At 41.2% G+C, this 937,065-nt stretch overlaps 5 protein-coding genes and 5 long non-coding RNA genes across 14 annotated transcripts; 7 read left to right on the top strand and 3 right to left on the bottom strand.

The window, feature by feature from the left end:
• Nucleotides 1–92,353: 92,353 nt before the first annotated feature.
• Nucleotides 92,354–95,972, bottom strand: LOC106019220 (uncharacterized). 2 transcript variants are annotated; one of them, XR_001193874.5, is made up of 4 exons: nt 95,861–95,972; nt 95,112–95,202; nt 93,987–94,055; nt 92,354–93,656 (listed from the first exon to the last, which is right to left on the bottom strand). It is a non-coding gene; the product is annotated as an uncharacterized lncRNA (long non-coding RNA). The 2 variants fall into 2 exon arrangements; XR_002405210.4 differs by having other exon boundaries at nt 93,992–94,055.
• A 33,276-nt stretch (nt 95,973–129,248) lies between these two features.
• Nucleotides 129,249–677,930, top strand: DPP6 (dipeptidyl peptidase like 6). 4 transcript variants are annotated; one of them, XM_027450427.3, is made up of 26 exons: nt 129,249–129,474; nt 507,413–507,527; nt 515,698–515,796; nt 539,003–539,097; nt 542,142–542,216; nt 561,519–561,571; nt 576,168–576,249; nt 593,495–593,615; nt 623,699–623,853; nt 624,643–624,740; nt 629,557–629,680; nt 630,601–630,639; nt 636,286–636,393; nt 636,938–637,029; nt 638,630–638,677; nt 640,576–640,694; nt 660,787–660,834; nt 665,365–665,463; nt 667,845–667,914; nt 669,927–670,121; nt 670,800–670,854; nt 671,616–671,721; nt 672,207–672,265; nt 673,824–673,896; nt 673,996–674,069; nt 675,714–677,930. In XM_027450427.3, exons 1-26 carry the CDS (start codon nt 129,415–129,417, stop codon nt 675,858–675,860), a joined length of 2,409 nt encoding a protein of 802 aa, XP_027306228.1. In that variant the 5' UTR covers nt 129,249–129,414; the 3' UTR covers nt 675,861–677,930. The 4 variants fall into 4 exon arrangements, with proteins under 4 accessions (XP_027306228.1, XP_021132336.1, XP_021132335.1 ...); XM_021276661.4 differs by lacking the exon at nt 129,249–129,474 and adding an exon at nt 186,141–186,431; XM_021276660.4 differs by lacking the exon at nt 129,249–129,474 and adding an exon at nt 268,034–268,654.
• Nucleotides 393,778–401,448, top strand: LOC106019111 (uncharacterized). Its single transcript, XR_001193680.5, has 3 exons — nt 393,778–393,952; nt 398,905–399,008; nt 399,121–401,448. It is a non-coding gene; the product is annotated as an uncharacterized lncRNA (long non-coding RNA).
• Nucleotides 516,164–519,632, bottom strand: LOC110353881 (uncharacterized). Its single transcript, XR_002405049.3, has 3 exons — nt 518,975–519,632; nt 518,159–518,270; nt 516,164–516,710 (listed from the first exon to the last, which is right to left on the bottom strand). It is a non-coding gene; the product is annotated as an uncharacterized lncRNA (long non-coding RNA).
• On the top strand, nt 520,917–521,794 carry LOC110353880 (uncharacterized). Its single transcript, XR_002405048.4, has 2 exons — nt 520,917–521,185; nt 521,611–521,794. It is a non-coding gene; the product is annotated as an uncharacterized lncRNA (long non-coding RNA).
• Nucleotides 677,931–703,445: 25,515 nt separating the features above from the next.
• On the top strand, nt 703,446–704,142 carry LOC140001638 (uncharacterized). Its single transcript, XR_011807114.1, has 3 exons — nt 703,446–703,567; nt 703,677–703,753; nt 704,008–704,142. It is a non-coding gene; the product is annotated as an uncharacterized lncRNA (long non-coding RNA).
• A 2,809-nt stretch (nt 704,143–706,951) lies between these two features.
• Nucleotides 706,952–740,309, bottom strand: PAXIP1 (PAX interacting protein 1). Its single transcript, XM_072033841.1, has 21 exons — nt 740,091–740,309; nt 736,595–736,729; nt 734,687–734,730; nt 730,033–730,096; nt 728,928–729,041; nt 725,499–726,143; nt 721,412–722,135; nt 720,475–720,569; nt 719,423–719,518; nt 718,940–719,077; nt 717,415–717,536; nt 716,682–716,866; nt 716,470–716,513; nt 714,574–714,641; nt 714,099–714,201; nt 711,500–711,668; nt 709,714–709,814; nt 708,368–708,502; nt 708,209–708,284; nt 707,604–707,663; nt 706,952–707,183 (listed from the first exon to the last, which is right to left on the bottom strand). Exons 1-21 carry the CDS (start codon nt 740,175–740,177, stop codon nt 707,167–707,169), a joined length of 3,222 nt encoding a protein of 1,073 aa, XP_071889942.1. The 5' UTR covers nt 740,178–740,309; the 3' UTR covers nt 706,952–707,166.
• Nucleotides 740,310–761,427: 21,118 nt separating this feature from the next.
• On the top strand, nt 761,428–763,675 carry HTR5A (5-hydroxytryptamine receptor 5A). Its single transcript, XM_005026025.6, has 2 exons — nt 761,428–762,310; nt 763,202–763,675. Exons 1-2 carry the CDS (start codon nt 761,567–761,569, stop codon nt 763,532–763,534), a joined length of 1,077 nt encoding a protein of 358 aa, XP_005026082.2. The 5' UTR covers nt 761,428–761,566; the 3' UTR covers nt 763,535–763,675.
• A 112,314-nt stretch (nt 763,676–875,989) lies between these two features.
• Nucleotides 875,990–884,444, top strand: INSIG1 (insulin induced gene 1). Its single transcript, XM_005026017.6, has 6 exons — nt 875,990–876,149; nt 876,888–877,256; nt 879,015–879,139; nt 879,666–879,832; nt 880,295–880,394; nt 882,182–884,444. Exons 2-6 carry the CDS (start codon nt 876,905–876,907, stop codon nt 882,209–882,211), a joined length of 774 nt encoding a protein of 257 aa, XP_005026074.1. The 5' UTR covers nt 875,990–876,149; nt 876,888–876,904; the 3' UTR covers nt 882,212–884,444.
• Nucleotides 884,445–928,825: 44,381 nt separating this feature from the next.
• EN2 (engrailed homeobox 2) lies at nt 928,826–933,744 on the top strand. The gene is made up of 2 exons (XM_027450430.3): nt 928,826–929,824; nt 931,433–933,744. The coding sequence occupies exons 1-2, from the start codon at nt 929,272–929,274 to the stop codon at nt 931,747–931,749; spliced, it is 870 nt and encodes a 289-aa protein (XP_027306231.2). The 5' UTR covers nt 928,826–929,271; the 3' UTR covers nt 931,750–933,744.
• Nucleotides 933,745–937,065: the final 3,321 nt, after the last annotated feature.

Raw genomic sequence — 937,065 nt, 5'->3', positions numbered from 1 at the left:
TGGCAGTTCTTAAAGGAGAGGCCAATGCCAGAGGGACTGCCTTTATTGCTACTGATTGTATTGTTATGCCTGGTTCCCAATGGGAACACACGATTTTTCATCAAGCTGGGGGCAGTGTTTCGTGGGTGGGTGATGATCAAGTATCTGTACAGGTGCACATCCATCCAGTCATCTGGGCAGCCAAAGAGCTTGGGTTCAATCCATTTCTGTAACTGTAGAACCGTCTCAGGATAGTAGGAAAACTTAACTTTAGTAGAGTTTTTCCAAATACAGGCTCAAATTGACCACCTGGGAGCCAGCATGGAAGATATGAGCTTACAGGAGAGTGCCTGTGGAGTGCCTGCCCCAAGTCATCCTAGTGTATTAAGAATCATTAAAAACAGTGGGCAGAAACACGTTACTGTTGGAAACTGAGCTCCCCAGACACATTCTGCCTGCAATAAGTTGCCTCTGAGGTGCATTAGCAGCCAAAACCTGACTTATCTCTTGAAGCAGGCAGAGTAGCCTTCAAATGGTAAAGAATACATATTACTGTCAGTGATGGCACAGACAGGACTCATTGTCCCAGCCACAACCAAGTTTGAACTGCGTTCAGGGAACTCTGCAGTGCTTGAGCCAAAGAGGCAGGCTTGGGGCAAGCAGCTCTGCTGGAGTCATGTCCATACACAGGTCGTGTCGTGTTTGCAAGTTTTTTTTTTTTTTTTTTTTTTTTTTTTAAACTGGAAGCTGGTTTACAGTTTTTAGAAAGTGGGGTAACTGTCAAACTTCAGATTCTTTCCACTTCTCTCAAAATCATCTTTCTAAAATTCTGCACCCATCTACTGTGCCAAAAATATTCTTTAATATTCCTTTTCAAGTCAGCAAAATCTCCTTCTATTTCCATATTTCACTTCTGTGTTATTTTTGTCTACTCTGTTTTGCACTTCTAGAGTGAGGTAGGGCCTTTTTTTTTGTTCTCTTTGAAAGCTGCAAATGATCCTGTGCCAGTCCTACTTTGTGCTGGCTTCAAGGAGAAGGCTCCTTCAAATTCCCTGAGGAAAGGGGTGTAGAAGGGAGGAGGGCTGGTAAAAAAGCATGTAAAGGAAGATGGTCCACACTTAGCTCCATTTCTGAATCGTTAGAGTCATAGAAACACTGAATCCTTTAGATTGGAAAAGACCTTTAAGATCACCAAGTCCAACCAGCCACCTAATTACCAACACATGTCCCAAAGCACCACGTCCACACATCTCTTAAACACTTTGAGGGATGGTGACTCCATAACCTCCCTAGGCAACCCGTTCCAGTACACAACCACACATTCTCTGAATAAATTCTTCCTGATAACCAGTCTAGACCTCCCCTTGTGCAACTTGAGGTTATTATATGTGAATACATATTTTCTCGTTTGAAGCATTTATTGGTGTCAATGGCAGGGCTTGGAGGGTAAGAGCTTGCACACTGCAGGTTTGATTTTTCAAATCAGATGTAACTTTTGTCTCTGTAAGTCATCAGATATCATACTCTAATGGACGTTGTTTCCTTGCACCAGAGAAAAATAAAATCTTGGTTTCTTTCCCCTGTCCTGGTGGGCCAGTCCATGTTTCAGAATATGAAGAATCATACAGTGTAAGTGACTGGGCTATTTTTACTGTACTTTTTGCTGTTATATATACAACTTCTCTGGCAAAATCCACATTTACTAGCAACTGTTTTGTGTGTGTGTGTGTTTTTTTTTTTTTTCCTCTCTCTCTCTTGAGCCATCAGACCTGGTGGCCTGGCTCAGTTCTTGATTTCTGGGTAAAACTTGGGGGTAAGGTCCCTCAGCTCCATATTCTTGTTATATATCCCCTTTGCTGTCTGAGACCTGCACTTAAACTAGTCCAGAGCAAACTTGTAGGAGGAACATTTACTACTTGCTAGAATACGTATTTCTCATCCATTGTCATCAAAGGTATGTTTCCTTAATCTTAAATTACAGCCATTTTTCTGCACACCTGGAAGAGAAGGTTAATATTGAAAATAAACTAACTGGAGTGCCTGAGGGCAACCTCTCTAGTAGCAATTACCTTCCCTGTGAGGTAATCCTTCTGTTCAGTTTTTAAAGGTTAGTTTACAGTGCCAGGGTCTTTTGAGGTTTTCACTCAGGATTATGAGTTTTTAGGTTTGCACTGTAGTTGGGATCTCTTTATGTAATGTTTTTTCATTTTTTTTTATTTTTTTTTCCCATGATCAGTGAGTGTTTTAAAATTGCTACCGAAACAATCACTCAAAGGACACCAACAGAAGTGGAACATCAGATTTCCCCTGATCTGTTACAGATATTGTGAAGCATTTCTATGGACAGGACTTCTGGGTTCTGATCTTGAGAACAATGGCTTATTTCTGTAGCTAGCAATGTAAAATTAATCTGAACAAAACTCCCCAGTTCAAGAAACTCAAAGTAAGATATCTTCTCATTTATTTGACATGTTTTAGGGAAGAGTTTCTCATTCTTTCCTGACCACAGCCTGTTGGCAGCTCTCATAGTGTCTCACAGACCTGATCACATCTCCCCCACTCATGCTCTCAGTGAAAGGCTTGCAGACACAGAATAGATGTGCCAGCCAGGTGTGCCTAAGGCTTCTGGAGTCCCACAAACCACAAGGGCGGAACTTCTGGAACTGAACTGCATGGGCACATGCCAAACAAACTGAATATAAACAAATTCTGTATTGGTCCTCAAGAATTTGCAACCTGAAACACTGATACCTCATTCCAGGGACATTTTCAAAGCTGGAAGAGTGATTACACTGCCATTTTTTTTTGTCTCAAATTACAGTATGTCAAACTGTGAGACAGAATATAGTACAGAGGAAACACTGGCCAGCAGTGACCCATGTTGGAACTGGACACATTGCAGTGCAGCACTGCAAGAAGATGCCAGCTGAGGTCTGTCAGCCATACAGCTGTTCAGGCTATGGTCCAGTCAGCCCACTCTTCCTCTCCACAGGATGTAGTAATACAGATGTTAATACAACTACTTAGTTACTGAAGCAAGCTTTTTATAGTTCTGGCTATGAAAGTAGGATTTTACGTATTATTTTTTTTCCATCATTCTGTGTTGAAGATTCCTCAGTTCACTTAGTGTACTAAGATCTCTGCACTTGGCTTCAGCCTGGGACATGACTCTACTCTTTTTCATATGTTCCATTCTCCTGATTGCCTAGTTTTTACCAACCATCCTAAATCTTCCTCCTTACTACAACAAGAAACACAATACTCATTTCATGTTTTGTCCAGGGCTTTAGTCCCTTCACAATCCATACTGGCCCTGTCTTGTTTCTTCTTTTTCCCTTTAATATCAACACCTTTCACTAGCTCTTATTTATTTGTTTTGACAGAATTAAATCAGTTTAAACCTTGGAATTTCTCATCCTGCTGATAGCATTACCAGATTGAATCTTTTTTAATGTTTCTGTCAGGATGGTCCAATTCTCCTTTCTTGTTCAGGTTGGATTATAAGTCATTTGCTAAAGGCAAATAAACAAGAACTTTTTACTTGTAAACAAAACTTAAAAGCTGTAATAGAACAGAGAACATCACAGTGCCCTTCTGACAAAGGATGAACCATCACTTTCTTGTTCATTGATCTCATTTATTTTCTATAGCAAGAAGGCTGCAGCTCCCAGCAGACCTCTGGAGCACACCATGGAAACATGACTCTTTTTGACACATGCATTTAATTTAACATCCCTCACAAGGGGCTGCATCTTCATTGTCCCATTACCCTGTCTCCTATCTTATGTGTCAGCTCCACTGGTGTGGTGGTTTTATCCAGCTGGGCAGCTGAACTCCACCACAACCATCCTCTTATTTGGTAGAAAGGGGAGAAAATGTGATGAGAAATGTGGTCAGTCCCTGAGGCTTTGTCCCCGCTGCTTCCTCATGGCCCCTCTCTGCCCCTGCTCCACGTAGGGTCCCTCCCATGGATGCTGTCTTTCCTGAACTGAGCCTGTGGGGGCTGCCCACAGGCAGCAGCTCTTCAACAACTGCTCCCACATGACTCCATCCCATGGGGTCCATCCCCCAGGAGCAAACTGCTCCAGCACAGGTCCCCCACAGGCAGCAGCTCCCCCCAGACCCCTGCTCCTGTCCACGGGCTGCAGCTCTGGCCTGGGGCCTGCTCCTGCAGGGGCTCTCCATGGGCTGTAGCCTCCTCCAGGCCACATCCACCTGCTCCACCAGGGGCTCCTCCACGGGCTGCAGCGTGGAGATCTGCTCCATGTGGGACCCATGGGCTGCAGGGGGACAGCCTGCTCCACCAGGGACCTCTCCACAGACTGCAGAGGAACTTGTGCTGTATGCCTGGAGTACCTCCTGACAAACTCACCTTGGGGGCTGCAGGGCTGGCGAACTCACATTTCTCACTCCTCAGTCTCCAGCTGCTGTTATGCAGTAGGTTTCTCCCCCTTTCTTAAATCTAATCTAATCTCACAGAGGTGCAAACGACTTCTCTTACTGGCTCAGCTCTGGCCAGTGACAGGTCCCTTTGGAATGGGTTGAAATTGCCTCTGATGCAGGACAGCTGCTGGGCTCTGCATACTGCGACCACTCCTGCAGCCCCACACTACCAAAACCTTGCCATGTAAACCCAGTACACCTGGGCAGGTGAGACCCATACATTTGGTGCATGACCAGCACTCAGCCCTGGAGAAGCATACCTCACCATAGGGCTATTAGGTGTCACCTTGTCCGCTGAGAAAAGATGGCAGTGTTTAATCATCATCACCACAATTTCATGAGCGTTAAAACCATCCAAACTGTTTTCATGTAAGTCTAACTAACAGGTTTTGTTTGTGAATAATGAAAAGCAGGATGAAATTAAATACCTCTAAAATATGTTGTCAGTTCTCTCCCCATGTTCCAACTCTGCTTTGCACTGACAGAAAAATAAGATGCATATGAAAATAAAATCACCAATGAATAACTCATCTATTCAGGAGAGCATGCAAAGTCAGGAAGATTGTCTTTCCCATTTATGAGTTTAAAGCATGAATAATTTAACAACATACTGGCACACTAAATGTTTATTTGTGGTACTGTTCTAAGCAGAAAAGATTAAAAAAGGTACAGAAAAAAAATACTTTAACCATAAAGATAAAAATAGGAGATTTACAAACAATCTTAAATGATTTAGGAACAGAATTTATGCTTCTAAATCACTGCATTTCTGCTGGAAATGTCCTCCAGCATCCTATGTGGTTCCTAGAGACTTACATTGGTTTGTCTTGATGTGTCTTATATTCTGCCACTTTTTGAACACAGTTTGTGCTAATATTCTGGAAGTAGCACTTGAAAAACACACAGTGGATACATGGGTTTTAATTCTAAATACATTTTATCCAATGAAAAATTAAATTCCACATCCTTGACTAGTTTTTTTTTTTTTTTTTTTTTCTTTTGTGATTGGACTAATATTCTGAGCCCTTGCTTTTTTTCATTCAAATCAAATCATGATCAGCTGTCCCTGAAATCAGCCGCTAGAGGAAAGATGGGGGCAGAAAAACAAAGATACCAGACACAATTTGCTGTAAATAAGGAGGAAGGAATACACCAATGTGTTTGCCACCACGTGGTTTCCAAATATGAAAAGCAAACAACATTCAACATGCACAGGCAACTCAGGATCTGCATTTTCTCTCCCTGTTCTCAGATGTCACCATCTGAGGTGATACTCAAGCTCCTAAATTTCTGAGTTGCTCTTCTGTATCAGTTTACAAGCAGTGTATGGGGGGACAGGACAGACTGGATGACATGTTTGGAGACAGCCCCATGTGTAAGTTCTTGTTTTTATAGTTAATGCACCATGATTTTAAGACAGAGCTGAGTGTGTGCAATTTTAGTTAGAGACAAGCAGTATAGGTAAAACTGTAAGGAGAGACCATATTTTAAATACAGAAGCACAAGATGCCAAAGCTATGAGTGAGCATTCAAATATTTGCTTTCTGAGTCATATTAGAAGTATTTTTTCAAAAAGCTTTCTCCATATTCTTAATTTCTGCAATCCCCTCCCTCTTTTTTTTTTTTTTTTTTTTTTTTTTTAATAGGCTGAGCATATTGTTTCTCTCTGTGAAGTGGTAAGATGAACATCACACTTTCAGGCTGGTAAATGAGCTGCTTGCATCCTGCAACACTGTGCCTAATGTTATGCTAAACCAGTTTCTGCCAAACCTCCCACACAGGAAAAAGTACTTTGTGGGCCTTGCAGGCTGCTATTAGAGAGGATGGGAAACACAGGCTCTAAACACAATGTTAGCTTCCAGAAGAGGAGCAAAATGTTTGAAGTGTCAATGAGATGAAAGAAGAGTCCTATTTAATACTTAGGGTGTGCATATAGAAATTGTTGGATGGGATTATGTGTTGGTATTATGGCAGATGGTTGAAGTCAGACTAGATGACAATGGTCCTTTATGGCCATACAAGCTATAAATGGCATGAAACTGTATATATGTATTCATGTTACACCCACAAAATCTATTTGAAACAATCACTAGGATTATGTGATTAGGCATACACCAGCTGAGGAAGGCCAAAATTAAGGGATGACTGCTAATTTAAGAACAGCCACTATCCTTGTCTTTTACTTTCACAATTAATTATGCACATTGCTATGTGATGTGAGGATCCAGGAGGAAAAAGAGTTATTTGTGACCTCTCCTAGGTAGCTGGTGACAAACTAGAGTGAGCAGACCTGTGGCATCAGCCCCTGGAAGCAACTGCCTTGGGTTTTGGGAAACCTTGAGCTTAGAGTCCTTGGGTTTGGGACCTCTAGGAAAAGGGACTTGGCTGCATCAGGGAAGGGTTGTTCTTAGGCTTTCCTATTGAGTGAGTGCTCCAGCTGGCAAGACGCCGAGCTTCACACCAGGAGACAAGCTTATAGTGACATTCAGACCTGCAAATCCCCACTCTATTATTGGAGTAGACCTCAAACCTCAGGTACCAACTGGAAAACAGAAGCAACAACATTTATCAGCCACAAAGGAGAGCTATAAGGATAAAGAAGTCTATTATGGACATACAGCAAGGTGCTCAGATAGCAACAGTTAAATAAATAGAAAACATCTCATACAGGCCTGTCATCTCCTCCATTGATCATCTCCAGAGTGGAGGCTGGTAATTATAGCCCTGTACATTAAATTCAATCATGAGTTTGTCAAACAAAGCATAAGTTAATTAATTTTTACTTGTTCTCTGTAAGATTTGTACTCAGCTCATTTGTGTTAAAAGGACAATGCCTTAAACCACTGCCTTTAGTGTTTTCCAGCCTCACTGTCTTGGTTTAGGTACAACTCAGATCACATCACCCTAAAGCTTGTACTAGCCAAATGTGTAAAAGCTGATCTGTTTCTTCATATGTTGTCCTGTGGTGGGTGACTGCTTGTCTGAAATTAGAATCACGGCCTTTGTTTACTATTCTGAGTATAAAACTTTCCTGCTTGAATTCCCTTTTCATCCTTGATGTGATTTCAGGCTCTTTAATTATTTGACACAATGAATATTTTCTTCTTCACTTCACAACTCTGTCTGTTTTAATTTTTTCTCCTCTTCTAAAAAAAAATAATAAAAATTCATTTTTTGTTTTGCCATTCAGAATAAGCAATCTTCTGGAAGCTTGAGAGTGTCCATCTCTCATCTTTCATCTGTAGGTGAAAACCTGCAGCTGCCATGAACTCATCGGTAGCATGTAGTAATGCCAGCAGTGTTCACACTGAGAGATTTCCACCCTCTCTCTGAATCCTCCTTGCTTCTTGCACAACCATCACTGCAGTTTGATGAACTAATGGCAGTTTCCTTGGCATATCACTGTTTAGATGGGTGTTGTTTTAGTATTTTCTTGGCAAAGGATACATGTCAGGTACATGTGGTACATGTCAGGGTGGGAAAGTGGCCATGGTCCTGTTGTGTACGTTTACAAACACCAGTGCCTTGGACAGCCAGGCTTGAGTTAGTTTCCGAAAAAAGAGTAGAATTCAGGGTGACAAATACCAGCAGGGGAAGGAGCATTGTCCACTTCCATCACAAACACCATGCTGGGCTCTGAGTTTTGACCTTTCTCTTTCCCCTTCCCCTTGTCATGGCAACAAGAGTCTGTACCAAGCCTGGCACATCTGTGTCAGTGAGGTAGCAAATCCATCCCTGGAATGCTGTTCCCCTGCTGTCTGCTCAACCCAACACCACCTTAAGCCCTATAGCTATTGCTGTCCCCATGCCCAGTCCTAAGCTGCCGGTGGTTTTACTTACCTATGTTTTCCAATCGCCAGGCCCAATATGACAGCTCAGAACTGGCTTTTTTGAGTGAAGGTCTTCAGGACAGCTCATTATCAGCCTAAAAATATTGGTTTCTGTTGGGTGTTACCTGTCTGTTGGAGGTTTCCTTATCCTTTCACATCTCTTAGTGCTGCCTACTTTGAATATTTTTCTCTAACACTTTCTATATCCTGGTACCTGAGCTGGTGTGATTTGCACTAATCCTAGAAGGACTTTGTACTGTCAAAATCTGGATTTAGCTCTAGAATCCATACTTGGAAAAAAAGAAAAAGGCTTCTGAAAAGTGGAATACTTATTACCCAAGCATACATCTAGAAGTAAGGCTTTTTCATTTTAGAAAGACTTACCTTGCTTTATTTTGGGTGTAATGATCTTTGTTAAGAGCAGCATCTCCTTTGTATGAAGACTGACTGAAACCTACAGTAAATGAATGTATGCAGCACTGAATGAATGTTCAATCCAGAAAATTCAAGAGTGAACCTAAATAACAAGAAATCAGCTCCTAAGCTAAACTTTGGAAATATTTAGAGAAAAACATAGAGTTATGCCTATGTAGGTTCAAACTGATTTTTGGACTTAGTTTACACTGTCAAAATTTGTCAAAAACAGGGAGAGAACTTTTTTTCATTGAAGGAAGAGAAATGGTTAAAATGCAGCTTTTTATGGCATTCTAGGGATAAAAGATAAGGTTAATGTTCCCGACTTGTTAGTGAAAGATGAACCAATGACAAAAATGTAAGAGAGACCCAGAGACCACAAGTGCCTTTCATCAAATACTGCCCAATCAATACAATGCTGAACAAAATCTAGACTGCTGGGGTAAAAATAACACAGTCAAGATCACTTTGGAAATTAGACTGAAAATAAAGGGTAGGTTTCCTTCTTTTTCTTTATTTGTTTAATTGTAGTCTGGTTTGTTTAGCTGGGGTTTTCTGTGGAAGGTGCATTTTCAAAAAAAAAAAAAAAAGTTTTTATAGGAACAAGAGAGGGAAGAAGGGTAAATAATTTTCATCACAGCTGCTTATTTCTTTGATGAAGCAGCTTCCAGCCCTGCAGCCCTCCCCAGCTTACCTGCAGCAGAGCCTTGCTCAAGGCAATAGGATCATGCTTTTGAGAGGAGCTGGAGGCATGAGCTCTCTGGATGCAATATCTATTTGTTTTTTTTGAAAGCTCTAACTTTTTGGCAGTGTTCAAAGCTAAAAGATACCCAACAGTTTAGTTGTCTGCTAAAACAGTTACTAGGGAAGTTGGTGGGAGTGAGGAGGTGGATGAAAGTTGGCTCAGTACTCTCTTTGCCATGAGCATGGGGTTATCTCCTTCTGGATTAGCTTATCTGAAGGATTTAGAGAAACAAAAGAGCACTGGCTCTGTCATGTCAGTCTCTTTCCAACCAACCCACATTCAGTTGTGCCCCAAGCCTATGTTGGAATGGAGATGGCTTGGCAGTTGCTGTTGATGAAAATGGTTTCAGACAAATTTCTATGAAAAGAATAACAGAGAGCTCTCTAATCAGGGAGGGCCTGGTTGGCAGAAAAGATGCTAACCAGCTATTTTAAAATAAGTTAGAAAGAAAGCATAGTAGACAAAACATATGCAGTAACTTAATAGCAAAAAGCTGACAAATAATATGGAAAGAGGGAAGCTGCTGTGAGCATGCATACAAAACAAATGTTCTGCTGAAGTGAGGTTCCTGCCTCTCTGTGGGAATTCAGAGGAAAAAAAAAAAGAGTTTCTGTCTCTGATGCTACTATGAAAAGTAGTTTTTTTTGCAGTACAGTACAATAAACTAATTAAAAAATGATCTGTCTCATGGTGAGTTTGGAGAAAAAAGAACTATCTCATCTGTTTTTGAGTACCAGAAGTGATACTTCTCCATGATTTTACAATATGAATTCTCCCATTAGAAGATTTGATGCTGAAGTAGAAAAGTAATGACCTTAGTGGGATAACCAACAATATTTTATGTCAAAGAAGATTTTACAGAAATTTGAACTTTAGTGTGCTGTTGCTGTAGGTATCTGTGTCAAACAACCAGATTTGTATTTTAAGTGTAACTTTGTTATTTCAGCATAATTATATTGCTTCCCTACTAGTGACTAGCCTGAAAGCATTTTTAAATTAAAGTTTGCTTACTTTGCTTTAAAAATGTGGAAAATTTGAAGTTTTTATACCTCATATGTATGAACTTCAGTGCTTGATACACATTTATAGGAAACAGGATGTTCAGGTAAGAAGGAATTATAAAATTATATGTTCTACTGTAGCACTGTGTTCAGCCCAGGTGAAACAGCATTTTGGAGAATTTATTAAAGTTATGCCCATGTTGAATTCAGACTATATTGCCAGTCTACTTGGCTAAATCTGAAGTGGACTGCTTAAACCTTCCAGTATACATAAATTCTTTAGGGAATTAGGTAGTTCTAGACATAATCTGCCAGAAAACACACACACTACTTCAATCTTTTAGCTACCAAAATATCTTCTATCTGGTAAAGACTGTATTTTTTTGATTTCTCTTAGACTAAATCACTGATATGATCGTGATATTTAAAATTGGTCTTCAAAATTCTTTTAAATGTGTTCTTATGCATTTCTTACCACTGCCAAGTTATTTATCAGAGTCTCTTACTGCACCACTACTCATACATAATTGTGCACTAAAATTGGATATATCAGCTAAATCTGATTCTCTTTCACTCCTGTAGATATAGAGATAGGTACAAGGCATTAGCATACCTTAAGGAGTGCAAAATTTGATACTTTATATGTGACTCACTAGCTTTCTGTGGGTAAACACTAAAGAAAGTTAGCTCTTCTCCAAGAGATTAATCTCCTTCCTACCCACATCCACTAATTGATTTTTCTCTGTAAATTGTTGCAGTTCTGGAAATAGTTTTACTATCTACTGAGGTTTCTGATTCACTGCTTTATCTGAAGTGGCACTTTCTATTTCAAGGTATTCTCTGATTCAAGCACTTCTGCAGGTGTTGTATGAAAAAGGTTATCATGATCATCATTGCCTGCATGGGAGTCACAATGCTAAGAAGATGCCATACAGATTGGATTTGTGCTGTTGCTCTCATCACCTGGATCATGTTCAAACACTTTGAGTTGACAAATGGCTCAGAAGTTCAGAACATCAGAACAGGAGTGTTGGAAACAGATACCTATCTCTCTGCTCTAATGAGCTCCTTGGTTCTCTTTGATTATTTCCTCAGAAATAGCACAACTAAATGCTTCTTGCAGCAAAACTCTTCCTTCTCTGGTGATAAATTAGAATAGAATGGTTGTGACTTGATTATGAAATGCAACGTTACTGAGGAGACGAAAGAAGAGGTGAATCATTATTAGGAATGGCGTTAGGGTGGTGATAAGGTTTCTCAACAGTAGTGATGTTAAAGGGAGTGTGCAAATTATATGCTGCAGTTTTAGTATAACTGCAGAGTGAAAGGAAGACATATGACTTACAATTTACTGCAAGGAAATTGAGTGGTTAGGTCTGTCCTAAACTCCCTGGAGGAATCACTGAAAGAAGTCATTTGATTTCTCAAAGTCATAGCATCATAGTGTTGGAAAGGCCCTCAGAAGGTCAGCCAGTACATCTGCCTCTGAAGGCAGGACCAACTTTATCTGAGTTATTCTTGTCAAAGCTGTTCTGGAAGATGTCCACTGCTAACGATTCATATGCTCCCTAGATAGCCCATGCTCATGCACCCTGACCTAATCGTAAAATGCCTAGAAAGCTTTTTTCCTGGTTTACAATCTGTTGGGTATTAGTAAAATATTTTGAGCTTGGTTTTTAAAAGTCACTTTGTGGACTCAGTGAGAAGACAGCTTGTTTAGGACCACCAGGCAGATACTTAATTCCTGTTGTAATACATTGCTGCAGAAGGTCTACTGGTTTAGTTCACAAGGTTTAGCAGATGTACCCATGGCAAACAATTATGGTAGAGTCCAACATTTGCATCTTGCATCTTACTGTAGCACATATTGAACTGCAGTTTTGGAGCTCATTAACAACATCTACCCATTAGTTCTAATAAAAAGACCTGAGATATGGATTTTATTATTTTTTTTTACTACTTTATATTTTATTTTTCCCTGAGAAAGACAAAGCTGGAGGATCTGTCCTTGCTTTTATAATCCAGCAGATAGGGAATTGAATGTGGGTTTTCTTGTGCCATTGTCAGACTCCTAGGACCTGTCACCCTGCTTCTTAAATAGTCACAGTCAATAATTTTGAGGGTGACTCTGGAAATTGAGTTGTCTCAACAAGAAGGAAGTTTATTTAAAACTTTTCCTGTGTATCTCCATGAAATTAAAGTTGATTCAGACTCAAGTTCTTGTTTTTATTATGTGAACACATAATAAAATTTATTATGCTGAAGCACTGCAACATTTCAGAAATTTTTCAACATTTTGTTATTTCTGCAGAAAAAAAAAAAAAGTGTTGAATTCAATAGATGCAGAAAACTCAGGAATAGTTCCAGACATCTCAAAACAACATTCCCAGAATACAAAGGAGTCAGAAAATTATTACCTTTGGGCTTCGGGTTTGTGAAGATATAGGGTAAAACAGCTTGTCTGCTTCAGAAAACAGGGAAGGCAGAAGAAGGGATAAACATAAGGCTTTTTTTTTTTCATTTTCCTTTTTTTTTTTTTTTTTTTTTTTTTTTTGCGATGGAGTACTGCTTTAGTTGTTTTCTTTTAAATATCATATTAGCAATATCTAAAAGGAATAGACATCTGTCTTGATGTCCATTTGCTATGATCCAGGACAGACCCATCAAAGGTTAAATCCCAGGATTTTATAAGAATTTTAATTTATTTTTTTTTACTATTTCTAACCACATTCTTCCTAAGCATGAAGAACTTAGCAGTTGTGGACAATGGTTCTCCATGATCCAAAACAAAGCACATCTCCACACCCTTTAGCCTGGTTTCCATGTACTTATCTTAAAAAACTGGAACCAACTGAAATGGACTCCAGAATTGCAGTTTGTGTTATTTTTATATCAGGAAGTGGTGCTGGAGCCCAAGATAAAAAGCTAACATTAGAACACTGGTGTTGCTGCTGCTGGGGCTTTCTTCTCTTCTTTCCACCCCAATCCTCTTTTTGTACACTCTTGAGAATTTGCATCCTATTTCTGCTATTCCACTGTCTTCACATAGTTACCCATGCAAACCACATGGTTACTCATGCAAACCACATGGTTACTCATGCAAACCGCAGTCTTTCTTTCTTGCTATCACAACTGTCTTTAAAGTGGGCAACTATCCTTCATGGGATGGTTATGAAGATGAAGAAATATGCCCTGGTAGGTGAAACATTTAGTGGGGAGATCTGGTGTCATTTATGAATATGTTTGGTGTTCATGGAACAGTCCTACCAACTCTCTATGCCTCAGTTTCCCCAAGAGTAAGCAGAGATAATAATGCTTACCTTTCTTTTCTCAAATATTTTTTTTTTGTCTGATGATGATGATGTATGTATCAGGTAATAGTTGTTTTTATAAGTGTTAACACTAAAGATTATATATTGCATATGTATCTTAGGGAACAGGGAGATAAATCCCCTCAAAAAACAAAACCCTGTCTGGAAGAACTGGATTGTTTTCAACTGGAGGATGAGCAACTGTTTGAAACCAGTGCTTGTATGCTTGTGGATGGAGGCACGTGTCAGGTGCTGTCCTCCAGACAGTTGACTTCTGCCTGATGTCTACAGCTGTGACAGAATTCCTCTTTCAAGTGGCCACTGAGCACTACCAGGATATATCAGAAGTGTATTGAGACAGTTCATCCTGGAAAATGTGATTTCACAGTTAGTAGAACATTAGACATGGTGATAAAAAGGCTTAATGTGTGTTGTTTGTTTTTCTGGCAACAGTGATTTTTTTATTGAATGTTTGAAGCCAAGCAAAATGAAGTCTCTACAAGATTTCCTGAGTGACTCTGTTTTGATTTTTCATCTGGAAGAGTATTATTTCCTCAGACATTACAAAAAAATACCCACAAAAATTTTTTGTATGTTCTTGACAATAATATGCACAATCCCTGTGCACTTTGGCCTTGGACTTTGCCTGAAATACACATCACAGGAAGACAGCTTCTTCAGACAGAAAGGGCAGCTTTGGTGTTGACATCTAAAACTATCAAATAAGGAAAGTATTTTAATAGCTAGGTTATGATAACCTGAGTCTGCACTGCCTTCTGCCCCAGCTGCCTGCCATGCCCCAGTAGCAGTGCTTCCAGCATGGCAGGTATAGCCAGAGGAGCTCAATCCAGCGTGATGCTGATGCAGCCAAATAAATAATGAGGCTTCATCCAGAGCAACTCCTTGCAAATGCACAGCTCTGGGCAGGGAGAGGGATGAGACCAGCACTTTTGACAGCAATATCAAATTATGTAACCACATTTTCAAGTTTGTAGGCTATTAAGCCAAGACTGCTGAAACCCAGGGCATTAATGTGCTGATGGTGATTTACCTTAATCCAGAGGCTGTGAGCTGTAGTGCAGGGGTAGCTACATACCTACTTTAGATACGGCAGTGAGGAGGGAGGCAGAGAGCCTAAACTTCAGCTACCCCTAAGCTGACTGTGAAATTTAGTTTACAGCCTTGATTTAATTATGTTATGGCAAGGAGGTTCAAAGTGATGCATGACATTTTACCTCCTAGCTCTTAGCAGTAAAGGCAACAGGTTGGGATGCAGGATGGTTGCAGGATGGTGTTAGTATGTGTGTCCTATGCTTAAAATGAAACATTTTGCCCACCTGGCATGTCAGTTATCTTCTAAGATACTTCATATGTTTTCCAGTGTCTTGTTTTTTTAACAAAACTAAGAAGAGTTTTATGCATTGAAGCTGCCCATCACTACTGTATCTGTGTGGTGGCAGGACTGGGGTGGCAGAAGTGACTGTAGGTAGAAGGGACTGCCAGGACATGTATGCCAGCTCCTGTTTTAATGTGTAACATATAGGATCAAATCAGTCAGCTCAAATGGATTTGACCAAAATAACAAGTGAAGAATGAGCCGACCAGAGAAGTAGAAAGGGGACTGATAACCTGTTTTCTTTGAAAACATCCCTGCTCTTACTGAGTTTGAGCATTCTTCATGCAACTCCAAGAACACTTCCAAAAGTGAGGAGAGAGCAAACATCTTCAAACCCACAGGGAACCAGAGATGTTGAGAAGAAAACCACTTGATCAAGGACATCAAAGAGAGAAGGTGGGTCTCTGGGAATAGGAACAGATGAGTAAACCCAATCCATCATCATGAGTGGAAATGCCTCTTGGAAATGCCCTTGCCTGAAAGCAAACTGAAGTCTCACCTGTCCAGCAAACTTCAGGAATCTCCTGTGTTTCAGGAAATAACACAAGCCCCTGAAGTGGCAAAGGATCACTTGTAATGACCTTCTATGAGATAGGACTCAATTTAGGGATCTAATCTGTGTATGACCCCACTCTCATCAGTTATTAGATGCTGGGTGCTACTGGAAATCTGAGCTGTTTCACAGAGGATTGCTGAGCTGGACAGGGGGCAGGACAGGTACAAACATACCCTTGGCTTTTTGAAAGGGAACTTGGAGATCCACTGATAAGAGATTGAGATCTGACTATGCAAATTGTCATGGGGCAGGCAGAAAAAAGAGGGGATTCCTTTAAATCCAGATAAGTGAATCAGCTGTTTATCAGCTGTTGTTTCAACATGGCTGACACAGGTGACAATTACACAGAGCTTGGGGAAGTGTCAAAGCATGGTCCATAGGGGCATACAAAATTTATGTGGATATAGTTGTACATTGTATAACAAAGAACTGTGGTTGCTTTCAGCTCTGTTCTTGATTGGTGACTAAATAAAAGAGAAAATTTCATCTGGTTTGTATGCCCTAAAAGAGATGCTCTGTAATATATATATCTTTTTCTGTCCCTATGCTTGTTTTGGGTAGGAACAGGTTTGTCAATCAATCAAGACAAGAGTTCATATGTACAATACAGTCATTTCCAATTCCTGTGATGGAAAAAAAAATCAATATTTGTAGTCAATGAAAACAGGACTTTATCCAGAACAGTAACAATCTCGAGTTGAATGTTGGGATATACTTTCACATATAATGGTGGCATGAGATAGTAACCCCCTCCCTGTCTAGCTTATTAGTTAGGTCTGTAGCTGAGCATCCATGTGACCCCCAAAACATTTCATTACCTCCCTGTAACTCTTTCTCCCTTTTTTTTTTTTTTTTTCATTTTTTTTTCTCCAGCATGTGGTCAGGTTGCAAGACGAGGGTGCTAAATAAACTTTATTCTTCCTGCAGCACAAAATACCTCTTATCCTATTTGGGGATCTCAGAACAACCGTATCATGAGCATCTTGATCAAATATATCAGTTACCATGAATGAGTCCAAACTCTTTTCAGCTAGCTTTGCTAGTGCTTTTGCCTATCACTTGAGGACAAAGAGAACTTCTGCAGTGTAGGAGTTGTGGGGCAGTTGGGATCTTTCATCTTTCATATTTTCTATATTTTTGAGATTTTTTTCCTTCACTTGCTCCTGTGCACTGCCTTCAGATGCAATAAAGCACATTTCATCAATGTTTCTAGTGGGATTCAACACATTTCAGTACTCCAGATTCTCCTTTATAATTCTGCTTTTGTTGTCATATTGTTTATCAACCATTCCTGCCACAGAGGCTCACAACGTGAGTTCATGTTGATCATCGCTTTTTAACATGAGTCTCTGCTCTATACAAGCAGTTCCAGCCGGCTTAAAGCAGAGACTCTGGAAGACCCCAAAGCCAAACATAGTTTTCAATAGACATGACAAAATGTGGGTGATTTTATTAATTAACCACTTGTTCCTTATCAGCTTCAGACGACGTGCCAGAGTATACTTTGTCAGTCCATTTATCATTCTAATTACTGCATAGTCTTTATTCCCCCACAGTTCCTTTGTAGAAGATATCTTTCTCTGGCATCTCACTCTTTAAACCTAAACAAGTGAATTTTAGAGTTGCATGAGAAATGCTTTAGCAATATGTATATATAAATGATCAAAATTTTGTTCAAGGAGACAAATCTTAAAATAAATAAAGGAAGCAAAGACTCCAGGTGGGGCCTCACAATGACAGAGCAGAGGGGGACAATCACCTCCGTCCACCTTCTGGCCATTCCTCTGTTGATGCAGCCCAGGATGTGGTTGGACTTCTGGACTGCAAGCACACTCTGCTGGTTCATGTTGAGCTTTTTGTCCACCAGAACCCCCAAGTTCCTCTCTGCAGGACTGTTCTCAATGAGTTCTTCTCCCGGTCTGTACTCATGTCTGGAATTGCCCTGATCCAGGTGCAGCACATCACACGTGGACTTGTTGAACCTCATTCAGTTCACATGGGCCCACTTCAGCCTGTCCGGGTCCCTTTGGATGGCATCTCTTACTTCTGGTGTATTGACTGCACCACTCAGCCTGGTGTCATTGCAAACTTTCTGAGGGAGCACTTGTTCCTAATGTCTATGTCATTGATAAATGTCAGTGTGCTCCAACTGGATATAAGCCTTGTTGGGCAGTCAGGATACAAACTCAAGCACTATCCAAATAAAAGTATTGGTTATAAACCAAATAGACAATACATCTCCAAGAGATGGAAAAGAAACACTCATTAAGTGTTGATAGAAAGGTTGGCAGATTGTTTAGAAATGTGTGTTAAGGGCACAGTATCTGCTCTGCTCATATAGGCATCACATTAATTAGCAAAATCTTTAAATGAGGTTAAGGACTTAGAGCATGAATTCTTGCCCTGAAGATCTCAGGGGAAATACCTATCTTCCCTCTTTCTTTTTCTCTCCATCTTTATAGCTCTATCAAAAGGAAAATGCAAGGCAGATGTGCTCAAGTGCGATGAGACAAATAGGTGTCAGAGTGCTTCCCTATAGAGATATGAATTCAAAGTATAGAAGGGGTCGAGATGCTCTGACTTACACTAAGCCTCCAAACACTCAAAAGCATTTCCTGAGCTGCTTGCTGCAGGTGCCTTCTGAAAATATGGCCCCATTTACAATTGCTGGGCACCAAGATCTTTGAACAGTAAGTTCAGTGGAAATTAAGACAAAACATGCCAGAATTTGGTGCTAAAAAGGAGACGATGCCAAACAGAATCTTTTCTGATGCCAGCTGCTGCCTACTTTGCTCCTTTTAGGAGCTATCACCTGCTTTAATATTCTCAGTGATTAATGTAGGCCATCCCCAATCCTCAGGCAAAAGTTGTTACTACTTGATTAATATTAAATACTTTTGGCTTTTTAACATAATAATTTTGTTTTTGCCTAATTATGATCTTTAAAGGATTATATATAGTTTTTTCCTCTCCGTTTGGCAGCCCTAAGTACTCAGTAGTTATTGATCAGACCTTCAACATGAATCCTAATGGAACCACGAGAGCATGTGATATATCTCTGATCAGTCTCTGCATTGCTAATGAATGTACTTCAAAAGAATAAGATTTGTTTCAGCTTTGTGCAGTTCATACAGAGGCTTTGAAAATACACGAAATAAAAGTCCTCGTGCTTTTTTTTTGACATTATCAGAGATAAGTTTTATCAGAACCTGGGGTACTAGCCTATTTTTTTTTTTTCTTGGAAGCTGCCAGTATAAACTCATAACTCTCTTCTGAATCGGCACAGCACATTTATCGTGCTCTGCAGCAAGAAGAGATCAACAAGAGATAATGGACCATGATACCACCACAGCTCTGGGAAATGGGGCAATGGAAACAACAGCAAATGATGATTGAAATGCCAGTGTTAAAGCTCAGCCCTGGAACAGTTTGTTTGCTTTGTCTATTCAGTTTCCTCCTCTGAAAAATAAAGCACTGTCTACTTCAGACAATTCTCATCAAGCTTAGGGAAGCAACACAATTTTTCTGATTCTGGACGGAATGGCAGGATTGGAAATGGTGGGCTGATGTCTCTTAATAAAAAAGGAAAGAGGAAAAGGGGAGCTTAGTCTTTCTAAGTCCCTGAAGGATGATTGCTGGAGTAGTAGATGCTCAAAGAGAGCCTATACTTACATTAAGCATTAGACTGTGATGAAACCAAGCGCAACCAATGTGCAAGCTGAGCACGGGAGACATAAGAATCAAAGCTTGCCTGTAGGTGGCTGGCAGAAAACTGCTGGGGACCAACACATCTGACAACTAAACCACGTTCCTTGTTCCCAAAATCTGGATATTGACATTTGGCAAACATTTCTGACAAAGAGGGCTGAGTTATGTCTTCTAGTGTGGTGGTGATTGGTAGTTCTCTTGAGGTTTTACATGATCTCAGGAATCTTGCTAAGAGCATGCATTGTCCACACACTTTTTCTTCAGCCATAAATGGCTCAAGTCTTTGTATTTCACACTACTACGTCTTTAGGGTGCTATGAGGTCAAAAAAATCCTCAATGATTGGTCTTTGGACACTATGGTAATGAAGCCATATTATTTGCCAGTAAAAGTGTCAGTAATTGACTGGTGTGATCCAGCATGAAGTGGAAGATAGCTTATTTTTAGGAAAGATGTTTTTATCCATTTTATCAGTATTTTACACTTGCTCTCAGAACTTTGAAATTCTAACAAGGACCATTTTAGAAATTAAAAATGTATGGCATGAGGCTATTTGATTTTACCATTAAGGCTCTCCACTGCTGTATTCCTGAGTCATCAAGGGAGGAGGAGGGGGGGGTATCCTGCAAATTAGCAGCTAGCTGTGCATTACACAGCTGCACAGAAGGACCTTGAGTGCATTTTACTCAGGGAAAAATGGTAGTGGTGGCTGGCAAGATCTACCTTTTATAACAGAAATGGTAAAAAGCCAGTCAGTTTGCAATAAAAAGAAATACAAACCTCTGGACATGACACATCAAAACATTTAGACTATTTTGATACTGAATCCCAGTCACTCAGAGAGCCCAATGAATGCACCTCACAACATGCATGCTATTTGCTTTATGTGTTTACCCCTTCTTTTGGAAGGCTATTGCTCTTTGCTCTTCTGGTCCACATAATTTTGCCCGTGTCTAGATATTATACAACCTCTAATTCCCTGTGCAGATGGCTTTTCTGTGATTCCTGCATTGTGCAAGAAGAATAGAATTGGAAAAGTCAAGGGCTAGGTTAATTGTACTGCTGCTGTTTTGCAGGTGTGCTCAGCACTTCCTTTAAATTCCTGTTGGCTAAAGGGTTCAAAGGCATGTGGCTGAAAACGGGCTGCTACCTCTTTATTTAAACACTTGCATGTTAATGGCCTGACCTGTGAGAAGCAATGGACACCCACATCCTCCTCTGAACACATTTGGGGCATTATCATAAAATGACTTGAATATTAATGCCCCATCTTCCAGTTGGTTAACCCCGAGGGTTTTGCTAATATTAAAGGACTGAGCCCTGTGACTTTTCTGTTGGGTAAATATATTTATCATAGGTGAGCTGCAACATGGGGCAAGAGGAGGTCAGAACAAAATTCATGCCTTGAATCACTAACAGAACAGGAAAGAAAACTTCTGTAACCATTACAATCAGTCTAGTTTCTTGCTATAAGTCTCCCTGTGGTAAGGTCTGCTTGATTATGGCTTATTGGTGTTCCTTATTGCCATTGTTTTACTCTCTTTAATTCTGCAAAAGCTATCACGTTCAATCTTTGTCTGGCTGTCTAAAGGAGTGGTCAGAGGATACTGGTGTAAAGTGGAGTAAAAGACCTTCATTCATCTGCAGGTGGAAGGTGTGACTCTGAATCCATGTCCAGCCTGATGGAAATGAACCAGCCTCTCTTAGGTCTTTGTAAATATTCCTCAGACTTCACTTAAAAAAACAAGCTTTGGCAAGTACTTTGAACTGGGTTGGAAAAAACTTTTATGGTCACAAGTTCCAACCGTGAAATGGACCTACCAAGTCCCATCACTAACCCATGCCCCACTGAAGTATTAACACTGCATTCTGGTATCAGGGACATCCCCAGATTGGTATCTGAGGGTTTGACTGAAATACACAAAATGGTTGACTATTTCCAAGAATAACTGGGTGAAAGAAGATGATGTGCCATCTTGGAGACATATAGTAGTAGACTAGAAAAATGTCTCTTCTGTAGACTTCAATAGGAAGATTCTGATATCTAGAGGAGAAAAAAATGTCAGGTTTTAAGAACTGACTTACATTAATGCTTAAATGAGTGGCATGGTTTGGAATGAGACAGTAATTTTCTTTGTAGAGGCTCACAATGGTTTTTTTTTGTTTGTTTGTTTTTTTTTTTTTTTTTTTTTTTTTTCATGAAAATAGAGATTATAACAGACTGATTTATTAGTTGTTGCAGAACAGTGCTCACACAGAGCCAAGGACTTTCCAGCTCCTCATGCTGCCCTGCCAGTGAGGAGGCTGGGGGTACATCAGGAGCTGGGAGGGGACACAGCGAAGACAGCTGGCCCTGACTGACCAAAAGGATGTCCCATACTATGCAGCATCATGCTCAGCAATAACAGCTGGGGTGAAGAAGAAGGAAGGGGGGTAATGTTTGGAGTGATGGTGTTTGTGCTCCTAAGAAACCATTACAGGTGATGAGCCCTGCTTTCCTGGAAGTGGCAGAACGCCTGCCTGCTGATGGGAAGTAGTGAATTAATTTCTTGTTTTGCTTTGCTTGTGCATGTGGATTTTGCTTTATTTAGTCCTTATCTCAACACATGAGTTCTCACACTTTTACCTTTCTGATTCTCTCCTCCATCCCACCTAGGGAGAATGAGCAAGTGGCTGGGAGGTGCTCAGCTGCCTGCTGGGGCTGAACCACAGCAGTGAGGGTAATAGCTAACTGTAGTATGACATGAAGACCTTCTCTTCCTCCCAATTCAGTGTGGCATGTGATGATTCATTCAAATCTCCTTAAAAGCTCACAACGGTTTTAAGTTGATCTGATGGTCACGATGCCCATGATCTGGTGCCCATTTGTGCAGCGTCCCCTTGGGCTGGCTTCACACCATGTTAATCTCTTCTCATATTTGAATTCAACTTCAACTCAAACACGTTTGAAACAGCTTCAGCACACATTCTGTCTACTGCACCAAGAAGCAGAAGCTGTATTTGCTGTGAAACTTGTGATACAGTTCTTCTTTGTCCACACATGAAACACTAAATCACTGGAAGGCAGCAGGAATGGTTGTACTGTGGCTGTAAATTTGTTAGTGCTGCTGTGATGAGCAAGTCATACTTAGTTAAGCAAACTGTTTGTTTTCACTCTTCCTGAGCAAGAGGCCAAGAGAAGTTCACTGTAATTAACAGTTAGGAGATACATGGGATGGAAAAGCATGAGGCAGTGTTTATTTAAAGAGCTATAAAACTGGTAAAAAAATAATTTTCCTACCAGAGGGGGAGCTATTAGAATCAGCTTTCATTAGGAATGGTTCTGTAATAAAGAGTTGTAAGTTCATAAAAGAGTGTAAAGCCATCTGAATAAACACCAGGAGGAGATCTCAGCAGCCCAGGAGCCACAAGGGAATGGAACACCAGGTAATACTCATAGGTCTTTCACTTCAGGCTCATGTGCATGTAGAAAGCTGCATTATGTTAAATGCCCAGTGAATTGTGAACTTCAGTGGCTGGAATGGAAATTTAGGAGTCCTGGTGGGGAGCTATCCCTCCTGCAGCATCCATGTGAGAAATGCTGGAGGGTCTTTATAGTGTGTGTAATATTGCTCGGCACACTGCTGTGCACCAATTCCTTCTGGCTGCAGCTGTAAAGTGGTGATAATATTAATAGCCACAGTGCCATGGCTGATAATCATCCTTAGCTTGGGTTTCCCAGGATGCATGACTTTTCATACTGGTAGTTTGAGCACCTCAATAGTCTGTTCCTTCCCCTCACAGAGGATGGGAGAGGAATAAGTAGGGTCAAAGCCACAAAATTCAGAGTAGCTGGGTTGGGCCAAAATTTCATCCAAAATGACCCGGGAAACATGCAGATCCTCAGGGCATGTGAGCTCAGCTGAGGGTGTTCCATGTACCTTCCTCCTGGGCCTGTTGAGAAGGGCAGCAAACATGCTGGCGAGGATAGCACAGGACACTGACCCCAAAACTATTCAAGTGGTGTGATAACAGCAGTAGCACAGCTGTGCTTGGCTACTTTGGGGGCCTGTGTTTATATTTTAATTCAGAGCCAAAGCTAATGTTTGAACAAAGGATTTTGCTTTTTGTTTTTTGGAAGGATGCTTTAAAACCTCTCATGTTCTTGAGAAATGTTCTCTCAAAATGCAGATGTCTACTGGTCAGCACAGGTATATTTTTTTTTTTGGGGGGGTGAGGGGATTTCGTTGATATTTAATTTCCGATAAGTCTCATTTTTAATTTGCTTCTCTTCCCTTCTATATTACCAATCATTTCCTAAGGTATCATTCCTACTCTAAGTGACCGGAAATTAAAATAAAATAAAATAAAATAAAATAAAAATAAAATAAAATAAAAACTCCACTGAAATTACAGGTGGAGGAAATATATTTGAAAATAACAAAGGTTGAAAAATGGCCTGGCAAAATTTAATGTGGACACTAACTTTTATTCATAAATCAAATGGCTTTCTTACTTAAGGAACTTGTCCTGTCTTCACCCCTTTGCAAGCACTCGCCACACCTTTGGGTGCTGTAAAAATAATAAATAATAATAACTATCATAATCAGATGTTGCCAAAGGTAGTAAATATAAGTGTTACTTAAAAAGAAGTCTAAAAATTATAGGTGTTGGTTCATTATCAAAGAACATTTTCTACTTCACACCATTGTATGAGCTTTTGGATTCACGAGGAGAGTACAGAACTGAAAATAAAATCCATTCTCTAAAAGCTTAGATTTCACACACAGTGCTTTATCTTTATTGCTTAGTGGGATAAATTTCTAGCTAAAATTTACACAGCATTTTATAAACCTAATAAGATATTTTCTATGCTCCAGCGTTCCCCAGTCTTAGAAAAAAAAAGTCGATTCATATAGTTAAGGGAATATAGGAACCTTGCCACCTGCCAATGGACCTGAAATCCATCTTCTCTACTATCCTGGCTCTGACACCGACCCATAGGAAGTGCTTCAAAGGGAGACCAGAGAGCTTGGCAGCAAGGAGATACAGGCTAATTTGTTTCCCCATACTGACCTCTAATTAAAGGAGATTGGCTTAAATCCTGATGGGTGAGGTTTTGAAATCCTCCAAACCCCTTAAGCACAAAGCCCTCTATGGGTGAAGGAGGGAGATGGAGAGGAACAAAATGAAGTTATGAAGCTCACAGGAGTCCTGTGTAGGGGAATAGAGGGGAATGACTCCAAGACCCTCCATGTAGCGAAGCTGCTGGGGATGCAGATGGTGTGCAGACTTCAAGACTTTCCTCTGACTTCATGTGGACACTGGAAAACATAAATTAATTGGTTCAGGTGACATTAGGGGACTTTTGTAGACCTATTACCCCAAATCAGACCTTTTAGGACCCGTGTTGGGACCTGTCCTCCTAACAGGAGGACAATCATTTCTAAGCAGACATCAAATCTAATCAGTCATTATTCAATTTATTATTAATAATGGAAGCATTAATATCTCACTGTTTGTGCTCAGCTGGCTCTACTGATCAGGTTTTGGACCACTGTCTAATAATTTCAAAAGGATTTTGGATCCACATATTTCCAGAAAACTGAAATGGCAAATAAGTCACTGTTTCAAAAACCTCGAGATAAATCCAGACATTTCTTGAACCTTTCATTTGAAGAAATTAACATGATGAATTAATTAGGAGGGAGTGAATTTATGTACAAAGTGTTTGAAGTCATTCTCTGAGACTGTTTGAAGGATATTTCATATATTCTTTGCTTTCCTCTCCCTCTTTTTTAGTAACTCAGCAACCTCCAGACCTGAGGATACTGGACATAGCAGTATGGACAGATTGCACAGCTGCTGCTTGGAACTGTTCATTTTCACTCCTATCCTTGGAAAACAGAAATTTACTAAACCCTGTTCAGTGTGAATTAAGCTCATGATCACCCCTTTTCCAGGAGGACACGACTACAAGGTGAGGTGACAGGTCTGGCTACTCACTAACATCTCACCCCCCCTCAGTGACTGTTCTCACAGTACAGTAAATGTTGGGTAATTTCGAGTACTTTCTGCTCTGTCAGTGAGTTAGTCCTCAGACATGAGCACAGTGCAGACAGGTAGATGGAGAGAAACACCATGTGTGGGTATAACCAGTGTGCAGTGCTGCTAGGCTTGGCGTTAGCCTGGGTGTAGGAGGGAAACAAGACATAGGGTGACTTTTTTGAGCATTATAATTCTTATGGGAATGAAACTACAGTCTCCACGGTAAGCAATTAGTCAAGAAAGTGCAAGGGCAATGTTAACAGGCTGAAATAAGTCCATTGGAAAGGCCCTAAGGTGGTCAGGGCCTAAAGTGTGATGGCTAAGCTTCTACAAGGCCAAGCACAAGAGCAAGGACTTAGAGAGCTGTAGACTCTCCACCAATCGAGACATTCAAAACCTGCCTAGACAAGACCATAAGCAACCCTGTATAAGTTTGAAGCAGGCTCCCTTTGTGCAGGGGTTGTACCAGATGAAATCTGTAGAGATCCCTTCCATATCTGAACTTTTCCATGGACCTCTCATCTAGATCCCAACAACCAAATTAAGGACACCTTGGCTTACAAACTGCCGAGAGAAAAAAGGGTCAAAGGGGATTTGGATCTATACAGTGCAATCTAACCCACCTGAATCTTTCTGAGGTGCAAATTCCTCATAATTCCAAGAGATGGAGATTGCCACAGTGAGTAGTTGCCAGAAAAAAATAATAAAAAAATGTATCCCTTAGCTCATAAATCTCAGAGCAGTAACTTAGGAAGAAGGTAAGGCATATACCCAGTTGGAACTTTGGATAAGTGCTCAGCCCAGTTGGAACTTTGTTTGGATAAGTGCTCAGCACTTGGTTCTGCTCTCAGAAGCACACCAGCGTGAGTTTTAGTTAGGGAATGAGATTATCAAAATGCTTAGAATTATGTAGTTCACCAGATCAGAAAAATAATGCTCAGCATTAGCCAAAATTGAGCCACTGCATAAGCTTACCTTTGTGGCAGGGATTTCTTAAGCTTAAAAATAAGGTCTCTCAGAAACGTATAGACATATATATATACACACATATATACATTACATTACATATATTATGTTGCAGAAGTGCGTTGTGAGGGATAAGAGTGCCTTAATTTATTATTATTATTATTATTATTATTATTATTATTATTATTATTATTATTATTATTATTATTATTTTGCTTCGTATCTTGGCAAGGAGAAAGAGTTTGACTTTGAAAATAACATTTGAAAGTCCCTACATCAAATTTACCTCCCTTTGAGATGCTGCATGAATGGCTGTCAGGTGGAGGCGCAACAGATTTGATTCAAGTGTGTAAGAGGAAAAGTAAAGTGAACTTTTTTTTTTTTTTTGAGATAAAATATGTTTACCTCTATTTGTTTCTTCTGCTAGATTTTATCATGAGCAGTGATGAAAAGAGAAAAAGGTTTCCTTAGCTGGGTTCACATTTTCATTTGCATTTGCAAGAGTAGAGGAACAAAGGGCAGAAATGTTTTAAAGCAGAACTATGTAGATCAGGGAATTTCCATACTGAGGGAAATGTCAATGTCTTAACATTTGCTTGCTCTTCAGAATGAAACAAGCTTATTTTTGAAAATCACAGAAGTTCTGCAGAAAACTGATTTTAAAATTCTGGAAAGGAGTTTATTTCACAGTTTCTATGAAAATAAAGAAGCTGTTTAGAAGTACCAGTATTGCAAAATATTGATTCACAGGGAAGTACTTCATTCTGAAAGTTTCCATCAGAAAATATAAATTATTCTTTTATTCCCTAGGAAGAACTCTCCTGCTTCAATTGATTCCTTTGCCAGCCTCCCCTTTCCCCCTTTTCCTCACGGTGTCATTGAGGAAATTAAGTTAATTGATAATTAGTGGCCAGCTACACTTATTACAGATCACACACAGTAAATCACTGTGAAAAAAACAATGTGCAGAGGTATTGGGGGACACTACTTCTTCTGGCCTCCCTCCAGCCACCATTTCTATGTTTCATGGATGATGGACATTTTAAACTTGAGCTTCTATTCACCTGTTATTTTGTTGCTGCTGAGCCAGCAGGAGTCTTGCAATGGATGTAAACTCCTCGTCCTAGGAGAAAAATTACCTATGAATACTTCTTTTTACAAACATGTTGAATTTTCAGGTCAGTGTGGAGATTGTTCTTCACTAACTGGTAGCTGTCAGCAGCATGTTCAGATTGGTAATTAAGGCAGATTTACGGAATGAATTGCAATGGGGGAAGGTTAAGATGTATCTGTCTTTTAACCTGTTTTTAACTGCAGCTCTCAGTTTGGCTACATCACTGCTAATCAGGCACTTTCCTGAACCAGAAGTTTCTTATTACATATATATAAAAGGACACTCTTTTTAAGAAGTGAGAAATACCATCTCTGTTCCATCCACTACATTCTTTCCAGAATACTACTGAGTGATCTTACAGACAAGAAATAGCTCCTATGGCAGTGCTTATAGACAGAGTAACTGATATTTATGCAGTTCTCAGAATAACATGCAGTTACTCCTCTTTAGCATAAAGAGCTCTATATTAGCCATTATAATGCACACTGAACTCATGTTTTCTCTAGGAATCATAAATATTGTGGAACAATTGAATCACTATTGCAGTGGCTGTAGCACTGGTGATGACTCCAGTGCTGTTTTCTCTCAAGTCCTATTTCCTTTGAAGTTTTGTCACTGTTTTTTTCAATAGCAAGATCAGATACTTCTTCTGCATAAGTGTTGCTGCTCAGGACAATGCTGTGCAAGACCTGTTTCCTTATTCAGGACTTTCTGTTGACCTATGTAATCCATTTGTATCTATTATAGTGCTGGATATCTATAGCTCTGTCACTAAAACTGAGAGTTTTGTGATTTATTTTTTTCCATTTCGAGAGTGTGACATTTGTTTTGCTCTTTTAAAATCCTGAAATGGTTAGGGATATTGGAGCTGGTAATATGTATGCAGTTAAAAATATTTTATGTTTCATATCTTTTATTCTCACAATATACTATCATGACTTCCCAAGAAAATCCCCAAGTATCTTGATGGCAGTTAATGAAACATATATCACTTATCTATCATTAGATCTGTCTTAATAGAATAAAAATTAGAAGTTTGATTCTCTTTATAAACTTTTCTCCTAGTCACAGGGAACAATTTTGCACTCCCTCCAAGTTAACAGTGTTGCTCTGCTGTTTTGCAGTTTCATTGGCTTATGACAAGAGTTGCATTAGCATATTAACATTTCCTTCTTCTAATTTTCCTTGCTCAGAAAATAGTTCTCCTTTGGATACCTGAGATTGTTATTGTTATTATTGTTATTGATGTTATTATTTACATTGTTTTCCCGAGGCGGAAAAATCATGCAAGTGTGTGTGTGTAATAATTTCTGAACCATTGTCCAGTTTTAGTCAAATTAGTGAGAGGTGACAAAGTAGAAAGAATAGAGAAGTTAGAAAAGATTTCGTGAAAATTGGAAACCAAGATGCCATCCTTAGTTGTTCCATCTGAGTTAAAGTGCACAGTCTGAAATTTCATGGTATCAGTTATCAGAAAGCCCAAACTGAAGACGTGCAGGAAAGGGAGGAGACAGAAGAGCTCTTTTGAATAATCCAGTCACAGGCAAATCAGGGTGAGGGCTTATACTTTATTTAAGAGCCAGCCAGGCATACACACGGCAAGATGGGAAATGAGACTCCAGTGCTCCCAGAACTGCATTATTGCAGTTAATGTGCCCATAGAGCAGGACCTCTTCTTGCTTGTCCCTGTTCAATCACATGCCCTGATGAGGAGAGTTCATAGTACAAATAGATAGATACAGGAGTTAAAGTTACAGGTGGTGGTAGGAACAAAGAGACAAAATGTGACATTCGTGGAAATAAGTCTAGAAACTTATATTCTCCAACTTTTGATGTTGTATTTTTAAAAAGGAATTTTGGTATCTCACTCCACTGATTTAATGACGGAATGCCATTTTCTTTATTCCATCTCCTGTGGTCAGTACAGCACCACATGCCCCCCTCAGTTACATTCAGCTAATGGTAAGGTTATTGTCTGATATGCTGAGAATATTTTGTCTCTCACATTTCAAGCATCCACAACTGCAGAGATAAAGAACAAAATGTCTTCAGATCCTCATTTATCATTTCTGCTCTCGTAGGATCTGTCATTGTGAAATTAATTTTCAAATTGAAGTAAGGGAGAAATCCCTTTTAATTGCTAAAATTTTCTAATTTTTTTTCTCTTATTAGTTGCAGTTAGATACATGAATTACTTCACTGTCTATAGTTCATCAAATATCTCCATAAAGTGTCTTTGTAAAGCAATTTAATTTTTAGTAATACTTTCCCCTTTCAGGGATAATGTGATGACAACATAAGAGGAAGTTGCCAAAAATGCTTTCTGGGGGGTTAATAAATCGATGTAGTAAACATCAGTTCAAGTAATATTGAAGGCAAAAGGCAAAGTGGAAATTTGCCATAAGTAGGTATGTTCTTATTTGCATGGATATTTTGTTGGTATCATATTTCACTGCCAGCGTGTTATAATCTAAATCCTTTCAAGGCAATGAAAAAAAAAACAGTCACACTCATTGCTTCCAAATAATTTGTAGATTATGTGTTCCATTTTGCCATTTTCTTAGAAAATCAATTCCATATCTCTTGATTTTAACTTTGGTGAACACTTTTTTTTTTTTTTTTTGGTCTGGAAAAGTCCTGGTATGCCAGGTTATTTTATCACTGACTAGGATCAGCAGCATCTGCCAGAAATGCACTGTCTTTCAAACCCCTAAACTTTATATATATAAGAACCCACCTAACATGTATTTCTTCATCTTTGAAGGGAAAGATATTATGGAAAAAAAATATGGTAACTGGTTTGTAATATTATGGTTAAAAAAAGGAATTCACCTTCTTGGAGTAATTTTTATTTTCTTTTTTATTTTTTAAGTAGGAAGAAAAAAATTTTCCTGGATTAGCATATAATGACTCATACCAGTTCCTATACTAATAATATGCAGGAAGTTACACTACTAGCATTCGACATATTTTGGTCATCCAGAGAACCAGGTCACAGATGAGTTGGCTGGGATACTCTTGCATAAGCCTTTATAAATATGCGAAGCCAACTGTTTTTAGCTTCAACAAGGTATTTAAATAGCTTTTAAGGGCCTTAAGGCAAATGGAGAAGCAAAAGAACAATTTCAGAAACACTGGCAAGCTCTCTAAGTCTTGGGCAGGCTTCAAAACTGTACACAACATAGAAATAAACTGGTTGAACTTAGTTTAAGGAGGTGTTGCTCCTGCACCTTCACACTGAAAACCCATGCTATCCAAATCCCTCCTGCAAAAGTACAGCTTCTGCTAGGTTTTCTAGCTGGAGAAGGAGTCTTTTTTTGTTGTTGTTGTTTTGTTTTGTTTTGGTATAACCAGGTAAACTCTGATGCCAGCTTTCTTTTTAATTAAGTATTCTGTCTTTACAAAGCAGGGAGTCAGGTCCACACATCAGACTAAATATCCCCCCAAATAGGTAGCAACCAGCGATGCTTTGCTCCCATCATTCTTTGAGGTATGGCCAGAACTCAATATGGATAACTATGAAACTCCAGCCACAACAGGAACAACATTTTCTTTACGTATTTAATGTAGAAAGACTGAAGCATGTATGCAGTGTTAGACATAGCTGCAACTGGCCATGTTGTTCAAAACTGCAAAGCTACAGCAGGAGTAGGAAAGAGCTGTAGGAGCAATCTATAAACAATCTATAAAAAGTTAGGCAGTCATATTTTGGAAAAAATGAGCAGTTGTTCAGAAAGGAATATGATGCTTATATGGAGTAAAAACAAACAAACAAATAAATAAATAAATAAATAAAATTACTTTACTGTATGTGCCCAGGTCCTGGCCTCAGGACTACCAAAGGAAACGTTTTGGAAATTCAACACCAAAGTGGTCATTTTAGAATGTTCTTTTTAAAGCCACATTTAACAATTATCTCTTGTTTTTCTTCATGTGTATTAGCTAATTGCTTTTCAAATCAAAATGAATAGAAGTAGATCTCCTCAGGGACTCTGGGAGTATGCTGGGAACATGTTGTGTTACATCTGCTCATTTCACTTTGAATTGCATCAGATTTTGTTGTCTAACAGACTGTTAATGGGTGCTGTCACATGTAGTTTGACACGTTCATATGTCTACATTATCAGCTTGCAGTCTTGATCTTGCCCCCACTGGAGCCATGAGAAGAGGTTCAGTCCTTTATAGGACTGACATGTAGATATGCCTTTGCATTTTGGGAGAGCTTTCTGAGGTTGCACTATTGCATAACTGCCATTGGACAAGATCACTTTGCACATGGAAGGTGCACATGGACTCCTATCTTACATTTAAAAAGTGAATGAACTACTTTAAGGAGCTAAAAACTATCACTGGATCAATCCAGTCCAAAGAACATCAGCCTGCCCATAGAGATCTTCAGGGAGAGATATTCAGCTTCAGCAGAGAGATGTTCATTCACCCTGAGAGCCCTGCTAGAATTTTACCAAGCATTAAACTTACATCTGTTAGTTACACAGTGAACCAAATTCTTGCCTTCAGCAACATTAATTCCAGGAGTTAATCTGTGGAGTTGCTGTGAACTACGGCTAATGGAAATGAGAAGCAAATCTGATATAGAATCTCATGTGAAAACTGGCAGTATAGATTATTTGAGACATTATTTCAGAAATATTTCATAGTCGATACTAAGACTTCAAAGCTCAAAGTCATCTCAAATCTCTTGGCATGGGTATATGACATTTATTAATAGCAGTGCTGAAGGACCAGCTTCCAGTTGATGTCATCAGACAAATTACTTCTCCATTACCTATTGATTACAGTTCTGCCTGGCAAAGAAAATGTGCTTACTTTTCATACCAACAAGAAACAGAAAGATGTAATAGCTGACCACTTTAGGTAATTATGCAGTTCTTGAAATGCTTCATCTATAGCCAGATTGAAACTGCAGCTTTACCAGTATCCAGTAATCTGTCTTCTCATCAGGAGTCCCAGAGAACATATTTCTCGTGTTCCTCACATTTCCATGGATCTTTTCCATTAGATACAAGGTTCAATTCATACTTCTAGCCTAATTTCACGCAGCTGGGGAACTGTTAATCAAAGGGTGACTTTATTATATCTGATCAACAGGGTAAGAGAGAATCATTAGTGGGGCTTATGAAAAAGTTTAGATCCATCAGGTTTACACAAAAGCCACACATTTATTTAAAAGAAAATGCTTGCAAGAATATGTCAGTTTTCACAAAATATGTCAGGGAAAAATCAAAGTGATTGTTTGTTCTGATAAAAAATACCATATATCTCTATCCTATGAAATAAGCCTGGTTTTGTTGCTCCTACTTGGAGATGGTGTGGAGGTGACTGTTTAGACCTAATTACATCTGGGGTATAATAGACACAACGTTGAGACAGGAGAGCTAAAGGACAGCCCTTGAGCTAGGAATGTGATGTGCAGGTCTTCAAGGTGAATCCCAGTGAAGAAAGGATGGAGGCAGAATGACTGTTCTAGATGGGTGATGAAAGAAACATTGTTAATTTACAGGCATCATCAAAAAGGCCATTTGTCTTGTCCAGAGTCTTGTGAATCACTGCTAAGGATGCAGAGCAGCTGAGATTCAATTCAGACTTTCTGATCACTCTGCAAAGCCCAAGGGGGTGGAACTGGGAGGGACAGTGGCACTAGGGTGGGCAGAAAAAAATAAAATTTGTAGGAAGAATGTGGACAGCCAACCTCTTGGTGCCAGTCTTCAGCTGTGGCCTGGGAAATGACTATATTTTACTGTTTCCAAGTGTCTCTCTCAGAGGAAGAACATGAAGAGGTATTTCTGCGGGAGCTAGAGAGCAGCTATACAAGAATACACAGAAACTACTGCCTATCTCAGCAGTGTTGTGGACACCCATGGGTGTGCTCTGAAAGTCTGCACAAGGCTGTTAAGACCTCTAAGATTTACATGAAAACAACTTTGAAGAACTCTGCCCTGATTTACATCTTTTACAACTCCAAACCTTCAGCCAGCTTCCACAGGGAATAAATCAGAACAGGATTTGTCTCACTGATTATTTAATTACTCTGGGGTTGTTGAGCAGCTCTCTAGATTGGCACAGAGTGGCTAGGGGACTTCAGAAGACATTTTGACTTCTTGCAGAGCATGAAGAAAAAGTAATATATATATATATTTAATCCACTCTCAAGGGAAAAGTGCTGACCCACTGAAAAAATGGTCAGTGAGCTGGATTTTATCAGTTAAAAAAAAAAACACTCAGAAGTCAAACAAACAAATTAAAAAAATCACACACACAAAAGAAACTTAGATAAAAAGCAGCAATTCAGATCCATTGTTAACATTCGTTTCACAGAAGAAAAAAAAAAGCAAAAAAAAAGCTCAGTATCTCTAGTTTTCCTGCAACATTCCCCTTTCTCAGGCAATAGTGAATCCACTGTCAACTCTTGCTTTCCTGCTTCCCAAACCAGAGAGAGGAAACACCCCACCTCAATGAAGTGAGCATCTCAGTTATTTCCTAGTCTCTGTTTTGAAAGCATCAGGTGCTTTCTCCACATCATGTAGTTGTATGAACACCATGATTATTTGTTAATGTTATGAATAGAATCACCTGTAAAAAAGATGAATGAACTCCAAATAGGAGGCAAAATTGAGGAGCTAAAATTTATTATATACCAACATCAGCTCTCTGAACATGAGCATCAGGTGAATGGGCAATTGCAGAGCTACAGCAGGTGGGTGTTTGACAGGGTGATGCTTTTATTTTTGTGAGTAGGATTGGGCTCTTCTTGCTTGATTGCCTCCATCCATTTTTACCAGGGTGACATTTTTCTCAGTGAGGCTGAAGTTCTGGACCTTTCCCATATGCACAGTGAGCTCTTTTGCAGTTAGGCATGTTGCTGTAGCGAGGTGGGGGTTGGCCTGTTCTCCCACGTGCCTGGTGACAGGACGAGGGGGAATGGGCTAAAGTTGCGCCAGGGGAGTTTTAGGTTAGATGTTAGGAAGAACTTCTTTACTGAAAGGGTTGTGAGGCACTGGAACAGGCTGCCCAGGGAGGTGGTGGAGTCACCATCCCTGGAAGTCTTCAAAAGACGTTTAGATGTAGAGCTTAGGGATATGGTTTAGTGGGGACTGTTCGTGTTAGGTTAGAGGTTGGACTTGATGATCTTGAGGTCTCTTCCAACCTAGAAATTCTGTGATTCTGTGATTCTGTGATTTATCAGTAATAAGTAATAATATGTATGTTTATCTATGTTCACAGTCAAGAGTTACCCACACCTCCAAGTGGTGAGTGAGCCAGAACTCAGGGTCCAGAAGATAAATAAATGAAGAGACGGGAGCTTTTTATTACTTTTGCAATATCTGTAAGTGCTCTTGGTAAGTGACTACAGTTTTAACAGAGGAAAGTTAAGCAGCCTTAAAAGAGAGTACAGTTTTGTGTTCACTGAAGTAGAAAGGATAACTTTTCTGGCATGATGGAGGTTTCTGAATGATATTACAAGCCCCGTGAACAAGTGGAGTTTTAAGATTACAGTTTCAGAACTGAAACCTATTGAGGGATACATCAGGGACATGAGGCAGAAACGTAAGCCATGGGTAGGTCTGTTATCAAGGATAAGGCATGTATGGCATGTAAACAATATCCAAAACATGTGAACAAATCTTTTGAAAGGAATTTTTGCAGCAAAATTTAGCAGGGGTGGAGATTTGTTAGTGTTTCCAAAGAAGTTCCCTCCATGAAAAATTGATAGCATGCTAAACTAAGTGAATGAGGCATTCACCTGTATTTCATGTAGCCACCACCATTCCCCAGTCTCCTGGCATGGGCTTGCAAGCAGAAAGAGGAAACTAAAGCTGATGAAAGTTTTGACACCATCTGCAGCAGAACCAGGATTTTGGTCTCCAGTTTCACAGTTACTGCACTTAGGAATAAGAGGCTGAGTTCAAGCACTACCTACCTGCTTGCCTAGGTAGGGGAGCTATGTAAGACTTTGGCATGAGGCGTTTGGAAGAGGCTTGTAGTGTGGCTGTGCATGTTATAGAAAATTGCAACTGGCATATGAACCTTAAGGGTGAGACTTCGTTTAATGTAACCATGATACATCACAGAGAGTTCCTTCTGCATTTAATGGATAGAGAAAGATGCCTCCAAAGGATAATGGTGCAAAACTGCTGGTGAATAGGAAGAAGTCTTCTCTGTTCATTTTTACAGATGGATCTGCTGCATTTTGACTGCCTTCATCTTTATTGTTCAGAGCCCAAAGCAGAAATAATGTAGCACTTTTCAACTGACTGATAAGCAGACAAAGCATGTCTGCTAGTCCATGTCCCTCCTGTGATGCTGGCTTCATCAGTGTGATGATATCCACAGACTGATGATTCCCAATTTTCACTGAACCTCTGGGTAGGATAAATAGGACAGGCATTTGTGTTCTTGTTTAACAGCACTTTCTGCAGATTGCCTCCTTAGATTAACATCTCACCTTTGTTCAGCTGTCAAAAATAATTCATGTAATGGTGCAAAACGTATTTGAGGCAAATAATAGCACAATAATGAATATAAACCTTGTAGCATTGCATTGCAGGTGAAGCAAAAGGGGAAGGAGATGGAAGAATTAATAACTGAAACTACTGGATACTGATTCTTTTTTAAAGATAAACATGGAGTGATAAATAGTCTAAAAAGCAAACATCTGTGCAGCCTGAAACAAGGTGTAGACAAGCAGAACACAACCTCCCCCTAAAAGCAGTAGAAAAATAATTAGAGAACATCTGCCAAGGGAAACTAAGTCATTTTTAAAGACTGCCAACAAATAATACATAATGGATTGGATTACATGCTTTGGTCTTTGTATACCCCAAGCTTTTAGTGGTGTCAGGAAGAACTAGCAGAGTCATTGGGGTAAAGTGAAGCCCTGAATAGGAATCCAACACAAATTCTACATTGTTTACATCCTTCCCTGCCATGCATAGGATTATAGGATTTTATACCGTTGCTCATCACCTGAAAGCAGAGCTCAGCAGGGCTGATTTACATAATGTTACATTTAAGCTTATTTATCTGGAACAGCATTGCAATTTTGCTTGAATCTTTTCTTTTCCTCCTTTCCCTTTCCCTTTCTCTTTCCTTTTCCTTTTTCCTTTCCATCTTCTTTGTCTTTTTCTTTGTTTTGCCCTTTTTGTCTTATCTCTCTTCTCTTTTTCATCATACTGTTGGATGAAATATATTAGTATTGAGTTTGCAAGAGAGAAAAACTGAAGATTCATAAAACTTCGTGAAAGAGAATTTTACCAGCCAAAGACCTGATTTAAGCACATTTACACAAGTCCTTAATTCCTTCACTATCTAAAGCATCACTCAAGTATGTGCTTAATGCAAAGTATGTTCTTTCAGCCCATTGACAACAAGGTCTAGTAAAAGTATTTGACTAGACATTTTTTCCTAGTTGTATGAAAGCATATTTTATTGTACAAGTTTCCTGTTTCTTAAAATAATAGGCCCAACTGTGGTGGTTTTACCATGCTAGGCAGCTAAACACCAGAACCACTCTCTCACTCCCTCTCCTTAGATGAGGAGGGGAAGAGGTAAAGTAAAGAACAACTCACAGGTTGAGATAAGGATAATTTAAATAAAGGGAAAGAATAATAATAATTATTAAGGAAAGATTATTATTAACCAAACAGTTTAACTAAAGGGGAAAAAAAAAAAGGAAAGGGGAAGAGGAAGAGGGAGGGGGAAAGGGAAAAGAAAAACCAAACCAAACCAAAACAAAACAAATAAAGGGTATGTGGAAGTGCAGAGGAAAGAAATTACTCTCTACTTCCCACAAATGAGTGATGCTTGACCATGTCCTTATAGCAGGGCCTCAATGCACATAGCCGGTGTTCAGGAGGAGGACCGACGTTTTCACAATGAGAGCCCACCCCTCCCCTCTTCCTGTTTCCACCTTTTATTGCTGAGTGTGACATTATATGGTATGGAATATCCCTTTGGTTGGTTTAGGTCAGCTGCCCCGGTGATGTTTCTTTTCTCACTTTTTTGCCCACCCCCTAGGAGGGTTAGAGAGAGTCCTGATGCTGTGCCAGTGCTGCTCAGGAGCAGACACAACACTGGTGTGATACCACTGCTGTTCTAGCTACAAGTGCAGAGCACAGCATTGTATGGGTTGCTGCAGGGAAAGTGTAACATTCCAGCCAGACCCAGTACACCAACAAAAAGGAAAGTAGCTTAGACCATACTACATTGCTCTCTTGGTGACTAGGACAAGCAGGTGTCATCAGGCTTTTTAAAATCAATGACACTTTTTTTTTTTTTTAAATGGTAATCATACCCTTCTTGAAAGGAGATTATCCATTTTGTTTTCAGAGGAATTTTTAATCATTAATTTTTTAGAGAAATAGAGGTAGTTTTTATCCAAGACCACTAGTAGAAAGCAAACCAAAAATCTAAGTGATTTGCTCTCCACACACATTATGTTTAAGCTATGCCCCTTGCTTTGGGGCATTATCTAGTCATCTCAGGGGACAGAAAATATTTATTTTCCCCATTTTTAAGCTATAGTTTTGCTTCTGGGAAGGAACCACAATGAAGAATGGTTATGGTTACAAATATATGATAGGGAGGATGTGCTGGTGCTCCTAATAGTATTAGTTGTTACACCTAAGATTATAGCGTTTTGCCTGTTTTGAGGTTCCAAAATGATTTTTCTCCTCAGTTTATTTTCAGGAAAAGGAAATTGATGTCCTCTGTAGAGTGGGTTGCAGTTGTCCTAGGGTACCTGGGAGTAATTTAGCAAATCTTCTGCTAGAGAAGTCCAAAGCAGGGAGTGAGCAGCCATAGTCTCCATCTTTCTAATGTGGCACGTGTGGATTTTAGTTCCCCTGTCTGTTTTTGGTCAGCATAGCTTCTTGGAGAAGAAGGTCCGTGGGGTGAAGACATCTCTGAGCCAGCTAAGGGTCAAAGAGTGTCATTTAGAGAATGTGGGAAAGGATGGTTTGGGGTTTGATGTCTTTTGTCTTGTCTTTTGCCAAATTTGACCTGATTTCAGATTTGACTGTCAACAATGTATCATCAGCTAGAAAGTATTTCAGACATTACTGTCTGTTTTGTGATCATGTGTACAGCAGCTTTCCTAGACAGGCCCAATTATACATTACCCTCAGGAAGTCCCTTCCATCGGGAAACCTTCACCTACTTTTCAAAAATTAGAAATATTGTTCCTTTCAGACAAATGAGGAGTGACAGCACATTGGCTAGCAGTGACCAGGTGCCACTGGGTGTTAATAGAAAAATTAATAGTGAAAACCTGACTAATCAAGTTCTATGATACATACTTGGCTGATCTTTGGGTCATGGTTATCTTTGTTTTTCAGGTCCCCAAGTGTGCTGCTGCTATGCTGTGTTACAGAAAAGATAAAGCTCTACAATGGGAGTGTGTGAGATAACATGAAATAAGTGCAAAGCCCTACTAGGGAAACTAAAGAGGACCATATCTATCATCTGATGGGATTATAAGGGTGGGGAAGCTTGAAAGATTTAGCTCCTTTTGTACAACACAAATCCATTCACCACCTCCTCACATACAGAGCTGTTCAGAAGCAAGAAGCTTTGGCTCTTTTTAGATGGAGGAGAAATAATTTTCTGCTAAGCTGTGCTTTTCTTATTTATAAAAATTATGTATGTTTTGTCTATGTCTAAGAAAGATGCAGACTGGATATTAAAAAGCTTTTTTTTTTTTTTTTTTCATGCTGATATTGAATGGGGTTTGCAAAGCACCTTGACGACTAATTTTCTTTCATTTCAATGAGTGCCAGGTGATTTAGAAAATGCTGATAAGTACCTCTTACCTCTCTATAAATATCTTAAAATATCTGACCTGCATGACCTATATAAAAGCAGACAGCACAGTTACAATTTGGATGCTTTGTGGATGGTAAATGATCCAGGCTGATTGTCTGGCTTCTCTCCACACTGGAATTTCTCCTTCGATGGTCACCCCAGAAAGGACAGAACTTTCTGAGGTCAACCAAAGTTATGTGCATGAGTAAGGGAGTGGAACTGCTCAAATGGAGGGGTTGGCCTTGTCTGACAGCTAGAAAGATCCTCCTGACATTGTAGGAGTAAATCTGGGAAATGTTTCCACAGGGGATGGATGTTGACATCATCTCAGTCACTTCAACCAGGACTGGAAATAATCAGGGCCAAATTGAACTTCTCTGGGAGATAAAACACTGAGGGAATAACAGCCTTCCCCAGTCTGCTTTCTTCTTGCCTCAGACACATCTTGAATATTCAGTCAATATATTTATTTACACAATATATGGATTTGCAAATGTTATTGAAGGGTTTCTGATATACCATTTGAAGAAGTTCTGATGCTGTAGAGGCTCTTGCCATGTTGTCATGTGCTTCTGTGGAAAGATTTAGTATTACTAATTCTTCCATGTCACATTCAGTTCTACCTTTTGAGTTTCTTAAAAAAACAAAAAGTGTTGGACTTGGACTCTTGGGAGTTGGGGAAGTAGGAAACTCAGATTAAAAACTCTTCCTTGAGTTCTTTAACCCTGGAGATTTTTTTACTTTGTTTGGGAACAGGAATAGGAAATATTCTTTGCTCTATCACAAGACAGGAAATGTCCTGTGGAGGACTGAGAAGAAAGATGCATTTAGAAAACATTTTCAACAAGCACGCATCACTGGAAAGATGTCTGTTTTCATTTCCATCTCTTTCTTTTTTGAAAAAAAATCTCTCCAATACTCTTTCTTCATTTCTCTTTTTAAGAATCTATGGCACTTAGCAACAAGTGCCAAGTCCTGTGTCAGGAAACTGGTGCCAGGAGCTATTAACATTTATGTGTCCTTGAATGTGGCAAGGAGTGTTTCCTTGATTTATTTATTTATTTGTTTGTTTTAATTTTTATGATCTGGCTTATAAAACTGGTGAAAGCAGACTGTAAGAGAGTGAATACTTCACTTTCTTTTAAATTCTTTCCACCTACTGTTGTCAGAAGCGATAATGTAGCCTAACTAAATGTCATAGTACAAAAGTAGAGGTATTTTGTTCTAAGATCCTTTTATTCTTCTCCACTGCTAGCTCATGAGTTGGTGTTGATGGTTGTGGCTTTCAACTTGACTTTTCACAAATCCTCTTTACTTGTGGTTTATACTTTTCAAAGATGGCAAATACATTTTCTTTTTTTTTTTTTTTCTGAATGTACTCCAAACACTGTACACCATTATAAGGTTGTCCTATAACTCTTGTTGCTTTGAAAACCAAAATGAAAAGCAAAAAACCAACAAACCAAATGAACAATCCTCCTCCCCCTCCCCCAAATCACTTTTTCAAACTCCTGGCAAATCTTTCATGTCCTAACTTTCTGCCCATGGGCATTCTGGTCATTGAAGTAAAAGATATGGGTATTAATTGTGGTTTGTACAGCATCACTGTGGGAACAGTGAAGAAAAATACGTTTGCTAGACTATTAGGATGCCTAGTGGAAAAGTGCACTTTAGATATGGCTCAGGATGTGAAGTCCTGTAAACTGGTTGCTCATCTGTGGAAAAGAGACTACCATGAGATCTCTGGGTGGAGCACAGGTCACTATTGGTCTGACCTAAGTTAGAGTTGAGGACTGCCTCTTCTCTGAACTGGCTCAAAGCTTCCCAGCTAAGACAAATGCTATCTGGCAGCAAGACCTGGATGTGGGAGGAAAGATGAGACAGCAAAACACTCACATGTGGGGAATATAAAGCCAGAGGCAGGCAGGCCAAGACCCAATGATTTCTTCCAGTTTCGCTGAAGCTGTGGTTGGCAGTGGACACTGATGGTGCTGTTAATTGGAGAAATTATCTCCCAATGAGCTCTACTCCCAATGAGCACCTACTAGAGTAAACACTGGAGATTTTGTAGCCAAGGATCTCAGAGTCTTATCCACACAGTTAAGTAAGAATGTAAGGGTACATGCTCTGGCCCAGAAGTCAGATAGTGTGGTACTGCTTGTGTCCATAGAGCTTTCTCCCTTAAAAAGAATGGCTTCCCCAATGCTGCATTTTGGGACCAGCCACTGACCTACATGATCCTCCAGGAGACTAGCTTCTTACTGTCTTGTGGAAGCAGGCTGGGAGAGGTCACAAGCCAAAACTTCTAGGAGTCTACCAGTAGCGGCAAGCATGGGCTTGTGCCCAGGCTGTGCTTGCTTTTATAGTCCTGGGGCCTCTGATCCTGTAGACTTATGGACAGATGACATATAAAAAAAGGCAGAGTTATTTTACAATGTCAATTTGTCCATTGGTAATGAATACCAGTCAGTAAACTTATTTTCCCTTTGAGCTCACTATGCAACCTTGCAAAGTGTAGAATTTCATAGGCCCAAAGGGCAGTTACAAATGCCAGAAGAAGAAAATCTTGCTTTTCTTCACCCAGAGGAAAACCATCTCTTTGGTGTGTGCAGTCTCAGATTAGTTTGCAATTTCTTGTGGTGGAGTTCTCAGTGCAGTAGTGCTTTTATTTTAGTACTGTAATAGAACATCTGACAATAATCTCTTATGTAATTATCAGTGCTCTGTTTCTATCAGAAAATCCTGATATACCTGACTTCAGAAGATAAAGCTTTTTGCAAGATAGAGGAGGACAGTTACATACTGTCAGTAAATACTGCATCTAATATCACATCTATTTTTACTGAAGTCAAAATCATTATTTTAATGCATTATTAGTTGGTGTTTTTCACCTAAATGTCACACATTAAAACATATCATTTAGCACCCAGGTGTTGTCAAAGTAAAGATATGAGGTAGCACAACATCGTCTGCAAAAATAACTTATAACAGGAGCATTGGCCATGAGGATTTCAGTTATATTCTATCTATAAAGGAAGACAGTGAATATGATATCTGGGAATAACCATGTGGTTGAGTAAGGAAGTCAGTGTATGGAGCAAGGGACTGTCTAACTGAATCAGTGATAAATGTGGATGGCAAAGGTATAATGTGATTTTTGAGTTGGCTTGGGCAAACAAAATGTCAGGCTGCCATTGAAACAGGCAGTCTCTGCTCATCTCTGCTGCCCTCCTCATCTTCAAAGTTCTTCTCCTTCCCTTTGTGGTTCATGTACTTCTACTGGGTGACTGAAATGTTCAGCCAGATCAGTGAAGATGTTTCTTGATACTTAGTTTGACATTCCTGTTTCAGAAGAAATTGGGTATTTCTCAGCTTCCAGCTACAGATAGGTGCATTCATGTCCTCACTCAGGACTGTGGAAAGATGGAAGTATTCATTGAATTTTTCTGCCTCCTCCTGATTTCCATGGGAAAGGAACCTTGGTTCTTATACAGATGGGTATAGAGTAAACTGGTACATCTTTATTTGGACATAATGGCTACAGAATCCTGGGGTGGTCAAAGTCTTTGCTCCTCAGGTAGATACACAACGAAGAAATGCACAGCTTGTATAATCACAGAATCACACAGAATCACAGAATTTCTAGGTTGGAAGAGACCTCAAGATCATCGAGTCCAACCTCTGACCTAACACTAACAGTCCTCCACTAAACCATATCCCTAAGCTCTACATGTAAATGTCTTTTAAAGACCTCCAGGGATGGTGACTCCACCACTTCCCTGGACAGCCCATTCCAATGACTCACAACCCTTTCAGTAAAGAAGTTCTTCCTAACATCCAACCTAAAACTCTCCTGGTACAACTTTAGCCCATTCCCCCTCATCCTGTCACCAGGCACGTGGGAGAACAGGCCAACCTCCACCTCACTACAGCCTACTTTAAGGTACCTGTAGAGAGCAATAAGGTCGCCCCTGAGCCTCCTCTTCTCCAGGCTGAACAAGCCCAGCTCCCTCAGTCGCTCCTCGTAGGACTTGTTCTCCAGACCCCTCACCGGCTTCGTCGCCCTTCTCTGCACTCGCTCAAGCACCTCGACGTCCTTCTTGTAGTGAGGGGCCCAAAATGGAACACAGTACTTGAGTAGTCTCAGTCACGGGGTCTTGACATGCTTTCAGCATTTATCACTAAAATATATCACCTTTACATGTTACTTCCATGAAAGTCAGGGATGTTAAGGGCTCAGTTCATGTGGAGTATTTTAATTATCCGTTTTAGGATGAAATAAATGATGTCCTGAACTGTACTGATCACAGTGGCTAGATTTCCATGGACAGTGGCTAGATTTCCACAGACCATTACAGGAGACCAAGGTCAACCAGCTTCACTACAGTCCCACTCCCTTGTCCCAATGGGACAGCACAGCTGAAACATTGCTTTTGACATGACGGGCATCTAACATGTTATTGGCCCTAATATACTTCAATTAGAGGTACACTTCAAGACTGAAACTGTTTACAGATTCCAGCAAGCTCTCTCTGAACTGGGCAGGGTTATTGACCGTGATGGCTTCTACACCAGTAAGACAGCCAGCCTGGCCTGAGATCAAACTAGCCAAAGGAATATCACTGTCAATAAGTTATGGTTTCCAAAAGCCAATGTCTTTTAACTATTCTACCACAAGAGTGCTACTGGGACGTGTTTTCTATTATCTAATTTGGTAAAGCCAATCCTTATTTAACATTATTTCCAAGTTTAATATAGTTTGTCTTTTGTTAGGTCACAGCACCCACAAATCAATATGTATTGAGTTAGCCAACCGCAAGGAGATAGTTAATTCTCATCCACCATGCTTTGAGCACTACTTTCATCGACTAGAGAAGGCAGAACTGGCTTTTTACACTGAAAAGCAAGGGGGAAAAACCACTAATGACAATGTGAAGAAGTGACCCCAAGTTATTTAAGTTAGAATTATCACTAAAATAAACCATCAGTTCTTCCATTGTGACTTTTTCAAAGTCATTCACAGGCTTTGAAACTTCTAGCTGCACTGTATAGTTATACGCTATATGGCCAATTTCAAACACATTAAAGGCAAGAATGATACAATCTGAGTTACACTAATGTATTTTCTGTTATATAAATTACATGTTTTTGCATTTCTGTGAGAAGTTTCTGTATAAAGCAGCCAATTTTGGTGCCACAGGTAAAAAAAAAAAAAAATTACTGCAGTGTGTTTGGCTACTAGAAAATACAATAAGAAGACTGTCTACACAGCTTATTGTTATGCACAGACTTTACTAGCTGGTAACAAATGGTTATCATATCTTTAACAATGTGGAAGTTTTTAGATCTATGAAGTATCAGCAGTCATTGTCATTTATTTTTTTTGAATAACTCCAAGCACCCCAAACAGCATTTTCCTTGAAATGCTGGAGTATAGCTGATCACACATTGCTTTTCTTTTCCTCTAATTAAAAACAAATATGTAAATGGGCTTATGATTAATGGGAAAACCTGAAAATGTCATTATTCACAACTTAAAACTCATAAGTAATAATCCTAATACATTTGACTTCAAATGATCAAAAAATATGTGGATAAATACGTAAACAAGCAAACAAACAAAAAAGAAACCTGAGACTGGTGATGATGAATGTTTGGCCTAGAAAAGGAATTTATGGTTCACTCAGAGCATGTGGGAACTTAATGTTCTCTGTCCTACAAAGGCAGGATCCCAAACCCAAGTAATGATTGTGGAGTGTTACTGATACACAGAGATAATATAATTTTTCTAAGTGCAGTGTTCAGAGTCTCAGCATTGTTTGATAACACTGAACAGAAGATAATTCCTGAAGCAGATTTCAGTCTCTGGGGGATTAAATGGCCGGTTGCCCAAAGCTCTATCAAATTATTATTTTAAGGATACCTACTAGGTAATGAGAGACCAGAAAGAAGTCACACCCAGCCTTGGTGCAACATCCTGCAACACCACAAGGAAAGAGGTGCCAAGGTGTGACTTGTGTGGCACTGGTGGCACCCAAACCATGTCATGGCTATACCTGACGTGGCACAAATCCAGGAGCTTCATTTCCCATGTGTGAAACTAATTGGCTTCTGCAACAGCCACTGAGGCTTCTGACAAAAAAAGCTTGTGGACTTTTGTTTATGCAAATGTGGGAGTGCAGCCATTTTAAATCTCCTTTCCTTCATCAGTCCTTTATAATCTTTTCTATCCAAATTTTCCATAATCAATTTTGCTTTAAGCTACATTTATGGAACAATTTTAGTTAAAGGAGTTCTGCTATTTCTGACAACAGAGGTGAGCAATTTTCCAGCTTCTCTTGAGACATCTCAGTATTTTTAAGTGTTTGGGTTTGAGATCTGAGTATTTTAGTGCATTTTTGTATGGTGGTGTACATCCATGCAAAGGCCACGTGTGATGAACATTACAGGTTGCTTCTTGCAGTTGCTGCTTCTCTGAGTTTTGGAAGCATGTAGGATTTTTGTTTGTTTGTTTCTTTTTCTTCTTTTTCTTCTTTTTTTTTTTTTTTTTTTTTTTTTTTTTTTTGTCTATCGAATTTTAATTTATGAACACAAAAATAGCGAGAAGCAGGGCTTTTTTTTTTTTTTTTTTTCTATCTGCAAGATGAACTAGCATTGAGTCCAGATGGCACTGTTGAGGATTTACTTTTAGTTACTTTTGTGAAGTAATCCAAATGTGTATGAAGACCTGTACTAACCTTACTGTTCATTCATATTCCAGACCATGCAAACTTTCTATAATTGTAGAAGAGATTTTTGCAAGATGAAGTCTCTCAGTTCCTTTTAGTGCTGTCAAAGCTGATCCAAAATCTTTCTTCCTTCTCTTGGATCTGACACCTCACTTAATAACAAGGAGGTTTTTTTTGTTGTTATGTTCATTTCATTTAATTATAAGTACTGGTAAAATAAAATTTACAGCAAACTTAAAGGTTTAATGTTTTGTGCATGTACTATTTCCTGAATGTATTAGCACCTTTCCCCAAAATTTCATACAATTTTGTGATTAAATCCCCAGAGTTTAAGGGCGAGGTTAGAGAAGACCTGTCTTACACATATCCCACTTGAAGGATGGTCTCTTAAATGCACATGTCTCTGGTTTTGGTTCCAGACAAGGATGTGAACATTGGTTAAAAGTGATGACACTTGCAGTGTCCTTTAACATTCTGCTTCTTCAAAATTTGGACACAAATGAAACCTCTGCTCTCATTGCCCTCTTTTATTTTACACTGTTCTCTTCAGTGTCACATGTGTACACTTCCAGGGACACTTAAAAAGGGAGGGTTCATTCATTGTCCTGGTTCATAAAGACCAGCTGATGTGGAAGAAAAATTAACATTAAAGAATTTTCCTGGAGATTTTCCAGGGAAAGCCTCAAGACTGAGCAAATGAGAAAGGCAATATCCATCAGTTACACCTGACTGTTCAGAGAATTAAGCTTGTAATGGGAATGATAACAAATGCATTTTCTGTCAGTGGGAGGTTTCCTGGCAAAGCTAAAGCCAGGAGACGAACATCAGGCTGTACTGAAATTGCCTAGTTTAGTGGTGTTACAATCCATACCTGCTGCAGCTTATTTGAGCTGTCATTCACGTTTCCTCGCTGGTGCTGGCAGTGTTGTTACGTATTCTCCTCCTACAAAAACTAGCTAGAGATACAGCCAGGAGCCAGGACAATGTTCAGCAAGCCTGTCCAGCAGTCCTGGTTATGCCACCAATCAGCTGAATAATGCAATGAAGGCATTCTGCCCTGTGGTTCCCACCTGGCTCTTGTCCCACTTAGAGACAGTCTTGGCCATGCCAGGGAGACAGGGGTGAAGCTGTGTTGTGCAAGGGACTATAAAAAGGGGTAGAAAAGTAGATTTGTACCTGAAGAGCATACAATGGTTGCAACTTCTAGTGTTGCTGTAATACAGTTTAATCACAAAAATATTTTATTATAGCTAAATATTCATGGTTACTGTCTGTAGATTGATAAATAATCACAGCCGAAGCCACACAGCAGACTTTTGCTCCTACGTCCTCTGACTGGACAGGTTCTGCTGGATTTTGGAGGATGCTGACCAGTGACAAGAGGGATGTTGGGACAGGTTCATCCTGGCGCCTGAGGTAACCAGCAGCTCCGATGAAGTCCCGAGACCATGATGTTAGGGACGGGAGGGGATGTCAAGAGAAGGTGGGTTAGCTAATCTGGCCTTTAGTAAAAGATCTGACCACATTACTACTTCTATAGCCTAAACAAACCCCTAGATGGATTAAATCATAAACAAGAGCAGCAGAGATGGAAATTTTTCCATTTGGTTGATACTTCCAACAAGTCTCTGCAATACTGTTTATATCTTTTCTCTCTCAGCTATGTGGGTCACAAACAGACTTACCTGCTCCTAAAAAGTCATCTCATGCTTTTATCTGCCATCAGGACCAGACACACTGCTGCAGATCCACCTTACCCTGGCTCATGACTGTTAATTCTTCCAACACACAAAATGTGCCAGCAACTGCGTTTTCCTACCAAAATGCATTATTATTACAGGCATAAAAGAAGTAGAGGATAGGTTGCATAAGCTGCACATGGACGAAAAGAAACAGGTCATATCTCATTTGCCAGCCTCAGCAATTGTACAGGTTCCCCTAAGGGCAGCTTTCCCAAGACTGCCTCCTCTTTGCAGGGTTGGTCCTGTAGCATCCTGCATCTGCTACCTGCTGTGCACAACTTCCCTGGCTGCACCTGCCTGCAAAACAGTTTGCACACAGCCCCTGTCTGCTGCTCACTGTCCAAATTCTGCTCCTATAGCATCATGGTCATCATAAGAAGAGTGCTCAAAGCTGTCAGCAGCAGACAGTGAATTTATCCACCTGTACCATGGCAGCCATGACTGCTCTCTGCTCAGCCCCTCCTTGGCAATAGCAGCCAAGATCTGGTCACTTGTTTTACTCCCAGTGGGAATATTGTATTCTTTTTCTAAACATCTACTAGAGGAGAAAAGAGCATGGCACCTACACACGTCAGGAGGAGGACACCAGAAAAGGGTTGGCATGAGTTTTTCCAATGGGTTTGCAAGATTACAGTGAGAACGAAGACTACCAGGAATGCTCGTAATATTGGCTATTAAATTATTAAACCACTGTTCTCCACTGTTTAAAATACTTCAAAGTGTTTGGAGCAGAGAGATGCTTAATTTGTAGTTTAGCTAGGACAAAAAATAGGCTATGATTTGTTTAGAGATATTGCAATTTCTTCCATGTATTCCTCCATGCAAACACCCAGAATTTATTTACCATAGAACACCAACACTGGCCAGCTGGTGTCTGTGATGGGAATGGGGCACTTCACTTCCTGGCTCTTAGGTCCTTTTGCAGAAGCTGATTCCTGTCCTCAGCCTGGTTCCCTCCAAGCAAGGGAGAACATTGACTAAAATGCACCTTGTCCAATGTGCATTGGTCTCCAGCTGGTCTAGACCAGGACCTAGAAGACATGGAATTATTCCCAGAAAAGAGAAGGAAGGGCATTGCAGCCTTTCAAAGGTCATTCATGCCTCCAGGGTTAATCCAAGAGCCTGAGAATTTCTTCTGTCATGTCACTAGCATCCAGCCAGTCATATTACACTTGAGGTCCTTTGCTAAACAGGGAGAAAGAGTTAAGAGAAAAATGAGTAATCAGCACATCTCATCCCTCAGTGCATTAGTTCAGCTGTTCTTGCCCTTGGCACATCAGCTGTATGTCCTCCTGCCTGCTGGAGGGCAGAGCTGCAAGACACCCTCACCTTGCATGATCTGCTAGATCCTGCAGCTGAGCTCTTCATCGATAGTAACTACTAGTAGCTAGCACCTACCCAGAAACACAGATTTGGCTGCAATGTGCAAAATGAGAGAACAATAGCCTTGGGTGATCCCTTCTGTGCCTGACTATCTCAGCAGCAGTTTGGGTTTAAGAATAACTTCAGCAGAAGTTCCATGCTTTGGAAGCTGTCCTCCTTGGTCTCATTTTTTTTAATCTGGCCATCTTTAGAGCACAGCCTGTCCATGATCTCCAGAGCTGTTCAGAACCATTTCTGTGGATATCAAACTTTCCTTTTTCACTTCTTCATTTCAGTTTATACACAGGAAGTAAGCATACCTTAATCCTCAGGATATTTTTTTTTTTTGAAAATTAAAAACAAACAAACAAGCAAACAAAAATATTGTGTTTATTTTGAGAAAAGAAAGAAAAAGGCACATGTTCTTAAACAGAGCCAAGGTGGATGTTTAAAATATTGATATGGATACAGAAGGTCTGTTGACAGAATGATAGCTTGGCTTTGTGTGTATTTGTCATTCCCTTTGTTCTCCAACGAGACAAGCCTGGTTATTTATGCTGGGGGCAAATTCTATTGTACAGGGTAACAAAGCTAAGAATTAATTATTAACTCATTGGACAGGTAAGGAACATGCAGTAGCTCTCTTTGGCTGGAGACTGCTGCCTTCAGTTCAGCTTGGGATGCAGGGATGGCACACTGCTGGAGGTGGGACAAAAGAGCCGCCTTCTGAGCACTGCTGTGCTCAGCCACCTGGGGTGGATTTAATCTCACATGCCTTTAGAAATCTAAAGTATCACCCTGGGCTTCCTTTAAATCAGCAGGAGAAATGGGCACCTACAAGCAAGTGCACTTCTGAAGCAATATTATAGATGCCTGATTTTGAAGGAGGTAACCCTCTCCCCAGACACTGCTGCCTGGATCTCCATTGATTCCAAAATATGTCTTGGGGCACTGGAGTAGCTCCAGATACTTAAGTGCAGATATCTACTTTTAGCCAGCTGAGTGCATCTTTGGTGGATGGAAGGATTATTTTTTTTTTCTATTTACCAGAAGTTCTTTTAGCTGTAAATTTATATATTCCAGTTTTTTATTTATTTATTTATTTATTTTTTGTTATCTACAACCATTCCCTGGAGGTGAGGAAGTATGTGTAGCAAATTTAATTCTTCTTGAAAAGTGAGCTTGTTTTTCTTATTTACTTTTCTTTGATTCCATAGACACAGTCTTCTGACTTGCCAAGGCCCATGGATGACCAGGTATAAGCCACTGGGTTTTAGAAGTGTACTGTAGGTGAAGCTATGAAAATAACCTTGGTGACAATGTTAGTGGTTTGTACTTTTTGAACCAGTGAGATACCCCCAGAAAAGGTTAACAAATTAAGGGATGGAAAAGTAAGAAACAAATTTTTGCTCTCCTTACGTGTACAGAAGTGGGGAAAAATGGTTTCCTGACAGTACTCCTGGTAGGTTTAATCAAAGCAATTGCTGCTGACCTAATTCTCCTCTCTAGTAAACCAGGTTCTGACCTTTACAACAGTAGAGTTAAGGCAGCCTGAATATGTAATACTTTTCTCCATCACTGAGATGAGAGTCCCTGGCATCCCAGGGGTCTCAGTCCACATGAATAATTTTGCTTCCCTTAGATCCAGCTTGACTCTATGTGTGGGAACTATTTAATCTCCAAGTCCAGCCTCTAATGGAGAAGAAGAGACTTCACAGATGCTTTCATGAGCCTTTTCCTTATGCATTATACCTATAGCCTAACAAAAGGCTCTCTTGATTGAAAAGTATGCAGTTTTTCTGGGAAACTGAAATCCCTACATTGCAAGCTGGAGATAAGAAATAATTGTGCATCTGTATTGTATAGAGACAGAAGCATTCTGCTGTTGCAGTATTAAAATAATGACTGGCATAAAGAAAAGATTTTGAAAAATCAAGCAGGGTGAGCAAGACTGCATGCGAGTGAGTGCACATGTTGCATAAAAGGCTGAGTGAGGATTAATATTATATTAGTTATTCAACAACACTGAATCACTGCAGTTTTCATTTAATGTTTCTCCAAATGACTATAACCTTAAAAGTCAAATACATGACAGATGCACTTAATCACCTCAATGTAAGAAAAATAATGTTCATGCCTGTTAAATAGAAGAAATGAAACATGACTAAGCTGGTGTTTGTTACAGTGCCTAGTTTCTGACTTTTCTGAGCTGTTTGATGATAAGGCGAGTCTGTAAGGAGTAAGGTAGTTGCTAATGCCTTTTCATCTTCAGAGCAATGGCACTCATTGTCAAAGCAAGGGTTTCAGTACAATTCTCCATGCTGGCCGTGGGGTTGGGCCAAGTCCACACCAGAATGTAAAGCCTTAGAGCACCAGGATGTCCTCGCCACTGTTGTCATTGGGATTGGGGGAACCATCTGCTGCAGACTAAGGTCCTGTGTAAGGTGACATAGAAATGAATAACTCTGGGAGGCTCAAACTAAACACTAACTAATTAATTAATTAATTAATTGTTATGAAATGTTGCACCTTGTTCTTCAGATCCATGGGTCAGCATTCAGCTTACACCAGTAAACACAACATGTAGTTTTTGTGAGCAAGCATAGCTGGGTGTCTTACACAGCAAACATTAAAAGCAGGGGGAAATGCTTAATGACATAACGTGTTCATTTTTATCTGTTGAAAATCATTTTAATTTTTCAAAGAAAACTTGACATTAATGGTAAATTCAACTCTAGGCTGAAAAAAAAAATACCTTTCCAACGCCCTTGGCTACTCCATCAGAATGCAAGACTTCTGATTGGAGTACTTTTTTTTTTATATAGTGCTTCTTTCTTCTTCTCCTTCTTCGTTTTTACCCAAATTTTTATTCATTACAAAGTCAAAAACTGTTGAGCTGAAAAATTATCACGTTTAAATTTCTTTTATGTTAAACGTTTCAGTGAAGCAGCAAAGTGCTTTTTGTATTTCTCCATTGCCTAAGGCATTTCTTAAAGCCTTTTCTCATGAGCTACTTTTACCCAAATGCCTGAGAAAAGGAAAAAAAAAATATTCTGAATGAATTGATTTATGAACATAGCAATTGGTTTTTAGCACACCTTTCATTTTTTGTCTTTCTATCCTGGATGAAAGATACTTAGTCTACGAATATTATTGGCTCTAAAACCCTTCTCTCATATTTCTCATATAGTCACAGATATTAGAGAGAAAGAAGACTTATTGGGCCATTTAATTCATCTCCTTACTGCTACAGGACTGATATCTAGAATATTTACAGTACTTTGTTCTGTCCAACTCTAAATATTTTGGTAGATTGTGACTTTGAAAAAGCCTAGAAAGCAATTACAGTGTCTCATCAGTCCCAGTTCCAGCAAGACCAGTCAAGATAGCCCACTTGGACTAGTGTGGTCACAGCACAAATGTTTTTTTTGTGTACAGGAGCCAGTGATATGATTGCCACAGCTTGTGGCTGCTTCCCCAGCCCATCCATTTCTGCATTGCTCAGGCTGGGGCAGCTTTTTCTGTAAGCCTACAGCAGTCCTCATCCTGGTACCCTTGCACTCCTTCATCTCTTACTGCTTGAGGGTTGGGGACAGGAGGGAGTGTTGCAAAGCTTTCATGACTTAATCATTAAGGATGCTCTGCATACAAGCTTACTCCAAAAACAGTGCTTATGACTTTCAGAGAGACCTCTCTGGGTGTTTTTTTTTTTTTTTTTTTTTTTTTTTTTTTCATATATGTAGATACTGTGATTTTTGTTTCTGTAGACAGCACCTTTAAATCTCATGGAGTAGAGCGCAGCAGTAATTGGATTTTAGCAGACAGAACACCGAGTACTTTCTGTATACCAGGGACTTTGCCTCAGTTTCTCGCTTTTTCTCAGAATGTTAAACTGCTGTCTTCTGGCTGTGTCCTAAATGTAATTGGATATTGATATCCTCCTTCCCTTGATCTGTTCTTTGGGGGAAGAAAATATTTGAGTTGAAGCACATAATGTTATATCTGAGTGCCTTTGACATATTTTAATACATTTATTTTTTAATCAGAAATTACTAAAACATCCTGCAAGAGCCAGGTAAGGAATTTGGATTTGGTCCTGACAAAGTGTTTTATTTCTGAACAGAATACATTGTACAGCTTTACCAGCACAAATGTTATCTAAGGTCAGTATCTTTGCTGATCACACAGATTATAAAAAGTGAAGGTTGAGAAGAATGGATTCAGGCAAAAATTAAAAGATTATTATTTAGACTCTTACTTCTATTAGTCTTGTGAAACAAAAAGAAACTAAAAATTGCTCAAATAGAGTTTTGGGTCCCAAAAACTCTTGCTGGAAAACTAAAGCTTGGAATTTAAATAATTCCAGTGTATTATTATAGATTCGTGAGGACTCATTCTTTCAGTCTGGGTTTTCACCTGTAGCAATCTGTCTGATATCATCGTCATCAGGAGAGTTTTTTAATGCAAATGAGACGAGAATCCAGCTTTCGGTGTTAGAAGACTTGGTATTAAAGTAAGCTGGCTAAATTGTGTCCTCTGTCTAAATGCAGAATCCTGCCAAACAGCAAAGGGACATAGATAAGAATGAGGGAGCAACTGATGCACCTTCCTGTCTATTCTTCATTAGTGCATCACTGAACCCTGACACAAACGTTTCTCCATGGCTGTGTAGCAACACAGCTTTACAATTTTTATTAAGGCCAGTTAACGGGTCTTCACTACCCTTGCTGCTCACTGTTTTGAAATATTGGGGCTCTATCCACATCACTTAATTTTTGGCCTAGGAGACAGTTGCTGACTGGCAGAGCCCAGCACTAGCTGTGTCAAAGCATGGGGTGGCTGACTGAGTTTCTGCCAAATGTTATTAAGGGAACAGTTGCCAGTAAATGCTAGTAAAGATATGGCTTGCTCTACTTTTAAAGAACAGCCTGCAAAGTGCAACACCCACTCATCCTACTCCCGCAAGTCATGTGTGCTGAAAGATAAGCAAATCTATATGAATAATTTCATTGAAATCTACATTCCTGTCTGTATTAATGTTTGCACTGCTGTACCACTTGGAAGCTGCAGTCATAGATACATACCATCAATATTCTAGGTACAATGGCAGGAAAACAAAATTTGGAGTGTTGCCATCATGTTTTTTGTTTGTTTGTTTGTTTGTTTGTTTTGTTTTGTTTTGTTTTGTTGTGTTTTGTTTTGTTTTGTTTTTCAGGGTCTCGTTCGCCCTGTTCACCCTTAAGTCAGGTAACCTTAGCACTTTCCTAAGCAATTACTGTTTTCTCTTGGGCTGGTAGCCTTGGCTGTAATCCACTTTGACTGTTCTGGATATTATATTAAAATATTACTGAAAGCAGTGTAGAGACTGAGCATCCTTGGTACTGTCCTAAAAATAGTGTAATCATTGGCTAACCAATGCAAATAATTGGCTAAGTAAGGGTGGAGCAAGAAGTCACCAAGTAGAACATCAAAGGTAAATTACACAATAAATAAGATTAATAAGAAGAATGAATGGAATAACAACTGAGCAGCATAAAGCTAGGAGGCTCTCCTGTTAAAAAGGGATGTGCAATACAGGCTGGTCTAGGAATCTTCATTACTCCCTACAAAACAGCAAAGAAGTGGAGGAAGGGGGAAATATTGGAAAAGAAGAGCTTCCAATCCTGCTGGAGGGACAGGCTGAAATTCTGCCTCCCTTGTGCAGCTGCTCTTCACTAGAGCACAGGACTCCATAACCAAGTCTGTAATTCAGCCTTCTCGACTCGATTCTGAGCAGGGCACTGACCATATCTGGGTAACTGCAGATTATTTGCAGATATTCCTTTGCTTCCAGTTTAAGGTCTCTCACAGAAACAACGATAAAAATGCTTAGATTGTTACTTCAGAAACACTCGAAAATCATTGGTCTGCTTTCCACAATGATCCCTTGAAGCATGATATTGTCATTGTTCATGGGGAGGCACAATGAAAGCCAACAGTAAGCACTGAGACATGCATCTGTAGTGGTGAAATTCTGAATGGGGATATGGAACACAAGTAGGAAAAAGAGATGGAAAACTGCTTTCTGCAGCTCTTTGTTGCTGTTATGAATAGCACCACAATCTCTCTTAATGAAGCAGATGTTCAGATAAACAGATTTCAGGCTACAAACACTAAAATATAGAAACTTCCCCAGGGCTTGAGTTCCAGTTCTGTTCTTTTTATTAAACAGTTGCCATGCTCTGTTTGCTACACTGTAAGCAAAAGGCACCTATTGGATGGAGAATATTTTAGAAATAGTGTTATTACAGTTTCATAGGCACATTGTGCTGTAGTTTCCTTCATCATCTTGGATGTAAAATTTGTCTTTCATGTTTGTGATCCCAAATGCTATTTCTCCTTTCTTTCTCATGTGGGACACCATGGCTCTAATGCACTGCTATTGTGAAATTGGGAAATCAGTTTGTGTAAAACAGATGAGTTTTCATTTAATGTTTTTTAAGTCAAATAATGTGTCAGTGCTTGCTAACTGGGACTGTGTCAAATAATTTCCAAAGCCTCACGAGAAAATTGTTATATCCAAAATAAATTGCATCCACATTTGGTAACACTAATATATTTACTTTGGGGACTGGTGCTTGTTTTTGGATATACAGAGGTCAAAATTACAAGGTGAGAGTGAGAAGGAGACCTTTTGGAGGAAAGTTCTGGTTTGTACTTGGAGAAACCTGGATCAGCTGTGAGGTCTCACCGATTCTGAAGCAGAACACAAGAGATGGCTTTGGAGGATACCTCAAAGGACACAGCAGCTGCTGAGGAAGCTTGGTGAACATTGGTTTGGGACATAGACCACTGTGTCAAATGCAACATCTGCACAGGGAACATCTGCTCTAGGTTTGTTTCCAGCCTTGGACATGAAGTCCAAGCAGCCACCTGAGGAGTGTCCATCAGGGGACATCAGCCACAGGTATAGACAAAGTAAAAAATCAACCCTGTGTATATCTCTTAGAAATACACACTTATTCTTAAGCTGCTATTGTCAATTTTGAAGTGGCCTGCCTGGCTTGTTCACAAGCAGGAAATTGGCATCTAGAAGTGTAAATTTGGCTAATGAGGAAAGGCGCACAAATCTGCAGAAACAGAAGCTGGCTCCATACAATCTGGAGGCAAAGCAAAAAACATCATGTGCACTGAGGTATAAAATGAATAAAAAAAGAAAAAAAAAAAAAGAAAAATTGGACCATAAAGGGCAGCAGCAGTGACTGCAATATAGCTTGTGTGCTTCTGGCCTCCCACAGCCCATGTTAGGCAGCACAGCTGCTGTACATGTTGTTCTTCTCATGGTTTTGTCTGGGGAGTGGAGTATTTGCCTTGCGATGTGGAAGAGCTGTGTGGTGTAGTGGCCAAGACAACGTGTCAGGACCTGCACAACTTCTGTCTTCATCCAGCACACGGCTAGATGGCACATCTCACTGCAACAGTGATTAGAAAGACACAGTTCCCTACCATCCCCCCAGCTTGACTCAAATTAAAAAGTAATAAGGTCTTGAGTTACAAGACACCTGCAGTGAAACCTCTGTAGAGGCAGCTGGAAACAGAATAAGTCTTCTCCAATATCAAGGGGTAAGAGTTTGCCTTTAAGCTTCAGAATGCAGCAGCATTTGTGCAGGCTGTGTGAATATAAATGTGCATACCCCACAGTCCACACCTGAGCATGATTTTCTGTTTTCATGCTGTGAGTTCTGATCAAATCAGGTGTGGGAATGGCTCTATCCCACAACTATCCTACAGGACCTGCAGGGTAAAGTGAATGTTATATAAAGATCAGTTTAGCATTCTACAAGAGAAAAAGGATCCTGAATGTACAGGGTGGTATAGATGGTAGAAGTCATCTGAATTATGCAACATTTTATAGAGTTAGTGTTAGTTTTTCATGCTTGCTAGTACATATGGATGTTTGGTGTTCTTGTGAAGACAGACTGGATGCTGAGGCTGGGTATGTACACATTTCTTTCCTCAGGAGCAAGGATGTTTTCTGGAGTCCACAAATGCAGGGAAGAGGGAATTTCTGGCCTGGAATCATAGAACCATTGACAACTTGACAATCCCAAGTTGGCAGGCACCCACAAGGATCATCAAGTCCAACTCCAACTTCTGGCTCCACACAGAACCACCCAAAAATCAGACACTGTGTCTGAGAATGCTGTCCAAATGTTTCTCGCCATTTCTACTACAGCTCCTGTAGTTTCAGGCCTTTTCATTTAAAAATCACAGACTTCTCTTGGGCTATGGGAATATTTCTCAGGGAGATGGCTTTCCTATGTGAGTCTGTGTCGGTCTGCAGTTCCATGTCTCCCTTGTTTATTATATTAGTAATTGACTTGAGATGACTCCAGAAAAAGAAGGGTACATGAGTAAAAATGACTTTATAAGAACGAAGTATGATCACAAGGGAATTGAAATGACTTTCCCCTTACAGACTTCTCAGGAAGATCTGCTTCTGTATCTATAGGACACTTTGTTATCCGTGGAAAGAAAAAGGTATGTTAAGAGTGGAGGTCATCTGACCTATTATAGATGTCTATTTTAGAACAATGGTTTTCCCCCACCTCTGTCTCCATTGACTAGATGTCCACTGAATTTAACAGAAGCCTACAGTAACCTCAGCTCAGTAACCTCAGCCTCAGCTACAGATGTCTCCATTTAGTCAGCTAAATCCACAGGCTGATACAGAGAATCTGGGTCAGAGATGTCAAGTGCAAAACTAATAAAGAAATGAACAGACACATTCATCAAACTCTTCTATAGGACAAAACGGCAGCGTGCTAGCAGCAATACACAGCTATTTCTTCCCTTTCATTAAAATGTGCTTAACTTGGATTGCAATTCACTTAAAGGCCTTCCTTCACATTTTGCCTCTTCCCTTAGAATTAGCCTCTGAACTCATAGCATTTTCTCTGAGCACCATGACCTCCACTAAGAGTACATTATTATTATTTATTTATTTATTTTTAAACCAGGATTGCTCTTGTGTAAACAAAGCTGCATATTAAGCAAAATGTGTTCAAAACACTAAATCAGCTTCTATTTGGAGGGGGTGAGGTGCATGCGTTTGGGATGTTTAAATGATGTTTCAAACCTAATTAAACAAATCCAAGGGACTCTGAGTTTTCCCACTGGAATATGCCCTGTGCTTGTTGCACAGAGGCTAATGGACTTTTGGTCTCCCAGTCACCTCTGTGTCCCTCAGTAGGTGTGAGGCTCTGTGGAACAAGCCACCTGCACAGAAGAATTAAATGTACTTGCTGCTGACAGCAGTCTCCTAACAGTGTGCCCAAAGCAGAGGACACAGACTGCTTTCTCTTCTTTGGCTAGGTACTAGGTGCCAAGCACTGTCTGGATGTCTAAGGGCAGTGATTTATCTGCATGCCTCATTGCACCTGTGGGGTGATGGAAAGAAGTAGTGAATGTGGCACTCTGGCATGAACAGCAGACTACTGCATTTCTGTAAGAGAAGACTTTGCCTGGCAGTGCAAGTTAAGACCTTTTCAGTCATTTATGATAAGCACAAGAGCCAGAAACATGAAGAAAGCTGTCAGGAAAATTTCTTAACACCCTGGAACTCAATGATAAGACAATGGCCTGTAATTTCAGGCTCTCAGAGCTCTCCCAGCCCTGGCACAATATGAAATGACTTCTGTTCTTTATTTCTGTCAAAGTGCTACAATCTCCTGAAGCCAGGAACAGCTCGAGAGGCCAGATGAATCATGCCAGTGGCAGGGCCAATTGACTGCAGTCTGGAACTAGGTCTGCAAGGGGTGGAGTATCCTCCCCCAGTCCTGTTCACCTCATGGACTGGTGCCACTCCTCAGAGACATGCTCCATGCTTTCTGGGGGACAGCATCAGAGAGGCAAACTGTCTGTAACAGGAGATTTTGTAATTCTATTCACTGCTTGGTCTGGTCTTGGTCTCTGAATTTTAGGTGATGGGAGTCTGGTGTGCCAGGCTGATTGCAGTAGAAATAGCTTCAGAAGATCCTTGGTTTCAGTGAATGTATTTCTGAATGTATTGCCTCTGTTATTGGTTCCATGTGAGACCTCACCATGCTAGTTTTTATATAACCAGCAATCCCTATAAACGTAGAGTTTTAACATGTGTCCTCCCTTGTTTTTTTTTTTCGTGCCAAAAAGCTTTTCTGGCTATCACTGCCAACTGCAAGTTGAGTCTGTCCATGCCTCTTACCAGCAGTTTTGTGTAGATGCCATAGATAGTCATACTATGGTATTGTTTGAGTGTGGTGTGGGTGGGGACATTTGGGGACATACAAAAGTGTGGCGCTTTGTACATCACTGACAAGATGTATTTGGTAAGATGACATCTGAATGTTAAGATTTACTGCTCTGTAGGAAGCAAAAGCCTTGTTGTGAGTTACATCAGGTGCTAGCCCAGTAGTAGCTCCATTCAGGATGCAAGAAGTGCTCTTTACTTGAAATATATATACTTAAATCTTTGGAATTGAGTTAGAAAAGATTAAACTGCAAAATACATCAAAGATATCCTTCTTGGCTACTTCCTCATCTCACCTCTCTCCCTCCAGGTTACCTAATTAGTCTCTTCCTAAAAGGGCTGGATTTGCTTCCGTGTTTCTTCCATGTTGCCCAAAGGAGTGTTAAGTCAGTACAAGTGTTAAGATCTTCTTCCACTGCCCTGTACATTGCCTTCATCTCCTTTAGCCCCAGATATAGAAATTTGCCACCTTGTTTATGATGTTGCCACCCTGTTTCACACTGCAAGATTTTGAGAGTACAGCCCAGCATTTTGTTTACCTTCCTTCCCCATCCTTGTGAAGACCCCTTAATGTTTCTGTTGTAAACTATATTTCTGGTCGCAGGTCATTTAGCTTCTTGCCTGCACACTCGATATAATCTTCTGAAGATGTTTTGCGAAGATCTTAATCCTTAGGTTATGAAAAATTTGAAATGCACTACATTTTCCCTGGCTTCACACCAGTTTCGCTTTGTAGATATTGACTGAATATTATGCTCAAATAACAAAATCGGTACGGGGTCCTTCATTTCAGTAGCAATCCCTAACCCTTTGAAACCATAGGCTGTATGGGATCTCTGCTCATCAGAGTGTCAGTCTGTGTAAGAAAATGATAAACAAATAGCTTAGCCAATATCCCAGTGGTTGTGCCAAATATGGACCCAACTAATGTGGTGTCCAGACCACAGCTAGATCAGTTGGATCACACTTTTTTCTTCAGTGGCACTTCCAAGTATCTCATTTCTGACTGAGCTGTGAATTTATCAAAATATTGCCTCTCCTGCTGATCATCTTACATTTGGTTCCTTCTGCTGGGCCATAAATCATAAAGTTGCCCTCTTTGTTTATACTGTGCATAGCACAGATGGAGCCATGACCCAAGGCTGAGGTCATCTAGCCTCCTGTAATGCCAGTATAATAATAACAAGCTTAAAAGAAATCCGTGCCTTCCTAGAGGTGCAGGGAAGGACATCTGCTGTAAGCAATTCTTTTGTACAAGCTGCAAAGAAATACTGTGAAAGCTGTGCTTGTGATTTGTCACTGATTTCTGTGCAGTCGTTACCCTTTCTCTCACCCAAATATTTTCATCTTCAATTGTTCCTATATTGTTAATCTCTTTATTGTTGTCGTTGTTTTTGTGGATACAATTTCTCCTCATAAGTGACTTTATATTGTTACAAGCATTGTTTCATCACCACATTGTGTTGTACAGCTGCTATTTTTTCCTAGAACTGCATTTGTATCTGTAATTTCCTGCTTAGTACTTAGTACAAAACCCTGTTGTCCTTGCCTGTAATTTTTGCTTTTTCTCCTTCTCAGTCCTGCTTTGCTCATCTGTCATTCAGCTTCTATAGCCATGTTTCCCATAGTATCCTTTTCCTTCTTTGTAATTTGTATCTCTTGCAATATTCAGTGTGTTCCCATTTCAAAGTAAAGTTGCAGCAGTTTTATTCAGATTCTTTATTTTCTTACACATCCTTCTATTCCAGATTCAGCTATCCTTTCTTTTCCCTAGCATTTCAACTATCATAATACCACAGTTTCTTTCTGCTTTATTGTAATGCATTCTTTCCTGTGGTTTAATTTTATTTTCTGCTTGTACCTTTTGAAGCTTTGGAGTGTTTCTCTACTTTCAAGTTTTTGTTCTCTTTCCAGTACCATTTCCTTGATTTACTTATATTTTTTTCACCCCCTAAAGCAATTTCTGTACTTCTCTGTAATGCTATTACAACTCGGGGCTTTTACAACTGGGCAGGTGCCAGGTGACTGCTGGTGGCTGTGCTCAGAGCAGTTAATCCAGTGCTCAGGAGCTGCTCCGAGCCCATGTCTGTTAGTGGACAAAATGCCCCCACTGCTGGCAGTGGGATGGGGCTCACGGCACCCACCTGGATGCTTCAGAGCAGCTGCTACTGAGACCTGGGGGCTACGAGGCTACAAGAGGGAGACCTCAGGTATAGAAGGTCTGCAGGCAAGCAGCATGAGAGCTGAGCTCTCACTGGAGGCAGCTGGTGAAGCTGCAGAGGTTTGCACAGGGAAGGACCTAGAGGGGATTGCAAGTTGATGCTCTCCCTGCAGGTGCTGCACCCAATGGAGGGCAGGAGACAAAAACCTGTGCTACTCCCTCCCTCCCAGGCACATCTCCCCCATTTCCCAAATACACTACATTGCCCTCTTTTTTCCCCACAGAAACCTGACTGCTCCCTGCCTCTCACCTTCCCTCTTATTCACCCCCACCGGCATGGTTTTCCCCCTTTCTTTCTCTGCCTCCCTCCACACACGTCTCTCACAGAGCTACTTCGTGTCTGCCTAAGCACCCTGAATAGTGGGATCTAAATAATTATTTTGCTGTCAAATGTTCCATTTTCTTTTCCTTCCCTGGTCTATAATTCTTCTGTGAATGGTGACTGCATAGTTAATCGCAATTCATTACACGGCTGTCAAAAACCAAGCCCTCGCTCCTCTTGATATATTTAATCAGTGTCCTTGGCTTGTGCGCAGTAATGTGTAGTGGGCTTTAGATTAAACTGTTATTGTTTTTTAACAGCTTATACATCTTCAAATGGAGTCATTGCAGGACCTTGGGGGAGCTGGTTGGAAAGACAGGGATAGAGTGAGCAGCAGGAGAAAAAAAAAGCTCCTGAGCATGATTGGAGAAGATGTGGTACAAACAGAGGCTGAACGAGGACTGGTGGGAAGATGCCACCACCTGCGAGCTGTCTTGTAGCCAGACTGCCTTGTGTAGCCAGGCAGGACTTGGGGACCTCAGCCCAGGCTGCAGCCAAAGCAGACGGCACCTATAGAGTGTGAGAAGGGTTCTCCAGTGAAATGTTGTACAAATATCTCTGAAGCTTGATGGGCCAAGAGAGTAAGTGAGACAAGGCTTGTGCAGAGAGGTAAAATCATTTTCTGCGTTGGTTGTTAGCATTGGCTGAAGCAGGGGGGGGTTTAGGTAAATAAGCCTTTCTTCCAGCCAAAAATAAATGCACTCATCCTCAAAGCTGAATTAAGCTGAGGGTACTGTTTAAATCACCTCACTGCTACCATCCCTGCCATGAGGGACATGCACCAATATCACACCCTTGGTGACAGTGCAGCCTGTCCTGTGTGCCTACAGCCCGCAATGAGGACCTGTCAGCATGAGGTCAGGCTTCAGGTCAGCCCAAATGTATTGCTGAGTTCATCTTTTTTGTAGTCACTGCCAACACAATGTCTCCAGACTGCCTGAACATCTATAGGCACTGAAGTGGCTCCATACTGCAACTTCACTGTTCAACACTTAAGAAGTTTAAACAACCTTAGTTTGAAGCCAAGTTTAGTCAGCATTTTACCTGGGAATCACAGATGGCATCTTCATTGTCTGAACTGAAAACTTGGATTCACTCTCTGGTTTCTAAGGCACATTCAGTACACTCCAGTCCTCCGCCAAACTATCTCCTGAACACTCCTCTAACAGTACCAAAATCCAGCAAACTATGTCAGCATAAATATGGTAACCAAAACCCCATGCTATATAACAATGTGCAAGTCAGCATAAACACCTACATAAACCCAGAAGTCATTTAAAATGTATCAAAACAGCTATAACAGGCTGCCAGGCTTTCAACACCACCATGTCCTGTTGTAATGAGAACCTCAACAATCTAAAGAAGCTGCTGGCCCAGCAAAGACATTCAACGAAGACAGTAAAATATGATGAAACTTTGAATTTTTCTCAGAAACTTGCTTCACAAAGCATCATCTGCACCCTAGATCACCAAACGCATTAACAGTAGTACCGAATAACCTGCACCAAGTGGAAACATGTTGTGTATGAATAACAGGTATGAAAATTGTGAATATATTCCCACTTTTAGAAGTATCCCCCTATGACAGCATTTTAAAATCCGTGAATCCTACATCTGCTCCTCCCAGAATGTAATACACTTCACCCACTTCACAATGTCCTCAGAGAAATTTTACGGATAAAACTAAACAGCCATGAATCAGAAAGAACTTGAACAGACAAAGAAAAAAAGACAAAACCACCCAAGTATTAGAAGAATTGTTATTATTATTATTATTATTTTTACAATATAGTCACTCCATTTCTACTCTCTCAGTCTTGATCCTCAAGAGAAAGCTACAAAACACTTTCCAAAGGTGACAATCAAAAGACATTACTCATGATAAGAAAAAAAATCACAGCATCAACAGAGACAAACATTTATGGCATGTTATAATTCTCCCCTTTCATCACCACATGACAACTCACTTCTCGGATAAACCAGCAGTGCTCCATGAACTATAAATTCTCTCTCTGTTCTGTAGCTCTGTCTCTCTCCTTCCAGTAGAAGATATTGCCATGTCACCTTTCACTTTGTAATATCCTTTCTTCTGTCTCAAAGTTACCAAATGTTATTTTTTTTTTCTAAGTGATTAAGAGAGTCTAAAGTCATACCTTGCCCCTCAGCTCATATTCACCTTTGAAGTTTGGTGCACCTATTTCTGACCCAGTAAGGAGCTTTTGAGCCTAAAATGTCTGTTGCAAAGTAAATCAGTTGCTGTAACAAAAGATGCTACCTTCTCCCCACAAACTTTGCCTAGCTTCATGAATAACTTAGATTTGTGTTGAAAAAAATTCATCCCAAATATATCTTTTTGTAAAAATGTTATTCACATTTGGTTTTCAGAACCCCACTTTTATTTATTTATTTGTTTGTTTGTTTATTTATTTATTTATTTTATCTCTCTAATCTGGGAGTGATCTCTAGTGGGGTAATATTGTCTACTTTATTAGGAATTATATGAATTGGATTACTTTATTTTTGAAAAGTGTGTGCAGATGTGTGTGAATAAATCACCTCAGATTGGCCTGGGTGGTTTGTAATACCAAATTAATGCTTCGTGGCTGTTCCTTTCATAATACACATATAACTGACTCAACATTTACATGTGAAATATCAGTTTTTTAAAGCAGCCTGTCTGTGTTAAGCTATAAGATATGTGTTTGTGACTCTGACTCCTGACAAGATCCCCTAGGTGCTACAACGAAGGAAGGTATTATGAAGCAGGGCCTAATCGTGCCATTCATGTGGTGTCTTGAACTTAAATCAGTGTGGCACCAGATATGCTACTTGGCATGGGGATTGCAAGCAGGGCTGAGCAAAAGACCCTTCTGAAGCACAAGTACATGAATCAGAGCAGTGCTGAGCTCCTCATAGCAGCTGATCATAGATGGAAAGCCCCCAGGTGAATTGTGCAGTCTGATACCTGATGGTGAACAGCAGCTTTGAAACTGGGAAGGTTTTGCCCTTTCTCCCACAGAGCCCGGTGCGTGATGTGAGTGCAGGAACATGCCTGCTGCTGCTCAGGGGGTGAAATTGGTTTGATAGCAAAGCAGGCAACAGGCATGAACACTTGAATTCAGGACCCTCATTTATGCTGCTACTGAATTTTAAGACTGCTAAAGTGACTTCTCCTGAATTACTGCTATCATTCCACAAGGATTGTATTTTATCTTCTTTTCAAAAAAGACTTGTTTTCTTTCAGTCAGTAAAAGCTCATCAGACTATAAATCACTTCTGTACTCCTTGTGTCATTAATAACAGCATATTATCTCCTAATCTCTGTGTATGAACATGCAGTAGGGAGGCTCTCAGGGACTGAAATTCCAGGGAAATATTTTCCCAGGTGAACTGCAGCAGTTGGGATGGTGGCTTTTACTGTAACATTTAGCATATATGACGTTTCAGCTCAGGATAATACATACTCAGACCTCTCCCTGGGTTACGTGCAAGCTGCTTGCACTACAGACCTGACTAATAACACATTCACTCCTGCTTGCCTCAATCCGACACGGATTTTGTATGTGTGACATTGTTGCGGAGTCAAAGTCACCTGCATGCTCTCAAATTGCAGAAAAGGCCTGGAGGAAAGTAAGTGTTCAAGAATTGATGCTGTTTTAACTTCAGTAAATTTCTAATGTCATTTTAGCTTGTTATAGTACCAATAAATGAAAAATCCTGAAAACCTTAAATGTGTCTTTGCCAGTTGTTTATGCTAAGGACTTGTGGCTATATGAGATACAAAGGGGATGCTCCTGGAGATCATTTATTTATAAAAATATATCAGCTGCAGTAGCTCTGACAAGACAAGTGCCTGTTTCCACCTGGGTGGAGGCAATCAGGTGCACAAAACCCACTGGTTAAGGAGTGCTGGGGTGGGCAGTGGTGCTGTGGAAAAGGATCTGGAAATGGGAGCAGGCCCCACAGCAAATGCATCAATAGGGTCATGGAAATAGGCATCATGCTGGGATGTCTAAAAATGGTGCCGTGGGTAATCTTCCATGATTATACCATGATATATTACACTATGATATAATGCAGAAAAAGTACAGCATCAGCTACAGCACTGTATTCAGTCCAGGGCACTCAAACATTAAAGTGGACTAGAAGTTTGGAGGAGTTAACTGGAGTTTTTTGGTCAGAGAGGCAGTAACAGCCTTCAAAGATGCAACAACTTATTATGAGCAGCAAGGTGATAAACTGGTCACCTTGTTCCTTGTGAGTGGGAAAGAAAAAAGGAGCATTAGGCTGCAGCATGGGAAATTTGTTAGGAAAAAAAATGTAAGGTCACTTAAAAGCACTAGGAAGGCGTAGCATCTCCACCTTGCAGGCTGTTGTGAAGAAGTCACGCAGGCACCTTTTGGCAATGGTATGTTGATGATTCCAAGCAGAGCTGACCTCTGAAGGTTTCATCTTCCGTAAGTGGGAGGACCGTGGGTTTTGTATTGCCCATAAATAATTTAGGAAGCTTGCAGCTGCTGCCTGTAGGCTTCCAAAAACAGCGATGCTCAGAAGTCCTTGGCAGCATTTTTCTGTCTTTCTCAGTGGCACTCAAAGGTGTATATGGAGGGAATTTTTTTTCTGTCTGATCATCAGATTCCTCTGCTCACTTATCCTTGGTGAACACTACATGTTCAGTGGTTAACAGAAAGACAATGGGTACATTCTGAGAAGTTAGGCCATCTATTTTGCCTCAAATATTGTCTTGTCAAACTGAGTTTTTCTTCAAACTTATGAAGAAGCATCCAGAAATAATTAAAAACAACAACAACAAAAAAGGAAAAAAAAAAAAACAGAACCAACCAACCAACCAAAAATCTCTGAAACAGTCACAGCTCATTTATTGCCTTGACAGTTTTTCAAAGAAGCATTTATTTTACCATGCTCATACTGACTTTTCCACTTTCACTTTCTTTCTTTCTTTCTTTCTTTCTTTCTTTCTTTCTTTCTTTCTTTCTTTCTTTCTTTCTTTCTTTCTTTCTTTCTTTCTTTCTTTCTTTCTTTCTTTCTTTCTTTCTTTCTTTCTTTCTTTCTTTCTTTCTTTCTTTCTTTCTTTCTTTCTTTCTTTCTTTCTTTCTTTCTTTCTTTCTTTCTTTCTTTCTTTCTTTCTTTCTTTCTTTCTTTCTTTCTTTCTTTCTTTCTTTCTTTCTTTCTTTCTTTCTTTCTTTCTTTCTTTCTTTCTTTCTTTCTTTCTTTTCTTTCTTTCTTTCTTTCTTTCTTTCTTTCTTTCTTTCTTTCTTTCTTTCTCTCTCTCTTTCTCTTTCTCTCTTTCTCTTTCTCTCTTTCTCTCTTTCTCTTTCTTTCTCTCTTTCTCTTTCTTTCTCTCTTTCTTTCTCTCTTTCTCTTTCTCTCTTTCTTGTTCTTTCTTTTTTTTTTCTTTTTTTTTTTTTTTTTCTTTCGAGAACAAAAATAGGTGTATCAAATCATTTTTCCTAGTGATACATAACATTTTTTTGAAGCTGACTGGACACAAAGTAGTCAAATACTTACACCTACTGTTTTCTTTGGCTTCTTTAGAGGGCATATGGGGAAATAAAAATCCCATTCAAAGACTTGTCTGTAATTTCAAGTTTACGATTATCTTACAAAGATCTTATTGATTTCCCAATTCAGAAAGTAACTATTACAGCAGAATACCCAGGCCAGGTCCTCACTCCAACAACCTGATGACTGAATCACTCTTTTCTTATGAAGAACCAACAGGATTTAATTTTGATTAGAGAAATAATACTCTGTTTTACTGACAGTTCTAGCAGCCTTGTAATATGTTAATCCACCTTTAACAACCTTGGTGGTCTTCAGACTTGACCGTACTTAGTTGGGGAGCAGGTGGAGCAATGACACAGGGCAAGAAATGCAATGGTTTACTCTCCAGCTGTGGGCTATGAAAAAAGCTCCTAGAAAATACCTCTAACAAAATTTACAGCTGGAGACAGCAGTGCTACCTGAAGAGCAGGCTGTCCTTGTAAAATTATAAACACTTTTCTTAGCCCAGTATGTGCAGCATTTGCAAGCTCATTGAGCAGTTGTTAAATAATGTATTCAGTATCTAATTATTCTCTGAAATGGGAACAGTCAACAGGTTGTCCAGCTCTGCTTTGGTTATGAGCATTGATATTTGCTTAGCAGGTAAACCAGCTGGATGCTTCATTTTGCTTGTTTTGTTTGCAATGAGCATGAACCTGGAAGATCTTACGATCCTTCTGCAAACTGTCAGCTTCTCCGCATCCCAACTAGTTTCTGGAGAGAGCAGAGAGGACTGAGCACCTTACAAGGCCAGATCTGCACGAGTAGAATACTTTAGCATGAAAAATGTAGTTGCAGTCAGCAAAATATTTCCCTCTAGGTTTAGCAAATGTAACAGGAAAGCAAAGGAAGTTAATGTTTGCCAGAAGGGAAATGAGTAAGCTCCCCAGTATGGTTCTCAACCGAGCAATCAATCTTGAATATGGAGCCCAGCATGCCCAGAGGCAAACACCCTACTCCTTCCCCCCAGCAGGAATTTATTAGCTTGAGACACTTTCCACAGCTTTCTCTCTGTACTCTGTTTTCATAGTATAGAAGTGCTCCTTGGGGGACAGACACTCTGAAAGTATTATTCAAGTAATTGTTGTGTTGCTCTTTGAGAAAAAAAAAAAAATGTGAGCAGCCACACACATTCCCTTCTTTGACCAGGATGGCTGATGCACCAGAGCATGTATTTTCAATTACAGAGAGATGTGGCAGTTGAGATACTTTTGGTGGGGCTGTCAGCCACAGCCCTGAGGCTGGTTTCCCCTGCAGGACTTTATCCTGGGGCATTGCTGAATGCAGTGGGGGGCTTTCCACCTACAGCCATGATGAGTTTTAAGCAGCACTGCTGGCTGAGTGCAGATATTGAGACTAATTCTCCCTTGTTCCTATTCAGAACCATCTGAGAAAATATCTTATGGCCATTCAGAAAATATCTTAATCTTCCTGGACAGCATGGCAGAGATAGCAATGGTATTTAACTGTAATCATTACTTTGTTTAGGAACTGTTGCAGTGGTGATCAAGGGAACTGACAGTCTCTGTCTCTGATGTGCTTGCAGTCATCTCGGTGAATCCCTTGAGCTGGCATCTGCCTTGGGATCATCTTGCTCGTCTTGGGGTATCTGCAGGGTAAAAGTTACCATCTGAGCCAGTCATGCTTACTGGCAATGGATAGGCACAGTCAGGTTGTCACTCACTAAATCTGTTAGACCTCTCTTCTAGATAATTCTCCCTTTAAAATTCACACTTGTTTCACCAGTGACTATAATGCATATCACTGCCTCTACTCCTGCTTCAGACATCTGCATTTGGTCAGAGCCAACCCCTTCTCTGGACTTCTGCTACATGTGAAATGTCTCTGGTGCAAAGTCTGAGAATGTAAGGAACCGTATTCTGTACCAAGACCAACAGGTTTGAGACAAACCTATTCTGAAGGTTCAGTGATTAATATGCTGCTGCCATCAACTTGTATTTAATAATTAACGTGCTGTTGGTGTCAACTTGTTTTTAGCTTCTTTTCTGAAGAGGGATTCCCAAGGCAGTAATAAACTGACCAGGGGTCAGGTCAGAGGCATCATCAACCTTTGTTTGCCAGTGCCACTACTAAATCTTAAACACCCATTACAAAGAGACCATGGCATTGTTTCAAACAGTCACTACCTAGTTTGAATAATGCTGTTATTTTTAAACCTCTGTTAGTAATGAATGCTCTCAGTCTGAGAAATCTTTATTTTGTGGACTTGGTTAAAGATTTTGAAGAACATTTTTCAGAAGGGGATTGCTTTGATGATACACTTTAACCGTAATAATTGAACAATCCCTATCTGAAAGCTGTGTTGTTGAGATATCATTTTACTTCTGGTGGAAGCTTGGAAATGATGATGGTTTGTCTATAAGATTCATGAGCAGAGGAGACAAATTAAAAAACAGGGTCTAGATGAATAATTATTTTGCACGCTTACCAGATGAAATTGATTATCAGACAGTCCTCATCAATTCATTTTCCCTGCATCTGCTTTTTTTACAAGAATGAATATATTTCACTCTATTAAAATTTCATGATCTAAGGGAGCTTTTAACACTATTAACCAATAATGCCAATAAACTTTTAGAGCAAAGAGTTGAGCCTCATAGAGATGTGCAAAATCTTCACATGTGGAATGAAGTAAAGAAGGTAGAAAAAAGAGAGGAAAGAGGAAGAACTAAATGAAAAGAAAGAAAGATTTAATAAGTGGTAACTTATCTTTTGTCTCTTCATCCTTGTGTTACTTCCTGATTAGAGTTTTCCTATTATATTTCTATCTGAAATTGTCTCCTTGTTCTGTAAAGCATAGTGAACACATCAGGTGAAGAAAAATAGTCTATCACAATGGTTTTTGAGACTGGTTTTGCAAAATTCATGACATCTACTCAACACTGTTACCAAACATCCATGCTTTGAAATTTGTAAGCTCAGGCCAATACAAGAACATGTTTATGTTGAGGGCCTTTGCAGTTACCTGATGCAGGACATGCATGACTTGGGATATTCAGTGTGAGAATCCTGAATTCTGCCTTTGATAGGGATACTGTGATTTGTCCTGTCTGGAGTAGTAACATGGCTTCATGAACCTTCAGAATTGATATAAACTTTTACTTTCTTCCTGGCACTTCTTGCTATCTTGTCAGCTGTGAAAAAGGCCCATAGAGTCTCTGCATGGACTACCTGCCTTTGTAATTGCCAGCATACCAGAAACAGACACAAATGTGGCCCTGGGAACATCTTTTGCTCCTGTTTAGAAGCTCCCAGGGGTGTGAGAGAATTTTCTGTGTAATTATTTAATGGTTGTGGTTGTTTTACAGTGTAACTGAATGTTGAGCATCCAGCATTTCTGCTTTGATTTTATTCTTATTTTTTTAATATTTATTATTATTTTTAGAGGGTATGTTTTAGTTCAAATGTGTTACTGCCCAGCATGGAAATGGACAGTTAGGGAGCTGGCAGAGTTTGGAATTTGGCAGGGTATGTTTCCATGATGTACCTGACTACCTGTAACTACCGTGTGTCTGCTTCTGCAGGAGTTGCTGTGTTAATTTGGGACTGAGCATTCATAGGGGATGAAAGACCTGAAACTTGGATTTACCCAACCTAGCCTTAGTATCTACTCAGAAGACTCAAGTAGGCTAGAGAAAGCCTATTACCTAGTCATTAGAAAGAGATAGCACTGCCAAGCAGTGGCTTGGATTATAGTTGGATTATTTTGGCTTGTCTGCTAGAGAGAAGGCCTGGGAATACACATTTGGGTGAGAGCTATGGAATTCAGTTCATCCTGCAGTAATATCTGAGGTGCAGTGGGGAATCAAGGCTGTACCTGTGTGCAAACCATGCACTTAATGTCCCTGGCTGCACAGATGAAGATGACTCAATGGCCAAAGTTCAAGTAATAGACCAGCTTGAGATGAGGGGTCTGACTGAACTCCTTGCCACCACATTTCATACAATGCATTTCACTACTCAGTGTAGGAGCTCACCAGCTGGCAATTTTGGACTGTCCCAAAGACTTCCCCAGGCAGTTCCTGCTGTGTCTAGAGCAATTTTTGTGTTTCAGAACAATTTATACATTTTGACATGTTGATTAATACCCTGGGTGGAGAATCTGGACTCCCCGAGACAGTTCCCTCTGCAAGATTGATCAAATTGTACATAGATAAGATATGCATAAATGTACAATAGAAACATCTCTTGTAGATGCAGAAAGAGTTGCAGAGGACAGGCTTTTGTTCTTCTGTACTGTTGTACATTTCTACTAAGACAAGAGAAGTTTGTCTGTAGTTTAAGAACACCAATATGTACATGTATGTATTGTTCACTTGCTGTTGTGTTCATGTAGGACCAGGAACCACCTGAGTATAAGAACTGTTCATTGGGGGTTCTCACATGATCCAGATAGAGATGTTCTTGCAAGGGTGTTTGTAACTCAGACTCCTGTCACCATCCAGGCAGTGACCAGTCACTGTTCAAAAGATTTAATTCACCATATGAGAGTCACCTTTGGCAAAAATTCCAATAAATTATTTTTTATCAAACACTATGTGTTGATTGAGTTTCTGTGCAACATGTAGCTGCTTAAAGGTGAGATTCGTGCCTATCTGAACCCATAAAATCAATTTCTGCTATAGCAAATTGTCTAATCAAGGAGCGAGATATGTCATACAGTGTTTAAGAAAATTTGTCATGAGTCTGCAAATGGCTCTTTGCTATTGCACATTCTCCTCTATCAGCTCAGAGTTCTGTTTATAATATTGTGTCCTCCTCCAGAAAATAATTTCTGCATCAATCTCAAAAATAGGAAAGTTTTCTTAATCAGCTGCATGCCAGTTGGGAAAGAGGGAATAGCAGCAAGGACAAAAGTGATGTCCTTGAATCCTTCTTACAAATAATTTAGATTCAATCTGTTTACAGAGGTTAGATACCAGTATGTAATTCAAATCCCATTGGACTGTAACATCAAGGGTGAAGTGGTATTTAGATAGATCATGCAAACACAAATCTTCATTTTCTTAATGAAGTTAACTAACACATTTCACCTTACAGTGCAGAGTAAGCTGTTTCTAAAAAAAACAGCAAAGAAACATAAAGCAAATTCTGAGTTTCTTGATTAGTCTTACAAGCAGCATTGTTGTTTGCATGGTTACAAAGTTATTAATAGGTCAAGACACATCTGTATTTCCAGGCTAAAACCACAACATTAAAATAAAAGGAAATATTTCCACCATGCATTATGAAGGAAAGAAGGACAATCAAAAACTCAATTTAAGTGCTTCAGTTCATTGTGATATTGGCTCACTGTCCTGAGTACTGTGGAATTAATATAACAGAATTTGGACGCATAATATATAGACTTCTGCTTAGGAGTTTGTAATCTCCTTGAGCTTCCTGTGTTATCATTGGAAACTCAGCTAGAGAATTTTCATGGACTTTGAGATGCAGTTGATCTCAAAGTTGACTTTAAAATGTTTGTTCCTCTCTGTGAACAGAAGAAGAAACCTTGGTAGGTTCATTAATTTGTAGATTGCAAAGGTGCAATGTTAGCTTAGCTAAGCCTACACTACTTTCTATAGCAGAGAATCCACAGAAGCACTTGAACATTTTAGCTGAATATAAGAGTATATAACTGGATGCTTTTATTGTTCTGAAGAGAGAAGACACACCACAAGTCCATGAAACCTCCAAAGAAACCCCTGGGAATGAAATCAGGAACAAGTTCTTGTCTCAGACACATCTTATAAAAAGTTGGTCTTGCTTCACAGAGTAGGACTATGGGGATGGGAACTGTCATGCTCATTTTCAGAATGCTAGAAACAGCAAAACTGTAGAAATCGTAGGAGAAAATTGAAAGGCACTGAATCTATGCTCCTTACAACCAGTGTATCAAAACTTCCCTGTCTCTGCACAAGCACTGCTGCTGCCAAGAGAAGGATATTTTGCACTAAACTCAAAATCTCAACTTGCTGCAGCAGCTAGACTCACTTAAAAACTGATGGCTCAGCCAATGACCACTCTGCTGATTTGCTGAAGAGATTATTTCTGCCAAAATGTAGAAAGAAAACGAAGATCTGGGCTTTTTCATCACTGCTAATACAAAAGTGAAAGTGATGAGACAAACTGTGTGTACAGAAAATTGAACCTCTGGGACAAAACAAGCTAGTTAGCTAAAAGGGGAGCCAAGCAACCAGGAGACAGTGACACTGAAAATATAAAACATCCCCATCTTTGGCTACCAGGTTCTTAATAACTTCTGCTTTTGCTTCAACGTTTTGCTCACCACCTAATGGCTCTATATTTCCTTGCCCTGGAAAAAAGGTTCTCACTTCATTTCTGCTTATCAGTTTTGAATTACATCTTTCTCAGAGATATTCCACATTGGCATGTGCTGTCTGTTGAACACAGAAGCATAGAATCATTTAGGTTGGAGAAGACTTCTAAGATCATCTAGTCCAACCTTTAACCTAGTACTGATGTCCACCACTAAACCATTCTAATAAGTTCTAAATCTGCATGTTTCTTGAAGACCTCCAGGGATGGTGACTCAACCACTTCCCTGGGCAGCCTGTTCCAATGTCACACAACTCTTTCACTAAAGAAATTTCTCCTAATATCCAACCTACATACACCTACATACAACCTACATACATGCCCTATCCCCCTGCCCCCCAGCACAACTTGAGGCCATTTCCCTTCATCTTATCACTTGGGTGCCAAAATTTTCAGGTAACTAATAAAGAAATTTACAAATGACAACAGCTTCTTCTTCCAGGAGTTTTCCCAGTACTCAGCACAAGGTGTTTTGGTCCACGACAGAGCTCCTAGGCTTTTCTGCATACAGTTCATGTCTGTTCTCACTGCCAGCTTAAATCATTATAGGATCTTGACTGTAACAGAGCAGTGACTTACAAATATTGATGGCTTACATTAAAAATGTAGAAACAAACTATTATTGAAAAGGAAAGCCATCTTAATCACAAGAACAGTGTACATTTAGACTTGTTGGTACATTTGCCCTTCCTCCTTGAAGACTACCTTTAGAAAGAGGAAGGAGAGCCCTTAAAGCTTCTTTTCATAAAGTGTGTCTTAACACTGACAGGTATGGTATGAGATGCGAGAAACTCTTCCAAAGCAGCAGTCTGTCATCATGACTTCTAAGAAATCCTGTATTACACAATGTGCACATATGCAATTATGGATAAAAACCTTCCAGAATAACTACATGTTGGCCAAACCTCATCTTCTGAGCATTCTGCTAGACTGCCACAAGATTCCATTTCTAAAAAAAACAAATATTCACAAGTAGTTTGAAGACGGGTTGCTGCTGGGTGCTTAAAATCTCCTAGCTTTGCTATAATTATTTTTAATTATAGAGCTTGTCATGGTGAAGTGTTTATGCGATTCCCAGCTTTTGTTGACTGTCAAAGGGAAGTGGAGAGCTTACTCCCTTCATACTATTGGAAAAAAAACTAGCACTGTATAAACCTGTTGAGTGGAAATGAGAAATTTAAAATGTGTTTTGCTAGGGCTTTGGTGACAGCTGTCTTCTCCCCTTTCATCGCCATGCTAACAGGTGATAGATGAACAAGAAAGGCAACTATCTCCCTTCTTGCCTTTGTCTCCCTTCAAAAGGAGACAAAAATGAATCACTTCAGAATAAACATAATTCCTCACCCATGAAGGGCAATTAAACTTATTTTACTAGTGAAAAGGGGAGCTTAATAAAGTTATGAGTGTTTTAAAACTCGTAAAAGAAATTTTTACATTCCCCCTTCACGGATGAGCTCACACAAGTCACAAGCTTGTGAGCACATTATCAGCTGCATTCAGAGAATAGCAGGCTGTTAAAAGTACTTTGTCAACTCTCTCTGTTTCCAACCTTTTTCCCGTTAATTCAAGAATCCTTTTTTTTTTTTTTTTTTTTTTCTTTTTCCCCCATCCAAGGGATTCAAGCCCAATAACAAATATGATCAAAACAAGACAAGTAATATATTCAGATGTTCATCTCTTTTTATGCCATGTCAGTAAGTCATCAGCCAAAGAAGTGGTAGATTTTCTTTCTTTCTTTCTTTCTTTCTTACTTTTTTGTTGTTGTTGTTGTTTCCTCTGTTTCCTCCAAAATAGCTGTTCAAAACTAAACAGGTTAAAATATGTGACTTAGGCCCCAAACACATGACCAGAGAACCAAAGCTCAAAGCAGTGTGATGGAGCAAATCCTGAAAGGCAGCAGTAATGTGCAAGTAAATAGGTTAAAGATAGGCATTTGAAAGCCTAAGAGGTTTAACTCTGGTTCATCCATGAACAGAATTGGCTCTCTCTGAGCAGATGCATATTGCTTTGGATGTTTGCATCGTGTCTGCTGTTTTCTGCATTATTTGGTCTTTTCTTCCCCAAGTCTGGATAATATGGCTTGCCGCAAGCTGACTTATTTTAGTGGTTCTGGCCTCAAATTGATTTGTATTTGCAGACAGAAATTGTCTTTCTTTTTAGTACTTATACAATCATACATACAACAAGGGAGTGGAGTGAGAAGGGAAGAGAGGTCTTGATCTGTTTCTGGTTTCCAGGAGCTCACGTACAATAGAAAACAACTTAATTTGTGACCTGCTGCACTGAAGATTCCTGTATATGCCAGTGCTACAGGAATTGAATGCAATTCCTGTGATAAAAGTTACTGAGAATTGTATACCAAAAATAAAATAAAATAAAATAAAATAAAATAAAATAAAATAAAATAAACTTGTCTTTTGAGAACATTTTGTATCTAGCAACATAGTATAAATATTGGGCTGAAATGCAGTGTTTTGGTCACACCTCCCATTTCTGGGGTGAGCCTCACAGAAGGTAACATCTAAGATAAAATTTCAGACACCTAAAACAAGTGCACAACAAAGATGCACCCCAAGTGTGGCATTTCCAGAGGGATCAGTATAAAAACAGTTGAAAAAGATTGCTAAAAAGCTGGGTGTCACTGATTTCACTCAAACCCTCCATAAGTGTGGTTGCCTCTTAACAGTGATCTGTTCTGTGCCTCTTGTTTTTTTTTTTTTTTTTTTTTTTTTTTTTTTTTTTTTTTTTTACCAAGAGGTAGCTCAGCACAACCATGCTGCTCTTTCTGCTCTTTTCTTTACCCCCCCTCCTCAAAAGAACAGGGACAGAAATTATGTTAAAAAAGAGCTCATTGGTTAAGGACATGAAGATCATTCACCTGTCAAGGGCACGCTCAGCTCAGGAATAGGTTTCATTGCCCTTTTTTCCTTCCCATGGGAAATAGACTCCTGGCCTCTGGAAGTGGGGACACCTAGGTGAGATAAGATGTCACCTGTGGGTGGCTCATGATACAGGCCCTTCAATGGGCCTGAACGTGGAATGAGCACTAGAGAAGCAATTCTGGTGTGACCAACTCAAAGTACAGTCAAGGAAGGGAAGTCAAGTGACATGATACTGTGGGCCCCCAGAACAAAACACCCATAATCTACATTTTGAAGCAAGCAGAAAAGAGCTGTGGGAAAGTTCTAAACATGAACTATTTTGTCCAAAGCTAAAGAAAAGTGCTAATTAGTATTACAGTGTCAGTAAAGCTTGCCAATGAAGCAATCATCTTTTTTTCTTTCTTTTCTGCATCCTGTATTTGCTACCCTTGCTTTTGAGAGCCTGTTGCTCTTTGTGTGGTACCTGAAGCATCCTGCACAGCTTTCAGATGCCTTAATTGTGAGGCTGGTGAAAAAAATCAGACAGTGTCAGACAAGAGCAGCAAAAAATATTTTCCAGTGGTTGTCACAGAGAGCAGGGAGAACAAGAAACACAAGGAAAGCTGCAGATAGACATACCTTGATGATTCATTTCTGATTCTGTTGATGCCTGAAAATTGACAGGACTCCCCTCTCAAGAGTAAGCAGGGGAAAAGGAGACAGAGATAAAATCAGGTGGAGAAAGCTCACTTGTTATTCATTGCAATAATTTTCATCTCATAGCATTAAGCTTTTGTATCTGTTCTTCCAGTGACAATTGATGAAGATGTAAGAGCATGGAAACCTAAGCTTTATCATCCCATATCTTCCTAATAATACTCAGGCAAAAGAGCAACGTCCTTTATCAGGCAGAATGACAATGTATAAAGCTGGGATAAGCAATTTCCTAGGACACCACTGTGGTGGTTTTACTCTGCTGGGCAGCTGAACTCCACTATAACCATTTTCTCATTCCCCCTCCTCGAAGGGAAAGAGGGGGAAAATACGATGAAAAAGAGCTCAGAGTTTGAGATAAGGACAGGGAAATCACTCACCAATTATTGTCATGGGCAAAACAGACCCAGCATAGAGAGATTAATCTAATTTACTACCCATTACTAAGAAGCTAGATTGGTAAGAAACTAAAAACAAACATCTTCCCCTCATCTACCCTCTTCCACCTCCTCCCATTAAGAGGCTCAGGGGAATGGGTAATGGGGGCTGTGGTCAGTCCCTGAGGCTTCGTCCGCGTCACTCCTTCACAGTCCCTCTCTGCCCCTGCTCCACGTGGGGTCCCTCCCATGGATGCCATCCTTCCTGAACTGAGCCCACGGGGGCTGCCCACAGGCAGCAGGTCTTCAAGCGCTGCTCCCACACCACTCTGTACCACGGGGTCCATCCCCCAGGAGCAAACTGCTCCAGCATGGGTCCCCCATGGGTGGCAGTTCCCCCCAGACCCTCTGCTCCTGTGTGCTCTTAGCTTTACTGCAACAATATAATTACATCTATGCCTACCAACACCAACATCTTCTGCAACTTCTAGTAACATCCACAGGCCAAAGTAGAATCACGTCTCAATATTCAACCCTTGACATGGTCATTGCAGAGTGATGGATCAGCATCACTTACAGCATAGAAGTCAGAAAGGTTACAATAACACCAACTGTATGTTAGCACAATAGCTTCTGAAAATAATACACATTTTTCCCACTTACAATGGTGATACATTTAATAAATGTCCCCTTCAGACACAAATTCAATAAGCCTTTGGTATTCTGTGTGGGGCCCAAATATAATATCGTTATGTGATACACACCATTTTACTGCTTTCTAATATAACAACTCTCCAGTGTGAAATATGGTTTATGATCAGCATAAAATACCGATCACTTTAGTACAGTAGTAAATCAAAATTTATTTTGTACCTGGGCTGCCATGAGGGTATGATTAACTTTTATAAAATGGGCAGGATTTTGGGAGCCATTTGATTGGTCAATATTAGCTCTAAACCACAGGTATAAATCTTTATGACTAAACAGGTCGAAATTCATTAGCCCTGTGCCCCTCCCTCCTATCACGTTGCTGTAAAATGGTAAAAAAAGAGTTCCAGTGGAAAAAAAAAATAATCCTTGTATTCATTCCTTATTTCAGCCCAGAGAATACAAATATACTGCAGGATTTGGGTTTGCACTTGCTGAATGATGATCACTGAAGGTCTGACAGCCATGGGCTGGCTGTGTTTGCAAGGTTGCACAGCATGGAGGATTTCACAGGAGCCAGCATCCTGCAAAAGGTGCTCACCCTTCTCAGCCAAGGCCCGAAGCAATCAGTGCTCCTTTTCCACATCCCAGGCCAAGCCTGAGAAACGAAGCCACCTGGTGCTGCTTGGAGAGCCAAGATGAGGAAGAAAACTTGGCACAGACTGACCAGAAGTCTCCAATGTTATTGAGTCGCAGTCATTGCTTCCTCTATATCTTGGGGCAATCCTCTGGCCACATGATCAGCTCCATCTCCTCTCAAAATCAAAGGCACCTAATTTTGTGCATTTTTTCATTTTGGTATTTTGTCCTTGCTTCCCAGTGCACGAATGTCCATGGGAGATGGGGGATTCCTCCAAGCCCACGCAGCAGGTGAGTCTGTAGAGTTCATGTGCAGGCCATGATGGAGACAGTTGTTTTTCTTTTTTAAATTCTACATGAAGAAACAAGATGGCAAATGGTTTGGCACCTTGTGTTTCTAACCAGATTTTTTCAACCTTTACCCTCCTTCAGTGTTAACCAAGGGTCCTGTATTTTCACCTCCTGTAGGCCCCTAGTTAGGTGGGGTTTTTGTGTGAAACCCATGAAATGCCATACTGCCATGGTGTTGACACTTCCATGGTTTTAACCCCACTGATGACCTGCTTTGCAGCCAACAAACTGTCCATCAACTATCTAACCAGCAAAGGGACATTGGCTGGAACGGCAACCATGGGCCACGGGAACATGTTCCCAAGGGACTAACACCTCAATACCCCTATAGATTTCACCTTCAACTGTTGGTGACAAGGATACATGGAGAAGCTGTGTCACAGCAGGAGTCTGGCCAGGACCTTTGTATCTCCTCTGTGCCACCTCTTTGGCAATAAAGCTGTAATAATTGTCTCCAGACAGTTAATGATGTGTTCATGTACCAGAGTTTCTAACACCATATAAATGATTCGTAACATCCCTTTAAACATCTTCCTTCATCCATATTAGATTGCTGTTCCCATGAGATCTATAAATGGATATTATTCATCAGAGAACAATGTTATTGAAGAAATCAAAACAGAATCTATTGCTTTATGCTTGGGAATTAGGTGGCTTTATTATGGAAACTCAGGGTATAACTAATGTAGAGTTAGGATTAGGATAATAATAAATCACCTATTGGATGGGAAATAGCTTTCTTTGCTCAAACGAAGCCTAAGGAAATTTCCCCAGTCTGAACACCAAATTTAGTAGAAAGTTCAGTTAAAACTAGAAGGAGTATGCATGCAAAACTTGTTAAGCAAAGAGGACTCATTTCTCATCTGAGTGGCCAGAGATTAATCCTGTGAAGGAAATATCCTCTGCAACAGATTTTAGCATCTTTCTGACCCAGTGGCCAAAAAGCACAGCCGAGCATGTGAAATCTTGCTCATCGCTTCCCAAACACTCACTGTTTATTGTTTAAATAAGAAATGAGTCATCAGCAATTTTAACTAGAGGCATTGCTGGCTTCATTGAGCAGATTTTTTTGACTTCAGAGAACACATCCCTGCCTCAAACCATTCCTTTAGAGGGAGGATTCACTGCTTTTTGTCTGGAGCAGTGTCAAGCATGGCACAGCACTGATGCATCTGGGGTTCTTCAGAGTGATTTGCTCCTGTTTGATTTGATTTCTTTTAAAGGAAAACAAACAGACTAATAGCTATGCTGAAATAGAAGATGCTTCCCTTATGGACTACTATTTCTGGAACTGGAGAGCCTCTTCTTTCTGAGCAGCATGGGATGGGATATGTTTAGATTCTCAGGTAGAAAGAGAAGCCCCTCTTAGATGTGGCTCATACAATTATACACTTCTCCGTTAACATGGAGTTTAGGCTGGGCAGACCTTTAAATGTTCTTGTTTGACTTGTGCCCTCCACATCCAGGGTTGATTCACGATCTTTAGTGCCTTTGCATGGCCATCTGGTCACCTGGCCGTCTGCCTGGGGACAGCCTGCTCCTACCCTTGCCCTTGGACATATGGCTGTAGCGATGAGCGAAGGGGAGTCTCCACCACAGGACGAGAGATAGCGAGGGCATGGAACTGGGAAATTCAGCGGAATTCTCCTCTGTGCTCCCCTCTGCTCTCAGTCTCTGCTCTGGCAAGGAAGGGGGAAAGACCAGGATGAAAAAATACGGAGAGTGAGCCTGGCATATGCAAGGTCCCTGATTGCTCACACTGATCCCATGGGACTCATAGACAGGCAGAGGGGATCCAAGGCAGGTGACACCCTTTGAGCAGTTTACCCTGAGGTCCCCTGATGGTCTGCAGAGCAATTTGAGTTATCAGCCGCCTAACTTCAGACTGTCTCCTGCTGAACACACCCAGCTCTATGGAGAGCTGGGGAGAGCTGATTCCCATCAGACATCCTGCCTGCAGACATCTACCCGTGGGCAGGTAAAGACCTCATTTCCCACTGGCTTCACCCAGTAACAGTTCCCTGTGGGAGCACAGCCCCAGGACACCCACCTTGTAAAGCTGGATTTGCATTTTGCACAGATGGGTGGGTGTCATTTTAAGGTCTGGGTATGAGAGCATCAATACCATGAGTGCAGTTCTCAAGGGTGCAGCCCACAGAAAGCTGATATTCCCCCCTCCTTTTAACAGAAATTGCTAAAAAGCATTCCCCTAGGAGTTTCATTTGTGTACAGTCTGGCAGAAAGCAGCAGGTCTAAAATATACCTGGACAGAGATAATGAGCTCCAGACTTTCATGCTCAGGAATGATTAGAGCAATAGAGTTGTTTGAAGGGAGGAGATATCTCCAGGGGCTAGCAGGCAGCAGGTCCAAACCCACAGGGAATTAAGTCAGTACTTATTACAGAAGATAGTTGATTTGCCATGATTTGTCACATATGTATAATTCAAAAATTAGTGTGCAGGTCTGTTCCTTCAACAGTGTATTCTAACGGTTTTTGGAAGGATTTATTTACAAAGGCAATATCTTGCAATATTTTGTCCATTTCAATCTCACTTTTTTATTACAGGCAACAGAAGCTGGAAAAATACAAAAGAATTGCTTCCTTTTACTATACTCATAAACTGCCCTTGATTAGACAGTGAAGTACTATTTTACAGAAAAGTGAAATTAAATTCTTGCTTCGTGTTTCACCACAGTTTTGGAAGATTTTTACACCAAAACCACTCTTTACAGCTGCAAAGTTGGAAAAAAAAATCTCAAAATGAAGTGCCAGCAGAGGAGATTTAGGATTAAATTAATAGATTAAAAAGACATAAATTGCTAGAGCTAGATGATACTAATCCAAGTGCTCAAATAGTACTCAAATATGAAATTGAGGAATATTAAGAATTGGTTAACTGAGCCTTCCTATCTAAGAAAGGCAGGACAATGAATACAATTTCAATGGCAAACATGACATTTAAAAATGTTTTAGGCATAGTGTAAGGATCCTGAGATTAGTGATCTTCTCTTTTGCATCAGACAAAATGTATAAGCTCTAATAAAGAAAAGGATTATAAAGCAATGATATGAAAAAATGATATATTGTGAAAAATTAATGGGATATTTGTCAAAATGAAATTACATCTTACATATCACTTTTAGGATTATTTGCAATGAGCCCATGAGCATGAAGATAAGTAAGGTTTTGTTGGTGCAGAGGACCTGGAGTTTCAAAAACCTTAAATGTCTCACCAAAGACTTGTAAGGACGCTAAGTTCTTATAGGTTAAGAAGGAAAGTCCTACTTCAGGTTAATTACTGAAAGCAATTAAACTAGCAATTGCTTAATTAATTAAGCAGTTAGGTAGAAATAAACAGTTTGTTTTTACACTGAAGAGTAAGAAGATGTGGGGTTCTACATTAAGGATCTCCATTAAGTTCTGTGCTGTGTGTGCTTTCACAAAAGATGGTGGAAAAAGGGAATATACTTAACCAAATCTACACCTGACTGATGAGCTGTGAAAGAGTCTTGTGATATTCAGAAACTTGGAGATAAAAAGGCATGCATCATTCATTCTGGACCCCTTGTTGAGGTCTCACCAGCAGATATATTACATGGGTGTGGCCTATCTGTTCTATCATCTGCACACAGGATGCCTGATGGTATCTTTAATGGTGTGCTACATGATGTGTGGATGCTTTCTGAAGCCATACAAGATATTTCATTGGAAAATTCCATCCTTCAACACAAGACCTCTGGCCAGTGCACGATGTGCTTGTGGTTTTCTTACATGCTCAGAGCCAGACTAGTGACAGAGACAGCAGACACACCTGGAAAACATCAGGCTGTGGAGGGAGGTGCCCACACACCCCAAAGCAGCCATAGAATCGTGGGCTTTGTGCACAAGCAGAAACCCAGTACAGATGTTATGAACAACATTTAAAGGCAATTTGCTGAACTTTAGGCAATTTGCTGAACTAAAGGCAATTTGCTGAACATCTTGCAATGCTCACTTAACTCTACATATAAAAGCAAACTGATAAACAGGCAGGCAACACATCACTATTTAAATAAGTCAAACTGGAAAGAAATGTTGAAGCAATGTCACTGTGGCAAAAGTAAAGTCCAATAAAAAAAAGATATGAGTGATGCGAATGTATAGGAAAGAGTATTTATGAATGTCGATACTGTAAATACCTTTTAAATCTATCCCTGTTCTTGAAAAAACTGAGAGCTTTCCTTTCTGTGGCTCACTGTCCTGGTGTTGCACATAAATCCTCCCAGGCAAAAAAAAAAAAAAAAAAAAAAAAAAAAAAAGCTGATTTTTTTTTTTTTTTTTTTTTTTTTTACCTTTGCTCCTAAACAAAAGTGTCTCCCCATGGTCAATCTGTGAGCAGTCAGTGTTCAAATTATGAGCTGAAAATTGCATCACTGAAGAGCACACACCACATAAAGCCCAAACAGAAGAACTTTCATCTCAAAAGAAGAGAGGGGAGGGAGGAGACATCTTCTGTATACTCCTTCACCACCCCATGTCCATTCAATTTTCCCTCAGTGCTGAACCAGTCTCTTTTTCTAATATTTCCTGTATTTCCTTTATGTAGGTTGAATCAGGCCCATCCAGTATTTACGGCAGCCCTTATTTCATATTGATTACTTTTAGCTCTTAGTATTCAGCAGCAGCAGAATTCTCTATTGAAGTTCAATGTGAAATCTAACTAGAACAGCACTCTTGTGATAATTATTTTATGAATTAATTACAGGTAAGTGGCTGTGCATAAGGGCAATTGTAATTATCTGTATCATACAGTGAACTCCTGCAAATTGTCATGCACTTGGGCCTATATACTCTTCCCCTGCCTCTTGAAAACCAGCCTATTGAAGCTGACAGAACTGCTTGCACCAGAATTTGGCTCACAGTGTTGACTGAATGCAATCCTTCTGTTCGGGGCTTTTTTTTTTTTTCCAAAAGGATCCTGTTAGTGGCTTTTTCCTCTCTTCCATATTGTTATTCAGTTGCTATGTGAAACAAGTTTCAAGGTCAGGCAATAACTCTGTTAACCTTCCTGATAACACCCCTTCTTTGGGCAAAAAATCAAAGTGAATCAGGAATGAGTATGGAAGCATCTTCTAATAATGCCTGCTTGTCTTGGGGATCTGGTTGAGCCCTGCTTAGTTATGTGATATCCCATCTCTGCTGCTTCACTCCTACTTTTGATTTTTTTCTAAAGAGAGTATTAAGCCTGAAGCCAAACAATCATGAAATAGTACAGACAATAAATTCAAGGCTTATGCACATCTCCCCTCACACATGCTGAATTGCAGCTTCATGTCTGAGAAACCCTTACAGTCTGTAGTGGCCAGGAGCAGCTGACCGGGATGTCACTGGCGCATCCTGATGGGGAAAGTTTATTTCTCCATATCTCCATAGCACCAGTGCCAGAACCTGACCAGGGTACCCCCACAGGAGCTCCTCCAGTGAGGGCTGAGCTGGGGGTACCTGCTCTACCTGTGGCCTCACACTAAAACTGGAAATTTTTTGTAACTATTTCTCATTGTCACAAGTGCTCCCCACATGCCTTGTCCTTCTTTAGCCAGTGTTCTTCTGAGTGGGTCTGTAGACACACAAAGGTGTTTGGGCACCTAATTCCAGTGTGGAATGGAGAGATTTAGGCACCACTGTAGATCTGAGTTAAAGGAAATACATCTAAGCTAGTTCAGTGTACTCTGGGACAGAAACTGCAAAGGCTGGCCAGGGTTTAATGAAGCTTTTGTAGGTATTCAGAAACTATAAATATCTGGCACAAATAGCATGGAATGTGTGTAGGGGTACATCAAAATTTCTGCTGATCAGGTAGGCACATCCAGAACACTTAGGAGATGGGAAAAATCATATCTCAGTCCTGATTTGAGGGCTTAAGGGTCCCTTTGCTCCCCCCGTCTCCCATGCGGATGTCTGCACACATTCTGTGTAGCTCCCTAAGATGAGCTCCAAAAGGAAAACCAGTGTTTGAAATCAGAGAAGATGATTTGTGTGGGAAGAAGAAAAGATCAAAGACTAATTAACCTAGATCTTAGGAAATGAACCACAGATCAAGCAAGAAAGCAATGAGGAAAATGAGAGAAAGATTTCTCAGGCTGCAGAATTTGGATCTGGAGAGTTGAAGTACTCTGCAAGTCTGCAGTGAGACCAAGGGGCTCCATGGCCATGCAGTAACAAAGCTGAGAGAGGATAGAAGTAGAAACACTTTTCTCCAAAACTGTTTACAAAACACTCAAGGAATGCTAGAGAAATGTATAACCTGTGCTGTATGTAGAAGGAAATGTATCATTTTTTGCAAATGTCAAAATCAATATTATAAAGAATAGGAGTCATTTCCCCAAAATGTAGTCTTTGAGAACATTTTCATTAGAGTGATAGAAGGCACTGAATATTAATTGCTCTTCAACATTTATTCAAGAAGCTTTGAGAATTTAAACCACTGGTGGAAGTTAGGAGAACTGCAGCTTCTAAACAACTCCAAAAATCAGTCATTTAATATTTTCCTCTTTGGGTTGTTGTAAGGCATTTTGATTTTCTGACCATCCACAAGGTGGAAGCTAGTGGCCTTCTCTTTACAGAGGACAGCCTGCTTGTTGGACTATCACTCGGCCCTGAGCAGTGCTAAATAAGAAAACCTAGATGAGTAAAATGTGTGGGATAGGGTTAAAACAGAGCAAAGGGCAAAACCTGCCCCTTAAGAAACCTATCTAAAAATCCCATTAATGTGCAAGGGGGCAGAACATCATGTCTGCTTTGGAGAGGATGACTTTAATTATATAATATGGTCCTCAGCAAAGATATAAATTCTCACAGTGTCTTCTGCCCTTACTGTAGACTCAGAAGAGCTACTGAGCCCAGAAAGGAGGCAGTTCTGTCCTCACACTCCACACTGCTCTGATGAATGCTGGTCTCCTGAAGATGTTGAGATGGAAGCTGAGGGCCTTGTCACTTTCTAGTGCTATCAGAAAATCTTGCAACTGTCAGGGAATAAACTGTAGCTGCACTCACTCTTCTATGTTTCTTTCTTGTGGCTGCCCATGACATCATTTTTTCTACCATCCAAAATAAGTGGCAGGACATAGCCTCCAGAAATATATTTCAGGCTGCGTGCATGATAAATCACCTTTCACTGCAAAAGGTGAAGAACTGACAGCCCTGTGTCTATGCTTCTTAGCCATGTCCTTTAGAAAGAAAATTGCCTCCATCTGTTTTGAAATGTTTGTTTAAGTTCTGGAAATAAGAAAGATCTATTTACATGGAAGTATTTTTTTTTTTTCTTTTTCCCTGGAGGTATCCATAATCTTGTCTTCTACAGTGGTTGAAGCAAAGTTCAAGAGATGTGTGGCCAGAGACAGGTTTATGATTATTTCCTTAGAATTGTCTATTTATTTATGAGCTAGGTTAGCCTGGCTTAAGTAATGTATTCAGCAGTCTCAGTTCTTTTGTCAGGAATATAAAATACCTTGAGTGTTTGAGAAGTTGATTTTTATTAATTCTCAGCCCTTTCAAAATTCAGTTTTACTGCTGTCCTTTCAAGTGTTCCTGTCTAAGACCAAGTGCTGACTACAGCAGCTCATCTTGGGAAGTTACTGAAACCTCTGAAAGAGAATAGTCAGGCTGGGAGACAGTCAGGCTGGGAGAAAGCACAGCTCACAGCCAGGCTGGCTCATCTGCTTAGATGTAGGCAAAGAGACACCTGTGTCTTCCAACTTCTTGGGTTTCTGTGGCTCCCATATCTCATTTTAGATCCTGTTTTTCTTCAGGGCACAAATGTGGGCTTCTGCTTGGTGGTCTGATATGACCTATGGGAAGACAACTAGCCATTTATGTCTATAAAGTAGTGTAAAACTGAATTCTGCAATATGAGCTAGGGGATCAAGAGACGCAGAATAAGTCTCCAACATGAGATTTTACTTTGCCCTTTCAAGATTTTACACCCTCTGGTTAAGTAAAATATTTTATACTCTAAATATTTTAGACTTTAAAATATTTTAGACACCAGGCTTTCTTTACAGAGTTGTAAACTAATGTTTTTCCAAGTTGCCAGTTCCCCTTCTGTTATTTCACCTTTCCCTCCACACAGGTGAGCCCTGGGGGCTGAAGAATCAATTCTCATCTTCAAAGATGTTAAAGCAGCTAATAAGATTGATAGGGTTACCTTCATCTCCAGATAAAGCTGGCCAGCTTTTACTTGCTGCTCTGTATATCAAAAATTTCTACCCCTCCTTTAGAAAAAGAAAAATAAAGGCTAATATTCATTCTTGATTGATATCTGATAAACATTTGAAGGCACAAAGTACAGTGAGATATAACTGGTGATGGAACAAAATTTTTCTTTTTTGTTTTTAGATGTTTTATGAAAAGGACATCACAAGCTGTAACTGTTTAGGGATTTAAAGTTCCTACATGTGTCTCAGTTACAGTAAGTGTTTATAGCAATGTGAAATCCCTGTTGTCAATCTGCATCTTCGAACGTGACTGATTTTGTAGTCTCTGTTGAGAACTGCTAATGAAAGTTTTGTTTAGCATGAACTCTTCTCTATCTTTTAAAAGCCTGAAAAGAATCTCCTCCCCTACACAGAAAAAAATAACCCAAAATACAGCCTCGTACAGATCAGTCTACCCAACGCAATGGAGTAACAGCATGGTCCATGGTCCTGGGCAGTTGGACTGACAAAGGAGAACAGTGGTACTTCACTGTTCCCAGTGCAGACTGGCACTGAAAGAAGACAGGACACGTAGCTAGCCAGAAGATTTCACACCTTTTTCTTGGCGTAAATTCTGATGAAGGTCTGATTCCCTTTCTCATCCATGGTGGTCAAGTTTTTCTGCACGCCTTGTATCACTAATGCACTATGTTTGTCTCCCTCCCTGTCCTGGTTTCAGCTTGAACAGAATTTTCTTCCTAGTAGCTGGTGGAATGCTGTATTTTGGCTTAGGATGAAAAGAGTGCTGATAACACCCCGATGTTTTAATTGTTGCAGAGCAGTGCTTATACCAAGCCAAGGACATCTCAGCCTTTTGCTCTGTCCTGCCAACGGGCAGGCTGGGGGTGCAGGAAGAGCTGGGAGGGGACAGACCCAGGACAGGTGACCCAAACTAGCCAAAGGGGTATTCCATACCATCTGACGTCATGCTAAACAATATATAGGGGTGGCTAGCCGGGGGAGGGGGCCGGACTGCTCGGGGTTAGGCTGGACATCAGTCAGCGGGTGGTGAGCAATTGCATTGTGCATCACTTGTTTGTACATATTATTATTATTATTATTATTATTATTATTATTATTATTATTATTATTATTATTAATTTTCCTGTCTTATTAAACTGTCTTTATCTCAACTCACAGGCTTCACTTTCCATTTCTCTCCCCTGTCCCAGAGAGGGAGGGGGAGGATGAGCGAATGGCTGCGTGGTGTTTAGCTGCCGGCCGGGTTAAACCAAGACACTCCCCTTCTCTCCGGCTTGGTCACAGTCTTAGTCTCCTTTCCTTGGCTCCTCTTCTACTTCCTAGCGCTAATCTCTTTGTCCAGACACTGTTTCTATCTTAATCTCTGCCTAATTTATAGGCAGAGATCTACATATCTCAAGATCTCAGAAGTGTCTACTGATCTGGTAAAAAGGGTAACATCCAAAAACTTCAGCCTGAATGATAATCTATGATTTGCACAATTATTTTAGGCATAAAGGTAACTCTTCTGTCATATTTTCAAATGGTGGAAGTGGTACTAAATCTGCTAAGAAATGTTTCAAGGGTTGCATGGCATGAGTAATGGAGCATATTTTTCTCTGTCCTCTCCTCAAAACAGTTGTGGTTCCTCCAGTGAGAGTTTCTGGTTAAGTTCAGCCTGTGGTAGATATACGATGATGAGTTTTATTTGTATAACTGATGTTTGGCAAAGTTATAAGCAACTCAAAGCAGGTTGTTAGATGAGAACCTTAGTAATCATGCCCCACTGCCACGTGCATGCAGTTTTGTGCCCTTGTGCATGTGTGGGTCTGTGCATCAGGCAAGAAACATAAAAGAGGTTGTTTTCCACCAAGTAAGTAGTTGTAATACTTTGGCAGAGCCCTCAAATCAAAAGGTCATGGAAAAGTCAAAGCACACAAAATCCACCTTGCTCCACAGGTCTCAAAGTCAACTGAATAAGAATTGCTTCAAGGATTAGGATTAATTCAGGACAGAACTGTGCTCCTGTCTTGGTATATACATAGCCCTCACTGATAGGATTCAGGAAAGAGAGAATGAAAAACAGTGGAAAGAAAGTCTCATCTTGAAAATGTTTGTGCAGAAAAGCAGTTCCAGTGAGCAACCATGCTAATAAAAAAAAAGAGAAGGCAATTTCAGCTATTGCCAGGACTTTCATGCTCTGCTTAGGCTGCACCTTTGATCCTGTATGAAATCCCCAAAGCTTCATGCCACCTGACAACGATGTCCCATCTCCTGTGAACTGGTTTAAAGGACGAATCTGTTTCTAAAGGACAGAAAATGCATGATACAGGCTCTACTTAGGAAAACCCATGTGATTTCATAAAAACAGGGTTATGCTTCACTGGCTTGTTAGAACATGTTGAGTTTTACTGTCAGTGTAAAGGCTTCCATAATGAAACAGCACTACACTGGATAGGATATTCATAAAGCTTTTAAGCCAATTCCTTGGTTTCCAATTAAAATAACATCTAAAAGGCAGAGTTATAGAGCCATGAGATATTAGTGCAGTGCTTAAAATTAGGCTAATTCTAGAAACCAACTCTTAAAAAAAAATAAAAAAAAATTAATGACCATGAGAGACTCTGCAGAAGCCAGCTGTGGGACGTGAGCTTTGTTATTGTTTATATTAACGAGTATAATGACACTGAAATCAAGGTTTTCTGGTTTGTAAATTACGCTAAATACCAACAAATGATATGGGCTTTGAAATTGGACTCTGAAGCAATATCAAATAGTGAATGTGATTAAATATAGATAAACAGAGAACAATCAGTCATGGAACTAGAAACCAAAAAAGCAATTGCAAAAAATGGAAATCTGCTGCTATAAACTGACAAGAAAAGAAATTTGTCAAAGAAAGAGAAAATGTATCAGAAGATGTCCTGAGTTCAGGCAGCAGTTTCAATAATGAATGCAAACAGGACATTGTCTGCAGTGCTGGGGAATATAATCATCTGAAAATCAAAGGGAGAGGTAGAGCAGTGTTTCTGTACAACGTATTAGTTAAAGACCTTCTATAGTAATTGTCATTATGCTTTTGAAAAAAAAACCACACACACAAAAAAAATTAATTTCTCTTAATGGGACAAAATAGAGATGAAGTCTAATATTATGCATTTCAAAGATTTGAATGATAGAGAAATTGTATAAAAGAGACTCATTGTTTGGTGAAGAAGGCTATACATGTAAACATTCTTACAATGAACCATCAACATTGCTCCTGAGGAAAAAGTACACATAGGTAGGAATAACAGAAAAGAAATATATTCCCCCCTGGTAATTCTTACCCAAATGCCCTGGTGCCTTCTCCTCTCCCTACAAGGTGAGGACAGCACTGTTAAGAGGGGTAAATGGCAATGAAATATGAAGAAGGCATGTGCTGGGAAGAGTACTTCACATGAGGTGTCTTTGGTGCAGTAATGGACATTCAGGAGATGTCCTGAAGAACCAACAGCTATTGTTACACACCATTTATGAAGAGATGTGTTCTACTCTTTAGAGCTTTCAATGCAGATGAGCAAAAGCAACCAGGGACAGCAAGACATTTGCAGTGCAGTGACTTAGATGGGGAGTGGAACCACAGTTTTGTAGTGTTAGAAGTACAACACTATTTCTGAGGTGTAGAACATATGTATAGCGAAGATTAATTCTGTTCATAGCTTTCCCATGGGCTTTTTCGGCAGCTGCAGTTCTCCTCATTTCTGACCCTCAATTTCCAGATCTGCTGTGTGCCCCTTTCCTTTATTGCTGCTGCAGTAGACCTAAGCTCTCTAACACATTTAATACATTTATCCTGTACAGCACAAGCTGTTCAGCATGAATGTATTGCTCTTTGCTCATCCCTCTTGTGTTCCCATGGCACTACTGTTGACAGGTTTTGAACACATCACAGATAGAGAGGAGGAGAAGAAGAAATGAATCAAGCTAAAATCACAGGCAATGAAATTTCTTTCTTCTGAAACCTCTTTTTGCTTTATGTTTCATCAGAAAGTTCATTTATTACCCTGTTTTTAAGTGAGTTGCCTATTCTACCTTCAGGATCCTAATTGCTTTTCAGATTGTGTATATCATTAATACGCTATATCTTCATTTTCTAGCCTAGGTAGTAATCAAGCGCTCAGTCATTGTTATACTCACCATTCTGCCAACATTTATTAAAATGAGGCAATTAACTATTGTCTTAAATGGAGTTTAGAGGTAAGGCTCATTAGTTTTAGACTCATTACAATTAAGTGGGATGATAAATGTAAAATTATTTCACTGCAGCTTTGTACAGAAAACTTGTTTGATTATGTACTGTCAGTGTTCACTTTGTGTTGCGATTTTGCAGTTCTTCTGGGCCCATTTTATGAAAATCCAAGCCATTACACAGGCACTGTTATAAATGGTAAATTGCATTCCATTCACAGTCCCTGTGTTTGACATTGGAGTTATCCTGCCTCTCATCTTCTGTAAGGCAAAGCTGCCCCATGAGAACTAGATCTGCTGTCTTCTGAAAGTAGTTACACCGTTCAGTCCTAGGGGCTGTTTTATTCTTAATCTTGGTCCCTTGGCATTTGATTTTCTCTCTAAATACTTATGAATAAAGTATTTCTAAAAGATCCATGCAATAGCATGAAGAGGTTATTATTCCTCCATTGCCTCTGTAAGTGTCTCCATGTTACTGTAAATGGTGCTGTACGTGCTGTAAGTTAGCTGGTTGTGATGTACAAAGTCCTATTATGAGGTCCACAAAATCTTCAAGGTACAGCCCTCAAAGCGCATTGAGAGAAATTGTTCAGCATGAGCACTCAGGAACACTCTCAGGGCAGAAAGCACCACCCTTCTAGCCAAGACCTCCAAATTTGACCATCTAACCTTAAGATCTATCACACAGAGTGACCTGGTTTCAGAGGTTGATCCCCCCTACTCTGCTCAGCTCCCCTACATGGAGCTTTCAACTTAAGTCCTTTTCTAATTAGGGTCTTTGAACAGAAAAAGGTCATCAGGATCTAAATATACCCAGCCAGGCTTGCAGGTGCTGTCATTGGTCTCCTCAGAGGGAAACCTCTGATGTGTGGGGCATACCACGCCACCACTCAAACCTGAGGACAATACACTTGCTTCACTTTTTGAAAGTTTAAACATCCTTTAACTTCCAGGCTGGTATTTAACCAAGTTGCCCAGTTTGGCTTGTTCATTGTCTAGAGACACAAGAGTGAGGAATATTATTAATATCTAAAATAAGAGAGACTGAGGGAAAAAGTAAATAATAATCTTGGTCACTAAATGATCCCTTAGGGCATAACTATGCAGTACAACTTTTCTGTGCCTTTGAACTAGCAGCTGAACAGGGCACTGTGAAAATATTTCCAGAGGTGGGGTATGTGTTCTCAGAGATGGGGTATTCTTATCTAGAGACCCAAACATACTCTCCCTTGTAGGACATATTTCAGCTTTCATATCACTGGAGATGTAAATTGCATCGACACTTTGTTTATACTCATTTTAGAAAATTAAGGAAATCCATCAAAGTAAGGAGTAACCTAGATCTGCCCAGCTCCACACCTCAGTAGCTTCCTCACGCATTTCCACAATGAGATAAAAGGGACAGAGCTGGCTAATGGCTCTTTGAAACCTGCCAGGCTTTCCTCTCGGTTTGTGACAGCTTTGAGAATCCCTGGGCTGGCTGCAAAAATGCTGCTGCTGTAGTCCTTGCTCCAAGCTGTTCTTGTCTTTGAAACCAGACCGCTAAAGTCGGGGGGAATCTGGCCTCTATCTGCAGGGAGGTCATGATCAAATGCCTAAGAAAATTGCGCTGAGTCACAAATGGTCTTGCTCATCAGAGAAATACCACTGGCAGATAAAGAGGACTCTGTTCAGTCACAAATGCGTCAGTGAATCCCCAAGTACAGGGGAGCTGTGTCAGGTCCGCAGCATATGCCAGGGTTGGACATATTTGCACTGGGGTGTCACATTAGTCATGTCATCTCCTTGAGAAAAAAAAAAAAGAAAAAAAAAAGTAAGCTTGAAGAATTCAGTCTCTTTTTGGAGTCTCTTCTAGAAGCTCACTAACATAGATGTGCAAAAGACCTGTTTTTTCACTTCATTAGCCAAAAAGAAAAATGGGACAGGGAGCAGTGGGAAAGAGGAAAGGATTTCTCTCAGTTGAAAGCCAAAGCCTTTGCGAACAGGAAACTAAGAAATAATTCATGTCACATTGAATAAAACCTTGTACTTGATCCAAAACAAAATGCTTATATGAGGAGTCTCTTTTATGTTTGAAAGTTTAATAAAAGCAGTCAAACTAAATTAAATCAAACCTGACTTTGAGTGAAGGCCTCTTCTTTTAAAAAATGTCAGAGCAACAGGTGACAAGGCAAGCAAGAAACCTGCGAAGTGCAAACAGAATGATAGAATAATTTAGCCTGGAAGGGACCTCTGGATCTGCTTGCTAAAGGCAGTGTTCAGCTGAGTTTGAGCATCTTCTGGTTTGTAGATTTCACATTCCCTCTTGGAAACTTTTAAACAAGATGGCCATGGAGCACCACTAGATAGGCTTCTGCAGGAGGGGAAATCATCAATGCAGAGTCATGGCACCTCAGCTATCTGCTACTCCTCAGAAGCAAGGCAGCAGTCACTCTGCCCAGCATCCACACAACTTATTGTCATCTGAACGTTAGATGAGGGATATAAACAGCTTTTTTTTTTTTTTTTGCTTTTTTTTTTCTTTTTAAATTCATTTTTATTATTGTTATTGTTGTTATTGTTGTTGTTGTTATTATTATACAGAGACTCTGAGATCAGGTTTCTAACCCAGAAAACAATCACACTGAGTTAGTGACTAAGGTTGACCCTGAAGTGTGCACAAATCACATCACTCTAACGCCTGGGCATCATAGTGGTGTTAGCTCAGCCTTTCTCTTAACAGGCTGTGGGGAAAGATGTGTTACTGTCTTCTTTCCATGGGATGGGGAATAACGCATGGAGAGACTGTGGCTTGAATCTTCAAGGGCACCTAGTATGCGTGGATGCCATGGAAGAGAAGCAGTGTCTAATTCCTTTTAAAAAATGACTCCCTATGAAATTTGTTCAATGCTTTCCAACCAGGCTGCGGTAGAGCAAAAACTGAACCTTTTCTCCATGGCCTTAGTACCTTGAGTGCTGGAGCAGGCTCTCATTAATGGTGGCTGTTCTCAACAAATGAGTTTTTTTGTGAAATGTTGCCTATAGAAACCTGCAGAAGGATTCGTGATTCTTACATTTGATCTGCAGATAGAGCTTTAAAAATGTCAAATGTGGCCCCAGGTGAGGCCAAAAATGCTGGTTTGGAGCTGGCTAGCAACACACTTGAGAATCAAGTATTTTGGCATGATATGAAACTTATATTATCACTCTGGTTTGTAAAAAAATAAATAAATAATTCCTTAAGAATCCATCATCCTTACCAGTTTGCAGTGACAACTTTCTTTATGCGCATAGAAGAATCTTTCCCATAACCTCAGACACTTCACTTTGATCGGTTCCTTGGCTTTTAAACTGTAATGTGTAATATAACATACAATTTAAAATAACAAAATGAAAACAAGTAATTTCTGATTAATCAAAATGACTTGATCTTTTTCAGAAAAAAAAATAAATAAATCAGTTCAGACTAGTACATTATTTCAAGCTATTCTGTGTTAAAGGGAGAATAAACCAAACCAAACAACAAAACAAAACAAGCAAACAAACCAGTAAGCTTGTGTTTTCAACATGGTACCAGATTAAATTTCATATCTGACAATACTTCTTGGGTCAGAAATTTTGTTTTTCAGCTTGTTCTCATTACGGATTTCCTGGGAGAGCTCAAGAGGTAACAAAACATAATACAGAGAGGCTACAGAAAGCCTAAAACCCTGTAACAAATATTTTAGGGAATGTACTTTGTGCTTTCAATTGTGCAGTATTGCGTCCATGTAACCAAGAGGAGAATTTGTGCCTTTCTGAGAAACTTGCACAGAATCAGGCACTGCCATTTTTCTGCATCAAATCCTCAGGAGCCAGTATATTCAGTATATAATTATATTACTTTCAGCAAATAAATAAGATCAACACTGAATTATTGGTTTCAACAGTAAAATTCCAGGCAGCAAGCCTCATTACACTTGTTTGGGAAGGGAATTTAAATGAACGAAATTCAAAGCGTCTGACTTACAGTGTCACACTGCAAACGGCCTATCACTCCTGTAAATCACTCTCAACTGCCTCAACCAGCAGTTTACCAGAGAGTTTCTGCTCACAATACACTACCTCTAATTTAAGAAAACCTGCTAGCAGCAAGGGTAGGAAGCCCAGGTGCCTTTACTTACACATCCTGTGTTTGCCCAGAGAAGAAGGGGAGTGGATGGACTGATTTGTCAGATTAGATGTGACCCCACTTCCTATCTCGCTCAGAACAGAGTGTCTGTGATTAGTAGCTATCTGTGAAATCTTCAAAGTGAATTGAGACTTAGTGGTCTCATCTGACTCCCTAATGGTATGTAATCCCTGCGCATAGGGGTTGAGATGAGTTGATGTGACGTAATTTGTAATTAGGCTGCTTGAAAAGCTGAGAGCTGTCAGCTAGCTGGGTAAATCCTGCTTTCTCCAGGGAGTGTATTTTACAGTGTAAGATAAAAAAAGCAGCAAAGCAACCACACAGCTTTCAACAAAGCTGAGAAACACCACTCACACTGTTCATAGCCCCTCACTTTTCTCTCTCCTTGCCTCCTGCAAATAGCCTCTTCTTTCCTGGGATGTTCCCTATTCTTGGTAATGTGGCTTACTTCCAGAAACTGGGGTTGCTTCCTGTATCACTGATGTGAATATCCTAGTTGTGGCTCTAAAGAAAAGGAAAGTAAATACTACATTCATTCAGATCCTCACTTCATGCCTATTTAGATCACCGCTGACTTCAGTAACCCTGAAATAATTCTATTTCTGTTTGTAGGAGATTTAATGGCCGGTTGTCACTCTATTTTAAACATCAATATCACATTGTGTTTCTCTAAATGGATGATCCAGGTGTTTTCTCAGGATTAATAAGGCCTATTTCTTGTCCTTCTCTTATTTCCTGTTCTAATTCAGAAGGAGCTGGTTCCTATGGCATCTGACTTAAATCCTTGTTAGAGTACAGGGGACTGTGTGAGGGACCCTGGGGATCTCAGCATTTCTCTGCAAGGGACTGCTTCATATTGAAAGTTCATTTTATGTCACTCCACTGCATTTTCATTGTTCATCCTCCAATCCAAGATTATCTTTGCCCATCTGTCATTTATCCTACCAGTTACATGACCTGTGAATCACCCAGCTTTTCTCTTAAAATCTCTCTCTCTCTCTCTTTTTTTTTTTTTTCTATGTTCATTCATTACTGGAAGTTTGTTTGTCAAAAAAGAATTACCAGCATATAGTTTAACCTGAAATAGCAGCAAGCTCCACAATGTGCAGCAGAACTATTTGTGCATGCATCTGTAGCTATGTGTGCTACTGCAGCCTCAGCCCCTGCCCTGAATATGTGATTCCCCCATATAACACAAGGGCAGCAGAAGTCTGGAGAAGCACATGTGTACATGCTGCAGCCCTCGAGGAAGTCCAGATGGCCATAATGTCAGATTTTGCATTTGTGATGCTTCTTGAACAAATGCAGGCCTGGTAGTATACACTAAAAAATTGATATTGGAATTTGTCAGTTTTTTTTTTTCTCCACTCGCTGATGCAGTTTGCACTCACACTCCCCTAATATTGCCCTTGCAAAAGTGCTCTTTGGCAACTGGTTTACGTAGGAAGTAGGTCTGTCATCATTCCTAACTTGCTGGTCTTCTGCCTTTCTGGATCACAGAAGGGTTTTGCTTATGCTCCTTCTTGCTAAGCCATGCAGTAGCCATATGTGGGTCTTAGCACAAAGAGGCAACCTTTGACTGAAAGAAAATCCGTGTCCCCAGAAGAGCTGTGGTCCAACCAAAGCTATTGCACCTGAAACAAATTAATACAAAGCTATCTGATGGACTTATGCTATACAGAGATCTAATAAGATGTTCACGTAGAGTCCCTTTTGGCTTTAAAGCCATCCTTCCTGTCTTTTTTCTTAGTGAGTAATTACTCAAGAGGGAGACTGAAAATGTGATATTGCTGCTACTTATATGCACTTTGCATTATATGGCATCTTTAAAGCTTCATTTGGGGCCGTGTCCCATTATGCTGGGAGCCATAAAGGCAGAGGGGAAGTCACTGTTGACCTCAGGGAAATCAGCATTTAATTTAATAGCATAAAACAGGTGGCTGTGAAACTTGGAGGTTGGCAAGGCCTGGGAGTGTGGACAAATGGAGGGAAAAGGCTAATGGGAGCAGTTCAGACAGTTGGAGAATATATGGCAAGTTAAACTGACATTTTCCATTCTAACTCCTCTCCACTGCAATTCTGTGTTTAGGCTGCTGTAAAAGCAGAATAAGTCCCAGCTGTTTTGTCTCAGTTCCCACGTACAATGTCATAATTTTTTACTAGATTTTAAATGTTTTAAATTCTTTGTCCTTGCAAAATTGTTGCTGTTACCTGGTGCTATAACCACCCTGCTGCTGGTAAAAGAACAGTGTCTTAATGTTTGCAGATGGCTGCTGTAACCAGAACTTGGAGCAGTCTCCTACACCCAAACAGCATAGCACACTCTCCTGTACCTCTCTCTTGCTTCCCCTTTTTAGTACATGTACAAGCTTTTGCTACCTCAATGACGACTAAATGGTAGCCCAGGGGAAAACACAGAGGTGCTGGACAACAGCTGCATCCTTCAGCATTGAAGGATTGGTGGATAGGGGTAGAAAAGCTAGAAAATAGTGTTAGGCAATATTATTTATGTTCCAGGTGGGCTCTAACCACTGAGCTCAAGGGCACATCTTTCTCTCTTGCACATGATACTGAGCTTCTTCTATGGTCAGGAAGGAAGCAGGGGGCAAGACAAGCTACTGGCTTCAGACTCCAGGCTTAGTTCCCTCCATGTCTCTAGTCTTTGCAAAATCTGTGGATTTTCATGGGAATTGCATTAGATTAGATTGAATGCCAAACATCTGTTCTCATCTCCCTGCTTATGGAGGTGCTGGAGAAGTTAAAAGAACATTTCTCCCCCACTTCTGTTAGTTATCTACAATTGAAAATACCATCCTAAATGGCTAAAAACAGGTACGATTTTAATGGGCCACCCATAGAAAAGAAAGTGCCACTGACCCTGCCTGGTACATGGTACAAAAAGAACAAAGACACTTTCCTGTTGTCAGAAATCTCAGTTTACCAGTGACAGGAAGAAAGGAGCCATGACTTCAGCCTCATAGCTGCAGGACGATCTAGAGCAGGCAACTGTCCTCGCGCTACCTAAATCCTCAGAGATCTGAATCCAAATGCTGTCTGTTGCTCATGGAAAGGAAAGGGAGCTCCCACATCCCCTTCCCTTGGTATTGCTTGTGTCTGTGCAGAGGGATGGGTTCTAGCAGCCGTGTGTTAAGACATGTCTGTGTGGAAGAAAAATGTCTTTTCCACAATACCAAACTAAGGCAACATTTTTTTTTTTTTTGAAGTAGAATTTACAAGCCGTTACCCATCACATCCAGAGTATTACTGGAGCTGTCAAGAGAAAGGAATCAGTGTAGAAACATCATTCCACTGAGAAATGTAAAATGGCAACAAGTTGGTCCCTCTACAGTATGTCCAATGCTTAATATAAAATGATGTACAACTAACCTGCAATGAGTTCTGTGCATGAACTCTCTTCTGGGATGCTTGTTTGTGATATCCTTTTTTGTTCAGAAAAATAGCTCCTTTTTAAAACATTCTTCTTTTTTTTTCCTTCATTTTTTTTTAATTTTTTTTTTTTCCAGCACAAACTAATGAAAAAGCTGAGTGATTCAGCTGCTAATGTGATCATAGGAGGGACATGTTTCATCATTTATGATTCTATGGTGATTATAACTCCCTCTCAGTTACTTTCCATGCCACACACTCTGCATTACTAACAAGTGGCTTCAGGCACATTCCTTCTGTGTAGGACAAAGTGCTGGCTCGGTGACCAAGTCTTTTCCTTGCTCATCTGCAATCTGTACTCATTGCTTAGTGCCCTTCTCTCTTCCATTTGCTTCCTTCCAAAACTTAATTTTACATTCCAACTTCAATTAACCTCTACTGATGCATTGTTTCTCCTGGCAAGGGCTCAAGGACCTTGGAGGAATCTCCTGCAAACATCTTCCCCATGCTCTTTCAGGTCTGATTTCAGCTCCTGGATTGAATCTCACACTGGCAAATAGTGGCAAAGTGGCTAAGAACTCCAACCTCCTCCGTCTTTTCCTCTTCTTTTTTTTCCTCATCTTTTTCCCATCCACTCTCCCTTGTTTTTTTCATAGCTTCCTTTTCAGACATGGTCCCATGGTCCTCTCCTTCAGTATTCAAATACTTCTGAGGAAAACAAAACAAAACAAAACAAAACAAAACAACAACAACAAAACGTGTCTGTACAACTCCACTAAAAACATTTGATTTTTTCTCAGCAAATTGTACAAGCCGTTACCCATCACACCCAGCACATTGTTGGGGCTGTACTCACCTGCTTCCCTAATAAACTTCCCACCTCCTTGGTTTCCTTCTCCTTTCAACTCTCTAAAAATGCTGATGACAACAATGAATTCAAGTTTATATTATGCCAGCCATTTTTTTCTGGCTTACTCATCACCCAGTTTTATGGACGATCTGAGTACTCTGACAACTCTTTTTTACTGGCTGTTTAGATCTTTGTTCCCTCCCTGTCCTCCTTGACACTTAGGCTGCTTTTGATATTGTTTCTGTCTTTTTCAACACTTTGTGGCTTGTGGTGTCCTACAGCAACAATTCTTCTAAGAGTTCTTTTCTTCCTGATTTTTTTTTTCTCTTCCACTTTTTTGTTGTTGTTGTTGTTTGTTTGTTTTTTTCTGGTCACTTCTGTAAGTGATGTCAACTCCTTTTCTCCCTTCGTGGTCCTGGTAATCACTCATGTGTTTTGCCCTGCAATCATCTTTCTCTGCCACCTCTCCTTCTTGTGTCTAAGCATCCAGATGCCTAATGGTCACCTCGATTCTCCATACAGACAAACCAAACAGGATGGTGGCTGAGGGAGCACTTTCCAGGAGAGTTTTGGTGTTGAACAGGTTTCTGCACATTTGACACTTCTGTGCAAATTCAGATGAGGTAGTTGTAGATAAATACTGCACAAAAGGCATATTATGGGTGACCCAAGCAGTTGTAAAAGTTAGGTCATAAGCAAGCATATCTTCACAGTATAACAGTAGTTTTACAACAGGAATTTTCCAGGGCCTGCTAGATATTATGTCCTATTAAGATGATCTGTTGCAACCACTGTTCCTTCCCTAGGATGCAATAAAGAGCCATTCCTTATATATTATTTACACTTTGCTCTGGACTAGGTAAATATATATGGTAATGCTGAGTGGGTCATTTTACACCTCGCTGTGCTCTCTCTATTTTATTTGCTGTGTTAATACACTTGTTTGCAGTGGTCATTTCATCAGAGTATCCTTCAGAGTAGCAAGTACCATTTCTCAGGTTATGGTGCATACATTTTCTGAGGGATATGGAGAAAATTGAAATAGAAGAGATTATTTTTTAAACCCCAAGATGTTTGTCACTCAGACTGTAAATCAACTGTGCATTACACAGCTACATTACTGCTTTTTAAAGTGTTTGTATTTGAAAACCAACTATGGAGGAAGCTGCAAATTCTCTCTGGACTTCATGCCATTAGACTACTTTAATCACGCAACAACTTCATGCTCGTATTGAATAGAAAGGGCCTGATTTTCATTTTTGTTAATGGCAGTTTCTACCGAGAGCAGAGGTGCATTACCAGGAACAGCTCTCACCTCTTAAGGCTGACAGGGCTCATACTTGGTGCCACCAAGCTGCCAAGGTTTCAAGTAGCTGAAGATGAAGAGATGGCTCCTGTGACAGGACACCATCAAGCAATGACAGACCAGATAGATACCAAGCCACCGCAGTGTTGCAGTTGGAAGGGGTGGCTGGGACCTCCTGGGAGCACAACCCTTTGGAGGGGTTCAGGATCCCTATGGATAGGAGCAGACTGTGGTGACAGCATCACTGAGTGAACATCACAGGGCTTGGTGAGTATGATAGGCTGTGGAGTGGTTTCTCCAACAGGAGGAGGTGTCACAGGGCTGAGCCTCTGCTCTGGTTTTGCTGAGGTGTGCAAGCTGTCTTTTCTATAGAGCTTTCTTGGAAAAAAACTGTTTCTCTGAGCTACACTATATCTGTAAAACCTTCCTTCTTTTCCAGTGGTGTGAAGAACAAGTTGTCCCTCATACTAGATCTTTTTGCCTCTCCAAGATATAGAGAAAAAAAATACTATTTGTCATTCTTGAGCACACTCACACAAGTAGGTAGAAGAGTGTGAGCAATGCGAGTGTCCTGCTGTGCTCTTGCAGCCTCCCACCATGCTTAGGACTGGGGTGGCACTTTTCTGTGCAACAGCACTTTGCAGGGTTTTTCCCCCTGAACTTGTGTGAATGTTTCTTTAAGCGTATGAAAACAATTAGCATTTACAAATCCATCTGTCAAAACTCCCACAGCTTAAAAATTTATTGGGCGAAAAGAACTCACTCTGTTGAATGTTTGTTTGGTTGTTTTTTAAATTTGCCACATTACAACCTCTTATGATGACCTCTAATTCCTGTATTTTGTGTGCCATGTGCAATTATCACCTTGTCAACTCCATTGTGATGTTAACATCTTGTACCTCTGCTTAGTGGTTCTACTCAGACTAGTCACTTCTTGTATGGAAATTATTTCACACCTCTACTTACCCTTGTGAGTTCCTCTGAGCATTCTCCAATTGTCTATACCCTTTTGGAGAAGAGCCATTAAAATCACAAGCATTACTTCAGATTCGGGATCGTTTAATGGATATAAGTAATGGCATAATGATGTTTTCTATTCTTATAGTGTTATGAAAGAAACTAGTAACTAACTAACAGGTTATGCATATGGTTTAGTAGAAGGTCTGTCAACTAAAATGAAAGATCTCTGAGACAAATTGTTCAGCTGTCAACTGATATTGTTGAGAGGTTCACTCTTCTGCCATTTCAATGTATAATCAAGTCTCTGCAGAAGTAAGTAAGAAATATCAACCTGTGATCTCAAAACAGTCACCTGTTCTCTGGACCATTCAGTAACTTTGCAATGCAAAATCCATGTTAGAAATGAAAAGCTTGTATAGCTCGACACTGCTGAACCACAAAATTATTGACTGTCCCAAAATAGTTATGCCCTGCTAAGATAAGACAGTTAAGTGCTTCACCACAAGTAAATTATCATCTAGAAAGTATAACCTTTGCTTAGTAAATCTCCAGAAGAAGTGGAATCTCTGTAGATAACAGCTCAGATAAACTAATGAATGACAGTCAGGAAAACTTTACTGTATAATCTTGTTGTACATACATGGGCTGCTTAGCAGGTGTTATGGAATGAACTCTTATTATCTAGTAGAGTCTTTAAAATAAGGCTACATCTAAAGGTCTCCACTGGTGCAGGGCCACACTGAGCTCAGGACTTTGAATATAAAACCTGTGTAATAACGGAGCACCGGGAATTAGTAAGTATTATAAAATCAGTTATTCAGTTACTTATCTTAAGCCTTCTTTGAAGTGAGAAGGATTTTTAATGCAGTGATGCCTTGAGTTTAAATTCACTCATTTCAGGGCTTACTACTCACTTCTAAGAGTTTCTATAGACTATTGGATCAGGTAGTTTTATTTCTTACTTATCAAAGACAAAAGGCTTTCATTGAGCTGTTCACATGGAGTCCACACAGGGAGTCTAAATGCTGGATAAGCTTTAAGCATCTGTGCAGGGTGCCTCTCCTCCAGTGCTGATGGTGAATGTCTTCTGTGTAAGAGAGTTGTAGGCCGTAAACTTGCAGCATCGAGTTTCAGTCTCTTCCTTTTAATCTTAATTCACCAACAATCTTTCTTTTGTGATGATGACAATTTTGTGACTATACTTTGAATTTCCAGAAAACTAGGATTGAAGACAATTAGTTTAATTTCTTTCCAGTAGCAAGAATGACTTAATTCATCTACACTGCAAAAGGATGAGCCGTATTGATTCATGAGCTACCATAGCATCCGTGTACAGAGTGCAGACACCTATGTGCTTGCTGAATTGCAGAGGACTGAGATGGTCCCAGTCTAAGTGGAGAAGAAGGAGCTTCATCTTCAACTGAAGGAAAGGAAGGGAGGAAGGGAGGAAGGAAGGAAAATAGAGAGAGAGAGAGAGAGAGAAAGAAAGAGAGAAAGAGAGAAAGAAAAAGAAAGAAAGAAAGAAAAAGAAAGAAAGAAAGAAAGAAAGAAAGAAAGAAAGAAAGAAAGAAAGAAAGAAAGAAAGAAAGAAAGAAAGAAAGAAAGAAAGAAAGAAAGAAAGAAAGAAAGAAAGAAAGAAAAAGAATTTGAAAACAGCAATATTTCATATTAGTGTGGTGATATAACTGCTGGGGGAAAAAAAAATCCCAAAAGAAATTATAGACAGCTTTCTGGAACAAACATTTTAGTCAACACAAATTTCTGGGCTAAACAAGAGTATGTGTAAACTGAAATGATGAGGGACACCACAGAGGTCAAAACAAGGGATCTAATGATCCATTCAGTGTTTAAAGTTTTCTGAGTTCATGAAGCTGATCTTGTACCTGGCTTCATTAGGGCTGTAGGGATGCATGGGTTACCCCAGCTGTGTGACCAGGCCTTATTATTTATTCACAATTAGAGAGATTGTCATTGTCACGTCATATGATGCTCTGTAGCCTATTGCATTTTTAGGAAACAGGGCATTACCAATATGTTCTCAGTGGAGTTGCATTTGACCAGGTAGGGACACCACCATAAAAATGGAGTTCAGTTTAAGCTTCCTCAAATCTCAGAAGAAAAAGGTATCGATGAAGAATTTCATTTCCAGTTTGAACTGAGATTGAGTCCACTTCTGATATGATTTCTTTCTTTTCCTAAAGAACATAACATCCTCTAACATTGAGGCCATACTCTGCATTGAGTCAGTGATACCATTAATGCAACTTTACCAGGACTTTGTCTTCACTTCATCTATACTTACTTTAACAAGATGCAATAAGATGCACCTTGGTGTTGCAGGATTTTACTATCTAACCCTTTGAATATTGTCCATTCCTCATGTCCTGATTTTCTGAAAGAAAAAAGTGTATCTCCTGGGAATCATACAACTTCAGAGACAGTAATGAGCACCATTGACATTTATTTGCATTTTTAGTCCTACTAGAAAATCAAAGCAGGATTTTTGTGAGCAGTTCTCAGATCTTTTAATGTGTTTATTAAGAAAAATATTGTCTTGCTCTTTTCCTCTGGGTTGTTAGAGAAAAAAAATAATCTGCTACTGAGGGAGAAACATGGCCCTAACTCAACACTAGCTAAACAACTGCTTATGGTGCACTCTCTGAACAATTATGTATGTTCTTAAATGTGTAGTTGAATCAGGACTTTTCTCAGTCCCAAGATAGATTATTGTGGTCAGCCTTTTCTTCTCAAGCACCACCAGAGTCTGAAACAAGAGGATGTTTAGGCTTATTTTTACCCCCTCCCTCCTTTTGAAATAATTAACCAAGGCTCCTAAGTACATTTATTTATTTATTTATTTATTTTATTTATTTTTTTTTTCTCTCTAAAACTGGTGGAAATACCTTACTCCTCTTGACATGGGCAACAAAAGGCTATAAATCTCTGGAGCCTGCCCCACACCACTGTCTTCAAGCTCCTTTGTAGCATCACCGCTTGTTTTCCAGCACTGGAAAAAGGAGGTATGAATCATACTGGGGTCAGCTTCCTGAGCACCAGCAAGACCACACATCTGTGGAGATCAGCAAATTCATACAGGGCCACTGGACCCCAAGGGAAGGTGGAAAGAGCTGGTGCTCTTCCTAGAACTCTCTTTGCCAAGATGCAGTGCAAAGTGCCTACATGCAAAGATGATTGTATTGGGTTTATGTAGCAAGTATGTAGCAAGGTATTGGTAGCAGGGGGGCTGCACGGGTGGACTCTGTGAGAAGAGCCCAGCAGCTGCCCCATGTCAGATCAGAGCCAGCTCCAGTTGGCTCCAAAAGGACACGCCACTGACCAGACCCGATAGCAATAAGCAATGTTGTTTGTGTCTCTGTGAGAGCAGATTTAAGAAAAGGAAGAAAAAAACTGCTGCGTAACAGCAGCTGGGTGAGAGGATTGAGAAGCAGCCCTGCAGCCCCCAAGGTGATTGCAGCAGGAGGGCAGGAGGTGCTCCAGGAAGGCAGCAGCAGTTCCCCTGTGGCCTGTGGAGAGGCCCCTGGTGGAGCAGGCTGTCCCCCTGCAGCCCATGGGTCCCACATGGAGCAGATCTCCACGCTGCAGCCCGTGGAGGAGCCCCTGGTAGAGCACGTGGACGTGTCCTGGAGGAGGCTGCAGCCCATGGAGAACCCCCGCAGGAGCAGGCCCTGGGCCGGAGCTGCAGCCCGTGGAGAGGAGCCCACGCAGGAGCAGGGGTCTGGGGGGAGCTGCTGCCCGTGGAGGACCTGTGATGGAGCAGTTTGCTCCTGGGGGATGGACCCCATGGGATGGAGCCATGTGGGAGCAGTTCAGACCCGCAGGCTCAGTTTGGGAAAGACAGCATCCTGTGGGAGGGACCCCGCGTGGAGCAGGGGCAGAGAGGGACTGTGAAGGAGTGGCGGGGATGAAGTGTCAGGGACTGACCACAGCCCCCAGTCCCCAAAGGAGGTCAATGAGGGTGGATGGAGGGAAGGTGTTTTTAGTTTCTTACTGCTCTAGCTTGTTAGGTAAAAAATAGATTAATCTCCCTATGCTGGCTCTGTTTTGCCCATGACAATACTTGGTGAGTGATTTCCCTGTCCTTATCTCAACCTCTGAGCCCTTTTTCATCGTATTTTCCTCCTCTTTCCCTTCGAGGAGGGGGAATGAGAAAATGGTTATAGTGGAGTTCAGCTGCCCAGCAGAGTAAAACCACCACAGAGGTGTCCTAGGAAATTGCTTATCCCAGCTTTATACATTGTCATTCTGCCTGATAAAGGACATTGCTCTTTTGCCTGAGTATTATTAGGAAGATATGGGATGATAAAGCTTAGGTTTCCATGCTCTTACATCTTCTTCAATTGTCACTAGAAGAACAGATACAAAAGCTTAATGCTAGGAGATGAAAATTATTGCAATGAATAGCAAGTGAGCTTTCTCCACCTGATTTTATCTCTGTCTCCTTTTCCCCTGCTTACTCTTGAGAGGGGAGTCCTGTCAATTTTCAGGCATCAACAGAATCAGAAATGAATCATCAAGGTATGTCTATCTGCAGCTTTCCTTGTGTTTCTTGTTCTCCCTGCTCTCTGTGACAACCACTGGAAAATATTTCGTGCTGCTCATCTGACACTGTCTGATTTTTTTCACCAGCCTCACAATTAAGGCATCTGAAAGCTGTGCAGGATGCTTCAGGTACCACACAAAGAGCAACGGGCTCTCAAAAGCAAGGGTAGCAAATACAGGATGCAGAAAAGAAAGAAAAAAAAGATGATTGCTTCATTGGCAAGCTTTACTGACACTGTAATACTAATTAGCACTTTTCTTTAGCTTTGGACAAAATAGTTCATGTTTAGAACTTTCCCACAGCTCTTTTCTGCCTGCTTCAAAATGCAGATTATGGGTGTTTTGTTCTGGGGGCCTGCAGTGTCATGTCACTTGACTTCCCTTCCTTGACTGTACTTTGAGTTGGTCACACCAGAATTGCTTCTCTAGTGCTCATTCCACGTTCAGGCCCATTGAAGGGCCTGTATCATGAGCCACCCACAGGTGACATCTTATCTCACCTAGGTGTCCCTACTTCCAGAGGCCAGGAGTCTATTTCCCATGGGAAGGAAAAAAAGGCAATGAAACCTATTCCTTTTCCCCTTCCAGCATCATCAAGGAGGAGACGGGATGGTCTCCTTTCTCCTTTCCATCATCACACCCCCATGAAGAATACTTTATCTGCTCTGGGAAGTGCTGCTTTCTGCCCTGGCACAGCACCCAATGGCAGGCCAGGCAGTGGTGATACCCAGTTAGACAGCATCTGTGTCTCTGCAGGAAGGAAGCAGCACACAAATTCCCCTGCCAGCTGCTACAGGGGTGAGCAAGGAGTGTTGTGCCCCATCTGCACCTTGGTCTGGATTTATCATATCTAATTTGGGCATTCAGAGGTGCTGGGAGACCAACCATTTCTGCAGTCAGTGCAGGAATCGTTAGATCTTACTGCTCTACTAACCATAGCAGGATCATTGGCTTATTAGTTTTACAGCTTAGGGTACTTCAGGTAAGTGCCTATAATTTGGGGAGAGGGAAAAAAGAGGACTCTGGACTTCATTCCTGAAGAGGAGGATATATATTTATTTTTTTTTAAGTAAAGTAGGCTATATAACTTTAAGGTTATATATCCCATAAGTGAGGGAAATTGCCAAAGAAATACTCCTTTAACTTCTCTAACCTGTATATGATAAGGGGAGTAAGGTGTGAATACAGACCATACTCCAGGTAAAAGTATAAAGTAAATCAATTTTTTCTAAGTAAGAAGGTCTGAGAGTGGATACGTACTGAAGAAGCTTGGTTAATATTGCTGCTGTAACATGTAGGAGTGGATGGGTCGTAAATCAACTTCATTGGAGCTGTAGGAAAACTGCCTGGAAAAACAGATTCTAATGCAGCTTCATGATGGCAAAATTGCATGAGAAACCTCAAGCAGCTCAGCTGTAACTTCATAAGAAAATTAGATGTCTCTTTTCCCTAGACCTTGCTTGTTCTCCAAAACAAAATTCACTCTACTTAAATTATTTCCTTCAACATATCTTCCATGCATAAAGTGGATACATCAGTTTTGACATGGACTGAACAAGGCCATTTTACTTCAGTGCTGCTGGTGTGTGGTTAAAGATCTGTTACTGAAGATATTATTAATTGAAAATTAATTAGTACATTGTACTTTCAGTGACCTCTACTCTGTGGTGTACCCCACTGTACTTAGAAAAATGCAGTAAGTAAAAAGAACATTGCAATTTTATTTTTAGAGACTTTTAAATGAACTCATTTTCCTAATCGTCTTAATTTAGAAGGTGAAGAGAATACAATGGGTGGTATACTTATTGGAAAAAAACAAATTCCTAATCCTTTTTCTGATACATACAGTATACTCTAGTAATACCTCTTGCATGAATTGTTGAGTGTGTGGTTGAAGAAGAATCTACATATTACTTAGCCCATGCTTATCATTAACAGTGGAGTTTTTTGTGGTTATAACTGTTACTTCTCATTAACTTCTGTGTGACTACAGCACTGTAGTCACCTCTCCATCATCTGGGGTCTTGGTAAGTTGGAATACTCTGAATAACAGCAAAACCCTGGTAGCACTAATGTACTGGAATGGATGGAGTAACAGTAAAAACATTCAGCCTTATGAGTTTTGCTCCGTGCTAACCCCAGGCCAAAGCAGGCTGCTGTGGATTCAGTGGGATGTCATTGCACTGCACTCTTCAGTGTTCTGTGCTTCTGGAGGACTACAAAGTGCAAATGTATGGCAATAATTCAAATCTGGCCTCATAACTGAGCTAACAAAGCAGAACCTGTTTGGGTTCAGAAGGACTTTTCTGATCCAAACGCAACAGTGTGGGACCCAGGCTCACTGCTGTAAAGATGCTCAGGTTATGCTGGTACCAAGGGGTTCATGAGTACTTTCCCCGTCTCTGTCCCACATCCTGACTGAATGCTGGGGCACCACCTGGCACAAAACATCCTTCTCTCCTTCCTTGTTCCCCATGATCTTAGGAATCAGTGCACTCAGGCCAATGTCCAGATGACAGTCTGGTTATCCTGAGACATGTCTTCATCTCAGTGCCCTGTAGTTACTTTGAAGGTAATTCTGGCAGAGGATCTGTTATCTTGGTTGCAACTCCTAGCAGGAGTTAGGAATGTGCTTTTTTGTCTTGCTCCATCAAGGCTGGAGCTAATGAGCCCAGCATAATCTAAGCTGATTGAACATGGAACCACCACAGGGTGGGGGTTCAGACCTTGGTCTAAGAGATACACTAGGGAGGTACCTGTGGCAGTCTAGATAGAGCCACTTTTATTCCCACTTTTATTTATTTATTATTTTATTTTATTTTTACTTCAAGTTGGCACAGCCCAAAATTGAGCGGACTTACCTCTGGCTCTAGAAATAATACGGCCATATCTCTACGTGTTTCCTCAAACATCGCAGTCAGAGGTGAGACAGTTCTGAAGCTCTGGCATGGATAACCTACAGCCCAGGTAATGAAAGTCAACCACACTCAGTACCCAGAGTGCATTAGCTTAGTCATGCATTTTTCAGAAGGAAGGGAATTCAATTAAGTGTTGGCATTGCAGACTTCAGTATTTAAAAACTCCCTAGTTTTAGAAGAGCTTTGATGTCAGCTAAGTAGCTAACCAAACGATATCCTTTGGGAGAGCAGATGATGTAGTTAAAAGAACGAAGACATCATGTGAAACCCAGAGCAATAATCTTTGTGTTAGTAACACAGATATTTAACAGGTACAGCTTTTCATCTCTCCACCTGCACAACTCCCCCTGATGTCACCGAGAGGATGTTTGTGCAAGGGTGGTGGGATCATACCTGCAGTGATCTGAGAATCAGTAGATGGGAGTTGATGGCTTTTTTGAAGGGAAGAGGGTAATGCACAAGTCACCAGCTGTAATTTAAAATGTTCAGCCTTACAGAATACCAGGAGAAAGAAAAAAAAAAAAAAGTCTTTTCATTAGAAAATGGTTAGTCAAAACCAGCTCCCCAGTCTAGGAATGTTGACTCTTAAAGAGAAGGGGTAAATTATATTCCTTTGTTTGTAAAAGACAATACCCTAATGGCCAAAGCTCCTTTGCAGACAGGGCAGAAATCAAGGGAGAAAAGTAAAGTGACTGAAAGAGGAATAAGGGTCAGCAATGTCCCAGGTTTTGAGCTAATCTGAGGTTTCTGTGTTGAATTTTTCAATGTAAGACCTCATCTTTTATTCCAACTCTGAACAAAACCTTCAAAACCTCTTTTTGTGTGTGTACATTGTTTTGTTTTTCCGGCCAGGCCAGGCTGTCAGTTCCTTTGAGGAGCGGAAAGAGGGAACCCACACAGCATATGGTAATACTTGGCTGCATTGCTGTTCCCAGAGAAAGCTGTTTGGCTCTCCTGAAATACAGACAGCCAAAGCATGTAAGGAAAAGTACTGCGGGTTAGCACTCATACGCTGTGTTATCTCAGACACAACAGTGTTGTTTTTTTTGTTGTTGTTTTTTCCCTCTGAATACAGCATAAATAGGACAAGTAACTTATACTATGTATAAGTTATATAGTAAATAGTTAGTATTTTGGAGTAAATCACTGAAATTACTCAATCCAGTAACCTACCAGATTCGGTTTATACCAGTACACTGAAATTAAAGTCTAACTATGGCCTCTCAGGGTTCACAGAAATTGATAAATAGTCCACATAATTGGTGTCAGCAATGGACCTCTGATTTTCCACTCTAGTTTGTCATTAGCTGGCTCCTTGGCTTTACTCTGGGCCTCCTTAACTGTCACTCTCTGACACAAAATTTAGCACAATTCTAGCAGCGTGCTCTTCAGGGACAGTGCCTTAGAGGCTGCATGGGCAAGGCTGTTTGCTCTCTTCTCCATAAAACATTTTCCAGTAATCCCAGAGCCAGGTCCTACACAGTGTGGATGTGGTCAGTCTTCTCCAGGAGAAGCGAGACTCCAGGAGGGTGCACATAGTCCAGTCTGCGCCATGTGGACTAGGGTATAGGGCTTGGTGACTGACCTGTCTTTATTATATGTTCTAAATAACACATTTATAGTACATAAGGTAGTTCACAGCCTCGGGGTGCATGCTAAACCTGCATCATAGCCCTCAGTCTGAGTCCTACTCTGGTTACTGTTCATGAACCACCTTGAGTAGTGGCTCACCTAGCCTTTAAAGCCTATTGCCTCCTTAGGATCATTGTAAGGAGAAGAGATATTACATCAGATTTATCTGTAGTGTAAATGTACTTGAACAGGCTTGCTTCAGGCAATCTCTTTCAGATATGCACCTTTAAAAGTTGGGCTGAACTGTGTTGGTTACAAATGTTCCCTGTCAAGCATATTTACCGGCAGCACTTGTTCCCAGCTTTGCTGCTGGTCAAATGTCTGTTGAAACATCAAGAAAACAAGGGCTCTGGAATTTTAATTCAAATAGTGGTATGTCACTGACAATTATCAGAAGCCTTCCTATTGTATAACCTCCCTAGGTTATCAAAACCCTTGGGAGTAAATACTTTAGTGAAAGACAGCAAAAGCTGTCTGAAAGACTTTCCCCCCCTTCCCCTTTTCTTCATCATGACTAGCCTGGTGACCACCGACTCTCTGATTTCAGTGTGCAAGTTGTTAACCTAGCAATTAATTGAAGAGCTTGGATCAGGGCAGGGACTTTGCCTAACAGCATGGATAAAGTACTTGTGGCTTCTGCTAATCATTTAAGTGGATTTGCTATGTGCCTGGTTTTCTCAGTTCTCAGGCAACCTGAACTGCAAGTGCAGCTTTAGATAAGTTGAAGGGAAATACATGCTTTTAAAGATGAATCATCCAATATATTTTGAGTGTCTTTTCTGCAATGAGATGATCATGTCATAGAGTCCATTGAATAATAGATGAGATCTGCATTGACTAGAAAGGGAGCCCTTAGTGTAACTCAGAGGTACTCCACTGTAACTCCACTCCACTGTAGCTACCTACTGCTAGGCAGATGAATCCCATACTAAATGCCTGTCTAGCAAATTCAGCCAGTTTGAACCCCAGGTTTTTTAACTCAAGGCACACGTGAAAGGTGAATGTACATGAAACTGACAATTTAGGATCCCTCTCTTTACATGTCTATAATATCACTGTCTATAGAAGGATGGCTATTTCATTTCACTGTGGTGTACCTGCTGTGCAGATCTTATTTGGGGGATAAAAGCAGCTGGGTATCCCAGCAATGTAAATCAGTTTAATCACTCTACTTATCTGGGTGTATGGTGTGGCTGCAACAATGAAATCAGCTGACTTTCTTCAGCTGTTGGCTGCTCTGGACCAGTGGAGAGATTTCTATCCTTTAGAAAGGGCTCTACAACTACTGAATGTCTGAAGTAATTCAGGGACCTGTCACAGGCTTTCCCTGTGACAGCAGTGAGTGAAGTTTCACCACAGAGGGAAAGGAAGAGAACCTACTTTGCTCTTTTAGTATGGATGTAATCAGCATCATTACCCAAGGGAATTGAGCTGTAAATCTAATGTCAACTTCAAGGTTAGTATCATCCCAAGCACGTCCCAGGAAGGTCTGGGTTCACTGCAGTGAAGTGCTTTGACTTACTGCTGTTATGGTACTCTTGATTATGTAGCCCTGTGACTACATGAGCTGTTACCTTGGAGGCCATTTCCTACCTGCGTCCCTTGTGAAGATGATTTTGAGGGCTAGGACACTGGGAATTGAAAATCCACAAAAAGTAAGAGGAACAGTTCAAGTGTGGTGTTTGGGGCTGAAGTGTTCAACTGCAATGTTCCCTACCCATCACAATCCCAAATCCAAAGAAGAGGGTGGGTTTTGTGAATCAGCAGTTTCAGGATGAATTTCAGTCCCAAACCCTTCTTCCTTTGCAATACCAACTTCCATCCTCCTGCACACTGTGCTGAGGGCCTTTCTGCATAGACAAGGGGTCTTTCTTTCACACATGTCCATGATGAGATTTAACCAGTAACATCCAGAGCTGTGACCAATGCCAGAGTAATCTGAGCCATGGAATTCCTTCATTCCATCTCCTTTGCTCTGCCAACTCTTCTGGGGAATGACCTTCTCCTTTTAGAGCTCCTTAATTTTTTCTGGGGAGTCTGAGATCACAGAAATGCCTTTCTCTTTTTTTCATGTCTGTCTGTGAATGCGTCTCTGTCTTTCCATCCACCTGTTCTTTTCTCTTCCTACAGTTCTTCAGGGAAAGTTGTTGTCCCAACTTAGCTACCCCAGCCTGTCCAAACCACCACAGAAAAGCAAGCTGCTCCAGAAGAACCTCATGATTACTGAAATAATGCAAACTCACATTGGCAGACTATGGGTTTTGCCTGTAGCTCAAAATAAAGACAAAGCAATTACAGACACTTAAAGGTACTGGATTAAAATTCTATATGGCCTCACACTTGCTCACAGCTCCACTCAGCATTATAGCCATCCTGAGTTATGTCATCACAATGCCACTTAATCCTATGGGGTACCATCTTTTATATTTTAGGAAGTCTTCAGCAATCCAGCAATCATCCTTTGTCCATTTCCCTTCTCTACACTCTCTTCTGTGTCCCAGCATGGTAGGCTGTTGACAGATATCTGAAGCTGAGCCCTCTTTGGGCCGTGTTTAGGATGGACTCTCACTTGGCTCCAGAAAAGGACCTGGCTGTTGTTCTTATACACAAAACCTTTAAGCACAACCTTAATGATAGGAGACAGAAAGGGATGTAAACACTTGTTAAACCCAAGTGTGTCCCACTGTTCCTTGCTATATGATGAGTTGCCATGAATTGTATTGGAAGAGTGGCTCTGAAAGAAGCCAGAGTTTCAGAACACAGTGTTTCGAATCACAGATCAAAATAGAGGAGTGAAAAAAATAATTAAAGTAAAACAAATAATGCTGTAAAGTAGCAGACTTCCATGAAGGAAAAAAGAGTAATTTTTTTTTTTATTCCTTAAAACTCTGGAGTCTGTTACATCCTTAAGAATGCAAGCACATTTATTCTGATACCACATCTCCATCCCAAACTGACAAAAAGGCTCCAAACATTCTTGCCCCTTTCTGTCACCTTCAACATCCATGTTCCCTTCTCTTCCCCCCCCCCCATCTGATTAACTTGAAAGTGAATACTCATGCCTAAACACCTGTGATTGAATCTTCTGTCCTAATTTGAATGAATCAGTTCATTATTTTATGAACTCCCTTTAAATCTGAATACTCACTAATGTTGCATGATCATTACAAAATCCCCCAGCGGAATTTGACTGCACTTTCCAAATTCTCAGAACAAATTGGCCATCAATTCCTTCTAATATGACTGCAATGGTAGCAATGACACCAGGAAGATCATTCCAATAGGACAAATTTTCCTCTTGTTTTATCCCCCTGAAAACCCCCAGGCAAATTTTCAGTCAAAATACTTTAAAGCAACATCCGAGTAACAAAAGTTTTCAGTTTTGCAGAGCTCAGTAAGACCTTGCAGGATCAAATTTCTCTAACTGAAGCCTGGCCCTAATGCATATTTATGAACACGGAGGCTCACTATGCAGCCAAATCCTGTAAACTATTATTTGTATATGATAAGATTTACACATGAAAGGGCAATTGTTGTTCTTGTAAATAAATAGCTTGTAAAAGGCATTTGCAATTATGCAGGCCTCTTTTCAGGACTGCTGGCTTTTGCTACCAAATTTGGGTGAGAAATAGACTTCAGCAAGGTTTTTTTATAACTCTTTTTATTATAACTGCATGACTTCTTCCACTGTATTCAGCTGAGACACTAACTGTGCACCTCAAGATCTTGGAATATTAGTTCTGCTCTCTTTAAAGAAGGCTTAAAGTTCCTTCAGTTAGGCTGTAAAATGGATAGTCTGCTATGTAAGGAAAGCTAATAAACCTAGATTTTTTAATTTTTTTTATTTATTTTTTTAATTTTCTATTTATTTATTTATTTATTTATTTATTTTAGGAAGCCAGATAATAGCTTTTCCCTAGATTGCTTCTTGCCATAATGAATTTGTTTGGTGGCATCTCATCACAGACTGATGAGGTGCAGTGCCTCTTTGCAAATGGATAACAAAGCACTGCAAAGAAGCCTTGCCGTTGTTTAATTATGAATAAAATATATTAGATGCTAACTCATAATGTGCAGAGCAGGAACAAGATTTGCAGTGTAACATTTCCTGCTTTCCCTGTTGTTACTTTTAGCATATCAACTAATAACCTGTAACATATAATTATAATCCTTGTATATAATGGACATGAATACCACTTAAACCAAGAAGAGCTGCACTGTGAAAGAAAGAAGACAACAAAGTGGTGATACTAACTTTCATGACAAAGTATAGTTATAGAAGTCATCATGCACATATGTTTGTGTGAGTCCTAAGGAAGGATTAAGATCATATATTACTGGAGTCAGCTCTGTGTCAGGTTCTGTGTGTTTGAACTAATTATTGATGATATAGTGCCAAACAAATATGGCTCTGTGTTGATGGATACGTCAAAATCACTGTCTTAGGACAATGTCTATTAACTCCTACATTGATTCCTTTTGATGGAATAAATGGTCTAGTGGTGGAGAGAGCAGACCCAGGCCAATTTCTTGTTTTACCAAGAATGTCTTGAGAAGTAGGAGCAGCCTTTTATCCTCCTTGGCCTACTAGGCCCATGAAGGGTTTGAATATTTGACTCTTGGACTTCTAATGGGACATCAACTTGTCGTCCCATGCAATGCCTGGAGAAAAGGAATGTCTCAAAAGGATTTTCACAACCAGACTAGGAAAGTGTATGTACTGTCAGAGGAGATGCAGCAGACAGATGTGTTTCTTAAATCCTGCTCTCTCCACAGTTCAAGCACTTAATGCATCACCTTCTTCTATTTGGGATTGAGTTCTGAGCTCTATTCTTTCCTTGAGAAACACAGCAGAGATCAATACTGTTTTATGAAGGATATACTGCTGTAGCGGCAAAGCTTATGTATCACACGTACTCTGTGTCGGATCATTCAGTAGCCACAAGGCACCAGCATCACCTTTGAGCATATTAAAAACTTTATTACCCACCAAGCAAGCAAGCTAATGGCCTCTTCTTCTGCAAGCAAGTGCCTAAACCAACAGGCTCAAAAAGGCCATGATCTTTGTCTGGAGGATCTTTATTCAAAATGCAATAGAGAAGCTGCAACAAGAGCAAATGAGAATGACTTCCTTGCTATCCAGGCCTTGCTGCTGCCCCTCAGAAAACCTGTGCACAGCCCAGGTTGACCTCTAGCATTGGGATAGGGGATGTGCCCATAATCATCTGTGGTGAAATAGAGCCAAACTCAGGTCCACCAGGTCCTGGTGGGGTGCTTTAAGAAGCTGGTTATTTCTGAAACATGGAAACCACACTCCCAACTCAAGCTGATGTTGAAGGAACCAGCTTCTGATGCATGTTTTTTTTGCAAGACAGCCTCAGCAAGATGCCCATCAGCCCAGAGGGTGAGGTGGATGGACAAAAAAAACTTTTTCCATATTCCCCAGGCAGTTCTCTTGATTTCCCACAGAGAACTTGAGGTACCTTGGGATTTTTAACATTCAGAGATAGCCTGCCTTTCACTAACTCCAGAGTTGGGTGAGAGGACAACAGTGAGCGTTGCAGCTTTCTTTGGATCAAGTCCTCAGTGTCTCCATTACCCCTCTCTCACAGGGGAAAATAGCATATTTGAGGGTAAATACACTGACAATTGCAAGGAGAGAGGTTAGGTGCAGTGGTGATTGAAGTGTTCTCTTAGCTGGGCAGAATCAGATGTCAGGCAAATCTATCTGCCAGAGAAAATCAATCCACAGGTAAAACCAGATCAAAACCATGAGGAAAACAGAATTAGAGGGGAGAAAATTCTAGTCTGCCACTTCCCAGACCTTATAAAAAACAAGTCAATTCAACACTCCACTAAAGCCTTCTTATCAATCAGACTGCAAAAAAAAAAAAAAAAAAAAAAAAAAAAAAAGTGTAAAGCCAGTGTTTTTATACATACTGCAATTGTACCTACTTCTTTTTAAGAAAAGGGTGCTAATCCAGCAAGAAAAATCTGTTGAATTTCAATCTACACCTGACACAAATATAAGAAGTGACTGAAGCCTCTCTTCATTCTTTTTATTTTTCTATTCATAGACCCTTTAAAATCCTGATTTCTGACTACATGATTTGACCCCCAAGTCAGATTGCTGTGTAAGTTTAACCTTCTTTTTCTGTACCCTAATAAACATTTACATTATGAACGTCTTCCTGTTCAGTTGCCACCTTTTGCCTCATTCAGTTTACTGTGTTCACAGAAATGCCAGACATTGCACTTGATCACCTACTGAAACTCACTATAAATCTGTATCATTGTTCATCAGGAATTAACATCTTGAGAATAAATGAGATAGTTACCAACAGACACATGGCTGATCCTTCAACTCAGTTGTATATATTTATAAATGTCCATACAGTGCACGTCTCTGCTTTTACATATGCATTAGTCTGTTCCTCCCTAAAACCTTTTCAAGGGACTGGACATTTTAAACCCAATTGGATGGAGAGTTAAGAGTCTCAGAGTTATTACAAGATTCCTGAAAATAGCATAGGAGAGGAGGGATTGAGACCTCAGTAATTCCTCACTGAAAAAAGGGCTGCAGTATGAAGCCAGCCCCTGCTGGAGAACCTAAATGGAGGACAGCTGTTACAAACATCCCAGCTGGAACAAATGTTTCAGCTGAGCCTTGTCCTATTTTGAAGACCAGAAAGCTCCATTCTTAAGAACCTAGTCTTTGTTTCTTTTATGTTTGTGAGGCTCTCTCTTGTGATTTCCTTCATGCTTGTCCTTCACTAATTCCCACAATTTTTTATTTTTTTTATGTTGACTCTGCTGCCTGCTGTGTGAGGAAATATGAAGATCTTTAATTAGACTGGAAGATGTGTATTGTTTTCTTCAAGGACAAAAAAATCAGCTGTGGGGAGAAAAATGAATGTAGGGGGGTGGGAGAAGGAATCTGGAGAAAGGCTCATGTGGTAGCTTTTGTCTGGTGGGGTTCAGTTTTTTTTTTTTACTTTTTTTTTTTTTTTTTTTTTTCCCTTTAGCAGATTTGTTTTCTTTGTGGTGACTTTTGTGGATGATTTCTAGAATGCAGTTTAAGATCTCTGTTTTTAAGAACTTGGTGTGGCCTACAGCGGTTGCATTACTGCTTATAACATTAAAGAAATGTATGTGCTGAGTCATTTTTGGTAGTCTTTGACCCTAAAACTTAGATTGTTTGTGCATACGACCTATATTTTTAAGATCTTAACTGCATTGTATACAGCATATGTAGAAATTCTGATCTCTTTTTTATTTTACCATTCTATAGACTTATTCTTGAGATGGCCTTACCAGAAACTTTTCCTGAATAGGATGTAAGGCTATGTAAGGCTGGCTATGGTGACTTTAAAACAATAAATTGAATCTTGTTCTACAATTACATGTAAGTGTGCACTTGCAATGATCGCTAATGCTGGGTGTTGTTTCTGCCTAACTTTTAATGAGGAAAATGAGTTTTATATTTGTAACAACTTTCTTAATAACATACCTCCCAATCAGTCCTGCACTGATTAATTTTAAATGTAACATGTCAGCAAGTGCACCCCAGTGGCTTAATTTATTTGTCAAATTAAGGATATGTGTGCGTTGCTATAGAACCACCAATGTGGAGGGCTTGACTCTAATGCTGCAGTCAATTGTTTTTATTTTTTCATTTTGAATAATTCATCAATAAAAGGATCAACTTAATTTCCCCCATTCCCTTCCCAGAAGACTGTAATTAACAAAGACCACATTCCTTATGAGGTTTTACAACTTTAAGTACACAAACTACACTTAGTTTTTGGTTTAAAAGACTAGACAACATCCCCTTAATATTAATTAGAATTAGGTGTTGTCTGTATTGCAAGCTTTTTCATCTTATTGTGATGAATTCGAGTTCCTATAATGTGTTAGAGTACAAATTATTCCTCATTGATCTCTTACATGGAAGTAAGGTGGGGAGAGCCTAGAGTCTATGGTTCAAAGTAGCTGGCTGTTAAGTATTGATCTGTTTAAGTTAACAAGAGCATTCTTGTCAAGTTATCCCTGTGTTCCTATATGTTTTGCTCTTTTATATAAAAGTCCATATAAAAGAACTTTTGTTGTTGTTGTTTTCTGTAGACATTTTGATAAAGACATCAGAAAGCACCCAGGAAAGGGAAAAAAATAAATTAGAAAAGCTGCTAACACTTGCACAGCAACACGATTAATTCTTCTGGTAACTGATTTAGCAATGTTTGCTTCATTTGCTGCTCTTGATGCAGGGAAAATCTGTTGTTTCAAAGGTTTTCTCTCACTGCTTGTGAACTCACCTGAATGTATGTGCTGTGGGCTACATCGCTTGTCTGCTCAGACAACTAAAAGTTGTTCCCACACAGCAATACTACAGATAACAACTATACCTACAGAGATAACATAGCCTGCTTTAAAAACACACAAACAATCCACAACGCACAAAGCCACTAAACAAGACCTACAATAGACTTGAAGGCTGAAATGTCCTGTTAAATAGGGTACGTTGTAGGTTGTGTTTTTGTTTTTTGCCTTGTAAGGGTACTTTTAGGTATAACTGATTTTATTGATGTCTGACAGCCTTAGGCAGCAGGTTATATAGAAACTACTAACCCTGAGATGGTACTGGGGTTCCTGAAAGTGTTACCTCATGGTATTGGCAGTTATCATAGAATCATTAAAGTTGGAAAATACCTTCAAGATCATCTGGTCCAACCATTACCCTACCACCAATGTCACCCACTAAACCATGTCCCTAAGCACCGGGTCCAGCCTTTCCTTAAACACCCACAGGGATGGTGATGCCACCACCTCCCTAGGCAACCTGTTCCAATTGACCTGAAGCAGAAATAATCCGAGGACTGATTGCAGCCTTGTTTATTTATTTATTTATTTATAGTTTGGAAGGCCATAGGCTTGACACAACTAACACACCTGTCCCTGACACTGGTTGGGTTAGATGTTCCATGGTGGGAAACACTAGGGTGATTGCAGCTGAAGAACAGAGAGAGGCAGGGACCCAGGTGCAGACCCAATCAGGTTAATTGGAGGGATGGGAGCTGAGGACGAGATGACAGAATATGCTTACGGCTCCATTTTAAACATCAGACCATGACATATGAGGAAGAGTAGTGATAGGTCAAGGAGTAATGGCTTTAAACTAAAAGAAGGTAGATTTACATTAGATATAAGGAAGAAATTTTGCACTATGAGGTGGTGTGGCACTGGCACAGGTATCTCAGAGGAGCTGTAGATACCTCATACCTGGAAATGTTCAAAGCCAGGTTAGACAGGGCTTTGGGCAACCTGGGCTGGTGGGAGGTGTCTATGCTCATGGCAGGGGTTTGATGATCTTTGAGGTCACTCCCAACCCAAACCATTCTGTGACTAATACATGGCTAAAGCCAGGCTTCAGTAAGAACATACAAACCCTAAGATACATAGATTGTTACGTTCAGTGGATGAACAGCTAAATCTTGCCACCATAAGCTGTGTTTGAACTCTTCTGAGATCATCCCTGAAACTCCAGAGCTCCAGAAAGTCTTATAAGTATTGAACTACATAGCACAAAAAGATTGTAACTAGAGAAACTGAGTTCATCTTTGGGTACATTTCAGGGTCTGTCTTAAAGCTCAGATTTGGCACTGCAATATAGAGCATAAGCTGCATCCCAATCGGTGTTAGAGTATCCTCAAATCCATTTTCTTGTGCAGCACAGCCATCCAACACAGGAGGTAAGCAAAACTTTCCCCCAGATGTGTATTCAAGGCCAAATCCTGCCCTCTAGTGCACTGTTGCTGAAGGGGGAAGTAAGACCTGACTAAGGTTTGACCTCTGTACAAAATTAATACACCTCATTTACTCCTGATTTTTCTGTCCATTAGGCTGCAGCAGTCATCACTATTTTTCAGCAGATGGACTTGTTTTGCAAAGTAGAACATTGTTCATTGGTGTTAGCAAGGCCTTTAGTGTTTCAGTAATGGTTGCCAATGTGTATGTTGTGTCTGAGTTCTTCCTGTTGTTTTGTTTGCATTGTTTTGTTTTGTTTTTCTTTTTCAAGTGCCAGTGGTAAGCAATAACTTTTACTGCTATTTTATTGATGATGTGCATGGGGACTTCAACAACATCTCGTGTAATAGTAAGGTAAATTTGCAAGCCAATGAAATTTATACTGAAAGTGCAAGGTAAAATGCTTAAGAAATGATAGATGGAAGAGAGAGTGGATTCCCAGGCAATCATTGCAAACGTTATGTGGTAGTTTGATAATTTCAGTTCCATGTTGTTTCAGGGGGCTCCTACAGTATTCTCTAGAAATATGTTTTTAGGCTCTTTGTCTTTAGAGCTTATAGAAGCCACAGTGGGGGTAGGACCTTAACCTAAGGCTCTATCACAAGGCTCAGGCCACTGAGTTGGGTTATCTCACAGTATTGAAATGAGGCACAATGGATATTCTACTCTGGCTTACCTCACATTACTCACAGCTGTATCAAACTGACCTGGTAAATCCTTCATCACTATGGCTAATGTGAGATTTACCAGGTTATTTGTGTTTCTGTGCACCTGAGTATGGTTTTCAAATACCAGAATTTAAAATACTTGAACTTCTAATTGTTTCCCTCCCCTGCCTTCCTGTAAAATTGCGAGCTTTTAACAGCATGCCTTGGAAGACAATGAGGTGTTCCCAGCCAGATTTTACACAGAGTTAAAGAAGGGGTTCTGCCACTGACTAGCAAATGCACAAATGTTCATGTGGCAATTTTACAGCAAATTGTATGAGTTTTGAGTTGAATCATTTTGAATCATTTAATTTTTGAGCTTCCTCTTCTAAGTCAAGTTAAGGAGGATAAGGGGAAGGGCAAGTCCTTTCTCACCAGAAGGGTCTGCCCAGGTGGAGGTATGCTGTCTGCAGGGGGCTGTCGTATAGGCCTCCACAAACTAGAGGTACATGCTGTAAGCTGGTAGGTCTTATCTTCCTCATCATCAACCTTGATTTCCACCGCAGGTTGCCCAAATAAACAGTTAAAACGCAATGAATTCAGAAGCAGCTATTCTACAGGAGCCTAATGCAACTTGTCTTAAAAGCACCTGATTTTAGGGAGTGGAAGCTTGTGGCTAGCACTTTGTGAAAATGAGGAAGGTAACTGAAGCATTCAAAATAACTCATCTGTTTTCAAGAATCGTGGCTTAAAACATCTTTTTTTTTGGCTATTCTTTTTCCATTTAAGTAAATGCTTTACTTGCCCTGGGGATACTGTGTGTTGCATATCCTTCATGCTAAAAAGTAGTTCACACAGAACAAAAATGAAAACTAAGGCTGCTTTGGAATTTTCCATCAAAACTGACCCGTGATAAATACTGTGTTTTCAACTCAATAAGGGCAAAATGGATTTTCTCCCACTCCAGACCACTTTTATTGGGGGGTGAGCAAGACTTATTTTTTTTTTTTTTTTCTGGAAAGTCTTAATGTTCTTACTTGAAAAGACTGTTAAGTCTTAAAATAAAATAAAATAAAAATCTGGTTTTGTGGATACAAGGGATACAAGTCCCTTTATCCTCTGATGTTCAGGATTCATGGACTGCAGACCTTGGTCTGGGTCGACTGCTTCATTTCCAAAAGATGACTGATAAACATCACAAGAGATGAAATGAAACTGAGAAGTCCAGCAAAATGGGTTTGAATTACTTCCCCTGTGAAAATCTGAAGAAATCTTTCCAACTGCTTTTCCACTTATTATGACATATTTTGAATTGATGAAGATATTTCCCTGAAAACCTAGATTATTTTTTTCTTCCCCAATTTTTTTTTAATGATGAAAAAATTCATTTGACTTGCTCTAATGGAAAAATTTCTCCAGAGAATTTTAAAATAGAGCTTTTATTTTATTTTATTTTATTTTATTTTATTTTATTTTATTTTATTTTATTTTATTTTATTTTATTTTATTTTATTTTTATGGATTTTGTACATATTAGCTGTCAAAACTGACCTGAAGTTTCAAAATATCTGACTGGTGATTGGTGAAGGGTCAGCAAGGCTCTTTGAACTTGTCACCCAATTTATGCATGGCCAAATGTTGCACCATCTTGTGGACAGCAAGATTATGACATCGTAGAATTCTCTTTCATCCATTTGTAGAAAGTGGTACCAGAGCTTTAGTTAGATACAGACACTCATTTTCAATGCACATATAGTACTCTTTTATCTGTTTCAAAGAGCTTGTTTCTTTTGCAAAGGTGAAATTTGAATGAAATTTTCTCATTGATTTATTAAATTAAAAGGCCTCATGTAGCCTTAATCTAGCCTCAAGAACACTTCATGGCAGGTTTCACTGGATGATTTTTTTATGTTTATAATTTGTATAAATTATGCAATATTTTTGTAACATCCTATATCATGATATGATTTAATATCTCATATATATTCTTGAGTCTGAAAGTAATGTGGAGAGATGTCTTTGAAAGACCATTAAGTATAAATAAATTAGAGTGAGAGCTAGAGTGGTACTGATGAATAACATTCCTCAATAAGGAGACCTAGTAGACTAAATTAGATGAGTAAATTATTACTTAATAATGCCATGCTTAAAACATTCCTAACAGTTAGGGCATTCACCTGGGAGTGTTAACTTATCTGGCCAAAGCACTGCTTACCCAGCAGCTATGTAATATAAAATACAGTGCAGTTCCAGAAACAGGCACAAATGAAGAAATACCAAGAAAACGCCCCTAACGGCACTCTGTAGATGAGGGTCACCTTGGGCATGTGCTCTTTAGCCTTATGAAACCTGATTTCTTTGCTGGACAAGTTCATTGGTTTCAAGGAATGTGGGCTGGGTGCTGCAGATGGGGCTTTCTGGGTGTCCCTGGTGCCCACTGAATTTAGGAGCCTGTTGGAGGTACAGAACACCAAAGTGAGACTGGCTGTTTTCTAACTTATTTTGGTTCCACTGAGGTCTTTTATCAAATCTAGTGTGCTGCCCTTCCTCCAAAGTCTTAGAGCCCTGGTACAGCCCAGAACGTAGATGCCATGCAAGTGCTCAAGCATTTGAGCTCCTTCTTCCTCCTGAATTACTACAGCAGGCTGAGATAAGTGGGCAGGGAAAGGTGGGGTGATATTTGGGCAAGCTGAGGGGTCCAGCATCTGTGTTATTAATTGCTGCTAGCTTTTTAAGCTTCCCTTTTCCTGCTTGTCTTGGGTGAACAACAAGCAAAAGAAGAGATGGAAAATGTAGCTGAGGAGACAGGACAGGATTGGTGACCACATGAGCTGTTTTCAGAATGCTAGGAGAACGACACCAAAAACTTGTGTCTCTCACGCTTCTGAGGTTCTCACTGGGTTGACCTTTTTCAGAAACAGATTTACAACCTGTCGTCACTGCAGTCTGCAAGGGACTGCAGAGACACTGTGAGCTAACTCTAAATGCTCTCGTGTAAGCACTGAAATCTGAGCTTTGAGCGGGAAGATTTTCAGACCAAGCTGGGCTCTGAGCTGGCAGCACTGGCTTGATGTTTTACCCTAAGTTAGAGTCAGCATGGATAAGTCCTGGTAATCTGTTGAATCTCTGCTCATGCTCAAGCTTTTGGGGAACTTTGGACACCTCTTTCCCTGCCTGTTCATAAAGCCTGGAAGTCCACATAGATAGCTCTGTTCGGGGAAGATTTGAAGTTAATTTTTCCAATCACTACACTAGTTTTGATTAACCCCCATTTCTGGTAGTGTTAAGAAGTGAGTTTGGAGAGCAGCTGTATGCAGTTTCACTGCAGAGCCACTGAATGCAGTGTGGACAGAACAGGTCCAAGTGCTGCTCTCCAGCATTTTGCTTAGTCCATGTCAGTGGTCCCAGCAATGCAACTGCAGCAGGAGACGCTCAGCCTCATCCACATGCAGAATTTTTCTGTAGGGTGGTACAGAAGGTACCCTGTATGTACTGATGTTTTTTTTTGTTTTTTTTTTTTTTTTACCTGTGTTGCCTTAACAGAGACTAAAGGATATTGTGAGCCTCCCTGTGTTGCTGTCATGAGAACTGTAATGATCAAACCAAAGTCTGCATTAACTGTGTCCACTTCAGTGGATTCAAAAAGCTCAGTCAGGCTTCTGGCTATGACTAAATCATCTAATTATAGCCTTCCCGTGCTGTGCTTTTTGCATTCGTTCCTGATCCATCATTGCATTGATTTTTAGAATTGTGTTCTTTAGCACTCTGTGGTCTCAGTTTTCACATCCTCCTTGTCTCCTCTACTCTCAACTTCTCTGTACTTGCTGCATGTTGACTTCTTATCTTTCTAAGCATTTTCCTTAAACCATGGTTTTAATCACGTTTCTCTGCCTAGGTGACTCTTCACCGTTTCTGCAAAGCTTTGACTTTTGTGCAAATTCATATTAGACTCTCTGTAGCTCTGCTTTTTGACCTGTACAAAATGGATGTTCCCTCCTGGTTACATCACAAGTGACGTCAAAAATTGCAGAGTGGTAAAATATTGAGTTTTAGACTACCTTGGGCAGCTTTCTACTGTAAATGTCAAAAAAGGAAAATGAAAGTGTTATGTCTTTGCCATATTATTGCAAAAACTTGGAAGCCCATGGAGTTCATAGAGCAGTGATACTATGCCCTATTCAGCTCAAATTTAGATCAAAACAGGCTCCCAGAAATAACTTATAAACATGGGGGCATATTTCATCTAATTCTGAGCTGGAACTTGAAACTAGTTGAATTTAATGGTTTGCAGTCCTGCTGTTTAATATTGAGCTTTGTGATACTGAATGTTTCTCTAAAAGCCTCAAATTGTAGAGACAGAATAAATATGGAAATCTCTTATTTTTATTTTGTTTTAGTTTTACAGAGTTTTTCTGTGAAGTATAAATTTGAAGAACTCATAAAAAACACTCAACGCATTATTAAAATTCTATGATATAGTTTTAGCTTTTTTTTTTTTTTTTAAATCTTATGTCATGATTGTGTGAATTTTCCTGTATCTGTTTTGTGTAGCTGTAGCTCAGCTCCAAAGACAGATTAGCTGTCTTGCTAAATGTTCCCAGAAAGTATGACTGAGATTCCTTCTTAATACCCTTCTCAGCTGAGCTTATGTATAATCCTTTTCAAAGTGTAAAATGCCGAGGGATGTTTATATGCTGTAGCTTATATGACAGTATATTGTTGTTCCTTCACACTTCACTGAACTGTCTTCGAATACTAATCTATAAATCACTTACAATTCTCATATGCACTTTAAAACTTTGTGCAGCTCGTGGCATTGTATGTTCTTTTCTAGATATATAAGACACTTTAGTGTAAAAAACAACAGACTAATGATTTCACATTTGTTTTTCTGCGGTACTTAGGGGCCTTTGCTGAAACAAGGGACAAATTATGCTGGACCCTGTAGGACTGCATGGGTATGTCCTGCTTTAAGGGAGCTGTAAGTGGGTGGGCAGAGGTGGGATCTTCCCATCTCATTCATGGCAGAACACTTTTCTTTTTTTTTTAAAAATAAAAATAAAAATATTATTTTATTCTATTTTTGTTTTTATTTTTCCCCTGAGATCATATAGGCTTGGGCAGAGTTTGCAATTGAATCGATATCTCCTGAATTTCAAAGGCTGCACTTCCACTATTCATTAGTCTTTTTTTTTTTTTTTTCAAGGGTTAATAAATATCAACAAGCTAACTCATATTTCTGAAAGCAAGTGCCTTCTCCCCACTAACCTAATTAGAAGCTATTCTTTCCCATGTAGAAATGAGGTTCAATGCTGTAAGGTTTTTCTCAATTTCAGGGGAGAATGGGGATTCCTGCAAGTGGGGCTCTGGGTAAGAATTAAGTGAAGAAAGGAGAAGAAGTAGGAGACTCCCTGGCTCTTCCTTGCCAGGGCAGAAGAAAAACTTTGCCCTGTGGTGAAAATAGGATCCCTGACTGCTCTAGTGGGCTGGCTGTGGATGGAAGAGGAAGGGGTAGTGGAGTGGTGTGTCTCCTATACTGCTTTGCTTCAGGACAAATCTGTGCTGAACAAGCATGGGGTGACACCCACATGATCAGTCCGTGTGATGCAAAGGGTTTATTGTTTAAGGAAGAGAATACATAGGAAGGAACTTTTTTTTTTTTTTTTTTTTTTTTTTTTTTTTTTTTTTTTTTTTTTTTTCCCCTGAAGAACTTGGCTTGAGAGGCAGAATAGGAGAACAGATTTTTTTTCCCCTGTTCTCTGTAGTGGTCAGAAGGGTTTTCCATGCATCTCCTTGGGCAGTTTTGCTTGCCTAGGTCTTCCTATGAAAACTGTTCAGCCTGAATTATTTGCAGTTGTATGAACATGGACATCTGTGTGCTCAGCACAACAAACTCCCGTGAGACTATAATGCCACCAGGGCATATCAAACATGCAACTGTCTGCTACAGAGGGAAGTCTGACATCTGACAACACGCTAAGGCTTTGGGACCTCTCTCCTACATCAGAGCTTAAAGGCTTATGGCTGTAATTAAATTTACCTTTTAACTACAATTCTGCTATTGGCTTCCATAACAGTCTCTCTAAGCCTGTTCTAGCCATGCAGCTAGAAGATTTAGCCAGTTAAGCATGTGATGAGATGTGTACTGTTCAAAACTGGCGGAGCTGGGATTCTCCAAAGCAGTGTTGGCTCTGGTGCTTGGTGAGCAACCCGGGCACTTCTGCTTTCCATAAAGCATCATGGCCCACGCTTGCTTCCCTGAAGAAAGAAGTAACACCCAGGAAGGATTTTATTTATTTAAAGGTTTTTAACTATGAAATGGAAATGCACCAAAAATGCCTTCATTAATCTGATTGGATAGCTGAACCCCCAGGAAAACAAAACAATTTCATAAGATGAAGCATGCATGCTTTTAGCCTTGGTTGAGCAGATCTTACTCAGAGGTAGGGCTTTTGTTTGTTTATTTATTTAATGTTCTTTTCCTTATTTTGCAAACTAGATTTTACAAGTTTTTGTTGCGAGAACAGAAGGGGCAGCATCTGGCTTCATGGGCTGAACTGGAGGGATGGAACAGGGCTAGCAGAATGTGTCTGGATCATGACTTGTGATGTAGATTATTTACTTTATTTTTACTGTTTTTATTTTATTTACTTTTTTTTTTTTTTTTTTTTTTTTAAAACCTAAACACCATATTTTTATCAGCAAAGCAGAGTTGGCTGTACAGTCCCCACTTCCCCTGAACTCCAGCACCTTTGGAAGAAGAATTCTACCAAAAGCAAACAAATAAAGTAAGATGTAAATTTCATAGCTTATTAGAAAGTAAACATCTCTCCATCAAAACACAACCCACCTTTTCTTCCACTGCAAACAGCTGGCTTAACCCCCCCTGAGCACCGAAAGGGGGAAGGATAAATAAATAAATAATCTTGAAGCTTAGTGGAAGCCTTGAGGTTTTTAACGCGATTTCTCAGTGTCCGTGCTGGGGTAGGGGGGAAGATCGGGATAAACCCGGAGCAGGGGAGCTGTGCGGGGCGAGGGGCGCGGAGCTGAGCGTTCCCCCCCCACACGCCGCGGCGGCCCCGGAGTGCTGGGGGCGGGCAGAGCCGCGCTCGCCTCGCCTCTGCTTTTGGAGGGCGGGGGAAAGAAGCGGCCGGGTGGGGAAGTGGGGGGGTTGTTTTGGGTTTGGGTTTGGAGCTGGGAAGCCGGGAAGCCAGCTCGCCAAGCCCTGCGGCCGGGGGCGAAGTCCCGGTGCGGGGGCAGCCCGCCCTGTCCATCCTCCCGGCGGGGCGCAGAGCCCCCCCAGCCCAACTTTCCCGGCCGGCCCCAGCATGAACCAGACGGCCGGGGTGACCAACAACGTTCGCTGCTCCGGCGGCAAAGGGCCCAAGGTAAGACCTATAAACTGCCCTGTTCCTCCTCGGCTGTTCCCGGGCAGCAGCCCCGACCCTAAACCTGTGGCTTTGGAGCAGCTCTCCCCGCCCCGGGGCAGCATCCCTCCGGTCCTGCACTTCGCCAACTTGAGCATCCACCCTTCTCTGGCTACCCCCAGCTCTGGGCTCACGGCCGGGTTCACGCCCTTTAGGCTGCGGCTCCGGGAGGTGCCGAAGAGGGGTTGTAGGGAGCGAGGATGCTGCGGCCTCGTAGCATCAGTGCTGGACCGGTCCCGGCTGGCGCTCCTGCTTCTAAGGGGTTAAAATGATGTGAAAGTAAAGATTAGCGCCGGTGTGCTGTGTGCGGTCAGGTGCGTCTGCTGCTTTGCTTCTTGCCACGGTGTGTTTGCATAGCCAGCATCTGGAGAAAAAAAAATAATAGCTGGGATAAAACACCTGATTGTGTGCTCTGCTGAATCCAACAGAAATGGAATGGGGTTCTTGCACCTGATTCTGATCAAATTTGCACTAGCCTTTTCTGGTATTAATGAGCATGGCCCTTGCATTTGTCTTTACAACACTGGTACGCTGTAATGTTAAACGAGAGTTGGGTAAATTAATGTGCCTCTTGTAAGCAATTCTGTTGATGCTTCTACAACTCTTCAAAGTGTATTTCAATGTTTGTATTTCTATCGGGAGAAAGGGGGGAGTGGAGGGGAGGAGGGAAGGGGTTTTTGCTTGATTTTTCTCCCCAAAGATTTCAAATGTCTTTGTAAGGCTAGCATTTTGTAGAGAGACATGTTTCCGTGTTAGTTAATGGGGTGCACCATAAAGAAATGCAAAATTTATGTTTCACCAGAAATGGTGCTGTTAGCTTCTTTTTTATTTCTTATTTTACCTCTTAATACTGGCTTTGCGTTCCGTCTTCTAGACTTGACGTGGTGGTGCTGTTTAAAATGCTGGTTCTGCTGCTCACCTGGTTGGCAACGTCCCGTTTAATCAGTACAGTCCTGCTTGTGAGAGTTTGCCAACTCTTAGGCACACTGATGTACCCTGTACCTCTCCTGAAAAATGAATTCTGTTAGTCCTTTTTTTCTCATATGATGTTTTAAGGAATAAACCCACTTGTCCTGCATCTATGTGAGTATTAAAAGACGCTACATGATGAAGGCTGTGGAAGTACACAAACAGATTAGATGAGTCTGCTGAAGTTATTTACTTAGCTCCATGACTAATCATATATTTGAAGTGAAACCCATTCATAAGCAATTTGCATAATTCAAGGGCCTTAAACTGAAGGTCCTCCATGGATCTTGCCTGTAATTTCAAAGTCGGGCCTCCTTTCTTTGGACTTTCTGGTTTTCTGTGAGTTTTGGGTTTAGCAGGTAAGGTTATTGCATGTCAGTAATAATTTATTTTATCAAGCTGCTTTAGTGCAGAAGGAAGAGACGAGCCTCAAATGTGTATGTTCTTAGCACATGGTAACTGATACCTTTGTATTTGTCTTGAAGGCAACCTCATCTTATTTTCAGACATTGTAATAAATGGATATTTTTTTTTCCATTGGAAATAAATATATATTTTTTTCAAATCAGAAGATTGACATGATTGATGGTTTCAAGTTTTTAATTAAAACACAGTGAGCTCCATGGATGACTGATTTATTTGCAAGAAAACCTTGCAGAGCTCAGAAATGTGAGCATATAAAATAGAACCAAAAAATAACCATCTGAAAAATGTCTGTGGTGGACTAGACAAGAGGCAAAATAACTAAGTGTTTTGTGACACTGACTTCTGAAGCATGGAAATGCTTGTGAGATGTTTAATGTCTGTTTTTTTTTTTTTTTTTTTTTTTTTTTTTTCTGGGGAAAAAAAATAAGACAAAAAAAAAAAAAAGCAAACCAAACTTCTCTGGCTTACCCATCTCCTAACTTTTGAACTCACTGGCTAACTTTAATCAAAATAGACAGAACTATGGAAGTGTTGCAAACATCAACTTTCTACAAGTGGCATGGAAATCAATTGCTTCATAGAGAAGAATAACTAACCTGAACAAGGGAAGAAATAGGGAGAAATCATCCCTTATCTCCACTTGCCCTGTCTCATCAACCCAGTCAGCATGTGGATATAAGTACAACACGGGCTGTCCACAGACCATCCCAGGCTGCGTAGAGGTTGGGACAGAATGGGGGAAAGGAAGAAGTGTTGAATAAACTCCCAAAAGAACTGGATGGTTTTGTTAGGAAAGCAGCAGCAATGTGTGAGAGCTGGGGTATTTGCAAGAGAGGATGGGTTGTGCAAATAGTGTGGGGTGGAAATCCATTGCAAATCAAGCACTATTATTTTCACAGCTCATGAAATAAATTGTTCTTTTTCCTTCCCCCAAAATATGTTAGCACATTGTGTCATCTTAAGAGCTGCAATTGCCAAGTCACTGGGGCAAGGTCACTCTTCTTCCTGTCTTCACTTGATTTTTCCTCTTGCTAGACAATAAGCACTCAGGCTCCAACTTTCCTCTGAAAGATTTACAGCTATGCACAGTTGTGATGAGCAGTGGAGACAACGTTTTAGTGAGGGATACTCACTTAAGTGACTGCCTTGGTTGTAATTTCAAAGTGTAGTAATGCTTGCCCACTAAAACATGTAAGGTTTACAGACATTTCCATGTAACACCTTTTACCTGTTTTAACCAAGATCTATCTCTAAGACACGAATGGTTTCTACTGAATGGCTGCAATTTGTTTGTTAGAGAGAACTATTTTTGAGAAATTGTTGGTGTACATATGGTTTTTAATGCTCTTTTTTTTTTTTTTTTCTTTTTTTTTTTTTTCCTGCCTATGACTAATCCCATTGCCTTTCTTAAGAGAATTTGTGGGAGGAAGGAGAGTGGATTCACCCCAACACTGCAATGAAAATCTTCATTGTAGGAACATTTCTGACATGTTTGGGTGCTTGGGGTAGTGAGCCCTAAACTGCTGAGAGTCTGCACAAAACCAGCCAGCCCTCTTGTGTGGGCTGAGAGCAGGCTTCAGCTCAAAGGAAGTGAGCATTTTTGAAGAGATGGTTCAATTATTCAGATACTGGCATAAGAATTTGGGGGTCAGTTCCCAGCTGTCTCATTTTGACAGATTTCTTGAATGAATTAACGAGGGCTAGCTCCATATGGGGACTCAGACACTTCAGCACTGCACATTGCAGCTCCTGGCTCTTGGTTTCTGTTAGCAGTCCAGAGCCCTGTGCCAACCAACACAAGGCACTGAAGTTGTCTTAAATCTTGCTTCTTTTCTGAAATTATTACCAAAGTAGATGTTGTGAGAAGTCATTATTTGATATTGACACTCCCAATTTCATCCATCTCAAGGGAGGAAAGTCTACAGAAAAACATTGGGAGTCATTTCTTTCTTTGGAAACTGTTCTGGTTGGGGTCTTCTATCTGTGTACAGAGAGCAAGGAGGTATTGCAGTGAGCAGGATTTGTGGATCTGGTGTACTTTTAAGCACTGATGGGGATTCAGAGTCTGACCAGCTCCTGTACTCCAGGGAGTTACTGTAGCTAAAGGAGGACAGGCTGCTGCACAGCAGGAGCACTCCTGTATTCCCCTCTTGGAGAAGGGCCAGCGCCTGTTCTTCGGAGTGGGGAAGGAGATGGAAAGCCTCAATGTCTCCAGGGGAGAGAGGGATGCACTTTCTCTTTACTTTGTGTGAAAATACATTTAGCCAAACCGTTGGCTCATACACACATCTGGAGGGTATGGTTTGAATCCCACAGTTTTGTACAGCAGCCTCATGTGAAGATTACTGCATAATGGTTGGCACAACACTCCTGCTGATTCAGTCTCTTCTGATTTCTCTCTGGCCATCTCTTTGAATGAATATATCTGTGGTAGCTCTTTAGTGTGGAGCTCAGTCTTAGACACAGTCAATGTGCATCTTTTGGGTAAGGTTTCCTACCTCTGAGACATGATGTCCCATCAGATATTGGTACAGCTCTGTTGGTGTACACCAGTACACAATGTATGACCCCAGTAGCACATCAGTGATGAGATCCCAAATAGCCTGCATTTGTTATGACGGTAATGCTTTTATTTTGATACCTAAATTGCAATGTTTTGTTAGACATTTAAATCTATTTGTGGATCTAGGCTTTAACCTCTTCTTCATTCAGATCGCAATGAGTGGGTTGGAGGTGAGTGTTTTTTTCTCATAACAGGAGTGATAGGAATCACTCAAGCTCTATGGCAAAAAGAAACAACACTGGGATAAAATTGAGTAAATGGTGTATGTTCCCATCGTGGTTTTCCTACGTGTGGCTTACAGGACACATTTTAGGCTACAGGAGATACTGAGCAACCACCCTTCCTCTCTTGGCTTTATGTATGTCTGCATATTAAGAAAAGCTCATTGAATCAAACTCTTGAGGTTGGGACATCTGCCTGAATAACTGTAACTTGATTTTTAATCAGCACTAATGAATGCCTGAGGATATCAGCAAATCATTTGGACAGTCTTCTTCTTCTTCTTTTTTTTTTTTTTTCTTCTCATTTTAAAGAAGAGACAATTGTACTAATTATCAATATCAGTATGCAAGAAAGTGGGTATGAAAACAACTCAGTGGAGTAATTTAAAGTCTTTGTAAAAGTAAAGTACACTGAATTATGATGAACTGGAGATAGAGTTTTGATTGTACCTTTGGTTTCACTGCCATTATTTTGAAAATCACAAAATTAACCTATAAGAGAAATAATTTGTAGTTTTGGGGTGTCCATACAGAACAGAGTATTTGCAAGGAGTTCAAGGGGTTGATCTAAATGGGCAGTGCAGTGCTCATGCATCTGTGGTCAACAGCTCAATAATGACCTTTAAACGGGATATGAAAGATTTTTTTTGTTTGTTTGTTAATGTTGCTTTATTCTTTAAACTGTCCTATAATAAAAGATTGTTTCATCTTTACTGGGTGAATCTAATTCTCTTCTCTTCTACATGAACTATTACCCCATGTGAATTTCACTGTTTTCAGTTGAATTACTACTTATTTATGTTGGTTTAATTGCAGACAGATTCAATACCTCTAAATTTATGAAAGCAATAGAGCTGCAGCATTTCTAGCACTCCTGGATGCAGAAAATGAAGATAAAGAAGCTATAGTAGTTCCTGTGTATTATTGCTAAAGTGGAAACAAGTTCAATTTTACTTGCACATTGCATTTTACTGTGTAGGGGAAGATGCCATGTATGGGCACAACTAAGGAGTATATTTATGAGTTGTCCATTTTTAATACCCTATTGGGAACGGAAGGTTGAATTCTGCACCCTATAAGTATTAAAGTAGGACCTGCTGTGGCTGCTAGGGTTTTAAAGCACGATCAGTTAGCCATCTTCAAAATCCACCCCTGCTCGATGGGCAGACCCTTAAGAAATCACACTTCCATCTCAAGACATCAAGCTTTCAGAATAGTCTAATATAGCACTGCATGAGAGCCCCTGCCACGTTTGAGGCCCAGCCCTGCTGGATGCTGTAACTCCTTATAGACAGAAATGGCTTTGCCTCAGAGAGTTTACACTTGAAGTTGACAATAGGGGCAAAAATCTGGGATAATAGGAGAATTGCCTTGTTTATACAGACAGTGAAGTAAGGCGCTGAATGTAAACTACCAAACATAACAAACCTAATAATTTACTAAATACTTAATACTTAACTGAATTTCTCTATCATAGACAAAGAAGGCAAAACTAGCTATTGTCCATTTAAGATCCAGTTGGCACATATGCTCTCAACATCCCACCAACATATCCCTCTCTAAAAAACGTATTATCTCTTGCCCAGTATAAGTGTCAGCAGGAGAAAGTTGGGGTCAATGAAAAGGAAAAAATTTATTGACTTGGGAAACCTATACACTTCCTCTGTCCTTTAGGAAGCCAGGATTTAGTCTGGCTACTCATGGAGAAACATTTATTTTGTACACGGGGTGGAATTGTGTAGTGTTGATTTAACTCTTTCCCCTATATCAGTTTTTACAGATCCTCTATCTACTCTATCCTTTGTGGGGGATTGTTCACAAATCAGCAGAGGAAGGCAAAACCTGCCAAAACTGGGAAAGATGAACTGTAAATCAAGAAAAAATGCTAGGGAACTTCAGGGGAAGTGTTTGAAACTGTTTTTGTCACATTCTCACTCTTTCTTGTAAACTGTAAGTTCTCAGTTGGCAGTATCTGGTGGAAGCGCTGAATTAGTGAGAGATGTTTTGCTTCTGTTGATGTAAATGAAAAGACTTAAGAAATTTCTAAAACCTTAAGCAACCCAGCCTTGAGAATTTTAGGAGTATTGATTGTGTATTATCTCAGACAGTGAAATCTGATTTCTCTGTGGTTCTCCTTGTATACCTGATGGCTTTTGCCAGTTAATTCCAGGCATATTCCCTTGAGTGCTTCCTTGCACCCGTCCTAGTGCCAGCTGTTCTGTAAGGTTTCCAGCAACTGAAAATTTTGCAAGGAGCGTGATGGTTCAACACTAGAAATTTTGGTGGAAGATGCAAAGATACCCTTTGAAGTATGGGAAGACAAAGGGAGATGGCCAGGCTGACTTTATAAATGCCCAATGGATCATGAACCTCTTGGTAGGGGTCATGCTTTCCCCAGATGAAGAGAATCTAATTGCGAAGTGCAACCTGGGGAGCAGCTCCTGCAGTGCTTGTTGATCCCACTCGTTTGTGACATACCACATGTATTCTGGGCGATGGGGAGTAAAAGGAGTGGGGTTGGTTGTATGGTTGTGCAGGTATGCACCTGCAAGGGTGTATTTTGCCTAGAGCAGATGTTATTTCAAGGTTTTTGAGGGAACATAAGAAAGAGGTTGGAGAAGGACTATTCTTTCACCAGTAAATGCTTGCCAGGAGCATTATGGTAGGGCTGTGAGGAGTTTCCAGCTATGTGGGTGATTTTGTTCTCCATATCTCTGCAGTGACCTCAGGTGAGGGCAGCCCCAAGCCCTGAATCTAAATGAGCTCTGGGGATCTGCAACATCAGAGCCATCCTGCTCTGGGTTTATTTGTGGGTGCTGCTCTCTGCTGCTGTTTTTCATCTTTAATGAGAGCTGAACACACCATAAAATTTTATTGAGTGTTTATGCTAACAAAATTAACTAACAGTTGGTGCTTTAAAAACGCAGCCGGAGCTGTGAGTGTTATAACTGGAATCTGCAATGGCTTTTTAACTGGTGTAGGACAGGGCAAATGTGTGAGCATCAATGTCATCTAACTGCAAACCTCTTTATATTAACTTGTTATTGACCAGAGCAATTTAATAGAAATTTCAAGAAAATCTTAATGTGATATGTGCTGATATGTGCTCAACCCTGCCCCTGCTGCCCCCCCCCCCCCCCAGCCAAAAAAAAAATAATCCCCCCTCCAAAAATCAAAAAAAGGCAGTCATAGCTGGAAGCTACATCAAAAATGTGGGGCTAATTTATAATACCAAGACCAGTGGGCTGATAATCAAAATAAATTAGCTTAGCAATTTCAGTACTTAAGTGCTTAAGTCAAATAATAGGAAGAAGATTTATTTTAGCATTTTGACTATTGTGTTTCCCAATAAAACAGATATAATATCATGCTGTGAACGCGGTATGGATCACTTGAGGCCATTGACTTCAGCAAGAGTACAAAGAACCTCTAGGCTATAGAAAAATAAGAAAAGGGATTAACTTCAGATGCAATTTCTTGTTCACTGGAACTCATCTGGGTTATTTCTATATTGGTGCTGTTAAGTAAACAGGAGAGACATTTGCCTTATTTATTTATTTTTCTCATTTGTTTATTTTTGTGCATCTTACCTACACCTATTCTGGACAGAATTCAATATTTATGATTTTTATATTATGCTGGGGATTTTTATGCCCATTTTAAACAAAAATAGCTAGATTGACATGCTGGGACATTTCTTTTGTAGATGAAATGGTTTGGTTATCAGTCAGAATTGAGAAAAATGACCTAGGTATTGGTAGGGCTAATTTGCATTTCATGGTGTTTCCAGAAATAAAGTTTGGTGTATAGACTTGCATAATGCTAAAGGGGAAGATCTTGATTCACTTATTAAGTCCCATGTTGCACTGGGATGTTGGCCAAGTGATTCGGGCTTTATGTTTTTGCATTGTCACTTAAAAATCAGCTGGGATCTAAGATAAAGGCCAGACACTGCTGCCAGCAAGAAAAAAATGCCCTAACCTGCTTTTAGTCTCTCAGTATGGTCTTGGGGGTCTACTGTGAAATCACAGCAGTCTAGTAATTGTTCCATACTGGGGCAAATATTCTGTCCATGCTTTAGTTTTTTTCTGTTGCTAAGAATATGTATGAGCACTTCCTTTGCATGGTCTGCCAGCTCTTTCATGAAGGATAACAACTTTGTAACCCACTAAGTGGGGTTTCCCTTCTTATCGTTCGCCTTATATTACTGTGTTTAAAATCAGAGATTTTAGGAAATGTTAACATTGTTATGAACATATTCTCCTTTGAGTTCAGGCATAGGACGGACAGCAACACAGAAGGATGCTTGGTCCTTATACTGTGAAATGCAAACCTTGCTCTGGAAAATGTCCCCAGGGGAACCTTATGCAAAGGAGCAAGTTGAGCTTGGAATCAAAATGCATGTGGCGAGAGCAGGAGCATGTCAAATTTTCAGCTTGTTTGAAGGGGAGATTCTTAATATTAGGAAATGGTGGGGTAGCAAGAAAGAGAGCATGTAGACTAATTTCTAGGTGTTGTGCCTTAGAGTAGGAAAAATGAAAGATGCTGTGGCAAACCAAAGGCTTTTCCACATTGAGAGTCCCAGGGAGAGTGTTGGGAGGTGACAGAGGTGGCTGGTGCTGGGCCCCTGCCAGCTAGGCCTGCAAACTGAAAAGGGGCAGAACAGCAATGTTTCGAGGTGAGCTAACTTGCTTATTTGCAGATGGCATCTCAAATTGGAATGCTAGGAAGAGGTTTAAATTATGGCAGACAGATGTGTGCTGCTGCTAATTTACTCAGGGCAGTAGATACACCATATGCTTTTTTTTTTTTTTTTAATGTTTCTTTATGCATTAGTTTATGCTTCTAGGCTTTTGACTCTTGGACTTCCTCTTAGCATCCCAACACCATTGTGTTTGCAGCTCTTCAGTGCAGTATTTCTTTATGCAACTAAGATTTTGCAGGATAATGACCTCACACAGAGTCTTTGCTGCTGCTTTAACTGTTCTCCAGAGTGGAGGATCAGATAGTTTTTCAAAAGAAACAAGTCCAGGAAAGGTGCAGCAGCAGGGACTCGCGTCAATGTTATTTCTATTGCAGCACTCCCTAGGAACACTGGTTGCATATTGGGATCCAATTGTACAAGAGGCTGTGCAGCCAGAGAGCACAATACTACTTCTTATCAAAGCACAATACTGTTCCATCAAAGAGCTTACATTTTAAATTTGTTCACTGGGTTAGGGATATCCCTCAAACTAAGGACTTTATTCTTCACATTTTATTCTTGTTTTTCAGCACTGATTTCAGTGTGCGATCTCATTGATTGTCATGGGGCTTCTCTTAGGTTGCTTAACGTGAACCAGGTTTATATCTGGGGCCCAATGAAAGCACACAGTGTAATGCATTTTTCTCGACATGACGTGTTGCCGCACTGCCAGTCCTCTTCTGACCACCTGTGGCACAGTTAATCTGCCATCAGAGAGGCTGCCAATGCCTTTCAGTCATTTACGGGTAGTGTAGTCACTTGTTATTGTTAAGGATCTCTTTTCCACCAGGTCAGGACTAATCTTGGATTTCCCAGGTTAGCTTCTGTGTGTTCTCTATCTCCATATTTTCTGATTTGTTCCCACCTCAGTCATTTGAATTATACTGACATTCCTAAACTCCCTAAGGCTGCAGATATATTACAGAGCATATCTGCATCTGTCCTGTGTCTTTCACTCCTTTATTCTGGGTTCATTCTTGCTTCCTTCCTCTACCTAATATGCTCCTGCTGGTTTTCATGGCAGGGAGGACACTGAATATTCCACTTTACAAATAAGTTAATTTAGTTCTTGTCAATAAAACCAGATGGTTTTCCTTTAAGTAGTAAGGAAAACTCAAGACCATTTGTTAACCATTTGTGTGAAACGTTGCCCATGAAGGATGTCTAAAGTGTTAATAGACCCAAATACACTGCCATTGTGATTTAACCAGCTCATGGACTGACTCAGGTTGAAACACAGATATGAAAACATGAGCTACTGAAAAGTTAATGATGTTTTTTGATTGCTACAACACAGGCTTTTAAGAAGGTTTTTAAAGCTGATGCTCAGAATCTGCACCTAAAATTTGGAGCCACATGTGGTCATTATAGAACTGATGAGATATATAGCCAAAGATTGAAGAGAGGAAAGAGACTGTTTTTGGACCCTCAAACTCTGTATGCATAGCAATATTTCAAGTATTTTTTTTTCCTTGCCTTTTTCCTTTCCCTCAAAAAAACAGTAGAAAATTTCAGTTTTTATTACTTTAATGGAAAGTAATCAATGTTCTGCACATCATAATATTATGTTAAAAATACTCAGTTACAGTATTTTGCTGTCAAAGATAGATTTAAGTGACTCCAATGGTTAGCCTTCCTCAGATACTTTCCTTTGCTAGCTTCATTGCATTTTACAGCTTATCTTTTGCATCAGAAAAAAAAAAAAAAGATTTCTATTTGATGTGGACTAACTTAAAGAGCTGAAGATTATTCCGTTTGTTGTTGTTTTTGTTTATTTATTTTTGTAATAAGAAGAAGGAGATACATGTCTAAATTTCAGTGTTGCCAGCAGAGGCAATATATCTAAATTTCTTGTGTACTAGTGGAAGAGTTCCTACTAAAGCTTTTTCAGAGTGTAAAGCATGAAGTTTATTGAAGAACATAGTAATGAAAAACTGTGGCTCCTGGTGCTTAAAAATTTAGTGGTTGTACAAAATGAAGCTTTTGGCACTTCAAATTATAGTTTGTAGAGACATTAGTACAAATGACTTATTCTTTCTGAAAAAGCTCCCCTCTTCTAACTTCCTTGTAAGCATTTATTAGATTTGGGTTTTAATATGGAGATCATCCAGAAGATAAAAATATCAATATTTTAGCTAGAAGCTGTCACTTATATATACTCTTCTACTATAGAAACAGAAATTGAGGAGTTAGGGGAAAGCTAGCAAAGTAAAAAGTGGTCCTACCACCTTTGCCCTCATCTTAACAAGTTAACCAAGACTGTAACCCTCTTTTGTGTAAGCAATGACTGTGTCCAGCTGAGAAATTTGCAGAGGCTGAAGCAGTCAGATGCACCCAAATACTAAAATAAGATGACAAAATGTAAATGTTGTCAAAACAAAGGCAATACAATATCCATTGTTTTGTACAAAAGGTACTTACTGTCCCATGAGGTGCTTGGAAGCCAGTTCGAATGTGCTTGTCAGTGGTTCCACTGAGTTCAAGTCACAGTGCTTGCCCAAAAAAGGTTTATTTGGTGACACGGAAGGTTATATTGGTGCATCACTGAAAAGACTGCTTCTTTCTGATGTGAAGGAATTTTCACATTTTGGCTACATGCTTAGCTATGCTGTAACAGCTCTCCTAAGCATCACTATAATAGCATTGCCAAGCATGAAATTTCACTTATTTTCCAAGGTTTCCAATTTCTTTTAATAAAAAAGAAAATCAAATAATGTTCAAGCTTATAGCCAGTATTGCTGCAGAGATGTTCCATTAAAAGGTGAAAAAATACCATCAAGATGATGCAAGGATGTTTACTTGAGTCCTCAGGAACTTTCACTCTAACTGGGTAATCAAGGTAAAGTGGTCCTTGAAGGATAGGACTCAATTTAAGGATTACAACACCAATGTTTAGGTGTGTGACTTCATCTGACATGTAATTTAGGGGTAGAGTTTCTCTCCATTATCACTATGTGAGATGCGCCAGGTATCCTTCCAGCTGCTGTACCATGGGAATACAAATTTCCTACAGCTCTTGTGTTGTGTTTACCATCATCAACAATACATCTTGGAGGTCCTGGGACATCTCAAATGATCCCGGCCACTTTCACTTAGGTAGCTGTATTGGATTGGCCATACCTAAAATCCAGTTATAGTCACTGGGATACATTCAGTGCAATTAAGCTAACTGTAAGGTCCCCGTGGGCCTGCTGATCCCTAACTTTGACTTTTTTTGACTAGATTCTTGTTGATTGTAACAGGAGTTTAGACACATGGTATTTTATAAGCACCTAAATTTAGGAATCCTAAATTTAGGATTAAATTCCTAAATTCCTAAATTTAGGAATCCTAATCTCAAATTGCAACCCGCTTGCAGTTGCAGCCTTGTACACTGTGTTACTTGCTGTCTGTATGGATGAGAAAAGATGGGAAGAATTTTGGTTTTAAATTCTTGCCTGCCGTTTCCCAAGGGCCAGGACATTTGCTGTGGGTCAGGCTGGAGGGCTGAGTACTACAGTGTGATTAGCATACCTCTGATCAGTTTATCCATAATAAGATCTTGGGGAAAAATGACTGTTTTTATTTTCCTAGAATTTGTGGCTTGGAAAAGAATGGGTTATTCTGATCAGAGTAATTGTGATCAGAGTAATTGTGGCAGGAAACTTAGATTGATGTTTGCACTTCAATCCTGATAAATCTTTGGAGAGAGAACCTCTTGTCTGGAGCAGGAGAGAAACGATTCTTATGTGAATTGTGAAGTAGTGTTTTTTGTTGTTGTTACTGTTTACTTTTTTTTTTTTTTTTGAAAGGTTAGACCAGACAAGCCAATCCTTTTTAAACAGGGAAATAAGGGTTGCAAAAATGCTGATATCAGTGAACAAGAGATTTATGAATCTCTATGTGGAGATGAAGACAGATAAAAGAGGCAAGATTAAATCATGCTTTGCCTGTAATTGTGAATGTGATATCAACATTTGCAAGGTCTTTTGGGAGCCCTGCAGGGCACGTTGAAACATTAGCTGGTCAACTACTAGCCAGGCCATGGTTTCTTTGGCACAGCTGCTCCCTCCTCAATTGCTCTAAGAACCAAAGATGGGGTAATTACTGGGTGTTCATAATTAGGGCTAAGTCTCATTCTCCACTACATTAACATGGTTTTAATGCCAGCATGGTGACATTTTCTTTAGTCCTATTGCCTATTGCCATGACCTCACTTTTTTTTAGGGAAATATAGCTGCCTTTATTCTCATTTTCTGTTTGGTAGCTTTGGATTGTTACAATGGAGTTTTCTTCTTCAGTTGTACTTTTAAAAGATATGCTTTCCCATTAAAAATAACTCTACAGCTAAGTGACAATATAATATGTAAAAATCAGTAGGAAAACATCATTTCCTATGGAAATGAGGAAGCTCATTGGAAAGTTACTTTCAAAACTCTCCCAGAATTTAGAGACATTATCCTTAGAAGGGAGGGGATTAGGAGTGAAGGAAGAGGAAGTTATCTGCTAGGATATTTCTGTGGACTCCATTGGTGTAGTGTTTCAGCTTCTCAAAATCTCTAATGAGATTTTCTTCAGATCACTACTGATTACTGTTAAATTGGATTGGATTACATTAGATTAACGTTACTCCAGTTTTACAGACAGTGGAACTGAGAAATGATGACAATGGATTTTTGAAGATAGTTTTATATTATATATAAAGATGACATTTTGTGATCTTTGCACAAGCATCTACCATTACATGGGAGATGGGAACTATTTGCGGGATTTCTCTCTTTTGCTTTTGAGAATCTCATGGGTGCTTTCCTGAAACTTGGGCCACATAACTCTGAAGCCCTTCTGGGATGCCCTCTGCTGCAATCTGTGGAAGAGCAAAAGAAATGAGTCCAGACTTCAGCATTGTATAATAATAAACCAACCGCTCATTTATTTGCCCTCTGGCTGGCAGAAGGAAGGTATTTGCACTCAAGTGGTTTAGTGACATCACTGGAGACTACCAGCCTTTGCTGCTTTTATCCAATGCCCAGACATCTCTGGAAATATAAGTATTCAATTTCCCTGATTTCATTAGGGTTAGGTGTCTAGATACTTAAAGAACAGTCACCCTATAAAACTGCTCCTGAGTAGTTTTGACTTGGGAGTATTCACTGACATCAGAAATAACAGATGGTTTCAGATACTTGCTATTGTCCTGATAGTTCTGGCCCTTTAATTATTTTCAAATAAATTCATATAAATGAGTGGCACTTGTAAATATTATTTTTATGCACTGAGTAATATGCTGAAGTGAAATTTTACATGCCAAGTCCACAAGTGCTATCAGCTTCACTGCCTCTGGAAATAATCAAGGTTTGCCATGAATGAGCTGGATGATATCAATAGTCCTCAGATACTTACAGGCACTAGGTCTGACAGGACTGAGTTACTCAGGGGCCTCTATATGTCCAAGGACAATGGGGATCTGAGAAAAAAAAATATTTCCAAGTGTCCACCTAAATCACTGAGGGATTGAACTGGAGAAGAGGTTAAGATGCCTACAACACAGATGAGATTCAGTTTCTCCTGTTGCAGTCTTTGCAGACATACATTAAAAGAAAGGCGTCTTATAGGGAAGCAGCGAGGCCTGTCTTTAGTGAAGTTCTGAGATCTCTGTGTTCAAGGCCAGACTTTTTTTTTACTTGGACTCGTACAAGCTGCACTAATCACCATAATACTCTACTACTCCTTAAGAAATTTGAGAATGAGATTTTGGCACTTTTTCCTCCTTGTAACATCCCTTTTTAAAAATTTCCTTCATTATTTAAAGGAGAAAGGGAAGTACAAGTTTTCAGGTGCATGCTTAATATTTTGTAAGTTGAATTGTATTCTCCTTCCTTCTTGTGGCTTGAAATGAATTTTAGATTTTTAGAACAGTGATGTAAGCCATTAAAGTCTTTCTGTTTAAACAGCCACAGTGCTTCCTTCAGACAAAGATCAGAAAGATAGCATACTGAGAAATCCTCAGTGGTTTGGAATAAATAGCGTGTTTTATTGAACAACCAGAACAAGAGGGTTACAGTGGTATATTGGCGTGCATCATCTTATGCATTGGCTATACTCATGAGTTAATAGCCAGCAAGAGTTTACTGCTATTTATCTGCCTATCCAAACTCAACTCTGGCATGTCATTCCCAGCACAAAGCCATCACTTCTCCTACCCTCTGGGGTGACCTTTGTGTGGGAAGCCAAAGAGAAGTTGCTGTATTTTTGCAGCCAACATGGCTCTTCTCAGCAGGGCCCTACTTATTCACTGGGTGGCTTCCAAACTCTGCAGCCCCTTGCCAAAGCAGCTTATCAAGCAATGCATGCTCATGTTTCCACCTCAGTGAGCTCTCTATGTTCATCACTCTTCATAGAGCACCAGAGATGGAGATCCTGATCTCCAAGGGATCAAGTCAAGAAGTTCTCAGTGCCAATGACAAGTAGAGGCTGATGCCTGAAGTGCAATATCAAGAACTCCACCTACCACTTTTCTTCCTATACTACTTTTAAGGCTCTTTCTCTCCACCTGCAGTGGGCCAAAGGTCTCAAGCCTGGCTGAAAATCAGGACTGTTCTGTCAAATTTTGGTTTTATCTTTTTTGGCATCAGCAAATGGGGTATTTTCTAACAAGACCCAGATGTAATCATAAGCTGCATGCTGAACTCTGTGCCTTTCTTTTCTTCAACCAAGTTTCAGATTTTGCTTTTTCTTCTAAGGAAAATGAACACTGTTGGTTCCAGCTATCAGAGATCTATTTTTTTTTTCCTGCTCTGCGGCTTCAGTTCAGTTTGTGCTAGTACACTTAACATTTTTTGTGGGAGGTTTGTTTATTTTTGAGATGAGAACCTATGTCAAGCTATCCTTGTATTTATCCTGTTTAGCTTTTCAACTCAGATACTTGAGGTCACTCATTGGTAGTTTTAATAGTCAATATTTGCATTCATTAACTTCTGTCTTGGCATCAGAGGGGTTTGCATTCCCAACCTGAGATGCTCCCTGTGAGGGACCTGTTTCCAGAAAAGCTGTAGGAGAAGAATTAGGTCATTTATTTAGCAAAGTTAGGTAGTTGCATATCACTTTTCAAAAATCCTAACTATCTATACATATATTTAATTGTGGAATTAATTTATTTAGATATTAAAGTCTTTGAAATCTCTCTTTCATAAGAGGAAAGCATTACCATGACATCCATTTCATGCTGCCCCTTTGCATCTGAAAAGGCTCAAGTTGTAACCCGCTTGGCCACAAACTATCAATTACTTCTGTAATTCTCATTCAAAGTTCCTCTCACAGTGCACTGCAGGGAAAAAAAAAAAAAAAAAGAGGGAAAAAAAGAAGAAAAAGAAAAGACAGATTTTATATGCTAAGGAGACTACTTCAAACAGAAGCAATTAACTGGCGTTGTACAGCTTGTACAAGAAAATCGGGAGATGTGAAGTGAGGATTGGTCTTTGAAAATGTAGGTAACAGGAAGGGCTTGAAAGACTCCTGTTGTAGCAGAGTGGGTGGAGGGCATAGCATAGTGATTTAATTCTAGGTCCTGAGCAGCTTCCTTACTGCAAACTGAGATGAAGACCTTGTTTCTCCCTGTCATCACATTCACAGGGATGGGGCAGTTTTGCTCTATGCTGGAGGCAGCCCAGAAGTCTCTAACATAAAGGTAGTGCCCATCTGTATCATCTCTGTTTGTCCAAGAATTATATGTGACCAAATTCTTTGCTGGAATCAGTGCTGCTGGGGTGAGTGGAAATGTGCCTGCTCACACTAGCAGAAATTTTGCACAGCTCCATCATAAGCAGACAGACACCCCCAAACAAGGCTTATGTATGTGCTAAGAGCTGAAACTGATTGACACCAAGAGGGAGCATGTCTGGGGGGTGAAAAGGCTGCTTGGATCTGCCCCAAAGTACAGTCATTCAACACATGAAATGATACAATGGAGAAAAGCATCTAATGCCTCTGAAGATTAAATTAGTGGAAAGAATCCTACTCAAGGAGTAGCAGGGTATATAGATTGACCTCACTGGGACTCAGGGGCTCAAATTATCTTTGAGCATCTGGGCATCAGTCCAGTAAAAGCCAGATTTGTGTCCTATACAACAGATTTTCCCTGGTTCTTCCTGAAATAATGCATTTCTGGGGCACATTTTGTTCATATGAAATGTTGCTAGGAAAGCCAAGATGGAAAATTCATAGATATCTTTTCAGACTGAAGCAGCTGGGAGATCTCTGTTTACATGTGACTTTGCTAGCACTTTTTTTTTTTTTTTTTTTCAGATTCAGAAACCATGTAAACAGAAAAGCTCAGGAATGTCATGTAAATTAGTGACACTACCTTACAGAATAGCCAGACCATAAAGCAATAGGTGATTTACTTTTTTTTTTTTTTTTACTTCAGCTCAGTTTTTCACCGTGAAAGGAATTATGTATGTCCTTTGTTTAATACATAAAGTAATTCAGCATGCTACTGTATACTAGAAATCAGGGATTAGTTCAGGCTGTAAAATTAATTTTTGCATTCCTGTTTTTTCCTGATTTTTTATTTTTTATTTTTTCCCCTGTGTGGCTAGTGGCTAGTGATACCCGTGGAGTGGGCAGGGTTCAAGCACTGTCTGGCTCAAAATCTGATGGGCAATTGGAGGACTTCCTTGCCCCAGAGAAGTTTTGGGCTTCTCTGTCATTTGTCCTGTTTTATATCCTCTCTTGAAAATAAATCACTAGTGTTCAAAATACTCTCTTCTTTTCATTTGGTTGAGTTAGTCTATTTTAGTTAGTATATTTTTGCAAGTTATTCACAGAGATTTGTGCTGGTTAATTGTGCACGTTACTTGCTAAGGAGTGGCTGACCTGGAGACATTACTTTATCTGCGGAGTATGGACTCGTTTTGTTGTTGTTGTTTTAATTGTTCCCTCTTAACATTTAATCTATTCTATTTTAAGTGTGGATTGCTGACAGGTTCAGGTCAGGAGATCTCAAGGTCTATTTGTATTAACCAAACCTGTGCTCTTTTTTATTAGAGATGGAGCTTTGCATTTTGGGAGGTAAAGTCAGCAGGTTCAGTGCCACTCTTGTAGGAATTTCTTTAGCTTCTGACACCTATTTTATTTGGGGACTTAGGTTTTAGGTAGATGTCATTTAGCAGTTGCCACTCATATGGGAAAATTTCAGCACCTGTTTGAAAAATGCTAAATAAAATCAGGTATCATAGCATTTGAACCGTAATACAGGCTTTCCATGCATTAATACAGCTAATGGAAGAGCAGACTTTTCAACTCTCACTAATAATGCTATGCATTAACCAGTGGTTCAGTGCTGAATAAAATGGCACAGCTTTAGCTAAAATATGTGAAGGCAGTGCTCTGCTGACCAGTCTTGAAGTTTTTCTCCAGCACTGCTCTTGCTCTAAGCATGCAGATGTGAATAGAAGCGACCCATGCCCCTGCCACACGGATAAATCTAATGCAGTAGTAACAGAGATTTTTCTGCCCTCATAATATGGAGAGAGACCCACTTCAAATCTCACAGAAGTAGAGTGCAGGAGTGATGAAAGATGTTGAATCTGGCCCTTTTTTCACAATTTTTACACAAGGAGCCAGAATATGTAAAAAAAATAAAATAAAAAAATCTGTAAAGGATGAAGATTCAATTCTGCATTTTGTGTGTGTGTGTGTAAGTCAGTTGCTGGAGCTGATTAAAACTCAGAATTTATCTTTCCTCCAAAAATTTTGTCAAAATCGATATCATTTTGTAAACAGAGCCGGTTTTCTCAATCTGGCTTTTCCTGACGGAAATCTGTTCCAGTGGAAATCTTCTGCCAGACCTTGTTGAAGAACATATGGATCCTAAAACTGCTGTGACTGAGGAATGAGGCAGTTGTCTGCTTGTGAATTTAAAAAATAAAGATAATAACAATGAAAAAAAAAAAAAACAACACAACAAGAGGAGCTGCTGATTTGGGACTTATTTCCCTATCCATCTCCAGTTTTGTTTCTTGGTCTGAGCAGAATTCCTGAGCACTGATCTTCATTTCTGCGAAAACAGTTTCGGCATGTATATGGCCACATACAAAAAAGGATCACACAAAAACAGGTTCAAAAAACATTAAAATAATAATAATAATAATTAAAAAAAATAATTTACTGCTTTTGGTGGAAAGCTGTAAGCTTGTAATGAGGGTATATTTGAACTGAAGATGAAAAGCCTACTACTATCAGGGAGCTGAGTGTACTGTCAGATAAACAAAAGCAAACAAATAAAAAAAAAGAAACAACCAACCAAACAAAACAAAAAAAAACCCAACCAAAAACCAAAACAAAACAAACAAAAAAACCACACAACTATATGAGGCAGCATATTTGTAGCAATGTTCAGAGGATATATTCTAGGTAAAAGATAGTCATCCTAATACATATGCCTCCAGTGCATGTGCTGAATTAAATAATGGAAGTATACTTTCTTACAGTAAATATATGTATCATCAACAGCAATGCTGAATTTGGCTCGCTGGCTCTATTCTGTTCTCTTAATTGTTCACATGAACAGTAGCTCTAATACAGTTAATAAAGCAGGTTACAGTTCCTGGGGTTTTGCCAACTTCTCTAGTGTATCTCTCAGCAAAAGCGGTCAGCAAAAAATCCTCTGGGGAAGGTAGAGTGTTGGCAGCAAGAAGTAGCAGTTCCCCAGGGGTCTTGGCAGGGGTCTTGAGTTAATATAGAAATGTCACTGCTGCAGTAATAAAGCAAAGATGCTTCTTTCCCAGTACTGGCATCCCAGATGTGGTTCCTACATTATCTAAAATTCATGGAAATTAGATATTTTTAGCACTGTGCTCATTAATTCAAACAGAAATGGAGTCCCAAATAGTAAGCAAATATTTTTCAGCTTTCATGGGCTCAGTTGCATCAGTCTATTCTTAGCTTATTCATTCCTGGTTGTGATCAAACTGGATTAAGATGTGCATTCATACGTGGTGACAAGTTTGACTCAGTGCCTTGAAAGGTAGGAGGATAGTTAACTGATTTCTATAGCTATCAAAGTATTTGATTGTGATTAGCAATCAGAAGCATGAAAGGAATTTGCTGCAGCAGGGCTGAATCTTTAAATATCGCCAGTACATTTCCCAAAGCTCACCAAACTGGCCTCTGTGGTTAAGGCAAACGCAGAGTTAGAGATGAACCAAAGGGGAAGGTGGTATTGGAGACAAAAGGGCAAATATATTTTGAATTCTATCAGAGAATTGCTTTTCATCACAGTGAGTTTTTCATTAGAGGTGTGTGTTAGAGGACTTTTAAACTGTTCTGAGAGAACATTCCTGCTGTTTATCATCCCCCAAAATAAACAACAAATAATGTCCAAAACATGGAATCAGAGAGGCACAGTGTTTTGCTCACTATCCCATTGCAGGTCAGGGGCAGAAGGGTGAGAAAGGCTTGTAAATCCCAAATTCTCTTTGCATAGACACTGCAGGCTCTTCTTAGCTGCTGTCTGGCAGAGAGCAGTAGGAGCCCCACCTGGCTTTCTTAGGATATTTTCGATCCTGAGAGCTGTTCCTGGTGGGTGGCAGGGATGACCTGGGTGCATCTGGCTGCTGCTGCTGAGCTCAGAAATAGCCTGAAGATGTAGCTTGGAGCAATTAAGCTGTCTGTTTTGCAGGTGTGCACGTTTGTACCTTGAGCAAAAGCTAGAAATAGGTTGTTAGGGGAGGTCTTGTACAGCTGACTGCTAATTGTGGTAAGAGATTTTTATATGCCTAGTGGGGACTTTCTCCAGTGCAGAACAGATTTCAGCTCAGCTCTGGGGAAACGTGAATGCTGGTCTTATCCTTCGTACAGCTGATGGCTCTACGTAAAATCTCTAGGTAAGAAAGCGGCCATCACCTTAAATGTTCTCTGATCTCTTCTGGACCATGTCCGTTAGTTTTCTGTTAACAGAACTAGGGACTGAGTCATCTGGCATGGCCTGAAACCTGGACACCAGGCAGCTGGCTAGAAGTCCTGTGCCAATGCAGTACGACTTGTTTCTTTCTCTAGTGCACTCTTCTTGTCAGAGCACTTCTTATATTAGTGCCCTGTAATCTGCCAGCAAACGCATTTGGATCAAGTGTTAGTGGGGTTGAATTAATTGTCCCTGCTATTCCCAAGTGAGGAAGTACAAGCAATGCTGTGTTTGTGGAAGCACAGCATGCCCTTCTCTATCACTACATCCCTATGTATTCTCTTCTGGTCCTTCTGGAGAGGCAGCAGAATTAGGGTACATGATGTCCCTATGCATAACAGCCTGCAAACTTCTGTTTCTGTATGCTGCTGGACTGCCTTGACTCCAGTAGATTGAATATGTCTGGGACAGTTCTCAGATGGTAAGGCCATCTGGCATAAATTGCTGTCCTCTATATCCTAACCTCTTGGAGCCTCCCCAAAAGGGTGCAAATTGCTTTTTGTAAAGGGACAGCACCTGTGTTAATTCCCAACCTGCACCAAGGAGTTGCTTGGGAGACTGCTAGCATGCAAAGGCCAAAAATCTGCCTGTAACTTTGTTAACAGTTTAATGTCATAAAGCTCTCAGGGCTTGTGTCCATGAATGGTCTTTGAGACCAGTCATTTGTTAGCACAGGGACACAAGCCCCACAGTCCTGGGTGCACAAGGATCAGGAAGGCACCAATATCTGTGAGGCCTTAGTGAAGAGAACTGTTTTCTTAAAAGCATGCATAGATTTCTCATTTCTCCACATGGCTTTAGGATAGGACTGAAATCCAGAGGTAAAAACTCTCCTGAGGTGTTTCACTTGCTCTCACAAGTCACTATGTAGTTTGTTAGCATCTTTAGAGAATGGCAGAATGAAAAGATTGAAAAGGAACACAGGCATCCCAAAGGCACCTTGGCTGGTGTTCTAGGTTGCCATTCTCTTACTTAGATATGGGAGACATGGGCAGAGCTTCTTCCTTAAAGACCCATAGATGGATAGTCTATGTGTCAAGATGCAATTTAAGAATAAAAAAAGCCCATAGTAAAAACATTTCATTCCATAGCTCTTAGTGCCATTAAACCAGTCAGCACAGGATGTAGAAGTAACCCAGGAAAGAAAAAGCATGATAATTTTTAAAAGAACATAGGCTGCTAAATTAGTTTGCAGCTTCCAACCATCTGGGGAGAAAAACAAAGTATGCTCTTCCCTGCTTGAACTGATGAATTAAAAGTGAAGAAGCAACTGGGTTTTGTATTGATGGTCTGCATGTTAATTCAGAGCCCGGAGCTGGTGGATTCTGCATTGACTGAGCAGAGTTAGCAGAGCATATATGTTGAGAACTTGCCTCTCTGATACCATTTGAATTATTTCATCCTGATAGAAATGGTTGCCCAATGGCATGCACAAATGGCAACATCTCTTGTCTGGTTTCCCTGGGGAAAGGGGGCATTATGTGATCACAGTGTGTGTGAGTGTGCACTCTGCTTCCCAGTAGTTTTTGAATTCAGTGGGCCAACATCAACCAACTCTGATGAATAGCCCAAAAAGCTTCATGAAAATCAGTGGCTTCATAGAGGAGAGAAACTCATTTTGTGCCTCCACCATATAAAAGGCTGCAGTACGTGTTTGTTCACTATTCACGGGACACTGGAAGCACTGTATGAAGGAGGATTAATAGGAATAATCAAGGGGTAAGTGTCATCTGGAGATGACACCTGGTTAGATGGCAGAGAACCTAACTGTGAGTCACGGAGCTATGGAAAACCAAGCTTTAGTACCTCTGTTGTACAGGGAAAGCCATGTTGTTTTAAGGGCTCTGGATCACTGAGAAATAAATAAGACACAGCATCCTGTTTAAGACTTCCAGAACGTAGCCCATCAAAGAAATAACTAGCAAAGAAACTGCCTTCTAGATTGTGCTGCCTTTCTGAGGCAACAATACGATGGTTAAAGTACCAGCTCTTTATATCTTCCTTTGAATTTGTGGACATTCCTCTTGTAAGGAATGGTTGTGTCCTTTCTGGATAAAGAACAGCTATTTATGTGAGGATTGTCTGTGCCATGATGAGATTATGGACCTTTTGTAACACAGACTAGGTTCCTTTATCTTTTTGCACACATGGGAAGATAAGAGCTGTGTCCTGGCATCTTTGCATGAAGCTGTGTTTTTTTTCTTTGCAACATCCTTTGCATATTTTGCATCCCATATTCCTGAAACTCATCAGAGTACGTCTGGGTGCAAGGGAGGTAGAATCTGCCAATTAGTCAAATGTCAAACAGAAGTAATGTTTCATTTAAGTTAGTCTGTTCTTTAATGCATTCATCTTCACATTACTCCTGAAAGGTAGAGAAGTCCTCATAGCCCTCTTCTGCAGTTGGAAACAGTGACACAAAGTTCTTTTTTCAAAGTATTTCAAGAGGTCTCTGCAGGAAGGCAGATTAGACTGAGGCTTCTAGGCTTATTTCCAAATCTGTGTAAGATCAGCTTTCACTTGAGGTCTTTACTGATGGGCTGTGACTACCTCCAGAGATGGGTTAATTTGGCCAGGGCAGATGTGGGATTTTGAAACAGCTTCTACCGTAACCTTGGAGAGATGATGGATAAAACACAGAGATGGTTAGGAGCTGTTCATGTAGTCCATTGATATTTGAGAAGAGGCACTACTTTAATAAATAACCAAACTTTTGGGCTGACAAACCTCAATAGATTTTTTTTGATGAATAATACCCAACTTTCAGACTTAGGTCTGTCAGCTGTTGTCTTTTGCTGTTTGTGGATTTCTCCTCCAAAACCTTTTTGTAGTTAATAATTCAAATTTTGCAGGCTTTATATTCACTTTGTTTTCATCTTCACCGCATTCTTTGAAAAAGCATGGGAGCTTTCCTCGATATGATAACCGTGGCTAGGTATAATATACCCGGAGAGGTCTTATCAGTTCCTTCCAGTGTATAGCAATTATAGTAGTGCTTTTGATTTATGTTATATTCTCCTAGCAACCACGCATTCTGTTTGCCACCTTCATTTCAGCTGCATATTGGACTAACAGCTTTAGGGATTTTTTTTTTTATTATTTATTTTTTCTCACAGTAAAAAATCCTTAATCTCTCAAACAGCTCCAAATCACTTTCCTGGTCAATGTGCTAAAGCTTCTCATTTTTTATCACAGTTTTTCTTTTCTTAGTATTATTACCATTTTATTTTTTTTCAAGATCTTTTACTTTCTTCATTTTTGCATAAGCTTTAAGCTTAACCACTTCATTTGTTTAATACCTGGCTGTATCTTTTTTTAGATTTGAGAGGCCGATAAAGACATACCAGGTTTACTCCCTATTGGTATTGCAGTCTTACTGACCCTATCCAAGTCCTTCATTCAGAGTGAATGGTGACACTCAGAAGTTGCCAAGGAAGCCTTTACTCCATCCACAATACTTCCACTGTTTGTGTTGCTGTTGAATTTCTGCTGTGAATGCCTCAAAAGGAAAATAGCATTTCCCCCCTCTTGCTTTCCAATGGGAGAAAAAGAACCACTCAGAAGAGTGCATTTCTCTTGGGAGGGTGTTAATTTATTATGGTGTTCTAAATTTATGTATAAACAAATGCTAATTTGAGAGCAGGCAGCTTTTATAGTGACAGAGCCATCTGTAGGGGACCGATTCTAATTTAATTTTATTATTTCTCTTTCTATTTCTAGAACACAACTATCACTCACATCTCCAGACCTCTGTGTCATTAAAGAAAAACAAAACAAATCAAAACAATAAGAAACAGCAGACACCAGGCTCCTGAGTAAATCACTGGGGCAGGTCAGGGCTTGTATAGCTAAGCATCCCTCATATGGCATACTGGGCAAATGGGGCCTTTAGTGACACAGTCTGAGCCTGGTTTGGGCTTTGACTGGTTTGACTCAAAGGAAAGCTGGATCTGTTTCTGCATCTCTGTTGTCTGTCTCCATCTCTTCAGCATCATATAGCCTTAGGGCCAGATCCTGCACATATACTTGTGATTGCTTTGGGTACACATTCACTCCATAGTCAGCATGAAGGCAGGTGGGGCAGGACCGAGCAGGCACCAGGACATACACTGGTGCTAACATGGGAGCATTTTTCTCATGTGAATGGCTCCAAAGACATTTCTTCCTGTCCTGACCTCTCCATGCCATTGCTCACATCCATAGGCACAAACTCTAAGGTTCCATCCTGACAAACATTATCATGGAAGGCACTAGCATTAGGAGAGAAATGTGAGCAAGTTCTAGAGAGTGAGTTAAACCTGAGCTTTGTCCTCTTGTTGCCTTTAATAACCTGACTACATGTTGTGGACAGGCTGGCCCAGGAGCCTCTTGTGAGCTCCTGCTGATCATGAACTGAGGGCTCCTCACTCCCATTTAATTCACTGGGAGACAAACTCTTTGAACTTTTTTGAACATTGAAGCAGGTGGCAGCCTTGTTTCAGGTGCAGATCTGAGCATCAGTGGTGCTGAACTCAGATGTGTGTGTATGTGTTTTTGTTTGTTTGTTTTGTTTTTGTTTTTTGAAAAGTGGAGACAAGAAAACAAGATTTTCTTTCATGATCTATCCAAAACAATTATGATGGCTGGTAACCTTCCAGAGATTATATAAATATAATATCAGCTCCTCTAGAAAATGCATATTAAACATGAAAAGCTACAGAGTGTGTAACAAATGGGAGGAACTGGGTATTTTAACATAGTTCCCAGTTCAGAAACCTACATCAGTCAAGTTAAAGGCTTTGAAAACTTGTCTTACTTCTGGGAAGCTTTCAAGTAATGGGATTTATCAGTTCAAAATCCCGTTTGTAGGACCTAGCATACACACACACACACACGTGCACGTGCACACACCCACCGTTTTTTTCAAGAATAGTAAAACACATGTAGCATTAGCACAAGATTTTGGAGTGTGTTGTCTTAACACAGCATATTTCAGTCAGTGGCAATCTTACTTTTCACAAATTCTTTGGGTGGTTATGAATACATGATGTAAGAAAGTACAAGGAAATCTTCAGGTAAATTGTAATTTTAAGGCTATATTAGGAAAGTGCTGAGATATGTTTATGCAATTTAAGAAAACCAATAGTTTCTAAACTGTACCACTACATGAGTATGTGGCATGACGGCTATATATGAGCTAGGCAGGCTGTTCCCCTTTTCTCCTCTTCGAATGTCTCTGGAAAAAAATATTTTTCTTTTCATACTGCTCATCTGTGTGTATAATTGGTGGCAGCTATGCTATCAGGAACAAGAGCAGTTTAGCAATAATTCTGCTGAATTTCAATTAAAATTGAATCTACATTACCCTAAATTCCAAAGATCGACTCTTAGCTTTATTGTTCATGGGGAACACATTTCTTCATTTGACCTATGAACTGCTTGTTTCAAGCAAGATGATTGCTGGTGGGGAATTTTCATTTTCCTTTATTGTTGTATAAATCAGAAACCTCTATAAAAACTTCGTGCATTCTCTGGTTTAATCCTAAATTACTACATGATATCAAATGTATTAGCAGAGAATGTATTTGTGAAAGATGTGCATATGAGATGTTTCACCACAGCTGGAGATGGAACTATGAAGCCCAGCTCAACAATGTATAGAAGAAATCTCAGATGCCTTTGAAATGTATTTGGAAATGTTTCCCATGCTTTTGCCCAGAATAAGCTTTGAAGCCTTTATATAAAAAAATTTGGATCAGGTGCTACAAATTTGAAGTAATCAGCAGTACCAGGGTCTTTAAGAGACATTGCAACAACTGACCAGAGTGAATGGTCTTGAAAATCTCACAGCTGTAATTTGTATATTATTTCTTTGGACAAATACCCTTTCCAGTGGGTGTTCCTGTGTGTTACAGTATACTTATGATTGACTTATTCATGTTAGCTGATGACAGACTTCTTTCAGGCTACACCATTTCAGCATTGGTTAGGAGCAAGTCCTAACACTGCTTTAATATCAGTGGACTTCTAAGTGAACATCTATCCTACAATTGTGGTCATTTCCAATTAACTACTGATCTGGAAATTTCCAGCTCAAATGAGAGAGATTAAAAATCAGGATGAAGAGGAACAAGGGGTATGTGCAAAGGTGTTTTTTGATGTTTTGCCTCATTCTGTCCTACTTGGCCATTTCTCTTGCCCTTTTCTTCACTAAGCAGGAAAAAGGAAAAAAAAAAAAAAAAAAAAAACATTTGTAAAACTTTTTGTATTCATCTCCAGGGTAATTGTATCTTTCAATGCCCAGAAGTCCTTAGGGCTTTGTAACTCATGCTGTGTCCTGATACAGTGGAAGGATGATAACTCAAGGTGACATATTTGAGAGGCGGTGACCGTTAGTTCACTGAAATGAGTTTGCCTTTGGCGAGAACTAGGTCAAGTCAACGTACTTACGAAAATCCCACCCTCCCTCTGTACCAGACATAGCCTTCAGGTGTAGCTGTCGTAGGCAGATAACAAAATCCTAAGTATTATAGAACACTGATAATTTATAGTAGCACATACTTTTCATTTCCATCTTTATAATCCTTGGAGAAAATCTGGATTTGTCCACATTGACTTTATAAGTTCCCTGAATTCAAGCCAGGAGGCAGACTGGAAGGAGCAGTGATGAATGCACCCTCATACTTCTCTGGAAAGAAGCAGGCTCTTATTCCCAGTTCTGGACCTTCTGCTACACTCGGCATAGCTGGTTATGCTGTTTTGCCATCCTACCGAAGGATGGTGGCAGCACTCCAGAAAACTATTTTCTAATGATTGACACTTTTCTTTGAGGACTTCACTAGGAGAGGGCATAGACCCTCCCTGAGTCCTCCCTGGATTTCTACAGTGCTGCAGCCTGTGCTCTAGTGACAGTTTAGACGTCCCCTCTGACCTCTGTCCCCTCAGTCTGAGAGCTGGCTGAACCCAAGTACCAGCTCTATACGTAAGTTGTATCTGTGGGAAGCTTCTTGTTTTTCTTGGGAACTCTTCCATGTTGTACTGATGATAAATTACCTGCCTTCCTCTCCATTTCCCATAGGAAAAAACACCTTATCACCCCAACCTCTGCAAAAACTTCCCCTTCTGCTGCACAGACGCAAGCTGCTTTTTCTCTCAGGTGCTCTAACTGATTAAGATACTTTCTTTAATTCTGAACAGCTGTTCTTAGCTTGCATGTATTTCTGAAGAGTCATGTTTCTGTATCAGGCCTGGAGGAGGTCATTGTGTGTCCAAAAACTTGTCAGTTTTTCCAACTTTATGAGCTGGTCTACTAAAAAATGTTTTCTCTCTTCACAGAGAGAGGTATAAAGGAAAAAAAATCATGGGTTGCGTGGTATGTGTGTTTGTGCTTGTCAGCAAAGTGTAGTCTGTTGGCAGTTTGCTATGGACAGAAGAGTGCAGTTTTGAGTTTTCCATCCTAAATATTACTTTAACTCTGAGTGGTGCATAGCAATCTCTGAGACACATTAAAGAAAGAAAAAAGAAAAAAAAGATGACAGTCCTATCTCTGGGGTGCTGTGTGCCATCTTTACCGGAAATAATGCAGGCTTGGTGGCCTGATAGTACATTAAATGCCTTTATTGTTTCTCACCTTTAGTATTGAAGCATTATTTCATCTGACCTTGAAAAGAATTATGTTTTTATGTCCAGAAAAAGAAACAAACCCCCCACAAAACAAATCTAGCTGAGAATGTAACTCTAAGCCTCCTCAGCAACATGGATTACTAAAATCACATCACCTCTGTGCTGTGCTCACTCCACTGACTGCCTATGTAGAGCAGCAAAAGGATTATGCAACCATCTAAGAGATTGGCTGTCATAACAAGATCCAAAATCAGGTGAGTCTGATCTAAATTTGGGTTGTTGTGAATGCTTTTCAGATAGCTCTCTGTACACAACTCCAGGTGTCTCAGTCTGAGAAAAGGGTAGATTCATTAAAACTCAGAGTCAAGCTCTCTCAACTTTTTTTTTTTTTTTTAATTTTTAAGTTATAGTACACATAATTACATTTAGGCTTTAAATCCCTAGCAATGTCTCTTTGATAGTTAGTCTTAATTAGCATTGGTCTGTATATGCTGAGCAAAAGCTAAAATTTTAGCTTTGCCTTGTTCCACTCTTCCTTTTACTGGAGTAGTTTAAAGGATCAACTTGTCAGGAAGAATAAAAGACTCTCTCGTGTTGAGAGTTCTCATAAAAGGCCCTAAGAGCTTCGATAGAGCCATTACTGTCTATTGTGCACAGCCAGTCTGTAACATACAGACATAAGCCTATATTTAATGCACTGAACTCTGTTAACGTGATTGGGAATCAGCATGTTTTCCTGCTGAATTGGGCACCTTTAGCCTCTGTCTCCAAGAAAGCCCTGCTATTGTGTGCTTTCCATCACTAACTTTATTGCTTTGAAATGGTTTGTATCGTGGAGGAAGAAAAAAATGAAAAAATATGGAGGAAGAGAGGAGATGTTGACGTTAAAAGTGTGAGCATGCTTTGAGCTGTTACAGTCTATGTATTAAAAAGACAGCTTAAGGAAAATTCATTTCTATTAGGAGTGGGAGAATTGAATGTGTAGAGACCTGAATGAGATGCATAAAATTAGAAGAGATGGAAAAAATACCGAGTGTCAAAAAAAAATGAATCAGGCTGCAAAACAATGCACTGTAAAGGGTACTAAAACTTTGAAGAAAGATTGATGTAACAACAGCTGCAGTTAAATATTGAAAGAAAAAAAATTCTTTCTATACAGTACCACAACTCTTGACTTTAAATCAGTTTTAAATGGGATGAATACATCAAAATGTGTAGGAGAAAAAAAAAAAAGACATTGTATTTGTGTAAGGATAATTAAGAGATTTTTTTTTTTTTTTTTTTTTTTTTTTTTGGCAGCTTTGATCACTGAAAACTTTGTTATGGGAGAAAATTTGGAATTATTTTTGCAATTTTGTGCTTACAGTCTGTGGGACCCAGAATTCCTCATGGAAGATATAACAAAGCAGTCTCATACACTGATATATTGGCAGTTGCGTCGAACAGCTCCCTCAGCATCCCACCTCCATAGCTACCAAAAGGAAAAGAATATTAATGCTATCAGAAAGAAAAAAGAAAATTTCTGCATCAAAAAGACATTTTGTCAGCAAAGATAGAAATGGATAAAAGGCTTCAGAGTCCATTTAGAATTTAGCTATCAGTGACGTTTTTTTTTTTTTTAAATTGATGGTCCAGTGCTGTCCAATACTGTGTGGAACTAAGGAATGCTAAAATAGTGAAGTAGACCTAGTCAGGCTTTAAAGAAAAGTTAGGTTTTTTATGAGATTAACAGAAATATCCATTGTTAATATACTACAGATACCTTTTTTTTTTTTTTTTCCTCCTGATTCCTTTGCTTGTTGGGGGCCCAATTCATTTTTCCTAACTGAGAAATTCAGAAAATCTTCCATTAGAGTTAATTTCTGTTGGTGAACAAGTCACTGAAGGGACTATATTCTGGATGAGAGAGACATCTCTCCAGGGCTGCATCTCATCACCAGCAGAGACAAAAACTGCTGAAAATGCCTGTTTCTCTCAATTGAGAATACCTGACGCTGATGCCGGGGTAAGGGTGTTGGAGGAAATGAGATAAATACCAACATCAGCCTTCATAATTAATGTTAGCCATCACAGTACAGATTTCAGGCTATAGTTTATGGACTTCATGCAAGCGAGGTTCATTTTTTACAAGGGCACTGGCTAGGTTTGAGTAACTTAGTGAACCTTGCCATTCATCCCTACAGCTTTTCTAATACCTTTCTGTTTCCTTTTTATGTGCTTGGATGCTACAGTACTGCTGTGCTGGTGGTGGGGAACCTCCTTCCAAAGATGCACTTCATTTATGGGAGGGATATGCCTTGCAGGCAAAGGATATGCTAGCCACCCTGCAGCCAACCTAGCCAAAGAGGAATCCTGGTTTAGAAAAGGTTGAAAAGGTGGAAGTACCAGGCAAATAGACTAAATGCAGGAATCTAGGCACACGCTGACAAACGTGTCTCCAGTGTCCAGAAGCAAGCATAGAAAAGAACGAGACATTACAGCATGATCCTAATGAGAAAAAAAAAAAAAAAAAAAAAAAAGCCTGATTCTTTCACAAAGGTTTTTTTTTTTTTTTTTTTTGCAAAAAAAAAGAAGGTTCAGTATTGTCAGCAGGAAAATCCACTTTTGGATTGTATTCCAGGTTATAAGCTTCCAATAATGTTTCAGGAGGAAAAAAAGGAAAAGGAAAAAAAAAATGAATAAGCAGATTTACATCAGGGAAATATCTGACTGTCATCCAACAAAACTTCAAAGATTGTCTAAGCAGTTGGATCAAAAAGAAGTTTTAATTTGTTTGGTTTTGACTTCAACATTTCCATGCTTGCTTTTTGATGTTTTTGCTAGTTCTTTTCTAAATTTCAATCTTCAATATTACTGTCTTTTGTTTCTTGGTGTTGTTGAACTTGTAAATCAGGTGATAACTCCTAGTGTAACAACTCTACTTCATTTATTTTGTGCACCAATCACTGTGTTAGTTCAAAAACAGTTTATGCTTTTTGCATTATCTAAATGAAGCTGTTTCAAGGTGCATTCACCTACAGCATCAAGAATTTATTCCTTACACCTCTTTTGCTAATTAATCTGTGCATATTTGAAATAGTTGCTGCTCCATTCAGGAAAATTTGTCTCTAGTAATTTTGTGCATCTCAAAATTGTGTCCTCAGTATAACCTGTCTATCTTACAGTGATGGAGTGGAGCCATATCAGAATTTTTATATTTTATAGCATTTGGTCAGAATCCATGCAGATTAAGGAGCTTTACCTATTTGCAGAACCATAACATACGGTGTTACCTTGTTAATTCATTTTTCAGGCAGTGGGATATACAAATATCATATGATTTTTCATAGATTATTGATTATTCTTCTCTCTGTGGAGTGGTGATAGGACAAGAGGTTTTAAACTGAAAGAGGGCAGGTTTAGCATAGAAATTAGAAAGAAATTCTTCACTCAGAGGGCGATGAGGCCCTGGCCCAGGCTGCCCAGAGGAGCTGTGGCTGCCCCATCCCTGGCAGTGCCCAAGACCAGGCTGGATGGGGCTGGGGGCAGCCTGGGCTGCTGGGAGTGGTTGCTGCCCATGGCAGGGGAGGTAGAACTAGGTCCTTAAGATCCCTTCCAACTCAAACAATTCTTTGATTCTATGTTTTGTCAGAGTATTTTTGTAGTACCAGAAATTGAATTCCTCCATGATTGCTTTTGGATTTTTTTTTTTGGCATCGCTAGTGTCCCAACACTGTAGCCAAACTAATCTAAATTAATTTAGGTGTACTGATTTTATGGGCAACTTGTGGTGATTTATGGGCAATTAACTGGTGATCTGTCCTTTATGGTTAATGTTTTTTACATGAGCTTATTTTTACCTGCTGCATTAGCCTGGCATCCAAATTGAAATTTGTCAAACTTTGCCTCATATACACTGGGCATTTGACAAAATAATAGATTTCAACTCATCATCTTCTCATTTGCCTTGTTAATGCATAAATACAGTCTATTTTAGTATTTTCTAGACCGACTACACCTAAATAATTTTCTCTCCTTTTCAAGTGTTGTCACTTCTAAGAAAGTGGTGTTATCCCCAAGATCTACAGAGAACTTAACGAAGCCCTCTGCTCATCCTCACCATGTTGAAACCTGCCATGTATTCTTAGTGTTTTATTTTTAACCAGCTTCTAACCCATGACATTTCATTCTCAACCTATGAGCCTGGAGATCCTAACACAAATTCACTGAAGCTGGTGTGAATCTCTTTCGATTGTCTTCAAAGGGCTTTGGATTAAAACCGTTTCCCCCATAGTGTCTTCGGAGGGATTCTTCAATAAAATAAGATTGCTGTAATATCATTGTCAATCTTACCCATTCTGTTACCAGAGCACTGTATGACTACAGAGGTCTCACTTTATCCCTCATAAAAGTCTAACAAATTGAGGGTATCTGTGCTAGGGATCTGAACAGGGGCAGGCCAGAGACTGATAACTGCATGTGGTTGTCTGTGCTGTTAGGTTGTTAACACCGTTGTTGGCACAATTTTCGTCTGTCACTGTCCTCAGAAGTGTTCAGGCACAGCTCCAGCTGTAGCAGAGGCTAAAGACCTTCCCAGTGGGCTGTCAGCATATGCTCCCTGTTTCAGAGAAGTGAGGGACTTCAGCTGGATGGATGCAACCATGTTGCTTGGCCTCAGGAGGGGAGATCATCCAGTGGGTTATTTTGTGTGCTTACATAGATATAACCATTCAAATTGGTAATAAATAAAATTTTCCTAAGCTGCATATTTTGCATAGCTTTGTGCACCACTGTGTTTTGATGCAGAAGACAAGGTTGCACTTGATGTGTGAACTGGAAGCCAGGGCATTGAGTGCCCAAGGAGACATTGACAGGATTGGGACTGGCCTCTAAGAGGCACAGAAGGGGATGGGAATGAGTTTTGATGTCCTGTCCTTCAGTCTTTTCTTCCAGACCACCTTCCTACTTACAGTTTGGCAGGTGCAGAATGTCCTGGTCTGAGATTGTGATGTGGTTGTCCTCCAAATGATCCCTGCAGGATGTTCAATGGTGCTTTTAAAACTGATTTTTTTTGTTGTTGTTGTTGTTAGTTGGATATTTTGTGTAGGCAGTTTGATGAGAGAAAGATGATATCCTTCACATTCATACTTTAAGGTAAAAACCTGCAATTTTGCACTTTAACTGGAAACAATGAAGTTCACTGTCAAGTGATCTACATCCTAAATAATCTGTGTAAAAAACATTAGAGAACACAATGTTGCAGGGATTTTTCAATTACTTGATTTCATCTTTCAAAGACAAAATGACATACTACAGTGACTCTTGGACAAAAGACCATCCTTGCCCCAGATTAACCTTGTGTTTATTGAGTGCAATTGTCTTCTGCTCTTAAATGCCATGATGCCATGTCTGTTGAAATAATTTTTTTTGTATTCCCTTGGAACACACGAGGTGTTTTTTCAAGTCCCTCTGAAAGGGACTTGACTTAAAAAACAAAACAAAACAAAAGACAATACCAACACAATCTGAAACAAGAGACAGGCTGTGCCCTTAGGGAAGGACTGTGCTGGGCATTTTTGAGCATGTGAAAGAACAGAGTTTTTCTCTCCAGCATGTGTCAGCAGACCTGCATGACATTTAAAATGCTTTGGGTTGGAAAGCAGACTAGGAAAAGAGACATTTCAGTTCATCAGTCTTATATTTTTTAAAGTAGTATTTCAATTGCCCAAAGTATGCTTCTGTTCCTTAAAATAGAAAATGTATAAGAAAATCTGTTAACAGGTGGGATAAGAAGTTCATGGAATAGATGTAATACTTTTCTACATGCCTCTCTACAAAGCATCAATGCTCATCAAGGCAGTGCAGACAGTGGTATGACTGGGCACCAACGGAAGATCCTACCAAAATGAGAAACAGGAGGAGATCTGTCTCCTCAGCTAGCTGTAAGTGATGACCAGCCAGAAATGAGTAATCAAGAACATCTCTTGTCCTCCAAATTGCCACTTATCTCCATCTTCTTCACTAAGAAACTTATGAACCACCTTCCTTCATAAGTTTCCATAAATCTCATCCACTCATATCAGTGTGTAAAAAATATGAAATAAGAAGGAAATGTAGAGATTAAGAGTGGAAAATGTCATGGTTTTCTTCCCTCAATCAAGGCCGTGTGCTTTCACAGGGATGGTGCTCTTGTCTATGCTTATCTTTGTCTTTCCCCTCCATTTCATTTACTCTGAGCATCTGAGCACCACACCACTGTCTGCCAATGAGCTTTGTTGTATGTGTCTTAAAAAGTAATTTCTCCATACAAAGACTTTTTCCTGGTGTTTGGAAAGTAACATGCATTTCAGTGTCAATGTTTAATGGAATTACTCAGAAGAAAAATTATTCTGGGTTTAAAAATCATCATGATAAACCATTCAATAAGACATCAAATCAACACTTTAAATTACCTAGAAACATGAATCTGTACAGGACATTTGGGTTTGAGGCCATCCCTCTGCCATGGCCAGTCTCTGTCAGATAAATCCTTTCATAAACTAATTAACTGATCCTTCTTAGAATAAATTAGGTTATTTGCTACCATTACTCCCACTGGAAAATTGTTTAAGAGCCTTACTTCTCTATTGCTTTGAAACGTTCTTCTAATTTTCAGCCTCAATTTATTCATGACCAGTTTATCTCCATTTGTTCTTGTGCCAGTGTTGTCCTTTAGTGCTTAAATAGCTCTCCTTCCTCTCTTGTTTGATTCCTTGATGTATTTATAGACAACAGTCATATTCCCTCAGAGCTTTTCTTTTACTAGGCTTAAAAAGCCAAGCTTGTCTCTTCCCATAACACTGGCATCATGTTAGTGTGATTTTCTTCATCCTTCTACTGAGCACCTAGTCTTGTCTGAATTTGTTTCACCTATACTTGCATGGTAACCTACAAATACCTGAAAATAATAGCAGCCAGCTCTATTCAAGGTTCAATAAAGGAGAAATAATGGGAAATGATACTTGAAGTAGATGAGGTGGAAATTTTTCATATGTTTGGTAGCATTTATAAAAAGCTGAGCTTATTTCAAACACAAAAGCAAACCCACTTAATGCTGTAAAATGTTTACACTTTGCTTTCCCCCACTGCATCTAGCAGCATGTTAGTTTTGCTGTTTGAAGCTGGTGTTTTGTTCTCCCAGGATCTTTTTCAGGCCACTGTTTTCATTTTAGTGTGTCTGGGATAGATGCAAAAGGGAGAGTGGGGGAGGCTGTGCATTTGTGAGGTCACACATCTCTTTGGCAGGTTATTTCCCTTTTTTTTACCCCATCTTCATGTGCAATTGTGCCCTGCAGGAGCTGCTGTGTAGGTTTGCAGCACACTGTCTCATTATTACTAACACCACAAGTTTCCTCTAGCTCTAGTTCACACATGGTGGCCTGAGCACTGCCCTTTGCTTGGCAGGGTTGAGAAGCTGGGACATGTGATGTGCCAGCAATGGGTCAAGCAGCTCATTGGGGTCACTTTCATACCTTGAGCAAATCCAAGACTGGAAACTGGTCTAGTTTTCTTTCATGCTTTCCCAGGCTCCCCGAAACATGTTGTGAAAGCTTCATTATTTATTGTTGTAGTCATCACATTGTGTTTGTTTTTGGGCAAGAACCAAAGATGTTGGCAGCAGCTTTTGAGTAGTATATGAAAACAGATTCAATGAGTTTGTATTCTGATGCTTCAGTACTGCATAGATTTAGGCATCTATTTAACTTTTAAACAAAAATATCTTTTAAAAATACATGTAACTTTTAGAAATGTATGTTCATCTGCTTCAGGTTAAGCAACTGTGAAAGCCTTTGAAGAGTTGGAGCCTATAAAGATGCACTCAGCTAAGACAAGATGCTTTGGGAAATGCAGAAGAGGTGTTAACACACTTATTAATTCAGTTTCTCTCTTGTATACACAAACTCTCATGTGCTCTTCTCTTTAGAATAAGAAATGTGACATTTATGGGCCTCAGTGGTAGAGTAAGTCTGTAGAAGAGACTTAAACCCTGGTGTTCAGGTGTGTGCTTCGTTTTATGTGTCAAAGTCAGTTTAGAAGACACATACAACTTTTTTTTTCCCCACAAAAAATCCTGAAATCATCTGTTATTCCTTTCTCTCTTCATATTCCTGACACATGCTATCATCAAATGGCCACTTCACATACTTAGCTTCTATTCGCATCTCTGTTTCTCATCTAAAATACTTCCCTTTGGTTTCAACCAATTTCTAGGCTTTAAGAGGGTTCTTAATTAGAGATGATCAAAAACATTTTAAATTTAACAACTATCAGGAAATGCAGCTTAATCAAAGTAGACACATTTTGAAGGGACAAATTGGTTTCAGTTTTGATACAGTTTTAAATAGAGAATAAATGTAAATGAATGATGTCAGCTGTTTCATTTCAAAGTATGAAATATTTCATTTTTACTTTCCTGGTTTGATTAGTTTTGTTTTACCTGTCATAGTATCAGTCAAAACATTATTCACATTGCCATTTATTGTGTATATTTTTTGTATTTAATATTTAATTAAAATGCATTGGCATTATTGGAACTTTTCTGTATTGTGATGAGATTATTATTTTCCTCCAGAGTTTTGTGTTAGTGAGAAATTTGGATTGTTAATTTTGCTTTCTGATTCAGGATTTCCTAATTCCAACAATAAACTTGTGGTGAGCCTCTCCTCTGTATTTTTTTTTTTTTATGCTGCATGGGGAGTAATGCTTCCCCAGACTTTCATTTTGTTACAAAATGATCCAGATCAGTCCCATTAAAACAACCTTTGGCACCAGAGGGTTCACCCAGATGTCTCTGAGTACTGAAGCTGGCTTGGCAGATAGAGCTCTAAATTTCTCCAGAAGATGCAGAGAATGGCAGAGGTTTCAGGACAGGTGGTTTGAAGTCTGTCTCTAAGAGGCACACTGGGGGAATGTGTGTTGAAGGAGTTTTCATGAATCACAGGCTCACAGTGCCTTTAATGAACAAACAAATAAATAAGTTATTGTGACACACAAGTTTTGTAGCTGAGACCACAGCATGGAAGGCTGGGAAGGCACTACCCAGGTCTGGGTATTTATAATGTTGATTTAGCTTTCTTTGCCATTCAGTGCCCCGTAAGCAGTTTATTTTCTGGAAAGTTTGAGAGCCCTGTATTTCATTGATGGTTATGCATCAAGTGTTTCCTTGGTTCCCAGGCTGTGCTCAGGCATCTTTCCAAATTATGGTAAATATTGATTTAGTGCCCTGCTTAAACATGCATCTCTGGCGCAAACTCTTCAGTGAGTGTGACTGAGTCAAGCAAGAATTAAATTCACAGCCAGAGTTCACTATAATAGCTGTCTTATTCTTGCCTTCTTGCAAAGCATCATGCTGTCATGTGTGGCTCTGAGGTACATAAATGAAATAAATGTATTAAAATGCTAAGATCCTTGACAGTGAAATATCCCCAGACCCTTAATTCTGCAAAAGTCACCTCTGAAGAGTGACTGTAAAAATGGCGTGTTAAGGCTGTGCCCTAGGCTCCTAAGAGAGGCTCCCATCAACCCTTCCTCCATCCTGAAGCTGAACCTTCCAAGCACTTTGAGCTTGAGCAGTTGGTGTTGTTCTACACAACATCAGAAGTAAAAAAAAGCATCCCTAAGAAAAAAATTTATTCTTGGGTTTGTGAGTGAAACTATAGCATCTAGAGGGGATATGGTGGAACATTTGGATATTCTTTGGTGCATGGTGCATGATGTGGAGTCCTCTTCCCCATTGATGGGCCAATTTAACATCTGTTGGTAGGTAAGCTTTTCTGACAAGATTTATATGATTGATGATCTTCACAGAGAGCTTTCACATGATCCCCTGAGGCATTCTCTGATATTACTAAATTGGGGTCTTTGCTACCTGAGGCTAATATTAAAAGAGTTCCTAACTCCTCAGGATTAGCTCCTTTGACCAGAGTTTTTACAAGAACACCGACTACGTATGTATTTAAAATAATGCAGCAAAATAGAAAATGGTTGAAATGGTTGTCTTGAATGGTTTGAGGGATGGGGAGGGTTAAGCAAGCTCAACTGAAAGGAAAAAAAAAAAAAAACAAAAAAGCTAACTTCTGCCTGCTCCATAAGAAACTATTTTAAACTGTGCAAGTTCCAAGATTTTTTTTTTTTTTTAAGCGCTTATATGAAACCAAAAATATATTCTCTTTGATGTTGTATAAAGCCTAGCCACTAGCACTATTTAATAGCTTGTGTCTCTAAGAATCCACATTTCTAGCAGAATCTAGTTTTCTTCATGAGAAACGTACTGTTGGCTGTACTGGATAAGACTGTATTGGATAAGAGGACTTTTACTTCTTACCAGTGTTGCCTCTACTCTTAACTGAAAAGTTTCAGCCCCATCCTGCAGGAATGACACAGCCCTCGGCAGACCTGGGAGGATGTTTGCTTAACAGTGTCCACTGCTTGCACAAGACCTTTTCCTGGTCCTTTCCTTTTCAGATGCCACCTGGGACCTGCATGCACCAGTGGCTTAGTACCTAATGCTGCATTTCTCCTACAGCCACATATTTTGCAATCTGCCTACAAGCAGTGAAACACGAGTGAAGCATTATTTCTTTTTATTTTTACATCTAAAACCTGTAACCTGAAACACAAGTTTTTGAGAGCTCTCTTACACAGAAAACTTACCCAAGGTAAAGGGAGGCACTTGGAAAAGGGAGGCAAGGCATTAGAGGTCATGACTGAGCTTTATTATTATTACTACTACTATTATTATTATTAAATATGTTTTATTATTATCTTTTATTATTATTGAGGAAAAGCAGATTTCAGCCTTAACTTGTATATCAACAGAGGCTTCAACAAGTGGTAAAAAAGGGAAAAATAGACCCAGGTTACCACTATATGTGTGACACATTTCTTTGTGTCTTTTATTCCCTTGTGGCCTCTTTTCTTTCTTTCATGCCCATACCAGCCATTGTCAGAAGGGAGTGTGTGTTTTGTGGTAGGTATGAGGAAGGGCACTGTGTGCAGGCAGCTGATAATGACTCTGAGAAAGGAAGAGAACATAACTCTTGGTGGTGTCAGTTTAAGGTGCTGATGGATTGAATGGCAGATTCAGAGAGACAGGTTGGTGTCCCTGACAAGATCAATGATGTGAGAGGTTAATTAATGGCGCATGGCTCATTTAGTGTTAGGAGGGGCACCAGCTGGACAGACCATGAGATAGATTTGTTGAAAGAGCATTACAGCTGCAACTAAATGTGTTGGATTTTTTCTCACAGAAATGGGCTCTTCATGTGTACTTTCCTACACCAGCTTGGTTAAAGGTGCCCTAGGGAAATTTGCCCAAATATAAACAGTGTGTTTGCACGTGTTTGTATATATGGTACACGTATGTGTGTGCATCCCATCTTTGGCTCCCTAAAGGTCTTAAAGAAGCTAAGGGTCTTCTGAGAGAGGAAAGCTTTGATGGTTCTCAAAGAGTCATCATAAAGTTGGGTTCTACTGAGCAAACTGACTCCAGCCCAGGCATTTATTTAATAATGTGCTGAACTTCTAGCATGGGAATAGTCCTAGTAGGTCAAAGCATGCACATTAACGCTTTGCTGGGCTGAGTCATGTTGCTCAGCTTTTTGCAAGGTGGAGGCTGTAATAAGCAAGGCTGTTCAGTGTAATTGTGATATTTCACAGTATTCAGACACAATGGTGCTCTTCATTTAAGCACTTTAAAAAGGCTATGGTTTTGCCTCATTTTAGCAATGGAAAAGGACTTTTGCTCAGGCCAGTGGCAGATTTGTAAGCAAAATTCAAATCTCTTGAGACATGGCCCTACTTCTGGAGTAAATTCAGCTGAGTCTCCCTGAGGATCCACTGTCACACAGGTACAGAGCTGCTGCAGTGCAGCTCTGGTTCTTTTGGCTCTACCATCATAGGAAGTCACTGTGTAAGGACTAGTTGTCACTTGGCTTCCATATCTAGGTCTATGGGGTGATGAGCAGAGTGAGCAGGACCCCTTCTTCCTCCAGTCACTGGGAACGACAGTTAGTTCCTGTGAGCATAAGCTTATGTGGTGGGGAAGAGGTGTTGCTCAGCAGTCTCCTTCAGGTTTCCCATAGGAACAAGCACCACTCAGAGCTAATTTTACTAATCATGTGGAAAGAACTGTTTGATCTGGATCCACACGTCTTACACCTCTACCAGCAGGGCTCCACAGAGCCCTCAGTTCTGTGAGAGGAGCAGAACACATAAGTGAAACATTATTTTAAAAGCAAAAAATTGGCCTATTCAATTCATCTGTCCAGGACCTTGTAAGTAATTGCTGGAAAAGTTGTGCCTGCTGTGCATGGCCATTAACAGCAATATGATTTTGTAGAAGCTTTTTTATGCTAGATAAAAACATTTTTATACTATTTTATACTAGATTTTATACTAGGATTTTATACTAGAGGCAAGAGGGTGTTTCAGAAAACATTCTCAAAAAAACCTTTGCATTACTTAATACATCCCAGAACCCAATGTTTCAAGCAGATGCTTCATTTCTAGACAGCAGCTGAAAAAACACTCCTTGAAGCAGGTGTACTGATGTGTATTTAGTAAGAGTAGGGAGGCATGTTTTTCATTTCTTTGTTATAAAAGCAGCTGATCTCCAGAAAATAGGTGGGTAATTGCTGATTAATCAAGTATTGGAACTAATGGTATAAAACAGTACAGTAATGGAAAATATTCAAAAATGTATATTGTTCTTCACTGGTTTGTTGATTTTGTAATAAATACTGATTCAGCTGAAGACCCACTGAATGATAGGTACAATTGATGCTATTTCATCTTATAAGTTCTGGTGCTGTTGGTTGCTACGGGTTTTTATAGATTATCAAAAGAAAGATAAACATGTCTGAGCACCTGCCGTTGACTGTCTTAGGAGCATTTTGAGAAAATACAGACTAAGTTTGCCCTCTACTGGATTGCAAAATTACATCACTGACTTTATGACCAGCTAGAGATATTATGTGCTTGTTATTCCCATGGAAGTTTTCCATTATGTGATATAACACATACACATTTTTACCTCAAGAGTGTATAATTTTCTACGTCATCTTTCCAGGCAGTCACCTTTGTGTAAATAGTTCCCTGAATTATTTTATTAATAGTAGTTTCTCTTCAAAATGACTGCATACAGTGTAACCTTTGAATACTGTTTCTTTTTCTGCAGTGGGAATAATTCTGAACATCAGGAATAAACTAACAACTGATTGACAGAAGCCATCTGCTTGAACAGGATCTTCCTTTTTCCCTCTGACATCTTGTTTTCAGCTACGGCTGGGGTCTCCAGCAAGCTGTACTTGCAGCCAGGGAATGGGACCAGAGGGGCTTCAGCTCCTGCTCTTTCTCTGCCAGTCCGGCTGCCTGCCATGTATTTACCGCATGCTTTTAGTGTGGATGGAGCCACTTTGCAGTCAAGGCATGAAACTACGCTGCATCCTATTTCTAATTGCGTAGTGGGACTTTGGGTCCCATTTGGCTTTTAGCTTTTAAAAATAGTGGCACACATATATCTGTGATGCACTGTATTTTGACATCAGCTCCAGAAGGATGACCCCAGAGTTATGAGGTCATACCCATGAAAGCTGATTCTGCCTATAATGAATCACAAGGTATATGAGGCCAGATGCTCATCTAATGTAAATCAGCAAAAGTTCTCTGACCTGAATGTAGTTGTGCTGGCTAAGGATTTTTCTTATTTTTAATATCATTTCTCATTTTTTGTTTTCTTATTTTGGATGAGCTTGTAATGAATGTTTTTGGCCTCGTCACACCACTTCAAATTTCTGTCCTTGTTTGCCATTTTTTGGTCTGCTGGGTTCTGTTTTACTACCAAAAATGCTATGTCACACATATATTAGTACCAAAAAGAAAATCAATAACTGACTGGACAGTGCTCAGTAGATCTTTGTTCTGACCTTTTGTCCAGATTTGTTCTAAACTGCTGGTAATGTGTTACAAGCAGTTCGTGACAATTTGTAGGGCTCCTTTCAGCCCTCCTGTGGTCTGTGGAGCACCCAGCAGGAGTGTGAATCAGAAAGCCATACTGAGAACTGTTGTCCTGGCAAAGCTCTAGTATTTTGGTATAAATTGTGTTTCCACACCCTGGTGAAAGGTTATGGTGAAATATCCTGAAACCAAGACCAAGCCAGAGAGCCCAGTGGTTCCCTTGATTTCCCCACAGCTCCCAGAAAGTCAGAAATTGTCTTCTCTGTGAGGTCGGAAGACCACAACCTGAAAAGGTGATGAGGCACAGAGTTTGCTCTTCTGAGAGCTCTCTTCTATCCTTATTGATGAACAACAGACTCCAGGGCTCCTGAGTGCAGCTGTGCAAAGCTCAGGGGAATCACACAAATCCATGGCAAAAAACCGCAAAGCAACCGTGTTTCCCCTTCACCACTATACCACACTCAAAGTAGAGCATCTCAGGCTCCCCACACGTAGGGAAATTTACCTTTTCCAGGCACATAAAGTTCTTTCCAGTAACATGATGGTTTTCCAGAGCCAACAGGTTGTGCCTTTTTTTTTTCTTTCTTTTTTTTTTTTCTCCATTGTAGTGTTATATATGACTAACCTGAAAGAGGCATGGAGATTGAATATTATCTATGCTGCCCACCAGTCAAGACTAAATTTGGAGGGCAGGAGGAAACCAAGATATCTTACAGCATCAGGTAATAGAAGAGGAGATATTTCTGGCTGGCTGATTTATTTGTCTATTTATTTCACCATCAATTTTGGAGCTAAAGTCCCTAGGAAAATGGAGTAAGCAACAAATGATCAGTGGAGAAAGGTGCATGATAAATTAACATGCCCATGGCTTTACAGTTTGTCTCAGAGGCAAGCACCTCTGCGGCAGGCAGAAGAGAGTGCAGCTGCTTATGCTTGGGAAGAAATCTTTTACTATTTGAATGCTGGATAGGTGGAAAAGGAGGTCCACTGCAGAAGTGGAAATCCCACTGATTGCTCTGACCAGGGAAGCTTCTCTCAAAGTATGTAGGTGGGCAACTTCATCAGCCTTTGGTTTCTGAATTACTTTAGATGTCAAAGCTTGGTATTTGTCCCAGAGGTTCATGTCTCACAGGTTCGGTTCCAGACACTCTCAGTCCCTGTGGGAACAACTACGTGCTGTGGTTTCTCATGCTGGACAAAGTTTGTTTGCACTGGGGAATGCGATGGCAGAAACCAGCCCAAAAATCTCAAATCAGGAGGTGTAACTTGGCAGAGAATAGCTCTGCTGAGTAAGGAGTTTCTGTGGTTGTGCTTTTTGTTTCATTTTGTCTTGTTTTGTTTTGTTTTTAACAGTTCCCAACTAGCCCTTCTGTGCTAAAGTAGCACTGCAAGGAACACATGCTAAATGTCCTGAATCCCACATTTTCTGAAATGTGACATTCTTTGGGATCTCTGAGATTTGGGGACTGCCTGGGCCTTTGTTATAATGTCCCTTTGTTATAACATTTACTTGGTAGATAAATACATGTAGGTCTTTATTGTTAGCTCTGGCCTGACAGCTGCCTACTAAACACATTTTTGATAGAGAAAACAGAGAAAAGTGATGGAAAAGAATTTTGAAAAATTAAAGAAAATCTAAAGGGTAGCTTGATAATTTTCATTTCTCAAAAGCCATTTTAAACATCTTGGGAGTAGATGAGCAGAGAGAAGAGAAAGGGACCTGGATTGTGAAGACATTACATGGAAATGGTCAGGGGGTTGTGTAGAGCAACTCATTTAGGATATAGAAAGACTCCTTTTTCTGTAATGCACATGAAAGGAGAAGAAACACCTGTGTCCATTTTCCTTGCATTGGAGCCTGGCTCTGAATTCAGTTCTCTAGGTATTACAGAGCTAGTGTGTTACCTCATTTGGTAGTCTTCCATTTTTATTTTCACAAACAATAGCCATGGCATTAGAATGCAGCTGTGGGATTTATAAAGGAAAGGAAATAATTTTTCTTGCGTTCCATCATATCAGCTCACATCTAATTTATTCACTTCATAGATGCATAAATCCACACAGAAGTCAGATTCAGCTGAAAACAGAGTAGATGGAGTATTTATTGTATAGGCAAGAGCAGCCCAGGGGATGCCAGAAAAAGAAAAAAGAACACCAAAGTACATATTCTGATCCCAAACTTAAAAGAACCTCCATCTCATAAACAACTCCGATTTCACATTCTTTACAGAAAGGAAAATAGTATCAGAGCAACTGCTTAAACAAGCTTGATATTACAGCTGACTGGAGAGTAGTTTCATCTCCTGTACCAAAAAGTGCTTATTTTTTATTTAATTAAAGAAAATTGCAATGATTTTAATAGGTAGTATAATATGGCATAACAGCTGTAATTGCCAATCTCATCCAGCATTGGAATTACATGAAATCATTCTCCTCTGACTTTGGACCAGATTGGTAAGACCTGTTTTTATTTCAGAACTTGTTTTCTCTGCATTTTGTAAAAACAGTGAACACTTGAATTTCAAAGAAGTAGCAAGCATTTGTGTGGAAGTGAATGGGAGACAGAAGAGAGAGTGGCTGCCTAAGGTTAGGATTTCAAACCACTTCTAACTGCAGCAACAGATGTAGGAGGATGTATTTTGTGCCTTAGTAAAGTGATGAGAAAATAAGGTAATTTTCTTCCTATAAACTGTTTGCAAGCTCTTCTTCTCCTTGTCTTTTCAGGATATCTGCATGTATCTGGTAGCTCTTAGCCACAGAAGACTTTGGGGCCCTGATTTTCTGGGTTGGAAAGGCTAAGGAGAGGACACCTTGCTACAAAGCTGTAGGGTGGTTGCTGGATGGTGGTTTGTAGGGAACCCAAGCACACAGGCAAGCTTTGGAGTACCGAAGCTATGCATGTATGAGAATGAGCATGTATGAATACTCATGTGTGTGTATGAGCCCAGGACAACCTTGCATGTCACAAAACCCAGTGCTGATGGAGATGAAGATACCACAGCAAGGTGAGGGCTGAGCACTAATTTTCATGGTTTTGGCTTTAGATTCAAACATGAAGAGAACCATGAACATACTGGAAAGAGTTCAATGTGAGTCCACAAAAAGAGGACTGGAGCCACCTCTTCTATGAGGTGAGGCTCAGAGAGCTGACACTGTTCGGCCTGGAGAAGAGGAGGCTCAAGGGTGACCTTATCAATATCTATGAATACCTGAATGGGGGATGTAATGTGGACAGAGCCAGGCTCTTTTGATGGTGCTCAGTGCCAGGACTGTGAGCACAGGCAGTGAGCACAGCCTGGAGCCCAGGAGATTCCCCTGACCCCCGGGCAGGTGGTAGAGCCCTGGCCCAGGCTGCCCAGAGGCTGTGGGGTCTCCTCCTTGGAGAGCTCCAAAAGCCACGTGGCCATGGGCCTGGGCACCCTGCTCGGGGTGGCCCTTGCTGGGGAAGGAGCTGTGCCCACAGGACCCTGAGGTGCTGCCAACCCAACCCAGTCTGTGATTCTGTGATTCTGTGATTCTGTCTATTCCACTCATGTCCTGCTTTAGGCTTCTAAATCTTCCTCTGGCCTTAATTCCTTTTGCCCTTTGTGTTTCCATTGAAGAATTACTGTGGTAATGCTTCCTCTGTCCATTCTGCCATGTATTTGATCTTTGTGTCCTTTCACAGCATGGATTTATTAAAATGTGCTGTTTACATTTTTAATTTGCTGTTAATTCATCCTTGGAACAAGCAATTGCGCTTCTATAAGACATTTTGTTTGACTTTGTAAAAGATAATTGAGATAGGTTCACTTTGCATAACATCTTGCAGATAGCTATCATAGGAGTCAGAAGCTTTTATTACATAAAATATTTCAAAACCAGAGTTTCTGCTTACAGAAAATTTTAGCATAAAATATATTATTGTCTCTAGGAGAAGGTATTAATCAGCTCTACTTCAAAATGTTTTCCATAGCAAAACTTCATAGTGTCACTTATACTGTGTGCTGATATTTAATAAATTGCTTTTGTTTTTCAGCCATGACAAGGCAAGATGAATTTTGTAGAAAAGGACTGTCTAATGGAGATGTGCTGTATAATTTGGATGATGAATTACTGGAAAACCAGAGTAGTCTGTGTTGTGGTCTTTTTATTGTTCAGTGCACTAATGGAGTTAAGTTATATTTACATTTTCTAATTATATTGTGTTACGCAAAAAAAATATACGTAAATATCCTCTTGCCAAACCAACCACTGAGCTCCATTCCTCTCTTAGAGAGAGAGAAAAAAAAATAGAGAGAGAGGAAAAAAAAAAAAAAACACAAACAACTAAGCCTGAAATAGAAAACAAAATAGATAATGAAAGCCCACTGCAATCACAAAGAGTCTCCACATGGTATGCCAGGCAGGCCTCCTGCTTTTCATCACAGCCATGCCATGGTGTTTGCATGTCCATCGAGCACACAGTTTGAAGTCTTCTCCTGCCAATAGCCTTGGCCAAGATCCCTTGCTCAACGATGCTTTGGGAAACTGTCTTTACAGCCCTCTCGATTTTAGATTCAGCCAGGGAATGTGCTTGCTAGGGGTTGTAGTGTTCAAAAGGCTGTTTGAAATCATGCTCTCCTGTGCCAGATGCAAAAGAACTATAAGGGCAAGGGTAAGTGATCAGATCCCAGCATTTGCCACTTTTTCCCACCAGAGCCCAGGCACAAAATCTTTTACTCTGAAGGGATGGTTCAAACTTTGGTGCTCCTCTGTGTGGTGTGTTCTGGAAAGCAGGTGAGCTGCATGAGTCATTAGTCCTCTGGGGTAATTACAGAAAGGGAGGGACAAACCATTCAATGAGGCACATTTTTTTCTTATATCTTTGTCTAGAATGCCAAAGCAAGTTACAGAGTGCATCACTGTAGTACAGAAAAACGTTATCATTTTAAAGCTGGTTATTTCTTTAAACATGCTCTATGTGCCTCAGTCAACTGAGAGTCCCTACAAAACTCCCACTCACCAAAACTTTACCCACTTAAATGAGTTGCTAATAACTGAATTTCCTGAGACTTGTTAGAGTCAGTGGATTTGGTTTATTGCTTCATATCTATGTATCTTTGTAAGAGAAGAATGGTATAATACTTATTCTTTTTGATGAGACTTCCAGGGCTTGTTCTTTGCTGCTTTCCAGGCATTAATTTCAATTATCTCTGTTTTCTTACTTAGCTGTTTCCCCATGTTTAAATGACTGTGTCTAGATTATACACTACAGGATACATTAGAACGCAAATTGAGAAAATGTATTCATTTATGATGCCCAATAAAATAGAGCTTTGAACCATATCTTTTAATGAAAAAGATGTCCAAGGCAGGTTTAAACTTTGGTGCTACTTCCCCAAAGCTAGCAACCTAATCTGATGTCTAGGGAAAAAAAAAAAAAAAAAAAAAAAAAAGCAATCAGATCCTTTACTGTCTTTCTAAACAGTTTGGGTATTCAGAGACAAACTGACATTGTTCTAATGTCATGTTTTATGTTATTGTAAAGAAGCCGGTGTCCTGTTTGCTCCAGCATTTTAGAAACATGATAAAAAGTAGGCCCTACCCTAAACAGTTCACACCTTTATAAACCCAAATAATACAAGTTAAGTGATTGGCCCAACCGATTAAGTAAATCCTTGACTTTGACGTCCTCAATAACACCAGCCTGGCAACTGGTGCACACCAATACACAATACAGATTACCTGTAGACATGATATCCACTGTTCAAAAGGATTTACATGCCTTATCTCAAAGAAATGAGAATTTGAGCCTTGCTCACCACTTACACCTAGGAAGAATAAATAGTATGTTACAATGCCTATGTTGCAAGATTTGGTCATCCACTGTACTGAAAATTCATTGAAAGTCCATTGAAAAGTGAAGCAAAAATTATCTGCGGGTGTTGTAGGAACATCATCTGACAGTAAGAAGCATTAACATCGCCTTCAAAGTGAGAACTCAAAGTGAATTGACAGGCTTATATCAACCTCTCATCATATAAAAGGAGTAATGCAATTAAATGTAGTCTTATTTTGTTGAAATATTTTTGTCAGGCACAGGGTGTTCTGAGGTGATACAGATAATTAGCAAAGAAATTTAATCATCCGTATCACAATGAAAGAAAAAAAATTGGCTCCTTAATCAAAACATAGACCCACATGATCTGAAATTAGAATGTTTCAGTATGTCTTCCAGGCTAGAAAGTCTAGCTCAAAATTAATGGGAGTTGGCAAGCATTAAATTATCTACCTAAAAGAACCCATACAGTTTCATGAAAGAAACAGAACTATACTGATACTCACAAAATAAAAGTTATCTGCAGGACTACAATACTGAAATAGTGTCTTTCCTAACATATAGCAGAGACAGAATGCTTTCTGAGCAATATACTGTCACTAGGGCATTTATTAAAAAGAATGTTCATTCTTGGGTAGAGTGGGAACTGTACTATTTTTACCAATAGTGACCTTGACTTACAGTGTTGCACACTGAAGGAAACTTTATGGCTAGACCCTAGCCATAGCTGTGGGATTCAACAGCTGGGCTTTTGTTTCTTTCAATGGGATGAGCTTGCTTGGGTCCTAAAGCTTGGCATTTTCCTGGCAATATATGTGAGATTCTACTTGTGGTTTTGATATCTTTCCCATTTGGCTGGAATCACTGTCAGGAGTGAACACTTGAGTGAAGGGGACTTTGATGCTTTTTGCCTTTTCAAAGTACCTGTCATTAAAAAAAAAAAAAGTAACTGTCAGAATGGCATTGACTTAAAAATATTTTAGAGAGTGAAATCCAGTGCATAACAAAATTTCAATGTTTAACACAAGTCTGCCAATATTTTCAATTCGGTGTTAATGAAAAAACTTAACACATATGTTGCTTTTAGCATACCATGTTTTAGTTATTCTTTTATGAATTTAGTATGTGTTTGTTTTTTAAAACTCTGAAGCACCCACTTCAGCTGGAAGAACCAAATAGCACAAGACACTCTTAATTTAGGAAAGCCACTGTGATCTGTTGTTTATGCACTAGATTTGGTGAAGTCCATATGGAAATCCAAAACACGTTCAATAGTGAGAATACTTGCTTAAAGATGTGTGTATGTCGTTTCTACTACAGAACATGTAGTTTTTAAAGTTTTAGAAATTTTAGCTGTGTTTAACCGGAAGTGGTACCTACCTGAAAATCCAGGTCTCAGAATGCTTCATATGCTTCATATTAGTGTTTTCCTGTTGTCACTAGTGCATCTAATGATTTTGACCAGATTTTCCTACCGTTCCCATATATTTAAATTTTATAGGCCATTCCATTTTGCAGAAAATATATTCTGAATGCATTTCCTCCAACTCTGAATCCCTTGGCAACTTCAACAATCAATTTCATTCATGAAAAAGTAATTATTTGAATTCTGAATATTTTTAGCATTTATTCATGGGGTTTAGAAGCTGGAATTGTGAAGAAACAGAAGATTCAAAGGGGAATCAGTAGGTTTTTGAGCAGTCCTCTGGATCCTACTGTCCCAGCCTGCAGCTGTCTATGTTGCCTCACACTCAGGCTGTGTAATGGAGTGTATACACTGCCTGTCTTAGCAAGTAAACTCACACACTCTATATGGGCACGTACATCCATATGGACTCACCTAAGCCTATCTTCCTATATGCTGTATGAGTGCTGTAAGTGTACTTCAAGTGTCTGAGGCATTTAGAGGTTAGACAACACCAGAGCATAGCTCTTGGTTCAAAATTTGAAAAAAAGCCACAAGTGCTTCTATCTAATAAAGTAGAAATGCAGGACATGTGGGCTGGGAGCTCTATACACCCATTAGTGCTACAGATCTCAATATGAGATCTCTCATCAGATATGCTTTTATGAAGCATACTGAGTGTCTAAGCTAGTTGAGGTGGCGGCATAACATGAAGGCAGTGCCCTGTGTGAGCCTGTAAGCTCTGTGGTTTGTCATGGACTACATGAAAACATGCTGTACCAGTGTTATGGTCTATTTGCAGCTGAATAATTTACTTGCAGATAATGGGGAGTTGACTGCATTCCAGGTAGCTGTCTAGAGGTGATGTGTCTCAAGACAAGTCCCTGGTGAATCTAATAAATTACCATGTTTTCTAAGAGCTAGATGTCAAAGCACATACATGTACATGGTCATTTAGTGTCTGAATAGCGTCAGAAGGAATCAGCTGTATTGAGCCCCCCACAGTTTTGCCCAGCATGGAGTAGATACATGACAAATAAACTGTCCAGTTGCACCTTAGGGAACACACGTTCCTATTACTGCAACAGAAACATGCTGGTAAGTCTTTTCTCAAAAGGAACAGTTTTCAGCTATGTGGTTTTGAATTCCCTGGGCACGTAACGTTGCTTAGTCCAGTGTCTCACAGAGTGAGGTTGTGCCTATGCAGGAGGATGAGAAATAAATGGCCAGGCTAGCAGAGAAATAAGGTCAAGAATATGAAGTGGGGGGGAATGTCCTTACATGGTGACAATGTTGGCAGTACCCCCACAAAAATGTAGGTGTGGGTTTTAAAAATAAATAAATAAACAAATTATTAATGGCCCAAAGACAAATCATTCTGAAATTCATATCATACTCCTTATCCTCAGCATATCTGAGATAACATTATTTCCCTCCTTTCAGCCCCTTCTCTCCTATTTGGGTTAACAAAGACGTCTTAAGTACCCTCATGCAGTAAGAGCTAGCAAATGTTAACTTTTTAGCAGCAGCTGCACTGTCAGTACTCTAATTTCTTGAAGAATTAGGGATTCTCAGAAGTCAATTTTTAATTTATTTAACAGTTCATTTACTTTATCTGTCCCTACAACGTCTTCTCTTTACTAGAATGAATTATCACTACAGTTGTCTCCATGTTTTTGTTTAAATACATAGGCAAGGTTCCAGCATAGTTTGAGTAAGAGTTTTTCAGAATAGAGATGTAGCATGGCTTGACTAACAAAATTCTCAAAATTGGTCCACTTAGGAAGAAAAAAATTGCTTGTTTGTAACTCTCTCTCTTTTTCTCTCTCTTTTTTTTTTTTTTTTTTTTTTTTTCTGTGTTGTACTACTAAATATCATTATGGAATTTATTTACTACTACAAAAGTTCTTTTCTTGTCTTCCATTAGGTTTGCACAATGTAACACTCAACCATTCTATTTGGGATATCACCAATCCCATCTCTCTTGCATGCTATAACTTAATAGCAAAGCAAGTACTACAGGTGATCTTTCCCTTGGTAATTATCTACTTTACTTGGCACTTATTAGACCACATATTAGAACAGATTGCACAGTGAGGCTGTAGAGTCACCATGCCTGGAGGATTTCAAGACGTGACTTGATAAAGCCCCAAGAAACCTGGGCTAATGTCAGAGATGACGCTACTTGGGAAGGAGATTAGTGTAGGGATCTCATGAACTCCTTCCAGCCTGAATGATACTCTGATCCTGAGTTTTTAAGTTGGGTTCCTCCTCAGGGTTTCTACAACAAAACACTATCACACAGGTAGTAAGTCTCAATAGGAGAGGAAATTTTGTATTATTATTATTATTTTTTTTTTTTTGAGACTCCTGATTTATTTTAGATTTAAGGCTGAGTATTTAGTTCTGCAAGTTATGTTCCCTTGGCAAACTGATGTGTGATAGAAAATGCAAATCAAACCCACCCCAGTGCTCAGTTCAACCCACTGGCCTCATAAAAGGAAGATGTGGGTCTCACCACAACACACTGTGCTGTGGACCTGGGTCTGCCAGGAAGTAAGAGTGTGAGGTGTAGTATGACTTGGTTTTAGAGAGCACAGTCTTGAAATTAGGGTGGAGAGAAGCCTGAGCACAGGCTTGTGGGTTGAGGCTGGCAGGAGATTGGATTCTCACAGAAGTGTTTGACTTGGAAAAAAAAGTTGTTTAATATATTTTGAAATTACACAAATTATTTTACAGGGGAGAATAAAAAGTGACCTTAAATTAAGGAGAGGAAGTAAATTACTGATACTCTCAGAAGTGACTTTTTTTTTAGTTCAACAGCTGTTGTATTTGTCTGTGGTCTTACATACCTAAAACATTTTTCTTTAAAAATACTGAATAAATGAAAGTCAGTGCTCTGCAGCCAGCTAATACTGCGTGAGATTAATTCTTCCCTTCTATTCAGAAGGACTGTTCCCAGGCTTGTTTTGGCTAGTGAGAAGGAGAGCCAGCATCAAATGCAGTGAATGGGTTTTATTTGATAAAATAAATTCTCCCACTCTCTTATCATCATAGCTTTAAATAAAGTATTGTGAATAGGATGTAAGCATTGTAGCCTGTGTTCCCTTTCAGATAAAGAAAGTCTGCATCAGAGTACTGAATCCCACAAAGAATAAAATTTCTATAAGGCAGTTTTTTCTTTTTCTTTTTTTTTTTCCCCATATATCGCATACTGTGATAGAAGTGAGAAAAACACATTTCTTCAAAATAGCCTATAAAAATATTGGCAGATAAAGATGCCATATTGTTTTTGTCATAATACCTGAGATATAGAGAAAATATCTGGATCAAGTTTAAAAAGCCCAAGTTCCCAGGGTTTTTCTTCAGGTATGTACCTTAGATACAAATGGATGGATATTTATGTATAACTATATTATGCATATATGTGTATATAGTTATAAAGAGGTTTCACTTAAAATCATGCTGTTGAGAGTCAACTGAGTCTAGGCTGAACTTTCCCATGTTTAAACAGTCAGAGACTCTGCTGACAAAGGAGGTACACTGGGACTAAAATGACCAATGCAAGAAGTCACGAATTCTAACAATTTTTCTCTAATAAAATGCCTGACTTCATTAACAAACATTTTTATTTTTGAATTGAAGTTTTCTGAACTAGATCTTTAAATTCAGAATAGCCACAAGCAAGCTTTTTAACAGCTTAAATCTTGTTACTGTCTTTGGTCGTAGGGTGATTGGTTATCTTTCCACATCATTCAAAGTCAAAAATGTTCCCTACAGAAATGTGGAATTTCAAGTCATTTCTACATTCACCATTTCACTTCCTAGGCATGGAAATTTGATCCTTGTTCAGTGAGAATAAGTATTGTTGCAGCTTTAGTGAATTTCCACTAAAATTACCTGGGGAAAATCCATGAAGAAGAAAAGCTCAGTAGTGAATGCCAGATGAAAAGAAGTCCAATGGGGTTAACATACTTGAGACATTCATGTGGTAATATCATTTGTAGCTGCCTAAAACTTACCAAACTGCTTCACTGACCATTTTTAGTGTAATCCCCTGGCCACAGCTCAAGGTACAAGTCTGGAGTATGACTTAGTCTCACACTTCAACATCCCAGTGCAAGTCCTAGCTGTTTCATCAGCCAAACAGAAGTGATTCAGATAGGGAAAAGAACAGCCAAAGTCGTGATAGGCAGAAGCCATAGTCCTTGTGACCATGAGGGTTGCAGTTTTGGAATCATCTTAGAAAGTGACGCAAGTCCTTTCCTTAAGAGACATTCTGTTTTCTTATATAGATCAAGTATCCTGCTGTCTGGATGGCAACTGAGTACAGCCAGTAACAAAAAATGTCATTCAGTTTGGAGTTTTCTGATCTTATGGGTCACAGAATAATTTAGGCCTGTCTCTAGCCCAACCTCCAGCTCAGAGCCAGGTTGCTCAGTAGGATCTTGGAAACCTCCAAGGGTGGACACTGGCCATAAAGCTTTCAGAGATAAAGTGATTACTGCCTCTTTTCTCAAAGTGTTAAATGGTTCAAAAACCTGAGAACTAAAAGTGGTAAATCAAGAATTTGTCACATAATAGATTTTGGTTTTTCTCCAACATCAGCAGTGTTATCATCTTGCACTGTGTTACAGACACTGACTGTTGGTTCCTATTTCTTTTGAAATCTCTGGATTATGAAAATGTGAGCATAATTTGTGGTAGGTGTAGAAGCACACTAATGCACATATGCTGGCCAAATGAACCCTGGTTGGTTTCAAAAAATAATTTTTAAAAAACTCAAGAACTGGATAACGTCAAAGGTGAAACTAAGCATTTTCCCCTTAGTTCAACTTCAAACAAAGCTGTTTTAATCAAGGCAATTGCTATGGTTATTCCAACTGCATGTAAATTAAAAATTAAATGAAAATAGGCAAGCAAACCCAGTAGCTGCATTATGCCGAAGCTGAGGGAAATATATCCAAAAAACACTATTTCCAGAGTGCAATATACGGTAAGTAATTCTATTGGTATATAAAGTAAAGCAAGAGGCAAATGGGACTACTAACTGTGAAGTAGATAACAAATATTCTGCATTCATACATAATTAAAACACCTGAGGGTAAAATACTGAGATGTAACAGGAACTGTTTGATAAAATATAAAAATTGAAGTAAAGAAAACAAGAGACAAAAATTCGAGAAATGTTATGAAGAACTTCCTGCTCAAGAGGCACCATGTATTAGGTGTATGCGGTTCCCAAACAAAGACAAGGGAGAAGATAACCAAGACCTGTAAGCTAAGTTTCAAGTGCAATTGAGTGGCATTTTTGCTGTATGTCAGTTCACACAGGCAGACCTCACGTACACCAGCATCGTGTACAATGCCATCGGCATTTCCCATAAGTGGTTTTGGGTCTCAGCCTGGACAGAGGTTAGGCAAGAATTAACCATAGCTAAAGCACTTTACAGGTGTTCACTTCCTCATTACTATTGCTTTCTAGACATGTTTAACATCGTAGGTGAGAGATTTTATATTTGAGTATCTTTCAAGAGTTGTATCATGGCTGAAAGAAACATAGTGTGAGCACCACTGTGGGATTGCACACTTTGTCTCCTGTTTCTAATGAATGGCCATTGCCTATGAGATGAAGATGCTACAAGCTGTGAAGGACTGGAGTTTGAGGTGCTACAGATCAGCACAGCAAAAGGACTTGTGGAAGGGTCTGCAACTCCCCCAGTGGAAAAACAGGGAGCTTCTACTCTAGCCATTGCTTTGGTTAAACCTTGGGTGGCAAGAAGAGAGTTTCTGCCTACGCCTTTTTCTTCTTGGTTTTCCTTCTCAGCTATTAAGCAAATCACTTCCTTTCTTCTCAGAGTTTCTTCTTTGGAGTGGGCAAGACCATCCCAAATGAAATCGATGGGCATCTAATCCTGGAGATGGCTGTGATTACTCCTGGTGCATCACTGGACAAGTGACACACATACAACCCAGGAAGAGAGAAAAAGACGCAGCTCTTCTGGAAAGAGTTTTTCACGTGGGCAGGCTGAGGTGTAAGCCTTTGGGATGCATGGCAGGGCTGTTTCTGGAAATCCACCTACCTGCAAGGGCAGCTGGAGAGGAGCATCTTCCAACGGCCGCTGGAGGAGCGGCTTGGCTGGGGGTAGAGAGGTTCCCCCGGGCTCACAACGGTGAAAAAAACCAAAACAAAACAAAACAAAAAAAAACACAGGAGAAGTGGGGATGCTGCTGGAAGGGCGCAAAGGGATGCCCGGGGGCTGGCTGTAGGCACAGGCGTTCATTTCCCCACGGTGGGGCCGAGCTCCAGCTGCATGGAGGGAGGCACCCTGCACCCCGTACCCCACACTGGGGGCGCCCCCCAGGACTAAGCTGGGCATTTCCCGGGGGCTCCTGGCGGGCAGGGGGCGGCAGGGATGGGGGACTGCCATGGAAACGGCGGCGCGCATCCCCTGCTGACCCCCGCCGGTGGGATTCCTCATCCCCACCCTCCCTGCAGCAGCCGTGGCCTGTCAGGGGCCGCGCAGGCTCTAGGCGGTGAACAGTTAACGCCGGGAGAGGCGGCTCCTCTCCCCCCCTCCCTTTCCTCTGATTCTGTTTGAAGAAAAAAAAAGAAAAAAAGAAAAAAAAAAAAAAGAAAAGAAAAACGTGTACATCTCCCCCCCCCCGGGGAGAGCAACGAGTCGGGCACGGCCAAGGCAAGGGACCATCACCCCACCGCCCTTCTCCATCTCTCTCTTTTATTTACTAGCCAGCCCCCCAATTTGCAAACGGTCTCCTGGGGTGGCCTCGGCTCGCCGGGACCTCCCGGGCCCGGGGCGGTGGCCGAGGATGGCCGGGGCGGGGGCGGGCGGGCGGCTCCCTCCCGCTCCCCCCGGCGGCTCCCCAGGGCAAAAGCTGCAGCTGGGAGGGGACTGAGCCCGGCTGCACCCCTCTTCTGCAAGCTCCTACCTCCCCTCCGGCAGGGCTTGCTTTATTTTGCTTGCTTTATTATTATTATTATTTTTTTTTTTGGCAAAAGGGAAAATATATCTCGGAAGGGTGGGGAAGGAAAAAAAAAAAAAAAGAAAAGCAAGCAGGCAGCCTCCTCCTCCGCTGCTCGTAGTCCCCTCCACTCCACACCAAAAAGCCATCGCAAGTGCATGCCAGTTCTTCACTAAAGTGCTCCAGCCGCTGGATTAAGTAACTCCGGGAGAGCAGCACACGCACGCACAGAGCAAAAACCATGAAGGAAAAGGCGATGTTTCAAACCGCTAAAATGCAAGGAAACATGATGGTAAGTGGCTGCGGCTGGCGCCACCAGTGCTTGTAAGTAAGTGTCAGGGCTCCCTGCTCGGGTTCGGCGCTGCCCGGAGCCCTGACACCCCCCTCCACGGGCTCCCCTTGGGTGCTGGGGCACCCAGGGAGGATGCTCCTGGTCCCCTCCCGAAGGATGCTTCTGGAGGTGCGGAGGCTGCGGCGCTGCCCCCCACTAGGAGGGGGCCGGGGGCGCAGCGAGGGGTGGGGGCGCCCGGCTGGGGGGTCGGCAGAACCGGGCTCTCTCCGGGCATCGCTCTCTGGTACGGGCAACTTCGTCAAGTTGATGTTGGGGTGCTGGTGGGGGGGATACCTGGCGTGCCGTTGAGTATTACTAGTGCAAGCATTTGCCTCGATGCCTTTAAAAAAAAAAAAATCCTACTCGGGTACTCGGGATGCCTTTCTAATCAGCTCCCCCTCCATTAAGGAAAGAGGAAAAAAAAAATAAAGAAAAAGCCAGCTGCTCTCCCGGAAGAAGTGCTGGTTGCCATCTTGTGCTGATGGAAATATATTGGTGTGTTTTGCCCGCTGGTTTGACCCGCTGGGGATGCATGGTGCCCCGGGGGTTGCTGATGGGATGGAGGGGTGGTGATGGAGCAACGGGATGTCTGTAGGGCACTTCGCTGGGAGAATAACTTCCTGTGCCTGACCTGGAGCTCGCGAAGGGTACCTGTTGGTCTCCTGTCCCCTCCCTGCTCCCCAGCAAAGCGCTCATAGCTGGCTTTTGGCCACCCCTGGGGGGGGGGGTGATGTTGGGGTGTGATACAAATAGTACCATGAGTCTCTTTTGTGCCTTATGTCAGCGTGTTCAAGAGGCAGCCAAAGTGTTCTCCATCCTTTAATTAAGTTCTGTAGTAAAAGGCTTTGCTGGCTTTTTAAGGCAATGCCTCCTTCTCCAAGTCCGGTAATGTTGCTTTTTTTTCCAGCAGTAGTTTTTAAGAGGAAGGTGCAATGCTATGTGACCTGTGAATTCAACTAAGGGAACTGAACAGGAACTTCTGCAAACAATTCCCCAGCAGAATTGCACAGCCAGTGTGACTGCATCGTACTCCTTTCATTGTGCCTTTTAAATGCCTGGGAAATATCTGGTGCTGGAACTTTTTTAACATGGGGAAATGTAGATTATTATTTGCTCAAACTACTGATCCTAGATGTCGTTATAGTCTGTGATGAGGATGTGCTCTACCACTAAGAAAAAATAATTAACCACCTGAGATGACATTGTTCGATTAAAGTGCAGGATTAACCTAATTTACATAGGCAATGTCACAGAACTAATAAAAGCCTCACACACATTTTCCTTGCTGGTGTGCGAAGTCAGGAACTGAGGAGCGGGCAGGGATTCCCCCAGTGCCGCTTTGCTGAGGGCTGGGGCTTCTGCTGGGATTTTTGGCTGGTACTTCTGAGTGTGGCAAAATGGATCCGCATCTGCACACCTCTGCGAGATGAGCAAAGGCTGGAGTGATCGATCTACACAGAGAGCTTTGTAGCCAGGGCTGTCCACAATTCAAACCCTGCCAGAGACAACAGCGCTTGCCTTTGATTCAAACGGGAGGGGAGCAGGATCCAGCCCCCAGTCACAGTTACTGCTTTCTTACTTTCACTCAGGGGGGTCCCCCCTGAATTGATGCCAGGTTTCCCTTTGACAGCATCTCAGGAAAGAGTTCTTCAATGAAATTCAGAGACAAGGAAACTGTTCCACTGACACAGCTGATTTCTTTAATTAATGCTTGTGTTTTTATGGGCCACCTAAAACACACAGCTGGTTTCTGTGCTAAGCTGGTCTGTGGTTGCAACTGAATCTGCAGCTCATTTAAACAAGAATTAAATTTAGGTGAATATTTGAGCTTTAAAATCTTTGGAGGGATTTCCCATTTCTTCAAGTTAATAGCTAGAGGACCTAATCCTGAAATCTCAGCTACACTTTCAGTAGAAGCTCTAGCAAGTTAAGACTAGTAGTTTTGTTACCCCTTTTTCTTACTTTTTTTTTTTTTTAAATGTATTTTTCTTTTTATCTATTTACCACTTATGTTACAACTAGTATCAGAGTCCTGAACTAATCATGTCAAACCCTCCTGCTCTGAGTATCTTCTCACACACCTGGCAGTCACTGAGATGAGGAGAGGGCTGTGTGTGGAGTTGCAGGGGATTGCATTAAACCTTGCACTACTTTATTTGCCTTAAAGAATTTGAAGTCATTGAAAATTCAAAGTCTGCAGTGTTTTCTTGTTTGTTTGTTTTCTAGCACTTTTGCTGTTGCTTAGAATCTGGACAAGCTTCTAAGTATATATTGATTATTTTTTTTTTCTTAAAAAATTCTTTCCTAAACTGAGCTATTTCATTCTTAAATGATGTGGCAGCAAGTGATAATACTAGCATGATGGCCATGCAGTGGGCCTTTTTTAAGTATGGTGATAGCTCACAGAGTTACTACACCTGTGATTTCTTTATTACCTAATTAGACCAGCAAAAACAAAGCCATTCTTGTGACACCAAGATAAATGTTTTTATCCTTGTGATTGTATTTCATCAGGGCTTTCTTTTGGCTTTTTTAAAGAACAACATTTACCTGGAAAGGTGCCTATTTTTTATTTTACTGCAGTATTTCCCATTCATCATTTGAGCCAGGGGAATGTAACTTTGAGAAATAGTTCATGCTCTTATAATGGGATTTCTCTTAATTCTACATAAATACTATAGGGAGTGATTAACACACAATGGTTTCCTCTAGTAACAACTGACATATCCCACGAGGTTTTCACAGTCTCTTTCAAGTTAATATGCAATGATAAGGTTTGGAGATAAATGTGCATCACTTCTGGAGATTAATTTAATGCACCTACATTTGATCCTAACTGTAGGTGCAGCTCTATGGTTTATTTCATTGAAGTATTTATTTATTTTTGTATTCCCCTACACATTCAGTTGTCAGGTCAAGGACGATAATACCAACTTCAATTGCAGTTGTTTTATTCTGCCCATGCCTTCATTTCCCCCAGGACTGATCTATCAAGCACACATAGGCTTGCTTTTTTCATCTTCCTTTTTTTTTTTTTTTTTTTTTTTTGATTTGCTTGCAACCACATAGGGAAAAAAAAAAAGTTGTTTTAAAGAGGACCTCTAGTGCAGTGCCAGGTTCTCATTTTATGTACACCCGTGTATATTTTGAGAACCAAAATGGGTAGGGGTGCAACTGAAATGAAAATAAAGAGGAGCTGCTACCTTTGGAAGTAGACACTTAGGCAAGTGGAGAAAATGGGCTTAGTGAAAGCACATAGGGGTCTGTGAGGCAAAATTCAATCTTCTGTACAAGAGCATGCTTTATTAGGTGTGTTCAGTTGTCAGTGACAGCAGTGAGCTCCCTGCTGTAGCCAGCTCTCCCTGTTAGAAGGATATGTTCTGAGTTAGAGCTCTTGTTCTGAGTTCCAGCCTAGCCAGAATCTGCCCTAATGTTTGGAAACTACCAAGAGAAACTCTAATGAATGTGCTGATTTTCTGCTTTATTCTCTTGAAAAAGAATTATGACTGGGGCAGAAGAGGCTGTCCTGGTTCACTGGGAGGACTTATAGAAGAGTCTGGAGATTTAGATGTTTTCTTTGACAGTTTGAATCCTTACTCTGGTAGCTGCAGTTTGGATGCATATATAAGAACAAAAAAAATAAGCCCAGTGGCAAGTGTTATCCTCAGAAACTCTGCTGGCATCTCTGAGGCCTTGTAGGCCTCAAGGGTACAAGCGGCATTAGGATGAAGCTACCTTGTCAGTCTTGGTGAGCGCTTTCTGTGTCTTCCTAGAGACACAGTGGTGCAGCCAAACAGAAAATCTGGCTTTGCTCCTGACCGTTTTGTTTTTCTAGTGCCTCTCAGGAGCAGTAAATTCATATTAAAACCCATAAATAACAGGCATTGAAGTTCCGTTGTAATTTCCCTTATTTGCTGTATTTTATCTACAGGTTTATTGCTTGCAGTGATCAATTACATTACACTGAACGTGGGGTAATGTTCCTCAGCCAAGAATACAGCTGGCCTACCATGGGGTAAAGAAGCTGCATAGAGATTAATCTTTTCTTGAAACTTCCACACTGGAGTAGGTGGTTGTGTTTCTGTTCCAGCTCAGTCTCCCTGCTACTTTTTCCTTCCCTCTGCCTCAACTCTCACTTAATTTAGAAGCCTAACCCAGTCCATAGTTTGTGTACTACCCATCAGCTGACCACTACCTCAGCTGAAACACAGGGGCTCCAGAGCTACAAGCAGTTCCCAGGTGAGCTATCATGGCTCCAACTGAAGTTTAAGTCAGGCAGAAATCAAATTGCCAACCAGCAAGAATTGCAGCAGAAGATCTTTGGCTCTACTGCTGCTTATTGAGAGGTGGGTTGTATTTGGAGGACTGTAGCAGTCCAGTATCCTTTCTGGGTCAAGCGTAATGGAGAACAAGTTTTTCCTTTTGTCAGGATAACACATGCAGCAGAGGGTGCAATCCACAGGAGGTACTGGAATTCCTGCATTTTGCCCACTGGAAGAGCTGTGAGATGTGCTGGGCCTGTTCTGATGTTGTGTCAGTAGTTGATGGGAAATTAAGGGTGTTTGCACGTTTAAGGTGGGATGATTGAGAGCTCCACGAGGAAATACCCAGTAGGATCATGGTGTTGCCTACTTTGTCTAAAGGGACACCTTTATTCTGATGGTGTAGAGGGGCTGAGTCTACCCACGGCATGTTGGGAAGTGGTAAGGGATCTGCTGGAGCTGCATATCCCATGGGAAATATATGGGGCCAGGCTGTGTCTCAGAACGGCTTTGGGACTCATGTAGTAGTCTGTGCTGCTGGTCAGTATTTAGCAATGGGAAAGAAAAATTGGGAACTTGTGGTGAAACTAATTTTCATAATTGGGAAGGTTCAACATCTTGAATTTTGATGCAGGAATCACTCCTGCATCACTCTGTCTTGGACATTAACCAGCAGCTCCTCTTCTTCCTGCTGCTAGCAAGGAGAAAGGAACACTTTAATGTTCTTTTTTCTGTCCCTCCTTTGGGTCTTGACTGTTCACAAAATAGTCTAACCCCTCTCTTTCTGAACCTTTTCTCTGCTTTCCTGAATGGTAGGTGCCCTAACTGAGGCACCTGTTGTGATTTTACTGCTACCCACTCAGATGTCATTCACTAGCACCCTGAACAGTAACTGAGACTGCAGAGCTGGCTGTGCAGTCAGGACAGCAGCACTGTAGTCATCCATATCTGAGGGGTTACTTTTGTTTGGTAATCAAGTGTGGAAGTGCAACTTCTTTCACCACCTAAGATCACAACCTAAAGTGAAAGTTTTGGAGAGGTTGATGGCCTGAGATGATGAGGAAAGTTCCCCTCTACATTGTGCAGTGTGTCTTTCAACTACTAGAAGATAATTCATAGTATGCTCCTTCGCACCAAGTGTCACTCCTGTGCATCCCACTGGTTGAATTTCTTGGCAGAACCTTGAGCTCACTTAGTATTCATCTAACTGTCTATATAAAGAGGAAGGCAGTAACAAGTCATGCACAAGTATACCTCTGGTTGGTACAGAACTTCTAATAGGAACAGGATCTTTAATGTAACTGACAAAGGCAGAGCAAGATTCAAAAGCTAGAAGTTGAAGTTGGAACATTTTGGACTAGAAAAATAAGATGCACAGTTTTTACAGAGAAAGTATTTATCTACTGGAATAGTCTCTGAGGGAAGCGTTATAGTTTCTCTGGCTCTTATAGTTCTTCATTAGAACAAGGTAGGAATAGGATTCCTCTGACTAAACATTGGCTTCTTCAATGGAGACATCTGTATCTAATACCATCAGCCTTGGCTCTCTTTACAATCATTTTAGTTGATGGAGTCTGGGGCATGATTCATCCCAACTTCATGTAGGTGTACAAAATGGACCAGAGGAACTGCACTCTTAAGTGCCGATTTCCTTTCATTGACTTAAAGAAATAGGGAGTACTGGCTGAGCCATAAACATCTACACTGCAGATATCTATGGCTTGAGTCCATTGCTTAAACATAGCCATAGATATTCCAGAGTATCTCAGATGACACTAAACACCTCACCAGGTCTTTGCCATTATCAGGACAAGTACTGCTCTGCAGGGCATCTTCAGTGGGATTGGGGATACACGAGCTGCATGGTTAGAATTTTACTCTGGCCAGGTCCCAGCACACACGTGCAGAAGCAGGTTGGGTTTTCCACTGCTGCAGTCTACCTGTAGCAAGGGAGGAGCTGCATCTCAGTTAGATGCCATCTTGCTGAAGAAATTGCTTGGTCCATGGTTTGCGCGTATACAGAGCTGCCCTAGTTCATTATAATGCACCTCTAGCTTTAAAAGGACTCAATCTAAGTGGTTTTATGTCATCACAAACTCAGTGCATGCATTTATCTTCTAGGTCTGTGTGTTTGCACGTGTGTTGTCTGTGCATTGTTGTACTAAACAGTGACTCACGTGAGGTTAACAAGCAAAACCTATTTATTAGATTGTTTTATGTCCCGTAAATCCTGTGTAATCCACTAATGCATAATGCTGTCACTTAGGAAGCCAGGCATTCCTTCCCAATGGAGCATTGCATTTAGCAGATTCCCATGGTTCATTTTAGAAAGGTTTCAGATGGGAATATTTTTTTAAAAATAAAACTAATCTACAGAATAAATACATGTATAAACCATTAGGGCCCAAGTGCTGACAATACATCAGTAATTGGGTCCCAGATGTAGCATGCATATACACATAGATGTAGATTTGCTACCGTCTTAAGGAAATATTATTATTGTAGAAAGGAAAGCTTGCATTTGCCATGTCCTCATTGCCCTTGAAGTGGATTATCAAGGTTATGTTAAAACTCTGCTTTTGCAGTGGCTGTCTTTGTGGTGGTATCAATAAAATCCTGGGATTTTGTGGAGCACCTGCGTTGTAATGCTTATTCTGTGCATTGGGAAGAAAAGCGTGTCTTGCAGGTAGTTTCCAAGCACAAAACTTTTGCTGTGAGATTGGTATGTCCAATGATATCTTCTCCATCACTATCAAATTAAAGGCTGGGAACAGCAACAATGGAATCACCAGTGGTATTTTGGCCAGAGGAGAGAAATACTGTTTGTGCAGCTGAGTCTGAGTTCAATCCTGAATCATACAAAGAAAGCTATGTACAGTCTGTACATACCAATCTGAACAATTACAAAGCACAAAGTAGGAGAATTTTAAACTTAGTGAATGGCCAGCAACCAGGCCAGGATTTTGTTTGTAATAAGAGCCTTTCTGATGGTGTGTCTTGATATTTATTGTCTTTATTAAAAAATATGAAGTATTTCCACCATCTCATCCCAAATCTCTCTAGAGATTACCCTGAGATGCACCCAAAAGCCCAGCCAAAGCCCACGTGAGACAACTGACCACTCAAGACAGTGGGATTAGCTGCACTGCTGGCTGTTGCGTGCCCAAGTGAAGCACTGGACATTAAGCAGGCTGCTGAACCCTGTGAAAAATCACACTCAAGTTACTGAGAACACTGGCCAGAAGATTTCATCAACTCAGGTGTGTGTGGAGATGGTTAGACTTGGCAGGAATTCCAGTCACACATTAGATGGCCTCATTCTGTAGTCATTATTCAGCACTTACTCAAGCAAAACTTTCGCTGAACTTAATGGGTTTACTACCTCTGCTGAGCTGAATAAGGAATTTGTCTGAGCCTCAGGTGTCTTCAGACCTGAATCTCAACACAAAACCCCACCACGTGATGTGTCACAAAGGATTTTCAATTATTATCTTTTTAAGATTGCAAACAGAAATATGCTGGAGATAAACAAAAGAAAAACAACAAAGGTAAGGGACATGATAAAGAAGTAAAGCAGAAAGGGAGAGTAAGGTGGTTATCTGAGAAGATGCAGCAGGTTGAGGGAAGCTCTATAAAGTTTTTACTTTATCCCATTTTGTGCATTGTCCCCCCATAAAGAACCTCAAACGCTCCATCAGATACTTCATAGAGCATGCTGTGTGCCTGCACTATTGTTAGGATTTTTTCTGATAATGATGAACTGGGAAACATGCTGGAAATGAAACATTTTTATTTGTTTACAATTTGGGACTGATATTAAAACCATGGAGAAAAATTGGAATGATAGTTTGGCATGTTTTCTGTAAATACTGAGTATTTCTTCTGTAGTATACGATATAACCAAAACAACCTAGAAATAAGCTTGTATTGCTCTTTTCTTGCGTCTAATTATGAGGATGTGAAAAATATGTTCATATGAATGCCTTCTCATGCTGTTGTGAGGGGGCTGAAAGTACCTTTTATGAACATCTCGTTTGTAAAGCAAATGATTTTAATGCAGGAATATTATTATTCATGAGCTCTGAGTTTATCGACTCCATTAAAAAACAGATCTATGGTCCACATGAAGGATATGTGAATTGCTGTGGGAAGAGCAGAAATTAATTGTACTTCGTATCAGTATGACAGTACCTTTGCTGGTCTTGCTATTTGAGAGTTTGTTGTTATTGTCTTTATTTTTCAGGAAAGGAAAGCTTATGCTATGGTCCCTGATGTTTTCATGTTATTCTCCATGCATTTTATTTTATTAGCATTAATCATGAACATTTTGATTTGTAATTTGTCAAAAACTTTGTTAAGAAAGGTACTGTTAGTTTGGATTTGCACATTCCTGAAGGAATCAAAATCTATTAAAGACTACAGCAAATTTAAAAATAAAAGTTAGTTACTTCTTCTTTTGGTTCCTTGGCTTTTATGAATAGGCTTCCATAATACAAAGAGAGCATCCCCACAACTTACTTATTCATTTTCTAACGGAACTGGGGTCCTACTGGATAAAGGAGGCTGCTGGGCAACCAAATAAATTAAAAGAGCATGTATGCAATAGAAATTAATGCAAAACTCACATTCTCCAGAGGCATGCTCCTTGTTATGTTCCCTGTTCAGCAGTGTGCTTAAGCACCTGTTTAACATTAATGGTAAACATGCATATGCTTAAATGTTTCTGCTGACTGGGGAGTTATGAGAAGTCTGCCTTGCACACACATAGTTAAACAGCCCATTTTCCATCTGTGTGCAAGACTAGAGCATGGTGCTAGCTGAGCATTTTCCAGGTTAATTAGATTGGCATAACAAGATCCCCAGTGGACTCTGTGCAGTCATCAGCTCTTCTGCACTCTCCAGTTATCAGGAGGTCTGCTGGAAGTAGCGTATCTTTTGCTAGTAACTGAAACAGAATATTGCACTGTATTTCACCAGCGTGTTCAAATGGAAACAGAATTGAATGGATTGTGAGTACACCATAAATATCAATTTGGCTCCATATTGCTAGCGTGAATATGGTGCATCCTTCAAATGCACAGTGTCTACCAAGGACTATTTATTCTATGGAGCTACCAGTAATGGCTGTGCTTTCATGAATTATGCATGTATTTGTCCCTAAACTTCACCTAACCATGATTTGGAGTGTTTAAATTTGATGCTGGCTGTAAGTACAAATTGCAGACATTTTTCATAAAATGTAATGTCTTTTCAGATTTCTCTGCAGTACTACTAAGAGTCTGTCATGCCTGCATCAGCAACAAAAGAAAAAAAAAAAAAAGGAATCAAAACTTTTCTAATTCAGTATAGGGGGATAAAAAGTATCTTGATGCTACAAAGCCTTGCAAGGCAAGGCAAAATTATGTGAAGTCAAGGGTACTCTGTTCATCTTTTCACTAAAGCTAGTGAAACAGGATGTAATCCCATTGTAGATATAAGGCAGTTATTATTTATCAAATGAAGAAAAGAAAATGATCCCACTATATGCCTAGAAGCAGCTTGCCACAGTGTAACGTTGTAGCAGCGAGAATCATATTAGCCCTTGAGGCCTCTTGATGGGTTAAAATGAGGGAGAAAAAGCACATGCTTTTAGGGAGAGATTAAATACATGAGAAGGAATGCGACTATTTTAGCTGAATTCAGTGGCACAAAATTTGGCTTTCCAGTATTTTCATGGAGTGAGTGCTTTGGTTTCCTCTGAAGAGTCCCCGTTTTCTGTGTTTATACAGTTCTATCTGTACATTTGAATATCTGCTTTCTGGAGATTTCTCTAGAATGGGCTTGTTGCTGTTTCTTAACCTATCCTCTTATGTTTTTAAAGAGTTATATCCTCGTGAAGCATTGCATATTAACAGTGACATGATGGAAAACATTCAGACAAAGCAGGCTAATCCACAGAATGGTGACAAATGGCTGTAGCGCTGTCCTGAGCTCTGTTTCCTGCTATGTTGAAGAAGACACATCATGAATAGATGCAACTAAAGAAAGGCAGAACAATGAAAAGACCGGAAGGCTTTGGGCAATTTGCATTTGGGTATGGTGAAGCTTTCAATCTTCAGTCACAGTTTGAATCTATCCTAAATTGATAGTTATTGATGCTTGCTAACGTCCATTGCCTGCTTGCTAATCTTGGTGTGCTGTAAGAGGAAGAGAGCCCAAGCTGAATGAGGAATTGCTGTGAACCAGCTCATGACCACACCACTTGGGTGCTCTCTGACGTGGCTGATGGAGCCCACATTGCACATCATGTAACAGGAACCCCGCTTGTGCCCAAGTGGCCTCGGTAATCTTGTCACAGGAATTAAAATAATTTGTGTGGGACGTTTTTTTTATTTTATTTTTTTCAGCTCAGAAATACCAGAGGGTAGAATTCACTCCTTCTGAATGATGTTTTTGTTGTTTAACATAGACGTATGTGTGTTGCATGTAGGAGTTGAAAGTACAAGACCAGCTGATATAGGACTGGGGGATGAGATGGGTCCTAAGAGCTCTTCATCTCTGTGGGGCAGGCTCTGGAGTGGACTCTTTGTGCACTGTGCCTTTTGCAGGGAGCTAGCAGCATTGCTTGGAAAGCAGCTTGAAGGTAAATTGCCATGTATGAGACGCAGACGCTCAAGTTGCTGTTCCTGGAGTGAAATAAAGAGCGAGCTAAATTTGTAGTCAGGACACACGCAGTCTCCACTTATGGGCAGAGTCCATATGTCAAAGAATACTGCAGTTGGTGAATTCATGCACGGGCACATCAAGAACTTGCAACACATAGGAAATATAGGAATGGAGGATACTGAGCTTACTTCCCAGCTATCTGAAGCAATCACAGTGTAGCAGTTTTGTCATCGGTGTATGCAGGAGAATTTTTTGCTTGAGGCTAGTAGAGTCCATCAGATCACAGAAGCTGAGCCCAATAAACGCTTTTATTGTCTGAAAAGTGAATGCAATTATTTCTCTTGTGCCTTGTAAATGTGTCAGACTGGTACATCTACTGTGCTAGTTTCTATCTTGTGCTTTCTCCTTTGGAGATTCTCATAGGAAGACACTTTTCATCTCATGTAACTAAACATACAGAAATTCATAACAGAAATATTAAGATTGGTATTAATGAAATACAAATAATTTTGGCCAGGCTACTTCAACACACAGCTCTTGGTGCACAGGGCAGTGTGATGAATGAGCTCTATGAGAGAATGAGAGTAGAAAGGTGTTTATTAACAAAATCTGAGCATGCTGGCTTTATGATTTTCTTCCATAAGGTCTTGCCCTGGAGTTTGTGACACTAATTTCCCACATATTTAGGAGTTCATAGAACAGTAGAATGGCTTGGGTTGGAAGGGACCTTAAAGACCATCTAGTTCCAACCACCTGCCATGGGATGGGGTGGCAGGGATGCCACCCCCTAGGTCAGGTTGCTCAGGACTTCATCCAACCTGGTCTTGAACACTTCTGGGCTGGGGCATCCACACCTTCTCTGGGCACCCTGTGCCAGTACTGCTCTCTGCTCTCTGAGTGAAAAACGTCCTCCTAACATTTCGTCTAAACCTCCCCTCTTTTTAGTTTAAAACCATTTTCTCTTGTCCTGTCATTGTCTATCCAAGCAAAAAATTGCTCTCAATCTTTTTTTGTAAGCCCCCTTTAAGTACTGAAAGGCTGCAATGAGGTTTCCCTAGAGCCTTCTCTTCTTCAGACTGAACATCCCCAGCTCTCTCAGCCTTTCTTCATAGGAAAATGTCTTCATAGGATTTGATGTCTTTCATTCTCTGCATGTTACCAGCAAGGCTGCACTTGCTTTGAGGATGGGGGAAAGTCAAATGACCTGACCTCCCCAGCTATGTGATGGCAACGAAGCCTGGAAAAGATGGTAGAAGGGGGGCTGGAGACTGTCAGATTCCAGTCATGGGGTGTCTTAAAATATCAAAGCTTCATACATTTGTGGATGTCTAAGTCTATTACACCCACAGCATTACCTTTATCAATCAAATCTAATCTCATCAAGAAATGAAATCAGGTTTATTTGACAAGACCTATTTTCCAGAAACCCATATAGGCTAACCTTAATTATACTCCTGTCCTTTAGTTCTTAATTAATTGACTCCCATGTCATTTTTACTACTTTTCCATTCTTAGAAAGAGTCCCTCTGAAGGGAGACACCAGCAAACTACTGCTTCCATGGGTAAATAGGGCATTAGTTTTGAAGAGTCTGGTTGTAAATTCTGTAAGTCATGAGAGTAAAGTCAGCAAGGGTGAGGGGGAAATGCAGGGAGCTGCTTTGTGATATGAGGTAAGACAAAGAGCTGTGAGCAAGAACGTCCATTCAGGATCCTATGGCGTCAGTGAAATGATGGAGTGTGTGTGTCCATGAGAGGACAGGAGAGTGTGAGGCAGAGCAAATTGATGTTAGTGAAAGTCCTAAGGTGATGGTATTGTTTGTTATAAATTTTGTTTGCAAGCTGAAGGAGTGTATGCTGAAGGTGTGAGGAGAGGCAAAAATGATATTGATGATTCAGTAGAGAAACAACTTTATGATGAGAAGAAAGTCACTAACAATTCTCAGCTATAACGAGGACAGACTGGAGTGAGAAGCAAAAGAATACTGATGCAGGTCTGTGTATGCTGTGCTGGAGTGGAAGGATGTGTTGCACAATCTAACTGAAAAGCCTACACCACATTGCTATGATGTGGAGCAACTTAAGAAGTTGTTAATGCAAATGTGTCCTGCCATGGGGAGAAAAGCAAGTCTAGAGATTTGACTATAAACGAGAGGAAGGACTAACCTATGGTAATGAAATGCAAAGTGTCTGATCAAAATTCAGCATGTTAATCTGAATAGTAAATCTTTTATATGAATGTGTCACTTGAGCCCCATAGTCTACAAGGTTTTCTTCTTTCAGTATATGTTGCCCTTGATGTCCATTTTGATTGCAGAATGTGGTAACGTTTCACTGTTGCCACTTCGTTTGCCTGCCAGGGCTGCTTGAAATCAAACAGCTTTAAAGATTTCCAGCTACTGGAGGCTATAGTGTGTGTAAGGCAACTGTGATGTGTTGAAATGGAAAGCATAGGGCCTTTGCCTGTGATCGAGGGAGTGTGATATTTAACCAAAGGGCACCTCATCTGATCTAGTCATATACAAATGAAAATTAAAAGAAAAACTGTATTTAAGTACCAATGAGGGTAATGTGCCCAGGAAACCATGCTGAGCAGTGGCTGTTGTGTCCTCAGCTTCACGGAGGCTTTGACGTGTCATGCTTTCTGAGAAGAAACACTGTCCAGCAGTGAAGACACCTGCCTTGGCATGCAGCAAATTTGAATTTGTGGGAAATACAACCCTGATATCTTGTGTGACCTTGGGTAAATCTCTCAGTGTGGCTTTGTCATCGGGGGGCAGCTGTATCACCTCCTATTGAGGTTGCTGCAGCCTACGTGGAGCTTCCCACTGGTCTTTTCCTCTGTTCCCCAGGTGTGAAATAGAGAAAATAATTTCTTCCTTTGCCTTTGTATGTTTTCACTAGTATTTTAAGTTCCTATAATATTCATGTGTATTGTTACAGTACATAAACTGTCTCACTCTTCTAAGTTGGAATATTGTCTATACTTAAGATTATATTAAATGTCATGGATCTACTGAAGGTAAGTTATGCAGTAGAAGGTAATAGGGACATGTAAATCTCTACAGGTGAGCTGCACTTGTAGAGCAGGTTTATTCTAAATTACAAAGAAAACAAGATAGTTTCTTCCATTCTTGTCTGTGTTTTTGTCCGAATCAAGGTTTTATTATGAATCTAAGCAGTATTTGTTACTATAGGTGCTCTGTAATTATTTTTTTTTTTCCAGTGGTATTCGATGTATTACTAAATAAATGATATTTCAATTGATGAGAAAATTCTGACTGACAGTGGAATCTAGTAAAAGAATTGAGATCAAATATTTCTTTATTTTTAAGCTTCTGGATTTGTGTCATTAATCTTATACAAGAATTGCATGATTTTGATAATACTTTGTTTAGAAAAAGAGGAATTAAACCACTCTGCCAAAGTCAGATGTATGGAGGGAAAAAAAAACAAAAACAAACAAACAAAAACTTTAGCATATAATCTTTGATTGCTGTTTTTATGTAATATAAATATGTAGAAAATTAATTTCAGTTTTAATAAGATGAGGCAATCTGATTGATGGGAACTGAAATTTTGTTTACCGGGAAGTTCCAACGGTCCTTGTTTTCATCCTGCTTAGGAAGAAAAACAAATATTGAATTATTTTTTTTTATTATTTTTTTTATGCTAAATTGAGATTTAATTTTCTTTCCTCATCTTAGTTTTACTTTTTAACACATAACTTTTCCAACAGTCTAAAACCTACCAATACCATCAGAAGTATGCTGTAAATTGGGGTGACTGAAGAAAGCATACTCAGACACTAGCTATTAGTGCTTAATTCATCCTTTGCTGTTGTAGCTATCATGTTATGCAAAACCACACTCCTCATACACAACTCCTTTAATATCCAGCATGGTATTTCAAGCATGAATTGACTTATGTTTGCATAAATAAAGGGTGGTACTGGATATGGAACTGTCTACAGGATAGAAACATTTTATATTGAGGAGTATTTTGTTTCTGTGTCTTCAGAAAGAAAGACATCTGCTGTCTGAGTATGCAATGGGTATGTGTAGCTTGCTTTGTCTTGATGCCCTGTTGGATATGAGATAATTCCAGAGGAGTATTTACAGCTTTCCCAGGAATGAAGCAATAGTTCCTTTGCAGCTGTGTACATGTAAAAATGTACTTTCAAAGTCATTCATTATTTAGAGTGCAGTAACAAGTACTGAGGGCTTCCTTAAAGTCCTTGGCATACACTATGGGATGGTTTCAAGCTGATTGTTGTAGAACTTACATATGGACAAAATTTTAAAACATACCTAGCTGAATGTGGCATCCAAATCCCACACTGGAAATTGAAATTCACTCCAGTTTTGGTGCCACCTGTTTAGATCTTGATTCTCCATGCATCTCATGCGGTTGTGTTGTTCAAGAGGAGTAAAGAGATGAAAATGATGCCCAGGGAGAAACTGCAGCACATATAGACAATATTCATCCTATTTTCCTGTAGTCAGCCACTGACAGTGAATCTGGGTCAGGCAGCTGCTCTGAGTGCCACATTCTCATGACTAGACTAATATCATCCCAAACCTGCTTGTGTGAAAATATCAGAGCTGCTGTCACACTCGACTGAATTTAAACTTGCCCTTGATCGCAGTCCCACCTCTGTTCCTTTGTTCTAAGTACAGGGTATTCTGCTCTTGTTAGCTTTGCCAAATTTGCTGAGATTTGTGTGTTGACTTTAGACAAACAGCTCCCAAGGAAATGTTATCACTTAAGGTAATCCTTATTACATAGCAGGTTTACATGGCAAGTGGAGCGTGGGGTGTGTTCTCAGGAGGGTGACTTTGTGGTACGAGGTCCCAGAGTAGCTGGTAGCTATCTACAAGAATGGTCCCAACTGACTCAGAAAAGAGCTGTGCTCAGAAGCTGGCCCAGAGGTTTGCTGTTTTTATTTCCCAAAATAGAGACCTCAAAGTTTACACTGTATGTCATCGGAGCTTTTTTAGAAGGTAACAAAAGAAAAAAACAAGCTGAAGAATAGAGTTCAATGAGCTCTTTGGAGCTAATTTGCAAAGGACTATTCATTTAAATAGTTGCTCAGTGTTGTTACTCCTTGTATGGACTGCATGCTTTTGTACTGTCTAAAATAACTGTGTGAAAACATCAATAACAAAGTTAGCTGTGGTCCTAACCTGGTTGATTTTCCTCCTGCAAGGAAGATGTAGCTTTCACCTTCTCCTTCCTTCAGGCCTTTCCTAAGATTGCAAGTGCACTATGGGATAAAAATCATCCGCTCCTCTTGGTTTGACTCCCTCTACCTTTGCAGTGTTGTGGCATATATCTAGGTCATAATGTTACTCTGCTGTGATGAACAGGAGAGGCAGACAGTCTTTTTGCGTTCCCAGTAGAGAACTCAGATGTTACACTGAGGCATTCCTACTTCTTACTGTTCTTTTTTTTTTTTTTTTTTTTCAGTCTGCAGTGTTGCAAGGAGTGTTTCATTATATATTGTTGTAAAACATAATTGATAAATATTGAATCCAAGGCACTGAATTTAGCAGTTAGTGAGATAGTTGCATATTTATGTAGACAAAAGCTATCATGGAGTTTGGGTGCCAAGTTCTATTCCAAATGATGTGCTAAGGCTTTTTTTAAAACAAAAGCAATATTTCATCTCAAAGCTGCAGTGCATAAGGACCATGTCATGCTAGCTGTGCTAACTGCAGTCTTTTCTGTTGTAATGGCAAAAATTCAGGGCTATTAGCAAACTGATCCAGACAGAGAGGGATGTTTTTGATGCAAAGGAACTGTTTCCTTTCCACCTCGGCTGCTCCAGCGCTGCACAGCAGAGACTTGTGGAGCTGCAAGTAGGATGGAGTGATCCTATAAATGACCCTGATTATCACTCTCATAAATGACTTTGCGTTTTCTAACCAAATGACCAATGAAGCAAGAGACATTGAACAAGATTTTTAATTATAACAAATGGAATCTGTGCTCTCTAATCAGATTGCTGTATAGGTGGCTATTATTTATTGCTAAAAGTTAAAGCAATTAAGCTTCAAGCAGTCATTGAGCTTATACCAAAGAATTACTTCATTTGAGTTTTTTTTTTGTTTGTTTGTTTCTTTGGTACTAATACTGCTGCCAAAATAACAGCTGCAGGTGTTACTGTTACATACTTGCAAATGTGAACAAACTTAATATTTGGATTACATAGAATATAACGTGGAGTTTTTCTGTTTCTTTTCTTCTTCTTAGCATGTCTTTCTTTATCTGCATTTTCTATCTATCTCTGAGAAGATTCAACAATGTTCTTTCTCCTTTATTTTTCACCTGCATCACAGCTGTCTGCTTGCCTGTCAGCCAAGCATGGTGGGGTATCTGTTTCAGCTGTTTTAGGGCAACACCAAGAGTAGACATGATGTCTTAGTTCAGAACACAATTAGTTGCTGATGCAGCATGATGACGTTTTGAAGAATAAGGCTCACTCCTCCTTTGTAATATATTTGTACCAGGGATTTGCACTGATAAAACTACTCTGGTGAAAAAAAAAAAAATCTGTTTCAGAAAACTCTAATTCACCTCGTATCTGTGTTCACCTGTTTGTTAAGTGGGCAACTTAACATCTGTCTATCATGTTGGGGTGCTGTAAGGCTTGCTCAAGAGCTGCTTTTAAAGCATTTGGAGATGCTTAGATGATAGACACTATAGAAAACCACTGATTCGGTGCTCTACTTTATTTCTCCATTTTACCATATTAAGTCCAGCTCAGCAGTTACACAAAAATATCAGCACAGTGCTGTTACACAAAAACACATTTGTTCATTGTTTTTATTGAGAAGTGATGTTTGTATTCCCCATGCATGCACACATAATACCTTTAGAAATTAGAGAAAGCCACCTAAGTCAAAGTAGATTTAGCTCACAGCAGGTCACACTGAGAAGGTCCAGGACAAACGTTGCCAGAACTCCTCAGACAGCATAAATAGCAGAAACAAGAAATCAAATGAAGTCTGTAGTTGGATTGCTCTTCTCTTACGGCATAGTCATCTGGAAGCAGAGGCAACTGGTTACTTAAGGGAGCTCTGAGCAAGGATCTGAGCATTCCTCTAAGAGGATAAAAGTTGCTGCTTATTCAGATGTTTTCCAAAGCTTTCATGGGATTCGAATGCCTGGTTCTTTAGAAATAGAATAATCCTCTGAGTGGCCTGGAGGAGCCTAGCCTGAATGTTACGCTATCAGAAAGGCATGTGTGTTGGTACGCTGCTGTTTGGATGTCAATGTGAAGGCATCTTTTTTGACCTCTTCATGCCACTCAGCACAAAGGGATTCATTTGGAACTATGTAGTGATTGTAACAGAAACCCGTGTGCAAAGTACTGTACGGAGGCCTGCTCCAGAGGTACCAGGAGAATGGTGTCTTCTTAAAATGTGGCCAGGATTAGCCATTCAGGAGACAGACTGAAAACACATTATTAATACTTGCTGCCTTCCCCCATACTGGTGTGTTACAGAGCAGACCAGCATTTATACCCACAGCCCCCCATTTATTTCTGTTCGGACAATGTCAGAGCTCATCTGTCTGGGGGTGCTCATCAAGGTCTATCTGAATTAATTAAATAGTTGTCAGTTGGCTATTTACACCACACTGAACTCTCATTCAGAATTAAAGTATCCTTCATTTCCTTTTATTTATTTTACTTGTGAAGTGGATTAAGCTAAATTAAATTAGAGCTATTTTAATTCCATGTGGGACTATCCTCCCAGGAATTTAATGTGGCATAACTCATCCATTTGCAAAGTAAATTTATATATGTCTTCACTGAGAATCTCAATATAAATAGATCCTTAGGCCATATCAAGAAAACTGTTTGCTGTTAGGCAATGCACTTGGGAAGTGTGTAAAGTTATACTGCAAAGTTATACTGCACCAAGTGTACACCTGGGCAATTGTTGTGGAACAGTAATGGAGTATATATTAACATCCTGGATTAATTTGTAGTATTCTATCCCCTTTATAGACAAAACAGGTTCTGTTGAGGTCTCTAAGAATTTTCCTGGGAACTTATGACCCTAGATTCTGTTTAGAAACATGATAATCACAGATTCATAAAGCGAAGCTGGGATCTGAGACCTGATTCAGGAGGGAACACCATGAAAATGCTTAGCTTTAAATACAGAAATAGTTTGATTGACTGGTTAAGAATTGTTCTGAATCAGAGCCAAAGTGCTGTGGCTTTTTGTGACATTTATATGGCCTCAGGATATGGATGTTCAGAGAAAACTTCAATGACAGTCTTCCTTAATAATTCAGAAGTCCCGATTTTTCTTCAGAATTAATATCAGTCACGATGATACAATCATTCTGTTCACTTGAGGCCAGACTATATGAGGACCTGTTTGCAGAAAGTAGCTTACTGATTACAGCTTTCTAACAGGCAGCGGGAGCACTGGGCTGTAACCCCTTCTTTTAATTAAAGTTGTTTGTCACTTATTAAGGCTATTTTTAAACTTTTTTTTTTTTTTTTTTTTCTTCTTAGTTTCCTGGGGAAAACAGTGTCATGCTTTTCATCAACTTTAATTTTTGTTTAAATTTTGTTTAAATTTTAATTAATTAATGCTAGATTTCTATATGTGCAGCTCTTGCTACAGGAGGTCTCTCTTCATCATTAGGAGGTGAAAAACATTGATAGCAACACTATTGTGAAGTAACACAGAGCTGTTGATGTACTTTACTGCAGGTAAAGATTAATATTTCCTGAGGAATTAATGATAGAAAAGGGATCAGTAGGGAAACCTATGGGAAATCATGCAGCACCTTACAATTGCTATGAAATTTACACATTTCTACCATTGTAAGTAAACTCTCTGCCACATATGATGAATGGAATTGGAGATGGGCCACAAAAGCTTTTTTAAAAATTAAATTAAACAAAACATTTAAAAAGGAACATTTAAATTAAAAAAGATCATATGTAAAGATGAAAAATCAACAACTGTGAGAATTTACCTAGGGACTTGAAAATTTCTAATCTGAATCTGAATTTTTTTTTTTTTCTCCTACAGTCATCTTCAGTATCATTGGAATAGTACAGAAAACACCTGCTTTGTACCACTATCTTTCTTGCAAAATACTGCAAAGCTGAATGAGCAATATTTTTGTAAAGTTTGGTTACCTGAGATATGAATGATCTGTCAGTGGTGCTTTAGGAAACATGAAGAATATTTCAAGAAGGAACAGTTTTGTTTATTGCAAATCTATTATTCACAGCTGAGTATATGCATTCTTTTTTTTTTTTTTCCCAAGTGTGTAGACTGATATTACAGATACATTTGAATATGCTGTGAAATCTTAAAAACCTTAAAGTTAATAACCTAAAATAAACTTATTTTAGTATCTCAGTAAGCAAGGGGAAGAAAATTCACAAAATCAAATGTATTCTCCCAAGAGCTTCAAAGGAATAAAATCCCTTTCATTTAAAAAGTCATCTTGTAATTGCAAACTTGCAATGGATTTCTTCACAAATGTATAAAGAACATTTTAGAAAGGAGTAATGCATTGAAAAAAAAATCTATTCCGTAAGAAACACTTAAATATGAAATTCAGTTGGGCCCTGCCCAGACAATTTTCCTCATCTGAGGCCTAGGCCAAAGCCAAGGCTTTGGATCTGTAAGTGCTCAATTCCCTGGGCAACCTGATTCTGGAACCCATGGGAAGATCTAGCATGCATGGGTGAGCATCTGCAGAGCACCAGAGTGGGTCTTACCCAACCCTGATGCAGTTCATGTGGGGAGCTACACTGGCCTGCCCTCCCCTTTCAGGGGGGTTGTGGCTCTGCCAAAACTGCTTGTTGATAATTCTTGTTGATAAGAGTTGATAAGTCTTATCCCAAAGCTTGTATTGAATAATTTCCAATTGCTTGCAGTCTGGTGAAATAGGAGCTAATGTGAAACTGGGGCACAGGCAAATTTGGGAATCACGTACATCTGTGCCTCTAAATCTCATTCAAGACCCTGTATTGTGTAAGGTCAACCCTACCCTACAAATTGGTCCCATATTTCATTGCTAAGCAAATTGATGTCACAGTCATGTCCTTCCTATGAAGAAAATTATATCGCGGGAACTATTAAAGCTTTCCCTTTAAACTACTTTATTTTGTGTTTTAGTACAGGACCATTTTAAATTAATTATCCTCTAATTTGTAGTTGAGGCACTCAGTGGCTGTAAGTGATAACATCTCCACAGTGCAGTTAATGTTATGCTTCTTTGTGTGTATAAATACTTCACAAAAGCATTTTTCTCTGATGTAAATTGAATTCTAATACGTTAGACAGGATCATTTCTGTATAGTGCTTAGCAATGCATTCCAGGTGCTTGAAAGCAGTTTTAGAGAGGGTGAAAAATTCTCTACAAATTGTTCAGATCTTAGAATTTCTGTCTGTATTCTACTAGAATAGAGTAGACCTAGTATTCAGTTAATAAAAAACATTTTTTCTGTATGAATTTAGCTACTTGACTGCAAAGAGAGTGAAGTGATTTGGATTTTCAGGATTTTTGAGTTTTTAATGCAGGTTCAGTTGTGAATTTCTGATGAAAAATATATTAAAAGTTAAAAAAAAAAAAAAAAAAAAGAGAGAATTCCTTTTATGTTCTGATATACTTCTATACTTTTTTTTTTTTTTTTTTTTTTTTAATAGTGAGGTTGAGAGCAGGAATTCCAGCAGTGATTTTTGTAGGAGGCTTTGTTTTTTCCAGTGTTCAAGGTGACATTTTAAAGACTCTTAGCAAAGGATCTTGCTGCTTTTGGGAAATAAGGCCCAGTTAGGGATGAGTTGAAGTGAAGGGGAGAAAAAAAAACAAAAACAACTGTCTTCAAAGTCTTGGTCTATGGATTTAAAATCTTTGATTAAAAAAAAAAAGAAAAAAAAATAGCAAAAGATCTAGCATTCAATTGCGTTTCAAAAAGCTGAGTGATAAATGAATACTAAAGAGTAAAGTTTTTATTTGTGCTGTTAATATATTGTTGATCTTATTAACCCATCCACAGGGGAGGGGAAATAGACATGGTTACTAGATGGATTTTTGCTCTTTTAGATAAAGCCCTAAACTTTGAAAGCACTCTCTGAGACATTTTTATGCATGTCTTGATTGTTATCCCTCCGTCATTTATGCTGTAATGCATTACTGGAAGATCTTGAGTAAATTTAATTTCCTTACCAGCTGCAGCCTTTTCCTTTTGGCAAAGAGTGATTATGTTTGGCTGTGTTTAGAATGAGAATAGAAAAAGCTTTTCACAGGGTTTCTCAGATCTGTGGTGCTGTGTGAAGTACTAAAGTAGGAACTGGTAATGGCAGAGACCCTGTGAGATGGGAGATGAGACATTCTGCTACAGCAGCAGAGTCCCTGCTCTCCAGTGGCATTTCAGGAGCTCTGAAGGAAATAACTGCTTTCTGCCAATACTTAGAACACAAAGCATACTAGTACCGCAGACATCATCACAGACTCTCTTAACAGTGAGAACAATCTGGGATACTTTTTTTTTTTCCTTTTTATTAAGTCTCCATCCAGTGTGATGTAGTTAAAAGACACCAAAGAGCTTAATCAGCAGCTCAGCATTACAGAGGTGATTTCCAAAGTGCCAGGCTTAGCAGAGTTCTCATTGAAGTCAGTGGGCATTTTCTCAATGACATTATGGCTATGGGGAGCTTATATGTTTTAAAAAACAGTTTGTAAATTCATGTCTCATGGGTGCATTTCAAACAGTCTCAATACAAGAGCTTCATCATTTTGCCCTGATCACAAATTCATTTGATTGTACCACATTAACACTGGCTGTTCAGATATGTGGGGTAGATACAATCTAATGTTACTACTAAATCTGTTTTGTTATTAGTAAGTTTTTCTATGAACCCAATAAGACTGCATTTTCAGGTGTGGCTTTGCACCAGAATGTTTGTTTCCCTGACCTTTATGTACTGTAAAAGAGCAAACAAACAAAAACCTTGGAAGACAGAGGAAAACAGAAGCACAGCATGATAACAGCAACAACTCAGCAAGCTTCAGTCTTACCTAAATGCAAATCAGCACAAACTTAGACTAATTAAGTTCTGCAGTTAATGACAGACTATACAAGCCTGATTTAGCAGATCCTCTAATGAGACCCTTGGGACTCGGAAAGCAGAAGCACAGTGCCCTCTGAGGTTATTAAGGCATTGCATCCTCACTAAAGATTACAGAGCTGCTACTGTGAATGGGAGGCCAGGGCACTCAAGATAGTCAATCCAGGTTTCCTAGAGCAAATAAGAGTCAACGAAAGAGCAGGAAGGAAACATATCACCCTGACATTGCTCTCCTAGTTATTGTTTGTGTACTCAGTATGAGAGAAAGAAGATTCTCCAGGGAACAAAAAGAAGGGGGTTTGGGCCTCTTCCAATATGTTATGCAGCAAAAGATCTGTTTATTTAATTATTTGTTTATTTATCGTTTTGTTTGTAATCAGAGGATTAATAACAAGTATAATTTCATTTGTGTTTTCAAGCTTGCTTTGGATGTTACTTGTGTGCTGCAGAGAGATAGATGCTTTTCATTTGCTTTATTTCACCATCACGGTATTTGCTGCAAATTACCAGAGATCTGCAACTAGTGCCATTTGTTGGCACTGTACTTCAAAGTTTGTCACCAAAGAATGCCAAGGAAGTTAAATGTGGGAAAATAACTTTTTTTAAAATTATTATTTATTTTGTTTATTTATTTATTTTTGGTGTGTGTGTGTTTGTGTTAGAAATGATTCAACACACATGAGCAAAGGCCTTGAATGTTCACTCTGAAATCAGAGTTCTGACGCTAAATATCTCTGGGCTGTGAAATAGATATGGAAAAAAAAAAAAAAGCATTCTAAGGATTAACATGCAAATAAGGGCACAAGTCTGGTGGTTTGTTTTCAGATTCCCACATTAGGTACTGCTCCAATAGCCTTTTCAAAGTGGAGCAGTTTGCCCACAGGATAGGTTTATAGGATCACAGTGGAGCCTGTTCACTCTGGTAGGTCTCACCACTCTGATGCACTGATTTGACTTCCATGCTAGGATCCAAATTCTTGTTCAGCACAACTCCAGTTTAACTGCAAAGATATGTCAGAGGTCTGTGGAGTGAGGTGCAAAGTCTGGGCAAAATAAATTTCTGTTTTTCTCAAGGCAACCTGTGTGCACGTAGAAAAACAGCAACAACAACAACAAAATCCTCAAACTTAACAATTGGCTGATTTACTTCTCAGAGAAAAAAAAAAAAAAGCTTTTCTGAACACATGGGTACACCTTATGGTAGACTACCACATCATATGATCCCTTCATGAATCTACACTGGTAGCCTAAAATAGGCATTTGCTGTGACATTCCATTGCTTGATTTGTGCTAAGTGGCCCTGAAGGCTCAAAGGGAGTACTTGCTCCTATAGACAGTTGTTTGTAGAGCATCTAGCACAGTAGGGCCCAGACCTAAGTAGGGCCCTTGTCTCAGCCCAGCTGTAGCTGCCATTACCTTCTTCCTGCTGCCACATCTTCTGAGAGATACCTGGAAATACACATTCACAGTGGTTCAAAAATACACTTCATTTTCAAAGATAGTTGCAAGCAAAGGAAGAAAACATTGAGGGTGGAAGACAAAGCAGATATTTCAGGGTTGCTCAACATCATACATTTTCACAGAACTATTTAAGTTGAAAACCAGCTTTGCAGGAAAGGAAATTAAATTGGTGTAAATTTATATAGTGGCAGCTTCTCTTCAGTTGCAGATTTTACCAGAAGAAAGGAGTAGAAATAAGGAGAGGCACTCAAAGATGTTTAAGGATAAATATCGGGAAAGAGCTCCTTGTTGATAAAGAATTAACTTGTCTTTGTCTGACTTTTCCCAAGAACTGAATACTATTTCTGTTAAAACAGCAGGAAACATGTCTCTGGTTATTGTCTGGGAAAAGGCATGGGACTGGATGGTACAAATGCATTTTTCCTCGTTCTCAAGCCCCCTTCCATGTAAATCTTAATTCACTTGATGGCTGCCCACTGGAATTCCTTGGGCTGTTTCCTCATCTCTCTCCTCTTTCCCCAGTGCTATGGATAAAGTTCTTGAGTCCAGCTACTTTCCCCAGTTTTCTCTGGTGTGTTTTCTTTGTGGGATTTGGTCTTCAACCACAAGTCCTTACTCATATTCCCTGCTTGTTCTTGAGGGACTGGCTGCTCTGTTCTCCAGCGTGGTGGTGAAAATGTGCACCACAACACAGCACAAGATGCCAGAGGCTACAGAGTCCTGGGGAGATACCATGCTCTTGTTTTGAACCCGGTAAAGTTCTCTTAGCTGGTGAGCCTGGCTGAACAGCTAAAGCAAGGATGCTTTAATTCCAAATGACTGTGTATGACTTCAGTGCCTGGGAAGTCTAGGTTACAGACCAGGACTCCCTGTGGCTCTTAGAGCAGAAGAAAACCATGGTAACTGCCCCAAAGAACTCATAACTTAAGATTTACAATCCAACTGGTAGCAAAAATAAGTCTCCAAAATGACTGTGGTGTCAGAAAAAAAGATTCACACAGAAATAGGAAATCATCACTCTAAAGGCAGACGAGAGCTGAACAAAATCAAGTCTAACAGGAAATCTACCAGTTTCAAAGTAGTCACCTTGAGATATATTGTTTTTAAAAGTGTATTTCATTAATGCAGAGGTTGATTAACTATTTCCTGTGTCTGGTCCTAATTTGTTAAAAGTACTTTAAAGTACTTTTTTTTTTTTTTTTTCTTTAAAGAAGTTCTTTTCCAAAGTTAAAATTTATCAAAATTTGTGTAAGTTTAAAAAAAAAAATGTCAGTGTGACCATTATTAAAATTAGTAAGATTAATTACTTATATTCAGCATGTTAGTATCTAGATCTGCTTTCATAAATGGAAAATATCGAGAACGGCTTTCTCACATATCGATTGCTAAGTGTGAGTATACATATATATATAAAAATGTGTGAGCATATATACACATATTTTGAGTCCATTGCAAACGTCTCAAAATGAAGCCATTTCAGTATTTCGAAAACATCTTTTCATTTTTCATCCAACTGACTGATAATAACATCTGATGTACATACAATGCTAAAGAAATACATCATTTCTCTAACACAGCATCAATGTCTAATTTTCTGCATTTTCAAGTGACAGTTGAACATTTTTCAGCATAATCTGTTTTACAAGGTTGGACCTCCTGCTGGGGAGTAAAGTGCTGTATCAGTGAAGGTAGATGTCAAAGCAAAGTGCTTTTTTTTTTTGCTTTTTTTTCTCCCCACTTCCTTCCTGATAAGGTATAAAGCAGCCTTAAGGGCCTAGCTTCCACTGAAAAATCTAAAAGTGTACCACTTGTTCATCTACAGATGATGAGCTATCAGCTGGCAATAGTGTTTTAATCCACAATCTTGAGTAACCCTGCTGAGAGCAGGTCTAATCGGCACAGCAGTGATGGCCCAGAGGTGATGGAATTTCCCAGGTGTAGTCAAAACTAAAGGTTAAGTGCTGTTCTCTCATTGTTTTTTATTTATTTATATATATATTTTAGGACTATCAGAGCTTTATCTTTTCTTTCTTTGGGCTCAAGGGCTTTGTTTATAGCTTCAGCATTAGCTTTATTCAATGCTGCAATCTTGGTCTTCTAAAAACGCTCACAGCCTTATGTTGTAAAAAGAGGTGGGGGAATGAGGATTGGATTGCTCCAGCTGAATATGTTCAGCAAACCAGCACTGGCTTTGAAGATGCCTCTGCTAACTGGGAAATGTCAGTTGTACTGTTTCCTGGCTTACTGAAATTATAAATTGATGTGGAGTAATTTGCCAAACAGTTTGATGGAAAAGAGACACCTGGAACAAAATAAACAATTCTAAAGCGCTGTATGACAAATTTCTCAGGCCCAGTCCTAGCACACAATAACTGCTTAGGCAACATTGAGAACTGGTAATGAAGGAGAAAACATGATTCTTATTTATAAACAGAAGTTACTACAGAGTTGCTACAGGATAAATATAAAGCTTACTTGCTGTTCTGCAGTAATGTTGTATGGAGAAAATTCTATTACGTAATCAAAATGCCATTGTGTGGCTTTTAGAAATTATTGCTATGGTCCTCTCGAATGAGGAAGAAAGGGTGTTTCAGTGTAGTAATAGAGAGGCTGGGACAGATTTGTGTGAACAAATTCATAAGAATGATGTTCAGAGGGCATGTTGGAAGCAGGACAGTCTGCTTCATGCTGCAATTAGTCAAACAAAGAGGAACATTAAAAAAAACAACAACAACGCACTAAACAAAGAGAATAAAGGTGAGTAAGGCTCGGGAATTTTTTACTACTTCCCTCGTTTGCTCTATGCACTTTGTTTCTTTCAGAGGTCTGATTAAAGAATGCTTTGTGCTGACGATGCTGTCTTAGAGTCATTTTAATCAGGTCGCTGTTCAAATATCCCTTGAGTGAAAGAGCTTAGAGATGTCAAATGCACTTCCTCTTGTTGCATTAAGAGTGCTGGAAGATGGAGGAGCAGAGAGAGCTGCGGTATGATCCAAACGTGCTTGAAGCAGGTGGTGCTGCTCAGTGTGGTGTAGAAATCCCAGCCTGTCATCTCAAATATGAATTAGAGAAGTATTCCTGGGGTTCTTTGGCACATGTCTCCTGGGGGCATGACATTGTCTTTGTCTAATAAAAGCCTGGCCTCAGCAGGGTGAGTGACAACTTATTTCCATATTTTTATTGAACTAGACTCCTCAAACCTTGTACCAATGTTCATTAAAAGCTGCACAGTTTAGGGAAGAAACATAAATCCGGACTTCCATTTTACATCAGAAGCGACTAAAAGGTCATCAGACTTCCCTTTGTGACTTCAGCAATGTAGATTTCTCTTTGAACTTTGTTCCTTTTTAATATGAGTTACTCAGGTCTTACAGTATGCTGATTACATGTTGGAAACAACTTTGAAATGTGCTGTTGGCAAAAGGTCACCAGACTAACAATTTATCAAAATCTTTTAAATCATTTCTGTGAGGAATTCAGTTTAGATTTTAAGAAATGAATTTCTTTTAACTGATTATAATTAATTTTAGCCCATTTAGTAAAACAGAAAGGACCATTTTTTTAAAGGCATTTAACTTCAGTGATATTTCTTGTCCATGGAGATAAAACTGCTTTTAAAATTAGAATAAATAACTTCATCCTGATTATTCTAAAGTCACCAAACAAAGAGGTGACCTGACCATGATATAAATCAAGTATCTGACAAAACCAGTCCCTTAATCCAGGGCCTTAAATCCAGGATATGCTCTTCTGGATTTAATGTTACAAACCATGATATATGTTCAGTTTGAAGTCTGTGGATGATCTGAAATGAGTTCACTGGGATTATGAGGCTTGAAGCAAAGTTTATGGGCAAATCTTTTAGCCTATGCAAAGTCAACACAGTCAGTCTCCAGTTAGGAGCAATTTGCTCGAATGGTGATCTGCCAACTAAGGTAGTGTAGAGGGGCTGTAGAGGGTACAAAACAGGCTGTTGGCTGTCAAGGGAGCTGAGGATGGCCAACTTGGAAGTTTACAGTATCTACATTTGATCAGACAAATCCTATCCTTAATAAGTATTTCATTCTCTAGAGTTGTTTGTTGCATTGTCTTAGTTTTCATTTATGGATAGTGAGCGTGTAGCCAAAGACCATTCAAATCTTGTGAGGAGGAAGGCTAGAAATAAAATGAGGTAAACAGATACCTACCAAGTTTCTCTTAAGTATCTATTAAGTATATATCTATTAAGTATCTCTAGGTATCTACTGGGGAATGGCTCTCTTGTCTTTCTTTGCAACCCTCCAATTTTCAATGCCCAGAGGAGAAAGTGTGATTTATTACAAGTTATATGCAGAACTGATCACTGTGTGAACCTCAGGGTGCCTCTTCACCAGGAGGTCTGTACTGAGAATGTTAAACAGTAGCTGGTTTATTGATTATCTTTCTTATATGTCATCACCATTTTTGATACTCTTTTAAAAGGTTCCCACTCCCTGCAGAAGAACCTGACAGCTTTTGTTTCAGACTGCTGCCTGAAGTTTTGATTCAGCGTTTTCCATGACACAGAGAATGGGGACAGGAATGGGGAGGGTGGAAGTGACTCCCCATCACTTGACTCAAGTGATCAGCTGCATTCTTCATTAGTGGCCTGTCTAAGTGTTTTCCCGTCCTTGTTGCATCTTCCATCCTCCATCCCACATGTGGAGTTTCCTACCCACAAGGAGCAGTTTGAATGGCTGCACTCTCTGTGGAGTTTTGCAGTCCAGGTGAGCGTAAAACTATCTCCCATGCTTGCCCTCTCTGCTTCCACAGCTGCATGTTGTTTTCCCTTCCTTTGCACAACAGTAGCATTCATGCCCTGTGTGATCTGCTCACTGATGAGCAGAAACCGAATCTTACTTTATTTTGATGGGTTTGGCTGGCTGAATGCGCTGAAGTGATTCACCAAGAGCACGACATCTAAGTCAACAAGGAGCACATGGTAAAGAGGCTGAGAAAGAACCTCTCCATTCAGTGTTGGCATGGCGTTAGATGAGCTTAATCACAGCTTTGGGGGAGGAGAACCTTCTGGGTTAAAAGATAATCAGATTTGGTTTTAACTGGGTATATTTAACAGACTACTTATTTTGCTTGCAAAGCAAATTTAACAGTGGTGATATAAACAGGCCGAACTGGCTCAATTCATGCTGTATATATGGTGAAAAGTGAGTGTGGCAACAGCCTGAAGAGTTGTGTGTGCTACCTGTGCATACATCGTAATTTCCTGAGCATATCACAGCTAAAGGGGGATCAGAAGAAGAAGGGAAAAAGCAGGAGTTGCATGATTTGTGAGCAGTAGGGGTACCTTGTAACCAGCCAGGGTGAATGCTGAGATGCATCAGTCATTAATTGGTCACTGTAGCAATACTGTAATAGAGCTACAAGAACTTTGATTTTCTGCAAATGAACAGTGATATAAATATAAAAGATTAATTATACTTCTGTTGCTATGTGGGTCTCCATTTCAGAATATTTTTTTTTTTTTTTTTTTTTTTTCTGGAATAAAAATTATTTTATTCCAGATTAGAGTGTATGCACTGGGAGGGTATTAACTTATCTATAGCCATATATTTTTTCTGTTTTGTAGCCACACCATCTAATTTCCCCATGTAGCTGAATACAGAACTGGGTGGGTTTTGAAGCCCAAATGCAGTAATAAGTGAGATGTGATACAGTGAGAAAATTGATCTGAATGTCACAGCTTGTAATGTAGAGGACACAGGTACCTGTTAGTACCTGTAATGCCATACTCCTCAGCCTCAGGCATGATGGAGTAATCACTTTGAAAATTATCCAGAGTGGAGGGCCATCTCAAACAATTTGCTGAAAATCAGTTTCTGCGTAGGTGTTCTTGCTAAGCGAGTACCTCATTTAAGCTTCATGCTGATTAAGAAGGTCTTTCTATACACAGGGAGATATTAAAAAGAGGTTGCTCAATTTTTTCCTAGTAGATTTAGCAGATATTTTTTCTCTGGGGAAGAACACAATTATTATCAGTTTCATTTGTTAGCAAGTAATAATGTTGCATTTATTACTGAGTAACCAAGGAGAGAGCCTTGGTTTCTTAGATGCTATAGACAGAGAGAACAAACAGCTCTTACCCCAAAACCACGTGGTCTGTGTGAGATAGATTTGTAGGGAATAGGTCAGGAGTCTACAGTTTATACTTAAGGCAGTCTTAATGTTTGTATTATGTGCACAGAGCAGGGCAGTGCACTTTCATAATAGCTTCTGGGACATTTTACAGTGGTTCTGCTTGTTCAGCTGGGAATTAGCTAAAAGGAAAGCAGTGGAGCAGGTGTGAAGTGAAACCTAGGGCAGAAGATGCGAGAGACAGAGTTGGAGAGAGCTGAAGTACAGAGAATATCAGCACTCAATGGAGGATGTCTGGGCAGCACTGCGAATGTTCCTGTGAACAAAGCTTCCTGATGTATTTGCTTCCACAATTGTTTCTGTTTTCTGGGATATCTGGAAGACTGTCTTTTCCTGGTGCCATTTACTGTGGAAGAGACACTGTGAGGACTGTACAGTGGATAAGCCATCTTCTGATCAATTTTTGGATCAGAGGAAAGAGAAGTTATTCTTAATGAAGGTCACGTTACTGACCCCCTTTTTCTCTGATCCAGATCCTCATTTGATTATAAGAAAACCTCGACTAGGATTGCTACTGGTTTACTTGTAAAACAGTGGTTTGCTTCTTTTTCCCTACAACTTGTATTTCTAACATTTCAGCTTTCATCAGTTCTTGCAGGGATTTTGTGGGAGCTGAAGATGTTGGTAATGTTGACAGTGTTAGTTTTGTGTAGTATAAGAGGTAGCATTCTCTTTTTAAGGACAGAAGACAAAAGAAGGACCTGGGAAAATAAACCTGTAGGTGTTAAGTTAATCAAGGCAATCACTGCGGTGTCCCAATCAAAAATGACAGCATTCTTCTTTTTTAATTCAGACCAACACATGACACCTTCTGCAGTCCTGCTGACAACACATGTGCCACAGCACGTACAGCAAGATCAGATCTGATGCTAGACTGACTGAAAAGCAAGAAACTTAGAGCCTGAATCCCAGTTCTGACAGCTACTCCCAGTGACCCGTAGGATAATGTCTGGCCTGCCACATTTGCCTCATTCTAGGGCAGTGAGTGAATACCAGCAGCCAAACACTTACATAGCACTTACTGCTGTGAGCTCTAAATAATAAACTCTTGTACTGTAAGGGAGGGGTCATAAACTTGACATTTGGTCATCAGCTCTGGAAAGGTTGGTCCACCCCAATTTAAATTATCCCTTCGGGGGAAGGAAAAAAAAAAAAAAAGACAACAAGACAACCAGACAACCATTAACCTCTATATCTCTGTTCCCACACAGTGGCAGAGGAATAAAAATGGAGTTTATTACATAAGTCTGTAGCAATAGTATTTATTGCCTCAGGACTTCACATCAATGCAGATAATAAAATGCATATCGATATTGGCCCACATATAGCTGTGCATGAGAAAACTCTAGTCTGGAAGAAAGCGCAGTTTTTCATTCTTTTCTATAAAATGTCAATGAGATCATCAGCTTGGTGAGACCTCATAGGCATAGCAGTGGTAAAAATTATAAATGCTAACAATTATGGCTGTGTTTAATTGGGCATGGATTCTCTTACAGCTTAAACACAAAGTTTTTTCATGCCAATGACTGTCAGCACAAAGGATTAATCTCATTTGGGGATATGGTTTTGAAATGATGGTCCCTTATCAAGAAGAAAAACTACAAGGATCACTTTAAATCTCTGTAACACTGAGGCAAACCTTAGCTGATGCAAGCTTTCATTCCTCCCCATATTGCAATCCAATCAGCAACCTGATAATAGTGCTACTTATGTGTCACCTTATTGTTTAAAGCAGCTTCCGATAGGTATGAAGCAGAAGCCCTTTTTATTCTCTAGAGTAAATGATATAGAAGAGATGTTCAGTGCTAATCTGTACAGATGATTTTCTGAAATATATTGGTCTGGGGTTGGATTTCAGCATCTCTATGTGAGAATGAATATCTGAAAAAAGCAGTGGTCATACATGTATGTTTAGTCTTTTAATGGAATGGATCTCTCAGTGTTAAACCTCATTGCTATTATGAAGGATATCTTCTAGAAGAGTATATTAAGAAAGAAGCAAACATTTGATTTGCACAATCTTACACCAGCAACTTAAAATCTCTTCTTAAACTATATCATTTCTCTATTCAAATTCAGGGACACTATACATGTAAATGCATTGTTAATTATGAAAGTTTGGGCTTTGGATAAACATTAGGATGTAGTCACAAGGGATTGTAACTGAATATGAAAATTATTTTTACAGCTATATTTTACTCCAAGAACATGCTTAAGCAAGGCCTATCCTGAGGAGGCTGCACAAAGAGCAATTTTTCAGTTTTATTGGTGATCTATTATAGTGCAGATTGGCCAAATTATGATTGTCTTGGTTTTACCCCTACAACTATAAAATAATTGTGCCAATAAAAAAGAAGTTGTGACTATTGACTCCATGACTTTTTAGGTAAGCTGAGAAAAGAGGCTATCCAAATTCCCCCAAATTAGCACTATTATAAAGATCTATTAATTCATCTGCTTCACTCATTAATCAGCTATAGCTAATAGGGTAAAACTGAGCAAAGGTTTCTGTAACAGAGTGCAGAGCTTATTAGCACACAGATACCCTGGTCCAGCATGCCTGGGGTGTTATAACAAAAATAGTCTGAATTTGGTTTACTGAATAGTTGTATGAGATTAGCCTATCCTTTGCATTACATGTGCTGAATGGAATAATGAGGTCAGTAATCAAGAGCTAAAACTTTGCTGATGGATAATAATCCACTTTCTGGTAATGGTTGACCCCTGTGAACAGTCAGCATGAGTTGCATTGATTAACAAGATGAGAGACTGCAGCTTGATAGGAACAACCCACTTATTAGTGTAAAACAATAGACTTATTGTAAATTGCACAGACCAACAAATGAGCAGGAATAAATTGATGCTTGGGCATTTTGGGATCTCTTGGTGGAAAATTCCTCTATAGCATGAACATTAAGCTATGCTCCTGCACTTTAAACTGCCCTTAAGAGAAAGTAATACAGATCAGTATGGCAGAGCAAAGGCAATGGATGTTCACAAAGTGGATGTTCATGGTACATGTTGATACCTAATTTATCAATGTACGCAAATGATCTATGGTAAAGATCAGGACCGTGACACCATATATAAATAATGTGCTTGGTAAGCAGTTGACCTGACCTCCTAGAAGTAGAACATCAACAAACTGTACCCAATAAAATCACTTATATGCTTAGCTTATGAAAATTACATCCAAGACCTCCTTTGAGTAAGGTCTGAGAAGCTCCATGATAGGCTTTATGCTCCCACTGTTCTCAGGAGTATGTAATGCATGTGTTACTGTGTAATGTAACTACTAGCAAAAAGCATCCAAAAAGTTTGAGAGGGACTCAGCTTTTCCTAGGTAAGAGTGGGATGACATCTTTGTGTAGGTTAAATGCTGGAGGAGACACAGCACCTTCATAATCTGTTGCAGAGAGTTCTTTGGTGCGACATGTTGGGTAGGAACCTCATGTTTGTAATTATTTTTTGAAAGAAAAAAAAAAAGAAAAAGATTTGGTGAAGTTTTTTTTCAGGCTCCATTTCTCGACTATCATCATCTAAGGTAAAAAATAAGTAAATATTGATTATAGGGGGGGAAAAAAAATACATTACCCCATTACCCAAACATGTTCTGTTGTAATTGGGACAAACTGATTCCAGAAAGGAAAACTGCATTATAAAAGTAAAACAACAGCAGCAATTATAAGTGAAGGCAAATAGGAATTAAAAATTATAGCAGAAAAATCCCTAGCAAAGCAAAATATTTCTAGTTGTGATATTAATTTCCTTCTGACTTCAGGGAAAGAGGGCTAGCAACAAAGGTGCAAAGTTAGACAAATATGTTACTTAATCTGTCAAGACAATTCCAAGGAATCTGTTGGCATTGTGCAGATACCTAATCTCACAGGTGATGCCATAAAGTTGAACTAATTTATTCGTGAAGAGTTAATCTTCCAGTGACAAATCTTTAACCTGAAAGCTTCTTTACTGATATATGGCCTTAGTGCAAAACACAGAAATTTACTCAGTGAAAATATTCTTAACACAATTTGGCAGGAAATGTCTTCATTCAATCATATCCCTAAAAATATCCTTTTGGTGCTGTTGTGAATGCTTACTATTTAACAGCAATGCTTCTTCAAAGATATGAAATTCAGGTTCACTGGAGGTGAGCGTTCTTGTTGCTTAACACGTCCTGTGTAAAGTCTGTTACTGAAAAGTTCTTGTTACTCTGTGATCCTGTGCACAGTAAGCTGCTGCTGGCACTTAGGTCAACATGAAGGTTGAAGGACTTCTACTCTACATACCGTGCTATTATATGTTGTGTTTTAGACAAGATGAAGGCACTCAAGTGGTAAACTTTTGCAACTGTGTATTTTTAGGTCAGCAAAAAGTTGTTCATAAATTTGGTCTGAATTTGTTGAATCAGATTGAACACCAAAAGGAAAAAGGAAGATTTGTAAGTAAAAATTCTCTGCTTTAGAATTTTTCACTTGAGATATTTTGTCTTTTTCTCTTATAGCAGTGCGTTTCTTTATTATTAGACCACACGTACTTTCTCCAAAGGACAAAGATGATGCAAGTTTAGTGAAAACAAAATGAATGTTTTGTTTGTTGTTAAATTATTGTTTAATTGGAAGTTACCATATCCAACTTTTCACCTAAAACTTTACCCATATTCCCTTTACTTTTCTAATCAGTCACTAACAAAAAATTAGTCATTCAGGTTTTATTTCTCATGACCCCTTCTATTCTCACTGAAGTCAATGGATAACATTTCAGGACAAGAGTAAACCATAGTATGATACTGGTTCTGCCTGCCTTCATTTTGTCTGAGCTTCTGGTTCCTTTCAAAACTGACTGGCCTAACCTCAATTTTAAATTAAAATTTACCTTCATAGTAGATGAGGAAAATATAATAGCAACAAACTATTGCTTTTAATAGGTTTATGAGTTTATGTTAGTGGTTCCTGAAACTTGAAAGACTCATGGATCTCAGTGGGTAGGTTCAAGAGATGAGTTTCATTCAGAACAGAATGCTGAAAACTTCTATCCATTAAAAGACTTTTAGAGATGTAAGTAAGAAGAATTTAAGATGGTGAAGTGGCTAAATGCATTTTCTGAACACTCAGAACATGATTCTTCTTGTCATTAATGATGTTGCTCACATTGTTTAAACAAAACATCATGGTCCACTTCAAATATTGAGTACAGAACTGAATCTAAACAAAACAAAGCAAAATTGTTTCTGCTTTTAAGAAGGTGAAGAAAAAAAGCAAAAAAAATTAGTATCGGGTCTTTCATTTCTCTGACTTTGGGTGTACTTTTCTTTGTCCACATTCATTTTGTATGTTCTTACCTAATCTATAATGATTTGAAATCTAGTATCACTCCCTCTTTGACGAGTCTGCAGAGAGTATGTGTATTTTTTTAATGCACATTTTTTTTATGTTTTGGGAGATGCATATTTTTATGCTTTTTTGGTTTTTTTTGCTTGTTTTGGCCTTTAATTTGGATATCACTTTCACCAGCAGTCTATCATTAAAAATACCAGAGTAATATTTCTTTAATCAGAAAATGGGCAGTGTGTTCAGATGACTTTTTTTTTTTTTTTTTCACTTCATGAGCATCTTTTTCTCCTGTTTCTCCAAATTTCTATTTTGGGAGAAAAGCTAAAGACTTTTTCAATTCTCCCTCCCTCCCTATCCTCTGTATAGCATTGATTTGTTGTCTCATTTAAATACAGAGCTCAATATTGAGGTGTATATGAGTGACATAAATAAAACAGCACACTCTGCTGAGCCAAAGGGGCTATTTTGCTTGGAACTGGGATAATTTATGGTAGGCTTGGCACCAGCACAAATATATAGTTGGTTTGTTATCACAACGACTTTGGATTTGTGGGAAACAGGTGGTCTTGGACAACGGAGTGGAGAATAGGAAAGCTGAGGGCTGCTGCTACACTTGTTAGGATAATGCTTTGAGGCAGCTGTGCCTTGGCATGACTGTGGCTGGACCAGCCCTGACTACTGCAACATGCAGCTGCAGGAGGAAGGATAGTTGCCCTAAATGGGGGAAATGGTGATTTTTATTTAGGTGATTTATTAAACCATGATGAGTGCAATGAGAAGATCCAGGGTGTGGAGGCAAGATTGTTTGGAAACTTGATCTGGGGAAGGGGCCTGGAGCCTTGACCTGACTGGGAAGGGGGATTTTCCTTCCCTCTGTCACTATTATTTACCATGATGTTGGTGATGATTTTGGCTCAGCAGAATGAGACCACCTCCTCCCCCCTCTCCTCAGCCTCCACACCTCTCAGCCAGCTGGTGGTCATCCTACCCTTGCGTACTCCCACCCAGCCATGAGCCTCCTTGGCTGTGCATCCCCCCACTTTGCAGCCCTCCCAGGACAAGAGACTGCTGAGGTTCCCTCCAGTTTGCCCACCAAGGAGAAAAACCTCACTGTGCTTTTCCTATGGAGAAGCTTTCCCCCCTGTTCCACTGCCCGGGGCAGCCGGGACTGCTGTGCTGTGTGAGTCGACACCTCAGGCGAGGTGTGGGGACCGGGTGAATGCTGCCAGGTGGTGTCAATTTAAATAAAGCTGCCAAGAGAGTGCATCATAAAAAGGAGGGATAAATGAATCTCCAGGATGCAGCTTCACCATTTCAGCGACCCACAAATTACTATGGAAATTGCACTGCTCATCACCCCCCCCTCTGCTTCTCGTCAGGCAGGAAAGCAGAGTCAGCGGAAAGCATCGTCGTCCAGAGCACAGCCCCAGTGCCCATTAAAAGCAGCCTGAGGAGGGACAGGGAGAGTGCAAACAGGGAGGAAAATGCCTGTTGAGCAGGGCTTGGCCTAGGGGAGCTGCCGTGTGTTCACATGTGCTGAGGGAGAGGGGCTTAGGCGGACCTTGTCTTGGCCACAGTGTGGCAGGAAGCAGGCTGTGGGCTGAGGTGTACTGGGGGCCCTCACCTCAATTGTCTGGCAGAGTGTGGGGCTGTGCCTATCTCTGAGGAGAAAAAGGCTTAAATCACTTAGAGCATGCTGCTCTAAGCCTCTAGCAGGAGGGATAAGGTGGGTTTATTCCCAGACCATGATTTGGAGCTATGCATGGTGCTGAACAGGGTGATGTGAAGTCAGTAGGTCATTTATTTGCTTGATGGATCCTCTGCTTGGATCTTCCTCCCCTTCACCCTTCAGATACTCTCACCAGATACTGGCTTAATGCATTGCAATTAGTGTATGTGCACAGTTTTTTAGTATTAACGGAAGGAATGCTGTGCAGCATTCCTCATATTTCTTGCTGATGCTTTTCTGTGCAAGATCTGAAGACCACTGAACCAGAAGTCATAAGATTTAATCTATCACCTGCATATCTATAAGATCGATCACCTGAATACCCTTAGGAGAAAGGCAAATCCTTCTCTAGGATTAAGCTGAAAGTAGGGGGAAGCCATTCCCCAGGATAATGTCTCAATAATGCTTCACTTCAGTTAAAATGCTGGTGTTTTTCATCCCTTTAAGCACTTGGCTAATAGAAGGTAATAATTGGGTTGATTATAATGTTTAGTTTTTGTTGTTGGTTTATGCTATTTCCTACTGTGAGGAATATATGTAAGATGGCTTTAAACTGTTTCATTTTGTGGCTTGAAATCAAAATTAATCATAAGGCTCTCTTTTCTTTTTAATATAATCAAGTGTTTCAAGTTGTAAGATTCAGCTTGCGCTGTACACCACCTCATACAAACTGCATGCTTCACGGAGTTAAATAACAGAGTCAGGGCTTTTAATCATAAGTAATGGCAAAGGCAGAAACAAATTAAGAGCTGCAGGCAAGAGAAGAATAATATGTCCTGGTGAGCTTTGAGAACTGATGGTTTATGTGATTATTCATACTCCAGGAGCACTGGTGGGCTTTGTCCTGGGAAGAAGGGCTCGGTGCAGTACACACGAATTGCACAGGAGATTCCTGACTGACAGTGAAAGGCAAAAGGTGAATGAAATACACAGATGGAGCAGAGGATGATGGAACGGGAATGTGTCCATTTAGGTTTTCAATAAAGTAGCTGCTGGCACAATAAAGTCCCATGGATGTTATAGACATTTGGCAGCAGTGGGGAAGGGGGAGAGGAAGGGGCCCAGCCATGGCTCTTTGGGGGAATTTGGTTAGTGTGTATAAACACAAAGAGGCAGTGACGCTCAAAAAAATGGTTCCTGGGCACAAGAACTGCAGAAAAGGCATTTTAACTTGCAACTTCCAGTTGATATGAAGACATGGCAAATAATTTCCAGGGAAGAAAAACTCAGGGTGAATGTGATGTCATACTTGCAGTTGTATATTTTTTAAAGTAACTTTTAATAATATTGCAGAAAATGCCAGTTCTTGGCTGGAAACCGAGTATACAGTTCTGAAGCCCAGAGAAGAAAGTGTTGCCAACTGAACCTTGCTGATATTTTCAGATTTCTGGAAAATTCAATGCATGCAACCAGACTGATAGAACTTAAAGTATTAAGAGCTTATGTTAATATTCAATAATGTACATGTCTATCAAAATATGTTCTTTCATTGCAACTGCAGTATGTTAGTATTTAATATGTTTAGCTGATCTCTTAACTCGATATAGTTTCCAGCCTGCCTCTCCAATGCCTTGTGCTTGAGGCAGTCATTCACACCCTGGGCAAGGAGGAGTAACCCTCTGCCACAACAGAATGGTTGTGATTTAGTCTCACTTTGCATGAGTGAAAATCATTTTACATGCTGGGAAATAATATGAGAGGACTTGGGAGTCCTGCAAGCAGCCATAGGTTAAGGGAGTTTTTGTTTATTTTTTTACTCTAATGGAACAATTTCAACTGATACTCAGTCCATGGACAAACAGACAAAATTTGTGCTGCCCCTCAAGCTTTTCCTACTGCTGCCTGTGCACCACCCTGCAATCCCATGCAGTGACCTGTGCAATTCTTGTGGCTCCCATGGCACCATTTGCTGACTAACTGGGGCTGGTGGTTACCAGTTTGTAGCATAGTTTTCAGACGTGGCAGTTAGAAACAAACCATCTGGATGTTCTGTGCCTTGTGCTGTAGTAAATGATGAATAGTAATTTCCTGTTATTATTGGTGTTGTAGAGAACTTTTTGCTGTTGTTGTCTGACACTGAAGTGATCCTTAAGCTTGAGTTCTGCCCCTTCAACATGTAATCAGCAGAAAACTCTCTTCTCCTGTCCTGATCACTCTTGGTCCAATTCCCTGGATTTACTCTACAATTACCTTCCCAACCACGTTTCCTGTCTGCCTTCACCCCACACCCTGAATGCAACTGTCTAGTTTGGTGCGTTTTCTACTGCAGCTTAGTTCGTTTCCTCTGTGTGTCTGTTTCAGAGCTGAAAGCAGTCCAAGTCATCTGTTTGCAACGGCTCTTAGGTTCTTGGCTTCTTTGCTTCAATAGGAGGCCACCCTGGTTTGGACTTTTTATCTGTGTGTTTTTGTGGTGTTTTTTGCTTGTTTGTTATTTGCCTGTTTGGAGTTTTTTGTTTGTTTTTCTTAGTGATCACTTCTCTGTTAGGCTGCAGTTTTGTATTCTAAAGAAAGCAGAGAGAGTCCTGACTTTCTGTCAGTGGAAGGGATGATTGTTTCTGCCGTCCTCCATAGGTAAACAGGGAAAAACTGGCATCACAACACTTCTGTGTTTCACCACAGTTTGGATGGTATCTTCTTTAGTCCCCTACCTGAACCCAGCACAACAGATGTGCCACCTATGGCAAAATTTCTTTTAGTTTCAACAGTCCATGGTTGAACATCTTCAGATCTCCCACATTAGAGAAACTGCATCAGGAACCTCTGAGTGGATAGTTCCCCACCCAGTGCTGTAGAAAGGGGATTCAAGTCAAAGAATCAGTGCTCATAATATTTATTTATTTATAACTGTTGCTCATCAGCTCTCTGCTCATTTCAGTGGATGCAGAAAGAAAAGCTCTTAATTTCCGTGATCTTTTTCAATGACTCTCATGAATGCTGTGTTTCACTGGCCTCCTGGGTTGCATGGGATGGTCTGTTTCTAGCTCTAGTTTGCCAGTTTTTAGTCACTTACCTTGAAATGTGTTGTTTGATTGTGATACAATGCTGTATAAAGCCTCTGGTGACCTTCTCCCTCCTCTGTCACCTTGGGATTTCCTGGTGTCGTACTGTGATTAATCCATTGCTCATGTTTCCCTGCAGTGGCTGATCCTCTCACATTCCAGCTACTGTGAGCTTTATGTGGTACTTGCTCTTGTTTTTGTGGTCCTCTTATCGACATTCTGCATTTGCCCGCTGGCCTTAAAATGGCTTTGTCTTTCATCAGCTCTTGCTCACAAGTATTATGGTCTGCTGTTACTGCCTCGTCAGTGTTGTAGGGATAGCATTGCAGCTGGCTACTCAGTCCTGCTGGAACAGAATTGGTCATTGACCTAATGGTGTACCTGCCAACATGGTGATTGAATTCTTGGCAGTTTTTTCCTATAGTGTGTACACATTGATAGCCCTTGGATTTGCTGAAGTCATGTTGTGGAGCTCTGTTTAATTGGAAATCACTGCATCTTCAATCACTGCATGCATCACTTTCTTTCTTCTGAGAATGGTTGTGGCTTTTAAAATTAAAAGAATGGTGATTTCCAACATGTTACATGCCAAAGACTGCTTGTCTTTTTTTCTTTCTCCTTTTTTTTTTTTTTTTTTTCCCTACCATATATATTCCAGACTCGAATGTCTATGTATGTGTTCTGCTTTATGTTTTCTTTTTACCTTGGCTTTCAGTACTTGTTCTCTTTTAACCTTTTCCCTGTCAGATCACTTGGCTTTGCTGTTTGCAACCATTTCTCTAAGATCAGCTGCAATTCAAACATTTCTCCAGTATGACAGAATCAAACATCCCAAACAGTTATTTTCTGATTGGGCATCTCTAATGACTACAGTGTTACATGCTGATTGCAGTAAGGTCCTACCTACTGCGAGACACCGACCTCTCAGCACTGTGTTGTTCAGCAGTGGCTGTTCAGCAGCAGCCAACAATTTTGCTCCATTTCTCAGTTCTTGCTACATGAAGAAAGGTATTTCTCTACAGGCTGTTTCTTTTCCTTGAATGCCAATACTTACCAGAAAGTCTTATTAGATGTTATGGGGTTTGAAGCAGTATTATTCCTGACAAGTCTCTCCCAGGAGGATTTCATTTTTTCTACAGTGAGATAGCAGAAGTTCTCATTTTTGTTCCTTGTAGGTGGCTGTTAATACTGATTGCTCTTTCTTTTACTCTTTCCATATTTTCACAAAGGTTTTGTGTAGAAAACTTCTTTCCTCCAGCTGCCAATCAGAAATCTGAATCCCCATCTGTATGCCTTAGTTTCTAGTAAATTGTCTTCTGTTCTGTTTCTCCCTTTAGTATATTACTGTATTTTTGTATCAATTGTAAGGGCATAAAAATCCCCATTTTAAAAACCAAACTCACCTTTTATTAAGAGAATTATGAAAATGCTGTATGTAATATGGAAGTACAAACATGATGATTGCCTTGTATCTTCAAAAAACTTTTTTCAAGATATGATTTGTTCCCTCCAAGTTTCGTGGTGTTTGCCCAACATTGTGTACAAATGTTTCATCAATATGTGAGGCAATGGAAAACTTTATTTAATTTCTAGAGTGAAAGCAAATTCATTAAGATTGTTATGCACTATTACACAACTGTGTTTTCTGGGTGTTCATCTTTCTCATCTTCTGTGATAGGCCATTTCACAAGTTTTTACTATGTCTGCATGTTTTCCTTTTCACACATGGCTCTTGGCTAATAATTGTGTTATACCTGCATCTCTGGTTCTCCTCAGTCCACATCAGTCCTGCTTTTTGGACAGATTATGGGATAAAGTGTGATACTGACATGTATATTCTGGATAGCGAGAGCTGAATCCAGAACCAGGATTCAGCTGATTAAAGCTGAAACTTTCAAGAGTTTAGGCATGTAAGTCTAGAATTACAGTCCTGACAACCTTGGCTCAGCTACAGACTAAAATTCTGGATGCCTACATGTAATATCTTGCTTTTTAATCTTACTCTGCCATATGCCTTGGACAGCCTCTCTTTGCATTCTGAGGTTTGTGTCTGTTTTTTCAAGGTGTCACAGTCTCCTGCCTGTGCCTTGTCAGGAGGAAGAGTGTTCAGCTCTCAGCAAGGTTGTTCTAGTAGGTGCTGCCATTGTGTGCTAACCAGGCATCCATCAAGTTTACTGAAAAAATACGTCTGCTGCTTCAGATAAATGGTAGAGGAGTATACAAGAGGGATGCTCAATCTTTTTCTTTTTCCCCATAGGACATTTTGGGGGTTGAGTTTTCACCTACATAAAGCATTAGACTCTTCCTATGCCTGAAAAGGATTCACACCCATGTGTCCTTTCCCAGATGTAGCAAAACATTTTCCCTTTATCCTTTAAAATGTTAGCGTGCAAGCAATTTGGGATTCATGGGCCAAGGGACACCACATGACCAACTCACCAGCTTATTAAAGTACTTATCTTTGAATGAGAAGTCTTGGGTTCACATTCTTGCTTCTAGGCCTTTTTATGTATTTTGAATTAAATAGTTATTGGTTATAGCTCTGAGTCCTTCAAACTGACATTGGATGGCTTGTTTCATTATATAGAGCCAGGTGATAAACTGTGTCTGTCAGATCAAAAACTAAATAAATATAAATATCCCTTAGGCCAGGGAAATTCTCAGTTTACCTTGCAATTTTTTGTGGTAATGAAAACGCTTGGAAAAATCAGCACCTCAACTTCAAGAGGAGTTTTATACAGGAGAAAAATGAACACAGGAGAAAAGTGCGCAAAAGCAATTTACTCCTTTCAGCAGCTCTCTAAAATCCATCGTCTTTCAGTCCTTATCCACAACATATATTTAAAAAACATTCTCTTCACACCTGATCTCACTAAGAATCCTTAATCAGATCTTTGTCATTTTAACCTGTTGCAAGTAGAAATTGAAGAGAAATCACAAATTCAGCATTTTTTAAACACAGTAAATAACCTCGGGTGAGGAGTCTTGCTTTGTCTGTGCTGCCACTGGTCTCTGGGACCTTGGACAAAAACTGGAAGCTTTGTTTGTCTCTCCCTACTAGTAAAGTAAAAGGAACCTCCTTCCTAAAGGAGGGTAAAGGGTGTTGGGAGGTATGGAGTAACATAATCAAATACTTCACTTTTCTTCAAGTTATTATTATTATTATGTAGTCCCATATATTTCTGAAAGGCTATCCAGTACCAAACCTAAGCTAGAAACAGGTGATACATCTGAGAAGCAGCAGATCTGGTCCCTCATGTGTTTTAGGAGCCCCAGGAAGTTCTCATATAGCTGCACCAAACAGCTGACATCCCCTATGCATAGTCATTGTTAACTCTTTTCTATTAGGAATCCTCTGTTTTTACAGTAAAAATCCAATGAATACCTTTTGTAGTCCTTAGGATATGTGTTGGTGATTAGTGGGAATTCCTCCAGGAGTATATATTGGGACTGGTCTGTAATCAGACCTAGGAAGGACATTCACAAGAGCAACTGAATTAAGTCTGGACTTCACCTCAGTTTAGCATCAGTGTGGACATGCTTTCTCCCCTGTGCTTGGATAGCAATCCCCTATCCTTATAAATAAAGGAGAAACATCCATTGTTACCAAACACTTAAAAAAAAAAACAACAACTCCAGAGTGCTGCTTGTTTGTCTGTTATCTGTACAGATGCAGGTACAAGTAGTATCAGTGAGAAGAAATGGAATAGGGGGGTCAGAGTCTAACTGCTGAAATGGATGCTCCGTCATTGTATGCTTACTGCCCCAGTCAGTTTGGACAGAGAGACTTCAACTGCCTTCCAGCAGACTTCTGATTTAATTAAATTTATTGGGATGTGAGAAGAGTTCTATGCTCTTAGTGATATTTTATATTAATATCTTGCAAAAACACTGGACTAAGCTACTTTTGTGGTTTATGCATAGCTGTCTGGACTGAACTAATATTCACTTAAACACAGATGTATTTTTTAGTTTACACTATGTCTGTTTTGTAATTGCATTATGTTCCTCTCCTGTCTTTGCTGTATTTGGCTACAGTACTCAGATCTTAAGGCAGCAATTTCCTTTGTATTTTACATGCTGGGGAGCCTGTCTGTGCTGCTTAACATTTTGTGGTGAACTTTCTCCCATTTTACAGTCACAATCTTGGATTCATGTTTATCAGAAAATCTTATATTCAGTAACGGTATTCTTAAAGGCAATTTTTGACCATGGTGCTTATGAAGGAACTTGCAAACAGAAAGTGAAGAGAAAATAAAAGCAGTATAAGTAAATTATTTTAAACCTCATGATTTTTAGGCTAGTGGCAGTATTTGGAGAAGTATAGCACTGGACTTATTCATACCTTTTCAAAACTTGCATTGCTGACTTTTTGGTATATTTTTTATTACATGTTCAGTGATGCTACTGTGTATTACTTGGAAATAAAATGAATAATAATAACTTAGTAAATTGGACAGAGTAAAGTATAAAGAAAATATAAGCATGCATATATAGAAAGAATAAAACCTTTTATTTTATAAGATTTTCAAAGTTCTTCTCCAGTATGAAAATCCCCATATGAAAACTGTATAGAAACATAATAAATCTTCAGTAGAGTTCTAAAATATAATTTCTGTAGATGCTACCAAAAAGATAATAGATCCTTGAATATCTCCTCATGAACTCCAGGTTATTATATACCTTACTAGACATAAGGCACAGCATTAGCAGAATTTTAAAAAGTACAGTTAGGAAGAAAGTGATATTTTGTCTACCTTTTCCTTTATTTGCAAGGAAATGTTCACTCAGATTAAATAGATATTAATTCAGGTTGAGTAATACTTAACAGGTCCATTCACAAACCAAAAATGTGACTGTGTCTGGTGCTATATAAACGCTGAAAAAAATCCTAATGCAGGCACTTAGAAGTATGCATATCAATTTTCTTCTCTGCTAAGATAACCACCTGTAGAGGAGATTCTGTACAATGATTTTATTTATTAATTTATTTATTTTTATCTGGAAACAAGCCTTGGTGGAGATACTGAAAATATTTAACAATATACTTGTATGTCCCATTTTTATCCCCTCCTTTTTTTTTCCTCCCATGTCTCCCTGGTAGTCAAGTGCCAATGGATGTTTGACTTTGACCTCTTAAAACCAGTTTTCAACTGCTGTCCATTTAAAAAAACTAACAGTGTGGTAATGAATAGTATTTCAAAAGTATTTCTCAAGTATTTTGTAACGGATGGAGTACTTGGCCCTCTGATCATGTTAGTGAGATGTAGTGTTTGTTCCAATACTCTGCTCGATGTAGGATGGAGGATCAATTTTGGTTTTAGCTAATTGCCAAGGCCCAAATAGTGCACAAATTGCATTTTATGTCAATTCAGACTTCGCAAACCCTTAACAGAGAGTAAAGAGCTACAAACACTCCTCTGTTTCCTGCTTGTGAAAGTAATATTGGAAAAATGCAATCCTAACAAGTCATGTCAGGTTAAGGACACTTCTATTTCAACACATCGGTCTAAAGTGACTAGTGCATTGCATGTTTTCTGACGATGATCAAGTTATTAAATAGTTTATTATTTGGTATGTTTTTTTCAATATTTCCTCTCTCAATAAATAAACTAATTAATTAATAAAGAGTGCAGCCACACAACATTTAGTGCTGTGCATCTTTGACTAAGTAAAAATTTTCCAACTGTTACTGGTAACATTCTGATCTGCATCAGGCTATGGAGAACTTGGTTCAAGTCTTTATTTAACATCAATGAATTTAAAAACAAAAAACTAAAAACAAACAAACAAACAAAACCTCTCTCTGTCACATGAACTTTCAAAATATCTTGCAGGAGCGAACAAAAGTGTCCCAAGCCAGTTTCACAGGCATCTTGGTAATGGAGAAGTTCTGTTCCTTCCAGAAGAGGTCTGATATTAGACTGCATGTAGCAATATGTGTCTTGCACCAGAATTTAATGTATGCACCACCAAGAAACAATGTGATTTTTCAATTGAAAAACTCATTATTCTTGTGAAGTTTGCATGTGGAAAGAAAGAAAGAACGTTTGTTGTTGTTGTTGTTGTTTGTTTGTTTGTTTTTGTTTTTCTTTATTAGGAAATCAGACTGCAAGACTTTTTACAGATAGAACCCTTGCCAGAAACAGTGGTTTCCTGTTTGTGCTCTTTTACATTTTGTAGACCCTCAGCACTTACTGAACGACATAAGAACTCAGCCATTTGAGAGATGAAATAGCAGGTTGATAATTTCTTCTTTTTCTCTTTTGATTTTTTTTTGAGTTTCGGTTAGAATTGGTGAATTGCCCAGAATTGCAGAAACACTGTAAACAAATCTATTTTTGCTATTTTGTGCTCTGCTGTGGTCCAGTCTTCCTCATGTCTTCCTCTCTTTTCTGTCCAAGCTTTTCAAACTGTATTAAAGCTTGAGGGTGACACAGCTCTGTGGGAACAGACAGGCCTATCTGTGTTCCCTGGAGAATAAAGAAGCTATCGCTCCAAAATAATTTGTGCTCATCTATGGACAACCAGATCACCCAGCAAGACAAATTGGATCTAATTTGGGTTTTGGCACATGCCCACATTTCTGTCAGCTTCCCTTGCACATATGCAGGCTTTCAGGGCTGCTGTGGAAGACCAACAGGACCTGATCTCACCAACGAAATTGTCCGTACTGAAGTCAGACCAGCTGAATGAGTTGCCATTGGGCCACATTTTGTGTCATTTAGCTAGGAGGTTTTTGTTCTGGTTTTGTAAGCTTTCGAGCCAGATTTATTGTATTACTGAGCAATGGTCTGAGCAAGAAAATGTGAGGTTCTTACCTGTGCTTGTTAACAATTAGAAGGCAAAAACATATTTGTGCAGTGGATTTTAATAAAACAAGGTTTGTTTAAAAATTTTTGTGAAAATGGATTTGCATTAAAATATATCTAGTTTATACTCCTTGTAAAATAAGTTACATATAACACAGTTACAGCTTGCTACAGAGGCCAATGGCAAAAAGCTCCCCGGAAACAGTCTGCTGCCTAATCCCACTGCTGAGGCTGTCAGCATTGTCTTCATACATGGAAGACAGTAAGACTTTAACATGTTTTAATTATTTTTTTTTCCTAGATATTGACTACAAAGACTATTTGCAGAAGTTAAGCAGTTACTTTCTTAAGGCTTTGACATCTGTCGACTTTGTTAAACTTCCACAAAACATTTTATTTGATTGTAATAATTCAAGTCAAGCTTCTTACTAAACTTTCTAAGTGTGTATATATATATGTATACATATATATATATATATATATATATGGTTTTTTGGATGACAACTATGGATGATGGTTTGACACTGCTTGTCAGAGTAGCTGAGACTAATATATGCTAAAGACAATGCCCCTCTTCAACTTGACTACTTAACTAGACTTTTGAAGCTGAGTGGTTGAATGAGTAGTAAATGTTTTAATTCTTCTGGTCTACGTTTGAGTAATGGATTCATGTAGTAGATGTCAGATTGCTGAGGATCTGCTTTGTCATTAGACAAGATTTAATAATAACAAAACCAAAGAACTAGTGTGTAGTAAAGAAATAAAGAAGCAAGAGATACAATGTCAAAACACATCCCCAGTATTATGCTTAACTATAGGGATTTTCCTTATCTGTTCCAAGTAAGTCAGCTACTTAACTTCTAAAACCCTTCACAATTGTTGTGTCCTGGAGACTTCTTAAAGTTGCATCATATGCTTTCCTTTTTTTTTTTTTTTTTAAAGCAACTTGTTTCTACTTATTTATTTATTTATTTATCAATGTAAGATAGAATGATCTAGCTTTTATCAGTCGCTCCTTTCCAAGACCTCATTTTGTTACTTGTGATCTACCACTGGAACATCACAGGTATTATGACTGTATTAAATATGTGTTTTTCCCCTGTCCTTCCCAAGGTTTATTAATTAACAGTCCCATAACACATAGTGATGGATTATGCACCTGACTTTAGGCTTTAAGTTGCCTTCCTGTTTGTAAATTAAGTGATTTTAAAAGATGATGATATAGGTGCTAATATATTAAGAGAAATATTATCAGCATACAGTCATTTTGAAATTTGTGTTATATTGCTCACCACATGATTTTCTCAAGAATATGTGAATATATGTATATATGAAGATAAAAATCAGTCTTTTAGTGAATGTGTAAGGATGGAAAATTAAAACTGCTTAGCTCTTCACTTCCTTTCACTAATGCTGTTACGTTTGAAGGGATTTGGCCAACTTTACATTGCAGGAGTCTAGTTTTACACTGTGGGCTCTGAAAAGTGTTTTAGGAAGCACCGAGACTATTTTCTTACACAATACCCAACTTGAAATGCAATAGCTGTGCATCTGTTGCCTTCTGTTAGCTGTATCCATCATCCAATACCACTTGCTATTGCCCAGAAGAGATACAATTTTTATGAGATACTCCTGGTTTGCCTCCCAGGATGCCTTAGAACTGACATCTCTGTCAGATTGGGTCAAAAAAAAAAAAAAAAAGTGTTCTATAGTCCATCAGTGAAAAAAGAAAACATAAATATACACATCTTAAAAGAACTCTATAAATTTTGGAAGCTGTGCTTGTGGGCTAAAAGAAGACTCCTCATGTTCTCTCTCTCATTTGTTTTCTAGACACCAAAACAACTAATCATACCTTTCCAGGACATTGATTTATCTTATGTGTACATATTTCCAGCAGCTGGGATGGACTTCCAAAGTATAAAAGAAAATACTTAGAAGTACTGATGTGGTGCAGAAAGAAACTGGGGATCTTTGATGTGGCTGTTTCTCATTGTTATTCTTTTCCCTGGAAAGTCCCCCCCAAAAAACAAACAAACAAACACCTCAAGTTTTGGTTTGTACTGTTTTAAAAGTGATCTGACTATGAGTTTTTTTCTACTCTGGTGCTGAGTAGCTGAGGAGCTACAGATGCCACTTCAGAATTTTGACCTGATTCTGCAATAATCTCACATGTTTTGGTTAAATAGTTTCAGGCAAGATGCTCAGGAGAATGTGTGGAAATTACTTTTTTTTCCCCAAAATTATCAAAAGGGATCCAGAACAACATGTGCTATTTTGTAAACTGAGGTTGGTTTTACTGTCTCCATGACATGGACTCCACTCTCTGAGTGAAGAATTTCATCCTAATCTCTAATCTAAATCTCCCATCTTTTGGTTTTAACCATCCCTTCTTGTTCTGTCATTATCTGACTGAGCCAAAAGTTGCTCTCCATCCTTTTTATAATCCCCCTTTAAGTACTGAAAAGTTGCAGTAAGGTCACCCCCGAGTCTTCTCTTTCTCAGACTGAACAGCCCCAGCTCTCTCAGGCTGTCTTCATAGAAAAGGTGTTCCAGCCCTCTGACTGGCTTTGTGGCTTTCTTCTGGACCATCTCTAACAGCTCCACATCCTTCTTGTGCTGGGGAACACAGACCTGGACACAGGACTCCAAGTGGGGCCTCACAAGGGCAGAGCAGAGGGGGACAATCATCTCCTTCTGGCCAACCCTCTGTTGATGAAGCCCAGGATGCAGTTGGCCTTCTGGGCTGCAAGTGCACACTACTGGCTTGTGTCAAGCTTTTGATTCACCAGAACCCCCAAATCCTTTTCTGCACAGCTGCTCTAAATGAGTTCTTCTCCCAGTCTGGATTCCTGTCTGAAATTTCCCTGACCCAGGTGCAGCACCTTGCACTTGGACTTGTTAAACCTCATTAGGTTCACATGAGCCCACTTGTCAAGCTCATCCAGGTAAACTCTTCCATTTTTCTCTTGTGTATATTAGCTCTGCACTCAGCAGCTTGTCTCTCCTAACTTTCCTTGCTTTCACTAGAAACAACACTATGCAGTGCCTCACCTATGTTTCACTTTCAAGCCCGGTGTGATGTGGTGAGTCAGATGAGATTATCTGAGCTGTTTGTCCATAGTAAGAATCCTCATATATGAATGTCTACAGTTAGGATCTTCAAATTGAGAATAGAGTTGAATGTTAAAATATACTATTAAATTAACTCATTGTGAGTGGAATTAGGAATGTGTCAAGAAAACTGGTGTCTTGCCAACTGCAATTTCTACTTTACATATCATAATGCCAGTCATTTCCAAACAACTTTCTAGTTCTTTGAAAAGTTATTGAAAAATCTACTCCTACACAGGAAGAGGTTAAGGAAGGTTGGTCCTGAGGTTTTTCTTTGGATTCATTTATGAAAGCAGTAACACTTTTAAATGCAACTGTTAGCTAACTTCAATTAGGCCAGAGAAACTCATCAGGAATTCAGAGGAGTCTTGTTGTTTGGTGAAGCAAATAGACTTGATACTTTCTCTCAGTTTTGCAAATACTACAGTCTGTTACTGATGCAGTAGATACACACATGGACTCTTAGGAATTTGTTTTAATACTGAGAGTATTGATCGGACAGTAATCTGAGTTTCTGAAATGTCAACATTAGTTTACAAAATTATCTCTGATAATGTGCTGGCTCAGATTATGGAAAGAATTGTAGATTTTGTAGCCTGAAATGGGTAATTTTGATAACCTAATCAGAGCTTTTGTGTAACACAGCTCTTTAGGGGACCAGGTAGAGCTTCTGTGCTAGTTTGGCTGGCGGGCTTTACCTGCAGAGTATATTGTCTCTTACCTTACATAAAACTGGGACACTTTCTGGGAAGAGATCAGTTTTCTGCTATCTGTCCCCATTATCTGACAGATTTTTGGTCCCTACTAATGACTCAAAGAATCTACTGAGGAAGAAGAAATCTGGAAGGAGTCTTTCTATTTATTTATTTATTTGTTTTTGTGTGAGCTTGTTCCTGTTTGTTGGTTATACTGGAAAGTTCTTTTGACCACCTAGAGAAACCAAGTCAATAACCCTTGAGAACCCTGAGATAAGCAATACAAGCAAGACCTTAAAGTTTTGTTCTGGTACTGATTAGACACAACTTCAACCAAAGTCTTGGAGTCAGGACTGAGGTTTCTTAGTCAGGAAACTTTGAACAGGTAATTTGGAAAAGATAGAAAGAACAGTCTTGATGAGGAGGAAAGAGGAAGAAACTTCAGAAAAACAAGTAGAAACTTTGGCTCTTGTAATTGGGGCACATAGAAGAAAACATTAGGTTCATTTAAAACCTCTTGCTAAGAGAGAGTGCATGTAATCCTTCTTGTGTGATAAATCTATAGCTCCCTTAGGTAAGTGCTTTGTTTCAGAGAAACTGCCTGGAGTCACCATGTCTTTCTGTGGATGGGTCTCAAACCTGTCCAGCCCTGAATGAAGTATGGCCTGATGAGGAAGCACAGTTGCTCTCAGAGTAACTCTCACAGTTAGGATTATGTGAGAGCAATACCCTGTTAAAAAGCTGCACAGACTGTAATATCTTGCCTTAAAATGCTAACACACTCTGGGTCTGCTGGTTGGAAAGGTTTGTGCATATCCTGAACCCTGTATTGAGGACACAATTTTAGTAATGCTAGTAATTGGTGAACTACATAAAGCAAAGGGTGCAGTGATATTAAGGGGAAGTCTAGTTCCCACACCTAGCCAATGGGAAATTTTAATTAATCAGTTGATTTGTCCATGGTTTTGCTCTCCTAATTTTAGTTCTGTACATATATATATATTTTTTTCCCCAGTTTTTCATGCACTGGAAGGCATATGAACTTCTGATCGATGCCACTAAACCTGATTTTTTATTTTTTTTACTTTCTTTTATGAATAGCTTCTCGCACCTCTGACTTTGAAAGAGTTTCAAAGATGTAGTTTTACTGTACACACAGATCCAGTTATGCTGCTTAAGGCTACATACTGTTCTTGCATACCAAACAGCTTTACCTGATGACCAAGTGTCAACAGCATTCTCTTGCTTCAGGCTACTTTGTGTAGGATCCGTCATTCAAAACCACGTCATTCTAGCTATGTGATCATTTGAATATCTTTAGTCATGCTTGCAGAACACCTCCCCATTAATTAGGTACTTGTTCCTCCAAGGTGATTAACAAACTCATTTATTCTGCTAATTGCCAGAGGATTTGACACCTAACCTCAAGAATTACTGTGGATTTGAGACAGGATAATGCTCAAGATTTCTTCTTTGACTAGCTGATTCAATGTCCTCTCAGTTGTTGACAGCCTGCACAATCAGCAGAACAGTTCTCTTGAAATGGCTTCCCATCAGTGGTGCACTAGGTGAGGAACAGCAGGAACTCTTTTATAGGGAAGAGAGGCAAAGCATTTCCTTTAGAGTGCTTATCTTGATTGATGATCCCCAGAAGTGTCCATGGCATCCTCAGTTAACCTCAGCTCTGGAGCTGAGATTGGTTTCCAATCACTAGGTTTTATAGGTTTACCTTTGTTTTAGGCACTTCCTTTTTACCTCTTATCTAGGAGTCTAGAGCCTTTTGCTTGTATCTTGGACAGAAATTACAAATTATTTTTTCAAAATTTTTTTTGGTTTAATTTTATTTTTTTATGGAGAGTCAAAATAATGACTTCTCTTATGAATAAGGCATTAGAGTTGTAGTTAAGCAGGGAGAGTAGCTAAGCAGGGAGAGTTCCCTTGCAGTGATTGGAATGAAACTTCTTTTCAACAGAAAAGCATTTCTGCCATATCTATTTGTGCATGCAAGGGAGGACGATGTTAGTGACAATCTGCACCATGGATTTTATCAGTTTCAACCTTCATGAAAAAATTTAGCAATCAAAAAGAAAAAAAAAAAAGACAAGACATAACATGATGTTTCACTGCTCCCTAAAAGCATAAAATTTGCCAGTGTCAGTCAGTTATTTTCTGTGGCAAAGCAATACTTTTGTAGGGAACCTAAACTAGCTTTTACTTGATTGAGAATTAGACAGTTTACCCTTTCTGAGTTCATTCTTTAAAAGACAAATAGGGGAAATAACTTACAAATGCATTTGGAGGAAAACAGTGAAACAAAAATTATCTGCTATGAATTTTCTTGAGCCTTTTGAGGTGAAGTATCCTTTTTGATAAAGGACTATTTCGCTCTTGGAGGAGTTCCAGGAAAAATATTCTCAGCAATGCTGTCTCTGGCAGTACAATATTCTTGGTATTGAATAGATATGTCCTTGTTTTGGGTGTAGGCTTCTTCAGGGAGTTGTCTGAAATATAGAGAGGCCAGTTCTCATTCTTGAATTTTCTGTTCAAATCTTACAAGTCCTGGTTTAACATCTGGAAGGTGGAGAAGTTTTATGTCTGTAAAAAACGAATCCTGGCCACTGGAGATGCCACTTGAGTGATGATGTGACAGTGCTGGAGATCTCTCGTATTTTAATACTAAAAATAATTTTAATAGAATGCAGTTTGGGGGCATTTTCAGTTTAGTTTAATTCGTAGGTTGATTGATGGGGTAATAGTCCTGTGGATATTTCCTGAGATCCAGCCCATCTGTAGAGTACTGAAAGTCATTAAAGCTTTTGTTCAGAGGTGGAATGAGGTCTAGAAAGAGCACCAGACTCTCCAATATTCCTTAGGTTTTTTGCTGCTACATGCATGAGCTCACTAGTGCAACTCACCAGGAGATGTGAGCACAGCAACTAACTGCTAAACCTGACCTTTTGAGGGAGCTTGTCTCATTCTGTGAGAGTTTTCTTATGAGTTTAATCTACTCAGTCACTTCTATTGTTTTTAAGCAGACGGCTGTATTCAGTAGCTTGCTGAAGAGTTTTTCACGTTACTTATATTTAAGAACTTCTGGATTGAGTTACTGATAAATCTAGCCCCATCTGTAGGGTTCTGCAGGGGGGTTCATCTGTCTTTCTGTGCTTGTGCAAGCAGTCTTAAACAAATACATTCATGCCACTGCCATGAAAGGAAAACCTGGAGGACAGAAGTAAATTGCAAAAAAAAAAAAAAAAAAGTTTCAGAACATTAAGATCTTGTAATCCCACAGCCATTTTACTACTTCAGGGCTGAGTCTATTCTCATTTAACGTAGTGGAAAAATGGGAGGATTAATGCCATTGAAGTCAGCAGGAGTGATGCCCGCTGAAGTGAGAGTAGAATCAGAGTATAATCAAGTGACAAATGGGTAGTGTAATTATGAACATCTTAAAGATACCTGCTATGGTCCATGGTGGTGTAAATGCTCAGATTATGATGATGATGATGATTATTATTACAGAACTGTATCATTGTAAATATGCACAGTTCCCATGGAATAGAGAGACTTTTCAGTACATTTCAGCCTTGCAGTTTCCCAAGAGAACTTGGAAGACAGACCAAGGATATTCTTTCCTGTTCATTCACAAGAAAACCAAACAAAACCAAACCAGAGCTATCTGCTCTGCTCACCACAGACAATACCACAGACAGGTATACAGTTTTTGCCATGTACTTTATAACTGACTGTTAAAAAGTGTTTGGTCATTTTTTTTTTGTTTTGTTCTGTTTTTTTAAATCCCTCTCAGTTTAACAGTTATTTTTCTTCTGTATGTTTCTCCTTGTTCTTCTCCATGCTCTCTCCAAAACTATTTACATTTTGTCTCTTCAAATGGACACAGAATCCCAAACGTAGTCAAGTAAATATCTAACTGGAATTACATTGAAAACTCTTTTCTCCTTCACCAGTCCCAGCATAGTATTTGCACTTCTCAAAAGCATGATGTAGTTTTCTCATACTTGGTTTAAGATTCACTTTAATATCAGATCCTTCCCCGCAGAGCTTCCATTTATGCAAAAATTCTCCAACCCATGTTTGTGTATTTCCTTATTTTCACTGAACTGTAGTTTCTGTTCCTTATTGCATTTTTCTATTTCTCCACTTTAAGGTCTGTCTGAATTCTAATATACAACAGTGTGTTGGTCAGCGTATTCTAAATTCAGGCATACCTGTGAACTGTAATGAGCCAGAGAGAATGATGTTACAGATGATACCCTCACATTTGTTGACTTTGGAGGAGTGGAGGAGTAAAACTATACTTTTGGCATGACAAAGTAGGTGCTGATGGCATAATGAGCATAGATCTGTCTGGTCTGTGATGTTTACATCACTTTCCTAAGCCAAAACTTAGGGGTGCATTTATACAAACTGCAGAGTAAGACAAGGAATCAGCTCAGCTCCTGACATAGAGATATTCATCTCTTTGCAGAATTATACCCTGTTATATTTTATAAATAATGAGATACTACAACATTTTCCAAATATCTATTAATATCCAGGAGATACAAGTGCTAGTGATAAAAATCACTGTAGCATTACCAGTTTCTTCAGAGGGAGAATGTTGCTGTCATTCTCAGGCTGAGGGCAAAGCAGAGGAAATGTATTTTTTTTTCTGTAATGCTTTTACCCTCTAAAGAAATCAAGGTGAAATTAAACCCATCATAGCTGTGCTGAAAAATAAAATTTACACGAGGAGAATATGAATGCAGTTTGTAGGCAGACTGTTTTCTGCCTCTAGGAAATACAATGAAAATTCAAACTGGCTGGCTGAGTATTGGTTTGTGAGTGTTTTTGTAAGGTTGTAGACAGGCCTGACGAGTCTCACACACAAAGTATAACATCACACATTTGGCTTCCACCTCACGCTCCCTGCGTGGATCCTTGGCTTGTGCATCTTGCATTTGAAGTATGCATGGTTTTTCTCCTGTTCAGCGACCCCTTAGGGTGTGTGATCTCCCACTGCAGCCTGGTTTTGTGGCTCTCTTTTTTATCAGGGCATGATGTACAGGGACACATCCACATCTGATGGAAGAGAGACTCCACATCTGAATATTTCTGTAAATTTAATCTTGGCTTCTCCTCTCACTTGATTCTGAGTAGAACAGACACTGTCAAACAGTGTTTTTTAGTGGCCTACCAGTGGGAGTTTAAGTACGTTGATGTTTGTGTATGCATGGACGTGTTTTCGGCTATGTATGCAGACACTCTTCGTTGCTTTTTCCATATTAGTTTAATCCTCTGTGAAAAAGGATTAAACTAGAAAACAGTACTCTTTCTGTGAAAGAAGTTGATTGTGGTATTATCCTGTCCTCTCCATCACCTTTGTAGCTGGGGACAGCTCTGTTTGCTTTTCCTTCTGCATTCATTGATGAGTGACTTCACACATACATAAAATCATAGGTATTCTTTCAGGATCCATGCAATTTTCAGAACCCTCAAGTCAATAGGCATACCACTTTCAAAAGTGAGTTAATGGGAGATGATCAAAGGCATTTATGCTCTCAAGTCAGATATGGGGCTGAGACCAGATATCCTAGGTAACTCGGAGATATGCAGACATTGAAAGTTAATTATTTTTTCACATTTCTTATTGTGTTTTTGGTGCCTTTAGATCTCGTCTCTGTATGAAATAGGTTCTGAAATAGATTGATTGCCTCTTAAACTAAAGGGGTTGTTCATTATACAGGGAGCATATGTAACTAGAGCTTAGCTATAAATACATACATTATAGGTTCTTAAAGGTATAAAAAAAAACATCCTCACCTTCATAAAGTGAGGGCATATCATGGCTAACAGTTCAGGTGATAACAAAACAGTGAGTTATCTGTGACTGTAGCTGGTTTCTAGAGAAAGTCTGGCATACACTGTTGGCTTGAGATCTTGAGATCCCTTTCTGCTATGTTGTTGTGTTTTTTTTTTTGTTTTTTTTTTTGTGTGTGTGTGTGTGTGTGTGTGTATGACATTGCAGAAATCACTGTGGCTGCAGGTTGCAAATGGGCGACTGTGGTGTATTGGAGCTTTATAACCGTGCATTCATCTAAATATCGCAAAAGAGGAGTCTCATTGTGCAGAAGCAAATCCATAGATAGATAACATACTTTATAATGGCCTATCCATCCTGTTTCCACAGTAGAAGACAATCTGGAAGGGGGAAATCTGTGCTGTTGTATTGAAATACAGGATTTTTGTGCCTGTCGAATGTTTTATTGCATGCTGTTAGTGAACTTATATGAAGAAGGAAGACTTACCGTGTTGCTATCTGGAAACTCTGAGGCTCATGCTCAGTATTGATTTAGTCATTGTCCACAAGAACACTGAAAATTATGCCTTCTGTGGTTGTTATGCTTTCATCGTAAAGCCTTTATTGAACAGCCTTGGCCAGTAATACTAATGGATGGAGCACTATTAAGCTCACTCCTCTTGTGGGTCAAATGAAGTCTTCTCAAAATTTAGAAGTTCAGTGTGTCCTTTCTTTGTCAGTGATTCTGCTATCAGTTTTCCTGGCCAGGTGGAATGAACATTGCAACAACTGTATTGTGTGAAAAATTTGATTCCTAAAATAATTTGGCTCCAAAGTCTCTAGACAAATGAGAAACCTGAAGTGTCAGTTACTGAAGACATTAGGGAGTTCTCACATTCCCTGAGACAGACAAGGTTTTGTGTTATTTGACTTAAGTTTTCTACTGTGTCTGCATCAGTCAACAAGGAAAGATTGACTGATGTCATTTACTTGGACTTCTGTAAGGCTTTTGACACAGTCCCACATGACATCCCAATCTCTGAATTGGAGAGAGATGGATTTGAAGGGTGGACCATCTGGTGAATAAGGAATTGGCTCAATGACTACACCCAAGGAGTGTTGGTCAATGGTTCTATGTCTTGGTGGAGGCTGGTGATGAGCGGTGTCCCTCAGGGATCTGTCCTGTGACCAGTGCTTTTCAATATCTTCATCAGTGACACAGATGATGGGGTATGAGTGCACCCTCAGCAAGTTTTCACATGAAACCAAGCTGAGTGGTATGGTTGATACCAAAGAAGTAAGAGATACCAGGACAGTAGATCCTGGCAATAGATCCAGAGATACCTGGACAGGCTGGAGAAGTGGGCCTATTTGAGCCTAATGAGGTTCAACAAGTCCAAGTGCAAGGTGCTGCACGTGGGTTGGGGAAATCTCAGACAGGAATCCAGACTGGGAGAAGAACTCATTTAGAGCAGCTGTGCAGAAAAGGATTTGGGGGTTCTGGTGAATCAAAAGCTTGACACAAGCCAGTAGTGTGCACTTGTAACCCAGAAGGCCAACTGCATCCTGGGCTTCATCAACAGAGGATTGGCCAGAAGGCAGAGGGAGATGATTGTCCCCCTCTGCTCTGCCCTTGTGAGGCCCCACTTGGAGTCCTGTGTCCAGGTCTGTGTTCCCCAGCACAAGAAGGATGATGGTCCAGAAGAAAGCCACGAAGCCAGTCAGAGGGCTGGAGCACCTTTTCTATGAAGACAGCCTGAGAGAGCTGGGGCTGTTCAGTCTGAGAAAGAGAAGACTCGGGGGTGACCTTATTGCAACTTTTTAGTACTTAAAGGGGGATTATACATGTAACTCTGTTCTTGACTCAATGATCTTGAGGTCTCTTCCAACCTAGACAATTCTGTGATTCTGTAATTATAAAAATGATGGAGAAGGACCCTTTACTTGGGTAGATAATGATAGGAAAAGGGGGAATGGTCTTAAACTGAAAGAGGGGAGACTTAGGGATGGATCCAGGGATGCCCCATCCCTGGATGTGTTTCAAGGCCAGATTGGACAAGGCCTTGGGCCTGATCTAGTCGGTGGCATCCCTTCCCATGGCAGGCGGGTTGGAACTAGAAGGTCTTTAAGATCCCATCCAACCCAAGCCATGCTATGATTCCATGACTCTATGACAGTGTAGATATCTGCAGGTGGAGGTGGGAAGCCTGGGCTCCCTTGATAGTGGAAGGATCAATGTGCTTTTAGGGAGTGATTTATCCAGCCTTTTTAGATCTCTGCTTAGCAGGATATGGTGTTAACATCATTGTAATAACATCCTTGATGTTATTAACTATGTTCAGTTGCTCTCCACTGACTGTGAAGGGACTTTGTTATGACTTGTTCAGATGTACATATTTATATTTAATCAGATTAATCCCAACTGAAATCTTAACACCTTCTCTTTATCCTGAGATGAGACCTCTGTTCTAGTCCTTCTTATAATTTTAGTAGGGACTTGAACGGGGTTTCTGGTATCAGCACTGTTATCAGCTATGCTCTATTGTAAACACTGTTTCTCATCAAAGTTTTCAGAGTGGTTGTAAACTTGCTAGTGGTTCTAAACTGCCGAACTAAAGGACCAGATAATTACACTTGCATGTCTGTTTCATCTGGCATTAGTCACAAAAAAAAAAAAAAAAAATTGAGTGTAACATTTCTTGAGGATCTAATGAAAGCTCCACATCAGCAGACCCCACAGTAGTATAGTGGCTGTGACTGTTTACCTTTGTCTTCATTGGACTCAGACCTCCGTGTAGCTAGATACTTAACTCATCTTGAAGATGTCATTGATTTATTATCTCATGAAAGCTTTCTTGTTTTGAATGTGTAGTTCTTTGCTTTGTCAAAAGTAAGGAAGATTTGATAAAGAATGCCCTGGAAACAGGACTGGTTTGGGTTGAAAAAAGTATCCATCTGAAAGAGTGGGTAGATGAAACAGAATGTAGAAGGTATTTCTAGTGATGGCATTGTCCATGGGATTGTAGTTAAATCCTAGGAAAGGTATTGGATCCTAACAATTCTTGACCCTTACATTAGGGTAAGTAGTAGGCTTTTAATGTTAGCAAAAATTTCAATTAGGAATATATTAGAACATATGGATTCTTAATGTGTTTATGTTTTCTGCTTTAACTTCCAAAGGAAATCTTCCTATTTCACAGCACTTTATTTCTTATTTAGGAAACTGCTCTTGTTATGACTACTTGTGTCAGAGAATTCTAGAGTATGGAATTATATAATTAATTTCTTAAGGACATAGATTACTAGTCTATTGTCAGAGACAACTTGCATAACATTTTAACACCAATATTACATTCTAGATTTATATAAAGGTCCCCTTGTGAATTTGGTCCTTTGTGACTCTGTTGAGCGTGCATTCAGTGTTTATCTGCAAATGTGAGCATGTGTGTGCTGTCTGATACATTCACAAATAATCCTGGGATTATAGCATCAGTATCCATCTCTTAATAAGCTAGCTATGAGCTTTTCTTTCACTTAAAATGCTATGTAGACAACCTGAATGCAAGAAGCCCTGCCTTACTCTGTGAGGTTCTTTAATCTTGCCTTGTATTACATGGAGAAATTTACTAAGAACAAACATTTATTTTGAATAGCATCATTTTTGGTGGTGTGAACTGAGACCCTTGTAATTAGTACAAAGAGAAAAGAAGAAGAAGAAGAAATGAGCTTGATTTTATTCTGCCAAGACTGTATTTTAGGAATGCGCAGAGTTCAAATTTCTGTCAGCCTCACTTGTAGGGAATTTTGTTTTCTCAAGAACAACTCCTTGTAATGTAATTAAACATCATATGTGAAGTATTGTAGTGATTAAGAGCCTTTTAAGAGGTTAGCAAAGGGCAGTCTATTGTGATGCTTATAAATCACAAACTAAATATAAATATGTATCTAAGAGCAGGGAGAGGTCTGAGATGGGGAAAAAGAATAAACATTGATGTCTCTATGTTAAGTCTAGTGAATTAAAATTCTCAAGTGAAATTAGTCTCTAACCTTTCACCACCTTTTGATCAGGTTCAAGTGTTTTAGTGGATAATTTAATGGCAAGAGTTCTTTTGTGTCTGTTGTGGGTTTCATCCTGCCTGGGTCTGAGATATGCCACAGAAGCATAACAAAAGCATTTGTCTATTCTTGGAAGTTGATGATGAGCCTTGTAGTCATTCCCATACTTCTTTCAGTGGAGAAGATCACACTCACACAGAGAAATAAATCTCCTTAATGCTTTCATAGTCTTATGGCTTCATACTTCAGGAGATGAGGTGACCTACTTAGGGGAAAAAAAGATGGTTAAAGAGAAGTAAAGGACAAAGGAGCAATGTAGATTCATGAAGAATCATAGCAGAACAAATTGATCATTTTGGTTTCTGGAGAAATGAATCGGCTTGCTTTCTGCTTGAGGCTCCTCAGTTCAGCTTGCAGAGATCCTATGGAAACGGTAACGTGTTCAAAGTATCAGGCTGCTTTGGGTAACAGGCAATATGACCAACTGGACAGGGGACTTTGGTATCTGGAGGGAGAGACTTTTACCTTTGTGACTGATTTTGCTGCAAACATGTTAGTTCTCTCTGTTGCTTTCTCACCTTCTGCCTTGCCTCTGAAAACTGTAAGCTCTTCAGAGAGCTATTTGGCTTACACTGCGCATTTATATGTGCACATTTATATTACACTGAGACTGACCACACTGACCATGGCTGGGGTTCCTATGCACTGCTGGAGGAAAACAAAGAAACAGAAAACCTCCTTTTTTCTTTCATTAGTTTTAATTCCATGTATATCTGTTGATATTTCCCTAGTTGTGTTCAGATATTTGAGATTTTTGAGGCATTTCAGGAAATGCCCACAGTCCTTGCTTACCAGTTATCCTACTGCCTGTCCTATCTATTATTCAGACAGAACTCCACTGACTGCAGCTGAGTCTGGGATGAAGCATTACCACAAATAAAGTTGAAGGTATGATCCCAAATGGCCTTCCAGTAGTGACAGGTGCAGGAATGGTATTGACTTTTCTGTACATATGGTTCCATTTGTTTTATGTATGTTGAAATGATGTGAGGAACAAATGCTTTGTCCAAATTTATCATCTTTCTTTTGCTGAAACAGTACCCACATCACATGGCATCTTAATATTCTCATATATCCCAGAGGGTGTGTCAGATCTATGCCAGAAAATTCCCACAAAAGCTCTGTGCCTTTGAAATCTTGCCACTTCTCAGGTTTGTGCCAGCTCTGCTTCAATAGTCCAGTTGCTTCTCTCCCTAGAAGTCCTTCAGAAATTTCTTTGCCTCACAGCTCTTGTGGGGCAGGTCATAGAATGTCTCAGACCCAGAGAGCATCAAACCTTTGAAATCATTCTTCAAAGGAAACTTGCTGGTTCCATGGAAGGGAGTGTTTGGAGGGAAGGGGGAGCACTAGATCCACAGAGCTTTTTCTCTCTGAATGTGTCAATTTAAAGTATATTCAGATCATTTCATTCTAGGTATTCGGTTCAAGTGGATTAGGGAGGAATCTGGGCTTGCTGTAGTCAGTGGAAAGAAGGATGCCCTTCCGGAGTGTCATTTGAGAGTCCATAAGTTTTAAGCATGCTTACTTCCACTGACTGAAAACCCCAACTGTAGGTAGTAAGTATATTTTTTTTCTAATGCATTCTCTTGTGTTTATTGTTGTTGTTTTTCTTCCCAGATTTCCAAAGAAAGTGACATATTTGCAGTCATGCTTGTGTGTCTCTTATTTCCCCTATCAAAGTAATTTTAAAATCTACTGACCTTCACCAGAGCTATCTTAGGGTAGAAGTCTGTATTACTACAATTTTCTTTAGAAATAGGTAGTCTGATAAGTAAAGACAATTCATAGCCCCTTGAATGGAGGCTGAAGTGTAATTTTTTGTCTTAACAAGTACTAGAAACCTTATACAGGAGGAATTGTTATGAAATACCCCACCTGCAGGACAAACTTCAGGTCAGAGCTAATACCTCATTAGACACTACAGAATCTTACTATTAGAGATTTCTCAATAGAAAAACTGTGCTTTCTGAGTTCTGCTATTCTGCAAAACTGCATGATCTTTCTTCCCTACCTTCCTGCCTTTACTGTCTGGTTTTAGGACAGTGGTTTGTTGTGTGATGCCGTATACAAGTGCCACAGTCTGGGAGCAGCAGTGCAAAATACCCTCTGCTGTAAATAACTCTCCTTGCTGTGCACCTGTTAGAGCATCACAAAAGATATTTGTCAAGATGCAGGAGACTGAACTTCAGCTGAAACTACATTTTGCCACATACATGATCCAATCGACACCAGTAGGATTGTCTGAAGTTTAAATTAGCACATAGCCTGACCTCTGCTGTTTACAATTAAGCAAAAGGGACAAATCTGTTTCCATTAATCATGGCAATGGTGGATGTAAAAAGCTGTATTAAGTCAGTGTTAATCTCAGAAATAGGAAGGAAATCTGAAGTAAGGAATTGAGCAAAGTGGGTGGTATTAAAAGTTACTTCTATGCAACTCTTTCTGTGCCACTTTAGTTCTGCATATTGCTTTGCTACAAGGAAACCAGTGTAATTCCAGCTGGAAAAGAACAATGCCCACCTAATACAAGTTTGTAGTATTGATAGAATACTACAATAATATATAGAATACTACAATATAGAATAGGCCACCGACCCTAAGGATCCTTCTGCCCTTTTGGCGCATACAGAAGGCTATTTTCATGTGCATATTTGCTTTTCAAATAGTAGGAAGAAACTTGCCTATTGCAGATGATCAGTTCATTTGGACTCATTTCTCCACTTTTAACATAAGAGGCTTGGCCAGGGAAGCTAAGTAATGAAATAGCTTAGCTGAGCTTCTCCCTTTTGTGGGTCATCAACAGGATGCAGGTTTCTGAAAGATTAAAATGTATTTTGTAGCTGCAATATGTTGTATATTCTATTGCATTGCGGTACACTAGTGAAATAACCGTTGGTGCTTTGAAACATACCCATTTGTGCTGGAATCATGAAAGACATGTACAGGCAAGAGTGTCAGGTAAAATTCAGAGTGCCTGAGGAGAGTGAAATACTGCCCTATTGTATAAAGAGCAAAGCTTACTGAAATATCAAGACTGCTTATTTAAACATCATGATGTGGCTGTTTGTGTTTTGTTTTGTTTTGTTTTTCTGTACAAATAAACTGGAAATCTGATTTCTCACATATAAATAATGACATAAATGAATGTAGTGTCTCATAAATGTTCTACTCCTCTATCTAGCACCTATCTGGGTTTAATTTTCAGTTTAGGGAGTATTCACTTCTTCTTTCACTACCTGGAGGCCTAATACCCTATGAAGACTTTCCTTCTTGTGGAATGACCTCCTTCATCTTTAGCAGATTTTGGATCAAGCTTGAGTTCCAGCTTCAGACTGTCACAGATAATAGTTTGGAAGCCTTGTATTTTTGCTATCTGGATTGAGATTCCAAACTTTGCCATGCCATGTCAGAGTTTTGTGTATGTGTGTGTATGTGTGTGTGTACATGTACATAAACACTGACATACTTGCTGGCATTTTCAAAAGTGAATCTGGAGTGCTGGCAGTCAGTTTCACTCTCCACTCAAGTTTGGGTATGGATTCAATTGAGCAGCTGAACTTCATGTTTGGCAATACTGAGATCATGAAGGTAGGATGAGGAAACAGATGAATAAGATCGTGCTTTGGGAAGGAGGAAATTACATTTAATCGTGACTTGGAAAGGAGGAAATTGCATTCATTGCCCTTTGGACAATGCCTACGGACATTTCTTTTCAGTTGCCTTTTCCATGCCTCATCATCTGTGGGCAGATTATTGTCACTTTGTCACAAGGCAGCTAGGGACATACACAGATTTTCTTTCTGAGGGAAACATTTTGCTTGACATGGCCAGCTCAGGATCTCTGCTGGCCATTTTTAGGTCATGGGTGGTGCATTAGATGCCAGTTATGATCTATGTGCCTGGGGCTGGTTTAGCACAAGAATCATGCTTGCATCACGGAGCTGAGATCAGAAGGGTGTCTGACCTGTATGCTGATTAAAAGCTAAGTCAATTAGCAGACTGTTCTACAGGACTCTTGATTGTGTTCCTAATCACAGATCTGAAACAGCACATATTTCAAGAATTTGAGTGTGCTGCAAAAAGCAGTGAGGACTTAAGGTTTTCTTCTTCCACCACTGAAGCAAGTGTTAGCTGTGAAAGTGGCTGGCTGACTGGGTTTCTGTAAAACTGATTACTTTAAAGCTGTTGAAATTTGTTTGAGTGGTTAATGATGTTAGGGCACTGAGAGCCATGGAGAGGCAAATTTGTTAATCATTTTGTATCTAAATAAACAAATAAATTGTCACAACACATGCAGTGTTTCCATTCTCATCTATAAATAACCCTTTCTTCCGCTACTCCCCTTTGCTCAGTGCTGCAGACACAGAGCATCTCATTGATTTGGTTTGATTTTAAGAAATGGATGCGAATCATTCCATGCTTCCTCAGCTCACCGGTGAACCTAGAAACAGGAAAGTAGCCAGGCACAGAAACATTGCTTCTGTAGTGCTGCCTTCCTGAGCTGCCCCTGCCCTCTGTCCATTCCTGTGTGAGGAGGCTGTCAGTATGCAGGAGCATGTGGTGCTTCTTGTAGGATGGAAGTGAGGGAGGTGTGTAGCATGCCATCAGCTCCACAACCGCCTCATCTGCTGCCTAAAAACCCAGGATCCTAGGGGGAAGAAAGGGGAAACCTACCTCTTCTCTGTCCTTGTCCAGGTAAACGGTAAGTCAGAATTGCTATATTGGGTGAAACACATATATCATGGGCTTAGAAAGCAAGGAGCCTTGTGTAGTGACAAGCTTGAGAAGAACTGCCTGTGTTCCAGGGAAGAGGAGCAGGGAGAACATCCCCACAGATCATGGAAAGATGCCTTCTAGAGAGAAATGAGGTAGGGCACCTTGCTACCTGAGGCAGCAAGAAAGGAAGGATGAGTTAGTTTCAGCTGCTTTTTCAAGGCATCCTGATTTAAAACCCAGGGCTGCTGATAAGCATTAATTCTCCTTTGCATGTTTCTCACTGCTCTTGAGGAGCAAAAGAAGTTCCTACATGGTGAGAAGCAGTCAAGCATTATCCTTTCTGGAAAGAGGCTGAAAAAGGTGGAAAATGCAAGGGGTGAAACAGACAGGACTGTAGCCCTCCATAAAGCAGAGGGTGCTGGCTGGTGATGAAGCCAGCTGGCTGGCTGGTGATGTGAGCATCCAGGCTGTTCTCACCATAGTATAAAATAGAAGTCCTGAAGACTCCTGTGCCAACTGAACACTGCAACATTTCTTATGGGTCTCATGGCCTATTTCTTATGGGCCATATGGTCATCACCCATTTATGTGGATGAACTTTTCCAACTTCAGGTGTAATCCTGCTGTCATTGAATTCAGCAGAGAATTTTGCAGGGGCTTTGCTGATACAGGACAGATACTTGAATAATGAATATCATGTGAAAACACACATTTGCTTGAAGAAACTGGATAGCTGGCTGCAGTTCTGGAGTGTGTGCCTCCTCCAGCTGTTAATTATTCTTCTGGTTTAGATCTTAAGGGAGGAATTATTTATCTTTTGCTATTTGTGTTTCAGTGAAACATTAACAATCTCTTACTAATTGCCTCTACTAATTAGCTCAACAGTAGCAGTATTCCTGCTCATCTAGTGAAGCCATGGAGGGAGAATGTGGAACAGGAAGGAACAGGAATAATGCAATCTCTTTGTTGTCCTTTCTTTTTTTTTTTTTTATTTTTTTTTTTTTTATTTTTTTTTTTTATGAAAACTGCACAGAAGTAGAGTAAGAGCATAGTAAATCCTGTTATGCAGCAAGTGCACTGCTCAGGACATGCCTGTAGGAGTGCAGATGTTTTGAAATGATTCTGTTATCCTATGAAGAAATTCGAGGGTTTTGCAGGAGGCTGTAATTCAGTGTTTACACATCTGTCACTCTCTCCTGTGTACATTGACACAAAGCAACCACAGGCTCCTTTAAATGAAATATTTCAGCCCTAAGATTTGAATGTTTAAAAAACATTTGTGCATAGCAAACCACGTTGATTTAATATGTGACAAGCATTCCTCATTTGAAATGAGTGCTTACAGGCATCTGCTATGATACCAGTTATTTACAGAAGGAAAATTAGAAATGTTATCCAGCAAGTTACAGTATAATTAAACTGAATGAAATATAAGGTTGGAGTGTGCAATAAATAACAAACTTATTTATTGAAAAAATTAAGTGCTGCTACCACTTATCTAATACAAAAGATTCTGCAATGGCAGACTTAATAAATATGCCTTTTCTGTGGTGCTATTTTCCACACAACATAAATCCTTCTTACTAAATAAGATGACTTAAAGAAAGCAGAGTTATGGAAATACATGACTGATGAGAAAGTGGTACAAGTTATTCTAACATAAAAAGATGTCTCACACTTCTAATGCTGACCTTTTTCCCAAGGAAAAATATTTACAGTGTTATATGTTACTTATTAATTTCAACTATTCCGGTCTTCTGGTTCTCAACTCTTTATCTTGAATATGTATATTAAAGTAATTGTGACCATTTTCTGGGATTCAAAAGAGCCCGATCATTCTTCATATGTAGACATAACTAGGACAAATGCCTGTCCTTGGCATCCAGGTGCCTTCCTACCATTAATCTTCACAGCCCACCTGGGTAAGTGGAGATTATTCTGCACACATTTTATTCCTGGGGTAAGTTAAACAGAATCAAACAGCTTGCCCAAAATTTAATCTTGGTCTGACTGAAGTTAATAGGAGGTAAATGCATCGTTATGCTGGAGGCATAATTTCACACGTCATGAAGATGCGAGTCAGTAATCAGGAGTTTCTGTCTATGCATCCGACAGCCAAATCACTTCTCTGTGGCCTGTTTGCCGACTCTTCCTATACATGTCGGCCAGGCTGGAGCTCCATATAAAGCAGTGTCAGACTGACTTTTGTTCTAAATGAGGCCAAGATAGTATTCTACTTTCTTCTGCTTTTTGTCTTTAAAATGTCCCCACAGCAGTTCTTTAACTTGTAAAAATAAAATAAAATACATATACGTTTTCTTTTACTCATTGGAAATGTTCACCTGGTATCTGTGACCTTGGTAGAGGCGAGGAGGTAAGCCTTGTACTAATGTTAATTATGTGTAAAGGCATTTATAGAGATATTTAAAAGGTTACCCTTCTCAGAGGAATAATCAGGGCACTGTCTGCAAAATAATGAAAATTTAAAAATAACTAGTTGAACAATGCCTTGTAGAAATGAATAGGCTATACAAAAACCCACATAATGTCAAATTGCCTGCCTATTTCTAACACACTTTTTATAAAGAAGGGGAATATTGACATATTGGCTCTAATTTTAGATGCCCTAGTGAAACAATATGTTGCTATATAGGTTCAGGACTTACTCCCATCCCCATAAAGACTATGCTGTAGCTTTTGGTCTCTTTTTCTGATGCTGACTATAACAATATAGGGGCCAAATGACTCCAGTCTATTAGAGGACTAAGGCCAAGGAATTGTGTAGCTAAGCATATCATTTGCAGAATGAAATTCTGTCTCTGGTTCTCCTTGACTCACTCACTTGCATCTCATTGCATTTTCTTTGTTTTCCTTTAATATGAAAAGAAATCACAACTATTTTTTTAGCTTTGCACATGCAATGCATAAAGGTGTGAACTGGGATTAAATCAATTTTCTTTTAAAATGGAGACAGGTCTGTTTCTGTGTGGATACAGCTTTGGGAGAGGCATGCTGTGGATCAGGGAAGCAGACAGCATTGACTTCAGCAGCAACTTGTTGAATCTAGAGGAAAGGACATGGAAGGCTGAGACGCTCCATCTCTTATTGCACAAGACTATTCCTAGTATTTACCTGTTCACAGACTATCTTCACTCTTACACCAGGGCAGTGTTACTTCTTTAGTTAACTGCAGTGCTTTAATTTCAAGACCAGGTAATTCTACCTTTCAACTTAACATGTTCTCTTTGGCACCCAACAAAGAGAATGGAGTTGAACAGAACTCAGGTTTCGAGTTCTGTTGTTGCTGCTCTGTATTGGGATGGGTAATCAGTCAAGGAAATATCTGCTCTGTGGCAAACCAAAGAATAAAATTAGTTGGAAATGATTTATTTATTTTATTTGTTTGTTTGTTTTTCCAATTTAGCCTTTTTGTTTTACTGTTCTTCATTGATATTTCAAAAACACTTAATTTCTGGAAATAAATTGTAGTTATTTTCAGTTTGAAATCAGTGCGTGTATATCTTCTGTCCCTAAGCATTAAATCCCCCTCCACAACTGTCTTTGAACTGGGCATTTTGTTTTAAACCAACCTTTTTTCTACCAGCAGTTTTAACTTCAATGGATCAGCATTTTTCAAGGGTATCATCAAATACTTCCTGACCAGCTCTCTGGAGTGTCTAATAAGACTCAGATGAAGGAACATGCTTTCCAAACCAGAGCACGTTTCATGTGCAGTCACTATGCTTTCACATATTTCACAAATATAGGGATTTCTTTTAACTTCATTATAATCTGTTTTTTTTTTTCTTCATGTTTATATATCCTTGTGAACAAATATTGTCCATTATGATAAAAGGGAAGTGATACAAAATAGGAGAATCCTAAATAGTGTTTGACTAATTCTGCATTTAGGTTGCTGTGGCTTCTTTTGAATCATTATCTATTGTATTTTGGTATTGCTTTGTGTTTTACTGACTATACAATATATTTCCCACAGAGACTAGTTCTATGCATTTCCTGTAGTGAAGACTATTCAAATGGCCCATAATCCTGTAATAGTTTATAACAAAATCAATTTGGTATGCATTGGAAAACATTCTCCACTACTACATTCAAAGGGAATGTGTGCAAAGAGCAGAGAATTCATATTTGTAATGATTTTTTTTTTTGAAGTTGGAAATACGTGTGCTTGTGTAATTGATGGTTCTCTTTTGTTCTATTTTGCTTTTTCTATCTCTTTTTAAGGAGAATCCCATTTTATCACCTTAGTTAGCTGGAAAGGTTTTAGGATTTAAATTTTTATTGCAGACTAAGATCTCCTGTTCAGACCTTGTATTTTGTGTGAATTTAGCTCAAATTTCCTAAGTACCTCCATGGAAATAATTAAGTGAATTACTGTGCGTCGCTCTGTGTACAATACCTGCCTGGCAGCACATCTTTGAGTTAAAAGTTAAGAACTACTGCAGCACCCTCAAGTGGTGATGCGGATCTGTATTTACAATGTTTTTCAAATGTTTATTTCTAGGGCAATGAATCATTTTAATGTTTTGGGCTGACCTGCTCAGATATTGTCAGATCCTGCACTCCTTCCTCAGGTAAAACTCCCGCTGAATCCAATTAATCACACTGGAATCTGAGCAAGGGACTCAGGGAAGTTTTTTTTGACTGTCAAATGATTTTGTTTAGAGCATAAAGCATTCACTCTGACTGCAGTAACTTTGGCTTTTCTGTCAGTTGTGCAGGAATAAATAATGTGAGGACCCTACAGAAAGAGAAACCAGCATATTAGGGTTCTTCTCAAAACCATAGTTGCAAGTGTACTAGACCTGTGGCATGAGCAACAGTAGGACTGCGAACCCAAATTGCTTGAGCACCCCTTCTTCCCCCCCATTAGTGACATCGCTTGTAATGACTGAGGAGGAAAGTTTTACTAGCTTTGTCATGAGGGTCTCTGATTACTGTTTTATTATTATTATTTAGTTATTTATTTATTCCTGTTAGCTACCAATTTTAAGCAGCCAGGTGAGAACTGGAACGGATGAGTGGCCCTGGGTTGGAGCCTGTTGCTTCCAAAGTTTGCGAGTGGCATCTCTGCTGATGCTCTACCTCCTTTTCATTCTGCTGAGCTCTCTCAATGCTTGCAGAAAGAAAAAAGAGTCATTACCCCATCAAATAAGTGGCCCTAGCATGATGTCTGTGAGCAATTCTGCCCCCTGTACAGAGTTGTGAGAGCAAATCGCCTACCTGTGCTGGTCCTCATCTGTAAAACACCAATGAGGGGTTTTATTTCAGAAGTTTACTGTAAGTCTTAATGGATGTTGTCTCCACTTTAAGGGCCTTAAGTGAAAATAGATATCAAAACGCCTTCTCTCTTGTCACTTGTAATAGTATGTGCTGGGCAGAGGGCACAAGCTGATGGGAGTGGAAGAGCTTCCTCCACACTGGCACTGCATTGTGTGGTTGCTGCTAATGCTGCAGGTTAGCAGAATAGCACAGCTGCTTGTTTGCCACTGCAACTTCTGCCAGGTCTGGCATGTTTTCTGCATCAAACTCAGAACAGGCTTGACAGACTCTGTAAACAAAACAATGTTGTTTCTTAAGGTCACAAAGTGATCCAGATTCCTATTTATAAAATTATATTGTGCCCAGTTTGATCCCAATTATTTATCTTCTGATAATTATTAAGAAAATTTGAATTTAAATGTTAAATATCATTATTTTTCCCCTTTCTCCCAGTTATTCTACATAGGAAATAGAACTTGCTAACATTTTAGCTCTATTCTGTCCTCACTTCATTCTTTTTTTGTCCTCTCTTCCCATGAAAGACTCATCTCATTTAAAGTGTACCATCTAGGCTGTCATGTACATAACAGACTGCATTGTGTTCACAAGAGAAACATGTCAGCAGAGGGCAGGGTCTAAGAGTAGTGAGTTTCCAAAGGGATCTGATAAAGAAATAACAGCTATTTCTAATACAAAGTAGATAACAGACAAAAATTATGTGTGATGGAGCATATTTGATATAATATCTGTGCTTTCACCTTAAAGGCCCACTGTCAGCTTAGAAATCACATTGTGATCCTTTGTATTTTATTATTTTCTATATAAAGGCACTACCAGTGACACAAAGGAGCATGAGAGAGATTACTTTGTAAACTTGCCTTAGGCTGCTCCTAAAATAAGCAGAAAGGTGCAATCAGACCTCTCCCACCCTGGCTGCAGTACAAAGTTGGGATGTGCTGGCAGCCCGCATTGCAGCTGACCCACAAACCTACTTTGAAACATTTCGGGGCACATGTGGGGCTTGTGAGGTGGAAGGACATGTGGCTCCTGCTACCTCTTAAACTAGGTAGCCTGGCTAGAGAATAGTCAAAGTGCTCGTGGCAGAGGGGGGAGCTGGAGCTCGGAGCCAGCATCCCAGTTAACTCAGCCACAAGAACAAGGAACAACTCAACACTGGATCATAAACCCAAAACACAGGTGCATTAAAGAAAAAGAGGAGTGCTTCTCTACAACTCCCTAGAAAAAGCATGCCAAAGCTGAAATCACAGCCGGTTTGTTTATGTAGAAATAGGTCTTGCTGAGTGTTCTGAAAGAAACACTATTTTGGGCTTAATAGACCAGCAAAATCCAAAGATTTGAGCTCAATGTGACTGTTTTCTTTCATTTTAAATACAAAGAAAGCTCAGAGGGTTTCAAGATGAAGAAAATGCCTTTGATGGGAAAATCCTAGGTCATTTAAATTCTTACAAATTCAATATGACATCCCAAATTCTGGCCAAAATGCAGGTTTACTCCTCTTTGGGGTGACTGTCCCACTTTCTGGTCGTGTTGTCTCTGTTATCCAACAAATATTTCCACCTCTGACAAGTTGTTGCCCGCATTTGTCATAATGTGCCGCAACTGTCAGGGCCATGTGTGCTTTATGTTGAAGGACCCGTATGTGTGCAGATGACACAAGTAGGCCATGCTAATTGTTGTGAAGTGTCATCCACTTACAAAAATACCAAGCAATACCAATACAAGAATGTGTTCCTTTGGATGAGGATGCTTGCTTCTCAGTAAAAGATATTTTCAAGGAATTTATTATCCCCAGAATCAGTGCTGAATTCTGTTTTACTGAGTTACTAGGTAGGAAAAATATATTTTAAATGGTGAATAATATCTAGAATAAACAATTCACAGAAAAATTGTAAACTTTGCCCAGTCTCATGAAATGGAAGAAGGTTTTAGTGCAGTTATTTATATGAGATCATTGAAGATGCAGTGTTGAGAAACAATTTCATCATTATCAAGAACCTTAAATTTCAGATAAACAGTGCTGTCATTTCTGTCTGCTTGTTGCTGGTAGCGGTTCCTGGAGGGGAGGAATCAGCTAGTGTAACAAGTGGAGTTTCAACAGAAATTGTTATTGTCTTAAAGCATGGTGCCTTCATTTTCTCAGCCATTGCTTTCAGTGTTGGTGCATTTACAAAATGCAGCACTGTCTGTGCTGCTGAAGTTTTGTTGATGTCATCTGTGATGGACTCAATGGTTGTTTCTTGGAGCTCTGTTGTGACATTTTTAGCTGCCTAGTTGCTGCTTGTCTGCTTTGTGGAGAGGAACAAGAGGATCTGAATGCTGCTGGGTGCTTGCATAACTTGGAGGGAATTAGATTTTTTTTCCACTGGAAAAGCAAATTAGACTTCTTTCAGAGTTTTGAAATTACCACTAACAGTCAAAATTTCACAGGATTGCCTTTGTCACAGTCACATTCAGATCATTATGAAGCAGCTTGTATTTTCTTGATTAGCAGAGTCCTGGGTTGCTTCTGTCTTTGCGGTGAAATTATTGAATATCCTTGAAGTTAGTTTTCACTTGGCGTGAAAACTAACTTTTATTTGGTTCACTTGGCGTACTTTTATGATTCCCTGGCATATGCAAATAAATATACATGTAGATTTACTTCCAAGTCAGGAGGGACTAGACGTGTGTGTGCATTGATTCACAAAGCTTAGGTTTACCTATTTTTTGAAGATGTTACTTAGCAAGACAATAAGGTCTACATTCACTTAACTGGCAGCCAAAAATCAAATACTCCTAAATGTAGGTACATGCCAAAAATATGCAAAGATACATGGGAATATCCACTGGAATTTTCTGAAGCAGTGGCCCATATTGATTACAACATCACTGCTCTGATTTCGATAATTCCAGTGCCTCGCATTACTAAACACCTTTACAAAGCTGACCTGTGTCTCTGACGTACTCTAAAAGACAGCATTAAAGTTGGAAGGAAGCACATATATTGATGAGTTAAATCAAAGCACATCCTAAGAGGTATTTAAAATGAAAATCTCTCTTTGGGTAGCTTGTCTGTTGATACTAGATAAGTGTGTTCATAAACCTGTGTTAAATCTGTAAGGATGTAATTTATTGATCTCCTAGCAGTATTCCATTCTTGTCCTTGTGTCTCCCACCTCTTGAAAAATGAATACACTGTTTGGACAGCCATTGATAATCCAGTATATTTGCAGTTACACAATGGCAGTTGACTGAAAGCATTAACAAATGTTTAAAATAGCCTCTGAGAGCCTCAGTTGTTTTATACTTTATATTACTTAGACAGATGAATTGGATGAATGGAGTACTTTGTACTTAGAAAACTATTAGTGAACTGGTAAGCTTTTTTTTTTTTTTTTTTAATCAATTTATGGAGACAAATGGGCAGGATATACTTGAAGACAAATATGGACATGCTTATAAAGGCAAATGGGCAGGACAAGCATATGCTTGTTTCTTTGCATATTCATATTTCTGTCTAGGTTCTCCTTTTAGCTCTGTGAGTCCAAATCCTAAAATTGTGTCATTACATCCCATGGGTCCTTTATTCAGTCTAGGTTTTAGTTCTTTTCCAACCAAAAAGAAAGCTGTCAGTTTAGTGACAGATAGTCCAAAGAGTCACAAATCTGTTTAAAGGAAATCTCTATGTTGTAAAGAAGAGGTCTTTAAATGAAGAGGTCTTTAAATGAAACCATTTTGTCTTGTCTATTCCCTTAGAAGTCCTTGGCATGCATCTGAAATGCTGACTGATTAAATCCCTTCTGCTTCTCTATGATTTTGCATGCACGAATTCTCTTTGGCAAGTGGAAATTCAGAATATCCGCTACCATTTTTATAGTGCTGAATTAGAGAGGAATGGCATCAGCTCCTCCCAGCATGGGCAATTAAGGATGTGCATATGTGGCTCACAGACATAAGAGGGAGCAGGAACCTTGTGTATCTCCGTCATGTACAGAGCTGAACATAATCTCTGGCCTCGAGACAGAGCCAGTCTGAAGAAGCTGACTGAAGTGTCAGTGGATACTTATGCAAAATGGTTACTGTTACTGGCTTTCAACAATTTTTGTTGCCTTTCAGAAGCTAAATTTATTTCCTTTTCTTACTGGTGAACTCCCCTGAGAGACTGTTTTAATCAAACAAACTGATTGTTGTCATTGGCATATCTATCTTAAGCATCAAATAGTAACACGTTGCAAAGTAGAGAATAATATGCATAGAGACCAGTTCAGCAACATTAGTTGGGTCTTTCATGGCTGCCAACAGCTCTTGGCATCCAAAGAAAAATTTATTTATCTGTAACTTTAATGCTTAACTTCCTTGCTTGTATTGAAGACGTGGCATTGGGATCTCATCCTAGCTTTTCCCAGACAAAGCTTCCAAAGACAGAATATTAATTAAGGCAAGAAAGACAGACTTCAATACAAATTACTATTTTTATGTATTACAGTACTTGGTCCAGTGGTAAACCAGGACCCCAGTGTGCTGTGCAGCTTCACAAACACATGTGCATTGGTACCTTCTTTTACTTAGGCTTTGCTGTTACCTTTTCTGACAGCAAAGTGGTACAACCATTGTTCTAGGCACTGCCTTCTATCTTTTTTTTCTGCCTTTTATCTCCCCTGTACCACTTGCAAAATCATAAAAACTAGGGATGGGAAAGACCTTCCCTGTCATGTGGTCTATCCTTTCGCCAGCCGGCAGAATTATTCCTTACAGCACATTTTATAGTGCCTCATACAGGTTATTTATAAATGTCCTCGGCATTAAGACTTTTACCTATTTCCGTTAGAAACAGGAACGCAAATACTACCGGGAAGAGCTTGCTGATACTCAGCAACATGTTCTTAGTTTCATTCAATGAGACCTAGCTGTGTATCAAGACTTCTGGTAGATAAAATCTCCATTCTACTGAGCACAGAGCAAACAGTTATACATCAGGTATTGGCAGCACCCTCTGGAGTGGCTGATCCGTCTCTTTGAAAATCCTCTCATTGTATGGCTCCAATTAACCTTGTAGCACTCCAGTGCATCTCCCAGCTCTCCAGAGGTGCTGGTGGTTTCCATCTCTGCCAGCTTTGGTCCGTTTCTTCTTTGCTTCTTTGACCCCAGTTGCCTTTACCTCCTCTCTCTCTCAGCCCTCCTGGTACTTCACTGCATGTTTGCCTATTCTATGTGCTTACATTTTTCTTTCTTCACTGCTCACCCTGGGCCCATCTCTTCCCTTGAACAGCCTTTTCTTCCAGCCTACTTTGGTTTCTTCCCCCAGACTTTTATCCTGTAAGGTCATCTTGCCTACTCTTCCCAGTATGCGAGTAACATTTTTCCTCGAAAAAGCCTCCATCTAATCATTAAATTATTCTTAATGTGACCAGAAACTATTTTTTTTTCCAATACTGCTCTGCTATTATTCCACCCTTGCTTATGGAAAGCTTGCTCTTTTTTTTTTTTTTTTTTTTTGAATTAATTAATTTATATTTGTAAGGCCTGGAGGATTATTTTTTAGAGTAATCTCTGTGATGACAGAAAGAAATGTGCCTTTTTATGTACCAGGTTCCCTCAATGCTGCGTTTCTACAGAATTTGCTTTGAGATGCTACTTGCACAAATAATGGTAAAAGAAAGTGAACGTAGTAAGTCAGGATAGTTGTTCCATGGTATATAATGCCCCTCAGTATTATGCAGCCCTACTGTCACCTATCTTGACAAAATTTTATGTTCCCCCCAGCACATGCATTAGAGAAGAAAGAGTGATCAATTGTTTCTTCAGGGACTGCTGTATCAGTGCATCTGACATAAGAAAGAGACTTTCTGTTCTCGTTTGGCTTGGTTTTTAGATGACAGCAGACCTATAGATGGCATAAGCCTGAAGGCAGTAGAGATTCATGAGTTAGAAGTGTTTATCTTGTCTAACAATAGTAATAGGAGTTAAACTAGTGTATCTTTGCTTCTGTAGTGCCTGGAAAATTGCTATTATAAGAACTCAGAAGGATATTACACTTGTGTTAATAAATACCTGTCAACTGTCAACTAATAAATATGGACATTTTAAAACAAATAGTAATCTGGGGTTTTGTGGGATGATATGAAAAGTTAACCAGGATATTCTAAAATTCCTTTAGAAGTTCAGTCAAAAAGGAAAATCTCATATTTTAAATAATAAAAAAGAAAACTATACATGAACAATTAAAAACATAATTTTTGTTAATATTTTCCCACTAAGCAGCTGCTCTTAACAATAATCACATATAAACTAGAAATATGCTTAGCTCCATTTGCAACAATTTCCCTATTATTTAGATGACAAGTTCAAAGTTTAAGCAAACATTAATTGCTTAGTCAAAGCAAAAGAATGTAACATGAATAATTGTTCACAAGGCTTGAATCACCTGTCAGACATAAGTAATATATATTTTTAAAATATATCCAAGAGAAGTATTGTTGGACTGCCTCTTTGCCAGTGTCATTCTGAGAAGTCTTGTCCAAAAATAAGTCTTTTATGTCTGATTTTAAAGGCAGGAGGGCTTGGGCTTGACCTGCTTTTGAAAGTGTTACATTAACAGTGCTCGAATGTGGGGATGCTGTTTATTTATACAACATGGAAAAACAAAGTGTCATTTTTATCTGTGTGCTTTAAAAATGCCAGTAAAACTTAGTTACTTGGTAGCTGCAGGGAAAATATCTTAAGCTAACACTTTATTTTGATGGAAATGTCACTAGTTGGGAATCAAACCTCCTTGCAGAACTTTGGATACTGAATTAAATATACAACTAAGAGGCACTTGAGAACACTGTTGGTTTTGAAATGCCTTGATTTGTACCTTGGGGTCTGTTTTTAGGAGTTAAGGGAAGGATTCTTTCTTACATATAAGATGTGTGTTTAAAGATGTTAATCTTATGGTTGCACTTCTGAAATATGTTGCCTCTTTAAATGTGTTGGACTATACAAGTTACTTTCTTCTCAAATCTCACCGTAGGCTAAGCAGGTCTTTTGCTGTAAGAAAACCACTGTTAATACACTGATAATTTGTTGCCATTTACTGTCTTATCTCAATGCTTCCTGTGCTCTTTTTTTTTTTTTTTTGGCTCCATCCTATTTGCTATGCCCTGTTGCTGTGCACATTGTATGAGAAAATCTGGTCACATAACCAGGACATTGTAAAGGACTCTGGGCTCCAAGTCATGCACAGGTGAACAGCAAATTAACCGTGGAATTTCAAGCAGAGTAGAGGACTTCCAGGCTGAGCTGTAACTCAGGAGTGCTGGGTTGTGTCCCTCCCCAAGAGGCGGACAAGACTCCCATAATGTGTGCTTGTGGGGGACAAGCTACATCCTGAGATGGCTTGTGCACAGGCAGAGTGAAGTGCTCTCCAGAGTCCCTAATGAAATCATCTGGGTCCCCTATGACTCAGAGAAATCTTTCTGCTTTCAGTAATGGCCCTGACAGACTTGATTCTGGTAGAATCCTGTTGCAGGGAGGGGTTTTTCAAGAGATTTCTGCCTCCAGCTGCCTGCTCGGCCCTTCTGCACAAGGTCACTCACTGCAACAGGGTTACAGAAGTGTGTGGTGCAGTTCCCAGTGGTGCAAATGGTCTTCCTTCACCCACTGCAACACCTGGCTCATGCCAGGACTTTGTTTCTGCTGCCCGTGGTCTGTCATGGAGTAGTGAGCTGGAATCAGGAAGGCCTTTAAATAGCTGTGATTATTTATTTCAGGGCAAATGAATCACAGCCCGAAGCTGCATGATCAGGAGTTTTGGTGGATGAGGACCATTTGGCTGGTTGTTTTTCACTGAGCTTTTAAAGTATTTGACGTTGCAATTTTGTGTTCTCTTAATATAATATTTCCGTGAATTGTGTACACACATACATGAACAATATGTGCATGCATGACTAGACAAACTTGATTATGTGAAATCTTGATTCTTAAGAATTAAAAGCACAAGCTGAATGTATTTGGAGCTAAATTGATCCTTAGTGGCTCTTTCAGTTTTGAACTGTGCTGTGAGGCAGAATGTTTTTTTTTTGTTTGTTTTCTCTTTTTCTCTCTTTTTTTTTTTTTTTCTCCCTGTTCTTTGTTTGAGACTTTTGAATTCAGACATTTAATCTTTGGTGGGTTTTCTGCTTAGTGGTTTAGGCTTGCCTTTCTGTGGCTTTCTTTGATTATTCCTTTGTGTCCTAGTTTTCTTTAGAAGTAAAAAATGTATTATTGCTTTTAATTTGTTTCTCTTGTTCCTTTTTTTTTTTTTTTTTTTTTTTTTTTCCTCAGTTTTGGCTGTTGCCAGTTCCAAATAGTCATAAAATCACCGTTAATGCAGTTCAAGATGGAATTTAGTGGAGCTAACTGTACGGACTTCTGGTAATGTGTAGTCAATTTGTGGCAGAAACATAATTTAAGAGGGGGGCAAGCAGCTTCTGGAGTTACCTCTGGTGAGATGTGTGTTGCTATGACTTAGAAGCTAGACCTTCACTTTAGAGCTTTGTGCGTTCATCTCATTTTTTAATTAAATGTCAGGATCTCAGTTCTGAAGATCAAAATGATTCCTTCTTTCAAGTTCCATCAGGAAGGAGGCAGAGCGGTTGTTTGTTTTCTCTCTCCATGAGATAAGGTTCCCTTTTCATCTAAATGTTAAGACTTTTCATCCCTGACTTTGAAGACACAAATAAAAAGGAGCGGATGAAACTGTTTAGATGTAAAGAGATTTTTTAATCAGGTAGTTGTTGAAATCATTGGGGGGGGGCGGGGGGGGGGGAGAGGAGAGTGTCAGGGACAGCTGCACGTTAGAATATTGTATGTATATGATCGACTCAGTTGTGGGTTTTGTTTGTTTTTATACTGAGGCAATTGAATCTTTCAAAGATGGTATTTTCTTAACGGCTAAAACTTAAAGTAAGAATAGTGTTTAGAAACATCTCAGCCTTTCAAGTCCACTTACTGAAGTGTAACCAAGTTTGTGAACTGTCCAGCAGCGAGTCTGTGGCTGGGAATGGCCAAGATCTGGCTCCTGCTCTGTGTGCTTCCCATCAGAGAATGGCAATAGCGCTGGCCAACTTGGAGGTCAAAGAGGCAGCTTTTGCCATGGGAGGAGAAGAGGGGACAGCAACTCTGGCACTTCCCTCCCTCCTTTCAACCTGAGCATCTGTTGCCATGGAAACCCCGGCGCCTGATGCTGGAGCAACAGGACCTGTCACCCCGCGTCCCGGTGCGGCCGTGCTGCGAGCGGCTGGACACCCCCGGACAGCTCCCCCGCTGCCCGCCGGAGCCTCTTTGCTCCTCCGGGATCCTTCATTCACGGCTGCCGTGATTTCTCCGTGCCGAGCGTGCGGGGACCGGCACCGCCGCGCAAGGACCGCGGCTGCGGGCGGCCCCCGGCCCACACCCGGTCCCGGTCCCGGTCCCGGTCCCGGTCCCATTCCCGGTCTCATTCTAACCCATCCCGGCTGCCCCCGGTGCCGACACCACGCTTGTTTATTCCCTGCCGCTCCTGCCGAGAGCCACTTTGGGTGGATTTCCACTGAGGGGCGCTGAAGCACGTTTTAATGCAGCAAAAAAAAAATGAATTAATATAAAAATAGTAAGTGAGGCGATTTACCGGATTTTTTTAAAAAACGAGAAACAAAAACGTCCAAAAACCCGCAACCTCCTTCTTCCCTTCATCCCGAGCCGGGGAGAGGCGGGGGAACGAGAAGGACGGAACGGAGGGGATGGGGACCGGGCAGTTGCGGGTGCCAAAAACCTCGGGGCGGACCCAGGGCTGGGCTGGGCTGGCAGCGGAGAGGCTTCGCCCTCTCTTCCCCTGCCCCTTTCCTGCGAACCGCCCCGGGCACCCCGGCCTCCGGTGCCGGTCCCGCCTCCCTCCTACCTGCCTCGCCTTTCCCCTCCCCATCTCCCCTTCTCCCTCACGAGCAGGTGTCTGTTGTTGCTGTCTCTCTCTCTCTCTTTTTTTTTTTTTTTTTTTTTTTTTTTAAGTTGTTTCTCCGGGAAAAAAAAAAAAAAAAAAAAAATTGAAGAAGAAAAAGAAGACGCCGAAAAGGAGATGATTGTAGAAAAGCCCTCCCTCCCCAGAAGAGCAACGTGCTTTGAATGAGGCTTCCCAGCCTCTTCCACTCCGTCTCACACACGCTGTCACTCTGCCTCTCGCTTGTGCACACTGTTGGTATGCGACCTCGGAGGCGACTGCTCTGCCACCTCAGCCTGGGGAGTCGCTGACAGCCAGCGATTGAGCCAGCCCCCCTTCTATTTTCCCCCCCCTCTTTTTGCAAACACACACGCACACCCCCAAAGCACATTTAATGCTGATCCACTCAGGCGCCATTATCGGGGGTACGTCGTCTTGGAGTGTTTTGGTTCTTTTTTTTCTTTTTTTTTTTTTTTTTTTTTTTCTTCCCAACACTGGATGGTGCAGCATTCCCGGGGCCTGTGGTGTTTCGGCTCGATTGCGTTCTATTATTTATTTATCTCCTCTCGCCCCGTCGCTCCCCCCTCCCTGCTCTCTCGATCCCCCCGCTGCTCTCCGGGTGCCGAGGACCGGGGAGCAGGAGCCCCTTGCTCTACCTGCCGCTGATGTGGGACCGAGCCTCCCCCGCGTGTAGCATGCTGTAGCCAAAAAAGAAGAGAGGAGGGGGAAAAGAAGAGACACAGAGGGGGAGAAGAGGATCTTTTTCCCTCCCTCCCCCTCGTTTCCCGCGGATTGACTTCATGGCTTCACTGTACCAGCGGTTCAGCGGGAAGATCAACACCTCCCGCTCTTTCCCCGTCCCTCCCGAAGCCAGTCACCTCCTGGGCGCCCAGTGCAGCGAGGAGGACGGAGCTGCCGGCAAGACCCCTCGTCCATTGCAACAGGAAAGCAGCCGGCCCCGCTTCCAGTATCAGCCGCGAAGTGACTGCGAGGAGGAGGATGTAAGCGCCGGGCTCGCTCGCGTTTGGGTTGGCTCGGTTTCGGGTGCCCCCCGGGGTGTGCGTGTGTGCTCCCCTCCAGGCTTGCGGCGGTGTTACGAGCGGTCGTGGCGGTTTCCCTCTCTCCTGAGTGTGTGTTTGAGCTCCTCTTCTTCCCCCGAAGTGCTGGGGACGGTGCGGGACGGAGCCCGAGCCGAGCCGAGCCGGGCTTGCCCTCCCCGGTATTTCCCCGCACCTCTCACCTCGCTCCTTGAGCGGCTCTCCAGTGCCGCGGAACAGGGCTGGGGGGCACGGGGTCAGCATGTCTGGGAACAGCGAGGGCAAGCTCCGAGAATCTCCCTCCGAGCGAGCCGACACGGCTTTTTTTTTTTTTTTTTTTTTTCCTTCTTCTTTCTTAATTATTCAGTTTTTACCTTTTATCACTCTCCCGGGGCACAAGTCTTCACCTTATTCCTCCCTCCTTCCTTTCCCGTCAGCCTTCCCCAGCCTGACCGAGGAGAAAGTTTTTAACCCCTGCGGAGCCATTGCTGGGGCTCTCTCCCTTTCCTCCCTGCCGCCCCCGGGCGAGCCCCCGCGGGGAAGGGGCTAAATCGGCCGCGCACCTTCCGCTCCCGCGCTGCCTCCGGGACTAGCGACTTCAAAGGGTGCATCTGCATATCGCCTTAGTAACGAGTGACTCATCCAGGCCGCTGCTGTGCCTGATGGAGTTAAACTGGCTTGGGTCGATAGCGCTTAGTTCTTTCGGGGGGAGGAAAGTGGGGATTTAGGAAGCGGGGAAGTGCTCAGCGGTAGGTCCCCACTGCTGGTGTAGCCTGCGTGGTGTTTGGTTTACAGAGAGGTCTGGGGTGTTTTGCTCCTGTGGAAGCACGCATAAGGGGGAGCGAAGGGCTGCAGTTGAGAATGATGTTTGTGTGGGTTAAAAATACTTCTTGTCTGAGTGGGACGCGCTGTTGGCTTTGCGGCAGGGTCCAGCCCTGGCTCTCCTTCCCGGGAAAGGCACGGCTTCAAGCTGAGGTAGCACAACTGGCTCACTCGGAGGAGAGAGTTGTGCTTGCAGGGAAACTTCCACAGTTTGTCCTTTAATTCTCCATCTCTTTCCCCACCCCTTGATTAAAAACTTTTGCAGTCGGCAGAGCAGGTGCACTTTTGCCAGTGAAAAGCCAAATTGGTCTGAACCTCCCCGAGGTGTTTTCTATGCTGATAGTGCCAGGAGCCTGAATTTACGTTTCCTTGTGAACCACTGATTAGCGACGATCTTGGCGATGCTGCTTCTTAGTATCGCTGCAGGGTATCTATCCCAGTGTCTGGGCCCACGCATCCACCCGTGGCCCTTGCCGGCGTGGCTGGGGACACGGGGCCCTCCCGGCGACGAGCTGGGCTCTAGGTGTCGCTGCGAGCCAGCGGAGTGCCGCCGCCGGGGCTGGGCTCAGGCACATTTTCCTCATTATTTGACCGTTTTAATTTCGCTTTCCTGGGCTTGGAGACGACAGATGTCTGGAGCCGCTTCTCTGATCACCAGAAGCACTGAGCCGAGAAGCAAAGGACGCGGTTTAGCATTTGCGAGTGATTTGTGCTGACAGGCTCTAAAATAATATTAATAACAATAATAATACGCTGCTAAAAGAAGAGTTGCTTTTTTTTTTTGTCTTTTTTTTTTTTTTTTTTTTGCCCCCTCCTGATTTGTGTGTTGGTGGGGCCAATGTTGTACAGTGTGATCAATAGAGGGAAAGGTGCCTTCCTAGAGGTCCCCCACGATGAAGTGCAAAAAATCCATAACCAAAAACAGAGGGTTGGAGAGACTTGTAAACACACGTGGGAACCTCGTGTGGACTATTTTTAAAGGGGGCAACATATCTGAGAAAGTTCAATTGACCGGGTCAGGCTGTTCAAAGGTACTCCTGTCCGGCAGAGCCTGGGCTGGCAAGTCGTTCAGGTCGGAAAGGTGCTGAGGCGATGAAGCCGGTGAACATGTCCTTCAGCTGGGCTGCAGGCAGGGGGCTGCCCTCAGCGGGAGAGGAGGCAGGGGCAGGCAAGAACAGAAGGGGGTGGTGCTGGGTCAGCCGGATAGGACCAGGAGGCGCTGTCCGTGGTGCTGAACGCGGGCGGTCCGGGAAAGAGCTGTCCATGGTGCTGAACAGAGCTCGCCCAGGTCTGGGGAGCTGTCCATGGTGCTGTACGTGTTTGTCCCGTGTCCAGGGAGCTGTCCGTGGTGTTGAACCCTCCTGTCCGTCTCCGAATAGAGCCAGTGGCGGGCTCCTGCCCTTGACCCTGGTGAAGTCACGGGGGAGAGAACGAGTTTCTTACCTTCCTCGGCAGCTGCAGGCAGGACAAGCTAATGTGACTCTGAGCATGAAATCCCTGTGGATTTGTGTGAAATCTAAAAGGAAATGTGAGGCAAGCAACAGGGAAGGACAGTGGGAGAAGTGAAAAGAGAGCGGCCTGTTTGTGCAGGGTGCCAGGAGCATGTGCTGTTGTTTATCGTGAGGGAGGGCTTAACAAGACATCATTGGAAACTTCTGATATCAGTTTTACACGAAAACTGTAGTGGCACATTCATGTCATCTTTCATCCTTCAGGACTGATCTAGTAGAAAAAGACAGAGCTCAAAAATACGGGGGGGGGGGGGGGGGGGGGGGGGGGAAAGAAAAAAGTTTTGTTTTGTGGCCACACTTGAAAATATCAAAACAAACCTGAGAATTAGACTGTTCTGTTCCTAACTTTGTCATATGACTAATACTCAAAAGAGGCCTGAGATTATTTGATGGGTTACTAATGATGACTTTCCACATTGAAATGTGCACGCTGCATTCAGTACTATGTTTTTAAGCTTGGATACAGACTTCAGTGCTGTAAAAAAACAGAGGGAAAGACAGGATCATGCCTTTGAAGGTCACGGTATTGTTAGTAAATGTTTTGTCTGCTGAAAGTAGTACTGGTTGGAAAATACTAAATGAAACCTATATGTAGTTGAAGAGGAAGCAGTATTTTCATATTAAACAAAAAATATATATTAAATAAAGACAATCATGGCAGTAGTTGTAGCATAGCATAGTAATAGCATAACAGCTACTCAATTCACTTTACAGCCACTATTAAGATGGACATGAAAACACAGCTTTTGTAGTATGAAGGTATAGAGAAGCAGAAGTCACAGCATTCTTTAGTTAAATATTGCACTTTTAAAGTGTTAAGTATTAGTCTGATAAGATGATCATTTTTTTTGGGGGGTGAGAAGGGGATAGGATGGGGAGTGATGATCCGTACAGGCCAGCTATGAATAACCCCAGAAAAAACACTTCCACCTTGGCTTTGTGGCAGTATTGATACTGAAATTAATTATCACAAGAACTGTAAACAGAATTATGACTTTTTTCTGTAGAATTACGTTTTCACTACATTCATTAAGGTATGAGAAATATCTGTGAAGACAAAGTGAAATCTATTGTGGTGGTATCTTCTTTTTAGATTGATTAGATTAATACTTTTCATACTGTACCATGGAAGGGATTTTATCCTAGATGTTGATTTGAGATTACTTTTTTTTTTTTTTTTTTTCTCTGTAAAATAGGGTTTTTTATTTTTTCCAAGCTTATCCTTCTTTGGCATTACAGTGATTAATGAGTTTAATTTTTGCAGGCAACTGCCAGGAGGTGCTGAGTAAGATGTATCATGCTGATTGTGTATAACCCTGCTCCTTTTAATTACTGGGATGATAACAATGCATTAATCAAGAGCATAAGAAATTCAGCACTTTTCTGTAACACAGAATATTGATCTATTTTATAGGGCATCGACTATAAAGTGATGATCACAGAACTCCTTTTTGTATTAAATTCTGTATGATAAGTTATGTGTTAAAAAATATTGAAGCCTTCACTAGAAAATTATAAAACTTTTCTATATAAAGACCCCTATGCTGCATTCTTGTAGGTTCTGTTACTTGGCCAAAACTCCTACTGGCTTTAATGGGAGACTTAACCATATAAAAACAGTTAACCCAAGGAATAAAAGATACAATTAATGTGAATATTTTTTCATTTACTGAATTCTAAATAATTCTGTATTTCTTGCATTGCTTAAAACTACATTTGGTCATATACTATACTTTAAATATTTTAAGATTGGTTACTCAGACTGATTTACATTTTGTGATTTTTTTTCCATTCAGATATAAATAGTAATAATTTTGAAATGCTGCAATAAAATTGCATTTCCTTATTGCATAAATTTAGGATTAAGTAATTAAAATATCAGTTGTTAATAGAGAGAGTCTGAGAAAGTGAGTATCAAAGCATTAATGTAAAAAAATTGTAAGTTGTTACGTCAGACTTGCTGTTGCATGTAATCGTAAGTGTTAATTTTTAGGTCATTATTTGTCTAATGGAAAGAGGTATTGCTTTCTGAAAATGTATGTCAAGGACAGTGTTTCAGAAAGGTTGAGGACTGAACTGCAACAGACCTTTCAGAAATGATGTAGTCTTTTCCCCAAGAGATGAGAGATTTGGTTTGATAGAAGGTATGGTTTGACTGCGGGAATCATAACATTACAGGAAGATTGAGTGGTTTGAATGATAACCAGAAATCTTGTCTGCAGACCTGAGCTACCATGTTTATTTACAGAAACTACTGTTGCTTAATTCTGTAAGAGTCTCTTCTTCTGCCTTTTCTTGGTAGGTTTTTGGATGCTGAACTCAGTTATCCAGCAGCCACTAAGATTTAAAGGGCTGGGACTAGTATTTTCAAGAGAAATAGAGTTAGGCCCTACTAAAATTCTGTAAACCCAGCTTTTGAAATTAATAAAAATTACAACGTATCTCCCCAGAGGCAAATCATTATTATTATTACTATTATCATCATCATCATCATGCAACTTCACCATATATTTTCAGTAATTAATAATGGACACTGGAGGTGATACATTTTTTATACTTTGTATAAAAATTATAAAAGGATTTAATTATAAAAGAATTAAACCACCTCATGATGTTTGTTGCCAGTTCAAAATCAGCTGTTGTTTCTGTAAGCTTTACTAGCCATGGTGATGATGCATGCACTAAAAAAAGTCTGCCAGATAGAATGTATTTTTAAGTATTCATGAATAACTGTGTGAACAGGCTGAATCATCTCTCTAATAGTAGTGAACAGTGAAATAAGTTGAAATACCTTATTTAGAATCTTTAGCTCACGTTATTTCTCTTGAGTTAGTAGAAGCTGGGACAAGTGCAGAATGAAGACACTGAGACCAGAGTCAGAGAAGTTTGTGTGGTTTTCCCAAGGACTTTCCAAGATATGGGAAAAAAATGACATGGAACTGTGATTCTTTCCATTTCTCTGTATATTTTGGTTTTAGGAAAGGCTAGAAAGATGGTAGTTCTCAGGATGTCCATCTCACCATCGCAACTTTGAAAATGCTCTTTGGGTCAGAATAATTTGTCCCTTAAAAAAAAAAAATATATATATATATATAATAATAATAGTAATAAACTATTGTGAGCTAATAATTTTATGCTTGTGGTGATTCACATAAATCTTTCTTTAAAATTCAGTAACTTCAAATTGATTTTGCCGGGATTTTTGCCTAATGTGCTGGACGATTCCCAGCACGTTGCCGTGATGTACGTGCATTTTCATTCAGTGACCAATGGGTGGCAGTGTCTCTTGCTTACGCTCTGTTACGCTGAGCTCTTGGCATTTCATTGATTTTGTAGTAAAGCACCAACCAACCATTTGTTTACACACCCATTCGTACACGTGAGGGTTATTTTCAGTTCCTTATTGCTTTCTCTAGGCATGATTGACTTGCTGAAAATTTAGTAACTCTTTCTTTAGCCATCAGGGAGCAATGCTTGTTTCCAAAGCTCATCAAAAAATGGTTTAACAACAGTTTTGAATGGTCCCATATTCAAGCATGGAGGAAGGAAGGGAAAAACAAATCTTTTTTTCTAAGGAAATTTTGTCTCTTTTCTCCCAAAGGAAAATAAAATACAGCCTTCGCCAAAACTCTCTTGTGTCCATATTTGGATTTGATACAGTGTAAATTTTCCAAAGTACATACAGATTATATAGGTTAGTAAATCCTATTTCTTTTTTTTTTTTTTTTTAAAAAAAGTTATTGTTGAAATCCAAATATAGGTTTTGGAATCTGATTCCTAAGTAAGTGCCTAAATGTTTATTTTGGATCAGGTTCTTACTTACTTATTCACCTTTGAAAATATTAACTATATTTTTTAAATTTCATGTGTTTGTATTCATGTATTTGGTAATGATGAAATTCAGCAAGTATTAATTCACTGAGTTAAACTATATTTTGAATCTCTGCATAAGACTATATGAAAAGATCTAGTCTCCCGTAGGTTTTTCTGTCAATACGTACCTAAAAATGAGAGTAAGAACAGGTCTGACATGGGTACTGTGCACATGCATATTTTGCAGAGCAGAGCAGTGTAGAAGGGAACAGAGGGAGGGTAGAGTGGTACAATCCCATAAGGTGTTTTGAAGGATGAGTGGTTTTTGCATAGTGGAAACATTTGCTCTTCACAACTTTTCCACCCATAGAGTGTTTAGGAACATTCAACCAATGTTTTAGTTATTTCTCAACTTCTAAGCACTTCAGATTAGAGACCTTTCATACTTTGTTCTGTTAAAATAGCCTTTGAAAGTTTTTCCAAGATTACAGAAAAGATTAACACAGTTTTTAAGCTCCAGGGAATCGGCAATGTGGATCCAGGGAGAGAGGGTAAATATTTGTCCATGTTGCAAGTAGCAAGTTTAACTAAAGCAAATGGAGTGTGTGGGGTAATGTGGAAAAGGCCAGTATTGTGAATCTCTGTTGATGAGATCTTAATAGATTTCTGTAGAACATATTTTCTAATTGCGTATCACTTGTATAGCGTAAATTATTTTCCTCTAAACAGAGTACTTGACAATAGAGCTGTGCTATTATGTAGACTCTTCTACCAGTTGTTGTCTCTGTGACTTTTAAAACTGGATTTAACATTACTATCTTTACTTTACAGATGGAAAATCAGAGGCTGAGTTGACACATTGCCTCAGAGACAGCGTGTCTCAGTTCTACAGCAGTGACAGTTTGCTGTGGCTCAGCCCTGTGAGCTGTTTCAGTTTCTGGTTCTGGCCTACAGGGTCTTTAAGACCAAAAATATTTCCAGTTGTCACCGAGGATGTTCTTACAGGTGTAACATTAATTGTGAAGTCCGGCACATCTAAGTCTTTGATGTATCTAGCACTCATTAGGGCAACTTTCACATGGCATTTCAGATCTCTGATGTTTTCCTCTGGCTGTTCTAGGTATTGGATCTTTATTTGGCAGAAGGAGATTTAAAGCATCCAAAAGGAAGAATAGGAGTATCTTAATACTTTCATTATATAATATTTGGGCATGGGGGTGGGGGTGTTCCTTCTGTATTTGTCAAAAGCATCTGCTCCAGAATTTCAAGTAGATTTCACTCTATGCAGACCTCAAAAGCAAATGCAAATTTCTTCCCTAGTTTGCTATCTTAGACATACAGAGCCACATGAAATGGAAAAGCTGCAATGGGAAATGCCTGGTAACCTTAGCTCTAGTTATACCACAGTCATTAATTTTAAAGTATTTATGACAAGCATATGTATGTGTTCCTTCTTTTCCATTAAAATGAGCTCCAACTCTCTATAAAAGAAAATAGCAGTGGTATTTTAGTCAGAGGAGAAATGAAACCCACAGAGACTAAGCAATTGCAGATGTTACAGCAGTCTCCAAGCTGTAGATCTGAAGACACTTGGTGAGTGGAGCCAGCAGTTGCTTTAAACAGGATCCCTGTGCCTGCTGCTTTCCTACCATTCTGGCAGAGGAATAATGATGTCCAGCATCTGGGCAGCAGCAGGAGGCCTGTTACTGCCTGGTTGTCCTTCTCAAGGGTATAAGCAGTGGTCTGCAGAACATCGTCATGTAAAGTTTGTGTCTGTGGAGATGCGCTCAGATGTTCTGCAGTGCCTCTTGCTACTGCAGAGTGAACAAAAAAATGCCTGTGTCTGCAAGGTCAGCTTTGGGAAAAAGAAATAGTATGTACTGGTGACAGTAGCAAAACAGACACTGATGTCTGTGCCAGGGTAGAAAAGCAATCTGGTGGTGGCTGCTGCCACTGCTGAAAAGGTAGGATGGTATGAGAGGTGTCTCTAGGATGGATGGCTCTTCCCACTTGCTTCTGAGCCTCACCAGTGCCTTAACAGCAAAAGTTGCAAGCACAGCTCAGTTTTTCCTCTCTCCTCTTCCCCAATCATCCCTCAGCCCTTCATCATCACAGGAGCGAAACTCAGTTTTGTTTGCAATGCCAGGAAACTGTGAGTCAGTTCTTCCTCCCTATCTAACAGGTGGCTGCTGGCAACCTGTTAGATAGTCTTATCTCTCTCTGCCCTGGCGCCTACAGATGGATCTCCCAGCAAAAACTCAGATGGCTCCTCTCCAGAAGCTTCACAGTGACCTGCCCTCTGGCACTGTAAAATGCAAATTGCAGCTGCTGCCTGCCTCCCCTGCCATCCTGCTGGGGCAGGTGGGTCAGGGTATGTCATATTCCACAACAACATGAGGGACCTTGAGCAGAGAGGTTATTGGGATCTGCTTTAAATACTGCTTGACCCCTTGCATAAGAGACTGATAGTCCCAAGATAAGTTTATTGCATATACAGCTCTTAGATTTGCACAGATTGCTCCTGGGATTATGTTTCATGTGACTGTAGAATCCTGTCTTTATTTGTCATTTATTACTAAATCCTTCCTCATGTTTCTGGATAATCTATATAAAATATGGCTTGTCTTTGTTTTTGTTTTTCTATTTCCTCTAAAGGCCAGGAAAAGAAAGGTAATACTCAAAAGACCAAATATCTATCACATTGTTAATAGTAATGCTGTAGGAATCAACAATGATGTTGCCATAGAGACATAAATGGTTTATAGTGAACCAAAGATTTCCACTTTTACTGGTCTTGCTGCCGTTAGGCATAGTGAATGCAACTATTTTATTGATACAAATCACCTACCTGTTTTATATAAACTTTTTTTTTTTTTCTTTAAATTTGAGCATTTATAATCCCATATACAAGAGGAGGCACCTGGAGAAAGCACTGAATGAAGGTATTACAGTGTCTCACAATGGTGTCTCTAATAAAGTGGGTGCTGTTGAAGCAGCTGCTTCATTGTACTGTGAACTGCACAAACAGCACTTGTCAAAACAGTTACAGTGATTCATTGCAAACAAGAGTAATTAATAAGGACTGACATAACTAAGGTTTAGGATCACAATAACCCAATCTATTTTACTTGCCTTGTTTACACTCTCTGTGTTTGGGTTCTGTGCACTTGGAAACAGATTGTTTAAGGAATAGATTTCACCGATTTCTGGGCACATTTCTATACCTGCTGTTTGAGGTGGCATGGATATGTAGTAGCACGTTGGAATGGCTATTTGGGAGGTCTTGCTGTTCTTGGGTTTGCCAGTGACCTGCTGTATGAACTTCAGCTAATTATCCCTGTGGGGCAGGATCTGCATCTGCTGGATACCATAAAGGAATCAAGGCTGTGACTTCATTCATGGCTTCATTGCAGAGGTACAGAATTAAACCATTTCTGCTTCTGGTCTAAAGTTTTGGCCTAAAAGAAATCCATAGAAACACAAGATTATTAATAATTAGCAGTGTGGTCATTGATTCTGACAGTGGCAACATTTTGGGGAGCATTGCTAATAACCAAAACAGACCTGATTGTGCTTGTTTATGGTGGGCTAAAGGTCTCTCTCATTACAATGTTTCACTGGCAGTGCCAGGAGCTGATAATCACTATAATGCACATTTTTATTTTAGCTAAGAAAAGCTAATAAGCATCTGTAGTTTTGAAAATGTCAGATTGAGCCAAAGTGCATGCAATTAGATAAGGATAATGTAGCATATAATAAGAAGATACATGATACTGGATGAACAGTTATCAGACTATTATTCTTTGGCTGCTAAACTGCTATACGTCATATAAAAGAGAGTGGTTGTTAGTTGAGGGAAAACATGCCACAAGTTGTCAGAGAAGGAAACATGAGCTAATGTGATGAAGTGACAAGGTTACCCTTGGGGGAATATCAACATGCATGTCAGTCTCTTGGAAGTTGGAAGGGTTATCTGGGTTAAAAGCCATGTACTTGGGAAGGTGGAAAGGCCACTGAGGATAAAAAAGGAAGCCAATATGGAAAGCAAGGTGGGTAAAATGAAGTTATTTATTGTCATCATCTCTAGGGCTTCATTTTCTCCTGTTGTCAAAGATTCTCTGTCTTACGTGGTGATATCTGGGCTATTCTGAGTGCTTTAGGAGGCTAAAACATTACTGAGACATCATCATCACCAAAAAGTAGATGCAGCCATGATATACTGGATATGAATTTTCAAGCAGTGTCCTTGGTCTAATTTGCCACTGGGGGAAACAATGAGGCAGACTCCAAAAGCAAGAGAAAAGAACAAGAGGATGAAAGACAGACAAGGGACAGTGGAGGGAAAGAAGAAAAAGGAAAGCTGTGATGCACAGGACTCGATGCTAGCTCTGAGATCCTGGAAGCATCTTGGTGGGAAACAAAGGGATTTTTATTTTTGTTTTATTTATTTTATTTTATTTTATTTTATTTTATTTTATTTTATTTTATTTTATTTTATTTTATTTTATTATTTTATTTTATTTATTTTTTTCCAATAGGGCTGTTTTGTATGTAATGGGCTGCTATGGCTGCTATGTAATATTATAGCTGCAATCTCAGAAGAAAAACTTATTTTCATTGTGAAGTATTTGCATTGTGGGTAACAAACTCAAGGCATAATGTAGCACTTACAAAACACTGCCCCTTACCACTTCCATTCTACATCAGAATATATCCCTTTTTGGTGTAACTACTACCTAAATTAACAGTGTTTGTAGTACAGGATTTTGAGAAATGTTGTTTAAGTATGTGTTTGATACATACATTTAGGGAATACGTCTCCTTATATCCTCAGGCCTTCACATATGTATGGGACTTTCCTATGCTATCACTGTCCAGTGCAGTCTGCATTCCTACATTGTATGACATGATTGCAGATATGTGGCTTTTCAAACTGAGTTTTCATCTTTCCTGACCATTCACCATTATGCATGGCTGTTTAGCAGTAACTGAAAAACACGTTTTCTATACCCCTTTCATCTTGCATTTATTTTCATAGACTCCGTCTAGGTCTAACAGTGTGGGTTTGCAAGAATTGAATTCATGGTGTAAGCTTGGATCAGGTTTCTGGTAAGAAAGTTTACAGAGAGCATCACTAAAACATTCACTGTCTATAAACATTTAAGCTCAGTGTGGGTTGAAATTCTCTTCCTGTGAATATTCAAGGAGGGTCATTCTGTGCATTCTCTGGACACAAACTCAGTGTAATCGTGTTCAAAAGGATTATTTTTATTTATTTATTTATTTATTTGGGGGGGGGGTTGTTTTGTTTTAACAGTTCACTTAATAGAAAATTATATGTCTGTCATTAAGCTGTCCCTCTCCAGGTATAGGGGCAAACTTGGTATTCAAGAAGGAGGGGAGGGGAGGAAAGCTCTCTTCTCTCATGTTGAGTCGTGAGAGACTACAGCCTTTCACAGATACAAGAATGTTTATAGCAACTCTGCACCTCTGTAGTGGCTCTCCTCTTTGGAGGAGCAAGAAAGAAATTCTTCATGGCACTGGAGAGAGAAGGTGAAGGTTAAGAGCAAGGTTAAACCAGTTTAATCTCACCCTGTAAATCTGCATGTGAAATCCCTTGAGTTACAACCATGTCACTTCACTGTTTCTTTCTGTCTGTGCTAAGCTGAAGCTGTTCTGGATCTGGGCTTTTGGCAGATAGCACAGTGCTAGTGGACTGGAAAGATACATGAGAATGTCATAGTCAGCTTTTTAACTGTGCAATTTAGTATAAAATGCAGGGAGCAGCAGTGTGAATCAGAGGAACAAATTTGCTCTGAAAGTTCCACAAAAGGCACTTCTTTTGCTAAAGACAGATTGTGCCAGTCCAACCCAAAAAACTGTAATTTAATTTGAAAGTACTGTTCTGCATTCCTTTCACCCGATTTCAATTGTTGATGAGCCATAAAAATTTTCTGTGGTCCACTGGAGTTCAACAGATGAGAATTTCCTAACTTCATAAAATGATTAAAAGCACTCCAAATGTATATTATTAGAAAGGCTTCTGTGAGACAACTCAATCAGCAGGCTTCAGGTGCCTTTATGAAAGGTTTGGTAAGCATTGTTTGAATGGGAGCTTGCTGAGACGTACAAGAACTGGGCAGGATGCATAATAAAATACAAGACTTTAAATATAAAGTAACTTAAAGAACAAATGGTAACACACGTGTGACAGAGGTTTTCCCAGGTTGCCACAATGCCGTGGAGATGAATTGTACAAGGATCAATGTCTCTAGCAGTGATAAGTGAGATCTGTGTGACTGATTTTGGCAGCAGCCTGCTCCTGTGTTTTACTTTAACCCAATGCCTTGGACATAGCACTAGAAAATAAGTAGATAGGTTTTATGTGTAGTGCCTGTATCTCTTCTAGGAAACTCATCTCTTCTAGCATGATGTATCATAAACCAAAAACTGAATTCACTTTCATCAAACGTTTGTGAGTGATGAACCGTTACAAGACCATTCTGTTCTGTTCAAGGCATTTCTACAAAAAGAAGAGGAATGATTGATGGACTTACCGCAAAATAAATGTTGAACATTAGGGACTGCCTTTCCTCTCCTCTTCTCCCCCCTTTCATGCAGGCTGGCTGTGACCTTTCAAACAGACATGACAATCTTGCTACTTCTATTTTATTTTTCTGTTGCAGTTGTTTTCATGAATAACCAGCAGAGGCTTATTAAGGTGTAAATAGGCAATAAGACTTCTGAAAACTCAGCTTTTTAACATTGGTTTGGATACCCCAATTTTTTAAGATAGGGTGAAGAAACCTGGCTGCTACTTTTAGCTGAATGAGTTATTCAGGGCTGACAGTTTGGCTATTGACATTGCTGAACCTTCTGATGAAAACTTATAAAGAATATCTACCATAGTTAGTCCTTGCTTCTCTTGTTCCCAAGGAAATCAGAATGCTTCAGCAAGGTACGGCACCAAAACCTGTTCCTTACAGTAACATAACCTTCAGAGCTCCTAAGTGGAAAAGTTTATGCTTGCTAAGAAGCAAAGAAAGGGATCCTCTTATCAAGGCAGAGTATTACAATTTTCTATGACTTGATCTCTCCCCTTTGCTGCTAATGGTGGAAATTAAGAACCTGTCCATTTTTGGGATATCTATCTAGGAGGAAGTTTTATTGTCAGACCCAAACATTCCCAACATTTTTCTTGTTCAGCTTCAATAATCACTGCTTCTCATTTATTCAGGTCAATGGGCCCTTTCCCAGGGGGAGAGTACAGTTTTTTAAGATGAAAGATAGTGTTGGAATAAGAACAGATGGCTGTAATCTGGCCATAAATTGGTTTAGGCTAGAAATTATGAGATTTCTAAGATCTTGAGCATTGAAGTATTGGAAGAGCCTTCCAGTAAGAGTACGCAAAGATAAGTCATATCTGGCTTTAAGATGGATCTCAATAACTCAATTTTTTATGGGATTATATACTTGGCCTTGGAAACAGAGAAACCACAGTGTCCCTGTGTACAACTAAATCCACTAAAGTTTTGCTTGGAATCAGTGAAGAGATTTCTTCCTCCAGCTGGGTGACAGGGACTTCAGTTTTAATTATGCAGGCTAAATGTCTTTTAGAAAAATCTTATGAAGAGTTAAAGGTTCTTACTATACTAAATATATATGAAAAAAATACAGTAAAATGGGTTAAACAAGGTTGAATCCATCCTTTGAATACATGTATAAGGTTACTTGGTCAAATTTGATCAAGAGTCCCTGGATTGCTTCATTTTAATCAAATTGCATGAGGTGTAACAGGTATATTTGCCTATGGATTTCTAGCTATCTCCCCCATAGGCCAAACAATTTTCCACTTCAAGGGACAACGTGTTTAAAGGTCTGTCACTATAAAGGCAGCATCATCTACATAGCTTTTAGTTGCTGATGATCTGTGTAGGCAAATTAATTCCTCTTTTTACTGTAGATTTGTATGTTTTTTTTTTTGTTTTGTTTTGTTTTGTTTTGTTTTTTTCACCAAAGTACTTTGCTCTAGCTTTTCTACACAGAGTACTGAAGTCCTTTTCTACATGCAGTAACTTTGCGTATCTCAGTAATTAAGACAGGAGCCTCAAAAGGGTTTTCCTCTGTCTTGTCCTTCATGAACAGAGGAGAGACAGCTGAGTTGGAAGGGAAACTGAGGGAAAACAAACATGTTCATGTGGCTCAGTAGGAAGAAGTCTCAGATGTAGGGCTCTGCTCCTGATGTAAAGTGTCCAAGAAATGATACCACGTGTCAGGCAATTTCTGTTAGCTTCTTCCCCTAATGTTGCTTTTCCAAGCTCACAGTGGGCTCAAAATGTTGGCAATTTAGGAATGGCTGTGCCTGACTTGTAAGCAGCTGTGCCATTCATTGAATCTGGCCCTGAGCACTTTTTAAACTTGACCTGTGACATAGACTTGTTTAAAACTAATGCAGCCACTTCTTCAAATAAAGTGATGAGAGGCATACGTGTGAAGATATTTACCGTAGCAAGACTGCTCTAACACAGCAGCTTTCCTGCCAATTATTCCAGCACTGACAGAGGAGAAGAGCTCACTCCCTTTCTGGACCATGCAGGAGGGAAATAGCAGAAGCACAGTTTTCTGAAATGGGTGGTGAGGGAGAGGTAGGGATGCTATATAGTTGTGGTTAGAGGCTGGGGATGCTGATGATGGCTTCTTATAGGGTGAAGAAGTGGTTTGGGTATGTAGGACAGTGTGTGTGTTGATGTGGAAATGGATAATCTCCAGTTATCTTATCCCAGCAGCAGAGGGAAAGCATGGTGCATGTGAGCAGTAAGTCAGCAAATACCAGTGTTGTAGCACCTGACCGGGAGTTAGACATCTGGCTTCTATTGCTGTGCCATGTAGTTTTTCAGGAGATTTTAAATCTCTGTGTGGTATTAGACAGATTTTCCAGAAGATTTTGGTTATGCAATAAAAGTCATCTAATATTGTTTCTACTCTGCTGTGAAGATGAAACATTCTTATTATATCCTGTAATCTCACTTGTACTCTCTATTCTTGATGTTTTTTTCTAAGCCCTGGGCTAAAAGACATTGTGATAGAAATGATTAACCCAACAAAACACTCAAACTATGAAGCCCTAAAAACGACTGTCTTTTTTGTATTTTTCAAGACAGTAAAAAAAGATGAAGCAGTGCAGGTTACATTGCTTGAAAGTGCTAATATGTGTTGAACACTCAGAATTTCCATGCTTGTATGAGCTGGAATTTCACATGCCATGAAACACACAGTATATCTAAATCCTGGCCTCCCCAGGGCCATGTGCTCCCAAGAGATGAGCTTGCCTTGCATCAAGGGTACATGTATGTGGCCCAACGAGGTACTCTTGTGGAAGAACTGATGGCACTGCGAGCACTATATTATACCAGTGCAGTGCTAGCTTTTATCTGCTGTTCATTTGTATTAATCAGAACTCATTTATCTACTGAATACTCACATGGCTGTGAACTTTCAGTCCCTGGTATAGGTGGTTCAGAGCTCCTTTAGATATCTCTGCATGGTATTACAATGGACATCAGAGAAATCATCACCATGTCAGGCACTCAAAAATGTAGGCAATACCAGCCTTAAAGTTTCCAGTGAATCCCTTCATTCAACCCGTTCTTGTATTCATTACTCTAGTTTTCCTGCTTATGTCTTTAACTAATTTATTTATTTATTTATTTTTTTGAACAGGACCCCCTCTTCCCATGCATGCTTACAGTTATTTAATGAAAAAAAAGCTCTTCAACATTTCATTTCCCCTCCTCCCCCATTGTTTAATGTATGGCCTTAAGCATTAATCTGTGTACTTTCTTAAGATGCTGTTTAATTTCCTCATGGGCTCTTCTCTAGCATTTACTGTCATGGTTTTTGAATGTGCCTCATAACCTATTGAATTTGTCTTCACAGGACAGCTGCTGAGTGTGAGGAGGGGTTTATTGCTGTTCCATGGATAGAAAACTGAGGAAGAAATGATAATGAATAGAGAATATTTTGATGTGGGGACTATTCTAATGGGAGACCATAGCACAAGTCTTTGACCTCAGTGACAATGCTGACTCTCAGCATTTCTACAAATAGTATCAGAAGTCCCCAAGGTAGCCATATGTAAAGCAATAAATACTGTAATGTTTACTTAGCAGAACTCAACTTAAATGTTTTGCCCAGCATCAGAGAATCTGGCTGTATGAGAGACAGGGGAATCACTGTGTCTTCAGGTTGTCAGTCCACTTGCTTAGTCATGAAACTGTCCTTGCTCTTTCTTTCCAGCTCAGTGCTTCATTTACTGCACACTATTTCTTTTGGGCCATACATGTCAGTGTGGGCCCTACAGATGGCTTTCTTCAGCTTTCAAATTCCCTCATGAGGCAATGGCCTTTGTAGTTGGAAGTCTGTGTGTGCTTAAAGACAAGAAAACTAGGTTAAGTTTAACTTAGGCCATATGAGTTCTGTATAGATCCCTGATATTTTGCTATACTTGGTTTTAAAGTAAGACTTATGGGGAGAATTAGTGTCTTTTATTACACTAACTAATAGATCCTGTGGGTAGACAAACTTAAGTGCATGAGTCCTTCAGATTTGAAGCCTTCCCTCTCACATCAGTTAATTTAATGATGCTTGTTCTTACACAACCCATCTCTGTTACGTCCTCAGATCACTGAGTCTAAAAAAGCAGCCCCATCTTAAAAAAGTAAGCAGGAAAATGAGAGATGACATTATGTGACAGCAAATGAAATCCCCAGATTAGAACTAGGAGAATGTTTCCATAGCCCATTGAGTCAATGGGTAAACTGAGAGTAGTTTGGTTTCATCAGACACTGCGGGGAAAGAGGTCTACCTCTTGTCTGTAGTTTCATAGCTGTCAGGGCACCTTGAAAACACAGAGTGACTTGGGAATTCTGAATTCTTCTCTGATAGAAAAGGGCATAGTATTGTAATTTCTACCATAGTATTGTAATTTCTACCTGACTCATTAGGAAACTAGGTCAACTGTCTCTGACACATTTCCATTAACTTTTCCCTGTTTGTATGTGTTTGCCTACCTTTGTATTGTGCTTTAACAACAGATTATCTTCGATAGAACCTAATTTTCTGTGGTATTTGTACAGGGCCTGGCACAGAGAGAACATAGTTTTTAACAGAGGAGGCGGCGGTGGCTATGTGAGAGAACTCACATAGTTCTCTCTGTGGGGTAGTTAGGTAAACTTAGCTGAGTTATTTTGTTATCTTGTAAACAAACCTTTTTTTTTTTTTTTTTTTTAAGCAATATAATTATATATTTATTCTTTTTTTTTTTTTTTAATGAAACTGACAAGGTTGTTCTGACTTTATGGTCAGGTTTGATAACAACAAATAATAATGAAAAAGCAATCTAGGCTAAATTCAAGAAATTAAAGAAGGAAGTTGCAATAATCATTCAGATGGAGTAAATCATCTTTCAGAAAGTTTTCTAATCAATAGGACATGGTATTTTATGTGAGTCTGTCTTATAGTGCCTTGTAGAGATAATAAAATATTACCAGTAACGAAGGTTTAAACCCAGATATCCAGTTTCCCAAGGAGTGTATTAGACACCATAGTAGAGTTATGGTAGAGAGGTAGAGAGGCCCTCTAGCCTACATAATATTTTAAGTATTCAATTGAAAGTGGATCAGTTTGAGTAGTAAAAAATATGAGTGTCTTCTCACAGAATATTTGCAAAATCTGCAGCCGGAGATATTCCTGGATGAAATTTCAGGAGGTACAGCAGTAAAACAAAACCAACTGAGCTGAAAAGTAGTGTCCCCAAAAACATAAAGTGCAACTATTTTTTCATCCTTCTTATTCTCGTGCATGCTCTGCCAGAATTTTATATTATTTTAGTTATTGCAGAGAGTTTATTTCTATCATAGCATTTTGAGAAATGTTTATCTTTTGTATCTTCAGTGTTTTTATTCTTGAGAAAGACTAATTGAAATCTGTATTCGATTTATCTCGCTGCTCTGTAGGATATCGCATTTGAGTTAAGTATAAGCAGAACTTTAGAGCTGATGTAAACTTAGAGGATTTTCTGACTTCTAATAAAACAGAGAATCCTTAGGGTTTTAGAATAGCTCCTGGTGGAGGCAATAGGAAGAAATGTTCATCAGTGCTTAATGGAAAACTGTAGTCCTCCTGCTAAGAGAGAAATGCAGAACCACAGGACTTTTTTATTGCTCTATATGACAAAAGATCTGCTTCCAAGTTCTCAGAGGCAGATGAAACTTAATGTACCTGGAAAGTAGAGATTTTCCTGTGTCTTGAGTGACTCAAAGGACTAGATTTGAAGAGGAAAATTAAAAGAACCAAATGCAGGTTTATGGATGAATGCAGAAGAAATTATCCCTTTGTGTACTCAGAGACATAAATGTCTTCTGGGAAAAATATTTAAATAGAGATGGCAACAAAGAGGAAAACAAGTTTGAAATGTGGTCTGTTTAGAAGAAAGCTCCCTAAGGGTGATATTCCTGAGGCTGTCATGAAGTCTTTCTGGAAAGAAATTTCAATTTCAGTTTTTGGCCTGTAGATATTTAGTAGCTGTCAATCAGAAACAATAAGTTAAAGAATTGAGGTCAAATAGCAAAATTTGGTGCTGTGTTGTATGCTAAAATGAGTAGTTCTGGGCTACTATAAAGTAGATCTGTTTGCTGATTTCTATAATTACATTCAGTGTATCTGATCCTCTGGTCACAAGACTTTGTTGCATTGAAACTGGGGGTTTGGGTGTGGATTCTGACCCAGCAAAGAACTTGCTCTGAAAGCACCAGAAAATGTTCAGCATTCTTCAAACACCCTTAGGTTCGGTGTCAGAGGAACAGGAGTTTGCTGCATTAGCTAAGAAGTGCTGACATATTTAATGTAGACAACAGCAGCTTGAGCGCCTGATGTATCCAATAAGCCTACAACTACCCAGTAAACCATAAATCAGAGTTCTGTCACATGAGCTGCTCAGAAGTGGCAGCTTCCAGGCAATAAGTGCCTTCTAAAGGCTAAGCTAATCCAAATCGCCTCACTGTTCCCAAGGACTAAGAGCATTCACAAAGAAAGTGACTTCAAATCAGCTGCCAAGTGGTAGTTATATTGCTTGCTGTAGCTTGCCTCTTTGTACCTAAGCCTGAAGGAACAATCTATCCTTTTGAGACAGCCTGTTTCTGCCTTGTCCAGTGGAGTCCTGATCTGTGAGTGGCACGGTGACAATACAGTGATGGACTGATCAGTATGGGTAAGAGCCACCTGCAGTGTGGCTTCAAATCTCAGATTAAATTTGTGATCTTCACCTGAATTTTTAGTGCATAATGTATTGGTATAACTGTCCTTTCCTATCCATCTCATTTTGTGCTTCCTAACTATTGATGAGGAATTACTTTAATAATCTGCTAATTTGGGAACTGTATTTCTGATTTTTATACAATCATAGAATCATAAAATGCTTTGAGTTGGAAGGGACCTTTACAGATCATCTAGTCCAACCCCTCTGCTATGGGCAGGAACATCTTGAACTAGATCAGGTTTTCTCTGAGATTTGTAGGGATCTCTCATCTCTTCTGCCATATAACCAGCTCATATTCTTTCCACATTTTCTCAGAAAAAAAAATGTTTGGGTATCCATTTGCAAATTATTTCTGCAAGATTTCTTCTTCACCCCAAACTCATACAGATACTTTTCTGGTGTGGCAATTCATTGAGTCAGTCTAGACTGGACTACAATAAATTAAGACATGGTGCACTTAAATACAGATGTCTCTGTATAGAGGAAAGTTAAATTTCTTACAATCATCATCTGTTGAGTTCCTTCCAGTGGGTCACATGCCAGGTATGTTCCATGGAATGTATCCATCCATCCATCCATCCATCCATCCATCCATCCATCCATCCATCCATCCATCCATTTCTTTTAGCCTAACGAAGACAAGAGGAGATGTTTGCTCACAAAATGCTGCATTTGTTTTGCCTGTGGAAAAAGTGGAGCTGTTGCTACCAGGATGGTGTAACAGGTGGGGAAGGAGCCAGAGCCCTGTCTCATCCTGTCCAGACATAGACCAACAAGGCATGGAGTAGTGGTGTTGGTTTTGGCTAAAGGCAACTTCAACACTGCAATGTTGTACTGAACTTCCATGAATTGCCACTGCTTTGAGCTGAGTAATAGTTTCAGATAAATGTAATCCTAGAAGAATATCCAGTCTTGATCAGAGTATGCCCCAGTGACAGAGAATCCATCAAGTTGTTTAGGTCTTGCCATAAGTCAGCAGAGTTAATCACTCTGCTCCTAGATGAATGCCTCATTTTTCACATGAATTTGTCTGTATTTGTTTGACTTCAGATTTCAAGCATTGATCTCTGCTGGGAGGCTGAAAAGCTTTCTGTCATTCAAAATGTATGGTAGAAGAAACCTGTGCTTGACAAACACAGCTCTGTGCTAATGTCACTTCCATTTTTTCACTCTTTTCCTACTTTTGCCATTTAATGTCACAAAAACAAACAACAACAAAAAAACTGTCTAACTTCTTCAAAGGTTCATAATGGAATTACTGCAACTCTGAAGGTTGAGTTGCAACTCCTGTAGTCGTAGTCATGTCTAGTAAAGGTTATTGTGACCGGCAATCTATTACGAGTTTAGGCCTGGCAGCACAAACCTCACTGTGGGTTCCTCACGGCTGCACAATAAAGGAAGTTTGTATTTGTATGGCTGAACTTGCTGAACTTGCTGCTGGGACTTCACTGCTCCAGGGACCAGAACTTGCTAGAACAGAGACTGTATGCTGCTGTCTCCTATCACGGGTTATGGAAATACATTGAGGTTTTTAATTTATTTCTCCCTGATCTATATCTCTTGTCATGGAATTCAAATTGATTCTTACCACTTAGGAGTCATCAAATTGCCTGTTTATTGTCTATGGGAATGATCAGAATGGAAACTCTGTGGAATATTACTGACGTGTGAATAAACAAGCTCCCTGCTGGCAGTGTCTGTCTGTCATAGTTTTAACTGAAAACAAAAGTTTTAGAATGGATTGCTCTTTAAAATCATGATAAAACATGTTACAAATAATAAGAATGTTTTGCTTAAACTGAGTCTGGTTACATGAGAGAGCTTTGATCTGCAGAGCTTTGACAGCCTGCACTTTGGGCACCAAAATAATGAACTCATGGCTTCTGCATGCAAATCCCAAATGAAATTCAAGGATAAAAGAAATGAAAAGGGGGAGAAGAATGAGTAAGGAGGGGAACAACCTGTTCTCTTGCCCAAAATATACTCTAGGTGTATGATGAAACTCAACAGCCTGTTGAGAGAAAAGAAAGGAGAAGCAAATTACAATTCTGGTGGCAAAGGGACTAAGAGAATAGGCTGGGAATATGTGCAGATAAAATGTCACCAGGAGCCACTGCTGAAGCAGATGGAAAAACTAATTTCTTCTTCTGTTTAGAGAATATGAGGGTAGATGAGAATATAGCCTGGATAACTTTGGGTTTGGTTAAACTGAAATACTTGGATTCTTGACAGTAGCTGCTTGAGAAGCTAATTTGTAGAGAACTGACATTTCACCAGAGATACCTGAAGGTCCTCTGCACTGCAGCTGTATATGGTTTTCTTTGATTGCTTAGATGCTTTTTAAATGGGTGTGCTTAGGTCTTGAACAGGATGGCCTTAAGGTTACTCCCCCAGGCACAATGGTTTACAGTTTAAGTTCTTAACACAGCTGGGGTGCTGAGGAGAGAGATGAGACCAAGGAGGTTGTCTCCTAGCCTCTGAGAGTAGGCTTTTTGTCACAACACATTCTTGCATTTGTCCAGTTTGACTTTAAATTACTCAAACAATTTACATCCCTGCATTAGTCCATTTCATAACTAGAATCTCAATGAGCCCCTCTGTTCACAGAACAAATCATGCTGCATGCCTCCAAGAGCTGTGTGCACTGATTTGGGATGGGCTATGGACCATGGAATATAAACCAGTCACACAGGTTGAGCATGACCCTGTGATTAAAACTGTGGATTGGAGCTTAAAACAAACCAGCCAACCACATGTGCATCTCTCTCTGGAGGCATTTTAAAATCCTGTTCTGTGAGGCCACAGGGGAGATTGGTTTCAGTGGAGCCTAGACTGAGGCTGATGTATTTAGACACCGTTGATGGCATTAATGCCATTAATGGCATTACACACTATCTGTGTTTTGATGTTATTCTGCTATTCTCAACTGCTGGCTTCCAGACCAATTTACATAGTAGTGAAGTCCTTCCTTTTAAGGAGTTAAGTCAATTAAAATCCCCAAAGAAGGAGTTGAGCATTGATCAGTTGATGGTGGCAGGGCAGCAGGGCTTGTTCTGCAGCTTCACCAGTGCACGTCAGTTTTGTCATCTGGAGAAGTCCTGCACAGCTTTCTTCCCCTCCTGGGAGTGGGCATTAAGCATGGCTGAGCTTTGCCAATGCTTTACATTTCTGTTTGTATGTTGCTGCTGGAGACATGAACAGGATATGGAGGCATTTGGAACAGTCACATCATGATCCCTATGGCATCGCAAAGCCAGGCAGTGTGTCACATGGCAGGACAAACATGTGCTGTCCTATTGCACATATCCCAAACACATAGGCTGAAAGGAGGGACCAGAGCAAAACATAGCCCCTCTCCTCTATTGCTGCTGCCTTCAAATTTCTTCCTGGTCATGGGACAGCTGGAGAAAACATCTTTATGAGTAGAACAAAGCACTACCATGGAGAAATGCAGCAGGTAAACACTGAAATGAAAGATGTACAGCATCAGTACTGATGATGTCCAGCACCTGTAAACTTAAGCCTCTATAATTTGAGATTTGCTGAAGAAAACCAGGAGATCAAACAATTATAAGTGCTCTTAAGACCTTTTATGATTTGCTGTTGTAATTTCAAACATCGTGCTTCTAAAATAAAACCATTGTCACCAAATAAATGCCAGTACAAAAACATAACAGAGTGCTTAAGAACAGACATACTGGATCAGACCAAAGGTCTAAATAGTTTAGTTTTCCATCTCTTTGACAATTGTCAGTAGTGGTTGACTAATGAAGGGATATTAGACTAGAGTAAGTTCACTCTGTATCTCCCCTGGCGTGTCCTTCTGTCAGCCTGTGGCTCAGATTGTTTCTGTGCCCTACGTTGTGTCACCAGGTTTTTCATATAAACACATATAAACTTCTGGCATACATAACATCCTCAGGCAATGAGCTTCACAGTTTAGCTATCTGCTGCTGGGAAGGGAAAAGAAAGAAAGGAAAGGAAGGAAGGAAGAAAGAAAGAAAGAAAGAAAGAAAGAAAGAAAGAAAGACTGACTTTTTGTAAGAAGAGGAGAAAATGATAATTTCCTTACTGTTCCTGCACACCCAAGCTTTTCACTGTCCATCCTGCAATGAAGCCATCAGTCCTGTGTTTCCAGGTATGACTTGGTCTGCCCCTGTCCCCTTCCTTCCTGAGACATCACTAGGGTAATCCTTATTTTTGGGACACAGTGGGGTGAATTCCTTATATGCTATCTCAGAATATCTAGAAACATTGTAATTTAAGTTCTTGCGTAACAAACTGAAAAAAGCTGTGACTGGCAGAGGCTGACCTTGTGTCCAGCCAGAGCAATGCACTGGAACAATGCAATAAATTTGCCAAATTATTCTAAACAAGAAGTGTATTATTTTTTTACCACTGAAATGAAGAGCTCTGTTCTTTTTCCTAATGAGGTTAAGCAGCAAAATCTGGATTTTCTGGAAATCTCTGGATTGTGTTAGTAGTGTGTTTGAAATACATAGCATGGGGAGCAGAGATGGGGAGGGCAGATGATATTGCTGTGAAGTTAGCATGCTGCTTCCTGAGCAGGTGTGTGTGAGCCCAGCTTTGCTGTCTAGCTTTCTCTCATGCTGCGAGTTTGTGCTTGAGTGAAGAGAGAAACCCCCAGTCTCTCTCCTAAGCAGTGTGATGCAGACCAGACTTTGATTTTGGGCTCCCAGGTGAGAATTGTGTAAAATTTGTGTGGATTTCAAACTGATACTGAAGTTCTCCACGTTTCTGGGAAAAGAGGGGAAGATGAAATACACGGAAGACAAACCGAGAAAGAAAGAGTAAAGGACAGCACACAGAAAAAGGGGAAATGAATAGACGTGTGTCATTGCTTTGTATCCCAATGGCTTTGCCACCAGGTTGGCATGCTTATGCATTGTAATGCATTTTTCAAGCTATATGGTGATTTAAAGCCATGACTGGTATCAGAGACTGCAAGGAAAGTAAAAAGCTGCCTGCTTTCTGCCCTGAAATTCCTTCCTTGCCTTGGCTGTATGCCACTAAAGCACAATTAAACTAGCACGAACAGGATATGTCACTGGATTGAAGATCACAGAGTTCCACCAAACCCTCTGGTTGTGCCCCCTGGAGACCTGCAACAGAAGGTAAACCCTGCGTACTGCTTACATCCCCCGGGCACTGATGTACAGGTAAAAGGCCTCACAAGCACAGCCAGAAATTTATAGCAGAAGCAGATGATGAGACAAAAACAAGAATATAAAACAAGTGACAGAACAGGAGACAAGAGAGTTGCAAGTAAACTCTTAGTTTTTCCTCCTCCTTTCCTGGTATTGTAGAACAAAGAACAAGGCTCTACATTGCCAGCAGTATAGAAACATGCTCTGGGTCTCCAAGCCACTCAGCATGCCTTCAGTAAATCAGCAATTTGTTGATCCTTGTGGCAACATAAACTCTTCTTCGAGTTGACACTGCTGTCCTCAATAACAGATTACATGGACGGATGAGGCCATGCTGCCTCTGATGGTTGCAATCTCAGGGCCTAAGCTTCTGTCCGCATTAGTTCTTTTGGCCCTTTTACTGTACATTTTGGGCCCTAAAAGAAGACTGGTGCCACACATGAAATATTTTAGAAAATAATTTTTGAATTGCTTCCTGATGCTTCCTTGTTGACAAGGCATTTGACAGTGACAGAGACCATCTCCTGAGCTAGGCAAGGTGATTTATGCTCTTGCTATGGCATCTTTATGTAGAAAACTACACTAAACTCAAATGCCCAAGCTTGTACTAAAGGCTACAATGTGTTCTGGCTGCTCCCACTGCTGCATATTATTTATAATGCTTACCCCACATTTGCTAATTCTCTGGCACCTGTTACTTGATGACACCTCTTTAGTCCCATAGCAGATCCAACCACCTTCAGTGTCACATTGACTTATTTTGAGACCATGGGTGCCCATGTCTACCTCAAGCATGTATCCATTGAATCCACAACCTTAGAAAATTAAGTGACCCTTGTGTGGTCTTGGTGCTGTTGGAAGGGGCATAGAGGGGCCCTTTGAGCATGTGTGGCCTCCCAGGTTGGGGCAAGAGCTCTGGTCATTCTCCATGGGGCTGTAGTGGGAAAACAACCCTTCATTTCTAGCTCTTCCCACCAAAATATATCCATCTACTGGATGGGAAGCGATTTAATTCCTGCAATTTCTGTAATGGCTATTTTTTCCTCAGAGCTGGAGAGAGAGGAAGAAACCAACCAGGTCTAATATAATACCTAAACCTCTGGCATACAGGTCAAAATCACTTTGTTTCTGAGAGCTACTGATAATGGTCCTTATTTGGAGGAGCACCTAAGGGCACAATTAAGCTTTGAGTCTGACATTGCACCCTCTTGGCCCACCAGAAAACCCATGTTCTCACAACGTGCTGGTTTAAGCATGTGCTTGGAACGGCACGTGTAAGAGCTTTGCTGAGTCAGGGTAAGTGAGAGCAAACTCACTTATATACCGTGAATAACGATGAGAGCCAGAAAAGCTTTCTTAAGGACACCATCAGCTTGAAAATCACACACAGCCTGAAAATTGTATCTGTTCTAATTAGCAGTAGCCCCGTGACTGCGAGAAAGTAGCAAGGCATAAAACGTCTCTCCTCTTGGGTTGATAATTATTCTCCTGATTGTGCTTCAAGCTCTGTTGTTCTTGCTGCTTTATTTGTTTTTCGTGCCTGCTTTGCGTTCACCTCGTGCATTAGCATGATGGCCTTGCTCTGGCATGTTGCATGCTCTTTGCCTTAGGCTGTGCAGACGGGCACATCCCCAGAGCAGCAGTAGGAGGGCTCACAATGCTGTGGTGGACGTGGGTCTCCACAAGTGTCCCCATTTCTCAGTGAATCCTCTGTGGGCAGAGGAACAGCCTTGCTGACTTGCACGGTGGAGCTGGGGAGTGAGGAGGCAGCTTTCTGTGCTGAGCAATAGCACCTTTTTCTCCCTAGCCCACATTCTGGGATGGGGGACTGAGGGTTAAGAGTCCTTCATTTTGGGGGGTCTGTCATGGTGATGAGGGGGAGACAAAATGAAACATAAACTTTCAGCCCTAGTGCTGAGCTGGCAGCAAAGGGGATTTGTGGGGCAGGATAAAATTTGTCTTCCTTTTCCTGGGTGACTTTTAGTATTGCAGCTGTGTGGCATCATGTGGCCATGTCAGCATTTGTGCCCATGTCAGAGGAAGGTGATGGCAGGATTTTGGCCATTACACCAGTTTAACACCTTCTTAAGCTATCCTTGTAGTTAAACTGTTGATGCTATGGGACAAATAGGTCCTGCTGAAATGTGGACAATAGAAATGCATTTAACCATTATTCCCAGATGTTTCCAGGCTTTCAGCCACCTCCCCATCCCATCTCAGTGCTCTGTGGTCAGCTGGAGCCCGTACTCAGAAATTCTCCACAAGCTGGCAGCCACCGCCTCCTCTACCTCTGCGGCTCCCAACCAGTTGCCAGCAGGACATCGCAATGGTATGGAGAGAAGCTGGGATTTACGTGCCTCTCCTCAACCTTTCTGCTTGTCCATCCAGATATGTCCCAGCACGACAAGCCCTGTGCAAGGCCTTGCTGCTTCATAGCAATCTGCAGGAAAAATAAAATAAAAATAAAATAAAATAAAATAAAATAAAATAAACAAATAATAATAATTATAATAACAGTGAAAATTCTGGCAGCTCCTCAATTTTCAAAGAAAAAGGCAGCACATTCACCAGCTGTTAGCAGCTCAGCAGTAAACTCTGGCCACCTTTCTAAAAATCCAGTGACCTGCTGATCTCTGCCTCTCAAGTGCTGTTTAGGTTCGGGTGACTGCTCACATACTGGAATTTCTATTTCTGGTAATCATAAAGGTATATTTGTTGCAACTAGGTACATTTTTACATGATGGGAGGGAGGCATGTATTGTTTATATGGTTCAAAGAGAAACATATTTTTATGCTAACCTGGTGCTTGCTTGGAAAAGTAATTTAGCAAATAGCTTTAAGTATAGCTGTCAGATATGAAGTCTGAAAAAGGGCTTTTGCCAGGTATCATGTACATACCCTAATTTCACAATTTTCCCCTTGTCTGGGAATGGCTTAGATTTCTGATTGTACCAACATGCCAAGTTTAAGAGCATGATGATGCTCTTAAATCATCTCAATCATTTATTGCAGTTTAATTCACTGGGACTTTTGCTCTTTCAGTGGCAGAAGAATGAGGCTGGAAGCTAATTTGGTAGTGTTGTGTGACCTTGTGACCAGTCTGGAAAAAAGTGGTTGTTTGTTTTCATAGAGGAGAAGAGGGGTGAATATGATCTGAATTGTTAAGGTACATAATGCACAGTGCTCCTTAGGGTGGCTAACATGAACATTTCTCTGAAACAGAAATTTAAAGATACATGCTATTGATGGAGCTCTTTAAGAGAGAATGAATAAAATCCAAAGTATGCTACTGAATGGATTTTTTTCCCTCACATTTTTCATTGTAATCTACGTACAAACAGAAAAAGACGAAAAAAGAAAAAAAAAGTGCACATACGTGGCAGTACTGGCATTTAGTCAGCAGAGGGCAGGGTTTGCTGAGTAGAAATTCTTTCTGCTGAGAGGAATAAGGCGCAAGAAAGAGTTACAGAATCAGGAAGGAGAAATTTTGAAGATGATGCATCAATTCCTACTGCCTCCCCCCTGCCCCGTTCAGCTGTTCTCAGTTGCAGCTTAGTTTTTGTTACTTATATCTCTGATTTGTATTTTTATTTGTATTTATTTACTTATTTATTCATCTTTTAAATAATTATTTCTCAGTTTTAACCCATAACATACAACTAATCCTTCAATTTAGTTAAGCTATTTAGCTTTTATTTAACATTTATGAGCTCTGCAGGTTCAGGGATCACGTTTTAATTTTCATAAACGTATTTTTTGAAAATCGTTGCTGACCATATTGTCTCTTTTTGGAAACATTAATACGGTAGCAGAGTTCAACAAAGTAAAATTGAAAAGCAGAAAGAGTCATGGGGAATTTTTTCTAACCTGAGGTCAGAAAAAGGTGAAAAACTCTTGCAGGAATGAGTTTCAATTACAGAGAACAGGAATAAATTCTGGACTTCTTTGTGCTAACATGGTTAAGTACTAGACCAAAGGGTTGGGGAAATTGTTAAAGTCTCTTGGCTGTCTTATACCTGAATGGATAATAAAGGCATTTGAGGTTTTACACCTTTCAGAGTGTGGCAGCAAACTACTGAACTATTTATGTTTTCTAATATTGATATATAATGCCTGCGAGCTGTGTACTAATAGTTTTTTTTTGTTTGTTTGTTTGTTTGTTTTTATGCTATAAAAAAACCAACAGCAATGTTTACTCTTCTTTGTTAAAATTAGAGTAAATGGCAGAGTGCATGAGCTCATAGGACATGAATAATAAAAGTGATTCTTTTTAAAATGCCAGAAGGAAAATTCTTTATGTATAGGAAGACTGAGATCTGGATCTGCAAGCTTTAGAAGTGTCCCTATAGCTGCTCTCATCTGAGACTGAATTTAGATCAGGTTTAGATGTGATTGCACATATGAAATGTATGCAAAGATATTTAGAGGAAAATATCACTTTGGGAAAAAAAAAAAAAAAAAGGATTCACAGTAACAATAAAGAAAATGTTATATTATATTACATATCTGAATAATATAAAATGTTATATTATATATCTGAAATACTTGAGATGATAGTCATTTTTGTGTTAGCCCAATTCCACTTTCATTAAACTGCAAAGAATTCCTGTATGTTATTAGTCCAGTTTTGTCATTGACTTTGTCAAAGCAGTTAAATTCTGCAATAACCTAAGGAGGTGCTATAGATGCTTCAGACATAACTAAAAGAGAAAGGATGAGAGAAGTAGTTATTTCCACTATTTTGTTTTTCCTTATTGTTCTGGCAAGATATGCTCCACTGAGGTGCAACTGCTCTGCTTGGAATAAATAGTGACAAAAGTGAGAATACTTAAATCCTCGGGGAAAATATGAATATTTTAGAGTAGTCAGATCCTTCAGGGAAATGATTATTTTGGCTGGGAGAGGCTAGTCCTGTTTAGGAGCACAAACTGATGGTTTTAAACTGGGACCTTCAGCCAACAACATTCTTACACATCAAGTTCATCTAATAGTATAGAATTATGAGGGTAGGAAGAGGCTAACTGGTTCATAACTAATAGATAATTTACTTATTTCTTTAAAGAAAAGAAAAAGTGGAGGGACAGTGGATTGTTTAAGCAGAGAAATAGTAAGAAGTGCCACATGGTGACAGTCTGGAGTTCTGGAAATTCCTGTGACTGCCACAACCAACTACACTGATGTGGTTCATTACCTTAACACTTGAGAGGATCACTGGCGCCTTTAGTCTGTCAAATACAGTCTGCTTGAGGCATCTTTTTGCAGGTGGAAAACTGATGGAAGAGGAGACCAAGAGTTGGCCAGGGAAGCCTGTGGTCCCAGGAGGAATTAACCCTAAATTCCAGTTTTACACTTCTGACCACTGTCCATCCTCTCTTCCTGAAGCTCTTGCCATTAATACAGATAAAAGGTTATTTATTTATTTATTTCTATGTCTGACTCAGTAAGCGGTAAGATTTGTGCAGAGATCTGCTTCTTGTTTCGCTGTTTATATGTACAGTCTTTTAGAGAAATATAAACAAAGAAAAGCAAAGCATTTTTTTTATATTATTATATTTTTTTTTTAGAACCAAACTTTGCTGGAAAGTTGATTTCAGAAGTAAGTTGTGGATTTGTTAGACATGTTCAGATTAATGCACACTGCAGTGCAGTGAATATTAAAGGAACTGTCAAGAAGGAAAGTCTGTGTATGGGATAAATTAGGACTCTCCAGGGATTAAAAAGATGTAGGATTTTTTTTAAGTAGCTAGTCTGCTATTGAAAAATAATGAGTAGTTTCCATAGCAACCTGACTTTCACATGGTGCACACATACCGTAGCAACATAAAAAAGAACAGTATCAAAGAAGGAATAAAATTGAGCTGTGCTATTTGGATTTTTAAAAAAATGTTCCTCCATCATAAACTCTCTGTTTACAATGCAAAGATCAGTAAATCACAGAGGATTTTTTTTTTCCAGAATAAATAATTATAAGAACTTTCATCCAAATATTTGGAAAAAGGAAGCAAAGTAAGAAGTAATGCTGTAAAGAGGACTGGAAAAGGTTATATTTTTTTCCTGTCCACCCTGTAGCTTGAACAAAGCCAAGAGTATTGCAAGTTATTAACATCTTCTCATGGCCCTGTATCTAATTGAGTTCAGTATAATAAAGAGCCTACTGCTATTATTTCCTGAATGTACATTGAGGTGTTTGACACTGTGAGATGCACACAGGTTGGTCATCATTTCACCTGTGCAGAATATTTGTAAGAGAGACGACAGGAAAGTCAAACTCTTCAGGTTATAAGTTCTCAAAATTAAGACTAGGTTTCTCTGAAGGTCAGCCACATGTTGCAATTTCTTCAAGCCAGGCTGGAGTTGCTTATTATTTCACAGGGAAATGAAATAGAAAAGATGTAAAGACAAAACAGAAAGACAACCAACAACTTTGACGGAGGTTTGTTGTGGTTGTTGCATGTCAGTTTGAGTACAGAATTCACAACAATGGCTGAAGGCTGTGAACTACAAGGAAGTGAAGCTCAGGAAACTTTCAGACACACTAACTTTGACACGTTGAACTCTCACTCTGCGTTCTACTCAGGAATATTACTCTCCTGACTCCATAGTCTAGAAAGAAAACTACTATTTTACTTTTCAAACCTGCTTGTCTTAGAGAAAAACTGACTGGAGAATTTTAAATGTAAAGAGGGGAAGGGATTATAAATATAAAAATATTAAGTCAGGGTGAGAGAAAAGAGAAAATTATTAATAGTAATCATTATAATAAATTAGAAGATGGAGTTTCTAGATCTTTGGTAAGGAAAGACAAAGATGATGAGATCCTAAAAATCACGTTTCTTCAGACATAACCTTTCTTCCTTCAACAACGTTTTTAGTTTGGTAATAGAAATAATTATCTGAGAGTTGCCTGGCTCTGTACCACAGCCCTAATCACACTCGAGAAAGTGCAGGTGGACTTAGATCAGCATGTGCATCCTTATTAGGCTAACATCTGGCCAATGACTGTATCATGGTATAATTTTAAAAGGAGAATCTGCACAGAGCAAATGTGGTTTTCAGTCCTGCAAGGATTGATTCTTGATCCTACACCATCTTAAGCCATGTGTAAATCACTCATAAGAATTCATGAAGTGATGGCAAAGTTCTGTGATTATGCTATACTGATCTTTGTGTCAATATTAAAGATGATGGAACAGCTACAGGACAGATAGGATCTTTTGGTAAGTTGAAAGAACACAAAACCCATCTATCTTGAGAAAGTCAAATCTGCAGCAAAAAATATAGGTCAGAGTTGAAAGGTAAGATGAAGTAATGTACCTGAAAAAAATACTCAGTGTCATTGAGAAATGACAAGTGAAGGACAAGCTCCCTGTGCAATAATATGTACAAAATGTTCATGTGTATTTGACCCTTCCGTAAGAAGAAGGATGGTGTAGTAGGTCTTTGGACTTGCGGGAATCCTTAACAAAACCTACGCAAGGGACTAGTATCCGTGCTTTGAGAAAAACATTTAAAGCAGCGAAGAGGATCCAGATAAAAGCTTTGGTGTTTAATAAGGAAAGGAAAAATATGCCTTGCTGGGAGCTGGGTGAATTTGATGTGTTTAGTTTGCCAAAGAGAAAGTTCATGGCTCTATCATATCACTCTGATCTACTTGGGGCAGGCAGAGTATGTTGAAGGAAAATGAAGGTACAAAAAGATTTCAAAATGAGGCAGGAAGATGTGGCCTGCTGGTGGAAAAACTTGTGAAGAGTTATTTATAAGGAACTGTGTCTTGGGGAATTTTTCAGTAACAACTAATCAGTTGTCTACAAAACACTCTAATTCAAATGGAATTCAAATTTGAGCAAGATCTATAGCCATTGGGATTTCTTAATAAGTAACTATAAATGTTCTTTACAGTCGATGAATATATTAATTGTTGATTTTTGAGAGCTCTGTCATGATTTATTGCACTACAGGCATTGCTTCAGGACAGCTGCTTTGGGATTATTGTTATACATCTGTCTTACTTTAACATCAACTCCTCAAGGTAGCTTGTCCCCCTTTCACGGAAGGTATTGTTCAATCAATCCAAGCTTGATAAATTCAGCTTACCTTACACTTACCAATGAGTGCCAGATCACAAATGTGGATGTGTGCGTAGTCATTGCATAGAGACTGATATATAGTAATTTCCTGTGCTGAAGTCTTTTAGAAATGCCAGCAACTGGTGCACTATAAATTCTTTTGTTTTGTTTTGTTTTCTCTCCCAGCTTTCAAAAATAGAAAGGAATTATTTATTAATTGCAAACAGGTGAAAAAGCCATAACGATCATGTGATTTTGTTTTTGCAGGAAAAAAAAAAAATCCACAGATTATAAAATGTGATTATTTTTCCTTTAAAATTAAGAGATTCTGAACCATCAAGGTTCATAAATACCAGAAGGATTGTATCCTTGAAATTAAGAATTTCCTTATGTGATTTTCTCAAATGAGCTATGTATTTACAGGGAAAAGTGCCATTTTCAAGTCAGACTGTTACAAGTAGTTGTTTTTCTTGGTGATATTTTCCATCTGTTTTTCTTATTCGTAGTACAGGACTTTTCATATGGCTTCAGTCTTATTAATATTAACACAAAAATTGACAATAACAAAAATATTCTGATTTTAACTCTATAAAGGCAAATTAATAAGTAAGACTCACCCTAACCTTTTCATTAATACCATCCAACACTTGTAGTTAATCTATTTAGAGCTATGGCAGCTTTTTTTGATATAATACTTCTTAATGCCAAATGCTAATTATTCATGGGAATGTGCTTTCCTGTAGCCCCAGGTTGTTGCAGAAAATGACAGCTTTTAATATTTCTAAAATAAAATAATATATTTTTTCTCCTGTGGCATTTTAGTGCATATCACATTTAATGAAATGTAGACTTTTAAGGTCATTTCATTAGTAATGAACTCAACAGGATTCTTTTTTTTTTTTTTTTTTGGTGTCTGATTATACTGTCATAGTTTTAATAAGAAGTTCCTGAGTAATTTTATTTTTGTAGGGAGTTCACTAGGGTTTCCTAACTTTGAAAGTCTCTTTCCTCTATTATATATATATATATATATAAATAATCTTATATGATTGCTAAAATGAAAACTGTGATGTGATAAATTGAAAAAGATTCCAACTCTTTTTTTCTTTTTTCTTTCTTTTTTTTTTTTTTTCTTGTGACGATCTGAAGTACATTCCCTTTTCTTCAGTTACATGACTCTCCATCCCACCTCACTTACTTTTCAATTAATCATTTTTTTTTCCCCAAGTCCTTCTCTTTGGGGAACATATTTTTATTACTTCAGAAATCCTCTTCTGCTTTCTACAGTGGTTTAGATTATTTTAAATACTTGCCACGAGAATTATGAAAACCCCTAACAACTACTGCAAGGCCTGATGTGCACCAGAGATTTATTTTAACCCATGTCTGCAGGCCTGATCCTGACCTGTATGAATCAGCAGGGAATTTTGGATGCCATGGAGAAGAAGATGCATCCCAGCCACATGGCTGCGGCCTGCTGTGTGTTTGCAGATGAATACAAGGCAGTGCCTAATTCGTTGTCTTATTGGAAATTTGCTGTCTTTGGAGTTACTCAAAACCATGCAGTGTGTGAGGGGCCAGAACTGCTAGCACAAGATCATGCTTTCCAGAGCATGTCCCCATGCAGCGTAACCCTAGCAGGATGCCTCTCTCCTGCTTTTCCTATCTCCATTGCTTCACAAGGACATTTACACTCACAAAACTCCTCTAAAGCCCATGGTAGTACTGAAATGGTTAAAAAACGGCACCTTTTTAGGTACCATCACTGCTAGAAAGTGCTTTCTGGGGTCATTTGAGCTTCATGCTGAGGCATGTTGCTAACTGCTGGTGGTGTGTCTTCTTCAAAGGATGGCTTCCATCCTAGCTTGCTCCTCTGCAGAGAGCAAAAAGCCTTTGAAAGTACCTTCTGCCTCATCAGAGTAATGAGCGTTTAGGGAAAAAAAAAAAAAAAAGAAAGAAAAGAAAAAGAGAGTCAGCTCAGTGGTTCAGAATTTTGCTGGATTCTGTGTAATTAATTAAGATTTTTTTAAACGTTGGTTGCTCTGCCAGTCTGTGTATCTAGGTTGTGCCAGTTTCCAGGATTCCCCTCCACCCCCATCCCCGCCCCTCGCCCCGGTTCCTCGCACAGACGTGAGCAGCTGCAGCAATGGAAGACTTCTTTGTAGAGGAGGCAGCTCCAGTGGAACAGGTAGGCGGGCTGGGGTGGGCGCTCACACCCTGAGTGGGCCACGATAGCCACTAATTTTTAAAGCCAATGGTCCTAGGCTCCAACCAGCTTACAGCCCCTACAAAGGAGCAGGGCTGGCAGTGTCTCTGAAGACACCAGGTGTAGCTCAGAGCAGCCTCTACCGTTGAGTAAAGATGCCCTCGTGTCTGCAAGGAGAAGGTTAAAAACTTCCCCAGGTGACCAGAAACCTCCGTGTTTTGCTCGCCAAGCAGGTATTGCCGTGAGCAGAGAGCTCTCTCTTCCTGGGAGGATGTAATTCAGCGGGAACGAAGACAAGAAGGGAAGGTCTGAGGCCTTGTGGGGAACAGGGAGGAAGCAAGGCGGGCTGGAAGTTGGGCGAGCAGGCCTGGGTGTGATGGATCTTTCACAGCTCCCCACTCAGCTGTTTTTTTTTCTGGACTATTTCTTCGCTGTCTTTGCCGTTCCACGTGGTGGTGGAGCTGGATAACTGAGGACATTGCTGTAGTGCAGGTTACATCAAGATCAACTTTACCCTTATTCCATATGTTGATAAACAGCATTTTCTTCTTATGGGATTTTTGTTTGTTTTTGTTTTGCTTTTATTTTATTTTATTTTATTTTATTTTATTTTATTTTATTTTATTTTATTTTATTTTATTTTATTATTTTATTTTATTTTATTTTATTTTATTTTATTTTATTTTATTTTATTTTATATTTTGTTTTGTTGTTGTTGTTGTTTTATTTCATTTTAATTTATTTTATTTTTTATTTTGGTTACTTTGCAGTCATTTACACCTCCTACCTCAGCCATGCCTTAGATAACATATTTCTGGACAAGCAGAGCCCTTGGACGAAAGGTCTTACAGTGATCATTGAGTGTGGAAGAAATTTGAAGCTGGTTAATGCTATGGAGTTTGACCAAAAGGATGTAAAGCAGGGAGTGTCTTGTTAATGTTGCAGGTATTTTAGGCCAAGCCTGGTTTAGGGAACTTTTCCTACATTAGGGCAAATGACAACTACAGAAATTACCCGTTAGACTTCTGTCTTTCCACCATGCTGATGCTGTAGTGTTTGAAGAGAAGTTTTGCATTAGGATTGATTTGGGTTGCCTAAGGTGTAATGCTATACATATTGAAATTTTCAAGGTGGAAAATGATGTGTTATTCAAACGATGCTAGTTATTCAAACCTGCATTTTGACTAATAGATGAACTCCAAAATGAGCTATTCTCTTTCACCACATCAGGAATGTAGACTGAGTTTTGCTGCTATTTCAAAAACATCAGGTGCATTAGCAGTATCAGAACCCGCTGCACTTTTCCAGTGATCTTAATCCAGAGATAGCATTCAGGAAATAACAGCTGAGAGCTGGGAGGAAATAGATGCCAATGAATAAAGCTGTGGATGCAAGAGAAACCTATACAATGAATGGGAGTTCCTGGGTCTGATGTTGCTGGTGATGCTCCAGGGTGCTGTGGCAATGCGAGGTCTGATTGCTGGAGCAGGATGCTGTGTTCATGTGATGGTTCCCCAAAAATGCATTTCTCATCTGGCACCCAGGCAGACCTAAGATGCGCCAGCTCAGAGACTCTCTGTCCTGAGCCGTACTGCATGGATGGGCGGTTTTTCATCTATTGGGCTTTTAGTCAATCACTGTGAAAGGACGGAAGATAATAGCTCTTCCTTACTTCCTGGGATAGTGTGTGAATAAATACTTCATGAATCTCCCAGAGACTACAGGACCACAGATACTTTAAAGGGACTTAAAGTTAGTAGATAGTGTGCACTTCATGCCTGATACAGTGTCTCATCCAGTGATGAGATCAGTGTCTCTGATTAGAGAATCTGAAGACAAATTCGAGCCTGCTCAGTAGCTTTGGAAGAAATGTTCAGGACATTCATCTGATAGCATTTCAAAGTGAAAGATTAACATTTTGCAAAGTCACATCATGTTTCCTGACTCTTCTTTGAAACAAAAGCCTGTTGTTTCTAAACTAACTTTGCAAGTAAATGTATGTTGCAGTTGGTGATTTTTCTTTATGGACAGCTGACAATATCTGTGAGAAGAGTGAGGAGTTACGGTCCTGCGTTAAATAACAAAGCAGGCACATCAGTAATAAGGTATCACTTCTTTAAGCAGATTTATTTGAATGATTGTGATATAAGCTCATAATTCAATCTATGTGGGCAATTCTCTTTTGCTGCAGCCTCATTTCCATCTGCATTGATGCAGATGTTTGGCTACCAAGCAGAACAGGACTCCAGCTTAATGTTGGTGCTAGTCTGGAATTTATGACTTTGAAAGTGCCCTGTTTAATTGCCTGTTTCCCCTGGGAGTGGTGTGCCAGAGTGTAGAGAGCACTGTAGGACTTCTACAAAGGTTTACGTTCAGCTGTTTCTTTCAGAAGTACTCCTGGAAGAAAGTGTTGGAGAAGAGTGCCTTTGAATTGGTCAAATTCTGAACTGAGGAATTTCCTGTTTCTGTTTCTTTTAATAGGAAGGCTTACTTGCAATGATTATATTTTACTATAGATTTCCATGTGCTTGCAGTCTTTTTACAAAATCTGATGTTTTAATGTGAGGAGGAGACAGTATTCTACAGCTACATAATTGTTATACAAGCATTTTGGGTAATGGCAGAAGGAACACAATTAAAATTCATAAAATTGACAATTGCAAGCACTCAAAGAGGGTAGGCTTAGAATTTCAAATGTCCATGATAAACTTGAGTGACAGTATGAAATCAATAAAATAAAATTCAATAAAAACAAATACTAAGTATTGTAATTAGGAAGGGAAGTCATATGACACCAGGACAAAAAGGGGAGTAATTTGGTAAGCATCTCTCTGCAGAAAATGGGGTTTGTGGCTTATATATATAGTGGATGACAAGTTAAATAAAAATCCAAAATGTGTGTAATTGCAGAAGTGGTAGAGTTCATTCCAGGATATATAGATGGATATGTGGTTTTCAAGTTATGGGAAGTAATTCTACTCTATTTGGTTTTGGATCGGTTTGAAATTGAGTACTGGTCCTAGCACTAGGGGGAAAATATGAGGAAGCTGGAAAAAGCCCAGATGAATTCAGAAGGGATGAGAAATGTTCAGAACTTAGAAAAACTGTGTTCAGTTGGGGAAAAAAAAAAAAAAAAAAGAAAGAAAAAATAAAAGGAAAAATAAACTGAGAAAAATAATTCTAACAGTCAAAAAAGCTTGCCTTTTTGTTGTTGTTGTTTTTAATAATTTTTCTTCTGGGAAATTTTATTTTACAACAGAGAGCTTTTGATTAGATTTTAGGAGAAATTTTATCATAATAGATGACATTACGGAAGATTATAGAGTACTTTTTTTTCTGATGAGAAGAATTCAGAACAGAGTAGACAAACATCTGTCAGGGTACTCGGGAAACTGTACTGGGACGGACTCAGAATTCTACTGGGATTTCTTCAGCAGCATGTCTCTGTTGATTTTACTGCTATGCAGAATAAATGCTATGTGTTGGGAGGAAAAAAATAAAACAAAATAGAGAGAATTCTTGTCGTGTGCTTCAGAGTAGTTTGGTGCTGGCACAGAAGAGAGATGCAGAAACAAGACCTATATAAGCGCTACCAAGTCACCATATATAGCATCCTTAGTGGTCATGGCTATTTCTCATAAACAGAAAAGTGCTGCAGTTGCTCTCCTTTGGATTAAGTGCTGAGTGAGTATTCAACATAACTTCTGCAGGTGAACAGCTTACAAACAAAACATAAATTTATAAACGCCCATTTGGAAGAATGCTGGTTCTTTAAATTATACAAGTGATTGATCCTACATTGATCAACACCATCTTTTATCGTAAAATCACAAACCATCTCTACCCCAAAATTACCTACTGAAAGATGTGATTGCAGAGATTATCATTATTTTAGAGCTTTCCCAGTTTTTCACCAAAATCAGGATATTTCACTGTGTTTGATGTCAAGGTCGGGGACACAGGAGTAAGGGGATAAGTCAGAAAAAGCTTTGGTATAGCTGTTATGATTCCTTTACTGGAAAAGGTCCCATTTTACTGCTTGGCTAGCAGAGTAAGAGATAGAAAATGTTTCCTGTGTGGGTTCCAGTAAACAAAATCAAAGATCCAGAGCTGTCATCTGCCCTGCCAATTCTAGGAGGACACCTCTAACTATTGTGTAGCAGGCAAAGGATTTTTCTGGTGAGTCAGTATCTAGCAAAATCCTAAAATAAAAATAAGTAAATGAGGGTGCTGCTGATTTAGAATTCTTGGATTTCTAAGTCTAGTGGCAGTTACCACAGTTATACTGCAAGACATAAACAACTGTTAATGCTTTCTGCTGAAAAGGGAGTTTCTTACAGCTTAAGTGTGATTTAACAGAGCAAATAGACATTTTTAGAAGCACATTGATATATCATGCATATTTGGATCATTTTGGTGGAGTTCTTCTGGGTTACCTATGGTTGTGACAATCCAAAACTGTAGTGTGAAGCATAAAAGGGGTAAAACCTTTAGAATATAACTAACAAACATTTCTCCTGTAGGGGAAAAAACAAACAACAACAACAAAAACAACTATCAACAACTTGTCTGTTGGCTGATCAAGACTGTACACCAGCCTGTTTCAGCCTGTTTCAGTTTCCACAATAAAGTGAGGAAACAGCAAATGCTATTTCTATGGTATTGTTAGAAGTAGTTCAATGAGCAATTCAAGCAAATGTATCCAATTAACTTGGCCCTTTCATGTGTCCTCAAACCATTTGCAGATCACTCTTGTCTTCACTGTATTAATCTTTGCAGTCAGAGTACAAAACACACGGCAGCACCTAGATCTTCCACAAGCTAAGTTCTCGGTGTATTTTCTGTTCTGTGGCAGAATAATTAAACTTTTTTAAAAAAGATATTGGAAACCTAACACAGATTTTATTTTATTTTTTTTTGTCTGTTTTGGCTGTTTAGATAACTAATCACTTTGAAATTTATGAATTTTCAGGATTCAGAAGCATACTCTTAGGTATTCCCCAGAACACCTTTGTACCCTCCAGCAATTTCATAAGCCAGAGTTCTCCATGTATTTAGTAGTTCTAAATGAATTTTTCTTCTGTGAATTTGTCTGATACCTTTTGAATCAATGTAACCTTCTAGGCCATCTGATGATTTTATCTGATATTGTGTAGTTATTATATTGGAAGATAGAGTGAACAAGTACTCCCTGCTGACCTCCTCCTTTCCACTTGTTTTTATATACCCCTATCCTCTTGTCCCTTTTTAGGCTGATGAGTCTGAGATTATATATCTATTCCTCATATGGAAACCACTCTCCATCTTCAGTCTTGTTTGCATGTTTCTGTTTCTACTAAATCATTTTAGGGACAGGGAGCAGCTTGGAGCTGCACACTCTTGAAGGTGAGGATAATCCATGGAGTTATATAGTGGTATTTTTTTTTTCCTGTTTTGTTTGCTACTTCTTTTCTAACAATTCTCAGCATTTGGTTTGCATCTTTAACTGCTCCTGAGCACTAAGCTGACATTTTCTTAGGTCTACTTATTATAACCCAAGCTGTCCATCCTGAGTGCTGATTGCTCAAAATCCATTGCTGTCCATGTAAACTTTAGGGTTGGTTTCCTTTTGTGCAGCACTTTACATGTGCTTAGATTAGGCTTTTGTTGGCCATTTTGTCATTAAGTCACCCAGGAGGGCCTGGTCTTAAGATACTTGACAGTCACTTGGGCAAATCTCTATGTCACTCCTTTTCTATCCCACTCACTGTCCTTAACTTGTTGGCTCTTCTGTCTTTATTTGCTATTAGAGCCAGTTATTGGCATTAATCCTAGTTCTACTGATGGGTATGTTCACAAGGATGTCATTGGAAGAAATGTGCACTACATGTGCCATGTAAAATTCCCTTTCCACATGGTGTCTACTGTACTGGTTTGATTTGATACTTGCTAGTATTTTTTTTTTTTTTCCTGGCATTATAATCAGAAATGAAGTCATTCTGTTCAAAATGATAATAATTTTCTTATAAACTGTATAATAAAACATAAAATAAACTCGTGTTTTGGGGTTCTTCTTATGATTCTTCCAGTTTCACCACTAGACCTTGGACAATTATACTGTCTGAGAAATTCAGTTACTTTATGGAGACAATTTGTCAGTTTGAAAATTGGACATGCTAGATTTATGGCTCTGGCAAACTAATGATCTCTTTCTTTGGTGCTTTGTCAAAGCCTGGAGTGCTGCCCATCAGCCAGTCTAAGCTTGGTGTCTTTAGGGGAATGTGTTTTGGTGATTAATAAGGTGTTGTCTTCATCATAAAATTATTGCACTGAATCTTGACAGAATGCTTCTGATTCAAGCACATTTATTAGACAGTATCCATTCATGACATTGATGCCACTGTATTAGTTTCCTGCGTTAGTTTGTAATAAAATTAAAAAAATATGTATATTGAAAAAGCAATGTATATATTTGCATAGATTGCTGAAAAAGATATCAGATAAAATATTGCTATGTTTTTATGTTCTGAGAATGTCTTGAACTGCAGCACTCCACCAGCTGATAAATTCCTAGGATCAGGTATGGTTGAATAAGTTTTTACCTTGGTAAGTCAAAATAAAGATGTGTGAGCAGTTGTTTGGAGAACTCAGAAGGTGAAAGGAATATGAAAGTTAATGGCTCTAGGAAACACAATGAAGGTGGGAGAGTGCATATGCTTTCAACTGTAACTGACTCACACTTGTTTAGGTTGCATCTATGATGTGATACAAACACATATTACTTCTTGATAAGAAGAAACCAAGAAAACTATTTTTCAAACACCCAGTATCTTACTAGACAGGGAATATCTGTATCCCATTTCCTATGTATTTAACGTGAGTTGCATTAACACTGTCACTCACTAAATTTTGCTGTTAATAGATACTGTAACCCTGCTGAATACCTTACTGTGAGTTAAAAATACTTTATGGGAGATTTTCAGAAGCACAACAGCCATTCAGGTGTCTAATGCTCTTTGAAAGTCTGCAAAAAGAGTAGTAATTTTTGCCCCATATGAGCCAAAACCAGAAACAACAACAACAACAACCACCACCTTATGGTGCTATGTCTTTGTTTGGGGTTGCTCCATTGTGTTTTGGGAGTAGCACAATGTCACTGTACAGTGACATGTGAAACCAAGTTTCTCCTGACTGCAAAGGAAAGCTTAATTTCCTCCTTTGAGCATTAGTGTCCCATATTGCCTTTGAGCATTAGTGTCCCATATTGTGCTTTATCTGCTAGGACATTGATTCATAAGCACGTGACACTGCTTGTTTCTAAGTTAGTAGGATAGTATTGTAGTGGGTAAGCGCCACAATGAAATAAGGCTACTGAGGAGGAGAGAACATTTATAATGTCAAGGGGATATTCTTCCCTTCCCTTCCCTTCCCTTCCCTTCCCTTCCCTTCCCTTCCCTTCCCTTCCCTTCCCTTCCCTTCCCTTCCCTTCCCTTCCCTTCCCTTCCCTTCCCTTCCCTTCCCTTCCCTTCCCTTCCCTTCCCTTCCCTTCCCTTCCCTTCCCTTCCCTTCCCTTCCCTTCCCTTCCCTTCCCTTCCCTTCCCTTCCCTTCCCTTCCCTTCCCTTCCCTTCCCTTCCCTTCCCTTCCCTTCTTGATGCAGACTGGATTTGGAGCTGCTAAAATTACTGATAATTTTCTCCCCAAATGTTTTACAATTGATGTTTCACATAATTTACAAAGATTTTTTTTCTTTTATACACTGTACTCTGTCAATTAATGCCAGTAAAATGAGCTTCCAAAATCTAGTTAGCACCTGCACTTCTGTATCTTGTCCTGATCAGCCTTTTTGCTAGACAGAATTTCTTCGTGTTTGGTGCATCTGATGAATGTGTCATACGTGCTTTTGTCCTTTCAGGTCTTCAGTTACTTTCAGACTGCAGGTTTATTTAGCTATTAAATAATGTCACAACATCCACTTGTTAATCAGGGTGTGTGATACCTGGCAGCCATTTCCTGAGTCCTTAAAAGCATAGCACAGAGAAGCACAGAGTGTATGAAAGGACATGGTGGTATCTTAGAGCACAATGCTTTTAACAAAGGTCTCCTCAAAGAACCCTCTAGCATAAGACACAGTTTAAAATGCAGCTAAAGCTTTTTTGCCCATGTAGCTAGATGACCTTTTCACTAGCAGAGGATACACTGAGTCCTGACAGAAGGCACATGGACCTGTTGGCACAGGTATGTCCACCTGTGTGGGAGGGCTGAGAAAGTCAGGGCTGGGGGGAAGTCATTAACTGCCTCATCTCACCTTGCTGTGCAATTGACATTTTGCAGTGTACACCTTTGCCTTAGCCAATGATTGCAGTGTGACCTCTGAAGCAGAAGACACAAGAGTGACTGTGCAATTTATGTAAAGCTTTCTTCCAAGCATGTGAAGGATTGTGGGAATATTTGAGGCACAAAGCAGGTTTCTGCATGGTGGGAGGCTGCAGGAACATGAGTCTCATCCAGGGCTGGTACACCTGCTGTAGTCAAATTCAGGCACCTAACATCAGTGCTCCCAGCCGTTTCATGCTGTCCCTCGTGTGACACCCCTTCCCTTTCAAGTCTCAGGGTAACCCCTTCCCTTTCAAGTCTCAGGGTAATCCTAAGAACTGGTGCTCATTAATATTCCTCAAACCAAAGGTTTCCTTTGAAGAGACTTTTCCTTAAAGAGTTTTGAAGACTAATGCAGTCTTCAAACATTTCTCCTACAGTCAGCTCCTTACCAGTTACCTCCCGTGTCTGTTCATCTCAGGAAAGGCTTTGTGTCCTCCCCTGCCTTGCACAGACTGCAGCACATCGCCTGACTGAATCCCGGATCTGCCGCATGGGAGGACTGAGCTGGGTATTGGGTGCCTGGAGCAGTGAGTACTGAACAATTGGAGAGGCGTTTCAGGAGATAACATATACATAACATATACAGGCAGCTTAAAGAGGTGTGATTCATGCAATCAAGATTCATTTAGGAATGAGGTAAATGGGAGTTTTAGGCACACAGCAAATTCTGACCTGATGTGTTTATTCATGGTATGTTTTTGAGCTATTAGATAGCTGTACAGCATTTCAAATAATCTCTGGTCCTTATCAAACATCAGAGACCAAGCAAGCCTTTGAGCTGGGTAGGTGTCTCTGTTTCAGTAGGGTTCAGTTTTTCCTGTAGAGAAAGAGTTGTGACTCTAGATATCAAGACAGACTTTGTGTGTAGTTTTAAAAGTACAGCTACATTTATTTATTCATTCAGCCTTGCAAAACTGTCATGGAAATTTATCAGTTCAGCCACAAAGACTAATCTTCTAGTTTTAGCAGGATGGAAATACTAATGACATTTTACTCGTCCATCAAAAATAATTACTTGTCCCAGCTGAGTGGGCAAGAGGAATTTGCAAGACTCAATTAAATACCTACATTTAGGAGAGTTTATTTCATGTTCTTGTTGTAAAGCACTTTGATTTTTATCAGGGCTGTATAAATTAACCACTTCAGTGCTTTCCAAGAAACCTCCTATGGGGCAGAACTTAGATTCGTTGGTAGCCTTTGTGCTGTTAAGTATGGCTTACACTGAGAAGCAGGTAATAGAAAATATCTACAGTAGCAAAGTGATTGCCACCAAATTCACTAGTGGTATATACATAATACTAAATGAGGCATAATAATTAATGAAACGACTCAGGAAAAAAGGACCAAAAACGATCAGTATTTTCTCAAGATTTTATTTATTTATTTATTTATTTATTTATTTATTTATTTATTTATTTATTTATTTTGAGACTTCAGTGTTTATTTAGCTAATAAGGAGCTAGACATCAAACTGAGACCCACTGAAATGAAGCACAGCACTGTAGATCGGTGTGGAGGCAATCTAGAGATGCTTGTAAAGAGTTTTATTTAATGGAGAAATTGGGCTTCTCACACCTTGCTGCTGTGCCTCAGGTGTGCACATCCTAGTCATCCCTGCCGTCCTCCAGAGGCCAGCCTGGGGAAGATGGTGACAGTCCTTGTGCTTTGTGCATTCACGTTATATATCCCTGAGGGAGAGCTGATGAGGAGGCACTACGCTGTCCTGAGCACTGCTGCAGTGAGATGCAGCTGGGTTTTGGAGTACCTCTTACCTTCACAACATGCTCTTATCTTTGTCAGGGCTGTGATAGCAGAAGTGTTTGGGTTCCAAAAAAAACACATTTCCAATGAATAAAGCATGAGGTAATAAGTTTATTCATATGCCATGAGCCTTCCTTATAGCTTCTGTGAGTCAGCTGGTCATGTTTCTGAGAAACAAGACCAGCGATCATCACCTTCAAGGACACTGCATCAGATTCATTTGTGCCATCCTTTTTTTTAAAGATTTGTTAAGCTGGTTTCCTACAACCTTCCACATACCTTAGCAGCTAAAAGATGTCTTCCAAATAGCTGGTTTCTGCTGCTGCAAAGCCAAGTGTTCTCCTGGTAGGTAGTTCCAGGTCTAATTTCTGAAAAAGAAGGGATTAGTTCAGGATTTATGTAGTGAAGTCCTGGATGTAGGATAAATTAAATAGCTCCTTTTATTCTGACATAAATCACAAAGCACCTGCAGTCTGAGTGACTGTCCCTTAAATGTCACAGGGACATGGGTCATTGTGGAAATATTACAGGTTTGAGTCACACACTTAAATAGAAACATGGAAATTGGAAATCAAAGAGAGTTGTCAACCCATCAAGCTCGTCAACTCACTTGTACTCAATATGCCCTAGGACCCATCCAGAGCAGTTTGTTGGCTGGACTAATACTCCACTGTCAAATCATTTCAGTGTGAATCTTGAAAGATACCATCTAAATATAAATGGTAAAAGGCTCTGATGACATAAATGTATTCAAAATCACAATTTTTAGCATATGCCTAGGCAGGGCTTTGGATGAAATATTTCTGAATAGTTAAAGAAAATAAAATGACCACTAATTAAAAAGAACCATGACAAGAAGGTTTCAGTGTGTATTGTAACATGTTTTATTGTCACTATGGAGACAGTATTAAAAAAAAAAAAGGCAAATAATAAACCATCTTCTTTTGAAAACACTAAAAAGCTTCCATCTATATTAAAACCATTAAAACTATAGACCACCCACCAGCTAATTAAACCTATGGCAACATAATGACCATTTAGTGGTATTGAGCACTCAGAATTAGGTAACAAATTTGCTCAGCCAGCCAGTGGCATTAAATAATCATACACACATAACCTCAACAAGTCAATAAATCAACGCTATGCAAAATCATTACTCCTTTGCATGTCTTTTCTTCTCCAAGATTTCTGCTTCCTTCCAATAATTTTGCACATTAAAAGCTTTTCCAGGATGCCTCTTGGAAGGACATCCTGTTGAGATGGGCAAGAAGGAACAAGTGCCAAGCCTGGAAGGAATGCTCTACTAAGGATTCCTTACTGCAAGAAGGGAATTACAGCTGCTGAAACGTCTTTCCTTTGTACAGATGAGGAAAGTTACTCACAAAGGATAGACAACTACTAATGAAATCTTTTATGAATAGATTAGTTCTTGTGCTCAAATTCTTCTTTTTTATGACTGTTGGTCAGTACAATATGTTTTGTTTCTTGATGTCTTGCTTTCCACACTATAAAGAATAAATAATCTTGGTTCCTTCTGTCAGAGGGAGAATAAATATGCTACAAACTGTGAGACAGTCAAATAACAGAGAATTAGAGAAAAATAACTGCCTTAAATTATAGGCCATACCAGATCAAGACTTGTTTGTTACAATCTACCCAAAGGCCAGTCCATGGAAAACCTGAGCTCACCTGTCATTCACCATGAAAAGTTCTGCATTTAGTGTTTCACCCATGAGCAGATATGAAGTGAAATTTTCTGGAGAATGTGTCACATTGAGCTCATCTTAAAGTTGCACATTCTTCTATGTGAAAAAGTCTAGAAGTTGTCTGGTGCTGTCAGAAATTCTATTATTTAAATCTCTTGTTTGAACGCAGTTGTCAGGATGTGCCTAGGTGAGTAATCTCATTAGACTGGGGAGTGAAGTTCCCACCATGGGAGATTAGGTTACTGGTTAGATAGCTACTGGGAGACAAGCCATGGCCTGCAGTATTGCCCATACCATCAGGTTTTTGATTCTTCATAAAGCCAATATTTATTCCTAAGCCCTTTCTTGAGCAGATGTCACCAGAGTTTTATGTCAATATGTGAAGGGCAGGGTGACAGTGAATTAGGATTTTCTCAGGAAAAAATATCTAAGCATTTCCAAATAGCTCTATTGACACTCTGAAATAAGCTTCTAGAGCTTCATCTGCTTTCTGTGTGACTCTAGGATGCTAAGAAATACAAAGATATGGGTTTTAAAGGTTACGTGTAAAGAATGAAAGCAATAAAGAAATATACACAGGATTGAAAGCTAGGTAGGAACCAAGTGAATGTGCAAAAGGAAGGATGAAAGCTGGAAAAAAAAAAAAAGAAAGAAAAAAGAAAAAGAAAATTATCTATCTGTAACAGGCAGGGAAACTAATATCAAGTGTGGAAATATTTAGAGATAAACTCTTTATGAATATCGATCCATATTATTCATGGTTTCCAAAAAAAGTGTATGGAAAAAAAAAAAAAAAAAAGAGAGAGAGAGAGAATATCCTCCTTATGAAACTAACTGTTTAAAGGGAAAAAAATAAGACTGAGGAACAGTGTTTCTGTAGATACAGTTGGATTTTCTGTATTCTATTAGGGAAAACAAACTCATCTCAAATTATTTCTCCCCCTTACAATTATCCATTTACAATCATGATGCTGCTTGGTTTAGAGAAAAGTGACATTTCATGAAGAAGAATCTAAATTCAAAATCAGGCATCTGTACAACCAAACACGCCAGAAAGCCAGAATTCATGATTCCTGTAAACTTTCTATAGCAGTTCCTGCAAATTAGACAAAATGTAACAGTTCAATATCAGCAGTGTATCAGGTCAATCAAAAAGTACATCACTCACCCAAGCTCCAGCCAGTGCTATCTGGATTTGAGTCTCTAGCAAATCTATTTAGACAGGAGTGCTACGTGAACAAACCCCCAGCTGATCAGGTTTGCAGCACAAACCCAAAATGAGTTTGTCACTCTTTTAAATTCCCCCATACACTGGTGGAAAATTGCTGGAAAATGAAATGAAGAAATGGCAGAAGCAGTTTAGTTTCCTGTCAGCTACCAGGTGCAGACAACCTTGCATGAATATGATACATCAGCAAGCTCATGTCAGTATAATCTGGGCTGGCATGTCAGCATTAAAGAGAAGGTGTTCAGATATTAATGGTCTGTGGCTGGACTTCTGTTCCTGGGTCTCTGTGGTTTAATCACAGCTGTGGGCTTCACCGTTGGCCTTCGTACCCTTTGCTTTGTAGAGATGTTGGACAAAAGCTGCTCATCCTACAGCTGATCTTATATGTATGAAAATCGTGGGAATCTGTGCAGGTTCCTGGCAAGCTATGCGTACAGCTTTCATTGCAAGGCTGGAGCACCAGCTTTCTCTCTCTGCACCGTAGCTGGTAAGTCTAATTTTGTTTAAATGTGTGGCCCTGCACAATGTGCACAGGCTTTTTCTGGGCCTCAGAACACACTCTAGGCTTTACTTTGTGGCTTAAAAGTAAAAATCAGTAAGTTTTGTGTGTGCAGAGAAAACAACAAAACTAGGGAGGGACTAGAAAACAAAGCAAGAGGAGTGGCTGAGGGAACTGGGGCTGTTTAATCTGGAGAAAAGGAGGCTCAGGGGAGACCTCATTGCTCTCTACAACTACCTGGAAGGAGATTGCAGCGAGGTGTATGTTGGTCTCTTTTCTCAGGTGACAAGTGGTAGGACATGAGTATTACCAGGAGAGGTTTAGGTTGGGTATCAGGAAGAATTTTTTTCACAGAAAAGGTGGTTAGGCTCTGGAACAGGCTGCCCAGGGAGGTTATGTAGTTACCATCCCTGGAGGTGTTTAAGAGATGTGTGGACATGGTGCTTCGGGATGTGGTTTAGTGTTGGGCTTGGTAGTTATGTGGCTGGTTGGACTTGGTGATCTTAATGATCTTTTCCAACTTTTTTTTTTTTTTCTTTATTTATTTTTCTGCCTACTACAGGGATAAGGAAAGGAATAGGGAAAATAAGTTGATTGACTCTAAAGGTGTTACCATACTGGGGAAGAGACAGCCGTTAAAAGTTCCTATGTCAGTCAATGTGCCCAGACCTTCTTTACTTTCAAAGTGAGAACCTCACATTGAGGCACACTTTGTATGTAATAAGAATGTGTACACAGATTATTTGGAATATCTGATCTTGAATAGCCATTTCTGGAATAATTTCTTTTACTTTATAATTTTCATTTTGCCAAGCCCAAAGTTAACTCTGTTCTTCTAACCTTCTTCTAGCAGCCAGTTACAACCGGAGATGTTGCATGGGATGTGGAGTCCAAAGGACTGGCATTACAAATACTTAGTTTTAGGTGAGAAACGATTTAATATTAACTTGTGCTTCAGCTGTTCTCTCTCAGCTTCATGCCCAGGTCTTGGGTACTAGAAAGAAATGGGGTAGCAGAAAGAATGTGTTCTGTGTCTGTACAGCAAACGATTTCCCCTCAGAAGTGCTGAATATTTAAATATTTATTATTTGACTCCAGTAAATGCACTGAGAATTGAAGAAGTAGTCTCACCAGTGATCAAGCTCTTAATGAGAACAAGTAGTGGTAACCCCAGTGTAATGTGCAAACTAGAACAGTGCATGGGGTCACGTCTATCTTACGGCAATGAGTGACTTACATATGGAAACCCCTGTGATTACAAACAGGTGTCACATTATTTTTTCTATTAACCTGATCAAATAGGTTGAAATCCCCAGTGACTTCAATATTGAGGCTTGTGCTGTGGGCTCTGTGGCACAATTGACTGTAATCTCAGGGGTGGGAGAGCCTTGCATGGGATATGAACTCTGGTGGGCTGAATTTTCTTTAATAATTACCTCAGTGTTTATTCCCTTTAGCTAGGACTGTTTAGTTTGAAAAATCAAACTCATCTATTGTTTTTCATCTATAAATACTGATCTATATATATTGATTCTCATCTATAAACTCATCTATTGTATCAGGGATTTATCATTGGGCTGAGTAAAATCCTGTGAAGGAAAAGCAGTCTTGAAAGTATAGAGGTATGTAAACTAGCTGAGCAATCTAAAAAGTGCTGAAGGCTGTCTGTTGTTTCTTGCAATGTTACTGATGAATGTGATTAACCAATTTTTAGTGTCCACAGTTATTACAAACTCTTCCTTTGAATCATTCAATTGAATAGGGCAATTGTGATTTTTTTGTTTGTTTGCTTGTTTGTTTGTTTTTGTTTTTGTTTTGTTGTTGTTTTTTTGTTTTGTTTTTCAAACAAAGCAATTTATTTCACAGTGGTGAGTTGTCTGACAGTGAGTTCGTCCTGTGTCCAGAGGACATTTGCAACCACTGGGAGCTCTCTTTTACCAGTTTGTGCTGCTCTCCCAGACTTCTCAATTAATAGGATTCCATCTCTCTTCTTGTATATAAAGGTCCAGAGTATGTAGTTATTTCTTATTATTCTTCAAACCCTAGTGGAACCCTAACCCATTTTAAAGGGAGAAGATGCCCTCCCCCCTGTAAGATGCTAGTGCCCTTGACCACATTGGGTTGTTCAAGAGCCCAGATAAAAAGGAAATACCTACCCTGATCATGACCCTAGGCAACAGCTTACGTTATGTGGTGGGTAGTAAATTCACTGATTCATGGACTTCTTGGTGCCCTCATAACAAAGTGAGTGAAATAAGGCAGGGCACAAGCACAGACTTCTTCCTTGCAATCAAATACTTTCTGATTTCTGATTCTGGCTCTGATGGGTATCTGCAGGTGCACTGAAGCACACAGGTGCATGGGAGTGGGGAGGAAGAAGGGGAGCTTAGAATTTAAATTTCTGTTCCAGGCTGTTTTCTGTGGTTGCAGTGTATAATAAAGTTGGTGCGATACCATAAAAACCACCAACAGGTTGAGAGGTTGGAATGATTTCTTCACATCTGAAATGGCTGCATCCATCCTTTTGTGTCAGTTGACATCCCCAATCCCAGCTCCCTTGTAATTAAGCTGTTCAACCTCAGCCATAAATACCACATCGAAATATGGTATTTTTTTAGCACTGCAGCCAAGCGACTGCAGTCCTTCTGCAGGTGTGCTGCAGTAAGCCATGAAATGCAGCTGCCACAAAAGCGTCTGGGAGAGCAGGGCCCAAATTACTCCAGCTGCATAGCAATCAGGCTAAATTGCTGTTAGTTTGATCGAAAGGACAAATAGGTTGACAATAATACATGACCGTATTGACAGACAGCCTTTCACAACAGCTATAGAAGCTGAATAGAAAAGAGGTAGGACAAGACTTCAGTGACTTCAGCCTAACAATTAGATTGCCTGTTTCTGTTTTATTTCTCCACTAAATGCTATTATACTTGACATTTATGTGTGTTCACTGCTATAATTTTAAATTGTATTATTGAAATAAAGAATGGTATTTGAAAACCACAAATGATAGCTCATTTAGTGCTTTCCTTGTGGCTTTTGCTTATCATACTTTGGACATGCAAAGGATTTGGCAGTTGCACAAGTGGGCACATGTAGTGTGTCCATTGGGAAAAAAATACATGTTTTGGACCAGATTTATAGATGAGTTGAATCTTTTTTTGCTGTGTGTGTGTGGTCTGGTAGGGCATTTCTGTGGTCATGGTTTTATGTGTGGCCAAGCAGATGGCTATCAACATACTGGGAGGGAAAACACGTGAAATGTTTTTCTGATATTTTCAAGTGTGGGCATCAAGTTACATATGTTTCAGCTCTCAGAGTTTGGGCCATTTCAGAAAGCAACTTAGAAAGGTATTAAAGAATAGCACAAGAATTTCGTAAAAGAGGAAATTGAGTGGAGGCACAGTTTAACTTGCAAGAGGTAAGAGTCCTAAAAGACAACAAAAAAGGTACTATAAATTTTTTAAGAGCATGTGGAAGGCAAAAGAAAGTGAAAACCAATTACTTAATGTGGAAAGAAAACAAATGCAAGATGACTCAGAAAAAGCTGAAAATTTTAATGCCCTCTGCTCCATTCTTCTAAAAGAAATTTACTTGTGACTCTATGTTTAAAGTGATTAGTCTTAACAAGGAGATGTGTGACAAGGTGAAACAAGAGAGGAGAAAAGGCTGCAAAATATGCAGATTAGGCAAATGCGTTTAGTCCAGTAGCACTTGATTAAAATTGCCAGTGAATACTTGGGGAATGAACCACAGGGAGGGAAAAAAGAAGTCTGAGAGAATGATAGACCAGTCAACTTGACTCTGATAGCCCAAAGGAAAAAGGACCTGTCCATTAATAAACCTGTAGAGGATAATAAGGTGATAAAAATAGACCATGTGGATTTGTCAAGTATAAATTGTGTCATTCCTGTAACAGGGTAAGAACTGCCAAGTGGATAAAAAGTGGTAGATGTGATATATTGTGAATTTAGTAAGGCTTTCGACACCTCCCCAAACGACATTTCCCAAGCAGTCTAGAAGGAGATTCTTTATAGTAAAATCATCTTGAAATGGGTGTAGAGCTGCTTGAAAATGAATACATATTAATGGTTTGCTATTGAGCTGGGAGAGCATGTTACTGGAATTTACCCAGGAATTTAGCCCTGGGTCTTCTAGTGGTTATTTTCAATGATTTGGATGCTAGAAGGTAGTCTACTCTTCTACAGTTTCCTATTGATGTCAGGCTGAGATGGGTTACAGACACTTCAAAGTACGGGATTAGAATCCAGAATGACTTGGATACACAGAAGGAACCCTGAATATGTTTTACAAATAGTTTAAAAACAGTAAAAGTTAAATAAAAATAAGTAATAATTACAAGACTAAAGGAAGAGAAAGCAAATGCAGAGATGCAAAATGCAGAATATTTTGCAACAGCACTGCACATAGCTACCTGCTATTAGAGTGGATCGTAAGCTAGATAGACATTGTTGATATTGTTGTTAAGACATAAGGGAATGTCATATAGGCTTGCATTAACTGGTATATTATGAGCAGGATGTGGGAAATATTTACTCCTCTATATAGACTTTTTTGTGCTTTTAGACATGCTTTAAGAATGATATACACAAATCTGAGGAAGTCCAAGGGAAAGCAACAATATTTGAAAAAAATCAAATAGCTTCTGTTGGAAGGCTGAGTTTATTTGAATTTAAATGGGAGGATTTTGAGGCATCTCCAGTGCAGAAGAGCATCTCAGAAAAGGGACAGCAGTGAGTGAGAAACAGTAAGAGTGAATGGACTCAATTTTCAGTAAGAAATATTTAGGTTTGTTAGCAGGAAAATATTCGTGATTCTAACAATAATTAAGCATTAGAACAAGCCTGAAATGGTTGATGAAAGAACTAGGAAATATGACCTTGTCTGATTAAGGATATTATGCCCAAACTGGTGACACTTTTCAACAGCACTGGAGAAACAGTAATTGCTTTTACTATCTACCAGGCAGGAATCCTTGCAGTCATCAGGGCTGTGATATAAGGGCAAGTCATTGGCCAAGGTAGCTTCCAGTTTCTGTGAGTCACTTTTTGCCAGCCTCAAATCTAGAGAACTGAAGATTGCAATTATTCAGGTGCACCCTTGCAAAGAAGTCAGGTTTTTCCTCACTCTTTGGTGCTTATTCCCATAAGTCTCATCCAGCAAACTTGCAGTTCTTGATTTCTGATGCTCAGTGATAGTTTACTGACAGATTACTAAAAACAAACAAAAATTAATTTTAATGCAACCATATATACTATATTGCATATAGTATACATATATACTATTATAGTTTAGTGCAAAATATTACACCCAACAATAAAATTGACTTGAAATTATTTAATGATGGAAGTTTGTACTGTAGATTTTCAGATGATAATTTGCTATCTATTCAGTGCCATTTGCCTGTGAGCATTAGAATATATACATGTATATACATGAATGGAATTGTGCAATGCCAGAGATGATGAATGAAAACCTGGTCCTACTGAAAACAGTGATAATACTTCTGGTAACATTAATGAAGTGAGGATTACACCAAAGAGAATAGAGAAAATAAAGGAAATGTAGCTAGTCTGAAACTTAGAAATAACAGTAAGTCACAAAAACTATATTTGAAAACCCCCCGATAGATGCTCAGATCTGAGCACCCATGATTGTCAAGTCTGGATGCAGGGATGTATCGTGTTTTTTTTTATTATTATTATTTTCATATTTTACTCATTATGACAGAGGTTAACTGTCCTTCAAAGTAGGACTTGTGAAAGGTGTTGGAGAATGATCCAACTTTCAGCAGTTCTTGCCTGCTGAAAAGTGTATAGGTCACAAACAATATTTCAGTGAAGCTAGAGCTCTAATCTTATGGTCCCAGCAGAGACAGAAGACTTTATTTCTCCCTAAATATATAACAAAGCCATGGGGATAAATCTAAAGAACTTTATAGTATATTTTTGCCCTTAGTAGAAAATATACTATTAATTATCTGGGACAAATATAATTGACAAATTATTGATAAAACATCTTACAGATATCTTGTAGAGACAAGTTTTCTGGAAAAGGTGAATCACTGTTCAATGTTGAGTCTAGTGTACAGTGAAAAAACAAATTGTTCTTAATTAAAAAAAAATGTTTTGGATCAAAAATATTTCATTTGGTCAGTAAATAAGACCAAATAAACAAACAAACAAACAAAAAACAAAACAAAACAAAAAAAAACAAAACACATACACACACAAAAAGAAAAAAACAGTTCTGTCCTTCTTTTGGTCCAAGCTGCAGGGTACTCTATAGACTAAAATTTGAGAAAGTGGGCCTTTTTTTAATTTATTTTTATTTTTTTAATATTTCAGAGAAAAAAAATAATAATTCAATTTGTGGAATGTCCATTTTTAACATTCCTGTTTATATTTAAAAAAAAATGCATAATGCAACCTGCATGGTGAAAATTCTGTTTCAAATTGAAATACATTCCATTTCAGGAATTGTATTTTGTTCTACAAAGTTAACTATGAACTTGAAAATGCAGAAATAAATCAGGTCCTTTTGTTCCCTCACTAGTAAACTTTAACAAATAAAATTTAATATCCTTGAAGGACAAATGATTCTGAGCACTGAAAACAGAAAGTCTCTATGGATTTGGGTCATGCACTCAATCATTTCTTCTGAACTTAAACATAGCTATGAGAAACAACCTTAGTTCTTTATATATTAAAGCTAGGGTCTTAACTTGATACTTTTGTCACAATTTGATTTTGAGATATAAATCACTAAACCGAAATCTCTATAAAACCTCATTATACAAGGGGCTTCTGTTAGTATCATTGATTGATTTGCTGATTTGCTGTGTGCTCATCATTGATCAGGTGAGGTTTTCAGCTTGCTAAATATGTTCCATGTGCATCAAGTGAAGTTGGTATGAATACTCTGAAACTCTGACACTTGTGCCTTTCCCAAGCCTAGTTTTAGCTTGGTACATCACAGAATTGCAACACACCTTTGTAACAGTAAGCCCCATTAAGGAAATTACTTATTTCTGAAAATGGGTTCCCATCCCATTGAAATTTACAGAATTTAAGCTGATGCTTAATTCTGCTAATTTTGCACTTTAATTTGGCTGAATTCTAGCTATGATTTAGTATTTCTATTTTGATATCTAAACAAAAGATGCTTGGCTGTGTTCAGCACACACAATTGAGCTTTTAAATTCCTGTATCCGAAAACAAACAAATCAACTGAAACATACCAAACCAACCAACCAACAAATCCAAACAAGCAACCAAAAGGTGTTTTCCATTTTGATTTTTTTTTTTTTTTTTAATGCAGCTTTTGAGCCTGGTAGATATTTAAAGACAAAGTCTTCATGACCTACTAGTGATTATGTAGGCTGAAGTGTCCAAAATGGCCTCTGAGACACTGAGGTCACAATCCCCTTTGGTTGAACAAGTAATAAAGAACATTATTTGATGGCTTTTTCAAAGAAGGATGCATTTCTTCCTTTATTACATTTTCTTTGCTCAAGGGCATGCTCAGTTTAAAGAGAGTGTTAATAAGGTATCTCAGGGTTATTGAACAAAATAAATGCAGGCAGTGGCATTTTTTCCCAATCTGCAACTAGTCAGAAAAACGATCCCATCAAACTGGAGACACTTTGCTCACAGTGACGTATTTATTTTCATATTTGACTGCCATACCTCACATCTTCCAGAAAAAAAAGTGGAGAAAGTTTAAGCTTAAGGTAAAGGGGGAAAAATGTTCCTTTGTTCACACTTACAAGTTCTTAGTTCCAACAGAAATTTATTGTGGTTTAGACAAGATGAGTAGTTTGTGTCTCCTCTAAAATAGGGAAAGTGATTTTTTTTTTTTTCCTGTTTGTAATCTCTTTGATCACTTAAGACTGCAACAACAAACCACATCAGATACCACTTCAAAGAATCTGGCATTTGGAAAAAAAACTTTTAAAACTCATACAACAGATACTTCTATGGGTAAAAATGTGATAGAACACTGTGCGGTAGGTTCATCTTCATGCACTACACACCTATCAGCTCAGTTAGCCTCCCTCTGTCTGATGAAATAATTAAATTGAGAGCATGATGATGCACTGTTTTAATTCTGCCATTGCTGATGGCTTATTATTTTTTCTACTTCAACTTTAAAAGGTGCAAAGAATGTGAAACCAGGATGCACAAACCTCCAGGCCCACCAGCAAATTTACCAGATTTCCTCTAACTGCATGACTGGAATATCTGAAGAGGAAGAATGAGCATGTCCTGGAGGCAAAAAATGAACACCTAGCTTTACCCTGTTCAGACAGCTCATTTGAAGCATAGAGTACTTTTTTAATTGTATGTACCAGAAGAACCTGGGTTGTTCCTGGGCAGCTGCTCAGAGGAGGATTTGACCCCTCCTGCTTTGTACCCGCTCTTCTGACAAATTTGCTGGATGCTGGACTTTTGAACATTTGTATCTGTTTTACCTAGGCAGCTCCACTGTCCTGCAGCATGACAAGCAGAGCTCTACAATACAACCTTTGTGCTGCCTGAGCAAAGGTCAAGCATCTTAAGTTGACTTATCTAACAGACTGGACTTACTCCATTTGAATTCATCTGGCCCCTTCTGTTAGACTTGTTTGTCCATAAACCTGTAAATGCATTTCTAAAAGTACATTTCATGAGACTATTTAGTATCTTTCAACATAATTGTGCTGTCTATTACAGGAACAGTGGTAAGACAAATTCACCCTGGTGTCTTTTTCCAAGTTAAATTGCTGGTCAATATATTTTCCACTTCGTGAATTCCAAAGTTCTGAAGGTGCGTGATCATATTCAAAACCTCATAAAAATTGTCCATTTAACAGCAAAAAGATGAATTCTTCCTTATTTGGAAATTTTAATTTTATTTGAACTCTAAGATAGTACATATCATTGTACTTTTATGTCTTTGAATATTCTGGTCAGCTTCTGCTACTGTGGGTGGAGTGTAAGACAAACTTCACAGCATTTCTTGCAGTTATAAGCTATAGAAGAGCAATGTCTCAAATTCAGATTGGGACAGTGGGAGTTTTTTTCTTTCTTCCCTCCTCTTCTAATGATGAACATATCCCTCATAGCACAGTGCACAAGTGGGTACTGCCTGTTTGAACTGTACTGAGAAAGGTCTTAATGTTAGTGGAGGGGATGTTTAAGAAACAAAAGCCTCAGTCCCAGTTCTGTGTAAATGCTCTGAGTGAGCTCATCAAAGCAGCTGGCAGTTAGGTAAAGGTATCTTAAGCTATACAACCTTTTAGGTATTTCTTTTCTGTTGTTCACACATCAGGTCTTGTCTCTTTGATGATTTTCTTCTAGTTCCCTACATCTCAAGTAGTAGGGACTGACAAGTCCGAAATCTGTAATCACTGACAAGTACGAAATCTGTAATTTATTCCTAGGTAAACAACAAAATTAGGGAGTGGATGTTTAATTAGAATTAGAAAAGAAAATAGCATGAATTTGCTTGGTTATTCTTTAGAGCATTAAAACCCTAGGAAATATCATGTCCTTTAGTTAAACGCAGATGTTGCCAGAACACAAAAACCTTGGCTGCCAGAACTGTTAGTGCATGGACATGCTAACTTAATGACACTCCCAAAATGCATTTTCTATGTTTCCTTCAAACAAAATGTCAATGTTATTTTTATTTTATTTATGTATTTATTTTTTACACAGACCTCATCAGGCTTGGTTCTGTACAAGCACAGAGCAGACAGCTGGTACCAGCCTGAGAGAGTTGGACTCTGAGACCTTGTATTTCTCCTGGCAACTTTCTATGTTTTTGCAAATTTGGACATAAGCACTGGCAGGCCAGAACACCTTGATAAGTCCTCCTTTCCCCAACTTCTTTTATATGCATGCTGCATTCAGCAGCGATTTGCACTTTTGATTTATTTTTCTGTTCTTTCACAACCAAGCACTACTTTATAAACTCAGAGTCTGGATGCCGAGTCACTGCAATCCTTCCTTATTATTCCATCCCCTAAAAGCTCTATCAATCTGGTAATTGTCTGCTGTGTTACTCCTCATCAGCAAGCAAACTGGCCTTTTGGATGGAGGTAGAAACATTCAATACCTTATCCACTATGAAAAATTACTCTTTGATGTCAAGTAAATTGTAAGAATTACAATCGAACTGCTTCACATTAGTAAAATACAAATGTAATATTAGCAGAGTAGTAATCTTTTGTTAATAAAATAATCCTTATTTTTGCCTCTAAAGATAAAAATAGAGGATGAAAACATATAAATGAAGAAACTTGCATTTTGTTGTGGAGAAGGAATTTTTCTTTCCTTCCCTTTCCCAATATTTTTGCTTGATTTGCCATGAAGTGTTATGGCTTGTCAAAACTTACCACAAATTTTTTTGTTCCACTCTTCTGATCTTTCCTTCCTGCCTGCCCTCACCTCTCCAGAGGTAAGAAAAGAAGAGTGCTTTTGTGTCTTTTTCCTTTCTTTCAGATTTACTTGGAAAGAGGAAAGAAACTAGGAGAAGCAGGGGGGATAGAAGGGAAGAGAGTGGGAAAGAAGACTTTTTAGTTATCACTATGTATAAACTATAAAATATTAAAACATAAACTGGTAGTTTATATGTTTCTGTCCAGCAAACACCACTGAAAGTCCTAGTTCCCTACACGTTCCTGTTAGGCCATAGAGCACCAAACTACAGAAGGTACTTTCTATACTGATTTCCAATGTGCTTGTGTCTGAATTAAACACCGACTGTAGTTTCATTTGGATAAGGACTGCATCATCTGCTTTAGATGCTTGTGCTGCACTCAAGCCAATGCAATTTGTTAAAGCCAAGATTGTGGCCTTCAGATTTTTATTTATTTATTTATTGTCAGCTTGTTGCTCTTAACTTCCAGATCTCCTCTATCTTTCTCTAGTTTCTCCCTGTTTCTCCAACACTGCTGAGTTTACTGTGTGCTGTCTTCCTCTGTATCTGCTGCTCTCCTCCACTCTTCTTGTGTCTGTTACCTCCTTTGGTTCAACTGTCCCCAGAAACCAAGTTCCTTCCCTGATTCACCTTCACATCTCTCCCTTCAGATTCTCCAAGTCACAGATTTCTCTTTCTCCGTTTGCAGCTTTGCCGGGAGCTGCATGACACATGGCCATGGTGTTCAAGTCATCAGCACTTGTACACACTGATAATTAAAGGGTTATTAAAATAGTGCAGTGTGAGTCTAAAGGATGTCAGATTAAAGGTTATGCAATGAATTCAATTAAATTGACAGTAGAGAGCTGGGGAGGCAGGGGTTCAATTTCTTATCCCAATTGGTGGTTATTTTACTTCCCTAGCACTCATTAAAGAGAGAAAAAAAAAAAAAGTTAAGCCCTAGAGACATCTCTGACTGCCAGTGCAAACATTCTCATGAAAATACCGTAAAATCCTTAGCTCATAGATAGGATTTATACCTTCTAAGCAATGCACTTGACAGTCCTTAATCCTGTTGACTTTAAGAATTCTCTGAATATTCTTTATACATTTCTGTAAGAATGTCTGAAAAGTGGGACAGGAGATTTTCCATCAAAAATGGTATGTAAGCATCAAATCCATTTCACAGCTTGTGGATGTAGATTGTCCTTGAAGTAAACAGAGGTTTTTTTCAAAGATAAGAAGAAACACCTTAGATTCAATTACAAATAAGTAACCTCAAAGTCAACTCGTTTTGTAAGTCCCAAGCAGTATGGCAACTTTTGGCTTCCCTGTACTGGAGCTGACCATATGATTCACATGAATATAATCACATTGACAGGCCTTAAGGTCAAAAAGGACTATCCCATCTGAATTTCAGTATGCAAAAATCTTTAAAACTTTCACCAGCATAATGGTACTCACCTAGATATCTTCCAATAAGTCCCAATGAAGACAGGGATTTAAAAACATACTTGTGAGAGCAAAGCCAAGGAAGAAAAATACAGACACAGGACAGGTCCTATGCAGTGGTCTAGGTGTTAATAATATTTTAGAAAAATAAATTCTAAGTAGATATTTCTGTTTTAGAAAAATAAATTCTAAGTAGATATTTCTGTTTTGTGTTTGGACTAAACATGACTGTGTATCATTTTGATGTGACGATATGTATGGAGCAAAAGATATACTGTCTTTTATTGTCTTCTACCGTCATTTTATACAGAGATATAGAGGTACTTTAGACACGCTTCCTTTTTATTATTATTTAATTATTTTTTATTTATTTTTCCTTCCTGCAGAACTTTAACAGGAATTGGGAAATAAGGTAGAAATAACATAATTGTCTGGTCATTACAGCCTTCCTGGCTCTCCCTGCTCTGAACAACCAATGTACAGTATGTGTACATTAGCTTGTTGGTGGTGTAAAAAGCACTGGAAGTAACTACTGAAATTCACAGAATATAACCTAAATATTACTATCTGCATGACAGTCTAAAGTCCCATTACAGCCCATGCAGATCTAGCCAACACAGTCAATCATGGCCAGAGACCTAAATATTTTTTCAAGCTAATACAGATCCTTAATTGTAGGTACTTTAATTTACAAGTTGAATCCCACCCACAGTGTCCCTCTGCTCATCTGGTTACAGTCCCTAATAACCAGACATATTTCCTGGAGGAGCTGTGGGATTTTTGGCCTTGTCTGCACCATTGTGTACCCACCTGTGGCTCTGGGCATTTTTCCCTGTCTGTGACACCAGATGGGAGGTACAGAGAAACTATGGCTCTTGGAACAGCAACCCATCACATAGGGTTAAGGAGGTGTGGAGAGCAAGTCTCCCTCTGCTTCTTTGTCAGCTGCTGATTTGTTTCTAATATTGCAGATCACCAATTATCTCTGTCCTAACCCGTGAATCTGACACACTGGACACTTTGTTCCAGCCTGTTCCTGTTTAGAACTGTACTAAAATCAAATTAACTGTACACCCCACCCCAGAGGAGTAGAACAAGTGACATTGCCATGAGATCAGGGACAGTGCCCTCTTAGTAACACAATAACTCCCTGTTCATGCAGTAGAAGAAAGGAAACAAAGAAACATGTTGTCCTTGCAGCAATATCACCATTGTTTTATAGCTCCCCAGAGTGTGTAAGACATTTTCCAGATGTGAAGGACTCATTCTTCACTTTCAACAGCTGCACACATGCTTCTAACTAAACGTCATTGCAGCACATATTTTGGCAGGTTGGAGAACATTCCCTTGTGATTGAAGACCAGGGAATCAGAAAGTCCTTGTTGTGTCACAGCCTCTGGTCCTCAGCCTGGTCCTCAGCCTGCCTGCCTGCCCACAATAAACTTGAAGGACAAAAAAGAATTTTAAATTTGCTGTTCATCAGTGCTCACACCAGAGGGAAGTAACTCTTACCTCAGTTGCCCACTCTAAGGAGTTGTCAACTCAGTCAAACCCATAGGGAAAAATAATCTCCTACCAAGACTTATATTTGTACATAATATATTTTAATTCATCTGTTTTTAGGCTAGTAGACTTGGCTTTATTCTTTTCTCACGTGAATTGAGTTTTCGTTATAGAAAAATCACCAATGTTACTAATTACTTTATTTTGAAAGTATTTTACATATCTGAGAGTTGTTTGGTTTTGTTTTTGTTTTTTAAATCAGTGTGGTTTAACAATCACTTTTTTTTTTTTTTTTTTTTTTTTTTTTAATATAAAAGCCAATATATTTCACATACTATCTGGAACTAGACAGCTACTTTTTTCAATTATGTTAAGCATATGATTAATCTGGATGGAAATAATAGTTTTATAAAATACTTGCAGTATTTTATAAAGTTTACAGTTAAAGTTTACAGTTCTGGCACTTTACTAAGCATAAAAATCTTGTAGAAAGTGGAAGTTATTTGCCATACTTTTGACTGCTTTCAAGCGATGCAATCCTTAATATAAATACTAAGTTAGGAGATGCCACCATCTTCCATATTCCTGTCCTGGTTTTGGCTGGGATAGCGTCAGTTTTCTGCATAGTGGCTGCTATGATGCTGTGTTTAGAAAGCAACAGAATAACGCAAAACACATTGAAGTTAATGTGAACCCTACCATTTACTAGTGGCTTGAGTTTGCTGCCTGCTTCCACCCGCATAGGAACTTCTCATCCTGGAAGTCCCACGGAAGAAATAAGACACTGCTCAGAAGAAGAAAATAATGTAGAGTCAGCAGCCACTGACAGCAGGACTTTAAACAGAAATCAACCTGTTTGCTGGGAAATTTACTTTTCCTTTCTCTTTTGGTCAAGTGTTCACTTTTTCTTCCTGTATTACTAGAAAGAGGTAGATATGCCTTTCAATGTACTTGATCTCAAAAAGCTTGATTAAGCCAACAAATGAAGGTATAGAATCTCCTGTTCTATGGCAAGACAAGAACAAATGGCTTTTAAAATAAGGTTTGATTCTGAGGCTCAATGGGAAATAGTGAAGATCGGTTTTTCAAAAGTAGCAAACTCCATTGAAGCAATGGGATAACCAATTAAAAATGCTCATTTTTCTAAAACATGGTAACTGACTATGCTGTTTCTTCTAGGAGTTTTTAATGGCGGCATATATTATTGTAAAGAATATGCTTCAGGACACTGGAGTTTATGTGACTCATGTATCATTGCAAATGATGTAGTGACATGTCTTGGGCATATCTCCAGACATAGCGGAGACAGAAAGCAGCAATGTCATTTCAACCAGATATAATGTGTTTGATCTACAGATGTTTCAAGAACAGATTCTGACGAAAACATTACCTAGAGTTAAAATAACAGAACAGTTAAAATAAGAGAACAGAGGATAATCTCACTATTCTGTGGGCAGATACTTTTCCTCATAGTGTTTCAGTAGGACTTGCCTGTCTTTATCTCTGCAAAATCAGTGACGTTTTATTGTTCAGATTCTCCTTGACCATTGAGGTTACTGTATTGCCTAATTCTGATGTAGACCAGTATTTATAGATACCCACATCTTTAAGAAAGCTTAGTTCTTTTCCTCAGTTGCTGGAAAAAAGTAGTAATGAATTTTGATGAGTTTGCTTTTCTGTAAGGATTTAAAAAGTGAAAGAGTTTCCAAAGCTAAAGATCACTGACAAAATATACCCCTCTGACAGATCCCTATCAACAAACAGTAATCTGACAGATTCACAGATTTTACTGTGAACCAGGTAGCATTGCTTGGCAGAAGACATGTGCTTCAGGTGAGAGTTTGGAAGTCACTTACAAAACACTTTGTATAATAAATAATAATTCTGTAACTTGGATAAATAAAACAACAGAGATGATACCAAAAATATGAACAGTTCAATGCAGTATAAAAATACAAAACCAGTGCAACACAAAATAGCACTATTGCATGCCTTGCTTGTGCCTTGGTTAGTAAATCCTGCCTTTGACCTCTGGAATCAGTCTCACAGCTAGCTAGACTGAAAATTTCAGGCAGAAGTTTTGGTTTTACTCTACTGGGGTGAAGAACATTTGTCCACAGCTCCAAGAGCACTATTCTATTCTATTAAAAATAATAATAATAACAAACAAAGAAGTTTTATACTAACACCAGGAATGTCATAGGATATTTAAAGAATACCAGTGAAAAGAAAAGGAGCACCTGTAGGAAAAACAAGGCCTTCAGAAGAGACATCTGGAGCCCTGCTGGTACCTTATGGTTTTTTTTTTTGGATGGCACCATTACCTGTGTTGTGGCAACTGAAACAGACCCTAGGATGGGATCTAAACTATAGGTATCTCAATATGAGCCAGCCAGCTGAGCTCCTGTGATAGTCAGTAGAGGGAGTCAGTAGAGGGAGTCGATTAAATTAATGGAGTCAGAAGAGTTCAGATCATACTGAGACAGAAACCTATGTCTCATCAATTGAACTGTGCCCGAAACTCCATTAGCTGCATTGACTGAATCTCCATGGTCTGCAGTAGGACTTCAGAGATGTGGTTCACGTGGCCACACTCAGGCATTAGTCTGAAAGCCCAACCCCACCTTAAATGCTATGTAATGATCTCTACCTTTTTAATTTTTAGTATTGCATGAGAATCTGCATTCAGAGTTCATTATAGCCTTGTGGAGGTTGTGATGATGGAATCTGTGACTTTTTAACAGAAAATAAACAGAACTTTTGGTAATAATAATAATGATAATAATAATAATAATAATAAAGCCTGGGAGGGATTTGGGTACTAAGTGATTATCATGCTTGCTGCCTTCATGTAAAAATAATCAAAAGGGAAACAGTTAATGAGTGATTGTCCCAGCTCAGGGTTTACTTAAAGTTCATGGCAGAAAAGCTGTTGAGGAGACTAGAAGAAATGTGGCTCTTCCCCCTGCTCCTCTCCTGTTTCACAGTCATCTATACATTGAGGAGGAATTCAGTACTTTTGCTTATCTTGCACAGTTCCTGATTTCTTCATAGTTCTTGCAGCAAGAAACATCACTTCCAAATGAAAGATGGAATGTTAATGAAATGAATGTGATGGCAACCTGAAAACATTGGTAATCACAACTCTGTCTATGGATTTTTCCTGCCCCGTTTGTTAAGAGTATTAAATACTGATTAGACTCCAGTGAAAGTAACAGGTGTAAAAGCGTAAATAAGCTATCCATGTTTCAAACAGTGCTTTGTTTTGTCGCAGTGGGTATTTTAACCTGTTTAGAATCAATTTTTTTCTAGCTATAAAAATGTCTTCAGATGATTCAGAATTACTGACACCACAGCACAACTCAGCCTTTGTTTCTTGCTAGATCTCATAGCTTCCATCACTCACAGTTCTGCTCCTCCTCAGTAACCTGCTTCTTCTTCTTTTTTTCCCCCTTTTATGCCAAGCATTGCCATCCCACTGCTCAGTGCACAGCAGTGCTGCGGCTGTCTCAGCCTTGCCTCTGTAAGGCCTGGTTGGCTTTTGGGGAGGGGGCAATTTCTGTTCATCCTTAAGTTGCCCTGGGAAGTGGCAGCTGGTTTTCTGCATTGTCCTACACTGTCCACCACCTTTCTGGCAAGCTCAGCTCAGCCTGAAGAGTAAATGAATGAGGAACTCAAAGGTGCAGGGAAATAAGTTTTTCAAGCCATGGTTAATTAAAAAATGAAGAAAAACAAGGAAGAATGAACCTTCCTGTCTTTCTCAGATCCTTTCTAATAGCTCTGATAAAATTTAACTTGAACCTCTTTGAACCACATTCCCCTCTTTCATTTTTACTGACACTTTTAGCAATCCATTCAGACTACAGCGAGTGGCAATTAAAGAAAGTTCAGTAGGAACAGAGTGGGCTCTGGGCTCACCAAGCAGTTGCCAAGAATGATATTAGAGTGAAAGAAATGTTGAAAATCCTGTGGTTTTTTTTTTTTTTTTTTTTTTTTTTTTTCCCTTTTTCTTGTTTCCTAAGAAAGGGTACAAGGAACTTGATGCAGTTTGAGCTGCAGGAGGCATGTCCTCTGCAGCTACCCTTGGGAAGTCAATGAATTCTTCCCCCTTTAGTTTTCCTGTAATCATCTATATGGATTTTATTTATTTATTTATTTGGAATGGTAAAACTTAATGGCAAGGAGTACCTCCTGCTAGATGTTTATGACAGTTAGTCCACGGACTCTAATTTCAGAAAGAGCTGTGACCAAAATTGTAAGGATCATTAATTATTCCTTCTGTAAGTAATTGCATTTCTTTGGATGAGTAGCTTTTCTGCAGAACTATATAATAACACTTTTGCCTATTAAAAATAAAAGAAACAAGAAATGACTCTGTGCTGGAACATCCGAAGGATACAGTAGATAATGAAAGATCCTAATAATTCTGTATTACTAATTCTACCTTTTTTGGCACTGTTGACTTGAGTGAAAACACAATAACATGTCTTGAACTCAGCTCAGTTCAAAACCTGTGGCTTTTTCAATGATAGTAATGGTGATACTGAACACCCACACCCCAAATTCGTTGCAAATTTGCACTGATGTAGTCACTGAATCTAGCAGGCTGAAAGGATATCAGATACTCTGAGCTGATCCTGAATACTTTTTAACATTTCCCACTCAGGGAACCTGAAATCTTATCGCCAAAATGCTCAAATGAATTTAAGCATTAATATATGTATCAAAGACTTATGAATCACATGTGACCATTATGAAAAAAAAAGTTTGATTTTACAGTTTCTAGGTTCTTTGTTGTTCATCAGTTTGGTCTGCTTTCAGGTCTGTGATTTTTCTCTTCAGCCTTTGAGTGTGGAGGTCAGTGAGTGACCAAGTTGTTTCTAGTTGTCCTTGAAATGCAGGCAAGAGGAGCCAACACGATGCCACATTGGCATGCTTATTCCTCTGGCATTTTTTTGTTTCTTTTGAAAGGGTACTTGAAGCAAAAAGTCCAGTTTAAATACAACATTTAAACCTGTAGGATTGTTTTCATTGAATCTGAGGTAGGCCAGTGAATTTCTAAAGCCTCTGAGGTAGTTTTGAATGCAGAAAACAAATGTAAGTGGCTTTATGTCATGCTACCATCTAGCATTTCACTAAATGGCTGCTTGAACTGCTAGGTGCTGGGAATTCTAGAAATGGATTTCTGACGTACAGAAGTTATTTTTATACATTGCTAAGTAATTCCTGCATACAGGGATGCCTTCTTTGATTTAAGCAGAGGATTGCTGTGGGATCCTGATAGAGGAGGTATATTGGGGAACAACCAGAGCGGGGCTTCTTGGAGAGGGAAGGCCAGCCAGGAGGGTGTCACTGAGCAGGGAGCAGTCCCACAGTGCCTGAGCAAGGTGAGCAGAGCTGGTTCAGAAGTGTCAGCCAGGGTCAAACAACAGGTCAGGTCTCCGGTCACATCTGTAGGATAAGATAGGTTCACAGACAAGCCAGAAAGTTGAATCAGCAGGTCAGGACCTGCAGACACATGGCCAGGCCCAGGGAGGGAAATAAGGTTTTGCAAAGCCTGCACAGGGTCTGGACCCACTGGCACCTGGCATTGACTGTTCCAGCTCCCAAGAGGACTGGGGATGGGGACTTGGCTTTCCTTGCTGCATTTACCCCCACACCTCCCACCCCACATCTGACTGAGTGGTGGCCCCACTGCACAATGCTAGATTTTGCAGCCACTCTTGAGGGACATGCTGTGAGTACCTCTAACAGTGACCCTTCCCAGCTAAGTCGTCCAGGTGTCGCATTAAACTCTTGTCTTGGCCCCTCTGAATACATCCCACAGCCAGATAAATAATGGTAGAGATGGGCCCTACTCTGTCCTCACCTGCTTTCAGTGTGAAGAATTTAAGCAAAGAGAAACAAATCACTCCCCTACTTTTTATGCAGAAGGTAATCTTTTCAATATCTTCATCCTGCTGCTGTAATGGATGAGTCAGAGATGATAATGTGACCTCCTCTGTGGCCAAGCCGTCCTCTTGAGCTTGCTGAATAATTCTCTTATGTGGAGAGCATTCATTAACTCAAGCAAATTTTCAGGTCTGGGATTTTGCAGGTCAGTCTCCAGTGTCAGCCCAAATGGCCTTTGCTTTCTTCTATGTATGTGCTGAAGTCCATTTGACTAAAAGTCAGACTGGTCTTTGTGCTGTGCTAGTCTGGAAATGCAACCTTTTGTTCCAAATGCAGACACTTATTAAGAGAAAAAATAACCATGAAGAAATAAGATATAAATTATGCTCCTTATTTTTATTAGCCAATACACAATATTATTTTTATGTTTCAGAAAATATTGAGAACTCTGTTTTACATCCAACTTCTGCAAAACCACTGTGCAGTTATGAAGAACAGGTGAAAATATACCACAGCAGTTTCTTTGAATGCTTTGTTACATCTTCACGAGACACTCAGAGAAATACCTAGCAGAACAGATGGTACAAAATACCATATAACATCCTTATTCTGATGTAACAGCAGAGTAGATCTTCTCTCCAGGGCTGCTCTAGTATCTCTTGAGAGCCGAACGGATGGGCTCACAGCAGGACATAGAAGCGTTGTGAATGGCACTGCTGTGATTCTAGAGATATTCTGGAGAGTCTGGCTGCACCATCTAAGATTACTTGATGTTGTCTGGCAAACGAAACTTAATTGGTTTCCATTTACATAAGAACACACAAATTTCAGTAACTCCATCTCATTGTTTTGGGTATTGAGAGCAAGCAGGCTGCTTTACAGTATAGAAAATTCCAGGGTTCAAAGCGGCTAAATGTTCATGTGTTTGGGGATGGAAAGAAAAGTGGAGTTGTTTCATAAATGCAGGCTTATTTTCTGATAATTCTATTATAAAAACATATTTTTTTTCACCATTAATTGAAAACTTTTTCTTCTTTGTGTTGATGGGTAGAAGTGGGAGGTAATGTTAAATGAAGATGATTTTTAAGAACTTGAATACGAACTTCTTCATTGAAGTTTCCATTATTGCCTTTGGTGAGAGAGACTGAAGTTGAAATATAAGCCCCTTTTTTGAAATGTTTTTGAATTCACAAAGACTCTGTGATGACCATTGTTTATTCAAAACAGAACTTTGTATCTGTGGAGCAGAGAAAAGTAAATGGAAGTGGTTAAACACTCTAGGAAAGTTAGGCTTCTAAGTAAATTGCTGAAAACTATAGCAAATAGTAGCAGAAACTTCCTTTCTTGTAAATGTTTTTGTTATAAGAAAGAGGAGAAACTTTGTGTCACTTTATTTGCATATGAAGCTGACAGGAAAATGTTACCTGTTAGGGAGGCAGAGCTTGCACAAGGGAAAGACAAGCAGGGCAGTGTTCAGATTCTGCAATAGGCTGTGAATGGAATCACAAGAGTCTAGAGGTCAGTGAACTGTTATTAAGAAATGAAGAAACCATGCTGTGCTATAATGACAGAACAATTCTAATCCACTACTTTGCCCAGTAATTTTTAAAATTTAAATTTGGGTTTGGATAGTTTGGTATGGATATAGTAAGCAGTTTAATAAGCCTGGTACTACAGAAGGTAAGCTATCTGGCTGGAAGGTCTAAGGTTTATGACCAAAGGTTGGAAGTCTTGTCACTGTGTCTGCAACATGTCACCTTGGAAAAGCCACAATAGTATTGTAAACCTAATTTTAAAAATCATCAGGAGTGTTTTATTTTCAGGTTATTTGTGTTTCACTGTTTGTGTTTATTTCATATGCATAGTGTTTTTCAAGTACCTATTTTTTGGTATCATTTAAATTCACAAAAGAACGTGGGGCCATGCAATCTTTTTTTAAATTTCACTCCAACTCTGCAATTTGTGCAATTTGTCATCCAGGAAGACATCTTGTCTTATCTAGAGATATAAACACTGGAAAATCTTCTCGTTCTCTCGTTTTCACACCTGGCTGGAAAAATCAGAATCTCTGTTATCTCTAATTTGACATGCAAGACATTTTGTTTTGCTGAAAGAAAATATTTCACTGTCCTCAAGCCAGTTTTGGTTCAGATTGCTTTAGCGAATTATAATGGCTGCATTGATTTCTTTCAAATGTGTTAGTGAAGATAATGTTCAGAGACCCTAAATGTTTCATTCTTTGCTTGGGCCCTTCCTTGGTGTATAGAGGCTATGTGACTCTAGATGGGTGTTATGAACATATCAACCATAGCCAAGACCGTGACACCTGAGAACCAGGTCTGTAACAAAAATGGGGGCTACCAGGCATCAGATGCATGATGAGTTTTCCAGCCACTTGAGATGGGCACATACCAGGGTATAGTTAATCCGGATGAAAATGTTTTTCATTTTGGCAAACCAAAATTTAGTCTTTCAGTAGTGCAGATACTAAAAACTGAAATAAGTGACCAGAAATCTACCACATAAAATGCAGATTTTTTTCTGGAAATAGTTTATCCTATTGCAAAGAAAAAGTTATTTGAATGGTATATTCCCAGCCCACTCTAACACAGTCTGTCTGAATCTTAGTATTGCCATCTGGCACCCAGTTGGAGATCCACAACAGCATATGTCTCTTTTACATTACTATTTGATATTTATGAGTAAGACAACTTGATAATATATTTAGTTAATTACTTTTTTTTTTTTTTTTTTTTTTTTTTTTTTTTTAATGTCCAGAAAATTCATGGCAAATTTGGTCCAAAACTTTGTTTTGCTCCAGTGAAGAGCAAACAGCTTTCAGCCTGAAAATAAATAAATAAATAAATAAAATAAGGAAAGCTAAAGAAAATATGTTACACACAGAGAATAAAAGAAAAATTGCTGCAACATGATGGGTTGGTCACACAAAGCTTCAGTTCCACATGGAAAGTAAAAAGCAATCAGGTAGTTAAAAGCCTCATCCCCCCACAAATAAGAAAATTTTATGATCATGTTTTAGTTGAAAATTATTACTTTTAAATGGAATGGGTATTGCTATCCTTGGGTTGGCTAGCCCTTCTCCATGGCCCTGAAATATATATCTGCTTTTTAAAGGACATTGAAATATATAACTCTGAAAACCAGTCATAATCATTTTGTTTTAGAAAAGGTACCATTGTGTTCCATCAAATTCAGGTGACTCATTTCCTGCAAGGAGTGTGGCTCCTTGGAAGATGACAGCTAAGGCTAATCAACACGTAGTACAGCTCAGTAGGACCAGAGCAGTAGGGCAAAGCAGTTGGTTTGGAGGGTCCTCCCATGCCCTTTTCAGAGTTACTTCAGTTTGGATTAGTTTGATGAGGCTAACAATACGTGATGTCTAAGCCTGTCTGGAGAAAAGCTGTCCTACTAATTGTTGCTTCTGTCCTTCTTTTGCCTCTCAACCTATCATAGTCAGGAGCAGCACACTATCATGTTTCATACAGTATATATAGTATCGCTCTACCCTGCCCCCTCACCCATATGAAACTTCATTTCTGTTGCTGCCCATATCCCTGTCTTCAGTCTGTTTCTGCTTCTTTACGGATGGCACCATGGCACCATGGAACCCTATCCCAGCTCAGTGCTAGGTCACAACAAAACAAAGGCCCATTATGGGGAAAAGTGGTGTGCTTGGTCTTGCAGAGGAAAACATTGATTTTCGGAGGACATCCTGGACACACTGAAAAGCCACCCTCCTAGACATTCCTTTGTCTGAGGCCCTTGGGAACATCACTGCTGCAGCTGTTTTTCCTCTGGTGAACTGGAGGTTTGGATCTGGCAGACAAGCTCAGGGTGGTGGGACAACATTACACTTAGGAAATAAGATGACAAGAAGTAGGTACAAAATATTTTGAATCTGAAAGTGCACAGTAAAGAACCTTTTATGTGAGTTGCTGGTAATGTTTCTTCACTGGATGAAGTTCTGGGAACCTCTTTTGTATTCATGTATCATGTAACATCTGCCTCCTTCCAACTGAAGGCTGAAAAGTTTGGGGTGACATAGTTCTTTTGGGGTTAAAAAAAAAAAAAAAAAAGTGAGTTGTTCAAGGCAAATCCTCCAAACTCTCTATTCTTGGTAAGGTATTTGTGATACACTGATAAAACTATCTGGGCATCTATTCTGCATGGGTTCAAAAACTGTGTAGGACATATTGAAGGGATGTATATTGCCAACTCAGTCCATGTTGGCCATGATATAAACAGTTTTTTTCAACTGTAACGTGGGTCACGGTGGTCCATGGCAGCTGATCTATGGACTTCTCAGAAAGATTTTTCTAGGAGGACCCAAGAGATCATCATTTCTCACAATTCGTCTCATATTCAAAATGGATGTTGGCACCTTTCCACTCAAAGATTGTATCATCCATGGTCTTTGTGTCCCTACCTTGTTGGCAGAGCAGCTGTATTCTCCCCATACAAATAAGTCTTGAGCCTGGATAATGATGGAGCTTGTGTCACATTCAATCATGTCCTCACCTTGACTCAATCCCTGTGTCATCTGCTTAACCCCACATAAACACACAGGCAAACACATGCTCACCCTCCCTGGTAGCACTCAGTTTTTCATCCCTTTCATGCAAACATGGTTACCCCAAATACATCTCCCTGTGACTGTTTTGGCATTCCCTGTGCCTTGGGGTGGGCCTGCAACTGATGTTTCAACACTCCTCAGGAAATCATGCAGACCAGAGCCTGAGTTGCTTACAAAAGAAAAATGCATCTGGCAAGCAACAGCTTCAGGACTGGGGGCAAGAGGCATTTGGTGCAGAGAGGCTTTGCTTGGAAATGGCAGGGAGGGGAGAACATGGGGCAGGGAAAAATGACCACCAGATAATCCAGCTTGGGTAAATAACAGTTGCAGAGGTGTGGGGAGACAGAGGCAGCTGATCCCTACACTCTGTGGGACAGTGGGGCATATTCTTCATAGTGCAGCCTCACTTCCCTGCCTTCCACCCCAGCAAGGTGTGAGCTTTTGTCTTGGTTCTGTCTCCTCCAGTCTTTCAAGAAAATGATTAGTAAATGGTCCATCTCTCCTCTCAGTAACTGAAACACTTAGTCAGGACATCATCAGGTTGTCTGGGTTTGTGATGGGCATGCTGAGCCCCATGAGGCCTGGTGGCTGACTAATTTTGAAGTAGAGGGAGGCATTCAGTCCTTTAATTCGTACAAGAGGCTCTTCTGGGCGTTGCTTGAGTTCATAGTGTTTTAACCCCATGATACTGGGGCATGAGTGCTCAATGCATGCTGGAGGACTTCACAGTCTAATTCTTTGAACATCTGTGCTGTCGTTAAGTGTTGTAACACATTACATGTGTATCTGGAAAGGATATGCCAATTTGGTTTCAACTAAAAAGGATCAATCCGTTATTCCAGATGCACATCCTAGTCCACACAAAGACATGTTGAGTACTCATGGGACAAGGATCCACATGATCCAGTACAAGGGATCCACCTGAGAAGTGCTCTACTACTCCACCTTGAGTGCTGATGTCAGCCAGAATTTCTGATGCCCTCTCCTCTTGAGGAGCCAAGGCCATGCGAACTTGTTGATGCTGTATGTATGGGATAATCCAGAACATGTATGTCATGGGATAATGCAGAACATCTGGGATGGGGGGCAACTGAATGGCAAATCTGCACTGGCTACTTGGTAGTATTGCCAAATACAGTAGTTCAACAAAAAAAGATGGATTTTTATATTTTTGCCATACAAAGTTGACATTCTTTTGAAATATTTACCAAAACAAAAGTAGTCACTTGAAAATTGGTTCTGAACATATATAATTTATTTATTTATTTTAAAAATAATAATATATTCTGACTAAGAAAATACACAGTGGAGTAATCAGAGCTGTGGAGGGCAATACTACATGGAAACTTCAGCCGAGTTCACTGGGTTATTACTGGAATCCTGCAATAAGTTATTATTAATTAAAGACAGTTTTTTTGTTTTTTTTTTTTTTTCCTTTTTTACTATGGGCAACAAACAAATGAAATATCAAAATCTCATTCTTTAGATGAAATCCATAGGTATTAAAGAAAGGACAGTCATCTACCTTGCTTGAAGTTGGCTTGGATTTTTAGAGACTGCATGAAGCTATATATTACTTTAATAGAGCCACATTTCATAATGCAGCATAATTTAACACATTTAAATTGCACAACAAAGAATGTCCTATTTTCTAAGAGCAGTATAAAAACTAAAGCTACCTTTGGATGAATGTGTGCAGAGCAAATGAGAACAGAACAGATGGGAAAGCATTTACATAGGAGATGGCAGGCAATTTCATTTTTTCTATTGGCATGCTAATTAATGATCTTTCCAAAGAAGGAATGCTGCATAAATCTCCTAAAGGAAGGATAATAGCAAGGTCAGATATATCTGCTAAACTATGCAGGAATTTGAATGCACAAGTATTGCAAAATCGTGTGTCAGATTAATAACCTGTTTCAAAGAGAAACTTGAAGCACTTGGTAAATACAATTTGAAATGCAGATATGAGATAGAAGGGCAATGCACTGGAATTTCAAGTTGCAAAACTTAAACTCTTGAGTTGTCCTGGATCCTGGTGCAGTGATTTGTTAGTGCTATTGCACCGAGTGAATGCTGAAAAGTGGGCTGGGGTGAGGGAACATGGCTTTGTCATTTTCTTCCCTTTCCTGACTTCATGGACATCCATGAAGGTCTGCATAGTTTAGCTGAGAAACGGTGATTCAGAAACTTCAAAGCATTTAGTTTAGTTGAGATAAAATTTGAAGAGAGGTTTTTCTACAGCTTAGAGCAATAGCTAAAACAGTTACAATGCTTGATGTAAAGAAAACCCAGGTGATGCTGCTAGCTCTGCATCAGTCATTCAGTCTGGTCCAGATGGGGTACAGCTCACAGCTGTAGTCTGAACCGCAGTGGCTGGGGGTCTTCTCAGCTGAGGAGTGTCAAAAATCCTTGCATACCAAGGCCATGGCAGTGTATTTCTGTCTTTTTGTAAAGTAAATGATGAAATTGCCTCAGGTCATCATGATGGACTATGCCACAGAACAGTAACCTGGGACTCTCCATTCTCAGCTTTGTCTGCCCGCAAAGCTGCACTGCCTGAGAGTGTCTACAGGCTCTCCAGCCTCAGCTCTCTCCTTCTCTCATACACTCTATTTTTTTTTTGGTCCCTCTTTCTCTATCCTCTCTGCTGACTTTCTGTCCCTGCAGCCAGATCCCTGAGAATTCAGGGTTTCGGCATCACTGGGTATGCTGAATTTCATTTTTTAATGCATGGAGATTATAAACTTAAAATATACTGTCAGCTGGAAACCACTTGGAAAACATTTTGAATAGGAAGACTGCAAGGAGAGGAAGTATTAAAAGATGTGTTTCAGGGAAAGACCACAGGACCACGCTGTGAGTAACAGGTTGGCTGAGGACTGAGATTCTGGGAAGAATTTGATCTGTAATGTCTGTAGGAAATCTCTGTGCTCACTCAGCACCAAAATTGCTGACTGTTTAAGTGGGGAAGGAACTGGTTGTTCAGAGCAGGTATTTGATCCTCACTTTGGATCAGTTCCACTTGTGAATAGCTCCAAGCTATATTCATAAGGAAGACTCAGAAAAGTTCTAGAGTCGAAAATGTAAAGTGTCATAACCTCCAGCTAATGCAGGAGCAGCCATCTGAGAGGGTCCTCTCAGGCCCCACTGTTGGGTTTGAGCACAGCAAGAGGAGCCTTGGACATATGGAGCTATGTGGCTTATATATCTCACTCATGGGCTCTATCTAGTCTTAAGGACCTAGTTGTCTACCGTTCAAAACTAGGGATGTTGCTGTTGCCTTCCTTTCCTCCCTTCTTTCCTCCCTAGCTTTTGTAACCACTTTTTGTCTAACCTTAGGGGACATGATACACTGGGATCTTAATCCCCTTTCTTCTTTGATCAGAGCACAGATGTGAATGAAGTCACATCTTAATACTTGTGCTTACTGTCTTATCATCTATGGGTTAAGATACCTGGGAGGTGAGTGAAGCAGATCCCAGTCCCTGCTCTGGTCAGCATGTTAAATACGTGCCTCAGATCACAGAATCACAGAATCACAGAATTTCTAGGTTGGAAGAGACCTCAAGATCATCGAGTCCAACCTCTAACCTAACACTAACAGTCCCCACTAAACCATATCCCTAAGCTCTACATCTAAACGTCTTTTGAAGACTTCCAGGGATGGTGACTCCACCACCTCCCTGGGCAGCCTGTTCCAATGCCTCACAACCCTTTCAGTAAAGAAGCTCTTCCTAACATCTAACCTAAAACTCCCCTGGCGCAACTTTAGCCCGTTCCCCCTCGTCCTGTCACCAGGCACGTGGGAGAACAGGCCAACCCCCACCTCGCTACAGCCTCCTTTAAGGTATCTGTAGAGAGCGATAAGGTCGCCCCTGAGCCTCCTCTTCTCCAGGCTGAACAAGCCCAGCTCCTTCAGCCGCTCCTCGTAGGACTTGTTCTCCAGGCCCCTCACCAGCTTCGTCGCCCTTCTTTGGACCCGCTCAAGCACCTCGATGTCCTTCTTGTAGCGAGGGGCCCAAAACTGAACACAGTACTCGAGGTGCGGCCTCACCAGAGCCGAGTACAGGGGGACGATCACCACCCTAGCCCTGCTGGTCACGCTGTGAGGAACAGCTTGAGTAGAGAAGACATGATACATCCCTGTTACCAGTGCAGGCAGGGAGGGAACAGGTAATAGTTTTCCTCTTCAGATGAAGAAATTAACTTTGTGCACCTAGCTATATGTGCCACTGTAAGCCCAATGTCTAGGCTCCTGTATACGGCTTATATCCTGTGGAGATCTAGCCAAGAATGTGGGGATTAGAAGCAATGCTGTTGAGTGCTGTAAACTCCTACTTTAGGGTAAATTAATTTATTTTTCAGTTTGCACTCCCCCTCTTGTTATTTTCCATAGTAGCTAAAGCTTTTCTGCATAGAGAAGGCATTTTTTGTGACTTTTCATCAGCCTTTAGTGGAAAGCTGTGGGCTTGAATTCATATCTAGAAACTACCTTTGCAGCACTAGGGCAAAGCTCCATGTGTGTCTGTAAGTAAAACTTAAGGGAAAAAAAAAAATAAAAAAAAAAAAGAGAGAGATTAAAAATAAGAGGTACAGGGATGGCAATCAAAAGCCTGAACACCAGTAGGAAGAAGCAGTTGACAGGCTATTACAGTAAAGCCTACTAACGGTTACTCATACTTCATCAAATGAGAAACTGTCTCAATCCCAACATTAAAAAAAAAAAAAAAAAAAAAAAGAAAAGAAATTTAGGTGGAAAAAAAAGATAACGTGATGATTTTATCTATATTTTCAGTAATATATGAGATTCGTTAACAAAATGTGATTTAGAGGACTTGATAAGCAAATAGGATTCAGAAATGTAAATATACACTGAAAGAAATGAATAAATATAACTAGAAATATAAAGAAAGACTTAAAAATTACTTTTAACCTTGAATGTGCAAAAAATTTTGTGCATGTACTGTAATATGTGTGTGAAAATGTTCAAATTCTAAGGATTCCATGAACAAAAGAGGATAATATAGCCAGCAACAAAGTTTCTAAAGGATTATTATATATATTTTTTTTTAATACAGAGGTATGGATGGCTGTTAACTTGGCTGGCTTAACATCTAATTTAATAGAAAATGAGACACTGGCAATAAAATAAATAATGTTGTTTAATTACAGTTGTGACCTTTAGTAATTGCTACATTATTACTTGGTATTGTAAGAGATTTATTGAATTTACTGAAATAATTGTTTTTTCCTCTGGCAAAACCATCAAGCACTGGAATTGGAAAATATCTATTGGATGATCTGGTTTGTATATCCTCTGCTGCACAATGTCTTGTCCAGTTCTGCTGTAAATATCTTCAAGTGTTGTTTTGTGCAAAACTCACTGGAAGGTTATTCTACAACTTCACTGAAATTACCCTGGAAACATTTCTGCTTCTGTTCAGATGACATATAGGGTTACTTCCATCTCATTTCTGCTAGTTGGATATTATTATTATTTCTGTGCTTCTTTTCATATACCGCGTTCTTATCAATCTATATGCTTCACTGATTTCACCCTTTTCCAAGAGTTAAACCCTTGTCAAAAGGGAATGGTTTTCATTGGTTTATATAAGTGCTTCTCCGATTTTGAAGAAAATGTGAGAATTTGTATTATTGCATCAAAAGCATACAACTTTGTGCAATTATTAAAGAAAAAAAAAGGCAAATAATGACTACCAAATAAGGTACCCACTGTGAAGTTTGCATTTTAGAAACTGCAAACTCAGATTCCCTGCTGCCCCTAATTCCATAGTATCTTAAAAACAAAGGAAAAATTCCTAGGGCAAAAGATATTAGTTTAAAAACAAAAAAGCAGTCAAATTAAAAACAGACCTCCTATCTTCTTTTACATGTCCAGGCATAATAAGTAGCATTGGAAATGCCTTATATTAATCACACTACATGGGAGGAAAATAAACTCAGGGAATTAGAGCTAATATTTAAGATGCATAGCCAGAAAATGATGGTTTGGCAGGTGTAATGAGCTTTCAAATTATTTTCATAGGTTAGCATTTAAAGAAATATCAGAAATCTGTAAAGATCTGTCATTGTGCCACCAGTTCGAAATAGTTAACTTTATTGGGTGAAATATGTAAGTAACTGACAGGATGGGGCTACAAGGTGTAGCTGGGTAAAGAGCAGTGAGCTGGCTGACATGGGTTAACACCTCTCAAAAGTAAGTGTAAAAGTCATTTAATGTATATTGAACTCATGCATCAGTTATACACTGGGATCATTTCTATAGGATTTCGCTAATTTTCTCTAATGGAGAACCTCAAGAAACAACAAAAAAAAAGAAAGAATAAATCCACAAAGTTAGGAAAAAAAAAAAGTTGGTTTTAGATTAAATGTGTCCTCAAAATGTCCATGCTGAAATGACATTAATTGGTTATGCTGCATCCTCTGCTGTCACACTTTTTCTGTAGCCTTCTGTGCCTCAGTTTCCCTTGATCCCCCCGTCTCACTGGGGTCTTTCTGAGGCAGCTGTAAATGAGTGAAGACAAGAGGCACTTCCATGGAAGAAGACAAATCCCAGACTTGCTGGAAGCTGAACATCATAAATGGACTTGAAATTAAGTAATTTACCCATATGAATAAAACATAAAGTGCTATTTTTATCAGCTTGACTGTTCTGACAAACCCAGTAATTTTTCAGCTAATCTCACAGCTGGTCCTCCTGAGCCACGGGCTATCCCCTGTCCTCCAGAATTTGGAAAGTAACATCATTAATGATAATAGTATGATTTTGATGGAATTTTCTACCTTTTAACCAAGCCCATTCCACTGAGGCCTGGAGGCTCATTTCAGAGGCAACTTCCCTCAGATAAGCTACCTCAGCCAACTTTCAGAAACTCATTCAGATTATTTAATTGAACCTCTCACTCTCACAAGAAGATATTGCTTATACTCAAAGACTTAATAAGTCTCCTGGTCTAGATAGCTCCCTCTCTGATCATTACAAGAGGCAGGGCCATTAATATCAGCTTATCAAGCTTTGCCGCCCTGTCATATTTTCCCTTCTTTTAATTTTACTGAAAGTGTTACATTAGCACAGTGCTTCTGAAGAAATATGGAGATTTTTTTTTTGGTCTGATTTTCCTCCTGACTGTCCTTATTTTCAAGAGGCAGGTTGTTTGTCAAGCTATAATTGTGGCAAGCCTTTTATTTTCTTCTCAACAGAAAAGAAACACAGTTTTGATAGCTGCTACAGGGCTTCCTCATCAGGGATTGATGGATGCAGCCAGCCACAGAAAGTCTTCCTTGCTCTCCATTTCCCAAATCTAGGGCTGGCCATGCCTCCTGCCACTGTACTGGGCTGAGCTTTGGAGATTTCAGCTCCCCATCTCCAGGCTTCATAAAGCCACACTGCAACAAGAGAAATGGCTACAACTCAGCCATCCACAAATCTCTGGTGTTGGGTCCTTCTACATAGGGAGTCACCCTGCTTATCAGTCTCACACTGCTATCTGACCTTACCTCCAGGCATCAAGGGCTGAGTGGGACAGATTTTCTGCAGGTATGAAAGCTCTTTGGAGAAGTTTATGCTCGCTTTCTCCTACCAAGCTCCAGAAATTACCTCACTGAGTCCAACCTTAGCACATATTTTCTTGTTCAGACATTCATATGCAGGATAAATATGGGTTTAAACAGAGCATCTGTGCCCTGTGTCATCATGAGCTGTTCCCAGAGCTCATCACTTAGGGGGCAGAGCAGTGTGGGCTGTAGTTTCCAATGACAAACCAATCTCTTTTAGTGCACTCTTTCTCATGGATGGTTGCCTGGATTGTTGATAATGCTTCAACCTTATAATGCGATAGACACACAAGAGGCTCTCAAAATGTTGTACTAGCTCGCTAAATGACAGTGGCAATAGAATAGTGTCAAATTCAGAAAGAAACTGGTCAAGACATCCAATTAAAAAAAAACTTTTTTTAATCATCCCACTTATATAACAAATAGATTGCATCCATCTCTTGACATTTGCAAAAATCAACAAAAGTGGGAAAAGTTGTCCAGTAACGGTTATTATCTTACAAGAAAAAAAGAAATCTATACCTTTTCAGACAGTTCATCAGGACATTGTCTTTTCTTTGTTCCCCTTATTGTTCATCATAGTCAAGATGGAATTAACTATTTTCTCAAAGGTTTATTCCTTTCAGAAATTAGTTCAGAAAAATCACTTGTCTTGGTAAATCAGACAGAATTCTTCCCAAACAGACCTTTCAAACTAATGGATTTCTCCTTGAACTCAGATGACCTTCACATGCACTTCAACTCAGAGGACACAGCTCTCATCCCATGGAAAGGCTGGCCCCAATGTGTGGGTGACAGCAATCTTACGAATGTGAATTATCCCTCACACAAATTATGAGTTGTTTTTTTTTTTTTCTGTGTGAATACTAGCATAGTCTTTAATTTGTTTAATCTTCAAACAGTTGAAGGTTTTGACGGAGGCAGCTGGGGGAGGGGTGATGTGGAAGGAAAAATTGTGGAAGTTTTTAAAAGATAGCTATAGATAGGAATTACCATTTCCTACTCTAAATAGGGAGAAGATTATGTTCTATTTTGGGAGCTACTCTGTCCCAGATAACAACATTTCTTCTGTCTGTCCTCACTTTGTCAGGACTAGGTATCTTTCCTCTTGGCAACTCTCTTTGCCTTTCAGCAGCCTCCCCCTCCCACAACCCCCATTTATTCATATCCTTCTCACCAGGCTGCTTTATCACTGTTTCCTTGAGATTCACTCTTTCTTTCTTCTCTGGCCTTCAATCTCCTCAGATGTGCTCTAAGAGGATCTTTCTTATCCCATATCTTTCAGCTCCAGGCTTGCCTTCGTATCCCTCCTTATAAATTTCTCCTCTCTCAGCCTCCTCTTCTAGGACTGAGCTTCCCATAGCTCTCCACATGATTTTTTTTTTTTTAATTATTTTATTTTTATTTTTTTTACCAAATACAGGCTCTGTGTGTGTGCACTGTCTGTCCCCTCCCTTCAAATGGGTGCAGACACTTTCAGTGCTAGAATCACTGATTTGGGGGCTTGTTATGGAGACTCTGAACCTGCTGCGTGAAACTGTATTGATCTAGGCCTATATCTCCTGCTACTTTAATTCTTTGTGTGAAAAATGCAGTCAAAATATTCAATTAAGTACAAATCAACAAATCAGACACTTTGTTATTCAGGTAACACCAAAAAAATTCTACAAGTGACATTTGTGAGATAAACAGTCTCTTGGATGCCATTCCCCTGCTCAGGACTGCCTGAACAGACACACTCTCACAAGACTGTGTTCAGGCCAAACAGTTTCTATTGTAAGGCAGAAAAACAATTCTGGAAAATGCCTCTTCCAGAAGAGAGGCCACACAGATGTGTGGGATGAGCTGAAAAAGAACTCTTTCAGCAGGATGGTATGTTCTGCCTGAGCTCTCTGAGCTATGAACTCCTCTTTCTTAAGGTGTACAGAGGTGTCAGGAGTCTTTTGCCCATAAAGCTTAGCTTCTCTGGGCCGCATGTGTCAGATGTGAGGCTGGCATTGGCCTTGGGTTGCTCTAAAGTGCTCTGCTGTACTGTGACCTCCAATGGGAGGGATGGCTTCGTGGCTGGTATCACTGATATCAAAGGATCTTGGTGTTCTCTCCACTCAGTGCATTGCCTCACTGGTCCAAACCCACCCCTGAGGATGTCCATGCAGGAAATGCCATCAGTGGCAAGTATGTCCCCACTGGTGGAACCCTATGAAACTCATAGGCACAGCCACCACTTTGATATTCCATCACTGCAACTTAAGGGAACAGAAACAGCCCAAAGAAAAAAAAAATAATAAATAAATAAATAAATATATATATATATATATATGTTTTCCTATCCACCTCTGAGCACCATCATTGTATATATTTTAAAAGGTCGTACAAGAACAAGGAATCCTGCAGTAATTTAACTGACAAAACAACAAATATATGTCTATTGGATGTTTTCTGGCTTTATTCAGTTTATAACAATTAACAGGGGAAGATTATCTACTTTCCTATGTTATTTAAAAAAAAAAAAAAAAAGAATTATTCAATTTATCAAATTGTACCAGCCTGTTCTAACAGAAACTGAGGCAGTTTGCCAGAGACTAATGATTCAGTTTTATATGATTATGTTCTTTAGCCAGATCCAGATATTTAGAGGAACTAATAATTAGTTATATTACTAATCTCTAAAATGCCTGCAAGGACTCACATCTAACTACTGTACTTCAGTCACGACATATTTTTGTTTCATGTCATTTAGTATCAGTATGTTAATGTAAGAACTGAACAATGACAAGATTATATGACCCGTACAGTTTTTCACAGCTTGGCATCATAAGGATGTATAAACAAAAAACAACATAACTGAGAAACACCTAAATGGAAGCTGGAGGTTTAATTAGAGAAAATGATGTGGCTATAAAATTTTCTGTCTGGTATTGTATATAGCTGACCTTGATGTTCAATCAAACTGTCCTTCAGTGGGGGCAAAGCCTAACCTTCTGGCTATGTTCTGCAGTTCAGAGCAGACTGGGACTGCAGAGTGACGTTTCAGTGATGCCTGATAGTTTAGGATGCCTTTATTCATAAGGTCAACATGGAAAGAAGCCTGATCTTCAGAAACATAGCAAAAATTGGTTCCCTCTATGATCATTTGTATTGGACCTTGGGAATTTTTTCTATGCTTAGAATTACCAATTGTTTCAAAAAATAAAATAAAATAAAAATGTATCTTTATTGCTTGTTATAGTATAGTCTTCTTTTTTCTGTATCCCTCTGTGTACCAGCCACTGCAACTGGGATTCATCAGGGAACCTTCAGGCATCTGTACGATGTTGACTGTAATACTACTAAACACTGCATTTACTGGTACATAACATTCAGTACTTAAGTTCATAAAGAGTTTAAAAGACATCTGCCAAATCTGCAGATAACAACCCTGAAAAATATTCCCCTTTTCACTGTGTCTCTGAAGGAGCAGTGGGAGCCAGCTCTTCACTCATGAAATGTGCAATGTTCCTTCTTTCTTTCCAGGTACCGTGTTCTGAAAATCTCCCTTTATTAAAAACAAAACCAAAAACTTTCCCAATCATAAGGGAAGGGGGAGATGGGTGTCCATTTCCTACAATAGAAGAGGCTCAGTTTGGGCTCTGTGACCAATGCCCATCTAAACTGTCATAAAAATTAACATCGGAATTACCAGATCCAAATGTCATAGAATAATGTTCCATCTGGTCCAGAGCTCTGTTTCCAGAAGTGACTTACACCAGATGCTTCAAGGAAGGAATCAAATATTAAACATTTAGAGAGTACCACTAATGCCCTTACCAACTACCAACTTGGTCATTGGGCAGCTGCTAAGAAGTCTAGTGACAGAGGGAGCCTGCCAGCATCTCTGCTTTTCTAGCAAACAGAGCAAGGAAAAGCACTTTCCAGGGGAATATCAGGATCTGTTATATCCATCCGCGTGCACATTTATCATTTCTCCTGAGCTCACACGCACACGTGAATCCAAATGCACACACAATTCCTGTTTTCTTATGTGCAAAAAATACGCGATGCTTGCAACACATCAAATTTATCGGAGGTGAAAAATTGCTCAGGAGACCCCTGAAGGTAGAATTAGTTTTAATCAGGCTAAGACAGATGAAAATCTAATTTAGTCATCCTAGGTTTTATTTATAATCAAAAGAGCAATGCCATCACTTGTTCGTCATGACTCTTGACTGGCACAGGTCATGACTCTTCTGACTGGGTTTAGATGTCTGGTTTAGGATATAGTTCACTAACTTGCTCTCTATCAGCTGCAAAAGGAGCTCAGGGCGACTAGGTCAGATGGAGATCTCTAGAGGGCAGATGTCTGTGTTTTGCTAAATGAGTCCAATCTTTGGTGGCAAAGCTAATATTTTTAGAATGATAAGAGGGTTTAAAGAATTAAGATCTAAAATAGTTAAGGCACTTGGGGCCATATTTCAGTCTGCCCCTCTCTTTAGTCTGCCTTATGACCTGGGCAGAAATTACTTCTAACAGAGTCTAGATGATTATGGGAGTGGGATAAGGAGCTTTTTACTTCTAACTAGCAGCTCAGAATGATCCATCTTCATAATGATCAAAATGTGTTAGCAGTAGTTGGCCATGAAATGGGTTGATTGCATCACTAATGGTGGATAACACAAAATGCCCTCTGGATTGACATTAATTTGTCACCTTGGTGGAGACTTCAGATAAAAACTCTCTGAAGAGAGACAGTGACTGGGCTGCTATTTCCCTTGTAGAGTTTGTTCTTTAAGCAAGAGGGGATGGTTGTACAACTTCTGGCTGTACCTAATGTTTCCTGCCTTCAAGTCTAGTGTCTCCCAAAGTCACTACATATATGTTTGTCCTAATTGCTTTATATTTCTGTATTTTTATAATTTATTTTTTTCATTATTTAAAGCACAGGTTATTTTATTAGAGGTAGGAACTAGATAGTTTTATACATGTATTTTCTTTAAGTTTATTTTGTTGATCATCTTTCATTTTATAAATCTTTGTCTCTTGTGGTCAGGGACGAATTGACTTCAGGTGTTTCAGCAAATCTGATAGAAGTAAAACCAGAACTGGAAGATCATTACTGTTCCTAACATTCCAAGTCTACACTGGGTATATAAACAAAAGCTGAAAGCTGCAAGGCACAATGTTGTATCACCAATCAATGTCAGACAGCAACATAAAGTAGAAAGACAAAATACACTCCCGCAAAGAGCAGTATACCATAAAATACTATGTAGAAAGCTTTACGTATACCCGATAAGGGAAAGAAATTGAAACTGCCTTTATAAGAACATATGATTAGTTCTGAGAATTAGTTTTCCATGAATGGAAAACTAATTGATGAAGTGTAAAAACAGGTATTGTTTAATCCCTTTCCCTCAGAAGGACACAGTGGCAGTTTTTATTTATCAAAAGAGTAATTGCAAAGAGGAAAAAAACTATCTTTAGTCTTGAGTAGGTATGGCACAGAGTAACAAGATTGAAAAATTAGCTTTCTAGCTGTAAAGGCTAGACTAGATTGCCTTGGACAGTTATCAGGTTTCCATCAGTGGAGTTCTCTAAAGTAGAGTTGACAAATATCCAACAGGAATAGTTACTCTCTCTACTTCTACTTGGTAAGATTTTATTTTATTTTTAATTTGAGAGAACCAGAACTTTCTTATAACAAGATGGAAGGTAATACATTGTATTTTGTTATATGTAGAACTCTTTTGGTACATATAACTTTTGTTATATAATTTCTTTTTTATATATAACATATAACTATATAGTTATATATAACATATATAACTTATAATAAACATATAAACTATATAGTTGTATATAACTATATATATATTATATAACTATATTATATACAGTTATATATAACTTATATATATATGTTATATATAACTATATAGTTATATAAGTTATATAACTTGTTGTTGTTGTTGTTGTTGTTGTTACATATAACTTTTGTTATATGTAGAACAGGTATAGTGTCCTGATTCCTGTGCTTAACTGAGCAATGAACACTCAGTGAAACACAGCCCTGGAACTCCTTGTTTTGGAAACTACTGCTCACCTGGGCAGTTCCAAATGGTGGCTACCTGGAAATATGAGATGCCCAGAGAGCTCTGTTAACTCAGACAGCAAATGCATCTCCCCCTAGGCCCCAGGTTTGTTGCTTATACATACTTGATAATAAGTACTCAATTTGGTGTCTTGATGTAGTTTCAGGATAGTTGAGGCTTGCCCTCCTTTGTGTTTCTGTCCATCCACTTGTCTCTCCTGCTCAGTTTCCTAGATCTCTTGCTCCCAAGCAAGAAGAATTTAGCCAGCTCTCTCTCAAAGCAGGAGGTAGGGCCCAGAGTCCTCATTCTCTGTAGCTCCTCCTAGTCCTTTCTGCAGTCCAGAAGTTCAAGACATTGGGGTACTGAATGGAACAGTGTCACATAGCACTTCTGCTGCTGATGCTGGTGATAGAGCTGGAACTAACTCTTCAGTGAACCCAGTAGCACAAATCAGGAGTAGCTATTGCTGTAAAATGATCACAAGGAAGAAGTTGGAAGTTTTCAGGTGGTTCATTTAGAAAACAAAGCCAAAAACCTAATTAGTGACTAATTACCTTAAATACGAACTTTTGATGTTTGGGACTAAATCTCATAAAGGCAGTGGGTATATTGGATATTGTGGTTTAAATGCACTGGTGGAGTTGTGAGAATATTGCTTTTTCCTCTCAAACCTGTTGAGTTTAAGAGCTTTTAGATAAGCTGAAATGCAGAACATATGTAATGCAGGGAAGGAGACCTTATTAAATGCCTCATACTGGAGAAAATCTTTGTAGCTGAGTTTAATTAAGACACTGTTTGCAAAAAAATTAAATTCTGTAAGAAATAGGCTATTTCACAACAGATATCAGTGATGCCAGGCTGCCATGGAATACTTTGTTCCACCCATGCTGCTTTCAAGGCTTCTCTTCCACATCTCCTGCATACTGGAAATCATCCACTGAGTGCAGCTTTGAATAACTAAGCCATATGTGCTACTTTTTGCAACGGCTCTTTGCCTGCCTCTCTGCACATTTATACACGAGGAAGGACTTTTTTTTCCCTTTCATATTTCTCTAGCACAGTGAACAGTTGTGGCTGAAGCACTCATTTCAGTTAATATATATGCAAATAGTAGTGACCATTAAATATACATTGTTTCCTCCCAGTAATGATTTCAGTACATTCACGTTGTTGCAGTGTGGCTTCTCCTGAGTGCTTTATTGCTGCAAAGCACTGATTCTCACCCGGAGATGGTTGGTGTTTTCAGGGAGCAGGGGGCAGGTTCAGGGGTTGACCGTGGCTCCCAGCATGAAGGGCTGGAGGGTAATACCAGTGAAGGGGGCTGCTTGTCCTCAGCCTGTCAACATAACCATGCTCTGAACCAGATCAATGTGCTGAGAAGCAAACTGAGCTGCCTCAAAAATAACCTGGTAAAAAACAAGAATTTTCAGAGCCATGTCACGCCATGACCCCATAAGGAGTTGTGTTGAAACAACAAGGAGGCACCATGTTGCACCATGCTTCATGTATGAAGTAGTAACATTAATAAAAGTGTCTTCTGGTTTTGTCTCTTAAGCAAAGTGAACATGCGTTCAGCCATCTTTGTAACTCATGTGGCACCATCCCACTTGGAAAAAGCAAGTATAAGAAGGGTAGGCAATGGGCATGTTGTTCATCTCACTGCTGCAAAGAAGTGTATGTTGCCATGCAAAGTCCTGTTTCATGTAATGAAACCAGCAGGTAATAAAACCAGAGCTGTCGGTGACAAACAGGACAATCTGTCCTGGTAAGAGGGGAAGGATAGAGCAAATCAGTTTTCTGTGTTTGGACCAAAAGCTCTTGTCTTTGGGGACAACATCGAGCTTCTCAAGCTGGAGGGATAAAGGAGGATGTCCAGGTGAGAAAAAAAAATTCTCTCCAGACTTCTGTCCATGAGCCACAACTCTTTCTGGGCAGAGCTGAGTCCGGCATTTTCTTGTCACTGTAGCATTGTGTTTGCACCCTTTTTCATCACAGTGTTGAGCTGTAATAAGGCACTTCCAAATCTCATCCTTTACAGGTCCTTCATGAAATAAAATGAACCGTTGGGTGTTTTGTTTCCTCCTTTCACCTCTGGAAGATGCTCCTCTTGTTGCAACGATTCATTATTTTTTAAATTACTATTATTGTTGTTATTGTTTATTATTATTATTATTATTATTATTATTATTATTATTATTTATTTTTCTCCACAGTTTCAGCTTCTCACTTCTCTGCTCTCTGGTTTGGGCTGTGGCTCTAGTTAACATGCCCATTTCCAGGGTCAGTTCATGTTCTGAGTGGTGTTAGTGTGTGATTCTGCTCTTTGAACCCATGCAAATTTCATGAGAAAACAGGACTGCAGGTTGCCATCCTTTCCTCTCTGAGGCTTTATTAAGTTTTTAATGGTTACTTTACTTTGCTTGCCAGAATATTCTTCATCTCCTACTGTTGGTGTCATCATGGTCTTGTGCAGATATTGATTCTGTCAGCTGACAGAAATAATGTTGTTCCCCCAAATCCTCCTGTTAATAATGATGGGATATTTTTGAAAACCATGGAATCCATGAAAAGATTTAAAGGCTGATAGAGAGCCTTAAAATGAAAGTGTGGTTATTATTATAACCCCTCAGATAGGAATGGTATATTTCAGCTTGATAATGGACAAGCTTTGTGTGTTGCCACATCTGTGAACTAAGAGTGCCTTGAGCTTTGGAGCCAACTAGCTGAAAAGTGAGCTGAGTTAACTTTGAAGGCAAAGGTTCAAACTCAGATGTATGTTGCAGTTTAAATGCTTTGTGGACATCTAGTATACTTGTGAGGAAATGTCTAATTTTGGAGGAAGGTAAGGTTTCAGCAGTGTTGTCCTTTACTACAGCCCTGAAATAGGGCAGCTCTGAACTTGCACTTGGCTGCTCTGGTTGATGCCCAGAGTAGACATATGGTCAGATCGTGACCTGACGAGCAGGTAACACTCTGGTGCCATGAGGACCCATGGGCTTCCATAGGTAGGTAACAAATGTTAGAGCAGGCCTGAAGCCACTTCACAGGGCAGTGTAAGCTTGTCAGAGAAGCAGAGGGTCATAGCTCATGCTCACAACACAGCTGAGCATCAGGTCCAGCTTGTAAAGATATGTGCTCACCTCTCCTAGAGAGACCTGTGGCCAGGGTATCTCTCTGTCAGGTGAGAGTGTAAGGTGGGAGATCATGAGCTTTTTAGAAATAAGACTTTTGTGGATCTTTTGCTTGTGCTGTGATAGTCTGCTAGTACTTTGCCATATACTTTGCCACCAGCATTTCTTTCGAGAAATTTCCCCAGTGGTAGAAATAAACTCTCCTGAACCAGCTGCCACAACTTCATATTTGTCAGCTACTTAGAGGAGTAGGAAATTATTAGCAGCATTTCTAGGTAGTTTGTTCCCCTCGTATTGCAGGCACTCTATTGTCCAGTCCCACTGATAAGCTACCCAACCATGGTCTTAGAATCATGTAACGTTTTTCCTTTCTATTCTGATTAGGAAGGTACTCTAGAGTTAGTTAGTTAGAAACCATCTTATGAATTTTAGCTTACATTTGTTCTTTCTTGTTTATATACATCTGTCCTGAATTGGTGTTGACCTTGTGTTTAAATAGCTCTTCTTCCCCATTCCTGCTTCCTTCCCCAGTGTATTTATAGATGGCAGTCATATCCCTTCTTAGTCTTACATTAATTATCCTCCTCTAGTTTTTCTCATATGACAGGTTATCCATTCTTTCAGTCATCCTCCAGCTATTATTTTCATCTGATCTGATTTTGTTTTCTCTTGAATATGAGTGACCAAAATTGTACCCCTTATCCTAAATGAGGTGTCAGCAGTGCTTTGCAATTTCCTACTAATACTTCTCAGTCTTTACTAGAAAGTAAAGACTTTCCCAATAACTCCTTGCATTTCAGATTTCTTTTTTTGACTGCCTTCCACAGTGGTGGTTCATAATCCTGTGATTGATTGGTACAATCAAACCTTTTTCCTCTTCTGTTAATTTGAGATCTGTTGTAGGAACCTGATTATACTTACAGGAACACCCATGCAGTGCTATATCTCTCAGTAAATACACCTGAGGTGAGAATTTGAGGTTGCAGTAAATATTCTGGGATGATTTTACTCCATTATGTTTAACTAAATTACTGGGTAAAAGCTCAGCATCTTTCCTTACAGGAAGCAAAGCAGCAAAACCCAAAGAAGCAATTACTCCTAAATAGCACAAAGAGTATATTAATGTGTAACCCACCAAGGTAGTCAAATAGAGAAAATTAATACTGAAGAAAGATCTGTGAGAATTTGAGAAGAATTTGTAGTGAGGCATAGTTTTCATATCAGAAGTGTTCTATTGTCTTTTTACAAAAGGTCAATATGACTTTTTGGTACCCATGGTCTCTGTCTTCTCTCTCTCCCTTTCTTCATCTGACTGCTTTTTACAAATTGACAGTCAGGCAGGAAAAGTTCTCTACTTGAATGAAGAGACGACAGTGATTAGATTGATGCTTTATACTTGCTCTAAGGAGGCTTATTTTGAAGTCAGAGTTTATGCAAAGGAGAGGGGGGACTGAGAGTGATGTGGTAAACAAGATCTGGGCTCTATTCTGACCTCTTCCATTTCACTTACCTTTGTGGAGATACCTTGAAAATGTCAGTGATTTGATATTTGTGGGTTTCAGGCTTTTTAGATCTAGGGAAAAAATATGAGAGTAAAGAGTGTAGAGAGTGAAATACTCTATTTATGATTTAGGATTTTATCCTGAAATCATAGTAAGAATGTGCTGAAAGCCACTTTTCTGCAGATTACAATGTGAGAAGACCATAAATTGGTGAAAGCATTTTGAATGATTCTGAAATGGATTTAATTTAGAAATAATTATTTTCCTGTCTTCTAACCATAACATTAAACCACAAGGTAGAGTCACATTTAGCTTGATCCTGGCCTGGACATACAATGTTATTTATATACCCTGAGCACACCAAGCATGCCTGAACAATTTCACTCATTAGAGTGTGTAAAAACCAGAAGCTTCTGTCAGTCTTTTGAGGACAAAGAAATATGAGGCTAAATCTCCTAGATCTTAGAGGAATCAGTTAAAGGAATAATTCAATTTATTTGAGGTATATATTATTTTGATATCATGCTAGAGTCTAATATGATACTTCTGCTCCAGGTGTCTAGTGGTACAGAAGCAAGACAGGGAAGAAGAGAAAGGCACTGATACTGACCCAGCTCTTACTGTGCATCCACATGTTAGCTAGCATTGAGCTGCCAGTCTTGATTTGTTCAGAGACATAGATACAAGCAGAAGTCATACAACTGCACCTTAACTTCACCTACAATTAGTATGTTGTTTTTTTTTTTTGTTGTTGTTGCTGTTTTTTTCCCATATCATGACTTGTCTTCATTTAGCTTAACTGAAAGTGCTGTTGCCTCAGTGCTTATACCACACAACATCAAGAAGAGTTTCTAGCTGTTTTCTTAGGTCTAACGAATCATAAACAAATTTAACTAATAATACACATTAAGAGATTTGGAGTATTCTTACCTATCTTTTCAATAATAGGCAGATTAAGAGGCCTGTCAGAATGTCTAAAAATTAGTTCTGAAAACTTAAAATTTAGAATAATGTTAAATAATTTTAAACAAATCAAATTACTAAGGGGGAATGAGGTGCTTATAGAAAATCTAAGGAGTTGTAATTAGTTATTTTCTATAAAAAAGACTAGTGTCACTTTTATTCTTTATTAAACAGGTCAGATCCTACCTCCATTAAAATCAGTGAGAATGCTCCTTATGAAAAAATGTTAGGACTTTGACATCAAATATGAATATAAAATGATCAAATAGATACCTTGGGCCAGTTTGTCACCTCTGAAAATTGCACAGAACTGCTCTTGGTTTGCTCTCACGACCACTAGAAAGCAAGTCAAGTCTTGAATTTGCTGGTCAATGTGCATCTCCATAAGGATTCTATGATTTTCCTCTACAACGTAAGTAATCAGACATTGCACAAGTAAAAGCTTGCAGCTTCAGACCTGCAGCACTTCTGTCTTTATCTTTTCTTGTAGAGAAAGAAAGGGCAAGTTTCATAAGGGCTGCATCAATACTGACCGGTAATATCAAACGTGGCCTTCTATGAAGTGTAATTTGATCAAGTGCACACCACAAGATGGGAAGATAAGATTTCAGCAATACTAGCACGATAAAGATCTACAAATCAAGATAAGAATCTAGGGAAGCATAATGTGATAAGAAAAGTAACAAAAATCACATGGGAAAGTGGTGGTGACCCCTTTACTCATGTGGAGAAAGCCACTGTGTATTCTGACTCTCAGAAACAAAATCCTTTTACAGTATCTATATTGTATGACTTCCTTCCAGACACCTGGCTTCCAGACACTATCTGGCTTTTCATTAGAGGTGACACGTAAAAAAAGGTGTCCTCTGCATAGTCACACCTGGAAAGATGTCTCATTGCTCACCACAGCAATGAGCCGGTGGGGAAGTCAGCTCTGAAGCAGTAACCACCCATAGGAAATCATAGTTTGTCTAACAATGTTATTTTCTCATTCCACAAATGGACTTAAAATATATATTTATTTTTTTTTCTGTTTTACCAGAGATATATTTCACACACTTTCTGCTTTCTTTTCCCTTTTTTAATATTATAAAAGGGAATGAAAGAAGCCTATATGTATGAACAATAAAACCAAATGGCTCCTTTCAGCAGCCTGTGGGGTGGATAACATGAACTGTGATCAAATTTTTCCGTGGTTAGGACTTGCTGTGGATTCTCTCACAGCTTCCTTTCCCTTAAGAGATAGTACAATCTCCTGAATCATCCATTGATTTTCAAGAAATTTAAAACTTAGCATCTTTGTACCTTCTATCATACATAGTTGGTGTTTTGTTGTGTTTTGTTTGTTTGTTTGTTTTGTTTTGTTTTGAAAAAGGAATAAATTGTTAAAAATAATTTGTGAAGAATGAAAAATACGCATTTTCACATCATTATATAAATTTCATATCCTTAGGAAACCACAAAAATAAAGTAGAAAACACTACATGAGACATTTCTCATCACCATTACCTTGCAGCATATTGCAGACAGCTTTGTAATATCATGTGATTTCCATATATTTTAAATAGCTTTTTTTTTTTTTTTTTTTTTTTTAATAGGATTAAAACAATCCCTTTGTAAAGACTAATCATAACAGTTCTTTAAAGTGTCATGGCTGTCAGCTCACAAGTCTTCTTAAAGTCAGAAGGCTGACATAATATATATTTATTTTTTTTTTCACTGACCTAAATCAAGTATTGGATGGATCAAACCTTCTTGCTCTATGATCTCAAAGGAGGTTTTTTTTTTTTTTTTTTTTTTTAATGTCATGTTCAGCTATTGGTTACTTTATGCTGAGCTGTGAACTGTGTGGTTATTGGAAGCAGCATTAAAAGCCAGGGAGTGACTCTGTTTTCAAGAATATCTATCACTCTACTGTTTTAGGCACCCGACTGGTTGTAGAAATATTTACAGCCTCATAGGATAAATATTTGACCTGCAGGCATCAGAGATGAACAAATCCAAATTGTCCAGAGTGAAGAGATTAAAAAAATTATGGAGGGTGAGTGAACAATGCATTAGTCTATTAGAAAGATTACAATACTAAAACATAAATTGCAAACAGATAATTTTGATGTTTGCGGAAAAAATGTCCTGCTGCATGCATGTTATTTGATCAGACTTGTCATTGCAGCTTTTGATTGTGTGTCTATTATTTTGCAGATAAGGTGCATCTTTGCAAATTTTTTTTCTAGAGACATTAAGCATTAAGCATTCAGGCTAATTTGATATTTGAGAAAAATTTCAGAGAATTTTAAACAACACATGCAATAAAAACCCTTGAGGAAGCTAAGTTAAACTGATTTCCTCAATGGCCTTTAAAAATGTCATTTAAAGGTGGATGAATATATATATATATATTTATATAAAAGTAGAAGAAAAAGCAAATAAATAAATAAATAACAATAATTAAAAAATATATATTTTCCCCTGAGGCTGTATTTTAGAGCTGAGATAAATTGCAGAGCTGATATATGTGGAATGTGCTTAAAAAACATGTTACATCAGAGTCTAGCATGAGGGTCAAAAGAATTAAATAATAATAGAAAGGCATATTTATTTGTTATTGCATATGTTATAAGTTAGAAATCAGACCACAGAGAAATTGGACAGATTGTTCTTTACCAAACATGAAATTAATCTGGTGCAACAAGTGAAATGAGCATCTCTCTGGTGTTTCATGAACTGTTCTTTGAAGATTTCCTTGAGAAGTTTGGGGTTTGTTCTTTTCACTGATAAATATACAGGAAAGAGTAGTCACTTTAAGAGCCTTAAATAAATTTGTTTGGATGCTTTCAGGATATGGGACTCTGATATCAGTTAATGGAGTTACATAAATTGTCTTGCATATAGTCATTAAATAGTGTGTATTTCTCTGTTGAATTGTTTCCTGGTAATATTGATTTGAGTATTTAAAAGTAGCTTATATGATATTGCATTAATGATGAAAAACAGATGATTTCCATGATATAGAGCAATTTGTCATCAAGACATAGAGTAGTAGAGGTTTTCCGCACTTTAAAGACTGTCTTGAAATAGAAGCAATATCTCTATTTATGGTTTTGTTTATTGAAAAGTATTATTGCCTGAGTGAAAATTATATTTTAATCATCAAATAAGTTACATTTGTGCAAACAGGCACAGTTTTCTTAAAAATTAAAGCATATCTATTAAGCATAAGTAGATATTATATCATATTAAGTGACACAAGATAATTACTACAAAGCATGGTACTTAAATGGGCTCAGGGAGGAATTTAGATTTAAGAGGCAAAATGCCCTTCTTAGATAGAAATATTTTATTTGCATATGGCTGTGTACATTGTTGTACAGCTGAACACTTTGTCTTTTACCTCGTATTTGGTAAAGTTATTAAACTGCAGGCTATTAAACTTCTTTTAATTGACGCATTTTCTGCTCCTCTCCCTAAAGCATTCATCCTATTCCATCATTTTGGTACCTGATATTTCAGGGTAATACAGTTCAAAATTAAATTTCTGCAGAGGCAAATGTCAGTTTTAAACGTTACTATTTCTTCTTTCTTACTTCAAACTATTCAATGTAGAAATATTTCAAAATCTTGAAGAGGGCTTTTATGGTTGGGATTAAAATAAAAGGGTAGACCTTTTTATTTTTATTGTGCGGCATGTGCATTTTTAATAAGCCATAATATATTTATGCAGGAGATTATATGCCTATGATATGATGCACGCTCTCTTCTTCCACTTAACTCTTGGCATTAACTTGCTCAATATTTATGGATGTATCAAAATTATGATTTACACTGTACTTATCATTAACATCCCTTGCAATAGCTTTCCATAGTTCTTGCCATCCTTCAGAATACAGTCATAAAATGAAGAGATTAACAGATAATTAAATTAAATCCTTAATTATTTGGGGATGATGAATTCACTCTGTGATTCCAGAAAGGTATAGAGAGCCTTTTTCACAGGCAGTATAAATTGAAACCAATGGAGCTATGAAGATTTATGCCTGCTTGAAGATCTGACTCATGCTGTTAATTATCTACTCCCCTTTTAAAAACATATTAATAAAAATTGGATGTAGGTACAGTTTATTATAATATGAAGCTTTCAAGGTATTTTTTGAAATATTATGTACATTCAAAGACAGCATTGCTTGAAAAGTATCAGTCATTTTTCACACAACATAGAATGTTCTTCAGCTAGAAGCAGAAAAATGTTGTTGTTTCTCCAGAAATTTTTGACATCCGTGAGAAACCTCTCCTTGTTTTCAGTTAATTCTTGACCTGGCCTATGTTTCACATGGATCTCCAAAGCCCTGACATACATCACTGACAGTTAAATCTTCTGAAGTGTTCATCAACTAGCCACTCCTGCTGGTGAAGTAGCTGGGAGCAAAACACTTCTGATAGTACAGTTAACTCATCTAATTAAGGACAGAAAGCCAAATGTATTAGAAAAATGAGAAAAATTAATTATAGGGTCAAAACCAGCAGAAAAAATAAACAGTCTTTCTGTATTCAAGATTGAGTTCATTTGCTTAAAAAAAAAATATTCTCCCCACAGTCATTATAGAAAAGATTACATATTACAACATTTAATGGGCATTCTAGGCTATCATGAGGATTGAAGATTATAATATTTAACTTACATGCTGAGCAGTCTTGAGAGCTCATTAGTGGTGGTAGATAATGATAGAAATATTTGGTTAATACTTGTGCCATATTTCAGGGGATCACTGTTCAAGTTTTTTAGTAATAAAAAACTAAAATAATTGTCAGGGAAACATGAAAATTAATATGAAAGCTACACTGGCTACTTCAAAGCCACTGAGCCTTTTGTAGAAACCGTTATTTAGAAAATGTTTAGACTACACATTATTTACTCAATAAATAACTCATTGTGATCCATCTCACCTGTAAGTATTTAAGCTCAATTTTGTAAATGTTTTTTTGACCCGATAGACTGTGACGGTTATAAAAACCTATTACGATTTTTCATCCCAAGTATTTGAAGAGCATGTTTGGAGAAAATATGCCTTTGAAAAATCCCTGTAATTTGCTCTGAAAAGTACTTATGGTGGTGGGCTGATACTATTCGTAATCTTCAGGAACAGTTCCTGGAACTAACTGATTCCATCAGGAAGCTGTACTTCCCTGCTTCTTAATTTATTTTAGGCTGCAAAATGGTATAAAAAGCATTGATTTTGTAGTAACTTCTCTGTCTCACTGCTTCTTAAAAACGTATCTTGATAAATATTATTTAGGTGGTTTGCATTAGTATGTGTAGAGGCTGGATTATAAAAAGAAAACAGTATCTAAGAGGTTTTAAAATACATTAACATTTTTTTCAAGAATTACAGTCTGACCACCCCCAGCCCCAAAAAACAATAAGATTGACATGCTTAAGCCTATTAACAGAATACCTGTCCGGTCTCATAATCCTGACTTTTCGATAAATATGTTTTCACCTTTGTTGAATTGGCAGTGACCTGCAGGTTCATTGCTGAGGAATAGGGTCTGAGTGCAAGTTCCAGCTAATGTGGCCTCAAATATTCTGTTTGTTCTCCATAACGTGTTCATTAGTGAGCAGTACAGTCAGCTTCAAACCTTATTGGAGACTGACGTTGCCTCCTTGCCATTCCTTCCTGATACTTCTGGGTTGTGTTTTGTCAGAGCAATCTACAGGGGCTCTGCCTGTTGTGTCCCAGAAGACACATGCAAATAGTAAAAGCTGATGGAACAAGAACTGAGTGAGCAAAGATGGATTTAAGAAGGGAACACACTACTCAGGAAATTTCTTGATGTCTCCTTCTCTACCTCTCCCTAAAGCAGCTTTTAGACAGAGACTAATGGGTGTGCAAGTCCATCAATTAGCCCCCACCTCCTCCAATGTCAAGGGTATATCCCTCATCCTCCACTCCTTCAGCAGGCACTAATGCAAGAAGAACGACTGGGAGAAGAGTGGGGAAGAGTGAGGAGGCATCTGAATGTCTTCAGTTGACCCTCGGTGTGGGTGGGGAGCGAGCCTTTGGGTTTCTGCCCGGGCACAGGCAGAGCAGCCCTCCGGCACCATGAGCAACGGGGACCTGCCTGATGCTGACCTGGTTAGTGCTGGCAGGTAGGAATGGGGGGCCAAGAAGCTCAAGGATGACAGAGACCCCCCAGAAATTCAAGATAAAGGGGTGGGGAGGTGGGTTAGGGGAACTGCTTAATGTCTTGGCACAAGGCAGCAGAAGGGTCAAGATTTCTGGTTTTATGATTTTGTGGTCCTCCCTTTTCTTTCTCCTCTCCTCCCCTTTAATGTATTTGTGATTAGTCGAGAGAGGAAAGGAAGAGAAAGGAGTCATTTGGATGCAGCAGGTCCCAACTTTACTGTTTCTGCTGGGGCCAATTCCCATCACTGGGAGTCCTTCATCCTTGGGTAAATAACCACCCAGGAGGAGCAACAGCAATTTATGTGGCTCCTAGTCCTTTTGCTTGGGGACAGATTTTGCAAGGGATCCACTCCATGTCCCCTTCAAGTTAACTACTTTCAAAGACATGTCATGGCTGGGTCAAGAAGCTCCACCATCACCACTCCAGACCAGTGGATCTATTACAGAGATCTGCTTGAAAAGAGTTTGGAGGAGTGAACCAGAAAAACAGTTAAATGTCAAAAAATGCAGATAAATGTGAATAAATAATTTTCATTTTCTGTTTATGAAGCTGAAAATGTCCAATCATTCTTCTTAGGGGGACCATTGGCACAGCTGCTTGGTGTGTAATGCGTTTTGCTGATGAGGGTGATTACAAAGTGCATTGATTTAAAATAATAATGGATCATTTTTATTATTTTTTTTTTTAAAGGTATTCTTAGGCATGACAATTAGCACTGTGGAGGTGTTCCTTGCAAAGATAGGTGTTGCAGTCCTTTAACAGGTCTTAGTTATTTGAAATCTGTCGTTTGAGTTGCAAAAACAGTGAAACAAACTATAAATCATTAGAAATATGGATTACTGCACACAGTATTACTGTGTATTGCTCCTTTCATAACTCTTATAGTGTTACCAATTAGACTTAACTATTAATATCTGGTGTTTGGTTCAAAATGGAAATTATTAAATTCACTGTATATATAATTGATTTATCTTTGCTTGTTCCCCAGGGTCAGCAGAGAACTCCCAAGTATGGTAGAGCTAAGTGTAAACTAGATTATAGAATTTACCCATTCTTACAAGTCTCGGTGACCAGGATTTAAATTAATTGATTTAATTTTTTTTAACAGACTTTGTAAAGCACTCTGAAAATATATCTCATTGCAAATTTATATGAAAAGGCAGAATGAATGAACTTGAAAATGTTATTTATGAAGCTACTTCTGCCTTTCCATTTGGATTTTGCAAACCTCTATGACTAAAAAAAACCACCACCACCAAAAAACACAATATTGAAACAACAGGTTAATCCCACAAAGTCTTATCCCTCTAAGTGATTTTATTCACTACAACAGTTATTTATTTTCTGTGGGTTCTGCCCATAAAATTAAATATACCTATAAAAGTTTACTACAACATAAGACAAAATTAGTGAAAACTTTTTCACTTACATGAAAGTGTTGCATTGTTCAAAAATTAATATAGTCAGATATTCATTGGCGTAATTGTGATTTTTTGTTTTGTTTTATATAGAGAGAGACAGCTGATTGAGATGTAAGTTGTGGATACACAGATGTGGAACCTAAATGTCATGTGGTGGGCTTTATATCCACCTCATTCACCTTTGGGATGTAGGACCCCATGAAAGACCTGCCAAGGAAATGTCCTCAGTTGGACAGGGCAGCTCAGAAAGTTTCAACTGTCTTTGCAAGTTCAGACATTCGGAGGTTGCTTGAAGATATAGGAGAGTTTAACTTTTGTTAACTTTCTGTTTCAGCTTGAGTTACATTCCTACCAGGGATGACATCAGAACTTCTTTTAGCACAGGGTCAGCATTTTAAAAGAAAACTTACAGAAGAAATAATGCTTTCAAAATATCACACTGCTGCTCAAGCACTTTAGCAATGTAAAATTGAAAAGCCAGAAAGCTAATGAAAATATGTATTTAAAACTTTTTTAGAAGTCTTCATTTTTTTAATTTATTTTTTTTTTTTTATTTTTTTTTGAAATCACTTACTATCTGCAATTCTTATTTCACAGTAAAACATTCTAAGATGTTAATAACTGCATATCTATTTGGAAGTCAGTCTTGCTGATGCTGTGCTAATGGCCATTTCTAATCACTGTTAGCAGCAACAGCATGCTGTAGAAAATTTACGTTAGCATTTCCAGTCAGCATTTTCATTATGAATTACGAGATCCAAGGTTTCTAAAGTGAAATCCTGGTCTGCTTGAAGTCGTTGGCAAACTTCCATCAGCTTTGGTAGGTCACGAATTAGATGCTGAGGGTCTTCTGGGTGAATGCATCTAATTTAACAAGCCATGTGGCACAGGGTCTTTGCTAAATTGCTTGCACAATTAGGTAGTTTCAAATGTTCTGCTTATTTAAATGAGATGAAACATTCTTAATTGGCTTAATTTATTTTTAAATTATGAAGAGAAAGAAAGGAGGAAGGACAGCACCGGAATTCATCTCTCCTCTTGAGCTTCTTTGATCTGGCATTATTTACAAGCACATCTCCATCTCCTTTTGCTCTTTCTAAAAGTACCCATACAGGCTGCATCAGCACGTGTTTAGCTACTATGGACTGAGCTTCTCGGCACTAGAGAAACAATGATGGGGAGCCAGTACTTGGCCTTTAATTCATTTTAAGTAACAATTATGACCTTCTTGGTAGAGTACTGGGGTTTGTTAAGTTTAAGTTATGGTTTATTAGGCAGCCTGTTCACTTTTGCAGTCAGTGATATCTCTCTATCAAGAAACACTTAGATAAATGTATATGCACAGAGGCATTCTTACTCAACTCAGTTACAAATTACCTTCTCCAAGGCAAACATTTATTACCCAACAGTTCATGCATCTTTGATAGAAGTATTTTACATAATCAAAGGAACATGTGAGCCTGCTTCAAGCTGGCAGCTGAGGAATACCACTGCTGGTTAGTTTTGCATACATTCTGTGCTAAATTAAATATTTAGTCTGAAAGTTTTATATGTTATACAAAATAATGCATAGAATTTAATGGCAAATAATACAGTCAATGAAAGCCTGACTATAAATGTTGAGCTTGTCCCAGGAACTCCTCTCGGGTCTGTATCTTTACAGGGTAATGGTGACTTCTCCTCTTTTGCCCAGCAACAGCACTGGAGGATGGAAAGGTGAAAGTATCCTTGAAGAAGTGTGGTGCAGAATATCTGCTTGGTATATAATTACTACATTTAGAGAGAATATACAGTGCCCTGGTGACAAAAAAAAAAAATTGCTCATATTAGAAAAATGGTGTTAATAGCTCAAAATGCCTCTGCAAATGCAGAAGTTTGCGTAATTACACAAATTTGGAGAGTGTAAAAGCCATATAAAAGTAACCATTTCTGATGGTAAATGAAAATGACAACTTCAGTTCTTAAGGAATTCACTTATGCAAACACTAGACTTTACTGAACTTTAAGGACTTGCTTTTAAGTGTTTTGTTAATTGCTCTGGGATAAGATCATTTTTTGTCTGAACTTGTTGGTTCATGTCTTTAGGCAGGATGACAACCTCCTGCCCACCCCTCACACCATACGATGAAAATCAGAGTGGCCTCCAGCCTAGACTGAGGACCTCATTAAGAGGGAAGGCTTCTCAGGAAGCCTTTATTTTGGACAGTTTCACCACATGCTGATAAACAGAGAAGAATTTAACTTTTCATCTCACTAACAGCAACTTCTGCATCCATTTTGTCCTTGCCTCAGACATGCTATTGTCCTATTTTTGGCAATTCTTCTCTGTTACATTTTCTTTTATTACTATTGGCTTCCAAATAAATCATGTGAGATTTCTGTTCTGCTCTAATACCTACAAGGGGGAAGAAGAGGGTCTCTTGTACCCTTCTGTGGTCAATATTAATTTTGGCACTCTTTTTTATTGCTGAAAAGGAAATTCCCTTCCTGTTTTCTGTATAAAGGAAAGGACAACAGCTGTATCTGAGGGACGACAGCAGGATGAGTGATTCTACTTGTGTGGTAAAAAGCCCAAGAGGGCATTTTGGTAAGCAGGAGAATTGATGGAGACCTGATAGGACACCTTTGGGAGTACGTAGCTTAAATCAGTTAGCCTCAGAGACTGAGAAGATGAGAAAAAGGTCTTTCTTAATATGTTGACTCTTAGTCTCATCCATCTGGGAAAGCTGTTTTTGTAATCAAAAGTTCTCTGTCATTCAAAGTATCCATTTGTTCTGAATGTCTCTATTGAGTGTATGTATTAGAATAGCTGAGTTGTGGTAAGTACAGTAAAGCTGCATCCTGTAGATACCAGCTCTCAGGGAATAATGAGGGCAGTGGCTCATAGGGAGATTTATCCCAAGGTTGTATTGACATCTAGACTTGGCCTTGTGCAAAGCTGAGCCCTCTCAAGCGAGGAAGCCTAGAGCTGACTTGGTTGGCCCTTTGGAAATATGGCCAGACTCCTATCAGGAAGGACAACAGTCTGATAGAATTGATTATCATCTTATTTAAAACTGGGATCTGGTCTGTACAAAAAACAAACAAACAAACAAACAACAACAACAACAAAAGTGAGGTGCATTTCTTGCAATTCCTTCTCTTATCCAGTTCTTTTTTTCCCCTTAACAGGTGGAGCAAACACTAGCTAGATCACCTGAATGAAACAGCTTTGTGGCTGCTTACCGCATTTCCCTGCTTTTACAGCTTCTACAGAACTTTTCTTGAGAACTAAGAATTTCTCAAGTAATAGCTTGATTGACAACAAGTATATAGTTTATTACTTTTCTCAACATTTTCTGTAGTTTCAGGCTATGTATAGACAGTGGATAGGACAAAAAGTCCTCTCACAGGACACGCATCTCACTGTCTTTCTTCCCTTGCAGAAGAGCAGACCCTCTTGGATCTGTAAGGAGGCTGATAGATGACTGTGACTAAGAGCCACACTAGAGTGCAATGAAGTTTTTTGGCACTTTGTTCTTAACAGCAGTGCTGCAAAGAGATGTGACACAGAGAGTTCCAATGCTCACTTCAGTCATGTTCCCTGTCAGCTCTGCTAGAATCACTTGTTTGCTCAGAAAATGCAGCAGTAACAGCACATACTACTTTAAATAAATTCAGCTTATTTTTAAAGCAATAAAATAATAAAATGAAGCTGAGATAGTTTTTGAAAGACACATGGATGTCTTCCTTCATATCATGGGATTTGTGGTGACTCATAAATTCTTTATGGATCCTTCTTCAACAACTTTGTGCCTCTAAAATATCAGCTAGCTTTTGTGGATTTATAACTAATTGGTACAGTCATCTTGGTATTACACAATCTGTTATATGAAAAACATAGATACTAAGTATGATGAAGGCTTTTGCTTTCCCATTCCATCTCTCTCAGGTTTCATGATTGCCTCAGAACGTGCATTTTAGGTATATATACACATTAATTTTGACCTTTGCAGATTATGGTCTTGGTTTTGCAATAGGCTTGCACATGAGGCATCCACTTAGCACATCCATGATTTCCTGTATGTTCAAAGCCTGTGTGGTCTGCTCTAGCTCTCCTACACATAGCAGTGCTCTGGGCAATGAACTACATGTAAATTAGACCTTGGTATCTGAGTACTAGGTACAACTCTGGCAGAAGCTATTCCTTGCTGACAACTACCCCGCAAAAAAAAGAGGGCATTGAGCTGTTTTGACAAGCTCAGCCTCTTGCTTTGGGTGCCTTAAGATCAGGCCTTAGCTTCTGTGGTAAACCTTACTCCTGTGTTTGTTTTTCTCTGCTATTTCTATTGTGTCTCTGTGTAAATTTTTCTACCTGTGAGAGTCTGTGGGGCTGTGGGGGTCTCCTCCTTGGAGAGCTCCAAAAGCCGCCTGGTCATGGGCCTGGGCACCCTGCTCTGGGTGGCTCTGCTGGAGCAGATTTGAGACTGATATCTTCCACATGTGCCTTCCAACCTCAGCCATTCTGTTATCTGTGATTTTGTAGACTGATACTATTTATATTATTTCTTCTGGTAAGCAGTCTAAAACCACTGCTCTGTTCTGATGTCTAGCTTGGGGACTGTGTCTGAGTAGCCAGATAGAGCTCCTGGGGTGTTTGCACAGAGAAAGGAACTCTATGCAGTTCGTTATGCTCTCAAGCTCTCCCATTCACAATTGGTACAGTTTCTGGCACTGTCTGGTCCCACCTCCCCATCATTGAGCATTCAAGGACCCACAGGGATGCCCCAAGTTTCTAGCTCCTTGCCATGGATGCTGCTGGGGTGGGTGCAGCCAGTAGGTATGTATCCTCCAATATGTGCAAACAGTGCCTATATTCCTTCATCAGCACCTCTGCACATAATTTCTTATCAGCTCCTTTTACACCAGGACAAGGTGAAAAGGATTCTGCCTTCCTGGTCTCTGATAAAATGCTTCTAAGAGTATCTTGAAGAGAACCCCTTTGCTTTTTTTCCTACATTATCAAATTCAGAAATCATATTTTCCTTACCCCATCTGTCTTGCTTTCTGCTCAATATGCATTTGTCTCCTTCAGCATTCTTTCAGAGGATTACATGTGGAGTAAGAGGAAATGATCAAAGGATTGGAACAATTAGTGTTTGAAAGCACAGTCAAATATGTATAAAATGCTTTGATTTAATGATGAGTAATGTGGAGACAGGTTGATGGCAGTCTACATATTTATGAAAGATGTAAACATGAGGAAAAAGAGAAAATATTTGTCATAACAAGACAGGGTTTAATTTACATTTAAGGAATTAAATTTTAAATGGAAAAATGCATGCTGAATACAAAGCAAAGCTTCCTGCTTGTAAAATCTCTTCAGCTGTGGAATAGTTCCCAGGGGATGTAGCTAAATCCCTTTAACATTATATGAAAATTTTCTACTGACCTAGAGAAAACACTGAAGTATTGATTTAGGAGAACCGTCTTGCATCAGTAAAGATGTGGTCTGAATGATCTAATTGTTTGGGGTTGTTTTCCATCACTAACTCCCAGGATTCAGCAGTCTTTGAATTTCTCAGGATTTGCAGAGGGTAAACAATCTCAGACAAGCAGTTTCTAGTTTTAGTGCTATGTAGTGAGGATGAACAGCAACTGCTGCAACGAGTGTTAGCCTTCATAAGGCTATTTTTCTATCTCATCTAATTGATCTGCAGGCTGAATTATATTTTGGCTTGGTGGAAAAACAAACAAACAAACACACACACACACAAGCACACAAAACAAAGTAAAAAGCCAAAAAACAACTCGTCTCCTGTTTGCACCAGCAGTGCTTTAACTGAGAAGTGCTAAAAATTTACTAGCAGGAGGAGCAGTGTTTGTGTAGTGCAGCTGATATGAGTCCAGAGAAGGTGATCCTGTTCAGACTGCCTATAGCAAAGATTATTGCTCAGATATATAGAAATTTCATAGGACAGCATAAACAGAAATTAATTCTCAAACAGCCCTCAGAGGCAGGCAAGCATCAGTATCCTTGTTTTATGGGCTCAGCTCCTCAGAAAGACTTCAAAACTTTGCCAAAATTGGAGGCATGGCATGAGCATCAGCTGCCTTGCATGCTGGAGTTACTCAGCACCTTTGAAAGCCAGCTTACTTGTGAGCATCTACAAATGGGCTTAGATGGCCAGCATTAGTCTCCTAGATTAGAAAAAATATGTCTTTACACATTAGCCAAAAGGAACTGATGCCAAAGTTGGAGTTGGAATGTAAGGTACTAGATTTTCCTCTATACCAGGCTTTATGTCTGTCTGCTCTTAGACAGGCATCCCCCATTCTATTCTAGCAGTTTCTTTAAGGCTTTTTCAACAGCACCTGCCTCTCTCAAAGCCTGGGTGATGCTTGATGATGCTTTTCCAAACTTGCTTAATACAAAACACCACTGTGCCCACCCGTGCAGAGCTCCCCCAACCTATCATGCAGGGGGAGCTGGCACAGCAGCTCCCTAAAGCTCAGGTGCATCCCTCCCCAGAGGTCTGACACTGAGAGCAATCTGGGGCAGCACTGCACCTCCTGGAGAGATGTACCACAGTGGAAGCATCAAGATGCAATGCCTGTGCAAGAGCTTTCAGCAACTACTACTGTTCTGCACTATTAAAGTGCTTCTAGCATTCAACGTAACAAAGTAGTGTTCAACATGCTGTGTTGACTCCAGACATGATCTGGGAATAGATTCAAAGTAAGAATTCTTCCCAAAGAAACAGATCTTTGCAGTGCTAAATACCAACCATTTTACTTTGAGTTTTCTGTACCTGATTAAAGAAAATACAGAGATGAAGTGGCAAATTTGTGTGTTACAGTTACACAGAATATATGTGTGTAGTTATGTGGATAAAAAGAGATAAAGAAAATAAGTGTAAGTGTAAGACAATAAGAGAATTTATTAAAATCCAAACAAAAAGATTACTTCAGAGATCAGTAACTGGTAGCTAACCTAACTGGGGGGAAAACCTTCCCTGGCTTATGTTAGATCAGAGGTGTATGTTATTGTTCATGAGAGGTTTCAGTCCTCCTGCTAATGTAAAGCAAGTTCAAGTGCCAAGGAACACCATCTTGATACAGAACCAATCAATTTTTTATTATCCAATAACTTACAAAGAATTTTCTTAATTTCTCTAAGGCAACTCAATAAGGTATTTTTAAATTTTCTTAATACAGCCGTGGTAAACAAATATCCATACTGCTGCTCTGAAGTGATTTTGTTCCCTATAAGCTAATCAATACATTTATTCTCTGATTTAGAACTAGGCTGGCTTTCTGACTTCTGCCCATAGAAAGCTCCAGGCCACTTCTGCTGAATCTCTTTACTTCCAATATTTTCTGGAAATCTTTATTTCCTATTAGCATAACTAAACAGCACAGAGAAGCCTACACTTATTACTTGTCTATGCTAAGCTCCTTCATGTATTGTTACATGATTCTGGATATCTCATTTTTGTTCCTTGCATTATCTTTTCCTAAGTAATACATATAGGACTATAGAAAGACTTAAGATTACACGATAGAACTGCATTTAGCTCAGTCTTTCTGCCATTCATCAGCATTACTTAGGATTTAGGTCAGTCATCTAAGGATTCATCTCCTAACTAGCAGATAGGTTTTCTTTGAATTGTTAAGTCTCACAGGTCTCTTCTTCCCACATCTCTGAAGTGGTTTATGAGAGGCTTTTTCATTTATAAGCTCCTGGCATGCTCAGATAACTTTCTTACATGGCTCGACACAGTATCAAAGTCCGTTATTTGCTTACCAAGCATAATCCCTCCTCTGGCCTCCCTGCAGAGGAAGACAGCTGAAGTACCAGCCTGCTTGGGACTCAGCCGAGCCCTGGCTGAGGGAGGCTTCATGCAGAAGAGCTTTTCATAAATGTCAAAATCCCTTCATTTGTGAGCCCAGTGCTGGTGATAAGAATTAAATATGGGAGAAGAAATAGGAGGAAAGGCAAAGGAATTGCATACTCAGAAGCAAAATAGCAGTTTTTACACATAAATACAGAGTTCTTGGTATCTAGTGTAATTCAAAAGAATTCAGAAACAGATTCCCCATGTCTTGGTATTCTGTGTTTTTATATATATGTATTTAAATATACACTGACAGATACACTCCACGTATGACACAGCCACAGCATACATGGCTCTGTGTCGGATGTGCACGTACAATAGCCATTCTCAGGGAGAAGAGCGATACTGCTTCAGAAAGAGGTGTTTGGAGAGAACTTTGAACACTGTTGAGGTAAAGCCATTCCGGCAGTACAAACTTGGGGAATATGAACCTCTCTTAACTTAAATGAACTCTATGTAGGTTGAAAAAACCTTTCTTTAATACTACTGAATCTTTGAAGTGGAAATCTGCACGTTGTGAGGGAATGACTGAAGTATGGAAGCCACCTGCCCACGAGAAGCCTGTAAAGGATACTCACCTGCACTGAGCAGTGCGACTGTGTAACAGGAGCTACTGCTCTATGCAGCTCTCTCTTTACACTGCCTATTTCTCAGCCCCAATACCAACACACAGACAGTGCACTGTAACAGTATGGAGTCACCTATCAAATGTGATGTCACATAACCATTCCAGAAATGTACAGGGCCCCAGGATGGAGACCTGGGACAGACAGCATTGACAGTGCGCTGTCAATGATAATGGTAGGTAAGAGGACGTAAAGTTTCTTAACTCAGGGACACAAAGAGAAACCTTGCAATAAACAGAGACCTGATCTCAAACAGTGCTGTTTGGGTTTCATGCGCACAGCAGAATTCATGGGGAACTTCACGGGGAAGATAATTTGATTCAGGTGAAGGTCTTCTCTGTTTCTCACTTACAGGAGAGAAATCTTCTTGTTCTGGTTTTGCAAAACTCCTCTCAGAAGAGCTGGGCCCTTGCACTCCCTCTGTTCAAGGATCAGCACCTTCCTGCTCCTGTCTCCATAGGCACAAGGTGCTTACAAAACTCCCACTCTAAAGCACCAAGACTGTACTTGCATTTACCAGGGATCTGCTAGCCCAGTCTTATGACTAGGGTCAAAAAAATACCAGCTTTTCTCCATCATGGTCACAAGCCAAGTTCAAGGGAAATCTAGTCAAGATGAAAAAATAACGGGAAGCTGCTTAGTTTCCAAGATGCCTGAGCAGAAAAAAAAATAAAAAATAATAATAACACTTGGGTAAAGGTGCTATTAAGCACTTCTGGTAGATATACATTTTTCCTGCAGGGAGAAAATAACTCATTATTATTATTATTACTATTTTTACAGTACCCTCATGCCTCATCTGTTTCCATAAAACAACTGCTGTGTATATGTAAAATGGAAGGCACACTGTGATGGCTGTTCAGAGAGTTTGACAATGAGATTGGCTGAATGTCCTATAACTTGTGAATTGTGAATGTCCTATAAATATTTTAAAACTTCTACTTCAGTTACAGCCTCACAGAAATCCATATTGAGGCTTCATTTTTCTAACAGCTGCCTTCAGAGTTGCAATTCTGACTGGTTTTGCTGCTGTGAAACTTAATCAAGAAAAACAGGTCATTGCCAGTTTGAGCCTACCCTCAACATATTTGGTTTAGGCTTGTATTACAGTAATCACCACTTGCTTGCGTAGGTTTATAATGTCAGACTGTTTCCCAGACCAATGGCCTCTAGGTCCCTTTACAAACACCTGTACAGTATTGTCAGGGATTAGTTCCACCAAGCATTTATTCTGTGGCTGTAGGGCTACGTGGAGTTTGCAGCCCTCTGATATGAAAGATGATTATTCTACCCGCAGGGATATGTTGTGTACAGTGTCCTTCAGGCCTCAAACCTAAGGCTTTGTGGGAAGTAGGTGAGAAGGACCTTCTGGACAAGATGCAACTGGAGAACCAGGTCGAGCTTCGTCCTTTGTCACTGATGCTCTGAGAAGGGTTTAGTTTAACTTGCAAATTGATTTTCTCTCTCTCTCTCTCTTTATTTTATTTTTTTCCTTTATATATATATATATATATATATATAATGGTTACAATAACATTTTCACACCTCACAAACATTCTGGGCAGATGATACCTACTGCGGAGGAAGAAGTATTCAGACACCACAGTAATTAGGATTGGGTTCGTGCATATATCAATGACAGTGAAACACCCTTGAATAATCTCTGCCTCAAAGCAAAATTTGACTTGCTTAATGATCTCATTTTGTCTTGTTGGGTGACTAAAAGGTTACGATAATCTCAGGAGATCCTGTAAATCCTCTGTTGAATCATTATGTGCAGTGGGGCTACTTTTTCTATAAAAACCTGAAGGAAATCAGAATTTCAGGATCTGTGACGAGAGGAATTTCCATTACAACTTAGGTATGAAAGGAACAGGCCTTCTGCTTTGCAGTCATTTTGTACTAGTATCGCTGATAGAGAGGTGTAAGTTAACCCCAGAAAGTGTATAGTAATTCAGTAAGAGCAGGGATAACAAAAATAAAAGTACAGCTTTAAAAAACAAAACAAAACAAAACAACAACAAAAAAATACCCTCCATGACTGAACATAATTTTCTGACTTTCTTTCATATCATATTTATTCGTACCAATACTATCAAATATCCATAAATACTATCTGGGAAACTCCTAGCCTAACCAATGATTTGAAAACTTATTTTCTTGTTAACAGATATCCTGCAGGAAGTACACTGCTTTCATTTCTGCAGATCTAGAGTCATCCACCATCTACCAAGTCCTGCACTTTCCAAAAACAAACAAATAAACAAACAAAAAAAAAGCATTCAGCTAACCATCTCACTGAAATATATTAGAGAGTTACTCCAGTCGTGTCTTGTTTTCTGCACTCTATAATAAGTACCAAGCAATTACTCTGTGGTTATGCAATTTGTAAAATTGATCTGCTAACTAAGAGTCTGATTCACTGACAAAGAAAAAGTGAAGGCAAATGAAATGTCTTCTGTAAAGGTTAAGTGCATATTTTATTTGTAACAGAGTATTATGGATCTCCCCAGTGTAGTTTTGTGTATTTGAGCAGCAGTGTGAAGATGAAGTTTCTTAAAAGTTGCAGTTTTGTAGTTAGTGAAATTTCTGAATCCTGACTGCTGTGGATGGTCTCAGGGGCAGATTCTCCAGTGCCAACTAACATGACCTTGCTCATCTTTGATCATTTCCTTCTGTATGGATATTAGTTCTTGTCTGTCTTCGCTACCAGACTGACCATTTCCACAGAGATTGTGTGATCTCTAATGTATTTGTTAAATTTTGCTTCTTTGTCAACTTTTGTTAAGAGCAACCACAAGCTCCTGTCAGGGCAGACGTATGTGCAGCATAGTCAGATCTGTTTTGTTTCCTTAGAAAACCAGATTTTAGAATCAGATTGAAAGTAAGTGCCTAGTGAGGAGTTCTGAGTCTTATTTCCTATGTTTTTGAGAATGCGATGGTGCTCTGACAGGTCCACAGTCAGAAGCAAAAACAGTGATAGTAGGTTTTTGGTAATAATTCATAAATTGTTTGGGATCCTCAGCAGCAGATTCTGTGCCAGAAGACTAGGAGATATGTTACAGAAAAATGTAGAGCAAAACCTGTTGTCTGTACAGAGAGACTGTAATATGGGGTAAAGCTGGAGACAGCACAAAGTCTTCACCCCTTCATTCTGGGACTTCGATTTTCTGGAGGTTACATCCAGACAGTGAATGAAGCTTTTCCTTCAGCCTTTGCCACTAACAAAATTTGTCACATCATGAATTCTGAGGACAGGTGGGGCAGAATCAATTTGTACCCTGTTTCATCCAGTAAATTACAGCAAAAATTGTACCTTGGAAAAACAAACAAACAAACAAACAAACAAACAAAAAAACAAACACAGATTTGACTGTTGCACATAGCAAATCTTGCTCAAATATTTAGTGTGGAAATAATTTTTGTAGCTTCTTTTGTAGCCTTTACCTGTCTTCGATGTGCAATTTGTTACACCCTTTCAGTAGATGTGCAGTTTCTTATACCCTTGCAGTAGAACAAATACCACTCCCAAAAGACCACAGATTGGAAGAGGAGGCATAGATTTCCAATCTTTGCAGTCTAAAGAAATGTGCTTCATATCAAGTGAGATTTGGCTAAACAGAGAGATATGGATCCAGTTTTTAGCAGCTTTCAACCTGTGAGCCAACCTGTGAGCCAATGTCACTAAATTAAGCAGAACAGAACCTTTTCTGGAGCAAGAAGAAATGATGTTTGAGCACCCTGCCAGTTCATGGGTGATTAGCATATGCCTTTGCTCATTACTTCGTCAAGAAACTTGCTCCCAGTCAAATGACAAGAAATGAGAAATGCTTTAACTAATCCAAAATTATTTTTCTGTAATTAGTGCAATCTTGAGGAAAAGAAGTTGAGGTTACTGGCAATATTTCCTGAAGAACTATTTGTACCAACAGTGATTACCTAGAAGTACTGTCATGTTTTGCAGTCCTGTATACTTGTGGGGGGATGTGTTCCATACTGTGGTCCCTGGCTTTTGCTGTACGCTGCCTGAGTGCTCATCAGCTAAGCACAAATGCCAAAATTCTGTCCCCATGCAGGTCTTCGATCAAGCTACCTACTTCTCCAAGAGCTAATAACTATATAAACATAACTAGGGACAGTTTATACATATTTTTAGGGTACATGTGACCTCCAGTGTAAGGTTAAGGTTAAAACCATATAACCATAGTTGTCCACCCCATTGCACTTCATTTACATTGATGGCTTGATATGTCTGTCATTACTCAGCTGTTAACTGTTACAGCACAGCTGCAACAAGCTCTTGCTTCAAAGTTTCTTGGCAAAATTCAAAACCCACAGAAACAATTCTATGAATTGTGGCCACTGCATCTTAGTTTATGTAGTGGTAATGCAATAACAGGTTTCACTGTGGAAATGAAAGCCACCTCTAAAATTGAATAATTGAATGCATACAGCCTATTCTGTGAATGCATGAAACTTTTTGGTTTTGCATACTTGAAGACTTGTACATGTAGTTTAATATTATTTCATTAATAATAATGAAACAAAATATAGGTTAAGTCATGAATCAGTGCATTATTTAGAATCAGCATATTCTATAATTTCCTTGATAACTTTTAGATTTCTGAATGTGAAATATAAAATATCTGCTCTAGTGATAATTGTAAAATAATCCCAAACGTTCTACATTATGTTAATCCAACAAATGTGTGTTTAGGTTGTCTAGTACTTAATACTCTGTGAGTCAAAAATATACATTTTTTTTTCCTGAGTACAGTTACCAATAAAATAGTGTCTATTCTGGACAAGTAATTGAAAAGCTGGCACTGTTCCTGTGAATGAGTACAAAAGGTACCACAAAAGGTAGCCCAGCAGCTTTTCTTCTATAGTTGTAATTTGCACAATGCATCCTTTTTTTTTCTTTTTTTTTCTTTTTTTTTTCTTTTTTTTTTTTTTCCCTTCTGTCTATATAAGGCAGCTGTACAACAATTACTGTCAGCATAAAATGAGCAAGCTTGCAAATTGTCTTCAAAGTCATCCAAGAAAGCAACTTTATCCTTCAAAGTTACTGAAATATTATATTGATATTATATACAAGTATTCAGATAATTTATACGTTTTCTTTGGGATAAGTTAAGTGCACTTTACGTGTTTTATCTGGATGACTCCTAATGCATGGAAATGTGAATTATTCATAAGTTGCCTCTTGGTTCTAGGAGTCTTTATAAAGCTTTTGTTTGCTAATGCATTTGATAGGCTATTTTGTGCACTAACACATTATATAGATAATTCTAGCAATAAAATAAATGCTAAATTATGCATTCTGTAGTTCTGCATTAAGAGCTAGTACAGTGTGCTTCATCATTTTTCCTCTGTTCTACTTCACAAATCTAAAGATAATTGATACTGTGAAACTATCATCTAAATCATTGAAAATACACTGCTGTTGAACGATTGCTGTACATGTTGATGTAAAATTGGTGGTGTTGACAAATTTATTAAAGCAATGAAAGCCTAAATACCTAACCTGGATGCTTCAATATATTACCCAGATTACATTTTCAGCTTCTTAAATTTGTAATAGGAAAAAACAGAATTTATAGTCATTATCCAAACAAAACAACGGATAATAATCTTGAGTGCTTGTGTGTGAATGATGGGCTTTAGTTAAACTGATGTCCTAACACCCCCTCCCACCAAAAAAAAAAAAAAAAAAAAAAGAAAAAGACAGAACAACTCCAATTTTCCACCCAAAAAGATATAGGATCTAAGGGGCTACAAACACCCATTTCTTCTTTTTGAATCACAAGAGGTTATGGATGAAAGTATTGCTGAAGCAATATCCATGAAGTTTTCTCATTGCAAAATAGTGAATCCTACTGGGGAAGGGAGGACTCTGCACACATGAAGAGCCCTGATGGATGTGAAGGTGATGTGATGACTGGCTCCAACTACTTCCTGACAGATCCTCTGTGACAGCAGCTCCTCTCACATTTCCCCAGTCAAGAATAGTTGTGATAATAGTTAACTAACAACATTAATAAAATACGGAGTTTCAAGTGCTTATCACTAGTTAGTAACTGAGTTAATTCTTTGCTTATGCTCTGGGGTATCTTTCACCATTGGATGTCCTCAGAAACATCAGCATCAATGCTGTCAGGCAGGGCAAAGCCCTTTGCTTCTGGTTGGTCATGCTGTCCTTGGAGACAATTGCCAACAAGTTAGCATGCTTATGCTCATATTTCATGATCAGGGTCTTAATAGTTTTCTGCAATCTCTCAAACTCTTTATTAGGATTACTATCTGCTATCTACTGGCCATTTTGATACAGGATCTCTCTACAGCTATGACTTGCATTGCTAGATTGGTCATATCTTTCCCCACATATGTTAGCATTCAAAGGAACTTTTGTATTCCATCCATGCCCATGAGACGTGGCTTTGGATTATGACTTAAACCTAGATGTGGTCTTCCTGTATGCTTGCCAGTGCTAACTCAGCCGCAGGCATATACAGTGGACCCTTGTGAGTTTGAATACGTTGGCACCACAGCATCCTTTTGCTTAGTAAAAGTTCTTATTATCAGCATGTGTATACTGTGGTAAATATATATCCCTCAGGTACACTGATAAGCTTTTTTCACTGGAAAATGGTATTTCAGCAAAGGTATCAAAAGAAACTGTAACCCTAGAAACAAGTACAAAGCACAAAAAACACCTGAGGCAAAAACAGAGGCAGAAACAAAACTGCCTTCTGATTTAATGAGATTACCTTTTATGAGGAATTTGTAATTATGAATTTAGCTTAGTGTCTTGAATGCTGTTTGGCCCCCTTAGGTCTTGCTCTTCTTCAGCCAGATCCTGAATTTTATATAAGCTACCTGAGCACCTTCTAGTGCTAGGACTGTATACCACTTTTACACCATCACTGATAAGAACTGAAGGGATTAGATGTCCTGTTGCTTATGTAGAAATTGAACTATAGGGGAAAACAATCTGCCATGGAATTTGGTACTGAGCCTAGCACCAAATCCATGCTCTGGAGAACAGACTGAGCCCTGCTCAGTGTCTGGCTTGCTAGGTCCTGTCAGGAAGGTGTTTGTCTATTGGGTTCGTATCTTGCCTCTGGCAATGAGTAATATGTAATGTTTTAAAAAAGGGGGGAAAAAAGAAACCCAAAACATAGTGCACTTAACCAGTGCTATTAATTCATTCTCAATGCCCTACAGGCATCTTTGTACATTCTCTAACCTGATCTCCAATGAGTCTTGCCTCAGGTTCTATAAATTAAAAATAATTACTGCCAATGAAAATTTTTAAAATCTGGATTCAACTAAACTATCTTAATTAACTTAGAGCTGTTTTTCCTTAGTTTTTGAAAAAGGAGCAGTCTTAAATACAACACCTAACAGAGAAAGAGGGTTGCACTGCACATTTTTCCAAATGCAGACCAGCAGAATTCTTATTTCACTTGCATGGTTCAGGTGGATTTATTAAACATTTCCCATTCCTTTTTTTTTTTCATATACCTCCCACTTTGCTATAACCCCAAAGGATACTTTTAATAACATTACACTATTCTTAAGAATCACTGGTAATCCCCACCTATGAATTTAGCTTTTAAGTGGTTGAAAAGCACAACACGTGTAAATGTTTCATGAGTTAGATTTACGTTTACTACTGGAAAAAAAAAATCTGCCATAGTATTTTTTATTTATTTATTTATTTTGCTAATGTTTTCTTAGAGACATGCTGAAAATATTCTCTTTTCCTGCTGCATTATCTTTCCTTTCTTTCTGTATTTTTATTGCTTCTGGTAATTTGGTTGATAATCACTTGAGTGTATGAGTTATGGGAAGGCATACTTACCAGAACGAATTACAATATTTTAATTTTTTTACTTTTGAAAAAGTTATAAAAATTGTGATTATATATTTATTTATTTTAAGATTATTTCATCTTTCTCTTGGAACTTCAGAGCTTTTCTGAATTTCCAGGGCATCCATTGGTTAAAAGTCATCAGAATGTAGTTATTCATCATTCTTGAATTTAGCGTGTGGATGGATGAACAAATTTGGAGGGAGTCCAGATCTTCATAAACTTTGTGAATTAGGATACAGGCACTTAATAAAACATATCATGATTTAATTAATCCTTAATATAATGGGAAACATTTATATATTACTTGATCTTTATGCTTATTAGTTTACAAAATATTTGTTTGCAAGTGCAGCAGATTATTCAAATAAGGATCTCTGTTTTAATTTAAGCGTTCTTTTCACACTAGGGAAAATTTAGCATGACGTACTCCTGAACTAGAATTCTCCATTCTCATCACTTGCAGCCTGATGTTACCCTGTACTTTTCTCATGGAAATGTAGTTATAGGGCAAGAGCTTCAGGCTCCTGTGTTGCACTGCTACCTGGGATCGAAAAGAGTGGAGGACCTATAGTAGATAATGTGATCGAGTACCATAGTCATGTAGAATGTAAACACAGCACAAGTCCTAACAAAAATTTAACGTGTTCCTAACAGAGAGGGGTCAGTATTGTGTCTCATGGAAGAGCTTTGCCTCTTCTGTTCCCTTTTGGTCCTGTTACAGTATACTATGGATGTTGGTGTATCAACAGAAAAGGAGAAGGGAGCTGTCTAAGCTAGTCTGGAAGCATTAAGACCTAGATCTGCTTACAAAGGCACAAGTTGGATATAAGATTTTCATTTACCTGGTTGCATTCTGGATTTCAGCTGCAATCATCTTATGGAAATGACTGATGTGAACTTGTCCTAATCACATAATAGGTTTGAAAAGTCATTTTTCATGGGACAGGGTATGAAATAAAATGTTGGACACTTCAGCGATCTACTGTTTTACATATTACTTGGCTTGATCTATTACTAAATAGACTGATTTGAAATAAGATAATTTGCAGAATCAATTGCAACAGTCCATCCACTTTTTGAAGTAAAACTTCAGGTTTGTCAACTGTGGAATGACTATAGAAGGACCAATGATGGAGAGGGCTCTGCAGCTCTGGAAAGTCAAGACCAGTGAGGAAAGTGTGGTTAGCAAAGCATTTTCCTAAGCATTCCTATTGCTTAAAGAAGTAACAGAACTGTGTGCTTCCCCATTTAATAACTCAACAGAGGTTACAGTCTTTTTTTCTTGTCCCTCACACTTCCCATATTGAAACCAAAATTGGTTTTATTATTTTATTTTATTTTATTTTATTTTATTTTATTTTATTTTATTTTATTTTATTTTATTTTATTTTATTTTATTTTATTTTATTTTATTTTATTTTATTTTTATTTTATTTTCCATTTTCTGTTTCTTTCTTTTCTGCTTTCTTTGTTGGGGAAAAAAAAAAAAACAATACAGAGAAGAATTGTGGACTTCAACTATCCAATTTATTTTTAAGCAAGAGACAGTGCTTTCAAAGAGAACAAATCTAATCTCTTCAGAAATGCTCTCCTGTCAAGATTTAAATTGCAGAATCTCCCAAGTATAACATGTAGAGTCATTGTTAAGGAGATTAGGCCAATTTGTACAATTGGTTCTAGAATCCCCAAATTAACATGAAGTTAGTGTGGTCATACTGATAAGTGAGAATATTAATGAGACAATCATAAGATTTGATCTGCAAAAATAATTTGAGTTTTGTTTTGTGTTTTTTTTTTTTTTTTTTTTTTTTTTTAGTAGTAGTAGTATTTTAACAGGGTAATTAGGAAAAAAAAAAAAAAAAACAATTCAAATTTTACTGATTTAATTTCCCATAGTCCATATAAGGACATAAAAATATTAATAAATGTCTATGTGGAACGCTAATTTATTATATCTTCTTAAATGCTCTACTTAAATTTTGTGTTCGTCGTTATTCTTTGTGCATTGCCATACTTTACAGCTGAGATTTCTGAGATACATACTTCCCAGTGACATTTATGGGAATGGTACATCAAAATCCACTAGGTGGCTTTGAAATTCTCTGATATATTTTCAGTGTACTGTGGAAATACTACTGAATTTATCCTTACACCACCCCTCAGAGACAGGTAAATATCCTTTAAATATATTTTATTGAAGATGAACTCTGCAGAACAGAAACATGAGAGATATAATGGGTCTAATCCTATTGACTTAATCTGGCATTGGAAGCATAATTTTGAGCCAAAACCATTAAGCATTCATCAGTAAAACTACTCTGATAACATATTTGCCTAATACTATTAAAAAATAGGAGATAGAAAAAATATTTTTTTTTTTTTTTGGTGTGTGAAGGAGGAGAGTATATTTTCATATATTCAGAAGTGAAAACCAAAATATGTATTTATAATTATCGCTATAATACCTCATGGGAGAAGTAGCTGTTGAGCTCCATATTACCTTGTCTTCCTTAGCAGAACTACATGATGCTGTATTGTATTCTCACTTGGACCCAACGGCACCTCTGGTTACAAAACAAACTGCCAGTGTATTGTGCATAGTCTGATATCATTGATAGACAAAGTAACCAATTTGCCATTAGGCAAACTAGATTTTTATTATTAATATAATCGTATGATATTAAAAATAATATTTCCTGAAGAAAAAAAAAAAAAAGGCAGGGAGGTGAAAGAAAGAAAGAAAGAAATCTGTCTGGATATCTGTCAAGAACATTTTCATTGTGTTGAAAACACAGTTTCTCATCAAAACAATGTTGACCAGCTAATTATTTATCTAACAGACTCAGTTAGCAAGAATGGACAGTTGGTTTTTTTTGCTTGTTTGTTTGGTTTTTGTTTGTTTGTTTGTTTGTTTTTTCCCCATAGCCTTTAATTTCTGTGTAATTCTTCTACACTTTGTAAGTGGCCTTTCCTCTCTGTTCACCACTTGTAAGACCTCATGTGAAGTACTGCGTCTGGTTTGGGGACCCTTCTAAAAGCTTCTTTAATGTGTGATTGAAATCAGATATTAGGAAATGATTATAAAGTTAAGAGCAGGATAACGTTACCTTTCAGCATGGTGGAAATCCTGTTATTGGAAGTGTATCAGGATATCCTGGACAAACACCTTTCAGAAATGGCCTGGGGCAGTTATTTTTTCTGGAAGGATAGTCAGATGAAACCACCCCTTGCAGGTTCTTCCACACTGGATTTCTATGATTTTTCGGTAATAAATAAGATAAAGTGCAGGGTCGGTGCCTTGGCTCAGCTGCAGTCTTCTTGTGTGACCTTGGGTACATCAGTTAATTTGAGCCGTGTTTCAACTCTTCAACTCCAAAATGGAGATTACTATTAGTGTTTAGTATTAAAGGTGCAGTGAAGGTATAGTCCATTAATGCTTTTAAAGCTCTGGCATATTACATTAATGATAAAGATAAAGAAATGTCCTCGCCCTGCAGAATTTATAATCCTAAAAGGTCAAACGAAGAATGTGAGAGGAAGTATCAATGCCTTTGTCTTACAGATGAACAACAGAGCCAAATAGAGAAGTGATTTGTTAAATGTGTTAAAGCAGAACTGAAACAAACCCCCCAGATTTATGGTGTATTCCTTTCTCTCTTATCATGAACACCACAAATGTTGTGATTTTCTTTCTTGAAGCTCCTCCTTCAGAGTTTCTGTATGGGAGTTGTTTTTCCTGGCAGCTTTAGTAGGAGCAGTACAACCTGCAGACGTTCAGGTTTATTTCTAGACTGCAGCAAGTATTTCCAAATTAACAGGGTAACCCTCTGGCTTAGTGCATCTTCCCTTCTTCTGCCCAGCCACAACATGTTCACACTGATGTCTATTTCAAAGGGTGACTTTTTTTATTTTTATGTTTTTTTGTCCATTGGATGGGCATTTCTATTAATAATGCATATTTACTTTCTTTCATGGCTTCCTGGCATTGCTTTGTGCTTTTAGACTTCAAGATCATTGGACCAGAAACCCCAGCAGCTGCCAGTCAGCTTGATCCAACACTCCCTCACGTTCAAAGCTTGTTTCCTTCAGCCAGCTGTGAGTGCTGCAGCACTCCTCCTATTTTTGCATAAGTAAAAATGATCTCTACAGCTTTGCTGTGCTTTGTAGAATTTACCAAGGCCTGAGGCAAACCCCACTAAATAACTTATTTATTTTTAAAAATACATTCATCTGAGAAAACACATGAAAGGGCTGGAATTACTATGGGAAGCACTTCACCTTGGGGTGGGAGCTGCTTCCTCCGTGTCCAGCGATGGTACACGCAGCACAACCAGTGACTCACCAGATTACTGCTCGGGTGGAACAGGCTGTCACGGGCTGATGCGTGATGCCACCGGCAGGACATCGTCTCCTAGCAACTACTGAGAGTTGCTGTCTTCACATTTAACCCTTCCAAATTTTCCCCATGTGCCAGGACGCCACCAGGATGTGTTTGCACAGCAGCTTCTGCTGCAGTTTAATCAATACTTCTCTTTGAACAACGTGGGGCAGGCCAGAGGGCTCTAGCAAATTGACTTGCCTGAATCAGATGGATCAATCCGTGATGCTGATGTGATGGCATGAAACTTTTTCCCCTTCTCTCACCTTCCCATTTCTTTTCCCCATGCCTTTTAGAAGGGAAAATTGTTTCTGCTTTGCTTTCATTGAAGTCTACCTTAAAACACACTATTCTGTAAAGCCCTTATTTCGGGATATCCAAAAGGAATATTTTAAAATATTCAACTAGTTTAAATATGGTGCAGGAAGATTAATTAGCAGTGTGACCTCTGAACTTTATTTCACTTTATTATATATCAATAGATAGATGATGCATCAGCATGACCCAGCAGTTCCCCTCCAGTTCCTGCTTCCCACCACATGCAATACATCTTCAGTGTGACAGCAGAAATGAAGTTTCTGTATGAAGAGGAAAATTAATTAAAAAACAAAACAAAACAAAACAAAAACTGTTTGTAAGGTCTTTCACTACACTTAAAAATAAAAAAATAAAAAAAAATATATAGAGGTGGATTTTATGGAACAAATTCAATCTCAGCAACCTAAGTAGAAGAAATCATGGTGTCATTGATTTAGAGGTACATAAGCATTAAAGTGGCAAGAGCAGGTGCTTATCAGTTCTGGGCTGGTAAGAGATGGCTCATGCCCAAGTCACTGTCTTTAGTAAACTGTCTTTTGCCTCCAGTCATCACAGAAATGAACTTGGGTCTTTGTTTAACCCTTTTCATGTATCTGTGCATTTGAGTCCAAGTACACTTATCTGAATGGAAAAAAAAAAATCACTTCATGCTTTTCTTTAAGTATCATTAAAAGCATTTGATGATGAACGTATGTTGTGCACACCAGGCGGGCAGGTGTATGAACCAAAAGTTTTATCCCTGTGCCTTGTCCTGAAGTGCTACCCTGCTTGTTGGCTGTCCCATCTGGATATGAGCCAGCAGTGTGCCCAGGTGGCCAAGAAAGCTGACGGCATCCAGGCCTGCATCAACAATAGTGCGGCCAGCAGGACTAGGGAAATGATTGTCCCCTTGTACACAACACTGGTGAGAGCACACCTTAAATATTGTGTTCAGTTTTTGGCCCCTCACCCCAGGAAGGATATTGAGCTGCTCAAGCATGTGCAGAGAAGAGCAATGAAGATGAAGGGACTGGAGAACAAGAGCTATGAGGAGCAGCTGAAGGAACTGGTATGGTTTGTTTGAGAGAAGAGGAGGCTGAGGACCTTGTTGCTCTCTACAACTACCTGGAAGGAGGTTGCAGCAAAGTGCATGTTGGTCTCATTTCTTGGGTGACAAGCAATAGGACTCAGGTAACAAATGACAGCATGGGAGGAAATGGTCTCAAGCCCACTGGGCTACGTTTAGGTTGGACATTGGGAAGAATTTCTTCATGGAGAGGGTGCTCAGGCATGGGAAGGGGCTGCCCAGGGAAGTGGTGTCACCACCCCTGGAGGTATTTAAGAGATTTGTGGATGTGGTAGTGAGGGACAAGGTTTACTGATAGGACTCGGTAGGTCAGGTTGATGGTTGGACTTGATGATTCAGAAGGTTTTTTCCAACCTAGATGATTCTAATTGAAAAAGGCTCCCAAGAGCATACAAATGTTTCATTCGTACCCCACATCAGTGGGAGCTGAGCAGCTGGCACTTGCTGTGCATGAGCAATTTAGAAAACTGTTATTTGAAAATGAAGACCAAGAAGAGTCTCTCCTGATGTTTCACCATTTCTAGTTTGAACTGTGAATGACCAAGAGGGTGGTAAATATGCAGAAACAGGTTGCTGACACTGCATTCCCAACATACCTTGCAGAGGTTCCACAGTCAAAGGTCCTTTTTTTTTACCACACCTTACGAGAACTAAAATCCCTATTGTAAATCAGTAGTAGCCATCATCCATTATTTTTTTTTACTCATCTGATTGCAACAGCTCCACTACTGAGCAGTACTTTGCTGTAGTGCAATCTGTGTTCGTTTAAAAAAAAAAAAAAGGTTTCAGATTCTGCACAGGTTTGTGTAATATTGCAAATCTTTCAATATCTATTAGAGCTGAAACTTGAGGCGTGAATGTTAATGGTACTGAAATTTAACACTGTGATGATCTGATGAAGCTGCCTAAGGAGGTTTTTGTAAACCTTTTGTACAATATCTCTGCTTCTTTGCCAGTGAAAATTAACCTCTGCTTGCACAAAAATGAAACTTCACCTAACTCATTTAGATATAGCAGGGAAAAGAGAAAATCAATTCCTAACGAACAATATCACATTAAAAAGATCTAATTAGGAATGGCTTTTTTTTTTTTATTGCACTGATAATGGTAAGCTTTAAGAATGACATCATGACGAAATCCAATAGCTTACAACTGAGTGAATTTTTTAAGAAGGTGTTTTAACTACCGGATCAATAACATCACACAGCACATAATTAAATTGTACAGAAATTCTCAATAAGCAGTTATGTCAGAAAAGTAGTACTCTATTTTGAAATAAATTATACCTAATTTTGTGCTGCATGTACGTCTAAAAGTTTTGCGAATATTTCTAAGTGGGAATTTCTCTGTACACATCACACCGAGGACAAAGACTTCTCTATTTTGTCTTACTCATGATAAGCTGAAATTAGGTGGAAGAGTTTTCTGAATTTATGTAATAAACTTTCCCTGGAAATGTTATTTGGATTTCCATGCATCTTTCTTTTAAAGCTGGAACTTGTAGAAATATTAGAGACATACAAAGCCGTTCAATGTAGCTCCCATTATTTTCTTTTCAAATTATTATTATTATTATTATTATTATTATTATTATTACTACCGCTACTTTATTATTTCACAGAGCAGCAACTAAGAACAATTCTACTAACCAGAGATAGGCTTAATTTTAACTTTTCATCCAGGGTTAACACAGTCTTCAAACCAACTTCAGTTTTACAGAAGTGAAACATTCTCTAATGGGTTTTATTCAGCTACTGCATGGTTTAATACTTAGGATAATCCATCAAGGCTTGGATATAGCTCAGATACAATAATGTGCTGCATATCCATTACATCCAATGGCCCAAAGTATAATTTGCCAGTGGCAAAATTATTTTTTCTAAATGCGCACAGCTAATCTGCACTCACATATTTTGCCCACTGAGGGAACAGCATATCTAATGTGTAATCTTTTTGTAATGAGCCTATTACTCTGGTTTCTAGGTAGAGCTCCACCAGGCATATCTGTGGGCAGTTTTGTTCATACTCTCATTAAAAATTGTCTTAGTAAGATTAGCTGCTGTTTGGCAATTTGCATGGCTAGATATATTTGTTTATAACAAGAGCAGGAGATAATTAATACACTTTATACAGCAAGTTTCAACCATGGAACTAAAGAGGCACTAGATAAAATCATTTCTGTTTTTTTCTTTAACCAGTGAAGTGTAGCAAGAGTTTCAAAAAATGTAGGAAAAGAATTCAAGGTTACACAACAAAAGAATTTCTGTAGCACAGAACTTAGAGATAAGAAACAATGTGCTGCACATAATACTTCTGAGATTTGAATTAAAACTGCCAGGGATATTGGCAGTGGAGACGAGCACTGTAAGGCAGTGTTCTGCAAAAAGAGTTCATCACTGGTAACAGAATTTGAATTATGCTTTACTAGATTTCCTGCATATGTCAAAAATAAGTAATTGCCAATTATCCTGCTCAAAAGAGCTGGTGGGATACAATCATTTCACTTAAGCATAAGTGCAGAGCTGCAGAGCTGAGGAAAGAGCTCTGCAGAGGGAAAACTTCAAGAAATAGTTTCTGATAAATCAAGATAACTTCAAGTAAAGCAAAGACTAATTTTAGCTTGGTTCTGACATGTAGTTGTTCAACAGTACTTAATAATCTTCAGCAATATACCAGCTATAGCAATGGGTTAATTCAACAATACATATGCTGAACAAGGCAGTACCATTAACTTTATAGTTTGGGAAAGAAACTGAGCCACAGAGGCCGCGGCTCTCTTGGACTAATTATACAAAACCAAGAATGAATCTGGGTACTGTAAGCTTATCCACTGGAGTCTTCTTTCTCTGGATGGGCAGAAGAGAACTAATTAGAAAATACAATTCCTTATGTTCTGTGCTTATTTTTCCCTCCTGTCTGCATGAAAAAAAAAAAAAAAATGTTGAAACTGTACAGAAGCCGTTATATTTAGTTAGTTAGTTTAGTTAGTGTTCAGAACCAAAGCTCCAAATTTTTATTCCAGGTTCTGTTGTTACCTCATCCTAGGCATGTCACTTATTAGCTTCTCCAGTGACTAAAATGGAAATAATTAAACAGAGCAGTGGTGTTATGAGATGTACTTGTTTTAGATTGCTTTGGTATCTTTACAAGAATTATAAAGAAAGACCAAATATTGTAGTACTGCAATCTTTTCAATGTACAAAAAGATATGCCTAGGAACTGCATAGAAAATTTAAGAAAAAAAAAAAAATGACATAACCATATCATAATTGTATAGGCTTGCCTATAAATACACTCACCTTATTCAATACTTAGTATGACTAAACCCCCACTGGCACTGGTAGAACTGAGAACTGAGTTTGGCTCTAAATGTCAAGCAATTGTAGGTTTTTAAAATTTCTGGTTTTGTGTATATGTTTGTGTGATAAATATTTGGTTAGGAAGAGGTTTTGTAAACAGACTTCTGCCAGTTCAGACTTGATTGCAGATTAGAGGTGTCAACAGTTCTCTGAAACACCCACTCCCTCGATCCTAAGTGCCTACACACAAATTCCCAAAACTTGAGAACTGCAAATGGGGCCCATAATAAGTGCATGTGGGACAACCAGAGAATTTCCCCAGGCACAAAGGAAGTCCAGCAGTAGCAGTCTCCTGCATTAGCAGAGGGAGCACTCTCAGCTGCACTGAATAGGGAAGTTATCATCTAAGCCTCCTCAGTCACAGCCTGCTGTGGTATAATTGAGCTTGTGCTAAATACTGTAACTTCTACACCTGTGTAGGGGACTGTGTAGGTCTGTCCCGATCTGTCCCTGCTGTGCCAGGATGACTGTTCCCTGAGTGCAGGACAGCTGCCAGCAGGTTATGAGGGTGCCTCCAGGCACACAAGATACTGAAGTGGGATCTGGAAGATGGTTCCTGCATCCTCTGGGATTTGCTCAGCAAAGGGTTTTTGGGGACTGTAAGTGGAAGACTAAGAACACAGAGAGGATGAGGGATGCTTTTGCTCCATTGCAGTATTCATGTTGCATATCCTGGATTCCCAGCTGAGCTCTTGATCTCAGTGACCTAATCTAGGGTTCCAAAATGGAGGGACTGAGATTTCTGAAAGCAGCACAGCAGGTGGTGAATTTGACTCCTGAAGTTATATAGGACTTGGATTACCATTTAAATTAATCTGAGTTTTGGCTTGACCCCTTCAAGCTATTTAGCTGATCTGATAAATTTGTCAGGAAGCACCCAAATGAGTGCAAGTATTGTTTGCTTAGAAATTTAGGAGAGATGCTATGGGAGGTGATTGTCTCTCAAATTCTCATTGCATTCTTGGTTTGGCTGAATCCCAAATGTGGAGAAGGAGAGTTGAGGAGGAAGAGACTGATAAATTTAGATATCTATGAAAATCCAACAAGATATGAGATAGTTGCTGTGATTGTGCTCTCTGCTTTGGGGCTTGACAGTGTAGCACATGGCTTGGATTCTGCAGGTTGAACATGTCCCTGGGGTTTCCTCTGTCAACTAAAATAGCCTCATTACATACCATGAGGTCGCTGTATCATCTATTGTGTTGTATCATCTATTGTGTTGTGTTGTCTATCTAAGAAAACAGTGTCAAAAAAAAAAAAAAAAATTCAGAGGAAAGCAAGAATAAATCAAGTAAAATCCTCTTTTTTTCTTTTTTCTTTCTTTTTTTTTTTTATTTATATATATATATTTACTTTAAATAAATAACATGCTTGTAGGGTGTTGATCAATTTGCTTGGAAGCTTGATAATTCATGAGTGAGGCTGTTCTCTGCAAGAGAAACCAATCCCTTCCCCCTGCATGGGAGCCTCAGCAGGATTCAGCTGTGGAGTGAAAAGCCAGCCGTGCTCACAGTACTGCCTTCTGTGGGGAAACAGCAGCTGAATTTTAATTTCTGACTGGAGAGAAATGTAGGTTAGAAGGTTCTGCTTCCCCACCTTCCTCCCCTAGAGTTTCATATCCCTGGCTGAGAGGATTATAGCTCTCTAGGAAAGCACTTCAGTGGTCTGGCATTTTTGGTCCTTCTTCCCTGCAAAGCCTGCTTGCTGCTCTTCCGTAAGGGGCTGGGGGGAGGAGGGTAAACTTCTGCAATTAGCTGATCCTGCACTGATGAGCTTGGTAACATTTTGTTCTCATCTTGGGCATGGGGTGCCTTTACAGAACTGGTCCATAATCATCACTTGACATCCCTCAATACTAGGGAGCAGCCAGCCAGCTGCAGGCTGGACCCTGGTGTGCTGCCAATCTGGTCTGCAAGGTCAGCATTGTCTGAATGGGTTCAATACATAGTTGTAGAGGAAAAACAAATAAGTGCCTTAAAAGCAATTGTGTCAGTCTGTGTGGGATTTCCCTCTCTGAAGTATAAATGCCAGCAAAATTCCCGTCTGTGTGTAAATTTGAGCTAGTCACTCCAAGCTCTCTTTGTAGTCCTAGAGGAGAAAATGGCACTTCAGTGGTGTGATTGCTGACCTGGGTTCCCCCAGGCTTCCCACTGACTGTTTTGGCAGATAGCTGGTCAGCAGAAAGGCATCGGTCTCTCAGGGAGCTCAGGTGTTGATATCTCCAGCCAGGTGAGTCCTACACCCAGCACCCCTCTTCTTGGGGCTCATTTCCATCATCCTGCAGCATGCCAAGAAAAAATCCCCATCTAACATTGTGGTTTCTATTCTAGGCTGTGACAGAAGCCTAATCCTCCTCCACCCCTGGGTTATTACCCAAATATCATCTTGAGGAGAGTGTGCTTGGAAGGGCTTTTTGGAAGCCCGCCATTGCTTCTTCAGCTTTTTTGTTACGTCTGTTCAGAGACAGAGTAACATGCTTAGTGGCTTGACCCCAGCTTCCCCTTCTCATCTTATTTGGCTCAGTTGCTCTGGAAAATACTACAGTGGTTTGTGGGTTTGGCCGTATCTACTTCTCCCTTGTAATAAGGACTGAATTGCTTTTTACTATCCTTTTCTCTCATTCAGTGTCCTCTCTCTGTCCTTCCCTGTTGTTGGGACAAGACTGTATAACATGTAATTCATCCCTCTCTCACCCTACAGCATCCTTTTTAATAAACAGACCTTGCTTTTGCCATGCCCTGCCACTCCAAAGCTGTGATTCAAATGCTTTAATACTAAAGTATACAGTTACATAGGTCTCTCACCTTCATTTCTTCTACATTTTTGGAGTGATACCAACCAGCCTGAGTGATTTATTGCATTTTAATATATTGAACTGTTCTTTCACATCTCTTCTCTGTTCACCCTCCTCTGCGAGCGCCTTGGCTTCATTGTCTGTAAAGTGTCACCTTGGGATGGATATTTCCCCTTCAACTTCTGAAGGGAAAGAAAAATGAAAAGAAATCTGTTTAGCTACTCTGCTCTCTGAGTGAGCCATTTAGCTTCTCATTCTCTTTGATTGCTCCTCTTGCACCACGGTAGTACTGTTAACTAACTTTCCTCTGGGCTTCCTGCTACCGATGCACCAGGACCTGGGTTATTGCTCACCTTTGTAGTTCTGGTTAATTCGTCCTCACCTCTCCACCAGCCCTGCTTCAGCAGTAGCTTTGCAGTAGAACTGGAAATTACAGGTATGCATACATGTGAGTGATTTCTTTATTCACTTTGTTTTGCCTGAATGTTTTTTCTGTCCTGATCTCATACATTCTGATGGTTGGGGAAAGGAGAGGAGCAGTATGGTAGCTTTGCACATTTGATTTTGTGAGCTTTCCCACTGCACACAGAAATAAATATTAATTTATTTATTTTAAGGGTTGTATGGGGACAGAAAAAGATTTAAATTTATTTACTGTGAGTTTTCTTGTTATTCAGAAACTTTCTGAAAGGAAAATTTAAGAGAATAACAAAGAGTATCTTGGATCAGCATGACAGTAGGTAAAGAATACCTTTCTAAAGTCCCTGGAGGGCTGGAGAATCAGTAAACAAAATACAAGATATTGAATGCATCCAGAGGAGGACAACAAAGCTGGTAAAGGGATTGGAAGGTGTGAGTTGTGAGGAGAAGCTGAGGGCACTTGAGTTGTCCAGTCTAGAGAAAAGGAGGCTGAGAGGTGACCTCATTGATCTCTACAACTTCCTGAGCAGGGAAAACAGGGAAGAAGGGGCTGGTCTCTTCTCCTGGTAATTGATGACAGGATGCATGGAGACTGCACACAGCTGCACCAGGGGAGGCTCAGATGGGATATCAGGAAAAATTTATTTTCTCTGAAGGTGGTCAGACACTAGAAGAGACTTCCTAGAGAGGTGGTTGATTAGCCTCACTAATATGTTTTGACTTTTGGTTAGCCCTGAAGTGCTCAGGTAGCTCAGCTGGACTAGATGATCTTTGTAGGCCCTTTCCAACTGCTGGATGGTAGGCTTTGATGTTCTTCACCCATCTCTGGGACTGCTTTTTTTCCCTCTTACTTACCTAAACACGAGAAAGGATTATGTCGAGAGTACTATTTCTGCTGCTTCTAGCAGAATCTGACTTCAAGGTTAATCTGTTTAAAATGTGGCTGCTCTGACTTGTTGACACAGTCACCTCTAATTACAGAGTCAGAGCTTGTATAATACTAAGGTTTATGTAATTCTTTCCTCACTTTTCCTTTGCTATTTTTGTTCATTCTCATTCTACAGTTTATTCTTGGCATTGAAATCCCTGTTTTTTGTTTTGTTTTTTTGTTTTTGTTTTTTTTTTTAATTTAACAATAAAGAGAATTTATAGACAAAAGGCGGATTCTGATCTCAGTTAGACATCTAATTTGCTCTGAGCTTTAGACAACAAGATTGACTAAATTGTATATAACAACACTGAGGTTAAGTTTTCCTATCAGATCTCTTGGATTTTTTCTTGTTAGCCTCTCCTTGCTTAGCCTTACCTGTCAACATCTAAATCACCATTATTTGATTCCTATAAAGACATCTTCTCCTTGTAGAATTAATCATTTGACATGATTCTTACAAAGCACCTTTTGGTTTTCTTTCCCCTGTTTTCCAAATTTCTTTTGCCGGATGCTCAGATAGGTAGCATAGTAAAGAAACGAAATACTTTTCTTTCTGTCTGTCTTTCTGTCTGTTTCTGTCTGTCTTTCTGTCTGTCTGTCTTTCTTCTCCCTCTCAGGTAAATCAAAACATCTTAATAAGCTTATATAAAATTTCTCACTGGTGAAGTTAGCCACACAAGGAGAGAATGCAATCCAGTAGGCATCTGAATGAGTGGACTAACTGTGGGAAGAGACCTATAGTAGCTGGCAGATGTCGTATATATAGCAAATTAAATTAATGGGGCTTACAAGATTTGGCAGTCTGAATTTTGTCAAGTTGCCTTGTGTTTGTCCTTCTGGAGGCTAACAGTTAGTACGGATGCTCACCTTCCCTTCAATGTACAGGCATTTGGCATGGGAATTATGCTTGTATAATTTCTGTGACCAATTTGAAACTTACCATCAAGACTGTGGCCTTGTCTGAATACACAAGTTGTTTCATTTTACCCTTAGGAGCACAGCTAATGCAGCACTCCTACTGTGGAGGCAGTGTTCTTAACGTAAAGATACCTTAAAATAGTACATGCTATACATTATAATAAATACCTTATAACATTTTAGTTGTTTCTCTGTAGGAAGCAGTGCATATATGGGATGCCTCTATGTTGATAGAACTGCATCTGCACTAGGTGTTATACCAAAATATTTATTTTAGTAGTGTGACATCCCATCCCTACCTACCACATCTTTACCCGCCACAACTACGTCAGTATAAACCCTGCACTTAGGTCATGCCAAAAATATTATATGCTTCTTGGAGAGCTGTCTTGACCTGGGGTGAGAAAATGAACATCACAAGACTGGTAACACATACCACTGTATTTGAAGAAAATTTCTCTGGAGTTACTGTGTGTATTCTGGTGCAGGTGTACATAGCCATGGGGTGGCTTACCTCCAGCAGCAAGAAAAATGCTCAGCTCAACATAAGCACATGGGGGATCTAATCCCTGCAGCAGAACAAGGCTACAAGGTGAGGGCTGTTGCATCTGGAAACCAGATGCAGGCAGGAAAGAATGCTTTTACTTGGTGATGCTAATTTTCAAAGCTTTGTATTGGTTTTGCCTTGCTTTGCTTTGTTTCAGAGGCTTGTTTAGAAGACTCCTGCAGAAGATAAAAAGTTTTCAGTACAAATATTCCTGCTTTTCTCCCATTGTCTTCCTTCTCCAACTGATTCTCATTAAGAAAAAACATAGATACGTATATACTCCTGAATCATCTACCTGTCCCAGATTTCTTGGATGTAAATGGAACATAATGAACAGAACTTGCTTCAAAAAAGTTACCGTTTTTTAAAGAGTGTGAGAAAGGAAATGTCAAGTCTAGGTTTACATAGGAATTCTTCTGCAAAGCTGTGATTAATACAAACATTTCCTGAGTCATTCTCTAATGCCTCCTCTTTTTCTAAGTACTGTAATCTAAATGAGAAAGCAAACAAATAGAACAAGGCCAATTGTTGCAACTCCCAGAAATTCACAATGGAGAGTTAAACCCTAGTGGTGGGGTTGAAGGGAGGTAATTAAAACAGTTTGGAAATCTTAATAGATTGACAGAAAAGCCCCCATTTTTCTGTCTATAGATAATTTCAATTGCCAAAGTACTTGCAGATGGCTTTCAGCCTAGATATTTTCAGCTGGGAGGATCTTCAGCAGCACAATGAGCTCTGTGAATGCTGACCCTTAGTAAGTATCTAAACTAATCTTCATTTAAAATATCTGGGGAATCAGGAAACAACTGACTCTTACCCGAGCTTTCCTCAGATGCGTTTTGCAAAAGGCTCCCAGTAGACAGAGTAGAGCTGCTCACAAAGACGTCAGTAATCTTTCCAACCTCATCTGTTCTTGTACAGACTTGTATTAAAAATGAAAGAGCCCTGGTGAAATTAATGCAAAATACAGTTGGGAAGATAATGAAAACTCTTTTCTGACAGACTTTAGACTGCTGCAAGCATCCCTCACTTGCCTATTCCAAAAAGGGTATAACAGTACTTTTTAGTGTTTTGTTATATTTGAAGGAGAAACACACACATTTTCTACTTTTTTTTTTTTTTCCCTCCATTTTTTAGTAACCTAAAATGCAAATTGGATGAGGACAACATATAATGTCCTCGCTTATGATTTTTTTTTTCTTCTGCAGAAAAGATGTGTTCCGTATTTTAATAGCACCATCTGTCACAGTAGCAAGTGCCAAGCTGCAATATTGATCTTGTCACTTTGGGGAATAGTATGATATTTAGGATTATAAATAACATTTTTCTTTGCTCTGTTCATGTGTTTAGTTTTTATGTAGAACCCAAACTCAAGAAACTACTCTTATCACCTAATAAGTACTTTCCTAGAATCCATAACAGAGGTCTCATTAGGACCTGAAGAGCAGTATTTGTGTTGTTAGCTGTCGTGCCTTAGTAATGTGAATAATTTAATCGGTCTATGCAATTTATGTAGTGACAACTATAGCCACAACTACACAAATTTAATAGCTTCTAGTGCCCATAAGTCATCACTGGGCACTAGTTTTCTCTCTTTAAAAAAGAGGTGATTATGCTGAGATTTTAAATGAAGAGCACTCAAACTGAAGTTACAAAGAAAGCAAGTGCTGCATTTCTTGTTATTTTCCATGTTAAACAGAAGCTCCCTGGGTGTTTAAAGGCTCTGTCCCTTTTGTATAAACTGGATATTGTGTTAAGTCTTTATTTAGGCTGCCTTGGAAAAGAGAAGATGCAGTGTGTGACTCATTTGTGTTCCAGGCTCTCTAGAGAGACCAGAGTGTTAAGATCAGGTAGAAGTTATCGTGAACCTGGAAAGGTTTCAGTGTGTTGCACTGCTATATTCAGAGACTTCTGCCAGCACATTGCTGCTGAGGAGGAGACAGTTATCCCAATAACGTAAAAAAAATTGTGTCTGTCTTTCCATTTGCGTTTCTTCACCTAGATGTATTTTTCAGCACAATGGGCAAAAACGATGCTCTTAGGAGGTTGATGGCAAAGCTGCTGGACAGGTGAAAGAAGTAATGAAATTTTTTAAGTGACAATGATATTTTACAAGATTTTCAGGGTTGAATACTTCTCTGTCGGACGTGATTGGCATTTTAGTGACATGGCAGCATATTATTTTTTTTTCTTCTTCTACTCCACAGTCTCCTTTGGTTTGGATATTACTTAAATTTTATGCCTGTTAAAGTAAGTTTTTGCCTGGGATTTGTAGCGTTAAAGTGTTAGAATAGAAATACTTTAATACTGTTTCTTCTGTTAAGAGTTCTGCTGAGCTCTGTATATTTATCCTCTGCATGTAATTTCACTCACAACTTCAAGGCAGCACATGGAGCTCATAAGTACTGCATTTTACAGATTTTCAGCAGTTGTCATTAAACGTCTCTCTTGAAAAAAAATAAAGCTCTTACACAAAACATCAAAAGCATGTACTAAAATAATCCATTATAATCCTATTCTTCATTTCTGAAAGGCTGTGCAAATTGATTTCATCTAAGATATTGCTGAACTATATTCAAGGTTGGGGTTGGTTCTTTTATTTGTTTCATTTCCTTTAACTTACAGAGATTTACAAAGTGAAGTATTTTTACTGTGGAAAAATGAAATCTAGTAAATAGGTTTCTGGATGCTGAATGATGGAGTTTGAATAATCCTTTCTCTAACTCACTGTTTTTGCTGCCTGCTTGCTCAGACCATTGATCACCAGCATTTCATTACAGTAGCACCTGGTGAGAGGAGAGCCAGGTCTGTAGCCATGTAGAAATACATAGAGATGGCACACTTTCCTTCTTAGAGAGATTGTTGTGTATAGATTACAAGCAGTCTGTAATAGGAAACAGCCAACAACTTCAGAAAATTTTACATATAAGTCACATTTACACACATAGGTCACACATACACATAGGTTGGGCTTAAGTTCAGCTGCCAAAGTGCTAGCATTGCCTTTGGGTACCAAATGTGATTCTTATGCAGCTGGGCTCTGACAGGGGCTGAATTTCAGCTTTGACATCCATGGGCATCTAGGTCAGACAGTGTCCAGCCTGGGTTTTGTGGGACCTGACTCCTGCTCTCCTTGGACCTCAGCATTGTGGTGGATGGGCAGGGTTGCTGAGTCCTTGTATCTCCAGAGGGGACCAATGACAGTCAGAATAGGAACAGGCATTATTTTATATACTGTTAGGTGTAGAAAAAGAAGCAATGACCTTGTTGATAGTTTCTTTTTCTATTTTTTATGTTTTAATATTTATTTGTTTGTTTGATTGATTGATTATTTTTACCAGCAAAAGGAAATATCTACCTCTCCTTCCTGCTCTCTGGCAAAACTGGCACTAAGTACTCTTGTAGAGATGTAATGGATACAGATATAGAATGCTGTTGTTTTCTTATATGTCAATCACTTTGTGCAATTGCAAATCCAGTCTTCTTTGCTGATGTTCTCAGAGACAGTAATGCCATGTTGCAGGTGGGAAAGAAGACAGCAAGAGACATTGTTCTGTGTGACAGTTTTTGCATATATATATGTGTATATATATATATATATATATATATGTGTATATATATATATATATATACTCCTCTCACCTGACTTTTGGTGGTGGCAGGGAGCTATGCCATCATTAGCAGCCAGCAGGATGTGGTAGGGGATATATTTGTACAGTGAGCTCAAGTCCCCTGGTGCCTTCCCAGGGGAAGAAAGTGGAGGAAGCACTGGGCTATCTCAGTGGCCAGGAGTCGAGCTGCTGGGGAGGAAAGTGAACTGGAAATGAGGACACCAGTGAGCAAGGGCAGGAGAGCTGTGAGGAGCTGAAAGGCTGGTGCAGGGAGCAGGAGGATGGGGAGAGAGCATGATATGTAGGTAAATGAGCAGGTGGGAAAGGATTACATGAAACTCTGTGATCAAAGACAAGATTCTGTGTGCTTTTTTTCACTAAGAGCTTCGTCTCTTCCTTTGGCTGGATAACACAATTTGCTCTTGAGCAGAGATCTCTAAAGCAAACATGGATATTTCCTCCCTTTGGATGATCAAACAGAAGAGTTGCATGAAGTTACTGAAAGTGTCTGATTAAAACCAAATCCCCCCAAATGCCTATGGTGACAATTGTTTCCAAATGCAAGAAGTTCAGTATAGCTGCAAGCAGCCCACACAGACAAGGCTATACCTCAGAAAAAGGAGTTATGAACATCCCTGGGGAAGCAGAGAAAGAAGTAAAGAGTATAACAAGGATCACAAAACAGAGTAGAAACATTGCTCCAATGAAAGTAGAGATTTGTGCTGAGTGTAAATTAATTAAGCAACAGATTTAATCTGAGGTTTATGGGCATTACTGTGAAAGAAAACATGTCAGACCTATTATAGCTAAAGTATTTGTATCTGTAAATAGACTGTGCAAATTCATAAATCCAAGAGAACATAAAAAGCAGCTGTTTTGGAGATAAGAATAGATGTAGCATGGTAGATATTTGGTCTTCAGTGTACTAGGAGTGTTGCTAGGAAGGGTGTGTGGAGACTAGAGCCCAGTGTGATAGCAGAGCAGGGTGAGTGGAGAATGATGCACGGCTTTGTGAAGGAAAAACATAATAATTAGGGAAAATATTTGTCTCTAAATATTAGCAGAAACAGAGGATAGAAACAAGTGCTTTGAGGTGAATGACTTCAGGCAGTAAATTGTGCCAAGAATGGTGCTTTCTCCATTAGAAAGGCCAAAGGAATGGCTGACGATAGCATTTTTTACATGGGGAACATCCTGCTTCATTGCTGCGCAGGCAGAGCTGGGCAGAAGATAGGGCTGCCAGCAGCTCCCCTCTCCTCAGTGGGTCACCCAGATCTGCACTTCCAGACATTATTTCCAGAAGTTTCTCCCTTCCTTGATGTGGGTGTCCCAGCTGAGCATCCCAGCCAGAGGGGCTCTCTGGTGCCCATGGTGTGGACTTTTATCTATGAACCAGGTGTCCCGGGGTGCAGGTATTTCAGCTCTTGCCTTTGTTATGACACTTGCTGAAGTTCTTACCCTTGAAATGCAGGTTGGGAAAGGAGTGAGCATCCTCTGCCTGGACAAGAGGATTTGAGGGGACAAGCATGGATGCATTTTGGGGCAGAAACACAAAGCTTAGGACTTCAGGGTTTTTGTCTGTAATGGCAGCTGTCTATAAGAGTCATTTGGACAGGCGACCTATGCAATCAAAACATCAGAGAAAATAGGAATGAAAAAGATCTCCGAAGGTCATCTAGCTCACCCTTTTGTCCAAAGGCAAGTTTAATTATACCCATGCCATTCCCAAGAGATATTACATCTTCTCTGCCTCTGTAAATTAAACGATCCAAGTTCTTTCAGGTTTTTCTTCAGATACAATGTATTTTTAGAAACCTGTGATCCTCTCCTGGACTCTTTCCAACTGATTCACATCCTCCAATCACCCAGGGCTGGTACCCTACACATAACCTCCCCAATTCTGAAGAGAGCTGAGAATCACTAATGCCCTTGTGGACTCTGTAGAAGTTTTGAGATTTTTCTATCAATTTGGAGGGAGCATATGGAGAGAGCAGTTTAATGTCTTGAAGAACTCTTTGGTTTGTGGTATGGGACCCTTTTACTAACTTCTGTCAGGATGAAATAATGAGCTAAATTTGGAAACTTGTAGAAAATGCATCAATGTAAACACTTTGGAGAAGACTGAAAATTGCGACAAAGTTTTTGATAAATGGAAAAGATTCTTTTTACAAGGAATTGCTTATTGCAGCTGTCCATGTTAGGTCAGGTCTCATTTAGCATCTTCATTTAATGATCCTGAAGAGGGAGTAAACAGCCTGTTAATGAATCTGTGTGTGATGCTATATAGGGAGTAACTGTGAGTAATAGGCAGGAAAGGAAAGACTACAAAGGGACATAGAGATGATAAACACAGATAATGGAGTTAATTTCATCTCTGCGTAATACAAATTAATGCATTTGAGTAAAGTGGAGGAAGGGAATGTGCTTAAAAAAAATCTGGGGAAAACAGGCATAGTCAAAAGCCTGTTCCAGGAAAAGCAGACTTAGGTTTGCAATGTGATATTGCAAACCTGAAAAGCTGAGCACCACTTTGGACTGTTCAGGAAAAGGCTGCACACATATAGGATGTGGGAATGTCTCCTCTCTGTTGGCTTGCTTCTGCCATGTGTGCTTCCTATTTGAATATAGACCCCCCTCCCCAAAAAACAAACAAACAAACAAACCACTTAAGTTGAAGGGGGAATGCTTAATGAGACAAGATTCAAAGAGTTTGGATTTGCTGGTCAACCCAAGGGACAGAACAACATATGGATATAGGTTTCAACTAGTAAAAAAAAAAAAAAAAAAAAGGAAAAATGTCAGAATTATGAAGAAATACTGTTAAGAATAGGGAAACTGGCACCAGCCATAGGGCATTTAAGCTGATCACTTGTGATCTAGCCTGGGGCTTAGAAAATTCTACATAGTACATGGGAAATACTTGGGCTCAAAGGGTTATTGTAAATGGGGTTACATCAAGCTGGAGGCCAGTCACTAGTGTGGTTCCATTTCAGGGCCAATTCTCTTTTTTGTAAATGACTTGGATGCAGGACTTTGAGGTATGCTGTTTATAGATGACACTACACTGTGAGGAGCTGTTGACTCCATTTTGGGCAGAGAGACTTTGCAGAGAGATCACAAATTAGAGGGCTAGGCAATCACCAACAATATGGTTATTAAGAGCAAGTGCCAGATTCTGCACCTGGGAACAGGCAACCCTAGTTATAATGTACAGACTGAAGGAAGAGAGGCTGGGAAGCAGCCCCATGGAAAGGGATGTGGGGGTTTTGGCTGATGAATATGAGCTAACAGTGTGTCCTGGCAGCCAGAAAGGGTGGCTGTACCCTGGGGTTCATCAGGCACAGCATGGCTAGCTGGTGGAGAGAAGGGATTGTCCTGTTCTGCTCTGTGTTGGTACAGTCTCACCTCAAGTACTGTGTGCAGTTTGACATGCCACAATATAAAAAGGACATAAAACTATTAAAGAGTGTCCAAAGGAGGGCTACAAACATTGTGAAGGGTCTGGAGGGGAAGATGTATGAGTGTCTGAGGTCACTTGGTTTGTTCAGCCTGGACAAGAGGAGACTGAGGGGAGTAAAGTTCCCAGAGGTGGTCGGGCACTGAAACAGGCTCCCCAGGGCAGTTGTCATGGCACTGAACCAGCTGGGGTTCAACAAGTGTTTGGACAATGCTCTCAGACATAGGGTCTGATTTTCAGGTGGTTGTTTGTGGAGCCTGAAGCTGTACTTGATGATCCTTGTGGGTCCCTTCCAAGTCAGGTTATTCTATGATTCTATGAAACATATAGCAGGGAAAAGCTGATTTTTGGAAGATGGCATAGAAGATAAGGGATGTCATCCTCATCTTTATTGCCATTTATTTTAGTTCTCCCTCACATCACTTTGACAAGAGTAGCACAGGAGGAAGCTTAAAGTAAATGACAACCTGGCCCTAAGAGTTGCTGTTGAGAGCAGGTTCCCTCCAGTGTTTCAGCCTTTCAGTCTCTTCTGCAAACAGACAAATACAGTGATCAGATATATCAGAAACCCAAAGATTTGGATGTAAAAACTCACGGGTTTTTACTTCAAATGATTTCATCTCTTCCCTCTGTGAGCATTCTGATGTGCTGGAGGCTTGAATAAATAAAATTACCTATGTAAACTGCAACACTTCCAAAAACAGTTCCCTAAATGCATGTGTGCATGCAGTTATATAAAGAGAATGAGGGAATCTGTAATTATTGCTTTTGTTTAAAAAAAAAAGAAAAGAAAAGAAAAAGGCAGCTTAGTCCTTTTGTCCAATACAGCAGTCAGTCTTGTCATTGTTGTGAGTAAAATAAATAAATGATCTGCAAAGAGAAAAGAAAAAAGACATCCAAAAATTAAGCTGGGATACTTATACAGTAATGGGAACATGGATAAAGAACTGCAATGTCCTAAAATATCACAGAAACAAGGTAGCAATGCAGAGGTGAACAAGGTTTTTAAGAGACACGAGTAGGGCATGACAGATGAGGTTGTCATTGCAAATAGCTGCCGCAAAGTCTTTGCCATTGGTATTAAGAGAAAAAGCTGAAGGTCACATCAGAGACTAGAATACGTATTCCTAGGACACTACAAAATGCTAAAAAGTTTTATGATTATGCCAGAGACCATACTTAGGCAATTAGAAATGTTGGAAGTTGACAAGGCACCAGGTCCAGATGAGTTACATTCCAGCACTGAGATGGAAGCAGCATGTGGAATTGCAAACTTTTACAGGTATTTTTTTTGGTCCGTCTCCAAGGATAGGGTTGTTCAAGAGGATTGAGGAAAGAGGAGCTAACGCAGTCCATGTTCACAAGTGATGCTCAAGAAAAAATCCAGTGTTTATGCCATTCATTGATATGAATATAACTGATAAGGGAAAAATATGTTTTGCTTCTGCAAGCACATGATAGAAGATTGTTTGCTTGGACTCAGGAAAAGGGAGTTCTGGCTTATAAATTTACTTGCACTTCTGAGACACGTTATTGTACCAGGAGACAAATGCCAAGCAAAGTCTATAATTTATCTGGCTTTCCTGAAAGAATAGCATGCAAAATATTGATCTACTTAATAAACACACATTATCTCCTGAAAATGATTAAAAAATAGCTCAGCAAGAATAAATACTATCAGTAACAATGCAGAGAGATAAGAGAGCTGAGAGCAAATGTATTAAATAGAATCTAGCAGCATTAGGGTGGGATCTTACAGATTCTTATGCTACATATACATTGTTTTGAGTCTTAGACTTAAAATATTGTGGAGGAAAAGTGAAAATCTCATACTTCTTTGTGTGCCTTGTGTTACAGGTCAGGTTCAGCAAGGGGCAGGACAGTGAAAAGCCATTCAAGGCCATGCATTGTAATCTTTAATCTGTGCAAAATCTTATGTCTGACATTGGCAGAAGTTGCCCTTGAGGGACGATTCCATATTTGAAGGAGCTCAGCTCTGTCTGGGGTGATGATTGGCCTCATACTTATTAATGATGGCAAGCCAGATTGTTTAAAGCAGTGCTGAATTTGATGTCACAAAATACTTAACAGAAGATGAAGAATGGGGTGTGATGGTTTCAACCTTTCTCTGTGCTGAGTTCCTTCCCAAGGGAGGGCTCCCATGTTGGTTTGGAGATAAGAGTCCCTAGAAGCAAAGGGTAGCTGCCCATCTCTGTCCTACATGTGATGTTCTTCATGTCTGCTAATTGTTCAAGCTTTTAGAGGTGTTGCATCAACCCTGTCATGTCCCAAGGCAGCAGACATTAACAGGAGGGATTTCCTCTTTATTTTGCTGCTCGTTGGCTATGAGCCAAATTCCTCAGGCATTTTCTCATCTTTTGCAGAAAGAGAAAGCTGTAATATGTTTCTTGCTGATGAAGTTTTCAGTCAAAGAATTGGTCAGACAATGGCACTGTAGGATCTGTCCCACAGTTTAGAGGCAGCATACTTTCCATGCATGCCTCCATTGCAGTTCTGTGCATTGTTACTCTATCATGCCAGAACAGCCCTCTTGCACTCACTCTGCAGGAATGCAAATAGGAATTGCAAGAGCTCAGCACCTTCAGGGATCTGGTTATGATAATCTCCTTCTCTAGCATAATCTTCATAGCTGAACTTCTGCTAATGTGTTTGCAATTCTCTATTTTAGCATTTAAATAGTAATTATTAGTGGCATGTTCTTTTGGGTGATCAGCCCAAAGCTGCAGTGGAATAGTGTGACCTTGAGTTTTTCTATAGACAATGGAAATTAGTTGATAATGGACAACAGTAATTGCTTGGATGACAGTGCACCTCTGGAGCTACATCACCACAATACATCACTGAGGCCAGGAGCTTAGCAGGATTCAGAAAAAATGAATTAACAGAATGCAAACAAGATGTTAAAAAGAATAAAAAATGGGATATAGGATAATACAGAGGATAATTATAATGTAATTATATAAATATAATTATATAAGTAAGCACACTAGCTTCATTGGGAATACTGAATGCAGGGCTGTGCTCAGAGATGCCTAGTGAGGATGTTTTGAGACTTGAACACTTCTAAAACAGAGAAATTGATTAAATATTTGTGTTATTTACTTTTGGAAGGGAGTCCACAAAGAGGATATCAAACTGCCACATAGGACTCTTCAGGTGTCAGCCTCTGGGCCAGATCTAGCTCATGGAAACCAAGTGTCCTGCCAAGAATCAGTAACTCCATCTTTATCCTAGATCTGCTTCCCTGGGGAGGCACGAGGCAGTGGAGTGTCCTGCTGGGATTTGTCTGGCAGAACAGGAGACAGGATGCTCTGCTCTCCGCTGCTTCAGTGCTGGTAGGAAATCTCAGCAGCAAGGAGGTGTGCCAGAGGGGATAGGATGATGGGGGAGGTTTGGGTGAGCACTTGGGAGGTGCTGAGATCTGAGGGAGTTGGGCAGAGATGAAGGGTATCCCGTGGGAGGTGATGAAAAGTTGTACAAATAAAACTAAACAGTCATGCAGCAGCCAGAAGGCAAGATGTGTGTTTCTGATGGGGATGTGCAAAATAACCATAGGGTAAGAGAAGGAAGGGATGTGTAGGGCATATACACATGTATGTAGGGCACAGGGTAAAGGAACCTGAGAATTTGGAGCCCTTTTCTCTCATGGTAGGGGAAGGCAAAGGAAGGGGATGGGACTAACCTGATCATTGGCATGTCTTTTCCTCTTCTTCACACACAGACAGACAAATGGCCATGGTCGTTGTTGAACAGATACACAAAAATCTGCAAGGAGAAAAGAACCACGATCGAAGAAAGAGCAATGAAATTTCCCACTCAGGCTCCCGTTAAATAGGTTTCCTTTTCACCCATTTCCCAGTAGCAGCTCAAGTTCTGCTGCAAGGTATGATCACAAGAAGAGAAATCAAAAGCTTCTGAACAGGTGGAAAACCTCATGTTTACAATGTTTGAGTTCAAATCAAATACCAGAATGTTGTTATCATACATGGAGCTCATTGTCATGAATTGGGCTGAGAGAAGAGTTCTTCCACTTTTGGGAAGAATATGGACACTTGTATCAAAACTAAGAATACCACTGTTGCTCTCATTATCAATAACATGCTTAAGGAGAGATAGTCAGACTCCATGATTTAAGTCAAATTTTAAATATATATATATATTTTTTTTATAAAGATAAAAGCTAAGCTGGAAGCACAGCATCATTCCTGTGTCTTATATTTTCTGAAATTCATTATACTGTCTACCCAATTAATCTGACCACTTGTACTTTCTAGTCAGTTCTCTTCTGCACTACTGTGTTTGCAGGAACAAAAAGCATTCACGATTATAAGGACAAATTTTATAAGCACATTAAATAATAATAATAAAAAAAGGCATTTGGAAAAAAAATATAATGTTTCTTAACAGCAGAAAATGTGTGCCTTGAAGCAAGTTTGTGAACCTTTACTCTGTGGCTGATTCTGGCTGTCATTACTGTGAGCTGTGCTCTGCTGATCATCAGTCTGATCCAATGTAATGCGTCCTCTGTTTTTATCTTGCCTTCTGGTACAAAGATATCCTTCTTTCAGAAATGGTTTCGCTGGTAAAGTGGCTGCACTTACAGGCTTCCTATTAGGCAATTTTATTATAATGTTTGACAGATTGACGCACTCATACAATTTAGTATTATTGTATCACAGATAACAATAGCAAAACTAACTATGAAAATAGGAAAAAAAAATCTTTAAATATTACATGGTGAAGAGTAGCTTAATTTCATTTTTGGCCAGGGGGCCTTCTTCAAGCTGAGGGGAAAAATATATAATTCCATTATCCTGTGTTAAATTGCTATCTTATTTTTTGCTTTAGAGTTTCTCCAGTGAAAACAGCATGACCAAAATCTTGCTCGCTTTTGATATACATATATATATATATATATATATATATATATATATATATATATTAATGAAATTTGAAAATGGGTAATATATCTGTGATTTTTCCATTCTGTGGTTTTATTGCTGGGACAATATTGTCTCTGTTATGGCTTGTGAGCAGTGCTTTGTATGTGTTCTTAAATAGATCTGATGCATGAAATGATGATGTTCCTGTGCTTTCTCAGGCTTTGAAGTCATTAGAGCTAAGTATTACCAAGTTTGCTAAATGTTTGGGTGGACAACCTGCTGCACTGACAGACCTGAATGTTCAAGAAGTAATAATCCATACTAAAGAGAAAAGAAAAAGAGTATCAGCATTTTTAAAATGAATGTGTTTTTCAGGCCTTTTTATCTCTCTTCTGGGTTTTGTGTCTTTTGTGTTAATGAAGTCAAGCTTTTTCTTTCTTCAAGAAGAGCAGAAATTAATTTTTTTTCCTTTTTAATAAAATTCGGGTTTCTCACGTGGCTCACTGAGTGAGGAGGCTCAGGGAAGCTCTGTACATCTTTATTTCCTCAAGATTCAGTTACTAAGGTCAATGAAAGGGAAGCTGGGCTGTGTGGTGACTGAAGGATGGGTGCTTGCATGGGGCCCTTGTGTGGGGTTGGAGCTCTCCCAGATATATGGAGTCTCCGTTGCCTCATGGGTTACCTTGGTTTTGATGGAGATTTTCTTAAAGGTTTGGGATCTTTCTCCTCTCCTTAGCACTGGCTCTGCTGTCTCTATATGAGGATGGAGCCATAGCTCTGCTTCTGTCTGTCCATCCTTCCTTTCTCCTGCTTGGAGGGAGTTGCACCTTGTAACAACCTCTCCGAACATGCGTGTGCACACTAACCTTTTTTTAAAATTTTATTTTATTAATATTTTCACTCTTAGGTTTGCAGATATATTTTGAACTTGAGTAAAAAGTCAATGGCTCAAGAAAATCCTGGGGGGGGGGGGGGGGGGGGGGGAAGAAGCTGGTTGGTGCTATTCCTTAGTTGATGGCTCCTTTGTCATTAGGGGTTGCTGTGATTTGTGAAGAGCTGCCATGCGTCAGCACAGCACTGACTGTGTTTCTGTAGTGAGTAAAGCAATTATTGCTGATATGCCTTGAAAATGGGGAAAGGCATCTGTTGTTCCTCTGAGGTGAATGGTGAAATGGAAATTGATGCTAATAATAAACATAATTATAAAGATGGCTGCTGGAAAGACTCCTGGTCTGTAAGGGAAAAGTGATGCTTTAAGAGCTGTGCAGTGGATCTAATGAGAATTGGTATTGCATTTTAAACCATTGTACTGAGGCTGGAATGACAGGTCTGATCAAGTCACACCTATTATGTGACATTGCTTCGCAAAAAATTCTCTTTTTATAAAAAATACATGATGGCACATAGAATTAGCTTGGAATTTCTATCTCCACATATCTCATTTTCAAAACTATTTTTCTGAGCTTTTTTTTTTATTTTATTTGTATGTGTGTGTAAGGATTGTGGGTTGGAGTTATTTTGTTTGCTTTCTAATACAGAAGGGACAGAAGTCAAACAGATTTCCTGAGTTCAGTAAAGCTTAAACTGGCCAATTACAGGCCATCATCAGAGTAGTGTAGGGCTGCAAAATGCAAAGAAATGTGAAAGTCTGCGTTTGGTGCAAGCCTCCAGCTTGCCATGCCTGCAGGATCCAGTCTTTGCAACCGCTAATGTCAAAGAGGAAGATGATGAGAACACGTATTATTTTGGAAGATTCATGCTGCCTGGTAGTTTATGTGCCAGGTGTCTCGATCTGGGTCACAAAATATCAGCCTTTAAATTAGAGATGGCTTTGTGCAAATGTCAATGGCAAAGGAGTTGAGTTGAAAATATCTTTAAATAATTGCTGTGAAATTAAGGAACAATTCTGAAGTTGTAATTGAGTTTGATGCATCATGATTATGTTATTGGTAGCAGTCCCTGGCTCATCCAATGTTATTATTGCAGAATCGATGTTTTTCATTTAATATTTTCTGAATCATTGTAATCTTCAGTGGTACTTAATTGAATAAAACATAAGATTCACTTGAAATAGCCGCAGATACAAAGTACTGCATTTCTCAGAGGAAGAATGTTTTCACTTTGTTTAACCCAAAGCATCAGTTTATTTGCAAACATAATTGATACTGGCTTGCAGAGTATTCCTAGAGTACATTAAATGCAATAGTCATCACAACAATATTAGATTTATGGCAGATGAGTGTAAATAGTACAATATTAACTGAAATGGATCTTGGACTGTAAATACACCGTCACGTCCCACTGTGGATGGATCAGGAGTCTCATTCATGAATAACTCTACAGATAAGTGGTGCTCAAAAGGAGAAAACAAAAACAAAAACAAAAAACCTTGGGTTTTGAATTACTTCCTGATAGTTTACAAGAACTACAGCTGTGGATTTCCAGAATGCTGAGCTGCAGGGTCACACACAGGCAAGGGTAAAGCCCAGCTCCTGGACCCAGCAAGGCTGTTAATGACCAGCACCACAGGTAGAAACACATCCCCGGGTTCAGTGGAGGGTGAATCAAACCCTGGCCAGCAATGATGGGCTGGCAGAGGCTGGAAACCTGCATGAGGAACTGTACCTTTCAAATCCTTGCTCAACCCGAATGGAGAGGTAACAGAAACGAAAGTTACTGAATGATGATGATGTCAATCATTCAAGCCTTTTGGAAAAGGTACTTTGAAATAGTCTATGAAAGGAGGGGAGAAGTGTGATGCTGCACACACTGAAAGAGTTTTAGTACAGGGTGCCTTGGAAGTGAGTACCAGAGAAAGAAATGTCAGTTCTTCGTGGGCTTAGCCAGAAAAACTTGGCAACAGCAAAAAAATGGTCTCTTTAGGAATAGACAGCCATGTTCTGGGCAAGTGTCAGGCAAAATATTCTTCTTTGGACTGTAAATTATTTTCAGCAGAGTCTGTTCTGTTGGAAACTTCTTGAGCCCAAAGCACAGGAAAACCCTGGGCAGTTCAGCTTCTGGGTACTGACATAATACAAATACAAGAAAATAAATAAATAAATAAGCAAGAGATTATTTTTCTTTTAGCCTCTTTTCAATTGCTTTCCAATATGTTGACTATATTGGTTGCACGCACCTGTGTCACAGGATTATTTTATGAACAGATGCTTTTCAGTTGTGACTTCAGCTCACAAAAATGGATTTTCATTTATACTGTGTCTGCATTGCACTTCTCTGACTGTGTAAGGAGGCTTTAAAATTGATGTGTGTTGCACTTAGAGCCACTTATAGCCACTTTACAGAGCCAGAGTAATGTCAAGGAGCTTTAGTGCCTGGGAGAAGAAGATGCACAGGCCTGTGCCAAGATGGAAGCTCTACCAGCCTTTTAAAGCAATCAAGTATCTTTGATTATAGAAATTTAAACTTCATTTACAGTGCAAAATCTGACGAAGATACTTAAGTTTCTGTTTCCCGAAAAAGAATTCCTCCCAGATAAATTAACTACCACTTCTTCCTCATGGAAAGAAAGACAAAGTGAAGAGGAGTTCTGGCACCATGCTCTGCAGCACAGTGTGGGCTCCACTATTTCATCAAAGGTCTTTGTGTATCAGAAGGGTTTATTTTACCATCTCTGTCTTAACATTAGTTAAGTTTAACAAGGCAAATTCATAATAGGGAGAAAATAAAATATTTTTTGAAAAGGTCTCTTTAACAGAACTACTTGGAATCCTCTAACAGTGTTGCTAAAGATTGTATCTTTACTATAGAAAATTATATTGCAGATTTTATTTAGCAAAGAGATATGAAACAGTTCTTTTTTATTATAAACAGAGTCATCCTAATGGCTCGGTTGATTAAAAAAAAAAAAATGTAATGCTGGATGGACTACAAATGAATAAATTATTTTCCTGCTAACACTAGCACAAGAGAAAACCAGCAATCTCAGACTACTGTCTAGCAGGTAACATGAACTATTAAATAATGACCGTGCCATTCTGCTGTCAATACAATCTGAATTAAAATCAGCTTCAAGAAAATACCAAATTAAAGCATCCTTTCAAGACCACTACTTAGTATAGTGCTATTTGTGTAATTTTCAATCACATGCAGCCTGTTCCTGGCAAATATAAAGAGAATAAAGTCTGTTGAAAATAGATTAATCTGTTCTGGAAAGCTTGTCTCTTGACTTCATTTCTGTAGTTAATTAAAAGCTTGATATGTTGCTTAGTATTTTCCCATTTACCCTGACTTTCTTTGACCACTGGAAGGGCCAGAATGATCAGGTGAAGTGCTGCTGAGGAATCCTGTTCGTTAAAGCTTTGTACAACAGTCTTCTTTTCATGCTGAGCTCAGATTTACTGGCAAGCATGAACGTGTGTCCTTTTCCCATCAATCTATTATGCTTTCTTCTCATATCACTCCTTTCAGAGAAGCTGTTGCTTGCTCTGATATCACCAAACTACAGCACAAGGTGAAAAGTATTTAACCAACTATTCCCGCTCTGGTTTGCTTTATAAGGCAGATGGAATTGATTTTTTTTTTTTCCTGCTGGTCAGCTTCTATTTCCACTATTCTAGGCTCTTGAAGTTTAAACCTCTAAATGTCCCATTCAGCAGCCATTTCCCACACCATCAGATGTCTTGATCTGTGGAGGAGAACAAGAGAAATGGAAAGGCTGCTGATTAAATGAGTAAATATAGGACCTAAGCCTATTATCCCTGGAAAATATGTCCAAAAGGTTGTCTTTGGGTAATATTTGCAATAAAAGGCTAGTAGTTTTCTCAGGTGTGATAAAATCTGACCCTTCTTGCTTTAAATTGTCTGATCTGCCCTACAGAGCATGCAGGGATGGGTGTTGCAATTTCTTTCTTCCAGTGTGAGTTCATGTATGAAGGTGAGACTTCATAAGCTCTCCGCAATTGCAATTGTGGATATTTTGCTGGCAGAGCTAAATGGAGACCCAAGTGCTTTCCAGAACATATCGTTTACAGCAAAGCCTGATCTCAGCACATGCTATTGATTCGCTTTTGTTTCCTACTGCTGACATTTAGCCAACAGGTTTTAATTCCTTCTGCACCTCTTTCTGCAACTAATCCATAGTTGGGATAGTGAAAAACTTGGGTGGTGACTGAAAGTTGGAGTGGGCTCAGCTTTTGTGTCTTTTTGGATGCTGTTGTGCTACAGAATATTTAGGTAATCACTTATGCCAATGTGATGTACACATGGTCTGATTTTTATATATATATATGTGACAAGTATGTGTAATCGCAGAGATCTGTGAGGTCTGGGAATGAGACATGCATTACTTATATGTGACAGGTACATGGTTCTGTCTGTGATACAGCACTGTCAAGCTCAGATTTCATACTTGCATGGTTTGTTAAGGGATATATCATCAGGGGAAAAAATACACAGTCTTCCATAGCCTTTTTTTTCGAGCTCCTAGGTTTTGCAAGATCTGTGTAGCAATGTTAGGGAACTTTCTATCAGTCTCCAGATATCACAAATTCCCATCCTTGTGCTATTTTCTCAACTGAAGGAAATCAGAGAAATATATATATATTTCATGGAATAATTCAGAGATGTGTTCAATTATTCAGCTGTAGGTTACTTTGAAATGTTTGTGCCATTATTTCTTGTTATTTTCGTACAGCATTATGTGTTATAATGAGAGTGCTATAGAAAGGATGTATTTGTTGATTTGGATTATGTGGAGGAAAGTACAATTAAGTGTACCTTTCTGGTAAAACTGCTGTGTATTTTATTCATATTCACAAAAAGTAACAGTGGAACAAACTGTAACAGAACAATCTCAAAGTCATATTGAATCACCACAGTGTTAAGCAGAGGTCCTCAGGTCCCTTAAAGAATGCTGCTTACCTGTCCTGGGGCCCTACTGCAGCACTTGGACATCCAGAGCAATTACCTGTGCCCAAATCACTGCTGCTTACTCTCACTGTTTCACCCTGCCCCTGCCTGGCTGTTAGACCTCAAAGAAACAAACATGTGGGCTGGGGAGACACAGAGTATATTTGAGCCCCAGAAAAGGACTTTTTATGCCCCCTATACATTTTGGGCATCCAACCTCAGCTTTCTCTTCTCTTCTGTCAATGGTAGTCATAGGGACACTGTAGCCATGAGCATGAGAAGGACTAAAAGAATGCACTTGCATTTTAAAGCCTTATTCTACTTCCAGTAGGGATAGGTGGGGGAAAATCTGAGGCAGTCTGTCGTTTCAAGTAGAGATGGGAAGGATTTAACAACTCTGTTTTCAGCCTGCCCGGTGTTGTGCTCACTGCCCTCTCTCCAGCTCTGCCTGAGCACCCAAGGGGCCATTGCTGAATTCCTGCTTTAATTAATGAACATTATCAATGATAAATAAAGGATGTCTTATCTCGTTTTAGAGGTCTTATGCAGTGCTCTGAGCTCAGCTGTTCTGAAGACCCCAGTAAGATGAATGGGACATAAAGATCTATGCATCCTTTGTGTACCCATTCTCTTGTGTTACTTGCAGATCAAATAAATGGATGGGAACAGGATGTTGCCACTGCATTACTTGGTTTATTTACACTATTCAAGGTTGTGTTCAGGCAGTGGTGTATTGTATGTGTGAATTGTACATCATGCAGTAAGTTTTCTACTTTCTTTACTGCATCATCCGGTTTCATGTGAGCTGTGAGCCAGGTTTGGTGCAGCTTTCTCAGTACCAAAGAGTACCACTCCCTACTGAGGCAGTTAAAGCAGAGGGACAGTGCTACCCAATTTCAAAAACCAACTCTCACTCACTGAAAACTAAGCCTCTCAAAGGTGCTCCAAGTGGCACATCAAAACTGCTGGTCAATTTTTAAAAAGGAGAGCATGGATTGATCTGGTTTCTGTTTGCTTTATCACATGGAAAGTGGACTACTGAGGCTGTACCAGTATTAAGTCACCACTGCTCATCCTATTCCTTCTCTTTTTTTTTCATTTTTTTCTTTTTTTTTTTTTTTCACTTTTTTTTTCTACTTTTTTTTTTTTTTTTTTTTTTTTTTCCCCAGCCTTGAAAAAAGAAGACAAACCTTACCTCTGTGTTGAGGATTCTGGGTAGGCATTTCCAGCTGGCCTGTTTTCCATAAATATCATTTTTACTTGCTTTCAGTATACTGGTAATAGGTTTTATCCATCCTTTGCTTTAGCCCACACACCTTGTGAGACATGCAGTGCAGAAAGGTGAATGCAGGGTGGGTATTGAGGCACAGCGAGGGAAAGCAAGTGAAGAAACATAAATCTGCACACAGTTTGTTTCATCCACCTGCTGAAGCAGAGCGATGCCCAAGTGTTGTTTTCTGCCTCTTCCTTACACCTCTGAAGGTGTACAATTCTTGTGTAGAAAAATTGGAAAATATTTTAGGGTTTTGCCTTCTAAGTAAATAAATAAAAATTAGACAGATTGTGTGTTGGATTCCTGTATGCTTCTTTTAGAGAACACAAGTGTCTGGGGTGTTTTTATTGTTCAGACTCTTGAAAAGGCTATTTTGGGCTGGTGGAAAAGCTTATCTAGCACAGAGCCAGAAGGAATACAGCAACATATGTTTACCACAACAAGTTTCATCCCAAGAGATCTAGAAACAGTTGAAAAATGATCACACCAGTATACAAATGCTTGCAGCCATCCAAGCTCCCACCACTAACTGGGGCACCACCAGTCCCCCAGCTCCAGGAAGCATTCCAAAGAGGCAGTCAACACCCAAGTGCAAATAGTGGTGTAGGTGCCAGAGCTGATGCTCTTGCCCCTCTTGGTGCTGTTTGGGAACATTTGGGAGAAGTTACCATGAGGGTCCCCTGCATGCTCAATGGGTCATCACCAACCCTGGAGGTGTTGAAGGTCAGGCTGGATGGGCCCTTGGCCAACCTGATCTAGTGGGTGGTATCCTTGACTATGGCAGAGGGGTTTTATTTAGATGATCTTTAAGGTCCCTCCCAACCTGAGCCATTTTATGATTCTATGATGATTCTACAATTGCTCATCAGGGTCTGGTGGCAGTCCCCAGGTGTCTTCCCTCTTCAAAAAGCCAGGTTCAGCCCTCCCAGCCTAGGGGGTCTGATGCAGCCAGTCATCGGGCTGCCCCTGCAGAAATTGAGGGCACTTGGTCCTTATACCTGTGTCACTTGTGGGACTTCATCTGTTGTGGTGGTATAACTTCTGATTAAATACAACACCCATAAATGGATGGATGTTATAAAAATCCTTCTATGTAACAGCATCAGTATTTTGCACAACCCTGCTATTGAATGGAGTATGTTGTAAGTTCAAGTTTATTTTTTTCTTTCTTTTCTTTTCTTTTTTTTTTTTTGTTTAAAGCTGATATAAAAGTAAATGAAAAATAACAACCATTGCAGTGAAAAGTGTGCTTCATAAAACAAATGTTTAAAAAGCCACTTGCTCCAGCTGTGGCTTTTATGTACGAGGATCTCTCAGGCAATTGTATGTGCTTACATAAGATGTCTTTCACAACATTTACATTTAAACCAGTCATCATCTCATATGCAGATCATTTATTCATCCTATAAATCACTGTTGTAGCTAAAAATGAAGATGGGGCTCTCCCTTTACAAAGCAGTAGGCTTCTAAATAGCCTAATATGTTTGCAGCTGTTTTGGAGATGTGGATTCTCTGTTTGAGGGTAATCTGGGGGGGTTGTTTTACTTTCTCTTTGCTTTCTTTATTTTCTCATCCCTGGTGGCCTCTTTTACATTTTCTCACTTGGATATTTGAGCTATGAAAAAGGTATTACTCTATTCTATACAGCTTTATATATATATATATATAAAGCAAATAAATATATATATTAATAAGGAACAAAGAAATAAATCCTTTCACTCCCAAATTAACCATCAAAGAGCGCCCATGCTGAAGCAATGAGGAAAGGACTCAGTTGCTCCCTAGAAATAACCAGAGAGGGGAAAAAATGTCAGGGAAAATTGGTCCCTATGATCATGGGGAGCAGAAAGACTATGCCAGACTGCAAGGAGGCAAACTTTGAAAAACTAATTTGCAGACAATTCACAGCTGGCACTGGATCTAGGGCCTCAGAAGTCTCTCTCGCACAGATAAACATGTGAGGAAGAGGCATCTGTTGCGTTTCAGCTGCCAAGGTCACACCAGCAGGAACAGACAGAGGGGAAGGGAAAAGCCAGCGGTACGGTCTGTATTCCTTGCAGCAACAACACAATGCCAAACGACTATGGCACTGCTAATCATGTGTCTTTGGAGCTGTAATGAGGTATTAAAATACATGTGCTGGCTCAAAAAATAATCCTATTGTGGATCAAAAGTAATATTTTGGAGAAGTTTAGTCCACTTAAGTAGGGAAGTTCGACTATCTGTACACGTTTGATTTTTAGGGTAAGCAAATCAGAGAGGATACATAAACCCAGGCTAGGTTGGGCTTGATGATCTTAGAGGTCTTTTCTAACCAAAAAGTTTCTATGGTTCTATTATTCTATAACCCAAAAGTGAGTAGGGTTGAGGTATCTATCATGTTCCCCAGAGTCATGCTCCAATTTAAGCAGGAAAGCGTTAGGCAAAATAGCTCCAAGTTGCACACAAGTAAGCAGACTTCTTCACAGCTTGCATCCCAGCGTTGTCTCATTTGTTTACCTTGAACTGTGGGATCCTGCAACTAGGAGCAGTAGTAAGAAACAGAAAACAGCTGAAAAGTGTTTCAAGTAAATCTACTATAATCACTTTAAACCTCATTCCCATGCTCAAGTTAAAAATAAATGCACCTTAGCAAATCTTCTTGTGATGCACAAATAATAATAACACCATAAGACTGGGACATCGACCGAGGAGTTTTTCTTGCCTTGTCTGTTGTCTTTGTGTCTCCACTGCTTGTAGAGGAATATTGTCTCAAATAGTAAGAGTTTTCAAGCTTGTAGAAACATTTTTGTGTACCCCTTTAAGGAACTGATATTCACTGAAGTACATAATTAATAGCATTGACTAAATAAACTGTTTTTGATCTGTTAAATGAAAATACCACACTAAATTATGTTCTTAATGATCTTGGTCATGGGTAATAGAAATATGATGTATTTTTATCTGTAACTACATTCATAATTATTATTGCCTCTAGCATGTTCAGAGAACATTTGAAATCCTGAAAATCATCCAAGTGGATCCCCATATCACAGAGATCCTCAATGGAGACTCTAAAAGTTCACCTGGGCACAGAGGTGACAGCTCCTGTGAGGATGGAGCCTCATGACTAACACTTGGCAGACCCAACATGCTGTAGACCCTAGGGGAGAGGTGGCATTAGCAGGGCTGGTACAAGATAAAGCTAATTAATACATATACTTTTAAGCCAAAACTTTTTTTTTCCCTTCTATAAAAATATCTTTTGGAATATGGTCCTTGACAAGAGATAGGTTTTGCTGAAAGATAGGGACTGCTTTGGAACCAAATGAAATATTTGTATAGTCTTCTACTAGAAACAAGGTTGAGAAGCAGCTCTGGGAATGGTGTGTATACAACAGAGATGCTCTGCCTTTGAAGAAATAGCTGATCTACCATCTCAGTGTTTCCAGTTCCCAATCCCAGCTGGGGCCATTGCTGTGCAACAATGTGATATTACTGTTGTCATATTTCTGGAGAGGGGCAGGGCACAAACTGTTTTGAAAACTACAAAATTAAATTTTCCCTCTTCAAAGCTTATTCAGACAAGCACATAGCAGAGACCTCCAGAGCAAACAGACAGTATACCTTGCTGCTTCGGTTGCCTATAAAAGCATAAACTCCTGCACAGGGAGTTTCTAACCATGAAACTCTCATGGTTTTACTGTGATCTGTGATAGGATCTGTAGTGGTGGAGCTACTTGGGGCTCTGACCACAGAGACCAGAATGAAGAGGGGCTATGTGGATTTATTGTGGATGAGACATTGGCATTGGGGCTGCAAAGAGTGAATTGGTCACCAGCACAGCTTGGCACATCTGGAGTACCATAATGATGCTATGGACAGCCTGTTTTGTACAACCCCTTCCCTCTAATTCCCCACTATTTGAAATCCTCTAGGAAAGCTGAAATGATGGGGGAATAAGGCAGCTAGAAATGTATTAAATCAGACTTGGAGATTAATTGGATTTCCATTTCCATGTTCTTAGAAGAGCAGGGGTCAGGTGGACCTTCCTCTCCAGATAGTTACTGCAGGAGCTGCCAGGAGCTTGTGTCCCCTTCCTGCTGTCACACCCTGGGAAAGCAGCACAGATACCTACTGAGCACCTCTCACCTTGTGCTCTGTGGATCTGTTTTTGACAAATCTGACAGATTCAGCAGTCACCTTTTAAATGCTAAAATCCATGGCTAAAACACTTTCACAAACTCCTCTTATAGTAGGTGTCTGTGCTGGCAGTCTGTCTCTCTTACAGAGTTGCCTTACTAACATCTCCTTCCTCCATAACACTGTATCCTAAAAGCTGTAGTTTTAGCACTTTTCCTTTGTAACCTACTTATAAGTAGGTTTTTATATTGCCACGGATTGCCAGAGTATGCATGTTCCTGGGCCACGTGTCCTCCCAGAAATTAAAGTAAACCAGGCAAACCAATGGGACCTGGTATGTTATGGTGTGAAGCTCAGAGAGACTGTCTGTACAAAACCAGACTGTGTGCTGTGTTCTGCTGCAGGTAGCACATTGCAGCACCTCAGGCACTGATGGTTTATTTCCACAAAGAATTTCAAATATGTGGCTCTCCACAGGACATAATTTTCATCTGGGGGGAAGGGATGGGGGAGATGAACATTAACAGGCTGTACCAAAGTTTAGCTAATCTAGTAGGAGTAATTTCTATTCATTTTGTCCACTGTTTTCAAATTCCTTGATGTGGTGGTGAAGGGGGAATAAATAACCCAGTGTGGTGTAGCCAGAAGCCCGGGTTTCAAAAGAGCAGAAGGACTCTGCATCCACTAACTGTACCTGCTGCAGCTGCAGGCTTACTCCTGTCCTTGCCTAGTCCCTTCTACAGATGTGTGCAGCTGGGGAGCTCCCTGTAAGCACAGCCTGCTGTTGGATCTGGTCTCTGTAACATGCAGGGGATGGCAGAGCTCTGCACTGACTCCTGTGAGCTTTCATAAAGGGACTGTTCCACCTCCATGGGCAGCAAAGACCTGCACCTACATGGGGTGCAGGGTCAAAGATAGCCTCAGTAAGCTGATCTGCCCTAAATCTGGGGGAGCAATAACAAACTGCTGTTTCTTCATGGTAATATGTGTGGTCATACACAATTGTTATTGTGTTTTAGCTAAAAATACTGCATAGGTATACTTGTCTTACAGAACCATTGCAGCATTATTTCCCATTTGCACCATAGAAAGCTTGCAGCAGTCTTTGAGCATGGGGGAGTGTGGTGGTGGAGGTGAAGATGCTCTCCAAGAACTCCTGGGAGCATTTTGAGACTGATCCCAGAGCACAATTCTGTTCCTGCCAGTCTCAGGGGAACAAGGCATTTCCCTTCCAGCAGGAAAGGTTCTCCGACACGCGTGACTAACTTGGTACAGGGTAATTGCAAGTTGTCTGCCTTACTGCAGCACTGTGAGATTTTGTTAAAACAAGCACTCTGGGTGAAGATGAGTTGAGAAGCTGGGGGCAGGTCCTGTCACCTGTCACTGGATCCTCTTCAGGTGGGATGGAAATGACTGTCCTGCTGCCGTGCTGAAGGAGCCAATTGATGTTGAGTGGGGATGTCATTTGGGTGACTGTAGCTGGCACCTTGGTTAACTGAGAACTGCCTGTGCTCACAGTGATGCTCCTGAGCTGTCCCAGTGGTGGCACCCTGTGGGAAATGCAGATTCAATGAGGCTGCTCAGGGTTGGCAGGGCATGAGAAGGGCTTCCTGCAGCACTCTAAATGGTGTCTGTGTAAATCGTGTCCGCGTGGCTGCTGGGGTAGGCAAATCCTAATTCTTGTCCTGTGATAGGGACGGATTAATCTGGCGTATGTGATGATGAAGCCAAGCAGTAAAGTTGGTTGGTACCCTAGCACAATACAGAGGTCAGGATGGATGTCCTTGGTCCTGATAATGTGTGAGCAGATTATTCTGTGCCTGTAATGACTGAGTAGCAGTGTTCACTGCTTCCTCTTCTAGCATTGCCCCAGGAGGCGTTTGGCAACCTCTGGTCCCTTCTGATCAAAGAAGGTTGGTGGCAGAAAGCTGGAGGACATAGCTGTCCTCTTCCTCCACATCCAGCAGCAACTTGTGGCCATCTGGGGGTGTGAAACCCCCTGCACAGGCAGTGGACACAGAGAAGTACCACCAGACAGAGACCAGGGAATTTCAGTAACACTGGGATAAGGGTACCAAAACATTAGGATGTGCTGGGGGAACACTTGGAGTCATAACACACCTACATAATGAGGCTAAGACGTATGATTTTGCATAGCTAACTGCTGGACTAATTAGCGCAATTAACTTTCTATGTGTCTAACAATAAGCTTGTTGGAAAGAAACCTACAATGTTAGGAAGAGTGGACATTTCCAAAGCTAAAGAAAACTGCGTGTCTCAAATCGCTAACTGCAAAGGAATACACATTGGAAGGGCATGCAAGGGTCAATAGAGAGGAACAAATATATTTATTTCCAATAAAAGTGCCGTTAAGTTCAGTGACTGACAGGACTGAGGGGTCAGGGGCACTGTGGATGGTCTATGCAGTGAGAGGATTCATTTTGCAGAAATTTCCAGGACACACTGTAAGGAAGTGTAAAACCAAAACAGTTTTGTTTAGTTTGAATTCCTCCTGGGAAGAAAAATAGCAAAAGTGTGGAATAAAGCAAGACTTCATTACTACATACAACAGGTGGGGAAATAGACCAAGCCGATTGGAAAATTCAAACCGATCCACTTGTACAAGCCCTTGAAAGTAATTCTGTTCTGATGGCTGGGGAAAAATGTCTGAGTGAGAATAACCTCACTATAAACATCTAGAAAATATTGTGACTTAAACTATTGGGACTAAAGAGATGAAATTGCAGTGTAAGCTGGGACTGTGTCATAGAATAACCCAGCGAGAGGTTGACACAGGCTATTAGATTTAAATGTAAATTATTGCTTCTTGTTAGAGAGGTGCTATTCACTTCTTTAATGAGCTGTTCTTAGCTTCTGGAGGCTGGGACCAGGCAAGGTTGTCCAGTTTCCTACCAGCACAATTACACATTGCAGATTTTTTATGTTGTAGTTTCCATGAGCTGATGTGCTCTGTAATGGTGGAAATGCAGAAATACCTTCTGGTGCTGAGGGGCTAACCTCCAGAAAAGCTTGACTTGCTGTTGGTGTGACCCTGAGCTGAGAATTAAATTCATCCCAGAGGGAAGGAGTGATTGCCTCCAGCAGAGCCATGTTCCTGGTGAACGCCACCTCGTATCCTAAACCCATGATGTAAAACCGAGGGACAAATGGGGCACAATCACTTGCTTGCCAGGTAAATGCCCTGATATTCCCTTTCCTTAGCAAGTGATCTGCTGGCTCAGCAGAGATCACAGCATCGTGACAGAGGATATTTAGCTTCACACAATGCTACAGCACGGAGCCAGGCTCTGGGCTGGATGCAGCCCAGCACAGTGGGTGTGCTGGGCAGGAGGTGAGGAGGTGGAAAACAGAAATATATCAATTTTTGTAACCACCTAAAGTGAAGGTGTGCAATCCCAAATTGTGCTAGTCCTGAGCCCATTTAGAGCAGCCTTTGTGTTATATCCAAGGGCATGGGATCCCCTGGGGGCTAGCAGTACTTGGTTTATGCCTCAGACTGAGCACACCCCACTTCTCTGTACCCCATACTGACAGCCACGTGGGCAAGTGGGCTAGGAAGGCTTATTTGTAGGAGAGATCTCTGCTGTGGCATGGAGTCTGCAGGGAGAGGGGTCGGGCAGTGTGGAGCAGGGCAGGCAGGGCAGCTCCTGTGTCACCCTGCATGAGATCGGCAGGGGCAGGAGGAAACAATATAGGGGACTTACAAAGTGCACCCATCACAATAGGGATTTGGAGAGGGCCAGGGGAGTTCCTTTTACCCTAATACGCATGCCAGCCTCCCCGGGATGCATTTGAACTCGCAGCACCCCACTGGTGGGAACCTGCACCCACAGTGCATCCTCTAAGCCTGCCTCGTGGCACTGCTTTCCTTCTGCTAGAAACATTAAATCCTCAGTGATGGGAGGTGAGGGGAGTGCATCCTCCTCCACCACCATCACCATGACCATGACCATGACCATGACCATGACCATCACCATCACCATCATCACTACTATCACCACCATCACCACCACCCACTCCCCCTCCACCACCCACTCCCCCTCCACCACCCTGGGAGCCCTGGGACTCCCAGCGTGGCCACAGTGGGGTTCCAGCAGCCTAGGGCTGAGCAGAGGGCGAGCGGGCGGCACAGGGCGAGGGGGCGGCCGGGGCATGCGCAGCGCGGGGGCTGCCGCCGCGGAGGTGGGGAGCGAGGACCACGGCGCTGCCTCCCAGCTCCCGGCTGCCAGTTGCTGGTTGCCAAGCAGTTATCATTGTTTCTGTGACGATTGCAGAGGCTGTTGCTAATTGAAGAAGCCCCCACAGCATCCTTTTCTCTCTCTGCTCCTGCTTCTGCTTTTATTTTAGAGGCTCAAGGGGGAAGCCAGCTAGACTAGTGATTTTTTTTTTTCCTTTTTGACGTGGCGTTTTTATTTATTTCTTTTCGTGGGGGTGGGAAATTTCTCAGCTGGTGATTAAGTGATGGACTAGTTACTCATCCCTTTAGTCTTTGTGTGTGTGTGCGTGCGTGTATGTCTGAACACACACAGACAAGCTTACACACACACAGAGTAAAATCCTGTTTGCCACTGCAGTGGGCACAAATAGGTGAGCATGACTACAGCCAAGGAACAAAATGCATCAGGGAAACAAGCCCAACAACAAGAACAGGTAATGCTTATTTTCCTCAATTTAAAGCAGACATAGATTTGCATTGTATAGCTGTGTTTCTTGTATGATTTATGATTTCTTGTATGTGTGTGTGTCTTTTTGGTGTGCATTCCTAAAATTGCCAACTGAGTCACCAGTCAGTGGCAGGAGGAAAGTACGGTGTAGCTGGGCTCAAGGTCTGCTCTCTCGGTGTGCCTGGAAGCTGGGGGGGGGGGGGGGGGAGAGGCTGAAACTGTGCTATTTTTAACAGACTGCACCTCTCCCTCCAGGCTCAGGGGTTTGCTCTGTAACTTGTTCCCTATATGCATGTGTGGGGCAGCTTGCTGGGACAGAGGCCCCCTTTTGCTGCAGGTGGGCAGCAAGGCTCAGTGACGGCCACCCTACAGATGGACATAAAATTGCAAAAGTGGGTTTTGTCCTCTTACTTTGTCTGTCACTTTTAGGGTTGTTTTTTTTTTTTTTATTTTTTATTTTTTGGCTGATATTTCCTTGGAGGGATACCTCAGGCTACAGCTTGTGCTCAGCTGCACAGGTGCCATCAGTGTCGTGGGGAGCAAAAGCTGCCATAAGGAGGGAGTTGGGGGAAATCGCAGTGCTTACACCTTATCTGAACTTGATTGATTTTTCTGTCTCTTGGTAGGCTCTTTATGTGTTTCTGTAGAGGTAGAAAGTTAAAGACTTCATTTTCTGCCATGCCTCTTGGTTTTTAAGAAAACATTCCTATTTGACTGCACTTACCTGGACAGGATGAGGTAGAAACTTTCCCTTTAAAAAAAAAAAAAATCAGCGGGTGGCTGAAAAAAAAAAAAAGAAAGAAAGAAAAGAAAAAAAGAGAGGGGGAGGAGGTGGGGGACATCCTCAGCTGTAAATGACAGGCACTACTAAAGGTGGTGACACAGGGGACAGCCTGGTGGCGATCCCCCAGCACAGGCGCAGCGGCTGCAGCCCGCCCGGCCCCGGGCGCATCCCGGCCGCTCCAGTTCCTCCCCTTCATCCCTCCTTAAACGCCGCAAGTTCTCTGCTTTAATCCTCCGTCAGGACAGCACGGGAGGATAATTTAAACAGAGCTCTCAGGGCACAAATTAATCCTTAAAATAGTTCTCCTCGGTTTGATAGGTTCTCGGCTGAGAACCTTGCACGTTTTTTTTTTTTTGTGTATTTGTTTTGTGAGTTGGTGCTTTTTTAACGAGATAAGGAAGGGAGAAGCATGGGGAGATGCTGGGCACCCTCACACCACAAATAGCACCATAAATTCTGCATTTCCAGGGTGACATTTTACTAGTGGCCAAAACGGGCTGAAGAGACCAGTTAAAACAAAATAAAATAACTTTGATGCTGAGGGTAAAGAAACTGTGCCTCCATCTAATCTTACCTCTGTCATGCTTCCCTGTTTCTCTCCATTGCTTTTGGAATACATATTTTTGTCACTGCTTGCTGCAGCCTAGCATCACCGGGCTGTGTTTGTGGGAGGAAGGGGTGCACACTGGCCTTCTCTAAACACAGAGGGCTGCAGGGCTGCCCCTTGCCTTCTTAGAGCTGTGTGAAAGTGTCGGGTGGGTAACTTGAGTACAAGTCGGTTGCCCTTTATAAAGGAGTGCTGCTTTTATTTCAAGTGGTTTCACCTGTCAAATACCATTTAGCTACTGACTTGCCATGTCTTTGCTACTTCTCTCTTTCCCAGTGAAGTACAAAATGTTCAGAATAGGTCTTTAGTATTATGCAGAAACTTGTCTGAATATGTTCTATAACTGATTGAGTTGCAATTATATCCATATGGTACACTTAAATATTCTAAAGGTACACACTCTTTGAGCTCTGCCCCAGTGTAAGCATGAAATAAAAATATCAGGAATATATAAATATCAATGATATTGATGAATATTAATGTTTGAGTCTGCAAGCAACTTTGCTCACTCCCATAATTTTTTTTTGTTGTTTCCATAATACAATATTAGTCAAATGGCATTAGTGGGGATTTGAAGCTAGCCTGTGTCCTTTGATTACTGTGCACTTTTATCTTTTAACACCAGACACAGATCTAAACCTTCATTTTATTTAAAATAGTTCAAACAGAAAAAAAATTCCATACAAATTCTATTTCCAGCTGAAAATTGGCTTGTGTATTTCAAGAATTGCTGAGGTTCTTTTCTTGCATAAAAATAATCAAGAAACTGAAAATTGTAGCTGGGATAAAATTGAAAGTAAAGTGCTAGTCTGTGGAGGACTGAATCTTCTTCTAAAGCAGCTGCTGCTGTCGTAAAGAGGTTGTGATTCCCTTTTCTGTATTCATCGCTGTGACATCCCTGGGATCCAGAGGCAGGCAAGTGACACAGTTGGCTGTGTCCTACCCTGCTAACCCAAACAGAAACTGGGCACGAAAAGACATTGCAGGAACAGGGTGGGGAAAGCCTGCAGAAGCTTTGTGGGCATAAGTTAAAAATCTAATTTAGACCCACGTGTTTATATAGAAATTAAGGCAAGTTCTGCCTTGAGAGTTGCAAAAATTGTAATAGTTAGCAAATGATTAAGATACGGAGTTAAACAATGCGCTATCTAACCTGCTTGAAGCCATGGAATAAACATCCCTTTCTTCCCTTTGTTAATTAAAAATGTTTCTATAGTTTCCTCCTGATAAGCAACATCGCTCACCTGCAAACTGGTTAAACTATTCAGAATTTTAATCATTTATCTCCTTGCTGATCTATTTAATGGGGCTGAACTTTAAGTCTTTTGGGCATCATGAACAGAAAACATCCTGTAAGTGGTATGTAACAATTTCTCCTACAGTCAAGTTGAGATTGCTTGATGAAGATGTAAGTCAGAAGTAGTTGCCTCTGTATGCTTTGAAGGTTCTGCCACCAATATATATATATATCTATATTTGTTGTTTAAATGGTTGTAGGTAGATACAGTGTACATGTATTGTGCAATTATTACAGTCGTGTTTCTGCTATATCTAGTGCTCAGAAGTTCATAGAAAGCCCTGCAGACACTAATAGACTTCGGATCTGGCAGAAGAGAACTAGTGAATCTAGGTCTCTTTCTTGGAGATTGTTAGCTGGATATGAATATTCTATTAAAACCACTTTTCCATTAAAAAGAAAAAGAAGAAAAAGAGAGAGAGAAAGGAAAAGAGAAAGAAGAAAATAGCAACAGCAGGTCAATTAAAGGGTAAATGTGCTGTGTTAGTTTATGCCTGCTGAAGCTGTTTGTATTTTAACATGAGTCTGAAAATTTGTTAGGGTTTAATATATTTCATATCTGAGTTTAGCCTAATTCTTGTTACTTTTAATGGCCTTTGGGAATACAAGTATCTCTACAGTCATACATAAAAATAAGGAGGTTGGTGGCTTGTTATTGTTGTTCTTTTTATGAAAGAGGCAAAATGAGGTAAAAGGCATAATGCTACTATGAGACTTTAAGTATTTTGAAAAATGAGTCAGTGTACCAAAGATAACAGGATCACAGATTATCAAAGAACAACTTTTATAAAATGTATTCAAAAGCGTGATTGGTTAATTTCATACTTGAACACTCAGGATAAATGATTGTTCTTATTTTTTTCCTGCATAAAGAAGAACTGTCATAGACCTGCAGGGATTGAGATCCTGCTCCAAAATGCGCACATGTCCTAGAAGAGGTAGTTAATGATTGCTTACATGCAGCTCCATGTACAAGGCCAAAAATTAAGCGGGGAAGCAAAATAACTCGAGGGCTGCCTCTTATTGAAGTAAACTCTATGAAGTAGTGGCATTAGATCAATAAAACAGTTCTGCTTATTAACTGCCATTAAGATAATCAATTTTGAATTTTACAGAACAGATGAAATTCCAAATGATAGGGGTCTTCAAATGGAGAGAGAGCACATTTACCTTGGAAAACCTAGGCTAGGCTCAGGAATAAAAGGATGAAAGATGAATATTTCATGTTCCTAATGTTCCCCTGCCACTCTGTACTTCACAGAAATAGCCTGCAGTGTGTTGCAAAGTGAGTACAGTTGGAGTATCTAATATACTATGCTAAAATGTGACTCTGTTTGAGTAAATTTGTCTAAAGAGGTGGAGGGAAGTATGTTATGCAGACTTCCTCCCTACACGTTTATAATTCAGGTCACTCTGGAATTCCTGTAGCAAGGGGAGTCAATCCCTGTGTGTTTTGTTGTCTTCCTTCAAGGTCATAAATAACCTTATTAAGATCTGAGTCCAGTGCTGACACTTAATTCTCAGAGTAGATTTAACTAAAAAATATGGCTGACCTTACATTAGGAAGTTGTGTGGACCCTTGAGGGTGAGAGGGGTGGTATTGGTGTCCCAAATTATTATACACATATTATACACATTTTAAAGAGGCAGGTTATTTCAAGCTAGTTCTAGACTGGTGTGAATGTACATTAATGGCTGAACAGCATCTGCTCATTTAGTTTCAACCACAGGGAAGCCAGTTTGTATGCTCTGAGGTCACTCAAAAATGTGAGTTAAAGCTTGGTAATTGGGTACAATTGTGAGATTTGTTTCAGTAATGCTCCTCTGATCTGAACAAAAATATTAGATGCACTCCACGTCTTCAGCAGGGCTGGGGGGGATGTAGTTAAATAAATGTAAATTCATGTGAGCTATGTTCCTGGGTCTGAAGATAATCTTAACTGTACATTTTTTTTTTTTTTTTATCTGAGATGTGAATTAAAATCTTTCCAGATCTGCTCTGTTCGCTTGAGGTCTGTCCAGCAAAGAGTTGTACCTGGGTGCCAATTATCTTGGTTAATTCAAGCTTCGTCTGAAAGACCACAACAATCCTGATTCTCTGTGACCCTAAAGTCTCTTTCCATCACATGAGTAGAACAAATCCAAAGAGTGCAGGATCCCTCCATGTTGTAAACAGGATGTAGAGTAGAGCAGGTTAAGGCATATATTATAAGTTGTGAATTTTATCTGTTGAAATAGGGAATGGACTTTGCCCTTCTATTTGTCAATAGCATTCCAAGTGTATGCTAGAACAAGAAGAGCCACTAGTGAATCCTCTGTGCTTGGGGGGTTGAGATAAAACATTGTAATTTTGTGTTTGGAAGCAGACAAAAGTTGACTGTATCACAAGAAGGCTCTGATTTACAGTGCCATTAGCTAACATAGTCAGACTCCCCACTGCAGCACCCCAGTGGCATAAAATCCATTGAGAGTAATTGAGGAGCACCGTGACATACCTCTGCACTACCCAGATTTGACAGTGGGCTGGAAAGAGCTTGGCCTGGGGCTGTTGAACAGGTGGGAGTGAGTCTCCCAGGAGATGAGCTAATTTAGCATATTATCTCAGTGAGTTGTGATAGCAAAGCTCCTACATTCTTGGCTGGAGTTGAAAATTGTCATATCCCAAAGGTGAGTCCCTGCTTGTGAGAATCCCTCATTCTCACTGATTCGCTGCAGCATTCTGCCTCTAATTATTACAACTGTATAGAAATCAAGGAGCAGTGTCTGCTTGTGGAAAGTGTCTGGCAAACAGAAGAAAGAAAAGAATTATGAACTTGTATAGAAAACAAAGTTGTTGGTTCTTGTATGTTTGTTTTAATGAAAGGGTTTAATATTAGGTGTTTAAGTGCCTAATTTATTTTAAAATATATATGTTTTTTGATATGAGACAATACCATTCTTTGTTGATAACAACCCTGTAAATTACACACCTTATTGTAGACCCAACACAGGCTTTCTCCAGGAAGTCACAGAGAACATTTGTGTTTCATTCTGTTAATGGTATCTGATCTATTTCTCAAGAGATTAAATTTCCTTAATTGTGCTCCTGAGAACACTGTATTCAAGAACATGAAATTGCATCAAACTGGCAGTCTTTTCAAGCTGTTAATTTGCTGTGAGGAATGCAGGCAGCTGAGCAATGAGGAGGGGGAGACAGAGATGGAAAGGAACATGTTTGGCATAACACTGACATCTCAAAGGGAGAAGGCTGTTTTCTGGTGTTCAGTATGGAAATGCAAGTGCTTCTGGAAGGCCTCAGATGTGCCAACACTGTAGATCTAAGTGCACAACTTCTAAGGGGTGGTGTAATTGCATAGGATGACATTAGAGATTGTGTAAACTTTAAACTCTGCCTATAGCTTGACAGGTCAAGTGGAGATTACTCATGGTATGTGTTCTACCTCTGGTCCTTGGGACAGTATTGGTTGAGTGCTACTCTCTTCATGCCTGACATAGATACCTTATACTTCAGTCTTTCTCATTAAATCTTTCTTTTGTTGATAGGTCAGAATAATTTGTCAGTAACTTGTCCCTGAAGTTAACCAGTTATCTAGGTCTTGGGATACTTGGTTTGAACTCAGTAAGAAAATATATATATATATTTTTATTTTATTTTATTTTATTTTATTTTATTTATTTTATTACCTCTTAACAAAGAACATTTGATTCTTCACTCCAGTTGTGGTCCATTAGCAGTGCTATGCATTGCTACAGTCATTTCATGAACAATGTTTTTAGCTGCTTTCAGTTCTTATGCCTGTAATGATGCTTCTTTGTGATCTTTATAAAGCATTACATTGCCATGAATCGTGATCACTTTGGACGATGTGAGAAAAGGTATTACTTTTAAATGATGTAGAGTACAATATTATTTATTATTTATGTATTTTGTGTTTTGCATTAAAGTTTTTTTTTTTTCCTCCTTTCTTTCTTCCTGTCTTTTGTCCTTCCATCCTTCCTTCTCTAATTCTGAAGTGGGGTTTAAGTAGGTAAAATAGATTCAGAGAAGAGAGAGTGCTGGCAGCAGCAGAACAACAAAGCTGAGCTTACCCCTTCTCCAAAGGGCAGCTGTGATTGTGGAGTAACACTGACTGCAGAAGTGAGAGGATGGAGTGGAGTGGGTTGAGCAAGCTTTCAAAACAATTCCTGAACATAAATTTGAAGAGAGAATTATATTTGAAATCAGTGGAGGTGTTCAAGAATAGAAGGATGAGTTAATATCATTTTCTGATCAAAGAGCAAAGTCTGAGTGGGATTTCAGGGATGGTCCAGTGGTTTGAGTATGGGATTTAGTGCTTCCTGTGTCACAGACTTCCCTTGTGGCTTTAAGCAACTATGTTAGACATAGTTCCCTGGCTGCAGTCAGCAGCTTATTGTAAGTATCACCTTATGTTGATAAAAACAAAACCAACAAGAACAACGGGATCTCCTGAGGATAAGTACATGAAATATTATGAGCTTCTGAGATACTGTAGGAACTCAGGCTGTATGAGTAAGTACTCAAGATATTAGAGGGATGTACTCCTTGACATTTAGAGAATGTATGGCAAGAGTCATAGGAGAAAGTCTGAAAGTTAAAACTCATTCTGAAGCATTAGATGTGAATAAGAACTTCACCAGAAAATGATCAAGATAACGTTAAATTCTGGGAGGATTTTGGATAGTTATAAGCTGACTTGCAAATGAGAGAGAGAAAAATAAATATATAAATAAATCAAATTTGGGGACTGGATCAGATTCTAAGATTTTGGGAACCTGAAGCAATTTTAAACTTTGAGGTAAGGTACAGATACATCTTTCAGCTCTCTCTTGCATAATGCAGAAAGACCTTTTCCGAGAAGGAGTAATTCAATTTTTATTTTTTTATTATATTTTTTTTTCAGTAGGAATACTGTGGTGTAATTAGAAGCCCACACAGATTAAATGGGAAAGTAGATAAAGGGATGATGAGCCAAGGATATGTGCAGTCAAGGGTAAAAACAAAACCTTTCAGAAGTGGAAGCCAGATGGGCAAGAGAAGCAGGCTGAAGTTCAGGGTCCAGGAGACTGATGGAGAAGAGTTTCCTGAAAGTCAGGATGAGGTTATGAGCCAAGGCTGAAGACCACAAGCCAAGTGTGAAGATCAGAGCCTGCTGCTTGCAGACAAAAATCCATTTACAAAAGCTGTGGATGTTGTGGAGGGAGCTATTAAGCATGATGGAAATGAAAATGGCTACCTCCCACCTCCTTGCCCAAACTATGCAGGGCAGGAAAATCCTCCATAGATCAAGCAAAATGAGAGAAGAGATGAGTGAGCTAAAGAATAACTGCTGTCTGGAGGAGTTATGGGAGCTACAGCAGAAGCACAACAGGATTTGGTGTTTAAAGAGGCTTATGGAGGAAGAGGAAGCTTCCTGTAGGCAGTTGGTCTGTAAGGAATTAGTGAGCACATGGCAGCACCCTTTTGTATCCCACATGGAGATGATGGCAGAAGCAGGGAGGTAAATTAGCTGTGATCATGTTGCATAGGGTTAGGGTGATGGCCCTGCTGTACGGAGCAGCAATGACACACACCATTCCCAGGAACACAGTCATTGAAGGGTCTCAGCAGGCTTTGCAACCTTCCCAAGGGCTCACAGTGAAGAAAAGCAGCTGTTGTCCATGTGGGTGATGTGATGGCACCAACAGAGGAAGGGGTTTCAAGGTGAGAACTAGCCACAGGCTTTGTATGATAAAGAGAGTTCAGAGCATTGCCTCTTCTCTTGCCTTTACTGGGCAATCTTGATGTATCCTTGAGCAGTGCTTTGTCTCAGTTTCTCCATCCTGTAACACACTGCTAACTGCTTATTTACTTGCTTTGAGGGAATCAGGGAAGACAGTTATATTTAACCACCTCTCAGACTCCCTCTGTCTCCTCATAAATACCCTGCCTTCAAAATAAATACTTAATAATGCATTAACTGAAGTCTCTGCCTTATATTCTGTCACATGGGAGGGCATGGTGGGAAAAAAAGCAGCAACTGGCTTTGCCAGTTGAGATGATCCCTGGAAGAACAGGAGGGGGAAAAAAAAGTTAAGCTTCTCGTCTTGCACAGAGAAACGGTTCTGCTTTTCTCCTTCTCCCTCATATAACTCATCCCTGGGTTATCTGATTACCTGTGCCCTTACTGTTGCTGGAGTAAAACCTTCTTTTGAGAGAGAATGTGTGCTAGATGCATGGTGTATGATGGTAACTGGCTAGCAATGTATGGCTACTAATATTATGAGATATGATTTTGTGATCAAAACTGCAGGTGGCAACAACAGATGGACTGTTTCTCACAGTGGGATTTTTCTTACCCTGCTGGACAACATCTGGTCACAGATGAACAACAGGGACTCTTTTGGGATCTTCTCTTGTTAAATAGCCCTGTAGTGCCAGCATCATGACCAGTAGCCTTTGTGAGAGAGGCTGGAGATAGGACAGGGAAATCTCTACGGTTCTTGTGGAAAGAGGGGTGACCTGGGGAGGGATTTCCCCATCTCCATGACCACCTTGAAAAAGTCAAGTTGTAAATGAACATGTGCAGGAGGACAGGCTAATTTTATTAAATTGACATGTGCTGGGATGGAGAGAGTTAGTCAACAGGGTTTCAGCAGTGAGTCACTGAGAGAGCACAAGCATCTAGACATCATCCTAGACATCACGTGTTGCTGCCTGAAACTTCACATGTCCTTTGCAGCTCTTCAGTGGTCATAGGAAGAGCCAACCTCGTTGTGTGGGAAAGCCTCGTGCCCTTGTTGCATCTGTTCTCATGGATGGGAGTACAAGGGAGTACACAAGTCCTGGCTGGGTAGGGAATCAAACCCTGAGTGTGTCTCTTGGTGCAGGAGGATGAGACAGGAAGAAGTACTTAAGATTTAAATTGAGCTTACACATGAAAAGTTTATGAAAAAAAAAAAAAATAGAAAGGAGAAGGGGGAGAGTTTCTGTGAAACTATAAAAACAGGCAAGTCTCAAGGCTGCACTGTTGTTGGGTTATTGTTGGTTGTTTTTAACCCTTCAATTACATCCTTTGTCAGTCTGAAAATAAATAGCTATTGTTTTTATTATTTATAAAAACTAACCAAGATACAAATAAGTGGGAATTTTATATAAGGGCTCATAATGCCAAAGTAGTTTATATTACTGCTTAACTGCTGCTGAGCTTGAAATTGGAAAGATAATAAGCCTTCAACTGAAGCAATTAGTCTGCAGTTTTTGACTCCATTACCTTTGCTTATGTTTGTAGCCAAATAGTTACATGCAGATATTTAAAGCTTAGTTGTATTATAGTATTGTCAGAACTGAATTCACAACTTAGACATTAATTTATTGTTAATTTAGCTTGTCAGAAATATAATAATAAATATGTAATTGATTGGGAGTAAACATATACAGTGATATATTATGTAGAATGTATTTCAGGTCTTTAATTTACCTTAATTATATGATGTGACCAACCTCTTAACTTTTTTTGTGTGTGTGTGCGTGCAGGGTTTTAAGGGATATGATATTTAATCTTCATATGGCTGTAGTATTTAATGAATGTTACATTAAGTTGTAACCAGCCTTGAGTACACTGACAACCTCACACTTTTATCTTTCCATTTTCATGGACAGGAGCAAACAAGTTATTTTTAAATGCTTGTGCAACATTTTGTGACTCTTAGTAGAGAGGAACACAAGGATTTACAGGGAAAACATGTGACAACACAACCCATATTAAAATGAGAGAGGAAAGAGACACAAAGTCATTGTTTACTAGTTGTACAAAACCATCTACTGCAAAGTAGATGATATAGCTTGAGGGAGGTAATTACCAAAAACTTCAGGCTCTTTATGTTTTTGAGGCACCGTGGTAATAGATAAAGGAATTGCTCAAGGTAGGAGGAATTTTTTAATTTTTTCCTAAAGTTATGTTGCTGTAGATGTCACTGTGCTGAGTGTATCAAGTAATGACTGTTCCATGTGACGTGGGAAATTTGGTCACAAACTTGCATCTAAATTGCGTTTCTACTACTTAAGCAATCTGGACACTTCACAGTTTAATAGAATCTAACAATACTAGTAGTCTTCTTTTTTATATTTTTAATGCCCCAGTATGTCTGCTGTAAAAGTTAATTTACAAACATTGCTGAGAATGCTGATCCATTGAATCTAATGAGTATTTGAGACTAATCTTGGTGAACTTAATCAGTGGAGGCTTCAGTTGCATTAAATTGAATTCTTTGTGGTCTTTTCCTTGTAAGGTGTAATACATATTTTTATATGAATTATATTGATGCTTGACATTGCTGTTGCAAGTCATGATATAATTAGAAGTTTTATTCTCACACTGCAAGCTAAACCAGACAGGTAAAACAAAGAACAGTTTGTGAATGTAAGGGACAGGAAAATCCAAGGAGAAATTGATTGAAATAGCCCTGGAAATTATTTAGCTCATAAGGCTTGTCCATTTGTAAAATTTATATTGATCAGTGAACCTTTTGACTTTCCTTGCTGAAGGCTTTTCATTTTTTTCTTGTTTATTTGAATAGATATCTCTTGGTAGGACTAGCCAACTTCAGTTACTATTCATGTACTTGAGGAATGTTACCTTCCTACTCACAGAATCACAGAATCACAGAATTTCTAGGTTGGAAGAGACCTCAAGATCATCGAGTCCAACCTCTGACCTAACACTAACAGTCCCCACTAAACCATATCCCTAAGCTCTACATCTAAACGTCTTTTGAAGACTTCCAGGGATGGTGACTCCACCACCTCCCTGGGCAGCCCGTTCCAGTGCCTAACAACTCATAACATAACATATTATGTTATAACATATTAACATACTCATAACATATGTAAGGTTTATAGTAAGTAAATAGATGATGTCATCTTTTCTCTTTGTTCTCTCTCTCACTTTTTTTTCTCTCTCTTTTTTTTTTTGTTTGTTTGTTTGTTTTTCTTTGGGGGGCCTGTTGATATTTTTACCCCTTGTATATACTGGGCTTGTTAGTTTCCTTCTGTTCTCAGCTCCTAGCTGTGGTGAAACAATGAGCCTGAGTGTGCCCTTCTTACTCAGTCTGTGTTTCTCCCTTCACCTGACATACTTGGCAAGAGAAGGAGGCTGACCAGAAGAGGAATAACATATATTAAGCAGATGGTCTCCAGTCCAAGTACAACTCTGTTGTCTTGGCCCTGGCATTTCATGCAGAGAAGGCTGTGTGAAGGGATGTCAAAAGCATTAAGACTGGGCATATCCCTAAGTACTTTGCCCAGTTGCCTGTAGAAAACAGACTTTAAACCTGCAAAACCAAAAAAGTTGTAACTGGCAGTTTTATTCCAGCTACCATATTCTATTTTCATCTGTATTTTATGATAGAAAGAGCTGAATATTTTAAGTGGCTCTTCTTTGTACTAGTCTGTCAGAAATGGTAGAAATGTTAATCTGAGAAGTCAAACTTCTCTTAGGTCATCTGCTTTGTGAAGTCTGATGGAGCTCTGGCATGAAATGGACTTCAGACTTAGGACCACTACAAAAATTAGGCCAAGTTTACTTTCTGGAACAAGTTTGCAGGCCTGGTCTCCTCATCAGTTTTTTGTTGTTGTTGTTGTTGTTTGTTTTTTTTTTGTTTTTTTTTTTTTTTTTTTTCCAGAAGATTTATTGGGTAAACCATTAGCTAACATCCTCTAGTATCTGGGAAAACATTGTTCACACAGGTCTTCTCCTGATCATCTGATGATCATCTGATCATCTCCCAGTAGGGAGATGACTATGGGCACATGGGGACCATGGGCACATGGGGACCAAAACTCTGTGTCCACTGCCTCTACAATGTCTGGTATTCTTCCAATAAATTCCTATAGGTTCCTAGAAATGCCTGGAGGGTCCTATAAATTTCACAACTTCTTTGTTCACTTATAATGCTCTTAGCATCTGTGTGGGTCAGTAGATAACTTGTCATCCTGTACTTCATGCCAGAAAAAAAAATAAAAAAAATATATATATATATATATATATATATATATTTAAAATATTTATTTATTTATTTATTTGGCTTTTAAGTAGCCTGAGGTGAATTACAGAAAGTCTACAGGGATCAATGAGCACAAGGCCACTGTCACAAGCGGCTGAGCCAAGACTTTAAGTCTTCAGTGTTCACTTTGCTGTAAATTAGAGATGCTTGAAATTATGTTTGTTTGTTTGTTTGTTTGTTTTTTCTCTCCATAGTATGCAGTTCATCCATACAGGGCTGTTTCCACTAAATCTCCTAACCCAAAATATTTTGGGAGACCTTTCAAGTCTCCACATTGAACACATTTGGATCACAATCCTAATTTCATTTAAGAATATAAATATATCTACACTAAAGTGGACGATCAGAAAGTTTTACATTGAGTTTTGAGAGGATGGGGCATTACCAAACCCAAGAAAATGTGTTCTGCAGCCTAAAAGAAGTTAGAAGTTTATGGTTTTGTTCCTGTGGGTTTTAAATACCTAATAACTCAAACTTTAAAAGAAACTGAAAACATAGATGTGCCAGAGGTTTGGGGAAACAGTTAATGAGAGATCACAATGAAGCAACATGAGTCTGTTCTTTCTCTGTTTTTTCCATGTGTAGGGGACAATGATACACATTCTTCAAACTATGTTCCATATCATGTTTCTCCTGTTTTATCCAAGTTCTTATATTTTTAGTTGGCAAACCTATGGGTTGCCAGAAACACGAGCTCTAATATCCACTGAATGTCTTTTTTGTCTGTTTGTTGTTGATTATTTTTTTTGCATTTTTTTTCTTGGCCCATTTCTTGACCAAATGCTTTATGTCAGCCAAGGAGAAACTGTTTTTGTGAGGAAAAAAAGAATTAATTTGTTTCAAGCCATTCACCAAATACTCTTTGTTCTTTTACATGTGGTTTGCTGCTCATCAGGTGTAATGCATATCTTGTATTTATTTTCATTGTTGAAACTGCTGATAAAACAAGAGATGACAATTCCTCTAAGGAGATGGAATTTAGGTGACATTCAGATGTTTATACTTCATTACTTTTCATTGACTTGACAGTTTCCATAAACTTTTTTCCATCATATAAACCTTCAATTACCAAATGAAGATTAGTCCATGGCCCCAAGCCAACAGACTGTTGAACGACATTTTTATATTCTTTATCAGCATGGATAATATGACTAACTCAAGAATAGATCAAAGTCAGTTCAGAGTTTCTTCAGGATGGATTGTGCTGGTAGTGCATATAAGTGAAGACCTAAGTTTGTCTGAAAAAGGTGTAGCATTCACATGCACATTTGCTCCAATTGTCTTTGCAAATATTAACCATTGTTACATTCCATTGTCTTTCATATCCTGGGAGGGAGGAGAGAATATACAAAAATGCATGTTAAGCCATACTATTAGCTTAAGCAAACAAACCAATAAAATCATTTATGTTTGTTTTGAAAACTCGAATGACCAAGAGAAGGCTATGAGCTTTCTTTAAACAAGAAAATTCACTTGTGACTCTTGCTTGCAGGAATTATGGCTTTTAGGAAAGAAAGATTTTTGCAGAAGTAGCTGCTGCTGTGGCTAGCTCTCCAAACTCCCTCCTTTCCACCTGGAAGGGGGCTTGTAGAGGCATCAGGTGACCAAAAACATTTGCTTCCCACTGCTTAGATTCAGTGTGTGCCCTCAGTGTCTCTGTTGCAGTGCTCACTGACACCACAGAAGGGGCACATAGCTGAGGATGGCACTGAAGACTCCTGTCCATTTTTAGCAGCAGATTTTGGTGCCTGCAAGCCATTTACTCCTACTGTTCCATTTTTATTTTATTTGTTGTTGTTGTTCAGTTCAATAATACTTCAAACTTCGGCCACATGCTCAACTTGAAAAAAGCTGAGGTAGTTCCTAATTTTATTATTTTATTTTTTTTTAAGAACATTTGTGACAAATATCCTCCTGTATTTTATCTTGGTAATACTACTGAAATATACAATCCTGTTTGTTGTGAAGTGAAGGCACTCTGTATGGATGAAACACAGTTATAACCACTGAGCAAGCTGCAGAGTCTTATTTAGATAGCTGGGATCTGGCAGGAGATGACCAGTTAACACAAAAAGCCAGAAAAAAAATCAAATAGCTGTAGGAGATGTTGAAAGTAACAGATGAGAAGAGGTTGCTTGCAGAATTTTGATTCTACACAATAAATTATTGCTGGCAAATTGAACTGCTGCCTACTTTTCAGTGATATTACAGAGCTGGAAATAATGCATATTTTGGCCAGACAGTCATCTAATGTCTTTTATTGACAGGCAAATAAAACCTGAATGAGGAAAAAGACTAATTAATCATTACTTCATGTAACCTTTACCAGCATGATACAGTCTTGACATTTGAATCTTAGCGTGCAGTATTCATTTAAATTAGGCCTGTTTCTTGCAGTAAGATCCAGAGGAGAAAAAAAAAAAAAAAAAAAAAAGACATGGAAATACTTTGGGAGGTTTCAGGGGAGCGTAATAGAGTTAGGTGTTCGAGTCCAACCAAAAATGACAGTTTCAAATGTTTTAGCTTTCTGTTTACCACATAGTTGTAAATAATGCCCAGGGGGGAAATTGTTGAGTTGTGATAAATTGTTGAGCATCCAAAAGCTATTGCTGGTCTCACTGGGGACTGCTGCAAGCTCAGTGCTCTTGAAAATCCAGCCAATTATGTAGGTGCTTATGCATGAGCTTTGAAGGCTCACTTTTCTTGTGTATTAAAAAACATGTTTTTAAAAAGCTTTCCACTGTTACTAGCCATTTATTTTTCCCTCTGTTTTCTTCTGAAAACAACTAAAAAGGTAACACACTTGAAACAAACACATTTGAAGTGCCGTGTAGTCAAATGATAGCATTTAATTTTAGGAAACCAAGGGAGGTTTGCTGGTTAGTATTAAGAATGTAAAGGTAACAGTTTCTCAGACTTTAGGGCACTAGACAATCCTGTTGTGTTTTGTCCTTTTCTTTGTACCTAGCAAAGACATAAAAGTAAAACTGCATTGTCTTTTCAGAGAATATATATTTTATTCTTTTTTTTTTTGTTGTTGTTATTAATTGAAATATGACAGGCAATGAAAGGCCTCAGGACATAAGATGCTCTAAAATAACTATTTATTATTGACAATCATTATATTATATTATTATATTGCCAGTAACTATTATCAATAAAGAAATATAATTATAGGCTTACAATGTTTAAATATAGCCTCCTTAAAGAAAGGTGTATGTTGCTGAATTAGCTCTTTCAACATATAAGGAGTTGCATAACGACACTTTATGCTTTCTTTGTGCTTTATATCTTCAAACTACTTTTAAAAATATTTTTCCTGACACCTCAGTGATGTAGGTAATCTGTATTACCCACACTTGGCGGAAAAGGAAATTTTATATGCTCATGAAGTAACTTGCCAAGGGCTAAATGCCTCTTGTGTTTTAGCCTCCAATCCCATGCAGTACAATGTTGTTCTGTGCGGTGGGGAATATTGGTTTGTGTCAGTGCTGGCTCCAGGTAGTTTGTTGCAAGATGCAGATATGTACTCCATTGTGTAAGCATTTTGGAAATGTTAACAACGATTTCTTCTTCTATTCCTCCCTTCCTCAGGTTTCTGCTCTTTTAAATAAAATCAGACACTCGGGTTTTTCAATTTTTGTGGGCACCTCTTGAGATTTGACAACCATTTCAAGTAAGCTCTCCTACATTCTAACACTTCATCAATAACACTTGTGCACACAATGGTTATAAAAGTTCATGCATACATACAACACCAACATGAAAATCATCAAACAAATCCATGTGTATGTCAGCACCCATTGAACTCAGGGCCTGAGAGCAAGAAATCACTGCCTTAAGGCCAAGATTTTTCCTGAAAGGTTCTGGACAGAATCTCTCTTATTTGAGACGCAGCATTTTCCAATTTCCACTGGATTTCTACTGGCCTAAGTAATAATTGAATTCAGAAAGGAAAAGCAGAGTTGTACAGCACTCTTGAACAATGGCTTATCTCTAGAGTAACGAATGTAGTGCTTCCACTGCAGATGGTTTTAACTTTGAAGTGTTTTGTTATTTGTTCCTGAAAGAAGTAATTCATGATATGTGCTTATTTGTGTCAAAATAAATAAATAAATAAATAAATAAATAAATAAAAATAAATAAAAAGCAAGTGCCATGGGTGAATGCTTTGCAGTGACAGGAGAAAATGGGCCCTGGTACTGCCTATTGGATGTACTAACATAACCTTTTCTGGTATCTGAGTGCCTGATGATTCCTAACAAATTTATTGTCACTGGTAGGGATGCTGTTGTAGATTATGAAGCCTGAACAGAACATTTTGGTTATATGCTTAGCCTTAACTATGTCAGGCTGCATGCTTACCTTTAAGTTTTGCTCCTCCTTCTCACAGAGGACAGAGGCACCAATATTTTATCCATTTTGTCTCACACCTGTCTCCCAAGACTTCAGTACTTTCAATGTCAAATTGGCCTTTTGCCTAGAAAATTCTGTATCTCCTGTCCTTACCTGACGGTGACTGCAGTATTTTATAACCTGCAGACGTGCGGACTTCCCTTAAGGGGCAAAATATATATAATTCTTTAGTGGGCAAATAGGATTGGCATGTGAGAAGTGTTAATAGTGTTGTTTTTAGCTCTCCTACTGGACAGCTATGCAGCCATGGGTCACTGAGATGGAATGAAGAAATATGATGAGGCTTTCAGGAAGATCCCAGTTTTTGTGTTTCCGGTTTTCATAGCAATTTCTTTTTCAGTAATCCACAACTAATGAGAACAAGAAGGATCTAGATAATGTGTGGAGGCTAGAGGAAAGGGAGCCTTATCTTGAAAACATTAAATATGACATGATAAAAATCTGTGTGGGGAAGAGGAAAAATGCTAGTAAAATACATCATTATTACCCTCTGTTTTGTTGAGTTCTTTCTGGCAATTCTGCAGATACAACTAAACACAGTTTCTTTCCTGAAGTACTTTTAGGTGGGCTTTCCCCTTCCTCATGGCTATTTCAGAGTAAGTGTTTCAGAGCTGTCTGGACACTCTTGCATTTTCCAAAAGACAAGGATTCTGGCATTTGGTTGACTGTAATTATGGGTGTTTTCAAGGTAGCCCTTTGTCTCTAATAATTCTAAATGGCTTTCCTTCCTTGGCTTAACAGTTCAGTTCTAAATGTATTTATAATACCTACACTCTTGGTTGTTTGATTAACTTAAAATCCTCTGTAAAGGTACACAATATGGAATGATAATCAAAATGTTCCTTTATTTTTCATTAAATCCATGTAATATCAAGCAATGCATACAGACATGCACATGTAAATGGACATACTAACCCACCCAAAAGAAATTTCTCCTATCCAAGGAAAAAAACAAATAAGACTTGAGCCAAATAGTAGGAAACCTGAAAAAAAAAAAAAAAGCCCAAATGTAGGAAACCTGAAAAAAAAAAAAAAAGCCCAAATGTCTAATTTAACAGTTTTTAAGTAAAGATGTCATTACTGGTGAATTATTTATTTATTTATTATTATGGGTAAATTATTTGTAAGCATAATTTGGGAGTGATGAGTTTACTATCTTGTTATTTGGGGCTCTAGCTGTTAAAGGAATCAGAAGGTATGTAGAGACTGAAAGAGAAAGACAGATGGGGGTTGAGGAGATTAAAACGTTACCATAGAGTCACAGACTCCCTTGTGCTCTCTCTGGTCCTTGTGTTTCTATGTGATGGTGGTGGATGATTTGTGATATTATGTGATTTGTGGATGATCCACAATTTTTTCACAGGTTATATAGTTCAATTTTTTTTTTTTTTTTTTTTTTTTTTTTTTTTTTCCCTGAATTTCAGAAGTGCTAACATTTCTAGCTGAAATTGAACTAGATAATAGTTGTACTTAACTATACGAACTTTTGATAATTAGTCTGGAAAAAAAAAAAAAAATCAGATCTCAGGCATCTGAAATTGGACACCCTAAATTAGCAAAACGTTTATCCTTGATCTTTGTCTGACTCATCTCCCCATCTGTGCAATGGGATAATATCCTCTCTTCACTGCATAGAGGTGCTGTGGAAAAGAAGTGATGAATATCTAAACCACTCACATATTGTACTAATGATCTCCACAGAAAGTGTTGTGAGAATATTGGTAACACTGCTTTTAAAGCAGGTTGGAATTGCATGCTGCAAATAAGGCCATGCACACAATGGTGAGGATCAAGTGAAATATTGAAGAGACCTCGTTATATGTGAGCACCAGCCACTTGGTGCAATGAGTGAGGCAGTTGAAAGCATGTAGGATGCATAATTATACACTAGCACAACACAGATGAACAAGGGGATAAATTGTTGCTTGTGAACCTTGAAGCTTAAATCTGACATTTCCCAACTTAATGCTTGCATGTGAACTTTAACCGTCTTTTAGGGTAGATGTTGTCTGTTATTGTTGAACAAGGGTGAGATTGTCAAAAGCACTTGGCTCTCTCCTGCCTCTGCTGCCAGCAAAGATAACAGGACTTTATGAATTGCTTTAATGGGAGCAGAGTTAGGCCAGTTCTGAGTGTTTTTCAAGTCATAAACTATGATTTACGTAGCAAACTGTCTCAAAAAATACACTCAGAAAAATGCAGTACTTAATGCTTGAACTCTGTGAAGCTCTTGTCATTCGTAAGGGCTGTTAGCTTTGTCTATTAAGAACATCCTTGTATGCGATATGCTAAAATTAGGAATTGGCAGTGTTTATTGCTGTTTGCTAGTGCATAACATGAGTATGCACATTTTCTCTTATTAACCTTGAATGCAGAATTTCATTGACCTGATTCTAAACATCAGAAACCAGGAACCTTGAGGTAACCTACAAAGGTTTTTATCTGACATGCTCCAAATTGTATTTAAATGACCCAGAGTCAAGTTTTAGTATTATTTATACTACTGCAAGTGTCAGAGATCAAAACCTTATTGTGTTAGTTTCTTATCAGTCACTGCCATGAAGATCTGGCAGTTTAAATTGAAAAATAGTAAACATGAGGTTTCTTATTCTTGTTTTACACACAGAGAAGGCAAAATGCGGCCAGCAGGAAGATGAGTTTGTTTTTCATTTGCTTACGATGAGAAGAGATTTCCTCAAAGTCAGACATGAAATCTTTAGCAGAATCACAAACAGAATGCAGAGCTGTTAAACCAGAACTATAACTTTAGCAGTGTTAATTCATTTCTATTCTCCTTTGCAGAGGTACTCTTCTAGTCTGTATGGTGAGGTTTTGCTTTATTATTTTTTTTTATTATTATTATTTTTTTGCCATCCTTTTAAGATTTCTTATGTCCTTTTCACATTTGAGATCTCTTGTTAGTAGCAAATAATTATTTTCCTCTGCAAAAGAGATTTTTTTCATTGTTGTTTTCCTCACACCACTTGCCATGTTTCTTCTACACTTTGGAAACAGAAGTGTACTGAACGCAGTGCTACAGGATATTCCTCCCAGCCCCACCATAATTTAGTACCATACCCTTGGCATAGACTCCCTGATTCTGCACATTTTCATAACAGTAAAGAAAAAACATTTTAACTGCTACGGTTTATTGGGCCTTCTGAGGAAAATATTTATTCCATGGAAATTAAAGAAGAAAATATTCCTCAAGTTGAGAACCTGAAACAAGCTAGCAACTGAATAGAAACAGCTGTCTTAATTCCAGGAAGCTGTCCACTTTCACTAACTAAAGTGCTTTGGAAAACTTCTGTCAACTCTCTGTCATGGAAGCATGTTTGTCTAGCATACTATCTTTTTTCCATTGCTTCATGGGTTCCATCCTACCATGGTGAGTTGTGGAATTATAGTTATCTTTTAGTAGCACAGATATAGCCAGGTACAAACTGAGATATACATCATAGAAATATGTCTGTTTGCCATACTAGATAGGGTTTATCATGCTGAATTCTCTTTCTGAGACTACCACATCTAGAGATAGGTAGAGTAGATGAAGATACTATCTTTTCTAGGAAATCATTGTCTACATCTAATTTAATTGACTTTCCAACATCCTTTACTCTCTTTTAGCCATCAACTTTAACTCATAGTTTTAACTTATCATATATATATTCATATTACAATAATATCTGGTAGTTCCGACCATGTGTGTAAAGCCATTATGACAGTCACTGTTTCCAAAGAAAAGATCTATGTATAAAGCAAAAGAGTATGCATAAAAACAAACCAAAAACAAAACAAAACAAACAAACAAAAAAAAAAAAAAAAAAACACAAAGAAATAGGAAGACAATAGAAAGGTCACTTTTTTTCCCTAGGATTTGTTAAGGATACTAAAATACAGGGTTATATATCAAGCATATTATAATATCTAGGATCATCATTCAACAGAAATTAATGACGAACTCATTTAAAAACTGTGTGACTTTTTGAAAATCTGTATTTTCTTCAGTGAGACTGAAAGGGAAGGAACATGCATTTTCAAGCGGAATCTTTTCTCTCATTTTTGTATTCAGGTGGTTTAAGTTCTACGTGCAGCTCAACAAGCCTGGCTGGATGGTGGCACAAAAGACTCTGCATTGCTTGTTGCCTGCAGTGGTTCTGGCACCACAATTCAAAGGGGAAATTGAACAAAGTGATTTAATTATTTCTTCTCTCCCAGTATCTCATCCCTCTGTGCTTTATGAGTACTGAACTCTCTGTTTTAAATTTGTTTTAAATCACATTTCTGTATTGTTTCATTTTTTATCGTGGTTATTATCCCTCCCCCAAAATATCTAACAACACCAATGAGATCGTAGGAATCCTTATGATGAGATTTTAAATGTTAGATATAAATTAGTCTTAGGAATAAAAATGATTCATTCCCATGCACAAAAGGAGTATATCAATAAATCTCTAATATTACATGTTAAATGTGTTCCTAAGTGCATTTGGAATTTCACATGGTGTGCACTTATGTAAGCCCATCTCAAAGAGATTAGCAAAATTCCAGATGTCTCTGTGATTTGGTAGTTTGAAACCTTACTCCTTTATCTACCACACTTCAAGATTTATTCCTAAAAGGAACAAAATTTCTATTGCTGAAAGACTGGGAGCAAATCCCATGTACTGGTGCACACCTGTTGGTTTTGTGGGCATCTGTGAGATTGCTGTTTGTTCTTTGGAAAAAATAAAAATCAGCCACTTATCCCAAGTTAGCTGATTTAGAAAGGGAGAAAATAAATACTTTCATCTCAGTACATTTTTATAAGATAAAGAAAATTTATGAAAATGAGATTTCACCAGAAATTGAATTATTGCATGCACTACAAAGGTCCATTTAATAGTGAAGTTAATGACTAATGTATTTCCATATTCCATTTCCTTTGAGATTACAGCTTTTTTTCTAGGGATGAATGGAGAAACTATTCTTCAGCTGAATAGGAACAGCATTCGTCATGATTGTGGTAGGATGACTCTTGGGAGAACTTTATAGAAAATAACTTCGGGCAGTAGTTAGAAACATCCAAGTTTTTTACCTCTTCAGTGATTCAATTTGTGCAGTTTGGTCCACTGAAGGACCCGGACCATGCTGCTCTTTGTGAATTACCCATTCATCTGCACAAACCATTGTTTCCCTGTGCAAGTGACTAAAGCTTAAACGTGGCTCCATTATTGATTATGTTTTGTTAAAGTGAGCAAGATATGGGTTGCTGTAACTATATGTTCCTGATGTAACCTTCTCAAAATTATAGCAGAAAACACTTAAAACCAAACTATAAAAATATATATTATTTTAATTCTGTGAATTAAGTTTATTCTTTATTAATAGGAAGTTAATATATTGTAATTAGTAACTGCACATCAGGTTACCTGAAACGCTAGAGTTATTCAAAAAGTACATAGAAGGAAAGCGCTATTTGGAGCTACTAAACCCTACTACCTGAAACACCATTATCCTTTTAGTTAAAATGATTTCCTTTGTGACTCTTGGTTTCTTTGCTAGAAACTTACAATACTTGGTAAAAGCTCATGTTATTTATCTTCCATGAACTGTTGTAGATCCATGATATTTTAGCAAATTCAGATATTTCATAGCAACACACTCTAGATTACTTTTTTTTTTTTTCTTCCCAGAATTTAGCCACAGGTTAAGTTGTTTTTCATCCAGCATCCAAATTATTCAAAGAGATATATCTGAGAAATACTGTGAAGATAAATAATAAAAAGTGAGGATTATGGAATCTGAAGATGCAAAAATAGTCAAAACCAAGATCTCTGTGAACCATAATTCAGCACAAATCTGATCTGAATGTCACTCCATGCTTTCATCCCTCCTTGCTACATTCTTCAGTACAGAATGTCAGTTGTATCTGTATGGAAAAACGTTTGCAATTTACTTACAAATGTCTACTACAATGCAATTCTGAGCTCAGTTTTGCTTGAACTATGACTGAATTATAGGAAATATTCAAAAAATCTTAAGTTACATGTCTACTATTACTACATACACTACTGTCTGGCCTGTTAGTAGCTGCATTGCCTTCATCTGTTGTCCTCCTCAAATGCCTGTCTGAGAATGAATTTAGGAGGCATTCTGTGTCCACAGGGTAATGTCTGCTCCTGAGAATAAGATAAATTCTTGGTTTCTGCAAATTTCCATGTCTGCATTTATTGTATATATATCCCTACTGGCTAATGTTCAGGAATGAGGGCCTTGGAAGCATTTTCTCTTGTGTACACAGTGAGTCTTTCTCTATGTAGTTCTAAGGAAATACTTCTTAGCATCCCACTTTTAGCTTAGATACATCAAAGACATTATTGATGTCTCTTGATAAGCAGACTTCTGGTTATGCTTAGTGAGTGCCTTTTATTATAATGATATTTCACAATTTTTGTGCGTATGATTTATGAATAGTTCAGTGCCTTTTAATGAACTAATTATGTCTGTTTGGTTTTATTACTAATACTAGAAAATATCTGCTATTTAATATTTTTATTTGATACCTGTAAACAGAAAATGGTTCTTGGGCTCTTGGGTGATAGATATGTTTGGCTATCGTCAAAGCCATTGTTACACAAAGCTTAGATTTGCTTGAATTAATAACAGGAAGTTGGAAGATCCTATAGGAATAGTCTCACAGTGAATTCTACAAGTTCTTTGAAGTGCTGTGCTAGGAAAAATGCTGTATTTCTAATAAAGCAGCAATAGTATTCTATTTGAAATGGTATGAAAGAATCATTACTCACTTCAGTCCCTTTGGCCAATGAACTTGACGATATCCTCATGCATTAAACTTGCATTCGTCTTAACAGCTCAACCATACCAAGCGAAGCATAATGTGAGAAATTTCATTGTTGGTTATAAGCAGGGCTATCATTAGTCATCAGAGCCCTTATTAAATTATATGATTTGTTTAATGGACCTACTGTATATTTAAATTGCAGAAAAATCAATTATATATTTTTTTCCTAGGGAATTAGAAGAGAGGACCTGCAAATATACATAAATATAAATTTATGTGAGACTGTTCTAATAGGAACTAGACTGGAGATAGAATTGCTGTGATAATTAATAATTCTATGAAGTCTTTCTTATTTATAAGAGCTGGAACTTAGTCCCATTGAAAGATAGCATTTATGTCAGACATGTTTATACTTTGACCTTATGTCAAAGCTTGAAGTGAGACCAAAATGACATTTCATATAAGCAGTCATTACCTCAAGTTATTCATTGTCACTGCAAATTTCAGATATGATTCTTTTTCTCCATCATTAGAAATGATATTTAATTATTTAAATCTAACTACCTCGAGCTATTTTCCTGCCCTTCATTGTCCAAGACACTTGCAGAGGGTTGACATCTGCCATATACAGAGGACTTAAGATCTGCATCTTTCCAGAGTGGCAGAGAGAATCCAGTAGAATGCTCTATGGCATCTAACATAATCTGTGATTTGAGAATAGAATCCTATTGTTATATTCATAGAATCATTTTAGTTATATTCATTATTTAGTGGCCTTCCATTTCTTCCTAGTTTCTTGTAATGCTCTCCAACAACTGATGTTATTGCCTTCTAAGCAATCCTGCATATCCACAACACTTCAGATATGTTTAGTTTCTTAGCAGACTGTTCCATCTAATACTTTTAAGATTTTGCATAGCTTCTTTCATGTATTTCCTGTGGTCTCTTCTGCACCTCTCTACAGTGCTGTTTCATACCAACTTCTGTACACCTTATCTTTTCTAATAATTCTATACATTTATGAATGACTTAAAATTTAAAGGTAACAATAATCTTGGCATAATATTTGCAGACATTATTTCAATGGTGGTGGGTGGTGGCAGGTGATGGAGTGAAGGCTGCTTGGTATTTACAGAATATTTTTTTTTTGTGTACTTGAAAGAATTACAGCTAAGATTGCCTCCTATATTCAAGTTTCTAGCATGCAAAAGTGATTTTTATCTTCTGTATTTGTCATGAGGTAAACATCATATGTATGAACTGATTATCTGAGATGTATTGGTTCAAGAGAATGTAGGCAGAAAAGACTAAATGATTATGAACTAAGTTAAGAGCTGTGTGCTATTTATGCAGTGCTCTGGAAAGCAGAATTTTTGCATTTTGTAAGAATGATAGGAGAAATTATTTTGTATGGCTCAACAAAGGAGAGCGATAATTTCCAAAAGATTATGTACCTGCTTGCTGTAATTTATATAGAAGAGATTTTTCAATTGCTCACATTGAAACTAGATGTAAGACAGCATGCAACTAGAAAGTATCGTAAAAATAATTCTAGTGTAATTTCAAAGACCCAGATTCCAGAACTACTTTTAATTCAGAAATGCAATAGGAAATACAAAAAAACAGTGCAGTAGTTGCTGAAGAATGAGAAAACATATGCCAGAGTCATTTGAATAGACAGCTTGGAATATGACAAAAAAATGAAATAAAGATATTTGCAAGATTAGTTCATTCTTAAGATTATACATTCTGTCAGGACAAAGTATTTGCATATTGATACGAATAACTCTAAAGTTAATTGGAAAACAAAACAAAACAAAACAAAACAACAACAACAACAAAAAAAAAACACTTCTAGTCTGGATTTCAAAGGATAGTTAGAGTCTTGCTTTTTGTCCATGCTTCCACCTTTCATACACCTCTGCTGGTAACTGTGGAGTCTGGTACGTGGTTCCAGCCAAATATGATAGAGTGGGCAGTGATTTCAGTAGTATTGAGTTACAATATGGTAGGAAAAAAGGCATAGGAAAAAAGAAGCTCAAATTAGTGTCTTCTCAAGGGGAAAGGACAGAGAATGAACTTGGCAGTTGTGTGGTCTGGTTGGCCTTCCAGCTGACTAGGCAGCACATGGGGTATTTTCCTTTTCCCTTGCCAATTTTCTTACTTAGGTTGTGGCTCTGCCCAGTCCAGAAGTTGTAAAGTTTTCTCACAAATTTCATTTGCATTGGAAGAGGTTTGTTGCTCCCTTTTCAGCAAAAGCAACTTTCAGATCAACCAGAATCTATGAACTATTTTAACTATTTTTCTATTAACACCAGCGACAGGACCCGTGGGAACGGAGTTAAGCTGAGGCAGGGGAAGTTTAGGCTGGACATCAGGAAGGGGTTCTTCACAGAGAGAGTGGTTGCACACTGGAACAGGCTCCCCAGGGAAGTGGTCACTGCACCGAGCCTGACTGAATTTAAGAAGAGATTGGACTGTGCACTTAGTCACATGGTCTGAACTTTTGGGTAGACCTGTGCGGTGTCAAGAGTTGGACTTGATGATCCTTAAGGGTCCCTTCCAACTCAGGATATTCTATGATTCTATGATTCTAACTGTACAGTCAGACATAGGGGAATAGCAGTTAATGTATAAGTGTCTAGAAGATGAAGTTTGAAGTTCTGAGCAAAAAATGGTGGAAGTTGTTGAGTTTGGCCAATCCTAAGCATTCCTGTGGGAATACTTTTAACACTCGTCCCCCAAGTTTTCTTCAACCAAAGAAATTCAGATTTCATTGTACTCAGTGACAGGAATATTGCAAGTAGGCTCTCAATCCTGGGTGCCTGCAGTAATTCCCAGGAGAATAGCATCTGTTGGCACAAATGGACTGTGAAGCTGATTGCTTTTCTGTCTCAGATACATCAGAGAGAAGACTCATGTAGTGAGGCCTCGACAGCTTTGTAAATCTCAACCTGAAAGAATGCAATTTGCTTGCAGGACTCCAAACAGGCTAATGCCTTCCAGCTGGAATTTCGTGTATGTGTGTTTGGTAATGTTGTATTAGCATAAGTAATGGCTTTCTTTCCTGTGAAGGTCTGAACAAGGAAACAGCTTTAGAGCCTGACAAATCAAGAGTCCCCAAACAGATAATAGCCACTTGAGCTTTACAGGGGTAATATTTAGCTTTCTTTCATTTCCGTAATTTTCTTTGTTTCTTGCTCATAAATCTGCTCACTTCTCCATATTCTTGTAGCAGCCATTTGTTTTGTTTTCTTGCTTTAAAGGCTCATTGTTTGGGTTTATTTATTTATTTATTTATTTATTGTCATAAACTCCTGATTACTTTTTAGTTGTCTTTTTTTTTTAAAAAAAATAAAAAGAAAAAAGTATTGTTTATATAATGAATCTTTGGTTCAGTGCCTTTTTCTTTTATTTTACCTTTTAATAAATTACAGGCTTTTGTTTCTCTTAATACGTAGTTTGGGTTAGATATCATATTTGGTTATATCACCCATGTGATGATTACAACTTGTGGCCAAGGTTTGCAGCCAAAATGAGAGAAACTTTCACCTTCAAATGAGTGTGCAGAAGTCAGTATGTCATTCTCTCAGTTTCTGAAGATTCAGGAGTTCCCTGAAGCCCAGAGTCAGCAGCTGATAGTCTCCCATCAGGAGAGTTCACTGCCCCAGACCTTTTTCCTGTAGCTTGCTGCTGTCAGACTGGATGTTTGTGCTCACAAAGCACTGCATGGTCTTCAGTTGGACTCTTCATAGAAGAAAACATGTCTCTGAGCAAAGACTATTGCAAATGTCACTAATCCTCTTCTATGATTCATGTATACCCACAGGATATACCCATGGAGACATGGATGCCATACTGTAATTCAAAGTCATATGCAGTTCAGAAGAGGATCTGTATTTCTATTGGTTTCTATAAAACACCCATCCTACACATATGTTTTATTCTTGCCTATTAATATGCGTACCACCCAAAGGCCAGAAACAATTTGAGCTGTATTGTGTTCTGCATGGATAAAAGTAATAGCAAACAACAATCCTGATTCCTAAGAGGACTGTTGTGTGAAAGACAACATGGACCTGTGGCTGAGATGGGCAGAAGCAGCAGGTACTGAGGGGAAAGTGGAGCAAGACTAATGAGATAAACACAAGCACAATAAAAACTAATATCATAGAATCATAGAATAGCTCAGGTTGGAAGGGACTTTAAAGACCATCTGTTTCCATCCCCCTGCCATGTGCAGGGACACCACTCACTAGATCAGGTTTACCAGGGCCCCATCCAACACCTTCAAGGATGGGGCAACCACATCTTCTCTGGGCAACCCGTACCTGAGCCTCACCACAGTCATTGGGTAGAATTTTCAGCTAATATCTCAACTAAATCTCCCTTATTATAGTTTAAAACCATTCCCCCTTGTCCTATCATTATTTGCCTGAGCAAAAAGTTGCTCTCCATCTTTTTATAAACCCCCTTTAAGTGTTGAAAAAAAAAAAAAAAAAAACAATACAGTCACCCCAGAGCCTTCTCCTCTTCAGGCTGAATATCAGCTCTGTCAACCTTTCTTCACAGAAGAATATCAGGTGTGGAATAATTCCAGTTAAAGACAGAATTTACTTCAACAGCAAATATTGTTATCTTGATGAATTGCTATCTCTAAGAAGACAAGCTTTTGGAATGAGGATATGCATTTTCATACACATTACTATGGTTCTGTATGCATGTCAATACTTCTGATTTCTGTCAAATTGAGCTGAGACAAAGAACTTACAGCTACTTCAGACTCAGATGAAAGTGTCACCAGGACGTTTAATTTTTCAAGATGTGTAAAAAATATACAAAATTTAAGCAGTAGACCAATACATTTACAAAATACAAAGCTCCTCTTTGTCCCCCTCTTCACATATATCTCTTGGACTTCTTTCCATTTCTAGTTACATAAACATACTAATTATGTAAATGTAATGAACAAAATGTAAGTTGCTACTGCACTTACTACTTCCTCAAGCCTTTATGTTACAGGTTGTGTCAAATTTACGGACAAATCCTGCACACTTGACTCATGCAAGTAGATCTGTTAAGTTTAAAGGAGATATCTCTTAATTAAGAATTGCTCATGTAATAATGACACATAAGACAATGACATATAGCTGGGTATTCGTCTGTCAGTGCTATAAGTACTCATGAAAATATATTTTGTTTTCTCTGACTCTCCTCCCTATGTGAAGTGTTGATGAGAGAACCATAAAATTCTCATCAGCAAAGCTTTAATATCACACTTTTCTTCTGGGATATCAGGATCTGTATTCTTACATGCAAGATTTCCCTGTTGTCTGCAACCCAAAGGAAACAATTCACTGCAGGAAAAGCAAACAGTATTTTAAATGGTCACATAAACTCAGCATAAAAGACTATTTATTTTATGCATAAGTACACTGATAATGGCATTTTCTGCATTAGTTTAATATTTGAACACTAAGAATTCCAGATTTTGATTTCTCAGTTTGGAGGGCTGCTATTTTGCTGTCCCTTATTGCAGTTACAGAGGGTTCAGGCTATATTCAAATCTTCATTTACTGAAAATTGTAGTTAATCATTGAAAGGCATTATAATACATGTAGCTATATAAAGCATAATCTTTTCATGGATTGTCTATTCAGAATAACCACCATGCAACAGAAGGATAAGAGTATAAGAAAGTGTAATGGAAAAGGAAGCAACCATTTTCAGCCTTTGTTTTTCAGAAGGAAGTATAAAAAAAAGTGAGGAAGTAAAAATATAATAATGTGTGAAAAGGTCCAGCATTGTTTGTGTGTGTCTGGGGATGGGGTGGCATTGATATACATATTTTATTTTTATTTTTATTTTTATTTTTATTTTTCTACATGGAACAATATAGAAATATTAGATATAATTTCATGTTGCTTATCCATTGCACACAAGATTTTATTTTTATTTTTTTTATGCATAGAGAATTTTCAGTCTTATTAATGTAGTTTTTTACTTAAAGTTCTCAGTACCTTGATATATCTTTCACATCTTTTGGACATCTATTTTAAATATTCTACTCCTTATTTATTCCATGTTTAATAGGTTTGTCCAGGTGTAAAGCCCCTTTACTAGCTGTACTTTGATTCAAGAGGGAAGCTCTTACTATGGCAGGATGGGTTTCTTTCACTGATGCAGCAGGTGTTGGCCTCAGGGCACTCATTGAGCTGGCAGTAGCAAACCGGCTGTGATTACATGCATGTGAGAATGATACTTTGCATCTCTGTGTACAGAATTTAGTTGGAGATTATTTCTTTCCCCCCAGCACATTTTAGATAAGAGACTTTTTTTTTTTTTTTTTTTTTTTTTTTTTTTTTTTTTTACCCCATTGATGATGCTCCTAGTTTTACCTGCTGGCATTTTATTCCCTTCTGCAAAATAAATGACTATCTTATGTTACCTAAATTTACTTTTCTAAATCTACTAAATCTACTTTTTGTTGCCACTGTCATTTGCTGAATTCTCTCTTGATCAAGCAAATCAACATTCTGAAGGATCAATTTTTTTCCTAGTTTACGAAGAGCAAACAAGGGACACTTCATAACCTTACTGTTAGCCTTAATATAAGAAGATAAATACGCATAGCCTCCTTTTCCAGAAAGCAGATTAATAAGGACACATCTCTGACCTGATGTTAGTCCTTAGCTTTCATTATAAAATCAGAACCAAAATGTTGGAGATGGTCTAAGAACCTAAATATAATGAAATACTCCTTTGGTGAGCTTGCAGTATCTACTTTTTGTTGAAGTAAATAATGTTACTAAATTATTTGAAGTATTCACTCAATTTAAAAGATTTGAACTAGCCCACACAGGGCCAGGATTTCTGCTTATCTAATGCTTCCTGCACTCTAGGGTATAACTTTTTATACTGAAATGTTCTGTTATCAAAGAGTTCCACTTGTTCTGGGTTTATGGTAGTTGTGTATGGGGCACATATGCATCTCTCTGAGGTTAAAAGTGTTAGTGACACTTGGAAATAGGGTACTCACCCAGCTAGAACATCGTTCTGATCCTCAATATAGAATCTAAGGTTCACTTTGTTGTTTTGTTCAGTTTGATTTTACTTGACTGGAGTTTTAAAGTACTAGGAGAATTTTGTCCGTGTCCTATTTCAAGGAAATCTTATTAAACACTTTCAGTCATACTGCACAGAGTTTCCTGCTGAGTATTGTTGCTGAGGAAGGAAATTCCAGCTTGATATTTTCATTAATGATTGCAGAAAGTTGGACTGGCACTACTTCCAAATGTTGAATCGAGAGGGGTTATAAGAAGACTTTTCATAATGTGAACTACATTGTAAGAGAAAAGTTGTACAATGGTCATATTCTGTCTCCATTAAGGATTATAGTACATGAAATCAGCAGGGAAAGCAATTACCTTCAGAGAATAGTAACCTTAAGAAAACACTGTAGGTATTTCTAGCTGCCTCTTGATATGTTGGAAACTTGCAAAAATATAGGAAGTCAAGTGTCGGTGATATCCTCTCTCTCTCTCTCTCTCTCTCTCTTTTGTCATAAGTACTTGTTCCACTAAATTCTAAGTTAGAGGATGAGACCCCTCAAAATCTTCCAGAAATGTAGCTCAGAATTAGATTCCTGCAGTTACTGAGGATAGATAGCTTACTTTTCTACTCATCTAGTTTACCTGCTGGATCAGGATTTTGCTTTAACTTACAGATAGCTGTATGTTTGCAGACTCCTGATTCATTCCTCATCTTGATATATGACATGAGCTGATTGTTGAAATGTATTTCAAATCCCTTTATATTTACATCATATTCTAAGTATAGAGCTTAATGCAGTGTTTTGTAGTGATTCAGAATAGGTGACTCAGAATCAGGGAGAAGTGACTAAATTATTTTGACTGCTCCTGAAGGCATTTCTGTCATAAGGAGATACTGGAGAAGAATTTGAATATTGCATCAGGACACAAATTAAGTTGGCAAAAGAAAATGAAATGTGGCTATGGAGAGTATTGACACGCTGGATTGGGAGGAAGATAACAAGTGTGTAGGACAGATAAAATCCAGACTTGATATGCTCCATCATGCAGTTTGGAGAAATACAAACTTCAGCCTCAGAGATTTTACAGAGCAGTAGTTATGGAGGGATAATGAAAGGAAAAAGAACTAAAAGTTCCTCTGTGAAGAAATATATAACTTGCTTGATATGAATTTTTGCTCATATTAATGCTTATATAGTATGTGTTAATGAGTAAGTGTTCGATGTAAAGTAGGTGCTGTATCCTTACTCAGCATTTGAAGTACTGCAAAACCTGCAACAATACTTTTAAATACTTTATCATATATAAGTACTGAAAGTTGTCTCATTTTTTTTTTATTTCCTCGTGATAAATGATTTGCTTAACTTGTTGAAGCAAGACTGTTTTATTGAATTCTGGTGGAAACCTCCATGAATGATGTATAAGGTCTCATTTAATTGGTCTTTTGGTCTTTCCATTGTCTCCTGAACTCACTTTGCTTCCCGAGTGAGTTTAATGAACTTGCTGTCTGTGGGGAACATTGATATTAATGGTGCGGTAATGTTCAAAGGCCCTGGGCAGGACTGGTGCAAGGTGCTGTGCAAACCCACTGATTTGATCACAGGCCCTAGTTTCATTTTGCCAATCTTGTTACTTGGTTTCATACATGCAGCAACTTCAGCGAAAAAATAGTTCCTTTGAAGCTACACTGTGGTAGCATAATTGCTGCTCAGCAGCAGCAAGGGCATTGGAATCTGGCCTGTGGAGTACAATTCGAGGGACCGAATAATTGGGGCCATTAAAAACATTATATCAGGTCTGTCCATGTCCTCAAGGGGAAATCATGCAGGAATAATGGCAATAGGTCCTCCTATATTGGCCCCAGCTGCTCAGCTTTCTTGAGTGGGGTGGTTTACTTTTTCTGCATCACCTGGTTCAATCCTATATCATTGCGTGGATCAATGTTTTGTGTGATGAAGGGGACGGTAAAACATATTCTCTTAATATTAAAAAGATATTAAGAACTTGCTAGAATTCTTATTCTTCCATTTAATAGAAAAGTAGTTTGGAGCACAGGGGAGCTGGAAAAGAAAAATATTTACTCTATGCACATTTTAATGAGACAAGAGTAATTTTACTCCAAGATGGACACAGATCTGTTTAGCACTTGTCCTGGAATCACACAAGCTGGGCACATCTGACCTAGCCTTGTTGGACCCTGCCTGGTGTGGTAGCACAGTGCTGGGACCACAGACCTCATAGTCAGATGGTTACTGAGTGCTTTAGTGTGGAGTTGGACAATTGCTCTGGCACCTGATGGTGATGGGAATATTCTGTCTTTACTTCTCTGGAAATGTGATTGGTAAACAAAAGAGCTTGTGGGCTCTAATTAGGAAAATGCAAAGATGAAACACTGTGCAGACAGAATTAATTTTCATTAATTCCAATTAATTTTCCAAATTTAAAATTGATTAATTTTAATAGTTTTTTTCCCAGTTAGGAGATCTGACTGGTAGTCATTGTGATCACCTCTGCAACACAGCTGCAGAGAGAGAATATTCTTCTGAGATTAATGTATGAAAATTGGACTGTCAGAGTTCCTATTCCTGTTTCCAATTTTATCTCTGACTATTAGTGTAACCCTGCTCAAATCACTTATTGACCCTGGACCTTCACTCAGTTTATTCCTCTGAGAACTCCATCCAGTAGCTTTTAGTTCACAGGGTGCTGCAGATTAAACTTTGCCAAGTATTACAAAGTGTATTGAAATTGCTAGATGAAAACAGTTTATCAGTGAAGGGCACTGTTAAATTATTTCACCCTAAACTGACTCATCCCGAGAAGTTAAAAATAGCCTGCCGATGGGTTTTGTCTTTCAATTGTGTTGTGACTTTGGAATTTCATTATTGCGCTTGCATGGCCAGCCCAAAGCCCATGTCACCCTACTGGGAGTGACTTGCTAAGCAGCCTCCCTGCTCTGTGGGGCTGCAGGCACTTCAGTTGTCTGTATCTGGGGCACATATTTGCAAGAGACTTTCCACTTGAGCAAAGGAGAACTGATATAATGAAAAAGATTTTTCCAGGCTGTCATGATGGAGCCCCTACAATTCCTCAGACTCTGCTTTTTCACTCAGCAAAGCACTTTGTGATTTCTGTAACTGCAGAGAGCACACCTTATGTGTGTTTCTGCTTCCCTGGCTCAAGTGAGTTTGATGAAATACTGCCAGTTATTCACTTCTCTATCAGATTTATTTCCTCATTCAGGCTAAGCTGTTTCCGTGTGCTCCACAGTTAGATGTTTAAAAGTCACGGTAGATTTATGTTCACTTTTTTCATTTTTGGCTGATATACTTCTGGTCGTTTCTTGTTTTGCTTTTGTTGAGGTATATGAGAAGAGGTTAATGGGAAAAAGAAAGATTTCTCACACTGATTTCTGACACTTTCTTTTTTCTTATTTGAGGTAAGATTAAAACATTTAAGCCTTTTAGGTTTAGGGAGGAATATTAACAGTGGGGTGCATCAAATTTACACAAGTTGCATAAGTCAGGGGAGAGACCAGTTCAGTGTTTCCCTGCCCCTGCCTCCCCTGTCTAACCATCGCATGGTGTCCCCAGTTTAACAGTCTTGGTTCCACCCAAATCCTAGGGCTTCCCACACCTACGAAGGCTTAGGGGCAGCTAAAAAAGAAACTCCTGATCTGAACAAGATCAGGACACCAAGAAACTGAGCCAGTAGTGCTCTATGAGGGATCTGCCCTTTTCAGAAATCTCTTACCAGGGAGCATTGCTCAGGGGCACCCTTTTCATTTACACAGAGGCAGTGTGGCTCTCCTGGGAGGTGTTTATTGATGCTATCTATCTTTCAGCTTCTGTTATATCTTTTATTTGAGAGACCTTTTCTCAGTTCTGAACGGGTGAGGTAAACCCCAAATACTGTGTTCAGATGTTTCCAGGAGGAGGGAGGCTTAGAATTAAGCCCCAATGCCTTCTGAGGTGCAGAAGCCCATGAGCCTCACATGAACTTTGTGTTTGACCTTTATGGCTCACTTTCTGAACAGATTTTCAGAAGAAGTGATTTTTTTGTTCTTTCTTTCTGGTTTCAGTAGCAGTTCTAATTGCTGACTATTCATGATGGGGCCCAAAAACTCTGTTCCTTTACTCTAAATTTTCACATTTCTGGATGATGTCATGTCAGGAGGTCCTTTGGTTATAATATATAATATCAGTAATGTGATCTCAATTATTTGGTACAGTAGGGCATGAAGGAAGTTCATTCACATGTTACATGAAGTAAATTCATTCATATCTGTAAAATGGGCTTGGAGAGGACAGAAATAGGTGGCTGTATTAATTTGAGTATGTATGAATTTTGGATAAGTAGATTGGTTCAGCCAGGGAGGACTAGGCCTTCATGCAGTGAGTCTCATGTTTGATGGAGCTACAGAACATGGATTATGACTATAGAGAGAAGTAAAACAGAATGATGGATCCATCTAAGTAGGAAACAAGGTGAGAACATCTCAGCATGGTGCAGCCTTGCTCCCTGATAACAGTTACAGCCTTCTCTAGGTCTTACTTTATTTATTTGCAAAGTAATTACACTTCCAGTTTTCTGTGATTTTCCAGGAGTTACATAAGGCCATGAATCCCCAAGCTTTCTTTGTTATTCTTGTTTTTATAAGATCCCCAGACTCCCCTGGAGGCAGCTCCCAGGAACTGCCCCCAGGCTTGCATATCTCTCAAAATCCTGTTTCTCCATGGTGTGAGATGCTTTGGGTGCATGGGGTTGCTTGACAGGAAGGACTGTAATACTAAGCTGTTATTGGAGAGCCCACCAGCTAGCTGGCCTCCTCTGAAAGTGTGGCATACCCTATTCTCATGGTTCAGTCCTGCTCATCAATAGCTGAAGAACTCATCAGTGCTGGGGGAAGGAGTGAAAGAACTGCACAAATCCAGCTACAGGGAAGCATATATATGCAAACAAAAGTGAGACCTTACACTGAATATACAAGATTTAATGGGTCCGATAAATCCTTTTGACTACAACTGAATAATGCAGAAGTCTGTTTGGGCAGAACCTCTTGCAGCTTTCTGAGAGTTTTGGATGGCCTTCTGGAGATCTTGTATGACTCTCTGGAGACCCAACAGGTACCTCATGCAAAAACGTGTTTCTAAGACAAAACGTGTTTCTAAGACAAATAAGAGTTGTGTATAAAAAAATGTATTTGCATAACCTTGATCTGTCTGTGTAAGAATTAGCTTTTACATCTGGCAAATAAAATACTGTGTAAACTTTCTGTGACCAAAAGATGACATTAGCACAAAATGAATTGTAATTAATCTTAGTTGACTGCTAATTACCTGTAAAATCTGATTAAAGGGAAAACTAAATTTGCCTGCAGTAATTAGTGTTTCGATATGAAGTCTATGTCCATGTAAATATGTCTAGCTCTCTCTGCTAATTTATCACCAATGATATTTATGAGCTTTTTTTTTCTTTCTTTCTGCAAAGGTTACAGAGAATGAAGGACAAAATTAGAATAATGAATCTTTGTTTATTAACACAGCAACAGAACAGATATTATATAGATATTTTATAGACTCCAACATCTTGATATTGTCAGAGAAACATAACATTTCAAACATATTAGCATAGAAATAGGTTTGTTTCTTATTACTTCAAATAGTTCTGCTTGCACTGGTTTGTCATTCAGCTGTCAGCAGAAAGGCAACAAACATTCAGTGTGAATTGACCCCCAAGAAAAGTCTGGCGATTCTTCTCTTCATTGACAAATGGATTTTGAAATATTCACATAATGAAATCCCCAGAGCAAATGGACTTTAATAGCTCATAGGGTTTTGTAAAGCAACATAAAACTGCAGCTAGACACCCGGGGTGAATTTTGAGTAGGGATAGCAGGCAAGTATATACGCACTTCCTAGTGTGATTGAAAAGTGTAGGACATGTAATTCTCCATTCTGACAGGTTGTAAGTCCTCTTCCCTGTCTTCTTAGCACAAATTCATTAGCTGTCTTGTCCTCCATCAAAATGTTTTAAGAATATTTCTACACCAGGAAAACTTTGTAGGTATCATGTCCAGCACCAAAAGGGCAATCTATAAAGTATTCTGCATAGAAAAATCACAAAACTACACTCAGCACCGGTACCATTCAAAATGCCCCCCAACACCACTGTATCTGCACTAAGGAGAGGATGGACATAGCCTATCTCAGCCACCTAAGTACAACCTTCATGCAGCAAGATATTTTTCTATGGAAATAATCACATCTTTGATTCAACCACCTGAATACTACACTTAAGCACATTGCTAGAATATATTTAGGGGCTTTTTGCTAAATGACAGAGTCATTTTTATTTTGTATTACATTTTTTTTCTAAGCCTTGCTTCTTGATAAACCCTTTCTGTTCCACCCTCTGTCCAACTGATAAGGAAATGAGCCATTCCTTCATTTCACCTCTCCCTTTGGTTACTCTTCGAGATGTTTTTCTCTCAAGTTGTTCAGCTGATTAACATAACTAAACAAAGCTCAGAACATCATGTCCCAGATTGTACTGAGACTGAAGTTTGCTGCTTCCATTTCAGCCAAAATTGTATCAGTTGTTCTATAAAAGATATTCTGATCTTCCAGTCTTATATGATCTTCCAATCTTGCCAGTCTTATATGGATAAAACATGGCATTTAGGTGTTTACAACAGGACTGCTAGTATTTCTCTCCTGAAATTTGTCTCCCATGAGAGCAAGGAGCAAAAGTTGAAGAAGGTTTCATTTTTCAAAGAAAAATTTGAAGGATATCTAGGCAACTTTCTAGATGTGATTCCCTCTCTGTTTTTCTCCTTGGAGTAAGGATGTGTAGATGTTCTCCTGGTGGATCAGGAGAAATAAGAGAAATACCATCATGCTCTGCTTACCCAAAGTCAAGTAGGAAGACTGCAGAAGCTTTCAGCTAGATCTCCAAAGACACAGAGTTCTGAATTAGGCCCTTAATTCTGCCCTAAGGTATTCAAAGATTAAAGTGTTAATGGGTAATTACCAAATAATCAAAAAACATTACATCATCTTTTGATGTAATAACATTACATCATCAAATAAAATTACATCATCTGTGTATATCCCTTTGGAATTTTGTATTGTCACATATATCAAGGTGGAGAAGAATTTGTCCCTATGCAGATAAATTAAGAAAACATTTATGTATTTTAAGATTGGTTAGATCTTTTATTATTTTTATGTTATTTTTAAGGTCTAACCAATTGTTACTGAAAATGAAATGTATTCCAAAATACCAATAGACCATATATTAACAAATTACAAAAAAAAAATCAAAACTAGTTTATTTACTACTTGTACTCTACTTTTTTTCTTTTTTTTTCTTTTTTTTTCTTTTTTTTTTTTTTACACTATTTACTCTACTTTTTGATATTTTGTCTATATTCCGTTGTTATTAGATTAACTGGAAAATCTACAATAACCAGAGTTTTTGTGTTTGAGTACAAGATTGGGCAAAGTTCAAGTGTCTAAAATAGCTGTGCTATTTGTCCCCTCTGAATAATTTCATCAGATGTGTCACGATTTTGATTATGAAACCTAAGTTTCCTAGTCTTTGAGTGGACATTTCCATGTTCAGAGCTTGGTCAAATTCCCAAATAGATATACAAGAGTGTATTTAACTAAGTTAACATTACTAACTATTAACATTAATTTAGCCAAAGAGAAGCAATACTGGCCTACAAACTCTGACTTGACTACTTAATTATGTAATAAAACTGACGCTGAATTTGGAAATGTTCAGGTTCTGTACTTGTGGAGCTGTGCTGTTCTATTCCCGTTACCTTCATTCTTCTTGCCTTTCTTTCCCATATTCAGTCATTTTGTGTAGTTAAAACAAAACTCTACCTTCCTTTAAGCTGGGGTTATGCATCAATTGCATTGCCTGAAACAGTGAAGTCAGTTTTGACTAGAACTTTTTTCAGAAGAAATAGTGATGCAATGGAAACCTGTCTAATATGTACAAAACATTGCCATTGCATTGTAGTGGATCCTTAGTGGCAGATTTTCAGGCAGTTTGTTCTCATTTTAGGATGAGAAGGCACCTCTCATTCATTTTATGGTGGAGAGCAGGAGGTGAGCTCAACATCCTTTAAAAAAATGTTTTGATTTTTCCCAGTTGTATTTTTCTTCAGTGTTTTCCTTTGTTACTTGATAATATTCAAAATCCACCATTATGCTTGCATAATTCAGGAACTGTTGGGTCACTTGCTCATATTCAGCAGACAGAAGCGTAAATAGTTTTAGCCATTAGGTATCTAAGAATCTCTTCTGTTTACTCTTCCCTAACACTTACTTGTGTCTTACACAGAAACAGTTATAAAATTGTAGCTTTGCTTTATGCATTGTACAGATAATAGTTGGAGTAATTCTGAATAGCTGAAATATCGATGTTTCCTTTGGCAATTTAGCCCCACGGGAAGTCTTTTGACTATTTAGAGGACAGGGAGTATATCTGTATGTTAGTCCTGCAGTGGAATTCTGTTGCTCTCTAGAACTCTATGAAGAAGAATATCTGAATCAATACTCTTGCCAGCTTGACTCTGTGTCAATACTGCTAATATAACCTTACTTCTGTATATATGGGACTGGAGTTAGCTTTCTGCTTAGTTAAACTCCAACTACTAGGAATTTTCACTAATTATTCTTGAAATACAGTGAAATTTCTGTAGCAGATCCAAACTTCTTCCAGTCAAAATTATTTAGAAACCTGAAACTGAGAAAAAGGAAAAAAAAAAATCCATTACTTGCATAACACCTTTTTTTTTATTGTTTTTGTGCAAAGCTTTTAATCTTTTTGTCTTCAAATGCTCCAGTCTGCCAGGTGATTTCATCTGGTAGGCAACTGCTATATCCTGCAGCAACAAATGCTTATTTTCTTAGAAAAGCACCTTCCAGCAGACCTGAGTCAATGGGAGTTGTAGGCAGCTGCCTGTCCATTGTGCCATGGTCCTGAGCTGGGCCACTGGCTGTAATCTGGCCTCAATTCTCCATTGCTTACAGCCAAAGCTTGAGTTTTGCCTGTTTCTTCTTAAGGTTTTATGATAATTGTCTGTTTTAAAAATACTTAAAAGACCCCCAGGATGAGAGCAGAACTTAGTGCGTCTTCATGAACACCAATAATTTGCCTTGCCAGGAGCAGCTGAGTTTTTCACATCTGGAACAAAGTCCTGCTAACACTCTCCCTATCTCTAGCATCTTGTCAACATTTTTGAAACAGTCTGCTTTCATTTCTCTTCTTTTTTTGAATGCTGTGTGTAACAATGATTTCAGAAACTACTGAGCCAGGTCTCAGAGAATACATGCCTTCATTAAAAGCTAGCTGTCCCAATGAGTGATGAAGTGATGATGCTTTCTGTCCTAAGCCAGCCTGGCTTCGTGTCCTTACCCATGCCCAGTTGCTGAATTCTGGGGCGTCACGTAGTAGGGTGATACTTGGGAACGTACGTGAGGAATATAGGCATGAACCTTTCTCTGCTGCAGAATTTTGTGCACCAGGCTGATAATGCAAATTGACATTTCTGCTTGTCATTTGGAAGTGAGTACTGTAATGCTAAAGTAACTGAAATGCAACTGAACTGTCATTTAGAGGTAAAACTTAATCTGAGTAAAGGAAAACGGTAGATTTGAGAGCAAGGTAGAACTGCCATTTTTGAACATTTCTAATAGTTACAAAAGGAAGTTGTTAAAATCAGATGAGAAAAATGTCTTTTGTCTCATGGGTGACCTGGACATTATTTTTTTTAGATCGGAAAAGGATTTAGATCGGAAAAGGATTTAGATCGGAAACATGCAGATTGACAGAAGATGCTAGGTGAATTTTCCTGATGTTTTAGAAACAATTCAACAGTAAACAAATAGGGAAATAGTATTCCTTTCTTCAGATGATCAGTATCAAATCAGACTAGAATATTGGTTTATTCTAGTAACCAATATCAGACTAGATATGAATCAGACTAGATATTGGTTTGGGTACTGGCTTGGGTGACTTTGGTTATTGAGTACTGGCTATAGGGATTTAACAGTGCTTTCTTTATGCAGCAGGCACGTGATTTTTGGCACCAGGAAGGGAAGGAGAGGGTTGTTTTTGTTATTTTTGTTATTTCTTTATTTTTTTTTCTTTCCTCCTAGTGTGGTGACTTAGCTCTGATTACTGAGGCTGATTCTTCTTTTATGTAAGAGACAAAAGCAGCCAATGATTCAGTCTATTAAAGCTGAACTGTATCAAAATGACTGGTGATTCTGTGCTGGAAATCAGCAATGGGCTATTGCTTGGAATAAAAAACAAGCCTGATAACATCATTGTTTCAAGACTATCCAGTCTACATATTTAAAATTTACAAGAAAAACAAAAGTAGACTTAACTGCTGAATTAATCAAAACAGCCGGAATTTCTCTTCAGCAAGCAGATTATCTTCAGAACAAACAAACAAACAAAACACCAAAGAAAAAATGAGCAAGCAGATAAGAAAGATGTATGACAGGACTGTAAAATGGAAGCTACAGAAACCAACAGACCATGAGCAAGCTTTATACAATTGTGATGCAAGAAGCCAGGTAAGATTAAATCCTTTAGCTTTGCAAGAAAAAGGTAGAACAATCTGCCCTTGGCTGTTGCAACAGAAAAAAGGAGGTACAAGGGTCTGAGACATGCTTGCTTATCTTTCAGTGCTCATATCCAAGCGTCTTTTTTTGCTCCTAATTCCTCTAGGCTTCTCATTTGCTTGTTTCTTTGACTCAGATAACCTGCAGGATAATCATGTGCTTGAACCACCTGTTAAAAAATAAATGGCACGGCAAGAGAACCCAGCAAGATATGTTGAATGAATGCTAGCAGAAATAATGGTAACATGCACAAATCCAAAGGAGATGATAGGTGAAACCTTGCAGCCCTTGCAGCAACAGCACGTTTAGTCGGTGCCAGCTGGTTCTCCTCCACCACCCACTCCCTGCAGGAGCCAGAGCACCAAAAGGACTGATGCTGGTTTTCACTGCTGGAGGTTTCTGGAAGTCTGTTCAGCATAAACTGTTCCTCTCAGCTGTTTTACGTCTCTAAAGGAGGTGTGATCAATGACAAGTCACGGTGAATGACAGGTTTCCTAATTCAAATCATGTCTGGTGTTGGGTTTTGTATCACAAGGCAGCTGAATATAAACTTCCTGATCTCTGCCAGGTTTTCCTTTCCTTTGAAATATGCAGGTAATGTTTAAAGTAGAGAAAACATCTGTAAGTAAAAGTTAATAATATTGGGCCAGATTCTCAACTGATGTAAAAGAGCTCATACTTCTGTGGTGGTGCTCTGATTTACCCCAGACGGGAACCAGACGCAGAAAGGCTGGCAGTTCTCTTAGTGTGCTCTTTCAATGTTCTGGGGTTATCAAATTGCCTAGGGGCATTAAGCAACTTCATCAATTGTTAATTTCCTTTTGGTGCTTTGAAAATACCATATGAAATTAGTGATTTTTCTTCCACTGAGGACTATATGCTTTTTTCTTTTCCCTTGATGTCTGTCCATATGCATCTGCAAGGTTTGGGGAAGGACATGGATCTGCTCCTGCTCCTTCCCACTCCCCAGGCAGTGACATCCAGAGAGCTGTGCAAATTATTATTTAATTTCTTCAGCACTTCTAAAGCAAAAGTGAAAAATGGCTCTACCCTAGGGGCTGGGAAGAAGTTAATATCTTTGAACCAAGTTAAAAATGTTGTTGACTGTATTGGTTTCTGGTTAGTTTACCTCTAAAAAGAGAAAGATCAGACTTATTTTGGAAACATCATAAAGCAAATATATATATATATATATATATATTCATCAAATATTTTGTCAGAAGTCCTTTTGTTTTTGCTGTTATTGAAATAGTGTCCTGCCTCTCATTTGGGCTGGCTCTGGGCTCACTTGCTCCTGCCCCTGGGCACTGGACTCCTGGCCAATTCAAGTCAGTGCTGAGGCTGCTTTACAACCTCCAATCTTCACTGGGGCCACGCAGTGGTTTTTCTATGCCTGCCCTGTGTAAAAGTGCAAGAGGCAAGGAAAAGCTGCCTAATTTGTATTCCCACCACAACTTACAATTTAAAGGTATTTAGATTGTCCGTCATTAGCAAAGGTTTCCTGCAGTCCTGCATATCATTATTCCGGCTGCAGCTTCATAACCTGATGGTCTAGGTTAGAAAAAGAATGTATTGCAGAGTCTGCTGTCTAAGATTAATGCTAAAATAGTGTTTAAATGCTTCTGTGTGATGTCTTGAATGTGGATCAGTTGAAACGCTACATCTACCTATCTGCCTAATCATATAGCTACTGCTTGAATCAATAACGTTAAGTAGATGGAGATCTATTTGAAATACAAATCCAGAAAAAAAAAAAAAAAAAGTCACTTGTTTTCTTTAATCTTTGGACCAATACTTTTATAGAGCCTGTTTCATTAATATATTATCTCTGAAAGGTAACTGGGCCTGTTGGAGTTGAAATAAGATTAAATGAATCAGCTACTGTAGTACATCTGTTAAATCAGAGCACTTTGTTCTCAGTTTGTAAAATAATCTTCAGACTAATGAAGTAGGGTCAATAACATGCATTTTTGCTGGAACCAAATTGCTGTTAATTGTGTCATAGCTATGGTGAAGTCAGTAAGTGTTGTCTTTGTACATTGACTATTGTGATGCCAGAAGATAAGACATTTTTTTCATTACATGGTACAGATTTGGAGTCTGTACAGTGTCTAATTTCTTCAGTGTAGGAACTCTCCACATAGCTCACATTTCTTGCAGAAATATCTCTGGCTACTTCACCCAAATACATCCCATTGCTGAAATGGATGACTTAGCAATGGACAACTGGTATTTAGCACTGTGGTAGACCTGGGAATCATTTAACTTCCATAGACCCCATTGTAAATTCAGAGTATTGAGCAACTCCTGAAAACCACATATTATCCCCAGTTATGCTGTTTCAACTAGTGGCTCACTGGTGGAGGAAAATGACAGGAGAAACATTTGTAATAATAATGTATGCAATGTGTTGATTAGGTATTGCAGTGATTTCATCAAGACATGTATTGAGTATTTAATTTACTAATGAAAAAATACTGAAAATAAGAAGGAGGGAGGGAGGGAAGACTGTGTTAACTGGTAGTATCACACCTTCTGGTTGATGTTTCAAGGGATATCAGACAATGTAGAGCCATCTGCTTTGATACACACCTCTGACACTCTGCAGGGGAGGTTTAGCCAGGCTGGGAAGACACTAACAAGAATAGCGACCTTGGTCTAGATTTGAAAAAGGCTGGTGAGATGAGGTGAAATGGAGAGGAGAAAAAAGCTGCCCCATCTAAAAGGGGATGGGGTAGGAGTGACCTACATAAAAGGCTAGGGGAAAACAGACCTCATCAGATATCTTTTCTGCATTAAAGCTTTTAAATTTAGTCTTTAAGTTTCATTTTGTTAACATTCAATAATCTTTGACTTGTCATTTATACTAGCCCCAGGTTGCAGTCTTTGGAACAGCAACTGTTCTGGTGCCAAACCAAGCTGGCTCTGTGTGCCCAATGTGGAGCCTACTGTGAGATGTCTTCATGAGGGAGGGACCAGATGGGTCTTTTCCTGAAAAGCAGAAATGGGGAGTATCTCACCAATTCAGAGGGACCACAGAGGGACAAAAGTAGCACCACACACTTGATTTGTGATTATGCAGGGGGAGACATATTTCTGTCTGACAAAAAGTCTTTTTTTTTTTTTAATTATTTTTTTAAAGTTATATTCTTTTCCTATGAGAGAAAACACAAGCACTGATGAAGTTCCTGGTGAAAAATTACAGCCTAGAAGAGCAAAATGCACAGAAATTAGGTTATTTGCCATTCTCCCACCTCCCCAGGGAATGCGCCAACCATTCAGCAACTAGCTGCTCTGGGCTGGATTTGTCTCAGTCTTTCTTGTTGCAGCTGTATAAACAATTAAATATTAATTGGACTAGAAAAACAGATTGGCCAAGTGGAGAAAAAAAGAGACTCACCTGGGACATGAGCGGCCAAGTTCAGCTCTCAGCTCTGAACCTGCTGAAGTAAATTTTTCTGACCTACTTCTGAGCTGATGGTCTTGGTCACAGGATTATATTTTATCTCTATTGCTGTTACCCAGGGTCTCTTTCATGTTCAGACCATATTAAACATAAAACAACTTTGTTAAAGATTTCATGAAAATTAGCACAATCCCACCAGAAGTGTTGATTTCAGTGACCCTCACGACGATCTTTTCCCTACATTGAAAGCTGAAACATGGAAATAGATACCTGTTAACTTATTCTGCCTTTTTCTTTTTTTTTTTTTTTCCTGCCAATGAGAGGATGGTCAGTTGCCTTTTGCAAGTTGCTAGCTGCTTTCTTAGCATAAGACATATCATATTCCAAATATATTAAAGTTGCTATTGGGCATCAAATACCTGCTTTGTTGCCTCAGCAGAGCTCCCAAACCCCTGCATTTTGTCAGTACCTGTAGTGCAAAAAGACCAAGGAAAGAAATGTGGAGTGGTGAAGATATTGTATCTAACTTAGAAAGCAAACAAGAAGGACCAGGTGTCCAAAAATGACCACATGGATATTTGTATGGATGTTCATTCAGGAAGCAATGAAGCTCTGTTTTTTGGATTTTGAGCACAGAATTTTTTCATATACAAAAGCACTATTATGAAATAATTTCTCACTTCTAAAAGCACGATTATGAAATAGTTTCTTACTTATGTTCAGGCTTACCTATGCTTGACATTCCCAGTTGAGTGGAAACTAAATTAAAAATATGGCTTGGAGAAGACTAATACCCTCATCTTTTACTTGTTTCCAGCTTTTAAGTTGATCCCTTTTAGTCTCAGAAATGTTAATAATCAAATGCGATATCCAAGACTCCCTCTGTCCCTAGTTTTCTTCTCACTATTCCCTCAACATTTCTGTATAACTGGGCATAAATCAGCCACTGGACAAAATTTAACAGTGATGCTCTGCATTGAGATGGCATGTTTTGAAAACTGGGCTTATTTGTTTTCAGTTTCCTGTGCATCCTCCTTGAGGTTCCCAGGGCTGGCATGGGAAGAATGGCATTTGACTACTGCTGTTGCTGCTTGCTGCAGCTCATTTTAAAATTTCAAAGCAGATAAGGCACAAGGGAGATCTTAGCTATGAAAAGGGCATGAGATTCCCAGTAATTCTCGGAGTAGAGCTTGGGTTCTTGTTGTCATCGTTTTGAACACTGTCATAACAAGTATGCTCTGTATTTGTCAGTATTGTTGCAACTTAGTATTCTGTTAAATTCAGCTAGGTTGCAGCAGTATTTGCCAAAATTTATCCTTTGAGGCAAACCAACAGTGGTGTTTGTTTGTTTGTTTTTTGTCTTTTTTTTTTTTGTCATTTTGCTTTTCTTTCTTATTAAATGGAATGATTAAAAGCCAAGTCACATAGACTTTTCTTTGAGCTGTTTTAATGAGTAACCTGCAGAAGCAAATGTGTTGCAGGGGCATCTGTTATGGGAGGATGGAAATGATCACAGAGCGGTCTGAGCCATGCAAACAGGAATTTCAGGGGAAGGGGGAATCTGTTACTTAATGCAGTCCAGTTTCACAACAGCTCCCCAAAGCCAGTCTCACATTTGGCTGTTGTCACTGGAGATATAGCAAAGGACGATGAAGTAAACTGGATTAATCAGGGACCTGTTCAGATTTTGTCACCCCTGCTGGTCTTTTGCATTAGGAGAGTGTGACTTTGCCAGCAGTACAACATTAAGGACAAAGCCTCCAAAATCTGCAAGTCATTCAGATGCACGCTTGTTCTCACTTGTCGTCCTTGTGCTTCTGGGCAGTGCATTGCCATTTCCAGAGGGCTCCTGAGAAAAACAGCTGCTGGGTCAGTGATTGGACTGGGGATTGGAGAAATGCCTTCTGGAAAGAGACAGATTTAACCTGGTCCCTTGCACCATGTTTAGCACACCAGCAGCTCTCAGTTGCCCTGCTGCAAACTAATACTGTTGTGTGGGCACTTTTTTTTTATTTGTTAAACGTCTTTTAGGATCCCCAGCTGACAGGGAAGTGCTGTTCCCACTGTGGATGCTTCAGGTACCAATATGTAGCTGCTGTAGGCTGAAGAAATGAAAGAGAAGAGTTTTAATCATTGCAGGGGTGTTGACCTCAGACCTCAGGGTTTCACACATTGTGGCTTGAGTTCTGTACAAAGTCAGGATTGTCCTAAAAAAAAATCAGGAAATTTAAACTGTTATGCTGTCTTGAATTACATTAGTTTTTTTCTGGATCTCTAAGGACTCATTCAAAACATGTTAACAAAGTTTTCTTTCATGGTGAAAGCATAAAATCTTGCTTTTTTTTCTTTTTTTTTTTTTCCTAAGAAACACTTTTTAATAATCACATGGCTAAAGAAATGGGATCATTAAGGAAATATCAGGAGTTTGCCAATACTGGTGAGTAAATCTGCACACTCACAGCTTTTATTAAACTAAATGAGAGTGGTGGGAATTGCAAGGCTCTGAAAAGGAAGTTTTAAATCATTAAATCCTTCTGATCTCTCCATGGGGGCATACATTTCTAACTATTTTATTTACAGCCTTCTGGACTCTTTCTTTACCACTGATCCTCACTTATGTTTTGGCTGGCATCACACCCAGCCAAGGGACCAGTGACCTGGCTGAGCACTGGACCCTGCTGAGCTCTCAGAGGAGAGGTGGGGAGCAACCTTTTCCAGCCTGTTCTGCTTCCCATTTCACAGCAAAGGTCCCGTGGAACAGGAAAACAATTCTGCTAAGAAGGAAACAAACACAAGTGTTTCTTTGGAAAGGATTCTAAAAAATAATGAGCTGTAACATGTTTGGATTGATCATTACAGGGAATTGAAGGTTTGCTGGAGTAGCCCTCTGCTGCAGGAGAAGTTCACTTCTGTAGCAATTGGTCTTGTTGTGATGTGGGCTGCATTTGGGAGCTCTCAACCATATCTCTTCCCTCTGGTCACACGTCTGGCTGACCAGTAATTGGGAAAAACTATTCACTGTGAGCAAGATTTCTGATGACCCTTCAGCTTTTGGGTCATTAGTTGGCAACAGAGTTACAGGGTTGGAGACTGCCTGTTTTTCTAGCAGGCTTGCTGCCCTTGCTATCATGTAAAACACTCACTGCATTTAAATCTGAGAAGTTTTTTTCTCCATAAGCATGAGGGAGGTTATGCCTGGTGCAAGTGATGCCAGCTGGATATGTGGGTGACCAGTGCTGTGGTACTGGAGAAGGCTGACAGGTGGGACCCTTCTTTCACTGAGGCCAGTGGTAATGTGATGTTTCTCCTGTTAGTCTCTGTACCCTGAGCTTCCTTCAAGCACAGTGAGCACAGGAGTGTTTCAGCATCCCACAGGAACAGAAGGAGGACAAGTCCTCATGATTTACCTAAAGCAATGCTTAGCTGCACTAATAAGTTTAAAATCCAGTCAGACACTAGATCAGATGAATCTTTTGAATATATATATGTATATATATATATATATATTTTTTTTTTTTTTTTGACATGAATTGCTTCTACAGTGCATTCCTTGAAGCAAGGATCCTTTCTGCTGATCAATCTTACTTAGCAGGAGCAAGCAGAGCTAAAGTCCCAGTGTTTCACACAATCCCACAGGGCTGAAATGATACAAGCTATTTTGTCCTGCCATTTCAAAAGATGGACAAAGTAGGGAATTAATTATAATATTGATTCCAAATTAACCATGTTAGATTAAATGGTTTGTTCAATACCAGGTGATTTTTAATATGTATTAGTGCATTATTTATAATCTCCACTTAAACAAGAGGACACAAATGTTTCATGTAATTAAAGAAATGGATTCTGAGACCTAACTTTGCAGGCTGAATAAGTAGGTTAGGTGCACTTCTGGGGATTTTTGCTTTACAAAAGGACATGCAAAGGACCTTATGAGGGCAGGCAGAAGCTCCATCTGGTCTAGTGCCTTGTCTTGGACAGTGCTCAGTAGTAGATATCTGCAGAAAAAAAGGGCAAATGCACAGCTGTACTTTCTCAGATCACCCTCCCTGTTTCCAGCTATCTGTGGAGAAGGGCTTGCACTGCCAAGGATACACATCTCCAGATGTAATCACACATAACATCACCGAAATCAGTGCTATTCCAATAGATTTACACTGCTGAAATAAATGTAAGGTCTAGCTTTTAGCTTTCCGTTAAGGCAATGTCACTGAATCCTGTACTGACTCCAGAAGGAATAAACAGGAAAAGGTGATTTTATTGCATTATACCTCAACAAGGCCAGATGGACACCTTTAACAGGAATCGGAATATAATAAAAGCCAGGAGTGCAGTAGTATGTCAGTGATAAAAATCACATATCAGGATTATGAAGATGAATTATACGGCAGTTTGCTGCTTCTTTGAGCCTGAAGATTTCTCTAGAGAATTCAAGGTTTAGATATAAAATGTTTCTGGCTGATAGAGCTGCTCACGTTGTTGCTATGACTTGCTCGTGTTTTCCCCTAAACTGATATAGTTTAGTAACACCTAAGGTTTGTGTCCTGCAGTCCTATTAGCTCCAACACTACTTAGGCTACAGAAAACGGAAGGAGATGGGCATCTCCTTGCTGAAAAGACTGATTTTGACTGCAATATTTCTGGGGGAAGCCAGTGGCTCAAGATTGTCACTGTAACTGTGTTCAGTATGTGGAGATCATGATCTGAAATTCTGTCGTTGATGTTGAGGAGTCAAGGGCCTGCTGCATTGCTAGGCTGGGATACGCTCATGAAAATGTTATTTTTTTCAGCTGTGGTCGAAAAACAGTAAAATATTTTATTCTTACCAGTCCCTGTATGGCCTTCTCATCAACTCCCTGTTGCTTGTGTTCCTGACCCTTCGCATCCAGATCTAGACCACTCACAGCTCCTACAAATACCTTCTCTCTCACTAACAAGGACATTGTATAGCCACCAGCATCTCCACAAGCTTCAAGTGGGATCTGGCAAGTAGTTAATCTGTGGCTAACCTGGCCTCCTCCTGAATGGCATAGGTGGAGAAAGGAAGGTTAGCTGTTAGCCACAGTTTTTGCCTCAGTTTTCTCAGTAGTTGGTATTTCTCTTAATGGGGTAATGCCAGGAAACACACGACTATCAAAGCAAGCAAACAAGTGAGAAAAAAAGGCCCTGGAGATGAATGTGCTGGGAAGATCAAATCCAGAAAGTTAATGATACATTTTAGGTTTTCCATTTGAAAATATTCATGGCTTTTCAAGTAATCTCGTCATTTGGTGTATGTGTGAGTCTGACTCATGATCTTTGATTACGGAGGGACTGGTAATGCTCAGTTATCAAAAAAGGTGGAGAACAGTGTTTTTGCTCTGTTTTTGTTGTTGTTGTTTTGTTTTTGTTTTGTTTTGGCCATGGTATCCAGACATTTGAGTCTTCTGTGCAGAGCAGAGGAGCTCTGTATATGAGATTTACAAGCAAGAGCCCTTGCAACATATTTTCCTTGGGTCTGGGGGAATTGCCTAATGAAAAAAATGTCATAAGAGTGCTTTAGAGACGGTTTATGTGCAGCAAGGCAGTGAAAACAGCCACAGTCATATGAGGTTTCTCTATTACAAAGGGAAGGTAGAATCCTGGAACACACAGAGCTTCTCCCCTACCTGTATTTTGCTATTTTCTTAGCTGTTTTCTGGATGAAATCCCAGCCAGATCTCTTCTCTGTGGTGGTGAATCAGTGGGAACGCTCTATGCATACTCATTAGACTTCAAAATCCTCATGCATAAAGAAGAGCTCACAGTCAGGACAAGTGATGCTGTTCAACCAACTGCTTTCTTATTGAATTACTTTTATGTCCAGTGCTGAGAAATGTTGCACTTTAAATTGTGTTTTAGTTGTTGAGTTATTATTTTTTTCTTTCATTTTTTCTTCTTTAACCTCTTAGTTTTCCCACATGGGAAATATTCTGCTCTTTGGTAGATGTTAAACAATTAATAAAATGGCATATTTTGCATCCTTTTGTCTGGACAGAGCAACAGAGCTCTTGTATACACAGATACAGGCAGTGACAACAAATTCCCACTCTGCTACTAAAACACATCTGTTCTGTGCTAGAGTTTCACTGTACTGGTGTTGTAAGATTATTATTTTTTTATGTTATGTATACCAGAATATTTTACGCTGTGTGCTATTTAGAAAGAACATTTTGTTTAATTGTTTTAAACTAGCAGCAAAGGATACATAATTTCTCTTAGCCTTCCTTTCAGTATAAGAAAAATTCTATATGGATTTTTTTTTATATATGTTTGGATTTTCTGGGACACAAGAGGTCTGAGAATTTTTCGTTTACCAGATAAGTCCTGTGCAGAGCAAAACAAAACAAAGCAAATTAAAAATTAAAATAAAATTCTGTAGTCATTAATTTAGGGGCACAGCAGCATCACAGAAGCCTACGAAGGACAGTTGTCAAATTTGGTGAGTGAGTCTGGGTTGGGAGCCTCCATGCAGGTCTCAGCCGATGGCAGGTCCAGATCCTCTTCTGAAATCTTCTGCCCAGGACTTCTGCTGCACAATGCACTAACGATCAGGGAAACATACGCTGCATTTGATAGTTAAACTGAAATAGCCTTCATTTCCACTGATAAAAGTTGTTGGAATAATGTAATATTTTGCATTTAATTAGAAAAAATGAGTTGAGAGAGTATGTCATTTTCTTTTATATGACAATTAGAAATGTGCCGACCATCGCAGTCTGGAATTTATGTGCAACTATCCTTTGCAATTAGTCATCTTATTTACTGTCAAATAAATGTGTTTTTAGCAGGATTTCTGTGAAACTGCAATTACATCTAGGGAATGGGTAGATTAATCCCATCTGCATATGCTGGATGGATCTTTCTACAGATACCCCGCATCCCAGCCCCACATGCTCTGTTCTTGTGTGCCTTGCTAAATCAAATAAGGCCAGGAGAAGAAAATTCTCTGCTTTCTTCAAATGAAAAACTGAAGCAATATAACTTAACCTTATTTACCAAAGAAATATTACATTTCCCTATGCCACCTACTAACATGGCAATTCTGAGGAGGAGGAATGCGTCATTCCGCATTGAGGAGAATATTGGTTGGAGGTCAGCACCTAATCCTGCAGCCTTTCTTTCCCTTGCTAAAAACTCCATGACTTAAAAGAGAAAGGACTCTGGGATCAGGCCATAACACACGGAACAATTGAATTATTTCATGAGATGAAGGGGATAATAAATCATGCTAGAATTAACTTTTTTTTTTTTTTCCCCTCTCTTTTTGAGGCAGTATGTATTTCCAGAAACTCATTTCCTTTGAAATGACTATAGTACAGATTTCCTGCTTTGAACTCTAATTGTAATTATTTGTTGCAAGAGATGTTAGTTCATAAATTCAGGTAATGATTGAAGATAGTTAAGGATCATATCTACCTTTGTATACACAACACAAAACCTTAATACATGCATACCTATACATGAGTGAGGTCAATGTTGTTATTGTAAGACAGGAAAATCTATCTCCCAGTCATGTTCATCTACATCCGTGTTGCAGCACATGTATGAGTGCTGTTAAATTGATGTTAAATCAGCTAATTGTAGTCATGCTAAAGTCTTTTGTTAAACTACTTTTTGAAACTAAAGAATATCTGTAGGAAATGTAATCTGAAATTTTACCAATGTATTTCACTAAACCTACCCAATCAGAGGGATTCATTCACATTTGTAAGTTGATATTTCTCCAAATATTGATGTTTTTACAAGTTTTAGGAACTAAACTGTAGCCTGCAACTATTTGCTAGACCATCTGTCTTTCAGGACTACCAGAAAGTCTAGATGGATGGAACTAGGTATTTAATTTGTAACTAGGTATTTAATTCCCTTGAATTTACTTATGTCAGACAGAATATAGCTCACTGGTATTTCCAATAATGATAACTAATTGCCTCAGCCAAACTGTGACATCTCAGTAGGAATATGCATTTGCGAGATGCTTACTTGGTCAAGGGGTGATTGAAAAGAGATTGCACATAAATAGCCTATCATATATACCAGTGTAACCAGTATCTTTGAGATGAAGAGTATGGGGAAAGTGCTCCATATCATTTCCTTATAATTTTAAGGGATAAACCTGTCCATGGTGTGGTGGGGAGAAGTCTCTGCACCTCCCTGAGCGGCATAAACTGTGTGGAAACATCACAGAAGAACAGTTACAGAAAAGCTTAGGCTGAAGGGACCACTGCAATTTCCTAGCCCGAAACTGCTCCAGGCAGGGCTAGGTCACAGTTACATTAGGTTGCTCAGCTCCCTGTCCAGTCCATCTTTAAAACTCTCCAAAGACAGAGTTTATACAGTCTCTCTAGCTCTTATTTCAATGCTTTACCATTCTTACTGTGAAGATTTTTTTTCCTTATGTCTAATCAGAATGTCCTATGTTGAAACGTGATCATTGCACTTGGCCTTTGCTGTACATGAAAGATCTACCAAGAAATCTTCCTCAGGTCACCAAAGGTCTACAGAAGAAGAATCAGGAACATGAGAGACATTCTCATTCATCACTATTGTTCACTTACAAGACACCTGCAGATGGATCAGTAGAGTCAAGCACCATACAAATACAATGTCTCTCCTGTGTACATGCAGCTATTCTTATATAGTCTTTAATTACACTATCACCCACATTTTTATTTTTATCTTTTGCACTAGACCCTCTATCATATTCAGTTTCCAGGCATGATGACTTCAGAGTTTAAGCAAAGACTGTATAATGAAATGAGTTGCTGTCTTCAATATTTGTTGAAGAACCTGAAAAGGATATAGTGAATTTTATATTAGGCATCCTAAATTAGAAGCAAATTTGGACTTTCAGCTGTCTAGGTGTTGTTTCTGAGTTTGTAAAGAGAGGATAGTAATTCTCACTTTCTTAAAAAAAAAAAAAGTGTTAGTAAGACAAGGTTTTTAAGTGAATAAAGCTGTGGGCTTTGAGACTGATGAATACCATAGACTATGTCCATATTGATAAGTGAAAAGCAGGCTCCTGAGTGTGTTAATCACACCCACCTCCACAGCCAATATGTGGCCTGTCAACTTGAACACTAAATAGCTTAAACTGCATGATTCAGAAGAGGTGGTATCCAGAAATCTGGTGCTATCCAGGGATGGGATGCCATTCTCTCTGACACAGCCATGCCGAGTCCATCAAGACAGAAACAAGAGCTTGAAGTGATGATAACATATTAAGCTTTGTCCTGCAGGCTGCATGGTGCATAATATGTGCTGGCAAATAAACCATGTGAACACTGGGAGAGTCGAGACTTCTCCATGTGCTCAAACCTTTGAGGGCTCATGGAAATTTTTCAAGTTAATAATCTTATAAATATACCAAGATTTGATTATGAGGAAGTAAAAAAAGTGTAAGATAAAAAAGGGATCAAATTAATTATTGGAAGAGATGTACTGAGCATACCTACAGTGTGAAATAAACTTACTGAAATAAATGAGATATGGTCTTAGCAAAACGATCCGGGGGCATAATTTTGCATCCAAATGCTTACAGTTTGAAAAGGCATCATAAGTCTTGACTTCTAATTCTTGAGATCTGACTTTGCAACCTCAGTGATTTAGTATAGTTTTTTTTTTTTTTTTCCTTTTTTATATATATATATATTTTTAAGCAATTAATATTAGTAGCATCCAAAACTGGGCCAGCAATTTTAGAGGCCAGATACATTAGCACACTCATCTGTAACAAACGTTGCATATTCAGATGATTCATATGGTGCTTTGGAGAATCAGCTGGTAATGGGTATTTTGCTGGACATGTGGAGATTTGTGATTTGTGGTGAAGGACAGACTAGCCATGGATTTGAGCAGATGGTGGTCATTACTTGTGCCAACATGTAACTGTGTTTAATTATAACAGAAGTGTTGAGGCAGATTTTTTTTTCTGGGCCCTTTACATATATCTTCATCACAAAGTGAGTAAGTATGCAAGGAAACAATGCATATGAAATATCAGAACTGCAACAAATTCATTATAATCATTGTTGACTGAGACAATGTATAATATTTGGAAGTTCATGGTCTCACATATATATTTCCAGGTAGATCCTTCACTTGAGAGCAATAGACTCAGTTCTTCTCAAATGTGGTGACCACGTAGTGCAATTCAGTTTGATGGAAACTACGTTTTTCCTTGAATTCATGAAGCGATACAGTAAACTCTGCCTATAGATAATAAATATGTCTGCACACCTTCAACTACAAATACAGCTTGCCATTTTAAACCACATTATGTGGAATTATCTGTAATGTAATGTGATTCTATCTTGGGGACCACACTGCTTTATGTTTATACACTCTCAATGGGTCATATTTTCAAAGTTTATGAGCTATTTTGTTATTGTTTTGCTAATGACACTCAAACCTCTTTCTTTCTCTTGTCCTCATAATGCATCTTTGGTGACAGATAGTGTGGTCTCTTGACTGTGGGTTTGTGGCTGTGGAGTAATTTTTAGCAATTAAACACATTATTGATTAAACAGTTCCTTCTGTTCCATGATTCATCCCACTGCACAGTGCCCAGGGAGCAAAAAACAGCTGCAAAGTGGGCAAAATGTAGAGAAGACAAGCTGTGTAAGATTATTCCTCCCCAACCCCACATTTCACAGCTAACTTTCAGCCCCAGCAACATCTTGCAATCAAGAGCCCATGACAAAATGCTCCAGTAGAAAGCCACATATCACATGCAGAAGTAGTACATAAACCGAGTGCTGCTGGAAGCAGGGCTGATGTTTCCTACTTGCTTTGAGGAATATACAGCTGAAAGCATTATGACATGTTTGTTTATGAATGTAAAAGCAATGAGAATAAACTTCCTTCAGTAGTACATTTTTTTTTGGCCATATGGCTTGTTTTGCTCCCCACAATTGCTGGACCATCACCTACATCCAGCTCCTACTTGCCTGCTGGGGTTACTGGTGAAACCAATGTTGTAGGTACCATTCTGTGTTTTTCAGCTCTTTTCATGTATCTTTTGATGTGCTTTTGAATTAGCAGACTTAAGCTTGTGTGTATCAACACCTTATTTTTCACCATTTATTTATTACCATTTCTTGTAATAGGAATTTCTGCCTCATCCATTGAATGATGCTAAGGCTTTTTGATGTTGGTTGTTGGTCATCCTCAAGTGGTGCTGTTTCTCTATATTTAGGGAATTTCAGTTGTTTGAGATTTGGGCCTAAGACACTTATAATGTATCTGGGCTGGACACAGAGTGAAGAACTTGGGTACCCAGTAGGTCTCAGTTTGTAGCTAGGTTTAAGAAGCTGGGGAGGAGGAACAGGTCAGGCATGTCTGTATAGGAGTCCTTGGCTCCCTCTGCATGGAAGAACAGGGTGAGATGTATGGGGCAAGGCTGGGGCTGGCCCAGGCGCAGGGCAAACCATGCTCTCCTGCTGAGAGCACCACAAGAGGCAAAATTTTCCTTTCACTGTTCTTTTAAATACACATTTTGTATAGAACTTTGTCTGAACTGCCACTGAAAAAAACTGCTTTGATATATGAAGTTCTCTGTTGTGTTTTTTTTTTCTCTCTCTTTTTTTTTTTTTTCATTTAAGAGCTCCAAACATTTTCATTGCAGTGGATTTCAGTGAATAGGTGTTTGAACTGTCAACACATAAGCGTGCAAGTAAAAAAAAAAAAAACAACAAGGGTACTTGGGGCATCTTGTGTTTTTTTCTGTACTGTGTTTTTCTGAGAGATGTGTTTGTTTTAGATGTAGCTGTGATATACTGCATTCTGTTGGATCTTATCACTGTTTGCAATTCCTTCATTAAACTGAAATAACAAAATTTACTTAGAAATAACAGGAGGCCATTTTGTTCTTTGAAGCTTTTTGTGCAACTGACCTTCACTTAAGCATTTGTACTATATAAATATTTCAAGTGAGCCATGAATCAAGATTAATGCATTAGGTGACTACCAAATCATTAGTAGTGCAGGATGTAATAAAGTTGATGCCAGGGCTTTATTAAAGAGGGCGTGTTAGTCATTAAGATAAAGTAATGGTGTTGTGTAAATGTGAAAGCAGAACCTCATTTCCTCTGGATGTCTCATCTTAAACAGGTGGCAGTGTTAGGAATGGCAAGTAGCAGAGTAGGAAGTCAGGCATGGTTTAAATCTCTATGGTGACTGAATTCTGATTAACTAATTTACTGCATCTCTTCTCACAAGGAAGATGACGCTTTACCTTATTTTCCATTTGGCCTCAAAACTGTAATCTGGATAGTGTAGAGAGCTGATTTGTCACAGTCAGAAACAAATACTGAAAAGAAGAGAGCAAGGCAAAACTCATAGTTTGCAGCAAGCACACAAATGTCTAATCTTATCCCTTTTTTTTCTGGTAATACCTGCAGAAGAATGGGCAATAAGACATTTTTAATCCATTTTCAAGGAAGATATTTTGAGGATAAATAGGAAAAAAAAAATAATGGAATGCACAAATTCTGCTTACATTTGAAAATTCCCTGGTTTTATTGATTGACATCCATTTATTTTATTAATTTTGTTTGAGCTGCCACATATTCTGAGTTTTAGCTATGAAAAGATCAGAAAAACACCTTTTTTTGTTGGGGAGGGGGGATGGGAGGGAGGAGGATAATTAAAAAAAAGTTCACTTTGACATCATTTCTTTTAGTTACTACCCCAGTGAATCCCCACTGATGAGGACATAAGACAGTTTAATAAATGTGAACAAAAATTTGTATTCAAGCAGAAATTCTGTGCACTTACACCTGTGTTCCTACTGGGAGGGTTGAGAACTCTTTCCCATCTCCTGCAGGCTGTGGTTAGTCACCCAGAGACAGAGAAGAAAAAATAACCTTCATTGATGCTCACTTGTTATCTGTGGCACCAGCAGCTTCCTTCCCCTTTCATTTGCTGGAACTCAGGCTTTCCATAACTTTTAGGCCATCAGGGTGGATTTCATAACTGAGGAAATGGATTTCATAACTGATGAGCTGTTGATGATTTTTTTTTGTCTGTTCCTACTCTTTTTAAATTAATCCCTTAAGATATTGGTGGTGATTGTCCTGCTTTTCTCCATTTTTAGTCTTGTTCTATTTTGATCTCTTCTGTCTCAAGTAACAATTCTACCACTCCTACTCTCATGGGTTCTGATGAAAATGCTGCTTTTGTCTTCTTTCCATTGCCTTTAGCACCTCATTTATCACTAGCTTTCCTCACCCCCTTATATCAATGTATTTCTGGGACCATCTGAACAATGGATCCAGCTTAACAACAGCCACACAACCCAGGCTGCAATGATTCTGTAGCCAGGACTGTAGCCTTTCCTGATAATTTATTTTTTCTCTTCCATCTCAAAACAAATTTTGGAGATTGAAGATTTTGCTCTGCTCATTGCTAGTACAGTGGGGTTTCTTCACAGGTTTCCCATCCTCGGCTTCCTTCTTGAAATATCATTTATCTTCAGATTGTTTCCATCTTACCTGTCAGGGCAACTTTACAAGTATATTAGTTACAGGGTAAAATACCAACAGAACATTTCCCAGTGGCCAAGCCTTGCAAACCAGTCATCTGCTATTATATAGTATTTGAAAAAAAAAGCCCATGGTGGCTTTAGAAACTGATAGGTGGGGGAAAAAAAAAAAAAAAAAAAAAAAGTATTACTGAAGAATTTAAACTTTATGTGGATAAGTGTTGTAGTTGATGGCTCTGCCTTGTAAACTGCCCTGTCTTTTATAATAAATTTTCCTTAGCTGAAGTAAACATTTACTTTTTTTTTTTTCAATGTTCATTTTTGTAAGCAGTAACTAACATGTGATGTAAATGATCAATTTATAACTATCTGGGGTTTATACCTTATTTCATGATGATTTATTTTTGTGTAGAATGTGCTTTTACTACAAGTGACATTTCAATAGTGTATTGCAGTCTCAGGAGTCCTTGAACTATTTCCAAGCAGTGAGCCTTCTGGGGTTTAAGCCAGTTGGAAATCTGTCTGTTGTGTTGATGGATTATGGTCCATGTAGTGAGCACTCAGCCTCCACAAGGTTCATGGCATCTTCACCTTTAAGTATCTAATTTATGTAGAAATGCCAATAAATTATTTAGAAGGGCATGCTTGCTGATATCAGCAATTCTGGAGCAAGTAAAAATGGTATGACTTTGAAAATCATTGGAAATGTTGGCAGATCTTCAACATTTTTTATAGGTTCTGGCTATTAAATATTTGAGAAGTAAAAAGCTTGCTTTTCTTCTTTTCTCCAAGATTTTATTGTCACTTCCTTAAGAATTTAACAGACAGTTCTTGGAATAAAGTCCATATAAATTCTGGAAAAGCATGCATCCAGAAACGTGCAAGAGGGCATTGAGCATTCAGTGTGATGTAGATATGAATAGCTTTTGTCTTTCCTCCTGGATCATTAAGAATTTGTTCCTGAGTCTGCAGAAACCTCATCTCTATGCCAATAAACCAGGCACTGCAATGGCCCATTCACTGACTGCAGGGTATGCTCTGAGCACCTACATGCTGCTCAGCTCTTTTTCGCTTCACATCGGGTGATGCCCATATAATGCTCCTGTATCGAACTCTAAACTTTCCCTTTGGGCTGGTTTATATTGCTTGTGGCAAAGTCAAAGTTGTGCCAGGGACTTGATATGGGATGGACAAGAGTCCCACTGCCTGGGCCAGACCACATTTAGTTTCTTACCATAGGTATGTCTTTAGGGGCTAGGCAAACATCCAGGTTAGTACAACATGCAGCACATCTGACGGCATAGGAGCTTGCCCTGGAAGCCTAAGTAATCCTGATGGAGAACTGCAAATGTTGACTCTCCAGGTTAAACACCTAAATCTGCCTGAAGGTGTCTATCTAAATGGCAGTGTTTTTGCAAGTGCTTAACACCTAAGTTCTTTATTAAATCAACAGGAATTTGAAAATGACCTTGTGGGCACAGTGGGATAAAATTAACATATATTAATGTACAGGCTTGCTAGAACTTGCTTTAGAAGAGAGAGCAAAATCCAGCAGTGCTACTTCTACACTTAGGGTTTGCAAGGTACCACCAGGCAAAGGAACCTTTGCAAACACTAACCTCCTTTCCCCTCCTTCACCCAGAGCTTCCTCAGATAATAAATAAATTATTAAAAAAACCTTGGATTTTTATTTGATTGCAAGGGAACTTTATCATAGCACTGCTGTGTTAAGATGTCTGCCTTTTCCAGAAAGATTAGGTAGAACTTCAAGTAGTGTGTGTGTAAATGAAAGCAAGAAAAAATACTGATATTTGTACTAAAAGACTGGAGACCTAGATTTTTGATTGAATCGTCTACTGAACTATTTTGCCTATTTTATTTCAGCTTCTTTAAGTGTCTGGGGTATGCTCAGCCAGTGCATATAACACTGGGCAGAAGTCACTAAGCTCCTACATACAGCACAAGGCTGTTCAGAAATACCGAACATTAACAGCTCATTTTGTTAGAGCAGGGCTGGGCCTGATCACATAAAAGGCAGAGGCTGCTCCACCCCAGCTGGGCTGTTTCCACCTGGAGCCAGGGATGCTGCCTCTGGAGCTCCACAAATGGTCAGTTCAGTGCTTGGCCACCTGTTGTAGAAAGAAAGTATGGCAGGAGAATGTATTTTACTGCTTGATTTAATGTTTATATCATAATATTGGCATTAAAAATTAGAATTAAATTTAAACTTTGTGTAGAAATGAGAAATCAAGTCATATTTCAGATAATGTTTTGCAGAAATATGACACAGTATATTGATTTTCTTTAATCCTGAAATTCATTGAAGTAGCGGTGGAGCTTTATTCTAATTCTTTATTCTTAACTTAGATCTGTTTATCTAATACTTAAAAGCTTATTTTTTGTTGTTGTTCTGGGAAGTGTATTTTAATTTTGCAGACAGGATTAGGTCTTTAGCTAGGATTGATAACAGAAGACCAGGCTACAGCAGTTTTCTTCTATTCACAGTGACAGCACGTGGCAAGCCACTTTCTAAAGGCGCCGTGTGAAAACAGAAGTTATCTTAGCATGGAGTTGCCATATGACCTCATGAGTTGCCCAGCAATTTGGAAATTGAATAGTTTTTCAACACCAAGAGTAACTTCAGGCCCCAGAGCTGGATTTGTGTGTGTGAACACAGACTGCTAAGCTGATAAACCACAAGCATCACTTGCTACAACAGGCAGAGATTGTGCCACCTGAATGGGCTTTGGTGCTGCACTGGTTGCTCCTAACTTCTGCACCCACGTGGTAGCTCATTGTCTGCTTCAAAGTAGATATCCATCGCACCTAAGCAACAATCTTGTTTTAGACAGGAAACATATGGTGAGAATAGACTTTTTTTTTTTTTTTTTTACTGTGGTTGGAGTACTGCAATTTTAGGTATGGATCTGCTTCAGGGCATTGTTGTGAGGTGGGAATTGGTTGCAGGAACAGCATTTATTGAAATACATCCTAATTCACCTGAATTTGATTCATATAAACAAATTAGCTCTCTGACACTGTGTCAATATATAGAGGTAGAGAGACTCTGGATGCACTTCCTTATGACAGGGTTGGGAAAAGAGCTTTAACAATGTTAGGGAACATCAGGGTTTTCAGCTGCTGGCTGTCTCAGAGGTACACTAATGATGTTAAAACATTTCGGGTTGTCAACAGTGATTTGCTTAGCAGAGGCTTTAGGGTCAACATTGCTTCTTATAATTAAGCTCTCTTCGTGTAATGTTTGGACAGTCTCTATCACAAGGAGGTCACAGTTTTGATAGGAACTTTTAGCATCCACTGTCAAGACTGCTGACAAATTGAAAATCTAGCTATTAGCACAATGATGGACACTCTTTTATTTGTTGTGGACATACGAGTGCATCAGTGCCTGCAGCTCATCTCTCCCCCCCAGCTCAATGACAACCTAAACATGATCTTTAGAAGCTGCAGCATTTCTTCTGGTAATTGCCAATTTATGCAATCAACCCTTTACCTCTCTAGTTGAATTTAGAGGATTCCATAAATGAGCTATTCTTCTGTGAAGGAATGATATCTGAGTGGAGCAAAGTGGTGTTTGTATATAGAGGGTTTTTCTTTAATAGTTAGGTCAATTGTGGTCATTAAATTTTGTTCCTCCATACATTTATTGGCTGCTGCAAGAATACTTTGTTTTATATTTGTCTCCAAGCATTTAAAAATTATTGATTTGTCCTGGGCTTTCCTATTTAGCTCTATCTGGGAGCGTTCCTTAGATACAAGGACCTGGCTGGTCATTTCAGAGACTGTTTCTCTGATCAGAGCAGCTATCAGTAAGTAACTACCTCTGTCTTGCAGTAGCTGGAGTTCTCACAGGGTGAAAGACAACTTAGAGCTACAAAACAATATCAAACTAATGGTTGTAAACTGTGATGTGTTACAGCATGGTCCAGAAGAATCTTGTTAGCTGAGCTGCTTGTAGAAATGTTTAAACCTCTCAGTGAACTCCTAGTCTAAAAAGTGAAAGCAATACATCACGTTTTCTTCTCTATATAGGTGTGTGTTTGCGGGCTGCAGGTATGTCAAACTATACGTATATGGCATAGTTTAGAAAGAAGAAAAGTAGGGTATGAAAAATGTGATTTAAAAAAAAAGAGTCAGTATGAAGACAGAAGTATAAGATCCATATTTCAGGTTTAATTTTTAATCACTATCCAAGTCCACTGAGACATGAAAATAGAGTATGATCAATTGATATAAGGAGTGTTTCTTCCAAAAATTTTAATGTCATTATTATGAAGTAACACCTGTTACTGCATAGAAAGTTATTAGACTACATGTGCATGAAGTAATACCCATAGAAGAAGTTAGATGAATAGCCCATAATAAATCATAGACCACAAGGGTATGCAGTTAATATCAAGATTAATTATACACTGATTTGTACGTCATTATATCACAGATAGCAATGTTGAAGTATAATTTTTCTCAAAAAAAAAAAAATGGTGAATTCTGATATAGCTGCTTAACTATTTATAGGCACCCTTGAGATGCAGGCTATAGCAAGACAAGAAAACATATTACTATTTCATTGGTTTGCCTTGTATAATGGAGTGGCTAAATCTACAGTATCAATCACATCAAGACTTAATTAGAGATTCTGTTTTCTGACCCAACCTTGTAAACACCTCTGTTTTTTTGTCTTTTGAAGTGTGCAGTAGCAGGCTGTTTTTTTCTTATATTTCTCTCCTGATAATCTTCTCTCGTAATGGTTATACAGTGGCATCATTTTTACCTGATTTATTAAAATGACTAAAAGGCAGAAAAACACAAGATATACTCAGCCATGTTGATGAAGTGCTATATTTGACAAAAACAGCATATTAAGCATCTCATAATTTATATTCTTGAGCCATCATCGTGTGAAGCCCCATAATATCCCTTCTATCCCTTCTCTGATTAAGGACCAGATCCATTTAGAGACCAAGACACCCATAATGTGGGTTCAGCTCCCTGCACTATGCACAGAGAGGGTAGGATGTTATTGGGAGGTGACACAGCAACGTGTGCACAGGGCAGGAATCCTCCTGGCAGGGAAAGGATGCCCATGTTATAGAAGGCTATGCTGTGTCTTGAGTCTTTTCCTGTAGGGCAAGTGCTTGGAAAATCATACATCAAAATATCTAGGAAGTGCTTGAACTCTGCATCTCACTGAAGTCCATGGGACTTGAGCACAAGTTTAAATTGTTTCCCAAATAGAGAAAGGCATCCCATTAAATGCTTTCCTGAGTTCATCGGCAGCTGAGCAGTCCCCAGGGGCATGAGGGTATGAAGGAAACCATTGCACTTTCCCAGCAATTTTTTCCCCGTGGATAGAGAGCATTCTACCTGAAAGGAGGCAGAAAAGCCATAGAGCAGTATTGTGCGTTAACTGGTAACATCACTTCTTAATTGGTACCAAAAGAATTTAGTGAAGTAATAAATACAGTTACTGATTTGAGGAGCTACACATATTATGCAGTGTGAAAATGATATTTAGATGAAGAAATCAACAATACTCTAAGGTATACTGTGCGGTTACTTAATAAAACAAAGGCAGACAAACAACAAACAATTGTAATAGTCATGTTCTACTTTTTTAGAAGTTACCAATTTTCTCTGTCTTTGCTTAATTGTTCTCATTTCCTTTAAACTATATTAAAAAAATAATACCAGTCCCTGTATGCCCACTAGCATAACACTTGTAGTTATAAAGAGCTGCACATGTCATCCCCATACATTAGCAACATTCTGAACTCATAGCTTAAATGTTGCACATGGGGGTGATGCATGCCATCTGGACTAAGGTAAATGTCATCCCTAATGGACATGGGAAGCATTTTTCCAGAGACTGATTCCAAGCACAGCCCCATTATTGGACAGGTCAAGCATTGCCACCTCTGATCCTTCGTCCACCCGTGGCAGTGATCTGTGCCAAATCAGGCTCAGTGAAAGATGCTCAGGCAGTTTGCCGTGACTGCTGTGATCATCCCATCTGCAGCAGAGGGAAATGGGATTCCTCTTCCCTCCGCAACAAATGTTTTAACAATGGATAATGAAAGTGGTAAGCTGGAACTAAACGTGATATCCACTCATGCACATAACAGGAGCTAATAAAATACACAGAGAATTCATTTTCCAGTGCAGAACAGCAGCAAATGAATAACATGCCTAATGACATTCTTAAAGCCCAGTTCAAATGCTCCTGTCCTGACCGGGCAATGAAGAAGTGCTGATTTCTGGCTAAAATACATGGAGCTCCAGCGTTTCTTTGTGCCCTGGCCAGCCAACCCTTACATGGCTCTGCTTCAAATACTACTCCCCTGCCTCTAAACCTCATGGGAGATTATATTTTTCTGGACGTGATCAAGGAACCCATGGAAATATAACTCTTATAGGTTATCTCAAACAGAGAGGTGTTTAGGAGGAGGGACCTCAATTCTTAAAGGTGTTTGGGAACCTTGCCTACAGTGAAACTGAGGGCATTTGAGTGTCTAAATGGTCTCTAACAAACTAGTCTTGGTATTGTTGTAATAAAGCCTATCCAGTGCCACCCCCTGCTATGGGCAGGGCCCCTTCCCACCAACCCAGGCTGCCCCTAACCCCGTCCAGCCTGGCCTTGGGCACTGCCAGGAATGGGGCAGCCACAGCTCCTCTGGACAGCCTGGGACAGGACCTCACTTCAATCTGAGTGAAGGACTTCTTCCTAACAGCTAACCTAAATCTGCACTCTTTTAGTTACCTTTGTATAGATCTGCTGTTTTTCCCACAAATCTCTACTACTAGAGTGAATGAGTCGATGCCAAATAGTGAGGTCAGCGTCGCTACTAAGTGGAGTTAAAAAACTGTCACTTACTGGATAAAAAACTAGATTGGTAATGAGGGCTCCCACCATGCATGGTTAGTCACTTCTGCCTGGAGGAGAAGCCATGGAGGGGGTGACTGATGGGGAGAGGGCATACTGGAATACTTCAGAATAAGAAAATTGAACTAGTACAAGCATGGAAGAGTCTATATAAGTAAAGCTTTTTCATCCATTTCTCTCATTTGGGCTTTCCATGTAGGTCTTTTAGCATCAGATGCACTTTCTGTTTTAGGAATTTGAGTTTTTAATATAAGTGAGAAATTAATTAAGATATAATTATGATGTATATAAAGCATGGATGGTATACAACATAGGAGACTCTTGGGAATTTCATGCTCAGCATGAACCCAAGTGCAGAGGTTTCTTGGACTTGTCTCCAGCAGGCACCTTGGTTCAGATGCTGTGTTGTCAAAGGATCAGGATGTCAAGACATCTTTTATTCCCATGGGGAATAATGACTTCCTGCCTGGATGGCAAATGTTCTCATTCCTCATGAAAAGTTATAGGACAAAGGTTAAGTTGCCTCCTGTAATTTCACAAAGATATTTGACACACGCCTCAAGCTGTCTTTTCTATCTGTGCCAGACATTTTTTGTTGTTCTAGAAGCTGACTGAGTAGTGCAGCCTGGTACACCGGGGCTTGTTAAGACCTTGCAAGATTTATTGTTTTACACTTTATGTCTCCAGCCTGCGAAGGAGATGTGCTCTGTGACCATGTAGCTTATGCCGAGAGCACCCCCTCAGGTGGCACTTGCATCTGGACTTCCAGCATCACTGGAATTATGTTTCCAGACCCCCAGGGAAGAAGTAGAACTCTGCTTATTCCCTGAAATTTTATATATATGTATTTTAATATATTTGTTATTGAAGCAGGCAGATTCCGGTTCTTTGTCCTATTCCACAGAAGAGTTTTTCTCCCTCTCAGGTGGGGAAAAAAAAAACTGAAATCACAAATAGTGATGAAGCCATTAAGAAAATGGAAATTAAGATGGAAATTAAGGGAGAAGTGGGATATACTTATCTGTGAATTCTTACATCTGTCACAAAGCGTTGTATAGGAGAATGAACAAGATTCTGATTTTTTGTTGTTAAATTCATGCAAAAAAAATAGAAAAAAAATCCAAGGTTTGTAGCGCCCCATTAGTTTGCTGTGACATCTCCTGAAAATAATATGACTTTTCTATTTGACATTATGAGGCTATGATAGCAACATTTTATAAAGGCAAAATATGTAGAGAAAAGCAATGCTTTTTCTTCTCTAATTCTAAGATGGCACAAAAGTGTCAGGCACTAAGGCACAGCCTAAAGATATTTCTTGCTAACAAGGAGAGGTCATAAAACATATAGCTTTTTCCTCCTCCATCCTCCTCCTACTAAAAAGTAAATGAGAGCATGTCTGCTTCGCAGTCACTGCCACGAGCCCTGGCTTTAAATGAGTTCACCTGGGTCCTGAGCCCATGCATCTGGCTGCACCAGCCTGCAGCTTAGCCCAGGCAGCCTGCCTCAGTGTTTGTCCCAGCTTCTCAGGCAGGTTTGCAACACTAGTCTCCACGTTTCAAGAACAACATGTCTTCAGGTGCCTTGTGAGCTACTGGGGATGTGGGGCACATGTATCACAGTGCTAACTGCCAATCTGAAATGCTGTCAGAAGCACACATGGCATTAGGGTGTGCTGTCAGATTTAAGGGTCTCTTTCCACTGTGAGCACAAATTGAGGAAAAAAAAAAAAAAAAAGGCTTTTACTTCTGCAGTTCCTCTGATGCTTTGCTCTCCATATCAGACACATTTTTCATTAATTATTCACTCCAGACATATTCCCTCACCATATGTGAGGGGGTTAGCTGCAGAGATGAGGTTCCACTGCAGCTCACTGCTGCCTCTGGGGCTGCCCGTGAGGGCTGCAACCATCTACCTGGCAAGGCATTGCTGCAAGGTCCAGCTCCACCCAGCTCACTAAAGGACGGTTTGTTTCTCATTTCCTCAGAAATGAAAACTAATGGACAAAAGACAACTCACTTCTGGTACAGAGCTAAGTAGGAGCATCTGTAGGGTGTGAGGGTCTGCTTCCCCATACCAAGAAATTGAAAGAAAATAAAGTACCTATATGTGCATATATATTTCTCTGCTGTACCAACAAAATGTAGTGAATGAATCTGTGGAAGTCTTAATTGTTTGTTGTTATTTTTTTAATTATTTTTTTTTGATCCTGCTTCCCTCACTCCCTTAGTTCAAATGAATGACAAAAGTGACTTGAAATAGTTTAGTACCTTTGTGTGTGTGTGTGTGTGAAGCAGTGGAATTTGACATTGTATTTTATCTTGACAACCAAAAGACTAGCACTTGACACTCTCTTCTTTAGTAGCTCAGACCAGTTGCGAGAGGATAAATGTTATACAGCAGGCTGATCTGACAAAGAGACTGTAGTCATTGTTTTATATGGTAACAGGTGAAGGATTGCTGGAGAGAGGTAGAAAATCCCCTGCCACCATGAAAGGACAGGCAGGGCAGACTGGGACCTGGTCAGCAGTGTGGGCGGCACTGGGGGAGTTAAAAATGCCAGCAGCAGAGCAGCCTTGTCCTCTCTTCCTCGAGGCAGCTTTTGGCAATGGCTGAGTACTCATCCCTCATCATTCAATAACTGAGATCCTTCACATCAGTTATCTGCTGTCTATAGAGGCAGGAAGCGATGGACCAAAGGAACAGCTGTTAAAAGCACAAGTGTTCATGTCAATGCAGTAGAAGGAAAATAAGGCAGTGGACTTATCTTGACCAGCTCATACACCTGTCTGTCCCTTTGCGGCGTCACTGCTATTTGTTGGCAGCCAGCATGATGGCTGGCATATGGAGCACAGATCCGTTGTGCCATATCCTTTCTTCTCTTCTTTGACACAGAGCATTTCACAAAGTCTTACTGTCCTCAGTGCCACATTTCTGTTCTGAATTTGGTGACAGCAAATGTTGTTTGAGAAGAGCACAAAGGCTGTGACTGATGGTTGGTTGGGGAGACACTGTTTGGAGCTGTGTAACCTGGAGGACATGCTCTTATTGTAACTAAGTGTAAAGGTCACCGTATTGCTGGGTATTCTCTACTCTCCAGGGAAAGAGGGTACTGGGTTCATAGCCATCATGAGTGGAAGAGGACTCCACAGTCTGCAAGTCAAAGAATGGAGAATCAAGAGCCCACACGTATAATTTCTGGGGCCCCATTTTCCTGAACTACAATTATGGAGGCATTGCCATGAATTTAGGGGTTCTGGTTCAGCCATCTTGAAAAAGTTAGGTTTCAACTAAGGTTTTCTGTCCTAAATGTTAGTCAAGATTAGTGTACACCTGAAACTTTTGTTGAGATTTTTTGTGCAGGTACCACGAGTCCAATAGCTTCATTATTTTTGCCCTTTAGTTTCTTTCTGTCTGTACCTAGGCCAATGTAAGGTTCTGTCAAGTAGGAAGCTTGGAGTTCAGAAGCCAAATCCTGCTTTTTCTGAGTATACAGAAGTGTGTGCAACTGGAGGTAGAGGGGTCATGATCTGGTGAATGTGAAGGGAGACGATAGATGGGATTTCTAACCAAAATGACTTTATATTGTATTACAGAAAACGTTGAGCAGTGCAAGCTGGTAGTATTGAGAGTCCTGCTTCTAATTATTATTCAACATTATATTTCACTGCTAATAACCTTTTTGTAATCACAAAATATAAAAATGAAATGCACATTGCTGATTTTTGTGTGTGCACCAATGAGTAATACAATCATGATGTAGTTTTAAATTAAATTCTTTTGTTCCTTTTGTTAATTTCAGTTTTATGGTTTTCTCCAGCCAGAGCCTAATTTACAGTAGAGAAAATTCCCTTAAATTGATTTTTTTAAAATACACTCACATACACTACATTAACCTTTTCATTCCCTTATGGTATGTGTCAAAGAAAAATGATCCCTGTAACATCTAGTTACTGGAGAGATGCATATGTAGAGTATATAAATTAGTAGACTTCTCATTCTGCTCTGGACAGATTTTTCACACAGTAAGTAATAACCTGGCTGTGCTAATGTTCATCCCTCTTTAAAAATACCAGTGCCTTAGCTCACAGCATTTGCATTCTCCTGCTGCTACATATCTGATCACTTCTGAGCTCAAAAGTAGTAATGGAAGAGTTTTATCTTTGAGGGCAGAGAAGAAGAATGAATGCATCAAGGCTCGTGCCCTCAGAAGCACCTCTGCGCCTGACTCCTGGTGAAGCCACAGAGAATTAGGGATCTCAACATCACTGAGGACATTAGTTTATGTGTGGTGTAATGAGGGATTTCACACAGACAACCCCCTGGGCAGTTCTGGGGGAACGAGGTACTTGGTAAGGAATTCCATACTGGAAGGGGTTTTGCACCATTGTTTGGGTTCAGGATGTCTTTAAGTCTCACAAGGTGAGTATGATGGGCAGAGATACGAAGATATGATGAAGATGAAGACACCTTTTTAGGTGTGTTTAATCTTAAGTTGATCTGAAGATCCTCAGCAATCTAGGGAAATTAGATGGCCCTCTCTCCCTGCTGGGCCTGTTCAGATCTCTGAAGTTTAGAAGCCAAACCCCACTTCTGGAGAGTAAGAGGTCAGTGGGGTGAGGAATGAACCTCCTTGTTTCTTGGTCACTCACCTTCCTCCTTTCCTCTTTCTGAAGCACTTTTTCATGGGATGCAATGAAACTGCCACATAAATGTCACTGTGTCTACTTGGGAGATTTCTATCTCTTCAAGCCCTTACAGCATGTTCAAATCAAGGTGATATCCATACACTTAACTTCTGTTTCAAATACAAGGGGAACCTCTTTAACCCACTCTTTCTCACTTTTGACATCACAAGTGAGAAAGTAACAAAATGAAAGAGATAAATTTAATTACAGAGGCAACTTTGGAGTTTGAAGCCAGTGGAAAACACACAGGTAAACCATCAGCATGATTCAGGAGAAGAGACTCTTTTGTCAGTGCTGTTAAGATGCTAACATTAATTGTTCAGGGAGATTAAAAATCATTGAAGTGATGCAGTGGCTATGCTGCTGGATGGCAGTGACCCTTGTGAAATAGATCTTTGGGGACAAAAAAAAAAGAAATAAAAATAAAAATAAATACAGTCTGTGTCCTTCAGATTTTTTTGTTGTTGTTTTGTTTTGTTTTTGAGTAGGAACATGGATGTCCCATTTCTATTATGTATTTCACTTGCCTAGTCTCAGAATTGTATTGAATTAAGGATATTTCTTTCAAATGAAAAATGAGCAAGAAAAGAGTTCTTTCAATACAAGAAGTCTTGCTCCTGTGGTGTTGTGCCATAGCTAATACAGCACAGTATGGGAAAGAAAATTGGCATTTTGCTTTCCCAAGGAAAAATGACTTGCTGTTTGTTGGTCGTGTTTACTATTGCCCAGAAAGTTTTGAAAATGAAAATAAATGACTTTGTGAAGCTTTCTGTAATGCGCAGTGAGAACCCTGGTAAAAATAGAAATCAATTAAACCAGACCAAGCATACGACTCGTAAACCTTTGGAGACCTTGGAGTCACTTTGCCTGTCAGCAGCACTCGGTACTGAGCCAGTCTGCTTGCATTTCATACCGAAAGCCTGAGCCACTCTCGAAGAGCTGTAATTCGTCAAACTGCGGTTTTCCTAAGCTGGGGCTCGACAAGGGCCAGGGGGAATTAAGACTTTTTTTTAAAAAAAAAAAAAGTCATGTCCATCATATCAGGATATGCATGAAGTGGTTTCAGGTTTGAGAAAGATATCTGAAAAAAGCCTGAGCAAATCCATTAGGAAAGCTGAGATGTTACATGGGGCTCATAACTATTTTTGAGGAAGAAGCACAGTGGAGTCTGCTCTGCCTCAGCATCCAAGACAGGCTCATCGAAGTCAGCTAGGAAGGAAAAAATAAAAGGGGGGAGGGGTGGAAATATAAAATAAAATAAAATAATAATAATAAAAAAGAATAAAACAGATGTTCTTTCCCTGTTATGTGAACAAAGGAGACAAAAAAAAAATCCTGAACAATAAGTATTGCAGAATTAGGCATGAGCTGGGAGCCGTAGCTTAGATTTAGGGTTTGAGATTTAGGTGGAATTTAGGTCTGACTTTATATTATAAATTAACCTGAAGGGACACAGAGGCCAAACAGTTGTCCATAATCATTTATGTGGTTTGTTAGGATGCTCCCAGGCACATTTATGGCTCACAGCATGTTCCCAGGACTGACACAGCAAAGCTGGTGTTTCAGAATGGGCCAGGGACTATGCTGGGAAGGAGGATGTGATGTAGTTATCTTGTATAATGCGTAAAAGGGTTTGGCTTGAAATGAAAATTCTCTAAAAGTATAAATATAATCTGTGAATTTTAGCATCCAGAATAACTCCGGAGTTGGCAGTTTACACGCCTCCTACACTATAATTTTAATAGGATGCTCAGACGGTTGAGCAATACAACATCATAATCTGATTAATTTATGCTATGTAGAAAAGACTAAAGGACTCAAGCATGCTACTAAAAATATTATTATTGACCTCAATAGGGACAGGTTCTGGTTTAAAATGGGAAGAACTTTTTATCTCTTGTGAGAATACTACTGACTTATTTAAGGGAAATATATATATATATTTCTGCTAAACTTGACTTTTATGTAGAATGCACATCTCACAAATCCTGTGGAGGACAGAAATATGTGATATTTTTACTAAAGTTTGAGAATTTTTAGTGTGCACCCATCAGATTTTATCATCTCCTGCCTGGACATTTTTCTTTGTTCAGTAAGTAAAAGCATTTTACATTGTATCTCACCAGAGAGGCTCAGTTAGTTTTCATTACTTTTGAATTCTCATTATTATGGGTTTTGGTCAAATGTTCTTTCCCTGGAAAAGTTATGAACTGGCACTGCAGTGTCACCCCATGTCATCTTTTATTCTGGGTCTGTCCCCATTGTTCACCTCCATGGGACATGGGAGGTTGGTTCTGACTCTGACCTGCTTTGGCCAACTGCTCCCACAGCCACAGGATGTTTGGAAGCCATCACCTTGCAGCACCCTTGTTGTCCATCCACCATCATCCAGTAGGAAATGGTGAGAAAAAGACATTTTGAACAAAAAGCAGCTGAATTATCTAAATTTGCACTGACAGACAATGGTTGGTGTACTGTGGTTGGTTGTATTGAAGGTGCTTCTTCTTTCTGTTTTATTTTCATTTTATTTCAATTACCACAAACATGCATGAATCTTTGAGTACTAATAAGAGTTATGCAAGGTTTGACCAAACAGGAATCTACCCTCTGCCAGTCCCTACCCATTTTAATTCACGCATACATTCATCTAATAATCACTGTATCACATGTTTATTTCAAAGTAATTGAAATTTCTGCATCCTGAGTTTAATGGACACCCAAGGAGAGTGCAAAATGAAATGATAAAACCATTCTCCCTTCCCGCCTCCATCCTTGTACCCACTGGTTTGGTATTTCCCAGCTGTCTCTGCAGCTTGGTGACCTCAAAACTCTGCTGTTTTCATGGCTGTTTCTCACATTGTTCCAAAATAAATTATTTAGGAATTAAGCTTTGTTCACTTCATGTTTTACTTCCAGTACCATTCAGAAACAAGTTATTTACAAATTAAATTACTGGGGGGGAAAAAAAAAAAAAAAAAGCCTAGAAGTTAGTAAAATATAATACTAAACAGAATTTCTAATGCAATGCTGTATTTCTACCCAGGGAGATTAAACACTTCACCATTTCTCTTATCACAAATTCCTCCTTGGTGTTCAGAGTCATAAATTGAATGGCATTTTCTGTTTTTCCTGAAATTTAGTTTCTCTAAAACTGTAATTGCCTTTTTACAAATGTAAGCAGAATGGCATTTGGTTGGAATTGAGGGATGTGACATATGAGCAGAGGTTTCTCCAAGCTCTCAAATCTTGCCAAGAAGTTTATTTTCCTTTTTCCTGAGACTATAATTCCTAAAGAAGTGGAGAGATGACATTCTAGCATGCCTTGGCAATGTCACCTTTCGCAGTTTATTTCTGCATGGGTATGAACTGTTTCAAGGCTTCTATGTGTGTTGCTGCTTTGTTTGGATGAATCCAGGCTTTCAGTGCATTATAGTGGGAAAACTGGAGCAAAGATTACACTGCAATACACAGGGGTCCTGGGATCATTGATATTATCTGCAACATTTGGGCTTGCCAAATCTTTTCAGGGATCTGATGGAAACATAGACTCTTATGGAATAAAATCCTAAACATCAAACCTAGTTTTACTGGTGCCATGGCAGATGTTTCACCCTAACAAACAGTTTGTTTTAGTTTTAGTGGGCGAATATATGTGCTTATATCAAACACTGAAATAAAATCAAAGAAATGCTATTGATTTTATGGGCTCTGTCCCTATTGGGAATAGATCTTTAATTATTAATTGAATTAATAGCTAAGGGCCCCTGTGAGGACTGGTTGTCCCACTGTGCCAAGAACTATAAAAACATCTAGGTTATGGTGGATGAATGAAGCTGAAGGTAGGAAAATGAAGATTAATAAGATATTAAAACAGGACCATCACAAGTCTTTACTAAATGTATCTCAAATCACATACATTCTGCTATACACATGCACAATTATTACAACCTCCTTTCTCCTAGGCTTGAGATAGAAGATGGCCATGTCCTTGTCTGGAGCCATACTTTGTGCAACCAGCCCAGCTGGTGTTCACAGCTTGAAATTTTATCACCTTGAGAACATGCTCCTGGCAGAATTTCAGACTCCATGTTCCCCATTTGTAACCGCCTTTGGAAATGCCTCTTTGTCTCACTGTCCGTAAGCACTAGGCATAACTGGAGAATATTTAAGTAGTAATGTTGCTTATTCATGTGTGGTAAGGTGTTAAGAGAATGTTGCAGCAGGGTTACTATTCCTGGGTACCAAAGTCATGTGAGATGCCAGTTCAAGATACAGAGATGCTAAATTAATCTTCTAGTGCTGTTAGGTTTGGAGGGGATCCAAAACCATTTCATCACAGCGCTCATAAAAATGATGGGAAGTTGTTAAATATCCATTTCTGCAGTACAAAGCAAATAGGAATTCCAGATATTACTGTATTTAGATCTTTTTACAGATTTTTTTTCTCTCTTAATTTAGAAGCAGCACTGGGTTGCACTTGTAGCTGACACAGGCTGGCTTTGCTCCAGTGGAGCCGATGATCTGCATCAGTCAATGCTAGCTGAGGATCTGGTGCCTTCTGCTTTAAAACTGTGGAAGACCCGTCATCTGTTAGAGCTAACAGTTAGGCGTGATGTGCAGATGGCATTCATTTTCTCCTATTGCCTTTGTAATATAAACATGCAAGACTGAAAGCTCTATCAAAGCATAAAACATGCAGGGTTTATTTTTACAAAGGGCTGAGTGTTACAGACACAGCCTTTTCCTTGCTCACCCTCAAACACTCCATTAGTGCCCAGCCTCAGAGTATTTCCTGACGTGCACTTTGCAGCAAATTGTGAGGAGAAGTAGCTACAGGGCCAAAATGAATGGCTTCAGGTAAAAGAGCCTCACATAAATGCAGGGTGGGATAGCATGTTGCATGGGTATAGGGTAGAAGATTTTTCTCGTGGTGCTGTGGAGTAGAGAGCAACGATGTTAACTGTTACTAAGTCATTGTTCCCTATCAATAAAAACATTTTTTTTTTTAGCCAGCTGAAGCTGAAGAAAAACATAATATACTTGTCTTTCAACACAGCAACACACAGGACGTTTTTATCCCTCTAAATTGTTTTGTTGGACTTTTGTGTGAAAGTCCAGGTGTATCCCATGCCTTGTTTGTAAAAGCAGGACAAGTTCTTCTTCCTCTTGTTGAGGTCTTTCAAGTGACAGCTTTAGCATCTCAACAACTGAGTTTGCTGTAGCCTCAGGCTCTCTGAGCCTATCTTCAAACTGCTTGCTCTTTGGCATCCAGCTTCAACTGGAGCACAGCTCGGGGTGGTCGACAGCAGAAGCTGAGAGGGCAACTGGAGGGGAGAAGGATAACAAAGAAAACAAAAGTCCAGTAGAGGTACCTCAGTTTGAATTCAGAGATGAGAAAGATGCGGTTACTTGCTTATTATTGTTTACTTGTCTTATGATACTGCCTAAACACTTTAGTGATTGAGGTCTGCACTCTGCCAGGCAAGATACCAAGAATGACTCCTGCATACAAACAGCTTCCCTCATAAATTTAAGATATTTAAAATTTAAGCAGAGGACACAGACAGGTGGAGGGGTGTGAGGAGACATAGGGCAGTATCGATCATCAATAATAACCAGTGGTCTCAGCAAACCTCCTATTGTAAACACTGCTACACTGAGTTTGCTGCTGTTATAATTGCAATTAGTATTTCCTTTTTGCAACACAAGGTTAATAATCAGTCAGTATGGGGTACTGACTACTCATCTCATTTTTAATACTGTTTAGCTGTTATAATCCGCAGCAATTTTGTATTATAAAGAACTGATTAACAGCAAGATTATTTTTCTGCTGAAGGTCACAGGGACACCTGTGGTCCTGTACCTTAACTGCTGAGCAATGTGTTTATCCTGAGCCATGGCTGGAAATTGGTGAGCTGACTTGCCAGAGATATTACATTCATCATGCTCTGTCATCAGGCACAAGGTTTAATTCAGAATAAAGTAGAACAAGATGAAGTAGAATACATATTCCTCAATTAACTGTGTGTTGAAAGTCTTGCTGGAAGATTTTTTTGTTTACTGAGTCTCAGTGTAGCACTTCAGGTCATACCCATGTTATTTAGCTCAAATTTAAAAGAAAATCAAAAATTCAGGAAGCAGAGTTTGCAAGAATGGCAGATATAGAAACTATATAAAAGCACTCCTGTAAACCCCACTTCTGAAGCCAATCAAAGATCTCACACCTGTTTTTGTTTCATACCATTTGTATTTTATTTATTTATTTTTCTTTCTGATTTACATTGTCATAGCTGAGAGGAGAGCTAATTTTCCTGTCTGCATGAGTAGCAATGCCACTGGGAGATTTCCAGCAGATGTAGATTGTTTTATGCATCCTGTATAGTCTGTAAGTGTATAATACCAAATAGGATATACACTCAGTCTCCTTTCTTGAAATGTAGAAGCAGCATCTCTATGTTGAAAAGGACTAAGAGGTGAACCATGGCCTGCCCACTGTTGGTACTTCAGAAATATTGATCTAAGATATATAGCTTTTATTAAATAATACCAATGATTGACTATTGATATGTGTATTGTTTTCCTTCCATTTAACTATGTTGACATAACATTAAAAATAAATAAATAACAAACAACAACAAAAAAAAAACAGTTTTGACTGAGTTTTTGTTTCAAAAAACTGTTATATTATTGTAATATGGTCAGACAGACTTTTTGTCAGGTTTCAAATAAATATGCCAGAAATAAGGTTGTTGACAGCATCTTGGATTGGAGCGTATCCAGCTTTCATCCATAACATGTCAGTGCAGTGATTCTTTCACAGGCAGGAAAATATGTCACCAAAGATCCGTATTTTAGAGTCTTAAAATACCATAGATGTCTGGATTTATGGCTTCAAAGTCAACTTCACAGGTGGGTAGCGTTATTTTTCAATCATAAATGAAGATGAAAGCAATAACATTTACAGTTTGTAATATGCAACATCAGTGAAGGGTGCTTGTTTTAAAACCTGTGGTAACATCTGTTTTACTTTCCTAATCCAGAAACAATTAAGGTTTTATGTAAGAAAGAGAAGGGGGTTGAAAAAAAAATGCAAAGGGAAAAGGTAGAAAAAGGAAGCTGAAGGGCTTTAGCTCGCCTGCAGATATTGTGCAGGCTTTGTGCTAGCTCTTCATGAGAAGCAGAGGGCTTGTGACTCCCACAAGCAACTGACTTAATTTTAATGTTCTCTTCTACACTGTTTTTAGTAGAATCATCTCATCAGAGCAGAAATTGTGCATGCTTGGTTTATTTTCATATGTGAAATATGCTCAGATTTTGGTATTAAAGGCAAAATAGTATCTTTAGGATTAACAGCCGTGGTTCACAAGGGGTATCTGCTGTTTGGTTCAAATCTCTGTATTTACATCTGCACACTAGGATCTTTCAGGAATGAGCAAATTATGCCTTTGTACTGCACACTGGAAACAAACTCTTTGAGGTGCCACTTCAAGAGTGTTATTTATGTACTTGAATCCGTATCTGACAAGGGCTTAATTAAACACCTTCCTGACTTCTAGAGCCAGCACTGAGGCTTTCCTGAGCAATGTGAACAGGCAGCTGATGTCTGTATGGAGGAATTTGTTTTTAAGGGGTGGGAGCTGGGAGCTTGCTGCCAAGGTTATCGGGGATCAGTGACAAGGCTGTAATCTCCTGGAGATGAAGGCTGGTCATAGTGGTGCAGCAGCATCCCTCCGGAATTAACAGAAATACAGGTAGGAAAGACCTAAGCCATGAGTGCTAGTGTATATGATACTGTGTGCATGTGGATTTCTTGCAAGTGATTTCATCAAAAGAAACTTCAAATGACTGAGAACAAAAAAGCTGCTGTCCAAGCCTGTGCTGAATAAAGATGTTTACCTTTCTTTGAAATGCCATTTATCTCTCCTTGCTTTTTATCAAGGAAAACTTTCTGACAGAATTTTGAAAGCAAAATGAAACTTTCCTTTCTGCTTTCTTGCAATGCATTAAAACTCAAAGTATTGTTTATAAATACTTTTCCTCCTCTTGACATATTAGAAATCCCCAGTCTTTGTTATTGTGAGTTTGTTCCAGTATTGATTGGATGACTAAAGAATTAATAGGGTTATTATACGATAGCAGATTCAATGGAAGTATTGATGCACTGAAAGCTTAAGCACGTGTGAGCATGGGAAATCTCACAGAATGCAAGGTTTTATTTTTGAACTGGATCTGAAATTGTTGATTCAATTCAAGCTTATTGAAAACCTCCTGAATTATTTTTGTCAATTTTAAAACTTCTGGTTGCTTGGGGGGAAATATATTTTCAGGAATATGGGTGTTTCCATGAGCCCTGCAGTGCTGCCTGTGTCTTACCTCTGTCTGTTTGTCCTTCAGACACTGTCAGGGTTTGGCAGTGGCTGGGCAGATGTACTGTGGCTTTTCAGCTGCTTCTTCCCATTTCTCCTGTCATCCCGTTAGGTCCCACTGTGCCGTGCTGTGGAAGGAAACGTATTTCTGCTACTTATTAACAAGACCTGGATTCTTTTCCTGGCCTTATTTCTGATTTGCATGTGATTCTGGGAAAGCCACATACTTTCTTCTGAGCCTGATTTGCACCACCTGAAAAATAGGGACTGTAATACTTTCCTAATAAAGGTGTCTAAGACTACATTAATTAATATTTGTTAAAGTGTCTAAGTTGAAGATGCTATAAAAATGCAAGTATTTATATTGTTTTCTTGATGGAAAAATTATATTTCTCAAGGCTCCTGACCTACTTTTCATATTTGTTTATAGATTCATTCCTTCTAATTATTTTGCATTTCAAATACAAAGCCAAGTACAACTGTGGGGAAAACAAAGATGATGGGATGCTAACCTCTGCATCTCTTTGCTAGAAGGAATGGGCACCATTGTGCTCATTCCGGAACTAGAATAATTAATGAATATAGGTACCACCTCAGATGTCTAATGGTTCAAGCCCAGCTCTCCATTGCATATTTATAAACTTTGTAATGGATAGATCCCCAAATGCATAGGAAGAGGATTTCAATATTATATTTTTTTTTTTCTGTAAAATGGATTCTTAATATTAAAAAAGTTGGAAAATATTCTTCCTACATCTTCTGAAATTAAACGTATGAGGTTTGCCTGACCTCTGTTCAGGTAATTTTGCCACACTACATAAAATAATAAATAAATAAACATAAATTACAGCAAGTTAAATAGCTTCATTGTAATACAGAAGCACTTCCTCTATTATAAGGCTTTATGTCTTCCTAGTTTGTTTGTTTGTTTTTAAAGAAAAAAGGAACAACAACAACAAAAAATATAATTCAAAGAAGTATCAGCAGGTCTGCATTAGACCCGCCATCCCTAATAATTTAGTAAATGAAGCAAACCTCCTAAATCAGTGAGGTTAATGTGGAGGAAAAGCATTGATAGTTGTTCTGGCTGTGAGGTCTGATCTCTGGAGGGACGTCATCCTTCCAGGAAAGCGGAGAGCACGGATAATTCATACAGTTCCTGTGTCTGCTTCAATTCATGCATAAATTCGCATTTAGTGTACAGTGATAAGGGAAATCCAGAAAAAAAAAAAAAAAAAAAAAAAAAAAAACATGAAAGGGATAAAATGCAATAAATATTTAAGATCTTGTGAATGTGAACACAGCACTTCATAAAAATCTCTGTCTCAAGAACAGAGGCACTGTCTACATCCTAGACAGAATATATGGTTTAAGCATAGTGAAGTCAAAGCTAGTCAATGAGTAGTGATGGAACTTTTATTGTAAAGATTAAAGGGCATGATTAAATATAATGGATATGCTAGACATTAAATCCATCTTCATGTCCTTAGACTTACCAACATGGGAATGAATGCAAGGTGTATTGAGTGGATATGATGTTTTCTGGGAAGACAAAAAAGGTCACCATGGGAATATCTTCACTGATATTTTATCTCTTTATATGCCCCTGTGAATTATTTATCTTCCTGTATTCCTCTCTGGTATCTTATTATAAAAGTATCTTGAAAGTTACTGGAAAGCTCTTTATTCAAACTTAATGAGGGGGAGGTAGGAAATTAGCCTTTAAGTGAGCTAAATGTTGGTGTGGACAGCCAGTGCCAGTATGCAAGGAGGCAGTGGGAAGTGTGGGTTACACTGCTGAGCATCCAAGGGGTGCACTGCATTTATCAGTTAATCTGATTTAGGAAGAATTTAATACCATAATGTATTAGAGTGGCATAACTGTACTTGGCTTGCCTGCCTGGCCCAACACGGCTGCATGGTGTGATTCTGTAGGAATACTTTGCTGTTTATATTCTGTTGTTTTTCTCCTTGTCTCAGTGCCTTTTCTAAATGTATGCTTTCCTTTGATATTTCTAGGAGCTGGTGGGGAGTAATCCTCCACAAAGAAACTGGAAAGGAATTGCGATTGCATTACTTGTTATTCTCGTTATCTGCTCCTTGATTGTCACCTCTGTTATACTCCTGACACCAGGTATTTATAACCTTTAAGTCACTTTCATTCTGTTTTTCTTCTGTAATTTTACACTTCCAAGGATAAAGGGATTGCAAGCTGACTGAAAAGTCAACATCAAAAGAATCATCCTTCCTGCTCTTTAGCTTGATGGGATGCTGAGTTGGAGACCATTCTCAAGCAGATTGCTTTAAAGTTTTACATTTTGATTCAAAGGTCAAGATCACTGAGCTGAAGGTACCAGGATGAAACTTGGTTTCATAAACATAGATGGCAAGTATCATTTTAGATGGGCAGGGTACCTGAGACCTGTCCAACCTGCCCATATGGGGTAGCAATCAGGTCATGGGACTTCCTGAAGCCCATGTCCATGTGGAGCTGCAGCCACCAGTTGGGTAACATATCCTGGAGCATCTATGGTGGTATTAAATGTCTGTGTTTAGGCAACTAAATCCCTTCCCATTCAACTATATTGATTTTTTTGTCAGACTGCAGTGGTCCGGCTTTACAAAGCAATTCCAGATTGGTATGTGCTGGATAGCACTTAACTGCATCAAATGATTAGTCACTTCCTAATAAGAGATTCTTCCAGATAGTCCTGTTTCCAAGCTTCAGCAAAGTTCTGCACATGTAACTTTTGTAAATTACTTCTCTTACAGTAGCTACTGTAGTTCTAGCCTTGAATTTTTGTGTGATTATTGATTATTACATATTTATACAGCCCTCTAAATTTCCATGACTATTTAAACAGAAGAAATAATCTACTTTTGTGGCTCCGAGAAGCTTGTTATTTGAATATGAAAAGACAAGTGAATGAGAGAAAAGACATAGAATGCAGTGTCAGAAAGGGTTAGGAGCTACAAAACAGAGAAGGCAGAAGGTCTCCTGTAGGGATGTAAAGAAGAAAAGGGCTTCATTCTTGGATGAGTACATGGAAGCACAGAGAAGAAGAGGGAAGAGGCAAAAAGGGAGAAATAAAACCATAGGAAATAGAAAATCACAAGGTGGTGAAGTAGAGAAATGAGATTAGAGTTGTGGGGCAGAAATTTCTAGGAGCTCATAGCATGTGAACTGACATGTAGTTCAGCAGATTTAGCCCATCTTCCCTGACACAATTCTTATTCAACAGTCCTGCTGTAAAATAGACTGGAGAGAGTGATAAATCAAGAAATACAGGACTTCACAAAGTTAACTGGAAAATAAGTGAAACAATCTCTGTGATGTCCTTTCGGTTATTTAAAGTCATGCCATGTTCGGTTTATTTCATGCTATCCTGAATTTTTCAATGCAAATGCAAGTAGTACATGGTCATGCCAGCGTAATTAGGTAATTAAATTAATTAAGGTTAAACTTAATTAAGACTCATTCTTTAAATTACTTTTGCTAGGGTTCAGATTAACACCTTTGGACATAGCAGTTCATCTCTGAGACATTTTTGGCCATGGTCTGTGGTCTGTATTCATATTAAGCAACACTTATTTGCAGTGATGAAATTGTCCCTTATCCATGAGACATTGAAATGTTACCTCTTTTTTTTTGAAGTGTATTTACAGACTTTTCATAAATGAATGCTGAAGCATGAATTCCTAAGCCCATACTTGTGGGTTTCAAGAAGTTGACAATGACTCTTATTGCATAGATAAGACTAGGTGTACAGCTTTCACTGAAGAGCAGGAATAGATAAAAGTGGATACATGGGGTGGAGCATGAACATACCTGTGGTCTAAACTAAAGACAGTCTGAGTCACAAGTCTTTCCTTTTACAAGACCACCTGTAATAAGGATATCATTGTAAGGTTGGTCAGAATATCTGATGAGGATTTAGCATCTCTGGTTTCAGTTCCAAGCTCTGCTACAGACCTCATTTATGACTTCTCCTGAACCTTACTCTCCTTTCTCTGTAAAGACACACAAAATCCACTAATGACTGTTATGACTACAGATACTATAATGCTATTGTACAAGTAAAAGCTGAGCCAGAAAAGCTATACTGAACATTGATTCCTTGTAGATAATGTTCTTTTAGGAAAACACAAGTAAATATGTGTTATTATGACATTCTATGTTATGTAGTACAAAATGGGAATGGGAAATGTATGCATTCAACATTAAGTAAAACTCATATGTGTATTTGTGTGTTTATTTTATTTGTATGTACGTACAAAAAAAAAACCATTCTGTGTTTGTGTATGTATTCGTAACACATGTATACACATAAATCATCCAGTTATTAGTAAGTTTTTAGCAAGAGCTCCAAATAGCACTTTTGAAAGTGTCTCTGTGTTTCTGTGTTTAAAAGTTAGGAAAATGCAAAGTCATTTTCTATGCTGAAATTTTATTATATGTATATATATTTCGAAAATTATAAATTATTAAAGTGGAATTTGTTTTGTTTTGTTTTGTTTTTCTCCCTTAATGATGTTTCAGAACTGTCCTCTGCATGTAAATACAAAACCTTTGAGCTCAGTACTGTTTTGTTTTGGTTTTATATATATATATATATATATACTATTACGGATCTAGACTGCTTCATGGTGAGACTCTGCCAAGGGTAAAATCAGATAGCTTAGGTTGCTGCTGTGGCTTGGCAGCAGCTGAGCTCAGTCTTCTCTTGGGCCACTGACCCTGGAGCTTGTTACAAGCACATGCAATGGCACAGGGTAATGGAAGGCTCATTTCACAGGCATTGCCCAGCAGTCAGTGCTGAGTGAGAGACTGAGAATGACTTGGCAAACATAACATTTTAAATTGCTAATCCTGAATGGGGATAGCACTTCCCAGAGAGGTAGGAGAGGAGCCTGTCCAAAAGGAGAAGCAGAATGTGAACTTGTCATAAAAGAGCTCACTGAAAGAAGAAATATTTATCCTTTGGTAATCAAACTAAGAATACAGTGATGGATATTTGAAGCAAGGGCAAAGGAAGGGATAGGAGGACAGAGAGGAAAGAGGCAAAGCAGTTTTGTGGATGTTTGTGGGGAGCTTCTGCCAAGTATGAGAGTGGTACTGGCAAAAAAATCCTCTACTGAATCTCTAAAGCAGGATGATGTGGTTTGGCATGGTCAGAGCAGAATGCTGGAGGCTACTTCACATGTTTGTCTTTCTTCTGATGATAACACTGGAGTGCAACCTGACACTCATGCTAGCACAAATATATATTTGCATTTCATCTCTGCATTTCTCATTTGTAGCTATCTTGTCCCTCTCCCTGGCTGAGAAACCATTCTTCTTTTGGTATTTTTCCATTGGTTTGAAGGACTGTTTTACAATGCAACACTAAGGCATGCAATGAAGAGGTGCTCTAAAACCAGTGCTGACCATCATGAAATTACTACAGAGAGCAATTTAGGGAATTCCTTGGATATAGTGCAGTATGCAGACTTGCAGTCCATGCTCATACATTATTATTATTATTATTATTATTATTATTATTATTATTATTATTATTATTATTATTATTATTATTATTAATAATAATAATAATAATAATAATAATAATAATAATAATAATAATAATAATAATAATAATAATAATAAATTATAATAAAGTGGGTATTAGCTAACTGGATCCATAACGTGAATCATCAGGATGACATTTCCCCCATAAACTGAAACTCAGGGCAGTCTCTGGAAAATGTAAGAGTGAGTGGTAGAATGGGGAATGGGAATGGCTTGTTTCATAGACCAGGTGCTGAATAAGGTTTTTAATGAAAAGGAAAAAAGGATTTATGTACCTCTCCAAGATTATTTGCAAAACAGTCCAGAGCTTTAAAGAAGGTTTAAACTCTGAATTCAGCTTGAGAAATGCTGAAATTCTGACTGGTTTGGGTTTCTGAGAGGCAGGTCACTCACCCTGCTGTAAGAGCAGCTTGTAAATTTGGAACAACATTTACATTCAGTAAACATCGTACTTCCAATAGCAATGTGTTATTGCTAGCAAATGCTTAGGTCTTATTTTATAAAATTCTAATAAAACAATATTACTATGATTTATATATCTCTTGATATTCTAGAAAATAATTCTTAAAAGAAGCAGTAGCTGGTGGAAGCTTGCATTTAATTACACTGTAGTAAACCACATGCCCACAATTGCCTACGCTGAAGGAGTCTATTTTTGTGTGTGTGTGTGTGTGTGAGTCCTGCCATTCCACCCACCTTTGAAAAATATGAAGCTATTCACTTAAATGATAAAAGCGTGAGACTGAGACTTTCTTAATTGACAGTTGCTCACTTGTTGCAGCATATGGCATCTATATGGGTCTTGTCTTATCAGAGGTGTGTGTGTATTTTTATAAACATGTGCAAATATTTGTAGGTTTGCATGTGTGCACACATATACATACCAAAGCTATAATGAGGACACAATTCTGCAGAAGTTTTGCATTTAAAAAAAAAAAAAAAATCCCTCCCAAAATGTCATTAGACAATTTGTTTAGGAAAAAGGTGTTTTCTGGGCCCCTCTATTTGGAAAGTGAGATTAAGAAGGACTGTTCCTGATGTTTAAAGCTTTGTGAATGTATACATCAAGTTTGTTCCTTTCAAATATAACCTTTAGGTGAAAAAATGTACACTCAATCTCATGTTAAAATCTTTACAAATTTCATAAGAATTTTTTTTGGACAGAGATAGTACTGAAGATAGTCATTGCATAGCATCAATTCACAGCACTCTGTCAGACAGCCAAATACATCACCTTGTGAACTTAATATGGCTTTTGCTACTCAGCAAGAGCAAAGAAATATCCACTGACCAGTTGTGCAACGCTGTAATTTGTTTGCTCACAACTGTTACATATGAATGTACATTATTAGTCAACAAAAAAGTAGGATTTTACAAAAGGGAGAGAGACCGCCTGTTTCTCTTGCCTTGGCCACTTGCCTTTTGGGGATGGGGAGCTCTGCTGAGGTAGAACAGGGCTCAGTTCTTCTCAGTGACTGAGCTGGCATGCCGAGGTGGGATGGGAGCTTCTAGTATGTTGGATCAGGCCTGCCAAGAGATGAATATTTAAAAAATAAAAATAAAAATAAATAAAAATAATAAAAATAATAAAAATTAAAAAATCCATGACTTAGCAGCACACAGTAGCCCAAGGGACGTGAGAAAAGCATCTGACACTGACCTATAGCTGAGTACCAGGGATATTGGAAAGAAAGATGGGCATCCAAAAGTATCTGAGGCTTCCTGACCTGTCAAGCAGCCTCTGAGCATTACTGGAGTTGAGAAGCTTGAAAGAAAGGATTGGTACCACAGAAGCAAAACAGGCAAGGAGGTTGGCCTGTCTATAATGGGGCTAGAGGAACGGAGCAGGCATTCTTAATGAATGTTCTGACTTGACTATGTGTTAGATGAGAGGCAGTAAATCTGAATTTTTCACCAAAATGTTATTTCCTGATAGCTTATTAATTAATTATTTTTCTCCTCTGCTCTGTGACTGAGATTAGCATTGTCCACAGTATACTGGAGGAACTATTGCAGCTAATTTTATAATATGGTGTTGGACACTATAAGGGAATCTTATCAAGACATGTCTTATAGAGGCTGATGTGTGTGCATGCTTTATTCACTCCTTCTCCCTTTGCCCTTTTGTCCCTTTGTCCCTTACGAGGAGTTTGAAGGGCTGTGAAGGTGCAGAGGTCACGCAGCCCCTGGACTGGCCATCTGCATCCTCTTCAGAAAGAGGGAATGAGAAGGACTTCCTGCCCTGCCCCTTCCCAAAGCTCCAGCAGATTTGCGTGTGCCTTTCCTTATGCCTTCATGATGGGGAACAGTGTGTCCTCATTCCCTGAGGTGGCTTTTGGAAAGCAGTGCCTGAACCAGCTACAATATCCCACAATATCCAGTGCCTGATCTCCCTGCATGCCCAGTGCTAAGACCTTGCTCCATGGTAGGAACTAACTGGAACAGTTTTCTGGAGCTCTTCTGACCTATATTTTCCAGGTTAGTAAATAAAATTATGCAGAAGAACTTGGCATAGTGCTGTCACATAGAAGGATTTGGCAGAGGACTTGTATTAATATGTCTTGGCACTTTGAAAGCCAAACTAAACAGTGTGATTGAAATCAATTAGATTTAAAAACAAAAGAAAACAAAAAAATGAAAACTGAAGAATTTCTTTTAATTTGGTAAAAAAAAAAAAAAAAAAAAAAAAAAACACCTTCTGGTGGAACAAAACATTGTTCAGAGTTAATTTTCAGTAGTCTCTGGTAATTCAGGAGCTTCAATTTAGTGTAGTAGAGAAGAACTTTTTTCCCTTAACAAATGGCTTCTAAGAGTCTGTTTCCACTGCTTGTAATCACCAGTGCATTCAGTCAATGTAACAAGTTTAGTTCTAGCCAAAGGTACCAATGGCTGCGTGATACCAACAGACCCCAGGCATCAGGATACTGTAGTGAGGAACAATATTGCTGTGGAAATATTCAGGATGTGGCCTTATGTTTTACTTTTACAAGCAGATGTGCTTAAGGCTGATTGAAAAGTTTCCATTAAAATATTTTTTTCAGGAAAAAAACTTGAGTGTTGGGAACAAACTACTCAAAGTCATTTTTAAATATCTTTACAAAATGATTGCTTGTCCAACAACAACAACAAAAAAATCAACAAGAAAACAACAACAACAAAAACAACTGTTGATGGAAAAAGAAAATCAAAAAGAAAATTGTCTATTTCAGGTTTTTTGCTAAAAAAAAAAAAAAATACGAGGAAATGAAAATCCATTTTCATACTAAGCATACTAAGCACTTTTATTGTTCTGTAAGCTCAATAATCCATCAATTCAACATAAACATTTCAGTTTATGTGCCTCTGCATTATTTTTATGAGAACTGTTACACAGTGGAGAGGTGCTGGTGGAAATGAGAAGGCACAATTTTTGCAGAGAAGAAGAGGCTACCTGTGGCAAACTTCTTAAATTTGTTCCTTAGTTTTACTTAATTCTACTCATATGTGATCAGTCTTGGTGGCATCCTAGATGAGAAAGATTTCCTTGTGATAAGACAAAAATCTCTTTGCTGTCACTGGCTGAAACTTTAGAAGTGGGGTGAGGAAGCACATTACGCCGTATGCTGTGGGGGTAAAATTTCCAGCAGTGCCTAAGATAACCACAGAAGTGGTGCTCAGGAAAGCAGGACTTAGTGAATTCTCTCTCATACTGTATCTCAGAGCCCTATTGGATGTGATTTATTTAATTAATTGTTCAAGAAATTTGGCAACCCATATCCTAATTTCCAGTACTAGAGTGTTTTGTTGTTTGTTTTTTTGCAATGACACCACACATTTGGTCTTGAAGTTGCCATGGAATTGTTCTCTGCAGGTTGGTAGGGGCTCTTGCTGTTATACACAATACTTTATTTTCCTGTATGAAGGACAGGGGGGAAGCATACAGCAAGGTTTTCTTTTTTGGAAAATTAAATTTGCTACAAAGTAGAACTAGGAAGAGTGAAATAAACAAACAGTGCTGCTCATTAAAGAGGATCTTCCAGAATCTTCAATTGGCAGTCTGGTTCTTCAATTTAAAAGTTGACCACATTTCTGTGTTACTATTGTGTTTGAAAATGAAACCAAATACTTTCAGTAAAAATGAAAATTAGTATCATGCAGACATGCACCACCAAAGGATTTAGAGGTATTTCTCATAGATTTTTCAAAAATATCTCTTCAGTTAGGTGTTTTATGAATTCTTAAAAATATTCTGTCTAAATCCTTACAAGGCTAAATACATTTGCAAGTGTTGTTCTGCATGACAGTTTTTAAGGAAACAAAAATATCAGTTCTAAGTAGGTCAATTTACATTTAATTTTATTTTACTAAAAAAAAAAAAAAATGGTTTTGGAATAGTGAATGTTGAAAAGTTTTAATATTCCTGAGAGTAGTCAGAATTCTATAGTGCTCTGATATCTGCCTGTTTGCATGCCTTTTTATATCTTTTTTCATCAGTTTCTGTCAAAAAGGTGTGTTTTGGATCATTGGTCCTTTTGTAGTTTTTGAATCTAGGCATAAATAACCAGGAGGTTTCTCTTTGTGAACTATTAGATTGTCCTTTTCTACTATTGACAATGTGAAGGAGCTTATGAGTGACAGATGACTTAATGTGGACCATTCCGGAATGAAATATGATATGGCACTACTCAGAGTTGCTGTAGTTTCAGGTACAGTTCAAAGTAGAAGTAATGGCAATTTGTTTTTGTATGCTTCACAGTTGAAGATAACAGCTTGTCTCAGAAGAAGAAGATAACAGTGGAAGATCTATTTAGTGCTGATTTCAAAATACATGACCCAGAGGCTAAATGGATAACTGGTGAGTGAGGCATGAATGTGCGTTGGCATCTTTCCTTCACTGGCTCACTCCCGGGGTACCTGTTTTTATTTTCTTCTTTATTCTCCCTGTTCTTTTCTTTACTCTCCAAATTACAGAACCATGCAGTGGTTGCGCTTGGAAGGGCCCTCAGGAGATCATCTTGTACCAACCCTTGCTTAAGCGGGAGCAGCTAAAAGAGGTTGCCCAAAAATTAAATCCTCGAATTCCTATTCCAGTTTTCCTCCCGATTAATAAGTATGCAAACACCACTGCTCTGTTATTGCCATTTTTTATTTAAGTACCTCCAGTAAGAGAGATCCCATAGAGATATCCCACAGCTAGGCATTGAAAGTTGCAACCTTTATCCCAGAGAGCTCCCAGCATTTGGTAGGTGATATAGTACATGACTAGAAGAAGTGAATAGAGCACTATCACAGTCATTATTTCACAATAAACAAATCTTCTGGTTTATTTTTGTTCATCAGAACACTTTTTTTTTTTTTTTTTTTCCAGCAGAGAGGTGAAGTGTTGCTAAGCAACTGGCAAACAGTGGTCCAGCAGCAGCTGGGCTGGTGCTTGCACATACCCCATTTGCTCTTTTTGTCCTACCCTGCCGTGCATTTTTTAGTCAGGGGAAAACCAAATAATACTGGAATTAATGCACGTACTGTTTGCTGGAGTGGAACTGTTTGGGGGACGTAGATTCTAGCTCCCGCTGGAAATTGCTGCAGTCTGAACAATCTTTGGCAGGAATAAAATGATCCGTGGTATGCCATTCATGTAGGTTCCAGTCCAACTCCGATTATCGCTGAAGTTATTAGTCTTTCTTCTGAATTTAATGGGGAACTGGATCAAATCCTTCCTCTTGTTTGGCTTTCATTGTCTGCTGTGCCCATTGGGAACAATTCTAATACCTGTAATGAAAAGAGAGAGAGCTAAAGGGTTGTGCTGAAAGAACACACTCCCCAGCCACCCTCAGCACAGCTGTCTCTGCCTTCTTCCCCCAACTATGGAATTGCAGGAAAGCAATTGCAGACAATACACACCTTCACAAACACACCTGCGGTGGGCAGGAACTCTTTTTCAGGCTGCATACTCTGGTGGAGCAGTGCTCCCCATAGCCACTCTTTGGGAAGAATGTAAATGGAAATATTAGGAGTGTTCCAGTTCAGAGTTATTTGTCTACTATTCCTTTTTAGCATTGATATCCCTAATGGTCTTAATGAAAGAAGAGTTGTTTTATTGTGACCTTTGCAACTTTTTTTTTTTCATTATTATTTGCTAGACTATGAAGGAATGATGATGAATTAAACAAACTTTTACTGGAACAGAGAATGGAGTATTGCCATGGAGCTGTGTATAACCTCTCCCATCTGAGTATACCTTTTCACAGAAATAGTTTTTATTGTTGTGTTTTTTTTTTTCGTTTTTTTTTTTTTTTTTTTCCACAAAACTACAGTCTTCTGTGCAAAAACAGTATTTCCTGTGCTTTTCTGGTTACAATTACATCCTGGTGCCATATGCACTTTAATTGAGAGTCCAATCCTAGCATGTTTTTAACTTTATTTCCCACTTTCCATGTGCTTTCACTGACTCCAGTGCCATTTAACATAGATCTTGCCTGATCTAAAATTGCTAAAATATCTTTTTATACAAGAGAATTATGAAGTTGTATTGTGCAAACCTGCCTAAATATTTTAGAAGGACTTGTTTTGTCACTATGTTTCTAATATTGCTGATATTGATTTTAATACAGCTAGAGGCATTTTTTAAGCCAATTCTGTAGATTTACCCAAGTAACTTGAAGGCTGAGAGCAAGTTTCCAATCTGCAATGTCATTCATGCAAGTACCCATAGCCATTTTACATTAATTACCTTTCTGAGTTATAGTTGCTTTTCATAGCTCTCTCTACCTGGCTAAATGGCAAAATCTTGGTCAAGGTCCCTCATAAGCAAGATGAAAGACCAATAGCCTGACATCCAAGCACACATTCCTATTGGTTTCATGTTCTCAGTTTAAGAGCAATGAAAATCTGTCTGAAAACACCCAAGCCAAACTAATAAAACCTAGTACAGCAAGAATGTCGAAATGGCTTAGCAGAAAAATTGCCTATTTAACAGTCACAAAATGAGTGACTTTAGCATAGTTTAGTGGATAATCTGCACAAAACATAAATACCTGTGGTCTATCCTTGCTTCCTTTCTCATCCTGTTAGTTATGTAGCAAAATACCACAATCATTCAGAGATCTGCAATATTCAGCCCTCTCAGCTCTTCAAATCTATATTTCCTTCCTTTCCCTTTCCAAAGCAGATAAGTATTTCTCTTCAGGGTGGCAATTTAAAATATTCTGAAAACTCACTGGAATTGACGGGATGAACTGATGTTTAAGCATTTTTTTTGATTCGTGGTGGGCAAGTGGAAATAACATATTTCAGATCGATAGCTCTGTCATTCCATTGATTTCAAAGGAGCTAGAAAAGTAAAAAGAGAACCAGTTTCAAAGCTGACATAACTACACATCCAATGCAAAGACCACACGCTTTCTCTCAGCTTCCAATTGCAACTTAAGGCTGATTTGTGGGTATGGCTGCATCTTTTTTATTAGAATTTCAATTAAATTTACTGGCATGAAGTGAGAGATATGCCAAAGATGGAACTTTGAAACTCTTAGCATTTTTGTGATGCTGCAGTAATTTTTAATTCCAATTTACATCTCTATCCAATGGTTTATGGAGAGGAAAGAATATTTTGTTTAATCAGCTGCTACATTCACTGTCTTCCACAGCCCCGGACATTGCTCTTACTGAGTCACAAAAAAAAATCTATAGGGGAACAACCTAATACATAGACCAGAGTCAACTGCTCAAGAGCATATTTCTAGTTCCACATCTTCCATGGATTGCTATTGCTTAGATATGCTTTGTAGCATAAGTTAACACTGGCATCGTTGTGAAGGTTTCTCTTTTCACAATAACATTGTACATACTGTACAGTATATGGTATATATGGTATAGTGCAGTAGATATATATTATTATAATATAAGAAGTTTGAGATTATTCTAGTTTCTAAATTGCATTCCCCTGCCCAGCAAATTAAGTGTAAAGAATCCAAAAAGCATCTCTCTGCCAGACCCATCCATCCCTTTCCTCCCAGTGTGCTCTGGTTGTTGCTCACCGCATCGCACCCTGCGCCGTTCCATTCTCTTCCTGTAGAGTAAACTTCCCTTAACTGTACAACTATAATTATGTTGTCCATATGTTAAGCATGCATGTGAGCCCCAATTAGCAGCTCATTTCATACCGTGTATCTTAAAACTGTATTTGGACGCTTCCTCGTTTGCATATCCTCCTCCGTACAGTGCCACAAGTGTCCCGTGCAGCCTTTTGTTAGCCCACTTGCGGATGACAGATGGCCTAATTGTTAGGCAAGTCTCTAACTGCTTAGCAGTTCTGCTTTCAGGCTCCACATTACTTTGTAATTAGGTTTCACAATTGCTAGGCTTTTTCTGTATTCCCCTTGACATGGGATTTTAGCTCAGGTTTCTGAGAAGCTTGCTGGGATGCTGCAGTGTTCCTGTAATGGTAGACCAAAACTGGGATAAAGGTATTTCATCATGCAGAACTCCTCAGCCACCTGGACAATAACTGATAGTCATTGCCTGGACGCAGCCTGAGAAACTGGTCGGGTTATGAGTGCTGCCACTGTGGCCCAAGGGTGCTGCAGTGATTCCCACCAGCTGTGAATCTGCCCCTGCGTGTCCCAGGAGCTCTCCTCCCTTCTCACAGGAGGCAGAATCATGCCCAATGCCTAAGAAAACAGTAGAAACAGAAGTGTTACACCACTCATGGAGGCTTATGCTCATCTTTTCTTCTTTGTATGTAATGACAAATAGATTTTGCACACACTGAAAGTACTTGGCTTCTGCTGCTGCTTCTAGGAAAACATAATAGCAGCCTGTAATATACAACCCCTGCTTATTGCGATTGATTGGGTGCGGCCTGCCATCGTTACTTATTTCTTGGAAGATGTTTTTCCAGCCTAGCTGTTGGCATTTTGCAAGACAGAGTGTGTATTGCAGTGGTTGTTGTCAGGATTTGGGGCTGAACGTTAATGACTGGAAACTCCAACCTGGAGCACATCTCCTTTGTGCCAGACACGGCGAGACAGTCCTTGCGGAGAGGCTGTAACCAAACAAAAAGAATAGAGGATGAGATGAAAAGTACAGTGTACTCGAGCAGCGAGGAGCACAGGAAACCAAAGGATGCCTTCAGGGTTGGAAGAAGTCGACTAATCCAAAAACCTGAAAATTAAGCCCTGCTGTCCGAGTTCCTTGCCCACTTGCTGCAGTTGAAACACTGTCAAAATATTATTTATTCTTATCCGAAGGGGAATAGTGGGTAACTTAGCAAAAGGCTCTGAATGGCATTTTCAGAAATGGCTTCGTTATTTGGAAACCTGCCCCTCAGCAAGAGCCAGAAGGGCTGTGTGCCTAGCTTGTATCTGAGAATGGCAGCTGGGCATTTACATCACAGTCCTGAAAAATGCACTAATAACTAATATCTAAATATAATAGAGCAGTTCTTTTATCTTTAATACTGAGTCACATATGTTTTATCGCATGTTTTACTAATAACATTATAGACTCTCTAGGCTCTTTTTAAGTCTAATATTGAATTTAATGACCTAGAACTAATAAGTTTTATTTCCCATGCTGAAAAAAAATTGTCTTGCAGTAACTGAGGTAATTTATTTCAGTTTACCTTTAATAATAATGCTCAGATCAACAATACTTGGATAGCCCAAATGCCCCCAAGTCTATTCTGTGCAGTGTAAATTCATTGCACTGTATTGATAAAAGCACTGATGCATTTCAAATGATGCAGATGCACGTGCAGTGAATGAATTATTTATCGTTTGCTTTACATAGATACGGAGAACTTTGTAAGTGCTAATACTTTTCATTGTGAAAAAAGGGTTGCGTTAAGATGCTTCTTTGACAGACCTGGAGACTAAAATAACATTGTTAGAGAGCTGTAACATGGCTAGCTGGAGTTCAGGCTTCTCTGGCTAGCTCCTCCATGGGCTTGACCATATCAGAGAGACCAAATGAACTGCATGGGAGAAGGAGCCTTGTTCTTAAGAGGGTTAGGCTGCTGGCATGAAAGGTCTTTGTCTTTCTCATCAGAGGAACAGGTTCTGGTCTTGTGTGTGTTCTGCAGGTGCTACAAGTTGAGGGCTACACACCCGCCCCAACTCTCATCCTAAATAAATGCAAACTGCCCACAGATGTTTTTGTTAGTATAAATTTGGTGAAGGCATAAAGAAAATTGTGTTACTCTATTGGAATTTTTGCTTCATTGCCTGCTGTGCTAAACAGAGATACTAGTAAGTTAATTTTAATGTATTTTAATTTTGTGTTAAAATCACTTGAGAGAATGTGTTTGCTGAACATAGTGGTTCAATGAGAACTTGTTACTCTCCCATTTGTGGTGTGCCAAACCTCATATCCTGCTTCACGGCAGTTTAATTTTGCAATGTTTTTGTGAGCATTCTGGCTTTCCGGTCACTCTTGAAATATTTTCTGAGATGCATAGCAAGCCACATGGAGCACAACACAGCAGTTTGTGGTAAAGTTTTCAGTGAATTTTGAGCCCCACGGCTCTGATACATGAATGGTGATCTATGAACATATGTATGTTAGTTAAGTAAGCACACAGTGAACTTTGAGGTAGTGTTGGTGTCAGTGGAAGTGTCCACGTGCTTTAGTGATGGTTGATTGCTTTTTTTAATCTAAATGTTCTTACATTTAGATTACATCTTATATTGCCAAGGAAGAAGAAATAAAGGCTCACACTCTGTCAAGACTGCTACAATGGGAAAGAAGAGAGGAATGTATTAAACATTTTGGACCATAATTTTGATTTTAAGACTCATCCTGGATTATCATCTCCAGGGATTTCATAGAATAAAATATCTACTCTGAGAACACTGAAAGGAGTTTGCCTTGCTCCCTGCCTTGCAGCTGCTGTGCACTTGCTTAAGTTCAGCAATGACAGTAACCTATTCACTAAAGACAGGAAACCATGGAATTAATGGCTTTTTAACATACTATAATAGGCTGTGGAGGAGAGCATTTCAGCCATGTAGCTATTTTGTTCATTGCTGCTAGAGAGAGTGAAATGAGAAATCAATTTAGTTCTTTTAAAAATTAATGCAGTCTGCAGAAGCAGACTGAGGAGCAGGGGAGCAGCTTTGTAGCTTGGCTATAGAAGTGCCTCTGAGTTCAGCATCTCTGTAGTGCTGGGGTGGTGGTGGGGCACGTGTGGCTGGTAGGATGAGAAAATCTTCCTTTGGCCTCTGAATCTGGAGGGAGAAATATACTGGAGAAAGTCTTGTTTGTGAAAAATATCCCACCCTAGAAAAACAGAAGCAACACTGTAATGGCCAATTATTTATTTATTCATTTATTTTGAGTAGTTTGATATCTTGAAGAGGTCAAGATTTTCGTGTAGCTAACCCTGCATTTAGGAGCCTCCATAGGTAACCTAATTGTCCCAACATCTGCTGAACGCTAAACCATTCCCCAGGGTGTCATGAAGTGCTTTTGTGCATCAGCACCTCTGAGCCACAAGTCCTCTTGAGGTATCAAAATATGTCTCTAGCTAATGAATACCCAAACACCCACGTGCAAAAGCCATATGTGATCTCAGACGTTCAGTGCTTTAGCTTTGTGTTTGTGTCCCTGCATTAAGCCAAGTTGAGTGAAGAGGCCAGCATGGGGACAGGACTGGTGGTGTGAAGGTCGCCTTTGAGAAGTGAGATTAAAGGAGGTGAGTGATGGAAAGGGTTTGGCAGGGTGGTGTAGTGGGGAGCACAGGCTGCAGAGTTAATGGGGGTGAATGCATGAGGGGAGGGTCCTGGGGTTATGCAGTGGAGCAGGGGCTGGAGTTGAGGAAACGATGAAAATGAGCCTGCAAGTCAGTAATGTGATCTTGTGTCTTAGGCCATTAAGGCATTCTCACAAAAAGCTTCAAAAGAAACTCAGTTGTTTGGGTAACCTTATAGGGACCAATTAAAGAGTAAAAGATGGCTGGAAGATGCCGGGGAAGTCCCTGGATTTTTCCTTCTTGTTTGAGCTCTGCTAACACCCACTCCAGGTAGTTGCCTAATTCTGTTCCTACTGACATTATTTTTAAAAGAGCAGGAAAAACAGATTTCTCCCCCACATACAGCTTGATGGTCACACTCGTGCATGTTAGATGAGCAAACATTTCCTAGACTTCTTACATCCATTCACAAAAAGAGATTCCCCATTTTGCATTCATGCCTGGCTCCACTAAAATTAGCGTTTTTCTCTCCAAGTAACTCAGAAGTGAGGTGGTGCCTCCTGCCACGACGATGTCTGCCAGAGAGGAGCATCTGTGGGGAACAATCTGAAACTACAACAGGTGTGAAAGCAAGGAGCACCTGGGCTCTTGTGTGTGCTAAATTTCTCTGCAGATTCGAGGTTAAAATCTGTGGAGATTGGATAGAAGCTGCCATGCTTTGTGCCTCCCTATCATCATTTTTTGTGCTTCACCGAGGTGCATGGCAGCTTTATATGGCTGGGGGTTGAGACAAAACTGTGAAATTCAGTGCTGGCTTTCTCTACCCCTCTAGGCTTCCTGCAGCTGCACTCAGTTCACAGGGGGTAGGCTTTTGATTTAAAAAAAAAAAAAAAAAAAATAGAAAAGGAGAGAGAGAGAGAACAGCAGGAATGGAAATGGGGAAGAAACAGCACTCTGCCATGGGGAGCTGCTGCACCCGTGGGGGACTTTAGAAGATGCAGCTCACATCAGCAGTGTTTCTGCTGCTGAAAGAAAAGAAATGCATTCGCCAGCTCTGCCTACGTGTTTAACAGTTTGAATCCTGTTAAAAAGGGACCTGATTTTTCATCTTGTTTAAAGTGGCTCAAAATCAAAACCCACTGCTTTCAGAGATGAGGGAGATGTGCTGGTTTTACAGGGATTTAACTGGGAGAGGGATTAGGTGTTCTCTTGGTGTGTGTTAGTTAAAGCTCCAGGTGAAGAGCTGCAGGTTCAGTGTGACACTAATAAAATACTCTTCCCCAGCTTTTACACCTGCAAAGCGAGCAACCATGAGCTCCCAGTTGTCCCTAGCCCCTGGGGAAAGGGGAACTGCTGTGATGGAAATTGCATTTGATAATCCTGTAAAAGGATGGTCACAACTGCAGCCGGCATGGTTGAATTTGTATCAAAATAAAATTGTTGTGCTGGATTCTTGTTTGTTCATTTTCCTTTGTCTCATCAGATGTGTATAGCACAGAAGGGAAAGAGGAGGGAGAAGAGGAAAGCAGCATGTACTCAGCTCCCAGGTGATGGTGAGATGCAACAGAGGGTGATGGTCTTCTCCCTTGCCTGGACATCTGGCCATGGGTAGGGTTGCCTTGGGAGGAAGTAAGAAATGTATTTCAGTTAGATCTCTCACTACTGAGAACACCTGGACAGATGGATAGGGAATTCAATTCTGAACCTCAGTTAAGGAACGTTAAGAATGAAGGTTTGCATGGACCTGCTGAAGACTTTCCTAACAATCAGGTGGGTGTAAGGATAGAATGTTTTGGAAAAGGAAAATCTAGGAGAGGAGAATCTGGGGAAGAGGAAAAAAAAAAAGGTAGAAATGTGTTGCATAATTGCAGGATATGCTGAGCAAGAAGTACATGAGAGCGAGAGCTGATGAGAAAGGAGAGCTCTTCAAGGTACTTGGGGTCTCTTGTTAATCAGCCCATACTGATTACAACATTGCTGGTACCTTCAATAGTGATTTCCAGAGATCTGGAATCCATCCACACAGTTCATCTTAAAACCCCTCCATTCTGTAGGATGCAACTTGGTGCCAAGAAAAGGCAATTTTCCATTTTTCACACTGCTGTGCCTGACTTTGCTTGGTGTGAAGCATGTTTTCTTAACTCAGGAGCTTTCCCTGAGCTTGCTCCACTGCCCTTGGACACTTGTTGAACATGGAGTGCTCACCAAAAATAGAGTGGTATGTATTTTTCCACTTGCCCCTTTTTAATGAACATTAAATGAATATATACCCTGATACAGTAATATCATAAATCAGAGATTAAAATTTACATCAGATATTTGTAATTGAAATTTTAATAGGCAAAGATTTACTTATCTAAGAAAGAAATCCTCTGGTGAGTTTGGATCTCCTGAGTGTATTAAGCTGATGAACATATAAGAAGCAGTATTTTTTTATTATCATTACAAGAAATGCTACTAGGCTTATATATATAATTCATTAAAAGAAATTTAGAGTGAAATAATTATCGTTGATCAAGGGAATATAATTATACTTTAAAATGTAGATATACAAATCTCACATCAGTGAAAATTCAATTAAGAATGGAAGAGACCAACGGTTTGCCCATCCCCAAATCTTGTTTCCATCAGTGGCAATATGTTCATGTGCAGGGGTAAGAAAATGCAGCAAGCTTCACACACTTTTTAGGTCAGGGGAATACCAGGTCCTCTTGTGGTTTGTTTATTTAGTATCTCTAAGTATATTTATTGTCCGAGTAACTTGCCAACTGTCCTCTAGAGACTTCTGCATCCCTCATGTCCTTCATCAAGGAGTTTCACAAGCCTATGACCTACTGCACATGGAACTGCCTCCTTTTGCTCACTTGGGAATTTGCTCCCGTTTGCTTTGTTTGATGGTCCTTATGCTGGTATTTTGGATCATCTTCATTGTGTCTTGAATGGTTTCCATCCCTAGAATGTCATTTTTGAGATAATAGGATCGTCACTACACTGAAATATCAGGGGTTGTCTTCTTAAATATGTTCAAATTATTTTAGTTTCATGACATTTTAAGCCAAGTTCATTGGTGTAACACAAGTTGTTTGACCCCAAAGAAAAGGTGGAACCTTTTGCACTGAACTAGGGATAAACTCTATATGACCTGGTGCTGAATTGTACCATGCTGGATGATCACAGTACTGTAAAACTTGGGATATATGTCCCCAGCATGACTTTCACAGATTTACATGAAGCCAATGCTGTTCCATACACATACCCCAGGGTTTAAAACTAGTTGCTTTGCTGATATCTCTTTCTACTGCCAGCAATGAGGAATAATCTCTGGTAGAAAATGCAGTGATCCCGTAAGTGATGCTGAGGCAGAAGTTGTTGTGCATGCTGTGAAATAATCTCTGATTATAGGAGTGTAACGCCTCTAAAAAGCTACATCTAATATCATGCTTAGCAGGGAAAGAACTTAAGGTAAGGCATCAAAGGTGAAGAAATGAACAAAAGAAAGAAAATAAAATGCAAGGAAAAGGAAACTGGGGAAAAAAACTTCTTACAATATGTTTCTTTCATAGAGAGAAAGAGGTGATAATGTAATCAGATTTGTGTATGGCCGGACAGGGAGTTTGCCTCATAACCCTGCCAGCTGGGTATGGTGCCAAGCTTTCCTGTTGATACTTCACCTGGAGTCTCCCTTCACCTAAAGTTTCTGGGGAATTACAATAATATTTATTTTAGAAGAATATTTACTGGTCAAACAGAAAATATTTTATTATATATATTTTTTATTTTTTTTTTTAGTTTTCAAATATACTATTACAACTGTACGTAAATAGCCCTCCAAGGCAAAGAATATTTGGAAAGTAAATGAAAATAATCCAACATTTAATTTCATTTTAAAAGACTTCTGAAAAATATCATGTTTTTTTGAAGACCTATAGCTGATTTGTCAATGCTTAAGGTTTGCAATAACTCACAAAATCTAGACAGTCAGCTTCAAAGCTTACTCGGTGTGGATGGTAAAAGGAAACGAAGTCTAGTAAAATGACAGTGGTGAATTTCAAAAGCTCAAGTCAAGAAGGGAAAACAGTAGTTTCAGCCCAAAACCAATTTGTCCATAAAGGAAAATATTTTGGATTTACTGCTTAAATGATGCTTATTTTGGCATGCAGTGGACCTACTAAAAAACAATTTATGTTACAAGGGTGTTAATTCTGGCAATTCAGAGAGACTTTGAGCTCACTGCAATTATGCAGAGGCAATCAGTCCAGGTGCTGCTGGAAAGTACTGGCCTTATGCACTTTCTGCAGGAATATCTGAACACAATGGTACCTACCGGTGAGATGAGAAGAAACTTGGGTTTGTTCAAATTTTACTGACTTGGAAAAAACAAAAACAAAAGGTTTTTTTTGCAGCCAGAAATCCTTCCAGTAGTCACATTTATTATCACCCTAATAAATGCTTATTCTCAGCTCATCAGTCCCATTTTCCTATTTCCTAGTGAAATTCCCCAAACCATTCCCTGAACTGGTGGTTCTCCCTGTGACAGTCCCTGCTGTGATGGCATTCGCGTATGTGAGCAGGGACACAAAAAGCTGCTGCTGATGCTGTTTTTTATTGCTTTGGCTGATGGACTGGCTCATTTTACAAGATGTATTTCTTGGAGGACATGCATAAGCCATGGTCCTTATTAATAATTTGGAAGGTTCTTTTACTTTCTTATTCTTCCCAGTGGAGTATGAACTCTGTGACACTAAAAGAAAATAATAATAATAAAAAAAAGTTCATGCACTCTCAAAACCACTTTTTTTTTTGCCCTTTTTTTTAATATTACAAAGAATATATATGTAAATATATATAATTTATTGAGCATTTTCCTTCTTCCAGATTTTAATTTCATAGGCAGAATTTGAGAGAGTTTACTATTGCCTTTTGCCTTGAAACATTTAGCTGTGTGGTGGTTTTGCACTGGTGGGTAGCTCAGCTTTACCACCCTCCTCTCTCACTCCCTGTCCTAAAAAGGCAGGGAAGGGGAAGGGGAGAGAGAAGTGGGCAGGCCTATACATTAGCAGCCCACTTACATATTATGGATATTTGCCTTAATGTTAGTTTTGCTAATGATATTGCCAAAGGTCAGGAGCAGGGGTTACCAGTCATACACTTTTATTTTTTTTTATTTCTTTTATTTTTTTAACGTCTTACCTAGGGAGATATTTTTATAAGTAGATTTATATACCTATAATTGTAGTATTTCTGACTTTTTCTTAATGGGTGCAGAATGGCCAGCACGGCTAAGTTATCAATCAAAAATAGATCTGAGTATGAAAAATAGGGGACAGTTTGTTAGAATTCCACATTTGGCATTTATTTTTCTTCTTTCCAGGACAGGAAGCTGAGAACATATAATCAATTTTTTAGTTGCAATCATTTTTTAAGGAAAATGATATAGTCAGGAGAAAACAGTACTGGAAATAACCTTTTTTTTTTCCCAGTTTGAAGGACCTTAATCAACACAGTGAATTTTGGTAGCTCCATCAAAAAATGATAGATTGTAGTGGGAATAGACATTTTCCACAGTAGGATAAAGACCATGAGAGGCTCATGGACATTCATGATAAAGAGAAGGATTTCCCTTAGTGACAAAGAAATGATGTATTAATAAGGGAAGTAAAGGAAAACATGAAGAAGTAAAGACATATTCATTAAATAAGAACAAACAGCATCCTTTGGGTTTGAAGCTGTTGGCTGAAAGTTTTTAACACATTGAGAAACCATTAAGAAGATACTTTTGGACCAAAGATTTTGTAGGATTCAAGAAAGGACCAATCATTATTTTGGTGTAATCTCATTTACTTCATTGCATTTAAATTGGGTGTTTATATCTGCTCTTCTGCTTTGGCATCTGCATCAGCATGTTTGCTCTCTTAGCAGCAAACCACCACTGATTCAAAACTAATATTGGGCAGGGCAGCAGATGATGCATGATGCCGGTTCCTTGGTGAGAATGGGAATAAGAACAAGATGGAATAAGAAATTCAGTGAATCGTTTTTGTGATTCACCTTTGTGATTCACTGTGGGGCTGTCTGTAGGAGCTGGACTGGTCACTGCAGGCAAACAGATTTGAGGTATTCCAGGAAAACTGTATACTTAGCTAATATTAATTTCATTTCTTCATTGACAGTTAATTTAAAGCCGATTCATTTGGATGTCTAATTGGAAACTGCTTCTCCTGGTAGCTGTTCCCTTGCGTTTGGAAGTCCATTCAGCTTCAGGTTGTGCTCCTTGCTAGGTCCTCTGCCAATATCACGTCCAGAGGTTCATTAACGGCCCGTCACATCTATTCAAGGTGTTTCCATGGGCTCTGTAACACAGTGCCCTCTTGTGACCAGCCCAAATCCCGTAACCGCACACCGGTAGCCGGCGTGGGTAGGATGTTTTATTTAATGTCTTTCGTCGACTTTCAAAGGTCTGGCGTGAGTGTGACAGCTGCAGCTCTGTCGCACTCTTTTTGCTCTTGGACTTCAGCATAGTTATAGCATGCTAGACACGTCTGAAATAAGGTGATGTAAAAGGGATCCTGCAATATTGCACGCAAAGAAAATTAAGCATTTATTCAGAACTGTGCGCATAGTAAATTTGCCTGTTAATGCACAAAGATCTCCTTCAGCTGGTACTGAAACTTCAGCACTCTGTCTACAATAAAAACAAAAATAATAACAATAAAAAAAAATAAATAAAAGGTGTTCTCTCTGGGTCATGGCCACTAACAAGTGTAATTGCGTTGGGTGCAAAGAGAAGGAGCCAAGGAATTGCATGGAGGAATTATGAAAGCAAGCTGTGGGGTCACATTTTAATGAAAATTTATTCATGAATTCTTTTTTTTTTTTTTTTTTCTCAGTGTCAAATGCATTATTACATTTATGTGTAACACTCACGGTTATACGCTCCCCTGTGTGAAGGCGACCTAAATGAAGCAGATAAGAGCTCGTGCTTTTGGCAGAGAAGAGAGGGGGTCACCAAGTGATGCTTCAGCTCCAAGGGGTGCATGGAGAAAGGCTGCCCGCACCCTGCTGGCAAGGTGGGGGCAGTGCCTGTCACATCAGCTGGTAGCTATAGTGGCAATAGCTCTTGAGGTTTTATATTCCTGATAAATTCAGTGCTTCAGCATCCCTCACATTGCACAAGCTAGGATGAGTTGCTGTGTTTTATCCATTATTTGCACTTTGTTTTGCTGTTTAGATGCACAGTGAGATTATGAAAAATAGATAATAGATAAATGTGTTCTGGGACTATTTCCTTGGAAATTAGCTCTTTAGGGTTAAATGGCTTCTGGCCTGTGCTGAAAATGGGAAGTTTCAGGCAGGAAATCGAAGTGATGAGTATAATCTGGAATCTCCAGCTGTCCAGACTCAGTAACCTGGGGTCATTCTCATTTTTCCTGCTGTAACTCCTAGGGTTTGAAGAGCACTTGGTATGAGCACAACTGAACTGAAACAGAAAATGGCAGAGAATTTTTTAGGAATATTCCTTTACTCTGGAATAGGCCAAAGCCAGTTCAGGGCACTGCAAAGTCCCCATGCTGTTGCCATCTCTCACAATGAAACAGGGCAAGCAGCAATGAGCTGCATATTTTTGCTGTTGTTCGTTTGTTGGTACAATTTTTTTATTTTTTTATTTATTTAAAGGAATGATTTGCCCTGAATGGAGTCAAAATGGATTTACTTAGAGGATTTTTCTCTCTCTCTTTTTTTTTTTTTTTTTTTCCTGATTATAGTCTCTGTCTCCTTTTTCCATGCATGCATTAAAAAAGCAGGTAGAGGATGGGAAGAGGAGCTATTTGAAGTTGAAATACATTCTCTGTTTCTCATATGGACTTCAGTTTTTCATGCCTGTGCCACTGAGTCATGATCTCTACATACAGAGTTGCCAGATTGGGGCTCTTTGAAGCGAAGTTCAGTCTTGCAAATGAGGTGCAGCTGCAGAATTGTATCCAGCTTCAAATTTGGGACTGAGATTTCAAAGGTGTGCACAGACAGGGTTTAGGGCTTAGTTCCTAGCCTTCTCTCAATGAGACTGAATAGACTGAATAAGCTTTTTTTTCTTTTTTCTTTTTTTTTCTTTTTTTTTTTTTCTTCCCTCTTTTAGCTAGGGTCTTAAAAGGTTTGAGGTTAGTCAAAAAAAAAAAAAAAAAAAAAGAAAAAAAAAAAGAGAAACAGAATGGTGTTATGGATTTTTATAGTTTTAAGTTTTCCCAGGACTCAGCCTTCTTTGAGCTTTTGACAAGTTAATTTACAAACCTGCTAGAGATGCACCTTGATATGGGAATATTTCTGAGCTATAACTGTGTTTTATTTTACTGGCACTACTGTAAAAGCAATATATTGGTGCACCAAGTACAACTGCATTGAAGTAATGAGCAATTAAAAACACTTCTTGCATAATAAAGCACATTCTCTCATGTTGCACTTACTTAATGTACCAATGCAGTGTGTTATACAGCATTTAGCTAAATTACAGTAAATCACCTGTTTCAAGTTTCCCTTTCTACTTCTCATGTTAAAAAAAAAAAAAAAAAAAAAAAAAAGTGCTTGAAACAGTAAAAGGATAATGACCCATAATCCCAGGAAGATAAAAATGGGATTTCAGTTGTCTCCTGGAATTAAAGGCTGTAGCGATGTTGTTAAAGCCAAGCTGTTCTTCATCCCTTGTTGTTCCCTTGCATCAGCATCACAAAGAACAACAGGCTGTTGCTTATTTCTGCACTGTGGAGTAACAAGACTGAAGAAAAAGGAGTTGCTGGTAGAGAACAGGTGGATAGAAGACAAAAAGTAGGGTGATAGGGGCTGTAGCGAGTTACATGTGCTTAGTGACTACAGGGGCCATCCCCAAGGCCCAGGGCTCGCTGAGGGTGGGATGAAGCTGTGGGTATGGAGATGGGGTTTTGTTGCCATTCACCTCTCGTGCTCCTTCACTCCCTTCTCTCTGTTCTTCCAAAGCCAGCTTACTGCAACACCAGGGGACAGGAGACGGGAAGCCACTTCTGAATTTTCTCTCTGGGAAGCAGCTCAGTATCAAAACAAGCTTGGTTTGTGCTTTGGGCAGGGAACTTCAAATCCAGGTGTTATGAGTACATGTGATAAATAACAAATAGGTACACTGCAGCATGTCTTGAAAGAACCACAGATTGTAGTATTAAATGAGTCAGCACAACGTTCTCCTTTTCTACCCGAATTTGGGGTCGAGTCTGTCTGGACACCTGAATGAGCTGAATCTGCTGAGGATTGCCTGTGCTGTTATTTCCCATTAGATTCTCTGCTGTGAGGTTTTACAACAGTCAGGGAGCATGCATGGCCCTACCATTTGCTGACTGCTTATTCCTGTGAATTTTTCAAGTGCAGGACCGAGGGTGACTCCAGGGGTCATGCAAGGCTGCTGGACTCCCGTTAGGCAGATCCTGCCCCAAGTGAGCCAGTCACCCTGCAGACCCACTAAATAAGTTCCCATTTCATGAAAACAAAGGCAAGTAAACGTTTCTTTAAGCCTGGCTGTGCTTGTTGTTCTCCCCACTTATATCATGCTCAAGTCTTTTCCTTGTGTGGTATTTTTTGTTAACATTTGCTGCCTCTTTTTGTTGTTTTTGTTGTTTTCCTGACATTTTTTCTCTCTTCTGTTTACCCTTTTCTGTAGTTTTTCTTCTTTGCTTCCATTATTTCCCCGAGCCCAAGGCTCTCTCTCTGAACATCAGTCTCTTAACGTAGGGGACTGCAGCTGGCAGGATTAAGGGTTTTTTTAAAGTCTTGGTGCCACACACAGCAGCCTGCTCACCTCTGCTTGCCCTTTTTCCTTCCCCTTGTCACACAGAAAACATTTTTTTCTCTAGGAAAGTCTAAACCTACCACAATTTACCTGCCAAAACAAGATGCTCACATGAGCAGTTCAGATGTCTCTGCACCAAATATATAAGCCTGTTGCTTTGCCTGGCACTTATGGGCTGCTTCATCCCCAGGTTTTGCCTCGTGGGCTGGTTTGTGGGTGGGAATGTGCCAGTCCCAGCAGCAAACACCCACCCCTGCCCAGCACTCGTCTGGGTGCTTGCTTTGGTTGTGATGCTGTTCCCATGGTGATATAGCAAATTTCAACACAAACCAGCAGCCTCCCCCAAGCCTGCAAACACTGGCATCTCTACAAGCTGGTATTTTTCTTCCTGTGTGCTGCAGGTCTGCTGTGGATGGTCTGGATTTGCTTTATGCAGCCAGACCCTCCTCTTTGGCCCCGGCGTGTGTGTGCAAGGGGTGAAGTCTGTGGGACGCTCAAGCCCACCCACTCCTTTCCCTATTCAAAGTTCCATCCTCAGTGTACTGGGTCTCACTGAGAAACTTTTAGGATGCTAAAAAATCATAACTTTTCTTTTTTTTTTTTTTTTATTTATTTCATTACCCCATCCTCATGAGTTTTTCTGAGTGAATGTGGTTAAAACACACAGCATTGCCAGCCTGAAAATATCACCTTAGTCTGAAAAAACAACAATCTCACTGCTGCATGCCTCCTTCCTATTATCTTCTGCAGCCTGGTCGCTGCTGGGGTGCTGTGCCTGAACAACACCTGCCTGGGAGGGCTCTCATAAACCCTTGGCCGGTGCAGGCATTTCAACAAGCACCTGCTGCCAAGCAATGCCCCAGCGTCCTAAAGACTTCACTGCTCTGGGTCATTAGAAACCCCATGACAGCTTTTTTTTGGAAAAGGGGATGAAAACATTGGGCTCTTCACCTGTTTCCAGCTGCAGTAATTGGCCTCATTGGGTGGAACAGGATGCGCTATTTTCACTCACAAAACTCGGAGGACTCTTCCAGGTTTTCTAACCCCACTGAAAAGGGTGGAAAAATATCTTACTACAGCAGCAGGGGTGAGAAATGACTGAATAGTGCCTGGTCCCGTGGCAGTGACAGCCTTGCACATGGCCCATTGCAATGCCACCTCGTTTTCCACAGAGCATGCTACCCTTTGCCCTCTGGTCACAGAGTAATTCATTTGCCAGCCTCACTGGTCACGCCATCATCCAGAGGCTCATTTATCTGATACAGTTCAGAACAACTTCAGGACTTAGGTTTCTCTTATTCACCAATCTCCCTTAATCTTAGGGATTGAGAACAATAATTCCCCCGATGCTGACTTTCATCAGACTGAGACTCACTCAATTATCTTTCATGTCTGCTGATCTGAAGCCACAGCACTTGAGAAGTTGCCTTTTCCTCTAAGTCTGTAGCTCTAAATGACTGAAGCTCTCCTAACAACCCTGATATTACCTTCTGTTTTTCAATAACTGTTCATGCTATTTGCTGCACGTGAATTTTAGCACTTTTTTTCCCCTTATTTTTCTTTCATCAGTTGGTAAACTAATAGAAAATTACAATTTTATTAACAGCATGTTCTAGAGCTGGATTTAACTTCTTATTCCCCCCTACCCCTGTCTTTTATCACAGAATTCTGCTTTCTGCTTTCCATAATCTCCGGCAAATAATGAAAATTTTCCTCAAAAGCAGACCTGCCTTGCTATTATCTTACAAACCAGTCTATCTTCCCTAACAGTGTGTGCTTACAGACTCTCACAGGAGCTGTACAGTCATAAATTCTTGAGCATTGACGCCAATGCAAATCTGTGTTCCTGTAGCTGGGTGTAATTCCTTTGGCTTCCTTGCATCTGCCAGAAGTCAAACTTACTCCTTCCAGAGGTAAAGTTGTCCATGAACATATTGTGCTCTGTGATGAGCTATTTAGTGTGATGCCCAGATTGCCTCATAGCAAGTGCTCCTCCAGCTCCTCTAACCATGGCAGTGGCTGATGATCCTGCTCCCTTTTAGATATCCATAATATGGCAGCACTGTATTGGGCATGATAAATAATTAGCCTTCCTATTTCCTTATTTCCTTTAATATCTGTCAGTTTATCAATAGAAGAATTTTTGTCAATGAATTATTGTACTCCCTTTTTTTTTTTTTTTTTTTTTTTTTTTTTTTTTTTAATATCATGGCAAACGATGCCTGATCTCTTGTTCTCTTGCTGGTGTTCCAGTGTTTTGTTGGCTGCTTGGGCTGCCTTTGCATGTTGAGCTGATAACTCAGGGTTCCCAAATGGAACCTACCAAGTCCCATCACTAAGCCGTGTCCCTCAGTGCCACATCCACATGTCTCTTAAATGCCTTCAGGGATGGGAACTCCACTGCTTCCCTGGGCAGCCCATTCCAATGCCTTACCACCCCCTCCATGAAGAAATTCTTCCCAACACCCAATCTAAGCTTCCCCTGGCACAACCTCAGGAAATTAATGCCAGTGTTTTGTCTGGTTTCACCCCAAAGGAGAGGCTGCACGAGCCCAGAAATAGCAGGGGACAGGAGCTCCTCGCTGCTTAGTTCGTTTTCTCTGCATTCACATTTCCTGCCTGAATTTAAAAAAGATGTTTACAAGGAAGCAAGGAAACTCTGACACTGCTAATACATCATTGGGCCTGGGTTTCCCAATTTCATTTATTTGCTTTATCTTTAAGAAAAAAATTGCTGAAGCTCCCATTCCTCCACGCTGACTGTACAGCACTGAGGCTGCTCTGTTATTTCTAGTAATCACTGCTTTCTGTAATCAGTCACTTTTGCAAGTGTGACTACGTGTCTGTGCCTACACTCTGGGCACATAATGTGTTCCACCAAGCAGACAATTTCCTGGAAGTTGAGAGAGGGGGAGGAGCTGGCGGGGTGAACTCTGCTGTTGAAGAAATCCATTATATAATGGAATAAATGGCTTTAAGCCTGAAAGTTACATTTTTCAGCATCATTTACACTGAACACCAGCCCCAAAGAAAGGCAGGTATAAAAAATGAGATGCAGTGATGACCTTTATCAGCTGTGGTGACAGCTATAAATCAGGCTGCAAATCCTCATCAGCTTGCTGGACAGAATTCATTACAGACAGAGATTGCTGCACTGCTTTTTGTCTTTGATTGAGGTATGTCCCATTTAAATAAATGCTCCTTCACTGGAACAAATCACACATTTCAAAACAGAAGTCCAAGAATATTATTCATTGATTCATTTGAGGACTAAGACAACTTACAGACCAGCTAAACCTCACAGTGTTTTGCTTGAAGTATAATGCAGATCAATTTGTTCTTTTTTTAAGCAGACCAATTTTCTGTTCATTAATTCAGATGCTGTGTTGATGGCTCGTATTGAATATAATAGCAAGATTTACTGCCCTAACAAATCAGCGCTGCTTCATTTATCCTTCCTTATACACATCAGAAGTACATTCAGCAGATTAGCACCTGATTTTAAGCTCATTACACTTTATGAAATAATGAAAAATTCTTTCACTGTCTACTTCTGACTATACAGAAACTTTTGTGTCTTAAAGTTTTATCAAAGTGCAATTTTTGCAATGCATGCAAGCAGGAGCATAGGGAGCAATAATAGTTTAGTATTAATGTCATTGTGAGCAGTAAAATAACTTCTATCAGTTCAGGTGATGTTCATGAAAGATCCATCAAGTATTAACAGGCCACAGACTCATTGTATTAATAAACTTTTTTTACCTGAGTGTTGAACTCTGAGTTAAGGGTGAACTTTCATTGTCAGTTTTTCCTGTAATTAGAAAATATTCTGAGAGCCTTGCAATTATCCAGATGCTTTGCTAGCTATGTTTAAAATGAGCTTTTTCTACTTAGAGTTTAGAATGTAATTGGGAAAAACAAAACAAAACAAAAATGCTGACATGGGATGATTATTAAAGCAGTAATCTTTTTCAAAATACCTGATAATTAGGTAATATTCTGTCTCTTGGTTATTCATGTTTTCTGGAATATCTGAGAATAAAAATATAGACTGTATATTTTCCTCATACAACAAATGATGCTTCAGTGTTAATGGCTTAAGGATATGTATAAAAGGGAAATGTGTTTAGGGAGTGTTAAGACCTTTTATCACATCAATGCAAAACTGTTGGCACAAAGGTGTTTCTTCAGGACCTGGCGTAGAGGCTGGAGGTTGGAGCTGTAAATAAATTGTGCTGGACCAGACCCCAGACATCGTCCGTTCCGGTGTCTGTGCATGAGCAAATGCTTAGCAAAGATTTTAAAAAGTTAGCACATTTCTCATTGAGATAATCTTCTGGTGACCAGCAATTGCTGGTTAAAAGACTTTCTAAAAAGTGTCTCCCCCCACGACCCATATTCTTTTCTGTGTTTTTCTTCCAATTTTATAGTTCTTGTTTGGACACCCACTGTACTCGGGGACTGTGAATTCCACAGCTTGCTATGTGTAAAGTAAGCCCTTTTCTTTGTGTTGAACCTGCCACTGGCTGGTATTATTTAATGCCTCCTAATATTTATTTTGGAAGAGGCAGGGAACAAGCACTCATTATTTATCTTTGCTGTGCTGCTTATGACTTTTTGGACTTCTGTCCTATTTTTTTCAATCAGTACTTTTCTAGGTTGAAAAAAATCTTAGTTTGTTTAGTCATAAATCATATGAAGCACTATTTTAAAGTCCTGAATATAATCAAGAATGCTTATGAAAATGCCATGCCCTTGAACAACACCACAGAACTAATGACAAAAATTTAATGCTGTCATATCTGAACAAGAGCTCTCTTCATTACTCTGGTCTCAAATGCAAGTCTTAATCTAATTCAGATCCTGCAGTTTTTATTCAGTGCTAAAGATATTGATAAAATGTATGCCATAATTAAAAGGAAGAGATGCTTTAAGAACTTTGCCCATGACTCTGAAGTGCTGCTGAGGTGATTTTAAGTCTCAGAGTTTGTTATTTGGAGAGTATCATCCATATTGCATCAACAATTTAGCCTTGAAGAATCTGCTTCACCTCACTCTCAGAAGTGATTTTTTTTTCTTCTTGATTTTAGTTGTAAACCAGTGACATGAAAGAGATGGCTGTTTTATTATTAATAATATATACAGTGTAAAAACTTTTCATCTGCGCATTTGAAGTATTTTACAAAGATGGTTAACAACTGTAGTGAGGATGGTCATCTCCTGTTTAAAAAAAAAAAAAAAAAGAGAGAGACTGAAACATGGGTAAGGAAGGAACATGCCAAAGCTTTAGAAGAACAGGGTCTGTGGACCCAATGTTGTCCTCAGTGGGTTTCCTCAGGATGAGCTGTGGCCAGCTGCTTGAGGTTACAGCGAAATGGGTCTGTGCTTATATGAATCCTGTAGGATTTAGACCCACCTTTGACTCATGCCAGGACAACCCATGGTTTATCTTTAATCATTCATGTGTCTGTAACACTTGTGGGATACACCATGACAGTCATTTTCAGGTAGTCACAGTGAGGGTAGTCAATGAAGAATTGTTTCCCTAACAAACCAGAAGCAGAAGTTGGGTAGAATCCATCAGTTCTCTGACTTACTTAGTCAGGTTGTAAAAAAACAAAAATAGTAAGCCTACTCCTGTGTCAAGAAACAGTGCTGAATCTTTTAATGGCAGTGTGCTTGTGACTTTGGTTTTATCTTTTATCTATGGGGCAGTGCATGCAAGCACTGATCAGACTCAAGCTTCAGTTTATGACATCTGACAAGGTCACAGCCCTCTAATGTTGTAGTGTTTTTTCATCCTGAACCTTTGACCTGCCACCCAACTCTCATTTGGAGTCTCTTTCATGCATCTGTCCCAGCTTTTCTCTCAAGTAGGTTTTGAGCTTTGAGTGCAGGAGGCTCTCTCCTGCCTGTGCAACACCTGCTGCAGGGCATTCTTGTCTTTGCACAGATGTCATGAGTGTTGAGATAACCCAAAGTGCAGTGTGGGCAAGGTGATTTGTCTTGTTGCATGTGGAAATATCAATTTCTTTTCATGCATCTCCTTCTGCTATTAGTAAGCAGAACAAATGGCAGAGTTGGAAGATCTGTTCAATGTAGGGTATTGAACAGATCTGTTCAACATAACATTTGCTGTGTTAATAGAGGAGTTGCTTTTCACTTTCAGGGACTTCCTAGGGAACTGGCCTAATAAAATTCCACCGAGATTAAGGATCTCAGAAACCCTTAAGTGTTAGGAATTTTTTCTTACATTGGTTTATCTGCACTAACAGTAGAATTGTCTGTGAATTCACAGTCAAAACAGGGCACCCGCTTGCATTCAGCTCTGGGAAATGCAAGATGGCAGATGAAATAGGTGACAAGCTCTAACCATGTTGTTTGATGACTACCCTGGAAGCCACCTTAATGTTACAGAAATGGCTGCATTAAAAAACAAAAATAAATAAAAAATCTGTGTTCTTTACAGGAAGTCTCCCAGCAGTTCTTTTGGTTCAACTCCATTGTCAGGTTCTACATAAACAGACAATTTCAGACTTCTTTAATGATCTTTTCTTTTCCTCCTTGCAGATAATGAATTCATTTATAGAAACCAGAATGGCACAGTGATTCTGAGGAATGTTGAAACTAACAATTCAACAGTATTAATAGAAAACAAAAAAATTGTAAGTATTTCCTATAATGAGTAACAGAATTTCAGTTTTCTTGCAGTTGGATCAATAAAGCAGAAAATGACTTGGGTTTCGACTTCATGTATTGTCAAGGAGAAGCAATACGCTGGTAATGCTATGGGCTAAGCAACAAGAGATAACTTGAAATTCAACTCCAGTTCTCATTATTATTTTGCAATCTCAGTTTCTTTCATACTACTGGAAAGTATCATATAGATATTTGAAGCTAGTCTTGCATATCATGTAATTGAAAGATATGTAATCCTTGTCTTTGCATGCCTAATACAAAAGACAATTTATATATTTACTGTCAGTTGGTAGTATTCTCCACATTTCTCTGTGAAAACACTTATTTCTTTAACGTGTGAGTTTGATAGTTTTTCTTTCCTGATGTTTGAAATATGATTTCAGTGTTGGTAAAGGATACTGCTAATGAATCATAGTGGTTTGTATATGATAAGAACTCCCAGGAATTTACTGGGGAAAGAAAATAGTAAGTTGTTACCAAAATGAATGAAAAGAAAATAAAATCACAACTAATATTAGAAGGTATTACTTATAATAATTAAAGTTTCCTGATGCATTGGTTTTTTTGTTGTTGTTTTGTTTTGTTTTTCTTGTAGCCAATTAAACCAGCTTTTTGTAAGAAGAAAAAAACATTAAATATAAGAGTGTTTTCAATATTTAATTTAAAAAATGATTTCTGAGATAAAATAAACTTATGGTTGCTCCAACAATGAAATATAAATCTTGTCCTGGAAAAATTGCTGCTAATGCAGTGCCTGCTTAAGGTTTTGGTCAACTTGAGAGTTAGTTTGTTTGTTGTTGTATGTTGTTGTTTTCTGCTTTTTTTGTTTGTTTGTTTGTTGTTTGTTTTAGTAGGGTTTATCTTGTTGTTGTCATTTTGTTTTGTTTTTTTTTTTGTTTGTTTGTTTGTTTTTTTCATGCAGTATCTTTACAAAACTCCAAAAGTATGGAATGGCTAATGTGTTTATAGTAACAACCCAAGAACTGCAGAAAAAAGCTTTAGAAACAGTAGACCTGACTTAATTTCAAAAAATAAAAGTAAATCTCAAAGAAAACTTAAAACAAGATTCCAGGTTGACTTTATTTTGCAGTTAAATTGAGTATGCAACTCATACAAAACAAGAGTACAGTATTTGTCTTATATACATATATATACATATATCTTTTATATATATATATATATTTTAATGAGACAAAGAATTCCTCACTGAATTATTACTGCAAGACCCAACCTTAAACTTCACATGCTGCCATTTAACTTTCATCCTTTGCTACATCACACAAGCAATCTTTTGGTTTTTGTTTGTGTGTTTGTTGGTTTACCAGAGCATAACCCATCTCCTTTCAATTCTACTGTTCTTGTTTTGATTTTTTTCTTTGTGACTGTGTCAACCTAAAGAGGCATGACTTGAAGCACCACTAACCTAGGGCCAGTAAGGCCAGTGAAGCTGAGTGTTGAAAAATATATCTTCCCTTCATAGATATATAACGAGTCAGTTTCATATAGATATATATAATTAGTCAGTGTTATATATTGGCTTGAACCAATCTTGATCTTGACCTGTGGATCTCTCACTTTCCCTGGTTTCACGTAATGATTATTCTTATATCTGTTGTGTATAATATTTTCTCTGAGAAGAGTGTTTTCACCACACTATTGGTAAAGGAACAGTCTGGCTTCCATTAATGTCAAGGTCTATTCAATTCTATTTGTTTATTCCCCTGGTCTTCAATTTTTGCCATTCATAAGAAAAGCACAGTGTTATGAGATGATTCTATATATCCTTGCTGTGACCTCCTTGCTGCCTGATCTACACTTGCCCCTTTGTCCTCTGGATAAATAAATCTGCAGAACATCACCTTCATGTTCACCCAAAAAGCCCCAGTACAGGAGCTAGCATTACACCTCATTCAGTCACTTTCCCTTTGTCCTCTTCCTTCCCACTCATGGATCACCATAACTTCTGCTACCTTAGAATATTTTCCTTTCTTCATGTCGGTAACATATCAGAAAACAAAATCTGCCTTCATGCTGACATCTCTCCATCCTGAACCATGGTGGCCTCTCTGTCCCCTCTACCTTTGGGTATTATCCTACTTCATACCACCTCCAGCCCTGCTGATTATCAGGAGGTCTCTCTTCATGGGATCCTGTCTCTCTTCATGGGATCCTGATCCCTGAAGTCCAAATCCTCCTTCCCATTCTGCAACCAGAGAACCTCTCAATGACTTTCATCCAGTTTGTTAGGTGAGGGGATAAGGCTTAACAGGCAGTGGATGAGTGGTGTGTCAGTGGCACCTCTCTTTGACATTGGTGACACATATATTGGCACTGTGTATTAACGAAGACTGGAAAGGGAAAGGATGTGTGCACTATACAAATAATAAATACGGCAGAGAAAATGAAATTTCTGACAAGTCTGAGACATTTTGTCATCTTTTCTTGATAGCAAGACTCACAGTACAGCTTTTTGCAGAACCCAGATCAGGGTGCACCAGGAAAGCTGATCACCACAGCATCCCAAAGACTTTCTTGACTGGTAAAAATAGGATAGGATTCCACAGGGTCGTAACTGGTACAGGCAATGGTGTCTCTTTACTAATAATTTGCTCCAGCAGGTATTTACTGTTTGTTACCTCCAGCTCTTTGGCCAGTGACTGCAGGGAATGAGAAAGAATGAATAAGTAGTTATCACAATTTCCCAATACTGCTGCCTACCAAACAGTGTGCAGCAGTTTCCATTGTAAGGAAAATTCTGCCTGAGCTAGCTGCCTGGTCTGGGGCATAGTGCAGTTATACCTTTTCTTATGTGAGCATATATTTGCCTAAATAATATTTCTGTTTTTTTGAAAAGAGATGCAAAATGTTAGTTTTCAAGACACTTAGAATGACAATATTCTTCATCTGTAGAAAGATGGTCATAATAATTAGTTCTAGATGTTATTTAAAATGGTATAAAGTTGAAAATGGATTAAAAAATATTTATTTTAATATCTGATTTATTTTTTAGGTCTCCTTAAAGGCTATTCGATATGAAGTGTCACCTGACCGGGAATATGCACTTTTTGCTTTTAATGTTGAACCAGTAAGTAAATAGATTTGATTTCAAAATACACAACTAGTGGTGGACTCTTTTTTTTTTTTTTCTTTTTTTTTTCTTTTTTTTCTTTTTTTTTTCCCAGTTCTATGCCAATAAGATAATATTTTAAATTAATTGCTTCCAATGAAACAAAGAAAGAAAACCCCTCAGTTGGATATTCTGAAAGCATGTCACACTGCCATCTAGTAGAGAAGAAAGGTATAAATTACAGCATAGAGGAAACAGTGTCATTGACAGAATTTTATAGGCTTTGGGAGGGGGATGTAAGGACATGTCTTTGCTACAAGGATTTCTATTCCTCTTCTGTGTAATTTTTTTTCCATGGTGCCTTTTTCAGTCACACTATAAATTTCTTCCCAAGAACAAAAAGCAACTGTCAGTGTCTCCCACAACTGAAATAATACATTAATTATGGTGTCACCATTCCCAGCGCTGCAGTTAGGGTTGAGCTATCACTTTCATTATAAATCCTTTTCTTCAGAGGTTTTGGTATAAATCATTTGTAAAAAATCACCATTGGATTACTTCTAAGTTTTAGATTAGGGTGATTTTTTTTACCAAACTTCAAAAGAGAAAAGTGTAACCAGTCATTTTTAAATGACTAAAGAACCTGACACAAGGGAAGCAGATCTTGGGCATGAATAATATTTACTTTCTTTTAAATTCTGCTGGTATAGGATCTGAAAAGTTTGAATGATGGCTATGCTGTACTACTTGGATTAACTATAAACCCCATACATTTTGTTCCATAATTTAGGATTGCACCAATTCCTCAAAATGAAAATAATTAATTCATTAACAACTGCAAGTCTTTTTCCATACAATAAATCTAGTTTGGGCTGCTAACCAAGGGAAATTTTTTGGTCCTTGAGGTAAGAGAGGTTGTGGCTCTGTTGCTCATCTGATTTCTCTGCTGTCATCTTTGGAGTTATTCCTGACTCACAGTGTAAAAGTCAGGAGAACCATGCCTGCTGCTAGAAAAAGGTCAGATAAAACTGTGTTGGAAACTTTAGGGATAATTCATAAAGGCATTTGTTTGGGAGATCCTTGCTGGTGCAATTTCACTTCCCCAAAGATTAGCAGATTTCTGGAAAGAGTTGGATGTGGAAATATTAAGTTAAATCTAAATACCTCAACCTTTTTCCACTACTGGGGATTTTGCAGCCCAGACTTCACTCTTAACATACAGAGAAATGCCTGAGGCAGGCAGGGGAGGAGGTGGAGGATGGGAATGGAAAGGGCTGGAAGCATTTCTTCCACATGTCCCTCACCACATCTCAGTGCTTGCAAATTGGTGTTTATGGGATACAGGCAAAACATGGGGTTGTAGTGTTGAAGGTTCCAATGAGGAGGGGAGAGGAGCAGCACACATCTGCCTGTTGCTACTTTCCCCACACCAACTCTTCCTTCAGAAAGGAAAGCCCAAGGTGGCAAGCTGGAAATAGAACCTCTGGGAATATTTCAGGACACAACTAGATGCATATTCACTGTAAGAGAGCACTGCAGATTGCTCAAAGGTTCATATATAAGATTATGATATCAAGAGTTCCTGAAATGGTTTTCTGAAACAAAGCTAAACTTAAAAAAAGTCATTTTTTTATTATTATTTTTTTCTTTAAGATCCATGTTCATATAAACTTTGTTTTTGAAAAAAAAAAAAAAAAAGTATACCAATAGAGTGATAGTAAGATTCACTCCTGAGTATTGCATCCTTAAGCCATGCTGGGTAGCATTTTGTCTATTAAAGTTGCAATAACTAATAAATTACATATTAAGCTCTCTTCTCCCTTGATATACAGACTGTGGCTACAAATAATTGAGCATTAGTTAGTTTTTCATATTTTCTATCTTTGAAACTGTATTTTTGGCCAAAATTCAAATTACACTTGTTTTCAGCAATGCAAGAAGTTGATTAGCAAAGCCTTGGGCAGTTGTCCTTGTATCAAAGTCAAAAGGAAATTTCAGGAAATAAGTTGTCAAAGGATGTTTGAATTAAAGTTTAATTCTACACATACTCTCAAAAAAGAAATTTCTTGAACCTATTGTGTATGTTTTTTTAGAGGTGTCAGAATGCATTGCTTTATTTTTTGCCATTTAAAGGTGTAATGTGCTACCTTTTAAATGTTTGTGTGTATAAATGTTTTCATTATTTTTCTACAATACATTTGCACTGCATTTACATATGTGTATGGTATCTTAATATATATCATATAAGGTAATCATTTATCTGAATTATAATGTAAATAGATTCAGTCTCCATTCTTAATACCTGTTAGGAGTAAAAATCAACATAGAAAAGCATTGCATGTCACTAAAATGAGGGGAATTATTTTTAAGAAAAACACTACAAAGTAATTTTCTGGAAATAATGGCTTCCTGGTAAGATTTTGCTGTTTGTTTGCACAGGAACATCTCTGCTCAGTGTTGGGTCTAGGTGAAGGCACTGATGCACACATTGCAATAATACAGCCCTGAACATGCAGATACGTTCTGCAAAGACATTGAGGCAACTGATGTGTGTTTTCCTGTTGTATCACTTCATCACCTTGGAGGATGATGAATTAAAGTGTGCTCCTTATATATATTTCTCCCACGAAGCCTGGCAGGCAGCTGTGGGGCTGCTGTGGGTGCAGCATGGCCAGTCAGGCTGCCAGCTTTCCTTCTAAACTCATTTTTAAGTGCTTCTATTTCCAGAACTTTAATCTTTCAGCCAGCAATATTCTGTGTAAGCCTTGTGCTAATAGGGAGATTTTCCCACCTTAACCACAGAAGATATGCTGGTTTTGTTGTTTGTTTGTTTGTTTGTTTGTTTTTTCCCCTCTGGAAAGGTCATAGGGAAGATGCCAGGCTTCTTTATCTTTAAAATATTTTTTGTAACTTTCCTGTTGTTTGCTTGTTTTTATTTCCTAAATGACCCTATGGGGAAACTTCAATTTCAGATTGTCCTATTGTCCTTCACATGCATATAGACCTCTCACCCTCAGACCTCAATAACCCCAAAACTTAGGCAAATCAGGGTTCAGCCACAGCTGACTTTCTGTAACTTGGAGAGTTGAGGGGTTACAATAACAAGGATTAAACAAAACCCCATGGGCTTGGGTAGATTACTGTGGTAGTCAAATAGAGGAGTTTGTGTAATGGTGATAGAAGAAGCAGAGGAAAGCAAATGAGAAGTGATTTTCTTGAGTGACGTGGCTAGATGTTAAATAGAGAATATTTAATTGCCTCTATTATGAATAGCTGTCATTGTAATGGAAGAGAGGACATAAAGTGGTCCAATTCTTCTTAAAGCTTTGTTTCTTCTTTTCCAATTTACCAGTTCATTACTGTGTGTGAGCTAGTTAAGAGCAATTACATACAGGAAATCCTGGCTGATTAATACGGACCAAACTGCTAAGTCTTCTGAACAACAATTAGGGCTTAGAGACTTTTATAGCTGATACAACAGACCCTATTACCTATTTTGTAGTTAAATTAATGAATTTTTATAATGTTGAAAGCTGCAAAGAATTAATCATCATTGTAATTAAAGGAGGTCCAAGTACTTTCTTTTTTTTTTTTTTTTTTAAGTAGTTTCTGTGGTGACTTTAGTACTTCTTTCCATCCTGCCTGTTGCCATAGATGTCATGATGTTTTACAAATGGCTGTTGGTGGTGTGTTTTGGTTAATGCTTCAGACAGAGAGCTTGAAAGTTCATTGTGGCCCTCCTCAGCTAAAGGCACCTCAGTGGCTTCCGAGCTAGAAGCATAAAATCCTAACCAGGTGTTAAGCAACAACTGAGTTTTCTTTCATTAAAAAGGCCTTTTCTTGGTCTATGGAATTCGTATGGGTCTGGGGAGAGAAACTGAGGAGCTGGAGAGGTGGCACAAAGGAGGCCTTGCAAGGCCCACTCCAAACATTGTACATTGTATTGAGAGCAAGAATGAACTAGAAATGGGTTATATTTCCAAAGCAGAGTATCATTATAGTTGTTGTATTTTTTTACTGTTTGTCCAAGTCTGGTTGTTATTTAGAATGAACAGGTTTTGTGCTTGTGGCTCCAATTACAACCTCATAACTGCTTTAATTAGGCATGTAAAAATTAAGATAATATAACGCTTGTTATCTCCAAAACACTAATGGGTATAAATATTAATGAATTCTCATAACATCCTTTTGAGCTAGGTGAACGCTATTATTATGATAAATATGCCTCTGAAAATTAGACACTGTCATAGTTATTATCAGTAATACTGCTAATATTTTAGCTATGATATTTATTACTTAATTGAAACAGATTTACCAGTGTTAGAAATAGTTTTTTATAAACCTGTTTTCTTTCTGTGGCAATAAATATATTTCAAATTTACTATTCTGTATTCCTACACAACTTTGTTTTCAGGAACAATGATAATTTATAGTGCTTGTACTAAGTACAGTGAGAAAAGTTAGGATATTTGTTCCATAAAATCAAGTTACACATTTAAATGATTTGTTTAATTTTTGACTCTTGCTGTAAACCAATAGAATATTCAAGTGGAGCACTTGAACCACATAGACTCATCAAATCTATTATGATTTGGTAAATCTTGTGTATATTTCCTTAAAATGACATCTTCGATTGCTTCCTATATAATAAATATTCCTAGTACCTTTGAGCAAATAGTTAATATTTCAGTGCAATTCTCATACCTTCTGAAATTGCACAATTTTTATGAGCATGCCTACAGGAGTTGTTAGACAGGTGATTCTGGGGAGCCAGGAGTGAACATGAGGTCCTTCTGTTTTCTGAATCACCTCACATTCTTAGGTCCTGTTTTGAGTCATGTTATTTAAATAGCCAAAAATAGCAGGGTAAATATCCTTGTTTAATAATATACTTTTTATCCTGTTTGTTGTGATACTGATAAGAAGTGCTCCAGCTCCATTTACATAACAAAAGCTAAGGCTTGTGTGTCCGGAAGTATTGTATTAACAAGAAAGTACCAAGAACATAGATGAGGTTAATTTTCTGGATGATAGTTTACTTTGTATTTGAAGCTGAAGTAGTTGCTATTATTTGAGAAAATCTAGTGGCAATCATTTAATTTAAAAGGCGAATGTGTTTTGATTTTTTTTTTTTAATTGTGAATCCAGTCTTTCTAAAATAACCTTTGTGACAGACTGCTTATCTTTTCAAATCTAAAACCCACCATGAGTAAATTCACTAATCTGACATTTTGAATGTGGGCTGAATAGCAACAAGATAAAAAAGCCAAGTTTCAAAGGCATCAGAGAAGGTTGATTCAGGACCACTTTCATTCACTTTTTGGCTCTATCAGACCTAGGCAACTGCAGTCCACCTGGGGCACCTACTCTTCACAGTCACCTTGGATTATATAAACCACAGCTGGTAACAAGCAAAATCTGAGCAACTGGGAGATTTTCCTAGGTTTGAATCTCTGTTCAGGCAGAAGTAGCAGTATCTCTGTCAGACACAGCAATGTACTGAGTTCTGCAGTATGTTGGTATCAGTAATTGGTTCAGCCTAATTAATATTTGATATCTACTGTGGCAGAAAGAGACAGGGAAGTTTGCCACACAACTCTGGAGGGATTTATGGGTTTTCAGAACTCTATTAGAGAATTACGCAAACAGTGTCTGCTCAGGTGTCCTCATTTGTGCCTTTGACTGCAGAGCCCTTGCAATCAAGAATCTTTTTTTCTGATGTACACACTTCAAAAATTAAAAATTCTCACTATGGGAGGGTGCATAGCCATTTTAATTGAGTAAACATGCTATCAGGTGGTGGGAATATTTGTTCTTACTGCTCACTGGTGATCGCTCTTTCCAATTTCTCACATGTGGTGTGTTTGGAATAAAAATTTTTGGATGCAGGCATAGGACAGTAGAGCACCTATTAGTGGCAGGTTTAACCCTTTAACTAAAACATTTCATTTTAGTAATGTTAGCACTAGTTTAGGACTAACACAGAGAAATAATAGGTCAAACCTATTCCTTTTTTAATACATTTCGGAGGAGCTTCATGTTTTGTTACAAATCCCTGCAAACCTCCGACAGAAAATTGCTCCTTTACGCAGGCTAAATGTATTATTTTTTCTCTTAAAAACAATCCTTCTGCCTTGACATGGCTTAGTTTAATTAAAGAAAAAAAAACAGCTAAAACAAATAGGTAGATTGGGATTGGACATTCATACATTAGCTGCAGGAACATTTTTGTAGTTGACTTCCTTGCACAGTCGGGGTAAGTGTATCCCAGTTTAAATTAGGAGACTGTAACTGTAAAAGAAAAAATGGGTGGGTGAAGGATTCCTGTGCTTATTATCCAGGGGGGTGGGGGATTTTCACTGCTTCAGTGTAGGACTGGGTGCTCACCACAGCATCATCTCTTCAGCAAGTGTTGGAGAAGCAGAATCATCTAAACATTGAAGGTCCTGGTGGGGACCCTGCAATTATTGTGGGTAGCCATTACAGTTACTTGTGGCCTTGCAGCCCTTTCCTGGAGCACACAACTAAGCTGCATTAGGATCCCAATTTTTTAGCCGTGTTGTTCCCCATTATTGAAGGATATTTTCATCAGAAAGTTGGTGCATATGAAATGATCATCTAAATGCTTTCATAAAACATGATACAAAGTGTTTGCCATAAATTACAGGTAAAGATCTGCCCAACAGGTACAATTCCCAGCCCCCACATTCCAGTTTTGCTAATGCATACTACCTGTATAGCAGGGGTTCAGTAAAAATGAACTAAATTTCATTTTCTTACTGTGTCTCTATTCTAGACACCATTGTTTAATGTGACTATTGGAACAATATACTAACTGCAAGAAACAGAGAGCACTAAAACTTGAGTATGCTGACTTCAGCTGCTCTGCCATGCCTGTAATTAGAGCTTTAACTTTTTTTCTACTAAAAACAAAGGATTAAACTCTTGCTGCTCTTCTAACAACATCCATAATTTGAGCTAGGACTAAATTTTAAGCCTCATGGTTTGTGATGGGAGACTTCAATACAAATTGTACAGATGTGACTGAGTAGAAAATAATACTAAAAACTAAGCCAGACAGTCTTGGTCATGTAGCAGAGGCCAACAAACTGTGTCCTACATTTATCCACAGGCATAGATATACATCAGTGAACAGAAAAGCAAATCCACAGTTCCAGGGAAGAGTAGAGTAATATCGAAAGTCAGAAATAATTAGCCTGTCATGCAAGAGGGCATAGGTATATTATGTATCTGTATCAGCTATCAGCAGTCTTCCTCTGTAAATATTTTCTTTAGCAAATGAGATTTTCATCAAACAGAGAAGAGAAAATAAAAAGACTCAAGGCAAAACACAATGATACAAAAACAACTTTCTTTTTTTTTCTTGGATAATATTACATTTTTCATGCTACTTCCTTTTCTGAAAGTATAGATGATCTAACTTTAACAGACAGACTGGTAGAGATTAACATTCTAACAAAATTCACAAAACATCTTTAAAAAAAGTCCTGAAATTTATTTTTGAATAAAACATATGTAAGGTAACTGTGCAAGGTCTCCTAGATAGTCAAAAATCAGGGGAACCTTCCTTGCTTTAACAGGAATTAAATAAATGCAGCTATATAGAAATTACAGGGAAAATAAAATAAAAATAAATTATATATATATATTATATATATATAAGAACTTAGTAAAAAAATAGATTCCCTTCAACCTACAGGAGCTTCAGAATTACATGATAGCTGAGTTCCGATTTTTAGTGTAATTTTGCCTCCTAATTTTTCAGAAACAATGAAAATCACATTTTATGTTGCAATGTAATAAGTATAGACAGCTGTTTTAAAATGCCAAAGAAGGAAATATGTTAAGAATAGGATGCAATATAGGAATATGGCACTGATTCAAAGAACATTTGAAAAAAAAATCAGAAAAGATTTAATTCTGGTGCCTATGCAGAAACATAGGAAACAGTCCCTGCCTGCAGGAGTTTATAATCTAATTCTTCTGATTTCGACTCTCTTATTTATTTCTTTATTTTAACTCACTAGAATATGAAGAAAATATATTTAGTGCCCTCTTCTGGAAAACCAAATCTTTCTACGCAGAGCACCCCAATGAAGTTCCCATACTCAGAAATGCAAATCTTCTGATCCAAATGTTCTTTTTAGCTGTTACATGCCTCAATCCAGGGAGTGTGCGGCTCTGTGTTTCCCCTGACCAAGTGCCTTTTATCTCTTTAACTGCCTGGAGAACTCTGTTTTTGTTTTTGTTTCAGGACTATGTTAAAACCAATAATTATCCTTGGGCAGCTAACGACCCAGATTTGAAACTGGGATCTTCTATTCAATTTTCTTCTATTCTGTGCAGGGGAAAAAAAAAAAAAAAAAAAGGGGAAAACCACAACCTTACACTTTCTTAGAAAGGGAAATGAGTCCTAGGGTGTTATTCAAGTCTTTAAAGTCAAAAGTCTTCAGATTTTTGCATGCAAGTGTGGAAGAGTATCAGTATTGCTGTGATGGGATGTGCAGCATGAAGGGGATGGGGAATGCTCTGTGTTTCTTCCTGCCTGGTTTTCTTTCCCCTCACTTTTCGAAGAGATGTCCACCATCACCACTGTCCATTGACCCCTCAGACCCTCAGAAGATTTTTGCAGAGGCCCAAGGATGACACATAAAATGCCCTGCTGTTAGAGGTTTCTTTTGTGATTTCACTTGATATTTTCCTTATCTCAGAAAATAGAAATGTTGCCTCCAATGAATTAGATCTACACATGCATCAAGATACAGCTCAGAGTCTTTTGATATCATGTGGAACTGGAAAAGAAATCTTTCTCTGAACAGAGAACATTTTGGGAGCAAGGTGCTTGGCATATATCTGAAGGTTTTCATTCTACTTTCACATCCACTTCCGTGCTCTTTCACTTCTACTCTCTAGCTCCTTTTGAAGGTCTCATCTTTCCCGTCTTGGATTTCTTTCTTTGAGTATTCTAAGACTGCCCTGAGCCTATGAACATCACAAAAGATTTCAGTGACAGTGCTAGTTTCTTTGTAGTATACACCCTCAGAACTGCTACAGTAAAAAAGCAATTTTGGTATGCTAAGGGTAAATTTTAATAGAAAGAACATATGCTGTAGTTCTATAGCTGATTTCTGCTGCTAAAGTTTATTATTTAAAAATGAATAAATTAATTAGATATACTAAACATTCAGCCCATTTTCATGGCTTGGTTCTCATGTAGTTGCTACAAAGCTGCACCATTTGAATTGTAAACACCACAAAAAGGAGGATTTTAGAATCCCCCCCCAGTCAGCCTGCCCAGCTCAAGAAATATTTCATTTAAAGAAGACAGTATCTAATGCTTCATTATAAGCATTGATTATTAAGCATTGATTTCTCGTGCTGTCCTTTAGCCCTCTGATTTATACTTTCAAAGTCAACCAAGGTGAGAGTCAATTGAGTGAATGTAGATGTGAACAATGCAAACTCCTCATCTGTGTTTGCTTCCCTGGGCTGCATTTGTAACCAGGGTTCTCTAAGGTGCGGATCTGAGGCTAAAATGGACACCAAGGGCTGATCAGAGGAATCATACCCCATGCATGCTTTCGAGACCATTGTCTGGGAAAGGGGTGTTGCTACATGGTGCTTAGGGACTTGGTTTAGTGGGTGATGTTGGTGGTAGGGGGATGGTTGGACCAGATGATCTTGGCGGTCTTTTCCAACCTTAATGATTCTATAATTCTTTTATTTTATGATACATGACACTGTAGATGCAAAAATAGTAAATGTAAAGAATGACTGGAGAAATCAATGGCAGAGACATCCGTCAAGGAAGGCAGGTGTGAAGGCAGCAGCTCCAAGCTGCAAACTGCAAGAGCCTGGGAGTGCTTCGGGGAGGGATGACTATATCTATGCTACCTCTAGTCTTCCTCCTGCATTGGGCTACTGTCAGAGCCACGATGGTGAGCTGGATGGACTCTGGGTCTGACCCAGTACAGCTACTTTTGTATTCATAGTTATTAGGTAATAATAAAAAGTTATTAGTTTCTGTTTGTTGTTGTTGTTGTTTTTATTGTTTTTACCTTTTCCTTGGATATATTGTAGGGTACGTTAGAATCACAACATTAACTTTGTACTCAATAATTTTACCCTCAAGTTTCTCAACGGGACTTCAAAACAGGCAAGTACAGTGTTTGGAGAATTTGCATCCACTCTTACACTAAGGTTACTGTAGAGCAGGAGGGGAACCTGGGAGCTTATACTATGTGATGTGAATACCAACAGAAGTCTAAAAAATAAAAGATCAGTAACATAATGAGCTCATTCTTCAACCCTTACTCATGGTTCTTAATAACTTGATTGCAGATGCTCCCCAGTAACCTGGGACAGAGCAGCAATGAGTGCACGAATACTGGTGAAAAAAAAAAAAAAAAAAAAAAAAAAGCTTCAGAGTGCTTTGTAGCTGCCATTTTATTTACGATTAAAAACCAGAACAGTCGTCCTTTAAGCCAGTGACTGCAAGTGCTTGCTCATGCTGCTGGTGCCAGTGGAGTGCTGTGAGGGACAGGTGGCTCAGGAGCAAAAGGAGGCTTTTGTAATTGCTTGGCAGGGCAGAGCTGTATTAGAGTGCAGCAGCAGTTGGCAGATTGGATTAACGTTCTCCTAGGGGCAAGATCTGGCACATGAGCTGTATGTTAATACCTGTAGCCTAAGTTGATTCTGGAGCTGCATTTGTAACAAAAAGAACATCCGCTTTACCTCCACCATGTCACAAAGGCATAAATCCTAACACTGGCATCAAAATTCTCTTTTGACCTCATCAGTAGAATAAGGCTCTCAAACGTGTAATTTGGAAACATAGCTTTTAATAAAGAATTATTATCATGAAATAACTGAGATAAATAATCAGTTTGTTGAAAATGAAGTAGCAGCACTACCTAACAGCACTCTAGTCCATCTATTACTGTATCGGATGCAGCCATCACATTTTATTTGTGGTTATCTTACAAACTAGAGGCGACATTATTTGTAAAGGAGTAATTCTTTGGTTTAGCTGGTTCAGAGACCTTTGGAATGGTAACTAGAAAATCAGCTTCTAATGCCCACACACCCCGCGGTATATTTGTGGGAGAGATTTACATATTAACTGAGCTTGTTGCCTTCAGCATATGACCCTATTACAAATAGCTTGAGTTTGTGTTACAAATGCTTCTAAAAAGCAAGACCCTATGGCATGAATATGCCATCCTTTCCCAATGTCACCTTGTTGTGAGATTGATTCTGCTCCAAGGAAGCCTCTCCAGCATGGGTGGCAGGAGGGCTGGCCATTCACAGCTCCGCCTGACTGGAGAGCTGCTCTGATCGTCCTCTGCACACCAAGGACGAACTTATAGCCTCAGGCTCCTTCAGGCTCATATTGCAATGATTTAATTTTCATTTCAGAGCAAATGGATTGAATTGTTGAAAGATTTAGAAAACAGAGTCATGTAAAGATTTTTCTTCTGTTCTCCCACTCTCCATCCCTTGTACAGACCATTTCATTCTCTTCTTCCAAAGCAATTGCTAAAATTTCTTCCCAGTTCAGGAGATACTCAGTTTCTTGTCCTTGATTTTATATGATATTGGGTAGCAGCGGAGGAGTCCTTTATTCACAATGATATAACTGAAATGAGTTATATGAGACGCTGACCCATTAGGTCTCCCTGAGACATTGGTTGCTTCATGTTGGCTGCATCATTTTGCCCAGAAACAAGTATGGCGAATTCTTTGGCTGATGTGTTGGGATCCTTTCCTTTCCAAAATAAACAGTTTCTTCCCTTCTCTCAGTAAAAACACATGCAATCCCCAGGTATAGATCTTGATTCTTTTGCCTAAATGTTAATTTAAGTTGGTTCCTGTGGAACACAGAGACAATTATAACAAAGGCAACCAGTTGCCAAATGCCCTGCATCTCGATTAATCCCTGAGACCCCTTGTTCTAATTGCCCTTCCTCCCTAAAACTATTTTCCCCATCTCCGCCCTTTCCTGAACTTACCAGACTACCCCAGCATGGCACAGCACTACTAATGCACACTGCCCAAGGCTGCAACCACATTGCTTGTGGGGCTGATCATCTGGCTGTAGTAAGAGCATCCTAAATTGGGAGTTTGGGAACAGCTGGGGATTGTTTGGCTGCCAGCTGAAATGATGCACAGGGAATACTCGATGATAGCATTTCATTATGGTTTTCCTAATTTATTAGAGGCACAAAGAGAAATGGGCAGTGCTCCTCGGAAGGCTGCAGTAACAAGCTGGTACACGGCATGAGACTGCATTAGAGGTACATTACTTGGGAAGGCATAACGTATAAAAGGATAATACAATGTAGAGACAAAAGAGAGTTTGCTGCCTCAGATGAAAACAAAACAGGTCAGTATCACAATGAATTTGAAAGGTGAGAATGTTGAAAAGACTTCAAATTATATGGCTTTATTGATTTGGTTGGTTCTTACAAACAATCAAGCTCAGGGTACAAAATACTGGTATGGATTTTTTTCTTCCTTTTTTTTTTTTCATTACAGTGACACAAAAGAAATAGATATGGTTTTTCAGAGAGTCTAATTCCAGGTTGGTTACTATGGAGTGCCTATTAACAATAAAATGGTGGTAATACTTTGCTAGAATATGGGGCTGGGGAGAATATATATGGCCAACCTGCCTCCACAAACTGAAAATAAGTATATGGAAGACCATTACCTAATTTCCCACAAAATATGCCTCAAAGAGAGATATCTGCTTGTGCTCTAAATCACAAATATGTAGGAGAATCAAGAAAAAATGTAATTTCACCTAAACATATCTCTGAAAGATGAGAAGTTGGACAAAGCATTACCAAGAAGTTAGTGTTCAGCTACAGGACTGTTTTTTTCATCCTTTTTGGAGGGTCAGTTCAAACTACTATGAGAAATGAAGGATTTCTTCTCAATTGAACAGAATGGTTCATATGTTTTCAGGTTTTACAGACCCAACAAAACTGATAGCATCATGAGGAATTTTGATGAAGGCAAATGATGACTCACATTTAGTCTTTGATGCTAACTTTCATCAAAAATACAGAAAATTCTCCAAGCAGGTACAGTGACCTGCTTTGATTCTCCACAGAATACCATAACAAAGTATGGCAATGCAATATTTTTAGTCAGACAATTATCCTTGTCTCTAATGGAAAATTTATATGGATGACATCTATTACCCTGGAAAAACAACACAATATCTTCTTGTTGATGAAAGACTGATAGAAAAATCAGTGTGACAGTGTAGCTCTGACTGTGGGTTATCCTTTACTGAGCATAGTACGTGCATGTAGTAGAAAGAAATGCAACCTGTAGCTAACCTTTGCTTGTGGTTTTCCCGCTGAACATTTTTTTGTCCCCTGTTCATGCCATCGTTATAAAATGGGGTACCAAGCACTCATGCTGCTTCCAGCATAGACCTGCAACCCTCCCGCATTCTGTCATCACTTTATTCTCTTTTCCCTCTTAATTTGTCACCTTCAGAACATGGTAAAATATCACAGATATTAAGGAATAATTCTTCTTTTACCTGCATATTTTATTTCACAGCATGAATTACAGTTTTATGGGGTGCCAAGACCATTATAAAAGGTGTAACATGTAATTATGTCACATGTTTGGGATCATTCAATTGGACTTCCATATGTGCATTTGGGGGGTTGTCTGCTCATAGCACAAGTAGGAAAATGGACTACAAAATCTCTGTACAGAAAACATTTTTCTGTACTAAAAGTGGGAAACTCTTTTAATGGATCTGGCAGTTCCTGTTTCACCAGCCACTTGCACTTTATTTTTGCTATTTTACTGTAGTGCATGAAAAGGAATATATTATAAGGATAATTTGGGTCTGTTAAGAAACCTGAGGGGATCGACTATTTGGAGATATACTTTATTGTTACAGAATAAAAAAAATGGTTCCTTTTACCCAGATAACTACTGGGGCTTTATGATTAATTATATTAAAATACTTTCTTGCTGTTCTCACACATCAGCCAACTACTATACAGGGTTTTTTGATGACGATTTGGAATGATCATTTTTGTTTGGGGATGCTGGGGTGACTTTTTGGATGTAATATCTGATTACTGAATATGAAGAACACACAAAATAATAGATATTTTGTATTAAGCCTTTCAAACTGCTTTATAATGCATCTTACAATTTTAACTTACTCTATGGCTGTTCCTTTTCAAACTCTACATTTTACGGGATTATTTGTGAGTTTTCTAGGTAATAATTTAATCTAAGTAATAACGCAGCATGAAGGACCAGATGGCTCTATGGAGTCATTTAGAAAATGGACACAAAAGATGTTTTATTCCTGTATTTATCAAGTAAGTAATAATCGGGGAGTCATGGCAGACAGTCCATTTGTGTTTAATCTCAGATCAGCAAACTGTTCAATACACTGAGAGATAAGACACTAAATTAGCTTTTTGATTGAACAGCCTATTGGCTGATGAGAAGATTGAGCTGGGTTGGGGAATTTTCTTCTAAACATCCTCAAAGAAAGTTTTTACTGCCTGCATGTGCATTGTTTCCATTGATACAGCACCTTGTCATACAGACATTAAGGGAAGCCATTTGATGAATGCAGATTACTTCAGTTGCTAGCAGGGTATCAGCCCATGAAGTGTGACAAACTGGCACAGAAGATGGAACTGTAAACTAAACTCTTCCTTTTTTTCTTTTTTTTTTTTTTCTTTTTCTCTGATGATAGTGCTATAACCTCAGCAGATATCATATCATTTTCATCACAGCCATATGATGGAAACTATTTCCCAATTTCCTTCTAAAAAAATTCCTAATTTCCATACAAAACATTTTCCTAATTCTTTTTCAGTTGCACAGGCAGTGGCAAGCTGAAAATAATTATGAAAATTTTATACTTTTAATAAGGAGTTAATGTAGGTGAAGGTTCTGTTGTGTCCAGGTTGTGCCCCTGTGACAAACCCAGTGAGATGTGGGGAGGTCACAAGGAGCCTGCCTGTCTTTTTGGACTTTTGTCAAGTACAGCTGCAGTTGTCTGGAGGAATGAACAAGAGCTGTAAATTCTAATTTAAAGTATATGAATAATCACAATGAATAAATGAGTCCAAATCCATTCCATTTTTCAATAACATACACTTTCTGTTTAATAAGCCCTGCTGCACTAGGATCTGTGTCTTTGGAGATCATATAAGGGCTTTCAAGAAGAAATTGCACTACCATCCACACCACATTTTGCTCTGATGGAGAACAGAAATTGCTTTTTCCAATTAATATCTGTAGCTTGTAGGAATCAAAATTGACTTGCTGTTTTGGAATTTGGTGGGAAGGAAGGAGACACTGCTTTACTGCTACACATGCTGCAAGGTTTGCAGTCCTGCTGTCATATGGTCAGGTCCAGGTTTCTTTGATTACATAAAACAAGGTCAGTGGCTTCACAGCAAAGTCTTCTCATATGTAGTTAGCCCTGTGTTTTTCTGAATTTGAGAGAGAGAGAATTGCCTTTACAAGACTTGGGCGAAGAGATGGCTCTATGTATTTCTGCTCCTTTGTGACTTCAGCAAAGCCAGGCACAGGTTGCAGCGAATAACATAGATTAAAAGTAAGCAAGATCTGTGCTGTGACCTGGGATAAGAGACCCAGTGGGACAGTGCTTCTGGCACAGTGGTTTTAGTATAATGACTTTTACAACACTCATTGATTACAGCTGGCATGGAAGTTTTTGTGACCTGGTTTTGGCCATACCTAAAACCCTTCAGAACAGTCTTAAATCTGTTCTGACCTATGTTGGCAGGAAGACTTGGCAAACAAGGTTTTACAGATGAAAACAATGCCAAAAACTCTGCTACCTTTGAAAGCATCTCTTTTCTGAGAGGAGGTGTGTGCCTCTGATATGCAGCCAAAAATTAGGGTTAAGAGCATCAAATCAGTGCAATAAACTCTTACTACACCCCTCAGATAGATAGGAGGAATGCAGAGAGTTAACACTGTTATTTTTGTTGAAGAAAATAAAATCAGAGAGGCTACATGAAATTAATATGAACATTTAAGAACTGTCCAGTCTCTGAGACTTTGGGTGTCAGAAGAATGATGATCTCTTTTCTACACTTTTCCTTGATGTGCAATTTTCCTAATGACAGGTAAACAATTGAATTTGACTCAGTTTTGTCAGCTGATATATTAAGCAGACATAGCCTTTATCTCAAAAATTTAAAATAATTTCATGTTTGTTTTTTTTTGTTTGTTTGTTTGTTTTGTTTTTTTTTGTTTTTTTTTTTTTTTTTCATATCTAAGAGGAAATCAGCCATTTCAGTTTTCAGGAAGGCATTAAATGGTGTTTCTTTAGGGTCCCTATCTGAGTAGGGGGGTTGGTCACAGTTTGTTTTCCAAACATGTTTGAAATAGTAAGGATGAGAAGGATTTTTGATCTGCATGGGGTGTTGTGCTAAAGAACTAAAATAATAATATACATCTGATCCTGAAATCTTTTCTCATACAAGTTATAGTTGTTTACGTGAGCAAACCTACTGACTTTATATCTTTCCTCTTTTTTAAATCTTTAAAAGAGGAAAGATTGCTCCAGTGAATGAACTCTGCAAGCTACAAGCCTTTGAAGACTACAACCTACAGGCACAGCTAATGTGAGAAAGTTTTGCCAAAGACCCAAGACAGTATAACAAGTAATGTTCAGAAAGTAAAGAAGTTCTCTAACACTCCTACAGATCTATTATTTTTCCCCACACACACACCTAATCTCTCTCTCCAAATAAATAAATAAATTCATAAATAGATAAATATTTACTTCAGTCTCCGTTAGTGGCTCTAAGACGGCTCTAAACTCTCCAGTATGACTACGGGGACTCTGTATCTCAAGTGGGAACACCAGCAGATGTACTTCTCAGGCTGTTCCTTTTCCCTCCAGCTTGCCACATTTCTCCATCTTGTCCTGAAGCCCTTGATGCTTCCCTCTGTTCATACTTATTTTGGGGGCTGATTTCTGCCTCTGCTAAGAGACTATACAATGAATTGTTACCTTGAAGGCCAATCTCTGTGTAGTTCACATTTTTTATATTTACATCATTTTCTATATCTTAGTGCCAGGATACTTGAAGACAAAAGTTGCTCAGTATTTATTATCATTTATTAGTATTTTTTAAATATTAGGAAACCAGCGAGCACAAAACTGTCTTTCCATACTTATAAAACTACTTCGGACTTAACAAAACTGCTTGTTAAATACATCAGTATTTCACTATACGGCCAAGTATGGTTTTCCAGCTCTGTAGACAAAAGTAGTCCTCTACTACATTCTCTTTAAAGAATTTTAGCAGTTTAGGAACCTCAACAATGCTTGAATAAAAAGTAAGGCCATGGGCTTCAGCAAGGTCCGCATTTTCAGTATTTTAAGCTTCAAAAGCTCTTTGGAGTTTTGGTGTGATTGGGGGTAGACGAGATAACTAATTTATTTGATGTCATCTGTAACAGGTGGAGCTGAAAAGGACGTGTACTAAAATAAATGCTATCTTGAAAAGAATTTGTTTGTGCTACTAGACCTTCCCTGGCATAATACACCACAGAGATTGACCTTGTCAGGGGAGACTTTATGTACCTGTGTGCCTCAAAAGGGCACACAGAAGATTTTGGGGTACAACCTGGTGATATCCTTGTAAGGAGATAAATGAATTGCAGAAAGGAGGGATTTCACATCCGTATGCCATTCATCTCTGCATTTCATAAGGAGAAAACCATTGTTTTCACCTCTATATTCTAGTTGTAGACTTTTTTTCTCTCTCTCTCTCTTTCCCCCCTCCCCCCCCCCCCCCCCCCCAGGAAGTTTTTTCAGTAATGTAAAGATTTAGTGTTTGGATTCAAACTGTAACAGTTAAGTTTGTTTTGATACCTACAAGATGATGTACCTCATGTTTCTTTGCCTCTCTACTAAGCCCCAAAAAGATGAGAGCATCTTAGAAACCACTGTGCAGGCTTGCCCACGAGAGTGACTTGCAGGAAGCCATGCTTACTTACTTGTCTGTGATGCTAGCAGTGTGCCTGGGATCTGGGATGGTCTCTGCTGAGGCTCGCAGTGCCATGGAGGACGTGGTTTCTAAGCATTAAAAAAAAAAAAAAAAAAAAAAAAAATCAAACAAGAAGTACCTAGTGGGGTAAAAAAATCATTATCAGACAAACTTGATTTGTGAAGCAAGTATTCAAGAAAATTTCTCCTTTTGTTCTCTGGGACAGAATGCTTTTTGAGAGCTACTGGAGGCAAAGAGAATTAAAATTTGAAACAAGTGTCCAAAGGAATGATTTTAATATACCTCTATATATGTATTTGTAATGAGGCATAATTGCAAAAGTGGGTGCCTGTGTATTTATACAGGCATATATTTATACAAATTTGTTCTTATTTAGACTTTCACACTAGTGTCTAGCCTTCTGTGTTGCTCAGCATTTCTTACCTTGGACAACCACAGATCCCTATTAGGGAATGCATTGTCACTAGAGGAAAATTGTCCACTAATTCTTAAATCCCTGACCTTGACAACGGTATTATTATTATTTACTACTTGGAAAATGTCATGAAGTCTTCCTACTGAGATGACCTGCCATACAAGCTGACAAGCTCCTCCCCAGGGCCCAAAGACTGCAAATTGATATGAAGATGCAACTTAGCAACTTAACAGGTCAAACAAATGTGAGGTCAGCTTTATGCCTGAAGTCAACCAGGTTTCATTTGCTAGCTGACATGGGTCTTACAACCCAATCTGAGATCACGCAGTGTCACTCCCTTTTTATTTATGCAGGAATAAAGCAGAGAAATATGTGTTATATCCCTGTTGTGTCTAGTTATAATGATGGAGAATGTCTCTAGCTGACCAAGGTGTCCTCATTAATGATTGTTCTATATTTAGCCTGTGTGGACAGCATGTGCCCCCAATTTAATCAAAGACCTGGTAGTCATGGTAACGACACTGAGCATCTGGATGTATACGATTTGGCAAACTGTAATAAAGTGCAAGATGAAAAGCACACACAACAGTGCTAGGTGAATTCATGTATTGTGTTTTTCTTTTTTTGTGTGTGTGTGTGTGTGTGTGGTTGTTTTTTTTCTGCTACAGATTTTGAAGTACTTATTACAGCTCCCTAGCTATAAATACTAGATTTTACTTATTTATTTATTTATTCAGAGAAAGATCCGTATTAATGCAGGTGACAACTACTAATCTTTTTTTTTTTTTTTTTTTTTTTTTTTCTGTTTTGTTTCTTAATTTCATTTTGCAGGTGTATCAGCATTCATATACGGCATATTATGTCCTCAGCAAAATACCTCATGGGTAAGCAATTATTCAATACTTTAATTTTAAAATTCATTCATTAAGAATTCTGCAAAATAATGTGTATCTTGACAAATGGTTTCCCTGTGACAGCCCTTTGCAATGGTCTGGCAATCAGCTGCAGCAACCACTGTGCTGTGTGTTGTACCAAAGATTACATAGTCTGGAAACAGAAGTACTCAGCTTCCCTGGAGAGCCAGACTACGTGAATTTCATATTCCAGTTTTCAAGTTTTTGGACAGAATGTAGATGTGCTGGTGTCTGGCTGAGAGACAGTTGGCCATTCACCAGAGTGCAGTTGGAGGATCTATCCAAGGGAGTTTAGTTCCTTAAATTTAGTCAGAATTGAGGCATCACCCTTCAGCTTTTGGTCTTTCAGCAGTTTCCCTTGACACAAATGCTTTCTCTAGCATTGCAGATGAAAGCAGATAGAGAAATAGTCTGTTTCCAGGATCCCAATGTTTCTTTGATACACATACTCAAAATTATACTGAAGCTATGAGCCTTTGGGTTTATAATTTATCTTTTCAGAGAGTGTGAGGTAAGTGCAGACAAACAATAATGCCACACAGGCTTTACAAATCATTTTTAAACCTAACAAGGGTATATTGCTTTACATAAAGCATGTAACATGAAAGATTACAAGTCATAATATGTAATAAATCACACAGACTCTTCCTTTAAGCCCCCTATCTCCTTTAAGTGCAAAGTGTTTAAAAGCAATGGTAAAAAATAACAATACGTTGTGCTGAAATGTAATTTCGGTATTTATTGTGCTTGTTCACTAGGTTATCATTTCTATACATTATGGCTAAACAGGTAGCAGATGTTTGAGATCCTTGCAACAGCTCACAAAACCTGAAAAATTAAGAAAAAAAAATCTACTTGGTTTACATACAAGGCGGTCATAGAATCACCAGAAAATTCAGGTTGGAAAGGACCTCATGATGTCCGAACTCCAGCTCAAAGCAGTCTGCTCAGAGCTTTATCCAAGGGTTTTCGAAATCTGCAAGGACATGGACTGCACAGCACTGCTGGGCAGCCTGTCCCACTGCCTGATTGTCATCATGGGGAGAAAGTTTCCCTTATGTCCAGGTGATATATTAGGATTTGCCTCAGCACACTTGTTTGCACATGTGCAATAAATAAATAGATAAAAATAAAAGCTGAAATAACTTTCTTTGGTTTCCACCAAGCAATCAAGAAAAAATACTTTTTACAAATAAATCTGTACTATTTTGAAATCTGTGAGTCCTGGAGCTCACAAATTCTGCTTCCATACAGCATATATTTTGTTATTGACCCACAATAAAAAATCATGAGCTCAAGGTTAATTTTTTTCCATGTACAGATAGAACATGTGTATTTGGAGACTTTTCACCACCATCTGTGTCAATGCTCTGGCATCCCAGTGTGAAACATTGCAGAATTCTTCATTCTCTTTCCTTCCCTGTCTCTGTCTGGTCTTCATTTTTTCTTACTGGATTTATTTTACTTTTTAAAACTTCATCCTTATGGCCAATTATATCTGAAATTAGCTTGTGGGTTGAAAGGATGTCAAGCAACAGGCTGAACACACAGCATGAGCACATAAGCTTTATATCTGCTCCAAACGTGGCTAAAAGCAAAAGCTTTTGAGAGACAGCACAGTTTTATCCCAGAAAAACAGTACAGGTGAAGACAGAAGTATCATACATGGTGTATATTAGAAATGCTAAAAATTAACAATGCAGGGATCCAGACAGTTTGCTACTACTGCATGACCTTTCTTCATCCCTGACAATGAGCTCCTTGTCAACCCAGCCTGAATTTTATCACACACTCAGCTGTGTTTTACCTTTCTCTTCATGTTGTTTGAGTCATGGTGCAGTCAGCTGAAGGAAAAAATATGTCAGAGGAGAAAAATCCACTATGAGGGGAAGATTTGGAAAATTAAACGGTGCCGGAAGGCATAGAGCTGTATCAGGCATTGGGGTCCCCACAAGACGATGCAGTGTTGGATCAGGCAGCATTTACAGGAGGAGAGTTGTAAGGGTGGCTGTGTTTTGTGTTGTGGAAGGTATGATTTACAAAGCAGTTTAGGCTGTAGATATGTGTATAGGCATTGCAATCCACTTTGCAAAGTAATGATTGCTTTTATCTTTCAGGTGATCGTAGCACATGCCAGTGTTGGAAGTCATGGCTTATAAGCATGTCCATGGAACGTGGGCATTTATCATTCTTCTGGAACGATAAGTTTTAGATATTTTTTAGGGTAGTGCAAGAAAAGAAAGGGCAGGTGTGGTGGTTGATGTTGGATATAACAGGTGATGCAATGCATCAACTGACCTGGTAGTAGAGTCTCTATTGGATGAAGGTATGAAAATCTCTTCACATATTTCATATTTAATACAGGATTACTGCTCTGATGGATGGGTGTGGATGAAGATCGTTGAGGTCAGGACCCAACGTGTTGACACAGCACAAGGTGCAGTTCAGTTTGGTGCCCCAGGTCCTTCATTGACAACAAAATTTGCAATCCGCAGGCAACATCATTGCCCTCCATGAGCTGATAAAACGAGGGATAGCTCTGCTAGGGCTAACTATTAAGGAAGCCAAATAATCTAACCTGTGGCATCACTTTTTAAATAAAGTGACATTAATGTCAGCATAAATTGTTTTTTAAAGGGAAATTTCTAATTCTTTCTTAAATGTTCCATAGACTTTCCAGATTCAGGCTGTGCCTAAATTCAAAAGGGACTTGTACAAGCATTTTGCAGGTTTCATTCAGAGCTTTCCATAAGTGCAATGTGCCAATTTGGGAACACCATCAGCAGATATGTTGACAAATGATATTTTATAAAGGGTACAGGACTGTAACATTTTTCTATGAGAACTGCTGTGAAGATGAACTCCCTGTGGAAGGAGGAGTAGCGCAATTTGGCTCTCTACAGGACAATTGGTATATGTCAATGACATATACACCAATGTTCTTATTTAAAAATGAAAATAAGGCTGAGGTAGAAGAGAGGGTAAATAAACCTGCAGGGACTCTGCAGAGATTTAATTTCTTCTTCTTTGTAATTTCAGCCTTCTCACAGCCGCCTCTTAGTACATTCAGGCTAGAAGGACCAACAGCTTTTGCCACGCTTGCTTTCTGTTTTGTTGTTTTTGTTTGTTTGTTTGTTTTGTCTGTTTGATTGATTTGTTTGCTTGCTTGTAGCCCGAGATTTTCATTTTTCAGAGGGGAAGCAAGCAAAGATCTGCAGTTCTCATTTTCCTGGGCTGAGCACTTGGGGTGTGTAGGGGAGTTGGGTCAGTTCAGCCTTCCTGTACAACGTACTTTTTTTTCTCCTCCCGATCACCCAAAAATGTGATCCTGGCGCCGGGTGCCATCTAGTGGAACAAACCTCTGTTCTCACTTCTCTTCCCTGGCACAAGCAGCTCTGCGTCGACCCCTTCTCTTTTCTCTGAAAGATGCTGCTGTTCAGATACCTGCTGGTAAATGCTTACAGTTGTCTGCATGACAAATATTTTTGCAAAGCTCCTCTCATAACCCCAGTGTTGCACTTGCCGCGTTGTAATTGCCAGCTAATTGTAATTTATAGGTATTGTGATTGCATCCCCAGGCGTAGATGTGCAATAGGTAGTTCTCATGTGAGGTGCTGGGAAGAAATGGAACAACAAAACAAAACAACAAAAAATAACCGACAACTATTTCATAATATATTTTTTTTAACCTAACTCTGGAAAACAAACATTTAGCTAATACAATGTAGGCACAAACCAGCTATCTGTTTTTTGTTGTTGTTGTTTGTTTGTTTGTTTGTTGTTAATTATATTGTGGGTTTTAATAATATTCCTTTAACTAAATCCAATCTGGATTATTTTAGTCTTTCACATGTTTGGTTGGTTTAGGGAAAAAGCTCAGTTTGCACACAGTTCTCAGTCAGTCCATGGGGAACCTGACTGTTCCCCTCACCCTGCTACAGGATTTCCCTCACCAGTGTTAACGTCATTTCACAGCAGTGCCTGCTGCTGGGCTACTGGTTTGGTCTAGCACTGCAGGTCCTTAGCAAGAGCTAACTTTGGATTGCTATCCCATTGGGTTCCTCTATCCTTAACTTTTTGCTGTGGCCAAAAATAATATTTACTTTTTTTCTAAACTTTCTATGTTGTGTTTACTTTTCTTAAAATAAAGCCCAGCATAAAATATGCATTTCCTCAGACCTCCTTGCACTCATCTCTTTCTGCACAACCCATTTCCCTCTGAGCACAGCAAGTGGCAGAGTTTAGCGCTGCCCCCCTCCAGTGAAGTCTCAGCATGGTGTTAGCACATCCATCCGGGGCGCGTCACGGCAGCTTCCAAATCTGCTTATAGGGATCAGAGAGAAGTTAATAGTTATCCCCACTCCTCACTGACTTTGCATACAAGGAGGAGGAAATTGTAAATGCCTACTGCTATGAAGAATTCACAGTTCTTCCCATATTCATATGGTGTAATCAGAAGAACATGATAAGTAGATAACAGTAGAAATTGTGGGGTTTAGTTCAGCTCTTCCTACATACAATGCTTTATAAAATATTGCACTACTTCCCCACACTGAACTCCCATTACCTTCAAGAGAAGTTCCATGGGTGGAGTGAATGCAAAATATGCTTTGGAGATCTACTGAAGTGATAATGGGAGGAGGAACTAAGCCTGTTCTTCACTGTGAGTAAATTTTCAAAGTGATGGCTGTAGTTCTCTGCAGAGCTCTCACTGATGTTTCTGTCTAATTCTTTTATACAGGTATTGGCAGGGAACAGAACTAAAGAAAGCTTAATTAGACTTTGCATACACCTGACCCTATATAACTTTGAAAGACAAGCAGGTTTTCCTTGCACATGCTCTCATTTTCATGTTTATAGTAAAAGGTAAAAAATAAAATAAAATAAATTCCTTCAGAGAACTGGCTGCACTGCTGACATCTTCCAGACCAACCAAGTTTCTTCTGTTTTGTTCTGGACTAGTATGCCCTTTCACTGCAGCATTCAAACATTTTTGTACAGCAAGAATCTTCCCGTACTTCAGTGTCTCCATCTGTGAAACAAGGAGAGAAATATTGCTTACCCCACAGAGGCAATATGTGATAATTACTGTGGAGAGTGCTGCACGATTTCACTCTTTCACATTTATAAACTAGAGCCCACATTTTATTTTAGGAGGAAAAAGCACTGTAATTAATAGAGTCTGTTTTCAGCTAATTAAATTTTACTTATAGGAGCTGAGTATTTTCCCCTAACAATGACATAAGGGTTGAAATAAGCCCATATAAGAGGTATGTAAAAAGAAATAGTGATGTGAAATCTGTCACCAAAAAAAATAAAAATGTATTGTGCAGTTTCTAAATAATTGACTACTGTGGCATATTCTCCCTCATCCCTCTTTCCCAGTTATCAGTTCATCATTTGTATCATCTTTCTAAGGTGTGTTATGTAGTTAATTCAGGAACCTCTGCTTTGTAATGTCATGGCTCTTGTGCCAGACTCAGTGCCAGTATGCTCTTGTGAGGACACTCATGGTCAGATATGCTTATTCAGTTGTATTTGACTGCAGAAGACTGGTCCTTGGAATACATTTAAATTTGGTAGCTAGATTGTGGAGCCTAACCTTAAATCTTCCAAAATGAATTGGAATCTTTAAGTTGAGTTTACTGGAATTTGTCTTAAGCTCTCTTGGAACTGTTGGGCTTCTTGCTTTTATAATCATCTGAATTAAACACTCTAAATCACAGTGCTTGAAGAGCAGTTAAATCACACGTGTGTTTATTGCTTGGGAATACATTTTGTACCTCTTTAATAAGAAAGCTCCAGCATTTATTAAGCAAGGCCCTCATTTGAGCATCACTCACTTCCAAGTGGTGGCAGGCTGAAAGCCACTTAGCCTTGGAAGGCAGTTCCAGGCAGGACTCTCAGCTGTGCTGGTGGGAGGAAAGCCACTTCAGCAGCTCAACACCATATCATTTCCACCAGGGATCTGCCATTTGTTCGCCCATGTTGGTCACTGCGTAGCATTTGTAATGTGAAATGTTCCTCTTCTGTGTAGGCAAAGCACTTCTTTACCACACACTTCTCTTTTCCAGAGTTAGTTGTGATGTGGGTGGACACCTTAGAAACCATATATAGCAATAATAATAAAGAATGGGCCCCTGATGGGAGGATTGGATATTAAGAATTAGCAATGACTGCTGAGACTGAAAAAAATAAAATAAAAAACTTAGGTAATTAATAGTTAGATGCAGATGTTAGCAGCTTAGCAAAGAAAAGCCCAGCAACAACTTTCTGATGTTACTGAAAAGGTCAACAGCTTATGGCTCATCAGGAAACTGGGGAGGAAAAAAAATAAAAATTATTTGAAGCAAAGTCTCCCATAGCATTTGTACAAGGCAGCATGCCCTGAAAATGGAAGTAGGATTCCTATTAAATTCCATTCTTGAATAAAATGTACAAGGCCGCTGAATACATGCACAGCTGGACCACAGAGCAGCCTTCCAGTACCTAAAGGGGGGGGGCTGTACAGGAAAGCTGGGGAGGGATTCTTTGTCAGGGGGTGCAGTGATAGAACAAGGGGGAATGGCTTTAAACTAAAAAAGGGGAGATTTAGATTGGAAATTAGGAAGAAATTCTTTACTGAGGGTGGTGAGGCCCAGTCCCAGGCTGCCCAAAGGAGCTGTGGCTGCCCCATCCCTGGCAGTGCCCAAGGCCAGGCTGGATGGGGCTGGGGGAAGCCTGGGCTGGTGGCAGGGGGCCCTGCCCATGGCAGGAGGGCGGAACTGGATCATCTTTAGGGTCTCTTCCAACCCAAACCATTCTGTAATTTTGTGATTGCTTAAAAGTGATAATATTGCTGTTGATAAGAAATGGAGATAATGGCTCTAGTAAGTGTTTGTCTTATATATTTTATCAGATGATAATGTGATCTATGTGGGTAGAGACTCTTTAAAATACTGTTTCAATATTTCTGAAAACATCCACACAACCCTCCAAGATGATTTTTTCCCATTGATGTGTTAGAAAATAAGGTTTGTTCAAAGATTCACGGTTTGCAAAACTATATGGAGAATACTGAGTCATTCTAGTTTTATCTGAACCCCAGTAACATGAACTGTTAATTAGCATAGAGCACAAGCCCAATATTCAATCTCTTGACCCAATTAAAGGTGTGATCAAATGTCCAATGAGGTCACACTGTAACGAAGCACTTCTGTTGGTCCTGTAGTGGGGAGATCACAGCTGCATCTTATTTTATGTACTAATAATCCCATATTGCTCTCTGCAGGCACCACTTCCTGGTGCTATATTTTCGTTAGATTTTCAAAGTCAGACAAGGTCAGCTGGATAGAAAACACTAAGGTTTCATCACAGACGTACTTTCCTGGAAACTGGCAGAGTTGCTCTGAAGAACCATGTGCTTTTATCCTATGTCCATTATTGTTGAGATCTCAACTAGATTGTTGAGATTGCTTACTAGGTTGGTTGTCTTAATTTTTTATTTTTTTCCCTGTCTTTTGGATAACTGCTCTTCCCAGAGCTATTGTGATGGAAAAGCATCTGCTATAATTCTGTCTAACCTTCTTGATAGCATTAAAATATTTGGATTTTCTCTTTCCCCCGCCTCTGTTGTAATTAATGAGACTTGAAATCCTGACAAATCCAGTGCCTTACCTCATGCTTTGCCTAGCTCTGAGATCAGAGCTGGCTGAGAAATCTCAACAGAGTCAGAGAAAATTACTTTTAAGTGGTTCTGTTTATCACCTCTCATTTTCTCTTTAGGGGACAAAATAATACTCCAGGGCAAAAAGTGTTTTATTGTTGTACTTTGTTTTGTTTTATGAAGCAAAAATCCCCTCTATAAGTTATGATTTAGAGGGGTCACATAAAAACCACGATAATCTCATCCTTTTAAAAATACTGTTACCAGTATCTAAAGACCATTTCTACTCTTCGCTTACTCAGGAAGACCTAGGGATTTCTATAACAGTTTGCTGTCTTCCAGCCTGGATTACTGTGAGTCCTAGCCATGCATCTGTGTCTGTTGCATTTTTTTAATCAGTTTTTGTAGACCTTCTCTAGAAAGAAAAGCCTGTGCCTTCACTTTACATAACTCCCAAAGGAAGTTGATGGCTTCTTTTCTGACAAGTGATTGATTTTAAAGTGGTATTAGTATTTTACAAGCTTTTGCAGGTCTAGTACGAAATATTACATTGATGGATGCTTTACAAACAGAGGCAAACTATAATCAAACAAACCTCTGAGCTCCTATTCTTTGCTAAATCTGACTGCATTTCCAAACTGGGGACAAAGACATTTTAGATCCCATGTGTTTTGTTTTTTTTTTTTTTCTTTTATGCTCTAAATGAATGACATTCATTCATCTTGAACAAAAAGCTTGGCGAGCTCTGTTGTTTTTAAGAACAGCTAGATGATCGGATGTCTATCTGTAGTTGAAAGTAGTAAGTTCAGATTGCTTTTATTACCTCCTCTTGCTGGAACACTGAAAAGCACTGTAGAGGAAGTATGTGTATGTGTGTGTTTGTGCATTAAATATTTAATAGTGGATAAGCTTACCTGAATGAAAAAATTTTCCCTATCTATTTAATCACTTTTATTTGAATTCCAGTTGTGTCTTCCGACAGTCTAATTTCTTGGTTAACTTTCTGGAAAGTCTTTGATTCTCATTTGTATTATATTTTATACCATCTTTCTAAAATTCTCTATAGGGCTGTGTGTCTCCTGGGAAGCAATTTTCTTAATGACACCTGTCTCTTCTTCTCCTTGGTGAATACTGAAATAAGCAAGTCACTTAATTGTTTAAGAATGCTTTTTTGCTCCTTGAGAAATGGCATTCATGCTTCTTGAAAACCTTCCTCTCTTTATCCAAACTTATCTATGATTCTTTGTTCACTTATGAACAGTTATGTTTTACTTTCTTTTATTTCTTTTTGCAAAGTTCCTCCAGTTCACTTTTTTCCTCATCATTCATCAAAGGTTTTTTATTATGAAGTTTCTAATTCTTTATAAGCCTTCCACATTTCTCCTTTCCATGGTGTTTTTTGTTTTTTTTTAAACATTTTTTAATATCTTTCCTTCCTTCTTCCCAAAGAGGAAGAAATCTATCTAAGTTTCTGTGTGATTTTATGCTATTAGAAGTAGATGTGAAGACACCAAGTTCTAGTTCTGAGACTGATAAGTAGGATAGGCAGATAGGTTTTTACAGCTAACCATAAAAAAGTCTTAGTGAGCTGACGTGTTTAGGGCTGTTATCTTTCAAGATATTCAGTGCTCAATTGATGAAAATAGAAGGTATTCCTTTCTTCCTCACTTTTTTTTTTTTTTGTTTGATTGTTTTAATTGTCTTTATTACTTTGAGTTATTTGCATATAATACTGCAACCTTAAAATGTGTTCTGTATTTTCCAAAATTATGTCCCAATTAAACAAGGGTATTCAAAGTTTTCTCAGGAACTAATTCCAGCTCATATATTTAGCTCTGGTTATTCTTTCAGAAAATAGACATGTGGAAGTGGTCTTCAGTGAAAATTGTTATATTTTTATTAACATAGGCCATAGGTGCAAAGAATTTCATACAAATGTTGTTGTTTTATATTGGAAATTAAGTTAAAAAGTTATTAAAACAGACCCAAAGAAGAACAGCCCATACCACACCCCAGACCTTGACTGTTTTTGTGTTTCAGACTTTTTCAATCTGGTATTGTGATATATTTTTCTTAGAATATTCTTGGGGTATAAGGAAACTCTCACTCAATTACAGTGGAATTTATTTATTTATTTATTGTTAAGCTTCACTTGAAGTACTTACTATAGAACAGTTTGTCATGTTTCTTCTCAAAGGGAGACTCAGAGCCATAAAGTCTCCAGGGTAAACTTCTATTCTTTAGAATAACAAAAATTGCCTGAAGGAACAAATAAATTGGAAAAAAAAAAAAAAAAAAATCAGAAAAAAAATGCAATCTCTTTAAAACTAGTCCCTCATTAATAAAAGTTTGTTTTGTTTTGTTTTTTAATGTAGAATGGCCAACCTAATATGATTGATTAGTTTGTTTTATCCTACATAGATATTTACAATTACAATAATTACAATTAAAATTTATTTGGTAGATGGTTTGCAAGTTGCACCCAGGAATGTTCCTTATTCAGAAATTTTGAGGGGAGACTTTTTGAGTAATGAGTACTCATGTAAAGAAATGAGTAAATTTCTCTATTTACTGGTTCAATAACCTTTTGTGAACTTTGTGCTGAAATCATCTCTGTGTCTGGAACAGTTTAACTGTCACTGCTCCAGACTTAACGTGGATGAATTTATACAGCACATGCTGTCTTCTGCTTGGCTGAAAACAACATACTTTTCCTTTTTTTCCCAGGCTTTAAAATCAATCATTTTAAGAGATGAAATAAATATCATCAACCCTTTAATAACCCCCTGCCTTGCCATTTCTTTGGCTGGAAATAAAGGTTTTAGTCCCTTTCCATAAGGAAACAGTGAAAGTGTTGTAACAGCACAGTGAAGCTAGTTCTTCATGCAAACCCATAATAGGAGATGTACAGGCTGCCTTCAGAACAACCCATTTCCAAGTCAGCACCCTGCACAAATGAGCACACAGGGGAAGGCTCAGATCCAAACAAGGCCTGATGATGAGGGTCTGTGAGGAACACTGGCTCTTTGGAGAGGCTGAGATGACCTATAATGTTGATTGATTCAAGAAAAAATACAAAAAAATTTTAAGCAGGATAGGAAGGAAAAAGCAAGGGTGGAGCTATGAGAGGTGATAGCTTCTCAGTAATAACACAGCTCCCAGAAGAAGCTGGTTGATGAGACCAGCATGAAGTCACATGTAACATGCAGTGCTTGGACAATGGGCAAGTGCTCCTGAGTTATTGGTGCACATTTTTTTCCAAGTCCCTTGTGGCATTTTTACTGAGGAGAACTGCATGTCCAGAATAGTGTGAAGAAATATGAGGTGTGTTGGATAACAGCTCTCCAAATGTGTGGTTCAGTTTGTGGGCTGCAAAGAGCTTTCCTGGGAAGAGCAGTAGAGAGGTGGTGTAGGCACATACTCCTCCTCCCACTATGAAAGATACATTCAGTTTGTGTGGTGGTTTTACCCTGCTGGGCAGCTGAACTCCACTACAACCACTCTCTCATTTCCCATCCTCAAAGGGAAATGGGAAGAGAAGAAAGTATGCTGGAAAGAAGAAGAAAAGGTTCACAGGTTGAAATATCCTTGAGATAAAGATAATTTCATTAAAGAAACAAAACAAAACAAAACAAAAAAGCTGTATGGAAGCACACAAGGAAGAAAAACAATTATTCTCTACTTTCTCTACTTCCCATCAATGAGTGATGTTTGGACATGTCCTTGGAAGCCAGGTTTCAACAGCTACTGCAGGAAAAGCTAAATGCATCCCAGACAGACACAGAACAGTCTGTAACTGAGGCTGCCAGGGAGGCAATCCATGTTTATTCTAGCACAGACCATGCACCCAACATTGTCCAAGTCAGTGTCTAGGAATCTGCTCTTTCATGGTAGAGTCTACAAGTAGGTGAACTTCACTTTCATGCCAGCTTCAGGCATCCTGTCAGTCCTGTCTCACCTGGCCACTGCTAACACAGCCTGCGTGCTGATCCTTGCAGCTTCTCTGAAGGCTGCTATATCATGCTGGTCAAGGAGGGTTGCCCTCTCAGATCCCTTTCAGGTGATGCTGAAGTTCTCCACAGGTGATGGAGTGAATGGTTCTACTCCCAGGAAAAGGATTCTCTTCAGTCTATAAGAGATGAGGATCATGTCCATCTCTCAGGAGCATTTTTGGGGGAAAACTCAGATCTTAGACTTCTTTTATATCCCATAGTGAAAAATAGTAATTCAGAGCATAAGGATGGCTGCCTGGTTAACACCTCCCTCCAGTGATCCACGTCATGCTCTGAACATGCTTGCTGTGACACATTGAATTTAGAGACAGTTTATGGTAACTTGGTTTGTGAATCAGGCACCTTCAGACAATATGCAATTCCATCAGTCAGCCAGCCCTCCTATCTGCATATTTATCAAAATGTTTTGAGGCAAACAAACAAGATTATACTACAAGAAAAATTTCCCAGACATTCTGAACAACATAAGAATTAATTCAGTAGATGCAATGATATTTTTCCTCAGTGAAAGGGAAGATGACTTTGCTTTTATGTATATATGTGTGTGTGTGTGTATATATTTGTTTATTTTCAGCAGCAAAGCTCTTTGCTGGTAGCCTGAATTCAGGGTTTTTACCTTCTTCCTTGTCTTTTACCTTATCAGCTAGCAAAGCTGTTTTGTGCAGCTTTTCTCATTGCATTAGAGTTGTCCTCTTCTAAAAGATGATGCAGTGAGCAGAACTGACAGGACTTGTCTGGGCTCTGGCCTGAATTATTGAATGTAATTGGTACGTCTGTCCCTTAGCTCTGTCTGGTTTATCTGAAGCATTACAAGTTTGAATTCTTACAATTTGTCTAATCTGTTTACTTGGTGATGGTATTTCCTCCCTCTATTTGTAGCATCTTGTTCCTCTTCTTACTATGGGTAAAAACAAACCAACCAACCAACTGACAACAACTAGATAATTAATTTGTCAAATAGTAAAGTACTTTTTTCTACCATAAGAGGATTTGATTTGATTCACTAGCTTTCTTTTTTTTCCTGCACTCAGAGTTTACTCTCTGTTGAGATAATCAAGATAGCTAACCAAAGAGATTGACTCTTAACAAGGAGAGCTGACTTGAAACTTAAGCAGCTAATGCATCCAAGCTCGAAAAGATTCAGAATATGATCTGCTGTTAGGAGGAGTTCAGTATGACTGTTACCTGTTCTCTTATCCGTATCTTACAAAAGTGACTTTAGGCTTCCAGCAAAGACAGTTAATCAGGAGAATAAAAGATGTAGCTATATTCCACCAGCAGCAGTCCAGGATGACATATTGCTGGTAGAGTCAAATGATGTTGGGGCATCCTGCAATACACTTCTACTTGAAGGGTCAATACCTCAGCAAACCACTCGTGCCCCTCCACATCTGCCTCAAACCTGTTGTTGTGAGTACTTTATTGTTCAGTCAGGTCCACAGACCTCTTCCCAGAGACAGAAGGGGTTTATGATTTATAACCACTGACCCTCACCCTCTAGCAGGAGTGTGGAAGTTGCCATTCCAAAAACAAAAGTTATGGAAGGGGCACTGTAGGCATTGGAATCCCTCCTTAGCACACCTCGTTTAAGGTCTGCCCTGATGGCATGTAGCTTTGAACAAAGGTTTGCAGGAAAAACACCTTTTTCACATTTGAAAGACCATACAAAATATATTTTTAAACACTCCTCTTGCTGCTCCCTTTGGATGTGTTGTGACAGCCATGGTGCAGTGGGATGATTCAGCCACAGGAGGTCTGTCCCAAATGGGCAGAGCTGGAGGGTAGCCATGGTATAGCACAACTCAAAGACCAAGCAACAAAGGCCATTCAGTTAACATCTAGTTATTGCATTGAGTTTTGTTCTGTTTGGAAAATATTATCTGGAAAACATCACCTTTAACAAAGTAATGAACACTGTAGAGATGCCTTTTGCTTAAGGGCTAGGCAGATATTGTCTCATTTCTCTGGTTTTGGGTGATGTTGGCCTCAAATTGCCTTGTTATTCCTATCTATAGGCAAGTGATGATAATGCCCTTACTTTTTAAAGCTGTTTGAGATCTTCTAGTGAGACATACTGTATACGGGCCTTTTTAGTGCTCTTTTTCATAGAACATTACTATATACAGAGTTGTAGCAATGTGACTTCAGAATATGAAATGTAATTATTTGTGCTGAGTATAAATACCATCAAGGCAATGGAAGAGTTTTACTTTCTGTGCTGTGATAAAATAATATTAAGCTACTTTGACATTTATCAACAACAAAAAAAAATATATATCCTTTTTCTATATTGTATTTCCTGTGTCTCACTGATGTTCTGCTACAGAAATGAAGGTAATGGATGAAAGAACAAGAAAAGCATTTTGATTTTATTTTCTAAAAGATTGAGATATTTGGTATTAATAGGAGCTTTTGCCTTCAAAGCCAAACTGCGTATCAGTTCTTATACAGCTGTTAAGCATTCCTGCCATCATGTTCAAAGGGAAGTTATTAGGCAGAAAAGCCATGAGACAAAGAAGACATTATATTTTTCTTGTGGCAATATATTTGAAATATATAATTATTATTTATCCTTTGTGGATATCATCAGTGTTGATAAATACAATTACTTTGTTTGCCATCCCTTGACTAATTCGTAAGGCTTAGGCAAGTTGGTGGTGGAACTAATGTGTTTAACTTCATATTAATAAGAAACAGAATTTGGCAGTTAAAAGCTTGATCTTACCAATGCTTCCTAGAAGTATAGTGCTTACCATGCAGTAAAATGTCTGCTAAAATCTGGCACCAAATATTAGGTGATTCTTGCTGAAGAATGTCATATAGAATCACGGTGGTGCCAAAAGAGGGTGTGCACCAGCTTAAATGAGGACATTCCTGAAGGTGAAATTTTATTTTTCTCTTTTTGCAGGGATCCCCAGAATTTGTATCCCCCTGAGGTCAGCAATGCAAAGCTTCAGTATGCTGGTTGGGGTCCAAAAGGGCAACAGCTGGTAAGAGAAAGAACAAACATGTAAATGAATTTAGAGAATATTCTGCTAACTAGATTCTTGAAACCTGTGTGTTAGCAACTAACATCTATTGGGAGTTATTTTATCATGTAAATTATTTATAAAATTGCTAACTATATACATTTACTGCAAAGTAATTGTGGCTAAAAATTCAGGCAAAAGATTTTATGAAAGCTCTTTGAGAGGATGCACCTGCTTCTCCCACTATTGGACACAAGACAGATTTATAATAGACAGTATGATTTAGTTAGTATATTATTGCTTCACAAGGGTGTCTCCAGATGTGCAAACTTGGCACTAGAAATATTTTAAATCTAGAACAGATTTGCTCTGAATTTGCCCTGTAGTTGTCTGCAAAATGGACAAAAGTAGAAATGTATTGTAGAAAATTTTCAAAGCATGCTTTAAGAAACAACCAACCAACCAAACAAAAACAGCTTGTTCGAGATTCATTGCGTTTCAGTGGAGCCTTTCATGCTGCAATGGTTTTGAAAGGTCCCATTATGTCTCCTGGATGCTGCCATCTTGGATTTGCCCATTATTTACAGCACAGATTTCCTGGCTGTGTCCCCTGGCTTCATTTCCTGATGCAAACCCAATGTAAAGATATAACATATGCCAAACAATCTCTATTGTAACAAGAAAATTAAACATGTCAACTTCTTTTTTTGATATGGAATTTTAATGAAAAAAAAAAAAAAAGAGAGAGAGAGAGAGATTTAATAGTAACCAAGGAAATCTAGCATCTCTCTCTCCTGTCCCTACTGCTTTCTTCAGGGTTTTCTTGTTTTGTGTTCTTAACTAAATTGTTTTCAAAGTTTGTTATTTAAGAAACTGCAATAGTCATTGCAAGTCTACAAATCAGGTTAGAAGGAAAGTAACAGCTACAGGAACAAGAAGGTCTCTCCTCTGCTCCATCAGGAAAATCAGGCTTCAGAAATTCATTGACCTCAAATCTGGTAGGAGTGGAGATGCAGCAGCCTTTGCCTCTATGCAAAATGACTTCAGAGAAGCTCATTTTTCCTCATTTCACCCACATATGTGCCCTGGTTCTGTCCTCTAACATGTTCCATTTCAAATTCCTTAGTCTGCTGCCCAACAGATCCCTGCTGAGCAGTTTGTTCCAAATCACAAGAGATTGAGGTCTGATGCTGACCAAACTCTCTTATATTCGTGAAGACCAATGAGTTCACATCTTTAAGCTTCTGGTTAGCTGATAATGTACAACCAGCTGAAAACACAGCTAAAGACTGCCTCTAGGATATGGCAAAGAAAGCAGAAAGAGAGCAGCATATTTTCTTTGCTGTTTGCTAGTGTTTTCTGTTATAAGTCTAACAAACTGAACTTCACAATATATAACAAAAGATACATCTGTTAATGGAAAGATAATACTGAGTTGCATTAGCAATTTTCTTCTGTTCACAGGGACATCTCTTTATCATATTTTTTGCTGTGGACTTATGTGCTTCAGCACCCTGAGACTCTGCATGTTATTGACTCGCATTTATGTTAGTTCTACCAAGCTGAACGGATGTATTTAATATCCATCTTAGAGAGAAGATTAACTTCTTTCACACCAAAGATAAGACAACCAATCTACTTCCTCTATTGCCTTCTTTCCCAAAGTAACATAACTATGCAGAAAGAAAACATATTCATATCAAAATGGACAAATTATGTATACAAAAAAGCAATACATACAGCTCAGGAGAAGAAAAGGCTTTCTAACTCCCAGCTTGATCTTTTAATACTGAAATAATTGATACCACTTTCCACTGATTTTATTAAAGTTGAAGTAAAATCTTAATTCCCTAAGACATCAAGTTTGGTACACGTTCCTTCTATGGGATGCATGGAAGATTTTTTAAAGTAATTTCAAATATTCCTATTACAATTGAATTCTATATGTATTTTGGAATTGTCTTGCAACAGTGGATTTGTTCTGGATTTATTTTTTTTTTGGCTTCTAAGTATGTAAATCTGTTGGCCTGTAATTCAGTAGTGTATCTATTCATAGCTAATGATCAGAAGAGAATTGCCAAAGAGAGAGAAGCTTTTCTGAAAAAAAAAATATAATAAAAAAATCTTCAAGCATTATAAATGAGATAGAGAATACACCATGCTCAGTCTTCTGTATTTCAAGACTAACTGAGTTACTCAGAATGTAATTCCCAGTGAAGTCATTGTCTCCTTCTGTGAGGCCAACATTGAGTGCAAACACAGAGAAAAATCGAAGTCTTTTCAAATCTGATGGTGTGAATGTTTGCTAAATGTAGGCTGGGTTGTGTTGCAAGAGGAAGGAGATGTTATTAAGTGGGATGGAATGAAGTAACATGCTGGAAACTAGGTGTTGGCTCCCTTTATCCTGGGTGGGACAAGCACATGTTAGAGTCCCAGAAAAAAGTGGGAGTCAAGGGTGAGTGGGTTTGGGATTGCATCACCTTGAGGTACCCTAGCTTTCAGGAAACAAAAAGGATTACCATTGAAATCTCCATATTCAAAGGAGAGGTAGGACAAGTGAATAGATGGTTTGGTCCTGCAACTTTTTATTTCCATTGTTTCTCCTTCCAAGGGGAATTTTTAGTCACTGTCTGACCTCTTTCCCTCTTGCATGTCTAATCATTCAAAAAAGAATCAAATCTGATACAGAAGAAACTTGAATGATCTGCTTTCCTTGTGGTTTAGAATAAACGGTGGAACTCTTTGTGGTTTAGAATCAACAGTGGAACTTTCTAGAAGCAATTTTCTGTTTATCTTGTTTTCCTTTGTCCTTATTTATTAAATGACATGGCAACTTTTAGATTATGAACTCCTCAGAAAATGGTTCTTGACTTCTAAGTAGCCTGTAGAATGCCACATATGCCAACAGATCTACATAAATAATGGCAGATACTGGAACTGAGCAAAAAAAACGTTCACTTCTGGCATCTCAGGAAAAAAAAAGAGGAAAAAAAAAAGAAAGAAAAAGAAAAGCTTTAACCTTTCTCAGATTTCAGCCAAAGACTTAGCAAGTTAAAAGTCTGACAAAACTGGTGGAAGAGTCAGGCCTTTCTTCTGAGTCAATAGAAAAGGAGCCCCCAAAAGTACAAGAGTTAAAACATTCCCTAAATGTGGCATTAATAATAATTGGATCCTTCTTTCATCCTATGACATAAACCATATTTTTTGCCTTTGCAGAAAGTGTGGAAAGCTGTATTAAATTGGAATAGCAGTGTGATACATTCACTTTCAGTGGGTGTACATGACTGTGAAAAGGACTGAAAAAAATCCATCTTTTCCATGATGCATCCAACAGCCCAAAGTCCTTCTTAGTATGCAATGGCATCAGCCCAGTGACCTTCAGCATCTTGCTTGGTGGCTTTCAGTGAATAGGCTGTATTTCCCTCAAACAGTATCAAAGCACGATTCTCTTCAGCAACATAAGGATGTTAGTGGCGTGATAGAACTGCAAAAAAAAAAAAAAAAAAGTATTATGCTCTATCTTTGCTCTATTCTGTGTGTGCTTGTCTCAGATTTCCTCTCTTTTTCTGGTCTTGCCATTTGTGACTCAACAAAAACATACTTTCCTCCCAATGGATTATCAATTCTACCACAAAACAAACAAACCAACAAACAAGAGAAAAAAATCTCTTAATTGATTTTACTGGAATATTTTGAGAGTCTCGTGTTTTATATCTTTAGATTTTTGAAGTGGGTTCTGTACATGGGCATGTATGCGAGTTTTCCATAGTATATTTTCCCCAGTATTGTCTGTGCAAAGGTTAGTCATTACTATCACACTGATCTGAATTTTCATAGAACTTATGAGATTGACAGGCTCAGACCTCTCTATATGTCTGTAGCTGAAGTGCCCAAAGAATAAAAAATAAATAAATAAATAAGTTTTCCAGATGTTTTTGTCTAGGTTACTCCAAAATGAGCACATCTAGGTTTAAAATATTTGCTTCAAGGACACACTAGGGATGTGCTTGAGTCCTGTTGTCATAAGGAAGGCACAAGCTACAGGACAACTTTAATAACATGCAGTGAGTATTCGCATTGCCAACACTAAAGTACAGTTCACAGGAGTTGTTAAATTCCAGTTGTCAGAAGCAGAATAATTTCTGCCATGCTTCTATTTTCCTTTTTTTTTTTTTTTTTTTTTTTTAATCAGAACCTGTAACAGTCCTGACTGATATTAATGATAATGATGACACATCAGACGCTGGGGGATGCAGTTCTGCACAACTTTAGAGGCAGCAGTTATAATTCAAAAATATTTCTCATAGTATTTATTCTTCAGCCTTTCTGAGAAAAGAAACATTTTTGTGAGGTTCTCCTGGCCAGTCAGTTGTTTACTGTTTCCACTATTTCCTTAAACTACCAAAGTCATGAAGGAAAAGTTTTATAATTGTATTTAGCTGTTGTTTTGACTGCTCTTATATTTACTGCTTTCCCACAGACTGGTCAGAAAGTGTTTCTTCTGCATTCAGAGCCAATAAACCATTTTCAGTGTCAACTCTTTTGGAGCAGGAGCTACCTTTTATTCTTGCAGATTATGCAGCAATCAAGTATATAATTGGTTCTAAAGTAATAAAAGTTATGTTTCACAGCAGGTGCAATAAGAAATCTCAATTTCAGTGAAATGCAAATACCAGGGGAAATGAGGAACAAGTCTCTCAGTCCTTACCATGTTAGGACTTTTCAGGTGCTCTCAAACCATGAATGCTAATGCTGGTAAACAGCTTGTTGTTATAGGTATTGCTGTCAAAAAAAAGTGCAATACAATTTAGAGAAATATTGGAGTTAATTCCTATATAAAACATTTGAATGATAGATCCTGCTGCACAGGGCCAGAACCAATCCATTTAATTTGTTATCAAATCATTTCAACACTAGCATAATGTCTTGCTAACTACGATATCTAGATGCAAAATGATGTTTAAGTGATGACACTTGGAACTAAACTGGAGTGACTCCTCTAATTAGCAGTTTTTTTCCTTTCCTGAATTTGTGCCTATCATGCCAGTTTAGTTCCAGGCAGAAGGGCTGCACAGATATCAAGTGAGGAGGACAATTTTCATAGGAGGTACTGAATCATCCATTGTTCCTAATCCAGCAAAGCCTTTGAACTGCTGTCTATATAATTGTTGTGGGTCTCTTTGTTTTTACTATTATTTCATAGATGTTTATATCACCATCTTTAAGCTGCTGTTCTCTCACCTTTTCTTTTCACAATGATCTCTGAATTTGTATTTAGCTGTGGTCTGCTGTATGTAATTATTCTGGCTTGGTTATCTTGTTAGTTGCAAAGAATAAGTGGTTCCCTCCTTTCTAAATCCCATATATGCCCTATTCAGAGTTAGAGGACAGCTTTTTGCATGATTTCTGCATTCTGGTAAAAGCATGAGTTTCAGAATAAACCTTCCCTTCATCCCCTTTCCCAGTGTTAGAATACAGTTTTTAGGAAATCCCCAGTGAAATGTATTACACTGAAAAAGTAGTGGTTTGTGGGTTTTTTTTGGGGTTGGTTGAGGTGTGTTTTTGGTTTTGTTTTTTTTTTTTTTTTTTTTTTTTTGCTTCCCTTTGATGCTCTGCTCTTTGGTTACAGTGGCCTAGGTGCCCTACTTTTTATTTTTGCACATGCTTGTCACTTTCTCTGACATCAGTAGATTTTATGTGTACAGTCCTCATTCACAAAAGGGAATATCTGGCATGTTCAATGTTGTGAGCTCTGCTGAAAATGGTTTTGTCCTTTCCCATTTCAGCATTCTTGGTGATGTGTTTTCACCAGTGACAAAAGAGTAAGACATTTAAGATAAGTGAAGAGGTTTCAATAAATGTTACTGAAAAATGATACAGGTGATTACTATAAATAACTTGTTGCCCTTTCTGTGGACATGAAGGATTTCAAAGAAAAAAATCAATTAATGATTTGCCATAGAAGTTTAAATAAATCAGAGAAAAGTTCACTTCTCTTACATCTGAATTGGAGACAATAAGTTCATGTAGCATTTAGGGCATCACCCCTAGAGGATCACCACTGCTATAGATTCTCTCCATGTCTTTGTAGATGTTACTTTTTTCTGGTTTAGCTACAGCATGAAGATGGTAATATAACCCTACCTCCCAGTGGATGTAAAGTATTAAAACATTCAAAATTATGGATATGCACACTCTGAGTATATTCCTACCAGAAATATGTGTACAGATGGTTTTGCTAGCTCAGACAACTTTCTCTCTCTTTGTCACAGAGCATCTTGTTGCACTACAGGGCAAGTACTGAATTCTCTTCCATTATATGTTACAGCAGCTCATTGTATGCTTCTGAAGTTGCACAAACATGCAAAATTCCTGACAGTGCAACATACTAGCACACAGCCATTTCCACTGAAAACAATTCCCTCCTTGAGATCTAAAATTTTGATATTGTTTTAAATTCGGTTGTGTTAAGGGGATATTAAGCATGTATCTTCTGGTTAGGAGCATTTTCATTTAAAAGATCTAACATCCAGAAGCATATGCTTGGCTCTGTACATAAGTGTTTCTGGCATCTTTTACAGCTGTGGTTTGTAGACATAGTCCATTAAAATAAGTACTTAGGAAGTTACAAGAAAGCTGCTTTTTTTTTTTTTTTTTTCATGACAATAGTTTCCTTTTACTTTATAAAGCATCGGTCATTAGTAACAGTATGTTTAAATACTATGTTTTAGGATAGTGCAAGCAGACTAGGGAGCACAACCTAAGAGACTGGAGCAGCTCACCTTTGTTTGCAGAGGTGGTCTTGTGTTCCACAGACATGAATCAAAATTATGAGAAAACTTCACGAACAATACCATAAGGTCTACTGGTATATGCTGTTCAGCTCCTGGAATAAGTGTTTCTGGTTTCTGTTACTAAACAACATATGAAAGAGGAATATTAACTCTGCAAGGACAGTCGTGTACCTGGAGGAAACCAGTTGCCATTTTTTTATGCTGGCAAGTAATCTATGTGCTCCTCTTAGCTAGATATTCATTCTATAACACAATAAAATAGCTAAAATGAAACACTGTATCATCTCACATTAAATAATCTAATTTATAGTGATGCTCTACATAGACATCAGTGATATTAGGTTACAGAATACAAGATAATCCATCAAGTATAACTTAAAAGCAAAATCAAAGCTCCATACTAAATGGTACATTTACTGATACATACTTTAATAAAACAAGGCAGTTATAAATTAAAATAACCCCATTAGAATCCAGGGCAAGAAATTCCAAGCAGACATGGTTCTCTTTGTCGATGTGAAATAAACCTTCTTTTCTTCCTCGAAGAACAGAATACAGGACAGAATATTTTTCTTAAAACATACCTATTTTTAAATCTTCCAAGTCATTATAATTGCTTATTTGGCTGGACTCCGGTGGATTCTAGGTGTGATTAGAATCTGTACATGATGTTATGGACTAGTATCTTCACAGAACATGAATAGAAATAGATTGTATTTGTAATGATGAAATGACAAAAATATGAAGAAGATTGTTGAAATCTGAGCAGAATATTAATGCAGTTAAGGACTTAGGCTGGGAGAATGAAGACAAAAATCTCTTCTGTGTCTTTTTTTCTTTTTTTTTTTTTTCTTTTTTTTTTTTTTTAATAAAAAAAGTGGGGGGAGTGAGAGGAGGAGGGGGAAATGTGTCTCTAGATCATAGAACTCAGCTGTTACTCCTATAGGCTATTATATGGGACTTGAGTGCCAGTTTAGATTGTTTCTAAAGACCTTAAGAATCAGAGGATCTTGCAAACTTCTGTTTTCCAAAGGGAACCTTAACATCTCTTGAGGAAAAAATCACCAAACTTTACTGAATGCTACAGACATAGATAAAATCAAAAATGTGATTTTAGTAAGGTTTATATATAATATTGTCATTCTTAACTGTTCCTAAGGAGGAATTACAATATATAGGCTTTATATAAAATTCTTAATATATATATATATATATATATATATATATATATTATTTATTATTCACAGCAGACTTGTATTTTCCCTAGACTTTCCATAAGCATTCTTGTTGTCCTTCATGTCACTTACAGAAATCAGCTTCGAATAGGCTTTGGTTTTCTGAACTCCATCCATACCCAGACAGTGTCTCTATATTCCTTCCAGCTCATCTGTCCACTTTCTTCTTCTTTTTGTATGCTTCCTTTTAATGTTTGAGTTGGGTCAGGAGATCAGTGGTCATCCACACAGACTTCCTGCAACCTTTGCTTGGTTTCCTACAATGAGAATTAATCATTCTTAAGCTTGGAGGAGGGAAAACATGAAAATCCAACAGCTTTCATGTATCCCTCTTCTCTCCAGATCCTTGTCTCATGGAATTCTTCCAGGCAGATCCCTGAACAGGCCAAAGACTGTTCTCCTGAAGTCCAGGGCTGTCATCCAGATCCTGAACTACATGGTGTCTGTGGCCAAGGCTGTCCCCAGCTTTCACATTCCCTGAGGTTTCTGCAGTCAGGTCCACCTCTGAAACATCTTCTGCCCTTTTCTCACTGCACACTGGTGAACACAGTCTCCACCCATGCCTAACTCCTGTAGGCATCTACACCAGCACCAATGATAAGCCCCAGCCATCCCTGTAACTCCAGACCTAGAGAGCCAAACCCTTGAGAGCTTCTTCTGGCTCAAGGTCTTCAATATGCGAGGGTAGTTGCTCCAGTCAGTGCTGGATACCAAACCTGAGTTGGTTACAAGCCACAGACTATCAGAGCTATCTTTACCCGGCAGCCACAGGCACCCTGATGTTCTTCAAGATTTCCAAGAGCGTCCAGTAACCCAGAAGGTCAAGAAGTGAAGCCTGGAACCTGCTGTGCAAATTGCTGCATCTCTGGGGCAGCCAGGGCCTAGTCACTGATCGTAGAAATAGAAAAAAACTTCATTTGAAGACATGAAGGAATGTTTTTCCATTCCCTCTGGCTTCTTAGTCTCTTTGTTGTCCATGGACAATGAAAGCAAAATTAAGGTCTTAACATTTATTTCACAAGGCATACTTGAACATTTTACAGGTGATAACTCTTCTGTGTTTCATTTGCTAGATGCTGCCACTGCATGCAGCAGAGTTTTCATTTGTATTTTACAGTAACTTTGATGGTTTTCCTTTGCAGAATCAATTGCATTTCCTTTCATTGCATTGATCTTCATGCAGTTAATCTCTTACACTACTAATATCAGATGCGTACAGGCCTTCGATCTCCAATGAGAAGTCATTAATACTATTTTTGAAATGTTTATGGATCCGCACGGTTCTTATATGCATCAATCTGTACTACTGTATTCTCAGACTTTAGTAGTCCCCTGGGGGCAGTTTCAGCTTCTTTATGTTGAAATCCTTCCCACAGAATCATTTTAATACTGGCATAGTCCTTGCTTTGGTCTATAAACACCACCTTTCCCCATTTCTAGGTAAAGGGTAAGTAAAGTAAACCTTACCCCTGCCTAAAGTAAACTTTGTCTGTGTGCTGCATACCTTCAGAAACTGCTATGCCTTCTAAATCCTTGGCTTTGGAAGAAGTTATCTTCTTTCTTTGATTTAAAGCAAAGCTAAATCCTTGTATGAAAAACTGAAACTGTAGCTGTCTCTGTCAATAATTTATCAAGATGTGATTCTCTGCAATGTGTTGATCATGTGGAATACTTTCATTGGTTCATCACCGATCATAATAATGAAATTTTGGTTTTGTAAAGAAAAAGTTAACTTAAAAAAATATTTATTTCTTTCCATTGTTATCTCTTTGTTATCTGTCTCATTCCTAAGCTGCAAAAATGAACTGTGTGGTGGGGGAGAATGCAAATACTTTGAAGATTTTTGACTTATTGCTTTAACCCACCTGCTATCAAGTTATATTTAAATGGCAACTATAAAACCCTAATTAAAATACTAGCTGTTATTATGTATTTTCACTGTTGAGGGGCAGTTTATGATTTTAATACCCTTTTGAATAACTGATGAGTTAGTGTAATCATATCATGTGCATTAAGGACAACACTCATGACAGAATGCAAACTTTGATGTTCAACTAGCTTCCATTAATGCATTTTTTGGTATTCAGAAGATCAGCAAAGTATTCATTAAATTGTGCATAGTCAATGAGCAGCAAGCTTTAGAACTGATTTTGAATTGATCACACATTTCTCTGCTGCAGTTGATGTAAGAATGATCATTGCAAAATGCCAAGACCTTTTTGGTACAATGCTTGTCAAATTTCCTTGATATCCCGAAGTGAAAACACGATTATCATATCTCCTTCAAGATTCTGCATGGACAATGATAGGCATGCTAATTCTGTGTAGTAAGGACAAGTTTTAACTTGGGCAAAACAGCAAGGGAATCTTTCCCTGTGCAGCTTTTCATTTTCACAGTCCTCAGCTTCTAAGTTTCACAGGGCACTGGAAAGTCAAAACCAGTTCAAGCGGGGCTGTCTCCAAATTACTTTAATGGAATTAGAGAACACTATAAAATGAGGCATTGAGGCATGTGGGGAAGGAAGAGATGCATATTTTGTATGCACATTTTCAGGAAGAGCTTGTTCAAAACTATTTGTGTTTACGATCTGACATTTTCAATCCCCAGTTGCATGCCTTGGCTGTTAGATCCCTCAATTAGTGTACAAGCAAAGAGGTAATTCTTCTCTTGTTCCTGGACACATCATGAGGCTAAAGATGTCCTTTCTTTTTTTTTTTTCCCAAGTATTTCAGACCTATGTGATGTGTAACACCATATAAATATCTTTATATCTAATATACAGTTCAATTCACAACATGAAATTTTACCAGCCTTTACTTGAGGGAGGAAGAGAGGAAGGGAGGAAGGAAGGAAGTTACCTCACACTATGAAGTTTAAAATGTCCTTGATTAGTCTGTGAGATTGTTCACATGCACATTTGATTGAAGAAATAATTGATGGAAATAGAATGATTTGGGGTAGTAGAATCCCTGTTTATATCCCAGGGAGTGTTGCAGGCCTGCTTCATTCAAGGACTGATTAACCATGCAGAAGTCTGGATCTACCTCAAGAGATTACATTCATTTACCCATGTGTATTCTCATTGGGCTTGTTTGGAGAAATGAGTGCCTGCTGCTTAAGAGATTTGGTGTGATTGACCTGTAGGTAGAAGAGACCAAAGACTTTAGCATGTCTAATTTTAACAGCATCAAAGCGATAACCATCGAATATCTGCTACAGTCCTTCAGTTGGGGTTGTTCCTCCCTGCAGCAGGAGAGGGCTTTCAGAGATGATGAAGGGTGTGCATGAGGAAGCCTAGCACTATGGCAATACTAGCTGGGAGCATGCATGTGCTGCCATTGTCATCACAGAGCTAATGGGCCAGATCTTGAGTGGATGAAGGTACCCAATGTTTTCTGTTGGCTGTCTATATTCAGTGGAAGTGGTAGTTACGTAACTTATACGGACTGCATTGATTGACTTTATTTGGACTCAGAATCACACAGACAGCCATTAAAGCTGCTGGAGAAGGAGAATCCCATGGAGCTAGGCATATTTTATCTTCCTTTAGTTCTTCGCTGGCACCTGCATCTCCCTGCTGAGTGTACTTGGCATCTCAGACAGACTGGATCGTGCCTTTGGAACCACATATTTACAAAAGGTGACAAAAACTCATATACAAGGTGAGGCAGGATTGATTCCAACCAGTGTGTACTGGCAAATGTACAGAGTATGATACAGATGAGAACCATTTTTCTTTGCTATTTCAGCAAAACAAATGTTACAGTGGCTGCAGTTCTGCCTTTGCAGAAGGAAATATTATGAGTTCAAGTAAGTATCTTGTTGAAGCTGACCATGACTCTGCAAATAATTTCATCAGCTGAACATGGAGTTCATAACAGGACAAGTAGCATTTTAGATTGCTTCTCTCTCAAGTATTCACAAACTTATAATAGTCTACCTGATATGAAATGATAATAATAGTAAGGATGATCTTATGGTTAATGCATTGGAATAGAGATCAAACTGTCCAGGTTTGACTCATGTTTTTTTCCAGTGTTCCTATGTGACATTGAAAACTGGATTTGCCTTATATATAGGAATAGTATTAAATATATGTGGCCTCTAGATGGTCTTCAGGAGAGCACAGGTTTCCTATGTGTCTTGTCTATCTGCAAGATGATTTAGATAAATGAAGGGGCTTAAAACAACTCTGGGTACCTGTGTTTGAGCAATTTAGTCTTGTCTTCAGTGTCTCTACTTTTTTTCTTCACTTGTTGAATGGACACAACAGTGCTTATCACTATGAAGATGATATGCTGTTGGGTAGGGACTGTCTTTTCTGTGCATTTGTTCAGCACCTAGGACAGTGAAGTCCAAAGATAATTACCTTTACAAAAAGAAATTTACTGATCTGCAAAATAAATATAAGTGTTTCTTAGAATTTTAAAATGAATCTCTTATTTTATTTATTCTGCCAGAATACTCCCTCAGTAAACTGGTTTGACAGTTTATTTGCAAACTTCTGTATAGAGGGAAAAACAAAACAATACAAAACAACAATCTGAAAATAAAAGAAAGTTTTAACACTAAAAATAGTAGACAATGAAAAACACTATGTTGGATGGAGAAAGAGTAGCATGTTGATTTATAGCTATATTTCCCTACTCAGCGAGCCTTTTTTGTGTGTGACTGTTTACTTCAGACTATTAGGAAACTTGGCCAATTTGTAATTTAAAACAGTTTCAAGAGAAATCTTTGTGCTTGTCTGTATATGAAGACCAGGTCTGTTGACAAAACTTTCTATGTGAAATGGAAAAACTTTTCATGTTAACTACTCTCTGTGGTTAAATCTTGTGGACTGACCTGGCAGTGGAAAAGGTCTTCTGACATGTAGAAAACATTCATGCTTCTACAATGTACCAATAAGCTAATAGGCACTGAGCTATTAACTTTATGGTTGGAGATGCTACATTTGAGTGATGTTGCCCATTACGTGACAAGTTATATTGTGTTAGAAAATATGAGAGAAAGAGAACACCAACTCATAATTTTACCTTAAAGCTGGAGAATAAATAGAAGCAGTAAAAATACAGATTAATGTGTATTAACTTATTTTATCTTGGTCTTGAAGAAATAGGAACCTTACTCACCTTTTTGGCTGGAAGTAAGCAGAGTGAAATAACTGGAAGAGAAGATGTAATATCCTTCTGCTCAAAATAGTTGGCCACTCTGACCTTTGCAGTGGTCTTAAAGAGATTATTTTCATTAGATTCCAGGAGAAAAAAAAAAAAAAAAAAAAAAAAAAAAAAATTTAAGTTAAACCATTGAAAAATAGCAGTACTGCATCATAATTACTTACTACCACTCTGGATTGGCTTGGTAGAGAACAATACTTAAGAAACCTTTAAGCAGTCATAAAAAAAGAAAAAACAGTTTGAAATAAGTCCTCCTTAAATCAGTGTTGTTACAGGTCTTGTATGTTTTACATGGATTAAGTTTATTTTGTGTTATTTTAAACATTTACCTTACTGGATAAATTTATTTTACTGGATAAATACTTAATCTTTGGCTTAAAGTTCTCCTACTGGCTTAGGCTGGTGGTTCAACCAGCCTAGTATTTTTTTCTTCAGTATCAGTTGTGTCACATAAGGAAGTCAAATGGCTTGCAGTAATCAGTTCTAATGTAAGTTGCAACCAGGCAGAGATTTCTTCCCAGCCCTAGTAAATTAGTGCTGTGTTGATACCTGAGGCTAAGGGGGTTGTAAGTTTATGCTGAAAATTTCAGGTGATATCCTGAGCACCATAAAGCTAACAGCAAAATCCACATTGAAATTATTACCCTGGGAGTCAATGAATAAATTAAAAAAAAAATCTTAGTCCCAGAGGACATTCCAGTTATCTTTGTTAAGACATATTTATATCATTATATATATATAATGCTTTTATAGCATCCAGCAGGAAGAGAAGGAAATTCTTTCTTCTATTACATCCAGTGGCAAGGAGTTCCATACATTAATTCTGCTTTCAGTGGGAAAAATATTTTTATCCATTCTTTAAAAAGCTCTCTTTTAACTTTCATTGGTTTCTGTGTTGTTTTGGTTAATAATAATAATAAAGGGCAAAAACAACATTCTCTTCTTTTCTGTCCCATCTTCATTTGCTTGTGGAGCTCATGACTTACTTGTTTATTCTACAGAATTAACTATTTTAGCTTCTTCAGTCTATGTAGGGATGTTTCTGTTCTTCTTACTTCTTTCTGAATATCTAATTTTTCCTCTGCATTGAATGTGTCATAACGAAAATGAGCATGGTACTCAACCTGCAGTTATCTCCTTTGACCCATTCTGTTTTCATTTTATGTTATTACAGGACTGATATGTAAAGGAAGCATAAAATAATGTGAAAGTGATGTCCATATATTTTTTAAATTATTTTTCTTTATACAGATTTCTTACTCTCTAATTAGCTCAAAGGATTGACTCTCTGATAGAAAGTACTACTTTAATGTAATAAAATCAAAACAGTGGAAAATATTATAAAGGTATTTCATAAAATTATCTGATATCTTTCTAACCCAGACTGTGAAGTAATCCAAAGACATTTCTTTTTTGATGAATAACTGAAGTTCAAAAGCTTTTTCTTAATTTATAAGATACATTACACAGAAATCTTCCTTGTGCTGCTTCAGTTATCCTTTATCTTGATTATGCTTGACATTTTTAGGGTACAAGACTCTGTAGTTAGGAGGATAATTTTAAATTCTCTATGAGGTGCTGCAGTTTGGCTCTGAATTACACGGGAGACAGTTTGAAGTCAAAGCACTATATTATTTTCCATTGCAGCTACCAGATACTGCATGCAGACTGATTAGTGCAATGAAGCTTTGAAAGACAAAACAGTGAAGACAGGAAACATTTGCAGCACTTTACAAAGCAAAGGGCAGGAGCAGGTTGTCATTCTACCTTATTTATTTTTCCTGTAGACTCGTTTAAAATTTAAGGCAGTACAAAATACTGCAAAACCTTCCTTTGCTGGGCAAGAAATGGTTCACATCACTTGAATAACTCCACTGATTGTGTGCCTGTTGCAGGAGAGACCCCCAAACACCCACCACATGGGTAGACTTGGAAGTTTGGGTTTGTCAATAGCATCTTTAAGGTGCAGTAAGAATTGAGAACAGGTTTTTTGAGTCCCAGTCTGTCCAGGTTTCCCTCGCAGTTTTACCAGTACGTGCCACCAAGGTGTTAGGAACTATTCAGGATGCCTCCCATGGACACTGAACATATAAAAACAGGGGAGTGCAGACCCTTGCCTGTGGCAGGAGAAGCTGCAGAGCAGGATGGTGTGATGTGGGCTGTCCAAGCAATGTCCTTGTCCCTGCAGCCATCCTATGCTGCCTGCCCCTCTTCAGCCTCCTAGCTGGACTCCTGCTCTTATTATTGGTGTTGCTGCTACTGATGCTCTTTTGTTTATACTGATTTTTATTTTTGACTATGAAAAGCAACCTAGCATTTTTCTCAAAGTGACTTTTCTGCTCAGCCTTCCTGAATTTTATGTGCATTTAAGTTTCAACAACCCTCCCATGTAGGCTGGTTAACACATTAAATTCTTTACTCAGTGTCCCTTCTCTGGATCCTCTGCTTACTAAACATTAAGGTACTAAAGAGAATGTAGTATCTTCTACAATGTATATTTTACTTTCAAAAAATAAAAAATAAAATAATAATAATAAAAAAAAAAAGGTTGCAACTTTTCTTAGTTTAGAAGCCCTAGTAGAAAAAAAAAAAAGTTACAGTTCCAGTCATCCTTTTTAACCATAGGCAAATCCTCAATAACAGCTGGCAAAATTAAGTTAGGTCCTATATTTTCTTCTGGAATCTTTCCAGCTCATCTTTAGGTGAAACATATACTGTAATAGGATATGAAACAGGAGTTGAAAGTAAATATTTTTCCCAATTCTATCGTTTCATGAGAGTAACATGAGAAATTGCATTCTTGTATTGTGGTACAGACACCTAACATTTGTTCCAATATCTCCAAGGCTATAAATACCCATCTGTAAACGTCTGCTGAACTCTATTAACAGTTTGTCTTATAGTCTGTCTGTGTTTCCTGATGCCCTCTACAGTACATCTTTGCAGTATGAATGGAATTTAAAAATATTTTAAAAACAAGACTAGGATGCAGTTCTCTTTGAGTGGAGGAGAGGAGAAGATCTGTTTGTTATGGATGACATTCAAGCATCTAAGCAGATGATGAAGACTGATACAATAGACCAATATTATTATTATTATTATTATTATTTTTAATGGCTAGCTAAAGTTTTGCTCACTTTGCTTACTCATCAACCATTAAATATCCAAGTTAACTGCCTGATTCCAAAAAAAATTACCTAGGAAATCTAATAACACGCACAATAAATGGGAGACATTTGGGAGACTGATGTTAGCCCCTTGACAATCTTGGATTGAAATTTTATAATTGATAAAAATTTTATATTGATACATTCTTGCTCATTTCTTGTTCAAGCTGGAGTTGCTAAGAGGTTGGACCAGGTGATCTTGGAGGTCTCTTCCAACCCCTGCAGTTCTGTGATTCTGTCATCATCCCCAGGAAGAAGAGCTGGGGACAGTGGCTGGGACAGAGGTCTAGGGCATCCCTTTGTGTCCCATGCACACAGTCCCTGGCCAAAACCCCCATCTTCCCATACTTTGTTCCCCATGTGCTGCAGTCCCATAGGCTGCCCCACTCTGGCAGCACATGCTATCTTGTTGCAGTTCCATTAAAACTGGACACAAAATTGTGTAATAGGTTGCTGGTCCTGTTTTAAGGAAACAGGAGCAACTGGAAACAAGGAACACACAGTTTCCAATAACCAGTTTAGTCACCAAGTAGCAACAAAATCAACTCTGCAAACTGCTGCTGTGTCCTTGACCACTTCTTGAAAATCCATAGAGATGGTGTTCCTCGTTTCATGCCCTCATTGAACTGTTCAATTTCTGAAATGAAGACAAGAGTAAGAAAAATAAAGCTTATATTGAAGGACCAAGGCTTCATCTTGTTGTAAATTAGCATCCTTCTATTAGTCGATGGCATTGGAGGCAAGCTGTGGAAAACCTTTTTTTGACAAAAGATGCTATAAAAATGTGCTATGTGATTTTTATACTGCCAATTATTGTAAAAGGAAAATGCAACATTTTATAATGGAGCCACTGCTTAATGCTGTTTTCTTTTTCTTTTTCCCTTCAAATTAGATATTTATCTTTGAGAATAACATCTATTACTGTGCCCATGTGGGGAAACAAGCCATCCGAGTGGTCTCCACAGGAAAGGAAGGTGTTATTTTCAATGGGCTCAGCGACTGGCTATATGAAGGTAGGACACAACATTTAGGGCAGCAGTTAGTTATGAGCTTAAGTTACACTCTAAATCTACAGAACTGTCTGGAATTGGATGTTCAGCACTACATTTCTGGGGACTGGTGGACCACAAGCTGAAAATTTGCTATTCTAACAGTTGTCTGAAGTGCTGGGCTGGAAATAATGTGAAATGATGTCAGAATTCTGTTTTTCAGGCTGTTTTTCTTTCCTTTAGTCCAAAGGTAATAAATCACAAAGCATTAATGAACAGAGCTGCTTCATTATTTAATGGCACCTGCAATCACTCAGAGACGTGCCAGTTGTCAAATCACAGGAAAGGACAGAAGCGGGGGGAAGAGTGGTTTTATTTTAAGGGAAGAACCTAGGAAACAATTTTACTTGATTGGTTGTTTGCCACAGCCCTAGGTGGGCTCTGGAAGCTGCCTAGATCTTGACAGCTAAAAAATTTCTTAAAACAGACAGGTCCTTACAGTAATTGCCTTTCTTCCCTTAAAAATAGGCTGGATGGGGCAGAGGGTCATTGCTGGAGCACTACTTTCTTTTGGTCCTTTCGGCTGGCAAATGGCTCTTTAGATGTCTGTGAGCAGCTGCTGCAAAATAATCTTGCCTGCTTACTAGCCTAAGAAAAGATTGCAGCCACCTCTGTTCTTTCAGAGAACATAATAGCCTTTTACAATAATGCTCAAGCAGAATTAAAATTAAAATATTAAACAGAACACATACACACAGCACGCTTCCCTCTCTCTTGCTGGCTGATGCTGCCAGCAGTTTCTTTCCCCAAGAATCCTGTTTTGGGGACCTGTCAGTGTGACATGGTTTCTCCCTAAAGTTACAAGTCCCAGAACATCCTCCCTCAGGTCCCAAAACTGCCACTCAGAGAAATCTGTCTTACCTCAACAGACAAGCCTATTAACTGAGCCCTGCTGGTTGCTTCTAGTTTCCTTGAGCCTTAATGGAACAGAATAGGTTGCCAAATAGCATTCACCATCAATTGGTTTTTAAAATATGAAGTCCTCCTCAAATTATCCTATATCATAGCTAAGTCAGGGCTGTTGGGCTTGAAAATGAGGGAATTAAAATCAACTCTTTCATTTATCATGCCCAAGAGAAACTATCAGCATTCAAACTAATCAAACACATCGGTGGAAATCCCTGATACCCATTTAGATTACTTTTGGTATTTAAACGTATGTTGATGTTGTACCACAGAATATTTGCAAGTTAATGTACTCCTTGCAAAGCACTTTGTAAGCAGGGGAGTGGCCAAGAAGTTGCAAAATGCTAATTTTATTTATTTTTTTCTATTTCTGAATTTGTTGCTGAAGTTGTGGGCTGGCCTATTTGACTCTGTAGGTCAAGTGAGCATATTGGTACCCATCTATTGCTGATAAACATCATTTGGCACATAAGGTCTTATGGAGTCTTGCATGCAGCAGCATACTGACAGGAGAAGTTTGTCACGCCAGTGAACTCCAAGCACACTGGCAAGCCTGTGATGACACTTGTGTTTTGCTGACACATGTTTTATTCAATTACTGGATTGCTCAGGCAATTTCTTGGCTGACATTGACTTTTAGGTTTGTCCTTTATAATGAACTTACTTGTTAATGTATGTTAATGTGCTAGGATAATAAATGAACCAAATACTGTCTGCATATAACAGGCCAGGTTCAGTAACCTCTTTGAGCAGCATGTATGGAATAAGACCACTGATCCTGTCATTCCCTGAGAGTTTTGTGGATGTCATGACATAACATCCCTTTGGAAATGTCAGAGTTTGAGTACATACATTTTATGTTGAAATGAAAACTTGTCTTACTTCACAAGCAATGTAGAGAGAGACCCACAGGAAATGTGAGACGCGTGAGGGATGCAGAACCTGAACTCTAATCCAGAGCTGGACCATGCAGGCTGAGCTCCTTCTCTTGCATGGCATCACTTGTGCAGTCCTCACGGGGGTAAAGCTGGGACTGGAGTCAGGACTGAGGATTTGTGGCAGAGGTGTGAACAAACTGTGGAGATGCAGGATCGGATCAGTCCACAGCATCCATGTGTGAGCAGTCTGAATGTATGCATGGATGGATAGAGAAGGATCCCAGAAGAAATTAGGTATTGCATGGTGATAGGTGGCAAGGGCCAAGGAGAGATGGATGACATCCCTACTGGAGTCTGGGAATTCAGGTGTCATGGTCAGCAAGGCTGAAACTGGGGTGCTCTGCTGACCAGCACCCTTATTTTGCCAAATTGTCTCAAATATTTTGCAATATTTGTCTCCATTTCTTGGATCCTTACTCTTCTAGGAAGATAACCAAACAAAAATGTAAGTTCAAATTCACCTGACTGGAATTGTTTAAGATCTGAGCAAGGATCAAAATTTACCATCCTGAGCCTATCTTTTATCTTCCCCCATCCCCGCTGATGTTTGGAGATGTTTCCCTTGGGTCTCCTTCACAAAGCTAGGTGGGATGCTCAGCCCCACATTTGCCTGCACCGCTACCATCTCAGTGCACTCTTGGGATGGGTGCCGAGCATATGCGGAAATCTCATTCCATCTGTGCAGCCACCTCCAGCAGATAGTCAGTGAAGGAGCTGCGAGAAATGCTGAAACAAGATCACAGCAAGTTCAGTGCCTAGCTTTCCCCTCGGGTGCTCTTTTAGCTGCTGAAGTTCACCATCATCTGCAGCAGCAGCAGCCGAGCCTCCCCAGAGCGCCTGGTGCTTGCTGTGACGGTGCGTGACCTGCTTCTCACTTTTCCTAAATGCATTGCCAAAAAAAATAAAAAGTGAATAAAAATATTTATGTTTTCTATCTGAGGCAGCCAGTTTTAAACATTTTTAGCCATAATCTTTAAAAGCACATCACCACCAGCCCACCCCTGCCTTTTCCCATGCCACCCGCCTGCTGCACCACGTGGCTCGCAGCCCCAGTGCCGCCTTTCGGGGTACCTCCTGACGGCCCGTATGAATAGTGGGCCCAGGGGAAACACTTCTCTTCATAACGTGATTGCTCATGTCAGGACAGAATAGATGCACTGTACTATTAATCATACATTTTTTCCTAAGTCCAGAAGCAGAGCAGAACTAGAGGAGATTTGACAGGCTTTTTTTTTTTCTTGCCCTGTAAAAATGCAGGAGTTCATTTCAATTCAAGTTAAGCTCTGCTTTTGTAAATCTGCCAAAGGGGAAAAAAAAATTCTTCATGGTATTTATGCTGATCTGTAGACTTTTGATAATATAGTGAAAAACATTTCAAATCAATCAGAGCTTAATCTACTTACTGCATTTAGCTGGAAGGCTATAGATTGATGCATAGATTACTTAAACATGAAAGCATAGATTAAACATGGCTTTTATTACTAAAATAAGCATTCACAATGTTTTCATATACTCTGACAACGTTTTCAGAGCTGTGCCTGATAGATGCTTATACTAAAATGTAGTGATACCCTATAAGAGAGCTTTTAAAGTTCTGTGGCTGAAACCAGCTAAACATTTAAACAAATAGCACCAGCAAAGAGTTCTTTATGTTTCACTGTTTGCTATATGACCAATGTTGGTTTGAGCACATATTTCAGGAACAACGAGGCTTAAAGATAACTTTTAAGCTAGTGCTGGCAAGTACAAAGTATTTTCAAAGTGATAAAATAAAAGGTATTTATATATACTTTATATATGTACTATTTTATTAAAAGAATTATGCATTTTAACAAGTACAGTGCAGCTAAAGCCCATTTCATTTAAGTGCTCTGTTACAGAAATGAATTTGACAGAAATGAATTCTGCTGTGGTGTAATTAAAGGGTCTCCATTGGCTACCAGACACAGGGGGAAGCTGTTGGATGCTGTGCGACAGGGTGGCAGAGGGGCTGTGCTGCAGGTTGCCCGTGTGATGCTGCTCAGTGACACAGAGAGGATGCAGTGTGCCTGTGCTGCAGTTTGGAAGCTCGTCCAGTTCACTTGTGTAGGGGAGGGACTCTGTTTCCCTGATGCTGTATCCTGGGAAATGCTGAATCCTGCCAGAGCCTGTTTCAGGCTCCCTTTACGTGGCTCTGCTGAGCAGTACAGGGACCTTTCCTGGGCTGCACTGCTCTAAAGTCCTGGGGTGACCTCCTTTTAGCAAACCTGCATTCACAGACACGACTCTACTGTTACTCTCTTCTGCTTGGAAATCACAGGGGAGCAGGACACCAGGCGGGCTCCATCCCTACACTGATGGGAAGGGAAGGATGGATTTTTACCTACAGATGGGCTAATCCTATGCATAGATTGTGAAACTGTTTTCCTTTTGTCTTGCTCTTTGTGCCCTCAGATGTAAAAGTAGTCCTTTACGAGCCGTTATGCGACGTGATCTTCTGGGCACATTTTGTTTGGGGCTGAGAGACTTCGGTTGGAAAAGGAAAAAATGCACGAGTTACTCATTGCCCCATGTCCCCTCAGAGTGATCAGAAAGATTTGTCCTGCCAGTCTCTAAAGATCATCTCAGAGCAAGCATTCCCACTCAGACTTGGTCCTGGCCTGGTGGCTGGGACGTCTCCTCTGGACCTCTTCTCATCCTCAAGACAGAGGAGCATGTCTGAGAGGCTCACGTGGCATTCATTTAAAACTCTTATGCAATACGAGTTATACGTATCCAACATTTCAAATGTTCTCTATTCTGTTGAGCTTAATGCATTGTGGTGTTGCTCTGCTTTATTTTTGGCTGGGGAGCAAGAGGAGCAGTGAAAAGAGACTCCTTCAGCCGTGACTCGTATGTCTTATTAATCTTCATTCTGCCTGCATCTTGCTTTATCACCAATAGATCCTCTTATATGACTTTGCAGTGACACCTGGTGGGAGAGGCCAGGATGTCATCATCATTAAGACAATGAAACTGCAGATTTTTTGCTGCAAGATGTAGTGAAAGACTCCCAATTTCCCCTCCCATACGTTTCCCTGAAACTCTCCTTGAGCTTGTGGGAACAACATACCCAAAGCTACTGGCTGATTCATGCTAATAGTGTTTCTGTTCCTTTTCTAGACAGTGCAAAGAGAGAAAAGAGAATGCAGTAATAAAGAAAAATCTTCCATAATTTAATCAGCATCTCAGAAAAATCAGAGAATATATTTAGAACATGTATGGCTGGTCTCAGAGGTGCTGTGCCTGGTAACAGCTGCCAAAATAAATAGCATTTCTTTTGAAAAGTATCTTTTATGCTTATAGTATTTCAAGCAACTGAAGTAGATTTATTTCTTAAACTTGGAAGTATTAGTCCTGGGAAGCTGGAAATGGTCTTAATACTCGTTAAGTGCTAGATAAGTCTGCTGAGATAGTGCCCTGCTTAATTTCCTAAGTTGTCTGTGTGCCCAGTTTGTCATTGTATAATTCGAGAACTCTGAACTTCTGCTTGGAAACAGGAACTTTGGTGATCAAATTGAAAAGGGACATTCATAATTAGACTGAAAGCAAGCAAGTCCCCAGATTCCTGTCCAGTGTCACCAGAGGAGATTAGATATTCTTACATCTGGTAGTATAAGCCTAGCCTTTCCCAGTAAGCAGCTCTAAGGCTTTGGGGGAAGGAAGGAAAGGGGAGGGGGGGGAGGGGGGGGGGGGGAGTATAAAGAACTAGTCTGAGTCATCACTGAATTTTTTAAGAACCTCTGGATAAATTAATCTCTCATCAAAAAGATTCTCAAGCCAGGGCTCCAGACAGACAGAAAGGCCAGTCCTAATGGGACTACTAATGAAGCAGACGACTCCTTTTGGACAAAGGATGTGAAGAATCACTAGGGCAGTGAATGGTGATTCTCATTTGTTTGTTTTTAAGAACTTTCACATTTTCAGGTAAAAAGAATTTTCCATGGAGGTGGGTAAATGTGCAGTCCTAATTATCTTCCATTAAAGGGTAAAGGAGCAAGGACCACAGAGGGCACTTGGAGATGTCTTTAAATAGTGCCACAAATGCACCCTGAGTCCCAAAATCATTAGGGTGTCCTTAGGAATGTGCTGGTGCTATTTGGGGCTTTTGAGGAAGCTGCATGGAATTTTTTCCCCTTATTTCTGTGCTTGTTCAGGCAGGGTAGGAAGCCCAGTGTGGTGTTTCAGTGAAATTGTCACTGTATTAAAATAGAAAGCTTTCTTCTGTTTTGCATATTGGGCATCATTCAGCATTGCCCATTAAGTACATGCAGCTGTCGTGTAGCACTTGCAGGCACACAATTCCCAGTTGGCCATTATTTAGCTGTCTACTGAAAATGTAGGTGACTATTTTTTTTTGTTTCACCTTTAATTTCATGCGGATTTCTACCACATGTACATAAAATCTGGCCATTTCTTTTGCAACCACATAAGAATGAGGAGTAGTTCTTAATCTCAGCCATGTGTTTGAAGTGGATGCTTCCACGGTAAATAATTCTGTTGCCAGGAAGATCAATTATATACAGCAATATTTTGCCTTGTCCATGTTAAAACAGAAGGAAAACAAAAAGCCTTAAATTTCACCTGCTCGTGTAATGAAAGATTTGGTAGAAGTTCCATTATCTTCTAGTTTTGACTGAGGTTCCCTGTCCTGGGGAAGCTTGCAGTGCAGATTGCATTGCTGGTGATGGGCTCCTGGCCCTTCTCATTTGGCTAGGGTCGGAGAAAATTGAACGGTTTACAATGCACATTGTGAACGCCTGCCTTGAAATCAGCAAGCTCCTGAAAACTTTTAAATGTTCTGTTATCTGGACTGGCTTCAAAACCCAGCACCACACTGCAGTAAGCCATGCCAGCTCCAGCCCAGGCTTTAACCTTCGCTTTCTGTAGAAGGTTGTTTGGAAGGGGGTTGCCAGCCAAACTCAACACCTGTCATCCTCTAATTTTTGGATTGCCATCATTCAGGCTTCAGGATGACTTTTGGAAGGGAAACAGATTATTTGCTGTGGTCAGCACTCTCCTCAGGGTGGTGGAAGGAAGCCAGATGTCCATCCTGATATCGCTAGTCAGACAGCAGCTGCCAATACTCTAAGTCAAGAGGCTTTTGGGGAGTGAGGATGTTGGTATTTGCACCAAAGACGTCCTTTCCCAGAAGCCCTGCTTAAAAAGTTGTTTCCTCAGGAAGAGCTTTGAGCCTCCAGGCTTCCCTTGGCATCATATTCATATGTTGGACACTTCACTGGAAGGAATTCAGAGCTCCTTAAAAGCTGTGGCTAAGCTGAATGTGGGCTGTTCCCTCACTAGCCCCTCCTTGATGGCCACTGATGGTGACAGCTTGGAGGTATCTCGTTCTCAAGGTATCATGCTTATAGATGTCCTGGACACAGTCAGAGAGGAGATTCTAAATAAATCTGATCTGCTTTTATAGTATTTTAGGGAGATTCTTCTAGTTCTTTTCAAATCTTCCAGTGTCTCCCAATTAATTATTTCAATTATTCCAGTGTCTTTCAATTCATTCTTTATTGTTTTTGTGTTGCTGTTGTTAATTTTGTTTTGTTTTTGTCTTATTATTGGATGATTTCTATATACATGCAGTATCAACAAAATAAAACTGTCATATATTGCTGTTTTCAGAGTTTTAATCTTCTAAGAAAAGGTAATATTGAGTTGCAATTGGTCTGCTTGGCTGTATGATTAAAGAGATTATGAAATTAATTGAATCTCTTTCTGAAAATAGATTTGCGGTCAATATAGAAAACATGAGAGCACAAATTGTGTTCAGTTAGAGCAGTTTAAATCCAGACTAAGCCTTTTGATTTCTGCAGATTTAGCTGAGATGTTCAGCTTCCCACAAATCTTTACCCAACTGTTGTGGCAGAATCTCTTCTCTTTCATTGCTATTTTACTGTTGGTACTTTATCAGGCATACAGTTAGCTCATATTTACCTTATGTGGAAAAAGAGACCTAGTTTGCAATCAAATTAAACCTGATTAGTTAGCTACTGTTCTGCTTAAGCAAAAGTATGTGAATAAAAATGAAAAATTGACACATAAAATATGTAGATCAGTATAAAAGTATTAAAATAGCACCTGGTAGGTATCGACAAATAAATACAGCATCACTGAGCCTAATATTTCTTTAAAATGGTGTGTTAAAAGTTGTATAACACAGCTATTAGAGATTTCTTACTGTGTGTGAGTTCTGGTTCTCTGCTCCAAAGTCATTTACAGTAGCCTCGGGTTAAATACTGTATTTCGGATCTGTGTCCCCATTTTCTGATTATGGTGGCATTTTGAGTAACTAATTAGTAAACTAGCGATTTGAATATCGCAGAATAGATTTTGAAGTACACCATGCTAATTTGAAGTCTGGAATAACTGTGGAAGCTCATAGCGGTGCTCCAGATCTTCATCAGAGTGATGAACACAAGGGTGGTGTTGCAATATTCCTGCTATGTGTCCACTGCCAGAGTTGCAGAAGAAATTTCTTAAATTGACGTTATTCTTGGGGAAAAAGCAAAACCAAACAATTTCAATTTTGAGAGCTTTGGGAGTTTTTGAGCCACTGTTATGACTTTTTCCTCCATAAAGTCATATCAGTGGGTTGATATGATAAAACATGGAGAATGCATTTACGTGTTGAGGTTAACTGTGGGCAAATCAAAAATGCATCATTTCTGTGTTGGCAGAATTGAGTTTGGTTGCTGAGACAAACATAGCAGTCTTCCCAGCTCTAGAATCCTGTAGAAGATTAAAAGAATTCATGTTAATTTGCACAAAAACAGTTCACATAAGTACTGGGGGGAAATATATCTGTTAGGGCATGTCGCCCAGGGACACTGTAGGAATCTCTGTCCTGGGAGGGTTTAAGAATGCTTTGGACACATTTTTTTTGTAGGTTGTAGAGATAAAAGATCACTACTTCAGTGCTGGGTGGGGATTAGAAATGTCTTTGGGTTTCTTCCAGACCAACAATTATACCTTTTTATATGTAGTTTTGATGGATCTTTCTGATCTCTTTGCGGTTACACATGTTGACTCTGAGATTACAGAGTCACTGTAAAAGCTTTTGGAACATCCCTTCAGATGGTACAAAATACCTGCATCTATACAGGCAAAGTAAACACACATAACCACTGCTTATACAACATACGTGTAGCGAGTGGAGCTCTTTGTCACAGCACATCTACATTTGTCTCATTATTCCCCTGGAAGCCCCCTTCTTTCTCTGAGGGTCTCCATGATTTTTCTGTTTAAAAAACGTATTTCAAAGGAGAGATCCAAGCTTAGTATTTTTAAAGTGCTGCAATCACAAAGTGATTAAAGCAACAGAAAGAAGAACAGCCAAAATTGAAAGCTGCTGTAGAAATATTGTTATTGAATAATTCCATCAATTTGACCTGTAAAGTAAATTTCTGTATCTTTTTCCTTGTTGCATTGATTCTTCTGTGGTTCAGCCTTGCTTATCAAAATTCAGGGGCCAGTGGAAAACCTACAGGCTGTTTAAGTAGTTATCCTCTTTGTCTCACTGATCTTTGGCCTGAGTAAAGACGGTGTGCCAGGAAAAAGAAAAAAAAAAAAAAAAGAAAAGGAAAAAAAAAAAAAAAAAGAGAGAGAGAGAGAGAGAAATTTATTCTGTCCAAATTAGAGCTAGTGAAAGCTACATGAAACGGATGAAAATTCTGCTGAGAAATGTGAGCCTTACTAGAGGTCTGACCTATCCAGTGTTGTATAAATGTAGCAAAATCAAAAGAAAGTCAGAAATAATGACAGAAGTCAGCTCATATGTTCATAATTTGCACACATCAGGCTTTCTAATGGGGAAAAAAAAAATAAGAATGCAATAAAGTGTGTTGAAAAATCCTGCAACTCCAGCTCCTAACATGAGCTGGAAACAGCCAGGAGTGGGAGCAGGTCTCTGAGCAGAAGGGCAGAGGAGGCAACGACCCGCGAATGCAAAGGGTGAGCTCCTGCCGAGGGCAGGCAGGGGCTGAGGAGTGCCCCTGCAGAGCTGAACTCGGCAGTTTCCTCCGGCAGAACAGGCAGGAGGTTAAATCTTTGCATGTGAGAAGCAACCTCCAGCACTGCTATCTGTGCTCAACGTTACATGAGGGACAACAACTGAGATGCTCAAGTTCTGGTTCTGGGAAAATGGGATGGGTTTAAGATGTGTGTCAAGATGCCAGCTCTACACCAGGCAGACCTCGGTCACCTTTTGTACGTGAGGATAAGGGTATTACAGGTCAAAATACAGTATATTTTTCAGATTGGAGTGAATAAGCTCAGCATTGACACCTTCCAGCACGTGGAGAAAGCCACACCTGGATTTTTGCTCTGGATCAGGAGAACCAAAGAACAAGGGCAGATCTTTAAAGAGTCAGATTGGCATGCCAGCAGTCGCTGGAAGATAAAGCATCCAGGGGTTATATCACCCTCAACACTCTATTAGTTTATGTCACTATAAGTAACTACCATATGGCCTCGCTCCCGCACCAGCTGTTTTCCAGCCCTCAGTGGATACAGGTCTACAGGGCAAACTATGCCAGAGAGTAACCATAATTGGAAAAGTGGAGGAAATAGCATATCTTAAAGATCCTCTTAAAGCTTAGATGGGTAAGTAGCAGAATGCAGGTGGCCAGCATTGGCTGCTGTGTGCCAGGCTGGGGACAGCAGCTGCCTGCAGACACCCTGCAGCTCTTGGTGCAAAACCATCAGACCTTTCAGCCAGCTTGTGCTACCATCTTGGCTACTGATTGCATGCCAGATAATTCTGCTTAGATTCCTTCATTTTTTGGGGGGGAAATGACTGAAAATTTGTGTCCTATTTCCCAGTCATAAGGAGTTTTAAGACCATGAAGTTCTTGCCCATCAATCTATGCCAGAAAATTTTCGTTTACGGTTTAGAGTCACATCAAACAGCACAGCAATGCAAAATGCTAAGAGCTCAATATGCTAATTCATTTATAATTATGTAAAATGCTGCTTATTAAGAAATTCCTCGGTTGTAGATTTTGAAAGAGTCTTTCTTTTAAATGTTTTTTTTTAGATTTTAATGATTGTGGAAGCACTCTGTAGTTCTAAAACTACATCAAGTGCTCGGTATTTTTATTCATAACATTATTTGTGAAGTAGCCAGGACTCCTTGATGGTTGTGCCATGAAAGATTGCCATATGGATATAAGCTACACTACAGAAATATCTCCTGTTGTTTTTTTTTTCCCCGGTATTGATTGCACAGCAAAGGTCAGCCACTGCAGTCTGTTGGGCAGAGTTTTTAAATTCCAGCCTATTAAAATAAAACTATTTCCCTTGATTTATGTAGGGAACAAAAGTGTCAGAAAAGTGGATGTAAAATTCACACTTTACAGTCTCATCTAGTATGTATAACACTCTGATGTACATTTTAGATTCCTTTAGATCCTTATCCTTTAAATAAGGAAAATTATATGATTACGCAGAAGTTGATACCTCTAACCACTGCACATGTTCCTTAAACTTCTCAGAGTTTTACTCCAAGACTTTGCTTGGTTGGTTTTTTTTTGTTTGCTTGTTTGTTTTTTTTGATTGTTTCTACTGAATTTCATAGCATTATATTTTTGAATATAGATAATTAAACTTAATTAATAATTAAATCTGTGATGTTTGGGCTTAGCATCAGAGAATGATACCTTCCTTCTGATACCTGCTAGTAGTTATATTCCAGTCTAAGAAGTATTAACAATTCTCAAAAATGCAGAATAAAAGGTTTATATCATATTTCAGGTCTAGATGCTCTCTGCATAATAATTTTTAAATGATGTAGTAACAGATATTTTTTTTTTTCATTTTCTCAATAGGACAATCATTTAAAAAGAAGCATTACTAGTTTATTTCTCACTGTGATTTACAAAGGTCTTGCCTAGAACATCTGTAAATTTCTCATGCATCACATTTTCTTATGCATCTGTAATTCCCTTCCAGGCTGAATCTTTTACTGTTTTTTTTCCTAACTATATATCTTTTTTGTTGTTGTTGTTTGTTTGTTTATGCTTGAGGTATTATTTTTATGCTGGTTTTAAAACATTTGAGGGGTTTTTGTTTGTTTGTTTTTTCAAATCCGTGTGGTAACACAAGCAACAAAGACTGAAGGAAAGAGGCACTGTCTCAGAAAGAAAGAGTTAATACAGAAGGGATGTGAACATGTGTTGGCAAAAAGAAGTCCAGAGTCGTCTTCAAAACTTCATTATAGATCAGAGAAACAAGCAAGATTGCATTAGCTAAAAGAAAAACCCTTATATAGCAGGGTTTAATCTCCTTGGAAATGTTGCAGAGTTTATTTGAAAAATAAACCTAACAATACTCTATTAAATTTATAGAGGAAATGGAAAGCAGAAACTCAGAGGCCTGTAATTGCCACCTACAAATATAATCATTAGAGTGAGTAAGAAGTAATGAAGGAGGAAATCAGATGCAACTCACCTCCTTAGCCCTTCTCAGGAAGGTGGAAGTCATATTGCCACCGTGTGGTGAGACTACCAAAAGCTAAGAGCAGCTATCCGAGCAGTCTAGAGTGTTGTAAACAGTCACAAATCTGCATGATTTGCTGGAAAAATAAAGTATGCAAATAGCATCCTGATTAGAAAGGAGAAGCAATACGAGATGAAATCACATTTTGCTTTTGATTAATGTATGCCTTTGGGTTTTTTTGGTGTTTGTTTTTTTTTTTTTTTAACTTGAATTTTAATTCAAAACTCTAACTGTTGCATAAGGAAATCAGTGGAAAAGTGTGCAGAGAAAAGAATTTTTTAAAATATTCTCTTTTAAAATGAGGTAATTTATAAGCCTTTATGAGTACAAAAATCCATTGTTATGTTGCATCTCTCCTTGAAAATGTCTCCAAAGCCCCTACATGCATTTTGATTTTTCTCAAGTTTTTATAATAATGCTGGGATACTTCCCAGTGTCATCACATTTATAAATACGAATGTTTCTGTCTCACAAAGAACTTTTTAGAACATGCTGTATACAATAATATATATATACATATGTATTAAATTGGAAGTCTTCCAGTTTTCCTTAAAGCAGGATTTGGGATTCATAAAAGTGTGTCAGCTTGTTCCTTCCCCCTGCCCAACTTTAGATCATAATTCCTCCTGGCACGACAGCTGATTGCAGTAGAAATTATTAGGATTCAAGGGCATGATTTCACAGCCTGAGTCGGATGAGCTTTGCACAATCCCCGCTTGGATCAGATTAGCGCTGGCCCCTGAGCTGACACACAGCTGAGGAGAGCCAGGGGAGCCTCTCCAGCATCATCCTCCTGAAGCAGGGGCTGCCAGCCACCTCACTCTCTTTCCATCCACAGATGTCTGGCCCCAAAGGTGCTCCATGTCAGGACTCATTTCTTATATTTCAGTGAGACACGATGCTTTCTCTCATTTCCAATGTGTTTAACATCACTTGCATGTGGTTGTGCAGGTTTCGGTGTAGCCAAGTTCTTAAGCTTCATGTTAACCAGCAGCTGCCTTTGTAAGAACAGCTCTCTTAGCACCCTCATGCTTATAGCTAAAATACAAGAATAAGATGAAATGAGCATCGTGGTTAATGTTCAGCTGTATCTCTTGGTACATGTCTAATTACGACCTTCACAAAAGCAATTATTCTCTCCTGATCGTAATGCCTTTTACAATCATCAATTAATAAAACCTCCCATTATGTCCTCGTAGAACAGGAGTTATCATCTTTTTAGACACAGGCAAACTGAGTCACAATTATTGACCTGGTTTTAGATGAGCCAAGAGAAATTAGGACACAAAACTGAGGTGAGAGTCTCACCTTGGCCCCCTAGATGCCAAAGAAAAGGCACAGCATAACACAGAAACCCAGATCTGGCTGTTTTCTGCATGGTCCTGGGCTTGCCACCAGCCCAGACTCCTAGCAGGTTGTGTGACAGGACATGAAGGATGCCCAGATGGGAGAGAGATGTGTCTGTGTGGGTCACCATACAGGAAGGCTGCACTGGTCTAAGTGACTTCAACAAAGGTAGGAGCCTTTTCAACCCATAGGGCACCCTACAAGCAGGAGGGAAAATGCCTGGTGTTCAAGCTGCCCCCGTTCTGCTGCACTGTTATTTCTGTTTTGCACAGTGGAAGGGCTGACAGGCTCTCACCCGACTTGCAAATCCCCCAAAAAATAGGAGCAAATCACTTCAGGCCTTCCCTTTCTACTGATATGACTCACAAGCATTTGCCTCCTACATTAGTTTTGCTTTTCCTCAAAGTTGAGTCATTGTCTTGTATTTGATTTAACAACAATAGAAAAAATATATATATATTAGTTGCCACTGCATCAGGCTAGATCAAAAGCAATTTTTTACAGGAGGCTTTCAAGATAGGCAGATTAAAGATTTGGGAAAATTGTAAGAAACAGAATGGAAGAAAAACAGCTCCTAAAAGCAAAACATTATGCTTTCATGCTATTGTGCTTTTAAAATTGAAGGCAACAGCCTGAAAACAGACAATGAAATAAATCCTACTTGATGGGAATTATCTGGAGATCTTTGTATTTATTGCATTTGTTTTGATTTTCCAGTCTCTGCCTTAGACTTTGTGCACAGAGATGACTTAAAAGATTCAATACATCCTCAGTGTAAAAATTAAAGTTTGCTTGATTATTGAACTGACCTGTACTACCCTGGAGAATGCTGCGTATTATTCTGGAGTATCACAAGCAGGCTTGAGACCTTGAGAACAGGACAGGAGGGAAAAGCTGTGTCCTGAATTGCTTCAGGTGCTGTAGCCGAGGCTGTGCTGCCTCACGGAGGCACAGCACGAAGCTGCAGCAGGGTTTTACTGCAGGCTTTTCAGGCGTCTATAAATCCCTGTGATTTAGTGCTTCTTGCCCAGATTGTATTATGAATGATGACACGTTGGAGGAATTATTTTTCAGCCAAATGTAGGTATGCTAGAATCCTTTCCTTTTTCTCTGCTCTTTTATTTACTGCTTGGCATCTGGAGCAACTGTGGAGGTCTCTTCAGCTATTAAGGAGGATAAAAAAACAGGTGGGATGGGAGGTTCAGGAGGCTCAAGGAGATGATGGAGTTATTGTCAAGAGGGCAATGCTCTGGGGAATTTCCCTGGGAATTTAGACAGGTCTGGCAGTGAGGCTGCGGCTCTGGCTCATGGGCACTACTGATAAGCACCAGACCTGGAGCAACTGTGGGAGATGTTGGCATCCTTCTGCTTGCACTTCTTGATTGGCAAAGCGCCGAGACAAACAAGGGGCTTACTTCTGCCCAGTCATAGACTCATGGACTCATGGTTCTTTTAAAAGTTCTTTTCTTGGGAGTGCTGAACTCAGCTAAAACATTGTGGCCTTTGAGTATGTATGGGATGACTCTTACTTAAGAGCCTACCTCTGAATTTTAGCCACCTGATTTTGACCTTGTTGATTTGAACTGCATGCTTGCCTGGCAAATAGTGAACCAGGGAGGTCTGACATGTGTCAGAATTACTTTTCAGTTTCAGTGTTCAGTGTTTTTGTGAGCTCTAAAATGATGCAAGAAAGAATAATAATCCTGAAAAGGAGAAAAAAAAAAAACAACTTTTATGGGGTTGTTCTGGCTCCCTTAGCAGAGAGCCTATGGTGCCAGATGAGAGGTGGGAGTCGCAAGACAGAAAGGCAGACATAATAACAACTTTCTTCTAGTGTGAGCTGCCATTTGGAAGTGTTGTAGTACAGGATCTACTCATTACAGAGGCCCGAGATTCTCTTTAATGAGGAGATCATGCAGCACAACACTTCAGAATGGCACCTCAGCTTGAAGGGAAGACACAGGAAGAGTGGAGAGTGGGAGGGATGGAGGTAAACATGCCTCCAGACTCCAACTTAGTGAATGCCCCTGAGTCTGCTGGGCAGCTAGGCAAAAGGGGGGAGGTGATAAGCAACAAATTGTTAGTGGGGACTCAAGGAGTGCCACCAGGTTGTATTTCAACACGGAGTCTTCAAAAGGGCTGCTGCAGATCCCAGCTGGGCCCCAGCCCTGACCCAGCTCCTTTCCCTGGCAGAGGACAGTGACAATGTGATTAATGATGCTGCTCAGAGCCCAAGTGCTACCTCTAAGGGGGTAAAAGAGCCAGACAGACAGACAACCAACCAACCAGCCAACCAGCAAACTAACCTTTCTATTTCTGTCCCAAAACTGATGAATGAGTGATTTGCTTAGACAGTATAGAAATTACAAACACAACTTCACCAAGTGTTTGGTAGTAAACAGCAGATCACAAAGTGTTCAACCTTGGTTCCAGCAAAGTAACATCTGTGGGGCATCCAGGGATTGTTCCTGACTACCTCAGTACTTTCTTTGATCTGGACTTCTCCTCTAGAAGAAAGTATGCACTTGAAAGCACAACAGAGGTATGATTTGGAGGAGAAACTAGCCCTTTGCCTACAACACAGCATCTTAAACAAGGAGATCAAGAGTCACTTCTGTTCAACTTCATTTTAAGTTTGTAGTTCACTTAGTGGAATCAGTGTGCTCTTTGCTGACCATTTGAAAATGGAAAGAAAGTATAAAGGAGTTGTTTGGCTGCACAGTTTTCCTGAGTAAATGTCTATTTTTGGTTTGAAGTGGAAAATAATAAATCATGTAGTGCTTTCACAGGTATAAAGGAAGTGGACTTGGCTCCTTTGAACACATAAATACTTGGTGGAAAAGCATAGCACTTTTACATTTCTTCCTATTACAATGAAAACCAAGAAATGGATCATTAGTATATATTACTGGATACATTATTTATACCACCTATGGACTTAGAATTGCTCTAAGCCAGTTCTCTGAGTACACAAGGCAGAGGGAGATAATTTACAGGCAATTAGTCAACAAGATGGTTGTGTTCATAGTAGTATATCATGGCTCTTTTGCCAGTTAGGGAATGTAGATGTGCAAACAAGAAACCAAACTTCCTCTTAGCATTTGTCAACAAAATGCTTTTCAAACTGAAAAATAATAAAGATCCTTCCCATGGAGTAACCATACTACAGGTATGTTCATATACTGGTGGAGTCCTGCTGAGTCTGATGAAGATCAGACCTCACCACTGATGTGCCCAAAACATAACTGAAATTTATGGCCACTGACTGGAGCACATGGAGGGAAGGACAGAGAAAGATCACTTTGAAGATGCCTGAAGAGTACATCAATCACAGCACCCTTCTGTGATTGATGTTCCCCAAAGTTGGTCTCTGCCCACACGGGAACAGGGCAGGATACTCACTTTGGGGTACCCTGTAGCTCAGAGCCATCAGGGGGAAAGGGATGTTCAGCCAGCCCCAAGCTGATCTGTCTTCCAGGGAAAAGTTATTGTGAGAAGACAAAAGACATCCGAGGAAGCCTCAGAAATAAGAGGACAGTATATATGAAAATTGCCATCTGTGAGGGTAACCCACATCCAACTATGCCAGGAATAACATGATTTAGAAAATAACTGATTTGGGGGATAGAAGAACAAGGAGTACAGTTCAGCAGTTTTGGTCCTACTCATCAAGGGCAATTGTATTTTACTTGTAGTTTCTTTGCAATTGGATAACGTTCACCATTCAAACATTTTTGAGGCATTTCAAGGTGGATATTTTATAGGCTGGCAGTGAGAAAGTACCTGATAAGCTGTTACCTTCCTGAGGGCCCTGAGGACTTCCTATGGCCTTGCTGAGCATGGTGCTAAGCAAACACCCCATGAAAACAATCCCATCCACAAGTACATGCAGGGAGTAATGAGACACCAGTCAGCCATGATCTCAACACAGCAGCACTGCTAACACTGTGGATGACACAGGAAAAAAATACACCAGCAAAGGTGCTGCTATAATGAGGCTTTTCTATGTGGGAATTTTCCTTGATACTAAACAGCAAGTGTTTAAAGGTAAAGGAGGCTACAAAGGACCTTTGAAAAGAAGATTACTCTACACTAGATATAACGAGCTGTTAGGTTGATAAAAATGGAGCCATCTACCCTGCCAATAAATGCAACAGATAAAGAGGGAAAAGGGAATGGGCTTCTTGTGGGTTTTTGGGTTTTGTTTTTCCAAAGCCACCCTTAATCAGCAAAAACCAGCAGACAAAATTATCTTTGGTAGATGGGGATTTGTGGGGTATGGGCTGCATTTATTATCTGGTAGGTTATAAGCTTTATTATAATTTCCGGTATTTGCCTGATACATTCAAAGGAACAATACGAGCTGGATCTAATGCATGTCATTTATAACTCTGTGCATGTCATTTATATGGTAATGGGGGAGTTTCCCCTCATCCCAAGTGATTTCTTCAAAATTCTACATGCTGGCTCTCACTGTACTTAGCTTACTCCAGTGTAAATTAAAACGCACATTCATGATCTTTGAACAAAGCGGGCAAGGATAATTAGTAATTTGATACTGTTCTGTACAAAGCAGTTCAAAGTAATACTTATAATTTGCAGCTAATTAATCATTTTTCCTTAAAATTCTTAATTGCCTTTCTATGATATTCATTTTTAATAACTTTTTTCCTATCGGTTTTGGATCCAATTATGCAGGCAATTTCTTTTTGTTGTTGCTGTTCTTATGCATGATGCTGTCTGTGTTTATATGTATATTTCTCTATGCATTTTGATCTGTTTTTCTCAGAAATTTTACATGCTAGTTTATGGATGGGCTTAGTCACCTGAAATTTAAAAAGTTAAAATGGTGAATTCAGTGTGTAACTATGAGAAGCAAGATACAACAGGGAATAGAAAAATTCAAATCAATACAACAAAATAAAAAATATCTAAACCTCTGGAATTCCATTGCTAGAATAAATAGTTAACCTCATCTGGTATTTAATTCACTATCCAATTAAAATTCTCATTAGGAGACTCTAATTTTTGTATCTTTAAAGGAATCCAGCAGTCATTAGAGACACAAACTTTGGACTTTCTAATGAAATTAATTTTTTCATAAATTTAAAAATAAAAATGCTGCTGAATAGTGAAACCTATGTTGGCATAGTGCCTATAAGGGAAAATGTGGCAAAGCTCCTTTAAAAACATCATGAATGTGTTAAACCTTACACATAAAAAAATCAACTGGATTTTGATTCTTCATCTCCACTGGAAAATTGGAAAAAGGTCATTCAGCCCTTGTCACTGACAGTCCAGCCCAGCAATGAGAGGAGCTGGAGATCTTTGCCCATTGGGCTGTCCCCTATGCTGGAGTTGATAATAGAGTCCTATTTATTTTTTGACTAACTTCTACAAAACTATCGCAAAGGCTTGCTGTAGACTTTGTTCAGCTATGCAGCCATGGTGACTGCACAAAATGGGTGGTTCTTGGTCCACAGAGCTCCTACTCGAAGCTGCGATTTATCAGCCTTTGAAAGCTTTCATAACCTTTGTGCTTGGCAGATGTGAAGGGAAACACAATAACTTTCTTTCCACCTCTTCCACCTCATTAGAAGAAAATGTGTTTCCCTAACCTGTCTTTCATTGTCGAGGCATGTGCTCACTGTCTTAATATAAAAAGCTGCCAAGTGGTCATTGCAGAAACGTGCTTTGCTGCAGACTGATTCACGTTCTACCAGAATTTCCCTATCGGGCATTCTGCATACAGAGGACGTTGGGTTTTATTTACTATCGACTTACTGAAGTAAGTTTTGGGGCTGAAGATGTTGATGAGGGTGACACAGGCCCAGTGCTCTTTCCCTGGGCTGTACCTGGAGCAGGGTACCATGCCACTTTCCCTCTCATAGTAGAGCAGCTGGGGACATCACCTGTCCCCAAAGCAGCTATAACTACCTTCTGAGTATTAGTTGGGCTTAATCTTAGGTCTGCTACTCCCTGGAGAGAAATGGACTAATTCTGAGAAGTCCAAGGAAGGGCACCATGCAAGCTTTTGTTGATAGGGTTACAATAGCTACATGGTAGTCTGCAGCTCAGAAAAATTGGGGGAAAAAAAAAAAAAAAAGTTTTTTCCTTATAATAGAGATAAAAGAATTTTCAATGGGTTAACATTATCATGCAGATATATTTGTCTTTTCTATTTGCTTACCTTAATCAATAGTAGAGGTCCCCTAAGACTTTCATGTAAGAGGAAGAAAACATACATGTATAGCAAGAGCATGGAATGATTTTGTTAATGTTTTTTCCTTACATAGAAGGGGTTCACACTGTTTCTTACAATGCCTATACCTCCTATTTTCTTTTACTTTTCCTTCAGCATTTTTACTGCTTGTTACATGCACGACACTATCATGCAACAGTGCATCTAAACGATTTCTAATTTTCACAGCATCATGAGAGGCCAGGCTTGTTGGTGGGACTGGGATGTGCCCAAGAAAGAGACTTTGGAGATGAGGATTGTATGGGCCTGGAGAGCTCATGCTGTCAGAATTCCCTGCATATGTAGATTGGGTTCAGCCATAAACCAACCAATATTGGCCCTCATAGAGCCTGCATAACCACAGATAGTTTCACTGATTTTAGAACTATTCATCTTTTCTGGACTCCCTACTACATTATTATTGGACATGACTACACACGCTGTTGTTACCAAGGAAGAATAAAAGTAAGCATTTTGTCCTTATACAATTGTCTATCAATTATTTTATATGATTTCATGACTTGTTTTGATAAAATTTATGCATAGTAACTGGAAAGGGTTTATCGGCTTCTGGTTCTCACTCTTGAAGAGTATTTTTTAGTGTTTTCTGCTTGCACATACAAATACCACAACCCATAAACATAGTCAAACCACACTGATCCATCAGGTTTATAATGTTATTATATGCCATTGCCTTCATTAATAATAAATGTTTCTGTTATTTAATAAGAGTATGGTGTTTTGCTTTGTTTTGTTTTGTTTTCTGAAATATTGCTATAAGCTAATTCTGCTTCTGTTTTTATCCTGCACTCATTTTGATTATTCCTGGGTAATTCTATTGATCTCAGTAGTTCCTCTAATTATACAGCACTGTAAAATCGGATTCATCCTCTGAGTCATTATTCAGCTAAATCTCCCAGTTAGCCAGATCCTGAATCACTGCTCAGGTTGAAACCTCTGGGGATTTTTGCCATAGTAGGGCAATATAAATTCTGACTGGGTTGTTAATGTCTGTAGCAGTTTACACTGGGTAAGAAGTTTGGAGCTAAACTAAGTTCAGTTAATGTGCTACAGTTCCCATTTTATAGTGTAGATCCTTATTTTTTAATATTAACAGGTTTATTAGCCCTCACGTAGGTGACTAGTAGAGTGAATAAATCATGCAAGTAATTCACGTGAAAGACAGCTTGCACAGGTACTGAAAGAAGTCCATGGGGTTGAGGAATCAAGTTTTTTAATAGCAATGTCAGGCTGTTCAGTCTTCTTATCTCTCCTATTTCTTTATGAAACATTAAAAGAAATTGCTTTGGGGCACTTGTGTTCTTGAACTATTGCAATCCTCTAATGAATTTTTGATAGTCAAATTCAGAGGGTTTTGTGATCACTAACTTTCTTGATATGTCCGTAGCTATTGAAATTGATCCCTTGTGTCAAAGTTGGCTGTCCATCTTCTTGCTGTCATAAAACCCACAGATTAGCTGGGAAGAATCTGTAACTTTTAATTTAAAGGAAAGGTGCAGTGGAAGCTGCTTGAGCAGGTTTGAATAGAGTAATATTCAGCATATAATGAAAGCCTTGATTTGTCTCACTGCATTGCACAGATAAGCAAATTGTATTTCCAGCCATAGCAACCTGTTAAGTGGCAGGGAGAAAAAAAAAGAAAAAAAAAAAAAAGAAAAAAAAAGAAGGACTTGACTATAAGGAGCCCGACTACATCCAGTCAATTGGGCAACATGAATTCTGTCTTGTTGAGGTCCTTACCACTGAGGACGTAAGAAGAGACCTTGCAACAATCACTTACCCACAGCAATGAGTACAGTGCAAATTACTCAAGACTTTTGCCAGCTAAAGTTACTATAGATTTAGTGCCTCCAGCACTAACAGGCTTTCATGGAGAGCTGACAACAGGCTGTGGGTTTATGCTTATGGCAGGTAGTGGAAAAATACATTATTATGCATTAGTGACATACTGCAGTCTGCCACTGCGGACGTGTTTTCTAGATGCATTTGCTCTTTGGAGTGAGTGTTAGAAATAGGAATATCTGCCTATGTGATCTCTAAGTAATATTTCTACTTTCATAATTCCATCCCCATTTTCATTATCTCTGGGCATCCTGACAGATTACAGACTTGCCTGTTTGGATGAAATGTCTGCATGCTGGTCTAGCCAGAATGGTTCAAAAAGGTTTTGCTGTGGCTGTGACTGACTCACACCAGGGAAGGAGGAAACCTGCTAATTGTTAAGAGCTATTGTAAGCATAAACTTTGGATCCTTTTGAAAGCAAACAGCAAAGGATTGCTAATGATGGTGGACAGGAGAGAAAAACCCAGAAGAATAAAGAAGGAAAAGTTACAAAAACAAAAGTGGGATGTGGAGACAACTCGGTGTTGTTCTACTGTGGTGTACATCTCCCTTTATGTCTTGCAGTGTTTGCTGCAAAACTGGCTCCAAAATATTAATGTGACCTCAAGATGGTATGGCAGTGTGTATGGAGTGTGGTCACTTTGCCTGCCTAGAGGGTCTGGAGTGGGAAGCAGACCTCCCAAGGCACTTGTGTGCATCTATTTTTTTATATTTTTTTGGTGGTTTCATTTTAATTATTTTTCATTAAATCTATTTCTATGAATGAGGGGAACTTTAAACATTCACAATTTCTTAGTTATTACAGCCTGACCATGCACTCTGCTGAATGCAAAGAGCTGCAGAGAAGTACCCGAGGAGAGAATCAGGCCTGTAATAGCTGCTGTCAGTGTTCTGAAGTCCCCAAGCTCTTAGCAGCAAAGAAGGTCTGGCAACTACTTATCAATAACCTTGTAAACATCACCTCAGTGCCCTGACTCACACAGGAACTACAGGATCCTTTGGTGAAAGGAACACAACAAATTAGAGGAATCAATGGACCAGGAAAAACAACAAAACATTAAACCAGCAGTTTTGATGTGGTTGAGATGCCCTCCTGAAGTGGCCACAGTCCTTCTCCTTGTCCTAAAACCTGTCCCCAAGGAAACCATGGTGGGCACTGCAGATATTTGGGACTGTGGAAAAGGAGCCTGGATTTGAGTGGTCAAAAATTGGGCAACATCTGAGCACACGGAGGCAGAAAGCATAGTATGAGCCCTCACCCACTGCGGGTGGAGATGAGCTGCTCCTTCTTCCCAAGGGCACAGCTGAAGGCTCTGCATGTCCTCTGGCTTCCTTCCTGCTTACTCAGACTAGGAAGGATGATGCTGCACACCCTGTTCACAGCACTGTGAGTCCTTGAGACCAGACAACATCCCAAGTCAGGGTGCTGCATAACTGATTAGTAAGGTGGTTGGTTTGAGGGCTAGGATGGCAAACAAACCCCTGCTCTGCCTGTTCCTCCTCATCCAGGAGGAGACCAGGGGAAAAGATAGCATCTCACCAGAGTGTTCTGCAAGGAACACAGGGCTGCAAGGCTGCACGAGCAGAAAACAACATGTGTTCAAGCAATTAAGCTGCATGACTAAGGGGAAATTAATGACACTTGCAGCCCACACCTTCCCCGTGCTTGAGGAGATGCAAATCTCCTGGCTGGGCTCCTTCCCCCAAGATGGGGGCTCCATGTTCCCGCAGCTGCTGAAGAGATGGGAGCACCTCAACTGTGTGATGCTGCTGCCATCGGGTGGTGGCTTTTTGGGATCAAGGATTTTATGTTAAAGTGTGTCCTTTAAAACATGTCCTCAAATCCCACAGGGGAAAGTAATAGTTTATCTTTACATAAGCCCATTGCCTGTCATAGCAGAGGAGGATGTGTGTTTTGAGAAGGAATAAGGGGTCAATGGGATGAACACAGCACTCAGTTTTCCTTAAGGATCTCTTTGATGATGGCACAAACAGCTTGAGAACATTTCTTGCCTGCATACAGGAATCATGGGATTGGGTTGAGACTGGGTTTTGGAGTGTTCTCTCTGCTCCTTTTTTGTTGTATTTTCTTTGTTGTTTTGTTTGTTTGATTTGTAACCTCCACCTGTTTCCAAAAGGGCATAGAGCTGTTTAGTGATCCTGAAAAATGACTTTTTTTTTTTTTTTTTTTTATTTGACTCAATTACACGACTCTAAAACAGTATTAATCCCACTGAAATCGATAGTGCTGCAGGGCTATTGCTGACATCAGCATAAAATATTGTCAACACAGGAAAATGTAGATTGGATATAAAACAGTAATCTAACAAAAATAATACAAAAAAAAGTAATATAAAACAGATTTTTATTCTATTTGAATACACATAACTACTTTTACACCCATTTTATGTGCATTAAAGTGACTTAATGGAAGTCATTGTAGAGCTGCACTACAGCAACTGAGAGAAAATTTGGCTTACATATGTGCAGAAGATGGTGGTCTTCTGAAGCCATCCCTGAAAAACAAGTCAGGGAAGGCCAATGTGAACAATGTGCTTTCCCTAACCATGTAAAAATACCTGCTTTCAAACTAGACAATAGTAATCAATTTGGATGTGTGGTTGGTGGTTTGAGATGATCTAGTAATTGATTTTAAAACAAGTGGCAGCTGTCAAATAAGCATCTGTATTTATGCGATGTTTCTCTGACAACCCTTGGGGTTTCGCTATCTCAGAACTCTTTGTTTCCTCCGTTCCTACACCCCCTTTTGGTTCTCTGATCTCTCTTCCTCTTATCTTCTTTTGATACTTCCTACTGATAAATTCTTTTGAGTTTTCTTTCCTAATGTAAGCCTTGGCCTTTGTACTAGGCTTTAATTTCATTTTGCTTAAGATTCCTTTTTACTAACAGTTTTAATAAAATAGTAAAATGCCTTCAGCACACCAAATCCTAAATGATCTGAGCATCATCTACTATACATTGCACAAACAAAACCACTGATTCTGCTTCCTGGAATCACTGTGCTTTGCCACATCAGCAATAAATAACATACAAATTAGAAGTTCCCTCTGACAGACTGAAGCTTGCATAGTTTTTTATGTAAAAGTACTCTGAAATTAATGTTTTAACATTAACAGCCAGGTAGATGTACTTAAATGTGTGTGTGTCTGTGTGTACATCTACTCAGAGGAGAATCAAACTGTATTCTGTCTTTGTTGTCTTCTGTGGGCACAACATTAAGAATATTGTTTTGATTTCCTACAGAAGAAAAAAGTTCAATGTCTGGAGCAAGAAAATAATTTTAATTGTATGAAAGAAATTGATTTATTTAATAAGTAAATCCTTCTAAGTGTCTCTACACACTATACCCTTTTTTGACCTTTAGAGATGCAGAAAGCCTCTATTTTCCAGATGCAGTTAAGAAAAGCCTTTCTGCTCAGTCTCCAAGGATGCCTCCTCAATAACTGGAGTTAATTTTCTGAAGTTAATGATACTGCAATTGTAACACAAGGGGCTTTGCCAAAGGTGGACACACCATTCAGATTACAGAGTTCACTTGTTTGTCTGCAGCACTGATCTATGGGAAAGCCATTATTCTCTTTGAAGAGAAAAGGTTAGTTTCTTTCTATTCACTATAATATTTTTTCCTGGCCGTTCTTATTGGAAGACGATAGCAGCAAAAGACTGAAAAGGCCTTAGGACCAGTCCTACACTGACTTGCTCCCTCCTGTAGAAAAGCTTTCTGTGGCACTGTTTGTGGGGATGTACATGCACATTTACTGCCGCACTTCCCAGGGGAGCTGGATGTGTGGACCTGTACATATGGGCACATCCAGAAGATGGCTGTGGAGTGACATGCTTAGGTGAGGTCCTGCCTTACACAAAACAGAAGCACCTGGACAACCAAAGAAAAGTGTCTGATCAAAGTGGTGTCTTCAGCTGGTTTTGTCTTGCATGGAAATTGGACTATTGATGCTTGTATAGTCTCAGTGGGTGAATTATACGGCTAATAAACTCAATCTCTGTTGAGTATGAGAACAGAAAAACAAACAAACAAACAAACAAAACACTTTAAAATGATTCCTTTTTTTTTTTTTTCTCCATTTTTATTTGGAAGTGACAGAAAGGAGTTGCAACAGCAACTGTCAGAGGACTGAGCTAGCCAATCATTCTTGTCTCCTTGTGCAAGTCTCTGTTCCATTTAACTCACAGTTGGAAATTGCAAGTCATTCATAATGACTTTGTAAGTTGGAAGAAAAGTCTAAGCAGCCAATGGATTTCCCATTCAGCTCCTGGTGGAGGCTTCAAGTTTTCACTGACAGCAAGCCAGAACTTGGTCACCTTCAGCAGAATCACAAGTATGACTCAGGACTGGCAGAGGCTGTGGAAATAGATTTTTAGAAACTTGTGAAGAAACGCGTTTCTCGCCCCCCGTGGCCATAATGCTTCTGTGCACTTATTAACAAGATGAAGCTCAGCTGGTTGAGAATTCTGCATAAGCCTGGGAAGCAGATTTATCACAGAAATGTCTGTAGCGATAGCTCAATGGCAGATTAGGTTATACAACATTAAAACCACCTGCACAGATTTCCAGATGTCATTCACAAAACAGGTTTTACCCAGAATCTTCTGGTTGCCACTGAGGTTGCAGAAGATAAAGCCCTGATGCTCATCTTCTCTTCTTTAAGAAATTGGTTGCCTAAAGTAACTACAAGTCTCCAATTTCATTGCTCTTGCGAGTACCGCTGGCATAAATTCAAACTTGAAAGAAGCAGACAGACACTTCCTTTCCTTTTACATGCATGCTGGGTTAGTTTTGGCTGAGACACCTGCTAGAAATATCCATCCAACTGCTCATCCGCTATGCAGTCCATCCAAGGCTTGCCCATACGGTACCATTGCTAAGTGCTACATCTGAACCCAATTTCATCATGTCTTGTTACTTGCCAGCCAAGAAGCACAGCGAGGGACTGCTGCTCCCTGCTTCCTGGTGATGAGCAGAGAAGCATCTAGTAGGAAATGTGTTCCTCTGGGGAGATGGCATTCCTGACATGGGCAGCCTGACCCACTCTGGATGCTCTTCAGGTCTCCACACCAAAGACTAGCAGCTATGTAATGCAACCTTTAATCTGGTTCTATCAAGATTCCTCTCTTCACATCTCTGCTGTTGCCTCCTTTTTTTTTTCTTTTTCATCCTTCTCATGCAGTGATATTAGAGTCTCGAAAAGAGATATATATCCACCTCCAGTCCAGGACTTTAAATGCTCCTCCTGAGGTCTGTTATCTCATGAAACCCTTTGTTTCACACAGTTTTGAAATGGTCATTCTGTTCAGTCTTATTCAGCTAGAATAGGTGTTAAAATATACATCCTGTAACGCTCTGTAAGCATAAGCTATTGATGGCATCCCATGTGAAAGCCATTTCTAAAGCAGTTTTGATTTTTACCTGAACCAGTATGTCAGTACATGCATTGCTAGGAGAAAACAAAGGATTGACCTCAGCTGTGAGACTTTATATACAAGGCTTGCCCACTTGGACTGCCACCTCCCTTAGCCACAGCCAGAAATGCCCCACATCAAGCTGTCTCATGTCTTTGTGTTTCACTGGATGACCACCTGGACAATATGTGTCTCCCACCAAGGATTCACGACTTCTAACCAAGGTCATTGTGCAGTTTCAGAACGGTTCAATGTTGAATGGGGTAACATAGAACAAGCATTGACTGTGTTTGAACCTGGACAGACAAAGACCTGGAAAAAAAAGGAGCACAGAGCCACCAGCAGCTGATTGAGGAATCTCCACACCTCACATCCTTCCTACGTCGTGTAGCACCTAGCGACTGAAAGCTGTAAAGAAGAGAGCAAGAGTTGTGTTCAATATATCCTCTTAGCTAGGAGCTTGTAAGGAGTATGTGGAGGGGGACGTTTAATGAGAACCGTGTTTCTTACAGATGTGAAGTGGGATCTGAAGTGACATAGAAAGACCCTGGGGTCTTTCTGATTTTCTGATTGTGCGGTAAATACAAGCACAAAGAATAAAGTGTCCCCAAAAATAAATTGTCTGCAAATTATGTTCTGCTTTCAGCTGAAACTTTCTGACACAATTGTATTTCAGAAGAATGCTCGCTGGTTTGCTAAAGCTAACTGATCTCTCTAATAATGGCAAGGTCCTGGCTTTCTTTCAAAGCAAAGGTTCACACTATTAAATCTCATTAACAGAGGACTACAAAACCTGTGCTAAAACCTTTCTTGGCATGTGACCTTCAGCAGAACTGCTTCATTAAGCCTGAGATCCCTGAGAAAATGTTTGCTGAATAAAGTCATTCTTAATTAATGTTAAAATGTCAAGAATTCATCTGCCACCCATTTTTACCTTTTCCGTTATACTTTTAATTATGACCTTAATGAGGTAGCAACATAAAAGTCAAGAACAGCATATTTTAAATGTATACACAACAGGCAGGACAATGCAGCAAAAGAAATAGAGATATACTTTCCCATGTGGTATTTGCAACTTCCTAGACATTTTCCTAAACTCTCAAGATGTTGCCATTAAGTACTGATTAATTAATTGTAGAAAGCCTAAATTTTGATGATTTTCCCTTGCACCTTTCCTAATGTTACCTTGAATGGTATCTCAAGCCCAGTGTAAGTCTGAAGTAACAAAGATTGCCCCATTTGATCTATGACAAATGTCATTGTGTATCTATTCTCCAAGGAAATTCATCCAAGATTTTATATCAAAAACAAATAAAATAAAATAAAATAAAATAAAATAAAATAAAATAAAATAAAATAAAATAAAATAAAATAAAATAAAATAAAATAAAATAAAATAAAATAAAATATCTTTGGTGAATTTCTACTCTTCAACCCAGATGGGCATTTTGGTTGGACCAAGAGGTCATCAGAGAGTGGTGTGCAAACACGGTGGGTCCAAACTCTTAAAATCCACATTCATTTCTCCAATGACCAGTGATGATAACAAAAGTTGGAGCTGCCCAGACCTGTACAGTTGGACATCAGTGGTGAAAGTTCAGAAACACTCTGCAGCCTCTTTAATTCTTATTTTCACATTAAAGTAACAGCACCTGTCTTCCTGCCCATCAATCTGTACAGCATATGCAAGCCCTTCTGCTCTGGTTTAAATAGGAATGACTCATATGATATTAAGCCTCTTAATGAAAATGGATTACATTATTGCCTTTTGCAAAATAGGAGGTTTAAAAAAGCCAAGTTAGTGTCTTCCAAATGTCAGTAACTGGAGACACTTTGGACAAAGAGTGAATTTTATAGCTTTTCTGAATATCTATAAGCTGGTCATCTTTTCAGTGAAGCATATTAAATGATAAGAGAAAGTATTAGAAATTAAAAGTCCTTTGAATTTATACTAAATGAGAATTAGGTTCTGCCAGACTTCAAAATTGTTTCTTATGATTGTAAACTTGTTTTCCACTTACATCCTTGAACTCTGACATGCTTGTATTGTCATCTTTCCAAGTACTTTGTCAACAACAACCACACCTCTGACCCTGGCTACTTACGGAATATTGCTTTGCAAAAATGACTTTTAAAACGAAATAGGGATAAAATTCAAGATGGCAACCAGGCCACAGACTCTAAGGAAAAGGGTTACAAAGTTCCAATATTGCATAATTTATAGGAAATTGGTATTTTTGTTTATTTCCAACTGGCAACAGAGATTAGGAAGATTCAAATTTCATCTGAACCACTTGTACCTATAAAGGCTGTATAAAGGCTGGTTGAATCCATTGATAGTGTCTAGCATGACTGTAAAGTATTTATGGAAGAGAATTAAACCTCAGCCACTGCAGCATTTCCATGGGGTATAACAGCCCCAAGGGAGCCTTGCTTTTGTTGTTATCAGACAGGTAGGAACCCAAAACCTGTATGTTCTTATACCCAAGCACAGGACACATAGTAGGAACAGGAGGGCCCTTTGTTCTTTCATGAATAATTTGATGTTTCTTGAGCAATACAATTATGCTTAATAACCTATATATTCAGAGTAAATGTTATCAGTTGTGTTCATTTGTGCATATGGCATAATTTAATAAACATTTTAATTGATATTCCTGTGGCATCTTCCCTGTGCTGTGATTAGACTGGGATTTTCATATCTACATTATTTTCATTTACTGCTAACTAGTAATTTACATCTAATAGTCTTTTTTTTCTTTTTTTTCTTTTTTTTTTTTTTTATTAGAGGAGATCTTGAAGACACATATTGCTCATTGGTGGTCTCCTGATGGCACCAGGTTAGCATACGCAACAATTAATGCCTCCAGAGTCCCCACCATGGAGATCCCAGTATACACTGGCAGCCTTTACCCTACTGTTAAAATGTATCATTATCCAAAGGTAAGGGAAAAATACAGATAACAGACCTGCTGTTCTAGTTTGGAAAATAAATAAATAAATATTTTTTTCTTTGGTAGGCTCAGACAGAAGACTGTATAATAGTACATATTCATAAGCAATGAAAATAAACAGATCTAAAAAAAGATCAGCCATTCATCAGTAAATGGTCTTAATTGTTCTTTAGCTGTATTTGTAGAACTGCCGTTTTCTGATTCAAGCATTAGTCATTCCAAATGTAATTAAAATATTTTTTTTTCAATTCTTGCTTTGTACCTGAACAAAAGCAATTGTGTTTCCATGCTAGATAGGAGTTAACAATGTCTAAGAGTTTGCAAGCAAGCCTTACTACACTTAGGTTCATGCCTTTTATGTAGGTTTTTTTGGAAAGTAACTGTGACCCAACAGGTCATGTCCTTTCCTACAATACACAATGAATCCATATTTTACTGTGTTTACCATTATCTTGTTAGACAACCTTTTTAACAAACAAATAAAAAAAACAATAGAAATGTTTATAGTCACCAGGAAACAGTATCTTTTACCAAGAATAGACGAATGTTAATTAAAATTTCCCCTTTATTCTCCCTAACAAACTTTGCACACCTCTGTGCTGCACCACTGTCATTCCAGCTTCCCTGAGAATGGCCTCATACAAAAAGAGTGTATTTTATGATCCTTGGGCTTGTCATAAATCAAACCTAGTCTGTGATGTGTTTTGTTTTGTTTATATTATCTTATTTTATCTTACCTTACCTTTATTTTACCTTATTTTATCTTATTGAAATCTAGGCTGGAATGGAAAACCCAACGATCTCTTTGCACGTGATTGGTCTGAATGGCCCTACCCACGACCTGGAAATGACTCCACCAGATGATCAGAGAATGAGGTAGGTTCTTCCTGGTGCTGGGATGCCTGGCACCAATTCTGTCAGGGGTTTATATCAGACACTTACTGTTTTTTGAGATCATTTTACATTCACTTTCTTTGCCACTGTTAAACAGTTTCACTTTGGGTATATCAGATTAATTTTTTTCATATATTTTTTCTTCTTACATGTATTTTTCTTGAACACTATTAGCTTTTTACTCAAAATTGCTGTGATCCAATCTAACTTCAGAGTAGAGTTATTTCCAGAGTACTCAGCAAAATGTCCCAAAATCCATAAGAGCACTTTCATTTCACATGTAATCACTGGCATTGTAAAGGGATTATTGTCTGCAGCCTGTACAGAAGACCGTGAAGCAGAAACAGGGCAGATCTCTAACCCAGCAAACGTGATCTCATTGCTTCTTGACTGGAGCATAGGAATGAAACCAGAAGGACATTCTGCCAAATACTTCCTAGCATTCATTAAAAATAAATAAATAAGAAAGCTTTTGCTGTTTTTAAGGCAAATATATTCAAGAAGTTTGACTGCAATTCAGCCAAGCGCTTTGTCACCCATTTTTGATTAAGCAAGTGCTTTGTCCTCTTTGCATTCAGCAAGAGCTGAAAAGTTTGGCTTGGACTTTGGCCCATGGTCAAAGCTGGAGGTACATTTATGGGTCAGCAAACACTTGTAAGGAACATCATGTTGTTCCAGCCTGCTCTCAGGAGAGAAACAGCTTTAGTCAAAGCCTGGCACACCTACATGCAAAGCTCGAGCGTTGGGTCCAAGTCTGGATTTCAGTAACTTTGATTTACACTTGAAATAGGTTTCCAGCATGCCGAGAGAAACCAGATTCTGCTTCTTCATGTAAATTATCCACAGAGGCCCAACCATACAGCATCATAATGCTTTCCATGCACATCCAACGTAACACTGCAAGGTTTTCATTCCCAGTACACCACTGGTTCACATGGCAGCATCCAAGCATGCTCACCTTTCTGGACTGCTTGCTAAGTTAAGCTGCTGGATCCCTGATTCCAGTGCCAAGAGAGTTACTGGTACAGCGCTGAGCTAATGATACAGGGCAAGGGAAGGTGTTGGGTTGATCTTCCTTAGGCATAATAGGTACATAAGACATGTGCCTGATAGCTGTGCACAGGCTGGGTAGTCATCTAATAAGATGCTAAACCAGTGGGATCATTTACTGTGGAAATTACCTTTCTTTGCATTAAAGCTAATGCCAACCCCACAACACAATAAGTCTGAAAGGCTCCAATTCAAACCCAATTATGCAACAAAAGATGTCTGCCCTGTGAACAAGCCAAATGGGTAGAACTGCAGTTGCCTTTCAGAAAACCAGCTTCAGGTCTGCATGTGGCAGGCAGCAATGCCAGCTCTTCATACCCAAACCCCAGGATCAGAACTGCAATTCCTTGACAATATCATTTTCCTGTTCCTACCACACTCCATAAACAGAGACCCAGAAATGCTTTAATTAGAGTAATAACTTGAGGCTGCAGGATCCGTGTTGCTAATAAATTTGTGCTATGTGGCTATGGGTGGCTGTAATTTCTTTGGTAGCAATCAATACTGTAAAATGATGCAAAATATATCATAATTAATTAGTCTCTTTATATTTCATCAAAAACATGGCAATTTCCATCCCTGGGGCATGATATAAGTAGAGCTGCTAGAGCAATAGGGGTATTTTCATTATGCATATGTTTTCCAAAACGAGAGGATTAGTGTGATAATGTTTCATTAAATAGACAAGAGAGATGCTCCAAAGAGCTAGTTACAGAAAAGAGTACCGAAGGTTCAGGGGAAGCTGAAAATAAGGCTCTGCAAGCAGAGTGGACCTATATGGATCATTTCAGTGTGCCCAATCTGTTTACACAGAGGATATATGGGCAGAGCAACCAGATACATGATACATGATATATGGACAGAGTTTGGTGCTTCTTTTATCTGCAGCAAAGTGCTTTAGTACAATTAATAATTTTAAGAATATAGTGGAAATATGCCATTTTTTGTTGTTGTTGTTGTTGTTTTAATTATTTTATTTTAGATTTAAAGAAAGACAAATTTTCCACAAGTTTGGGATAATTATTAAAAAAAAAAATGATGATGGGAAGCAAATTTGGGAATAAAAGGGCACCCTTGCAAAATTATTTTCCTTTTTAAAAATCTGTCATTACATTCATTTTTTCCAAAATTTCTGTAATGTTATTCTTTGCTGTGAGAAAAAGAAAGTGGAGGGAGGGTAAAAAAATGCAGTAAAATAAAATATTCTGACATGTCATGTCTGAGAGGCATTTTTATTTTGATGAAAAACACTGGACTCATAACAATAAATTGCTACGTCAGCAGGTGGTTGGAATTAGACCATGGTCCAGCTTATTCTTCACGTCACATTTGCATCTCAGATGGCAAATGAAGGAAAGATGCTATGTCTCTGAGTGCAGAATTCATCCCAGGTCCTTCCGTAGGCCATGACCATAAGTAATGGTGGAACTCAGACAACTGTGTGTTCTTTGTCACGCTTAGGTCTTACTTGCTACTATTGCAGTGCAAATATTCATAGTTTAGCTTCATACCTCCAAAAAGCAGCCAAGCAGCTTTAGGGCACAAACAAGGGCACTACACAATAGCCATGCTCAGGTGTCTGTGAATCCAACCAGTAACGTCTTTACTGGGACGGGCAAATCCCCTGCGAACCTCACACATCTCCTGTCAGGGCTCAGACAGGCAGTTCCTGTCCCCTGGGAAAGTGTAACCATCTCTGATGAAGACTTCTACAAATGAAGCAGTTGGGTATGGTTTAGACTTCACTCTGTGAGAACTAAGTCCTCCTTCAATCAGCTCCCATAATACCAGGGCTAGGTCAGAGGAGCAATGCTTGGGAAATGCCCTGGCCCCCCACTCCCCTCTGCTGGCTGCTCAGCCCCTTGGAGCTGCAGATGTTTGCAGTTAGCACAGATGAATCACACCATATTGTCTTGTTTTCCTCTTTTAAATGGGAAGCATAAAACCTACTTGTCCTACAGAAGAGATATAAGAAGTAAATTAAAGACTTGGTGCCACCCCGAGGCCAGAATAATAAGTACTGTACAAGTACCTACAGTTACCTCCTGTCTGGGGTGTCCATGGGTTTCACAGCCAAGAAATTGCAATTCTGCACGCATCTCCAGGGTGGTAGGGAAGATAATATATAACCTAAAATAATAATTAAAAGTTCTCCAGCAAGAACTGTGGCTCCAGTGTTCAAGCAGTGAGAGGGATGTAAAAATTTAGTACATCTTTCAAACATGAAATTGGATTTATGGAAAAAAAATGCTCCAAGCCACAAAGTGTACTAAATACACCTTCTTTTTCTTTGGAGACTGAATTTTCTCAGTTCATTGTAAAAAAGGAAGGTGAGGTGGTTGTACGGTTTAATTTTGCTACATTGTTTTTTTCCTCTTAGGGAAAAAATTACTAAGCTCTTGCTGATAAAAAGTAAAATTATAAATTTATTTCAAGCATTGAATTTTCAGACTGCTGTTGTCTCACCTGGAAGTATCCTTCCTCCCAGTGTGGTGGATGCAATTGTTGAGGTCTTTTGTTATTTTTCCTCAGCCAAATCCAGGAACTAAATATTACTGCAAACTACAAAATCAATTTCCAACTTGTTATTTTGCTAGACAAACGAGTCTTTGTTACTTTTGCCCTTTCTCTTCAATATATACAGGAGTGCTTGCCAGAACACGGAGTACTTTCCAGTGACACGGCACATTAATTCCAAGGGTAGCAACGATTCCTTATACATATTTTATAGCAAACAAATGAACTAATAAATTTTTTATAGACTGTATGTTGTGAGGAGTTGTATTATGATTTAAAGGTGTCTTTGGCCCACATAGCCCACTGGTATATTAGACCATCAGTAGCCTTGTCAGCTCAGCAGGAGCTTTATCCTGCAGAAGGGGTGGTGAAGCCCTGAACTACTGCAGAGGTGGACATCTGTGAGCGCCTCCTAAGAGGGTGACCATCAGGGTATTTATTTGTGAGCCTGGATTTTCCAGCCCAGCCCAGCCTAAGCAGTTGCACTGCTCAATATCGCACATTGCTCAATTTTCCTATGCTTTCTAGGGCACAATATTGCTTACAGAACTGTGCAGCCCACACGGGCATTTTACTCTGGGTGTTATCACAACCCGAATGTGTCCAGCAGCAGAGAACAGCACAGGGAGCGTGGGATGGCAATTTTGCCCATGCAAACTGTCACATCTCTGCTGACTTCTTTATGGCAACCAGCTGTGACTGTTTTGCAGACACCCCGTGCCTCTCTAAACAATATCTTTCCTGCTCTTTCCCTTCTGATGCAACACTTGGGGATATTTTGGTGTGTAGCAGGGATATTTAGAGACCATTAACTCTTCATAAGCATAAAGAATCCGACCACTAGCAGTGATGGGTTTGAATCAGCCAGTTAGTCTGCTCAGAATGAAAATTGTTTGCAATTCCTTTTCCACCTGTGCATAAATTTGTAGCTCCAGGCATTTCAGTCCTTCGTGGAAGACTGAATAGCCTGAAAGGTTCTTTATCTCTACATGTGGCTTTTCTTTGAAAACGACTTTCAGAAGAAGAAGATAAAACACCTGAACAGCCCTAAAAATGCCATTTTTAGGGGTTGAAATCCACACGTAAGGAAGACTTAGGACGGAAGAAACATCAAGACACAGCATTCACAATTATCAGAGGTGTCCCGGAGCTGCCTCCGACTGCTCAGCCGATTCCTTGGGATGTCAGTAACGTGCCATTTTTCCCGTTTCATGCTTTTCTGTGTTTTCAGGGACTATTACATAACCATGGTGAAGTGGGCCACCAGCACCAAGGTGGCAGTGAACTGGCTGAACAGGGCCCAGAACGTCTCCATCCTGACGCTGTGTGACGCCACCACGGGCGTCTGCACGAAGGTAGGGGATGAGCCTGGGGTCTCTGGTGTCCTACACGAGGGGGAAGTATTTCAGCCACTTTGCCCGGGGACACGTCAGCTGCTGCATATTTGTTTAGGCAGACAGAGAATGTAAAAACTGCTTGCCATATTTGCTGTGTAAGGATGTTTTTTTGTTTCTTTGTTTGTTTCTTTGTTTGTTTGTTTTTATATCTTGTGGAAAGGCAGGAGAATTATAGTCATGAACATACTGTGCGTGTATGCACATATACGTACAAGACAGTGACTGCTTGTCTTGAAATACCTGTGTACAGGGACAGGCACACATACATCAACAAACCATAACCTGAAAATATTTGTGACATTCTACTTCAATGGCATTATGCCCTTGCTTCTCTATCCACACTATAACTTAAGGTAATTAATACCTCCAACAGATATACTAATGTAAATGCATGTATATTGATTGATGTTACCTTTGTAAATATTAGATGATACCATCTTTTAAACTGGCATAGATATTTATGTAGTAGAATAGTGTTCTGATACACCTTTCCCTTGAAAAAACGATGCAATGCTGTGCATAGATCACAGTGCAGAGTCTTTTCTTAACAACCTTGGTTTCAACTTTTATTTATTTTTTACCTACCTTTATTTATTTGGCATATAATATGCCATGTGGATTTTTTTGTCTGTATGAGTAGAATGTTTCATTGAATGAAATGAATGAAATGAATGAAGCATGCTGATCCATCAGAGCTGAAATACAGGGAAAGCAGTCACTGGATTACACAGTGATCCCAAAGCACAGGCTTGAACAGTTTGGAGGTTTTTTTTGTGCTTCTACACAGATTTTCAAATTCACTCCAACTGCTCTCTGCACTGATAAGCAACATGTAATACATGCAAGTTATGTTATTTAACAATCTTCTTTTGTTTTAGAAACATGAAGATGAAAGTGAAGGTTGGCTGCACAGACAGGTAATAGTGATCTTCTCTTTGTGGTCAAATTATTTGTATTTTTTTCTTTTCTTTCTTTTTATTTTTTCTACCAAGGAGAAAAAAATATATTTTCTAAAACTGAGAAAGGTAAAGGAGTGTGATTTGTGTTACAGAAAAGAGTGATTTAAAACCCCTCAGAGGTTTTTGATTTATGTGACTTTTCTATTCTTTTATCTTTTCTTTTTCAAAGAAGAGTGAGGGTTGTTTTTTTCAACATCTTCCTATATTAAACCTGTAGATTTCCAGCATGTAAATCTCTGAAAGATCATTTATAACACTTCCCCAGCAGTCAGTTTGTAAAGTGATCTCAGATTTGATTAAGCTGTTCTTTAGAGAAAAGCTGCTGATACCAATTCAACCACAACATTGAACTGTTTTTCATGGGATATGTGACTGCCAGACAGGGAGGAGCGTATCAGATAAAGTACTTGCACTATATCTTCCCAATTCCAGTTTTAAAGTATTTCACATTTTTGTCACAGCTTTCTCAAAGCATCCAAGAACCTATAGAAACTGCAATACATCAGTTCACAGCAAGAACAATGATCTCCTCTGTTCCAGTGGCTGTCCTACAGCAATGGGCTATGTCTGATCCAGATAAAAATCGATTCTGTAGAGGAAATAGATTTTGTGCTCCAAGCATTTCAAATAATCTTTTACTCTACTTAGGTATAGAGTAAAAATATTCTGCCAAAATATTCTTTGGATTTACAACACCAGTGTTGCCTTGAAGAGAGAACAAAAGCTTCCAAAACAAGCCAAGTCAAGAAAAAATTGAATTGTCCATTTTTGTGTCTTAAAAAAGGAAAAATAAAAAAAGAAAGAAAAAAGAAAAAAAAAAAAAAAAGAAAGTACTTGTCCTGAACAACTAGTAGGTGATCTGCAAGTTTCTAATGGGCTTCCTTCAGGTAAAAAGAGTTTATTTTAGTGCATCTCCAAACATCATATATTTAGTTTGAGTTTGGAGAAGAATGTTACAAACAAATGGGTCAGACATCTTACTGCTTAGTAAGGTAAGCTAACACTTGGTATGGACTTTGGAGACATTTATGTTACTCTTCAAAACCATCTGTAAGAGTCTGAAGAATTACAGAGCTCTTTTTGCCTGTATTTATGACAAGAAAAGTACTTAAAATTTTAGTTTTGACTGAATATATGATTACTAGAATAATTACATTTTCTGTATTTACCCTTAATTCTGTGACACATTGATCTAAAAATCTGGAAAGCCATTTTCATGCCACGTGCATCTATCTGCATATGAGAATGATGTGAAAATGTTGAATGTTAGTGCAATTCCTCTAACCTCTTTAAGGAGATGAATCATACATCAGGCAGCCTCTGAAGGAGCACAGGAGTGTGACTCAGTTCCGAAAAAATTCCTTGGTTGAGACATTTTAATATCGGTGTATGTATATAAGCCAAGGGCCCAATTCCCCGCTGTAGTCAGCTGGTGCCATCAGCAGTGTGGTCAGACAATTAATGGACCTTGAGCATGATTCAGCCCACCCTGCTGAAGACACCAACTGTCTGGTTGGCCATCTTCTGTATGTTCCATTGGCCAGACCTTCTTTTGAGAAGTACATCAAAATTAAATCAATAAGTCTAAAGAATCTGTATGCTTCAGTCTTTAAAATCCTGCCTCATAGTACTCCAGATACATGGTTTCACAAGTGTTCAAGAGCTTTACATTTTTCTTGGGTGTTTAAGTACATCTGATCTTCCTGGGGTAGGGGCAAATATCACAGTAGGCTGGGAACAGGAGACAAGGATTAAAAAATGTCACTGAAATAGCAGAAGATACTCTAATGGGACATGAGGGAGTCTCCAAGGATGACAGAGTTCATATTTTTCATCTGTCTGAAATACTGGGAATTTTGAGATATGGCATATGGCCCAGGAATTCGATTTTGTTGTTGTTGTTTTTGTTGCTGTGGTTTGATAACACAGTGAGATTTAATAGTCTGTGTATAGAAGGTCATAGTAAATGATCTTGCATTCCTTTCTGGGTTTCGGTTCATGAGTGAATTTTATTCAAGCCTTGTAACTTTGGAGAGCCTCTCTCCAACACAGGCCAAGAGAGAGACTGGTGTCACTGTCTGGATGACTGAAAAATGGGATTAATTACTCAAAGTGTAATGAGAAATATACACAATTTGCTAGAAAGTGTCTGTCACTCTGAGTCATATGATATGGCCAGGATTTTCAGACCTTTAGCACAAATAAGAATTTGCACGTGTTCACCAAAGCTGCCAAGGGATTTTGGAAGTTTTTGCTGCTTTTTTTTACATACCTTCCCATGCTCTTCTGAGTATAAAAAACAGACTGACCTTCATTCATACATTTGATTAAATGTACAAATTCTCTGGGAAAAAAAAAAAAAGAAAAAAAAAAAAAAGATTATAACTGTAAACAGTTCTGTTTCAGTTTTTGTGAAGCAGCCATTTCCAGATGGTGATGGAGACAGTAGAAAGCAATTAAGTCTTTGGTGGCAACATCTTGGTTCCCAGTAAGAAACAGGTTGCTGGAAATGGAGTTGCTGCTGCTTTTTTACTGATGGTGTTTGGCTTGGTCAGTCCCACCAATTCATTCTCCAGCCACAGGGTCATCCTTTCGGGTCATCCTTTCTTTAATGATTATTCCTTCAGCTGGAGGATGATGAGGGCTCTGGGTACTCAGCTCCAAGCACTTTTCTCCTTCCTCCTCACCCCTCACAGCAGCAGCTCTTTGTACATTGGCTCCCTGAGCAAGAACACTAAAGGCAAATGGGATCAGTGAGCTACACATGGTTGGATGTAAGTTTCAAATTAAGCTGCTATGAAATTGTGCAAAGGTTACCTTCCTTTTATTTTTATTTTTTTCCTGTAAACATGAGTCTGAGAGCTCTGAGTTACTGCTATGTGTAGCTGATATAAGGACAGCTTAGTCCTCCATCTGCACAAAGCAAAGGGTTTCTGGAAACTGCCCTTGACAATTTTTGTCTAAATACAGAGATCTAGCTGAGCAAAAAGACCACAAGAGCCACAAGGACTTAAGAAGTGCCCTACTGAGCCAGACCACTGCTTCCCCAGCTCCATCATTCTCTCTTTAAGTCACAGCAGCTGAGGATATTTAAGAATTGGTGTCAGCTGGCTGCTTTCTGCAGTCCAATCCTCTCATATTTCACCACCACCTACAATAAAAATATTAGAAATGCTTGAGACTCTGTCTGTGCCTATTTCCTTTAGTGTCTGTTGATGAGTCATGAATTTTTTCAATTGTTTTTTGCACCTCTGATACCAGCTGTTTTCAGAAGCCTCTTGTGGGAAAAACTTTCAGAAATTCCCTACCTGCTGCAGAGGAGAAGTACTGACTTCTACCAGCATTAAATTGATCTCTCATTATTTTCAAGGACTGCTATTCTGTCCTAGTGTTTTGGGATTCAGTGAGTAATAGTCAGACAAAGGCTTGGTTTGTGTCATGCAGAGAAGCAATGAAAAATTAAATTAAATTAAAATTAAATGAAATAAAATAAAAATAAGGTAAAATAAGGTAAAATAAGGTAAAATAAGATCAAATAAAATAAAATAAAATAAAATAAAATAAAATAAAATAAAATAAAATAATAAAAACGCCATGTACTGCTTGAGGCCTATACACACACACATGTAGGTATGTTCCTGAGGTTTTGGAGTGATTCCAGCATGAAGAGCAGGGGTTTTGTTTGTTTAAATACCACCATTTTAAATGTTGTTAACCTGCTCGTGTTTATCAGCTGAACCACAGCTCAAGCCAAGTTCACTTCCAGATGCCCAGTGTCACTCTCTGTGTTCTAGTTATAAATACCTGTTCCAAAAGCCTGCATGGTGACACCCCACCTTGCCATCCAGGATAAGTGACCATCTCTGTCACGACCTTAAACGAGGTTCTGGTTGCATTAATGCATTGTCTTTCCAGCAACAAGAACATGCAAACAGACTGTCTCCTAACATGAGGCAAGTGCTGAAGCTCGTGTCTGTCCTTTGTGCCCTGCACCTCCTTCCTCTGTAGAGCTGAGCGAACATCAGACTAATCTGCACAAAGCCTGGCAGAGACGTATTGCTGGAATACATAATGCAGGAGGCACAGATATAGAAAAGTAGGGTGAGCTCACTGCTATTTACCTCTGTAAAGGAAAGTTGGTGGAGCAGCAGTTTTGCTCATGTTATCAGAGTTATTTTTCAAGTTCTCCTGTCATGAATGACATTTGGAAATAATGTAGAGTTTTGTGTTTCGAGTTTCCAAACAATGTCATAAACAAATGAAACCATTATTTCATGCAACTGCAACAACCTGTAAATGGGAATAATTTAAAATATACTGAAAACCTAAACAAGAAAAAAATAAAAGGAAAAACAAATAGTTTGAACACCTAGCTTAGTGTTGATAAAAAACAATAAAGAGTGGAAAAGAATTAATCAGTGAAGAAATGGTAGCAAAGGAAAACACAGTAAGAATAATGTGCTAGTTTATGAGAAATAAAAATGTTTCTCCTTTTACTGTGTGCATTTGCATTAGCCATAAGTCTCCCTGTGCAGGGAAGTTCTTGCTGGCTCAGTGTGGTACCTGAACCTGTGTCTAGCAGAAAGTGGGGGTGTTGGATAAATATTGAACCAGAGGGGGACCCAGAAGAGATTCAGCTAGTGTCCATGTTGCCCTCCCTTGGAGAAGAAGGAGACATAAAGCTGGGCCAGGGCACGCAGGGCTCAGCTGGTCCCCAGGAAAGCCTGGTATCAAAGGAGCATTCAGCAGAGGTTCACTCGTGTTTTTGTCCCAGCCATTGAACATACAGAGGACATTAAGCTAGCCAGTTCCTTTGACACAGACCTACTGTGTCACACCATATGAACCATCCTTCTGCTTCCCCTTGTAATCTATTGTTCAACCATCTCCTGCAGAGGAGATTTCCCATATGCCTTGGGGTTCCTGTACAAAAAGAAAAACAAAGACACTTCCATGCAGCAATTGCTTGCCATATGTGTTGTTTGATTGCCTTGCACTGAGTCCCTTCTATCTCTAGTTGAAAATACCAGTAACCAAACAAAGGCCATTCACCGTGTTCACCTGGGAGCTCTGAGTCAGAGACGGTTTTGCAAGATATCCTCCTTCTCATAAATAATTTGGTGAAATAAAGGTTCGTAAGAGGGCAGGAAAAGACAGCAGTGAGATTCTGAAGGATGTTGCTAGTTGGGTTTCTTTGAGGACAGGAATAGATTGGTTCTTCCAGCAGAGTACACAGGGTTTGTCATGCTCGTGCCAACAAGCTTCAAGTCATTTATAAAGGCTCAATTCCAACTGCCCCAAGCAGTCGGCTGTAGATGTGCACTTTTTGCTTTACAAATGGGAGGTGACCTTAGAGCAAAGGGACCCTCCTTACTGCCTGACTCCTTGACTTCCCCAGATGAAAGGTGTCGGCTTCCCCAGCAGCTCAGAAGTATACTATCAAAACTTTCTCCAGTTTTTAGTCAGCTTTTTGCTCACCTCAGGTTGCTGTTAAAGGGCACTCTGTACTTTGTTGTAAATTAATTTCACAGGGTTTTGCAGTACGGATCAATTTTACATACTGTAATTTAATGGGAACACAATGCTTAATTTTGCTGTTTGCAGAACGAAGAGCCGATTTTCTCCAAGGATGGTCGGAAGTTTTTCTTTGTGCGAGCCATTCCTCAGGGAGGACGTGGAAAGTTCTATCACATCGCTATGTCATCGTCACAGGTAGGGAAGGTGCAAGCATAGAATCTTGTGAATAAAGGAAAGCATTCAGTGGTGGTTTACCAGGCATAAGATAACATGAACTTCTGAATCGGATACTTAGAAGGAAAAAGTCTATCAACTATCTCTTTTCAAACAATATTGTTTCGTTGGTTTTTGTTTGTTTGTTTTGTTGTGTTTGTGTTTTTTTTTTAATACCTTCTTAGTTGTACATAAATAAGTAAATCCCTACACTGCCAGAAAGGATTAATCTGAAGCTTGTGGACACACTGGATTAGAGAAACAGGTTTGAAGCTGCTCTGTATTGAATTTATCCCATTATCTTCAGTGGAGTTAAGATGATTTTCACTGTGTTATTTCTATACCTGTCTATTCACAGAAATATGAGAGGGAGGTAAAGTGTGGAAATTGCAGGTGCATGGTTTGTTTTGAACAGGTAATGGAGTTTAGAGAATTCCCTTTCTCAGAACAGAAATACAAAGAGAAGCTTTGCTCAGATATCTTCTTTTAAGAATAAAGAAATCAAATTCTCTTTTATTTTTGGCAGCCCAACAGCAGCAGTGATAACTTACAGTCTATTACATCTGGTGACTGGGATGTGACAAAGATATTGGCATATGATGAAAAGAGGCATAAAATGTAAGTAAACTTTGGTCTGATAGATCAGTCATCCACTGCTTAGCACTGGGCTATGGGGTTACTTACAGTAATGTTGTGTATGCACCTGACATGTATGAGCTCAAGGAAACGGGGATAAGACAGACACCTCTGTTTCTGCCTCTGTTTTAGTTTAACTTCCTACACCATTTCATATAGCTTGTCTTTGTTTGATTTTCTATATACAGTTCAAACCTCCCTTTCTGTGACTATAAATGTAGCATATATTTCTATAGTAAAATGCTTTCTCCTGCAGTGATTTCAGATGTTAAACTCTGAAGGAAAGATGACTATCTTCATTGACTTCCTAGATAGTCAGTTTTACAAAGAATCCTTTATTGACCTTCAAAAATAGCAATTTAATAGAAAAAAAAAAAAATAGAATGATAATAATAAAAAAGTCACATTCTTTATGCTAGTAAAATAAATTATTTTTTTGTTAGTTTGTTTTTTGTTTGTTTGTTTGTTTGTTTGTTTTAAAAAATTAAGCCAGATTTCATGAAAATACATTAAAACGTTTGAAGTTTTTCTGGAATCAAACACCATATTGGGGCCTTTGTATGCAAAGACCCATTAGATACAAGATTGAACTCCCAGTTTCTTAAGGTCGCTGAAATGTCTAAGTCTCTGGAATATGACAAACTTTGAATGATCAGAGCATAATGCTCCTTCAGGGTGCTGAATACCCTCAATTAGCAATAACTTCAATAAGAGAAAAAGGTTATTAGCACTTGGAAGAGATGAGAAGCACCAAAGCTCTTGCTTGCATTTTCACTTACCAGTCAAACAGAAAATACCATGCACTATTTGTGCAACCAAAATTTACATTTAGGTAAATGCAGCTTATTGGAAAGAGGACAGCAGGGCTGAATACCTTGCTATTCACCCCACAGACACTATGTCCACTATGTCTGCTCCTGTGGGCTGTCACTATTCACATGAAATGCATCTGAGGCATCATTCTGGACCCTGAGGTTGTTCACCTCCAGCAGTATCAGGAGGTTCAAGGTCAAGAAAAACTGCCTCACTGTTACTGCAGAACAGGGCTTTCACTCTTTAGCTGGGAGAACAGATCACCACAGTCTCAGCATAAAACTTGGGCAATGAAGCATTCTTCATCTATGTTGCCTTCCCTGCAAGTTCAACTCCCTTTTTCAAAGGGGACATTTCCATATGTTTCACGTAAGCCCCTGGTTAGCTAAACGTGCAAAGAATTAAAAATAAAGTAAAAATGGTTCTAGAGAAAAAGAAAAGCTGTTAAAAGGTAATTCTGCACCATAGAGCTTGATGTGAAAATGTGAAGGTCGTTATCTTCAGCACTTGAACCGTTTTGACCCACTGGTATGCATAGTCCGGGACCCAAACTTTTTCACATCTGTTTTAATTGCATCCTACCACGTACTTGTTTGAGCTGGCACAGTGACATATTCCTCTGTATGTTTTTCTAATTTCAGTTTAAAATTTCCTTGCTTTTACAAGATCAAGCAAATGGCTATGTGAATTAAGATGCTATTGTATAAGATATTTGTAAGTGTCCTCCTGAGAATTCAATTATCTTTTTTTTTTTTTCTTTCTTTCTTAGTTATTTCCACAGCACAGAAGATTTGCCAAGAAGGAGACATTTGTACAGGTCTGTACTTTACTAATGTCAAATGCAGAATTTCTCTTTTCAGTCATTACATAAAAGATTGCAGTAAAAACAATTACTTATCTGTTTCTTTTAACGACATTGCAACACCCAGACAGACGAGCATAACACTAGCGAACAAAATGTGGGAGATTTGGAAATGTTTGAAATTTAGCAATTTTTTAATTTTATTGCAAATTTCAAAATAATCCCAAAATTGATAACCTATTACAAAACTTTCCAACAAAACTACTTAGTGTTTGAAAGAATTCAGAGTTACGTAAACTAAGAGTATAAACTGTTTCTATACTTCCAGACTTTTCTTCAAAGTTCAACAGCACTTCACCTGCTCAGGAGATTGAAAAGAAAAAGCAATATGTTATGTTTACAAATGTGTTTTCTTTCAGTAATTCTAGGTAACTTTAGTATTCTCAGTAACTGTACAATGAATAAAAGGTTAGTTTATAGTAAGCTATTGTAATGTAGCTATCACAAAGTATTGTGGGAATAGATTATAAAAAGGAGGAAAACCAAACTCTGAAATAACCATTCTGGAATCATTATTTTCTTCTATTTTTCTTCTCAGTGTTTGTAATGAAGGACAGGGCTGGTGATAGCATCATTTTATAAAAGACTGCCAGTACATTTTCATTCTCTAACATGATTTCATAACTTTTTTCCCTTAGTGGGGAGAAAACTAGAGCGAACTATATTATCTACAATTTAATCATTTTTTTCTTTTTAATTATGTTTTCCTGTTTGCTGCATTACATATTTTTAAGAGTAGTTCAGGTCAGTATTTATTTTCTTGAAGAATAGAAAATGGGGAAGAAAAAAATCAAATCCATATTGACTATTAATTTTTATCAGCAGATGGGAAAAAAAAAAAAAAAGTCACTTAAAAGCTGAGTCCAGGCACAGTTGCTCAGAAAACCTCACTAACCTCCATACTGATAACAGCGAAAAAGATGCCCAAAATGTGAATGTCCTCAACTTTATGTTGATTACATAGTGACATTGGCCTCATTTGATTTCCTGAATTGGGTAGTCTGAAACATGATCTCAGCCTAAACAAGATCCCAAGGGCTGCTCAGTTGAGTCTTTGGTGGCCCTAAATAGGTTGCTCAGCCTCATCCCTTTTCACCTTGAAATGCTAGCAAAACCACTCATCTACTTCACTGCAATACTTGGAAGATATATTAATTAATACTCTTGAAGTACCATGAAGCTGCAATATGCCATAGCACTGCAAAATTTCATTTATTAATATGTGTTAATAATCAGTTATTCGTTCTTCAATCTACAGTAGGTTCTTACAAAATGCTTCTGAAAATATGGACAAACCATATTATCTTCTTCAAAATAGACCCCTAAACACAATCTTTTCTTTCTATTTGGACATTGTAACATCAATTGTTCGAATTCCTGAAAATACCTTTAGCCTCAGAGACAGCTGTTACCAAATCAAACCAGTGAGGCAACCAGTTAGAAACTTAAAGAAAGCAATTCCAGTCCTTTATTGTCTCCTATAATATAAATTGGTATAGAAACATTACTCCTTTATTTCATGCTTTCATTCACTAAATCATAACTTCCTCTTGTGGAATTGCAACTATGATTTTATTTTAAAAACTGTAACATCCTACATAACTATCTGACCTTGCAAAGAAAGATATCAGTATCTGCTTATATATTGTCCATTCAGGAAAAAAAAAAAAAAAAAAAAAAAAAAAAAAGCCATTACTGCTGTTTAAACTCAACCAAATGGAAATGCTTTGTCTTGCTAATGTTGAACACATTATATTTATGTTCTTGTTCCACAGTACAGTGAGGTTCAAGTAATGTTGCTTCCAGATAACATTTGCTCAGTGACCTTCATGGACTTGTATTAACTTTTTCAGCGCAAGCACAAATGGGAACTTCAACAGGCAGTGTCTGTCTTGTGATCTGATTGAAAACTGTACATACTTCAGCGCATCATTCAGTCACAACCTGGAATACTTCTTACTGACATGTGAAGGTATGTTGGTTTTGTTTTTGTGACTATTGTGTCTAAGGATAGGATTTAGGCATGGATGTCTTAGATATCCTCTGAACCTGTGGGCAGTTTTGAAAGATAGGCCCTAAATATCTGTGTCACTTCACTCGTAAAGCTTTACTCATTTTTTTTTCTTTTGTGTGTTGTTTTTGGTGGTGGTTGGTTGATTGGCTTGGTTTTTTGAACTATAAAACACATGTGCAACCTGCTTCTGTGTACATCTTACTATTGAAGACAGAGACAAGTTCCTTTAGCCAGTCGAAGCATCCTCAAATTAAAATAGGAGCAAAACCTAGGGGAGATAAACATCAGTAAATTTATGAGAGGAAAAAAACAGCAAGGTGGGATTAACCATGGGTGACTGGAACTAAGTTCCAAATGCATTAACTCTACTGATTTGATTGTAAGGATTTCCTTACATCACTACTGTGAACTGGGGGATTTCAAAGTTGATAGGTTGCCGTCAAAAGACAGTTTGCCAATAAAACTCAGCTTGCAGAAAAGTATCTAATGGACAATGTGCTTGGTGGGTGAGTACAGAGTATCTGTTGTTTCACTGCTGATTCATCTTGCATTTCCCTTAGCTTGAAATAATCTACAGGCCCAACAGAGGTTTCCTGATTTGAAAACACCTTACAGGACATTTCTGGAGAAGAGTTTTAAAAGCCAGCTTTCTCCAGCTCTGTTAAGAATCAATGAAGAACTCCGTAACATTTGATCCTATGTGATTAAATTCTGCTTAGTTATCCTAAATTACCCACACTGTGCATACACACAGAACTGGATTGCAGCTCCCATGCCCGTATGGGTAAGCATTGTTTTTACTGGTTGCGCAATGCCATGAAGTATCTCAAATGGCTGTATACCCCTAAAAAAGTCTGGCAAAGCAGCATGCCAGCAAGAAAGGTCTGATTTTCAGCAGCTCAGGAAAAGTAAGTATGTATATAATATAAAGAAGAGTAGCTGTTGTGTATGCTGTTGTAGAGAAGTCAGGTGGTGCATGGACATCACCTGCTTTGGATAGCAAATATTCACTGGTGTCAGCAACTGTGGAGCACACCAATGATAAAGAACAGGTATATGAGATGGCAACATGGGAAACAACCAGGATAATCATGATAAAGAGCCAGACCCCCTGCTTATGCGTGGGCTCCTCTCCATGGGCCGCAGCCTCCTCCAGGCCACATCCACCTGCTCCACCGGGGGCTCCTCCATGGGCTGCAGCGTGGAGATCTGCTCCATATGGGACCCATGGGCTGCAAGGGGACAGCCTGTTCCACCAGGGGCCTCTTCACAAGCCACAGGGGAACTGCTACTGTGTGCCTGGAGCACCTCCTGCCCTCCTGCTGTTCTCACCTTGGGGGCTGCAGGGCTGGCTCTCTCACTTCTCACTCTTCTCTCTCAGCTGCTGTAGCACAGCAGTTTTTTTTTCTTAAATCTGCTCTCCCAGAGGCCCAACAAGCATCAGTCGTGGCTTGGCTCAGGCCAGATGGAGCTGGCTCTGCTCTGCCATGGGGCAGTTGCTGGGCTCTCCTCATACCCTGCAGGCCCCCTGCTACCAGAATCTGGCCACATAAACCCAGTACATACCAACCAAAATGTCTATACATTTCTTAGAATGTGTTTTGTCCCAAGAAGGAAACATAGACTGTATTTTTGAAGACATTTATAAGTAGACTAAAAAATACATGGCAATACAACGTAGTGAAGTAACACTGGCAGTACAATGAGTAATTATCTTAATGGACTATCTGAAAATCTATGACCGTATGTGGCAGACATATGCAGAAAGTGTAATTTCCCACTAAATATTCAGTAATGTAGTGAACGTTACTGTATTTATGACGTTTGTCTCTTGACAAGAAAAGCCCTGTGCATTGTTATTCTTGTATTCATTTCAAGAAAAGCTGTCAATAGCTCATAGAAACAGATCTCCATCACACCAAGATAATTGCTTTGCCGTAAATTGAAGTATTTGCGAATACCAATATTAAATTTTCTAAAGGATCTTATTGACCATTGGAGATATGTTTGTATTGTATTATATCTCATTTACAAAAAAAAAAATAAAAAAAAATGAAGTGTTACCTGAAGAGATTAATGAAATTTATTAGAGTGTACATTAATCCAGATACACAAGATAATCATTTTGTATAACAAACTGTGGGCCAGATCCTCAGATGCTGCAAACAATACCCCCATTATCAGGTCGTTAGTGTTAAATCTGTTTACATCTGCTGAACATATCTTTGTCTGAATTTTAATTAAACAGGACTAAATTGTCAAACTGTACTCTCCACACACTGCAAATACATCACAGTTTGAACCTTGAAACTACTGTCAATATCTCCATTCAAATACCTTTGCAAAATGAGTGTGCATGAGAAATACAGAAATCCTGGCAAGATTTCCTTTTTCAATTATTTTATAAAAGTCCACTAAATTTGGTAGTTTCCTTTCTTACATAAATGAGAGTTGTATTTTTTAAAGTTCTTTACTTTCAAGAAGTTTGCTGGTATGTTTCTTTTTAGAACATTTTGTGCAGGACCCATTTAACATCAGGTGTCTGTTGTGTTCGCATCTACAGCAGAGTCAACTCCCTTTGGCTCCTGTTATAGCCAAAGTGGGTATGGAAAGGGGAATCATTGCTTCTGTGTGAAATGCAAACTTCTGGACAAAATAATCATTCCCTCAGACTTCGGTGGCTATGCTGAATATGCAGGGAATGGAGGGTGGATGTCTTAATGTATCATGTGCATCAGGCTCTTGGAGTCAAATGGAGAATTTTGAACACCCTGCCATAGGCTGAATTCATATTTAGATGCTTCCCAGGAAGTCTGGTTCATGTTTATAAGATACCAAAACTTATTATACAGGTGTTGCAGTTTAATGGAGAGTCAGTTGGATCCACTAACAGGAGGCTTCCTTCTCCATTGCTTCTCAGGCTGCTCACACCTGAAGTCAGTGCTACTATCCAAGCAGTGGCAAACCATACCTAATGCGGTTTGGTGCTTTCTCCTCCATCTAAACTATAAAAAAGCACCCACAGCATGGATCTTGATGTATACATGTACTCTGTAACTGGCTACACAAATGTGTGTTTGTAGCAGTAACCATGCTAGTGTCAGATTTATATGTACCTTTGAACTTAGCTAAACTTAATATTTTTATTTTGACCAACCCTATAATATGTTGAGAATTCATATTTTCTCAGATGTCCATAGGACAATTTAATGGCCAAATATTTATATGAAGTTTTCAATGGCTTGAAAACCATTTCTGCATTGACTGTTAGAGACTAACCTCCGCCATACCTCAGTTTCTCTCTAACCCTTTTAAGAACTCACTTTGCAATCTTCAGTTGCCAACTTCACTGTGTATAGAGATGCAGACACAACTGTGGCTCAGAGTAACCTCTCTGAAATGGATGTTAAGCTTTGTAAGGTTTGATTAAGTGAAAGGCACTGGAAAGGGAAAACATATAGCTATTAAGAAAAAGAAAAAAAGAAAAAAGAAAAAAAAAAGTCTGGCAAGAAGTCTGGCATTGCTCATTTGAACCCAAAGGTAAAGAGCTGGAAGATTTCTACTCACAACTTCAGTACCTTAGAGGCAGGATATAATTGTCTTGAAGGACTTTTTGCTGTCCTTAACAGCAGTGCTATGCAGCACAGGCTGAAATGAGAGAAGTTCGCTATAATAAACGGTAACCTCTCTTTCAAGAGGACAATGTAATGCTTACTGTCAATAGGCAACATTTATTGCAATCACTCAGTCCCAGAAGGCTAGTTACCTTATTTTTCATCTAATTTTATATGCTCATGATTGAATTACTGTGGTAGGATCTAAGGAAGCATGATGCTTTGCAGACTGCTCTTAGATTATCTTGTTGAGACACTGTGGAAAAAGCAATATGTACTGGAGCAAGGTCACTCCTACTGTCACCTTCATCACAAAATATGGGCTTACACTTCTGTCTCCTATCATAAACCAGCATAGGCTCTGCCACTGATTCCCTTTAAGATAAAGAGAATGAAAATCTGGATGGAAGTGTTTTGCTACCTTATACTTAAATTTAATTGAGGATGGATTTTTCTCATCTGGAATACAATGTAAAATTCAATTGTATAGACAAAAAGGCAAGAAATGACAAGTTTTGGCTGTGGAAAGCAACATTTTCCTGTTTATTTAGTGGCGTTCAGATATATAAAGTGCAGAGCTGAAAGACACTGAGACAGTAATGCACTAAAAAACATTTTTAGGTGATTGCTCCTCCTTTGCAAGAATGAAACCTTATCAAGACAATAACTGTAGTCAGTTCTGTAATGTTTTATTGTTTCCATTTTAAATAGATGTTCTTCATCTTCAGTGACTCCTTCCCTTGCTCCCCAGAGTTACTTACCGACACTATTAAAACCTGAGTGTTAACAAAGTCATTCATGGAGGAAGAAAGGATGGACAACCGTTTTTATTGCAGGCTACCTTGTACTCTGACACTCTGTGTATCAGGTTTGGTTCCAGTGTCTTCACTCTCATAAAAAGTGTGTTTGAAGTTGCTGAGATTTGGCTTGAACACATGGAATTGACAAAGATTTTCCAGATCCTGGAGTTCAAGTCCCTGCTATTTCAGGCAGCTGCATCATATCTTCCTCTGAGTCAGCTGGTCAGTCGCCATCAACTCTAGCCTTAAGCTAATCTTGGCCAGCTCTATGCCTTTGGGGAGCCATGAGGTTCCCCACAAAGGGTTAATGCCTACTAGCTTTGAGATGAGAGGAATGGTGAGGAAGTCTTCTAACCCATGCATACATTACTGCAATTAATGCCATTTAATATGTGATGAAAATGATAGGGTGTGTGCTGTTCATGGAATGACTACCAGCCTGATAATTAAAGTTCTCCATAATCATGCATTATCAGGAAGGGATTAATCATTTTTTTAAGGATGACACAAAGAAAATTAGTAGTTATGCAGAGGGGAGGGGACTATAATAAGGACTAAGAGGAAACTATTGCCTCATGCTCAGCATGGTTGCTGGTGATACAGAAGTGCCTTTGCCACTGCACTGTGTGTTATCATTTTGTCTATTGACCAATTTGGAAAAAAAAAAATCATCTTTCACTTTGAAAAGAGAGGACAGTGTATCTTAGAACAGGGAAAGCTATTTTTTCTTATAGGTTTCAAGTCCTTTCTATTTCTCCAGAAATAGTAAGATTGTTCTGGTTCAAAACAAATTAAAATCACTATAGTTTATCCAAGCTCTTTGAAGATTCTTTTTTGTTGGATTCTTTTTGTTTATAGTTGACTGGTGTGTACAGGTGAAATGATGTTAAAGCTGTCTCTCTCTTTGGAGAAACGAAAGTAGGCTTTTCTAACAAAAATGTTGAAGTACTATCACCTGATTTCAAAGTCCTCTCTAGTAATGCAGTTATCAGTAGCTCAGCCTAGATGCTGTAGATCAGTAATCACAGGTAGCAGGAACAAAGCCATTTCTGCCTTTTCTATAAGTCAGTTTTGTAGCTGTAGAGAAAAATGATATGTTGTAACTGAGCTGTGCTTGATAATATGCCTAAAGAACCAACGGGAAAGAGATTTATCTGGGTATAAGTCTGCTTTTCACCAGGTATGTCCTCTGAGCCAGCAGCCATAATGCCAATAGCACTGTAAGTACACTCCTGGTCCTGCAGTGCTGAATGATGCCTGTAGGCTGGGTTAATCATAAAAAATGAGATTTATAGCTCTTTGGTTCTGCCAGATAACATCCTGGTTCAGTCCCATAAACAGAGCAAGGAGTACAAAAGCACTGTGTAGGAAAATGTTGTAAAGGATCTCCTTTGAGAGAGTGATTCACACTAATAAAGAAGCAATGCAACCAATTTAATGATAATCTGAGTCAAATTCCTCATATTATTGTACATATAACTTGTCCTGTCATTGTAGCTTTGAATTTTAAAGATGAGTGCTGCAAGTTTATTATTTACAGAGGCAGCATGTAGCTATAAACTTCTCATCTCCTTAAAATGTTTCTTGAGAACTGAATTATCTTCTTTCTCCCTCTTGGAGGGATATGGAAACATCATCTGAACATGTGAGCACTTGGTAGCATTGTCTGCTACTTCCACCTATTAAGTTTATCCTGAGCATTAAAATGAGCATTTATTGTTCTTATATTTTCCTAATTATTTTTGGAGTCAAAAAGACTTTCACTACTAAGTTGCATCAAATCATCTAGCTCTGCTTTGTGGAAGGCTGTCCTCATATCAGTTTTAATCATATTTTAACCCTGAATAATCCAGACAATGTTTTAGCAAGGCTTGGCCTTCCAGTATGAAGAGGTCTAAAACCATGTTGTTTTACAGATCCCTTTTTCTGTCCACTCATGTGGTCACAGCACAAGCTCCTGCACACATGCATTGCACAAGTCCAAAATGTTATATTTCTGAGCAACACCATACACACAGAAATCTTTTTAAGGTAAAAAGGGGCTAAGTTAAAAAATACATTCAGTGAAAGCATTCATTTGCAATGAGGGCTGCTTAAAAAGAATTCATCAGCGTAGCTTTTATGTTTGTCAGGGCCAGGATTTGGAAGGGGGTTCACACCCTTGATTTGTACAATCATGTTAAAACTAGTAACTACCACTATCACCTCTCCTGCATTAATAATGTGGCTCTTTACTAAAACCCAGCACTCCCATGGAAAACAACTTTTAAAGGAGGATGGAGGTGGCAAGAAAAGTGGGAAAACTGGATAATGGATGCTGCCTTGTGTGCTGCATAGCCGAGCACTGTGCAGTGTGAGATAAGCTCAGCCAGCAGCCAGCTGGGTGGGAACATCCTCTAAAATGCCAGCATCCAGCACTCTTACCACTTCTATAGTTCAGTCCAAGGATTTAAAAAATAGGATTTTTTTTAATGTAAATAAACATAAAATCCTGTGTGCTGTTTCTAGTATTGTGCCTATTCTTAGATGTCATCTCTGCATAAACACATTGTCTTTTTTGAGTACATTTATTTTGGAAAATCTTGTAGTATTTTATTTTCTCACGGGATTACCAGCTGATTCAGCCAGGCTTGTGTATGCCCCAAAGAGAAGCTAAATTAAATCAATAAAGCACTTGGATTTATTGATGAATTTCACTCCAACAAAATAGCATTTTATTTTCCACATCTTCTTATCAATTCGGCCAGTTTCATCTGTACTTTTTTTAATGTTGAGTTTATAATGCTGAGTTTTGGGAATGTGTTTGCCTGAAAACTCCATAAAAACCTGGATATATGTTGTTTAACTATCAACTATCTTCACAAAAATTTGCTAGTTTTGGCATTTCACTCCTGAGAAATTTCCTTTTGTAATATTCATTGCAAAATCATGGGGACTTCTACTGCTAGCGACTTGCTTTCTGAATAAAAGTGTCTGAATTCTTTTTGCTACAGTAAGGAAGCTCATGATCTTTGTCTTTCATCATGAGTGAATCAAATCACATTTTGCTTCAGTTTCTTTATTAATATGAGGGGTTGATGGGATCATCACAGGGACATTTTGGCAGCAATTTGTATAGCTCTGTCATTTTGAACATGGAAAGCTTAATATTTAATGTCTCCAGATAATTCTATATTGAGATTTATCAGGATACAGGGAAGAGGCAATAGAAATTTTATTGTTGGTAAAATAAATACAGTGCTGAGTGTTTAATTTGAGTTATGGAAAGACACATAAAGCCCTTTGCAACCTTTCCCCAGATGATCATTTTCATGCTTTTACCAGGTGGGAAGCAGAGGTACAGCAAGAATTAGTGACTTGCCTATGGCCACATCTCAAGCCAAGTATCATGACCCCCATTTCCTTCCTCATATTGCAAGACAGCACTCCAAGGAAAAGCACCGTTGGCTACTGGAACAGACCAGAAGTGGGTCTAGCTCCACAGCCTGTCTCCATCAATGGAGGCTGCATAATTACCCTCTTCAGGATTTTTGCAATAATGTACCCATCAGGGACATATCTGCCCAGCTCTCGCAATAAGAGGTTGGCTCATGCCTTGAGGCAGGAGAATAATGAACCTCTTTCTACATTTTTCTCAGTTCCTTCATTTAATCAGACCTTTTAACCTGTGCTGTGTGGGCCAGACCCACCATCCCTTGAAATCAATGGAAAACCTGGAAATGTGGATTTTTGTAGTAGCTGTGGACAAGCAGATGACAGGAGAGCCCTAAATCAACATAAGATGTCTACCATTCCACAAAGCAAGTTCACAAATTAATGTCTGGTTTATAAAACCTAGTTATATTGCTAATGCATTGCCTTACATATCACACAGAAATCTGGCATATAAGGGTCTCATCAATAATGTTCCTAGAACCAGACTGATCTTAATATTCATTATTCTCATGTAAAGAAAAATAAAAATAAAAATCTGTGCAATAATAATCAAAGTACATAGCATAGCTCTTCCTTGGATACTTTTGGCTGTTTATGGACTATAAAATAAATGAATATTTAGACAAATACATCTGCAAGTGAAGTAGGTGGATTGCTTTCTCTGTTCCCTAAAAAAGCAATCATTTTAATTGCAGAGTACTGTTGGATTCTTTAAATCCTGTGTTGAATGTGAACACCTATGATTTCTATACTTTGAAACAGGTTTTTATAATTTTTTTTTTTAATTTGCTGGTCCTTATCTATACCTGGAGAGTTTGATAACTGTGGGCTGAAAAGTTAAGCTGCAAAATGCTAGTTAGGAGACACGGGTTTGATTTTCTCCTCTGCCACAAGCTCCTTTCAACTCAAGAAAGTATTGTAATTCAAACTTCCTAGAGATATTGTGAAAATAAAATCCATTACTAACTGTGGTGCTCAGACGTGCAGTGACAATAAGGGCACAGAGGCTCCTGGAAGGATAAAATACCAGAGTGGTTTTGAAAGATTCAGTGAATCTTCAATCCCTTCATTGCAGAGCAACCTTCGTAGCAGAAACCCAGCTATTAGCATGCAGGAGAGCACTCCCATAACAAAAACAGCATGTAAAACGATTAAATCATACCAGAGTGAAGAGCTAACAAGGCATGGTTGCACACAGTTGCTGTTAGCTCACAGCACCGTGCAACATTTCATCTCAATAGCAATTCAATAACCGGTCTGTAATTACATCACAGCCCTTAATAAGCACGGGCCCAATCCTCCCAGGTGCTGAGTGTTCTGAAATCCCACCAGCCGTGGTGGGAGCTGGAGAAGCCTGGTGCAGTAGAGGAGCCCCTTGGCACATTGCGGTGTGGGATTCCTGCCAGACCAGCTCCTGTGTCACTACGATGACACTCGGTGCCTTTGGAGACAGGTCTGGCATTCAACGGTCTCTTGAATAAAGGACTGAATTTTGACTTACAGAAGCAGTAAAGTAGTTATGAAAAAAAATAATAACCCAGTATGGGCTTAAAGCATGTAATTTTGTATTATATGTTTTTATAGAGCTCTGAGTGTTAGGAGCTGGAAGACCCAACACAGCCACAAGGAGGACATGCAGGTGGCAGCAGGAATACCATCCTGTGGTTTATTTTATTTGGAGGGTCCTTGGGTGTGTATGTGTGTGCAGTTTACTCCTTGTAGTTGGTATGGAAGGAGGGCCAGAAGGGACAACTCTACCCTGGGGTGCATCAGGCATGGTACTGCTAGCTGGGCAAGGGAAGGGATTGTCCCAGTGTGCTCCGTGCTTGTGTGGCTTCACCTCAAATACTGTGTGCAGTTTGGGGTGCCACAGTATAAGAAAGATATAATGCTATTAGAGAGTGTCCAAAGGAGGGCTAGAAAGATGGTGAAGGGTCTGGAGGGGTGTTCTCAGCCGGAGCAGAGCAGGCTGAGGGGAGGCCTCATGGCGGCCTGCAGCTCCCTCATGAGGGGAGCGGAGGGGCAGGCGCTGAGCTCTGCTCTCTGGGGACAGCGACATGACCCGAGGGAACGGCATGGAGCTGGGACAGGGGAGGGTCAGGCTGGGGGTTAGGGAAAGGGTCTGCACCCAGAGGTGGTCGGGCACTGGGACAGGCTGCCCAGGGACGTGGGCACGGCACCGAGCTACAGGAGTTCAAGAGCATTTGGACACCGCTCTCAGACACAGGGCCTATTTGTTTGGTTGGTTTTTTGGGTTGTTCTCTGGGGACCCAGGTGCTGGACTCGATGATCCTTGGGGGTCCCTTCCAACTCAGATATTCAATGAATCTATAAGTCTATGACTGATCTTTTAGGAAGAATGTGAACAGAGAAAAAGTGGATGCCTGTCAAAAATACAGGGGGAGTGCTTAGTTAATGTTGTTTTATGGTAAAACACCTTGTTCTTCCTTTTGAAAGAAGAGCCAAAGTTCCTATTTAACCTCCCCAGGTAAGCAACATTAAATGCACAGAAGGAAAATGCCTGTATTTAATGCCCTCTGAAACTAAGTTATGTTGAAAGCCTGCTGCTTGGCAGTATTTGTGAAGCATGTGGGTTGACTGTCGACTAATAGTATCATAAAACTGCCCATCGTGGTAATGACAAAACATCTCTGAAGCACTTCTTGCTGAAATTCAAGTAAAAGCTTTCTAAGTGCTAAGGTCCTGCTAAGAGGACCAGCACTTGGCATTTCAGGTGACCTTTGGCGAAGACTGTAATAAATGATGTCGTCGAGGTAGTCTAAAGAGACTTAATTAGATGCTGAAATAACTACTAGTGCTGAGACAGAAGTTTTATTAACTAAGTCAAGAGCCTATGGACAGAGAAGCACAGTAGGCACGTCCCGGTTTAAGCAGATATGGAAGGTTGATACTCAGATTTTACCAATGAGGTAGCACCAGCTGCCAGCACACTTCAGCATAGCCATGCTCTGCAGACCCCAGCCAAGACTGAGAGCCAGTTTTAGATATTTTCCTTACTGCAGGTGCAGTAAGCGAGAGCTGCCAGGCTCTGGGGAAGGTGGTTTCTACCTGCAGTCCTGACCGATTGTGCCTCTCTGTGCCCCATCTTGCCTTGCTGGGGAGCACAATGCTTTATAAAGCACCCTGTAGTAATTTTCATCAGGACCATTAGCACTTAATATCCACAAAGTCTGGAAGACAAAGTCAGTGCTGCTGCTGAAAGAGGCACCCCCATCCTATGTCCACCTTTAGGGCTTTTCCCACTGATCTACCACCAGTGCCTCAATTCAGTATGGGTCCAGGATCTGATATGAATGTAAATTTAATATTAATTAAATATATGTACCTATACATATTTTTTTCTTCTGTGATCAGTTCTAGAAGCTGTTCTGCTCTTTTACTGGATGGTTGAACAAGCGTTTGTGATCATCCAAGGCAGTGGGAAATGCTGGAATGGGACCAAGTATCCAAGGAGGGTGGAAGCAGGCAACGTTGGTTTAAATTATTTAGGGAAATACAGAGCAAGGATCTGGGAGTGTTTTGTAGCCATCAGATGAGTGCAGCTTGTTACTGCTGCACCCCAGAGTAGAATGCTATCTATGGTCTCTATTATTCATGACCAAAGTATGGTTTTCATCTGCTGGCCCAGAGTTACCTCATTTTCCAGCACACTAAATGTTGTGTTATGCATCAACAGAATGCTTTGCTACTTACTGCCTTACCTGCAGCTCACGGAGGGTCAGATTTTCTGGACCATTTGAGATGTCCTTGGCCTGATCTGGGGTGTACGGTAAGGGGTGCAGAGCCGTTGTTAGACACCCTGTGTTATGAAGGGCTGAATGTCGTGGTGTCTTTCTGAGTGGAACAGGACAGGCAGCCTCCAGGAGTGTGTTATCCCTGTGCTGCTCCACACCCAAGGCTTCCTGGCCAAAATATCTGAAAACTGGAGGTAAATCTGAAGTGTATCTGATCACCCTACGATGTGACAACAGCCTCCAGGAGCTGGGCAGGACCCAACAGCATGAGTGTGGGTTTCCCACCCCACCAAAGGAGCCCTGCGGCTGTGGCTGATGCTCACAAATTGTGTCACGGGATGACTGTTATCTGCTGTGACCAGAGAGGTTTCCCATACAGGGATGATTACGATGACGCTTGGCTTTTTGTATACCCAGTAGTGGGAGGCTGTAATTAGTGCTTCAAGGCAAACTGTGACCTCTTGGAACTTTTCCTGAGGGTTATGAAGCTTAAATTAGTTTCTGCTGTTTGAAAGCATGCACAGACTTAATCTGAGGGTCCCATTTATATTATAATTACTATATAATTCACATTTGCATTCACTTGACTTCCTTTCTTACTTAACAGCTAAGGTTGGCTCTCGTGTCTCAGTGCCTTTGTGCGTAGTTCAGGGGTCAGAAGTCCCAGGGGTGAAGCACGGCTGGGGATGTTCTCCCTCGCTCGCATGCCTGTACGACTTTCAAACAGCAGGCTGATAAGAAAAATCCCTTTTGCACGAGCAGAAGCTATCACAAGAGCTTTTTCTCCGGGAAAAGATAGGACGTTATTAGTAGTTTGGAATTTAAAGGAGAACTTATTTTCTGTTGGCTGTTAACAACATAGTTATTAAAGGAGTCTGAGATTAATTAAATAAAATGCTGGCTTTTCTACATGTTCCAGTCACATTGTCTTCCATTGAATAATATTTTCCCGTATTATTATGCATCCTTAATGCTGTGTAAAGTATAGAAATACCCATAAATGGTGACATAGAGTAAGTGAAAAGAAATATGCATGAATATTTAACAAAAAAAAAAAAAAATATTAACTAAAAACACCTGTAATTTCCAATGCATGAAAAAAAAAAAAAAAAAAAAAAAAAAAGGATTGTGGAATGAAAGTGAAACTCCTATGACCTTTAAAATTATTAAATTATTTTATTCTGCAAAGCATTACTCATTCCTTGCTTTTACCTGCTCTGTTCCTGTTTAGATTTTGACTCTTGCTTGTAAATATGAGCTGTCTGGCATTGCCCAGAAGCAGGCAATCCATCATCTGTTTACAGCCAGGGTTCCTGTCATTTGGTCACTCCATATGTACAAAATTTTATTTGAACTCCACTCGTAGGAGATAAATGACCATGACAACAGGCTTCCTCTCATGCTTCATATAATGAAGCTTCACAAATCAGGCAGTGGCCTCCTGCATGCTGAGACCAGGGTGCATGTGCGTTATTTCCAGCTATATGAGCGACCTTGGTTGAACTCATTATTCTGTAGTGGATAGTACAGATGTTACCATCCCGCAAGATTTAAGGCTTCCTCCAAGGAAAACTGCTTCTTTCACCTTGTTTGCCAGCTGGACCAGCTGTACGGTTTATTGCAGGCTTTTGTTTCCTGTTTGCATGACACTTATTTAGCGCTTTATTAATGCAGTCAGTACATTAAGGATATATTAAAGCCTGAGAACTCATGAGATGAAAACAGCTTAATAACTAGGCAATGAGAAGCAATGTTATTTGTGTTTTCTTTTAAATAGCCAATATCAAGTGTCAATTATTACTTAACTAGCTAAGATACCATTATTTATTTGCCAGAAAATTTTACTTACAGGAAAGAATAAATTAAGGTTATCTAAATCAAATTATAATATATACAAAATCCACAAATACAAAATCAGCAATGAGGCTTTACTCTGTCAGTATTCATGGGCTGTAAACAGCACTAAGAAGAGAATATTTTTTCTCGTGCTGTAATTACAAGGAGATATACTGTTCCTTTGAATTTGTCAACAAGAGGTTTATTAGAGGAGCTGGGAGGATCGACAGGGACTGCAAGGTTCTTGCTGCCTTTCCACCACTCCACCAGGGATGCAGCTTTGGGTGATCTGGTGAGCACATGGCTGCACAGTCTCTCCATCATGACATCACTGCCATTTGTAATATTTTTTAATCACAGAACCACAGGACTATAGGAAAATTCATATTGGAAGGGACCTTAGGAGGTCTCTAGTCCAACCTCCCGGTCAAAGCAGTGTCAGAAAAGAGGTCAGACCAGGTTGCTCAGGGATTTACCCAGTCTTGTCCTGAAAGTCTCCAAGAAAGTAGAGTGCACGACCTTCCTGGGCATCCTGAGGTATCCAGAGACTTTCCAAGGTAGGCAGGGAGTACAAACAACGGTCCTCTACGTGTGATATTTCTCTCAGGTTTAGCATATATTAATTCTATAAGAAAGTTAAGTATATTTAAAACACAGGGTTTAAAGGGTTGAATCTTTGCTTTTATCTCTTCAAAGCTTGGAGAAGGCCTGAATTCAAATTGAATAGAAGGTTAAATTAATGAGGGATTCAATTAGAAAGTGCAGGAGGTAGAAAAGAAATTGGGAAAAAAAAAAGGAAGAAAATTATGTATGGGGATTTCTCTGGTCAGATCCATTCTCCCAGCTGAAGGTCTGAACCAGCATACTGGAACAAAACACCATCGCCTTTGGGGATGATAGTCATCCCCATGTGAGCTGGAGTGGTTGCTTCCTGGTATTTCCATCTTCAGGTACACACACTATCAGGTTCAGGAATTCTGCAAGAAAATTCTCCTAACATTTTTACAGCTCCTTATTTTTACAGCAAATTCTTCTCTTTTTCACAGCTCATCTGGTCACTACAATGGATGAGTGTACTTGCAAAGTTTCTTGAACCATGTAGGTTTTCCAGGTTCCTACTTGGAACCATACAGATGTGTTGTTAATTTCTGTCTTTTGAAAAACTTGGCCACAAGGAAGGAAAAACTTTCACTCATCCCCCTGGATGTGATGCCTCATTGGATGATATTAATTAAGAGGGAGAGAGTGAGGATTAGCTTGAGAACTGTAAGGGAAGGTTAAGGACTGGCTAAATGAAAAAAGGCAGTAGATTATGATGAAGAGAAACACAAGGCTAATTGGGGATCAGCAGCAGAGTTCATTAGGGGCTGGTCTTGGGAATGACCTTACTTAGATTTTTCCATGACAGCCTGGGAACCCAAAGCTGGACTCAGTTAATGAAATTTGTAAAGGCGACAAAGCTGATAAGCATCGTTAGAAGGCAGAGAGAAACAGTGGAGAAGCCGTCTGTCTTGCAGGCCTAGAATGGGGAAATTAATAGCACAAAGAGTAAGATTAAGCATGTGGTGACAAAGGGCAAGAATTTGTCTTGTATGTTTGAAGCTCCGAAGAGCGGGTGGGTGTCTGGGCCTGCAGTGTTCACCACTGGGTGTCTGCAAACCGCCTACCAGCTGGGGCCACGGAGAAGAAAAATGCGCTTTTGGCATGGATCAGGCAAGCAATTTTCCGTAGAATCAGGCAAATGGCCCTTTTGCTGTATAAGGACTAGTTAAGACGTCCTCTACAACAGGGGTTAGAGTCCCGGTTATTTGTGTTTAGGAAGGGTGAACTGAGAGTGAAACGCTCTTGCAATAAAGGATAAGAGGAAAAGAGAATTTGTCTTACAAAAGGGAGCTAAAACAATCTCGTTTACCTAGCTGGATAAGGGCTCTGGGGAGACATGACTGTTCTGACTGCAGAGGGAACACTCATGGTTAGTAGAAAACAGCTTTTTGGCACAAAACCAAAAAGGTGTAAATTGAAGTGACAGCCAGCAGAGTTTGAATTAAGAGGGCAGCTTCTCCTGGAAGAGTGAGGCACCAGTAGCAATTGCCTCGGGGAAAATATATTTAGAGGGCATTTGTCAATAATTTTATAACACACTATTGCCTGAAGAAGCAAGATTTCTCAGAGCTGGAGGTCCCGTGTCCTTCTGTCTTCCAATGACTACAGGAGGGACACTGGGCTGGAGCTGCTTAGTCTCCTTCCAGCTTCCCACACCGCTATTTGCAGGTGCCTCGAAATCCTAGGGAACAGACCCTGGTCCTGACCACACTTACTCACTCGAGCAATCTTTTGAAGAACTCATCAGAGCTATTTTGTGCAATGTAATAAACCTCTTGCTCACTTGCCCTCTAGACACAGCTAACTGAAGCCATCTCAGCACAAGCAGCTTTATTTTTGCTCTATGCAAAGCAAGCATGAAATCTATTACCAGTAAGAGACGGGGCAGACACGAGCGGTACCATCGAGGCGGCTTGTGCAGTTCTGCGTGTTGCCTGACAACTAGACAGTATTGATTATTTTACAAGACAAGTTACATTCGAGGAAGTAAAGATTAGATTAAAAAATTAAATGCCTTGGGGAGGGTGAATAGCAGCACAAATCTGTTTGATGTTTGTGTCAACAAGGTTGCCAAAGCAAACAGCACGAACATCTGTCTGTAGCGCCAACTGGAAAATATTGTAAATGGGAAAATATTTTAATTATAAGCAGTGGCTCACAGAACTTCCCATGTCTTTATTTATTAGGATGATATTATCACCCCAACATATGAACTTTATGCAGCACGTATAAATAATTCATGGATTAGCAAATAAAGAGATCTGGAATCTGTACACAGAGATGGCTGTTGCCAATTATCTCACTTGTGCAGAGCCAGACCCTCTCAGCTCCCATCGCTTGCAGCTGCTCTTTTAAATCATTCATCAGTGCTTAAGAGATACGCTGGTGGCACTGGCAGAGAGTATTTGAATTTTCATTGTTTACACACTGTGAATTTAGCTTCTGGTTTGAAATTATCTGCCACATTGAAGCCTTTGAGAATATGAATGAAGAGAATAAGACAATTCCTCTTTTTTCCCATTTTTTAACACATACAGTTTTGATTCCCCCTTTTTTTTTCAGTTTTATATAATATTCTTTTTATAACGACTGCTTCCTTTGTGAAGTTGTAGCTGATATAATTCACTGTGTTGTTTAATCCATGAAAATATCAGAAATATTTTGGGATACTCTCTTACAAGTGTTACAGAAATAATGTCTTGTGAATATTTTCTATATGACCTTCAGTTTTTATTCTAGAAATCTATGCCTTGCTACCTAAATATCTACAGAGCTGCTTATTTCTAATAATGTTCAAGCAGAACCCTCTTGAAAATAATAGTGAAAACTGTTTAAAAATTGATGCTAAGCTGTGGGCAATGCTTTTTCTTGTAAAATTACAGAAGCACTGGCTTTGTGTGCACTTTGGGAAAGCAGGTAGTACCTCCTTGATGATACATTTGCCCTTGTCACTACAGTTCTATGGCTTAATTTACTTCAAGCATGGATAATGAGAGTAACATTTTTAAAGGCAAAGCCTTTATGATAGAGACAATTTTTTAGCTATGCTAGTTGAAAACTGAAAATTCCCATGAGGAGACTTTTACACAGCATTACTAACTCTGCATATGGGGAGATATAGGTAATGTCTGTTCACACAGAAGCTCTCCCACCGACAGTGTTGGTCCTTTCTCTTAGGGTAAGAATAAAGCAGCAGTGTTAAGGTGGCCATTGAGCTGCTGGAGCAGGTTGGTGCAAAGCTGGAGATGAGGTGGTGGAAACACCCACGTGCCATGGAGAGGGAGGATGGGGACTGAGCCCCTAGAGCACCAAGAAGCAAGGGGCAAAGAAAGCACCACCAAGTTCCCAAGGAGAAGTGGGCACAAGCACTCATCAGAAGTGCTGGATGAAGGACCAGAAGCAGCAGGATGTGCCAGGGCTCAGGAGTCCCCATCAGGACGGTTTGGGAGGGCTCAGGAGAGAGGAACAGTGGTGCAGGAGGTGGCCTCACACCACTTCTGTCAGCTCCGAGCCTCCCATCGACCAGACAAGGTTCCACTCTCGGATCTGCAAATGAGAGTGGATGGCACTTACCAGATGGCATGTGTAATGGGACTGTCACACCGTTACAGGTTTTAAAAATAAAGTACGGGAGGCAGCTAATGAATATACACTTTCTAATTTCAAGAGTTCTGTGCTTTCCCTGTCAGGTGTTAGGCACTCAACATGCATGTGTTATAAGACTCTTGGTGTTTGTGCATCAAAAGGCACAGTATGGCAAGTAACTAGGATAGTTTAGTTTAAAAATTGGCATTGAAATTAGGAGTTTACATCATTCCAAAAAAAAAGTAAAATTCTCAATCACCTTCAACCTGCTCACAAGGCTAAACTGACGCAAACCTGATGATTACACTCTACATTTGTCTGTATCGTTTTTCATTTGTTGAAAAATAAAAACTGAGCAACTCTAAAGTCTACTTTTTCAAGGATATTTATGTATATTTAAAAATATTTTGATTTGATATTTATATTGTTTCAAAATGAATATCTTTGTGTGGAACCTCACTTGAAAATATTAATCTTAGGAGATGACAGTGAGGTAGTGAGAGACTAACTAAACACAATATATAATACATGGAGTTTTCTAAACGGCACACTGGCTTTTTTCTTTATTTATTATTTTCTCACAGCTTTCCCGGTGCTAACAAGAAAAAAAGAAATTAGAAAATAAAGAATAAAAGAATTATATCATTATATTTCTTTCTTTATTCCTTTCTTTTTATTAGGCATTCTTGTGTTAATTAAAGGACTGCGGTAACTCTGATGAAGACATTTGGGAGGTTTCCTTTCATTTTCAGTGATGATTTTATCATGCCCATGATGAATTGTTTATTAGGTGTGTTGTATTTCCAGCAGGCTTGTTTCTGGGACTGCAGAGAAAAAGCAGGGCAGATTGATATATAAATATGGTCAGCATATCAATGCATATCAGCAGTAGAAAGGTAAATTCAGCTAAATCTTGGCGATTAAAGCACTCAGTGTTTCTCTCTGTGATTTATACTGACTTGGCTGCAGTTGTAAGAAGGTGAGGCAAATACAAGAATCTGATTGTTGCTGAAGAAAATTCGCAATGGCTAGAAACCAAAGTCAGGACTGGAATCCCAATGAGTATCAGGCCCCTTTAAACTGTCTTAATTTTGAAATATAGAAAAGGCCTTTTCTTTTTGATATTCAGCCCAGTCCAGCTGCAGGGTCCCCAGATCACCAGACTGCCAGAGCCCCAAGAAAGTCAGAACCACCGTTTCCAACAACCTTTTCCCCAGGAGCCTTTGTACAGCCAGTTCCAGATTCTTCCCTCCCTCATCACAAAGCCAGACTGACCCCGAAATGCTGACAGGAGGTACAAGAGGAGCCCTGCCACCAGGATGCGCAGAGGCAGATGTCCCAGGTGCTGGCATCTGCTGGGTGTAGGGATGAGTTTCCCACCACGTGCCAGTCAGTCCCATACAGCTCAGCCTTTGCATCATGTTTTTGGGAGAAGGAAAGAAAAAACAGATAACCACTATCTCTGAGGTTATCATTGTAATCATCGAGGTGTGCCTTCCACCTTCCTGAGCAGTACAAACCTGTTGGAAAAGCTATGATAGTAACCTGAGAGTAGCTGTTCAGGGTCAGACCAAAGCTCCTTTTGGCCCAACGTGCCGTCTTTAAGAGCAACTGGCAGTTGACTGTTGGAAAAATAAATAAATAAATAAATAAATACATAAAAAGCTGAGTAGAACAGCTACAAAATTAACTTAATCTCGGCTATCATCCCATTTGTCTAACAGTCAGCCACTTGATGACTTTCTGAATTGGAATTTGAATCCAGACTACTGTGCTAAAGACTATAGCATCACACAGCAGTCTGTGCTAAAGACCACAGCATCCTAGAATCTGTCGCATCCCATGACAATGAATTCTGTTGTTCATCCGTGTGCATTGCATAGTAATGATAATCCTCTTTTTATCATACTAACTGATTTCAGTACCCAAATGCTGCATTTTTCAGACAGCATATGTGGTCTTTTTCAGTATAAGAGCCAAACTGGTGTTTAATTCATTAAAAAAAAAAAAAAAAAAAAAAAAAAAAAAAAAAGCTTACAAAACGGCAACAGTTATCCGTGGCATATAAAATGTAAATGCTTTGTGCTGTGATGTTTGTGTGTCATTAGAATAATTTAAAAAGCATGTGATTTAATTGTGTTTGTGCTAATTATAATGTTTACAAATTAGGGAAAGATGCATTTAGTGGTCCGTTGGGAAAGGGCTTTGAAACCTCACGTCTTCAAGTCTACAGCACTGTCATTTATTTGTCATTTATTCATGGAATCTTTCTAATACCTGGGTGATTTGGTTTTTAGATTACTCTTGCATGGAAAGCAATTCTCGGGAGGCTTCAGCTGCGTGGAATTCAAAACCAGGTTCACGTGGGGATGTGTGCACATCGGTAGTTATTTAACTGTGCTGTTTTCTTCTTCTTTTCAAGGTCCCCGGGTTCCGATGGTGACTGTTCACAACACAACCGACACACAGAGTAAGAATGGGCTTGTGTCTTGTATTTTTCAGAGAAAGGTAGCCAGGCAGGACACTGAGGCATAGCTGCTCTTTGGTACATTTGCATCGGGGGGGAGCCTGGACTCTGCCTAAATGCAAGTCTTCTGCAAGTCAGAGGCAGCCAGACCCTAGTTTCAAGCTGTGGGCTCTCCCAGGCTCCTGGCTGCAGTTTAAATTGTCCATTTAGATTCCCATGGGTATAGGTGTGTGTCTCTGAAAAGCTTCTGTAGAAAAAAAGTTGTTCTTAAAATATTAGAACCACAACATCTTGCTGTTATGCATACAAGGGTGGCGATTTGTGGATGTCATTTTTTATCAGCTTTCTCAAAAAACACTACACTCCAGGTCTCTCTCTTCTTTTTGTCAGTCTTACACATTTTTTCTTGCATGTTCTCCCCAAAATAAAGAAATATTTGGTTCAATCTCTGATTTTGAAAAGCCACCCTGATATGAATTACCACGTTGACGGAAAGAACGAGCAGGAGTGTGAGCCCCTCAATTTGTAGTACCCCTGCCAGTTTTCCTTTCTGATCATGGGTGTTGTGGCACTTATTTATTTGGACATGCTTTTTTTATGCTTGTGATTCTCACCTATACCAGCATGAAGATGGATTTATTCCAAATACAGGTTTCTACCCCAAAATCTTTCTACGGTCATTTGCCAGACTTACTGGGACTCCCTGCAAAACCCAGAGAGCCACGAATGTGCTGGGGCTCCTCCTTCGTGCCTGTACCAATTCAAATTAACCAGAAAGATCTGTTTTTACCCAAAATCAGCATAGCAGGGACATCCAGGTAGTCAGGTCTCTCATGACCCTCAGAGACTTCATAGCAGGAGATGGGACTGAGTCTCACCTGAAACCACCATTTGTCTGCCCCTCTCATTTTGGTAGGAAACTCTTTCCTGTCATTTTAATGTAGCATTTAGCTCAGCATTAACCTGAAGTTAAGGCCTTTGGGCATTGCTGTGATAGAAATAATAAGTAACAGCTTTATTCTAGCTGCTCGGTATGTGGCCGTATCTGTTTATCAGGTATCAGTTTAGCTTAGCTGGATTTACAGCAACACCCTGCTGCTGTATCTGCAAAGGAGCAGAGCAAGCCAGGGAATTTCACCCCCAAACTAAATGTTTTCTGTGAAATGCTGAGCTGATTCATTCCCATTGAAGGTGAAAAGAAAGAATCCTCTGACACCAGGACATGTAGGGAAAAAAAAGCATGAGCTCCACCCTGCTTTACAGTTTCTGTGCATGATGTTATTGCTTCTTTTCTCAATTCCTGTTGGCAACATCCATTTCAAGCCCTTACTACACCTAGAAAAGTTTGACTTGTAAACAGGATATGTAGAGTCCAATCCCAAATTCTAATTGATTTTTTTTAATCAATTTTAAAATCAGATTTGTAGCATACTGTATTCTTGCTGTTAAAATAGAAATGCTCAATAGTGTTCCATGTAGTGTCAACAGCGTCTGACGCAGTTAAGGAGATGTTTTGCACATTTAACTTTAATTTGTTCAAACTGAAGTGTTCCTTTGCAAAGAATGGCATGCACAAAAATTAGCAGCGTCCTGGAACGAGTCAGGTTAAAGCAGTATCTTGCTGGACCATCCTGTCCTAGGGGAGGCAACGGGCATCTATGCTGTCCAAGCAAAGTAGTGAAGGACCATGGCTTAAGCTATCTGCTGTTACCTTATTTTTTGGGTGACCGGGATCTATTTCCTTGTGCCTCAGTTTCCCCGCTGGTCTGCAATTTTAAGGGTCAAAGTGCCTTGGCAGAGCTGAGTTTGGTGCCAGGGCTTGTTCATGTTATTGCTGCTGGTGGGAGTGGGGCAGGGGACAGCCCAGAGTACCCCTGTACCCAGAGCCCCCCAGGAAAAAGAACCAGAACAAAGGCAGAGCCAAGTGTGGAGGGATTATTATTATTATTTTCACAGTTTTGGTCCCCTCTTAAACTACTTACGCTATAAATAGCAAAAATTGGCATGTACAGTTGTTCTAGTCAACAAAAATACAAAAATTGCTTTTTTAAGTAACACTGAAAGCAAATTGCAAACTCCTAATGTTTTAATCTCTACACGGGTGGCTGCTCATATCTCAGTCTCTGTACAGGGACGTAGCAGCAGGATTTCTGAGCTCTGTCTTGCAACCACGCAAGCTCCTTGCTAATGACTGACTCACTACCTCTGACGCAACCTTCGTGCCTTGTGGGCCATTCAGAAGTCATTCATCCAATACTGCTTGGCCATCGATAATTTTTTCTTACTTCTTTTTTTTTTTTCCTTCTTTCTGTCAGAGGATGCAGACAATTATTTTCAGGATAGGGGGACCTTCCAAGTAAGCATCTTTATCGTAAAGTAGACTTTCTAGTTTGTTGCTATCTGTACAAACCAAGATCAGTGGGACTGAAATGCTGACTAATGCCATACCCATCATTCCTGAATCTGGGTTCTTACAGGAGCTAATTCCATCCATGCAGGTCCAAAACATGCAGTCCCTAATGCTGCCATGTCTTCCTCCTCTCCACCCATTTTTGTATTTTTTCCCCTTAAACACAATAATTTTACAATAGATATGGAGATGCCTCACTGTAACAGCATGTAGAAGACAGTGCTCTCATGAACTCTGTCACAGGCTTCTGTATAGCTTTACAAATGGGTGAAAAAATGATGGATACTGTAAAAAAAAAAAAAAAAAGAGAATGAAAGACTGGAAAAAGTAACATAAGGCACACTGAGACTAGTTTTATTTTGACAGATATATTTGTGTGGTATTTATTACATAGAGAGCTCAGTCTAGTCATGCACAGAACGCAACCCCTGCTGAAATTCATGATTTTCTGCATATAATTAGCATTTCTCTTGCTTCCTTTTTTTTTTTTTTTTCACCTCATTCTTTTGCTTTTGAATAAAGGGCAACTGACAGTTGCATGTTACTGGCTTTGCTTATTTAATGTGAGCCCATTACCCTATACAGGGAGTTTGCCTCTGTATTCTGCAATAATCTGATAATAGTGAGTTGCACTGAATATTATAGTGTGCTTACATTTAATTAAGCAATGACCATTTGTACTCCACAGACTCAAGCTCCCTGTGGTCCTCAAGCAGAAAAGAAAGTCCTTTAGGAGATACGCCAATCTTTTATTTCCTCCACAGTCTTCCTGGCTTTCTGAGGATGCAATTATATGAACAAATAAAACGGCTTGACTAAATTCCCTTACGTGGCAGGCCCTTTTCTGCTGATAAAGCTACTTGTGTGTGCCGTAATTAAATGAGAATCTTAATATTTAACTAAACGTAATAGGCTGTTGCTCTGGCACTTTTGTGGGGGTTGTGATTTCAATAGGGATGAGCCAGGCTTTTCAGAAGCAGGGTGAATAGGCTGGGAACCGATTGACTCTTGCTGAAAGACGTGGAAAACGTGCTAATGGGAAGGGCAGGTTTTTGTGGCGTGCCTGCCTTTTCAGCAGAGATGGGCAATGAGAGCATGTTTATCATGTACCCTGGGTATTATTGGAAGAGTTAGGATTACACATCTATTTGTTGGTGTGTTTCTAAGGGGAAGCTAGAATGAAACACGTAATTTGGTGTGAAACCCTCCTTGGGTTCACACTGCAGAAACAATGCTCTGGACCCCCCTGCTTCAAACCCAGCCCTGCAAGGGGCTCTCAGGACCAGGATCCAAACCCAGGATCATCCCATGCCTGAATCCATCCCCATGGGGCCCAGAGCCTCATCTTCACTGGGAGATGTTTCCCACCACCTAGGACTTACAGCCTGAAATGTCTCTGCAAGGTGGGCCCTTTCCTTGCCAACTGAGAAGGACTTGTTCTATCTGTTCCTGGAGGTGGCTGCTATTGCTAGAAGATGCTCAGAGGGTACAGCATGTGGCCAAGGTATGGGTGGTAAAGGTTAGGTCTTGGGAAGAAGGAAGGAACTCCTTATGTCAGTCCCAGAGAGTCCTTGGATAAGAGACACAAGCAAAACAAACAATTGTTGAAACATAGCCTGAAAACCAAGACTGCTCCCAAACCCAAAGTTGCAATATTTTATGGTCTCTCACCCCTCAACTCTGCCCATCGCTTTCCTTCCCCCGCACTTGCTCGTGCATAGCATCACAACCCTGTCCTGAAGCACTCTAAGGTCTCTTCCCTTTACCCATTTATTGTGTCTATCTTGGCCACAGACTTGAGTACCTCTACCTTTGACCTCTATATTTACACGGCAGGTAGATATCTCTCTGTAACCCTAGCTCAACACAGGTGGTCACATTCCCATCTGCTATAAATCCACTTAATGTCACTGATTTCAAGGAATACAGCTTTTTTCCATTCCATAATCTGTAATAGATTTCAAAGACTTTGCTAAATTAGATGTTTGTGAGGAGGATATAACTAGTAAGAAATTGTCCATTAGGAAAGTTGTGTTACAATTACTAAGGTGGCTATAAAATGCCAGCATGCATTTTCACAAACAATGCTGGAAGTTTTTGTGATCTTGTCCTTCTTCTTTCAGAAATTTTTGAGCTGGAGGTAAATGAAAATGTGCAGCTGACAGTAAATGACAGGCAAATGCCTAAAGTAGAATACATGGAAATCAAGATAGATGATTACAGTAAGTAGCATTTTTCCTCTTCCTTATTTTTTCTTTTTCTTTTTAACTACTATTGCTGTGAAATGATACAGTCATCTTGCCCAGACTGGCAGGAGGAAAAATTACTTTGGCTCTCAATAAACTCACACAGTTTGCAAAGCACTCTCTTAGGAGGTGCTACATAAGGAAGTTATTACTGAGACAGGATTTGATGAGAATGCAGCTGAAGAAAGGCAAAATAATGGGGTTGGGTGGTGTTTTTTTTTTCCTTTTCTTTAAAAGTTTTCTTTATAGAGGAAAATCCACTCTGGGAAATGACACGGTGTGGTGCCCCCATTGTTCAGGGCGTTCGCCTTAGCTGGACTGGTTTATTATTTAAGATGAGTGTGAAGTGGAATTACTGTATGTGCTTGCCGGCTACAGCTGTGACTGCCTTTCAGTATACAATACTGAACTGCAGTGAATGAACATGACTGCCTGTCGAAGTCATTCAGGAGTCTTTGAGAAAGCTATATCATTTGATAGGGTTGGAAAAAAAATCAGCTTTACAACAAAAGCCAAGAGAGATTTCATCTGAAGTAGAGAAGGCAGAAACTCGGAGCAGTTTATATCAGCAGCTGGTGCATTGTTTGTTCCATTTGTATAACTATTCCCCGTGTATCTGTATGCCAAAGAGGACAAAGGGAAAGAAAACCTACTGGCAAACAGGCAAAGCATAAGCATTTTCTGCCTGTAACTGCACCTTAAGCAACCTAAAAATTATCTGCTCTATCTGTAAGCAGATACCCTACGTGGAAAATCCACGTAGTCAAGGTTGTGCAAAGGCTCCCCAAAATCCTAGTTTGTGTGTCTGGTGGTAACTCTGAAAAAAAACAGCTAAGGAACCCGGGTTCATATTTCCCATGCCAAAAATCAGAACACCTCTCAGACAGGGTGCAATGAAAGGAAGGCAGCAAGGCGTGACTGATGGTCACGATACTAATTTTGACCATTACCAGGTGTTATAAAAGTGTGGAACAAAGGCTGAGAAGCAGTTACCATTTGAAAAAGATAATAATGACTCCAAAAAATGTTCTGCTTGCCACATTGGCATTAGGAACACAAACCCAGTGCATAAAATAACGAGAGCAGACGCACTTCCAGGCTTTATGGGCAGAAGGAGGTGGAGGAGCCTGTTGAAAGCTGATGCCTATCCCATCCGAAAGCCAACTCGTACTGTTAGTGGCAGCTGATGATGAATGACTCCGACTGATGCTAAATTTCTTACCTGCAGGTATCATTGAAGCTGGATTCTGCTCATTTAACCAAATATGCATGTGTGTATAATAAATAAATACCAGCAGGCTGTAGCAGCGTGGCTGCTCTCATGTCCTCCCTGTGTTTTCACAGCCGTGGGCTGATCAGCCTTGGGAACGCTGCCTGTGGCACTTATTTATATTTAAAGTCAAGCGATGGCCTTTTTGGCTGTCCCTGGGCCATTGATCCAATTTGCAGCCCATTAGCATTCAGATGGAATAACTAATTAGTCTGAGTGTCAGACAATGATTGCAAAGCAAACCACTTAAACCACGCAGCTAATCTGTGTATTAATCTATTGAAAATGCTCCTAATACCGATTTAATTGCTGGGCCTTTGCTAATCTGGATTGTAGTTAACATTTTAAAAATAAATGTGCTCTCGTTAATGTGGAAAGCATTCGTAAGGGAGCATGTTCAGCTGTCAATAAGAGGCCCTCAAAAGCAGTTAAAAGAAGCTTTGGTGAGTGTCACCATGCCACACAGACCTCAGGCGTCTCCCACTACTGTTGGTTGGTTCAGGACCAGCCCAGCTATCCAGGTTCCAGCATCTTTACCTCCTGTTTCATAGCATAGTTCAGCCTCCTAAAAACTAGGATTAAAATACATGTTTCTTTACCTGTCTTCACACCACTACAGAAAAAATAATAATAATAATAATAAAAATATAAATCCTATTCTCTCCCCCACCCGCCACACTTAATTGGATCTTAAACTATCATCTTCCTTGCCTCTTTCCCCCCTCCTCTGCTGCCCTGAAATATTGATTCCTGGCTGTGTCACTCATCCAGCTGCCAAAAAGGAAAATTATAGCTATTGCCAGATGTTAATTGAATGCTGTAAAAGTGATGCATGACTGAGCAGCACACTCTCTACTCTCAATTTACATTTCTTGTCACCTCGGCTACTATAATATGAGTCTTTTCATTGACAACATCTGTGCTCTGAAGGTGTTATTTACCAGCGCGCCTGATGAAATGCCGTTTTGTTCCTGTTCATAAGCAGCCAAAACACCAGAAATATGTATTATCGTTATGTCAGCTTTCCTACACTTAAAGGCATGCTGTCATTTGTTGTTGTTTTTTTTTTGATGTTTTTTTTGCCTAGAATTGCCAATGCAGATCCTAAAGCCAGCAACCTTTTCAGACACAGCGCACTATCCCTTGCTTTTGGTTGTGTAAGTTTTTGCTCTTCTTTTGTTTCTGTTCACATTATTAGGGCAGCGTGGAAGCTTCAAACATGACCAGAGTCCTTTAAGATATGTTTTGTACAGTGAGTGCCAGCCTGTTTAGCACCTTAGTCCATCACATTGGTCCCTACCCAGTGCCTCACGTCAGAGTTGGGCAAAGTTGGACGCAGGATCCTTCTCTCCTGTGTTTGGGCCAAGGGTTTCTGTTCCCTGGAGGGTGCCCTAATCAAATCCTACAGAGCACATTGTAGGATTTTGTGCAGCTGATGCACACACACTCACCATTCAACTATTTTGGTGGCAAAAAGGGGAGGGAGGAGGAATAAAAGAATAAAACCATCAACTTTCTGTCCTGGTGCATGGGCACTCAGCTGGTTAGGTGGATGCACCTTCGTCCTGCTGAGCAGCCTGTTAAGTGCAAGGCTGCAGCACCTGCTTCGAGAAGGGTTGGGAGAGCTCGACCTGGGCCAGCAGGAGATCTAGCACCAGGGATCTGATCCAGGAGAAGCTCTGCCCTGATTCTTTCCCTCCATGTTTAACAAAAGGATTTCAGTAAACAGCTCCAGCTTCTTCCCATCCACAGCAGGAGCTAGGTCTCCCAGGACACAAGGAGGAGCATCCTGCTTTCCTCCATGGTGCCTTTGAAGACCTCCACGATTTTAGCATTTATATTAGGGAGGTAGGATTTCCTCTTGGCAGGCATAGCAGATGGGTACCTCTTTATGCAACATTTAGCAATAATACTATGCAGAACTGAGGGTTTTATGGCAATTTGGAAAGAAACCCCAGGTGGCAATTGACTGACCTTGGAGGAACTTCCCTGGCCCGCTGCATCCCACTGCATCTCTCGCTCCCTGCCAGGGGACACCCTGCAGCAGAGAAGCCCCATGTAGGAGGGAAAGCGTCGGATAAATGCCTGAACAGCACCCTGTGCTTCCCTCGATGAAGGACAAAACCACCGCAATAAGCACGTCGTTACATCACAGAATTACTGCAGAGAAAATGTACTTCATTATACAAGTGCTTGAGGAAGATTGGTACTCATCAAGCTAACAGCACTTGATTAGGCTGCCTCTGAAGCTGGATGCGTGCGGGTCTCGCCTGAATAAATGCAGATTACTGAAATCACATGCACATTAAAAACCTGCAACGGCTTGTCTGATGTCCCCAAGAACCCCCCAAAAAGGACATGAAGTGTGTGGGAGCGCCAACAGCTCTACAGTAATTGCAGTCCTAAGATATTACTTCTTATCATCATCATCTCTTGTTTTTTCCTGAGCTCTCTGGCTGAAGTGGGGTCAATATCTCTTCAGGCAGTTCCCTGGTGCAGGGACAGGCTCTGAGCAGAAGGGTGAGGAGGGAGTCTTGCCCACATATTCCCCTTACCCACCGATCTGGGGGCAACCTGGGCATTTTTTACCACTTGTAGAAGTGCTCTTACCCTCTGCACTTGCCTCAATAAATGGACACGTGAGTTACAGCCCCATCTACAGCTACTCTTGAGGAACCCACAGGAGAGGGAAGGGCTGGGCTGGGTGAATGGGGTCAGGAAATGAAACCAAAACACTTGCCCGTGAAGGAAAGGAGAACTGATGTCTGCAGGCATCATAAAACACATTTTGGCAGTGCCCCAAGCCAGGCTGCTCACATCAAACCCCACACCAGTAATACCCCATCATTGGGCACAGTAGAGAAATACCTAAATCAGAGCTGCACACAGGGAAAACTCCAGAGCATCACTGTCCTGGATCACTCACAGGAGTCTTGCCCAGTTAGTGGCATACTTGTTCAGGGTGTTCGAAGTTCAGAACCACCCCCCCCCACAGCCTCTACCCCAGCCTCAAGCCCCAGCCCACCCCACAAGCCTCCTGCGCCTCGCCATCGCAGAGGCTGCTCTCCTCTTCCCCAGTCCTCCACTGCCCAACCCCACGAGCCCATGGGAAAAGCTTTTTTGCTCCTCAGAGCTCTGCCCCTTTGCTTGATGCCTGTCTGTGTTTCAGGGACGGGACGCCCGGCAGCCAGATCGTGACGGAGAGGTTCGAGGTGACGTGGGAGAGCGTGATGGTCAGCTCGCACAACGCCATCGTGCTCAAGTTCGACGGCCGCGGGAGTGGCTTCCAAGGCACTAAGCTCTTGCACGAGGTTAAGAGGCGGCTGGGCCTTTTGGAAGAGAAGGACCAGCTGGAAGCTGTCCGGTGAATGACGCTGCTCTTGAAGAACTTAATTTGTAGCTAGCAATTAACCCAAGGCTCCCATTAGTCCCACTTCCATCAGTGACCAGGCAGTGGCACATGGGAGAGGGAGCCCATGCCAGCATCGCAGACAGGGGAGAACAACCCTTAAAGAGCTAAATTAGAGCACACTTATCTGCACCACGTGCTCAAAGCCCGTTTATTTTTAGCTCTGTACAGTCACAAGTAAGCTGGAATATCAACTCATGGATTAATTTTCTGGGCTGGCAGTTGGAAAAAAATAATCTTTAAACCTTCACACTTTTTATAACATTAAAAAAAAAATACTGCAAAACCCTAAATGGTGAGTCCTGTCATATTTTTAGATATACTCTGAGCATAATCACATTAAGAACACTACCAGCGTAGTGTAACAGCAGCAGTTTTATTATGGCTTTCAGAAGTAGGGCAGGTTATTTGTTGCCATTGCTCGGTCAAATCCAACACAACAGGTCATAAGATTAAATCGAACTGAGGCTCGCATGGGAGCAGCGTGCAGCAGCAGGAATTTACACTGTCTGCACCATTTTTTTTCTGAGGCCACCCCAAGTTCAAGCCAATAAAAATCTTTAAATCACTGCTTTTGCCGTATCTAAGGGAAAACTGTTTTTAACTCGTAGTTTCTCATCTCTTATATTCTAGGACAATGCTGAAGGAGCATTATATTGACAAAATGAGAGTTGGTGTGTTTGGGAAGGTAACATTTTCCTGTTGTTCCTCTACGCTCTTTGGGTTGGCTGATGTGGTTAAGCAGCTGAGCTAAATCCTGTTTTATTGAACATGTCAGAAGTGACTTTTTGTTATTATTATTTATTTTTGAGAAAGACTGCTTCTTGCCCAGAGATGCTGATGATGAAAGCTGTCATTTTATCAATGTATTCATCAACTTTTTTGTTGTTTTTGGTTTGCTTGTTTGTTTGTTTTAATTAACTTCTAAATGCATAAAACTACTGTTTGCCAGAAAAACGCTGCCAGATAATTAATTATTTTTTTTTCCCCTTGCAAGCTTTCATTTCATTTTCATCTCATCCCTTAAGGCCTCTGGGAGTGTGGGCAGATCTAGCTTGTGTTGTACAAATGTACAACAACAATATTGATTTCTGAGGCTGATTCGCGCCCCAGAGTGTGCCCGGCTGGGAAACAGCAATTGCAAAGTACACACGATTTGAAATGAGAATGGGACTGTGAGTAGAAATTGTTTATTGTGGGAGATATAGGCTTAGAGTGGGTGACGAGAGCTGCACATACAGCGGCATCTCTGCAGGGAATTATTAACAGACTGATGGCAGACACCAAAATTGTGATGTCCACTTTAAATAACGAAATGCTGAGAGGACGTTTTGGAGAAGTAATGTATCTGAGCAGATCTACAGTCAGGACATGGGTTGAAAAGAAGCACACAGCCCTCCTGACTTCAGACTCCTGACTGCTGATGTCCCTGCCCTGTTTGTGTTCCAGGACTACGGCGGCTACCTGAGCACTTACATGCTTCCAGCTGGGGAAGAGAACCAAGTCTTTGCCTGCGGAGCTGCTCTTTCCCCACTGACAGACTTCAAATTATATGGTAAGCACCATCCCAGAGCCCTTCTCCAACCGCAGATGGTGTGCCCACCCTACCCTTGCCCAGTTACCTTCTCTTTCTTTCCCAAGATCCTACCTGTTTTCTGCACTGTGTGTATCCTTAGGACTAGCTGTAAAGCTATAAACCCTTTTAACTCTCCAACTGCTGTCACCAACCTCTACCCGTGCCTTGAACAGTCTCCTCCTTGCCTCACCCACCCATTTGTGCGAGCTCCTCCTTGCCATCCATGGGAGCTGCCCACCCACCCTGTGCTCTCTCTACCCTCTCTACCCATTAATTCCCCATGCACACAGTGCTCCCTTCTCCCAGAGACAACAATTCCCCCTGCACTTTTAGAAATATGTCCCATGTCATTAAAGCTATGACATAAATTAAATGCTTTATTAGCATCTGCAGTGTTTGACTCAGAAGCACCAGTGTCCTGGTACACCAGTGACTGACAGGTGTTTTCTTTATTTCTTTTCAAGCTTCAGCATTTTCTGAAAGATACCTGGGCTTGCACGGGATTGATAACAGAGCGTACGAGGTAACTGCATGGACAATACATTTCCCTGAGAAAACGTGAATGGGGTTTTAACTCTTCCTCCTGCTCTGTGGAGGGAGCATGGATGCGCAGTGAACTCCCTAGTAAAACTTCCTTTATTTAAAAGGCAGCGAGGTATCATTAAGCCCGGTTACTGCTTTTGTTGTCTTGCTAGTAATAATGGATATATTTTTTTATTGATTAACCTTCATGTCCACCTCTCTCAATTGGGTAAATATAGATATTCCAGTCTTCCTGATTGAAAGAACTGAGCCTGAGTAACTTGGATGTGCCCAAATGGCCACAATGTCACAACCTCCATTCAAGTTCATCCCAATGGTTTTCACAATTTGATTCTTGCTGAAGTGTAATTTTAGACCCATTTTCTTAAGGAGAAGTCATAGAGCCTCCTGCATACCTGCAGCGGAGGCTTTTTGCTGGTAATCCAGATGCTGAATTCATTGTCTCACACTTTGCACTGGTGATCTTCAGATCATGGTAAATTCTTTTTTGTCCTTTTAGAAATTTGAAGGCAGGTAAGGAGCAGTGAAAGCAAGTGAAAATATTGCAGAAATGAGAAATTCGAATTGCCACTTGCTCTTTGTGCATCGAGAAGCTGGCCTTAGCTAATAGTGGTATTTTGGCTTGACTTGAGATAACTGCTAGGAACAGCCCCTGAGCACTTCGCAGAACACTGCACTGCCCCAGCCATGGCCCCTAACTGATTCACCTCTCCTGGATGCTGCAGTTGGACTATGAATTGCTTAGGGAGAAAGAACTGTTCCTATCCCGTAGACCTGACATGAACTTTATGAAGGCCACATAAGTCCAGACCAAGGGAGCAGAAAGCAAGGAGCCATATGGAAGGAGAACAGAGCACAAGATATGGTCATACACAGTCAAAAAACTTAAATATCATGCACAGCAATCAGAGGATGAGAGAACTCATTAATTAAGTCTAAGAGAATCAGGAAGACCAGAGTCTGCCCATGAAAAATTTGCAAACTCTTGTTAAGTCCATACAGAGTGCAGTATTTGCAGTCACTCAGATTTGTATTTCCCCTGTACAGTTGAGAGTTGGTTGGTGGCAAAATTGTTCTCAGCAGTGGACACTTGAGTTTAGCATCTGATCCCTCCTTGGTCTGCCTAAGGTCATCAAGGCTAGCTTTCAAACCATACCAAAGTCACTGCAGCTCGCTGACGAACTCTTAGGCACATGCACTTGGGCATCCTTTTTGTCAGTGCTTCGTATTCACTGGAAATTCACTTTGACTCTTTCCACGTGTTTTGCAATTCAGGCTTTTGGTGAACATGAAAGCCTCAGAACAGATGAGGGTCTCTGACCTCTTCCTGCTGCTGGTGCTGAGCCTGGAAGGAGCAGTGGGAGTCTATTTTACTTCTAGAACGATTCTTCAAGTGGCCGAGAGAATGTGTTGTGCTGGTGCCTGCTTGTTATCCTTGTGATCAAGTATCAAATGGAATTAAGTGCTTCTATTCCTCCCATATAAATTGCTAATTTCTTGCAAGAGTTTTAATCTTATTGCAACCTTTACCTTCACAGATCACCAAATTAGCACACAGAGTCTCATTACTGAAGGAACAGACATTTTTGATCATTCATGCTACTGCTGATGGTAAGTTAGCCTATCATTTGCACTCATTATATATTTGGGGTGGCTTTGATTTTTCTTAATTAAATTTGCCTCTTTAATGATTCTAATCTGTTTTTACAGAAAAAATCCATTTTCAGCATACTGCGGACCTTATCACACACCTAATTAGGGCAAAGGCTAATTACAGCTTGCAGGTACAGTATGTGTTTCCTTTTTTCATACTTGAACAGTTATTTCCCCATCTGAACTCAAACTGCTGTTATGAAGCAAGCTTTGAAAAGCCACTTGCAAATACAGCCTGCCAGTAGAAACAGAATCAGCACGTAATGTGTTCCGATGGATTCGTGTGCTTACTTGATACCACTGTTTTGGTTTGGACAGTTGTTGAACAGTTATTAAATTAGAGTCAATTAGGTTTTGCAAGACGTATCTCTAAGGAATCGAAGCCTGTTAACTTTCAGTGGGAACAACAGGCTGAATTCAGGATGAATTACAGATAAAAAGGGATCTAAATTAAATCAACTGGAAAAAGTTAAGGAGAGAAATGTCACTCAAATCTGACATCCCCGAACGACATATACCAGTCTGGAAAGCCTCTCTTTCTGCAGAATTACAGCTCTGATTTGCTGAACTGCCCACATCCATGCCACTGAAGGCTCAGTTTCCAAAACAAGCCAATCCACAGGCGGTGGGGATGGTCCCTGTGCTCTGCCACCTCCCAAGTCACAGCCAGGAGAGTGCGACCAGCCCAGGCTAGACCATGCCAGGGACCACAGCTCACAGTAGAGATGGTTGCATTGCAATGACCAAGCCTACTAATGCTTGATTTACTGAATACCAGCTCCCTCTGGCTGCACTTCTGCAGAGCTTCAGGTATAGTTGTACTCACTCCATCAGGCTCCAAAGGCAGGTAGGATGGAGCACGGACACCAGGGCTCAGGAACAAGCATGGCAGGGATTTAGTGGGACCTGAGAGGAGCAAGGTGCCCCTGCACGTTTCCCAGTGCAGAAGCATTGGATTGGCACTTTGGAACTTGAAGGCACCGATGGGCTAGGCACCCCTTAAGGGCTAGGTGAGGAGAGAATAGAGGGCCATGAGATCTACATTGTGTATCAGAATCATAGAATGGCTTGAGTTGGATGGGACCTTAAAGATCACCTAGTTCCAACCCCCTTGCCACGTGCAGGGATGAAAGTTATCAAGGTACTTGGAGCAGTAGTAAGACACCTCAGTCCTACCCGCAAGGATCCAGTCCAAGAAAAGCATTTTCCTCCATTCCATACCCTGATCTAAACGAGTAATGATGATGACCCTCTTTTGCTTTCCTTCAGTGTGTGCACAAGTTACTTGTTTCATTAAAATGGAAAGTTGTGCTTAAGCTATCTCATTTTGAGTTTCCTCATTTTTTCTACTTAAACATTTTTCCAGCAAGCTTTGTTTCAAGTTTTTACTTAATGACATTTCTTTTTAAAACCATCATTTTTGTCAGCAAAGCCAAGCTCCTTGTCTCTCCACAGATGTGCACTGATTTTTTCAAGTCTTCATAAGCACCAGAGCAAACACTGTTACTTTTATTGTAAAGGTGGTTTGATTCAGCTTAGCTTGAACTTGTTCATAATGGAATTGAATGGAAAACCCTCCAAAAAAAAAAAAAAAAAAGAGTTTGCATTGAGAGCACTGCAGTGCCTGAATTAACCTGGACCTGGTGCATATCCTTAGGAAGACATGATGCCAGGGAGGAGCAGCAGGTTTGCAGGCCAAGTTGAGTTGTAGATACAAGTGATTGTTCCCGAGATTTTAAGCCCCTAACAGTGTGCATTTCCTCGTTTCTTTGCAGATTTACCCCGATGAAAGCCATTACTTCAGCAATGAAGCATTACAGCAGCATTTGTACAACTCCATTGTCAACTTCTTTGTGGCATGTTTCCAAGTTCAGGACAAACTCCCAATAGCCCCCCTGAAAGAGGAGGAGGACGACGATTAACCACACGTGTCCGTGCTAAGCACAAGGCAGATCTCTCTAACAATATGCAACTGGATCATTTTCCTGAAGAAAGAGATATTATGTTGTTAGCATGTATTTAAAGAAAACTGAAAGCAGCTCATCTGCTTTACTTGACAGCAACTCCTTCCTAAATGGAAGAACATTAAGCATGGTGAACTCAGCAGAAACTGCTGTCTGAAACAAATCCATCACAACCAACATCTTCTTTTTCTTTTTTCTTTTTTTTTCTTCCTTTTTTTTTTTCCTCTTTGTTTGCCACAAAGTGACTTTTAGTGTGAAAGTGGCAAGACATTGGACTTGAAGAAACACCCCAAGAAACCGCTTTGAGGACTGGAAGATTTGATGTCCCTTTGCATTCAAGCAATCAAGCAGTAGCAGTGAAATCCATCATCCACATTAGGTTACTATAGTTAGCATCACACTGTGTCAGAATACAATAAAATAAAATCTAACCTAATACACGGAAAAATTACAGCACAATTATCTTAAGGGATACTGATTCATGCATACTTGCCTGCTCTTTCTCATGTTCAGAAGGTTTGTCATTGCTACAGGACATACAAATTCAATTGTACAAAGTATCACTATAGTTACGCTGATGTTTACCTTCCTGTAATTATTTCTTAATTTTGTATAACTTTTACTTCTGTTTTCATTAGGTCTCATGCTTACCTTATTAGCTTCTCAGCTTGTTCTGGATGGGGAAAAAACATATTCCAAATTAACCAACTCAGTTTAGACCTTTGGGTTCTAAAGAGGCAATGAGGGTCAGGGTAACCAGCCAATGAAAAAAAAAAAAAAACTATTAGACTAAAGCAAAGAAAAATCTCACCCTCGTGTTCCCAGCACAGCCTTTGCTTGCAAGATTGAGCATTTTCTTTGGCATCCTTGAAGAATATGCACAAAAATAGCCTGAATCAGTTTAACATTGAGACATTTTTACAATACTACAGAAAAGGTAACAACCTATCTTTATTTTGGGGGGATTTGGAACAATTAATTGGCAGCCTGTTGGGAAAAGTTTACATTAGGCTTTGGTAGGAGGAATTTGTACCAGATACTTAGCAGATCATCTCATAAAGCCATTTAAACAGAACCAATATGCACAGATTTATTGCACATGCTGTCTGTGGCTTAGTTTTATTCCAGGTCGGTGATTAGCACATTCCAAACATGTTTGGTTATCTCTTCTGCTCGCATGAGATTTGCTAAGCATACAAGATTTAAAAATAATAAAAAATTGGAACATTTTCTGTGCAAATTTTAAAACTTCTTGTGAGAATATTTCAGCTCTCAGAACAAAACCCAACATTCATTCACTTCCACATTCCCACATCATAAGAATTTTGGCTAGCGTCGCTCCTTGTAAAATATTCTGACCAAATGTACAGCCAGTATTAATACTGTATATTTCATTTTGTTGTATATAAAGGAATGTAAGTCAGTTATTTGTCAGGTCCCCAATCCAATATTAGTCTTGTGTTCAGCATGCATGCGATAACACTTCTTTGCTGATCAGGACTCTTTAGAAGTACTAGCTTGGAAATATAACAATTAATGTAATTTCTTTTCTTGTTTTGACAGCTTGAATGTCAATGCCGGTTTCTACTTTTTACATAGTACCGTGGGTAAACTCACATCCTGACAGCAATGATGATGTTTCCATTGTGTTCTTTAGTGTGTCTTTTTTATTACCATTATTTTAAGCTTTGAATGTTGGTTGTACTTTGACCATCATAAAAAAAAATATACTGATAAACCACAGAAATGACCTGGTTTGGTTTTAATTATCTTCTTTAATTTACAGTGCAATGACATTGTGTGAACAAGAACTACGGTATAAATCTGCTTTATCCGGCAAAATGCCAAATAGACAACAAGAATGCTGCGTGTCCAGATTTTGCTACACTAAACAGGCTCAAAAGCCTGAAACGAACTTGACCTGAGAAATGTAAAAATCTGCTCTGTCCACAATCTTTTTGTAGAAAGAACTTTAGGATGTGGCATGGTAGTGTTTGTTCATTCATGGAATAAAACATTATTTTACCACCCTGGTTGCTACTTCTGTTATTCAGCGTTAAGTACTTAAGTAAATGTTGAGGTGCTGGACGTGCTGTCCCTGGCTGAACCAAACCCAATCTCCAGGATATAGATGAGCTTAATGAAAACAAGCCCTTATGAATAAATACTCAGCACCATTTACTCTGCCTGTAGCCTGGTCAGTGGTGTCATCATCGTAAGTGCTGGCTGCTTTTAGGAAAACACTTTTGTGGGATGAACCACTGCTTTTTTGTATGCCCATTTTGTTCCACTGGCTGCAGGGACAGCAGTGACTATCACAGAAAGACCTGGGGGACAAGTAAGGGCCCTCCCTTTTGACCCTAAAACACTAAATCACGTTGCAAGGCCGTGCTCTGAAGTAGCCACTCGAAGGCACAAAGGTGAAAAGGATGCTTTCCATCATGCTGACTTGCTGCATCCCTTTGGTGCTGGCCTGCTAGCTGATGCCACCTTGACTGGACCAGATTCACAGGAGGAAAAACATATTGCACAGCAAATATAAGAAACAACTGCAGACATTTAATCTTTGTTACCAAAACAACCAGAAAGTAGAAGCATTAGCAGTGGTACAGGGCAGGCAGCTTGCGCTAGTACAAAATCGCTTTGCTGCTATTTTGCTTAATTACCTAAATGTAACTAATATTTTTTTAATCGTCCAAACAAATCAAGCTCGTACCCTCAGCTAACTGGCATTTCTGGATGCCATAATGTTCAACTGTAGCATCCCGAAGTGGGAGAGAGCTAATGAGCAGTGCCCTACTAATTCAGGAGAAAACCACAGAGGGAAAAATGAGGCATTGCTGGCAGCTAATTAGCAAAGCCAGGCAGCCAGCCACGTTTGTAATTGTCTGTGGGTTCAGGCATGGAGCAAATAAACCCATCCAAGCTCTCTGCCCATGAGTTCATGCCAAGTGAAAGCCTCATCTCTGAAGGTTAGGAAGGAAAAACATGAGTGAAGGAGAAAGGATATGTGGGATGCACACTGGAAGACCACTGGAGTGTGGTTAGCAGTGGGGAGAAATGGGTGTTCAGCGGGGGAGACCAGAAGGACAACGCTCGCACTGGGTAAATGCCCGCTCCCTTTGGTGTTCTTTCTACTATGGACTTCTTATCTGTTTTCTATTTGCAAAAGAATAGGGAAAGGGAAAAAAAATAGAGAACATACCAGAAAAAAAGCACAGTATCCCAGTTGCTGATTCGTTAATCATTGCCTCTTCCTGAGCCAGATACTTGCCTATTTGCATTTTCCTCTCCCTACCCAGGGATCGGAGGCTCCCAGCAGAGCTCAGGGCACTTGCTAAGACCTGAATCCTCTTCCCACTTCATCTTTCTGTCTTCCTCTTCGGTTTGGTTATGGTCTGAAAGCAAACCCAGCACCCCCTTTGAGACTGGGTAGTGACAAATATAAAGCAGCTTGGTGAACCCTCCCCGTTAGTCACAGCCCAGCTCAATTCTTCATTCTAATGGCCAATTCATGCTTGGCCAGCATCCTTTGCTCGGTGCTCAGTCCTTTGCTGGGGGGAGAGAGGAAAGGACACTAACAGCCAGGGGATTTGCATCTCTGCTGGTGGAAAAATCCCTCAGTTTTTGTAGCCCCGAGTAGGACATCACCACTCCCCTACAGCAGGGGCCAGGAGCTCACTCCATGGGGACACAAGACTTGATGGCCCCAGCAGCACTCGGAGGGGAAGAGCTGATGGAGGGTGTCTGGAAACAGGGAAGCAGCTTTGGCCTTCCCTGCTTTTTGGCACCTTCCACTTAATTCTGGTTTGTACAGCAGGAAAACCAGGTAAGTGGTGACTGCTCTCTGGGAGCAGCGCCCAACATCTTTGCAAAGCATTTGCAAGGGGAAAGCTTTGAGCTCGGGGTGACACTGAGCCTGTCCTTAATGCATCCCAGTGCAGCACTTGGGTGTTTATATAAGAACGACAGTTTTCATTCCCCAAACAAGTCCAAAAAGCCAGCTGATGTCAGCAGCTTGTTTCTGCAGTAGTAACATCCTGAGAGCACAGCTGGATTTTCAAGCACAGCTGAAGGAATAGGGGGCCCAGGGACATGGGCTCTCCGTGGGGGCTCAGGCAGGGACTGGCTGCCTCCCCATCCCCAGCTACTACTACACTGATACCCATTCTTATCAAGCCAGTAACCCTTTAATTACTAGCTGTAATTACAGCAATACAATCTCCAGGGATAGAAAATAGCCATTCAGCAGCCGGCGCAGTCTAGAGTCTTTTATTTGTCCACAATAATCAATGGCCTTTGTAAACAACAATTTCTGCTGCTGCAGTAGTGTTGCTGACATAAGTGAAGGGGAAGAGTCAGAAATCCTTTGTAAGATTGATTTTTCTCCTTTCTTTTTCTTCTTTTCTTTTTAATTGCTTTGAGACATTCATTAAAATCCAGATATTAAATGAAGCCACGTTCTGTCTCCTCGCTGGGACAATAGCTTTAATCAAAATGTCCATTTCCATGACCAGGAGAGAAGAAAAGAAAAAGGCAAATACAGGTGTAACCGTGCTCCAGGAAAGTACAAAAGCGAACCATGCTCCAGTATTCCTGTGGAACAGCAGGGTTTCCCTCCGTTTCTTTCTTTCTTTCTTTCTTTCTTTCTTTCTTTCTTTCTTTCTTTCTTTCTTTCTTTCTTTCTTTCTTTCTTTCTTTCTTTCTTTCTTTCTTTCTTTCTTTCTTTCTTTCTTTCTTTCTTTCTTTCTTTCCTTCCTTCCTTCCTTCCTTCCTTCCTTCCTTCCTTCCTTCCTTCCTTCCTTCCTTCCTTCCTTCCTTCCTTCCTTCCTTCTTTCCATGTACCTTTTGGGTCATTTTAAAGGAACAAAGGACTCTTTCAATGAGCTGATCATTCATGCCGATGTGTCATTTGTAGCCACCAGTGGTAACCAGCCTGCACCAGTTCCTGAATACCTGCTCCTCTTCTGGAGCATCTCATGGTGGGATAAGTCCTCCAGATGGAAAATCAAACCTGGCACATGATACAAACAGGGCAAATCCTCTGCTCCACCTTCAGCTCTGTGACACAGAGGGAAATGAGGGAAGAGGCTCAGAGCAGGGCAGTCCTCTCCAACAGCTCCCTGTGAATTCACCAGCCCCCGACATGCAGAACCTCAATAAAGACCAGCATCTTCATCAGGCTGCCCACCCATTGCTCCAAACCCAAGATTCTTCGTGAGCCTATAGTCCACCATGCCACATCAATGAGATCTGTGCTATTTGTGTGAAGATATTGCCCACGATACACCCAGAACTTTGACATTTATTGCAAAGCATTGAAGAGGAAGGAGGTAGGACAAAGAAGAGCCTAGAGATGAGACCTTCCCTATGATTAGGGTTCTGCCTGGAAAGCCCTTGTTCTCAAAGAGGTATTTTCTAGAAAATGAGAGTCCTGAAAACAGTAAATGAAAGCCCCATTAACTGTCTAGGATTTATCCAGCAGACTTTTGCTTTTGCTTCTGTGATTTTCATAATTGCATAATTTGCAGGGAAATTGAGATGGGAGGAACTTTTCTCACCCGCCCCAGGGGCAGGCTGCAAACAGTTCATCACTCAGCAGAGGAACAGCAGCCAGAACCTCACCCAAACTTCTCAAAATAAACCTGCAACCTCCGGTTCAACAAAAAGGGGGGAAAAGCAGGGCCCAGCCTGCTGCAGATACCTGCTTTGGGACCACCAGGCTCTTGCATTTAGGGCATGAAGATGAGTGGTTGACACGTGAGCATCTCCTTTCACCCAAGCAGATGGGGAAAGCAAACAAAGAAGCATTACAGTTGTCAATTAATGACTTTTAAGAAATTAACTAACCTCTCAGCTTTCAGCCAAATTCCGTACCGCAGCAGTAAGCAGAGCACGCACACTTGGTAGTCTGTATTTATTATGCTTTTACAGAGCCAGGGAAGCTTTTGAAGGGTAGGATGCCATCTGCTGCTTCGAACTGTTATTTCCTCACTCCCGTCCCTTCCCAGCGTGCAGCCGGTGCTGATGGGGGGAAATTTGGAATATGTCTGGGTTATCTGCAAAGTGAAAACACTTTCATCCATGAAACAAAATTTGCCTGGATAATAAAAAGCTGAATGAAGAATTTAATCTCACAAGTTATGAAGAAAAATCTCTGCACCGAATGAGGCATCCTCGAGAAGATGAATGATATTGACACACAGACCCATTTTCAAGCAAGAATTATTTTATTTTTCTTTCTTTCTTTGCAAATGTACCTTTTGGGTCATTTTAAAGGAAAATATATATATATGTATATTTTCTATGTTATTTCCAGCTTAACCATTGTTAGTAATTGTGCCAGTGCCCATCTCCATGTCCAAGGAAACAACCATCGCCACATCTGCAAGCCGACGCGACACCCTGCAACCCTGAAATACAGCCCCAGCGTGTCTTTCTGAAATCTGTGGAGTGAGGAACAAATGAAAACACCTTCAGCTCTTGGGGACTGGAACTTAAACCCGTGAGCAAGCTCTATTAAGTCCGGTAATAGACACCAGCCGTACCCAGGCACTTGATGGGAGTAGCCTGGGATGGATGGCGCACCGCCCGCGCCAGCACTCCAGCAGTAATAAGAATCACGCTGGGCTCACTGCACTGCCTAATCCATAATTTATTGGGCTTCATAAATATCAAAACATACCACAGCTGTTAGCACTTCAGTGCAAAACCCGCAAATATTGCTTCAATTATTCAGGAGCTCATCGCAGGAACCAGTCAACTGCTTCCAAGGTGCAATTTCTGAAGGTATCCATTACTCGGGAGCTGCTGGCTGGGCCCCTGGGGCAGGTGGGAGCACCAAAAGAAAGAGCAAAAATCACCTCTTGTAAAAAAATAGTCCTAAAACCTGAGCTCTGGGCGTGGAGGGGGACAGACAGCTTGGTGGCAGCGCACAGAGGGGCTATGTGTGGACCCCTGCACCCCTTGGAGGGGGCTCTGCCGCAGCATCTCACTCCCAGGGGCTGCCACAGCCAACTTTAAACCATCAATCCCTAAAATTCCCCTCATTAAACTTACCCTCTGTGCAGGATACAAGTCACATTTGTTGAAATGATGAAGCCCAGCAGTTAGTTTTGACCCTCCAGTGATGAACCACCATTTGAAGTCATCCTGGGCTTCCCCTCCTGAAGATATCTCCATCACCCAAAAGTATTTGGGTGCCTGAGACAGGACCAGCACGTGCCACCTTAGGGGCTAAACCTGATCGATACACTGCACCCCCTGTTTTTACAATCAGGTTTCCAGGTTGGATGGAGTCTAGTCCTGTGAGACATTGCTAGTCCTGTTTTATGGGCCAGTACATTTTTCCACTATGAAATATATATATATATACGTATCAGTGTAATACTAACCAGTCTCCCCAGCCATCCTCCTGAGAAGAGGACAGAAGAATAAAATGCTTGAAGCAGCAGATGGCACCTCATCAATTTTACTCCAAAATAAGGAATCTCAGGGATAATTAGGTAACTGAAAGCTTCAGGAAAAGAGGCATCCAACAGGAGACAGTGGTGAGCTTCGCTGTTGAAAGGAAAGGCTGAGCTGAACTAACAGCAAAGAAGCCACATGGATGGAAAGTTGGATGATAAAACATCACAGAAAAGGGAAGCAGGTCTCACTTGTTGGGCTCTTTGAGGACTTATTCTGAGCATGAGATGAAGCACGAGATGCAGTTCACCCCAAGTGCAAAGCAACCTGACCTGGCTCTGTCCCCATGTGCACCCCAAAGATGGATGTGGCTTTGGAGAGGGACCCTGAGAAATGAGGACAGGGGACAAACATTTCATCTGAAGGCAGGCTCCAGGGGCAAGGGAGGAAATCCAGTCCCCAAAATGTTGAAATAGATAAAAATCAAAGGAAGGTTTGACACAGGATGCAGGACTGGTCCCTGTCACAAAAATGATGCAGAAAAATATCATTCCTGGTGCAGGGGAACATCTGCTCTTGTTGAAGAAAATTTCTGGGACAACTTTGGATTCTAGCAAGTGCAGGTCCTCCACACCAGGCTGCTCTTCATAGGAGGGTGTGCTTGTGGCACATACCCAAACCTGCAGCCTGGCTGGTGGCTGGACTGAAAAAAAGATGAGTGGTCTCATGAGGCATCACAGTCACAGGGGTTATTGCCATAGTTGTGTGATGACACAAAGAAAAAAATAAAAATAAAAAAACACTTCCTCCTCTTCTAAACATCATCTTTTTCCCCAGAAGTAACCCCAAAGGTTGTCTCGGTGCAGAGAGTGCCCCTTTGGGAAAGCCCTGCCTCCAGCTGGGGACACCACCATGGGACAGTCCCCATCAGCCAGACCCAGCAGCAGGTTGCAGAAGAGTTCAGCTCCATAGAGCCTCTACCCAGGAGGATTAGAGAAGATCTATATGACGGATCACCTCTGGGAAATCCTGGCAAGGGACTGCCCGGCTCTGGCTGAAGATACTGAGAGCCACCCACATGCTTGTGGTTGGACATCTCACTGCAACTGGAGCCTTGATTTCTCTGCCATCTGTGGAGATGTGCCCGTGTTCATATGATGCACTGTACTTACATTTCTGGGGCTGCCAGGGCTTGGAGAGAAGGCCAGTGACTGCAACACCTCGCAGGAAGCATGCAGGACAACATCAGATAAAATGCAGACCTTCCAGAAATCCCACCCAAGGATTTGAACATAACTTTGTAAGGAAAACCCAAAATTATTTACACATCCAGACACTAAAGACTCACTACCCATCTTGGTCTACTCCATTGCTCCAGAACTGAAAAGCTGCTTTCCTGTAGGAGTATTTTTCTATATTTAATGCTCAGAGCAAACTCCTGGTGTTTCAACATGGCCAGGGCCGTCTGAAGGCCTCCTAGGTCAACAGAGTCCATCTCCTTGTTTAAATGGATGACAGCTTCCTGGCCCCATGAATTTTGCAGAGCCAAACAAAGCAAAACAAAACAAAAAAACCCTTTGCAGGTCGTATTTCTATTAGAGAGTTTTGCGGCACGCGGAAGGGCAGCCCAGCAGGAAAGGGCACCCGCTGCCAGGCAGGGCTCCTGCGAAGGAGCAGCATGAAATTTTCATGCAAATTTCCCACCAGGGCCACTCGAATAAAGCTCCAGATTTCCCTGCCTTTTTTAATGAATAAATTACTCGGCCTCGTTAGCGGAGTCTCCAGCACGAGGGCAGCGAGCATCACCCTCACTGCTGAGCTGACCGAAGAAATGCCATTACCGGGGATGAACGCTGCCCTTAAACTTGTGCCGGAGAGCACATGAAAAATGCCTTAGCTCCTAATCTCACCCACAGCCACGTAACGGGGGAATAATTGAGATGTAAGTGCTGCTCAGGCACGAAATGCAGAAGGATTTTTTTATTTTTTTCTCCTTTATTAGGCTAACAAACCATTTCTGAACCAGTGGAGCTCTTTAATGTGCCGGGGATTTTGTGCTCGGTAGAAGCATTCCTCAGGTCTTTGGGGAACAGGCGTTTTCTCCTAGGACGCCACAGGCACCTGGGAGGGGATTTCTGCAAACAAAGGGGCTCTGACAGTGACTTCTTGATACAGCTGTGGTAGATCTAACACCACGGGGCCATCCAGGCTAGCTGTTTGTTGACTTTTGGCTCTTCATCTCCGTTTTTCAGCTCACCTACCCACAAAGCCAGAGGCCAGAGGAGGCTGCAGGGTGGAAACAAACTCAGTGCTCGCATCTCCAGAGCCAAAACGATGGTACCGAGGTGCTCAGACCCCTTCTGGAGGTTATCCTCCAAGGGAGGACACACAGTGTGTACAAGAGAAGGGCAGCATTTTATAAACCTTTCCAGCATGTTCCTTTATAAGGCTATTTCAATGGCTGTGAGCCCCCCAGCACCCTGTATCATCCCCATGTGCTTCCAAATTTATCACAGCCCTTCCCTCTGAAAAGAGCGGTCTCTGCTCTTTCTTTTCCCCTTTTTCTAGATCATGGGACAGCAAACCCACCCACCCCAGTCTCCCCACTGCTGGCTCACACCCCAAGAAGTCCATTTGGTGGCACTCTCTGCCACATAGTACAGACCCCACAGCTTTAAACCAGGGTTTCTCAGCACTGTCTTTACTACAAAATCTCAACAAATCCAACGCATATGCATCGAGTCTAGCTGCAATTAAGGAAAACATACATATGGAAAGCCTGCTACTAGAAACGTCCTTCCTAAAATACAGACTAGCAGTTCCCAGGCTTTCAGTCAGTACATGAACATATGGAGGTTGCCTGATTTTCAATTCCATTAACTTCCTCACTCTGCAGAGTGCTACAAACTGCAGCTTTTCTGTGTACGCCCCTGGCAGCTTTAACCACAACTGTATAGAAGGCAGGAGGGAGGAACAGCAAACGCCCCCTCTGCACCCGGCCAAACATTTCCCTGCACACAAGCAGCTGGAGAAGATGAGCACAGCTCTCTAAAAGCACCACGAAAACATCCATCAGTGCTGGACTGGGTTTGGTTAACAGTTCAGTTGCTCGGGGTTATTTGGGGAAGCATCCCTGCTGCTGGGATGAGATGCATTCAGCAGCTCCAGTCCTACTGGGCCGTTGCTGTTTGCTTTGTTAATGCTCTGTTTCCCAACGCAAATGTTTCCTTCAAAATTTGGAGTAAAAGAAAAAAAAAATACACAGATTCAGACTCTATTTCTGACTTCGGGGGGGGGGGGGGGGGAAGAGGGGAAGGGAAGGGAAGGGAAGGGAAGGGAAGGGAAGGGAAGGGAAGGGAAGGGAAGGGAAGGGAAGGGAAGGGAAGGGAAGGGAAGGGAAGGGAAGGGAAGGGAAGGGAAGGGAAGGGAAGGGAAGGGAAGGGAAGGGAAGGGGAGGGAAGGGAAGGGGAGGGAAGGGAAGGGAAGGGGAGGGAAGGGAAGGGGAGGGAAGGGAAGGGAAGGGTATGGAGGGAAGGGGAGGGGAGGGGAGGGGAGGGAAGGGAAGGGAAGGGAAGGGAAGGGAAGGGAAGGGAAGGGAAGGGAAGGGAAGGGAAGGGAAGGGAAGGGAAGGGAAGGGAAGGGAAGGGAAGGGAAGGGAAGGGAAGGGAAGGGAAGGGAAGGGAAGGGAAGGGAAGGGAAGGGAAGGGAAGGGAAGGGAAGGGAAGGGAAGGGAAGGGAAGGGAAGGGAAGGGAAGGGAAGGGAAGGGAAGGGAAGGGAAGGGAAGGGAAGGGAAGGGAAGGGATGTTGTGTTGTTCATCTGCCCCCTGCCACATCAGCCTCTGGGCTCACCCCAGATATCCCCCCGTGGCCCAGCAGGCTGCTGGTGGAAGGTCAGGAAGATGCTCTCCAGTTTTCTGCATTCACCAGCAGAGCAAAGGGGCAGCTGGGGCAGCTCTTGCTCCTCTGCCCCCGTCCTGCCCCTGCCTGTGTTTTGTATTCCACCTTCATTCCCTTGCATTTGCCCCAGCTGAAGCTAACATTTAGCTTTGAGTCCTAAAATTTCCTTAATGTCTTTTTGTGAATGCTCACCAGCATTTCAGGGGCTTAGCATCTTCTCAGTGAATCTGCCTGTCCCTTTCCTTCTGATCCTGCCCAAATCTCACCATATGGCATCAGATGCTTCCCTTTGTCTGATATATGTTATTTTTTCTGTTTCCTTTATCCTTTGCTGTCATTGCTACACACAACCGCAATCGGTTTTTATGATCACTGCATGCCACAATCAAATTTAATAATGATGTTACACTTTCTTAGGCACCCACTAGCATCCTCCTTTAAGTAGTTGCCACACCTGTGCTGCAACCACTCTTAAAAGTAACTGTATCTGTTGAAATTAAAATTGCATTAAAAAAATAAAAAAAAATAAAATATATAAAAAAAAAGGATGCAATTTTGTTCATGGGAGGTTTGTCAGAGACATCAGCCAAGCCAGGGTTTCACCCAGAATTTGGAGAAGGGAGCAGAGAAAAGCCAATAATAGAAAGGAGCCAGCTGTGAGAGCTGGGTCTGCAATCTCAGCCCAAACCACAAGGATGACAGCAGGGCTCAGACTCCAGCCACTGTAAGAATTGCTCTCTTATTGTTCTGGCTATGTCTTCTGCAGGTCTGTTCCTGAATGAAGGATGTTTGTGATATGAATGAAAGGAAGACAAAACAAACAAAAAAAAAAAGCACCACGACACACATTATCCTGCCTTATGTGCTCCTGCAATGAGAGCACCATGAAAGCAGGGAGGAATTAAGTGGCAACACCGATGTTCTGCCTTGCTGAGGGTTTGCAGAGCGGTAATTAAGAGGAGCACTTTGTGCATAAGAGAGCTTCTCCTGCTGCAGAGGAAGAAAAAACATCTCTGCTCATTTTAATAAGGCGCTGATGGATTGCACTAATCGGTTACAATAACATTTCAGCACCTTCCTCGTGCAGATCTAACTGCTGGGTAACCCTGGGGTGTTTGCCTTCAGCCTGGACCAGGACCCGGTGCAGCTACTGGGGAAAGGGGCAGCAATATAAATGGTGCTGGATGTGACCCTTGTTGGGTCCCGACCCGGCCTGGGTTTATTTATTTAAGCTTTCCCAGCACAGCTTTGAAACCCCTGCTGCTTCCCAGGTATTAAACCCCAACAGCTGTGCAGATGGACGCAGCCCCCATTCCCCCAGGTGAGGCTCCTCAAATCACTGGAACAACTTTCAGAGCAAACCCACATCACCCAAGATATTGTGGATTAGTAAAACCCACCCCAGAGTGAAGGCACAGCCAGAGAGCACGGGCTGGGATCCTGGTGATGGAGAGGAGGGCAGGGAGGTGATGTGCCCTCCGTTGGCTGCTATCACTGATGGCTGACATAAGCAGGCATATCTGGAGGCCATCTGGTGCAATCCCACAGCCTTCAAAGCACCTCATGCTTTTGGAAGAAGATCCCACCACAGGTGTCACCCAAACTGGAAGGGGATGGGTGGGTGGCCCCGGGGTTAAAGTTTCCAAGCAGAAATAAAGCAGAGATGCAAGAGTAGGAGAGTAAGAAGGAGACAGCCCCGGGGTGTCAAGGGAGCAGGCACTTTCCCCTGACCTGCAGCTGCCCAGCAAAGCTCAGGTGGCTGGAAGGGAAATGGATCTTCGTACTGCTGCATGTGCATCCCTCCCAGGAGCGAGGGATGGGGCAGGAAGAGGGAGTCACATCCACCAGGTTTTTAGTGGCACACTGCAAAGCGCTCCAGTGCTGTAGAGATTACAGCCTTGAAGCATGGGAAGAGCTGAGAATAACCTTTGTGTCTGTGTGTGTAAAACGTTACAAAAATAGAAAAATGAAAAGAAACAAGAAAAAAGCAGCAGCAAACAAGTCCAAGGTAATGCTGGCCATTACATGTGATTTCAAAGGCTGAATTTCTGACTTGTTTTAAACCAAGGTTGAGTCTCTTTCAGACTTACTGCTTAGATTACAGTCTTGCTCTGAAAGGGAATATATCTACCTCTCCGTGCCAGCGACGAAAAATGTTGCTATTCACATCTCATTGGAGGTGCTAGAAGAAAGTAAGCGCTGCCTGTAAATAAGCTGCCTCAATAATTAATTGCCAGCACAGGCAGCACAATAGAAAAGCTCCAGAAATAAGTTACTGCAAACACAATTTCAGACTAACAGTGCATGAATAGCTTTTGAAAAAGCCTCCAAAAAAAACAGACCTTGAGTTTTGGAGAGAGGTAAAACACCACCAATCAACCTGTCTCTGCTGTTCTCAACGGGAGGCCTCAGCCTAATCGACATCAGGTGGGGCAGCATGCAGCCCAGAAAGGAACCCTCATTGGCCCCCATAAAGGAAATACAAAGGGACAAAAAAGAAAAAAAAAAAAAAAGGCTGAAAGTAGCAGGGGTGTGAGTTGGGGCATGGTGAAAGAGAGTGGAGAAGATGGGGATGGGAATGGGTGGATGGATGGGTGGAGAGATTGGATGGATGGATGGATGGATGGATGGATGGATGGATGGATGGATGGATGGATGGATGGATGGATGGATGGATAAGGTCTGTGAACATGGTCAGTGATAAAAACCCAGGTACAGAGATAGCAGACACATGACAACCACAAGAATCTTCTGCTCAAGGAAGCTTCATCCAGCAGCAATGGGAAGAAGAATGACCAAGGATGGTTAGATCTCTTTGGCTCCTGCCACGAAGCATGGATGTTGGCTGGACCCTCCCCTGGAAAATGCCAAGTATGGGATGTGTAGAGGTCGAAACATTTTGATGTGACTGGGGTGCCACAGGCTTGGCCTTGCCAGAGGGACACCTTGATGGTCAATCCCTCAACCCATGCAACCACGGGTTGTATCGCATGCTGTTGGGAGAGCAGACAGGCAAGGGCTGAGGGTGCACTTGGTGCAGACTTTACCCAGGACGAGGCACCGGCATGGTTACGTACGTGCCTATGTGCATGCACATGACACAGCAGCCAGACTCTTTAAAAAGAGGTAAAAGAGGGAAGGAGACCTTTTAGGCCAATTCAAAGCTCACTTGAAGATATCATTAGCAAGTAGGAGAGGGGTGGCACTGAAAGGAAGCAAGAAGGAGAGATTATAAACAGGAAAGGAAGAGAAAAAATATGCATCCAAGTGAAATTTATAATTCCCATGTAAATGAAAGAAGTAATGATGCACATCAGACTAATGAAATTATCCTGCAGACTGACTACTAGCTAATGAAATTGCTTACTTAGCATACAGTAACTGAGCTGCAACTGGCATTGCACTGCGCTCGTGCGAGACAAAACTCTTCCCATCAGTAGCGAGAAAAATGCCACTGGGTAGAGCAAGACAGCTTTGTTTTACCCCAAACCCAGCACACAGTGCAGCCAGGACATGCCAGGCATGGGGTCAGCACAGGAGGGCTCGGCTGGGGGCTGTGTGTTGACAGCTCCACTCGTGGGTGCTGGAGCACAGAATTCAAATCCTGTGTCTTCTGGTTCGTGGGTGGGTGGCCAGGAGGAATATGGTGTGGTTGGAGCTTCATTAATTAGCAGTTGTGTGGGAGGCAGTGGAGCTGTGTCTGGAGACAGCTCTCCACAACTGTATACTACGAGCTCCAGGGCAAGACCGACAGCACTCTGCCAGAGCGCCTTTCTTACCCTTACAGCATGACGGGCTCCAGACAAGAAGTCAAAATGCTTCAGGTTTTGAACAGTTACAACTGATTTTTCTTTATATATTTTTTTTTCTTTGTTTTCTTTTTCTTCTCTTTCTTCTTCTTTTTCCCTTTTTCTTTTTTTTTTTTCCTTTCTCCTTCTCTCCTTCTCCTTCTCCTTCTCCTTCTCCTTCTCTTTCTCTTTCTTTTCCTTTTCCTTTTTCTTTTTTTTTTTTTTTTTTTTTCTCTAGGAAACACAGAAATCAGAGCTCTGCCTCATCTGCAGGAGACTTCCCAATGTTCTAAGCCTGGAAAGGAGGTGGGTAGGAGTTGGCCATGCTGGAAACCCCAAGAATGAAGGGGGCAGAAAGACATACCCAAGCTCTCCAAAGAGCAGCCCTCCAACTAAAATTACCACTTTTAGGAGAGGATTAGAGGTTAATGGATGAAAAAAAATGCCTAGACAGGAGCTGTCAGCTGCTGCTATGGCAGGCCATCCTCCTTCACTGCCTTCAGCTCATTCTTAAGGAGCTTTGGGGAGCTTGGTGCTGCCACAACATTGAAGATCAGCCTTAGATACATGCTGAATCACACCGAGTGCTTCACTTGAAAGCAAAGCACCCTCTAGATTTAAGAGACAGTAGGGATTTGATTACTTTAGATTAAATTTTATTTAAATAATAGACTAGAATAACTAGTAGAATAGTTAATAATAATAGTTACTAAAATATGCAATTCTTATAAATACTTAAAGCTTTAAACTATGCAAGTTTATCACTGATTTTTGGACATTTTTTTTTTTTTCTTTTTTGCTGTCTTTTACAGCAAAATTGTACACAACCAGAAAATTTGACTGAAGAGCTCTCCATCAGAAATTTTATCCTTCTGCATTAGGATTCAAGATAAAACACTCAGCAAAGTTCAGCTTGGTCTGCAGCCCAGTGAAAAGACATGAGACAAGTGCAGGCTCTCTGGAAATCCCACCACACACCTCCCCAGAAGACAGAAGATAACTTGCAGGGGGGATCTTTGCAGCAGGGTGCAGATGCTTCACCTGCAGAGCCATGGCCAAAGGCATGGCATCCCACTTTCCCAGGTAGATCCTTATGTCTGTCCACATGTGCTGCCTAAAAAGCCCTTTTTTAACCCCAAAGCAATCACTTCTGTGTCACACTGCAGAATAACCACCCTCATACCCATAGGAACCACTAAAGGGCTCTGGGACAAAAGCCACATCACCAAACTGAAAGGCTTTGCGAAGTGAAGCTTTGCAGAGCCAGAAAAAGAGCCTCCTCCTCCCCCAGATCAATGTTCCTTCATCCCACCTCTTCAAGGTCAGCTAAAGTTTTTCAAGAGGCATTTGCCAAGGGTTGGGCAGCGTTAGCACACCCCGTTCCTCCAAGGCCCAGCACTCTGTAACCTTCAGCCTGCCTTCATGTCGGATCCCCTGCCCCGATCCTATTATCGCTGCTCACTGGGGAGACCGGCTAGGTTTGAAGGAAGCCAGGTCTCACAGCTTGTCAGCTCTGAAATATGTTGCCTGAGGCTGCCCGGGCTCTTGCTATTCCTCTTTCAGTATGTGGGCTCAGGCAGCCTGCAGCTTTCCCCCTCTTTGCTGCGCAGATGAATTTCTCTTTTGACCACTGCCATTTAAAATGTGGGAGCTCTGTGCTGTCGGACACGTGCAGCCTTTAGCCTTACAAAACACAGCCTCGGGGGGACACAGGTCAGAGCTGTGGGTGGTCACTGTGCCTAAATGCAGCCATGCAGCAAAGCAAGGAATTGGGGATGGGCCCAATCCAGGCAATGGTGCCCCAGGCAGCAGCCCTGGGAGTGTTTCTGACCCCCGTATCCAGAGCTCTCCGGAGGGATGTGGGTGCTACACCCACTCCAGCTTGGTCACAGGCTCAAGGACAAGACACTTTTGCCCACCAAGCAGTGTTTTCCCACCTTCAGCAGTGTTGAACTAAGTGAAATCAAAACCCTCAGGCTGCAGTGCTAGCTTCTAGCTGGTTGGCAAAAGGCTCCTGTGACCATCGTGGTGCTGGGAGACCCAGGCGAGGCGCAGGACTTGCCAGAAGTTGCTTCATTCCAGGTTTGCTGCATTTCCCTGCAGCAAAAACAGAGCTTTGCCTTGCATACCCCAGCTGAGAAACACCCCTTTTATAGAGAATTCTTAGGACAAGAGGAATGGCTTCAAGCTCAATGGCTATGTCCCTCCCAGTTGCTTTAAAACCACATCCAAAGGGGATGTGTGGCACCATGCTGGCTTTGTGATCACTTGGCCATCAGAGCAGAGCCTGCAGAGCCTGGTGACACCTTTGGGAGTGCTCAAGATCCTGCAGGAGCAGGGCACCATGGGGGCTGCAGGCCAGAAATCACACAGGTTTTGCATCTTCCTTCTTCTCCTGTGGGGCCAGGGGACGTGTGAAGCTGAAGTCCGGCCACAGATGCTCTGTGTCCACCAGGAGTGAGCTGGTGGAAGCAAAGCAGGAATTGCGATCTTACTGGCCATGTGGCCCTGAAAAACTTCCCAACTCCCCCAGATGGCATTTCTGGCCCAAGCTGATGCAAACTATTCCTTGCTTGAGCTCAGGTGAGGATCCAAGCAAAAGTTCTCCCCTTCCGAGACCATCCAGGGACTGACTGTTCCCTGCCTCCTCTCCTGGTTTGGAGATGTATCTCCTTACTAAGCTTGGCACTTAATTTGGTAATTCACTTATTTTTATTTTTTTTTTAATATACATGAAAAACATAAAAACATAATTAGATCAGAAATAAATTTTTAAGCCCATTAGAAGGAGAAGGAAATTGGGATGTGCTTTTACTGCAAGACTTATGGGAACCGTTCTCTGTAAATGCACCTGGCAGATTTCTTTCTGCCCTCTTCTCTTTGCTAGCCCTGACAAATTCCAGCCCTCTGGGCAGTGTTAGTGGAGAGCTGTCCCAAGGACACCAAGGGACAAGTTGAAAACAGGCACTTGCACAATCTGGGATCTTTAAATGTCCTCAGGGACAGACGAAGCCTTCACAGCACACCTGTGAAGTTACACATGGGAAAGTCCCTGGAAAGCAGGTGTGCCTCATTCTGTTCCAGAAACCCTTTCCTTCTGCCAGAGTGAGCAGAGAGGAGATGAGCTTTCACCTGGGTAAATCCCACCACCTTGGAAACCAATAGTAAGGCACTGGTGACACTGGGCCTTGAGTTCAGTTTGGGATTTGGGGTTTAGCTTTGGGTTCAGATGATGGTGTTCCCTTGAAGAACCACCAGGAAGGCTGGCAGGGAGGGTGAGAGGTTCCAGCACGGCATACAATGGGGATGGGGACGGGCTCGGATCCCCAGGACCTTGCTCCAAACGTGCTTGGGTGCCCCGAAGGCTTGAAGGGCACGGCGACTTCCCTGAATGGTGCCTGGGCAAAATCCTAAATAGAAACATTCTCAGTGGGTGGGTGGAAGCATTAGTGGGATTTTTTTATTATTTATTAATTATTAAATATTATTGTCATTAATATTATTTAATTTATATTATTGATACAGTTATTTTTAATTTTTGATTTAAATTGGGCTTGTGGTCTTGTGTTCGCTAATGGAGGGCGGCAGGTGGCAGCAGAGGCCGCGAGGAGAGGGGCAGCGGCTCGACGAGCTGCTGGCTGTCCCCATAGCTGTCCCCACAGCTGTCCCCTGGGGACACGCGTGGCTACTGGCCTCCACCCCACACAAGGGGGGTCCCCAGGTCGGCACAAAGCCTCCCTCAAAGGTTTAACACGAAGCACAGAGTGTTTTGGGTTGGCAGGGGCCTTAAAGATCATCTAATCCCAACCCCTGTGAAGGGCAGGGACCCCTCCCAGCAGCCCAGGCTGCCCCCAGCCCCATCCAGCCTGGCCTTGGGCACCGCCAGGGATGGGGCAGCCACAGCTCCTCTGGGCAGACTGGGACAGGCCTCACCTCCCTCTGAGTGAAGAATTTCTTCCTCATATCTAATCTAACCCTACCCTCTTTTATTTTAAAGCCATTCCCCCTTGTCCTATCCCTACATCCCTGACCAAGAGTCCCTCCCCAGCTCTCCTGCAGCCCCCTTTAGGCCCTGGCAGGCCGCTGTGAGGTCTCCCCAGAGCCTTCTCCTCTCCAGGCTGCACACCCCCAACTCCCTCAGCCTGGCTCCACAGCAGAACTGCTCCTCTCCTTGGTCCAGCCCCAAAAGCACTTCAGGGTGATCATGAACACTGAAGAGTCCACCTAGTCTACAAACAGGAGTACTAATATGGGATAAGATCCTTGGCAGGCGGTGTTTTCCAGTTTGTTTTTCAGGTTGAACTAATACAATGAGCTGTTTTAATTTGTTCGTGTAGGAAGGAGCCAGATAGGTTTTAGATTTAAATACCCAGAAGTTTTGAGGAACCCAAACTGGTCCTGAAACCCAAATCAAAGCAAGCAACAGCCGTGCCCCTGACATTGCTGAGCCTCAGAGGTACAGCTGGGGGCTCAGCTAGGGGAAACACAGGCAGGATTATTGCACAGCTTTTAGAAGACACAAACACTAGCCACCCCCAACCTCCTGGAAAGGGACCCTGCTGTCATTTCAAAGGTGCTCATTCTTGTGGAAGTTTGTGTGGTTAGAGGAAACCTCGCTTCTGCTGTAAACACCACATTGCATCTCCCTCTGTCTTTCTTCTCTTCTCTCCCATTTCAGTTTGTAGTTGTATTCTGTTAGGGGACTCTTTCCATGTGGATCTCATTACCCTCACACTTACAAAAGAGCTGTTTAAAGTTATGAAAACATACTTTACAGAAGCCTTAACATGACTTGCAGAACATAAGGCAATGCCTTCCCAAAAGACAGAGAGGGATCCGTCCTGCACTGCTGCACTAGGTTTGAATGGGCAAAATTGCATAAGAATACCTTTTTAATGTTTTTATCATAGCTGCATCATGCTTGTAATTTGTAGGGTATGAACTGCATGACAAGACATAATTAGGAGCACTGCTCATTTTAATTAAGGTATCTTATTCGATATGGTATTCCCGATCCCCAGAGGTGCAGCGATAGCTCTCTGAATGTATCTGTGTAATGCATCCTCCTGCTGTATGGGCAGTCTGCTTCACGTGCTGCATCTCCTGCACCAGGCGCTCCCTCAGAGGAAAACAACCCCCTACAAGTGCTTAGGAAATATTTCTGTCCTGTGAGCAGGAGAAACTGAATTTCAAGGGGGAACCATGCTCAGGGAGTGGATATGTGAGTGAGGAGCATTTTAGCTTCAGGTATCCATATGGATAGTGAACGAGATGTGCCAGCTGGGGACTTGGGGACAGCCCTTGCTGGCTGCAGCTGACCCTGCCCAGAAAAGTGGATTGAGGAAAAGTTTCACACCCCAAACCTATCCAAACACTTCTGTCTGTGTTTTCACCCACTGCCACCCTAGGATGCACAGCACAGCTCTGAGATGCCTGCTGCTGCCCAGGCTGCTCTTTCAGCTCCTGGGTAAAAGGAATTGCCAAGGAGCTGAAGCTCACTGCCCTGGTCCATGCCCACAATCAGCAGCCGTGGAGACACCAACTGGAATGACAAGATTTCTCCTGGAATGCCCTGGGATTTTTTTATTATTTTTTTTTCATGGTATTTCAGAACAGCTTGTCTCTGTAAGCCACTTCAGGAATGTTGTAGTAATTAATCACTACCTTCTCCATGAGTGGAAAAAAATTAAAAATATTACAGGAACTCTCTCTAGAGAAAGTTTCCATCTCTGAAGACCAGGAAAAAAAAAAAAAAATGATTCCTGCCTTTTTGCAAGCAAGATCAGAAGGAGAAAAGTGGTGAATTTTAATACACTCTTCTGCATATGCTATTAAGCCCAGGCAAGAAGATGGCAGCAGTGCCTGACGCCTTTCTCAACAACCTCCATGGCACAATTGGGTGCTGCCAAGAGCTAGAACAGGCTGTTGCTAATCGATAACATTCACTTCGGTGGGAGAGAAGAGGAGAGACAAAGACAGCAGCAAAATTTGGGGATGTCCTTGATGGTCCCCCCTTGCTCGCAGTGCAAACACCGCAGGGTTAGGGCAGCGATACGCAGCGCCAGAGCAGGTTGGGTTTTGGGTTGGTTCCTGAGCATCCTTGCTGCTACCCCAAGGGAAACCCCACAACTCTGGAGCTGGGTCCCCTACAGCCCTTGGGGTGACACAACAGCACTCCCCATCTCCGTCCCTCCCTCTAATGGGAGGATTCACATCATTCACATTGAAAGAGGAAAGTGGAATTGGTGCAGTCCATATTAGCGGGCTGCCTATTAAACAGAGGAAAGCCTTCTTCACAGAAACCTACACAGACACACACATCTGCAATTATCTTTTTAAATTCTAAATCAAAGCAAATTAGCAGCCTAGCGCCGAGCAGCAAACATGATTTGATTAGGCATTTCATACCCGGGATACAAGAGGGTTTTTTTGAAGACCTCAATTACAGCTGTGAATCGTGCTTTTTCTGTGCTGTGAGGAGCTCACAGCCCAACACTGGCAGCTCCACACACAAGATCTCATTCCCAAATTCTATTGTCCAATTCTTTTGTTGACCAGATACCACGAACACAAGGGCCAGGGGCTCAGCAGTGCTCGGATCCTCACCTAAAGCACCGGCCCTCTATGCCACAGGAATTACACAAACTTCTTTAGTTCTTTAGTTAAATGTATGTTTCTAATCCTGCGGCTGATGAGAAAAGCTTGAAAATTTGCTTAGTAAAGTTTTTATTAAAAGCCCTTTCAGATGGCCAATTAATATTTTAGATGTTGTAAATCATCCCAAGTCCTTTGGGGCAGCAATACCGAGTGTCGGTGTTCACACCACACAGCTGAACCGCGTTGTTTCAGCCAGTCCCTGCACACACAACCCCTTTTCACCATTTTTTTTTTGGTTCCCAGGAGCTTCACCAGGACTATGTCCATCACTAAGGGCATGGCTGCGTGCCCAAGAGCTGCAGCACAGGGTCCCAAAACAGCTGAAGCTGGGAGGAGGGCATCACCCCCCCCACACACACAGAAGCAGGGACACCAAAAGCCCGTGCCCAGCTCCTTCACGTGGCTGGTGAGCACCAGCACCAGAGACAAGGATGTATCTTTGGGACACTCAGCATCCAAATTAAACTGGCAGCTCATTAAATGTACAGCACTCTATCAATATTTAATGCTTGCTAGCTTTAGATACGGATAGCTTGTTAGAAAGAAATGTGGATAAATGCATTCTTACAGGAGGGACATAGTGCCTGACAAACATCAAACAGCTAAAGCTGTTGGGACAGGGGATATGTAAACACCAAATCTTGGTGAATGAGCCTGTTTGCAGCACCAGCTTTCGATTCCCTCTGAGCACGGAGCGGGAGGCGAGCACTGGGAACACGGCGTCCTGCCAGGCTGCAGAGCCCAACAGCACCAACAAACCAAACAAAGCCGCATGAGCAGGCTCTGTACAGCCAACTAAGGCTGTCCTAATGGAAAACCCTCCTCTATCCAATGCTGCCTTTAAAGTTGAGGGCTGTGGCTCTGCAGGAGCACTGAGACACACAGGAAGAGCAGAGCTCAGAGGCGGTTCCTTCCCTGACTCCCTGGGAGCATCCCTGCCCTTGCATCCCTGCGCTGCATGGCCACAGAGCACAAATGATGCTCTCCTTCCTGTGATGAGGCCCAGGATCCTAAAATTGCAGCTGCTGTCACTGAGAAAGCAACAAGCCAGTGTGTGCAACCTACTCCGTGATCACAGAATCACAGAATTTCTAGGTTGGAAGAGACCTCAAGATCATCGAGTCCAACCTCTGACCTAACACTAACAGTCCCCACTAAACCATATCCCTAAGCTCGATGCTCCCGTGCCTCTTCCTGCTGCCACCTCCTGCTTCTGCAAGGGCCTGGCAGCAGCTGTTTGTGTAGGAGGAACAGCACAAGGAGGAGCTGCAAGCAGTAATTGCCGCAAAACCCTTCGGCACGTCTGTTACCTGGTAATTTGTCACTCAGAGAGGCTGACATGGAGGGTGCAGGGTTTAAATTTGGTTTGGTTTAAATTCGGTGCTAATTGCACCAAAGGCCAGCACGACTTCCTCATGCCTTTTGTCAGCCTTGAGCTGCTCTTCCGCAGGGACTGAGGTTACCTGGGCTTTCTTCACTGGGTTCAGCAGCTAAAGGGCAAATCCCGGGGAAAGCAAATCAGTCTTAGCTGCAACTGACATATTCAATTCATTTTTAATGACACAAAGGGGTGTAGTAATTCGTTAAACACCCAGAGAGCTGTATTCAGCATGAAATAAAGTAAAACAAACCATCTGCAGAGAGAGGCAAAGCAAAGCAGCACTGAGTGCAGCCACTCCTGAAACCCCTGGTTTATTGCTTCCAAATCTGATAGCAGCCCAGCCTGGGAGCCAAGGGTTTGTATAGAGAAACACAAAACAGTGCAAGGTGGGTTTTGGTAAGGGTCATTTTGGGGGAATAAAGGCAATAAAATCCTTTGGATGCCGAAAAAGTCTGGTTTCTGCCTTTTCAGGTATAAAACGGTGTGCTCCTGCTTTGTTTCCTCAGGTAGTCTCATCCCAAATACTTCATTAGTTGGTAGGTTAATCATTCATTTTGCATTTCAACTCAAAAAGCCCCAACTAAATTGAATGTTTCTTGCAAAATGCTTCAATGTAAATGGATCAATTTACTAATTTTCAGCTCCCAGGGGCTCGTAACCTCACAAAGCCCCCACCTTCCTTCACCTCCCAGAGGCACGAGCGTGAGGTTTCTGCTCTGACTCAGCATCATCCCTGCTGCATGGTTTGCTCTCTTGCCATTGTGTGCCTGATGCTCTAGGTATTCAAACAGCCCAGGAAGGTGAGCAGGCTTGTGGGGAGGAATGATGTCTTTCACTAAACCAGCTGGTGCCACTAGATAAAAGAGGAGCTTTCAATCGCCAAGACCTTCCTCCAGATATACGTGTGTCCCATAGCTTGGCCCCCACCCGTCGCAGCTACCCCAAGAAGATCCTCGCTCTGCTAGCAAAGCTTTCCCTTGCACTTCTGGGTTGTCACAGCAATAACAGGGCTTCCAAGCTTGTTATATTGGCATTTCACCACAAATTGGAAGGGATGGCTATTTGCAAAACAAGACGGAGCTTGCATTTCATGGGTCTGCATTTCGTGTGTTTTTCCACCTTAGAGCAAAGCCAACCAGAGCAGTTAACAACAGTTACGCTGCTTTCTTCTACTTATCTTCTGCCTTCAAGATTGAGAGAGATACTTTTTTTAATAACGGGACTTTATTATATCGTCTGTTGCAGGGAAGTGGAGATGGAGTTTGCAATAAAATCCTCTTGGCACAGCAGGCCAGGAAATGAAGCCACATCGGTCTCTGCTGACCGCGACAGAGGAGCTGTGAACAAGAGGCACAGGGGGACGTTCATGGTGAGGTGCTTCTCCAGCCTGCACATACACACCAGAGGGCTTGCTCAGGGCCAAACCACTTAATTTCCTTCCCAAAACCATGCCATGCCCCCATGCTCACGTGAGGCCAGGAGGAAGAGCACAGGCAGAAATGAGAGCTGCTCTTCGTGCTGCAAGCAGCATCCCACAGGTATTAGGGACTGATCAGAGGCAGCAGAACAAATACATTACTTTTTTTTGAAAGTACAATTTATTTAATTATTATTATTTTGTTTTTTGCTTCAAATGGCATTTACCTCTCAAGCAGAACACAGATGGTTCTGAGTAGGTTTGAAGTGCTCACGTGTTTCTTCAGAGAAGAAGCTAGCTGCCCTCACCCGCTCTCCTGGTTGGCATCGCTCTGAGCACCTCGTCCTTCTGCTCCAGGCTGGAAGGCTGCTGGCTTCACTGAGCTGAAATGCAGAGCTTTGCTGACAAAGCCATTTCTCTCTGTCTTCCCTCTCAAAGTCTCAAAATCTTCTCTCTCAAAGCCTCTTTGCATGGAAGACAAGGATCGTAGGTCATAGCCATAAAGCTCTGTTTTATCTCCCTCCTCTTTGATGGAGCTGCTTCATTCAAAAGTGCCGTATTTGATATGCTTATAAAATCTGGCCTTTTCAGCTTAAAAGGTAGCTCACTGTGAGGAGATGTACTAGGCAGACACATCCAAAGTTGTACTTGATCTGGAGTGTCCCCAGATCACTGTGCTTTCTCCCTGGTAGACACAGCAGGGCATCCTTCTGACAAAACACTGCTTGAGGACCTTACTGACAAGGGTGGGAGCATCTTTCCAAGCTTCACTCACTCTCCACAACTGTCTGGCTACATATTCTGTTGGCTAAAATTCCCTTGGCAGAGCTCCAAACATCTCCTGAGGGCTCAAACAGCCTCTCTCCACTTGGCTTCCTCCAGGGAGTGTGCCTCTATCCCGCTGCGGAGCTCCTCAAGCGTGCCCTTCCCTTGAGAGGAGCCTGCTGCATTTCAGAGAAAACTTTTTCCCAAAATCCTGGCCAGGCAGCCCAGTAACGATGTTGGCATCATATTGGGGAGAGCCTCACTTGGTCTCACAGCCCTGAAGGTAGGGACAAACACCTGCAATGTCCTTATTAACATTGTTATATTCAGTACCACTATTCCATAGCAATTTTAAGAAAACGTACTTAAAATTAAACCCTTGAGTAGTTTGTACATATTAGTGCTCTGTGCAGTGAGCCTCAGCTTTTCATGTGCTCTCTGTTTCTTCTGTAGCCATGCCTCAGCTCTGCTGCTTGGCTACTTCTTTCCTTTCCTCTTCCTGCAGGCAGCACAGAAAGGCAGAAGAAAGGAGAAAGGGAATGAGTTTTGACTGACTGTCAAGATGCGGACTTTGAATTTAGCTAACCTGTACTTCATCCTCTGCCTCACTGCTCCCAGGGCTAACTTCTCTCTGAACCACAATTCCCCTCCATAAAAAAGGAAACTCCTACACGTATCAGCCCAACCTCCTGTTAAGTCAACGTGCTTTTCGAACATAAAATATATAAGCATCAACAGAGCTGTCTTCTTGTCTTCTTGCCCCGAGGTGTGATAAACCAACTAAACTGTGCTTAGAAAACGTCTGATGAATCTTTTAACAGTGCAGCTGCATAAAGAGCAAACTTCCACAACCTTCCCAAGCACATCCGCCACGGTGCTCGTCTGCTCCCCTCGACTGTTTTACACGTCTTGAGCTGTGCAGTTAATTTTTATTCAGGAGTAGCTCAGCCTGAGTTGAAACCAGTAGGAGATGTGAAGGGCAGCATGAAAGGCTTCTGTAAAAGCATCAGTGGTAAAAAGGGAAAGGAGAAAGAAGAAAGTCTGCTGCTTGACGTGGCAAGGTGTTGAAAATACATGAAAAAGACTGAGGTGCCCAGTGCCTTTTTACTCATTTCACAGATTATGAGTTCACCTGAGACCTCCTGGGCTCTTGGGACTACCAGCAGAGTGCTTGGGGACACTGCACTACCCACAGAAGAAGCCAACTTAAGCTAGTTGGTCCTACATACATTTATAGGACACATCTGAAGGTGACAGCTGCTGTCTCTGTAAGGCCCCTTTTGATGATCTTTGACAGGTCACAGTGATTGGGGTAGCATGTGGTAGACTTCTACAGTGGGGTTACAGCAGTGGTGGATAGGGGAAGAGCAACCAACATCATTGACCTGGGGTTGTGCAAAGCATTTGACACTGTCCCCTGTGATATCCTCATCTCTAAATGGGAGCCACGTGGATGTGATGGATGGAGCACGGGATGGGTAAGGAACTGGCTGGATGGTCACACTCAGGATGGTCAACATAATGGAGGGAAGAGACGGATGCAAAGGGACCTGGACAGGCCTGAGGTAGGCCTGGGCAAACTTCACGAGGTTCTACAAGGCCAAGTGTAAGGTCCTGCACCTGGGCTGAGGCAATCTCAAACCCAAATCCAGGCTGAGCAGAGAATGGATTGGGAGCAGCCCTGAGGAGAAGGACCTGGGGGTGCTGGTGGATGAGAAGCTCGACATGAGCCAGCAACTTGTGCCTGCAGCCCAGAAAGCCAACCGTGTCCTCGAGTCTGACCTCGGACCTGGAGCCTGAGCTCAGCTCTGGGGCCCCCAACAGAAGGACAGGAAGCTATTGGGGTGAGTCCAGAGGAGGCCACGAGGATGCTCAGAGGCTGGAGCACCTCTGCTGTGGAGCCAGGCTGAGGGAGTTGGGGTTGTTCAGCCTGGAGAGGAGAAGGCTCCAGGGAGACCTCACAGCGGCCTGCCAGGGCCTGAAGGGGGCTGCAGGAGAGCTGGGGAGGGACTCTTGGGCAGGGGGTGTGGTGATAGGACAAGGGGGAATGGCTTTAAACTGAAAGAGGGTGGGCTTAGATTTGATATTAGCAGGAAATCCTTCACTCAGAGGGTGGTGAGGCCCTGTCCCAGGCTGCCCAGAGGAGCTGTGGCTGCCCCATCCCTGGCAGTGCCCAAGGCCAGGCTGGATGGGGCTGGGGGCAGCCTGGGCTGCCAGGAGGGGTCTGCTCAGCCTTGAAGAACAGACTGGCTTACTGCTGTCCACAACTACAGGGTGGAAAGAAGACAAACTCTTCGAGATGCACAGGCACGGAATGAGAGGGACTCATAGAACACTGGACAGTCGGATTAGGTATGAGGATGGTTTTATTTATTACCTTGGCAGTAGCAAAAGACAGAAATTGGATGCCCACAGAGGTTGTGGAATCTCCATCCTTAAAATATTGACCGGACCTTCACAGGTCTCTTCCAGCCTGACCTCTATGGTTGTGTTCCACAATTCCACCTCATGACAGACGGCAAGGAAAGCTGCAGGATGGTGAGTGGAGAACAAATCTTTCTAACGTCCATCTAAACTGAGGGAATGTCTCTGCTATCAAAACCATGTTTCACACCTATTTACATTTAAATAACTGATATATCAACAAAGGTTTTCTACAAAAAACAAAAAACTACTGAAAAAAAAAAAAGCTTATGTTGTAGACCTAATGTTTCTGCAAGCAATGTTTCTGCAAGGTTTTTGTTGACATTTTTTGTTTGTTCTTGCTTTTTTTGTTTGTTTTTTCCTCTAAGATGTAAAGGAGGCAGGATCAACAAGGACACTTGAGCATTATAATCTTCCACTAAAGGAAAAGCGAGTTCATAACAGCAACCTAGTATCAGAACACTTCATCAAACCCTTCCTCTACCAACTAATCACAGGCACAGTAACATCTGTGCAAGCCAGTTGGCTCTGGACAGCTCCTGTGGTTCTTGAAAGACTTTTTCTTGGCAGGTTCTGTTTTTTACTCTAATTGAAAGGTTAATCAAATCAGTCATACTTGTATGTTGGCTAAATAAACACACTGTCTCCACTGATGATGAAACAGATGCGTTACCACTTATGTTTCCCACAGGGTTCATTTGTTCCATGATTGCATTTGCTTTTCTCCAAGCTTCACTATGCAGTATCTGACAGCATTTTGGATAGTTCTCATAAAAAGGAAATTTACCTTTCAGATGCTATTGCATTCACACGTCTCTTAACTGTAGTAGGCTTTGGCAAAGGTGCTATGTATCCTCCACACTCCTTGATTGTGGAAAATGTGCAAGTTAATCCCAAAAAAGGTGAGAATCATTACTGAGGGGTAAGTGCCTAATGGAGTCTAGCAGCTTATGTTGCCCAGACAGAAACTTCTAACACGTTCAAATCTGGTTTCTCTCCGCCTTTCTTCCCCTCAGTGAAATGTTTCATTCTGCCAAGAGCTGTCTTAGCAGGTCTTGTTAGCTTCTCGAAACCAGTGGTGCAAAGTTGTATGCCTTGTGATCGATCCTACTCACAGTTAAACATCCCTGCCAACTCATTGTATGCATCATATTCAACTCTTTCTCAAACCAGCATTTACACTGGATATGGCAATCCATTGTTTGCAAGATACACAGGAGATATGCTGAATGCTTGACAAGTAAAAAGTGTTTATTCAAGGTAAGAAGTTTTGTGTATCACAACATTTCCAAAGTTCAAAAGCTACAACAGCTGATACCTGTTTTTAAAGGAAAAGGCACCAAAAACTTTCTGCACGCTGGTAATCAGTATAATGAAGAAAGTCTCAAGCCATACAGAGATTAACACAGATTTACGTTAATTCAGTATTACACATTCTGAAATGTATTTGAAGACAAGAAAGTATACCTTTTTCTCCAATAAAATAATAGTGTGTATGCACTGCATTGTTGAATTTTTTTAGGGTACAGTTCATCTCACGTATTTTTAATATTCTTTAAAAGGTGTGGATAACCAAGCTAACTTGCTAAACTGTTAAGAGAAGTGATCTCTGCAGAGGTCTTTAATTAAATTAGGTTTTAGAGGTATGCTCCCCCTCAACTGACAGTAAAGAGGGCATAACAGCCATATGTGTCTGAATGTTTTAAGTTATATACACAGCTCATCAGCTAATAGAACTCCCACTGCATTCCATCTTTCCTTTTTTTTTTTTTTTTTTTTTTTTTAAAGAAGTGTAAAAAAAAATATCAGCTTCCATCCTCAGGTCTCCACATTTGAGATTTTTCTTAATCTCATAATGAAAAGGAAGCAGTTATGGATAGCTGAACATCACACTGAGGAAACATAGCTCTGCAGTTACAAATAAATGGCATTTGGGAAAAAGTACTGTTTCCTCCCACCCTGCACTACACCTTTTTAACCACCAACGCATCTAAAAACATCTTAAGCCAAAGTATGAAAATCTCATTTACTACATTTTGTCACCTTACCAAAGGTCATGGGGATTGAAATTGCTGTTATTATGTAGCCCCTTACTGCTTACAATAGAAATGGCGAATGCAGGAGTAAATGAGGATAGCTGAGGAAGCCAGAGCCAGCACTAACAGGCAACAGGCACAGTACTGACCTCTGCGGGACTTCACTCATCTTGAAATTTACACTCACTGTGTTCCTACAGCTTGAATCTGTCATTTGCTTAAGCACCTTGTTGAACTGAGGCATGGGGAAAAAAGGCAACAGAAACAGTGGTCAAATATCAGGTGGATTTACATTTTAAGCCATAACACAAATGAGATTTGAAATTAATAACTTCTCTGTAGAAAGCTTTGCATAAGCTAAAAATAGCTCCTTATCTCAGTTTAATGCGACTGTTTGAAAAATCTTCCCTGCAAAATAGTTCTGCATAGAAATACAAAATGCTAGAAAAAAGTGTGATAAGCTGTTGTTTAAAGTATTTTTTATCCTTCATTTTGAATCGTTCTTTGAATGGTTCACGAGGTGATATGATACACTTGATACTATGCAGACAAGTGAATATCTGCACACCCCCACTAAAGTTTAATGGCTTGCTGATCAAAGAAGAAACGTTTTTAGTGTGACTTTTCATCTACTAGAATCTAAACTGGTCGAAACGTAAAGTCAGATTATGAGAACTGTGTGTGTATTACGAAAAACAACTGAATATAGATGGGGGAAACTGATTTTTTAATATTTATTTAGTAAAACTCGCTATACAAACAAAACTTATCACAACAGCATAATATGTGAGGTTATAGTTTCTCCTGCCTTCAAGCTATTCCTTTGTTTAAGTAAAAACACACTTACACACTTACAACAACTTCCCTTATAAAGCACTGGGATTTTTATATATTAAAACATACCTGGTAAAATAAGCTTAAAATAATTTTACATTGCTTGGAAAAAGATTTGAGTAATTTACTCTTACCAGAGTGCCATTGTTGCACATTATTCAAAAAGAATGAACCACCACTAAAATATAGAGTAAAACATTTAAAAGTACATTTATTTAAAATGTGGGCAAAATATCAATATAAAAGAAAATAGAGTATAAGAAATAAAAATAAAGTACAAAACATTTTCATCTTCAACATCCATAATTTAATAGACAGCAAGCCCTTTTATTTTTACATCCAAATTACACTTTTGGCTGAAGTACCATCATTTATGCTAAAATGTTTAAAAACTGGCTAATCATGATACCTAAAGTGGGCTCTTTTAAAAGGGTAGTATCATACAAAACATAGTAAATTATGTTTCCTCATAATAAAATTACACATCCTAAAAAAGATGCAGTTGATTTTTGCTTTCCTGCTTTAAACTGCTCTTCATCCTTAGGTAAACAGCTGGAAAACAGCATCCACAGGAAGTTTTAGTTACTTTGTACAATGGCTGAACAGCTAGATTTAATGCTCCAAGGACTCCGAAGCAGTAAGGCATTTTACTATCCATCAAGTAAATTTATATGTATGCTTGTTAAGGAAGAACAACATTAAGAAACTTTTATAAAACACACCCATAAAGACATAGAACCCTTACTGGTCCTACACTGCATTTATCAACCAGTTAAAAGCTGTTTTTGTCATATGCAAATCACATGTGACATTTTCCTTCGTGACAGTCTTTTTCCCCCCATTGCTTAATATTCTTCTCCCGGTACTTTCTGGTGACCCTGAATCCCCCCTCCACTGAAGCATTATTTATTTTTCAAATCAAAAAGTAATTCTGCTTTGAAATTAAACTAGTTTTCTGGGTTTCAGCTACTTTCTTATCAAGTTAACATTATACATACCAAAAAACAGTAAGTAGTTAGCTCCTAATTCAGGAAATTTTGTAGTAAATCACATTTCCTTAGGCAGCTGATAGCCTTTACAAAAAAAAGGATATGATTCATAATCCAGTGTTTGAGTAAGTACTCCGGTCAGGACAAACTCGGCATTGTGGACATCTGGAAATATTGAAAACATACATAGTTTACACCATATGAAGACGTTCTTCCTTCTGCAGATGCATTAAGAGGTGCCATTCAGTACCTTTCTGCTCTTTGTGCAGAATATGGTCCTACCACTACCACTGCCCTGCTGTTAGCCATCCCACACTTCATGCCACATTATCAGGCTTCCCAGTTGTACCCTTTTGTTAGTGAACACAGTATGTTTGTGGGCTCTACAATGAAGTAAAAGCAGTTGAAGTGGAAAAAAAAATAAAATAAAAAAACAGATCTTTAACTAAGCTGATAAATAATGAGAATTAATCTTGCATCATCCAGTGCCAAAACCCCAAGCTCAAGCCCACCACCAGAGATTTGTGCTGACCTGGCTGGAAAATATCCCTACTACAAACACCTAGGAAAATGCTGCCTCAGACTTCTCCATGCAGGATCAAACACATACCCCTCTACTAGTACCTGAAATGTTCAACAGGCATCTGAACTTGTAAAATAATAGAAAAATATTCAATACTGTTCAAATTACATCAATTGCTTATACATACCTATGCCTCTAGCAAAATACTCTCGACATAAGTGAAGGTCATTTTCACAGGAAATCAAGATTATCTCTGGCAAACTCTAAATGAAAGAAAGTAATTGTAAGCTCAGAGTAATACAGCAAGATATTATTAGTAAGTTTCAGAAAGCAACACTGTACGTACTTTATTCTGCTTATGCTCCATGAGTTTTCGAAAAGAAGGCTGTTTAGATAACACTTTTCCTCCTGCACATTCCACAATAGCTTTCATGGTGGAAAGACTGGGACAAATACCAGGTGTAATGTAGAAGAATTTTCCCTAAAAAGAGAAACAAAAGAATAAGAAAGCCTTATTTTCTTAACTGATTTCAGTAGTACATTTAATTTTTGCGTGACTCATGCAATCATGGAAACAATTTATAGTGGCCTATAGCAAGAAGTCCAACAGTTGATGAGCTGTCTGTAATTACCACTGATCTGCTTTCCCTGGAGGGATAAATCTGCAATTTTGATAAATTTGACTAATTTGGGTATGCCTATTTCATAACCCTTAAAATAACAACCACGAAACCATCAAATGACCATTGGTTAAACTACAATTAAAATATATATATACACATATATATTAACTGCAACTTGGCAAGACATGCAAGAACAATAATGCTTCTTCAAGTATAGGGATGCCTAGAGGGCTGCAAAAAAAGCTTTTAGTTCTTTTAATTAAAGCTTTCATTTTTTAAATTAACATCATAATACATTAATTACATACATTACCTCGTGACCAAAAAGAATGCTACTTGATTGAGACTGATATAGGTGAACAGATCACAAAGTAGATTATCTCTGTGTTTAGCAGCTAGGTATAAAAAAGTTCTTGCTAAACTGCAAGACTTGCTAGACTGTAAAAATGAGTGAAATGTAACACTTAGATTTAATAAAACACAAAGATGCCTATTCATTAACGGCTGTGAAAATACATTTTTAGGTGGTTTGCCTCAGAAAGACTCTAATTCAATTAGGCTGAAGAATCTCTAGCAACTTATATTTTCACATATCTCTCCGCAAAGCGGCATAAATTCAATCGGAGGCATGAAAACGACCACGCACGATCCTAGCAAACTGCCTGGTGCTAAGTGCACTATTCAAGGAAAATCAGAGTTAAACTTCCTGAGGCTGAAATGCACACTCTCAGCTCCCATTTTTTGAGGCAAGTTCTTCAAACACCAGGACATTCAGAGTGGAAAAAAAAAAAAAGAGTGCTCTCTGTAAGTGGCATTTTGTAAAAGAACAAATACTGGTTTTATACACTGAGCATATTTTGTTACCAGGTACAGGATCCAGTCACTCAGATGCAAAAATGCTTATGTAGAAAATATGCATTAAGACAAAACCAGAATTTGTAACAAATATGACGTGTTATATGCTAGACTGTTTTATTGTCCTGAGCTACAAAAGCTGTTGCTGTCCCAGTGCTGAAAAAAGTAGGTTGAAAAGCTTCAAGCATTTAAATGCCCTTCTTAAACTGTGTACCTTGAACAGTGGAGCCACTTGTGCTCTCTTTAGGGACTCTTCTAAACTAAAGCAGAAAAGCACCTCAGCTTCAGCATCCCGCAGCACGAAGTTCTGCTCGTCTGAAAAACACAAAAAATGTTAAGACCAGAAAGACAAAACCAGCAGCATAATATAGGAGCTACTCTGATTAGAAGACACTGGTAGTGGATTGACCACAGTGGTGAACATAAGTTTTACATAATGATAGTACCCCTTCTGTTAGGCTCCTTGTGAGGATGACCCACCATTACTTGGAGAATAAATTGTGTTTTACAATTGCGTATCCAGCAACAGCCACTGTCCCATAAAGTCTCCTTTTCTAACTTACTGGTGCAACTTACCCAGAAACTGTCACTAAGCCCTCACGCAGCATTAACAGAGCAAACTTTCAACCTATTTCCCTTTTTCCTGTTACTCAGCTGACTTTCTTTTTAATTTGGGATGGGATTTTGGCCTTAGCTTCGCTGTTTCACAAAAAGGCAGGTTAAAAATATTTCCAAATTAGATTTAGCTCAAAGCATCTAAGTTTAAGGAGAAAAAGATATATTGTACGGAGAACTCATCTTCCCAAACACAATTTTGATAACTTGCAAGAGATGGTATTTGTAATTTTCTATAAAAAAAAATAGGTCATCAATGGGATGATTCTTCCAAACAATTGCTGTGTTTTCCATCGTTGCACCATGTATAAAAGTGAAGGCAGCCTATTAACTACAGATCTACTAAATTTCGGTAGACAAGTGAAGTATTTCAAGTACTAGATCAAAACAGTCGTTCTTATAAATCCCCAGGCTTTATTTATCTGCTAATAGCTTTCAAATGGATTGATTTTTCAGTTCACTGATGCTGAACCAAGCACGTTGCCGTCTCCAGATTAATAAAAATGTTTGCTAATTTATTGGTTAATTATCCACTGATTTAAATCTTTGTGATGGTTAGGCAGCAATTTAGTTTGCTCCTTTCAAACAAATTACATAAAAAGCATAAAACAATCATAAAACAAGTAATCAGCCTTTAAAAAGATTTTCTTCAGACACAGCTTCCTTGTCAAATCAACCTAAACCATCTATTTTGTTATTTTCAACTGTCAACAGAAAAGTGCAAAAATAAAGTTGATATATTCCAACACAGTTGCAGAGCTAAATTAATTTGTTTTATTATTTAAATGAATTCTTGTATGCATTTCCAACAGTGGCTTATTTCTTTACAATTTACATTTCAGAAGAATTACTGAAAGCAAAAACATTTGGGGCTTAAAAAGTAATCACAGATAAGATCTATAAATGGCTACATCAGAAAGACAGACTGCTTAACAATATCCAACTATTTATTAACCACTCTAAAAAAAAAAAAAAAAAAGATACTGCTTTACTTTCCTTAATGGAAAGAAACTGGATTAAATCAAAAAATCAAATGAAAATTATGTGCAACATAATGTTACAGAGGAACAAGAACTTAGTGAAAATGTATACATCATTTCTTCTTGTGACAGCTTTATTTAACCATGCCAACATAGTTTGTATTTCATTTGTGGTAGAAGGCTATCTGCTAGAGTAATTGTTTAAACTTTATACTTAATTCTCCCTGGGTTATGAACTATAGAGGTCAGACTTGCTGCAGACTTTAAAATCTGTGTTTTGTAAAACTGAATTCTTTAGAAAACTGGCAAGAGACATGAAAATTGAAGTCAAAGCAATACTTAGGCTATATTCACACACCTAAATCAACCAGCCTTAAGTTTATTGTAGGTACCAGTTCAACTTACCAACAAACTTCTGGCATTTGAAGCACTCTTCTAACCACTCTGGAGTGACTATGTGCTTGACTACAGAAATTGCTGTCAGGAACTTGACAGTGCGGGTCACTTTACTGGCAACGAGGTGGGTGCATTTCTGGGCTGATTCTGCTACTTCGCCTCCCAGGATATACAGTTTCTGAAAGTTATGCAAAATACAGATCAGAATGAAACAGTCCTTTACAAATTGTAAGAAAAAAAAAAAGTGGAATGATAACAGTTTAAAATTAAGCTCCCAATGAAATAGTAAACATAGGAGAGTTTCGTATTACAGTAATTCCTTTATTAAAGCTGATTAAAAGGCAGAATTTACTGCCATGGAAAACCCAGGTGTTTCCAGACACCTATCTGGCTAGAGTGAGAGCTACATTCTGAGTCTGCAGCTTTATTTTTTTAAACAATAAAATAACCCTAAGATACAAATCAGTTTTTTGTTGTTGTTTTGTTTTGTTTTGTTTTTGAACTGAAACATGCTATTAAGCCTAAATAGGCAGAAAATTTGAAATTTTTGCTCTTTTCCTCTACGGAAGATATAATATATACTGTAGCTATGGTAAACTTAATTTTGCTACTCTTTTTTTCATGATAATATTTTTTCTTTGAAGAACATATATTTTTTAAATACATTAGTTCTCCATGCATTGTTCCCTATGCATTTTAGATGGTATTAACTATCGTTTTTTTCTAGGTTTAAACTACCCTACCCAAACTGTCTCATCACAGTTGGCAGCTTGTCAACTAAGATACAAATCATTATCTGACAGGATTAGTAACACAACTGATCAACTGGTAAGGCATATCAAATTACAGAAGGAATTAGAGTGCTTCCTCTGATAAAAAAATCTAACAATGAAAACATCCAAAAGTACTTTAGTGAAGGTGTCCACCTTCATTATCTATGCGTTAAAGATTACTGATTTTATAAGTATTTTGTTTGAATAAATTAAAAATCAGAAAGAACTATTTTAAAGCATAAATATTTAACACACTGCGGTGTTTTTAGTACAGCAGTCATCTGGAGTCACCAAAGCAAGAGGCCTACTGCGTGTATTAGAAGCCCAGGAAGATCTCCGGCTTCCCTCTGTACACCACTGCTCTGGGAACAATGAAGAAGTAGGATACATAGGGACAACATTTTCAGTTCTTTCTTACTGTGCTGGTTAAATGCTGGTTTGCATCAAGGTGATACACAAAAGCACTATTCCGTGACACTGAACCTCTTCACTGTTTATCTCCTGAAGAGTATGCATAAACACATTGTGAATACTAAACTTGTACACCTACAAAAGGCAAAAGCTATTATTTTCATCCTTAACACATGTTCACCTCAAACACTGTATTGCTATGAGCGCAGATCTTGTAAGATTTCTACTCTAATGCTTAAGGAGCCCTTTGGATATACAGAAGAGACTACCCCTCCAGCTCAAGAAAATGGGAAGTATCCAGCCCCAGTAAGGTATTCAAGCTCTGAAAAATCTTAATGGTATCATCACAGATAAGTTTGGTTCAAATTCACAAGACTTGAGGCTGAAATTTATTTATGTGCTTGTGAGCCATAGCTGTAATAAAATCAGATTCTTTGATTCTTCGTATAATAAACCTGGTACCAACGTGACAAAATAAGGAGCTGTCACTGGAACTTTACTGAGATATACAGAAAAATAATTTATATTTCAAAATATTAAAAATCAAGCTTGAAATGCAAACATTTTAAGGGAAAAAGACTACAGATTCCAACTACTTTAAAAACAACCCTAGGTATAATAAAGAAATTAGGTTATTTGGAGAATGCCTAAGTGATGCATGTTCCTAAGAAGCATAGTAGACCCAAACTAGTCCTCCTTTACTTTCGATTAACTGGAGTAGGCACAAGTGGCAGGATCTTTCATGCCCTACTGAAGTCAGCAGTTAAAAAAACGGACAGTAACAGTGTGCCACAAACCTCAGCCGATATGCGACAAATAAATGAGAATTTCTTCTTTTTGACCAAATATTTAGCACTTATTAAGGTTCAAGGAATGACTGGATTTTTATATCGTTAAAAGAATGTTATAAATTATTTAGAGGTAAGTTCTGGGAGAGATTTATTAGGGAACAGAATCTCCCTGGGAATGCATTATCTCATGCCTGCCATAAGCTTTGTCATCAACTTCCTTCAAAACATTTGGCATCACAGATAACAACAGATAATAAATAACACTTGAAGCAGCTTGAGTCTTACCCAGCACAACAATCACTACTTTCCTCACCTAAATTTGGCCATGAAGTTCACTTATTAAAAAAAAAAAATGTGTAAGGGGCCTCTTTGCCTTTTAAAACCATCTTACGGAACAAAGAACAGTAGCAGAGAAACAGGAAGTACACTACAGCAGAACAGTTACCAAATAAAACTCAGTCCACATAAATGACTGATCTCAGCCCCAGTAAGTGTAGGTTTTTATCCATCCTATTAGATACAGGCTAATCAAGTCTTACTTTGTAAGAACTCAATGTCCATGAAAAAATAAAATAAAAAATAAAAAAAAATCCATGTAGTTCACATGAGGTTAAGTGAAAAAAAAAAAGTCACCTTGATGTACTGTTGAACTTGCATAGGCTCAAATCCTGTGAAGAGTACCATCGGTGTCAATTCTGGGGTGAGCTTTTTAGTAGGTGGCGGTAGGTCTTCAATCCTACAAGATATGTGAAATACAGCAGAATGTGAAGTTTGGGCCAGAAGTCATTTTTTTAAAAGCAGATAAACTCACTCTCTGCAACTTTTAGCAATAAAAATGCTCAGATGAATGAGAATTAGGCAGGATCAGTCTTCTGGATGAAAAACTGTTATGCTGAGAACAGAACATTTTCTCCCAATTCTGTTCTCTCCGTGTTCTCTTACTACTCCATTCTCATTCTTCTATTCCTGCCACTTGAGTAGCTGGCAATATGCAAAAAATCTTGCTAGTTACTGCAATTAGCAGTGTACAGGATGGAACCAGGCTGATGTGCAGCTGACAGTTCTGTGGAAAGGTAAATTAAGGACTGTTGGCACTGACTGTTCTTACCGTGCTCTTTTGGAAGATGGCTGAAGACTGGGTTCATTTTGCTTTGGTTTCAAAGGCAACCTCACACCCTGAAATTAGAGCATCTACATGTTTACATCTGAATTGAGCCTAGAACCCTATTTTGACTTTAAAGCAGGACAACTGTGCACCAATGTTCTAAGACTATACTTTGAAAAATACACAAATGAGAAGGATGTACTGCCAAATGTGTACTGGTGCAGTGACTGCTTACACAGCTGACTCAATAGCAAAGCTGAGCACTAACCAAAGCTTCTCCACAAAGTTATACAACCATTTAACTGAATGCCAAACATTTTTCCCCCTTTTAAATAAAGCTGATTACCATTATTTGAAAAACCAAATAAATAAATGAGACTGAAAACCCTGTGTATTTGTTAAATACATGAAGGCTACAGTAGTCTTCCAGGAACTTATATATCAACAGAAATATTTTCTATCAACAGAAAATAGCAGCACCTGTATTTTAAAACCTCAAGTTCCCTATTTACAGAAACAGAAGCTCCAGTGGATGCTCGGGTATGCGCTGCATAGGCACTCCTTCCTCCCTCTGTACTAGCTCAGTCCCCCATGGGGGTTTGCTCCCCACTCTCAGAAACCTGTAGTCTTATGCTAGACAATCACTAGTAAAAGCAGCTGGCAAGAAAAGCTCAAGCACTTTCTTCTTGACAGATGTTCCAACTACACTATGAAAATGCAAAAAGTAAATTGCATCAACACCATCTGACAGACAGATGTCCTCACATGAGGACCCCAAACTTTAAATCTCAGGATGGAAAGAACTGTCTGCTGTAGAAGGCAGTGAAGTACCTCATCTGACCCTTTCACATGCCCAGTGTTTTCTGTTACCAAATCACCTTGTTCGTATGTAGGTGTCCCGTAGGAAGCTGGACAATATTAACTTCAGAGGTCTCTTCCAATCTAAATTACAAAATTCTAAATACACATGGAAAAGAAAGGTTCCTATATAGTAAATATTGAACGGGAGGTACTTAAATTAAGCTTTCTGATGCCTTAGTTCTCTGCGTTTGCTGTGTAAACAAAAAAAACAGACCATCACTAGTCTGACTGGACCACAGTAAAAATGCAGATGCCCAATTTTAAGATGAGCTCAAACACTGTAAGCTCAAGGGCTGGAGGTAACAAATCCAAAAATGAGCTAGTGAAAAAGCTATTTTAAATACTACTAATAATAGTACATACAAAATCTCTTCAAGTATTTGTGGACCACTAATACAATGCATCCTTCTTCAAGGAAATATGACATTCACAAAACTTTTTGTTGTTATTTTGTTTTAAAAAAGCACCTAAGAGACTATGACAATTTCACAGGGGTCTATAGAAAGAAGATCGTTTTGAACTTCAGGTCATGGTAAGGGATTGCTACTTCTGAAGCTGCATCATTAAACAATTACATTGTACTAATACTTCTAAATTGGATCTGAACATTAAGTTATGAGATTTATTAAGCTTTTGTTTTCTGAAGAGTATACAAATGGACTGAGGTGAAGTACAAAGTACTCTCAACCCTTAAGTTGTGTTACCTATTCTATTTAAAATTGTAGCCAAGATTCTAACAAACTTATTTCTGATTTTGAGTGCTTTATACCTTAAAAACATTATATGGTCTGTTTCTTTAAAATCAAAGAGTGACGCACAATCCGAAGATCTCTCAAAAGAAACTTGATATAATATCATGCAGTTTATTAGTTCTGTAAAATATTATTTCTCAGATTTATAGAACATTAGCCTGAAGCACATGGATGGTCTGTGTGTATCCCCTCTGGTATGTTGTGCACACCATATGGCACACGTGCTCAACCATTAGAAACACTAAGCAGTAATCTGACAAAAAGAGCAGTACAGAATTCAACATACCATTAGAAGTTCTGGTGATACCTTCAGTGGAACTCTCCAAGAATCTAGGAAGTGAAGAATACAACAGAAGTGAAACCACTGCAGAATTATTTATGACAGAACACACACGCTTCTATTGATTAAACATATGTGCTACATATGTGCTACATATGTGCTACATATGTGCTACATACGTGCTACAGAACACAGGATTTAGGGACTGGAATTCTTACCCAGAAGGTTGAGAACTAGATGTTGACTAGGAGAAAGTGGATCTTGAAGACTGAATACTGTATAGCGGCTGTGCTGTATCTGCCGTAAAGCTTCAAAGTTTCCTAGCAGGATGTCACAGAGCCATTGTGCATTTACACAGGGTATTCTCCACTCTTTGGCTTTCTCATACTTCAAGCCACTGGGTCTTAATATTCAGAGATGAGGAAAAAAATATTTGATAAAACAGGTAAAATAGCATTTATACTAAGAAACTCTAAATACCAGTATTTCTGTGTTGGTCTAATTGCTGTTAACTGTGATAGAGAAATAAAATACTCAGAAAAAACTTTTGCCCTCTGTGCTAGCACAAGCAAAGTCAATTCAGGTAAAACTTGAGTCCAAATGGAATCAGATTAGACCTGGATTTAATTCAATTTTAATTAATTTTAAAAACAATTACTCCTTCCCCACCCCAAGAGATTTTACAGATGATACAGCAGTCAGTATCACTTACTAATCTCAAAGAGTGAAACAAGCAATGACTTCTCTTTTGCCTGTCTTCAGTAGGCCAAATTTAAGACGTAAGTGTGCAGTAATTTAGCTCAATAAACAACATCATAAAGTTTAATGCTATCAAATCGCAAAAATGATTAAACATTCTTAATGAGATGTAACGAGCACTCCACATTGAGAAACACACTAAGTGGCAACAGGCAGCTGAGAACGTGAGCACCGTGGAGATAAACCACTTACTCTTTGCAGATGAGAACTGTGTTGCTGCGGCACAGATAGCCCGTGTACTTAGCACCTGCTAGGTAAGCCATTAGTTTGAGGTCATCTCTGTCACTATCAACAAATCCTGTCACAGAGATTATCTACAAAAAGAAAGACATAGGTATAACTGAAAGTAGATAGCATTTACTAAGTGCTCCTGTTGAAAACAATTTTCTCTTACATGACTATGAAACATAGAGCATCTTAGCTATGGTACACAGGCACTGTAGGATACATAACATGGCTTATAGGATATGCAAACTACAGAGACTGGTTTGTTTATATTTAAATTACACATTTCTGGCACTGATTCTTCCCAAGTCTGAACTATTTTCATTCTGCTGGTCAACTCTTTGCTATTTACAAAGTCTTACTATGAAAAAGCTCCCATCTAGTTTTCTTCCCATACATCTTTAACCTTTCTTCTGCTGCTGTTTATATTGTTGCAAATGTTTACACTTACTTCCCCTACTCTCCTTTTAAAAATTTAAAAATTTTAAAAAGTGCTCTGCTCTAACCTGCCATGAAGCTGAATAAACTGTACCAGCTGATCACAGGTAGCAAAATGGTAATTCTATTATCTTCCTTTCTTATCCTCAGTCTCACAAAGTTTTCATTTTCACTGTTCTTTCCTTTTATTTAAAAAACAACAACTGTGATTTTGTTGTTAATAATAAACTACGTTAACCACTGTGTTCACATGCATACTGTTACAGTCTATTTTCACCAACCCTGTTTCTTTTCATGTCTTTAAGAAAAGGCTGATACTAAGGCTGTCATCTGTTACGCCTGCACTCAAGACAAAGATCCAGTGCCAAGACATAGTTTGGCATCTTGTTTTATGTTGCATTGTATTTCAATCAAGACACGTCTCATTCAGCTTCAAGTTTATTTTTTCACCCCACAGCTTTCCACTTTCCCAGCTCTCCTCATTACATGCCAAAACACAGATTACTGGAACTGTGACCTCCTTTTTTCTGACTAACAGAACAAGGTTCCTTCTCTGGTATTTCATAAAATCATTTCGGTTGGAAAAGGCCTCTAAGATCATCTGGTCCAAACTTTGGTAGGTATTGACTGAGAAAAATAAAAAAAATACTCAAAAAAAACCCTCAAGATATTGTGTTAGTGTAAATAAGTATAAAATATTAGACGTGCTTTTAAGAAATAAAAGGCTTGGATTCCCATCATATTGTTATAGATAACTCATGTCTTGAGTACTCATTTTTACCTCGGTTTCTTTAAGAGAATAATAACCAAACTAATAATATTTAGTTTAGTTTAGTTTAATATTTACCTCTCAGAATTCAGCAAGACTTGCAAAGCACTCTGAACCACCTGGTAGTATGCCCCATACCAACACAGGGCTTTAAGATTAAGAGAAGCTCTTCTTCAGTTGACAAAAGAAATATGCATTTTGCTTTAGGTAAGTACTTTCCAGCTATGTTTTAATATTGCTCATGTAAAGAAACAAACATTCTTTAGAAATAAGTTTTTTCCTTACATGTTGAGAGCATGGCTTTCCTCCTGGTGGAAATGCCACTGGGAAGTGAAGGGCTCGATGAGGTGGTACCATTTTCTTCTTCTTCAAGATTGAGTTCAGCCAATGTGCCGTTATGCACCTCTTCCTTTCTCTTAAAGCCTATGAAGACATGCACAGATTTTTAAAACTGAAAAACATCTTTATTTTATTTTAGACTTTCTAGAATACAGAGCTTCTGTTTTAATGATTGTTTGCTCCTCCTCAACATTTTCATGATCCTGTTTCTGACAGCATCTTCCTTAGTGTTCTCTGGGATAAATCTACTACATGAATTATGAAACATATTATGAAAGTCTCTTGTACTGTAAACTACAAATGATTTTAAAAGCACATAGTGGAAAAAAAAACATTTTATAATCAAAGCATGGAGTATTGCAGAAAAAAAACCTTACCTTTCCAGTAAGGCAATGAAAGCATGCATGAATACATTAGTGGTTTGCTTACCTGAGCATACATGTTACTGACTTGGCTTTCACAGAGAAGATGTGTGCATCTGCTTGTAAGTGTAGGGTCCACTGTCCCACCATGTGCTTGAATGATCTGGTAAGAGAACCAAATTAAAGCTTCTAATATATGTAACAATTATAAAACTACCCTAAGAAACAAACAGTCTGAAATCAACGTCTACTGTTTAGGAGACTGTACCATTTCACTGAAGAGTTACCCCCCCAAAAAAAAAAGGTTTGTTATGTAGCTTAAGAATTTTTGGGGAAAAAAAAAAAAAGAAGAAAACAAAATTAAGTATGCACCTTTTCATTGAACCACAAAAAGTGTAACTTTTTAAGATGCAAGAAAAAAAAAATAAAGATATGTAAACAAAAATAACCTTGTTTTTTATTTTTGCAGTATAACTATTAAACAATTTCTCATAAACCATTCAATTCTATCTCAGCAATAAACACAAGTGCTGTTAAAAATGTCAACAGCTTACTTGATTATGCAAAATTGTTGGGAAAATTCAACTATAAAATCCATCAGAAGTTTCTGAAGAACATCAAAGTCCTCTCATTTAGGAAAGGATACAATCAGATTTTTCTGAAAAATAGAAGTTGGCAAAAAATAGAAACACTCTATTCCTTCATCTTATTCACTCAGGTGGATACCTCACAGCCTACTAAACGCCAAAATTCTATGCAAAAAACAGTCTTTTAATACAATTAAGTTAAAGATAGAAAGCAATGCTGTATTACATTTGCTGTACTACTGTTGCCTAATTAAAAGCATAAATAGTTGGGAAACACTTAATGTTACAGCTTTTTTAGTTAATGTTCTGGCTAAAGACCTAATTCAACCTGGCTGCATGTCTGAAGCATTTACTACTTTTTCTAGTCAGCCTTAGTTGAGTAACGTTTCTTTTTTTCCCTAGTCATAATATAAACATTAAACAAAATGATACCTAAAGAAAAGTGAACAATACTTCCAATTGTTCCTTTTAGGATTTAGTTACTGTGAGAGTAAGGTTATCATCGTTTTTTGGAAATACAGCAGAATCTTACCCGTTTCCAGGTCGCTAGCAGCTGTTTATCAGACATTTGTTCTGGGTAATCAGCAATCGCAAAGACACAGCCCAGCAGGAAATATTCTTCTGGAACTGGAATAGTTTGGCACATAAAGGAGAAGAAAATTAAAAACTTAAAGCTCTGAAAGGTTCATTTCAAAACATATTCACTACACTCATCTTCACTATTACCAAATTATAAAGCACATTTAATTTTGAAGCTAGCTTTTTCTTGGAGAAAACGGGATCCAAAATCTCGAAGCTGACAGCGATGTCTAAAGGCACAGTTTGGACCACTATTTGTGGGGAACCTGGGGTCTTTTTTTGTTATTTGCTTTTGTTTTGCTGGAGGAAGAGCTGGGTAAAGGGGTAGGAGAAAGGGACACCAAAGGAAATCACAGGACACACGCTCCTTTACATAGATCATCTAGGAATAGTCAAAATAGTCAAAAAGCTTTCAGTTCTACTAGAACGAGCAGAATTCAAAGTCAACTATGACAATCGCTATCTGATACTGAACCCTCCTCATTAATTTACTATTATTTCCAGAATTTAACCTACCTTTACAGTTGTTATCCCCTCTTAAAGCCTACCCTTTTCTTTCTTTCAAAGAGGAAAAAAAAAAAAAAAAAACACAAAACTATGCCATGCAGAGACTAACATTTCCACAGCATAACTTATATGCTAGTAGCACAAAGCATACATTTGAAAAGAAAAAGTTTTCAGTGCTCTCATGCTTTTCAGATTTCTGGACACCTTATTTATAGCTTACACCTGTCAGCATAAAACTTAGCAAAACAGGTCCTGAGCTATGAATGGAGTTTTGAAGTCCTCCAATAACATACTGTAAACACAGCACTACTTTTTGATGTTCTAACCCAAATCCTGCCATGTCATTAGAGATTTTCTCCAGGATCAGAAGCAGTACTACTAACTTTCTACTGCAGGATCATGCCCAAAGAGCGGCTGCTGTTGCAGTTGTGTCTGTTGCTGGTGGTGGTGTTGCTGCTGCTGGGTTGCAACCTGGTGCTGTAGTGCTTGAGATGTCTGAGTTAAGTGTTGTGCTGCCTGGTTCTGCATTTGCTGTTGCTGATGCTGTTGGTGTAACCTCTGTAGGTGCTGCTGCTGCAATTGCTGCTGCTGCATTTGCTGCTGCTGATGCTGCAGCTGTTGTTGCTGGAGGTTCTGTTGCTGTAGCTGCTGCAACTGTTGCTGCTGGAGCTGCTGCTGCTGCAGCTGATGAAGTTGCTGTTGCAAAGCATGCTGCTGTTGGAACTGGAGCTGCTGTTGAGGACGGTGGAGCTGCTGCTGGGCATGCAACTGCTGCTGCGGAAACTGAAGCTGCTGCTGTGCGAACTGATGCTGCTGATGAACCTGCTGCTGCTGCTGCGGAAACTGGTGAGTCTGTTGCTGCTGGAAGGACTGCTGGGAGATCTGGGGTTGCTGCTGCTGCTGCTGTTGTAGCTGCATAAGTTGCTGAGGTTGAAGATGTAAAAGAGGATGGTGCTGTTGCTGCTGTGCTTGATGTGTCTGCTGTAACAAATGTGTCTCTGGTGTTAGTTTCACTTGGCTAAACAGCACCGCGTTTGGATGTCCCTGTTGGCTATGATTTACTTGTTGTTCTAAACTTTTTGTAGGTGCTGAAAGTGATTGTAATATCTAGAAAACAAAGATTAGTTTTGTAATCTTTTTGTTGTCATTCAGTTTTAAAAATATTTAAACAACTACTGGGAAAATCTCTCTCTTAAAAGAAAAGAAACTTATGCTTAAATATTTGCTGAGCTCAATGCAAATCCTCAAGTGCTAATAGCTTTTTCAAAGTGAAAAGACAGGACGTGCACACAGAAAAGCATTGAGCTACATGTCTAATTAAATGCAATACACATTTTAACAAATTTAAGACTTAAACCCATCCCTGTATTCTTGGTAATTCGTTCAAATAGCATCATGACTGTTAACACTGCATCAGTAATTGTATCAATCAACTCAATCAACTGCCATACTCATTTTACATCCCTGCTGGCACACCAACTTCAAAGTTTAGATCCGCAGCCTTGTTTTCTTTCACTTAAATATTGCTAATAACGCCTCCATTAATTAGTACTGTTTGAAATATGGGAGCTGAATTCAACTTTTCATTCTCTTGACCTAATCCAGGGATATACAGTCCCATTTTTAGAACTGAATCCCAACATACAGCTCAGCACTAAGTTTTTGAGAAGAATAATAGCTTTTGTTTATGCTCAGTGCTGAAGTAACCTGGAATTTCATTTCATTTTTTGGTGTATAATTCACAGAGTGGACACTAAGACCCAAAGCTAACTATCTGTATCCTCCTCACATCAGATGTCCCTCAGATCTTCATCGGAGGTCACTCAAGTTCTTACAGTGCACTTCCAAACATCTCAGGTTGCATTTATGCAACTCTGATGTTGTTGGTACAGCATACATTACAGCCATGATTACCAACGCATCACCCATCATTGATCTTAAGTATAAACAGAGTATAAACATTCAATAATGAAAAATTAACAGACACAAAGAACGTTCCTGTGGCTCAGTATTAGGAGAGATTGTTGTTGTGCGTCCCAAAAGTCAAAATTACAGGAATTTCAGGACAGGTACTTCAAAACAATGGGATAAAACTTTCAGAAGTATCCTAGGGCTATATTCACAAAGTATCTCTGCAGCTGCAAACGCCTTATTACTGCAGACTGTGCCATTCACTAGAGATTTCTGGTTCAACTTTCAAAAACTGTACACTAAGACACAGAACCCACCCAGGACTGGTACCCAAGCAGGATCCAAAATGCAGCTTAACCCAGCCAGAGAGAAGTTAAAAGAAAAAACTGTGGAAGTAGCATTTCTCCCTCCAGGAGGTAGATCCACAGCTGTGAGATGCAAAGCTCCAAATGCTGGAGCAAGCACTGCAACTCACACAGCAGCTGGATAGGGTGCTTGAAAACAGTCCTTGTACACTACCGTCAGTCCCTTCTCTGAGTCCAGAGAACCAAGCCTAACCAAAGCACCTGCATCAACTGCCTTGCACCTCTATAAATAGTACTTATGCAAAAATACTTCCATACAAGGCCACTAAAGAGGATTTTATAGTGCAACAACTAGGTTGTGGGTGATGTGACGTTTAGGCATGAAAGCACTGGCCAGCCAGTCAGGGTTTTGGCTATTCTGCTCATTCCTTACCCCAAAGTTTCAGTCTTTCAACAGTTCAAGGCACTGAGAAGAGGAACCTAAGACTCAGTTTCAAAAGGAAGCCAGCATTTCCTTTTGATATAGGAAACAAAGAACCAAGAAATCCAACCGACTCTGCTTTTTGTGTTTCTTTAGAGTACTTGCTGTAAGCTTGTACTGAGTACAAGCACCTTTGAAGGTTTTACCTTCAGGTGAACATCCAAATAAATGCCCCAGTGTAATTATCATAGAATCATAGAATCATAGAATATCCTGAGTTGGAAGGGACCCTTAAGGATCATCAAGTCCAACTCTTGACACCGCACAGGTCTACCCAAAAGTTCAGACCATGTGACTAAGTGCACAGTCCAATCTCTTCTTAAATTCAGTCAGGCTCGGTGCAGTGACCACTTCCCTGGGGAGCCTGTTCCAGTGTGCAACCACTCTCTCTGTGAAGAACCCCTTCCTGATGTCCAGCCTAAACTTCCCCTGCCTCAGCTTAACTCCATTCCCGCGGGTCCTGTCGCTGGTGTTAATGGAGAAAAGGTCTCCTGCCTCTCGACACCCCCTTACGAGGAAGTTGTAGACTGCGATGAGGTCTCCCCTTAGCCTCCTCTTCTCCAGGCTGAACAGGCCCAGTGCCCTCAGCCGTTCCTCGTACGTCTTCCCCTCCAGGCCTTTCACCATCTTCGTAGCCCTCCTCTGGACACTCTCCAACAGTTTCATGTCCTTTTTATACTGTGGTGCCCAGAACTGCACACAGTACTCGAGGTGAGGCCGCACCAGCGCAGAGTAGAGCGGGACAATCACCTCCCTTGACCTACTAGCGATGCCGTGCTTGATGCACCCCAGGACACGGTTGGCCCTCCTGGCTGCCAGGGCACACTGCCGGCTCATATTCAACTTGTTGTCTACCACGACCCCCAGATCCCTCTCTTCTAGGCTGCTCTCCAGCGTCTCATCGCCCAGTCTGTACGTGCAGCCAGGGTTTCCCCGTCCCAGGTGCAGGACCCGGCACTTGCTCTTATTGAACTTCATGCGGTTGGCGATCGCCCAGCTCTCCAACCTATCCAGATCCCTCTGCAAGGCCTTTCCACCCTCATTCGAGTCCACAACTCCTCCAAGTTTGGTGTCATCTAAACAAAAGTTGTGTCTAACATTTACCAGCACCTACTTCTCTCACACACACTCCCTTCCCATAAACCTCTTAGGATTTTAATGCTGCAAGTTATGTCAGTGCACACTCTTGATTTTTAGTCTCTGCTAAAAATAAATTCAATATAAAAGCTACAATTATGTCAACTATGACTGGCATAAAAAGTTGTAAGTTCAGACTTCTGCATCACAGTCCTGACTATGCTGTACCACAACTTAATGATGCCCAGCTGAACAGAACAGGATAGAACTGACCCTTCTGGGAGCACAATCCACTTTACAGTTAGGTGTGTTTATACCACTAATAATTCCTTGCACTGAGTATAAAGCTTGAAGACTATGTAATCAGGTTTTCTGCACTAGCCAAATTACTTTAAATTAATCATTTTTCCCCCTCTTATAAAGAAATCAATACCGGAATACCACAAAACTCTAAACCAAGCTACAGTGAAACATGGCTTTACTCTTAACATTTTTTCCACATGCATTACTTCTGTGAACCTGCTAGGAATGAAGTCACTTATTATTAGGAGGTTACCAATTTGGCTACATCTAAGTAATGCAGAAAACTTTTAATCCTTTGCACATTCAGAGGACAATAAAAGGAAACTTAAATTCTCGGACACATTAGTTCCTAATAAAAAGTCCAATCTTATAAATGAAAAATCCAACACTTACATGTGCTACATTTGACGGTCTATTAATCTGCTGAATATCAGCACTATTAGTAATATTCCTTAACGTCCGCACCGCTGGGCTCCACGCAGCCATCATTTCTTGTCGATCAGAACTTTGGGCACCTTGGACCGAAGCCATCAAATTGCCTCTCATATCCGGAGGCAAGATATTCCCTGGCACTGGCGGGACATTGGCACATAAATTAATTAACCCGGAGTCTTTCCCTTGAGGCAACCTACGCTTTGCTGTGGATGCCTGGGGAACTTCAGCTGGCGTCCAATTCAAATTCCTCTCTTGCTTTTCCGGAGAAGAATCTGAAGAATCATCAAACATCAGTTCCCCTTTTGCCTTATCAGCAGTAGTAGATTTTGGTGAGAAAACTTGATCACCCAAAGGTGACCCTTCTCGAGAAGATGCTGGGCTGGATAATTTTTCATCAGTACTGGCTTCATTTTGAGAATCTTGCTCTTCATTTTCTGCTTCTTCCTCCTCTTCCTCCTCCTCCTCTTCTTCCTCCTCGTATATAATTAAGCGAGGATGATACGGAGTCTCTTCTTTTCGAGACTTATCAGCTACAGAATCCAGGACCCAGTCAGGTGTCACAATTTTAATGACATCATGTTTACAAGCACATTCGTATTTCTCCTGGGGAAAAGAAAAAAGATGAAAACATTCAATTTAAAAACAAAAACAAAGAACAAACAAAAAACACAGCACTCTAGCTTTTGGAGGGGCTTGACTAGAGCATGGACAAACAGATCACAAAAGACTGTTCAATGACAAATTGCTCTCTTCCAGAACCAGCAGGACAGACCACGCTATTGGCACCACAGGTTCAAATTGATTTAAACAAAAAAGATCCACATTTACCATACAATGCACTCAGAAGACACAAATGCAGAAGACAGAGTCTTCGCTTCCAAAACACCATTACTCAAGTTCTTCTAAAACTTAGGATTCAAAAAGATATTTGGTCTTGAGAAAGTTTTCAGAACACCAGCAGGAGTGTCATAGTAAATTCTCAGATGCAGCTGCTCTCAAAGTAGACATTAAGGTGAGGCTAAATACACTCATGTTTGCTCCACTGAAGTATAAAACATCATGAAAAAGCATTCAGGGAAAATGGGAATTTCACAATAAAGCAGAGATGAATATTTAAGAGATGATCGCTGAAAGAATGAATTTCAGCAGGAATATATAGCAGAAAACAGCAGGGTACTTCCCATACACCTTCCCAGAAGTTGCAAACCCTGATGTTGCCCTCAACATGAAAGTTACATTTCATATTAGCTAAATCCATTTCACTGAGAGGTTATGATATTGACAAGGTAGAAAATTTTATCCCTCCCTTCCCCGTTACCATTTCACCATTTAATGATGTGTAGAAATAGGGGAACTTCACTATTTCCTTTCCTAACTGAGCAGAAGTACACACAGGTTGAACGTTTCATTTATTCTAATGTCTTCTTTGATACAAACTCCTCACAAATATCAAAACAGTGAAAAAACTTTCAGCATAAGATTTGAAACTAATTTCAGGATCCAATATTTGAGAGCGATTGAGCTGGGATTTTCTTTGTATGTCAGACAATATAAATTAACAACCAGAGCATTCAGAGGAAATTAATTTCATTTAATGATTCTCTGGAGTTATTTCCTACAATGAAACTGTCATTCATACACAATAAAGTGATTACAGACGAAACCAAGTTTATTTGCAGATATGAATTTTCATTCTTTTTTTTGTGGCGAGAATTATTAAGAATCTTGTTTTATCATCTTGCGTTTAGTCAAAGCAATCATTTCAGTTTTCACTAGTGTCAAAACTCTTCTCATTACAAACTGCTGCAGGTTCCTTTGTAGTATTATGTCGGAACAGCAGGCACAGATGCATTTTAAGTAATCATCCTATAAATCTGTCCCTGTTCAATGATTATGGAAATTAAACAAGATATTTATTTCATCCTAAAGACATTAAATACTAGTGTGTTTTCTTCCATTCAAGTGGCAAACTTAAGACAGTACCCTTTGTTCTAAAAAGCTTATACATTGAAGAAGTGTTGCCTTAAATCATACTATTGCCTATTAAAATTGCATCTTAGTTAGCAAAGCTCTTCAATCAAGCATTACATTTTGTTGTGGCAGAGACGACAACTAGGATGGTTCAGTACATCCCTTTAGCTTCTACAGACAAAAAATCACAGAGTTAAAAATAAATAAGCTCTTATTTAAAGTTTTAAATGAAACAAGCAATGAAAAGCATGCCTTCACTGTACAGGCAACTTTCTCTTCTCCCAATACCAGCCCAAGATTTATTCTAAAGCACTTTCCTACATATTCCACACATGAATTTAATGACATCCCACTAGCCATATGTTTTTCTCTATCTTAATATTAGATGGTTTACATTAGCTTAGAAATACTAGAAGGGTTGTTGGCGAAACAGTAACACATTAAGTTTGCATGAAATAATATTGGAAACTTGACAAAGTTTTACATATCGATCTAGGGAGGCATTATGTAGATCTTAGAGCTACTCGGTCAAACAATTTAAAATGCTCTCGTGCTATTAAAGGACAAAAAAGAAAATACAAAGCAAAACCAAAAACTCGCTGCATCCACTGCATTAACCAGAAAAATCCAAGCAAATTTTTGTTAAGTAAGCTTATATTTAAGTGAGCTTAAATTTAAGTGGTAAAAACAGACTAATCCAATTGCAAATGTATTTCTTCTTCAGGAAGTTGACTATCTGAACACAACAGGAAGTTTTAGTACTATTATAACCTGAGCCAATACAGTACAGAAGCCTGTTCTTAGAGGCTCAGTGCTGCCTTCAGCCAGCTACCTCAGCTTTCTGATTCAGTTTCTCTGTTTGTAGAAAGACAGCAACATTTGATTTCCTAAAAGCGAGTGTTTTGAAGCGTGACTACTTTATCAATCAGAACTTGTGCAAGAATGCTGTGCACGTTTATCCTACCATCTCTCTTTAAGAGGGAAGTGTTGAGGGACTTGCGAGTTATCTTTAATTCCCTTCCCCATGTAACATCTAAGGCATTTCACTCAATTTTTAAATTATGTTGCTTTCATTTTTCTTCCCTGATTCTAGCTACAGATAAACAAACCACAATCATTCATGATTATGGTATGTCAAATTAGTTTAGGACAAACAGAATAAAGAACACGCTTTATTCAACCAGACATACAAATAACAACCTGAAATTGGACATATTTTGAATTAATGAGGCTTAAAGCCATGCAGAAAATAAATACCAACTGATTAGCTGCAATGCATAATTGTGGTGAATTTAACTGTTCAAGTCTAACAAACAAGCTTAAGGATCTTAACTTCACAGAGAAGGAACATTTTTGATTATTCAAAGGAAAATGAGGGCTACACCAGGAAGAACTGTACACATAATAAACTCTTACCCCTTTCGGCTCAGGCACAATCAAATGAGTACACTTCTTATTTAGGTTCAGCTGGCAATTCCCTCCATAAAAAGTAATCAAAGCCCACAGCGTGTTTCGGTCTTCAGATGAAACCTAAGAGGAAAGTAAATAGGTCTCTTACTTCTGTTAACAAGCTGCCTCCACTCCAAGAATTTTAGTACAATTCCTGACATTGCACTTGGAAATCTGGCTAATACATTACCCAGCACCTCCAAGTACCGAATTAACGTGAAAGTTACAGGAAAAAAAGGGTGACAAAGACAACAAAAAGACATTGAACAATCATTTTAACCTGCATAGAAAGGCAAATGTCCTTCACTTCTGTAAAACTCAACACTAGGACATCACCTTTCACCGGAAGAAGTTAATGATCAAGCAAACAAGATTTATTCATTACCTTAGGCAACCTGTTTAGATTCATTCAATAGAATTTTAACAAGCAGACCAAATTAATAGCCTACGTAAACACATCAAGTGTTGTTATTTCTAACAACTCGTGTTCAGCCCTGCCAAGAAAGCCACGTGCGTTTAAGCCATTAACATTCAGATTTAATCACAGCATTACAGAATAATTTAAGAGGTATAAAGCACACATACACACCACTGGCACCTAGGTCCTGATCCTGTCCATCTGCACACAAACACACAATCAGACTACTCCCAGATCTACAGAACCGTGAACAAACACAAACCACTGAAGCAATTTCCACTTATTTTACTCACTGACACCCCTGTTAATTTTTCAGTGCGTAAGCAGGAACAGCGCATTCACTGAATATTGTTAATACAGAAACTAAAAACAAGGAGCAAAGATTTCATACTCTACTGTACTCTGCATTTTAGAATCACCATGCTGCTGGTGATAAATAAATTCAAGATATATTGTTGATTCAAATTTCAATCAAGTTTGAGTCTTCATTTTCAGTGAAAAAAAAAAACTATTTTCCAGTGAAAAGCTGTTTTAGGTGATAATTCACCTAACACACAAGGAAAAAAAAGTCACAACAGAAAAACTGTCCTCAGAAAAACAAAGCATCACACAGTTCGTACTCTGGGGTAGACTGAAATACAGTTCACTTCTTACCTGAGAGAGACAAGCAGTGACTCCAAAAAAGACCTGACATGATTCTGGAGAGAAGCCATTTACGCTGAAAAGCAGGTGTCAAGGATGCAAAATAAGCTAAAGAGAAAAGTTTCCTGAGGGATACTGGAAGAAAATTAACTATTGTGCATAGTACCTCTCTGGTATTATCAAGTATTTGACCATTCAAAACCTTTTATTTTTAAAAGCATGTGTTTTATTTACAATTCAAGTTCTACGTACCAGGAAAAAAAAAATAAAAAGCATTTTTATGTAGATCAGGACACCTAAGCCATTATGACCAATTTTGGTTAACATTACAAACTTTTCTCTTCCTAGAACATCTTCACCTATCCCAGGATGCTGAACACAGAAAGTAGGTTGGGGTTTAGGTGGGATAACAGGAAAAATTTTGTCACTGAAAGGTCTGTGAAGTATTGGAACAGGCTGCCCAGGGAAGTGGTTGAGTCACCATCCCTGGAGGGCTTCAAAATACCTGTAGATGTAGAGCTTGGGGACACGGTAGTATAGGTTAAAGGTTGGACCTGATGATCTTAGAGGTCTTTTCTAACCTGAATGATTCTCTGATTCTAAGTAAAGTTTAGGAGTCAATCCTTTATCAATAGCTTCCTTCTGTTATCAGTCAGTGCTTATCTTCCAAACCTAGAAGTACAGGAGAATCCAGGGAAGAAAGTTTTGTTATAGTCAGCAACGGACAAAATAGAATGAACATGGTACACAAGAAATTCCAGAAAACAACTGTAAAATTTAAGGTTGAACACCTGTTAAGTTTTAGAGAGATTATCTGAGAATACTAGCAGGCAGGTCACTAAAAGAAAATATCAAATCTGCAGCTAATTTTTTTCCTACCAAGGTATAACACTGGATAGAAAGTTGGCCAAGCAACAGATTCGAAGGGGAAAAAAAAAAAAAAACAATCTAGGAGCTACTGTGAATCACAAACTGAAAAAAAAAAAAAATCGCACTGGGATGTAAAAGCAGAAACGCAGCCTGAAATTAATGTGAAGTTTTCCACCATACTTTCAACACTCAACAAGATCTCTGACAGCAATGCATGTTTGTTTTCAGATGCTTGAAAGAGATGTACAAATGAAGCAGTATGTGAAAAGAGCAATGAGAATATTTTTTCTACAGACCTAGTAAACATGACTTATGAGAGAAACTGAAAAAAACAGAATTGATGGGCTTAAGTAGTTAAGACAACATCTCCAACTCCATAAAAGGCTACCGAATGAAAAGAGAATTCTCTGGTGTCTCAAATAAAGCAGAACAGGGTTAGACAGCAGCAAGGTATTGAGGCTAAACTCTAGGAATACAACAGTGAGGCACTGGAAGGTGAATGGGGAAGAATATGAAGTAAGTTTCTGTTATGGGGGCCTTGTGAAATAGAAGAGAGAGTGGTTTGACAGAAGTGACATGGAAAAGACAGATGGACCAGCTGACTTCTGTGACCTTTCTGCTTCTTCCACACTTCCATGTTGTTATGTGTTTAAGAAAAACCCCTAATTCCTCAGAAAAAAAACAACTACAGAAACAGACATGCATCATGTTATGGTGCAACTGCATACTGAGACTAGGCAAACAAAATTACCCTCCCTATGCTGTCAACAGGTGCACCAGCAATAGTTAAACTTTGAGATCTACACAGAAAGCTGACAACAAAGCCCAGAACACATCAACAGATTACTGCGATTATCCAGAATACCCCAAGAAGTCCATAGAACACCCTGAGGCTCACCATGTAGCTCAGTATTTCATCTCAGGCAGTTTCAGCTCTGCAGCTTTCAGCAGTGCACGGTTGCCCACCCCTTGCCTTAGCACCTGCTGCTAGCACTTAGAGCAGCAACAACTCAGTACCTAACTTGTAAGAGGTCCATTAAAAGCAGGAATTAAATGCACCATCTTAGAATAGTCAGAAGCAGCAAAACAATGTTCCAAGTGGATCTGGAAAACAAAACAGAGTGAATGCAACAAAGCTCACTTCATTTTTTCCCTCAGTAACAGCCAGAAATGCTCTGATCGCCCCGCTCCTTTCATCTGTAAAGACCAGGGAAGAATAAGCCTTCCTCACTTGTGCTTTTGCTGCCCTCTTTATGGTATTATGACTGAAGTTTTCACATACAAGACTGCAATTTCTTCTCCTCCAGTAAGTCTGTTTCCAGATTAGTTTTTCTGTTACTTCCCTTCAACAGCAGTTTAGCCAGATTTTGCTGACAGCACTTCACAGTGAACAGTGCACTCTGCTTTCTCAAGTCCCCCCTGGTGAAAATAACTTTTAGGGTGGAATGTTAAAATGTATTTATAAGGAACAGACAAAATTACTGGGCTTTTATCCTATATTAACTTTTTCAACATAGACAAATGCCAAGGAAGTAAGCACTGAAATTGGTATGCAAACAAAGTCTTTGCTCTTGCTGCATCCACGTACTTAATTGACAAAAGATATTTCTAGGACTTGCTTCTTCAGTAAATTCACTATTCTGAGTATAACTTCGAATTAAAACACAAACAGAAGACTAAAGTGCAGAACCTCAAAGCTCTGCCAAAACAGAGCCCAAAAGCCATCAACCAGAAAAAAGCTAACAAAAATAACTACTCCATTTTTTCCCATTATTGCAGTACCTAAAACCCTAATGAAAGGCCGGATGCCACCGCGCTAGAAGCCATAAAGAGACTGAAACAGAACAATGTTAAGACTTAACAGCCCATTTTACTGAGCACTATAAGGCTCTGGATATAATCCCAAACCACCAGGTTCTAAAGACATGAAGGGCCAGAAATAAAGGCAAACGTGCAAGTACGCATTTATTGCTGACAGGTGTGCATACCCCTCTCCTTCCATGCACCCCAAGAACATGATATGGCTGAGACGTGGGCTTTTCCTTTGGCCATTCATATATAACCACAATAAAACTTCCTAAGCAACAGCCATTCAGGGCTACATTCCCACATTTACTGCTACAATTTGGTTATGGACTGCATCGCTCCGTAGTTTTTATCTGTTCCTTTCTCTTCTGAGTACATAATAACATCAGGACTTTTAAAAACACCCTTTTACAGACACCTGGTTCCAAATGGAAGACTTATTTCCTAATTGTGCAACTTCTCTATGGGAAAGAAGAACAATTACACAAGTGTGAAAAAGTAGCTAATTCCAAGCTTTCCTTTTCTCTCTTTCTTTTTTTTTTTTCTCCCCAAAACAGCCTTAAGGAACAGGGAGAACAGAGCTTACAGAACTGTGACATAAACAACTGTACGCTCCCATCCTGATAAGGGTAGGCTGATAAACGTATTTATTATTTCTAAATACAAAACACAAAAAATCACCAGCCTGTATCACATCACAACAATCCCTTTATTTCTAATGCAGTAGTTCTGCTAATTAGGGTTTTTACATGTAATGCTTGGTGCATCTTTTCCATTTGGAAGCAAAGTCATTTACAAAATACTTTCTTCTCCTTAGGTCAGCTGATTTCCCATGACTATGGCAAGTGTTTCGTGCTAACTGGTGAAACCTACTTGACATGTTGATCAATCAAAAAACCTGTAAAGACCTCAATATATATTTTTTTCTAATTCAATGCTTTCCTTTCCTACAGCTCACTCGCTGAGGTTAATTCTCTTGGGGATGCAGAGAATATACAGTGTATCTTCAAAACAGACAAGACACAGTGAGATACAAAGGCATATACCTTGAAATACTAAGCATAAAACTCCAATCATAAATGACTGAGACACATGAATGACTGAGACACCTGAATCCCTAATATGAGCACCTGGATTCTTGGTTATACCACCTCGTTTTCCATTATGGACACCACCACCCACTACCCTTCCGAAATGATATCTCCTGCCTGAGAGCATTCCTCCCTAGGCTTGGCACTGTTCAGTGCAATCATCTGCTGGTATCTGTACTGGAACGTACTGCTCTGCTCCAGCTTCTCCATCTCCATAGTCCTTATCATGAATGGTCTGAGGGAAAACATGCATGAGTTCCTTCTATAACAACAGCCAGTCATCATTCCTGTGATCCAAAGAAAAACTGAAACTAAGATGAAACCATAATAAATGGTAAAACGAACTACACCACCCATATGCCAGAATACATGCTCCAAACAAGTTAAGCATAAATCTAACCAGAATAGAATGAACAACAAGGGTCTGCCAAAGGCAAGGACAGACTATTCCAGTAACAGGAATACTCCCCCTATTTGTTAACAAAGTGTTATTTATAATACAGAGTATGGATATGAGTTATTGTGTGCTTCTTCTCTGTTTCGTTTCTCAAAAAGGCAGTAAATAGGCCATTCCACTCAGAACCACCATTTGCCCCCTTACTGCATTCCAGCATTTTTCCCGGATCCTCACAGTTAATTATCAACTTCCAGCTAAAATGGTTGAGTCCATTTGATGACAATTTTCTTGCAAGTTCCTTTTAAGAAGCCAAAATAGCCCAAGGGAGAAGAAAAGCAAAGTAAAACAAAGAAGCCCCAAGCATGCTATGATCCTTGCAGGCAACACCCATCCTATCATTTTAAAAATGTAAGATGCACATACATACGTCTTTAATGACTGGATGCTACCTATTTTAACACATTTCCTACAAAACTTTATCAAATTTGAACTTAAAGGATACGGTAGAAGAGCTCCACAGCGAACAGACAAAGTCACCCAGGAAGGCTGAAAAATAAGAAATGTAAAATGTTAAAAAAAACTGCCTGCATGAATGAAATACAAGGTCATGTCTAAGTTTGTACTGCATCTAGTTTGAATTTACATCGCTTCTCTCAGCTTTAGAGTGTAAGTGTTTTACAGAGAGTTTACTAAGGCCTAACAAAAGAACCATTCTGATTGATTTGTAAAAGTTAAGAAAGACTTCTCAAAGATCATGCAGTAATATGGGAACAGTTTTCTTGTCCTTCTATAATTTCTTGAACACTATTTACAGTATTTATTCATATGCTCTCCTTTTTAAGTTCTCCCTGCTCTAAAAAACAAAACAATAACAAAAAAAAAAACAGCCAACATCCCCTGCCTTACACTCATGACCAAGGAGTGAGGAACCTTACACAGAAAGGGGTCTCATACAGTTTAGAAGTAAAAAGGGGGGAAAGAATGACATCACATTCAATATGACATAATTTTTCCTCCAAAAAACAAATATATACATATAAACATATATACACACACATGCATATATTGTGGTAACCATGTTTATGGTGCCCCAATTCCTGCTATTCTCTCTCCCTTAGAAAAAAAATGTATTAAAAAACAATGATTCAATATTCAACTTCATAAAAAAAAAAGTGAAATTTTTCTCCCTTAAATTTTTCTCTTCCTTACTCTCCATCCCTTTTCTCTCTGTAGCAAGCTACCTTCGCCTCTAACTCCCACTCCCTCGATAATAAGTCTAATCTTCTTGGTTATAGATCATGCTGTGATGTTTTCAGGTCCAACTAAGTGACATCACTGAAAGACCTGCTGTCTTTGTTTTTTGGCAAATGAAAGAAAATTTAGTTAGAAGTGCTCCAAAAGAAAATTAAATTGTTTAAGTAAAAGGGATTTGACAGCAGAAGGCACTGCTAGGACACTGATGCCCTCCCTTCCCACGAGAGTGGCTGCAGTCTTCTTGTTTATAAGACTGAAATTATGCCACAAAACCTCTTTTATTAAGGGGTAGATATTAAAAATAGGAGCTCAGCTTAAAATTAATCAGCACACACACTATAACCATAAGGTCTCTAGCTAAGCACCCTTAATTTTGGGGAATTTGTTAATTCATACTTCTACACTGCCAGACGAACTCCCATGCTACAAGCCATCAGAATTCACTACTGTCACCTGCAACCATATGGACACAATAACCCAAAACCATGTACTGGCAGAGAAATAATAATGATTTTTTTTAATCATTCATGACTTGCAGAACAACAAGCTCACATTTTCAAATATGAAGCCTGTAAACTCTCTGGAAAAACAAAATACCAAACAATTTTCAGAAAAATATAAAACAAAGAGGGGAAAAAGTAATTTTTCTAAGAGCTTCTATTGTTTAAAATTAACACCATACACATAAGCAGAATCCAGTAAACCATTCTGTAGATTCCCAATTATGTGTTAAAAAAAAAAAAAAAACAGACATTAAAAAAAATATATTTATATTTACAACTTATTTTTTTTGCATTGCCAGAAAGCTGTAAACTTTCCCACCAGAAACATCTCTAAAGTCAACCTGAACAGGCCACGATGTCACAGAAGACTGAAGGAGGAACTGCCAGGCAGGAGAAAAAAACAGGGAATGGACCACACACACAACAGTAAAACAAACAAAATATGGAGAGATAACAGATACAGAGTAATGAGAGAGAGAAAGGAGAGGACCCACTTGTAACAGATGTCTACAACTCAGGATAAAAGTTCATGAAACACGAATAAAAAATGTTAAAGATACATTTCCTTTGGACATTATCTGGAGAGGAATACTTTGTGTTACAACAAAGTGTCTATGTCAGTACTTAACCAAGGTTCTGGCTGAGCCACTCACCTTTACCACTGGAAGATCGAAAACTTCACGAGACTCTCCAACTTCTGGATTGTCCCCGTCTTCCGAAATAATATGAGAAGCAAGTGCATTGTAAGACACCTCCTTGGCTTTCCCAGCCTTCAGAAGCTGAATAACCTAAACCCAAAAGAGAAAAAGGAGAAGCAAATGATTATTATCACCTTTATTTGAGAAAAACAATAAAGAGAGAAGACTTTTTAGTGGTCTAGAGGAACGAGTACAGCTTTCTCGTTCTGTACAAGCAGAGAGCACTCTTTTTGTGGTAGGCAAATGCATCCCTTTTAAATCTTGATTTCCAACAGTTTGCAACTGCTGCATTTTAATGACTGAAGCTGGAGGTTTACTTTCCGAAGTAATTTAGGCTTGCATAGAAATTGGGATGTTCTACATTTTTCCAAAATACATATTCCTTCAAAATTTAGTTTTTGTCAGGCAGAGTAAGAAATCCCCTCTCCTTTGCCTTTGATTTTCCAGTTGTTAGCTTCAGAAGCCTTTGAATATACGTTGAGCAAAGTACAGAAAGGAAAAGTAACCAAGTCAGTAGCTATGGAAGTAACAGGTGAAAAAAAGCAAAAAGGTGAACACACATTTAAAAAAATGGATATTAGAAAGATTTGCAAATAACAAAAAAAAAAAAAAAAAACACTGTCCTAAGAAGGGGCAACTTCTAACAAAGGGCTGCTGCACTGGGAAAAGAATTGATAGAGGATTAAGAGTATTTCAATATCAAAAAATGCAAAACCTCTCACCACTTACAAAACACATCTTGTTCCTGTTTTTGAAAGGCCAATACAGAAAGTGTTGGTTTAAATGTTATCATTCTCCCAGCTCAATTGTAGAGGTCTGTGCAATGAGTCCAGTCCAGCCCATACTAAATGGGACTCAATTGTATGACAATAAAAGTAGCACAGAAGGCTGGGAGGGTGAAGAGAGGGAAAAACGATCAAAAAAAATCTGGAGTTCAAAGCTGAAAATTTCAATTAAGATTACTCTTTCCTTTTATTATTGAGACATTTGTAGTTTTACTACTGGTAAAACTTTATTACCGGTGCTGCAAGTCCAATGGAAAACATTAAATCAAAATAAAGTGCTTGAATATATAGTAGAAATTTAAAAACATTCCCAAGGAAGAGGACACAAGCTCACTGTCCTGCAAAACTCTCCCCAAATCCCCTTTGCCTGTCTATATTTATGGGGACACTAAAAAGAGGAGACTGGAATGAAAGCTGTGCATCCCAACCTGACAGCATGAGGAAGAAGTTGCAACTAATGAAGCAGAAATAGGATTTTTTAATATCAAATCAAAGCTGCAAAGAGTTGCTCATGCAAAAAGTTCTGCTAGCATCAGGTTTAAGTCTAAACACCGTAACTGTGATGAATGATAGTGCCCCATGATTAAAGTGGTTCAGAAAAGACTTTTAATAACGTGGCTTATGTCAGCTTCAAAACTCTTCCCAGAGCACGTGACTTCTTCAGCTGAAGTAGTGGCAAAACTGTGAAGTTGTACTGAAAGATCTTCCCTGTGTAAGTGCTTGCATGCCTACAGCTGTAACCAGGCAATAAAACGCTGGCAAGCCTCAATATGGTCCTGCACTTCAGACGCCAGCTTAAAGCCATTCAGAGAATCTCCATTTTTGGGGCATGTAAATTCCCTCTTCCTTATCTCCCACTAAATCTTGAGTTAGAAGAAACAGGAAGAGTTTGAATCTTTGAAGTCAGGCATAAAATAATAATAATAAAATGAGATAACCAGAAGCCAAATACCCTGCTCAAAGTCCTCATGCTACAAGGCGTTATTTTCTCTTTCTTTGATATTGATTTTAACCAGTCTGACCAAAGCTCAACGGTTTGGCTTTACATCTTTTAGGAAAGCAGGAAAAGCATTTATTAAAAGAAATAATCCTAATAGCTGACATCTAGTTATCGCCTCCGTCAGGTGAGGACAGCCAAGTGCACATCCCAGAGGAATGGGCTCAGACAAGTGCCAGCAGCCCAATTCTCCCTCATTTGCCAAAGAACATCCAGGCACGATTCCAGACTTTTGTTTCCCTTCTAGTTTCTACTGCGTATGTTTTAAAAGGTAGTGGGTATGCTGTTATTCACCTGAAGATATTATGCTTTGGGTTTTTTCTTTCTTACTCTTGGATTTGTTTTGATCAGAGTGCTCGCTTGTGCTAGGCCTGTTCCAGTATTTAAGATAACTGGTTTTTGGAAAAAACATTTAGAAATAGGCTGCTAAAAGAGCACCCATCCCTAAAAGATGAAGGAGGAGATCTCTTTCCAAACCCAACCTAGCATCCATTGGTATAAAATGAAGTAAAAACTTCAAATATACTTGCAACTTTTATAAAACTACCCAGGCTACAGTCAACCTGCAACCCAGAAAAGCCACCCGCAAATGGGTGAGAATTTTGTGTGCGTGATCAGAGCGAGTTGGAGCCTCGTGGCACTGACATTAAGTGCTACAAGGAATGAAACAGGAATGAAACTTCACATGTGAAAACTTGCTGAAAGGAAAGCCTGGTTACTCGCTCCGTGGCAGTGCTGCTGACTGCCTCGCTGTGTCAACACAAACCTAACGAGGTGCCTTTTGGGATGCTATTTACGTAAAAACTGATCTGCCAGAGCCCCGTCGTTATTTGCAGTCATCTTTATATATACATGATAATGTTGTTGCTATAGCTTTAGATAGTTGTTATTCAGACACATTTACAAATATTTCATGTCTGAGGACTTCAGGTTAGTGTTTTTTTCCTGTTTAAGTGCAGAGCGGGGCTGTTTTTGAGGTATAACCCTGTTGTTTTGGGGACAAAAAACAACTCAACAGGTCAGGAGCTGGAGGACCCGTGTGCCCAGCACCGACTGGAGCACAGCACCCAGGGCAGAAACCCCTTTTAACTTCCCCGTGGAACCCCTTCCCACCCCGCCGCGGTCCCAAAGCACCACGAGCGGCCAAAACACGGAAACTTTTTATTTATTTCCCGCACAACCCGACCCCACAAGGCCGAGGGGAGCCGGGAGCCTCACACCACAGGGCGGGAGAGGTGTGAGGGGAAAGGGGAAGAGGCGGGCGGGGCGCTGACGGGAGGCGGCCGGGCGGTGCGGAGCGCCCCGGGGGGGGGGTCCCCGCCGCTCCCCCCGCCGCCCCGGCCCCGTCTCCCGCAGGAAATCCCTCTGCCCGCCCCTCCTCCCCTCACAGGGCTGCTACGGGGCCTGCGCCGCCGGCCCGAGGCTCCCATGGCGGTGGCGGCGGCGGGAACGGCCGTTAACGGTCGCCCCCCCCCCCCCTCAACGGTGCCTGAGGGGAGGCGGGAGCGCGCCCCCCCCCCTCCTCCCCTCAGGGTGCGGCGCGCGAGCCCCGAGCCCGCGCAAAGGGAAAGGGGGGGGTTGGGGGGGGGGGGGCTGGAAGGTTCCATTCTGCCCCCCCCTCATAAAATGTGGGGGGGGTGTGACAGGAAAAGGCGGGGGGAGACGGTACCTTCGGGTCGATGTCCCCCACGGTGAAGAACTTGACGTCTTTGAACAGATCCTCCGGGACTTTCAGCTCGTCCTCGTCCGCCGACATGGTGCCGGCCGTCGGGACCGCCGAGGTGGCGGCGGCGGCGCCACCCCCCCGACCCCCCCCCGGTGCGCCGTCCCCGTGAGGAGCCCTGCGGGGCCCGGGTCTCCCTCACGGCGCGTCCCCTCCCCCCGCCGCCGAACCGCGCGAGCAAGGCGCGCGCTGCGGGACGCACCATCCCCCGCCGGGACGTAGGGGGGGCGAGGGGGGGAGGGGACAGCCGGTTCGTCCGCGCGGCTCCCCCCTCCCGAGCCGTCACCCCTTCTGCAGCAGGGCGCCGGCCGCCGCCGTTCCGCCGCCGCTACCTCCGCTGCTCCTCCCGTTTCCGAACCGTCCCGGGATGCGGTATCCGGGCCGGGCTGTCCCCCCCCACGTTACGGAAGGCGATGGACTCGCCCGCGACGACAGAGGCGGGCAGCGGGGATACCCGGACCCGCCCAGCAGCGAACAGGCGGCGGGAGGGGGAGGGGGGTGAAGGGAGCGCGCCGCCATCTGGCCACGCCCCCGGGGGCGCCGAGGCCACGCCCCCTCTTCCCAGGCCACGCCCCCCGCGGGAGGACCGTGACGGGCCCCTCAGGGAGGCTGAGGGGAGGGAGCCGCGGGCTGCCCGCGCTGAGGGCGCGATTCGCTTCCTGACGGGATTCGGTGCAAAAACAGTGTCCACAACGTGTATTCTAACATCCAACTCGTTAATAAACATCCTGAATGCTACCTAAAACAGAGTTCTTCCCTCCAAAGCCTTCTCAGAGAGCCTGTGTTGATACTAAACCACTCGAAGCTAGAGGGGGGTGCACGGTAACTAACATTAACTGGTCAGAAAATTGAAATTAGCACCTTTTATAGTCATCAGAGCGCTTTCAGAGCCTCTCATCTGGCATATTTTACACATCCGTGTGTTAATGTGCATAATCCGTGCATTAACGTCCATAAAACTCACTTCCCCCACCCCTCATGCTTTCCAAAGAAGTTTTGGACACCTCATATTATAGAATCACAGGATGACTTGGGTCAGAAGTGACCTCAAAGATCATCCAGTTCCTATGGACATATCCCTCCCATACCGAGGAGCAATGCTGTGAGACGGCATCAAAAGGCTTGCTGAGATAAAAGCACTGGACATCTATTGTTGGGGTCCTATCTACAATGCCTTTCCCGGGAGAAATTATTTATTATTTATCCGTTATTTTTCTAAGTGTTGAAGTGAAATTTATAGTATGCAAGTTCCTGGCTTCCTTTTTATTCTTTTTCAAGAAAATAATTTTATTTGCCTTTTTTCTGTTTTCCTGGATCTTCACATGACATTTACCCCTTTCTACTCCAGCTAAGTTAGCAACACTTATCAAAGTTTGCTCTGACCATTTATTTTCCTATTTCAGAAAGAGATCTTATTCTTTGTTTGTAGGTTTTGCTTTATTAGCTCCCTGATTACAATTTACTTTTTTTACTGAAAACTGAGGTAAAAAAGCCATTAAACTTCTATATGATACACCTTTTTCATAGTACAGGAAAAAGTAGGAATAACCATCTGCTCTGAAATCTCAGCCTATCCTCTTCATCCAGTAATTCATATTCTTATCTCACTTTCTATCTTTCCTAATAATTGACTCTTGTTTAGGCTCATTTTCTGGACCATCTTTGAAAAACATTTCCCTGAGTATGCAAGAACATGGTGACCTGATAATTATAATCATGTTGTTTGGAACAGCTCGTCCTTAAGCGTGTGATACACGGGTATAGGTTGCCGAGAATGTACGCAAGGTAAAGAGGAAGACAAATGTGGAACTAACCAAGCTTTTGGGACAATGTTGGCGGAAATGTTGCATAGCTGATGAAACTTTGCGGCTTGGCTCATGCCCGTGACCTTTGCAGTTGGACAGGTTGGCCAAAGGACAGAAGAAAAAGATGATGAAGGATGAAGTAGTGACTCCTGTGGGGCTGGAGCAGCCCCTAACTCAAATGGTGCGCATGTGCATTTGTAGATATGCTTACACAACACCTAGGAGGTGCTTATACCACACCTAGGAGGAGCCTGGCAGCCCTTAGGACATGTTTTGGCCCCATGTGTCAGAATAGCTGCCAGGTAGGAGGGGATAAAATCGGGACTCTCCAGAAGGAGATGCAGATGTGCTACTGAGGCCAACATTGCCTCAATGCGGAGACCCGTTCAAGCAGTGGGTCTGCCAACTCCTTGCCCTAGGAAGCCAATGATTGGGGAATGCACCGCACTCATCGCACTGGGGTTGGTATGTATGTAAATAGCTCACAATAAAATTTGCTTATCACATGTGTATATATGTATATATATATATATATATACACACACACCTATAGCTTGTCTGATCTTTGTTGAGCTGAAACAACCAGCTTCAGCCCCCAGAATCCAACTGAAACACCTAAGTTTTGCTTTCCTTTACATAAGGACACCATCCAGCACCCCAAAAGTCCAGCCCTTGCTTTCTTTGTTACGTAGTTTCCTCTCTTTCTAACTCCCCTTTTGATCCATTTTAACTCTAAGAACTACTTTGACCTTCATTCTTCTAGAGAAAAATATTTTTTTTCCTTTCATTTTCTTTCCTTTTCATTAACACCATTGCTTCTGGAAGTTTCTTTCCTTTTGGGTTTCAGTGCCTCTGTAATCATCTTCATCTTCCAGCATGGGTAATTCTCACCTCTTTACTTTCATAAATATCTCTATCTTTCAGGTTTCTGTTTCACATTTTTCTCTGAATTCTTTTCTCTTCATGATGTCGTTCATTACTTGGCTTCATCTTCTTTCCTAGTGTGATTGCTAAATTGCCCCATCTCACACGAGTACTTTCTTTACATCTAATCTCATATGCCATTGCATATTCCCATTCCACAGAAAGAAAGCCACAGTGATTTTTCCTCTTGATTTCTCTCCTCGGCCTACTTTCTTTGTCACTATAATGAGTTCCCCTGGTCTTCCTATCCTTTGGGTTCACCATACCCACAGTATTTTTAGTTCTTCACACAACTCAAAGATTGCAAATATTTCAATTATTTCAAATCAGGCACTGTGCTTATACTGGCAAAGAAGTGTAATGCAAACAACCAGTGCTTTGAACATGATTTTTAATAACAATTCCCTTTCCCAAAGCTTTAGCTCAAACTGTGCCATTGATTGGGCCACTTTGGATCTTCAGCTAATCAAATCAAAAGAATATGAGAGAAATGTGTTATTTTGAATCCTATCAATTTGAAAATCCTCTACAACATACCAGATATTAGTGATACAAGGTCAGCATACTGTGTTAAAATGCTGAAATTCATTGAAGAAGCAGCTTTCTGGTAAAAGTTATCCATCAATCTAGGTATATAGTAATATCCTTAACCAGAATTGTTCTTTTTGAACAATTATAACAAGGAAGGGAAGGGAAGGGAAGGGAAGGGAAGGGAAGGGAAGGGAAGGGAAGGGAAGGGAAGGGAAGGGAAGGGAAGGGAAGGGAAGGGAAGGGAAGGGAAGGGAAGGGAAGGGAAGGGAAGGGAAGGGAAGGGAAGGGAAGGGAAGGGAAGGGAAGGGAAGGGAAGGGAAGGGAAGGGAAGGGAAGGGAAGGGAAGGGAAGGGAAGGGAAGGGAAGGGAAGGGAAGGGAAGGGAAGGGAAGGGAAGGGAAGGGAAGGGAAGGGAAGGGAAGGGAAGGGAAGGGAAGGGAAGGGAAGGGAAGGGAAGGGAAGGGAAGGGAAGGGAAGGGAAGGGAAGGGAAGGGAAGGGAAGGGAAGGGAAGGGAAGGGAAGGGAAGGGAAGGGAAGGGAAGGGAAGGGAAGGGAAGGGAAGGGAAGGGAAGGGAAGGGAAGGGAAGGGAAGGGAAGGGAAGGGAAGGGAAGGGAAGGGAAGGGAAGGGAAGGGAAGGGAAGGGAAGGGAAGGGAAGGGAAGGGAAGGGAAGGGAAGGGAAGGGAAGGGAAGGGAAGGGAAGGGAAGGGAAGGGAAGGGAAGGGAAGGGAAGGGAAGGGAAGGGAAGGGAAGGGAAGGGAAGGGAAGGGAAGGGAAGGGAAGGGAAGGGAAGGGAAGGGAAGGGAAGGGAAGAGAAGAGAAGAGAAGAGAAGAGAAGAGAAGAGAAGAGAAGAGAAGAGAAGAGAAGAGAAGAGAAGAAAAGAAAAGAAAAGAAAAGAAAAGAAAAGAAAAGAAAAGAAAAGAAAAGAAAAGAAAAGAAAAGAAAAGAAAAGAAAAGAAAAGAAAAGAAAAGAAAAGAAAAGAAAAGAAAAGAAAAGAAAAGAAAAGAAAAGAAAGAGAAAATTGAGTTTAATACCATCTATAGGAATAGAGGTTAAGAATTGTTTAAAACAGCTTTATCAAAATTAATCTGTTTTATAAATTCAATCCTAGAAAGCACAGATAAAGTTGAAGCCTTGACCTTGGATGAGGGAGAGGGACATTCAGGTCTCTCTTACTGTTCCTGAACAGCATAAAAGAAATTTCTCCTCTTCTTCCCTCTTCTCCTACTTCACAGGTAGATATGGACACTGGATGCATACGTTCTCTGTATGCTCTGTATGGTAGCAGTCTAGACACCTAGAAGTGTCCTAGTTCCCCCTGTGCTCTGCTCTGCTGAGGCTGCACCTCGAGTGCTGTGTTCAGCTTTGGGCCCCTCACTACAAGAAGGACATCGAGGCCCTGGAGTGTGTCCAGAGCAGGGCTACGAAGGTGGTGAAGGGCCTGGGGCACAAGTCCTGTGAGGAGCGGCTGAGGGAACTGGGGGTGTTTGGGCTGGGGAAGAGGAGGCTCAGGGGAGACCTCATTGCTCTCTGCAACTGCCTGAAAGGAAGGGGTGGGAAGCTGGGGGTCGGCCTCTTCTCACAGGTAGCTGGTGACAGGACCAGAGGGAATGGCCTCAAGTTGCACCAGGGGAGGTTCAGGTTGGCAATGAGGAGACATTTCTGCTCAGAAAGAGCAGTCAGGCACTGGGACGGGTTGCCCAGGGAGGTGGTGGAGTCACCGTCCCTGGGGGTGTTCAAGGAGAGGTTGGACGTGGTGCTTGGGGACATGGCTTAGTGGTGACATTGGTGGTAGGGAGGTAGTAATTCTTCCCTTTAATTATCATCTAAAAATTGTAGTCACAGAGTCAGAATGGTTTGGGTTGGCAAAGGACCAACCCGTGCCACCCCCTGCCATGTGCAGGGCCCCCTCCCAGCAGCCCAGGCTGCCCCCAGCCCCATCCAGCCTGGCCTTGGACACTGCCAGGGATGGGGCAGCCACAGCTCCTCTGGGCAGCCTGGGACAGGGCCTCACTGCCCTCATTGTGAAGGATTTCTTCCTAATGTCTAATTTTAATCTTATCTTGTTTACCTTAAAGCTATTACCCCTTGTCGCTACATTTCCTGACAAAGAGTCCCTCCCCACCTTTCTTTTAGGACCCCTTTAAGTACTGGAAGGCTGCTATAAGGTCTCCCTGGAGAATAAAATTAATGAACATATTTTTTTACTTCTTTATGTATTTAGTGAGTCATCTGCCAACAAGTTATTTAATTTCTACTAATTACACTACTTCTAACAAAAATGAGTAACTCAATTTTCTGCATCGTGTATGCAATCTAGTTTTACAATCCATAAGAACAGAAAGCTATCTTGACAAAGTATGCTACTGAACATGGCAAATATCCCCTGTATTTGCCAAAAAAATACATTTTGGATTCTGCTTAAAGGTCGGCACGCAGAATTAAGTCAAACTTAATTCTGACTGAAGCATGGGAGTGCAAGTGTGGGGCCACGAGCAGAGATCAGGCAGGACCAGCCCATAAATAGGTGAAGTGGCCTGGGAGCAAGGGTGTGAGTGGGTCTCTACGGGCCAGCTGTGGCTTTGAGGGCACCCCTGTACTTCTTAGGGGTGAGAGCACAAGCAGGGTTACTTATGGGACCTGGGAACTCAGGGGCTTGTATGTCTGGGTGCCAGCAACTGGGGAAACTGGGATAAAGTGGCCAGTTACTGGGCAGACTGAGTGTTTGAGACCAGCTGCTGGTGGGGGCCACCTTATACATATATGTATATACACTTATTATTTATTTATTTGTTTGTTATATTATTTATATTATTTATGTATATTATATATAAATATATATATAATTATTATTTTTTCTCACTAGTGGACTTGTTTGTGTGAGTGCTCTGGGTGTGTCTGTGACTCACTATGTGTATACGTGCACATACAGTACATCTGTGCTTCTCTGTGCCTGCTGGAAATACATCTTCAGCCTGACTACTGGTTGGACCTAGGGACACGGAGCAGCAGCTGCCGTGTCTCTCTTGGATCCATAATGATGTATTTTCCTCTAATTATTCGTTCTCCCCATTCATCTCATCTCCTTTCAGAAGGGTTTGCAGGCTTTCCCTGTCACATCGCTGGACTTGTGCCCGTCACATAACGGGATGCTCAGTCACGTGGCGGTGTGCTCCTGTGCCAAGCCAAGCACCTGCTGGATAAATGTAGGTCTGATCACAGTGCAGAGGGATGAGACCAGTTCAAAGCAACTTAACCTTTTCAGAGGTGCTTAGCACGTGGCAAAAACTTAATCTACCCAAGAAACACCCAAGATTGGACTCTTTATTTTAAGTGCAGTCTTTGCTCTGATGCAGCCACGGCACTGTAATTCCATGGGAGCGAGCACTCAGAGAGATCAATTATGCCTTAATACGAGCTCATTTCTGGGCTTAGTTACTCTAGTGGATAGACTGAACAGAGACTGCACATCGCTGTAGTCCACAATGATCTCAGCAGCACATTATCTGTTCTATAAAAACACCAAGTACAGTAATATGTCTTAACTCTGAGAGGTCTGCACATAGAAGTTTATGGATCATGTTTTCGGAAAAAGCCGTAAAATGATGTGTCCTTTGCAACTGGCATTGCTTGCACATAGTGAAAGCCCACTGAGTTGACAAGATTTGTGCAGACAATTAGTCTTTGTTTACATAAATGCCATATTTGTGTGCCCAAATGATTCTATGAAAAATTCATAGGCACCTACAGTATCATATTTAGGCATAATTGCTTGTGAAAAAAAAAAAAAAAAATTGATTTTTTTTTCTTGCAGTTAATTAAATTTGGGGCTTAGATTAAATTGTATATTTGTTTTACTCCAGTGAGCAGAAGCTTTTCCCAGGTCTGAGTTAATAATACATACTTATGTGGCAGCAGCTGGCTTTCTAGATGTTACTTCGCCAATAAAATATATCTTCACAAATTACCCTTATTTATTTTATTATTTATTTTTACAGAAAGCTGGTATTAGTTTCAACATGTCTAGAAAATTTCTGAGAAGTCACGGACAGCAAGCTTCCTGCCTTATCACCCTACCAATTCCTTAACATGAATAAGAATCAGGTTTTATAACCTGAACCAAAATATGCAAAAGAGATAAATAGAGGGCCCTACCTCAGCTTGAAATGTGCAGATTGCCTCTTTCCTTCAGTGGAACTGCTTGCAAAGGCAAACAGGATTTATAATTAAAAACTTTCTTTTTATCTGTGCTGCAACACTGAATCCTAAAAGGCTGATTTGGAGCTGATCGTTTCACTCTTGAGTCTCTTCTAGTTCCAGAGTAACACTGCGAATGCCGTGTCACTTGGTTGACAGTTTTCTTTTTTAATATAATAGTTACAAGATGTTTTGCAAATGCCAAGTAATAAGGCGTACTTTTACTGCAAGTGTGCATAAAAGGGTAGGGGAGGAGAGCGCTCTTGTTAACACATCTAACATAAGGGCATTTTTTAATCAGAGGTGAGGCTTAGCATTAAAGGAAGAGATACATTTCTTTCTATTGCCTGGCATATTAGTCCACAGGGAAAGGTGAACGAGGATGGAGTGTGTCACATTGCAACGACAGAAAAATACCCCTAAGCTGCAGCTAGGTATGCCTTTATCAGAGTACAGCAACGCATGCAGTGTAATTGTAATAGTTACACTTGTCTCAAGTCACCCCTGCTCTCAGATCAAAACTAGCCGTGGGAATTTTTGTCTCTCCTGCAAACGCAGCATCACGCTATCATGGGGTGTGCCTTAAGCCAGTCTGCTGGGAGGGCTGCATAGTAGTTTTAAGGTAATAAAGGAATAAAATATATGGACTCTTCAAAACTGCAATATATCCAAACACAAAGCTGAGAGGAACTGCCAGCATGGGTGGGGGGGAGCAGGAGAAACCCTTGGTTAACCCCTCTTCTTTACAACCTACAGTGATAACATCTGCACAGCTTTTCTGCTACTTTGTTCTACTTTGTCAAATTTCCTTATGGCTAGAAAGGGTTCCCCAATATCTAATCTGAATCTTCTGTCAATGAGGCTGATTCTTTATGTCTTTCCTTCACACTACCAATAACCTTCTCTATATAAAATTTCTATACACATACATAGTTATATATATATATATATATGAATAAAATATATATGTAGCATTATGTTATAATACTTTCTTAAAGAGTTCTGCACCTGACTGTAAAGTACTGAGAAAGAATAGCGCAGTAAGAACAGGTAAATTGCTAATCTGACCGATGTGGAGCCAAAACAACTGAAAACTAATCTGCTGGTTCAATTTCTCAAGCCAGTTCAGCCTGGATTTATGAAACAGTACAAAGTGGCCCATGCTGCTGAGATGAGAGGGGAAACTGTCCACTGCTAACTTCTGCTGGCTCCTACTTGCAATACCACTTAAACTGATTGAAACCACCCCGAAACATCCCCAGTCCTGGTTGCACATTCCTACCTCTGTGCTTTTTTCTGCATTATGCTCACACAAATGCGTCGGTGCCCCAGGGATGACCCATGCTGATTTTGCTGAGAACAGCAAGAGAACAGAGAAATGGCTGTTTGTTTTTTTTTCTGTAGGTCATTTTCCTGACTCAGTTACTGTCCCGGTGCTGGCACGGCACAGGCGGTGACTCAGGGTTCGTGGAGTGGGAGACAGAGGGCAGCAGCTACACGAGCCTGTCTGGCTGCCTGTGGTGCCAGAGAAATCCGCACGTAGCCATGGGGTCCACGCTAAAACCAATGAAAAACATTTCTGCCACGGAAACTTTCCCCGGCTGATGTAAATTCAGAGCAACTCCACCATCTTCAGAACAGGTCCTGAAACTTACAGCGTGGAAGGCCAGGAGGTCACTTAGATTAACCTCCCTGAGTAGCACAGGGACCAGAATTGATCACTCCGTTGTTTTCCTATAAAAACAGAGCCGATCTGGTGGCACATTTCTGCTTCTTGGCATTCCTGCATTTAAAGCAGCATTATCTGGGTGGCAGAAACGCGTGCCTGCACGTGCTTACACACAGCCACAGCAGTGTATGTACTTATCTGCCCATGATAGCTGCAAACAGAGAAGCTGCTTGCGTTTGTCATTCATGTGTGGTTGCAGCTCTGGGAGCTCCCAGAACGTACACGTGGATGTGACCGCAGTACACAGACAAGTAGCTGCTGCCGCCTGGTTGGACTGTCACTTTCTTTTCTGGGGAAGGAACCTGACTTTCATTTCTTATATATTTTCAAGTGAAATGAACATCAATTTTATCCAAAATTGTCTTTTTCTGAGCTGAGTGTCCTGAGTGACTGGGTAGCTGAAGTGGAACTTCCAGAAAGAGATAGGACCTTGGTATGAAGACATCAGGAGATGACGAATCCACTGCTGCTCTTAGATGATCAATGATTTTAACATGACCTCGCAGCCAGCTTAATTAATTAGAGATTGATATGTGGAACTCTCTGCCTTTTTAGTATGCCAAGCAGAAAACATTAAGAAGTAACACAATTACTACTTAGGTCCTTAATTATCTGCCACTCTTCAATGCAAAAAAGAAATTAGAATTATTGACTGGGTACCTAGAGTAAGTCTGTTTTAATGATCTCAATTACTAACTGGGCGCTGGGATCCAAGGAAACAGGTCTCACCATCAAGCCCTCCCTCACTAGAGCCAAGTTCAGCACAAACACAGCCACGCTGCTTCTACTCTTGGCTCTGACTCTCTTTTTTTTTGCTTCCTGGAGGCTTTCTGGACAACAAAGGCTCAATAAATCCCCAAATGTTCTGGCTACTTGAAGCACATGCTGTGTGACAAGCTGAAGCCCCCTCGGTATGAACAAATAGCTCTCTGAACCAAGAAAGCCTACAATCGATTTATGTCTCAAGGTCTGGTTCCTCCGTGACCTGGCAAGGATTAAGTTCACGGGATGGCTCCTTCGGTGGCTTATAAGGTCTTTCACTTCTACAATATCCCTGATGTCCCTACAGCTGAGTCAGATATAGCTGAAAATGCCCAGAAATTGGGGAAAAAGAGACAACTGCTGTACCATACCCAAGAAAATGTGATCATGTTGAACCTCTCCAGGACACCAGGCTGAGAAGAATCTGCTGCTCCTGACTTTGGCATACTCCAGCCTGAACTTGTTAGCCCTCAAAAGTGCTTAAAGGACCATCCTGCTCCTCCATCGCTGAGGTTTCTGACATACTTTTCTCCACGTTGGTCACTTTTAACCTCTGACACCCCACCTGACACTCGCAGCTACAGGTTTAACGTTTAAAGAAGCGGCTGAAAACCTCTCTGGGTTTATTTAGAGCTCGCTGAGTTCCCTGGATAAATCAGAGCAGCCTCCGGGGCCCAGGACTTGCCAAGTCTGAATTCTCAGTGTTGCGAATGGAAGAAAGTGTGGCGTGAGGCAGAAGGCACCAAAGCTGTAATGATCTTCCTCCGGGGTGTCAATTACCCTCGCTGTTTGCCTTACAGCACACGTAGGTGATTACAGTGTGACGGCCAGGATACATTTGTTTAATGTCTCCTTGAACTCCATTACATTTTCCACTCATCTTGCTGGAGCCTTATCTTCAATTACACTCCTTTCCATATGCCCCAAGCTGTTATTTGTTACAAGACCAACCTGACCCTGTTGTATCCAAAATGTCAGGGAATTAAATCAAATTTTTATACTTTTCATCCCGAACAGTTATCTCCTGATGCACATAACAAACAGATAATGAGATCTGCATTTTATTAGACACACTGGTACTTCCCGATGTTTAACTATTAGGCAGAGCCCTTTTGCTGCTCACAGTTACAATTACATCCCTTTTCTCTGTGGCTGGATAGCTGTCAATTGATTTAACTTATTCAAAACATGTAGCACAGTCTTTTCCTCGGCATTACTTGCACTCGTGCTTAGGGAATTGGATCCATTTCTATTCTTTTTTCCTAGAAGGGAAGGGATATTTCCATAGTTACATTTCTCTACAGCGTAAGCTTTTTTGCTTTCTGTATTTCGTGACAATTTTCCTAAGTTTTGTTTCAGAGTTAGATTCAAAAATCACTTCTTAGCTTTAAGGGTATCCTTAAATTCTACTCTTTATCCTTCAATTCTACTCTTTCTTGATAGGACTAAAGCAAATATCTGAAATTAAACACAGTCTTAAATGAGGATGTGTTCCTGAAATAAGTCCATGTAAGAAGTGCCCCGCTGGACACATCCCAGTGGCTGACATACACCACCTAGTTGTAGCACTCAGCACTTTTCACACTTTATATGTACGTGCTCGTAGTTTTTGATTGATACAGTGCTCACGACAATCAAATGACAAAATCACCAACTTTGGATTTAATCAATGCAAATATTTAGATACATCACGGGGCACGGAAAGATCCGCCCTCCCCAAAAGAGTCTAGGTAGCACATGGCTCTCCTACCTGCTAGAAAGTGAGCTGCACACCCATACACATTGCAGTCAGTAAATACCAAAAGTCTATTAATTGATTAGAGATTGATATCTCTAATTGATATCTCTGGTTATCTTTCTTGTTCTCTCTGGTTTTATGGGCATACCCTTGTTCAATGAAAAAAAAAATAGCAATACAGGGAAGTGAATCTAACTCACTTCACCCTAAGCTGACAAGAACAGTATCACATAGGTCGTTGTTTGCTGCATCTCAATTTACAGAGGGTAATTTCTCCTAATAGGCTAACCTGATTGCTTGCTGAACGTACCTCAGAGACTGTTTGTCCTGCTTTTGTACAGCAAAAGCTCACCCACGTCTCTCTTGATTCTGAAAGGGTAAAAGCTACAATAGGAATATTATTATTCGGATTAAAAACCAAAAAGTACAGATAGGGTTGTCTTTTTGACATTTCCTAAGTATTCCAGAGGATTTAGAGATGTGTGATTTATACATTTAGCTTTATTAAAATTAAAAAAAAAAAAAAAGGAAAAAAAAAACTTATTGCATTTTAAATTATAATCCTCCCTGAAATCAATGGGGAAGATGCAGTCAGATCCATGGATTGCTTAAGGAAATCTATTTTGCTGATGCCCACAGAAAACAGCTGCCATAAATTTTTCGAATCCGTGCTAGACGTCTCGATGGCTAACTCTGTTTACACAACCCAAACCTCCGCACTAACCCTCACCTGTCCCGCTGGATATTTATCAGCCATTGTTTGCACGAAGCGTCTTAATGAACTCCTCGTGGTTCTCCACAACTCATGATGCTCTTTTGCAACAGCTGCCATCAATCTGACGCTGTAAGGCAGTGCTTAATAGGGCATGCCTCTCGCCAGGCAGGAGGGATTATCCAGGGCAAGGACACCGGGATTTATGGTTCCTTAGAATCACCGCTGCCGTAAAACCAGAAAAACTGCAAGAAAGCCTCACAGACATGGAGAAGGAGCACTGTGGCTGAGAGCATTTGTCTTTGTGCCTCTCCCACATGATGTGTTGAGCCCCGGACTCCACTTCTAGGCTCCCGCTGAGGTGCAGAAGGGACGATGGAAGGGAAGGACAGAGTCACCAACCCAAACAGGAGAGGGCACGTGCATGGGGGCAGCTCTACAAGACTGAGACCAGCACCAGGAGTCAAAGCTGAAGGACAGGAGGTCTCCTTCCTATGTGTGAATGGTGGATGAAGGGCTTTAAAACATCAAAATGTTAAGTGGTTCCTCTTTTTTTCCCCGATTTTTCTATAAAATCGTTGCTTGCAGTTACAAAATGGCACTTGTAACCCTACTGACAATTCAGTTGCCAGTGGTGATATTTTAAAGCCGATTGTGTTAAGTATTCCAGTGCTCAACATGGAGCAGAACAAAGGAGAGGCCTTAGCACACAGCGAAGGGAAGACAGAGAAGTGTGTGGAGGAGGAAAGGCACCGTCGGTCTCTCCAGAAAGCTCTGAACACGCACCAGGTGAGATGAAGAGTCCTTTTAACAAACCCAGCGAGATGCATTTGTTTTCAAAACGAGGCTCATCTTTCAAAGTAATCCGTGAGGCATCTTCTGTGCAGACGGGTAATACTTTAATGAAGACACCCCGTGAAGCATGATCACATGAAACCCTGAAAGAACTTAATGACATCAAAATGGAAGATTTGGACTACATTTACTTGAAATTCTGTAGGGAATTTGTCTTCAGGACCAGACAAAGGTGGGCACACAACTGTACCCCAGGGTAGCAGAGAGCAGCAGGCCTCAGCAGGCCTCAGCCATTCTTGTTGCAGTGCTTTTCTCTCCACCAGCTCTTGCATGAGGTTTTTTCACTGCCACATGACGTGTCCCCAGAGCTGAAGCTGAACATGAACCTTTGGTGAGCTGCTGCATCTCTCAGATGGCTGGTTCACCACCCCTGAGTTACAGGTTACCAACCTTGACCCTCAGACCAGCAGACAGAAGAACATAAATCACCTATTTTGTAATAAAATGCATTGCTAGACAATTAAGGAAGGTCTGGCAGCATTTTGCTGTCAAAGCAATGAATACTGGCTGTCAAAAGTAATCATGCTGCTAATAAAAATTCTTACAAAAATACTTTTATACAACTGTTTTCATCCCACAGGGTCAGAGTTTTACAGCTGTAACAAGAAGACACAGCTTGATCAGGTGCCTGCTGAAGTGAAAGGAATCAAAATAAAATATTTTTTAGCACGATGCTGCCAAAATCTATGAGAGAAGGGATATTTGGGGTCCTGTAAAAACGTCTATCTCTGTTCAGGTAGCCGGAAAGGTTTGCTTCAAGAGGCAAGGATTTTGTCAGCCTGCGGGAGATGTCTGCAAATACGTTTCTTGCATGGGCATGCACATCTACCTTTTTTTTTTTCTGACTTCTAAATAATTCCTCTCATTTGTATGAGCCTCTCACTCTCTGAAGAAGCAACGTGGATATGAAATATGAATAACATTCTGCAGCTTTCCTGTATTCTCTAATGAGCTTTACACCGGTGGAAGGCCTGCCACGTTGATGGCACTGAGAACCTACTGAAATCACCAGCAGTGCTCTGATCTGCGTGACCTGGGCAGGCAGGAGGAGGGAAACATAAAGGTATGCCGAATAATCAGGGGGAGGAAAATACTCCACACATGGAAGGAAACAGCGTGTGAATACTAATCTGAGAAGCTCGTCAGCAAAACCCAAGCTGGGAAAGCTGTACGACCGTGCCAATTTCCTCGCTGGCTGGTAGATGGTAGAGATGTGGCTGCGGATGCTCAGAAATCTCCAGAGAAGAAGGCAGCAACCAAAGGTGTATAAATAAATAAGGCTACTGGTGGAAGACGAGAAAAGAATCTCCCACTGAAGACATTACTTGATGGCTGGCATTGGTGGTTTCATTTTTGTACATGCTGTCGATTTGTTATGATAACAAAACCAGTCTTGAATGCTAAAGACAGTGGTGGGTGGAGATAAGGAACTCAAATCAAGGAAGACCTTGCTGCATGGAACATGCTGCCAAGGAACCAAAGGGGGAAGGAAGGAGGTATTAGGAAAATAATAAATAAAAACAAAGGTGCTGGCCTAGAAAACTATTTAAAGTGTTTTCCGTCCTTATCATGGTAAATGGATCTTAAAATATTTTGTCTCTGGAGTTCTGATAGACAATTTCCAGACTACAGTTGGATTTATCTAAATAAATGTTCAGAAACCTACCACCTGCAAGGAGGCAGAAAGGTAACCTGGAAGACAACACACACCAGGAAAAGCCATGTTCAGCCTCGTGCTATCACAGCCGTTCCTATAGCTTCACACCTATGCAAATTATCTGCCAAAATGCGTAAAGCTCAAGATAAACAAATCTCTTCCACAACTTGGCATAAGAAGAATAGGCCTGAGCTGAAATGATAATTGAGTTTTAGAGACCCATCCATTTCCTGTCATCGTGCCATCTGTCTGCCTGGCAGAGTCCTGACAGTTTGCACTGGCAGCTTCGATTGCCAGAGCTCATGTATTAAGTTAGAGGTACCCGGTCGTCACACATGGCTTCTTAGGATTTTCCTACAGGCCTGGGATTCGAGAAGATTGACAGAACTGCAGGATACTCTGGGCTCCCAAAAGCATAATGTACTTTGACATTTTCAAACTTTGTTTTTAGTTTTTAATCAGAAATCTGGATTCACAAGCAACCTGCAGAGACTAACTCCATCAGGGACAGGAGACAGCCATACATCTCGGGACTGACCACGGACAGATTACAGATGCAGGTATATATACGTGTTAAGTATTTGCTATCAGCAGAGAAATAAATGAAAACTGCAGATGCCTTGCGAGGGCAATACCCCCTGAGGCAGGCTCCAAGTTATTGCATTACTGTCATAACTACTCGCTGCGGAGTACCTGTGACTAAAAGCCAATATGACACCTAGCAACTCGGCCGATTCCCCTGAAATTACACAGATGATTAATGCTGTCCCTTAAGGTATGAAAGAAGGGATAAGGTTATTTATATTTCATTTATTTACACAGAACACAACTTCAACTGTGGCACCGGATGATGCAGGATTTGTCTGTGAGACTTCATGAAGTTATGCCGATGAACGTGGCTTTTTGCTAAGCAAAAACTAAGGGGTAGTTCCAGCAGGAGTTAATTCACATCAGGCAGAAGATAGGTAAACGTTCCTAATGGACCATTTACTGGGAAATATATGGTGTTTCAAGGTACTGGAGTCCATCCTCCCTTTAGGCTGCCTGTGTAATAGATTGTGGACAAATTCAAGAGACACAACTGTGAGGAAAGGCACTCAGCAGGGAGGCTGCATAGGAGGGGACTTAGCTCTAGGCAAAGAGGCTGCTCTGTTAAACAGCTTTTATTCTTGTTCTGCTTTGTTCTTCCAGCAGAAATTAAAGTATAGACCTGTCACTGAATTCATACAAATGGTGATAATTCCTAAAGGAAGGCTGGCATCCCTAAACTGAATTAGACCTGCCGTTAGAGGCTGAGTGAGGAACAGTTTTCCAGCCACACAAGAGACCCAGCCAGACAAACAGCTCAGTCCCTGGAATGCTCCGGGGATGCGGGGCGCTCAGGTCCTCCTTGCCCCTCTTTGGGATGCTTTTAACCTTTGAACCATTCCTATGAACCAAGGGCATGCTCTAACTCATGGACCACTGCAGATGAAAGAATCTCGCCGTGTTCTTCCCAACTAGAGCTTCTGCACTGGAGCTGAGGAAGGTTGGATGAAATGAATTAGACAAAGAGATAAAAGAGATGAAAGCAGTGAAAGTTTCATTAAAACTGGTGCGTGTCCATGAAAAGCTCCAGTTCAGCATCCTTCCTCTCCACTCCCCAGACTACATTCCTACCACCACAGGACACTGAAATCCAAACCAAGCCAGAAGTGGGGCACCGTAAGAGTCTATCGTGATGCACATTGCCCATCACATTGCCCATCTCTGAAGATCTTGGTTTTAGCAAGACTAGTGTGAGACTCAGAAGTGTGGATGGCTGTAAGGGTGTGAGAACAGCCTCACAGTTTGCCTGGTTTATGTGTGTTTGTATTTGAGAGTTTTGCTGCTGCAAGAAAGGAGTGGGTGGTGTGCAAGCGTGTTCAGAAAGCATGTCTGGATGTAAAACGCCCGAGCTCGAGTTGATGAATGTTAAGCAAAATTGAGTTGGTGACTACCTGTGTTTCAGAAATTGCACTGACAGGATACACACTTACTGAGCAGTCTGGCTGGCAGCTGAGCAGAGCTCTGAGCGATGCTGTCTATACCCAGTGAGTATGCAAGTGCCTTTAATGCTGGTCTAACCCAGCAGCTCCACCTGTCCTGTAGATCGAAGTTCTCATTTTTTCAGTGAAAACACCTCCTGGGCCATTTCCTTTCACTTTTCTGCCAGTTTTACATGCAGAGGTTCAAAAGATCTGTATACAGATTGACAGTAAAAGTGTACTGACCCTGTCCCTAAGAGCAGGCACTACTTGGACGTGTATGTAGGAAGGGACACTGCAGTGACCATGTCTGGAATTCCCTCCCACCCTCCAACTATCAGCTACTGTGGGATAGTTTGAACTGGAAAGTACCTCCAGTAAATGGTATTTTGTTACAAGTAGTATTTAATGGCCTCTAGTGGAGGGAAACTGCTAAATCTAGGAAGCAGTGTAACTATTAATTCCTGACTTTGTAGTCTAGATGCTTGTCTCAGTTTCATAGGTGAGATCATTCCACAAACATAACTAAATTGCCACAGACCCCAAGCTTTCACTCACTTTATAAATATCAGTGGTTCTGAGGAAATCAATGGGCTTACTGATGTGTGCAATGTAAACAGCATTTGGTCTTTAAAAGTGGCAGTCACTTCCAGAATCCAGTGTATCAAGTCACCTTGCTTAAAGATTACAGAATCAGAATGTGGAATGATCTAGGGGTGGAAGGAATTCTGGAGATCACCTGATCCAACCCTCATTAAAACAGGGCCAACTGGTGGTCTTCTATGATGGCGTGACTGCATCAGTTGGTAAGGGAAGACCAACTGATGTCATCTACTTGGACTTCTGTAGGGCCTTTGCCACAGTCCCACATGACATCCTGATCTCCAAATTGGACAGAGACGGACTTGATGAGTGGACCATTCAGTGGATAAGGAGTTGGCTTGAAGGTCACTCCCAGAGAGTGGTGGTCAATGGCTCCATGTCCAGGTGGAGGTCGGTGACAAGTGGTGTCCCTCAGGGGTCTGTCCTGGGACCAGTGGTGTTTAATGTCTCTGTCAATGACATGAACAGTGGGACTGAGTGCTCCCTCAGCAAGTTTGTAGATGGCACCAGGCTGAGTGGTGCAGTCGATACACCACAAGTAAGAGATGCCATCCACAGGGACCTGGACAGGCTGGAGAAGTGGGCCCATGTGAGCCTAATGAGGTTCAGCAAGGCCAAGTGCAAGGTACTGCACCTGGGCTGGGGCAATCCTGGACAGGAGCACAGACTGGGAGAAGAACTCATTGACAGCAGCCCTGCAGAGAAGGACCTGGGGGTTCTGGTGGGTAAAAAACTCAACATGAGCCAGCAGTGTGTGCTTGCAGCCCAGAAGGCCACCAGCATCCTGGGGTGCATCAGCAGAGAGGTGGCCAGCAGGGGAGAGAGGGGATTGTCCCCCTCTGCTCTGCCCTTGTGAGGCCCCACCTGGAGTTCTGCATCCAGGTTTGGGACTCCCAGCACAAGAAGGATGTGGGGCTGTTAGAGAGGGTCCAGAGGAGGGCCACGAAGCTGGTCAGAGGGCTGGAGCACCTTTCCTATGAAGAAAGGCTGAGGGAGCTGGGGCTGTTCAGCCTGGAGAAGAGAAGGCTCTGGGGTGACCTCATTGCAGCTTTTCAGTACTTCAAGGAGGCTTATAAAAAAGATGGAGAGTGACTTTTTACTCAGTCAGTTAATGACAGGACAGGGGAAATTGTTTTAAGCTAAGAGAGGAGAGATTTAGATTAGATGTTAGGAGGAAATTCTTCACTCAGATTGTGGTGAGGCACTGGCACAGGTTGACCACAGAGGTGGATGCCCCATCCCTGGAGGTGTTCAAGGCCAGGTTGGATGAGGTTCTGGGAAACCTGATCTAGTGGGTGGCATCCCTGCCTATGTCAGTGGGGTTGGAACTGGATGGGCTTTAAGGTCCCTTCCAATATGAGCTGTTCCATGATTCTATGATCTTGCTACTTGCATCCAATGCCCCATCTCCATACACCCCTAAGAAGAGTCTGCCTGCACCTTCTCTACACCCTCACATGGGGTAGCTGGAGACAGCGGAATGATTCTCCCCTAAAACTTCTCTTTTTAGGGTTGAAAAACTCAACTCTCCTTCTACCAATTTTCTCCTTCTCCTTCTGGTTAGTCCCCAGCCAGTACGGTTGTACAGGGTTCTTCCTTCCCAGGTGAAGAACTTTGCATTTCCACATATATTCTATATATATGTGTTTGTGTGTATTTGCCCACAATTTCTATTTCCAATTAGTACTCAGCTGACCCATCCAACTCCAGAATCTGCTAATATATATTTTTTAAAGTCCGGTTAGTAAGATAATGAAAATATAAATATTTGTTTCATTAGGACATAATCTAGTTTTACTTCTTCAGATTTAATACATTTTATTTCCATTTCCCTTTAAATGTAATTTTTGTGTATTTGTTCCTGAAGCAAAGAATTACAGTATCTTTTCAGGAGCACATATTCCATAATTTGTGGCTAATTCTGTTAATTCTGGGCTTCATAGGATTCTCTGGGAAGGGCCCACGCAACAAAAACCTCTCGGTGCTAGCAGTTGCTAAGTGTTTTGATCAGTTGAATGATAGTCAAGGACGTTTGGCACCTTGCAAACCAGGAATTTTAAATCAGGAGGCTTTTATGAAAGCATGCAAACCTCAGTTGCCCTTTGCATTGCAAGTAAAAAACCTAACCATTCAAAAACTGCCAATATTCATGTGCACAAAAGATAAAATAACAATCTCTCCCCCAAAAAGATGGCACTATGCTCCCAAAATTATGTTACAGCCTCTAAGGCTACATCTGTTCTAGGAGCTAAAGCAGACCAGGTCCTGTTCTCTGGCCCTAGGACAAATGTCACAGCCCAGCATGAGTCCGTACGGGTAAATTCCCATCCCCCAAAAAACAAGGTGGCCATCAGGCTGCCCCACATGTGCCCCACATGGTGGGGAGCAGAGCCTGTGCCCCCACTGTGCTGTGCCCTGCCACGCACACAGCCAGCACGGGACAGCGTGGGGCCAAATCCCACACACCCACCTGATGCAAATCCCCGAACCTGTTTTGGATGTGCTGCCTTGTGTTTCCCTTGGTAGCATGGAGAAAGGAGGAGCAGCGCTAGGAAACATCTCATTTGCTTACCCCCTGTTATTGTTACTTTGCTGGTTTTTCATTAAAAAGTCTGGAGAGGTTCAGAGGACACAGCGGAAAGCCCCGGTTTGGGTTTGCCCCTGAACACCACGAACACACGGGTGCTCCCCAGAACATCAGTTTCTTTTAGCTTTTCTCCCCCAGCTCTCTAAAAGTCCCACAAGTGTCATTGCCACGGTTTCCTCATACCGATGCAGCCCCTGCCGATGCAGGCTGTGAGCCCCTGCCTGCTTGTCCCTGCCACGTGCCTGCTCCCAGGGACAGCCAGCTCCTGCCCCAAACCTCTCCAGACCCCTTACCCTGGGACCCTCCGGAGAAGGAGGAGGCACAGCCCTACCTGAATGCAGCCCCAGGCTGGCAAGCAGGAGCTGGCTGGCATCCCTGCATGGAGCTAGAGCGCCGGCAAAGCTGCTCGGTGGGCTTAAATCCTGCCTTCCACTACGAGGCCCTGAATCCCTCTTCTCATCACAGGCAGCACGAGAAAAAAAAAAAAAAAAAAAAAAAAAAAAAAAAAAAAAGGTGAAATGCTAAACGGCACTTCCTAACAATATCAAAAAGAGAGATTGTTGCTAATGAAGGGCCTGCCGATCGCTCACAAGTTGGGAAATGTCAGAGCAGAAGTTCTCCAAGAAATAATCCCCCTCCACGCTCCCCCCACCCCAAATAAAGCAGGGTCGCCAGCCGGCTCGCTAGCTGCAAGCCCAGGCGAGCCGCCACGTCCTCCCGCCCCCCGAGAAGCCCCCAGGTCCAATTCTGCACGGATGCTAACTTTGTGCCCTTCTTCCACCCTGCAGGGGGCCAATCCCACCCCCGGCATCCCCAGCGGGGACAAAGCCGGGCACGGCGCATCTCCCCTCTCCTCTCCTCCTGTTCCAAGCGGGATATAAATTAAAAAAAAAAAATAAAAAATCAAAAACCCTTTTTCCCCGAAATGACTAAGCACCAAAACGCTCCGCACCCGCGCAAGGAGGCGAGGGAGGGGGGGGGGACACTCACCTGCCCCGGCCCCTCGGTAGGGGCAGCAGCTCCTCCGCACGGGCTCCGCCGCCGCCGCCCCTTGGCTGCCTCCAGCGCCGCCCCGCTCCGCTCCGCGCCGCCCCGCCGGAGCGCCGGGGGGAGCCGCGCAGCTCCCCGCACCCGCGGAGCCTCCTCCCGCCGCTGCCGGGGACGGAGAGGGCCGGGGGATATCGCCGGTGCTTGGTCGCCGCCGCCGGGTTCCTCCTCCCCGGGGATGAAGACTCCGGTGGGGAGCCCCGCGGAGCGGGTGGTCCCCGGGGATCCGCGCCCGCGGTAGTAACAAGGCTCCCAGCGCCGGGACCGCTATGGAGAGGGTGCTCAACGCCACTTGTTTCGCTGCTGCCGCCGCCATGCACGATGCTGGCAACCGGAGTGCATCGCCCGCCGGTGCGGATGGCGGCAGGACGCAGCTCTCCGTCTTCAGCGTGTTGGTCCTCACCCTCCTGGCCATGCTGGTGGTGGCCACTTTCCTCTGGAACGGGTTGGTGCTGGCCACCATCCTGCGGGTGCGCACGTTTCACCGGGTGCCCCACAACCTGGTGGCCTCCATGGCCATCTCCGACGTGATGGTGGCGGCCCTCGTCATGCCCCTGAGCCTGGTGCACGAGTTGTCCGGGCGGCGGTGGCGGCTGGGCCGCTCCTTGTGTCAGGTGTGGATCTCCTTCGACGTCCTGTGCTGCACCGCCAGCATCTGGAACGTCACGGCCATCGCCCTGGACCGCTACTGGTCCATCACTCGCCACCTGGAGTACACGCTGCGCACCCGGCGCCGCATCTCCAACATCATGATTGCCCTCACCTGGGTGCTCTCCGCCTTCATCTCCTTGGCCCCGCTGCTCTTTGGCTGGGGAGAGACTTATTCGGAGGACAGCGAGGAGTGCCAGGTCAGCCAGGAGCCCTCCTACACCATCTTCTCCACATTTGGCGCCTTCTACCTGCCCCTGTGCGTGGTGCTTTTTGTGTACTGGAAGATCTACAAGGCAGCCAAGTTTCGCATCGGGTCCAGGAAGAACAACTCCATCACCCCCGTTACACCCGGAGCCCTGGAGGTAGGTCACCGTGCTTGCTCTTTGCTTTGGGGAACTTCTGGGAGCAGCTGAGCTGCCGAGACCCTGCAGCAGTGGGGAAAACTTACACCTCAAGATGGCAAGCAAACAGCATCCCTCCAAAGCCCTGTGAAGCCTGAAGGCTTTCAAGGGAAAGTTGACTTCAGAGCTTGCAAGCCCAGGCTTCTGAGTCCCGCATTCCCAGCTGGGAGCATGCAAGGAGTGGCCAAAGCAACTTTGGGCCAGATGGAGAGCCTTGGCTGCACATGGGTGCACGGCGATCCACAGAGGTCCCCCTACAAAATGAGGGATTGGTGCTCATGAGCGAGAGCAAGGGGTCACCATTCTCCCCTTGGTGAGGTGTGCAGGGGTGTGAGTGGGTGGGATCCCATCAAAACTGAGGAAGATAACCTGGGAAGAAGCTGTGGGGTTGGGGAGGTTGTGAATCTACCCGCAAAGACACACGCAAAGCACCCTTGCAAATCCTGCCTGGGTTGTGCCAGTTCATCCCAAGCACGGTCACTGTGCACCATAAAGATTTCTTGGGGGAAAGAAGGAAATCTGTTTTAATTGTCTTGCCTCTCCTGTTAAGGACTCTTAAACTCCATGCATTCAGAGTAAGAAAGGGGACTTGCGTGCATGGTGTGTGGGTGTGCGCCTGTTTTACTGATCTGATCCTAAAGGGGAGAGAAATCTTTGTGTGATGCAGCACGTATTTCACCTGGGGCTTTGTTTTTGGGTCTGTGTTGCCCAGAAGAGGGTCACACCATGACGTAGATGGCCCGCGTTGCCCCGGGAGTGCTGGCCGTCGCTCGCACAGTCTGGTTGCCTACCCGCTGTGTGGGATCGGCTGCCCGAGGCACATATGGCTCAACTTGTGTTTGTGTTTGGCAGGTGAAGGAAGCCGCCCAGCAGCCACAGATGGTCTTCACTGTCCGGCATGCCACTGTTACGTTCCAGACGGACGGAGACACATGGAGAGAGCAGAAGGAAAGGAAAGCTGCCCTCATGGTGGGCATCCTTATCGGGGTCTTCGTGCTCTGCTGGATCCCCTTCTTCATCACGGAGCTCATCAACCCGCTCTGCTCCTGCGACATCCCACCCATTTGGAAGAGTATTTTTCTATGGCTAGGCTATTCGAATTCCTTTTTTAATCCACTCATCTACACTGCTTTCAACAAAAACTACAACAATGCCTTCAGGAACCTGTTCTTTAGACAGCACTGAGCGAGAGAAAGCTTTCCCGCTGCCCCAGGGGGCTGTTCTCAGCTCGCGGTGAAACCAACCAAACTCCAGGGAGTTGAAAGCCACAGATACTGAGGTGATGCTAAAGACGCATCCCCACGGGTCGTACGTCCTTGTTCCTACACAGACTCTATCCCTGCTTCTAAGGCAGTTGCTATTTTTCTTGAAACAGCATGTGAGGGTTTCTCTGGCCAGCAGTGAAGCATTCTTCCTCCAGTGCCCCACCGCTCCCTTGCCTTCGCAGGGATGTTTTTGGGACTGTGTGGTGGCAGTAATAATGCACAGCAGCCTTCTGGCAAAAGGTCACATCTGAAACTCTGGTTTCAGCTCCTGCCTGGTCTCTCGGAGCATTAATCAGCTTTGTCCCACGTGCATAGCTGGGACCGCTTAATGTCAGGAGGTTTCGGGATTATGTGTGAAGCTCGATGTTTATGGCTCGGTCGAACAGACTGTTTGTCTTGTCTTTCACTGGTGGAGATTGTTACGTGTCTATACTTGATGAATAAAGGTCCTCAGCAAGGGTTAAAAGCAGACTCCCAAGTACTTTCTCACATGCTTTATCAACAACAGATTGTGCTATTTGCTATTGGATTCCAAGTAGCAAAGCTTTTTTTTCTTTTTTTCTTTCTTTCTTTCTGTGTTTGTTTGTTTTTGCTTTGTTTTGTTTTGTTAATATATTTATTGTGAAGGCTTAATGCATGGTATACACTTGAATGAGAAAGAATGCCTGGGAAATCCACCTCTCATTCTCTGACTGCTACTTGTGAGCATCTGTCTCAGACCTTTACTTCCCAAAACACCATGTGTTCCTGGCCTATAAATGTTAAACTTTGTGTCTGTGTTTGCCATTCTAAACCACAGATGTATTTTGAGCGGCTGTGGGGCAGGTTTCCTGTCTTTTCAGGGGATGTAAGGAGCGTATTCCAGATTTTGTGTCAATACAGATCTGCATTTGGCTACTTATGGGTGTGATTCAGGTCTTCCTGAAGTCAAAGCAAGGACCCCACTTAATTTCCTCGAACACTGGACTGCAGAAAAGGGGCAATTAATGATGGGCAGTGTTTCATTCTGGAAGCAAAACCAATCCATAGATGTGCTCCACCACGAGGACCAGACTTAAGCAATTCTTCTTTACCCCATCCCACCTCTTCCTCCCCCATAAAGCTTCTGTCCTGCCTGGTGGCTATTGCTCTGTGTCCTCTCTGCCTTTCCGTGTTGCCAACATAATTATGGTTGTTGACATTTCACTCCTAGAAATATGCACTTTATACAGTGCCAGGGGAAGGCTGACAGGCCTCCAGATAAAGAAAAGCATTAGTTTTAACTATCACCTCTTAGGGGGCAGCCTCTGAAATCAGATTGGAACTGAAATGGTGAAGAAAAAGACAAGATGGGAATCAGAATGACATGATTTCATGTCAGATACCTCAAGAAGAAGAGATAAAAGGGAAACATGTCTATAAATCATGGGAAAGCTCCCTTGTGGCAGATAGGATTAGTTCCTATCCTTAGTGGATCATGAGACATCAGAAGTTGAAATTGTCACTGGTCCTTTAAATCAGTCAAATATCTGGTAGAGTTGGTAAAAAAAGACCTTTTTCTTTTGTAATCTTGAGACAGGTGAAAATGGAAGCAGAGCTCAAGGTGCTCTCAGGCCTTGCAGTTCTTTCAGGACCAGTTAGACAAACATCCATCAGGAGTGACACAGACGTAGCTGATCCTGCCTCCAGGCAAGAGGAGAGACGAGAAGGCCCCTGAGATCTTTTTCAACACTATTTTATAAAAGTCTGTTAGAAATATTAGGTAAAATCCTACCCTCACTGAAGGCAGTGGACAAATTCTCAGGGACTTCAAGTAAATCATCCAACAAGCTTTGTTGTGTAAAAGGATAGTTTTAATGTTAATTAATTCATGAAGATGGGTGGGATGGGAACGATCTTCTAATTCCCCTGAAACAGTCTCTGATCTGCACTAACAATGGACCAACCTCCCTACAACTGACAAAGAGTATTTCATTTCTTCATTACATTAAGTATTACCTCTGACATATCAAAAATTGTGATAAACTCTTGAGAAAATTTCTTTTAGTGGGGATATAAAGGTTGCATTGCTTTCTTTGGACAGCTCATCACCAACACAAAGTCGTATTTTTGGGGAACTTGACTGCTGTTGTGTGAAGGGTTGTTCAGCCAAAAGTGAGTTGGAAAAAAAGGTTCCCTCTCCAGCCAGACCCTCAGCTCAGCTCTGTAGTAGAAGCTACATGACAGTTTTCAGCTAGGCCTGAAAGGAGAAAATGGACTATTTATTTCGTCTGAACTACATGGCTCTGAAATACAATCCATGCACTTTTAAACACTGTCGTGTTTTAAGCATGCAAGACCTTCTTGAGGTCTGAAACAGAAGAAATAACTTTTGAGCTAGAGTTGGGTAAAAATTTATCCCAATGTATTACGCTAAATGATCAGACAACTCTCCATCTATGCCATTGGTATTTTCCTTTTTTAATTGTTAGGCACCACGGCAAAAATTTCAACACAGAAGCATGGATTAATCATGACACTGGACTTTAGCCCAGGTTAACACACAATGCTATGTCTACACAACCCCATTTCAGGCCGGGCTGTGTCCCTTTCCCATTTCTATTTGCTGTTGGATGAGTACTGCAGATTCTCGATGGTTCCTGCAGTTCTATGTCATGCAGGATCCTTGAACAGGATGTAGAATAAACTGTATCTTAACTTAATATCCCGTGTAAGTAGACAAAACTCAAACTGAAACTAATGGGAAAGATGCCTGCTGTTGCTGTGGCTTGCTGTCTGGGTTGAAGCTCCCTCTCATTACAACCTGTGTTTATTCGTGCTATGCCTTAAGCAGTGACAGGGAGATGGGAGAGGATTATAAAATGACACTAAATATTTCTAATTTGTCTATAGTCATGGATAGTCCAATATCCTGGCGCAAATTACATCCACATCTATTTGACAACCCACATCCCATACAATCCATACTGATCTTCTGCAAATAACAGCTTCCAGCTGGTCATAAGTTTTGTTCCTTTGATTCTGCACATAATTAGCAGCTCCATTACGGGCTGATTCCTACAGCTCTTGCTTGAGGCTTAAGACCAGTGGCTTTTCTTCTAAATACCACTCCTGCAATGTAATGTGATCACACAGGAAAAATATCAGTATTCCGGAGACTGTGCTGAAGATTTGCATCGAAACGTGCAGCTATGATCAGAGCATATGAAGGGGCATAAAGAAACCTTGACTTCTGATCCTGGCTCTGAGGCTTTTTACAAAGCTCTGCCTATTCAAACACATATGCCGAGTGGGCTCCCAGAGACCCAGATCATGTTTGAAGACATGCAGCCCCAGCTTCAAAGGATGTGTCTTGTACCTTCTTGTTCCCATTTATAAAACGGAGTCAGTGGTGTGAAGAGATCTACCTTGCTGAGGCTTTGTGAGGCTTAATTAGTAAATGTTTATCGTGTACGGGGAAGGTGGAACACTCTGGTTTGAATGCTGAGCCGCATTATAAATTGGGCTCCTATTTAATTTCTCAGAAGAACATTATTACCCATTATTATTGAATTTCCTATGCAATTTAATGGCTATATATAATACTTCCAGAAAAGATTTAACTAACCTTCTTCCACTTACAATTAATTTATTTTCCTCTCAACGCTCTGACAGTTCAATGAACATCTGTATGGGAGCACGAAAGCTGGAGCAACCGCGGCGCGCGCTGCCTGCTGAATGTCTCCTCACAACACTGAATGCATTTGGTCAAGGTTCAAGGAGCAGCAGCTCTCAAGGCGGCCTGCTACCCTCTTTCCTGTATTTTTTTAGGGAGAGGAAAAGGTCACAAAAAGCATGCCCTTGGATTAAATGACAGGCAGGCTGAACACCTTCCCCCTCCACCCCGTACTGCTGACCTTTCTTCTCGATGCAGGCAGGTCAAATGGTGACTCCAGGACAGCCAGAGGTGGGCCACGCGTGCCTTCACCTTCCCTTAATTTACCCAGCTTTTTCCCAAAAATTTCCACTGATGTGGCCTTTAAGCTGTCAGTGGCAGCTGCAAGAGGTGGTTTCATGGAGGTAAAGTTGTGGGCAATTAAGGAAATTTCATCTGACAAAGGTAATTAATGGCTATTAGTTCCAGCGATCACTGCGGTGAGGTATAACTGATGAAGTGCCAAGGTGATTTCTGTAAAGGAATGAATGATTTCGGCTGCTTTGTCCAGGAGGGGCACAGCACCCTCATCCACTTGGATCCCTCTCTGCACCCACAAATGGGGACAGCAGCAGACAAAGGGAAGACGGTGAGGGTGTCATTAGTGCCCCATGGGGGAGCAGTGGGGTAAAATGCCTCTATCAAAATCTGCATCCCTGGCTGAATGGCACCAAGCTGCCAGCTCCTTTGGCTTTAAAAGAGGTGGGCAAAAAGCTCTTTAAATCACCGTTATTTTCCGTATCACCTGAGATGAGTTGCAGAAGGCTGGATGATAGCTGAAGTTGTGCTATTTTGAAAGGGCAAACTGAGGGAACTGAGTACCCATAAGGCTGATGCTGTTACTGATTTACAGCTTGAAACCGATCCTTGGCAAAAATGTGGAACAGCTGATAAAGGACTCAATGAATAAAAAACTACAGGAAATAAATATAATTAAAATAAATCTTGTTGATGTCTGCCTTTGATTGCAGCACACGGTTCATTGCGGATGGTGGTACAAAGCATTCATTGCTCGGTAACGAATCTGGCTCGATGGCACGACACTGCTATGAAAAAGTGAAGGAGAAATCAATGTGGGCTTCAAACTGCCCGATATTTGCTAATGATTCTTGGACTGGAAAAGGTGTAAATGCAGCCAGTGGAGTCACTCACAAGGAGAAATGAGGGTGCAAGCCAGTGAGGGGCACTTTAGCACAGCGTGATGGAAGAGGTGGCACTGTCCCTTTGGACGGGGCCGTGGCAGGTTTGCATCAGGAGCTGGGCACGTGGGACAATTCAGCACGGTGGCAACAAATGGGAGCTTATTGCCTGTGCAGGGGCTGTGTCCAAGCATGGAATTTAAGCTGGTCACTGGAGGAGAGGCTGCAGTTCGGATTCATTGCGTTTTGCTGTTTCTCCTCCTCCGTGCACGCAGCCGAGCAGCGAGCCTGAGCCTTGCAGCTCTCTCCGCAGTGTAATTTCTCATGCTGGGCAAGTCAAATACTTTCCCTAATCAGCTGGAAAAGCAAGACAGGTGAGGCCTTTATCCAGACCCCCTGGGCACTGCTGATGTTCCTCAGCCTAAACAGCATCTTCATCAGTGGGAGCAACACCTCCTGTAACACCGAGTGCTCCTGGGGCTGGCATCATGCAGGGCTGGGTGCAGCTCCCAGGGCTTTGCACCCGGGAGCAGGCTCCGTCCCATCACTGCAACAAAAATGGGAAGGGGGGAAATGAGAGATATTCCCTCACCGTGGGCTTCTGCTGAGCCATTTCTGACAAACTGGTCCCAAATCCTGCATCCAGCAGCGCTCCCTGGGAAAGCAAACCTGGCCAGGCTGCTGCTGTGGTGGGGCTGCTCATCTGTGTGGGAATGCAAAAGGAAGGAGAAAAAAAATCTTCCATGCTCTCCACAACCCTAATTTGCAGGAAGAAAAATCCCCAGCCCCAACACTCTGTTGGAGATGAAATGTTTGCTGCATTACTGGGGCATCCACCCTGCCCAGTTCCATCCCCTTCCCATGCTGCTGGATGCAGAAGGTGGAAATCCCTGAGTGATTCAAGGCTGTCTGCTGCTGGCCACATCCCCAGGTTTGTGCAAGCGCTGGCCTGCAATGCTGCATTTTTCATCATTCCTGCAGCAACCTGAGGTCAGCGCGTCTTCCTTGGGCCCCGAATCGTGCTTATGCCTCAGGCTGCTGGCACAGAAGAGGGCACTGTCTAAAAACCAGCATCTCCCCTTGCCAGACTGCCCCTGCTCTCTGGGATCGGGGTGCCAAACCGGCAGCTGGGGTGCATGAAACCAGAGGCATCTGCTTGTCTGAGCCACTGGGACCCAGTGCCTGAACCAGACGGCTGCTGCCAGGCAGCGTGCGTCCCCGCTGAGGTTGGCGTGCAGGGAAAGAGGCAAAAAGATGTCACAGGAGGACAGGGGCTGCAGATGATGTATCGGCTGTGCAGCATCAGGAGTCATGAAAACGGCATGTTTTTAAACCTCTCGTGTCCCAAAATAATTGTGGATGTGGGGAAGGGAAGGGAAGGGAAGGGAAGGGAAGGGAAGGGAAGGGAAGGGAAGGGAAGGGAAGGGAAGGGAAGGGAAGGGAAGGGAAGGGAAGGGAAGGGAAGGGAAGGGAAGGGAAGGGAAGGGAAGGGAAGGGAAGGGAAGGGAAGGGAAGGGACGCTGATGGTCCCTGCGTTTTGCAGCCTAATCACAGACCTGCCTTCGAGGGTGGGGAGAACAATTCTGATGCAGAGCCAAACTTGGATCTTCCAGCGAGCACCAGAGCATATGGAGCCTCTCACACAGCACCAGGGAGGTGCAGGCCCGTGATGTTTCTCTCTCCTCAGCTGCTCGCCCGGTGCCAAGGTTTGCAGGTGCGTTAAGGCAGGATGCCCCCGCCGCGCGTCTCGGACCTTCCAGGCACACATCACGGTGCCAGGGTGAATATTAAACAGACAGGGGGAGAGCAGCAGATGCGAAGTGCAAGGCAGTGCTGGCACCAGGGGTTACTCAATACCTGGAATTTGAACGCAAAAAAAAAAAAAAAAAAAAAAAAAAAAAGCCTGCAAGTCCGCAGAATAAAATAATTAAGGTTTTCTGAAGGTTTTTACAAGGAGGCAGGTGGATGCCAATGCAGCACGCAGTTTTGCAGCACAGACCTCATCCTTACAGGGATTTCAGAGCACATTACCCTGGCTAAAGCTACTTTATGTGATGCTAATAGCTGCCAACCAAATGAAAGTTAGGGCTGTTTTGTAGTAAAATAAGCGTTTAAGGCACCCAGACAAGACTATAAGCAGCATAAACCCTTTAAATTCCTTCAGAGATCCCAGCAGCTGTCACTATTTGAATGCAGAACACGGCAAATAACTCCTGAACAAAATCTGTTTGACAGCAGATCCACTGCTGCTCCTCAGATAGGCTCCTGCACGTTGTGGCTGTCACTTTTATTTCCACCTGTCTCCGAGACAGCAGTTACCCACCTGTAGTGAGCGCGCTTTTTTTCCAGGAAAAGAGTGAAATGTCTCAGCCCTGTCCAACACTGCTGTGGCGCTTGGATCCTCTCAGGACACCCGTCCTCACAGAGGGGCTCACACCCAGCTGTGTGACTGTTTTGGGTTTACGTGGCAAGGGTTTGGTATCGGGGGCTGCAGGGGTGGTCTCTGTGAGCAGAGCCCAGCAGCTGCCCCATGGCAGAGCAGAGCCAGCTCGAAAGGGACCCGCTGCTGGCCAGAGCTGAGCCTCGAGTAATGCTGGTTGGGCCTCTGGGAGAGCAGATTTAAGGGACAAAAATGTTGTACTACAGCAGCTGGGGAAGAGGAGTGAGAGTTGTGAGAGAGCCAGCCCTGCAGCCCCCAAGGTGAGTGCAGCAGGAGGGCAGGAGGTGCTCCAGGCAGGCAGCAGCAGTTCCCCTGCGGCCTGTGGAGAGGCCCCTGGTGGAGCAGGCTGTCCCCCTGCAGCCCATGGGTCCCCCATGGAGCAGATCTCCACACTGCAGCCCCCCCATGGGTGGAGGAGCCCCCGGTGGAGCAGGTGGATGTGGCCTGGAGGAGGCTGCGGCCCATGGAGAGCCCCCGCAGGAGCAGGCCCCGGGCCGGAGCTGCAGCCTGTGGAGAGGAGCCCACGCAGGAGCAGGGGGCTGGGGGGAGCTGCTGCCTGAGGGGGACCCGTGCTGGAGCAGTTTGCTCCTGGGGGATGGACCCCGTGGGATGGAGCCGTGTGGGAGCAGTGCTTGAAGAGCTGCTACCCGTGGAGAGGAGCCCCCACAGGCTCAGTTGGGGCAGGACGGCATCCATGGGAGGGACCCCGCGTGGAGCAGGGGCAGAGAGGGGCCGTGAGGGAGAAGCAGGATGAAGCCTCAGGGACTGTCCGCAGCCCCCGGTCCCCATTCCCCTGCGCTGCTTGGGAGGAGGTGGGAGAGGAGGATGAATGGGGTGAAGGTGCTTTTAGTTTGTTTTTAATTTCTCATTGCTCTAGACTGTTACCAATAGGCAGTAAATTATATTAATCTCCCTATGCTGAGACTGTTTTGCCCATGAGGATAACCGGTGAGTGATCTCCCTGTCCTTATCTCAACCCACAAGCTTTTTTTCATCCTATTTTCTCCCCCTTTTAGTGTCGAGGAGAGGGAGCGAGAGAGCAGCGTTCTGGAGCTGAGCCGCCCACCAGCACGAAGCCACCACAGCACCGCTGTCCCCAGCCTGCTGCAAGGCAGCACAGAGAGCAAATCTGCCATAGTACCACAGGCTCCGAGGCAGAAGGGGAGGCACAGGCACCATCTGCCCTCTCTGCAGCGAGATAAGAGTCTGTTCAGCACGTCTCTTCGGCGAGACGTGGGGTCAAAGGTCCACGAGAGCGCTCGTATCTGCTGGAGGATGGCAGCCCAGGGCAGGGAGAGACTGATTAGTTTTCATTTCCTTCCATCAGCTGCCATGCAGGGGGAAAAAAGGAGCAATATCCCTTTTATTGTTCCCAGATGTGGTTCTGGGAGATACTTAGATGTATTTATTTTTTTATCTGAATGGTCATGAAACACCCCAGTAACCTGGATGACCCAAACCTCACTGCAGAGGATGGAAGGAAAGTGCAATGTGCCTCTCAGCTATGGACCAGCTATGCACGATGCCCAGATACTGTGGGAAATGAATGGTATGAATGTTGTGTTTAGCACTTGGATGCTTCGCTTTGTGTGGCCCTTTGTAAATAGTTAGCATCTTTCTTTATTTCTTTCCCTCAACAACTCTTACAGTACCCCTCTGAACCAGATCAAACCCACTGCCCTCCTCCACCTTCCCCTTTGACTGCTCTGAACATTGGGATGCTTCAGAGCAGGATTCGTGCTGTGCTTCCAGCCTCCTTTATCCAGCTGTATGCCTGCTAACATGGCTTGGCCAGGCAAAGGCAGAGTGCCCAGCACAGCTCCCGCCTGCTGGAGCCCCACATGGCCCCAGGAAAATGTGTCCTTCTTGGGCACAATGATCAACCCACATGCACTGGAAAATGTCAACAGAGATGTGTAATTTTCCTATAAAACAAACACAAACACGATTTCTTTTTTTTTCTGCTGACTGGGAATACTCTTTGTGCAAACATACGAAGGACAAAAATCTGTCTCAGCAAAAACTTAATTACTAAAGCTTCTCTCTGATCAAAGATAAAAGGAAAGGCAAGCCAAAAGTAAACTGAAATTTCACCCAGGAAGATTCTGTTAGCTGGTTGCATTTTTCTAATGTTTGAGTTATATATGATTGAAGGAGGTAAAACATCTCATGAACTCTTCCTGGAGGAGATTAGCAAAAAGTTTTGGCAACCACAGTTATCACTCAGGACTGAGTGCTATTTTATTCATCATTATGCACGAAGGGCTGATGCTATAGCCAGAGCCTGCTGTAGTCAGGTGAGAAATGGGACCAGGAGGTAAAGACCACAGCCATCACCGAGCGGTATTTTTAAGCATCTTGTTGCCTAATTTACCATTCAAAAGAAGTGAGGTATTGTTAAAAATAGATGCTTTTCCACTACGTGGGCAAGAAGCCTACAGAGACTCGCTCACATTTAAACATTAAATTTGCAGACTTTTACAGATAGGTGAGGTGAATTTCACCTGGGGTAAAAATTAATTTAAAACCCAGAGAAGTACAGAATGTTCATTTACATTTTTTTCCTCTTTGATGACTGGATAAATCTAGGAACCTGGCAGATTTTTTCCCTCTTCTCTCTTTTGGTTCACTTCTCACAGATTAAAAAAAGAGAGATGCTGAGGGTCAGTTTCAGCCTGTGGGCCTAGGGCATCTGGACTGTGAAAAACAGTTTTTCCCACTGTACCCTGCTTGCTGCCCATGTGCCATGCTTTCTTTGCTTTCTCTGAGGCCTCTCAGACTCCAGCTGGCCTAAAGGAACTCATCATCTTCAGATTGTACCACCTCTCCAAATCATTGCAGCTGACAAATTATTATTATTAGAAACATGTTGTGGAAACAAGAGCATGGCAGCTACTACAGAAGCTTGTCTTGCCCAGGGTTACCCTTTACCACTGCAGATATCCATCATTTAACCCTTTTTACTTCTTGGTTTGGTTTGGAAGGGACCTCAAAGCCCACCCAGTTCCAACCCCCTGCCATGGGCAGGACCCCCTCCCAGCAGCCCAGGCTGTCCCCAGCCCCATCCAGCCTGGCCTTGGGCACTGCCAGGGATGGGGCAGCCACAGCTCCTCTGGGCAGCCTGGGCCAGGGCCTCACTGCCCTCACAGTTAATAATTTCTTCCTTATCCCCAGGTGCTCCTTTGGCCTCAACACAGCAGTTGCAGGGAAGAAGGGCTGGATCCTCCCCTGGGAAATGCACGGTCACAGAGCCAGCAAGAAGGAACACGTCTGGGGGTTCAGAGCCCTCAAGAACTGGCATTGATTTTCATAGAATCATAGAATATCCTGAGTTGGGAGGGACCCTTAAGGATCATCAAATCCAACTCTTGACACCGCACAGGTCTACCCAAAAGTTCAGACCATGTGACTAAGCGCACAGTCCAATCTCTTCTTAAATTCAGTCAGGCTCGGTGCAGTGACCACTTCCCTGGGGAGCCTGTTCCAGTGTGCAACCACTCTCTCTGTGAAGAACCCCCTCCTGATGTCAAGCCTAAACTTCCCCTGTCTCAGCTTAACCCCGTTCCCGCGGGTCCTGTCGCTAGTGTTAATGGAGAAAAGGTCTCCTGCCTCTCGACACCCCCTTACGAGGAAGTTGTAGACTGCGATGAGGTCTCCCCTCAGCCTCCTCTTCTCCAGGCTGAACAGGCCCAGTGCCCTCAGCCGTTCCTCGTACGTCTTCCCCTCCAGGCCTTTCACCATCTTCGTAGCCCTCCTCTGGACACTCTCCAACAGTTTCATGTCCTTTTTATACTGTGGTGCCCAGAACTGCACACAGTACTCGAGGTGAGGCCGCACCAGCGCAGAGTAGAGCGGGACAATCACCTCCCTCGACCTACTAGCGATGCCGTGCTTGATGCACCCCAGGACATGGTTGGCCCTCCTGGCTGCCAGGGCACACTGCTGGCTCATATTGAACTTGCTGTCTACCATGACCCCCAGATCCCTCTCTTCTAGGCTGCTCTCCAGCGTCTCATCGCCCAGTCTGTACGTGCAGCCAGGGTTTCCCCGTCCCAGGTGCAGGACCCGGCACTTGCTCTTATTGAACTTCATGCGGTTGGCGATCGCCCAGCTCTCCAACCTATCCAGATCCCTCTGCAAGGCCTTTCCACCCTCATTCGAGTCCACAACTCCTCCAAGTTTGGTGTCATCGGCAAACTTGCTCAAAATACCTTCTATTCCTACATCCAGATCATTTATAAAAATATTGAAAAGTACTGGCCCTAAAATGGAGCCTTGAGGGACCCCACTAGTGACCGCCCGCCAGCCTGACGCAGCGCCATTCACCATAACCCTTTGGGCCCTGCCCGTTAGATTTTGCAAAGTTTCTCCATCTTCCAGACTATGATTTATTGTCTAAAAAATGTGAGCATTCCCATTTGGGAGTTATTACACCTCATATTGAAGGTAGCTATGCACTTTCCAGGTCCAAGAGCACTACTGGCACTTAACGTGACCAAATGGCAAACCTGGGATTTTCCCACCACCACCTCCCTTGGCTCCTTCATGGTGCTCTTGTTTGACCAACCCGCTAACAACCAAAGCATCTTCGGTGTTTCAAATTCTATTCTGAGCTTAGAAACCTATCTGACCAAAACATGGCATCTGCAAACCTGTTCTCTAACTTGGGAAACCCACTCTCATTTCCAGTGTCTCATCAATTCAGAGCTAGTGTTGGATGGGTTTAATCTAATCCTACTGAAAAGACCTGAGTGAAGGTTTTGTTTGTGGTAGGTTTTGTTTTGTTGTGTTTGTTTCCTAAAGGCTTTAGTCTTAGACTAACACGACAGAAAATCTTGCAGGGACTAGCACGTCGTTTTGACTGCAGTATGACAGATAACTTCATTTATTCACATTCGTACCCTCCACTGCAATTCAATCTATTGTTCCAAGGTCTGATTGCATGTGGGAACCAGGGATATACCTTGTACTCTGACTGACAGTATTCTAGGAATTAATTACAACTATCTTTTTTTATTATATATTTTTTAATACAGGAAAAATGTTTATTGTCTATTTTTTGTTATTGCCTTCAGCGATCATCTGGAGAATTCTTGTAGCTACATGTCTCACATGTATTTAAAGTAAAAAATAATAATAATAAAAAAAAGATACAATGGCCTCTTCCTTTTTTTTTTTTTTTTTTCTCCTTCTTTTTCTTCCTTTAGAAAGAGTTGGGTGGAAGCTGTTTGGCAGTGTGTGGGTGCATTGTGTGTATGTCAAACTCACCACAGGGAAGCTAATGAGGGGAGAAGAGTTTTGCCTACAACTTAAACACCTCTTCCAGCCGTTCATTTGACTGGCATTTCAGGGAAAAGCCAAACCTTAGAGGAAGAAAGAAAATCCTGAAGCGTGTAGGTGACAGACAGCAATGTTCAGCTGCAGTTGATGTCACAGCGTGGCTCTGCAGTTTCTGCTCTGAGGCTGAGCTGCCCTGGGAGATGGCAAGCTGCCTTCCTGCTGTTGGCTTGCTCCAAGTGTTGAGTCTTTGTGCTGGACTTGGCTTGTGGCTCTCTTGAGATGCTCAGCTGCCCCCATGCCCCACCACGGAGGCTCTCCTGTAGCTCCCATGTGCCCAGGAGCTTTGTGATCCCTTTCCTCACTCCCCTGGGTGGGAACACAGCAGCACTTTCTCATTTAGCTCAAAACCCTGGTAGTCAAATGCCTCCTCGGAGTGAGTTTGCAAAATCCCTGTAGAGCAGGAGATTTACTAGAACAATATCACTGGACAAGGGGAAAACAAATGGATTTTAGCATGTGACGCACTGCTTTGGCTATGTGCCATTCTTTGTAAATGAGAATATGGAGGTCTAAAGGCAGAAATGGTGATGCTTTTTCAAGTGATGGCTCTTGTGGTCTCGACAGGAAATCCCTCTTTTGCAGTGGAGTCTTACAGCAAATGCAGGGAACTTCACCTCTGGCAACCACAGGTGTTACACATATTTTTGAGCCTGAAGACAAATCAACAGGCTGAACTGCCAACAAGAACCCACAGCTTCCTGTCAGAAGTGCTCATCCTAAAAATACACAAGAGCTTACTCCTCTTTGCCCTTTGCAGGCAGTGCAATCCTTCCTGCAAAAGGGCTCTGATCCCAGCTGGGCCTTCTTGGTGCTCCGACGCTGCAGGTACCAAGAGGATTTACAGGAGGTGCAAGCTGAATTTTCTTCTTTTGACCCGTTTAAATATGTTTTAAGACTTTTTGAATGTGTGAGGCATACTGCTGAGCTGCATGGTAGGTGCTGCTTGATTTAAAACCATTAAAAAACAGAGAACAGCTGGTTTCTGGTTGCCCCACGGACTGTTCTGGGGCCATCACTCTACATCTTGTTCTGTATATTCTTTTTGAAACCATCTATCTGAAATGCCATTACAAATGAAAAAAGAAAACAGGTGTAGACAGGAATAGAAAGGGAGGAGACAAAGAGAAAATGTAGTCAGAGCTGCCTGAATGGTCCACTGCTTTCTGAGGCTACATCAGTCGAAATAAAAATGTAAGCAGTGGTAACGGGAGCACAAGCAAATTGCCCTAAGCCCCGTTATTTGACTTCCAAAAAGCAACAAAGGGTGAGACAGCAAATACAGAATTTGGATGGCTTTGAACAATTATGCTTGTATTTTCAAAGCATCCTAAAAAGGGAACGCCTAGCTGAATTTCTTGAATTTCTCCAAAAGAAAAAATATTAAAATAAAATAAAATAAAATAAAATAAAATAAAATAAAATAAAATAAAATAAAATAAAATAAAATAAAATAAAATAAAATAAAATAAAAAAATAAATAAAAAGACTTTGTATTACAGACTTTCTTTGTCATGGAGAGTCTGACAACAGGGACTCTCCCCAGAAGGGAAGAAAATGAAGAGGCACCACATCAGAAAAGGACAAGCTTTGCCAGGTGGTTAATTGTGGGAAGAGCTAACCAAGCACTTCACTCTTACTTGAGAGCAAACATCTGTTGTTTTTTTTTTTAAGATTCAGACCAAGACAGACAGAAGGGCTGAGGGCGGTGATGGAAAGTCAAGGTTGAATCCTATAAAAATTACAATAAAAAGTGAGCCTTATGAGATGATCTCAGTAGTCACTTAGAGATCTAGGGTTGTTTCTCCAGCTTCAGCTTGGATTTGAGTTCCCTTAAACACCACTGGCTTTGATGTTCACTTTTCCTCATGTTTAAAAATTACAGCCCTGAAGACTAAATCTGAGAGACGTTCACATTAACATTAATGCAGCCTTGGACGCTTGGCCTGCTAATCAAAATAAAGCCATGATAAACCACTTGATAATAAGCAGTAAGAGTGCTGCTGTGGGAGATTTGGGGTGCTGAAGACCTGAAGATGCCAGGGTCTCACCTGCTTCGGGGCCCAGAGCAGACCCTCAATGACCCATGAACTTTTCACCACCCTAGTGTGAAAGCTGCGGAGGTGTTCCTAACCTAAAGCCCCGATGTCAGCGTTCCGACTGCTGCTGTGATTTAGCTCCAGTTAAGAAAACCATTTTTTTTTCCCCTTTAATAACTTCCTGGTACCTGGTGCTGACCCTCACCTTCCCAGCTTGGTCATAGACCTGCTGGTCACTGGGGACATGCCTGGAGACCTGTCTGGTGGCTGTTATCTTATCTGCAGGGGACATCTAAATACTTGGTTTATATGCCCAGAAGTTGTTGCCCCAGTCAGAAAAGGGATAAAGATGATAAATGTCTCCCGTTCATCAGCATATTAGATAAATTACACGTGCTGTAAAAGAACCAGAAGCCGAGCTTAGAGTTTTATGTGAGAGCAAGGGAGTAGCTCGATCTGAAATAATTAGCTTCGTTTGAAGGAGAAATAAAATCAAGATGGATGTGTGCTGTGTTCCCAATCCTCCCCTGAAGAAGCATGAACTTCACAGATGTATGGGCCTGTCTGGGAGCATTCAGCAGCATTCACTTAGGTCATTATCACACAAGAGCTGGTCCAGGTACAGACTTCCAATTACCTTTAAAAATAATAAAGTGCCTAGAAAATAATTTCATTGCATTTTCTGTTGCATTTTTCCCTTTATTGTGGATATAAAATGATTACCGTGGCTCTCGGCTGGCACCTAAGAAGCACCAATGTAAACAGAGATACCAAGTATCAAAAAAATCTCTTCTTTTTACATTATCACTGAAGAAGTATCGCTCCTTTCAGTTAAGCAGTGAGTTGCTGTTTTAATTTTCTCCTCTCCTGCTCCAGCAAGTGCCGGGCTTCCCCTGCTGGAGGGCTGCTGCCTGCACCCTCCCTTTGGGGGCAGCAGCAGGCACAGGGTGCTGTGTCCCCAAATCAATGCATTTGTTTATGGGAATGCTTTCTGATTTCTAAACCCATTTCAGACAGAAAAAAAAAAATATATATATATATATATATATATATATATATATATATGTATATAAAAAGCAGATTATATAGGTATCCTGGAGTATATTTTTGTTGGACTTTTCCTTAAAGTAAGAGTTACTATTAAAAACTGTTTCTTCTTTCTTGTATGGCATCATCTAAAATTAACATCTAAAATTAATTTAAGGTGTACAATGTTTCTAACTGGCCTGAAATTAAAAGAACAAGTCGTTTAATTACCTACTCACACAGGTGACCTTAGGTAGGCTGTCAGCCTGGGTCACCCCGAGGCGGTCAGTAGGGCTGACACCAGCTACAGACCTGCTCCTGAGCATGCAGCGAGGCTCTGCAGCACTTGTCAATGATATTGGAGTTAAGAAACATTTCAAAACCTCACCTTTTTTTTTTTTTTTTTTTTTTTTTTTAATTCTGATCTTTCTGACTCCCACTGAAATGCTTTAGATAAATGGCAATGCCCTGTGAGAAGCCAGCAACCTGCAGCTATGCACGTACATGAAATAGGGCTGGCTGTCCCCGGAGGGGAAGGTCTGCAAGAGGATGGAGAAGAGCAAGGGGCAGAGAGCAGAGGCAGGAGAGATGACATTGGTTCCTAACTTACCTTTGCTGTGGGTACTACGTGCAGGGCATTGAAAGAATTCATGTTCCTCTGCTCATCCATGGACCTTGGGACCATCTTTGGGACTGGCACTGTCGCTGAGAAAGGAACAGGACAAATCTCAGGTAATTGCTCTGGGTTTCCTCCTGCGTCCACCTCCTCCTGGTTTCTCTCTGCATCCCCTGGACCATTTTGTCCTCCTTGCCCGTGGCCTTGCCTGTGGCTGCTGGGTGGGATGTGGCAAAACACAGCACGTGCCCATTCTCCCCATCACATGCCAGCAATTCCAGGACCATAATATTTACTGTGATTTTAAGGTACTTCTGTAGAATAAGTAAATAAATAGGAAAATGCATAAACAAGTCAGTTTTAACAGGAATGTGCCCAACCAGTCCAAACCAGAGCAGAGTGCTTGCCGGTGCTGGGGTCTCCAGTCCAAATCCCAGTGCTGGAGGAGTCAGGGAGGGCCCTTCAGATAAATCTGCTGCCCTTCACGTTGTCTGCTGTTTCTCAGCTGCACTCTGCTTTTACAAAACAGGCTTTTTCACATCGGCAATCAAATTTGTCGTCTGAGGAGGGAGAGAAGCAATTCCCACTTCCCATTCTCCTAAACACTCATCTGTTTTTAAACGGGTTTATTATGTCTCCATTCACGGTGAGAAATGTGCAGAGCAGCAGCAGCACGAAGAAATTCGCGGTGGCTGAGCTCTCTTCCCAGAGCAAGGCACCAGCATCTCCCCCCGGCTCCCTCCCAGCAGGGACACCAGGACGGGCTGGAGGGGATTTGGGCAGCCAGGGCTGGTGGGAGGGTGGCAGTGGGTTGGAATTGGATGGGCTTTAAGGTTCCTTCCAACCCAAACCATTCCGTGATCCTATAGCACACGCTGCCTCTTAAGAACAACCCCTCAAACAAGTGCCCTCAAATCAGCTTTCACAAACTATTTTGGAGAAGCTGTGTAAATATCACAAAGCGAGATCACTCTACACGTTTCACTCAGCTTCTCCCCAAACCCCACTGCTTGCTCAAGGGCTGTAATTCCTTGTCCAGCCCTGCTCCCAGCAGCAGCTGTCTTTTGACAGAAAGGGATTGAAATCCTCTCTAGTAAGGAGTGTGTGGGTTTCCCCATGCTGTATCCACTTTGTTCACAGTTTGCAGGCAATTTGAAATAAGCTATTGAAGACACCAAGGCAGGCTCTGCCTATTGTGAAAAGCTTTTATAAAAAAATACAAACCTTTGGATCAAGTTTGCTGAGGGGTGTTTCATAGTATTGAATATCCATAATTTTAACCAAGCACATTTTAAATAATACTTTTTAAGCCTGTCATACAAAGTACTGCCTCAGAATAATCCCACCAGTTTGGAAACCCGCGTCTTCTAAATTGCTCTTTTAACACGTACTTATTCCCCAAATCCTTTTATAACAGGAGGGCTGCCTTGATAGCCATGGAAAGTACATAAGCCTCACAACGAGATATGCAGTAATGCCCATTACCGCTCTGTACAGCGATGTCCAGCTGAAGCAGGAGCTCTTCACGGCAAATACAAAGCACTCCCGTGTTACGGATGTGCATAAATAACATAAAACAGCCCCATGTATGCTTCTCTAGTGATGTGCAGACGGATGTTTGTCTGAAGCCTGGGATCCTCAATTCAACTGTTTTCAGAAAAGTGAGCAAAAAAAAAAAAAAAAAAAAAAGGGAGCAGAATTGGAAAACAAGCCAAATTTAATGCTTGTAGCCCACGAGAGCTGCAGGATGCTTTCTGCTGTGAATGTTTCCCCGTGCACAGTTGCAAGAAACGAGCCCAAGTGAGGAGAGCAGGTACACGTGGATTTTCAAGATCTGGGGTCAGAATACACAAATTGAAAAGGATGGAAAATGTTCATTACAGCTGAAATCAGTGAAGGGGGTAAGAGTCTTGTTTGTCAAACCAAGCAGACGGTTTTTTGTTTGTTTGTTTGTTTGTTTGTTTTCTCAAAACTCCACTTTTTGAAATGCTTTTGGCTTTTACCTACCGTACTGTGACTCTCCTGGTGTCACCGTTACCTCTCTATCAAAATTTCTGTTTTCATTGCCTGTCAGCTTATTCAGCCAGGTATGTCTGTGCTGCTTTTGCGTGTTGCAACACACTCAACCCCCTCCGAAGCACTCAAATCCTACGCATCAAGGCGTCAAGCAGGCAAACACGATTACTTCCAACCAGCATTTATATCACCAGAACTCATAGAGGGTTCAATATGCAGAAGAGGTCGACAATATTTTCAATGAATAAATTGAGAGGGATCTAGGTGCTTTGTGCGTGTTAGAAATTCAGCTGGCATGACATGTAGTGCTTTCTCCATGAGCTTCCCAAATATGCCAGGAGCAAAGCACAGCCTGAAACCCCCATCCCAAACAGCCACAGGCAGATCTCCCCCTACCCCCCGGACTCACTTCTATTTACAATAAGTCTTAATACAGAAACCCAAAAACCTGCTGCAGTCTCCAGGGAGCTATACGTCTATGTTAGTGGATGGGAATCTTAAAAGTGACTTGATTTCATTTGATGCCATCTGTTTCTCCTCAGTACCTCCGTGTTTTCTTTTCTTTTCTTTTCTTTTCTTTTCTTTTCTTTTCTTTTCTTTTCTTTTCTTTTCTTTTCTTTTCTTTTCTTTTCTTTTCTTTTCTTTTCTTTTCTTTTATCTTTTTTTTTTTTTTCTTTTTTCCTTTTTTTTTGGATGAATTATTGTGGTACACCTTGTGCTGACCAGAGCAGTGACAGTGCTGGGGCAGAACATCTCCTGACCAAAACACCTCTTGGACCACCTGCAGAGTATCCCTGATCCACTGAAGTAGAAGTGGCCCAGAAAAACCTGGGGGGCATTTCACAGACAACCCCAAATTTCCACCTGAGCAAAATCCCCCCTAATCTTGCTCAAATCTTCAGCAAAGCCAGGCTCCTCACTTGGGTTGTCATAGCCCCATTCCCACCTTGTTTCTGGTGATGGTCCCTGTCACCCCAACACACCCAGGGACACACGGAGGGGGCTGCACTTTGGGCCCATCCACTGATCTCCACAGTGTGGTCAACCTCCAAAAAGTAGGGAAAAAATATAGCCAGTAACAAAAGGAAGATTTTCCTGCCAAATTCCCATTAAGCTGCCCAGATGGAAACCAGACACAGAGAGGTGATGTTTTTACCTCCAACATTAGCTTCTTCAGTTTATTGCCCATGTTTCTCAGAATGAAGGACTAATTTTAATTTTAAACTAATTTATCCTTGGTAGTTTTATATTTACAGTAGCTTTTTTTTTGTGTGTGTCAATTTTTCCACTGTGCCTGCAGTTAACTGAAATGCTTCCCTTATTTTTTTTTTCCCATAATCACTAATTTCCCCGATACTGCAGACTGAATTTATGACTTTTTCTAAGCACTCCATAATGTCATGAGCCAGCTGAGGATCACTGTTGTCCTCATGCATATTAAGCCCAGCTGTACAGGGAGCTCCTGCCTTACCAACCACTTGCTTTCGAAAATGAGAAAATGGCAAGAAGCTCCTCCTGCTGTGTTTCTGCCAAAACCCTGTGTTGTCCGAAGGAGAACGGGGAGAGGTTGTAGGAAACCTGACCCAACTTCTGGGTGCCAGAGGTCTTTCCCTCCTGACCTGCAGGCGTCTCCATGTACTCAGAGCTGCTGGAAATGTCACCCCTGTGCCAGGTCCACCAGCTGGCCCAAGCGCGTTGCCAAGCCTCTGGTTCACACCGAGCCCTTTCTGGTAAGGAATTTTCACCTTTTGTGCTGCCTCTCACATCTGTCAGCACTCTCCAGGTCTGCCAATATCTCTCCGCTTTCCCCATTTCATGGGAAAAGTTCTACAGCAGGCTGTGGGTTTTTCCTTCAGGACAGTTCACTCTTCCAAAAACAGGGATTTGCAGATGGGCCCCAACACGTGCAGAAGTGCAGCAGTGGCTGTGCACAAGGAGATGCAGTCTGACTGCTCAGTGTTTGCAGGAAAACCAACACCTCTTGACAGAGATCTGGTTTTATCTCTTTTGGCGCAGTTTCTGGGCTTTACATCCTTTTGCCATGTCCAGGTCTGTGACCACTTTTGTTTCACGCTCTGCTTTGGCTAGCTGACAATTGTCCTTAAAATAGTCTTGCCCATCACCTCTTTTTATTTTAGTTTTTATTTTTTTGATGCATAAACTGGGGGTCCTGCAAGGTATTGTAGTTACACACCAAACGGAGAGGCACCGCCAGCCATCCCTGATATCATTGTGGTCATGCACAAGGACATCCAGAGCGTCGAAGCAAACCAGCAGCCACAGAGAATTTCATTGCTCCCATCCAGCCAGCACTTGGCTCCAGACCCCAATCTCAAAGGCTGGTTGAGCTGCAGGGCACATTAAAGCTGTCTTTGCTACCTGCATTGCCTCTCGCCACCCGCCCATGCTCCTTCCCATATCACGCTCTGCAAATCCCCTCCCTAACCTCTGGCACTCCTGAGTGCTTTCACATTTGCTTTTATGAGTACGAGCTCCTGCTTAATTGCCTGTAGCATTGCCTCGTACTAAAGCCACTGATTAAACCTCTCACTCCCAATAAAGTTTATTCCATCTTGGAAGAAATCATGCCGAGCAGGTGGGGTACCAGCACCGCAGCCACAGACCTCAGTGCTCCTCCACCGAGAAGCCAAGCTCCAGCCACCCCCACAGCAGCCTTTCTGAGTTTATTCCTTTACTTGGCAGCTCTTCTGCACTGCACCCCTTCACCTGATCTGTCAAAGAGGGAAAAAATAGCAATTGTGTGAGCAGAAATGGGAAAGGGGACAGATTTAGGGTGAAGATGCATTATTTTGTGGGGTAACGTGTATAATAGCTGAAGCAACAGTAATTTCTTAGAGTAATTCTTTTGGTGTTAGACGATGATACAAGGCAATATCTGAGAAAAAAAAAATAATTTAAAAAAATAATTAAAAAAATACTTAAACTAGTTCTGATTGCTCTCTTCCTGAGGAAAAAAAAAAAAAAAAAAATCATAACTGTGCAAGCAAAGCTCCCAACCCAACCTGCAGTGATTCTTCTCAACATACACCTACAGCAAAAGAGGGAAACGTTTGCCATGCACAACTGTCTTTACACAGCTCTCAGGTTTTCAATGTTTGATTTCACGTCCACCTACAATCCATTTATCAGAAGCTGGGTCACTTATTCACAGCATTTCCTTTCCTATAACCTCCCTGCCCTGGCCTAGGCTGTTGCACTATTGCAACACGAAGCGTGATGCTGCCTTTTGCCATTGTTACTCATCGAGTCTCACTTCACTGGCAGAAAGCCCCAAAACTGGGAGCCCAAAGAACAAAATCTCTATTTCCCACCCTTCACAGAGCAGCCTTTCCTGCTTAAAGTTGTGGAAAGTGTTGATGGGGTTGAACTGGTTGGTCTTCGTTTTCCCCAGCTGGTCTGCGCGTTAACATCAGTTCCTGCGGAAAATGTTGACCTCCCACAGAGCTGTGGTGAAGAAGAGCCCTTCCACTTCTGCCGGCAGGCACTGTGCAGCTCACGTTGGCTGTCCCCAAGACGTGTTTTCTGTGCACGGGCTGTTTTTCAAGGCTTTTCTTCCTCTGTGTTTTAGGTTGGAAAGCATCCCCGCCCACACAGACTGCAGCATGGAGGGATATGGGGTCTGGCAGCCAATGGAGAAAAAAAAATTCTGGAGGAAAGAGCTGAAGGATTTGATTGCCCTTTTTTATGCAGTGCAACCGCATACATACCCTGAACCATAAATATTCCTTGCAAGGCACTGTGTGGTGCCAGCAGGCTGCTCATTAAATTGCCATCACCACTACAGCGGGCACCCAGACAAGCCTCCTGCTCCTCACAGAGAAGCTGGCTTTTACACGTGGTGGGATGAAGGGGAAGGTCAGAAATTTGAAGGATTTCTTCTCCAGGTGGCCACACGGAGGTTCCCAGCCCGTGTGTGAAGAGCTGTGCGTGCTGCAGCCTGGTCCAAGACATCATGGCAGGGGGTGGCGAAGCTCCGTGCACAGTGGGTGCAGCTGGACAGGGAACTGCCTGGGAAAACCCTTGCAGATTTTTTTAAATTTTATTTATTTATTTTTAATGAATGAGCCCAAATGCTTAGTTTTGCCATGTTCAAAATGTCACCTTTCTATTTTTCAGTTTTAAGTGGCATTTTTATATCTTACTTCATCTTCTCTACAGAAGCCTGAAGAAATCCTGGAAATTATTATTTCTTTCCTATCTCCAGGCATTTTCCAGCCTTTACATTCATCTTTAAATGATTTTTCCTTGGAGTCCTTGGTGCGTCTAATGAACTAAAGGACAAATGCATGCACAGAACTGCTCACTGCCTGTGGTCTGGGCCGTTTTCATGGCAGAGCCCAGTAGGAGATCGCAGAGTGCCACGCTGGGGGCTTGCAGATGTCAACAGCAGCTCTGGTGTGGGATGTTGGTGCCCTTCCACCACGCAGACATGTACGTGTTTTGGGGGATGCACCATGAAGGATCCGTGTCAGCACTGCTGGGTTTCACTGAACATACAAGTATCTCCATTCATAACTACCTCGAGTAGTCAAAAATCACAGCACTGACTTAAAAATAATGAGATTTAAAAACAAAAACAGCACACAAACTCCTTGAATCTAGGACCATTGTGTTATTTGGCACGTGGCTCGTGATGGGTCACTTAGCCCAGCGTTGCGCTGCACACATGTACAGCAGCTTATACAACTGCATTATGCATATACCAAGTCACTTTTATCAACTTTGATTGCAGATGGTTCCTCCTTTTTAATTTTAGTCTGCATTTAGGCCTGAGAAGCTTTCCTTTACATCTACTAACTTTTTTTTTTTTTTTTTTTTTTCCATACAGGGGACAGAAGTCATTCATACACTCCCACTGCTCCAAGCTCTGGGGCATTAGAAACTCTGAATGTTACAGGAATTGCAGAAAAAAAAAAAAAAAAGGCAGATCTGGATGCTGGCTGTGGTCTCCTCAAACAAACAGCAAATGTTACATCTTAGAGAGGTGTTGACTAAGAGCCAAACATTTTGCAGCTCCGTCAGAAAGTACACAGTGTGTTCAGTTGTGCAGGAAACTCATTCGGCTGAAATCTAGGCAGCTATTAGTACAAATTTCATCAAGACGGATTTTTTTTTTAACCATCAAAATTCCTTCAGATATGCTTTAGTAAAATGAAAAATATACTGCAATAATAAGCTATCAGCAGGGAGATAATGCCTTGGAGAAACCACCACCACTAATGCCTCAAATATCTAGGCACTGCAAGAGAGCCCCACTGCCACAGGTGCTGAGCAAGCCAAGAGGAGACACGAGGAATTTGAGATCTGAGAAGTGCCCTGGAAGAGCTTAAATCTGCTTGGGGGGACATCCACTGCTTCTGTCTGGAGTAGGAAATTATCAGCTTCCAAATGAACAGACCATCTAAAGCCATAAAAATACAACCAGTCATGAAAGTAGGTGCCCAAGGTGGACCTGATGGACATGCGCATCTCGCTGTGTCCTGCAAACCTCTGATCTTGCTGCCCTTGCTTCCATGTGATGTAAGGGAGATGTTGTGCAGATCTTCATGCACCTTTAAAGCCCCAGCAAAGGGCGCTGCTCAGCATCATCAGTGTCCTGAGGGCACCTTCTGCTCTGGTCCCTCAGCCTCCTGCACAGCACTGAGTCTCTTCCTCTGACCCAAACATCTGGCAAAAAGCCATCATAGTAGCAGAAGACAGAAGAAAAAAAAAAAAAAGAAAAAAAAAAAAAAAAAAAAAAAAAAAGAGGTAAGACCCTAAAATTCTTATGACTTAATTCCAGGGCATGAGATGTGAAATAATATTAGGAACATGATTCTATCGACTGTACCAGTGCGACTGAGTACGAAGCCAAGCTTTCATTGACATAACCAACTGGCCAAGACTGGCCATCCGTGTTGTTAGCAGTGTGTCCAAAGGGCAGGTCGTGCATCCATCACAGAGCCCTGCTCAGGACTATGGACTCCCAGACAGCAGTAGCAGACATGCCCCAACCAGGACAGACTTTTCCTCTGGAGGTGCAGCTTCTTAGTGCAGCTTCTTATCAGGCAACGCATTGGACATCATGGGGGGCTGAGCTGGCTGATTGTGTTTAGCCTCCTGCTAGCTCTGCACAAGGAAAACACCACGAAAAAGATTGGTAGCTCTAGACTGGAAGAAATGAGGAATCTCATCACAGGATAAATCCTCAGAATTTAACTACTTAATGATGCAGATGGTGCCAGATCTATTCCCGTGACACAGGTCCTAAAGGAAACAAAAGGAGAAGAAAAAAGCCCCAATCACCTGCCCATCATTCTGGTAATCCCAGCACACATGTTGTTCCAGATATGGAAGGGTAGAAATTCTTTGCTGAGAAAACCAGCCCCTGTTACTAAATTTGCACTGGCATCTGAGAGCTGCCATAAATGAGTATACCTGGGAGTACCCACCTGGCTTCAGATGCAGGGTTAGGATTTGCATTACAATTATTTTTTTTTTGGTCATTTCAAAGACCGGTTCATTCATTAACTGATGCTTTTGACTGATAATTAGTGCCTAGCAGCACCTTGGAAACAGTGATCCTATTTTGTGGGTGACTTAACGCAGAAACCTCTCTGCCTGAAGTAAAGAGAAGAGGCGTCGTGTTTACGAGCGTGCAGGGAAGCTGTGCAGCAAGTGCTTCTGCAGACAATGCCCGCACTCGCTCTGCAGGAATGTATAACTAATGCCCTTCTGGAAACGGCCTCATGAAGCAGAAACCATGAAGCCAAGAACAGATGGGAAACAACCTTTCACTCACTGCTGCATTTTGAAATTGGAAATAATTTCTAACTAAGAACAAAACTGAACAAAGCGACTGCAGAAGCAGAAATACTTCTGATATGGCATTTCCACCCTTTTCATGGGAACACTCAAGTCTTCCCAGAAATGCATTTACTTTAAGTGATTATCTGCTTTTTCTTTATTTTTTTTTTCTCTCTCTCTTTTTTTTTTTTTTTCTCAAGTGTTTAATTGTGAGAAACTAATTACAGAGGAGTAGCGTGATGGGTTCAGTGAATGTATGTGTGCGTTAATAAATATCTTCAAGGAAATCCTGCATAAATTTCAAGCTGGGGTTTTTATATCTAAAGCATGCCACAGCAGACAGCCCAAGGACCGTGAGGAGGAAGAGTTTACCACTAGGAAGCAGAGGAAATATTCCCTGTCCTGCTTCTTTTTGGGCTCAATCTAAAAAGACAAAGATGAAAGGAAATTTGTCACAGGCAGGACAAGAGGATTAAAGGTGGGTGGAAGGGCTGACGAGCGAATAGAGAAGTGATTCTGGAGAAACCATGAATGAGAAATAAACATGTCAAGAGGACCGAGGGAAACAGTTGTGATATTTATGAATTCGTAGAAAGCAGGTAGGCATGTTTTATGTTTTATTGTGCAATTTTTCCTTCAAGGGAAACAGCTTTGCGGTCAGGTTATTTCTTCTCCCACACTGTGGCTTTGCTGTTTGTAGAACAAGAAGCAAAATAAAAGAGAAGAGATTCATGGCTTAAATTCCCCCCTGCAAACATGCAATGAGCAACCCAGTGGCTCTCACAGGTGATGCCCAACCACAATCTCCAAGGCTGGAGATTGCCTTTATGCCAGTTCCTCTGCAAGTACCACTTGAGCAGCCTGAAAATGCTCTGGGGATAAAGCCCATGGCCATAGGGCTGGAGCTGAGTGGACGGGGGCAGTTTTGCAGTTCCTGAGGTGGGAGTGAGCCCCAAGGAGATGCCTGGACCCCAGCATGGTCCACACCATCAGTCACTGCAACTTCTGCACTGATAGAGATGAGCTGCTGCTAAAACCATGAGCAGCTAGGAAAAGCGGGAGCAGGAATGCTGGAGACCATCACACTGGTGGAAAATCACCACCTGAGCAAGCAGGAGCCTGCTGCTCACGTAAACCTGGAGATGAAAAGGCCATTTCAGTGTGCCTCATATGCACTACAGAGCACTACAGCTGCTCAGGCTGCAAGAAGGAATTAGGGCTCATCTTCTCCCTTGTCACTGAATCATTTTGAGACTAATAGGGGCAAATAACAGTAAATGAATCAAAGAGAATGTGAGTTAAGCAATCAGGTAACACATCTAATGGAGATAGAAATGATGGAGACTGAAAGGGCTGTGTTTTTCCATTTGCTCTTTATTAAAAATACGAAGATGAAAGGCATGAAATACCTCTGAGAAATAAGCATGGCTGAATTGCAAGAGTGACACAAATTACCCAGCATTTACCCCTGGAAGAACGGAGATTTCTGCATGGAGCAGCGTCCACACTTCACATTCCCAAGTCCTCACAGCTCTTGTGAACAGCCCTACTGGAGACACCAAAGGTGCTCCCTGGCACGGGGCTCCTGCCTGCTGTTGGCCCTTTCAAGGTCAGTAAGAAGACCAAGGTGCTGGGCCACAGGTCTCTGCCTTTAGGTCTTCACCCCCAACGCCCAAGTCTTTCAGCTTCCAACATCAGATATATGTTAAAGAGGCCCCAGGGATGTAAGGTGTTACAGCGTGAATTACATGCCATCACTTCTCTTTCTGGTCAGAAGTAGAAACTACAAAGACTCTTCTGATTAAACAAATAAATAAACTGAACGAAATCCATCCACTGGGGAAGCCGACTGGCTTAAACCAGAGGTTCAGAGGGGCTACATCCTCAGGGTACAGATCTCAGGGGGGCTATTTTATCTAGTCCAAAGCCTGTGTCCCTTCATGGAACTGATGGAGCTGTGCACCACGGGCACAGCTGGACGAGCTCCGAGTTGAAAGCTAGTTTCAGACACCAAACACACAGTGGTGCATCTGTAGATGTTACGCTGCACAGCAGCTCATCAATTTGAATCTCATAACCCCTCAAATCTTTGCATCTCGTGGGAGTGCTGCCTGCTCTCCTGGCACCCAGACCTACTATTTAGCCCATAATACACAGCGCGAATTGGAGCAGTGGCACCGAGTCTCCAGACACAGGCAGTGGCTCATTCCTCTTGGTGAAATGGGGCCTTTTTGGTGCCAGACAGGCAGCAGGGAGCCATCTTTCACTTAAAAGTTTCACTTTACGAAAGGAGTTGGGCTAGCCAGGGAACATGGAGAGGTAGCTCAGAGTTACTCCCCTGTGACATGCTGATGGGCAGAGGTGACCAAAGTCATGGGCCAGATTGAAAGGAAAAAACACAACTGTGTTTGTCATGACGAGAGACAAGAAAGTGGCCATGAAGAAGGATGCTCAGAGAGAAAGGACCACACTGAACCACCAAATGAACCTGCTAGAGGCAGTGTCTGAATCCCAGTTGACTTCAGCAGATGATTTATCAGGACCTAAAGCTACTGGTCATTTCTGCATGTCTCCAAATAAAACATGTCCCAGATGCAGGATGTTTTCCCCCACTATTTTCCCTTTATATTCTGTCTCCCTTTTCTTCCACCCAGTTTCCAGACAGGGGTAAACTGTCCACATAAAAGCTGATTTCTTTTAGGGATGCTGGAGAGCAGTAAAGGGAGGTGGTGGCATTCTTCGTGCTTCTGGGAGCACATCATGTACCAAAGGATGGCTTTTTTCCATATTTACTGCAGAGCATAGCATTCTGTTTTGCCAACTTTTTTGGCATGCAAAGCAACAGGAAAATAGCAACTTCGAGATAACTTGTAAGGTTTTAAATTATGATTTTCAGGAACACCTTGAAATTCTGTGTTTGAAAATCTAAAAATTTAATATGTTTTTGGCTGTGAGCAGCAAGTCATGAACACCCGAGGGTGCTTACTTAGCAGCAGGGAGAAAACTTGCCTTTGATATGGGATGGTACCCACAGCAGGAGGAGAGGCAAAATGCAACCTGTTACTTGAACACATGGATTTGATTGCTTTCTGCTTTGCATTGATTTTGTACACTGTGAATTCACCGACTTTAATATAGTAGCTATTGATTTGTACTAGTGAAAGAGACGGGAGAAGCTAGCCCCTTCTGTGACAAGCAAGCTTGTTTGGTTTTATGACAAAGATTTCACTTCCATGCACTTACAAATGAAATGACTGGTTCGAACTGAAATACAGATTTTCCCAGGTTACACGTGCAGGGCTTGGCAGGGCTTGCCCAGCCTCAGAGTCAGTGGTCCTTTAGGATGAAGGGAAGGCAGGGACGCACACCCGGCCAGGAAAACCTGCACCCTGCTCTGCTGGACCACCACAAGCAAATAACATCACACCTTCTCCGTCTAATCCCAGCTGAACTGCACTGCCCTGACTCACCACCAGTCCATCCATAATTTATTTATTTTTTTTTGACAGTCATAAAAACAGAAATGCACATCTCTGTGCTCCAGCCACTGCGTCTAATCTCTCCTTCCTCCAGGCTGCTTTTATTTTTGGCTTGGTTTTGTGCGATTTGGGTTTGGTAGAACATCCCCTGGATAATAAGACCTGGTAGTGTTAGCATTAAAACCAAGTCAGGACCCCCCAGCCTGCCAGGGCTGAGTCATTTGGAAGTCTGAGGCTGCAGGTGACCCAGCCTCTGTGTCCTCCTTTGATGTCACTTTGCGAGCTCCTCAATGAGCACAGCTGTGCTCAGGAGAGCCCATTAGCTTTCCATGATCTTTGATTCACTCAAAAATGAGTCAGACGTGAGGAGCCTGGGCATGATCAGGCCATCTCTGAGGATCTCCAGCAAGAGTTGCATTCTCCTAAGCAGCTGCAATACCCAGACTCGCTCCCAGGTAAAGAGCAAGATCACAGCGTGCCTCTGGGCTCGGCAGAGATGGGGCTGAGCAAGCAGCAGCTGCCTCCAGACCTGTGCTGGAGGCACTGATGCTGCCAGGTATAACACCAAAAATAAACCCTGGCCGTGAATTCATGCCAGTCCCTGCTGGCAGCTGTGCCAGCTCACGGTCGCACCTCTGCAATCCCACCAGCCAGCAGCATATGGAAGCAAACGCAGCACACTGGCCAGACTGGGCTCCCAGGGACGTGGCTTCCTTCCCTGGTGAAGGAAGGTTTTCCTAAGCCTGCATAAAATAGCCCTGTCGAAATGTTTTGTCCGCAGTAAATGTACTTTGCAGTTACAGCACTCCGTGAGCCCAGCCTAAGGGGGGTATGGGGAGCGGGCACAGCCTCGGCGCTAAGCAGCAGGAGGGATGGTTTAGGTAATTCATCATATTATAAGTGCCACATGAGATGGAGCAAATTAGACGGTTTGTTCAGCTGCTAATGAAAAGAAGAAAACATTTCCAACCAGAGCACTGTGAGCTCCTCTGGTCTCCTGCAAAGTCCAGGAGGTTCACGGGGGGACATGAGTAGCACTGTATATGATGAGGTGGTGCAGGGCTGCTGTGAGGGGAATAATAGAGACTTCTTGCACAACAAGGTCTCAGGGTGACCTTGAACAGAGTGGCTAAGCACTGGGAATGATTTGGAGGCTCGCAGGGAGGTGGGAATGATGGACCCCTCCTCTCACCTGTGTCCTCAGCTGAATGGTGCAAAACAACTCAACTATGCTGCAAGAACAGGTGATTGTACATCTGTCAACAGGTGCTGATGTGTTAGAGGGATGTAACAGCATAATTAAATAAATAAGAAAGAAGAATATGGGCTTATCCTCAATGTAGGATGGCTGAAATATAGCCCTCTTGCCACGTGCATGCTGATCAGCTCCATGGGACACAGCCTGGAGAGCTCAAACCTAGAGCCAGTCCCCATCCAGTGCCCTCCTGCCCCATCTGATGGGCAGTGGAGAACCTTCCTCCTCCCCCTCATCCTTGAGTGGCAGTGAAGCCAGTCTAGTCGTGGCCAAGTAGCAACTGGGTTTCCCATGGAAATTGTTACACTTACTCATTTAAGCCAACTATTTCCAAATATTTTCCTGTTTATTCCGAAAAGCTCTGTGCCCATGAACATTCCTGTGAACTAAGTCACTGCCTGTATTTCAAGCACCAATAATATCCATAGAAAGCTAACAACAAAAAGGCAATAGCATCACCCTCTTTATAACCATGCACATATGTTCATGTTACTGCCTCTGTGGCATTTTCCTAGCTTTGGAATTACCATGACAAGGGAATGAGCCAGATGGAAAAAGGGAAAAGAAAACCCACCTCCAAATTCAGGGTGTTCTCTGACTTCTGGACCCTCAGGAAAAAAGAGCTGTTCCTTTGCTCCTTTGCAAAAAGACAAGAAAGCAAAATAGATGTGTTTTTATTTAATGTCTCTTTGGCCTATCTACCTTAAATGGACCGTGATTTTTAAATTATGTGATGCATATTGAGTAAGTGTACCATCTTTTGTGTACCATCTCTTAGAGATTATATATATTTTCAATATCCAATTACAGTGAAATAAAGGTCAGGGTCCTATCAATGCCCTGTTCCAGAGGACACAGCAAAACTTTCAGCTCATCGGTGTTTTTCCTTGCATTTGTGTACTTAATGTTATATCTTGTTATTCTAATGGGGAAGATTATCCACTTTTAAAACAAGTTTTCTGTATTGATGACACTGCAAGCACAGCTTTGTTGAGCTGTTTTCTGCCTGGGAATGTTCAGTGCCCTTTTTAAGAATTAGCTTGATGGATATTTTTTCTGCTTTGCCTTGTCAGCCTTGAATCACAGGGGAATCACAAAGGTGGAAGGCAAAACTTCAAGATAATACAGAATTTTTCAGCAACTTTTTTGTGACCAAAGACATTCTGGCCACAAAGGATTCATTCTGAAATTCAAAGCATCTGGGTTTGCTGAGTAGCAACATGAAAAATATCGAAAGCTTATGCTTATCTATGAGGATTGTCTGCACTGAAGGTTGCAATAGGAAAAAAACACAGAAGGCAGGATGGGATTTAGTATCCAAAATCACCTGGGTTCTTTTAAAAGTCATAGTTAGACTCTTGAACTAGCTTTCCTACAGAATTTCTCAGGGTGAGACTGAATTTTGACTGGTAAGACCACATGAAGGCTAAAATATAATCCTATACTACTTTGGGGGAAAAAATCTTGACTTGAGTATAGAGATGAAAGGGATGAAAGCCCACCCAAACCCTGGTGCGTGCTAGCAAATAAAATAAGGTCCAAGTATGTCATTTTTCCACTTGCCATGAGCCAGGGACTGAGGTGCTGCTAAAATTTTCCTGAAATCCAGATACTGACTCTTATCCATCTTGCCCTTAGCCCTGTGCTCCTTCACTCTTTTCAGAGAACACAACCAGATTTCTCTAAAAAATGAAGTGAGTGTTCCCAAGAATCTAAGCACTAATCAATCCTTCAGTGGGACAGATGTGTTTTCTAGTAATAATAGTAATTATTTCTGAAAGCCCTTGGAAATTTGACTGCTGTTTACCAGCAGTAAGTAGGAACAGAAGAGGAACTATTTCGGGTCATAAAGCCAGGCTGCTGCTGTGCTCAGAGAACCAGTTCTCTTCTGCAAAGTTCTTTTAATGATGAAAGTTTCCAACAAGATTACTTTATTAAGGGCATTTCTACAAGACACAGGTGTAGACATGTAAACCAGCCTTAGAAAAATGGGACAATTGGTAATAAATCACCACTAAATAGCTCATGGTTATTTAGATTTTGTTACTTGAATGGAGAAATGTAAACACAGGGACATTCCTGATGTTTTCAGGAAATATATGACTGATGACCCCATAAATTACCCCCAGATCAAGTTAACCACCGGCATATCTCCCCTCCTCACTTGGACGCACATGCACATGAACGCAGTCCTGCAAATCCACCCTGTCATCAAACTGCCTGTGAAAGATAAATACAGCAAATAGGGGCTCCAAAGGACAGTGGAAAACCAATCTAAAACCTAATGCTCATGAAAAAAGATATGGACAAAGCTTTCACCACTTCAAATAAAGTAAAGGAGTCTTCATCAAGGGTGTAGGTACGACAGGACAAATCTTGCCATATGGCTAGTCAGAACAAAATCTCAGCTCCAGTCAGAATTTGTAGCCAAAAAGGTTTTTAAAACTTCAGGCTCACAAAAATATGCATTGAAGAAAGCCAGCCTTTGTTGTTGGTTTTTTCTTTGCTTTGTTTTGTTCTTCTGATTCTCCCTCATTTCCACTTCATTAGGATTCTAAGAGCGAGACAAGCCTGTAGCACTGTGGTCCCACAAGGTATCGTGCACAGAAGGTGCTCACCATGAAACCAAGCCCTGATCCTACACAGAGGAGGCAGCCTGGCTACCGAGCTGCCCATCACACTGCATGAGGAGCATCTCCAAACCCTAACCCCCAAACCCAGCCTCCTTGGACTTTGCTTTCACCCTTATATGACCCGCTTTTCAGACGCTGTAGTCCCTCCAAACAGCATTATTATTTCTCCCAGGAAATGTCAGACCAAGTGCTTTATACACACTGAGAAGATTGAAATAAATAAATGTTGTTTTGAATTAAATAAATAAATAACAGAAGCAGTTACCAAGAACAACAAAGATATATTTTCCACTGACTAGACATTCTCAAACCTTGTAGTTTAAAAATTATATTCCAACCCTGCTCACTTGATAATCAGTTGAACTTTTTTTTTTTTTTTTATCACTAAACATTGGACCAAACTCGTGTTTTTTGGCTTAGTTCTGCTGCCCTGAAGACAATGGTAAACTTTTTGCTAAGCTCTGGTGTGAGCTGAGTTGGGTTGTAGTGACTGCTGTAAATTCCTCTCACAGATGCTAAAAAATGGAGCTAAAACCTCGTTGTGTGAGTCTTATGGATGTCTGGAAAATATAATCAGTGTTTACAGTTTCCTACAATTGGTGGCAGAATGAAAATAAATACAAGCCTGAGTAACGATGTGCTCCTTTACTGCTCTGCTTGGTTTAATTCTGGTCTCAAAAAGAAGGGGAGAAAACAGAAAAGAAAAAGAGGGCTCCAGACTGGAGCCCTGCAGCGCCTACAGCTCACTCCTGCTTGAAAATTTGCCTCCGTTTGTTTAGTGAAATTTCCTCCTACTCTCCAATTATTTCTCATTTTGTTCACAGCTGCACGCTACTTCAATAATTCCTTCTGTGAGGAGACAAACCAAAGACACAGGTTTTAAAAATGCAGCCCTGGTGCCTTGACTTTTTGACCAAATGTATCTGAATTAATTGTCCTTTGGTGCCTCTTCTGCTAGAGCCAGGCTTTGTTTAGGAGACCTAGTGCTGCCAGAGGAGCGGATATTAAGGGGGGATCTGCCCGTTCCTGTGAATTTGCACATTTCTCGGCTGGCAGGCACCTCTCAGACACCTTCAGATGGCTGCGAGGAGGAATTTTTCCAACACGAAGGTGTTGGCCTCTCTGGGAGGCAGAAAGCAGTTAACGCTGGAGCTAATTACGGTGAGGCTGACAGAGGCTGACACGTCTATTGTTTGATGAAGGGGCCACCGGGATTTCTGCCGAGCGAGAGGGAGGGATGCCTTTCTCCATCTCCCCACAGGCCCTTGACATCGGGGAGTGAGAAGACAAGGATGCCAGACCTTCTAATTATACACCAGCAACCTGCGAAAACAGAGCTTTGGAAGTGTTGGTTAAAAATAACGCCCCCAGGCTCGGAAGCCAAGCGGCATAACAAGAAAGAGCAAAAGGGTGGGAGTGGGGAGGTGGGAGAGGTCTTCTGCTCAGCCCCTCGTGGATGGGGCCAGCAGAGCTCCTGGGCCCTGATTCACAAAGCACATGTACAGGTTTGTATCACCTAAAGCTTTGGCTGTATTTTTATTTTATTTTATTTCCCAGATAAGTTTTACGCTCAGTTTAAAGGCACCTTTATCAAAAATAGTCCTGATATCATCTATCGAGCCAGTCGTCCTCCAGCCCGTAGGACAACTGCTCTCCTATTTTCCTGTAAAGAGATGTATGGGCATCTACTGCTATGCCCCAGGCCTTGAAGACCCGTGCCCAGCTCTGCAGCAGACAGACCAAGGTAAAGCAAGCAGAGAATCTCTGCATCTGGCATTTATTGTGGATAAACCTGAGATCTGCACAGGGAGGAACTTCTGTGCATTGAGCTTTTGTCTGAAAATCATCTGCTGCATCACTAAAACCACATTGGAGGAGTGTTGTCTGAAAACCTACCTGCATCCCCACTAAGGATGGGGATCCCACGGAAGGGGATACAGATACAGCAATGACGGGCACTGAAGTGCTCCATGTTCAACTTTGCATTGATCTGGTAGCTTCTGAGGCATGCACCGTGTAAATTATTGGATATTAATTGGACAGGAGAATTGCCTTCCACAGGGATGACCTAACCAGCAGACTCCTTATTATGTCTGGTTCCATATACAGAGTACTCCAACAATCAAAACAGCCAACAGCAGTGGGAAGGACAGAGAAGCTCTCTCTACCCAAATGCCCAGGTGGTGGTTGTCAGGTGGGACCTCATTCCCAGATGTTGTCCATCTCCTGAGCATCTTTGGGCATCTCTGTGCACAACAGATAACCTCCTCTGCTGCTCAAAGAAACTGGTCCCTCAAGGTTATTAAACCATTCAGTTTGGGGTCTTAGTGCTGGTCTAGAGTGAGTTCAAAACCCCAAGAGAGGGTTTCCTATGTCCTAGTGTCCCTAAGGTCTCCGGTGAAAGGATCTTCCTCATCCTCTCTGGTTTGTGAACCGGGGCCTCCAGGTATCTTCACTGGGCAATACTGGAAAATATGACTCAAATATAGAACAACTTGGCACTAAGGTAACTTTTCTGAGGAATGATTATCCATCCTGCCCCTTCCATTAACCCACCCGGCTGTGAATGCAGCAGAGAGTTAATCAGATGAGTTTCTTATCATCTAAGGATGACAACGCTAATATTCCCTCCTCAGCTTTTTCAGAACAATTGCTCTGCCCACGCCTTTCAGCCCAGCAGCTGCAGCACTCTGTGGATTCTCAGACCCTTTAATTAAATAAAGGGAAGAAAAGCCCCATAGTCACAGAGGTGGATCCAGACCACATCCCCATTACTTTCCACGTAGTGTGGCTGACCCCCTTGCAAACCAGTGGTGTCACAGAGCCTAAAACTTGCCAGCCTGCCCCTCTGGAAAGACAGTTTTATTGGGCAGCACATCCCAAAATGAGAAAGGATTGCCGTCATATATCTGGCTTCTGGTTTTATCAGTGTCCGCAGCTCCAAGCCAAAGTGAAGTATTAGGAGGTAAATCACCTCCATAGGTTTCTCACGGGCACTTAGGAAGAGAAAGCAATTTTAGGCAGGACCACAAGGAATTCCCCTTCCTTGGTAAGGAAATTCTATTATCTCACCTCATGCTCCATTGTTGCCTGTCAATATTAAACTAAATAAATAAGAGATGGGGAGAGAAAACCAGAGGGAAGCGATGCTCTGTCAGGGCTTTTGAATGGCAGAGGAGCACAGCTCGCTGCCCTGGTTCTGCAGCTCATGATGTCTTTTTTTAATCTCTGTCACAGTGTTGTTGATGCCCCCAGTGAGACAACAGCACAACCCATCTTCTCTGCTAGCTGTTAGACTTTCCGATGCGAATCTGCTACTGTTGAGCATCTTCCACGGGTACACGCACAGCGCAAGGTGCACAAACACGCCAGCCTCTTACTCCCTGAAGGAATGTACAGACAGTGGTGATGCTCTCATCCTTTGGTTTTTGGGTTGTTACACAACGCCTGGCATTCCCCCAGCAGCCTACCCACAGTCACCACTGGAAGGTTCACAGAATTTGCCCATTTCTCCCATGAGTTTCCAAAGACAGCTTTGAAAGTGCATGAAAGCCCCTGGCAAGCTGGGATGAAAGGAGAGAAAAGAAAGATTTTATTTATTTACTTATTTATTTGAGGCTTGAGCCTCTGAACCGTGCAGGACAGGCAGGAGCTTGCAGAGCAGGAGCTTGTGGAATATGAAAATGGTGAGTACCAAGCGCTGCCTTCAGTATTTCCATGCCATGAAGTGATCTGAAATACCTTGATTATGGGAAAACAATGCACTGAGCACAACTGCCAGTGCCCATCACTTTCTGGAGAGACACTGGTAGAACATGAGCTGGAAAACTGTACAAAACTGTCCAAAAACCATACAACTGTGAATAAAAAATGGCAAAAATTGTCAACAGCAACCTGAAATGCCAAGAGGGATAACAATATCAGCTCGATGTGTCTCTGGCAGAGCAAGTAAGAGGAAAAGGCAGTGCTGCAGGGTGATGCATGCCTTAAGGCAGCCTCTGTCCTTGGAGGGCTTTAGGGACAGCTCTTATGTGTGTTATGCCTCAAATATCTCCATGTCTATGCTCTTTCCAGTGAGGAATCACCCTTGCCCTCTGCAGAGGGCTTTGAGGACTCAAAATCAAGACCATTTTCAAAGGACACAGCCATTGCTTAGTTGAGAAGTACTGATAGTGCTGCATGAGTGACAATCCAGATCCACACCTCCTGGGTTGTTTCTGCCTGTTATAGGGGATTACATGCACTCTAGAGGTGTTGCCCAAGCTCTGCCTACACCCTATGTCCATACGAAGTCATGATTAACCACCAGGACGTGCCAGACTTCAGGAAAATGAGATATGGCCTGCTCTGACCATGCAGGAGATGGGAGCTGTCCCGGGGATCTCCGAGCCATCAGATGAATCCCTGGGGCACACAGGGTGAAAGAGAGCCTCATAATAACACTGCCTACATCCATGGAATAACAGTGGGTGAGAAATTAAAATACCAATTGTCTATTCAAGTAAGGAAAAGGATGAATGGCAGTGAGCACAGGAAAGCATTTGAAAGGAAGCAAAGTCACATCTTGCAGAAATTGCACGAGGCTGCTGTTTGTTTGGAGGTAGCAGAAGCTAAGACCTGACAGCTTCATCAGAGAAATTGTTTAGGAAATGACTAAGGAAACATACTTCATTGTTCAAATATCAAGCTGCTCATATCTGGAGAGGAGAGCGTGTATTTGTCAGCAGCAGTAATACACCCCACAAAGAAGAATAGCAGGGAGGCTGAAAATTTTATCATAGATCTGCTGTGACTCAGATATCCCTGGTGCTCAGGCTGAATACACAACACCGGAGAGGAAGACTCATATTGCATTTCCTAGAATGAGAAGTGATGGGCAAACACCAAGCATGATATAAGTCCTGACAGAAAAGAAAACAGAGATTTTCCCAACTATTAAGAGGGGGAAAAAATAAAAATAAAGGCTGTGAATGATCTCAGTTCAGCAATAATCAAGAGAGATGCATCTGGAGTAACCGACAGCTATTGAATTGGGGAAGCCATGATTAGACAGGAGGATTCAATATAAGAGGTCAGGGGAGTACTGCAATAGTTTACAGTGTGGGCAGCGATAGATTAAGACAGATTTGCAAGAAAGAAAAGTCTACTGAAAGCAATTTTCCTTAAAAAAAAAAATACTTTTTTTTTTTTTGGTAGAAAACAAACACATTTTAGGGAATAGAAGAAAGATGTGTGCCCTTTGAAGAATAAAAATGTGTGCTGCAATATATCTAGAGAAAAGAAAAAAAAAAAAAGAGCAGTTTGAGTACATTGCTTTTATTTGACCATGAGAGAATCCAGTTCTGGTTAGGTGACCTTGGGAAAATCACCTATCCAGACTGATCAAGCTGGTTGCTTCAGTAGGAAAAAATATAAAATAAAATGGGGGAGGGCTACCACGTCTTGGATTTGGCTTATTTCTATTGAAGAATTTCCAGTTTAGACATGCTCTCTTCAGAGGCCACGTGAACAGAAAGTTGCAGCTGTTTCCTGTTGTGTTTACTTGTAGATTCAAGGCAGGAGCTGATTTTGATATGCGTACAACGGCAATTCCCAGTCTGCAGTAGGGAGAGCAGCCCACAGGTCAAAGTCAAGCTGGAAGGCAACTGCAGGGCTATTAATGAAGCTCATCATCATTCCTGTCCAGTGACCTGACCTGGAGACTGTTATTCCTCTTACAAGTGGGCTTTGAGGTAGCTCCAGCAATGAACTAAGTCAGGAAAGAAAAAGGAGGGCCAAGGCTGTGGCTGCATTCCCCATATGCCATGTTTTTTTTTTTCTCTGATGGAGGTGAAGTTGCACACAAGGTTTGTTGGAAAAAAAAATGGCATAAGAAAAGATTTATCACTTCTGTTCAAGCCTGAATTCTTGTCCTTTTATGTTATTCTCTAAGAGCCACATCAGAGCCGTATTGATCACAGATAACTCGTTCCCATCACGAGATAGTGAAGCTTAAGCACAAAGCTGGGGAGTCAGAGGTGAGGTACAGGTCTTCAAGACTGAGGTTTTTTATTTTGCCTTTGGGTCAGAATAAGTGATGAATGGGCCTTTCTACATTCTGCTTTCTCAGACCTGCCACGTACAGACTAAACTGTTTTGGGTATGGGGGAATAAAATATCAGAAAGGCAATCTAGGTCAATAATTAGGATGACAAATTCAGGACAGTAGATGTGTGTTAACTGCAAAGAATTGCAAAAGCACTTTGTGCCACTAGATGTCCGAGCAATAAAATGACATGAAATTATGTGTAGATGTATGTAAAGTGATGCAAATGAAAAAATGATTCTAATTTTGCTTGCATAATGATGGACTGTGGTATATTACCAATCAAGATCAAGTCTTCTGTTTAAAATAGATGATTATATGGAAACATCAGCTTGCTGCAAACACAGCATTGGGAATGCTTAGAAAAGTAACAGAGAAGACAAAGAAAACATTATCATACTATGCTAGCATCTTGAACACAGACCTGATCCGCTAATCTGATTTAGCTTCTTGTACACATTTTGGATGCTGAGACCACAAATCCAGCTATTCATACCTCACCCAACCTAGCACAGCATTACTACTTATCCCCTAAACTCTCCTGCAGAAACCACGCATGCTCCTCTCCCTCTCATCAGTTAGAGGCAACTGTCTGACAGGGCCCTCAGAAGTGCTCCTTTTTAATGTTGTTTCCAGGTGGAAGTCATCACCCTGGGTGTCCTTATGTTAACCAACTGCAGCAAATGCACCTCCCACAGCACACTGCAAGCCAACTGTCTCCTTGCTCCTTCTCCAATGTCACCACTCAACTTTCTTAAGAAGGTTCCTACACACTGGGAAACACTGACAAAGCCCAACCAATTCTGTAAGATATACAGATATACACACCTATATGTACCTTGGTACAGGATAACCAGCAGCACCTGCACAGCTCAGCACTGTGGTCTTGTTTGACCCAGAGACTATAATAATGTGAGTTGTTCTGCTTGCAGATGGCAGGTTTTTATTTGCATCCTGAAAACCAAATCACATGAAGAACTCGAGTTTATAATTCAGCCCGCTGTGAAAAGGCAGCTAACCTCTCCCTGTTATTTTCAGAAGCTACCTGCATATTCTACGCACTGCTCTGATTACTTATTGGCCTTTTTTACATGCATGCAGATATCCAGTCATCTTAAAACAACTTAAAACAGGCTCTTAAAACTTCTAGGTCATGAGAAAAACGTCAATGAGTCAACAAATGAATTATAATTTTGTACCCCACAGATGAAGAATAGAGGAATACAACAGGTCCTGAACAGGAATGAAGATTCAGAGAGGAAAATGACAGCAATGCTCTCAAGATGTATACAGCTTTGTATTTATGGTGTTCAAAGATGCAATCAGCTGAGCAATTTCTGAACAGGACTGTATCAGCTGGTGAAAATGGCTCCCTGCAGTTACTGGTAGGCTGGTAATTCGGTAACCTGATTTGGGTTTGAAAGTCTATTGTGCAAAAATCCCAAACAGTCACCTCAGCTGCCCGCACACAGGCACTGCTTGGGATGCCCTCAGTGTCCTGCCTGCCCTCACCTCTGGAAGGGCACAGGATTCCCACAGGACCTGTGCTAGATCTGCCACACCATGGAGTCACCAATCTTCATGGGAGAGGTTGAGATGACCAAGGCATTTCAACCCAGATGTGTCTAGGCTGCTAATTCAAGCCATAGGCTTCATGTTTCCCTTTAAAACAGGCATGAGCTGCAAATATCAGTTTTTTAAATAAACTAGGCTCAGAGTGAGTGATCATCAAGGCTTACATGGCAAGCGAAAGGTGAGGCTAGGAAGAGCTCTCAGCCTTGCCATCATGCCTGCCCTTCCCTGTGCACCAGCACCATCCTGCACAATGTATGGCAATACTCTGAGTACCCAGCAGCTGTGGCAAGGACCCTTCATCAGCTCATAAGGGCTATAAACCCATATCTTCAGGTTCAAAGCAAATTTAATTAGCATCTTGTTTATTTGAAATAGGGCTATGTGCCTGAATGTTCTTCTTCCCTTCAACTGTGAATAACAAAGAATTACTTAAAAAGTTCTCAAGAACTCAAGACAGCAATTAAAAGAAGATGAGCGATCTCCACAAAGTACAGCACGGCTGCTTTCCAAATTAATGTTGTAAAGTTCCTCGGCTGGGATGTTACTGTGACTGCAAGTTATCGTCTCTGAGGCCGGAGATGCAGCAGGATCCCCACGCATCCCTCTCAAGCAGTAGTACCTCACTGTGCACAGGGCACACAGCTAATACATGGCAGAAATTGTGCTTGGAATTGTGTGTCTGAATATGGAGTGAAAAAGGACCTGTCAGGCCATCCGTGGTGGGAATGGAGTGACTTGCACAAGCCTGCAGACCCCAATGGTTAAATGCAAAATCCCAGTAACAAAATCCCAATCCCAAAACAAAAATAACATTTTCCTGACAGGGAAAATACTTGTGGGGAGCAGCCAGATACCTGCAGTTCCACAAAACTGTGCATTAGGAACAGCCAAGTTAACAAGGAAGGCAGTTTTTAAAACACCAAAAAACTCCTCTACTTCTTCTTGAATGGAACTTGACATGTCCTTAGTCCGTCAGTGCAAGCTAATCCCCCGGCTCATTTGTAAGGAAAATAGTGATATAAATGGATAAAGCTCTCAAGGTAGCTGCTAACAATCATGTTCCAAGCCAATTTTCTGCTTCACTAATACTCTGAAGCTAATCAGCATTTTTCTAAATGATCTCTGTATAATACTACATTTTTATGTCCCCAAAATACCCACTTGGAAATATTTATGCTGGTCACACACCCGGTCGCTTATTTATCCTTACCAATTAAAATACATTTTGCAGACATATTTCTGCTAGCTGCAGCCCCCGAAACCGAGTGACCTTCTCCTGGCTCGGAGTTTCCCTGGCAGCCAATGTGGAAAGTGAGGTGAAGGACAGCAGGATGAAGGATGGTGCCAGGGCGGATGCCGTCACAGCACGGAGCAGAGGGGCAGCAGACGGCCGCTTCCCAGAGCCCCTGATACTGCAGAGCATTGAGAGAGCTGAGCATTTTGTGCCTGGAAGCGAGGCTGGGCACTGCGGGTGGCACCAAAGGAGACACACGGGTGACGTACTTGCCCTTCAGGGCACGTCCGGCATGGGATTAACAAAAACTGATTTGCATTTGGATTCACCATACAAATTTAAACTTGCTGCTGCATTGCCTTCCACAGCAAGCTTTGTAACAACGGTATTCAATTAATCAGCTCTCAGTTTTCTGATAATGGGATATATTTAAGGGGGAGACTACTCTGTTAGTGACTATTCAACTTCTTCCTCCTTGGCATCCCACCAAGGTCCTGCTTGGATATCATCTTGTCCTGAGTGTTTGTCACTGTTCATTTTCTAGATTTCTTCCATTAACTCTTCTAACCAGCACCTCAGGTTAAGATGCAGACCCTGATGAGACCCGTGTAAAGGAGCTTTCCAAGATGTTTGAAGATGAACACAGATGAAAAATTTAATTCACTTTTTCTGTAATAGCCTTGTCTAAGCGCTCCTTCCGTACCTCATTCTTTGGTGGGCTTTACCACTCTGATAGGCCTCCTCTCTTAAGGCTTGAAAATGATTTATTGTTAATTTTGATGCCTTTCACAAGCTGCTCCTCACTCACTTTTTATCCTGTCTGGTTTCATTTTAAAACTAGCATATTTTTATAGCCCTTTTATATCTTTTCCCACTCCAATTTGAGCTGTTGCATGATGCCTCCTTGCTTCCAGTAGATTCAGCCAGAACATCTACAGAGAGCTTTCACAAATGAGTCTTTTTACAAGTTTTGTCTTTCCTGGTTCTCACCCAACCCCAAGGAGGGTCCATGACACGTGCTGCCACACAGAGGATGCTGGGCAAGGTCTTTGTGGGAAGCCTGACATAGGTTATTTCTGAAAATACACCCACTATAATTTCCAGAGGGGTCTTAGGTCTCAAGAAGAGCTAGACTGAGCCACAAAGACCACAGAAATTAGAGGTGCTTCCTGGAAAGAAAAAAGAAAAAAAGGAAGAAAAAGAAAAAAAGGAGAAAGGTGGAGATACAGGGCCCCTGCTTTTTTCCAAGATGCTGATAACTTTTAGCTGAGCCTGGGTTTCCTCAAGCACAGAAACTGAGCACCTTCATTTTTACTCAGTATCTCCATATTAAAAGGATATAACCCATTTCTACACTGACTGCAGTATTATTTCTCCATTAAACAGCACCTTTTTCTACTCAATTTCAATGAAATACCAGATGCATAGTACTACAGAAGAGTAAGGGAAAATATTGCCAGCTACCTCTTCAGAACTCTGCAAGGAGAAAAAGCTAATAACAGTTAAAACTTCTTGCAGCTGCGAGTTACTCAGTGTTGTGATGACATGGGCGGTGATAAGTACAAGAGGCAGGCAAGAATGGTTTCACAAAGCTTTATAATGAGCATGATGTGAAAAGAAGATTTAAATCTTAAGTTAAATCCACCTAAGAACTACCTTAGCAAAGACAACTGAAACATTTGCTATTTATATCTTTATATTAGCAGTAGAATTCATGATTTCCCAGAATCAGTTCTACAACAAAACTCCATTTTTTTCAGGTTTAATTCCATTCTCATCTGAATGGGATATACTTTCAGTCAGTGAAATCAAAGAGAACTTTGATAATCCCTTGCAAATGACATCCTTCAATAAGTCTTTTCTATTACATTTACTCCAAGCAAGTTCTTCTCCAGACTTGCTGAGGCACCATGGAAGATTCACAAGTTACAGAATTTCTAGGTTGGAAGAGACCTCAAGATCATCGAGTCCGACCTCTGACCTAACACTAACAGTCCCCACTAAACCATATCCCTAAGCTCTACATCTAAACATCTTTTAAAGACCTCCAGGGATGGTGACTCCACCACTTCCCTGGGCAGCCCATTCCACTGCCTCACAACCCTCTCAGCAAAGAAGTTCTTCCTAATATCCAACCTAAAACACCCCTGGCGTAACTTTAGCCTGTTCCCCCTCGTCCTGTCACCAGACCAACCTCCACCTCGCTACAACCTCCTTTAATATACTTATGAAGAGCAATAAGGTCGACCCTAAGCCTCTTTTTCTCCAGGCTGAACAAGTCCAGCTCCCTCAGCCGCTCCTCATAGGACTTGTTCTCCAGGCCCCTCACCAGCTTCGTCGCCCTTCTCTGAACTCTCTCGAGCACCTCGATGTCCTTCTTGTAGTGAGGGGCCCAAAACTGAACACAGTACTCGAAGTGCAGCCTCACCAGAGCCAAGCACAGGGGGACAATCCCTTCCCTAGTTCTGTGAGCAGAAAAAGGAACCGATCCTAATTTATACATTTTTAATATATAGCTGTATGTTTTAGTCACTAGAGCAGAGAAGTATCAATTAGATACATAGGAAGAAGTCAAAGTACTGCTTTGTCAGCAAGTTACACTCTGTGCAGAGAAAGAACTGCAATACCACAATCTTTCTTAATTTGTGGTTACGGCTAAAATGAATTAAATGTCAGAACAATTTCTGTTCCATAGAACTGCTGTCACTTCAGTTTGTTTTTTTGTTTGTTTGCTTGATTGATTGATAAAGCATGTAAGTTCTCAAGATTTCTATCCAAGGAGAAACAACTTAAAATTAATTAAAACAAAAAACAAACAAACAAAAAAAAAGGAATGCCAAACCATTTTTGCCATTCTGGAACAAAAAGGGGGACAATTTTGACCCAAACTGCCCTGAAAAACACAGAGCCTAGCAAGCCCATGTATCCCACTTTGCAGAGACGTTTCAGAGGCTTCCCACAACGTGAAGCTCCTGCCCCCAGTATCATAGCAACCTTATTTTCCGATCATTTTAATAAACTAATTACCTCAAATGTATTTGGCACTGGTCCTGCGGGAATGTTGTGGGAACATTACGGCTGCGATGATTAGAAGCTTCCTATTCATTTCCAGGTTAAATGCATTTGTGGTCATTTTATACCCATTTGTTCTCCTGCCAACATCGCCTGCAACTGTGAGCTAAAAGTCCTGAGAGCTGCAGGACACCTGGGGGTAGCACTGCTGCTGCTTCCTCACCTGCATTTCAGCCAAAGCACATCAACATCAACATGTGCCACCAGAAACCTTGCAATTAGCCCAGGCTACAACCAGCTGCTGGTCCACCCATAATGCAAACCAAGGAGCTTCACATCTGGGAGTTTTGAGGGGGATTCAGCTGAACAAATGTACAGAAGGATTTCAGCTGCCTAAGCATGAGCAGCTGGTGCCATTTCAGGCTTCTGTGAGGTTTGGATGGTGCAGATGGGCATGGCACAGGACCTGAAAGGGACTCACTGCTCAGGCAGGGAGTGTTAGGGCACCTCCAAAACCCTATCTCCATTAGGAACCTGAATCCCACCTGGAAGCTCCCTGTAGCACATGGTGAATAGCTTTCAAGGGTTTGCTGGCTCAGTCTCCACTGATTATGATGGGTGTTTAGCCATGGTGCTCAGAAAGTGCCAGTACATAGGCACCTGAATATAGGTGCCCTAATTAGGGACCCAAATCCCACCTCATCTTGCAATATTAATGGGAGGAAAAAAAAAAAAAAGATATTTCTGGACAAACAGCCTCTGTAACCCCCTCTGCAAAAGAAAATGACACCAATGGAATGATCCTGCATTAGATTCGGATTTAGATTTGGATTAAGGAGTAAATAAGGAAAAACTGGTGGCAGCTTTGGATAGCCATTGCTAATTACTGAAACATGATGTTTGCATAGGCAATGGGATCCACCTCAGCAACTTAAACCTATTTGAATCCATCCCCCTTATCAAAGTGGTATCACATATTCAGAACAACATCCCAAAAATTCAGCTTCTTAAGAAGAGAAAGGAGCTAAACAAAATGTAATGAACAACTCTTTGCTTCCTGCTTTCCTCCAAGGAAGGGTCACAGAAACATAGGAGTATCCTTAAACTTATTATGTGCATATAGTGTTTTTTTCAGCCTTGATTTCCAGTGTTAGACTTTGACAAATAACTTTTTATAGTTGGATTTTATGCTCTCCCAAGGTTAAAATATAAAAATTAAAAGAAGTCTATCAGAAAATCTGGACTGACCTACTTTCAGTTGTCCTTGGAAGGCATTAGTTAGAAAAGATAAGACATTGTAAGAAAGATTTTGTCCTCTAGAAGTGAGATTTCTTCTGGCATTTGCTTTCTCTTACCTGAGGCCATCACGGTGGAGTCAGAAGGTCCCTCAAATGCAGCAGGAAAGTAGGGGAGAGCATTGTAATGGAGAAGAGAAGGAAGAATACAGCTGGTATTGATAACATAGAAACTTTAACATGTTGGACACCTCTAAATGTAGGTCAATAAAATTAAATGGAAGGATAAACCAAGAGAAGATTACAAATGAATTTCTTTATTCCAACAATACATCATCAATGTATGTTAGAGGTGGAAAGAGTACCTGGAGGGACTTGGATATGGAAGGCTTAGGTTGTCCTTGCCTAATAGGGCAGCAAAAATGACAATCTGTCCCACCAGCCAAGAGAAATACCAACAGAAAAGATTTCCGGTCACCTCAAAAATATTGATGAAAATGAGCAGAGAGATAGCAAGGACTGACATAAAAGGCTTGCTGGCGGGGTGGTGGTGGTGAAAGCTGGATCTTTGAAATCCAGAGCTGTAGTAGTTAAAGCAAAACTTGCCAGTCATGCGAGGCAATGAGAGGTTTGGAAGCAAAACTCTTGCCTCCAGCCCCGTTGTCAGTAGGGTAATGCTGATGCTGCTCAAGAACCAGAAGGAGGAGGATGGAAACAAGAACAGGAGCATGGTAGAGTCAGGCTGACCCTGACCTTGAGTAATTTCATATCCAGAAGCTGGAAGGACCCACTGCCCTTCCTGAGTCCCATATGGGACACCTGGGCAGCAACAAATATTTTAAGCTAATCTATCCAGCCAGGAACAGCATAATGTAATGGGAGAATAGCTAATTTAAAAGGGAGAGAAAAAAGGAAAGGAGTAAAATGACAGTCTCTTATGTCTGACCTTAAGAACAGGTAAGATTTCAGAACAGACTTGGAAGAAAAGTATAATGGCAGTAAATGATATAACAAGCAGTATGGACTTATCAAAGTAAGATCAGGAACATAATTGGCTTTATAGATGCAGAGAGTGCAGTAGAGCTCATCCATGCTGGCTTGGAGAAAGCATTTGATTAAATACCATCTGGGAGATTAGCTCAGATGGGGAGGGTGGAAGCTAGATTGACTGCAAAGTGGGTGTGCTGCTGGCTGAAGGGGAGATGAAAACAAATACTGCTGCAAAGGTGAGGATCAAACTGGAGGGGAATTATTAATGGATTTCCTGAACAATCAATCTTGAGACCAATATTTTTATTAATTACTTGGGCTTGGAAAATGCCTGACAAAATCTGCTAATGACAAAATTTAGAGGCGGTGTCAATATGGAGGTGGAATGAGATAGCTGAAGCAGCACATGATCCTGAGGACTGAGGTAAGAACAGTGAGGAAAATCTCATTGGTACAAAATGCAAGGTAATTTAACTGGGCACCAAATAAACAGGTAGCTTTATGACATAAATGTGTAGCTTGTCGGCTGTGGAGCACCAGCTGATCAGAGTGACCAGTGGGAAACAGCAGCTGGGAAAATGGAAAATCTGTTCTTAGTGCCAAGACGGGCTGGGTCCTAAATCCCTTTGAGGAACTAGGAAAGGTCTCAGTGGTAGAGGTAGGAAACACGATTGTCCTGGTATAGAGTATTGGTGCCCCTCATCTGTGAACTGTCCTAGCTGTAATGGCCTGTGGTCAAGTGAGAAGTGGGTTCAGCCAGAAGGGGGTAGATGAGGGTTGTTAAGATAACTAGAGAAACTGGGAGGCATTTGTACCAAAAGAGATAAAAAGAGTGTGGTTTGATCAAGCCTGGGAAAACAGCTACCTACAAACACACAAGTGGTAAATAGATAGGAAGGAGGAAATGTGTGCAACTGGCATAATAATGTTGGCAGAAGAATGAACTGGCACAAGTTATCATGAATAATAACACACTGCAGCACGGAAGAAAGTTTCTGGCTATTTATTAAGAGAATTGGTGGGGAGAAGCAATCTCCTTTTAAGAGGGAGTTCACCCAGCTGGTAGAAAGCACAGTGTGCTTGTCTTCATGACCAAGGTAAGCAAACTCCAGGACATTAACAGGTCTTTTCTGGATCTTTGCTACTGAACGGGAATCCCAGAAGTAAACAGGGGAACAGCCTGATGCCATGAACAGGAATTTGCAGTCCTGTCATCTCTGTTCTTAGAGAGGCAAAGGGAGACCTGCTGACTATCTGGACATGGACCAGCCTGGGGCAGCTGGGCATATTCTGCCATTACAGTGGGACACGGTGTTTCATTTTAAATCTTGCCCTAAAAACTGTTGTACAGAATGATGCTGAATGGCTAGTGTGCTAAATTATAACTTCACGTGGTGACTTTTTATTTAACCACCTCCAAAAGTAGAGGCCCCTATGATAGCCCTGAACCAGGGATTGTCCCCTGCAGTTCAGTGCAGAATGGCAATGCGGGGACACTCACAGCTGTCCCCAGCCCTCCTGCATGGGCAATTCAGCATTCACCACGAACAGCCATCTCCTATGTTGGCCTTCCTGATGGTGCTTGGATTTTGGCAACTGCAGTACTGGGAATTTTATAGAAGAGCCTGGCGGGTCTGTGGTGAAGGTGAGACAGCAGTGGACCTGAGGGAAGAGGACTAGAAAGGGGAGAGGAACAAAATCAGAGAATGGAGGAGAGAAAGAAAAGGAAAAGGACCCTGGGGGCTGCTGTCTTATTTATTAGGCCACGGTAGCTCACCTGGGAGCATGGAGGCTCCCCTGGCATGCTGAGATAAGCAGCTGCTGCCTCCTTCCCAGAGGGAACATTGAAGTAATGGGGTGTTCAGGGGGATGTGCCGCTGTGCCAGAGGCAAGCAAAAGGAATCGTGTCATTATTGTGCCTACAGAGGCTGGTGGGTCCCCAAGAGACAGTGACAGTAATGGTGTTTTAAAGTAACTCAATAACTATTCATGCCAGGAGGATGAGTTACTCTGAGTGGCCTTATTTGCTAAGTTACTAGACAATAAAAATAAGAGGATTTTCACAGCTGGTGCAGAGAGGATGCTTCCTCCATCTTTCTTTTAATATAGGCGAATAATCAAAAGTCGGTGTAAATGGACACTTTCCAGTCCCAGGAAGGTGGATGTAGTGCTTTGCAGAGCTGCACAGCTGGGGCTCAGTGTGCCTGGGCTGGGGAGAAACAGCAGCAAGGGCTGAACACTGAGAGCAACCACAGGAAATGCAGCAATCTGCAAGACATTCCCCCGTAACTGTACTCCTTCGTGGAGCTATATGTGGGAATGGGTCCGGTTCTGGCGCTCCCTATACAAGAGAAACTTGTACAGACCGGGAAGAGTCCAACAGAGGGCCACCAAGATGACTGAGGGACTGGAGAACCTCTCCTAGAGAAAAGGCTTGGGTGGGAGGACCTTATCAATGCCTACAAATTTCTGAAGGGAGGGTGCTAGAAGGACAGATCCAGGCTCCAGGGGGAGACAACAAAGATGGTGAAGGGTCTAGAGAGGAAGACGTGAAAAGCAGCTGAGGTCCCTTGGTGTGTTCAGCCCCAAGCAGAGCAGGCTCAGGGGAGGCCTTGTGGCGGCCTGCAGCTCCCTCACGAGGGGAGCGGAGGGGCAGGCGCTGAGCTCTGCTCTCTGGGGACAGCGACAGGACCCGAGGGGATGGCATGGAGCTGGGACAGGGGAGGGTCAGGCTGGGGGTTAGGGAAAGGGTCTGCACCCAGAGGTGGTCAGGCCCTGGGACAGGCTGCCCAGGGCAGTGGGCACGGCACCGAGCTGCAGGAGTTCAAGGAGCGTTTGGACACCGCTCTCAGACACAGGGTCTGGTTTTGGGGTGGTTCTGTGTGGAGCCAGCAGCTGGACTCAGTGATCCTGGTGGGTCCCTCCCTACTCAGGATATTCTCTGATTCTCTTTTCAGTTGTGCCCAGTGCCAGGACAGGACCTGGTGTCAAAGTACACAGAGTGTGTGGTTCCCTCTGCCAGAACCAGGTCCCAAAATGCCCACTTGACAGGCTGCTTTGGGGGGCACCCATCAAGAACAAGAGCAGGAGACAGTGTCCCAGGTGCCACCTGATGCCCCGGAGCTGGGTGATAGGCACCACAGTCCAAGGTCCCATGTCTTGGTCCTGCCTGGAGCACCATCGCCAGTGAGCCTGCCCTGCAGTGCCTCACCTTCTCCAGCTCTTGGTGAGCAGCTTCAGCTACTGCTAGACAAGCCAGGAGGTGCTCAAAAGAATCCAAGTCTGCACAACTTCATTGTTTTTTATTTTTATTTTTTTCCTTTTGACTGGAGAGAGGTCCTCCTCCTCTGGGCAATGAAGTCTTAGTAGAGGGCAATCCCCTCCAACTACATGGCTGTTGTTTGTGGGGATTTTAACCCACACAATCAGTCAAGAGTCTCTTTTTGTCTCCTGGGCAAGAAGAAGTGAACAAAGTTGCAAGAAGTCTGTCTAGAAACCTAGCTCTCTAGAGAAGTATACAAACATTTCTTCTGTCAGACTCCTTCCCTGGGAAAAACAAGACCAAAACCACTCATACAAAAATCACACTCACAATCATTTATTATCCAAACTTGCTGAAAGACACTGAAATTAATCAAAACACAAACTGGGCAGGGATACGTTAAGCAAGTGAAAAATAGACACAGTTTGGATGTGCTGGCAGATATCCATCAGATATAATTAAGGCTCCCATTCTTTGTCCTTTCTACCAGTAGTTCTATATATTAAGTTCCATTCTATTTTAATTACCCTTATTGTAGCATTGCTTCATTCAAAATGAGTAGCTCTTAGGAATAGTGCTTTCAGGGAAACACAGTGGGTATCTTTTCCTTTATTTTTATTTTTTTCTGGGAGAGGGCATTTGTAGTTGGCATTTTCAGTAAGTGTGGGGAAATCCCTGTTTCCAGTGCCTTGGGAAACATAATGAAGTTTGCACAGTTCTGAAAAAGTAGACGGGAATTGAAGGCTTAAAATTGCTTTTACAAAAGAAAACTGGAAGCTTAATTTTAGTGTTTGTTCCAGGCAGCAAGTAGGAGTCTCACAGGTGAGATAAAGCCTTGTAAAGTAATTAATTCCCCACATTAATTTTATTTACGTGCCACTCAGCAGTATCCAAAGGTCCAAGCCTGTGACCACCTTCTTGTAGTACTAGCCAGGCAGATTAAATAAATCCTCCATGCCACCCGAAGTCCCCAACAAGACCTAGCTGAAAATTTCCCTCAGGCTCAATTTTTCTGGTGGAAATCAAAATGCCTGCAAAATCATCTGTTTTAACCCAGCTTTGATTATTTCAGGTGGTGGAAATGAGTCCTGACAGCTTATGTCCTGCACCCAGGTCCCTGTGGATACTTGCCCTACAGCTGCTGGGGAACACTCTCTGCTTTGGGTTTATGGGCCCCATGCATCTCCCTGGAAATCTCGAATGTGTTTTCTGTGCAAGGATATGCACTGGGAGTCTGATGCCTCTAGGGCATGTTGGACCCACTGCAGCCAACTAGGAATCTGTCCCTGTGCATGCTAAAACTCCCACATGCAGAGCTCCTGGGTACCCAGGTGAGTGTCCTTGCACAGAAAACACCAGGAGCAACTAACTCATGGTGACAGAGATGACAAAACCAAGAAACTTCATCTGCATGAAAGGTCAGCATTGCTCTTTTTTTTTTCTTGTACAAGAAGAAAAATTGTTGCAGACTCTGTATATACCATTAAATTTTGATATAAGGAGGTACACGGATAAGCAAACTGGAACAAAAATGACTAAAGACAATGTTCTCAAGAGACTCAAGCCCAAGCGCTTTTTGTTCTCAGTCCTCAAATTTAAAGCCATGAATTATTTGGGATGTTTCCTTTTTAGACAGCCACACAGCCTATTTGTCAGAAAATTGATGCTTGCCACTTCCCTTCAAAAAACTTTTTCCAAGTTTTTATCTTAGTTGCCAAAACATAAGGCGTGCAGGTCTTCGGTTGCTTTTGGAAACCAAGTCCTTATGTATTTAAAGAATAAAAACATCCCATAAAGTCTACCCTCTCCTTCCCACCTCTTTTTTCAAAAGCAGGCATGGTGGATGCTCTCTTGGTACAACTTTTTCAGTGTTTAATGTTTTGTGTTAACCCAGTAAGCTGGAGAAAAGAGCTATGGCCCAACCCCTTGTGTGTGCACCATGTGGGCTAAGATTAGCCTACACAAACACATTCTGCATGGAGTTACACAGGACCAGAGCTGAGATCCCCAGTTCAGCTGCTTTCACCCACTGAAATAACTGCAGAGAGCAGTGATCCATCAGGGATCAGCAGGAAGTCATTCCCCGCCCTGTGTACTGCTCAGACCCTCAGGTTAGTATCACCCAGCTTCATCAGCGCGCTGCTAAGCTGTTTTGCTGGCATTTGGAGTACAGTAGCATGATGAGTTATTGATATTTCCTTGAATATTACACAACTGCTTGACAAGGTAATCCATCACAAGAGTGAAAGCAGATAATTTCCCGGGAGCACACTGAATTCCTGCATTCAGTTCCCTCTCTGGTTAAGCCCACTTGCTGGTCCCATTGTGTTGCTGCCTGTTCTTTGAATTGCCATTTATAAATTGCTCTGTGTACAACCAACTCTGGCGTAAAAGGCTTTAACAATTGCAACATACAGTCAAATGCAAATAATTGCTTTGACAAAAGGAATAGAAATCACATCAAGGCACATAAACCCCATTCCCTGGGTACTGCAGTTTAAAATAGATTGTGCCCTATGGCTGATAATGTACTCCTGTTGTAATCAGTAAGAGTCTACTAAATAAGTCAATTATTGTTCTAACAAGGCATTCATTAGTAATCTGGACAGAGATCATATGGATGGTATATAACAGCTGGAAGTGGCAGAGAGAAGCAGAGAGGTGGCAGGATGAAGGCACAGGTATAATAAGAGGAGGTGCAGCCCTTTTCAGAGACCCTGCTTTAATTAGGAAGAACTGCAACCTGCCACCTGTGAAGCAGAAGCTATCTCACTCGGTTTCTGGTGAGCGTTGTGCTTTGCCAAGCCCTGAAGGCAGGAGGAAGGCAAACAGCACAGATCCAGAGCAGATCCTGCTGCCAGCAGCGTGACCCTGCTGCCTCCAGTCCAAGCACGCCGGTGTCAATGGTGCGTGTGCAAGCATGGCACGAAGGTTTCTCATCCTGCCAGGAAATTCACACTACACACATATAGGACAAGCCATCTGAGACTCATCTGAGCTAAGCAGCACTGCCATTTGTGCTTGGCGCACAAGGCTGAGGTACAAACTTCTAGAGCTCGAAGCAATACTTGAATGACAGATGAGTCACAGCCACCAGGTGCTTCACCTGATGAAACAATAGACTCCAGCTGCTAAGGGAGTTCAAGCTGATCCTACAAACACTGGGTCTGTAAGGCATTCTGACCTGCAAACTGCCCTATGGGTCGGGGTGCCACCACCACCGAGCACCACCATGAGCCCAGGTGAAGGTGGCAGTGAGTTTGGTGGCATGTGCCCTCTGCAGCGCAGGCACATCCAGGGAGCTTGATGGAAGCACATCTCTAATGAGGGCTTTTTGCAAGCAGATGTTCCTCTTAAATCATCCTCATGTTTCCACAGAAATCACCATCTGCACTGGCATGTAGGTGAGGGCGTGATGCCCTGAAGTTGTGTGCAAATTGCTGCCCATCCCAAGGGGGAGGCTGACAGAGTGCCTGGTGGTTCATCTCTCCGTAGGTCTCCTTTGTGCACTCTTCACCAGGTTAATCCTGCCCTCTTTTCTACCAGCAAATTTTCAGGAGGTCACAGGGGTGGGCACAGCTGTGAGTAACCCCTGTTGCATGCAAACCCTGCTTCGTTTTTTTCTGCTTTCTCAGCAAAAGCTTTGTAGGGCATGAAGATGAAGTCAGAGGGTGGGTGTGCAGAGATGCGGAGCAGAAGCTGGGAGCAGGTATGGTCCTGCCCCTCCCATGCCTCAGTTTCCCCACGGAGGTGACACAAAGCTCAGCATCCCCCTTGCTTGCAGGCCAGTTTTGGTATTTGCAGCATCACCTGAGAGAGGAGAGGAAGCGTTCCACATCAGTGCAGAGTAAATCATTAGTAAATGAGAGCTAATGAATGATCACGTGAATCCCAAACCGGAGGGCATCCTCCCTGCTGCTCCAGCTGCCTCTAGGTGGTTGATTTCTAAATTACTCTTTCCTCATCGCTTCAAGACATCGCCTTGGGAGCTAATCGTGCTGCTTCTTCCAGCGTGCCCCACTGCTCATCTACACCCGAGAGCTGTGCTCCTGCTCCAGCTCAGGTGGGGCTGACCCCAGCCTGGATGCAATCTATTCCTGCTGGAAAAGCTGATTTGCTTGAGGGGAGAATACGTGCTGGGTGGTGACAAAGCACCTTTACACACACACCTGCATGAGGAGCTGCATACAGGGCTGGTTTACACCTGGTCAGGGTGCATGGGCAACCACTGGCTTTGTCTATGCAGGGAAATTTGCTCCATTTCTTGCAGCAGAGCCCACACCAAAGCAAGAGCATGGATCGCCACCAAGATTTCTGCAGGTGCCACAGCACTGTGCAAGGACAGATATCAGTACCTCTGACCAGGGAGTTGTTATTAGCTCTGGGTGCAGGGAAAGTGAGGCAGAACAGGCAAGGGAGGCCCCAGACTCCCTCAAAAAGCAGCAGCAGGGATGCTGGAGTTATGCCATGAGCTGGGCTCACATCTACCAGCACTGACTTCTTCAAAATACTAACAAAGAGGAGGCAAAAAGTCTGTCTTGTCAAAAGTTTGGCTTGAAAAAGTCACAGTCTTCCAAAAAGAGTGTTGTGAATCCTAGTTGTTGGAAATTTTCAGCAGGTTTCTGCTCCACGGCCATGGATGCTGGCATTTCTGCCCCCAGACAAGCACAGCCCCAAGGATTGAGGATTGCGTTGCTGCGGGGTCTGGGTCCCTGCTGAAGGCAAGTCTCACAAATGTCTTTATGGCTCCTGTAATTATTTCCCTCCCCAGTTAATAACACCCTTGGGCTCCCCGTGAGGCAGGTAAGCCACGTGCAGAGCCTGGGGCACAGGGAGCCGTGATGTCCCCACCACTGCCAGCCACAGCAACCAGCCCACCTACACCTGTTTGTCCTGATTAACTGCACCTCCTTAAGCACTTAATTTTATTTTTTTCCAGACCACAAAGTACCGTGCCAGCATCCACAGCCAGCCCCAACATTTTCTCTTTAGTTTACGTCTGGTTCAACTGAGCATGTCCAGCTCTGTAGTGCAGACACACAAGGAAACAAACACATTGCTATAGAGACAGCTATGATTTGCATCTTAATTAAGCAATGACAGATGCCCTGCTGATAAAGGCAATCTTTAGCTGTGGATCCCCATTGGTTTTTAGGTTACAGCATCCCCGATTATAAGTAGGTGCTTCTGAAAACAGCATTTCAGCAGGTGATTGGCAGAGCGTCACGTCTTAATGTTTTTGCTGCGCTGATGCTCTGATGTGAATACATATTTCTCGCTGGTGAGACACTCAAATACTCTGGGCCCAAAGCAGAGAGGGACTGGGGAAATTCCATCTGATTCTGCATGGCATAGACCCTACTGCTCAAGGTAGGGGGACCTGGGGCATGTGAAAGGGCTGCAGAAACCAGCAAAGCAAAGGCAAGTGCTTGTGCCACAGGCTGAATGCATGGGGACAACCGCAGCATTCAGCCTCAGGGAAGCGCTTTGCTGTGTGCAGTCCTGAAGAAAAATGATCAGCCCAGGAATGGCCTCAGACCTGGGCATGGTGCTGGCAGTGCAACACTAAGCAACCCCAAAGAGCTGCAGAGGCTGGAGAGCTGAGCACTTGCAGGACAGGAGATGACCACGCTGGATTTTCAGCCCTGGCAACACTTGACCAGTCATTGAACACCAAAACCTCATTTCACCTCTTCTGCACTGAAGGGACTTTGCAGAAATAATGCTTTCCTGCTGGTCTGAGCACATGGCAGCAAGCAGGATGGAAGGAGTCAGCTGCAAGCAAGGAGGAGACAGGGTGCAAGGAGACATGAAACCGTGCACCCCTGCTCCCCATATAAACCACCCCCATGCTTAGGGATGTGCCTGCAGCCCTCTCGTCTGTGTTATCTTTGCAACCATTTCAGATTAAGATCTTTCTGAAATTTGGCCAAAGGCTCAGGAGGAATGGGTAAATTGAGACAGGCAGGCAGCAGACTGACACCTATGCATGGTATAGGAAACCAATATCAGCTGCAACAAATCCTTTATGGGATTTCAGTCCAAATGGTTATGTCTCTGCAGGCACATTCTGGTGATATTGGATGCCAGGCTCTATCCTACATCAGACGGTGACTCCTACACCAGAGGCGTGGATTAGGCCAAGCAGACAACGGGACTGGGAAGAGATGCAGCTGCAGCAGATAACAGAAACCCCCCACTAGCCCACAGAGCCATTCCACTGCGGCACCTCCTCATCTTTCTGGCAGAAAGTAGAGGATGTGTGTTTGTTCTGCCAAGTGAAACCGGAGTTAGCAGTCAGGTCAGGTGCCTCCCGGGAGGATCATTCAGCCCTCACGCCCCTTCCAGCTCTGTGGCATGCTGAGCAGCTCCCGCACTTGAAGGGCAGGAGGCCCATGCCTGAGCACACCAAAAAGTTAATTGGAAGGAGCAGCAGTGGAAAAGGCCTGACCTTTTCCTGAATTACAGCCCAATGCTGAGCAGCAGAGGTCATCCAATTAGTGGGGAAAGTGATGCTGGAAGAGAACTTTCTGCCCTGACACTGTGGTTGTGAGGGGCCCCATCGCAGCACACGCAGGTTCAGGGTGAGCTGTTCCTCACAAGGAGAAAGTGGACGTTTCTCCCTCGGACATGGATGGTCACCACCAGCACCGAGATGGCTCCTGGAGCTCCGTAAGCATTGCCAGAGATTGGTTACGGTCCCCACAGCCTGCTGAAATGATGCCCTGATTCCTGGCTTTTCTTGCTGGCAAAGCTGAGTTATTCCAAGGGAAACAGCCAGGTAGGATGAAGTGTTTAGACCGAGCAATCTCCTGTGCTAACAGCTAAGAGAGACCATTTCTGTAGCTCTGACTCTTACCGTATCCAAGCCCTAACAGGTTTTCTGCTCTCCACGGGCACTCAATTTAAAAAGAAACTCCTCCATCAACACTTCTTCAAATATCCCCAGGGCTACTCTCCAGGCTCCAGCAGGACTGAGTCAACAGGAGTCCTCCGGGCTGGTTCAATGGGCTGTGCCTTAACGCATATCCACTGGGATGTTTCTCATTTCACAGGCTAACAACGATTTTCCTCATCTATTTTCTGATGAAAGAAAGCAAACAATTACTGCTCGGGATATCAGCTAGCAGCGTATCTGGCTTACGCAGATAAACTCAATTCCTTTGTGCTGCAAAACACTCAGAGATCATGTTAATCTTCAACAAAGTGCTGCGAGTATTTTACAAGGTGTATATTAAAAGCAGTTGTACCGGGATATTGATCTTTCCTCCACATTCAAATTATTCTTCACGCTGTATGCTCCTTTGTAGTCTTAGAAAGCCGTGAGAAGTGCAAGGAGGAACGGTGATTCACTTTCTTCATCTTCTGCTGTACCGTACAATTGGCAGAGTTAAAGTTAATACCCCGAATCATTCAGAATGGATCTAATTATATTCTATCTGAATCAGAACAGCCTTTTGCTTGGTCAGAGGTTCAAAAGAAAGCAGATGGAAAATGCATAAAGTCAAAAAAGTGACCGGAGCAGCTAACTTGAAGGGGATTTCACCACCAGCCATCACCATATGGCAAACAAGGAGCTGTGGAAGAGCCCTCATGACTTGTAGGGGCTGACTGATGGCACTCGAGGAGCACCAGAATAAGGAGAAAGGAAGAAGAAGAGAAGCATTGGATGCTCTAGGAGATGGAAAAAATGCTGAGAAGTAAATGCTTGGCTGTTCAGAGGATGACAAAAAACAAACAGCTGGAATCTTGTATCACAGCCAGCTTTTAAAGAGCAGAAATGTAATTTGGGTAATAGTTATTAGAGCGCTTCCTCCAGAGAGGCCTGTTTGTTAGTCTCACACCAGTTTTGTTTATTGTGGTCATAAAGAGAGACACCAATACGTGTAGAAATAAAAAGCAAACGGGGATTACCAGAGCAGTATGTGAGACAAATCTCAGATTTTCTAGAGCATGTATTTAGCAAGCTTGAAATCTCCTTTAAAATAAATCTGATTTTCTAATTTTTTAAATGTCGTTGATTACAGTTATTTGGCTGGAGAAGGAACATAAGCAGGTGTTACTAAGAGATCTACCCTCTTTAGGAAGATTTATACTCATTTCTTTAACAGAAACCTATGATCCCCATGTGATGAGCGAGGTCCGGCTCCCAGTTAAAAGCAGGAGAGATACGTGTAAATAAACGCTGTAATTAGAACTGACACTTTCTGCTCAGCTGCTAACAGTGACCACGGGGATGAAAAACGACATTAGTTCCACCCCGGGCAGAGCCACTGCGTGCTGTAAGAGATTCGGGGAGAGCATTAAACAGCAATGAACTGGCTTATGGGCTCTGGCCAGGGATGCTGGGCGGCTCGTGCGATCCGCAGCGCCAGTTCCAGCGGGATGACTGGCACCAGCACCGACAGAGAGCTGCCAGCTTTCATTGTAGCTTCTGTCTGCAAATGTTTTCCAAGTACAAGGAGACAAATCTGTGTTTGGTGATGGTGCGGTGCAAAAAGCTTCGGCCAGACCTTCAGGTTCCCAAGGCTGAGAAGGTGATGTGGTGTTGAAGACTACGGAAGATGGAAAGCCCTGGAAATGTGGGAACATCGAAGACTGTGACACCAAGAAGTGATGGCTGCTCCAGGTACCTGGAATATTCCCATGGAGTTTTCTATCCCTCAATCTATTCTTACCACCAAGAGGAGTCCTTCTAGGACAAAAGGGGCAAGACTCTGACCAACCTTGTTAGCCTACGTGGCCATAGCACTCAGTAGCAGCTCCTGGTGTCCCAGCAGAAACCCCGAGGCACAATCCTTGGCAGCTACGTTGGGTGCTCATTTGCAGGGGAATTAAAAAAGGATGTAGCAATTTCACGATGCCGTGGCATCAATCAGAATTCATAAGCAGCTTCCTGAAATTATCACATATGGTAACTACACGGCATCTGGCTGGTAATTAGATGTCAATATTTAAGGAAGCGCGGCTGATGCACTGTCTCTGGCTTTGTGCTTTCTTTTTCACTCCTGTTGCCTCTTGAAGTGGAAGCTTAGCTATTTGTTTCTGGTCAATACGACAGCACAAGAATTTGGGATGAGTTTTGCTTTTGTGCCTGAAAGGAGGCTCACATGGCCCCAGTCCAGCCCCATATTGAGCAGCCAGGTCAGCAGTAACACCTTTTCTCTAACCTCTGCATGAAGTCTGCGGGTGCTAGCTGTATATCTTTCTTTGCTTTTCCTTCACATTAAATGAAACAGTTTAAATTTTGTTTGCATGTGGTCAGCTCCATGACTTGCGCCCAAGAAACCAGTGCGAGCAACCCCAGGAGGAACAAAACAGCACAAATGCAGTCAGCACCAGCCCGTGCCTTGTAAAAAACACATTTTATAACCTTTAAAATATGATAGGAGTGTTTTAAAATAACAGCTCAGCAGAAGATTGATCAAAACAACTTTAATTAGAGACATGAGGCTATTTACATTGGCTTTTGCCTTTCTAATTCAACTTTAATTTTCATGCTTGAGGGTAACCAAGCAAGCCAAAACTCAAGTGGCTTAGTGGAAATGTGTGCTTTTAATGAAAGCATCTCTCACCCTCTGCAGCAAAACAGCAGAGATGACCAGGAAACAGCAAGCAGGAGCCGACACTTTTGGAAATGCCCCAGGTTTGTTGATGTGATGTGTCCCTTACTCTGTGAAGCAATGTCTGCTCATTGCTCCAGGATGGTGACCTCGTGTCCAGGTATGACCCCTTCCTGGAGACCCTCAGAGCTTCTGCATTGTCTGTAGCTGGAACCTGATTTATTTTACCCTTATAGTGGCAATGAGGTTGATGCTGCAAAGCGTCAGGGAGATCAATTTTTACCTTCATCTGTCAGGGATGCGGGATGGCAGGGATTGATCCCATCAGTGGCAGGTGTTATGCAGAGGATTCATTACTCAGGCATTTATATTTTGGATGCTGTCTTTGCTACCCCAGTGTTGCCTGTTTGCAGTCACCCAGCTGTAACTCTTCCTGGCTTGGCAGCAGTTTGGTGATGGAGAGCAGCTGGAGGTGAGGTGAGAGGCACGGGGCTCACTGCTGACCTCCTCAGGAGCAGGAATGGGGCAGATTTCATCCCTCCAAACCCAACACCTCCCAAACTAACACCCTAACACTGTGTTAGTAGGTTCTGCTGTCATTTGGGAAGGACAAACAGTAGGAACATGCCATTTGGCTGTAACCTCTTTTGGCAGTTTGAACGTGTCCAGAAAGATTTTAATGTTCTAGAAAGATATAAAATTCTAAAAAAAATCAAAACATTACAGGTCAGTTTGATACAATCAGCCCATGGTGGATGCTCCAGTTACCAGGAGCACACATGCCCGTGGGATGTGCCACTGCTGTCATTGCCCATGCAGCAGCAGGATGGTGTTTCTGATGACTGCAGCCACACAGAGAGGTTTTAATCAGAAACTATTTCTCGAATGGCTTTTCTTACAGGGGAATGGTTTCAGGTTGCATCAGGTCTTTACTGAAAGAGTTGTGTGGCATTGGAATAGGCTGCCCAGGGAAGTGGTTGAGTCACCTTCCATGGAGGTCTTCAAGGAATGTGTAGGTTTGGAACTTAGTGGCGTGTTTTGTGGTGGACTACAGTACTAGGTTAAAGGTTGGACCAGAGGATCTTAGAGGTCTTCTCCAACCTGAACGATTCTGTGATTCTGTGATCCTTTTCAGATATCTCGTACTTTCTTAAGCTTTCTTGAGCTGTTCTCCCTGTTGGCTGCCTGCTCTTGGTGGCACTCTCTGCCAAGAGGACTGTGTAGCCAGATAGATGCAGTGAGAGCCAAGTGAGCTGCTGAGACTTCAGATTGAGTGATTATGGATTGTTTGCTCTTCCTACCTGAATGCTGAGTAGCATCAGAAAATCAGGTAATAGCAACACCAGCCAACTTGACTTTCTGTAGTTAGGTGGCATTAATGTTAGATGGCATAAATAAAATTAAATCTTTTTCTCCAGTCACCTCTCACAGGAGAGAGAGGTCAGACCTCCCTTTGCTGGGGAACAGTGCTTGATGCAGTAGTGATGGCCTCCAGATTACCATCTCTGACCCTCCTGAGGAGCCTCAGCCTCCTCCTCTAGGTCTTCTCAGAAATTCCTGCCCCACCATGGAAGAAGCAGCCATGGGTCCACAAGAGATGAGGAGAGATGGGGTCACCCCACAAGGATGTTCCCACATGGACAGGGTGAGAACCCAGCCTGGAAGCCCCAGCTGTCCCTTTTCCCTTTTCCAGCTGTTTCTTCATCCCATTCCTTCAAGTGCTTGCAAATTTTAATCTGGCCATACTGTGAGTTTGGGGAGAAAACATCCAGCAGGCAAACATTTATTCTTTTATTTTTTATTTTTTTTTCATATTCTTCTCCCAGATCAGTTACTAATGACACCTACGAGGCAAAATTAACAGCATGGCAGAAGCTAGCTGTGACTGCAATCTAAAGCAGAAGCAGTGATAAGAACCAGGTAAGAATAAGTAAATAAAGCTTGAATTGATCAAACACCCACAAGCAATGCACACACTTCCCGAGCACAGCTCCTGCAAAGTCTGGGTGAAGGACGGCATCCCTGCCTGCCACAGCCCCTGTGTGCACGAGCTAAGCCTCTTACTTCAAGTGATAAAGCTTGATTAATAAATCATTTCAGGCCAAATGGCTGGTAAGCACTTCAACATTAGTGTATTTATCAGATGGGCTGCAGAAGAGATGGAATTAGAAGAAGCTTATAGAGTGAGTTTGGTGAAAGTGGTTCCCTTGCCTCGACTCAGCTGCTCCATGCATAGGGATGGGGAGAAGGGCTTCCAGTGCATTAGTATGGCTAGCATGCAAAGTGAAAGGCTCATAAAGATCTGAAGGAGACCAGAAAGCACACTGGCCTCTCAGAAACCTACAGCTGGCATAAATATCACTGCTGAAAGCACATAATACCTGGTCTGAGTGATGACCGGTGTGAAAGAGGAGGTACGGCACTGCGGTGAGCTTGACTTTGGGTAGAGGGAAAATGGGAAGCACAAATCATTGCAAAGGAGCTGCTTCATGTCTCAGCAACAGCAGCTGGGCATTAGTGGTGAATGAAAGCTGGGGAAAAAAAGACACGGCCCAGACGTGATCCATCACCTGCCCAAAGGGCAGGCACTCTCCGGGGACTGGTGGCAGGGAGGTGACGTTCCCACCAGCTCATAAACCTTTCCATAGCCATCCCCGGAGAATTCTTGGCATCAAACTCAAAAGGACACAAGCACCTGGCTCTGAGGAAGGACCAAGAGGACAAATAATCCTGTAGCAAGTCCCAAGCCAAAAAAGCTGCTATTTTCCTACTGCAAGAAAGAGGAGGTTTATTGCTTTGATCTCACTAATGCTTTGAACCCGCAGGGCAAACTGAAAAACCTATGTCTACAGTACGCCATAAAGATGATTGAGAGAATTTCAGGCTGATATCAAGCAGGAAGGGCAGGCAGAAATACAATGCTACGTCAGCATGAACATGGCACAAATGTGCAGAGAGGGACCAATAAACTGGGGACTGAAAAACAAACCATTATTAGGGATGTAACCTGGAGCCAGAAAAAAGTCTTTGCCAATGAAATAAAGAGGACTCACTTCTCCTTGCTTCAAGCCTTACCCAGAGCAGGCTGCAACTATATTGGCCAAAGCTCTGTTATGTTATCAAGTCTACACATTCATTTCTTTTTCATTTTCCCCCATGTTTCACAGTTTTCTTGTTTCTAAGAATGAAAAATATACCTAATCAACTTCCGAATTTCGCTCTCCTTTTAATAAAGTTGGACTTCATCACAAATTTCAAATAAAGCAGGAAAGAAATGTTCCGGAAGAGTTTTTATAAAACATTCTTCTCTTCGGGGTCTAATAATTACACAGACTTGTTGCAATCAAACCACTGAAGTTATCAGGAGTGTTTGCAAAGACCTGACTCATGGCATGTCGTAAAAGAATAATGCAAAAGTCCCGATAGTTCACCACAAACACTCCCAGCCTTCCAGGGCAAGCAGCCACCTCACTTGGTCCAACACCTGATCCATGTCTGGGCAACCTGATGGCCATGGTAAAGGGACCCAAAGGACCTCCCAAGACTTTCTTTTGACTGCAAGTGCTCGACAGGGCTGGGACTGGAGCAAGGGATGAAGCTTGGGGTCACTGGTGCTGAGGTGCAACAAACCTTCATGCTTTTTGGGGCTCTGCTGTGACACCCTGTTGAGCATCCACATCCAACAGTCCCCCCAAATTCTTTTGCAAATGCCTCCTACTCACTTCCCTTATCTCTTTAGTGGTCTCACAGTTATTTAATCTAGCTCCTTGGAGTTTCATTTTCATTTTAATTTCCCCAAGGTTCTCTTACATTTTTTTATTTTTTTTACTGCCTCTATTTCAACTTCTGCAATCAGCCCTAATTGAAGTTTTTTCTGGGCTGAGCCATCAGATGTGCAGCTGATGAGCACTGGTCTAAATCATCCCTCTGCTTTCTTAATTCTGCAGTTGAATACATTGTATTATTAGGAGAGGGGAGGGCAGGAATTCCTGTTGCTTGAGCGCTCTGCTTAGACCAGGAGGATTCTTGATGCCAGAGGTTAAAGCCTGAACACACTCGTGTTGTGTAGCACTGACCACAAGTTCACAAGGGGCCACACCTGTCTGTGTACCAATTTCTGCTCATTTTTACATGATCACAGCTTCCACCTCTGGATGATTTTGCTAAAAGAGCAAAGGGTTATGACCTAAAATGTGCGGTGCATGGCTCAGACCAGAAGCATCTCCTGGGGGCAAAAGGACAAGCTCCAGAAAGCTTAGTAGGTCTGAGACATTTTCTCTGTGGAGATGATTAAGCCCCAAGGAACCAAGATAATTCAAAAGCAAAATACAATCCGTTACCTTTGAAGTGTTGTTTCTAATTTAATTTTAATGATGCTTATGAGAAATGTGACAGCTGTGTGTCTGATTTTTAATTGCGGCGTCTTCTATCTGTGAGGCTCCAATGTCGTGCTATGGAGGCTCTGCTGATTTCTGGATATATCTATTGCAGTAAATATACTAGAAATTAGATCTTATATCCTAACTTCCCTCCTCAGAGCAGGGTTACGTAGCAAAACCTAGTTTATTAGCTTTGTCGTTAAAGGCAGCAGCTTTGTCTGCTGTAGCTGAGGCTGAATTATGGATCTGAAAGTAGAGTCTGTTGTGGAGGTCTATAAGGAAGTATTGTACCAAGATACTGACAGAATTGGAAAAGTGGAGCTCTTGAGATGTTCTGGCTTTGGTGCATTCACTGTCCCAACAGTCATATTATTTGTATTTAATTTGAGGTTGATGGATTAATTTGCTTTTTTTTTTTTTTTTAAATCAGTGGGTTGGCAGTCAATCTGGGATCTCCTCACTCCTCCTGCTTCATTCTGTCTTTCTCTGTCAAGAAAACCCTTTAGAATTGAGCCGTACATTTCAAGAGATTATTTATTGTTTTGTTCTATTCCAATAGCTTTTTCTTTGGACACAGAACACACTGGTTTCACTTCTCACCTTTCCATCTCCCAGGGACACGCCGAGAAGGGTGAGCTTTGTTACAACAGACTTTTCAATTATCAGAAGTGTTGCCTAAAAACCTTTCTGGATGTCTTTGGAAGAAGTTTTGCATGCCCAATTTCAATCACTCTTCTCACCTTAATTGCTGATTCCTCTCCTTACTTGTGCGTAGTATTTAAAATACTGAAGAACCAAAGCAACTCGTAAGAAGTCTGGATTCAAGCTCCGAGCTGAGCCTCTTGGTAGTTGGGTGTTCACCTAGAAATAAAACAGGAACAGATCTTCTTTACCACCCACAACATTCACCCTTCACTTATCTCCCTAGTATTCCTCCATGCCAAACCTTGGTGTCAGAGGGCTGGAAAGCAGCTTTGCAGAATGAGATGAACACCAGGCAGAATGGGAGTCAGCAGGGCTCCCTCGTAGCAAAGAGGGCACCTTGCACACCATGCTGCAGTAACAGGGGGAGGCAGGCAGGTCAAGGCAGTGATTTCTCCATTGCATTGAGTTATGGCTCTTGGGATGCTTGGGACCCTATCAGAAGAGATGGTAGAACACCATCTAACATGTGAGAAATCCTTATTAGATACAAGGGGGAAAAAAGTCCCAATGAATGAAAGGTCACAGAGATACCAGGAAATCTCCATCCTTGGACATAAACCAGGTTTGACTCTACAAGGCCAGCCACCTTTTCTAGGTGTGTCCTGATGCTGGATGACATCCAGAGGCCCTTTCCAGCTGGAATCTCCCCATGAGCTGGTGATCCCCTGCCTTTCCTGTCTTCCTCAGCCAACCAAACCAGAGAAGCCAACATATTCGAGTGACAAAATCCAAAGCAACTATTCTGAAGTCCATAGAGTTATACTACTATAAGAGAAATCTAGCATCTCTGTGTACTGGAAGTAAATTCATAAGCAGCCGTACGCCCATCAAACACCAGAAAAAGCCCTCACTGACTGCATTTCTCACTGCTTGTTTCACACCAACATTTTAAGCTATTAGCACTGAAATGCATAAATAATGCTTTCTTATTTAGCAGCCTTATTAAACCCTGGAGACTGACTTAAGCTTCTAGTTTGTTACATTATTAAGCTTGTCACTCATTATTAGATCAGTTTGGGTTTATTGTAGCTCTGAGCTAAAGACTATTAAAAGCAAAAACTGGCATTTACATAACATTAAGACAGTGCAGGCCAATAGAAAGTTGGAGGAGTCAAAGTTTAAGCTGATACTTCATGATTAATGTCCACGAGGGAAGAAGGAGCCCACTAGCAAGAAATAAAGTGATGGGATCTGGTTTTCCATGGCCTTCCACACATGGGAGGAGGTGATGGCTGTGGAGCAGCTGGGCTGTCTGGAGGCGAGCTGCACCATTTTTGGTCCTCTTGGCAGAAGCAGATACAGCCTGTTTTTCACTGGGAGTTCCCCGTCTGGCCCCTGTTTAAATGCTGTTTCAGATTCCAGCCTTGCAATAAGAAGAAAATTACAGCAACCAAGCCAAGTTCCATTTTTAAGAAGAAACTTCACCAGTCCTTCGATCTGACCAGGGTATCTTCTGAAGAAGGGACAGGAGGTGTCCACACCAACAGCCAGCTTTCATTTTGTGCTCTGCAGGCTCTGGCACATCAATGTGGTTGGCACCAAGGCCCCTTTGCCCACACACCAGCAGTGAGCAGAACTGCAGGGCTGCGCATCTCCAGGCTTAGTGCCCGTGGTCCAGCCCCAGCCTGGAAGCCAGAGTGGCTCTCAATGTGTGTGTCTGCAAGGGCTGGCCATGCCCAGGTGTGCAAAGTCTTCACAATTCTTTTATTTTCTTCAATAGGAATGAATACAATGAGCTTTTGGGACAAGTTCAGATCAGCCACAGTGCTCAGCCTGCTCCCCACGGAACCCTCATCCCTCTGCAGGAGATGCTTGGAAGATGCTTAGAAGGAGAGGCCCTAAACTGCCTCTCTGCTGATGAGCTTTACTCGATTTTTTACTCGTTGCTTGGTTTGCAGGCAAAGAAAAGTTTGGTATTTGAATTTTTGTGATATAGCTTCAAGCAACTATAAAAGAAAAAACAATTTTCTGACCATCTTTTTAAATACCACCATTCCAGGGTGCACCTTCTTGCATTCTTATTTTCAAATCCACATTCTGTCCCCGCCTAAATTCTGGACTCTCTGATGTGTTTCTCAAAGGGATCCTGCAAATAATGAAATCCCCACTTTTGAAAAAGCAAAGATACATGTAACTCGGTATTTTTTCCTACAGAATACGCCTTTGATCTTTGTCATCTCTGCTTCATTTCTTTGCCATTGCAGTGGTCTCATATTTCATGTTAATGGGGGATATTCACCCATTCTTTTCTTAAACTGTTTTTCTTTACTTTTTTATCAGGATCAAAGAGCAAACATCATAGCTTCTGATCAAACATGGACTGATTTTGTTTCTCTCATCTTTCCCATTAATTATCTGACCATTAATGAAATATGTCTAATATGCTCCTGATGGGGTTATCAGCTGCTTTATCCTCCCGTTTGGTCCTTCTGGTCATGTTATCATCTTTCTCTTTAATTCCTCTAATGAACCGAGAAAGAGAAAAAGTATGTGAATAAATTAATGTGTGAGGGAAGGCTTCACATGCTGTTGGGGAAGCAAAAGAAGCTCAAAAGTTTGCTGAGCATACGTGGCAGTGAATTAGTGACTGGATGAGCACACAAGCATCAAAAGCAGCTTTCATTCAGCTGCTCATCCACAGCCACGCCAGCTTGTCCTGGCAGAAGGTCCCAACAGCATCGTGTTGGCTGCCAATGGCACCTAAAAGGTCAAGTTCCTGCTCATGAAAACCACTTGGTTCATGGCTCAGGGGAAGGGATCTAGGCTTTCCTTCACCCTACACCTCCATACTGTGGTACCGACAGTGATGAAGGACAGGGCGGTCACACATTCCTTACTATTATTTTACCAGTAGTTTTTTATTCAGCACCTCTCTCATCAGCTCTCATACTCAGAGTCATAAGGTTAGCACAGCATCAACCCACGGGGTCCTCTTTGGGGTCTTCTCAATTTTTATTCCCAGATTGGTCTGACAATCAAGAAGGCTGTACCAGAAGAGGGCATGAGCCTGGGTCCCCTTTGCGTGGTCACAGAGATTTGGGCAGAGAACAAATCAAGATAAAGTTGAGATATTTTTGAGGACAGTGACTTTAACTATAAAACCGAAGCTGGGCATGTGTGGAGCTTTGCAAAACCAAAGCTGTGCATGGAGAAATACTCCCTGTTTCAACAAGACAGCTGTTAAATTAATTTATCAGGTTTAAAATCACATCTCAAGGACACCAGGCATTTTGCTAACACCCAAATGACCTATGTTCAAATCCATCACGCGTCTCAATGTGTACAGCCACAGTGTTGCTGTAGCTGTGGCCTTTGAAGATTGCTGGATTATATCTGTCTACCTGAGGGCATTTTTGTTCTTCACCATCTTTTCACTTGGTCTAACCTTAACGTGCCTCATCATGAAGTGCTTTGCCTTGGTTTCATTGTGACACAGAACTGCTTGACCCTGTTGTGAAACCCAATACTTCTTTTCCTGCTTTCTCTGTCAAGGCCAGGAGCAGTGAAAAGCACCCTCAAGCAGTTTGTTGGCATAACTGCAGCTAAGGCAGCCTGCTGGTAATGAAGGCACCATCCTCTGTCTCACAGCACGCTTTCCTCCTTCAGTATTTCAGCCCACTGGAAACCACCTGGATGAGTAACTCTGGGTATGGAATACCCCTCTGAGCTGCTTCTCTTCAGAAGAAATTAAATGTGAAATAAACATGGAAGGCCGTCAGAAAAAGATGAGTGTCCAGCAATATGAGCTCCTTAAATATGTCTTGGGTGCTGTCCTTACTTGGTCTAATTGTAATTTTGTTAATGTGGAGTTCAACCCTGAGCGTTTATGAATTTGTGCAATTAGTGCCTTTAGCAACTCCTACAACTAGAGCTGATTTAAAAATAGAGCATTTTTAGAGCTATGACAAAGGCTTGAACATATCAAAATCTCAGTATACAAAAATTAGGAGAAGTAAAAAATTGCTAATTTTCAAATGCCCTCTCTGCTTGGCAGTCTCGCTGCAAGAAAAGACAATAAAGAAAAATCAGTGTTATTGCCATGGTAAGTCAGTGATGTGGCAGGGACACAGCAGGCATAGCCCATAAAACTGTCATCATTTATTTCCTGAATTTTCCAAATGGTAAAATCCCTTTCAATTTTACAGCATTCTCCCTGCGTTCGTGACTTGAAGTTGTTTAGGTGCAAGATCATACCCACGTCAGCTCTAATTTTAAAGTGGGTATCCAGTTGTTTCTACCAACTTTACAGATACTTTTCTACTAGGGAATTCCTTAGACAAAAGCATTAAAAATTAAAAGATATACAGAGAAAAGAAAAAAGGCTGAAAATATGTCTCAGGCAATTAAATAACATTACTCATTTATTTTCCAACTCATCTCTCCAGGCAGTGTTGATGTATTTCTCAGGGCATCTTCCCCTTGCCCGTTCCTCTCAAGAGCATGACTTTCAGAAAGTTCCTAATTTTAATCACGTCCTGCAATGAAGCTCCGAATAGAAAATTAGAAGCAGTACAAGAGACAATGTCACTGAAGAGTGACAACCTTGAAAGACTTTGCTCTATATTTCATGAGATGTTAGGGCTGGCGTCTCTGAACCTGTGTAGCCCTTGTACATCGAGCTCATGGTTACCAAAGAAACTAGCCTTCAACACATAGCCCAAAAAGTCTTCTTGTGCATCCTTATGGACTTCACAAGGTAGACATGCACTGAGCTACTTCATTATCCAATGCCAGTGTTCCTGGGGGTCCCTGAGCTTCCTGGACTGCCCCATGTCAGCTCTGTCTGCATGGACTCCTGCCTCAGGAGGCTCCAGAGCAGCTGTTGTAGGATCTTCAAGTCCTCCATCAGTAGGACCTTCAGGTCCTCCATGGCCAACGACAGAGGTTCCTGGAGAGGATGAATACTGGTAGTGTGGATGTGTCCCCTTGTTTCCCTGAAATACCACACATCTCTGCAGATGTCGTGGTTATGTCTGTCTTTCCTTGAGGTGTTGAGTGCCATGAGGCTGCAGTGGTGGGCTTCTTCCTCGACATCTCTCCAGGAATGAAAGGCAGAAGCCCATGTCTCCTGCTCCTGCATGGTGCAGCAGTCAGCAAGGACCAGAGCCATCCTTGGCCACCACATCATGAAAAAGGGGATGGAAGCAGAGGATAGAGGTGTGAGGCTGGAGCTGGGCTGGTCGTTGCTGTTGGCAGGCCCATCACTAGAGGGAGACCAAGATCTACCCTATGGCTGGTGGGTGTTCACCTCTGGCTGGAAAACAGGAAAGATAATCAGTAACATAGCATTTTCCTCTTTATTTGCCAAAAAATATTTGGGGTCCAGATCAGGGAGACAGTTTGATGTGATTACTACATCATGCAGTATAGCCTGTATGGATGCTGCATCATGTCCTCAGGATCTCCTTGATCTCCTCCCAGTTTAACACCGTGGCCCTGGTTCATGTTCTTAGCAAGCAATACCACTTGTCTGCTTTTATTACATGACTGAAAGAGGATTTGGTCGGTCTCTGTGGAGAAATGTCTACATCTGAATCACATCCATTAGGCTTCAGATACCAGCTGGGGCTTTGCCACTCGGAAAACTATTGTTGCTGTGCTTTTATGCTTTGAACCAAACAAAAATCAGAATTGATATATTAGGCTTGGAGCTGCCCTCTGCTCCTCATGATGGCCAAAATGGGATGTGCTCTGAAGGTTAATCTTGGTTTTGTCCCTGTGTGTGCCAGGAGAGGAGACTACCAAAACGTGTGGGACAGAGCTGGGGTGGCTCTGCCACTGCTGGTGCCTTGGGGTTGGTCCAGGAGGACAGCAGAGGTGTCCGTGCCAGGCTCTTCCCGCACCATAAACCTTGCTGTCACACCCAAATGAGACATGGTCATGCAAAGACTAATTGCAGTGTGAGTCCAGTGTGTCATAGCAGGATAACCACACCTGTGCAACAGGTGACACGAGCTCCACGTTTCAGGAACAACAAGCACGTAGGGAAGGAGCTCAGACAAAATCTTCTAGCAGATAGTCAGTTTCCTTTCTGAAACGAAGTACTATTTTTGGAAGAGAAAGGGTACATACATTAGCTAGTAAACCCCCTACATCTATTCTAACTTGCATGACACTCTGGTGGTTGAAGTTTCTTACCAAAGCCTTCAAGCTTCTTTGTCTAATTCATGGTGCACTTGTAATTTCTGGCCCCTTCTTGGAGCATGCACGTGAACTGATTTATTTTTTTTTTGCGGCTGGTGTTTGCTGGGTGCTCGTGGCCCCTCCGCCTCATCACTCCTCGGGGAGCAGCAGCTGCAGAAATATTTGCAGTGCAACCTGATGAGGCTCATAAAACACTGCGAGTGCAAACACGATCAGATTTACAGAGCCGCATGTGTCCCACAGCCACCGGGGGCTGCTGTCGATGGAGACGGTGACAGCCACCATTTGTCACTTGGTAAAAGGGCACAGCTCGCCTCACAGACCAGCCCTTGCTTTTATGCAGCCCTGGGTATTCATCCTGTGGGGATGCAGCCAGGCTGAGCCTGCTGGAGAGGTGCCACCAAGCTTTGCTGCCCTTGGTCTGGGCAGGGAAACAGCAGAGGAGGGTGTGGGGTTAGGAGGGTTTGTGCCAGAGGTGGAGACAGTTAGAGATGTATTAGCTTTTGCATCAGATTTCAGCATTGCAGCTGGCCTCTGCTTTCCCAAACGCAGCCCCTGCTGCCTCCCAAACCTGACTTTCTGATTTTAAAAGGCTGCTGCTTGTGCCATGGGTGTGCCACACTCACAGCTCCATCCCTCTGTAAGATCTCCTTCCATGCAAGGCCAGAGGGGGGCTTCTTGCTTGCAGCCAACCACCACGAATTCTTGCTTTCTTTGTGCAAGTGAGCTCAGTCAGAGAGCTGCTGGATACTTGTGCCCGTCACTTTTTCACATTTTGGCCATTTTTTTTTTTATTATTATTATTTTTTCCCTACTGCACCTGGCCATGCCTGACAGATAGAAGACACCCAGAAGCCTTCTGCACACACCCTGCACAGGTACAGATGTCTTCTGCACATCGAGAGAACCATCCCAATGCCACCCTTCACGTGCATGAAAATAAAAGTGTTGGCCTGCTAATCAATTCACTGTGCAGAGTAATTAGGAGAGGGTTCAAAGCAAAGAATAGAGAATGAGGGGTTAGAATAGAATGGAAGGGTGAGAACAGAGAATTAATTCCTTGCACCGTGTTTTTAAAACGCTTGCTACAAATCACGCTCTTTCCAGGCCCCAACAAAACCTAATCAGCAGTTAATCTTCTCGCAAGATAACTTCATCAGCCAAAGCAACTCATGATAGATTTATTTAACCATGGTATTAGTTCATCAAATCACAGCCTCATTATAGGCTAATCTCCTCTCTAGCCCCAGAAGGAGTCACGGACGTGACAACCCATCTCCTTCTAGCCCCAATGCCATAGCTGGGTCTGTGGATCTGGAGGAAAAACAAGGTTTTGCTTGGTCTCAGCCTGAGTCTCGTGTGTTGGATCCGGGAGGGGTTTCCACAATCTGGGAAAGATCCAAAACACTGGACATTGAATCCGGGAGGCATGAGAGTGCAGTCCTGATACAAGACTTTTAAACAAATCAAAGGGATTATGAAATGTATTAATGAAGAAAAAACACAAGGAGCAATTCATGATGAGACGGGAGCCAGTCCATGGTCAGCTCGGCTGCTGTAGCTGTGTCACAGCTCACCACAAAAAGCTTGTTTTTGTCTCCATCTGCTGCCACGTCTGGCTTTTCTGGCTCTTTAAAGAAGTCCAGGAAGTGTCAGGTCACTTGTTTTGGAGGCTCAGCATCACTTTAGAGCCACACTGCTGGCATACGTGGACAACACTTTTCTTGGAAATGTAAGGTATTGCTTAAAATAAATGGCAGGCTGATAATAACATGGTCCTCCACAGATCTCACTAAGCAATAATTCCCAGAGATTTCCAGATCTGGAAGGTTTCAGCTGGGAACAGCCCTTTCAATTTAAGCCGTCACGTTGTTAACCTCAGCAAAATTGCACAAGCAGCTGATGGAGCAGTTCCGCAGTGCTGTCAGCCAAAGCCAGAGCTCTGAACATGCCTAGTTCGGAACAATAACAAAATAAAATAAAATAAAATAAAATAAAATAAAATAAAATAAAATAAAATAAAATAAAATAAAATAAAATAAATAATAATAATAATAATAATAATAATAATAATAATAATAATAATAATAATAATAAGAGAAAAAAAAACTGTGTTGAAGCCACCTAAATACTGCAGTGGTCTGCCAGCAGAATGGTCCACAAGGATAAAACTTCTTGGCTGCTTTAAAATAAAAGTATACTCCACCAGTGTGGTTCACCACATTTTGAAGTCTACAAGAGCACTGCTGCTTTGTGTAGCAGGGAAATGAGGATGAGGAGCCGTGGCCGAAGCAGCCCAGGAGCGGTGCTGTTTGCCTGCCTCCCATTGCAGGCTTGGCAAGAAGCTGGTGACTGCAGCCAGCTGTCCTTGAATATCATTCCAGAGAAAAGGATGTCCTTAAACACCAGAAAGCCATTCTGCAAATTCTCCTTGGGTATATCTGCTCATGTTTTGGCTCCACCAAAATTCATCCTCAGCCTGGTCAACCACACATGCCATCCTTGCCCTGCTGCCCCACCATGGTGCTCCCAGCAAAATCATGCATCCAGCTCTTGGAGGCGTCCATCCTAACCCCTTTTCAGCCAGGCTAAGGTGAGATGCTCTGAGAATCCCCCTCTGGCCTGACTACATCTCTCTGTGGGCATCAAGAAGAAACAAGAAGCTTTACAGAACTGGGGTAGGCTCAGACTCCAGGTGAAGAAGCCCAAGTTTATGTGCCAGTACTGCCTCGAGTCAGTGGTCTCTGGAGAGCCTTTCAGTCCCCCACAAAGCAAGCAAACACCTACACTGCTCTGCTGACGTGTTCCACTGATGGGAACTGCAGCCCAGACTCCCACGTCACGTGGAGATGCCTACGTGGTGACACCTCATCGTGGGTGTTTCCTTTGGGATGCCGAGTCCCTCCCTGGAGGGCAAAGAAGGATTTATGGGGTTGCAGCCACCCCGCAGGAGATCTGACCTCGGAGCCACACACAGATTGTGGTTATCGTGGAGGGCAGACACCGAGCACTGACATTTTCAGGACTAGGGTCTATTGAGTTTGGGCTTGAAGAGGGCATTAAGACCAACCCAAAATGCAGCTGGGAAAGGAAAAAAAAAAAAAAGACAGGATTTTGCTGTAAGTGACCACCACTATTTGTCACTTTTCATAAGAAGATTCGATATTTCTGGCTCTGCAGCTCCAAATCCTTGCCTAATACCAAGTTATAACCTCAAATCAAAGGCAGAAAGGTCTGAAGACAAAATTTAATGATGAGGCAGCTTGGCGAGGGGGGACGGCTGATCGAGATGAACATTGTGAAAGCCGGCAGCTCACCATCAGAGCCAACCCTACAGCAAACAGACCACAAGCCCCAGATTGTCAAGAAAGTTTGTGCCTTGAGACCAAGTTGGTATTGAGATGGTAGGTGATGTGTGTGGGGAGAACATGAGGATTTGCAGTTTCGCTTGGAAGAAGCAAAGGAATGAGAAGGCAGCAGGGAAATGGAAGTGACTGCAGAGGAACCTGGTGCTTTGCCCTACCCGTTGGGGAAGGTCTTAGCACTGCAGGTGGGAGATGTGGCCATCGCAGCACGCTGTGGGATGGGAGGCAGACGGCAGCACAGCATCCTCCTGGGTGCCTCAGGTTTGTGGGCTGGGCAGGATTCAACCCAGCACGGTGAGCCACGGGCTCCCCTGGGCAACAACACCACGTTTCTTCTGTAGCACAGCTGCGGATATTGCATATCAGAGCTGTCATCGCCTTGTCCTCACCGATGGCGCTTTGAGCAAGGCTCGTGCTGGGTTAGAGCATTGTTACTTAGCAACTTCAGCCCGCTCTGTAAATGAAGTGGCGTGGAGGGCTCTTCTGCAAGGGGAGGAGAGCAGTATTTGAGGTAGGCTCTGCCCCTCTGCTCTTACCGAGGCATTTGGTGAAGCTGTTTCTTTGTACTTTTTCATCTGCATGTCACTTTTTCCTAATCTTAGACCACAAGCTTTTGGCAAATTCTACCACCTCTACACACAGCAAGAACTACAAAGTCCGTGTGTTAGACAGAGGCTCCAATGTACTTTGATAATGATGTGAGTGAATAACAATAAAGTTGTTAATTAAGCCCCATGCATTTTGTGTGTGAATACACAGATATCTGTAAAACAACAGTTATGGGCTCAAAAGAACAAAAACTGTGAAATTCATGTCTTGTTGGAGTCTGTTAATTACTGTATCAGTAGGGCCAGGCAGGCCCTGGAGTCGTGGGGTTAAGAAAATGAATGGCCCTGGATGATATTTTGTACTCTACCACAATTTGTCATAAATTCAAATGGAAAAATTAACCTTGAGTGTATAAGAGTTCCTCAGACAAAGATTCCACTTCCATCTTGGTCCAGGGTAAGGAGCTGCTCTCTGTTCCTTGTCCTGGCAGATGGGAGCCTCTGCAGCAAGCAGAGCTGTGAGGGGATGGAGGCAGCCCTCTATGGGCCTCAGGTCTGAACGTGGGACAGCAGACATTGTGAGCGTGGCACCACTGGGGAGCAAACAGCCCGTCTTCATGGGACAGGAGGAGCTGCTGCCCCACTCATGAGGTCTGGTGGAACTGAGACCTCATGAAGCCGTTCCTGCAATGCTGAGGTGCATCAGGCCAGCAATCCATGACCTAAAGGTGATCTAAAGTACCGCATGCACAAAAGGTACTTAAACCTGTCCGTACGGAGGGTAGTCCCCTGCCCTGGCCTCCAGCACCTCACACAAGGCCCACAGGACCCACCTCAAGGCCCACAACCCCAAGCATCACCCTGAAGGTGGGCGTTGGGCCAAGCAGGTTGTTCCTTCTCGGAAAACACAGCAGGACCCAGCAAGGCAATGCCCCAGGTGATATGAATGCTTGGAGCACTTTGTCAAAGGGCTGGGATGAAAAGTAAACTAGGCTGAACCGTATTCTGGAGGTTGTTATTTATGGCCACGGGAAGTGGTGGGTACCAGAAGTTCCCAAGGCATGAGCACGGCAGATTTAGCTGAGGAGGGCAGTCACTATCACAGTCTGGGACTTGGGCACCTCAATTTTTCTTGTGTCTCACCTGAAATATTTACTTATACCTACTGATTCACTAATGGCTTCATTCATTCTCTTCAGTTTTGGGGAATCCACCTTTTCCAGGATCCAGTCCATTGCCTTGTCACAAGGGTGTACACTCTTTAATACTAAAATTATGAATTTACTTTTGCTGTCTTTAATTATGTTCAAGCCACTGGGTAATTAAGGTCATGCTATATAAATGATATGTCTGGGCTATCACCATGCCAACAATCACTGTGTCATCTGGATGTTTTTCACCCATCATTTATATTTTCTCCTCAATTTTTGATTGCTCTATGATAAATATATTGGTAAGTCTTGGGCAAAGGTATAAACCCTGAAAGGAAAAATTAGCTGATAATTCCTAATTAAAAAGATTAAGTTACTTTCTGAGATTAGCCAGATAGTTTTTAATCTATTTAATGTGATGTATCATTTTTAATGTGCTGTACCATTTTTCATGCTCTGTAACATTTTTTTTAATGCCAAGTTTTAGTAAAGTTTGAGCATACCATGTGATGATTGCAAACACTTAAAAAAGCATAAGTACAATGCATGCAGTTGACCTCCATCAGCTAAACCTGTTAGCTCACCAAGGAACGCTATCAACATAATTTAAGAAAGAACTATTCTCTATAAAAGCATCTTGATTGTTACCAGTGTTTTCCAGCTTGTAAATTCAGATGAGCATCTCATTTTCTTGAGAAACATGACGGGTGGCTGCTGCAGGAGAAATCAGAGAGGAACACAACAGCAGCAGCTCTTGCTATAGCATACAGAGTTGTCAGGATTTCTTGGCAAGATGTATCTACTCATATCAAACCTAGTTATATAAATAAAATATATATAAAAGTAAATACAGAAGTGCTGGAACAGAGCTATCAGAATCTAAAGAATAAGTAGCTGTGTCGTGTAAATCTGCAACTCAGAATTTATAACTTATAATGAATAAATAGCTCAACGTTATATTTCTTTAAACATAAAATGTAGAGAAAAAAGGCTCATGAGAAGAATGAAAGAAAAAGAATCATTCAAATAAAAATATGATTGCAGAGAGGTACTTTTACCCTTATATGTATACCATTGATGAGACTGGGTAGGAAAACTGAACTGAATGCCTTTTTCACTGGCAACAATTTTGAAATGATGTTTAATGACAGGAGAGGATTTAGTGGGAAAAAAATCACACACACACAGAAAGATCTGAAAAATGAATAAGATACCTAAGTAGCACAAGAACTGAGAAGCTCCATCTGCTTGGCTTCATCAAAAATAAGATCAAAAATTGGTCTGATCCTCGAGCATAAATATCTTTAAAGGAAGGAAACCCTGAGAACAAAGGGGATGTGAAATCACAACCAATGTCTGGAGGTTAAAGCCAGACCATTACCAGTGAGGTACACAACATAACGTTTTCATGGGGAACGTAATTAGCTACCAGTGCAAACTAAGGACGGGATCATCTTTAGGTGGTTTTCTGAGGAGTGAGAAGCAATGCCACCCCCTGCTGCAGTCGCTGTGATAACCAGCAAGTGGTTTCCAGCCTGGAGACTGCTTTCTTCTGCCCTTTATCTCCTATGAAGCTCAGACCCATCTGTGCTTCCTCTCTAGAAAGTGATGGAGGAGTGACATATTGCCCTTCTAGCCATAGCTGACCCTGCTAAAACAAAACTGTCTCTTCTGGTGCTCTCATATGAAGGTGCTGGAGTTTGCAGCAATTGCATGTATAGCGATACCAGTGCTGGGTTGCTACAGACAGAGCTGCAGAAGCCCTGCAAGTGGGCTCAGCACCACATGAAGCTGTGGGAGATGCTTCCCAAGAATCCAGGCAGGATCCTGTCTGCAGCCTGCACTGGGGGTATGTAAACACTTCTCCAAAAAAAAAATAAGCAAAACACTTGAGACTCAATAAAACAGCACTGCATTTTACATTATTTTGAATATTGCCAAGCAGCCCTAGTGAGCAGTACAGGTGACGACGGGTCACTGGTCCCACGCAGAATGAGCAATGTACCTTGAAGGGAGAGGCATGGATGATAGTTTTTGTTAGTTCCACTGAGCTGTAATCCCCTACCATGCTCTTCTGCTTGTACCTAGGAATTCCCATCTCATCATGCCTTTTTTCCATAACAAATCCTATTATTATTTGGTGTACAAAGCAAAAACTGTATCATGCTTTTGGAGATGCCTACACTATATCCTCGCAGCTGTCAAATCCACTATCTGCAAAGCAGGTTTTATTTTTACCACATGCACTCAAGGAAACAGCTTACCCTAGTTATGGTTTTCAAGAACACAGCCATAATATTTCAGATATGTGTACCATCATCGTGACAAGTCTGTCAGTCAGTCTGTCTTGGGAGCAGCTTTATTTTTCCTGCATTAGCTGTGCTGTGATCAGACCTCAGAGCCCCAACGTGGCAGACGCCTCATGAGAAAGCAGTGAAAACCCAGTCCCTGCCAAGGCTCACTCCTTTCACTGCAGTACAAGAGCCATCAAAAAGGCTGCTGGAGAAGAGGAGCTTCATCTGGTAAAGCCATCTACGCCGTGCAAAGAAAATACAAGAGGGTCCTGAGTGAACGTGCTAGGGCTTTACACCTGTTTATTCATGTGGCAACTCAAAGCCTGACACGGGGGAGATCAGGGCCCATTTTCCAGAGGATTGGGACCTGGGAGCCTGCAGCAGACAGGGCACTCGGCCCCCTGAGGTGATGGCAGGGGGAGTCCCTCCTGGGTGAAAACCGATGGAAAAGGAGTGAGGAAGCCTTTGGCTTCCTTCCAACCTACCCCCAGCAATCAGGGTCCCAAACAGTACAGCAGAAAGGAAAAACTAGCAGGGATTAATGGATTTATTTTCTACACGGGCATTTTTAATGAGAGGTGATTCTCTCATGAGCCCTAAAATAGTTTAACCTAAACCTAAACCTAACCTAAATATAGGTTATCATTTGCTTCAGGTTCTGGGAGGTCGGTGCAGCTGTGAGTGATGGCGTTAGAGCAGTGATGGTGCAGTGAGGACCCACACGGTGGATCAAAGTGGGATCCCGAAGCCTAATGCAGCACAAAGACAGCCTCCCCACCTTGCCTTTTTGTCCCTGAAACACATAACCCAGCCAGAGGCATGGGGGACAAACACCACCCGGTTTGGGTCACACCAGGCCTAACTCCTCCTGTTCATTTCTTTGGAATCCAAGGAGAAAGGCACAAAAATCAGGTGCAAATGCCACCATCACCCTGCACTAACTTTTTTATCTACACAGGAACAAAATGGGGTTGGTGTGGGTCTGGCACCTGAGTGCCCCGTTCCCTCGAGGACACGCGTGCCCTCATGTCACACACACGTGAACCAGGGCCCAGCGAGGCCCTGTCCCCAGGCAGAGCTCTGTCCCCATCCCCTGAGCACCCTGAGCTCTGTGCTTCATGCTTGGGCCTTCACTTGCCTGCACTGCCTGGTGACATTTCCAGGTGTCCCCCAAGGGGTTGGGGTGACATTGCCAGGTGTCCCCCATGGGGCTGGGGTGGCCCTGCCCGTGCCTCAGCCCTGGCTGGGGGTGAAGGGTGAGGGCCATTCCTCTCACGCTGTAGATGCAGCCTCAAGGGAAAACAGCAAACTGTGATACATGTGTGGCATAGCCTACATGAGCAAAGGTCCAGAGATACAAGAATAAAAAATTAATGTATGATCTTTTTCTTTCCTCAGCCCTAATGCTCTCTCTTCTTTGTTCAGTATCATCTAATTCACAACAGCTTTTTTTAGAAGGAGATGCTTACATTCCTAGAATCATAGGATCACAGAATAGTTTGGGTTGGAAGGGACATTAAAAATCATCTAATACCAGCCCCCTACCATGGGCAGGGTCCCCTCCCAGCAGCCCAGGCTGCCCCCAGCCCCATCCAGCCTGGCCTTGGGCACTCCCAGGGATGGGGCAGCCACAGCTCTTCTGGGCAGCCTGGGGCAGGCCTCACCTCCCTCCTCACGTCCCTGGCACTTCTTGTCTGTCACCTTCAGTTCCCTTCCTCCCTGTTTTTTCATGTTGCTGCACCTCCTTCCAGGTTAAAAAACCTCAGTCCCGAGGTAGGTGGCCACCACCACCTCATTAGTCCCCTGAAGTCACCGCTCTCCTTCCCCACTTGTTGCCCCAGTCTCGCTGGCTGGTGGCTACATTGCATAACTGGGTGTTTTGACACTAAGCAAGTGTGGAAAACGGAGACGGAATCCAAAATGTGACCCTAGAATGAGAACATGCACACAATTCGGGACAAAGACTATCGAGCAGAACATGACAGTGCAACATCTGAAAAACCAAAGTGCTGTGGCACCCGTGTAAATGAGACACTGCAAGGAAGGAGGGAGGAGGTTGCTAAAAGTAATAATATGTTCTTTTTCTTTCCACAGAGAGCCCCGTTTGTCACGTAATGATACAGTCAATAGCTTTATCTACCTTTTGCAGCTGGCAGGCAGAGTATGTGTAGCAACATTACCCCCTACAGTTCAGCAGTATGTTCCCACTTTCTTTAAGCTTTGGATATGGCTCTGGGTTTTGCTTATCTTAAGCCTACAAATGAACTCCTTATTTTATCTTGAATCTATTAAACCCGTGCATGCATGGAAAACACTTGAAGGAGGCATGAGGAATGGGTATGTCAGCAGCCTGCAAAGACTAATTACTGCAAATAAAATCTTGCAAAAATGCAACACGTTCAATTAGCCTGAGCAACTTTATGTTTCCACTTTCTCCTAATTTACAGCTTTTCGTTAACAAGTTTTTGTTTGACCAATAAAAATGATGATTTTCTTCCCCTTCCATGAAGTTTTAATCTACTACTTGAGAAGGATGTAAAAATGTCTTACAGGATGGAAAATTTAATTGAAATTGCACATTTGGCAACTTTATTGTAGACAGCACAGTTTCAGAAAGAAAAAGTTGTCCTATGCTTTTTTTTTTTTTTTTTTTTTTTTTTTTTTAGGCAAAACATGTAAAATATACATCACGTTTACCACAGTGTAGTTGCCTGCCCGGGGGTGCCCTGTAGTCTGCCTGGCAGGAGGGCTCCTGGGAGGGTGTATTTGGGGAATTTGAGTCTGACCCCACAGCTGCTCCCCTTGTCATGTGTTCTACATTCCTTAAACACAAAATGAAAAAAGAAGAAATGCAATAAAGCTTTCTTTAAAATAGAAATCCAAGGGGCAATATGCTCAATGCAAGATAAGCTTAATGCCAAAAGCAATACCAACTGGACTTGAATTTGAGATTGGAAGCTGTATGGATTCCCATAGTCCAGGTGGGCTGTGTGATCATCGAACAGGAGCCAGGGTTGCATTTTTCAGCATACCATGCAAACTCCAGCTCACATAAATAGCAGGCAAGTGATTTCCTCAGCCAGGTGTGACAACTTCATACAAGCCCAGTGTAAAACAGCAGCATGGAAAAGTCTTAGAACGGAAGCAATCCCAAATCTGAATGGATTCAGGGGGAAGGGCAATCATTTTACCACTGATCAGCCTGGGGCTGTGTCTTTACCACCCTTAAAAGTGCTTTTAAGAATCCCGGAGAATTAAGTTTCCAGCACTGTTGCGTGTCCTGCCCCATTTACACACCCTGATGTTATCAGTGCAGACTGGGTGACACACACCAGTGTTTCCTTGCTGGCAGAGGAGAGCTACAGGCGAAGCTTTGCAGACACAGCTTAAATGGATCTCGTTAGATCACTGGGCCTCCCTGGCTTTGGGGTTGAATGTACCTTACCTTGACTGCAGAGAGGAATCGATCCTGACCGCAAGGTGCTTTTGTAGGTAGCAGCAGCCCTACAGCAAATTCAGGGAGTAGATCACAAGAATTTGTTCCAGCTCACATTTCCTCTTCCTTTCAAGGGTCTGTGATAGCAGTGCACAGTGGCAATTAATAAGAACAAACATATGGTTGCAAGGAATCCCTCAGTTCTCCATCACGCTTTAACTTCCTTGGAGAGCAGAGCCTGAAGGAGAAGTGCAGAGCGAAGACCTCCACAGGCACATCTGTGTACTCAGAGATTAATCCTTTAAGAAAAGCTCAGGGCTGAGGGAGCCAGGCGCTGTGTCAGAAACCAGGATTTCCAGCCCAGCACCTGCTCTGCAGCTCTCCCCGTGTGACTTGTGACAAGTGTCAAGAAACTCAGATCCCAGGAATATCAAAAAGAAACCTGTGAATACTTACAGATTGGGTTTTCCCTGGGTTTGTTGTTATTACAGTCGTGTTTGTTTGTTTGTTTGTTTTTTCTGGGATTTTTGCCATGATGAAATGAAGGTTGAAATGCCAGCACCCCCAGGGCAGACACCGAGCTTCCCAAACAGCCTTGCAATACCTGCACTGGGTGCTCCTGGCACAGCACTGGGGCACATTTGGGTTTCACCCGTGGCTCCCTGCAGGTTCATTCCCTGCCAGCAGCACAGTGGGAGCAAGGTCCCAAGGCAGCAAGGACGATGAGAAGTTCGTCTTGCTACAAACCCTCACCAAAGGAATTTGAAGCTCCACATCCTAAAGAAAGAGACACCTCCAATCTCTTAACTCCCGTGCAGCTTCCCAATGAGACCTGTGCAAAAAGAACAATCAGAGCTCTCATCAAAACCAATTTGATATGCTAAGGCGATGCCAAGTAATTATTGTAGGACACCGCGGTACAGCTGCCTCGAGCTCCTGTGCGCTCAGCATATTTTGAGATGAATTTGGCAGTGCCTTTGCTGGGTTTTGCAGTCACACGGGAGCCCTTCAGGCTGCCAACGTGCTCCTGGGACACCACAGCAAGGCCACCTTCTTCTCAAGGTGGGATCTTTGGGTCCAACCCTTCTCTTGGATGTGCTGGGGTGGGCACTGGAGCCCAAGGGGCTGCCCACCTGCAGGGCTGCAGTCTTGGATCGTCCCCATCCCATCACCAGAGCTGGAGTTGCTGCTCAGACATGCAGAGTGTGATGCTGTCCCCTTTGTCAGGCCCCAGGATATCCAGAACATTTTCCTAGAGATTTTTCAGGAGACACTGTAGGAGACTCAGCTTCTTGAAAGCCAGGCAAGATACCCTAGGGCCTCTCCAATGGCACTGAATATCCACATTTGTGCTATCCTGTCTGGACTCCAGAAGGTCATGTCTGTCACATAGGTTATCCATGGATATATCAGATATCATAAGATCTATCATATGGCAACAGATGTCTGCATGTGGACAACCAAATTGGGCCCTGGATCCCCATTACCTGTGATTACAGCCCAACATTTTCCTCATAGCCCTACAGGTTGACCAGAAGACCTCCAGAGGTCCCTTCCCACCTAAACCACTCCATGATACCCACCCGCACGTAGACACCAAAGTATTTGTGTCCTAACCTGTGGGCCTATGTGTGCCCCACCTGCAGCTTCCTTCTTGTCCTGTACATCACAAGAAATATGCCTTTGCTGCCCGTCTGCACGGCACTTACAGGCTGGATCCCAGCCTGGTGGAGCTTTCACATGGGTGTTAATGGGATCAGGAGCACGGCCCACGCAAAGATCAGATGTAAGCCTCTTACATCAGCACCCAGAGGCACAACGGCATTAGGCTCTTCATACATTCAGATCAATTCTGTAAAAAACAATAGGAAGAGAGAGAGCTTTGTTGCCTGTTGTTCTGAATTAAAGGAGACATTGCACAGATCACCAGAAAATATTAACAATTAATCATGTCTAAAACATGTGCTTTGAATTTTTTCAGAATCTACCTAAACACAAAAACAAAAGGATTTTCCTCCTTGAAACAAATGTGAAATGCTATCTAGTGTTGGCTCTTTGCTACTGCAGTCTCACGTAGGTGTTTCTGAATGAAACAAAATGGGCAGCGAAGCATTAATGCACCCTGGACAGTCTGCAGCAGCCCTGTGCACAAGGGGTAGGGGAGCCTTGTCTGATTCTTAAGTCTGGTCTGAATCCCAAAGGCCATACAGAGCTCACACTTGTTGGATTCACCTCCCACAGAGGAGAAACAGAGCAGGGGAAAAAAAAAATTCAAGGAGAGGATGGGAAATGAGAAGTTGCAACCAGCTGCAAAGCCACACATCAGCACTGGGATGGCTGCACTTTCCCATCTAGTTTAACACAGCACAGGAGTCTCTCTAGCTGGAAAATATAGTTTATTTTTAATTTATTTTAACTATGTCCACTGTAACATTGAATTATGTAACATTCTAGTATTAACTATACATATATATATTTATTTATTTTTTAATACGTAACTGGATTTAAAGCTCATAGGACAGAAAGACAATGAGCTGAAGGCCCCCTGGGTTTCAAACCAATCCCTAGTATTTGTCCTACATGTAAAAAAAATGAACTTTTGCTTGTAAACATTTGTGGTTTCCATTCTGATGGCTGAGTTAATTACACATCAGGTTCTGCCTCCAAAGCCACACTTGCAGGAGAATTCCCGCACGAGGCCGTGTTTGCACTGGCAGTTTTTCTGTCCATCAGCCAGCTGCTGTGACATCTCAGCACGTCCAAAAACATCTTCTTTAAATTGCCATCAGCCTTGCCTACGACGGATCAAAACATCTTGGCTTCCCCTGTGACGTGCCTCAAAAATATCACTTTTACCCGCAGCAGGTGACGCACCAGCTACCAGTTTTCTTGTCCTTGCAGGAGGAGGGAGCAGAGGGAGGGGATGGGAAGGAGGTAGCGGCAGCTGATTTGGATTTTCCCCTGCTGAATTTTCCCCTGCTGCCTCTACAAGCTTCATCATTCGCCTCTGTTTGGGGCACATGTGGCTGGCACCACTGCATGCAGGGCTCGTGAGGAGCTCACAGAGAACTCCCAGGGTCTGTGGAATGGAGACCAACAGCTCAAACGTGGCCGTAAACATTTCCTATAGGCTTTTAATGTGCCCCGTGGAAACGTATTTACCTGTATGCAGACCACTGCAAGTGAAGGTTCAGAAACACTGTTCTGAAACCCACACACAGCTTTCTTCCTAAAATAAAGGCTGGATGCTTCTCGCACCCCAGGCATCAGTCATGTTGCTGCTGTTAGACTGGGAAATGATGAGGCACAGTTGTGTTTCCTGTGTCTGATCCCAAACTCGAAAATCAATTTACGAACTAGCAGGAAATGATGGGAAAGGATCCCCAAGGAATGGGAAAGAATGAAACCTCCAGGACAGGGACCCCTGTCCTGTCCCAGACTGGGTGAGACAACCAGCTGATGGCAGCAGGGGAAATGGCCCTTTTCTGCAGCTGCAGGGCAGAAATCCTTGATGTTTCCTGAGTGTTTCCCCTTGAGGATTTCCTCTCATTCACCTCAGCCTGCAAAGGTGAGTCCCATGATGTTTTAACCACAGGGGCTGGTGCCACAAGACAAAAACCCCAGGGGAGCTGGAGCACAGGCCCAGAAGGACGCGACAAGCCCTCATGCTGGGAGCCCGCTGTGCTGCTCCAGCACCCGATAAGATGACAAGTGGCACCGATTTGCTGTTATCTAATAAAAATACACAGGAGACGTGCCCCCAGTGGAAGAAACAGCCAGGTGTAGCAGCACTTCAAAGGCACGCTCGGGGCTCTTGGCAGTCAAAACAGAGAAGCTTTTTTTTCTTTTTTCTTTTTTTTTTTTAATGGTAGGGAAATACATTGCTGGAAAAGTCTTTCTGAGGTGCAGGCTTGCACATCTAAAGGCAGCGAGGCAGTGAAAACGACCATCGGTGCTGATCAGCAGGGACTTTTAGACCCTTCCACAAAAAGCACCCTGAGCCACCCCCAGCTCCTTCTCCCAGTCTCACCAGCATGGTCCCAGTTTCTGGTGGCTCAGTTCTGCTTCCTCAGGACAGAGGGAAAACCCACTAGGGTCACGCTCAGCATGGGCACAAGTAGGGTATTTTTCTTCCACCAAGGCCTGATCTTAAGAGCAAATCCTCCATCAATAACAAGGTCAAAACCCCAACCCCAAAACACCTGAGGCTGGTTTACGCTACTTGGGACTGTCACAACCCCTTTGCTCTCTGGGATTAAGGTCATGGGCACCTCACCCACAAAGGAAAAAGAGAAGAGAGAAGGTACCGGGTCTGAAAAAGCAATTTCTCAACCTGCCACAGTGTCCTGACACCTCAGTTTCACAAGTCACTTGTTTTCTGCTCATTTCAGAACATTTTAGCACCCTGAACCAGTAGGAAATCATTTCTTCTGGCTGTTTTTTGGCTACACAATTCTTTTTTTAAGCTTGTTACTGATACCTGGAGTTGAGGCAGCCGTGCAGACCGAGCTGTGTTGGGAAGGATGTGCTACATGGGTACGGCCACGTGCATTTTAACTCCTTACTGATACCCTGCCTGGAACGATCCGGAGGCAGGATCTGGCCCTGCTGCTCACAGCCCTCACCCTGCTGTTCTTTGGGTGCTGTTTTTGCATGGAAAAAAAAAAAATCTCACATATAACAAAGCTGCCTCGGGAAGGCAGCTATTTACCAGAACAGAGTGAGTCACCGTGTTTACTCTGCACGCCGGGATCTGAAAGACAAGAAGCCGCAGAAGGTCACGGAGGAGCTGTCTCCTTGCCACTTATTTTGTCTGCTCCTCCGACAAAGGCGAAGCCATCTGCAGTACAAGCAACGAAGCAGTGATGACCAAAAGATTTCAAAGGGGCATGCGAGGAGTGCCAAACACTCTCAGTAAAGCCAGAGCAAACAAGAGGAGTCGTACGGCTCTTTGTGTAACCTTTACTCTCCCGTTACGTGCAGCAGTTTAGAGTAATTACGGCAAAGCCGCTGATTGTATTAGAAATGTAATGACATTAGCAGGACTGTCGCCGCGTTTGTAGCAACAGTTGTGAAATTAATTTTTTTCTTCATTAAGGAGATCCTTATTTGCATGATTAAAATGTCAGCCCAGATAAATGCGCGTGCCAGAGAATGAATCACTGAGCAAAAATGCCACCTGCCAAGCCCGGAGAATAGGACAAACAGGCAGGCGGCGCGGGGCAGCTCGGAGCTGGCTCCAGCTCCCGGCGGGAGCTGCTCCTGGGGAGCTGCGATGGCCACAATGTGCTGGGGCAGGATGCTGAGTACCAAAAGGATGCTGAGTACCAAAAGGATGCTGAGTACAAAGAGGTAGCCCTGGAAAAGAGGGAGAAATATGTGCAGTCCAAACTTTCCCCTCTGTTTCTATTTGGAGGTGAAAAAGCCCATCCATGAGCACGCATCTCCCGTGTCCTGTTCTTGCCTTCCATGCACACTGCTAATGCTTGGTGCTATTGTTCCAAAACAGCACCACCTCCCCTCCAACTGGACTGAAGCTCCTACCGAGAATCACATTTCCTATTTGTTTTCAATCCCCGGGCCCTAAGGCTGGCTTAGAGCTGTCCCCAAAAGGGCTGTGTCCCAAACAGCAGCTCTGAGGAATGAAGGAGTGGGGAGCACCAAGTCGTCTTCCTGTTTGGGGTCAAGAGGGGAAGCTGAAAAGATAGTGTGGTCTTAAGGACTGTGGATGTTATCTGATTCAGATAGTTCCTCATCCTTCAAGAGCATTTTAATTGATAATGAAAGCAATAAAAAAATAGGATAGAAAAAAATATGGTATTTTAAACTGAGATCCTCCTTTTAGAATACACTGGGGTTCTCTTCATCTGTATTTTCGTGGCAAATTTTAAGATTTGGACTTCTTTCCATTTTAGGAAATGTAATGAAGCCATTTTGATGTTTCCAAGGAAAATGTTTGTTATTCAAAACATTGGATTTTGACGGCATGAAACATCCCAATTTGATCTGACGGCTTGCTTTAAAGTAAAGTGCTAAGAGCTGGAAGGGGAAGCCAGCTGGGAAAACCAAACACTTCACTCTGCAAGAGGCAGAAACAAACTACTTGAGCCACTGCAAGGCTGTGACCTGGAGGAGTCCAATATAAAACTTCCCCAAATCATTGCATTTCAGTGAAATTGTGCTGGGTTAGCAGCACTTTCTATTGCACTGCTCCGTGACACCTCGTGCACCCAGGCTGCAGGAGGGCTCGTGCAGGGCTGCTCGTGCTGCAGAACCACTCGGTGCCCAGACAGGCAGGGCAGGCAGCTCCAAGCCCAAGCCGAGCTGCCAGTTTATCACAGATGAAGCAAAGAGGCAAAAATATGCTGGAAAACTGCAGCGTGCCCCCCCCCAGCCTTATCATCTTCCTGAGCAGATCACCACTGCTGGCATAAAATCTTTCTCCTGACCTTCGTCTGAGCAGAGCAGCCACATCAATACCAGTCTGTGTTATGTTTGCTTCGAAAGAGAATATGCTACTGAGGTATTTCGGGTCAGACATTTTTTTCCACATCCCCTGTTAATCAAGACTCTGTAGGCAAGGAAATTGCTGCAGATATTTCTAACAGAGCTGAACTCAGCCCAGTACGAACAGAGCCAGACGAGTCAGCTGAGACAGATGTTTCTTACGATTTCAAAATTGCCCTGGCTATTTTTGTAAAAGTTAGGAAAGAATCGGTAATAGTTCCTGAGTGCTAATTTGCATGGATGGATTTGTTTAGGAAATGGTGTGCTCCAGACCACAAAGATGAAGTGCCACTGGTGGGAAGGGGCAAAACGAAGGCAGAAGGCTCCAACCAGGGGATGCAGATCACAGAGATAACTCAGGGCTTCATGCAAGGGTTAGGGTTAGGACTGGGGTTAGGGTTAGGGTTAGGGTTAGGGTTAAGGTTAGGGTTAGGATTGGGGTTAGCCCACAGGAAGGAAGAGGTGGTGAGGTGGAAGGTGCCACATCACACCTCCTGATGGGCTCAGCACGTCACCGCAGAGCCCAGAAAGCCTCTTTGACCCAAGGGTTGGGACAGGGGCAAAGCAAAGAGGCTCTTGCTCTGGTTCAGCTCCTTACACATAGGCAAGATCTCAGCTGCACAGCCTCTTCCACAAAGCCTCCAGGGACTGGGGCAGCTGTTGGCTCTCCAGAAACGAGAACAAGTACTCACCGAGTCCTTGCTGGGGTTTCAATTCGGACCTGCAGCAATGCAGTGAGAAACAGACTCCAGCCTGCCTTGCCATGTGCCCTGCACAGCATTGGGCTTGAGGTGATTTGGCATCCCTGGGCCTCTGGAAGAGCTGCCCCATGACCTACCAAGGTCTCTGCTCAGAGCAGAGAGGTTCAGTGCGGGGTTCTCGATGCTATCTTCTGCTGCTGTCACACCGAAAGCCAGGCAAGCCCACAAATCCTTATTACTTATCGGTTTTCAGCTCGGTTCGGATCAATTTGTATTAGTGTGGTGGACATCTATTTAATTCTTGCATCCTTCCTGACAGCAGGGAAATGGTTTTATTTTTATTGTTATTACTGTGGCTTTTTGCATTTATGCTGGAAAGTCCCGCAGCATTTGTGCGAAGGAAAGAAGAATTAGGTAGGGTGAGATGCGTAAAGTTAGATGACATAACAGAAACTAGCAATGAAAAATAAAAACTCCTAACCCCTGGATGAACTGAAGAACAGCATTAACTAAAGCACTCCTAATTAACTAAAACACTCCTAAAACTCCTAAGGTTTTGTCACTGCCATGCCTTGGTCTTTGGGAGGATGGGAAGCCCTATCTTTATCAACACCCCCTATTTCTCTGGGCTCCCAGTAAATGCTTATCCTGTATCTTAGGCTGTGAACTTTGCACTCGCAGACTTCTTCCTCCACTGTTGCCACAATAAAAGGCACGTGAGCATGTTCTCTAAAATTAGCTATGTAAGGAAAAAAAAAAAAAAAGCAATATCATAAAAGCCCTCCTTGACCTTGTTGCAGAGTTGGATCAACACCTAATTGTTAAATGCTGCACGTCTCCCTAAAGACAAAACAAACACAAAGAAAAGCTCCTGGATTCTGGAGACTGGCAAAGCTATCTGCCATCTGCAGAAATTCAGCTGGGCCTTCAGCAGATAATAATGGCAGACAATACCTTTATTTTCCTCATTTTCTCTCCTTTTACACAACTGAATATCTTCCCCTTTTGGAACGGGCGTCCCCATTAGCCTGGCAGAGGAAATGTTTTCCTGGGACCCTGCTATTGTGAAACACTCCAGCTAATCTCTTCAGTGTGTCGGTGGTCAAAGTCAACAGCATCTTGAAATTGCAGCCTGGAACAATTGCCTGCGGTCCCACCATTGATGCTCCTGTTACCTCCACTAGAAAAAATGCTTGCAGTGCTTGAGCTGCAAGCACGCTCTGTTGTAGAGGTCAGGCAGAGGCTGGCTGACTATTTTATTACATTTTTTTTCAAAATTCCCTGATTCTGGACTCTTTAAATGCATTGACAAGAGGGTGCAGTGCGAGGCCAGCTGTCTCCTGGCCAGCATGCAATGGTTTCACATGAGGAAGGGCATCTTTAAAGGCAAGACTCTTCGGTTTTGCATTTTAAGAGCAAGTTGGGAGAGCTTTCCTTGCCCTGTGCTGGGACTGACTCAGGCAGTTCTGCTCTGGGAGGAAAAGGCACGGCCAGCAGCACGGCCTTGGCCCCAGACCCCAGTGGGGATTCAGCAGCACATCACCCTGCTGTCCCCCTCCATCCCCCACCCTCCAATTTTTTTTTGTTTTTATTTTTGACTGTGAATTTCAGAGATTTTAGGCTTCTTGGAGCATTCTGCTTAGGCACAAAGGAAAAACCCCAACAAAATCTTACGCTGGCCACGGTGCTGTATTCTGATGCAGCACGCAGCATCCCCAGCCACGGAGCAGAGCTCGCTGATTTTCGCTGGATTACACCAGGGGTAGCTACTTTCTAAGTGACTTGCTTTTCTTTTTTAATTTATGCCTCTAATTTGCTATCTAAATGAAAGTTTCTCCCCAGAGTGTTTCTTTTCTGCAGTCAAAGGCCAATATTTGGGGGCAATTGTTTCCAAGCCAAGTGGCTAAAGTCAGGTTGATAGTGTTATAATTACATGAGCTTGCATTATGCATACTTGATTCCCTCTGTGTCTTTCTCTAGTCTGTGGCAGCTGATGGTAATGGAGAAAATGCTGCTGTATTACATCCTAAAATTTCAGTTTCCTGTTTTGGAAACTTGCAAGTCTCGTGTAATCCCTTCTGGTACAGGCACGTGCTCTGGGGAACTGCTCCCTTGCCCATGTGCTAATGAGTACTTCCTATCATTAGACCCAGGAATCATTACTGTGTAATCATAACTGGTTATAAAGCAATTAACAGGGAAAAAAAAAAAAAAGCTCTTAAGAAGAATGCTGATGGTGTTTGGGAGCGGGTCCTGCCTTCCAGCTGCCTCCTGGCAGGGGACGTGTAGGACAGCATGCCAGGAGCCTGGCCTGGACTTGCTCCTGCTGTGCCCCCAGCCTGGGCAGGGCACGGACACGGGGCTGTCTTTGGGCTGTCTTCTGCTGTAGGGACGACTGCTGGAGAGCTGTGACAAAGCAGCTGCACTTCCTTTTTTGTGTATGAAAATCTGTGTGGGACTTGCCCGGCAAAGGGCAGTCAGAGGCAGGCACCCGGAGTCCCTAAAAAACTGGCACAATTCTCACAGCTGGCTGAAAAGGGAGCCTAAGGTGGATCTTCAGCTCTAGATCCCTTTTGACAGCTAATATTAGCTGGGATTTTACCCTAACATTTGGGTGACTTGCTCTAGGTCAGAACAAAGAAATTGCAACAAATCTGGGGCTGAAACCTGGGTAGCTCTGTTCTGCAGGAACACCTGCACCGTGCAACCTTCTTTCTTCTCCCTTGAGAAGAGAGAATACATAAAACCAACTACGGGACCCAAGCTCCCCTGCACTTCAAGCAAGAAATCCTTCACTCAGAGGGAGGTGAGGCCCTGTCCCAGGCTGCCCAGAGGAGCTGTGGCTGCCCCATCCCTGGCAGTGCCCAAGGCCAGGCTGGATGGGGCTGGGGGCAGCCTGGGCTGGTGGGAGGGGGCTCTGCCCATGGCAGGGGGTGGGATTAGATGATCTTTAAGGTCTCTTCCAACCCAAACCACTCTGTGCCTCTGTTCACTCTGTAAGTGCCGTGCACTTGGCTGGAGAGCATCTCCATGAGCCCCAGCTCCCAGCACTCTCCCTAGGAAACTGCAAGAGCCTCCATACAAGGAGCGATGTTTTGCACACATACAGGCCACGGGGCATGATTCACCCTTGCTCACTGACCTACACAGCCATTTATGCCAGAGCAGGATGGAAACAAAGCACTACGGGTCCTACTTTGGCAGCACCACGCCAAAAGCAAGGTGAGATGCAGGCGGTCATCCCCACATCTGTTGTTCCAGCCCGTGGTAGAATTGTCCCCAAGCTGGAAGACAAAATGCTAGTGTCTTATAAAGAAAAGCAAAGGAGCAGCAAAAGGAGCAGCATAAGCCATAAAAATGTCTGTGAAGAGGATTTGCTGAAATCTCACCACCCTCACTGGAAGCTCCACCAGCACAAACAGGGCTGGTCCTTTACCACTAAGCCTGCTTGTGTAAGGTTATACAGAACCATGGCAAAAACCCCACTCATAGCAACATTCATGCTGCCATGAGGCTATGGTGAACAGAGGATCCAAGGTTGGTAGAAAGACACCGTGTATTTTAGGAGATGTTTTGTTTTTAATAGATATTCCTGGAAAAAAAACAGGGAGGGGTAGAAGCCGTAGGACACAAAAATGTTGCTAATTAAACGATGAGACTGATGAGTCCAAGCTTAGCCTCTACATGAACAGGATGAAGTGATGAGTACCGCTCTGTCTGCTCTAGGAAGCTGAAAAGAAGAAAAATCCTTTGGCAAGAGGTAAGAGAAGGTGAGAACTTCATTGAAGCAAGTATCCACCATGCCAAACAGAGGCAGCGTGGGGTGACGTTACGAATGGAGAAGCTGCTCCCGCAATGTACTGAACATCCCTCAAGTCCTACCCTAATTAGCTGAGCCTGGCATCTCACAGTCAGGCCATGAGAAAATAGTGGAAAGCTTCCTGATTTATCGATACCCCGGGAGAAAGGGCACGGAGCTGACTGATTGAAAGCCACCGGCCCTGCAGCCAGTGCCAGGCTGCTCAATCACAGCGGGAATCCAAAGCGGGGGGATCCGCAGGGAGGAGATTTATCACTGCCTACAGCTGGCAGCACCATTTATTGATCCAGGAGCACAAGATGCTGCCGTGTTGTATAGGTGAAACACTGATGGAGCAACACGAAGCCCGGCAGTCCCATGGGGCTGGCTCAGGGAGCCCTGCTAAGCCTGATCTTGCTCCTCGTGCAGCATCACAGCAGTTCCCAGCAGCAGCAGGGCAGTGTGATGGCTTCAGGGCTGGCACATCGCTCCCACTGAAGGCTGAACAGGTGGGAGATCAGCAGCAAAGAGCCACCAGGCCACCTGGTTTGTAAGGTGGTAGCTTAACTTATTCCGTGCCTTTTTAGCTGTTTCCTGCTGGCTGTTCTTAAATTTACGCGCTAAGAACACACACCCCATTCTGCCTTCAGCTGTTCCCTGAATTAAACAAGTGCTCCCTAAAATCCTTGCTCTGAGAATGCCTTAGGAGTGACAAGGACGTGGGAAATGGTGAATTGGTGGCCCTGTGCTCCTGCGGGGTGGCAGAGGGCTCGGCTTGGGTGGTGTGAGATCAGCAGCGCTGGGGTACGGCCACCAGGTCACCTCTAGGAGAATCAAAGAGGGTTTCTCCAGCAAATGTTAGGCCAAGGAACCTGCCGTTGGAGCTCCTACTCTTCCTGATATCCCAGTCCCTCCTCTCTACATCTGAGACCCTCTGCCCAACATATTTTCTATCCAGGTGGAAGAGAGCTGGCACCTCCCGCTGGGCGAGCAGCACCCTGCCTCTTGGCACAAACCACTTCCACCCACACCTATGTCAGCAGGAGGAGGCTTGGTGCCACTTGGCCGAAATCCTCACATTTCCCTTCAGAAGTTCCACTTCCTCAGTAATTTTCACTTCTCATCAGCTTCTGCATAACTCCCTTTTTCTAAAGCCGGCACAGGATTTTTCCCTGCATTTTAACTCTTTTCACCTCCTACCCAGATGTACAGGCTAAAGGTTTGTAACCTAGCATCACTCCAAATGCAAGTGCTCTTTTCTTATGTTGACAGCTGAGCTATAATAAATTCTAATGGAATACCTCGGATCCTTCTTCTAATGGCTTTCTATAGTCTTAAAAAGAAATTAAAAAAAAAAATACTTTAAAAGAATCAAATCAGCAGCTAATAATGGGAACTATACCAGTTCTTACTCTGCATACACAAAACAGAGCATGCAGGCAGCAGTGCCTTTTGCCCAAAAGAAGCTGGGTCACTGACTTCAGGATTTTGCACATTTAAGTGCCTGTGATATACAGAGTCAGCATGCCAAGGAAAATGAGAATGCCAGTGCAAGGAGCTCTGATGAACTTTGTGAAGAATTTGGAAGAGAGGCATGTCTGCAGTCTTCTGACTGCTTTGCAAAAGCTTTAGCAATGCAGACAGCAGAGACCTCCAGTACCCATAACATTTCTGAAAGCTTGTCAAAGCATTTTCTTAGTTTTTAATTAGCTTCTGCAAGAGGTCACGGCTTACAGCTTGGAAGAGAGAGCTGGGAGTAAAGACACCCAGGGTCTATTCCTAGCTCGGGAAGTGACACGCCAGGTGGCTCCTGGCCACCCGCCGCAGCCCCTCTGCCCAACTTCCAGACCTGTAAAATGGGCAAAATAACCCTTGCTGCTCAGGGATGATGCGAGACCTAATTAGATGTTTGCAAGGAGCACGCTGACCCTCGGATGAGTTGGGCAAGGGAAATGAATAGTATTATCATATGGGTAATGAGCTCTCGCAAGACAGGAACTCCTTTGTTCGAAGAGACAGGCTCTTCCAGCAGCAGCCAGGTTACAGCCCAAGTTTATTAGAGGAAAGTGAGTGTTGCTCCTCTCTGTGTAACTGAGAATATATTGCTTTATATGAGGAGGATTTATCTGCAATGTATTGCATTCCTCAGAGCCTTTACCTTTAGGGAAAGCCCTAGGAATAACTCCTTAATGCCTAGTTTTGTTATGAAAATGAACTTTAGCTATCTTATGAATTGTTTATCTTAAGGCTGCACAATCACTTTGATTATAAGAGTCTAGTGTTATTCAAAAGACTGAAGAATCTCAAGTGAGTAGATGAATATTGAAAAGATATGAGGGACATTCTGCTTTTCAGATTCTCTTCCACTCGTATGCCCATTCCTTATATGAAGAAGAACAAGAGTGTAATTGTATTGCAAGCTAGTATTGTGATACCGAAGAAGCAATTATTATATGTGTACAAAAGGATCATTAAATATTTCCATCGGTAACCACGGATCGCACCAGGAGTGTATTACAGTCATGCCATATTTTCATTACATTCCCCACAAGAAACTTAGCGAACAATTAATTCCAGCACGAGCGGGAGGAAATTGAAGCGGAAGATCTTTTTCCATCCACCCTTAAAAACAGGCTGAAATGAGAAACAGCGACAAAAAGTGACTGAAAACTTTGCCAGGGGGTGGTTGGTGGGATAACACAGGAAGCCGTGAGTGACCCTCGGGCTTGCTTTGTTTCTCAGTGCTGAGGAGGAATAAATACAGTCACCCCTTCTCCCACCTGCACCTTGCTACAGCTGAGCTCCAGCAGCACAGCTTCTCATGCTGCTGCCTGCAAAAGGCAGAGAAATCTCCCGGGCACAGGTCCCAGCCCTTTGGCGAGCTCTGCTGAGGCCCAGGGGAGAGGCAGGGAAGGAGAGGCACTGAGGAAGCGTAAAGGAGAAGATGCTATTCTTATCGGTGGGCATTTATATTTCTGGCACCCTGTGACAGCGCCTGATTAACAGGCGAGGTGCGAGGCATGTGTCTGTGCCACTGTCACAGCACGGAACGGGAAAAGGCTGAGCTCTTCCTCCTTTGAAATGTTAAGTAAGAGGAGCAGAAGAGCTCTGTAACTGCTAACAGCCAGGTTACTGAACGAGGAACTGAAGGCTGTTGTGAAATTGGTATAAACAATTCCAAGGCTCCAGAGGTTCCACATCTTTAATCAAAGGTAACTCAGACCTGCGATAACACCGGAGCTATCGAGGTAGCTTCACGTTAATTGAAGTGTTCAGACATCACAGCCAAATGCTTTTCTTTCCATTGTTTATTGCTGGCTGTTTTGCAATTACAGCCCTAAGTACAAAGCATAGGGCCTTTCTCAATTCTTCCAAGCTATGTAATTACTCCAGCAAAAAGATTAACAGGAGGCCGGTTCCACATCAGCCTTTTCACAGAGTTCAGCAGTCATCCTCCTTAGTTTTTTTGTAGGTATGGGACTAAATTCAACACCTGCAGAGTGACTGCAGTCCTTCAGCCCCACAGCACGCACACCAGAGGGAAAACTTCTTGGATTGCTTCCTCGATCTTTTTCTGGAAGGAATCACCACCTGGAAGGAGAGGGGAGTCAGCTTGATGCCGCTGTGACAGTAAAAGCAGACACTTCAACGTGGATAACACTTATTGCTGACACATCAAAGGGAAATGATTCTTGGTGAATTTTGTAATTTGGAGGTGAAAAGTTGTGAATCCTGCTCCGACTTTCACATCTTCATCTGCTGGAAAGTGTTCTAATTCCCATATAATCTATTTTTAACACCCCTGTAATTAATTGCTGTACTTTTCTCCACCTCGTCTGAACTCTTCTATTAGTAGTTGTGGCCCACTTTGTCTGCTGAACCGAGCAAATCCATTTTGTACAGCAGAGAACAGAGATCTGCAGCACCTCCAACACCTACACTGCAGGTAAACTTCTTTGAAACGAGAGTCATGTAATGGGATCTACTCCAGATTAGCAGAGGTATAAAAGTGGATCTGGATCTTAAGCTTAAAGCCTCGAGGTCTTTCTGGATCCCTATAACTATTCCAGCTGTTCTTAAACTGGTAGATGGGATGAGAGCAGCCTATGCAGCCAAAAGAGGTGTTTCCCTTCGCCGGCACTTACTGCCAACACTTAAGCAGGCAAACATTGGGTAATCCCTATGACTGTTGTCCTGGCATATCTCTTGTTGCTTGGAAAACAAACATGTCAGTGGCTAGGCAGAATGATTTCTGCTGTAACAAAAAACCCAGCTTATTTGCAAAGTACTTCTGATAATAGATGTTGTAAGGAGAAGGTTAGTAGGTCAGCAGATGAAAATGTGGGAGCAGTTCTTTTACAGCATTTTCCAGCCTCCTACTCAGTCTGCTTTTAAAACTAAATGGCACTCAACCCCAGGGAATATCCTCACTACATTTTAGATCTTACGAAATATGGATTCTATTACTAATCATTTTTGCCTTTGAATTTCCACCTTCTTTTCTCCTTTCTGTAGTTCATATCCTCAAATAATATTTACCTGACAATTTTTTCACTAAATATCTTTGTTTGACTACAGGACAGCCTGGGACACCCATTTTCTATTCTAATGGGATGCAAATACTTGTGGTGTTCACAGAAGATGGACAACGTGAGGAGTGCAGAAGATAGCCATCCTAGATGAAATCAAAGGTCCAGTTAGCCCAGTATCTGAGAGTGGCCAGCGTGTTAAGAACAGGACAAGCTTGCATGGTTGGCCAGCCTGGACATTTTCCCAGCTTCCAGCTACTTGGAGTTTAGCAACTTCATGAGCAGAAATGTTGTCTTCATATTCAGTAGATTTCCTTCCATTATTTTGTTCTATTTTTCTCTGTCCTCGTAAACAACATACTTTTGTAGGTTGCACATTTCAGATTCTGTGGGAGAAAACTAAAATCCTTTTTTTTTTGCTGTTATGAAAGTGGAGACTCATCATCTGTGGTTATTTCATCCCTAACGAGAACAAGACCATGCTTAATAATATTCAGATTTAAAACAAAACAAAACAATGACACTTAGGATCTGCAGGTTTGGATGTTGGTGATTCAGTGCACAGCTTCTTTCCTTGTGAGTTATTAAAATCACTGCCGCAGTGTGTGGATATTCCTGGATGTGTGTGGATATTGCTGGATATTGAAGAAATGCACAAAGTTCTCAGCACTTTGAGACTTTAAAAAATGACTAAAATAACTAATCCAGCTTGAGTATAGCTAGTTCTGCTTTCTTCAGCTTGCATGGCTGAAACAATTTTATTGATAATCACTGAAATGCCCACTTATGGGCACGATGATCTTATTGATGGTCACTTAAATGCCCACTTTTTGTCCTCAGCTGCCAGAAATGGTCACTGTGCTATCTGGTGACTGTCCTGTTCCATACAAGAGGAAGCTGTACAAAGATGCACTAGGAGGCAAACTATGATGTTCATTAAGACCTCACCCCAAACTCGATTTTATGACTTTGGCGCTGGCTTTAATTACTGAGTGGATTGAACAAGCTAAGCAGTCTAGCAACCTATTATTAACTTTACCTGGAAACACAGCTGAGTCTAGCTATTAGACGTGCTTCCAACTTTGTTTGGTAAAAAAAAAAAAAATCTAAATGAGGGCAACTCCTCCCCTTCCATCCAGTTTCACCTGACCTCTGCTGTGTCACACCCTTACAACTTTTAGCTGAGTAAGATGAAACTACAAGGAAAGCTGTCTTGTTGTGATTCAGTACCTGGTAAGTACAAAAGGAGTGCGTCCTTGTTCCTGCACCAGAACGCTCTGCACAGCTACTTCTTTCTTCCACCCCTGTACCGGCCAGGCTTGCTATTTAACCCTGGGGTCAGTTCTGCTGATAGAAACACAGCTATATGACACCAGCCTCTTGAGTACACACTGCTAGTAAGTTCCTACAGGAGTGTCTGCACAGATGGCAGGAAAGGAGCTTGCTCAGCCAGGGCTTGCACTGTCACTGGCTGCGAGCACTCTCGCTACAGTGGTGTCAGCACACCAAAGCAGCACGAACCAATACAAACCTCCTCCTGTCGTAAGCATTTCATTCCTGAAGAAACAGGTCATCTAAGAATACAGGTTGCCAAAAGCACACATGGACAAATAAACAGCTTTTGGATGTGCAACGGCAGAATGGGGAAATGTCCTAAAAACCAGGAGCAGCAATTCAGTGGGAGAAATAATTCTGTTATCTCAGGATTCAGATTGCCACATCGAAGTCCTTGTGAACGTAGCCAGTGACTAAGTCCTGGGACTTAGTTCTGTGAAGCATCAAGCACTCCCATATGGTGCAGAGAGCTTCCTACAGAAGCTCAGGAGTTTTGAAGACTCTGAATTAAAAATAAATAAATAAATAAATAGAAAAACAAACAAACAACAAAAAACCTGCTAGTGCAGATACTTCCTGCAAATGGAATAGATGCCAAAACATGAATGCAATACATGAGTTAATTACTGCTCAGCTGCTTTCAACAGAAAAATAAATTATTGCCTTGATTGATTACAAGACTGCAAAAGTACAGTTAAAGGTTAGATAGCAAGTTTATTCACAGTCTCTTTGGAATAATAAAAGATAAAGATATTGAAACAGGGTAAATATAAATTAAGGATTTTTTTAAATTAAACAAAACAAACTAGATCCTTCTTTTTTCACATCATTTTCATATAGAGGTGATTATTTAAATACCTGAACATTTAAAAGTCGTCTGGTCCAGCCATCCCCTACCACCAATGTCACCACTAAGCCATGTCCCCAAGCACCACGTCCAACCTCTCCTTGAACACCCCCAGGGACGGGGACTCCACCACCTCCCTGAGCAACCTGTCCCAATGCCTGACTGCTCTTTCTGAGCAGAAATGTCTCCTCGTTTCCAACCTGAACCTCCCCTGGCACAACTTGAGGCCATTCCCTCTAGTCCTATCACTGGTTGGCCTTGTTGAACCTCATCCCCTTGGCCTCAGCCCATCAGTCCAGCCTGTCCAGGTCCCTCTGCAGGGCCTTCCTACCCTCTGGCAGATTGACACTTCCCCCCAAATTGGTGTCATCTGCAAACTTACTGAGGGTGCACTCAACTCCCTCATCCAAATCATCAATAAAGATATTAAAGATGGTCCCCAACAGCAACCCCTCGGGAACACCACAGGTGACCGGTCACCAGCTGGATTTCACTCCGTTCACCACCACTCCCTGGGCCCATCTGTCCAGACAGTTTTTAACCCAGAAAAGCGTGTATCTGTCCATGCCATGGACTGCCAGCTTCTCCATGAAAATACCGTGGGAGACCATGACAAAGGCCTTTCTGAAGTCTAAGTAGAGCAGCCTTTCCCTCATCCACCAGGCGGGTCACCCGGTCGTAGAAGGAGATGAAGTTGGTCAGGCAGGACCTGCCTTTCATGAACCCATGCTGGCTGGGCCTGATCCCCTGGTTGTCTTGCGTATGTTGTGTGGTTGCATTGAAGATGATCTATTGCACAACCTTCCCTGGTACCGAGGTCAGGCTGACAAGCCTGTAGTCCCCCAGATCCACCTTTCGGCCCTTCTTATAGATGGACATCACGTTAGCGAGTCTCCAGACACCTGAGACCTCTATGGATGGCCGTGACTGCTGATAGATGACGGAAAAAAAGCTCAGCCCCATGGACTTGTGACAGTCCAGGTGGAGCAGCAGGCCCCTAACTGTTTCCACATGAGCTGTGGGGGGGTTCTTCTGCTCCCTGTCCCAGACTTCTGGGTCAGGAGGCCAAGTACCCCAAGGATACCTGGTCTGATCCAGATCCCAAAGCATAAATTAGCCCAGCCTGACTCCTGGCAGCACTGCAAAGGAGCCTTCATGTCTCTGCCCTGCTCTCTCCAGTGCTCCTTTGGGAGCACGATCCTGAGGCTGACGCTGCACATCGCTGCTGGAACCTGCAGGGACTGCTGGCAAGGCCTTCGCGCAGCTGTGACGCAGGTAATCTGCTGCTGGGCTGGAGGGAGCCATGGATCTGACAGATGTGCACGTAACTCTCCGCTTCAATCAATACGGCCTGCTGGTCCGAAGTCAACTTTCCACGTAGTAAATAAACTGGGGTCACTGCATCCCCAGCCTGGTTAATCCACAACCCAGACAAGCCGTGCGTAGATAACAGAGAATTGATTTCCACAGCGCAATTGTAGACAAATGACTACAAACTGCCCATTCAATTTATGAGCTACAAGGAAACATGAATGTTCTTATGATTATCTGTGATCACCAAAGTTTCTTAAGAAACAGAACAAAAAGATCCAAAGAAAAAAAGATAATGAAGCAGCTTATTTATGGCACGACTTCTTGTTTGCTGATTTAAAAAGCAAAGCAATGCTATCATGGCAGATAGAGGAGTCTGAGCTGGCTCTCGGAACAGCATATCCAGTATCACTTGACACGGATTAAGGGCAAGCAGAGGGAAGTGAATTTCAACCAGCTTTGGATCCTCCCCCTTTCGGTCTTCTCAGGAGACAAAACAATATCTGGTGGCGTTAGCAGATAGACTAAATGGGGAAAGAAAATGGGAAGTCAGTTTGAAACAGCTATGGCTCAGGCAGTTTGGGGAAAAAATATAAAAATTTTGCTTAACAGCAGAAAAAGGACACTAGCAACACTGCTATAGTAGCTAATCTGAGCATAAGTATTAAGTTTTGCTGCATTTTTTCTTTTTCTGTAGTTATGCGTTGACACCTAGTACACAGGACTGTGGGCCTAAAAAGAAATGTTATGTGTGCTAGATTTGAGTAGCTGAGAACTGAATTTTGCTTTTTGTCCTTTTGACTGGTTGAATTGAAGAATCTGTTCCAAATTGCTGTCTAGGGTAGGATAAAGCATTGTTAGCCTTCCTGATGCTGCCTATGCAATAAACTGCAAAGAAAACTGAAGGAGACAAGTCAAACAGTATTGCTGCTCATGGGAACAAAACTTTGTAAAAGGCTTGAACTAAAAATTTCATACCTCAGTAGAAATTCAAGCTTTCCCAAAAGGTAGGATTGATCAACTTCGCAGCTGTGGGTTAGTTGATAACAGGCTCCAAGGCTGCTGGCAGTTCAATATCACTTGAGCAGTAAAGAAGCCTTTGCAGCAGTTTTGATAAACATCATTACCTCAAGTCTAGGTCCAAATTATTTTTCTAATGCTTGGTTTAAGCAGTACATCTCACCAAGCCATTTCTCGAGGGCAAAAGTCCAATTGTACTTCCACCAGTCAGAAATATTCTCTGTTCTCCTTGCCCTTCCGTCAGTCTTTTTTTTTTTTTTTTTTTTTTAAGCTGAACAGCAGCCTTTTGAAACGACTAAGTTGTTTGACGGGCAGTATTACATAAAATTATGTTTTTAATAGTGTTTTCAGCTGTTTTGTATCTGTTCCTGAAGAAAGGTTTATTGCAAAAGCAATGACACGCTCCACTGCTTGGGAAGAGCTAAAGACAAGCTACTCTGCAAGCTGGCTCCTCGCGAGGACTGTATTTGCAGAACAACTTTCTCCCAGCCCTCGTTTTTTCTATTCCCCCGGGAAATATAGTGATGGACATATTTCATCTCAAACATGAAACAGCAGCAGGCATTATTTCTACAGAGAATCCCCAAATATTATGCAGACAGGAACATTAAAGATATGCCAGCAATTCTTAAAGTGTTTATGACCCTGTTATCTCAAAGATCAGAGAAATTAATTGCTATTTGTAAAATATATGGTCAGTCTAATCTGAAACACTCACAGCAGACATATTGTCTTTTAAAATATTGTAAAATTCCTTTTCATTCATCTCAGCTTTTCATGAATGAATCTTTTGGAACAAATCAATTTTTTTCCCCCATTGAAATGGATCGGTACAGGGTATTTCCCAACACGAAGTTAAACCTTAATGACCTCCCTCAGCAAATTAGGCTGTGTACTTTAAACGTGTGCTTAAAATTTTCCAGTGCAAATTTAACTTTTGCTCATGAAGAAAGTCATCGGGCAGTTAGACATTTCTGACTGACTGCCAACTCAAACATCAGGTATTTGTGTCAAAATTTCTCTGGAGAATGGGCAAGACGCAGCTTTAGCAGATCCACAGAGGTGAGTAGAAGCAGGAAGGGACATTTTCCTTTCTCAGCCTCATGAAAGCTTCTCTGATACATAAATGAGCCTCGGTAATATCCCAAGACCAAACAAGAGGACAAATTCTGCTTGCACAACTCAGATGAGATATCACAGTAGTGTCAACAAAATGTGCACAGAATACAAGCCGGAAAGATTTGGCCAAATCTTTCAGCAGAACCAGACAGAAGCATTCAGAAGTGATGATGGATAAAGGTTTAATGGAGTGAGAAACGTCATGGGCTACTCACACACACATCACCACCGTGATTCAATGCAGCACCCAGAGAAAAGGCGAGACCTGAAGGAGGAGTGTGTTTCCATGGGTGGCTGCCACGAGATGGGGATTAGATGCCGTCGCACTATTACTACAGTCTGTTTACATATAAGAAGCAGGAAAATCACTGCAGAGAAATAGGATTAGTACTAATCTCAAAATCACAAGGACGACTGTTTATATGGATTTAGTAAGTTAACAAGTATCGAGTGGGGCAAGGGAAGTGGTACCATTTTTAGCCTCCCTTTTTAATGAAAAAAAAAAAGATTTATTTGGCCTTGCTGCCTCCTCTGGTATTTGCTTTCCTACTTATCCTGTAACTTTAAAACCACTGACCAATCTTAACCTGGTTTTACAATTGCAAAAAGGTCAATGAATGAGTAAATAATAGATGTTTTCAGAATGAAGGCAGCAGTGAAACAGGCAGCAACATATGTGCTTTTTGATAAATTCCAGTTACGCTGGACTCAGGGAAATAACATCACGTACTTGAAAGAATCTATGAAGGAGCTTACAGCCCCAGAAACAAGAAAAGTTAGTCAGTTTGCCACCAGTTGAAAGGCACAAGCTCACAAAAAATGATTTGGTACAACACGTGTGGAATGGCTTGGTGGTTAACTGCATTGAGACACGCTGTACAAACAGAGAAGACAAAACATCTTGTGGGGCTGGTGGGGCTGTGAGGAGAGCTCCTCTGCAGCTGCTTATCCCCAACCATGCAATCGGTATGTATGGATAAGTAAATTAGACCAGAGAAGGCTGAAAAGAGCAAACCAGTCGGTTTTATCTGGCTGCCGTCCCCATTCTGCTTCACAGAATGATTGCACAGAGAGATCTGTGAGCACAGGGTAGGGGCTGGCAACAGGAACAAGTATGCAGGAGTAGAGATAGGGCTGACTAGCCAGTCGATAAATGCTTGCATAATCTGGGGTTCAATCCATATGTTGGAAAGTCAGACAAAAATCTAGAACCTGCAGGGAAGGATGAGGGAGAATAGATGAATGGATATGATAATAAAAGACCTAAAACAGACTGGAAAGTTTTACTTTGCACCAGAATAATTATCACTGAACCCAGTATGGTACCAGCCAGTGTGAGAGCATCACGCTTCGGCTCTGTGGAGTTGAAACTCTAAATTATTCCTATTTATTTCTTAAGGACAAGAATAAATAGCTGAACCTTGAAGAAAATACCGAGCGAGAATTTCAAACAAGAAAAAGAATATTTAATAAAATGAAACCCTCACATGTTAAAGTTTTTTCTTAGACCTAAAGAAAGGCACTGAGCGCATTCTGTGTTGTCCCCATAAGGCATGTATGAAGCAATGGCTCTTGGAGCCTATGCAATTCTTTCAAGACGAGGCAAGATAAATCAGTTCACAGTAAGCTCCGGGCTTTCACAGCTGCAGCTATGTAGAAGCTGAGCGAGGATCAGGTTTATACAACACCTGAGTCGTGGAGCTCATTTTCACTTTTCCTTATTTCACAACCATTTTTATTCACCTTCGTACGAAGAAAGGCTCAATTATCTGTTAACAGTCCCTTCGGTCATGAGTGTTCATTATGATGTGTTCATGTACGTGTGGGTCTTTACAGTGTACGTTGTCGCTTTGCTGATGGTAACACATGCAAGAGTCACCTGGCGAGGTTTAAACATATTTATCATACATAGAAATACGCCTTCCGTGGGCATGAGGAACTTGCAGTTTTCAAAATAGCCTCGGGCATTTGGACCCGTTTATCTGGCCTTCATGTTCACGCAGGAAATTTCTACATCTGTGGAAAACTCCCCCTTGGTGTCTGAAGGCAGACTGGTAAATAAGTGACTTGTTTCTCAACACTCGGTGGAAACTGAGCGCTTCTGAACATCGAAGTCAGCAAATGAGGCAGCTTCCCCCTTCGTGGCTGTAACCACAAAGCCTCCTGATTGGAAAATAGTAGCCCGTCTGTAATTTGAGAGAAATATGGGCAGCACAGTTATTTATGCTGAATCCACTTTATATGGTGTGACCGTATGTTGTGGCCTCGTAGTTATCATTTTTATGTCAGGCTTTGCATTGCCAGGAGGGTGTAAAAGGCCAGGGGTGTCAATAGGAATCAGGCCCTCTTTGTCTTCTGTGCATGCAAGCATAACATTGCAAATATTTACCCAATTAGACAGTTAGCTCCACCCGACTATGAGCAAACAAAAACAACTGCTCACAGCATTCCAGAGAAACAACACAGCGCGAGAACAAAGATTTCCACACACAAACACGGGCAGCCATCTAACCACAAAGCAGCAAAACCAGCAGATTTGTTGATGGTAAAAAAAAATACAGGGGGAAGTTCTCTTCGATATCCACACATCTTTGTGCTGATGATTCAGAAGCAGGAGCTGCTGCTTGATTTTTCCAGCTGAGTTTCCCTCGGTGAATATGGGGAAAATAAATGCGTGCCCAGTCCAGCAGATGCCAAAGCTGGCTGATGAGAAGACTGATAGCTTCTAACCATGGGGCACAATGCCCTTTTAGCTTCTAAGATGTGATTATAGCTTCTATTATAGCTTCTAAAATTGGATACAGAACCATCTTATCTTGGGCCATTTTGTACTTGTGTCTTCTCTTTTCTCTCACAGGGGTACAGTTTGTTGTTCCTTGTGCTGTTTCTCACTTGCCAGACGTGGGACACAAGAAACCAGTAACACCCAAGAGGTTCGTGCCTCCTGGCCATGAGGTCTTTTTGCAATCGCAACTTCAGAGCTTCTGCAATAGATGTGAAGGCACCGATCTCACCTTCACTAATGGCACCAGCCCCTGGCCTCGTGAGGCAATGCACAAACAAACCTTACCACCGAGTTAAAGCTTGGATGAGCTCTGGGCATACCAAGCACCCTGCATGCTAGCGGGGTAGGAACACATGGCAGCCCTCTGACCTCAGAGCTCGAATCTATCCTTCATTTACTGCTGAATACAGAAAGCAAAAGCTTTCTGCAGTCGGAGGAACCAAGCACCTCCCAAAGCCAGTCCAGACAAAGTCGGATCTCAGCAGCCCTGTGCAGGTACGATTTCCCTCAGCTGCCTGCAAAGGCAATTGCAAGGAATTGGGCTCGAATGGAGGCACCGCCATCAGGTGCGTTAATCCCAGCAGGCTGAGTGTGCACGGTGCATGTTCCTACACCAATGCACGCTGCTCTCCTGTGCTTTGAAATCAATCCAGTAAGCCTGAAAAATACCAGGAAGCTGGCAGCGTGCCGCTCGGATCATTAGCAAGATGAAATTTGCAGGATCCTAAGCTAGTTTTTGATCTATGATGACTCTGTTAGCAATATCTGTAAAAACAAAAGTAAAATCTCCTACAGCATACAACCGAAGCAGTCCTATAAGGACCAACCATACCTTACAACAGTAGCAGGAGTTACATTAGCATATAATTATGTCCTTGAGTTTACATGCAAGTGGCCTGATCTCATTATTACAAGTAAAGCGTGTCCTTTTATGAGTAAAAGCCGAAGGGTTTGGCTCTAAGTAAATGCATTTTTCAGCACATCCTGGCCTCAGCAGTTTCTAAACTATCGCCCCAGGCAAAGTGGTAGGCTCCCTGCGTGCTGCACTTTTTAAACCTAAAGTTCAGTTCTGCAGCCTGAAAATATACCTGACAGCAATTCTCACCACCCAGGTGGAGCGCACTGCATTTCAGATTACTGCTGATGTCATCACCGAAATAGGAACCTTGACATTTTGTCTGAAAAGCGGCAAAACAGTAGCACTGTTTGGTCTGGAAAGTGTCTGAACGGTAGCACTAACCCTGATACAGCAGGGAAGCCACATGTTCCTGTCACACCATGCAGTAATGTGCACCCAAGATCTCTCTCCACTGTTGTCTTTCCTCTGCATTGGTCTTCCTGGCTGTATCCTGAGCTTTACATGGCCAAGTTTTTCCCAGCGCCCTGTTCAAAGGTAAGAGTGCTCTCTGAATATGAGTCTACACTACAATGGGAGAAAAAATCAAACTTAACCCCTCGTACTTCAAGGTGAGCTTAACTCTAGATATTCACACATGGAAGAGGCACTGGAAGTATTCAGGCATCTCCTTGGGCAGCTTTCAGGTTATTTATAGTGAGCTCTAGATGAGCTATATACGTCTTTAATATATTTATTTAAAAATAAATAAATAAATGAACATGGTGAGAATTGAGCAGCACAATCCTATATGTAAAGCTCTGGAAGAAAGTGTTTCCCATACTTTAACAGCAGCTCTAAAACTCTCAGCCTTTGTGGCCCAGAGCTGAAAGGCCGGGAGGATGTAGATACATAACCATGGTGTGTGACACTGAGTCTCTGCTCTGAAGCTACAGCTCTGCTATTTACAGTTATTACTACAGTAAAGCCAGACAAGGAAGTGGCGGAGCAGAGGAGAGCTCATCTGATTCAGATCTTTCCTGTCTCATCAGGCACCAAGGCTGCAGCCAGCCCTCCTCGCTGGAAACAGTCTCTCTACCCGTTTTAGTGACAAAAATGGGAAGGTTTCCATCACGAGACGGCAAAAAGTGCTGGAATTGTGTGCCACGAGAAGAGGGAACTGTAAGGGGAACTTACTGCACATTGCAGCAATGTGCAATAATTTCCTCAAGGAAATTCTGTTTGCATTGTAGCAGGGAATGACCAAGCCGCAGGTCACTACAGAAGTGAAGAACATTTGAGGTCACAACTAGCCACAGACAGGCTTGCACTTATACCTTGGAAGAAGCCCTTTTACAAAACCTGATGTTTTATTAGGATCAGTGATAGAAATGTACTCCTCTGCGTTCTTCTCTGGGCAAATAATGTTCCCATCAAGAAATAACCCATATAAAAGGCAATGTTCCTTCTGTTAATTTGGTTTATTGTTTTGTTGTTGTTGTTGTTGTTGTTTGTGGGTTTTTTGCTTGTTTTGTTTTGTTTAGTTTTTAACATGGTACATCTGTTGTTTATTCCACCCTTGCTTTAGACTATCGTGACTTGGACTACTCATAAAAAACTGGCTGTTCCCTCACGTGATGGTTGACTAGCTGCTCATTTACGAGGGCATTATAGCCAATAATTTTGCTTTTAAGGAAACACAGTCCTTGTAGTGCCCTGCTTTTATGCCACAGCTAATGTGAAAAAAACAAACAAACCCACAGAATTCCAGCAATTTTTAACCACGCCTGGACAGAAGTGTTTGCAATGGTGAGTAACACCGCTCACACCAACCTCATAAACCTGCTAATGTCATCAGAGAAGCAATTTTTTGTACAGCATAACCAACAAATAGTGTTGTTGTTTTTTTCCTAATGAAGCTCAGACCAAACCGCCGTGTTGACTATCAGCCTGCAGTCACTGAACTAGCTGCTCCATAAATACGCGGGAGGACAGTGATGAATGAAGTTGAAACAAAGGCGCTGTCTTTGTGTCAGGACAGAGGTTCATTGACAGTGAGTCAGTGCCCACAGCTGCATGTGGGATGTTGATTAGCTAATTATATGATGGTTGTTACACGAATTTATAGACACTTGAAGGCTGCAGCCTACATATAATTGTTCTTTCTGTTTTGTTCTGGGAGAAACGCAGCTAGAGAAACGTCTGCAACTAAACAAAAAACTTCTATTAACATTTGTCATATGCCCGATACGATATTATTAACTGCACAAAGAAATGGCTTTGTTAGGGTATCTTAGGGTTTAATTTCCATGTTAAGACTCCAACTTGAGTTTGTCACCCTCAGATTATACACAAGCAGCCGAGTTTTCAAGTTCTGCTCACTGGGGATGACTCACGTTATTATATACTAACCACCAACACACTTTGCTTTACCCCTTTGTTTTACACGCCTGAAGTGTTCTGGCTGGGGTTCCTCTTGTCACCAGTCCATACTTTTTTGCATACTGCTTATTGTACCATGTAATCACTCCCTGTACTTCTCCTTTTAACTTTTAATGAGATCCTGTGCTGGGACTTGGGCAATTCCACAAACCCATGCTGCACAATCCTGCAGGCACCGTGTCACTGCGGTCCTGGGATCTCCGAGGAGGCATCGTGCAACCCGCAGGCTTCGGCGGAGATTCCTGACAATTCACCCAACTACGGCTGAAGACAGCCAACAAAGCCAAGAGCTCAGTCTGATAAACTGCAGCCCGTGTCAAAAGATTTTTGGAACTATTGAGCATAAAGTTGGCATCAGGGACCAAACAATGCATGTCACTAAATCCCTTTATGGAGACACGGGAGATTAAGGTTTAGGTTATGACCGGGCAAGTTCCTTTTCTCTGTATCAATCGGAGAAAGCCTGAAAGGTGAATAAAAATCCAGAAAGTCACCAGTGAAGCAGAGGGTGAGCAGTGCTGGGGATAATACATCTTGTTCAGCAGCAGAGGAAACTGGTTGTTTCTGTGATTCTCTACCGCTGCCTTCTGAGATTGTGTCAGCAGCCAGCTCAGATTTTGGTCTGTTGTGAACAGGGAGGAAAACAAAATGCCCCGGTATTCGCTAGTAACCTATCCGAAGTTTCCTGCTAGAGAGGCCCACGACACAGCCTTTGTGAGACACGCAGGTTGTCAGATTTCAGAAATGTCACAGTTTAATGCAGAAAGCAGGGAAGAGCAGGTGAAATCATTCCTGTCATTTACGTAATGATGCTGAGTGCTTCCAGAGTCTGCTGTCTTTGCTTAGGAAAGAGATAAAAATAGCTGTCATTAATCTCACAGACACCTGAGCACTTCTTTCCAGAAATAACCATTAAGCATAACGTTTCGGGCATTAATCAAAGCTTGCTGAGGTCTAACACTTTTTAGGAAAAGGAAATCCAAGACATTATGGCTATAAAGCAATGCAAACGTAAAGGGGCATTTAACCTTCATTCTAAGCAGGTAACTTTGTGAAAAATATGCTTGGGGGTAGTTTCTCAACTAGTGTACATTCCTATTGCTTCCACTGGTTTTAGCAAAGCTGCAGCAAGTTTTACCATCTCAGAAGTTGGTCTCGGCTCTCTGAAAGAAGCCTGGAAGAAAAAAAAAATTAAAAAAAAGTTAGAAAAAAGATACTGCAGAAAGCAGCAAAGGAGACATACCCAGGAGGAAAGGAAAACACGGGATAAAAAATGCTTAAAAGGTTCTTGCAGGAAAGATAACTAGCAAATGTCTGCAGCACGAGGGAACGTGAACTCTGCCCAGATGGGTAGGACTTAGGGAAAAAAAAAATAATACAGAAAGATATCTTTTTGATTAAAGCAGAAATGTAGCACAAGCAAGGATGAATTAGTATTTGTTTCCCTCAGGTCAACTACAAAAGAAATTTCTTACAAAGATGGGTCATTTTATCTCAGATCTGCAGTCCTGTTGATAAATCTTGAAGTGATTTAAGAAGAAAATTTCCCAGGGAATGAGCTCTAGCCCTCATTTAGAGTTGCTGAAGGTATTGCTTAGTGTTCCAGGAATATACATAAATCGCTTGTGTCAATTCAAAACGTGTACACGGTTGCCATGAAGGGAAGTGTTAGGTCTGCATGTGATTTCCTGGAACAAATCAAATGTTTCTGTGGAGGAACTCATAAGTGCTGACAATATAGTAGGGCTGTCTTCTCTGAAAATAGTTAACCTGAACGTTCAGTGCGGGTCCACTGGGTCAGGAAAAAAGTGAAGGAAAGGAAATGGATGGTGTAATGCAAACCACAGTTCTGTACTGCCATGTGGGCAACTCATGAGGCTAAGAAACAAGCAAAACTCCAGCTGCACTAACACGAGAACGCTTGGTGAAGCAGGAAGAAGGAAAAGGGATATTCTGTCAGGATGAAAACCAGCAGCTCTGAATTAACTGGCACAACCACATTTTGCTGGTGTGTGTGGCAGAACGCTGGTGTGCTCCATTTCATGATGACAAAACCAAACTGGCAGCATGTGTGCAAAAGGCAGCTCCTCAGTCACCTCTTAATCAACATTATAGCCACTTCAGAAACGATGAATGGAAAAGGTGTGAGGCTTCTGGAATGAAAGAAATTTTCTATTTATTGACATTTCAACTTACTTGAAGTTGGAGGAAGAACGCCAGAAGTAAACCTATACTGTAAAACAAAATGAACATAGTCATGCATACTCAAAATGCAAATTAATGGGGGCTTCTGAAATAGCTAAAAAAATGTTACCAATCTTACTTGTTCAACATCTTTCAAAATCTGACAGAAGAATAGAGATAATTTTAGCATATGAGAGTAAAACCAAAACTGTTTCAGTGCACTGTGGTGAAACTGAACATGAAGACGTACAGCGCCGTGCACAGAGTCCACCTGCGTGGCAGCCCAGCTGTAAGGACTACAAGGCAGAACTGGTCTGATGCCACACTAGTCAGTATTCAGATAATAATATTTGTCTTCTCTATGACTTCTAGCAGTGGCACTATGAGTTCATCCACCTCAAAGACAGTACAGAACCTACTCCAAAGGCACGTTACTCAGCAGGCTCCATGGTCGTAGGGCTCTGAATACCAGCTGGGACAAATGGAAGATCAAAAGGGATAGCCACACACTAGATGAATTTTTCACTTTATCATACAGAATGGACGTCCTTCTTTTCATATGATTTATTGACAATTGTTACATTGAACGCATCAATGAAACACAACTCGGTTGAACTGGGACCAAGGGCTATGATGCTGGTGAAGGGCCTGGAGCACAAGTCCTGTGAGGAGCAGCTGAGGGCACTGGGGGTGTTTGGGCTGGGGAAGAGGAGACTCAGGGGAGACCTCATTGCTCTCTGCAACTACCCGGAAGGAAGGTGTGAGGAGCTGGGGGTCGGCCTCTTCTCACAGGTAACTGGTGACAGGACCAGAGGGAATGGCCGCAAGTTGTGCCAGGGGAGGTTCAGGTTGGAAATGAGGAGACATTTCTGCTCAGAAAGAGCAGTCAGGCACTGGGACGGGTTGCCCAGGGAGGTGGTGGAGTCACCGTCCCTGGGGGTGTTCAAGGAGAGGTTGGACGTGGTGCTTGGGGACACGGCTTAGTGGTGACACTGGTGGTAGGGGGGTGGTTGGACCGGATGATCTTGGAGGGCTTTTCCAACCTTAATGATTCTAGGATTCTGTATTTCATTTATTTTCATTTATTTTATCATTCTGTAAGGATCCTGTGATTTCTGTCATTCTGCATTTCCTTTATTTTATCATTCCGTAACCATCCCGTGACTGCGCCCCTCAGCGCTGAGGTAACGCTCCCCCCCCATCCCCCCCCCCCCCCACACTCCATGAGGTAACTCCTGCCGCGCGCGCTCCCGCGGCGGGGCGGGGCGGGGCCGCTGAGGGAGGGAGGGCGGGACGAGCGGCGCGGCCGCGCGCGGGGCGGGTGGTGTGTCCCTACGTCATATCAGCCGCCCGCCCGCCATTGGCTGCGCCCGCCTCACCCGACGCCGCCGGGCTGAGCGCGCGACTCCCGCGCTCGGCGAGCTCGCGCCGCGGCCACGCCCCCTCCCCCTTTTAGCCACGCCCCCTCGGCCCCTGTGGCCACTCCCCTCCCGCCGCGGGGGCGGGCGAGGGGCGGCTGCGGAGGGGCCCGGCGCTGCCCCCGGCCGCCGGTAGGTCGGCGGCGCCTGACGTGACCGCGGCGGCCGGCGGTTATAAACCCCAGCGCCGGCAGCGGGACGGCGGCGGGGTGGGTGCTGTGTTTGTCCCGTCCCTCGCGGGTTGAGCAGCGGCGGGGGGCCTGAGGTGAGGTGGAGAGCGGCGGTGGGTCGGGGCCTGACAGGAATTGGGGGGGGTTGTGACAGGAACTGGGGGGTCCCGGGGCCGGTTGTGACAGGAATTGGGGGTTTGGAGGCTCAGAGACGCGGGTTCTGACAGGAATGGGAGGCCCCCGGCGCTGACAGGAGCTCCCTGAGCCTGGGTCTGATGGGAATGGGAGCCCCCAGCCCCAATAGGAGCCCCCGCGGCCAGATCCTGATGGGAATGGGAGCCCCCGGCCCTGACAGGACCCCTCTGGGCCTCATCCTGGCAGGAACGGGAGCCCACAGCCCCAATGGGAGCCCCCTGGGTTCAACCCTGACAAGAATGGGACCCCCCTACGCCCCCCGGCCTGATCCTGACAGGAATGGGAGCCCTCAGTCCTGACAGGAGCCCCTCAGCCCCAATTGAAGCACCCAGGCTAGACTCTGACAGGAATGGGAGCCCCCCGGCCCCAATAGGAGCACCCTGGGCCAAATCCTGACAGGAATGGGAGCCCCCTGTGCCCTGACAGGAATGGGAGCCTGCCGGGCCTCATCCTGGGTCCTGACAAGATCCCCTCGGCCCTAACTGGACCCCCCCCAGCTCCCATGCTGACAGGAACGGGAGCCCCCAGCCCACTGGAGTCGGGGTCTTCGTCCTCCTGCCGGTCCCCTCCTGCTGCATCTCCTCATGTCTCGCCTTCAGGCTTGCTATAACCGGTTGTTTTTCCCGCTCGCATTGCAGGGCTGCCGGTGAGGCCGATGCCCCGGCTGGAGAGCTGCACCTGGAGCTGTTCGTGCGCAGCCAGGGGGAGGCACAAAACGCAGCAGGGCGACACGGCCACCAAGGCGGGCGAGATGCTGAGCTCTGGAGGCCCCTCGCAGGTGTCAGCAGGACACGGGGCGCGGAGCCCCGGCGGTGCGGGCAGCACCCTGAACTGGAGCCGGCACCTGGTGCAGCGCAGCGTGGTCCTCTTCGTGGTGGGCGCTTTCATGGCGCTGGTGCTGAACTTGCTGCAGGTGCAGAGGAACGTGACGCTGTTCCCCGAGGAGGTCATCGCCACGCTCTTCTCCTCCGCCTGGTGGGTGCCCCCGTGCTGCGGGACGGCGGCAGGTGAGCGGCGGGCGGCGGGGCTGACCTCGTTTTGTGTGTTTTTACCTGGATTTTAACTGTTTGGGGGTTATTTTGGTGGGGGGGTGTGCGCCTCCTTTACGCCAATGGGGAAGGAAAGCAGCGCAGCTCGCCGTGCCCCAACCTCGTGGCCGCTCCCCACGCCACGAAACCGCCTTGATTTGGGTATTTTGGGGTTTATTTCCCCCCACACGCACACCCCGGAGAGCAGCAGCAGGCGCGGTGCAGCCCCGCGGCGCGTTCCCGCGGCGGCGACAGCGGCGCGCGCGCTCCCGCTCGGCCCCGCCCCCCTCGGGCCGCCATTGGCTGCCGCCGAACTGGTGAGTGGCGGGCGGCGCTCGCCATTGGCTGAGGGCGCGAACAGGCCAGGGGCGGGGCCCAAAACAAGGAAGTCACGTGCGGAGGGGGAGCCGCGGCCCCGGGGCGCCGGGCACGGAGCGGGCCGGCGGCGTTGTTGTGCCCGGCCGCCTGCTGGCACTGCGGGCAAACCCAAACCCAAACCCCGCCGTGATGATGCCCTCCCAGGGGTTGGAGGGCTGGCAGGTCGGGTCAAGGGGAGCAACGCCGTTGTGAGCGCGGTTTGTGTTGAAAGTGCTTTCACAGCGCTTTTTCTGCCTGTTTTTAAGTACAGTGGTGCTGGCTTGTGGTGCTGAGCAAGAGGGTCTGATTAATCGAACTCACGTGAGTGATAAGCTCCATGCTAAGTGCTACGAGGTAGCCTCATTACAGCCTTCTGATAGTCCAGTTATGCTTGGATTAATCTCTGGCATGTAGCTGTTATCTTAAGGTAAAAGTCCTGCTAGCTGGCACCAAGAAGTGAGGCTTTCAGCACCAGATCCATTGACTTACAGCAGTAGCTCCTGTAAACCTCTTCACATAGAATTGACTTCTCTTAGGAGTTTAAGAAGGAAAAAAAAATAAAGTAGGGAAGAAAACAAACATCCCAAACAGTTAAAGCTCACTGTCTAATCAGCATTTGTTCTAATACATGGAATTGCAAGCCTTAAAAGAATTAAACAAGTACCCAGCAACTGAGCACAGACAAACATTTTTCCTTCTGCAACCATTTCTCATAAGGCTGAGAAAATGCGATATGCAAGCAAAGCTCTGCCTGACTAACAGCGTGAGTAGATACTTTTCACTGACACATGACTGATGGCAGTTGTTTCCTTAAGTTCTGCCCTGCTTCTATTTGATATCCAAATTCATTTAATTTGGATGGGAGCATAGGCTGCATTACAGTCCAGAAGAAGGAGGGAAATCAGCTCTGCCAAGGAACTTCTTAGTCCAAGCAAATAGTAATTCAGGGCCTGATTCACAAGCAATAAATCAAGTTTGTAAAAGGAGCTGTCCTGCATATGAGCAATAAAGGTATGCTCCATTCCTCACTATAATTAAGCTTTTTGTTATTTACTGGTACAAAGCAAGCATCTACTCAGGCTGGGAAATGATACTTCCTCATGGGGGTTAAGAAAGAGCTTGAAGTCAGATGTGTGTTTGCTATAAAGGTCCAAACAGAATGTTGCTTGAAAAAGTCTGGTGGTTATTCTTCATTTCTAAAGTTTGGGGAGGTTGGACGGGAATGCTAATGACTGTTTTCTTTATCAGGCCTGCAGCAGCATGGTAGGCACATCACTACTAGAAGGTTTTATCAAGCACTTAATTGCTAAACTAATATTTAATAGTAATGAAATAATCGTGATGTAACGGTTAGTATAAGTGGTCTTGTTTCTCTTGCAGCTGTTGTTGGCCTGCTGTACCCCTGCATTGACAGCCACCTGGGGGAACCACACAAGTTCAAAAGAGAGTGGGCCAGCGTCATGCGATGCATAGCAGTTTTCGTTGGCATTAATCATGCAAGTGCTGTATCCTTCAACTGGTTGATGTTGTTGCTTGCTGTACTTAGTGTATTGCCATGAAACAGGCTCTTCCACTCATGCCTGGGAGAATTACAAAGGTAATGAGAATGCCATTGGCAGAGGCAGACTCCTGAGACCTGCAGTACAGTGCAATATCTGCTTTAAGATAGATGACGTAGTTACCTTAAAAGTAGTTATGGGGTTCTGGGATGGAGAAGTGCCAGATGTATGGCTGGTGTAGCTGAGTGTAACAGGGTAACATGTTGGTTTAACCTGTATGTGTTTGCTATGTAATAGTTAACACAATTAACTACTGAGATCCACTAAACTCTTCAGTAAGAGCATTGTTTGTGCTGAATGGTGATGGCTTGGGCAGAAAACTTCAAGTCAGCAAGAGCTGTAATTGCTCAGCAGGTCTGAAAGGCAGATCCCTACCATTTTGTCACTAGAAATACGAAATCATGCTTGTTTTCAATTTGAGTAGGATGTGTGAAGATTTGAAAGGACTGTCCTTAACATCTTTTTTTTCCAGAAATTAGACTTTGCAAACAATGTCCAGCTGTCCCTGACTCTAGCAGCCTTATCGCTGGGTCTCTGGTGGACATTTGATCGTTCAAGAAGTGGTCTCGGACTTGGAATTACGATAGCCTTTGTAGCAACTCTGATAACCCAGTTCCTTGTATATAATGGTGTTTATCAGTAAGTTATGCTTTAAAATGGTATTTCAACTTTCTTGTCTTAATTAAAGTAGGGGGTGCACAGGTATTGCAAACTACTTATTAACATATTTGGTGTGTCCTTGTAAGGCATCTTATATGTCTAAGGCAGCTAATTGTCGTGCTGTTGTAAATGATGGCATGGAGGGGAGGGGGGGCAGACTGAGCTGTTGTCATTTCACCATATACCCCAACAAACCAACCTTCTCCTGACTTGGTGTATCACCAACTGGCACTCAGGAGAGGAGAATTCCTAAACCTTGCTGGCAAGGACATTGGCTAGTTAAAGCTTATAAGTTAAGAGACTTAATTTGGTCTCCCTGTTTCTGCTCCTATGTTTCTGTGTTGTTTGGGTCTGATGAAAAACTTAGATCATCTTTTTAACAGTACATAAAGTGATGATAACATGATAATACCTTGTCTCTTATTTCCTTTTGTTTATTAGGTATACATCCCCAGATTTTCTTTACATCCGTTCTTGGCTTCCGTGTATATTTTTCTCAGGAGGTGTGACTGTAGGAAACATAGGACGCCAGCTGGCTATGGTAACTACTGTATAATTAGCATTTCCTTTTAGCAGTCCAAATAACTTCTGTCTTTGTTACTCCAAGAACAAACTATGCCTTTAAGGGTATGACTCACAGATCGGGAGATTAATACCTATCTTCCCAAGAGCTGAAATGTAAACATGCAACCTGTGTTACCAGTGGAGTGGGAATTGTCTTAGCAAGTGTTTGAGTATGTTCTGTGTGAAACTTTTTCCAGCAAGAGCCTAAATGAGACCGGATCCAGTTAATTTAACTTTTCCTACATAACTGCTTTATCCTGGAAACCATTCAACCATTCTACTTCAAGTAGCTTAGGTGCCTTCCCTTTTCTCTGAAGGAAGGGCCTTGATAGACTTAGGAGCTCCTAAACTAAAAGTCTCTCCAAAGCTGTCTAGTAAAGGGGAAAGCTGTTTTTAGGGACTGAACTACAAATGAGCAAAAAGGCCAGGCAGCAGTTAGCTGTCTTGCCTCGAACAGGCTTTCTGTCCCTTCTGCCTAACCTTTCTAACCCAGGGCGTAGACACCAATGTACTTCTGATGTGGATGGTCAGAACTTGATACAGCAGATGGACCGGCTTGCAGCCAAGCTGGGGGGAAAAAGCCACATTGCTTGACCACCACTGATTAATTTCTGTAGTACTGATTCTCAGTTTCACTACATTAACAGTTACCCCTAGTAGAAAAAGACTGGGGGGTAGGGGGAAGGCATTGGCAAGTCTGCCTGGTTTAAATAGTTTTCTTCTAAAAAATTATTTCCTGATATAACTTGGTATCAAGCCAGATCTCCCAGGACCTTAGTCAATGTCTTAAAACTTCATTTTTTTTTTTCCCTGATGTTCTTTAAAGTATAAGTTCATTACTTCCACTTCAAATCCCAGCAGTACATGCAATCTGCATGTGCTTTTTTTCCCTTAGGACTAAGTGTATGGGGGAAGAGAAAGGTAGAATTTTTTTTAAATAAAGTATATCAGTAACTTTTTTCCTCTCAGCTTGATGAAACCCAACATTTCATAGTTTGATTTCTGAAGAGAAGGTGAAGGTGCTGCTGCAGCTCTTGCTGCATGTTGATACCTAAAGCTGCTCCTCCATTACTCATCAGCTGGATTAGATGGAGGGCAATACATCATCTTGAGTTGTAACCATCATTCTCAGCATCTGGCAAACTAGGGTTGTCTCAAGAACACCCACCTCACAAATATTTGTTTGCTACTGCTTGGGGGCTGTGGAACTGTGCACATGTTCAATACTTGGACTTCTGTATTTTCTCAAGAGAATGAAGGAGAACTTACAAGCTCTATTTTAAATAAGTTGTTTAAATGCCTTTTTAAATTGATGTACGAGGGTATCACACTAGAAAAGGAGCTTAGGAGGAAATGAGCAAGTCTATCTGATACTAGGCTTTGCAGGGAAAATCCAGTAACTTTTGCTTGAAGTCAGCTTGAAAATGAAACATTAAAAATGAAACAAATGTCCATTAAGTGAGTGCTGTGCAGCGCCTGCAAATAAATATCCTGAGATAGGAAGGCTGAAAAAGTCTTAACCTGTCTACCAAGCCTAATTCTTTTCATCAAATGAACAAATTGAGGCAGCACAAAACTATGGTGACACTTCTGTCCACAGTTAAGGAGTACATCCTTGCTGGGATTTTACAAGAAGCTGTGTCTGCTAGGTCACTGTCAATTTGACTAAATAGTCAACTAACTTTAGTTATTGAAAATATTGCATAACATGTAACTTCTTACATGGTACTAAAATATACTTTCTGTTGTTCTTTTAATCCATAGGGTATTCCAGAGAAACCACACAATGACTAAATCCTTGGAGGAGAGAGCATGGTGCCAGCGTGAAAGCAACATTGAGAAGATGTGTTCCTGTTTTAAATTGAAGATTATTTAGAGAAAATAATCTCTCTATGGGCTCACTGCACAAATGACTTGTGGAAAAAAAATTAATCCACTCTTAGAATAGCCAAGTGAAATTAACTGCTTATCTTGAAATCTTACCCTGATTTACTGCATAAGCATTTGCATATGGCTGTTCTCTCGAAGAGTTTAACACCAAGTTGAATACAAGCATTCAGGCTAAGTGGCAGTTTTCCAAGTATTAGATTCCAGTGTAAGTTATTGAAGCAGCTGCCACATCTTAAAGCCTTGAAACAGAAATTTAATTACAAGCGCCTGTATCAGTGCCCAAAGGAAGTAGATCGATGGTGCTTAACAATGATGAAGTATGGTTTAATAGGAATAGTATTTATCCAAATCTTTTAAAAAAAAGTATAGGGTTATTTAAAAATAAGAGTGATCAAAACAGATTAAAGGCATTGCACTAACGCTTTTAGGAGTCTTATGAAGGAATCATGCCCTTACCTGTAATGCTGCATTAAGTTTGACTTTAGCAGTGGAGGGGGTTTGAGGGACAAAAGGCTTGAAGTCACCTGGCTGGGAAATTTCTAAATTACTTCAGTACAGTAGGTGAATGCTGGAGACAATCTTGTTCCAACATGAACTTTATCAAGAAACTCTAGCTTGAGCAAATCTCGTTCTGGCCCAATTCAGTAGGAAAGTGTTTGTAAGTGTTCTGCTTAAAAGTATGCATGTGCTTCAGTGTCTCACCAAAGCTGCCTTCAGGTGTCTTAAATGTGTGGTGTCACTGAAGATACCTGCATTGCAGGTGCTTGTGGTTAGTGAGGATGTGGTCCCAACTCCTCAGAAGATCTGTAGTTTCCTCCTTACAGCTGTTTTTGATCTTGCATCTGTTTGAGTGAGGGTTTTGACTAAAAACATTGGAAACAGAAGCAAGCCTAAAATGTGACTTAAACTGCATGTGAAGAATTTTGAACAGCTTGTTTCCTTAATTCAGTTTATGAAAGAGATCACTACTTGTTTTTATCACAACCCTATAGAACTTGCAATCTGTGATTGCCATGTGTAAAAAAAGGAAAGAAAAAAGTGCTTATGTCACTACATTAAACATTTGGTGTTTCTTAATACATAGTTCTGTGAGCACAATGTATTCGTTTGATAGCTTAGACCACAGTAGACCTAAATAGCAAGTATTAGGTCTTAAAATTGAAGTGCAATGTACAGTAAAAATCTGAGCCTTGTATTCTCTTACATAGCGATCATTTCTTATGACAGATTAAAGAGAAGAAGGTTCTGAGTTCATTTCAATGCTGCATGGAGTCAAATGGAGCAATAATTTATTTAACTAGTAATAGTAAAGCTAGTTTTGTTGTATCTTTCATCAAACCCAGATTTTTAGAAATACTCCAATTTTGTGGTTATGGTGTACTTGTAAACTTTTATGCATTTGCCTTTTTGTATTCTACATTTTTCGTGTGTGTTTGTTTCCACTCTTACATGGCTTCTGATGTAATTAGAGGCATCTGTTAAAGACTGACCCGTCAAAAAAAGATGTTGAGGCAAGGTAGCAGCATCCTGGCTGTTTTCACTCTTCTACGGGAATGCTCTAACTGCTGCTTGTGCTTCTGTTTTGGAGGAAGAGATTAGCACAAAGACGGTATTACAAAACAGCCCCCAATTCTAATCTTGCTTTGGTGTGAATTGAGTAATTTCACTGGCATAAAATCCTTTTCTCAACTGCTTAAAACCTAAAAATATAATCATATAAGTCTTCAGATCAGGACTGGATCAGCTCAGATACTTTAAGTGTGCTACCTGCTGGAGAGACAGTTTTGAAACCATCTTAAAACTATTTCCAAAACTTCATAAAACTGGATATAAGATGACTGATCTCTACGTATATTTGATTGATAAAGTATTTAAGATTTATTTGTAAAGCCTGAAGCTAGATCTGTATGTGTTAAAAATAACGCAGCCAAAAAATGTAAGTCAAAAGTTCATTTTTTGCCAATACTTAGAGGTACCTGAACCAAAGTGATTTAAGTTTGGAAGAGGTGGGAGGGGAGTGAAGAAAATTTGCACTATGCTGAATTTGAACACTTAAATTCTCATTCTTACTGATAAGTTTTCATTGGTGTGTTTGGTTTTACACTTTTTTTACTATTAAAGTTCTACGATCAAGTCACGTTTGCCATGGGTTCTCTGTATTCACATTATGCAGGAATCTTTCTTGAAAAGGACAGTTGTTATGGTTGCATAACTAACAGTCAGTCATGCATACTCAGTGGTATTAAAAAAAAAAAAAAAAGAAAATAATAATCCTAAACTGAATTTATAAGATTTAACTTTTAGAAGGTTTTCCAGCGTGAATTATAGGGTTTAAGAGAAACAGTTTTGCTATTTTGCCAAGTGACATAAGCGTGTGTTACTGCCAGGTGAATTAGGGTACAGAATGCTATTACCATTGTCTTCCAAGATACTCAAGTTCATAATCTGAAATAAAATACGGAGGGTGCGGGGTAAACATGCTACGTCTTGCAGCTTGGTTGTCTGCAGAGATGTATCACTAAATGCCAAAGCATCTTACAGCGCACACAGCAAGGAGGAGTAAGCACGGCTGGTAAGGCTAAGTGCTGCTGAGGCTTGCACCATCTGATTTAGGAAAGATAACATCTTGATAACTTAAACAAAGATTTTGATTTTACTTTACCCAAGTGCTTGTTTGGGGCTTCTAGAAGCTGCTGTGTTTGTAGGGGAAGCAGTAGAATGGTTTTGTGATCAATCTTTGTCCACTTCGCTGCAGTCTGTTGGCTTAGCTTGAGCAGCCTTCATGATGAGGTTCCTAACTGCTTTGGCATAGCCAGCCTGCCTTCTGTTCAGCGTAACTCTGCTGCACAGCTGCTGAAGCAGTAGCCAACATCTCCGGTCTGAGCATGGCTTGGATCCTCCAGGTGCGTTGCTTTCCCCTCAAACTTCTTGAGCTTTGTCAGAAGGAATTAAAAAACATGCACAAAAAGATTTGGGATGTAGCCTGGTGCCAAAGAGAACTAGGACATCTGACTGAGGGTCTCTCTTTGAGACAGGGAAGTGTGCCCAAAATTTCTACGTGGAGAAAAAAAAAATATATATATATATATCAGTCTTGCCAGAAAGTGTGATGATTTGGCCTGTGTTTAGTTCCTGCACACTCATTCTGTGGGTTATTCAGCCTTTGGTTTTAAGCGTGGGGATTTGCAGGTGCTAAATTAGCCACAGGAGGGCCCATAGACTGTTCGCTGAATGCAGCAGGAACATATTGAGGTGAATAATGAAATTAAGTCTCAGTAGCCTTGCTGCACAGCAGAGGAGCTCCAAAATTCATGAGAACAAAGCATTACATGCAGGACTAATTGGACAAAGCATACTTCTATGGAAAAAATCATTAAGGGTTCTACCTCGGAAGCTTTTGAGGGGTGTCTGTCTCGAGGGGACACAGCTGGAGAGGTCCCTCCAGCGAAGGGGCCAGGACAGCATCCTAAAAATAATGGTGATTTCCTTGGGTAACAAAGCACCACGTGAGTTGCCCCGCCTCACGTTGTCATCCTTTCCCTGCTTTTAGCTTTTAAATCCTGTTGTGCAATGACATTTTTCTGTCTTCGCAGGCTACAAATGCGGGTTGTGATGACAGCTTAATAACAGCGGGGTGAGGAGAGCAGTTTTATTGCACAGCTGCGTGATAAGGAAGGCGGTAGGTTGTAATCGTGCTGCTGGTTAACCCTCAAAGACAGAATTCAAAGGACGTGTGATAATTTCTGTAAATAAAGCATCGCTGCTCAAGGAGTCCTAAAGGGTCAGAGCTTATGAGTTCAGCTCAGTGAGGTTCCCCCAGCTGTAAATCATGTTTTCTCTCCTATGGTAAGTCATGTCTAGGTGGTTTCAGAGCCCGGTTACATTAAATAGCAGGCAAGTGCTGCAGAAATTCCACCAACTTGTTACATATCCTGTAGTAATGACAGCAGATCAGCATTTTTACATGGAAATCAAACACGGCTGCCCTGCTTCTCCTGGGCTTGGTGCTGGGAAGGGGAGCTCCAAGCTCCCTGACTCCTACAGCACGTGGTCCAGGGGGTTCTTTGCACCGGTGTTGTTTTCTGATTCATCAAAAGCAGCTGAGCAGCTCATAGCTTCAGAGTAGCTCATAGGTGACTTCACAGGGGTCAGATTTATTAGTCCTGAGTGGTTTTAGCCTTGGGTTCTTCAGGACAAGAGCACTGGTGTTTTGAATTGCAGTGTACCCAAGAGACATGAGAAAGCCTCAGATCGGGTGTCTTGGGACCACCACAGCTTGGAGGAGACTGACTCCTGCCATACAGAAAGGCCCTCAGCCAGCTGGGGACATGCCCAGCAGTACCTACAGCCCCTCCTGCCGTCACCAAGGGGTTGTGGCATGTGTGTGATTGAGCAAGGGGCTCGTGATCCCTCTGGGGACAGGTGGAGTTCTTAAACCTTGGACCTGGACACAAAGGAGATGTTATGTTAACATCAGAGGTCATTTGGGAGCAGGAGGCAGTGAGATCACTGAGAAGTCACTGCTTTTGTGAGGGCAAGGCTATTATTATTATTATTATTATTATTATTATTATTATTATTATTATTATTATTATTTTATTATGATAAGCTGCCCAGAAATCCCAGTGAAGCCAACAGAGACATGAGGCAGAATTCCTCCTGAGCTAGGGAAGCATCACCAGAAACACCCCCTGCTGCCTTGCCCAGCATTAGGAAAACAGCTCCCAAATAAAACTTCAAGGGCTGACTTGTGCAACGGAGATCTTGTTGGGGCAAGCAGAGCGCATCCGTTTCCATGCTGAGCTGTGCAGCAGTGAACTTCTTTGCAAGCTCTGCTTTTAAATATTTTTCCTTTCTGGAAAAATATATTTTTTTCCAGAAAAATATATATTTTTTCCTTTTCTTTACGGAGCTGTGCTCGCAGAGGCAGCAGCAACCTTAGGGGGAGAGCAGGGAGGTCAGGTCTAAGGGCTGCATGTCCCCTACTGGCAGCCTCGGTCATGTTTAAAGCCACTGAGCAATCGTCCTACCAAAGCTCCTGTAGGTCACCTTCAAACATCTTGCTGAAGGCTGTGTCAGAACGGGTTGAGAAAGAGTGAATAAAAACATCAGGAAAAGAGCTCAGATTTTTACCAGATTTCTTCTTCTTACATGCAGAAAGCCCTTGCTATCAACAGGACAGATCCTAGGGTCTTTGCTTAGTTTTTACTTTGTCTTTACTCAAACACCCTGCAGAGCTGCTGGGGTGAAAGTCTTACCATGGTACAAATTAGTTCTTACTCAATACGTACTTAAAGAAACAACCCGGAGACTAATAATTCTCTCGTCAGGCCCCGGTTGTGAAACACGGGCATCTGCCAAGAGTTTTGACGCCCTAGGTTATGGAAGGCAAACCCACGGGGCTGAGAGGTTTGGCACAGGAGACCCACAGCCTCCGAGAGCGGCAGCTGAAGGCCACGCAGAGGACGTGGGACATTTTGGGTGGCACAAGTCTTCAGCTTTGAATCCCAGCATCACTACCCACTAATGCACAAGCCAAAGATATCGACGAGCACTTAAGAAGAGAAATACCAGCGCTTCAGGATCGTGCCCAACAATTAAATGTTGGAAGTAGACCCCGAAGCCAACAGCACGCAGATATCCTATATAGCGTCATCACCCCCACCACCAGCAGTCGTGGGAAGGAGTCAGGAGAGGGAAGTCTAAATGCAAAGTTACGAGGTTGCTAGAACAACCAGCCCCACACAGGGGCCGGCGAGTGAATCCCATCATATCGGCAGTGGGATTTGGGGAGAGAACAGCTGCATTTGCCTGCCTGCTCCTTGGGCATGTTCCACCTGCTTAATTGAGGGCAGGTCCAAATGAGCCATCTGTTGACCTGGTTGAGGAATCAGAGTTTGCCGTTAATTTGAAGATATTTTTACAAAGTTATTAAAGACCTAGAAGGAATGGAGAGACGAGTAAAAAATGAAGGTAAGAAGCTTTGCCTTGGAGGCACAGGTAATATCTGTAACAGATGCTACACCCTATGCCTAAGCTAATTGTTAAATGAGTCACCCTGGCAAAAGAAGCATTAATAAAGGGAAGCGAAGACTGAACATCTGGAAAATAATATGAAAGGAAAGAATTTTCATATTTTGGAACTCCTTGCTGGGTGGGAACTGCTTGGGGAGATGGCTCTAATTGCTTGTCTGAGAGAATGAGAAGTGAGGCTATTCCCAGCCCGCCGTCAGCACAGTCGCTGCCTGTTCCTCCCTGCTCCCTCGCCCCAGCGCTGCAGTAACAATGCAGGGCCCCGACCTGCAGGGGCTGAGACGTGCTCTTCATCTTCTGCACCTCTCCTGGACAGCGATGTGGGCCTGCAAAATGTGCACCCGCCTCCCCAGGACTTGGTCCAGGCTGAGGAGAAGCTGGTGTGAGCAGCCGAGTGCTAGAGCTACAATCGAAACAAGGTGGTTCGGTGGCACCCGGGTCTTGGTGCTGATGAGTGTCGGCCAGGATTCATTTTGCTGCCCCCTCTGTTTGTTTGGGGCTATCTTGGCCATGGCCATGTGGTGGGCTTGGAGAACATCAGCCCTTCTGCTGCCTGCTTTGTGCATTTTTGCTGGGTACGGGGAGCTGAAGACATGGGCAGGTTTCTCCCAACACGTTTCCCTGCACACACCTCCGAGGAATGATTCTCCCACCTTTCCTCCATTTGGACTTCTTGCTCTTTGATTATCTTGCCTTTTCTTTCAGTCTTTCCTTCTTCCTCGTGGGAGAAGTCCCTTCACCAAACACCCTCAGGTAGCCCTGGGCAGCTCCTGGGCAGGAGCTCTGGAGCATCACCCCGAGAGGACACCGCAGGTCGGCAGCTGGAAAATGGAGAAAGAAGAAACACTGAGCAAGGGCTCAGCACCAAGACAGGAGACCTGCATCTCTCATTTCAAAGAGACCATTGTTTTGCTGCACAAGCCCTGCTGTCTGATGCAGGAACATAAAATGCAAGCAGTTTGATCTACTTTTATAAATAGAGAATAAAACCCACTCAACCGCTCTCCAAACATGATGCTGCTCCCAGCCCTAGCGTGGAGGCACCACCAGTGGCACGTCAAGCCCTCTGGAGCTTTTCTTTCCAACCCCAAAAAGGGAATGGAAGAGTTTTTCAGTATTTCATGTTTGTGTTTTTCTAGATAAAGGTGCAGAACCGAGCAGGGGTTGGATACCCTTCTGCTGGGTGCCCGGTGTGCCCCAGCTCTCACCACGCTCTGGTTCCACCGGAGGGAGGACAGCGTTGGGTGGGTATTTCTCCTTAGATGAACGCAAAACCATCACTAACCAGTGACCCCAATCAGCTTTTTCCCAATTTTCTTCCAGAATACTCATGCAAGAGAATCAGTTTTGCAGGAAGGGTGATGGGAGGGGTTGAACAGGACAAGCTGGCACAGGGACGTGGCACCAACCCAGGGGCAGGGCGTTTGCCGCGATGCCGTAGCGCAGTGCTCGGGAGGGACATTGGGGTTAGGACTGGGACAAGCAAGGACGCAAAGAAGGGTCCCCAGGACCATGGTGTGGGTGTGAGGAATGGAGCTGGTGATGAAGGGCACCTGGACACCAGCCCTGACCCCTTCCTTAGCAGCATGGGCAGGCAGAGGCTGCAGCACACGAGGGTGCGCCGGGGGGCTGCGGCCGGGCACGTGCGTTCCCGAAGTTGCGCGCAAGGATCCTAAAACGTAATTATGAAATTTTAAAAAACAACTTGACGTTATAATTATAACGGTTCCTGGAGGAGCCGCGTAATTGAATTCTAGGGTGTCTCGCTCTCATTGCAGGCGCTAACAAGAGAGCGGCTCAGCTTCCCTCGCAGCCTTCCCGGAGCCCGGCAAAGCTCGGGAGACACCCAACAATTCAATTATTGTTTCCCCCTGGAAAGCAGATCATTTTAGACACGCGGCCAGCTCTAATTACAAAGGAGAGGGGGGAAATTTCTCGTGTCCAAAATTATTTGACTCATTAAAAGGGTTTATTTTCCACGAGGCCTAAAGCAGGGATGGAGGGACGGAGCGAAGGCAGGGCAGAGCCTCAGCATCATCCCTGGGGCCTGTGCTTGAGGCTGAGCCCCCCACAGCCCTCTTGTTCCCCCAGGTGAGGCCTCTTTCAAGGCAGAAGGAAAAGCAGGGCCACATGAGGAGGTGCCCACAGGATCCACTTCCACAGCAGAGCAGGAGGCTTCACCTGGGCAGCAGGCGAGCAGAGCTGCTGCCCTTGGTGGGGACGTGGCACAAGGACATCCCTGCTCCCTGCCACCCTCAGCAGTAAAAGCACAAGGCCTTTTTTTTTTTTTTTTCCCAGATTATTTTTAAATGTTCTATTGTGAGGAAAGACTATCTCATGTAGGGGAGGTCCCTTTTCCAATTACCATTAATTAACTCATCTCTAATAGATTTTTTAGAGCCCTCCATTTCCCGTGGCCATGCCAGGGCGGCGGGCGGGAAGCTGAGCTGCTGCTCTGCCCCAGGATGGATCAGGCTGCCCCGAACCTCCCCGAGACAACACTTTAAAACATTTCCATACCTATTTTCTTTGACTTTTAATGTAATTTATAATTTGTAATTATTTCTTTACAAGCCCTACTGGGTGATGCTTCTACCTTGCGTGTCCGTCTCAGGCAAGGGGGAAGCGATGCTGGGTGCTGGCTCCCACCCACCCTCCCGGGACCACCCTGTCCCCCCACCCCAAATCCTCCTCTTCCCTGATTTCCAGAGTGAAGAAATTAATTCTGATGTGATGTTTATGGTTAATTTGAAGTCTAGCACTTGTTAGATAATCCTGTTAGTAGCTTGCGAAAACAAGGGACCCCTTGTATAATCAGTAATTATAACAGGCGTTTTATGTTAAATCATATCTAATAGGCAGGACAAAAAGGAAAATATGTTTTCGGCTTGAGCCTTGGCGGTCCAGAAGGAAGAGGAGCCTGCACTGTGCAGAGAACTTCGTGAAAAATGTACATCTTGGGGCGGGGAATAAAAGAAAAGATTTGGGGATTTCCGCACCAGGATATTGGGGAGCTGGATCAGTGGGACTGCCCTTGCACCATCGAGGGGAAGGAGAAGTAGAGGTTAGAGGCAGAGGTAGAAGTTAGAAGTAGAGGTTGGAGGTAGAGATTAGAGGTAGAGGTTAAAGGTAAAGTTTAGAGGTTGGAGGGTAGAGGTAGAGGGTAGAGGTAGAGGAAGAAATGAAAGGAAAAGGGAAATAGAAAGGGAAAGGAAAAAGAAAGGGGAAGGGAAAGGAGAAGGGGAAGAAGAAGGGGAAGAAAAAAATGAAATAAAGAAAAAGGGGAGGAAAAAAGGGAAAGGGGTAAAGGAATAGCACCTGGGCAGCCTGGCTCCATGCCGATGGGGTGAGTGCGAGCCCTGCAGCCCCTTTGCACCTCACCACCAGGTAAGGAAAAGAAAACGTGGAGGGCGGAGGCAAACGCAAAGCCTCCATAAAGCCTTGAAATAGGATAGAATAAAATGGAAGAGAATGAAATAATATGAAATAATATGAAATAATATGAAATAATATGAAATAATATGAAATAATAAAATAAAATAAAATAAAATAAAATAAAATAAAATAAAATAAAATAAAATAAAATAAAATAAAATAAAATAAAATAATAAAATAAAATAAAATAAATCCCCCCAGCCTCCCTCCGTCCCGCGCATCTTCCGCGCATCCCCCGCCCGTGCCCGCGCTGTGCCCGGGGGGTGCCGAGAGCTCCTGCCCGGGGGTGCCGTGGCCACAAAGCCGCTTTTCGTCCGGCCGCTGGGTTTGCAGGTCGGAAGGGCTGGCTGAAAATAAAGCAAACCGCTGAAAATAGCGGCGTGGCGCTCGGGAAACGAGCTGCAATGAAAGGCAACGAAAGCCCGAAGCCGGGCGGGCTGGAGCCCGAGGTTCTCGGCAACTTTTTTTCAGCCTGAAATTTCGGCTTTCCTTAACCCCCCCCCCCCCCAAGCCGTGGCGCTGTTTACCCACCCGAGTTATTGTAAATACGTTTAGCCAAAGAGGCTCTGGAAGAAATCTCGCTCCACCACCGCGCAACCCGGTCCCTCGGACGTGTGCGGGGGCAGAAAATCTAATTAAAAGCTAATAGGAGCCGCACGGGGGGTTAATTCGGCGGGGGGCGAGGAGCAAATGTTTGAGCAGGGGAGCGCTAACACCCAGCCCCCGTGTGCAAGCAGAGCGGGGCGGCGGGAGCCACCCCCCTTAGTTCCAATTTTTGAGCCAGAAAATTAAAAACAAATATTTAAAGTCGGCGCTTCGGAAGTTTTAGCGTGCTCGGTGAAGTGAAGGCGCTCGGCCGGGCGGCCCGGGGGGGGGAAAGGCTCCCGGGGGGCTGTGGGGAATTGGGGGGAGTCCGAGGGGACACGAGGGGAGATGGGGGACGAGATTATAGGGAGATGAGGGGGAGATGAGGGGGAGACGTTTCCTTGGCTCAGCTTCGGGGGCTGTGCAGCCCCTCGGAGACCTGGGGGGTCCGGGCTGGGGGCTAAGAGAAGGGATGGGGAGGTGAGGGGGAAGGGAAAAGGGGAAATGGGAGGAAGGGGAAGAAATAGGGGAAGGGGAAGGGAAAAGGAAAGGGGAACGGAAACGGAAAGAAAAGAAAAAAAGGAAAAAAAAAAAGGAAAAAAGGAAAGAAAAGAAAAAGGAAAAAAATAGGGAAAGAGAAAGAAAAAAAAATGGGAAGAGGGAAAGAAGAAAGGAAAGGAAAGGAAAGGAAAGGAAAGGAAAGGAAAGGAAAGGAAAGGAAAGGAAAGGAAAGGAAAGGAAAGGAAAGGAAAGGGGAAGGGAAAAGGAAAGGGAAAGGGAAAGAAAATTTAAAAAAAAAAAAAAGAAAGAAAAGGAAAAATAAAAAGAAAAAAAAGAAAAAAGAAAGAGAAATAAAGAAGGAAGAAGAAGGAAGAAGGAAAAAAGTTAAAAAAAAAAAGAGGGAGAAAGAGGAAAAAAAAAAAAAAAAGAAAAGAAAAAGAGGGAAAAATAAGAAAAAAGAGAAGGAAGCAAAAGCAAGCCGCGGAGCAGGGCGGGCAGCGGGGCGGTGCAGGCGGCGGCCGCGGGGCAGAGCCGGGGGGCTCGGGGCGGGCCCGCTCCGGGCGGGGCGGCGGCACCCCCGGTCACCGCCGTGCCCGTCACCGCCCCGCTGTGCCCCTCTTCTCCTCCTTTTCTTTCTCTTTCATTTTTTTTCTTTTTTCCCCCCTTTTTTTCTCCCCTTTTTCTTTTATTATTTCCCCCCTTTTCCTCCTTTTTCCCAATTTTTACCTTTTTTTTCCCTCTTTTACATTTTTCCCCCCATTTCTTTTTTTTTCAATTTTTCTTTTCTTTTCCCACCGCGAATTCATCACCCGAGCCCCATTTTCTCCGCAAAAACACATTATAACGAGCCCGGCACGCAGCGAGCTCCCCAGCCTTGCCGCGGCTTGTTGCGGGGCCGTCTCCCACCTCCCCATTTCGTGAATTTTTGGGGGGATGCTCAGCACCGTGTCCCACCAGCTGCCCTCCTCTCCGCTCGCTGGTGAAGTTTGTGCAAGTTATTTTTGTTGCTCTCCTCCAGACAAAATAATGTCTGCATTATTTTGGCGGGGGCAGTTTCCGTGTGGCACAGCCTGCCTCTCCTCCGAAAATAAAGGAGAAAAAAATCAAAAGGAAAAATAAAAACCAAAACCAAAATAATAATAATAATAAGAAAAACTCTTGGCGTTTATCCTCAGCTCCTGCCGCTGCTCGGTAAGGTTTAATTGCAAAACTGAGCCGAGATGCCAGCCGGTATCGGTCATTAGGAACCTTTCTTAAAATCTTGTCAGCCTGCAATGAGACCCAGATTTCATGGAGGCAACCACATACCTCCTGGGCTGCCAGCTGAAACTGAGACCATGCAAAGGAGGATAGAAATGCCAAATAAGCCACCACCTTCCCTTCCTAGCAACCAACTCTTTAAATTTATTGCTTTTTTTCTTTTCCTCTTTTTTTTTTTCCTCCCTTTGAGGAGCTGGGCAGGATCTTTATTTTTCAAAGGTGCTTTGAGGAAGAGGGGGGGGGGGGGGAGAAACAAGTTTGGCCCCGGGGGTTTCGCTTGGGTCGGTTTTTGGCTTTGTGGGTCGGCTCCAGGGGGGAAGAGGCGGTGAGAGATGGAGGCGGCCGAAAAAGCCCCTCGGCTCCCCGGCCCCCTCCCGGCCCCCCCCGACCCGGCTGTCCTTGCAGCGAGGGGACGCCAGGGGGCAAGAGGCGTTCACAAAGCCGGCCTCCCTCCGCCCGTCCCTTCCCTGCCCTCCAGCCAGCCCTCCAGCCCTCCCGACGGGGTTTCAGCACCGCGCCACGGCAAAAAGTGGCGTATTTTTAAGAGAAAAAGGGAAAAGGATGAGAAATGAGAAAAGGGAGCGAGGCGGAAAGAAAGGAGGGAGGGAGATAGAGAGGGAAAGAGGGAAAGAAGGAGAGAAAGGAGAAAGAGAGGAAAGGAGAAAGAGGGGAAAGGAAAGAGAAAGAAGAGAAAGAGAAAGAGAAAGAGAAAGAGAAAGAGAAAGAGAAAGAGAAAGAGAAAGAGAAAGAGAAAGAGAGAAAGAAAGGAAGAAAGGAAGAAAGGAAGAAAGGAAGGAAGAAAGGAAGGAAGAAAGGAAGAAAGGAAGAAAGGAAGAAAGGAAGAAAGGAAGAAAGAAAGAAAAGAGAGAGGAAGAGAGAAGGAAGGAAGGAAGGAAGGAAGGAAGGAAGGAAGGAAGGAAGGAAGGAAGGAAGGAAGGAAGGAAGGAAGGGAGGGAGGGAGGGAGGAAGGAAGGAAGGAAGAGAGAGAAGAAGAAAGAAAGAGAAAGAAAGAAAGAAAGAAAGAAAGAAAGAAAGAAAGAAAGAAAGAAAGAAAGAAAGAAAGAAAGAAAGAAAGAAAGAAAGAAAGAAAGAAAGAGAAAGAAAGAAAGAAAGAAAGAAAGAAAGAAAGAAAGAAAGAAAGAAAGAAAGAAAGAAAGAAAGAAAGAAAGAAAGAAAAAGAAAGAAAGAAAAAGAAAGAAAGAAAGAAAGAAAGAAAAAGAAAGAAAGAAAGAAAGAAAGAAAGAAAGAAAGAAAGAAAGAAAGAAAGAAAGAAAGAAAGAAAGAAAGAAAGAAAGAAAGAAAGAAAGAAGAAAGAAAGAAAGAAAGAAAGAAAGAAAGAAAGAAGAAAGAAAGAAAGAAAGAAAGAAAGAAAGAAAGAAAGAAAGAAAGAAAGAAAGAAAGAAAGAAAGAAAGAAAGAAAGAAAGAAAGAAAGAAAGAAAGAAAGAAAGAAAGAAAGAAAGAAAGAAAGAAAGAAAGAAAGAAAGAAAGAAAGAAAGAAAGAAAGAAAGAAAGAAAGAAAGAAAGAAAGAAAGAAAGAAAGAAAGAAAGAAAGAAAGAAAGAAAGAAAGAAAGAAAGAAAGAAAGAAAGAGAAAGAAAGGAAAGCAAGCCACCCACAAGGCAGCACACATTTCCAGTCCCCCACCTCACCCACCCCTTGGGCACAGCCGCAGAGGACACCGAGCAGCGCTGCTGCCACCCGCATTCACAGCACCCGTATTTAGGGGAGGCAGCCAGGGCCCCACTCACCTCACCACTGCCTGGCCCTGGTCCCGTCCCCCCGTGCACCCTAAGGATGGTGCCGTGGCCCCCTCGGCTGGGGGAGCTCCCTCCCGTCCATCCCACGGGGCTCGCAGCCTCCAAAGGAAATCACTCAAGGGAAACTTCACCGGAGACAAAACCACAGGCAATTTCCTGACTACTGCTTTCCTCCCCAGGTTATTTATTTTGGCAATCACGCGCTCAATAAATGAAATATTCAATCAACTGACCTCCTCGCCAGCTCCTACGATTCTTTCAGGATCCCCTTTATTTTATTATTAGGATCTTGTTGTTTAAATAAACTACAGGGAGGGTTCCCGGTTCCCGGCTTTGCTTGGCAACTGGTGCATTACGCTGCTTATGAATTTTGCAGACAATGAACCCCAGTGTGGATGAAGCGGACCGTACACATGTACATGCCATTTCCCGGGCACGTCAGACATTCAAGCAAAGTATTGCTTATTCGCTCATCTTTTCACACCTTCTCCTTTCCCAGACTTTGCCCCAAATGCCCGAGAGTTGGGGTGTGCAGCTAATGCCAGAGATTTCGCTGAGGAGACAGAAACCTCTTAAAATAATCAGATGGCAAAATACCAGGCTCACCCCCGAGAGCAGCATTTGTAATGCTCCTGCCTGGCATTTTATTCCCTGCTTTATCTCCCTGTATCACACAAATCCATACACTGTGTATCATTCCTCTTTGAAATGCCATGAACTTGGTGTTTTAAATCAAACCAGCCTTTCTTTTTTTTTCATTTCTTCCTATTTTTTTTTATTATTATTTTTTTTTTAGCTGCAAAACAATGGAGATTGTCAAAGGGCCTCGGGTTGAGCTTTTCTGCGTGTTCACAAAGCGTTAAAGCTTTATCGAACAAACCGGCTCTGTCTGACCCCTGCCAGACAAAAGGCAACTTCCATTTCCCTCGGTGGCGGAGGAGAGGGCAGCGGGGATGGAGGGGATGTGCAGTGGGGACAGAGGGGACATGTAGCACACCCAGGGACCCTGCGGTGCCCAGTGGTGCTGCTGGGGTGCCCCATGCCCCATGTGGTGGGGGACACGGTGCCGAAGCACCCAGGGGAGCAGCAGCCCCACGTGCCAGCACCTGTTGGTGGCTCGGCTGCAGCTTTTGGGTGGTGCTGGGCTGCACCGAGCTGGGCTGTGCCCCCCTGAGCAGTGCTGTGAATAAACAAAATAGTAAAATTTTTTGCCATGGTTCACCCTGATGAGCTATTGATAGATACCAGCTGGTATCCAGTGGTGGAGAATCACAGAACAGTTTGGGTTGGAAGGGACATTAAAGATCATCTAATACCAGCCCCCTGCCATGGGCAGGGACCCCTGCCACCAACCCAGGCTGCCCCCAGCCCCATCCAGCCTGGCCTTGGGCACTGCCAGGGATGGGGCAGCCACAGCTCCTTGGGGCAGCCTGGGACAGGCCTCACCTCCCTCATCATGAGGGATTTCTTCCTTATATCCAATCTAAATCTCACCTTTTTTAGTTTAAAGCCATTCCCCCTTGTCCTATCCCTACACCCCCTGCCCAAGAGTCCCTCCCCAGCTCTCCTGCAGCCCCCTTTAGGCCCTGGCAGGCCATTGTGAGGTCTCCCTGGAGCCTTCTCCTCTCCAGGCTGAACAACCCCAACTGCCTCAGCCTGGCTCCATGGCAGAGGGGCTCCAGCCTCTGAGCATCCTCGTGGCCTCCTCTGGACTCACCCCAAAAGTCCCTGTCCTTCTGGTGCTGGGGGCCCAGAGCTCCAGGTGGGGTCTTACAGGAGCAGAGCAGACAGGGACGATCCCCTCCCTGCCTTGCTGCCCACACTGCTGTTGGTGTGGCCCAGGACATGTCTGGCTTTCTGGGCTGTCAAGACGTTCCTTAGGGAGCCCCATTTGACCTCCAGCTGCTGGCCCAGGAGAGCGACGGCCATTTTAGCTCCTCAGTGACATCTTGTGTCACCACATGGGTGTCCCCCATACCTCAGGACACCTCCAGGCATTTTGGGGGCTCCTGTGACAAGCCCTAGGTCTCTCTCTTGTGCATTTTGCTCATGTGTAGACACTGAGACACCAGCATTCACAGGCCAAATCCTGCCCAGCACATCCATGGCCTTAACAAGCTCTGAGCAATGTTTCCTCCATCTCCAGTGTCAGCCTGGAGCCTGCCGTGTACCATCCAAATCCGCCTCCTCCCTGTAGGTGTATTTTTTGTGCTGTCACCTATTGATTTTCAGTCCTGCTCCTGAAATGTTCATCTCCAGGGTGAAGATGGCAGGAGGCTTTGGGCTGGTGGAGCATTGGGTGGGGGCACAGCCAGCTCCCCCCTGCTCCATCTTGTGTGACTTGCTGAGGGAAGCTGGCACGGGGCTTTGCTGTCGGTGGAGGCTTGCCAGCCTGGTTATATTCCTAAATATAAGTTTGGAAATCAGAATGCACTCCCTGAGGTCAGCGGAGTTGCTCTGATCTAAAACCTCATGTCAGGAGGTGGTGGGGAAAGCCGCCTTGTCCCCCCTGCCACCACAGGCAGCTCATTGTGTACCTGGCTACCACCGCCCAGGGGGAGAATCTGAATAACACCCCCAAAGCACCTTTGTTATGAAATCCTACATTATCCCCAACACGTTTCTGTTGGGATTTTAAGTATGTAAACGATGAACCAAGCTACAGGTGTGTGCCTGAGTGGGCAGGCAGTGTCCTGGCACCTTCTGCAGGCTATTGGAAATGTTTTGGGGCACAATAATAAGTTGTGCTAACATTCTGGACTCAGAATGCTCCGGATATTCTCCCTGACAGATACTTGGGTCAAGACTGAACAGCAGCAGTGAAGGGCGTGCAGGAGAGGTTCAGTCCCCATCTCATCCATCCCAATCACTGTGAAAGCAAAGCTCTCTGCTCAGGAGCTGCAGTTTCATTCCCTGAACTAAATGGTTCCCAAGAGCATGCTGCTTACTTTAGGACTTCCCTGGAGCCAGCTGAATTCACCCTGTGTAAAAGATCTGTAGGGAAGAGACAGTGCAGACCATTGAGGCTTAAAGCAGTGGCTTCATGACGGAGGTGGCAAAGCCCAGGACATAAGCGGGTCGCTTGGCTGCCCTGTGTTGGCAGCAGTGAGAGATGAACACCATAAACATTTCCCATGCAGGGTCCCGACTAAGGGACCCTCTGCATTCACTGCCTCCAAACACGCCAACAGCCAAAGCCTGACCACAAAAACACTTGGAAGAAAATAAATTTGGATTGCCCCTTTGCAGGTATTCACAGAAGGGGGAAGCTGGACCCTGCGGTGGGTGGGAAATCCCAGACACATTGCTGGAGCACATTGCTGCTCCCGGCTGCCACCAGCAGAAGGGATGGGGGAATCAGGCTGGGTTTGTGGAACTGGGACAAAAGAAAATTATATTTAAATTCTGCACCCCACCACTGAATCGTGCAGCAGCCTACTTTTTCTACGGATAATGCCTTGGGCAAGGCTTGCGTGGCCCAGAAAAGCAAAAAGTTTGAATTTCCTCTATGCTGCTTCTTTAAAACCTCCTCCTGTGCTGTTGGTTAATGCTAGGAGACGAGGCTGGTGCCAGCTGTGGTGAGGGAACGCGTGCCCAGCCAGGGAGCAGGGCTGGGGAAAGGGGAAGCAATCGCGCAGGTGAGCGGGGAAAAAAAAAAAAAAAAAAGAAAGAAAGAAAAAAAAAAGGAAAGAAATTAATTGAGCAACCTCAAATTACAAATCAATTTGAGGAAATCCCAATCTAGCTGCAGACACTGCGAGCACTTAAAGCTAAACTCGTTGAGCAGAGGGTTCTAATTAGCACATGATGCCAGCTCGCTCCAACGAGCTCTGTGTGGCTTTCTGCATGCCGGGTGTGCTTGGTCCTGCTCCGCGATGCTCACCAGCTTGACCCAAAATACATCAAAGCTGGAGTGTCAGCCATGCTGTGATTAGGGGCTGGAGGAAGTCAAATTCCAAATTTCTCTCTGAGGTACCTCTGCGCCGCTTGCCACAGGCTGGTTTCTGACCTCATTCATGCCAGTGCAAGTCTGCAATAGCTTCACGTTAGCCACAGGCTTTATTACAAATTGTCCTTGTGCAAAGAGACCAAAATCTGGTTTAGAAAGCTGGCTTCGTCTCCCTCGCTGCCACGCAAGAAGCCCGGCTGTAGCCAGAGTCAGTGGGACAGGTGTCACCTGCTCACGTAAGGAGAGCCGGTCCCAACCCACACCGATGAGAGCAGGAGGCGAAGCAATTTCCTCCATAATAGCAGCATTGCTTTGGTGGTGCGGGATGCAGCCCATCAGGCTGAGTCAGGGTTGAACTGGTTTTGCAGGAGACCAGCCGCGGAGAAAGGCTGAGGTCCCAGCCAAGGTGCCTGGAGTTGCTGGAAGAGGTGGATGAAATGCGGCACCAAAAAAAAAGAAGAAAGAAAAAAAAATAAGCCATCTCATTAAGCTTTTTTGGAAGGTATGACCTCATTCTTTTCTGGGCTGCTGAATTGTGGAGATGCGTGGTGTTTTCCTTGCAGAGAAGTCTGGGTTTCCTTTGGGAAAGGCTGAAGGATGATCTGGGGAGAGCACTGATTTTGAAACCCTTTGCTCTCCCTCACCTCTCAGGGAAGGAGGCTGTGATGTTCCTGCACCCCTGTGACCCGAGCAATGTTCAGTCAAACACATGGCACCAGATGCTCAGCCAGTGAAAATATGGGGCTATGTAAAGCTGTGCTGGTTTACACCTGGAGAAAACCTGATTTTTTCCTCTATCCTGAATTTCATTTTTCTTGCACCCTATCCTTCCTCAAATCATGTATCCTTTTTTAATCTGATGCCTTCCACCAGGAGACGTTTGCTGATCACTGCCTTGCCTTCTCTTGCCGATAACTGGTGCACGAATCACATTGAGCTCTGTTTGTGCAGCTTGTGGCAATGTCCTGGGAAAACGGGTGATGTTGTCACAGTCTCATACTTCTTGGCTGTGCTGCTGTAAGACGAGCTCGAAATCTTTTCAGTGTCTTGGAAGCCTCATTGCAATGGCAGTGGATATTGCTGGGTTTTAGTGAAGCATGTAAACGAGGCAATGTTAGTGGGAAGAAATAGCAGCTCCATTAGATTAGTAACTGAAGACAGCCTTTGGGGTCTGAAGCTTTCAAACCTGAAGTAAAGTGTGGGAAACCCCCAGCTGTAATGTAACCTCACCTGCCTTTCCAGGGGCATAAATGGCATTCCCCTGGCCCCAAATGCTGCCTCTGGGAGCTCCCCTCCTCCCCACCTGTGCCTGGGCATCTTCTGTGGCTTGGCTGGGGGAACAGGGCTGGGATGCATTGCCCAAGCATGGCCATGTGCATGGCAAGTGTCTGCACCAGGGCTGATCCCTTAGTTGCCCCATAAAATCATGGGAAGCAATGGGTTAATTAATTCCAATTAATTCCAGCTCAAGAGTTTACCTTCCTATGCTGGGTGTTTCACTCCCCTATAATTTTGGGAGTGAGAGTTACAAAGCCAAACTTCGCAAGTACTCTTAAACCATGGAAACAACTGGACAGGAGACCCTAAACGCAGGCTGTCCGTGCCCTCCCCATCCCTGGCTGTACCCCAGCAGCCCCTCTGAGCTGAATTTCGGAGGAATGTTCCCAGCTTTCATTTCCTGAAGGCCATGTATTGGGGAGCAAACGCGAAAATAAATTATGGCTTTTAAATGTAAACAGGCAGGAATCAGCCTGGGACATGGGAGTTTGGTGCGGTATGCACTTTGCTACATTAACCTCGTGTTTGAAATGTGCTCAGCCATGGGGCATGTTTTGAAAATAGGACAGAATGAAGGCGGATGTTATTCCTCTTGGAAAAGAGGGCAATGGGGAGAGGATTTTACCTGTTTAGAAAGAAGAAGACCCTGACATTTCTGTATATATTGCAATGTCTTTTCAAAGAAGTTGTGTTACTGGGTGGTCTGACTTGCGTTCCCCTTATTGGCATGCACCACATTTGGCTCTGACAGCAGCGGTGGAATTGCTGGGGGATGGGTCTCTTTTTAAGATAATTTTCCTTTTTTCAAATATTTTTGAAGTGCAGCTTGTATTAAACCAGGTAATAATTAGATAGTGAAAGTGCTCCTATCTAATGCTTAGATTATTACAAGTGCCTGAGGCAATTCTTGGAGGTTTATAACAGACATAGAAATCAATGTTTAATGTCAAAAGTGATCCTGGAAGGTGTTTATTGAGAGTTATTTTTTAATATAAAGTGTAAAGATTAGAAAAAAAATATTTTTATTCTTGGTTTTACTTCTAGTGGTGACTTGGGGAAAGATACCATCAGGGAGAAGTATTATCATAAAAGTCAGTGTCAGAAATTCTTTTAAGATTCTTGATCCAAACCACTAGTTAGAACCAAAAGCTGCCAGGATATTTAAAGTCAATATTCCCCCGGTTACTGATACGTTGTGCTGATTTCTTACAGCTACTGTAAACCAGCACCAATGCTTACATCGGTGAAGCTTTGTTACTGAGCCCTGTGAGAATCTGGCCTTTCAAATGAAATTTTCTCCACATTTGAGCCTACAGCATTATTTCACATCCATTATAAAATGTTTTTGTACAGCAGCGTGGCATGAAGACTGCTTCCCTGTTCCTAAACAGATGCTCTGGGAGCAGTAAGAGGCAGCAAAGCTTCTGCAGGTTCCTCTTCCACCCCTTGCCCTCTTCTTCCATACTTCACTTTCTTCTTCCACCCATTGACTTACTCTTCCATTCTTTGCCTTCCTCTTCCACCTAACTAACTACAGGGGCTGATGGACATTAGTAAGAGTCATATAAAATATGAAACCTATATTTAAAAAATATATCGGGCCAACCCTTGAAACTCACTGTGTTTCAGCAGGATTGGTCTGAATTGCATCAAGGTGGAGAGAACAGAACATGGCTTGGACTGTTCCTCTACCTCCCATCATGTTTCAGAGCAAAATCCCAAATGATAACCTCTTTTTGCAGTTGGTTTTTAAGCTCACTGTGAAAATATATATGTATCTTTTTCTGATCTTCAAGGATTTTTGATTTTCAATTATACACACATTTTTGGGGTATAAAATACTGAAGTTAAGAAAGTCTGGACACTAGACCTAATGTGATGATGACTTATTGCAGAAAGAAAAATATATTTTTCCCCTAAATTATGCCAAAGTACTGAAACTAGTTTGTCTCTTGTGGTGCTTTTGTCACAAATCCAACAAGCAATTAGAGCATTTTAAATCTTGCCTGGAGTAAATTCTTGATTTACAGATTTTCCTGCACAGCTCTAGATGGCTGAATGGGGTTTAAAATTATCCAGGGAGACTGTCAGAAAGCTCACTTTTGTCACATATGCCAATGTCCTCTTATGATCCCGTCCAGAGTTTGGATGCTCAGTATCTTTGAAACTCAGGCCACTCATCATAGCCTTGGGTGTGGAGCTGGATGTCTCGTCTCCCTGCGGACACTGAGGTATCGAGGAACTGTTGCACTCCTTTACTGCTCGGCCAGACTCATCTGCTATGGGTGTTTGTGGAGGCAAAGACTGAGAAACAGCTTCATATTTTGGCCACTTTTTACCCAATCTCATGCTCTGTTCCCGTGTATATCACTTTTCCCTGTACATTACCGAGTTTGCAGCACTTCCCTCGGGCAGCTTGTCCTCACTGCTGAGGGGTGAGATCCAGCAGCTGGTGAGGAGCTGTATGCTGGAGTCAGCAGAGGTTAAAGTCCGGTCTGGAGTAGAACACAGACTTTATTTTTTATTCCCCTGATGTAATCCCTTAGTATCAGCTGGATGATGAACACATTTTTCATTACTCCTGTGTATGCACCATACCTGTGAATTCACATATAGATTAGCTAGGCAGTTCATCCTATTCCATTAGGGAACAAAGCTTCATGCTATGATAACCCATGTGCATCTTAAAAAAGCAAGATGGGAGGTTTGGGCTATCCAGCATAGACTCTGAGCCTTTTTAGCTTATGGTTTCCCAGCTCCAGCTTCTTCCCCCTGTTCTTGAATCCATTCTCACCATTTTTTCCATTGCATGACGTGTGTAGCTACAGATGTGTAGCACTGAAACAGCATCAGCTTTGGAGTGAGCATTTCAAATTTCTGTGAGTGCATAGAAAAGCCTTGGGACCTGGAACAGTCGAACATGCACTGGAAAACACTTTTCAGTGGAGTGTAGAAATTCAGCTAGGGCACGGACATCACGGGCCGTGCGATGTGCAGCAGGATGGGTCCATGTCTGCCGGCTGCCCCTGCCCACGTGAGGCCGCACACCTCGGCACAGCGGCGCTTTTTGAAGGTGGCAGCAAACTGGCGGATCAAAAGTTTAGCCCGGGGGCTGCTGTCAGGTTGCTGAAGCAAATAACTTCATACGGTTTTCAGAGACGGGTGGGATCGCCGCAGCAGGAGGGAAACATAAATAAACGGGGAGCTTTTTCTGTAAAGAAGGGCTGGCGTCTGTCCCCGACCTCCCAGCCTCCTCTCTAGGTGTGGATGGGGAAAGGGAAGGGCTGTGGGGCTGGGAGGGATGGGGAAGTGATGGGGTGGCTGTAGCCACCTTGTGCCCTTCTCCTGGGGGCCCTCCATGCTGGGGAGGAGAAGGTCACACATGGTGTGGTATGGTCATCAAAGCCACTAGCAAACCTCAGTGGTCACAGAGCCCTCGGACTCATAGACACAGTGGCAGCCTGTAAATGTTCAAACTGCAGAGGTTTTCCTACACTCCAGCAGCTGGCACCAACACGAGTCTCTGGGCTGTGACCCTCACAGCCACACCAGTGTCAGGCCTTCTCCTGCAGGGCCTTCCAGCAGCACCACCTCTGGCAAGGAGCAAGTTTCAGCCCTGTTTTGGTTAGAATTATTGCCTGAGGAAAGTAGGCCAGCTTTCTGGCTGTGTGCATGTCCCCATTTGGACCAAGGCAGTGGCTGTCCCTCGCCAGCTCTGTCCCACACGTGGGCCGCAGGAAGGCTTGAGGCCCACATGGGCCCTCTGGGGCTGGGGCCAGGGAATGGGACCAAGACCTCACATTTTAATACATGTTTGCACATATCACATGGATAGTGGCATACAGACACAAACACCTTATTTTCTGCTCTGCCTCACAGCCCCATGAAGCAGACAAGGCAGTCGCTGCATTGGGAAAGCCAGCCCAGAGCCCCGGGTGCCCACTGAGGAGACCAGCACATTGGAATGGCACCTTGACACAGGAAATTTTGGGTGCTTCATCCAACAATACACTAAACCAAGCTGAAGAGTTTTAAAGCAAGTGTTTCAAAGTGAAGTGTGTTGTAATTCAGACAGGCACCTTCCCTCCGCCAGGCCATGGGTTTAATAAACACACCAGGCTTATGCCTGAGCTCCACGAGGATATCCTCTAAGCACTTTATGACAGATTTGCCACTTTTTTTTTTTTCTTTTTTTTGAGACAGAGCAGAAATCCTGATTGCTGGAGCCAACATCAAAGCTTCTCTCCTTTAGGGCTTTATTTGTAACTTCACAGCTCCTGGCCTTGTGAGCCAGGGCAGGGTAGGACAGACGGGGAGAGGACAGCTGAAAGGTGGCTCTCCTAGGAACTTATTTATTTATTTATTTATTTATTTATTTATTTTTATTGATGATCTTTTTATGTGATGATTCAGAGTAAAGAGAAACCTCAACATTCTCCCCGTCCCCTTTAAAAAAAAAAAAAAATCAGTTTTGTATTGTGTGGATTTGGCTTAGTTTTGTTTCTCCCCATCTAACGAGAGCCAAGTGCTGGTCAGGACCAAGTGGCACAATTCTGACACAAAACAAGTAGCCCCATAATCAAATGCTTTAAGCCTGCTCACCAACATGTTGAGCTGACAGTGATGGGAGTTTGTTTTCTCTGGTAGACCTGTCCTGGGGACATTTCTGCCATTTTCTGGCTTCTGGGGGTGGCAGTGTTATACCCATGCCAGGTAACATGGGTATAACACCACAGCAGGCACAAAGCACAGGTGTGAGGGAGCATCTCACTGATGGATGATCCAAGGGGCACCAGGCTTCAGCCACCATGAGAGCCAAAGCACGAGGCAAAGCCTCTCACCCTGGTCACTTCCATGAAGGGATGTGGTCCGTGGGGGGTCAGCAGTGTCCTTTGGCTGGGCAGAGTGCAGGGGACATCTGGGCTTTTGTGTCTGAGACACAGGGGTGGGCCTGCAAAGAAGCTGGCACATCGCTCTGGAAACTCAGACATGGCTTTTCCAGTTCTGACAGGCAGAGGCTTATCTTGCATTTTGGGGATGAGAAGGAAACAGAAGGCACTGAGCCTCCCTCATCCTCCTGAGGAAACAGTCTCTGGGACCCAGGGGGCCAATGAGGGGCTTGCAGGAGGAAGCACTGGAAAAGCAAAGCTCCTATTTCCTCTTCTGGACTGGATCTGGAGTCACGGCTTCACAATTTCCACCCAAAACCCACCCTGATTTTAATTCTGTCTTCCTTCTGTGTACTCTGGTGAAGGGGAGAGGGCGTTCCTCAGCTCAGGTGATACCCTTGAGCTCAGCGCTGGGCTCCGGTGCCCAACATGGGGCAGGAGCTGGGGGGAGACGGGACAGGGAGCTCTGGCTCCCAGTGTGATCTGGGGACCTGGCGTCCTCAGCTCAGCTGCAGGTTTGACCTGCAAGGACAAAGGCGCCACACGCCTGGCAGCAACCGTGCTCTTCCTCCGTGCCAGGCTGCTGGCGGGGGCTTGTTCCTTCGTGCTCAGGGTTTTATTTTTAGGTAGAGAGCAGAGATGCTGGCGAGCCACTGCGGCACACCGTACAGGGAGGTGAAGGCAGGGCACTCGCCCTGTGGAGCAGGAATGACATTTCAGTTCATGATTTCACAATTTGTCCTGCATTTCTGTTCTTCTAATCAGTTGGACACTTGAAAATTTGAATCTCCCATCCCTTGAACCTGCTGGCTTGCACTTCCCATGCCCAGAGCAGGGATGTCCATGGGGGATGGACATCTCGAGGACAATCTCATTGAGCAGCACCTCACAGATCCCTGCCTGGGACACACATCACTTTCTTCTGGGACCAGATGTTGAGGAAGTTATAAGCAAGATTCCCTTTCAGGGAACCTGATGGGTGGCCAACACCACACAGGTCACCCCACCAGGGCTCAGGAAGGCACCACAGATGTCACCTGAACACCTCAGGCCTCCTCCTGCACAACAAATACCTACTGTGAGAGTGCGTCCCTCTTTTTTGGGACAAGGAAATCAGCCGAGCTGAGAACTTAGTTCCTACAGATCACTGTTCACCATCCTCACAGGGAGCTTTATGAGCATTAGGGCCACAAAAGTGTGACAGAAGAAAGTCCCCACACCCACAGAGGCCTGTGCCCGTGGTTTCTGAATTGTGTTTGATACCGAGTAGTGGCTGCTCTCTTAGGCCTGCTCCCCAGTGGTGAACACAGTAAAGTCCTGTTGAACTGGTGCTAACATAACTTCACCATTACATTTAGGTTGTTGAAGCCCTTCAGAATTATTACATAGGTTTTGTGTAATTATTTTAACCAAATGACCACAGATGTTTGTCGTTCAGGCCCATTCAGGCCCAAATCAACTTTGTCTGGTGCCCAAATGCGAGACTGGGATGGGGCTGAGGCGGGTGCTGGTGAGTGCTGGTGGGTGCTGGTGGATACTGCTGGTTACTGGTGGGTGCTGGTGGGACCTCCCAGCAACTCCAGAGTTGACCCCTCCAACCCCGCTTCACAGCAGCTCCCAAAAACATCAGCTTCCCCTTTTGCTGAGCGTTAATCTCCTGTATGAAATTTGACATTGAAACGCCTCCCTTATAAAACAGATTACCGCTGTAATTAGCTACAGGATAAATAAGGCTATAGTGGATATTACACTAGACTTCTCCTTTCTTCTGTCAGTGAAGCATTTTTTTTCCCCTATTGCTTCTCCCAAATCGTCATGAGACCTTTGTAAAGACAATATTTGCACAAAAAGCTGTGGGCAATTGCTCTTGAAAAGATACTTGCAGTTATTTAATACTGTGAAAGGGCAAAATGAAATGCTATTTAGATGTATTTTCATACTAAATTAAAATGATGGAACTACCTCTTAATGCCCTGACAATGAAACTGGGGACAGCTTGTTTTAGCCAGGTAGGCTCTCCAGATTTCTGGTTGATAATGGGGCAGACCCTGGCTCTTGGTGGACAAGGAGGCTGGTTATAAGCTTGGGGACACCAATCCGAGGAGCATTGTCCTGGAGATGGACCTTATCCAGTAACAAGAAGTGACTTTCTTTGAACATCATCAAGCAGGCAGGCGACAGCTTTGGCATTCACAGAGAGAAGGGAAGGGGAAAATATAACTTGTACTATTGCCTTCATCTGTATGACAGCAACCAGACTTACAATACTGAAGAATGAAACCATCAATATATTGATGATGAGGTCTGCACATGTTTGGCAGCCACAGCACCACCCCAGGCTGCTGTCGTGCTGTGCCCAAGCCCCAGATCGGGATGAACATCCCCAAAAGAAAAGCAACTTGAAGTCCGCAAGGGATGAGGGTACCAAGTCCTGGCTGCATCGATGTTTCGTGGCAGATGATGGTCCGACAGACATTGGCATCATGCTCATTCAGAGATGAGACTGGGGGCAGCGTGAAGTTTGTCACCTCCCAAAGCCCAGGGGGTGTTTTTGCTGCCCAGCAGTGAGTGTGTGCCTGCTGCAGCATCCTTGAGACCTAGCAATTCCCTGGTCTCTTCCTGGCTACTGGAGCTGCTGCTGCCTGGCCCACAGTATCCCATAGCAGCCCTCCTGCCACCTCAGCTCCCAAAATCACCTAAAACCCCAAGCCTTTTGCTGTGAGCAGCTGTAGCAATTGGCTCATCCCATTCTAGAGCTGACTCAATTTTCTTCTCATGTGAGACAAGGTTTTAAAGAAACCCTTTCTGCAGCAGAAAAATAAACCATTAGTTAAGGTAACACTGCAGTTCTGGATAGAAAGCCCCAGAGCCAGACAGAGCTCAGAGCTGATATTTTCTCCGTGGTTTGTGCACTTGTGCTGCCGGATTTCACGGGGCCCGAGCAGCGTGAGGCCAGGCTCACCATATGTGCTGCGGTACCTGTGGACGGGAGCAGAGCTGGAGCATCGCTTCAGCATGTGCCTCGTGGCTCATTAACCATCAGCGTGCTGAAGTGAGACCTTAATTCCTCCCCCTTGACCCTGCCAACACGCGCGGGGCTCAAGGATACTTCTGCGGGGAGGGAGATGCCCAGGTTGGTGGGATTTCATCTTCTGGGATTTGTTCCTTAAACTTCCTTAGCCTGTCCTGTAGAAATGAGATGAAAGAAGAGAAATAGGTAGGGGTAGAAAGCCCAAATGTGCAAAGGAGAAGTTGGGAGGGAATGTTAGGGGTAAATCCAAATAACCACAGCAAGGGATGTGTGAGAGCAGCCCCAGGGCAGGCTCTCCCCTAGCTGCCCATTATATAGATAGATAAATAGATAAATGGATAAATGGATAAATAGATAAATGGATAAATAAATAAATAAATAGATAGACAAATTGTTTAAATGCTATCACCTTCAGTGAGTGTGCATATCTATATCTGTGTGTATATGTGTATAAAACCCAGCATCACGAACCAAGAGCCTGCATTATATGACAGCGCCTCTCGCCCGGCTCGGTAATAAGCAACCAACCTGATGATTATTTCATGTTCCAGAACGCCTAACCTCACATCAAATGTATATTTTCCTGTCGTACAGCTCACCTGAGGCTATGTAAGCCGCAGCGAGCTGCCTCTGCCTGTCTCGTGCTGGGATGTAACTTAATGATTTGCTCCTCACCCGGGCCAGCGTGTCAGCCCGGCGAACGCGCCCCTCCTGCTCGCACGGCGTGCTTAACCCCTTGGGAATAGGAGATACCCTGACACCTGATGTGTCACATAATCTATCAGGACGCCAGAGAGAGATCTGGCCGCCCCATCTCCATAAGCCCTTGATCTCCATAGCAGGGCTGTCACTTCTCCCCGCAGAGAGCGTAATTTAGGGTTTGCTTTCAGCCGGCTGCGGCGCACCTCGGGTTTGATATCTCAATCTGAAGGGGGAGGCTGAGCACCAGCCCCTCCGCTGTGACTCCTCACGGGGTGGAGGTGCTCAGCTGAAGGCTTCAAAGCCCTGCCAGATGTTTGTTAGCCTGGTAGCAGTGGATTGAAGTCGTTCACAGCCCCATGTCCTGCCCCAGCCCTCCAGAGACTCTTCCTTGCAACTCAACTGCCAGCTCTGAAGCAGCAAAGCCACCACGAGGAACAACATTAAAGCCTCTGGGGGCAGTAAACAGCAATGTTGACCCACCATGGGACATCAGGTCACGTCCCACCACCTTCTCCCACCACCATGGGTCCTGCCACCCCCTCAGCACCTGGGACAACCCCACTTTCCAAGCTGGGAAACGCCACCAAGTGCGAGAACTTTTTCCCCCCTCTTTTTTTTTTCACCCATCCAGCTTCGGTTCCCATGGAAACGCGGCCAGAAAATCAGCTGGCCAGAGGCAGCCGGGGAGTGGGAAACCCCTGGGGAGGCTTTGAGATCTGAAAACTACAAGTGGTAATTTGCAAAACATGGGCTTTTTGTTGCTTTGGGGCTCCTGAGTCTCTCAAAATATTTAAATGCATATAAAAGATGAATATATATTTCCTATACATGATAATAAGCATGCGGTTTAACCACCAGAAGCTCGCACCTGTGGCTGGATGATGTTTTGGAGAGCCCCTCTTGCAGGCTGTGGTGCTGAGGATGCTCAGCCCCTGGACCAGGAGGCAGAAGTTGGGCTTTTGGGGCAAAAGTTGCATTGGGTTGGTCTCCATGCCTTGCTCTGAAGCTCTGTGTTCGGGGCAAAGCCTCTGGGGCAGTTTAGTGTTGTCCCCATGGTATTTCTGGACAAGGGGACACTACCTTGGTCCCCCAGAGCTGGAGGACAGTGGCTGCCCTGCTGTGGGACCCAGCTCCATCCCTGAAGGGATGTGAAGGGTCCCTGTGTCTCCTGATCCTGTGTCACACAGCCCAGCCTTGAGCTACCAGCGGGAGGAGGTAAACCCATGGAGCCACGGAGGCATTGTGCCACGTAGATATAGAGATATACAGCAAAAGTAGAAGTCTCCAAGCATTAACATAAACAACAAAGGGGATTATAGCTTGAAATTTTGTAAATTTTTAAAAATATGATTTTTTAGTGACTGGAAGCAGAGCACTGGAAGGTGCAGCTATTGGCCACCTCTTGGGACTCCAAGCCACATCCTTCAGCCCCCGACAAATGAACCGCTCCATGCCATGGCACTGCAGGAAAATCAGTCCTAACACCAGACAGGTGGAAGCAACACTGTCATTTTGGCCCATCGGCAAAGATATTCCCAAAGCACGTTCGCCCCGGGGGACATCAGCCAGCACAGTCCCACCTTGGACCCTCAGGCAGTCGAGACAGAAAGCCTGCCTCAGCCCCTGCACAGATGCCATTGCCAGCCTTCCTGCTGGCTGTGTTTAATTCAGGAATCCAATTATATCACTTTTAAATCCCCAAATCTTGTGCTCTTTCTCCTGTGCACATCTCCTCGCCAGTCCCAATCGATATCTCCAAGCCTCTTACTTGGGAGCAAACTGCAGCCGGGCTGCAGGATTTGCTCTCGCACCGGAGAGGCAAAGCTCTTCCCCGCCGCTGCGATCGCTCGGGGCTTGCTGTGCCAATCAGGAAACATCACTGGAGGGGGGAGGAAGGGGCCAGGCTACCTCGCTGTTGCTAGAAAATTAAAATGAAAAGTCACATCTAAGTAAAAAACACAGTGCCTGGCAGGCAGCGGCGTGTGCTCCCTCTGCCGTCGCTGCCGCAGCAGTGACAGGTCCGGGAAGGGGCTGCACAGCCGGGTCCTGCCACGCATTTTCCTCTTCTCCTTGTTATTGTTAAAAACCTTAAACCTTCACTTCAGAGCAGTATTTTGGGGTCTCAAAGAATGGACATTTGGAAGAGAGCAGGATCAGAAGGTGCCCGCACAGGGGGAGTTTTATTTTGGAGTGTTTGCAATGTGCATGCCTACTTGTATCAGCTGCTTAACGCTAGGTTGTGCACCTGTTGGCTGGAGGAAGTTTGGCACAGCCAGGGAGAAAACTGCAGCCTTCACCTTTCCCATCGCCAGGCTCCTCTGTGTGCTCCAAACTACATCTTATTCAGCTACAAGCCAAAGTCTTTGGGCTCCCCAAAGTTGCTGCTGGTGAATTTATAAGTCGACCGATGTCAAAGGTGTTGGTGCATGGATAGACAACCAGAGGAGGTAGAAACTACCCAAATTGCTTACCCACACCTTGCTCTGTGCCCGTTCAGGCTTCCTTTCCCCCACGGGAGGAGCTCCAGCCACGCAGCCCTGTGGCACGAGGCGGCAGTAAGTCTGTCTGGCAACCCCATGCGGAGGGAGGCGAGGAGATAGCCAAGCCCAGAGACCTTGTGAAGATGCCGAATCCAGTCCCAAGTGCTGGATGGCAAAATAAATGAATTACTGAGAGTGAGATGCCTGTACCCACGAGGTTATGTTGTTCATTCCAAATTCCTCCAAGCTGTGGCTGTGCTTTGCACCCAGAAACAAATGTGAGCTGTCACCTCCTCTGCCTCCCAGCCAGGCTGCAGGGGACATCGCTCCTCCTGCACCCGGGGATGGGCGGGGGAAAAGTCCCACCAGCAAGCACCCAGAGGGTATAGCTGGGGATGGGCCCACGTGTTTTCTCCGAGTGTCAAGGATGTTAAACCTGGAAATGGGCCAGCGGCAAGTATTTGTAAACACGTTGTAAATGATCCAATTTTCCCGAGCATCTGTTCACGGAGCACTTGCCAACATCGCCGATCGGGTGCGGGCTGCTCGAACGGCGGAGGCCGGGGGCCACAGCCTGGCTGCGGCTTAGATCCCGCTGCTGACAGCAATTAATTCTCATCAGATCAGGTCTGGCAATGCAGGCTCCTTTAAAATACTAAAATCTGTCAGCACGGAAGCACCCCTATTACTATTGCTCTGCTTTTCGGGTCACGAACACCATCAGCTGTTCCAGAGTCAACATCCATCATCCTGCAGAAAGGACCCCGCCAGCGTTGGGCCACGCTGATCCTCAGCCGTGCATGCTCAGGAGCTGCAGAATTTGCAGCCTAAACCCCTGTGCAGGTCTACAAGGGGCTGTGTGCTCTGTTTTCCCCCAGGAAAAGAGCCTGCCCATCATGGGACAGCCGCTCCCGCTGCGGGAGAGATGCCTGCAGCACTTCAGCTTCGTGCATTTGCCTTGCTGGAGCTAATGCTAAAACCTCCATCAGACAACAAGCCAACAGCAGTGGAAATGAGTGGTTTTTGTAGAGGGTTAAACGTTGCGATGGTGCTGGCACCGTTTCTAGGTCTTTGGATAAAGATAGAGCTCAGGAACTGGCTGCAGCCTGTCAAGACAAAATGACCTCGTGTGATCTCTGGTTTCTGTGTCCTGCTCTGTCCTTTCCCGTCTGAAGTTAATAAATCCTCCAAAAAGTGCAGTGATGAGCTTCTCCTCGCTAGGAGGCCTGGAAGGAAAGCACAGAGGCATTGATCCCCCAGGCCTGAGCAAGCAGCGATGAACCAGAAGAACATCGTTGGTGCTACAGCCCCAGCTGCATCTTCACCTGCGTTATTTGTTCCTCCCCGAGTTGGGCAGGAGTGCAAAGTGGGCACATCCTGGTACAGGAGCAAGCAGGCAGGAGACCCTCCTGGCACTCTCAGGGAGAAGCTTCCCGATGAGGCAATCTGTGAAGCCATTCATCACCTGCTTTTCCCAGGCACTGAGACCCCTCTTGGCTCCCGGGGATGTCTTTCAAAATAAGGTGTTTTAGAGGTTTTGATGCCACTCTCCTGCCCCAGCACCCTCAGGAGTCATTTACCATGACGATGTGGGTACAGAACTGGTTGAAATGAGAGGGGAAACCCATTCCTGCACCCAAACAAATTGCTTAGGAAAGCCCATGGGTTTCTCCATGCAGGCTCCTCTGTAAATGAATTTTGGGGTTAAAATCTCCACCCAGCCTTTATGCTACCCTTGCACAAGTCACTTCTTGGTTTCAGAGTTTCCTTTTGCCATACACAAGGCAATTCCTTAGGCCATTGCTGCCTTGTCACCTTTGCTAGCAGTGGAGGGAAGAGCCCTGCCCAAGCCTGGGGTGGGTTTGCAGGAGAGAGGATGCTCAGCTCCTTGGAGCACCATGGGCAGCCCCCAGGTGCCCGCTGCTGGTGGAGCAACCACTGGAAAGGACAAAAAAAATGATTTCTGGCCGCTTGTATTTTTGTATCTCAGCTCTATTGGTCAATGAGCCAAGAAATGCAATATCCAAGGAGCCCTAAGGGTGCTGGAGCGAGCAGAAGCCACAGCTTGCCTTTACCAGGAGGAACATCCTCACCCATTCCTACATGAACCATGCCACCAGAGACACCGCATCTCACTGTGACTGCGCTGGAAATATCCCCGTTCCTCACAAGATCCAGCACAAATCTCTTTAGCAGCATCATTGCAACCGGGTGTTTTTCTTTGGCGAGGCACAACAACCTGTCCTTGAGGTTCCCTGCAGCTTTGGCTGCTCAGGGCACGTCTACGCCCCTCCAGCTACAGCAATTTGCATGAAAGATTTGAGGCTTTTCTGCCTAGGAAGATGCCTGTGTAATTTTTTTTTGTGTGTCACGGGTAAGAAAGAAAACAATCTTGTTTGTGTTGCATATTTTAGGCACTGGGAAGATTTTTCCTGAGAGTTTGCATTGCTGAAATTTGGGAAAAAAAAAAAAAATCAGAAAGTGAGCCTTGTGGTTAATGTACTTTGGGGCCTTTTGGGCTCCTCAGTGCATTTTTTTTTCTTCTAGTTGTCATTAACCTGCCTGTAGTTGGTTTGTGATCTTGATTTGAAACCAGAGAAGTCTCAAGTGGAAAGCCTGGGTTAATTTCCTTGGGAGCCCATAGACTCATTCGAGCACTGGGAATTAACTGGTGTGCTTTCCTTGTACCCGACCAAGCAAAAGTGTGCTCCCAACTTAACGTGTGATAAAAGCAGGATGGTACCTACGGGATAAAAGGCAACACACACCTTGAACCAGCACGGTGAATTTGTCTGTAAGCACTGTGATTGAAAGGAAATGATTCATATGCCTTGAACAGAATAAATAAATCAATAAATACAAAAAAAAAAGCAGTTTTGGTGTTCGCTTATGGACACAGAGGAGCCGAGGTGCTCAGGAGAATAGCCTTGAGTCCTGTCTCGGAGAAGGGGAACCTTGCCTTAATTCCAGGGTGATTCTGCTGGTTGCGTGGTCCCTCTTCTGGGCAGACAGGTACAGGAGAGAGAAGTGGCCCATGGATTTTTAATCCCTTGATAAAATCACTACAGGAGATGCTGGCTGTGGGCAGCAGCACTGGGGCACCAGGATGTAGAGTGGGGCCAGGCTGTGTGGGCATGGCAGGGGCAATCCTTCCCTCCATCCTTCCCTCCATCCCTCCGTCCTTCCCTTCATTGCTCCCTCCATCCATCCATCCCTCCATCCTCCCATCCTTTACTCCTTCCTCGCGTCCTTCCCCTCATCCCACCCTTCCCTCCCTCCGTCCTGCCTCCAGCCCTCCCGGGCCTTTTCAAACCATCTCCCCCATTCAGAGGGTATTTCTCCACACCAGGCTGATCAGGGGGATTAAAGAGCAGTCAAACCTGATAAATTATCTGCCTCAATCATTCTTTCAAAGCAGCCACCGTGCTGGAGCCAAGTCCCTGTCACCTCATTTCCCTCCTGGACCCACAGACCCCTGCATCCACCGGGTGCACACTGAGCAGGGGACCCCATGGCGGCACCACACTCCTCTCTCACACCCCACATCACACGAAACCCATCCTCTCCTCCTCTTTTGGCAGGGATTTTGCCGTTCAGAAGCGTGAAGGATGTCTCCCAGGCTGAGGCAAGCAAAGCAGCGCGGGAAGCAGCCTGCCTCCTTTAAGGCTAAACAAACAGCCTTCCCCGCAAAGCTCCCAGAAATGTTTGTCCTAATTTCTCTCCGATTCAATGTTCTGCGGCTGCTTTTGTGGCAGCTCCAGCTGCCTCTCGCCTCAAACCCTTCCCAGCTTCTGCTCTCTGCTTGGAGGCAGCAGACGGAGCGAGGGGCTTTAATAGCAATAATTTGGGCTGTAATAACAATAATTTGGGTTGTTGCTTGCTTAAATAGAGACCAAGCCTAGGCTGGCCTGCAGGGATGCTCCAAAACATGCTGTGGGTTATAGCTGCATCACCAGGGTGCTTTGAGGGCCCAGGAAATTTCGGATTTTCCATCCGGCCCCATACAGTTAATTGACCAACATGCACCCGCAGCGATGACAGTCCTCCATCCCCTATGGTCACCCAGGTTTATTGGTGGCAGGGGGTAAGCCTGGCAGAACTACTCCAAATTTGGGCTGCTTTCCTGCATCTTGCGAGGTCGGGAGGAAATCCATCCATACCAAAGGAGGAAATTGGAAGGAAAAGGGGTAAATCCAGGGTTTAGGCTGCCTCCAAGCACTGATGCATCCTGGCAGTGCAACTGCTTGGATAAAAAGCCCTAAAACCACTCTTTTTTGCCCTTCAAAAAGTAGTAAAATGGGCATCATGAGATGCACAGACAGACTCAGTCCAGTTGTTTTCCTCGACGTGGGACAATCATTAACATCAACAGGGAGGCTTGCACATGCCATGACCCCAGGACCACCTTTGCATTTTGCTATTTTTCTTTCTGATACCTTTCAGTCCCTTAAGTAGAATAGGAAAAGATGCCCCCAAAAAATTAAAAAATCACCTGGCTATGCATAAATGCCTCGTATAAGTAGATGCCAGTATGCCATGTTAATGCAATACAGCATGGCTAAGTCCATCCACGCAAAATTTTATGAAACCAGCAGTGCTCTGTGCAGCAGCACTGACTTTCGGGAAGCTGGCGGAGCAGGGACAGAAATAGTTTTTTGTAGTCTAGTTAATTGAAAATAACTGCAGGGTTAAGTACCAGGCTGCTAGAATATGCTTTTAAAGATGCTAAATGTAGTGTTTTGTGTTTTCTTTTGTTTTGTTTTATTTTTTTTGCAGTGCTACGCAGCTGTGCCCAGATTAGAGGTGTGAGAAGCAGGCACACAACTGCTGGGGTCCACGGCACTTGGGGTCACATTGTGCATCCCCCCTTGACCGACACTGAGCAGTCATCACTGCCGTCATCATCATCGTCATCATCATCATCGTCATCATCATCGTCGTCATCATTACCGTGATCATCAGCGTCATCACCACCGCCTTCCCCAAGGCACAAGTGGCCTAAATAAATGAACCGGCTTCGGCGGTGCAGTCTCAGAGATATTTAGTGCTGGTTTTCAGGACAGTAATATTATTTTACTAAACTCGGGCACCCAGTCCCCTCTGTTGGCTCCAGCTGGCTTTGCTGGGTGGTGCAGGAGGGGACCCTGCCCTACAGCAGGCACTGGGGACGTGCTGGGAGGAGAGCCCCGGGACGTGCACCTCTCTCTGGGGGCCCTGGTGTAGAAGCCCAGCTCCCACCTCTCAGACCCAGGTATTCATAAAGCAGTCTGGCCAAAAATTGGGTCACTCGGTGCTTCAGACAACACAATCACTGCATCCTCCAGCCCTTCTGCTCTACCATCAGCCTTCATGTGGAGCTCGATGGGTCAAAATACTCCTGAGTGTATGAACATGGAGGTGGCACACAAGGTCCAACAAAAGGTGCTAAAGACAACCCAGCTGGGTCCCCACTGTTTGAGCTGACAGGCAGCTCAAAACCACCCAGAAATGCTCACTTAAAGGAAAAATACTACTTACATTGGACACGTTCATGCCTTTTCTGCCTCTGCTTGCCTCAGGTGGCCCAACGTTAATTACCTGGTTGGGGTAAGCCTGCAGAGAGAAAGCTGTAAGCAAACATCTCCCAAAATGTCAACCGCTTCTGGCAGTGCCACGCATCCACTCAGGGCAGTTCAGCACTAACACGACCCACGTCTAAATCAGTATGGGTCAAAATTGTGGAAGAGTGAACTGCTCTGGATTAGCCCACGTGCTGAGAACAGGTTTGGGAATATATCCCCAATTTCCCCCACCCCCTGCGCTGTGTCTTTGCATAAAGATGCCCTGAGGCACTCCTCATCCTAAGGTCCCTGCAAGGTTCACAAGCAAGGATGTAAGAGTCTTTTGCATCAGCAGCAGTTTTACTCAAGTGGAAAGAAGGACAACTTTGGGCTGACTTTGTCCGTATTTACAAAAGGCCTTTGATCATCAGCTGTGGAAGCTGGTGAAGCAGAGGCTGCTCTGTGCTCACAGCACAGCTCGGCAAAGATGCTCCAGAAGGGCAATGCCTGGTCAGGGGAGAGCACTCTGCTGGAGATAATGTGAAGAGAAGGATCAGGGGGTCACCTAAAGACATCAGGAAACCTGTTGCAGAGCAGAGATTTCACCCCAGAAACCTGTTTCTTCACGGAGCTCCCCTTATCCAGGAGGAAAATGAGAGACAGCCACGTCCTGGGAGGCTTTGCAGCACTGGTAGGTACCCTTGGCTGAGGGCACACGGGTATTTAGGGGCTGAAATCACTCAAAAACAAGGTTTCAGCCCAGGATTATTTAACACCCAGGGTATAGAGCATCAGTTCCCACTTAAACCCACCTGCTCCAGCTCATCCCGCTCTCTCCAAAAAGTCTTCCATCACTTTTAACACCCCGTACCACCCAGTAAAACACAGCTATTTCCTTCTCGCTTCTCTCACCTGCAGCCACATTTCTCCTCTGGTGGTTCTTCATCTTCATCTTCATCTTCTTCATCATTTTAACCCCTCGGGAAGGGCGCAGGAGGGCTGCACGTGGGGCAGAAGCCCCTGCTATGGGTCTCGGCGCTGCTGCCGTGATCGCTCCTCCTGGTTCATTAAATTGATTTAATGATGAAACATTCTCCCTGCTCACAGCTCGCTCCATAGCAGCTCAGTGTGCCCGGTGTTATTCACATTTGTGTTGCCCTCGCTGCTGCTGTGTCTCCATAAATATTGATGGCAGCGGCGTGTATCTACCACCCCCGGTCAATCCTCGGCGAGCGGTGTGTATGCTGGGCTCTGTGGCCTTCCGCCTGGTTTTATGGAGAGGCAGCGATGCAGAAAGGGAAGGAAGGATGGACAAGCTCCAGCCCACGGCAGCCTGGGGCTGGGGGCTCGGTGGGGCTCGGGGTGTGTGGGTACAGAGCCCTTGGTCACCCTGTGCGCTGCGGGGTGTGCAGAACAGGTAACATAAAGAGATAAAACACAAACAGGTTGTTTGGTGGCCTGGTGTGTGAGCTGGGAGTGTGGATGGGCACAGGAGATGCTCTCCAGGCATGGGAGATGCCCCGGCACAGGCTGGTGAAGGAAGGAGGGGATTTATTTACAGCCACCTGGGCGCCGAGTGGCACCTCCAGCGGGCACGGCCGGGCATTCATCACCCGGCTGGCGGGGAGACATTTGCTGAATGACACTAATAGAACCCGAAAACAAAGCGGCCGAATGTCAGCAATTCCCTCAGACGATTTAAATGCACATATTTTAGGAGCAGCCTCCTCCACGCATCCTTCCTCTCTCCAAATATCGAGGCCGAGGTGATGACAGCGCTAGGGAGGAGAGGGAGCGGCAGTGCCAAGCAGGGGCCGCAGCGTGCCAGCTCCGTGCGATGTGACACAAATGTCACTCAGCCCCCGGGGATGCCGAGGGCTCCGAGGGGCTGTGTTTGATGTGACTGGGAAAGCTCTCGTGTGCCGAGCTGGGGGCGAGCGTAGCAGGCGTGGGATGGCTCTGGCTCCATGCTGCTGCGATGCCCGGGGCTAGCAGTGGGTCCGGCCAAATGTCCTCCCTGGGGACAGCCCTTGGGGCTGTGGGGAAATGTCACAGCCACTTACCCGTGCTGTGGTGGGGATTGCTTACAGCCAGGGAACTTGCTGAGTGTAGGAGAGGGATGGTGCCCCCGGAGCTCTCCAGTTGCCCTGGGATCCCCCACTGGCACATCCCACCAGGACCCAAATGCACAGCATGGAGGGGTGCAAGGATCCCCCTTATCAATTAAAAATTAATTCCCTTGAGACTGGGTGATTGCTGTGTCATCCTCTGCCCCTCTTCTCTCTGCCTTGCTGCAGAAACAACCCCGGGGGGATTGCAGGATCAGTCCCTGGAGCAGGTAGGGGAAAGGGGTCGGGCAGAGGAGGAGGTGTGGGGATGCAGCTGCTTTTATCAGCCGTGCCCCGAGCTCCACGGCGGCTGGCAGTGCCGGGGAACAGGCAGGGTGGAAGGGGGGGGCCCACACCACAACTGGCACGGATGGGTGCAAAATTTGGAACAGTTGGGGCAGGGACAATCACCTGCCTGGGTCCTGTCCCCCACGGGGAAGCAGCCTTGGGAGGGGGCACGGAGCACCCCATGTCCCTCTGTGGGTGTCCCCGAGCCTGAGCATCCCAATGGGGATCCATCCTCCTGTATGGAGCCGGGGTGACGTTTTGGGGTGGAAGCAGGAGATTTCACCACTTTCCATCCGTTCCCTTCACAGACAGCTGGAAGGTTCCGGGATGGGACCAGGGGTGGCCTGGAGCCCCCCGGATGGCATCCCGGAGCCCCCCGCATCGCCCCCTCGCCCACCCCCCTCCCGGCGCGGGGCGGCTCGGCGCTGCTCTCCCTGCGAGGTGGAAAGATCGCTCCTTTAATCTCGCCCCTAACCCCGTGACCTTCCTCCCTTAAGGAGCTTTTCCCCTTCATGTCCCTGCTTTTTAAAGCCTCCTTTACAAATAAAAGCAATTTCCTTTTGGAACTGTAACTATGACATGGGGAGATGCGCTTTTTTGGGGGGGACAATGAGGGGGTAAGAATAGGGGGCCGGCTCCCTTTTGGTGTCTGTGTTGGGCCGGCTCTGTTTGTTTGGATACTTTTCATAAGACAGTAAACACCGGGCGAGTTAAAGGCTTTAATTAAAAAAGGTGGGGAGCTGGGGGTGGGGGGGTGGGAGGGGGGGGCAAGCCTTTCAATTTACACAGCGACTTAGCGAAGCGGGCCCCAGACGGACAAGATAAATACATCCCGGGCGTCCCAAAAAAAACAGAGGACAAAGATAACCAAGACGGCGACCCCTTACCCACGGGGAGCAGCAGCTCTGTGATGTGCCCTGAGGATGCTCCAGGCTCTTGGGGGGGGTCGGGGCCGGTTGTGCCCCCCCAAACCCGCCTCCCCGTTCCGGCTGGCCTCCGTCCCTGCCTCCCTCCCGTTGCTGCCCACCACGCAGAGCCGCCCCGGGAGAGCTCGGCCCTTTCACTGCAGCCCCACAACCTGGCTTTGAAGTTGCTAATTTTTTTTTGGAGGGAGGGGGTATTTTTCTTTTTTTCGGGGTCGAGTGCGGAACGGAGCTCAGGGGGCCCTGCATTGTCTGGGGGCTGCCCCAAGCCCCGGGAGCCTGCGGAGCTGGGGGAGGCTGGGGATGTGTCAGGGAGAAGGAGGGGAAAGGAGAAGGAGGAAAGGGGAAAAGGGAACTGGAAAGGGAAAAGGGAGAAGAAGGGAAAAGAAGGGAGAAGAAGGGAAAGGAAAGGAAAAGAAGGGAAAAGAAGGGAAAAGAGGAAGGGGAAAAATGAAAGTGGAAAAAGGAAAGGGGGAAAGGGAAAGGGAAAGGGAAAGGGAAAGGGAAAGGGAAAGGGAAAGGGAAAGGGAAAGGGAAAGGGAAAGGGAAAGGGAAAGGGAAAGGGAAAGGGAAAGGGAAAGGGAAAGGGAAAGGGAAAGGGAAAGGGAAGGGAAGGGGGAAGAAGGAAGAAGGGGGAAGAAGGGGGAAGAAGGGGAAGAAGGGGGAAGAAAGAAGGGGGAAGAAAGAAGGGGGAAGAAGGGGGAAGAGAAGAGGAAAGGAGCCCTCCCCGACCCCTCTCCCAGAGGCCGCCCCCTCCCCGCAGCCAGCCCCGGGGGGGCACAAGGAGGGCACCGGACCCGCGGCCCCCCCGCAGGGGGCGGGTTAGGGCCCGGCTGCAGGGCGGGGATGGAGCTCCGGGGCTGCTTTTCCTTCCCGAGAAACTTTTCCACGGAGCAAAAAGAGGATACGGGAGGAGAGGAGAGCATCCCCCTTATCTCCTCCACATCCAGCCTGAATCCTGGCTTCCAAACTCTGTCGTTTTTCTTTTCGGGGAAGGCCCCGCCGAAAACAGTTTTTTTTTTCTTTTTTTTTTTTTTTTAATCTTTTTCTTGCAAACTCCGAGGAGTAGCTCCGTGTGTGTGCGTGTGTGGGGCCGGCTTTCCCCGCTCCTGCGGGCATCGCCCCATCCCCGGCCTCCCAGGCGGCTCGGGAGCCCCGAGAGCCGGGGGGGGGGACACCCTTGGGAAAAGCTCATCTTTAGGGGGGGCAGCAGCCCCGAACGGCCCCAACCTTATCACAACCCTTCCCATCCTTTCCCGGACCCCAGGGGGGATCCGTCCCCACTCTGCCCCCCCACGGCAGAGCCCCACGGGGGGACCGGGAAGCCTTGGGGCAGGGAGCCCCGATCCTATAGGGGAGAGCATCCCCTTCTGTCCCGGCCCTACATGGGGGAGCCCCCCCGGCTCTCCCGCTGCCCAGCAGCTGGGAAGTAGCCTTCGAGAGAGCATCAACGCCGATGCTGCGGTGGGGAGCCGGGGGTGGAAAGCTCCCTGTTAATTAGAGCGGGGGCTTTACTCCAGCTGCGGGGAAATGCCGAGGTGTAAATCCAGGGTGGGGGGCGGAGGGAATTAGCTGCCGGAGTGGAAAAGCGCCGCAGCAGCTCCCAGCTCCCCGGCAGAGCCCCCGCTAATGCTCCGGCCGGTGTAGAGTTGCCGAAATTCCCCGTCACAACACGAGCTGTTGTGTCTGCCCGGATTAACTCCTCCGGGGCACGGGCAACGAGGAGGGAAGGTCCCCGGGCACGGCGCACACGCGTGTGGGTGCGCACGGCCACGGCCACGGGCACGGGAGGATCAGAAAAGGGGGTTGGGGGAGCACCTGCGGCACCTCCCGAAACCTTTCTGCCTCCCCAGGGGAGGGAAAGGGGAGAGGGGAGAGATCAGGATCCGGCCCCGGGGGCTCCAGAGGGTTGGTACGGATTGGTGCGGGTTGGTATGGGCTGGTGTGGGTTGGGATGGACTGATTTGGACTGGTATGGACTGATTTGGACTGGTGTGGGCTGATACGGACTGATTTGGACTGGTGTGGGCTGGTACGGACTGGTGTGGACTGCAGGGGGCAGGAGCTGGGAACAGTTTTATGCCCTCCCTGCAAAGCTGGGGGCAGCGCTTCTGTCTCTGGGTGCGACTCAGATGCGGGCGGGGGTTTCGCTCCCACCCTCATTCCTTATTTATTTATTTATTTATTTATTTATTTATTTATTTATTTATTTATTTATTTTCTTCAGGAGGCGCAGGGGATTTGTTGCTTTGCCCAAACCAAGAAACTTTCCCGCAGGGGATGCGGCTTTCGCCCTAGCAAAGGCTGCGGGATCGGCCCTGGCTTCCCTTCGGGCTGGTGGCTCTGTAAGGGGACTCCTGGGTGGAACAAAGACCGGCACCCCTGGGTGGGGACCGGCACCCAGTGCCACCCAGTGCCACCCAGTGCCATCCAGAGCACGGGCTGGGCCACACTGGCCCCTGGCGACTGCCCAGGGCTCAGATGAAGCGGGCTGAGGGATCCGGGCCGCGCTGCGCAGCCTCCGCCCGGGGAAATCGTTGGGCGTTTTCTTTTTCTTTTCTTTCTTTTTTCTTTTCTTTTCTTTTCTTTTCTTTTCTTTTCTTTTCTTTTCTTTTCTTTTCTTTTCTTTTCTTTTCTTTTCTTTTCTTTTCTTTTCTTTTCTTTTCTTTTCTTTTCTTTTCTTTTCTTTTCTTTTCTCTTTTCTTTTCTTTTCTTTTCTCTTTTTCCTTTCTTTTCCTTTCCTTTCCTTTCTTTTCCTTTCTTTTCCTTTCCTTTCTTTTCCTTTCTTTTCCTTTCTTTTATTTTTCTTTTCTTTTTTCTTTTTTTCTTTTCTTTTCTTTTATTTCTCATTCTTTTATCCTTGCATTTCTTTTTACTTTTCATTCTTTTCTCCCCATTACTTTCATTTCCTTTTTCTTTCTGTCCTTTCCTTTTCTTTTCTCATTTCTTTCCTTTTCCTTCTCCTTTATTTTTTCTTTTCTGCTTTTTTCACTTTCTCTTTTCCTTTCCTTTCCTTTCCTTTCCTTTCCTTTCCTTTCCTTTCCTTTCCTTTCCTTTCCTTTCCTTTCCTTTCCTTTCCTTTCCTTTCCTTTCCTTTCCTTTCCTTTCCTTTCCTTTCCCCCTTTTCCCTTTTCCCTTTTCCTTTCCTTTTCTATTCCTTTCCCATTCCTTTTCCTTTCCTTTTCCTTAGCACTTTTCCTTTCCCATTCTTTTTCATTTCCCTTATCATTTTCCCTTTCCCATTCCTTTCCCTTATCATTTTCCCCTTTCCTTTCCTTTCCTTTCCTTTCCTTTCCTTTCCTTTCCTTTCCTTTCCTTTCCTTTCCTTTCCTTTCCTTTCCTTCTCCCTTTCCTTCTCCCTTTCCTTCTCCCTTTCCCATTCCTTTCCCATTCCTTTTCCTATTCCTTTCCCGTTCCTTTTCCGTTCCTTTCCTGTTCCTTTTCCCAATCCTTTCCCATTATTTTCCCCTTCTATCTCTTCTTTTTTCCCCTTTTTTCATTTTTTTTTCGCTTTTATTTAATTTTCCTTAATTTATATTCCTTTCCTTTTTTGTCTCTTTCACCTTCTTTTCCCTTTCACCACGCTAAGCCATCTAATTGTGCTCCAGCCTTACATTTAGCTTACGAACCTCCACCACATTTTGACGAAAGCCTATTTTATCATCGTTATTTTCTCGGTTTCGATTCTGGCCGCCACGGCTGCCGGCGGAGCGGGCCGGGGAGGTGCGGGGGGATGCGGGGTGGATGCGGGGGGGATGCGGGGAGGTGCGCAGGGATGCGCAGGGATGCGCAGAGCTGTGCGCGGTGCCTTGTAGGGCCAGGGGCAGGGCAGGGCCGGCCCGGGGACAGTTCAGGGACAGGGGCAGGGACAGGGACAGGGGCTGGGCCAGCTCTGCCCCCCGCACCCCCCCTATCCCCTGAGGGGGTCGCCCCCACCCTTTCGCTCTGGGTCCCAGCCTGGAGCCCCGCGGAGAGCCCCGGCCCCCGGGAGCGGGTGCTAAAAGTGTCAGCGCCGGCAGATTTTTCTCCCACCCTTTTACCCCCACTGAAGGGAAAGCCGCCCTCACGCCAAGCCATCGCCACCGAGGCGGGGAGGACACGGACACCTGGCTGCGACCCCCGGCCCCAGCTGCCGGCCCTGCCCGATTTTTGTCTTGGATGCTCCACATCCAGCCCGGAACAATTTTTTTATTTTTTTTTTCCTTTTTAGAAAATTATTATTATCATTTTTTTATTGTTATTTTAATTTCGGTTGGCGGCGGAGCAGGGAAAACCCGGCGACAGAGGGGAAATGCAGGCGTACAGCTGGGCTCTCCCGGCCAGCCGGCTCCGAGGCAAAGCTGCCCGGGACTCGGCGAGGGTCTCCGCTGCTTTGCCCACCCCAAAATTCTCTCGGGAGCCCCCGGGAAACGGAGCCCGGCCCTGTCCGGAGCTCTCCTGCCACATCCAGCCCCGGCTGAGGGCAGGGGGAGGCAGCGACCTCGCCCCCGTCCTCCACCCTCAGCACTTGGCGAAGCTGCCCAAAAAAAAAACATCGCCTGGACAGAAAGTCGATGGGATGTAGCAGCGCGAAGGAAATCCAGGGGTGTGCCCCCCCCGGATATCGCTGCCTCCACCCCCCCCTCCAGCATCACTGCCCCTTCTCCGGGCTCTGGGGTGCTGGGGAGGGGGGGGACACCCTTGGAGAGGGGAAAAAAGCTCCGCACAACTGCGCGGTTCGCTGCGTGCCAACATTTTGCAGGCGCCCACCCCCGCGCAGGAAGGATGGGGTGCCGAAGGGGCGCTCCCTGGCTTTTTTTCCTCCCCATACACTGAGTGTTTTTGCACCTCGGTTTCTTCCCGAGCGTGGGCACGGGCCGGGGGACGGTGCCCCGGTGTGCCTGGAGGCTGCTGGGCGAGGAGGAACGGCCGGAGCCTCCCTCCGCAGCCTCCTCGTCCTCCCCTTTTTGGAGCCTCTCTCCCCCCCGGTGCCCCCTTGCCCGAGGTGCGGAGCGCGGTGCGGAGCCCGCGGGGTGTTGCGTGGGGGCCGTGCCCTCCCCCCCGCGTGTTCGTGGCGAAAGGGAAAGGGATTTTATTATTTTAAAGGGTGAGCCTCGCTGAAACTGCACGGGGAGGCTGCGGGGACCGAAACCTCGCAGACTGCCGCCGGGGCTGCGAGGAGAGGCTGAAGCCGGCGAGCAAACGACCCCAAAAGCCGGCATCCCTGTGCCCATCAGTGGGGTTTCTCCCGAGAAATCCCCCCCTCCCCGCACCCCCCCCCGCTGGGTCTCCCGCAGAGCGGCGAGAAAACGTGCTGGGGGATCCTGCGGGAGAGACTGAGCCCCGGGGTACAAATCACCCTGGGAAAAAAATAATAATAGGAATAGTAATAATAATAGTAATAACAATAAAGGTTATTCCGATTTCCTCGGTAAAGCATCGCATCGCCATCCGTCCCCCCCCCTCCCCCTTTCTCCCCCCGCATACCTGAGGTGCTGCCTCGCACTCCTGCCACGGGTTTATTGGCAGAGGACGGGCAGGGGCAGGAATTGTTTGCGGGTTTTGTTTTATTTTTTGGGGGTACAGCTTTTATTTATCCCCTCCCCGCTTCGGAGTTTTAGCCGAGGAATTCCTCCTCCCCGCCCCGCGCAGGGCAGGAGCTGCGCGCAGGGAGCGCGCAGGTAGCGCGCAGGGCAGGGGGCTCGCAGCGAGCGGCGGCAGCCCGGGGCCGCCCGGGAGCGAAATATTTGAAGTGCAGCACCTTGAAGACGTTTTAATTACGGGGTAGGAGCAAAGCGAGAGCTTCCAAGTAATTAGAAAAATACTTCTTGGGAGACAGGCTAATCGCTTTTCATGGGGCACTTCGAGAAATTAACCTCTAGGTGCTTGGCTGAGCAAAACAACTTTGGGTCGGCTGTTGCTGGGCTCGGCGCTGGACGAGACCCGAGATGCGAAGGGAAAAGGGGGGAAATAAAGAGAATAAAATAAAGGAAGTACAAAAAGGAGAGAGAAATGAAAGAAAAAGAAGGAAAATAAGAAGAGCAGAGGGAGGACGCGCTGTCCCTTGCCCCTCAGGACGGGGAGCGGTGCATTGCCGAAGGAAAGTGGCACTAGTGGGGACAGCCCGGCCTTTGGGGTGCTGCGGACACTGGTGCTGAGCCACCCCCTGCCCGGCACAGCCCAGCACGGCTCGGCTCAGCTCGGCCCTACCCGGGGCCGGGCAGCCCCCGGCCGTGCACCCCGTCGGGGCGGTGACACCCCCGGGGGGGGGGGGGGATAACGGGACGGAGCCCGGGGGGGTCCCGAGGTGCTGAGCCGTCAGCACCCTGCTGGCTCAGCCCCCCCCCAGCCCCAGGGCATCCATCCGGCCGCACTTCGCTCCCTAATTTTGTTCCGAGGGGAATTCTTCCTAAAGACAAAAGGCAAAGTGGCAGGCTGTCCAGCCCGGAGAAGCCGGTTATTTTGGAAAGGGGGGGTGGTGGTGGTGGTGGTGAGGGATGGACGGGGTGGGGGGGTCGGGGGGGGGGGACACACGGCGCCGCGCCGCCGTGGGATATTGTTTGTGGAGCAGGAATACGTGATCAAAGGCTCCCGTCCGGCTCCGGGAAGAGCGAGGCCATTCCCGACGCCGCCGAGCTTTATTCCGCCGCTGATAACCCTGCGGGGGGGCGATACGAGCCCAAATCTCCCCCCCCACATACCCCGTGCTCACCCCCCAAAATCCTCGCAGCGCTCCAGCACCGCGCAGGTAGCGGCTGCGCTCCCCCAAGGGACCCCCCCCGGCCGCGTCCCCTCCGCCTCCATCCGCCCCCCCCCCCCACGACCCCCGCTCCCCCCCACCCCCCCCGACCCCCTTTGTATCAGCGGCGCTCTCTGAATATTATTTATGCATTTCTGCAAGGAATTATGGGATGCCCCCCGGACCCCCCCCCCCCAACAGACACACACACACATCCGCGATAAACAGCGTGCAAAATTAAAAATAACGCGCAGCGCAAGGAAGGAGGAGGAAAGGAGGGGGGGGGGGGGGCAGACAAAAGGGGAGGGGGGGGGTCTGCGGTGAGACCCCCGCTTGGAGGGGAAGGGGAAGGGGAAGGGAGGCGGGGGGGGGGTCTTCCATCCCCATAGCATCCTTCGGCGAGGAGGGGCGGCCGAGGGGAGGGGAAGGGGAAGGGAAGGAGGGGGGGGGGAGCTGTCACTTACCGGGGCGCCCAGCACCACGTGTGCCGTCGGTCGCTTTGCCATTGGGCCGAGGCACGTGTCGAGGAGCCCGGGACGGCGACGTCACCGTCGGAGCCCCGTTAAAACCGGAGGACAACAAGCCGGGGCTCGCGAGTGGCCGGGCGCGGCGGTGGCGGCGGCGGCGGCCGCCGGGGCGGGCAGCGCGGCGCAGGGCGGGCGGGCGGGTGGGACGTGCGCCCCCCCCCCTCCCTCCCTCCCTTCCCTTCCCTCCCACCCTTCCCTTCCTTCCCTCCCTCCCTCCCCTCTCCCTCCCTTCCGACCCCCCCCCTCCCCTCCAGCACCCCCCCGCCACCACCACCACCACCACGACCCCCCCCGCCCCCCCCAAAGCTCCCCGCACCCGCCGAGGCCCCCGCATGTGCGGCCGCGGGGCTGCGCGGGGCTGCGCGGGGCGCCCCTCTCCGCCCTGCCCTCGGCGGGCCTCCGGTGGCTTCTGAGGTCCGGCCTCCCTTACCCCTCTTTTCCATTTATTTTTTTATTATTTTTATTTTTTTTTATTATTTTTCACATTTTTTTTTTACCCCCCCCCCCCCGGCGGATGAGGGAGGCGGCGAACGGGACCGAGCGGCTGAACGGCGGCGGCGGCGGGACGCGGCGAGAGGCAGCGGGAGGAACCCGGAGCCCTCCTTTTATTTTATATATAAATATTTTTAATTATTATTATTATTTTTTTTTTTGCCCAACTTGGAACTCGTCGAGCCTCGGCTGCTGGGTTTTCGGCTCCCGATAATTTAAAAAAAAAAAAAAAAAAACATTGATTTTGATTTTTTTTTTTTTTTGCCTCCAAACTCTGGATTTTGAACGCCCAGGAGAAGCGCAAGCCGATAAAGCCACCTGTGCGTGCGTGTATATAAAATATCCGTAAACCTATTAAAATATATCTCTATCTAAAAAAAAAAAAAATATATATTAAAAGACCAAGCGGAGGAGACACCAGGAAAAGAGCTCGGCGGCGGGGCGGGCGGCGGGGCCCGGCCTCGCAGCATGGAGGAGGGAGCCCGGAGTCCCCGCGAGGAGGCCGGGGAGCCTCAGGAGTCCGGCGGCGGCGACGCGGAGCCCGGCGGAGGGCGGCGAGCTCTCCTGCTGCCCCCCGGCGACCCCCCGCCCCCGGCCCCGCACCCTCACCCGCACCCTCACCGCATCACCAACTTCTTCATCGACAACATCCTGCGGCCCGAGTTCGGCCGGAGGAAAGAGGCCGGCGGCCTCGGAGGAGATAACCGGAGGCCCGGAGCGGAGAACCGCAGGAGCCCCGCGGCGGCGCCGACCCCCGGAGCTCCCCTACCCGGCTCCGGGGGGGGTTCGCCGGGTCGAGGAGAAGGTGGCCCCCCCGGGCTGGCCTTGCACGGAGCCTCCAAGAAAGGGGGAGACCCCGCGGCGCTGGAGGCTGCCCTAAAAGCTCGGGGCTTGAGCGGAGGAGACCTGTCGGTGAGCTCGGACTCGGATAGCTCCCAGGCCAGCTCCAACGCCGGGAACCAGCCCATGCTTTGGCCCGCCTGGGTTTACTGTACGCGGTACTCGGACCGGCCGTCTTCAGGTAAGAGCTGCCCCCTCTCCACGCCGACCCCTCCCCGGGCTCCCCCGGCCGCCCCCCGACCTCCCCAGGGTAGGGAGAGAGGCAGGAAAATCCCCCCCAAAAACCCCTTCCCCGTCCTTCCCTCTCCGCTCCTTCCCCCTGCTCATCGCCGTCCTTTGTAGGGGCGAGGGTCCCAAAAAGAGGGGGGAGAAAAAAGAGGGTACCGGAGGAAGGGGGAGCACCCTCCATCGCCCCCCAGCCCGCAGCCGGGGCCGCCCGGCCGCGGGGATGTGCCGGAGCGGGGCACTGCCCCCCCCTCCCAGCTGCCAGATTCATCAAAAAAGGGAGAAAAAATCAGCTTTGGGCTCCGCAGACATCCTCCGAGCTCCCCATGCCCTGTGTTTTTTGGGAGGGATGGGGGGCTGCCCCCCACTCCCTGCCCCCCGGCAGGCCTCGCCTGCTTTGATTTATTTTTTTTTTCCACCCCCCCCCCCCTAAAAAGACGATCCGTTTATTCCCCCAAAAGAGGCCTCGGAGCTGCCGCCGTCTCGTTTCTTTCTTTAAATTTCCCCGCATGTGCTGCAGGGCAGCTCCGGAGGGGCTGCGGGGGGGGGGGGGGACAGAAATCGCCGAGAGCCGGAGAAGTTCCCCGGCAGGCTCCGGTTAAGCAAGAGCTGGGGGAGAACCGCCCGAAAACAGGGATAAAAACCTTAAAAAAAATAATACTGGGGGGGTGAAATGTCCTTGTGGGGAGAGGGGCTGTCCGGGTGGAAAAAACCCTCGCTAAAAAACAAGGGGGAAGCATGGGAAACACCAGGCAGGAGATGTGCTCCCAGGGAAAAAAAAAAAAAAAAAAAGGAAAAGAAAAAAAAAAAAAAAAAAAGGGTTTCTCCTACAAAAAAGCGTCCAGCTAGGATTTTCGCCCGGAGAGGCGGCCAGCAGAAGGAGGGTTTGTAGGGCGAGTGGCAAAGGAGTTCGTAGGGTGTCGAAACCCCAAACTCTTTGGCTCCGAGGTAATAATTGGAATTTTACCCCATTGTTCTCCGGTGCTCTCCTTTGTTAATATTTAATTAACATACATCCTCACAATGGCTCGGCCCGGCTAGAAAAGGCTTCCTTGTGCTGCCGGGAATAAATATTCCCCGCAATAAGCCCGGCCAGCCGGGCCGGGCCGTGCCGTGCCATATGGGGGCTGCAGCAAAGCGGCGGCAGCGCGAACACGCGGCCGCTTTCCAGCTTAGTTTCTTTATTATTTTGGGGGTTCCCTGGCTAAAACGGTAATAATAGGGATTAAAAAATAAATCCTGGAAGGGGAGGTTGGATGGAGGAAGGGGAGGTTGGTTTTTGAAGGGGAAGCGGGGAGCTCCCGGGAGGGGGACGCGGCTCAGCTGCGCCTTTTGGGGTTGGGGTGGATGGGGTGGGGGATCCGGGGGGGTCCCGAAAGGGGATGATGGTGTGTAGGGTCCCAAAAGGGGAGCGTGGAGAGAGTGTGGGGGTCCCAAAAGAGGATGATGGGGTGTGGGGTCCATGAGGGGTTCATGGGGGGGGGTCCCAAAAGGGGCTGCTGGGGGGACAGGGGGTGCCGGCGGGGCGGCGCGGTGTCGGTGCTCTCCTCTCTCCCGGCCGTAGGTCCCCGGTCCCGCAAACCAAAGAAGAAAAACCCCAACAAGGAGGACAAGAGGCCGCGCACCGCCTTCACCGCCGAGCAGCTGCAGAGACTCAAGGCCGAGTTCCAGACCAACCGCTACCTGACCGAGCAGCGGCGGCAGAGCCTGGCCCAGGAGCTCGGCCTCAACGAGTCCCAGATCAAAATCTGGTTCCAGAACAAACGGGCCAAGATCAAGAAGGCGACGGGCAGCAAAAACTCCCTGGCGGTGCACCTCATGGCCCAGGGGCTCTACAACCACTCCACCACGGCGAAAGACGGCAAGTCGGACAGTGAATAGCCTGGGGAGGGGAGGGGGGGGGAGGTCGGGGAGGTTGGGGAGGGGGGGGGGGTTTGCAGGCAAAGTTTATACGATGCAATAATTTAATTAAAAAAAAAAAAAAAGAAAAGAAAAAAAAAAAAAGGGCCAGTGTATAAAGATTATACCAGCATTAATAGTGAAAATATTGTGTATTAGCTATAATTCTGCAATATTCTATGTATATATAATTTACAGGTAAGGTGGTGTAAAAATCCAAGATATCTGGTTATAAAATATTTTTTTTTCTTATTTTCTTTTTTTTTTTTTCCTTTTGGTTTGGTTTTGCTTTCGGGGGTTTGGGTTTTTGGTTTCGATATTCTTCTTATTTTATTATTATTATTTTTTCGGTCGTATGAAGATTTTAGATGCTATCTTTATGATTTTTATTTTTATTTTTGAATGCTTAAGTTGCATTTTTTATAGACTTAAGCGCTGTTTTAATGGACATTGGACGCTGTTTTTTGAAATTCAAAAAAAAAAATAATTAAAAACAACTTTTGCTGAAGTCCAAAGATTTTTATTGCTGCATTTCACACGACTGTGAACCGAATAAATAGTTCTCCTATTTGTTCTATGAGTTTTACCTTTTTTTTTTTCTCCCCTGCCCCTCCCCTTTTCCTTTTCTTTTTTCTGTTTCTTTTTCTTTTTCTTTTCCTTTTTTTTTTTTTTTTTAATTTTCTTTTTTAGCGCTGTGTGCGTCTGGGGCTGGCTTTGGGGACAGACGTGGAGAATTTAATTTAAAAAGAATATATATATATATATATATGTAACAATAGGGAAAGAAATCTCAAAGCACCGTGTCGAAAGATGCCCAGGGTCCCTTCCCGACCTCCCCCCCACACACACACCCAGTGAGAGGCCAGGGCCGTGCGTGGCTGCAGGGGAGGGGGTCAACTCTCTCACCCCCCCCCCCCCTTTTCCCTTTCCCAAAACTGGTTGGGAAAACTTTGGGAAAGGGCCTGGAAAACTTTGGGGTCACCCCTCCCCGGGGCCGGGAGGGGTTGGCAGCGCCCGGGTCCCGGCAGCACCTTCCCCAAGGGCTTGGGTGCAAAATGATAATAATAATAATTTTTAAAAAGAGAGGGGGAAAAAAATTGGAAAAAAAATAAATAAAAAGAAAAAAGGATAATTTTTGGTTCTTCCCCCATCCCCGGCCCAGGAGCACGGCGCGACCCGCGGGGTCGCAGCGAGGGGCGGGCGGCCCCTGCCACCCCCACATGGGCTCGGTGGCACCGGGGGGGCTTCTCCCCACGCCCCCCCCCCTTGCCACGGGCACCTAGTGGCTCGGCCCCACGGCCCTGGAGAGGCAGCGTTTTGGGGTTTCGAGGCGCTGGGGTCGTTGGTGTGGCCGTTTGGCCCCGACCCCTTTTATCCCCCCCACCCCAAATCCCACGGGGGGGGCCGCGTCCCGCGTGGGGTCTCAGTGTGCGGGGGGGGGGGGGGCTGCTTGGGACGGGCTCTCCTGCGATGCTGGGGTGGGGGGACTTCTCGCTTTGCCTTAAAACCTCTTTATTTTGCAGCTATGATAGACACACGTTGTACATAGTAGTGTAAACTTAAAGAAAAAAAAATAAAAAAGGGAAAAAAATCACACTATAAAACGAAAGCTGTAATTTTAAATTCTGTGAATAATCATCAGCTGCTTAGGAGACAGGATTAAATGACATTGCCTTTTAGCAAGAAAGCAAAGATTTTTTTTTTTTCTTCCCAGTTTATAAAACATGTGCATTTTACAATTGCAGTATCAAATATTTATAATCTTATGAAATATGAATGTTTCTATTTACAACTGTGCTCTCGAAAAATTGTGAAAACATTCTCACTGCATTTTTGTGTGTTTAAATTCTCGAGGATTACGTTAAATAAAAAAAAAAAAAAAAAAAAAGAGAGAGAAAAAAATAAAACAACAACATTTTATTATGAAATCCGAACCGTGGCCCTCGGACGTCGCGACGGAGCAGCGCTGCTGGGGGAAGCTGCCCCTAGGTGCTGGGGGAGCCCCAAAACCCCCAAATTGCCCTCCTGGTCCCTGAGAGATCGCACCAGAGCCGGAGTGGGAAGCTGAGAGCGTGGAGCCGGGAGTAAATCGGTGGCTGAGGGAGGAGATTTTTTGCAGCCAGGCATTTCGGCAGCGTTTTGAAGGACGAAGAAAGTTTTTGGAGGATTTGTTTCGGGATGAAGAGCAGGGGGCAAGCGGCGGCTGCGCAGCGAGCATCGTCGGGTAAAAAAAAATAAAATTAAAATAAAATAAAATAAGGAGAAAAAAAAAAAGGATGTGGAAACGGAAAGAAAAAAAAAAAAAGTTGAATCTCACGCAGAGTCAACAGGTTTCACCTTTTCCAGACTTTCCGTGCCCGGCTCCGCGATGCGCTGAGGCCGGGCTGTGGCACCAAGGGGATGCTGCTGAAAATCCCCCCTCGGGAGCACGGTCCGGGGGTCCCCGGGGCACTTCCAGTAGGAGGAACGAAATTTTGGGCCGGGCTGGACCTCCGGTCACCTGCCCTGCTGCCCCAAAGGCAGCCCAGCCCCTTCTCCATGGGGCAGGGAGCGAGGGGCAGAGCCTCTGCTGGGTGCCGCAGGGGCACCCCTGGATAAAATCAAGCTTATTAGTATTTTATCTTCATAATAATTATTATTATTATTTGTTCAGCTGCTTTGGAGCACGCCCTGCAAGGGGCAAAAAGTCCCCAGGACCGTGCACTTCGCCCTGCTTCCCACCTGCTGAAAGGCGCTGGGCAGTGGGGTTGCTGGCAAATCCTTTATTTTTTTGTGTGTATTTTGGGTCTGGGCCCCTCGGAGGAGACTTGTGTCACCTCGGCCAGGCAGGCAGGTGATCTGCCATCCTGAGGGAGGCAATCGGTGGCTGCTGGCACTACACAGCAGAGTAAACGTGGATGGAAAATAGCTCGGGGTGTCCGGTGGGACAAAGCGGTGGCGCCGTGGGTGTCCGGCGGGGAGGTGGCACCGAGGTTTATTTTGGCTTTTTTAAAGAAGTTATTAAAGCCCGCACCGGGGGGAAATTCTGGCACCTCAGGGTGCAGTGGGGCAAAGTTTCCACCTGTCCTCCCGCAGCCCGCAATCACGGCGAGAAGAGAAAACAGCTGCGTGGGAAAACCTACCCGGTTTGGGGGTTAAAAAAAAAAAAAAAAAAAAAAAAAGTATGGAAACTTATCTAAGCTGCTTCTTTCTCCGGTGACGACAGCCAGCGGGTCTGCGAGGAGCTGCCCCAGCAGGAGCAGGGACAGGAGGCACCTCGCCGCTGCCTGGATTTTATCCAGCCCCTGACGCCAAATGCTTGCAGTGGCTGTGATGCCTTCAGCTCGGGGCAGCAAAGGGCCAGCCTCGGCTGCACTCCTCACCTGCCCTCGGTATTTTTCGGGCAGGCTTTCAGGGGAAAAAAAAAAGCTAGAGTTAGAGGCACTGGCTGCTTCTCTCGTCGTTTTTTTGGGGCTGCTGCACAAAAATGCCGCTTTCCCTGCACCCCCACCCCACTCCAGGCAGCGCTCCCACGGCCGGGCAGCGGCTCCCTGCTGGCTCGGGGAAGGACAGCACAACTAAATTAGCCCTCGTTAATTTAAAAATTTAAAATTAATTTAACAGAAATAGCTGCCGCCCCGGTGCCTTCTGCAGTTTTAACAGGGCGACGCCACATCGCCAGAGCAGCCCGAGGAAAGGGAAAAGACCTAAAGCGCGACCCCAAACCGCACAAACCCCCAAGTCTCCTCCAAAAATCCGGCTGCCCGACAGCAGGGGACGGGGACAGGGACAGGGGCAGGGACAGGGACAGGCCCTGCAGACACCCACCACCTGGCACATTTTTTCCTGGCACTCGTCTCTCTGCTAACCGGGCAGGCTCCTTCCCCTCCAGCCAAAGTCCCCTGAATAATAACAACAACAACAAAAAAAGTCAACAGCCCAGGGAAATATTACAGGACCGAGAAAAATCCTTGCGCGGTGCCCACCAGCCCCTCGGTGTAATTATTTAAGCGTGTTGTGTTGTTTTTTTTTTTCACCCCCCTAACTATGTTCAATAAGCATCGGAGCACTAAGGCTTAGTGAAGATGTTACTCCTCTCCGCTGTACCTTAACGCAGGATATAGCACAGGCGATGTACAGACCCATGCCCAGGCACTATATATGCAAATGCCCGCGCCATTTATTGTGAAACGCATATCAGAGGAAGAGGGGGAAACTATTTAGCCAGCTCGGGTTCGTGGAAAAAAAAGTAATTCTGTATCCCGCTGATTTAATATCCGACCTCCACATTCAATCCCCGCCCATGCAGCTATCAAAAGTACCCCTGGGATGGCTGGATATCATCTCCAAACTAACATCTGTGATTATGAAACGCTCAGAAGGGGAAGGTTAATAACAATTTGTTTCAAAGGGGCACGAGTCAATTTTACAAACAAATTTGCGCTGCTCTAACAAACAAACAAACAAACCAAGTCAAAACCAGCAGCCCCGGGTGGGGGCAAGCCCTGGGCGCTGGCACCGTGGGTTTGTGTCCTTCTCCCGCTGGGATGGAGCCGGAGAAGCCCGGGACGAGCCCGGGAGAGGCAAACGGGGATTGGAAACCTCTCCTTGTGCCCGCGGAGAGCTTTGGGGATGCGCCCCGGCACCGGCGTCTCCAGCAGAAACAGCGGCAGACACGTTTGGGGAGCTCCAGCAGGCAGTCCCGAGTTTTGATTTATTTTTTAATTTTATTTATTTTTTATTATTTTCAGGAAGTCAGGACGGTGCAGGAAGCAGAGAGGGGCGGATTGGGGCTTTGCAGCGCTGGGAGGGGGGGGATGCGCACAGGGCACGCTGAGCGCAGCCCCGCAGCTGAAGCCCACGCCAGATCTGCTCCGTGGCACGCTGGGGACCCCCGGCCAGCTCAGGCGGGGATGAGATGCCGAGCACGGCCCCAGCACGGCCCCAGCCTCGGGAATAAACGGCCTGAATTATCCCGGGCAGGAGGAAACCCGCTCCGCACAACAGCTGGAGCCACCCCGGCCCGGGCACTTCACCCCCAGCACCTCCTCTCGCTGTGCCACCTCCTCGGCCTGGAAAGAAATTTAAATTTGGCGTTTGACACATTTTTAAAGCCTTAAAAAATAATAAAATAATAATAAATAAATGAGGCACACACGCGAGGGGATGTGCCGCTCCTGGCGCTGCGTGGGAACCAGGGGGCGCGGGGGGGGGGTGGGGGGGTGTCCCCGCGTGTCTCCGGGACGGGACTCGGTGCCTGGTGCCATTCCCCTGGGACCAGCCCCGTGTCCTCGCCAGCCCCCGGTCTGTACCTCCCTG

Source organism: Anas platyrhynchos, chromosome 2 (assembly GCF_047663525.1).
Source record: "Anas platyrhynchos isolate ZD024472 breed Pekin duck chromosome 2, IASCAAS_PekinDuck_T2T, whole genome shotgun sequence".
In the NCBI taxonomy this organism is placed as follows: domain Eukaryota; kingdom Metazoa; phylum Chordata; class Aves; order Anseriformes; family Anatidae; genus Anas; species Anas platyrhynchos.
This window is presented reverse-complemented; position numbering and strand designations above follow the sequence as displayed.

What these genes read in the sequence shown, in the direction of transcription:
- INSIG1 (XM_005026017.6), top strand. Translation starts at nt 876,905, where the DNA reads ATGCCCCGGCTGGAGAGCTGCACCTGGAGCTGTTCGTGCGCAGCCAGG. An exon ending in GTGCTGCGGGACGGCGGCAG is followed by an intron (nt 877,257 to 879,014) that starts GTGAGCGGCGGG and finishes TTTCTCTTGCAG; the next exon opens with CTGTTGTTGGCCTGCTGTAC. An exon ending in GCATTAATCATGCAAGTGCT is followed by an intron (nt 879,140 to 879,665) that starts GTATCCTTCAAC and finishes TTTTTTTTCCAG; the next exon opens with AAATTAGACTTTGCAAACAA.
- EN2 (XM_027450430.3), top strand. Translation starts at nt 929,272, where the DNA reads ATGGAGGAGGGAGCCCGGAGTCCCCGCGAGGAGGCCGGGGAGCCTCAG. An exon ending in CTCGGACCGGCCGTCTTCAG is followed by an intron (nt 929,825 to 931,432) that starts GTAAGAGCTGCC and finishes TCCCGGCCGTAG; the next exon opens with GTCCCCGGTCCCGCAAACCA.
- DPP6 (XM_021276660.4), top strand. Translation starts at nt 268,454, where the DNA reads ATGGCTTCACTGTACCAGCGGTTCAGCGGGAAGATCAACACCTCCCGC. An exon ending in GATGAAAAGAGGCATAAAAT is followed by an intron (nt 637,030 to 638,629) that starts GTAAGTAAACTT and finishes TTTCTTTCTTAG; the next exon opens with TTATTTCCACAGCACAGAAG. An exon ending in AATCAAGATAGATGATTACA is followed by an intron (nt 665,464 to 667,844) that starts GTAAGTAGCATT and finishes TTTTTTGCCTAG; the next exon opens with AATTGCCAATGCAGATCCTA.
- HTR5A (XM_005026025.6), top strand. Translation starts at nt 761,567, where the DNA reads ATGGAGAGGGTGCTCAACGCCACTTGTTTCGCTGCTGCCGCCGCCATG. An exon ending in TTACACCCGGAGCCCTGGAG is followed by an intron (nt 762,311 to 763,201) that starts GTAGGTCACCGT and finishes TGTGTTTGGCAG; the next exon opens with GTGAAGGAAGCCGCCCAGCA.
- PAXIP1 (XM_072033841.1), bottom strand. Translation starts at nt 740,177, where the DNA reads ATGTCGGCGGACGAGGACGAGCTGAAAGTCCCGGAGGATCTGTTCAAA. An exon ending in TTGTGCCTGAGCCGAAAGGG is followed by an intron (nt 726,144 to 728,927) that starts GTAAGAGTTTAT and finishes TCTTTTCCCCAG; the next exon opens with GAGAAATACGAATGTGCTTG. An exon ending in TATCACCAGAACTTCTAATG is followed by an intron (nt 714,642 to 716,469) that starts GTATGTTGAATT and finishes CTCTAATTTCAG; the next exon opens with GGTGTGAGGTTGCCTTTGAA.